Source organism: Elgaria multicarinata, chromosome 2 (assembly GCF_023053635.1).
Source record: "Elgaria multicarinata webbii isolate HBS135686 ecotype San Diego chromosome 2, rElgMul1.1.pri, whole genome shotgun sequence".
Lineage (NCBI taxonomy): Eukaryota > Metazoa > Chordata > Lepidosauria > Squamata > Anguidae > Elgaria > Elgaria multicarinata.
The window spans coordinates 18,524,957-19,678,389 of NC_086172.1; the positions used below are offsets into that span (position 1 = coordinate 18,524,957).

The following is a 1,153,433-nucleotide window of genomic DNA, read 5'->3' on the forward strand; positions in this document are numbered from 1 at the left end:
ACCAATAAGTATACAGTGCTAGGCACCAAGGCCTAGCATACTTTTAGGAGCCTGAAAACCTCTGAAGGAAAGAAATGGGAGAACCAAGGAAGTCCAGTTCTTCCACTTTAGTTCCTTTAAGGAATACCTTCACGGTGCCAGGTTGGTGCCGCCTCCCTCTCAAATAGGGTGACCATATGAAAAGGAGGACAGGGCTTCTGTGTCTTTAACAGTTGCATAGAAAACAGAATTTCAGTAGGTGTTATTTGTATATATGGAGAACCTGGTGAAATTTCCTCTTCATCACCACAGTTAAAGCTGCAGGAGCTGTACTAGAGTGACCAGTTTAAAAGAGGGCAGGGCACCTGCAGCTTTAACTGTGGTGATGAAGAGGAAATTCCACCAGGTTCTTCATATATGCAAATGACACCTGCTGAAATTTCCTTTTCAATACAACTGTTAAAGATACAGGATCCCTGTCCTCCTTTTCATATGGTCACCCTACTCTCAAACCCCCACACTTTCCCTCCCCTGGAGTGGTGTCAGGTAACCCTGATGCTGAGAGAGTGCAGGGTTTCTGGGCAGCCTTCCAGGACCTGAGCAGCCCATGTCCTCTCCTTGGTGGAAGGAGACCACTCGCAGGTCGCCTTCCACCTGGCACCACCCGGCCATGCCTCCGCTGCAACTCCGGAGCGAGACGAGGGGTTGTCTTGACACCATCTTGCATGTCCTCGCCTTGCTCTGGAGAAAAAAAAAATCAGGGTTGGTCCCTGACTGTTTTTCTCCACAGCTTCAATGAAAAGCCCTGGGATGGGTGGGTGATTGCACTGGCATCGTATAATCGCTGCTGTGCCATGGCACACCCACCCCAGGGCTTTCAGAGCATTTAGACAACCCTTAAATTCCAGCCTGAAGGATCCCTTAACTATGAGAAGGACAGGTCTCTTTGTCAGGATGATCAGGGGTCTGGAAACAAAGCCCTATGAAGAGAGACTGAAAGAACTGGGCATGTTTAGCCTGGAGAAGAGAAGATTGAGGGGAGACATGAGAGCACTCTTCAAATACTTAAAAGGGTGTCACACAGAGGAGGGCCGGGATCTCTTCTTGATCCTCCCAGAATGCAGGACACGGAATAACGGGCTCAAGTTAAAGGAAGCCAGATTCCAGCTGGACATCAGAAAAAACGTCCTGACTGTTAGAGCAGTGCGACAATAGAATCAGTTACCTAGGGAGGTTGTGGGCGCTCCCACACTAGAGGCATTCAAGAGGCAGCTGGACAACCATCTGTCAGGGATGCTGTAGGGTGGATTCCTGCATTCAGCAGGGGGTTGGACTTGATGGCCTTGTAGGCCCCTTCCAACTCTGCTATTCTATGATTCTATGATTCTATGATTCATTTAAGGGACAAAATGGAAGAAAGTAACTGGCTCCAGAGGACATATTTCCTTTGATACCCATTCTCCACACTCTAGCCCTATGCCTGTGAATTTCTCTCATGGCATTCCACTTGTCCATCTCTAATTAGTACCTACTTAAAGGTTCCAAGATAGGAGTATAAATCAGGTATCTCCAGCTGCCTGTGTAACGTCTGCTTGGGCTTTGTATCTCTGTTGTAGGCATAATGCGTTTGTGCCCTTCCTACGTGAACTGCAGGGACGGTCACCTGAGAACTGGTGGGTGTCAAACTTGTTTCCTTGTTCCAAGAGCAAACACCTACAGTTCAGACTGAGCAGCAGCATTGCTGTGAGGGAAACTTACTCACAGCTACACTCAACAGTGTTTCTTGTTGCCTGTGGTACTGCCTTTATGAGTTTATGTATCCCTCGTATCAGGAGAAATTAAAAACACATGCTTCAGCACAGATGTTGCAGCAAAAATGGACTCATTTTTCTCCGGGTAGAGAGAGACGTCCATCGGCATTTCTTAGCCATGTCAAACTGATTGCAGGAAGATTTTTATGATGTATAGCATGATCAAAACAAATGAGTACCACTGTTATTCTTAGGCTGGGGGCAGAGACAATCTTTCATGTCCAATGTTAAATGCTGCAGATTTGTGGGCTGTATGTGTGTGTGTGTGGGGATTCTTCAGACATGTGGGACACTGCATAGGAGCATCAGATCTGAAAGGGGTCATTTCAGGTATGCAGATGACCAGAAATGACCTCTTTGAATGTGAGCCTGCAACATAGCTAGACACAAACAAAACTTACTTGGTAGTTACCAGAAACCAGCAAATCCATCCTAAACTGGGAATTGTTTATTATTTGTGTAAAAATTCCTTTCATCGTCTGCTATGGCAAGATGGATAATATATTTTTCTACTCTTGCACTCAGAGATCAAATAAGTACCTGAAGCGTTTTCAGAGGACACTACAGGTGAGCTCCCTGGGCATTACAACCCCCAAATATTATCCTATAAATCCTGTCATCCAGTCCCTAATAATATGACATTGGATGGCTTGAAACCCTCCAAAATATGAATCTGGCATCTACAAATTCAACGCAACTAAAAAGCCAGTCATTTGAGATTTCCCCCGTTTTAGAAAGATGGCTGCCATCCAGCCCTGGCTTTGGGGAGAGGCCAAGAAACCCAAATTGCTGTATTGGCCTTGGTTTACAGGAGAAATGTATGAGATGCAAGTTTTCTTGAGAAACATTGACATTTGGTGGTGAAATAGGTTGTTGTTAAAGGCAACAGGGCAGGAAGCAGTAGAAAAACTGGGCAAATCCGTCAAATAATCATTTCAGTTTCTACTACATGGCACTCATTCTTCACCCTACTTGCTCAGACATTTTGTGTTCCTCTCAGTCTTCATCTCTTTGTCCTGCTCTTGTAACTAAAGGCACCAAGGAGCAGTCAGGTTCAAGCAAAATGTGCAGTACAGGGCAATGGTGTTTCCAAATTATCAACTGGGAATCCTCCTATCAGACCATCAAAATGTTGAGTGTATTTACAACTCTCGAATTGGGTGGGGTGTGTTGGGAATATTGCAGCCTCTTCAGCAAATTACTAGAAGGGGGCAGTGTTGTAGTTCGACCATTGCAATTTTGATCAGAACTAGCCTTAGGATCTCAATAGCCTACTATGGCCCCATTCAGAAGACACCTTAAACCATGGCTTTAACCACAGTGGTTAAGCCAGAAATCTGGGTTGTGTTCAAAAGACACCTTAAACCATGGCTTTAACCACAGTGAATAAGGCTTTTTGCCTTAGTCACCATGGTTAAAGCCATGGTTTAAGGTGTCTTATGAACACAACCCGGCATTCTGGCTTAAGCACTGTGGTTAAAGCCATGGTTTAAGGTGTCTTCTGAATGGGGCCAATGTGGTTTCCTGCAATTTCTTCATTTTGCCCCTTCCCGTCATTCCCCTCACCCCTCTCCTTTATAGAATTCTGTTTCTTTTAAAAAATAGTAGTTATTTTAGTGTGGTGTTTTATTCTTTTACCCTAATTTGCATTTTTTATTATTCACTGCTCTGGAATCTGTCTGGATGTGGAAACTGTCTGGATCTGGTATACAAATGTCGTAAAATAAGTAAATAAGCCATTTCGCTTGGTAACACTGATATTCAAGTATTGCCAAACAAGACGTTATTTTATCGGGTTGTTCTAGAACAGTTCTTCTTGTTACATTGCTGTAGTCTATTGAGCATGTGGATGATATACAAAAAACCTAAAAGATGTCATTGGATTTCGATACCTAGAACATGACAATGACCATCCCATTCAGCCATATTGTTAAAAAAAACCACTTGCTATGTTAATTTAACACTTTTCGCGGGAGAGAAAATCATGGTCTTAAGTGCCACTATGTGCTCCTATTGTCTTGCATCCTGGCAAATTGTTAGTTATCAAGCTAATGATTTTGATAGTTTGCCATTTTCTTTATATTATGATCCAGCTGAGTGTCACTTTGTTATGAGTCATTGTATTCAGAACTCAAAGCAGTGAGTTACATTTTTAAAACCATTAATGTGTTAGTAAGGTTGCCAACTGACTAGAAAAATATGGCCTAGCCTATTGCTGTGCTTTTAATGGCAGCTTGGAATTGGGAGGCAAAGCATTTCATGGCATGTAGATAAACCTTATCACCTGCTATTTTTTGCAGATCAAGCTCTTGTTTAAAGACACAACAGCGAGGATGGGCCCAAAAGCTGACAACTCTATTTGTTCATGCGAAACCCCGCCACTTAAGCAATTGGAAAGTCTGCATAACAGGATGTCCTGTGAAGTAGCTAGACTGGAAACAAAGTACGACCCACTTCCTGATCAAATGACTGAAAAGTATCCACGCGTACCTTAATGGAAAAGTTTGATCCAGAAATGAGGGATGGATGGATCAGTCAATCTTATTCTCACTGAGGGCTCCATCACACCAGAGTTTTATCACCCTCTCATCATGCCTGGTTTGCCGATTTGCAGCGCGGTACTCACGTGACGTCATGCCTGTCCTGCAGTCACCCCGCCTCTTCCCCTCCATTTTCTGTGTTTTCCTAAAGCAGAGAAAGTCCAGTTTATTTCCTCCATGCGGGATTAAAGTGCCCTTCCATCCCCATGTATTGCCATCCTTGCGCTATGTCCTTTGTTGGGGGCCTGTGCTTTGAAGTGAGGTCTTGCTGACGAAAGAGGAGGGTGGGGCAATTCTCTTCCTCCAGCCCGCCGTGTCGAATGAACTGGCTTGTGTTGACTCAGTTGAATGGACTTTTGCTGCTCCAATCCCACTCTCACTGCCCACAGAAACACCCGATGAAACATTAAATCAGTAAAACACTAGACAACAAAGCCAGAGCAGGGGGTGGGATGCGCCCGTCCATCACAATGTCCATCACCGACAAGAACCAATGAACTGGAGGGGGAAGGAGAAGGGGCAGGGTGGAATGGGAGAGCAAACAAGCAAAAGGAGATTTCACCAGTACAGTGGTGATACCACAAATACACGTGAAAGGGACCATTAGCTTGATGCGCTAATGACAGGGAGATGGAAATCGCGGAGGCAAACCAGAGGGGGAAAAAAGTGGAGGTGTGATGGAGCCCTGAGGCTGTTGGATTTTTATGGTCAATCTCATTCCATCCTATTTCCGCAGAAGTTTCCAATCTTTTTAAAAAATCTATACAGAAATTTGTATGCTTTTGTGTGTGAATCCTCCCTTACGTGTGCATTTCCTCAAGCCCTTTCCATTGCTGCTTTGTGCTCAATCTTCTCAACCATGTGATTTCATGCAACCTTTCCCCTGCTATGTGCATTTCTTTCTTTCTTTCTTTCTTTCTTTCTTTCTTTCTTTCTTTTTGCACATAAAACAAGCTTCATTGTTCAAAAGCTGATAAAAATTCAGATTTTGGTCTGCAACTCTGTCTTGGTTTGATTATAGGATCAGGAGGTGTAAGTTGGGTAAATCCATTCACACGCGCACGCGCACACACACACACACACACACACACACACACACACACGCTGGAACAGATTCTCACCCATCCCCTTTAGAAACCAGGAAGACATTGTAATCTAGCCACATGAAACATGCCAAGTCTCATCGATGAAATCCGAATGTTCTCAATGTCCAGATCCATCTTATATCTACTTGGGCAACTAACATACTAAACTCACAATTGGGTGTTGATCTCTTCTCTGGATAATAACAGGGAGGGGATCTACATTAGTCAAGTTAGAACATGTCTTACCATTTTTAAGTGTGTGTTTGGTAGTATTTTGCCACATGACGTTCAGTTTGTGACGTTTTATTGTTGTCTGTTCTCCAGTTTTTATTTTGAACTTCTCTGAAATAAGTCATTCTATTTGGTATGATGTGGCCGATTTCATCGTATTAAATGGGTTTCCTGTAGTTCTTAATTAGCCAATCGCATTCCTGGGGGGGGCATGTTTATGTCATTTCCACGCCCAAAGTTGGAGCCGTTTTTTCCTTTCAAGCCTCTTTTTTGCAGACACTTTTAGTTTCACTTTTGGGAGGCTACTGCTTGCTGGATTGTTTGCCCGTGGAGGATTCTCGGAGAGAAGAGGAAGTGGGAGGGGAAATTGGCAGACGGGGAAAAAGAACAAACGGATTTCTTTTCTTAGTGTGGCCAAAAGGAATGCATTCCCACGGAAAGAGAAAAGTAAGTAAACGTTTTAAAAACTGCTACGTTTTAAATCGTTCAAAAACAAAACGTTCAATGACTGTAAAAACGACGTTTCATATACTAGTGTAGATCCCCTCCTGGACGAAAAACAATGCAGAACTTTCCACCACAAAGAATGTATGTCACATGTTTGGCCATCCAGTTTGTGTAAGGTGTAGCACTTTAGCTAACATCTTATCTGCTAGTGTGGTGTACAGACAACTACGAAGGCCATGGCTTCCTTGGCCAACAGCTGCCTTGAGCAGCTGGAACATTTTTCTAGATGAACAGCCCTGGGCTCCAAATTAATGTTATTTTCTCTAGTAAAGTACTTGTTGATTAATCTCCTTTTGCTCACTGAATAACATTTGCTAAAGATGAATAAAGGCATTTCGCAATAATCTGGTCTCTTGCATATTTTCTGCAGGTGCCCTGAATACATGTTTTTTGATGGGTTGCCAAAGTCTTGCAGCAATCATATCAATAGCTACTAAGCCAATCCCGGTCCACTTGTCAGAGCAGAACTTTACCCCTCTTCAGACTGAAGTGTTAATTAAGCCCATGTAACTCACAGCATTTAACTTCACAGCCGTTCATAAACACAAGATACTCAAATGCCATGTAAGGCAGGCTAGAAAGGAACGAATCTGCTAAATTTAGATCTTTGCCAGGTCTGCACACAAACTCAGAGAGCATCATGGCACTCAAAGAAACATGTGGATTTATACCCCTCCAGAGGGAGGGGTGTCAGAGTTGCTTTCCCTTTGTCTATATCAGGCTGATATTAAAGAAAGTGTTTCCACGGGATTCTGTTTTCATCAGGCCAAGAGGCAGCTGGACAACCATCTGTCAGGGATGCTTTAGGGCGGATTCCTGCATTGAGCAGGGGGTTGGACTCGATGGCCTTGTAGGCCCCTTCCAACTCTGCTATTCTATGATTCTATGATCTCATCATTACGCCTTGCTGGAGGGGCAGCAGGTAAGGTTTGCACACTTACCTGGGAATTGCAGTGGAATTTTAAGATGTTTTTAAAATGTTTTTAGGATGTTTTCCAGGATGTTTTTAGCAATGTATATTATGCTTTAATTGAGTATTATGTATTTTATCGTTTATTGTTGTTCCTTGCCTCGATCAAAATGGAGAGGCAGGGAAGAAATAAAATAATCATAATAATCATAATCATAATTAATGTAACATAAACAAATAAATAAAACAGTTCCAGAATAGAAGCAAAGTGAAACCAAGAGCAGCACTAAGATCATGGACATGTCCTATAGGGGCTGCCTTGATGTCTTCTTTGCCCCAGTTGGCTTCAAATTGGTGTGGCAAATGAGCGACTTACCCCAACTTTTCCAGCCAGAGCAAGGGCAGCCCACCTCTTCCGCCGGTCTGTCCAGGGGTGTTCCTGGTGGATGGCGACCCCTGATTGGTTGCCCTCCGCCAGAGCAGGGAGCTGGCCGGTGAGTGGAATGGCCGCCAGAAGGCCCTGTGCTGCCTTGCCATGGAGAGAAAAGTTTAGGGAAATAAATTATGTTCTTCCCCTGAGCTGCCTCCTCTTCCTACTCCTTGCCCTACATCTTTCCTTGTCTCTTTTCTCATCTCAGGGAGAGACGAGGGAAGGGGCTAATGACTGTGGTGAACCCTGTGCTTGTTCCTTGGCAATGGGGATTATCTGGCACAAACCCACAGGAGAGAAAGCACAGGGTTTTGGGGGAACGCAGCACGAACTCGACACTTCACATAGTCTGGGAAATGTTTTAACCTGGTGCCTTGGCCTCACCTCATGTAGTAATAATAATAATAATAATAATAATAATAATAATAATAATAATAATATATATTTATTTCTTACCAGCCTCTCCCTTTGGATCGAGGCGGGGAACAACATTAGAACAGGAATCAATACATCTTAAAAATTCATGATTTTACATTAATCTGGATAGGCCTGCCGGAAAAGGCTAGTCTTTAAAGCTGCCTTAAAATCACACAGAGAGTTAATTTTACGAATCTCCTCTGGCAGGCCATTCCACAATCTGGGGGCGACAGAAGAAAAGGTCCTCTGGGAAACTGATGTCAGCCTAGTTTTAGCTGTCTGAAGTAAGTTCACCCCAGAGGACCTGAGTGTGTGGGGCGGACTATATGGGAGAAGGCGATCCCGCAGGTAACTTGGACCCAAACCATTTAGGGCTTTAAAGGTAATGACCAACACTTTGTACTTTGCCCGGAAACTAATCGGCAGCCAGTGGAGTGATTTTAATGTTGGGGTAATATGCTCACCCCTGGATGTACTGGTGACCAACCTGGCTGCCATATTTTGAACTAGTTGAAGTTTCCGAACTAGGTACAATGGTAGCCCTATGTAGAGCGCATTGCAGAAGTCAAGCCTTGAGGTTACCAACACGTGCATGACTGTCTTTAGGTCTTCCAGCTCTAGAAAAGGTCACAACTGGCGCAACAGCCGAAGCTGATAGTAGGCACTCCTGGCCGTCGCATCTATCTGGGCTGTCATTTGGAGCGACGGATCCAGAAGCACCCCCAAACTGAGAACACAGTCTTTCAGGGGGAGTGTAGCCCCATCCAGAACTGTCTGACACACCTCCAAACCTAGGTCAGAGCCCTTGACAGCAAGCACCTCTGTTTTGTCTGGATTCAGCTTCAGTTTGTTTTTCCTCATCCAGTCCATGACTGCCTCCAAGCATTCATTTAGAGGAGACACATTATCCTTAGCTGATGCTGTTATTGAAGGCATAGAGAAATATATTTGGGTGTCATCAGCATACTGATAGCACCCCGCCCCATGCCTCTGGATGAACTCTCCCAGCGGTTTCACGTAGATGTTAAACAGCATTGGGGATAGGATGGCACCTTGTGGTACGCCATACAACAGCTCCTTTTTTTAGGAACAACTATCCCCAAGCATCACCATCTGGAATCTACCTGACAGGTAGGACCGGAACCACTGGAGCACAGTGCCCCTGATTCCCAAACCCCTCAGGCGTTCCAGAAGGATACCATGGTTGATGGTATCGAAAGCTGCTGAAAGGTCCAAAAGGACCAGCAGGGACACACTTCCCCTGTCAATACTCATGCGGAGATCATCCACTAAGGCGACCATAGCTGTCTCAACTCCATATCCTGCCCTAAAGCCAGTTTGAAATGGGTCTAGGAAATCTGTATCATCCAAGACTGCTTGGAGTTGGAAGGCAAGTGCCCTCTCAATTGCCCCCAAACTTGTAGCAGGGACACCTGGAGGAGGGCCTCTGAAGATGATCATAAGATCCAGACAAGTATATATACGAGGAAACAATCCTGGCATCACGCCATGTAGGCTTTAATGTTTACTACCAGCTCTCTGAATTGGATCCAAATTGGATCTGGAAATGAACTGGAAGTTAGTGTAGACTGCAAAGAACTGGATTGTATCAGCCAGTCTCTTTTAACCATCTCACTGTCTATTTTGCATCAGTGGAAGTTTTCAGACCATTTTCTAAGGCAGTCACACCCATACATAACACATCCCAGTAATCTGAATGGGAGGTTACCAGGGCCTAGATAATTGCAGCTAGAGTGATATACTCAGTGGACATATCAGCCTCTTAAAAGGCACTCCAGACCACCAAGGCCACCTGTGTTTGCAGTGCCATTGCTGGATTGAAGAGCTCCTGCAAATTACAAATCTGATCTTTCAGGGGAACACAACTGTCCCTAAAACATGTTGAAAACTACTCAGCTGGGCAGACAAACCATCCGGTAACAGCACCTCTATCTTAGCTAGATTGGCTGATAGTTTATTGGCTCTCGGCCTGTCCATTACCACACTTGGGAGGTAATATATGAACCAACTCTCGGTTTTCTAACACCCTCACTGGGTTCAACTGCTGGGTTGGAAACCAAAATTGAGTTGCAGCCCAACCAAAAGTGAGTAGTGTCAGAGGAGAGTGAAAGGAGAAAGATGAGGAGGTGGTGATTAGGGGTAAGTGGAATGAGAGAGAGAGAGAGAGAGAGAGAGATTGAGAAGGAGAAGGAGAAAGGTGGACATATACAGAAAAAAATGTTATAAATATGTCCCATTGAACAGGTTGCAATTCAGATTAACTGCTGGATCATAAATGGTTGAAGACTACTGCTTTAAAAGATGCCTCCATCTAAGTTAAAGCACCCACCGTCTCACTCCATCTTGTACAGCTGATGTAGTATTAAGCTCATGGTACAATACACCATTGTGACTCAGCACTCTGCCATGGGTTTACGTTGGCATTCTTCTGAAATGTGTTCCAGTCAGATGATCCTTTTCAATTCCAGGAGTGCAAGTAATCATGTCACGGCCATGTAGTTGAACTGCAACAAGAACGTTGCATGACATCAAATTCTAACCCGATAACCTGCCCTCTGATACGTTTGTGAAGAAAAGCACTGGCAGGAATGCATTCTCATTTGAAGCTGTTGACTTGCTTTTGCAGCAACAATTTTGCCTGGAAGTTGTTCCTCCTCATGCAGAAATGGCCCAAGACATTTTGGTGCCTGAGGCTAAAAATCAAAATGCTCCTCCCTCAGCCCATGATGGTAAAAATAATAAACTCAGGCCTTAGCTAGACCAGGCTATATCCCGGGGCGAACCCTGGGATTGTCCCTGTGCATCCACATGACGCACAGGGGATCCCAGGATCAGGGAGGGATCATCCTTCCCTTGTCCCAGGATAAAGCCCTCCCCTTTGAGCCTGGTTTTTCTGCGGTCCCAGGCTGAGCCCGAGACCGTGGTACGTGTGGCCTGTTTCCGCGGGTTGACCCGGCTCCACGTGATTACTCGCATGGAGCCGGGAGGAGCGTTGCGCCCATCAAGGTTGGGATGGGGGGAGTGGGGAAACCAAATTAAATTGAAAAAGGCACCTACCTTCAGTGAGCTCCTCTTCCTTTAAAAATAAAAAAATGGCGGGCAGGACACTTCTCTTCCTGAAGTCGTCACGCCTTACGTGTAAACGGGGGAGAGATCTCACGTTAATCCCAACGCGACATCTGCCCTCCTCTGCCCTGGAACAAAAGGTAGGTCTAGCTAAGGCCTAAGTTAAACTTGAGCACAGAGATCAGCATACTTAAGCCTACTGAAAGGTCCATGTTAGGCTGTGGCCAAAAGAGTTTGCAGTACGTTGCTCTGACGAATGTCGCCTCACCCTGCGTTTACTGGTACAGATAGCCCTGTACCTTATTCCCTCAGTGCCGCTGGTCTGAAAATATGGCTACTCTGACAGAAACATTGCAACATAACTTTTTATTGTCTATATGTTTGTTTACAACTGGAGATTTGTTTCCCATTGGGAGCTAGCATGTTTCATGGAACTGTGGAGGATAGGGAATCACAAAAAAAATGGCCTTAATAATAAATAGGATGAAATTATTTATTTATTATTATTTATTTAATACATTTATATCCCACCATTTTTCCTCCAAGGAACCCAAGGTGGCATACATAATCCTCCTCCTCTCCATTTTATCCTCACAACAACAACCCTGTGAGGTAGGTTGGGCTGAGAGTCTGTGACTGGCCCAAAGTCACCCAGTGAGCTTCAATGGCCGAGTGGGGACTAGAACCTGGATCTCGTGACTCCCAGTCCAACACCTTAGCCACTACACCACACTGGCTCTCTACTGTAGGAAACTCCTGAGAGCACATATTCTAACCTATGCTGTAAAGATTCCCTTGTGTCTGTTGTCGTTGAACTGACTTATAATATTGAGGTTAACAAATAGATTCCAAATGCTGAAATCCATGTATATTTACAGTGGAGGGGGAAAAAACGGTATGTATCTGTGAAACGACCTTTCCAGGCTACTAAGTATAAAATGTTGAGGTCATTTGTGAAACATTGGCAATCCATGGAAGATTGGAGTATTTTAAAAAGTGCCTTGAAGAGCAAAATGACCTTTACTGTTTCACACTAAATTTAAATGGCTCACATAAGTCCTGCTCTACTCTGCTTGTAAAGGAAACTGTTTAAGGCAGAGTTGGAGCTTTTAGATATGGGACACCCTCCCAAATGTCACCCTGTCCCCTATGTATATAACTGGACTGAATGCATGTCATTCTGCTTTTACTCTAACCTCACACCTATCTTCTTTACATGCTTCCCCCTCCCAGTGTTGAATATTAGATTTCAGTTCCTTAACATAACAATCTGTTTCTTACTGCGTAAGGCGCAATGTACATTGGTGGAGCTATATATTAACAGCAGTAACCAGGAAGGGATCTACACTAGTATATGAAACGTTGTTTTTACAGTCATTGAACATTTTGGGTTTTGAACGATTTAAAACGCAGCAGTTTTTAAAACGTTTACTTACTTTTCTCTTTCCATGGGAATGCATTCCTTTTGGCCACACTAAGAAAAGAAATCCGTTTGTTCTTTTTCCCCGTCTGCCAATTTCCCCTCTCACTTCCTCTTCTCTCCGAGAATCCTCCACCGGCAAACAATCCAGCCAGCAGCCTCCCAAAAGTGAAACTAAAAATGTCTGCAAAAAAGAGGCTTGAAAGAAAAAAAAACCCGGCTCCAACTTTGGGTGTGGAAATTACATAAACATGCCCCCCAGGAAATGCGATTGGCTAATTAAGAACTACAGGAAATCCATTTAATATGATGAAATCGGCCACATCATACCAAATAGAGCGACTTATTTCAGAGAAGTTCAAAATAAAAACCGGAGAACAGACAACAATAAAACGTCACAAACTGAACATCATGTGGCGAAATACTACCAAACACACACTTAAAAACGGTAAGACATGTTCTAACTTGACTAGCGTAGATTCCCTCCAGGACACAGAGAAGGTTTTGTCTGGAAGTAGACCGTCATGAACTGCACTCAGCTCTTTTGATCAAGGCCACTTCTTGAGGGTGGCACATTCAGGCATTTGCTGAGGCCCCAATGGCCCAACACTGCCGTTGTTTTCAGTTTTCATGGCACCTCAGAAGCAACGTGGAGGAATCACCAGTTTGTGGCACCGCCACCACTTGCAGGCTAAGGGGGGCCACTGAGGGTGCTTGGCCTGAGGGGCCTAAAACCTCGTTCCTCTCATTTTGAGGGTTGGTATTGCATTGGGAGCTTGGGAAGTCTGCGGCATTCAGTGCCTTTGAAAAAGAATGGGCTGCAGTTAGGAATGGGCAGAGTTAGTTAAACCCATTCTGTCTGTGTTTTGCGGATTATCAGGTGTAGGGACGTTGAAGGAATTCATCCGGGGAGGTGGAGCTCACTTTCAGCAGCCTCCGCCCCCAGACCTCATCTCGTCTCTCTGAGATTTGGCCCAACTCGATCCCAAAGAAGGCCGGATTTAGCCACAATGGACATCCCTAGTCAGGCATCTTTCATTCCGTCATCTGCTCATTAACTAGGGTGACCCTATGGAAAGGAGGACAGGGCTCCTGTATCTTTAACAGTTGCATAAAAAAGGGCATTTCAGCAGGTGTCATTTGTATGCATGCAGCACCTGGTGAAATTCCCTCTTCATCACAACAATTAAAGCTGCAGGAGCTATACTAGAGTGACCAGACACAAAAGCGTGCAGGGCTCTGACTGGATAAAGGGTGCTCAACCTGTTTTGGATGGTGTTGTACTCCCCCTGAAGGAGCAAGTCCATAGTTTGAGGGTTGTTCTTGAGCCAACTTTGTCACTTGAGGCTCTGGTGGCCTCAGTGGCATGGAGTGCCTTCTACCAACTTCATCTGGGGGTCCAGCTATGCCCCTATCTGGACAGGGATAACCTGCCTTCTGTTGTCTATGCTCTGGTAACCTCCAAGGCCATAGCTAGACCTAAAGTTTATCCCTGGATCGTCCAGGGGTCAAACCTGTTCATCTAGGTGACACACAGGGGATCCAGTGCTCAGGCAGGGGCGAACCCTGGATGATCCCACAATAAACCTTAGGTCTAGCTGTGGCCCAAGTGCAACGTGCTCTACATGGCGCTGCCTTTGTGCAAAATGCAGCAGCCAGATTGATAACTGGAACCAGAAGGTTTGAACATATAACACCGACTCTGGCCCACTTGCATTGGCTACCTGTACGATTCCGAGCCTGATTCAAGGTGCTGGTTTTTAACCTATAAAGCCTTACATGGCTTGGGACCTCAATACCTGATGGAGAACTTCTCCCAGCATGAACCTACCCGTACACTACGCTCAACATCTAAGTCCCTCATCCAGGAGCCTCCTCTGAGGGAGGCTTGGACGGTGGCAATAAGGGAGAGGGCCTTCTCAGTGGTGTCCCATCACACACACACCCAATTATGTCCACCTGGCCCCAACAGTGTTATCTTTTTGCTGCCAGGCTAAAACCATCACCTACTCTCAAGCATTTGGCAGCATATGATATAAGCTCCTCCTGTTGACTTTCAAAGTTTGTCATGGTCTTTCTTCTCTAATTTTCTTCTCCATCTTTCTTCTCTAATTTCTCACTATTGCCCCTTTCATGCTCTTCGATCATCGAATGTGAGGTTTCATACTTGCCCAAAAGTCTCTACTTCTCTTGCTTGGCTTTGTCCATTTTCTCTCGCTGCCTCTTATGCCTGGAATTCTCTTTTAGAGCATTTGTGGACCATGAGTTCAATTATGATCTTTAAAGCTCAGCGGAAAACTTTTCTTTCCCCCCAAACATTAGTTAGACCTTGCTGTTTTATAATGTTGTTAGTTTCATGGTCCCCTCCCCTGTACCTGTTTGGAGAATTGTATTCCCTTTCTTGTTTTCTTGTGATTTCATCAGAATGTAAGCCTATGTGGTAGGGAGTTGCTGTTTTATTGTTTTACTATGTACAGCACCATGTGCATTAATGGTGCTATATTATTATTAATAATATTAATATTAATAATAATATGATAAGGTTTTAATCAGGTCTTGGATTGTGTGTGTGTGTGTGTGTGTGTGTGCTGCCTGTTTATACTGTATGTTTGTATGTCAATGTTTTTTATATATATATTATGTATAATATTGATTTTTAAGGTTTTAATCTTTGTAAACTGCCCAGAGAGCCTTGGCTATTGGGCTGTATAGAAATGTAATAAATGAAATGAAATTGTATGGTGATGCGCCTGTACATCATATGGGCATGTATCTGTGAAATGACCTTTCCAGGCCATGCATTGCTTTTGGATTGCACATTGTGTTGATATTTTTGAATTGTTGTCATGGCTCATGGCCAATCAAATAAATATACTTACTTACAAGCTTCAAGCTTCTGGGGGAAAGAAAACTATCTGAGGTGTGAATTCCATTGCTCTCTGGATGCTGGAAATGCCAACAGAGATGGATAGGACAGACAGGTATCTGTGGTGACAGACCTTTACACAAACCCAGTGTATATCTATCAGAGGTGTGATGACAAAGTCATGCTTCCAGGCTTTAAAGTACAAGCGCCAGGGAAAATAATATGATATTTGCCTCATTCATGTGTTACACCCGCACCTGCGCCCCCTTTGTACTTTGCCCAGCATTGGGGCAAAAATCTGGCTGGCACATCCATCGCAGGCCCAGGCGGATTTTTGCCCCATCACCATTCCTCTTGCAAGATGGTGGTAAGTCTGATACCACTTGGAATTTGGACTAGGCTTTATGCTAATTCTTGTAACTGCATCTGAAAATGAATTGTTCTCAACAGTATTCATATAACAGCAGTAGATTACCTATAAAAATGGATTCTTATATCTGTCCAGCCTGTCCAGTAGGACTTAAAGTGTCTCTTTCCAGTTCAATGTGGATGTAGCGTACTGGGCAGCCATGTCTTCAATCTGTGGGTTGCAAGAAAAGGAGCGGGGTGGGGTGGGGAGGAGAAACACTGGGTAGGGAGAATTGCACAGTTCCAGGCCACAGCCCCTCCCTTTCTATGGGGGGGATCTACACTATTGCTTTTAAAGCGCTTTAAAGCACTTTGAAAACGTTTTGAAAACTGTATATGCAGTGTGTCCTGAGGCGGATCCGCACGTCAGCCCCAGAGCGCATTTATGCGACCCCAGGGCACCCCGAAAACGATAGTTTGTACTTGTCTGTAAAAAGAAATGAGGAAGAGACGCCGCCGATGACGCCACCCAGCTTCCTGCTCCCTGGCCGGCTTGGAGAGCTCTTTTTGAAGAAGGCGGGGTAGAGAGCTTTTTCCGCTCTCCACCCAGCTCTCCCTTCCGACCGGGGAGCAGGAAGCTGGGTGGCGGCGGCGGCAGCGGCGTCATCGTCGGCGTCTCTTCCTCGTTTCTTTTTACAGGCAAGTACAGACTATCGTTTTCGGGGTGCCCTGGGGTCGCATAAATGCGCTCTGGGGCCGACGTGTGGATCCGCCCCTGGGCCCCAACAGTTGTCAAAACTGTTATAAAGAGCTTTAAAGCGCTTTAAAGCAGTAGTGTAGATCCCCTCTATGTGCTGCTATGATATAATTCTCTCTCTCCAAAAGTGACAACAATGCCTTGTCTTTGTGACTAGCGCTGCTTGAAAAAGCGTCGGGAGCTTCAGCTGTTGGGCATGGCTGGATGGAGCTTTCAGTGCAAATAGTACAGCATGTCTTCTGAGAGCAAGCAGAGCATGAAATCGAAGGGGAGAGGGGACAAGGGGAGAGCAATTTGCGTTTATTTGCTCAATTTCATTAAGGGACATTTGAATTAGAGTTAGGGTTCTTTTCGGTTCTTTTTCGTGCCTGGATAAAACTCTAGCTGAGAGCCTCCCTCCCTCCTGCTATCAACTTCCACTGCTGAGGACTTCGAAGGAAGAGGAAGCAGTCACCTTTCCTCTGTATTTGGTGAATTTTGCAAGGAACAACCTCATCCATGTGTTGGCTTTATTTCCTCCTCCCTCCCAATCACCTTTCCTTTTATATTGTATCTGTTAGATTGTAATACTGCAGGGACTATCTTATTTATTTCTTTAGTCTTTGTAAGCTGCTCTGGCAGGCTTTTTGTCTGAAAAGCAGGGTAAAAATGATATAGATAGATCTCTGATTGAATGGCTGTGCCTTGTTGTAATGTCCTGTGCCAATACCCTGGGGGAGCAAGAGGGGGAGCGTACACCAGCGTCAGTGCCCCAAATCTCTTTCCAAGTGTCCCAAACCTCCAGGGCCAGGCTGGGAGAATGCTCAGAATATTATGTATTTATAAGAGAGCTGTTCAAGTTGTGGTTTTCTTTCTTTCTTTTCCTTTTTGACCCAGCAGGGAGTTGTCCCTGGCCAAGAAGACGAAGGCCCTGGTGCCCTCTCTCACCAAGTCTTGGCAGACATGCAAAGGAGCCATGGCAGCCCACCCTCCTGCATTCCTTCCTTCCTTGTATTCTATGCTACCCTCCTGAAGCTGACCCACACGGTTTACAAAGAGATCAGAAAAGAATACAAAACATTTAGGCGGCTGCCCTTAAACAGCTGTACGCTTCCTGGCTCTCATATTGGCTGCCTTCCGTCTCTGGAGTGCGACTTTCACATTCGTCTCCTGCATAGGAGACACTGCAGTTGGAACAGCACATCCAAGCCAGCTTCTCAGGGAGGAGGAAGCCTTTGTCCGCTACCTCCTCCTGGGGCATGGGCTGGAACTGTCAGGCTGCATGGATCAGGCTTGGGGAAGCTCCAAGCCAGCTACTGGATCAGGCTCAGCTTGGGCTCATCTATCTATATAAAACGCTTAGCTATGTTTCCGTACAGGCTTCAGCTGATACAGGTTGCTAAGCAACAGTAACAACATGTAATGTCAGCTGATACAGGTTGCTAAGCCCCCGCCCGACTCCTCCAGCCTTTCCAAGGTAATCCTATTTATTTTTATTTATTTTATTTATTTATTACATTTTTATACCGCCCAATAGCCGAAGCTCTCTGGGCGGTTCACAAAAATTAAAACCACAGTTAAAAATTAAATTAAATTAAATTAAATTAAAACCACAAAAATTAAAATCCCCCTTTCTGCCTCTTCGCTCCCACCCCCATGAAGGGGGCAGCACCACGGTCCGGGGCATGAGCGAGCCACGGCCGGGGCCCTTGGTGGCCGGGTGAGAGGCCGCTCGCCTGCTGCGAGCCGAGGCCCCGGCCTAATCTCATGCGACCTAGGTGGGCGGCCCAAGGCTGACAGGAACCCTGGGGAGAGGGGGACACCTGCTCCCCCTCCCCCTGTTCTCCCTGCCCCCCAGGTTTGCCAGACGGCGCTGTATCGGCAGCCTACAAGCAGCCTGAGCCCCTTCGATGCTATTTAATTAAGAAACGTTAAGATATGCTACAACAGCATATGTTACGCCGGGTACAGCTAGTAAACATAGAACATATCTATATTAAGGGGTGGGGGAACTCACACCCTTACCCGTTTTCCTTCTTCTGGGGTCTTTCATGTTGACCACAGCTCCTTTAGATGGAGACAAATGGTGACCATATGATTTGTATTTGAAAACTTCCCCTCTTCATAAACATCAGTTAAACAGTGCCATCTAGTGACTGTATTATACCCCATGATAATTTCAAATAGTGCATTATTTATGATCTTTTTAAAAGCAGGATTACTGAGGGAAGGTGCGGGAGATATCCTGGAGGTTGACGGCATCGTGTGAAGGACCCACAAACTTCTGTAACTGGCCAATCATGAGCATTCAATAAATTGCCCATGTAGAGAAGCGCATAATGGCTGGAGACGTGGAGTACTCACCACAGGCGGGGGCAGCAACTTGTGGTCTTCCAAATGTTGTTGGACTCCAGTTCTCACAAGCCTGTGCCAATGTGGTCAATGGTCTGGGAAGACAGAGGGCAGCAGGTTGCCCAACCCTGCACAACAAGATCACCAATCACTGTGGTGACCATAAATATATAATCCATGCCTAAATCTTGTCTCGATGAGTTCAGAAGTCCCACACACCTGACAGCCAGAAGCAAGCGTGTTCCACAGTGGTCAGGGTCTCCACTGCCAGTTGTCACTTAACCTCTGCAGAATTGACATCAAAGGAGCAGGAGCAAACTAGGCAGTAGTGAAGATGCCCTGCAAAGTTGTGTTATATGAAGCCCCTAAAATTTCTGAGGGAAACAATTATGAGGTTTTTACCGTGGCATCATTTTAAAAAATAATAAATCACCGTTCATTGGCTAGTGATCATTGCTAATTAGTTCTGCAATGGCATGGATGACTTATGCCTTTAATTACATCCTGCTTGGGCACTGAAACAGTGATATTTATTTCTTAGTTTAGCCATCTCTTTTCACAGAATCATAGAATCATAGAATAGCAGAGTTGGAAGGGGCCTACAAGGCCAACCCTCTGCTCAATGCAAGAATCCACCCTAAAGCAACCCTGCAGATGGTTGTCCAGCTGCCTCTTGAAGGCCTCTAGTGTGGGAGAGCTAACAACCTCCATAGGTAACTGATTCCATTGTCGTACTGCTCTAACAGTCAGGAAGTTTTTCCTGATGTCCAGCTGGAATCTGGCTTCCTTTAACTTGAGCCTGTTATTCTGTGTCCTGCACTCTGGGAGGATCGAGAAGAGATCCTGGCCCTCCTCTGTGTGACAACCTTTTAAGTATTTGTAGAGTGCTATCATGTCTCCCCTCAATCTTCTCTTCTCCAGGCTAAACATGCCCAGTTCTTTCAGTCTCTCCTCATAGGGCTTTGTTTCCAGACCCCTGATCATCCTGGCTGCCCTCCTCTGAACATGCTCCAGCTTGTCTGCGTCCTTCTTGAATTGTGGAGCTCAGAACTGGATGCAATACTCTAGATGAGGCCTAACCAGGGCCGAATAGAGAGGAACCAGTACCTCACGTGATTTGGAAGCTATACTTCTATTAACGCAGCCCAAAATAGCATTTGCCTTTCTTGCAGCCATATCGCACTGTTGGCTCATATTCAGCTTGTGATCTACAACAATTCCAAGATCTTTCTCGTTTGTAGTATTGCTGAGCCAAGTATCCCCCATTCCTGTAACACCAGCCTTTGCATCATTCTTTCTTCATCTTTCTCCATCTCTCAACCAGTCATATGAGAGTAGCACAAAAATAGGAAACGATGAGAGGTTATGCAGGGAGAGGCCTAGCTTCAATTTGTGCTTATAAGAGGCTTTTAAGGCTCAAAGTTGTTGTAGGGAACAACAACAGATGGTGACACAAATGAAGAACCCCAGGATACATTGAGATGGTTTTACAGTTACAAGAAACTGCTTGTGCTTCCTTCCAGTTTCCCCCCCTTTGTCATCATAACATGCACTTCCCACAGAGTAACATGCATGGATCTTGGGAACATGCGCTTCTTACCATCACAGAGATGTATTCCCTTTTGATATTTTATACCTGAAGAGCACATCACTCATACACCCACCTTTCACCATTTCTGGTATATAAAGAGGTTCTCAACAGCATATGTTCTCATTTTCCTGTGTTTGTAAATATAAACCTATAAAAGAAAACAGCTACATATTCCCCTTCAAGAAAGGATTCAATAAATTCCTGCCCTTTGTCCTAGAGGGCAGGAATGAATGAGTAACCTCTGGGCCATTGGGCTGAGTTCCCCTATCTCGCCAGCAGCTTCTTCCTATGGCCTCCGCCAGGGAGGAGCAACCATTCATCTCTCATCATCAGGCTTCCTTTCTCAGTGCTCAGCAGGGGGAGGGGTGCACTTTTCTCTGATCAGCTGCTGGGTAAGAGCTTTTCCCTGCAGGGTAGAGTTGCTAGGTAGCTTGGTGCTATTTCCTTCTGGGCCTTGGCATGCAGTGGCTTGCTCTCCTTCCTTGTGAGCAGGCGTGACGCTCATATTTTCTTCTGGGTAGAAATGCTGCTTGAAAGAAATACTGCATGCTTCTGTCCTTCTTCCTTCTGAGTGTTGGCCTGAGGAGGCATGCCTGCTTACTTGTGAGTAGACATGATGCTCCTGCTTACTTCTGAATAGCTATGCAGAGGATTGGAGATACTACTCTGAAAGTGCTGCTGAATGATCCCTTCCTGCGTGCTTCTGAGTAGATATGCCTCTTATGCTTCTATCTGACTACACATGCTTCCTCATATAAACTGGAAATAACAGAATTTGGACCAGGCTTCACACAGGTTGGAATAGCCCTTCGTTTGATACAGCAAAGGTTGCAAGCAAAGTGATGCGGAGGGCTCTGGGTGAGTGGCTGTGAGATGTGGGGTGAGGGGTGAGAATTTTGATTTGCATGGAATTTGCATTAAGGGATATGGGGGGTTGCTGTTTCAATGGACTGAACTACCCTCTCCTTGATAGCATTGTTTTACCACTATATTATTGTTTTTGCCTTCCCTCCCCATGCTTGCTTAAGTTATATAGGAGGTTCAAAAGGGAAAGGAGAGTATCTGGATTGAGGTGCAAGCATGCTTAATACATCTGGGACTGCACACTGTTTGCTCACTAGTACCCTCTTTGTCAGGTAGGGCACATGGAAGCACAACGAAAAACACCTTTAGCCTTGATGTAAACGTGGAAGGAGCAGAAACAGTATGTTTTTAATGCATCGGAGACGCACAGGGACAGGAAGTACAAGACACTTCCAGGTCTGCTCCCTGTGCATGGAAGCCTTGCCTACCCTACATTCAGGTCCATGACACTGCTATCCTCACCAATCCCACCATGGATGGAAAACCCACAGGGATGGTGGAGACTGGATCCGAAGATTCTGAACTTTATTCTCTGTATTCTCCAGGTAAAGACCACAATATTGTTTTATATAGTTGGATGGTTGCACATTCCAGGACCACTGAATGTACAGACACTCTCTTGACCTTTCAACTTTTGCCTTTAATATTTTGAGTGTGTGCAGAAAAAGTTTGAATCACATTAAGGGATTTAGATGTTAATATCATCTGAACATGCCCTGGTTTTATATTTCACTCTCTTCATATTGTGCCGTTTAGAATGGCATAGAACAATTGCCCTACTGTGTCCTACTTAGCACAAAGTGAACAATTTATGTTCCCCTAGACATAGACATAACCACTGGAGCTGGAAATTAGTATTTTAAGAGATTTGAACAGCCAAAGTTTTTAGATTAGCACTTGCGCATTTAAAATTAGAATTCAATTTCTGAACTTTGTAGGCAAGCCTTGTAAGAACACTGCAATTATAAAGCATAATAAAAATATATTTATAAATGTCAGTGGCTTTCAATAATGCTCTTAGGGCAGATTGTTCTAAAACTATTGAAAGGAACAGAGGAGGGGGGGATTTATTCAGATTTTCTAGCAAGGTCCACACCCGGGCATCTAGATGCCTTTAGGCTGCAAGCTATACCCACATACTTGGGAGTAACACTAATTAAATTTATTTATTTATTTATTACATTTCTATACCACCCAATAGCCGGAGCTCTCTGGGCGGTTCACAGAAATTAAGAACATTCAAAGTATAAACCAACAGTATAAAACCATACTATAAAATACAATATAAAAGCTCAACCAGATAAAAACAGCAGCAATGCAAAATTACAAATTTAAAACACCAAGTTAAAATTTATTTATAGACTGTTAAAATTCTGGGAGAATAAAAAGGTCTTCACCTGGCGTCTAAAGGCATATAACATAGGTGCCAAGTGAACCTCCTTAGGGAGCTCATTCCACAGCTGGGGTGCCACAGTAGAGAAGGCCCTCATCTGGTGGCCACCTGCCTCACTTCCTTTGGCAGGAATGGAAAGTTCCATTAAACCCAATGGAACTTTCTTCTGAATAGAATTGTTGTTGCAATTGTGGTCGTTACATTTATGCCCTTTCTCCTCTTGGCAGGGAAGCCAAGGCAGCTTATATATTCTTCCTTCTCGTCATTTTATCCTCACAACAGTCCTGTGAGGTAGGCTAGGTTGAGAGTCAGTGATTGTCCTAAAGTTTCCCAGTGACTTTCAGAGCTGAGTGGATATTAGGAGTTGGCTCTCCCACTCTAACCACCCCACTGTATAAGATTGCACTATTAGGGACTTAGCTGTGTTCTGAACATGCTTCAGGGTTTCGTTTTGCTTTTTCTACTAGAACCTGTCCTTTCGCATATAGTAGCCTTTGGCCGAATTCTCCCAGGGGATGAAGTAGGACCAGGACCATCCATCTTCCTGCCTGATGCCCCACTGAGCCGTGGTAGTGTGAATAGCGATTTATAGGTCTTCCTCCAGAGGAGCGAACCAACTGCAGAAACCTCATTCTCATCCTTTTCTTGTATTATCACCCATACAAGGTGGGAATTTCCTTGCCATGTTGATACATCAATTGTATTTAATGTAGCGTTAAAATTAAAGTGGACAGCATCCACTGTTTTAACCTAACCCTCGACCCATAAAAATACCCATGTATCCCATTTTTTATGTACTACTCACTGGTTATCTGTTAGCATAGTAGCTTGCACATAGTCTTCTCGGTTCCCACAGTTAGGAAGCTGCCTCATACTGAGGGTGTCTCTATTTTAAGTTAAAACACACATACACACTGCAAAATCCCACAGCCTTACTTTTGCTTGCTGCCTTTGGGTTCTTTGTGCTTATGGGCTCCTGTAAATGGCAGACATGTGGTTTGAATCAACAGAGTGCCTCCCTCCCTCTCTCCCTCCCTGGCATGTGAGCGAAGTGGGAGGGGGAGTCTTGTTTTCCTTGCTGGCCTTATGCTGTACCATTTCTTTGCAGCTCCCAGGAAAGCCAGGAATTACTGAGAATCATAGAATCATAGAACAGTAGAGTTGGAAGGGGCCTACAAGACCATCGAGTCCAACCCCTGCTCAATGCAGGAATCCACCCTAAAGCATACTTGACAGATAGTTGTCCAGCTGCCTCTTGAAGGCTTCTAGTGTGGGAGAGCCTGATCCAGAATCCTTCCCTCAAAACTCTTCCTTGAGTTCAGTAGATTATAAATAGTCCATGTGAATCTACCATTAATTATCTGATCTATAGTTTTTTGTTCTAATGTAGAATGTGTGAATCAGTATTTAGTCCCTGGGTTCCATCATATTGCCCTAGCTCTTTGTCAGCACAGTGTATAGGGAATGGGATGTTAAACATCAAACTCTAAATTCTAATTCATCGAATAAAAGTAATTCAGCATCCAACTATGTTGAAGATTGAACTAGAGGCTCAAAATTCATGCAAATAAAATTTTGCAAATTGAAATACTCGGTCATTTCAACCTTTATGGCAGATATTCCCACCTTTTTTATAATCCCATTTGTTTGTACAGTTAGTTTTAATGAATGGCAGCAAAAGAAGAAAGCTCATTGCCAAAAGTCAGCAAAGATGGCCACCACATGGGTTGAATCAATAGTATGCCTTCTTCCCACTTCGGCTTTTCCACCCCAAAGCTAGCATGTCAGTATTTTTTATTGTACAATTCCTCAACCTCTACACTGTGAATAAAAATATTCACTCATATTAAAAATATTCGCTCATAAAATGGCGGCTGCTTGAGCGCAGATTTTCTGTTCCATTTATAATGAAGATTTTTGACACTGGCAGGAATTCAACATTGGAGGCACCCTGGTTAATGTTGATTTCCCAGTCACAATTTTTCTATCTAGCTTTAGCAGTTCAATCTACTGTTCAATCCACATGACTACTCAGAAGTAAGTCCCACTGAGTTCACTGGGGCTTTCTCCCAGATGTGTGTATAAGGTTGCGCCCTTAGTTTGGGGAAACCGGCAGTGAAATCTACTGGTTAACCCAAGGAATTGAACACAATTAGATTGCAGTTGCAAATAGCCCTCCCAAAAGCAAATTCCAGTTCACTGAAATGTAACTAGATTAGCACCAATTAACTGTTATTTATAAAATTGATGTAATTACACTTATTTTGGATATTTTACAGTCAGTGATATTTTGAAGAGGTGGGAGTGTAGTTCTGAAGTGACGTCTTCAAGAAGGACGCAGACAAGCTGGAGCGTGTTCAGAGGACGGCAACCAGGATGATCAGGAGTCTGGAAACAAAGCCCTATGAAGAGAGACTGAAAGAACTGGGCATGTTTAGCCTGGAGAAGGGAAGATTGAGGGGAGACATGATAGCACTCTTCAAATACTTACAAGGTTGTCACACAGAGGAGGGCCAGGATCTCTTCTCGATCCTCCCAGAGTGCAGGACACGGAATAACGGGCTCAAGTTAAAGGAAGCCAGATTCCAGCTGGACATCAGGAAAGAATTCCTGACTGTTAGAGCAGTACTAGGGTGACCATATGACCGGGTTTGCTGACAAATCCGGGAGGGGGAGGGGAAATCCGGATTTTTCCAAAGAGCAGCTCTAATGGGAATTAACAAAAATGCTTGTAACTCCGTCATTGTTTAAGATAAAGACATGAAACTTGGTACGATAGTAGCTCTTAGGAAGGGCTTTAGTCATACCAAATTTGAAACAGATCCATTCATCCATTGATTTTTTAGGAATTTTTTAAAAATTGAGGTTTTAAAATTATTATTTTTAAAATAGTCATTTTTAAAGATAAAGAGATGAAACTTTGCTCCGTGATAGGATTTAGGTAGAGCTTTAGCCACACCAAATTTGAAACAGATCCGTTCATCCATTGATTTTTTAGGAATTTTTTAAAAATTGAGGTTTTAAAATTATTATTTTTAAAATAGTCATTTTTAAAGATAAAGAGCTGAAAGTTGGCACCATGATAGCTTTTAGGTAGATCTTTAGCCATACCAAATTTGAAACAGATCTGTTCATCCATTGATTTTTAGGAATTTTTAAAAATTTGAGGATATAAAAAAAGTTTTAAAATGTTATTTTTAAAGATAAAGAGCTGAAACTTGGCACCATGATTGTTCTTAACAAGGACTTTAGCTATGCCAAGTTTGAAACAGATCTGTCCATCCATTGAGTTTTAGGATTGTTTTTAAAGTTTGAGGTTTTAAAATTATTAAAGAGATTGTTTGAGGCTGGAGGCTTTGGTTTGTCTGCAGTGACTTAGAGTGAGAGACAAGAGAGGCTTCACAGACAACCCAGAGACATCTATTGTAACTTAGCCCCATGGTGCTGGCATGAAACGCAGGGCATTAGGAAGAGGGTCTCAGAGTTGTATGTTTGTGCAGGAAGTAGACAGGAGTTCAAAGTCTGGGTGTGCGAAGTGGTGCCAACGCACAAGCCTTGAGAAGCTAATGTATATAAGTGAGAAGGGTGGATGGGCAAAGTAGTGTTCACTGCCACAACACCCACCCTAATGTTAGAGTAGAGAAACTTGTGACAATTATACATGAGCTTTTTTTCTAAAATGAAATTAACAAAAGCCAGCCATCCAGCCAGACAGTAGCAAAGCCTGTTAACAACAACAGCAGCTTGCAATGAGTGAAAATACAGTCAGAAAAGATATTTGAGGGAAGGGGAGAATGTAACACACAGAGTAGAGCAAAAGCTTCCAAGTACAGCAAAACCTACAAAAGTAGGAGTGAGTGAAGTTAATTTCAGATACATTGAATGTCTCACTTGTTCTTTATTTCAGTGATTTTAACATTAAGATGTTATGTAGAGCAGATTTGTCTTAAATGTGTGCTGTAAAATCAGACATGTGACCAAGACTATGTTCGGGTGGGCACGCCCCCTTGGTGCTGGACACGCCCCCTTGGGGGCCGACCATGCTGTCCTCCTTTTTGGTTTCCAAAATATGGCCACCCTAATTAAACGCGCTTAGGGAAATAATCCAGATTTCAGGCATTCTAGAAGCTCCATCCGACAAGTGTTTTATTGCCCGCTTGTTACTGGGCTCTCACGGAGTTTGCTCAGGCCCCTCACATGACGTTGTCTGCCTCCCGCCCCTTCTGGCCTTCCTTGCACAACAACAAAAAACCCTCATTAAGTCATTTTTTTAAAAACAACAACAACAACTCGGAATCACTGCTCTTGTCTGCTGTGTGCAGGAGAAGCAGCACCACTAGAGCAGCGGACTCCATGGGCCTCGTGCTCGTTCTGCATTTCCTCTTTTGAAAAGAGGAAGTGACTGACGAACGAAAACATGGGCGGAGAAGCGAAGGTAGGGAGTGTGATGTTTAGGGTGACCATATTTGGGAAACCAAAAAAGAGGACACCTAGTGTGCGTGTGGGGAAGCAGCTTTCTGAGTTCTGCAGAAAGTAAGTTTCCCCCCCGCCACCTTAAAGAACCCTTTCCCCTTTAAGACCTCAATTGGAGCTCGGGGTGGGGGAATGATGTGCCTCAAGAAAGCATGTCATTCCCTCCTGCCATGCTAATGGCAGCCTTAAAGGGGAAGGTGTGTCATTCCAGGACATTATTGAAAATTATAGAAAATCCCCCCTGACACCATGGAAAGAACAAAAAACAGGACAAATCCGGGGAAATCCTGACAGTTGGTCACCCTAGTGATGTTGCTTTAGGAAAAGACAGAAAAGGCTGGGGAAGAGACGGGGTGTCATCAGGACAGGCTTGGCGCCATGTGAGTACCATGCTGCAAATCTGTACACCAGGCATAGAATCATAGAATAGCAGAGTTGGAAGGGGACTACAAGGCCATCAAGTCCAACCCCCTGCTCAATGCAGGAATCCACCCGAAAGCATCCCTGACAGATGGTTGTCCAGCTGCCTCTTGAAGGCTTCTAGTGTGGGAGAGCCCACAACCTCCCTAGGTAACTGATTCCATTGTCCTACTGCTCTAACAGTCAGGACTTTTTTTTCTGAAGTCCAGATTGAATCTGGTTTCCTTTAACTTGAGCCCAAATCGCTGGTGTGACGGAGCTCATAGAGAACCTTTTACATCCTGGTTTCTTGATAATAAGCTTGTACTTTGCATTTCTGCTGCTATCTAAAAAGAAATGTAGTATCCCTTTAAAAGTGCTGCAGATCACCACACCCTAATTGCCTTGGCTACATATGTAAGAAAGCCCTATCCTTTTAGTAGGTAGTATCTTTTGTGGTATGTGTACTCTGTAACTCTTTTTTTTTTACCTTGGAAAAGAGTGTAGTAGAGTTTGTAAGGTTGGTGCTTTTGTATCCTTTCTGTTTATGAATTGCATTCTGAAAGTAGGGAACTTTCAAAGGGTGTTTGTTTCTGTTTCCTGATGATTTCCTTGCAGATTCTTCTATTGGGTTTTGTGTGTGTCTTTAGGATCTATTACTGCTTTAGAATATATTGTTATCAGTAAGGTTCTGTATTTGAAAGACTTCTATGTAAGTTTTGATTAATGTTAATATTGTTTATTATCTGTCCCTTGTGGATTGTGCTTTATTGCACTGCTTGGTTTTGCTATAAGTTATGTGGAATCTGTTTTTAATGAGTGTTGGTTATTTTATTAAGTGTTATTCATGGTTTTACATGTGTTTTTTTTGTTGAGAAAGGGTTTTTTATAAGTTAAAATGCGTTGGGCTTGGAATAAACACCATTACAATTTTGAACTTGCAGAGTTTTGGGGTTTAGACACTTGGAAGGTTCCTTCAGCCAGTCTGCACATTGTCAGAAAAAGCTGCATGGCCAAGCGATCTAACAAAAACCATTAACTCCTCATGACCATGCTAATGATGTCTTATCTTTATTGCATCCTGAAGTGATCCTAGTCAATTTACTCCCCCACTCGGTCACCTTTCTAGACAATAGTTTGTTTTTAAAAAAACTTTCATGGAGATTTGTGCAAATTTAACCATTTTCCCCCACCTTGAGGGGATTTGCACATATTTAATGTGGGCTTTTTTTTCACTCTTGGAATAATTTGCACAAATCTAATTTTGGTATTACATTTTGTTAAGCTTCAGGGAGATTTGTGCAAATTCACTAAAGTGCAGTAACTACTAAGCTTTTAGCTAATTTGTGCAACTCTCACTGAAAGTTTAGAAAATTAAATTAAAAAAATACAGTTATATTTGCACAAAACTCCCTGAAGGTGGAAAAAAAATAGGATGTTACATATGTGCAAATCTCACTAAAGCTGGAAAAGAAATCTTCAAAATAAGTAGTGGTGTAGGCTGCTGAGGTTGTGCTGCAAAGGCCCATGGGATATGTTCTGGGAGTAGGAGGGAGGATTAAGGCAGAAACGACCCACAGAGTGCCTGATCGCCCTTTGGGAGTAATGCGCGTTAGTCAGTGAACAAACCTCTCACTGTTCCTTATTTTCAGGGTGTCTTATTGTGACATGTTAACCGGCCCTATATTTTGCACTGGTAGTTTCTGTGGAGGAAGGCAGAGGGACCAGGAGACCAGTATTGCACAACTGTGTCTATACTCAAGGGAGATAGACACTGATTGCCTATAAAGTCTTGTGAATGAGGGAGCAAGATCTAAGGTTAGCCATGGAGTCTGAAGGCCAGAAAAAAGAAGTGTCTTGTTGCATCTGACAAGTACAATTATGTATATGTTTACTCAAAAATAAGCCCCACTGACCTCAATGGGGTTTGCCACCCTGTAGGATGTGGAATCTGAAGTTAAATGAACTAATTGGAGGTTGAAGATGGATTGGCCCAAATTCTGGGTAGGTGGAGTGACGAATTTGGGGGGATTGATTTGGGATGATCTGGGTTACTCGGGAAGATATTAATTGGAAGGAATAAATTAAGAAAAGTATGATTTATTTAAATTTGCATATAAATTAGCACATGCAAATTGTACACACGTTCGTATCCTCTTTTGCCCTCTTTTTCAGTTATGAATGTCCTCTGTTTTGGCTAGGTGTATAAGTGGACCCTCTATGCTCCCGCTCCCAATAGAAAGGAAATCTAGCAGTAGTCCAGAAAAAGTTTGCTAAATTCCCATTCTCTTAACAGACCTCATATTTCCTATGGTTAATTGTGGTGTACAGCAGAGCCAGATGGCAGCTGGAAATTACAAACAGAATGAGCTATCAGAAGCAGCGTAATCATGAGTACAGCCATGGAACGCTTTGCGAGGAGGCAACAAACTGGAACAAACAGCCCAGGCAGCATGTCGGAAAAGGTAAACAGTGGGGCTGTTTGAATAAAGCACGCACACTCAATCCCCCAAAAACACCCAATCCTGAAGAAAACATCAAGCAGATGCAGCATTTATGGAAATAGGCTACCTAAATCCAAGCGTGCAAACATACATAGGTATATAAACAAGGAAGAGGAGATTCAGGCAGAGTCCAGTTGATGGTTCACTGAAGTCAATGATTTGGTTTCCATATCCACAGCCTCAATAGGTTTTAGATCATATGCTTTCACTGCATTCTGAGCATGCAGTTACCATACTGTGTCTACAGAGAAATGTGGGAAACAACAGTATGATAACTGCATGTGAGGCAGAGGGGGGGGGGTGAGAGAGAGGGGGGGCATGTCTACACCAGCCCTATATCCCGGGATCATCCTTGTGCATCCAAATGCCACACGGGATCCCGGGAGCAGGCAGGGATGACCCTTCCATTTTCCTGGGATAATCCTTAGGTGTAGAAAGGGCTAGAGAGACCAAGGCCGTAGCTAGACCTAAGGTTTATCCCAGGATTGTCCTGGGGTCAAACCTGTTCGTCTAAGTGCCACACAGGGCATCCAATGCTCAGGCAGGGACGAACCCGGGATGATCCTGGGATAAACCTTAGGTCTAGACCGAGAGAGAGAGAGACCGAGAGAATCCTCATCATTGTAATCATGAAGCTTAAGCTATATTTATGGCAATATGAACTGTTTTTACAAGAACATTCTTCTGTGCATGAAAGTGTGTGTATATATGTGTGTGTGTGATTTTGTGAAATCTAGCTATGCATGAGGAAGCACTTGCTAGAGGCTAACTTCTTCAAAGGACCTCTGAGCCTATTTATTTTACATCTTGATAAAATCAATAGTACTCTGGGTCTGAATACTAGCCAAAAACAACTCAGAATACAATTCCAGATGTACATTACTTGCTTCGCATTATGGCCTCCCACTCACCCAACCCTAGACAAGTTTTTCTCTGTTTCAGGTTAAAATGTGAGCTGGGAGGGTGTGAGCCCCTTCCTCCATCCCTGCCTCAGACACCCACCCACCCCTCCTATCCCCTTTTGCTGCATTGCTTTTGCTGCATTTTGCAGTGGAAAAGTGGTGAGGTCTCTCCTTCTTCTTTTTAATGTCTCTATCACTGTTTTGGCTAAGTCCCAGACATGGGTGCTGGGACATGGGTCAGTAGCAATGCCTAAACTACATTTCCCAGTGCTCCTTGCATCTGGCATGCAACCACAGCAGCAAGTCAAGTGTCAGAGAAGGAAGAGAAGGTAAAATCCCTCCATTCCCCTGATCCCGCCAGAGCAGCAACACAAGGGGGAGGAGAACTCCAGGAGAAGCAGGCAGGTGAAGGGCTTTGGGTGATCATCATAGGGGAGGGATCAGACCCCCAACAAATTCACAGTGGCATCATTTGGGTCTCAGATACAAAGATCAATTAAAGACTCGTTAATGGAAATATCTCTTTATTATAGTTATCCTTTTTTATTTTTTATTTTTATTATAGTTATCCTTTTTTGGATCCTCAACTTGACAAATGAGTCACGCCTCAGTACATGCCTTCTTCCCATGGCTTTTAAATGCAGGAATACAAATGCTGTTTTGTCCTGCCAAGGGGATAAGAATCTATATGGACCTTAGATAGGAGCCTAGCATTCTCCCAGGGCTTGAACAGATATTTCAGTTCTGTGGGTGATGACTGCTTAGGAGACATTCCAGGATAGAGTGGGGAAAAAGGCATATAACTCATTTACAGATGGAAAGGTTTGCATATACATGGACCATTTGATTTTTCACTTTTCAGATTGGCCTTGTGGTTCATACCGATTTAAAGCTGACTGTTTATCTTCTGAGGTGGTTATTATTTCCTAAAGCCAGTTTGCAATTTGGAAGCATTTCAGTGAAGCAGGAAATAATGTATTGGTGTTCTCGTGACATTTTCACAGTCTCCAAAATGTTGGTGTCAAAAAAGGTGGAAGCAATTAGGATGCGTTTGTAAGTGGGAATATTGGTGAGACTGGTTTGTAGCTGTTTGTAAATAAGAATGGAAGAGAGTAGATGTTCTCTGGTTGCTCCCTGAGGAATCTTGGCGAAAGAGATGAGGATACTCTTGCAAGTCGTTTCCACTTAACATGTCTCAGAAGACTGTGTTACATGGCGGCCGTTTTGTAAGCAGTTAATGATAGTAGTCTTTGGGGAGAAATTTGTTCCAAAGAACCCATCAGACTTTCTCGATGGTCTCTCTGCATTGTTGCCCCCCACCCCACCCCCACTTTTCACTATTTTCATGAAGAGCTGCAAAATGTGTACATGGAAAGGAAAGGTAAGACGCCAGAAAACATCTTTCATGGAGGGATGCTACCTACATTCAACCCCCAGACACAATCATAAATTGCCAGTTAGATACCAGAGGATTTGCATTTTATGGCTCTGTTGGGAAGGTAACCATGTGCTTTAGGAATGATTCACAGGAGTCAGCCTTGCTCTGCAAAATAATGCCCAACATAACCTCAACGCATTTGGGTCGCTCTGGGTTTGTTTGTTTGTTTTTTTGCCATTTTCAGGTACTGTGCATAGAATTTGGAATTAGAATTCAGGCCATTGGGACCAAAGTGGCTCGCGGCCTTGTCTGCTCTTCCTGCTCAACTCAATGCTGTGTGTGTTACAATGTCTCCCTGCCACACACCATTCTTAGTTTGTCAATACAAAAGCTATTTCTATGAACCCCCGCCCCCACCCGCAAGGTATTTCACGTACCTTTGTCATTTATACTTGTGCACTATCTGAGTAGTATGAAGAGTAATTAAGGAGTAGAGATGGCTGTATAAGTATCTGGGGAGATAGTAGGGGGCACGAGGAAGTAAACTGCAGTAGACCTGGGTTGTGGTGGGTCGGAGCTGAACCAAAACAGTTTTTTTTTTCTTAAGCTGTATATGAAGAACCTTTAGTGTAGTTGTAGTGGCATCTCTAGCATTTTACATGTTGCATCTTGAATTGGGCTCAATCAGGCAGCCAATGCAAGCGGGCCAGAGTCAGTCTTATATGTTCGAACCTTTTGGTCCCTGTTGCCAATCTGGCCGCTGAACCGTCTTCAAAAGCAGCCCCACATAGAGTGCATTGCAGTAACCTAACTTGGAGGTTACCAGAGTGTGGACAACTGAAGCCAGCTTATCCCTGTCCAGATAGGGGCATAGCTGGGCCACCAACTGAAGCCGGTAGAAGGCACTCCGTGCCACGGAGGCCACCTTGGCCTCAAGTGACAGAGATGGTTCTAGGAGAACCCCCAAGCTACGAACCTGCTCCTTCAGGGTTCAAGGAAGGAACAAGTTGAGCACCTTCCATCTGGTCAGAAGAACCAGTGTAGAGTTCTTGAACATGGATGGGTTCATCCCTATCAACATATTCCTTACAGATCAGCTCACACATACATTAACTGAATCAAATAGATATTTATATCTAGCCCACTCTGCCCCAGTGGCCCAGGGTAGGTAAGAAGAGCAAGAACCAGTAAAATAGAACGGAGTTCCATCTAATTTTAAAACCGTGTTCCCTACCTTTTCCTGACAATCCTGAGCTCCAAAGGCTGGGGAAATGTGGCATTTGGTATGATTGGAATCTACCTCCTCCCATGCAATTTAGCTGCTTTGTGTATTATTGGAGTGGCATGGGGGAAGTGGCAACCCTGCTGGAGACCTAACCTACAAATTCACTTAATTAATCCTGCGGCTATTTGCAGTGGGTTGGATCCAGACATAGAGAGTATCCAACTGTGTCGTTCTATGAGTGCAAATGACACTGCGCTAGTGGAATCCAGGTTCTGAACGGTGCACAAGTGCAGAATCCAGCCAAAGTCACACTTGCGCAGGTACAGTTGCACAACCACGTCCATAAGTTCTGCTAGCACTGTTTGAGTTTACATAATAACACTGTTGGAGCCTGCCATACTTGGCGTAGATTAACTGAAATAATTAGTTTCATTTATTTCAGTGCAGTTCATTAAGAGTAACTCAAGTCCCATTGATTTCAATGTGTCTATTTTACGTATGACTACCAATTTCTGTTGTAGCTACCTGAGGATAAGTACTCAAATAGTTTTCCTTGGAAACGTTTTATTTATTTATTTGTTGCATTTATATCCTGCCTTTTTTTCCTCCAAGGAGCCCAGGGCGGCATACATCCTCCTCCTCCTCCTCCTCTCCATTTTATCCTCACAACAACAACCCTGTGAGGTAGGTTGGGCTGAGAGTTTGTGACTGGCCCAAAGTCACCCAGTGGGTTTCCATGGCCCAGTGGGGACTAGAACCCGGATCTCCCGACTCCCAGTCCAATACCTTAGCCCACTATACCACACTGATTTTGGCAGAGAAATGCTTGTATCTATTCTACTCTGTCAAAATTGTGCACTGAATTCTGGAAACCATGCTACAACCCACAACCCACTCCAGGCATCTGCAAAAAGGCTCAGTTTCTGCACATCCGGTTCAGAGCAGGTGTGTGGTGGAGATTACAGCTGGCACAAAATTCTGGTGATCCAGGAAACCCATTCAGTATGCCACCACAGTGTAGACGTCACATACCATAAATTAATCAATATATAGCCATGTTCCTTGAAATTTGTAAGTTTTGAAAACATGAAATAGTTATCACGAGAACTAAACTGGAGGAACTATAACAGTTTAAGGCTAGAGCCTTTTGCAGACTTTTCTGTGAGTAAGCTGTGCTCAACTCTGTGGGACTTACTTCTGCGTAAACATGCGTGAATTGGACTTGAATTTCCTTGTTGAGCAATATTGTGTTATGGGCAATGTGTGTAATTTGTTCATTCTGTCATTTTGTCAGGACTGCAAGAACATGCCTTCTGGCACCTACATTTTCTAGCTTTTCTTAAAAAATGTTCACAATAAAGGTCTCAATGTGGTAACTATGTCAGAAGTTCACCAAAGAAGAAGAAAGGTAAGTAGAGGGGGCATAAAGGGTCTGCTCACTCCCAAGCGTTCTTTCTTTTCTTTTCTTTTTTTTTTACAAAGTCCCCAGTATGGGGCATAACTGAAATCACATTAAAGCCAAATGATCTGCTTGGATTATATCTAGGTCTCAGGATTGTATTGGTAGCTAGATCTTCCACTATGGCACATGCAGTCCAGAATGCAAGCCATTGCTATATCACGTGAACATACAATGGATGGCTTCAGCATTGTCATGCTAAGGTGTGGTGCAAGTCAGCGGTACGGAGAGTGCTGTTTGGGCTGTGGTACCTGAATTATGGAATGGGAAGCTGAAGGAATGCTAGGACACCAGGGCACAAGGACACATCTCTACAGTTTTTATCTCAATTTTAGAATTTCTGTAAACCACCCAGAGAGCTCTAGCTATGGGGGCGGTATATAAATGTAATAAATAAATAAATAAATAAATACAGTTGCAGCCCACCCCATTCAAGTCTGTAATTGATTATAAAGTAGAAACTAGGTTGTTGTTAGCAAAGTTAAAGGGCTCAAGGTAAAGGAAGCCAGATTCCGGCTGGACATCAGGGCTGAATCTACACTACTGCTTTAAAGCGCTTTATAACAGTTTTGACAACTGTTGGGGCCCAGGACACACTCCATAGACAGTTGTCAAAACTGATATAAAGCGCTTTAAAGCAGTAGTGTAGATCCGGCCCAGGAAAAACTTCCTGACTGTTAGAGCAGTACGACAATGGAATCAGTTACCTAGGGAGGTTGTGGGCTGTCCCACACTAGAGGCCTTCAAGAGGCAGCTGGACAACCATCTGTCAGGGATGCTTTGGGGTGGATTCCTGCATTGGGCAGGGGGTTGGACTCGATGGCCTTTTAGGCCCCTTCCAACTCTGCTGTTCTATGATTCGAAGTCCAAAGAAAAAAGGAGCACAATCCCATGGAGAAATGGATTTAGCAGTAGAAAACTAAGAACAAATGCAAAATTGAGCTTGACAAATCCCTTGATGTCACCCATTTCAACACAGCAATTAAGCGATACCAATAAGTGTTATGAGTAACTAGCTGATATACCTGGCATTGCTCGGGCCTAAAAGGTAATCATGTTAAAGTAGTAGGCCGGTGCCAGGCCTGTGAGTTAACTTGTAAATGAATTAAATCACCCCAGGCATGCTGGGAGTTGTAGGATTAAGCCTAGGTCCCTGAATAACATGCTAATCTTTGAAGCGGTGTGGTGGGAAACAACTGGAGAGCGGGTCTTCTTAGTTGTGGCACCCTGCTTATGGATTTCTTTTTTCCAGGCAGGCTTGCCTAGTGACTGTATGAATGGCTTTCCAGTGCCAAGTGTTTTTTTTTTTTAAAAAATGTATTTTCCAAAGCCTTTTAATTTGGTGAGTTTTTTAATGCTATGCCCCCCCCCCGTTATAACTAAACCACAACATTCCAAGACAGATGCAGGAATTACTGAATAAAGTTCATAATTTTTATGTAAAAGCCTGACTGTACCATTGAAACAGAAGAGTGAATGGAGGAATGGCTGATAGCTGAGGCTAGAATGGAGTGGTGGGCAGGGGTGAGTGGCATTTGGAGAAAGTCAGAAGGAGAACAAAGACATTTCATGAGAGGTCAGGAAAGTGGGAACTGATTTAGGATTGAGAGGTATCATAGAATAGTAGAGTTGGAAGGGGCCTACAGGGCCATCGAGTCCAACCCCCTTCTCAATGCAGGAATCCGCCCTAAAGCATCCCTGACAGATGGCTGTCCAGCTGCCTCTTGAATGCCTCTAGTGTGGGAGAGACCACGACCTCCCTAGGTAACTGGTTCCATTGTCGTACTGCTCTAACAGTCAGGTAGTGACCTGGTTTGCACATACCTGGGTTGCTATCCCATGCTTTATTTAAAATCAGCCACTCTACATGTCAGTACTCTACGTCTCAGTATGCTTTTGGTGGCCCGCAGGTCCCTGCATCCTCTGAGAAGTGCTTCCCTCCTCTCATTGCTGATACTGCCCCTTGATAGAGCATTGAGGAGTAGCATCACCAAGGAGGGGAGATAAACAGCTGTCAGAGGACATATCCAGCTCTGGCCAAGTCCTAATGGGACTGCCTTGGCCCACGGTTCTTGCCCACCAAGTGCTCCATCAGGACCCTGTACTGAAGGGCTACGGCTGAGCTGGGCACTTGCCCCCTTAATCAGGCCTGTTTCTGGGCCTGTGCAGAGTGCCTCCCCTCCCTCCCTCTTAAGGATGAAGGCTGCATGTGCACTCCCCCCCCCCCCACCAGATTCTGAGAAAACAGTGATATCAGGACGGGGTACCTTTGAGCACATCCAGAGCTCAGCCTTGTAAAGTCACACTGTTGTATCTAGTTATGATTTTAAAACCACACACTGTGGGTGGGAGGAGGCACTGCAAATGGACACAACCCATTTAAGTGGGTAGTTTCATTTTATGTGGAATTGGGTTGACTACTCAACATCAACCTTAGGAGTCTGGGTTGTGAAAGGCACACAGCAGCCACCCACCTGTGCACTCACAATGGCTGCCATAGTCCAGTAAGTCTGGCCTCTCACCCGACCATGCTGGGAGTTCCACCCAAGGCATGCTGGGAGTTGCAGACGTAAGCCTGGTTTTTTTTAAATTTAAATTCTTTAAAAATACTTTAAACCCAAAATTTCATGATTTTAGATTTTATTTGGTACATTTTACTGCCAGACCTATCAGGGTGCTAAATTTCAAGTTTCTGACTCATCTGTAAGTGGGTAATTTCCGGACATACATCCCACACACATACTTCCAGCTTTGTAGGTAGAGATGTGGCCTGTCTCCTCCATCCTGTTATCTTCGAATCCAATGACACTGCTGGGTGGCCTCAAGAGTGCAGCCAGAAGGCCCATTGGGGCACCCACTTTCACTTGACTAGAGTGTTGAATTGACTCCAGTGTATAAAGCCAGCCATCAGTACTAACAAATGCAAAGCCACACATGAGGGACCATTTGTTTTGTATTTTATTGAATTTCATTTATATTAAATTAAAAATATATTTCTGACAGATTCATGTAACAAAAAAGCAGAACAGTTTTCAAATTGTTCAGCTGGGATGATCAGTGTAGGATGAAGCTAAAGCAGGTTGCAATCTACGTTTGTCTCAATAAACAGGTAAAGCTCTATCCCAAAGGACCTCAACAAGGAACTTGGGAGGGGATACAGAATAAAGAACAACCCTAATCACACAGAGAAAGGGGGCCGGGTGGGTGGGTGGGTGGGGGGAAGAGACACTGGTTTCTCCCCCAGCTTCCAAAAAACAAAATGAAAGGGAAATCATACTAAAATATATAGATAGCTAGTAACATTAACAAAAGTCAAATATGTATTTTTTTTAACAGTGCATAATCCTTCATAGCTGAAAGATGGAAAAAACTAAAGGTTAAAGTAACATTACACCACACACAATTTGTCATATCCTACTGTGTAAGCAAGTGCAGGAGGTTGAACACACCACAATAGTGCTAACACAGAATTACACAGAATGTCAAAATGATGCTTCCAATCAAACCTGCAAGGAGAGAAATGAATAATGGGGGAGAGGGTGGAATCACAAGCCAATTACTTATATACAAATCAACCTTAAGACAATTATGTTCCAAAGAATGATGCCCACAAAGGAAAATAAAAGCTACATTATCCTTATTTACATATGCAACTAGCCATGTCTTTAACAAGCTATAAAAATACTATTCACATTTTCAAATTAACATACAGTAGTGTTTTTTTTTTTAGTTTTTGTTTCAAAAAGGCAGCTAACTCTGAATGCATTGCGTTGTATGAAATGAGAATGTAGACTCCACAAAACACAGTTGTATCATCCTTTCCTGGAAGGTAGTTCATAAGATAATGGCCTTATTATTTGCATTTTAAAGAATGGGATCACAGGACAATAGCGAAACCTAGAATGCTGTCATAGCCCAGTCCTAAGCCAGACTGCAACTTGCAAATAATTCTGCTTAGGGCACTTGGCAAAGGTTGTGTCAACAAAGAATGTTGCTTCATTGGGAGAGTGGATTAGAGACTGGGCTGTCAATTTACGTCCTTGGGTACACCATCACTATACATCATCCATTCTAATAGAGCATTAGAACAGAGCAAATTCACTAACCTCTCACTTGACTCTCCCCATAAGAGTGCATCAGTTGTTAGATAGTGGTTCATAATCACAGTATTAAAATGGTACCAAAAGCCCAAATAAACCAGCTACATTGGATTACTTATATTTTATATTATATTTAACTAATTTTATTTCCACTTAAGACAATGAGAAACTGCCTCAAGTCTGAACTGCTGTATGGATCTGGATGTGAGATTGGCTTGTGCAGCAGATTTGGAATCAATGTATTAAGTATTTGTTTTAAAAGGAAAACACTCCCCATATTGAATTTTTATTCAGTAATAAGTAGGATAATAATAAATGAGTAATTGTTAAGAAATAAAACAAATTTGGCCCCCATTGAATGAGTTTTGAAACCAGCAAAATATCCAATATGTCTGTAAAAATAATTACGTGCACTGAATTTTTTAAAAAACGGTTTCTTCTTCAGTAGCTGCTATGATGAACTTCAAGCTGCTATTCAAGCTTGGATGAGTTTAAAGGGTAGCATGGTTTAGTGGTCTTTGAAGAACTATACAACTGAAACACTCTGAAGAGTGTGTGGTTGTGGTGTCCACCTGCAGCATTTTAGTCAGATACCAGGCTTTTTAAAGAAAAGACAAAAATGGGCATTTTGCTTTGCACTCAGCCATATGTTGAGAGATAGGTTCTTCTTTCAAAACTCAGAAAATCAGTTCTTCAGCATATAAAAGACAACTAGAAGAGACAACACACATCATAAGAGCTTTGAGCTTGATCTACAAATCAGTCATGGCACAGTACTTGGATTTAAGCAAATTTAGTCCCGTTACATTCGTGGCCAGCACAGAAAACCGCCACATGTATGCCAAAGGCGGAAGGCCATCGTGAATATGTTGTTTGTTGCAGCATGCCCAAATTACACCAGGTCTTCTCGTCATCCTTCAGTTGCCACACAACTATGGTGGTCTTCCACACACAAACAGATACCCTGTACCACAGCAGCCACCGATTTAAACAGAAATAAAGCTACATAAATCCACGTACTTCTTTTAACTGGGTTGTGAATTTTCTGCCTCTGGAGGATCATTTTATTTCCCTGCATTCAAAGTTAGCTTAGCCTTTACACAGCTGCTCAAGTTTAATTATCGACCCATTTAACAGCAGTACCATTTTATGCTACATATTTCATAGTACCTCACTTCAAAATAACGGATTACATATCTACAATTATAAAATGCCATTCACAGTTTGTTACTGTGGTTAACCCCCCACTCCACCCCACCCCACCCATGGTTTAGTCTTCAGAGTGCTTATGGATAATAATAGCTCTGACTTTCATGCCAGTGGAGAGGAATTCCTTTCCAACATTGCTTATTAAAATAGTTCAAATGAAGGTGCTTTTCCTTGTGAGTCTACCAAAGGTGCAATTCAACTGGCCCACCTTTCAGTGTATTCCATCACCCTGAATAGTGCCTACCGTATCCTTTTGTAAGATTACTCTCTCCTATGGGTTAAATGCAAAAAAGCTTAGTGTGTCACCCTGATTCCACCCTCCTCTCATGTTCCAGTCATGTGATTGAGACAATGTTTTTCATCTTCTGTGAATCCAGGCCCATGGAATCTAGCTTTTCGTGCAGGACATGGATTTCTAAGAATCTAGGGTTTATTGTTTTTGTTTTGAAAGAAAAGCAAGTCCCTATTCACATGCTAGAAATTAATTAAAAAACAGGCAACTAGTGTCTGCAAAAGGCTGCTGTCTTCACTGAGCAAGGCTTCTGAATGCTGTATGGCTACGTGTTCCAGTTTCATGGTCTCTATTCATGTTCTGTCAAAATCTCCTTACTGACCCTCTCCTATTGCTCCTGCCAACACAACTACATCCGCAAGAAAACAACAAGAACAAGCTTTCATAGCAGCTTTAGTGTAATGTGGGCAAACGGTACAAAAAAGCGAACTTGCATAAATATTATTGAACTTCTCTATAAATACTGAGTGCTAAATTCCAGTCTACTTGTTGGACTTCGGTGTAAAATATACACTGCCCTTCCTATAAATCTTCTGGAGCTAAGGAAAATCACTTTTAGAGATACCATTCAAGAAAAAACTTACCTCTGGATTTAATATGAACTAAAAGGACATAAACGTCCAGTGACCATTGAAATCAGTTGGTTGTTTTCCGTTAAATTTCAACCGGGTTGCATCAAATCACAAGTGAGTAAGGTCAATGAGGTGCATAAGCACATTTTCTGAAGGTGGAGGCTATGTGTGCATCCAGTGATGGCAACAATCCTACTCAGTTGCTCCATGCAACTGCAACACAAATCAATAATAATTAGTGCTAACCATGTAAGCGCTCTGTGACTCTAGAAGTGAAATGGAGCTGTTTGTGCTGCAGGGCATTATTCCACAGAAGAAAAAGAGTACTGAATTTTCCCCCTCGAACTGTTTTAAGTTCAGTGTGTGCAAACACTGAAGAAGGCTGAAGGAAGGAAAAGAGACAACCTTGCTTGGGGTGATACTGGAGTGCTGACTCTGGTCATGGAACATTATTGGTTTATATTTGTCCTTAATTTTAAAAAGGAGATATGTACAGTGAACAGAACCTTTTCTTCTTCACACCTCTGTAAAGTTAAGCCATGTGAAGAAATAGCTTCCCAATTCCAGATGCTAAATCTGAAGTTGTTAGATTTTATCTACAACTATGCTCCTAAACCTGAACATGGGAGCCATCTCTCTGGGCAAGGTCAAATGAACTTAGTTAACATAGACTGCCCAGATAAACTCTTTGGGCAAAACCCCACTTAGAGGCTGAAGTGTATCATGCCCACTTCATTCCCTCTTCCCAAGAAATGTTGGGATTCTTCTCAGGGAATGCTAGGAAAATATAGATCTGTGAACAGCCTATCCATGGCAAACAACATTCTAATCAAACTATAATTCCACATTCTTTGAGGGAAAACGTGACAGTTAAACTGGTATAAAACCAAGATAAGGTTGTGATGTAGGCAGGCCCTGTGCTTAATTGGAAATTCAGCTTAAACATATGGGAGCAATGAAAATGGTTTATGTTATTCTTGGTCTGGATACTTGTGCTGCTACATAATGCTTTCTGGTTCAAAAGTTTGCAAAACTAGGACAATTATTTACATCTAGGGTGACCCTATGAAAAGGAGGACAGGGCTCCTGTATCTTTAACAGTTGCATAGAAAAGGGAATTTCAGCAGGTGTCATTCGTATATATGGAGAACCTGGTGAAATTCCCTCTTCATCACAACAGTTAAAGCTGCAGGAGCTATACTAGAGTGACCAGATTTAAAAGAGGGCAGCTTTAACTGTGTTGATGAAGAGGGAATTTCACCAGGTTCCCCATATATACAAATGACACCTGCTGAAATTTCCTTTTCAATACAACTGTTAAAGATACAGGAGCCCTGTCCTCCTTTTCATAGGGTCACTCTATTTACATCACCATTAGCTGCTCTACTTGTTCTCAGATATTGTGTGGCCATCACTGCCACAACATCCGAACTGCACTGGCTTGTTGAATGCCAACAACATTCAGCAATATTATGACACCTAGTTAAATTAATGCCTTTTGTAGAAACGTAGTGATTTTTTTTTAAGCGTTAGTCTTGCATTATCATCAATACTCAATTAGCAGCAATAGGAAATTTAAGGTTAAGTCAAAAGAAGAGAATTACAGGCAGCATAATTTGTGAGCAAAGAGGAACATGTAAGCTACAAAACTAACTTTACAAGCACCAGGTTATCACAAGTGACTTGGGAATTAGAACGTCACAACACAGGTATGTCTGCACAGAGGAGGGATAAAAGGGCAACCGCACATATTTCAGGAGATTTTCAAAACCCCATTATTTTCCTACCACAGGGGTGGTGAACCTGTGAACTTCCAGATGTTGGTGGACTACAACTGCCATCCTTCCTGGCTATTGGCCATGCCTGCTGAGACTGGTGGCGGTAAAGTCCAGCAGCAAATTCACCACCCCAACCCTAGAAGGTTTTTCTTTTTGGATGCCACTGCCTTTAATTCCAAACCTTGCTACCTTACTATGTAGTTCCATAACGTTTCTCCAGCTCTAGTAGAAAAGAAAGCGTTTGCAGGTAAATATAATTAAACAACATAGAATAAATAGGTATTTATGTAGTTAAGGCACAAGGGAAATTGCAACAAAATAGAAGCTTAATCCAAGAAGACAATAAAACTCCAATCCCCAATAAATCTGCCTTACCCCCATATACAGGTTGGGTGGAGAGTTATGAATTTCTATCATTTTTAATCGAGAATTTGACAACCAAAAAAAAAAAAAAGTTTTCCCTTTAAACAAGCCAGCTGCTAAAACCATGTGGCACTTCCAGCTTTCGATAAGAACAGTCATTTTCTAGCTCTTGTGGTTTTGGAGAACAGCTTGAAAATGTAACTTGCAGTGTTTCCTTTAGGCTCAGAGCCGAAATAATAACTGACAAGGAGTTCACATGTGTTGCACTTCTGCAAAGGGCAATATAAGGCAGGGTCCTAATAGTTTAGACCCCCCAAAGCTTGCTCCCTTGTGCCTTTCAAGAGAGGGAACGTTTCCCACCGTACCTGGGGTTCAGGTCCCTTTATCTTCAAGTCGTGACTGCTGTGTGTTTTGGCTCCTTTCCTGTGCCCCTGCTTGAAGCAAATGTCAATTATTTCCCTTTTTTTTGTCAGTTCTGGAAGATTCCTCGGTGATATTAACTACAGGAAGATGACGCCAGGGCATTGCCTATCTTCCATAACTTTTTCACAAATTGACCAGTGTTGGGCACCTGTGACTTTCACCGTGGCTGAGTACATTCTCTTTTATCTAAAGGATGCAAAGCAGTTGGCAGTGCTAACTATAGGGCTTCTCAACACAAACGGGAGGACGTCTAGCCTGAGAACATAGTTCTCACAGCAGAGCTGCCGCCGCTGAGAAGACTGCTGGAAGCTTTATTTACCCTGTTGTCTTCCTTAGCAGCGTGAACCCAATGAAATCATCCTACTCAGTGGCTTTTTTGCATTTAAAGGGAGACATGCTGGTTATTAAAGAAGAGCACATTTTGAAAGGGGGAGAGGAGGAGTAAACTACACTAAGAATTCATTTTGGCCTTCTGGAACAGATCAGACGCCATCATTATATTAGGTTTCCCAGAGCAGGCTGGCTAGCACTCTCCTTGCCAAAGGGCACAGGGCAAGCTGGGTACCAAAGCAAGGATGTACTAAAATCAGCACACACAGACCGGTTTCCATTTTGGGGTCACCAGCAGGATGCTTAGATGGATTTTTCTGTCTCTCAGTCTATTCCAATACAAACAACTAGGAAGTTATAATAGCATTCACTGCATTTAGCTTGTATTAGCATTTCTCATGCTGGCGGGGGGGGGGGGGGGCTGGGGGAGGTTAAATCCTGCTCCTTAACTCTGAATGCAGGTTTTTGTTCCTGGTTGTTGGCTCCAGAGGTGCTCTGGAGTGTTTTGAGGTAGCTACGACCCATAGGATTCTCATCATGCAATACCTATGCAAGCACTCTTTTCTCCTGCTAACCTATCAAGGATACCTATAACTGAATCTATAGGTAACTAAAAGCACATGTATGTGTGAGGCGCTGGTATAGCATACAACCTTTGCAGAGGAACCAAGCTCAGCAGCATTACTAGGGGGACTAGGGGATCCTCTGTGTGCCTTTTATTGTGAAATTGTCTATTCATCTGTCCAGAGACTTATAGCAAACTCTTCTCTATTTCAGACCCAGAAGAACCATCCTAACTTTGTCTCAGCAATCTATGGGATACATGTTTACCAGTGGTATCTCCACTCTCACTAATAGTGGGGAACGTTTCCTCAGCCCTTGAAGCATCACTAACATCAAATAATGCTCTCTCTCTCTCTCTCTCTTCCTCTTTCAGGGCATATTGTTTTCATATATATGGGGTGGCAGAGAAGAGGGGGATTTCAGTCCTGCCTTCGTTTAGAGCACAGGTAGGCAACGTGGTGCCCACAGTCACCAATGCTGGTGTGGGGGGTGGAGTAGGGGAGGTTTAATGCTGCCTCTTAACTCTGAATGCCCAGACACATTTCTTGGCACTCGCCAAGGTGCCCTTTCTCTCTCGTTTTTTTTATTAACATAGTTTCTTACTGGCAGCTGGAATTGCTGTGAAATAGCTTCGGTTGGTGATGAAAACTGTGGCTTGTTTAGTGTTTTGAGGCTCAGACCCCATCTATGCCTTGTACTCTGTCTTTTGGAAAGGTCACTTGTACTTTGCCATGTTTCCCAAGACAGCCATTTTATGTTGTCTTGGTCCTCAGGACAATTTCTCAAATTGCTAAATATGCTCACAACCAAAAAAGGTTGCCTACTAGGGGTGTGCAGAGCAGGTCTGCTCCGCTCTGAAATTTGGAGCAGAGCTCTGATGAGGCACTTCTCTACTCCAATTTTGAGAGCAGCTCTGTCTCTCTGCACTGTTGGATTACCTGTTGGAGCTCCGATCTCTTTTCAGATAACCATTCCATTATAGTTATGGGAATTAACAAAAATGCTTACATCTCTGTCATTTTTAAAGATAAAGAGATGAAGCTTGGCACTATGATAGCTCTTAAGTAGGGCTTTAGCCATGCCAAGTTTGAAGCGGATCTGTTCATTCCTTGATTTTTAGGAATTAAAAAAATTCCCCCTCAAACCACTCCCCCCATAAACACACCCACTCACCCACACATACCCTGATTCTATGTTAATTCACCCCTGCACATTTATGGAGGGAGCTTTTCTCCTTTACTTTGCTGATGCCCAGCAGCTGTGCACCTTCAGTTTATAAAAATAGAGTTCTGCGGCATTCTCTGACTGTTTGCTTTAATGGGGTGAAATGGAGTATGTGTGCTCTCCCTAGAGCTATCATGGTGCCAAGTTTCATCTCTTTATCTTTAAAAATGACAGAGCTGTAAACATTTTTGTTAATTTCTATTGGCTATAATGAAGCGGCTGAGCTGTCAAGGTTTGACAGATGTCAAACTTAATTCCCCTCTAAAAATCAAGACATGAACAGATCTGCTTCAAACCTGGCATAGCTAAAGCCCTACTTAAGCACTATCATGGTGCCAAGTTTCATCTTGAAAAACGATGGAGATGTAAGCATTTTTGTTAATTCCCATAAACTATAATGGAATGGTTATCCAAAACCAGATTGGAGCTCCGATGAGGCGTATCTCCACCCCACAGGTATTCAATGGTTTTTAAACCGTCCCCTCTCTGCTCCAAAAACTTGGGGTTCCATCAGAGCTCTGCTGGATTTTCAGAGGGGAGGGGGCACACCTCTACCACCTACTCCAGATTTAGAGTTTCCTAGCAGGGTACACAAGAACGTAAGAAGAGCCCTGCTCAATCAGACCAATGGTCCTTTTGGAGCACAATCCTACTTGCGGTAGTGGCCAGTCAAATACTTCTGGGAAGCCCATAAGCAGGGCAAGAGTTTTTTCTCAGCTGTCCCCCACCCCAATGCATCAGACAGATACTGGATTGTCTAATTCCCCCTTGAAGATATTCTTTATCACCCTACACAATGAGTAAACTAAAACCTCTGAAATCAGTCTGGAGTCAGCTTTGTAGCTCCAACCTCTTTCAGTCTTTGATCCACTTAGCTCTATGTGCTAACTGAATTTCTACTACGACAAATATTAGAAATCCAGAAAGTAGTATTAGTAATACAAACACATTAACAGCATCACCATAGGTGAGACTATTTTGACCATCAGCCTTGGTCTATGCAGTGTTTTATCCATTCTTCAATTGATTCTGACAGCAAACATTTTAATTATTTTAGTATTAATGTTCCCTTTCTTTCCACTACAGTTTGACATACAATTTTAATAGGTTGAACAATACCTTCTAGAGAAGCTGTGTAACCACAAATTTCATAGCTATAATAAGTATGTCTTCTACCTGGCAGTTACATTCAGATACTTCAATTAAGCATCTGTTGGAAGAACCCAAGTTTTATATTGCCTTTCTCATTCAAATACCAGCCCAAAGGAGAAAGAAAAAAAAAGCAACACCCCCAAATTTAATTTCTACCAATGGGCAGTCTGATACCCTACATGCAGAAATAAAACTGTTATGATGAAGGTAGGGCTCACATTGCACAATCTTTAAGGAAAAACATTGCTAGATGCAGGCTCTACCAGTCCAATGATGCTCAGATCTTATCGTAGCAATTTCTAGCATAACCTTTTTGATTATTTAATTGCTTGGTTAAGTCTTTAATTTCTACTCTCATGAATGCTTAGGTTGGGGACAGTTAAAAGCATGTAATGAAATGCACCTACCTATAAAATATTGCATGAAAGACTCAAAGGGCAACCCATTCACTAAACTCTTGCCGAAATAAAAGGGTCCTCTATTGCAGTGGAAGACTCCAGTCCTATGCAGGTATCCACCTGCACATGCATAGGGCTAAAATGTAGAGCAGATATGGGTATCCCAACACGCCTGCACACCCAGCTGCCACTGAGATCTTTGAAGATTGAGTATGGGGGTCTGAAGAGGTCTTTGTAAGCGCCTTGGTCTCAATATGCTACACAGCTCCCATGATCAGGAACCCTGCCATATTGACGTGCAAACATATATAAGGCAGCCAGGAGTGTGGTGACTCTTATGCACCCTTTCCCAGTTTAGGTCAATGGCCACAGCTAGACCTAAGGTTTATCCTGGGATCCTCCAGGGTTCGCCCCTGCCTGAGCACTGGATACCCTGTGTGTCACCTAGATGAACAGGTTTGACCCCTGGACGATCCAGGGATAAACCTTAGGTCTAGCTATGGCCAATGTGAATGCAACCAAACACCTGCATAATCCTACTTTGTTTTCCATCTCTATGTTTCTCTAAGGGGGATGGCCCAAGTTGCAAGCCTGTTACCATAAAGTTTTTTTTAAAAAAGAGTTCCTAAATTCAGCTCCTGGTCTTGTGAGATTTGCTGAAGCCAATCAAAAGCAAAGCAATGCTACAACAGAACAAAAAACAGTCTGAACTGTGCACTGAAAAGCCCTCCTCTTGAACGTAGAGAACATTGAGCTTGTATCGGACACTCTTAAGACTTGTCGCTTGAGCCATCGAGAGATGCATGCCACCTTGTGTGGCCTGCTCTTTTGAGAACTAGATGCCTCAGAGTTCTCTAGGTCCTGCCAGCATTTCCTGTGCACAGGTAGAAGGAGTCAACTGGATGTAGTCGCAGGAGGCAGGGACAAGCACCCTTATCATCAAGGACATTGATATCCCAGTGGCAGTCAGTGCTGCTGACAGGAATTGCAGGCCTCAGGACATATGCAGCCAATGAGTTAAGTGTCTGGACTCCAGCCCCCCAACAGAAATGGTGCTAGACCCTAGGAACAGGGAATGGTGGCTGAAGAACATTTGTTACACATTTACTGATATACATATATGACATATGGCCATATCTGTCTATAAAATATAAGCCAGACAGTCAGAAAAACCAGCAACTTAAATAAAGGGACATAAAGAAGCTAAAAAAAGCAGCTCTTAAGCTTCATTTTCACAGACCATCTCAAAATTGCTATGGGTCTCAGCAGATGACTTAATATTAGTCGTTCTACAAATCAAAGCACATACACATCTCGTATTTTAACAACACTGTTTTCTTCAGCACCGGCATCACCATCAAAAACACCACTGTGTTATGAAAATCACAGATCCTAAACAGGCTACTGAGAAACATTAAGGGGAACACTAGTATCATAGAATCATAGAATAGCAGGGCCATCGAGTCCAACCCCCTGCTCAATGCAGGAATCCACCCTAAAGCATCCCTGACAGATGGTTGTCCAGCTGCCTCTTGACGGCCTCTAGTGTAGGAGAGCCCACAACCTCCCTAGGTAACTGGTTCCATTGTCGTACTGCTCTAACAGTCAGGAAGTTTTTCCTGATGTCCAGCCGGAATCTGGCTTCCTGTAACTTGAGCCTGTTATTCTGTGTCCTGCACTCTGGGAGGATCGAGAAGAGATCCTGGCCCTCCTCTGTGCGACAACCTTTCAAGTATTTGAAGAGTGCTCTCATGTCTCCCCTCAATCTTCTCTTCTCCAGGCTAAACATGCCCAGTTCTTTCAGTCTCTCTTCATAGGGTTTTGTTTCCAGACCCATCAGCACTATATTATGAAAATCATGGGCCCCAGCCAGATCTTCGCTAGCTTCCACAATAGTTCAGCCCTAATCAAACCACCCTCAACCTTTGTTGTCCGTAGGGGGAGGGGATCAAATGCCAAGCCAAGCGGAGGAATTCTCAGCTCCACAATCTTTACGTAGACTTCCTGAAAGGAGTTCCTGGACCATAGTTTGTACTATAGGATATCAAATAATCTTTCATTTTTGCTCAAAACGGACAATGAAACGTATTTGGGGATGAGCAGATCACATGGCGTCTTTAAGTGGCCAGCCTTGGCTAAGCAAGGGAGCTACAATGGGACTGAGGCCAGTGTGTTTTCCAAATCTGCAACGGCCACAAGATTGCGTGTTGCAAGGCTCCATTGTGCCCTCGATCCAACGCTCTTGTTCTTCTCATAGAATCATAGGACAGCAGAGTTGGAAGGGGCCTACAAGGCCATCGAGTCCAACCCCCTGCTCAATGCAGGAATCCACCCTAAAGCATCCCTGACAGATGCTTGTCCAGCTGCCTCTTGAATGAATCTAGTGTGGGAGAGCCCACAACCTCCCTAGGTAACTGATTCCATTGTTGCACTGCTCTAACGGTCAGGAAGTTTTTCCTGATGTCCAGCTGGAATCTGGCTTCCTTTAACTTGAGCCCGTTATTCTGTGTCCTGCACTCTGGGAGGATCGAGAAGAGATCCTGGCCCTCCTCTGTGCGACAACCTTTCAAGTATTTGAAGAGTGCTCTCATGTCTCCCCTCCATCTTCTCCTCTCCAGGCTAAACATGCCCAGTTCTATCAGTCTCTCTTTGTGCTGACTATGGCCGAAGCTATAGATGGCTGGCTGCGTAACACCTGCTCTGGACACTGGCTATTATTGCAATGCAGTGAGTCCTGCCTGATCATCAATTGCCTTTGGTTGGTGCAGCTACGCCTATGGTGATTTTGGAGCCCCTTCTCTCTGTACTCCAAATTTGCTGCAATGGTAGCTGAAGTGGGGAAAATTGATGATTTTGCAAGGAAGCAAGGTGCATGGGGAGCGTGGCCTTGTTTGCAAGCCAAATTGCATTTCTGGAAGTGCCCGCCATGGAGCAATTTGGACGGCAGACACAGGGAGCAGTTCCACTGGAGAGCACCCACCCTGCCTTATAGGATCAGGCTATTAAGAAAAAGTTACACCATTTTTAAAATCAAGTCTGGTGGCTCCGATTTTGGTAAAGCTGTGAATCCATTCTGGGTTTCAGTCAGAACCAGCCGGAACTCTGAAGGAGGTACCCTGCATGCTGAATCCTATCTGCAGGATAGATTCAGGACCTTGGAGAGCTCCTTTGGCATTCCGGTTGCTTCTGACTGAAATCCAGAATGGATTCACAGCCCTACTGAAATTGGAGCCAGCACACTCCATTGAAACAAAGGGATTTCAGCATTCTCTTTTCCTGACATGGATGCTTCGTTCTTTGTTGCTTGGTGATGGAAAGAGGGCAGGGCAGGGCATCACAGGGACAAACCTAATTAACGAATGGCGATCTGTATACTACTCAAACCACGAGCTATGCTGTTTTAGCAAAATAAACCTAAAGGTTACATTTGAAACACTCCCTAACATGCTTCTTTAGCATGGCCTTTGACTCTTTGCAGTAGTTAACTAAATTCTAAGAATAACTATTAATAAGAACTTCAGTACTGTTCCCCTATTGTTGTTCTTGGTTCATGGTTTTAATAAATACTAAAGTGCATACACTGAGACACTCTTGTCCCTCGAACAATTTCTTCCCAAACACATTAAGAGAGGGGAATGAGGGTGACTTTTTCATCGTCTTCTCCTTGTGCCAGCTCACTATTCTGTTTTCAAAGCTACAGTTAAATGCTCTCTTAAGAAGAAGAAAAAACCCATTCAAGCTAAGAAACTGGTGTCGGGGGGACCCCCAACAACCGAAAATTATTTTTTTTTAAAAAAAATCAGCATGTAAAAGCCAAAGGTGGAGAGACGTTGTTAGGTGCTGGGAGACAGCTCTGAAATTATTTACAGGTTTGACTGGGAACGTAACAGCCATGCATGCCCTAATGTCTAAAACATTGTTTCGTGTTCCTTCTTTGTGCTAGAGCAATAATTCTCAACAGCAGCCTCACAGCAGTCTTCATTAGACAGCCCAAGACAGCCCTCTACTCCCCGCCCGCCCATCTTATCCCCCGTACGTTTGTTCCACTTTCCTTCATGGTGCAACATCAAAGCTAGTTACTCCTTCAACTGTATTCCCATGAGCAGTAGTTGATCGAAGATCCAAAGCCTTGATTTCACTTTGTTTTGACATTTCCACAGTCATGGGGTTGTTTTTTTAATATGTATATATATATATATTTATATTGGTATATCATTATAATAATAATTCATTTTACATTTTAAATTACTATATTTTGCTGGTCACTTCCATATTGCTTCATTCAGATTCCAGAATACAGTTCAGAGTGAAGGCAAAAATAAAGAAAATGAAAAAAATCGTAGCTTAAGTGCAAACTAATTTTCCAGTGATCTGCCATGTGCATTTTACCCAGCCGGTTTCTTCTTTCCAATTTTAAGTCTCCCGCCCAACCCTGCCTCTTTTAGCAGCAGGTGACCCTGTTTAAAAAAAACTGCACCCAGTGGATTTCTCAAAAAATATGGTTATTTTTCTTCCTCTGTCCATCCCTCAGTGTTGTCTACTGCTTCCCAAGTGTAGCTGATAAACCAAAAGAAATTGAAGGGGAGAATTACTACGTTTTGTATTCAACAAGTATAAAACACGAACGGGAGGCTCTGTGCATATAAATCTTGGTTGGTGCCTGGCTCTCAAAAATGAGATGTTCTTTCCCCCCCTATAATTTTGCGTCTTGAAATCATGTTTGCTGTCAAAATGTTTGTTCTCCTATTGACCTGTAGAAAACCTGTAATGCCGTACACAGGAGCGTGATGTAAAACGAAGTCTCTGAGCAGTTAAGGAAACGGACTCCAAACTGCAACAGGGAGAAAAAGGAACCAGCAGAAACTGCACGATCTTTAGCTTGATCCCTCGGATGACCACAGTGAAGCAGGCGGGTGTGGCAAGCTGGGTGAGCCATTTTGTTTAGGTGGCAGAATAAAAAGTGTTAAAAGAAAGAAACCAGATTCTCAGTCTCAGTTATTATGTCATCACTTAGGATATAAAAATGGTCCTTTCCTCCGCCCCCCCCCTCCCTCCCCAAATTGCATTGCTTTCTCCAGGGATGCTCCAGCGGCTCTCAGCACTTCCTGCTGATAGAAATTGACACTGTGTGACTTTCCCTGCAGCATCAGAGCTGAATCACTACACGGAGAACTAGCTTGACAGCAGGCAACGCTGCCACTGGCTTTTACTAGTATTCATTGGCTTGTCCGACCTCCTGGTCCTCCGGGTGCATGGGAAGTGAGAAATGCCAGGCTCTTTCCTGCTTTCATTCTCTACTTTTCTTTCTTCCCAGATCCCTGGAACAAATGACTGAAGCATATCTTTCCATTTGCAGACATCAAACTGAGGGAAGAACTGGCAAGAAAAGGAGGAGAGAAAGGAAGAACAGGAGAGGGGGGGAGGGGAGAGGGGAAGGGAGGGAGAAAGGAGAGTGCTGGTATGGGTCCCCCATTTCTTGAACTTTTGTAGGATTACACCACTGTGTTTCGGTGTCTGTAGGGTGGAGGAGGCAGCATAGTGCCGGGCTTCAGGGAGAACTCGGAGAGGTATTCGGGGTTCTCTGCCACAATGGGCCGGATCCTTCCATTTTGTTTGTAAAAATATTTTGTGCTGTATTCCTGCAGGTAGTCCGGGTGCTGTAGGGTACTTCGTGGAGGCAGGCTGTGATTCCAATAACCTGGGTTGTCAAATGCCTTCTTGGGCTTCTCTGGCAATGGGAGCCCATTTTTCTTCAGGTACTCTGAATTCTCAAAGGTGCTTGCAAAGGTGTTGAGGTACAAGGGCTCGTTCACATACTCATCCTCTGCTTTGGGTTGCCCATTTTGGCTGTTGTGATACTCTGGGTTGTCCAGTGCTTGGAGATCACCATTCTTCCTCCGAGACACAAACGGATTCTCCTCCACTGGGTTCAGGTGATCTAGACATTATAAAAGGCATCATGTTAATCAAAGAAACAGCTGCCATACCAACCATGTGTGAATGGAGGCTAAGGCCATAGCTAGACAGGGTGAAATCCCAGGGCGATCCCCGGGATCGTCCCTGTGCATTCACATGATGCACAGGGGATCCCAGGATCAGGGAGGGATGATCGCTGCCCCGGGATCCCTTGCCCCCGGGATCTTGCCCTACCCTTTGTGCCAGTTTTTTCCACGGTCCTGGGCTGATCCCGAGACTGCGGAAAGTGTGGCTGGGCGTCACTGTTTGTCCTGGCTCCTCGCTGTTACTTACGAGGAGCCGGGACCTGCGCATGGGACGCAGAGCTCCTCAGGAGCTCTGCACCCATTGGGGTGGGGTGGGGGATCAGCCCTAAAAAAAGGACCCTACCTTTAAGCTTATGAGCGCTCATGCGCATCTTCTGTTTTCTTTTAAAAAAAGAAAATGGCAGGCGCAACGTCCTCACCCTTCGAGGTCATCATGCGCTGCGTGTAAACAGGGGGAGATCTTGCAATAAAAATATCGTGAGATCTTCACCCCTCCGTCGAGCTAGACCCGTAGGTCTAGCTGAGGCCTTATTTAAACAAATTTGTTTAATATTTTTATGATGATAATTAAGGTGTACAGTGATGGATTACAAAAGACCCCAGCTGAAGGTAGGAAGAAAATGTTTAGTCTTGTCTTGACGAGAGTTCAAAGCACTTGAATGGGCTAAGACAATGCGCTCTTAGTGGGTTTCACAATAATTCCCAGCTGTATCGAGTAGACTTCATTGTGTCTTTGCTGTGTATAACATCAGCTAGCGCTGAGCCGGGGCCTGGACTTGATAATTAACTGCATGTGGGCCAACAAACGGAAGGCAAGACAAGATGGAGGCACTGCGGTTCTCGTGTCCAAGAACTGGCTATGCAATCTGTTATAGACAGGGTTTGTCCTCCTCCTAAAATGGCAGATAGCTGGCCTGGAGGTACTCCTTGATTCAGCTTTATCACTTGAGCCTAAGTGGTCCCGGTGGCTGAATGTGACCTTTACCAGCTGTGGCTGCTTCTAGACAGGGAAAGCTTGCTGGCTACAGTGGTCCACGCTTTATGATTGAATTACTGGAATGTACATGGGGCTGCCCTTGAAAATGAGTGAGGAATTTCAGCTAGTGCAGAATGGAGCTGCTAGAACTTTAACTGGTGCTTCCTGGGTGGAATCACATAACACCAGTTCTGAAGAAACGGCACTGGATATTTGTTTCCAATTCAAGGAGCTGGTGCTTACCTTAAAAGCCCTAAATGACATGGGATTCAAATATCTGGAGGCGTGTCTCTCCCGATATCAGCAAGAGAGGCACTTATCCAAGTAGTTTCAATACATTAATGGTGCAGTCCTATCTGGATGCCTGTCTGCCTCTGAACTCAAGAAGCTGATGGACATCCTCAGCGGAGCAGGAGGAGCGTGGAGCTGATCTTGGCCTCCGTGCTCCTCTCACTCTGCATTTTTGCTAGACTGGTGTTTTTGCTAGGCTGGGGGAGAGCAGAAGGCTGGGGGGGGCTCATACCCCTGCTTCCTCTCCCCTTCCTGCCCACAGAACCTCCCCCTTTGCCTCCTCTCTGGGGTCACTTTTGCAACTTCGGAAACGCAGCTGACATGATTCTCTGTGCGCTTACTGTGAGGGAAAGGGGTGGGGAGCTCAGACTCCTGGGTCCAAGGTTGGAGTGGTGTCTCTGACCTTGGATCCAGGGATCCCATCTATACTACGCAGCAGTAGCAGCAGCCACCCCAGATGCTGTCCAGGGGCCATAGGGTTGCTCTCTAATGGGCCACAAAGAAAGAGCCTTCTCTGCTGTGGCTCCCAATTGTGGAATGCCCTCCCTTAGATCTATGTTTGGCACCAGCATTTCAATACTCCAAACACCTGCTTGCCCAAGCGTTTCAAGTTGGGTTGTTTGTCTTATTGTCTCTCAATTGTTTTGATGATTTCTTGTTATTGGTTGTATTGTATTTTGTAATTATATGACCATTTATAGTCCATACTTACTATATACCACCCTGGCATCTCGAAGGATGAAGGGCGTTTTATAAATGATTTTAATATATACATACATAATATGAAGTTGCCCCCACATGAATTCAGAGTGACATAAACTGCAGATTATTTCAGGTCACTGAAAACCAACTGCTTGGCAAGAATAGGTAAATTCAGAATTAAGAAATGTGGTTGAAGCCAGTGGGTCGGCATCAAACTGTTGTAAGTCTGCTTTGGGTAAAGGTATACATTTTGATGACTATGGATCAAAGACATGTTACACATTTTATTACTGATAAAGTAAAAGGCTGCATAACTTGTAAAGCTGTTTTGTGGGATCATATATGTCTGAATTGAAATGATAACATTTACTTCCTCTTTATGTTCTGATCTGACTTCTGACAAATGTTCACCCAGCTTTACCTATAACACCAGAAGCCTCTGCCTGTGTGTACCCTTCCATAAGAGGGAATCCTGTAGCTCTATTTTTGGTACCCATAGGATTCTGGAATTTAAGGATACACCTTTAATTCCAGCAGAACTCAGGCAAAATGATTTACGACGTTTCATGAGTGCAAAAACGTTTCCTCTTTACATTTTTCACACTCGGCCTCAGGGAAAAAACAACTATCGTAACCGACGTAATCATAATGTTATCTGGCAGATTGTGGAGATGCCATTAGTGGAATTAAAATAAAAACATGTTATGAGGAGCATGGAAAAAGAATGATCTCAGGGTTAACGTTTAACAAAGAACAAACCTGACTAATATCACTCTTAAATCAATATGCTGAAAAGATAAAATGCAGAAGGCCTCCAAGTGTTTAGCCAGGAAGTGAAGTCATCCTTGTATAACATCTCAAAAGATTTCATGTTAAGACTGAATGATTACTGAAAACTCTCTCTCTGAAGCAAGCTCTCTCCTGGGTGAGATGTTGGTGTGGCATTTTGGCTCAGGACATATGCGCTGACTGACCTCCCGGGTCTCAGATATTGCCTTTTGCAAAGCAGGGCTTCTGACACAAACCAAAAGCCCATGGGCTGCAGAGGAGGAAGTGACAAGGAGGTCAACAGAGCTGTTTGGAAACTCAGTGGGTTTTAAGTAGAATGGCCAGAAGGTTAACTACAGAGGAGGCAGGGGGAAAGCATGTGCGGACATCTGTAACAAGAAAGGCTCAAAATACATTCAACCCACTTGAATTCAAACATCAAATCTGATTCCAGCCCTTTCTGCTCTGCATTTTTAACACACCCACATATGCCTTGATCGTAAGAGCATCCATAATCTTGAAGATTGCTCTTCAGTGGTTTTGAGTGTGGAGCAATAAGGGGCGCAAGTGGTCTTGGCCTGCCAAGGGTAAGGGGGGAGCACAAATGGGCTATGGTAGGTGGTAGGGCCAATTTTAATTATTTACAACACCGAGTGTTGGAGTTTGACCAGGGAAACCTGAGCTCAGTTCCCTATATGGCCACGAAGCTCACTGCATGACTTTGGACCAGTCAGTGTTGTAAAGAGAAATTGGATCCCTCAGATAAAGATACAACATTCTTTTCTGGAATGTGACCAAAGGCACAGAAGGCTGAAGTTTAGACCTACATTGATTTTACCCAAACAGTCCTCTTTTCCCAGTGGAGAATCCATGGACGTAACAGGAGTATGTTACTTACTCTTCTCTCTCTAATTCACGTAGGGGCTAGAGAACTCACAGGATGCTCACCCTGCACATTCACTGAGCCCTGCTTGTCTGTCCCTGTTTTGGGGAACCTTGCATGAAGAGGGCCTTTAAGGCCCTGACTGGCACATGGGGGGAGGCAAATCACACTTCCTGGGGCCTCTGGAAAGTGCGCTAATTCCCCCAGCCACCGTCAGTAGAGTGGAGGGGAGAAATATGCAATTTCCCCAGCATTGGGGAAATCACATTTCTTCCCACCCACCACCCACCCACTGACAGGTGCCTTAAAGGCCCTGTTAATAAGGCCTTTAAGGCCCCCATCTGTGTGGTTTGAGGAGAGAGAACTGCAGTTTCCCCAAGGCTGGGGAAATTGCGTATTTTCCCCTGTTGCAATAATGGCGGCCACCAGTAATGCAGTGGTAGAAAAGGACAAAGGACGCAGGGCAGGGGAGAACAGTTCTGACCTGACCTGCACTTCCGTCTAGCATTGGGGCGAAAATCCACCAGGTGCGGCCACCTAGGCCCGTAAGTATCTGGGGGCAATTGGATGTTTGCCCCCAGGTGGATGTTTGCCCCAACGCTAAGCTTATGGCTTTGTAAATCCACACATTGTAACATTCTTTTCTTTTCTTCAACTCCTATCTGAAGAGTAATTCTTCAATTTAAGCTCTCCATCACTATTTATTTTGTCATTCATCATTCCTTCTTCTCTATATTACACACGCACCTTTATTAGCATTATCTCCTACAATCTGTGTCTTCTAACTTTAAAAGTGTATGTTAAGGAGCAATACTTTGGGTCTTTGTTGCTTTTTGGCCCAGACAGGCTACTGTGCCACTTTCATGAGAAAGTCACATATTGGTTCCATTGCTCCCATGAGACTCGCTGCTAATGCACTTCCGAAAGTGACCCCTAGAACAAGTGGAAACACTTGTTCCTTGTTTTCAGATTGGGATAGGAAAGTGGAGCTCCCTGCTGCAAACTTTGCTGACCTGCCCGATTCCAGAAACAAGCATTCCTGCTCTTTCTGGATGTTTCAGGAACCTCTAGCTTGCACCAGCAGTTTTGTTGCACTAGCAGTGAGTCCTGCCAGTACACGGACAGCATAGGATACTGCCCAAAGTATGTGTGCATGTGTATATTTATACCTCTGTCTCTATATCCATGCCATGTATATCTAGAATCTATAAGTCAAATTATTTATTTATTATTTACTTGTAAATGTATGAGTTTTCTTTTGGTCCAGATAACCTCTCCCCCCCCCCCCAAGGACTTACTGTTAAAACAGTAAATCAGCATGCCTGATAAAGGAAACTATTAGGCATTTGAACAACCTAGTAACTCACTAAAATAAGGAAGTAACATCTAAAATGTTTTCTTTAGACTTACCGCTCAGTCTAATCAGCCTTACAGGGTTGTTCCCCTGAGTTCATTGGAAGAAGAACAGGATGCAAGCATGATAACCCATAATCTCTGGAAGCTAGCTAGTGTGAGCCATTATTCTTAGGGTGTCATCAGACAAGTGTTTTATTGCACGCTCATTGCTGGGCACTCACGGATTTTTGTGGGTCCCTCTGATGACGTCAGCGTCCCGCGCGCTTCCCGTCCCTTCTAGCATTTTTCGCACAACAAAAAAACACCCCAGTAAGTCTAGCATATTTTTTTGAAATGGAAGTTGCCGTTATCTCCTTCCGTGTACAGGAGAAGCAGCACGATCAAAACGGCCCAATGAATGGGCTGTGCGTACATGGTTTACTTCGTCTTTTGAAAGAAGAAGTAATGAGGGACAAACGCACGGGCGGAGAAGCGACGGTAAGGAAAAACGATTCCCCCCGTGTGATGCTGCACTTAGTAACAAAATCCTTCAGATGGAACTCCGGTCTTGTTCCAAACCAGAACAACGCATAAATTGTTGTTATCACATCCTAGATATGTACCTGTTTTGGATTTTTCTGGCATTGGAGTCATGTACCCGTCTTCATCCAGCTCATTTCTCGGTCCTCGCTCTGGTAGAAACGCTGTTGGGTCAGCGCTGTACCTCTGAGTGATGCTGTCTTCCTGTGAAAGACTGGCCACTTGTTTCCGTAAAGTGCCATTGCAGCAGGTATCGTCACAGATCTCTGCCGCCCCTTGCATGATTGGAGGTTCTGGCGCTATACTTGGTATGGCAGCTCGGTATGGCAAAAGGACTCCTTGTTCTATGGCCAAGCTGCCATCTCTGTAGATAAACTGGTTCTATAAAAAACATAGGACATGGTGTGAGCGATCAGCATAATTAAAACTATGCTTCGGTGGCTTTCAGGCATATAACATTCCATCTAATTTTCATCTGTCTGTTCAATGTAGTATAAATTTTCTAGACCGGACATTTGTTCTTAGTACATTGTTTGGAGTAACGTCACCCAGGCCCTGTTTGCTTCATTGAAGCTTCCTTGGATTCCAGTCAAGAGTGGAAACTATATATATCACAATTTCATGGTAGAATTCTGTAATCTAAAATATTTAAAAATTAAAATGCATTTTTCAAGAATCTATGGGACTAAAACTTAGTAGGGCTGTGCATGGACCCCCCCCCCCCGATCTGCTCCACACCCGATCCGCAAATTCCGGATGGGGTCCACTCCACCCCACGTCAATCTGCCTATGGTCCACTCTGGAGCTCCGGAGCTCCAGATCCAAATCGGAGTTTTGCAGCGGCGGTGGCAGCAGGTAAGGCCCCTCTCTCTCCTCCCCCCTTACCTGAGTTCGTCGTGGTCCGGCGGCTGCTTCAACTGAGCACGAGGACTCAAACCGGAAGACCAGGCTGACCCTTCCCCCCTGCCCCCTTACCTGGCTCCGCCGCCATCGCCACATGGACTGCGGCAGTGCCAGGTAAGCCCCCACTTACCTTTTTTTCGGAGCTCCGGATCGAGGCGAAGGATCTGCTTGGTCTCGATCCTCTTTACCTCACTCTGCAGCCCCCCCAACTTGCTTCGTCTACACCTTTGTTGGAGGCAAATCAGGCCACCTTGCTATTGCTTCTACACTCCAAAGCGAAGCAGAGCACAGCCCTAAAACTTAGGATGTTTGCTTCAATTTTAGTATCACGGCACACATTATCTTTAAAAAGAAAAGAAAAACTATGGCAAACCCATCAACATTTTGCTAACATCTCCAAAACTGAAGGCAAATGGAAAATTTTAGGCTGAGATTTGTGTTACTGCTCTCATTAAAATAAGCAAATGTTTGCCTTTTCAACTGATATCTCTCCTTCCTCCCCTTCTCATATACCTATCAATGCCTGGCTTTGGGGGTGACATAGGAATATGCAGGACCCTCCTGAAGATTTATGCCACCCTTACCAAATTAATTTTGCAGAATAATTCAGATGTTTCTCCCAAACTAATTCACCTCAAAATGTCAGTTTAGGCAAAACTTGACAGCAACTTTAAGTGCCATCCCAAATCCCTAGCCAGCGCTAGCTCATGGAGGGGCTTAGGGTTGGGCAAAGGTGCCCTTCTGCCAGCGTGTTCTGGCAGAAAGGAGTTCCACCAGTGGAGAGGCCCCATCTATCCCACTACCGCCAGGCCACCTGCAGGAAGCCATGTGGTAGATCTGTTGGATCCAAAGACTTACAGATCACCACACACACACTCACTACTCTGGATCCACTCCTGAAGTGGTTCTAAACCCTTACACCTTAATCTTATTATGAATCAGTTTTGGTTCCCCTGGGAAAATATTAGTGTTAATCCATTATGCATTTTATTGACTTAAAGGACTACTTATCTATTTTATATGTTGGTTGCAAGAAAAAAAATCTGTTCATTTTTATATAATACTCTGATAAAGAGCTTAGCACTGGAATTGCATTGGGAGTAATGTCCATACTTCTTGGATCAATAAACTACTCTCTTGCGCCTGTTAAATGTTTGTTGTTGTTTCTGACTAGGAACAAGACCAGCTCCAGGTTTATATTGCCCTGTGGGCATGGGTGATGCCTACATCTGTTTCATCAGTCCACTATCAATGGGTGAGTGGGCAGGACCTGCCTATAAACAGGGGCGGGGGGAGAGATGAGGAGTTGATGCTACCAAGAGAGGAACCAGGTAGTATCACTGATGAGGAAGAAGGTCAGTGACAAAGGAGTAGCACTGAGCCATCTGACTGACCCACCTGTTCTGCTGGGCCTGATTAGGAATAATAGCCAGTGACATGTAAGCACTCATTCAGTTTGGACACAACTCCTAATGTCTCTGATATGCATTGGAAGAGCAAGATCACACCCTTCTTCTCCATCTACTTTGACATGCCTATCATTGAACATCCAGATTAAATCCAACAAGCAAGCAAGTTACAGGAAGTCAGATTCTGGCTGGACATCAGGAAAAACTTCCTGACTGTTAGAGCAGTACGACAATGGAACCAGTTTCCTAAGGAGGTTGTGGGCTCTCCAACGCTAGAGGTATTCAAGAGGCAGCTGGACAACCATCTGTCAAGTATGCTGTAGGGTGGATCCCTGCATTGAGCAGGGGGTTGGACTCGATGGCCTTGTAGGCCCCTTCCAACTCTGCTGTTCTATGATTCTATGATAAACTGTACGATCACTATCCCACATAAAATGTCATGATTTGGGGCTATGCCCTCTGGTGTCCTCAGAAGCAGAACAGATATGGAGGTTGGAGAGTGGGGGAGGGCAGAATTTTGCTCCCACACAAACACAAAAATGCAGGAGAGAGACTGGGGAGGTGTATCATCTGAAGTGAGTCATTGACAATTGCAGATTCTTTCCACCAGGAACCAAACTTTCTAATAAGGCAATTTTTATTGACATCTGTTATCTGCCCCCTTCTTTTACCTTTGAGCAAAGATTTTCTTCAATGACAGAGATGTTTCTTAAATTTAAAGACATAGAGGCACCTCCTTAAGTCACTCCAATAGTTGATAACTGAACTAGCTTCATGAGAATTGCAAGGGCCAAGGCAACATCTCCTGTCTTGCAGGGTTTATTCCAACCAGATACTTTGGGACTCATGAATGGCTTCCTAATCTTTCAATTTCCAGTTATCAGTAAAGTTGAGAACAATGAGTTAGCAACACTGGCTAATAAGGTAAAATAGGAAGCAGAACTTAAGCACTAGAAATATTTGATTTTGTAGAGTTCTGCGCTCTCACTAGGATTTCCATTGGTATTACGGAGACATGTTTGTTCGCCTATGCTCAGTATCGCAGAACATAATCAGTCCTGGCTCTAGAGTTGGGGGAGTAGGAAATGGTAAGGGACATGGTTGAATTTATGAAGAAACGAGAAGAAGAAAGGATACATTTAAAAAAAGACAAACAAACCCCTAAATGATGAAGGTTGATTGTGAAATACTTACTCCTGACATAGGGGTGTAGGCAGGAGGAGGGCTGTGTCCAATTTCACTCTAATAGGAAAGAAAAATGGAATGACGTATATAGTAAGAGGTCACATGGATGAAACGAAGTCACATGAGCGCTGTGAACCAATGAAGAAAAAGCATGCACAAATTGGTGAGGTTTACTCAAAACACCAGCCAAATTCAGCCCTGTCTGCTCAGGCAAAGCTGCCCCTGAAAGGGATCCAACTGCAGCTTTGTGTGAGCTCTAGGATTTGGGGATTTGGCTGTCAAATGATTAAGAAAAGGCTGAAAAGAGGCGAAAGGTTTCTTTGCACAAGAGAGTGATGGGCATGCAGAAGGCCAGGTTTTGCTCTAAAATTGAGAATCTAAAAGGATGCTCCTACCGTTATCTACCTGGTCTAAAAAGAGAGGAAAGGATTTATTGTCCAACAATGATGAAAAGGGCAAAGAATTCGGGTTTGCAAACACCGTCATCACAGAATTGTCCATTCCTCTAGACTGGGCTGACATGTCAGAGAAAAGCAGAACTACTAAGGCAGATCTTCTAATGTCGAAAATTTAATGTGGCAATAGCTCAATCATTTGGAAGGCCATTACTTCAAGTGCTTAAGACGGCTGCTGTTTATTTAGATTTTTCTTTCTATAATGTTCTTCATTTAATTTAACTTTAGAAGCCAATTTTCATTTCTCTGTCTCCCTGCCTCTCCCTGGATCTTCCTGAGATAACCATAGCGCTAAAGTAGACCCTAGCATGTGCGCTTCTTTGGAAGGAGCATCTGGAAAGGAGAATGATTTACATGTCATGGGTCCATCTTGGCTTTTCCAGCTGTCTCTGACTTTCTGTCCCCCATACAATCGTGTTCTATGGTACAACTTGTCTAGCACTGCAATTTAAATGCAAGTCGCCAAGAGGATTAAAAAGGGCTCTGGATGAACACCGTTCAACAACTCCTTAGATGCACAGAATGGCCCTTTTGGCTTTCATTCACCACTTCCTGATGTACCATCTTCCTCCTAGCAATCTTTTCCTTTCCTTTCCTTTTTTGGTAATGTTTTGCTACTACTTGCATGGTGTTGCCTATAGTGTAACAGACAACTGAGATGTGACCAGAGCAGTTATATGTGTTTAAATATGGAATTCCCCCATTAATGTAGAAAAGAAGGGGTAGGTTCTGATTTTAAAAGTAAAAAGATGCATGACTGAGAAAAAGGAGTTATGCTGCCCAAATGCAAAATTAATCAATTTGTATATTGAATCTGGCATGTTCATAATTGTAAAACAAGTCCTCACTTGGATCTAAGGATTTTTAAAAATATTTTCAAAATTCAAGCCAAATTAATTTATATTTTCAGTGACTGCCCTACATGGTGTGTGTGGGGTGGGTGGGTGGGTGGGAATGGGTGTTCTGTTCTTAGGAAACATAAGTGATCACAGAACATTTTATCCAGGTGCAGTATAGAAAGCTAAAAGGAAGATAACTGCCCCCTCTGGGTCTTTTCCTGCCGTACAGTCCCTAGAAACAATGTTAAGTGATCATGTAGCGCCATTTTCAGGGACAATTCTAGCCCCATTTTGAAAGCACATGGCAGGAGCCCAGCTTGCTAGCCTCTCAGAGAGAAGTTAAAGAAACAAGAGAAGTGGTTCCAAAACCTTGTACCATTTGCATTATTGTAAGTTCAGGTTTGTTATTACTTCAAAATCTCCTCAGCAGAGAACTTCCATTCAAATGTAAAATGTTGAATCCACAGCTTGGCAGGGAAATTACAAATGATGACGAGTTCAGGACACCCACCACAAATGAAAAATGAAGCAAACCCCCCATCCTTCTATCTGTGGCTTCCCTCCCCAAGCACTCTTCCCCCCCAGCCTCGGAAAAGAGTTCTTAGTGAAAGGGGCTGCAGTGAGATACGCCTGGGGAAGAGGGCTGCATTCTTCCTTTGTGCACCCACCTAAAAATAGGATCCCAGCCCCTACTTTCCATGTGGAGCGCCATCAGATGAGTGTTTTATTGCACGCTCATTACCAGGCACTCACGGATTATTGGGGGTCCCTCACACAATGCTGTCTGCCTCCCGCACACCTCCTGCCCCTTCTGGCCTTCACGTGACAAAAAAAACCCTCAAGAGCGCCATCACAAGGGGAAAATCGCATTTCCTTACAGACACTTCTCCGGCCACGCATTTGTCCCTCATTACTTCCTATTTTGAAAGAAGAAGTAAACAACACAGTGGGCCGTTTTGATTGTGCTGCTTCTCCTGTGGGAGATAGCAGCACATTCCTTTTTTTTTTTTAAAGGAAGTCAGATTTTTTTTGGGGGGGGTGTCTATTTTTCTATGGAAAAATGAGCGAGAGGAGCACAGGAAGTGGACATTGTCATCTAAAGGAAACATGCACACTTGTAAGTGGGCAGTAGCAAGCATGCAATAAAACACTCATCTGATGAACCCCCCCCCACAGTAAGTCCAAATTACTTCCTCTTTCCTCTCCCTTAAGAATGAGGAAGTAATGAGGGACAATTGCATGGTTGGAGAAGCGACGGTAAGGCATCACAATTTTCCCCCGTGTGATGATGCTCATGGTTGATGTAGTTCTGTGTTCACCCATATTGAACGACCACCATCACATCTAGTTTTACCCTCAGACTGTGGAATAATTGGTTGGCAAGGCACTCGAGTATATAATAGTCTCAAACCTTCCTCAGTGATATATCTGTCCAGTATGAATAATAATAACCACCTATCTCGCAACCAGCAACGTTGTGAGGATAAATGAGCTAGGCATTGGGAGACAGTTTGCACATTCCTCTGGTTAATGCTACAGGAAGTATTTTAGAAAGCAAGAAGGAAAATCTGGAGCTTGTTCTAGGCTAGCAGCAACTCCTGCTATGCATCACTCAGTGGTCAACACAAATACATCAGAGTGATCCACATGGTGAACTTTCTGACAGAACTATGAAGTGAAGAGTTGCCTCAAAGTGCTGTTTTGGGCTGCATTAATATAAGTATATCTTCCAAATCGCGTGAGGTACTGGTTCCTCTCTATTCAGCCCTAGTTAGGCCTCATCGTGAGTATTGCGTCCAGTTCTGGGCTCCACACTTCAAGAAGGATGCAGACAAGCTGGAGCGTGTTCAGAGGAGGGCAACCAGGATGATCAGGGGTCTGGAAACAAAGCCCTAGGAAGAGAGACTGAAAGAACTGGGCATGTTTAGCCTGGAGAAGAGAAGATTGAGGGGAGACATGAGAGCACTCTTCAAATACTTGAAAGGTTGTCACACAGAGGAGGGCCAGGATCTCTTTTCGATCCTCACAGAGTGCAGGACACAGAATAATGGGTTCAAGTTACAGAAAGCCAGATTCCGGCTGGACTTCAGGAAAAACTTCCTGACTGTTAGAGCAGTACGACAATGAAACCAGTTACCTAGGGAGGTTGTGGGCTCCCCCATGCTAGATGCATTCAAGAGGCAGCTGGACAACCATCTGTCAGGGATGCTTTAAGGTGGATTCCTGCATTGAACAGGGGGTTGGACTCGATGGCCTTGTAGGCCCCTTCCAACTCTGCTATTCTATGATTCTAAGATTCTAATCAGTTGTATATATTTTAAAGTATTTTGATATTTGATGTTGTTCTCCCCCTCGATCCAGAGGGAGAGGCGGGTAAGAAATATATAATTATTATTGTTATTGTTATTCTTTATTCTGGGAGAACAATTGTTTCATAAGTCATGGCTTCCAAATTAATGGTCTCCATTTATAAAACAGTTCAGAGGCAGATTTTGTAACTCAAATGACTTTCTTCTAATGTACAGATGGTACAAGCAAAGTGGTCGCCTTCACAGAGCAAATGTGCACTTCTCAATGCATTGAGAGTGGTCGAAAACTGAGAAACAACTCAAAGTTCCAGAAAGAGAGCATGGACTAGTTCTCATGGGGATATATTGTTCCAAAATAACCACGGGCTGTGTGAATGCATTCCCATGGCAAAAAGTGTCCCTGAACGTGGATAGATGGTATAAAGGGGAGAAGGCTATGCAAGCAACCTCCTCTATGACACAGGCTCAATAATGTTTTTAAAAGATGCATGCACTTGCAAGTGATGCATTTAGCATCACATGGTCTATCCAGTGACCTGCCAGCTCCAAAATTATGACAAGGAACATCACAGCACCATTTAAAAACAAACCAGTTCCTCTTTGAATACAAAATACTAAGCATGGCTTTTTTAATTTTTATGGATGTTTGAGCTATTTCAGCTTAACTGGGGACGGAGGTTTGGCCAAGCAATGATAAAAGTACCGTAGTTACAATTCCCCAAATAAAGATGCCAGGAAACAGCTGAAGTGCCAATTAGCAGGAATGCAAATGCAACATAATTGTTTTTTAAATGCCTTTAAATTGCTTCCTAATTACAATGCAATGTCATAATTTTGGAAGATTCAAAAAATACCACTTTGTGCTTAAGATGCAAACCAGTTTCCCTCCATCCACCTCCACTTTGCTGGTCATCATGGTAGTGGTGGTGGTGGTAGGGTGTGTGTGTGGGAATCATTTCTCATTGGCTGGAGAATGATGCACTGGCAGGGGAGCAAGAGAAAAAAGGACCATCACATATTGTTTGAAATCCTAGGGGAGAGGTTGGAGCTGTATACAACTGCTTGAAACAAACTCAGGTTCTTGAACTACTGCTACACCTAAGTTTTTTTGAGGAGCCAGAAAACTGAGAAGTACACACACACACACAGGTTGGGATGAAGTGGTGCATAAATTTAACAGCCTTGTTGTTCACAGGCAGCAAAACTGAGCACCGTTTCTCCAATATTTGGGGCTGGGTAGGGCTGAAATTCAAGGATAGCTCACTTTTAGCAGCAGCAGTGGTGCAGGTCTACCCATATACATTTGTTGCTATTATTGATATTTATTAATTATTATTATTATTATTTGCATTGCTATACCTCCCAATAGCCGAAGCTCCCGGGCGGTTCACAAAACTAAAACAATTCACAGTATAAAACAAACAGTATAAAAACATGATATAAAATACACATTAAAACAAATTAAAACATACCATACATGATTAAAACATCCTAAAATTTCACTGGATAGGCCTGCCGGAATAGATCAGTCTTTATTGCTTTTTTAAATTCTAAAAGACTGTCAAGTTGATTAATCTCCTCCAGCAGGCCATTCCACAGTCTGGGAGCAGCGGAAGAAAAGGTCCTCTGGGTAACAGCCGAAGTGGATTCTTTCCAGAGGACCTGATTGAGCGGGACGGATTGTATGGGAGAAGGCCATCCTGCAGGTAGCCTGGACCCAAACCATGTGGAGAGAGAGAGAGAGAGCTCTCCTTGAGATCATGTGGAAGAAAGAAAATGGTGGTTGAGCCACTGAAGAGAGAGCTCTTGTCAATCCCTTAGGTGGTAGCAAAGGAAGATTTAATAAAGGGGGAAGAAGGAAGATTTCATTTGTGACACTGTTGCTAATGGTGATGTGCTTGCCCCACAGTTTTGAGCCCCACCCAGCCCAGTTTGGGAGCCAGATTTTGCTTGCTTCCCACCCCCACATGTGAATCACCGAATCCATAACCTAGCCCTTACCTTAATTGGAAAGGAGCCATACAGTTTTCTAGGTGCATGTACAAAGATTAAAAGCCAACACAATCTTGCAGTCTTTCAATTGAATAAGCAGAAGCTCGGCTGGCAGGCCATTATCTTCTTGACACAACTACAAATTTCAGTTAATTAAGCTTATAATTATATAAACATATTAGTTTCCTTTCCATTCCACTAAATGAAAACTTCAGTGCAACTCAAAATCATACATGCTCTTTTGTCAAGTCATTTGGCTAATAAAACGGAAACTTCTTACCCATTTTGTTTTTCTGGGGTCAATAGTGTAATACCGCATTGTTTATATCAGCGATCGTATCATTCGGTAAATGGTACGTTTAGTGAAAATCATTATCATTCATCATCTTTCAAGATGGCAAAATGCATGGGCAGTTGTGAAGCTAAGATTCTCCAATGACTCAGTCTATAGACTGAGTCATTGGAGAATCTTAGTTTCAGAACTGCCCATGCATTTTGCCATCTTGAAAGATGTTGAACACAAGGAATGATAAAATATAGCGGGACTTGGCTGGAAATGGGACTGCTGTTCAGTGGAAGAATGTCTACTTGCCATGGAGGCCTTACGGGGAGACCTCTCTTATCTGCAGACTGGTGATCTTAGTGTGTATTGCCTCTCGATGTTCGACCTTCTTCCTCAAGTCTGTCCACTTGGTGCACAGAACAGACTGAGAAAATATTTTAACACCTATTTCGGCTTAAAATATCAGCCTTTTTGAGCTTTCCTTGAGAACAACGAAAGAGCTATATGTGGCCAGATGTTCGGGTTTGTTGTTTTTTCACCTGAGATGTATCTATCCACCAAATAATAAATCTATCTAAAATTATTTCTAGGCCGCCTTTAAGGGTAGAAACCTCTCAAGGTGGTGTGCAAGATAAAACTAGGGCTGTGCATGGACCCCCCCCCCCGCTCCGCTCCATTCCCGACCCGCAAATTGCGGATTGGGCCTGCTCCACCCTGCCTTGATCCACCTAGGGTCCGCTGCGGAGCTCCGGCTCCAAATTTGAGCTCTGCAGCAGTGGGGGGGACGGTGCCAGGTAAGCCCCCCTCCCTCCTCCCCCTTACCTGCTTCTGTTCCGGCCCACCGCCAGCTTCACTAGAGCCCGTGGCTCAACCAGGAACTGTAGGCCCTGCTTGCAGCCTACACTTCCAGGTTGAGACGCGGGCTCTAGTGAAGCCAGTGATGGGCCTTGACGGACGCAGGTAAGACCCACCTCCCCCTTGCCCCCTTACCTGGATCTGCTGCTGTCGCTGCATGGGTGGCAGCAGCAGGGCCAAGTAAACCCCCCTTACCATTTTTACGGAGCTCTGGATCGAGGTGAAGGATCTGCCTTCACCTCAATCCGCTTGCGACACTCCACTGCTCCCCTGATCCTCTTCGCCTCCACCTTAAGGGGAGGCGAAGCACCCCGATCAGCTTCTGCTTCTCTGGTCCGAGGAGAAGCGGAGCACAGCCCTAGATAAAACCACACAAATGGGATACAATTTCAAATACCCATAAAAACATGTTTCAATGAAATCCATAAGAATAGATTGCTAATTAAAAACTAATCTTACCAATAAAAACTAATGGCCCCAACTTAAGGAAAAAGCCTGTGAAAACTTTCCGGAAGACCTGCAAAGAAGGGGCCAATGAAGCCCTGATGGAAGTTGATTCAAGAGGCAAATAAATCTACATTTGAATCTGCAGAAGAATGTGAGTACAGCTGCAAAATTCAAATACTGGAATAGAACCTTTGAAATTCTGTTCTCCCTCACCAACATGCTGTGTTCTTGCTCTGCTGAGCAAGATCCTCTCTTGAGTTGTATAGTGGGAGCCCTACAAAGCTAATTTTAAGTTAACACCCAGAACAATTAGTTTTGGATTTTTTGGCTGTTTTATGTGAGAAATATTGATATTCTTATTGAAACTCCTTTGCTTTCTCATGAAATTCTCAGGGAGTTATGTATTTTCAAGCCATCAATTACAATATTATAGATATTCCATAAACATATAAATACCCAATTACGTTAACATAAACATTAAATAGTTCTTTAGTCCTTTTCAATTCAAATCTTAACTATAAATTGCTCCCAATAACATAAAAGGATTTATTGCATTTTTTACTTTGCAGGAATTCCTCAGGTGTTTTTGCATCAAAAGGGATCCTCAAATTGGCTTTGAATTTTGTCTAAAGTGAAATTCCAGCGGCAACCCTCTTGTAGAGAAAGACAAAGTGACAAGCCCACTCACATGACCCCTGTTGCGTGTTGACATGAGAACACATGACCATAAGAAGAGCCCTGCTGGATCAGACCAAACGCCTCTCTAGCATTCTGTTTGCACTGTGGGCAACCAGGTGCCTAAAGCAACAGGACCCACCCACTTGTGTTCCCCAACAGGCTGCCATTCAGAGGCACGCTGCCTCTGCTCTTGAAGGCAATATAAAGTCATCATGAGGCGAGAGGCTGGGATAGGAGACGGTCCAAAGTTGGCCATGTGTAAAAGCGGCCATTGGGTTTCTCCCTGCCTGCTGTGCTGCTAATCCATACGCAACAGGTCAATGAACCTCAAGAACTGTCTTTTGCCGCAGAGCAGCTTTTTGAGAAGCAGTGCAGAAACAAAGCCACCAAAGAACTGTGCGTTTCACATTTTTTTAGGGGAATGTTCCTTTTGGCAGGAAACGTAATGGCAGCTGAGTTAGCAGAGTGCACAGATGGGGCTAAAGCATCCATCAGCACATCCACACTGGGATTTCAGTCTGCACTTGAGTAGCCACCGCAATCCCTTCTCTGCCTTGTTTCCGCCCATCTTACTTGGCTCTTGCACCATTCAGAGTTTACTTCTCTTGATGCTTCCCTTGGTGCAAATACTCCCTGTGCTGATCAGCTAAAGGATCCTTCTTGAAAGCTGTACTCACTGCTTTTGAGGCAGCTGGAAACACGGGAGATCAGTGCCTCCGACGCTTATATAAGGGGGGGGGCAGGACACATATGTTCCAGCTCTGGCACATCCCTGCTGCAAATCTTGTATACTCCGGCTTTGTACTTTTGCACAAACTGTTGCTGTTCAGCTGCTATGAAGCTGTCAGGGACACAGTCACATCTGGAAAGGAGCTCTGCGTAATTGGTGTCACTTTCCATTAGGAATTCTATCTGATTGCTTGCTAATGTCACACTAGACAAGAGGCCTGCCTTCTTCTCAGCAAAGGTCAAAGTCTGACTATTCCAATGGAACTACATCAGCATAAACACTACCCAAACGAGCAAAGACAAAGATTTAAGATCACTACTGTCGGAATTTGTCACTTCCTAAGTCTGCTTTAGTATCTGTATGCACGCAACACTTGTACTGGCTCCAGTGAACAATTAAGACATGTTTGTTCTGTGTATATTTTCCCCAAAAAATGCAAATGATGAAACATAACCAATTTGAGCGCCATGTTGTATAGAAAGACAGGGAGGGAAGGAAGGAAGGAAGGAAGGAAGGGTTATGAGTCAAGGCTCTGAAGCTTCAACAGGCCAACAATCTTCAAAGATATCCCATCATCCACCAAAGAACATTGGGTTGAAAACTCCTTGCTCTGCCATGAAGCTCACTGAGTGAATCAGTCTCTTTCAGCCTAACCAACCTCACAGGGCTGTTGTGCATATAAAAGAGGTAGGTATTTCACCCTGTGCTTCTGAATAGAATACACAAATGTGATAAATATGCACTTCTCATACCTGGGGGGACTGAAGACATTACTTTGTCTTGCACAGTCCTTGTCTAACAAACCAGGGTGTGGTTTGGAGTAGCACAGAAAGGTATTTGCAATTTGCCCTTCTATCTACACTCAGACATACCCATTATGTGGACATGCCACCCGTCAAATTTCCCACTTCTCTTTGTTGGCCGCACATCAAGTATTTTAGGAAACCAAAAGTGAACTCTTCCTAATGTTTCCAAATTTAGATGTGAGATGCTCATTGTTTGTCTCATGCCATGATATATTAATAAACATAAGGGTCCTGTATATGTATGACCTGCCCACATCCCAAAGGAAAGTGCCCTGACACCAAAAACCAGACCTCAGAAGCCTAAAGACACATCTCTTCATACAGAGTTGCCAGCACAGCAAAATACTGCCTTGGGGAGGTGTGTGCACAAGCCATATCCTAGCCAATCAACGTGATGATTGCAGTGATGAGGTGGCACTAATAGAAGCACTGGCCACCAATGGGTAGTAGGGATTTCCATGGAGGTGAATGGAAGCAAAGGGAGTGGGGAAAGGCTTGCTACCATGAGAAGAAACCCAGAAGCGATTGTATGCCTGCTTAGGCCTGCTTTAGAGCAATGCATCATTTGAAGTTAGTGGTGGCTAACCTTCCAGGCAAATGTCCCATACATCAGCCACTCAATTCTGCCAGTAGCCTACTGAACTGTAGGGTTTCCAGGACTCAAAGTTTGGGCTGAGGTTTCAGGGTTTTAGCCTCTATCTTAGGGTCTGTAGGGGAATGAGTAAAATCTCAGGGTGAGGGGGACTCCTTCTCCTTGGCTTGAAAGTTTTTGCTGTTATCTCCAGTTGTGTTCTTCAAGTTCCACCAGCTGATATCCTCTGATTTATGCAACTAGGGTCCACCCACTTCCCCACCAGGAATCACCCCATCGCTTTAAGGTTCTTTCCATGAAGTCTTCGGATCTGACCCTTGGGACATCTTGCAACCCTATGGAGCACTTCACAGCACAGATTGGGAAAGGCAGGCAGGGGTGAAGTCCTGATTCCGTGAGCTCTAGCTTAGTGGCAGAGTACTGGCTCAATCCCTGGCATCTTCAGGTAGGCCTGCAAAAATTCCTGCCTGAAACCCTGGGGAGGCATTGCCAGTCACTATCGACAATACTGGGTTTGATGGACCAGTGATCCGACTCAGGCAATTTCCTATGTTCGTAATGCTGTAGCCAGGCCCAGGGTCCTTACTGATCTCTTCTACAGGCACCATAATTTCCCACTGCTTGTGCTATTTGTGGTCTGTGAATGAGGATGGACATAACTTCTGAGTAGTTAAGTACAGAACTGTGATGTGAACATGGCAATCAGAAGAGCTGTGTGTGTGTGCGCATTTCAAATGAAAACTAAGACTTTTCCTGAATCCAATATTTACATTGGATCACTGGTTCTTGGAGCACAAATGGACTCAGTTTTGCTTTATTCAGAATATCTCAATTTTGTTTTATTCAGAATTCCACAGAATTTGGAGTCCTGCTCCGAAGCACTACAATGCTTTGGCTATTTCTCAGCAGCTCTCACAAGGGCTGCTTAACCATTTAAGAAATGCCAGGTCTCCACTCCTTTATGTAACCTCTGATCCACAGAAGCCACGTACTCAATGGGAACTGTGTCAGTATCTGGAAATAAGTAATCGAACCACATTCTCCTAACCTGCAAGACTGCACAGCTGCTGTGCCAAGTTGAAAGATTTCCGAAAGAGGTCTGTGTGGAATAAGGACAGCTGGTTTATGCAAGTGGATCTGTGTAAAATGCTACAGATACCCTAGTGGTACCGCAGATAGAAAAATACAATGCAGAGCCGTCCCATCAGCTCAGAGCAAATATTTCAAAGGAACGGGCTGGTATTTACAACAGATCTGAACTGAAATGAAATTCAAATTGGAGGACTGCCCTCAGGGGAATACACACCGCTTCCCAAGAGCCACATTGTTTTCTTCTGAACACTGAGTGAAAAGCAGCCACTGCTTTGCTGCAGGGAAGCTACAAGAAATATATTTCAATTTACATCCAAAAGGAGGGGCTCTTCCCCCCTTTTTTTTTTCCAAAAGAGACGTAACAAAACAAAATGAATAAGGCAAGGGGGAAAGGACCTTTCCAGGTTGTTTTGCATTCTGTGTATGAGAGAAATAATGAGTTAGTCAGAGCAGGGGAATCGGAATTTACATGGGCCACTGTTCCCTGAGCACTAACTGCAGGACATGCCAGGGAAATAGTTCTCACATGTGATACTTCCGGGCCCCATCCAGCTCTTGGCACACACAACAAGCCCTGATTTGAGCAGGGCAGTACGAACAGTGTCTCTTTGCCTCTGGTGTTGCTCTTCTCACTCTCAAGACCCCAGTGCCACTGCTTGGAAGCTGCACACTAGTGATGCCACTGGGCGCTGGGACTGAGGACTCCATGGGATCAACAACACAAGCCAGTGTAGGCTTCTGACCTCCTTATATCACTCTTGCTAGCTGTCAGAGCGGGCCAGCAAGGGTGGCCATGCATTACATTAAATATATTTCCCATCAAGAAACTGTCATACCTTGGCCTCGGTGGCAGCTCCATTGGGAACGGCATGCTGAAGTTTCCATTATTCCATAGGCTTCAATTGACCCTATTTTCTAGGGACACTTCCCATTTTTCTGCTACCTATCTCTGTTCCTGGTTTGTTCTTGTTTTGCCTTTTCTGGAGAAACTGAGGATTCCTTTTTTAAAAAAAGGTTTACTGTGCAGCATGTAGGAAACGTGTGAGAAGTCTGCTTTGTTGGACGTTTTTCATAGAATCATAGAATAGCAGAGTTGGAAGGGGCCTACAAGGCCATCGAGTCCAACCCCCTGCTCAATGCAGGAATCCACCCTGAAGCATCCCTGACAGATGGCTGTCCAGCTGCCTCTTGAAGGCCTCTAGTGTGGGAGAGCCCACAACCTCCCTAGGGAACTGATTCCATTGTCGTACTGCTCTAACAGTCAGGAAGTTTCTTTCTTTCTTTCTTTCTTTCTTTCTTTCTTTCTTTCTTTCTTTCTTTCTTTCTGGATTTCTCCTACTTGTAGTGGATGCAGACCAAGTGAATTTTGAGTTTGGAAATCCATACATTTCCAGACTTGCTATGCATTCCATAGAACGGGGGAGGGGGAACCCACATCCAATGAAATACACACATTTGAAAAATGCACAAAGAAAAACATATAAAAAATGTGCACAAACATGCTTTAGTCAATGGGTGGTAAAAAATATGTACCATTTGAAAAACATGCACAAAAATGTGCACATTATTTTTTTTAAAAAAATCGCCCAAATCCAAACAGATTCATTTCTATATTTTTTAAAAAAACCATGCACACAGAATTGGCAAAGAATGGACTTGGAGGTGGAAAATATTGCTTGTTACTCGCCTCTTCAAGATGGAAGGAGTCTCCACCACCTCACCCACCAAGGCACGGGGGCTGCATCTTACCCACCCTCTGGCAGAAGTTCCTAGCAGATCGCTGTTACTGCTGCCAAGGTGGGCCATGCAGTTGTGCAACATGAAAGGTAGAATGAGTTGGTGGGTGGATAACAGCACAACAGTCTGCAGGCACTGACCATCAACCAAAGGAATTATGGCTGGGTGGAATGAAGGGGGCAGGACAAAATGGCAGCCATCTTGAAGCATGCCACAGCTAGGCAATTAGCACAAAACCCTCTGACTGGCCTCATGGCCTCAGGTGTGCCTGTGTACATGCGGCTCTTCCTAGCTTGTTCCATGGGGAGGCACCTGCAATCTCATGTGGTTTCACCTTATGAGGGAATTTAACATGAAGGCTTTAATGTATCAGTAGTTTCCAACTTTTATATAATTCTGGGCATCTTTTAATGTCAATTTTTGTTGGTGCCTCTTGCGTATTAAAACTAATTTTTACACGTTTAGGGGCAGCCCCCTAATGCAAAGTTCTATTGCTGTCTTTTTAGTATTTTACTCCTTTGTATTTCAGCGTTTGTGTAGGCGTATTTATATTTATGTATTTTTAGTGTATGCATTTGGTAGTTGATATGATCATGGTGCTTGAAACAACAAATAAACAAAATAACGTAGATTCACCTATGTGGTTCCAGTGGGCTACAGCTCCGTACGTACCCCATTAACCCTTGCCTATACATCTCAGTGTGTCAATTAGGACCCTGGGAGATTTCAAAGGTGTTGTCCTGTATATTTCCCCTGTCTTTTCCTCCCCTTTTTCACAAGGCTAACCAGGCAATGGGAAGACAAGGCCCCAGTGCCTCACAAGGGAACTCCTCTACAGTCCAGCCAGCTCAATCTACCTGAGGAGGAAGCTTCATCCAGGTGCTCAGTGACAGGGTCGTTCCTCCTGAGCCTCTTCCTCCTTGACCCTGAATAGACCATGACAAGCTACACAGGGTCCCCGAAGCACAGAAACCAGTTACAAAACATCCTGGTCCTTGGCAATCCGACAGCCGTGCTCTCCCTTTCTTTCCACTGCTAGTGTTGCCATTAGCAGCCACAGCCTCACACTGCTCAGATGGGCTGACTGCCACAGCGGCCATTTCTGGGTTTCCCACAGTGGAAGACACAAAATGCTGGCCGTGATCAATTCAACATTTCCCTATGGTGGGGCTCAACCCACCTCCACCCCCATTTCTCATAACTGTGCTCTTTCCCTGTGACCTTCCAGGGAGCTCATAGGATTGCTCTTAGTGAAGATAACAACAGTGTATTGCTTAACAGCCAAGGCTATAGGCATACAGAGACATGATGAAATACTCCTCTCAGAGGAAATACTAAAGTACTAATGGGGCTAAAAAAGAGCAAGTTAAAACATTTCATAATCCTAGTCAGTATTTACTAACATGTTGTATTGTATTGACAAGCTTAGACTTTTATGGCAGCTAGGGACTTTTCTTTCTCCAGAGCCCGTTTGACAAACTTGGCAGTTCTCTATGACATTTAATAATCTATACCATCCAATAGTAATAAAATTATGCTTAGAGAGGCATTGTCCCCAAACCCAGCTATTAAGGGCTCAAGATATTGCTCCCTCTACTCTGCATACAATGGGCATTCTGCTAGGAAGTGTACCATGTCCTCTGCCTTGAGACAGCTGGCTGGGTAACCTCCTTTCACACTATGGTGGGACCTATAGCGTGCCTTGACCTCCATTAGCTAGAGTGAGTTCAGTCTGCATTAGTCAAAAGCTGCCTCAACTCATATGAGTTGATGGAAGTCAAGTAAGGTGACACCTAGTGAATATAACATATGCTCCATGTCCTCGTAGTTCTCTCGAAAAATATTCATTCCTCTCCTGGACAGGAACTGCCCGTACACGCTTTCTCCCAGCTACGGAACTGGCAGGGTACTGGGATAGGAACACCCACCTTTCGTTTATTGCATGCCTGTCTGTGTGTGCACGCACCTGTCCAAAGGCTGGACTAGAAAGCTTCCATTGAACATTCTTAAATTGTTTGGTTGCCAAGTAAATGAAAGAAGCATAGTCATGGGAAAAGAAAAACCTTCAACACTGTGTAATAGTGCAGGAGAGACATGCAGACAGTGACCAATGACATCTGAATGGAAAGAAATAAGAGAGCCCTAATTTCAGGTGTGAAATGTTGGAGAGGCTGTATTATTTCTAACTAGAGATGTGAAGGCCCGGAAAAGAACCAGATTTTTTTTAAAAAAAAAACACCAGTTTTTCCCCGAGGTTTTTTTTTGGGGGGAGGGGTTCTGAAAAATTGAAAAACATGAAGAAAAAACGGATTACGGGATGTTTTATTTTAGCATGATGAATAAAATGTTTAAGACAAGGTGTTCAGATATTTACTTCTCCAAATGATTTCTAAAAACTGTACAGGATCAGATTATTACAATGTCTGTGCACCAAGGACAAGCAAGTCCTAGGTTGCAAACTGAGACTACAACTCTCAAATGCAAGAGCAAGATGCATTTCTGCCTCTAGGGGGCATCACTGCCATGGAAGCAGAGACTGAAACTAATACTGATAGCTATAGGTCAGAAAATGAGTCTGATTAAATTTCATGCATATTTATTGAACCTTGGTCCCCCGCCCCCAATTTTTCTCAGTTCTTTCTATGGGAATGGGGGCTTTATGTCTTGACACTGGAGGACTAGCGGAGACATAAATAATTTTCTTTGTTACTAATGTTGGTGGTTTCCTCAGTTGTTGTTTTTTAAAATTGTTTTTTGCCTGCTCCTCATAAACTGGCAGAACCAAAGAGGTTCCTAACAGTTCAGGTGTTCCTAACAGTACTTTTAATATACCAAATGTAATAATTTTATGCCATACCTACATAATTACATTTTATGTTCCTAAAGTAACAAAGTGACTTTCAATCTGCAAAAAGTGCTAATATTTTTCTGAAAATTTCTGTTCCCCCCACCCCCCAAAAACGGGGGGGGGGGGGGGGAGAAATGGGATTATTGCATGGCTTCAAAATTTCCAGAAATTTTACATCTCTATTTCTAACTGATCACAAAATCCTTGGAGTAGAATGGCTGGTATTTCTTTCCGTCATCATCGAAGCCACAATTTCTTTACATTAACACAGCTTGAATATTAAGCAGGCAGGGCAGAGGGATGAGGGCAAAACACGAGAGAGGTTTGCAGATTTCTGCTAACCTCTGCAGTCTTTTTGCCCCTTCCAATCTCTTTTCCTTCTTCATGACTGGGTTTGTTTTTGCTTTGGGATTTTTGGTCATCCCGCCTCTATGGTCCCACGTGTTTGCTAAGGAATGATCTCCTCATAATCCTGTTATGCTCCTTCTACGGCCCACCTCATCATAAGTAATTCTCCAGCTAAATGTTAAACAAAACAAAAAAAACTTGCCTCAATGTCTCAAAAATGTTGTCATCCTCTTCTATGTTTAAAAAGAAACCCATTGGTTTCTACTGACATGATAGCACTCTTCAAATACTTAAAAGGTTGTCACAAAGAGGAGGGCCAGGATCTCTTCTCGATCCTCCCAGAGTGCAGGATGCGGAATAATGGGCTCATGTTAAAGGAAGCCAGATTCCAGCTGGACATCAGGAAAAATTTCCTGACTGTTAGAGCAGTGCGACAATGGAATCAGTTTCCTAGGGAGGTTGTGGGCTCTCCCACACTAGCGGCCTTCAAGAGGCAGCTGGACAACCATCTGTCAGGGATGCTTTAGGGTGGATTCCTGCATTGAGCAGGGGGTTGGACTCGATGGCCTTATAGGCCCCTTCCAACTCTGCTATTCTATGATTCTATGGTAGAACTGGAGCTCTGACTTTTAAAGTGGGAAAAGTTTCCTAAGAGGGAATCAAAAGGCAACGCGTGGGGGTGTGAGAAGTTCAGCCGCAGGGGAGGGGCTGGAGGAGAGCACAAAAGAGGTCTGATGAACATATTTCACCTGTCCCCCCTCCCTATCGTCCCCCATTCTACTTTATACAGTAATCAAAGGATATTCTGAGCCTCTCAAAAGCCATCAGACCTCATTGAGAATGAAATAGAGCACATCTTCTCCAAAGCCTTCACAGCAGCAATCATTTTAACATGCTGGCTGGCCTGAACAGGGGAGCTCTTAGAGAGAGAGAAAAAAGATGGATTTGAAGGGGGGGGGGGAGAGAAGCCATCATAAACATCTGAATAGAAAGTTGATGATAATCTCCCCAATTTCATTATGTAGGGGGTAAAGAAACCCATAATTGTGCACTCTTGGCCTCTTAAAGGAAAGAATGGTTGCCTTGATGAAATGTTCTATTTTTCAAATGAGTTATAATGGATCTGGGAATCTACTGACAATAATACACCCCCCCAAAATGATTTGGAGATAAAATAATCATTAACATTCTAAAACTAAATGCTCTTCTTGTTCCTGCCCCCTGCCTCTGTTTCCTTGTATATTTCTGATTTATATCTCTGATTATTCTTCAAGAAAAACAGTGAATAATACGTAAGACAGTCTCCTTCTGTGCCTTATTTTCTTCTATGGGGCCATGATTAAAATACATATGACTCATTATGAACTACCATCATACATGAGATCCCACTAGAAAACTGACGCTAAGGTGAAATTCCTTAGAACAATGCTTGACTGTCACATTTATTGGCCCCAAAATACAAACATTATTGGAAACCACTTTCCTGGCCAAACTATGGAAATCCATCAAACCGTTGACAATAAAAGTCCTAACATTATCATAGTGACATTAGCTCCCGCTATGGACATGTTGATTTTGGTGTACAAATTAAATAATGTTTTTGCTCCTTTTCTTGCGTCACCTCTTCTGCAGGTGTGAACATTAACTGACCCGAAACAGAAACTTTTGCATGCGTGAAGCTTTTGATACTTCTCTAAAGTCTTCAGACGTCCTGCCACACCAGTTGACTGGCTTCTCTCATCTCAGATTTTTCTTCCAGCCCTGACAATTATCAACCATAACTACCTCACCTCTTCAAAAAACAAACTGATACTTTAAAAAAACAAACCAAAAGTGGATTTTTAGACATTTAAATTGATTTTTCCCCCTGTCCAGTAACTATCAAACCTTGCAAATCTTAGTCTTGTTGAATTTTTGTTGGTCCCAACACAGGTAATTACTCAACTGTGGGTTTTGGATTTATTTTAATTTTTTTGGTGGGACACCACAACTACTTTTGTGTATTTTTTGCATATATAGAATATACAGACACACATAAAATGTGCAGTTCCAGGAAGAAATATGCAATTCCAAAAAAAACAAACAACCCATTCCTGCAGTTCAAAATTTGAGCCATGCAAACATTGTTTTATGTTCATGTAAAAGTGCCTGATAACAATGCGAAAAGTGAAGTGAGCAGCCCAGGTTCCAGTAGACACCTAAACTCTGAGCAAGGGTACCCATTGCCTTCAAGAGGCAGCTGGACAACCATCTGTCAGGGATGCTTTAGGGTAGATTCCTGCATTGAGCAGGGGGTTGGACTCGGTGGCCTTGTAGGCCCCTTCCAACTCTGCTATTCTATGATTCCCCTGCCAAAGGCACTCTCAACGGACTCCACTGCTAGAGTGTTCACTAATGCTTCCAAGATGAAGAAAATCATTCTGTGACAACTCACGTGAAGTTGCCAGTGTTATAATACGGATGGTGATGCCACAAAATATCCAATATGACATTCATAAGACCACTGTTCTGTGTTTGTGCACTTGAGGCACAGGTGAACTCAGTGGCAAAGAGAACCTTTTATCAGCTTAGGTTGATATACCAACTACGCCCTTATCTGGACAGAGATAGCCTAGCTACAGTTATCCATGCTCTGACAACCTCGCTTGGATTACTGCAATGCGTTATATGTGGGGCTGCCTTTGAAAACGGTCCAGAAGCTTCAGCTGGTAGAAAACAGGGCAGCCCGTTTACTAACAGGGACTGGCTGGCGAGATCACATTACGCCAGTCCTTTTCCAGCTTCATTGGCTGCCAGTCCAGGTCCGGGCCCGATTCAAAGTGCTGGTATTGACATTTAAAGCCCTAAACGGTTTGGGGCCAGGTTATTTGAAGGAACGCCTCCTCCCATATGTACCTGCCCGGACCTTAAGATCATCTACAGGAGCCTTTCTCCGTGAGCCCCTGCCAAAGGAAGTGAGGCAGGTGGCTACTAGAAGGAGGGCTTTCTTCACTGTGGCACCCCGGTTGTGGAATGAGCTCCTCAGAGAGGTCCGCCTGGCGCCTACACTGTACTGCTTTCGTCGCCAGCTGAAGACCTTTTTATTCGCTCAGTATTGTAACACTTAATTTTAACTTAAATTTAAATTTTACTGTTTTAACTCTGTATTTTAAGCTTATATCAATTTTGCTGCGTGGTTTTATCCTGGTTGTGCTTTTTATACTGTATTTTGCAATTGTGCTTTTAACCTGTTGGTTGTTTTATTGTGGTTTTAATTTTTGTGAACCGCCCAGAGAGCTTTGGCTATTGGGCGGTATAAAAATGTAATAAATAAATAAATAAATAAGTATAAATAAATAAATAAATAAATTTTCCTCCTCTTGTTCTTAGTTTTTGTATGATGCCCCTTGTATGAAGTTTGACTAGAATATTCTTCTGTGTTAGTGCTGTCAAATTCACAGGGCTTTTTTTTTTTTTTTGCCATTCTGTATAGGTTTCTAAATGCCATGGAATATGACTCTATGGAACAAACAAAGCATGCACATACACACAAGGAAAATGCACAGCTGTGTTGTAGCAGCATGTACCATGTGTGTGAATTACAATGACACACTATTGTGCAGCTTCCTCCCGCCCCTCTTCCCCATCCCCTGAAAAATTCCTGTGGACGCCGATGCCTGCACGCCTCTAGCCAAAATTCTGGTCAGTCCTTCACATCTATTGCCCTCTAAAGTTTCAGGAGTTACAAGAGTCCTTCTAGCCAGCTTGTGACAACTAAAAATAGGAACATAGGAATACTTACACCAGGTCAGACTAGCCCATATTGTCTACAGGCTCTCAGGCAGAGATCTTTCACATCCCCTGTTACCTGAGGTTCTGTTTCTCTGGAGATTGAAAGTGGGACCTTCCACATGCAAAATGACCATTACCGTCACAGTCCTGCTTGGCTCCAGGCCTAAAGAGTGGACTCTATTTCTTGGACAATGAGTAGGCACAGGGCTGCCTCCAGAGGGTGGCAGGGTCAGAGTGGTGCAGAGACCAGCAAAAGGCCACCACCCCAACAGCGTCACCATTCTTACTCTGCACCAAGAAGGCCAAAAGCACTATGAGAGAATTCTCCGTTTGCCTGCTCCCCCCTCATTCAGTTTAAGGAGTCCCATGGAGGAAATATCTTCTTTAGTTGTTTGAAAATATTCATCTAAATAAAGGCATAGTTTAATGAGTTGTTTTATTATTGTCGTTGTTGTTGTTGTTTTTAAAAAGTTTAATCTCTAGGAAAGAGCTCCAGACTCGGAAGATGTCAACGTTTCGTGCTTGTTTCACCGAAGAGCATGGAAGGCGCCCCATAAAATTTAATTTCCCAGTAACAATAAACATAAACTGCCTAAGCTGCTTCAATTTATTCACCATCCACGGTAATAGCACCAATTATAATGGGTCCATTTAATATTAATATTCATTAGAGCAAACAAATGTAAATCCAAGTTACCCAAAGGAAACAGAATGTCAAAGAATGGCGATTGTACACTTTGAGAATACATTTCAGTTGGTTTAAGTCCTACATTTATCAATGAAATCATTTTAAATGTGTATGTCTTTGAATGTAGGACGCTGACCTATACTGATGCAGACCACTGGTTTACCTGGCTTAGTATTGTCTGCTCTGGCTGACAGGGGCTCTCCAGGAACTTGGCCATAGGTCCTTTGGAGCCCTCAGCCCGACTAGCTAGGACCTTTTAGTCAGGGATATATGGGAATGTTGTTGCTGTTCAAAGACAGCCAAAAAATGCCCAACTTGCAACAGTGAACTTTTTCCAAAGAAAGCTCGCACATTCTCGAGCTGGTGAGCGCGTGCGCAAAATGCGTCCTTTTGGGAAAGTGCACATTTTAAAAGGTGCGTTTTCCAAAAAGGGCACATTTCCATGCTTGAATCAATGGGGGAATGTGTACATTTAGGTGCATACTTGGAAAATGTGCACTTTTCCTGTTTGACAAAAACAGGGAATAGAAGGAAAACCCCGTCGGGGAGTAAAAAAAGAAGCTAAAGGCAAGGGCGGAACCAAGGAATCTTCTAAAATAATATTATTAGTAAAAGGTTTATTAAAGTGACCTTTAATAAACCTTTTACTAATAATATTATTGTAGAAGATTCCTTGGTTCCGCCCTTGCCTTTGGCTTCTTTTTTACTGACAAAAACAGGGAACATTTTGCCTTGGGAGCGAAGTCAAGGCAAAATAAGCCCTGGAGAGGAAAACAGAGAGCCTGGATGAGCTCAAACATTGCTTGTTCGCCCATCCTTATCTTTAGCTGGAGATGCCAGGGCACTGAAAGAAATGGGCCTTCCTGTACTGAGATCATGTGCTCTACCAATGAGTTTTGGCTCCTTGCTGGAAGAAATACACACACACCCCTCGGAGCTATAGGGACTTACAGGTGCATGTACATTTGGACAGAAGTGCCGTCCTCTCGCCAGCCTTCCCAACAAGGCTCCCTAAAGAATCCTATCCAGTTATCCCTCCTCCAACAAATTGCTTGGAATTAGCTCTTGGCTCCTCTTAGCTTCCAATTAGTACTTGCTGAAAGAGTTCCTCTCTTGTCCTGGAGAGCATTTCATTTCAATCAGAAGAACTACCGATGGAGGTCCACCTCACTTCTGAGGCTACTGTGCATGTTCCAGGCCTGGTGCCCTCCAGATGTTTTGGACTTCAGCTCCCACCAGCATTAGCCAGCATGGCCATTGGTTAGAAAGGCTGGGAGTTGTCGTCCAAAACATTTGCAGGTCGCCAGGTTGGGGAAGCCTGTTCTATAGTCATGCTGGTGGGAACACCTCAAGACTAGAATGCGAATCACTGCCCAAGAAACTCCACTTTGCCCATCTAACGTTGAACGTTAGTTGAGTCAGAACCCCTGTTGTTGCCAGTGATGGCAATGCCTCCTCCAACACCTCTATTTTACTCCCAGATAAACGTTTAAGCCCAGGTTATATCAACAAGATTGAAGCACACTTACCTTTCTATGGCTCGCTCACACGATTATACACAAGGTGACTTTGCGAGGGCAGGTGAGTGGGAACTTATAAACAATTTATATCCAGAAAAAAATATATATGCCTGATGAAAATAGATATTAATGCCAGAGAAGGGAGTGCTAGTCGAACTCATGACTGCATTTAGAAACAGGGCGGGTGACAATGAGGGGGTGTAACCCTGTCTTAGAACCAGTGCACTAGTCTGAATTGCACATTCGCCTGAACTGATGTGCAAACCTGAGCCACATGGATGGCCCATTTCCCATGACTCTGGGAAATAGGCTTTGCACCCCACAGTCATTACCTTTCTCAAGATGCAATCCTATGCCTAGTAACCAGGCCTGCTCCTGTTGGACTCTTCCCCCACCCCCACAGGGCAAACTGTCATCTTGGCCCTGTGGGGAAGAAGAAAGTGCAAGGGGACAGGAGCAGGCAGAAGAAACATCAGGGCCTGCTCCAGTTGGACTCCCCTCCTTCGGGAGCAGGACAATCCCATCAGCCCTGTTCCCAGTCCACTTAATGTCTCTCTCTCTCTCTTTACCTCTTCCCTCCTGGGCCAGATCTACACTTCATTGCGAAGGCGCTTCCGTGCGCCTTTTTTATAGACGTACCTAAAAGAAGCGCCTCTTTCTTTACTGTGTGTACTGTGAGCTAGGCAGCGCCGCCTGCGGAAGAATCTCTACCCCATTCAAAGATGCTGCTCTGCTCTGGCCACTTCCCCCTCGCGTGTTCTGCCATTCGAATAATCCCCCCTCCCACCCGGCGGCTCTTCTGGCGCGTCCCGGCGGTGGCGGCTCCTCCTGCAAAACACTTTTCTCCCTCGGTGTGTTTGTATTTGCGTTTGCGTGCGCGTGTGCGAGCACACACTGAAGAGAGTCCCGGAGAGATGACACCGCGGGGGAGAGCGAGAGGCAGGAGCTGAACTCGTCCGCCGCGCGCACACAAACTGTTCCTTGTGTGTCAAGCCTTTATTAGACTATGAGCCTGAGCGTAGGGACTGTCTTTTTTGCTAAGTGTAAGCCGCTCCGAGAGCCTTTTTTTGGCTGAGGAGCGGGGTATAAATATGATAAATAAATAAACAAACAAACCTGGGAGTAACCTCCACTGAACTCAGTCGGAAGACACGTGCATATAATTGTGCTATTAGTATCATCCTCTGTTGATGAACATTCTGAATAGTAACATTGGCTGTCAGTAGACCTACACTGTTTCTCCCCACCGTTCTTAAGGGGCAGTGATGTCAGTACAGGATCTGCCTACGTCGGGTAATTCTGCAGACGAGCCTGCCTGGATGCCTTCTCTGTGTGCTGCTTTGCACGTCCATTTCCTAGGGAAATGCCAGTTTTATTAAACATAGCCAGCCAATGGCCATGCTAGATGAGCATGATGGGAATTATAGTCCAATGCATGTTGAAGGCACTAGGTTGGGGAAGACTGGAATACAGTATTTAAACTGTCTTTGTAGATGGTTTTGCTTCTCTCTCCCTCTCTCTCTCTCTCTCTCTCTCTCTCTGTGTGTGTGTGTGTGTGTGTTTCTGGTTCAACCAAAATGCCATTGTTTGTTCTTACCCTGTTGGAGTCCATTCTTGCCCTGGACGTATAGATGGGTGGAGGAATGTTAAATGCCTGAGGAACCAGGTATTCTTCAGCATCCATCATGTCTTCCAGATCTCCCTCATCCAGCAGATTCTGGAAAAACTTGCTGTCATTTGGGCTTGGGAGCTTCATACGATCATCACCCTGGACATGGCACACATGGGTGGAGAAGGAAAAATTAAAACGTTGATAACTTTGTCTTAAAAGTAGCAACGCTACTCTTCGCTTTGCAGCAGGACCAGGTGGAAAGATGGCAGCCCCCTTAATAGAGCTATACAAAGGTAAATTACTCCTCCAGATTTTATACAGGGCACCTGCCTGGGTCCAGGCAGACATTGCCTCATTGGAGTCAATGCAACATATATTTTTTATCCAGATTACTCGCGGTACCTAGATCCACCTCCAAGGCCATTGTCCAATTAGAAACAGCTTTTCATTCAGTGGGCATTCTTGTCCAAAAAGCAGCCATCTTCTTTGGGCTAAAGACAATGCTCCAACTGGTCTCACCCTTGGTTTTATCAGCATATGATGAGGAAAGACGCATGGGCGGAAAAGCATATCTACTTCTGAGTTGGGCTTTTCACAAACATAGCGCCAGGGAGGAGTGCCAGGAAGGAGATCTTTAGAAGGCTACATGATGTTGACATCCAGACTGCAATGGCCATCGCTGCTGGGAGTTGTTCTAACATGATCTACTTTGTCTTATAAACAATCTTTCTGTCTAGCTACAAACACCACACATGTGGTTATTCTGGTTACCCTAAATGATTATGCTTTTTTTATATTTCCTCCTATTAAAATCTACTGTCCTTTCCTTGAAGACAAAGAAACATTTCCTTGACTGCTCTTTAAATTTAAATAAAGAAGGAAATGATTCTCAGTCAAATACTGGGGAAACGATGACAGAGATGTAAGAAATGTCCATCAAACCAAAGCCCCCCCCCCTTAAAAAAATGTTCTTATCTGGTGTAAGTCAGCTTCATGTTCCACAATTCAGGCTATTCTGACACAATATTAGGCATGTCTAGACAGCACAAAAGTCCTATAACTCCCACCTTTCCACCATGCTGGAAGCTGTAGGACTTTTTCCTGTTTAAACATGCATAGGATTGAGCCCTTAGTCACGTGGCCAGATCTACACAAAGCAAAATATGACACTTTGAAAATGGTTTGAAACCTGTATATCAGTGTGTCCTGGGCCCCAGCAGATGTCACTACTATTATAAACCATTTTAAAGCAGTAGTGTAAACCCTGCCGCTATGTGCTACATCAGCGTTGTTACAACACTTTAGTAAAAGAGTGCCTCTTTGTGTAAGTGGAGATAATTAAAGGATGGAATCTTCACTGGTAAAACCCAGCTTGCCTCTCAAATCTGGGTTCTGATTGGAATTTTTTTTTAAAAAAAACCCCCACCAAAATCCGCTTTTTTGGTGATGGAAACTTGCTACCATCAGTGGACTCTTGACTACCTGGCTGAGATTCTATTTTCTGGCAGTGCCCCAAAGAGCTGGGAGGTTGTTGAAGTTCTTTTTTGTCTGTCACAGGGGCCTGGTGTTGGCTATTGTGTTTTGCCCCAGCCTTCCCTCTTTGACAGGGAACAGAACAGAAATGTCTACGTTGAGAAACCCTGTAGTGTGTGTTACTCTAAGCAACATATTTTAACAATCCAGCTTCCTGGCATTCGATAGTTTGATTCCAGCCAGTTTATGCTAACAGTGGCCAGAAAAGCCCCCAAATGAGCCAAAAGAATCAATTCCTTTTACTTCCATCTAAGGTATTACCACAGTGCTTATAAAGCCTCTCCTGAGCATGGAAACTGAATATTAAGGTATTGATTTTTTTTTTAATGTCTGCTTTTGGTTTTGGGAAAGGGAGGAAAGCATTCATTTTGCAGTTGTTGTTCAGCTTAATGGGAGAATCTAGTACATTTGTTAAAAATCACTTACACCGTACATGCTAATGAAAGTGTAAAAGGGCATGGGTGTGAAGCAAAATAAATCATTTTATTGGAACTTCATTTTATCTTTGTTCTTTTGCCTGTTGATAACATAATCACAGAAACAGCACTGGGAGAAAAAAAATTAACCTACCATATTCAGCTCTTTAGCTGAATGAGGGGAAGGGGGGTTGGCTGGTACAATGATTACTCATACTTACCTGTGGTGAGGCAAAACAAGATTTAATATTTGTAGCCACCAACCTAGCTAACTTCCATTGCCATCCTTACATACCAATAAGGACTTTCAGAAGCCATGATGTGCAATGACTCCTGCAATATACCTAAAGATATAGTGGGCCAGTTTGCACAACATGACAGCCCATTGTGGCTTATTTAACCCCCCAATGACCCACGCTGCATGCCAGCCACCGTTTTAAATACATAATCCCTGAACAGGGAGTTGCTGTGTCATCTGAACCTCCATCGGGGGTAATGCAAGGCTAAAACAACCCTTGCAAAACCCTCATCTTATTTAATCCACAATGGCCAAGTTTGCATGATGCCACAACCCCCAATTAGGGGTTGGATATACAAATGACGTCTAGCACATGGCATGGTTCATTGTGGCTTAATCATCCATGGTGAGTCCTGGTATGTAGGGTGAACTGGGTCACTGGATCTTTAGAGGAAGTCAGTAGTTACAAGGGCAACTGTTGAAGACCTAGACAACTAAAGCACAATCCTTCCTTGTGCAGGCTCAGTGCCAGAGCATGGAAAGATCCCTAAAAGTCTTCACAGAGTCCTCTTCCCCTTGCTCCAACAACTGGCACATTTCAGGGAAGTCCAGGTAATGGGAGGTCTGATCACATCTGCCATGCCCACGCCCATCCCCCTTCCTCTGCTCTATCAAGTTACTTCACCAGGCACCATGTAACATGGCAAGTGGAGAGTACTTGTCAAGTTACATGTTACTGCATGGGTACAAGTAGGGTGACCATATGGAAAGGAGGACAGGGCTCCTGTATCTTTAACAGTTGTATTGAAAAGGGAATTTCAGCAGGTGTCATTTGTATATACGGGGAACCTGGTGGAATTTCCTCTTCATCACCACAGTTAAAGCTGCAGGTGCCCTGCCCTCTTTTAAATCTGGTCACTCTAGTATAGCTCCTGCAGCTTTAACTGTGGTGATGAAGAGGGAATTTCACCAGGTTCTCCATATAATACAAATGTTACCTGCTGAAATTCCCTTTTCTATGCAACTGTTAAAGATACAGGAGCCCTGTCCTCCTTTTCATAGGGGCACCCTAGTACATGGCACTGCATAGATCCTTATTACCATTCTCTGTAATGCCTTGTCACAGTGAAACAAGGCCCTATAGAACCCTCTCATGGCCTTTCCATGTGCAAGGAAATGATCGTACTGTACTGTGCAATCCTGAGCACGCTCACTAGTGAGGCAGTCCCATTGAATTTAGTGAGAAACCTGAGTAATCGTGCAAAGGATTGTATGGTAAATCGATTGCTTTGGCTGTGCTCTCCTTTCAGCTCAGGATGCATGTAATGGGCTGCAAGGTTATTTCCATGAAGTAGATGGAAATGGAGCCCCATTGGTCAAGGAATTTTAAAGGAAGCCAGATTCCAGCTGGACATCAGGAAAAACTTCCTGACTGTTAGAGCAGTACAACAATGGAATCAGTTACCTAGGGAGGTTGTGGGCTCTCCCACACTAGAGGCCTTCAAGAGGCAGCTGGATCACCATCTGTCAGAGATGCTTTAGGGTGGATTCCTGCATAGAGCAGGGGGTTGGCCTCGATGGCCTTGTAGGCCCCTTCCAACTCTGCTATTCTATGATTCTAAGACAATTGTTTTCCACTGCTATGGTGTGGTTTAGAAGACCAATGTCATTGCCACTGGGGTGGAAGTGGAAGCTTAACCCAAGCATATGTATTTTTGTATTTGTCATTACTGTTTGTCTTTGGTACCAAATGGACACGTCTCCCAACAGAATAACTCATTTCTTTATTTATAGTGCTGAATGTATTAAAAACCCTTAGCAGTTCACAATCTTTGTGCCTCTTCACAACACATGTTGTTAAGTGTACATCCTAATATTTTAAAATGTTTTTGTAAATTTAAAATGTGAATGTGACAAGCAGGTGTTTTAAAACCCAAATATTATACAGGTACATCAGCAGAGACCAGGACTGGCTGTGGCTCCCTCGTGCATGTTAACTTGGTGGCCAGCCTGGTTTGCCCTTGTAGAACTGGTGAAATGACCCTATGAAAGACCATCCAGAGACAAAGCTGTGATATGGTGGAACTGCTCACCTGAATGACCAGGTATCTCTGAGGATCTCGAGCCATTCTAGAAAATTCGGCAGCCAGCTCCTTGAACTTAGGCCGACTATCAGCATCAATCATCCAACCTGGGGCCATATGCAGGGGAAGGAAAATGTTTGTTTGTTAATAACGAGTGCTTGATTTTTTTTATAAATTAAAACAGCGCTTATGAGGAGGTATAGAGTGACACAGGGCCAACATCCAGCTGAAGCGAAGCCATTTTATAAGTTTCACTGATTTGATCATATGCTCAAATTTCTACCCAAACTGGAATCAATGGAACTTAACAGTACTTCATTTTGGGCTGTAGTATATCTTTGTGCCATAAATTATTACTTCGTCTCACTTACTTCATGATTCAATTGAGATTTTTATTCTTTATTGCATTGAGTGAATATTCATTCACTTTCTTTTCCTAAATCTTTCTTCCCTAATATGCTTTGAACGTACTTAACAAAGGCTGAAATATTCTGCATATTTATTAGGAAATGCATTCCTCTGAACTTAATTCCAAAATGATATGCTGTACACCCTAAACTGTGCATTTTCTTTTCTGAAACACTTCCTTGTATTCTCATTTCCCCTTTTGATCTTCCTTTCGTCTTGCCACTAAATTTGCAGTTTGACTCAGTTGCTTGAGTTATTGTATTCTACGGAACATTTTATTCATTTCTGCTTTCCGCTTGGGGCACACTAGAGTATGCATTGTGTAAGGTGAGCTGCAGGGTTTTTCCAGGACGTAGCTTACAGCGCTACAAATCCTTCCTCCCCAGCAGCTTCTGAAGTCTACTTTAAGCCACTACCTTGGGCTGGTTTGTTACCGCTGTGTAAATCCTGGTTCATTCTAATCCTCCATCTTATACAATCCCCATTATATACTGGAGAATATTAAACTCCCAAAATGATGAAGAGACGTTGCTACATTTTGCAGAAGCATCAAATGGAATGGCTGTTCACGATGACATTGCTTAGATATATCCCTGTCCAAGTTTTTTATTGGTTCCACCCCTCAACACGGCCCACTGTCATGTAAGTGTGTATCTGCATCTGTGCATATAAAGCATGGCTGGTGACTTGCCACCTACACATGTTTGATTTGCCATACACTGTTTCCTCTTATCTTCCTTCTTCCCTGTCTCTTAGGAAGGCATATTAGGACCAGCTACCTCTCTTTTGCTTCTCTGCTGCATGGCAGAGGGCACAACATATTATTAATAGGTACGTTCCACTCAGAAATACCCACGAGCTTATCTTAGAGCAAGCCTTTTCAAGGAGGAGATAGTATCAATGATTTTTGAGGAATCTGTCATTGTTTGGCAGGAAGTCTAAATAAATTGGGTCTTATCTGCTGAAATCTCTATTTATCCCTGTTTACATAGGGCCTTGCTAGACCTACCTGATAATCCGTGTAGGAGGAGGGGCCAGCCCCAGTCTACACGTAAGACACAACGGGCTGCAGGAAGGACCCATCGCATCCACCATTTTTTAATTTTTAAAGGGCCGGGTGCTCAGAAGTGCACCATTGACCAGTAAGTTTTTTTTCCTTTTTCTTTAAAGGGTTCCCCACTTCCCCCTTGGCTCCAATTTCCCCCCCTGGCCGCGATTCCCCCCATCTCTGGTTCCCCCCCCCCGTGATCTCCAATTTCCCCCCTTGGCTGTGATTCCCCCCCATCTCCGGTTCCCCCCCCCCCCCGCAATCTCCAATTTTCCCACCCTGGCCGCAATTCCCTCCATCTCCAGTTCCCCCCGAAATCTCCCCATCCCCAATCTCTCCCCCTGCCCCGATGGGCCCAGCGCTCCTGTGGAGTGCTGCGCCCCATCCACCGCTTTTCCTGGCTACTCGCGAGTAATTGCGGTAGCCAGGAAAAGCGGCGGACTGGTCTACACACCTGCGGTCTTGGGCTCAGCCCGAGACCGCAGGAAATACCAGGCCACAAGCAGTGCCGGTTATCCCGGGCCAAGGGAGGGTTACCCCTGCCTGAGCCCGGGATCCCCTGTGCATCATCTGGATGCACCACCGGGCTAACCCATCATCTAGCAACGGCCATAGTCTCCAAGACCAGTGAGCGATACCTGACTGGCACTGATTAAACTGTATGTACAAAATAGGATGTGAATAGTATTAGTTTGAAGCATCTCATTGACTTATCTCCAATGGAATTTTACGTCCAGCCACTCAGAGGTCATGGGATGGCTCATGCGCAGCCAGTGTTAAAATCCACATGAAGCTGTAAGGACGCTTGTGCCTCTCCCCCATGTAAAGAGCATAATGTGCACTGTAGAGCCAATATGCGCTTGCCTATGCATGCACAGGCTCCACCCATGCAGTTCATCTCCACCAAAAAAGGGGGTGGATGGGTCTGGTGATGTATACATAGGGGCCTCTTTATAAGAAGCAGGGAGGGAGGCACGAGTCTCATTGCACATGCAGCATATGTGCAGGGAGACATGCAAACCAGTCCCCATCCCTACAGGTAGGCCCTGCTCAGACAACATGTTAAACCATGGTAGTTCAGTGTTTTGAGCTAAACATTATGGCTTGGCGTATTGTGTGAGCCATTCCTAACCAGGGTGGCTACATAACTACAGTTTAAACATGCTCATGAACCACTTGCTGCAGAAGGGTTAGCAGCCAAACTTAGTATTGGGTCTGAACAGGCCTCAGGCAATTACATTGTATAACAATCAGGAGGTATAGACTGAAATAAACCTCTCCTGAGTATGCCATCTGAACTTGAGACAACACACACCTACATACATTTCCTTCAATGGCCTGGACACATGGATGTGTCTGCAGTTTGTTAATTTTTGTGTGTGCACCATACAACCCACATGTATGCTAGACAGCCCTGCAATGGGTTACAGAGATACAACCCCCACCAAAAAAACAAAACAAAACAGAAAAAAGCACAAGGATGCAAAATAATAATATAAATGGAACCTCGCCTCTCCAAATTAAATTTCAGAATTATTATTATTATTATTATTATTGTGTTTTGGGAATTTCTATTACACCGCGCTTCAAACAAATTTCCAAGGCAGCTTACAGAAAATCTGAGATTTATAAAACACTCACATTTCCAGTGCAAGGTCTGAGATTCTAGTCTAGTTTATTTATTTATTTATTTATTTATTACATTTCTATACCGCCCAATAGCCGGAGCTCTCTGGGCAGTTCACAAAAATTAAAACCATTCAAAGTATAAAACAACAGTATAAAACCATAATATAAAATACAATATAAAAGCTCAACCAGATAAGTTCTCCATAATTAACTTTTGCTTGGGTGGCTCACATGACTAAATGATCTTGCATACAAAGCAATCTCTTCCCCGTAAAAAAAGGAATCATGTCAGGGAGACGTTTTCAGTGGGCAGAGTATTATTTTGTATGGAGGAGCTTTCAATCAAGTGAGCCCCCATGTGCAGTCTGAAGTGATTCAGTGCAAACACAGGTCTTGTGACTTTCCATGAGAACTAGGCCTCTGTGTCAGGCTTCGAAAGGGAGGAGGAACCCATAGTTCTGACACTCATAACAGAGATGGTAAAATAAATAAATCTGATGCTCTTCAGGAAAAATATATTTACATCCACAGCTTTCAACATCTAATCTGGTCAAAGAGGACACAGGAATGAAATCTCTTCCAAGACCCACCCCGAAACTACTTCAAATACAACCCAATCAGACTAGATGGTGTACCTGTCACAGTATACCCAGGGCCGGTGCCAGACTATTTTGAGCCCTAGGTAGGTGAGCTGCTTTCACCCACCCACCTCCACCCCAGCGTACCTGGGCACGGGGCGCCATCTCACCTGCCCAGCCGAAGCAAAGCCAGGACGCTGGGGTAGATGGGGCGGCTTTGGAATGGCATGCCCGGCTGGAAGCCGCTCTGGGAGAGCGACTTCCGGGCACGCCATTCTGAAGCCCCCCCCCCCCGCCGCCGCCCCCAGCGTTCTGGCTTCACTTTGGCTGGGTGCCCACCCAGCCGAAGCGAAGCCAGGATGCTGGGGTGGGCGGGTGGCTTCGGAATGGCGTGCCCGGAAGCCGCCCTCTCAGAACCGCTTTGGGAGAGCGGCTTCCGGGTGCGGCGTTCGGCGCCCCCCTTATCTTGGCGCTCTAGGCGGGCGCCTGAGTGGCCTCTATGATAGCGCCGGCCCTGAGTATACCACTGGGTCAAGTATGAATTTTGTGGGTGAAATTTGTAGATCCTTAAATAATTGGGCTTCCATGGAAAGTGTGTGTGTTTGTGAGTGTGTGATATGGACAAGAACATGACTTGTGAGTGAATACTTCCCCTACCTTATCTGGTCCATTTCTTATATCTGTAAGCTGATTCATAAAGCCATTTTTACATTTTTAATAATAATAATAATAATAATAATAATAATAATAATAATAATAATAATGTATTCTGCACGTGAATACAACAACAACAACAACAATAACATATGTAGTTTAGGGGCTTTTGGGAGAGATGGAAAGTAGGAAAAAGGAAAGGAACCTCTCGTGCAAGCACTTGAGTCATTGCTGACTCCCTAGAGGGACGCCTGCTTTCACTGACATTTTCTTGGCAGGCCTTATAGCGGGGTGGTTTGCCATTGCCTTCCCCAGTCGTGGTTACCTTTCCCCAGCTAGGTGGGTACTCATTTTACCGACCTCGGGAGGATGGAAGGCTGAGTCGACCTGAGCTGGCTGCCTGAGAACCAGCTTCCGCTGGGATTGAACTCAGGCCGTGGGGAAAGTTTTGGCCACTCTGAGCCACACGAGGCTCCTGGAAAGTAGGAGGGAGGCCAATTATCCCTTTCTCTCCCCTTCTCTACCTGAGCAGGTAGACTCCAAGTGGCAAGACATGCATATGGTACTGCTGTGAGTATTTGGGAGGGAGTGGTTTTGCTTTGCTTTGCTTCATGTGCTGAAGTCTTGTCTCGAAGTTACCATCTTCTGCCATTCAATACTTCCATTGCTGTTCGAAAGGAACTCCTGTCCCTGCTCTGAAGGAACCCCTATATCTGATTATAAAAGCTGGGTCTGAGGTCTGCTTGTAACAGTACTATCCCCTTGCTGTGCTGCTGGTGTAGCATCATCTTTTGTGAAATGAACTGGTAGAACCCTTGTATGCTGCATGCAGCAGCCTGTCAACCTGAACAGTTAGCTGGATTAGCTTCTTCGTATTCTCAGTTTAATGCTGTCATCTGTACACATGAGCAGCAAACCCCACGTGGAGGAAATGGCTGTTTGTTAATCTCATTTAAATTAAGTCAGAAACACCACAGAGACTTTCTTAATTCTTTTTAAATTAGAAGCTTGAGCTTCAGGGTCACATTTGCTAGCATGTGCACATTTGGGGGGAAATGTGCTGGGTGAGAATCCAGATGTAAATAGCACAAATAAAAATAATTTGCTTCTGGATCCTTGCCTGACTGTTCCTGGCTCCCCTTAAAGATGCACACTTAGCAGCTAAAATATCAGTATCTCTGAACTACTGGCTCTCCCTACTCCCTGAAGCTCAGCTTGTGTCATTATATTAACCAAAGTCCTTTTTAATAACACATCTCAGATTTTCTTTCTTCTTTGGTATGTCATTTGGAATCAACTTTCACCTCTTTACAACCTTGTAAAACGTGACTACTTGGGTTCCATAATTATGTGAATTGTTATCCTCTAATAAATCAATTGTCATGAAAATTACAGTCGTTTGCAACAATGCTTTATACAAACCTTAGTCAGATTCCTATTCTTCCTAGTTGTGAAGTGTTAGCACATAATATTCAGCTATATTTTATGTAGCCATCCGAATACTATGCTTCAATGCCGCAAGCAGTATTACAAAGGACTTGTGACTATGTGCGCAAGAAGCATTGGATCACCACTTCAGTTCACTTCATCCATCGAGCTAAAAGCAAACTAGAACTACTCACATTTCACCATCACCATGTAAACATCAATGGTGCAGATAGGAGGCTGTGGCAAGCGTTCCCCTTTCTCTAACAAGTCAGGGATCTCTCTCGTTGGGATTCCATCATACGGCTTTCCACCAAAAGTCATCAGCTCCCAAATGGTGACACCTAAAGTAAAAGGGTGAAGGTGACATTTTAATTAATGCATACCTAGTACACATACACACCGTTGTTCTCTAAATGAGCTATTTGTAGCACGTTCATTTCTGGGCAATCACAGAAGTTTCCTGGTCAATTTAACAGAAGGTCTCCCATAGTTTCCACCCCTTATTCCATTTTAAAATATATCACAGATAAGCTGGAATAAACCCATCACGGTATGAAATTGGCAATGTGTAAACCTGGTATTGCACTATGAACCTGCCAAGGAAGGAAGGAAGGACTTTGAACGGAGGGAGAAGAGGGTAAAACGCTTCCCTGCAACAAAGGAAGACAGATCCGATCTCCATGGATCTACTCAGAAATTAGTCCTGTTATGTTCAGTGGGGTTTACCCCCAAGTCAGTATGACGAGGGTTGTAAACTTACAGCAAAATCTTACTTCTATGCGTCAATGCTATTCAGAAGTAAGTCCTGGCTTTCCTGTGGGCTGTGAGGAAACAAACAACAAGACCCCCCATCCTTTGCACCCAAGACAGAGAGGGAGGGGCGCGCGCTCTGATTCAGCTGTGTCTGCCATTTAAAGGAGCCCTGGGGAAACAGCAGCAGGACCTTCCCTCGCCCCTCTCCTCCCGTATATTCCAATTCATATCAATCCTCCCAAAGAAACAGGAAGCACAACAGCGCTGGTTAAAACAACAGGAGACGCGCACAGGATCATTTAATTAAGCCAGGAAGCCAATTTAACTCCATAGGAATGCCACACACAACTCCAAATGTACTATCCTTCAAGTATTATTGCCCTGAATGTAACCACTGTAGTGCTCTGTATTGCTACAGAGTGATTTGCTGCAGAAATTTGGTGGTGGCAAAATGGCAATGTGAGCACTTTAAAATAAAAATTGGGAGGTTCTCCTTGGATTGCGAAATGCCGTGCAGACTGTGGCCATACCAAGGGTCCAGGGGGTAAAAATGGCTCATAGACCTTCAGAAGTTCTCCACCCCTTCTTTAAGGGTACATGTTAAAAATCAAAATATAAAGACGTGTTCCCAAAATGCATAACATAACAAGGTTTAAAACTGGGATCTTCATATTTTGCCATTGCAAACCTCTGCAAATCCCCCCCCCCCCCGCCCAAATATTACTTGAGCCTGTTATCTTTTGAGAAACTGGGATCAAAAGGAGAGGAAAGGGGGGAACAGAGTGAATAAATGGTGGGAAAATTACTGGAAATGCCAACAAAAAATAACAGCTTCTAGTTTTGATCTCTTCAAGGGGGGACGGGACCAAATAGCTGATCTAAAATTATTTTCAAAAACATTTTCTCTAACTTACAGCATCAATTTCTCCCAAAGCCAAATAAAGCTATATTGTTTTTACATTCCAAGTCACTCATATACACACACCCCTTATGGATCTGAGTTACGATAGTGCAATATTTTTGTAACTGGAACAGTATTTTCAAATGTACTCAAGATTACTTTCCCCCCCCTCTTTCAGCTAAGAAGGAAGATAAATAACACATACCATACCATGTATGTATCCCCAAAGACTAACTTTAATATCAAAAATGCATTGTTGTCCCAGCAGCTTCCTTTGTGTGGACTTTTTAATTCTTTTATTTTAAAGGTCATTTAAAATATGCCTCCAACACAGTAATCATCTCTTGCAGGCTGTCACGTCTAGCCTGAAGAGAAGCGGGTAATACGTATATCAATGGCACACAATAGTATGCATACAAATACATAGAATATATTTCTCTGTTATTGACCTCTCCCTACTGTAGGCAGTAGCCGTGCCTTCTGATAGTTTCTCTGTGAGTGTCATCAGATGGAGGGGAAATCACGTTTCCGTCCTATTGCTTTTCTGTCCAACTGTAGGGGCAAGCAGCTTCCTCTTTCTTCACATGAGGAAGAAAGAGGTGGCAGCAACAACCGCGTGGGTGTTTTATCATGCTTCTTTTCCTGTTCACAGCAGGAAATGGCAGCAAGTCTCGCTTCAATTTAAAAAAAAAAGGATTTTCTGGGTCTCATTTTGTCACAGAACATAGAGCAGAAGGAGCGGGAGACGCTTGGGAGATGGACAGCATCGTCGAAAGGACCAGCGGGCTTCCTTCAGTGACCAGTAACGAGCGTGCAATAAAATGCTCGTCTGATGACACTGTGGCTGCATTCAGACAACACGCTGAACCATGCTGCTTAACCACAAAATGGTTAAGGGATATTTTTTTTAAAAAAAAAAAAATGTGGTTAAGCAGCATGGTTCAGCGTGTTGTCTGAACAGGGCCTGTGTGTGCGACCAAGGCCCTAAGATACAGGGACAGGGTCCATGTTGTGAGTATGGACCTGGAAAGGAAATGGGAGGAGAGGAGGATGGGTCTTCTAAACTCCTGTCAGAGCCACACAGGAAGGAGGAGAAGGAGGAACACTTGGAATTGCAAACCCTATTCCTTTCTGCTGAGGCCTTGGGCAACCAGTTGAAGAAGCAGGAAAGGAGAGTTTTAAGGGTCCCATGGAAGGAGCAGACGCTGTGTAAGATACACTACCCCTCTTTCAAACAACAGGCCTGCTGGGTTTCCTGCCTTTTAACAGAGCAACATAAAAACATGATGGGAACAGTGTTGCCTGATGGTGCTATATAAATAAATCATGTACACTGATGGAGCTATATATATATATAAATAAATAAATAAATAAATAATCTTGGGCTCTAGTCTGCAGGTGCACACACCTACACACCTGATACCCGCAGGACATACCTTACACAACCCCTTCACACACATCTACTGCCAAGTGAGAGCTGCTTTCCTGTAGTGCCATCTCACATGGTTGTTGTATGTGTGTGGATGCTGCAATAGTCTTGAGGGACAGACCCAGTCCGCCCCAGCTACGTTGTTGTGATATCCTTACTTACAGCTTGTGATGCTTGAAAATATGTTGTATTGCTATAGCGAGGCTCGCTATGACTTCAGCTGAATTTATTTTACTGACTGACTGACCAGCTGACTGTTATCATCCTCACCATTGTAACTAAAAGCAGAGAAATATACAAAACCACATGTCCAAACAAAGATGTGATAAATGACTGCACATTTTACTAAAGGAGCAAGGGGCAGGGGACTACACAACTTGTTTTATATATATATACTAACTATATATACTAACTTTTCTAAACCGCCCAGAGAGCTTCGGCTATGGGGCGGTATATAAACGTAGCAAATAAATAAATAAAAGGCCATAATAGGAAATAAACGTAAAACTCAGTATCCTTAGAAAAGGCAATTGGCAATTCAAAGATATGACAAGAAATAGGTAAGTCATTTCTCATATGAGAGACCACAGGGCTAAGGCTGCCATTCTATGCACTCTTACCTGACAAGTCCAGGTGACTTACTTCTGAGTAAATATACACAATCTGAGAGTTCCTGTATCACATGAAAAGTTCTGTTTGGCTGGGGCTTTCCCACAGAGCACACCCCCTGCTGAAAACATCTATTTTGCTAACTAGAGCAATATACCACATAAGGAGCAGAGGAAGTCTCTGTATATAAACAATTTAAACCCCTATGCCCAGTTTTTCTTAGCTCAAGAGTAAATGATGGTAGCTAGTTTGCAAAGCCAAACAGCATATTGCACCACAGATAAAAAAATATCTAATGAGCTTTCAGCTAGCACCACAAAGCCATTTTGCCATTTCAGCTAGTACCACTACATTGTAAAACCATTTAACAATAGCAAGTGATGACTGGTGTATTCTAATTACTACAGGCTTCGTGCTCTCAAATTACCTACAAAGGTGCAGGTAATCGTGCCAGTAACAGCTGGAATAGCTACTCTGGAGGAAAGGGCCAGACAGATGACAAGGAACTTAGGTTGATATTCTAATTAACACAATTATACAACAAACAACACCCCGCCCCCCAAGTTATAGATTTAAAAGATTCCTCATGCACCTAACCTTTCTCACAAATGTTAAGGCTGCTTGTGAAATTCAAATGGATCCCATGTTAGTCAGTTTTCCCAGTCTTTTAGCTTAGCCTCCGCTTTCTTATATTTGTTCTGTGTTATAATAAATTTCCTTTTATCTGACGATGATACAAAATTCCCAGAAGACAATTTTTAAAGGTCGCAACTTTTCCAGGTAGCTTTTCAAAGCAGTGTTGTAAACTGCAGCTGACAACCATGGTTTCTATATATTTTTATCTGAACAGAATAGAACTATTTTTCTGTCCCGATAATCAGCCAAATTGCTATCAAAGTGGTGTCGAGACAGCAAGCAAGCTAGAAGGACGGCAAGGTGACATAATACCTTTCAGAATGTAGCATGAAAACAGAACCTAACAACTCTATTCAGATTTACATTCAAAAACAACAACATGGGGGAGTGTGGAAACAAAGCTAAAGATAATGAACTGGTTTATCAAAGCCAATCTAGAACAGGACCATCAATCCTGATTTGCAGTAGATCTTGAAGACAGTTCTCCAAGGTACCAGGCAGAGGGCATTCTCTGTTCTCCTATTTATTTATTTATTTATTTATTTTCATTTCTATACCGCCCAATAGCAGAAGCTCTCTGGGCGGTTCACAAAAATTAAAACCATGAAGAGCATAATAAAACAACCAACAATTTAAAAACAAAAATACAAAATGCAATATAAAAAGCACGACCAGGATAAAACCACACAGCAAAAACAGATATAGGTTAAAATATGAAATTAAAACAGCAGTTTAAATTTAAGTTAAATTAGGTGTTAAAATACTGAGAAAATAAAAAAAGTCTTCAGCTGGCGATGAAAGGAAAACAATGTAGGCGCCAGGCGAACCTCTCTGGGGAGTTCGTTACACAGCCGGGATGCCACAGCGGAGAAAGCCCTCCTCCTAGTAGCCACCTGCCTCACTTCCTTCAGCAGGGGCTCACGGAGAAGGACCCCTGTGGATGATCTTAAGGTCCGGGCAGGCACATATGGGAGGAGACGTTCCTTCAAATAACCTGGCCCCAAGCCGTTTAGGGCTTTGAATGTCAATACCAGCACTTTGAATCGGCCCGGACCTGGACTGGCAGCCAATGAAGTTGTAGAAGGACTGGCGTGGTATGATCTCGTCGGCCAGTCTCTGTTAGTAGGTGGGCTGCCTTGTTTTGTACCAGCTGAAGTTTCCGGACCATTTTCAAAGGCAGCCCCACGTATAACGTATTGCAGTAATCCAAACAAGAGGTAATCAGAGCATGGATAACTGTAGCTAGGCTATCTCCATCCAGATAAGGGCGCAGCTGGTATATCAGCCTAAGCTGGTAAAAGGTGCTCTTTGCCACTGAGTTCACCTGTGCCTCAAGTGACAGCTCTGGATCCAAGAGCACCCCCAAACTATGGACCCGATCTTTTAGGGGGAGTGCAACCCCGTCCAGGACAGGGCAAACATCACCTCGCTGGACAGATGAACCACCCATTAACAGTACCTCCATCTTGTCTGGATTGAGTCTCAGTTTGTTAGCCCTCATCCAGTCCATTACCGTGCCCAGGCACTCCTACCAGACATGCATAATAAGAGAGGCCAGGACTCAAACCCATGGCACCTACATAAAGCTTATGTGTTCAGCCACTGTGAACTATCTCTTTTCTTTAGACTATTATTAAAGAAAGGATGATACATGATAGCAACAGAATGAAACAGCTTGGCAAGTAAAGACAAAATGAATACTTATGGAATATAAATGGGTTTTGTTTTACCATAGCTCCAAACATCGGTCTGATGTGTGAATTTTCGGTAATGTATACACTCAAGAGCCATCCATTTAATTGGCATCTAGCATGAAAGAAAAAGTGAAAGTAGAACCAATTAGTAAAGAAAGTTCCATTATTCTACGAAAAGCGTCCAAAATCCAGGCAAACATTTAGGTTTTCAGATTTACCTTTTAGAAGCATCGTTTCTATTTGCTTACCTGCAAGCTTAGATTAATCTAAGGGCGGGATACTAGGTGTACTAGCGCTAGCCCAATTTTAAAACCATGTCCTACTTTGAACCCTAGAACAAAAAAGAATGTCTTGCTATGTGTATTTGGAAACCTAATTTGTGGGCACAGGGTCAGACAGAATATCTGGACTGGCAAAAAAAAAGGTGTTTTTTTTCCAGATTTTCTGGGGCATCAGAACTACAACTAGAAATAAGCATCCTGATCCAACTATAGATACACTTTTTAAGCATTTATATGATTGATTAGTTGGTTGTGTTGGTGTGGGGATGTACATTCAAAGGGAAATTCATCTGAAGACATTGCAATGTGGATAAATATCTCCCATGGCTGCAAGGCTGGTGTCAGGCACCTTCTGAGGGCACACGCTCCATCAGTGGCCCTCAGAAAAAATAAATAAAATTATTTATTTTGATAAAACTGCAAAATGATGCTATTGTAGCTATAATTGCATGGAGAGTCTTTTTGTATATTGTTTTGCTGATGTTTTAAAAAAGAGGCAATTAAGGGGAGACATGATAGAAGTGTATAAAATTATGCACAGTGTGGAGAATGTGGCTAGGGTGACATTTTTATCCCTCTCTCATAATAATTGAAACTGGGGTCATCCCATGAAGCGGATTGGTGGGAGATTCAGGACAGACAAAAGGAAGTACTTCTTCACACAGTGCGTAGTTGATCTATGGAATTCACTATCACAAAAAGGGGTGATGGCCATCAATTTGGATGGCCTTAAAAGGAGGTTAGACAAATTTCTGGAGGAGAAGGCTATCAATGGCTATTAGTCCTGATGGCTCTGTGCTACCTCCAGTATCAGAGACAGTAAGCCTATGTATACCAATTGCTCAGGAACATGGGCGGGAGGGTGGCGTTGTACTTGTGTCCTTCATGTGGGTTTCCTGTTGATAGATGGTCGACCACTGTGTGAACAGAATGCTATGGACCCTAGGTCTGATCCAGCATGGATCTCCTTATGTTCTTAATTGCATGTACAATCCTCTGTATTGGTGAAACATTACACACAAAGAATCTTGATATAACCATACAAACGATAACATCAAACTTGCTTTTTGCAGTATTTTATCAATGTGCACGTGCATATATTCATAGTGTGTGTGTGTGTGTGTGTGTGTGTGTGTGTGCGGAGGGGAATAGGGAGAGACACAAGTGAATGGAGGATTTCATTCTGGAAATGAGACCACATAATTCAGAGTTCTAAAATCCAGGGAGAAGTTCTGAGAAGGAGAAGTTTGGAAGCATCTCTAGTGTTCAGTGGAATGGAATTCAGTGGAACACAGGTTTAGGAGGGAGAACTTTATGGATGATTTCTTCTGCTCATGGTCAGAGTTTTCCTGCTCAGCATATTTGGGACTTGCTGTATGCCAAAGATAGCATGACCTGAGTGTTCCCTTGAGTGACTGTGTGGAACTTCCCTACATTCTGCAACCTTGAGGACCCTCTCCTTGTTTTGAATGAGGCCTTAGCTAGACCTAAGGTTTATCCCGGGGTCGTCCCTACCTGCTCCCGGGATATCCTGTGTGTCATTTACATGAACAGGGATGACCCCGGGACGATCCTGGGATAAACCTTAGGTCTAGCAAAGGCCTAACTTTCCAGCATAATTAAGTCTAAACAATGCTAAGCTAATATTGGAAATACTATGTGAGTGTTAGTAGAAAATAAACATCACCGGTTTATGTTATCAATAATTACCTAAAACTCTATTTATTAAATGCTTTAGGATGGAATGCTGTAGCTGTAGGGCCTTTTTCTGTCTAAACGTGCAACTTTTCTCCTCCCCAAGAGGACGAATTCCCCTTCTTTTCCATTGTTATGTAGAGTTGGGAGTTACATCCTGACCGCAGGCACAAAACCTTTATCTCTCAAAAGAGTGGTGCTAGAGCCTAAGTCAATGAGTCATGACCTTGAATCAAGAAACTCTAAATAATAATAATAATAATAATAATAATAATAATAATAATAATAATAATAATGTAACCATCCACATTCCATACAAAAACATTGACATTTAAAAAGGCTTCTCAGATGCGATGCTAGGGAGAGGTGGCATAATTTAACTGATACAGAAAAATAGGGGCAGATACATATGGGCACCCAGGACGGTGCTTTTTTGTTTATTTATTTATTTATTACATTTTTATACCGCCCATTCATCAGCCTATGACACCCACCTTCCCACCATCAGCACTGTACTCTTTCTCGTCGCCTTCCAGTAGCCGAGCCAGGCCGAAGTCTGTGATTTTCACATGATTTGGTGATTTCACCAGGACATTCCGGGCTGCCAAATCTCGATGAACCAACCGCCTCTCTTCCAGGTACATCATACCCTAAGAAGCAAAAACATTACAAACAACAACCTGTCAGTATAATTAGGCTTATGCAATCTATCTGCGTGACATTTACCTTAAAAACATTCCAACTAATTTACCAATGGTTTCCCTACTCCTGCCAAAATGTCCACTGTTTTCCCCAATGCATTGTCATCAGATCCCTAATGGCAGAAATGGACCTGAAACCGTTTGAGGATACCCAGAAGGCGAAGTGAGGAGAATTACACAGCAAAAGGAGAATTTAGTGGGAATCCTCAAGACTCCAGAAAGGTCTTGTTGTTTAACCCAGGCTGTGGGTATAACGAAATAATAAATGTGCAAATGCCCCAGGACGCGGCCACACACACTGCCACGTTGCCACATGTTATTTTATCATTCTGTGATAAAATTGTGTAATGTGGAAGCCAAAGCATCCCTGTTTCACAAAACTGTCATAAATTAAAAGTAGCAAAGCAATAAAATCACTCAAGATTCATTCTAATAGAAAACAGTTCTGCATAAACTGCTCCTGCATTGCTTTTATCACAATAGATTTTGCAACAATCGACAGTGAAGAGAGTTTGAAGCATAGCCACAAAAATGCTTTGGACATAGAATCTGCACCATTATTTTCAGATAGCCTTTAACTGTTCGAAGCAAGCACATTCTCTCTAGCCAATTGCAAATCAATGCTGCTGGCTGTTAAACATTAGAGCTGTAGAACACTGAAGGATGAACAGTGTCTGACATCAAACCAAAAGCAGTAAAAAATGGTGGGGGGAATGGACAAGTAAATCACAGAGGGTCAAATGATTATGAGTCATATATCGGGCATGCTATAAAACAGTAGATTGCTTTAGGTGGCCCCTGGGTCAAGCACAAACATTAACATGATAGAAATCCAAACGAGTGGAGACTCTGCAGTCTAATTAGGCTGCAATCCACCCGGACTTTCTCCAGTGTAAGCCCCATGGAAATTAACAAGTGCTGAGTTAGTAGTAAGAGTACTGTAGTTAATAACTATTGTATATGCATGCAGAACCAGAATTTCCAAAATTAAATCGAACTTTTCCTTTGCCCCCTCCACCTTCTTCTTTTTTAAAACATGTGTTGTTTCAGTACAGGCAATATTCCCTGATCCTGGTCCATAACTATTAACTTCTCCACCCGAGAGGTTTACACAATGATCAGAACAATAATATAGAATTGTATTGCTAGGGAAATTCCCCCAACCTGATAGGGAAGGAACCGCACCACAACCCATCCAGCCACAGGAGACAGCTCTTACCTCGTACAAACCGATGGCAGAAACTCTCTAACCATCATCCCCAGCCACATACGTATATAACCTTCCAAGCCCCTCCATGCATTATACAAGAGTCCCTCCTCCCATCTTCTATTGATTACAATATTTTCTACATTTTCCATAAACTAACCTTTCTACAAAAAGCAATGTTTCATGTTATGGCAACTGTGTCCCCCATATGTAACTTCTTGTGCTTTTGATAAGACCCCTGCCGAGGTCGACCAAGGATGTCTCCAGCCCGCTGTGAGACACACCTCAGTGCCCAGTGGGGTGAAGGTCTTGTTGATAAGGCTTGGAGGTGTCTCTATGTCTAGAAGAGACGGGACTTGCTTCCAACTCCAAGGCCTTTTCTCCAATACTTGGTTGTTGCATTGCAACCTTTCCCCTTACGTCAGATTAGCAGAACAGAGGTGGGGGCAAGGATGTAGAGCAACCTTGGGCCAGAAGTGAAGACTTATGCACTTTATTTTTCTCTGTGAAAGAGCACAAAGGTAGGAGCCAGGACAACTGTGTGCATGCTTATGTACTTTTGTTCCTATTGGAATTGGGGTTTGCAAGGGGGTTCAGAGAGGTATTTCAGATTTCTTTATCAGCATCTACAGAATATGAGAGGCTCCTAAATCCACCCAGAAAAACCAGCCATGGGTGAGTTGGGAAGTCACGCAGACCCAAGCCAAACACACTGGCTCTAAATGCTCTAACTGCAGTGAATTCTGCAACAGCGGAAGACTGTCCTGGCACTGCTGTTCTGGAGCTGCTCAAAGACGTTCTGCCACCTGAGCTGGGCCAGCAAATGCTGCCTACCTCTCCCTCCCAGAGTGCCCTGACCTACTGACCCTACATGTTGTGCTGCTTTTCCTTGTCCAGTTTTTGCTGCCACCGTAGCGGTGGTGGCAGCGGCACTCCTGCAAACTGTCCGGGGCCACCTCCTCCCTCAGTACCACACTCGGAAGAAGGGGAGGCATTGGGACAATGGGGTGAGATAGTCCTGGAATGATGCTGGCTGCTTTGCTATGTTAAGTTTAAATGGTAATCTTGCCACCACAGCGAAGCCGTGCCACTGGCCCTGCTCAACCCACAAGGACTCTCTTTAAGACCCCTTCCTCATGAAGTAGGGCCAAGCATTGGGAGAGTCAGTGGCCACTTTCAGCAAAAATACTGCAAGTTGTTAAACATTCAGCAGTATCGCCACTGCAGAAATTCCTAGGGAAGCAGCAATCACTGGCTGGGTTGCGTGGGGCCCAACCCCAGATTTTTCTCTACAGCTGAAGGGCAGTGGTGAACAGACTGATGGGTAGGGATGGGCATTGGCAGACAGGCCAACAAGTAAAGGCAAACTAACTGACCGGTGGGGTGGACAACTGGTGGGTAATGGTAGATAGGCCAACAGGCAGGTGGCCTGTGGGTGACCTTCTGGGTAATTCAGCAGGAACAGCAGGCTGTCCCCCCTCAATCTGATGCCTGAGGCAAAGGGCTCACCTTGGCTCATGGGAGGGCTGACCCTGTGTTTTTCATTGTGGTTTCTTACTGCAAAGACTCGAGATTGGTTTTTGTTTGGTTGGTTCATTTTTGTAGGATCATGCCAAATAGTAAGCACTTTAGTATTGTATCTCTTCTTATAAACAGTCACAGTAAACTACATATTGATTTTTCTCAGTATCCTATTAAAGTGGTTTGTGGGTGGCTGAGCACACACAATATATAAACAAAAGCATTGCTTTATATTAAAACCCAAACAATATTGGTAAAAACGAAATGAAGCTGGGAAAGGAAGAGTAGTATAGCTAATGGTGTTCACTGGAGATGTAGAATTTGGATATATATTTTCCTGGCTGCATCATTTGACCTTTTCAAGCCTGATAGACATGGTATTATGTCTCTCTCTATAAGGAGCGTAAGGACCATAAGCAAACTATGACTTTACAGAATGAAAAAAATACTTAAGAACTACAAGCCATATTCCCAAAGCAACAGAAAATCATCATAATGGACAGCTGTTCTTAAATGACAGTGGAGGTGAGTTTATACTTTCATCCTTCTTGAAATCCCACTGGTGTGGTAGAGGGTCAGCTGTGCATCCCACTTTGTGCATATTTCCACATGTATGATGTTGGGCACACACAGCTGTATCTATGCAGACATCCAATTCCCCAATATGTAGCCCATTTCTCCCTCCACATATACATTTGTACATCCAATAACCGTCTGCTGGCTATGGGGGTGGGGTATTGAAATATAATAAATGAACAATGAATGAATGCTACATCATAAGTTCAGGGACACACTTGATGTCCTACTATACATGGGAAGATTTCAAGATGGGTGTTTTTGTGAAATGCTCCAGTAGGTACTTTCATATGTCTCGCTTTCTTTCTGTTGTAAGGGCAAGCTATACTGTTCTGACAAAGACAGCAGAACCTTGCTCAGACGTTGCTTCCACCTTACCCAAGACAGTCATGTATCTGTTTAATACACTTTTATCCTGTACTTCCTCAGGACAGTGTACATGGTTCTCTCCTTTTTATTTTCACAACAACCCTGTGAAGTAGGTGAGGCTAAGAGACAGTTGCTATCCAATGATTGTGGATTTGAGCACAGGTCTCTCTGATTCTAATCTAACACTCATTACACCACATTGTTTAATGCTATTTCAATGCCAGTAGTACCTTCCCACATGGTTTCTAATGGAAGTAGCTGGTCCAGCTCCACATCAGACTCAAGACAGCATGGTAAATATAGGGAAAGTCTACACCAGTTGTTATCCCGGGGATCGCCCCGGGATCATCACTGTGTGTCCACATGACACACAAGGGATCCTGGGTGCAAGGAGGGAAGATCCCTGCATTTCCCAGGGATAACTAGGATGGCTTGAATCCTGACTTTTCCCATGGTGTCGGGATCATCCTGAAGTGTGGGTGGCCATCCCGGTTTTGTCCCGGCTCCTCGGGAGTAAATGTGAGGAGCTGGGAACTGGGCACAGGGCACGGAGCTCCTCAGGCACTCTGTGCCCATCAGGGTTTTTTAAATTTACCTTTTTATTTTCGCTGGAGTGCCTGTGCGCTCCAGCTGTTCTTTCTTTTTTAAAAAAATGGCTGCCACAACAGGCACAATGACCGGGACTTCGCACAGCTGCGTGTGCACTGAGGGGGAGGATCTTGCGATCAGAAAATCATGAGATCCTCCCCCCTCCCTCCTGGAATGCCGAGAGGTCTAGACATGCCCAGAGTTTAAAGTTCCCTCTGGAATTGCCTCACTGGTTATGAAGATATTCCCATAGCATCAAGGTTCTTTCTTAAAGGGCCAGGGTTCTTTCTTAAAAGATTTACAAATGAACCTTTCCTTTGATGGGCCTTGAATCATTTTAAAAAAAGAAAGAAAAGATGACTAATCTTTGGGTTTGGTAGTTTTTCATGTTTGGCAGCAATACATCACCAGCAGCAGATGGCTTTCACCCAGGAGTCCTGAAAGAGAGCCTAATATGAGATTGCTGATTTATTTAATTCCTCATATATAATTTCTTACTAGCAGTATTTTCTTTACCATATGAATGCAAATTAATTTAAATCGATATTTGAAAAAGGGGCCATCTGTAAATCCAGAAACTAAAGACCCATAAACCTAAGTTTATTAATGAAAAAATCCTCCCCCCCCCTCACACACACACTTTTCTGATAGGGCTCACATGTCATTGACAGTTACCTGACAAGAAGAAATTCAACAGCTAAGGAATTGCCCCATCATTTCACTACATACCTATCAGCCATAGCAAACATTAAGTTTGATTTCAATGGAAGAGCAAAGCACCAGCTTAGAAATAATTGAACCTTAAAAGAGCTTGACCTTAGATGTATCACATCCTAGAAGGTTTTATAGCCACACTCAGGGATGCAGTGAGGGGGTCATTTCTAAAAGGTCTGCCAGGGCAAGAGAATAGAAAACATGCCACGGGAAATAAATTAATCGAATAATGAAAGGCTGCGTTCACATTAGGTTACCAACCCACAAAGGAGGCTGCCCAGTGCCTCCCTTCATGATCCATTGCTCTGGATGCCTCCTTCCAACTAACATTCCAATTGGAGGGCAGGTAGTTCCACTGTTTTCATGCTTCAGGTATGAGTAAATCATTCCTGAAGCAGCACATAGCTTGGGACCACAATACCTGATGGAACGCCTCTCCCGACATGAACCTACCCGTACACTGCGTTCAACATCTAAGGTCCTCCTCCAAGTGCCTACTCCGAGGGAAGCTTGGAGGATGGCAACAAGAGAGAGGGCCTTTTCAGTGGTGGCCCCCCAATTATGGAATGATCTCCCCGATGAGGCTCACCTGGCTCCAACATTGTTATCGTTTTGGCGCCAGGTCAAGACTTTTCTCTTCTCCCAGGCATTTTAACAGCATTTAACAACGTTAAGTTTGTTTTTAATGGACCATACTGTTGTTTTTATACTGTTTTTTATGTTTTTGATGGTTTTTAAATTTTGTATACTTTTAATGTTTACCATTTTTAATTGTTGTAAACCGCCCAGAGAGCTTTGGCTGCGGGGCGGTATATAAATGTAATAAAATAAATAAATAAATAAATAACCTGCCCTCAGAGGCAAGGATGCCAAAACAGTGATTCATGCAGAAATAAAAGGAAGGGGGGGACTTCTCTGGTGGGGGGGGGAGGTAGTTCTTCTTCTTACACAATCGTAATGAAACCTTTCCCAGTGAAAAAGCAGCTTGAATTCAGGAAAAAAAGTGTACCTCGGCTACCAGAAATTGAGGAAATACTGACTTTGAGTGCTTCCTTTCTCTTTCTCTTCCTTCCTGCCATGTACTGGCACCAAACACTCTACTAAATGTTATCCATTTATCATGAGACATTATGAGGAAAACGTAAGTGCCCCAGGTGTTAAAACCACACATCTGTTTTCCACCCCTCGCCTTGTAGCCCACATACTGGAATCAGCCTGACCTTAAAATTGATAACCTCCGTCTTTACCATCACTGCAAGATTTACCTTGCTAAGGATATCATTACAAGGGCAATTACTGTCAAAGCCCTCTAACGTCAAATCACTCTTGGAAGCAGAGCCTAAAACCATTAAGAAGTCAAGCACATATTACTACCAGCTGTAACACAAGGCAAATTGAGGAGGTCTCTCGGGAATCTTAGCATGAACAGGAATAACCTATATGGAGATAAATCTGCAGCTCCTGTTTTAGTTTCTGATTTTTAAGTACACGATCACAAGCAATAGAACCAAAACACACCTCTGGAAGTTCTCCTCTGCCATTTGACCCTTGAAAGGGACAAATGGCTGCCCAATACTCCCTTTTTAAAATATCCTTCTCACATGGATTGCCATTATTCTGGAAGAGAGACTAAGCGCAGTGATAGTCGGGGGATCAAGAAACAGGCAGGCAGCAATGAGAAAGCAACCATAAAAAAAACCAGAATCTGTGGGACAGGAGGCATCACTTGATGGGAAGCTCCAATAGCTTCACAACAAGTCCGTTCCAATCCACATTGGGACTATTGGCTGGCTGAATATACTATCAGGCCAGGTTCCCTCCTGTGGCATGACAGGTGCTTTAGAGCTGAGAGGTGTCTTATGAATCTCATAAATGCTGTTTAACAAAAGGCCTGTGTAAGAGGGAAACAGATGCTCTTCTCAAGTCTGTGGGGAAATCCACCCTCACATATGGCCTCATATTCAGTTTCCTTTGCAAACACCATCTACTGGCATTCAGTCACAGGAAACTCACAATTCTAGATCTGAAACTACACTTGAAAGGATGTGGAACCAAGTGTTGGGATTATTATAATTTTAAGGAACAGAAAGAGTTATGCCTTTCCTCAGAATATTCCTCAGAGAAAAATAGAAATACACTTTCAAATAGCCTTATTCCCATACAGAGGTTCAGAGGCCTGTGAGCCTCTTGCCTCAGGAGGTGGAGTGAGTGTGAGTGTGTGAGTGTGTGTGTGTGTGTGTGTGTGTGAAATAGGGTGACCATATGAAAAGGAGGACAGGGCTCCTGTATCTTTAACCGTTGTATTGAAAAGGGAATTTCAGCAGGTGTCATTGGTATATATGGGGAACCTGGTGAAATTCCCTCTTCATCACAACAGTTAAAGCTGCAGGAGCTATACTAGAGTGACCAGATTTAAAAGAGGGCAGGGCACCTGCAGCTTTAACTGTTGTGATGAAGAGGAAATTTCCCCAGGTTCCCCATATATAGAAATAACACCTGCTGAAATTCCCTTTTCAATACAACGGTTAAAGATACAGGAGCCCTGTCCTCCTTTTCATATGGTCACACTAAGCATGCCCACCACCACCTGCCCAACTCAGTTCCCCCCACTATCACCATCCTACTTTGGGGCTGAGGAAAATGTCAGCCCTTAACTTAAAATGCTGCTACCAGAACTGGGTAAGTGTGCTGGAAAGGTGGGCGGAGAGTGTGGCGATGGCAATGAAATGTAGCAGAGGCAATGGATGGTACACAGGTGCCAATGGATGGTACACAGCCCAGTTTGGGTGTTTGCATGGCCTTTGCCTTGGATGTCTTAGAGGGCAGCTTGGCATGGACTGGAAAGGTTTGTTCTCAATAACCTATCCTAAACTGATTTAAAAGCCCAGAGGGTGTTCGTTCTATTAATTAAAGGTATATTGGGGAGGGGGGGACTATAATTGTCTTACAGGACGGTTTCTTTTGTGGAGTACATCAGGGTTAGATCTACACTAAGCAGTATTGGGGCACATTAGACATTCCATACACTGCTTTCATATGGTTATTTCCTGATTTCCCCCATCATTATTCAAAATCCTGCAACAAAAGTCATTGTGTGTCCTCCAAGGTATAGACGTGCAAGAGGGATACAGTGTTGTTATGATGGGATCGTAATGATTTGACACAAGGTGTAGCAGATCTTACCCAGGTGAGGACTGGGGCTGTATTCCTGGCCTTACCCCAGCGTCATGATTTCTATTTGCCCCCCTCCCCTAGACTTATTTATTCATTAAATGCATATCCCACCTTAAGAGGGCTAACAATAGTAAAGTATACACTTCCAGGTGTTACTGTGTTTTCCTGCAAAGAAAAGGCTTACCTATGATTACGTCTGCAATCCTATATATACTGACCTGGTTGTAAGCCTTGCTGACCCCAGTCCTATGGGTTGCACCATCGATGCTCATAAGCCCCCAAACTCAGAGGTTTACGATCATCCTATGCTGGGCAGGAGGGGTGGAGCTTAAGTTTGTCTCCCCATCCTCCTGCTCTGCATTTTCACTACATGGGCTTTCCCCCCATCTAGCTGGGGTGTTTTGGAGGGGCAGGAGATACCTCAGCATAGCTCGTATCCTGGTTTCTCCAGTCTCTTCCCTTCCCCGCCCACCAAAACGTCCCTTTTCCTTGTCCTTTAAGATCAACTTCTCAACCTTAGAGAGAAACCGGAGCAGTTCTTTCCATGCTGGCTGTGAGAAGGAAGGGCGGAGCACAGATCCCACCTCCATGATTAGAGAGCGGACTCCGACATTGGAACTGGGTATGGAAATACCCTACGTCCCCTCAAACGCTGTCAAGGGGCTGTGAGATTGCTATCTCCATCCCTTATTTACTTCTGCAAAATTCCTTTTCCTTCTAACCGCCAAGGCTGATGTTTAGGATCAGGCCAGAGTGATAGTTTTATTTCACCTTGGGTTAAACTGACTAATAAATGCAAGGAGAAGACAGATATGGAGTTACAGGACACCCACCCCTCCCATCTACAGGACATTTTCAAATAAATTGATGACCTGGCTCAAATGTAATTCAGGAATAAACAATAATCTATCACAAGTAAGGAGTGGTTTGGGGTCCAATACTTTACACACACACACACATCCTGGCGGCTGTGGTCTCTTCTTGGTAGCCTAGAGAGGCACACTGTAAGGCACAATGTCTTGAATCAAGAATGCACAAGAGCAGGCATATTTTTTTGAATTTTTGGTAAACTTTCTAGCTCTCATGATTCCAGAGAAATGCCTGAAAACAAGCAGCAAGCAGTGGAGATTTGGGCTGGGACATTCCAGAGTTCACAGTATCTGCAGAGAGGTTAAATGGGGAGCAGCGTGACCATTACCCAGCAATTTCTTTACTAATATTTAAATCGCTGCTGAAGTGCATATTAACCCTGGCAAAAAAATCTAACGAGATTCTGCACAAAAGAGAACTGAACACCAGCAGAGTGTTGGTTTCAAAGAGACGTAGCAGACACAAGGTATGACAATAAACCACCTCTTCATTCCAAGCAGTTCCCTGGAGTAAAAACAGAATAGAGAAGGGGGGGAAATGCTCTGCCCAGCTTGAGAAAATGTGAAGAAAAGGCTGTTGCATTCCAATTCCAAAAGGCAGAATGAACAGCAGAAACATCACATGGCAACGTGGGACTAGACGTTTCAAGCCCACCGTTGCAATCTAGGAACCATGCTTTCCACGTTTGATCCCAATAATTTGAAGATTACTTAATTAAGGCTGCAATCCTCTATACTTGTGAACTCCATGGGACTTACTTCCCATGAAGACAGGCATAGGACTGGACTGTACCAGTAATGAAGCTGAGTGTCTCTTCCTTTAAAATTAGTTCCTAGGGCTAACGTTCAATTACAGAGGCATTTGTAAGAGGAGGAACTGCCATCCTCCAGACAGCTCTGTCCCTTTCTTTCATACAATTGTACCTTATATCAAAGGGTAGGCTTAGCATTGCATTTCTTATATAACATGTTAGCCCGTTCCTTCTTTACTTAAGTTATCCCTTCTGTTTTATCCCTCTTTGCTGGAGACACATCTTTTATTTTAGCTGTATGACCCAAGCTGCAATCGTATGTGCACTTACTTGGAAGCAAGCTCTGTTGAATTCAGGGGGCTTACTTCTGAGTAACATGTCCAGGATTAGATTGCTAGAATGTCAGAGCTATTCACCTAGCCACAGGGTAGAAAACACAATTTGTTTTGCTTAAAGCCCTCTCAGATGTACATACTACTACAATGCAGGAACCCAAACCTTTGACTATCAATAAATTGTGCAGCAGAGGAAAACAACAACAGAGGGATAAAAGAAAACCACTGTGATAATGTGCGGAGCAGGGGGAAGGGGAAGGGAAGTGCCAATGCAAGGCTGATCTCTGGAGCAGTGACAAAAAGAGGGAGAAAAAACAGACTCAGAGACAGGGAGCATAATGGAGCAAAGATATAGCTTCATCACACCAGGGTTCACACTGTGCAATCACTGCGGAATTGCGTGCAAAGGACTCCGAAGTTTTCCAGCTTATAATCTGCTTTGACTGTGAAGTGCTCCCAGGCATCCTGCTTTCATTGTGCTGTAAAGCCAAAAGACCCGACCTATTTTGCTACCCCTTTAAGAGCGAATCATTTGTAGTTTTCTGAGCGGCCACCGGGGGCGCAGGAACAGGATTTGATACGTTTAAAGAAAAAATTAAACAAATGCTTAGATCTGCGGAAGTTTTAAAGATAAAAAAACATCATAATTGGCACAGTAATAGATATTAAGGAGAGCTTTAAGCATACCAAATTTGAATCAGATTGGTTCTTTTTAATGATTTTTTACATTTCTCCCCCTTAACCCCTTTCCTGGTATGCAAAGGATCTTAGGAGCGCTGCCGCCCGGGGTGTGATTTAGCTCACAACAATGACAGCTTTACGCTATGGGGATAATTCAAGGGAAACAGGCACGTGGGATGAAGCTTACAGACTCCCTCAGACTGGCCCTATGTAACTCAGATTTCAGCCAGTGCTGAAGAAACTGTTAGAAATACAGGGTGGAGTCCAACGTTGCATGAGTGGGCTTCTGCTTGCGTGACAGAACTCCCTCCTCTCCGTCCCCATCAGCCCTCTCAAAATCTTCTCCAGAGGGCCCATCAAACCCTCTGCATGAGGAGGGGGAACCACCCACTCTCTGTTCTGATGGAAGATGTTCCATCAGCAGAAGTATTTAATTGGATTCTACCCACACTAAATTATAACTGGCTGCCGATTAGTTTCCGGGCAAAGTACAAAGTGTTGGTCATTACCTTTAAAGCCCTACATGGTTTGGGTCCAGGTTACCTGCAGGATCGCCTTCTCCTATACAGTCCGCCCCGCACACTCAGGTCCTCTGGGGAGAACTTACTTCAGTCAGCCAAGACTAGGGAGGGATCTACACTACTGCTTTTAAAGAGCTTTAAAGCACTTTGAAAACGTTTTGAAACCTGTATATGCAGTGTGCCCTGGGCCTAAACAGTTGTCAAAACTGTTATAAAGCGCTTTAAAGTGTTTTAAAGCAGTAGTGTAGATCCCCCCTAGGCTGACATCAGTTTCCCAGAGGACCTTTTCTTCTGTCGCCGCTGGATTATGGAACGGCCTGCCAGAGGAGATTCGTAATATTAACTCCCTCTGTGATTTTAAGGCAGCTTTGAAGACTAGCCTTTTCCGGCAGGCCTATCCAGATTAATGTAAAATCAAGAATTTTAAAGATGTGTTGATTCCTGCACTAATGTTGTTCCCCGCCTATATCCAAAGGGAGAGGCGGGTAAGAAATAAATAAATATATTATTATTATTATTATTATTATTATTATAAATAGCAATCATGTTATTATCTCAAAGAAAAATAATAAGCAAGTCTTTAAAAATTGTTACTCATATCTATATATGAAAACATATGTTTTAAAATCCGAGGCCCTATAGAATCATAGAATCATAGAATAGTAGAGTTGGAAGGAGCCAACAAGGCCATTGTGTCCAACCCCCTGCTCAATGCAGGAATCCACCCTAAAGCATCCCTTACAGATGGTTGTCCAGCTGCCTCTTGAAGGCCTCTAGTGTGGGAGAGACGACAGCCTCCCTAGGTAACTGTTTCCATTGTCGTACCGCTCTAACAGTCAGGAAGTTTTTCCTGATGTCCAGCTGGAATCTGGCTTCCTTTAACTTGAGCCCATTATTCCGTGTCCTGCACTCTGGGAGGATCAAGAAGAGATCCTGGCCCTCCTCTGTGTGACAACCTTTCAAGTATTTGAAAAGTGCTATCATGTCTCCCCTCAATCTTCTCTTCTCCAGCTGTGGAGAGGATGAAACTGATTACATCAGAATAAGGAATGGATACACTCAAAATGTTAACAGGAAGGCCAGTTTCTTGACAACAAGGTATTATTTGCTCAACAGCAAATATAATGATGGTGTGCAACCATTTTCATCTTTCCCTTGGTTGTAAAACAAATAATGAGCACAATACATTGTAACTTTGGTACCATATGATGGACTGGAAAAACTAGACAAAATAATGGGTTGTGTGGGGGGGAATGAAAACCAGAGGAATAATTACGGATTATTAGGAGAGCAAAATGCATCTACACCACCAGGATCTTGTAATTCTGTTTTATAAAGGAGCCAGGAGCACCATCATTTTAATGATTCAGAGTTATAATCTACCCAGAAGTGAGATAATGCGACTTTCCCGAAACATTAACCACATGCAAGAGGCTTCTCTTACTAGGCCAGCAGAATACTTACAGCCCTTGCCTTCCTTCCCCTCGCCCCTCCCTGGTTTATCATTGACCTCTTGCCAATACAATTACAATTGGGGGAGTACATTGTGTAGCGGCTGCACTTTCTCCAAGAAGTGTATTTAAAATGGATTACTTCTGCTTCTTAGGCAGTCGATCAATAGAGATGTGGATTGCAGTTAAGTGTTGAGATTCTGTAGGCTGAGGTAGTTATCCTCTGTGTCTCTTTAGAAATTAATTAAAAATCAATGGAGTGTGTAGCCCATTAATAAGGCAACCTCCAGATTAACAGATACAAGCACAGCCTTCCCTCGGTTGCAGAGAAAGAGGGCAAATGCAATCAAGCCTCATTGGCACTTGAGACAATGGGAATAAAAAGATTCAGACCGCTCCTTGGGAATCTGACCATTTATTCTCCACAATAAACTGGTGCTACCGGAATGCTTACAAAACACCTCCCAATATTCTGGTGTTGTATCCATTGCTAATAAAGAAGCAGGATGCTATTTAGAGTTGCACCAACCAAATATTCTCCAGTTTTGATTTTCAAGTAGAAACTAGGAATGGACAAATCTTGGTTTCTCTCCGTTTCTCATTTCCCCATCCCGTTTCTGTATCAGTCTGCAACGTTAAGAAAAACAAGGCTTCATGAAAATCCAAATGCATCTTTGGCTGCATTTCCCTAACACACAGGTTTATCTAACATATGTATTATTTTATTTATGTTTTTGAAAGCAGTTTTCTTTCATATGCTAGATAGTGTAGGTTTTTCCACAAATAAATGCAGGTTTCGGCACACATTCCCTTAATGTATGCATTTTTGTATGCACTTTTTTGTTGAGAGAACTGCGTCACAAAATTGAGACTTCAGTGGAGCCCCCTTTTTAACATGTGTGTGTGTGTGTGTTTCAAGGGGGGGAATTCAGGAAGCACATGAGTGTGGAAGTTCTATTCTGCCCTCCTGGTATATGATGGTGCTGATCTGAATTGCAGTCCCTTGAGCCCCTAAACTACTCACTTCCTACTTATCTGGTTTGGTGGCAGCAGGAATGGCAGAAGTACGGAGGTTTCACTTCTGCTCCCCCCTTCCTGCTACTTTTTGGAATGCTGCTATTGTAAGGAAGGGGTAAAATCATACTAGGAATGGCTGTTTTAATATGTTAAAATGTTTTATTGTTATGGTTTTTAGGAGCGGAACAGATAAGCACCAGCTGCATGGGGGCGTTCTGGTACATCCTGGAACCGCTTGGGGCAAGGCCGACCGGCCTTGAGCGAAAATTAACATCTCAGGGGAAGGTGTGAAAGATCTGAGAAGGGGAGGGGGAAGGAGCAGGGAAAAGTATCTATAAAGGGTATGCTTTTGAAAAGGGGCTTTTGTACTGAGCTGGGTGACCTCATGGCTGGGTGAAGTATGGTTTGCAACTTAGTTTTTAGTTTGCTTAGTTTGGGTTCTTTTCTGTATCTGCATGTTTTATCAGTTTGAATGCTAATCCTGTATCTCCTACCCTTATCCTGAATAAAATTGGGCTTAACCCTCCAAACTGGGAGCTGTGTGCGTTTGTTCCGGGGATCTGTGCAAAATCCAGTGGAGAAGCCAGCTTTGCTGGGGCGTGCTTCCTTTACAGCTATCACACCAACGAGCCAAGGAAATGTTGTCTCCCAGGGCTCCTGAGTCATTTTTTATGGACGTTAGGCATTCTGGAAACTCAAAATACACACCCAAATTTTGAAATGAAGGCCATATAGGCCTTTCTAGGTCATAACCAGAATGCACTTTGCATTCTGCAAGGAAACAGACTGGTGTCAGTGAAGGTGCTGTAACAAGGGAGTCTCATGTTCCCTGTAATGGTCAACAGTCTAGCCACAGCATTCTGGGTCCGTTGAAGTTTCTGAACAGTTTTCAAAGGCAGTACCAAATTGAGCACCTTATAGTAATCCAAACAGGATGTAACTAAGGCATGTGTGACCATGGCCAGGTGAAACATCTCTAGGAATGGGCACAGCTGGTGCACTAGCTTTAACTGTGCAAATGCATTCCTTGCCACTGCTGAGATGTATACCCAAGCTGTGAACCTATGTCTTCAAGGGGAGTGTAACCTCATCCAGCACAAGTTGAATCCCTGTTCTCTGATCTGACTTTTGATTAACCAGGAGACTCTCTGTCTTGTCTGGATTAAGCTTCAATTTGTTTGCCCTCATTCAGTCCATTACTGACACCAGACACCAATTTAGAACTAGAACAGCTTCCTAGGATTTAGATGGAAAGGAGAGATAGGGTTGGGTGTGATCAGCACATTCTGGGCAAAATCTCTTCCAGGGGTTTCATGTATACATTAAATGGCATGGAGAATAAGAAGGAACCCTGAGGGACACCACAGGCCAATGGCCACAGCATTGAACAGGAATCCCCCAGCACCACTTTCTGAGATCGCCTCTGCAAGATGGACTGGAACAACTGCATAACACTGCCTGCCAGTCATATCTCAGATATCATGGTTGATATCAAAAGCCGTCGAGAGGTCCAGAAAAACCAACAAGGGCACACTCCCCCTGTCCAATTCCTGGTGTAGTGGTTATGGGATAGATTGACCATCAAGGTGACCAAAGCAGTCTCTATCGCATAATCAGGCCTGAAGCCAGACTGAATTGAATCTAGATAAACCACATCCTTTAGAAGTCCCTGGCTTTCAACCTCCTGTTCACTTAAATATGAACTATTTACTATTTAGAGCCAAACAGCACATTATTCTTAGTGCACTTGTTTTGTGATTAGTTATCATTAAAAAGGGGGTTCATACTTTGAGCTTCCATGAACTCCTGTAATTAATAAAAAATTAAGACATAGAATTATAGGCAGTTTGGCCCTTAGAAATTCCATTTGAACGGGAAGCAATTACAGCTAGACAACATTTGAGAGTCATTTTGCCTGTTCCAAAGCTTGCAATGGTCTATTTAAGCCATTTTGTGTTGTGCCTACATCTAGGAACAGTGGCGGTGGCAGCTCACAGGGAGATAAAAGAAGGACTTGTATGAAATGAGGAGAAGGGACTCCAGTGGCTCAAAGAGATATTCATTTAGATTACTCCAATCACTCCAATTTAATTAACATGAACTATGAGAGGAATCCTTTTAATCAAACCCAATGTGTGTTTTAGCCCTCTGCTTTGTATGCTATGCATCCTTGTTTACTAGGCTTATTTTATCAATCACTTTCTTATTGCTACATTGAGAGTTTTCATTAGATGTTAGTTTCCTTTTGTCCACATTATTTGAATTTAGGGCCTCAGGACCATTATCCAAGAGATGCCAGCTGACTGAGTCATTTCCATACAACATCCTTGTCATAGTGCAACACTGATGTCCCTTGGCAGACGGCTACAGTAATTCAAGAAGGATAAATCACCAGCTAGTAACATCAGGTATGCAACCTACCCATCTAACTTTGCCTACAAAGTTAGGGAGAATACAAAGTTTGAGAATACAAAGTAGGGACTCTGAGAGTACTAATTATCTATTTGCCATTCCTGATTGGGACAGCTGAGATAATTTTGCATCCAAAGATATGTAAGGATCTTACATATATGTTTGTTGCAAGGATATGACTGCATGTTCTCCCAGGCATTGCGTCCAGAACTTACGCGAGTCAGCAGAACAACAGAAAGTGCAGACGTTGGGATGCAGAATAGATGTCTCAATTATTACCAGCTCTATACAATTCTATACAACTGCTAAAGATACAGGAGCCCTGTCCTCCTTTTCATATGGTCACCCTAGCTGATATGTACTCAGTGTAGTTGCTTCAACACCGGTGTAATATCTGCATGCATTCTACACCAGCTGCAGCTTCCAGACCAAGCATTAGGGAAGCCCTACAGTAAGCACATTACAGTAATTTAAACATGAGGTTACCAATACATGGACTACTGCGGCCAGGCTATCCCTGTCCAGGAAAGGGCGTAGCTGACATATCAACCTGAGTCAGTAATTAGTGCTCCTCACCACAGAAGCTACAATGATGACAATGATGAATCCAGTGACAATGATGAATCCAGAAGCACACCCAAACTACCAACAGTGCAATATTTTAATTGGCTCCCAACTGATTTTCCTGCCCAGTTCAAGGGGCCAATTTTCACTTTTAAATCTCCAGTTTGGAAACGGAATACCACCTCTGTCCACAAGAACCTACCCACACATTGTGGTAGTCAGAGGAGGGTTTGCTCTGCATACTACTTCCCCCTGGTGAAAGATATGGGACATGGCTTTCTTAGACTCTAGACCTCACTGCCCCACAGGGTCCAGCTGACTGTGTCTGTACATATATTCGGGCACCAGCTAATAAGTATATTTGCTTAGATGTGCCTTCTTTGAAAACACTCCCCAATTCTGATTTATTGGCTGTTCAGGATTTGTGCTCCTGCTTATTCTATTGTTTTATTGTTGCTGTTTTATTTATTTATGGTACAACGCAGCCAATTTTTTGCCACACTGAAGGCTCCATTTGGTGCGGGGTATAAATCAGTAATGGCGTCTTCCACCTGCATTCTGAAACGGGGCTGTCCCAGTAGGACTCTACCATTCGCTTTCTCTGGATGCATAGATCAGCCTTTAATTGAGTATATATTTCAGTACAAGAGGGGATCTACACTAGTATATGAAACATTGTTTTTACAGTCATTAAACATTTTGTTTTTGAACGATTTAAAATGTAGCAGTTTTTAAAACGTTTAATTACTTTTCTCTTTCCATGGGAATGCATTCCTTTTGGCCACACTAAGAAAAGAAATCCGTTTGTTCTATTTCCCCATCTGCCAATTTCCCCTCCCACTTCCTCTTCTCTCTGAGAATCCTCCACCGGCAAACAATCCAGCCAGCAGTCTCCCAAAAGTGAAACTAAAAGTGTCTGCAAAAAAGAGGCTTGAAAGAAAAAAATGGCTCCAACTTTGGGCACGGAAATTACATAAACTTGCCCCCCAGGAATGCAATTGGCTACTTAAGAACTACAGGAAACCCATTTAATACGATGAAATCGGCCACATCATACCAAATAGAATGATTTATTTCAGAAAAGCTCAAAATAAAAACTGGAGAACAGACAACAATAAAATGTCACATGGTGAAATACTACCAAACACACACTTAAAAATGATAAGAACGTTCTAACTTGACTAGTGTAGATCCCCTCCAAGTTTTTCCTATTAAGCCTAATGCTAACAAATAAAGTTAAATGTTTGTTCCAGCCCTTTATTTCAATGGCCCCTCCTCACCTTCAGCACCACACGCTTTACCCTGAACATTGTTGCAGCCCTTCCCGCCTCTCTTCACTGTCTGTCCCCAGGGGAAAGGCCTGGGTTTTGGTCAGTCCATAACGCTGAGCAGCGGAGTGTGCTGGGCTGGGAAGCATTGTGGAGATCAGGGCCAAGAGTGATGGCGTGCCTGCGTGTTGGCAGGACCACTGCACAGCCTGGTGTGAAATTGCTTTCCTTCCTCTCTTTCTCCACAATCCCTACTCAGGCCACAGCTAGACCTAAGGTTTATCCTGGGATCATCCAGGGTTCGCCCCTGCCTGAGCACTGGATTCCCTGTGTGTCACCTAGATGAACAGGGTTGACCCCTGGACAATCCAGGGATAAACCTTAGGTCTAGCTATGGCCTCAGGCTGTGCTCTGCAGCAGGTTAGCAGAATTGTCAGGCAGGCCAGGAGGGGGTCCCTTCAGATAAAGTTGCTTTTAGAGTAATTCCACCTTTCCATTTCGTCCCACTATATTTCTACTGAACCTGCTTCCTGAGCTCACCTCACAGGGATGAATCAACCCTCCTAGAAGCAAAATAACCTTTGAAATGTTTAACTGGGGTCATTGGTCTTTGCAGGCCTAATTCAGCAAGAGGAATGTGGATTGGTGCGGCCATCAGAAAAGAGAACGCAGTCCTATTTTGGGATGTTAATGTGAGAGGAGAAAAATGAACTCACTAAGAATGTGAGCTTCTCAGTTGTCAAAATGAGCAGAGGTTTTTTTAATAATAATAGTAATAATAATACTTGCTTTCTAGTCAGCATGAATACATTTTAAAGATCAGTACAGCATTTCCTTTTCCTTTTCCTTAGCTAAGTATTCGTATGATAAAGTTCTCCCTGGGAATGTTAGAATTCCATGGTGTTTTCTATTTTGGACTTTTATGTACACATGCCTTTTGAAAAAGTAATACTTTAACTTTTATGATAGGGCTTATCTCGGCCTGAAATAATCACTGTATTAACAGTTCTACTCAACCAAAACAGTTTGGTTTATTATTGGGGGGGATGATTAAGCTTCTCCGGCCTGTCATTAATTCCTACTGTTTTAATTATGAGGAATAAAATACTCAATGCAAGATTTTGTGGATAATAAAACCTATCATGCAAATAATAACTACAAAACAAAACGAGGATGAACTCTTCTCTGAAGTCAGATATTTATTGTAGAATTAACAGTGGATTTAAAAGGGGGAAGCTGGGGCGATGATTTTCCAGAGTTACGCCTGTTCTACCCAGATCTACACGAAGCAAGCATAATACTTTGAAAGTGGTTTGAAAATGGTATATGGAATGTGTCCTGGTCCCCAGCAGTTATCAATACCATTATGTACCCTTTTGTAAAGCAGTAATGTAGATCCTGGCCCAGTTCAAAGTCACTTTCCTCTTCAGTTTATATGAGTTCTTCTGACCAACACTATGAACGTGCTCATGTAATGTAGAAATGTAATGGTGGATATGTAGTAAACAAGAGTATGAAAACGTTCTGTAGTAAACCAGAGTATGAAACTTTGAAATACTCTTCTGTTAGTTGTTTATGTAGACATACTGGTTATACTGGTTATAATATTGGTTATACTGGTTATTTGAAAGACCGTATTCTCCCTTATGAGCCTGCCCATGCTTTGAGATCTTCTGGGGAAGCCCTTCTTTCAGTCCCACCATCTTCACAGGCTTGGTGGGAACATGGGAGAGGGCCTTCTCAGTGGCTGCTCCGGTGCCCTGGAACTCTCTTCCCAGGGAAGCTAGGCTGGCTCCCTCCTTGATGGGCTTTCGGAAGCAGGCTAAAACTTTTTTGTTCCAGCAGGCCTTTGGAGAATAATCTGGCCCTCCATCTATGTTAATGTCTCATAATTTTGTTGTGTATTTTAAACGTTTATGTTTGTTTCCCCCCCCCCCCCCCGCCCCCAATGTATGTTTTAAACTTTGTAAGGCCGTCTTGAGGGTCAGCATTGGGCAAAAGGCGGGATACAAATAAATATAATAATAATAATATGTATTTATTTGTGAATGGTATTTATATGCTTCCTGTAACGAGTTCTCAGAGTGGCTCACAAAATCAACTAGGTTAAAAACAACAAATACTGGTTAAAAACAGCAAACGGTCTGCTGTTTGAGATCACATTGGTGTCATGGACAATGCTGTATTGTTTTATTGTTTTATTTAATGCTTTATTGTTCAGTAAAGAAAATGCTTTACTGTTGAAGAAAATATACACCCTCATATACCCTTTCTCTTCACGCTTCTTTTGTTCGCAGTACAGCAAATAAACCTCCACAACTCCAGAGGGCGCCCCCAAACCTAACACTTCTTTGAGGCTTCTGAATATTCATCTCACTACCATACTGTCTCAAGCAATAAGCGTCGAATTGAGGGGAGCATTGAATAGGGACCCAGAGGGGCATCCAGATGCAGCAGGAACAGTCCTCTGGCTGCCTTTGTAAGCCTCCCTCAGCCAGTGTCATCAGAAAGCGCCACCCATGCTGGGGCTCCTCATCCTCTCCCTTTCACCCCGCTTAGTCATGCAAGCTGAATGTGGAGTAGGACATCAGTGTCTATAGTGTTCAATAAATAAATGAATAAAACTAATGTCCTGTATGATTGAGTATTCAATAAATGTTCGCCTTTAAAAATATTTTTAACAATTCTCTGGTTGCACCTCCTAATAAAATGTGCTGCGCACGCCTATGCTAACTACCACACTGGAGAAGGATGGGAGGGAGTAAACCACTTTGTGTTAGGGGGCTTTGTGATTGGATTATAGTTGCTTTGCAGTCACCTGTAGCAGGCGGCCATAGTAGGATGATTCCTAGCCCACGCAATGGGCGGTTTGACGAAAAAATAAAATTTTAAGCAGTTTCCTGTCATTTGTGCTGTTGATGAAGAACAATCAGACTTAATTGTGGACATTTCTGTGATTTTTAGAAACTCTGCAACATGGTAGAAGGGAAATCACACAGGTAGAACATAAAGGTCAGCCTTTACAAACCAAAGTCAAGCATTTAAATAGAGCTTGATTTTTACCAACCCTCGTCAACAAAAGATGTAGAAAGCAGCCACTTACCTAAATGTGGCCTGATTTTAATAACAAAAAATTGGCTCAAGGCCTACAAGTGGATGAACAGAGCTGTGCAATACTCTTTTGTGTGCATATTCAGCCCTACTTTACTTACAAACTCTGAATATAACATCCTAAGATTTACTGTTTCAAAATAAGAGCTTTTTAAAGAGAAAGAAAAAAGGATGGTGCTCATTCATTGTCTTGCTGTCCACACCTCTTCATTTTGTGACAAACTTGCGTAATTGCTGATAATGACCCTTGTGTGCGATGTCAATCCTTTGATTGGTGCTAGTAATATTGGCACTGTGACAAATAATTTCATACCCAACTATTGATATAATAGACAAAGCAGGCCAGTAGGTCTTTTTGTGTGTTGATGGTTGAGCAGCTGGAAAACTGAAAGAGAGCTAGCTTTTAGCAAGAGTTAGGTTAAGAATATATGCTCAAGAGAAACCAGGATACTGGTGAGAAACAAAACAAAAAGGAAGAGAATAAAGGGAAAGTTTTCAGGTAACACACCCACACACACCCACACCCACACCCACACACCCCAACATCATTGGAGTACAGTTGAAATTTACAGGACACAGGATTGTCCTATACAGGATAAAGGATTGTCAGGAAATAACCATTACTTTACAGAACTCACTATGTTAATGGCTGGTAATAGCCACTAGTTTTAGGATTAGCAAATTAATGAAGGATGGTTTTGCTATCTAGATAGAATTTCCATCTATAGACAGGAGAATGCATAATTTTATGGAAACAATGAGTCAGAAGACGTTTCTTATCTGTCTCAACTGATTAGTTCCCAAGATGAATTCTATAGCCTTGAAGTCAGAAGAACAAAATATGGATAAATCCCAAATTAATTATCAGTATTTAGACAGTTGTTTGGTCTGGATATGCAACACGTATCAAAATTACTAAAGGATTTGGTGTATGTTCCTCATTAACTACAGTTATTTGCTACTATTTGAAAGAGAACAGAAAAAACTGGAGTACAGCCAATACAGTTAGGGGGGGGGGGGAATAAGGAACTAAAGAATTTCATTTTTTCTGAGCACATAGGTTTTTTATATCTTATAAATAATTGCAGACAACACCCATAGTTTAAATAATTTTTGTGCTCAATATTTATAGTTTATTTTCTTAGTCACTTCCAAGGTGAAACAATATTGTTATACCTTTGACTTTTCCAGTTGTTTTATGTTGTGTGTTAAGGTATATGTCCATTCCTCTTTCTTGGTTTGTTTTCCCAAATTGGTCTGGAGTGTTTTAGTAACAGGTTAATATTATTGATGCTTTTCAGAGTTGTAGGACATATGGAGCAATTTTAGCGGGAATACCTAGCAGTAGTAAAATTCTAGAGAGAAGGGGTAAATTATCTGGTCCTAGGAATGTGCGGGATTTTCCCCACTGATGTCTCAATATTAGAGTACACTCCCAGTATATAGAAGGAACATCAGAAGAATAGTACTGGTTGTTAACTGGTAGCTAAATGAAAGGATATAACTGTCAGAAATAGATAACTGGATCTTAGAGTTAGTAGAACTGCCTGCCAAGGGAAATATCGCATATTAAAACCAAGATATGGAAGAAAGTTATAAAGAAATATGATGATATTTTGTGGAAATATACAGAGCATGGACTTCTCTCTCCATCCAAGTTCTTCTTCTTTCCTTACTTATTCTCTTTCTCTGCCCTCACCTTCACTCCCTTCTCATTTGTGGTTTCCTTACTTATTTGATTCTTTCTTTCTTGTGTGGGTGGGTGAGGAGGGGGTTTGAGTGTGTAAAAGGCTCATAAAAGCAAATCCATAGTTCTTAATCAGGACAAACTATTATGGAGGATTTGAAGTTGAAAAGATTGTGTTGAAAGAAAGGGAAGAGGGAGATGATGAAATTAAACAGGGATTTTTTAAAAAGGCATAGGGATGATAATGCGTTTAAGACTAGCTTTATGAGTTGAAAAGTATGTACTAAAATTAATGAAGTCAATTTTAAAAGGTGGATGGAATATCCATATTCAGAGGTGGAGTACATCTTCTGCCAGATGCTAGAAGCAAATCACGGTAGAGGGTGGTTGTTTTCACATCTTGTGCACGGGCGCAGGCCACAATTAAGAACAGGCCTAGATTGACCTATGGTCCTATCCTGGAAGGACATTCTTTTGCTTTGGATTCTGCAGGATAATTTGGATTTTGAGGGCCAGGATCAAGGTGTCTAGAAAAGATCCTACCGATTAGCAATAGAAAGTCCCTCATCCCTTTGGTTCAGTTCTGGAGCTATGCTGCACACAACAGCTTAGTTCCTAAGATAAGTTAATTTAAGGAAGGTCACTGAATGTCTCCCATCCCGTTTGCCCTGTGCACCCCCACCAACACTCTCTGAAAGGTTGGAAAGCCCTCCTGAACAATGTGGGACAGCACATGGGGGGGATGCTGGGGGAAGGGGGGCTTGGAATGTGAAAATTCCCTTCTGTGAACTTCCTTACGTTAACATAACTTAAGATCCAAGTCCAATTTTGGATGGCTCCCCCTGTCCAGTGGTCCTCCACATTTTCCTGTTCTGCATGGTCTTCTTCTACATTGTTCAGGAATACCCCTGCTTTTGGGGAAGGTTCTGTGGCTACAGCGGGGAGGAGGGCATGGGGAGCAATCCTTCCATGGACTTCCTGTAGTTAACCTACCTTAGGATCCCAGCCTGTGTCTCTTGTTCTAACTCTATACCCAAACACGTTTTTCTACCAATAGCAGCTGCCCAACCCACATCAGGTTTCTAGCTGGTGAGGCATTATTATTATGCATCACACTAGGAATGTTTACAACACTGTCACCCATATTTTCAGATATGACAGACTGTGACTAGTGGTAAAATGGCAAGACTGAGCAACCTTGCAAGATTATCATTATATGCTGGGCACATCCCAGTCAAAGACTTCTATAGAAGAAAAAGTCCAGCTGAACATCAGGAAAAACTTCCTTATTGTTAGAGCAGTACGGCAATGGAATCAGTTACCTAGGGAGGTGGTGGGCTCTCCCACACTAGAGGCCTTCAAGAGGCAGCTGAACAACCATCTGTCAGGGATGCTTTAGGGTGTATTCCTGCATTGAGCAGGGGGTTGGACTCAATGGCTTTGTAGGCCCCTTCCAACTCTACTATTCTATGATTCTATGATTCTATAAGAAGTAGGTCACATGCTTACATCTCTCCAGTTGAAATCAATGGAGCATAAGCCTGCTTAACTTTGACCCAATTATACCCACTGCAAACTGGTATAGTTTAAGATTCTTAGTGGGGTTTTCTTGGCAGATCTGTGACCCGGGATAAAACTATCACTTATGGCCAGAGAAAGTTGGCGACGTCATTAAGAATACAAACATTGACATCTCCTTATTGTCTTGACTAAGGCCAGATCTGCACCAAGCAGGATATTACATGTTGAAAGAGGTTTGAAAACAGTATTTGGAATGTGTCATGGGCCCCAGCATTTGTCAGTGCTGTAGTGTAGTGTAGATCCTGCCTTATACATTAGCAGCATTATGTGTGGTATTTATAAAAGAGGTGGAAGACTTTAGGTTTGTGGGATCTACTGTATTTTTTTTACCAGAGCCTTGAGGTCCACCATCTTGATGCAGGTTCGAAACTGTAGCTCAGAGGAGTGGACTTACACTTGGAATTAAGTAACAAGGTGTCTCTGGGCAAACACTCAGCCCAGGAATGCGTTTTCTGTACTGGGACTGAGCATAATTCTTCCACCCCAGAAAATGTGCCTGGGGTTCCTTCTCACCCTAATACCCAAAACTTCTTGGATCATGTGTCAAAATACAGACTAACATTTTAGACGCCTTCTAGCTGCTCTGAAATCCCTCAAAACTGAACATTCTATTTTAATAAAGAGCATATCGTTTTGCATATCAGATTAGAAAACCTAGAGGATGTTTTGAAGTTTACCTCTCATGACCCTTATCGCCACCTCTACACACAAACTTCCCTGTGCCACAACCGTATGGTGTTGGCCCTGGACACTGCAGAACAATTTGCAACCAGAGTTAGGGTTGCTGGGGGTGGTGTTTAGTGCAATATTCCTAACATCAAAGCCATTTGCAATTCAAATTATTAAAGATTTGGGCAAAAAAATTAACACGTCCAATTTCTTCATTGGCTAAATTAATTTCCCCCTTGTCTTGATACATTAGTGTCTCAGCATTCCAGGAATGAAATAAAACTTCCACACCTACTCTTAATGGCAGAACATTAATAGATCAGCCCCAAGAGATTTCTGTTCTGTATCACTTACTGAAATGGGTGACATGTCCTCTTGCATAGTGAAATGAGATTGGATTCCAATTGGACTCCACCATCACCCACCAACTGTGATTGGTTTTACTCCCTTAAGACTATCCAGGAGACAATGTCATACAAAAGTTCCCTGCAAGGCATGAACAAGCAAAGCTAACTGCTTGAATGAAGAGTGAAGAAATCAGGTTCCTGCTATGACATTTTGGAAATTATACTAATTCTGCAATGGAAGAGGTCTTTGTGGGTTCTGTTTTTGAATACAAAAGTTGGATAGCTGGCATAAAACTGGCTTAGTCCAGCCTTAATCACTGGGCAACTGGTCATAGGCAATGTCCATCACACACATTTAACATCTACAGAGGCTTACATTCCCAAAGTGAAAAAAGAAGTAATAAATCCTTGAAGCATAGTCTATTGTTCAACTTGGTTTAATTTTGTTCTTTTAAGGAATTTAACATTGCCATAAGTCCTAATCACACATTGTATGTTTTTTTTTCATGGTCAAATCTTACACTTCCCCAAAAGCATTTGTTGGCTGGCATTTGAAAACAAGGGATCAGCCTTTTCCTACTAATAGGTTTATAAATAAATAAATTCAAACTACCCAATTTAGGTAAACTATAGCCAAGGCAGAATCTATACCACTGCTTAAAATGATTAGTGACAACTGTTGGGACCCAGAACACACTCCATATACAGCTTTCAAAAGTGTCATTTCCTGCTTGGTATAGATCTGGCCCAAATCTGCTTTCTTCCAATAAGTAATAGGTTTGGTTTTGTTATTCATGAATTGGTACAGAGAATAACACAAAAGGCTCAGCAATTCGGTGTAGAGTCAAGATAGAATGTTGTAAACCGCCCAGAGAGCTTCGGCTGTGGGGCGGTATATAAATGTAATTAAATAAATAAATAAATAAGCAAGGGATCACAACTTATTCCACTGCCTGGTGATTTCTCTCCCCCCCCTTTCTGGTTTTAATTGTAAGTATGGTAATTGTGTTCTTTAGTTAACAGATATTCTCTCTCTCTCTCTCTCTCTCTCTCTGTGTGTGTGTGTGTGTGTGTGTGTGTGTGTGTGAGAGAGAGAGAGAGAGAGAGAGAGAGAGAGAGAATGAATGAATGAATGAATGAATGAATGAATGAATGAGAATAGGGGATCACTACAGATGGCTATCCCAGCCCTGGGGTGTGTAAGAGAGAACTGGAGGTTTCATGACCTGCAAATTTGATTGCAGCAGTGGTACTGTTAAAGGACAATGCTTAACCATTTCCCTGTGAACCATTCCCCCCCCTCCAAATCAAATGGCCGGGGGGGGGGGATGGAGAGAATATTCAGACTATACAAGGAAAGACAACACAGGGATTTTGTATTGTCTTTTAATGGGGTTGCACTCCCACTGAAGGAATAGGTGCATGACTGGGGAGTACCCCTAGATCCATCCTTGCCACTGGAGGCCATGGTGGACTCTGTGGCCCGGAGAACTTGGGGTCAGCTTCAGCTGATCCGCCATCTATGGCCTTTCCTGGACACGGACAACCTGGCCACAGTAGTGCATGCACTGGTAAGTTCCTGATTAGACTACTGGAATGCACTCTATGTAGGGCTGCCCTTGAAGATGGCTTAGAAGTTGCAGCTAGTGCTAAATGCAGCAGCTTGACTGCTGACTGGAAGATCTCATAGAGACCATATAACACCGGTCTTAAAGGAATTCACTGGCTGCCAATACGTTTCTGGTTGGAATTCAAGGTGTTGCTAATGATGTTTAAAGCCCTAAACAGCTTGGGACCTCGATACTTGAAGGAGCGCCTCTCCCTATATATGCCTGCCTGAGATTTGAGAGGATTTGAGCCCTCCTCCATGTCCCACCAATGCGAGACATATGCTATGTGGGACGTGGGAGAGGGCTTTCTCTGTTGTGGCGCCCCAACTTTGGAATGCCCTCCCCTTGGAGGCCCAACTGGCGCTGGTACTGGCTTCATTTTGGCACCAGGTTAAGACATGGCTTTTTAACAAAGGCTTTGATGGCTAAATCCACTAACCTGCAAACTGTCTTGCTTTAATTGGATTTTATTGTTTTAAAATTTCATACTGGTTTTAACATATTAATGGTTTAATTTGTTTTTAAATTGTATATGTATTATTCTATTTTATATGTATGATTTTATTTGTACACCACCCTGAGATCCTTGTGATATAGGGTGGGATATAAATGTTTTAACAAATAAATAAATAAATAAATAAAACACAACCAAACTCACACCTCTTTCCCATCCAGATCGCTATTTATTTCATGGCTGTTTGGAGAGCCATGTGTTGTAGTGGTTAGAGTGTTGGAAGTCATTCATATATTTTACTCAGTAAAACAGCAACAATGCATACACAGAACAGAACAGTTCTGAAAGTGACAGGTGGAGTAAACACAATCCCCATGGTTATTTAATAGAAGATTTTAAGCTGAAGATGGATGGCCACTTATCAGGACTGTTGTGGTAGTAATCAATTTCCTGTACTGTGGGACTAGATGGCCTCCAAGGATCCTTCCAAAGCTATGATTTTATGATTCCTCTCCACCATTGCTTATGTAAGATTTATTTAGGCCAGAAGAACCCTATGGCAGAATCCTCACAAATACAGGGATAACAAGTGTCTGTGGATGCCAGCCTTTGTGAAGCCATATTGTTTATAGTCCCTAGACATAAAAATAACCCACCCACACACCCCAGGGTCTAATATTAAAATAAATAATTCCAGTTCTGAAAGGGGGAAAGTCATTTGAATGAGCAACTCAGATGCCACAAGGGCAGAAGACAGAGGAGGCATTCATGTTTCATGTGAAGACATTTCAACTGTGGACAGATGACTGTGTGGAAAAGTTGGGCCAGTACTGCACCTGACGGACCTCCCATGTCCTGCATGGATCTATGCACTTATTGGGTCTATATGTGTAGGCCCCGAAGGAGGAAGGACCTCAACTATGTGGAGGTGTCAAGAGCTGCTGGGGCTGCCATTTGGAGCGCCTTCCCGACAGCGCAGCGCTTCCAGGATCTGGCCAACCCCACCCCACCCCACCCCAGCTAACCCTTGGACCCTCCTGGACAGGATGGGCTACAAAAGGCTTGATGTTCGGGATGAGAACTTGCCTGAGGAACAAGTTCTTCCTGGTTTGGGAATACTTCTGCAGGATCTTTGGCTCTGACTTCTAGTTTGTTCTTCGGCTCTGACCCTCTCGCTCAACTCAGGATCTCAGGCCCTGGGTTACCTCTGATGCATTGCTGCCTATGGCTCAGCCCCTGACAGCAACTCAGGAGTGAGGTCAGCATCCATGACTAACCCCCCCCGCCCCCCCCCCCCGCCATCACATGTTTATTTGTAAACAGGTTGTATGTTTGCTCAGGTCTGTGGATTTGTAGGCATAACGTATCTAAAGGTGGTCCTGAACATGGCTGTTTAATGATTTTGTAAAAGTATGTTTCTCACCCTTTGTGAATCAAAGTAAGTCTTTTGTGTATCGGTCTCCTCTTATATAACTCTGAAACCAGACATACAAATGCTCTGGGAATCAGCTTCCTTGGCCAAATCTACATTACTGTAGCTGTAACGTTATAGATAGCTCTGGATGACGTCAGTGATCACGTGATGTGTTCCTTATATCGTTATACAGAAAGGTTTTGTACTGTTTAACCTTTCGTTGTAACACTTCTGCGTTGTTAGACTTCTTTCAATGTGCTCTGTTGTTACGATGTCTTCTGTGTCGCATTGCAAAACTAATGTCACATGATCCCTCACCGGGCTTCCTGTCTGATGTAACTTTCTCTACGTGCCTTCAGTAACCGTTGTTAGAACTGGTGAATGGAATGTGTTAAATCTTTCTCATTTTTAAAACATTATTTCCATGGCATTACATGCAACCTACCTCGGGTAAAAACTTTTTTTAAAAAATAAATTAAATTAAAAATGCGCATATGCATATCCTTTAATAATTTTTTTTAAAAAAGTTTTTACCAGAGGTAGGTTGCATGTAATGCCACGGAAATAATGTTTTAAAAATGAGAAAGATTTAACACATTCCATTCACCAGGCATCCCTTCACTTTCCTCAAGAGACAGACAACTCTGACAATCCACAAACCACTCTCTCTGAAGAACTCTCGCCACAAAGATTTGAAATTAAGAGCATGTGCATAGAGAATGTCAGCTAGAGAGGCGCGGAAAATACAAAAAACAAGGAAGTGGGAGGCGCAGAGAAAGGACAGTCTGGGAATTGCAAGGATCACAGAAACGAGAAGAAGAAACAACACAGACAACGGGGCAACGAACAGTGTGTTCCGCAACAACGTTACAAGAAAAGGTAAGTAACGCTACGGAGCAACGGTATACAAGGGCAGGATCTACACTACTGCTTATAACGGTTTATAATGGTTATGACTACTGTTCAGGCTCAGGACACATTACATATGCTGTTTTCATACTGTTTTTAAAGTGTTATATCCTGCTTGGTGTAGATCAGCCCATGGTAGCGATACAAGTTACAATGTTACAAAGGCTCAAAAAATCAATATAAGCAGAAGTGTAGATCCACACCTTGACTCAGCACAGCTCCGAGTTTCTCTTTATGCCCCCCCCCTGCTGTTTTCCTACTGCTGCATACTATTCTGCTCCTCCTCCCCCTGCCACCACCCCCGGAAGCTCACCTCTCCTTCTGCTATCCCTTCTGCTATCCAAGCTAAACACAAAACATCTAATTCTGTAAAGATGCATGATAAAAAAAAAACCTACATAATAAAGCATTTGGATTAATTACTAAAAGTGCATCCAGCTTGACATATAATCAGCAAAAAGATAGTATTCTTTCGATAAACGTCCTGAGTTCCTTTTAGAAATGCAGAGTTCTCCTGCGATGCATCCTAAAACAACCAACCTGTCAGCTTCACATTTTTCGTTCATTTATCATCATCAACACCAAGAGGAAAGGAAATGCAGGCAGCAAGAGTGGGGTCCCACACCCCGCTTTTTAAAACCAGATCTTTCTTCCTGCTTAGCAATCCTCTCCAGATTGCCACAGTAATTTTTGCGGCCACTATACGTCTGGGGGATGGAAATGTGCCGTATCAAACATGCCACACTCAGGCAGCGTCTGGGATATCATATGAGCTGAGGGAACTTGGGCCTTTGCTTGTGTCAACAGCATGTCTCACATCTCACCGGCACGGAGACATGAAGGTCGCCTAGGAAGGGCACTTAAATCAACACAGACCTCTCTGACAAGCCAAACTTAAGCTTACAAGGAAAATTGCTTTCCCCCCCCCCCCACTTTCCTTTTTCTTGGGGAGGGGAGAAATAAACCCTATCCACAATTGCCAATGTCTTATCTTCAGCCACCTGCAGACTTTTAAGATAACCCTGGCTGCTGTATCTCACCATAGGTCCTTTGGAAACAGAACTCTCAGCTTGTTCATCCATTGTACAGCACGCTAAAATATATAACAGCTACAATTTCCATTGAGATTACATTATTGATACAGCTTTCCTGCTTAAACATGATATAGGCACTCTACCTACCAGGCCTGCTCATAGTGGAGCTGAGGACTGAAAAGAATATGGAATAAAAGTTGTAGCAGGTGTGTGTGTGTGTGTGTGTGTAAAAAAGGATGTAAGAAAGCCTTTAAGGGTTAAATTCACTAAGATGGCACATTGTTTTAATTATTTTACTGCTTTTAAATTATATCTTGTTTTAACTTGGTTCATGGTTTAATTTGTTTTTAGCTGTGTATACTTATTATTTTATACTGTATGCTTTTATTTGTATGCTGCCCAGACAGCCTAATGATATAGGGTGGGATACAAATGTTTTAAATAAATAAATAAATAAAAAATGTAATTATGTTGTTTTTATTTTATTTATTGTATTTCTATACTACCTGATAGCCAAAGCTCTCTGAGCAGTTCACAAAAATTAAACTCCTGAAATGCAACATGATAAAACATAATATAAAACCTTTAAAAGTTTAAAACACACACAGAGAGAGAGTTTAGTACTCTTAGCACAGGAGTTGAGGCTACAATGGCAGGCCTCTTAATTCTTTGTTTATTGGAGCAGAATTCAAGATCCTTTTCTTTAGAATTAATGGATGCATAACTCTTTCCCAACTCAAGTACATTAAAGCTCCAGATTTCTTAAAAGGAGAGTACTTCCGTGTAGGAAGAGTGTGAAAACCACAGACATATAGTAATATGTGACAATTACACACACACAGCGAGAGAGAGAGAGCTAATTTGCGGCATATACATCTATTGGGAGAGTAGGGCAGGGTGGCATGTAGGGAAAAGGGAAACGTTGGCTTTGTACTTGCAAGACAAGAAGCTGCAAGAACGTCCAATAAAGGAGCCAGGTGTGCTTTGCTCAGGAAGATGACAGTTCATAGTAACAGCTGGATTTTATAGTTTCAAAAGTGGGGGCAGGGTAATCATACTTTTCTGCCTTCCTTAGGCCTTTGCTAGACCAGGCTATATCCTGGGGTGATACCCGGGATCGCCCCTGTGCATCCAGATGACGCACAGGGGATCCCGAACTCAGGCAGCCTACCCCTTTGGGCCCAATTTTTCCACAGTCCCAACCGCGGAAGGTATAGCCCGTTCCACCGCTTTTCCCGGCTCCGCGCGGTTACTCGTGCATAGCCAGGAGAAGCCGTGCACGGGCCGCAGTGCTCCCCGGGAAACCTGGGAATATTCTCAGGTTGCCCCTAGGACTGCTGGGAGTAAGGCCTTTGCTAGACCTACCTGAAAATCCATGACACAGGAGAGGAGAGCCCGCGATGCAGCAAGGAAACCTTTTTAAAAAACAAAAACAAACCCACAACCTTACCTTTTGTCGTTTGTGCGCTCCGGCACACCTGGCCCTTTAATTTTTTTAAAAAAGTGGCAGCCGGGACGGGGCTTTCCTTTAGCCCGTCGCATCTGACGTGTAGACGACTGTGACAGCCCGCAATAGCTGCATCGCGGGCTCTCCTCTCCTGTGTCATGGATTTTCAGGTAGGTCTAGCAAAGGCCTTACTCCCAGCAGTCCTAGGGGCAACTCCAGGTGTAACTTGAAACTATCACATCATCTGCTAGAGCCTCATTTGAATGCCTGCAAACCTCTCCTGCGGCATTTCTTTTTAAGATCATGATCATGTGGACAACCTGCCTTCAAGATTAGTCAGCCCTTTCCCTGCTTTTCCCACCTCCCACCCCCAAAACTGCTTTCCGCAACACCTTGACACATTAAGAGACCTGGATACCTTGAAAGCTTGCACACTGCTGTGGCTTTTTGGTTGGCCCAATAAAGGCATTACACTATTATGGATCTTATGAGAGAGTGTGCAGATCAACATTTCTAAATGGCACCCCCAGAAACCGCTTAAAAGGAAACATAGAGAAAGAGCTGACACGGGTTAACAGGGCCAGCTGATGAATATGAAAAAATGGCAGGGGGTGAGATGCGGTTAGAAAAACCCACAGCCAATCCCCATTCAGGATGCAGAATGAGTTGTGCTGTTCTTTGAAGCCTGGCCTTAAGGAATTTCACTATCTCTATCATTCGCACTTACAGCCCGCTTTTCCTATGGGAAGCTCAGAATGGGTTACATTACATATGCATCCCACATAGTTTACCGTGCAGGCAGTTTACTGGGCCAAGCCTGCTTAGTTTCCACAATAGATAATTTCTTAAAGAGAGTTTTGAAAAACACAACCTCTAGGTGGCATGTAAATACACAAATAACACTTTCTTTTGCTTTCACAATTAACTGCAACAGTTTCCATGCTCTAAACATGCCCAAAGTGCTGGCTAGATACAAAAATGAAACTAGAGGGTCACAACATCATCTAAGGAATAGGGAATGATGTGTGCACACACATACACACGAAATGCTTCATGCAGAAAAGCCCCAAGTGCCCTAAAGACATCACTACTAGGTGACCTGGGGAGAATATTCCCAGGATGGGGCACCATCACAGAGGAAGCCTTCACCCTGGTTGCCATCTGCCTTACCTCAGATGGCAGGGCCCTTGAGAAGGGCCTCTGAAGGGGATGACAGCACAGGGGCAGGTTGATTTGGGAAGAGGTGTTCTTCCAGTTCGAAAAGGTCTGTCTTCTGCTTTTGATGCCCATTAACAATAAGTGCAGAGAAATACCGAGATAGTCAATTACCGGTGCTTTCTGTATTGTGTGTGAAGATGGGTTAATTCTTAAACTAGGGGCTGGATTCAGGTTTATACTTCCCTGGCCCCACTGCTCCCCACAAAACACTGCAGAGAAAGGCAGGAGACCCTGCTGATGGGTGTGAGCCGTGGTGAGTGTAGGGTGGGTGGCTGGGAGGGGAATTCTCAAAGATCAGGTGGAGTTCAAAGATCAGCTTTCCATGAGTGGAGCCCTTCCTCTTGTGGAAGGCAGATCCTGGATCCAACCCTAGAATAGGGTGACTATATTTTGGAAACCAAAAAGGAGGACAACATGGTCACCCCCAAGGGGGGGTGTCCAGCACCAAGGGGGCGTGCCCACCCGAACATAGCCTTGGTCACATGTCTGATTTTACAGCACACATTTAAGACAAATCTGTTCTACATAACATCTTAATGTTAAAATCACTGAAATAAAGAACAAGTGAGAGATTCAATGTATCTGAAATTAACTTCACTCACTCCTACTTTTGTAGGTTTTGCTGTACTTTGACGCTTTTGCGTGTGTTGCATTCTCCCCTTCCCTCAAATATCTTTTCTGACTGTATCTTCACTCATTGCAAGCTGCTGTTGTTAACAGGGTTTGCTATTGCCCCCAGATCTGTTTCAAATTTGGTATGGCTAAAGCTCTACCTAAAAGCTATCATGGTGCCAACTTTCAGCTCTTTATCTTTAAAAATGACAGTTTAAAAAATAATAATTTTAAAATCTCATTTTTAAAAAAATTCCTAAAAAATTAATGGATGAACGGATCTGTTTCAAATTTGGTGTGGCTAAAGCTCTACCTAAATCATATCATGGTACAAAGTTTCATCTCTTTATCTTTAAAAATGACGATTTTTAAAATAATAATTTTAAAACCTCAATTTTTAAAAAATTCCTAAAAAATCAAATGGATGAACGGATCTGTTTCAAATTTGGTGTGGCTAAAGCTCTACCTAAATCCTATCATGGTACAAAGTTTCATCTCTTTAACTTTAAAAATGACGATTTAAAAATAATAATTTTAAAACCTCAATTTTTAAAAAAAATCCTAAAAAAATCAATGGATGAACGGATCTGTTTCAAATTTGGTAAAGCCCTTCCTAAGAGCTACCATTGTGCCAAGTTTCATGTCTTTATCTTAAAAAATGACGGAGTTATGAGCATTTTTGTTAATTCCCATTAGAGCTGCTCTTTGAAAGAAAATCCGGATTTCCCCTCCCCCTCCCGGATTTGCCACCAAAAACCTGGGCAAATCTGGTCAAATCCGGTCATATGGTCACCCTACCCTAGAATCACGAATTTTTCTGCCTAATGGATCCAATGTTCTCTTCGTACAGGCCTCTCAAACTGGCAGAGCCATATCGCAATGTCTTATCAACCCTTCCTCTGACTACCAAAGCATGAATCTGAATGCAAAGAAAAGCCGGGACTGAAAAGACAAATGCAAATCCAGTCTTCCCAAATATAAAACAAGATGGCTGAAGCACCGGGAGGGAAGAGGAAGAACAGAAATGAAACGAATACTAGGGCCATTTCTACTAGGGATGTGCTCCGCTCCGATTAGGAGCGTAGAAGCAGTAGCGGATTGGCCTGCTCCGCCTTACCCAGAGGCGGAGTAGGAGCGGACCGCGGACCCCCTAGAAGCAAGGCGAAGAGAAGCGACCATTTTTCGGAGCTCCGAGTTCAGTCGGAGCGCTCCGGTCGCCATCTTGAAAACATTTCGCCATAGGATTGCATTGCGGCAAATAATCGCGCATAACTACGTTGTTTTTGAAGCTATCGTTCTGGAAATTCTTGTGCACAGAGAGTCGTGGATGGGGGTCATTTTGAGACCACTCTCACCTCTCTGCGTGCTGTGGTTCACGTGCAATATTTTTTTAAAAATCGGGTCAACCGCGGGGCTCAAACTGCGTTTCGGCTTTTCGCCCATAGGATTGCATTGAGGGAAAGAATCGGGGATAACTGGGGGGGGGTTTAAGCTATCGTTCTGAAAATTCTTGTGCACAGAGAGTCGTGGATGGGGGTCATTTTGAGACCACTCTCAACTTTCTGCATCGTACGGGTCGCGGGCTAGAAGTTTTTTAAAAATAGGGTCAACCGCGGGGCTCCGTTTCGGCTTTTCGCCCATAGGATTGCATTGAGGGAAAGAATCGGGGATAACTGGGGGGGGGTTTAAGCTATCGTTCTGAAAATTCTTGTGCACAGAGAGTCGTGGATGGGGGTCATTTTGAGACCACTCTCAACTTTCTGCGTGCTGTGGTTCACGTGCAATATTTTTTTAAAAATCGGGGTTTGGGTTTTTTTTTTTTATTATTATTATTTTTTTGGAAGCGATGACAGGCACATTCAACTCCCAATCCTGATGAGAATTCATCTCCTCAGAAAGCATCCTCCTCCAATCCCAGCGTTGGAGGGGGGACTAAGGCAGACCCACCCTGAGAACTTTCTGTTTTGTGTCTCTTTGTGGGTTGGCGTTCGTGGAGGGAACACTTACTTAGCTAGTGCTCCTGCTTTGGAGATAGATTAATTTAATATAGGTTTAGTTTGGCGCGTGTGTGTGTTTGTTTGCTTCTTTCTGACTTGTAGCTTAGTTTGCCCTGTGTTTTCCCCTTACTTTGATTTAATATAAACTTTATTTTTGAATTTTGGAGTGTGTGGTTGGGTTGGTTGCCCCCCCCCTTCCCTGTATTAAAGCCTGACTGTTCTGCTTTTGTGAAAGCTTTCTTTTGAAAGCATACACACACTTTTTGTCCCATTTCCCTACATTTATATTCTTAAACATATTTTATTATATTCTTTCACATAGTCCATTAGTATATATTCTCATACATATTATATTAGTATTCATATTTTGTTCTTCTTATAGTAGTGGTTGGTTCTTTTTCCCCCTCCCCTCTCTTAAATCCTGATTGTGTTTCCTTCTATCTTCTATATACCAAATATACCAAAAAAATTGGATTCTCTTTTTCTTCTCTGTGTAACTTCGACGGAGTGGGCTGCTTTTGTCAAGTTCAACAGGCAGCCACAGATTGAGCATTTTGGGGAAAGCATACGCACACCATTTCCCTATTCTTAAACATATTATTATTATATTCTTTGACATAGTCTTAGTAGTCTATTAGTATACATTCTCATACATATTAGTAGTAGTATTCATATTTTGTTCTTCTTATAGTAGTGGTTGTCCCATTTCTTGTCCCATTTCCCTACATTTATTAGTAATATTCTAAAACATATTATTATATTCTTGTAGATATTCTTAGTAGTATATTCTCATACATATTAGTAGTAGTATATTTTATTGTTCTTGTCCCATTTCCCTACATTTAAACATATTATATTCTTCTTATACATATTCTTAGTAGTACCTTATACATAGTATTAGTAGTATTAATATTTTGTTAGTCATCATGAAAAGAGAAAGCAGGCGTGCTGAAAGCAGCAAGGCTCAGTCTGCCAGCAGGGCTTCCTCTCCTCCTGTGAAACTCAAACGGGCAACTCCTTGGCTGACTGCTCCAAAACAGAAGCAGGACAAGCAGCAGGCAGAGCCACTCTCTTCTGCAACTTGTGCCCGGCGTTCTCTTTTTGAGGGTGGGAATGGGAAAAGTGCCCGTTTGCAAGAGGCACGTGGCAGCAGTGCCATTAGAGGAGGAGGAGTATCCCCAACTCCTTCATTCTCCTTTCAGCCCACGAGCCCGCTGATGGACCTAGACGAGGTCCTCAGCACAGTGGAGGGGGGGGAGGAGGAGGAGGCGGTGGGCCTCCAGGATGTGGGGGCTGAGGAGGAGCAGCAGCAGGCCGAGGCTCTCTCCCCAGTCTCATCCCACACCCCTGTTTCTGTGGCAACACCAGAGAGCTCAGGCGGGCAATTGGTGGTGTCACCACAGAAACGAAAGACAAGCATCGTGTGGGACCACTTTGAGTTGGGAGCGGATCCCCGCTTTGCTGTCTGTCGCCACTGCAAACTCAGCCTAAGCAGGGGTTCATCGACAGGGCATTATGGAACCAGCAGCATGAAGATGCATCTTCATAGGCAGCACCAGGCGATCTTGCTGGGGAAAGAGGCGGGCAAGGCGACTGGTTCCAGGGGAAAGCCGAAGGCTGCTGCTGGCACTGCCACTCTAAGCTCTCCATCTCCCATCCCCACAAGGGTTAGGCAGGCAACCCTGCAGGACATGGGGTGGGGGAAGTATTGACCCACAAGATGGCGTTTTCCAATGCCCACCCAGGGTGCTACTGTGTTGGGGCATCTGCCGGGACTGACTCCTCCCCAATACTAGATCTATGACATGTCACTCTGCCTGCCCCTCTGCTAGCCTGTCCTCCTCGGTGACCGACTCGCTGGGATGGTTTGCGTTTGCAATGCGTGACTAACTGCAATGCTGGCTTAGAAACCAGCCATCACTTCCTTGTGCCCCCAGAAATGCCCGCAGCCTGCCTGCCTGCCTGCCCGCCTCCCCCGGGGTGCTGCTGTGGTGGGGCATCTGCCAGGACTGACTCCTCGCCTACTCTGCCTGCCTCTCTGCCCGCCTGGTGCCTGGTTTGCTCCCAATCGTCCTCCTCTGTGCCCCTCAAGGCGTAACTGCTGGCTTAGAAAGAAACAACCAGCCATCTTTGCCTCACTTTGCGCCCACTTATGGGTTGGTTTGCTATGCGTTAGTGCTCAAGCCATCCTTGCGGCACTACAATGCATGCTGCCTGCCTGCTTTCCATTGATGGTGCTATATAAATAAATAATAATAATAATAATAATTCTCCCCTTCCCGCCTTGCAGCGATGGTGTATGTGTCTTGCTTTGACTAAGGGGAGAAGTCCTTCCTGCGCTCACTTAGACTTTATCAAATTCAATAATCCCTTTTTCAAATGTGCCAGAAGATTTAGGGTTATCTCGTGGCATGTTGGGATTGCCTTGGAACTGGCCCCATTGAGCTGTCTGCAATTGCAACTTTAAATCCCTGACATACTGGAGTGTTCAAATTTCAAAAGTTCCCCTAACATCAGGGGATGATGGGATTGCCTTGAAACTTGGTGTCCATGGGGACACATGGGTAAGCTGTCATGGGACCAAAGGATAGGTTTCTAACGTGCAAATTGACGTAGTTGTAGAATGGGACTTGATTTGGGGTGAGTTAAAAAGTTTAAGCCGCGCCAAAAATCAGGGGATGATGGGATTTGCTTGCAACTTGGCGTGCATGTGGACACATGGATAAGCTCTCCTGGTGCCGAGTTTGAGGTTTCTAACATGCAAATTGACGGAGCTATCCCAAGGGGTGTGAATGGGGTGCCCGATTTTCATAAATTCCCCAAAAATCAGGGGATGATGGGATTGCCTTGAAACTTGGCGTGCATGTGGACACGTGGATAAGCTATCATGGTGCTGAGTTTGAGGTTTCTAACGTGCAAATTGACGTAGTTGTAGAATGGGACAATTTGGGGTGAGTTAAGCCATGCCAAAAATCAGGGGATGATGGGATTTGCTTGCAACTTGGCGTGCATGTGGACACATGGATAAGCTCTCCTGGTGCCGAGTTTGAGGTTTCTAACATGCAAATTGACGGAGCTATCCCAAGGGGTGTGAATGGGGTGCCCGATTTTCATAAATTCCCCAAAAATCAGGGGATGATGGGATTGCCTTGAAACTTGGCGTGCATGTGGACACGTGGATAAGCTATCATGGTGCTGAGTTTGAGGTTTCTAACGTGCAAATTGACGGAGCTATCTAAAGGGGTGTGAATTAGGGTTATGGGAGGTGCGTTAGAGGGTAGAGCCGCGCCAAAAATCAGGGGATGATGGGATTTGCTTGCAACTTGGCGTGCATGTGGACACATGGATAAGCTGCCCTGGTGCCGAGTTTGAGGTTTGTAACATGCAAATTGACGGAGCTATCCCAAGGGGTGTGAATGGGGTGCCCGATTTTCAAAAATTCGCCAAAAATCAGGGGATGATGGGATTGCCTTGAAACTTGGCGTGTGTGTGTATACGCCCATGAGGTGTCATGGTGCCAAACGTGAGGTTTCTAACTTCAACGGAAAAAAAGTTGTTTACTTTTTTAGCTTTCAATGCAAGCCTATGGGGGGGCAAAAACGGAGCTCCGGATCCGATCCGGAGCTCCGGGCGGAGCGGAGCGGAAGTGGGCGGAGCGGGGGCGGGGCGGAGCGACCCGCTCCGAAAAATGGCGGATCTGCAAGTGAAGCGGAGCGGGGGGTCCGTGCACACCCCTAATTTCTACACCTGCCTTTTCCCCCAGGATCATCCATGGATCATCCCTGTACATCCAAATGACACACAGCGGATCCCGGGAGCAGGCAGGGATGATCCCTCCATTTCCCTGGGATAATCCTTAGGTGTAGAAAGGGCCTTGGAAGTGCTTTAGGGAGCTAAGAGCAAAGGCTGGCTTTTATGAGGAGCACAACACAGGAATAAAGATTCTCTCTCTCTCTCTCTCTCTCTCTCTCTCTACACACACACACACACACACACACACACACACACACACACACACACATATGTTTCACCCATGATGTGCAAGGTGTAAAGAACTGAAACATAAGGCTTATTTGACAGAAGAGTGCATTGTTCTGGTCGAGGGATCTTGTGTGCAAAGCCTTAACCAAGAAAATCCATTACATTACTGTGAAGAGAGCATTTCTAGTTAAGGGGAGAGAAGGAGGGGGGGGGCAATCTTAACAAAAGATATAGATTCCGTCAGCCTGATCCACGGTTACAGATGTACTTGTAATAAGATATCAATAGGTGTATTAGAGAAAGTAAGGGCAGGGGTATTGATTGACTGATATGAAAAATATTAGATGGATAGCTCTATAAAGGAAATGTAGTGAACAACAGATAACCAGCTGGGGATTTATTACTGAGATGGGTCTGGTTTTGGAAACGCTGGGTAATTTGGCTCCTGCAAATGCATGAGAATAGAAGGAACTTTTCCTCTCTGGAAAATATTCCTCCATGCAAAGAAAAACGTGTGTGTGTGTGTGTGTGTGTGTGTGTATGAAAAATACCCTTAAAAGGTAGCATATCTCTATGCTTCATAACTTCATGTACTGCATTGTCAACCAGACTGGCAGAGATGAGAAAGCTGACAGCTCTCCAGAGGCCCCCAGCTGAAGCTGCTGTGCAGAAGTCTGGAACCGCACAGACCTGATCCTGCATGTAATGAGACCAAACAGAGCTGGAAGGTAAACGTCCTTCCCGCCATTCACCACTTCTCTTCCACCACTGCAATAAATACATAAATAATGGGAGGAAAATAAATGAAAGGGAGGCCAGGAAAAAGCAGCTAGCCTGTTGTCTGTCCTGCCGCACAATTTCTCCGTGTGCAGTTTCCCTGGGAGACTGACTTGCAGGAGGGCTTCTCATGGCAGAGACGGATGAAGGGGAGAAAACAGGCTGGAGAGGAGAAAGGGTGGAGATTTGTGGAAGTGTTCTTGAAGCCTTCATTTTGGGGATGGGACATGCCTTTAGAAACCCATCCCTCTGCCTTGGTCTTTCACAGAGCATTCCTCTAATGCACTGTGTTGGGTGGGGTTTATTCTGAGGTAAGTGTGTGTATGATTGCAGCCTCACAGAAGCAGGCTTTTGGGGGTCCCCCAAAGCATCCACCCACCGTGTCTAATAGAATGTCTTCAGTGTGGGCTTGGAGACTTTACTCAAGAAGATGCAATCAATCTGGATCCCAGACTGGGTTTGTTAACCTGCCTTTTTGAATGTCATCCCTGAAGCCATCCAATCTACTGGAGAATCTGTAGTGAGGGACCTGGAGCTTTGGGGAGGTCAGAGGGCCAGAGGTCAGAGTCACATAGCCAGGAGCCACATCCAGTAAGCACTTTAGGCCTAGAAGATCCAAGTGGTGGACTGGTAAATAGGATTCTAAGGCAGCTAAGTCACTGGGAGGACTCTACATGGCCTGTAGAACATACAGTAGAGAGCCTGCTGGGCAAAGTATTACTGCTTGTCAGGTGGTTGAGAAAACATCTGTTTTTAGATCTTTCTTGGGCTCACTTCTAGCTGACTTAAGGGAGCTTGATGGGGAGTGTGTGATTAAAGCAGCGCAAAATAGTATTTGCAGCTGTGCAAAGATGTCCGAAGGAGCGAAATGCTGTAAAGTTTCAAAACTGAATGCAAGACTACACCTACACACGGAGAACCTGGCTCAACAAGCTGTTCCAACAGCTATGAGCCAGGCAAGTGCCTGGGCAGCTTAAAACTAAGACTTTGTCGACATACAGCAGACAGAGGAAGTAAAATGCTGGTGTGGTAGAATGGAATGTGCCACTTCAGATGGCAGGTGTGGGAATGTGCCACTTCTAAAAATTCCCTTATGTTAAAAAGTCTCTGCAACTTGAAAACCATCATAACAGGCAAAAGACCTGGCTCAGAACCTTTATTTATCTTTGATTTGATTTATTTAAACAATTCGTAAGCTGCTTTTTAAGCTAAACCTTCACAAGGTGGCATTCAACAACATTTAAAACAGTGAAACACAACATATATTTTAAGGTTTCTATACCACCCTTCACCCACAAAAAGAGGTTTCAGGGCACGAAGCCTATATACACCAGTTGCTGGGGAACATGGGTGGGAGGGTGCTTTTGCACCATGACCTGCTTTGATTGTCCCTAGCCAATGGCTGGTTGGCCACTATGTGACCAGAGTGCTGGACTAGATGGACCCTTGGTTTGATACAGCAGGGCTCCTGTTATGTTGTTATGTTCAGTGTACAAACAAAAATCAGAGGGAGACTAGACCTAAGGTTTATCCCGGGATTGTCCCGGGGTCATCCCTGTTCATGTAAATGACACTCAGGGGATTCCGGGAGCAGGCAGGGACGACCCTGGGATGATCCTGGGATAAACCTTAGGTCTAGCTAAGGCCTTCGATTATGTATAAACTTACGCAGCAAGTAAGGAATCCTAACTTTAAGAAAGATATCAAGACACTATGCTTTCCATTTATTTGCTATATTGAAACCTACAAACATTTGATCAAATTCCAACCAAGTACAGTCACCTGTATTTTTTCTGACTTTGGGCACAATCCGATGCATGCTTAAACAGAAAAAAAGTCCTACAACTCCCAGCATTTCCAAGCCAGCTATGTGCTGTAATATGCACACACACACATAAATTAACACACAGTCACACATGCTCCTTTTATATGTTGTATAGGGTGACCCTATGAAAAGGAAGACAGGGCTCCTGTATCTTTAACAGTTGCATAGAAAAGGGGATTTCAGCAGGTGTCATTTGTATATATGGAGAACCTGGTGAAATTCCCTCTTCATCACAACAGTTAAAGTGCAGGAGCTATACTGGAGTGACCAGATTTAAAAGAGGGCAGGGCACCTGCAGCTTTAACTGGTGTGATGAATAGGAAATTTCACCAGGTTCCTATATATACAAATGACACCTGCTGAAATCCCCTTTTCAATGCAACTCTTAAAGATACAGGAGCCGTGTCCTCATTTTCATAGGGTCACCCTGATTAGTCTTTCATTAGATATTGAGCTCCTACTTAGGCTATTTTACTGTACATGCTCCGTGAGCATCTTGGTTATAGACAAAAAAAAAATGTAATTATTGAATTCCTTTGTTTCTTTGGTGATCTAGATTTATGATTATGTATACTCTTCTTCTTTTTCATTGCCTTTACTTTGTTAAGTTTATTTCGAAGCAAAATAAAATTTCGTGACAAGAACCCCAGAGGGATAAAAGCTCCCCCTCCCGCCGGTACAGGGAGGTTTGCTTTATTTATTTTACGTAGGGGAAACATACCCCACCTGCAGCCTCAAACTGACATGATCACCCCGGCATCCTCCCACCTAAATCCTACCTCATTCGCATGCATGTGCAGAGCCAAAAGTATCTGTTCTGCTGCCATTGGCCACTCTTTGCCCTACACTAGCTGTTTAATATGGTGCAGCTCACTAGTCCAACATAATAGCGCCGTGCCATTTACTCTTTCATTTTTTGCAACTTATCTAGGTTGGTGAAAAAAAAAAAAAACCAAGCCTAAGTACAGCCCTCCCTAAGGTAAAATTTAAAATGGCCTCAGTGGTTATTTGACGTCTACGCTCACTATGTTCGTTGTTCTCTCCTTTGCACATTTGACGCATTATTTCACTATGTACGTGCACTCAGAGGGCTTCAAGCACTGGGACACTCTAAAGAAGAGAGAAGAAATCCTAGCTTGTGTGTCAGCCTCCGTTCCGAAATGAATTTCTGCATTTCTGAATACTGACCTGCAAACATGCAGCATATCTAGGGTGACCCTATGAAAAGGAGGACAGGGCTCCTGTATCTTTAATAGTTGCATAGAAAAGGGAATTTCAGCAGGTATTATTTGTATATTTGGAGAACCTGATGAAATTCCGTCTTCATCACAGCAGTTAAAGCTGTAGGAGCTATAGTAGAGTGACCAGATTTAAAAGAGGGCAGGGCACCTGCACCTTTAACTGTTGTGATGAAGAGGAAATTTCCCCAGATTCCCCATATATACAAAGCACACCTGCTGAAATTCCCTTTTCAATACAACTGTTAAAGATACTGGAGCCCTGTCCTCCTTTTCATATGGTCACCCTAAGCATATCCAATTTAATGGCAACGGAGTGCTTCCTCCATATTCCTCACCGAATAAGCATGTGGGAAAAGTCTCATTAGCTGGTGACAGTTTCAGCTACAGGTCTTGTGAATAATATTACTGTGAATATTAACTCTCATTAAATTAAAACAGGAGCAAACATTGCCACTCTAATGTGACATCCTGTCTTTCTAATTCCTCTGTAATTGGTATCCATGTAACTGACTGCTTGTGTTTAGAGTGGAGTTGCAGCAGGACAGTTACAGACTGGCATTCATGTGCCAGAGGAACAGAAGTGGAATCCCATTTTAAACATGAAACCCCAGCAGAACAAGAACAAGAGCAAAAAAGTGGTCTGGCAGATTGATTTGGACCTATTGCAGACTTCTACCTGCTGGAAGGCAGGACACCCTTCTGTGTCACAGTAAGCAAATAATTTGGTATTTATAATAATCAAACTACTTTGTAGGAGAAACTATTGTCTACTCTGTGTGGTGTCATTGTTGAATTCTTTGAAGCCACTGAATTAAGTGCTGCAATTGTGCAGAACATTAAAGAAAGCTTTCTCATGGAAGAGCCAGAGTATTTACTACGAAGTCCCCAGAGTTGAGGTCAGTGGTCTGTCATGCCCACAGGTTCAAAGTGGACTCGCTGGCTACTTGCTGATTGTAAGACCTTTGTGGAAACAAGGCTCTTCCTATTCTTGAAAAATAGAACCAGGATCACTTTCAGCATAAACTGAAGACTGAGCCAAAGGCAAATGGAAAGGGTTAAAAACATCGGAGCTGAGCAAATGCCCAGTTGTATGTTTGGATGGTAGTTAGCAATGAATGAATTTGTCCGTTTTAGCTTCTCTGATATCTCCTTTGCAACAGCACTGCTGTGGCTTGAGCACAAGAGGGCAGAATGACACTGCCCTGCCCAATACACTGGGCATTATGCTACTAACCTTTTGAATGTTCTGGCCTCATCGCTCACAGATCTTATTTTGAACTATGACAGGCAACTATTAAAAAAACAAACGTTCAAAGAGTGTATTTGTATGTGTGTGGTGTTGGTGGGAAAAGATAGTCTCTTCTTTAAAATCTGAACATATTTGGCTTTCCCCCCAAAATACTGCAGACTCTTCATACTGCTTTTAGCCTGTAATCATATACACACTTAATTGGGAGCCAAATTCTACTCCCCTCAAACCTGGAACCAGCACTGTCTATGACTATCAAATCAAGCCTAGGTACTACAATCAATTATATGTAATATTCAGAAGAGGGCAACCAGGATGATCAGGGGTCTGGCAACAAAGCCCTATGACGAGAGACTGAAAGAACTGGACAGGTTTAGCCTGGAGAAGAGAAGATTGAGGGGAAACATGATAGCACTCTTCAAATACTTAAAAGGTTGTCACACAGAGGAGGGCCAGGATCTCTTCTCGATCCTCCCAGAGTGCAGGACATGGAATAACGGGCCCAAGTTAAAGGAAGCCAGATTCCAGCTGGACATCAGGAAAAACTTCCTGACTGTTAGAGCGGTGCGACGGTGGAATCAGTTACCTAGGGAGGTTGTGGGCTCTTCTCCCACACTAGAGGCCTTCAAGAGGCAGCTGGACAACCATCTGTCAGGGATGCTTTAGGGTGGATTCCTGCATTGAGCAGGGGGTTGGACTCAATGGCCTTGTAGGCCCCTTCCAACTCTGCTATTCTATGATTTTATTATTCTAAATCATCCTCTCTTGTATGCTTTTTAAAAACAATGAAATGCTTTGGCTTTGAATATTTGGAGAACCCAGAAAAGAGACAGGGCTGGTTAGGGATGTTTAAGGAATGCAATCTTCTTGGATTCTGATATGAGCTGACCTGCTGATTTGAACCCAGACAAGGGGTATCACATGGCTCAGGCCAAGCCTTTTCAGGAGGAGGGGCCATAGGAGACACAACAGAGTGTCCAGTGGCATTTCAAAGAATAATAACATTATGGTTTTATTGGTTTTACTATAAATGCCCTAAATCCCCGCACGGCATAGCTTGGGCAGTGTGGGGCTGTTGTAGGGGATGGGGGAAGCGAGGCGTGGGGGCCACTGATTGGCGACCTCTCTCATTGGCCACGTGTTGTGAGGAAGGGCAACGGAGCCTGTTTAAGCAGCTCGTGACCCTCCCTGTGTCCTCTTCACAGAGTGGCTCCCTCCCTCCCTTCCCTGTAGGCAGTATGGGCTTGCTGGTTGTCCTTTAATGGAAGCCAAGTAGGAATTTTTTGCTCACAATCTTTCATTGGTTGTGAGTTTTTTTCGCCTACTTCATACTGCAAGACAAATAAGGAGTATTAATAGGTTGACTGGCAAATTAATTCGGTCACGTTAATGGCAGGAATGCGCAGGCATCTTCACCTGGCGAGGGATGGTGAGCATTCTAAGGCACCTGGAGGTGATTGGTAAACACTTGTGGTTCAACAGCTGCGAGGCCCGCGACCCAGCTGGGGAAATAAGGATTATCTCTGAGGCCAACCTTTCTCACCCACTAGCGGGCCCAGACCGTGAGGGGGGGTGACACGGAAGGCCTCCCCACCCCGGAAGGGGAAGCTGGGGGGCGGTGAACTTAGAGGCTCCGCCCCTTGGCTGAGAATGTCTCACCCTTTCAAATAACGGATGTATGCTGTTTTTAGAGGAAGATGCCTGCTTAGGTTTCCCTTCTGCAGATCCATCAATAAATGTGGCCCTCTTTTATACCCAAGCTCTTGTGTCTGCCTCGTTATTTCCCACATTCCACAAGAGACTACCAATGGCTGGGTCGCCTTCTGGAACTGAGATAGTCTGGATCAACAAACACAGTCAAAATGCACGATATACTGATATGAACGTTGGTATTTCAAACATATTCCTAACAGGATGTCCTGTTTCCTAAAACCTTTGGAAGCCCGTCTTTCATATCAGAAACATCTTGATCCGCGTGTTTTCATTGTCCCTTTAGAACAACAGAGAAGTTAGCAGATGGCTGCGTTGACCCTACTTTTCCTTTGCCAGACTCTCCTGCAGAGCTACCCTCAAAACATAGTGCTGTGGACCTGAAAAACATTTATGCCCTTTATGTCCTTGCAATGTAAATTTTGGAGCTGGTATATTCCCCCCCCCATCCTCCTTTGTCAAGTAGAATGCAGTCAGACAACCGTACGTGTAAAAGCTGCAGGCCAGCTTTTGTAGCTCTCATCCCAGCTCCACACTTTTGACAATAACTGGAAACATCCTCACTAGAAGCATAATTGCAATGTGCAAAGCAGACACCAATGACATCCATATTCTGGGATTGTTCAGCTGTACGTTCTGGTTGATGTATTCTTGAACGACCTCCCTCCGGCTTTCTGACTATAGTTCATGCCTATGTAAACTGCGGTTTTACAGAAACAACCTCAGGGCTTGTGAAATACTCTGCAAGCTTCCTATACAGCAAGATAGATGAATAAATATAAATAAAAATGCATTCAGGTTTTGAGTTACACTCAAATTTCTTTTTCTTTCTTTTTTACCTATTATATGCATTCAACGTCCACTCACCAATATTTAACTGGAGTTTTAAATATAAGAGTATAAGAAGAGTCGTGCTGGATCATCTGGAGGGTGGGGCAGACAGACAAGTGTGCATTGCCCAAGATCATTGTATGCACACTAATTACCCCAAACAATTTAAACTACTTTAGCATACTTTTCACACAGGGCATGATCTTCCCTGTGTGGGTACAGTGTTTACACAGCTAGGGAGACCAATAGGACATCACTGAGCATTATTCTACCACCAACTCACATGTAAGCAAACACCATGCTTCTTGATATAGAAAGGAGTATGGGCGCTGTGCACACACTTCTTATTTCCTATAATGGCTTGATGCACTGTATGCCCATGGTTGAATAGAGAAGGGCTGAGGAAAACAGGATTCTTATTATGTCCTATTGATAATTCTTCTATGTATGGGTACTCAGTGAAGGATCATGATTAAAGGATGGGCTTTTTTCTCTCCCATGCTTTAAATATATGCTTATAGGTAATTTGGTTACATTAATACACATTAACTAACAAGGATGGAGACCTTTCTAAATAAAATGTGGAGTGCACATGTGATCTTGTAAAAGTGTCATCATTATATGCATTCACAGTCCACTCACCAATATTTAACTGGAGTTTTAAATATAAGAGTATAAGAAGAGTCGTGCTGAATCAGAGCAAGAACTTCTCTAGACGAGCAGTGTGTTTCAACAGAAGCCGACAAAGATGCCTATAGGAAGGCCAGAAACAGGACACAAGCAGGACAGCAACCTCTTGCTCACATTCTCTAGCAACTGGTATTCAATACTGCCCAAGGCACATGACCTATATTTCCAAATCATCATATAGTTCAATTCTCCAAGTGCCATCACTCCAGTAGACAAAATGACACCACCCATGCAAAAGGGGGCAGTGTCAGCAGACGTGATGGCGCTGAATGAAGACTGGGCGTGCTCAGTGGCCATGGGATTTTGGCTTACTGTTGAAAGGGGGAAAACAGAAAACCAAGGGGAAGGAAGGACTTTCTCTGCAGAAGTTTTGAATGCTCATTAAATGACACTCAGGGCAACGGAAGAGCTACAGCTGGTTTGAAGTTGTTCTTTCAAACTTTGCATCTATGCTAGGTTCATCCAAATTCTTGTGCAATCCCTAAGGTTTATTCTCACCTTGTGAAAGGTCCAACACTCTCAGTTGTTTCATAAGGGAAGCTCTCAACAGAGATACACCCCAAGGCTATTTGTGCCATGCTACTGCTTCTGTAACTTTTATCACTGAGGTGCAATTGGTCACTAAGGGCAAAATCCTATGCACATTTAGACCGGGGGGGGGGGGGGAATCCCCAGCATTTCTCAGCCCACATGGGATTTGAGAGCCTTTTTTCCTTTCTAAACATGCTTAGCATTGTGCCCTAACTTGAGTTTTCTCATTACAAGGTGAAGGGAGTAGCAAAGTCTAAAGCAACAGAATGGTTCAATTTTGTAACGTCTTCTTTCCATGGACTTTCATATATAAGCACTCTCTGCTGTTGAGAAACCCACACTCTGAAAGCTCTATTGGGTTTAAAATGATGGTTTCCATTCTCTAGCTGGCATTATTTTCATTATTCACAAGCCAAAAACGCAAACCAACACAAAATAAAGAAACAAACAGTAAACCTGCACTATGTGACTTCAAGCACATAAGTTACTATTAAAGCAAAAATAAGCACACAATCTGATTTAAAAGTCAGTCTCAGTACTCTGCTTTTCTAGGTCAGTGACAAAAGACCTTTGAGCAATGCCACTGAAAACAGTGATCCTTGGTATGTTCAACATTTGGCAGTCACATTTAGTGGGGAGACAAACTCTATTGTCGGACCCTTTTCAGAATACTTTGCCTAATACATTGAAGCTCAGATTCCTTGCACTGATAGCACCTCACAACTCTCTCTCTCTCTGGGCTCGCCTGCTCATGGTGAGGCTGAATACTGGGAACAGAGCTGTGGTGTTTATATTTGAGCACAGTTCTTTGATACCACATGACTTCACCGCCATAGACCAACTTCTTGGGAAATTCCTCACCATCTATTTTTCCTTGGGGAACTTCCACTCGTAAAATTCTTGGTGGGTAGATTTTGTCCTGCTGATAAATTATCTTTCCAATTAGAAACCAAAGACTGCCGATTACTCTTCTGCATATCTGTTGCTTACACAAGTCATTGTAAATCAGAATCGGGGTATTTGATGCACACTTTGCAATCAAATAAATGCCTGAAGAGGGTGAAGTGGAATGGCGTGAGAATGGAGTTCCGAATCAAAGCTGGGATGCTAATCTTAGCAAGTGCGATGCTCATTCATATCAAGAGCTCTTCTCCTTCGTGTTGCTCTCACTGTAAAGTTCCTTTATGCTGATTAAGTATCATAACAGGATTTAGATTCCAAAGGGAGTATTTGTAAGGATGCTCACCATTATATCTCTCTGTAAACGATCTGGAAAGGTTTTGCCCATAAACGTTGCATGGTATCCTCACTTCCTACCACAAACGCTTCTATTCAGTGTTCCAGCCAGCCATGCCCTCCTCCAGAATACTATAAACTATCAAGGTCATTCTATTCAACATACACCTTTCTGTGTTTATTTTCCAATTGACGCTCAACATTGTGACCTTCTGAGCATGCTCAGTCCTCATTGGGCTGGTACGTATGTGTATGCGTGTGTTTGCATATATGTATTAACCCCCCCTAAGATTTTAATTTAAAAGATTTTTTTTGGGGGGGGGACTCCTGCAAACTTCTGGCATCTCCCATGCAAGCTGGTACGTCCCCCTTTTTCTCTGTGACTCAATTTACATATTTTAAATCAATTAAATAACTAACCCAACAAATGGGCAGGCATACACTGACAGTGTATGCAGTAGCAACCAGTTTTTGACAGCAGACATGCAATAGAATTTAATGAATTTTATGTTTCCTTCAATCATGAATTTAGTAAATCAAACCAAGTAAATTTATTTTGATGCAGAATTGGTACCTTTGTTAATTTGTGTCATTTCATTATTTTCTTTTGTGTTCATTTCAGTTTTGCATCTTCTTGCTAAAGTCAGTAAAAATATTTGTGAAAATTTTCAAATTGCTGATGCCAGATTGCACTCCTGATATATATATTGAGAACAAATTATGACATCAAAACCCAACTTTTAGAATTTGAAAATTCACCAAAATTCAGAATTGTACAAAATTCAATTTCTGCACTAAACTTAGCAAGGTGAAAGATTTGTGCATTGAGTTTAGTGACACAGGAACTGATACCTCACTTTATGCCAGAGATACACAATCTTTATGTAGGGTGACCATATGAAAAGGAGGACAAGGCTCCTGTATCTTTAGCAATTGCATAGAAAAGGGAATTTCAGCAGAACCTGGTGAAATTCCCTCCATCACAACAATTATAGCTGCAGGAGCCGTGCCCTCTTGACCAGATACAAAAGAGGGTAGGGCTCTTGCAGCTTTAACTGTTGTGATGAAGAGAATTTCACCAGGTTCTGCATATATACAAATGACACCAGCTGAAAATCCCTTTTCTATGCATCTGTTAAAGATACAGGCGCCCAGTCCTCCTTTCCATATGGTTACCCTACTTTATGGCCCTGAAAGCCACATCTGGTGTCTGCCAGGGTGGCAAGGGTCACACAAACACATGTATGCAGAGATATGTATGCACACACATATGTACATTCACTCCCACTGGGCACATCTTGTATGCACTCTAACATTTAAAAATCTTCCCACATTTAAGATGGGGTGGACAACTTGTGGAGCATTCCCTTGGGGATAGTCAGTCAGGAACAGGGGTCCTCCTATGCCTCCCTCACACACAAATAACCCCGAGACACATAAACATTCATTCACTTCTCTCTCCCACTCACCAACCCACCCACATGCTCACACCTACTCATTCACAGCTCAGACACCTCCCTCTCCTGCCCTCCCCCCAAAGATTTTAGGCATGGGCTCTATGGTTCCTGCCACAAAAGGTTCATTCCTAGAGTTTCCCCAGAGAGTTCTAGGAGCAAACAAGCCCCCTCAAGCAACTACTTTTTAGATACCTTAGAAATGAGGCTTCTATGGTAGAAACCATAGGGCTCATTCATGGAGCATTTCCCCTCTTTTTCTTCTTTATCCAGTGGCATAAGATGTTGGATCTTTGGGTGGGTGGGTGGGTGGGCTGCCAGACAGGGCTGGTACCTGTGCTTTATACAAATTGTATTTACTTATTTACTTTCTGTATTTATATAGTCACCCTATAAAACAGTTCCTTTGGTAGCTCAAAAACAAATATAGCATTAAAAATAATAATAAAGTAACAAAACGTATTAAAACTAAAATTCAATTTAACAGGTTCAAAAACAGGGAAGTTTGGTTTTGTACAGCATTATTAATCAGGATATTCCTTCCTTGCTTTCAGCTCTTGATTAACTCCATCAAGGATGGATGGAGGAATTGTAAAGTAAATACTGGAAGGTGAATGAAATGCTGAGCGATGGACTTCACTCACATGTGATGAGCTGGGAACCAGGGAAGGAGGCACGGCTTCCTTCCCTCTTGCTGGGTCTATAACAAGGAGAAGGGTGTGTTTCAAAGGTGGGTTTGTTGCAAATGAGAAATACAGTGTAGTATAAAAAATAAAACCTTTATTGCCTCAAAGAAACCTATCCTCTCCTACCTAGCTTCTCCCCAGCCCTGTCCCTGACTTCCTCTTCCATCTGCGTTCCTGTCTGTCTCACTTAGTTCTACCTGTTGATACAGGATGGAGGTAGAGCAGAGGGATTTCATGGCCAAGTATCTGCTGAGGCACTTGCCCCAATGGGAGCCACGTGGCTCCGCTGCTTCTTGCCCTCCTTGCTGTTGTCACCTGCTCATTCACTCATGCTTTCGCCCAGAGGAGATAAAGCAGCAGTAAAGAGGAGGTGGGGCAGCTGATGCCCCCCTGCTTACTCATCGGCTCTCTTCCTAGCAAGCGAGTATCTCAGCCATGTGGTGGTGGAGAGGAGGAGGAGGACACAACACAGAAGGAGTGGGGGGAACCTGAGGGGCATTTTGCCTGAACACTTCCCCAAAGCTGGAGCTGGCACAGAAAAGGGGTGCATTCCCTCCCTCTGCTCCATCGTTGCAGGCATTTTTCTCCCAGAAGTGAGCTGGACTGGTAAGAAATGTGCTAAGGGTGATGGTATAGGTGTCATATCTAACCCTACTGCCCCTGTTTTGGGAGAAGATGTTTCAGGTAATCAATCAGAATCAGATTCAGAACTAGAAGATGCAGAGTGAGGCCTTACCTACCAGATAATCCTGGATGGAGGAGGGGTGATCTCACGTTACGATTAACACGAGATCTCACCCTGGTTTACACGTAAGACGCGTCGACCTCCAGAAGAGAAGCATTGCGCCCCCCCCCCCCGTTCTCCCCACCCTATCCCCTGAGGAGCGCTGCGTCCCGTGCGCAGCTCCTGGCTCCACGCGAGTAATCATGCGGAGCCGGGTAAACCCGCGGAAACAGGCCACATGCTCCAGTCTCCCGAGACCACAGAAAAAGTGTAGGGATGTATCCTGGGATCCCCTGTGCATCATGTGGATGCACAGGGACCATCCCGGGGTTCACCCCAGGATAAATGCTGGTCTAGCTAAGGCCGCAGTGCCAGGCACCAGCCAGCCTGTACCAGTGGGGGAAGAAGCTCTCCCAGGCGATGCCCCAGCTGGAAATCAGCCCTCTCCAGAGCTTATCTCCTCAAGGCCAAATCCTACACACACAGTGGGAAGTGAGCCTTCTTCCGCAGGTGAGCGTTCCGACAAGCTAGCTGATGCTCGGGTCTGCCAGAAGCTCAAACATACGGGGCGGAAGGAAGGTGTGAGAAAGTCAGTTCTATTACACTAGAACCTGCCTCCACACCAGGCTCCCTGAAGTTACGGGCGTTTGGGAAGTGGTTTCCTATTCTTCTTGAGCGGACAATTGTCTTGCTTAGTTTGCATAGTTTTGCCTAGGGGGACGTTTCCAAGAGGTTAGGCTCTCTTCAGGTAGAAGAGATGTTTGTTGCTTAATAAAAGCTTTGTGGATTACTTGGCAAGCCTCGTCATTTGGCTCCCATCGAAACAGGAGTTTTCTGAGAAACACGACAATAGGGTAAGGTGATAGAGAGTTTAGGTCTCAAACTTTCAGTGGGTCATCTGTGGGCAAACAAAGGCTTTATTATTTATTTATTTATTTAAAAAACTTCAAAGCTGCATAGAGCAGATATTTGCATCCGCGTAACTTTAATAGTAGAATGGTAGCCAAAAATTAAAGCTCACTCTACCACAGCTAAAATGAACTCCTAAGCAATAAAATAAAACAAATCAAGACGAAGACCTTGGGACTTCCCGTTTCTCCTGGGCCGAGGTAAAGTGGCAAGAGCAGGTTAAGTTATTAAGGTAAATTACACCGACACTGTGGAGCTGCTAGGCTTACCTGGATGGAGCGGTGCTGAACAGCCCCATCAGTGGTCCAAGTAATTAGCTGGTATAATGAAGGCAGGGAGAGCGAGGGCACGAGAGAGAAACGTTCAACACAAGGCAGCCGTAATGTCAGCATTTTCATCCTCCAAGGACTCAAGCCACAAACGCACTGCTCAGCCTTCAGTAATCTTTACACATGGCTACCCATGAAGAGAATAATTAAGAAACGTCAGGTCTTCCCTGAGAAAACACCGGCACCCCCCCCCCCCAACGAATGAATGAGCCCCAAGTCGTCTCCACCTGTTGTTTGGTTTAGCTCTATAAAAACAAAATGTGCAATGGTGCGCTTTAAAATTCAGTTGCTTTTTATTTTCCTCATCTGTCAAAATTAAGTGGATCTTGATAGTCAAAGGATGAGCGGTATTACAAAATCATTTTAGGCAAGTGGTGGTGGTCAGTCTTACATCTAGCAAGAATCGCTTGTGGTCTCTCAAGACCATGCCCTAAAAGATATACATCTCTCATTGAGCACTGTCCGGTAAACAGTTAAGCACACTAAGGCTGCAAATACCTATCTGGGAGTAAGTACCATTGAACTCAATGGGACTTACTTTGAAGTAGACTTTATGAGATTGCACATCAAGGTCCATTTATTCAGATGGAACTGTGCACTGGATTGTACTGACTGGCTTTAAGGGAAATCTATTCTGACAAAGGTTCAGTAAACAAGGAAGACATATGAATGTATAAGGATGGGCAAGGGCTTGGTCTCAAATAACTGATGTACTATGTTCTTCCTTCCCACTGGTTGACTGTGTCAATTTTACTTGTGTTCATATGTCCATTCTGTTTCATCTAATCTGCAGAAAATATGACTCTAAATACCTATTTTTTAATGTATTTCCTCACAAAATATGTATTTCTAACAGTGTAATCCTGTTGTTTAAATGGATACTGTTGTTTTATACTGTTGTTTTTATATTTTTGGATGGTTTTACATTTTGTATACTTTTTTTAATGTTCACTGTTTTTCACTTTTGTAAACCGCCCAGAGAGCTTCGGCTATGGGGCGGTATATAAATTTAATAAATAAACAAATAAATAATCCTAGGCATTACTTAAAAGTAACATCCTCTGAGTTCATTTGGGTTTACTTCCTGGTAAATGTGCATAGGATTGCAGCCTGAACTTACTTTATCTCAAAGCACACATTTCTAAGTGTATTTTATCCTAAAATATGTCTTCATATACACAGTTTTTTGCTAAGTGTTTTGAACTGAGAACTACATTGCAAAATGAGAAGCACGAAATCTAATGGATAATTGTGTTTTGATCTGCACTTTAGTCCACGAAATGCATTAGTCAGATAAGTTTGCACTGGAATTTGTAAAGAATGAATTCTTCAAGCTTCCCTGCCACCAACTTTGCAGCGATGATGATGATGATGATGATGATGACGATGTCTAAAGGCATTGGTATTTTTGTTCTCTCCCCTGCTCCATCCTGAATGATGGTTTCTAGAATGTTGACAGCACATCCAAGGAATAAAAGAAAACCAACAATATCATATTGCTGTAACTGTCACACTTTAAAAGGAGCTGACAGTACCCTATTATTTAAGCTGTCTTTTGTTTTCTCAGTCTGATGATGTGAATGTGGCACTACTGTGTTTTTTTCACTCTATGGTGACCCTGCAAGAAATGCCATGATCCAAAGATTCCCTGATGGGATCATAAAGGGTTGCCCATACCACCGGGTTTTCTTAAAATTTCCTCCATAATTATTCTTCACGTAGCATCACAAGCCAAGTCTAAAGTTTTGGAGATAGTTTGTCTAGGAGCATTCCATTCATTGGGAGGGAGGGAAGGAGGGAGGGAGAGAATTCTTACTCCAATCTTCAGATCAAAGGCTCTCAGAGTACCTAATAATCTTTTAAAAACAGTTAATACAATGATTAGATCAGAAGGGGGGGTGAAATAAGGGTTTCTGGAGATCATCTTATCTTCTGGGCAGGTCAATGTGGTAGAAATAAGTCCTTTACAGTGCAACAGTCCTTTATGTTTACTCAAAAATAAGTTCCAACATGTCCAATGGGTCTTACTTCCTAGTAAATGTGTTTAGGATTGCAGCCTTAGGTATCCAAGTCTCCAAGCAACTTAGGGCTTTAAGGGTTAAAACCAACACTTTGAATTATGTCTAGAAATGGATAAGGAACAATGCATTGGTTGGTATAAAACTAGTCAGATATGGTCTGTTTTGGCTGCAGTCAGCAATCTAACTGCTGTATTTTATATCAATTGCAATTCCCGAACAGCATTCAAAGGAAGCCCCATGTGTAATGCATTGCAGTATTCCAAGTGAATACCAGGCCCTACCTTCACAGTGCTGCGTTGCTGCTGTGTTGCCTCTAAATCCTGCAATTTTGTTGCTGCAGGGTGGCATCAGGTAATCCAAATAACAGGAGGCAGTGCGGGCCTTCTGATGGCCATCTGCACACCATCTGCATGCTTGTGACTTCACCATCTGCCCCCGAATGCCCCCAGCTTGGAGCCAGAGTGAGGTCACGTGGCAGAAGGGCCATGGTGACCTCACTTCTAATGCACAGCTTTGGGGGAAAGCCTCATGGTGGCTGCACAGCACTGATTTGCAGCCACCATGGGGCAAAGAAGGCACCTAGGCAGCCCCCCCCCCCCAGTGAATGGATAACTGTGACCAAGCTATCTCTACTCAGGGGTTGCAGCCCACAGTGGTGAAAGCTGCTTTATGCCATGTGCAACACCAAAGAAAGGACCAGATCTAATAGCTTCAGACTGCAAACCTGACTGTCCACCTGTGAGTCTGGTCAGAAGAACCAACAGTACCTGTATTTGGGGCTCCATCACACCAGCAATTTATCACACACTCCACATGCCTGGTATGCAGTTTTGCAGCCTGATACCCCCATGACGTCATCCACAGCCTGCACTCATTTTGGCTCTAAGCCTCCACATTTCATTTCTTTTTGGAGCGCAGAAAGTCTGGATTATGTTCCCTCCCTGAAAAATAAATGCTCTCCTCCCTGCCATGTATTTCTATAGTTGTGTTCTATCGACCATCCCATTCTTTGTTGGGGGCGTGCGTGTCTAAGGGTGGTCTCACTAACAAAAGAGGAGTGTGGTGCGATTCTCCACTCAACCATGAAGGGGGAGAGAAAGAGATTTCATTTAACTCTATGTTCTTACTCCTGAGTAGGCCTGACCGGGGGTACATTTTCACCTTAAAATGAGCTCCCTAAGGAGGTTCGCTTGGCACCTACATTATATGCTTTTAGACGCCAGGTGAAGACCTTTTTATTCTCCCAACATTTTAACAATCTATAAATTTTAAATAACATGGTTTTAAATTTGTAATTTTGCATTGCTGCTGTTTTTATCTGGTTGAGCTTTTATATTGTATTTTATATTATGGTTTTATACTGTTGTTTTATACTGTGAATGGTTTTAATTTTTGTGAACCGCCCAGAGAGCTCCGGCTATTGGGCGGTATAGAAATGTAATAAATAAATAAATAAATAAATAAATTAAAAGAAATGTGGAAAATGCACCCTCCTTGACCACAGTGCCCTCATTTAAAAAAATAAACAGATCAAAATTGGCACAGCTCTTAAGTAGAGTTTTCAGCATGCCAAGTTTGAATGAGATTGGTCCATCCCTTGATATTTTAAGATTTTTAAAATCCCCCCTTAAACCCTTTTTCTGGTAGTCCACAAGTGCGAAGAAGTGATCCTTTGATCATGCTAAGCTGTGCATTTCCAAGTTTATAAAATAGCAATCTACTGGTTCTCTTACTCAAGAGTAAATCTCATTGATTTCAACTGCATTTACATCCAATTCATACTAAAATCCCATGCATGCTTATCTTTGAGTAAACCCCATTTTAGTAAGTCTGTCTCTGTTCAATGGGGTTACTCAAAGGTAAGCATGCATTGGATTTTAGAATGGATTGGATGTAAATGCAGTTGAAATCAATGAGATTTACACAACGCTGCAACCCTCTCCAGTTCACGTTCCAAAGCCTCCAGGCAGGGTGAGGGGAATGGGTGTAGCCTAGGCAACAGGGAATAACCCCGAAAGTACCTAGGAGAGAGACAGGGTTTTCTGGAAGTGAGTTCAGTAACAAGAGAAGCTACTTCCTAGGGAAAAAAAACAGCACAAGACCAGGAGTGCCCCATGTTGATTACTAGGGAGGGTGATGTGTCCAACTACCACCAACCAATGAACTGTAGGGGGAGGTACAAAGGAGATCTGAGAGTGCATCTCAACAGAACAACAGCGATACACTGGTGCACAAGAGAGGAAAGGTGTAAAGATGAATGAAACGTAAAAGCACAAAGGTGGAAGTGCTCAGGCTTTCACACGCTATGGAAACAATGGTGGATAATTTGAGGGCAAACGTATAGGTGTGATGGAGCTCTTTGCCTGGACCATTGCTTATTTCAAGAAAGAATGCTCAACAGCCCTACTACACATGCTGAGCTTACTGCATAGGTCCTTGGATCATGGCTTATGGTGAGCTCAAAATAGAAGAATAAGAAATGTCACGTGCTATCCAAATCCTTATCTACCCTAATGGCAAACAACATGAGTCACAGCCATATGAAATAGCCACTATTGTTTTAATTACTGAAGTCAAGCATCCAAGTCGGCTCTCCTATGGAATACATTTGTGTCACAGTCTTGACCATGGCTTGTGCAACAGTAGTCAAGCTGGTCATGCAGTTCTTCCACTGCACTCTGCCCTTGTGTTGTAATCCACATACAAAGAAAGTTGGAACAGAAACAACTGCTATGTTTTGAGAGACACATAGGCCATAGCCAGACCTAAGGTTTATCCCTGGATCGTCCAGGGGTCAAACCTGTTCATCTAGATGACACACAGGGGATCCAGTGCTCAGGCAGGGGCAAACCCTGGATGATCCCAGGATAAACTTTAGGTCTAGCTGTGGCCCAAGTATCATGCAAACATTACCTAGTGAAACTCATCAGCCAGTTCACTCTTTCAGTGTCTTCATACACAAAAATAGAAGAAATAGTGTTAAAAATAGTGTTTTTCCACTTTAGAATCTTAAAAAGAGAGGTGATGGAGGAGGAAAATCTATTCAAATTTGCAATAATAGAATTACCATTCTTGGAAAACTGATAATATTTCTAATAGGGAATGAAGCAATGTAGAAGTTATCTCCTGCATTATAATTCTGCCTGAGTGTCCCACTATATTTTCTATCTATAATTGCAGGCAGCTGGGGCTCTCAAGTAGAAGAGAACATGGCAGGATTCCTAGGCAACATAACATGCATCAAGCTGTTTTCAGACTTTGTTTTATTCTGTTTCATACTGAGACCAGAGGTCTCAGATTGTCTTCAGAGTGGAAAGTTCAAAGTGTATGACAAGAGTAGCTCTGAATGCAAAACTAGCCGTATCCTCTCTTAAATTTTAACATGGTTCCCTTTGAGCAAATTTAATATTGATTCATGTGCCTGCCAGCTTACAGTTTTAGCAGCTAGCAAACTTCTTGCAAAAATATCATGAGAGCTACCGTACTGCCAAAGCTAAGGGGGTGAACTTCAACTGGTTTAAATCTAACTTCTGCCATGAACGCAGAGGAATTTGGTAAGCAAGCAATTGTTTCTTTCATTCCCAACCCCTGTTCCCCTCTGGGTTATGGGGTCCATGCTGGGCTGAAGCATTAAATCCAGCGATTTTTGTACATTTTAGGGAATGGGTAGGGAACCCCCAAATATAGAATTAATGGGTGGGGGGTATGATGAATTCTAAGAATTCTAACGATTACATGGTTGGTTGGTTTTGTGGCTATGGATTAAAACAAGGGAATTCATATGAAATATTCTGATTGCGCATAAAGAACTATAACGCTAAGTATTATTATTAACAAATGAATGGAACTTATATGCTTTTATTGTGCTCAAAGCAAGACAATATGGATGGAAAAGGACTCTAGGTATGCATGCCTAATGTACCAATTAATGGAAAACATGCTTACTTTATGACATTTCCTCAAGGAACAAACTTGCTCTCCTTCTCCCCCTGATGCAGGTGTACAGGATAAACGTGGCCATGGAGCAGCGTGCTTAAACTTTAACTGAACCCAAGGATTGTTTAGGACAAAAGAATAGGGCATGCCTAAAATCTAAATACATAAGATGAGGACAGTTTAATTTGGGTTACATAAACAGAACATATAATACTAGCTGTACCCGGCGTAACATACGGCGTTGTAGCATATCTTAAAGTTTATTAATTAAATATCATCGCGGGGGTGTAGGCTGCTTGGAGGCCGCCGATACAGTGCTGTCTGGCAGACCTGGGGGGCAGGGAGGTCGGGGGGAAGGGGAGCAGGTGTCCCCTTCTCCCCGGAGTTCCTGTCAGCCTTGGGCCGCCCGCCCAGCTCACATGAGATTAGGCTGGGGGCTCGGCTTGCAGCAGGTGAGCGGCCTCTGACCTGGCCACCAAGGGGCCCGGCCGTGCCTCGCTCATGCTACGGACCGTGGCACTGCCCCCTTCATGGGGGGGAGCAAAGAGACAGAAAGTGGTCTAGGATTACCTTGGAAAGCCCAGAGGAGTCGGGCGAGGGGCTTAGCAACCTGTATCAGCTGACGTTACACATTATTACTGTTGCTTAGCAACCTGTATTTTATTTATTTATTTATTTATTACATTTTTATACCGCCCAATAGCCGAAGCTCTCTGGGCTCTCTTAGCAACCTGTATCAGCTGAAGCCTTTACGGAAACATACCTAAGCGTTTTATATATATAGATTAGACCTGGGAAGTAATTCCACAACTTTGTCTTTGGTTGTAGTACAGCATTCAGCCCCAGGCTGCACAATTCAGCTCTCAGTCCTGTTGCACTTGCCCAATGCATCAAGGAACCAGCTGAGTTCCCAGGTCAGGAAGTCATCCAGCCCACGAGGGGAGAGGACTGGGGGCAATCTGGCCCCCAGAACCAATATGGTCAACCAACCCCATTTCCCTCCCTCCTTGAGTGGCATCATGCTACTTGCTTCTCTTGAACACCCTCATCTGGCAGGCAGAGAGAGCGATTACTTTCTGAGAACAGGGATAATCCATAGCAACACGAGGACGGAACACACGGTGGTAGCACCAATTCCAAGCGGGGGAAAAAAGATGCTCAAAGAGCAAAATTTCCAAAGCTGCTGAAAAAAATAGAATATTTCCCAAAGCAACCCCGTTTTCTATTGTTATGTCTATTGTTATGCATTTCAACTATAACAATTCTTCATCGTACATCGTGGTAGCAATGGGTGAATCAGTTTATTTCTGAGCCTTGTCACTTTTGTATATGTTCACACATCTGTCCTGTCCTATGTCCAAATGAAGCTGTGCTTTCTTTCAAAACAAGTATCTGCATAAAAGTTTATATTTAAATACTAACTTCTAAATGTATTTTCTCTTCAAAATACACAATTTTAAAGGCATTTTTGATATCCTTTTGAACCCATGAGTCCAAGAGATCAGGCCAGTTTGTATCAGGATTCACAAGAGCTGGTTGGCCTTGCACCTGGCTTTCCCGGGTGTCCAGAAGCACCTAGGAAACTACAACACCTGGCCTACTTCGGATTCGGAACTGCCAAGGTACTTCAAGTTGAATCCAGGACAATTTGGAAGCTGCGAGTCAAATTGGTGCGGGTGCGCTATGAACAGCCCTAGAAAATACCCACAAATGTCCATATGAAAAACCCAAAAATCTGACCCAGACATAAGTCAGAACAAGAGTCAAGGTTGGAATTGGAAAATCTCAAAGATAAAGAATTCTGCTAACTTCTACACCCCTCTTCCTCAAACATCTCAAGGCAGTGGTCACTTCTTGTCTCATTAATGAGGATTTTTCCCCCCCTTTGAAATACCTTCTGTTGCCTCAAAAGACTTGTCATTTGAAGACAAGAATAAATTACTCAAAATGAGTTAGGTATGCTGTTTAAAATTTGCACGTTAAAATTGTACTTCTGCACTACTGCTGATTTTATCCTGGTTGTGGTTTTATATTGCATTTTATATCATGTTTTTATACTGTTTGTTCTATATTTTGAATGGTTTTAATTATTGTGAACCGCCCAGAGAGCTTTGGCTATTGGGCGGTGTAAAATGCAATAAATAAATAAATAAATAGAAAAAGGGGGGGGGAATTGAGTGCTTCTATAAATTAACGATGCTATTTATTCAGCATCTTGAGAGCGTCTCCTCTTTGGTCAATTTAATTCCCAATATTTTCCTGCAAAGGGTAGGTAAGGTCTCCTACATTTCTCTCACCCATTTAGGTGCCCAGGGTGTGATTCCCAAACTGTTTGCCTACTGGAATAGTTTCAAGGAAAACCTTGACAGCCACTAGTCACCTTAAGAAAGGAGGCGATTGAAAAACAATATCTTTCGCTGGAGCAAGAAATTAGGCAACATTGCCCATGGAGCTCCTTCTAACTCTTTGATTAGTCTCAGAAGCCTTTGCAGAAGTGGACATGTAGATGGATGTTCATGCTGCAAAGAGACAAGGCTTTACATATTTATTATGCTGATAGGGGAAATCAATGTTCACAAATATGCATGACAGGAAAATCAAACCTTGGCAAATTTAGCAGAAGTAAAATTGGCTCTCTTGAGGTTGGAGGAAAGTCTGAGATAAATACAACTCAAACAGCTGGGCATATGCTCCGAAAAAGTTTAGTTCTGGGTCACTGTTGTCATGATACTTCCTACTTCAGTAGTGCAGGCTCTAAGTCTGGGTGGGGCATGGGGCAGGGAGCACACAATGGCTCCTTCCCTGAATGGGCTCACCTGCTATCACTGTAATCACTTCCTCAATCCATATAACTCCGCTCTGGCACCCCGGCTGTGGAATGAGCTCCCCAGAGAGGTCCGCCTGGCTCCTACACTGTACTCCTTTCGTCGCCAGCTGAAGACCTTTTTATTCTCTCAGTATTTTAACACTTAATTTTAACTTAAATTTAAATTTTACTGTTCTAACTTTGTATTTTAATCTTATATCAATTTTGCTGCGTGGTTTTCTCCTGGTTGTGCTTTTTATACTGTATTTTTTGTATTTGTGCCTTTAACCTGTTGGTTGTTTTATTATGGTTTTAATTTTTGTGAACCGCCCAGAGAGCTTCGGCTATTGGGCGGTATAAAAATGTAATAAATAAATAAATAAATAAATAAATGCCCAGCACAAGGCAAGTGAAGGATGCTGTTCTGCCTCCTCTCTCTTACGGCATGATCGGGGGCATGGTGGAACAGTCGATGGGAGCAATGAGGTGGCAAGCAGAGCCAGAACACTCTAGTAGAAGGCAGTCGATGGGCCCTTGCAGGTGCCCAATGACCCCCCCCACACACACTAACCCTAAATGGGCAGTCTATTTGATGAAACCTGGCTAAAGGAAAATCACATGTTTATTCCTTAAGAACACAGTAAAACTGCAGTGGGAGAGTTGAACAATGCTATGTTACCTCTACACCAGGAGTAAGCAACTTTGTGGGGGCCATGGTCCCATTTGACATTATGGAAAAGTGTCCTGGGCACCCCCACAATATGCTGTGGTCTGGCCCACTCTCTGGCTTCTCACTTTTTTGGTGCCCCACCCACCCTGCTCAGTCATGTTTTGGCTGGGGAGATTTGCTCTATATCACTCCATTTGCTTTAATATAAATGGGCAAAAGGTTCCCCTGCCAGAAATGGCTGGCAGGAGGGAGACGCCCACCCACCTCTGAGATTCCTGTTGCCCCAGGGGTCCATGGTGGTGGTGTAGCTCCATCTCCAATAGAACCATATGGACCTATTGGAGAGGAGTATCCTGGTGAGCACTAATTGCTGATCCCAGTTTGATACTTTGCCCTAAAGCAATACAACATGGTTAGGAATGATACAATAATAAGTACTTTAATAATAAGTCTCTACTTGTGGGCTTCCCACAGGTAGCTGGATGGCCACTGTATGAACAGAACATTAGACTAGTAGATAGACCTTTGGTCTGATTCAGCATGGCTCTTCCTATGATCTTAAGAGGTGCATACTCACATGTAATCCAATGTGCATAGGCCTGGTAATCTGCCATTTTCAGGTAAGGGTTGTGCATTAGGTGTAGATTACCTGAGTCCTGGTGGGCAGGTGCCATTCCAATACTGCCAAATACATGCTGAGTGTATGTGTGCACATTCACTGCCAAAGGTGGATTCTTAGGCAGGATCTACACTACTGCTTTACAATGGTACTGAAGTGCACGGACAACTGTTGGGGCCCATTGAAACATACCACATACCGTTTTCAAAACGCTTTCATAGTGTTATATCCTGCTTGGTGTAGATCTGTCCCTAGTAGAAGGAATACTTCCTTTTAATATTTTTTCCCTGCAGTTATTCTGTACAGTGTAGTCCCAGAAAACAAGACGCAATTTTTACAAAGCTGTCACTTCAGGGGGGAAAGAAATCTGTTGATGCATGAGGCATGCGCTGTTTTGTGAAGACATCATGCTTGAAAGATTGCACGATTATTTTGAACTTTTAAATGATTAAAAATTAACAATCAGCACTTTGGATGACTTTGAATGAGTCAGAGGTATCCTTTTGGAAATCCCAGCTGCCTGAGGTATCACTGAGGAGACAGCCAAGCAGGTAATTGCCTTGTTGAAACTCTCTTAGCTGTGATGCAGAAAATGCTTCAGGAACAAGGCATAGAATTTTTACCTTGGTGTTGCTGAAACCTTGGCCTGCTGAATTTGTTCCCTTTTGAGGATGTTCTCTTCCGTGTATTGACAACACCTCCCTATGTTTATCTGTGCAAGGCACAAGGCAGGTAGGATAAGGTATAATGGCTGTCATGCCACCATTCCTAACCATGGTGGCTACATAACCATGGTTTCAACATGCTCACTAACCATTTGCTGCAAAGGGGTTAGAGGCCTAAACATGGCTAAACATGGCTAAGAGTGATGTCTAAGCAGGTCCATTGTCCCACATAGTTTTTTCTGAAGGTGCATGTGGTTTTTTAAAATGTGCTCTTTAAAAAACTCAAGTAATCTAACCATTTAGGGTTCTCCTCCATAGGTTTTCAGACAGAAGTATTTCCTATCGGGAAGCTTCATAGTGTTTCAGATGGGAGCATTTTCCAGCCCCATCAAGACCTGGCTGAGCCCTTCTGCATGCCAAACATGGGCCCTGCCCCTAAACTGCAGCCCTTCGCCACTCTTCCCTTTATTTAATGCCTTCCAGAGCACCTAAGATGGCCCCAGTAAGCAAACAAGAACAGACACTGACAAGCAAGAAGAAAATCCACCCTCCTCTCAATACACTTCATGAACTGGATTTATTGTAAGGGCTATTGCATAGGGCTATGTACTGTGGAAGGAAAAAAAACCTATGTCTGTGTGAGAGGAGGAGGGGAAACCATATTTAATAGAGCTATAAAATTCTGCCCGACTCGGATCAAATGCTCTGTCATTACTGTCAGGCAAAATTATGGCAAATCAGTATTAAAGGTGCATTGACGGGGAGGGGGGGCCTATAAGGCTGCTTCTCATATTGATTGGTGAAAACAATCCAAATGCATCTACCTTGCTTTTTCTTTAATATATCAAAGCTGTAGCCAGTAATACTTACTGTCTGTATGTGCATACGCATGTGTGTGCCAGAGGAACGTCCTTTCAAACACATTCATTATTGTGACAACAAGTTGAATCTGCAATTCCCCATCTGCCTAAATTACATTAACCTTCATGCAACCTCATAATATCATTGGTGGGCTTTGTCTGAAATTTAAAACAGGGCTAATATAAATTTGTGCTGGGAGGGGAAAGAACACAACATTGTTCCTTCCACACAAAACGGACTCTCTCCTGTGCAATTGGATATCAATAACAGGGAGGCTTAATTAAAGCGCTAAATAAGATTTTCCATCTGTAATTACAACAGCGGCCATTTGCCAAACGTTTCTCTAGCTGGGAGGTTTATATTGTCAGTACCCTTTCTAAGAAAAATGTTTAAGGGCTAGTAAACCGATCTTGTTGGTGTCCTTTAAAAAAAATTTTTTTTTAATTGAAATCTACTCTCTGGAAGGGGTTTTTTTTTTTGGAGGGGGAATAAATCCAGATCCTTCTGAAACACATGCCAAAACACCAATGGATATTAATACTTCCGGACTGACATTTTGGCTTTTAGGAAATCTTTTAGCCTATAGTTAATAATTTCAACATGTAAACAAGCTAGAGACTCAAGCCAGTTCTGGAGGCTTCCCCCGGCGTGAGCATGTTCCATGTGGCCTGCTGAAAGAGGGGCTGCTTTGCACATGCCTCCAAAAGCATCATAACGCACATTGTGTCATAACACAGGGGTGGAGCCAGGGGGTCTATAAGGACCGCTCTGCCCCTGTGTCAGTCTCTTCATTCTGTTTGGCACCAGCCCACCCACCCTACTTTGTCAGTGCAGGTTCAGCTGATTGCTTTGGGGCCAGGAAGGAATTTTCTATCTGCCCCCTGATTGGCCATTGGAGAGCAAGGTTTTGTGCCTGCCATGCAGTGATCCACAGAGAGGGTGTTATATGGGGACCTGAATAAGCTGGTCGCCACACCATGGTCATGCTGAACAGTGTTCAGCTGGTAAGCCTTGGTGAGCACCCTGAGGCACCTTCAGGCTCTGCTCAATGATCATCTTGTTCTACATGTAAAATCGGTGCAAACAGACTTGTCCCCTGACCTTAATGATAGCACACACTGCCCCTGACTTGGGATAACTGGGTTCAAGTTCACACTCAGCCATGAACCTCATTGGTGACTTTGGGCCAGTCACTGACTCTCAGCCAAACCTACCTCACAGGGCTGTTGTGAGGATATCTTGTCCTTGCAAGACATAAATGTAATAATCAGTCAATATAAGCACCAGACTTTAATTCCCAAGCTCCATCTCCAAGTCTCATGGTCTAAGACTCAGGTTACTTGGCAACCAAAATGATCAAAAGGCTGAAGCAACTCCCCTCTGAAGAAAGGTTTGTGGATTTCTAGATTAGAAAAAAGATGAGTAAGTAGGGACATGACTGTTCAGAGGAGGGCAACCAGGATGATCAGGGGTTTGGAAACAAAGCCCTATGGAGAGAGATTGAAAGAACTGGGCATGTTTAGCCTGAAGAAGAGAAGATTGAGGGGACACATGATAGCACTCTTCATAGGGGCACCCTAGTACATGGCACTGCATAGATCTTTATTACCATTCTCTGTAATGCCTTGTCACAGTGAAACAAGGCCCTATAGAACCCTCTCATGGCCTTTCCATGTGCAAGGAAATGATCGTACTGTACTGGGCAATCCTGAGCACGCTCACTAGTGAGGCAGTCCCATTGAATTTAGTGAGAAATCTGAGTAATCGTGCAAAGGATTGTATGGTAAATCGATTGCTTTGGCTGTGCTCTCCTTTCAGCTCAGGATGCATGTAATGGGGTGCAAGATTATTTCCATGAAGTAGATGGAAATGGAGCCCCATTGGTCAAGGAATTTTAAAGGAAGCCAGATTCCAGCTGGACATCAGGAAAATCTTCCTGACTGTTAGAGCAGTACGACAATGGAATCAGTTACCTAGGGAGGTTGTGGGCTCTCCCACATTAGAGGCCTTCAAGAGGAAGCTGGACCACCATCTGTCAGGGATGCTTTAGGGTGGATTCCTGCATTGAGCAGGGGGTTGGACTCGATGGCCTTATAGGCCCCTTCCAACTCTGCTAGTCTATGATTCTATGATTCTATGTTTGTTGCAACCTTAATCTAAAAGGGCACCACTAATTTGCATTGCCATGTCACAATTAAGCAGATATTGTACCTGTTGCCCTGCCATAGGCATTCCTCTTTCATTTTCTAGGCCCTTTACCTTTTCCTGTATCCCTTCCCAGCTTCCTTCTTTCCTTTTCAATTTGTAACGGATAGGTGCAATGGACTTATGCATTCCTGAGTGGGCATGGGCAAGAAGCAGGGTGGGAAGAAGAGGGCACGATGGACTCTTAGCGGCAAGGATTCAAAATAGTCCTACTATGCATCGTACCTTAAGATGCATAATAGAAAACACCTCTTCATTGCAATCTACAGTATGTGCATCAAAAGGCACAAGGCCTAAATATCTTTTATTCTGAAACAAGTAAACTATGTTTGCTATAAGATGGGCACAGCAGTATTGAAATGATTAGCTAATCTTTTAACGACCTGCCTCAGAAAATGATGAATTCGGGAAAGAGGATTGCTGGGCGTGCTGTAATGGATACAGTCACCTCAAATCACTTCATCCATGATTGTATTAGTCCCCGGCTATCTAAAATGGTCATTGCCAACATACATCAGGAAAAAAATGTTATATTTGCTGTACCTTTTATCTTAATAGCCTACTGTCACACCGTATTTAACATTTTAAAATTAGATTTGCTGTGACAGCTGCCTTTTTATACTATCTTGTAAAGTTAACTTCTAAGAATGCATCACAGATTCCTTAAATGGGCTGCCTATGGCTGAGTTTGGTCCAATCTATCATTCTTGACTTGTGGGGTAATTTCTTACTGGCACCTTAGTTCTGAATCTGAAGGAGGCTAGAAGGTGATTAAGGTAACTGGACAATGAAGACCAGATGCAAGAGGATCAAAGCACTGATGCTTACGTGCCCAATTCATAGCAGAAAGATGGAATGAACAGACAGCTGTGTCCACCTAGTCATTGCTTAGGATGGAGATGAAAGGCAGCACAATGTTAACCAGGAGACCATGCTAGAGAAGTTGCAAAGAGATTATTAAAGTGTTACATAGGGATACAGTCACAGAAGTGTGTCTACACCCAGAATAGATAATTGTGTCCATACTGATGTCCGTTGATTTTAGTGAGCTTCAGCACACATTGGGGTTCTAACTTTAAATTCTCAACAGGGAAAAGTAGCTCTTCCAGGGGGCAAGTAGGAACAGAGAAACCTGTGTGTGTGTGTGTGTGTGTGTGTGTGTGTGTGTGTGCTCAACTCATTATCCACCCCACCCCACCTCACCCCAGGTTCAATCAGACTTGGAATACTCTGGTCAACGCACCTAAAAACGGAATTGTAGAGTTGGAAAACTGCTGAAAATGATCAAGGGGATGGAGCAACACTCCTGTGAAGAATGGTTACAACATCTGGGATGGTTTCACTTAGAAAAAAAAGATGAGTGAAGGGAAACATGCTAGAGAAGTACAAAACCATGCATGGTGTGAAGAAAGTGGGTAGGGAGACATTTTTCTCATTCTATCATAATACTAGGTATTACATAATACATGGCTACTCCCATGAAGCTGCATCCAAATGCTGGAAGACTGTAGCCAACACTGTCCTTGTGCTTCCACTGAGAACTATCACCAGCACAACAGGAAACTAGCACTTCTTAGAGAAACCCCGAGAATGAGCCATTTCAGCCCATTTCTGGTTGCTTTAGGATGTGCTAGATTCCCGTTGCACTAAAGGTGGATTCTGATGGTGCACAGGCAGCTTTACATACTGCCTTAAAGCTGTAATCCTATACTCACTAACCTGTGTGAAAGTCCAACTGATCCCAAAGGGGCTTATTTCTGAGCAGACATGTAAAAGGTTGCGCTACACATGTGACTAACTTAGGCCCTTTCTACACCCAAGGGTTTTCCCAGGAAAATGGAGGGATCATCCCTGCCTGCTTCTGGGATCCCCTGTGTGGCATTTGGATGCACAGGGACGATCCCGGGACAATCCTGGGATATAGGGCTGGTGCAGACATTTTACCGCATTTTACAGAAACAGGTTAAAACTGTTCTGCGGGGACTGTCATTTGCAGCTAAGTCATTGAGCCACAAAAGTGTTATGTATGGACTTTGGGCTGGAGCCAAAGAACTGGGTAAGCATGGCAAACCTCTTTTGAAACGGAAAGGATTCTGAAAATCACTTCAACAAACAAAGTCCCTGGGCATGCCCAAACTCTTGGGTGCACTTAAAATAAGTTACATGGATCCCAGTCTTAATAGCTTTTGATTTATTATCTTTAAGGAAGAGGCTACCATGATCTCTCAGACTGTAGCAGATTATTATTATTATTATTATTATTATTATTATTATTATTATTATTATTATTATACATTTTTCTTTAGACCAATAGTGTGTTATTTAGCTTAAATAAACAAATCATGGAGAGATAAAGGTTGGATAGGTGATAAATGCAATTTCCCCATAGTACAAAATAATTGTACAAAGGCAAACAAGTTAAGCTTGGAATTTATAGTCTTGTATTGTGTGCATGTGTTACTCAGAAAATTGGGGGTACAACATGTAGTCACAGTTATTCTTGGTAAGGCAAGATTCTTTTAAAAATAATAATAATACACACACGAAAAACCCCAGTGCATTTTCAGTGCTCCAGTCTGGCTGTTGCTGTTTCTTCTCTTCAAAAACCTCTGTTTTTACTTTGATGGTGGTAGATATACATTTTTCATCTGTTCCTGTACACTTTCACACATAGAAAAGTTGAACTGCCAGAGGTTTTGCTGATACTTTCAAAACTCTGAGGACCTCTGACTTCCTAACTTTGGGCACAGGCCTCCTGCGCAACCCCATGGAAACGAATGGAAAATGAAAGAGTGTTACTGTGTTCTTGCACAGTTCCTAATCGTTTCAGCTTGTGCAGGAGAACTTCCTACTGGATCCTGCCACTAGCTTTCAATTAAAGGAGGTGTGACAAATTAGCAAGAATATTTGTTGCCATTATTTGTTTGACTACCTCTGGGTAGGCTTTTGAAGCACGATTTATGGCCTCATTTTACCCTCTGAGTATCCTGTAAATATTCATTTATAACACTGTCCTATCTGTCTTTATGAGGCATTTATAATCACCCCTGTACAGAATGTTGTGAGTTTAGATTTGTACATTGACATAAACAGACATAAATGCAGGTGATAAATTTTAAAGAAAAATGAGGTGATGTGTTCTTGAGAATTGTGCATGAGGACAAAGCCAAATAGATCAAATATCTATTCATTTTAGGATAAAGTGATTTACCACTTCGTAGCTATGAAAGTGATACTGGTGAAGAATATATATAGCAGCATTTTTGGTTTTTTATTTTGTTTTGTTTAAAAAAATATTATTTATTTATTTATTTAGTTTTAAAGCGTTTTAGAAACAACTGTCAAGAAACAGGTTCATATAACCCACAGTCTTTTGAGTGAACAAATCAACCACACACCTTGTTCCTGGACAATCCCATGAATCACAAATGTGCAGAATCCAAGCAGAAGCTTAAGGGATTCTGATCCAGGCCATGTCCTGACGGTGGGGCGTTGGTGCCGCGAGCCCTAATACCCCCGTGTTTGCGCTCCTTCGTGTAGTCCCCATGCGAAGCAGCTAACACGGGGTTTACAGGGAAGGAAGCCGGAACATTCCCTGACTTGCTCCTTTTTTTCAAAACACACACACTTTTTTTAACTGCGAAGCTTTGCAGTTCTAGGGAGCACGCGGAGGGGGACTGCCACCTTCCCCGCTGCCCCAGTGAGGTTGCGCCTAGCTGCAGTTTATGTTTAGTTCCCCCCCTTTTGTTTAAGGCGAAGCGCTGCAGTTTCTGCGGGGTGTGGAGGCAGTCCTTCGCCTGGGCGTCCCTCTGTTTGGGAGCTTCATGTTTTTGTTCCCCCTTCCATGGTCCTTTGGAGAGAGGGGGGGAATAGAAGCAGGGAGCAGCAGGGGAGAGGAGGAGCAGGAGCAGAGAGCTGGGCAGCCTCTTCCACGCTCAAACTACTCCCTCTCCCCTGGAAGTGCTCCACCGAGAAGATGAAGCAGGAGGGAGGGAGGGAGGACGTCGCCGTGGATGTGCTCCAAAGGAAAGAAGAAGAACTCTCCTCAGGTGACAAGCTGGGAGCAGGGTGTGGAAGAAGCAGTGGGCGTGCCAGGGGGCGACGTCCAAGTAATGGAAGAATTTAAATTTGGAGGCAGTTGCTTGCAGACCTATCCCTCCGCACTGTCCCAGCCGATGGTGACCCATCGGAGGTTTCCATCTGCTCAATGCAAAAGTGGAGGATGGCAACAGACTACAGATGACACAGGGCTAATCTACACCAAGCAGGATATTCCACTATGGAAGTGGTATATAAAAGGCAGGAGGCACATCAAGGAGGATATAGCAGTATGAAAGCGGTATATGGTCTGTGTCCACGGGCCCCAACAGTTGTCGGTGCACTTCAATACCACTATAAAGCAGTCGTGTGGCTCCTGCCTTTTATATACCGCTTTCATAGTGCAATATCCTGCTTGGTGTAGATGAGCCCACAGTCATTTCACAGGAAAAGGAAAAAGTTGGGGTAAGTCCTCAACATTTTCAGTTTGGATATTTGGGGGAAAGCCTTGGGATGGCTTCATGATGGCTGCTGCGCTGCAGCTAACCCCCAGGGCTTTCCCCTTGTCAAGATGTGCCCCCATTCACATAAACATCTACATAGGTATCTCATGACAGGAAACTTTCCAAGAGTTATCCTGTGACTGTAAAACATTACTGCTTAACTGACCCATAAAGATATGAAATAACATCTCTACGAATGCACCATCATCTGAAATTTGGGCCTTAGCTAGACCTTAGGTTTATCCCGGGAACGTCCCGGGGTCATCCCTGTTCATGTAAATGACACACAGGGGATCCCGGGAGCAGGCAGGGATGACCCCGGGACAATCCCAGGATAAACCTTAGGTCTAGCTAAGGCCCCAGTCAGGCCCAGCCGAAGCAGCAGTGAGGGCTTCGCCACTCATTTCATGGCAGCAAACCCACAGTTATGACTGAGTACATTCTTCATGGTCATTTGCAGTCAATCCTGGCTCTCTCACAAGTGCACCTTTATGACATGAATATTTGTCCCATTCACACATTACATGTCAATGTGTAAAGAAAATATCTTAGGGATGCACTTTTTAAAAGGTCATGTGTGAAAAGTCTCAGGGATTGGCAGAAAGGGATGCTTGAGAGGTGCACGAGCCTGTTCACTGGTTCTTGGAACAGCCTTGGTCAGATTTGTTTTTATCAGAGCTCTCCCCAATGTGCAAGTTGTGCTTATGGAACTCTCCTTACCCTGCAACCACCTCTGTTGGGACCCTCCTCTCAACCTGCTACTACACACCACAGCACCACACAGCCCCTAGCCTGCATAGGGCTTCCGCAGCCCATATATATGGAAAATGGCATCTGCAGTGGCTAGGGAGCACCAAAAGGTTCAAAATGAGCTAATTGACTTCAAGCTAATTAGCTTGCAAACAAGCTCATTTTGAACCTTTTGGCACTCCGTAGTAGCTATGGTTGCCATTTGTATATTTATTTGGCACCTGCAGGGTTTGTGTGTGTGCAACAAAAATGCCCCCCAGGCCCCCCCCCTGCAGTTACCCACCCCTGCCTTACACCATTTCATTGACTCTCTAGGGTCAAACTACACATTATATTAAATAACGCTTTGCATGTTCTTTTTAAAATGAAAACTATGTGCATGAGGGCCCAATACAGAACAGTTCATGGGGAGGGGATGTTTGATGCCCCCCATCTCCCCCACTGCAATCGCAATAATGACTCCCCACATGACAGTTTGGGTTAGAAAAAAATCTCCCAATATTTTAGCGTTTATCAGTGAAATCCCATGCATATTTACTTAGAAGTAAGTCTCATTCAGGAAAATGCACGCAGGGTCGCAGTCACAGTGTACTTATTCTTGGCTTCATTTTATAACTCAATTCAGTCCACAGCTGCTAATCTTCGGGCCTGTGCCCTGACTATCCTGTCCCAATTTGGAGCACTGGTTGTTTTCTGAAGCTCCCACGACTCCCAGGACTTGAATGCCCATGACCCAATCACCTAACATCTCTCTCCTATATATGCCTATTTAGCTAATATGTCCACAGACAGGCAACTTCCGTACAGGTTGAAACTGTATATAAAGGATATATTATTCCCTGTGGGCTCTTGAAAGGATCTAATTTCAATCTAAATTCCTCTGATGCTATAACCTGGATGAGCAAAGTTAGACTCATACTGAGCCTAATGAGAAATGACAGGCCTTGTAAAATCTTCCTAACCTGCCTTTTAAAACAGTGCTCTACGCCAACATCTTTTACAACATTTCGCCAGCATCCACGGAAACGGAATCCACAGTGGTATTTATTATTTAATTGTCATGACATAAATCTGAGAAGCTGCTATTGCCAACACAAATTATTATACCCATTACCAAGACTGGCAAATAGGAAGCTCACCTGTGAATTATTTCTACCGAGGTTTCTTTGGCAGGTTCTTTTATCTGGGCACTTATGGTGCTGATCTGACTTGAAGTGAAAAACAGACCAGGACATCAAAGGCATGTATAGGAGCTTATGGATCCTTTGATCTGGAACAAGAGCAGGAGTCTGTGGCCATCCAGATGTTGTTGAACTCCAAATCCCATAAGCCTCAGCTCAAATGCCAATCAGCTTTCATCAGGAATGATGGCAGCAGCATCTGGACAGCCACAGGTTCCCCAACCTTGATCTAGAATATTTCCAGTGTTGGAGGCAGTATGCCTCTGTATACCAGTTGCTAAGACACAAAAAGAGGGGGCTATTTCACTCATGTCCTCCCTGTTGGCTTCTGATAGGCAGCTGGTTGGCCATTGTGCAAACAGAATACTGGACTAGATAGGCCTTTGTCAGATCCAGCACCGCTCTTCTTACATCCTTAAGTGCAAGAAGCCATGCTTTTAAGTGCAGTCTCCCAGTCAAAGTAGGTGCATTCTGAATATGGAAGCTGCAGGATTCTCCTACAGAAAGAGTTCAGAATAGTGTTCATTCAACCCAGACAAGCGTATGGCTTGCTGCCTTCTACTTAAAGAGTAGAAGTTTAAACAAGGCCCCTACAAACAAGAAAATGCATGACATATATTGATCCTTCTAAATAGTTTTGATGGTGGAGAAAAATATATACTGGGACTAGAAATGGTTACAGTTCCCTGTCTGATCAAAATGGCAAAATAGCAACATCTTCTTCGATGGCAAACTGATGGTGAACTATTAGTAAGCTAAAAATTGTTTCTCCAGATACTGTTAAAGTCTTAGTTAGAGTATCATTTGTTTGTTTGTTTTTAAAAAATGCCTATGGGAAACACCCCCCCATGCCAAATGGGAAGAAAAGCAATTCTACTACAAAACAAAGCATAGAATCATAGAACAGTAGAGTTGGAAGGGGCCTAACAAGGCCATCGAGTCCACCCCCCTGCTCAATGCAGGAGTCCACCCTAAAGCATCCCTGACAGATGGTTGTCCTCCAGCTGCCTCTTGAAGCAGGGCACAAAATTATGCAGGGGAGCCTTACCATGAAGCGAGAGGCGCAGCACATGGCAGAGTACGGGAAGAGTAGTGCTCTCCCCCTCAAAGAGTCTCCTGCTTCTTGGTCCTGCCGGCTGCCAGCATGGTGGGCCAGCCAGCCAGTCATGCTCCATTGCTGCCTTGCACACTCTGCCCCGTTCCGCTCCACTCATGCCCCTCCTCACCTAGCTGGTTCCACCTGCTGGGCTGCCGGGCGGCTTCCTTCTCTTTGTGTGCGTGCACGTCGTGCCTGCCTCCTCGCCATGCTGCCGATAGGGTATTTCCACCTTTAGGCATGGTGCCTGCATTAGCTGGCATCCAATATGGTGAGAGGTAGTTTGCCTAATACCTAGGCGCCACGCAGCTCCTGAAAGTGGAAATATCTTATGGGCAGTGAACTGGGGAGGCGGGATACCATCTTGTGGGAGCACAGTGCCATTGCCCTGGAGCAATCCAAACTGCAATTTGCAATGAACAGATGGAAACTGTCTTTGCTACAGCACCAATTTACTGTTAGCCCTTGGATACCCAGTAATTGATTATTCTCATTGCAAAGTGGAATTTTAGTCTCCTGAGGCAACAAGTCCCCACAGCTGTACAAAGATACCCATCAACTGGCATTCTCGTGGTTCATTGTGTCGATATTGTCGGCCGATGTGGATTACTCTGTCGATGGGTAGTAGATACAGAAGACTTCCAGAATTGCATTTTCTTCAATTTGGCTAAATTACAGAACCAAATAATGCATGTCAGCGCAAATAACGATAGACCGTTGGGTCTTAACAAGAAGACACATCCAGAATGATCTCTTATTATTTCTATTTCTCGTTTACCATACAAAACATAAAAGAGCCCAAATACTAAAATGCTAATTAAGAAACATGAGATGCAAGCAAGGCACCAGGAGGATAGAATAAGAAATGGCTGGAAAGAACACAATTTAGGAAGATATGAATTGATAAGGTGAATTATTTGGAAAGGATCTCGGACATCTACTGAATCTAATACTGCTGTACGTGGCTGCCACATAACAATAGAATCATCTTGTGTGGATGTTTTGATCAGCAAATACACTGCTGATTATCATTGTTGATAAGGATAGGGTAGAAATTCATGTCAGGAAAAACAGTATCTATTGAGTTTAGCCAGTGCAGATGGCTCCGAATTTTGTGCTAGTTCATCTTGTTACCAAAATCCACAAATGTCTTCATATACTGAATGGAAAGAACTTGAGATTTATGAAAACTAAACGTGGGAGAAAGTGAAACGGACATATCCATACATCCCAAACATGTTGACAAGAAAGAAATCCCAGGTGGATAACTTGTCTGCATGTCTGAGGCTTTCTAATAGGTGTGGCAATACAAATTAATCTGAAAATGTGGAAAAAGAATCCCATCCTAAAGCAGGGCTGATATCTAGCATAGCTTTAATAGCCAGTTCTAAACATCTTACCTCTTTCTTATGTTGTAACAGTGTTGCAGTAGAGCATGACAGAGAAACTGAAGCCAGCAAAGTAGCTTTTGGAAAGAGAGATGGGATTAAGAAGGTGATGTTTGCTCTGTCCTGGATGGGGTTGCACTCTCCTTGAAGGATCGGGTACGTAGTTTGGGGGTGCTCTTGGATCCAGAACTGTCACTTGAGGCACAGGTGAACTCAGTGGCAAAGAGCACCTTTTATCGGCTTAGGCTGATATACCAACTAGGCCATTATCTGGACAGAGATAGCCTAGCTACAGTTATCCATGCTCTGATAACCTCTCGTTTGGATTACTGCAATGCGTTATACGTGGGGCTGCCTTTGAAAACGGTCCGGAAGCTTCAGCTGGTACAAAACAGAGCAGCCCGTTTACTAACAGGGACTGGCCGGCGAGATCACATTACGCCAGTCCTTTTACAACTTCATTGGCTGCCAGTCCAGGTCCGGGCCCGATTCAAAGTGCTGGTATTGACATTTAAAGCCCTAAACGGTTTGGGGCCAGGTTATTTGAAGGAACGCCTCCTCCCATATGTACCTGCCCAGACCTTAAGATCATCTACAGGGGCCTTTCTCCGTGAGTCCCTGCCAAAGGAAGTGAGGCAGGTGGCTACTAGGAGGAGAGCCTTCTCTGCTGTGGCACCCTATCTGTGTAACGAGCTCCCCAGAGAGGTCCGCCTGGCGCCTACACTGTACTGCTTTCATCGCCAGCTGAAGACCTTTTTATTCTCTCAGTATTTTAACACTTAATTTTAACTTAAATTTAAATTTTACTGTTCTAACTCTGTATTTTAAGCTAATATCAATTTTGCTGCATGGTTTTATCTTGGTTGTGCTTTTTATACTGTATTTTGTAATTGTGCTTTTAACCTGTTGGTTGTTTTATTATGGTTTTAACTTTTGTGAACCGCCCAGAGCTATTGGGCGGTATAAAAATGTAATAAATAAAAAAAAGTGTGTCAGAGATCCAAAATAAAGCCCAAAGGAATGTACAGTGTTCTGAATATACGAAGTTCTCCAACCTAACCTGGACTATAGACACAACTTGGGAGCCTCTGCCTGTGGAGCTCTGCCCCCTCCCCTGTGCCCAGCTCCATTCTAGCAGGTGGACTTGGCTCCTGACTTTGGCCCACCTGCACCTCTGTCCTTGAAAGTCCACTTTTGGAGGGTGGGCAGGAAAGCAGGACCTTCCTGCAAGCTACAGAAAATGAGGTGTGAAGGAGGAAACAGCAGCAGCAGCACAGAATGGTTGGAGACGAGGGCAATGGGCCCTTCGCAGCTGTCCGGCGGTGCCCTCTGCTGCCACTGGGTCTGTCTGACCACTGGCATAGGTATGGTAGCATGTTGGGGGTGGGGTGGGTGGACAGAATAAAAACTAATGCATTGAGAATTTCAGTCCCAAATCCTAAATATAGGTCACTGTAGTGTCTGGGTCTGGGAGGAAAGCTGTAGGACACCGAGAGAAGGATCATGACAAGAGTGAGAATGGCTGCATGCTGAGAGTTAATTTACACAAATAGGCTAGATGGAAACAGATGGCAGAGAGGGAGAGAGGGAGAGTGTTGACTAATGATACCTGACTGCCAAGTGACCCTGAGGGTTTAAATGCTGGCGTGACATCTGAGATGGTGCCAGGAGCCATTTGGTACTGCCTTGTCTCCTGTCCACCCTTATCCTACATTATTATGATACAGGTAACCTTGGCGTGTTGTGCTGTGTGTGGTTGTCTAATAACACACACACATTATGGAAACAACAATACATAAATGTGAGCTTTGGAAGGAATATTCCTAGGACAGGGCTCCCTATGTGCAATGGTCATTTAAGGCCTGATAGTTATTACTCAATGGGAAACCTGGGATTCAATGAAATTTAGAGATCCAGATGTATTTTGGCATCTACACTTGGGACAAAGGCCATGGCTAGACCAGGCCTATATCCCGGGATCGTCCCAGGATCATCCCTGTGCATCCAAATGACACACAGGGGATCCTGGGAGCAGGCAGGGACGACCCCTCCATTTGCCTGGGATAATCCTTAGGTTTAGCTAAGGCCTAAATTTAGGGGAATGGCTCCAATCAGATTTAAACAGCACGCTATGCTAGTATGGAAGCACGGCTGAAGGCAACAAAGCAGTGGAAGGCACTGTAAGATATAAGAAACACCGAATGCTTGAACACCTTGCTGTCCTGAGTCCAGACCTGGTATGACAGTGATTTTGCTGTAGGATGCAAAAATAGAATCCTTTAGCATGTGTCAAACCTGCAAACCTCGGAGTTCTTAAAAAATAAATGTATTTAGTCCTCATGGTTATAGAGGAAAAGGGTGGAAATGGGGTGGCAGCTTCTGGGTGGGAATGGTGGCCAGCAATACCAGTCACCCTCCATGGTCCAGAGCTGCTACAGTGATATTCCACCCATTCCCACTCAGGTTGATCATGATCTTTTGGAAACAAATTCTAAAGAGCAGAATGTGGAAGACAAACAAACTAAATGAAACCACCTAAATTCTGGAAAGGATGGAATGAACTGCATTTTGTATGTTGCATACAAATTAAGCCATTTAAAATTAAGCATTTAAAATTGCAGAATTGTTTAGTAGAGCTGAATTTTGGATTCAAATGGACAATTCCATCTATTACGTTAAATGTGATGGAGAGGAAGAACTGTGAGTTTGAAATATCTTTTGTTGATGACCTGCATCCATGCTGCAGACTCCCTTGATTTTGAAAGCGAGAGGTAGGCACTCTATGCCCATGAATGGGAATATGATTAATAGCATAAATAATTGCATATGAATATTAATCCCAAATGCCATATTTCATAATAAAACCCTTACAAAGGCATTAATCACTTGAGTTGTACAGTATCTACACTTCACTATTCCATGTTTATTGCCATGGGATTAGCTGCATTATAAATTTATGGTTTTGAACATTTTATTGTAAAGGAAAAGAAGTATTTTAAAAAAAAATTTTTACAGCAATAGAAAAAAAACACCCGGACTATTATTTTGATACTCTAGCAATTCAAAAATAACCAAATATATAGATTTCTTGAATAATACAAAATAAAATTGCCTCAGGCCAAGACTTTTTATGCCAAGTCACAGTCTAGAGAAAATTTTTATGGCTACATTATAAACATGAAAAATATGGGTTTATAATGGAATTCCTGACAGACCTTAGCAGAAGCTACTATAATATCTTGAATCTGATTTAGGAGAGGTTTTCAATAGTACTGTTCCAAGACAGTCTTTTGGGGACTGCTTAGAAAACTTAATGGGTTTCTTTTTCCATCTGCCTTAGTATATTTGATGATAGTCTAGATGTTTTATGGAATATTATTTTGGAGCCCTTAACTCCAGCATAATCTACCTGGCCTCCCACTGATTTTGAGATGTGTTTGGCTTTGAGCTACAGTGTTAAGGAATAAAAGTTTGTGTTAATAACACACACAATCCAGAGTTGCTGAGAGGATATGAGAAAGGCCTTATTTCAATATTATGTTCTACAGTCATGTGAAAACTTTTTGATATCTCCTGTAATGGAGACAAATTGCATCAGATGCTGAGGGATGCTTTGTCAGGCCAAGACCAATAGTAAACTATGCCAGGGTATTTCTGTCCTTCAAATCATAGAACGACAGAGGTGGAAGGGACCTGGGAGACATTTAGTCCAGTCGCCCGCTCAATGCAGGCTCTGCACTGCCGGGTGCATCTACAGGTACAAGATCAAACCAAAGGAAACTGAGAATCCCATAACCACTTTACTTTGGGTCTATGCTACATTGGTGGATGCTAATTTCGTTTTATATTTCAGAACATTGAAATGAACGGAATAAGCAACTCATCCAATTTATTGCTATTTTAATCTTGAAATAAATAAACAGGAGGCTCTGTAAATTATTCCTTCCCCATTCCCCCCATCCAAATCTGGTCTGTGCATTTTATTTTAAGTGTAAATTTTTTGAATGATCTCATTGATGCTCAATGCCTGACTGATCAACCTGGCTGCAGGTTTGTGTGTGAGGATGTGTGTGGGGGTGGGGAGGATTACATTAGATTAGATTGTATGGTCTCCTGACCATTTTTGGCTATCACTAGAAGCATTTGCCAATCTTCTCTAATCCCTAATCTCAGTGAGGGATTACCTTTACAACTGTATGGGTTACAAAATTTATTTTACCCTTTCAGACATAGGACAATTTGCGTGAGTTATTTCATGGTTGAGATATACATTGTACATTTCACAGAATCATAGAATCATAGAATAGCAGAGTTCGAAGGGGCCTACAAGGCCATCGAGTCCAACCCCCTGCTCAATGCAGGAATCCACCCTAAAGCATCCCTGACAGATGGTTGTCCAGCTGCCTCTTGAATGCCTCTAGTGTGGGAGAGACCACAACCTCCCTAGGTAACTGATTCCATTGTTGTACATTGTACGACAATGATTCCATTGTCGTACAATGATTCCAATGTATGATTCCATTGTCGTACAATGATTCCAATGTATGATTCCATTGTCGTACAATGATTCCAATGTATGATTCCATTGTCGTACAATGATTCCAATGTATGATTCCATTGTCGTACATCGTACATTTCTGTTTGAACCATGGATGGGTCGTAAATAGCAATTTAGATCAGGATTCTAGGATTCCACAAAATAGTGAAAAAATAAAATAAAATTGTGTTTATTACCGTATATATCATTATTAGTTATTATTGTGTCTCTGGAAGGCAAGTAGGTCTTCAGCTTTAGACCTGACTTAAACAGAGTAGCATAGACTACTAGAGGCTCTTAATTTTATTCCCTTCTTGTTTTGAACACCTGTGTCAAAAGAAGAATGAGTCATTCAAAAGTTTGCCCATAACTAGGGGCAATAAAGATATTTCATCCTACTACCTCAGTCATTGGGCTTTAGCTTCCAATTCTTTAAAATGCAGATTGGTATATAAACATCTCTTGTGCAATTGGTGGTGGGGCAGCAGGGTGTCCAAATGGTTGCATTGGCTGTTCCCATCAACCAAAGACTTAAATGAGATTTAAAGAGAGAGAGAGAGAGAGAGAGAGAGAGAGAGGGAGGCAAAGATAGCTGTGAGTAAAGGAACAAGGCTGATAGGTAACAGAGCACAGAGTGATGGTTAAGAAGAAAAGGAAATGACATTTATCTGCAAACGAAAATACAAGAGATAGCTAGACAGAAATGAAGCGAGGATAGCACGGAGAAAACGCCAGTTAGGAAGAAACAGAAAGAAGGAAAAAGTCAAAAAGGCTGAGAGAAATGAGTCAGAGATCACACAAGAGGGAAAAGAAGTTTGAAAATGGAGGAGAGCGAACAGGAAAAATATCCCACATACAACCTTTAATTAATGGGATGATATGCTTCACTGGCAGCTCTCCAAGGGCATAATGGCCTGCCCTTCTTTGCAATGTGTTAGCCATAATTAATAATACTGTAGTAATTAGAGGAACATAGTCTGATGAGTGCTGTAGTTTTCAAAAGGACTCAAGGGACCTAGGCACTTGGCTTCTATTGGAAATTACAGCGTTCAATCCACCAGGCTAGCTACAACTTTACATTCATGTCCATTAAGTTAGCATTCACATACTACCTAGTGATGATGTGAACCGGAGAACTAAATTTCCTTAGTTAATCCTTTTGAAATATCATTTGAAACTGGCATACAAGCAATTGTAATACCTTTGTTAACTGCAGGCTACCCACTATCTGCATGGAGTAAAGTAGCGCATAAACTAATCAGACCAGTTCAGCCAATGGACAAAAAGACATTATTTCGATCAAGATCACATTGTTATCATCTTTCAGTGTTATTTTCCCATTTTCTTCTTAAAGTGTTGAGGCAACCAAAATGTTTCAGAAGAACATAAAATCCTATTAGGTGGCAGATTAAGGAATGTACAAATATAAGTGTTTCTAATTTTATTGCAGAGTAATTCCCTTGCCTTTGCCATATACTGGTGCAAACTACCCTCGCTCAATATTAAGGGCAGATGTTTTAACTAGCAACCTTAAAAATGGACATTAGTGTCAAATTGTTAGTTGTTTTGATAAGCCTAGTCAGGTGTCCACACAAAGGTGTACATCCATCTATTTCAGGCCAGATCTACACCAAGGAGGATATGATGCTTTGAAATGTTTTGAAAACTGTATACGGAGTGTGTCCTGGACCCCAACAGTTGTCACTACTGTTATAAATGGTTAAAAGTGTAGATCCTGCCTCAGGCCTTAGAGCTAGACCTAAGGATTATCCCAGGCAAATGGAGGGGTCATCCCTGCCTGCTCTCGGGATCCCCTGTGTGTCATTTGGATGCACAGGGATGATTCCGGGACAAAGCCTGGTCTAGCCATGGCCTCAGTTGCTCAACACAATTTTAAATCAAGGCTAATTTTAACATATACAATCCTAATGCAGCAACCTGCCTGTTAACTGGTATGCATCTGTATGCATCCTCTTTATGATGAACAGAATTTATCTGGTCTAACACATGTTGGAGGAAAGTTTCACTGCTGTACTCCCTGGTGAGAGAAAACTGAAACACACAACTTAGCTTTGCAGCAACTGTGGCCTGATGAATTTCAAATAAACATTCAAGTAAATAACCTGGCACCTAAATATCTAGGAGTTTGTGGAGTACCATAGTCATACAGAGACATGGTTCTTGGAAGTGATCTCTCCAACTTGATTTCAGTAGACCAACCCTGATTATCTTCTGGAGACCACCTTGAGCTTTCCTCTTTGAGCAAGCATTTTGTGGCTAATTGATCTATCTATCTATCTATCTATCTATCTATCTATCTATCTATCTATCTATATAATAGAAGTTAAAGTTTTATCATGTTTATGGCAGCATTTCACACTGCGTTGTTGTTGTTGTTGAGGATGATGTTTTTAAGTATTATCATTTGCCTTATACATTGGGCAGTAAGTAAAAAATAAATGAATGAATGAGCAATGATAGCTTTATAGCTTGATAAGTCCTTGGTTTAAATTCTTCTCTGCTACAGATGGAACTTCCTACCAGAGCAGCCCTATTAGTAAGCTACATTTTATGTTAATATACTCGCTTGGAGTGATAATTATCGCAGCCTTTTGCCCTGGTCCTTGCTGGTGTGAGTGCGTCGGTATAGCATAATAATTATACAATTAGCCTTGTCATGGCAAGGAGCTTTGGGAATAGAGACATCTTGAAGTTTAAAATGTGGACAGCTGATAGATGACTGTCATTAAACTCATCCTTTGTTCACTCCCTGATAAGCTTTTCACAGAGCAGTAAGCCAGGGCTCCTTAATGAAAAAGAAAGACCTTGAACCACAGCTACATCCCTTCACCTCCTCCCAACCTTTCCGTTCACCTCTACTTCCTCCCACTGCACACACAGTATGTCCATCTTTCACTCCCGGCTGCTTCAAAATAACGAAAGCTGCTTCTAACTAGCCCATTTATCAATCAAATGCTGCCAAGGAGAATAAAAAGGTAAAGGCTCTTCTCTAACAATGCAGCCAAATGGCCCTAATCTTCGAGCCATTTTTACCGTGGAGGCCTGCTCTCTCGGTGCTAATAATCAAGGCTGTTAATCCACACTGGAGAAGTGCAGCAAACGCTACAACATCCTGTGAACTTGGTTTTTGAGCTGGTGTAAATGTGTGGAAATCTCAAAGCCAAAGAAGACAGGAAACCTGATCTCAGTTTTCCCTTGTCTATAGAGTGAAGAACGTAAGAACATAAGAGGAGCCCTGCTGGATCAGATCAAGGGTCCATCTAGTCCAGTATTCTGTTCAACACAGAAGCTGACCAGCTATCAACGGGAAACCCACAAGCAGGGCATGAATGCAACAGCACTCTCCTGCCCATGTTCCCCAGCAACTGGTGTATATAGGCATACTGCCTCTGATACCGTTAGCCTAACAGTGCTGGGGAAATGAGATTTCAGCCGTAGAAGGTATCCGCAGAAGGGGAGACATTTCTCCATTTGGCTGAGCCCATAGGATGGGGTGTTGAGGGTGGAATCCCATTTTGGAGAAACCCTTGGAGCCTGCATTTCAGTGATGGGAGGGACTGAAGGCAAAAAGGGGTGGGGGCAAAATACCAAACGCACCCACATATTTTAGCTGAAAGCTCTCCCTGCCTGTAACTCAGCCTTAGGAGAGGAATTTCAACCTTTCAGAATTGGGGGGAAAAGCTGCACAAGAGCCAGAAAGCCACCAAACAATTGCTGTTTGGTGTAAAGGGCGTGACACTGGGGGAAGGGGGCATGGCCCTCTGGACAGCTGGATTGGGACCAGAGGAGAGCAGGGCTACATCTGTATGGGCTCTATAACTCGCCTGTGCTGCGCCTTTCCCCGTTGCTCGTCACATGACGCAGCCGTCGATTTGCTGCTCCACCGGTTTAAATGCCCTAAGATGCGCATATTCGCAGGTGCCGATTTGCCACAACTTTTGTGATTTATCCTTTGGCGACATTTAAATTGCATAGTAATGTATCGTTGGGGGACTAAAAGCGTCTGCCTTGCAGAAGTGGGGGTGGGAGGGAGTGGAGATGGACCCTCTGTGTGCAGGGGGAACTTACTTCTGAGTAAACACATCTCCCTGCCCCCATCTATTCCTCCCCGTGTCAGAGTAACTTAAACAAATGCCTCAGAACAGGCAGGGGAGGCGGTGGGTGGAGGGGCTGAGACGAGGGCGGGCTGCTGCAATGTAATGCTCTGAGCCGAAGCGAATCACGGAAAATGCAGGTTAAAAATAATGAGATGCAATCCAGGGGTTGTATAGCTGAGGGCCTGGATTTGGGCCCTGAGCTGGAGGTTCTGCATTCCTGCCACAGGGGGAAAACTTCCAGGCATTCCTGCTGCGCCACCCATGCTGCCCACTAGGCTCCCAAAATAGCATGGCATCTGTCTCAGCAACCCAGTTCAGAGGAAAAGCTAGGGTCACTAAAAACTTTATGCCTCCCACAGTTTCTAGAACACATAAAACTACTAGTACATAGTACTCTTTGGGCATGTCTAGAAGAGGTGGGTGGAAGGTGATGATCTCGTGACATGATGATCGTGAGATCTTCCCTCTCAGTCTACACACAGTGCGCGAGTGAGGAGGACAGAGGACGTTGCACCCACCATTTTATTTATTTTTCTTTTAAAGGAAAATGAGTGCACGAGTGCTCAAACAAAACTGTAAGGTGGTTTTTTAAAAACAACAACAACAACAATTCGTGCTCTCCTCACCCCACCCCCGATGCCCAGATCCCAGTTTCTCGCATTTACTCACGAGGAGACAAGACAAACCAGGACAGTGTGCCACATCTCCTGTGGGTGTGGATCATCCCAAGACCATGGAAAAAATGAGGTAGAAGGGTAGGGCGACATCCCGGGGAAAGGGAGGAATCATCCTTCCCTGCTCCCGGGATCCCCTGTGCGTCATGTGGATGCACAGGGACAATCCTGGGGCAATCCCTGGGATATTGCCCCATCTAGCCATGGCCTCAGTTCCTTGAAATTGGCCAGGGATGAAGAGTGAAATTGGGAATGGTTGCTCATTGGCAAAGAAAAGAGTTGAGCTGAGATGTAGCGGAAAGAGGTAGAGATCACACAGACCCTTCTGTATAGGACATATAAGTAAGGTGGGCCAACCTTGCAGCCCTGGATATGATTTGTTCAAAGAATTCTGAAATGTGATTGTTAGTTTCATGATGAGAGTTGGGTCGGAAGAGGTAGCACTGTCTGTGAGAAAAGAACGGCATATAATTAGAATATGAGTATTTACCCAGTGGATTTATATTATATTATATTTATTCTCTCTCTCTCTCTCTCTCTCTCTCTCTCTCTCTCACACACACACACACACACACACACACACACACAGTTACAAACACTTCTTTCTTTCTCCCTGAAGGGGAAAGAAGCCCATGGGAAGCAGACAACAGCATAGCCTGACTTTCTTTCCTAAGACAATCTGATTCCACCCACTTTTCAGACTAACATTCTCTTTCTTGTGCTTTCAAGCCTCTCTCCCAAATGACACTACGCTTTGCCTTGGTTAATGTAATTTTAGACTTCCTTTATATTCAAAAGATGTTAAAAGGATATCCCCCAGGACCTGATTTTCCTTCCCTGACATTCCAGTGTATCAAACTGCTTATTACCTCGGCTTATTATTATTATTCAAAAGTAACACTTATGGAATTATTTGAATGTAAAATGTGATAAGCAGGCTTGACAGTCTCCCAGGAGAGAGAAAAAGATGAAATTACTCTTTAGATTGTCATTTGGTATGGTTGTGCTAAGGATACCTGCCCATGCCCTATTAAATGGTAAATGGGCCAAGGTTGGTTTCACATAGCCATGTTCCATATCAAGAGACTGCAACAGCAAGTACCATCTTCTATGAATGAACACTCATCATGCTCAAGCACCACAAAAGGACCTCTCATCACCTGACCTCTAATTCAGATTAAATAATAATAATAATAATATTTTCTAGGGAGGCACTTTGTATTTTCAGGTGTAAGTCGTCATGCATGGCGTATGTGAATTCATCGTCTCTCTTCTGTGGCAGAGTTATTTTGAATTAACAGAAGTTTGTAAAGAGATGTGGCAGCATCTAATGGGACCTGCCCTACTGCCACTGGTTCCACTGTGCTTCTACAAATCCACTGCTTGTACAATGGGGCTTTGGCGCTTCAGAAAATAACTCCAGGAACAAGTGGAAACACTCGTTTCTGGATCAGAACAGGGCAGCAAAGCTCCCTTCTGCATTTCTGCTCTTTTTTTATTTTTTTATTTATTTTATTTATTAAAACATTTGTATCCTGCCCTATATCACAAGAATCTCAGGGCGGCGTACAGATAAAATCATACAAACAATATAAAACAATAAATATACACAGCTAAAAGTAAGTTAAAAACCATTAATCAAGCTAAAACCAGAATAGAATGTAAAACCAGTAAAAACCAATTAAAACAATGTGCAGGCTTAGTGAATTTAGCCATCAAAGGCTTTGTTAAAAAGCCATGTCTTAATTTGGTGCCAAAATGCAACTTTTGGGTTATTGTTAGAAGCACCAAAGCCCGCTTGTGCAATTGGTGGGCCCTATAAGCATACTGGTACAATAGTTATTAACCATGGCTTGGAAAACGGGACTATGGGGATTTTCCCGTAGGCATCTAATACTGAGATTGAACTTTATTTGGGTGGAAACGTAGCATGTTCATACACGAAAGAAGGGTTCAGTATAGCTTAATCAATGCAGTAGTGTCCGCCGCCCACAACACCCACTCTAATGTTAGAGTAGACAAACTTGTGACAATCGTACACAAGTTTTTTAAAAATAAAAAAGCAGGCTGGCTAGCAGCAAGCCCTATTAACAGCAGAAAAGATATTTGAGGTAAGGGGATAATGTGTCACATACAGTATAGCAAAAGCTTCAAAGTACAGCAAAAGCTACAAAAGTAGGAGTAAATGAAGTTAATTTCAGTTACATTGAATGTCTCACTTATTCTTTATTTCAGTAATTTTAACTTTAAGATGTTACGTAGAACAGGTTTGTCTTAATTGTGTGCTGTAAAATCAGATACGTGACCAAGGCTATGCCCCCTTGGGGCTGGACACGCCCCCTGGTGCTGGCCATGTTGGTGGGCACGCCCCCTTGGGGGCCGGCCATGTTGCCCTCCTTTTTGGTTTCCAAAATATGGTCACCCTAGACTTACTGCAACTTTTCCCTTTGCTCTGAGATCGCTACCTTCTCTCCTCCATCTGTCGGTGGTGATCTCACTTTGGCTTGAGGCTAGGGGCATTCCAGGGTGGATCAAGACCCGTGGCAGGTCACAGGAAGTGCAGGAAGGCTGGGCAGAGGGCAAGGAGTGGCGTGATGAACTGAACAGCTGCCGGTGTTGCGGTTTCTTTGGCCGGAAAACCCATGCTCCCTCCTGCTGTTGAGATTCCCACCCCCACGGTTCTGATGCCGCATGGTTTGCGGGGAAATAACCAGCAAAAGCGTCATCGCAAAGACACCCCACAAGCCTATCAGAAGAAAAAAGTCCAGCTGTCTCTGTGATAGAGAATCTCCTGGAAAGACCAGAACTAGTTGAAAAATAACTCTTAAAACATAAAATAAATCCTACAGTATGGATGCACAAGAAAGACACCTGAATCCAATCCAGAGTGGATAATACTTAATAACATAAACCGATCACTGCCAGACTTCAAAGGACATCATCACCAGAGGCATATTGGCCCTGGCGAGCTGACCGAGGTCCTCTGCAGAGTTTGCAGCTCGTTATACAAACGTTGAGACAGCTGGAAAGCAACATTCATGCAGAACAAGTTCCGCTGAACCAGTGGCCTTAATAAATAATACTGCACAAAAGCAGACAAAGCGAGACACAGTAGGGGTGAAGCTCACTTCAGCAGAAGGAACCTCATTTTAAAACGTTTACAAAACAAAATTCACAATAAAACTAAAGATACCCGTTCCTCCTCCCTATTCGGCCTCAGTACAGAAAACTGTGGCAGAAACTGAAGAAGAAAAAGAGACAGTTATTAAAAGTTGAACACCCAAAACTGCCTCAGGCCACACAAATAACTCTCTGAGGGGGTCACAGAACGTTCCTTGGCTCCTGTTACACCCATGAATAAGTTCTGGGTAGCTTTCTAGACAGGCACAATCAATCTTTCCCAACTGCTTTAGGAAGTATAAAGTTGAGGGTAAATCCTGTGCAATGTGGCAAAAGAAGGATCTAGCCCCGTATTCCAAAGCCCAGCATAAGTTGAAATAATACCCTTGATTACAGAAAGACCAAATTCTAGGTAGATTTAAATTTAAATACTGGGCTAGATAGACCAATGGTCTTCCTATGTGCTGCTGACGGGGAAATGACCTTGATCATGTTATGCCAACACCAGCCTTTCCAGTCCATGTCAGTTCCACATGAATCCATTCATAAGTCCATTGTATCCTCTTTCCACATTAATCTGCATTTTTAAAAAAATATCTGCATGAACATTTATATTTATTTCTGAAAGTGTTTCCTCTTAAAATGTACATTTCAAAATGTATTTTATGGCCCTGTGGGGAAGAAGAAGGACTGAGGGGACAGGAGCAGGCAGAAGTAACATCGGGGCCTGCTCCTGCTGGACTCTCCCCCCCCCCACAGGGCAAACTGCCATCTTGGCCCTGTGGGGAAGAAGAAGGACCGAGGGGACAGGAGCAGGCAGAAGTAACATCGGGGCCTGCTCCTGCTGGACTCTTCCCCCCCCCCACAGGGCAAACTGCCATCTTGGCCCTGTGGGGAAGAAGAAGGACCGAGGGGACAGGAGCAGGCAGAAGTAACATCGGGGCCTGCTCCTGCTGGACTCTTCCCCCCCCCCACAGGGCAAACTGCCATCTTGGCCCAGTGGGGAAGAAGAAGGACTGATGGGACAGGAGCAGGCAGAAGTAACATCGGGGCCTGCTCCTGCTGGACTCTTCCCCCCCCCACAGGGCAAACTGCCATCTTGGCCCTGTGGGGAAGAAGAAGGACCGAGGGAACAGGAGCAGGCAGAAGTAACATCGGGGCCTGCTCCTGCTGGACTCTTCCCCCCCCCCCCACAGGGCAAACTGCCATCTTGGCCCAGTGGGGAAGAAGAAGGACTGAGGGGACAGGAGCAGGCAGAAGTAACATCGGGGCCTGCTCCTGCTGGACTCTTCCCCCCCCCCACAGGGCAAACTGCCATCTTGGCCCTGTGGGGAAGAAGAAGGACCGAGGGGACAGGAGCAGGCAGAAGTAACATCGGGGCCTGCTCCTGCTGGACTCTTCCCCCCCCCCAGGGCAAACTGCCATCTTGGCCCTGTGGGGAAGAAGAAGGACCGAGGGGACAGGAGCAGGCAGAAGTAACATCGGGGCCTGCTCCTGCTGGACTCTCTCTCTCTCTCTCTCTCTCTCTCTCTCTCTCTCTCTCTCTCTCTCTCTTTCTTTCTCTCTCTCCCCTCCCTCCCTCCCTCCTTGACTCCTTTTCCTTGTGTGTCATGTCTTTATTAGATTGTAAGCCTGAGGGCAGGGACTGTCTTTTTTGCTAAGTGTAAGCCGCTCCGAGAGCCTTTTTTGGCTAAGGAGCGGGGTATAAGTATGATAAATAAATAAATAAATAAAATTTTATATACATTTATATACAGTTTTTAAGCTAGGAACTACATCACAAATATGGGAAAACTGCAAAATCTAAGGGATAATTGTGTTCTGATCTGCGTATTAGTCTAGGACATATGGATCACGTCAATTCACTTCAAAGTATGGATCAAACTAAATCCTAGTCAACCATCTCGACATGCAACAACCCACTTCAAATCCCTACTGCAAACCAGTAGTTTCCAGTTCCATAACGCCAAAAACTGGGGACACATGCCATGGATACGTAAATATCATCAACAGCTGGGGAGAAACTGAGCTTGGCAAGTTGAGAATGTGAATCACTAAAGGATCAAGTATTTCTGGTACCCATCTTGCAAGTTTCAAGGAAAGCAGACACTGTTATTAACTTTCATTTTTAAAGAGCCAAATAGATGAGCTTCATGCTGTAATGCAAGGTCAAAGTAATATTAACCTTAGACCATGGTGATACAGAGAAAGATAGATTAATTAAACTTTGCTTCTTCACCTCAATAATAAGTCACCTTTTTGTTCCAGGGATTCTCCTTCCCTTTCCTTAATGGTTACCAGCAATTAATCTTACACATTTGCTCTTTTCTTTTTTTAAAAAGGACAATTGGTCTTTTCAAACACAACCGTGCTAAACTATTAACAATTCCTCCTCAGTCCCCCAGCATCCAATTTTTAAAAGGCTTAGCTTAAAATGTCTAATTTGGGGAAACAAACATAGCCATCCTATACGCAGAACTACAGTGGAGCTTACTCCCAGGTAAGCAGTTATAGGTTGTACCTCATGACTTGAACGCCTCTGGTATTCCTATGACCTTTAGACTGAAGCCGACAGGCCGGGAGGAGCAGCAAAGGTGATCTTCGCCTCCCCATCCTCCATCTTTGGTGATTTCGCTAGATGGGCTTTTCAGCCTGTTTAGCAAAGGCAGTTTAGAGGGGGGGAAGGGGGCTGGAGGAGGCTCAGGGTATCTCATATCCTGGCCTCTCAGTTCTCCCACCAGAATGCCTGCTTTCCTCCTCCGGGGTTGCTTTTCCTTGCAGCTCGTGCTGTTCTTTCTGCACTGGCTGCGAGGGAGAGGGAGGAAGAATGTCAGACTTCTCCTTCTGGGGTGGGAGTGCCGTCTCCAGCCTCAGAAGGGTTATTCTGAGCAATCCTATGGCCCCTGGTCCCTGTTAGTAAGCCCCATTGAACTAAATGGGGTAGACTTTTGAGGAGACATATATCGGATTGCACTATAAGAGCCCAGTTCTAAGAATAAATGCACTAGTAATTGTCATGTCTAGCCCTGCTCCCCCCGGGTTGGAAGAAGGTGTTTCAGGTCATCCATCAGAATCAGGCTCTGAAGTAGAGAGGTTGGCGCCAGACACAGGCCAGCCTGTACCAGTGGGGGAGGAAGCTCTCACGGGCTCTTCCCCAGCTGGGAGTGAACCCTCTCCAGAGCTTACCTCTTCAAGGCCAAACAATACACAGTCAGTGGGAAGCCAATATTCTTCAGAGGGGGAGAGCACGGAGGGGTTAGCCGATGCTAGAGTACGCTGCAGACTAAAATGGGCAGAGCTAAAGGAAGGCGAGAGAAAGTAGGCCTGGCTGGCTTCCCCTCAGAAACTGAATCACAACTAGTTTCTCTGAAGTTAACGCTATTAAGGAAGGAAACAGTTTTCCATTCTTCTTGAAAGGGCGATTGTCTTGCTTAGTTTGCATATTTTTGCCTAGGGGAAAGATCCTAGAGATTAGACTCTCTTCAGGTGGGAAGAGATGTTTATTGCTTGAATAAAGCTCTGTGGATTACTTAGCAGGCCTGTTATTGTCTCCCAAGAAGGCAGGAGGTTTGGAGAAACACGACAGTAATGTAGCTTAAGAAAGACACATGCACTGCTGCACCACCAAGAATTACACTCTCCTACTGTTGAAAATATCAGGATGAGATCTACCTGCTTTGCAGCCATATATGCCAGTGCAATTTTTTAAATATATATATAAATGAGTCATAAGAATCCATTTGCACGAGTGCATTTATAAATAATGGTCACAACCAGTGATGGGTGAACTTACCCTGAGTGAGTTTGTTATTTACTTGGAAAATTATGAACCCGTCCATGTAACCTCAGATGAAAGTTCTCCCTCAAAGTGAACTGTCATTCCACGTAAACGAGCTTTTGCACATGCTCAATATCAGATTGCATCCTGGGAGCTGTAGTTTGGAATTCTTTTGTGTCTCCTCAGACCTAGAGCTTTGGTGGCAGTGGCAAAGAGAATGGAAGTTGCTAAAAAGACTCTAGGATCCTTAAAATGCAGGAGTGGCTGCTGAGTCCTCCTCCTTCTTGTGGATCCAAGGTGCCAGCAGTGAGGAGGAAAGCAGCAGTGGATGAGGCAAGGAAAGGGGGATGATCCAATCAACACAGTGCATGCATAGAAATGGAAATATTTAGATACAGGCTGCACATGCTCAGAGCTCACAGTCAATTCAGAACTTAATAGCAAATTTGTAAATCATTGGTCCAGGCTCATTAAAAGCAGGGCCGGTGCCAGACTATTTTGCGCCTTAGGCAAGGTGAGCTACTTTCACACACCCACACCCGAATGCCAACTTTGATTTTTTAAGAACATCTGTTTCCTGGAAAAAATAAGAAGAACAAAACTTGAAACTGCTAAATTTATTTTAAAGTGCAAGAAATACGTTATACCAGTTATAGCAAACAAATTGGAAAGGAACGTCTATGGGACTAAAATGCATTATTTAATAGGAATATCACCACCAAATCATCCCCCCCAACTCACACACGTGCACACACACACACACTCAGCATCACACACTCCAAACAAACACATGCATGAACACATGCATTCACTCAAAGACCCCATGCACCCCATTCACTCATACATTCTTTCTTTCTTTCTCTCTCTCTCTCTCTCTCTTCCGGGCGCATTCCGGAAGTCCAAACGTGGAGCCGCCCCAACCCCACCCCAGCATCCCTGGCTTTGTTTCGGCTGGGCGGGCATGGGGCACCATCTCGCTTGCCCAGGCCCAGCTGAATCCTCGGGCTGGGCTGGCTCACAGCCAACGCGTGTGAGTGCTGCCCGGCGCCCCTCTTAGCTTGGCGCTCTAGGTGGCCGCCTGAGTGGCCTCTATAGTAGCACCGGCCCTGATTAAAAGGGTGAGCATTACGGTTATTTCTCCATGAACCAAGTTCATGGAGGAACATAGTTCGCGGAGAAAAAAAATCAAATCTAAGAACTAGTTTAACTTAACTAAAGGTATACAGAGATTTTTAAATGTTATTTTGTTAAATTTAACAGCTAGAGATTTCCTTTCTAAGCAATAACTAAACTTTGACTGGGTTACTTTTAACTGTATGTTTCTCTTAATCCCTTGATTTATTTACAGGCTGTATGATACTGACATAATATACATTGGACTGCCCCTGTGTTTATATAGGTGTACATTTGGTGTTCATAGTTCATTTTGCTCAAATTTGTAATTAATTATTTTTGTTTAATTATACTTGACTTTTTAATATTTAAAATAAAACTTTGTAGTACATGTATTCTATAAGAAGAAGCTTTATGAACATAAATAAACTCTCGACTTTGAATTATAGCAAAAGCTGTTATCTGTGGAATCTGCATGTCAAGAGCTTTCCAATGAAGTATGTTTCATGTGAATCAGTCAATGGGAAGGCAGCCTAAAAGGTATGACCAACTAATACCCGACTTTGATTGCAATCACAAGGTTTAGTTTTTAATCTCATCCAACAGCAACGGTCAGAACAGATCCACATTTGGACACGATAAACTCATCTCGGAATATATTGGTTTTATTCTGTCAAGAGTGTGTTCTATCATTTATGTCTTTATTAAAATTATTTAGAGATTGACTTTCATCATAAAAGATAACAAGGTGGTTTACAAAATAAAAATGATGAAATAAAACCACACTAAAACATACAGCAATTATCCAGAATGCAATAGTCAGTTACCAAAACCATTGGTTGGGCATGTCCACATGGAATAGATATTTTTTTACTAACTGATAGGTGCCCATCGGATCTCTGAAGGGAGGGTTTTCTACAATATGGGGGCTACCATAGAGAAGTCCCTCCTTCAACTCACCTTGTTGTATATCTACTAAATGTGGCACAACTAAGAGGCCCTCCAACAACAACCTCAGTGAATGAGCTGATCTATACAGAAGGAGATACTCTCTCAGATACCCTGGTTCATATACATCAGCAACCAAACCTTAAGCTCAGCTCAGTAGTGAATAGGCAGCTAGTGCAATTCTTTCAGCACTGGTGTAAGATGTTTTACCACGCATCATAACCTCTGCATTTTGTAATAAATGAAGCTTCCAAACTTTGGAAAATAGAGAACAAGGAAAAAAGGAGAACAAATAGTGACAGATCACAGAACGTAATACAGACTATGCCACCTCTCCAGATGTTTCCCCCCTCTTTGTCACAGATGGTAAAAAGAAAAGAAATGGTCAGTGTCAATATTGGCTCCATTATAATGTTAATGAGAACAGAAGAAGTCAAAAATCGATTTTAGTCCCCTGATGAAACACAAATAGCAAAAGCTATTGCCAAACATAGTTTTTCTGGAACAGTGTGATGCTCACAGATTATGGAAGGCACTAATGGATGTTTTATCTTGGTCATTTGAGAAGGCAGATGCTGGATTACTGTAACACATCATTGTCTCTGGATCCGTCTCCCAAATCCCCGAGAAAGTTACCTACCTCAATTGATTTCAGGTATCTGAGATCCAATTCCCCGAAACCCAAATATCTCTTTACACAGTCATCCGCATTACCTGCTTCTTTTAATTGCATTTTATTAAACAATTTCAGAAAGTGATTTGTTAGCACATGTCAACTTTGTTTTAGAAAAATAAGCATATCACTATTGAAAAATGCATAATGCTTGACTCAGCAGAAAACAATCCATTAAAATTTAACAAAACAGTTCCTATCACAGTAGTGCAGTGCATAACGACATAGTCCATACATTAGTATAACGGGAAATTCCTTCTTGGACAGAGATATAGAGCACTGTCAGGGGCGGAGTCACAAAACATTTGAAAACTGTAGTGAAAATCACTGGCTGATTCTGACCCATTCTTAATAGTAAGTAACACTTATAAGAGCTTACCTTGGCTATCTGGACACACCAATTTAGTAGAAGCTGGGAGCCAATGTTATCCTTATGTTCATGAACATAATCCAGTAAGCAGCCATGGGGCATCAGCTGAGTGACGAGCTGGATGGTTGGGCTTAAACAGACTCCTAGTAATCGTACCAGGTGCGGATGATCCATGCTTGCCATTATAAGAGCTTCCTGCAATTAAAAGGAAGTGTTTTTCTTTTTAAAAATCATTTAAAAACACATTTTGATGCCCACCTTCTGAGTTCCCAGTTAGTCACTGAAGGGCTAATCCAGAAATTTGGGGAAACCACCTCCTTCCATATGAACCTGCACTCACTGAAGAGTTGCATCAGAAGCCTTGCTCTAGATGTTGCCACCTTCAGAATGAGGTGGATGGTGACCCAAGATGGGGCCTTTTCGGTGGAATATTCCTACTTCTGGAAGGTTCTCTCTAGAGAGAAACTGAACTAGCACCTACAGCTTTGTTCTCCTGAATGTTATTCCCATTTCTCTGTTTATGTTACTGCTCTTGCTAATGGTTTCCGTTGTAGTGTGATTTTAATGTTATTCTTTAAACTTACTGCTGTCTGATGAATGTTTTTGTTAACTGCCTTGAAGTTGTTTGCTGAATGGTAGGGTAAAACTCTTTTAAAAGGATCGTACCCATGGAATTTATCCTTCAGGTTACGAACTGTGCACTGCCCATAGGAAATCAATCAAACAAACAAAAACCATGGGTTTTTGATTATCACCATCATGGGCACCCAAGTGAGAAAGGGGGAAATGTGTTACTCTGAATGTGAACCCAGATATACTTCTCTAACAGTGAGTCCAATGTAGAAGCATCGGCACTATGTTTCGATCAGACAAATTAATAATAATAATAATAATAATAATAATAATAATAATAATAATAATAATTTTTTACCCGCCTCTCCCTTTGGATTGAGGCAGGGAACAACATTAGTACAGGAATCAACACATCTTTAAAAAGTCTTGATTTTACGTTCTCTGGGTAGGCCTGCTGGAAAAGGCTAGTCTTCAAAGCTGCCCTAAAATCACAGAGAGAGTTAATTTTACGAATCTCATCCGGCAGGCCATTCCACAATCCAGGGGCCACAGAAGAAAAGGCCCTCTGGGAAACTGATGTCAGCCTAGTTTTGCCTGACTGAAGTAAGTTCTCCCCAGAGGACCTGAGCGTGCGGGGCAGACTGTATGGGAGAAGGCGATCCCGCAGGTAACCTGGACCAAAAATAACCTTCTGTGACAAAATCACCTGCTCCTTTGTTTAACCTGTTTTATTATGTTAATATTGATGAATTTAGTTTTTCAGAAACTGTTTATACAGGTAAGAAAGGGCTTAATTGTGGGTAACAGGAGGGGTTTTACATGTGTTTGGCTCATTTGTTTCTACCAAGGGCAAGTGAGTGTGGTGAGAGGAGGATTTTCTCTTAGTTTAGTTTTTGAGGGACAGAAAGGGTTTGGAGGTTATCGAAGCATCGTCTTAGTTTTAAGAGAGGATATAAAAGGATAGTGAGGTAGGCTTAGGCTATTTATTAGTCATCCAAATAAATGACAATACCATCTATAGCACTGAAACATCATCTTGTACCTAATAAACTTTTATTTTGTTTTATTCAGTTAGATCTGTGTGCCACTTCGCTCTCTGTTTATGCAGCCGTATACAATAGCACTTTACAGCCAGCACACACCCAAAATAGGCATTGTAGTAATGCTGATAGCTTCAACACACTTTTGGCATAGACTGAGGTGGGATAGTAGGTTAGCCTGGTTAGTGCGTACAGCTGACTTGGCAGTGACGTCCATTCTTTGGGCTTGTTGTCCCAGGTGTGAGGGGATAACAGATGAAAGCCTGGATAAAGGAGGGGAGGATGCCACACCTTCTCTTAAAGATCCACTTCAATGGACATTGTATTTTCCTCATTGCAAGAGAAGGGGCTGTGCAGTAATTGGCTGGCTCCCTGTGATGTCATGAGTTCACTTCTCCTGTTAAAAATAGTGATTATGGGTTGTTTGGTGGGTGCTTTTTAAAGTGAGTAATGAATGTTCAGTTGAATGAATGTATTAAAAAAAACCAATCAGACAAGTTGCCTCAAGTTGCAATCCAATATACTTGGCAGTAAACCCCATTGAACTCAGTAGGACTTCGTTTTGAGTAAACATTATAGGTTTGCACTGTGAAACATGAGGAAGGGGCTATGTAGACTACTGAAGCCAACATGCTGCACGTTGGGGCAGAAGATAGATGAAGACAGGAATTGGTGCCTGAATCGTACACTGAGACGTTTGGAGTCCCATAACTGGGGAGGGGGCACAGGAGGGGATTTGGGGTATGCTTCAGGAAGTGAAATGCATTGAGCTGGCACTCGAAGCTGCTTTACATTCAACCGGTTCTGGATGGGGTTGCACTTCCCCTGAAGGAACAGATTCGTAGCTTGGGGGTTCTCCTAGAACCATCTCTGTCACTTGAGACTCGAGTGGCCTCGGTGGCACAGAGTGCTTTCTACCAACTCCGGCTGGTGGCCCAGCTACGCCCCTATCTGGACAGGGATAACCTAGTTTCAGTTGTCCATACTCTGGTAACCTCCAAATTAGATTACTGCAATGCCCTCTACATGGGGCAGCCTTTGAAGACGGTTCGGAAGCTGCAGCTTGTGCAAAATGCGGTGGCCAGATTGATAACTGGAACAAGGAGGTTCGAACATATAACACCAATTCTGGCCCGCTTGCATTGGCTGCCTATATGTTTCCGAGCCTAATTCAAGGTGCTGGTTTTAACCTATAAAGCTGTACATGGCTTGAGACCACAATACCTGATGGAATGCCTCTCCTGACATGAACCTACCCATACACTACGCTCAACATCTAAGGTCCTCCTCTGAGTGCTTACTGCGAGGGAAGCTCGGAGGATGGCAACAAGGGAGAGGGTCTTTTCAGTGGTGGCCCCCCAACTGTGGAATGATCACCCCAATGAGGCTCGCCTGGCACCAACACTGTTATCTTTTAGGCTCCAGGTCAAGATTTTTCTCTTCTCCCAGGCATTTAACACCATTTAACAATGCTAAGTTTGTTTTTAAACAGCCCCCCAGAACTGTTGTTATTAAATGGATACTGTTGTTTTTATGTTTTTAGATTTTGTATACTTTTAATGTTTACTGTTTTTAACTTTTGTAAACCGCCCAGAGAGCTTCCGCTATGGGGTGGTATATAAATGTAACAAATAAATAAATAAATAAATAAATTTACATTCACTGATTGGTACGTCTTACATTTGCATTGCAAAAGTGGGTGCAGGGACCCAGGCTTGCTCTGCAGAAAAAAGACCATGCCAGGACTGCCTTGTGCAAGTACATTTATATACATCCTAGATCCCGATTCCCTGAGCACATTGTTTTCATTGGTACCATTTCACTACAGAAAAGGAACTATGAAAAGCAAGAAGGCAAAGAGGGATTCTTTTTTCTTTTCTTATTTAAAGCTGTTTCCCTCCTCAAAACAAGTACACTCATTTTCAGACATGATAAAGAATAACCACAATGATACTGCCACACGTGGTGGCAAATATATATATTATATATATAATCTTGCCATTGGTAGAATGAAGAGGAAAGGGAAACGGGGAAATGTATATAGGGTGGGGGGAGGAGGCTGGGTTTGCATTAAAGAAAATTGCTCATCAGAGCACAAAGAGCATTTGAAATGAAATTGCAGAGTATTTGCATAATAGTTTCCTTTAAAAAGAGGGAGCAAGGGAGAGGAGATGAACGAGACACTAATTATAGGGAGTGTGTAATGCAAGTAACTTATAACAGATGTTTAACCTTTTCTTTACTTTTTTTGAGATTATGTGATTTTTTTAAAAATATATAATCATAATAATATATGGACTAGTCATGACATACAGCTTTTTGGGGTTGGAATAATGATCCTGTGTAACTAATGGCGGCAGACACGGGGTGGGTGGGGGATGAGGGAGCAGAGGAAGGAGGCACAATTCCACTTAAACCATTTGTACCACGTTAAAATTAATTCACTAGTCTGTTGCCAACCCTGCATGGGGTCTCCAAGATGCAATGTTAGCCTCTTTTCGACTGCCACCAGAAAATAGAACTGAAGGCCACCAGAATAAATACATGTTGACAGGTACATTATCCATTTTCTGAAAGCAAAATAACTCTCTGGTTTATGCTCCCTTGGTTTTTTTCTTCTTCTTTTTCATAAAGTCCCCCCCCCCCACTTTATTTCTGTAAAGTAACAACAGTTTCTATTTTAAACTGGATTTTTTCTTCATGTAGCCTGATTAGGGTAAGGGCTCATGGTGGGAGAAACAAAAAAATATATTTTTGATAAACATGTTAAGTCCGTGGCTTCCTGTCATTTATTACTTAGTTTGAGATATGAAGGAAGCCAATTGAGAAGTGTTTAATTATTTTTAAAACTTACATATCACTTTCCCCTCAGAACTGTACCAAGTGGGCTGTAATAAAATAAAATAAAATTACAAAAATGTACCCTGCTGGTTTAAGACTAGAGTTAAGGCTTTCTCATGTTGGCTCCAGATGCACAAAGCCAGGAAATTGGAACCTAAGGCTGATACCTTAACTGACCTGACTGGTGATCAGTGATGGTGTTGTGTGAAGTCACAAACCGTATGTGCTTTCAACCCAGGCTCCATGCACCCATACTTTTCTTGGGTCGGTCAGGCCTAGGGTGACCATATTTGGGAAACCGAAAAAGAGGACACCTAGTGTGTGTGGGGGGAAGCAGCTTTCTGAGTCCTGCAGAAAGTACGATATTCCCCCGCCACCTTAAAGAACCCGATTGGAGTGGAGGAGGGGAAAGGATTTCATTCTGCACCACCACCATCCACTCCAATTGGGGCCTTTTCTATAATGTCCACGAACATTGGCGTGCGCACAGGGGATGCAGAGGGTTCCATTGAACCCCCTAATGTGCCGCCGCCGCCATGTTTGCCCCGTCCTTGCTGAACCCCCTCTGAGGCCGCTGCGGGCCGAGCCAGGCGCCGTCACTCTGGAGACGGGTCAGAGGGAAATGTGCAGTGCCGCCCGTCAGAAGCCTCCAGCGGCTGCGCCCACCCCACTCCGGTTCCTGCTCCTCCTCCGGCTCCGCGCCTCGTTGTGGCCGCAGCTGCGGTTCCTGCTGCTGGGCCTGGCGGGGGCGGGGCCTGGCTAGGTGTATGGCGGGGCCAGTAAGTGCCGTTTGGGCTTCCCTGCGGAGCGGAGACCTTTGTGGGTGCGTTTCTCCGCTGCTTTCCCCAGTTACCTCCTTCCGCCTTTCTCTTTCCCTGCGAAGGGCCAGAGCAGGGAGAGTGGCCGGCGGGCGAGGGGCTGCCGCGCTTCCCGCAATTCACTCGTCAGGCAGGCGCGTTCCTTCAGGGGCAAAGACAGATGTTCGGGGAGAAGGGCTGCTCTCCTATTTCCAATTCACAGAGACCACTGGAAGAGACCTGCTGCCAGTTCTCCTCACAGAGGAGAGCTGGCAGCAGCAACGAGGAGGAAGAGAAGAGCACCACGTGCGAAGGAGGTGAGGGGGAGAAGGCCGGCCAGCGGTGGGGCTTACAGTCAGGGGCCTACACTGTTCCTAGCTCTACAATATTTATTTTTCAAGCCATTCTTTTGGTAAATATGGTATGTGTGTCTCTTGTGTCACTTTAAAACAGAGCTGCAGCACAATCCTATGTATGTCTACTCAGAAGTAAGCCCCACTGAGATCAATAAAACTTACTCTGAGGTAAATGTGCACCGGATGCAGCCTGAAAATGAAGAGAGGATGAAGAAAGGACAGGAGAAAAAGAATTGTAGAAATAGAATAGCAAGGTAACTGTGGGATATTTAACCATATTTAAAGACAGTAAGTACATCCCACACTGGGATATTTAACCATAGTTAAAGACAATAAGTACAGCAAAATTAGTGCCCCTCTACTTCAGTCCCAATCAAATAATTACAACAGTGAACCAGCCAGGTCTTCCATAGGAAAACTCTGTACCAGGTGATAGTTATTTTTAAATTTTAATTAAAAATATATTATCCTTTCCTATAACAAAATGGTACTTACTCCTAAGTAAGTGTGTCCCACTGAAGAAGGAAATCCTATTTGATTCCTGTATTCCTGTTAGTGTGACATGATAAGTTAAAGGCACAATTTTATGCATGTTTAGACAGAAAAAAGTCCTTCAACTCCTAGAATCCCCTAGCCAGCATGGCTGGCTGGGGTATGCTGAGAATTGTAGGACTTCTTATACAGTATGTGGGTATGTGGTGTGGTTTGGCTTGAATTGCTTGTGTCTGGATTTCCTTTCTGGACTGGACTTGCTGGTTACATGACCCACAAGCCCAGGTTGTGGTATAGTCCTCTTCTTCTTTTGTGTTTAAAAGCTGTAAAGTATCCTGTGAGATCTGGAAGACTCACAACTTTATTATGGCATAATAAGCTGTTGTCCACTGGCCTCAAGTGCCAAAATGACTTTACTGGCTTGGCACTGTGAGTTTAGGGGTGGGGTGGGGGGTCATGTCATTTGCTATTCCGCTTTGGGCAGCAAAATGTCTTGGACCAGCCCTGGCAAGAGCTGGCTATAATTTAGATACTGAACAATATGCATTGGGTTTCCTAGGTGTACAGGGCCCAGGTGTATCAGGCAGGATCTACACTACTGTTTTCATAGAATCATAGAATAATAGAGTTGGAAGAGGTCTATAAGGCCATCAAGTCCTGCTCAATGCAGGAATCCACCTTAAAGCATCTCTGACAGGTGGTTGTCCAGCTGCTTCTTGAATGCCTCTAGTGTGGGAGAGCCCACAACCTTCCTAGGTAACTGGTTCTACTGTCATACTGCTCTAACAGTCAGGAGGTTTTTCCTGATGTCCAGCTGGAATCTGACTTCCTGTAACTTGAGCCCATTATTCCGTGTCCTGCACTCTGGGATGATCGAGAAGAGATCCTGGCCCTCCTGTGTGTGTCAATCTTTCAAGTATTTGAAGAGTGCTATCATGTCTCCCCTCAGGCTTCTCCTCAAGGCTAAACATTACCTCTGTTTCCTTTCCCCTCCGGGACACTCATACCTCTCCTGTCCGCACCCTCTCTCCCTCTTCTAGCCCCACACATAGGGGCATTTCTCTCTCTTCTTTCCCCAGGGCTCCCCCTACGCCAATCCTCTTCTTTTGCCCTTATTTTATTTAGAGTATTTTTATTTAGAGTATTTTTATCCCGTACCTCAGCCTAAAAGTCTCCCGGAGCGGCTTACAATTGATCAGTAAAGAAGACTGATGTGCTCTTGTGACCGTTTCCCATCCTCTCTTTTCTCCTTCATCTCCTGTCTTCTGCCAATAGCCCCTTCGCGGCCTTCCAGAGATGCCCCTAGTTCCAGATCTCCTACACTCCCCCAAGTTTTCCAAATCTTTCCAGCCAGCCCTCTCTTATGCTAGGCTCGCAGCCACCCCTCGTCCTCACTATATTCACCCCAGAAGTCTCTCTCCTGGACCTCATTCCAAATTCTTTGCTCAGCAGCACACAGGGCAATCTTTTAAAATCATTATTAGGGCATTTGATGTATGGTGTATTCTATGTATGGTGCTGGAACTTAAGATGACACTCATTGTTGTTAATGTGATAGAATCTGTTTTAAATGTGAATCTGTTTTAGTAAGTTTGGATTAGGTCATTATCTGATTAAATTTAAAGATGGTGAAAATTGACTATATCTTTATATATGCCTGGTTATCACTACAGCAAAAAACAGTATTCAGAGTCTCCATTTTAAAATGTGTATTTTTAAAGTACAGATTACTTGTTAATTAAAAAAAATACAGTTTACTTCAGTTTTCGTTTATTTTGTTTGTTTGATGAATGGAAAAAAGTCCTTTATTACTATATATTTAATCAATGTTTACCTTAAAAAAACCAACCCCTGGCTGAACCCCCTAATGAAATGTGCTGCGCACGCCTATGTCCACGAATGACCCACTTTCCCCTTTAAGACCTCAATTGGAGCTCGGGGTGGGGGAATGATGTGCCTCAAGAAAGCATGTCATTCCCTCCTGCCATGCTAATGGCAGCCTTAAAGGGGAAGGTGTGTCATTCCAGGACATTATTGAAAATGATAGAAAATCCCCCCTGACACCATGGAAAGAACAAAAACCAGGACAAATCCGGGGAAATCCTGACAGTTGGTCACCCTAGTCAGGCCTAAATGAGATACAATAAGGTTCAGTTGGTTCATAAAGCAATGCAGGACCAGGACAACATGGGGTTCATTTTTGCTGGTCACTGGCATTCCATTCTCGTATCTACACTACTGCTTTAAAGCGCTTTATAACAGTTTTGACAACTGTTGGGGCCTGGGACACACTCCATATACCATTTTCAAAACTGTTATAAAACGCTTTAAAGCAGTAGTGTGGAGCCGGCCAAGGAGAATGGAGAGCCAATGACCAGCAAAAATGCCCTGTGTTGTCCTCGTCCTGTGTTGCTTTATGAACCAACTGAACCTTATTGTACTGCTAGAGAAATCCTCCTGTGAGATCACAGATGCCTGTCTGTTGCTTGTAAGCAAAGCACAATTTGTGACATTGTATAACATCATTACTAATCACAGGGCGCATTTATTAAGGCATCATCTTAAGCTTCCAATTTCCTTCCATGTTTTTTTTTTTTTAAATAGAACGTTTATTATAACAGGGTTCTGAAAAAACAAAACACAAACAAGTTATGTGCCTGTATGTTCAGAAACAGGAGAATAGCCTGCACAGGATTCTGACAGAGGTCTTAGCTAGACCTATGGTTTATCCCGGGATCGTCCCGGTGTGAATTGATCAGCCAAGAAAATAAATAAATGCTCAGTGAATTGTTTTTACTGGCCTCATTTGTAAATGCATCAAAAGACATGGACTTGTTATCCTTTTTTTAAAGAATCCAGATTGACTTTGTTGAAATGTAAAAGTCTTTTTGAACACCTACTTGTTTTTGTTGACTAACTGACTGGTTAAGAAGAAGTTTTTTCTTGCCTGAAACCATAGAATCAGATCTAGAAAGCTATTTTACTTCTTAGGTAGTAAAATCTTATTTTTTTGTCCTAAAAATAAACTGGCGCCTCCATACAATGAAGACTCCAGTCTGGTAAGCAGATAGAGTTAATAGGACCCTGAAAAGAAACCCTAGGAAAAATTAAATTAGAAATTTCCTTGAAATGGGTGGATGTATTTCCAATTGCATTGTTAAAGTCAGAAAAAGTCTTAAATTGTTTCCTTTTGAACTAATGTTTGGCTTTTCCCCATAGGTTTTAGTGGGGGAACAAGAAAAAAAAATTAAATGGGAATTGGGGAATGTTTTATTCTAAGAATATGTAATTGCCCTGCAGTTTTCTTTTTCAGCTCAACCGTTACGCTGTACCTTTCCAGAGATTGTCATTAGAAGAACCCTATCCACCTGTTCCAGCCTGCCTACTCAAAAGTAGAACCCCAGAAATGAGAAAGTCCTTACTGCATTGTACTTGTAAGTCATTCTGCTGTGAAATTATTAAGAGACAGATAAATGGACACATTGTTCTAAAATAAAGCCTCCCCTGGCCCCGCGTGCCAGGAGGACACAGGCAAAGCAACGGCCATCTGCCTTCTGGTGCACCGGAAGCCACCAGAAACACAGACGAAGAAACCAGCACGGAGCAACCTAAGTACTCAGCCCAACATTTAAGGGGGGCACTAAAGTTAAATTTGATAAGCAAAACTAATGAGCTTACATGTGTGTGAAGATTGTGTAGCTGTAATTTTGATAATTCTTATCCTGTTCATACATTTCTTTAATTGCCATAGCAAATGTTTTTAAGAAAAGATTTTGCCTATATTTGTGCCTTTTACCACTCATAAGTAACTTAACTTCATTCCACAATTGCCAAATGTTCTTTGCAAACCCTTATCTTCCTGTCTTGATAATTAAAGGTTCAGAATTGTGCACACATATTAACAAAGAAAAATCTACATACAGTAGCACATACAGTTTTAGTGACATGCCCTCCTACAGTCTTGCCATAGTTTAAATTTTACAGATGTCATTTAGAAAAATGAATCAATGGCCTTATTAAACAACTGTGTTCTTTTTCAATAAAAGTGGAGCCACTTTCATAAGTTTTAATAAAACAAGACAACCACCCACTGATGATCTATTTAGATGGCTCACTAGTTAGTTATCCAATATGGAGTAGTTAAAAGAGGGATTTCTTGCATTGTATTTTGTTCCATTGTAATGATTTTGTTTATCCTTGCTTTTTGTCTTCCCTGTATTTTGTCTTTTGTGAAAAATCTTGCAAAATCTGTACTCCACCAGCAAATGTATTTGTATTATGAAGCCTTAGCCACAGATGATCTAAAAGAAGCTAGCAAGCTTAAGTTTTTTATTTCTTTAAAAGGAGGGAAATGTTAGCTGAAGTCTCTCCATTTTTAACAGGAAACTGTAAAGTTGCAGGCATAATGTCATGATGTCCTGTATCTGAGAATGTCTCCTTGAGTGCATCCTTCTTATCTAACATAAACAAGAGCCCTGGCTCCAGTATTCCTGTGTCAAAGTTAACTTCTGTAACTTACTGTCAGGCCAAAGGTATTGTTTACAGAACAGAGAGAATTGTTTAGCATAATTAGCTATGCCCCAGTGTTATGTTCTGATTGGTTAATGCTGCAACAGGGCCCTGCCCCTTGCAAGCTTAAATACTGTACTGTATTCCCTATGTCTTTTGTCTGATTGCTCCCTTTGAAGAGACCAGGCCTTGATTACTAATCAATAAAGCGCTTTTGAACCCTCTGTCGCTGGAATGGTGGAGTCATGCTTAAGGGCTGTTTGGATTTCGTCCTTGGGCGAAAAGAACATTGATCTAACACCGGGGTCATGCCTGTTCATGTAAATGACACACAGGGGATCCCGGGAGCAGGCAGGGACGACCCCGGGACGATCCCAGGGATAAACCGTAGGTCTAGCTAAGGCCAGAGACGTTTCCTTTTTCTCCCTCTCTTCATTGGTGAGAGCGATTCCCTTGGCCTTAAAATTATCTCACTCTTATCTCAGGTTTTTTTTTTCCATTTGAAAAAAACAACAACTCAGTTGATAGTTCCCTGCTACCCCTCCCCCACTGATAGAATGCTGGAAGGATCAGTGGAACTCAAAACACTGGAGTGTACTGGCAGCATTCCAGCTTAAGAGTCAATCTGAACATGCCTGACATAACTTTGCCAGTAGTTGCTGCCATAGGCTTTCATGGGGCAGAAAAGGAACTTGATAATTTTTAAACTGCTGTTCAGAATTTCATCAAACCAATGAAAGGCACACTCCTCAACAAGCCTGAATAAAGTATACCAGTAGTTTTCCTCAGAATTTGAAGGATGTATATTATATGCTGAACCACAGCTTGAGTACAAATGTGTCAAATTTCAGCACTTTTTCACTTTGTGTATCTGTGGCAATTTGTATCCGCTTGGTTTGAACTTTTACATGATTGTAAACTTCACCAGGAGATTATGGGCATGTCTGCACCATGCCTGTATCCCAGGATAGTCTTTGGATCGTCCGTGTGCATCCACATGACGCACAGGAGATCCTGGGGGCAACCCAGGACTAGTGAGGACTTACCCAGGGATATCAGGAACTGTGGAAAAGCCGACTTTTCCACAGCTCCAGGATCATCCTGCGGAGTGTGGCCATGTGGCCACTGTTCCAGGTTGTCCTGTCCTCTCCATGAGTAGTGGGGGAGTAAAATGGCGGCAGTCCGTGCCCATGGGGATTGGGGGCGTCCCCCCCTTACCTTCAGCACTGGAGTACGAGTACGCTCCTCTCACTATTTTATTTAAAAAATGGCGTATGCGATATCCTTCCGGGACGTCATGCGACCATCTAGACACCCAGGGAGGATTGCAGAAGCTGGTAAGGTACCCTTACATCCTTGTGGTGTAGACATGCCCCAAGAATGCCAAGTTTCAAGTTATTAGCTCTACAGGAGTCCTTTTTATAAGTAGAATTTTGAGGCTTATAATGGCGGAATCCTCACACACCCCTTTTTTGTGACACACCTTAATAAATAAAGGTGCCCCTTTAATAAATAAAATGTTGTGCTATAATGAGCTAGTGGTGGACAAATTTCCCTCAGTTTGATTTGGACCTGGGCTTAGCTAATGCAACATATTCATTGGGAAATAGATCTTCCCCTTCCAAAGTCCAATTCCAAAATAGAAACCCCCTTACATTCCCAGTGATAGAGCCCAAATATGTCTCCTGCCTCTGTGAGTGCCTAAACTCCCTTTCAAGTCCTCCAGCTGTTCATCCATAAGCCCGTGACACTGCCACTGTCTTACTCCTAGGCATAGGTTACATGATGGCAGCTACCAAGGAACCTCTCTCTCTCTCTGACGCCGCCTTTCCTCCTATAATACAAAACATTGATCTCAGTGGCATGGAAACAAAATGTTCCACACACTTTGCATCTGGGATGCTGCTACATCTCTTCTTGGCAGTGCACCAAACACATGGAAGCGTAGGGTGCATCGTTTCCAGGCCGCCCCTGCTGAGTACTCCTGCTGAAGAAATATTTCGGACCAAGGTAAATAGAACTTCCACAAGATCGCTGAATTGGACTATTTCTTAGAATTGTATGCTCTCCCTGGGTCTGAAGAAAGGGTCATTATAGTTAGTTTAGCAATAAAGAGGCACTAATCCAGACTTTGCCTTTGTAGAGTTTTTATGGATATCTTTCCTGCTGACTTAATGTTTCATACAACCACACTTCAACTGTGTTCATCCTTGTTCTAATCCCTGCTAATACAAGGGCGGGCACTGCCATAGAAGCAGCTCAGGCGGCTGCCTAGAGCGCCAAGGTAAGGGGGGGGCGCCGAATGGTGCGCCCGGAAGCTGCTCTCCCACAGTGGCTCTGAGGGCGGCTTCTGGGCGCGCTGTTCCGAAGCCACCCGCCTGCCCCAGCGTCCTGGCTTCGAATCCAGGAGTGGCTTCCGGCCAGGCGCTGGCTTCGAAGCCAGGAGTGGCTTCCGGCTGGGCGTTGGCTTCTAAGCCAGGACGCTGGGGTGGGGGAGTGGGCGGGTGGCTTCAGAACGGTACACCCAGCTGGAAGCCGCTCTGGGAGAGCGGCTTCCGGGTGTGCCTTTCTGAAGCTGGCAGTCAGCCCCACCCCACCCCAGTGTCCTGGCTTCGCTTCAGCTGGGCAGGCGAGATGGCGCCCCATGCCCAGATATGCTGGGGTGGGGTGGGGGATGCTGCAGTGGGGTGGGGTGGGGACGCTGGGGGTGGGTGGGTGAAAGCAGCTCACCTGCATAGGATGCAAAATAGTCTGGCACAGGCCCTGGCTAATACAGACAATGACCCCATTCAGGTGACACGCTAAGCCATGTTACTTAAACATTTTGAGCTAAACATTATGGCTTAGCACATCTTGTGAACCCTGACTTCGCATGTCATGTGAACTATTCCTAACCATGGTGGCTACATAACCACGGTTTAAACACACTCAGTAATGATTCGCTGTGAAAGAGTTAGCAGCCTAACCATAAAAAGCCCATAATATTTCAGTGAGCATGGGAGAGGGGCGAAACAGCAAACATGGATCAAAATCAAAAGCAGTAGCCCTATCCCAGGATATAGATCTTTTTATGATATCCTTCTATGGCTGTTGCTAGACAAGAAGTTAGCCCGGTGTGAGGCCCGGTCTCCCTGCTGTGCATCCAGATGATGCACAGGGGATCCCGGGGTAAGGTCGGGCTAAGTCCTCCCTTGACCCGGGATAACCGGATGCACTTATGGACCGGCTTTTCCACAGCCCCGGGCTGAGGCCGGGGCTGCGGAAGGTCTAGCAGGGTCCGTGGCTTTTCCCGGCTGCTCGCTTACTTGTGAGTAGCTGGGAGAAGCTGCGCACTGGGCACAGCATTCCATAGAAGCGCTGTGCCCATCGGGCTGGGGGGGGAAATCACGGATGGGGGTGCAGAGGGGGCATCGGACATGATGAGTGGGCAGGGGGCGTGCATGGCGAGCAGGGACATGACGAGCGGGTGATCGGGTGGGCATGGTGAGCGGGGACATGACGAGTGGGCAGGGGGTGGGCATGGCGAGCGGGGGGAGGATGAGCGAGCGGGCAGGGGGCATCAGACATTGTGGGGGGAAATCAGGGGCAGGGGGAGCAGGAAACCCTTTATTTATTTTTTTAAAAAAACAGCCTTACCTTTTCTGTTGGTGCGCTACTGCACACATGGCCCTTTAAGTTAAAAAAAATGGTGGACGCGATGGGGCTTTCCCTTACCCTGTTACGTGTTACATGTTGAAAAGGGCGACGGCCCGCACTAGCTGTAGCGTGGCGTCGCCCCTACTCCCCACCGGATTATCAGGTAGGTCTAGCAAGGCCCTATGTTTCAGCACTACTGTGGTGATGAAGGCAATATCTGGAACTGTTCTGCATTATACAGTAGCAGATTGCTTTCTCTTGGGAAAGAAAACGTCAGATAACCTTGCATGAAGAGAAGACCTCCACTCCTCTGTAGAAACACACTTGAAAGCATTGGTGTGAATGGTGGCTATGTCCAGGTCTCAACTGATATCACCCTATGAAAGGAGATGTCGCAATGTCACTCATGATTCTAAGCTAGGAGCACATTTTTGGCAACACATCAGGATTTTTAGTCTTCCAGTCAATACAGAAAGTCTAGGAAAGGGAGTTATGGACAAAATATGTACCAATAGAACAGGTGATGGAACTAGGGATGTCCAAAAAGTTCATTTCAGTTTGCATATCTTCAGAACTTGCCCCATTTGCAACTCTGAATGCTCACACATTCCTTTTGGGGAAAATGCACACTTTAAAATGCACTTGGGGAAAAGAAGGATCTTCACACTTTAGACAATAGAGGAAAGTGCATATATTTCAAACGTATGCATCGAAATGCACTTTTCTGTTTGAAATGCACACTAGAGTGGAGGGAGAAATACGCAATGTCCCTAGCCCTGCGGAATTTGCATTTCTTCCACACCACCACCACCCTGATGGGGGCTTTAAAGGCTCCATTAATAGACTGCCCATTAGAATGGAGAGGAAAAATACACGCCCAGTTAGAATGGGGCTTGCCACAGGCTATATTCCACCTACAAGTAAACAGACTAAGCTCTTGTCCTTTTCTAAAAGTCCTTAGAAAATATTCACTTCTCAACATACTGAAGGGCTGCAATGTTGTGTCTGTGAGACATTCAGACTTGGCTCAAGATAAACTATGGCAGCTTGATATAGTGAAAAATCATCACCTGCCCTGGCATTCTAAAATGTTTTTGCATTTCCGGGAAAAAATCCACTGATGCCTCCTTAAATTTGCCTTCCTCTCTGTTCTGGATTTCTACATTACAGCCACAAAGACTCTTTAAAGTACTTAAGAAGCATACTGTACCGAACTGGGAGTTCTTTGGAAAACCACAAATGTGTGCTATGTGACAGGAGAAAGATATTAGCGCGGACACACATTTTTTCATTAATTTTATGGTACCTGTAATTGCTAGAGCAAAGAAACATGTCGACAGTGCATGTCTGAGCTGCCTTTGGGAGGAAGCAATTACAAATTGATGTATCTTCAACATATTTTGCTTGCATATTAAGTTTTGAAAAACCCTCCTGCAGAATGTATCCCGCTAGGCCTGTCTAACCACTGTAGCTGATGAAGCTATATGTGGACTAAACTTTTTTTTTTTAGAGGGGAGTGAAAATTGGTGCAAATATATAAAGACTTAATTATATGCAGAAGCAAGTAGATATATCTCCAAGATCTTTATATATTTAAGTCCATGGGTGCTATTTATTTAAAGTTGTAAACCAAATGCATTGATCCAGCATGGTAGTTAAGGGTAAAACTAAATGTGACAGAACCAGCCATCTTTGTTTTCAGGTATGATTATGGGTCGGACTAGAATGACAGGGGCAACCCTTCCTCCACTGTACCTCTCCATGTTCCATTGGTCCAGGCACTTTTCTCCCAACCCATCTCATTTTTGGTAACAAGAGCAGAGCTAGGAGAAATGTACCTGGGATGATGGAACATGGAAACATAAGGTCGTGAGGGTTCAGCTCCTCTCACTTACTGATCCCTTTCAGTGTAAAGATCTGAACCTCCCACTACTTTATACATGAATGGAGCAGACACATGGCAAACAAATATGGCAGCTGCCTTTGTGTCATGTTCGTTGAGCTTGACCTTAAGAGTGTGGACAGTGAATTCTTTGGCTTAACTCTTATCTCACAAATACACTCAGGCCATAGCTAGACCAGGCCTCTATCCTGGGATCATCCTGGGATCATCCCTGTACATCCAAATGACACACAGGGGATACCGGGAGTAGGCAGGGACGACCCCTCCATTTGCCTGGGATAATCCTTAGAGGCCTTAGGAAAGGAAAGGAACCTCTCGTGCAAGCACTTGAGTCATTGCTGACTCCTAGAGGGACGCCTGCTTTCGCTGACGTTTTCTTGGCAGACTTTGTAGCGGGGTGGTTTGCCATTGCCTTCCCCAGTCACAGTTACCTTCCCCCCAGCTAGCTGGGTACTCATTTTACTGGAAGGCTGAGTCGACCTGAGCTGGCTGCCTGAGAACCAGCTTCCGCTGGGATCGAACTCAGGCCGTGGGGAGAGTTTCGGCTGTAGTAACTGCCGCTTACCACTCTGCGCCACACGAGGCCTTAGGCCATGCTTTTTCAGCTTCAGGTACACATCTATAAAATGAGTTGTTGTAAGGTTTGCTTGGATAACATAACTGAAGTCCACCATTCTCTTAAGTTGGAAATAGGGAAGCAATAATGGCTGAGATAGGAATGATCTCCCCGATGAGGCTCGCCTGGCGCCAACATTGTTATCTTTTCGGCGCCAGGTCAAGACTTTTCTCTTCTCCCAGGCATTTTTAACAGCATTTTAACAGCATTTAACAACGTTAAGTTTGTTTTTAATGGACCCCACAATTGTTGTTTTTAAATGGATACTGTTGTTTTTATACTGTTTTTATGTGTGTGTGTGTGTGTGTGTTTTAAATTGTATACTTTTAATGTTTACTATTTTTAAATGTTGTAAACCGCCCAGAGAGCTTTGGCTGTGGGGCGGTATATAAATGTAATTAAATAAATAAATAAATAAATAAATTTAGGTACGATTAAAAAAAAAAAACTACACTGTGCTCCTATGTATTCAGAAGTAAGTGGCACTTCGTTCAATGTGGCTTACTCCCAGGTGAGTGTGCATAAGATTGCAATCTCAATGCATTTGTGGAAAGAAACTCAAAAGCGTTTAGACTAGGGTTTGTCTTAAGCAATTCAGTGATAGAAGTATTAAATTAAGGAGAAGAGAAATGTGCAGATAGGGTTCCTCAAGTTAAAAACGTGCAACTGGGAGAATGTTTTGAAGGTGTGTGGTGTTTTTTTTTTAAATGAACACTTTCTCTCTCTATTCCTTTGCTTTTCCTTCTTCACCGTGTCTTGTGATTTCTGTCAGCTTGGTTGTGAGTGTTTGGGATATGAATCATCTGGCTGTTTTTTTTAAAAAAAATATTATTTGTGCAATGCTGTTTCTCCTTCTGAGCCTTTTTAAGAATAGGAATTCCAAATGAAAGTAATGTATTATTTCTTTCTTTGTCAAAAAGGACCAGGGAATCAATAAGCAGGATCCTGGGCTGGATCTACACTACTGCTTTAAAGCGCTATAAAACTGTTATAAAGCGCTTTAAAGCAATAGTGTAGATCCGGCCCTGTTCACAGGACTGGTAACAGGCCTACAATCCAGGCCTGCTTAGTTTGAAATAATAACAAGAAGGGTATTGGATGTTAACTAAAGCACATCCATACAAATAAATAAATAAATTAACTGAGACTTTTTAGATGCATGATATTCAATGACCAGTAAAGATCAGTGATGGAAAAAACACAACCATGACACACATCACAAATACCACCCAGACATTTTGCAAGATGCAGTTTTCCGTATAATTCTGACTGTTGCAATCACTCAATACGGAAACATGGGACTACTTTCTTAGCTAGTACTGATTTAAAGGAAATCTCATTTGAGGATGGTTTGTGTTTTGAACAGCCAGCCAGTTGTTTTGCTATCTCCAAGGGAAAACAGTCAATATTCTCCCTATTGCATGGCTTGGCTTTGCAACCTGTTTAATGAACCAGTTGTAAAGTGGTATTGGCTGTTAATATCATTCTTATCACAAATAAATTGCTATTACATCTTGCAGTAATTCACACATTTTCGACAAGAAGATAGTGCAAACAGATAGGGTAATACTGAGACTTAGGTTACCAAGTCATTACTTCATTTCTCCCCCGACACAATAATGGTTTCTCTATCCAATTAACAGCTAGCATTCTGGTTTAAAGCAAAACTCCTGGGGCAACTAGTTTTGATAGCCGTAGAGGCAAAATGTTAGATAACGGACCCACTGTTACTATTAAAACATATTTTAAACTAGCAATAACATGATAACTAGGATGACCATAAGCACGTTTCGGGTTTCCCCCACCCCCAAGGGACATCTGGTTTTTTAAAGACATATTTTTACATAATGTCTTGGGTTTACGACATCCAACAGCACCAGACATCTTGTGTCTCGCGAGACTTCCGGGATAAGGGGTCTGACATCTCGCGAGATGCAAGACTTCCAGGGGAGGTGGAGAAGCTGGAAACCGTGGAGCAATGCATTAGGGTAGTGCTCCAACCCACTGCCTCCTGAAGCAGCTCAGGAGACAGCAGGACACAGGTCTAGGCAGACGCTTTGCTCTCAGATGTTCTCCACTTGCTCGCTGGCTTCCTCACTTCTCTCGGAAGCCACCAAGGTTGCGTCTGCCTAGCCCTGCATCTTGAGGTGGCTCAGAAGACAGCAAGATGCAAGGCTAGGCAAACGCATCCTCAGTGGCTTCCAGGAGAGGCGGGGAAGCCAGCCAGCGAGTGGCGGCTTCCCAGCCTTCCCAGAAGTCCCCCATTTCATGAGTATTCCAGGAGAGGCTAGGAAGCGGCCGCTTCTCTCACCTCCCTCATCATCGTGAGCCTTGCCACAGAAGGAGGCAAAGGTGCATTCCTGGAGACTCCATGTTGGATTTACTCCCAGGTAAAGAAATGGGCATAGGGAGGGGGTTGCAAAGTGCAAGTTTGATCCAAAGCAGTGCCGCCCTGTCCAGAGTCAGTCACGTGCTGCTGGCCTTCTGGGAAGTCTGGCTGGCAATCCCTCTTTTTTTACCATTCTCCATACAGATCCCCTTTTCTCTCTCTCACACACAAACCCTTGCTTTATTCTTGGGGTGGGTGGGTTCCTGAGCTCTGTTATTTCCTTCCCTGATTGTTCTCCTCTTTTCCCTTTTTCCTAGGAGTTACAGCACAATCCTAAATTTGCCTACTCAGAACTAAGTCCCTCTGAGTTCAGTAGGACTTACTCTGAGGTAAAAATGAAAAGGAAGGAGTAGGGGCTATCGCTAAAGGTACTGCAGTTATAGGATGCTATGGGATCTATGATTATTAATTATAATTAATAATAATATTTATTTATATTCCGCCTTTTCCCCAGTACTGGGACTCAAGGTGGTTTACGAGATTTAAACATGTACAATTAAAACATATAAATATAAATTACAAAAGTTTAAATAAAATTAAACTTACAGTAAAATTAAAAACATGTTAAAATTTTAAAAAACTGGAACAGGTAAAAAAAGGGGGAATCCAATACATTAACACAGGTCCAGAGTAGATCCAGAAGCCTGCTGAAACAAAAAAGTTTTTGCCTGCCTCCAAAACTGTAGCATAGAGGGAGCCAGCCTAGCTTCCCTGGGAAGGGAGTTCCAGAGACTTGGAGCAGCCACCGAGAAGGCCCTCTCCCGCATACCCATCAGGTGTGCCTGGGTTATGTACCCATCAGGTGTGCCTGGTGAGACTGAGGCCGTAGCTAGACCTAAGGTTTATCCCAGGATTGTCCTGGGGTCAAACCTGTTCATCTAAGTGCCACACAGGGCATCCAGCACTCAGGCAGGAACAAACCCGGGATGATCCTGGAATAAACCTTAGGTCTAGCTATGGCCTGAGAGAAAGGCCTCCCCAAAAGATCTCAGAGCACGGCCGGGCTCATATGGGAGAATATGGTTTTTCAGATAACCTGGACCTGAGCCGTAGAAGGCTTTGGATCTGGTGTTTCCTCAACCTATTCCTCTCCTTCTTGCACACTATAATCTTGATTAATGCCCCTAAACATATACAGAGTGCCTCTCCTCCAGTCCTTTTTATCTGCATTTCAGTCCTAGTCAAATAATTGCACTGAACGAGGCAGGTTTTCCATAGGAAAATTGTGAACATGGTCACAGATGCTTATTTTTAAATTTTAATTAAAATATATATTATCCTTTTCTATAACAAAATGGTGCTTACTCCTAAGTAAGTGTGTTCAGGATCAGGGCCGCAGAAGGAAATCATATTTTATTCCAGTAGTCATGCTGGCATGACATGATGAGTTAAAGGCACAATCTTCTGCATATTTACACAAGAAAAAGACCCACAACTCCCAGAATCCCCTAGCATGGCTGGGAGCTGTAAGGCTATTTTCTGTCTAAACAGGTATAGGATTCTGTCTAAACATGGATAGATAGGATTCACCTTAAGTGAGTTTAAAATGTGAAAGTCTGCACATGTGTAGAAACATTTTTTAAAAAATAACAGGGTTGCCATTATTATTATTATTATTATTATTATTATTATTATTATTATTACTCTAGCATCAGAAATGTAGCAGCTGTGCATTGTGGAAGTGAAGTGATGCATTTTAAGATACAAAAGGGGCTGTAAGACTATTATATCCAGCACCCCAAATTTCTTAATTTCTTAACAAGACCATTGTAAGCTGGTGCCTGAGGGGGCAGAGAGGTGGCCAGCAGCCAAACGCTGCATTTTGCCAGCCATCGTAGACAGAGAGACTGCTTTCATGGCATGAGCAGGTAACCTGGCTGCTGACATGTTCAATGGAGTGCCAGAGGCCTTCTTTACCTGATGCTTCTTCCAAGCTTCCAAGTTCCCTTATCTGGGATAGGGGGACAGAAGTGGTTTTGCTGCCCAAAAGGAAAGTGAGCAGCAATGTCTGGACTAGGGGACAAGGTAATATGGGACTGCAGAGCGTGGCCCGGCTTGTTGGAGCGTGTCTGGAACTCCTAGGCTCAGAAAGCAGCTTTCCGGAGGGACGTTATAATCATAATGTTATGTCGCTAATCTAATGATCTACCAGGAATCGGCAACTTTGGGTTACAACAACTGTCAGCATACCTCACCATGGGGTAAGAGGGCTAGGGCTGAGGAGAGGTGTAAGCCAAAACATTTCAGAGGCCACAAGTTGCCCAACCGCTGCGATAGACCAAGCAATCTTATGCATATCTACTCTGAAGTAAGACCCACTGAATCTACTACGACTTGCTTCCAGATGTGGCCATAGGATTGCAACCTAAGTGAACGTTTTTGCAAAGAGTGTCTAAAATAAATGCTTAAAAGGAGGCCATTTAAAAAAAAATGCCAAAAACGTTCATAAAAAACTGTGAGTAGCTTTGGCTCAGAGTTTAATCAATGTGGGGGCTTTTTCTCGGCATGCTTTTCAGCTGTTATCATCCTTCAGATCCTGGAAATGTGGCAGGCTAGAAAGTTAAAAAGAATCTGAGTGAGTTCTGTTTCTCCGGCAATTCTATTTGTTGATTTGTCCATCTTAAGAACAAAACTGACAGATGTTCAAAGTTCAGGCTGTTCTTACATAATGGTAAGGCACTAGAAATCAGGCCTCCAATGACCTTGCCCTGTGTGCGCGCACAACTCTATATCTAATACACCACAGCAAAAAATCTGTTTGATGTCCTTAACCTAATGGCCCCTTTTCTAAATGCTTGGCTCCTTAGCACATTGAAACAACAGTGATTAATGGCACAGTGTTCTTTTTCAGGGTCTCTTTATGTTTTGCTGCTGATTTCCGAGTCATTGAGCTGAGGTACATTATCATGTTCTTGAGTTCAATCTGTTATCATGAGGAACCTAGAAAGTAATGACTTATCACTATAGAGCGATACATTTTTAGAAAATAAAGTTTTCAAAAACTGCTTAGCTGGCAAATTATATTTATATATATCCTATTTGATTGACTTTAATATCTAGACAGTTCTGCTTCAATCAGACATGTGCTGATTGACTGTTAACCTTGAATCATACAGCACACTTATTGGAAGGCAGTGCATATACGCTGAAGAAAATAATACCTTGTATTATTAACACACAACTCATAAAACCTTCATTTATTATCAGCCTAACAGCAACCTGGCATATACATTACCATTTAGAAATTGAAATACCAACGTGTCTACTCTGAATTGCTAATACAAGCTGGAGGCATGCAGAGAAAATTCCTAAATAATAAGAAGTTCTTTGATATAGACTTTGAATTTCTTATTGTAAAGCATTCGCACTAATTGCTCAGTTCTGGGTAACAAATTCAGCCTTTAAAGCTGGATGTTCTTTGCCTGTTTCTCTCTCTCTTTCTCGCTTACTATAACGGAAAGAGACTGACTGGTAATTATGCCTCTCATTTTATTAATTTGAAATATTTCCTTCTCTTTATACTAAGGCAGACTTTAAGGCAGCAGACAAATTCTGAATCTGTAGGGACTGAGCAGGAGAATTCTAGCATCACTCCACACTGAAGTTTCCAAGAGAATGTGAGGAGCTAGAAATTCTGGCAAAATATAATAAATGCTGGAAGTACTCTTGGTGTTTCTTTGGGGCTTCCTATTGCCCATGAAGCAAGAGCCCCCCACCATGTACCAGAAATATGTGAGTATGACAGGACTGGTTCTGCCCCACACAAACTGCTTGGCTCAAAAACTTGCTTTCTTACTGGCTCTTGAGATCTGTTGAGCTCATGGTATATGGATTGCTGCATATCAATGATACTTAGGAGATATCCACATAGTCTAGCACCCCTTCCAAGGCCCCATTCATCTGATCCCTACAGGTACAGTCCACAGAGATCTTCCATAGCTTTGCATGGAAGTCCAGGGGAATTACAAAGGAATTGAAGGTGGTGCAGTCCACACTCCATAAGGAAATACAAGGCCTCCTTTTTTTTGGTGGTGGTGGGGAGAGGTACAGTTCCCCATATTTCCAGTTTTTCACTAGAGTTCTGAATGGGATCATGGACTACTCCCATACAGACATGCCCACAGATACATAAGGATTAAGTATTTGTTGCCTCCATAAAGCAGTGGTCCTAGTTCAGCTAAGCATAGGGATCAAGTCCAATATAACATTTTGCAAAAGGGACAATTGGGAACACAGTGCTGAAACAATCCAGTGGTTCCTGGTCAGTTTCTGGGCAAAAAGCTGGTGCTTATACAGCTTGAGGCCTGGATACCTGAAGGAGAGCCTACTCCAATATGAGTCTAGCATATGCTCATATGCTCAAGACATCTTAGGAAGAACTTCTCTGAGTGCCCCAGGCAGGTGACAACTAGAGAGGCCTTGCTTGGTCGTTGTGCCTATTTACAGAATGCTGTCCCCAGGGAGTCTCACCTGCTATTATGGTTATATTTTTAAAACTGATTTCTATTGTTTTCTATTTGATTTATGTAAGCTGTCCTGGAAATGTGTTTACACTGAATGGCAACATGTTAGTACCGAATAAATAAACAGACAGACAGACAGACTCAAGCAGAGGAATGCACACCAAAAACATTAAATTAGAATTGGTCATCCGCATACAGTTGTCAGAACGTTGGGCAGTTATCAATGGCTCTCAGTCCTCCCCCCCAATTTATGATCCAGTGTCAGAAATCTGGTTTCCTCTGCCCTTTCCTGTATATAAAGAGTAATTTATTTCACTACAATTATTCAGGAAAAACGTACAAGTTGGGAAGAGAAGTTTACCAGTGTAAATATTTAAAGAGCAAATTACTAGTTAAGCTAGCAATGAGAGAGGACATAGCCTTGAAACAGCTTCCTGCCAAATATCTAAAAGCAAGAAACTCTCACTAGTAATCAGAATGCTGTTTCCTAGAGGCCAATTCTTCCAAAGGGCTGGTACATGTCACGCTTAACTCTTAGGAACATATTTATTTATTTATTTATTTATTTATTTATTTATTGCACTTATATACCGCTCCTATAGGCAGGGCTCTCTGGGCGGTTTACAGAAATTCTAAAATTAAGATAAAAACGAGTATACAGAACTTAAAATTTTAAAACACAGAACATACACACATAAAGCATTAAAAACCGTTAAAAAACTAAACATGTGGGTGATTAAGATGTGCCGCCATATGCCTGGGCAAAGAGGAAAGTCTTAACCCGGCACCAGAAAGATAGCAGCATTGGTGCCAGGCGAGCTTCATCAGGGAGAGCATTCCATAGTCTGGGGGCCACCACCGAAAAGGCCCTGTCCCTTGTTGCCACACTCCGAGCCTCTCTCGGAGTCGGCACCTGGAGGAAGACCTTAGATGTTGAACGTAGTTACCGGGTATATTCACGTCGGGAGAGGCATTCCGTCAAGTATTGCGGTCCCAAACCATGTAGGGCTTTATAGGTCAAAACCAGCACCTTGAATTGGGCTCGGAAACATACAGGCAGCCAGTGCAAGCAGACCAGAGCAGGTGTTATAGGGTCGAAACTTCTGGTCCCCGAAATCCATCTGGCCGCTGCATTTTGCACGAGCTGCAGCTTCCGAACCGTCTTCAAAGGCAGCCCTACGTAGAGTGGATTGCAGTAATCTAACTTGGAGGTTATCAGAGCATGGACAATTGAAGCCAGGTTATCCCTGTCCAGATAGGGGTGTAGCTGGGCCACCAACCGGAGTTTGTAGAAGGCACTCCGTGCCACTGAGGTCACCTAAGCCTCAAGTGACAATGATGGATCTGAAAGAACCCCCAAGCTACGAACAAGAGCATCATCACACAGGGGAAAACCGCCCGCGGGTTTGTCCCTCATTACTTCCTCTTTCAAAAGAGGAAGTAAACAACTTGCACCTAGTCCATTTTGATCCCGCTGCTTCTCCTTCACACAGCAGGAGATAGCAGCGACTTCCATCAGACTTATTGGGGTGTGTTTTTGTTGTGCAAAGAAGGCTAGAAGAGGCTGGAGGCGGTGTGGGAGGCAGACGTCATCGTGAGAGGGACCCACAAAAATCTGTGAGTGCCCAGGAACAAGCATGCAATAAAATGCTCATCTGATGGCGCTCCAAGTTCGGCATCTCTGGACAGGATGGAAATTGCCGTTGTACTCACAGTGACCTTCTCTGCCTGAAAGGATTGGTAATGGGATCAGCAACATGATGGGGGCAATTTGTATGCTGTATTTTCAAGGTGACACAGTCTTCCTACCACAGAACCTTGCCATTTGAGATGAAACAAAACAGAATAATCCCACTACTGACCAGGCAGAAAATGGTGGGGCCCTGATTCTTTACAGTATTCCCTGAAAATGTTCAGGCTCAGAATTGCATGTTTTCAGGAGAGAAAAAAGAGTCCCACAGTGGACAGGCAGTTATGGAAGTGCCTCTCTGCAGTTCTGGTGCACTCTTGGTACAAGGAAGATGCTGTCAGGTATAGGTACAAGGCCGGCCTTGTACCTAGTAGGTAGATTTATTAGTTTGAGAATGTCAGATGTCCTCTGCAAGCTTATATCTGTAAGAAGTTCCCACGGGATCTAGCTTGCTTACTCCCTGTTGCGGCCTTGAAGCTGCTGGTTCTCTGGGAACTTCAGAGTGTTTTGGATAGGGAGGAGGCCGCTCTTGGAAGCCGTCACTCAGATTGTAGCATCATCAAAGTGGGTTGTACCATCCTGCCCTGTTGGCACATGGCCATGGGTTGCAGGTCAGAGCATCTGTCCGTCAAGTGGCTTTAACAGGTGTTAACTGCTGGTGCAAAGCTGAAAAAGCTTTGCTAGGTTTCATCTCTCGACGCAACGCCTGACCTTCCTCCTGTTTTGGATTCCATCCCTGCTTGGGACTTTGAAAGCACTCTGCACATGGACGCTTTGCTATTTGGACTTTGGATATCTAAGAACTGTCCCATGAAAAGTACCGCGAGGCTTTTCATAGACTTGGACTTGCATGTGTGTGGCCAGACTCAAGTGGCAAGGAGTTGCCAGTCCTTAGCAGAAGGATGGGACTCCTGGGCCTGAGGTTTAACCTTCTCTAAAGTCATGGTAACCAGGTTCAGCTCAGTTGTGACAGGCCGAGGGCTCATCTACACCAAGCAGGATATTCCACTATGAAAGTGGTACGAAAGTGGTATATAAAAGGCAGGAGCCACACTACTGCTTTATAGCATTATTGAAGAGCACTGCAGGATCTACACTACTGCTTTATAGTAGTACTGAAGTGCGCTGACAACTGCTAGGGCCCATGACACATCTACACCAAGCAGGATATAACACTATGAAAGTGATATGAAAGCAGAATATGCTATGTGTCATGGGCCCAAACAGTTGTCAGTGCACTTCAATACCACTATAAAGCAGTAGTGTGGCTCCTGCCTTTTATATACTGCTTTCATAGTGGAATATCCTGCTTGGTGTAGATGAGCAGTGAGATTGACAAGTGGGTGATCGATCTTCTCTGTCCGGCTCTGGTGGCTCAGAGCAACCCTTCCCTGGGACTTTGTTTTAGGTGATTGACCATGTCCCTTGAGGTGCCAGCGTATGCGGCATCTGGAGAAGCTCAAATAGGATGGTGGCATACCCTAAACACACACACACCACCCCGAGTGTTTGCCTTAAGGATCGTTTCAGAAAAAGAGCCTAATGCTTTCTAACCATCGTTCAGCTTTTAAGTGTGTTTTAGTGACTGTGTAAACATTAAGCCTGTCTAGGGTGACCATATGAAAAGGAAGGCAGGGTGAAACCTGGTGAAATTCTCTCTTCATCACAACAGTTAAAGCTGCAGGTGCCCTGCCCTCTTTTAAATCTGGCCACTCTAGTATAGTTCCTGCACTTTAACTGTTGTGATAAAGAGGGAATTTCACCAGGTTCTCATATATACAAATGACACATGCAATTTCCTTTTCTATGCAACTGTTAAAGATACAGGAGCCCTGTCCTCCTGTATCTTTAACAGTTGTACTGAAAAAGACATTTCAGCAGGTGTCATTTGTATATATGAGGAATCTGATGAAATTTCCTCTTCATCACAGCAGTTAAAGCTGCAGGTGCCCTGCCCTCTTTTAAATCTGGTCACTCTACTATAGCTCCTGCCCTTTAACTGTTGTGATGAAGAAAGAATTTCACCAGGTTCTCCATATATACAAATGACCCCTGTTGAAATTCCCTTTTCTATGCAACTGTTAAAGATACAGGAGCCCTGTCCTCCTTTTCAAAGGGTCACCCTAGTCACCCTAAGCCTGTCTAACGTTGAGTTCCTCAATAAAAGAAGTCTCACTGATGTGAGTGTCATCTTGCCAGAATGTGTGACTGCCAGAGGGAACAGGCATGAACACGATAGATGCCGTCGGGTGGCTTAGCCAATCTAGTCAATGCAATAGGCTGCCTTTTTGCAACTTCTGCTCAGTATTGACAGAGTTTCAACCATGGTTGTTCTGCATGAATGACAAAATAAAACATATACCTGTTCTTTAACTACACTGAGAAAAGAGATCCAATGCCTGCACTCATCAAGCCAAGTAAACCTCAATTTCCTTCTCTTTTCTTTGCAATCACACTATCAGGCCCCCTTTGAGCTACCTTAATTTATTTGCTGCATTCTTGGTAGGAATGGCAGCTGCTAAAGCACTGGTCAGTATTATTTATTATCTTTATGCATCACTAAACAAAACACTCTCCCCAGTCAGGAAAAGCTATTTCTAGGGATATTGGAGAGACACGGTACGTTTGGAGGAAGTCAAGAAGCCCTAGATTTTAATTATAAAACCATAAAAGAGACCAACTCCCTTTGCAGGCTCTCTTCCCAGGAAACAAATGAGAATGGGAAATTTATTTCAAATCATACATCCCCAAACCTTCAGTTTAATTTTTCCCAAGCCAACTTCCTCACCTAGCTAAGCAGCAAGGCCTTCTATTATTAGCTTCTGGCCCAGTATTGGCTGACCAGCATCAGTCAAACTGTCTTCATCTCAATGAGCTTGGGGACTCCCAAGGAACGCTACGTATGTGGACTTCTGCTTGCAGCCCCTAATTATTTCCGAAGAGATAATGAAACATTTAAGTGCACAGAGGTTAGATTAAACTTGTAAGTGGATCAAAACCCTGGATAAAATTACAGCTTGTGCAACATCATCTCCTAGAAATGCAAGACTCCTTTTTTTAGAGGGGGGGGGGGCGGCAGGCTGATGAGTTGTGTCAGACTTCATTGATTTCCTTCTTTACTAGTTTCCAGATAGCTTATTTTACTTTCTAATCAGGAATGCACTCCACTATGTATAGGATATCTCTCTGCTTTGATGATAAGCCATAGGCTTTTGGCAACAGCCTCATAGCTAGTTAGGAATTCATGACATCGTCAAGTCAATTGACTTACGGTGTATTCAGAGAAAGGAGTGCTGAGGGACTTCATACATCACAAAAATTAATGTTGCTTTGAAAAGCTTCCACACAACCAATTGGTGAGTCTCTTAACACCTGCCTCATCTTTCGCATACTCCACACTAGGTGTTTATGCATTGCTGTTTCTGTGGTGAATGACCTTTATACTCTAGCCTCTGCCTCCCAAGTCTCCAAGTTATTTAGGCTCCCTCATCTGTATCCCACTTCAGGAGTCCATACACCAGATCAACCACAAGGACATAATGATTATTCTATTAGTAAATAGAAACCCTATGGTTCAATGAGCAGAAGTAGAGACTCTTCCTCTTTGAGACAGCTGATTTAAAGGCAATGGCTAGACCAGGCCTATATCCTGGGATTGTCCCGGGATCATCCCTGTGCATCCAAATGACGCACAGGGGATCCCGGGAGCAGACAGGGACGACCCTTCCATTTGCCTGGGATAATCCTTAGGTCTAGCTAAGGCCAAAATGTGATCTCCTGGCATTTCCTTTGTTCTCAGGACTTCGCTAAACAGGATTATCAACAAATGGGGCATGCCGAACTTGTTAAAGCAAAGCAAAGCATATTGCAACAAATCTCATCTCCTTTCGAAGTCTGCACTCTGCAAAACAGCTCACTTCCTTTGTAGGATAATTAGAATCCAGAGTAGCAGAACTATGTTGCAATGCCTTTGGTTTGCTCTAGCAAGCTCATTTTCTAGACATCATCTTAACAATTCTTGCAGTACCTACGCTGCTAAATCCAAGCTGAGTTCTTTATATGACCCCATTTCCTTCGGGAAAGAGTTAAGAGAAACTTTTCTAAAACTGAGGAGCTAGATAGCTTAGCTCTAAGGTATTGCAGTTGCAGGGCAGACCCAAGACAATGTCCGAGGTAGAATAGCAAATGATGTCTCCTGCCCAGGTCAAGGTGCATAGTACCCAAAGCAATTCAAGTCATTTTGGCACCTGAGGCAGAAAATCATATACTAAGTAACTCTTCTCTTCTCTGGCAGTAAAATACAATAATAATTTAAATAACCAGCAACTAACTGCTCTCACATCTGAAAACAGCTGCTTGAGGTGGCCAACTCACTGTACCTTGTGGGACAACTGGACTACTACACGTGGAGCTCTCAGGAGAAATCTATGTCAGAATTTCCAAACTCAGTGGGACAATAACGTTTTGTTATTGAGCATTCAAGTTTAGCAACATGATGCAACTATGAAGCATTAGTATGCATTTAATAATATAAGATTAATAAATGCACATCTTTTGTAATAGTTACCCTAGTATTATTTTAATCCTGAATCAAATTATGGACTGTTTGGATGCATTCTGATCTCTATTAGACAAGATCCTTGCAAGAAAGAAGGGAAAGCAAAGGAAAGATGAAGGAGAAAGCAATAACTTTTGAGTAAGACAAATGAGAAATACTAGTTGCTGTGCTAGGAAAAGTCACCATTCAAGCATAGGGATTTTTCTTTGCTACTCAATTCAGTGTCCCCTGTTGAGAGGAATATAGGAGGGGGCTGCTCACATCACATACTAGCATGATGCATTATGTCATTATAGTCATTACGGATACATTAGAAAGTTTTCAAGGGTACTAAAATGACAGCTGAGTTGCCAAATTGCCATGGCCAATTCTCCTTTAGCAGCGCAGCATTTAAAAAGGGCCCAACTGGTCACAAAGCACTCCTTCGTTTCATTTTCTTCCCACCACCATTAAAAGATTTAACCAAAAAAAAAGAGCAATGGTTCGTACTGTTAACCTCTTTGTCTTCCAAGGAATAACAGGCATCCACTCTTGCATATCTTTTGTGTTGTTTCTCTAATGGGCTACGCTAAGACAGACATTTGTGCATATGAATCAGAATAAAACATTTGCCACCTCACAGGTTGTTTTACTCATTCCACATGCCATCAGAGAAAAATGTCACCTTACCATATCCTTACAGGAGGAAGCATTTGAAACACACTCTTAAACTAGGTACCAATAGCCTACATCAGAATAAAGGCCAAAGGTAGAATTTTCAAAAGCATCTAAGGAACCAACCCTATTTTTAGAAAGTGCCCAGGGGAGTCTTCCTACATTGCATTAGTATAGAGGTGACATTCATATCCATGGATTTTGCCAGTTTGTGGTATAGTTCTTCATGTGCAATTGCAAGCTGCTCTATTGTATGTGTAATGCAGATCTGTAGAATTTGTATCAGATCCTCAGTTGCTCTGTTTGGGTTTAATTTTTGGTACAGAAGAGATATAGGGTAGGGATACACCATTGTGACTTTCCCCCCATTTCCGTCAAAAGAAATGAAAACATTCCACCAAAGTGTATGGGAAAATTCATTGTGGAGAAGGTAATCCTTCAGGTACCGAGGCCCCGAGCAGTTTAGGGTTTTAAAGACAAACACCAGTACATTGAATTGTGCCCAGAAATGGACAGCGAACCAATGAAGTTGTGTCATCATGTTCCCTCCATTCGTTCCCAGCTAGCAGCAGTTTCCAAACAGTCTTCAATGCATGACGCAAGGCATCGCACTTGTCCAATTTGAAAGTTACTAGAGCATGGATATAAGTGGTCTGGCTGTCTCTGGCCATGGCTAGACCAGGCCTGTATCCCAGGGTCTTCCAGGAATCATCCCTGTACATCCAAGGCCGTAGCTAGACCTAAGGTTTATCCCAGGGTCATCCCAGGTTCGTCCCTGCCTGAGCACTGGATGCTCTGTGTGGCACTTAGATGAACAGGTTTGACCCCAGGAAAATCCTGGGATAAACCTTAGATCTAGCTACAGCCCAAATGACACACAGGGGATCCCAGGAGCAGGCAGGGACGACCCCTCCATTTGCCTGGGATAATCCTTAGGTCTAGCTAAGGCCTCAGTCCAGGAGGGTCAGAGCTGATATAGTATGAAATGATGGTGAACAATAAAGAATACATCTCAACGAAAGAAATGGATGTTGGTTCTATATTTGTCAGGTTTATCCCAAATGCCTCTTTGCCCCCATCTGTGTCACAGAGTAGACTCAATGGTGAGTTCTTACTTTTGCTTGATCTGACTCATCCTGAGTCTTGATCCATTTACATTCTTTCATTGGCCAGGTGTAACACAGGAAGGCATTTGGGATAGTTATCGCCTGCAAAGCCCTATATGGCCTATGTCTAGAGCTCTAGAGATCTTAATAAACCAAATGCAGGAGACAGTGACTTAGGACTTGGATACTTTTGGGGGGCAGCTTCAATTTTATCAGAGAAGGACATGACAAGTTTTTAATTTTATCAGTCTGTACAATTATTATGTGACATATGGATATAGTGAAGAAGTTGTGATGGTCTGTTTAGTTGTAACCTGATTCTCTGCAAAACTATATGGGATAATAAGTATAAATGACACACAGGATATCCTGGGAGCAGGCAGGGACGACCCCGGGATGATCCCAGGATAAACCTTAGGTCTAGCTAAGGCCCATGTGAAAACAATAAATCAGGAAGGAGGTGCATGACTTTGTGATGTATAACGTCATGATGAACAATGTATTTCCAAAGTACAGCTCTTTAGATGCACCTTGATACTGTGCATGTACAAAAGCTTCTTTACATGAGCGAGAGTTCATTTTAAGGGGGAATGCGCATTTGTGCTTACATGGATAAGTTCATTAAAATCTGAGAAAAGCATAAATTCACTGGGGTAAGTTCACCCATCATTACTAACAACATATGAGGAAAATGCATAACTGAAACTGGATAACCATTACTTACATCCATGAACTCCACATTGGCTTTTGGACCAGTTGTCTCATTCAGGATTTTAATAGCCACAGGAATCTTCACACTCTCTCCCTCAGGAACCCAAACACCCTAAATTGACAAAAAGGGGAAGAGAAATGAAACAACTACTCCTATCTATCTATCTATCTATCTATCTATCTATCTATCTATCTATCCATCTATCTAATGCCAACAAGAAATCCATCCAATCATAATATTACCACACATCTAAGTTGGACTTAATACTTTGAGTAAATGAGCCTTTGAACCCAATTAACATTTTCTAACTAAAATACTTGTTTGAAAACTGAACAGCCCAATTCTTAAGACAAGAACAGGCAGCAGGCCCTAACAGCAGTTAAACACAGGTCTGGGAATTGGGTTCTAAGCTGAATGTTTTAACTGGGAAAAGAAAGGATGCCTATTCTTGGAACCTGTGAGTATATCACTGCTCCCCTGCCTTGATCATCTGATGGTTTTGGCAGAGAAATGGAGTGGATGAACTATGTCAAAGAAACATACCTTATATACAGTTCCAAAGGCTCCAGAACCAAGGACCTTGACCCGCTTTAGTTCAGTTTCCTTCAGAATGCGGAGTTGTGCTTGGTTGGGTGCTGTGCCACTAGGGGTCAAAGGTTCCACCAGCTGCAAAGTAAAATCGGTGTTTACTGCACATTGGATGGAAAAGCAAGAGGCAGTGAAAAGGGCCAGTCTCTATAAAGGCTCATTCCAAAGGTTTGTTGGTTAGTTAAAATCCGCTTCCATTGTAATACCGGAGGTTTTTGTGAAGTCACACCTGCTTTTATCTTCTGTCTCCCTCATGCTCGTCACTGACTGTTAAATTCTTTGTTTTTATTTGCTGTATCATAGAATCATAGTATAGCAGAGTTGGAAGGGGCCTACAAGGCCATCGAGTCCAACCCCCTGCTCAATGCAGGAATCCACCCTAAAGCATCCCTGACAGATGGTTGTCCAGCTGCCTCTTGAAGGCCTCTAGTGTGGGAGACCTTCAAGAGGCAGCTGGACAACCATCTGTCAGGGATGCTTTAGGATGGATTCCTGCATTGAGCAGGGGGTTGGACTCGATGGCATTGTAGGCCCCTTCCAACTCTGCTATTCTATGATTCTATGAGTCATGACTCAAGCAATGTTAAATTAATTGAATCTGATTAATTTCAGTGGGAAAGACCAAATAATGTATTTAGGTTTAGGTTTTCCAATGAATGCATTTAGAACTTCCAATGAAATAAATGGAATTGAGATGTGCTTACCTCTGGCTGGGTTGTGCCCTATGAAATAACAGTAAACAAATCATCTGAAGTAAGATAACAAAGCATTTAAAATCCATTTACTGGCATGAGAGAGGCTGAACCTTAATGTGTAACTTCAAAAAATTCTACAGTGATACACTGTCATCCCATATGCTGCAAACTCTTTGTAAAAACCTCTCTATAAAATAACAATTTTAAGGGGGGAAAGAACAGCTAAACAGTGTTTTGTTTTGTTTTTATATTAAAATATGTTATCTTGAATTCCACAATTTAACTGGATTTAATGTTTTATTTCTACATTTTTTTAAAAAAGGAGTTCCACAATCAATAAAGAAACAGTACACATCCCACTGAATCCAATCTTCCATTGTTTATATGGAAAGTAGACTCCATCTACTTAAAATAAGCAAACAACTAAGTAAATTAAGAGATACCCTCCAGATATCTCCTGGTAAGAACATATTTGTATATTCTGCTCCTCATCTGAGGCCCTCCTCCAAGCGCCCCTTTGAGGGAGGCTCTGAGGATGGCATCAAGGGAGAGGGCCCACTCAGTGGTGGCCTCCCAGTTATGAAATGCTCTCTCCAGTAAGGTCACCTGGCACCAACATTGTCATATTTTCTGTGCCAGGTTAAGACTTGACTCCCTGGCATTTGACAGCATATGATAAGATTTTAATGGGTCCTGATATTTACTGTTGATCATTTTAAAATTGTTATATTTTTGTACATTGGTTTTATTTTACATATTTTAGGGTATTATTTATTATTATTATTATTATTATTATTATTATTATTATTATTATTATTTACATTTATATACTGCTCCATATCCAAAGCTCTCTTAATCTTTCTAAACTGCCAAGAGAACTGTTGGGCAATATAGAAATGTAATAAATAAAATGAATTTAGTTCTCTTAATTCACTTGTTTCATTACAGATTGTATTGCTGTATAATATTTTCAACACTTCTTTTATTATAGAGAATTCAGAGTTAACCAAGATTGCAGAGACCCAGAAACAGCTTGAAATACCATAGAAGGCTATCTAGCTCGCATGGAAACAGGGATTGTTGGTTCAGAACAACCCTGAATTAACAATGTGGAAAACAATCCCTAGTAAAATAAAATAAAATAAAATAAAATGCCACTATGTTGCTGTGCTGCTAGCAGATTCAATAAACAGTTACCGTATTTCTTCGATTGTAAGATGCACACTAATTTCAGTACCACCAACAGAAAAAAACAAACCAAAGACACACCCACGATTCTAAGATGCACCCCATTTTTAGAGATGTTATGTTCACAACTAAAGCAACATTCATGTATGTGGATGGACAACCATCTGTCAGGGATGCTTTAGGGTGGATTCCTGCATTGAGCAGGGGGTTGGACTCGATGGCCTTGTAGGTCCCTTTCAACTCTGCTATTCTATGATTCTATGATTCTATGGGTCAAGGCCTGGATCTTTGAATCTGCCACAGCTTCTAGGAATCAAAACTGTTTTTAAATTGTTGGTTGTTTTTATGTTCTTCATGGTTTTAATTTTTGTGACCCGCCCGGACAGCTTCGGCTATTGGGCGGTATAAAAATTTAGTAGATAAAATAAAATAAAATAAATCTTCCAAATGAAATTACTGAGGGCTCATGGAACCATTTCTGAGGTGGTAAATTTACCACATGATAGTGGGGTTTCCTCATGTATATTAGGGTGACCATATTTGGGAAACCAAAAAAGAGGACACCTAGTGTGTGTGTGGGGGGGAAGCAGCTTTCTGAGTCCTGCAGAAAGTACGTTATTCCCCCGCCACCTTAAAGAACCCAATTGGAGTGGAGAAGGGGAAAGGATTTCATTCTGCACCACCACCATCCACTCCAATCGGGGCCTTTTCTATAATGTCCACGAATGACCCACTTTCCCCTTTAAGACCTCAATTGGAGCTCGGGGTGGGGGAATGATGTGCCTCAAGAAAGCATGTCATTCCCTCCTGCCATGCTAATAGCAGCCTTAAAGGGGAAGGTGTGTCATTCCAGGACATTATTGAAAATGATAGAAAATCCCCCCTTACACCATGGAAAGAACAAAAACCAGGACAAATCCGGGGAAATCCTGACAGTTGGTCACCCTAATGTATATGTGCTGCAGTGCTTCTGTGAAGTTTCCTCTACAAAGTGAGATTGCAAGACAGCACCGTGGATGATTCCCCAGAACCATGTAATGCACAAAAAGAGGAAAACACAAAACATGGTAGCTTTTCCACCTTAAGTTATTATTTCAGAAGGCTAGAAGAAAACAATGCATGGCATGAAGTTACGTGGAGCAGCTGCTTATTCTCAGGAATGTTTTAAAACACGTTGAAATATCAGAAGACCTGTAAACATTTCCCTATTCCACATTCCCTGAGGGCCACTTCAGTCTGGCACCAGAACCAGAAGCTATAAGAGACAGGCGCAACAGCAGTTTGTGTGAGGAAGAGCTGCCATGTGTGGTACTAACAGCTGGCTGCTCCGGCAGCCATTTTTCAGCCAGGAGAATTTCTTCCGAGATCTGAGATTCAGAAGCAGAGTGGCTTTTAGGATATTTATTTATTTATTTATTTATTTAGAATATTTATATACTGCTCCCCATTGAAAAAATTCGGAGCGGTGTACAAGGTAAAATGAAAATAAAAACAGAATAAAACAGTTAAAACAAAATTTAAAAGAAGCAATAACAGTAATCCAAGGCTGCATGTTATTATTATTATTATTATTATTATTATTATTATTATTATTTATTTATATAGCGCCATCAATGTACATGGTGCTGTACAGAGTAAAACAATAAAATAGCAAGACCCAGCCGCATAGGCTTTCATTCTAATAAAATCATAATAAAACAATGAGGGGAAGAGAATGCACCAAACAGGCACAGGGTAGAGTAAAACTAACAGTATAAATGAAATGTTAAAGAACGGCTTCTTGGAATAAAGATGTTTTCAGGAGGCGCCGAAAGGAGTACAAGGTCGGAGCCTGCCTGACCTCCAGAGGCAGGGAATTCCACAGGAGGGGGGCCACCACACTGAAGGCTCTTCCCCTGGTGGATTCCAATCAGACGATGGATCTATGTGGAACCACCAGGAGCAGGCCCTCGGATGACCGCAGGTTGGTAAGGGAGAAGGCGCTCTCTCAGGTATCTGAGGGGGGAGGATTTTTAAATGCCCACTGCCCACTATCTTTCATCCATTTTTAAATATTTGTAATATATTGTCAGCAATCTTGAGAACTATGGTTTTAGTAGGCAGGTTATAAATGCTCCAAACAAACAAACAATAGATGGGACACAATAATTGCCAATATACCATCATGTATTATTTGAAATACTTTGTTCCAGAGATTAATATTTATTTATAAAACCAGTAATCTGTCCCCCTTCCACAAGCTTAAAATTGTAATTGCAATTTTGACAAATAACTCCAAAAATGTCTCGACAGCATAAAAGTAGAGCCAAAAATACAGTTAGCATGTTAAATACCTAATGGTTCAGTCATTTGTTATTCTATTTTGAACATAAGGTTCCTTCATCCAAGCTTTGGATAATCTCAAAAGGAAGGAAATTGGGGGTGGGGGACTTCTGCACTAAATTAAGGGTTTCCAGCATTATGCAAGTAATTGTGAATAATTAGATACACTTCTGTGTCCTGTACCGTGAACTGTAATCCAACGGAACACGTGACTGGAATTCAGTCAAAAGAACATCGATTGATTAGAACTGCGCACAGCTTTTGATTGGGAATATATATTTCTGTAAAAAAATAAATGAGAAAAGACTAGCCTCTAAACACTGACAAATAGCCTGTCTTCTCTCTGGATAAGGAAAATAATTAAGGGCTACTCCTGCTCAAATTGGGTTGAAAGTGCTGCAGTGTTTGAAAGTGTCTGTTTGCTGGGCTAAATGCGCCATGCGTTGCCATTTGAGCACCATTATCATGCCTCTGTGAACACTGCAGACTACTTAATTAGTTGAATACAGACTACGCTGCGTACGCAAAATTATCGGGAACTGGGAATTACTTTATTAATCTAGAACAAAAGCAAATACCAGTGAGAAAAGCCATAGACGTACGCCCAACACAATAATTTTTACACTTTGCTTCCCTTAATTAACTTTCCAGCATCCATATATATGTGGTAAATATGAAATATATGTGTAAGGAGTAGCAGAAGGGTATACATAGAATCGTAGAATAGCAGAGTTGGAAGGGGCCTACAAGGCCATCGAGTCCAACCCCCTGCTCACTGCAGGAATCCACCCTAAAGCATCCCTGACAGAGGGTTGTCCAGCTGCCTCTTGAAGGCCTCTAGTGTGGGAGAGACCACAACCTCCCTAGGTAACTGATTCCATTGTCGTACTGCTCTAACAGTCAGGAAGTTTTTCCTGATGTCCAGCTGGAATCTGGCTTCCTTTAATTTGAGCCCACTATTCCGTGTCCTGCACTCTGGGAGGATCGAGAAGAGATTCTGCCCCTCCTCTGTGTGACAACATTTTAAGTATTTGAAGAGTGCTATCATGTCTCCCCTTGTTCAAGATCTAATTGATCATATAGACATTATCTAGCACATGTGCACATTGATTCAAACACTGTGAGAACAGAATCTTGGTCTGATGGCACAATAGGATCAAGATTCCTTTGTGTGCAATGTTTTTTTTTTATGAATCCACACATGCACTTGGGCCCATTAGTAACTTATGAAAAAAACCCAGATAAACAGCAACACAAATCAAAACCTACTTGAAATTGCACACATGCCAATTACAAAATCAATTTTAGAAATTCTCATGAGTAAATCAGACCACAGGCAAGGCACAACGCAGGGCAGAGCCAACCCACGCAACAATTACAAAACAGAAAGAAAATCCTGTTTCCTGAAGCTTCCCTTTGAAAAGTACCTGAACTTAATTCTTTTTTTCAAAAGATGCCCCTTTGTTCCTCACTATGTTTGTTAAACCCTTGACTCACATTATATGTACATGGTTTGTTGAACTAATTGTGAAGAATTATTTGCGGTTTTCTCAGGTCTAGTGAAAACAGCAGGATAGACAAGCGGTTTGTTATGTACTACAGAGGGCAATTCTTGTGCTGGCCATGGCTACAGTAACAAAACTGATGTGGATGCAAACTGATGTCAATATATGATTTAGGCCATAGCTAGAAGGGGTGATATCCCAGGGATCGCCCTGGGATCGTCCCTGTGCATCCACATGACACACAGGGGATCCTGGGAGCAGGCAGGGATGAATGCTCCCTTTCCTCAGGATATCGGCCTACAGCTGTAGGCTGTTTTTTCCACGGTCTGGGGCTGATCCTGAGACCGCGGACCGTGTGGGCCGGCGTCGCAGTTTGTCCCGGCTCCTCGCGGTTACTCACGAGAAGCCGGGAACCACGCACGGGACGCAGAGCACCAATCAGGGGTGGGGTAGGGGGAGCAGAAAAAATGTTTAAAATAAAAAAACCCTAACCTTTTGAACACGAGCGCTCGTGCGGTCTTCTCCTTTAAGAAAACAAAAACCAAAATGGTGGGTGCGACGTCCTGTTCCTCCAAGGCCATCAGGCGCCGCGTGTAAACAGAGGTGGAGATCTCACGATAACAATATCGTGAGATCCTCACCCCTCCATCGCATTAAACCCGTAGGTCTAGCTGAGGCCTTAATGTTCACAATGAGCTTTCTGATTAAAACCTTCAGCATGACATTCGAAATGAAATTCTTCAGGAATAATTTCCTGTTAAAGAACTTGAGGTGGATATTTCTGATGAATGTAATGAGAACCATGGTTCACCTCCAACTTTGTAATTTGTAATTTTGTATTGCTGCTGTTTTATCTGGTTGAGCTTTTATATTGTCTTTTATATTATGGTTTTATACTGTCGTTTTATACTTTGAATGTTTTTAATTTTTGTGAGCCGCCCAGAGAGCTCCGGCTATTGGGCGGTATAGAAATGTAATAAATAAATAAATAAATAAACAAACCAGGGGCAGGTCTACAACATGCATATATCCTGGGGTCATCTCTAGGTCATCCCTAGGCATCCAAATGATGCACAAAATGATACACCAAAAGATCCTGGGGTCAACCAGAGATTACCAGAGACTTTTCCCAGGATAACTGCAACATTTATACATCATAGGACACACAATGACAATTATCACAGTATTTTGGATAATGTGGAATAAAAAGCAGGAAATTACACTATGAAAGTGGCATATGGAATGGGCCCCAACAGTTACCAGTGTTCTTCAATACCGCTATAAAGCAGTCGTGTCCATCTAGCCCGTGTAAATTTTAGGCATGTGCTCTGCTTCTCTTCGGTTCAGAGAAGCAGGAGCGAGGCGGCCTAATTCCCCTCCGGAAAAGGCGGAGGCGAAGAGAGTCAGGGGGGCTGCGGATCGAGGTGAAGAGGATCGCCTCAATCTGCAGCTTTGCCTGCAGGTAAGTGGGGGGGGGAGGGGGACTCATCTGGCGCTGCCGGCGCCACCATCCGTGAGGCGGCTGCGGCGGCGGTGCCAGGTAAGGGAGCAGGGAGGAGGGACGCTTACCTGCGTCCATCGCGGGCTTCAATTGAGGCCCCGGTTGAAGGCGGAAGTGAAGGCCGAGGACTCTTCTGGCTTCAACCGGGGCCTCAATTGAACCCCGTGATGGATGCAGGTAAGGGGGCGGGGGAGGGGTGCCTTATCTTGCACCACCGCCGCTGCTGCCGTCCATGTAGTGACGGTGGCGGAGCTGGATCTCGCTCCGCAGAGCAGAGCAGGAGTCGGTCGGAGCAGCATGAAGAGGATCAGGCCCGATCCGGATTTTCCGGATCGGGCCACGAAGCGGATTGGGGGGGTCCGTGCACACCCCTAGTAAATTTATATTGACTATGCTAGCAATGAATGGATTTTTCCTATTCAGAAAAGTTCTCATCTGCTTTCTGCAGCATTCTTACCCACCTTCTTTCTCATTTGATTTAGAAAAAAAATATATCTAAAATTAATTCTGGAATTTATGCAAGTGAAGTTTGTTACTGCTTTTTGTTCCTTCAGTTCCTCTTGTATATTACTGATGCACACATGTGCATGTGCATATCATAAAATACAGCCCTAAACCAACTGATCACATCAAGAGTCCTTTCTCGCACAATGCATCAACGTACATGGTAAAAAAAAAAACACCACAGGGGGTGGGGGAGACATGAATGAACCAAAGGAACTGAAAGGTGCTCATTTATGTATTTGTTTATTTGATGTATACCCGGTCTATCTACAAATACACTGGCACTGTTTTGCAAATAAGACCCTAATATCAGCAGAGATGTTTGGATGGGAAGAATTGTATAACAATCCCTAATATATGTAATAATGTAATAAATAAATAAATAAATAAATAAATGCACAGGAATATAAAATAATTTAGGAGAAGAAAGCCAAAATGGATTTTTAAGTGTCTGGCATTTGCGTGTGAAAGAAAGAAAGAAAGAAAGAAAGAAAGAAAGAAAGAAAGAAAGTTCACCTCAGTCTCCAGGAACCGTCGTAAGGCCCTCTTTTTTTTGATGCTCTTGCGTCTCACATAAACTGCAAACGTCAAGCCCAAAATGACGATGATGAAGATTCCGCCAATCACTCCAGCAGCAATCAGGGGGGTCCTACAAATCAGTATCCAAGAGTATCTGTGAGTCACAGGAAGGAGGCTGTGCGCATGCTTATACATTAAACTCTGGAAACCCATGTAAGCGTATGGAATTGTGCCCTTAGTCTTGCCACACTTTAAATAACACAAAAAACGCAGGAAGGTTGTGACAAAGTTTTCCTTTATCACATCTGTTCTGAATTATATTTTTAAGCAGGCCATCATGCATGATTTGGTGGGTTGAGGGAGAGGAAGAGGGGGTTGGGTGGCCAGACAGACAATCAGCATGTGCTCTGATGACAAATGAAAGCATTTTATGGGAAAATAAAGACGTCAAACTTCAAGGCTGCTCTCTGACAATCACTTCTGACTGTACGTCAAGCAACAAAATCCTTATGCTGCATTTTACAAGCAAAGAGCTCTCAACTTTTTACCATGTTTGTCCTTACAACCATTGTATGAGGTAAATCTTGTTTATTCATGCTTCAGATGGGGAACGGGCTTGTGTTACTGAAGCTGAGAACTCGTCCAGCACATTTGTAGCTGACGAGATGAACCCAGAGCTCCATCCATTGGGCTACACTTGACCCCCATCACCTGTTAATCACTTGATTCTGGGCAACAGTTCTGACACTTACTAGGAGACAAAACCTGAACAGGACTACACTGTAATCGTCCACAAGAAAGTTAAGCACCTTTTGTTCTACTGATCCCAATGGAATTTAGACAGTGGAGGCTGGTAGCATCAATGTCCGTGGGGCAGAGAATCCGCTCTGGGTTTCAGTCAAAACACTAAAGGAGCTATCCATGGTGCTGAACCCTGCCACCAAAATAGGATGAGCACCTTAGATAGTTCCTTTAGAAATCTCCCTGGTTCTGACTGAAACCTGAAATGGATTCACACCCACCCACTGACATCAGAGCCACCAGCCTCCATTGAATTTAGGTATGTTAACTTGAACCCCACAAATGTGACAGTGAAAATAACTTGGTCCAAAGGGTTTTTACATGGTGTTGTATGCATGTTGCATGTCTGTATCCTCCTACTCAAGACATTCCTGAATGTTAGGATACTCTTCAGACTGGCATATAATGTGGGGTGAAGGACTACAGACAAAAAGGGGAAATCAGGGGTGCTTTGTATGTTCAAATGTACACTCAAATCTCTTTCTATCCTGGGCCGTAGTGAAGACCTCAGGCTGGACTACAGTTGTTTGTAACATGGAGCAGAAGAACCAGAGATAGTGAAGTTTTCCACAGAGATCGTCTGGCACTGGCATAAATGATAGCAGGGTATAAGCAGATTTTATTACAGTTCTTTTCTCTTTGCAGCGAGGAGCTATTTTATGTTATTACAAAAGCTCTTCTATGCTGGCCCTAGCATTCCAACGCACTAGCAATGGCCGCTGTGGGGAAATCCGGTTCACTTTAGGCTTGACTAATCCCCACTGCACTTCGGCTTGGCATGCACTTGTGACCCAAACAGCGGGCAGTTCCTGAAACCATTTACACCTTTGTCTAAATGGTGCTATTTACACCATGTATTTGTGCAAATCGTGATTTCCGTAAATAGTTAAACACATGGTTTTTTACAAATCGTGATTTGCGCATATTAAAAAAGTGTAAAACTGCAAACTTGCCCAACTCTCCATGCAATGAGTCAGGGAAGCTGAGAGAATGGCAAACCACTCGGGGGTGGTGGTGGAGGCAAACTGGCAAAACCCCGCCAAGCTCTACTCTCCCAAGCGGACATCTCTACGACACATTACTAGCTATTTCATTAAACCTTGATATCTATTGCCACTCAGTCAATGGGCACCTCAAAATCCTCTTAACTCAGTGTTCACATTAGGTGGAGGGGAAGATAGGTGAGCCCTTTATGAAAACCAAAAGCCCACTCTGACTCTCCTCACTTTAGCCAAGCTCCTCTGTAGGTTTCTAAACCTAAGGATTCAACACAAAGGGCAAATGGTCCCCCTCTGCCCCCCCCCCTCATGTAATGGGATTGCTGTTTTTTACTGTTCCTTTAATTCCAGGTTTAGGGTCCAGTGAATTTGTACTTTTAGATTCAAAGTCCCTCTAAATCACTTCCAGCAGATGGACCATGGCCTCATCTCTGCTGTAATCATGGGTGCCAACAGAGGCTTTGAAAAAGCCAAATTAGCATGCAGGGGGCATTTAGGGAGGTCACTGCTGGAAAGAGGATTAACTCCCCACTTTCTGAGTCCTGTAGCCCCCTTCTTGAAAAATTGCCCCATATGATCTGGGTACTCACTCCTGTGTGTACACTCAAGAGGCAGCTGGACAACCATCTTTCAGGGATGCTTTAGGGTGGATTCCTGCATTGAGCAGGAGGTTGGACTCGATGGCCTTGTAGGCCCCTTCCAACTATGATTCTATTCTATGATTCTATGAACACATAATCCTTAGGGGAAAAAAGCTTGCTACTGAATAGAGAAAAATCCTCTTTTTATAATGATTCTTCTCTATCTACTAGTAGACCCATAACATTTATTCCTTTGTGTCACCAAAAATGTTAGCCTTACGATTCTGAGCAAAAGCTGCACAGGATGAGTTAATTCACACATTCCTTCCCTAGTGCATTACTTTAATAGCCCTGGCTGCCTTTGGTGCATACAAGTCCACCAAAATATCTTGATGTTTTGGCATTTAAGAACAGGTATCTATAAAAGTTTGGGAGGAAGACTTCTCACTTACTTTATTTATTCTAAATGGGAAAAATAAAACAATACCCAGCGGTATGGTCAGCATAAGAATTACTACTGACACTGAGCAAACCAGAGAGTGATATGAGGGTATGAGATGCAGCTCATTTCCTGAAGACAAGCCCAGTATTCTGGCCCAGTATTCTGTCTAAATGTGAAACCTCCTAGGAACCAGATGTAAGATGCTCTGAGCTTTTTGGAAGAACAATGGGGTATAAGGGCAATTAAGAATAAAACAATAATACTTTTAACTCATAGGCACAGGGGAAGATGCAAATTGAATACTTTAAAGGCATTGAAGAAAAAAAATTGAGTCCTTTACTAGGAATGAGCAGCAATGATCTAGTATTCATTTAGTGTTCATCTAGATCAATAATGTACACTTCTTTAACATGTATGTCATATTTTTCTTTTTACAGTAAGATCTACTCACACCTGTGTGTATATACAACCTACACACAAATGAAACAAGATAAACATTCAAAGTTAATAATGCAAGATCCATGAGGTGACTCCATGGGGCGGGGACACACACACACGTATATCTCAACTTTCCAGCCGTTCCAAAGCATCAAACATATCTACCGTTCCTACGGCACTGTTGGAATCAGGGTTTGGAAACTAATTACTTACATACATTATTACTAAGTGCTTATATATTGTAGGCTGGAGAACAGGAAGAGACACAAAATTTTGGCCTGCAAAGGAAAGCCAGGGGAGAGAGCATCTGTTCTCTTATCTTCTCTATTAAAACAGATAATATATGAGCAGGCTGAGCTTTGAAGCCTAGTTGCTACAGAATTTATGAAAAGAAATCATTAATCTTTATCCATGTATCTGTGTAAGTGCCTGTGAACATACCTAAGTGACAGTTTCCTGAAACTCCTTCCGTTAAGGAGTCTTTTTAACTATGTCACACACTTCCTTGGTATGTGATTCAAATATATTTTATTTTCTCAGCTCCTAGCTGAACCTGAGCTTCAGTCAGCTAACTAAAAAGACGAGCATATATTTGGATCACATAATGAGATCCATACAGAGACTCTAACAAAGTTCCTGACTTTTCCCTCCCTAATTTCACATTCACAATATGACTTTATTTTAAGACTTCTTGTGAATGCTATTAAAAGTCCTTGGTGAGCCAGGAGGCACAATATTTTAATTGACTGTGTACAAAGCTTGAGTACTGCATATAATTTCCACATCCATATACCCCAAAATGCATTTTGGGTTGTGGAGGGTTTTTTGGGGTGTGTGTGTGTAGTGATTTAATAAATCTGAACATCTTTAATTGTCAGGACAAAAATTGTGTGGTCACACCTCCCCTTTTTTTAATGGCCTTGCTCATAGCAGAACGTTCCACAGACAGACAAAAGAATCACCAAAATCCTCTATGCTCCAATCTGGCTCCAGGAGGCATCAGGGCATAATTTCAACATCCTGCCATACTTGCGAGATGTGAAAAGGACACAAAAGTTCAATGGCCACTTGAAAGAAACTTCCAAGTCCAGGGAACTGTTTTTAGAACAGAACCATATGGTACTTTCCCCCTTTGTAATACCTAAAATCAGGAAAAGGTAAAATAAGAACTTTCACAGACACTCTTTTTCAGTGTGTGTCTGATTTCACTAAAAGAATTAATGCTTTATTTAAAATATGCCAAGTCAGGTCCTGTCTAATACAGATTGATTTAACTGTGACGGAAAAGCCGCGAAACCCACTAGATCGGACTCTTGGGTGAAGAGGTTCAATCTAAGCAAAAGAACCATTCTCTTTTTATATCTCCAGTATATTTTCCATTTTCTCAAAAGAAAGAGAGAGAGAAAATCTGTTTCTCAGATGGAAACAGTCTACTAACCACCAACCCAAATAGGGATGATTTGCAACTTGCGCTCTGAACTTTTCTTCAGATAGCCTTTCCCTGCATGAAACCGCTCTGTTAAACCCTGCAAATTGAGTTAGGGTGCACTAGGCACGCTTCACTCTACCAAGTTGCATGTGTTTTGCTCTGTGTTTATTTTTGTGTATTAAATGGAAAATGTGCTTTCCACAAACATGGGCACGTAGCACACTGAGCAGAAACCTATTATATGCCAAGAGGTCAGTTTGCCATGGCGACATCCATTCTAGATGTTCGGCAATAGTTCAGATGTGGTTGGCATTTAGCAGGTGGCATGAATAGCTGATTATAATTAATCTGATGTTTTGTTCCACTGGTATTTAATTGGGGCACTGAATAAAAAAAAAAGTACTGTAGGCAGTAATATTGATGGAAAAGAAATGGCCATGCCATGCAGGGAAAATTTAGTCTACTGGAAACTAAAGCAGAATCTATAACTGCTCACTGTTTTAATACAAAACAATGTTATATTGGAGACTTCACTGCACATTCTCCAACAGTGTATCATATTTCAAACCCTTTTGCAGTAGTGACCTCTCAGGCATTGTCCACTACTGCAAGGTGATTCGAGGTGATGCTATAAAGGGAAACTCTATGTTTGACAGAAAGCATAAGGCTGGTTACAGAGAGCATACAACTCCCCTGTTAAAACAGCTTCACTGGCCTCCAGTCTGCTTCTGGGCACAATTCAAAGTGCTGGTTATCACCTATAAAGCCTTCTACAGCTCAGGTCCAGGTTATCTGAAAGACTGTATTCTCTCATATGAGCCTACCCCTGCTCTGAGATCTTCTGGGGAGGCCTTTCTCTCAGTCCCACCAACTTCCCAGGCACACCTGATGAGTACGCAGCAGAGGGCCTTCTCGGTGGCTGCTCCGAGGCTCTGGAACTTCCTTCCCAGGGAGGCTAGGCTGGCTCCCTCTGTGCTACAGTTTCGGAGGCAGGCAAAAACCTTTTTTGTTTCAGCAGGCTTTTGGAACTATACTGGACCTGTGTTAATGTATTGGATTCCCCCCCCCTTTTAACCTGTTACAGTTTTTTAAAATGTTAACATGTGTTTTTAATTTTACTGTATGTTTAATTCTATTTTAACTTTTGTAATTTATATTTATATGTTTTAAGTCAACATGTTTTAATCCTGTAAACCGCCTTGAGTCCCAGTACTGGGGGAAAGTACCACCTCCCAACAGTGAATGAAAAGGGAAGGCAATACTGGGATAACAGCTCACTGGCCACACAGGATACGTACAGAAGGTGCTTCACACAGTGGTCCCTATAGCTCAGTGGTAGAGTGGCTCAGAAGCAGAGCACCTGCTTTTCGTGCGGAAGGTCCCAGGTTCAATTTCCACTTAAAAGGATCAGGAAGTCGGTGCTGGGCAGACCTCCAGCTGAGACACACTGTCCACCACAGTAGACAATACTGTGCTAGATGGACCAATGGCGTGACCTGTTATAAGGCAGCTTCCTATGTTCCCCCCTCTGCCCTGATGCACGTATTCCAGCAAAATCTGCTACGGACTACCATACTTGTGACCATGGTTCAAGTGAAGTGATAGGTAGCCTCCTTGCTGAAGCTCTGCCAAGACCGGAGGCCAAATCCACTTTTGTTTTAGATAACATTTTGTCTAGGCGGCCCACAAAATCAAAAAGGGGAGATTCAGTGAATACAGAAATATGCAAGAAGAAAAACTGTTCTTAACGAACCAGAGTTGTTCATAAGGGCCCAATGGATTTTGAAACAAAAATCCTTCTTCAGGGACATTCTTAAGTACCATAAAAAAATTAGTGCTGTGCCAAACCCTGCTTGCTATTTTTGCAAAAGCCTCCACTCCCTGCAGAAGAGGCCTTGCGAGACAGATGTAAGAAATAAAGAGATGACTCAGAGAATTTTGGGTTTAAACACGGCCACATTTTATCAAAGATCTGCAAAGGGTGGGTGATCCTATTGGGCATCCTGCCTGGCCTGCTTACAGACCTTTCTGAGTAAGGGTGAGCATTCTTGGCCAGTGGGTTGGCGCTGCATCATTCGCCCTCCCACTGGCCATCCCTCCCTTATGGGGTAGGGAGACCTTCCCTTGTCACCTCCAAACCCAGGCCACAAGGCTCAAGGTAGGTGAGAAAGGTTGGCCTCAGAGATAATCCTTATCTCCCAGCTGGACCACAAGGCTCAACACTGGAAGCCCTCGGAAAATACCTGTCACCGCAACGGTACCTGTGACTGCTCACCAGAAAAATTCCCTCTGGATGCCTGTTCCTACCTGCCAATAAACAAATGTGACCAAATTAGCTAGCAATGCCAAGTCAACCTAATTATGCTCTCAGGCTGTCTTACAGTGTGGAGTAGGCGAAAAAAACTCATGCTCAAATTAGAATATGACTAAAAAAATCCTACTCGGCCCCCTACTGGCAACCAGCAAGCTCACACTGTCTACAGGGAGGGAGCCGCGTGAGCGAAGTGAATCTGGGAGGGGTAAGTGCCTATTTATTGGCCTGTCATTAACCCCTCCCAGTCCAGTGGCACCACCCTTAGTGACCCAATGACAATTGGGCACGTCTCTCCTTTTACTCTGCCTGCAATTTCCTCCCCACACCCAGGCTTTGCCGGGTGTGGCAGAATGGCCATTGTTGTTTCCTGTGTTTTGGCTGGCGTGGACACAGCCTCCACAGAAAGGGGACGTCCTCATCTTCAGACAGAGTACAGGGAGGTAAACACGATGACAGGGAGGGGTGGGACTTGTGTCTCCACTTCCCCATTTAATTAAATAGGTGCATTGATGAATTAGAAGACAAGACTTCCATGCACAGGGCCTACATTGTAATATATGATCGAACCTTTTTGGTTAGATCACCACTTGGACTTTTATCAAAGGACTCTGATCCTAGAAACAAAGCATGGATGCAGATAAGGTTAGATTCAGAGTCAACACTTCAAGTAGAAGGCTCATTCAATTCAATGGTCTACTTTAAGTATGAATAAATCTGGATCCGGCACATAATAAACTAGCTGGAGGCCATCCAGCAACCTCTGCCTGCATTAGAAGCAGGGAGATGCCAATATTTCAATGTACGCATAAAATATTCAAGAAAATTCACCTTTGATCTAGGCTATGAAAAGTACATCCAACACTGTCTAAATTAAAATGCCTATTCAGTACGTACCGCAAGTGTCAATATATTTCTGTACTCTTGTCACAGCAAGTACAACATGGCCGGCGCTGCCATAAAGGCCAGTCAGGCAGCCACCTAGAGCGCCAAGGTAAGGAGGATGCCGAACGCTGCACCCGGAATTCGCCCTCCCACTCTCAGAGCCGCTCTGGCCAAGTGAGGGCAGCTTCCAGGCACGCTGTTCCAAAGCTGCCCATCCGCCCCTCCCATGCCAGTGTCCCTGGCTTGGCTTCGGCTGGGCACCCGCCCATCTAAAGCCAAGCCAGGACGCTGGGGTGGTGATAGTGGTGGGGTGTTGGACAGCTCCACGTTCTGACTTCCGGGGCGCGCTGGATGTCAGAATGTGGAGCCGCCCGCCCACCCCACCGCAGCATCCCGCCCAGCCAAAGCCAAGCTGGGACAACTTCAGGCGAGGGAAAGGTAAGGCGGCCTCCATCCCCGCCTGTCTCCGCCTACCTGGGGGTGTGTGGGGGTACGGTGGGGGGGGGGGCGTGAAAGCAGCTCACCTTGCCTAGGGCACAAAAGAGCCTGGCACCGGCCCTGAGTATAGACTGAGGATAGAGCACACTCAGCCCTGTGGTCATGTTATTTTGTGGGCCCTCACCATCAAAGTTTCATAGCACTGCAATGTCAGTCACTTCAGGAGGAGGCATTTTGGAAGTACATAGCCCTGGAAGATGGCAAATAGTTTTATGTGTATCAGAGTTTTGACACCTGATAGTGATAAGATGAATCAAGGATAAGGAGAGATGTAGCATTTGAAATGTGGTGGAAGTGGTTTTTAACACACAGCCACTACATTCGTTTCCAGGGCATTGTGTGTTCAAACTATTTTCACCTACTTAAGATGTCATGTGTGCCTTTATCCTGAGTAAGACCATCGATTTAATACTGAATTCCACCCTAATGTATGGGGCAAGTTCCCACTCACTCAGTTTACCACATGGTATATGTGCCCCAGAATCTCCATAAATCTTAAGAACTACTTGTAATACCTTGATTCATTAGTATTCTGGGTAAACTGCCCCAGAATGGATCAGAATTTACACTTGTACTCAAGCGGCTTCTAAATATGCAAACCCAAACTTTCTGAAGTGTACGAGGGAATAAACTTCTCCTGGGCTCATAAATATCAAGGAGAATTCAAGGAAGCAGCAAAACAAAAAAAAGGTATACAGTCTTTATTCCTAGGTATGCCTTGATGCTACTTTGGGAGTTATCACTATTATATTACAAGAGCAGTATTCTGTCTGTGTAAACGCCCTACACGAGTTATACCACGATGATCAAATCCCTCTTGATTATGAAAAAAGGAGGCAAAATAAAGTCAAGAGTCTGGTATAAATTAATGCAAGGCTTACATACCATCTGTTATATCTGCAGAACCCCGATAGCTTGCAAAATATGCATTAACTACCAAAATACTGTGACTTTTAAAGATTGGTTGGATCCTCAGTTCTTGCATACCCTTAAGCTTTTTAAAATTACTACCCTATTTCTTCGATTCTAAGACACACTTTTTCCCCCATATAAACATCTCTAAAAATAGGGTGGGTCTTAGAATCACAGGTGTGTCTTAGTTTTTTTTCTGTTGGTGGTACTGAAATTAGTGTGCATCTTACAATCGATGGCGTCTTACAATTGAAGAAACACGGTATTAAGCTATTTTACTAAGCCATTTCTGGATTCCGCTGATATTGATAAGTTAAAGGAAAGGGAATTTTAGTGAAATGTGGCAAAAGGAAAACCTAAATATTACTTCTCTTTATTTATATTGATCATTTACATAACTGTATGACACAACTGCAAAGAAGTATTTGCTGAATTGTTCCAGTTGCTGCTGTATTCACCTCTTTGGAAGTGTGTTCCCCATCATCATCATCGATGATGACGATGGCTACTAGGAGGAGGGCTTTCTCTGCTGTGGCACCCCGGCTGTGGAACGAGCTCCCCAGAGAGGTTCGCTTGGCGCCTACATTGTTTTCCTTTTGCCGCCAGCTGAAGACCTTTTAATTCTCTCAGTATTTTAACACCTAATTTAACTTAAATTTAAACTCTGCTGTTTTAATCTCATATTTTAACCTATATCAATTTTTGCTGTGTGGTTTTATCCTGGTCGTGCTTTTTATATTGTATTTTGTATTTGTGTTTTTAATAATAATAATAATAATAATAATAATAATAATAATAATAATAATAAAATTATTTCTTACCCGCCTCTCCCTTTGGATCGAGGCGAGGAACAACATTAGAACAGGAATCAATACATCTTAAAAAATCATGATTTAACATTGATCTGGATAGGCCTGCTAGAAAAGGCTAGTCTTTAAAGCTGCCTTAAAATCACACATAGTGTTAATTTTACGAATCTCCTCTGGTAGGCCATTCCACAATCTGGGGACGACAGAAGAAAAGGTCCTTTGGGAAACTGATGTCAGCCTAGTTTTAGCTAACTGAAGTAAGTTCACCCCAGAGGACCTGAGTTTGCGGAGCGGACTATATGGGAGAAGGCGATCTCGCAGGTAACCTGGACCCAAACCATTTAGGGCTTTAAAGGTGATGACCAACACTTTGTACTTTGCCCGGAAACTAATTGGCAGCCAGTGAAGAGATTTTAATGTTGGTGTAATGTGGTCACCCCTAGATGTACCGGTGACCAACCTGGCTGCCATATTTTGAACTAGTTGAAGTTTCTGAACTAGGTACAATGGTAGCCCTATGTAGAGCGCATTGCAGAAGTCAAGCCTTGACGTTACCAGCGCGTGCACTACTGTCTTTAGGTCTTCTGACTCTAAGAAGGGGCACAGCTGGCGTATCAGCCGTAGCTGATAGTAGGCACTCCTGGTCGTCGCATCTATCTGGGCTGTCATTTGGAGTGACGGATCCAGGAGCACCCCCAAATTGCGAACACAGTCTTCCAGGGGGAGTGTAGCCCCATCCAGAACTGGTTGACACACCTCCAAACCTAGGTTAGAGCCCTTGACAGCAAGCACCTCTGTTTTGTCTGGATTCAGCTTCAGTTTGTTTTTCCTCATCCAGCCCATTACTGCCTCCAAGCATTCATTCAGAGGAGACACACTATCCTTAGCTGATGCTGTTATTGAAGGCATAGAGAAATATATTTGGGTGTCATCAGCATACTGATAGCACCCCGCCCCATGCCTCCGGATGATCTCTCCCAGCGGTTTCATGTAGATATTAAACAGCATTGGGGATAGGATGGCACCTTGTGGTACGCCATACAACAGCTCCTTTTTTGAGGAGCAACTATCCCCAAGCATCACCATCTGGAATCTACCTGACAGGTAGGACCGGAACTACTGGAGCACAGTGCCCCGGATTCCCAGACCTCTCAGGCGTTCCAGAAGGATGCCATGGTCGATGGTATCGAAAGCCGCTGAAAGGTCCAAAAGCACCAGCAGGGACACACTCCCCCTGTCAATGCTCATGCGGAGATTTTAAACTGTTGGTTGTTTTATTATGCTCTTCATGGTTTTAATTTTTGTGAACCGCCCAGAGAGCTTCGGCTATTGGGCAGTATAGAAATGAAATAAATAAATAAATAAAAATTGATTACTTACAAAAATTGGAAAACAATTGAAATCTGGGGCTCATCTGCACCAAGAGATGATGACAAAGTTTTTCTGCTTCAACGATTGTCCTTACAGGGCACATGCCGGTGAGTTTGCCCACAATTTAAGGAGAGCTGTTCTGGGCCGTTTATTTTTATTTTTTAATGATTCTTGACTCTTGCACAAGAGCAGAGTTGTTATGCTGCACAAAGATGAGTTTTTTTAGAAACACACACACGGCACTGAAAGACCCAGAGACCCACCCAGAATGTGTCAACGATGCTCACCCTCGATACCCATGGACTCGCTCCGCACTGCTGGTTGCCAGTTTGCTGAGCCCCACAACTCACAAGGAACAACAACAGCTTTGCGAGGGGAGGGCACACCAGCTGCACACCTCAGGATTTTTGCAAGAACAGGGGAAAAAACCAAGACAAAACCTGTCATCGATAATCCAGGAAAACTGAGGGGTCATCCCTTGATCACTGCAGGATCAGCTGTGTGTCATGTGGCACAGTAGGGACAACTTTGATACTATTCTGGAATAAACAGCTGGTGTGGATTAGGTCCTGGACTCCCCCTCTGGCTCTTGTACTTATTTCCAGGATGATCCTATGCAAGTTGTCAAACCATGTCTCACTGCATTCAGTAGGACTCACTCCCATGCACGTGTGCACAGGATGCAGACTTTGCCTTTCAAATTATGCAACTTAATACTCGGACTTGCCAACTATGGGATGGGAAGTTCTGTCAAGTCCTTTTCCATCAAGTTACTCCTTTCCCTTTCTCCCTTTCTTTAAAAGAAACTAGAACAAGTCTACATTCTGTTCAACTCTTGCTCACAGACAGACATGGTGTGCTTTTGGGATGACATTCGTTCTGCCACTGTACCTGACCACGGATAGCCATTTGGGCCGACCCTGCAGTGAAATAGGTACTTTGTTTGAACTAATATTTATGTTAGTAAAAAAAAAACTTGTTTCTCAACCTAACGAACAGTGGGACTCTTCAGAACAGGTGGTCTTCCTTGTGATGAATCTGCACAAGTGGCAGAAATTTAGGCTTAGTGTGTAATTTCATCTACCGAGGGTCTTGGGCCTTATTTATTAATGAGGCACTAGAGAATCTGGGAATGTTCCCAAATTGCAGATTTTGTGTTTCTTCTCCTCTTAATGATGCATTCCTTTCAGGTGCTGTTTGTAATTACCGCTAAATGAAGCTGTATAAAGTCAGTTTTGGTGTACACAAGGTCTCAGAGTTATGCATTAAAAAAAAAAGGGCAACTAGCAGGAAAAGATAGAGTGGGGGGGAAGCTTTATTGCAACTTGAAAAGAAGAACCCACTTTCAAGGACACAATAAGTTTGCCAGCACAGGAGAGGAATGATCTGTCTAGTCAACAAGCTGTTCCTTCATCTAGTGATGTGAGAGTCTTCAAAAACCCAATTGGAAGTGATCCCATGTTGAAGAAAGGAACTGAGAAAATGGGAAATAAACTTTTTTTCAAATGAAGTGTAACAGTTTCATTATTTAAATGTATGTCATTATAGCTGCCATCCAGTCTTAAAGGTTTCTAATATTAGTTTGTAAGTAGTTCACTGAAGGTCTCTCTTAAGAGGGGCACTATTAAAAATGTCAAATGGAAGTTTGGAGTCATAAGAGTTCTTTTGTTTTTTTCATGAAAGAGATCTGTCAGGATCAGGCCTGTTCTCCTTAGTATGGAAGAGGTCAATCAGATGGGGGGGAGGGAGAGGATTACAGATTTACTAGCCAAGTCAGGAGGTGGGGGAGCAGATCCTCCGAGATTCTTCAAGGGTCAAGGAAGAATATTCCCAGAGGTTATCGGAGAGCATGCCAATGACTCGGAGCCATCCTCCCCCAGTCCCTTGGAACCCAGCCTCTGTCAGAGGGGATGGGGGAGATTTCAGAGTTGACAGATCCCAGAGTCTACCCCAGGGTCAAGCGGGTGGAGTTGCGAATAGGTGACAGGCGGTCTACCAGGCTAGCCACATACCAAAGTCTTCTCAAGAAAGACCCTCCCTGAGTTAAAGTAGCTCTTGGACTGTGCAGGAAACTCTCCCTTTTAGTTGAAAGGGCAATTGCCTAGCTTAGTTAGCCTAATTAAGTTTGGCAGAAAGCTCCTACTTCCTTCAGGTATGAAGAGATGTTTATTTGCCAAATAAAGCTTTGTGGATTACAAGGCAGACCTCTTTATTGCCTTGCATCTCAGCAGGAGAGCTTAGAATCATGACAAGATCTTAATAAGTCAAGAAGAGTTATACTTGACCTTTTCAAAACAATAGGATCAGACGAACATCCAACACCAAATGAGTGTTTGCAAAGTTAATATAGAGTTTTCAGACTCTCAGAGGGTCTTTTTATGCTCCAGAATGCTTAGTCAGGTGCCATATTGGCCTAGACAACTAAAAAAAGGGTGTGATTACTTGATCACATTGATTGGACATATCCATGCATTTGAGCATAATACTAAACCATAATTTATCAGTACCAAAACAAACCTTAGCACACATTCCCTCTTCCATTTTCTCTTCCGGCGCAACTGTGAGAAGATAGGAAGTGTTTGTTTCCTGTTTTAAACTAACCACAGTTTGCCTCAATTTGGAGATAATGACAATTAGTTTTAACTAAGGTTTATCTTCACAAGCCAGCTTCAAGCCATGATTCAGGCTTGTTCAGATAAACCATAGTTAAAACTAACCACAGTTCCCAGATTTCAACAAACAGCAATTAGTTGAAAACAGAAGCAAATGCTTTCAATCTCCTCCTTCCAGCCTCTCCTCTCCTGGGAGAGGAGAGGGGAATCAGACTTGTGCACGTAACACTAAACTATGGTTTAGTATTATGCCTCAATGGCCCTGTTCAGAAGACACCTTAACCCACAGCAAGAAGCCTTATTCACTATGTTTAAAGCTGTGGTTTAAGGTGTCTTCTGTAGAGGGCCAGTGAGGCCAAAGACATTGATCCTGGTTTAAGATCCTGGTTAGTAAACTGACATTAAACTACCATGCCCATTTTTGATATATCAGGGAACTACAATTTAAACAGATCAAGACTGAAGTGTGAAAACCATGAAGGAATGATGGGAGAAGAAGAAAGAGGTGTGTGTGGGGGGGGGACATGCATGCCCAGTGCTGTGGTTTATTAAGCCAGGACCACTGCATCCTAAAAGAGTAAGAATTATCTACCTTGTGTCATGACTATATTTCTCTAAGACTCATTGTTCTAGGAATGGAAACTTTCCTTTGGATGGGAAGAACAGGTAAGAGTGTATAATTCTGCTGCATTGTCTCTACATTGGGAATGACGGAGAGATCGATCCATTCACACTCATGATGCAGAGAGGTGGCAAAACCCCAGAGCAAAAGCTGATTGCAAGAAGGGGAGGCCAGGGCAGTCAGTCATGAAGCAGGCAGCCTCGACTGGGTTGGGCACACCCAGGGGCCTTTACTCATTTGACACTATTGAGCCACATCCCATATAGGAGCATAGGGTACTGCTTTAGACCAAGTCATCCATACCCAATTCCAGTTGTGTGGAATACACATATGACAGAAGAAATGTGAACACAGGAAACTGCTCTCTACTTGGTCAAACTATTTGACCATCTAGCTTAGTATTGTCTGATCTGACTGGCAGCAGCACCCCAGGGCCTCAGGCAGAGATCTTTCCCAGCACCTGGAACTTTTATCCTTTTTTAACTGGAGAACTGGGATTCAACCAGGGTCCTTCTCTGATGCAAAGCAGGTGTTCAACCATTGAAGCATAGTCCCGGCTGCAACTGAGAGCTCCATCCAATGAGCATTTTATTGCACGTTTGTTACTGGGCCCTCATGGATTTTTTGCAGGTCCCTCACATGACATTGTCTGCCTCTCACGCCCCTTCTGGCCTTCCTTGTGCCGCAAGAAAAAACAGGAAAAGTCCGGTTGCTGCTCTCTCCTGCTGAGTGTGGGAGAAGCAGTGTGATTACAACGCCCGACTGAATGGGCCTTGTGCTCCTTGTTTACTTCCTGTTTTCAAACAGGAAGTAACTGAGCAATGAAACCAGGAACAGAGAAGCCATGGTACCCAGCATTTTTCCCCAGGTGTGATGGAGCTTCGAGTTAAGTTCTCCAACACAGGAAAACTTCATCTTTGTCAAGGACTGTGTGGGTGTGTGTGCATTGTGTACCCCATTGTAGCTATTCCTAATCTAAAGACACATAGAATCATAGAATAGCAGAGTTGGAAGGGGCCTACAAGGCCATCGAGTCCAACCCCTGCTCAATGCAGGAATCCACCCTAAAGCATCCCTGACAGGTGGTTGTCCAGCTGCCCCTTGAAGGCCTCTAGTGTGGGAGAGCCCACCACCTCCCTAGGTAACTGATTCCATTGTCATACTGCTCTAACAATCAGGAAGTTTTTCCTGATGTCCAGCCGGAATCTGGCATATTTAGTTTAAGCTCGCAAATACATTTTACTTCTCCCTCTTAAAGTAATTTTAATGGTGGATTTTACAGGACTGTGTATATAATGATCCTATAAATAACTGGAACATATGGAAAACTTTAACCCACACAGAAAAACATAGTGCTATAAAATGAAGTTGATTATGAACATTCTGAGTTTATTAATGGCAAGTTTCCCTTTTCCTATCATGTATTCTGTGCTGCTGAGTTACTGTGAAATTATAATGAAATCATACTGTGAAGGGGGTATCAAACACAAGCAGGAAAAGGTTTCAATGCTTTACAAAGGATTTGCCGTTAATTAGCTCTTGTATACATACACAGTCAACAGAAAAGAAAAGCCTGGTATTTGTAAAGGGATGAGTCGAAAGGGGGGGGGGAAAGTGCTTTTGTTCAATTGGAAGAAAAGGATGAAGAGAGTTAATATCTGCATGCCGTTTCATGCAACCATCTCTCTGTGGGGAAGACTTGGCTAATTAGCTTCTGTTAAGGGGAAATGTGAAAATAAGAAGGACCTTCATTTAGGGTGTAAATCAATACATGGATCAGATTATACAAGGAAATATTAAAACACTGTTTCGCCATGCTGATTACATCTGCCATATTATGATTGTTCATCTACCCGGAAAACCGAAAATTGTTCCCTTTAGTTTGCAGGGATCTTTTGCTCTTAATTACACCTTGAACACTTTTTGTGAAAGTTGAAATGCTAGCAATGTTTTCTCTAAATACAATCATGAGTTGTTAGGTGGGCCAACTTGATTCTGAATATTGTACCACACTTTGTCTGTTTGTGCCATGTGCAGGGTCTCTCATTACCATGCTCAGTAAAAGCACAAGCAACAAAGGGGGAATCCGCACGTCGTTCTGAAATCGCTTCTAAGCGACCCCAGTGCGGCGTGAAAGCGAGCGTGTAACTTGCCTTTTGAAGAGCCGATGAAGAGACGTCCTTCCTGCCACCGCCACCGCCACCCAACTCCCTCCTCGCCGGCTGGGACGGAAAGCTCGGGGGAAGAAGGCGGGGTGGAGAGCTTCTTCCGCTCTCAACCCCGCCTTCTTCAGCCGAGCTCTCCTCGCCGTTCGGCGAGGTCTGTGCGTGGCAGCGGCAGCGGCGGGGGCGGGAAGGACGTCTCTTCGTCGGCTCTTCAAAAGGCAAGTTACACCCTCGCTTTCACGCCGCACTGGGGTCACTTAGAAACGATTTCAAAACGACATGCGGATTCCCCCCCAAAATAAATTGCAGAGTTCCAAGTGCTTACTGTAAAGTAGGCATCACTTGGAAAGGAAAGGAACCTCTGTGCAAGCACTGAGTCATTACTGACTCTTGGAGGGACGCCAGCTTTCACTGACGTTTTCTTGGCAGGCCTTATAGCGGGGTGGTTTGCCGTTGCCTTCCCCGGCCGTGATTACCTTTCCCCCAGCTAACTGGGTACTCATTTTACCGACCTCGGGAGGATGGAAGGCTGAGTCGACCCGAGCAGGCTGCCTGAAACCAGCTTCCGCTGGGATTGAACTCAGGCCGTGGGGAGAGTTTCAGTTGCAGAAACTGCTGCTTTACCGCTCTGCGCCACACGAGGCTTATAGGCATCACTTACTTATCTATATAAATGCCGTACAGTTGGTATGAGGGCCATCCCTCATTAGCAGATTGCAAACATTCCCTAAAGGTCCTAAACAGAGTCCTTGGCATCTCCTATGAGAAAGGATCTCAGCTAGCAGAATTGAGAACAATCTTTCACTGAAGAGTTGGAGCAGTAGCACAGGCCTCAGGAAAACGGGCCGACGTCCAGGGTTCTGCAGACCTCACTGCCCACTGCCCACCGCCCACCGCTAAATGGCCACCTAGAGAGCAGCAAATGATGGAGCCCCAAAAAGCAGCTCCAGCGTCAGCACCTGGGCTGACATAATAATAATAATAATAATAATAATAATAATAATAATAATAATAATAATAATAATTTATTTATATAGCACCATCAATGTACATGGTGCTGTACAGAGTAAAACAGTAAATAGCAAGACCCTGCCGCATAGGCTTACATTCTATGACACCCACTGGGGCTGATGCTGTTTGACATGGCACCTTCCGCTGTCTTTCTCTCTTTAAAAAATTTAGTCAGGGATGGGGCTAGGTAGGCATGTACATGGATACAGATGCTCTTTTATTCTTACTTTAAAATACATTCTATGGCCTATTCTGCAACAAAACGGCTCATGAAACTGCTCTCGCTCAGAGGCTTTCTTTTTTAAATCAAGGTTGGCCCACCATTTTTATTTTTTTGTATGTTTGTGCTATGATATGTCAGGAATTTAGAAGCTTCTGTAGGCCACAGAATGGGGAAGGGGGGTGAGACAAAGGGACGTAATACACGTGGGGGGGGGGCTCCGTACAACCTGTTGGCAGATAGTCTCTATGTAGCAGAGGCATCCCAGTCCATTAAAAAAAAAAAAAGCGGCAGTTCCTGCAGCTGAAACTCTCCCCATGGCCTGAGTTCGATCTCAGCAGAAGCTGGTTCTCAGGCAGCCGGCTCAGGTCGACTCAGCCTTCCATCCTTCCGAGGTCAGAAAATGAGTACCCAGCTAGCTGGGGGAAAGGTAACCACGACTGGGGAAGGCAATGGCAAACCACCCAGCTACAAAGTCTGCCAAGAAAACGTCAGCGAAAGCAGGCGTCCCTCTATGAGTCAGCAACGATTCAAGTGCTTGCACGAGAGGTTCCTTTCCTTTCCTTTCCTTATCTTGGCCGGATCTACACTACTGCTTTAAAGCGCTTTATAACAGTTTTGACAACTGTATATGGAGTGTGTCCTGGGCCTCAACAGTTGTCAAAACTGTTATAAAGTGCTTTAAAGCGCTTTAAAGCAGTAGTGTAGATTCTGTCCTTGTCCCACTCAGGAGCAAATCATAGCTGTCATGCCTGATTTCTCTTTCACTGCTTGCAAGTACAATGTTGTGAGCAAAAGGTGGTCTTCATAGCATTCCTGTGTGATGGTGGGTAGCCACCCAGAGACCTATGTAGTTTAACACAGTCCGTAGATTTTAGCAGGCTTTAGCTAATAAAAGTTGGCCCCATTATGAACAGCTTTCATTGGGGTCCTCTTACATATTCTTAATTGATCCATGGTTTAATTGATCCATGGTTTAATTAAACCATGGATCAATTGAGAATATGTAAGAGGACCCCAATGAAAGCTGTTCATAATGGGGCCAACTTTTATTAGCTAAAAGTTGGCCGCATTATTAGCTGTGTATATTTATTAGCTTTGTATATTTATACGTGTATATTAATGTGTATATTAGCTGTGTATATTTATTAGCTGTGTATATTTATTGTTTTATATTGTATGATTTTATCTGTACACTGCCCTGAGATCCTAGTGATACAGGGCGAGATTCAAATGTTTAAAATAAATAAATAATAAATACATAATTCTAATTGGTGCCAATCAAGTACAGTTCTATATGTGTTGAATGACTCACACACTAGAATCATTCAAGAGGCAGCTGGACAACCATCTGTCAGGGATGCTTTAGGGTGGATTCCTGCATTGAGCAGGGGGTTAGACTCGATGGTCTTGTAGGCCCCTTCCAGCTCTGCTATTGTACGATTCTATGTCAACAAATGTACGTGTGCCTGGGTTACCTTATCCTTTTGAGATAGAGAATACTGCCTTGTCTCACCCATGAGCTCAGAGGTTCTCACTCCTAATTTAGAATGTTGGGGCCTCTCTTACACAGGAAAGGCAATTAGTTTCCAAGGCTGGGATGCTTTAAGCACCTTTGAGAAGGAGAAGCCAATTCAAGAATGTACGTGGGCTGGCCTGACAGCTCATGAGCTGGAGGGAGGCATTTAGCAGAGAAGCTTATAAAATCTAGCCCATAGGTTTTGGTCTTTGGTCTCGCTCCAAGAGGGAATATGCACACAGCCAGCTTGGAGAGCATTTTCTGGTCCTGTGGAAAACACTTCACATACTGGGTTGGGGGTGGGCCCCCCAGAGTATAAGCTGCTTTGTCAATTGCAGAGAGGTGTGAACTTTCTTTGCATATATATATTCTGCATCCATTTTCTATCAAGACACTGTTATCCTTTTCCACAAATGGCCTTGTTTCATCTCGGTAATCCAAAGAATCTAATTGGATTGGGACCTGAAAGAATCAGAACCTCAGAACCATACACACAATCAGGAATCAGGCTTGCCATCACTCAACCTGCCTGGTAGGGTTGTGGCTTTGTAAAACATGGTTGCTGGTTGTCTTTTGGCAAATAGTTTCAACATTTAACATCAGCGGGATGATGAAAAGGTGTGCAGCCTGCCAGGTATTTGCTTGCCCCATTCACCTTGTCCCTCTTGAATCATGACCAGCCTATGCATGAAATAATAAATGCCTCCTTATGACAGGAAGTGGTCTTTATGGAGGAGGTGGCGGTGAGGCAAAAAGAACCAGCAATTTGAAAATCCCAGCCTACACCGCTCTGCAGTGTTCAAGCAATTCAGTTCTAGTTTCCTCATAATACAGCACTTTCCCAATACAATTAAAAACAATCATTCAAGAAACTACGAATAAGTGCAATGCAAAATCTTGAGACAGCTAGGTGGGTGGTCACCACAGTGAGCAGGCTGTTTGTAACTCATCTGCCAAGCCACAGAAGTTCTGCCAACTAACTCTGGCACAGGATCTGTGCTCTCTCCTCTTCTTCTTGGCATGTGCTTCCTATGCTGATGTTAAAGCTGATGATCTCATTCCTTGCCAATTGCCCTGTACTAGGGAATTCTCAACTGGAAAGAACTGAGTGATAACTGGCTTCTTAGTGCTTCTAGAGAGAAAGACAATTAAGAGATCGATCACGCATATAGTATGCACCAAATCTCTCTCTCTCTCTCTCTCTCTCTCTCATTATGTATAATGATGAGGCTAAATGGTTTCAGTCCTGCAGAAAGCTTTACATGGATACCTATATGTTTGCCTGATTCTAAAAACAGTTGGACCTAATTCTAACTAGCAATTCAGAAGAGCAACAACATTTTGGACACCTCAAAGAACTTTACAGCCCGATCCTATGCATGTTGGCTCAGATGCATGTCCAATTGCAGGCCTAAGCAATTATGTTCAATTATGTTATCGACCCCACCTCAGGTTATACTTTGTAATTGGGGTGTGCGCTCTGCACTGAAAATCGGGGGGTTCAACAGACCACTGACAGACCTCCGAACTTGTGGTGCGGTTAAGGGGTGGTTCAAAAACTGATGGAAAATTGCGGTGCGGGTAGAAGATTGTTCGGAGCCCCGAACAGATCTGTATCTGAACGCTTTTTAGGTGTCACGAGGGCTCATTACATGTTGATGGAGTTTTGAGACTGACATCAGTGGCTAACCCTGACCCCCTTCCAATCACATTGCTTAGGGGGAGAGGATTGCAAATGGTAAGAACCATTTTCCCCACCCTGGAACTCATTTGTCGTGGAGCGTTGGGAATGGAGGAGGAGGAGGAGAGATTCTGAGAGAAAGAGAAAGCTCTGTTTGTTTAGCTGTGCTTGCGTGCTCTGTCTGCTTCATTTCTAGCTGCTGAGAGAGATGGTTCCGGCTGCCCTCCATTTTATTTTTTTTGCTGGGTTGTTTTTCTCTCTGTGTGTCTGTCTGCTTTTATTTGCTCATCCCACGCTCACCAATCCTTGAGTGTGTGTGTGTGTGTGTTCTTGCTCTGCCCTGTTACCCAAACTGAGAAATTTAAAAAGAAATTAAGGGGGGGGGGATCATATATCTTTCCAACTTTTCTTTAAATCCCAGTCTGTCTATCTCAGTTAGTGTGTTTGAATCAAAGTTGCTTCAAAGCACCTCCCAAAACTATATAAAAATACAAAAAACCCCTCTATATCTTTCTATTCCAATACTTTATCTTACATCTCACCCCCCAGTGCCTGCTGTTAGTTATATATATATATTGTGTGTGTGTCTACTCTTCCATATATAAAATCTTTTGTGAGTTTGTGCTGTTTTCTACAGTCTGTCGAGTTTGAGTGTGTGTTGCAGTACACATTTTTTAAAAAACTCATGCACAAGCAGCACACATTTTTCCTTGATTAATTATTGAGGTTTATTAAGGTTTATTATTCCATCATGAGGCCTGCAATGGGTGCTGCTGCTGGCTCTGGGAGAGGGAGCAGAAGGAGGGGAAAAACAAGGGGGAATGGGGCACGTGGGGAAGTGGCATCCCTTCCTCCTGAATGATTTGAGGGGGATTTTTTTAAAAAAAAAAATCTAAAAATCAAAGGTGAAGGAATCTATTTTCAACTTGGCATGGTTAACACCCTACTTAAGAGCTACTAGAGTGCCAAGTTTCATCTCTTTACCCTTAAAAAAGACAGAGATATTTGCATTTTTGTTAATTCCCATTGACAATAATAGCACGTTTCTCCCAAAATTCAGCGGTTTTCCAATGAGTAATCCAGCAGTGTGGGGAGACAGAGCCGCCCCAAAGATTGGGGCAGGGAATTACGTCACCAGAGCTCCACCTCAAATTTCAGGGAGGAGCAGACCTGCTCTGAACACCGCTATTTCTTATATCTCCTCTTTCCAGCCAGGATATGCCTCTGTGCCAAGAGTGAAATATCTAGTCCCACAATGTCCTGTGCTGAAATACATTTGTTACTGCTCCTGGATAAAAGAACCTTGTGTAGGGATGTTTGTGAACACACACTCTAATTACACGACTTGGGACCACAATACCTGACGGAACGCCTCTCCCGACGTGAATAAACCCGGTCAATATGTGCAACATCTAAGGTCCTCCTCTGGGTGCCTACTCCGAGAGGGGCTCGGAGTCTGGCAACGAGGGACAGGGCCTTTTCGGTGGTGGCCCCCAGACTATGGAATGATCTCGCCTGGCACCAACGCTGCTATCTTTCCGGTGTGAGGTTAAGACTTTCCTCTTTGCCTAGGCATATGGCAGCACATCTTAATCACCCACATGTTTAGTTTTTTAACAGTTTTTAATGCTTTATGTGTATATGTTCTGTGTTTTAGAATTTTAAGTTTTGTATACTCATTTTTATCTTAATTTTAGAATTTTTGTAAACTGCCCAGAGAGCCCTGGCTACGGGGGCAGTATATAAGTGTAATAAATAAATAAATGAGGTTCTTGTGCAAGCACAGGATGAGTTATTGGGTTGAAAGAAATATCTCTGAAAAATACAAATCCATGTGGCTTTTTGCTGATTTGCATTGCTTAGGCAACAATATAATCTTAACACAGTATGTGACTAGAATTTCTAGGTATATTTTTTGTCAAATATCTATTTTGGAAGAATCAATCTACTCTATCAATATCACACAGCTACCACAACTTCAGGAATGATTAGTTAAACAATTAAACTGATGACACTGAAACGTTTTTAAAAACACACATTTCAGCTAGATATTTATATTACTTTCCAGCTTAAAAGACAAGCTATGGAGAACTAGCTACAACATATTATGAGGTGAACCTGGTTTAGAGGAAAAGAAAGTTGAACAGTTATGTTTGAGGTTAGGGAAAAGTGCTTGTACCAGGAGGTCATATTAACCAGTTTGAATGGCTGGAGACACATCATTAGCGAACAATACTGTCTATTCTTTTGTAAACCGCCCAGAGAGCTTCGGCTATGGGGCGGTATATAAATTTAATAAATAATAATAATAATGTTTGTTTCAGAACAAAAATTGGCCTTAATTGCCCAGAAAAGTTCAACTAGATTTTTCAATTAAACAGACTAATTTGGGTTAATACTTTAATTCACTTTTTAAATTGGGAAATATTTGCGTAAAAATTTTATATGGGTTTTTGCTGCCCCTGCAATAATCCTGGGAACTCTATGAATTCTCTTACAGGCCTCTGATTTCCCTCACAGAACTCTAAGCTTTCCTGTGGCATCAGTACCTATGGTATCGATAGGTTCTCAGTGTTCAAATGTAACAGATGCCTTTGAAGCACTGATGCCTGTGGCTGCAGTCCTGCGTTCAGTTTTTTGTGCCTTGTTTCGTTTAATTCGGGGGCTTTAACACTCTGCAGGCCTGTCCAGTTTCCAGCTGGCCAAACTGGTTAGCAGGACTCTCCTGGTCCTGTATGAACTAAGAAAGGAGAAGAAAAACAAAAAGGAGGGATGGCAGATGTTACCTAGCGTGTTGTAGCAAAGTGGACTGGCGCGTCCACGGATAGTAAATGCAGTCATGACTAGTGGGGCCTCTACACCTGCAGGCAATTACAGAACAGAAAATATCATTCACCATTCACAGGGGCCATGCACACACAAGCGCCTTTGCCCACGCATGGAACATGGAGGGTGTGGCAAGAGGAACCAGTGCTTGGCAAGTACCTATCCATGAAACCAATGCAGTCCTCAAGGCGTGGGCCCAGGCACCTGCAGCACGTCCAGGCGAAAAGAGGTGGGGAAAGAGAGAGAGAGAGAAAACATACATTAGGCAGAAAACGTACATATAGACAAGAAATATTGGGGAAAAACCAACAACCCATTTTGCCTTGGGCCAAGACAGTTGATTGTAATTTCCAGAGTTACCCAGCTGCTATGAAATCACTGCTCAGAAATGTTTTCAATGTAAGATACAAACAGCAGAGAACAAAGTGAGACAACGTTTTTTAAAAAAGATTTAACCACTCTGACCCATGTTACGATTCTTGAGCTACTTACCTCAGAACAGTTGTTTGTGGAGTTGTACAAATGATGACCCAAGGTATGTTTCACCTGGTGGATACGGGACCTACCTGTGCTTCTTTCTTACTTATTACAATTGATAAAGGCAGTCATTAGTAATAGTGCATTGGGTTAAAAGACAACAAATGACACGATTCCTTCACCCAATTTTGGCTGTTTCTTCCCTCCCATTCAAGTGCCCATGTGACACACACCTCATGCTGTTCAGGATGACCTTTGAACCCCCTAGAAATGGGGTTGGGAGGGTACAGGGAGCTGCAGTGGGCAGGAAGGGAAGAGAATTGTTTCTCCTTGCCAACCATTGGATACAACCCTTCTTCTATTTTAAAACTGTTTTGATACATTTTTTTGAGCTGAAAACCAAATCGGGATATTTGGGAAGTGTGAGGATTAAGCTGAAACTAAGAGGAGATCTACACTAGTCAAGTTAGAACGTGTCTTACCGTTTTTAAGTGTGCATTGGGTAGTATTTCGCCACATGACGCTCAGTTTGTGACGTTTTATTGTTGTCTGTTCTCCGGTTTTTATTTTGAACTTCTCTGAAATAAGTCGTTCTATTTGGTATGATGTGGCCGATTTCATTGTATTAAATCGGTTTCCTGTAATTCTTAATTAGCCAATTGCATTCCGGGGGGGGGGGATGTATATGTAATTTCCGCGCCCAAAGTTGGAACCGTTTTTTTCTTTCAAGCCTCTTTTTTGCAGCCACTTCCAGTTTCACTTTTGGGAGGCTGCAGCTGGATTGTTTGTAGGTGGAGGATTGTCTCGGAGAGAAGAGGAAGTGGGAGGGGAAAATGGCAGATGGGGATAGAACAAATGGATTTCTTTTCTTAGTGTGGCCAAAAGGAATGCATTCCCACGGAAAGAGAAAAGTAAGTAACATTCTAAAAACTGCTACGTTTTAAATCGTTCAAAAACAAAACGTTCAATGACTGTAAAAACAACGCTTCATATACTAGTGTAGATCCCCTTTAAGTTGATCTGAACATTAGTGTGATAAGTAGAGCCAGCTCCAGGTATAAGGGGTCCCTTGACACAGCAAGCCTATCCCTCTATTAGGCTGGGGCCTATCATGGAGTTACCAGATGTGTGTGTGGGGGGGGGGGGAGCAGTGGTCCAGTAGTAAGCATCAAGCAGTTTTGATTGGAGCAGCATTCCTGTGCAGCTGGCCGCCATTTTGATTGGCCCAGAATTTAAGGCAGCATATGCAGCCTTGCACTGTGGCTGAATCAAAACAGCATCCACTGGACAACCTGGGGGTGGGGGGTGGGCAGTGGAGAAATCTCCAACAATGGTGTAGATAGAAGCACTGGGCCTGTGCAGCTGAACCCACCCCAATTGCCATTTTAGTTTCCCCAAGTGCTGATATTATGGCACTGCATTCTCAGGAGATTAAAATGGCAGCAGGGACAAGTTCAGCTGTATGGGATTAGTGCTCCTGTTTGCACCAGGCAAAGGCAAGAAAATCCCTTACTGGTCCCTGCTGGGATGCCAGGGTCCCAGCATTTGCCTGAGCACACAGTGCTCTGGTGCCAGGTCTGCCAAATAGGTATAACCAAGACCAGGTCAGTTTATGTTATGACTCAGAAAGATCAAATTCCTCAAGCATTTCTACTTAGAAGCCATTGGTCTGGTTTAACTGACAAAATTCCTATAGTGGATACATGTCAAAGAACAGACCTCATTAGAGGATTGGTGTGGCAACGCAGCTCTGCAGATTTTTTGACAGGTATTTTGGCCATACTGCTTTTTTCTTAGTTTCATTCCAACAGTCACTCTACCACAGAGGATTAACGATATGCTACATCACGTAGCATTTTGATTTTTCACAATCATTCCTCTTCTGGGCTAAACGTCAAGACAGACATCACATTTCTATTACTGCTCCTTTTATTTCCACCCGAGGAGTCCGGGACAAGGAGGGAGGAAACCCAAAATGCCCGTTTCTATTAGACAGCGATGACGCTGGAGAATTCTGGATCAGAAAATGAAAAAGGGGCAGTTTCGCTGGTGTTTTAGAATAAGTAAATAGCAGCAAAAGTTGGCAAAGCTACTATCAATGCTGTCATTTTTCATGGCTTGCCAGTCCCAAGAAAGATGAGCTGTTTATTTATTTATTTTGGAAGGGCTAGCAAAACAAAGATTTCTAGAAGTTCTAGCAAAAGAAACAATTCATGATATAACATATTGAAGAATATTATCTTTGCCTGGAGCATTTTCCCCTTGGCCCTCTGATCATAAGGATTGGATTCAAATTCACCAAACTGTTTTGGACAATATTGTTTACTGGCTCTACTCTTATGTTTCATGTGCAGAAACTTACCAAGGGAAGTTTCCTCCCCACTCCCCAAGCATAGGGATAAAGAGATGAGAAAAACTTCAATGGTTACATTTCTACATATCCTAGCACAGGAGCAGAACCAGTTAAAGGTACAAGACAATACCAGTACGATTTCGGGAGCCTACATTTGTAATTGGATTGGGAATAAAGTTTGCATGGTACTATGTTGTGATAGAATATAATGTATACTTAATTTGAGTTATGCAAACACGTTCCACTTGAAATCCTTCCCTCTCTGTTGTTTCTTCCCACTTTTCTTATTATATAACTGAAGAATTTAAGGGGCCAACTGGAAAGTAAGCTCTGCAACAGATTCTGGCAGTGCCTCTGCAATCTTAGTTTCATTTCCCTAATGGCTCTATTGTAATTAGATTTGCAAAACCAGCAAAAGGTCTCATTTTGAATGGCAACAGCTGTTGACATCAACATTTTATTGAATTATTTACTGGTTTAATTTTAGCTGCAAAACAATACACCCTCTTGTGAATTATTATTTTACAGGATGAAGATGATTTTGTTGTCATTCTCCTCGTCGTCGTCATAATCTCTTGCTTTTGGTTGGGCATAGCCCAACTGTCTCATTGCGGAGTAACCATTTTTAACTCAAGTGGCCCATATCAATCACAACTCACAAAAAATCATCTGTTGTACTGCCAGGTTTGTTTATCGTTATGCTACACATTTTGCATGTTAAACAGTGACATTTGAAAATGCGCCGCTTAGGAGCCTGTCTATATGTTATACTCACCACATGAAAGGAGCCACATGCAAGCCAGGCTCTGGCTGTTGAGAATTCAGAAGGTTCCTCCAGAGACTGGCAGAGAAAGCTGGGAGGGGTTGTGGCAGGGCTGGTCATCTTTCTCTTGTCAGTGGTTTACCTTGGCCATGGCTAGACCAGGCCTATATCCCAGGATTGTCCTGGGATCATCCCTGTACATCCAAGGCCTTAGCTAGGCCTAAGGTTTATTCCAGGATGGTCCTGGGGTAATCCCTGCCTGCTCCCGGGATATCCTGTGTGTCATTTATATGAACAGGGATGACCCTGGGATGATCCCGGGATAAACCTTAGGTCTAGCTAAGGCCCATATGACACACAGGGGATCCCAGGAGCAGGCAGGGACGACCCTTCCATTTGCCTGGGATAATCATCAGGTCTAGCTCTAAGGCCCTCATCTCTTCCCTTGGAGTTAGGAGCGGAAGAGACAACAAACTGATGAGAAAAGGTAAGAGAAGCAGGACTTATGGAGAAGGGCAGCCAGGGACCAAATAGTCCCCTCTAGCTTTCTCTGCCTGTATCTGAGAGAAGCAGGAATGGACAAATCTTCAGCAGACTCACGAGCCAGAGTCTGGAGATGTCTTAATTCAGTTTATTTTCATGTGTGTTCTCAGGAAGTTGTGGCATCCTGAATCAAACCAAACCAAACCAAGCTGCTAGGGACTGGATGAACTATCTATATAGCAACTTCACACACTGACCAATGTTGCTTTCTGGCTAAACCCAGATAGTATCTTAATTAGATGCTGCTAAAAGAGGATGAAAGAGTAGGGAGGGATATATGGGTCAATCAGCAAGCCCAGTCAGCTTGAGCTAGTCCATGATGCTGTTTTTAAAAAATGGCTCATTCAGAATAATCTGATTCTTCAACCATGAGCATTATCCTTTGAAAAGCATTCCATTGAAGTCTTCTGGAAGTGGGCATTTTATTTTTAACAGCGTCCCGTGGCATCTGCTCCGTGAACATTAATGCCGAAACACAGTACTCAAAACCAAAGAAAGGGCTCTTAAATAAATATGAATGAGATTCTGTATCTGTGCCAGCTTTAATGTTAGAACTATTGGGGATGCTTCCGCACAAGTCAGGCCCATCACAAGGAGCATTCATAGAAAACAAAAGCCATTCTAATAGGTTTAGAGGAGTAGTGTTAAACACAAGTCATTGCGACATAATAACGGAAGCGGAAATGTAATCACAGATGCCTGAATCAAAACCTTAGAAGATTGTGCTGTTTTCCAGCTATAGATAGGGAATATGTTTCAGCAGCCAAACTATTTTAGTAAATTGATATCTGTACTGCTGTGGCTTAGCAAGGGAAAATAGTGCATGAATAAACACTTGAGTGAAACACGCCATTTTTATAAATCTTTATAAAAACTAAAAGGTCAGAGACATTCTGACCAAAGCTGACATTTTTTGTAGATGCATTTACAATTATCATTTTTACAGCACCATCACTATTCATGCTGTTTCACACAGACGTATGAGCAAGAATATGGGCCTCACCCATATAATCCAAATGGGGTTATGTTTTTAAAACATAATTTGAACATACCGCATGCACAGAGGGAGAGAGGACTGCGCGTCCACGCATATAACACAGACAGACCGAGAGAGAGAGTCATTCTGTGGGATGATCCAACCAAAATAAGTTTCACTGTAAGCAATTCTCTCAGTGACAAACAATGGCTTTCAAAGAGCTGAGCTTAGGCTATATTAGGCCCGACTTATATTTCACATATGCGTACAGACACAAAGAATCTAATTTGTGAACACTGTTCCAGACTAATCAGGGCAAGTGAAGTTGGGCAGGCAACTGCCCAACTTCACTTCTGATCTTAAATATATTTGCTCATCTTATATTTGCTGATCTTAAAATATGTAACATTCGGCAACCATTTTCTAACATGGGTAAATATAGGAAAATGCCATTGTTTTAAATCACAGAAGCTTACCCTTGGGTGCAGTTTGGATGACAAGAGTGGCATTCGCGGTTCTCATCGGCATATTTAAAAATGAAGCTGTTAGTCCCTTGTACTCCATCAGGGCACTTTTCCACACAGTTGGGTCCATCTTTGAAATGGAAGCATTTGGTGCAATGATCTGCTCCCTAAACGGAGACAATGAACACGCAGTGTGTACACATCATCTTCTCACTTTGGAGCTCCCCAAGAGCTACTGGCAATATACCAGATGTATCAGCCTCATATATTTTGAAGCACAGTTGCAAAATGATACCTTGGTTTCTCTGTGGTGTTAACACATCCCCCCCCCCGTGGTCGGTTATTGCTCACAAAGAAGTCCTTGAGAATGCTTTGGGGATCGTTGCAAGGGCAGAGCATGACCATTTGCAACCAATTTGGCGTAGGCCACCTGGAGGATACTTCACCAGTGATTGAGAGGTTTCGCCAGCTTCCTTTTGCCTCCCAAGACTCTCATTTTGACCTAAGAAGTGCTAACCCAACTTGGATCCAGACATCTTCCCTGGAGGCAGCATTTTATTTTTATTCTTTTTGTGAGGATTCACGTTTTCCTGGCACTCAAAGCAAAATATTTGGTGGCTAGGACAGTAAAAGTCTTCTTGTGTGTCTGTTCTAGGGTTGCAAGTGCTGCATAAAATGTGCCAGAGAGCTCCGGCTATTGGGTGGTATAGAAATGTAATAAATAAATAAATAAATAAATAGACAGACATGAGAGTTTCCAGAGCATTAGCTGGATAGCACACGAGACTTAACGAATGGCACGTAACTTGGGCTTCCCTCCCATGCCATTCTGTGAACATTTTTAAAGATATATTTTTCTCCAGCAGCACACATGACCCCTCTCTGCATTTTATAATCGTAACAACCCTGTGAAATAGATTAGGTTAAGATACAATGACTGGGTTCACTGCCCATACCTGGGCAGTGATTTGAACCTGAGTCTCCCAAACTAGGTTTGACATGCTATCCACTATACTAGGGGTAGACTACCTGGTGCCTCCGGGTGTCTTGGACTACAACTCCCATAAGCCCCAGTCAGCATGTTCATTGGATATGGGAGTTGTAGTCCAGAGCATTTGGAGGGCAAAAGGTTACCTACCCTTGCACTACACCATGTAGACTTCATTTTTTAGCATGATTTCTTTAAAACAAATTAAGGAAATATCTTTAGTTCACATACATTTTCTCCAACATGCCTTTAGTAGCTACCCATTACACTGTAATCCTGCAGTATCTAGATTGTACTTACCGGACCCCTACATGTGATCCTGTTGTTATCCATCTTCTCACACTGAGGGTCACATTCCACGCAGACAGAACCATTTGTGAACTCCCTGTATTCCCTGGGGAAATAATAGGCAGGTTAGGCAAGTGACACGGAAGAACCAGAAAGTATAGAGTCCTGGGTCTGGTGACATCCTCAGTCTAAGGAAAATGTTGCTGGGGGTTAGTGTTGATGCCGTCACTAGGCAGGTTCAATTTCTGACATGAATATTGTTGCTCTGCTAGTGACGACACTTATCCCACTGGACCTACCTTCTCTCTGATTCTGTCCAATTTACTTCCCCATCAAGGGAAACAAAATATTGGTGCCTGGATATTCAAAATCCTTAACAAGCTAGCCAGGAGTTTAAGAATGGGAATGCAGAACCTACAGAAAATAATGTGCACCATCCACCTTTGGGTGCCCATTTCATTTTTGCTAACAGTTCCGAAAAGCAAGAGTATTGAGACGCCTCAACCCTGTTCAGATAACATGCTAAGCCTCAGTGGTTAAGCATTTTGAGCTAAACAATAAGGCTTAGCATGCTGTGTGAACCATGGCTTAGTGTGTTGTGTGAACCATTCATAACCATGGTAGCTACATAACCATGGTTTAAACACACTCACTAAACATTTGCTACAGCCTAACCACGGTTTAGCATGTTGTCATAATGGACCCATTACGTCATTTTTGTCAGTATCCAATGCTCTGAGTGTGCCAAAGCACAGAGCTCCATTGGGGGGGGGGACGGGACAAGTTTCATGAATTCCCAGGAGGCAGCAAAAGGTCATGATGAAATCGATATTCGCGAATTTAAATTCAACCAGGATGGTTTCCTCTATCTCAAAGAATTACAACTCTCACAGCTTTCATGTTACACTTTTAAACACTCTTGCAAGTTTTTCCTTTGTGTAGGGGGAAAGTCTTATCCAAATGCTACATACACAGCGTTATTTCAGAGTCAGAAATAAGAAAGGCAGGGCTGCTGCTTCTAGAACCTCATAAATCCTATGTTTGGAACCTGAAACTGTCACCAGGTGTTAAAAGAAGTGTTGGTGGTGGGAACAGTGCCTGGACCATCACCCTCTTCCACCTTGCAGGTAGTCCCAGTGGTTGTATCCAGCACCAGAAGTGGCTGTGGCCCACTGAGTCAGTGTTCAGCAATAGCCTGACCTACTAGCCTATTTAGTTGCCAAACCCATTTTTAAATATTAGGCAGGGTTGTTGCAAGGGAGGACTTTGGGGTGATGGCTGAATGAGGCAGGTGGCCTCTCCCACCCAGTACCAGCATCACTGGCAATTTTTTATCAAACAATTATGATACCTCTAAGACTAGGTCTGGATAGTCCAGTCCCCAGTCCCAAGGAGAAGATGGAAGTAGAGAAAGTATTGCCATTAGTCAAGTGTCATGGGCAACTATCAAGATGATTCCACCATGTCTGATGGAAACAATGACACTGTTTAGGGGCTGCAGCTCTCTGCTACCTGCACAACTGGAGCTGCTGGCTGAAGGGGGAACTGCAAGCAGTTCCACCCAGAACAGCCCATAATCCTCTTGGCCTGGCAAGTCAGGTGACATGGAAGAACTCCTCGCTCTCCTTTACTCCTCATATCGAGGCAGTAGCTAAATCTTGTCATTTCTTCCTGTATAATATTGCCAGGATTCGACCATTTTTGTCTGTCTCTTCTGCCAAGACTCTCGTTCATGCACTGGTTATCTCTCGGTTGGACTACTGCAACCTCCTTCTCTCTGGCCTCCCCTCATCTCACATCAGTCCGCTGGTCTCTGTCCACTACTCTGCCGCTAAGATCATCTTCCTGGCCCGCCGCTCTGACCATGTCACTCCGCTCCTGAAATCTCTTCATTGGCTTCCAATTCACTCCAGAATCCAATATAAACTTCTCCTGTTGACCTTCAAAGCTTTTCACGGTCTAGCTCCTGCCTATCTCTCCTCTCTCATCTCACACTATTGCCCCGCTCGTGCTCTTCGCTCCTCTGATGCCATGCTTCTCGCCTGCCCAAGGACCTCCACTTCCCTTACTCGGCTTCGTCCTTTTTCCTCTGCTGCCCCTCATGCCTGGAACGCTCTTCCAGAACACTTGAGAACTACCAACTCAATCACAGCTTTTAAAACTCAGCTAAAAACTTTTCTTTTCCCTATATCTTTTAAACATTGAGTTGTTCTGACTCTATACTGTTAGCTTCACCCTACCCGGTGCCTGTTTACACTTCCCTCTGCCTGTTTGCATTCTCTTTCCCTCCTTATTGTTTACTACAACTTTATTAGATTGTAAGCCTATGCGGCAGGGTCTTTCTATTTACTGTGTGGTCTGTGCAGCACCATGTACATCGATGGTGCTATATAAATAAATAAATAAATAATAATAATAATAATAATAATAATAATAATAATAACTCTTGTGACATCCTCAGTCTAGGCGTTGCTGGGGAAGGATGCCTAGTTTTCCCTTTCTGCCCTTCAGCCAGCCTATCTCCAATCCATCCTGTAGCCTGTTTTCCGTCTGCTCACCTCCAAGATAACTTTCAGTCCTTGGGCTTGACTGCCCAATGCACAAGTTCCTCCCTTGCCATATAGAATTTCCTACGAAACCCACAATGTTTTCTCTTCTGAGCTGTGCCAGCACTAGACTGTAATCACCCATCACCTAGCCATGGCAATGCAACCTCCTTTCTATCGAAACCATAGAGGGAAGGATATATCTGCAGTTGTCGAAGGTGAATCCAACACTACCCATGTGCAGGGTTTACACAACAGGAGAAGGCCTGATATGAGGAAGAGCCTTAATAGAATGAGATAGACAGCAATCTGCTGATTTTCCTTCTCCATGCATTATGTGAAAGCGAAGGATCCTTTATTATCCCTAACCCACATTCAGGAGGTCACCTGCGATACTCCAAATGTACCATCTCACATGCCAGATTCAAAATTCAGCCAGACTGGTCATTTCCATTATTTTACTTTAGAGTATTTCTCCCAACATATTTTCTCAGACACAACAAATCAAATGAGTCACACACACCCGCCCATGTGTCTGCTCAGAGAGGTACAAACATACTGTCAGGAATGAGTAATAATAAACACAATGGGATTCCAGACAGTGTGTGAGATCTAATATTGTGACAGGTTGAGCTACTTTTTTTTTCTTTTTTCTCTTTAGCATAATATAAGATCTGGTGAACAAGCCAAGAGACAGACAAGAAAGAAATCACTCCAAATGTAAATCCATTTTCTATACTTATTTCCTAGATTAGGAAAAATAACCCCATATAACCAATATAGTACGATAAGTTAGAGAAAGATCCAGCCCCATCAGTCTTCTACATTCCATGCCTAACCTAAGACTGGAACTACACTGTGGGTGGAAGACCCAGGTTGGTGAACTTGAGTTTCCACCAAACATCAGTAAAGTGTAGAGCAAAGGGTAATCTGAGGCAGAGGAGCGGCAGGTGGAAGGGTGGGTTTTTTAATCCTTTCCTACCTACCACCTTCCCTCTGTGCCTGCTTCCCTCCAGCTGTTTTCCTCATGAAATGGCCAGCAACATACCCATAACTCCAGCTGGGGGGAAAAGCAACTGAGGAAGAAGGCTGCAAGTGGCGAAGTGGTAGGGCAGGGAAAGTTTATGGGCTTTGCTAGACCTACCTTAAAATCCAGGTGTGTGGAGGGGCGAGCCCGCGCTGCAACTAGCACAGGCTGTCTCTCTAATCCACACATCAGACGCGACAGGCTAAAGGAAAGCCCCGTTGCATCCGCCATTTTTTCTTATTTTTAAAGGGCCGGGTGTGCAGGAGCACAGAAGCGCCAAAGGTAAGTTTTTTTAAAAAAATAATAATAAAAAAAGATTTCCCCGCTCCCCCCTGGCCCAAATCTCACCCCCTGGCCCCGATCTCTCCCACCTGGCCACGATCTCTCCCCCTGCCCCGTGCACGGCTTCTCCCGGCTACGCACAAGTAAACTGTGTAGCTGGGAAAAGCCGTGGAACGGACTAGACTTTCTGCGGTCCACCCGGGACTGCGGAAATACCGGGCCAAAAGTGGAGCCCGTTAACCCAGGGCAAGGGAGGGTTGACCCTGCTGACCCCGGGATCCCCTGTGCGTCATCTGGACACACAGGAGCGAGCCCCGGTGTCAGCCCGAGCTAAACCCTGGTCTAGCAAAGCCCTATGTCTGTTTCAAGACAGAAGCTTTGCTGACCTGAAATACCTTTCTAAACAACTTTTAAGTTTTATTTAACCCTCCGCTTAAAGCTGGTTCAAATGAATCCCAACACCACCGGAAAAAATCACAAAATGTTTGTTTCAACCTTCCACCAGTCCATGTTCTAGATAGTCTGCAACCATCATGGAGAATGAATTGCCATGGGGTCTCTCCTCCACTGCCAGTTAAATGGAGGGGAAATCATTGTTTTATTCCTACTGTGTTGAGGGATCGATTCCACCACTATTAGAATGACTAGGTCAATGGAAAAACTGCACACACATAGAGTGCTAGGGGTCACACCAACCCTACCAAATGCTGTTTAAAGTTATTAGTTACTTCGTTTTTTGAGAGAAAAGAGCTGAAAAAATTAAAAAAACCAACCTTTTATCTATTTGTAATGAGAAGAAATAATAATAAAATACCCAATGGATGGGGGAGCTTGCCAAAGATAAAAGAATTTAAACGAACCAGAGAGTTGAGTTAGAAGACTGCTGCTCACGTCCATTTTATCTATTTACACAACTGACAAATTACTACATTTCTTTAACATGACCACAAATGGTATTAGGAGTCAATAGTAGCTCACAGGTTTACAAAAACCCTTTAAAAACTGGGGAGTTCTCAGTGACTGTGTTCATACAACACGATAACCTACACTAAAGGTTCAGTATGGGTTGAGTGCCGGTTGTCATTGAACCATGGGTTGTTATTTATTTATTTATTTATTTATTTTATTACATTTATATACCGCCCCACAGCCGAAGCTCTCTGGGCGGTTTACAACAATTTATTGAACCATGGGTTGTTGTATTGTCTGAACTTAGCAACACTAACAAACCATGGTTTGTTTTCCATGAAGACCATCTACTACTGTATATCCCCCTACCCTCATTGCCACTGTGGCTCCCACCCGCAATGCTGATGCTGCTACTACAACTAGCACCCACTCTGCGGATCATCTCATGGTGAGCTTTCTGAAGCGCTGTGTCAGCTAGAAAAGTGGCCAGTGCAGCTCTCAAGCAAGCCGGCCAAGTCCAAATGCCTGGTCTGAGGGTTCTTCCTCAAATTATCTCCAGTGACATCCCTCCCACAATGCCTGGCTTAGACGAAACTGGTGAGATGTGACATGGGACACACCATCAAAGGAATGAGTTGGCTTGGATGGGTGGTGTGGGAAGTCTGACATGGATGGCAGGCAGTGGGGGAGGTGGGGGAAGAAGAAGGTGCCATAGAGGCAGCAATGGCAGGCAGCAGTGGTACATGTGTACTCTCCTGCCTCAGGTGAGAGGAGAGCTTGCACCGCACTAGGCAGCACAACATTCACAGGCTGCATAATGTACCCTCCTCCAGCTGACAGTTTCTCTGCTACAAATCATCATCACTCTCCTAACTTCACTGCTCTGCAATTATTCAAGAGAGATTTTGTCCTCACTCCTGACAAACACATGGACTTCCGTGCTATCTGATCAGCACCACACTGTACTTCTTTATTGTGAAAGCTTGTACAATGCAAAGAATACACAATATTGTATGCAAGCCGTCCACATCCTTGTGGGAGGAGAAATATAAAGAGGTGACCCAGTTTAAAGTTTAGGAAGAACAGATAGAAGTGTGTGTGAGCTGTCCCCTCTAACAACATAGTGGCCACGAGATAGTGCCTGGCTTTGCGGGGTGCCAGCAGCAAAGAAGGGCAGCATTACCGAGAAAGACAATTATGAAGCATAAAATTCGGATTCCTTGAAATTCAACTCTCATATTCATACGAGCCGTATTCTTCTTCACAGTGTCGTTCCTATATATCCAAAGGGACATCATCTAAAATTATACCGAGGAAGATTTTGCAAAAAAGATTTTTCATGACCGAGGTTGAAAAGAAAAATCTTTCAGTGAAATTGGCTATGATTACTAGATGCTAATGGGTAATTCAGACTTCTTTCATACATCCTCTGGACCGAGCCTCTCTCTTTCAGCCCTCACATCAAATAGCAGTTTAGCACAGGCTTAATTGAAGCATACTGACTACTTAAGTTAAACACATTTTCCAAATATCAGCCCCTGGAAGAAGATAGGCTTATGGGGAGGTGAGGTCATTTATAAAGAGACTCCACATAATCAATTAATTTAAAGTAGTAATTCGCCGAATTTTCATACATGAACATCTGGGTTCAAAAAGAATATTTGGGGGGGACGCACCAAACCTTCAATCTCTCCATTTTCTCCCCCCTCTCTCTCTCTCTCTGGCTCATACTTGCTATAGCAGGAGCCGCCCCTTTTTCACTAGGACCTCTTTCTCAATCATGGAAGGAATTCTCAAAGTAAAACTGGTGAGATCATACTGCCCTTATACTAATCTATAGTGCGACCACACTTAGAGTACTGTGTACAGTTCTGGTCACCACACCTCAAAACGGATATTGTAGAGTTGGAAGAAGTAAATAAAAGGGCAACTAAAATGATCAAAGGGTTGGAGTATCTCCCCAGGAGCGAAGGCTACATTACATGGGATTGTTTAGGTTGGAGAAAAGGAGGCTAAGGGGAGACATGATAGAGGTAAACGAAATTATGCATGGTGTGGAGAATATTACTAGAACCCATCTACATCCCATGGAGCTGACTGGTGGGAAATTTGGGAAAGATGCAAGGAAATACTTCACCACAGAGAGATAGAATTGACTTCTACAAGATGTAATGATGGCCACTAATGTGGATGGTTTTAAAAGGGGATTGGAGAAATTCACGGAGGATAAGGCTAGGATTGGCTACTAGTCCTGATAGTCATATGCTACTTCCAGTATCAGAGGCAGAATGCCCATGTACATGCTGGGGAACATGAGTGGGAGGGTGTCGTTGCACTCATGTCCTTCATGTGGATTCCCTGTGGGCAGCTGGCTGGCCACTGTGTGAACAGAATACTGGACTAGATGGACCCTTGGTCTGATCCAGCATCAGGGCTCTTCTTATGCTCACTATATGATTCCAGCCGATCATGGACCGCATCATGAAGGTGATGACATCACAAAACTACACACAGCCAATCACATCTGGCTTCATGAAGGACAAATTAAGCGATCACATTGAACGCGCTCAGAACGGGAGAAGGGGAAGGGGGCACCTCCCCTTATTGCCGAGGCAACTGGCTTAACATTGTGATGGTTGTGGTTCTTTCATTGCCAGCCGTTGCTGAGCAGCATGTCTGAGGTAACTGGGCCAATGCTCCCAGTTTTTTCTATGCTATGTTCCAAGGATGAGCAATATAGACTGCTAAGACAACAAGAATGAATCTGGTTGTCTCAGCTACAGGGATGCCATCATGAACACCACCAGTGTGGTGTAGTGGCTAAAGTGTCAGACTGGGAGTCGGGAGATCCGGGTTCTAGTCCCCACTCGGCCATGGAAACCCACTGGGTGACTTTGGGCCAGTCACAGACTCTCAGCCCAACCCACTTCACAGGGTTGTTGTTGTGAGGATAAAGTGGAGAGGAAGAGGTTTATGTACGCCGCCTTGGGTTCCTTGCAGGAAAAAAGGTGGGATATAAATGCAATAATAAAAATAAATAAATAAAATAATCATTTTCATGTCCTTTTGATCTGAAAATACTGAAAAATCACTGGAAGGTGGCTAATTGTGAAACAATTACAAAATCCTCTCAAGCCTGTTTTGATTAAGCTCCAATTTAAAGTTAGCAATCTTTCTAGATTTAAATGGCATGAGGGAATACATGTAGTGGTCTGAGTATTGAACCAGGACTGGGGAGACCCAATTTCAAATCACCAGTCAGAGATGAAGCTCACTGGGTGACCTTGGGCTAGTCACTGCCTCTCAGCCTAACCTACCTCACAACACTGTTGTGCAGATAAGTGTGTGTGTGTGTATAGGGGTACTGTATATATGATACCTTGCCCTCATTGGAAGAAAGGCATGATGTAAATGTAATAAAAGTGATGTTGTATTTTTTAAAAAGATATATTTCATAAAACTGAATGCATACCTGTTTAATACTCTGCACTTTTACAAATAATCTTTTAAAACACCTTGATAGTCAACTTGGGACATGCTGAACTAGACAGTGACCTGAAACATGACCTGCTGGGCTAGCCATTCAAACAGCACTCCCAACAATTATCAACTGTTAACTTAATCATGAAGAACCTAGTTGACCTCAGTTGGCCTTGGGTCAGCAAGAACACAGGGGTCGTGGCAATTAATAGTTTGAGGCAAGAGGGGAAACGAGGGAAAGGAAGGCTTCCTCAGCATGCCATCTGTGAGCTACTATTGAAGACCTGGATGTCTGTATCTGAAAATGCCCTTCATATGTTAGATCTACAATAACATATGTAGACGAGACCACATCACGCCAGTCCTTTTCCAGCTTCATTGGCTGCCAGTCCAGGTCTGGGCCAGATTCAAAGTGCTGGTATTAACATTTAAAGCCCTAAACGGCTTGGGGCCAGGTTATCTGAAGGAACGCCTCCTCCCATATGTACCTGCCCGGACCCTAAGGTCATCCTCAGGGGTCCTTCTCCTTGAGCCCCTGCCAAAGGAAGTGAGGCAGGTGGCTACCAGGAGGAGGGCCTTCTCCGCTGTGGCACCCGGCTGTGGGATGACCTCCCTAAGGAGGTTCGCTTGGCACCTACGTTATATGCCTTTAGACGCCAGGTGAAGACCTTTTTATTCTCCCAGAATTTTAACAGTCTATAAATAAATTCTAACTTGGTGTTTTAAAGTTGTAATTTTGCATTGCTGCTGTTTTTATCTGGTTGAGCTTTTATATTGTATTTTATATTATGGTTTTATACTGTTGTTTTATACTTGAATGGTTTTAATTTTTGTGAACTGCCCAGAGAGCCCTGGTTATTGGGCGGTATAGAAATGTAATAAATAAATATTTAGAACAGAGTTGTGCAATTGTGTTGCCTGCGTCTTGCACTTGTGGTGCATGTTTGGTACATGCCTGAGGGGTTATTTCTAGTAATCTGCACGTGGATGCTTGTCTACCACAAGCAATGTATCTATCTATGCATATTACCTCCTCCAGATATGTGCCTGGAAGCAGAAGAAGAAGCCAAAGAATGTGGGCTTTAGAATGCACGCGACTCTACCTTGATTTCTTACAGGGTGTTTTATTTATGGCAGTGTCTGAGCGCACACATTAATGTATCAAATCATTCTGAAACAATGTCATACCCATCAATGCCTCTCACTGAATGTACTGGGTCATCTTGTGCCACAAAAGGGCTTCCCTATTAAGGGATGTACAAAACAATTTGATTTATATAACAGTTCCACTGAATTCTGTGATGTTCAGATTGCATCAGGCCATATCTGGAGTTCTGTGAACAATTCTGGGCATCATATTTTTAAGAAGGACTTTGAAGAATATCCAGAGAACAACCAGTGTGGCAATGGTCTGCAAATCAAGTCCTGCAAGGAGCATTTGAAAGAGCTGGGTATGGTTAGTCTAGCGAAGAAAAGGTTAAGGCGAGGCATGATTGCAGTTTTCATTTACCTGAAGGGCTGCTCCAGGGAACAGGACGAGAACCAATGGGCGAAAATTGCAGGGAACGAGATTTTGGCTAAACATTACGTCTGCCAGCTAAGGGCAGGAGCTGTTCAACAGTGGAAAAGGCTGTCTTGGGAAGTGGCTAGAGGCACTCCTTTGCTAGAAGTATTTCAGCAGAGTCTGAATGGCCATCTGTCCGGCACTCTGTTGTTGCATCAAATGGGGCTAGATGACCTTCTGACTCTGTGATAGGACCATTTTGGAAGATATGCTGGTTTTTTGCTGCTGTTGCTCATCATTTCACATTCAAATTACCAACCCGCTATTTCACATTTTACTGTCGCTTATCAGTCCCCCACATAAAACGCAGTCAAACTTGGCATGCTGGTTCACATTTTACCAGAATATTACACATCAGTTTCCTTTCAAAAACATTGACCTGTTATTCGGCTTCATGCCAAGCTTGTCAGCCCTTCCCATTCGAAGCTTATATCTGGCAATCATGTATGTAACCTTCCCAATCACAGGCTTGGCTAGCTATTTCACTTCAAGCTAGGCTATATTTCAGACTTTCCCTATTTAAAGGACACACCTGGCTAGCTACTGGACATCATACCCGACTACTGCATGGTAACAAGCATGTTGCTTGTCTAGGACACTGATCTGCAACAGCTAATTGCTTCGGGAGAGGAAAAATCAAGATTATTTGTAGGTTGATTGCCTCCTTGATTAATCAGAACCTTACAATATGCCTGTTCAAGTTTCAGGATCATAGAATCATAGCATAGCAGAGTTGGAAGGGGCCTACAAGGCCATTGAGTCCAACCCCCTGCTCAACGCAGGAATCCACCCTAAAGCATCCCTGACAGATGGTTGTCCAGCTGCCTCTTGAAGGCCTCTAGTGTGGCAGAGCCTACAACCTCCCTAGGTAACTGATTCCATTGTCATACTGCTCTAACAGTCAGGACGTTTTTCCTGATGTCCAGCTGGAATCTGGTTTCCTTTTACTTGAGCCTGTTATTCCATGTCCTGCACTCTGGGAGGATCGAGAAGAGATCCTGGCCCTCCTCTGTGTGACAGCCTTTTAAGTATTTGAAGAGTGCTATCATGCCTCCCCTCAATCTTCTCTTCTCCAGGCTAAACATGCCCAGTTCTTTCAGTCTCTCTTCATAGGGCTTTGTTTCCAGACCCCTGATCATCCTCATTGCCCTCCTCTGAACACGCTCCAGCTTGTCTGCGTCCTTCTTGAATTGTGGAGCCCAGAACTGGATGCAATGCTAGATAAAGGGCATATTTCTGGGAAAACTCTAAAAAAAAGTGCAGGAGAAAATGTCTTACCCATCATAAAGGTTACAAGCCTTTACACAGGTCCTTCCTCTGATGAAGTGCTTACAGGACAAACATTGGTCTGGTCCTGGGCCCCAGCATCCATTCTTTGAGCATAGTGGACTGCACTCCATCCCCTCTGCAGCTGTCAAATAAAGAGAAGAGTGACCATTTACAATTTACCAATATACTATATGCTAAACGGCAACCATTATTCTCAGATTTATAATGCAGAATTCCACGTAACCCCCTAAAACGCACACGCACGCACACACATAATAAAGCAGACAGGACTCTCCCTGTGCTGAGGAAGAATATAGGAGAGTCCAGAACCAGAGCATGGGGAAAGTGGTGTTGCACATATGGAATAGCCAGGACCGGTGCCAGACTATTTTGCGCCCTAGGCAAGGTGAGCTACTTTCACACACACACACCCAAAATGCCAACTTTGATTTTTAAGAACATCTGTTTCCTGGAAAAAATAAGAAGCACAAAACTTGAAACTGCTAAATTTATTTTTAAAGTGCAAGAAATACGTCATGCCAATTATAGCAAACAAATTGGAAAGGAACATCTATGGGACTAAAATGCATTATTTAATAGGAATATCACCTCCAAATCATCTCCCCCACAACTCACACATGCGTGCACACACACACACTCAGCATCGCTCACTCCAAACAAACACACGCATGAACACATGCATTCACTCAAAGACCCCATGCAACCCATTCACCCATAAATTCTCTCTCTCTCTCTCTCTCTCTTCCAGACGCGTTCCGGAAGTCCAAACGTGGAGCCGCCCCACCCCCACCCCAGCGTCCCTGGCTTTGCTTTGGCTGGGTGGGCGCAGAGTGCCATCTCGCCCGCCCAGGCCCAGCTGAATCCTTGGGCCGGGCCAGCTCACAGCCAACGCGCATGAGTGCTGCGCTGTGCCCTGTGCCCCTCTTAGCTTGGCGCTCTAGGCGGCCACTTGAGTGGCCTCTATGGTAGCACCGGCCCTGGGAATAGCCTGCACTCAGAGAACACTGGCTGGCATAATCATCATCATCCATTTGTTACTAAGTTTCGGGGTGGGTGGGGAATCCACTTCCAACAGACTTTATTTATTTATTTATTTATTACATTTATATACTACCCCATAGCCGAAGCCCTCTGGGCGGTATACAAAAGGTCTGCTTGCACTTGGAGATGCTCCTATGGCCAGCTGATTTTCACAGCTTGGACTTCATGTTGGCATTGGGACCTACAGTAAGTAGCTTCAGGGTTATTTACCGAGAAGTACTATTGCTGCCTCTCCTTTTAAGTTCGGCTTGTTCATTAGGATTTTAACTTGTCATCTGATGTGCAATCTATCATTGTTTTAAATAGTATGTGTCTGAAGCATCGTACAAATGGAAAGGCGATTTCCTCCCCCCCACACACAAAAAAACACACCTTTTTCTTTTTAAGGTTCACTACTAAGGAGCAGAATGCTTGGAATTAATGTGTCGCATCTTCCTGTGGTGGCATAATGCACCATTTCTGAGATGTTGACGAAGAATTTCTAGTTGGGAGAGTGCATGAATAGATGGCACTGGGGAGATTAAAGGCTCTAAACAAGAGTACTATTGTGTGGCTTTATGGAGATGTCCAAAACCCTCCCACCCTTTCATATCACTGAGATAACGATCAGTGATTATTTTAGGTGTGCATTATTTGTAAAATTTTAATAATGACATTTTATATAGGGTGACCATATGAAAAGGAGGACAGGGCTTCTGGATCTTTAACAGTTCTATTGAAAAGGGAATTTCAGCAAGTGTCAATTGAATGCAACTGTTAAAGATCCAGGAGCCCTGTCCTTTTCATAGGGTCACCCTATATATGCGGAACCTGGTGAAATTCCCTCTTCATCACAACAGTTAAAGCTGCAGGTGCCCTGCCCTCTTTCAAATCTGGTCACTCTAGTATAGCTCCTGCACTTTTAACTGTGGTGATGAAGAGGGAATTTCACCAGGTTCTGCATATATAGGGTGACCCTATGAAAAGGACAGGGCTCCTGTATCTTTAACAGTTGCATAGAAAAGGGGATTTCAGCAGGTGTCATTTGTATATACGGAGAACCTGGTGAAATTCCCTCTTCATCACCACAGTTAAAGCTGCAGGAGCTCTACTAGAGTGACCAGATTTAAAAGAGGGCAGCTTTAACTGTTGTAATGAAGAGGGAATTTCACCAGGTTCTCCATATATACAAATGACACCTGCTGAAATTCCCTTTTCTATGCAACTGTTAAAGATACAGGAGCTTTGTCCTCCTTTTCATAGGGTCACCCTATTTAAAAGCATGTGCATTTCTGTTCTCTTACCTGGGGGTGGGGTGGGGGGATGGGCAGCCTGGCTTCACAAGACAGGGAGCGCTCCCCAAAAGACTGGAGATTGCATCAAGCCCCTGCCTAGGCCTCCCGTTTACATTCTGTTCATTGCTACTTCTGCTGCACCACACCACATCATCTTACATATTTTAAAATGTCTCTTGGTTGAGAAGCAGCTACTCCATATTCCTGCCACCAGAATGAATGGCCCACTCTGCCTCATTAACAAAAACACTGAATATCTGTCATGCGAGTGTACTGTGCACTTGAGCATATTATTACTTTTATATAGCTGTTCCTTCCTCAACTTTGGCTCAATCTGCTCTTTCATCATAGTGCTGCAAAATGCCTCTTTTGATCTATACAGGTTGCCTTGCCTATGGCTTACCAGCATTATTATTATTATTATTTTTAAAAAAGTGCCTTGCTTGTTATTTTCCCAAAGAGTCCCAGAAATTAACAGGCCTAAGATCTGAGCTTCCTCAGGGTCTCCAGGGGAAGGAGTCAAGGGGACAGGAGGGGCTCCTTCTCACAGGCTCCATCTCCAGCCTACTCCCCATCCAAAAGCTGGAGACCAGCAGTACCACACCTTTCCCAGCACATTCTTCCAATCTCAATACCCCCCCCTCTTTCCCTCTCTGTGTGTGTCTTTGTGGGGGAGAAAGAGCCTGAGAGATGGACAACAAGTCAGGAATAATAAATATATCATGAAACAGAGAGCAATTAAATGGAAGTTATTCCATGACTGCTAAGTTTGCTCAGGACCCTTTGGTGAGGCACTTTATCAAAAGCCTTTTGGAAGTCCAAGTAAACCATGTCCACTGCATCACCCCTGTCTACAGTCCTGGAGACTCAGACCTTAGCTAGACCAGGCTATATCCCGGGGCAAACCCCGGGATTGTCCCTGTGAGTCCAGATGACACACAGGGGATCCCAGGATCAGGGAGAGATCATCCCTTTGGGCCTACTTTTTCCATGGGCTCGGGCTGAGCCCAAGACCGCGGAACATGTGGCCCGTTTCCACAGCTTGACCCCGCTCCGCGTGATTACTCGCACGGAGCCGGGAGCTGCACCCGTTGGGGTAGGGTGGGGGGAGTGGGGAAACCAAATTAAATTTTTAAAAAGACTTAACTTTAGCGCACGAGCGTTCGTGAGCTGCGTCCTCTTTAAAAAATAAAAATGGCAGGCGCAACACCTCTCTTCCTGAGGCCATCGCACCTTATGTGTAAACGGGGCAGAGATCTCGCGTTAATCCCAACGCGAGATCTCCCCTCCTCTGCCCCGGACTTTCAGGTAGGTCTAGCTAAGGCCTCAGGGTCTGTGTTTCAAGAGATCTGGCAATGCTCCTCATAGGGTACAATTTTCATATGAACTGCACCATCTCAATTCCCACAGCGCTATAATACTTATACTTTCAAAGTAACTGGGACAAGACTATGGCCCTTTCTACACCTAAGGATTATCCCAGGAAAATGGAGGAATCATCCCTGCCTGCTCCCGGGATCCCCTGTGTGGTATTTGAATGCACAGGGATGATCCCGGGACAAAAATCGGGGGGAAAGGCTGGTGTAGAAACGGCCTGTGTATCTCTAACCCGATTAGTCTCCAGACAAAGGCCAATGCACTTGGGAACTCTAGTTTCCATTTATCTGCCCCAATTACCTTGCATCTCTCCTCACAAAGCACCCTGATTCCAAATTCAGTTCAAGTGAAATATTAGAATTTGGGGGACGACGACGACTTAATTCAGACTAATACTTGAATTCCTCACACATGCCTACCATCTACCCCAGGTTCTTTGGACAGAAAACCCTATATGATTACGTTCTGTGTGCCCACACATACTGAGTTCCAGCAGTTCTTAGCATTCGCTGTCAAGACTGATCTCTTCCGGCAGGCCTATCCAGTAGAATTTTAGGATATTTTAGTAAGTTTGTAGGATGCTTTTAGGATATTTTTAAACAGTATATACCTTGTTTTTAATCAGTATTTTATGCATTTTATACTTTCCCCGCCTCGATCCAATTGGAGAGGCGGGTAAGAAATAAATTATTATTATTATTATTATTATTATTATTATTATTATTATTATTATTATTATTATTTCCAGCCAGAGGAGTGAGGCACAACTAGGGCATTGTCCCTGGATCATCCCTGTGCATCCAAGTGACGCAGAGGTGATCCTGAGAGCAGGCAGGAACGATCCCTCCATTTCCAGGGATTTCTGGGACCACTTCCCCCCCCCCCCTGGTTTCCCCTCAATCCCAGGATGATCCCGAAGACCGCAGACAGTGTGAGCACCTATCTAGGCTTCTTCCCTCCTCCCCGCAAGTAGCGGAGGTCAGCAGAGGGAAAGAGCGAGGCTGGGGGGAGTCCAGGGACATCGGATGGAGCAGGGTCGGGGCTTCTTCTTTTTTGGCCACTTACTGTTTTGGTACTTACTATCCACAGCATTTGGCCACTATTATGAATTAACTTTCTGTAATTGTCTTACAATATTATCAGCATGTATTGTTTTCTCTCTGCCACAGCGTTTTGTCTACCACGGGAGCCAGTGCCTCTAAAATTTATAACACGCCTGTGACCTATAACCCTGATGCAACTGCTATTCAGAAAATGTTGCAATTTTGATTACCAATGAAGTTTGGAAACGGTATATTATCCGGAATTACCGTCTAGATATAAGTAATGGAAGCTTTCTACGTTTTCTCCTGTCTACAATTGCAGAGTCATAATTCATGAAAGCCTTCTATGTTTTCTTTGGTTATAATTGTTACGGCTTTTTCAGTTCATATGTGTGTGTTCTACTCTTGTTATAAGTAATGAAAGTTTTACTTAGATTCACAACTGTAAAGGTTTTGTTCAACTGCACACGTATTTAACTCGTGGTACTACACTGTGTAACAAGTCTTAATGTTATGTAACCATCGGATATTAAGGCAGATGGTTATTGTTGAGGTGGAATTTAACGTTATTATAACTCACACTGATTTATTAAAGGACTATTTTCATTTTGATCTGCCCCATATTGTCTAGCACAGTGGTTCCCAAAGTGGGCGGTACTGCCCCCTTGGGGGCGGTGGGATTGCATAGGGGGGTGTTAAGAGGCAAAGAGATGGAAGGGGGGCGCTCAAAGTGGTCTTTACTGAGAAGCGCCTCTCCAGAAGGTCTTAAAACCCAGGGACATTTTTATGGGAGAAGGTAGTTTGGTCCCGAGCCATATAGGGGAAGAATCCACACATGTATTAAGACCATTTAAGAAGAGCCCTTTTAATAGTGAATTGCTATCCTGCACTATGGAGAGCGATTCAGAAGCTCCTGGTTGCATTTCCAACATCATATTTGGTGGAATGTGGTTTGGTCTGCCTACTTCTCTCCAAGCAAAGAAATCGACTCCAGATTACTAAACGTGGTGATTTAAGACTCATGTTAAGTGACTTTAAACCAGACATTGGGAAACTGGTATCACTTCATCAAGCCCATCCATCACATTAAGAATTTACAGAATAGTGAGGTCCTCTACCCTAGTTACTAAATGTGATATCTAATATTCTTGCTAAATGACTATCAGACTTGAAAAGTTGATATCACTGGATCAAGTTCATCAATTGTGTTTAATTGAACAAACTAAAAAAATGTAATTGGATTTTGAATAAATATTCAATTAATTGTTACTGTTTTGAATTTTATTGTTATTATCTTCCTTAGTGGGTCGTTGAAAACTGCTATTCTGAATAATGATTTTTATAGGGTAGGGTAGGGGGCACTGGGCATGAATTTGTGGAACCAAGGGGGCGGTTACCTGAAAAGTTTGGGAACCACTGGTCTAGCATATTCCACACTAGAAAATATCCAATACAGTCTTGTTAGCACAGATTGGATAGTATAGACCTAGTGTTTTCCTACAGGATCCATTCCATGTTTGTTCCTCTGTTTTTTTAAACATAAAATGGCAAGAGCAACATCCCGACATCCGTCTTCCCTTCTGGGACGTTGCACTTCCGTTTAAATGACCAGGGACGATCCCAGAAAAAGGTACGTCCAGGGTTATTCCCCCTCCCTCCCTCTACACCCTAAGGTATAGACACGTCCCTAGTTATTTCATAGTGACCAGGAAATGCCTGCAGGGGGAGCGCTTGTTTAGCACTATGGATCTCCAAAACAGAGAAATTATTTCACTTTGGATCGCTCACAATGGCGAAGAGGACTTGGGCATCATACTTTAAGAAACAAACCACGACCTTAGGAAATTATGATCTTGTCGATGGATGCATTAGAAAAAAACAGGGAGACTTCGGTTTAATTCCCTACTCATACACAAGATTCATTGGGAACCTTAGGTCACACACGTCGTCTCTCACCCTAGCTATTAATTAAATAATTAATTACATTTATATCCCACTTTCCAAATAGCCCAAAGCAGCATACATGACCCCATTCCTTTCCATTTTATCTTCACAATAATGCTGTGAAGTAGGTTAGGCTGAGAGTCAGTGACTGCCTCCAAGCCACAGACTCTCAAGTCACCCAGGGGCTGTCTGTTCGTGCTCAAAGCCCCACGATGGCTGTGAATCTGCACCATGTCAGTAATATGATGCCAATTCACAGCCACCATGGGGGCTTTTCCATGAAGCTGAGCACTAAAAACGACAGGGACTTACCCAGACTTTTTTTGTGTAGGAGTGAGGTCACCGCACGGTGGCCAATCTCGGTGTGTGTGTGTTCCTGACAGAAGGCAACTGGGGATTGGATGATGGAAGCCAGGAAAGCCAGGAAGAGGGCAGTGGCTCCAGTATCTGGATGTCTGCAATAAACTCCACTCTCCCTCCTTGGCGTCGGGATTACCCAACGCCACCCCGCGTAAGCAAAATTGCAGGGGGTTGGGGGAACGTGCCACCAACTCGGGGCCATGAAGACAGCCCCCAGCGACCTTCCTGGTCGAGTGGGGTCTAGCACCCAGGCCTCCCCAGGCCCCGTCAACAGTCTTACAGCTACATCCCACTGGCTATCCCAGGGATGTTGGGGAGGGTGTGCCATCCAAAGTTGCTTGGAAGAATGGTGGCATAATAATAAATGAATTTATTGAATTGATTTATTGAAATCTTGTTTAGAGTCTTACTGCAAAAAGATGCTTGATGACATGGTTTTTTTAAAAAAACAACCCCATTTTGTGCGATATGGAGAAATCGTTAAACTGTCTTGCCACTTTTTCTAAGGCTAGAGTTCTTTAAGAGCCTTCTGGAACATTTGACAAGCAAATGAACTCCCTACACACAACCAAGAGGAGGGCAACCAGGTTGATCAGGGGTCTGGAAACAAAGCCCTATGAAGAGAGACTGAAAGAACTGGGCATGTTTAGCCTGGAGAAGAGAAGATTGAGGGGAGACATGAGAGCACTCTTCAAATACTTAAAAGGTTGTCACACAGAGGAGAGCCAGGATCTCTTCTCGATCCTCCCAGAGTGCAGGACACAGAATAACGGGCTCAAGTTAAAGGAAGCCAGATTCCAGCTGATCATCAGGAAAAACGTCCTGCCTGTTAGAGCAGTACGACATTGAAATCAGTTCCCTAGGGAAGTTGTGGGCTCTCCCACACTAGAGGCCTTCAAGAGGCAGCTGGACAACCATCTGTCAGGGATGCTTTAGGGTGGATTCCTGCATTGAGCAGGGAGTTGGACTCGATGGCCTTGTAGGCCCCTTCCAACTCTGCTATTCTATGATTCTATGATTCTATGAAGAGAGAGAAAAATAAGGAGCCTCTCTACATATATAAGACATAAACCTGTGAGTAATCTTTCATTAAAAGCCTTGGGTTGTCAGTCTCTTTTATTAAAGGAAAGTTCCACAACAATATTACCCAGTTAATTAAACAAGCAGGAATAAAGTCAATTAGACCGCAAAGATTTATAAACTTAATTGACTGAAGGTGTTTATGAAGAAGCTGAGGCATCCCAAAACAGAACTGGCGAAGCACTACAGAGCACTTAGGTACTGTTTAATTCTTCCCTATTCACGCTAGTCTATTACTCCCAGTAACTGAGGAGGAAGCAGCAACATTTTTCTGACCTATTGCTTATTCTGCCCAGAGCTGAGATCTCCACTTTCATTTCACAAAAATGAGCCACATGTAGATCATTCGTAAGACAAGAAAGAATGCTCAAAGAGACTATTAGCTGTACCCAGAAAGTAATCAAGAGTTTTCTGTGCTACTTGGCGGCAGGCTTTCCGAACTTCTCAGTGCTGAAAGCTAGCTTTAGACTTTCAGCCAATAGGAGCAACCACTGGGGACTTCTCTGGCTAGGCACTGTTCTGATTCTGTGTTCTCGACAATACACCACGTGGCTGGCACCAATTAAATGCTAAATAGCACTCATGATGGAAATCTCCCATCAGTCAGGTTTTCTCCCTTTCAAACAATGAGGTCAAGATAATGGTTTGTGATTTATAGTTAAAAGAACCTGTCTGTTAGAAAATTAAGCACTTTATAGGTGTTACTGAACTCTTCCCCCCCCCCAAAAAAAGTTGATGATAAATCTTTCTCACATGATCAGGTCACATCTGTCTAGATGACGAACCTTTACTACCTTGCATTACAAGTTTATCCCTGTTGCTCTCTTTGGTCCACTACTTCCTAGCTCTATGCTACAATTGTAGGGTAGGATGGTGGTGGAAAGGGGGGAGTCCATAGTTCAGGGGCAGAGCATACATTCTGCATGCACAAGGTCTCTTTCAAAGAGGGCTAAATGGACTGTAAAATTGGGAGGGCCATCTTGCTGAGTAATATCCAGGGCAAGGTGAAATTCTCTTTAAAAATAAAAAACGCTTTGGTATGTTTCCCTAAAGGCTTCAGCTGATACAGGTTGCTAAGCAACAGTAACAACGTGTAACATCAGCTGATACACGTTGCTAAGCCCCTCGCCTGACTCCTCCGGGCTTTCCAAGGTAATCCTACCCCCCTTTCTGCCTCTTCGCTCTCCCCCTCCACGTGGGGGCACCACGGTCAAGAGCATGAGGGAGGCACGGCCGGGGCCCTTGGTGGCCAGGTGAGAGGCTGCTCACCTGCTGCGAGCCAAGCCCCCAGCCTAATCTCATGCGAGCTGGGCGGGCAGCCCAAGGCTGACAGGAACCCTGGGGAGAGGGGGACACCTGCTCCCCCTCCCCCCAACCTCCCTGCCCCCCAATTCTGCCAGACGGCGCTGTATCAGTGGCCTCCAAGCAGCCTGCGCCCCCACGATGATATTTAATTAATAAACTTTAAGATATGCTACAACGGCGTATGTTACTCCGGGTACAGCTAGTTCTCTTTAAAAAATGTCCCCCCCCCCCAATACATCTTAGCTCAGTTCATACTGGGGAATGAAAGAAGCAGTGGACTAAAAGGGGAGGTCTGGAAGAAGTAGGAGATTCTGCCTCCATTTCTTCCTTCAACAATATTAAAGTGGTACTAAACAACTACTAGAACTAGAGCAACAGTTTCATCCAAAACTCCCTACTCCATTCGCAAACTATTCTCCAGGGGAGGACTGAAATTCCTTGACATTTCTAGAGGAGCTCAAAAAATAATATATGTTCAAAAACAAATTTTAAAAAACCTGTTTTAGAAATTTCAGCTGAGGTCCTGTAGCAAGGAAAGGAAAGGAACCTCTCGTGCAAGCACTGAGTCATTGCGGACTCTTAGAGGGACGCCTGCTTTCACTGACATTTTCTTGGCAGACTTTGTAGCGGGGTGGTTTGCCATTGCCTTCCCCAGTTGCAGTTACCTTTCCCCCAGCTAGTTGGGTACTCATTTTACCGACCTCGGAAGGATGGAAGGCTGAGTCGACCTGAGCTAGCTGCCTGAGAACCAGCTTCCGCTGGGATTGAACTCAGGCTGTTGGGAGAGTTTTGGCTGCAGTAACTGCTGCTTACCACTCTGCGCCACACAAGGCTCATGTAGCAAACCAGGGGGGAAATCCCTGTCCAAGACCCCAGAATGACACCACCAATGAGAGGAGATGGAAGTATACTAGATGGGCCATCTGACCTGACTCAGTACCAGGAAGCTTAAAATGCTTGCATCTCCAGCCCATTCCTCTTTACATCCAGGTCCTTCAAGGCAATCAAGTATCTCCGGGGTCATGGCTTAGTGGCAGACCACATACAGAAGGTTCCACGTTCAATCCCTGCCTTCTCCTGGTAGGGCTTCCTCTGTCCCTAAGTAGCTACATTTCCTTCTCTTAATCTTTTCTCATTTCTTAAACTGGTCCCATCAGATTTTGGGACCACAGAAGTTACAGAACAGAACGCAAGCTTTACCATTTGTATATTGGCCTGGAGGACAACCCCCACTCCCAAGTGAATCTGTGACTACTAGACTCAAATTAATTATAAAATATATTGGCTTTATTCAAACTTTTCATGTACAAAGCCTGCTTTAATTAAAGTCTAGGTATACACTTACGGCTATGATGCTAGTCCTGAATAATGTTTAATATCAGAACTGAAGTGTTTGTGCTTCAATTAGGGCTTAAAAGTTTTAAAGTTTTGGAGACAAATGTGATTCAATTAGCAGTAGATAATTGTGTTAGAGGAATGGCTATGCCAAGTCCTTCTTTTATATTTTCATACCCTGCTGCTTTTGTCAGGCTCTGCAAGCTGCAGATGCTTCTTTGAAATCACTGACAATAAGGTAAAAATGAATCTTCATCAAGCCACATTTTTTCCTTTGATGTTCTTAATACAGGCTTCTAGGAAATGTAGTTTGAAAGACCCTCCTAACATAGCATTTGCGGCTCTTCCACTTAGATAAGAAACAAGTGCAACTCCATATTCAGGGTGCTTCCAGACCCTGACTCTTTGATGGACTTTTATGGGGGTCTGAACGCTGTCAACTTTCACTCAAAATCCTCTATTGTTTTCCCACCACTTGTTCCATCTTTTCTCTTACTGCAGACAATCCTTTAAGAAGGAAAAAATGGAATAGCTGCACAAGGCCTTCTACTTGGTAGGACTAAGAGCTCTCCATCTGGAAATACTCTTACTAAAATGCTCAATGAATGTGCTGTGAAAAGATGTCCTTCAGAAGCCCACACTGAACTACCATAGATGAAGGGCCTTAGTGTACCAAAAACTTCTCAAGGACCTTCATAGAATCATAGAAGAGTTGGAAGGGGCCTAATTCTCTACTAACTGCACTGGTTGCCAATGTACTTCCAGGCCCAATTTAAATGGCTGGTATTACCTTATAGCCCTAAATGACTTGGAACCATTTTATTTGAAGGACAGCAGGCACCTTTTGAACTTGAATCATAGAATCATAGAATAGCAGAGTTGGAAGGGGCCTACAAGGCCATCGAGTCCAACTCCCTTCTCAATGCAGGAATCAACCTTCAAGCATACCCGACAGATAGTTGTCCAGCTGCCTCTTGAAGGCCTCTAGTGTGGGAGAGCCCACGACCTCCCTAGGTAACTCTGGGAGGATTGAGAACCTTGGGGGTGGAATTCTAAGGCTGTAATCCTATACACACGTACCTGGGAGAAAGTCTTATTAAACTCAACAGGGTTTACTTTGAAATCAATCTGTATTGGACTGCATTGTAAATGTCTCAATGCTCCCCTTTCCCTGGTCCAAAATTGTACAGCCCATCAGCACAAGGAATGGAAATATAGGCACTGAAGGTAAGCCACTGAAGGTGAGAAAGCAGAGTCATCCAGAAAAGGCCTCACCTTGTTGTGCTACTGGGCCCTATATCAGTTATATAAAAAGCACTGCAAAAGTATTCTCTTCATGATGATTTCTCTCCGATTGCATTTCTATCCTGCCTTTCTTCCCTTGTGGAACTCATGGTGGCTGCAGGCGGTCATAGAACAGTAGACTTGGAAGGGGCCTCTAAGGCCATCGAGTCCAACCCCCTGCTCAGCGCAGGAATCCACCTTGAAGCATGATTTTGTTCTGACTTTATACTGTTAGTTTTACCCTACCCAGTGCCTGTTTACCCTACCCTGTGCCTGTTTGCTTTCTCTTCCCCTCCTTATTGTTTTATTATGGTTTTATTAGAATGTAAGCCTATGCGGCAGGGTCTCGCTATTTAATGTTTTACTCTGTACAGCACCATGTACATTGATGGTGCTATATAAATAAATAAATAAATAAATAAATAATAATAATAATAAGTGTTTGTTTATCTCCGGCAGGATCTACACTAATGCTTTATAATAGTATTGAAGCGCACTGACAACTGTTGGGGCCCAGGACACATTCCATATGCCATTTTCAGACTGCTTTCAAAGTGTTATATCCTACTTAGTGTAGACCTGACACGTCTGGTGAAAATAATAATAATAATAATAATAATAATAATAATAATAATAATAATGATGATGATGATGATGAAACTCTCAACTAACCCAGACCATTGAAAAATCTGTGGTTTTAGACAATGCAGAAGGGGGTTGTGAGTTCAAAACAGTCAGAAAAGTGACAGCTGTGGCAGCTAGACCCCCTGCTCAGTACCCAGCATGCGTAGGCGGTTGCCAGGGCCCACATCTTCCAGCAGGGCCCCACTAGGGCGGACATCTACCATGCTGATTCCATCCGAGCATCACCGCCACGGCCTGCCACCACTTGGGCAGAGTGGATGCTGCCCCCAGAGGCACTGCAGTGCCAATCATTTCTTCCCTACAGGTGGGCTTATCTGGTACAGTGCTGTTAACACCATGTACATTGATGGTGCTATATAAATAAATAAATAAATAATAATAATAATAATAATAATAATAATAATAATAATAATAATGTTACTGTTGGCACTGCATTGACAGAGATATAACCGATATCAACAGTGCTGGCATCGTGCTGGGTAAATCCATCTGGGAAAAGGGCTGAATGGTGGCTGGGCTGTTGCTGTATCTGGTACCCACACTCACACTCTGTAGGGCCTAAGTTATGGTGGTGGCAACACTAACCGGCCATGGATGATTCCAGGGTAGGAGCAGTAGTTCCAGGACGGCCCATCAACAGCGGTGCACTAAGGGCCCACACAAGTCTGGTGCCAAGCCTAGCTACGATTCATGCCAACCAAGTCAATCTGTGGCATTAGGAGATTAGCCAATGGCATCTTATGTGGCAGAAAGGCACAAAAGATATATCAAAGAGAGGTTATGAGAGTGAGGAAAACAGAGGACAAAGAGGGACATTGGGAAAGGTTTAGTGATGGTGAAAACCACAGGCCATTAATATTATCAGCATGGGATGTTGATAAAGCCGGGCCATCGTGAGAGTAATTTGAAAAGGGACTGCTTTTCTCTCAAGTTAAATCTCACCAGTAAGTTCTGCTCATGCTAAAATTAACTAGACTATCATGTTTGATATTAATTTGTATATGGCTGATCAGGCAGTGCCTCCCCAACATCACAGCCATATTGTCAACCTGTGAAAGGTGGGGAAGCCCTTTCTACACATTCTCTGTGTGTGTGTGTGTGTGTGTGTGTGTGTATGTATGTGTGAAAAGTTGTTTATGCTTTCAGTGGCATTTCCCAGGAAAGGGAAGGGGCACTTACATTTTTATTAGTCAGTAGACTTTAACAGCATCCTCCCCAGCGCCATCCCAGCTTTTGAAAACAGCTTTTGCTGCTGTGGGAAAGTGATGCCCATTCTCAACCCACAATGCACCTGGACAGATGTCACATTACAAGGCAGCATTTCTCCTCTGATGCATTGTGGGGGTTGAGAACAGTGACAAAACCTGTGTTAAAGGGGGGGGGCTGTTAAAGAAGAAATAAGCTTTTGCTACTGACTCATTGAATCACTGAACGGTACATTTTTAAATCCCCCCACCTCCAGAAAGTGCTCTTGAAAGCATTAAGAATTTCTCAAGCCCTCCAGGGTTTTTCTCCTCCCTTTTTACCTACCCTTCACCCCCACAAAAGTGTTGAAAGTGTTCATTAAGGATCATTCAGTATAGACCTAAATTTATACACTAATACTTAATATTCATGTGATTGTTCTACATTATTTCCTGTTTCACAATGTAGTAGATATCAGTTTCCTAATTTAAAAAAGAACAGAATTATTTCTATTAAAATTCCTTTGGTGCCATTAGAAAAACAGTGTGTGTGTGTGTTGTTTATTTCAGTACAAGTAGACAAATGTCCCTATTCCACCAAATTCAATACCACCATTCTCTCTTCCAGTGCACACTTCCAGTATAATACTCACTGCAGTTGTCAACCTTCTTATTTCTGTGAATCACAGTCTTTTGGTTGGGAGTGCTGAAGAGACTGGTCCAGTTGATGGTGTGATAGTAGCACAAGTTACTATTATCTGTTATGTAGATGTTGCCAGCACTGATATGCTTCAGGGACTGGAATTGTAGAGATCTTATTCCCTGCTGCTTGAGAATAAGCAAAGAAAGACCACTGGAAGAAGAAACAAGAACAGAATAGTAAATAGGCACATAGTTATACACAGGCATACATATTGTGGAAGCATCCTTTGTTGCTTAGTGACAACTGTTACGTAGGGCCTGAAACTGAACGGATGGAGAATTAATCTAATTCAGGCTTCTGCTCTCTACTCTTTAACCCACCCAGATTATTATGTGCTGCACGCAGAGAGAGGCTGCTGACATAACGCACAAAGCCACAGGTGCTCCAAGGGAAGGAGCAGTTTAGTAAAAAGCAACAATCCAGATGTCGGGGACAAGCCATGCATATACTTCACCTAAGTAATCGCTCGGGAGAGAAATCATAATTATTAAGCACGACCAACTTATCCAAAGTGGTAAAATATACAATGAGACCAATTCATGCAGGCATTCACAAGCAGCTTTTTCAATCCACACAATCGTCCCTGGATTGGAATGTGTGGAAACATGATATTTTGGAGAAATTTACGGTGTGGAGCAATAGGACAGAGAATAATCTTTTCAGCCATCATGGTGAGATCCAAGAAGAGCTGCGTCAAAAGCGAAATTACTACAGATTGTACATGGAATATAATTTTCCGTATGACCTGGGTGGAGAAAGGTTACAATGGATTGACTGCGAACTAGGCATACAGTTATGAATGCTTCATTGCAGAGGACTTGAACCAGTTCTACTGCTATACAGGGCTTCACTTTGGCTCCCTTATCATTTCTTGGCCTTGACTGAAATGGCCCTCCCCATTATGTTGCCCAAATCTAATAATTTCCATAGCTGTAGCCCATCTTATCAACCAGTTCTTCGGCCCATATAAATGCTAATGATACTCAGCCATAGCTGTCTTTTCCATTATTTTTCTAGGAGGCTGTGGTGGTTCTGAATCATTGCCTTGGGGGTCACTGATAGTCTGGATGTGGGCGAAGGACCTCAAAGCTAATCCAAAATTACATGTTTCTCTCTATGCTGGTTGGGGTTGCCCCCACTTCCCATGATCAGGTTCACAACTTGGGACTGCTCCAGGAGACACTATTGCTCATGGAAGTCCAAGTAGCAGGCTTGGCCTGGAGTGTTTTGGCCCACCTTCAACTTGTTAACCAGTTGCACCCATTAATGGAAGAGCTACTTGGCTACTGTGATACCGGCCTCAGTCACATCTAGATTAGACCTGCAATGCATTATGTAAGGCTGCCTATGAAAAGTGTTACCCTTCATCATCAGTTATGCTGGATAGAGCTGATGGGAACTGCAGTCCAAAAGCATCTGGAGGGCCACACATTCCCCACCCCTGCCTTATATGAACCTCTGCAAACATTGACATCCTCCCCAAACATTGAAATCCTCCAAGCTCCTTTTGAGGGATTCTGGGTGGATACATATATAGAGCCTTTTATTAGTAGCATCCAAGCTTTGGAATTCACTCCCCCACTAGTCGTTGACTGCTCTGGGTTTTTTTAATCTTACTACTGCAGGGGTTTAAAAAGCTCCTTCTGCTGTTTATATAGACTTTTGTTGTTGTTTATTCAGTCGCTTCCAACTGTTCATGAATTCATGGACCAGCCCACCCCAGAGCTTTCTGTAGGCTGTCGCCACCCCTAGCTCCCCCAAGGTCAAGTCTGTCACCTCCAAAATATCATCCATCCATCTTGCCCTTGGTCGGCCCCTCTTCCTTTTGCCTTCCACTTTCCCTAGCATCAGCCTCTTCTCCAGGGTATCCTGTCTTCTCATTATGTGGCCAAAGTACTTCAGTTTTGCCTTTAATACCATTCCCTCAAGTGAGCAGTCTGGCTTTATTTCCTGGAGTATGGACTGGTTTGGTCTTCTTGCAGTCGAAGGCACTCTCAGAATTTTCCTCCAACACCATAGTTCAAAAGCATCTATCTTCCTTCGCTCAGCTTTCCTTATGGTCCAGCTCTCGCAGCCATAGGTTACTACGGGGAATATCATTGCTTTAACTATGCGGACCTTTGTTGTCAGTGTGGTGTCTCTGCTCTTAACTATTTTATCAAGATTTGTCATTGCTCTCAGTTGGTTGTTTTTACTGATTGCTTTTATTGGGGAGTTTGATTTGGACTTTATTATGTGCATTCTGAGCAGAGGTGGAAAAGTCGGTGACTGCCCATATGGGAAGAACTGTGACAATATTACTCAGAGTTTATGCCACATTCTGCACTGAATGTTACTACTATAAAATTTGGTAAGGTCTGAACTTCAGTTTGATTGTTAGGGCTTCACGGCACCCACAATCTGCTAAATCTATTAAACTCCTGGACTACAATGTCTGATTGCACGTTTGTTGGACCATTCTGAGGTCAGGGTGACATTGCAAGGGGAAAACAATCTTGACTACAGAATTACGCAACAGGCGTCTGTCTGGGGGGAAATGTGTCAGAGCTCTCAAATAACGACATACAAATCTGGATCAAGCCATCAGCTCCAGATCTTCTGCCAATGCCCAGTGAGTGAGGTCACCTTTTCTGACTGGCCTACTCGGCATGCACAACCCACCTCTCAAACCTTTGGTGAACCATAGGTGGGTGCAAAGATGTAAAATCCAATGTATATAGACCCAATTTGCCTGGTCAATTTCCAAACTGTAGGTTGGGTAGCAATTGTGTTATTGAGGCCTACACATACACTGGTGTGTGTGTGTGTGTGTGTGTGTGTGTGTGTGTGTGTGTGTGTATAGAGACACACACACACATGTGTATGTCCTCTTCATATGTTATAACCATGCATAGACACTTGGGCAGTCTCAGCGGTGGTACAGGTGTGTCTAGTGGGTAGGGTCAGACAGAGTCATCCTATTCCCTCACCAGGCTTACGAGGAAGATCAGGAAGAAGTTTGTACAATCTGAGCCACAATTTTTGTTGGAAACGGGGTGGTGTAGGGTGGTTGCACCATTATCCAGAGCTGCTGTCAGCTAAATTATTATTGTTTTCAGTAAAAAAAGAAAAAGAAAGAAAGAAAAAGAATTGTGAAACACCCAAAGTACTACTGAAATGAACTATTATCATGAGTGGAAAGGATGAAGTCTTGCTTGATGTATGAGGGCTTTATCCCACTGGAGCTACATTCATATCATTTACATTAAAATGGAAATAAAATTATTAATTCCAAGGAGATTTCCTACTCCTTTGCTTATGATTATCCTTTTTTGTTTCTTGGAAGGCAATCATTTTCTTAATATCAAGCAAAATTCTTAGCTGTGTGAAGTGTAGATAACTTTGTATAGTATTCCAGAGTAGAAAGTTAGTGAAGTTAAAACCTAGTTTATGAGAAACCAGCACTCTGTAGATTTATTTGATATCTTTTTAAAAAGACGATAATTATTTTCCAGCTGTTCTAGATGAAAGCCAATACCACAAAAGGAAGCACAGGATTGTAATTCAAATCTCAAGGCTTCCTGGCTATTTATAATCTGTTTGGGGCATTGTTTACAACACCAGTCGAATCTCTTGACTGATTAACTACTTTTTGTTCCATGGGCCATGATATACATTACACCGATCTATTGCTTCACACGCCTTCTGTTTTGGTGTTTCCTCTCTCTACAGCAACTCGTCCTCTTCATATCAGAACGTGTTTTTTTAAAAAATGGAACATGTAAGCTATTACAAGTTTCATATTTTATAATATCAGTAAAAAAAAATCAGCGTTCTACCTGGCATTTTTATATTATTTTACTTTCTAAGACACAAACATCAATCAAAACCAGAGCAGCAAATGACGACGACTAAAGACAAAATAGCTGCAACGTTGAAAGCTCTTAGCTCATTATGAAATTGGAGTACTAAACAATAAATTACAGAGTTAGTACGTATTGCGACTGTCTGATTGACAATATTCAAAGCAATGGGTTGTATCCAATGGTGTCTTCCTGCTGGCTCAAATCCTTTTTTGCTAGCAGAAGGCCGTTTTTCATCCTCACATAAGAGAGTTGGCAAGGAAAGCACGCTCAAATCCAAAGTGGTAATTCTGTTAGGGTAAGATGTTGCAGCATATCATGCACAAACTACTGTTTTTCTTCGATTCTAAGACACACTTTCCCCCCCATATAAACATCTCTAAAAACGGGGTGCGTCTTAGAATCGCAGGTGCGTTTATTATTTCTTGGAATCAAAGCTTTTTTTCTGTTGGTGGTACTGAAAAGAGTGTGCGTCTTACAATCGATGGTGTCTTACAATCGAAGAAATACGGTATTATGCAAATCCTCCTCCAGTCTAATTGTAGTGCATACTCGGACCCTGCATTGTCCTCGGTTACCCTTGCAAACCATTTGTTCTAAGCTGAGAGTTTTCAGGATGGTCGTCCAGAGCACTGTAGACTTCAAGACTGTCCGATCTGGGGAGGGCCTGACAGAGTTGCCATGAAATACAAGGCTGTGTGTCTCTATTGCAGAATTTCTTCCACTAGTGTTTATGGAACAGTTTACAGAACAACACAACCACTTCCTATCCTACTCAGATTATATTGGATGAAACCCAGCATTATGGGCTTGAGTGAACTGAAATGTGTTTCTTCAGCGAAAAAGCCAAATTGATTAAAATTGAACATCATTATTATCACACAACCCAAAATATTACTGATCAGGAATATGAATATTTTGTTGTTATTAATGAATGGGCCAGTGTGGAATCAATTCTAAACAGATTTTTGAACTCAACCTTGTTGGTTCTGAAGAAGCAGATTCAACCCTTGCATGAACCATGTGCAACGTTTCCACAGAGAGTAAGTAGCCTTGTAATGATTTTTTGGGAGATCAGAAAAATGTGGAGTCCCCCTGCTGCTCCTAAGAGTTTATTGAGAAAATGTGGAATGTTGCCCTATATCAGAATAAGGAAAATAGAAGGCTGTGGTTTGAAAACAACAACAGTATAATAAGAGTGATAACACTCAAACCACACTAAATAACACTCAGTAACCACTAAGAGCATTACTGTCGGCTTGAGGAAACGAGAATGATATGGTGATAAACCCTGGTGGGTTTCTTTCTATTGTAGCCGTGGCTCCTTCTGTAAACTTAGTGGCGTTATACTGAAGAAGAGCCCTCGAAACAGCAAAATAGTACTGGACTACTGTTTATATAAAAGACGCTTCATGTGAATAGTTCACCTATGTATATTGGATGTTGATATTGCAGATTTTGTTAAATATTGTTGCAGTGCCTGTATTTTGTACATTTGTAAAAATTTCTGAAATAGTCATCTATGAAAGCTATTTTGATATCCTTGTGGTTTGAGTGTTACTGCCCTATATCAGAATAACATCGTTATAACAAAACTTTGTTCACAGAGATGGTCCCGCTTCGATGAATTAGGCCTTGTAGCACCGTAAAGTATTGTTTCCATGCATACAAATAGCCGTGGAAATTCCCAAGCTTGCCCAGAATCATTCAAGCCTTTGAAGGTTCATTAATAGGGTAGGTTCTCTTGGGAAAGACTGGAGTTGGGGAGACCAGCAATGAGCCCATTTGAGCTGGGCCTGAACTTCAGTGCAGTAATGGGTTCAGCTCCTAATGGCCTTGTTGGGGGCCGATCCTTGAGTCCTCACTGCAAGCGCCTCCCTCCATTTCTCCAAACTTCAGCCGTAGCCACAGCATTTATTTATTTTTATTTAAGAAATGTCTGTGCCACAAGGTGGCTACAAAAATAAAAACCATTAAAATATCAAATTGATATTCAAGTAATAACTAGCACAGTTTAAGCTGCTAGTGGGGGAAGTTAGTGGCTACAGTGCAGGTAGATACTGGGTCAAGAAAAGATTTATATTTGCATTTGTATGTGTCTTGCTGTCTCCAGATAATCCAAGTGGGGACGTCAGAGGAATCCATTTGGAGGTGGAGCTTGAAGACCTTCCCTTGCGTCAGGCCAGTTCACAGATTTCAGTTTGCAGAAATTGCATACATTTGCACAAATTGCTGCTGCAATGTATGCAAAACTCTATTTGCGCAAATTACAGTTTGATACACTCACAAAACGACAGCCCACAAACATACAAAACATTTCCAGAGTTTAGGGAAAAGCTTGCAGCTTGGCCTGGAAATGAAAGCGGAGTTGGGCATACTGCAGAACTCTGCCGAGACAAAAACAGAATCTGATTTCCCAGTGACAGACATTCCTAAGAGAAAAAAAATCATATCCCACCTGTATAATGCTCTTCCACCTATGGTAACCAGGTTAGAAAACACACTGAAGTCTGTCATGTTTTCAGGCCATGATTGTATATTCAGGAACCCTAAACAGGAGGAAACCAAAGGTGTTAGAGAACATCCTCACTGCAGTCACAGCTTAGAAAACATATTTGTAATCGGACTGTGCAAAAGCAATCCCTAAGAACAGGAGGCATATACTGGCTGGCCAGTCTGCAAACCTGCAGCAAAATAAACATTGGTGCTGCACTGTACGGTGTTTCTTCACAGAGGCCAACTTGATGGGAGAAGAGGCTATTTGGGGGCAGGGCGGGGGAAGAGTATCAAGGAGCCCTGGGTACTCTAAGGAGCAATGATGTGCATCAAATCCAACCCAAGCTCATGCCCAGTCAGGCCCCTTCAGACCATTTGTGGTGTTTCCTGAGGCAAAGTATGACCAGAAAAGAAGTTGGACTCTGCATGATGTTTCATTGACAATTCCACTTTGGAAAGGCAGACAGCATGTCTGCCTAAAAACCGCATCCTTTGTTTCGTTTCTCTATACGCTGGTGCGGAGGGAGTGAATATGATTGAGTGACTAAGAGGTCCGCCATCTAATCATAGGGCACCTTCTAACTGTCAGGCTCTCCAGTCACTGTGCTTTGGGGAAGGGCAAGGATGGGATTATGAGATGGCCGTTTCTCCAATGCTACCAGGTTTTACTGTGAAAAATGCCTTAAACTTGTTTTTAATCATCTTAACTGCCTAGTCCCTGCACCTATGCTTCTGAAACTTTGCAAGTTCCGTGCCCAGAGAACCTCTATGCTGTGTGCCATTTTCATAAAATTTCCCTACCAAAAAACATGAGGTAAGTGAAGGAAGGAAACATTAACCACTCCCAACCCAAATCTTTGGAGATATATATATATATATATATATATATATATATATATATATATCATTTTCTAAACTTTCAAACAATAGAAACAATACAGTATAAAACACTACCCCATAATACATAATACATAGTAATACATACTAAACAAATTAATAAACATATTTTAACTTAATTCCATTTAATATAATCATTAATTAACATTAACGTGCTCCCCCCAAAAAAGGGTTCAAGTTCTACTTTCTTGCCAATCGAGCACTGGAGTGACAGGGCAGCCTGGCAATGTGTCACTAGGATCAGTTAAACAAATACATGCAAATACAGTTGAGAAGGGTCTAGAAGGTACTCACTGCTCCCTTAGCAACTGTCTGAAGCTTAACAGAGATGCTTACCCAGAAAATCATGACATCATCATTCACAAGACCACCTTTCGTACAATGTGCCCACCTCTGTTGTCAGCCTAGGCTTTTGCCACATATATGATAAGCATATGACTACTACTCCTACAACTTCTACTACTACATTTTTGCAAAGTTAAAACAAATCGCGTGAGGTACTGGTTCCTCTCTATTCTGGGGGGATTCCACACGTTGTACTGAGGCCGCTTCCATGCGGCCCCAGTGCGACCCCAAAGCGATCGTGTAACTTGCCTGGAGAAGACACGAGGAAGAGGCATCCTTGCTGCCGCCGCCGCTGCCGCCGCCACCCGACCTGGCCGGGTCAGAGAGCTCGGCGGAAGAAGGCGGGGTGGAGAGTGCTCTCCACCCCACCTTCTTCCGCTGAGCTCTCCATCCCGGCCGGCGAGGAAGTAGGTGGGTGGCGGTGGCGGCAGTGGCAAGGACGCCTCTTCTTCGTGTCTTCTCCAGGCAAGTTACACGATCGCTTTGGGGTCGCACTGGGGCCGCATGGAAGCAGCCTCAGTACGACGTATAGAATCCCCCCTGCCCTGGTTAGGCCTCATCTAGATTATTGCATCCAGTTCTGGGCTCCACACTTCAAGACAGATGCAGACAAGCTGGAGCGTGTTCAGAGGAGGGCAACCACGATGATCAGGGGTCTGGAAACAAAGCCCTATGAAGACAGACTGAAACAACTGGGCATGTTTAGCCTGGAGAAGAGAAGATTGAGGGGAGACATGATAGCACTCCTCAAATACTTAAAAGGTTGTCACACAGAGGAGGGCCAGGATCTCTTCTCAATCCTCCCAGAGTGCAATAACGGGCTCAAGTTACAGGAAGTCAGATTCCGGCTGGACATCAGGAAAAACTTCCTGACAATTAGAGCAGTACGACAATGGAACCAGTGACCTATGGAGGTTGTGGGCTCTCCCACACTAGAGGCCTTCAAGAGGCAGCTAGACAACCATCTGTCAAGTATGCTGTAGGGTGGATTCCTGCATTAAGCAGGGGGTTGGACTCGATGGCCTTGTAGGCCCCTTCCAACTCTACTATTCTATGATTCTATGAAAACCACTTCACATGATCCTCTCTGTAACCATTATGGAAAATCTTTAAGGCATTGTCCCTATAAGGAAGAAGGGGCCAAGGCAAGGCACCTGAGGCTGAGAGACTAGAAACTTGCCTAAGCCACCTACTGAATTCATGGCTGAGACAAAATATCTTGCTCATGCTCTTTGCCAAAATACTACCGCATATACATGCATTTAAAAAAAGGAAGGAAAGGAAAACACAAAATAAGTTAAGAGTTCAATTTCTGGAGTATAACAATTGTAGGTTACCTGTTATCTCTCTCACTGTTTGGAAGACATTTAAATTCTGTGGGTCAATTGCTTCAATGGTGTGATAAGGATCCCTGAAAGATAATAATGGCACATTATCATGATCTGAATATGAAATCAGGCAGAAGGATTTACACCAGGTCTTGTGCACAGAAATCCAGGTTGACTTTCCCTAGTCAGGAAGAGGTTCCTCAGGTGGGTGCAACTGAAGCTCAAAGCTAAAGTAACTTCCAAACTCCTCTGGCTGGTTACAGAAAGGGAAAAGTGCTATTAGGTGAAATTATCTGCGGCAATCTGTTTTGCAGTATTTTATTGTATATTTATTTATTTATTGCCTATTTGTATACTTGTATATGTTTGGATTTTGTTGTTGTTGTTTGGTTCCTGTACACTACCCTGAGGGTTCTATTAATAATTTGTGATAAATAAATGAATGCTTCCCCTGCTGACCCCTCATACATGGCTTTAGTTCGTCCAGGCTCATTTCAGATTGGTTTGGGATAAACCCCAACCCAGAAACTATCTCATCTTATTTTAGGCCAATTCAAATCAATATGGATCCCACTGCACCCTCATTGGGGTTCAATACCTATCAGACAGAGGTGTTCCGGGTCAGTTGAAAGGCAGATCAGGGAATAGGGATTTAGCTTGTGCTGGATGGGGTTACACTCCCCCTGAAGACACAAGTCCGCAACTTGGGTGTACTCCTGGATTCAGTCCTGAGCCTGGAGGCCCAGGTTTTGGCGGTGGCCAGAAGTGCATTTGCACAGTTAAAGCTAGTGCACCAGTTGTGCCCGTTCCTAGAGATGGACCTGGCCCCGGTGACACATCCCTTAGTTACATCCCAATTGGATTACAGTAACGCGCTCTACATGGGGCTGCCTTTGAAGAATGTTCGGAAACTCCAGCTGGTTCGAAGAGCTGCAGCCAGATTGTTGACCGAGGCTGGTTACAGGGAGCAGACAACTCCCCTGTTAAAACAGCTCCACTGGCCTCCAGTCTGTTTCTGGGCACAATTCAAAGTGCTGGTTATGACCTATAAAGCCCTATATGGCACAGGTCCAGGTTATCTGAAACACCCTATTCTCCTTTATGAACCTGCCCATGCTTTGAGATCTGCTGAGGAAGCCCTTCTTTCAGTCCCACCATCTTCACAGGCGCGCTTGGTGGGAACATGGGAGAGGGCCTTCTCGGTGGCTGCTCCAGTGCTTTGGAACTCTCTTCCCTGGGGAAGCTAGGCTGGCTCCCTCCTTGATGGGCTTTCGGAAGCAGGCAAAAACGTCTTTGTTCCGGCAGGCCTTTGGCGAATAATCTGGGCCTCCATCTATGTTAAGGACCTGTAAAATGGTCATGTATTTTAAATGTTTAATGTTTTAATATTGTAATATATTTATTTTTTGAATTTTTGTATATTTTCTTTTCCTAGGTGTATATGTTTTTAAATTTTGTAAGGCCGCCTTGAGGCCCAGTATTGGGCAAAAGGCAGGATACAAATAACTATAATAGTAATAGTAATAATAATATCATGAGATTCCAAGACCCTCCCCCATTCACAAGACTCCAGGTCCCAACCCACTTGCTTACTTGGCTTCTGGCTCTGGTGGCAGCAACAGGAAGTTTTCCCCCTATCCCATTCCAGCTGCAGGTATATCTGAAATGTAGGTTTCCAAAGGTCCACTGAATATGTCAGCAGCCCTTTGGAAAACTACAGTTCCCATGTTTACTTGAGTGTGATCTACGGGGCAGGGGCAGGCTGCCATGTCTTCTTTCTCCCCTTCCCACCACCAGAGCTGTAGCAGCTGTGTAAGTGGATGAGAGGAAAGCGGACAGGGGACTTATTTATTTATTACATTTATTTATTTATTTATTTATTCATTACATTTCTATACTGCCCAATAGCCGGAGCTATTGTGTAATACTTGAACATTTGTGTAATACTTGAACATTTGTGTAATACTTGAACATTTGTGCAAGAGGAAAAAGGGAAAGATGGGGGGTTGGAAGGCAATGGGAAGAAACTGAATTATTCTCCAACTCAGATAAAATTTATTATGGGGTTATAATGTTCGTCTCATATCTCAGTGACATTTCTACATGAGATGCAGTGCAATCTGGGCATGAGGCAGGCATGCTGTTCTTGCCAGGACTGGTATTGCTGATACTTCTGCCAATGTTTCTACTTATTAGAGCTAGCAAACACAAGACACCGACCTTATTCAGAAAGCCAGAAGTTCGTTTCATGATTATTCCATTTCTTTTACGTTTTGAATCTCTCCGTATCATACCAGAGGGGCAGAGCACATGTGTAAAATATTTGTGCTTAGATAAAATTCAGCTAATTCAAGAAAACACCTTTTTGCAATCCATTGAAAACAGCCTGTCATTCAGAATATAACATTTAAATGAATGCATTTAATGATGTATTTGATTCAGATTTAAATACATGTCAAAATCAATCAATGCACACCAGCACACACGCACACAGTGTTTTGATTCAATCAGTGCAAAAAGAAAACCTGATGCAATCACACAATCACAACAAAATTCTCTCTCTCTCTCTCTCTCTCTCTCTCTCTCTCTCTCTCTCTCTCTCTCTCTCTCTGTTATGATTTGAACAATGCACACCTGTACTACTGAGCACTGATAGCTTGTAAGGGAAAAAAAATGTAAACTGAACATTGTTGCAGACTGTATCTGATCAAAATGGAGATGTTACCAAGGTTTGTAATTCTTTGGCTCAGAATACAAATATTGGTGAATTGCAATGCTTGTCTTTAAGTATGGAGCAAACATTAGAACCCCCTGAGTTGTTACCTGGCTTAGTTTTATATTGATTCTCCTACAAGTCTCCAACCAGCCTCCCCACCCCCAAGCCTGAGTGTCCAACCCCACTCCAACCCACCCACCATACTGCTCCTCAGCTGACAGGGGGAGGAGGTCTCTGTCTCACCTTCACATAGGGCTTGGCACTGATATAAAACCCGGGAGGCCTGGGAAATGTAGTTTTCTCAGTGGTGCTTGCTGGCTCACTACTGTAAGAGCACCAAATGCTCTTTGCTGGAAAGGGTGTGTGTGAGAATGACTTCCTGTCCTCCCTCCCACTGCAAGTTGTGCAGGTGGGTGGTTGATGAAGGGGTGGAGATTTGAGGTGGAGGTGAGGGACAGTGATGGAGGCTCAGAGGTGGATGGGAAAGGGAGAGAGAGGGAAGAAGGCTTGTGAGTAGGGTTTGGAGGTTGCAACAACTCCAATTGACTTGGAATACAGTACATTGTGTGATTTCCCATTTTAAGAAGTAACAGCTTGCCTTATTTTCCAAGCCAATATGAGAAACATCAATGCAATAAAATATGACAATCAAAAATGGAAGAATAGTAGACCACTAATGCATCAATGCCAAACTGGAAAGAAGATCAGGTAATCTGGAACCCCAACATTGCTTGGAGAGAATTTAAATGTGCATCCTTACTTCCTACCTCACAACGCAAGAGCTACTACAGTATGCAACTGTCATCCTTATTGATTAGTGAATGATTTATTTTGTGAGTAGAATCAGGATTTGGATTTATTTGGTGCAACCAATGTGAACGGCCGAAACCTCCTATATCGATCAGATCAAGAATCCTAAAATACCTTCAACATACATTGCGGTGGTGGGGAGACATTCAAAAGTATCCTGGAAAAAACTGTCTAGATATTTAAAAACAAAACTATCACCTAACTCTCTGCCTTCACAAAACACAGTATTAAAATATGGATAGGGTATTTTTTTTCACCCTAGGGCTCTTAGAGGCAGACAGAAATTTCCCTGTGCAATTCTTTGGTCATAAAACAAATATTAACACATGCAAAAGAAGGTGAGGAGCACATTGTAGGCACATCCTTGTGTGCCCTTCAGATGTCAAGAACAAACGTGGGAGACAAATTAAGCAAGATGTCTTGGAGATAAGTCTTAAAGACTCAATAATGTAGCAGACCTGGCATTTCCAGGTTTTCTCAGTGAGGTTAGCAAGAGGGAAATCGAATATTCACAGAAAGCCCAAAGGATTGACCAAATATTATACAATTAATTATTGTGGTTTAGGCGTACCCCATCATGGCCTACAATCTGGTTCATGCAACCCATTTCATCTAAGACTATAGTTTTTAATTGCACGTTTTGCTCCATGTGATGCTCTTGAGAAAAGGCTGCCATTTGAAAGGGAAAAAATGCTTCAAAGTAAGGCATCATAAGTCCAAAGTGTGCATCTATTCACGCAGGAGGAGCTCAAGTCATAGCTCACCAATCCACATATCGTGATTTCCAACCAGCCATAGTTAAGGCTGTTGCTCTGTCTCAGAAGGATGCTGTACCATTGAAATCTGTGTGGGGTTCCGAGCAGATGGAAAATGAAGGTAGATAAGTAGACTTAAGCTAAGGGTGTAGGGCAAAGGTGGTTAACATGTAGCCCTCCAGAGGTTTCTACGATTTCCATAAATTCAACCCAGCATAGTCAATGATGAAAGATGATGGGAGTTGTATGACAAGTCATCTGGAGGGCCACAGATTGCCTACTCCTAGTTTAGGTCTTCTCATATTCTACTCATCTGAATTTCTCCGTGGATTTGGAGTTCCACATTACTTGTTCTTATTTCTGAAGTCAAACTGATGTACAATAAACCCCACATTGTTCAGTGTCCTTTTTTTTTAAAAAAAAAAATCAGAATATTATACAAAGCAACATGCATAAGTAGTGTGCTGCCATTTTCAGGTGTGTGTGTGTTTTTCCATGTCTTTTTACTCTTCTGTGATACATCTCAAAAAAGCGACCTTGATGTGATTGTATGTATGGCTGAATCAAGAATCCCTTGTTTTAATGGTGTTTTACCATTGTGCAGGAGCTCCTGTGTATATCAATAAAATACCACACAAAAAGAATCTTGATACACATGAAGATTGCTCTTTTATCAATATGCAGGTGTGTGTGCATTGGTAGCATTAACAAGGGGAAATAAAATATGACCATGAACTGAAGAAACTGAATGTTAGGATTCCATCTATGCAAGCTCCACTTCGAGAACTAATTTTATAAATTCTCATACTTAAACTGAAATCAAGAAGGAGAGGAACACAGGGCAGAGTGGATGGACAGAACCCAACAGAGGAACCTGTAGTTCTCCCAATGTTGTTGGATTGCAACTACCATGAGCCCCAAATAGCAGGGCCAATGGCCAGGGATCAACAAAAAAGGTAGGGTAGGGTAAATTCTTGCCTGAAACCATGAATTAGCCTGTATGTTTTGGAAGCACAAACCATGGTTTGGGTTCTAAATTAGGGTGAGCACTATGCATTAGTGTGGTGTCTTTACTGACAGCCAGTGATTGACACACACCTAAGAGGTGTCCTAATACATCATCAGTGAACTTTATATCCTTTAAGGTAACTGAGAGAGCATCAGCTATTGGGCAGTATAGATATGTAATAAAATAAATACATAAATAATTGCAGGAAAACTGCAAAACTGGACTTATTCCTGCATAGCATCTCCGGGGAATATGGCCATCTCAGTAATCTTGAAGGGTTGAACTGGGACCCCAGGAGATGTGGAGGGGGCTGAGGACCCCACCTGATATGAACTCCCTTGTCCATGTACATAGATACTTTTAATGTTAATAACAGGCATTTGCACATCTCCTTTGGACTAGTTGCATGCTCTGCAATCTTAAGGTAAATTCAGTGCCCAACAAATGAATCAGCAGGTTATGGGTCAGACTCTTTTTATTAAACAGCATAAGACAAGAAAAGCCTCTCTGTGCCAAAGGCCTTGGTGAGCCACTACAATCAGAGAAGACAAAACTGACCTAGGTGGACAAATCATTTGGCCAGGTCTAAGACAGTCCTATGTTCCTACACGGTCTTCCATTGAATGAGTTTGAATATATTATAAGGTTTTAAAATATTTTGGTATTTTAAGATCTGAAGCGATTCCCCAATATAAACATGCAACCTACTACCCAATTATTTAAATACTAAAAATAGAATTCATCCTGAATGTTTTTATTCAAATACCCTATATTCATATTGTGATTATATATTGTATCCATATTGACAATTTTTTTTGTAATGCTCAGTTTAATTATTCTGTGTGATGAGTGAACTTCCCTTATAACTTCAAGACAGCAAATATACTTTGTAACACTTACTGTTTTTAAAGGCCAAACAAATTTAATTAATTTTACATTTCCCCTCATTGAAGTAGCTAAGAAGTATGTCTTCAAAATATTATTTTAATGTGATGCTGGCAGTACATTAGGAATAATGGTACTTAGGACTTTTCTTTCAGGAGGCTGAGCAATTTTCATATCTTGGGCATGATAGTAACACTTACATCAGAAGGAGTACCTTTATTTTGTGGATTGGCTCTGCTATACGTTCCACTTACCTGTCTCCCAATTTAATTCAGTGAATTCCTGACATTAATTTCAGAGTCGGCATATGTTCCAGTTAGCATATTTTTCTTGTTACAGGTTACTGATGTGCCCCAGTGCACATGCACATTGATTAAAAACAGCACAAAAAGGAAACTTGCCATGATCACACCAGGATTCTTTTTTGCACAGTTACTTAATCAATGCACACAGGTGCACCAGTACACTAATGTACGTTGGTTAAGTGTAAGAAGAAGAAAACGACATGAACTGAAAACTGGAGCAAAACGCCCATGCTCAAATACTGTCCAAAAACAGCACAGAGGAAGAGCAGATTTTTAATGCGGTGTGCTGCTCTGGAAACATTGGGCAGAATTCAATGGTGTGCTCATGTCCCCATCAATTCTCTTACACTCCACCAGTTTCATTGCACACGTGGGCCCCACCGCTTGTGCAACGTCAATTGAACGCTCGTTTCCAGGTGGAGGCATATTGGCAGAGCTCAAATGAGGGATAAGAGCTCTACCAAAGAATCATAGAATAGCAGAGTTGGAAGGGGCCTACAAGGCCATCGAGTCCAACCCCCTACTCAATGCAGGAATCCACCCTAAAGCATCCCTGACAGATGGTTGTCCAGCTGCCTCTTGAATGACTCTAGTGTGGGAGAGCCCACAACCTCCCTAGGTAACTGATTCCATTGTCGTACTGCTCTAACAGTCAGGAAGTTTTTCTTGATGTCCAGTTGGAATCTGGTTTCCTTTTACTTGAGCCTGTTATTCCGTGTCCTGCACTCTGGGAGGATCGAGAAGAGATCCTGGCCCTCCTCTGTGTGGCAACCTTTCAAGTATTTGAAGAGTGCTATCATGCCTCCCCTCAATCTTCTCTTCTCCAGGCTAAACATGCCCAGTTCTTTCAGTCTCTCTTCATAGAGCTTTGTTTCCAGACCCCTGATCATCCTGGTTGCCCTCCTCTGAACATGCTCCAGCTTGTCTGCGTCCTTCTTGAATTGTGGAGCCCAGAACTGGACGCAATACTCTAGATGAGGCCTAACCAGGGCCGAATAGAGAGGAACCAGTACCTCACGTGATTTGGAAGCTATACTTCTATTAATGCAGCCCAAAATAGCATTTGCCTTTCTTGCAGCCATATTGCACTGTTGGCTCATATTCAGCTTGTGATCTACAACAATTCCAAGATCCTCCTCGTTTGTAGTATTGCTGAGCCAAGTATCCCCCATCTTGTAACTGTGCCTTTGGTTTCTATTTCCTAAATGTAGAACTTGGCATTTATCCCTATTAAATTTCATTCTGTTGTTTTCAGCCCAGCACTCCAGCCTATCAAGATCTGCCTCCTTCCTGCCTCCTTCCAGAAACGAGCATTTCTGTTCATCTAAGTAGCAGCTAAATTTCTGGTGGGTCCAGCTTGCACAACAGAATCAGTGGCACCAACCGCTTGCAGAATGGAATTGGTATGGGTACAAGTGCTCCATTTGACCCTGCCCTCAGAACTTGGTAATTTGGAATTGCAACATATAGAAAGAAATTTGGATGGAGAAAATTTCATAAGCATCCTTAACTGACAGGCATAGGCATGCACAAAGGGTGTGTGGGGTATGCCCAGGCACACCCTAATGTCTCAAGCACTAAGCACTCAATTGAGTAGGGATCCAGAGGGGGATCCAAATGCAGCAGAAACAGTCCTCCAGCTTCCCTCTGGCTGCTCCACTGCCCCTCCCCCAACAGCACACTGGTACTCCCGGCAGCAGGAGCGAAAAGGAATTGCTCTGCCCGGAGCCCTTCTGCTGGGAGCCATGCTTCAAAGAGGCCTAATATTGCCTTGTAAGCTCCTCTTCCAGCAACTATCGCCAGAAAGACCCACCAATGCTGTGCTTTGAGGAGCAACTCCTCACCTCCCCCCTCCCACGGTCCTCCCGTGATCAGGCAAGCCAAACACAGCGTAGGGCATCAGTGTCTGCAGTGTTTAATAAATAAATGAAAAATAATGTCCTTTATGATTGAATATTCAACCAATGTTTTCCTTTTAAAAAACTGACCTGGCTGCACACCCTAATGAGGTATGCTGTGCACGCCTATGTTGATAGGTCAGGGCGAAGGGGCAGAAAAATGAAACCGACAGAGCTGCCATTCACCCACCAACTTTTAAATGAATGTCTTCAAAGGTCAATGCTTAGGGAAGGCAAGAATTTCACTCAGTTAATGAGCAATGGAAGTCCCTGGCCTAAGCAGAATATTGCACTATGAAAGTGGTATGAAAGTGGTATATAAAAGGCAGGAGCCACAGCAAGCAGGATATAGCAGTATGAAAGCGGTATATGGTATGTGTCAATGGGCCCCAACAGTTGTCAGTGCACTTCAATACTGCTATAAAGTAGCAGTGTGTCTCCTGCCTTTCATATACTGCTTTCATACCACTTTCATAGTGGGATATCCTGCTTGGTGTAGATTAGGCCCCTGTCTCCCCCTTCCACAAGTCCCTATGTGTATCTGACTGCCTTCCCTGAGACTGGCCAATAGATGTCTTTCAAAATGGATTCAGAAAGTCCCAGTAGTCTTGATCAAGTGTCTCAAACTCCATAGCTGGAATGTCAAAAGCCATGATGATGATGATGATGATGCACAGAACCTGGATTTCAATCTCACAGTTTGGGCATGTAAGGGCCCCTTTTGATGCTACTCTTGTGATGTAGGAACCCACCTGCCCCTTCCATGCTATAATAACATTAGACAATTTGGTCTGAACTGGGATGAGCGCATTCCATCGTTTCTTCCCATGCTACAAACAGATCCCTTTTCGGGACAAGCAGTGCTGGCCTGATGCTTCATCCCAATATGAAATGACAGAAAAGTTGCACAGTCTGAGTGGGTCTTTTACTTAGATGCTGCATATGATGATTCTTTGCACTCACCCATGGATCCCAGTGACGAGGAAGATCAGGTTCCCATTGATCTTGGTGCAGTTGACAAATTTGTCAATGTTACTGGAGTCTACGGTCTGAGCATACATCAAACTTCCTGTACCTATGCCATCACATGCTGTAAAAATAAATAACTTTTTAAAACATCTGCGTTCATATATTTGGATTCTTTTATGACATTGAGTGTATGACAATTCAGAATGGTTTGTAATTAAACAGGAAAAACAGGTTATCTAATCCAGTTTTCATGGAATCAGACAGAGGCCATACATAGCTAGACAGGGTGAAACCCCTTTGCATCCACATGACGCACAGAGGATCCCGGGATCAGGGAGGGATGATCCCTCTCTTGCCCCGGGATCTCGCCCTCCCCTTTAGCCCCAGTTTTTCTGCGGTCTTGGGCTGAGCAAGGAGCCGAGAGCTGCACCCATCGGGGGCAGGGTGGGGGGAGAGGGGAAAATAATTTATTTTTTAAAAAAATTACTCACCTTTTGCGCATGAGCGTTCGTGCGCTGCTGGCCCTTTAACAAAAAAAATGGCAGGCGCGACGCCTCTCCATCTGAGGTCATTGCGTGTAAACAGAGGAGGGATCTCGCAATAAACACATCGCCAGATTTTCCCTCCTCCGTCACGCATTAATAGGTAGGTCTAGCGAAGTCCTAAGACCAAGGAGACCAGGCTGTGCAATAAGGGTCAGTCATAGAATGTTGTCAGTCAGTTCAGCTACCATTCAAGTGGAATGAAAGTTTCAAACCTCTCTTAAAGATCTATGTGTAAAGTGTTGTTAGTGGACACGATGAAGCAGAGCTGGGAAGACATAAGAAAGTTGGCTGAGAAACCCCTCATAAACGTCCTAAGAGCAGGGAGACAGTGAATGCTGGTGTGTATGTGTGAGAGAAAATAACAAGGAAGGAACGGGGTTATGGGAAGGCAAGGAGAAAGCTGTGCCTAAATTTTACAAGCCGATGCGAAGTCATCAGCTAAAGTGTTGTTCTCAGGCCTCTAAAGCCATCTATTTCACTGAAGTATGACACAAATCTTGCTGTTAAATCTTCAAATGAAATTATAGGACTCCCCTATGAGTCCTAAATATTAAACTCTTGAACCGTTTTAAGTACCTAAAAGCAGAAGGCCAAAGTATGCAAGGAAATACTTATAAGGGAGCCAATAAAGCAGTTATAAAAAAATTAAATGAATGCCTGTGTTCTGAACACATGATTGTGTGTTTTGAAAAAGTGGTATTTATAGCAGCAGTGCTAGGAGTTGAATCCAGTGTTCAAATACAGCAATAATAACACAAAAAGGTTGGACACCCCTAGAATAGACCATAATGGGGTAGATACACCAATGATCTCAATCAATGTAAGACAGTTTCATATGTAGCTTTCCCTTTAACATGGCCTTTTCCCCAGGAAATATTAATTCGTGCAAGCCCCTACATGCAGTCTCAAATGGTACAGGCCAAACATAGGCTTACCTACTCAGTGAGAACAAGGTCAAACAGGTATGGCTATAAAATTTTTTTAAAGGTCCTCAAGCACCATATTAGACACGATCTGTACCAGTAAGCATTATGGTGCATTTGAGTGCATGCTGATACTAGAAGTTCTTTTTATCTATCTGAAGCCCCTGAAAACAGCATGTACATTTTACCTCTTCAATGTAGTGTGGTTTTTCCTCTGTGGCATATTATTCCACCACTGAAGGAATAAAACTAGACTCAAATAGCCATATCCTTTTCATGACAGCTCACTGTTTAACACTGTGTAGATGTCTGACTATCGAGACATAGGGCTACATTTTCCCACCCTGAACCAGGGCCTCATGCGTAATTTTTTTTTACCAGATATTTCAAATTCCACCTCAAATGAAGGAACTCTTTCCTGAACTCCTTTTCCCAGTCTTCATCACCCTCTGCTTGTACTTCTCTTCTGGGAGTGTATAAACCAGAAAGAGGAGGCACAGCAAAGGCAGGAAACAAAGTAGGCGTTGAAAAGGATCCACTGTCAGTCTATTAAACCAGCACAATTTCAACAGTGGATTTACTTGGGATTCAACAAGTCAATCTTTCATTAGTGGTATCTTATTTATTTATTAAATTTATATACCGCCCCATAGCCGAAGCTCTCTGGGCAGTTTACAAAAGTTACAAAAAAGTGGACATTAAAAAATATACAAAATTTAAAACCATCAAAAAATATAAAAACAACCGTATACAGTATCCATTTTAAACAACAACAGTTCTGGGGTCCATTAAAAAAACAAAAACTTAGCATATGTTATTAAATGCTGTTAAATGCCTGGGAGAAGAGAAAGGCCTTAACCTGGCGCCGAAAAGATAACTATGTTGGTGCCAGGCGAGCCTCATCGGGGAGATCATTCCATAATTGGGGGGGGGGGGGGCACCACTAAAAAGGCCCTCTCCCTGGGCATCATATTTGGGATTCCCAAATGCTTTATGTTTGAGGGCCAAACTAGATACCCCACAAAACAACAACAACAGCTTTTCAAAGTTGCTTTTCTCCCAGTGGTAGTCTTGGTCTAGAATCAACCCACTTCTACACACCAGCATTTTTTATAGCTAAAAAAAGAGGCAGTTTCTGGTAGAAAAGTGCAGCAGAGGTATGGTTCAAATCCTCCTTCTGCCTGTCCCTGCTACATTCTAAATTCCCACCCCCAGCCACTTGCTAAGGAGTTGGCAAACTCAAGGTTGTTTCACTTGCCATCTTGTCTAGTTGTGTGTCGACACCCCCGTTCTATAGAGAGAAGAGCTTTCTGATTGCAGGTGTGGAGTTGTATCCTCTAGGACAGTGGTTCTCAACCTGGGGCACTCCAGATGTGTTGGACTGCATCTCCCAGAATGCCCCAGCCAGCAGAGCTGGCTGGGGCATTCTGGGAGTTGTAGTCCAACACATCTGGAGCGCCCCAGGTTGAGAAAGGCTGCTCTAGGACATTGTCTTCAACAGGCGGGTAAGGACACACGAACCTCAGGCGGAGCTTCTCAGTGGGGACATCCTCCCTTTGGAAAACTCTCCCCTGCCCCCCTATGCAGTTCGGAATGCAGAAAATGGGGCACCTCCTGAAAATGCACTTATTCACCCAGACTTTTTCTGGCTTGTAATTAATTGCAATTAAGCATATACTGCTCCATCTTCTTTGAACTGTTATTGTAGTTGGAATTAGTTTTTAATAGCGTATTTTAGATGTGATTTTTTTAATATTTATATGTTATTATTATTATTATTATTATTATTTATTTATTTATTTATTTATTTATATAGCACCATCTATGTACATGGTGCTGTACAGAGTAAAACAGTAAATAGCAAGACCCTGCCGCATAGGCTTACATTCTATTAAAATCATAGTAAAGCGATAAGGAGGGGAAGAGAATGCAAACAGGCACTGGGTAGGGTAAACAGGCACAGGGTAGGGTAAAACTAACAGTATAAAGTCCAAACAGCATCAAGTTTTAAAAGATTTAGGAAAAAGAAAAGTTTTTAGCTGAGCTTTAAAAGCTGTGATTGAACTTGTGGATCTCAGATGTTCTGGAAGAGCGTTCCAGGCGTAAGGGGCAGCAGAAGAAAATGGACGAAGCCGGGCAAGGGAAGTAGAGACCCTTGGGCAGGCGAGAAACATGGCGTCAGAGGAGCGGAGAGCACGAGTAGGGCAATAGTGTGAGATGAGAGAGGAGAGATAGGAAGGAGCTAGACAGTGAAAAGCTTTGAAGGTCAACAGGGGAAGTTTATATTGGATTCTGAAGTGAATTGGAAGCCAGTGAAGAGATTTCAGAAGTGGAGTAACATGGTCAGAGCGGCGAGCCAAGAAGATGATCTTAGTGGCCGCGTGGTGGACAGAAACCAATGGACTGATGTGAGAAGAAGGAAGGCCAGAGAGAAGAAGGTTGCAGTAGTCCAACCGAGAAATAACCAGTGCATGAACAAGCATCTTGGCAGAAGAGACAGACAAAAATGATCGAAGCCTGGCAATATTATACAGGAAAAAACGACAGGATTTAGCTACTGCCTCAATATGAGGAATAAAGGAGAGCGAGGAGTCGAATATAAAGCCAAGGCTACGAGCTTCCTTGACCGGAGTAAGCGTAACATCATTGACAGTAAGAGAGAATGAGAGATGAGGAGAAGGTTTAGGAGGAAAAACGCTTAGATACTTTATTATATTAAGCAGTATGTAAATAGTACTAATAAATAAAAGTTAAATAAAATAAAAGCCAGCTTTCCCTTGGTGCCCCCTAGAAGTTGGACTTCAACTTCCATCAACCCTGAAATGTTCAGGAATGCTGGTAGTTATAACCTAAAACATCTGGAGGGCAGCAGGCTGGGAAAGGTTGCTGTTCACTGAGACACACTGTATGCTAGTTTCATCACTTCTGTTCCATTTGCAAATACACCCTGCTTTGTGTCATTATAGTGCATACATATAGTTTTAATTCTATTTGGTTTCTCTGTATTATAGATCTAACTACATGATACTTAAAGCTATAATAAATGAACGCCTACCTTTAGGGCAAATGTCGGTGCATGGTTTACATGTCTTGATACCATTTTCTTCAACTTCCATCTTAGGACTGGGACAGGCACGTACACAAGAACTGATATCAACCACAAAGTTATCTGGTAAAAAAGGAAAATACATTATTGAAATCAGTCTGTAAGTTGCATAGAGCGGGTTCTGGAGATATCTGGTTTAAAACAGAGGTGGTGGGGCCAGGACCTGTATTTCTACCACTGCATTTGACTTTCCTTTGTATACATTTGCACCAAATGATGCATTTTACCTTTTGAAGTTTTATCTAAGCTCCCTTCCCCCTGTACTCCTGTAGCTTTATGTTATTGCTAATTTCAACATTCTTTAAGTTTCATTTCCCTTGAGATGCTGACGCTGTAACTCCATCTTAATGAGGTTTGTATTTTGGAATATGCTTGAAATGTTATTTTAGCATCAAAGGATATACAGTCACAGCCAAGCTGGTATCAACCACTGGATAAAAGAAAAGATACTTTGAATTATCTCAGTCTTGAGCACATAGAGACATAAAAACATGAAATCTGGATATTCAATATTGAAGATAAGGGCAATTAACTTTCCAAAACAATCGCCAAAAGGGAATACAATTTTTCTCCATAACAAACGTGAGATTTATTTCAATAACTTTGTCTGCACGCTATGTACAGCTGGTCTACTTAACCAAAAACCTTTACAACTATCTGTGTCAAAAGTTAAAGGTCACCCTGACTGGGATGCTATGGGAAAACACACTATGTTCAAGATATGAGCAGTGGAGGTTGGTGGCTCCAATTTTGTTTGGGTGCTGAATCCATTCCAGCCAGATGTCTAAATGAGCTCTCCAAGGTTCTGATACTATTTTGGGAATATGGTTCAGCTCCATGAATAGCTCCTTTATAGTTCTGGTTGGTTTTGACTGAAACTCAGAATGGATCCATAGCCCCACCGTAACCCCTCACATGATGACTGTATAGGAAAGGAAAGGAACCTCTGTGCAAGCACTGAGTCATTACTGACTCTTGGAGGGACGCCAGCTTTCGTTGACGTTTTCTTGGCAGGCCTTATAGCGGGGTGGTTTGCCATTGCCTTCCTCGGCCCTTATTACCTTTCCCCCAGCTAACTGGGTACTCATTTTACCGACCTCGGGAGGATGGAAGGCTGAGTCGACCCGAGCCAGCTGCCTGAAACCAGCTTCCGCTGGGATCGAACTCAGGCTGTAGAGAGAGAGTTTCAGCTGCAGAAACTGCTGCTTTACCACTCTGCGCCAGACGAGGCTCTTGACTGTATAAAGAAGTACTATATATATCTATCTATATATATATCTGTTTAATGACCATCTTCAACCTAGTAGTTCATGCACATTTTTCAACAGAATGATCCGGAAAGAGCCATATCATTTAAACTAGGGCTGATCTGAATGTACTCTGTATTTATTTATTTATTTATTTATTGCACGTTCTTTTGTATGTTTGGGGAAGTTTGAAGAAAGTAGCCATCAAATCTCCTTCATTTGTTTGGCTTTCTCAGCCTTCAAGTCTGAGATTAATTAAAGAATTTAGTTCCATCTTTGTCAAATCCAAGCAGGGGCGAACCCTGGATGATCCCAGGATAAACCTTAGGTCTAGCTGTGGCCCCAGTCCTCGGGCATCTAAGATAAATGTTCAGGAATTCAAAGCCCCAAGTCCATGTTCACTGGACACCAGGTTCAATTTTGTGAACACTGCTGCTTAAAAAGAAACACTAAGGGAAGAGCAGCCAATACCTACACTAATAAAAAGACAGAGAGACAGAAAGAAAACAGGTTTAAAAGAAAGGAAAAGGAGAAGCCTCTGGGCGGGTTCACATGATAACTAACAACCCAGCAACCCTAGAACAAGCCATGGGTTTCAGGGTGGTTTCTAAACCACCCCAGCCACCCACCCTCACCAGGGTCAGATGCCATGACAACTCACATCTGAAGAGACTAATTACGTCAATTAGGCAGCTCGTGACCAGCATGAGCAGGGAGGGAAAATAAGCCAATGTGGCTTCCCCCCCCCTCCATAATTGTGCAGACCCAGGCCACAGCTAGACCTAAGGTTTATCCTGGGATCATCCCGGGTTCGTCCCTGACTGAGCGCTGGATGCCCTGTGTGGCACTTAGGGCCTTCCTAGACGAGGGTTTAGCCTGGTGCGAGGCCCGGGCTCCCTGCTGTGTGTGCAGATGACGCACAGGGGATCCCAGGGTCAGGCCGGGCTAAATCCTCCCTTGACCCAGGATGACCGGATCCACTTGTGGCCCGGTTTTTCTGCAGCTCCGGGCTGAGCCCGGGGCTGCAGAAAATCTAGCTGGTTCCATGGCTTTTCCCGGCTGCTCGCTTACTTGCAAGTAGCCGGGAGAAGCCGCACACTAGGCACAGCACTCCTGGAGGGCTGTGTCCATCGGGCCGGGGGCAAGGGAATTGCGGGGGGGGGGGGAGAGATGGGGGCCAGGGGGGGAAGAGCGGACCCAGCAGGAGAGATGGGGGGGAAGAGTGGAGCCAAGATGGGGAGATCGCAGCCGGGGTGGTGGTGGAGAGGGCATTGGACATGGCGAGTGGGGGGTGGCGAGTGGATGGGCAAGCGAGCAGATGGGCAAGCGAGGGGGGTGAGCAGGGGGCAAGCGGGGGAGAGCGGGGTCAAGCAAGCGGGCAAGCGGGGGGGTGAGTGGGGGGCGAGCAAGCGAGGGGGTGAGTGGGGGGCGAGCGAGGGGTGAGCAGGGGGCATCAGGTATTGGGGGAAATCGGGGGCAGGGGGAGCGGGGAACCCTTTATTTTTTTTAAAAAAAACTTACCTTTTCGTTGGTGCGCTCCTGCGCACATGGCCCCTTTAACTTTTTTTTAAAAATGGAGGACGCGACGGGGCTTTCCTTTCCCCGTCGCATCTGACGTGTGGAAAGGAGCGACTGCGCTACTTCTAGCGTGGGCTGGCTGCTTCTCCCACAAGGATTCTGAGGTAGGTCTAGCAAGGCCCTTAGATGAACAGGTTTGACCCCAGGACAATCCTGGGATAAACCTTAGGTCTAGCTATCGCCCCAGTCTCTGGCTGTTACTCTCCGTTATAGGTCCACTGCCTGTGAAAGGCTTTCTTCAGAAATTCTCCAGACTATCTGGGAACTTGAAGCAAGTGCCCTTTCACTTTCACAGCCCAAGTGCTCAAACCACTTTGCCACTGATCTTCATTATTTTTGCACAGAATTCTGTTGTATTTAAGTCTAGCTCAAGTCTAGCTCAGATCTGATTCTCCTCACTGTTTAGAAGAATTTAAGTAGAAAATTATAATTATTAGTAATATTACTAATTTTAATATATTTATATCACACTCTTCTATCTGTAATCTACTCAGAGTGGATACTGTTGTTTTATACTGTTGTCTTTATATTTTTGATGGTTTTAAATTTTGTATACTTTTTAATGTTCACTGTTTTTAACTTTTGTAAACCCCCCAGAGAGCTTCGGCTATGGGGCGGTATATAAATTTAATAAATAAATTAATAACATCATTAAGAAACAAAATACAACAATTATAACAAATTTACAAAGCAACGCCAAGAGCTAATTTGCACATGTGTAGACATCACTCAGTGACTCCACTGATAGTTACCATGTGTCAGCCTTTCCCAACTGGGGCCATAGCTAGACCTAAGGTTTATCCCTGGATCATCCAGGGGTCAAACCTGTTCATCTAGGTGATACACAGGGGATCCAGTGCTCAGGCAAGGGTGAACCCTGGATGATCCCAGGATAAACCTTAGGTCTAGCTGTGGCCTGGGTGTCCTCCAGATGTTTTGGACTTTAACTCCCATCAGCCAGGAATAGTCAGGAATCCTGGGAGTTGTAGTCCAAAATATCTGGAGTGTGCCAGATAAGGCAGGGCTCTGTGGACACAGCTAGACCTAAGGTTTGTCCTGGGATCCTCCAGGGTCCGCCCCTGCCTGAGCACTTAATCCCCTGTGTGTCACCTAGATGAACAGGTTTGACCCCTGGATGATCCAGGGATAAACCTTAGGTCTGGCTATGGCCTAAGTGTAATGGTGGGTAACATGGAAAAATTAAGCTTCTTGTTCTGCAGCGGCCGCCTTCATACATCCAGCAGTCATCACGCTTGGACTAGCCCATCCTTAAGGATCCGTATTTCTCCCTTCTTTTAATCAATATTATAGAGATTGTATCTTTAAGCCGAGATAAGTGTTCAGATACAAAACAGCTGATGAAGTGACCCAAAGATGTTATTCAAATGAGAAACGTACAATGGGTATTTTTTAACACATCCTATTCATCTCTGGTTATGGTCATTCCTACTGCAACAGAACATGCTAAATGTGTGGAAATTCTTCACACAAACCTCCTGTACTTATGATAACACAAGCTTGTTTTCAGTGGTAGTAGGCTTCTTTTCGGGTTCTGCAGACAACTGCACTAACGTTATAAAGCCCTGAGGAAGTACGCAACCGCGTTCAAAACGCATAGGCACCTGGCACTTTAATAAAAGTTTCACTAGTAATATTATTGTAGAAAATTACTTGGTTCCACCCTTGCCTTTGGCTATTTTTTACTCCTCTACGGGGTTTTCCTTGCTTTCGCACTTCTTTTCGGATTGGCCAGAAGACAACACCATCAGGATCTACTTAAACTCTGGATTATTCTGCACTTTTCCTGCCGAATCCAATGGGAACAGTCCGTATAAATAGTTTTAATACTTTAGTTTAGTTCTCTACACCTGAAATGCATTTATGGTAGGGTCCCTTGTATTTTTAAACTGATTGAATCTTGTGAACTGCCCTGTCCTTAGTAGCCATTCTAACGCTGGAATCATGAATAATATTTTATGTGCCTTGATAGCGATGAGCTTGTTCTGACTGACATTACCACACCACACACTTGAACTTTAAGGAAAGGTCAAACATAAAAGATAATTTCCACTTATGCTTGAGGGGAAATGAAAAGGAGACTGTGTTTAAGAAAAGGAAATGCTAGAAAGTTCCCCGTATTTGACATCTGGCATGCATACAAGTCACTTATTGGACGGAACATGAAATTGTGACCGTACAAACCATAATATTTAGCACAGATTTTTGGCTCTAAGGTGAAGGGTGATATTAAAATGTCAGTATTCAACCATGCCATTCTCAGAACAAGCTATGACTTCAAGATATTGCTGTTAAAGAAAATAGGTTGAATTATTATCGCAATCCCATAATTAACTTGGCTGTAGAGTTGACAAGCTTTGCAATGGTTTCTTAAGATTTTGATAAGGCAGCTTTGAATGGCTTGTGCGTTACTGGGAGAAAAACAGCCCTCCTATAACTTACGTGGGCACTTCTTGACACAAAAAGCACCATAGGTGTATTTGCCATCTCGGTTATTTTCCATCTGGAAGGTGGCAGGATTGTAGACCGAGGTCTGAGGACACTGGGTGACACAAGCACCACTGTCATTAAAATTCATACAAGCCTGCAAGACAAGAAATAATCAATGGTGAGGGATGATGGGAGTTGTATGCCAAAACATCTAGAGGGTCACATAGAGGAGGGCCAGGGTCTCTTCTCGATCATCCCAGAGTGCAGGACATGGAATAATGGGCTCAAGTTACAGGAAGCCAGATTCTGGCTGGACATCAGGAAAAACTTCCTGACTGTTAGAGCAGTACGACAATGGAACCAGTTACCTAGGGAGGTTGTGGGTTCTCCCACAATAGAGGCCTTCAAGAAGCAGCTGGACAACCACCTGTCAGGAATGCTTTAAAGTGGATTCCTGCATTGAGCAGGGGGTTGGACTTGAAGGCCTTATAGGCCCCTTCCAACTCTACTATTCTATGATTCTATGAAATCACCCACCTCAATCTACATGATTGGGAAATGTTACACCTTTTGAAATTGCTGAGAAACATACCACTGCTGAAGGCACAAAAAGGAAATGTGGCATCAACTGTTCAAACCTCAGCAGAAAGAACTACAGAGAAGTTAGGGAGCGTGTATCAACCTCGTGTGCAAATGGTAAAGGCTGGCCCTATTTAGATGGACAGCACACTGACAGTTTCGAGGAGTACGAGCTTTTATACTAGAAGCCATTTTAATTTAACAAGACCAAATGGGTCAAATTACTGTGGAGTTACTAAAAGCACAAAGAACACTTAAAGGGCTGTTTAGATTGAATTTAATCCTGACTCTCATCGTTTTCTAAATACCTCTAAATCCTTGTGAGTAAATTTGCTGGAACAGTAATGCTGCAGAGATAGACGTTGCTTTGCTTTCAAGAGCGCTCACACAAATGAATAGATGCCAGTGCACAGAAAGCGATGGATGAATGCTTTATCTAGCAATTTTCACCGTGAGATATTATAGGTTATAGGAAGCAGGCACTATGTGTCAGAACAGCTCTTAATTCATCGTCTGCTGAAATTTTGTTAATTAATACATAACATAACTCACTTATTTCTTTTCCCCAATCCATTGACTTTATCCATTGTTGTCTTTCCAGGTACCTTATCATCGTAATAAATTGTTTAGTAACTGTACAATAAAGATGTAGAGCACTAATGACATATAGCCCAAGGAGGTGATAAGGTTCTATAAAGAATCTGCTAAAAATCAATCTGAAAAACTCAGCAAATCTGTAATTTGTGGCTATTCAGTCTTGTTTACAAGTGGTAATTGTATATTTTAGAGCATCCTAGGCCTGTGAGGCAGAAAGGGAGGGCTGCCGGGCTGCTTATAGCATGGAACTAATCCCTTTCCTGCCTTTCCAGTGCTATTCTGCTGCTTGTTCTCAGACTCAGTAGACTAAAGAGGTGTGCACTACCCCCCCCCCCCAAATGTGACTTGGACGCCAATTCAGCATTTTGGAAAATGGACTAATTCTGCTCAGACTTGAAGGCCGTCTGCTTCAAGTCGGGTACCAGACCTGAGCTGTGATTTGGAAATCTGAGGCATCATGCCTTTCAGTGACTATCATAAGAAATTGACAACCGGCTGGAACTTTTTTGTCCTGTTCGTCAGAAGTGGATGATATTTGCAGACATAGTAGACCTTCAGCAGGGGATCAACCCTGCCAAATGTCTTTGTCGTGTTTTGCCGCTCCTGATTCCAAGCAAGTTTTTGTTGGGGGAGTGAGAAAGAGGAACAGCAGACAGGAGCAAAGGGACACCCAAAAGCAACAGCCTTTAATTAAGGATGCTAATTGCCTGCCATGTTCTTGTTCTGCTCTGGGTACCACTTAGGTGACACCAGGGGCAGATGTACACTGAGCAGGATATAACACTTTTTAAACGGTTTAAAAACAGTCTATGTAATGTGTCCTAAGGCCCAAACAGTTGTCAAAAATGTTATAAACCATTATAAAGCAGTAGTGTAGATCCTGCCAAGGTTAGACTGGAACAAGTTCCAGATTCATGCACAGGAATTCAAGTCCAGCCCAAACAGAAATACGATATATCATCATCATCAACAACAACAACAACTTCATCATATTTCTACCTCCTTTAAAGGTAAAAATCTTATCAAGGCAGTTTACAAAAATGAAAACACAAAACAGTAACACAATTAACTTAAACAGCAGCATTTTCAAGACAAATAAAAATAAATATAAATAAATAAACAGTACATAATATAATCTAGTGTGAATTAAATGTGGACTGAATCATCCAGGGTTGGATCCAGATTTAGTCATACTAAATGATTTCAATGTGTCTACTCTAAGTATGCATGAATTAATCTAGATCTGTTCAATATCTATATGAAGCCGTTGGGTGAGGTCATTAGGAGTTTTGGGGTTGGGTGCCATCAGTATGCTGATGATACTCAGCTCTACTTCTCCTTGTCGTCGGAGTCAGCTGGGGCTGTGAAGGTGCTGGACCAGTGCCTGGAGGCTGTAATGGGCTGGATGAGGGCCAATAAACTGAAGCTGAATCCTGATAAGATGGAAGCTCTGGTGGTTCCTGAATCCAGGAATTGAGTAAGTGACCTGTTCTGAATGAGGTGGTGCTCACTCTGAAGGAGAAGGAGCGTAGCTTGGGAGTACTCCTAGATCCATCATTGTCACTGGAGGCCCAGGTGGACTCTGTGGCACGGAGTACTTGGGTCAGCTTCAGCTGATCCGCCACCTACGGCCTTTCCTGGACAGGACTGAGCCACAGTAGTGCATGCACTGGTAACGTCCCAATTAGACTACTGCAATGCAACCTACGTGGGGCTGCCCTTGAAGATGACGCGGAAGTTGCAGCTAGTGCAAAATGCAGCAGCTAGATTGCTGGTGGGTACATCTTACAGAGACCACATAACACCGGCCTTAAAGGAACTGCACTGGCTGCCTATACGCTTCCGGTTGGAATTCAAGGTGTTGGGAAAGACGTTTAAAGTCCTAAACGGCTTGGGACCTCAATAATTGAGAGAGCGCCTCTCCTTATATATGCCAGCCCAAGATCTTAGATCTGTTGGAGGAGCCCTTCTCCACATCCCACCAATGCAACATATACACTATGATGGGACAAGGGAGAGGGCTTTCTCTGTGGTGTCACCCTGACTGTGGAATGCCCTCTCCCTGGAGGCCCGATTGGCGCCAACATTGATTTCATTTCGACGCCAAGTAAAAACATGGCTTTTTAACAAAGCCTTTGATGGTTAAACTCACTGGCCCATTGTTTTAACTCTATTGCTTTTAAATTATATATTGTTTTAACTAGGATCATGGTTTAATTTGTTTTTAAGTGTGCATATTTATTGTTTTATACTGTATGTTTTTATCTGTACGCTGCTCTGAGATCTTAATGATATAGGGCGGGATATAAATGTTTTAAATAAATAAATAAATAATAGATCTAATCCCCAGTGTTTAAGTCCCATTTAAACATAGGGGATCATCAGACGAGCGTTTTATCGCACGCTTGTTACTGCCAACTCACGGTTTTCCACGCATAATTTAGGTTATGCTGTCTGCCTCCCGTATGCCTCCGACTCCTTCCACTCATTTTTCCATTGTGAAAAAAGATCCAGAAAAATCCGATTTATATTTTTAAAATGAAACTTGCTGCCATTTTCTGCTGTGTGCAGGAAAAGCAGAGCAATAAAAACACCCACTGAATGGACCATGTGGTCACTGCTGCTGCTTCTTTCTCTCCCCGTGTAAAGAGGTCATTGCTATTGTGGGACAGCAGTAGGTGCCATAGCAATGGTAGGAAAATGTGTGTGAGTGTGTGTGTGTGGAAACCCGACTGATGATGCTTGTTGTCAGGAAAAGAGCCAGGTGCACCATTCCATGAGGGGAGGGCTGCCACAGAGAAAGGCAAATGCTATTTTGGGCTACATTAATAGAAGTATAGCTTCCAAATCACGTGAGGTACTGGTTCCTCTCTATTCGGCCCTGGTTAGGCCTCATCTAGAGTATTGCGTCCAGTTCTGGGCTCCACAGTTCAAGAAGGACGCAGACAAGCTGGAGCGTGTTCAGAGGAGGGCAACCAGGATGATCGGGGTCTGGAAACAAAGCCCTATGAAGAGAGACTGAAAGAACTGGGCATGTTTAGCCTGGAGAAGAGAAGATTGAGGGGAGGCATGAGAGCACTCTTCCAATACTTAAAAGGTTGTCATGCAGAGGAGGGCCAGGATCTCTTCTCGATCCTCCCAGAGTGCAGGACACAGAATAACGGGCTCAAGTTACAGGAAGCCAGATTCCAGCTGGACATCAGGAAAAAACTCCCTGGCTGTTAGAGCAATACGACAATGGAATCAGTTATCTAGGGAGGTTGTGGGCTCTCCCACACTAGAGGCCTTCAAGAGGCAGCTGGACAACTATCTGTCAGGGATGCTTTAGGGTGGATTCCTGCATTGAGCAGGGGGTTGGACTTGATGGCCTTGTAGGACCCTTCCAACTCTGTTATTCTATGATTCTATGATTCAAGTTCAAAAGGTGCCAGCTGTCCTTCAAATAAAATGGTTCCAAGTCATTTAGGGCTATAAGGTAATTACCAGCCATTTAAATTGGGCCTGGAAGTACATTTGCAACCAGTGCAGTTAGTAGAGAATTAGTGTTATACATTCCGATCCCGAAGCCCCTGCAAGCCATGGGACAGCTGCACTCTGCACCAGCTGAAGCTTCTGAACCTGTGAAAGGCACTTCTTATAAATGACCCTACCTAGTGTTGAGTCCAACCTGCACACTTGATCCTTCAGGGGAGACTGTAGTTCCATCCAGCACTAGTCTCACACCTCCTATCTAGATGGGTAGGTTTCCCTCACAGTATTTCCATCTCATTTGAATGAAGCCTCAGTTTGTTTGCCCTCATCCATCCCAAAACTGCCTCCAGACACCAGTTCAGTCTCCAGGGACTAGTTGGAGGAAATGTGAGGTAGGGCTGCATTTCATCTGCATACTGATGACTCTTTGGGCCAAACATATGGGTGACTTTTCCATTGGCTACATGTAGATATTAAAAAGCATGCAGGCCAAGAAGGAGCCCCGGGGTACCCCAAAGGCCAAGGGATGGAATAAGAGTTCCCCAGCACTACCTTCTGGCTCTGTCCTTCCAGAAAAGAGTGGAACCACCATAATATTGTGACCCCCAGTCCTACCCCAGCTAGGCAACCCAGAAGAACGCCATGGCCAATGGTATTAAAAGCAGCTAGGAGCTAAACAAAAACTAAAAGTGTTGCATTCCATCCATCTATTCCCAGGTACAATGCAGTGACGTCAGTTTCTGTCCCAGAACCAGCCCAGAAACCAGATTAGAATGGATCCAAATTAGTATGATCTGAGACCACCTGGAGTTGAAAAGCCACCATATTTTACAGTATCTTATTCAAGAATTGTTACATTAGTTTCAAGGTAATACTTATCTAGAAGCCAATTTAGGCTTCATATTGTTAAGGAAATCTCAATTCCAATTGTTTAAGATATGAATACCAGATTGGGGCCTTTAGTAGACCTACCTTAAAATCCGGGCGAGAGGAAAGGAGAGCCCGCGATGCAACTATCGCAGGCTGTCCACCTTGTCTACATGTCAGACGTGATGGGCTAAAGGAAAGAACCGTCACGTCCGCCATTTTTTTTAAAAAATGGAAAGGGACGGCTGTGCAGGAGCGCACGAACGACTAAAGGTAAGGTGTTTTTTTTAAAAAAATCCTCGCTCCCCCCATCTTGCCGTCGATGGGCGCAGCACTTCTCCCGGCTATGCGCGAGTAATTGCATGGAGCTGGGGAAAGTGGCGGAACGAGGTACACGCTCGCTGTCTCACCCTGAGACTGCAGGAAAAATTGGGCTGAAAGGGGTAGGCTATATCCCAGGGCCAGGGAGGGTTGATCCCTGCCTGATCCCAGGATCCCCTGTGTGTCATTTGGACACACAGGGGCGATCCCGGGTATCAGCCCGCGATATAGCCTTGTCTAGCAATGGCCTTAGAGAGAAACAATCCTATGTTTGTTGGATATGGTTAGCATCTAGTGAAGGTGTTCCTCTGAGAGGATCTCCACTGCTATAGGTGAGGTGTGTGTGTGATGCACTCATAGAGAGCTTTGCAGGTAGAAAGCTGCTGCCAGTGGTTCTCCTACCATTGGTAGAAAGTGTAAAGGGCTAAAATGGGGCACTTTGGGGGCAAGATAGGAGCTGGTGTTGGATCTACTCGATCCAAGGCTGCTCTAATGCCCTGAGAAGGTCCCTATCCAAACTCTTCATCTATACCAGCCTGAAGCTGGTGGAGAAAAATGCACACATACTGCTGAAGAAAAGGGAGGACCCCTCCCTTGAACCCCATTTCCTGCCCTGGAAAGCATGAGCTGGTAGATGTTTCTTGGCACCTCTCCCCCACAAGTCCATTTAGGATTCCTCTGTTAGCCTGAAATCTGAAGCTGACTAGTCCACAGAAATCAATGGGAATTATTTCCTTTAATATTTAAGCAACAGATCTGTCATTCTCTTCTTAGGAAAATACACCAGATGTTTTGTTTTAAATCAAAGTTCTGAACACATTGCCCACATCCTGTAAACGTTAATTTTAAGGAAGTAAAAATGTATTTTCACTTAAGATAAAAATCACACCAATTAGCATATAAATGGTTTCAAATCTCTATTTGCAAATCTCATAAATGTTTTAATGGGTGGAATAAGCTGATAAGTAACAGAAATGTAATGGGAAAATATGAATGGTAAAATATCTAGTGAATATCTTTCACTGTGTGTGCAGTACAATTAAGCTACCCCCAAAAAATATATTAGAAATCCCTTGGAGTAAAGTGTAAGAATGGGGAGAGTGGCTGGTGGGATGGAGGAAAAGAGAGAACGCTGAGACATACGAAACAATCCGTGTCTTTCGGTCCGGAACAGCCTCCTGCACATTCCCGGTGGCAGCATTCACTGACGGAGCGCCCGTAGCACCGCCCATCGCACTGCTCAGCGCACACCATCTTTGTCACTAGAAAAAGACAGAAAAATCACAAACGGATCAGAACCAAAAACAGGGAGTGGAGCCTAAATTGAACCTGGTCAACTGAAAAATATTTATGAGACAATAGGAAATTAAGGAGGGATCCTCTGCACATAAGAGAGGATCTGACCATTAGTTTATGACACAGTAGAGAAATCGTTGCACACAAAATTTATTTATTGCATTTATATACCACCACCCCCCATAGCCGAAGCGCTCTTGGTGAAAACAAGCTTTCTTGCAAGTAAATAAAATTAAAAATAACCCCTCTTATCGCCCTACGGAGATAAGGGAAAATTAGTTTTGGCCCAAATTTACTAAGCTTAGGAGAACAGGGCAATCAAGGCCCTCATAAGTTTGAGAGCAATGCAAAATACTTCTCGCAAGGACTTCTGAAGCCCTTCCATTTAAAACTGAATACATCACCTATTTATCCGAAGGTGATGTAAGAGAATGCTTATTTAGGGTGATGTACCTATGCTGTGTACACTGATATTCTAAAATGGATTTTTAAAAAAAAATATTGTGTTTTTATTGTTGCCAACTGCCAGGGGGAGGGGTTTATGGCATCCAAAAGTCAGTATATAAATGTTTCTATACATAAATACAAATCAATATATGTTTGTGTGGGCATGGAAAGGAAAGGAACCTCTCGTGCAAGCACTGAGTCATTACTGACTCTTGGAGGGCCGCCAGCTTTCGTTGACGTTTTCTTGGCAGGCCTTATAGTGGGGTGGTTTGCCATTGCCTTCCCCGGCCGTTATTACCTTTCCCCCAGCTAGCTGGGTACTCATTTTACCGACCTCGGGAGGATGGAAGGCTGAGTCGACCCGAGCCGGCTGCCTGAAACCAGCTTCCGCTGGGATCGAACTCGGGCTGTGGGGAAAGTTTCAGCTGCAGAAACTGCTGGGCATGACAGACCTTCAAAAAAGAAGGCTGTTCTCTGTAAAGTAGAATACCTTGCCATGCTAGCAACATATTTGTACAATACCTAAGATGTATTTTTTTAAAAAAAAACCTACAACACTTTGACTGCGTGTGCGTTGTGTGAAAGGGAGAGAGAAAGAGAGATCAGAGAACCTTTTACTCTTGTGAGGAATGTAGTTAACACATGACAGCAAGGTCTTTTGGAGCCTTAAGACACATATTCCCCGGACTCTACTTCCTCCTCCATTCCTGCCTTTTGTCTCCGTAGGATGCAACTTCATCCTAGAAGCACCCAATCCTGCAAATAGTCTCTTGATTAGGGTCTAAACTCTCCATTTCATAAAATGAAACAAAAAACAACCCAGAAACCAAATCCAGAACTACACTTTATTGAGCTAATTAGCTAGCCTGCTATTAGTGGGGGGGGGGGGGAGTGCCGTTGGGCCACAGCCATAAAATATGCAGAGGTGGCTTATACAGGTTAAACACTACTGCGTCCTGAATTCCCAGGGTAGCTGGTGATTCAGAAATGAGCAGTCAACAACCAGGCTGCACTCTTCAAGGTAATCATTAAATGAAACCTCCTGAACTCTCTATCCAATTTAAATATGATTCACTCTTCAATGATTCATTACATGAAGGGGGGGGGGAACCTCTAAAAGGAATTTTCTAAAGTGCGCAAAAGAAATTGAAAAAGTTCACTGAAAACTAAATTTTGTTTTTTGCCAGTGGAAGGATGTAACATTGTACTCCAGCAATGCTATATATACTTTTATTATTGATCATTTCTATTTCATTTCTCACCTATGAAGTCCTCAGCAATCCTCTCAGCTTCCTCCTTCTCCTCCTCCTCCTCCTCACAATCTTCCATTGAGACACACTACAATTGCAGCTGGGTGGCTGAGAATAATCTTTGCTAGACCTACCTGCAAATCCGTGGGGGGGGGTGTGATCTTGCGTTGTAACTAACGTGAGATCCCGCCCTCGTCTTGACGTCAGGCGAGGCGACTCTAGTAGAGAGCCATCACGCCCACCATTTTGTTTTGATGCTTCAAGGGGGTAACCAATCCCCCCCAGCCCCGATCTCTCCCCCCGGCCCCGATCTCTCCCCCCAGCCCTGATCTCTCCCCCCTCAATCTCCCCACCCTGGCTCTGATCTCTCCCCCCCGGCTCCAATCTCTCCCCCCGATCTCCCCACCCTGGCTCTGATCTCTGCCCCCGATCTCTCTCCCTGCCCCAATGAGCCCAGCACTCCTGTGGAGCACTGCGCCCCATCCACGGCTTCTCCCAGCTACTCGCAAGTAATTGCGGTAGCCGGGAAAAGCAGCGGAACGGGCTACACTCTATCCCGGGCCAAGGGAGGGTTACCCCTGCCTGAGCCCAGGATCCCCTGTGCATCATCTGGACGCACAGTGGCGAGCCCAGGGTTCACCCCGGGCTAAACCGTGATCTAGCAAAGGCCTTAGTCAAAGCAAACCACTGGATTCACAGCTATAAGGAGATCTGGACCCAAGTTTCCATGCTTGTACCGAACGAATCAAAAGAATCACTATTAGCAAATCAGTGCTTTTATTTATTTCATTTGCAATATTTCTATACCACTTTTCAACAAAGTAGTCATAAAATGAGTTCTAAAAACGGAATTAAAAACCAGTTAAAAGAGCTAAAGTGTTTTAATGGCCCAGTTGGCATGCAATGGCAACCCAGATATTTTTTTAAAAACCTGGGTGGTTGTGAATGACCCGCTGCGCTAGTCACTATAGCTTGACTGCTCCTGCTTGGCGCCTCATGCCAGGAATGGCTAAAGTGAAATCTCATTTTAAGTGTTGCTGCCTTTCATTATATTTTTCAAACAGGACAGTGTGTGAAAACAACGAAGCTGAGTCAATAACTCTCTCTCTCAATCTACAGCCCGCAGACAAAATGAGTCTGTGGATCAGGAACAACTCCCTTCTTTTATCAAGCTTTCACCATCTCCCCTTACTTTTGACCTGCCTATTTTAGAGTCAGTTTATATATAATGGCCTTCGCAAAGAAGGCTGTTAAAACGTGGAAAAGCATACTCACATATGGGTCCTGCTTTCATTGGCAGGAATGTATACCTGATCGGGGAGTGAACCAGGCTTGGCCCCAAAACAGCACAGTTTATGTGGTTGTTGTTTTCGCTCTAAAATGGGATGGATTCCTCTCTAGCAAAAGCGAGAGAGAGAATTTGGGGGCTGGGCAGCTGGCAGGCCGGGCACCATTATTTTCTTCCAAGAAGGTGTTGGGATGGGGCCAAGATGTCGCACTGTTCCAATGAATTCTGGGACGACAGTCGTGGCAGAGAGAAGCTCAGCCATGACAGTTGTCTGTACACATGGAAGAATTTATGTGTTATATTGTATTAGCATCACTCTAGCACCTTAGCTAAAGAACCCATTTCATTCTGAGAAAGAAGAAAGAAAGAAGCTAGAAGGCTACCAGAAAGAGCCCCAGATGGCAGCACTAGCAGTGGGGTTAGTAACTAATTACCTATGTGTGTCCTCTACAGAGTTGACACCATGAAATGTTGGACACAGGCAAACATGTGATTATAAAGTCATCGCCCCAGCCAGACTACCCATAAGGATACTTTTAAATTGACCGATCCAGAGCCTTGGCAGAAAACATGGGCCATTCCTGAAGGATCCTCACCCCAAGACAGACCAGCTGATTAAAGCACCATCTGGACATCCTTGTTTTACCTTTTTTCCCCCTGTACATCCCTACCAGTCTCCTAGATGAATAGATGCTGTAATTCTTGGTCAAGTAGCCAAGATTCTCCTTGAGATCTCCTTTCATTCCCACTAAAATCTAGCTATTGATCCCTTTGTTCTGCTCCATCCTTAGTCCAGCCCCAAAGCCTTGACGCCTCTGCACTCTTTGTTTTGAAGTCGATAACTGCCCTTGAGTTCGGGCATCCCATGCTCTCTCTTGTGATTTGTGTTTCAGAATGGTCAGACTTGCTGTCGTACAACTCCAAGACCATCCTGGGGTTCGCTTGGCTCCCCGGCCTGCTTCTCATGAACCCTGCTAGCACTCTGCTCTACAGCGATGCTTAGCCCATGTTCTCAGGGCCAGAGTTTCTCTCCCTTCAACTCGAACCACTGTGCTGCTGTGTTTAGCCAAACAGACCTGTGTTGATTTGTATGCCCAGAGAGAACTTCACCCCCTGAATCACCTCTTGAGTGTCTTCAGCCAGGTTCTAGAAGTGACACAGCCCACCCTGTGAGCTCATTACTTTGCTCCCCTGGAACTCTATGCCTTGCAGGAGCTACGTCTTCCATATCAGTCCAATAGTTAGGTGAACAAGTAGGGAACTTGGGGTGTTGAGGTCATAGAATCATAGCGTTGGGAGGGGCCTATAAGGCCATCATTGCAAAGATTTCAAGACAAGCCCAATGACTTGTTTAGCCATTCTTTTTAGTTTTCTTCCCTTGCCTCCTTCTTAAGTTGTCTTGCCTATATCTTCACTTACTATTTTTTTTCTCTCAAAAAGGCACTTTTCTATGCTGTAAGATACTTGTGCTAAAATAAAGGTTGTATTATTCACTCTTAACAGTCGTTCTCTAGTTAATTTTCCTCATTTTGAAGAAGTTATTTCTCCGCTCTGTTGGAACACAATGCATTGTCTGCTGTGTGCACACCGTCCTTCTGGGAAAGATCCTTCTAATCTCATGTTCGTTGTGCTCAAGTGAACAACGCTGCACTATAATAGTTCTCCCTCCCTCCCTCTCTCTTTCTCTCTCTCTCTCTCACACACACACACTTTACAGAGACAGAGCACATTTTAATCAATAAAGAAAATAGTAAAAGTAAGCACCCTAAAAATGGTTTAGGATAGTTCTCTCCCTCCAGGGAGGTGAATCGTACTGGCTCAGACCTAGTGTAATTAGCATGTAGGCTCTACATGTTATTGGTGCTAGCCATATGGTGAGTGGTCATCACATGCTATGGCTACTACAAGGAGCCACAACCATGTGGAGACGCTTTCATGATCACCTCCAACTTGGGAGGCATATTGTGAGAAATCACTACTTGCTTGAATTCCATTTCTAAGAACATTCATTTGGAAATAAACCCCAGTAATTTCAATAGAATGTACTTCTGAAGAAACAGGTTTACGACTGGGGTGACAGGTTGTAAAGCCTCTGGACAGGTACCGACTCTCTTCTGTGTTTTGGGTGACTCTTGTCGCATTGCTCATGCTAAACCAAAGGACCATAGGTCTTGGATTTACCCTGTGATGGGCAATGCATTAACCTCTAGACATTTATTCTTACTTGAGAGGGGGACCTTTAAGGAAACAGACCTGGCTGTCTCAAGTCCTCAATTATCTAGATTAATAGCCCAGTGATGACCAGTCTAATGGATCAGTACTGGTAACATAACCATGAATGAATGTTGAAGTGGATGCCAGTTCTTAGAAGCTAGGAGTGCGCTAACTAAAACAATGACATACTTCAAGTGATTTCTATGAAAATATCACTATGCTGCAACCCTAAACATATAGTCCCATTGAATTTACTGAGTGACCTATGTGCCTGAGTAAGCATGCTTAAAGTTGCACTATTAGTTATTTCCTTATGTAAAGCATTGGTAGTGGATTCAGGGGCTTCAATCAACAGAAATGATTCAAAAGATTTGACAGCATCTTGTGATACACTGCTACAGATAAAGAGCAAATTGCATTACGGAAATAAGCCCACAAGCAAAATTCACACTGATACAATTTTAAAATATTAAAAATGGAAGACAGAGGCATATATGGTAACACATAATGATATTTAACTGTCACAACACTTTTAAGCATATATTGCTCTCCCAAAATTTAGCTTACCACAGAAATAAGAATATTTTCAATAAACATAGAACTATTGAGATACAATCTTTTTTCTAGAAAATTAACAGGATACCAACTGAGTTACAGTTTGGCATAACCTATTTATTGTTACCATTGGAAACAGGTTTATAATTGTGCCTATAAAACCAAGTAACTTCGAACCTTTTATCAGAACCCTAAGATTAATACTTGCACTTGTGTATTAATATTATTATTTTTCTCTAGTCCCTGAAGGCCCTATATTAAGAAATAGAGATCTCATCACATATGATGTATTTACAACAGGGGAGGACTGAGAGGCATCCCTTTGTGACACTACAAATTCAGATCATTTTCTCATTTGACAGAAGTTGGCAGAATTCTTACTATAGTGGAAGGATCTGAGAGTGTTAACATAGAGAATCAGAATGGGTAATGTCTGTAATCTACACATTTTGTCTTAGCCTTTGGCTAGGACAATTTTGTGTCTTTCTTTCTTTTTTGACTCGCATCCCCCACAGGGACTGTGCCAATCTCCATGAAGGTTACAACCGCTCCAAATGGATTAGCAGGAACGACATGAGCAGTGCAGGAATTCTGGCCATAGCTATACAGGGCTTTATCCTGGGGTGATCCCCGGGATCGTGCCTGTGCATCCACATGATGCACAGGGGATCCCGGGATCAGGGAGGGATAATCCCTCCCTTGCCCCGGGATAGAGCCCTCCCCTTTGGCCCCAGTTTTTCCATGGTCCCAGGCTGACCCAAGACTACAGAACGTGTGGCCGGCTGCCACGGGTTGACCTGGCTCCGCGCGATTCCTCACGAGGAGCCGTGCACGGGGTGCAGGGTGGGTGGAGCGGGGAAAGTAATTTAAATTTTTAAAAAACACTTACCTTATGCACACGAGCGTTCGTGTGCTGTTGGCCCTTTAAAAAAAATATTTTAAGTGGTGGGCGCGATGCCTCTCCTTCTGAGGTCGTCGCGCGTCACGTGTAAACAGAGGAGGGATCTCGCGTTAAACACAACGCGAGATCTTCCCTCCTCCATCGCAGGCTAACAGGTAGGTCTAGCTAAGGCCTCAGACGGAAAGTAAGCAACAGTAATGCCAGCCAAACCCCCCCCCCATGCCAGAAAAGCACCTCTTCCACATCCTGTTTTGGTGTTGCTATATAGTGCAAGTATACAGCTACTTGGGAACACTGGGACGTTTGGCAACTGGGAGGACGGATGACTGTAATCTCAATAACCTTTCTATTCCTAAAGTGCTTAAATGTGAAGTTTACTGCATCTGTGCCATTTGCATGAATCTCTTCTACTCTCCACACTCCACCACTGTGTAATTTGTGCCAAGGTCTTCCTTTCCTGGAATGCCAAGGATTACATATTGTTTTCATACTGTCCTATTACTCAGAATGACGTTCTATGTTTTTTTTTTTAAATGACCTGCTATGCAGAGCTACAGCGAGGTGACTTCCACACCTATGGCGGCATGAATGAGGTGCACAGATTTGGTGCCCCTGTATGGATATGTGGCATAAGGGAGGATGGCGCCCTGCTCTATGCAAAGGCTAGGTTATTACTTTTTGAACCAGACTTGTGATTATTTAATAATCTGGTGTTTGTGCATCATGGTACATGGATTCTTAAGTGTTCTTCTAATTCCAAATTGTGAAAATCACTTCAGCTTCCTTTTCCTTTGCTTTGTTATTGGCTGACAGCTGTATTTACAGAGGTGGCAAGAATAGTGGGATGACATTGCTTGTTTACACCAGCCTTGTTCAATCGGGTGGCCTCAAGTTGCTTTAGACTGCAGCTCCCAGCATTCCTGACCATTGGCCATGCTAACTAGAGCTGATGGGAACTGAAGTCCAAAACATCTGGAGGACACCAGGTAGGGGAAGGCTGGAATGCACCATGGCTGACCGGGAGACACGATGAGTTGTAGTTAGAGATTACGAGAATTTTATTTAGGGTGTGAAATCTCAATAGATTTTTCTGGTTCAGCCCTGGGATATTTAGTTCCATTTCCTCCGCTGGTGTTGACTCAATCTGTAGTGAGTATATCCAATACGCAGATTCCGTTGTGTGTTTTTAATGGCAGCAATATGCGCAAATTGGATTTTTATTTTGTTGGATATTGAAATTTACGTAAATGGAGTTGTATTTTTTTTTATCCTCTCCCCTCCTATATTTGAGAAGTGTGAAAGAGCACAGATTCAGCGTTCCCATATGTGTAGTCTTGCCATGTCAATTTCCTTATATGTTTCAGACATCAAGGAGAGCACAGAAGTGGAATAGGAAGCTTAAAAGGCCAGACTGCATATACCAGAATGGAAACATGGCAGAATCTCATCGGGTTCAAAAGGAATCGGATTCCTAGCATTGTACATCCCTACTTGCAGCCCGACACATCTGGAGGGCACCAGGTTGGGGAAGACTAGGTTACACAGTTATGTGTAATTAATCTCTGTAAATGTTTCCTTTAATTCTCCATTACAGGGATTGTAAATGTACCAAGAGGAGAAATGGGAAATAGCTAGAATCAATAAAAGCCTTATGAACATGTAAAGTTATTAGTGAAATACAAGGATTTTAATTAAAGATGCCAATGTTTTGTTGAAATGTTAGGTTCCCGTAATTGATCTATGGCTGCTGGTTCAGCTTTTTCTTTTCATCTCACCAGCTCCTGTTTGAACCTTGCTGGCCTTATTGACTACCTCTCCTGCTTTGACAATCTCGTATTTTGAAACAACAAAATCTCAATTTCTAATCTCAGCGGTGATAATTTAGATGTGAAAAGAGCGTGTCGTTTGGTCATGGGTCTTCAATCAGTAGCACCTCTTGGTCTTCAGAATCATATAAGTCCTTTGTCTACAAAGGAATGGATGCTTTCTCTGAACGTCCCACATATTTTCTACTGATGCCTACCCAAAGAGAGCCAGGCTTGGACCCAGGTTCAGAGGCTTGCTACGCTTACCTCAAAGAAAATGTGATCTTTATGAGGCGCCTGAATGTATCTCTGGTTCGGCTTAATATCTGTATGAGAGATTTATTCCGATGAACCCAAAAGCTCAGCCCCCAAATCTCCCCCGCAAGAGCTTTCCCATGGGCTACTCGATGTCAAAAGCAAATGACTTGTGGAACATTGTTTTTCTCACCAGGAGTCACGTTGCTTGAATAATTTCTGGTCAAAAAACGATGCTCTTAGGAGACTCCATGAAGCTTCCCAATGGCTTCTCATTGGCAGAAAATGACATGCTGACCATAATTTTCTGCTGGGAGGACATCCCATGACCCCCAGCAGGGGAAGACACTCCATGTGTCATTTGCTGCTAAGGAGCCTGTAACAAAGTGATGTGGCAGGCTTGCCGGCCGGGCCTGAGGCGCTCTCTGTCCAAAGGCAGGTCCCTGCTCCACAACAGATCCAGGGAGGGGAGGGGAAGAGAGGGGAGGGCAACGCCTTTTGGCCTGAGTGGCAAATCATCCTCCTGGACCAAGCCAGTGAGCCAGATGACATTAAGAGGGTGGGGGCCCACTCCAACGCCTCTACCCTCCCATATAGTTAACCACATTATTATTATTATTATTATTATTATTATTATTATTATTATTATTTATATAGCGCCATCAATGTACATGGTGCTGTACAGAGTAAAACAATAAATAACAAGACCCTGCCGCATAGGCTTACATTCTAATAACCACTCCATCCACTTTTCATTAAAAAAGAAAGGTTCTCCATGCTTCTCTCCACACAGAGAAAGCAACTCACTGGGGTCTTGCAGGAACCTGTTCCTTCAATCCCTGGCTGAGTCAGACGTGTGTGTCCCTCACCATTAAAGTATGATGCGCAAGGCACAAGCAGCATGGGAAGGGCATGAAGGGTTTGGCGTCTGGCAGAGAGGCACACTGGTGTATCTGTTCTCCAGGGAATAAATTCTCTCAGGAGTAATGCAAAATAAACTTGAGGGGGTGGTATCCCCTTAAGCGCCTCAAAACTCCTGAAGTCCTTCCATGGAAACATCTGTATATAGAAAGCTTCCTTAGGTGATGTAATAGCATCATAGAATCATAGAATAGCAGAGTTGGAAGGGGCCTACAAGGCCATCAAGTCCAAACCCCTACTCAATGCAGGAATCCACCCTAAAGCATCCCTGACAGATGGTGGTCCAGCCTCTTGAATGCCTCTGGTGTGAGAGAGCGCACAACCTCCCTAGGTAACTGATTCCATTGTCGTTACCTAGGGAGGTTGGAGAATCTCTATTTAGAGTGATGTACGTACGTTGTGTATGTTGGTATGGATATTGCAAAAATATTGTGGTTTTATTGTTGTGTACTGCCTTGGAGAGGCTTATGGGGGCCAAAAGGCAGTGTATATATATATATATATATATATATATATATTTGCTTAGTCCTGATCCAGGCACAATGGGAGAGTTATACATGTGCTGACGTCTCCTCTCATTAAAATAAACAGGGCTGGAAAATGTTTCAATTTGACTCAATTGTGCCTTGTGTTTTTATGATGAGCCTATCAAAGCAAGACAATAGAATATTATAAAACAGAATATAGGCCGCTTGAAGAGAATATAAAATAGCCCTTCTCAGCGAAATGTGGCCCACTGCTTTTCTAGCATTTTAATTTATAATGGCTTGCTAATTACATAACATAATATTCTGAAGTGATCTCTTCCTCATAATACACACTGTTTATAATTCCTTATTAATTGCCCTCTTAAGTGTCCAAATTTACATAGATAATAAGCGAGAGAGAAAGAGAGATGCAGCTGGTTGTTCAAAAAAGACGTATAAAGAGAGAGAGAAAGAGAACGAGAGAGAGAGAGAGAGTAAGAAGAAGGCAACACATATAAAGCACTCTGGGGTAGAGAATATTCATTCCAGACAAAAGTATCCAACTGCTATTTTCCCCATGTAATTTCAAATGAAAGACAGGGATTAAGATCTTTCAGCTTTATCGCATCCCCCACCCCCCAGAAAATAATTTGGATCTTAGCATGGGAGGGGGGGGTCATTAGAATATTTTCTATTTCCTGACTCTATTAAAAAATGTATTAACATGCAGATGTGCCCTCAAGAGATTTGTTTCTGGAAACAAAACATGTCATTTGGTTATGTGTTAGATGTTTTCATGCACACATTTGGAAAAAAAAAAATCTTGCTTAGAGACTTGAGCAGGCAGGGGAGGGGGCGCCTAGAGGGTGGATGAATGGCGTCTCAAAACAACATTCATCATACCATAGTTTTGAGTGCTCCCCCTCTCTCTCTCTCTCTCTCTCTCTCTCTCTCTCTCTCTCTCTCTCTCTCTCTGGTTTTGTTTTGCTCTTGAGCACATTGATCAAAGTTAGCTTAGGCTCCTTGTTCAGAGATTTCTCGACTAAACAAAATCTAAACCGTTTCTGCCAAGATAAGGACAAAACCTATGAAACATTGTAAAGAATGTTTCCATGTTCACTTGAATAATCGTTGATATTTTTGCTTCCTTTGCTCATAAAGAAGTATTTCCTGAAGATGATAATGGGTCATGCGGGACGGTGGAAGCATGCAAGATGAAACTGTTGTAGCTTTTGATAAGCGGGGATTTCAAAAATAAATGTTGGTAGTATGGCTCATACAAAATGGCCATATGAAAGTTATTTTATATTGGAGAAAAGCAGGCACCCACCACTCCTAGGAAATGCTTGCCTTGCAACTGTCATGCATGCCCTTGTGACCTCCAAATTAGATTACTATAAAGTACTTTACATGGGGCTGCCCTTGAAAACTAATAATAATAAAAAAAACTACACTTGATCTGTGAATGCAGTGGCAAGGTTATTGAGTGGTCCTGGCCACATGAAGAATGTAACACCGATCCTTTGTTTAGTTCATTGGATCTTACTTGGTTTTCAGAAACTTCAAGGTGCTTTTTCTTCCTCGTGTGGCGCAGTGGTAAGTGGCAGTTACTGCAGCCGAAACTCTCCCCACGGCCTGAATTCGATCCCAGCGGAAGCTGGTTCTCAGGCAGACGGCTCAGGTCGACTCAGCCTTCCATCCTCCCGAGGTCGGTAAAATGAGTACCCAGCTAGCTGGGGAAAAGGTAACTGCGACTGGGGAAGGCAATGGCAAACCACCCCGCTACAAAGCCTGCCAAGAAAACGTCAGCGAAAGCAGGCGTCCCTCTAGGAGTCAGCAATGACTCAAGTGCTTGCACGAGAGGTTCCTTTCCCTTTCTTCCCCCAACCTTTAAAGCCTGACCAGTCTGGGCCCCTACGTACCAAGGGGCACCTGTTCTAGCATAAACTTGCCCAATCCATTAGGATATCATCTAGGACCCTGCTATATGCTGTGACAGCTGCTGAGGACATGTCAATGGCTACCAGGAACAGGGGCTTTTCAGGAGTTCTTCCTAGATCATGGAACTCCCTCTCCAAGGAGGTCCACCTGGCACCCTCCCACCTCTCCTGCCCAAAATGGATTACAGGCAGCTTCTGAGTGGACTGAAGGTTAAGTATTTTATACTGCTGTGGAGGTGCGGGAGGGGCTTATCTTCCTGCTGTATGCTAGACTTCTGTTGCATATATTATTGTGTTAGATTTAGTGGGTTATGTACTTGCACTTCTATGGTTTTCTGAGTTGTGCTTTTTTTAAGGCATGTGAGCGAGGATTTTACATATCTTTTTGGAACTCAGCTGTCTACATGTTTCTTCATTGTTCTGATGTCAACAAAGAAGCATTAGAGTATTCTCCAGTGCTCTATTTCTGTTGCTATTTGTCAATGAATTTTGGTATTCATTTGATAGGAATCAGCTCTGAACGTCTTTTGTACGGCCAATGGACTTAAACAATAAATATATTTGAAACATTAATTTCAAAACAATGCTACTACGATGTATCTAGGAGTCTTTTAGAAGTCTCTGTCTTCTAGAGGTTGCTGGTAAGGTACTCTGCCATTCACTAAGTCCAGGGCTTTCTAATATTCTCTGAAAGAATCATCTGCCAACATCATCTTATTTACAGAGAGCAATAGGATTCTCAGCTTCATATTACAAGATTTGGTTCGGGTCCTGATATTGCAATTTGAAAAACACCCAAATTCATAGAGGACTGATTCGGAAGCTGCCTGATACGACTTGGGAGGGGCTGAATCCAAATCTCGATTTGGAAATTCAAAGCTCCGTGGGCCACCCATGGACTGTCATTGGAAATTAACAAATGGTTATAATCCCCCCCACCCCGGTTCGACAGAACTAGCTAAACTTTTCAAGAATAATAGCTTTCTAGAAGGGAAATACTTCAGATAAATAAGTACAAACGTTTTTGTGCTAGGTACCCTTAATTCTTTTTAAGGTAACTACCAATAACATTTTTATTTCTTGACAGTATTGGATAAAATTTGGGTGATGCTTCAGATGAATAGATGCAGAGGTTTTGTGCAACAGCAGCCTTTACAGTTTGGAGATTTAAAAAGAAAAAAGGGATGATCTTCTACCCTTGGGAGGGTTTTTTTGTGAGCATGAAAATGACATATAGCATAGAGATGGCTCTAGGTAAGAGACCTGAAAAAAGGAAGGATATATGCAGTAGTTTTTGTAGAAGGGGGTCTTCAAAAGTATTTGGTGGGGGGTGATGAAATTCACTTCCTCTTCTCCCTCCATTTTTTAAAAATGTGTATGAAATGTAATGCATCATATCCACGTCTGCAGGCAAGAAATTGCAAAATCTCAGAAGGATAGGTGCAGGGGCTAGTGAGTTATTATGAATATAAGATGGTTTAAGGATTTTTCCCCCCCTCTTCTGCTTCATTGGTACCAAACTCACAGCATGTGAAAGAAGATAGGAGCTGATGATGGATGGTAAACATATAGAGGCAAAGGCAGAAGGCGCTAAGGGTCCAGTATTTTCCAAGCCACAGCCACCACCCCACATACTCCACCCCACAGACTCCACCATACCTGTTCTAACATTCCTGCTCTTGGGAGAAAGCATTAGCAAACAGCACTGAACACTGAATCAGTCCTGCAACGTATTACCGTATTTCTTCGATTCTAAGACGCACTCCCCCCCCATATAAACATCTCTAAAAACGGGGTGCATCTTAGAATCGCGGGTGCGTTTATTATTGCTTAGAATCAAAGCTTTTTTTTTTCTGTTGGTGGTACTGAAATTAGTGTGCATCTTACAATCGATGGCATCTTAGAATCGAAGAAATACGGTAACTTCAACCACCCTGCCCTAAAGTACTTAGATTAGGGAGCCCTGGTAACCCACCCACTGTGATTAGAAGCTAGAGCTGTCAGTCAAAAATTGCACCTCCCTCCTCCACCTCCTCTCCCTTGAAGAGGGCTGACACTTCAAGCAGAAAAACTGTGTTCTTTTGTATCTTCAACATTTTCCCCCCACATATTGGAAAATTCAAAAATGTGAACCTTCAATCTTAACTTGTGGCACAGCCTATTTTGCTACCTCAAGATTATACCATTTTATTCCGTGTCATTCTGCTGCATAGAAACTTCTCACTGATGACTACTAGGAAGAGGGCTGTTAACAGGCATTAAATCTTTTCCATTTATATTCTTCTTTTTCTTAATCTGATGTACTTACAGCTCTGGCATTGATCTGCTGAAGGTCCCCAACATCGGTTTCCACAGGACTTGTGACATCGTCCACCTTCAGGAAGAGAAGAGGCAAAACAAAAAGATAATTCAGAGACTTAAAGGACCATCGCATGAAGTCGCTTCTTCTGTCGCCGCTTCCACGTCGCTTCCTGAAAACAGGAAGTAATTAGCCCCATTCAGAGAGCAGCAACCGGACTTGATGAGGTTTTTTTTGCAGTGCAATAATGGCCAGAAGAGGCGGAAGACGCGCGAGACGCAGACGACGTTGTGTGAGTAATTCGGGAGTGTGCAGTGAAACGAGCGTGCAGTGAAACGCTTGTCGGATGGAGCTTTGAATTTTTCAGTGCCTTCAAGCTTGGTCCTGGAACGACTCCTTGAAGGAAACCACAATTGCAGTTTTATGAGAACTTTATGCTTTACCACAATTGAAAGATTGGCAATAAAAGGGCTCCTTAGAAATCCTACACCTCGTTTCAAACACATGAACTAGAGACAATTTATGGTGGAACTTTGCAGCCCAACCGCACCATTTTCTATTAGTTCATTTCCAGCTTCATATTTCTAAGAGTATGCTGAGCAGCAGCAAGGGAAGGAATGTAGGGGCAGGACATTTTACAAGCCGATAAAAGCCAGCATGGGTGATGGAATAAATTCTTTAAAGATTTTCTTTAAAAAGTGTGATGGCATAGGCATGGTGGCTTAACAAAACTGACAGATTCTTATTACCAATTAATGCAATATTGCTTTGATGCTTCTGGGCCCAATCTACTAACCACTGCTGGTGTACAACCTCCCATGTTTTTCCACAGAAATATATATATATATTAAATTTATTTTTATTCGTTATAACATAATGCTTTATGGAAATCACAGGGAATTACCTTTTTCCAATTCTTGATTAAAATCCCTTTTCATTTCGTTGGAAAACTCACCGTGAATAGGTGAATCACCATTATATATCAATTGTGTGCTTATGGTTACTTCTGGCCTGTTCAGGCAATTTTTTTGTTAGAATACCCTACAATTTTTAATCTCTGGCAAGGAGAGAAATGCTGCTTGCTTTCTCTGTCCTTTGCATAACTTGAAAAAAAGAGGAATCTCCCATCAATTAATTCCTCTCTGGAAATTTAGGGATGGCCAAATCTGTCCCTCTTTTCCTCACCTCCAAGTCCATTCAACGCTGGTTCCACGTGGAGATGTTTTTGGTTTTTTTCCTGATTAAAAAAACAATTGTCAGGGGTTCTTGGGAGGGCAAGTTTTTGAAAGTGTGATCATTTTTGTGCACATTTTCCCAATTGTAGGCATTTTTTGAAAATATCCACCAATTGAGTAAAGCATATCTATACACATTTTTGAAATGTGTGCATTGTTTAAAAAGTTTCACATTTAATCGGATGCATTTCTACTGTTTCATGGAATGAATTGCAAATGTATTCTGGAAATGTGCATTCAGGGAATACAAATTGCATCTGGGGCCTTAGCTAGACCTAAGGTTTATCGTGGGATCGTCCCGGGGTCATCCCTGTTCATGTAAATGACACACAGGGGTTCCCGGGAGCAGGCAGGGACGACTCCAGGAAGATCCCGGGATAAACCTTAGGTCTAGCTAAGGCCTGGGTCTTGGTCTGTTTTCATGTTGGGGAAATTTGCCAAAACAAAAATTTTAAAAATCCTGACAGCAGATTCCTCAAACTTGCCTATCTGGGATGCATAAAACTCCCTGAGAAACCCCGAACATAATTTTGGGCTTTTGTGTATATGTAATAAAACTGGTTGTGGCCAGCAATGGTTAGTGAGGTAGGTCACTTTTAGGTACCGCCCACTGCTGCTGCTGGGTGATCTAGGGAGCATGGGGAGGCCTGTCTTTGTCAGAAACTATGGTGGGGTAGCCCTAGAGACAGGGGGTATCTCCGTCAGCACACTTCAAATACTCAGTTGTTGACTGGCTAGCAGCTCCTGTCGGCATCAGCAACCCACTGCTTACTACTCAGCAGCCAGGCGCTTGGCTAGTGCCAGTGATGTCCCCTCCTGCCTCCACTATTCCTTCCCTGCAGTTTCTGGTAGGGAAGGATGGGGATCTGTGTGGATCTGGTTTCATGCTGTAGTAAAGATTTTATTTTTGACCTACATTTTCTTATTGTTAGCTGCCTTGAGTGCTATTTTTGGGATACACACTAAATGTGTGTGATAAACACTAAATAAAGAACACAGCTGCACCCCCTCCAGGTCCCGGCGTAAGCCATCAGCCAAGATGACCAAAGCTGTCTTACAGACACTGAATAACGGGCTCAAGATAAAGGAAGCCAGATTCTGGCTGGACATCAGGAAAAACTTCCTGACTGTTAGAGCAGTGCGACAATGGAATCAGTTACCTAGGGAGGTGGTGGGCTCTCCCACACTAGAGGCCTTCAAGAGGCAGCTGGACAACCATCTGTCAGGGATGCTTTAGGGTGGATTCCTGCATTGAGCAGGGGGTTGGCCTCGATGGCCTTGTAGGCCCCTTCCAACTCTGCTATTCTATGATTCTATTATACTCTCATAACCCAGCCAAAAATGCCTCTGCTAAGAATTTTGGATGTTCAACATGAATTTGGTTTGAAATTTGTCTGTCCTACAGAAGAAGGCATATTGTCGCACATGCATAACGTCAAGAGGTCACTAGAAACCACCTTCTCAAGCCAAATTTCACCACTTTCTCTCATTTACACAATGTTGATAAAATCGACTGATTATGTTGTACAGCAATTACACATGTATTCCCACCAGCTCATTAACAGCATCAGCTCCGTGATGCAACAAAGTTCATTTAAGGCAATTATGCCTGGGAAACACAGTTGCTGATATCAGCATATAATTTCCTGTCACTGCCTGGCATCATTTATTGGAACCAGAACTTGCATTACAACTATGTCATGCAAGCTGATTCTGGCTGACAGGAAGGGACTCTGTGTGGTACAAATAATACAACTTTAACCCATAATGATGACAATTCTTATTTTTTTTAAAAAAAAATCTACTGAAGCACTGTGCAGAAAGCTAATAACACCAAACTGCCCCAGAGGGTAGGAGATTAGAAATGTAGGAGGGAGTTTCGAGAGAAACAAGTTTTTAAGCCCGTAAGGAAAACTTTCAGTAAAGACCAGTTGTGAATTGAGTGTGATAATGTACATGGATTTAAAATTCTGCTCAAGCCTTTGCTTGCTCAGATGTGTAGCTTGTCATATATAGTTCACCCCTGCTATGGAAATTTATATCCAAATGATAAATAAATAAAAACAGAGATCTTGTACTTCTGACCAAATAATGGATTTTTACCTGGGAATAAGTCCATTGAACTCAGTGGGATTTATTTCTGAACACACACACATAGGATTATGCTGTCAAATAATTACAGCATCTCAACACAGCTGATATTTCAAGGACATTGAAGGAAAATTACAGGTTCACCTTTACTTAAGAGCATAATCACCTATTCAGATGTACACCAGAGGATGCGATCCAGCCAAAGTTAAGCGCATTTTAGTTCCACCAATTTCACTGCTAGAGAGTTAAGCATGAGCTCTCACCCTTACAATAACTTTATTTATTTATTTTATTTAAAACATTTCTTGGCCGCCTTTCAGGGCAGAGGCCTTCACGAGGCAGCTTACCACAATAAAATACTAAAAGCAATAAAATATTAAAAGCAGTAAAAACATGTTCACAATAAAATAGCAATTAAAACAATAAAACCAGCAGGAACAACAATGAAGTAGCCATGACGTTCAATGGTGGGCTTGTAGTTACGCCTATGAAGGATGCACTGGCAGCCCTCAAGGTTCTACACTAATTGCAGCCCACCCTTCCACAACCTGTGAGAAGCAAAGACTTTTCAAGACTATGGTTGTACAAAGGCAAGAGGAAAAAGTGGATGGCCCCCAAGCACAGGAAGGGAGTTGGGTGATGATGAACTGAACACCAACATCATGGACTGAGTTCATATTGTAAAAAACCCTGACATTAGAAGGCCCACTTAAGGTGGACACTCTCGTACCGTTCCACTTGCCCAAATAAGGGGGTTTAAGGACCCTTGGTTAGGGTTGTGGAAAATTTGCCCCAATATTTCCAGGGAGTTTTCTGATGTTCAGCTCCACATATTGGATATCAGAAACTGTGATAGGTTTGAATCTGAATTAACACCGAGATAGACAACCAAATGCCCTCTACTTTCAGTGGGATGTGTATTTGGCTGTGTACCGCCATTCTGAACCCTTAGATAGCTTGCGCAAGGTATTTGTGCATCCAGTCATGGATAATCTTTTTTTCTGGACAGAAAATGAACTGAATGCAAGGTAGGTTTGGGTAACTGTATATTTTGCATATTTGAAAACTGTTGTGTACTGTGGCTTACCAACCTGTTCACGAGGCAGAACGGACACTTGATTTTCATTTATGACAGCATGAACAGGTAGGCAAAGAGTTTAGAATAACAATTAGGGAAATGGTTGATGCACAGGCTATGGGAGAGTTGCAAATGCAAAATATGCTCAGAGAATCCATATTTTCTAATCTATGATCTCATAGGGGTCTTAGAAAAAATCAACTCCATGTTCTTATAGAAAGAAACCATGAAGTGAGCAAACAAATGCCATTAGGTGAAGGGGTTTGATAGTGTTCCAGAACTCACCATGGGTGATCTCCTAATCAATACATCTTCCTACCCTTGCATGTTCTCAAATTAGAGGTGTAAATCATTTTGCTTCAGTTCTCAAATCAGAAGTTGCCCCATTTGCAACCCTGAATGCGAATGGGAGTGTGTGTTTTGGGAAAAGCATGGAAATTCTAAATCTGCGAGCACATTTAAAAAAGTATTTTTTATATATATATAATGCACATGTTAAAATGTGCATTAATAAAATAGCACACTTTCACGCTTTAGTTGAGCTTTTGAAAAATGCACATGAAAATGCCCATTTGAATAAAAAGAAAATCAGGTTGCAAGTGAAAATGGGACTGAGGTGAACTGAGCTTGGGAGTGCAGTTTGGAGAACTCCGGCAAGTTTGAGCATCCCTGGTTTACCCATCCCTAAGTCAAATAGCTTCATCCCAAGTACCTGTTTCCCTCAAATTATCCCCTACAGTGTTTATCTGTCGTTGTTGTCATTGTTGCTAGCTAAATCACACCCCGGGTGGCAATGCTCCTAAGATCCTTTGCATACCAGGAAATGGGTTTAAGGGGGGAAATGTAAAAAATCATAAAAACTCAATGGATGACCCAATCCAATTCAAATTTGGTAGGCTTAAAGCTCTCCTTAATATCTATCACTGCGCCAATTTTGATGTCTTTATCTTTAAAACTTACGCAGATGTAAGCATTTGTTTAATTTTTCTTTAAACATATCGAATCCTGCTCCTGCGCCCCCAGTGGCCGCTCGGAAAACAACAAATGATTCGCTCCAAAAGTAGTACCAAAATAGGTTGGGTCTTTTGCCTTTGAAGCACAATTAAAGCAGGATGCATGGAAGTACTTCACAGTCAAAGCAGATTATAAACTGGAAAACTTCACAGTATTTCACAATAAAAGCAGATTATAAACTGGAAAACTTCGGCGTCCTTTGCACACAATTCACAGTGATTGCACAGTATAACCCTGGTGTGATAAAGCTCAAACCCTTGAAATTGTCACACCAGATGAAATTATCTACTATGGTACTAACATGATTCTTAATATTAAACCAAACCTTCTCCCAGACTGCTCCGCCTCATTGCAATTTGGGATCCTGGTTATTTTTAAAGGACTTTGACATGTCTACCTGTTTCCTGTTACATGTTTTTTTAAGTGTCAGACGATAATTTGCATTTAAATAGAGATATTTAACAGCAGAGCAAGAGAAAGCCTCTGCCAACTCTTCTTCTCATTGGGAACGTGAAAGTGTCGGCTTCATTGTTTTCTCTGCTCTCGGTTACATAGGCAAAATGAGGTGCTGAACATGGAGGCAGCACCACTTTGAATTAAATTATCACAAGTCCTTTTGAAGGTCACATATCAAATAAATTGGGAGAAAGCATGCCTTGTCTTATTTGCTAATAATAAGATGTCCAAGCAGGTACTAGACCAGATTCTGCCTTTATATTTATTCTGATCATATACTTCACCGAGTCTCAGGGATGAAACTAATTGTGGATATTTACATGATAACCCATCGTAAGGCTTAGAGTTGGTAACAACTTTTTACACATGGAGAGTTTGTCTGAGAGACAAAGACTTTTCCAAGGCCATCTACGGAATTTATAGCCAAGTGTAGGGAAAGCCAACAGATTCCTCACTTTTCAGACCCTCGGACGCTGCTGCTGAAGACAGATTTTGAATTGTTTCATTGGGTATTTTACTCTCAGAACTCACCAAGCTATACCCATCCTTTGAAGGGATGAGTAGGAGCTCGGATCATGTGACACCTGTACTTTACTAGTTGCATTAGTTGTCACATTATCTCTGGGCCCAATTTAAAGTGCTGGTATGGTCTTTAAAGTCCTAAACAGTTTGAGTTGAGGTTACTTAAAAGACCACCTTCACCCAGGCCAACCTGCCCACACTTGAAGACCCTGGTCATTACGGACGTCAGACAAATCCACTTGGGGGTGGGGTTTAATAGGTTTTCTTCCTTTCTGTTCCGATTGGAGCGCCTGACTTGATCTGCAGCGAGGTGGACCAGTTCACAGATTACCAGGTATTTTGCACTCCCTCCGCCATGACAGGTTCTGCAATTTGTGCAAAAAAAAAAAGAAAAAAAAAGAGATCCTGGAGCTCAGGGAAAAGCTTGCAGCTCAGCTCACAAATGCAAAATGAGTTGTACATACCACGAAACTCCATCAAGTGAAAAAAGAACCAGATTTCCCAGTGATGGACACCCTTGTTGCTTGTGTGCCTGCCTGGAAAAGCAATTAGCTTGCTAGATTCAAGGGACAGGTCATTTTGGGTGGTGGCCATTCACTTGTGGAACTTTGTTCTGATTGTCCTCTGCCAGACACCATCATTACAGACCTTCAAGTGGGCCCTAAAGAAGAATTCTGTAAGCATCCATAAGTCTTTGAATCTTTCCTTCAGATGGGGACAGGGTATAAGGTATATTCAAGTAAGCCACAGCCTGTAAGGCACAGTCCAGATCTTGAAACAATTGAATTTTTTTCCATTTGGTCCCCTACAGGAGCTGCTCTTTTCTCTAGAGTAAATAGCAAACCCAAGCTTTAGAAGGGGCGAAATCTCAGGGCGATCCCCAGGATTGTCTCTGCACAGCAGATCCTGGGATCAGGGAGGGATGATCCCTCCCTTGCCCCGGGATCTCACCCTCCACTTTAGGCCCAGTTTTTCCGTAGTCTCGAGCTGAGCCACAAATGAAAGCTATTGCACAGGGATGCTTTTGGAGGCTTCCTAAAAGGGCAGCAGTAAAACCACTGTCTGAGAAATAGTGTTTTGAAAATAACAGCACCTTAGTGGGTCACCTTAGTGTTTATAAATACACACCAAACGTACTACAACAAGAAGATAGATACTAGGCATGTGCTCCGCTCCTATTAGAAGCGCAGAAACAGGAGCAAATTGGCCTGCTCCGCCTTGCCCAGAGGTGGAGTAGAAGCGGACTGCGGACCCCTAGAAGCAAGGTGAAGAGAAGTGACCATTTTCGGAGCGCTTCTCTTTCCGCGGAGTGCTCCGATCGCCATCTTGAAACATTTCGCCCATAGATAACTGGGTTGTTTTTGAAGCTATCGTTCTGAAAATTCTTGTGCTTAGACAGTCCTGGATGGGGGTCATTTTGAGACTACTCTCAACTTTCTGTGTCCTTTGGTTCGCGCGCTAGAATTTTTAAAAAATCGGGTCAACAAACAGGGACAGCGCGGTAAACCGGCGGTTTGGGTTTTTTTTTTGTTTTTTTGTTTTGAAGCGATGACAGGCACATTCAACTCCCAATCCTGATGAGAAGTGATCACCTCATGAAGGATCCTCCAATCCCAGCGTTGGAGGGGGGGACTAAGGCAGAGGCACCCTCAGAGCTTTCTGCTTTGTGTCTCTTTGTGGGTTGGCGTTCGTGGAGAGAGGAGTTAGTTATAGGTGCTGCTGCTGTGTTTGGACTTTGGAGATAGATTAGGATTTAGCTTGGCCCGTGTGTGTGTGTTTGTTTGCTTCTTTCTGACTTTTAGCTTAGTTTGCTCTGTGTTTTTCCCTTACTTTGATTTAATATAAACTTTATTTTTAAACTTTGGAGTATGTGTTTGTTTGTTTGGTTGGTTGGTTGTCCCCCCCCCCCTCTTAAAGCCTGACTGTGTTTCATCTTCCTTCCTTCTATATACCAAAAAATACAAAAAAATACAAAAAAAAATTATTCTCTATTTCTTCTCTCTGTTACTTGGACTCTGTGTGTGACTGTGTGATTGTGTGAGCGTGCTGTGTGTGCAGTGCACTGTTTGTGAAGTGCAACAGCCACTGATTGAGCATTTCAAATCCTGTTTGGGCAAAGCATACACACACTTCTTGTCCCATTTCCCTACATACAGTAGGATTAGACACATGGATTAGCTTTCATGGTGCCAAGTTTGAGGTTTCTAACATGCAAAATGACAGAGCTATGGAAAGGGGTGTGAATGGGGTGCCCGATTTTCATAAATTCCCCAAAAATCAGGGGATGATGGGATTGCCTTGAAACTTGGCGTCCATGTGGACACGTGGATAAGCTATCATGGTGCCGAGATTGAGGTTTCTAACATGCAAATTGACGTAGTTGTAGAATGGGACAATTTGGGGTGAGTTAAGCCGCGCAAAAAATCAGGGGATGATGGGATTGCCTTGAGTCTGGGCGTCTATGTGGACACATGGATAAGTTATCATGGTGCTGAGTTTGAGGTTTCTAACATGCAAATTGACGGAGCTATCCCAAGGGGTCTGAATGGGATGCCCGATTTTCAAAAATTCCCCCAAAATCAGGGGATGATGGGATTGTCTTGAAACTTGCCGTCCATGTGGACACGTGGATACGCTATCATGGTGCCGAGTTTGAGGTTTCTAACGTGCAAATTGACGGAGCTATCGAAAGGGGTGTGAATTAGGGTTATGGGTGGTGTGTTAGAGGTTAGAGCCGCGCCAAAAATCAGGGGATGATGGGACTGCCTTGAGTCTGGGCGTGCGTGTGTGTCCCTGGATAAGCTGTCATGGTGGCGAGTTTGAGATTTTTAGCGTGCAAATTGACGGAGCTATGGAAAGGGGTGTGAATGGGGTGCCCGATTTTCAAAAATTCCCCAAAAATCAGGGGATGATGGGATTCCCTTGAAACTTGGCGTGCATGTATATACCCCCATGAGGTGTCATGGTGCCAAACGTGAGGTTTCTAACTTGAACAGAAAAAAAGTTGTTTACTTTTTTAGCTTTCAATGCAAGCCTATGGGGGGGGAAACGGAGCTCCGATCCGGATCCGGAGCTCCGAGTGGAGCGGAGTGGACATGGGCGGAGTGGGGGCGGGGCGAAGCGGCCTGATCCGAAAATCGCAGATCTGGAAGTGAAGCGGAGCGGGGGGTCCGTGCACACCCCTAATAGATACCTTACGCCCACGCACACAGTGCGAAACCAACTAAAGTAGACTCTGTTGTCACCCTGTACTAGTACACACTGATCCCTGCTAGTCCGCTGTGTGGAAGGTAGCTTTAGCAGAATGGGAGTCAAAACATTTCCATCACAATTTTCAGCATCCCCAGCAACAGACAAATGAAACTGCACAGCAGCCTCTATGTCCAAGCACAGCAGTGTGTGTCTGTGTGCTGCAACAGGGAGCAAATGAGTACAACAACACCCTCCCACCCATGTTCCCCAGCAACTAGTGTACATAGGCATATTGCCTCCAATACCGGAGGTAGCATTCAGCCATCTGGGTTAGTAGCCATTGATAGCCTTCTCCCCCCATACATTTGTCCAACCCCATTCTAAAGCCATCCATATAGGTGGCCATCACTTCACCGTGTGGTAGTGAATCCCATAGCTTAACTATGTGTTGTATCTCCCACCAATCAGCTTCAGGGGATGACCCCAGATTCTAGCATTATGGGAGGAGGAGAAGAAAAGGGTCACCCTATCCACTTCCTCCACAAAACGTACATCTCTATCATGTCTCCCCTTAGTCACTTTTTTTCTAAGCTAAACAATACCAGACGTTGTAAGCTTTCCTCATAAGGGAATTGCTCCAGCCATTTGATCATTTTAGTTGCCCTTTTCTGCACTTATAAATGTTATACGAGCAGAAGTGAATTGTTATAATTCACTTGATGAGTGGGCAGTTTTAGAAGTAAAAAAAATCTACAGATTTCATTTCTTTCTAAAGGAGCCTTGACCTTGGCTAATTAATACTGTCACTTTACCCATTCCATCTTTGTTCCCGAAGGCACTCCAGAAAGAGAACACACTATAAAAAGTGAGTTCTCAAATATTTGAGTCACTAGGAGTCACTGGTTTTACACATTTCTATGACACATTTCGCTCCACCACTCAGTTATTCAGGAATATCGCTGACTGGGTTTGTAGCGGTTTTCTCGGCTCTCTCGCTACAATCCCCAAATCCGTGGCTCGTGCCGCCCTCCCCCCCCTTTGCGAAACTGTTGCTGTTCGACATGAGCTCCTGGCTCAGCAAAGAGCCAACCCAGTGTGAGGGGCGTGTGCATGGGCATCGGCATGTTTCATCAGCTAGTGTTTTTTTAAAAACACACACAAATTTGTCTCTGCGCAGCAGCGCATTTTTGACACAGCACCTATGCCCCCTTGTGTTACTATGTGTCTGCGCTAATGCACATCTCTCAGAAGTTATTTTTTAAAAATCCTGTGCCCTGTACCCATCTGCCTAGTCCCGTCCACTTATGGAACTGCCAGCATGGGGCACACATGCTCCTGCAACAGCTCTCCTTTACTTGTGGGAAACTTCCTTTGCATGTGCCCTGTGAGCAACGAAAACAGATCCGGGAATACTCACAACCACCCCTCCTCCCTTGAGAAATGGCAGCAGGTGTTGATGAGGCCCTTGTGTGGTGTAGTTGTTAGAATACCAGCTTCGGTGGGGTGGGGGGGCATTCTTGTTTCACCCCGAATCTCATCAGGTAACCTCAGAGCAATCCATTTCTCTTCACCCAGGGTTCTTGTGAGGATAAAATGAAGGGGTGTGGATGAGGAAGAAAACCTTTGATGCCACCCTGAACACCTTGGAGGAAGGGCATGGCTCTCCCACACTAGAGGCCGTCAAGAGGCAGCTGGACAACCATCTGTCAGGGATGCTTTAGGGTGAATTCCTGCATTGAGCAGGGGTTGGACTCGATGGCCTTGTAGGCCCCTTCCAACTCTGCTATTCTATGATTCTATGAAATGTAATACCAAGCAAATAAATAACCTTGTGAACTATTTGAGAGCATGAAAACTTCAGCGTAAGGACATAGCAAGGACTAGGATTGTGACTGAAGCCTCTCGACTGGCCAGGGCTGCTTTAACTACTTGGGGCCTTGCCTTCTGCCCTGACCTCATCAACACAGCACTGTTTTCTGCCTGCTTCATGTAAAGCTCCTGCTCAAGCCCTTGCTCAGGCTCCATTGCAGCCCAAGTCACTGGCCTCAGGGACTCCGGAGGGAGAACATACTCTCTAAGGCCTTAGCTAGACCTACCTGAAAGTCCAGGGGAGACGAGGGGAGACCTCATGTTGTGAATAATGCGAGATCTCAACCCCGTTTACACATAAGGTGCAACAATCTCAGGAAGAGAGGTGTCGCGTCCGCCATTTTTTATTTTTAAAGAGACAGGAGCACAAGAGCACTCGAGCGACTCGCGATGAGTTGTTTTTTAAAAATGATTTTTCCCGCTCCCCCGACCCTACCCCCGATGGGCGCTGCACTCCTGAGGAGTGCTGCGCCCCATGTGCGGCTCCCAGCTCCGCGCGAGGAATTGCACGGAGCCGGGTAAACCTGTGGAAACGGGCCACATGCTCTGCCGTCTCGGGCTCAGCCCGAGACCATGGAAAAAGCAGGGCCAAAAGGTAGGACTGTATCCCGGGGCAAGGGAGGGATGATCCCTCCCTGATTCCAAGATCCCCTGTGCGTCATGTGGACGCACAGAGATGATCCCGGGTATCACCCCAGGATATAGCCTGGTCTAGCTAAGGCCTAAGTTTGGATTCCTATGTAATCCCCTCCACTGAACCCCCTGAAGGGGGTTAAATTTGACCATCTCCAGTTACTTTCAAGTGACACAATGAAAATTCCTTTGCTCGTTTAGTAAGCCTGTTAAGATGAAGTCCTTTGGCACTCTTCATCTGCAGTTGCAGAACATGTTCAAGGTTATCCTGACAATATTGGGAGCTGATGCCTTTCAGCTTCTCACACAAGCACCTGGCTCTACAGAAGACAGGAAAACACCTGACAGACAAAAAGCTCAAACCAAACAATCCATCACATCTGATCTTAGGGTAGTCAAATGTTGACTCATAGCAATTAACTGGAACCTGGCCATCAGTACAATATGTGATGTGAGTTAGAATTTCCAAAGCAATTTCCTTTTATAAGTGGTTCCTCGTCCAGTTTCTCAACTGCCTTTCATTACTATATGAAGACTCCTGGAGACCGGGGTGGGGGAAATCCAATGTTTGATAGACAGATCTTTCCTTCAAGTGGCATTTCCCAGGAGAGGAAATCTGCTTTCCCGCTTGTCCTTAAGAATCTGAAGGACACATCTCACTACGTTTCTTCTACGATTGTTCCAGAACCTTAGGCTACCTTTTAAAACGATCACTTTACCATTAGTTTACCACTTGAACAACTTTATAAACTGAGAGCTGCCTAAGGCTGCAATCCTGTGTGTACTTACTTGGGAATAAGTTACATTAACACAGTGGGATTGAGCAGGCATAGCATTGTGCTCCAAAAGTTTATTTATTTATTTAATTACATTTATATACTGCCCCACAGCCGAAGCTCTCTGGGCGGTTCACAAAAGCTAAAAAGTTGTAGTCCACCTTTGAAATGTGTGATGCTCATCCCAAATGTTTGTGAGCTGACTGACGCTACTCAAGTGGACAACAGATCCTGGAGATAAGTTCAAATGTGATTTGATATCTCCCATCAAGTGCAGGAATTGTGCTAATTAAAATCTGTTTAGTTGCCATGGGAAATGCAACCAATTCTGAGGTAATTTTCTAGGATAGGATAGTCTCTAGTCTGCCATAATCATGAGCTAGATCTATATAAAGCTTAGGTTGATATACCAACTACGCCCTTATCTGGACAGAGATAGCCTAGCTACAGTTATCCATGCTCTGATAACCTCTCGTTTGGATTACTGCAATGCGTTATACGTGGGGCTGCCTTTGAAAACGGTCCGGAAGCTTCAGCTGGTACAAAACAGAGCAGCCCGTTTACTAACAGGGACTGGCCGGCGTGATCACATTACGCCAGTCCTTTTACAACTTCATTGGCTACCAGTCCATGACAGGCCTGATTCAAAGTGCTGGTATTGACATTTAAAGCCCTAAACGGTTTGGGGGCAGGGTTATTTGAAGGAACGCCTCCTCCCATATGTACCTGCCCGGACCTTAAGATCATCTACAGGGGCCCTTCTCCATGAGCCCCTGCCAAAGGAAGTGAGGCAGGTGGCTACTAGGAGGAGGGCCTTCTCCGCTGTGGCACCCTGGTTGTGGAACGAGCTCCCCAGAGAGGTCCGCCTGGCGCCTACACTGTACTCCTTTCATAGCCAGCTGAAGACCTTTTTATTCACTCAGTATTTTAACACTTAATTTTAACTTAAATTTAAATTTTACTGTTCTAACTCTGTATTTTAATCTTATATCAATTTTGCTGCGTGGTTTTATCCTGGTTGTGCTTTTTATACTGTATTTTGCATTTGTGCTTTTAACCTGTTGGTTGTTTTATTATAGTTTTAATTTTTGTGAACCGCCCAGAGAGCTTCGGCTATTGGGCAGTATAAAAAATGTAATAAATAAATAAATAAATTAAAGGAAATGTTTGTTTATATGTTTATATGTCGTGGATGGATTCAGAAACCATGGATTCAGCCTACCACCCGAAAAGGGGGAGCCAGGGGGTGGTGACTATTAGCCACCGCCACCAGGGCTTGGAATGTCTCGCCGTACTATACAATGGCTGATGCCGTGCTAGGAAGATTCCCGACTAGGTTTCCCCTCTGCAAATTCCATCAAATAAAGAACATGGAATAATGGGCTCAAGTTAAAGGAAGCCAGATTCCAGCTGGACATCAGGAAAAACTTCCTGACTGTTAGAGCAGTACGACAAAGGAACCAGTTACCTAGGGAGGTGGTGGGCTGTCCCACACTAGAGGCCTTCAAGAGGCAGCTGGACAACCATCTGTCAGGGAAGCTCTAGGGTGGATTCCTGCTTTGAGCAGGGGGTTGGACTCAGTGGCCTTGTAGGCCCCTTCCAGCTCTGCCATTCTATGCGTTTCTTTTAAGCTACACTGCTTCAGTACCATTTGATTGATTTTAACTAAACTTCACATCCAGCATTGCAGCAAGCAGATTTTTGCCATACAACACTCATGTTTTTTAGACATTAAGAAAAGCCCCAAATATTGCGGGGGTGGGGGGAGCCATGTTAAAGTATGAAAAAAAGAACAAGCACAGATTGGGGCCAGGAAAGATTAGTAGGCTGGGCTCTTGGCCTGCCCTCTCCCCTCTGCTATGGGGCAGCTCCATCTAAGGGGGACAGAGTGGATGGACCCCTCCCTTAGGTGCCTATAGGGGTGGACCATGCCAGGGGCTGTGGCTAGGGATGCCAATAGATGTGCCTTCACTCAAGCAGGGTGGGCACAATGTATCTGTGTAGGCTTGCTTGAAGGCTTCTCTGCATCAACCTCAAGCCCAGTCCGGTCACTAGCAGGCTAGATGACACCAACGCATGCTCTATCGGTAGCGATCGGGGTGTGTGGAAATTGTACCATTGCATCAAAGTGAGATTTCTTCCTTCTGGAACTTCTGGCTCAGTTCTTAGAATGCTAGGCTATCCCACTTTAAACTGAGGAGGGCGAGGGATGTACATGACTGAACGCTCCTCAATACACAAATTCCTGAGAAGAGATATCAGGGAGAAAGGCAGATTAGAAACTAGCACTGTGCATCTCAGGCTGAAGCCCCAAATCCAAGCCAAACATGAGGAGGTACTGGGTCGGCCCGAGGCATCCCAAGGCAAAACGGATTGGGTCTGAAGTACTTTGGAATGCCTCAGGCCAGTTTGGAGTGGTGGCAGGCTGCTACCCCCACCTGCTGGTCCGAGGCCACTGGACTCTCCTCCCTCCCTCCTCACACCCCCAAACCTGGAGCTACCTCCCCCACAGCTTACCTTTCCCATTCTTCTCCATTACAGCCAAGATTTAAAAGTAAGATGGGGGCTCTGAGGTTTTCGTAGATCTAGTCACAAACTAGTAAAGGACCATTTCTGTAGTTTTCAACCATAGATCTATGAAAATGATGGGAGCTCCATCTTACCTTTAAATTGTGGCTCTAATGGAAGAGAACAGATGACAAAGGTAAGTCCCATGGGCTGTGGCACCAGGTTCAGGAGGGAGGGAGCAGGCGGAGTGAGGAATCCAATGGATGCATGACGGGCACCCAGGAATCCGCAAGGGCTGACCAGCTTCAGGGTGGGTGGGGTGGGGGTGAACCTTGCTTCGAATTTTTGTTGTCCATCGCCAGAAGGCAAATGCATTTCCCCCCTCTCCAACAGGCTTTTAGCATATGGATTAGTCTTTTACTGAAGCAGGTTCTATTGGGTTGGTTGCTGTTTTTATGTTTTTGTATTGTACTTCTTAATTGTGTTATTAATCTGTTTGTTTCTATTATTGTTTTAACTAAGTTTATTTTAATCTTGGTTAAAATCGCTTTGAGTGCCATTTTTTTTAGTGGAAAGGCAGGCTATAAACAAAATAACAACAACAACAACAATAACAATAATAATCCCCGCTCTGGGTACCTATGAAGCTTAAAAAAGGGCTCCCATTGGTGCGAAGGGTCAGAAAAGTGTAATACCAATGCATTACAATTCCACATTAAGATACTACTATCACTTACTTTTCAATGTTTAAACTTTAAATAAACCTGCATTGTATTTTTCTAAGCCGTTTAAGAGACTTCGGCTTTTTGCATGAATAACGTGATACATTTGATAGCAAAATCAAAATATAATTCAAACAGTACAGCATGGCATTAGCAGAAACTAAAGATACTATTGTCAGGATGAATTGTTCTGCCTTTATCAGACTGTAATGCCTTCTGTGCCCTTGTCTGACAATTCCTATTGTCATGCGTTGATTCATCCACGCTTCTTTGTTAAGAAAAAATCATTTTACATTTCCTACCAGCCCTATGTTAATCTTTAGATCTCTTCTATTGATTTGAAAGTTAATTACCTAGTAGAAAGTCTTCCACTTCTCATTACCCCCCTCTTCCTCCATTTAAAACAGAGTAGGCAAGCAGGTTAAACTCTTGGAAAACTGATGGTTCTTCTGGTACCAGTGGTGAATGGACACAAGAGATTTTCTTCCTTAACAAATACCTTTATGCAAATGCAGATGAATCATTTTTATTCTGGTGATTTAGATTAGATCTTCATGGGTCCTTCACATTTCTTTTGCAACACAATTTTCCAGGGACTATATGTTCAAAACTTGAGAGTACATCCAGAATGTCTATGACTGCTGTTTCACAGTCCAGAAAAGTGGGGTTCTTCAGCCCATGTATTATTTATTTATGTATTCATTTATTTAACATGTGGCCTCATCTCCAGCAGTGCTCCCAGCATGGCTTACATATTGTTGTTGTTGTTGTTGTTGTTTTTAAATCATAATTACATAATGAAAACAACCATAATGCAAGATGAGAAGCAGATAAAAAGCATTAAAGCAAATATGACTACCGTATTTCTTCGATTCTAAGACACACTTCCCCCCCCATATAAACATCTCTAAAAACGGGGTGCATCTTAGAATCGCGGGTGCGATTATTATTCTTAGAATCAAAGCTTTTTTTCTGTTGGTGGTACTGAAATTAGTGTGCGTCTTACAATCGATGGCGTCTTACAATCGAAGAAATACGGTAATAAGATCTACAAGGTCTGAATAAAAAGCTCTTCACTTGGTCTTGGGTGTGGGGGGAGGAAAAACTCTCAGCGTTAGGTGAGCTTTCTGGAGAGGGATTTCTAAAAGTGAACATCACAACCAAGGGTACCTTATCTTTGCTTACCATCCACCTTACCGCTGATGCTAGGGGGATCCAGGGAAGGGCTGCTGAGAATGATCTTAAGGTTCATGGAAGGTTTATGCAGGGAAAGGTGGTCGCTTTAGGTATCCAGGCCCCAAGCCCTCCAGGGCTTTAGCAGAGAAAAGCAGCACTTCTATATTGTTTTAGAGGTAGTGAGATAGGACTCCATCACCTGGTCCCAGTCAACAACCTTGCCACTTTATTCTACATCGACTGCAGTTTCTGAACAGTCTTCAAAGCCATTCTGCCGTGCCTGGCGTAGCCTGGGCGCGGGGAGGACGTTGTGGGTGGGCGCGGATGACGGCGACGTGATCATGTGGGCCTCTTGATTTCATGAGGAGAAGGGAGGGGCCTTAGCCTTATTTGAAGAGTTGGTTCCCTCCCTTCTCCCTCTTCAAAAAGCGGCTCCCTCCCTCCCTGTAAGTAGTATGGGCTTGCTGATTGCCCATTACGGGGGCCAAGTAGGAATTTTTTACTCATATCCTAAATTGGCTATGAGTTTTTTCGCCTACTTCATACTGCAAGACAGGGCAGGATGTATTAAACAGGTTGTTTTGGTTACTATTCGGTCACATTTATGGCAGGTAGGCGGGCATCTGATGGATGGATAGCGTCGGTGAGCACTCCAAGGCACCAAGTGGTGAGGGATAATGCCGGAGAGTCGGCAGCTCCCAGCCTAGGTGGCACAGCTGCTGAGATAAGGGTTACCCTTGAGGCCAACCTTTCTCACTCACTCAGAGCCGGGTGGCATGAGGAGGGGTGACACCGGAAGGCCTACCACCCCAAAAGGGGGAGCCAGGGGGTGGTGACTATTCGCCACTGCCACCAGGGCTTGGAATGTCTCGCCGTACTATACAATGGCTGATGCCGTGCTAGGAAGATTCCTGACTAGGTTTCCCCTCTGCAAATTCCATCAAATAAAGAACATGGAATAACGGGCTCAAGTTAAAGGAAGCCAGATTCCAGCTGGACATCAGGAAAAACTTCCTGACTGTTAGAGCAGTACGACAAAGGAACCAGTTACCTAGGGAGGTTGTGGGCTCTCCCACACTAGAGGCCTTCAAGAGGCAGCTGGACAACCATCTGTCAGGGATGCTCTAGGGTGGATTCCTGCATTGAGCAGGGGGTTGGACTCGATGGCCTTGTAGGCCCCTTCCAGCTCTGCCATTCTATGATTCTATGAAATGTTGGCCCTGTTTAAATCCAATATACTTGTGTTGCCTCTTTATTCCGCACTACACTTCCCACAAAGGGAACCCCATGTATAACACATTGCAGTAGTCTAAACAAGATTACTGAAGGGGGCAGAATGTGCAATAGCAAGCATATCAGCCACTGGCTGGGGAACTCTGATGAGAAGTGCACAATATGATGGCTCATGCACAATAGTAAGCCAGGTAGGAAATAAGCAGGAAATTATGATGAACAGTCATTTGGCCAAATGGGTGCACTTTGCTTTTTATAGGGAACATAAGAGTGGACGGATGCACAAATGTTAACCAGTCCCTTTGGTCTGTCTCTTTTGCGGACTTTGTAGAATTAACAGGGGTCTCCATTAAAATGATAAATAACCTAAATAGCACTGGGATCTTTCTGAACTAACATGAAACCAAAGACTAAAAAATAACCCCTGACATCAAGAATATTGCACATCTACTTTTGAAGATAACTGTTCCAACCAGGTGGTGTTATTTTGGGTGTGATAGAAAATAAACTGAGACTCAATCCAGACAAGACGGAGGTTCTGTTAGCAGGTGGTTCATCTGTCTGGCGAGGTGATGTTTGCCCTGTCCTGGACGGGGTTGCACTCTCCTTAAAGGATCAGGTCTGTAGTTTGGGGGTGCTCTTGGATCCAGAACTGTCACTTGAGGCACAGGTGAACTCAGTGGCAAAGAGCAACATTTATCGGCTTAGGCTGATATACTAACTGCGCCCTTATCTGGACAGAGATAGCCTAGCTACAGTTATCCATGCTCTGATAACCTCTCGTTTCGATTACTGCAATGGGTTATATGTGGGGCTGCCTTTGAAAACGGTCCGGAAACTTCAGCTGGTACAAAACAGGGCAGCACGGTTACTAACAGGGACTGGCCGACAAGACCACATCACGCCAGTCCTTTTCCAGCTTCATTGGCTGCCAGTCCAGGTCCGGGCCCTATTCAAAGTGCTGGTATTAACATTTAAAGCCCTAAATGGCTTGGGGCCAGGCTATCTGAAGGAACGCCTCCTCTCGTATGTACCTGCCCGGACCCTAAGGTCATCCTCAGGGGTCCTTCTCCACGAATCCCTGCCAAAGGAAGTGAGGCAGGTGGCTACCAGGAGGAGGGCCTTCTCTGCTGTGGCACCCCGGCTGTGGAATGAGCTCCCTAAGGAGGTTAGCCTGGCATCTACATTATATGCTTTTAGACGCCAGGTGAAGACCTTTTTATCCTCCCAGCATTTTAATAGGCTATAAATAAATTTTAACTTTGTGTTTTAAATTTGTAATTTTGCATTGCTGCTGTTTTTTACCTGGTTGAGCTTTTATATTGTATTTTATATTATGGTTTTATACTGTTGTTTTATACTTTGAATGTTTTTAATTTTTGTGAACCACCCAGAGAGCTCCGGCTATTGGGCGGTATAGAAATGTAATAAATAAATAAATAAATATCGTTTGAAATAATAGGGAAGATTTCACCCTGCCCTTTTGCAGAGTCTATCGTGCTATACATTAACTTTAACATTCTGGCTGCCACTGAAAATAAGGTAGTGAGCTTTCTGTCCTTATAAGAGAAACTCACTATATCGCTCAGAGCCGGTGACACAAATATTCCATATTAGTAGGACTGAACATAAACGTAGCAGTCAGCCCCATTCTATTTATCTGCTAATCTTTCTTTCTAGATAGAGACACACACACATAGTGATTCAGGCACGTATAGATGAAAAACAGACTGACAAGGGAAATATGAATGTGTTATGAAAACAAACAGAAAGGGATATACTCTGTGAGCTTGGTAAAGAAAGAGAGAGGGATACCAATAAAGAAAAATCAGAGATAAAAACTAAAGCTGAAGCCGCACTGAGGAAAACAGAATACTTACAAACAATGAAAGATGTGTTTTTCTGAATAATGTGAACTGGGAGGCCCACTGGTGTGGCAGGGGAGATAATAATACGTTGAAGGAATTGAAGGAATCTGTACAGAATCCCTAAATTACAGGCTATCACTGAAGAGATCCACAGAATAAAGGCTTGATATAAGGAGTGATTGACCGACAGAGGGAGGGAGTGAACAGGACGTCAAGGAAAGCATGCCGGCGGTACGGAACTGACACAGCCCAGTGGCTTCGTATTTATCATTGACAGTGCAGGAGTGATCGCAGGCTTGCTGTAATGTTACTATTCTGTTGTGACATGGAAATGTCTGAAGGCCCAATGTGATGAGGAGAGACAAGAGACCATAGTTTAAAAAAAAAAAAGCAAAAGAGATGCGTCAGGAACTATCCCTTCCTGGCTTCCTTGTCCCTATAACAGCAGGCATAGGAGATATATATGGGTCAAAAGGCTGATACCAGTTTTACTTTTTCTGTGCAAGGAATTCAAGATTGCAGGCACAAAATCGGAGAATGTTCACAGGGGACGGATGGACAATCGTTAACCTACAGGGTAGGTCTGACGGCTTTGGAAGCAGTTTCATCTGGTTCCTGGTGCTTCTGTCAAATATCAGTCATGGAATGGTAGGAAGTCTGCCTGCGGTTTTAAGCGATTGAAAACATTTTCGAGGTATAAGAAAAAGGCCCTTTAATGTAAACTAAAAGTGGGATCTATTGCAGGTCGCCATCCCAAATCTCTGCCTTTCCTGCTGGGCAATTAAATTCTCACTGTGCCCCAATCCAACCTTTCAAGCAAATTCAGCAGGGCCTCCATCTCAGAGGGGAGGGGTAAATTACACCCCAAATCCTCCTTCTCCTTCTTGGATTACAGCTCCTGCTGACAATGATACCACTGAATGAGCTTCCTCATGGGCCACTTCGTCTGGCCCTCTGTGGCAGGCTGGTCATGCATCTCCACCTCCCCAGGATACCCAAGAACTTCTGGGGCCACCAGGAAAGGTCACTATGACCCCATCGCCTTGATAATGGGGCCACTATTGGCTACCTGTGAGCTGAGCATGGGCTCAGCAATATCTGGAGCATCAACAAAACCATGTTTCGACCTTGCCATGGTGGGGACAACATGGCAATGAGGACAGAGAGACTGCAGCTCCCATGACAGGGGGAAATCTGCCACAAACCTGGGTCCTAGGCAATGTATACAAATACACATATCTGTATGTAACGCATTCACACGTGTTCCATAACTGGGCAGTCTAATGATGCCACAGCTCAGCTGTCTGATCACTTGTGAAGTAGCCACTCTGTTCAGGAAAATATATTCCAAGCACTGGGACCTCTGCCTAGGGAAGCGTGGCCACCAGGCATACAGACTTCACAACCACCATGGGGCTTAGAAGATGTCTAGAAAGCCCCAAAGTATCATTATCATTTCTTTATACTTATGAGCAGCAAGAAAAAAAGAATGAGTTTCAATTTGTCAACAACGTGCTTATTATAACCCCCTATACCAGGCAAGTCAAGCTCCCCCACCCGGCAGCAAATTGGAAGCCTCAGCCACAGACTAGATGTCTAAAACAGTTTGATCTCACAGCCTCAGGCCATAGCTAGACGGGGCGAAATCCTGGGGTGATCCCTGGGATCATCCCTGTGAGTCCACATGATGCACAGGGGATTCCGGGATCAGGGAGAGCACCTTTTATCAGCTTAAGCTGATATACCAACATTTATATAGCTGCAGTTATCCACGCTCTGATAACCTCTCGTTTGAATTACTGCAATGCGTTATACGTGGGGCTGCCTTTGAAAACGGTCCAGAAACTTCAACTGGTACAAAACAGGGCAGCACGCTTACTAACAGGGACAGGCCGACGAGACCACATTACGCCAGTCCTTTTCCAGCTTCATTGGCTGCTAGTCCAGGTCTGGGCCCAATTCAAAGTGCTGGTATTGACATTTAAAGCCCTAAACAGCTTGGGGCCAGGCTATCTGAAGGAACGCCTCCTCCCATATGTACCTGCCCGGACCCTAAGGTCATCCTCAGGGGTCCTTCTCCACGAGCCCCTGCCAAAGGAAGTGAGGCAGGTGGCTACCAGGAGGAGAAGGGCCTTCTCTGCTGTGGCACCCCAGCTGTGGAATGAGCTTCCTAAAGAGGTTCGCACCTACATTATATTCTTCTAGATGCCAGGTGAAGACCTTTTTATTCTCCCAGTATTTTAACAATCTATAAATTAATTTGAACCCTCTGTTTTAAACTTGTATTTTAAATTCGTATTTTTGCATTGCTGCTGTTTTTATCTTGGTTGTGCTTTTACATTGTATATTATATTATGGTTTTATACTGTTGTTTTATACTTGAATTGTCTTAATTTTGTAAACCACCCAAAGAGCTCCGGCTATTGAGCAGTATAGAAATGTAATAAATAAATAAATAAATAAATAAAATCCCTCCCTTGCCCTGGGATCTCACCCTACCCTTTAGGCTCAATTTTTCCACGGTCTCGGGCTGAACGTGAGACCACAAAAAGTGTGGTCGGGCACCACAGTTTGTCCTGTCTCCTCATGATTCCTTCCGAGGAACCGGGACCCACGCAAGGGACGCAGAGCATCTCAAGAGCTCTGCACCCATCGGAGGTGGGGTGGGGGGAGCAGAGAAAGTAATTATTTTTTAAAAAAAATCACTTGCCTTCTGTGCACGAGCGTTCGTGTGCTGCTGTCCCTTTAACAAACAAAAAGAATTGGCGAGCGCAACACCTCTCTGTCAGAAGTCATCACGTATGAACTGAGCGGGAGATGTCGCGATAAAAAAAGCGTGAAATCTTCACCCCTCCGTCCCGTTAGATCGCTAGGTCTAGCTTAAGCCATCGTCAAGAAGAACCTCACCCTCAGTAGTCATTCATGAAGGACTTCTACCTGAGGCTTTTACCCCAGAACTGTCCTGCCTCAGTCACAGAATTTTACGCAGGACCAAACAACAACTTCAACTCATAGCCCTCCTGTGCTTTCCCTCCGCTTCTTCTGTCTTTTTACTTTCCACAGGAAATCCATTAAGGAGGGAAAGACAGAATGGCTGTGCGATGCCTTTTGATTGGTAGTGCTCAGACCCCTCCATCTAGAAGAACCCAAAGCAATCCATTTTGTGCTGGATATAAACTGCACACATCCACTTTAGTTTAGAAATGCAGGCTGTATCCAAACACTGGAAAAAGGACACTTTCTTACAGGCAAGAATAGAAACTAATAATAGCTTGATGCAAGCCGGGGGACAGGAGGAGATCCAGGAGGAGAGCAAGTCAGAGGTGAAAATACATGTTCATGAGAACTGGTTGCAGCAACAGGGAGATGATAGACCAGGAGAGTGGTCAGAAAAATTCAGAGTAATTTTAGCTTTGAAATGACGAGATCAATGAAATCCTCTTAAGACAAGTTATTAGTACAGTTGTGCATTTTACCCCACATGCTTTTGACAGCTATCCCAGGAGGTCGTAACTACCATAGAGCCCTTTTGTCTATCGCTTTGACAACATGTGGAAGCTGATATTGTTAAGGCTCGCCCTCATTTCCAGTCCTCTGTTTTGCTACATGAAGCAGTCCTGGTTTCGGGCCTCCATTTTGTTTGGGACCTCATTTGCCTGACCCTCCTATCCCGCTGGTGCAAGTATAAATTCTATCCAAATGCGACCACTGTAATGCCCTTTATGTAGCACCCCCTCTGAAACAGTTCAGGAAATTAAACTGATGCAAAATGCAGCTGCCCGGATATTAAGAGGGAGTGGAGAGCCTGAACATGTGACACATTTTTTTTTTGTGCCAGTTGCACAGGCTACCAGTGAATTTTGGGGTCCAATTCAATATACAAGTGTTAACCTTTAAGGCTGTAAACAGTTTGAAACTCAATTACTTTAAAGGCTCCCATATATAACCCTGCTCTGAATCTAAGAACAGCATCAGAGATCTGCTCATGTGCCCAATGGTAAAATTGGCAGGCACAATTTTCAGCTTGGTGGGCCTCCTCGGTGGTGGCCCCATAGTTCTGGAACTCTCTGGAACAGTTAGCTTTTATTTGGTCTCTTCATACAGGCCTTCAAGGAGGCCTTAAACACTCCTCTTTTCAGCACTACATTAAGGGAATGAAGATTATGTTTTCTCATGTATCCATTTGCTGTCTCCTATACACTTACATAATCTGCCAAATTTAACATTATTTCATGCATTTTTTGGTACATTGTTTGGCGAGGGCTTGAATCCCCCCCCCAAAGGTCATAAATACTTGGAACAAATAATAAATTAATACATCTGAGACTTTTCAGAAACAATGTGGATCCTACACCAGATGTTTGGCTACTACTCTTTCCAGTTCCTGGTGCAGCTTCCCTCCAAATTGCTGATCGCTGTGCAACTTCCTAACTACGGTGCTTGCCCACTCCTTGGAGATGAGGATAGAAAGGCTGGGGGCTTCCAGGCACAACCCAGAGCTTAGATGATATCCTGTGTTGCTTGAGAGCCATGCTTCTGATAGAGCAAGTTGGAGGGAAATTAATGACAGCCAAAGAGATTTGTATAGTGGACCTTTTTGCATTGATGTAGCAGTGAGGAGTAAAGGTAAAAGAAGAGAAAAGAAGAGAAAAGAAAAGAAAAGGTTGTTTTCTTATGAATGTATCAAGGCACACAGTTACATGGCAAAGAGGGTAATTATGTGTGAGAATCTCAGGCTACAGCCACAAGAATTTTCTTTGTCACAGTACATAATGGTGTGTGAGAAACCTGAATATCACCATAAGAGATTTTCCAGAGGAGGTACCCAGCGAAATCAAAGGCACATTGTCAAGGAAATGATGAGGCCCGTGGCATTCTTGTTCTAATTCCTCGCTAAAGAAAAACAATGAGTATAACTCAGTTATTGTGCAGTAAGGAAAGGGATTCTGGCAAGCCGCCAGAGCTGAAAGAAAAAAGGGAGGCAAGGTGGAAACAGTTTAATGTGTTTTAATAAAAGGATTTTTAAAGGAGGAAAAATCCCTAAAAGATGCCAAGCCGAATTTTATTTTCATTATGTTTTATTGAACTATCATGAGTGTCAAAATAAGCGTATATTCCAAAACTGTTCTCACACTGGGTTGGAACCAATGATGTGTTTTTTCTGAAGGAACTGCTTTCATAAATGGAACCAGGAGGGGGTGATTCCTGCCACCTTGCAGCCCCCCCCCCCATGTACCCTCAAAATCTTCTCTGGTGGGGTGCGGGAAACCATTCAGAGCAAATATTTTGTGGCAGTGAGAGCTGTGGGGTTGGGGTGAGAGAAGAGAGGAAGAGGGTGCCATTGTGCTAGTGGACTTCCACTAGCATGACATTGGATTTAACATACTAGGAGGAAAGGGTCCTGTCTGGCTTGGTTCAAGGTGGCCAGAGGTGCCACAACCAGCAAAGCAGCATTACATGCAAGAACACATAGCCAAAGGCAAGTCTGTCATGACAGGCCACATCAAGTCCAGTCCAATCACATCCAATCAGGTTGGGTCTCATCAGGCCAAGTTGGCTCAAGTCTGATCGCATCAGGTCAAGTCAGGTTTGGTTTACTCAATAACAAGGCAAAATTAGACCAGGCAGGGTCTTTCAGGACCTTGGACAGCTCCAAGTTAGTTGAGACTTCAGCAAAGTATTGATTCAGCAACTGTTAAAGGCTTTCTGAAGCCTTATGAAGGGCACCAGATCTAGATTTGCAGTTACCTGTCAGGTATAAGTTTCAGCATGGCCATGAGGCCTTGCCATTTGTAGTTAGATTTTATTAGATTGTGCAAATGTATCTCGGTCAGAATTCTCAAGGAAAGAATTGAAGGGGTAGTTTCACTCCCCTGCCTCGACCTTAACGCTGTTAGACTTCTCTGGGAAATGGATAGAGTGTTTAGAAAGGCGGTGGGGGCCTTGTTGAAGGAGTCACTCAGACTGCAGCAGCATCTTGATGGGCTGAGCAGTGCCGCCCTGTTTGGACGCGGGCATGGCTTATGGGCCAGAGCCCTGTCTGTTGGGTGGTTTCAGGCAGGCCTACGCCTACCTTTATAATCTGGAACAAAGGCAAGTAGCCTTTGCTAGGATCATCTTTCGACTCATCTCCCAAAATTCCTTCCTGTTTGGATCCATCACTGTTTGGGACTTTGAAAGCACTCTGCACATGGACTCTCTTCTATTTGGATTTTGGATTACTAAGGACTGTGCTATGAAAAGTACTGTGAGGCTTTTCATAGATTTGAACTCGCATTTGCTGTGCATTGTGCATTTTTTGTTTGTGGTCAGCTCAGAGTAGCGGCAGGCTAGGATTGATTATGACTGCTGGACTTTTCCTCTGCCAACTCAGGTGGTGGGGAGTTCCCAGTGCTAAAGCAGAAGCACAGGACTCCTTGTGCCTGTGGTTTTACCTTCCCTGTGATTGTGTGTTTTATCAGCCACTCAGTGTAAGGGTAGACTGGGGTTGATTTTTTTATTGTTGGACTTTTTCTGTGCAGACTCAGGTGGCGGGGAGTTCCCAGTGCTAAAGTACAAACATGAGAGTTCTTGTGCCTGAGATTTTTACCCATCCCATGATCTTGTTTAGGCTCTGGCCATGTTCCCTGAGCTGCCAACGTGTGGCCCGCACATGGGATGGTTCGTAAAGCCTTTCAAGAATGTCCCATTGTGATTGCCTGATGGAACAGACCAGGAATCATTCCCCTCCCTTGGTCAGGTTTGGAACCCATTTTTGGAACTGTTGAGATGGCAACTGGGAAACCAGGTTGTTATTGTAGTGAGTAGAGTTTTGACTGTACATTATCTTGGAGCCTAAAGCTTTCTGAACATCAATCAGCTTTAAGTATTTCTGAAGTGTGTAACCATTAAGGTTTTTATCATGGGATTTCCTTCAAAAAAAGAAGCCTCACTGATTGGGTGTCCCATGTCAGTTTGCCAGCACATGTGAAGAAATGGGAAACATATCCCAACAATAGTAGTTGGTCCATCCCTGATGGGATGGGATTGGATCATTCATGATCTCATCTAAAATCCAACTGCCCATTATTTTGAAACACACTACCACTCAATTATAGTTGCTGGAGGACATGAAGTAATATCATTTTACCAGCATAAATTGATAAGTACCCCCCATTCTATACTTTTGGTCTTCATGTTAAAACAGCTTCTTTTGGCCAGCATCCTGAAGTCAAATCATGAACAGCGCAGACCTGCAATCCAAAGCAGCATTCCTCTGTATCCTTGTTCCCTTCTCTCCATGATGTGGAATGCTAGAAATCAATCCATAGCCTGATGTAGACATGCAGCCTGCTCAAGGTGGATGAGGTGGGGGTGCCTTCAAGCCCTTTCTATAATATCCCTGGGTGCACAGACCCCTACAAAAACCTTGGTATGATTAGCAATGAAGGGAGGATGTTATAAGTTTGTTTGGCTGAATGTCCCTACAAACCTCCAAATGTATGAGAAATTCATTTCATTTGGCTTATGTCCAGTATTTACACTGCTTGCACCTCCCAAACCTGAATGTGGGTGCAATCTGCAGTCCAAGCTCCTGCCTCCCTGAGCTTGCAATGATGCTGTTTGCGTTGGCAAAATGTGTACATTAGAAAAATACCCATGAAAAATGCATACTTTTTAAAAAGCGTGCACAAACACACTTTAATCAATGGGAGAAGATTGCGTACCTTTCAATGTGCACCCAAGTATGTAACGGGGTACTTGGTGATTTCCACATGAAAAGAAGAAAAGCTCACAATCTTATATGGACACCTGAGCTTTGAGAAAGAACTTAGAGAACCTTGATAAGATTGAGCTTTCAGGATTTCACAGACTCATAGAATAGCAGAGTTGGAAGGGGCCTACATGGCCATCAAGTCCAACCCCCTGCTCAATGCAGGAATCCACCCGAAAGGATCCCTGACAGATGGTTGTCCAGATGCCTCTTGAAGGCCTCTAGTGTGGGAGAGCCCACAACCTCCCTAGGTAACTGATTCCATTGTCGTACTGCTCTAACAGTCAGGAAGTTTTTTTCTGATGTCCAGCTGGAATCTGGCTTCCTTTAACTTGAGCCCGTTATTATTATTATTATTATTATTATTATTATTATTATTATTATTATTTTATTTATATAGCACCATCAGTGTACATGGTGCTGTACAGAGTAAAGCAGTAAATAGCAAGACCCTGCCGCATAGGCTTACAATCTAATAAAATCAAAGTAAAACAATAAGGAGGGGAAGAGAATGCAAACAGGTACAGGGTAGGGTAAGCAGGCACAGGGTAGGGTAAAACTAACAGTAGAAAGTAACAGTATTCCGTGTCCTGCACTCTGGGAGGATCGAGAAGAGATCCTAGCCCTCCTCTGTGTGACAATCTTTGAAGTATTTGAAGAGTGCTATCACGTCTCCCCTCAATCTTCTCTTCTCCAGGCTAAACATGCCCAGTTCTTTCAGTCTCTCTTCATAGGGCTTTGTTTCCTCATCAATAGCCATGATTTAGGAGCCTTCCCATATCAGGATGCCTGATCACAGAGCAGTTTGTAAGCATGCACATCAAAATGCACTTACACCCCCCCTTCAAACCTTAGCACTAAACTCAACGGTCTTTACTGGAGTCCGAGTGTTGTCTGGAGATACTGAGCTTGCACGGACACCTTTGGCTCTGCCACCAACAGACTTCTAGTCCTCTTGCGAGCAGGCCAGACCACTACATAGGGCCAAAAACAATGCATTTTGCATCTCTCTACCCATGCTCCGCTTCACTGGCTGTTGCTTTTGGGCAGGCCAGCACACTCCCACCGCCATGATGTCACATCTCTTTTCTGTAGCGCCATACTTTAGAGGAGATAAAATGGCTGCTTTTGCAATTTGTTGTAATAAGACTGTGTGCACCAGCTATGAAGAGCCTCGTGTGGCGCAGAGTGGTAAGCGGCAGTTACTGCAGCCGAAACTTTCCCCATGGCCTGAGTTCGATCCCAGCGGAAGCTGGTTCTCAGGCAGCCGGCTCAGGTCGATTCAGCCTTCCATCCTCCTGAGGTCAGTAAATTGAGTACCCAGCTAGCTGGGGGAAAGGTAACCGCGACTGGGGAAGGCAATGGCAAACCACCCCGCTACAACGTCTGCCAAGAAAACGTCAGCGAAAGCAGGCGTCCCTCTAGGAGTCAGCAATGACTCAAGTGCTTGCACGAGAGGTTCCTTTCCTTTTTTTTTTTCCTGCACCAGCTATACACACAGAAACTCACTTGAAAGCAATATTTCAGCATCCTTAAAATAGAGCAGGATTCCACCCTCATATCCTACAGGACTAGACTACAAAACTTGGAAAATCCAGCTTCTTTGCCACTAGGTACTTGAAATCATGGGCTATTTTTCAGATGCTAAAATTCTTCTTTAGTCAGCCATTTATATGAAGTGGTACTTCAGAGCACAGAGAACCCTTTTCACCCTTTTCTGCTTTCTCACATAAAATGCTTTCATGGGGCCACTAAATTCCATGTCTGAAATGCCAGAACACTGTAAGTCTACTTCCCACACTCTATTTCCTCCTCTTCATTCTCTAGCACTTGGCAAAGATTGATTTAAAACAAAGCAAAAAGCAAAAACAACAACAGATACTGATGTTGCAACGTTCTCCCCCTGTGCTCCTCCATACTTTGAACTGCCATTATTCTAAAGCAAATTATAACCCCAATTCATATTCATTAATTGCAAAAATAAAAATAAAAAATGCAAATAAGTGCATATCTTAAAAAAATTGTTAACAACATGAGGCGCAAACCACTAGCATTGATTTGATACAATTCCCAGCTGAGAAAACACTTATGGTGGTTAAAAACATTATTTTGTGAGCATTTAAGGAATTTTACATACAAAAGGAGGTTTCCTTACGCCTGCCTTTGTTTTGTGAAAGAACAGATTCTGTGATTAGTATTGTAGGCTGACACCTGTCGCAATGATTGGGGTCTATATAGGGACCACCTGTCTGTGAAAGTGCTTTTTCCATGCTCCCTAAGCATACATTTAAAATGCTAATTGAATGCACCTTAATAAAAGGATATAATTTAACCTAACTCTACAATAAAAACGTTTTCACCATCAACTGTTCCGATTGTCACTTCCCCAGTACGTAGTTTGCTATTTACAGTTGCATTAGAAATATTCTATTGGGCAAAAGTTGACTTTAAGAATGGGGATTAGTCACACTTTATTTTCCGTCAGCCAACATGAGGAAATGAATTGTTGTTATGTTCCGCGAGCGATTTGTTTGACTGGGTTCAAATGCTGTTCTCCTAAATAAAATAGGTTGTATATAAGTAGCAGGCTTCAACTGAGGAAACCTATTTTACACCCACCACTACAGAGAAATGTAAAAGAACAGGAACAAGTATTTGCTTCCATACAGTTTATGGGAGGGAGAATAGCCAGGTCGCTATCGTACCTAGCTGGAACTCAACGTAAAATGACCAACCAACCCAGAAGCTATTAATTTTACGTTTTCATTAGACAGTCAAGCATAAATCATCCTAAATAACTCCCCCAAGAGGATACCAAAAAAACAACACACCCCAATAGTGGTCAAATAATGGCATTATTTTCAAATCTGTTGTCTGTGCAGGGGATCCACTGTCTTAGGTAGAGCTCCAGACAGAAATCTAACAAACAATTATTTCATTTCATTTCTCCTATTGGCGTTCATGGCATAGATATGCAAAGATGCACATCCCATCCATCTCCTCCTCCCGCTCTATATTGGTCACCGCTACACCTAGGGGTGACATTACAGCAACTTTAAAATCACTTCACTGGCTGGCAATTAGTTTCAGAGCAAAGTATAAAGTGTTGGTTATTACCTCTGAAGCCCTACATAGAATCATAGAATAGCAGAGTTGGAAGGGGCCTACAAGGCCATCGAGTCCAACCCCCTGCTCAATGCAGGAATCCACCCTAAAGCATCCCTGACAGATGGTTGTCCAGCTGCCTCTTGAAGGCCTCTAGTGTGGGGGAGCCCACAACCTCCCTAGGTAACTGATTCCATTGTTGTACTGCTCTAACAGTCAGGAAGTTTGGGTCTAGGTTACCTGTGGGATCGCCTTCTCCCATTCAATCTGCCCCGCACATTCAGGTCCTCTGGGAAGGGTTTACTCCAGTCAACCACAAATAGGCTGGCAACTGTTACCCAGAAGACCTTTTCTTCTGCCGCCCCCAGACTGTGGAATGGCCTGCCAGAGGAGATTCATCACTTAATACTCTCTCTGAGTTTAAGACCACCATAAAGACTAGCTTCTTCCGGCAGGCCTACCCTGATGAATTTTAAACCTAAGAATTTTAATATGTTGTGATTGAGCCTCATGTGGCGCAGAGTGGTAAAGCAGCAGTTTCTGCAGCTGAAACTCTCCCCACGGCCTGAGTTCGATCCCAGCGGAAGCTGGTTTCAGGCAGCCGGCTTGGGTCGACTCAGCCTTCCATCCTCCCGAGGTCGGTAAAATGAGTACCCAGTTAGCTGGAGGAAAGGTAATAAAGGCCGGGAAAGGCAACGGCAAACCACCCCGCTATAAGACCTGCCAAGAAAACGTCAGCGAAAGCTGGCGTCCCTCCGTGCTTGCACGAGAGGTTCCTTTCCTTTCCTGTGATTGTTATTTTAATATTGTATTGGTTTTATATGTTCTTTTAACTAATTTTATGTATTATATTGTGTTTGGTGTTGTTCCCCGCCTCGATCTAGAGGGAGAGGCAGGTAATAAATTTATTATTATTATTATTATTATTATTATTATTATTATTATTATTATTATTATTATTATTATAGTACACACCAACCCCAAGATTCAACACAGAGACCAATTAAGTGCTTAAAAAAGTACCCCAGTTTGGCTCACACCAATTTAGAGGGCATCAGCTTTGATTTGGGTATTGAGCATATGTTTAGATTTGGAAATGTAAGGTGTTGTGTTTGCCATTGTCTATCATGGGTAATTTTAAAAATGGGTCTAACTTTTTCTCTTTATCAGAATTGGATGAAATAGGTTTTTTTTTTTAATTTCTTGGCAGAATTGGATGAAAGTTGCATGCAGAGTTGCCTCTTCTGAGGGATTGCACTTACCAAGTTTCAGATGAATAGACACAGGAGTTTTCATGCAAGAGCAGCCTAGACATTTTGATGGTATCCAAAAGAGGATGCACTGATCCCCTCTATGTTCTTTGTGAACTATTCTTCTGAAAATGTCAGAAAGCTGGGGCTATTTGAGAAATTTCTTTCAGTTAATTTCTGATCAGGATTCTGAAATGGACATGGACTCGAATACAATCTGTGTTAAAGTCCATATATTTCTAAGTTTGCAATGTGATTCACAGAACCCACCGTGTGTACCTTTCAGAAGTGTGCATGAAAAAATGCAGACTTTTGAAAAATGCATCCAGTCATGCTTTAATCAATGTTACAAGAATGCTCACATTTGATGAGTACATTTGGAAAAACACACACAACCCAACAGTTGTCAATACCATTATAAACTGTTTTAAAGCAGTAGTGTACATCCTTCCTGTGTTGGCCTGCAATGTTCTGACAAGTGTCAAACAGGGTGCAGTGGGTGGCACATTGATTTCCCAGGTTCCTGTCAAAATCCAGACCATCCCTTGAGATCAGGTGGAATTTGTGAGCGAAGCAGCCTATGCTCACAAACCCAGCAACCTGTACAGCCTTCAGCATATATTTCTCCTCATCATAGAATCATAGAATAGCAGAGTTGGAAGGGGCCTACAAGGCCATCGAGTCCAACCCCCTGCTCAATGCAGGAATCCACCCTAAAGCATCCCTGACAGATGGTTGTCCAGCTGCCTCTTGAATGCCTCTAGTGTGGGAGAGCCCACAACCTTCCTAGGTAACTGGTTCCATTGTCGTACTGCTCTAACAGTCAGGAAGTTTTTCCTGATGTCCAGCTGGACTCTGGCTTCCTTTAACTTGAGCCCGTTATTCCATGTCCTGCACTCTGGGAGGATCAAGAAGAGATCCTGGCCCTCCTCTGTGTGACAACCTTTTAAGTATTTGAAGAGTGCTATCAAGTCTTCCCTCAATCTTCTCTTCTCCAGGCTAAACATGCCCAGTTCTTTCAGTCTCTCTTCATAGGGCTTTGTTTCCAGACCCCTGATCATCCTGGTTGCCCTCCTCTGAACCCGCTCCAGCTTGTCTGCAGCCTTCTTGAATTGTGGAGCCCAGAACTGGACGCAATACTCTAGATAAGACCTAACCAGGGCTGAATAGAGAGGAACCAAGTACCTCACGTGATTTGGAAGCTATACTTCTATTAATGCAGCCCAAAATAGCACTTGCCTTTCTTGCAGCCATATCGCACTGTTGGCTCATATTCAGCTTGTGATCTACAACAATTCCAAGATCCTTCTCATTTGCAGTATTGCTGAGCCAAGTATCCCCCATCTTGTAACTGTGCATTTGGTTTCTATTTCCTAAATGTAGAACTTGGCATTTATCCCTATTAAATTTCATTCTGTTGTTTTCAGCCCAGCACTCCAGCCTATCAAGATCACTTTGAAGTTTGTTTCTGTCTTCCAGGGTATTTGCTATCCCATCCAATTTTGTGTCATCTGCAAATTTGATCAGCGTTCCCTGCACCTCCTCATCCAAATCATTAATAAAAATGTTGAAGAGCACTGGGCCCAGGACTGAGCTCTGCGGTACCCCACTCGTTGCCTCTCCCCAGTTTGAGAAGGTTCCATTGATAAGTACTCTTTGAGTCCGATTCTGTAGCCAACTGTGAATCCACCTAATAGTTGTTCCATCTAGCCCACTTTTAGCTAGTTTGTTAATCAGAATATCATGGGGCACTTTGTCAAAAGCTTTGCTGAAGTCAAGATATATGACGTCCACAGCATTCCCACAGTCCACAAGGGAGGTTACCCAATCAAAAAATGAGATCAAATTAGTCTGACAGGTCATATAACCCCAGCTGACCATCCTGTTAATGGTTACCTTGATTCCTGGACACACAACACAACCTGCCCACACCATATCACACAAGTCAGGATTTGTGTGTGTGTGTGTTGTATTGGGAAACAAACAGCAGGATAATAAGTAATAAATGACAACTAACTACAAATAATACTAATCTACTGGCAATTCAAAGTAACACACATGCACTAAAGAAAAAGACCTGAAGGACAGGGAACAAACTGAATTCAAAAATTAACAGTATAATCTTCTACTCTGAAGTAAGTTCCACTTGAGTTCCATGGGGTGCACTCCCAGATATGTGGGTATATAATTACAGCCTACGTTTCTTCCTCCTGCCGCCCAATATCTTAAGTCTGAAGAAGAGGACACAGCCGGGAAAGAAAGAGAAGAAATCCCTAGAAGGGCCAGGCAAGAGACTGACGTGCAGAAGAAGGAACGGGGAGAAGGAACTATTTGAGAAGGAGAAAGGACTCGAAGGAGGAATCAGAATAAAGAGCAAGAATAACCACCAGCAAAACACCCTGCTGCCTATCAACACACCTAAGGTCTTTGCACACTGAAAACCAACTAACAAAGAGCAGGAAAGTTTAGATACACACCATTTAAAACTTACAACTAGTCATAAATAATCCCTACCACAAAGCACAATGCTTGGAGCCCCTGGTAAAATGTGTTCTAGGACTGTCAGTCACTCAACCACACTCCCTCTCTCCTTTCTCCTGCCACTGAACAGTGTTTAGAGAAATGAAGCCAAAAGATTTTATTTGAAGAGGAAACATAGGGCATGTCCTGGGATCATCCCTGTGCATCCACCTGACGTACAGGGGATCCCGGGAGCAGGGAGAGATGATCCCTCCATTTCCCCGGGATATTACCATAACCTTTTTTCTCATTTTTTCCCACAGTCCCAGGACGATCCTGAGGACCACGGGTGGTGTGGCCGGGTGTCCCAGCTTCTTCCTTCTTCCCCATGACGGGAGGAGTCCAGGGCCATTGGGGTGGGGTGGGGAGCAGGGCCTGGACTCTTTTTTTACTTACTTTTTCACTGGAGCGCAGGTGCGCTCTAGCTCCTGTATTCTTAGAAAAGAAAAATGGCGGGCGCAATGTCCTCCTTCCTCCGTGGACGCGCTGTGTGTGAACGCAGGGGGAGGATCTGGTGATCAGCATATCACAGCATCCTCCCCCCTCCCTCCTGGATCGCCAGGAGGTGTAGACATGCCCATAATGTCTGCATCTCCAACTATGAATATAAAGTCTCGTTCTGGCCCAGCTTTGGTTCTGGTTGTTTTGGAGGGAAGCCTACTTTGCTCAAGGAAGCACTAGAAACAGCCTGAAGAAGTCTGATTTGGCTCAAGTTTGCTTGTCCAAATCCAATGCAAATCCCCTAATATAGATAACTCCAGGTGGGCAGCATCTGACGCTTCAGCACTGAATATCCACAGGTTCCAGCTAATCAAAGAGAATGATTGGTGTCCTAGAGGTTCAGCATGCTCGCTTTGATAGAGATGTCTCAACATTAACCACTGATTTAGGGAATCAGGAGGAGCTGAAATTGGGATGTCAAGCTCTGAAGGCAAGATTATCAAAAATACTGAAAGTAAGTTAAGATCACACGTTCCATTGATTTTCAATGGGTTGTGTGCTGCTAAACCACTTAGGAGCATTTGGAAATCCAATACGTCCATTAGCTGACTATAATAACAAATTGAGTTCTTTTATATAGTGTGGCATTGCCTCTTTCTCTTCCCCCATGCTTTATTGCCCTTTTACTGAAAACACACACTTTTTGTACATTCCTTCTGATAGAGCAACGAAGGAACATTGTCCTGCAGCTGAGGATCCAGACCTGGAAATTATCCAATAACAAGAACAGGTGGGACCCCAATAACATAAGCATTTACATATTGGTTGGGAGTGGTCAAAACCCTTCACATATATTGTTGTAATCCTTATAACAACTCTGTGTAGTAAGGCAGTGTTATTACTTTACCCATAATTTAGATGACGGGTTTGCTGAGACAGGAGGGCTTGTCTACAACGACCTAATGAAATTATGGAGGTTTCATGATTCATCATAGCTCGGTCTCTTATCCATTTGCTACCCCACAGCTATATCCTAAATTGCAGCATGTGAACTGCAGCTTAAGAATTCTCCAAAGAATACAGCAGACTTTAACTTTTGTCCACACTAAGCAAGATCACTAGACATTTATTCAAAGCTGCATTCTGCCCTATCCTAAAAGTTCAGGGCAGGCAACGTTTTTGAAATTGAGGTTGTCCACATGCACAAGGCTCCTCTAAGCTGATGGATCACCACGACAGCGGTGGTGTTTTCATCATTCCTCTCTCCCACTTCAGAGCTTCAAAAACTTACCTATAATATAATATTGTAAGTAATATTTGTTGTACTATTACTGAGAAGCATCTTGGTTTCCCACCAATTTCTTGACAAGTAGTTTAATAAGGCGCCTCTGTTGCTTGGAGTGATTGCATTTGAATATTTGTGTTTTCTCCTTTCTTTCTTTGCTATACAAGTAGCTAATTGTAGGCATTTGAAAACATGAATGTGGAATCTGAATAGACTTTTGACAGTTTAGAAAAAATGTCATTTCCTGTGATGCTTTCTAAAGTCTCAGTACTTTCGTCACAATGGTTCAGCCATACTTTCAGGGAGCAATCCTATGGATGGTCAGACAGAAAAAAAGTCGTACAGAAAATGTCCTCATGCTGCACGTATTCCCCATGCTGGCTGGGGCATGCTGGCAGTTGCAGGGCCTTTTTTCTGCATAAACATACATAGAATCATGGAATAGCAGAGTTGGAAGGGGCCTACAATGCCATCAAGTCCAACCCCCTGCTCAATGCAGGGATCCACCCTAAAGCATCCCTGACAGATGGTTGTCCAGCTGCCTCTTGAAGGCCTCTAGTGTGGGAGAGCCCACAACCTCACCAGGCAACTGATTCCATTGTCGTATTTATTTATTTTTATTTATTTATTTATTACATTTTTATACCGCCCAATAGCCGAAGCTCTCTGGGTGGTTCACAAAAATTGTCGTACTGCTCTAACAGTGAGGAAGTTTTTCCTGATGTCCAGCTGGAATCTGGCTTCCTTTAACTTGAGCCCGTTATTCCGTGTCCTGCACTCTGGGAGGATTGAGAAGAGATCCTGGCCCTCCAGTGTGTGACAACCTTTTAAGTACTTGAAGAGTGCTATCATGTCTCCCCTCAATCTTCTCTTCTCCAGGCTAAACATGCCCAGTTCTTTCATAGGGCTTTGTTTCCAGACCCCTGATCATCCTGGTTGCCCTCCTCTGAACATGCTTCAGCTTATCTGCATCCTTCTTGAATTGTGGAGCCCAGAACTGGATGCAATACTCTAGATGAGGCCTAACCAGGGCCGAATAGAGAAGAACCAGTACCTCACGTGATTTGGAAGCTATACTTCTATGAATGCAGCCCAAAATAGTGTTTGCCTTTCTTGCAGCCATATCGCACTGTTGGCTCATATTCAGCTTGTGATCTACAACAATTTCAAGATCCTTCTCATTTGTAGTATTGCTGAGCCAAGTATCCCCCACCTTGTAACTGTGCATTTGATTTCTATTTCCTAGATGTAGAACTTGGCATTTATCCCTATTAAATTTCATTCTGTTGTTTTCAGCCCAGCACTCCAGCCTATCAAGATCACTTTGAAGTTTGTTTCTGTCTTCCAGGGTATTAGCTATCCCACCCAATTTGGTGTCATCTGCAAATTTGATAAGTGTTCCCTGCACCTCCGTAAAGTGTTATAGATTTGCATGCGTTGCCTAAGAAAGGAACTAGTAAAGAATTGCAGGCATCTTGACAATGGCCCTTCCTACACCTAAGGATTATCCCAGGAAAATGGCGGGATCATCCCTGCCTGCTCCTGAGACCCCCTATGTGTTATTTGCATGCACAGGGATGATCCCAGGAAAAAAGGCAGGTGTAGAAACGGCCACTGAATCGTGAAAGCTGCAACAAGAGCGGTTTGGAATACCTTTTCAAATGAACTCATTTGGATAAACTTTGTGAAGGAAGAGAGAACAATTAAAAAAACAAGAAGGTTGGAATTAATTTGTAAGACACTACAAAGCATAATTTAATTAGAATTTGCCTGTTAAAATTTGGTGTTTTTAATGGATTTGGGTCTTAGAGATGCTTTAGGAATTCAATGTTTGTGAATTCCAATGCAAATGGACCTGATCTGTACCTCCTGAACTAGCGAGAGGATCAAAGCATTCCTCAGAATTTTGCAGTGGAATTCTCAGTTCAAAAAACTTGCCCAAATACCTTTTTAAAATGCATATTTTCGAATGAAATATATTTGAAGGTGCATAATTTTGGGGAAAATATATTAAAAGTTCAGATTTCACTATGTATTTAAACACAAATTTCTGTGAAGATTCCCCACCATTCTCACTGCCATCACCGAATTTGCAGATTAATGGTGAAATGGGACTGGATGGATTTAAGAATGAACACATGGAAAATTAACACAGATTGGAAATAGAGTAATCCACCCATCCCAATTATAATTGGATTATATCTTGACTTATTTTATGTATATTCTTAAACTCTTTAAGGATTCCTATCTAACTCTGTCTAATTCCAGATTCATTTATTTTATTTTCCAACCAATTGCCCAGGACCATACTTCTGGCCATCAGAAACCCCTGGAGCAAATTCCTCCTGCCTTCATGTTTCAACAGATTGTCATCACTGATATGAACCGCAGTTAAAACTAACCAAAGGTTTGCTTTGAACTGGAATTTTAAACAAGGATAACTTTGATGTGGGTTTTGATCCTGTTTTTCTTAGCATGAAATGCTACCGTGGACATGTGTTGGAAAGGGAAATAAAGGTACTTGGACTTGCTAAATCACCATGAAACAACATATGAATGCTACAGCAGCACAGTATTTAACACAAATGTTACTATACTATAACAAACAGGAGAAAGAAAATATAGATATGAACCCAAATCAGTCTAACAACAAAGGCATAGATTAGGGATGTATGAGAATTTCATTTCAGTTTACAAATGTTTCAATAACACCCCTTTTGAAAGCCTGAATACGGATGGGAGCACACGTTCTCAGAAAATGTTCACAAATTCATGAAATAATAATAATAATAATAATAATAATAATAATAATAATAATAATAATAATTTGTATCCCACCTTTTGCCCAATGCTGGGCCTCAAGGCAGCCTTACAAAGTTTAAAACATACAGGGGGGGGGGGACGACAAAACCATAAACGTTTAAAATACACAACAAAATTATAAGGCATTAACACAGATGGAGGGCCAGATTATTCTCCAAAGGCCTGCTAGAACAAAAAAGTTTTAGCCTGCTTCCGAAAGCCCATCAAAGAGGGAGCCAGCCTAGCTTCCCCCAGAAGAGAGTTCCAGAGCAGCCACCGAGAAGGCCCTCTCCCATGTTCCCACCAAGCGCACCTGTGAAGATGGTGGGACTGAAAGAAGGGCTTCTCCAGAAGATCTCAAAGCACGGGCAGGCTCATAAGCATTTGTGTTTGAAAAATGTGCCCTTCAAAAATGCAGAAAAAAATTTAAATGCGCATTCAGAAATGCACACTTTATTTAAAATGTGCATTTTTAAAAATGTGCAGGTTTAAAAAAATATCTTAATATCTTAAAACACCTTAAAACGGCACTTTAAAAAAGAAGCATTTTCACACATTATTCAATGGGGGAAAGTGCGAAATTTTGAAAAAGAATGCATTGTTTTCCCATTCAAAATGTGCACTTTTCTGTTTCAAGATGATGATGATGATGATGATGATGATGATGATGATGATGATGATGATGTCACAAATGAGAACATGTGTAAGCCAAACTGAGCTTTGAAGTGATGTTTGGAGAATTTTGGCCAGAGCATCCCTGGTTTTCCATCCCTATCCCAGAGTGGATCCCAAAGCTAATACTTACAATCTGTACTGCTGTTTTTTGGAACCACAGAGAAGTTGGAAGCCAAGGGGTTACGAACAATATCTTCCCACTGAATAGTGTCAGCATAGCAAAGAAATCTGTTCTGACCAACATACACTCCTCCATTTAAGATTTCTGTATCAAAGAGAAGAAAGGAAAACACACGTGTTAACTGCGGGTTGATAAAATATGGCCATTTCAGAAAAGTCCAATAGAACCAACAGTGCAGTCCTATGCATGCTTATTCAGCAGTATGTCCCGTTGCATTTAATGATGCTTCTCCCCCAAGACAGGATGCCTAGGACTGGAGTCTTAGGGCCTTGCTAGACCTACCAGTTAATCTGGAGAGAAGAAGGAGCGAGGTTGCGCTGCAGCTAGCGTGGGCCGTCGTCCTTTTCTACACATGAGACGCGATGGGGTAAGGGAAAGCCCCGTTGCGTCCTCCATTTTTTTAAAAAATTAAAGGGGCCATGTGCACAGGAGCGCACCAACGATAAGGTAAGTCTTTTTTTTTTAAAGGGTTCCCTGCTCCCCCTGTCCCCAATTTCCCCCCCACAATGTATGACGCCCCCCGCTCGCCCATCTGTCCGCTTGCCCCCTTGCTTGCTCACCCGTTCGACCCCTTGCTCGCCCGTCCACATCCACCCCCGCTCACCATGTCCACCCCGCCCCACTAGCCATGTCCACCCCCCTGCTTGCCATGTCCACCCCCCTGCTTGCCATGTCCACCCCCCCACTCACCTGTCCACCCCTGCTCGCTTGCCCACTCGCCATGTCCGATGCCCACTCCGCCCCCCCCCCGTCCATGATCTCCACCCCAGCCCGATGGGCACAGTGCTCCTATGGAGCGCTGTGCCCAGTGCGCAGCTTCTCCTGGCTACTCGCGAGTAAGTGAGCAGCCAGGAAAAGCCACGGAACTAGCTGAGCCCAGGGCTGCAGAAAAACCGGGCCACAAGCGGATCCAGTTATCCCGGGTCAAGGGAGGGTTTAGCCTGGCCTGAACCCAGGATCCCATGTGCGTCGTCTGCATGCACAGCAGGGAGCCTGGGCCTCGCACCAGGCTAAACCCTCGTCTAGGAAGGCCCTTAGTGAGAAAAGCAGGGACCAATTCTGGCTAATACTTTGTAATCACACACTCCAAAATTGCATTTATTTTTGTACAGAACTTTCCCTAATATACACATTTTTGTTAATATATTCCCCCCATATACGCATCTTTGAGAACTGCAGCACGACATTTGAAGACATGCACAATCCAAAGGAAATCATCATCATCAACAACAATTTATTGCAGTCAATAGACCATTCCAGCAAAAGTTACATACGAAAAGACTGAGCGTACAGTTAGCTATTAAAAAGACAAGTAATCATAGAGGATCTAATAGAAATGGCCAAGTTCAAAAACTTGGCCACTTGCTCGGTGATTGATTTGCCTGAGCTCTGGAGTAATAGGGACATTAAGAATTCAGTTGGGTGACCAGGAAAAGATTGTAAAATGGGGTTCACAAGATCATTCCTAGCCCCTTGATAAAATCTACAGAACAATAACACGTGTGATACGGTTTCCACCTCAGTATTGTTACAGGGACAGCATCTGTTGAGCCATGGGATTTTGTTGTTTCTGCCATCTAAAAGTTTAGAGAGAAGGACGCTAAGTCTGGCTAATGAGAATGCTCTCCGGTATTGGGGGATTGTTAACCAGCGCAGGTAGGGCATCCTGACTTTGCAGAAGGAGACTGGTAGGCCTAGGGACTGCTATATCGAGCAGCCTCTGTTTCGCTATTGATTTGGCACTAGCTGGATCCCTTGATAGTAACAGAGGAGATGAAAGCCCTACTGAGTTGATTTTGCTTGTCAAGGCCTTTGACCAGGGAGATTCTGACAGGGTCTTGGATACCAGGGAATTTGTTGAAGTGCCAACTTGCAGCGAAGCCAGAAATGGATAACATAGATCCAAGCCAGACAGTTTACAGAATTCAGACCAGCCTCTAACTTAAGGACAGCTCCAGAGACACACTTGGGAATGCCAAATAACACCCTAAGGAAAGATGACTGAATGCCCTCATAGGAGCATTCGGAACACGGGAACCAGATTGGTGCCCCGTAGAGAATCTGCGGGAAGATTTTGGCCATGAAGACCTGGACAGCTGCTGGGAGGAATTCCCCACCCCTTGTAAAAAAAGAAGTGAATAATTGCACCTGCATGTGGTTCAGCTTTAATCTTAGGCCATGGCTAGACCAGGCCTATATCCCGGGATCGTCCCGGGATCATCCCTGTGCATCCAAATGACACACAGGGGATCCCGGGAGCAGGCAGAGATGACCCCTCCATTTGCCTGGGATAATCCTTAGGTCTAGATAAGGCCTTAGAATGCTTCTCCTGCTCTCTCAATGAAATGGTTTCATGAAACCATATGCCCAGATGTTTATAGGATTTTGTGGGGAGTTAATTTGAGGAGAGCTTTACAGAGCTCCCTCATCTCTATTCTGAATGTGATGACCGATTTAACATGGCTACAAAAGAAATGAAGGCAGTACCTGACTAATGAACCTTATATGTTAACAAAGGATTTTTCAGCAGTGACAGCGGCAAAACCCCATTGAGTGACCAGACATTATGTAGGGTGACCATATGAAAATGAGGACAGGGCTACTGCACCTTTAACAGTTGCATTGAAAAGGGAATTTCAGCAGGGGTCATTTGTATATATGGGGAACCTGGTGGAATTTCCTCTTCATCACAACAGTTAAAGCTGCAGGTGCCCCGCCCTCTTTTAAATCTGGTCACAGTATAGCTGCACTATAGCTTCTGTAGCTTTAACTGTTGTGATGAAGAGGGAATTTCACCAGGTGAGACATGCATACAAATGACACCTGCTGAAATCCCCTTTTCTATGCAACTGTTAAAGATACAGGAGCCCGGTCCTCCTTTTCATATGGTCACCCTATGTTATGGAATATTGATATGATACTTTGGGCCCATCACTCTCTCTCAGCTTGTCCTACCTTAGAGGGCTGTTATGAGGATAAAGGGGGAGGGGTGGGAGAGAGAACTATACAGTATATACAGCCATGAGCTACTTGGAGGAAATTGGAATATAAATGTAACAGGGCTGAAAACCTAAACACGCTTACTAAAAACACATTTACTAAAAAGTCAATCCCACGGAGCTTGGAGGGATTGACTTCTGAGTCAGCATGGTTAGAAATGTGCTACCTATCAAGGAAGACATAAATAATAAAGTTAAAATTTGCACCATCTCCCAGAACTATTCTCTAAAACAAATGTGTAGTTCAGGGATCGGCCAGACCCCTTCCTCTCCCTCTGCTGCTTGCTTGCTGCTGACCTCTGCAGCCAGGAAGCTGGAAGCCAGCAGACGTCTGCCCTTATCTACCGGCTTCTTGCTTCCTTCCTCTGTGAGCAGCAGCAGCAGCACAGGTACAACAGAAGCAGAGGTGGGAGCAGTCAGTAGGTGGGGGGTGGTTAGATGGGGGAGAAGGTGATGGTCAGGTAGAAGCACTGGGGGCAGGTGGGCCGTGGCACAAGCAGCAGGTGAAGGGAGAAAGAGGAGAAGGAAAGGGGAAACGGTGGGGGAACAAGAAATGAGGACACTGAGGGAGGAGGAGCATGAAAAGAGAAAAAAATATTGGGGGGGGCGGAAAGAGGAAATCCTCCCCCTTGACAAAATGACAAGAGCACCCATAAACCCAGGAAAAAAGGGCAAGTGCACCCACAGGCCTGAAAAGGTCACCTACCCCTGGTCTAGCTCATACTTATAAAGTGCAACTAAACTGACCCCCTTTTTGCAGTTGTTTTGGATGTGCATGTGTGAATTTTTAGGTGCCCTCCATCACTTTGGGTGCGTACAGGACAGGAGCAACTACAATTCTCCCAAGTTCATAAGATAATGCATCAGGGGCTTTGAAAAAGCAGAGAAATGTTTTTATGATTGCTCTCTGAGGCCTTAGTTAGACCTACCTGCTATCCTGCGACGGAGAGAGGGAAGAACTTGCATTGTGTTTAATGCGAGATCCCTCCTCTGTAGGGTGACCCTATGAAAAGGAGGACAGGGCTCCTGTATCTTTAACAGTTGTATTGAAAAGGGGATTTCAGCAGGTGTCATTTGTATATATGGGGAACCTGGTGAAATTCCCTCTTCGTCACAGCAGTTAAAGCTGCCCTCTTTTAAATCTGGTCACTCTAGTATAGCTCCTGCACCTTTAAATGTTGTGATGAAGAGGGAATTTCACCAGGTTCTCCATATATACAAATGATACCTGCTAAAATTCCCTTTTCTATGCAACTGTTAAAGTTGCATAAAGTTGTTAAACAGCACCATGTACATTGATGGTGCTATATAAATAAATAATAATAATAATAAAAGATACAGGAGCCCTGTCCTCCTTTTCATATGGTCACCCTACTCCTCTGTCTACATGTGACACACGATGACCTCAGCAGGAGAGGCGTCGCATCTGCCATTTTTTTTTAAAGAACCAGCAGCACATGACCGCTCATGCACTAAAGGTAAGTGGTTTTTTAAATTTAAATTATTTCCCCCGCTCCCTCCACCCTGCCCCTGATGGGCACAGCTCCTGGCTGTGCGTGAGTAATCGTGCGGAGACGGGTCAACCCGCAGCACCTGGCCACACATTCTGCAGTCTCGGGCTCAGCCTGGGACCCCGGAAAAACTGGGGCCAAATGGGAGGGCTCTATCCCAGGGCAAGGGAGGCATGATACCTCCCTGATCCTGGGATTCCCTGTGCATCATGTGGACGCACCAGGATGATCCCGGGGTTCACCCTGGGATAAAGCCCCGTTTAGCTAAGGCCTGAGAAAGTTCATAATTACAGAGCCAATTCCAAATCAAGCTGAGGAGCATTTGCCCATCAGGACGTGAGATTGTCCTGCGGTGATCAAGGTGTATAGGAATAGCACCGAAGGAGTCAAAACATTGCTTGCCATCGGAACGCCTACTATTTGCCCTGCACATTTCAGGAAGAACTCTCTCATGAAAATGTTGTACATAATAGCACTCTTTTACAATTTCTTTATCTGGCCATATTAGTCAGACACAGGTATTGACATTCACTTCTAGGAAACCTTTGGCTTAAGGAGCTTGGCTTTTCCACAGAAAAGGGGATTAACCCACACAATAGCCATTATACAGATAAGCACATGCAACAAGAGATTTAGATTAGGAGCACAGCACTTGATCAGTCTGCATAGCACAGATATTCTTATGATGCACACAACATCTGTTCATAATTTTGCATTGCGAGAAAGGTGGGATTTACAAAGAGGTCTAGTGATTAGCAACCGGTCTCATTTTTATTTCATGAATACAAGCCTAACTTAAGCCACTGTCTCAGAATCTGATATTAATGAAATAGATGACTCACAGACACATAGAAACCCAGCCTCATCTAAGCATTTACAAATGTACTTGAAATATCCTCTCTAATACAGGAAGCTTATGTTGTTTGGGTACACATTCATCTTGAATGTTGTTCTCTCAGAGATTTGATTGGCAAAGAAATTTGGGTTCATAGGGTCATGGCCTCACGCCGGACTTTTAAGGGAAGACAATCACTTTTCTCATTGGTTCTGAATCTGAACTTACTCTACATCAACCTGGTCCCCTCCAAATATATTTGATTACAACTTTCTGCTTCCCACAGCCAGCCAGCTGATTGGAGAAGCTGCTCTACCCTATGGAATCCCCCCTCCCAACCCAACACTCATAATCACAGTCTGGATTGTGTCACCTCCTGCCGTGGACAATTTGTGGATCAATTGGATACTGATCCAACATTGGCACTAGAAGGGGGTTGGGGACATGTGACCCCCCCCCATCCTCACACACAAAGAACAGCAAGCAAAGCAGCATCTCTTCGTGATGGCATTGGGGCAAAAATCTGCCCCCACAACTCACTCTCAAGGGCCCAGGTGGAGGCATCAGGGGACAATAAAACTAACAGTGTGAAAGTAAGAACAAATTTAAGTTCTAAATTCTAGTTTTTGCCCCAACGCTACTGAAAGGACAAAGGGGGTTCAGGTCCGAGCAGAACTCAGTTCCAACCTGACCTGCTCCTCCTTTGTCCTCCCCCCCCCTGCATTAATGGTGGCTGCCATTATCACAGCAGTGGAAACTATTCAATTTCCCCAAGGTTGGGGAAATTGAGCGTTTTCTCCTTTCAGCGTTGGGGGAATTGTGTTTCTGCATCCCCAGACCTGTGCGCCAATGGGGGCCTTACAGGAAATCACCTGTTTTCCCCTTCCACTTGAGGAAAGCACATATTTTCCCCTCCACAGTAATGGCAGCAGCCTCCATTAGAGTGGAACAAAAAAATATGCGATTTTCCCAGTCTTGGGGAAATTGCCTCCCTCCCCCACACCAATTGTTGCCTTAAAGACCCTCTTAAAACCTTGGATTAAGAGCACCTTTAAGGCCCCGACTGGTATGGCGGGGAAGAAGGCAAAACACAGCTCGTGGAAAGTGTGCAATTCCCCTGGCATGGAATTGCACACTCTCTGGAAACCCCTGGAAAGCTTGCTTTGACTCCCTCCCCCCCCCATGCGCCAATTGTGGACTTAAAGGCCTTCTTAGTGCAAGCTTTTAAGAGGGCATTTAAGGCCATGATTGGTGTGGTGAGGGGCAGGGAGGTAAAGGACGATTTCCGGGCCTAAATTAAAGAGATCTGGAAAACTATTTCCTAGAATGCCATGTGAATCCTTAATAATGCTTATTTAATAACATGCTGCATATATGTGATATGTTGTGCAGTCTGTGGCTTGCCTAATCCCCACGAATTATGCACTTTTACTTCTTGCTCTGTGCTTCTGTCACAGTTGGATTGTGTTGCGCTGTTTTGTGATGGCCTGCTATCATGCATGAATGTTCTTGGTAGCAGGGGACATGTGACCACATAGAATAGCTGTATACCTTAGTTCAGCCTTCCGCAACCCAGTGCCCTCTAGTTGCATTGGACTACAATGCCCATCAAACCCAGCCAGCATACACATTGGCCAAGCTGGCTGGGTTTCATCAGATTTGTAGTCCACCCTGTCTGGAAGGGGGGAAAAAACAGGTTGGGAAAAGCCACCTTAGATGAACAGAGTATTTTCTGCACGTCTTTACCATAAGGCCTCTTCACCACCTACTCCACCAGACACCACCCCTCTCCAATTAGGGATTGCCAGTGTATTGCCAGGTATGATGGCAAAGTTTATTTTTACCTTAACCTTGTCTTGTTTCCCCACTTCATTATGTCTGTACTGCTCACTTCTTTTCTTCTCTTCCTCTCATGGTCCTCAGACAGTGGCCTTAGCTAGACTTACCGCTAAATCCACGACAGGCGAGGGGAGATCCCGCAATGCAAGTATCGCGAGATGTCACCCTTGTTTACACGTAAGGCAAGGCGACCACACGAAGAGAGCTGTCGCGCCTGCCACTTTTTTTTTACTTTTAAAGGGAACGACGTGCACGAACAATTGTGCGCAAAGGTAAGTGGGTCTTTTTTAAAAGGGTTTCCCCACTCCCCCCCCACCCTGCCCCTGTGCGTGGCTCCCGGCTCTGCACAAGTAATCGCGTGGAGCCGGGGAAAGCCGCGAAAACGGGCCACACGCTCAGGAAATAGCGGGCTTGAAGAGGTAGGCTTTATCCCTCCCTGAGCCCGGGATCCCCTGGGCTTCATCTGGACACACAGGGGCGATCCCATGTATCAGCCCTGGATAACCCCTGGTCTAGCAAAGGCCGGTGTCAACTGCAAGAACTAAGAGTCCACTTCATTGAACTCTTTCAAATTAAATCAAGCAGCAGCTGCTCCCCATCCTCATTGCCACACTTTTTTCATTCTTCCCTCCCACAATGAGAAGAATGTTAGAAAATAAACTCTGTGACACGTTAAGCAAATGAAGCTCAAATGTAATCAAAACACAATAGAGTTGCATTATAAAGACCTCATCATCATAAAGTTAACAACTAATTTTAATTTACAACAACACTGAAAGCAAGAGATAACATTAAATTAAAAAGAAAGAAAGAAAACAGAAAGCTTCTTGACGACGCCAACAAGTTGGCAGGAAGAGGCTAATGGAAAATGCCGGCCTTCCCTCTATTCCAAATAAAGGCTTGAACTTCTTGGAGACTGAGGCCACAGCTAGACCTAAGGTTTATCCCTGGATTGTCCAGGGGTCAAACCTGTTCATCTAGGTGACACACAGGGGATCCAGTCCTCAGGCAGGGGCGAACCCTGGATGATCCCAGGATAAACCTTAGGTCTAGCTGTGGCCTGAGATTAGGTCATGGCATGAAAGGGGGGTTGTTTTTTCATGTACGTATATTACATTCTTCAGTAGCTTTGGCCATAGTCTTTTGGCTTTGAGACACTGGCGGCACCAGAAAGAAAAAGAAAAAATTCAGAGGGGGCACCGAAGGGGCAAAGCATATTTCTAGGTGGGCAGGCTACGTCCCACATGTTAAGATCTCTGAAAGCAAAATAACGGTACATCTCACATTAAATTTGCCATCCTAACCATATATTCTGAAATAAATCATATATTGTTTAGCATACGTTAGCCAAATTCAAATTAGTGTAAGGAAAAATGCTTCCAAACAAGGTAGAGTCACTACACAAGCATTTCCTTGATGTACAGATTAAACAGACAGAAAGCTTTCTTTGGAAAACAGTTACTTTTGAACCAGTGCAGGCAGAACCAGGAAGGTAGACTCTTAGGCCTTAGCTAGACCTAAGGTTTATCCCGGGATTGTCCCGGGGTCATCCCTGTTCATGAAAATGACACACAGGATATCCCGGGAGCAGGCAAGGACAACCCCGGGATAAACCTTAGGTCTAGCTAAGGCCTAAGTGTAAGGAAAGTAAGAGCAAACTGAGACAACTGAGCCCTGTACACCTAAGAAACCCAATGCATGTGAAGTAGTAGTCTAAAACTCCAGAAGATGAAGTTTTTGAAGATGAAGCTCCTGATGAAGCTGGGTGGGTTTTTTTATTGCAATCCATTGCCTTTGTAATATGGAATAAAAGAAATAAGAGATATTGAATACTGTGGAATTAATTTAGGAGTAAACATTCATAGGCCTGCACTGTGAGTTAATTCTCCCCACTTCCCGTTCCTGTCCTACTTCTCTGAGGAGAAAAAAGGAAGACCTGGAGAAGGTACAGATTAATTATTTCCTCCACCTCTCAATTTTCTCCTGGCCTATTGTCCTAAGAGTAAAAAAGGAAGCGATCCATGGAATAAGCAGATTAATTACTCCGAGGGTGTTCTAGCTGGCTATGGCTGCTGGTGCCAGAGTATCGTTTGGAGCAGGGAGTAAAGATGGACACATCTCTTTATGCCCAGGCCATAGCACTTCTGCCCATGATGCAATTCTGTTCTGCTTCTCCTCTAGCCTGGATTTTAAAAATAGTTATTTATATGTGGGGGTTTCCTCTTAAAATACAAATTTAAATGTGCAAAAAAAATGCTACTACAACTACTACTACTACTACTACTACTACTACTAATAATAATAATAATAATAAACAAGTTCAGGAGAGATTTCCAGCAAAATTGTTTAAGGTTAACAGGCATATTTATTCCCCTCCACTTTTTTTTCTTTTTCAAAGGACAATGATAGGAGAAACCTCTTTCTATAGATGGAATGCAGGGAGCACTTTAGGTCCATTTTTTTTTTTAGAAACCCCCCCCCCACAAAACTTAGAATGTTAGTGGTATGTCCTGAGACACAACAGCTTACCTCTCCACAAAGTCTTTGCCCCAATCCAGTTCTAGTCATACATAGTTTTATGAATAGTGATGCTGCTAAATTTTATAATTAGTTGGTTCATTGGCCGAAACATGTGGATTCATTATAGGCATTGCTACTTTGCGGATTGGTTATTAATTTTGGAATAGATTGCAAGCTTTGGAGCATGCACAGACTGTATCTAAATTACACATTAACACCCCTGGCTCAGCTTGCATTTACAAACAGAACGAAGGTCATACCCCCCCCCCCAAATCCGGGAACTTCCTCAGATTTTTTTAAAAACACCATTTACGCAAATTAAGCAAACTGCTGTTGAAGGTTGCATAAATTACACAAATTGCAGCTGCAATTTGCATAAATGGCAATTAAAAACAAAACCCCCAAAATTTGCAAGCTGGCCCAACTCGATACAGATTGAGTCTCAGGTAAGCGAGACAGGGTCTGGGGGGCTAAGTGGTTGAAGGTTCAGGGAACTTCTCACCCCAGACAGATTCCTTTGACATCCCTAGTCATGCCCAGAACATCTGCACTTGTAAGAAGCATGAGGCTGTGTGCATCTCCTCTGCCCTCAGTGTCCCGTACATGCCAGCACCACACACTCACTCTCCAATATTCTTGCATGTTTACTAGAACGTGAGACGTCTCCATGCATTTGGGATCCTTGATAAAGCAGGCTTCCTGACCATGCAGAAACTTCTAATCACACTTCAGATGACCCTCAACTCCTAGACTATTGTATAGATTGGAATGTGGGTCTCCTTAGGAATCCACACCATAGTGAATTGCATGAGGTAGTCTGACAGCTACCTTCTCCCTCCCCCCCGCCAAAAAACTTCCTTTTTAAACAGGTAATAACCACTCAAGTGGCTGGAAAATGGAGCTGCCATTGAATATGGAGCCATTGGGAGTGATGGGACCATGGGGACAGACATCTTTCTTTTTCGTACAGTGGCCCTGGGAGAAATGAGATGCTATAATGTCCTATTGCTCCCAGGGGCATTTGCAGACCTATTTTCAATGTGCATGGCAGCGGAGCTGCGCTTTCGAGCTGCCTGGAGTGGCTACCACCTGTAACGAAGAAAATAAATATTTGAAGGTAGCTCTTGGACATATTCTTTTCTGGCTTACAAATTTATGTGAAATATTTTGTAAAGAAAAAAGAGGAGGAGGAGGAAGAGGAAGAGGAAGAGGAAGAAGAAGAAGAAGAAGAAGAAGAAGAAGAAGAAATAATAATAATAATAATAATAATAATAATAATAATAAAACAGGGCAGAACGAATTTAAAAATGAATACCATCAAAAGTAGCACAAACTGGATTAGACAGATCTATCCACCCCTAATCAGGGATCAATGTTTCTTTGCAGATGATTTGAAAAAAGCTAAAGCATAAAATTGCAGTGTCACATTTGTTTTTGGAGACAAGGGCAGTGGAATAATGAAAATGAGGACTTTAACCTTCTTCATTTCAGCCCAGTGACCATACTCAAAAGCTCAGGGATGTGCGAGCTTAGTGACAAAAAGATATCTGGCCCAGCTTTGGATTAAACTATTTTAAGTAATGCTTAACTGGGTCATTAGCTAAAAAGCAGATAAAGAAAGAAATGGCAAGACACCCAAACTGTAGTGATATGAAGCCAAGATTTCATTAAAAGGTGTGTGTGGTGGAGGGGGTTGACATTCCTAAACACAATTGAAAAATACAATCTTCACAGCAAATGTGGAAATCCGGGATACGTATTCCTGACTTCACATTTGGGACCGTGGCCTTAGCTAGACCTAAGGTTTATCCCAGGGTTGTCCCTGTCTGCTCCCAGGATATCCTGTGTGTTATTTACATGAACAGGGATGACCCTGGGACAATCCCGGCATAAACCTTAGGTCTAGCTAAGGCCCGTGTCATCTCTAGTAGGGGTGTGCATGGACCCCCCCGATCCGCTTCTCTTCCAGATCCGCAATTTGCGAATCTGGCCGCTTCGCTCTGCCCCGCTCTGCCTATAGTCCGCTCCGCTCCGCTGCGGAGCTCCGGATCCGGATCGGAGTTCCGCTTTTCCCCCCCCATAGGCTTGCATTGAAATCCAAAAAACCCTACAACTTTTTTCTGTTAAAGTTAGAAACCTCAAGTTTGGCACCATGACACCTCATGGACATATACACACGCATGCCAAGACTCAAGCAAATCCAAGCATCCCCTGATTTTCGGGGAAATTTTGAAAATTGGACACCTCATTTTCAGACATGTGATTTACTCTGACATTTTGATAGATAAAAACTTGGAAGCAGGCACCCTCACAGCTGCCATCTAGATACACATTTATGGCAAGTTTCAAGCAAATCCCATCATCCCCTGATTTTTGGCGGGGCTTTAACCTCTAATGCATCACCCGTAACCCCAATTCACACCCCTTTTGATATCTCAGTCAATTTTCATGTTAGAAACCTCAAACTCAGAACCATGATAGCTTATCCATGTATACACATGCATGCCAAGCCTCAAGCAAATCCAAGCCTTCCCTGATTTTGGGGGAAATTTTGAAAATTGGACATCCCATTTTCAAACATGGGATTTGCTCTGACATTTTGACAGATAAAAAAATTTGAAGTGGGCACCCTCACAGATGCCATCTAGATCCACAATCATGGCAAGTTTCAAGCAAATCCCATCATCCCCTGATTTTTGGCAGGGCTTTAACCTTTTAACTCACCCCAAATCAAGTCCCATGCTAGAACTATGTCAATTTTCACCTTAGAAACCTCAAGTTTGGCACCATGACACCTGATGGACGTATACACATGCATGCCAAGACTCAAGCCAATCCTTGCATCACTTCCTTGTGCCCCCAGAAATGTCAGCTGCCTGCCTGCCTGCCTGCGTGCCTTCCCCCTGGGGTGCTGCTGTGGTGGGGCATCTGCTGGGACTGACTCCCCCATACTAGATCTGCCCACCTGCCCTCCTCCTCTGTGACCGCCTCGCAGGGATGGTTTGTGTGTGTCTTGCTTTGACTCAGGGGATAAGTCCTTCCTGCGCTCACTTAGACTTTATCAAGTTCAAAAATCCATTTTTCAAGTGTGGAAGAAGATTTATATAGGTTTATCTACTCCCCAATTCATGGCATGTTGGGATTTCCTTTGAAATGGCCCCATTGAGCTGTCTGCAGTTTTACCCCTGAGATACTGGGGTGTCCGATTTTCAAAAATTCCCCCAAAATCAGGGGAGGCTTGGATTGGCTTGAGACTTGGCATACGTGTGTATACGTCCAGGAGGTGTCATGGTGCCGAACTTAAGGTTTCTAAGGTGAAAATTGATGTAGTTCTAGCATGGGACTTGATTTGGGGTGAGTTAAAAGGTTAAAGCCCCGCCAAAAATCAGGGGATGATGGGATTTGCTTGAAACTTGCCATGAATGTGGATCTTGATGGCATCTGTGATGGCCCACTTCAAAAAAATTTATCTGTCAAAATGTCAGAGCAAATCCCATGTATGAAAATGGGGTGTCCGATTTTCAAAAATTCCCCAAAAATCAGGGGAGGCTTGGTTTTGCTTGAGGCTTGGCATGCATGTGTATACATGGATAAGCTATCATGGTTCCAAGTTTGAGGTTTCTAACGTGAAAATTGATGGAGATATCGAAAGAGGTGTGAATTGGTGTTACGGGTGATGCGTTAGAGGTTAAAGCCCCGCCAAAAATCAGGGGATGATGGGATTTGCTTGAAACAAGCAAACAAACACACACACAACCCAAGCTAAATCCTAATCTAACCTCCTCCAACTCCAAGCACAGCAGCAGCACTTATAAACTAACTCCTCTCTCCATGAACGCCAACCCACAAAAAGACTGAAGGAGAAAGCTCTCAGGGTGGCTCTGCCTTAGTCCCCCCTCCAACGCTGGGATTGGAGGATGCTTCATGAGGTGATCAATTCTCATCAGGATTGGGACCTGAATGTGCCTGTCATCGCTAAAAAAAAAACCCGCCGCTTTTACCCTTTCCCGGTTTTTTTACATATTTTTTTTAAAAAGTATAGTAAGTAATCCGCACCACACAGAGAGCTGAGAGTAGGCTCAAAATGACCCCCAGCCATGACTCTCTAAGCACAAGAAGTTTCAGAAAGATAGCTTAAAAAACAACAAAGTTATCCCCTATTCTTTTCCGCAGTGCAATCCTATGGGCGAATGATCCAAAATGGCGGGCGGAGCGCTCCGCAAAAAGAGAAGCGCTTCTCCTATGGCCGCTTCTCTTTGCCATGCTTCTAAGGGTCCGCGGTCCGCTTCTACTCCGCCTCTGGGCAAGGCAGAGCAGGCCAATTCGCTTCTGATTCTCCGATTCTAATCGGAGCGGAGCACACCCCTAATCTCTAGAACATACGTTTTTGAAAACTGCTCACACACACACATATTAGAAATGTCTTGCGAAAGGAATGCTATAGGCTGTTTGATTCTTTCACTTGTCAGAGAAAAGCTTAAGCTAGGACCTTTCTTTCTGCTGTGCTTGCTTTTGGCACATGAGTATTCTGATGTGGTACGGCCTGAGAGATTATTTTACCACTACATTTTTCTTTTTCCCCCTTTTTTAAAGTAAATCTTGGTTTCAAACTAATAATCATTGCAGAAGCAGCTCCACACAGTCCACACCAGTGCCCCCAGCCTTTATTGCCCCATTGCCTATGTAACTTCACACACACACACACACACATACACACACACCATAAAACTATTAAAAACAAGAGGGGCCTACAACTGAAACAATTACTAGCGTTCCAGCCAGCCATGCCCTCCTCCACAACATTCCATTCCATTCCTCTGGCCTCAACAGTCCATCAACACTCCATTGCTACACACTCCATCCTCATTGAGCTATTTTTGAAGTTCCGCCCCCTTAGGCTCCCTCCCCCCCCCCCCCCGCTTTGTAGTTCTGTATGCCCTGGGGTTCCTCTAAGCTGGGTGATATTTTCCTTCTCTGTGTGACTGGTGGATTTTTCACTACATAAGCAATGGCACTCATGTCTGAACATCAGAAATACAGCAAATTATACTTAGGCTGCAATTGTATAGCCACTTGCCTGGGAGTAAGCACCACTGAACTCAATGGAATTTATTTATCAGTAGACGTGATAGGATTGCTGAAGAAAGTAAATAATGCCATTAAGTTAAAATGTGCAGATTTTACCTAATGGGGACAATCCAAAAAGTAACATTCCAATACCTTGGGTATTAGAGTTCATATTCTGCAATCTTGAAGTAGACATCCCCAGGAACCTTGGAAAGGAAAGGAAAGGAACCTCTCATGCAAGCACTGAGTCATTACTGACTCTTGGAGGAACGCCAGCTTTCGCTGATGTTTCTTGGCAGGCCTTATAGCGGGGTGGTTCGCCGTTGCCTTCCCCGGCTGTTATTACCTTTCTCCCAGCTAACTGAGTACATCCGACCTCGGGAGGATGGAAGCCTGAGTCATCCAAAGCCGGCTGCCTGAAACCAGCTTCTGCTGGGATCGAACTCAGGCTGTGGGGAGAGTTTCAGCTGCAGAAACTGCTTTACCGCTCTGTGCCACACGAGGCTCTCAGGAACCTTGACGAGTCCCTATATCTCCCTCATTAACATCCAGTATTGGCTAGGTGAGTCATTCAGCCATTTTACACATCACTCAGGAATAAATTCAAGTTTGCTATTATGTGAACACTTTGCCACAGCCAATATCTGCTCTTAACACATGTACCTGAATGATATACCTGTTATTCATATTCACACTTCGCGATTTTATGCTTATATCTTCAAAAATGTAACGTGCGAACCAGCTTAACAGTGCAGTTCTAGACACGTCTCCACACAAGTCAGCCCTGTTAAGTTCATCTGAGCTTACTTTCAGGTAAGCGAGTATTGGTAGCCTAATAGCACAATCTTATACATGTCTACTCAGAAGTAAGTCCCACTGAATTCAATGGGGCTCACTCCCAAGTAAATAAACATAGGAGTGCAGCCAAAGTGTCCTTTTTCTGTATGGGGTTAACTGCCTCACTGCAATTGGTTATAAAGCCTAGGCATATGCATTTTGTACCATAACAGTTGCTTTCCAAGTCTAAACACAGAGAATATAGAAAGGGAAGAAAGAGCCAACCTCATTATCAATAGAGCAAGAAATGTTTTTTTTGTTTGTTTGAACTCAGGCCGTGGGGAGAGTTTCGGCTGCAGAAACTGCTGCTTTACCGCTCTGCGCCACACGAGGCTCTAAGCACAAGAACCCTGAACCAAATCCATGAGAATTTCTCTGAAATTTCTTTCCCTTTGAATTTCTTTTCGAAAGCATTTTCATTTCTATCAGATAGAAGGAGAACGGTCGAAAATATATGCAATCAATTTTCGGCACTCAAGAACTCAAGTTCTCGGCACTCGGCACTCAAGAACTCAAGTCAACTTTTTTCTCTCTCTTTCAATTTTGGAACACACATGCAGCTTACTTTAAAAGCTTAGGTGTGTGATTAAAAGGTAAACTCCCAGCACTGTCTACCTTGTTATTAAATAATTTGATCCAAGGACATCACTCATGCTGCTAAACTTGCATTATTCAGATCTAAGATAAACCAATTGGCATCTCTCTACAATCAACCTAAAGTGGATCAATCTGCCATAGCTATTATTTAATTTGATGCATTATTCAGCAAATAGAGCAACTCTCACAGAATTGGACCCTGAATCAGCAAGGTCCTTTGGCACATGCTAATATTGGACCACATTAGATAGTAAGAGAGAATTCATCAGTTCTGGTATGAGGAGCCGCAGTTTGATTCCTTGTAAACGTGGACACAGCTAATGGAGAATCATGAAAAAATTACATAATGACCAAATACTGCCTTCAGAGTCCTATCTCTCAAAATGGCAGATAGGGAGGAACTAGTAAAAGAAGTTTACTAGTTTACTTTTTTCCTACCCCAGTAAATCATTTGTAAGATGAATTATTAGGATGTTACTACTAGCGCTATGAGCAGTAGTATGTTCTCATGTCCTTTTACCAGGACATATTGACAATGCCAAACTAGACATCACATTAATATACACATTTTCTGAAATGTAAATAGCATCCGCTGGAGGATCTGAGCTATACCAGGATGATCAGGGGTCTGGAAACAAAACCCTATGACGAAAGACTGAAAGAACTGGGCATGTTTAACCTGGAGAAGAGAAGATTGAGGGGAGACATGATAGCACTCTTCAAATACTTAAAAGGTTGTCACACAGAGGAGAGCCAGGATCTCTTATCGATCCTCCCAGAGCGCAGGACACAGAATAACGGGCTCAAGTTAAAGGAAGCCAGATTCCAGCTGGACATCAGGAAAAATGTCCTGACTGTTAGAGCAGTACAACAATGGAACCAGTTACCTAGGGAGGTTGTGGGCTCTCCCACACTAGAGGCATTCAAGAGGCAACTGGACAACCACCTGTCAAGGATGCTTTAGGGTGGATTCCTGCATTGAGCAGGGGGTTGGACTCGATGGCCTTGTAGGCCCCTTCCAACTCTGCTATTCTATGATTCTATATCAGGACTGCAGTGGGAGTGGAGGGAGAATTAACTCTTTCCCACTGCCATAGTAATAATAAATACTGGTCCCATCCCCCCCCCCCCCACCAGTGCTATTTGCATCCCAAAGGAAGCCTCCATTGGCTTCCCTTCTGATGCAAAAAGCAGCTTCATGGCATGGTTTTTGTTGGGAACATGGCAAGGGGGGAGAATTAAACTCTACTGCCCTCTTCTCACTGTAATCTTGATGCTGTTTGTGGACTCCATGAACACTGTTGCCTTTTTTCAAAAGAGCACATTTGTTACATTCATGTAGTTGCAATTAGCATCGCATTTCGTTTCGCAATAGCAATGTTTGGAACAAGAAAAACAGGGTCTGTTCCCTGCCCAGGCTACAACCCTTCCAACACTAAACATGTGTCAGGCAAGGATCAATACAACTCATCTGAACTGCTAATGCTGTGCAGTCATAGGACCTTTGAGTGGAGAAGGCTACACAATTATTTTTGCACTTGTCCTGCTATGGCTGAATCAGTGTTGCAGAAAACTATGGGACAATCCAATAGGCAAGGCAATGAAGCAGGCAAATGGTCATGCACCAGACTTCCAGTCCAGTATGGGATCAAGCAAAGGGAGGAGTAATCCAGATACAAGGAAAGGTCAAAGCACAGTTAAGCAGTAAGTTAACCACAGTCCAGAAGCAAAGTCAAATGGAGTCCAAGGATCAGTAACACAGAAGGTCAATCACAAGGCAAGGTCCAGAAAGCAAAGCACAGGAACTGATGAACAATGCTGTTCCAAGTGTTTGGATGCCACCTGGCGGACTCCTGCCACTTGCCCAACCCTGGTGAGTATGCTGACCAAACCACCAGAAAGCGAGTCTTTTCCTGATCTCAGTTGTTTTGTGGAAACGTTTCCCTCTCATTTGGCCACTCAATTGGCTGAGGTAGCTCCCTTCTCCGCCTTCCCATCCCTGTTACTGTAGAGGTGGCAGCGGGTACAGGGATAGGCCAGTCATTTTATGTACATTTAGGTATAACAGTAGCCCGACTGGACTCGGTGGAAAGGAAGGAAAGGAACCTCTCATGCAAGCACTGAGTCATTACTGAATCTTGGAGGGACGCCAGCTTTCGCTGACGTTTTCTTGGCAGGCCTTATAGCGGGGTGGTTTGCCGTTGCCTTCCCCGGCTGTTATTACCTTTCCCCCCAGCTAACTGGGTACTCATTTTACCGACCTCGGGAGGATGGAAGGCTGAGTCAACCCGAGCTGGCTGCCTGAAACCAGCTTCCGCTGGGATCGAACTCAGTCCGTGGGGAGTTTCAGCTGCAGAAACTGCTGCTTTACTGCTCTGCGCCACACGAGGCTCATAGGACTCAGTGAGTTCTGCCATTTATTTGGAATCAGGCACAGATTTAAACCATCTTGGTGAATTAAGAGTTCTGTTGTGGGCAGAGTGTGTGTTGTGGGGGGAGGGAGAGAAGAGCTACTAATTAATACTTCAATTATTTACATCACTGCATTTGTATATAAAAAAAATCATCCCAGTTAAAATGATCTAACTGTGCCTTTATTTCATGTTGCTTGGCACATGGAAACATCAGGAACATCCTGTTAGCGTAACGTCCCAGCATTGTGTGTCACGTTGCGAATGTTTCTGCAAGCTTGAGAATTATTTTAAATTCTTAAACATGCTACTTTCCTCTGCACTATTGTTCAAAATATATTGCTAGAGATGGAGATAATAAATCAGATAAAACGCGACAAGTACAATGGAACTTTTCATTCTTCCTAAGCAATTCCTATTTCTGGGTGTGTGTTTTTAAACATAAATATGAGTCTTCTTTATCTTGTGGTTTAAGAAGTAAGTATGGTCTATATACAAGGCGGAAAGTTCCAAATGTCCTGTAGTTTTTCACATGTATAAAAATAAACTGACTCAGCAGGTGTTTGGTCAAGGGGCTTCTCCAAGCGCCATCCAACTCACGCGATTTGGCATCCCAGTTAGGATAAGGAGCAGTGTGCAATTCCAAATCCGTCAACAAATCAGTGATTGGAGGTAATGGCAGCGGAATCTCCTTAGCTTGCCACTCACTCTTAGGCCACAGCTAGACCTAAGGTTTCTCCTGGGATCATCCAGGGTTCGCCCCTGCCTGAGCACTGGATCCCCTGTGTGTCACCTAGATGAACAGGTTTAACCCCTGGACGATCCAGGGATAAACTTTAGGTCTAGCTATGGCCTTAGTGCAGGTCCTCCCCTTTATCTCCTGCTAGAAGAAGTGAGTGGAGATAGCATCAGGAATCCCTCCAGGGGGAAGTGCTTAGCACACACAGGGGCTCTGTGGTGTGCATGAGAAACCACCACGTACCACATTCTGTCCACAGCTCCCCACGCCTACTAGAAGTATAGAAAAGACAAAGATAGAGAAACCCCCAAACCCAAAAAGGCATTCACAGTTGGGAAATGCCTTTATTAAGACTAATGGAAGTGTCACAAAAGAGTAAAAGAAACCAGGGTTCTGGAAGTTAGCTATACAAGCTAGAAAGGGCCATTTTTAAAATTTCACTCCAGAACAAAACAAATGACCACTAGTAGCGTACTCAGTTTTTAAAAATAATTTTATATAACATTTTAAAATGTGAAATGTTTCAGTATAAATACGCTTTAGAGAATTCACAGGGCCCCACCCCCATGAGTTTGCCGAGCTGGGGTGCACAAGCCTTCAGTGTGGTCGGGGGAATTGCCCACTTTCTGGATGCCCCAAAAGCGCATTTTGCTTCCCCCTAACCCGCACCTATCAGGGCATTAAAGGCCCTCTTAATGCAAGGTTCTTAAGGATGGGGAAATCGTGTATTTTTCCCTTCCGCTCAAGAGCAGTCGGGCATGAGCCTCTTCTAGTGCTGGGTGGTCCACCTGGGCCCATGAGGGCTGGACATAGAAGCGTCTGCTGCCCTCGCAGGCCTATATGGATTTTTGATCCAATGCGTGTGGCGCAGAGTGGTAAGCGGCAGTTACTGCAGCCGAAACTCTCCCCGTGGCCTGAGTTCGATTCCAGTGGAAGCTGTTCTCAGGCAGCCGGCTTGGGTCGACTCAGCCTTCCATCCTTCCGAGGTTGGTAAAATGAGTACCCGGCTAGCTGGGGGAAAGGTAACCATGACTGGGGAAGGCAATGGCAAACCACCCTGCTACAAAGTATGCCAAGAAAACGTCAGCGAAAGCAGGCATCCCTCTAGGAGTCAGCAATGACTCATGTGCTTGCACGAGAGGTTCCTTTCCTTTAAGTATAAAACACCAGCTTTAGGCCCTTTCTACACCTGCCTTTTCCCCCAGGATCGTCTCGGGATCATTCCTGTGCATGCAAATGACACACAGGGGATCCTGAGATCCTTAGTCACAAACGAGAGTATGCTACAGGATCATTTATAAGCTGAGCCAGAACCAATCTGGAACTGGGCAATCCTCAGTGAGTAGGGTTGCCATATTCTGAATCCACAAAACCGGGACATTTTGGGGAGGGCGGGGGGGGGGGGGTTTGTAGCATTTTTTAAAAAAACTGAACAATATGTAAAAGTCTAGGGAAAGCCCAATTTTTGAATTAAAACATCAACTTCTGTAAAACCAGACATCTTAATTTCACTGCAAGTTACTTCCAAGTAACAGATTTGAGGCTTGCAACCCAAATCCAAGGAGGTGGATTTTTGAAGGGCGATTTTTTGGGGGAGTGACTTTCCTTTCCTTTCTCCCCTCTCTCCTTTCCTCTCCTTCACCCCTCATCCCCCACTCGCTCGCTCCCTCCCTCCTGTCCCCCACAAAACTCTCTTTCTTCTCCCACAAATAACCCAGCAGCTCCACCTTGCGCTTACCCTAAAGGTCTGACCACAACCAGCCAAGCTCACCAAACTCCTTTGCATTGCCTGGGCCTCAGGTAGCTGGAGGAGAGCACGTGCGCCCTTCCTCGCTGTTGTTCCTCCTCTATGCAGCCGCAGGCGCAAAAAGGTGAGTCTCGGTGAGTGACTCAGATGAGCCTGTGGAGGAGCGGTGATGCTCTGGAAAAAGCGCTGGATTGATGCCTCTTTTTCTCTGCTGCTGCCGCTCCACTGAACAAGCTCAAGGCACCATTTTGGAGGTCAGAATTTCTTCGGCCAGCTGGACCAGGAATCCGGGATTCTTTCCCAGCTGGTCGTGACATTTCAGAATCTCCTGGAAATCAGGACATTCCCGATTTTCTGGGACATATGGCAACCCTATCTGTGAGGGAACATGGATTAACTAGCAGCACCTGTGTTCAACAGCCAACCAAGTTGCATTAATATACATGATGTTTTGTTATATCTCATCCTTTACACCAATATCAGGTTTCAGCTGATGTATCTTGTGCAGATATTCATGTGCATCGCATTGCTTCCAGATTGGTTCATCTTTTAATTGAAAAAAGACTGTAGTTCAATTATCTACCACCTCTTCCTAGAATTCCTGCAAAAGATGGATCAATTTCTTCAGAAGACACAACGCTATTGCTTTCCCACCCTAAGGCAATACAGCCAAACCAAAATAGCTGGTGTATTTTGAAAACTCATTCTTAAATTTAGCTAATAACAATTCATTTTGGATGTATCTGTTCTCTCTTTTACAACAAGACTATTCTGTGTAAACCTGAGCAGAGAAAGAGATTTTTAAAGTACTTAATTTGGAAGTGTCTATGCTTGCTTTGCAATATTGCTCCTAAATGGCAAATCTATCCATTCCAACACTCGGTTTGACCTCTCACTAAGCATGTGACAACACAGATGGGAAGTCACGCATCCATTCAGTCTCACTTATTTTTTTGCACAAACCTATAGTTCAAAAGCTTGCAGAAGATTTTAAAGCAGCGGTTCTCAACCTGTGGGTCGGGACCCCTTTGGGGGTCGAATGACCCTTTCACAGGGGTCGCCTAAGACCATCGGAAAACACATATTTCCGATGGTTTAGGAAACTGTATTGACTGAACTATGTCATGTATCATCTTTTGTATTATTAAAGCTATTGTTATGTATTATTTTCATTAGTAAACCATCCCATGACAATGGATCGTGTAGAGAAGAACGAAAATAATTTTATGGTTGGGGGTCACCACAACATGAGGAACTGTATTAAAGGGTCGCGGCATTAGGAAGGTTGAGAACCACTGTTTTAAAGCAATTACAGCTGTGTTAACGAAAGAGATTGCTATTTATGTCTTCCAAAACCTTTACAATATTTCAGTTCCTTATAATAATTTCCATTCTCTTTCCTGCCTTCTTCCACTTCACCCCTTCTTCTCCAGCATGGCCACAACTGTTACTTTAATTACCTTCCTCTTGTCACACCATTTGCTCTGTAATATTTTGATCACAACCTGTAGTGTTTCCCATCTGCCAGTGGCAGCTCTCAATTCGTCTTCACTCTACAAAGATACGTAGCTTAAAACCTACAGGGTACCGCTATTTTTCAATCAACAGTTGTTGTTGATGATGATGATGATGATGATAATAATAATAATAATAATAATAATAATAATAATAATAATAAATATTAATAATATAAAACATAGGTCCTGGATATTATTATTATTGTTACTATTATCAGTAAATGCTGCATGACAGTTTGCCAGCTGCTTATTTTCTTTCCTAACGTATTCTTCTTGTCAAAGTACAACACTTCTTTGCCTTCAACATCACTTTGCAGTCATTTGCATGTCCATGAAACAGGAAGGAAGACTAATAGCAGTGTTTTCCCCCAAGTTATCCTGGTAATCACTGCATATTGCAAACATACTGATACCTTGCATCAGACACTGTGTAGCGTAGACTGACTGTGTTATTAATTCTGCCTTTCAATTTCTCCATCCAGGAAAAATAACACGTTTCAAGTTCCACACTCCAAGGGCAGAACTTACTAGGAGGTGGCTTCCTTTGGTGGAGCAATCACTGGAGATGTGTGGCATTTTTGAAAGTTTTATTTTTAAAAAAGTTATTACAGTATTTAATTTATTTAAGAAATGTGCAGGTAGAGCAGAGCTGTAGAAGTGTAGGCCTGGAAGCCAAATCTGGCTTGCCCCATTCTCCTGACCCCACCTCTTTCCCCACCTACTACTGATTGTTTTGTGGCATCCTGGCATTTGGGCAGTTTTCCCTCCCGTTCTAAAAGCTTGAAATGCCTTTCCTAAAATTTAGTTACTGGCAATAAGAGGTTTTAAGATAAAACATGCTTGTACCCTAGGCCCTGGCCTGCAGTGAGATGTGGCTCCCAAAGGTTTCTCTCAAATGGAATCCGGCCCTCAGCCTGACAGAGCTTCTGTACCCCTGAAGTGCAGCATGGATGGCGACAAACAGCAGCCGTCTTCCTTCAAGCGGTTGCTCCACTGCCCTTCATCAGATCCCAAGAGAGACACCTCAAGGCCTCAAGAGGCCTTCCAGGCTTCAGTTCACAATTCTGCTCTTCTTTTGTCTCAAAATTGCAGTTTTTGTCTCACTGTCTCCCAAAATCCTTCTGTTGCTACCTAATGCAAACAGCCTTTTCTATCAACCCCTACCCTCAGTCACCTCCTCAAGCTGATGGCTTTCTCCATTCAAGAGGAATCTCCAATCATTTTCTATCTATTGGTTAAAATGTAATCCAGCTACCCATTCTGAGATATTCTGTTGTCCAGTCCCAAAACTGTAATCCAGCAGTGCCTCAATAATACCTTGTTGCTTTGTTGCCTCAAAACAACACACTACAGAAAAGACTCTCACTCTCATTCTCACCCTGGCTTTTGAAAATAGGGGAATCCAGGATGGGGAAATTCACAATCTGTAATTTATGACTTGTTATAGTTTTCTGTACACAGGGCTGGTGCTACCATAGAGGCCACTCAGGCGGCCGCCTAGAGCACCAAGGTAAGGGGGGCGCCGAACGCTGCACCCAGAAGCCGCTATCCCACAGCGGCTCTGAGAGGGCAACTTCCGGGCGCGCCGTTCTGAAGCCGCCTGCCCACTCCACTGTTCTGGCTTCGCTTTGGCTGGGTGCCCACTTCAGCTGAAGTGAAGCCACGCCTGCCCGCCCCCTCCAGTGTCCTGGCTTCACTTCAGCTGGGTGGGCTTCGGAATGGCGTGCCCAGAAATGGCTCTCCCAGAGCAGCTTCCGGCTGGGCGTCCCAGTGTCCTGGCTTCGCTTCGGCTGGGTGGGCGAGATGGCGTCCCATGCCCAGGTACACTGGGATGGGGCTGGGGTAGGTGGGTGAAAGCAGCTCACCTGTCTAGGGCGCAAAATAGTCTGGCACCGGCCCTCTCTGTACAGTCACCACACTGCAACTGAACCCACTCCATATTGGAACACAGTTTCTAATGTGTTTGCATTGGATGGCCATAAAAGACAATTGGGCAAATTCATGGAGAAAAGCTCTTTAAGTAGGCTATTAAGCATGATCAGGAATGTTTGGAGAATGCAGTCTTTTCAAATTCGGATGTGAACTGACCTGATTCACACCTCCCACACAGATTAGAATGTGGATTGATTATCCTCCAGGTTTCACACTTTTCTGAATTTTGTGATGCAATTCTCAGCTCAAAAAAGAAAAAAAAAGGACCTAAATGCATTAAAATGCACATTTTATGATAAAATATGTTTAGAAATGCAAGAGGTGGGGTCCGGGGAAACAGGTGTGATCATCAGTTTGTGTTTAAAGTTTGTGATTGCTCCACCAAAGGAAGCCGCCTCCTAGTAAACCTGCCCTTGGAGTGTGAAAAATGAAACATATTATTTTTCCTGGATGGAAAAATTAGAAATTCATGTGGTGAGAAATGCATATTTTGTGAGGGAAAATAATACGCTCGCCTGGTGCCCACACTGTTAGCTTTCAGGCGCTAGGTCTCTTCTCCCAGGCATTTAACAGCATTTAACAACGCTAAGTTTTTGTTTTTTTAACGGACCCCAGAACTGTTGTTTTCAAATGGATACTGTTGTTTTTATACTGTGGTTTTTATGTTTTTGATGGTTTTAAATTTTGTATATTTTTTAATGTTTACTGTTTTTAACTTTTGTAAACCGCCCAGAGAGCTTCGGCTATGGGGCAGTATATAAATGTAATAAATAAATAAATAAAATTAAAAATACCCAAGGGGTAGCAGCACTAGCCTGTTGCAGCAAAAACAACCAAGAGTTTTGTGGCACCTTAAAAGACTAACACATTTATTTTGACGTAAGGTTTTGTGGACACTGAAAACTTATGTGTGTGTGTTTTTAACCTGTTGGATATTTTTTGTGGTTTCAATTTTTGTGAACCGCCCAGAGAGCTTCGGCTATTGGGCGGTATAAAAATGTAATAAATAAATAAATAAATAAATATGGCAGAAAAAATTGGTTAGTGTTTAAGGTTCCACAAGACTCTTGGTTCAAAAATATGTATTTAAATACAATAATTTGTGTAGATTAAAAAATAATCTGCAGATGAATGCAGAAATAACACACAGCAGATTTATGAATAGACACCTGTGAAACTGATGCAGATCACAAATAGACTTCTGCATCCATCTCTATGCATGATAGCTAAATGTATATATATGACAGCTCAATATTCTGAGTCAATGTACTTATGAATATCAAGTCCACAAGCAAGGTATGTGCCTTCATGACAATGGAACCAGTTACTTAGGGAGGTTGTGGGCTCTCCCACACTAGAAGCATTCAAGAGGCAGCTGGGCTGCCATCTGTCAGGGATCATAGAATCATAGAATAGCAGAGTTGGAAGGGGCCTACAAGGCCATTGAGTCCAACCCCCTGCTCAATGCAGGTATCCACCCTAAAGCATCCCTGACAGATGGTTGTCCAGCTGCCTCTTTAATGCTGTAGGGTGGATTCCTGCATTGAGCAGGGGGTTGGACTTGATGGCCTTGTAGGCCCTTTCCAACTCTGCTATTCTAGGATTCCATGATTCCCAGAAGTATTCGAATGGCCATGGCTAGAAGCAGGAGGCTGGACTAGATGGACTCTTGATCTGACCCACCCAACAAGGCTCTTCATTGGTTGTTATGTTCGCTCCCTCTTTTATAACAAGGAAATTAATAGTAGTGCTCCATACAGTGTTAATACTTTCAACATCCATGTGTTTATATATCTATTAGGTCTACCAAGGTAGAGCATGGTGTGGTATTTGTGTGACTAACTTGATGTTATATAAGGCTTTCACATCATCTAATTTCCCTTGGAGTGGAATTTTGATAAAGTGCATAACCTCAAACACACTTACAAATTGACATTTGCAGGGAAAAGCTGTTTAATGTGGGGGGAAAGCATCAAAAACACACCACAGGTTACTTCTTCCATAGACGGCTTAATAGATTCTTCTTCTCTTGAGCTTCAAAAGTTGCACCCCAAATTGGACGTGAAGTCAACTTCAACCAGAAGTAATAACACCCATATCTCCCTGGCCTTTAAAACTCAGAGAACATCTGCTTGTTGGCAAGGGCAATTAATTAGCTAAGTGCGGAAATTGTTCATTTTAACAGCGTGAGGGGATCAGAGGGATAAAACTGAATGTTGAGAAAGGGAGATCTTGTAACGAACAGCAGAGCACTTCCATGTTAAATTCTAGACACTAAGCAACATTCAATGAAAATGTGAGCAGGAGGGAGTTTCCATGCATAGCAATTACAAATATCATAACACATTGAGATCTGATCCCCCCAAAATAAATTGAAAAGCTCAGTGTATTTGCTAGGGAATTCCTTCAATAGATTAAACTTCTGGAGGTCTGATGTTTATGCAATTTTCTTATTTATTCTCCCAACTTCTGCAATATACAGTCCACATTTTGAGAACCTAATTAGCTGACAGCTTTCTCCAGAATACTAATAAGAGATTGGCCGCATGTGCCAAGCCAGATCATCCATTATATTTTGCGTCAAAAAAATATTGTAATGAAGTTTGAAAGGCTATTAACATATTTCCAGACGGGTATCAGCTGTAAGAATGGATTTAAAGTTTGGATTGGATCAGGTGATCTTTAGAGTGACACCTGAGGCCCTCCCATTCTGTCAAGCTCGAAACAGGGTGAAACAATTGTTATGAATTAAGGAAAGCACGCAGCCAACTAGCCCAAATATGATGAAGTATCATAGAACCCAGCTAGTATCGTGATACGTCTGCCACTTCTTCAACCCAAAATTTCTATAAACATTCACTAATAGCATTACATGCATCTTCAGTGAAGAAGAACTTAGAAGTATATTTGGTAATAGTGACAGGAGCTGAGGAAATTGAATGGACAATGATATAGTTTGTCTGAAAGTCCCCTTATATGTTAGGGGAATACTAAAGTGCAAAAGTGATGTTTCGTGAATTGTGCTGTCTACATTTTTTGATATATATATATATATATTTTAAAAAGGGGGATTACATAGATTTGTGGAGTATAACCTTATCACCATTGGTGATCTTTCTAACCCCATTGTTCTTACAAGAGAAATCCCCCAGAGAGCTTCGGCTGTGGGGCGGTATATAATGTAATAAATAAATAAATAAAAATCTACACTTCAATATTTCTTTATGAATTCATATTATGGTTTCTGGCTAATGGATCCCATGTAGTAGTAGCAGTAGTGACCTCTGATGGAGACACTTCTGAGGTGGGGGGGGGGAGCTGAGTGTCACTTTCAGCCTATCCAGGCTGAAGAAGGCCTCACTGTTTTACCTCTCCCCTGGATGACTACCACTGAAGGAATGGCTACTGAAGGTAGGGGCTTGGCGAAAAATTCTCAGAATTATTTTCCTGATATATTTCTGAACATTATGTTTTTCAAGCTCCTTCTGAACTGTTAGGGCATTTTAGTCCTCTCCTGGCAAATAGTCAGCAAAATGGACTCGCTTTTTTATCAGAATGGAGAATTTGGGGTGCAGTGTTGTTTAATAATTGCAGAAGGGGGCAATGCACTATGAGGGTTTGATGAATTTACTTTTTCCACATTTGATTTTTTTTTAATCCCATTTTTCCCATCATGTTTATCAAGAAATGTGTGAATGTTAGTAAATTCTTCTAAAAAAATGTGAATGAGCTCACCAAAATTCTCAACCGTCCCTCTTTCTAGTCCGCCTCTCTTAGTCCACTGTTTCCTTCATCCACCATTATGAACTAACAACGGAGTTGCACTACCGTATTTCTTCAATTGTAAGACGCCATCGATTGTAAGACGCACACTAATTTCAGTACCACCAACAGAAAAAAAACCCTAAGACACACCTGCGATTCTAAGACACACCCCGTTTTTAGAGATGTTTATATGGGGGGAAAAGTGTGTCTTAGAACTGAAGAAATATGGTATTAACTGTAGCCAATTCTGCTTTGCCTCAGAGAAAGTTCAGTGAAACCTCATCCCCTCAAATTTCACAGCCGACAAAACAACACAGGGAAATGCAGGTTGCTTACCTGTAACTGTAGTTCTCCAAGTGGTTGTCTGTGCATTCACACGGCCCAGGCATCATCCCCCCCCCCTTGGGTGTCACTGTTTCGTTTTTGTTTTTCTTGGTAATGAAGTGATGACCTCCCTCAGTCTCGAGGCGGTACTGCGGTCTCTAGGAACTGAGGGACCAGGCGAGAACCCCACCCATACATGTGCAGTAGATGGTGGGGTATGGGAGGAGTTCCCACCCAAACACACTCCTCAGCTATGGAAGTTTTTCTCCTATCTGAGGCTCCACAGAGCCCATGTGTGTGAATCACAGAGACCACAAAGAAGAATTTGGAGCTACAATCCCATTCTAAGAAGACAGCTGCCTACGTTTAGTATTACATTATTATTATTATTATTATTTATTTATTTAGCACCATCAATGTACATGGTGCTGTATAGAGTAAAACAGTAAATAGCAAGACCCTGCCGCATAGGCTTACATTAAATAATAGTGTAAGTGCTCAAGCCCAGAATAGATACAGCTTTGCCAGATAGGTGGGGGAAAGTGTGGTTTAATCTCTGATTAGATTTGCTCACAACTTCAGTGAATGCTTGTAGTACATTATGACACACACCTCCCTTTGCCATGCAAACATACATGCCTAGGGTGGCAAGTCAGTGGGCTTGTTCAGATAACGCACTAAGCTATGGCTAGGGCACTAACCCTTTTGCAGCCAATGGTTAGTGAGCATGGCTATCATGGTTAGGATAGTTCACATGACACGCTAGGCCATAATGTTTAGCTCAAAATGCCATGGCTGATCATGGTGGCTTATCAGCATGGTTGCTGGGTTTTCTGTACTGTCCAGGGTTTTCAACCAGTATAGGGTTGAATAAGAAAAGGTACTTAGGAATCTGAAATCAGTACCCTAAATCAGCTGCTATGCTAAGGCTCTGCAGACAATATTCAGGAATAAGTCTGTGGGTATCTTTTTAAAAGCAGAACAGTAAGTAGAGCAGGCTTCTTCCTCTAAAGGCAGAAGATTATACCAAAGCACGTTGGTATCTTCATTATTATCCACATTGAACAGGATGTCTTACAGACAAAAGACGAGGAGGAGGAGGCTCTTGCCGTGAAGAACACATGTTTGAAATTTTATTTCCTAATTACTGCAATTACTCCTGCAATGAATAGAGCACTTAAGAACAGAGTGGACGAGATACAGGGAATCCGTATGTTAGATGAAGAGGCACCTTTTGGTTTAGTCATCAGCACACACTCAGAAATAAGCTTACTGAATTCAGTGGCACTTATATTTAAGTATACTTGCTGAAGACTGGTACATTTATACGTGTATGTACATCTGTGTGTGTGTGTGTGTGTGTGTGTGTGTGTGTGTGTAAAAAGGCAGGATTATAATCCTTAGTCCCCTCACTTCTTAAACTACTGTTAGATGATATATTTTGCTATTCCTGTTGAAAGCATTTACACCACTGTACATTTTTATGGCAGCGTAGTAAAGAAGGGGAGTGGGAAAAGGCACAAACTCTCTCTCTCTCTCTCTCTCTCTCTCTCTCTCTCTCTCTCTTTCATTAAACAAAAAACCTACGGTTTACAAAACAACGTTAAGGCTTTACAGTTTTCAGCCAAGCACCAAAAAGCAGGGAAATTGGGAGTTAAGGCTCACAAGCCTTAACACCACATCCTCCCTAAGGAGGCAGAAAGTGCCGGTGAAATTCTCATTCTCCCAAAGCAGATAAACCAGGAGGACAGGATGGAGAATAGGATATGTAGAGGTGACTATGGGGTTGTGGAAAACTGATGACGAACAACTTAGGGCCACTTACTTCTCTTTTTTTGTTCAGAGCAGCCCTTCCCAAACCTGGTGCCCTCCAAAGGTGTTGGACTACAACTCCCATCATTGCAAGTCACTATGTCCCATGGTCTGGAATGCTGGGACTTGTAATCTCAAACGTCTGGAGGGCAGCTGGCTATCATATGCAGATGTGACTGTGGGGTTGTGGAAAACTGATCATGAACAGCTTACTTCTCTTTTTTTCAGGCCAGCTACTTCTCTTTTTTTAGAGCATCTCATGAAGTTGAGAGTTGCAACTGAACACATCTGATGGGCACCATGTTTGGGAATGCTGTTCTAGAGCAAGGGCAGGCAGAATGTAGATCTCCAGATGTTTTGGAGTTCAACTCGTAAAAGTTCCTATCGGCATGGGAAGTGATCAAGAATGCTGTGAGTTGATGTCCAAAACCCTTTTATCGTCTTTTTATAGTGGCAGCATATGCTGGGGTCTTGTGGGCTGCCAGACAGGGTTTGGGGGACCACTTTGAATCACAGGATGCATGAGTCACTCTGTAGAAGCCTCCACTGTCAGAGTGATGCTACAGAAGCATGGATTATCTCATCTGGCAGCCACCAGAAAACGAGCTCTGCAAGCAGTTAGTTTCCCCAAATTTCACTGCCACGAAATAAATCATTACTTTAGCCAAGGTATCTTTGTGATTCAACGCTGAGTGACAGAAAAATGTCTGACATCCTGGTTATGACGGCAACAATATTTAATAAATCCATCAGGTAATTTCCATTCACAGGTAGGTAACCCTAGGAAGTGCTGATCTAATGTAATTTTATACCACAAAGGGCTTAATTCACCTAGACTAGAATTGGGTTTGTTTACAAAATCAGATACTTTTGCTAATTGGCTTGAAACTGAGTGACCTTTTCCTGAAACCTGAAGGCCACTTTCCATAAAGGACGCCTGTGTCTTTGTGTGAGATCACGCAGCTATCATGCACTTGTAGCTGTTATCATGGATTCGCTATGATTAATTTTTCTTCTTCTTAACATCACATAGCTGATGCTGTGAGGCAGAATGATGAACGCCAGTGAACGTATAATAGTGACTTCACACATGCACTCTTGTGATAGCTACAATTTTATCACAAAAATGTAAATCCTGACATGCAAATTGACAATATCAATGACTCCTGATTGTTTCAGTTTGGCAGAACTCAGTTCCCAGGCAAAGCTTGCTTAAGCCTCATATCCTCAGTTATGGATCTATAGCCCATTCTGGAAGATGAATTTACTTCTCCCAGGTCTTGGGTTCATACACACACACACACACACACACACACACACACACACATATGCTCATCAACAATGAGTCTCCTAATGAGTCTCAACAATGAGTCTCAGGAACAAAGCCCTGCCATAAACTCCAGAGCTGACTCAGGCCTTAGCTAGACATACCTTATAATCAAGGACGGAGGAGGGAAGATCTCGCGTTGTGTTTAATGTGAGATCCCTCCTCCATTTACACGTGAGGCACAATGACCACAGGAAGAGAGGCGTCGCGCCTGCCATTTTTAATTTTTTAAAGGAGAAGCAGTACATGAATGCTTGTGCGTTGAAGGTAAGCATTTTTTTACATTTAATTTAGTTTCCCCGCTCCCCCCCGCACCCTAACCCCAATGGGTGCAGCTCCCAGCTCCGCGTGAGTAATCACGTGGAGCCGAGTCAAACCATGGCAACTGGACCGTGGAAAAAGTGGGTGTGGCGTTACACCCCACAAGTCAGTTCCCAAATGTATGTCTGCAGTTTGTAAGTCTGTGGGTTTTAGAATGTTGGCCTGAGTGGGCGGAGTTAGAATGTCTTGGGAGGAGGGAGGAGTGATACATAAAGGAATGACTGAGGGGATTGTGGGGGACTTGTTAGGTACTCTTAGAGTCTTTAGTGCTCTCTGTGTTTAAGGTACTTAAGTTCTGGGAAATTTGAGGGTCAGTGTAGAGAGTGGTGTCTTTGGAATGTAGTGTGCACGTAGCTGATGTCTATTAATCAATACTGATAATAAAGAAAGTTCAAGATTGATTGTGTGAGAAAAAGGAAAGTGCGTATGTGAATGAGTGAAACGATTGGATGAAAGGTTTCAAAAACGTTTTTAAATGTTTTATTTGAAACAAAACTTGTGAACTTTTAAAAATAAATTTTAATTATTTTGTTTTTAACTACCACAAAAATCCCACGTGTCTATTTGGCATTTATCAGTTGAAGTTTACACATTTAGCACCCACTCTGACAATCATTCACCTCAGCACATATAACTCACAGTGTTTTATTTTATATATTTAAAACCTTCTCCATTTAAACCCCTTTCTCCACATAGTTTGGAGGAAGGTGGTTTTTGTCCCTTGTCTCAGGTGTATCAAGCAGTGGTGCTTGGCTTGAGCAGGGAGTAGCTGCGGCTAGGCCTGGTGTTCAGAGCCTGTGTCGTGGCAGTGGGCCAAAAGGGGAGGGCTCTAACCCAGGGCAAGGGAGGCATCATCCCTCCCTAATCCCGGGATCCTCTGTGCATGGTTCACCCCGTGATAAGCCCGGTCTAGCTAAGGCCTCAGTTGCCAAACCTTCTCAAACAAAACTAGAATGAGACCAAACAATGTCAGCCATATATTATTATTATTATTATTATTATTATTATTATTATTATTATTATTATTTGTATCCCACCTTTGCCCAATGCTGGGCCTCAAGGCGGCCTTACAAAGTTTAAAACATACATTGTGGGGGGGGGGACAACAAAACCATAAACATTTAAAATACACAACAAACTTATAAGACATTAACATAGATGGAGGGCCAGATTATTCTCCAAAGGCCTGCTGGAACAAAAAAGTTTTAGCCTGCTTCCGGAAGCCCATCAAGGAGGGAGCCAGCCTGGCTTCCCTGGGAAGAGAGTTCCAGAGCACTGGAGCAGCCACCGAGAAGGCCCTCTCCCATGTTCCCACCAAGCGTGCCTGTGAAGATGGTGGAACTGAAAGAAAGGCCTCTCCAGAAGATCTTAAAGCATGGGCAGGCTCATAAGGGAGAACACGGTCTCTCAAATAACCTGGACCCGAGCCATATACCCTCAAGAGTTGTCGCCAGCCTCCCCCCACCTCCAGTGCGCTGGCACGAAAGGAGCTAAGTGGCCTTCCTTTCTTTGCCCCACATCTTCCCGGACTGCCCTCTGGGAAGGATTTCAGGAAAGAAAGGGAAGCAATGAAACATAACATCACGGAACCTGGCTCATGTTCCAGCTGGACTGTCTCCGTTCCCCACCCTAACAGGCCCAAATGATACCAACTGAACTATGGGAAGCTCCTGACCACTTGACATTGTTTATTGTGATGTTGTGAATGTATTTTGACCTCACCTGTAAACTGTGTTGAAGGATTTTTTTTATCCTAAAAGGCAGGGTAGAAATAATTATAATTAATAAATAAAACTTGCTGAATAGAATAAAAGGAAATGGTGATCCTGTAACACAATACAAGGTGCTGAGACGGAGCTCATTGGGGTAAATAACGCAGAACGTGCGAGGAGAACTGCATTTATGCTTCACCTCCTTGTCCGTTCATGAGAAGGGCAGAATATTTTATCAGTAGTAAATCCCAACACTAATCTGGAGAGCATTCTTAGGATATATATGATTGGCCTGTTGCCAGCTTCTGAAATTACAAGGCTGGCTTAAATAGAAAATATATCATCAGGAAAAAAACACAGTGCCACTCACAGAGGCACTGCCCTTCAAATGTCCACTTCCAGCCCATCTGTTGAAGACAATAAAATTTCATTCTTGCTGAAAGTGTAAACCGTTTCTAATAAAGACAGACAGTCACACTGGAATGTAAAAGCTCCTTTAGATGTAAAAGTGCAGATGCCTTCAGCATTGAGCTAGGTTTGTAGCCCAGTGCAAGGCCCTGAAACCCAAGCATACAAGTGATCTATTTAGGATTCATGTTATAGTGATAACCTTGATTCAGATAATACGTCCTCTGCTCTAGCACCTGTCACAGCTATTACCTCCTTGTCTTGCCAAGATCTCTAGTGGGATGAATGTTCTCCTGAGGAGGGAAAGGAAAGCAATCTATCAAAGTGCCAGGACTTGTCATTAAAAAGAAATTGAGAAATAAAAACAAAATAAAACAAAAACAGTACTTCAGAGACTTAACCCCAAACCTCTCCGAGTTAGCATGAAGAGGTAAAATTAAAATGGGCACACAAATTCAGGTTTCATTACAAATGTTACTTGATTGATCTATGTTTTCTTTTTGAAACGAAAATGTGGCTATCTTTGCAATGTAAATAGACAATAAATAAATAAATAAATAAATAATCTAGTATGGCTTAATGGGATGAGAAGGAGATGCTACTTGAAGACATACTGGACTGTTGGACCCCAACTATTAAACATACAATTTAAATTAAAATAAAGAAATAAACCTGAAAGCTACCTCCCCACCTTCCCAAAAACAAATTCAAAGAGGGAGTCCAGCATGAAATTGCAGAACGAGATTGCAGAATTAGAATAATCAATATGTTTGATTCTATTTGCTTAGGCTTGAATAGAGAAAGTGGTTTCATTCCCCACTTCAAAACTAGGATGGCTGTGTTAACTTCAGTTACTAGTTTTGTGAAGAGTCATTTTGTTTATGTCAATCTTTGCATAGAATTCCAACAGTACGGCATTTCATTGCCATTTGGCTCCATTTCTTCTTCTTCTTCTGTACATCTATGTATATACTGGGAATAATACTACATGCATCTGATGAAGTAGATTCTTAATTGACAAAAACTTATGTTACATAAACTTATTAGAATGTAAGCTGCCACAAGACTTTGGAATTATTTCTGTGACACAGCTACCCCTCTGGAAATTTTAAGATTGCAACTCTGAGACAAGGGAACAGTTGCCTTCAATATCTCAGACCATAACATCATGATCAATCAAGCAGAAAACTTTCAGGAATTCCCAGGGCCTTTCTATATATGTTCAGCGGGGCTTTCTCTCAGGTAAGTATGCATAGTATGGCACCCTTAATAAAATGTTAATAAAGTCGTGAAAACCTGATACAGTGCTACACGGCAGCTGAGGAGGATGAGAAAGAGAAAAAAAACACCATTGGAAGGAGGAAGAGACAGAATGTTTGGGTATCCATCCCTAGAACCCTTTCTTGGAAGTCAATTGGGTCTAAGAATATTATGCATAGCCCCTTGTATATACATTTACATCACGGTTTTGTTTCATTAATTCCAAAAGATGGGAATAAGATGACAGATCTTTGGAGTATTTTACAGGAGTTGACAACAATACCGTGTTCAACAAAGGGGAGCATCTCTCTCTCGCCCCCCCCCCCCGCTCAGCCCAATAACTTCCTGTACTTTCATTTTAGCACACTAGTGTTAGTTCTTCTCATCTATACCCACAAAGCACAGTGCTGGATTGAAGTCCACATTGATTCACACCTTACTTCCAACAAAGCAGCAGATGTTATTTATTTATGAACAGCGTTTTAGAAGCAATTCAAAGTTAATAATTTTTCTTAAAAAACAAACAAACAGATTGCCACACACCCTCACGCTGACATCAATTTGAGTTGCAGGGACAGCTCCTTTCCTTTCAGAACGTCCATTAAGTACCATGGCTCAAGTGAGAGACAATATTGCCCATGATCACACACATGCAAGGTTGTTGCAGTGATTCACAAAATATTGAAGAACTAGCTGTAGCCGGTGTAACACGCCGTTGTAGCATATCTTAAAGTTTATTAATTAAATATCATCATGGGGGTGCGGGCTGCTTGGAGGCCGCCGATACAGCGCCGTCTGGCAGAACTGGGGGGCAGGGAGGTCAGGGGGAGGGGGAGCAGGTGTCCCGCTCTCCCCGGGGTTCCTGTCAGCCTTGGGGCCCCTGCCCAGCTTGCATGAGATTAGGCCGGGGCCTGGGCTCGCAGCAGGCGAGCGGCCTCCCACCCGGCCACCAAGGGTCCCGGCCGTGCCTCACTCATGCTCCGGACCGGGTGCTGCCCCCTTAGTGGGGGGGAGTGAAGAGGCAGAAAGGGGGGGTAGGATTACCTTGGAAAGCCCGGAGGAGTCAGACGAGGGGCTTAACAACCTGTATCAGCTGACATTACACGTTGTTACTGTTGCTTAGCAACCTGTATCACCTGAAGCCTTTACGGAAACATACCTAAGCATTTTATATATATGAAACAGGTAAGCTACTATCTTTTAGTGGACACTTGTTGGTGAAGAATATGTCTGCCATTCTGCGTCTTTATGTTCCAAGAACTTCCTGCCCCTCTGATTTTTGATTTAACTAGTTCAAAACTTGAACTCTGTTGATCCTGTTCTCTTTCTTCTTTTGTTTCTCTTCCTATTGCTTCCAGAGCACGGCCATCAGGCCCCTGCTAGAGGAATCATCTTCTGAGGAGCTAGAGCTCCTGGAGACAGATGACATCAAGGAGCCACCCACATCAGGAGATCTGGGGGAGCCACCTGCAGGTCTGTTCTCACAAGAGGAGCACAGTTCCACCTCTGAGATGGAGTCTGGGCAATCATCTAGCTCCCAAGATCATCATCATATCAAGAGGCAAACCCATAGGGCTTCTTTGAGATGAAGTGCTCATTTACAAAGAAAGAGGACAGGAAACCTTGGAAGCAAAGCCCTCCTCATGAGGAGGGCTTTTTGCTAGAGGGCTTGTAACAAACTGCAGATGAACCTGCCTTGTGTTTGAACCTCCGTGCTACTGACCTCTAAACTCCTGCCTGGCTCCTTTTTGGGGGGACTGCATTTCTGCTTGACTACTCATCCATATTTTGACCTTGGCTGTGTCTCAGAGCTATCTACTGGGAACCACCTAGTTGCCTAGTAATACTGTACTTCAACTAGTTGCCTGTACCTTGTCTACTCCTACCTTAGCCTGATCCTATACTGGACTGAAACATACCAATGACTTAGGGCCTTGCGAGACCTACCAGATAATCCGATTGGGAGTCAGGGCGAGGCCGCGCTGCAGCTAGCATGCACCGTCGCCCCTAGCTAGACGTAAACACACAACGGGGCAAGGGAAAGCCCCGTCACGTGCTCAATTTTTTTCTCTTAAAGGGCCATGTGCGCAGGAGCGCACCCACGAAAAGGGTAAGTGTTTTTTTTAAAAAATAAAGGGTTCCCCACTCCCCCTGATTTCCCCCCATGATGTCTGATGCCCCCCCGCCTGCTCGCTTGCCTGTCCTTCCCCCGTCTGCCATGCCTGTCCCCCATCCCCGTTCTTCTTCCCCCGTCCCCATCCACCATGGCTGTCCCCCATCCCCGTTCTTCTTCCCCCATCCCCATCCGCCATGCCTGTCCCCGTTCTTCTCCCCCCCATCTCTCCTGCTGGGTCCGTTCTTTCCCCTGGCCCCCATCTCCCCCCCTGTGATTCCTCCCCAGCCCGATGGGCACAGCGCTCCTATGGAATGCTGTGCCCAGTCCGTGGCTTCTCCTGGCTACTCGTAAGTAAGCGAGCAGCCGGGAAAAGCCACGGAAGTTGCTAGACTTTCCGCAGCCCCAGCCTCAGGCCAGGGCTGTGGAAAAGCCAGGCCATAAGTGGATCCGCTTATCCCGGTTCAAGGGAGGACTTAGCCTGGCCTGACCCCGGGATCCCCTTTGCGTCATCTGGATGCACAGGAGGGAGACCGGGCCTCACACCGGGCTAACTCCTCGTCTAGCAACGGTCTTAGTTACACCAAATACTACTACATCTGCTTTTTCACGCCTTTGTCCATTTTTGTTGGCAGCACCTTATTCTTTGGAACTCATTGCCTTTATATATTTTGATTCAGTACCTCCTGTTCGTTAAGAAGTTTCTCAAACCTTATGTAACTCACTAATATTTTAAATTAATGTCTCTTTCTCCATTGCCTCCCTTTTCTAATGCACATCTAAAAGTATAAGCCTGCAGTGTGGGTTTTGTCCTTGTTGATTCTTTGAATTTTACTGTAAAGTTTTATTTGTTGAAAGAAGATTTTGAAGTATGCATTTTTTTTTCATGCCCATCCTAAATGTATGTTTGCTGCTAAACACATTTTGGGGGGCTCTGTGAATCAAACTGCAAGCTGAGAAATGCATTAGATTCTATTTTCAGCCCAGAAGGTGTGAACTGGGTAAATCCTGATCAAAAACGAATTGAAACGAATTTCACATACATTCCTAGTCCCTGCCTGAACTTGCGATCCTCAGAAGGAGAACTTCTGATGCTACTGCAGGATCCTGAGGTTCGCCTTGAGTACTAGTAGTAATAAAGCATTTATTGTTGCAGTGCCTGTCCTCTGGAGTGCAATCTCCATTGACGTTAGACAGGCCATATTTACATTTAGTTGTCTTCTTAAGACCTATCCCTTTAGGGAGGCTTTCCCTACAACGTATAGTTAAAAGTTTTATTGCTGATCAGTAGAACAATATTTTTATTCTTGTATTTTATTGTTGTATTTTAGTGTTGAAGCATTAGTGTTATCTTGTGTAATAGTGTTATTATCTTAGCAGCTTTGATAATTTTGTAGAGAAATGGTATATAAATTTGGGAAATAAGCAAATAAACGTATAAATTGGAGAATGTACAGTCTGCCGCAACTTTCAGTTCATTGGCATCTTTTTCTGCCTTTACATTACTGATGAGCGTTGATCATACACTACAAATAGGCAATCTTGATGTGCTTGTGCATACTTATTTATGCACAAACTCTTCAGATTTAGAAAGCTGCCATATACGGATTCAGACCATTGTTCCAAAGTTTCAGGCAAGATTTTTTCCAGCTCTAACTGGAGATGCCAAGGATTGAACAGAACACAGTATTGATGGAATCATGGAAATGTTTAAATCAAAATGGCCCTTCCCCCCTTCCTCCCCTTTTTGCGGTGATTTATCAGTGCTCTTGTGTGCATCAGTAGCATAGAGGGCAGGAAAAATGCAAACTGAACCAAAGGGCCTGAAAGCTCTGACAAAATATGCATGTTCAGTAGTGTCTAAACAAAATATGGAAATTAAAGTACATGAAGTATTAAGGATTCTCAATGCAGTGGCTCCATTTCAGAAACAGCACAAAGTTATTCCAAATGCCAAAATTCAAGGAGGAGTCTGAACTGAAGGACATTGTTGGAAGCATCCCAAATGCAAGCTTCCAAGCTGTATAGAGCCTGCATGGCAAATATAACCTATCCAGAACCAAAGATGGTCTATTCAAAACCAAAACCAAAGATGGTCTATTCAAAACCAAAACCATATCATTCTTGTGATATGTTTAGGATGTTACAAAAATGGATTCTGACAAACATGAATTGGTCATTACAATCAACAGTGAAGACCACGTTATTATTCTGAGAAATAAAAGGTAAGAATTCCCATATAGTCCGCCCCGCACTCTTAGGTCCTCTGGGGAGAACTTACTTCAGTCAGCCAAGACTAGGCTGACATCAGTTTCACAGAGGACCTTTTCTTCTGTCGCCCCCCCAACTGTGGAACGGCCTGCTGAAGATTTGTAATATTAACTCCCTCTGTGATTTTAAGGCAGCTTTGAAGACTAGCCTTTTCCGGCAGGCCTACCCAGATTAATGTAAAATCAAAGATTTTAAAGATGTGTTGATTCCTGCACTAATGTTGTTCCCCGCCTTGATCCAAAGGGAGAGGCGGGTAAGAAATACATTTATTTATTTTGATGATGATGATGATGATGATGATGATGAAACAATTTGATACATTATGAAATTCAAGATTGGCAGAAAGCATACTTCTGCCAATGGTAAGCATTTTCAAGTCCTATACATTTCAGCAAGAGAGATTTAAACTAGATCATTCCCCTTCAAATGTGAAAGGCTAGCCATAAAATATATCACATGTTTAAAGTCCTTTTTATTTCCTTCCACACACCATATCCCTCAATCCTTCCTTTCATAAAACTTTGCTAAGGGGATAGCTCCCATTTTATGCATGGAACACCCTGACTGTCCAGTAGTGTCCAAGAACTTTCTTGAGTGATATGTCTACATGGCCAGTCCATGGTAGTGAGTATATATTAAATTAGGCACAATTCCCCTCCCTAAAAAAGTGTTTTTTTCTTCTTTCTCAATTAATTAGGGGCACACCCAGACATGATTCTATTTCATTATTATTATTACTACCACTAGTGGAGCCCTGAGCAGGAAAATTCTGTTTCCTGTGAAATAGTAAGAACTGAAACATTGAGGAGCCAGATGTTCTCAAAAAAATACTTGTAAAACTCCTTAAACTGAAACCATCTGGACCGCAGTGATTTGCCACTTGGAAGATCTGATATTGCATTCTCATTTCCTTCTGTTGATACCTCTACTTCGGAATTGAGCTTTCTGTTCCTCTGAGAGTCATGGGATATTAAGTTTCCCCAGGAAACATTGTGTTTGTTCTATAATGGAATTCTCTGAAGGAGAATAAAGCTGTAAATAAAAATGAAAGGAGGCCCTTGTCATTCTCTCTCTGCCCTCCTCCCCTTTCCTACATGACAGTTCACTGTGCGTCCCAAATAAGAAGTCTTTGGTCCCAACTGAACCCATAAAAACTGTGCACATGCACCACTGTCTATGTGCAGGAAGAGTGTCATGGGATTGTTGTCCCTGCCTCTTGGTATGCCCATCTTTTGCACATGTCTGCACAGTGGCCTCTGTGAACAGATCTCAATGCACATCAATTCCAACTGCACAACCTACACCTTGGAAAAATTGTGTAAAGCCATACATGTGAAGTCTATGCACATTAGCCATTGTGCCAAAATGCTGTCAAAAAAGTGGAGGTTAGGCATACTTAGGCAAGAGGGACATCCATTACTATCCCAGTCATCGTTGGGATGTATACAAAATATTATCTGTACATGATTTTAGTGATGAAATCCTACAAGATGAAATCTTAAACTCCCTGACTGTTAGAGCAGTACAACAATGGAACCAGTTACCTATGAAGGTTGTGGGCTCTCCCACACTAGAGACATTCAAGAGGCAGCTGGACAACCATCTGTCAGGGATGCTTTAGGGTGGATTCCTGCATTGAGCAGGGGGTTGGACTCGATGGCCTTATAGGCTCCTTCCAACTGTACTATTCTATGAGTCTATGATGGTTGCCAAGAATTAACTCAGATACCCTTCTGGAAATTCTTATATATTATACTGCTGCCATATCTACACCAAGCAGGACATAACACTGTGAAAATGGTTTGAAAACTGTATATGGAGTGTGTCCTGGGCCCCAACTGTTGTCAATACTGTTACAAACCATTTTAAAGCAGCAGTGTAGATCCTGCCTAAGTGAGGTCAAATATATCCTGTATGAATGTGTAAGTCAGGGCAATTGTATGATGTTTGCCCTGTCCTGGACGGGGTTGCACTCCCCCTAAAGGATCGGGTCCGTAGTTTGGGGGTGCTCTTCGATCCAGAACTGTCACTTGAGGCACAGGTGAACTCAGTGGCAAAGAGCACCTTTTATCAGCTCAGGCTGATATACCAGCTGCGCCCTTATCTGGACAGAGATAGCTTAGCTACAGTTATCCATGCTCTGATAACCTCTCGTTTGGATTACTGCAATGCGTTATACGTCGGGCTGCCTTTGAAAACGGTCCGGAAACTTCAACTGGTGCAAAACAGGGCAGCAAGGTTATTAACAGGGACTGGCCGGCGTGATCACATTACGCCAGTCCTTTTACAACTTCATTGGCTGCCAGTCCAGGTCCGGGCCCAATTCAAAGTGCTGGTATTAACATTTAAAGCCCTAAACGGTTTGGGGCCAGGTTATCTGAAGGAACGCCTCCTCCCATATGTACCTACCCGGACCTTAAGATCATCTACAGGGGGCCTTCTCCATGAGCCCCTGCCAAAGGAAGTGAGGCAGGTGGCTACTAGGAGGAGGGCTTTCTCCGCTGTGGCACCCCGGTTGTGGAACGAGCTCCCCAGAGAGGTCCGCTTGGCGCCTACACTGTACTGCTTTCGTCGCCAGCTGAAGACCTTTTTATTCACTCAGTATTTTAACACTTAATTTTAACTTAAATTTAAATTTTACTGTTTTAACTCTGTATTTTAATCCTATATCAACTTTGCCGTGTGGTTTTATCCTGGTTGCGCTTTTTATACTGTATTTCGTAATTGTGTTTTAAACTGTTGGGTGTTTTACTGTGGTTTTAATTTTTGTGAACCGCCCAGAGAGCTTCGGCTATTGGGCGGTATAAAAATGTAATAAATAAATAAATAAATAAATAAATATTGTGTATGAACCAGTTCTTAATCTTCTCACACCAAAACTTGCTGGATGAATTGGCAGGCTGAGGTAAGATTCCTAGGAATTCATTTTTGGTACCGTCCAAGAGTAAAACGAAAACTTTAATCTCAGAGGGACGCCATTTTTTCCAATATAAGATGACTATGAAGAAGTGCTGTCTTAACCTGCAAAGGGGAAGCAGATATAAGCTCCCTGTTGCTATGACAATCACCATTAGCTGTGGATCCAGCCTATGTATTTTCCTTTCTTTTGAGAGGGCACGCTCCTCACGTCCCCCTCACACACACAATATACCATTGCATTGCCCCTGCAGTATCTTACTGACAATAACTAGTTAGGGCAATAACTGAAATGCCGTTTTAATATCCTTAAGTAAAACTTTTCAGAGCTCCATTTCCATACCACCTGTGCTCATATTCACGGTCCAAAACCCCCCAAATGACTTGACACTGAAAGGTGCTTGAAAACATTTGCATTGTATTTAGTAAGATTGTTGCTTACTCTTAAAACCACGATCTGGTAAGCGTGTTTTTTTTTTCTAAATGTTTTTCAGCGATTTGACTGACAGCCTGAAAAAGATTTAGCTTAATGGTCCATACAAAACAATTATTCTGGAGAAGAAACATTATATGCTCATATTTAATGAACATACAGAAGTTCTGGTAAAATATATAGAAAATTCATAGAATACTAATTTAGAATACTAATGGGGGGGGAAACATTAAGCTCATTTTGGCATATTCGATTTCCACTGTAAGACAAAAATAATAATAATAAACTCTGTTTATACGAATTCTTCTCTGCCAGTTTTGACAAAAGAGTAATCGCTCCTCTTGAGAGAGCTTTTTCACAATGCAAGGCTTTTTTGTCCCTACATATTTATTGCTGCCCTGATTCAGTTGGAATCCCTTTCTCCTTAAAGGAATTCATATTTGTGCATATTCTATTTCATCTTGAATTTCTGAGCAAAGTAAACTGTGATTGTACTATGCTCCAGCACTTATACAAAACCAACAGGGCACAGTTGGAAGCCAATAGCCTAAAGCATATTTTGATTCTAAACTCTGTGGCCTCTTCTCAGAATACAGAAAAAATAGTTGTTGTTTTCACTTTTGAGATGTTAAGGTAAAATAAATAGATCTCACTTCTCATTTGAAAAGTTTAATTCTTTTCACACTTATGTTATTCCAAATACAACAGAAGCAATCACATTCACTCAAGGGATGCAATATGATTAAGGCCTCACTGTGGTGATAAACCTGTGCTTGGATATAACAGTTTATAGAATATGTTTTGGGCCCCAACAGTTATCAGTTTACTTCAATACCGTTATAAAGCAGTAGTGTAGATCCTGCCCAGGTCAGATTTCTCATGATTGAATGCTCTTCCACATAATTTATTTTTAAAAAATCCCTACACACAGAAAACTAGCTTGTCAGGGGAAATGACAGGCTAGTGCTAGCTTTCTATGTGCATTATCTATTAAGACACCCTGAATCTTTTTTTTCTGAGAAAGGTATCTAAGACATTTAATACTAATACTAATAATAAATGTAAGATTCTGACACACACACACACACACACACACACACACACACACACACACACACATCTTTGGAATGCTCTCCCCCTACCATGTAACAAATGCCATCTTTTATGGTGTTTCAGTACCATTTGAAAACACATCTATTTATTTAACTGTTTGCTGATTTTAATACCTAATTTAGTCAATTTTATTTTAATCATTATTTGAAAAAATGTTGTATACATTCGATAACATATTTGATAATGAAGGCTGGTACAGTTTTAAAACAAAAGTTAGCCCTTCGTTCCACTGTCTTGTTGTATACAAGAGCAAAAGAGACACAGGAAAAAACAAATGTTTTTGCACGGTCACCTCTAGTTTTGACCTGTGTTTCGTGAAATCAACTAGAGGCAGGAATGGAACTCAGGCTGTAATTCTGAATTGTTTATTGACAGCTTTCAGAATTCCCTTCTGCAATGAAGTGCATCAAAAATAAAGAAAAAGGAGTAACCTAAATGTAAATCACAAAGACATTTCTAATTAACTTAAAACCAATATGCATCCTGCCTTTGTGATTGGATCAGGCACTTAATATGCGTTCTCTCATTCCTATGCATTTTCACACTTGAGTCAATGGGGGGGGGGAGTGTGTGCACTTTTAAAAATGTGCACACTAAGAAAGGCCTTTTTAAAATTACACTTTTAAATGCCCATTTTTACAATTTCACATTTCCACACTTTAGTCAATAGCAGGGGGAAGGGAGGGCATCCTTTTGGAAAATGTGCATTTTCCCATCTGAATGAACTGTGTGTGTGTGTGTGACAGATCACAAATGAGTAGGGTGACCATATGAAAAGGAGGACAGGGCTCCTGTATCTTTAACAGTTGTACTGAAAAGAGAATTTCAACAGGTGTCATTTGTAGATATGGAAAACCTGGTGACGTTCCCTCTTCATCACAACAGTCAAAGGTGCCCTGCCCTCTTTTAAATCTGGTCACTCTAATATAGCTCCTGCAGCTTTAACTGCTGGGAATTTCACCAGGTTCCCCATATATGCTTTTGATACTGTATTTTGTATTTGTGCTTTTAACCTGTTGGTTGTTTTATTATGGTTTTAATTTTTGTGAACCGCCCAGAGAGCTTCGGCTATTGGGCGGTATAAAAATGAAATAAATAAATAAATAAATATACAAAGGACACCTGCTGAAATTCCCTTTTCTAAGCAACTGTTAAAGATACAGGAGCCCTGTCCTCCTTTTCATAGGGTCACCCTACAAATGAGAACAGGAGAGAGACAAACCAAGCTTTGAACTGAAATTTGGAGAGTCTCTGCAAGTTTGAGTTCTCCAGTCCCTAACTGCAGAATTATTATCCCCACATTGTAAATTTTAGAGATTTGGAACTGAAAGATAGTAGTTTGCCACCTGTAGTAACATTTGAACCCAGAACTTCTTTATTCAAAGTTAGTCATAGCCACAATAACTCTAACAATGTCTGCAATAAAGCAAGAGCAGCAATGCCACATGTTTTCTGGTTGACAGCTAGATTCAGCAGAAGAAAGTGAAAATCCAGCTGAACCCACTCATTGATGCCAGGGGTAAAAAAGCTACGTGTGCATTTTCGAAACATTTGCTCAGAAAGGAAAAAGCTAACCTGAAAGACCTTCAGAAATGTGATGAGTGTTTTGTCTAAAAATAGTATCGCCCAGGAAAGCTGTGTATGTGGGTGTTTTTTTTAAGAAGACAAAAAACAAAACAAAGCCAATTCCTGGGGACTTGCGGGACTATTTGTTAAGAAAAGGCTTGGCACCGAAAACCAGATTCTGAAAAATATAAAACAAAAAAATCCACTACTTATACTTCACAATAGGCCGGGCTCTACTATTTTGCTTCAGCCAGTGCAGCTTCAACACAGTGAAAGAAAGTGAAAGAATAAACCCACAGCAATTTGTTTTATTTTGTATTTTTTTATCGAAAATGACCGCAGCAACGCTCCAGCGTTAAAGGTATTTTTTAAAAAACAAACACCTCCCATTCCCCCAACCCCACCCCCGATGGGCACAGAGCTCCCGTGCCCAGTTCCTGGCTCCTCGTGGTTACTCACAAGGAGCTGGGACAAACCAGGACATCCGCCCATATGTTCCGCGGTCTCAGGATCATCCTGGGATTGGTGGAAAAAACTGGGACAAAAGTGTCTGGCAATATCCCAGGGAAATGCAGGGATCTTCCCTCCCTGCTCCCGGGATCCCCTGTGGGTCATGTGGACGCATAGGGACGATGCCCGGGATATCGCCCCATCTAGATATGACCGGAGCCAGACTATTGCTCTACTTAACTTAGTATTGTCTTCACTGTCCTACTGTCTGAGATCCTTTCAACTGGAACAACTCCAAGTTGATTTTATTAGAATGTAAGCCTATGCGGCAGGGTCTTGCTATGTACTGTTTTACTCTGTACAGCACCATGCACATTGATGGTGCTATATAAATAAATAAATAATAATAATAATAATAATAATAATAATAATAATAATAATAAGAAGTTCCAATTCTAAGACAAAGTTGGAAGCAGATCAGATACAGCTTGCAGTCCAATACTACCCTTAAGGTTTGGCAGAGGGATAGAATTACATCAGACTGGAGCAGAGGGAGGGACAGGACTTTTATTTATTATGTATGTATGTATGTATGTATGTATTACATTTCTATACCGCCCAATAGCCAGAGCTCTCTGGGCGGTTCACAAGAACTAATGCCTGGGTTTGCTTGTTTTCCTTTTCTTTCATTATTCTGTTTTCATCCTGGGTCATGTCATTTAGATCCTAAGGTTGTGGAAAGGATGCAGGTCGCAACAGTGTTATGAGAGGGGCAAAGAGTGAAACAGGAGAATTCGGAAGGAAATTGGGGAGAATTCCAGGTTATTTATTCCTCAAGGGAATGCAGTGTTATTTCTAGAGATAGAATAAAGAGCCAGAACAAGGTTAATATTGATCTTCATACCGAAACAGAGCTGTTACTGCAAGCAGTTCAAGCAGACACAAATGAGTATAAGCAACGGCAGCAACAACAAGGTTTTTAAAAGTGAATCAAGTGGGGAACATAAAGACAAACTGTAAATGGTACACATATCAGAATTGGAATAAGTAATGACGGTAGCAAATTTTGAAAAGGGTGTATTAGGAAACAAATCCATTGCGAGGTGAAATCTCCAAAGTTAAGCCTGGCTTAGAATTGCTCATTTCCAGCTGTCTCATGAGTGCCACTGTGCCAGCCTCCTCTTTACATTTCCCAAATTATCAAGTTGCAAGGTGGCAGATGAGAAAAGAGCTACCGAGAGAGCTGCCATACTCCAATGGCTGTCCTCCCAAGGGTCCCAACACTCGGAGACTCTATTGCTGACGTGAACTCTGAGTAGTTGTTTTCGTTTCTCCTCCCACATCAATCACAATCTCCCCTTTTCACATCAGCAGAGTGGGCCCTCTCATTAGGCAGACTGAGGCAAAGCACTCAGGTGACAGGCTGGGAAGAGCAGTGGATCATGACCATGGGCCTCCACCCACTTCCAGTATGTTGTTCTATCTTCAGAAGGACGAAGAACAGACCAAGCAAAACAGAGGAGGAGGCAGAAGCTGCCACTCACATTTATTCTTGCTTGGTTTGCATGCTTCACATAGCCGATGGGTGACGAAGGGCTCATTTTAATATCTCCTAGTGCAGGATTACCTCCCCATCCCTCTATATACACAGTGATTGGGTTCGGATGACCTGCAACATCTGTGGGGGCCAGATTGTATACGTAATCTCTGGTCAAGGGTTGTCCTGTCATGTAAACCTGGCGAACATGGGTTAAACAACGTGGGTTATGCTAGGGTTAAGCAACCAAATCAAAATCATAACATGGGTTATGCTAGGGTTAAGCAACCAAATCAAAATCATAACATGGGTTATGCTAGGGTTAAGCAACCAAATCAAAATCATAACATGGGTTATGCTAGGGTTAAGCAACCAAATCAAAATCATAACATGGGTTATGCTAGGGTTAAACAACCAAATCAAAATCATAACATGGGTTATGCTAGGGTTAAGCAACCAAATCAAAATCATAACATGGGTTATGCTGGGGTTAAACAACCAAATCAAAATCATAACATGGGTTATGCTAGGGTGAAGCAACCAAATCAAAATCATAACATGGGTTATGCTAGGGTGAAGCAACCAAATCAAAATCATAACATGGGTTATGCTAGGGTTAAGCAACCAAATCAAAATCATAACATGGGTTATGCTAGGGTTAAGCAACCAAATCAAAATCATAACATGGGTTATGCTAGGGTTAAGCAACCAAATCAAAATCAAAATTAAACAACCGTTGCATAACCTTAAAACTGACCACAGCTTACATGAGGGTTGCTTGACCCTCACATACTTCATGCTAGCTGGATTTGCACAACATGACAACCTCCAAGCATGGCTATCGTATTCAAATTGTCAGCCACACATGCTGCAGCCTCACTGTGGTTTAAATAACCCATGGTAGGCTGTTGTGTCATGGGAACATAGGGATGGGTTGAAAATCTGCTGGGTCCTGAGAGCTCACTGGACACCTTGTGCTTGGCCCTCTCAGGCTCCGCGGAATGTGCCCAGTGGATTTTCACCCCATGGTCTCTTGCGGTGCTGGTCCTCCTCACCGCCTCACCAAGGGGGTCTTAAAGGCTTTCCCGGGAGGCCCACACCCATTGGTGCCTGAAAGGGCCTCTTAAAGTGCATGGGGCCTTTCATGCCCCAATGGGCACGGGGGAGAGCAGGAGGAGAAGGATTCCCCCTTCTACTTTAATGGCAGCCACCATTAGAGTGGAAGGGGGAAAACCTTCTCCTCTTCCCCCTCAGTGGGAGGCAGGGGGCCCTGCAAAGCGTGCTTTCTAAGCCTCCAGAAAGTGCACAGATTTCCCCGGTCACGCTATTAGCCTTGGGGAAATTGTGAGTTCTCCTCCCCACCCCACTGATAGGGGTCTTAAAGGCTTTCCCAGGGCCCCGCACCCATTAGTGCCTGAAAGGGACCAAGGGTTATTGGAACATCTCCCTCATCTTTTAAAAGTACATGCTAATCTCACAGTCAATGGTCCATTCATAAATCATGCATTTTATGCCAGCCGTAGTGATATACCAGATGGATTCATCCACAACATGTTGCAGGAATACATCAAACAACGAATTCCTTTCAAGATAGTCTTCAGTATTCCTTCTCTCCTAAAAGTAGGGTGACCATATTTGGGAAACCAAAAATGAGGACACCTAGTGTGTGTGTGGGGGGGGAAGCAGCTTTCTGAGTCCTGCAGAAAGTACATTATTCCCCCGCCACCTTAAAGAACCCGATTGGAGTGGAGGAGGGGAAAGGATTTCATTCTGCACCACCACCATCCACTCCAATTGGGGCCTTTTCTATAATGTCCACGAATGACCCACTTTCCCCTTTAAGACCTCAATTGGAGCTCAGGGTGGGGGAATGATGTGCCTCAAGAAAGCATGTCATTCCCTCCTGCCATGCTAATGGCAGCCTTAAAGGGGAAGGTGTGTCATTCCAGGACATTATTGAAAATTATAGAAAATCCCCCCTGACACCATGGAAAGAACAAAAACCAGGACAAATCCGGGGAAATCCTGACAGTTGGTCACCCTACCTAAAAGTGTACTAAGCATGATCTATTGTCTATTCTCCCAAACACACACACAATGCACAGTGGCAATGAAAAGATGTTTCTATGAGTATCTGTTTCAAGTACTGTCCCTTGTTTTCTAAAATGATGCTAGAAAAAAATTGTTCTGCTAACATGGCTCACTTAGCAAATACTGGGTTTTGTACAGTGGCATAATTTAAAAGGACCTGAGTGACATTCCCACATGTGCAAGAAGAAGTTTAGTATAAGAAGCCAGGCGCACGCTTGAAATAATTGACTTGTCAACCTATAATTCACTTCCTTGCAATGTTTAAGTTCTTTTAATTTCAGGCATGTTTACCCTAAAGCCTTGAGTTAGAAAATAAGGGGTTGTTAAATAATAAAAACAAGTCATGCTGAAAAATGCAAAATACTGTCAACATCACCTTAAACACACAGACACACACTTACTTTAGTGCAGCAGAGCAGCAAGTACAAAATCAGAAAGTCAACAGCTGCATCTTAAGGATTCTAGGAGACTGCTGTATGGAACCCTGCTATACGATTACTTCATAGCTTACTTATGGCTTGTTTGCATTCAGAGCTGACAAGAGGCCTGTGAGGATGCAGAGGCTAACCTCACCTTCCCAAGGCCCAAGATGCACGACTGGGTTTGGCAGCTGGGGTAGCAGGAAAGAGAAGGTGGAGAACTGAGCAGAGGAGATAGTCATGGGGGAAGCAGGAATTCTCCCATGGAAGTGGCCAGTTCACCACCCTGTTCTCCACAACCAGCCTAGGAAATGGGAGGGATACCACCCGCTACAGCAGCCCAAGACAACAGGTGTAGCAACTTATGGCCCTCCACATGTGGCCAACCCTCATCATTGGCTATGCTGGCTAGGGCTAACGGGAGTTTAAGGCCAAAAATCTGGAGGACCACAGGCCAAGGCCTCCTTGTACTCAATGGCAAGGAAAGGGGTCTAAGAAATAAGCATGGCTGGAGAGCCACACATAAAAGATATGGGAAAGGTGAGACCAGAAGGAAAGGACTCCACCTTGTCCTAGTTATTGAGTGTCAGTAACCCCCTTCTTTCCAGCTGAAGTCCGAAGAGCTAGATATTCAACTCATCTCCCTTTTAGCACAAGACCAGCGATTTGATAAGCAAGACATCCTTAAAGTGCACGTATGGCTAGAAGGCTGGATTTATCTTCCCCATGAAACCTGGGAGTTGTTTTCATTTGTTTGAGTTGGACAGAATAACCCTTTTCTAAAATCTCAGACTGCGAACTTCCCCAAAGCAGATTCACATTCATGCCAACACCCTCCAAATCAAAGTTTTTAAAAAAACACCCAAAAACTTCGGTCTACTGAATTTAGTCAGCTCTGAGCTTTTTCTCTCAGAGACAAGCTTGATCTCACATTGGTCTGTCTTCAGTTTATCTATAACCTTCACATTATACATCCATTCTTCCCCCCAGAAGGCTAACAAATGCTATAGAAAAGGCTATCTCTCAATACCTTCCTGCAGTTATGTAGGAAAGATGCTGGTCTTTGGGGTATTTCATTGTGATTAATATCAGGGTAAATGGAAATATTTCATCCTTTAAAGCAATCAACTCCAGAGCACCCATCATCAGATCAAAATGCACTTGTTACATTATCTGAAATGAATATTGTGTAAATGTAACTGCAAGGCAGGGTGACATATTCATTTTTATTTCTGTCTTGAGATGTTGGCACTTCCAAACATCAAAATAAATAACTAAATGGATATAAATGATATAAAAAGCCAGTTTCATTGCATATGCATCGAGTCATCAAACATTTATTTGTTGCTACACAATATTCACTGTATTTCTGCAGAGCTAGGAGAGAAGCAACAACCCTTGAAAGGTGTTGATTATCCCATAATGTTTCATATATACTGCACGGTATTATTAGGGAATAACATGGAACATAAAAATAGTTACAAATGCTGTGGTATCCAAGAACAGCTGGGAAATGGTGAACACACATTTTCTCCTTGCCTTTCTCTGCCCCCATTTCTCCGCCCCTCTGCCCAAAAAAGAGGGGGGGTGAGCTTTGAAAGAGAAATATGCAGTTGTCAAGCAACAAGGCGGGATTTGTTTCCTAGAATTCCATGCTAAGAATCTCCCACCCATGCATGGTTGTCGTTGTTGTTGTTTTAATGTAAGTTTTAACTATTTGCTGAGACTCATAAGGAATTGTGAATGGAGAAATAATATGCCCTGATCTGTGGAAGCTTATTATCGTCTCTAAGCCTTTGCCAGGAATTGTTCAGATGTCTCAAGAATTTTGTTCTGTAACCAGGCGAACCAGAAACTTATGCTTTACTTAAAATTAAACTTGAGATTCATAGAATCATAGAATAGCAGAGTTGGAAGGGGCCTACAAGGCCATCGAGTCCAACCCCCTGATCAATGCAGGAATCCACCCTAAAGCATCCCTGACAGAGGGTTGTCCAGCTGCCTCTTGAAGGCCTCTAGTGTGGGAGAGCCCACAACCTCCCTAGGTCACTGGTTCCATTGTCGTACTGCTCTAACAGTCAGGAAGTTTTTCCTGATGTACAGCTGGAATCTGGCTTCCTGTAACTTGAGCCCATTCTTCCGTGTCCTGCACTCTGGGAGGATCGAGAAGAGATCCTGGCCCTCCTCTGTGTGACAACCTTTCAAGTATTTTAAGAGTGCTATCAAGTCTCCCCTCAATCTTCTCTTCTCCAGGCTAAACATGCCCAGTTCCATGCAGCTAACACATTTAGAAGGCATATTCTGTGCTCTGAAGGGCAAACACAGCTCTGGTTCACACATCAGGCTAATCCATGGTGTGGTTTGTTGAAATCTGGCTTCTCACTGTATCCAAACAAACCCCCACAAACAAATCATGATTTGTTAACCAGCTACAAACCTTAAATAGTAGTCATGGTTTCTTGTTGGATTTAGAGATGTAAAATTTCTGGAAATTTTGAAGCCATGGAAAAAAACTGGTTTTCTTCCAGGGGGTTTTGGAAAAAAATTGAATTTTTTTTTTAAAAATGAAATAATGCAATATTAGCACTTTTTACAGATTGAAAGTCACTTTGCTTCTTTAGGAACATAAAATGTAATTAGGTCCAAGTTGGTTTGGCATAAAATTATTGCATTTGGTATATTAAAAGTACAGTGTATTCAAAGAATGATTACAAATTGAATTTACTTTTTTATTTTTTGTAACAAATGGAGCTACAAGCTCTTGAACTGTTAGGAACACCTGAATTGTAAGGAACCTCTTTGGTTTTGCCAGTTTATGAGGAGCAGGCAAAAAACAATTTAAAACAACAACAGAGGAAACCATCAACATTAGTAACAAAGAAAATTATTTATGTCTCCGTTAGTCCTCCACAGTGTCAAGCAGACATAAAGCACCCATTCCCATAAAAAGAACTGAGAAAAAGTGGGGGAGATCAAGAATCAGTGAATATGCATGAAATTTAATCAGACTCATTTTCTGAGCTATCACTATCAGTTTCAGTCTCTGCTGCAGTGGCATCGCCCCCTAGAGGCAGAAATGCATCTTGCTCATGCATTTGAGAGTTGTAGGCCACAGCTAGACCTAAGGTTTATCCTGGGATCATCCAGGGTTCGCCCCTGCCTGAGCACTGGATCCCCTATGTGTCACCTAGATGAACAGGTTTGACCCCAGGACGATCCAGGGATAAACCTTAGGTCTAGCTACGGCCGTAGTCTCAGTTTGGAAACTAGGCCCTTTGCTTGTCTTGGTACACAGAAATGGTGATAATCTGATACATCGTTTCTAGAAATCATTTGGAGAAGTAAACATTTGAACACCTTGTCTTAAACATTTTATTCATCACGCTAAAATAAAACAAACCATAATCCATTTTTTCTTCATTTTCTTCCATTTTTCCAATTTTTTTGGAAAAAACAAACAAAAAAGGCTTAGGAAAAAATGGGGGGGGGGGATTCTGAATTTTTCCAGTTTTTTCCAGCCCGTCACATCTCTAGTCAGATTACGTAGTCTGGCTATTTTAAATCATGGCTTATCATGATTTAACCGTGGCTTACCCCTGTCTTGTTTGCATAAGCTGTCTGCCCTGAACAGACTCACCCAGCAAGAGCAACCTGAAAAATGAAACTGGTCAGAAGGTTGGCAAAATGGACAAGAAAGAAACAAACCAGAAATAGGAAAGCAAGCTGCAATTTGTCTGCTCATCTGCAAGACGATTCATGGCTAAAGCAACAAACTATAGTTAACACAAGCCATGGCTTAGCATTATCAGCAACCACTGACATGTTTCTAGTCCTCTTTGAAGTCATGGATATGATCCATTTTTATAACTTTGAACCTTTAATACTGTAGGTTATTTTTCACAGAACTAAAACTAATAGTGTCTCCAAAAGGATGTTTTCCACCCGACCCCGACCCCACACTTTTAGACATGTAGCAGATTTTCATTGGGGAAGTTTGATTTTGTTGTAGAGGGGTGGTTGCTTTTTTTCCCTTTTTTTTTGACTCAGCTGTCGCATCAGATGCAAACATACGAAGGTTTAAGAGTTGACTCACTCACTGGGCTTGCAGAAGCAGAGTGGATCAGAGAGGCAATTGCTTTGGTTTGGGGATATGAATGACAGGTCTATCAGTCATCGCAAACACCCACTGTGGAACACCACTGTCGAAGACGGAGAACGCTTTTGGCTTGCTTGGCTGCCCTTCTTCCAACAAGATACAGGGCAAAGAAAAAGTGGGGGGGGAAAGGTCATAACTCATCAAAAACAGGGCAGCAAGATAATTAAAATTATTTCCAAGAACTCAAATAATTTTCTCAGGTTTTGCTGCAGCTTTTACTAAAGCCAAACCATTTACGATTAATCCTTTTCCTTTAAAAAAATAATAATTACAACACATGCTGTCCCTCAGGCATTTATCATCCCTTAACTTCTGTGAATTACAGCAGTTCATCTGCATTAAACACAAAGGCTTAGGAATCATTTCAATAATAATAATAATAATAAAAAACCCAGCACCAATGATCCTAAGCTTCATATCTGTAAGTGATACAATGAGCAAGTTATACAGATCCGAATATTACACATTATTATTAGACAGAGAACAGGGGATTGCCAAAAATGTATTTTAAAAGATTATTTTTGTTTTGTTCTTCCCACCAGGACTGTCATGTTGGTGCAGTAGTTCTTGGCACTGAGAAAAGAAGCTACCTGGTGAGAGGGGAGGGGTGGGGGGAGAGGAGGAAAAAGCTCTGATTGAAAGAAGAATAACAATGGCCTTAGCTAGACCTCAGGATTATCCCAGGCAAATGGCCCTGCCTGCTCCCGGGATCCCCTGTGTGTCATTTGGATGCACAGGGATGAACCCGGGGCAATCCCGGGATACAGGCCTGGTCTAGCCATGGCCAATGTCAAAACTCAGGTTAAGATATGCCCTGGTAACTCAACATGTTGCTGGGAAGTGTGAAACATAATGAGAGTTGCTGTTAGTTTTCCTAATTGCAGCACAATTGGGGGTTGGGGGGGCATTCGAATGTCATTTGCATGTGACTGTCCCTAACTGCACATGTGTGGACCAAAACTCAGTCATCCTTCGAAATTCTCACTTCCCTGAATATTTTGCAGTGAAATTCTCCAGTACCAAACCTACACGGAGATTGTTTTTGAGGTGATTCTAACTCTGGATTTTCATGAAATTGGGTTAGTTCCTTCTGGGGCAAACAATAGCCAGCAAAGTGGTGTACACATTCTTTCTTTTTTTAAAAAAACAACAACAACAACCCATCTACATGGAGCAAATGGCACCCCAAACCTCATTAGTTCGGGATTGGGTGGATGGAGTCCCATAAGTAGAAATGAATGCCATCAACTGTGTAGGTGCGGAGCAGGGACTGTGTGGAGGCTTTGGCCTTAGCTAGACCTAAAGTTTATCCCGGGATCATCCCAGGGTCATCCCTGTTCATGTAAATGACACACAGGATATCCAGGGAGCAGGCAGGGACGAAACCGGGACGATCCCAGGATAAACCTTAGGTCTAGCTAAGGCCTTGCTCTCCAACCTTCTCCTTCTGAGTAGGCGTCTGCCTTTGCAATCACCCTTTCTCCGCAGGTGGAAGAAGGCAATGGGCAGCTCATATCTTTACTGTCATCCATAACTTGGAAACAACACCCCCTCTATCCCTTTCCTAATTCATGTGCTCATGAAATGCCATGGAGGAGTAAACGTGTTCTGCAAACATCCACCCTTGTGTCCACGCTTTCTCGGCAGGAGGTCTTAGGCTCCTTTGGGGGCAATGGGCAGTTAATATGGTTGCTCTCCTTGGTTTGGGGCCACCCTTTAATGATGCCACTTTCTCTCCTGGAAACAGCACTGTTCCCCCTGCCCCAGCCCACAATGAAGGCAGTTCACACGGACACTCAAACTACATTGAAACCGCTGTGATGGGAAAGTAAGTCACGAAGTGGGTTCGCCGTAATACAGTTTTTAAAACATAAAAGACACACATGCTACAAGGGCATGGGTCATCTGCCACGACCATCTTGGGGGTCTCAGTAGAACTGGAGTAAAAGCCCTGGTGCACATTCTCCCCAGTAAAAAAGAAAAGATGCATACAAAAATTGCATATATTAGGAGAAAATACTGGCATAAAAATGTGTATATTAGGCAAAATTGCATACAAAATGCAAGTGTTACTTGAAGATCCAAGAACACATCTCTAAGCAGCTGCAAACAGAAGAGACCAATGGCAACACTCAGGAATGGCTGCAACGGAAAATGCATGGGCCCTAACATCAGCTGGGAAATGGAGGACGCAGGCAGGTCTGGGTGGGCTGGCTCTGGAACTATGGCTAAGGATATTCATTTGGGGAATCTATTTGAACTCATAGTGGAGATCAACTAAAATATCAAGTTCATAGAATCATAGAATAGCAGAGTTGGAAGGGGCCTATAAGGCCATCGAGTCCAACCCCCTGCTCAGTGCAGGAATCCACCCTAAAGTATCACTGACAGATGGTTGTCCAGCTGCCCCTTGAATGCCTCTAGTGTGGGAGAGCCCACCACCTCCCTAGGTCACTGGTTCCACAAGTTCAGATTGTCCAAGTCCAACGTGCCTAAAATCTAATTCAGGTAGATGATCATTAGTGCAGAATAATGTTCCTGATTTGTCTAGTTCTAAAGACAGGGCAATGTTTATTTTTCCCAAGTTAGCCCATTTTATTCCTAAAATACAGATACTTGGATTTGCACTTAGTTTATTCTAACTTCTCCTTCAGTCACAAACCCTGTAAGAAAGTTAAAGTGCAAAGTTTCTACTGTCTAAAAATTCAGGAAGGTGGGTTCTCATAAAAAAAAAACCCAAACCCACAGAAAACAAAAGGACTAAGCATCTTTTGCCTAATTTAATCTTGGAAGAAAATACTGGGGTGGGGGGGGAGAGTGGGGAGCGAGTAGCACTAATCAAAGGCACTGGATGGAAGTAAAAGGAATTAAAAGATGTTTCCCCAGGCATTCTTTCTTGCCACTCCTGCATTTGTTGTTCAGCATATGTTAGCTCTGTTCTCACTTTTAAATGGTTTATATAGATTTAACTAGAATAGAAATTATGCCATGTAAGCTGAAATGTTGCCTTACCTATGAGGTGTTGTACTTTTTAGCCAAGCCAGAAGGAACTGCCATCACTTAATTTTGGGTGTAACCCTGCCATCAATTAAGTGTAATTCATTTAAGACGTCTAAGTATACTAGTTGAACATTCTAGTTGTTGGGATCTCAGTAAGAGATGAAGAAGTTGTGGGTTGCTTGTCCCACAGGTTCACCAAGTACTACTTGGCTAGCAGTTCCTGGGAGCTGGACTGGCCAAGCACTCATCAAAGTGCTTTGCCTCCTGTGCCGCCCGCCCCCCCATGCCAATCGTGGCCTTGAAGGCCCTCATAAGAGGTTCTAAGCGAGTCTTTAAGACATGATCAGCACGTGGGGGGACGCGATTTCCCCCATGCTAGGGAAATATTGGAAAGCACTATTTTTGAAGTAAATGTGGGATATCATTTAAATAAATAAATAGTATTTTGACTTAAATGGAAATAATGGTTTCCTGACCCACTAAACGTATCAATTTACTTAGTAGTGCTTAAATGGCTGTTTTGTCATCAATTACTGCTGTTATGGTCACTGGACTTATTTTGCATATGTTACGGTTTAATTGAATTGTTTGTCACAGACTGTACGTTTTGCATGTTATTAACATTTGATCCCACTATTTATAAATTTCCCCTCTACACCTGCCAACTAAGGAGAACACTTCATGCATCTGATTAAGTGGACTCTAGTCCATAAGTGTATGCCATATCAATTTGTTGGTCTTTACAGGTCTTACAAGGTCCTTTGTTGTTTGTGAAGCATGTAATAGTTCCAGAATATCATCTGTGGGATGGATCCAAAGATCCTGTGAGTGAACCTCTACTCATGGGATGTTCCCTCTGGTGGAAGCACAGGGCAATGTTTTCATTGTTCCTTCACCCATACAGCCTTCTGTGCCCCCTGAAAATCTGCTCGGGGTGACTTCCCACAACAGTGTGTGCAGCAGGGCAAAGAGGAATTGGCAAAAATTACCACCTTCTCTTCCACTTGCAAAGGGGCAGCCCATTTGTAATCTGTATCTTCACAAGAAAATGAAAGAGATAATCCATATTCATTCATTTATTTATTTATAATATTTATATACCACTCCCGATTCAAAATTTCAGAGCAGTGTACAAGATAAAATAAAATAAAACCAGAAGAAAACACCTTAAAATAGATTTTTAAAAGAAGCAAAATGAAAAGTGAACTGTGAACCGTGGCTGGTCATTAAGGAAAGGCTTCCTGGAACAATGACGTTTTCAGGAGGCACCGAAAGGAATACAAAGTTGGCACCTGCCTGACCTCCAGAGGCAGGGAATTCCATAGGAGAGGGGGCCACCACACTGAAGGTTCTTCCCCTGGTAGACACCAATCGGAGGATGGGTCTATGCGGAACCACCAGGAGCAGGCCCTCGGATGACCTCAGTGGCCGGGCAGCTTGGTAGGGACGAAGGCACAGGTCACCCATATGTAGATGACCTGTGCCAAAGATCCCAAAACAGACCAAAGTTTGCATACTTCTGGGGTGGGGAAAATGTGGACCATGCATCACATGAATCCCTTGCTCTAATTTCCTGTTGGGGAGGTGCGCGCGCACACACACACGGTGAGAAAGAACAGCTATACAATCTGCAATGCTACATACCCCACCCACTCTTAGCTCTGCTCCAACCCCCATCAGTTCTAGCTCCATCCACCTTTGGCTTCAACATCCAATTGGCATTTGCTCTGGGTCAATAGCCCTTCACAGGGGGGAAAAAACGGCCTATACATTGGCAAGCATGCACACACAAGCTCATCGTAGATGTGCAAATACATGTGTGTAGGGTGGGGTCGGATATTTTCATCTGTTGCTTTCTATAGATGTGCAAAGAGCATCTGAAGATGACTACAGTATCTTCTGGTATTTGCACTAAGTGCCCCTGTGGGAATGTGTTCAAAAAATAAAAATTGTAATCTATCTCCTATCTGATTAACAGTTCCATTACCTGTAATATTACATACCCAATACTACATTATCCAGTCTTACAAATAAATCCATTCTACAACAGCAACACTGGTGTGATTATAACAAATTCTGATTGTTTTCTGCAAAGGTCAGCATATCAATTTACAATCCTCTCACTCTTAATATCTGCGTAACAAAGCCAGAGATTGCAAATGACCCTTAAGGTGAACCGCCCAGGCAGCTTTGGCTATTGGGCGGTATAAAAACGCAATAAATAAAATAAAATAAAATAAATAAATGTCACTTAAACATATGCAGATCCAATCCGTCATTTTTCCAGGTTTTACTGACTTGTCCATTAATCTTAAAAAGCAAGAATTAAACCAGTATATATTTTATAATGCGAATTCACACTTGTGATTAATCACAACAAATGAACTCCTCTTCTATTATGACAAGCTTCACCTTGTTACATCTAAAGTGAGTCCTGTTGGACTTGACCACCTTATCCCTTATCCTCAGGGCTGCTTCCTCCCCACCTAACTATTTTGGTTTTAGCTGTATCGTTCTATATAGCAGGAAAGATTAGCACAGCTTTGCCACCAAATTTAAGCAAGAATATTCAGATGCTTTAACAGCTGCCTGGGCTTCTTAAGAACTCGTTAATCCTTTAATCTCCAGACACATTTTTGCCCATAAAAGATTCACAAGCAAAACAAATGCAATATGGATCAAAAAAAAATTTAATCAGAATGCTTAAAATGCAATTACATTCATCAGGGTGTTCTGTTAGGCTGGGTATTAAATCTGAGCTGTATTCAATATCCCCCTTTTATTATAAAGCAATATTTTTCCACTCTGTAAACCATCTGATCCCTAGGCTAATGTCCTCTTTGCCCAAATATTAAAAGAAAAAAAAAATAGAGGTTGTAATAAATGAGATGGGTAGAAACTTCCTACACTGGAGTGGTTCACAAGGAGTGCAAGAACTTCAAATAAGGCTATGCCTCAAATCTTTCACTGAAGTGGAATGGGTAATTTGCATGACTGAGATACAACAGTTGTTGCTTTAAATAGTAGCCATCAAGGAAATTCCGTCTTCAAGGGTTGCTGCAAAGCAGACTACTTCACTTCATTCTCCCATGCTTTCCACTATAATCTTAGAAAACGTTTACAGATTTCTCTCTAGGCTTATTTATGACTTATTCTGCAGTCATAAAAGCCCATGATATACCATGGAAACAATGGATTTATCGATGGTTTTGCAATCAGCCTCCATTGAAGTGTAACAAAAAAAAAATACATATTATTAAAATAATAATACTGTAAACTGCAATGATCTAGATTTCTTTTCCGCATGTGCACACATACTTTTAAAATGTTTTCCACCTCTGCATCATTTCCCCAGTTTATTTGAAAGTTCACTAAGGTTCAACCACTAACCGTGTAAGTCCCTATATGCTCATCTTTGAGGCATTACAAGCCATTGAAGTTCTTATTTTGAGCCAAAGAATTACAAGGACAGGTCCTGTTCTTACATCACAATTTTGCCCCTGAAACTCAATTATAGCTTATATTCAAGTCTATCTTACAGTCCAGGTATAACTCTCTTTCCCCCCCCCCCCAAACGTCTCTCCCCGTCCCTCTCTGCCTCTCTTTCTACTGCATCATAATCAATTAGCCTTTCTTCATTTGTCATCAGCAATGGCCTGAATATGAACTCATAATCTTGTATTCAAATATATTTGTATAATACGTGAGCGTTGTGTGATCACTTAATACAGGCTGCAATTAATGGGATCATTTGCCTGGAAGGATTCCTTTAAAGCTAATCTGCAGAGACAGGTTATCTGCCACCTGATTCAGGTGTGTATTGGCTATTCCTTTTATTCTGGGTTTCTTTTAAATTTTGATTCAAATGTTCCAGGTGTTCTGGAGAAAAAGAAGAGACATGTTCGTGCGGAACAAAAGAAAGATGCAAGACCTGTAAAGATGAAACGCTCTGTAAAAGGGTAAATGACATTCATTAGAACAGGACGTTGTACTGTAATACATCCCAGAGGAAATGGATGTAAAATTGTTAAAGCTGATTTTCTAGACTGGTTTAACAAATACATGTGGTAGAGAACAACAGGATTGGTGTGTCAGTTTTCTATGCAAAGTAAACATTTATTATGTATCAAGTATTTTATAACCTACAATCTCACATAAAATCAAAATCCAGTATAAAATCAGTGTTAAATCCCAAACAAATATCTCAAAACTGAGTTAGTGTCAATAAGACCCCAAAGCCTGGGTAAATAGCTGGTTCATAACATGGCATCAAAATGTGGTCAGCACTGGGGCTAGCCAGACCTCCGAGGGGAGAGCAACCCATTACCGGGGCAATTGGAAAGCCTTCTCTTGCATCTCCACATAATGTAAAGCTCCCAACATGTGCAGATCCTAGTAGTTATGCAAGTGTAGACAGGGGGCTTTGCTAGACCAGGGTTTAGCCTGGGCTAATACCCGGGCTCACCCCTGTGTGTCCAGAAGACGCACAGGGTATCCCGGGTTCAGGCAGGGGTCAACCCTCCCTTGCCCCGGGTTAACAGGCTCCACTTTTGGCCTGGTATTTCCGCAGTCCCGGGCTGAGCCCAAGACCGCGGAAGGTGTAGCCCATTCTGTGGCTTTTCCCGGCTATGCGGCTTACTCGCACGTAGCCAGGAGAAGCCACGCACAGGGCAGGGGAGAGATTGCGGCCGGGGGGGGGAATTACGGCCAGGGGGGAGATCGGGGGCAGGGGGAGTGGGGAAACCTTTTTTTTAAAAAAACTTACCTTTGGCGCTCCTGTGCACCCGGCCCTTTAAAAATTAAAAAATGGCGGACGTGACGGGGCTTTCCTTTAGCCCGTCGCATCTGAAGTATGGATTAGAGCGACAGCCCGTGCTAGTTACAGCGCGGGCTCACCCCTCCACACGCCCGGATTTTAAAGTAGGTCTAGCAAAGCCCAGGGAGAGGGGTTTCCTCTAATATCAAGGTCCCACACGGTTTAGTTTAAATATCATCACTAACTAATACTTTAAGCATGGACTAGAAGCATATCGGCAGCTCTGGCTGTTCCTTTAAAACCAATGGTGTATGGTTTCTATAAACTATTCTCGGTAGCAATCTAACCCCTGCATTCTGCACTAGCTGCAGCTTCCATGTCATCCTCTGGGTCAGCCTCACATAGAGTGTTGCCAGACTCCAAGAGCAAAAGGTACCAGTGCATGAACTACTGTTACCAGGTTATCCCTGCTCAGGAATGTTTGGACCTGGCCAAAAGCACTCTGAGCCATCAAGGCTGCCTGAGCTCCCAGTGACAAAAATGAATCCAAAAGTCCTTCCAAGCTATGCAGCTACTCCTTAAGGGGGGGGGGGTACAACCCCACCCAGGGCAGCTTGCTTACCCAATTCCAAAATCTAGGAACCACCAACCCACAGAGACTCTGATTGTTGGCCTTCATCCCAGCCCCTTACAACATCCAAACCTTAGTACAGAAGCTGCACGGCCCCATTTGGCCTCTGATGACAGGAAGAAACAGAGCTGAGCATTATCAGGATACTGGTCTCACCCAACTCCAAACCGCTGGATGAACTCACCCAGAAGCTTCATGTAGATGTGAAACAACTTGGGGGATAGAATAGAACCGTGCAGTATCTGACAGGGTACTAGCCGCAGGGCTGAACGGAGAACCTTCAATGTTTCGGAGGGTGCTCTGGAATCAACTCTGCTGATGGGTGGGAGCTGGAGGCATGGTCTCCATAACAACGTGCCTCCAGCTTCCAAGCTAAGGTGGCAAGTTGTCATGTCTGACCCAGGCCAGCATGATTCATTGGATGATGATTTGGAGATTGTGGAGACCAATAACTTGGTGTTTCATCCTGACACTGGAACTCTTAGCACCTCCAGGTCCTCCAGTACTAGTGGACACCAAGGAGGCTAAGGCCCTTCAGGACCATAAATCTCCCAAAGAATTTGAGGAGGCAGACTAGCATCCACCTAGCCCTAGAATGCACCAGCACAGGGGGACACTTGGAGGTGAAACAATGCCTCAAGAACCACAGCAACCAGGCTTCTCATAAATAAAGTCCTCCTCATGAGAGCGGCATTTTACATGTGCCTGTGGTGAACCCAGAGTGCAGCTCTGGCAGCTCTGGATATATCAGTTGAAAATGGAAAGCTCTTGGAAACAACACCTCAGCTTCCAGTGCCTTGTACTTTTATTTGATGCTGTCTCTATACTACTGAGAGCCTCGTGTGGCGCAGAGTGGTAAAGCAGCAGTTTCTGCAGCTGAAACTCTCCCCACGGCCTGAGTTCGATCCCAGCGGAAGCTGGTTCTCAGGCAGCCGGCTCGGGTCAACTCAGCCTTCCATCCTCCCGAGGTCGGTAAAATGAGTACCCAGTTAGCTGGGGGAAAGGTAATAATGGCCGGGGAAGGCAACGGCAAACCACCCCGCTATAAGGCCTGCCAAGAAAACGACAGCGAAAGATGGCGTCCCTCCAAGAGTCAGTAATGACTCAGTGCTTGCACGAGAGATTCCTTTCCTTCCTTCCTATACTACTGACCTCTGGACTACTGTTTGACTCTGCTTTTTGGACTATATTTCTATTTGTCTGCTCTCTCTTTGCCTGCTGTGCTTGAGACTTCTCTTCTGGAAACCACCTACTTACCTGGTCAAACTGTCCCTTTGACCTTATGCCTGCTAATTGACCTGCCTTTGGATTTGCCCTTCAACTACCTTAATGCTGACTCTGACCCAGCATAAAAGAAACAGATACCATGGTCAATGGTATCAAAAGCTGCTGAGAAATCCATGAGAATTAGCAGAGTGCACTCATGTTTTCCCCCTGGAACAGGACATATATCAGGGTGACCAAGTGTGTGTCAGTCTCAAAACCTGTCCTGTAATATTTATTTATTATTTATTTATTTACAATATTTATATACTGCTCCTCATTGAAAATTTCAGAGCAGTGTACAAGATAAAATGAAAATAAAAACGGAATAAAACACTTAAAACAGATTCTAAAAGAAGCATATACAGTGACTCATGGCTGGACATTAAGGAAAGGCTTCCTGGAATAAAGACAGTTTCAGGAGGTGCTGAAAGGAGTATAAAGTTGGCGCCTGCCTGACCTCCAGAAGCAGGGAATTCCACAGGAAGGGGGCCACCACGCTGAAGGCTCTTCCCCTGGTGGACTCCAATCGGAGGATGGATCTATGTGGAACCACCAGAAGCAAGCATCTGACTGGGTCCATGAGGGGAACAGATGCACCCGCAAGCACTCGGAAACACCTCTTCTGGCTCCCCGCCCTGTTAATGGTGACCATCATTAACACAGCAGGGAAAGTGTGTGATTTCTGGAGGCTCCGAAAACTGCATATTTCCCTCTTCCATGCTAATGCCAGCTGCCTTTAATGCGGTGGGGGCAATTGCATGTTTGCCCCCCTGTGCCAATGGGGCCTTACCCTTGGATTAATAGGGCATTTAAGGCCTTGATTGGTGCAGCAGGGTGGGTGGGTGTGATTTCCGGAGGTCTGGAAATTGTACATTTCTCCTTTCCATGGTAATGACAGCCGCCATTAATGTAGAGTGGGGGGAAGAGGAAAACCAGGGTGGGATGGGAGAGCGGCAGCTGCAGTGGGCCAAATGCTCACCAATTTTGCCCACCCTCGCCTGAAACAAAACTAGAATGGGTCTAGATAATTTGTTTTCTTCAAGAATGTCTGGAGTTGATTGATTCATGAAACATATCTTGATTTCATCTCACACTCATACACAAAAGCCACAGGTCATGGGCCATCCAACTTGATCTCTCTTGGTTTCATTTCTCCTGTGATTGATAATACTCACTTGTTTATTACAATTCTAGTTTCACATGAAACATAGAGGAAAACTACCATCAAATTGTTCTTGGCTGATCTTGATTTTACTGAATCAGTCACTATAGGTGAGAACTGAAAGCTTGCAAAATGTTTAAACATTCTGTGGGTCATTTGTTAAATGCCTCCAAAATACTCAGGACAAATATGAGATAACTGGACTAGTTCTCACTGTGATGTTGTCTCTTTGTCCAGGATGCATGTATCATTTCAGACTAGGTGCAATTTCATTTGCTTCGATTTTTGATAAAAGATTTAGCAAAATTCATACATTCCTTTCTCAATAGGTCAGAAATATATATTTTTTAAAAAAATTGAATGTGGGAGAAACCAAAACTAACAGATTTATCCAACTCGGCCCTGGTCTTTGAATGTTTCAGCTGTGTTGGATGGACCAAATTAGTTTCCCTCCTCTGACAGGCTCCTCCTCTCTGAGAGTTACCTACAAGGCAAGAACTCTTTAGCTGGTGCAGATGGGTGAGAATTTTGCTTCAGTTCACTTTTTACCAATTTCTTCATACATGGAATCAAAAGGACTTAAGATGTTTTTAAAGAATTAAATGTAGGAGAAAACAAAAGTCACACATCCATCCATCAGGCTGTAGACAGGGGCTTACCTTCATGCAAACCCATTCCAAGAATATAGATAGCAATACAGCCTCACTTTCTTTCTGGAATCTACTTTTTTTAATGCATACACACACACACACACACACACAAAAGCCCAGAGGTGTCTTCCAAGCCACTTATGCAAATAGGAGAGAAGGCAGAGGCAGTGGATTGGCCTACTGGTTGGTGATGTCACAATGACATTGCCAACCAGTAGGCCAATCCACTGCCTCTGCCTTCTCTCCTATTTGCATGTTCTCTCCTATTTACACTTATAGGTCAATCCACTGCCTCTGCCTTCTCTCCTATTTGCATGTTTAAAAATTCTGAGCTCACAGGGCCTTCTAGGGAAGTTCAAAGAAAAATAACTGCCATCTACCAAGAGAAATAATTGCCACCTAGGGAAGTTCCAAGATAGGCTCCTCTAAGCCACTTCTAGGTTTCACCTAGCAGATGGGCCAAAACCCACTAACCTCCTCACCAGACTGCTCCTCTACACCTGTCATATGACGGGCTTTTTTGCTAATTGAATGTATATAAGCCCAGACTGCTCTTCCAAACCAGTTATAGTTTTTGCCCTCTGGCGCCATCTAGGGATGTGCCTTGTAACTGCGGCCTTCTATGGAAGTTCCAAGTTCTGAGAAATAGTTTTTGCCCTCTGGCGCCATCTAGTGACGTTTCTCGGAACTGCGGCCTTCTATGGAAGTTCCACGTTCCGAAGAAAGAGAATTGCCAGGAGCTTCCGGCATAGCAGAGGGGCCAAAACCCATGAACCTCCTCACCAGACTGCTCCTCTACACCTGTCGTATGACGGGCTTTTTTGCTAGTATATATATATAACGGAGGTGAACTCTTCTCTATGCAGCTCATACGAGGGATGGGGAAGAAATTGTTCAGTTCACATTTTAACGCAAACCTATTTAACTTCCCAAACCAATAAGTGAAGCAAAACACAGCTAACCTTACGTGTTCGTACTTCTCTGAATTTTGCAGTGCAATTCTCTGATCAAAATGAGGGAGGGGGGAAACGTTTATATTTGAGGAAAGTGCACACAAAAACGGGTATATTACTGAAAATAACATATAAAATGCATTATATTAAGAAAAATGCTTGCAGAAATGTGAAATTGGGCAAAATGGCATTCAAAAATGTGTGTATCAGGGAAAATGTGCATCAAAATGCATTTGGATGTTTGTGAAGACTTTCAAAAAAGCACAAGCTGATGTAAAAGTGAAATGGAACAAAGGTAAGATTGGAATAAGATTGTAAGATACTGATAAAAACCAAAATTGTCATCTTTTTTATCCATCCCTAGTCCAGACACAGTTTTACCACCTCTGTGAGAATTGCCCTCAATCTCAGGTGTTTCTTAAGAGGGCATATTTGACAAATTAACTATCTACATACATCCTAGTAGGGCTGTGCACAGCCACCATGGCTTGCCTCAGAGGCCATTTCGGAGCCTCCGAAACATGCCCAATTTGACTTGGGGCACTTCGGGTGATGCCTGCCTCACCTTAGCACCAAAGCCTAAGTGAGGTTCATACACCCACACCCACACACCCAAGCAGTTCTGTCTTGTGGATTCCTTGGTGCCTGCTGTGCAGCTGACACCCAGGAAAGCCAGGTGCAAGGCTGTCTGGGTGTCCATTTCGCTCCCAACTCCCCACAGCCCCCTCACCCCCTTTCCCCTTCACTGCCCAGACTTACATTTAAATGGGATGCTCCTTCTGAGAGCCAAGCTGTGCTTTACAGTTACCAAGGAAGCTCTCTGTTTCTAATACGAGGCTCGCCTGGCGCCAACGCTGTTATCTTTTCGGCGCCATTTCAAGACTTTTCTCTTCTCCCAGGCATTTAACAGCATATGCGGAGTTTCTTAATTGACCCCAGGATAGTTGTTTTTAAATGGATATTGTCTGTTTTTGTTTGTATTTTATGCTTTTTATGGTTTTAAATTTTGTATATTTCTTTATAATGTTCACTGTTTAAAACTTTTGTAAACCGCCCAGTGAGCTTTGGCTATGGGGCGGTATAGAAATGTAATAAATAAATAAATAAATAAATAATATATGGCAGTTGTAAACTTTTACAGACTCACCCGGATTCATGGCCGGTGCACTGGCTTTCCTGAATGGGCAGGAGCGGACAAGCAATTTTATTTATTTATTTATTTATTTATTTATTACATTTCTATACCGCCCAATAGCCGGAGCTCTCTGGGAGGTTCACAAAAATTAAAAACATTCAAAGTATAAAACAGCAGGATAAAACCATAATATAAAATACAATATAAAAGCTCAACCAGATAAAAACAGCTGCAATGCAAAATTACAAATTTAAAACACCAAGTTAAAATGTATTTATAGACTGTTAAAATGCTGGGAGAATAAAAAGGTCTTCACCTGGCATCTAAAAGCATATAATGTCGGTGCCAAGCAAACCTCCTTAGGGAGCTCATTCCACAGCCAGGGTGCCACAGCAGAGAAGGCCCTCCTCCTGGTAGCCACCTGTCTCACTTCCTTTGGCAGGGGCTCGGCCAAAGGAATCGGCCAAAGGAATCGGCCCAGGAATCGGTCTGATGCGCCCCAAGACTTCAGTGCCAATCTGCTTCGGCCTCAGGGCACCTTGGAGCGACCTGCTACTGCCTTGTATTCAGGCCGACGTGGGCCAAATTGGCCCACCTCAGCTCAGATTCAGGGATTTGGCCCAAGGTGCTGCAGAGCCCTACATTCTAGTTTTAGTCCCCACCTTTGTTTCTCGTCTTAATTACTGGAATTCTGCATTAAATACAGAAGGACTAAAGTCCTGTTGCTCAAGCGACGTTATATATTATTGCTTTATTAATACATGTACATTAACCATTGGTAACCTCAAGATTGGATTACTGCAACGTGCTCTATGTGGGGCTGCCCTTGAAGCTGCTCCGGAAGCTGGAGCTAGTGCAGAATGCTGCAGCTCGGCTGTTGTCTGGAGCTGCCCCTTTCCGGCATGTAACTCCTCTGCTGACGGAACTGCACTGGCTGCCTATTCGCTACCGGGCCAGGTTTAAGGTTATTGTACTTGTGTACAAAGCCCTAAACAACTTGGGACCAGGATACCTGAGAGAGTGCCTTCTCCCTTACCAACCTGCCCGGTCACTAAGGTCATCCGAGGGCCTGCTCCTGGTGGTTCCACCTAGATCCATCCTCCGACTGGAGTCCACCAGGGGAAGAGCCTTCAGCGTGGTGGCCCCCCTCCTGTGGAATTCCCTGCCTCTGGAGGTCAGGCAGGCGCCAACCTTGTACTCCTTTCGGCGCCTCCTGAAAATATCTTTATTCCAAGAAGCCTTTCTTTAACATGCAGCCTTGGATTTCTGTTTTTGCTTCTTTTTAAATTTTGTTTTAACTGTTTTATTCTGGTTTGTTTTTTCATTTTACCTTGTACACCGCTCCGAAATTTTTCAATGGGGAGCGGTATATAAATATTCTAAATAAATAAATAATAATGTAACCTCTTTGCGGATCTTATGGGCAGAAAGCATCTACAAATAAATAAAATGAAGTATGTTAAAGGTATCTTTTCCACTGCCAAAATATAAAATGCAATAAAATGGTTAAAAGCATACATTTAATGTGTTGGCAGATTTTTTTTTTAAAAAAACACACGTTTAGAACCAAAACCATGATTTCTAATGTGTACCAGAGGAGCTTGGCCGTGCTCCTGGAGATTTGTTACAACACTTTGGCACCCAACACAGTTGGTTCAGAAACCAAAGTAATTTGTTTCTATATGTCGCAGTCTTGCCGAAAGCAGGTGTTCCTGGATAACAAGACTTACAGCAGAGCCACAAACCAATTGGGCAGCCATTTTGGCCTGAAATATTAACGGCCTGGCCTAGTACCAGAGTCATTTGGGTGCCAATCCTCGCTACAGAAAAGAAGGTGGCCAGCTTGCCATCCCACACCTTCAATTTTAATTTGTAAAGCAGAAATAAAAACACATGAATTGGGCTGATGTAAAGAGGATGGAAGGAAATAATTGCTTGTGCACTCCCCGAGCAAGTTTTACCTCTAGATGAATCAATACATGTGGAATGAATTATGCTAGTCCATAAACATTATTGGCATTAACTAGGGTGACCATATGAAAAGGAGGATGGGGCTCCCGTATCCTGTATTCAGTTGTATTGAAAAAAGAATTTCAGCAGGAGTCATTTGTATATATGGAGAACCAGGGGAAATTTCCTCTTCATCACACCAGTTAAAGCTGCAGCTGCCCTGCCCTCTTTTAAATCTGGTCACTCTTGTATAGCTCCTGCAGCTTTAACTGTGGTGTGGAAGAGGGAATTTCACCCGGTTCTCCATATATACAAATGACACCTGCTGAAATTCCCTTGTCTGTACAACTGTTAAAGATACAGGAGCCCTGTCCTCCTTTTCATAGGGTCACCCTACATTAACTCTCCTGAAATGCGTACACTTTGCCTTAACTTATTTGTGGAGGTGTTCTTGGACTATGAAGTGAATGCAGTGGAAGGTGGCATTCTCGCATGCGCTCTTCTTTCAGGGTCGGGTGATTTTCAATTATTATTATTATTATTATTATTATTATTATTATTATTATTATTTATTGCATTTTTATACCACCCAATAGCCGAAGCTCCCTGGGCGGTTCACAATTATCCATATGATATGATCTTGGCACGTTGCTGATGGCCTTTTTTCAATTACTTGGCCTGATACTCTTTCCCCAATTTACCTCTGTTGAATTCAACAGTCAGACTGATTTAAAACTGATTCAAGCATTCTCAAGACAGATTCCTGTGAGTTTAGATGGTGTCTGCTTATAGAAACATTTAAGCCATTACTGTTGCCAGTTTGTTTCTCATACATGGATATAATCTCAAAATTAGACACAAATGAACTTTAAAAAAAGTCACCCATTTTAAAGTATTAACAGAGTGAATGGTCAAAACGATAATCTTTGTATGTAGGTTTGACAGTATATCACCGGACTAAGATAAATAATTCACTAACCCTTCTACTTTGCAAGCTCTTTATACATTTAAAGTCTGCAATTTTCTGCTGTTCTTCCCCCTTGCTGGCACAATTAAAGTTTATTGGCAGTAAATATCATAAATTTTTATTTCCTCAGTAGCAATCTCTTGATGCTGTGGACCCTGCTGAAGCTACGGCTCTTCTGGATGATAGAAACTTTCAGTAATTACTTACTACTGAATATTAACAGGCAGAATATTAATGAGGATGCAAACACTAACAGGATGCCAAAATTATGATGCCAATCTTACAAATTAGCAGCCGCTAAAGGAGTTAGGTAGGATATGAGTGGAATTTAATATAAAGTAACTCAATAGCTAATGCAAGAAACAAGCGGGGGGGCGGGGAATGAGGGCAGATTAGTGATAATAGGCATATTTGGAATATATACCTTGAATGATTTCAGTGTGGTGATCCTCTTTTGAGACAAAGGGCTAGGTTCAATGCATTTTGATACGGGTGAATATGGAAGTTGGAGAACGGCTGTAGCTTAGTGACAGATCAGATGCATTGCATGAAGAAGGTCCCAGGTCTGACCCCCAGATATAGACACCTTCCTGAAGACTCAGAGAGCTGTTTCCAGTTACTGTACGCTGATGGTAGGCAACCTGATACTCTTCAGATATTTTGGACTAAAACCAGAATGGCAAAGAAGAAGGGGTTATGGGAGAAGTAATCCAAGACAGTTGGAGATCTCATGGTTACCTAACCCTTGGTAGACAATACTGAGGCCTAATCTACATCAAGCAGGATATTGCACTATGAAAGCAGTATAGAAAAGGCAGGAGACACACCAAGCAGGATACAGCGGGACGAAAGTGGTACATGGCAGGTGTCAATGGGCCCCAACAGTTGTCAGTGCACTTCAATACTTCCTTAAAGCAGTCACTGGAGGCCCAGGTGGACTCTGTGGCGCGGAGTACTTGGGGTCAGGTTCGGCTGATCCGCCAGCTACGGCCTTTCCTGGACAGGGACAACCTAGCCACAGTAGTGCATGCACTGGTAACTTCCCGATTAGACTACTGCAATGCACTCTACGTGGGGCTGCCCTTGAAGATGACGTGGAAGTTGCAGCTAGTGCAAAATGCAGCGGCTAGACTGCTGGCAGGTGCATCTTACAGAGACCACATAACACCAGTTTTAAAGGAACTGCACTGGCTGCCTATACGCTTCCGGTTGGAATTCAAGGTGCTGGTAATGATGTTTAAAGCCCTAAACGGCTTGGGACCTCGATACTTAAGAGAGCGCCTCTCCTTATATATGCCTGCCTTAGATCTGTTGGAGGAACACTTCTCCGCATCCCACCAATTCAATATATACGTTATGATGGGACAAGGGAGAGGGCTTTCTCTGTGGTGGCCCCCCGACTGTGGAATGCCCTCCCCTTGGAGGCCTGATTGGCACCAACATTGATTTCGTTTCGCCGCCAAGTAAAATCATGGCATTTTAACAGAGCCTTTGATGGTTAAACTCACTGGCACATTGTTTTAACTGCATCTATTTCTTTTTAATTATATATTGTTTTAACTTGGATTATGGTTTAATTTGTTTTTAACTGTGTATATTTACTGTTTTTTACTGTATGTTTTTATCTGTACGCCGCCCTGAGATCTTAGTGATACAGGGCGGGATATAAATATTTTAAATAAATTTAAATAAATAAATAGTGTGGCTCCTGCCTTTTATATACTGCTTACATAGTGCATTAGTGCAATATCCTAGGGTGACCAACTGTCAGGATTTCCCCGGATTTGCCCTGGTTTTAGTTCTTTCCATAGTGTCAGGGGGGATTTTCTATAATTTTCAATAATGTCCTGGAATGACACACCTTCCCCTTTAAGGCTGCCATTAGCATGGCAGGAGGGAACGACATGCATTCTTGAGGCACATCATTCCCCCACCCCGAGCTCCAATTGAGGTCTTAAAGGGGAAAGTGGGTCATTCGTGGACATTATAGAAAAGGCCCCAATTGGAGTGGACGGTGGTGGTGCAGAACGAAATCCTTTCCCCTCCTCCACTCCAATCGGGTTCTTTAAGGTGGCGGGGGAATAACGTACTTTCTGCAGGACTCAGAAAGCTGCTTCCCCCCACACACACACTAGGTGTCCTCTTTTTTGGTTTCCCAAATATGGTCACCCTACAATATCCTGCTTGGTGTAGATGAGGCCACAGTTAGATGGACCTAACTTGGTATAAAACAGCTTTCTATGCAATCAGTATTTATATATGTGTTTCCAGCAATTTTATCCAGTTTTAATGAAGTATAGTTTTGGAATTTTGAGCATTGTGTGTGTGTGTGTGTGTGTGTGTGTGTGTATTAGGGCACTATGAGGTTGTCAGGCTAATAAGAAATGCATATTGTAGCTCTTAAAACATCCGCTAAAACTGCTATCGGGTTTACAAGAATTAAACCAAATAAAATGGATTTTTTTCTGATTGTCAGATCAGTCAATCATAATATAGTAAGTGTCTCCCAAGTAGAGTTCTCTCTCTCTCTCTCTCTCTCTCTCTCTCTCTCTCTCTCTGGAAGACTTTCTATGAGGATTAACACATTTCCTGGCAAACAGACTGCTCTGCAACTTGTTACTCAGCAGCTTAGAACTAAATGACTAAACTTTGCCAAGACCCAGCCTTCCTTCTTCCTAATCAAAAACTGGTTCCTGTTTTGATCCAAGCTTCCTTGATTATATCTTGATTGCTGCCTCTTAGCACATCAGCTGCTGTTAGAATGACCGACCTGCAGCAGTGCAGCACCCACTGTGACGTGCCCTCCATGCTCCTGTTCTCTGCTGCCTTTCTCTTCCGCATCCTACTCAACCTTACTGTACCTGTTTCTCCATCACCCTTGCTTCCAAGGAACTGAGATCATGGCATTACAACACAAAACCCAATCTTTCCCCAATTCCAAAAGCTTTTAATGCCTGTCCTAAGGCTGAGCTGTCAGCTAAAATCTGCTAGTATTTTAGCACACACACACACACACACACACACACACACACACACACACACACTCCTTTTGCCTTCAGTTCCACCAGCAACCAGAATGAGAACATTTCTGAAATGGAATTCAGTGCTTGGACTGAAAGAGGCTCAACGCTCCTGTTCTATGTTATGCAAACTAGATTATGGTTCAGGAAGGAGGAAGCAGTAAACGGATGGTCCTAATGTTAGGGTGAACATATGAAAAGGAGGACAGGGCTCCTGTATCATTATTATTATTATTATTATTATTATTATTATTATTATTACTATTATTATTTATTTATTTATATCGCACCATCAATGTACATGGTGCTGTACAGAGTAAAACAGTAAATAGCGAGACCCTGCCGCATAGGCTTACAATCTAATAAAATCATAGTAAAACAATAAGGAGGGGAAGGGAATGCAAACAGGCACAGGGTAGGGTAAGCAGGCACAGGGTAGGGTAAAACTAACAGTATAAAGTCCGCACAACATCAAGTTTTAAAAGCTTTAGGAAAAAGAAAAGTTTTTAGTTGAGCTTTAAAAGCTGCGATTGAACTTGTAGTTCTCAAATGTTCTGGAAGAGCGTTCCAGGCATAAGGGGCAGCAGAAGAAAATGGACGAAGCCGAGCAAGGGAAGTAGAGGCCCTTGGGCAGGCGAGAAACATGGCATCAGAGGAGCGAAGAGCATGAGCGGGGCAATAGTGTGAGATGAGAGAGGAGAGATAGGAAGGAGCTAGACCGTGAAAAGCTTTGAAGGTTAACAGGAGAAGTTTATATTGGATTCGGAAGTGAATTGGAAGCCAATGAAGAGATTTCAGAAGCGGAGTAACATGGTCAGAGCGGCGAGCCAAGAGTTAGATAGAAAACAGTTAGATAGAAAAGGGAATTGCAGCAGGTGACATTTGTATATATGGAGAACCTGGTGAAATTCCCTCTTCATCACCACAGTTAAAGGTGCAGGAGCTATACTAGAGTGACCAGATTTAAAAGAGGGCAGGGCTCCTGCAGCTTTAACGGCTGTGATGAAGAGGAAATTTCACCAGGTTCTCCATATATACAAATGACAGCTGCAGAAATTCCCTTTTCAATACCACTGTTAAAGGTACAGGAGCCCTGTCCTCCTTTTCATAGGGTCACCCTACCTAATGTTCAGACTTTTAAGATGAACAGTTATTTCATACATACAATGGGTGGAGTCCAATTAATTCCTCCAGCTGATGGAATTTATTTTATTTAAAACATTTATATTCCGCCCTATATCATTAAGAGCTCAGGGTGGTGTACAGATAAAAGCATACAGTATAAAACAGTAAATATACACCGTTAAAAACAAATTAAACCATGAACCAAGTTAAAACAATATATAATTTAAAAGCAGTAAAACAATTAAAACAGTTAAAACAATGACCGTTTGTCAATTGAATGCGAAAGGGGCAGCCCCCATCCCCGGAAGAACACCACCACCCTCCAGAGGGGATCCTCTGGAGAAGATTTTGGGATGGTGAGTGGGGAGGAGGGTAAAGTCCCGTTGTGTATTGTGTGAGTAGAACATTTTCTGGACATCGCTGTATTCCTCCCATGATCAAGAAATTACGCTCACTGTTAAATTTAAAGCATTGATATCTCTCCAGTTCTTTTCATTTTGTATAGATCTCTTCATAAAGAGGAAAACAAATAGGACTTTTTCTTTAAAACCCCCCACCTTCAACGTTATCTAAGCTGAGTAAGTGCTATTATGTAAAATGTTAAAGAATAGATTCAATTCTGATGTAACACTGGGTCTCAATGGTATGACGTTAACTCTATAAGCAATGCCAGACTGTGATTAAACCATGTGCGGAAGTCAGACGCTCTGTTTTCACTCCTGGGTTTCCTGCCCCCATTTCTCCCTTGCTTTGTATGTTTCACGTGTTCTGTATTAAAGGAAGTAAGATCGGACTTCAACATTAATAACAACTCAAGGACATCTAAACTAATTTTCTCTTCTTCCCGAAACGACACTTAATACATCAGAGACTGTCACACAGGACTTTCCCGCATTAAGGTATAATGGTTACAAGACAGAGGAAAGCATTCAAATAAAACACTCGTTGAATTTTATCAAGTTACAAACACTTTCCTGGGGTTTTCTTCTCTTATGTTCAATTAAACATTTCAAAGCTTTAAATGGTGGCTGCAATAGTGGGTGCATGTAAGCAATCTGAAGCTTAGTCTAGAAATCTAAAGATGTTGGACTACTTTGTTTCTGGTCCATGCTACTTTTTCATATATTTACCTGTGGGTTTGTTGTTTATTCGTTCAGTCGCTTCCGACTCTTCATGAAGTCACAAAGAGTCGGAAGCGACTGAACGAATAAACAACAAACCCACAGGTACGTTTTTACGTTAATCTGCATTTTAAAAAATAATCTGCACAAACCCTCTCATTATACATACATATTTGTACACATATTTTCTCTTGAAACATGCATATCCATTTCTAGACATATTTCTCAAAATAGACATTTTTAAATGTATGCTTTTGACCCGAGAACTATGTTACAGTGTTTATTTAAAAAGTGTGGAATCCAATGGATAGCTATGTTCTGATCCACACTTTAGTTTGGGAAATGCCGGTCAGGTCAGCTTGTATCAGAATTCACAAGGATTGAATTCCTCAGGAAGCATCTCTATGCGGTTCACCACATCCACACACGGGCTATTCTTCACCTACACTGATCATAGCAGACACATCACCTCATGTGATGCGTACTGCTCTAACACTCACTTCCTGACTGTTAGAGCAGTACGACAATGGAACCAGTTACCTAGGAGGTGGTGGGCTCTCCCACACTAGAGGCCTTCAAGAGGGAGCCGGACAACCATCTGTCAGGGATGTTTTAGGGTGGATTCCTGCACTGAGCAGGGGTTTGGACTCGATGGCCTTGAAGGTCCCTTCCAACTCTGCTATTCTATGATTCTATGTTTGTTATGTGTCATGCAGTGAGCATGGTAACACTTGAAGGTGAGCTGCTCATAGGAGTGCCACAAGCACCCAACTGGATCCAGCAGTCTGGTGGACCCCCTGTGTCTGCCTCCCACCCCCTGGACCCAGTCGGGGACTCCTGATATGAGCACAGACGCCTACCTGAGTGGTGGCCAGGCCTCAGTGAGCACTCGGCAGCCGCCTGCTCATGTACCGAAGTTGCATATTTCCCCTTCCTGTGTCAATGGTGGCCACCATTGACATAGGAAGGGAAGAGTAAAATTTTGATGCATGGGCAGGGGGCTGCTGAACATTCACCAGGCTGGGCTGGGCTGGGCTGGGCCAACCCTCAGAAGAGGCAGACCCAAGCGACCTTGCTTACCCCTAGCTGCATATGACGAACAAATGATGGATGATTCTCAAAGCTAAGAGAAGCGCCTGTGTGAGCAATGCAATTTTGACAGGGGGGTTTAATATGGGAAGAAGTGTGTATGAACGGATACTACTGAAAATGAAATTACATGGATTTGTAATAAAGTGGGTCAGGAGAAGGTGACTATTTATCAACCAATTCTCATATTAAACTGGCTGGAAACAAACAATTATCACGTCATAATAGGAAACTACTTGATGGCCATCTGTTGAAACCTTATGATCTCTAGCATATAGCAGGGTCTTCTGAACATAGAAACAAAGAATACCCCATAGTGACATCTGGATTTGAGGGTTGCATATCGATAACTGAGTGGCTAAAAGACTTAAGCTTTGAATCAGGAAATTCCTTGTTGACATGTTTCCTTTGCCATGAACTCACTAACCCAGTAGATGGCATTAAAAAAGGCATTTTCTCTCAGCCATTTTTATTATGGGTTTCATAATATTAACATACCTCAGAGGGTTATTGTAAAGATTACAAGGAAAGCTATTGTTGTGAGCTGCCCAGAGAGCTCCGGCTATTGGGCGGTATAGAAATGTAATAAATAAATAAATAAATAAAGCTATGCGGAATACTTGGAATACTCTAAGAGATTATGATGGGGATGCTGTATTTGTTCTTCTTATTATTATTATTAGCCATGGCACATCTGCTTGCTTGTGTTCTTTATTAGGTTCAAAAGAGGAACGGCAGTTTTTACAAGTGAAAGAATTGGCCCAAAGAATGACAGAAAAGTAAAAGGGTGACAAGAAGGGTGAGATCAGCTGACTCTCCAATAGTCTCATATTCTGGCAGAACTACAGAACAAGGTTAAACTAGAGAGAGGGGAGAAGTGATAGTGGTGACTTGTCTCTAATGCCCAGGACTGGGAAAAGGACACCACCTGGGGTGAAACTTAAAAGAATGAGAGGAACTCGGAACGGATATCACTCACTTTAACGTGGTCTGCAATCATGGCCCACCAGGGTCTTTGGGTTGCCAGGATGCTACATTTCACAGTGGTAAGCTTAAGTGGAGCGCTCAGGCACATAGTTGTTTACTGGTCTTTGCTCATGTGCTGCTCAGTCCAAAAGAAGACTGATTAGTAGTTAAAACAGTCAGCTGTGCTGTTTACAGGGAGAAGGTCCACTTGCATGGCATCTTGTAGGCTTTTAAAGTGGTGCTAACGTATTCAAATCATAGAGGAATAGATAGAAGCAGTATTGAGTTGCAGCTGCCACAGCATATGTCACGGCACTGTTGCAGTAGCAGTCGAGCCATAGGAAGTCACTAATCTTCCTTTTACATTTATGGGGAATTTATGGTAGGTCAAAGTCAAAACTAGACACTCTCTTAAAGGCGTGACTGCTTGCTAAAAACACACAAACAGAACCAGCAACCTACCAGCATCTACCTCCTTTTCTATAACATATAGTACAGTATGCCCTTTTCCCCATTCTGGATTGCTAGCTGCAGCTTATGAGAGAGCAAGGAAAAGCAATGCATCATGTTGTCACCCATGGGATAAGCCTAGTAAACATTACAGGAGGGTGGGGAACATGCTGCTGCTGTTACTTACTTGTAAAAGTGTGTGTGTGTGTGTGTGTGTGTGTGTGTGTGTGTGTGTGTGTGTGTGTGCGTGCACGTAATATAGAATTATTTCTGGCCTTCTTGGACACCTGGCTTGGCTGGAACAGGAGGCATTGCATTTCAGTGGTTCCGCTCATAACAGGAGGCTTCCAGAAGACAGGACCAGAAAACTGCTGTTCAGACCCTTGAGACTTATCCTAGATGGTCTTGCAAAGTTCTCTCTTGTCCCACAAGTCTTATAATATCTACATGAAATTGCTGGTGGTGATTTTCTGGAGATTTCGGGTGAAATGCATCAGTATTAAACAATACTCCTCTCTATTTTACCTAATCAATCAATGGTCCAGATGATGCAACAGAAAGCTGAATGGGTGTCTGGAGGCAGTAATGGACCAGATGACAGTTAATTAATTGAAGACAGAGGAATTCATGATGAGATTACTTGTTCTTGTCAAGATCACACTCTCCCTGAAGAACCAAGTGCATAGTACAGATACAAGCTCCCCAAATGAACCTACCAATACACTACACGTTCATCTAGACTCTCCTCCAAGTGCTTCCTTGAAATTTGGAGGATGGCAGCAAGGAAGAGGTCTTCACTGTGGTGGCAACCTGATTGAGGTCCACCTGGCACCAACATTTGTCATCTTTCCTCTACTCCCAGGCATTTCACAGCAATTGATAAGATTTTTAAGGGTTCCTGGGTTTTTATTGTTGATTGTGCAAAATTGTTTCTATATTTTTTATGCAAATGGTTTTATCTTACATTATTGAAGTTTAGGCTGGTTCTCAACTATGGCCCCTCCTAGAGAAAGATGACCAGGCCACTGTGATTCTCATTTGAATAACTTCCAGGTTAAACTACAGCAATATTCTCTGTGTGGGCTGTCTTCGAAAAAAACGTCAACTGTTTAAAATGTAGTTGCTCATTGAATTGCAGGAATGAGCCAAAGGGCCCATGTTACATCCATGTAAACCCTCTGCCCAGACTGTAGTCAGGAATAAGTTGAAGTGCTGGCTTTAACATTTAAAGCCATAAATGACCTTGGCTCAACTCATCTAAGGGAACACCTTCTCCTTTACCAGCCTGGCTTTACTACTGAGACCTTAAGACAGCCTTCTCCAACCTGATGCCCTCAAGATATTTTGGACTATACTACAGCATTCCTGACCATTGGCTATGATGGCTGGGGTTGAAGTCCAAATCATCTGAAGGGCACAAAAGTGGAGAAGACTGCTCCAAGAAGAGGCCTTTCACCAAGTCCTCTCCTTGACCGAGGTCAACTTGATGGGGACTCATTGCACCCTCCCTCTATAAACTCTCTCTCTCTCTCTCTCTCTCTCTCTCTGGAAGATAATTTTAGCAGGTATTCAGAGGGTGAGATGGATGCTACATTAAGTTGATTCATGACACTTACCATTTTCTCCTGATCTGTAGCTTCGTTCTATAGCATTAACATTTTTATTTTAGTAGGTCATTTTAATATTATGGTCAAAACATACTTGCTATATACTGTATACAAAAATACAGATACAATGCAATGACATGATGACAGCAACGCATGGCCATCATTTGACTTCACAATTCATCATTTCACTGGCTGCTTCATGGTCTTCATAGCCATTTCTAGGAATTTTGCTAACCATAAAATACAAGAATTTTTACTCACTGCTAGATTTCTGCTACACAGAAACTCACTAACATAAAAATTGTATTTTTAAAATTATTCATTCATTCATCTATTCATTCTATTTTTATACTGCCCAATAGCTGAAGCTCTTTGGGAGGGTTACAAAGATTAGAAACCATTGAAGATATATTATACAAAGGCCCTGCTCAGAAGACATCTTAAACCACGGCTCTGACCATGGTGAATAAGGCAAAAAGCCTTATTCACCGTGGTTAAAGCTGTGGTTAAAGTGTCTTCTGAACAGGGCCAAAGTGTAAAACCATTTTTGTGTGTGTGTGCTTATTATTTAAGGCAATGTTTTACAAATTTATCAGCAGCCTTGATCGTCTGTATGTATAAAGCCATAGTGCTAGGTACAAATGGAAAATAAATACATACATAAATAAATTCAAATAATGTAAACTTTGAGGAAATGGTGCCTTGAGTGATTAAGGCTTCAAGCAGCCGATATATGCAGACATTCTGATGTGGGCAATCGGGGGAAAGGAGGGTGCTAAAGGGGGTGGTGGTAGATGAACTAAACAAACGCAAATGACTTTTATGGATCATTTCTTTTGAAGCCAGGCATACATTTTAATCAGATATTTTAATGATTATTCATGAATGAATTATTAATGAATGCTCCAAAAATACTAACCCCCTCTTGCCCACCCTACACACACACACACACACACACACACACAGAGAGAGAGAGAGAGAGAGAGAGAGAGAGAGAATGAAAGGTGGGGTGGGGAAAAGAAAATATTCCACATTTTTAACATAGAGGCACTGCCATTTGATCTTTGGGTAACTAATGAATGCCTGTGTTGTAATTTAATTTCTAGTGGTGTGCAAAGCCCTCCCACCTCACCTAACCACAATCTGAGGTGAACTCAGAAAATACTTTTCTTTTTTTGTCCAAGCCAAAGGCAATGGCAAATTGAACACAGGGAGAAGGGCTGGCACATGGGCCCTTTCTACACCTAAGGATTGTCCCGGGCAAATGGAGGGGTCATCCCTGCCTGCTCCCGGGACCCCCTGTGTGTCATTTGGATACACAGGGATGATCCCGGGATAAATGGCTGGTGTAGACATGCCCCTGTAGGAATGCGACCGGTGATTGTAACCAACCTTCTGGCCTTCACCTTCGCTCCCAAATGCCCACACAGAGCTGTAGCCTTGCTCCCAAGTTGTAAAGGATGGGGAATAAGAAATTCCCTCTTTTGACACTGTTTAAAGAAACAACAAGGCAAATACGTATTCAAACTCTGAAGAGAAGCGAGCTACAGAAGCAAACTAGAACAGGCAAGTGATTCGGTGTAGGAATGTCCAGCACAGGGACATCGACAGAGTCTCCTGCAGCCCCCAGCAATGAGAGGGTGAGGAAGGATGTAGCAAGAGGGCCGGGGAGAAACATGGCGGAGGCACGTGTATGGTCTCCCGCCTCAGGCTATTGGGCGGTATAAAAATGCAATAAATAAATAAATACAAATGCAGAGCACTGGAGCTTGGTCTGAACAAAGAAGGCAGACAATTAATTCAGCAAATTCTAGTCAGCAACTGATCCTAAGATTCTTTTTCATGCAAGGTGGTCAATTCATCCCTTCTGCATTTCAAATTTACAAAGCTAAGACTCTGGCCCAACTTACTTACGGGTATTCCTATTTGGATACTGGGATTTAATGCCCAAATTGAAAGAGTCCAATCTGTATTTCTTAGAAAACTACTGGGCCTCCCTTCCTGTGTGGGGAACGCAGCTATTTATCTGGATCTATTGGATCAGTTGAATGCAAGGCATGGATTGAGGCCTTTAAATGGTGGCTACGGCTACACTTCCTTGCAGCTTCTGGTAGCTATCTCTTTTTGCTGCTCTCAGATTCCTATGTCACTCGTTGGATGAGAGAGATGGAGAAGAAGCTACTTAGGCTGGGCTTCTCTGTGGAAGCTGTAGGCAACTATGGGCTCCAGAAGGCCCAATCTCTTGATGTTCAAAGACTAATAGATCTAGATCTACAGCATTTAAGAACTGCTGCTAACAAATCTTGCTCTTCACTGCTCTACAATAATTTTAATAACTATGGGCTCACTGCAGCTTCATATCTGTATGCTTTAACCATTCCCAAGTATAGGAGAGCATTTACCCTCGCTCGCTTTAATGTGTTGCCATCAGCATTACTAGAAGGATGATTTAGTAAGATCCCAGTTAATGAACGGATATGTCCCTGTGGTTCTGGAGCAATAGAATCTGTTGAACATGTCATTTTGCATTGTAACATGTATGAGGAATGCAGAAAAAAGTTAATCTTTCCTTTATTAACAGCCTTTTCTGGATATAGCCCCACAACGTTGGTATTAATCTGTTTAAGGGATGCGTCCTCCCATATTACTGAAAGGTTCTCTAAGGCCATGGCTAGACCTAAGGTTTATCCCTGAATCATCCAGGGGTCAAACCTGTTCATCTAGGAGACACACAGGGGATCCAGTGCTCAGGCAGGGGCGAACCCTGGATGATCCCAGGAGAAACCTTAGGTCTAGCTGCGGCCTACGTTTTTCATGACCTCAACGCATATTAGAAAAATAACATTGCAATCCTTCTGAGAGAAGCAACTCACCAAGCTGTATTTCGTTTTTATGTCACCTTTTTATCTATCCTTTGTATGTTTTGGTGTTGATTTTGCTGGTCTGTGACCGTAATAAATAACAATGAATGAATAAATAAAATAAATAAAAGGACAGTCCCATCAACTTGTTTTTGTGAATCAGGCACTGGAAAAGGTTAGTATTTTTTTTAAGGCATCACAACTAGAGGTCAGGTCAGTCAGATTGAATTTTGCCACACACTAGCCAGTCCACAAAGCCATGGCAAACAAAGCTCCGCTCCTGCTGCTAGCACACAGAAATCTCCTCATTGGAAGCCCTAAATTGTGTAGGACTTTCTGTCAGCAAAGGTAAATGCTTCTAATGCATTTGCCTCTTTGTTATTTGAATTGGCTTGGCGAACACATCCCCTTCAGAAGCCACAGCAATGTTAATTTGCTAAATGATCAAACGGTTCTAAACTAAACAAGTGCTGAACATTCAGTAAAAGGGTGTGAGTTCAGAAGAATTCGAAATGAGTTGTTAGTCTTCAAAGAAGTGGGTCAACCTTTGAATTCTGTTGTTCCATTTTCTTTAAATAGCAGATCCTTTCCATACATATCAAAACATTATACGGCACAATGCTAATCTGAATGAATGACCCTGAACTCCTGTTAATTTAACAAAGGCCCAGGAAATTGTTTAATTAACATGTTTAATTAACCTTGTTTCAAGAATTTCTGTACACAGAGAAACCAGCTGGCTTTCAACTGGTTGGGCAGTCAGGCTAAAAAACCACTGCCTTTATTTCAAATCCATTTTGCTCTAACTGTGTTCAAGAAGTTCATCCAAATCCACTTTTGCTGTAAGTCAAAAGGCTTCTCTTAGATGCCCCCAAAGGACTTTTGCCGTTGTTCATTCTGAAGTGCTGATGCTTACTCTTAATGCAATTTTCAAGTGCATTTGGTGTGGGATTTCCAATAAAGAAGTTTAGTACCACAGTGTGTGGCATTGGTGAGGCCTCCTTAGATATTCTATACACAGTTTTTGTCTCAGTTTTCAACAAAATGGAATATTACACATACACACACATACACACAGTCTCCCCCTCCCCGCTCTCTCACACAACTATTTGGAAGAGGAATTCAGACTGAAAGATGTAAAGGGGATCTCTGATGTTTGTGACGTGAAGGAACGACAGCCAATCAAATGCCTCTAAGCTGTGATTTTTGTACCACGTACAAAAAGACAGAAATAAAGATCTTGTTGAATCAACTGCATCAATGTCTTTTAGTAACTGCCATTTTTAATATAGTGTTAACTAGGCTGACCATATGAAAAGGTGGATGGGGCTCCTGTATCTTTAACAACTGTATTGAAAAGAAAATTTCAGCAAGTGTCATTTGTATATATGGGGAACCTGGTGAAATTTCCTCTTCATCACACCAGTTAAAGCTGCAGGTGCCCTGCCCCCTTTTACATCTGGTCACTCTAATATAGCTCCTGCAGCTTTAACTGTTGTGATGAAGAGGGAATTTCACCAGGTTCTCCATATATACAAATGACACCTGCTGAAATTTCCTTTTCTATGCAACTCTTAAAGATACAGGAGCCCTGTCCTCCTTTTCATATGGTCACCTTAGTGTTAACCTGTTAAAAAATCCCAACATTAACATTATGCCCTGTTTCTTTTGAACTACATGCACACTTTGTGATATATTCTACCATCCAAAACATAGCAAAACGTACGGAACATTCAGGTCACTCATTCCTAAAGTGGAACTCTATGCCTCTCTTTGGTTGTTCACCATTAATATTTTATTAATTTCCAAGCTGCTACAATTTTCTCCAGGGATATCATTAATAAAATACCACCAAAATCAGCAAGATAGCAGACAGAGTGACTAAACTACAAAATAAGTTTTAATTATCTTGATTTTATATATTGCTGAGTGCTTGGCTTTCACGTACAGAAATCTGAAATCCAGACCTTTGATGATGCAGAAGAATTTCGCTCATTATGTTTTATCAGTTGTTTTAATTACGTCTCCCATAACCTCCCCCCCTTTAGATGCCTATACAAATGACAAATGACAGGAGCTTGTTTCCGTGAATTAAGATGCACAGTGCAATCAGCTTCCGTTGAAATGAACTATTTATACTGCAGTCAAACATAGATGTTTGAAGACTTTGCCATTTCTTCCCATATCTAATCCTATGATTCCCTTCATCCATTCTCGCCTCCCCTTCTTCTGTCCACGATCCTCCACTTCTCCACCCTGAAACACCATCTTTTGAGTGATTTCTGATTTAGATGAGTAGAATAGACGCTTTACACCCAAGTAGAGAGGAAAAACCCCATTTACCTAGGGGAGTAAGTCCACTTACTCTCGTGTAAAGGAGGCACACTGACTTACAAGCGGTAGCAAAACCTGATCCGGCGCCATGTTTTAAGACAATAGCTTAGTTCTAAAGTCTCCTTCTTCCTCCTCTTTTACCACGGTTCAGCAGGAATCAGAGAAAAAATAGTGAATTAAGATTAGCTAAAAGAAGCAAGAGCGAGAAAATCTCTCCAGACAATGGGAGACTTAAGTAATCTGAGATCAGAATATCCCAAAGTGCATTGCTGAAGGGATCATGCAGTAATAAAGAAAATGCAGAGCTAACCGATTTCCTCTCTGAGCATGTCAAGAATTCTAAAAGTGACATCAATTGTGATGAATTGAGCTGCTAACCAATTACAATTGTTTAAAGTTCGTCCTCTGTATAAAACTCAAAGTTAACATCCGTTTGGGGTCTCTCTCTCAATTTTAGTCTAGAGAGAGAGAACACTTTATGCAAACAATATCATTGTTACCTGCAGTGTTAGAATAAAGTATTTTTCTTTGAAACCAACATCATCGCATCCGGATTGCTTTTTATTAGATTTAATCAAAAAATTAGTTTGCATTATTCCTATTTTTGTATCCCATGTCTCTTTATTTCTCAGTTTTGGGGACAGAATAATTCTGCCTGTGATGTTCCATTTACACTGCAACCCTATGCATGCCTACTCAGAAGTAAACATACATAGGATTTACTCAGATGTAAATCTCATTGAGTTCAATGGCAATTACTCCCAGGCAACTGGGTATACGATTGCAGCCCAAAATCTTTTTTCATGTCCAGATAGAGTTGCCTTGGTATTCTCTCCAAACATGTTCAGATACACTTCACAATCTGGAGCGTCCCCTCTGGTTCCAAGACAACAAGAGTAGCCTTCCATCTATCCATAAAAAACAGTGAACAGAGATCCCTACCTCTCAGTAAGGAATCAGCTTCTCTAAAGGATTTAGGGTATGGCAAAAAGGTTATGTTTTCAATTTATTTCCAGTATGTAAATACATGTATTCAACATAAATTGAGGTCCTCTGGAAAGGGCTACAAACCTGGAATTTAACAGCATTTAACAACATATGCTGAGTTTGTTTGTTTGTTTTTAACGGACCCCAGAATAGCTGTTTTTATAAGGATACTGTTGTTTTTATGCTTTTTATGTTTTGAAACTTTGTATATTTAACTGCCTGGGAAAAGAGAAAAGTCTTAACCTGGTGCCGAAAAGATAACAATGTTGGCGCCAGGCAAGCCTCGTTGGAGAGATCATTCCATAATTTGGGGGGGGGGGCACCACTGAAAAGGCCCTCTCCCTGATTGCCATCCTCCAAGCTTCCCTCGGAGTAGGCACTTGGAGGAGGACCTTAGATATTAGTTTGATTATCTCAATTATATGCCTGCTCAAAAATAAAACTAGTTTCTTCCAAAAAATACCCTTTATTAAAGGAGTTGAGGGGTGGAACCTAAAGGTGTCAGCTGGAGGCCTCAAAGGGCACCTGGTGGGTTAAGGATGAGAAATTCATTTTAGTTCATTTTTTATCAGGATTTATCCAGTTTGCACCATCCAATCAGAACACAAATTTGCACGCAATCTGCAGTCGAAGTCCATTCATTTTCAAGCTTGCAATGTGATTCATGGACACCCACCCCCAAATGCACTTGACAGCATATGTTTATTTGAAAAAAGTGTACGAAAAAAAACACATTTGAAAAAAACTGTATTTTTTGAAAAATGGACACAAATACATTTTAATCAATGAGAGAAGAATGTGTACATTTCAAAGATAAGCACACTTGATGCATGGAAAAATAAGCACAGAAATCAAATGAATTTTCATGCAAAAAGAAAAAAAGCTTGCAATCTGATGTGGACTAGAGTCAAATCGAGCTTTGAGATGGAATTTGGAAAACTTTGGCAATCCTGAGCTTTGCTGATTCACACATTCCTAGTCAAGGAAAGATTGTGACCTGCTGTTTCAGGGCAGGAGGGAGGGGTGGAATAAAATTAATTAATTTAAAGCCTGTCTTTCTACCAAACATAGTGCTCAAGGTGACTAACAGCAAATTAAAAACAAAATCTTAGTTAAAATAATTGCATTAAAAATGCAATAATAAAAGAAGTAGGTAACACCAACCAGCCTATTCGGCAACAGGTCAGCTTATAAGACAAATATAAACATATTTGCCTGCTGGCAAAAGACAACCATTATTAGAAGCTCTTAACCCAATCTGAAAAGAGATTATTCTCTACAGTTTGGCTTCTTACCTGAGAATTTACATTTTCCTCTGGTGATTCGGAGACCTGACAGCCCCACAAACACCGTAGCTAGAACTAAGGTTTATCCCAGGATCATCCCGGGTTCGTCTCTGCCTGAGCGCTGGATGCCCTGCGTGGCACTTAGATGAACAGGTTTGACCCCAGGACGATCCTGGGATAAACCTTAGGTCTAGCTATGGCCAAAGTTTACTGTTCATATAGGAATTTGGAGGAAAGTATGAAACATTTCAAAAAGAAATTCCTGCCCACCCACCCCCATTACTGGCAAGGCAGCTTAACTTAGGCCACAACTAGACCTAAGGTTTATCCTGGGATCATCCAGGGTTAGCCGCTGCCTGAGCACTAGATCCCCTGTGTGTCACCTAGATGAAGAGGTTTGACTAAGGTGACCATATAAAAAGGAGGACAGCGCTCCTGTATCTTTAACAGTTGCATAGAAAAGGGCATTTCAGCAGGTGTCATTTGTATATATGGAGAACCTGGGGAAATTCCCTCTTCATCACCACAGTTAAAGCTGCAGGAGCTATACTAGAGTGACCAGATTTAAAAGAGGGCAGGGCACCTGCAGCTTTAACTGGTGTGATGAAGAAGAAATTTCACCAGGTTCCCCATATATACAAATGACACCTGCTGAAATTCCCTTTTCAATACAACTGTTAAAGATACAGGAGCCCGGTCCTCCTTTTCATACCCTAACACTGGGTAAGGAGAGTGAAATGGAAGCAAGGGGACACAGGAAAGCAATGTGTGGTTGATTCAATCTACGCTACTGCTTTTAAACGGTTTAGAACAGTAGTGACAACTGTTGGGCCCCAGGACACACTCCCTAGACAGTTTTCAAACCGTTTTCAAAGTGTCATGTCCTGCTTGGTGTAGCTCTGGCCATAGACAGGAGCAATATACTATATAAACACCCCAGCCACAGTTCAATGTGGTATGGCCCAGACATAGGGTTACTACGTCAGTGAACACTAGGGCAAAATCAGGGCAAACGGAAGTTATGAGCAAGCATAATGGTTTTAAGCTTTGCTCTCCATCAGTTTAGGATGAAAAGCTTGCCCCATAAGATGTGGACGTTGCACACGTTCGAATATTCTACCCATACGCTTTCCTTATTTGTCCATACAGCTTTCTAATAGGCCTCAAGATATTGCCTCAGAGGCCATAAAAGCTATTTACACTATCTACAAAGAAAAATGCTAATTTCCTATGTAAATTTTGCAGCGCTTAAAACGCTTGCAGCTTTCAGTGTCCTGTGACAACGTCAACACAATGCCTCCCCTATCATGTGGAAGAATTTACATTGCCCACAGAATTCTTTGGTATGTGCATCTGCAATACATGCAGAGCTGGCTGTGAATAGAATACACAGCCTCCGAAATCATTGTAAGTGACCTTAAAGTGGCAAAGAAACTTCAAAGGAGGGCTAGAGTAAGAAAGTTCTGAGTTACAATTCCTCAGGAGATTCAGTTCTATCTCCTGCAGCTTAATTCGGGATAAACGTGTTTTTTTAAAAAAACAAAACAAAACCTCTTCATGCGTTAATTAACTTCCCCGAGGCCAATATGTTTGCCTTATCAGCAACAACTACTTTGTGAATGTCCACTGTTAATAATGTAATTGACCCAGTTCACACATCACAGCAGTAATTTAACCCACAATGTGTGTGTTACGTGCTGCACACAAGCTGCCTCTGCTTTTTGAAAACGACCTATGATTTTCCCAATTGTAGGTTGTGAGCAGGTTGTCCAAACCTGGACGCTCTGGGTTGTTTACAAGTGTAACCTTGAGATAACCAAGGTAGCTCTATTTCACAATGCCCGAAGAAGACTTGTTTGTTGCATCTTTCTTGGATTGCAGCAGGCTCTAAGTGCAGGGCTAACACACAAGCAATGCAGTGAAGCCAGCAAACATTCAAGGATACACATTTCTATTCAATGGGGATCAGGCTGAGACAGGAGGGATCCAAATAACATGTTATCCAAATAACATGTCTGTGTTTTAACAGTCTGTTAAAACACAGACATGAAATCAAGTAAGTGGGATCAGGCTACAGCAAGGATGGTCCAGATAACAGTCGACTAGTCAGATATATTAGGCAATCTAGAATCAGAGTCAATAGGGGATCCAAAGGTAACACAGAGCATCAATGACATAGCATGGTTCAGGAGGCAAGGTACATGGCATGAGAACTGCTGAGGTCTACAGTGAAGCCTTTTAACCCCAAAGCCTTCTGAGACCCATCCAGAGCTCAGCTGCAATCGTCACAGCTGCCTGTTCACAGCCCTACTCCAGAGGAGTCACTTTCTCCTGAGGAGTCCTTCTCTGCAAGCAAGCACTCCTTCTCACAGGAGTCCTACTGGCTTGTTGATTGAAGCAAGGACACTCTTGGGGGGCTTCAGAGGCAGACTCCCCTCTTCCTGACAGGAATGGACCTGCAACCACCCCACCCCCGAGGGCCTAGGCTCCTGCTGGTCTGGGGGCAGTACCTGATTTGAGGTCCCTTGGGTCTCAAGCTCATCCTCTGAAGAGGACTTCTCCAGTGGGGGCATAACTGTGTGAAGCACCTGGAAGGCTAGTAGGCTACATTGGTAGCCTACATTTGACTAGGTGGTTCACGCATGGTGAAAGTCTGCTTCAAAGATTTTCATTAGCATATTTTGACTGTAAGGTCAGCGCATATTTTCAGTGACTTGTTTTTCTGAAAAATATATAAAGTAGCCCAGAATGTTCCAATAATAATAATAATAATAATAATAATAATAATAATAATTCATGTCACCTTCTTTTGCCTTGCACATTTTTATTCATTTATTTGTTTAGATAGCCTTGATGGAGGTGGAAATATTTTGGATCCTACAAAAGCTGGCAGGTTTGGGAGAATGTTTTCACCCCTCCCCCTCCCACCACATCTAAAGCAATTTTAGCAATCGCTAAAACCATCTTACATAAACAGCATATATAATGACTTTCAATGGGATGACATGTTTAATCCACTCATTTCATTTCTTGTTTGTGCCTGTAGCACTCAGGAATTAGGAGATCTCCCTCACCCGAGGATCAATGCTTGATCTATCCCACTAGAGACACGATAGATTTCTTCCGAGTGTCTACACATTCTAAGTGGGAATGCATGCTGTTATTTTACTCCTGACAAAAACAATTTGCTTAAGCATTTCGAAGAGGTGCCTCCAGCTGATGTGTTTTCCAAATCCCTCTCATGTTTCAATTACAGTGGCCAAGCAGGTTTTCTTGTACCCAGTTGGATATACTGAACAATGGCAAAGATATGAGAGGTACTTTTCTAGGTATTATGAAGAACCTCACTCAGTCACTAGTAAAATTAGCTCTAATTTTTACTTACGTTAAGTCTCTCTCTCTCTCTCTCACACACACACACACAAACACACACACCCTTTATGTTGCATGAACTGGAAACCCCAAACCAAAGCAAAACCATATTGTGCTAAATCTAAAGCAAATACATAACAGACAACACACTAACACAAAATACTTGCAATGCCCAGTCCTAAGTATATAGTGTAGGTTTTGTCGAAAATTAACATTACTAGACCTGCACAGGAACATCGTAAAGGAAAACTCTGCAGTCCATCTACTGCCCTCTCACCTGAGTCCTACTGAACGTATCATCATCTCAAAACTCTCAGGTGGATTTTCACACTTTAACCCTAGGGCTGCTACCTGGTTAAAAACAAAAGCTTATAAATGTTAAACTGCATTGGGTTAAAGTTACCCAGAGCCAAGAGTTCAAGAACTTGCAGAAAAGCCAGCAAAAAACAGATGGGTTTTTAAAGCTTTGTGATGAACCCTTGAGAGAAATTGTTTATGGAGGTGTGGGACCCCACTTGTACGCACCAACACATGACCTCATAGTGTGAGCAGGCCAGTATGAAAAAAGATGGTCCTTCAAATAAATTGGGTCTAAACCATTTAAAGCTTTAAAACTTAAAGCCAACCAAATTGGGCTCGGACACACATTGGCACCCAGTGCAATTGGTACAGTCACCAATATCTGGGCAGCCATATTCTGCACCAACTGCAGTTTCTGAACTGTTTTTAAATGCAACGCCATGTAGAGCATGTTACAGGAGCTAAGCCTGGATATCATTAGCATATGAGTAAGTGTGGCAAAATTCCCTCTTTCCAGATAGGGTCAAACTGGTGTACCAGCACAAACTTGTAAAAATTACTTCTGGCTACTACTGCCCTCTGAGATGCCCCAGTTACTGCTGACTCAAGGAACACACCCAAGCTATGTAGTTGTCCTTCAGGGAAAGGACAACCCAATCAAAGGTCAAATGTAATCCTCTATCCAGATTGGTCAGCTTCCCTACCCACAATACTTCTACCTTGTCTGGATTAAGTCTCCACTTGATTACCTTCATCCATCCCAAAACCACCTCCAGACTCCGATTCAAACATTAAGCAGCCTCCCTAGGATAATTAGATGGAAATGAGATTCAGGGTTAAGTATCATCCACACTATTGATGAATGGCTTCCCCAGTCATTTTGTGTAAATGTTGAAAAGCTTAGTAGACAAGATGGAACCTTGTGGCACACCACAACCCAACGGCCATGGAGTGGAGAAGAAGTCTCCAAGCACCATCTTCTGAGATTGTTCATCCAGGAAGAACTGGGGCCACCATAACACCATGCCTCCTATGCCAAACTCAGATAATATCTCCTTAAAATCTGCTGGGTGATTAATCAGGAAACATTTATCATGCATAAATATTCTTAAAAGAAAAATATTTAAGAAATTAAATACTACAGCTCTACAATATAGCCTTACATTTGCAATACAGGTGCATCAGGCAAGGTTTCAACAGATATTGTGAAAAAGGGAACTAATCTTTTCCATTATAACAGAAAGGTAATTTATAATAGCTTTTAAATAGAATGTCAGTCATGGCTACTTGGATTCATACTTATATACATTTTGGTGACTGAGATTTAAATCTTTGTCCCCAATGAAAAAAGTCAGATTAGGGGGGGGAAATTAAGGACATACCAATTTGAAAAACGTATTTATTCCATTTTTTTTTAATCATCCCAGAGCTCTCCTAAAAATGAAAATTCCACTAATGTCAAACATCATTATAAAAGAACAGATCTAGCTGAGCAAAAAACAGAACTTGGGTTGCTGAACCAACAAATTAGACCACTGTGTAAAATCAGACTTGTGAAAACCCTGCCAGTACTGAAACAAATCAGACTCTGGTTTTGATCCTATTGTGTCATAGTCTCTCTATTGACACTTTGGAGGTTTTGCAAATTAATCATTCAGGGGCAGGGCTCATATCAAATCCCAGGCTACTTATGTATCAGAAGTGGCTGAGAAAGAGTGGATAAGTTTACACAATGGCCATCATTGAGAAGGGAAGTGACAGAATCAGTAAAATCCCCTGCCAGCCACAGGAAGGGAGAGGCAGACACAGACTTCTCTCCTATAGGCTTGCTAAGAGTCACGCTTGATGTCAGTATGCCCGCACCACAGTTGACAGCTGGCTCAGCCTTGCATACATTAAGCTGTTTTATTTACTCAGTAAAATAACAACACCAACAGCAGCCCTATTTCTATATTCAGTACAATTCCCAAAGCTACTGAAATCAGTAAAACACAGATACACACACCCCTCTAATAGACTTGCAGGATTGCCAAAATGTTTCAGGAACATGCCCTTAGTGGTGTGTGTGTGTGTGTGTGTGTGTGTGTGTGTGTCTACCTCACTCAAGCACCCAAGGCCGCTGCGTAACAAATGACTGTTCCAGAGGAGGAGAACCCACGTTATTGTTGGCTTGCCTGCCAGTTCCCTTGGGGAGGCCCAACTGGGGCACAGACAGGCAGCTCAAACATCCTCTGATGATACCGTGTTCCCAACTCACAACTCCCACAATCACGGGCTACTGGGGTTTCTCCATGGCTGCCCCCTCCTTCCTGTTGGCAAGTGCCTGGGGGATGGTCTCAAACCTTCCTTTGGGCTATCTCCATCCTTCCTGATGTTGCATCCCCCTCCCTTACTGAGGATGAGGCTACTTAAAAGGCATTAGGTCTGAGCCAGGACACCTGCATCTTGGCGTACCACTACCAGCCCAGCCAGGAGGAGGAATTGCAAGGGCTATGCCATTCCAGTCCACGAGTGAAGGATGGTTTGGTTGAAACTTCCAAAGAAGTAACAGAAAGTAAATTCCCTGTCAGTTTCCCTTTTTCGGTCCCTAGGCAAGAGAGAAAGCATCAGAGCTGATTCACATCACCCATAGGATGGTGAAAAGGCATGATATAACACTTAGCAGCACATTGATCACAAGTTTTGGTTCTGACTCTGATTTGGGCCACAGCTAGACCTAAGGTTTATCCTGGGATCATCCAGGGTTCGCCCCTGCCTGAGCACTGGATCCCCTGTGTGTCACCTAGATGAACAGGTTTGACCCCTGGGCGATCCAGGGATAAACCTTAGGTCTAGCTATGGCCTTGGTGATTTGGAAATTAAAGCAGAGGCCAGATTTGAATCTTGATACATAGAGCTAGTGTGCATAGCGGACTGAGACCGGGGAGACTCGGGTTCTAATCCCCACTCACTCATAAAGCTCACTGGGTGACTTCGGGCCAGTCATAGAATCATAGAATAGCAGAGTTGGAAGGGGCATCAAGGCCATCGAGTCCAACCCCCTGCTCAATGCAGGAATCCACCCTAAAGCATCCCTGACAGATGGTTGTCCAGCTGCCTCTTGAAGGCCTCCAGTGTGGGAGAGCCCACAACCTCCCCAGGTAGCTGATTCCATTGTCACACTGCTCTAACAGTCAGGAAGTTTTTCCTGATGTCCAGACGGAATCTGGCTTCCTTTAACTTGAGCCTGTTATTCCGTGTCCTGCACTCTGGGAGGATCGAGAAGAGATCCTGGCCCTCCTCTGTGTGACAACCTTTCAAGTATTTGAAGAGTGCTCTCATGTCACAGACTCTCAGCCTCACATGACTGATGTGGGGATAAAATGGAGAAGAGGAGTATGGGCCCATCCTTGGGTTCTTTTAAGGAAAAGGTGGGATATAAATGTAACAAACAAATAAATCGGAAGCTTTTTCTATTGACTGTCATTGGAAATCAACAAATGGCTGTACTTTTTTGCTGTTTGACAAAACGGGATGAACTTTGCAGATATAGTAACCCATTACGAAGGACTGTCATTTGTCAAATTTCAGACATATAGGGTCAGGGCTTTTGCGTCGTGTGCCTTGAAACTTTGGTCTTTTTTTTATCAAAGGGATGATGGCTTCTTCTTTTAATTCTTGTCAGGATTAGATGAAATTTGCAAACATACTTGCTCCTTATAGGAGGGGATCAAACCAGACAGATTTCAGATGAATAGTGCAGGGAATTTTGTGCAAGATCAGCTTTCTTTTACAGCTTGGGTGTTTCCAAGAAAAGGGTGTGCTTATCTCACAATATTTTCCTGGGGGGTGGGGGGAATGGCAGCAATGTTATGATAATGGCAAACAGAATAGAGGCAACCCTAGCTAAGAAACCTGCAAAGTTGCAGAAGGATTGGGAAGTTTTTGTGGAAGGGGGGGTGTCTTCAAATGTTTCAGAGGAAAGTGATTCACTTCCCCTCCCACCTGCACTTCTGTGGGTTTTTTTTTATAGGCAGTGACATTGTGTGGCTGCTTGAGTAACAAAAACTTGCAAGGGCCTTACCACTATGTGCCTGGGAACTTCTTTAAAATATATTTGCTTTTTATAGAAAATGTGCTTCGTTTTTTGCTGAGAGAGAGAGAGAGAGAGACAGAGAGAGATGCCTGGCATAGTCTGGAAGCTCAGTTGGGCTTCTGACAACCGCCCTGGTGGCATCCCTGTGCACAGCATGACTGGTGGGTTTTGAAACCAGAGGGAGTTTCCAAAATGGCTTTGCGTTGTCATTGAGAAGCTAGTGTCAAAGAAGAACCAAGATGGCCTGTTTTGTCTGCAGTTCAAGAGGTTCTTCGTATTGTGGCCTGCGCCATGCAGAAACTAGCTCCTTGCACTCACTTCTCAATTTCAGAAGGAACAGCTCCCCCCATCCTGAGTCCCCCCTGTGTTCTTCGTACTGCCCCCTCCCCCCACCCCCCAAAAATGCAGTTTGAGGATTAAGTGTGAGACATTTCCAAAAGAGGAAAATGACACTTGCTACCCCGAGTTATTTTTCTACTTATTTTTTGTGAACCGCCCAGATAGCTTTGGCTATTGGGCAGTATAAAAATGCAATAAATAAATAAATAAATATTTGAATTCCATGTGTTCTGATTCATTCTTTAATCAGTTGCATGTATCTGCCTCTGAATTTGAATTTTCTTTGATGAAACACTGAGGCCTTAGCTAGACCTAAGGTTTATCCCGGGATCATCCCGGGGTTGTCCCTGCCTGCTCCCGGGATCCCCTGTGTGTCATTTACATGAACAGGGATGACCCCTGGATAAACCTTAGGTCTAGCTAAGGCCTTAGTTGTGACCTATGTGCTGAAACACTTGGCTGTGATATACACTAATAGCAAACTCATTTTTGTTTTACAGGAGAAACCAAGTGTCCTAGAGGGGAAACAGAAAGTGAATGGATGCCATTTAGAATCATGGCAAGAAATTTCTAACCTTTTGCTAGTCATTCTGAACATTCAAAGCCTTAAACAGTTTTGGGCCAGGTTATTTGAAGGAACGCCTCCTCCCATATGTACCTGCCCAGACCTTAAGATCATCCACAGGGGTCCTTCTCCGTGAGCCCCTGCCAAAGGAAGTGAGGCAGGTGGCTACTAGGAGGAGGGCTTTCTCCGCTGTGGCACCCCGGTTGTGGAACGAGCTCCCCAGAGAGGGCCCATATATATGTATGTGTGTGTGTGTGTGTGTGTGTGTGTGTGTGTGTATATCAAAGTGAAATCTTTGAAATCTAAAATTTTTCTGATATGGTCAGTGGCAGTTGAAACTACGCTTATTTTATATATTATAGATAACGTGTGTTGCTGAAAATACAATGATATTTACAAATTTTTTGGTATGTAGTCTAGTATGTAGTCTAGGGCTCTCTCCGCTGTGGCACTCCAGCTGTGGAACGAGCTCCCCAGAGAGGTCTGCCTGGCGCCTACACTGTACTCCTTTCATCACCAGCTGAAGACCTTTTTTATTCTCTCAGTATTTTAATACTTAATTTTAACTTCAATTTAAATTTTACTGTCCTAATTCTGTATTTTAATCTTATATCAATTTCTGCTGCGTGGTTTTATCCTGGTGGTGCTTTTGATACTGTATTTTGTATTTGTGTTTTTAGACTGTTGGTTGTTTTATTATGGCTTTAATTTTTGTGAACCGCCCAGAGGGCTTCAGCTATTGGGCGGTATAAAAATGTAATAAATAAATAAATAAATATTGACAGGCCACCAACTGAGAGTAAAATGATAGGAGATTGATTTTAAAAAACCCACTTGCTTGGCTCTAGGTTCCCCAATCTACAATGAATGGGATGCTAATAGGTCATCTGAATTTGTGGCACGCTTAAGGAAATACCCTTCCTTCTTTTGCTTAGCTTAGCTCAAGTGACAAAAAGCTTCATCCGACGAGAGTGTGTTACTACCTGTGTTCCAGAAGGTGCTGCTCTGCTCACACAGGTAATAGCAACAGAGCCACTAATCCAAACACACACACACACCATAGCAATTGCCCTACGGCTGAAATTGATCTCCACAAACACCATGTTTTGGCACAAGCAGAATTTTCGGGGCCAAGGAGAGATGTCTTCTCATCTGCAACATGCCATCAGATTATATGAGAGCTATTTTAGGACACTTTAGAACCACAGAGTCAACAGATGGTGCCATATTTTAAAACAGCCCACAATGGCAGTTTAACCTTTCCCTGCCCAATGTCCATTGTGATTGGTATTTAGTAAAGGTGACCAGATTCCCACTATTCCATTGTTATACTTTTGGGCACTGGTCTGCCCCACATTCTGCTTTGCCTGCTTAGAGGATTTCTAAAATTAATTTCAGAATTAGCACATATGCAATTTGGCAGTTTTCAATTCACATATTTCTTTCCTTTCCCCCCAACACAGGTTACTGATGCAAAGCAGTGCATATATGCAATATAGAAAATATATCCAAGATAGAAAATTGGTATAAAGAAATATGGGATATTGCTATTAATGATAAATTAACATGTAACATCAGAGTTAGAAGAGGAATGACAAAAACAAATGATTTTGAAGTAATATGGAAACAGTTTTTGGACTTTGTATTATTAAGGGGGAGAGGGAAAACACCTCCAGAAGATTCAATGAGATTTTGGAAATCAGAATAAGATCCCTGGGTTGGGGGTGCACTTTAATGTTAATCAATGATTAGATCAAGGCAGAATTAAGTGAAGAGAATGTATGTTTATTAGTTTGCTTAGGAAGGGAAAGGACCCTCTCGTGCAAGCACTGAGTCATCACTGACTCTTGGAGGGATGCCAGCTTTCGCTGACATTTTCTTGGCAGGCCTTATAGCGGGGTGGTTTGCCGTTGCCTTCCCCGGCCGTTGTTACCTTTCCCCCAGCTAACTGGGTACTCATTTTACTGACCTCGGGAGGATGGAAGGCTGAGTCGACCTGAGCCGGCTGCCTGAAACCAGCTTCCACTGGGATCGAACACAGGCTGTGGGGAGAGTTTCAGCTGCAGAAACTGCTGCTTTACCGCTCTGCGCCACATGAGGCTTAACTGTATTATGTATTATGGGGTTATTATTATATATCCTATTGTCTGTATTGTTTAGAAGTATGGTTATTATGTAGTTATAGAAAATCAATAAAACATTTTAATTAATAGATAGATAGATAGATAGATAGATGTATATCCAATCACAGTATCCCCCCAAAAATAAAGAGGGGGAGGGAGGGAGCACATCACAACTGCTTTTTATCCTCTGATTTAATCAATATGCATATTTTGCTGATATGCATCAATAACCTTTAAGGAAAAACAAATAAACTGAAAATGAGGTGAAAATTATGACATTTTTGTTGGTTTGTTCATTTTTTAGGTTTTTGTCATGCATGTGCAGCATCTCTAAAAAAAGGCCACGAATAAAAAGGAGAAGTTGGATTACTAATAATTCTGTGCCACTTTGGAAATATGATCTGAGAAATATTCAAAAGAGGAGATTAAACATCCCTACAATTACAGGTCAAAATGATGACTTTGGCCTTAGCTAGACCTAAGGTTTATCCCGGGATCGTCCCGGGGTCATTCCTGTTCATGTAAATGACACACAGGGGATCCCGGGAGCAGGCAGGGATGACCCTGGGACGATCCCGGGATAAACCTTAGGTCTAGCTAAGGCCTTTGTAGCTAAGCATGGAAGAGTCACAAACATTTTCATATCTTTATATAACACAGCCAACCATGAACATATTTTTAATTCAGCCCATCTTTGGTTGGTGCAAGAGCTTGGAAGATTCCAAGTGACATATAGAACAATTATTTTGAGGCCGAGCTCACTAGAAACTGGGCCAGGGACAACTTTTCTTATTGGCAGCACTATATACTATGATGAGAATATGTCAGGCTACAACCCTTCTTCCTGTCATGTTTGTGGTCTACATGGGAAGCATACTTTTTTCCTATGGAAGAGTATTGTCATCTGAGCACCTCTGTTTTAGATGAGGGTTGGTATCCTTTTAGCATTTTATTAGCTGACAGATTGTATGGTCAGAAAGGAACATAAAAAGGGATCCATTAAAACTGACCACCTATATAAAAAGGGCAATTGTGTTTTCTGGGTCATCTGTCATTGACTGGACTGTAGCTAAGGCGTATCCTTACAAAGTTGACAGTTCACAACGAAATTTATATTCAAGTGATTGAATTCAAAGCCTTCTTCAGCAATCCCATCCAATCACTAATTGCACAATGCTAAAATTAAATTGATGCCTTATTTCGAATTTGAATTTATCCCTGTTTGGAAGAATAAGCGCAAAGAAACAGCAGCTGCAGCACCCTGAAGATGTCTTCTGAGATATCACAATCTGTCTGCTCTCAAAACATTCATTAGCTCTGCACTCACTATTTATTGTTAACATATTGTATCTATCCCCAGTAGCCAATACACCAGGTTCAGCAGTACCCCCAAGAGATTATACAAAATTTTACCCACATGCAATTCTGCACTGAGAAATTTTATTGAGCTGACATATGTCTCTCCTTTTAGGCAATAGGAGATGGGGATTTTTCTGGCTGCTGGTGAATTGACAGAAGAAAAAGTGTAGAGGAAGGATTGTCTAACATCTCAAAAGAAAATGTACTTGGATTTTAAGGGCTACTTCACCAATATGATTATCATGTGAAAGTTGAAAGTTCTCTATTTGGCAGCTGTAGTGTGATATATAAAGTTTTATCCAATGTTAGAAAATCTTCAGTCCCATTCATTTAAGTGGGTGTACTCTAAGTAGAACTAACATACAATCCATTGTACGTGTACTGCTTTTCCATCACGTGGCTTGCCTCCATGATATGTAAACAGGTATAGAGCTGAGCTTTTCAGCCAGCTGAAATCCAATCTTTAGATTTTAATTAAAATGCAAATTAAATGGTAACACTTCATTGCAAGATAAACTGCTATCATGAAGTAGAAATACCATCAAAGAAAAGGAAAGAAGTATCCTCCTCCTCTGACTTCCTCTATTGTAATCCACCATAAACAATAGTAGAACTTGAACATCTCATTATTATCTCATTCTTAGTGCCAGAGAAGGAGGATTCATCAAGTATCCTGGTACTCTGACAGATGACATCATGGCTCCCATTCTGAAAACAGTCCTGGAGCTGTACTCTCCCACGCACCATTTCCACTATGCCACTGGTGACCACATTCTATGGATTGGCCCTTAGGTTAATATTCTGGATCCTAAATGTCTTGGAGCTCAGGTACATGAAGGACCACCACTTCCTATATAAACATAGCCAATCATTAAGATCATCCTCAGAGTCCCATCTTCTGCTCACTCCACCTTCAGAAGTGAGGCAGATGGTGACCAATGATATGGCCTTTTTAACTTGGGCACCCCAGCTCTGACCTGCTCTTCCCCAAGGAAGCTCACCTGATCCTTTCTGGTGGCTTTTCAGTGTCAGGTTGAAGATCTTTCTATTTGCTTAGCAGCACTTCCATTTCCTTAGCTGCACTGGTTTCTGAGCCCAATTCAAAGTGCTGGTTTTGACCTTTAAAGCCCTAAACAGTTTGGGACCAAGTTACGTTAAGGACTGCCTTCATCCATATAAGCCTGCCTGCACTTTAAGATCAAAAAGAGAGGCCCTTGAAAGCGTTTAGGTGGATCATCACATGGGAGAGGGCCTTCTCTGCAATGGCCCTACCCCTTTAGAACATACTCCCATTGGAGGTCCACCATGCACCATCCTTGCATGCTTTTAAGAAGACCTTGAGAACATTTTATTTTACTGTGGCCTTCTCATTATTGCTGCTATTGCCATTGTTGTTCTTGCTGATTTTTTTTTAATTATTATTATTTTTTTACTTGCCCAGGCCCTTAGATCATCTTCCAAGGCTCTCTTCAAGGTGCCCCCACCAAAGAAAGTTAGATGAGTGGCTAAAAGAGAGAGGGCCTTCACAGTTGTGGCACCACACTTATGGAATGTCCTTTGGGCAATGACCTTCCTTTTCTTCCTGGCATTTTAGAGGCCTAGCTCTAGATTTTTATGGCTGTTTTATCAATACTGGTGTTGTTTGTTGTTTTGTATTCTTTTAAGCATTTGTATTGTATTTTATATTTTTACCTGTTTGTATGGCATTTTAGGCTTTTAACTGTTTGTAATCTGCCCAGAGAACATTGGTCGAATTAAAAATATAATCAATAAATAAATATATTTTGTTGTTAGGCCTACATCTCATTGTTTTGATGCAGAGTAGAAACGATCTCAATCTTGATGATTTTTTAGAGGGGTGCAATTTGGAGGTGGGTTAGGTGAAACTTCTACTGCTGGGAACGTTGCTCCATGCTCCAGTGCCCCAGCTGAGATGCACTATGTGATGATGTAGCATTGCTCTGATAGGAACTTGGGATTTCAGGCTCCCTTTCAGCCCTGGGACTTTAATTCAAGCCAAAAGTGTTTTGAGAATTTTAAACGCAGGACTAATTTCAGTAGCTTTTATTTGGTTGCTTATTATCTTGTTTAGTGCATAAGTTGCTCTGGAAGTCTTACCTATGAGTTAGGTAGACTCATCACTTGAGCCACGAACTAGTCAGGATGTTTTAAGCTGAACACAGCTGAGGTGATTGAGAGGCCTGAACTTAAATCCGAAGTATTCATCTTCCACTGACTCATGGGCCACTGTTCACAGGTAGGGAAGGTGTTGTGTGTTGACTGTCCTCTCACCTTGCCTATTTATTTATTTATTTATTTATTACATTTCTATACCGCCCAATAGCCGAAGCTCTCTGCCTAGCATTCCAGACTCAACATAAGTAGTGTGAACTGCAGACACAGGAGAAAGCTGTCAGTAGAACAAGTCACCCCAGATTTCATACCTCATATATTGGTAGCAGAACAAATCACAATGACAGGTCCCAAAATTCAATTGCACATTAAAACTCCCAAGATTCATTTCTTTTAGTGCAGTTCCAATGGACTCCATTTATTCAGAGTCTAGATGGCAGACATGCCTCCAATTCCATAGGAAAACTTTTGCAGTTATTTTATTCACTATATATTAATATTCTTCCTTGTCTACCACTTGCATTAATGTGATAGCGCAAAGCAGATTTTTAAAATAACAACAACAACAACAACATAAAGGAAGTTAGTTACAAATGACCTTAAATTAGTTTAATAATGGTCCTAAATACTATGTTGATCAATACTTTCAAAACAAGATCCAACTCTTAGTTGTCAGTTTCCTGTTAAATAATTTCAGCGGCATGTTACCATGTTGCGTTGATCAATGTCTCAGATTATTAAAGAAATTATAATGGATGAGTGACCAAAGGACGGTTCAGAGTCAATAAAAAGGAATTCACTAACCCCCAATAACCTCCAATATTTGTGGTAGACCTTAACTTAATCATTATGAAGTGCACGTTTTATAATTCAGCACTGCCTCTGTTCTGAAATACAGGAAAATTTAAACCAGGGGTGGGCAGAAAGTAGTGGCCAGAGAGTAGACCTTGAGTTCTTTTGGACTTCACTTCCCAGCATTCCTGACCATGGGCCATGTTGGCAGGGTATTCTAGGAGTTGAAGTCCAAAACATCTGGAGATTTACCTTCTGCCCACCCCTGCTTTAGACTTCACACTGCAACCATCTCTCACACTTCTCTTTGGAATGAAATGTGAGCAATGGCCAGTGGTGGTGATGAAGCCTCACCAAACATCAGTCTTTGGCTGATGTTCTGTATTTGTTTGGAAAGCCGACAAAAACTGTTCCGGCTTGCAATATGGTGTAGACTCTAAGGAGCGCATAGTGCGAGTGGTTGACCAACCCTTTGAATTTTAGCTGGTGTAGGAATGACCTTCAGATGTATGAACAGATTTTATTTATTTATTTATTTATTTATTACATTTCTATACCGCCCAATCGCCGAAGCTCTCTGGGCGGTTCACAAACATGAAGCACAACATTGCTCCAGCGTCCAAGTTACTTCCCAACTCTGATTGCCTACTTATTGCAAAACTGCTTCAGCTAGATTCAGGGTGTGAGAAAACGCAGGACTTTATGAGCTCTCTGGCACCTAGCTGAAAACAGAGACCAAGCTCAAAGTAGCTTCTCCAGAAGGCAGAAGAAAAGAAAGTTTTAAAGAGAAACCTGTAAAGGGTTCCCATATATTCCAACCAGCCTATTAGCAATTCATGTCCCTCGGACTGCTCTTGCCACCACAGCTCACAAGTGTCAAAAACAAATGGGAATCAAGGAAAAGCTATACTTGGGCCATAGCTAGACCTAAGGTTTATCCCTGGATCATCCAGGGGTCAAACCTCTTCATCTAGGTGCCACACAGGGGATCCAGTGCTCAGGCAGGGGCGAACCCTGGATGATCCCAGGATAAACCTTAGGTCTAGCTGTGGCCTTGGTTGAAATGGGTAACATTCATCTACCTGTAAATGAATAGTTCTTAACAAGCAATGTGAATGGAATGTAAATCCCCCATCCTCCAAATTAAAAGCCATCTTGGCTGCGTAACAATGACAGCTTGGCTACGTTTTCTTAATGTTGAGGAATGGAGACCTCCCTGCTCCCTCAACTTGGATGGTTTTCTTTTAAAAAATCAACATATTTTGAAATATATCTATGATATGACAAAGGATGAGTGAAACTGTCAATTTTGCTTTCTTCTGCATTCATTTTTTTTAAAAAAACACCCTCAAGTTTGTTTTATCCCAAACATGGAGAACTTTGCAAATTTTGGTAGATTCATAACAAAAGTGAATTGAAATGAAATCTCCACCCATACCTAGCTATGACAATGCTTTTCATTTAGTAGTGGACTACAGAACACTATGCACGCTTGAGGAATTCAACATTTCTGAATTCCAATGCAAACTGAAACGATTTGACCCATATCCCCAATTAGAACATTGCTATTGGCCAAATTTTGGACTTCCCAAACGTACCGACAGTGCTCAGCTTTAAAAAATCATATTTTGAGAGGAAAAAATATGGCTAAAATAGTATTTACATGTGAATTTAAATGCATATTTTTGTGTGTTGATTTTTCTGTGTTAATTAATATGGATTGGTTGGATTTTTAAAGTTATAAATGGAATTTTAATGACTAATGTATTTATTATGAAATAAACATCTAGTCTTTAAAATGCAGCACGACTGTTCATTGCAACGGGCTAAATCACACAACTCCCATTTGAACTTTGGCAGAATACAATGGTGTGATGTTGTGTACTATAATCACCGCAGAAATCACTTCACAACCTAGATAACCGCTGTACTGTGATTCCACAGTTGTTATGAACAATAGAAACACAACATTGAAACCTGGCATTCAGCATTGATAATGAGAACATTCAAGGTTTTCATTCTAAGCAAAAGCACCATGCTTTACCAAATGAAGTGTTTTTCTTGCCAAATTTGTGAATGTATTTTGCTTCAGTCCTGCATAGAACATATTATTGAATTTCCTATTACAGAAATATTGTGTACAATAAGCTTTCTATATTTCACATTGTTTAAAAACACAAAATACAAAATAAAGTAAATGTATACATTGTAGATGTGCTCTTATGAGTGTGCATGTGTTTTATTGGGTCATGAATCTGGAGAATAATGGATTCAGGTGATTTTCAGTTCACCTGCATTTTATGAAACCTATTCCTTTTTCAGCCATGATGAAATTTTATTACAAGTCCTCCTGTTATTGCTTTGTTCTCATTGTTTTATTATTGTTCTCACTAATCAGTGCTAAAACTACAATGGCAATTGCAGTGGATACCCATGAAGACATTAATTCAATGGGAAATTGCAGGTGGAAAATGTGGACTTCTGTACCCAGCCTCCTGGCCCAGTGCAATTTTGCAATGCAAATGGGGCCTCCATTTCTACATCAGATATTAAGCTAATACAGCAGTCAATTTAGAGGCCACAGAAACATATATGTAAATCATCGCTAAAAAACTGAAACTAATCAAAATAACAGCACCTCTATGAAAAAGAGGCAATTTAATGTGAATGTTGATGCTAGATCTTCTTGAAAATGCCATTTGTGCAGCGGTTACTTAATATATTTACACTATACTGATGGGGGGGCGCGGGGGGGGGAAATCAGCAACTGATGCTATTACCGATATATATCTGCTAAGAATGTTGTTTTAGCATAGATGAAATATCCATGGATTGTTTTAAACCTTTGTCTATTTTAATCCTTTTTGTTAAGACATCTTGAGTCTTTTCCCCCCAGGAAAAGCATCTAATAACAACAACAAAAACTTCAGCCATTAGTAATAACAAGTGGGACCTGCAACAAAATGTTTGCATATCCTCATTCCCTAACAGGAGTGTTCCCAGATACGATAAGCTCTAAGGATCTCAATCAGGCAAATTCATCCCCTCCACTTTCCACTTTTCTTTTCTAACTTACACTCAACATGATCAGTCCTCATAAGGCTGGAGTGGGGTGGGTTTGGTTTCCCCTTTGGTCTTTAATGTTTTCTACTTCTGCATATCTTTAGCCTCACCTGTGCATGCCGATACCTACCTCCTGTATCAACCACCTGAATGGACTGAAACAGAGGACTATGTAGCTGTTTGTGCTAAGGGCTCTTTGGAGTCATTCGAAAACCACTCCATGTTTTGAATCGACTCAACACTTAAATCTACGTAGGTCCATCTCTCATTTTGATTATAGATATATTTTCCTTTACGTATATTTAGTCCCTAATACAGGCACACATTTTTCCTCTCTTCGTATTCTTAAATTCTGCCAGGCTAAGCATCCCAAATATATGTATGTATATATATATATATATATAGAGAGAGAGAGAGAGAGAGAGAGAGAGAGAGAGAGAGAGAGAGAGAATAGAAGAGTTGGAAGGGACCTACAAGGCCATCGAGTGCAACCCCCTGCTCAATGCAGGAATCCACCCTAAAGCATCCCTGACAGATGGTTGTCCAGCTGCCTCTTGAAGGCCTCTAGTGTGGGACAGCCCACAACATCCCTAGGTAACTGGTTCCATTGTCGTATTGCTCTAACAGTCAGGAAGTTTTTCCTGATGTCCAGCTGGAATCTGGCTTCCTTTAACTTGAGCCCATTATTCTGTGTCCTGCACTCTGGGAGGATCGAGAAGAGATCCTGGCCTTCCTCTGTGTGACAACCTTTTAAGTATTTGAAGAGTGCTATCATGCCTCCCCTCCATCTTCTCTTCTCCAGGCTAAACATGCCCAGTTCTTTCAGTCTCTCTTCATAGGGCTTTGTTTCCAGACCCCTGATCATCCTGGTTGCCCTCCTCTCAACACGCTCGAGCTTGTCTGCATCCTTCTTGAATTGTGGAGCCCAGAACTGGACGCAATACTCTAGATGAGGCCTAACCATTTCTTCTCCAGGCTAAACATGCCCAGTTCTTTCAGGAAGGAAATATATGAGGAAATACTCCACCATCATTCTGTATCATGCCAAATCATGATTCAAGACACTTAAATGTGGTTTGGCACAATGTCTGAACTGACAAAACAAGGATTACATCTGGTGGGAAAACCAGAATTGGAAAAGTGAGTTTACCAAGCATGATTTGGTGTGATGCCTGAATAGACAAACCATCACTAAAACCACTCCTCCAGGGACCACTGCGCCTACAGACTACAGCACTCAGTGGGGATGGGTGTGAATTTCAATGGATTCAGTTTTTTACAATAAGAATTTACCGAAAGTCACAATTTTCTCCATAAATGAACCCAAAAGAACTTGAGATTAGAAAAAATAGAATGTGAGAGAAAGTAGAACTGACAGATTCGCCCACCTGGGCAGAGGGCTCTGAATACTTAGCTCTGAAGAGCATGGGTTTGAATCGTTGAGCATTCAATTTTGATTACCATGTTAAATTATAGGGCTGTGCACACTTCGAAGGCCAATTTGGCACTTCAGAATCAGCACCAATCCGGTTCAGCCTGGATCCGACCCACTCCGGATACGAGGTGAGATTTGGATGTCCAAAGTATTCAGAGACACCACTCAACTTGCCCAGACACCCACCAAGCCGCTGCCGCCAGCTTTCACCACCACCAATATGCAAGCCCCCTGGACCACCCTGACTGCCCACAGCATTGCAAGGCCCTACTAAATTAGGGTTGCCAACTCTCTCTTTTTTTAATCTGACAGACTCCCCATCTTTAACACATATATGGCAGGCAGGTACAAGATGGTCCTCTCCAGTAGTAGGGTAGACATTTCTACTGAATTTGGTGAGTACAGATGGGCAAGAATTTCATTCAATTTGTTGCTTGGTAAGAAGTTAACATAATTCACAAATTTCTTTATAAACAGAACAGAAAGAACTTGAGATTTAAACAAACTGAATGTAGGACGAAGCAGAACTGACAGATTCAACAATCCCTAGTGCTGAGTAGAAAGCAAAAGAAAACAGACATACAAGAGTAAACTATGGTTTGCCTCTACATTTGAAAACAGAGACCCAAGTTTAGGTTTTAAACTATGGTTAGCAGAAATAATGGTTTGATGTGTGAAGCATTTTTTGATTCAGTAAGAGCCTTTTCAAACAAAAGACCCTTCCCCAGAGGGAGAGCACCCTACGTGCACTAGCTACAGCAAGTGATATTTATTTATTTATTACATTTCTATGCTGGCCAAAGCTCTCTGGACAGTTCACAAAAATTAAAACCATAAATCCAGCATGAAACAATACAAAATATAAAAGATTAAAACTACAATATAAAAGTACAACCAGAATAAAACCTAGCAGTAATGCAGAGATTTAAAATACAGATTTAAAACAGCAGAACTAAAAGATTAGAATGCTAAAATGCCTGGGAAAATAAAAAGGTCTTCACCTGGTGCTGAAAAGAGTACAATGTACAATATCCATGCAGAGGCTGCCCTGTCAGGAATGGCTCAGGACTTCATGTCCACCATAACAACCGTGGGTCCGTCCCAAATAGTATCTGCCCCCACCCATGCTGCTGGGCACACTTTGGACCTTGTTTTCTGTGCTGGATGGGATGACAGGGATCTGAGAGTGGAGGAAATTTCTATAGTTCCGTTGTCATGGACAGTTCACTACCTGGTGGGGGTTTAGACTTGCTGGCACTTAGAACCTCTGCAGTGGTGGAGGATGGATTAAGATGGTCCACGCCAGGAGGCTGATGGATCCTGATGGCTCTTGAGGATTTTCCTGTTGCCTCGTCAGGTGATTCTGTTGAAGCCTTGGTCGATCTCTGGAATGGAGAAATGACCAGGGCGGTGGACATGATTTCTCCTGAGCATCGTCTCTCATGAAATGGAGCCATACCAGCCCCCTTGTGGCAATGAAACAAGTGAGACAGAGACTAGAGCAACATTGGTGGAAATCTGGGAGTGAATCTGATCGAAAATGGGCTAGAGCCTTTTTGAAGGCCTACTCCATGGCAATATGGGCAGCAAAAAAAAAAAAAATTCCCTTCTGCCACTGTTGCATCTGCAAAGTGCTGTCCAGCAAAACTGTTTTGGGTGGTCCAGGGCCTTTCACACACTGGCCCCCAAGAAGAGAATTCAAACCTTTCAACAGCTCACTGTGACCAATTTGCCCAGTGCTCGGATCTGCTCTGACTTGAATGCTATAGTTGATACAGACTCAGTGGATGTAATTCTGGCACCTGCTTGTCCAGTATTATTGGATACCTTTCAATTTGCACAGCCCGATGATGTGGATAGGATCCTTGGAGAAGTGAGAGCTACCACGCGTGTACTACATCCTTGCCCTTCCTGGCTTATAAAAGCAGCCAGAGGGGGACAGGCTGAGTGGGTAAGTGAAGTGATCAATGCCCCCCTTCGCCAAGGCAGCGTGCCAGCCTGCTTGAAGGAGACAGTGGTAAGACCCACATTGAAAAAGACCTCCTTTAACCCCACTGTATTTGATAATTACCAGCCTCTGTCTGTGCTAATGTCTTTTAAAATTGGCATGTATTTAAATGTTTTAATGTTTTAATATTGGAACATATTTTGTATATTTCTATTCATAGGTTTTTAAATGTGTATGTTTTAAATTTTGTAAGGCTGCCTTGAGTCCCAGTATTGGGAAAAAGGCAGGATACAAATAAATATAATAATAATAATAATAATAATAATAATAATAATAATAATCAGGCAAACCTCTCTAGGGAGCCATGGTGCCACAGCAGAAAAAGCCCTCTTCCCGGTAGCCACCCGCCTCATTTCCTTTAACAGGGACTCCCAGAGAGGGACCCCTGAAAATAATCTTAGGTTCCAGGGCAGGTACATATGGGAGGAGATGTATCACCAGTCTTTACAAGTGAAGTAGATACTGGGATAGCCTTGCAGGTAGCTGCTGGGCAAAGAAGCTAGCAGGTAGGAACAACAAGATATTGTCACTTACTGTCAGACGCACAGATGTTTCTGAGAAATTTTAAAAATTAAAAACAAAGATAAGGAAAGGGGGATTTGTGACATAACTTACTATTTACTTTCACTTGGGACTCTGAAGGACTCTCTGGCATCCTGCTGTGTTCTTGACTTCCTAAGCACACCACATTCTAATGGGATATGCAATTCTAACATTGATAGGATTCAAAAACCTTAAGAGGATCTAGGAAAGGAAAATGGAGTGCCCTGAAGAACAAATTCCAATCGTTTGGAGGACAGATCAATAAATAATACCATTTAAACAGGTCTCGTATTCTATTGAAACTATTTTAGCTGTCAATTTTTTTTGTATATTTATATTTTTATGCTGTATTTTGCTAGGTTATGAATTGTTGTAAACCACCCAGAGAGCTTCAGCTTTTGGGAGATATAGAAATTAAATAAACAATCAAGGTGGAAACTGGCATCAAACTGGATTCTGAATTCTATCGTAGAATCAGAATCATGTCTCAAACCAAGTCAGTCCAACACATGAGCTTTTTCATTTCTTCTTCATTTCAGCATTTCCGTGCTTTATTTCACAAACAGCCCTACTCTGTTGATGTTACAACGGAGCAACTGTCACCATGGGCACATCAATCCAGTTTGTAAGCCTCTTTAATTATTACCGTGACAATAGAACTGGTCCTCATCATTTCCCTATTGCTAGGGAATATAAATTCCATATTCCAAGATACAACACTTTCCTGTAGTCTTCATGTATTCCCTTGGATGGCGGCGTTAATTAAAATGTCAGGATGACATTTCTTTTTGCATAAGCTTTCGGTTTTGTTTCCAACGAAGTGAGCAAGGTGGGAGTAAACCAAAAGTCGGCCATGGGAAGATAAGAGAATTACAAATTAAGTTGCATACCTGCATGAAAAATGGTGATGTCGCTGAAACATACAACAAGGCTGTGCTATCAGTGGGGAGCATTGTGACTTGTCTGGTGCTTTCTATGTGACTAGAATGGACCTAGGTGATTAGGTTTTTAATAACCACCTTACACTGTTCAGCTATCTTTATTTATATTTGTTTTCATCAATAGGACGCACCAAGTTTCTAAATGGAAATAGTCAGTGGAAAAAGAGGCTTTGGAGGCAGCACCTAACATATTCCCTCCAAGCATCTAAGATGTCACATTTTGTTGCACTTTTTAGCAGCCTTTATGGGCAATATTTTTTCTGTCTTTCTCATTTTCTTCCTGGGGGATCACATTCAGATTTGTCAAGGATAAACAAAGCCAATTTAGAGTGTACACAATGCTTCTCGAATGGGATTAGCTATATGACAATGCTACTGGAGGCAAACATAGTCACTTCAGAGTGAGGGCAATGTTTCCTGTATCACATTGAATTTGCTCTGAAGACACAAGTTATGCTCAAAACAAACAAACAAAAAACCTGAAAGGGAGCACATTTTAAAGTGGGGGAAAGTATTTGTGAAATGAGCACACACATACCGGTTTGGTTCATCGCTAGTCACCTAGCTTGGATGTCAGAAAGTGATTGATATAATAGGAAATGATGAATGCAAGGTTCTGTGAATAACTGGATCCATGCCAATTAATCAATTTTCTGTTTTAAAACATTCATTATACATTAACATTCATTACCACTTTAATCTTTAACAAATTACTTGCTTCACAGCTCAGGATTATTTAGTAGTCCATGGACTCATCTACATCAAGCAGGATATCCCACTATGAAAGTGGTATGAAAGCGGTATATAAAAGGCAGGAGCCACGTTACTGCTTTATAGCGGTATTGAAGTGCACTGCAGGATCTACACTAATGCTTTATAGTGGCACTGAAGTGCACTGACAACTGTTGGGGCCCATTGACACATCTCCACCAAGCAGGATATAACATTATTAAAGTGGAATGAAAGCAGTACTATATGGTGGTATGTGTCATGGGCCCTAACAGTTGTCAGTGCACTTCAATACCGCCATAAAGTAGTAGTTTGGCTCCTGCTTCTTATATACCACTGTCATAATGGAATATCCTGCTTGGTGTAGATGAGCCCCATGAAGTATAATATTCTTTCTGCCGTGAAAATATTGTCTTCGGTGCCTACCTAAACCATAGCAACTAAAGACTATCATGTATTGTGATGGATAATCTAATGATTTACAACATAATCTAGTGAGGGGTGTCACAGAGAATCCCTTCTGTAACAAACTTTCAACAAGCTGGATTCCTTTAAAAGCGACGTTCTTTTAAAAGACACAGCAGGGCGGCTTTCCCCATCACTCCATGCTGAAGAAAACTGCTCTTGCCAAGAAGCTATTTAGAATGACACAGAGTTTCTACAAGGAAAAAAGTTGGCAACCCTTATGGTATTTGACATTTATTTTCTCATTAGTTGACTAGAGAGCAGAATTGCTCGGTTGTTAGACTTTTCAGAAATGTCATCAACAGGTTAAGGCACTGAAAGCCCCAGCACAAATATTTGGGATGTTTTATGGACAGAGCATCAACACACACACACACACACACACACACACACTTTCTTACAGGAAGTCAGATTCCAGCTGGACATCAGGAAAAACTTCCTGACTGTTAGAGCAGTACAACAATGGAACCAGTTACCTAGGGAGGTTGTGGGCTCTCCCACACTGGAGGCATTCAAGAGGCAGCAGGACAACCACCTGTCAGGGATGCTTTAGGGTGGATTCCTGCATTGAGCAGGCGGTTGGACTCGAAGGCCTTATAGGCCCCTTCCAACTCTACTATTCTATGATTCTATGACATACACACCAAGAGAAGGTGATCACTTCAGGAGGTGGGGGAGACATTGAATCTATAATAAGGAAATAAAAAGCTGATTAAAAAGCATATTTCCCATCACACTCTGATTCAGTCACTCCTTCTGTTTGCCCCAAAATGCTGATAGCCAATTTATTGTTGGATTATCATCAATTCTTTGTTATCCAATCTCCCATCAAAGGTCAGAGGATTTACAGTTCTGGACTTCAAGATAGGAGAGTTTTGAAACGGTCAGCAACCTCAAAGCCGATTAAAACTTTTTTTAAAAATCCTCTATCCAGACTTTTTCTGGGGTTATCTGAGCCAATATAAAAGTGATTAGCCTTGCAATCTCACCAAAGTATGCAGTGGTATATTACGCCATTGCCATATGTATCAGGAGTGCCACATAAAGCTAACCAGAAGAAAACGGAACACAGGGAATTTCACCATGCAGAGAATGTTGTTTACGAATCATAAAAAGGGTTGGTCCACAGAAGTCTGCATCCCACCACTGCAAAAATGGGGTTGGGGTGCTTCTGCTTTTATAGGAAGGGAGGATTTTGCTTCTGTTCTTTCTTAATTTATTTATTTTCATTACATTTTTATACTGCTTAGTAGCCGAGGCTCTCTTTTAAAAGTACCACATAAAACCAAAGCAAAGCCCAGCAGCAGATACAGCCCAGGGATGGGAAACATCGTCTATAGGAGAAGCTTTCACTCACGTTTATACCACTAGACCTGCCCCATTCCAAGTCAATATGGTGGCTGTTCACCAATTACTTTTTATAACTCATTGTGGTCTCATGCAATATTTTGAAGTATGTTTTAATTCATGTCTTCGATATAATTATAATCAGTTCACACAGGCCGCAAGAGGATGCTGACATTGCTGTGCCTGGCACCCACATTATATTATTTTTCGTGCCAGATCAAAACCTACTTGTTTCTCCAGACAATTTAAACCGGTTTTGTTCAAGTTCCTTAATGTAAGATGGCCAAAATATGAATGTCCTACTGTAATAGTAGTTGTTTTGATTGTATATTCTATTCGGATTGTTTGTATACTGCCCTAACATAAGTATAAAAATATTGAAAATGAAATAAATAAAGCAAAAAAAAAACAGAAACGTTAACGCACCTGGCTTAAAAAAATATGTGTTATGGATAAAAGCATTTCCACATTATATTGTGCATGCATTCACACAGTTCTGAGTTTAGCACAGGTTAGAAAACGAGATCTTGTCTTTTTAAAAAATGGAAACTATGACAGCAATCCCAAATCTTAGTCCATTTGTCTCTCACTGATAGATAGATGCTGATGACTGTTTTTGCCATCCTTCCCATAACACAGAGCCTCGTGCGGCGCAAAGAGGTAAGCGGCAGTTCCTGCAGCCGAAACTCTCCCCACAGCCTGAGTTCGATCCCAACGGAAGCTGGTTTCAGGCAGCCGGCTCAGGTCGACTCATTCTCCCAAGGTCGGTAAAATGAGTACCCAGCTAGCTGGGGGAAAGGTAACCACGACTGGGGAAGGCAATGGCAAACCACCCCGCTATAAAGTCTGCCAAGAAAACGTCAGCGAAAGCAGGCGTCCCTCTAGGAGTCAGCAGTGACTCAAGTGCTTTGCACGAGAGGTTCCTTTCCTTTCCCTTTCCTCCCATAACACATCCAGCAAAACACTTGCCAGTTTGCAGGATGACATATAAGCAACCAAGCAGTAAGGGATAGTTTGGTCACATGATTTGACCACTTGAATCTATTTGCTTGGAAGCAGCCTCATAGACTTGATTCAGAAGTCTGCCAATTAATTGGTTTCAGAATAGCAGCCAAATTAAGACAATCCGTTAACAATGGCACCCTGTGAGGCATATACTGATATGCACCATGAGAACCAAGGGCAGAATAGCAGAGTAAAAATATGCTGTGTTTGGAAGATGTTCTGCTGTTCATTCCCCAGGCTTCTTTGGGGGAAGACAAGTGTGGATGCAAAACGTGTCTCTTTACACACACACGCTAAAGGCTTCTATGGAGACCAGCTGTTATGGCAGCCTAGTGAAGAGCTAGTATCACCCAAAGCAGCACCCAGCAGGAATAATGTGTTAATATGACATTTATGGGGGCAAATTAACATAATGCATCCACCATGCTGCCAGAAATGTGGATAGCTTCAAGAGTATTATGCCATATTGTAATATGAAATATACTCTGTTATGGGTAATGTCCTACGAGTGGATAATATGTGTATTTGATAAGTTGGAAATTAGACTGGATGCTGGTGCTGTTATTTGGGGAAAGCAAGGAAGTGAATTTCTCTTCCAACTTTCTCTAGCTCATGGGCATATATTACCAAACCCATCTTGGAAAATGTTTTCATTTCTCTCCTGACATCATCTAGATAATATTCACATTTACTAGGAATATTTACAAAATTTACAAAACGTAGTTTCCTTGATTAAAACACCGTAGAATCATAGAATAGCAGAGTTGGAAGGGGCCTATAAGGCCATCGAGTCCAACCCCCTGCTCAATGCAGGAATCCACCCTAAAGCATCCCTGACAGATAGTTGTCCAGCTGCCTCTTGAAGGCCTCTAGTGTGGGAGAGCCCACTATCTCCTGAGACAACTGATTCCATTGTCGCACTGCTCTAACAGTCAGGAAGTTTTTCCTGATGTCCAGCTGGAATCTGGCTTCCTTTAACTTGAGCCCATTATTCCACGTCCTGCACTCTGGGAGAATCGAGAAGAGATCCTGGCCCTCCTCTGTGTGACAACCTTTTAAGTATTGGAAGAGTGCTCTCATGTCTCCCCTCAATCTTCTCTTCTCCAGGCTAAACATGCCCAGTTCTTTCAGTCTCTCTTCATAGGGTGTTTTTTCCAGACCCCTGATATACTCAATGCACATGTGTGCATCATGTATAAGAATGAAAACACACAGCATGAAAAATGTGTTAAATTGCTATTTCATACATTGTCCAAGTTACAAGGAAGCAAGCAGAGTAGAATCGGGAGCATAGACAACCCATGGAAACAGAATGAAATGGTACAAGGGGTATCCGTTTATTCCCAACATTTCCTAGATTAAGTTAGAACAGATAAAGTTTTTTTAAAAAAATTAAGAATCGATGATCACTGCCTTTCCCAGCATAATAGGTATTTCTATATTGTGCACTTGTACATTTTTGCAGTTGCTTATATTATCCACTAGCAGAACTTTACTAGGGGATAATATCAAAGCAAAGTGTGGGTTTCTTTCAACATTCTAACCTGATTTGGGGCAGTTTTGAGCCATCAGAAAATACAACACTTAGGAAGAGAAATGGTTCTTTCCTTCAGAATTCATATTTTCAAATCTCAGATTATATTTAGCCTGTCCTATTCACACAGAGACAGGGCATGCAGCCAACAACACCCCCATTATCTTGCAAAAGATAGCTTGCTGCTATCAAAATGCCAGCCCTTAGGCTACTGCTAGCTAGTTTTGACTTTTAACAAAAAAGTAGTACAACACTTATTTTGTTAACAACATGAACACAGAAATAAAGTTTCAGCTTCAAATTAGGTTCAACACCCTCTTTGTGTGGAAGGGGAGGGGTGCACTGCTAGATTTGCAGCCAAGAGATAAGATCTAATCATGCACTTGTGTTTGTGTTCACCAACTGTGAAACATGACCTGCTTTCTACTCCTCCACTCCCGATTTATTTTATTTATTTTATTATTGCATTTACATCCCGCCTTTTTTCCTCCAAGGAACCCAAGCGGTGTGCATAATCCTCCTCCTCTCCATGTTATCCTCACAACAACCACCCTGTGAGGTAGGCTGGGCTGAAAGTCTGGGTCTGGCCCAAAGTCACCCAGTGGGTTTCCATGGCCGAGTGGGGACTAGAACCCGGATCTCCCGACTCCCAGTCCAACACTTTAGCCACTACACCACACTGCCTCTCTTAAAATTTTCATTTAGATTTGTCTGAAATTTGCCCATGTGACTTGTGACCTCATAATATAGTTGCACCATCTGACGGCCTCTGAGTCTTTCTTGATTTTCTGTCTTGGCCCATGGGACTCTCTTTGGTGATGTAATCATGCTCCGGTTGGCAATTCGAAAACAGACACTTACTGGCTGCATCACATCACATTTATGGAAATCACCACATTCTATCATGCTTCATCCTAATAAAATCAAAATTTCTATGGGGAAGTCAAATAAATAACCACACTGCCACAAAGAAGTACAATATCTTATTAAATGATTGGGTTTGATGTGAAGATCTAACAGTGCCTGCAGGCTCATGTAGCGTTGCACAAAGCTTTTTTAGCATGGCTGACTGCGGGATGCTGGAGTTATAGGCCAACGTATCTGGTGGGCACCAAGCTGTGGAAGGCTGCTTTAAGGCCCATTTATTTATTTATTTATTATTGGATTTAAATCCCGCCTTTTTTTCCTCCAATGAACCCAAGGCAGTGTACATAATCCTCCTCCTCTCCATGTTTTCCTCACAACAACTCTGTGAGGTAGGTTGGGCTGAGAGTCTGTGACTGGCCCAAAGTCCCCCAGTGGGTTTCCATGGCCGAGTGGGGACTAGAACTTGGATCTCCAGACTCCCAGTCCAACACCTTAGCCATTACACCATACTGGCTCTATCCTAGAAACTTTTCCGTTTTGTGGAAAGGTGTGAGAGGAAGTGGAGGCAATCAGCGGACAGAATACTGTGCCCAGTATCCATTTCTGCACTTTTGTGGTGTGGACGTTTGGGGAATCGTGTCAGAGCTTGGTAGGGAGCACCGTGGGTTTTTTTCAGAGTTCCACAGAGACAGAGGGAAGGGATTAAATACATGCCACACTTCCCATCTCCTTTTCCCTGGCTCAGCTTCCTGGATGCCTTTCGTCTTTAAATCCTGGCTCACAGTCAACACCACTTTCCATTATATTTATTTATTTTATTTATTTCACTTCTATACTGCCACCATACCCAGGGCTCTCTGGACGGTTTACAGAAATTCTAAAAAATTAAGATAAAAACGAGTATACAAAATTTAAAATTCTAAAACACAGAACATACACACATAAAGCATTAAAAGCCGTTAAAAACTAAACATGTGGGTAATTAAGATGTGCCGCCATATGCCTGGGCAAAGAGGAAAGTCTTAACCTGGCGCCGGAAAGATAGCAGCGTTGGCGCCAGGCGAGCCTCGTCAGGGAGATCGTTCCATAGTCTGGGGGCCACCACTGATTACTTCCGCCACGATTGCTATATCTTGCAAGACAATGGAAGTTATCGCCATCTCCTTGCAACAGGGTCAACAACATTCCTCTGATGGTATTCCCCCTCAGTAAAATGCAGGCCTGCACCTCCATTGTCATGGCAACAGGGTGATTGGTCCCAAAGTTCCTTCATTAAAGGCCCTTCTCAAGCCTCATCTTCTTGACCCCCAGCACGGGCCCCCAAATCTACACAGCCCCTGCAAATAACCTTTTCACGCTCAGACACCCTCACAATACTCAAGTCCCCCGAGGACTGTACTTGAGCACTGCTTTACTCTGCCCCCTAGCTGGAAGCATTTGTAATCTCCCAACTAAAAAAGAAAAGAAAATGTCGCTATGCTAATTCCAAGTGACAGAAGCAGCAGGCTGTTCTCTGGAGGAGCCTAAAAACAATCACAAGTTCTTTCTGATGATTAGCTGGACAGACGTGATCTTACTTTTACATTTAAAAGAAAATGAATGTGTATGTGTTTTAGCGTACTGGGGCGGGGGGGGGGGGGGCGGGGGAGAAGTGTTTCAGAGGAGACAGCCCCTAGAGCAGTTTCAGAACATCAAATAAAAAGGCCTCCAGCGTGTTCTCCCAATGTGACACCTTTGTTCATTCAGCCCGAGCCTGCAGGCACATTCTCTGTGACACAATAAAGGTTCCTCATATCAGAAAGATACAAATACAAATGAATTGCCACCCTGAATGTTCATCTGCCCATCTCCATTCCTCTTTAACCAGTAACCTAATTTACTATGGGAAAACTGTTGTGGACCCCTGGAATATTTATCTCCAAATGAGAGAGAGAACACATTAGTTGCAAATATCGCTGCGCAGCCGAGCAGGTAGCGAAGGTAGCTGCCTGCCTGTTCATGCTTATAGAAACAGATACCTGTCTTGCAATCCATCTTCAAAGCCTTTCTGTTTACACTTAACTTTGGACAGCTGCTTTATAGATTGCCTTTGCTCCATGTTTCTCTGTGTTGTCTATTTTCATTTCCCACCTAAGAAGGTTTTCTGTCCCTGTCCACTTTTTGTCTCTCTTAATATATTACCATAAAATGTCTGCTTTATTCTATATGCAGAAGAACTTGGGAAAGGGGAGAAATTGGTTCAGTTTCCATTTTAACACAGATATAGCCTTGCATTTTCAAACCATGATGTGAACCAAAACCCAGTTATCCTTGAAAATTCGCACGTCTCCAAATTTTGCAGTGGTGGTCTCCAAAAAAAAAAAAAGAATGTACATCAAAATGAATATATTGGGGACAATAACAATAAAAAACACTTAATTTTTTTAAAAAAATGCTTGCAAAAGTGTGCATATCAGGCAAAAATTCATAGAATCATAGAATAGCAGAGTTGGAAGGGTCCTACAAGGCCATCGAGTCCAACCCCCTGCTCAATGCAGGAATCCACCCTAAAGCATCCCTGACAGATGGTTGTCCAGCTGCCTCTTGAAGGCCTCTAGTCTGGGAGAGCCCACAACCTCCCTAGGTAACTGATTCATCCAACAATGAATGTATTAGGAAAATATGTGCACAAAAAAGCTTATGAATCTTCATGTGGACTTTAAAAATAAAAATTCCCAAAGTTTGGAATGAAGTGAACTTAAGACTAGACAACTTCTCAGAGTTCAAGATGAACTGAACTTAAAACTGGGAAAAAATGAGAAATGGACTGAAGCTAACACTGACTGATGCATCCATCCCTAAGAAGAAAACAATCACGCTAAATGGAAGAACCACATTTTCAATTCAAAGGTATTTCCTACCATTTCATACAACTACTCCTCATGTTATGGGTTATATGGTATAGGGGCATTTTGATACAGGGCTCCGACATCTGAAAGTATCTTATGCCAAGACTCTTGTTCATGCATTGGTTATTTCTCGGTTGGACTGCTGTAACCTTCTTCTCACTGGCCTTCCTTCTTCCCACATCAGTTCCTTGGTTTCTGTTCACCACTCTGCTGCTAAGATCATCTTCCTGGCTCGCCACTCTGACCATGTTACTCCACTTCTGAAATCTCTTCATTGGCTTCCAATTCACCTCAGAGTCCAATATAAGCTTCTCCTGTTGACCTACAAAGCTTTTCACAGTCTAGTTCCTTCCTATCTTTCCTCTCTCATCTCACACTATTGCCCTGCTCATGCTCTTCGCTCCTCAGATGCCACGTTTCTTACCTGCTCAAGGGTCTCTACTTCCCTTGCTCACCTTCGTCCATTTTCTTCCGCTGCCCCTTACGCCTGGAACGCTCTTCCAGAACATTTGCGAACTACAAGTTCAATTGCAGTTTTTAAAGCTCAGCTAAAAACTTTTCTTTTTTCTAAAGCTTTTAGAACTTGACTTTGATCTTACTTTTATACTGCTAGTTTTACTCTACCCTGTGCCTGTTTGGTGCATTCTCTTCCCCTTCTTATTGTTTTATTATGATTGTATTAGAATGTAAGCCTATGCAGCAGTGTTTTGCTATTGTATTGTTTTACTCTGTACAGCACCATGTACACTGATGGTGCTATATAAATAATAATAATAATAACAACAACAACAACAATAATAACAACTATGATTACCCACCTGTAGACCAAAATTGTATGGGCCAGCAAAACCCATGCCATGTAATTTTGCTGATAGTACACCTCAGCTTTAAGTCTCAGCTTCTGCAGATTTCAACAAGGGACTATTTCTCATATTGCACAATGGTAGACTAGAACTTGGAAGCATCACTTCTATCATTCCTTGAAGGTAGAATTATGGCCAGTCCATACAACCAATGCCCCTACTGCTGACACTTCCTGTCTTGGCCTTACCATCATAAATCAAGCAATACATTTCCATCCCTAAGTTTCTAGCACTCCTCATAGAAGCTGAGTACTTTTGGTGCTCAATAACTCATAACTGACTTTTCACACAGAAAGATCTAGTAATACAGAAAGTGAACAGGTTGGAACTCCCATGTGTTGAAAAGAGATAAACTTAATAGTGTTTATGAACACACCAACAAATTCCTCATGAACTGAATCCTGAAATAATACATCAGTACATTCAGACTACTGAAAAAATAAATGGCATGCCTTTCATTCTCAATAGCGTCTTTGAAATCAAATCTAAAGTAGTCTTACTTGCCCCCAATTTTCCAAGCAGTGAGAAGTTTCAGGCACGGTGCAATAGGATTGAGTTTCCTTTAGCTAAGAGAAAACGGGAGAGTTGTATTGATATTATAATATGCAGACCAGCTCCGTTCATAATCCTATGATAAAGTCTTACTGTGGGACAGCACTGAACAGCTGCATTCACATGTAACTTTAAGACAGGATTCCTTCACTCTTGTGAAAGGGCAGTGAAGTTGGAACAAACAGCCTGCATGTGCCAACACACTGCTTGTTCATATCATGGTTTACAAACTGTCACTGCTGAGGCCATCAGAGGAAGGGGAAGCAGCAGACGGGCACTTCTCCAACACATCTGGATCAAGCTCCAGCTGAGAGCCCCCTTCCCTCCTTCTATCAGCTGTTACTGCTGAGGCCATCAGAGGGAAAGGAAGCAGCAGACAGGCACCTCTCCATCGTGCTTGGACCTGTATGAGGCTATTAGAAGGAGAGGGAGAGGAAGTGGCAGCCCTTCCACCGTGTCCATGGTAGGGGTGGACAAACTCCCCCGCGTCTGCCCCATCGGAGGATTGCCCTGTCACCATCCAGCCCTGCTTGTCAGGCCATGTGAGCTTCTTCTGAGGCTCGTCCGGTCAAGCACTCAACAGCTGCCAAAATGGTTCACTTCCCCCACGGCAACAATGGGGGAAGTGTGCAATTTTGGCAGTGGAGGTGGGTGGCTACTAAGTGCTCATCAAGGTGTTGCGGGCACATGAGCACGGGTCTGTGCTCATGCTGCACCCACCTGACTAGGTCCTGGGGAGGCAGACAAGTGGGAGTCCAATTGAAGTCCTGGACTCAGTCAGGCATTTGAGACATCCCTATCCATGACCTACAGAACTTTGCAACTAAGGCATATTTAGCCTGGAGAAGAGAAGATTGAGGGGGGGGGGGGACATGATAGCACTCCTCAAATACTTGAAAGGTTGTCACACAGAGGACAGCCAGGATCTCTTCTCGATCCTCCCGGAGTGCAGGACATGGAATCATGGGCTCAAGTTACAGGAAGCCCGATTCCGGCTGGACATCAGGAAAAACTTCCTCACTGTTAGAGCAGTACGACAATAGAACCAGTTACCTGGGGAGGTTGTGGGCTCTCCCACACTAGAGGCCTTCAAGAGGCAGCTGGATAATCATTTGTCAGGGATGCTTTAGGGTGGATTCCTGCATCGAGCAGGGGGTTGGACTCTATGGCCTTATAGCTCCCTTCCAACTCCTATGATTCTATGAATTTAGTGCCTAAATTTGCTTCTTCTTTTTCCCCTCCCTCCTTGCTCCCAATCCCCTTTCCTTTTGTGTCATTTTTTTAAGATTGTAAGCCTGTGGGCAGGGACTGTGTTAAGGAAGATCTTTGTAAGCTTCCTTGAGAGCCTTTTTGGCTAGAAGGTGGGATAAACATGCAATAATCATAATAATCCTACAGCAACAACAATAATGATTTGCTAAGCTGGGATTCTTGGATGATGGATGTATAAGAATGGCCATTTTGTCACATTCTTGGTATACAGCAACATTTTGGTGGAGCAACTAGTTCTGCACGAAGAAGAGAAACGTTTCATGACTTTGCAGTTAGGAATTTACTGTACTTCTGTATTTTGCTCCTTTAAAAAGTGCAAGGCAGCTATTCTTGCTCAGGGCAATAGAAACAAAAACAAAACCCTATAATACCTTAGAAGCTACACAAAGCACAATGTAAATCCAGAGCATAACAACTTGACCTGTTAAGAAGGCCATTTTGAAATACTAGCCATCCTTGACCTATCTGCCTGAATGGAAGGATTACCAGGGTTGAGCTACTTAGCTTCATAGAATGCAAACATTGAAATAAAAGTCTGTTTTGTCAAAATCCATTGAGCCAATAGAGTGCTAAAAGGTGTGGAGTGTTCTGGATTGATACCTGATTTGTAGCTACAAAAGCTTGCACCCACAACAGGCACCAATTTACACCTGGCTTAATCCTGGGGTTCAGTTTCTGGAGCAAAAGTAGTCATTTTATGAGGTATGATGCTCCTACTGAAAGACAGTAAACCTCTGACAAACAATACTACTAGTAGATTACAAGTAGACCCTGGCTACCTACCTTTTGTGATGATACCCCTTATCTACCGTTTTAGATGTAGCTGTTTTAGAAGGTTCCTGGGGGAGCCACGATTTGGCCCATATCTTCTTTCAACAACCCATCATGCCCTCTCCCCCCACTGGATCTCTGAGGAGAGCAGTCTGGTCTCCAGCTTTGCATTGCTTTGTTTATTCAGCATTCATCTGAAAATTCTATATCTTCAGGTTATGAGTGGCATTACATATGTAGCCAAAATAGCAAGAGAGATATCACCAGGAGGGGATCTACACTAGTATATGAAACGTTGTTTTTACAGTCATTGAACATTTTGTTTTTGAACGATTTAAAACGTAGCAGTTTTTAAAACGTCTACTTACTTTTCTCTTTCCGTGGGAATGCATTCCTTTTGGCCACACTAAGAAAATAAATCTGCTTGTTCTATTTCCCCATCTGCCAATTTCCCCTCCCACTTCCTCTTCTCTCCAAGACAATCCTCCACCTACAAACAATCCAGCAAGCAGCCTCCCAAAAGTGAAACTGGAAGTGTCTGCAAAAAGGAGGCTTGAAAGAAAAAAAAAAAGGCTCCAGCTTTGGGCGCAGAAATTACATAAACATGCCCCCCCCCCACCAGAATGTGATTGGCTAATTAAGAACTACAGGAAACCTATTTAATACGATGAAATCGACCACATCATACCAAATAGAATGACTTATTTCAGAGAAGTTCAAAATAAAAACTGGAGAACAGACAACAATAAAACGTTACAAACTGAACGTCATGTGGCAAAATACTACCAAACACACACTTAAAAACGGTAAGACATGTTCTAACTTGACTAGTGTAGATCCCCTCCAGGTTTGATGGAACCCCAGGTTTTACAAAAAATATGGCAGAGGAAGAGCCCCAAGCCCAGTGAAGAATGAGCATGCTCAGTGTCCATAGAAGGCTGACTTTTGGGAGTGGGCGGCAAGGCTGGTGGCTCCAATGTCAGTGGGGCAGTGAATCTGCTCTGAGTTTCAGTCAGAACTCTAAAGGGTGCAAAAAAATAATAATCTTGGATCGCTCTTTCAGAATTCTGCCTGGAAACTCAGCGCAGATTCATCACCCCAGTGACATAGGAACCATCAGCCTCCATTGGGGGTGGAATGGTGGGGGGAGAGCAGAGAATGAAATGGTGACCAGTAGCAGCTCCACGCTGCAGCATTTTGTTACAAGTCCAACCCTAATCGGCAATGTTCAGAAAATAGCAGGCAAGGAGTTAAGGATAAACCAAAGTTGAGAAGCATCAGCATTATTTTCTATCGCTTTATTAAAAAAAAAACCCCACAAAACCCCCACAAAGTGCTCCTCATAGATGTGAATAAAAATGGGGCGATTTCAAAAATTGTTCAAGGACAGAATAATAAATGGTACGCTGCTGTAATCGGATTTCAACATCACTTCAAATGCAGTGAGCCATCTGAGAGTTTGTGGACCATGGATATATATCCTATCTGTGGCTGGAGTCCTAGGCATATTCACCTGGAAGTAAGACCCACTGAACACCGTGGGGTTTATTTCTAGCCAACATGCATACCATTTGCAATGTCGCTTCTATATCAGCAATATAAAGGCGGTGATAGAGATTGACACTTCCAGGCACTCAGAAGAATTTATTGCTGCTGAGTTTAAATCAAAGAAGGTAGATGTCATAAATTGTGATAGAATTTGGGTCAGGGTCAGGAAATAAATAAGAAAAAATAGGAGAACCCTCTGCATAGATTTATATTTTGGGATATTTGGAAGTATATCATTAGATATCACCCTGTTTAAATTTAAACGAGATTTTTTAGAAAATCTATCTTCTCACTACTGGACTCACAAGATAAGAGACTGAAGGTATAGTAAGATATAACGCCAAGATGGAATCGATATTTCCACACATTGCAGGAATATAATGAAATTAAGAAGTTTCGGCAAGAACTGCTAAATATTATAGAGAAAATAAATTATAATTTGGGTTTACAATCAACTGGGATTCTTCTTGGAAATTGAAAAGCTTTAACACACCAGTTTGTGATTTGTTGGGGAAACATATTGGCAATGGCAAATATTTTGGCAGCCAAAAATACAAAAAAGGAAGTGTGATTCATTGTCATTATCCAAGAACTGTGATGTGCTCCTTTTTAACAGTTCTTCGGCCTGAGCCATTATCATCCAGAATACGGCTGGGAAATTCATTCACTTCACATTTGATTCTGCGTTTGGAAACCAATCAGTGAACTAAACCACAGTGGTCCTCTGAAATTCACACTTTCCAAATTTTGCAATGGAGCGTTCTAATTTACAAATGCATACAAAAATATAGGGCTGTGCCCCATGGAGACTCTGGGGGTCCCCCATGGAGGCCATTTCGGAGACTCTGAAATGGCCCCAATTTGACACGGGGTGCTTTGGGTCACCTCGCTTCAGAACTGAATCCGAACTGAGGTTCCGCCCCCCTGAAGTGAGTCAGCTTTTGTGGGTTCCTCGGCACCCACATGGCAGGCACCCAAGAAAGTTGAGCTTCACCCCCCAAACCCAGAGCCACCACCATGGGACTTACCTTTGCTGTCTGTCCTCCTCCTTTAGAGCTGCAGTTTAAAAGTAAGATAGGGGCTCTGTTGAATTTTCAACCATAGATCCATGAATACATCAGAGCTCCCATCGTACTTTGAAATCTCAGCTCTAATGGAGGAAGATGGATGGCAAAATTAAGTCCTGCGGGCGGCAGGGGCAGTGGTTCTGGGCTTGTGGAGAGAGCGAGGATGGGACAGGGCAGTCCAATGGACTCCTGGATGGCTTCACACTGGCTTTCCTGTGCAGGTGGAGTGGCCCACCACTGTCCCAAATTGGCCTGAGGTGCCTCGGGCCAACCTTGTACCACCTTGAAAAGAGTAACAAGACCAAAAAGCATGACTCGGCAACTTTATAAATATAAAACCAGTCTTCTACAATACTTTTGGATATTTTGCATCTGCTTCTCCTGCAGTCAATACATTTACCACCATATCTGGCCTCGACACAATGGTAGACCAATGCATTTGTCTCATCAAGAGGCGTTCAAATGGTGCCCCCACATCTGGCCAATGGCGCTGCTAGAGCCAGACCTCAGGGTGGAGGCCTGGAGCTCCACAGCCCTTAGAGCCCCCAATGGCAGTATTCCCTCCCCCCACTGAGGCTCCACCTATTGCTGCTCCGCACCACACACCAGTGCCCCCCTCACTTTCCCAACACCAGTGCTTCACTCGCTCACCTCCCACCGTACATTCTTCCAAGGCAGCACTGCCTTTCGTTCAGTGTTCTTTCTTCCTTAAACTTTAGAAGGCTTTGGGTGTGCTACAGAGGAAGCTGCGTCTTCATTTCTCCATGTGGCCTCTAGATGGCCTTTGAGGCATGGTAGGGGAACCGCCCAGAGAGCTTCGGCTATTGGGCGGTATAAAAATGTAATAAATAAATAAATAAATAAATAAATAAAGAGGTTGGGTGGGTTTTAGGCTGTGGGTTTTGATGGTGCTCTTTGATGTCCCAGGGTTCTGCTATGGATCAGATCTTAAGCAGGTTCCAGGTTTCACAGGAAGTAAGACAGAAAGAGATCAGCACCATGGAAAGCTCCAAGTGGTTCAGGAGCTGGATAACCGACAGGGTTGTACGTACATTGTTCCAACAAGGAGCAGAGCGATACTGAGATTTTGGGGCTTACGGTCTTGGGACTTACACATTTGCAAATACTTGCCCACGAGAAGAGCAGGGCTTGTTTACTAAAGGCGGAAGGCAGGCATATGCTATCTGAAATACTCAAAGTCTCAGTGCAGTTCCATAATTTCTCTGAAAGTGAAGAAGAAAACACCTGCCCGTTTATATTATTATTGGCACAATCGCCCTTCTGCAGGCCTTTGTCAGCTAGACCGAATAGGGAACAGGAGCTAGGCTTAAGCTGAATGCACTGATTAACAGGATGCCAAAGTCAAGAGCAAGTGACTGGTATTATTATAGCCACCCCTTTAATGACATAGCACAGTTCTAATCCTTCAAAGACAACATACCTAACATAATTAGATACGAAGGGGGGTATGCCTGGCTCTTGTAGTGAAAATCAAGGTATTTATTCACACTAATCCGCCTGCCTCCAAGTTCCTATCATTGCAAACATGTAGCTCTTCCCCACTCTCCGCACCACATCAGACGACATTCAGCACAAGGCAGATCGCACAGGCGATGCATGCAAACTCTGGGATGCAAAAGCATTCACACTAGCTCACAAAACGTTATTTGGAACAAGAACTAATAACTGGGAATTCATGTGCTCACAACCTCACCAGGCATGTCTGTATTTATTTATCTTTTTCTCAAAGGAGGTCGTGGTTTGTTTTTAACAGACCCCAGAATAGCTGTTTTTATAAGGATACTGTTGTGTTTATGCTTTTTATGTTTTTAAACTTTGTATATTTGTTTTTAATGTTTACTGTTTTTAACTTTTGTAAACCGCCCAGAGAGCTTCGGCTATGGGGCGGTATATAAATGCAATAAATAAATAAATTGTCAGAGGCCACTGGATCAATGTGGCAGGCCACTGAATGGAAGTGGCAGCCCTCTCAGTGGAGAGCCTTCATGGCCACCCTGCCCACAGGATCTTTCCGGGCAGAAAGGGGCATAAAGGTCTTCCTGATCCCATTGAGCCTTGCTGGAGCAACATGGCCTTCCTGAGCGCTGTTGTGTTCCTGCATCCTTGGTCCTGCCTCTTGGTTTGCCCTTCAGCCCTGATTAGTAGCTCAGCCCGCAGCTTTTGGTTCCCAGCTCCCGTGGCCCAGCCCTGATCCTCATTCAAGGCATTAGTCCCCACCAGCAAACACCTGCACCTTCATTAGTGCACTGCCAGCTGTAATGAATTTTAGGGGAGACATGATAGCACTCTTCAAATACTTGAAAGGTTGTCACACAGAGGAGGGCCAGGATCTCTTCTCGATCCTCCCAGAGTGCAGGACACGGAATAACGGGCTCAAGTTACAGGAAGCCAGATTCCAGCTGGACATCAGGAAAAACTTCCTGACTGTTAGAGCAGTACGACAATGGAATCAGTTGCCTGGTGAGGTTGTGGGCTCTCCCACACTAGAGGCCTTCAAGAGGCAACTGGACAAGCATCTGTCAGGGATGCTTTAGGGTGGATTCCTGCATTGAGCAGGGGGTTGGACTCGATAGCCTTGTAGGCCCCTTCCAACTCTGCTATTCTATGATTCTTATACATGTCTAGTCAAAAGTAAGGACCATTGACTTCAATGGGCATAGGGTTGCAATCTTAATGACTTCAGCCTTTAAAATATGTATGGCCTCAGAGCATCTCTCTGCATAGCAGCACACTTACCAAATGAAGACTAATCATCAAACGCTACCCTAAACAGATAGCCCATCTCTCGTAGAAAAAAAATGGCCCTGTTTTTGCAGAGGACTGTCTAAAATGCAAAGATGTGGAATCAGAAGAGCATTGCAAAATTTTGTCTTGGCTGTCATGATAATCATCAGGGCTTGACTTTCACAGTGGTACTGCAAAACAGTTCCCTGGCGATTAAATTCATGGGGCAAAGAACTTGATCTATGGGCGTGTTTCTTGGGTCAACCGCTGCTGAAAATGCCAGAACTTGTTGATAGAAAATGACAGTGTAAAATAATGGGTCTTGGAATTTTTCTCTGCCATGACCTCAGGACAGCTTATCACACTGACCTAAGTAAGGTGTCACAATGGAAAATTGATATCTGTCGAGTTCTTCAGGCTGCAATCCAATAAGCATTGTATGCAATTAATTTTAATGGTGCTTGCCAGGGAGGAGGGCACTGGGGATTGCACCACTGATAAGCAAAACACAAGCCTTTGCAAGGCTTTTGGACTGTACGCAAGCGATTAGGCATAGAACTGGGCACCCTGAAGGAGGAGGATAAAAGGAGCACTGCCAGAGTCAAACAATGCCTGAGAAATAACCCTACCCCCTGTGCACACTAGATATTTATTTATTATTTATTTATTTAAAACATTTATATCCCGCCCTATATCATTAAGATCTCAGAGCGGCGTACAGATAAAAGCATACAGTATAAACAATAAATATGCACAGTTAAAAACAAATTAAACCATGATCCAAGTTAAAACAATATATAATTTAAAAGCAGTAAAAGCAATTAAAACAGTTAATGAGCCGGTGAGTTTAACCATCAAAGGCTTTGTTAAAAAGCCATGTTTTTACTTGGCGTCGAAACGCAATCAATGTTGGCGCCAATCGGGCCTCCAAGGGGAGGGCATTCCACAGTCAGGGTGTCACCTCAGAGGAAGCCCTCTCCCTTGTCCTATCATAACGTATATGTTGTATTGGTGGGATGCGGAGAAGGGCTTCTCCAACAGATCTATATGGCCTACACAGGTATATTGGCCTACACAGGTGTGGTTGGGATGGAAAATAGAAACATGGCTAAGGAAACACTAGCCCACGGAGGTTCCCCTGCTGCCCTGTGAAGAATCCACACACTCCCCAAGCCCCGCCTAATGGAGGCTACCTTCACCACAACAAGCGATGCTGCAGGATAGGTGGAGCTACCCCAACTGAGGCACTCCTCCACCTTGTAGGCCTGCACCAAAGCCTGGTCCTGGCCGAGACGGCACCTGGAGCCCTCTTTCAGGGCAGCTTTGCCCACACTGTACCATTGGAGAAGTTGCAGCATGGGGGAAGCAGCCCCACCAAAGCAGTGCGTCAAGCACTCCTGTCTGTGCCTCCATCGGGGTGGCTTGCCTTCCATCGGGGTGGCCTGTCACCCAGACTACAGAGGGACAGACAGGGGATCTTTAACACCACCCACTACAAAGAACCTCCTCACCCATGCACCCCCCTCTCTCCTCCCACGGCACGGGTGCAAGGTGACTGGAAGCGTCTGCTTCCATTTGTAGCTAACTGCAGTTTGTTGCTTTGTCCAAACAAGGAACTTCACTTTGTTTGCCAGAATCATAAGCCACTGTTTTGAAGTGGGCCATGCCCTAGTCAACCACAGCCAAAACTGCGAACACATGGCCCTAGTTTGGGCAAAACAACTAACACCCTGGGAGCGGATGCTTCTGATCTTGTGGTCATGCCGGAGAAGCAGAAAGGGGAATGAATGAATGAGCCCAGGGCTTATTTACATGGCATTGAACTATGATTTAGTGGCCTCATTCAGAAGACACCTTAAACCACGGCTTTAATGGCAGTAAATAAAGTTTTTTGCCATTTTCACTGTGGTTAAAGCCATGGTTGAAGGTGTCTTCTGAACACGGACAATGTTACATCTGAATGGAGCCATCGCTATTTAATGCCTAGCAGGGTCATACTTTCGACAAGAATGGGCCTATCAGCTCTCCAGATGTTTTGGTCTACAACTTCTAGAGTGCCTGATAAGTGGCCATTTGGGCTGGGGCTGATGGTAGTTGTATTCCAAAATATCAGGCGCACACCAGGTTGCCTACCACTGGTGTAGCAGAACTGTAGGGAAGGAATGATGGACCCCTTGCTCAAATGAGACCTCTTGAAACTGTCCTTCAAAGCAGTAGTTGAAGTGTTCAGTCCTAATGCGTACACACACACACACACACACACACACACGATGGAATCACTGGGGGCATAATTCTGATTAGGGTTGCTGTTGCCCTGCCATGAACAGAAGCCTCTACTGCTGTTTATTACAAATGTAAATCCCACATCATGAAATGCGTAAGAATTTCACAAGTCCACCCCCCGCAATTGTGGCGAAAGTGCCTCCCCACATTTGCAACCCCCAAATGGGTCTGCATAGCTGGAGAGTCCCTTTTGGCCCAGTTCTAGTTAAAGCAGGCCATTCTTTGCTAACATCTGGTGTATATCTCCAAACATGTAACATCCTGAAGCCTATAAGATTTAGGAAATAACCAAACAGCATTGCTTATTTTCACATGCATAATTGATAGGAACTTGATCTCTGCTCCAAACTCTTCTTCACTTGCAAGGAAATATGGGACGCCTCCTAAGTGAGTTATATGCTTTCTTGTTTTTCCTCACCTCTGAAGAGAAATGCCATAGTGGAGATATGCCACCAGACATCATCAGAAAAAGGAACAGTCCACACAGGAATGGCAGCCTCTCTCTTTGAGGGTTGAACACCGCTTCTTCAGGGCAGATTCAGCAGTGTTTCTCACAAGGCCATTTATAATGAATGAATGAATGAATGAATGAATGGGAAGAATGTTACACATGGGGGTGGTTTGCTCATACAAGGCCTTACAAAATACTGGAGATTTCGCTTTCAAGACCATGTCGCTAGAGGCCCTCTGACTCAGCGGAGAACAGCAGCAAAGCTTGCTATGTCTATGAAGTACGAGTGTCATCGGATTAAATAAATATCATGTGACTTCTAATCAATAGGTTACAGCTGCATAAGTCAGCAAATGAGTAAAATAGTAATTTTCAATTTTTTGGGAAAAAAAGCATGCTATCTTTGTTTTTAGATTGCGCATGTATAAATTCTATAAGGCTGAAATGCCTCTCCTAAGACTTTATTACTGGCAGTAAGAGTTTTATCATAAGACAGCAACAACAACTGCCTTTTTTGGCATTTTGGTCCTGCCCCCCCCCCCCAAGGGCTTTTCTGAAATCAATGTTCGATTTTGGGCTGAAAGACGTTCCCCACCCCTCCTTTAACAGATATAATCTGGGCTTCAGCCATCATGCTTTCAACAAGCTTGTTTTGCATAGCTTGGGCAAGCTATGGTTGCCCTGAAGATCATCGTACAGGTCTCTGCTTTGGACAGTCCAACTGTATGGGCATCCCACCTCCCTGCTATGCATGCAATGCCTCTCTCTCAGCCTTGAAAACAATTTGGCCTTTGAGTATTATCACAGCATCTTGCAGTCTAACTGCCAAATAATAATAAAACAATACTGGTAGTGATAAAGGGATGTAGCAGTCAAGTCATGAATATGTTAACTGGTTACAGTGACGAGTGATGTCTATACTGTAGTCATTTACTTCCAACTCTACCAGACTTCTCCCACCCTGAGTCTATGCGCAGTCAGTTGGCTGTAAGTTTCATCACCTTCAGTGGAACTTACTTCCAAATGAGCCAAAGTGTTAGACTCTTGGAACTAGCGTAACTCCAGAGGATTCAGGCACAGCTATGTCAATATATACAAGTTGTGCATGCTGCTCTGAAATGGAAGCGTTGTTGATGTCACAGCTGCTTAAGGCTATAGGTCTTGTTTCTCCAGGCCAACAGCGCGATATGGCTGCAAGAAAGGCAAATGCTATTTTGGGCTGCATTAATAGAAGTATAGCTTCCAAATCATGTGAGGTACTGGTTCCTCTCTATTCGGCCCTGGTTAGGCCTCATCTAGAATATTGCGTCTAGTTCTGGGCTCCACAATTCAAGAAGGACGCAGACAAGCTGGAGCGTGTTCAGAGGAGGGCAACCAGGATGATCAGGGGTCTGGAAACAAAGCCCTATGAAGAGAGACTGAAAGAACTGGGCATGTTTAGCCTGGAGAAGAGAAGACTGAGAGGAGGCATGATAGCACTCTTCAAATACTTAAAAGGTTGTCACACAGAGGAGGGCCAGGATCTCTTCTCGATCCTCCCAGAGTGCAGGACACGGAATAACGGGCTCAAGTTCAAGGAAGCCAGATTCCAGCTGGACATCAGGAAAAACTTCCTGACTGTTAGAGCAGTACGACAATGGAATCAGTTACCTAGGGAGGTTGTGGGCTCTCCCACACTCGAGGCTTTCAAGAGGCAGCTGGACAACCATCTGTCAGGGATGCTTTAGGGTGGATTCCTGCATTGAAAAGGGGGTTGGACTCGATGGCCTTGTAGGCCCCTTCCAACTCTGCTATTCTATGATTCTATGATTCTAAGACATAAAAGGTTGCCACCTCTCTTATATCCAGGAGCTTGATGTCTTTAATTCATAGCAAGCAAACGATAACTGATTAAACTTTCCCCATGACTGCCTGTCCATACCAGGAAAAGCTTCACTTGCCTCAGACTGCTGCCTGTCAATGCTGCTTCTCAAGGAACAGGGACCCTGGCACAAAAAACGCAGCAACTCCATATGAATGTATGTCACGCAGACCGAAGTTCATTTTCTTCCAACCAAGATCAAAAACATCACCTGCCCATAGATTGAACAACTCTCTCTATAGTCTTACCAGTCAAATTCTTCAGTCCAAGCCGCCTTAGTCCAAAGGTCCCGTCCTTTTTGTAGTTAAGGAAGATGGCCAATGCAGAACGATCCTCATAGAGTTTTGTTCCACGAATGATGCGCAGATTCTCCAGTGGAAGGTACTCAAATTGATTCAAAGCGACCAAGACGTAGCCCGTGACTTCTCGGATAGACTGCAAGAGACAAAAGCACATTTGTGGGGCTTATTAAAATATTTCTGACCGGCTTTTCACTTTAAAATCTCCAAGGAGGCTTACACAGCATGATAAAATTAACACGTTGTTTGAAAGCAAGCGGACTTTATAAAATTCCATCCAACAACAATCTATTCATAAAAACTTATCAAAGCACCCAAACGTCTTCTGTAAGAGCGCTGATGTTGCTGGGCACCTAAAAGCCTGCAAGGAAGGAGTAAGGCAAACTTCCCCAAGGAACAAGTTCCTCACTTCTGACACCATCCCAGAGGAGGATCTGTCCCATGTCATCACCCATCATCATTCAGTTGGAGGGGACACAGATAGCATAACCCAAAAGCAAAAGGGAAGCAGGTCTGTATGCAATGCCATTAGAGCGGTATCTTGTATTTCCAGCATAATGACCGGGTGCTTTGTCTTACACATCTGTATCATTTAACAGGTACACTTCAGAATGGTACCTCCAAGGTAACACCAAACACAGAGGTTACATGCACGAATCCTATCTCTTGGCCAATGCACATAGCATCCACGTGGAACCAAATCTGGAGAACTTATATTTTGCATTAGGCTGCTAAAGCACTAAGGCCACCCACAGTAAAGGTAGTCTTAGGATGCAATCCTGAAAACACCTCCTAGGGAGTAAGTTTCATTGGACAAAGTGGGGCTTACTTCTGAGTAAACCTGAATAGCATATTTATTTATTTATTTATTTATTACACTTCTATACCGCTCCCATAGCCAGGGCTCTCTGGGCGGTTTACAGAAATTCTAAAATTGAGGTAAAAAACAAGTATACAAAATTTAAAACTCTAAAACACAGAACATACACTACTACTACTACTACTACTACTACTAATAATAATAATAATAATTGTTACCCGCCTCTCCCTCTGGATCAAGGTGGGGTACAACACAAATGCAAACACAATAAAATACATATAACTAATTGAAACATTTAAAACCAGTGCATCATTAAAAGCAGCACACCATTAAAAAAGGCATCTTAAAATTCAGCTGGGTAGGCCTGCCGGAAGAGATCAGTCTTTATGGCTTTCTTAAATTCTGGAAGACTGTTAAGTTGACGAATCTCTCCCGGCAAGCCATTCCACAAACTGGGAGTGGCAGAAGAAAAGGTCCTCTGGGTAATAGTTGTCAGCCTTGTTTTTGTTGGCTGGAGTAAATTCTTCCCAGAGGACCTGAGTGTGCAGGGCGGATTGTTCGGGAGAAGGCGATCCCGCAGGTAGCCTGGACCCAAACCATGTAGGGCTTTGAAGGTGATAACCAGCACTTTATACTTCACCCAGAAACTAATTAGCAGCCAGTGAAAATATTTTAAAACTGCCCTGCACAAGCCTAAACCCCCCACGTTTAACACACCAATCTCACATTTCCTTCTTAAATTCTGGACTGCTATCATACACACACAAAATGTCAATAAAATGTGGACGCTATACTCATGCAATATTGAGCAGTTGACTCTGACAGAGGTAGAACTATCGTATGCAAGCCAAATAGAGCAAATGTGTTGGTTGTTTTCCACCAGCTGATAGCTGCACGCATGTAGGTCCACATATGATCACAAGCCAATCAGGATGTCACTGAAGGGATAGATCCTGTCCAGGCCAGATCCCACCCTGTTCCCTCTTACTCAGTCTTGTGGCTAGAAATAGCGTCACACTATATAGATATGTCAAATATACATCCCACTTTTGAACACAAAGTAGCCTTTACAACATCTCACGTAATACAATAAAATCCAGTCACAAAATGCTAAAATTAATTGCAATAAAACAACAATACAATATAAAACAGCCAACAACCTACAGCTCGAAAGACAAGTGAAGAAAAGGCGGGTGCGTGGGTGCTACCCTGTTGTTTTTCCTGGATCTCTCAGCAGTTCTTGATACCATTGATCATGGTATCTCACTGGACCAGCTCTGCGAGGTGGCAGTAGCAGGCACTGTGTTACAGTGGCTCCGCTCCTACTTGAAGGGCCGATTCCAGAGAGTGGTATTGGGGGATTCCTGTTCCACCCCATGGCTATTAATCTGCGGGGTGCCACAGGTCTCTATTCTATTCCCCCATGGTGTTCAACATCTATATGAAGCCATTGGGGGTTTGGGTGCCATCAGTATGCTGATGATACTCAGCTCTACTTCTCCTTGTTGTCAGAGTCAGCTGGGGTGGTGAAGGTGCCTGGAAGCTGTAACGGGCTGGATGAAGGTTACTAAACATTGGTGGTTCTTAAGTCCAGGAATTGGGTAAGTGGCCTGTTCTGGATGGGGTTGCAGTCCCTCTGAAGGAGCAGGTGCGTAACTTGGGAGTACTCCTAGATCCATCCTTGTCACTAGAGGCCCAGATGGACTCTGTGGCCTGGAGTACTTGGGGTTAGCTTCAGCTGATCCACCAGCTATGGTCTTTCCTGGACAGGGACAACCTAGCCACAGCAGTCTATGCACTGGTAACTTCCCGATTAGACTACTGAAATGCACTCTGTGTGGCAACACCATTCTACTGCTGTGGGTCTGTTAGTTCAGACTTCTGTGATGCTCTCGAGGTCCTGGCTTCTCTGGTATGTTCAGAGTTCATACGTCTCCAGCTTTTTCTGCCCCTGCATCACTTCCAAACTATAGTGTCTTTCAGACTTTTTAAAAATAGCTCATCTTCTAGACCAGGTGTGGGCAGAAAGTAGATCTCCAGCTGTTTTGGACTTCAGCTCCCAGGGGCCCTTCCACACGCCGTACTGAAGGCGCATGCATGCGCCCCAAGTACGACCCCAAAACAATAGTGTGCACTACAGCCAGAAGAGACGGAGGAGGAGGCGGCTGGGGAATCCGGGCGCATCCTTGCCGCCGCCTCCCCGCTGGCCTCCTGCTGCCGGGGTAAGAGCGACCCGGGTTGCTCTTACCCAGGCAGCAGGAGGCCGGCGGGGAGGCGGCGGTGGCTGGGGAATCTGGGCGCGTCCTTGCCTCCGCCGCCGCCGCCTCCGCCTCTTCTGGCTGTAGTGCACACTATCGTTTTGGGGTCATACTTGGGGCACATGCATGCGCCTTCAGTACGGCGTGTGGAAGGGCCCCAGCCTTCCTGACCATTAGCTATGCTGGCTCAGGCTTCTGGGAATTGATGTCCAAACCATCTGTCTTCTGCCCACACATTGTAGACTTTACCTTCCAAAACCACCAAGACAGAAGCAAGTGCACGGAGTCTTTGTACCTAGTTGCCTGCAGCTTGCAGATGAATCTGTGGATTAAGTTACTAATCCTACATTGGTATCAAACAGATCCTAGAACAGGGCTTCTCTGATGTGAGAGATCTCCGTTCAAGCCAGCCAAGGAAGAGGGCAGAAGAGGGTGAATTTGCTGTAGCCAGAAGTTCCCACATGTTTATTATGTTTTTATTCATTTAAAGTACGCATATACCACCATTAATTAACAAATTCCAGGGCATAGCATTTGGTAAAACTATGATTACAATTGAAATAAAACCCCACCATAACCCAGGAAGTCTAGCTAAGCTGGGCCTTAAAATCCACATATGTTTGGTTAAATAAATGCCTTTTGAGGATTGGTGCCTTTCATACTATGGGCTGGAGGGGGATCCCAAAGGATGGACACAACAACTGACACACACACCCCTAGTTTTTATCAGATGTACTTGGACAGAAAACAGAACAATCAGGAGGCCCTGAATTGCAGATCTCAGTTGATATAGAGAAGCTGGTCCCTGCCTCTCTTCAGATGCCACAGTTAGCATTGCAATTTTGGTGATTGCCACACGAAGCCTCAAGAGGAAAGTGTCTCTGGTTCTGCCAGATATATGTCTCCACCCTCCCACCCTAGAACTGCACAACTCCCCTCCAGCTGTCTCATTCCCCTAAACGGGACAGCCACACGCTCTGAAAATCCCTGTCATACTATGGAGCCTCCGCCATACTCTGATCAATTTGTCAGTTACAACTTATCCTCCAGGCCCTAAATCTGTTACAGCACCATCATTTCTCACTCAGCACAGAGTTGAAATCCTGGCCCTCTGACCCTTTGCCATAACTCAAGCCCAATGGCCCGGATCCGGATCATGCAAATACAACTCATGTCACACCATTCATTCCCACTGCACCTGCTGTGAATTTTGAGCTTAGATGCACTTTTCTTTAATTTGCCAGGGAGAGAGTAGCATAATGTCTTCAACTTTGTTCTCAATCTTTTCCCTCCCAGCAAAGGAAACAGATCCTATAGAAGACATTGCTTCGACTTCTTTCTGATCCAGAAGGCCTCTTTTTCATTCTTCTCTAAGGAAGAGACTGGGCATGGTCTTGGCTTGAACTTATTAAACAAAGATTAGAAACTTCACATTCTCTATTGCAGCCTTCCCCAAGCTGTGGTCATCCAGGTGAGTTGGACTACAACAGCCATTAGCCTGGCATGGGATGATGGGAGTTGTAGTCGGACACATTTGGATGACTTGGGGAAGGCAAACATCTTCCGGTGTGCAGACAGGAAAATAAAAAAAAACATCGTGCTGCATCTATGTCTCAAGTAGTCTGTGCTTCACCACCTATGCCTCGAAAAGGATGGAGGAAATGACTGGGGCCTTCCCCTTCCAGCTGTACTACCAAAGAAAGAAAAAGAAGCTACCTCTCCTCCTTATCCTGTTGCCAGGACAAGCTAATGAGCTGACATCTGAACTGAGTGTTTGTGAACTACCAGACTTCCCAGTTCCAAAAGGCCTAATTCAAACAAAAGGTTGGTGACCAATACCTTGGGCTCTTTAAGATTAAGCTCCATCTATTTACACTTCTGGGAAAATATGCCACAGGCAGGCAGGGCACTCTGAAACTTCGAACCGCAGCAGACGCCATTTGAAGTGTCTCTGGCCCATCCTGTCAAAATGAGCCTTGGCTTGTACTTTAAAGAGGCTACAGAAGAGAGAAGCTGAACCATCTGTTATCTCAGTGGCTTCCAATGCTTCTCCTCAAGCCAAAAAGCCTCTATCTAGATCAGCCTGAGAGAGTGAGAAGAGAGAGTTGGAGGTGGTGGAAAACTATGAATGGATCGATCCTTATGATGCAGAACCCTGGCTTGGCTTCATTTTAGTGTAGCTGCATTTACATTTGCAAGAATAATGAGCTGACCTGTGTTAATTTTGAAAGAAGGGGCGGGGAGGGTCACCACATCTCCCTTTAAAGTCAGTCAGAAGGTTTTCCAGATCTTCAAAGAGTAATTCCTGAAGGCCAAAGCCAAACTGGATGGAAATTCCCCAGGCATCCTTGACATCCAGATTGCAGCAAGAATCACGCAAGAAATCTATCTTGGACTTCAGCCTACAAAAGTCACTAGCCGCAAGACTTTTACTAGCATGCCTGCCTGCCTATGCATAGCAATGCAAGGCATTTGTGCTATACCAACGGCCTGGGAAAATAGCCTGATTTGTAATAAGAACTACAATAATTTAGCACTTGTATAGCACTTTCCAATGCTCAAAATGTATAACAAAAGTTTCCCTGCTTGCTTACCTGAAAGTCATTCTTGATTTACAAGCTTGCAAGAATTATTATTATTATTATTATTATTATTATTATTATTATTATTATTATTATCCCACCTTTTGCCCAATACTGGGCCTCAAGGCGGCCTTACAAAGTTTAAAACATACATTGTATATATTTAAAAAGTTTAAATAACACAACAAAATTTTAAGTCATTAACATACATGGGGGGGCAGATTATTCTCCAAAGGCCTGCTGGAACAAACAAGTTTTTGCCTGCTTCCAAAAGCCCAACAAGGAGAGAGCCAGTCTAGCTTCCCCGGGAAGAGAGTTCCAAAGCACTGGAGCAACCACTGAGAAGACCCTCTCCCATGTTCCCACCAAGCGCGCCTCTGAAGATGGTGGGACTGAAAGAAGGGCTTCTCCAGAAGATCTCAAAGCACAGGCAGGCTCATAAGGGAGAATACAGTCTTTCAAATAACCTGGACCCGAGCGATATAGGGCTTTATAGGTCAAGAAATACTTTTGTAAGCCGCTGTGAGAGCCTTTTTTGGCTGAGTGGCGGCATAAAAATCCTTAAATAAAAAAATAAAAAAATAACCAGCACTTTGAATTCTGCCCGGAAACAGACTGGAAGCCAGTGGAGCTGTTTTAATAGGGGAGTTGTCTGCTCCCTGTAACCAGTCCCGGTCAACAATCTCGCTGCAGCTCTTTGAACCAGCTGGAGTTTCCGAACACTCTTCAAAGGCAGCTCCATGTAGAGCGTGTTACAGTAATCCAATCGGGATGTAACTAAAGCATGTGTCACCGTGGCCAGGTCCGACATCTCTAGGAATGGGTGACGCTGGCGCACTAGCTTTAACTGTGCAAATGCACTCCTGGCCACCGCCGAAACCTGGGCATCCAGGCTCAGGGCTGAATCCAGAAGTACACCCAAGCTGCGGACCTGCGTCTTCAGGGGGAGTGGAACCCCATCCAGCACAAGCTGAATCCCTATTCCCTGATCTGAAGCATATACTGTAGAAAGATGAAGCTGGATAAATTAACAGTAGATTCTTATTCTATATCCAAGTACTATGGATTAATATCAGCATTTCCGAGAAAGTGAAAGGAACTGGAAGGCATATTTCAATATTCATAAGTATTGTACACTAACCCTGGGGCAAAATCTAAATAAAGAGGTTGTCCTTGACTCCAAGCAAAACGCATTGAATTTCTAAGTACCATTGTTGAATTCTGGTAAGCATTATACATATGTCATCATAGCACCTCTCCAAATACATGAGAGAGAAATAATCATGAACATCAAAGTACGATAGCAGATCAAAGAGGAACTTGTTAACATGCACTGAATTAAGTTTACGTCTAGCAGAACGCCAGAGCCATAGTAGAGCATTCTTGAGTCTGCAAATGGGAAACCATTAAACCTGGCAGGGCCGGCCCTCCTACAAGGTGGGGTGAACCCACCACCTCTGGTGATGGAGCAGGAGAAGCAGCGAACGATGGCGCTTCTGCCTCCAGTGGGGGCTCTGGAGAGTAGGCATGTGCTCCGCTCCTATTAGAAGCGCAGAAGCAGGAGCGAATTGGCCTGCTCCGCCTTGCCCAGAGGTGGAGTAGAAGCGGACAGCGGACCCCTAGAAGCAAGGCGAAGAGAAGCGCCCATTTTCAGAGCACTTCTCTTTCCGCGGAGTGCTCCGATCGCCATCTTGAAACATTTCGCCCATAGATAACTGGGTTGTTTTTGAAGCTATCGTTCTGAAAATTCTTGTGCTTAGACAGTCATGGATGGGGGTCATTTTGAGACTACTCTCACCTCTCTGCGTCGTGCGGGTCGCGTGCTATATTTTTTTAAAAATCGGGTCAACAAACAGGGACAGCGCGGGTCAAACAGCGGTTTTCGCCCATAGGATTGCATTGCGGAAAAGAATCGGGGATAACTGGGTTGTTTTTTAAGCTATTGTTCTGAAAATTCTTGTGCTTAGACAGTCGTGAATGGGGGTCATTTTGAGACTACTCTCAACTTTCTGTGTCCTTTGGTTCGCGTGCTATGTTTTTTTAAAAAATCGGGTACATTTATAATACAAACGGTAGGGTAAACCCGGCTGCGGCGCGGCGGGGTTTATTTGAAGTGATGACAGGCACATTCAACTCCCAATCCTGATGAGAATTGATCACCTCATGAAGCATCCTCCAATCCCAGCGTTGGAGGGGGGGACTAAGGCAGAGGCACCCTCAGAGCTTTCAGCTTTCAGCGTCTTTGTGGCTTGTCGTTCGTGGAGAGAGGAGTTAGTTATAGGTGCTGCTGCTGTGTTTGGACTTTGGAGATAGATTAGGATTTAGCTTGGCGCGCGTGTGTGTGTTTGTTTGCTTCTTTCTGACTTTTAGCTTAGTTTGCTCTGTGTTTTTCCCTTACTTTGATTTAATATAAACTTTATTTTTAAACTTTGGAGTGTGTGTTTGGTTGGTTGGTTGGTTGTCCCCCCCCCCTCCCCTCTCTTAAAGCCTGACTGTGTTTCATCTTCCTTCATTCTATATACCAAAAAATACAAAAAAATACCAAAAAAAAATGTTCTCTATTTCTTCTCTCTGTTACTTGGACTCTGTGTGTGACTGTGTGATTGTGTGAGCGTGCTGTGTGTGCAGTGTACTGTTTGTGAAGTGCAACAGCCACTGATTGAGCATTTCAAATCCTGTTTGGGCAAAGCATACACACACTTCTTGTCCCATTTCCCTACATACAGTAGGATTAGACACATGGATTAGCTTTCATGGTGCCAAGTTTGAGGTTTCTAACATGCAAAATGACAGAGCTATGGAAAGGGGTGTGAATGGGGTGCCCGATTTTCATAAATTCCCCAAAAATCAGGGGATGATGGGATTGCCTTGAAACTTGGCGTCCATGTGGACACGTGGATAAGCTATCATGGTGCCGAGTTTGAGGTTTCTAACGTGCAAATTGACATAGTTGTAGAATGGGACAATTTGGGGTGAGTTAAGCCGCGCCAAAAATCAGGGGATGATGGGATTGCCTTGAAACTTGGCATCCATGTGGACACATGGATAAGCTATCATGGTGCTGAGTTTGAGGTTTCTAACATGCAAATTGGCAGAGCTATTGAAAGGGGTGTGAATTAGGGTTATGGGTGGTGCGTTAGAGGTTAGAGCCGTGCCAAAAATCAGGGGATGATGGGACTGCCTTGAGTCTGGGCATGCGTGTGTGTCCCTGGATAAGCTCTCATGGTGGCGAGTTTGAGATTTTTAGTGTGCAAATTGACAGAGCTATGGAAAGGGGTGTGAATGGGGTGCCCGATTTTCATAAATTCCCCAAAAATCAGGGGATGATGGGATTCCCTTGAAACTTGGCGTGCATGTGTATACCCCCATGAGGTGTCATGGTGCCAAACGTGAGGTTTCTAACTTGAACAGAAAAAAAGTTGTTTACTTTTTTAGCTTTCAATGCAACCCTATGGGGGGGGGAAACGGAGCTCCGATCCGGATCCAGAACTCCGAGCGGAGCGGAGCGGACATGGGGTGGGGCGAAGCGGCCCGATCCAAAAATCGTGGATCTGGAAGTGAAGCGGAGCGGGGGGTCCGTGCACACCCCTATTGGAGAGACCTGCCAGGCCTACTCTCCCACTGTGGCCAATGCTGCACTGGGAGAACCTCCAGCAGGACTCGCTGGAGCAGCCACCTGCCCTTTGTTTTGCTCTGAGGGGGCCTTCATATTGAACTAATTGTATAAGGGAATCTTACCTGGGATATGTGGGCTAAATATTAGCCCAAGGGAGGAAAGTTTCCACTTAGATACAGTAGGAGCATTTTTTCCTAGTGACTGATAATCACATATCCCATATGTACCTGCCCGGACCTTAAGATCATCTACAGGAGCCCTTCTCCGTGAGCCCCTGCCAAAGGAAGTGAGGCAGGTGGCTACTAGGAGGAGGGCCTTCTCCGCTGTGGCACCCCGGCTGTGGAATGAGCTCCCCAGAGAGGTCCGCCTGGCGCCTACACTGTACTGCTTTCGTCGCCAGCTGAAGACCTTTTTATTCTCTCAGTATTTTTACACTTAATTTTAACTTAAATTTAAACTTTACTGTTTTAACTCTGTATTTTAATCTTACATCAATTTTGCTGCGTGGTTTTATCCTGGTTGTGCTTTTTATACTGTATGTTGTAATTGTGCTTTTAACCTGTTGGTTGTTTTATTGTGGTTTTAATTTTTGTGAACCGCCCAGAGAGCTTCGGCTATAGGGCGGTATAAAAATGTAATAAATAAATAAATAAATAAATAATCTCAATAATAATAATAATAATAATAATAATAATAATAATAATAATAATAATACATTAACTGTCTGACATAACTTAATATCACCAAGCCAGTCAGTCAACTTGAGAATCAGGACGACGTGCAGAGATTTCCATCCTCTCCCTAATCATAGAATCATAGAATCGTACAATAGCAGAGTTGGAAGGGGCCTACAAGGCCATCGAGTCCAACCCCCTGCTCAATGCAGGAATCCAGCCTAAAGAAGCAAGATAAGGCTGTACACAACATCTGCAGTCCTAAGCACACTTGCTCAGGAGTACGTTCCACTGAACTTGGTGGGAGCTGCTTTCCAATAAACCTCAAGAGGACTGGGCTGCATAAGTAGCTTCTGCCTTACCGCGTTGAGAGGTTGTGGTAGAAGAGCAGGACAAATCAATGTTATGGACAGACCTCACTTTGGGAGGATGGATTCCTGCCTTGAGAGGCAGCCTAGGAAAGAACCTCATTTCCGCTAAGTGTACACGCTTCGAAATGTGTCAAGGGTAGGCATGGTTGGACATCTGCTGAGGGCCCGCACCCCAGCAGGGGCCCACTGGCCTTGGAGGGGCTCCTCCTCTTCATCACTGCATCAGCCGCCTCTTGCTCTAGCCAGACCATGGAAGTGGTGAGAAAGAGAAGCAGGAGATGCCCCTTGTTCCTCCTTGTTCACTGGCTCTCTGCCTGTCAAGCAAGCAAGGGGTAGCAATGATGAACAAGAGTAGCTGTTGACCATGGTAGTGAGTAGGCAGACTCATTGAGGGAGGGGGGCATTCAGGGTGCCTTGGCCAAGAGCCCTCAGAACCCTGGAGCCAGCGCTGCAAGAACTGCACTGTAAAATTCAGAGAGGTGTGAAATCTGTGGGACAACTACATTCCAATTGCCCATTAATCCAGGAGGTGCAGATCAGATCAGTTTCCAATAAAATTCACCAAAATAGAATTCCTTATTTATTTATTTATTTATTTTATTACATTTATATACCGCCCCACAGCCGAAGCTCTCTGGGCGGTTCCTTAAGCATCCTTAGTTCCACATATGTCTGTTATATTGTTATCCGTGTGCAGGGTGCTGATTAATCTAATTAAATATACAGTTTAATTCATACAAAGTCAGATTTTTCTAATCTCCTCCTTCTCCTTCTCGGCAATCCTCATTAATGAAAGTTGTAGTATCAGAAGCATCCTCAGCTGGAAGAAGACCTGGTTTGCTAAGGATGTGTATCTGTTGTTCTCCTCAGTAACATCCAATTATCCATTCAGGTCTGCTTGTATCAGCTCTCAGTCTGCAGACTTTGGCACTAGATCTGCGATTCTTCAGCTTTCTTAGTCTTGTGTATTTTGCAATGTGTCAAAAATGACCTTGCCTACCACAAGCTGAGCCATTCCCTTGTGGATTCCTTTGGTGTTTGCTGCGTACATCTTTCAAAGGACATGGGAAGTATGGCAGATAGAAAACAGAATGAGCTATCATTTGCCTCTCTTTACTAGGACACGAGTAACAGCAGATGCATGGCCATTAGGATGAATCATAGAATAGTAGAGTTGGAAGGGGCCTACAAGGCCATCGAGTCCAACCCCCTGTTCAATGCAGGAATCCACCCTAAAGCATCCCTGACAGATAGGCCATAGCTAGACCTAAGGTTTATCCCTAGATCGTCCAGGGGTCAAACCTGTTCATCTAGGTGACACACAGGGGATCCAGTGCTCAGGCAGGGGCGAACCCTGGATGATCCCAGGATAAACCTTAGGTCTAGCTGTGGCCGTGGTTGTCCAGCTGCCTCTTGAATGCCTCTAGTGTGGGAGAGCCACACTAGGATAAAGCAGGAAGGGTGTGTCAAGAAAGTTTGGCCGCTAGCATGGTAGTTTTTATCAAATTCACTTATGATACACATATATATTATGGACAGGTGACTGTATCTGATAAACAGGTCATAAACAAAGTGTGTTTACACCATTATTATGGCCATTAAATAATCTTCTTAATGATGGGTGATGTTCAACCTCATTAAGGTTCTCTGAATTCTTCCTCATTTCTGTTCCCAACAGGGAAAAATGTTTTTCATATTTGTCCCACCTAGTAATGTGTGACTGGTGAGTTTGGTTGAGTTGGCTCAATTGGAAACTGCCATTCTGGCCCTTTTTGCGCAATATGAACTATGGCCTGGAACGGGTACCAGAACATGGTTTTGGTGGAAGTTTTGCAGCTTATTACATCTGTCCCACCTAGTACTGTGTGACTGGTGAGTTTGGTTGCCTTACCTGTTTTGCGCAATATGGACTATGTGCGGAACTGGTATCGGAACACAGTTTCTTTGGATGTTTTGTGGCTTATTGCATCCTTGCCGTGGAGTTATGTGTGATTGGTGAGTTTGGTTGATATCACTCATTCGGAAGTGGCCATTCCGGGCCATCCCATTCTGTTCTGGATGTTATTCTGGGAGTTATGGGGTTAATGGGTTAATAGTGATAGACTATTGCAAGGGGTTTAGTCCTAAAATATTGTTCCCAAGTGTTTCTAATACATGCGACTGTTTTTGGCATAGTTTTATTATATATATATATATATATATATATATATATATATATGGGTTGTTCCGGCCTGTTCCGTTACGTTCTGGCTTTTACACCGTCCCCAAATGTACTGTATTAATTTAAGGAGATCCTTTATAATTAATATTTATATGGCAAACTCCACACCCCACCCCAAATTAAATTTAAGACATAATCCAGTCATAGTTAAGTACTTTTAAGGCTGCAATCTGATGTATGTTTACCTGGAAGTAAGACTCGTTGAACACAGTATGTCTGAGTAAACAAGCATAGGGTTCTGCGATCTCATTGGTTTCAGCAGAAGAGTGTTTAATGTCTGCTTTTCTCTGCATATTTATCTGGAAGCAAGCCCCACTGCAGACAACACGCCTTTCTCCCTAGGGCTGCTGCACTCAAGTGCAATGGATTGCGCTGTCCTACGGCTAGTGTTGAGCATTTAATTTCCAGTCCAATCAGCTTCTATACATGGAACAGGGGACGGGGGCACCATCCTATACTTTGCCTCAGGGAGCAAAATATCTTCGGGCCCTGATACAAAGTGAAAAAGATTCCCTGTCTACCTTCTCAGTTCAGCTTAGGTTGGAGATGTCCCAGACTTCACATTGACTTTGGAAAGAACTAGAAAAGAGGACATTCCTTTCTGAGCTTCAGTAGGGTGACCATATGGAAAGGAGGACAGGGCTCCTGTATCTTTAACAGTTGCATAGAAATGGGTATTTCAGCAGGTGTCATTTGTATGTATGGAGAACCTGGTGAAATTCCCTCTTCATCACAGCAGTTAAAGCTGCAGGAGCTATACTAGAGTGACCAGATTTAAAAGAGGGCAGGGCACCTGCAGCTTTAACTGTTGTGATGAAGAGGGAATTTCACCAGGTTCCCCATATATACAAATGATACCTGCTGAAATTTCCTCTTCATCACACCAGTTAAAGCTGCAGGTGCCCTGCCCTCTTTTAAATCTGGTCACTCTAGTATAGCTCCTGCAGCTTTAACTGTGATGATGAAGAGGGAATTTCACCAGGTTCTCCATATATACATCTTCAGCGTAATCTTCAGCGTAAGTTTGGAGAATAGCATGGGGTCGATGGGGTAGAATCTGACCAGCTTTTTTTAAAAAAATATCTTGGAATCATAGAATAGTAGAGTTGGAAGGGGTCTGTAAGGCCATCAAATCCACCCCCCTGCTCAGTGCAGGAATCCACATTAAAGCATACATTTGGCAAGTTAAGTAGCATATTTGTGGACCCCTGTAAATAGGCAATAATGAAACAGTAGTGTAGCCTTCAGAACTAGCTGGGGATTTAAATAAGTAAATAAGTTTGGGAAATTTATTGAGTTTATGGATGCTTTCATTTCTTCACTGTCTCCTCATGATCAAATCACTCTAATTTCAAAGAACAGGTTCCATATTTATTTAAGATATCTCACCGATTTCCAAAATACCTAATAAATGGCTGTACAACAATGGGACATGAATCCAGTCACAGTTAAGTGATTTGACGAAGTCCCACTGAAAGCAATGGGATTTCAGTTTGCCACAATTGACTTGTTTCATTGGGACAACTCACTTCCCCTGGCTCAAGGTCTCAAGATTATTCAGAGCTGAACATGGCTAGTTCAATGTATATTTTATAGCAGCAGCAGAAGCAAAGCCTTTCCAAACCTTATACAAAAGAGCACGTGTGGAGAGATCAGGGTTAATCATACTGGAGCATCATGCTGGATCTAGGCTTCATCATATTTGAGCAGCCCAGTGAAATCAACGCAGCTTCAGCTGGCCGAGTCCCATTGATTTCTTCAGGTCTACTCCAAGGATGGCCAAGGACGAATCCAACTCAAGGGTCAGGACTTGTTCTGCCTTGGAGATGCTGGAGGTGCCTCATGAGGACCAGGCATGCCTGAGGGCAGCTCAGGCAGCCTTCCTCAGTGGGGCTGAGTGGGAAAGGCGCCTGTGGCACCCATTGCAACAAGGCTCTAAACAACCAGCCACTGTCTGTTCCTGCCGGCAGCAGCACTGCCTCCTCTTCACCTGGTACTTTGCTAGGCAGTGCTGACCAGGAGCCAGACCTTGCCTCCTCCTCCTCCTCCTCCTTCTCTGGGTGGTTTCCCCAGGAAGAGGAGAGCCCTGGCGGTGCATCCCAAGCTCTGCAGCCTGGCTGAGGGAAGCAGGCAGCTCACCACCAACACCTCACATGACAGCCATATTGGCCCGGCCTGGCCCGGCCAGACTCTCAGCTGTCAAGCCCCTCAGTCAGGCAAGCGAGCGGAGACTCCTCACCCTGACAAAGCCGACAAACCATCTGAGTGAGCACCCCACGGAGGGGAATGGGCCTTCCCGCTCATGACGCTTCCACGCATGTGTGACAGTCTGGCATGGCTGTCCTTCATACAGCCTGGGTGATAGCTCTCATTGGCGCAGGTGGGGGTGGGGGAACTCCCCAGCGTCAAGAAAGTGCATAAATCCCCCTGCAGCCCTGTGACCCAGTGGAACGCATCTCGAGTGGGTCGCGACTCGTACTTTGAATTACAGCAATATTAGTGCCTTTGCTTCAAGTAATTACAGGAGTCCAGCAACTGGGGTGGCAAGCTCCGTGTTTGGAGGGGTGTGTTTGCCCCCCCTTTGGCGCTGCCACACATTACATTACTAGGTGTTCTAGAAGTTATTTCCTAAGATTTGGCTATAATTACATAATGGCCTTCCTGACAGAGACGGCGAAACGAAGCAATTCAGAGCATTCCACACTTTTATACCGCAGTCTTTTCATTTATTTCCTTGTTAAATTTGGCCTTGAAAACTTATTGGCAGCGCAAGCGACGCAGAGCCTTTCTGTTCTGCTGAGGCACAGACAACAGGCCTCTTCAAAGCGATATTTCTGCCTCGCATTCACAACCCTCTTTCATAATACCACCAGGTCAAAAAATCAATAGTAAAACAAACTGTCCATTCACCAATTCCCATAATAAGCGTAGAAAGCCTCTTTTTTTTTTTTTTGCTTTGAAAGCACTGGGATTCTGAAACAAAATCCTTTAACAAGCCAATGATTTAATGCATGTTTTTAATGGATTCACATTTCTTTCTGGAAGTCAAATACCAATGCGAGTAATTATTTTCTGAAACGCTCAACCTGTTTAGCAGCCATTGTATTTGGTGTTTCATGCTGCATTTTTTTTAAAAAAAAGAGATTGCGTTGGCTTTGAAAACCATTTGCTTTCTAGTTCCAGAAAGCGACATCCAGTTCAGCTGGCATATATGGGCAACAGTTGTGTAGCGCCTTTCTAAGGTACTTACCATAAACCATTTTGCAGGGACAGTTACTATTGTTACTCTGCTTGATCAGGATTCCAAATCACTAGGACAGCCTACACATGTTCAGCAGTCTTCCCACGTGGACAGCATGGGGGCCAGGCTGGCAGGATATATGACAGTGGTGGGGGGCAGTTTTATTTCCATACAATCTTAATCACATGAAAAGAGTGTTTGCCCAAATACGGTTATTGTATTGAACTTGTGGCAGGTGAGCCTCTGGAACTAAATTGGTGTAATGGCTTGGATTGCTCAGTTGCTCGGAAACAAAGCTTTTTTGTAGCTTTGGTGCAGACAAGGAAAGTTGTCCATTTGGCAGGAACCAAAGTTTCACACAGGGAGAGGTTCAGGGCTGGGGAAGTGTCCACAGAGTGGAAGCAAGAAAAAAAATATTCAGAGAAGATGCTCTGAAGAAAGTTCAATGTGGTTACAACGGCAATGGAACGTTGTTGAAGGGGGAAGCCAGAGATGAGTGCTAAGACAAAAGGTGAGGAAGACAAGAAAACAAGGCAGTGTAAATAATGGCCTAAAAAGCAAGTTCCTTGCAGAAACAATGGGAATTGGAGATCTACAGGATATAATGCTATAAAAGCAGTTTGAAAATGGTATATGGAGTGTGTCCTGGGCCCCAACAGTTGTCAGTGCACTTCAATACTTTTATAAAGCAGTAGTGTAGATGCAGTTCAAGAAAGAAACAAGGAAACCAGGATTGAGGGAACAACTAGATATGGGGCCTGTATCTGCTTTCTCTAGTTATATTTCGACAGGAGGGGTTGTACACGACTGACAGGAAGGCAGTGGGCAGCCACAGGAAGAAGCCAAGGCGATGGAGCATTGCTAGGTCTAGAGTCTAGACCCTGATGGCGTTGACTGTCACAGCAGGAGTGTAATCTGGCATTCTTAAGGGGGCAATAAGCAGTGGGTGGCCATGCTGAATTTCCTGTATGGATTTCAATTAACCAGCCTATCATAAAAATAAAATAAAAATAAGAATTATGTTTCTGAAGACTTCCTCTTATATCCCATCTAACAATTGATGAGATAAAATAGGCTAAGGGCAGAAAGGGCAAAAAACCCCACCCCCAAAACCCCAATATGTCAGGTAAAGTACAATGTCCCTTAGCATTTGATGTAGTCCAGGTTGAAGTCTGCAGCCTTGATGGCCAGGGAGCTGAACATCGCAACTGGAAGTAGATTCAAGAGCTGACCGATGTCAGTTGCCGGCCGGTCTCTAGGAATGCATGAGGAATTTAGCCTTGAATCCTGGTACAAAATATATTTAGAAAAATGCCTAGAAGGGACTGATTTTTTTGTTTGGATTTTTTGGGGGGGAAGTCACAGATTAACGTGGAAACAGGTTAATGTGGATTTATACATAAACACCTGCAAAAGTGACGTGGAGTGTAAATACTCCACGTCACTCCCATCTGTACTTTTTGCAGGAGAAACAGTCCAAGGGATCTCCCTAACCAATCACACAGAAAACAGACTTCTACGTTTTGTTTTCAAAAGTGAATCTCACCTTTCATTTGGTTGTGCCATTTGTTTTTCCTGCAAACATTTCAACCGATTCACAAAATCGACATGAATCTCCAAGACCAATCGAGTGAATCATTCATGGTTCTGAATAATAATATACAAATCTATCGTATATGCTGTTTCCCCCCCTAACAAAACTCCAGAACTGTGGAGCACTCAGGTTGCAGGGGGATACAACTGTTCGCTGCATGCGATGGAGCAGAATAAAGGAAATAGGAATAGAAAACAAGAGCATCTGTGACATAACTAGATATATATTTTTATCCTGTTTAGGTTTAAATTTAAACAAGACATATATTTTGCATACACATGTAGAGTACATTGCCCATTCATACTTGTATTCTGACGTGCAAGTTACACATACGAATGTGCCAGCTGGTTCAATGTATAAGGTGTGAATTCAGCCCCTGAAATAAGAATAAGGGTGTGATCCTATGCCAGTTTAGAGGGGGGGGGGGAGTCTGACACTTTTCAGCAGGCCCCAGATAGCACTTTAGGGCTGGGGCATGCTGGGGGGTTGTAGGTCTTTTTTACTGTCAAACCATGCATAGGGTTGCACCTTAAGCTTCTTAGTAATGGGGGTGATCATATGGTTGACCAAACCATGCTCTTTCAGATCACCATTTAAGGGCTGTTACCTACAGTATTTTCCATTCAGGCCTCAATACAACTAACTCGCAGGATGTAAGTGAAGTAGGAATCACCGGTATGTCTGGATGCATTTGATTTCCTTAAGAGAAGCTACAGAAATGCTAATGAAAATCACTGAGCTCCCAAGTGCTCAATTGTCAGGGAGGAGAAATGGAGTTCATAAGAGCATGACAGCAGCTGCCTCTGGGTTGCAAAGCAGATGGGAAGGGTACATTGGAGGAAAGCAGAGGTGGCTGCTTCCCTGACTGGTCTTGTTAGAATTGCTACTGCTGCTTCTTCTTTTTAAGAGAAGGCACAAACACAGTAGATAAAGGAAGAGAACAAAAGAAGCGAGATATAAGCTGATAATGTCCATCAGAGCAAGCTTAAAACGTTAAAAGAATGCCGTATATTATACACACACTCTCACCTACACAATACCCTTTTGCATGCAACAAACGTCGTGTTGAGACCATTTTAATTTTTTAAAGCTCTTTCCTGTCTCGGATATAACCAGAAGTGAGAACGATGTACGTTCCTGCCCTGAAGCAGTGGTGTAGCAAGGGCAAGGCCTTACAAATATATGTAGATCCAATGTCCTCCACAGCAGAACTGTTTACATCCCCGGGAGCTTGGCTGAACATGTGCAGCGGGTTTGCCACGGCTGGCTTCCTGCTCCCTTTTGTCTGTGTACTGACAGCACAGCTGGACTTTTCGAGACACGGTCATCCATTCTTGGATATTGCCTTTACTCGAGTGGCCTCTCTAATGAGAGAAAGAAAACGCTGCTGTTCAGGATCCATTAATTTCCCTTGTTATTTCCTGTCCCCTCTGCTACATCACATCCTCCACCTCCCCTTTTACCAAGGTTGATCAGCCAGTGCCTCCCCTCTGTCATTACACATTGCTAAAAACTCAAATCCATCTGCTCTGTTCATTGACTCTGCAATAGCATTTCTTCCACTGATTGATCGCAAAGAGGGGAGTTCGTTCTTATAGAAGCAGGCCCTCTTCTTGTTTCTGTCCTTCTGCAACCTTTGGGGTTCCCCTAAGCCTGCTGATATTCTTTATTACAGCTTTATGCCGCCCAACAGCCAAAGCTCTCAGGGCAGTTCACAACCGTTTAATCCCTAAAATACAAGACAATAAAATACAATATAAATGTTTAGTAGTCCAAAGAGAAGCCGGCAGCAGTGCAAAATTTAAAATTCAATACCAGATATAAAACAAACTGAAGAAATTTAAATGCTTTGGAAAATAAAAAGTTTTCACCTGGCGCCGAAATGAGCACAGGCAAACCTCTCTGGGAAGCGCATTCCACAACTGGGTTGCCAAAGCAGGAAAGGCCTTCCTCTCCTTTCCATGCATGGATTGTGCCATTTGGGCTACATAAAGACTGGCACTCAGAGAAGTGATGATTGCCCAACAGTTACAGTGTATCAAACGTCAGTTTATGCACTATGTGGTACCTTAGTGTCCTTGATCATCATGAACCCTGGAAACATGTACACTCCTTCTCCAACTGAAAAGGAGATGCTCAAATTCTCCAACCTGTGGTTAAGAAAGCTTAATTATGGTTTGACGTGATGTCTGAATCAACAAACCATGGTTTGCAATCAGCCATGAAACAAGAATCAGAAACAAATAGCCCTTGAATTGCTTCCTAAAGAACCTGGCAGAATGCCCCTCCCTTTCACTACTTCTAAGGCCGTAGCTAGACTTAAGGTTTATACCAGGATTGTCCTGGGGTCAAACCTGTTCATCTAAGAGCCACACAGGGCATCCAGCGCTCAGGCAGGGACGAACCCAGGATGATCCTGGGATAAACCTTAGGTCTAGCTACAGCCTTAGGCCACAGCTAGACCTAAGGTTTATCCTGGGATCATCCAGGGTTCGCCCCTGCCTGAGCACTGGATCCCCTGTGTGTCACCTAGGTGAACAGGTTTGACCCCTGGATGATCCAGGGATAAACTTTAGGTCTAGCTATGGCCTTAGTCAAAATCCACAGCCCAGGTCAGCTTGTCTGAAGCAACCACAGGTGTGTGTTTTTTTAACCACATCTTCAATGTGAAGCCCAAAATATGACAATGAAACAGGCATTTCTAAAATGGTTTCGCCCATTTTCTCTTTTAAAACACATGCACAGTCACTGCATTAGAGAAAAGCTTAGAAACTCAAAGGTCTTAAATGGAATCAATGCAACATAAGTACTATCAAGAAACAATGTCAACAAGAAATAAACGAAGGTGTTCTACTTCATGATCTTTAGTTCTTCTTTGTCAACAACTGAGTGAAATAGTAACAAGTAATAGAGGAAATTTTACCTTCTGTTTAGAACAACAGATCAATGAACAATTAGGGCAGCAGACATTTCTCATGAACTCCACGGGGATTTCCAAAAATCAATTAAGGAAGGATAGCCTTGTGGTTAAGGCACTAAATGGGAATTGGGATTAATTCTGCCTTTAAGTTTATCAACTACACCTTGAGCATGATTTATAATGTCCTGATTCAGCAGAGTAACTATCATTTTAAGCCAGAACTACACGTTACACTAAATTCATAGCTACCTCCCCAAACAGCAACTGGATATTTAATTGCTCCCACACCTTACAGAAAGGTAAGGGCAATGCACCCTTTTCAAAAAGCCTTTAGAAGCCCAGAGTTTCTAGCTTCTGGGGTCAGGGACAATACTGGCCATAGCTAGATGGGGCAAAATCCCGGGGCGATACGGGATCATCCCCGTGTGTTCACATATCCTCTCAGAGCTGGACCATAAGGAAGGCTGAGCGAAGGAAGATAGATGCTTTTGAACTGTGGTGTTGGAGGAAAATTCTGAGAGTGCCTTGGACTGCAAGAAGATCAAACCAGTCCATACTCCAGGAAATAAAGCCAGACTGCTCACTTGAGGGAATGATACTACAGGCAAAACTGAAGTACTTTGGCCATGTAATGAGAAGACAGGACACCCTGGAGAAGATGCTGATGCTAAGGAAAGTGGAAGGCAAAAGGAAGAGGGGCCGACCAAGGGCAAGATGGATGGATGATATTCTGGAGGTGACAGACTTGACCTTGGGGGAGCTAGGGGTAGCAACGGCCGACAGAAAGCTCTGGCATGGGCTGGTCCATGAAGTCACGAAGAGTCGGAAACGACTGAACGAATAAACAACAAAATGTATAAACATGCACAGGATTGATCATTGTGTTGATGTTCTATAATCAAGCATGTATGTGGTGAGTACATGTGCAACCTTTTGCATCCACCATAAAATATAATATTCTTGACAATGTAGAAATGACACCCTAACTAATCTAAATTCAACCAAAAGACCTGGGAACGTGTCACAAAACGTATGTGTTGTCTCCTTCCCTTATACTTCCCCATATCCTGCTGTAACTTCAGTGTTCATGAAATTGTGATCTTAAGCCTTTGTGAGCATCAGTAGTTTCCCAGAGATACAGCACAAGCTTCAGTGGAGTTTCAGCACAGTGTTAGATTTTCAAGGCACAGATCATGAAAAACAGGAAAGACAGGAAGGGAGTTCCTCCTTTCTTTTCCTAGTGCCTAATCCAGAAGCAAGTAGTGCATTATCAGTCAGTCCCAGAAAAGAAAAGAAAAACACCGATGGTCTAAGAATGATGGAATTTTAGGTCAAGTATACCAAGGAAAATATTCAGTGCAACTAAAAATAACTGCAGCGTTATATCAAATGTTATATAAAAATACTGTTGGTTAGCTTAGGAATGAGTAGATTTCTCTGATCCATTCCTTTATTATTCTGAAGTTTGCTCTGTGCGTTATTCCATGCTTCCATAACTCTGCTTTAACAAGGAGAATTTCCGGCATTAATTCCACCACTGTCACATACACAGTTTGCTGCAGTTCTCAGCTCCTTCTCTTCATTTATATCGTTTCCCCGCACCCCAAGTTAGCAAGAGGACGTTCATATAACACCCCCAAGCATTCAAAGAATGTGTGAGAGGGAGTTGCCAGGTCATGTCGGCCAACCCTATCCCCAGCTGCTGCACCTGGCAGCTATGATTCCTGCTGCACTGTGTGCCATGGTCTCACACCCTTGGTGTGTTTGGGACAGGTTGGAAGGGACTGTGCAAGTGTGCATGCAAATGGATGTATACTCAGAGAGGTCCACCATGCATTCATGTGGAAGAACTCTGGGCAAGTACATGTTCTGAATTTGCAGAAGGTGGTTCAGTTCTGAGAGGTGCTAGCCCACATGGCTCAATGACATGTCTTACGTTCTTTCAATACATGGAGAGGGTTGTGTGAACCGGCCTAATGTGAATCTGCATATTGATAAAACTCTGGCAGGAGACAGGCAATTTTGATTTTATGCAACATATGACTGCATAAAAAGAATTATCCTTTTTTCCTTGGCGTTTTCCTGAAACAAACATGCACTCCTTCTGTATCAGTAAAACACCACACAAGGGGTTGTATCCAAACTTGATCGTACTAAGAGTAGTCCCACTAAAAACAAAAAAGACTGAAGTTATTAATGACTAACTCAAGTCCCATTGATTTCGGTGCATCTACTCGAAGCATAACTCTGGATTTATCCCACTAAAACACCTGATACAGCCAGCCAGTCTGAAATAAGAATTCCTTTTTTGGAATGTAGCATTCTCACCATATGGTACCCACATCAACTTATGGTAGCCACATCAGTTTTGTAAGTTTGACCAACTCATAGAGCAATGGGTAGACAACCCAACAGGAGGTACACTGAACAGGCCATTTCCAGGTGGGATAGGGTTACTACTGCTGCTACATCTGCCATCACTACCTCTCCTGTTTGAGCTTTGTCACCAGCTAGTGGTGGGGGAGAAATCCATTTGGTTTTCATTTTTATAGGAACTGACCCAATTCATGAACTAATACATGAACCAGAATGCGATTAGCTTTAAGATTTCGAACTTCTCCAAATGTTGTAATGCTGTCCTCTGCCCAAAGAAATGGGTACAAAGATGCATACTTTAGGGCAGATTATGTACAAAAAAGGCAAGTATTGGGAAAATTGCTTGCAAAAATGTGTATATTAGGAGGAAATGCATACAAATTTTGATGCAGATATTTTTTTTAAAAAAAATGGCATGCTGATGTGGAAATGGGGTGGAACACTGTAAATGTTATAGGAACAGACAGATTAGGCCACCCCTACAACCAGCATGAGACCTGTTCACACAAAAGTTAGCAGACTTTAAGGTCTTAATATTCTTGAATTCCAACACTTCAGATAGGATTAATATTCTTTCTCCTTGTTGGAAAAATATCCAGATGTTACCTAGAATAATGTTAAGCTGAAGCAACGCCAAACTTTATATTTCAAAAGCCAGTGCTTAAAATCCATTATTGCAGTATGCTTGAGTAGGGGGTCACTTAAACGGACACTTTCAGTTTCTCCTTGTAGGGATGAGAGAATTCACCCTTGCCCGATTCGCCTGATGCTCCGCTGTCCACCCCTGCTCGTTAGGCCACTTGAGCTTCTTGCAAGGTTTGGCAAGGCCCAACGAACACTTGGCAGCTGTCTATCCTTGCTCCAGAAATGGGGCCTTTATGGCCGGCATTTACACAACAAGGGAAATGCACAATTTCCAAAGCCTCAGAGGCTCCAGACAAAGTTCTAACCCATCTGCATCAAGCAAATTCAACAGGTACAGCTATTCTCAGCATGGAGAGGACCATGATATACCTGCCTGCCATTCAAGAGGCAGCTGGACAACCATCTGCCAGGGATGCTTTAGGGTGGATTCCTTCATTGAGCAGGGGGTTGGACTCAATGGCCTTGTAGGCCCCTTCCAACTCTGCTATTCTATGATTCTATGTAACTATTAAAGTTTACCAGAAAAAAAGGAGGTGACAACCCTAATTTAGCACTAACATGGTTTAATACACAGGGATTGAAACTCAGATTTTAAAGATCTAAGCACTCAAAACCCTGGGCTTGCACAGATGTATCTGTCAGTTTGGGGTTCTCCCACATTCAGTTGTTTTAAATCTCAAGGAGGTTTCTTTTCCTGTTTATGGAGAATTTTGCAAATTTCAGCAAATTCTTATCAAAACTGACTGCACTAATTATGTGTGTGTATTTCTTAAATGTGCTCAAATCCCACCGAGAAAAGCAATATTGTGTGCATTTTCCCAATGTATGCCTTTTGGGAATTATGCATTCTCTCGCTGCAAATCTCGGTGCAAGGCTTTGAAATTTTGTATGGTATCTTTAGTGAAATGTATTCCATTCTGTGTTCAGTCTCAGGCCCTTTCTACACGTAAGGATTATCCCAGGAAAATGGAGGGATTGTCTCTGCCTGCTCCCAGGATCCCCTATATGTCATTTGCATGCACAGGGATGATCCCAGGACCATCCCTGGAAAAAAGGCAGGTGTAGAAACGGCTTCAGTCAGGAGGTACAAATTGGGTATTCTGGCATAAGAATGAAAACCCAATAAATTTCTCACCCATCCCTACCTTTGGAAAGCTTTGCTACAGCCTTGGTATTTGTCTCCTGAAATTGTTCTATGCAAGTTGTCCTTGCACATTTTGACAGGAGGAATGTATGATCATGTTAAACTCTGGCTTTCAGACACAACTGTATGCATTTGCACTGCTTCTTCCCCTTAATGGTGTTTTCACGGACGGATAGTTGACCTTTCTATAGAACAGTTTTGCTTCCCACATTGCCAGTGTCTGTTACAATATTTTCATATCCTCATTTGGCCCACAAGCCATGAATATTTAATACTAAATTAAGCCACTGCAAACTATGGAACAATTTGTGCTCCTAGATGCACAGTCACAACCCCTACTGACTTTAATGAGAGCATGTGCATGATTAAGGTCCTCATCACCGTGCAAAGCCTTGGGGCCAGATTTTGCTAGCTGTACATAGCGGGCTGGGAATTCCAATCTCCCATCCCATGAACTTGAATGGCTGCATAAGGTCAGTGTGTTGAGCTCAACATTCTCAGCAATAATGACAAAGAGCTCAGCCTGATCCTGAGCTCTTCCTTCCTTCCTTCCTTCCTTCCTTCCTTCCTTCCTTCCTATCACTTATTCTTGCTTACCTAAAGATAAACAGAAGCTAACATCATGTTACAATGCAAAATCACCAAATACAATATTATTCAGCCCTTCAAATATATATTGAATTCCAACGAGAGAGTTGAGCCTTACCCCTTGGTCCTATGCATGTTTATTCACAGCAAGTAACAGTACAATCCTATGCATGTCTTCTCAGAAGTAAGCCCCATTGTCAAGTAAGGCCTTTGCTAAACCTACGTGAAAATCCGGGGGAGAGGAGGGGAGACCTTGCGTTATGAATAACGTGAGATCTCGCCCTCGTTTACATGTGAGTCACGACGAGCTCAAGAAGAGAGCCGTTGCGCGTGCGCCATTTTTTAAAAAAAACTTTTAAAACTTTTAAACTTTTAAAGTTTTTCGTGCAGCAAAAAAACTTTGCTGCACGAGAGGACGAGCAGCAAAGTAAGTGTTTCCCTGCTCCCCACACACACACCCTAGCCCCGATGGGCGCAGCTCCCGGCTATGCACGAGTAATCACACGGAGCTGGGAAAAGCCACAGAAATGGGCCACACACTCGCGGTCTCGGCCCAAGAATGCGAGAAAAAGCGGGCCCAAAGTGTAGGGCTTTATCCCGGGGCCAGGGAGGGATGATCCCTCTCTGAGCCCAGGATCCCCTGTGCGTCATGTGGATGCACAGGGGCGATCCTGGATATCAGCCTGGGATAACCCCTTGTCTAGCAAAGGCCTAAGTATGTGTAGGATTGTAAGCTTATGGATCATGTCCCAAGTGTTTAACATTCCAGAAAAATGAGCTTGTCATTGAAGCTTAAATTTTGTCCCCCCAAACTCAATTACTAAAGGCTGCTAGAATCAACTACTTTTGATTTACTCCCACTGCGTGAATTCCTACGGTTGGAATGCTTCACCACAGGCTCAGTACTTGTTTCCCCCAAATTGCTCATTTGAGCATTTAAAGCATAATGCCACTTTTGGAAAAAAAATAATATGAAAATTTAACATTGCATTTTAAAATTCAAATTTGTTTTAACTCCAGCAGACCTATTGTTTTCAACCCCCTTTTGAACTCTTACATAATGCTGAGCACAGTAGCAACAGTCAGAGACTTGATTTACAGACTTGGTTCTTTTGAAGTCAGTGGCAGCCTTTGGGCGAGGTCCTGGAAGAAGCTTATAAAAAAGACACTGGCTTGAATAATGATGCCACATGTACTAGTGCATGCATCATGGTCTATGTCCTACACTTCTTGAAAGCTAGCAGTCTTTCATCATGGTTCACTTATTTAATTTTTTACTTCTAAGGTCATTAATAAACTGCACTGCTGCCTTGACAACATTAGGGCAATTTGATATTGGTGTCGGGAGGGGAGTCTAACTTATAAGTTTGGATGTTATGGTTTCAAACTAATTGCATTCTTAACTGAAATTTTTTTATTACAGGGGGCTCCTTGAATAAATGTCAATCTGAAGCTAGAAACATTTATGCCTTGAATAGCACACCTACACAGAAGCACAGTATTTAGAGAAGGGGGGAGGAATACTTGCACCAGAGGTGGTCATGAAAGATGGAACAGGATGTTCGGCTGTCTGATCAAACTGTATAGAATAACATGCTTTATTTGCGCAAGTTTCTAAATACAATCAGGATGTATGAGAATTCCGGGGTGTGTGTGAAAACCCGACAGATGTTTCTGATTCAGCCCTGCAGTTTTTGTTCCGTTTCTCCCTGCTATCATTAACTCGATCTGTCGCAAATTAAGCCAATAAACAGATTCTCTTCTCTTTTAATGGTGGCAATTTGCACAAACATCGGGTTAGGGGTTGGGTCTTGAAATTTTCGCAAATGGTGTCATAATGTTTTGGGTTGTTGTTGTTTTTGGTTTTTAAAAAAGTTTTATTGGTGATTTTGTACAAATGCACATAATCGCAAGTCCACCTGTAGCCCCACAGAGGAAAATTCCCCTCTTGTCAATATACTTGTCAGTTTCAGCCCCTTTAGATGCTACTTCATTTAGCGAGCAGAGTCATGTTCCATACTTGTGAAAGAACTTATCAACTTCTCACCCACCCCTTTGCTCACTGAAATATATTACCACATCCCACCACATCAGACAAGTAACTCAAGATGGGAATGATGGTTGTGCATTATCAATTAAAACTGGGGCGAATATCTCCTCCCTTTCAGACGACCATTCACCCACCACTCCAAAAACTTCAAGCAGTGACTAGGGTCAAGCATCAGCCCGGTAACACTCATTTTGTAATTTTAGTGAGGGTACTCAAGGGGAACAACCCTAGTCATGACAAATTGGAGCAGCCGTAATATTTCCCCAAGAAAATCCCTGGAAATGATGAGGGCAGCTCAGGGCAGCCTAGTCACTGCTTGAAGTAGCAAGAAGCATTTCCACCACCACCCCTGTAAACCTCACCCCGCCCCACCACCAAACCCAAACCCTTAGCATCCTAAGGCCAACCCCATCCCAAAGTACTTAGTTCCACCCCAAAGATTAAACCAACCTTCAGTGGGCATTTTCACCCTCCACTCCTGAAGTAACAAAAAGTCGGACCTGAATATTTTGGACCAGCAGGAGCTTAAGGAATGATGCCACAGATACTAAAATGACAAGGCAGCCTTAATTAGGGTGACTGTATGAAAAGGAGGACAGGGCTCCTGTATCTTTAACAGTTGCATTGAAAAGGACATTTCAGCAGGTGTCATTTGTATGCATGGGGAACCTGGTGAAATTTCTTCTTCATCACCACAGTTAAAGCTGCAGGAGCTATACTAGAGTGGCCAGATACAAAAGAGGGCAGGGCACCTGCAGCTTTAACTGTTGTGATGAAGAAGAAATTTCACCAGGTTCCCCATGTATACAAATGACACCTTCTGAAATTTCCTTTTCAATGCAACTGTTAAAGATACAGGAGCCCTGTTCTCCTTTTCATAGGGTCACCCTATTTTTAACTAGCAAAGAGATGCCATTTTGGGGGGACTGGGTTATTATTATTTATTTATTTATTTATTTATTTATTTATTTATATAGCACCATCAATGTACATGGTGCTGTACAGAGTAAAACAGTAAATAGCAAGACCCTGCCACATAGGCTTACATTCTAATAAAATCATAATAAGACAATAAGGAGGGGAAGAGAATGCAAACAGGCACAGGGTAGGGTAAACAGGCACTGGGTAGGGTAAAACCAACAGTATAAAGTCAGAACAAAATCAAGTTTTAAAAGCTTTAGGAAAAAGAAAAGTTTTTAGCTGAGCTTTAAAAGCTGTGGTTGAACTTGTAGTTCTCAAATGTTCTGGAAGAGCATTCCAGGCATAAGGGGCAGCAGAAGAAAATGGACGAAGCTGGGCAAGGGAAGTAGAGACCCTTGGGCAGGCGAGAAACATGGCATCAGAGAAGCGAAGAGCACGAGCGGGGCAATAGTGTGAGATGAGAGAGGAGAGATAGGAAGGAGCTAGATAGTGAAAAGCTTTGTAGGTCAACAGGAGAAGTTTATATTGGATTCTGAAGTGAATTGGAAACCAATGAAGAGATTTCAGCAGTGGAGTAACATGGTCAGAGCGGCGAGCCAAGAAGATGATCTTAGCAGCAGAGTGGTGAACAGAAACCAACGGACTGATGTGAGAAGAAGGAAGGCCAGTGAGAAGAAGGTTGCAGTAGTCCAACCAAGAAATAACCAATGCATGAACAAGAGTCTTGGCAGAAGAGACAGACAAAAATGATCGAAGCCTGGCAATACTATACAGGAAAAAACGACAGGATTTAGCTACTGCCTCAATATGAGGAATAAAGGAGAGCGAGGAATCAACTATAAAGCCAAGACTACGAGCTTCCTTGACTGGAGTAAGCGTAACATCATTGACAGTAAGAGAGAATGAGAGATGAGGAGAAGGTTTAGGAGGAAAAACAAGCAATTCAGTCTTTGCCATATTAAGTTTCAAACGACGATGAAGCAACCAAGCTGAGATATCTGAAAGACATGCCGAGATACGATCGTGAACATCAGGAGAAAGATCCAGAGATGAAAGATATAATTGTGTATCATCGGGATACAGATGATATTGGAGGCCATGAGATTGAATAAGATTACCCAAGGGCAACATGTATAAGGAAAACAACAACGGGCCAAGCACTGAGCCTTGCGGAACCCCTACTGAAAGGGGAAAAGAAGAAGATGAGCTGCCATTAGCCAACACGCTGAAAGAGCGACCCGCTAGATAGGAGGCAAACCAGTTATAGACAGAGCCACAAAATCCAAGGTCATGAAGGGAATCTAAAAGAAGATCATGATCAACCGTGTCAAAGGCTGCAGTTAGATCAAGGAGAATAAGAACGGAATAATGGCCTTTAGACTTGGCAGTAAGAAGATCATTGGTAATCTTAGTAAGGGCTGTTTCAGTGGAATGCAAAGGACGGAATCCAGATTGAAAAGGATCCAGAGCAGAGTTACTAGAAAGAAAATCAAGACAACGAGAGTAGACCACACGCTCCAGAATCTTTGAAACAAACGGCAACAAAGAGACAGGTCGGTAGTTAGACAGAGATAGCCTATCAAGAGTAGGTTTCTTGAGAATAGGAGAGACTGTAGCATGTTTAAAAGCAGAAGGAAATGAACCAGAGGACAGAGAAAAATTAATAATATGAAGCAAGGAAGGGAGGATAGCAGGGATAAGATTAATAAAGACGCGAGAAGGAATCGGATCATGAGAACAAGTGGAAGGCTTCGAAGAGCGCAGTCTTGTAGACAGTTCATCCGCTGAGACCGAAGGAAACGCAGAGAAATTTGCAGGAGGAACTGACAGATGAGGAACAGGAACTGGAAGAGGAGCAGAGCTGGCCAGATCAGAGCGAATAGTTTGGATTTTAGCATTGAAAAAAGAGGCAAAGTTATTAGCAGACAGAGAGGCGGGGAGAGATGGCGGATTAGGCTTCAGAAGAGAATTGAAGGACGCAAAGAGCCGCTGAGGATGCCTAGCATTTGACTGGATCAGCGTTGAGTAGTACTGCTGTTTGGCCAGTGAGATGGCAGAAGAGAAAGAGGAGAGTACAAATTTGTAATGGACAAAGTCCGCCCAGTCCCTGGTCCTGCGCCAAAGGTGTTCAGCTGCCTGGGAACAAGAGCGAAGGTAGCGGAGGGAAGAGGTGAGCCACGGTTGGGGTTGAGAAGGGCGAACTATCCGAGTTGTAGATGGAGCAAGATTATCAAGAGTTGAAGATAAGGAGGAATTAAAGAAGGAGACAGCTGAGTCCAAGGAGACAGCCGAAAAGACAGAAGGAAGAGAGGAGGCTAGAGACTGAGAAAAAGCCTCATAATTGATAGATTGCAAGTCACGACAAGAGTGAGAAGCGGGACATAAAGGAGGAGGATTATGAGTAATATTGAAAGAAACTAGGTGATGATCTGACAACGGAAAGTGAGCAGTAGAAAAGTCCAAAACAGAGCAATTCCGAGTGAGAACAAGATCCAGACAGTGTCCAAGGGAATGTGTGGGTACATCAGACCAAAGCTTAAGATCATAAGAGGAAGATAATGAGTGAAATCGTAGAGCTGCAGCGTCTTGAGGGTCATCCACATGAATATTGAAATCACCCAAAATAAGAGTAGGACAGTTATCAGAGAGGAAAAAGGACAGCCACGAATCAAAATCAGAGATAAATTTAGAGGTCGAGCCTGGGGTTCACCAGCTCCCTGCTACTGAGTAACACCAGAGAAATCGTCATGCAGAAAGAATCTCTAACTTCCTTACTCCATAAACCTTGCTCAATTAGACAGTGTGTCTGTCCAATTAGAAACAGTCGTGCTACTCGAAGACTACGTTTTCTTTTTCAACTGTAAGGATGTTGTGTTTAAGATTCAAGCAGGACACTAAGATCATTGAGATAATGAAGGCTATTACTGTTCATCTTCTTTATCCCATTTCACTTTCACTTGAACGAAATGCTTAGGCAAACTATGTTTCTTTCTTTCAGCTAAAGCCAAAGTTAACTCATGGGAAGTCTACAAATTAACATAGTATGTCCTTTTCCTATGCTGTTCTGGATGTAACTTATAACTAATGCTGAATCAATTAAAATAGATAAATCTGTAATAAAGTATAACTCAAAACCTGAATTTCATCACTGATTCCTTGGGGAATAGAGGGAAGATACCTCAGGCCAAATTTACCTAATTGTTCCACAATAAATCCTTATGTTTAATCACAGGCTGCTTCAAAGGAACTCCCGATAGTTTTAATTAATTAGCTTCTTGCCACGTTCTTGCATGGAATTGAAAAAGGTTCACATTTCTTATCTAAGTTTGCACGCCATCAATTTTTACACTACAGGATATCTTGAGGAAGGAGGCCTTATTCCTCTCACTTCAGGTGCTTTCGTTCAAGGAAAATGAATCTGGAATTAATTACATCTCTGCAGACAATATATAGGATGTGCTTTGACACTAATAATTTGGTGGTACAACAGTAGGAAAATGCATTGCTTGTGTTTATTTTAATTAATGGAGAAGATTGACAAGAGACTGGATGGCGATTTCCAATGCATGACTATAGCATGTGCATAGCTTTCTGGCCATATCTCGTTGGCAGTGCAAATGATTTGCATACAGGAGGTCTGAGCCTTTTAGGAGAATATTCAGGAATATTCAGGAACAGCTCAAACTTTATTTCAGGGGTTCTGCAAAGCTCCGGAAGACCTAGGCCAGTAGAGGTTCTCCAGAGTCATAAATTCATTGCCACTTTCCTTCCTTCCCCATCACTCTTTCCTAAACTTACAAAGGAAAATGGCAGCTGAGAGGGCTTGTGAAAGATGAGGGCTCTTCTCAGGCCATAGCTAGACCTAAGGTTTATCCCTGGATCGTCCAGGGGTCAAACCTGTTCATCTAGGTGACACACAGGGGATCCAGTGCTCAGGCAGGGGCGAACCCTGGATGATCCCAGGAGAAACCTTATGTCTAGCTGTGGCCAAAGTTTCCACTTTTCTACAATGAAGACTTCAGAGCATGCTCAAATCCTCCACTGTTGACAGGAAGTATTGCAACTGCAATTATTAAATGAGTCAGGAGGAATTAAACATATCCTTCCCTGAGTTCACATCAGTAGAAACAGCTTAGCTGTAGCCACCAGATTGAGTTTTAATGTTTTACCGAATGCTTAGCTTTCTAATTATCATACAAAATTCAATCAAACATTAGGCACATCATCTTTCTTTTAATCTCAAATGCCAGAACTTTAAAACCATGCAAATAATAAATCAACTTTTTGAAATTCTGGATGCAAATCTCAGATAAAATAAGATTGGTGTCAACAAGTCTTTCACTTGCTTTCTAGTAACTAAGACCACTAACAACAACATATAGCTTTTGGAGTGTTCAAAGTCCTTCACATTTATTATCTTGTTGAAACCTTTAAGCTCTGAAGTGTTCAAAGTCCTTCACATACATTATCTTGTTGTTGACCTTAAGTTACTCTGTAAGGTACAAGGAAAGAACTGCAATAATGATGCCGATCACATCAGGACATGTCCTAAATCGGTATCCACATATTGGGGGGGGGGCTTGCCTTAAGGCCACTGGTAGCTTTCAATAAATGACTTCCTAGTTCATAGCTCATTGTCTATACCAGCTCCAACAAGCTGCTTCCCTGGAGCCTGCATTTATGAAATAATATCAGAATACACAACTTAATCCGGTGAAGTGTTTATACTACAGAGCTTGTGGCACAGCCAGGGCCGGTGCCATACTATTTTGCGTCCTAGGCAAGGTGAGCTACTTTCACCACCACCACCCCAAAAATGCCAACTTTGATTTTTAAGGACATCTGTTTCCAGGAAAAAAGAAGAAGCACAAAACTTGAAACTGCTAAGTTTATTTTAAAGTGCAAGAAATACGTCATGCCAATTATAGCAAACAAATTGGAAAGGAACGTCTATGGGTCTAAAATGCATTATTTAATAGGAATATCACCTCCAAATCATCCCCCCCAATTCACACATGTGCGCGCACACACACTCAGCATTACTCACTCCAAACAAACACAGGCATGAACACATGCATTCACTCAAAGACCCCCTGCACCCCATTCACCCATACATTCTCTCTCTCTCCCTCTTCCGGGCGCATTCCGGAAGTCTGAATGTGGAGCCACCCCACCCCCACCCCAATGTCCCTGGCTTCGCTTTGGCTGGGCAGGCGCAGGGCGCCATCTCGCCCACCCAGGCCCAGCTGAATCCTCGGGCCGGGCCGGCTGACAGCCAATGCGCTTGAGTGCTGCACAGTGCCCGGCGCCATTCTCAGCTTGGCGGTCTAGGTGGCCGCCTGAGTGGCCTCTATGGTAGCACCAGCCCTGGGCACAGCATGTCCCCTAAACTCCAAGCTCTGCCTTTGGAAGTACCATGGGTTTCACCTCCCACAGCTCATTGGTATTTTACTATAGAGCTCATTCGCTAATCACCACTACCATATTTGATTTCCTTAAGGCAATGGTTCTAAACATAAATTTTAACCTGTGGCCACAGGTGTGGTCATAAAGTCTACCCACAAACAAGTAAATGGCCAGATCTAGTGCTTCAGCTGTCAAAATGTCTTTTCATGGGGAAGCTCTCATACTACAGCAAAGAAAAAAAATCCAACAAAGTTCATTATATACTCACAGGACATTCCGCAAGGAACCAATGCACCTTGCTTATCCAGAATATTTCCTTCTAAGATGGAACCCTTTTCTACTTTACACAGACACCAAAGCACTTGCTAGTAAAACCCCAAATTTTAGCTTTGCATTTACTTGGAAAAATCCACATTTTAAAATTTACAGTAAAGGCACCCATCACATCAAGGTGGATCCTAGGTTGGTAGCATAGAGATTCGGTGGTGGAAGAATTATATTTAAGCATATTTCAGATCAGTTTAAAATATCGTGATTGGTTACTTCACTATTCATTCTGTTGGCTCTTTTTTTTTTTTACTTTTAAGTTATAAATGTAAATTGAAGTGAATTGAATAAAAACTATGGCTCTTAAAAACTCCCTGTGACCCACTATTTTGAGAAATCATACACTAAAACATTAACATGATGTGCAGAAATCAGGAAAGAAGGTTGGGTGCTTTCTAGGAGGACAACACACACACACACACACATTTTATATCACACACACACACACACACACACTGACATGACAAATCTCCTCTCTTAATCAACTTATTTACCCTCTTGAAAGCTCATGATGACAAAGTGTCTGAACCGCAGCAGCTTGGGAGCTGATATCCTTCAGTGTCTTCTGCATTGAATTATTGCTCTCCTGGCAGGCTCTGCTGACGGAGATAGAAAGCAGTGATAGTGTTCCATAACAAAGGATAAATGGTAATAGCGACCATTGCTTTTTTTTTTGCTTTGCTACCCAGATGCTAGCAGGGACTACTTCACCTAGGAAGCTGCACTACTACCGAAACAATGGACTTTCCCAGCTTTCCCAATGGCTATTTAAAAGCCAAGGTTTCCTAATATATAAGAATGAAACTAAGGGATTCTATAATTGCAAACATAGCAATCCAAATTATTCCTCTGTAGTGACTCATTGCTAAATCTATATAAATAAAAATGAAAAAGACCGTTCGTTACTGTTGTTATATCTCCGAAAGTTCTTCACCGATTGCTTTGAAATTTTGACACAGCGTTGCATTCGAATACGCGAGCGTTGTTATGTAACTATGTTCTCTATGGGGTCAAAGGTTTGTCTTAAAATCGAAGAAATAGGCCTCCTCAAAACCAGTCCTGCTGATCATTGTGACATCACCAACCAGTAGGCCAATCCACTGCCTCTGCCTCCTCTCCTATTTGCATGTTCTCTCCTATTTGCTCTTATAGGTCATTGTGACATCGCCAACCAGTAGGCCAATCCACTGCCTCTGCCTTCTCTCCTATTTGTATGTTCTCTCCTATTTGCTCTTATAGGTCATTGTGACATCGCCAACCAGTAGGCCAATCCACTGCCTCTGCCTCCTCTCCTATTTGCATGTTCTCTCACAATTGGCTGAGTGAATATAGATGTCACACCTGTGACAGTTACACGTTCTGAAGAAAGGTAACTGCCAGGAGTTTCCACTAACCTCATCACCGTAAAAACATCCTTTTTAAAAAACCAAACAGTAGGCCAATCCACTGCCTCTGCCTCCTCTCCTATTTGCATGTTCTCTCACAATTGGCTGAGTGAATATAGATGTCACACCTGTGACAGTTACACATTCTGAAGAAAGGTAACTGCCAGGAGTTTCCACTAACCTCCTCACCGTAAAAACATCCTTTTTAAAAAACCAAACAGTAGGCCAATCCACTGCCTCTGCCTCCTCTCCTGTTTGCATGTTCTCTCCTATTTGCTCTTATAGGTCATTGTGACATCGCCAACCAGTAGGCCAATCCACTGCCTCTGCCTTCTCTCCTATTTGCATGTTCTCTCCTATTTGCTCTTATAGGTCATTGTGACATCGCCAACCAGTAGGCCAATCCACTGCCTCTGCCTCCTCTCCTATCTGCATGTTCTCTCACAATTGGCTGAGTGAATATAGATGTCACGCCTGTGACAGTTACACATTCTGAAGAAAGGTAACTGCCAGGAGTTTCCACTAACCTCACCGTAAAAATATCCTTTTTAAAAAACCAAACAGTAGGCCAATCCACTGCCTCTGCCTCCTCTCCTATTTGCATGTTCTCTCACAAAACTTTGCAATGGCACGCAGCTTGCAGTAAAAAAATTACTGAGCAACGTCATAGAAGGAACAATCTTGACAGAACCTTTCAAAGGTGAAGATGTCCTCATTCCTTGCATTCCTATGATTCCAACAGATATGCCATTTCAATTTAAGAGATTGCAATTCCCAATTCGATTGGCATTTGCAATCACCATCAACAAAGCTCAGGGCCAATCTTTAGAATTGTGCGGTTTAGATCTAGACACAGATTGCTTCTCACATGGACAATTATATGTTGCGTGTTCTAGAGTCGGCAAACCAGACAATCTCTATATCTACACAGACAATGGAACAACTAAAAATATTGTATATCCACAAGCATTGTGAAATTAAACATATTAGAAACATCCACTTTGTCTTTTCTTTCTTTTCAATTTAACCAGACTGAGCCACAGCAACGCGTGGCAGGGTACAGCTAGTCATTAATAAATATAGTGCATTTAGATTATTCTCTCTATGCCTCCACAGGGGGATTTGTTCATATCAGTGTATGACCTTCCCCAACATCTCCGTGTCCTCTTGCAGCTAATTCAGACCCTCCCAAACGGCCTTGTGATGCCTCCATATGTTACGTACTTCTTCTTGGCAATGAAGCCAAACCTTGCCTTGTTGTATGACGGTTGTTACAAGGGTTTCATTCATGATCCCTGCCATTGGATTAGTTCTGTATGTCGCAATGCGATGTACCACATGATTGTCTACAGACTCCTGGATGTCTTGAGGCCTGCGTTAAATATCCCTGATATACTAAGAGGCTTACTTATGAAAGCAACCTTCAGCCAATCCACTGACAACACAGGCATAGCCTGCACCTCTACAGGCCAGCCTTTACCAGTTAGCCATGAGCATATTCATTCTGAGTAGTTACTAGATTTTCTGGTTCAATGCATTTTTTGTGACTGGCTCTACTACATCATTGTCATTTCCCCCTTTCTTTAAAAAGAATGTTTCCAAGTGGCCATCAAGGAATATATACCTTCAGTGCTGGACCAAGACGTTTTGCTACTTGGCACAGAGACCAAACGGTGCCCCCCACATACACACACAGTATGGTCAACACTCTAAAAAGTCTTCCTACACCATTCAGGCCATTGCCCTCATCTATTGCCCTCTTATGGTGCCACCTGAAGCAGGTCGCTTCACCATGCTACATGACAAGGCCAGTCCTGCATAGTCTACATTATGTTGTGCTTGAAAGGTACAGTCCAGATCATTTTTTCTACAACAAGTAGTTTGATCTGTTTATCTTTTTCCCATCGTAAAACAAACAGAATTACTTCCATGTACCAAAACTTAGGGCTGTGCACGCCCCCCTGGGCCTTCCAGATGAGGCCCAAACCGGTTCAGGTCGATCTGGACCCCCCCCCCCAACCCACTCCGGAACCGGATCCAGAGCGAGATCCAGAGGTCCGGATCGATATTCAGACGCCATTTTGCCCCCCTTCCCCACGTCCGCAGAGGATGGTGGAGGCAGGTAAGTGAGGAAGGGGGACAAAATGGCGTCTGAATAAGCCCCCCTGCCCCACTTACCTGGCTCCGAAGCTTCAGAACAGTCTGAATCGATTCAGACCATTCCGAACCGCTTCGAGTTGATCCAGACTTTCCCCGCTCTGCTCCGGAACTGGGTTTAGGAGGTCTGGATCGGCCCGCTCCACTTCGGATTCGGGGATCCGAAACGGAGCGGAGCACACCCCTACCAGAAATGGCTTTGTGTCTTGCATGATAGGAACAATGTATGAATAGGTAGTTATAAATGGCTACTAATCATAATGGCTATATATTACCTCTAGTATCGGGGTCAGTGTGCGAACACAAGCAGGAGGGACCTCATGTCCTGCTTGTGCGCTTCCCATGGGCATCTGATTGGCCACTGTGGTGCAGAATGCTGGACTAGGTAGGTCTTTTGTTTGATGCAGCAGAGCTCTTCTTACCTTCTTAACTCTGGATAGCCTGAGAATGTTTTATAACCACTTGATATTAGGACGATTTATAGCACTGAAACGTAGATAATAATCTTGGGTTGCATCCTCTCCCCCCCCCCCCCCAGTTAGTCTGTTTCATTGAATGAAAAGCCCTAAAACAAATACAGTATTCCATTTGGATATTTAAAAGGCAAATGATACTTATAGGCTGAGTGTGATTGTGCTGCTTTAGATATAATAATAATAATTGTTCCTGCAGGCAAGCAAACTTTCAAAAGTGCTAAGGTGTATGCGTGAGTTCAACGGATTATTTGCAACCCTTGCAATGGGATGTCTGTGATTGTATGCAATTGTAAAAACATTTTATGAAGAAAAAAAGGAAATCTGTTAAATGCCAGAAATTATTAGAAAATAAATTAAACTGCATTTTGGAGGTACCATTAGTACAGTATTTTTACAGAAATATGCAGAAATGTATTTTCCATTAGAACAAAATACAACTGGATACTTTTAATGCGGTGAGAGGCTCTTTGGATCTGTCCGCTTAGTATTCAGTCCTTAAGATAAAGGGCTTGCCCAGTTGAAGTAGGAATTGCTCTATATTAAGTGTATTTGCAGGATATATATATATATATTGCTAAACTTTATTCTTTCTGTATATGGGTGGCAATTTCCTCTTTGTACTAACCATTGCCTTATGTTCCTCTTTCCCATAGCAGACCTCTCAGATCTGCTTCATATTTTTACAGGAAAATACAGTCTTCTGTATTCCCAAACCAGGCTGACCATGCATTTATCTCTCTACAATTTGGAGGGGATGCTCATATGTATGGCTCTCCCACACTAGAGGCCTTCAAGAGGCAGCTGGACAACCATCTGTCAGGGATGCTTTAGGGTGGATTCCTGCACTGAGCAGGGGGTTGGACTCGATGGCCTTGTAGGCCCCTTCCAACGCTGCTATTCTATGATTCTATGTATGCAGGAAACATACACCAGGATCCTCAGTAAATGATGTTTCCTGGGTGTAGAAGTCCAAACTTAGGCCTTAGCTAGACCTAAGGTTTATCCCGGGATTGTCCTGGAGTCATCCCTGCCTGGTCCCGGGATATCCTGTGTGTCATTTACATGAACAGGGATGATCCCAGGATAAACTTTAGGTCTAGCTAAGGCCTTATACTCCCTCTACTAAAGCACAGAAAACACTTAATTCTCACAAAAGCAGCTGAGGTGATAAATTAGTACTTGGACAATGTCACTTCAGGCTGTAGTGGGGAGGCTCCACATGAGTGAATGGTCCCCAGGAAAGCACAGTCCTACCTACATTTATTTATTTCATTTTATTTATTACATTTTTATACCGCCCAATAGCCGAAGCTCTTTGGGCGGTTCACAAAAATTAAAACCATTAAGAACATAATGAAACAATCCAACAATTTAGGAAGGCAGCAGATCAGAGGACAGGCTAGAGTAGACCCTCTCCGACATCTCGTTTTCTATGTGAAGAGATTATATATATGAGGATCATTCAGCCACATGGATCCATAATTGGAGTTGGAAGCAGTACAGCCCAGCCACAGGCTTACTACGTCAACTGCCCTTTGTAAGAACTAGGCCGAGGTTGACAGGCTATTCTTGGAAACATGGATCCTAGCTGCTTCTGGTAATCCATGAACAGAGGTGCCACTGTGTAACCACTGCCTTTTATAAAAGCTGGGCTAACCATTTGTGGTCCTTTTGAAAGATATCTATGTAGTTACAGTATTTACATTTAAACAACATATTCTAGAGCTCTAATAATCCAACAAACCCCCTTAATTTCCAATGAAGGAGGATTAATGAGGGAGGTATTTTATATTCACGAAGATTATCTAACGTTATCTCTCATAATTTGTGGATATTGCACATTTCATTACAAGCCACGTATTAACACCTCTTGGGAAATTGTTACACCTCAAAGAGTTTTTTTTTCCAGTTATTAATGGCATTTAGTGTCACTTAATTGATTCTCTTCCTGGAAAATTCTTCAGATTTGGGTCAAGGGAATTCCTTCTCACTGCATTCACTCATTCAGTGCTCACGGTCGATGTGTAATACTGAAATGGATGATAGAATCAGTCAGCTGTCAAGGTGAAATGAGACTGTGAGACACGAGGTGGGAAAAGATTATGATATACCAACAGGCACCAGTAAGATCCTATAATGTTAGGTAATTGGTAAAAGCAACAACACACGTTAGAACTTGCGACTAACATTGTTCAAAGAGCAATGGAACTTTCTTCTAAGGAAGCGTGCATAGAATTGCAAACTCCCAAAAGTGGTATTATTTGCTATTTACAGCTGCATTTTGTATGTTACATGCCTACGGGCCTGTTCATAAGACACCTTAAACCCTGCTGGTTAAGGCTTTTGGTTAAGCAACAGGGGTTAAGGTGTCTTGTAAGAAGCATTGTGCTAAAAGCTAGGGCCAATCTACACCAAGCAGGATATAACACTTTTAAAACAGTATATGTAATGTGTCCTGGGCCTGAACAGTTGTCATAACCCTTATAAACCATTATAAGCAGTAGTGTAGATCCTGCCCTGCTCACTCACTAACCACAGTCGGACCATCTGCAGCAGGGTTAGTGGCTCTAACTGTAGGCATTATACCTATGAGCTTTCCAGGACAGGGGGCGTATCGCAGACTTACCTGCTTCCGCAATCCTCCCCTAGTGGCTATATGGCCATGCGATGTCCCGGAAGGGAAGAGAGATGTTGCAGCTAACTTTTTTTCTTTCTTTTTTTAATGAAGGGGAGCTGGTCGAGCAATTGTGCCCCAGTTCCTGTACATTTAAAACAAACAAACAACCACTTCAACTGTCCCCCCACCCACCCCAATGGGCACGGACTGCCCCCGGGCAGCTCTGTGCCCATTTTAAAAGCCCTACTTGTGTAGGGCTTTTAAATGGCCAATTTTGCCTGTGGTCCTGGGAATGGTCCCAGGACCACAGGCAAAATGGGGATAACCAAGGTCTTGGTCATCCAGGGAAAATGGAGGGGTCATCCCTGCTTGTCCCCAGGATACCCTGTGCATCATTTGGTCATGCAGGAATGATCTAGGGATGACCCCAGGATACAAGTGTGTTGTAGACATGCCCTGTGACTTAAAGTGGAACAGCACAGTTTGTGGTTAGTCCTAACCCCAGAGAACCACAGTTTCGCTAACCACAGAGCCTGAAGTGTCATCTGAACAGGCCCTACAGCTGCATAATGTGATTATGGTTGGGATCATTCTGTGAGTAGCTTTATTATATTCAGCTTCTCTTCAAGCCCCACATTTGTTCTACATGAAATTAGTGCACCTTTCTTTTTGATAAATAAGCCATTTCTATCCATACCCACTGAAAGCTTTGGGAAGAGGAGCTATCCTTAGAGAATGAAAATGTGAGGTCAGTGAAAAGACCTCACAGTGACAAGACAGTGGTTGGATGTACATAAAAGAAAAAGAATTCTCTAAATAAGTGTAAAGTACACTATAATGGCAGTGTAAATGTCTTCAACCATATTACTGTTTTTATGGCTATGTACTAGGGCCTTACAGCTACAGGTAAAACTTTTTTTCAACCCTAGAACAGTTAGCTTTTTGTGAGCAATGTTGATATTTTTACTTCACATTACAGTTATAGTAAGTATCTCATTTTGAATATGGCACATAGACAGATATCACTGTGACACTACAGGTTCAGGAGGAGGGAGCAGTGCTCCCACTGTACTCTACGACTAACAAAATTCTTCACCAAAGGAACACAAACTCTGAAATGCAGAATCTGACATGTTCATTAATAACATTAATGAACCCTCACACTTCACCATTTGTGAAGCAAATGGACCTGCATGCAGGGGCTACTGAGCTGGGCTTCTATTTATTTATTTGTTTATTTGTTTATTGCATTTCTATACCACCCAATAGCCGAAGCTCTCTTTGGGCGAGATTTCATACCCATCTTCCGACTGGTGCAGCTGGCCAATGGCAGCCAGACTCAAGAAAGCCTTTCATGTTCACCACGGTTTCATTTATTTATTTATTTATTTATTACATTTTTATACCGCCCAATAGCCAAAGCTCTCTGGGCGGTTCACAAAAATTAAAACCATAGTAAAACAACCAACAGGTTAAAAGCACAAATACAAAATACAGTATAAAAAGCACAAGCAGGATAAAAACCACGCAGCAAAATTGATATAAAATTAAAATACAGAGTTAGAACAGTAAAATTTAAATTTAAGTTAAAATTAAGTGTTAAAATACTGGGAGAATAAAAAGGTCTTCAGCTGGCGACGAAAGGAGTACAGTGTAGGCGCCAGGCGGACCTCTCTGGGGAACTCATTCCACAAACGGGGTGCCACAGCGGAGAAAGCCCTCCTCCTAGTAGCCACCTGCCTCACTTCCTTTGGCAGGGGCTCACGGAGAAGGGCCCCTGTAGATGATCTTAAGGTCCGGGTAGGTACATATGGGAGGAGGCGTTCCTTCAAATAACCTGGCCCCAAACCGTTTAGGGCTTTAAATGTCAATACCAGCACTTTGAATTGGGCCCGGACCTGGACTGGCAGCCAATGAAGTTGTAAAAGGACTGGCATAATGTGATCTCGTCGGCCAGTCCCTGTTAGTAAACGGGCTGCCCTGTTTTGTACCAGCTGAAGCTTCCGGACCGTTTTCAAAGGCAGCCCCACGTATAACGCATTGCAGTAATCCAAACGAGAGGTTATCAGAGCATGGATAACTGTAGCTAGGCTATCTCTGTCCAGATAAGGGCGTAGTTGGTATTTCAACCTAAGCTGATAAAAGGTGCTCTTTGCCACTGAGTTCATGTATATAGCACTACCAAAGTGCATGTACAGAACAAAGGCCTTCCTGACGCAATTGTGGAGATTGGTTCTTTCTTTCCTCTTAGATTTGGAGAGGTGGCCTGCATTTCACCTAGTGCTTATTTCAGCCAGCATGGGAATGACATTGTCCTTGGGGATGTGTGAATTGGCAAAGCTCAAGCTTCTCAAAGTTCTCCAAATTCCACATGAAGCTCATTCCAACTTGTGTCATATCGGATTGCGAGCTTTCTTCTTTTCTTTTTCTTTTCGCTTGAAAATCTGTGTGTGTTTTTTCAAATGTGTGCATTAATGGTGCACACCTTTGAAATGTATGCATTCTTCTCCCATTGATTCATGCATATTTGTGCGCATTTTTCAAATGTAAGCATGTAGCCGAACACATTTTGCGGGGGGGGGGGGTGTTCGCAAATCTCGAATTGTGTGGCTTTTGACCATAGATTGCATCCGAGTCCGTGTTTGGTCTGGAAGGTATGAACTTGGTAAATCCTGATCAAAAATGAACTGAAATGAATTCCTCACGCATCCCTACCTATCCCTCAAACTGACATCTCATACAGGGTTAATTCAAAACAGTTTTCTTGGAGAGAGACCCAGAAGAACAGAGACTTAATCTGCCCTTCAGGAATAGAAGAATCTGTCACGCACGCTGAAAGCTCTTATTGGCCTCTAAGGGAGGGTGGTTCCGCTCAAAATGCATCAGGCACAAGAATGGGTGGTACCCAATTAAGTTCTCGTGCTACCAGAACTGTTTCCACTGGCGAAATGGGGAGGGGGTGATTCCCCTTCCCCAGTTCAATCCTCTGCATTCCTTAAAAATATGCTGAAGTGACTTGGGCACCCTCCAGAGCAGATTTTCAGGGGCTATGGGGACTGCAGGGGAATGAAGAGAAGGGCAAAGCCCAGAGGTTTCACCCAACCTTCATTGGAGGGTTTTCACTATTTTTCAGCAGGTTGGAATTTGCCTTTGATTTTCTGGTTCATATTGGTGCCCCCACCCAACACCTTGGTGTACATGAAACCCTGTTCCATGCAATTCGGATGCACTAGAAAAAATCTAGGGCAAGAAGAACAGGCGAGGCTTAATTACACTGGCTTCCATTCTCGGAAGTGTATACATTATGCCTAAGTGCAACATTTAAAGATGGCAAAGTTTTAAAACTGACCCAAAGTCAGAAATAAAGACAGCCACAACACTTGGATAAATAAATATGTATTCTGTTTGAAATGAAAGGCTTTGTTATTCTACTGCTGGGCTGCAACAGCACCACAGGAGCTGTTCTGGTTTAAAATGCAAATCATGTAATTTGGGACACACATTATGTGTATTAAAAATGCAAAGCAAAATCTTTGTGAAATGCTGTTAATTGGCAAATGCCACTTTTCAAAGTGTAATTTTCTCAGGCATTTACATTTTTATTTTTATTTTTAGTTTGGAAATTAAAATTACAGTATGTAGAACATTTGCTGCAATTCATTTACTGGATCAAAATAGTTTTTGAGCTACAACAAACTGAAAATGGCAGCATAAAAAGAAAATTCCAGATTTACAAAATATGTATAAATATACAAACTAAGACAGGTCCAAACTTAGGAGGCCTGTTTTTAATGTATCCCCTTATTATGGAGCCATTTACCCTGGATTCCTGGTAAAACCCTGTCCTTGTATTTGCCTGTTGAAAGCCTCATAAAATCATGTTACTGCGATTTGCTAGCATGGTTATTCCTTGGGTTCAACAACCTCCTCAGGATCTGAAACCAGTCAAGGGCAGGCATCCTATGACCCACACAACACATAGTTAAACTATGGAATTCACACCACAAGTTTCAGGACAGACAAAAGGAAGTACTTCTTCACACAGTGCATAGTCAAACTATGGAATTCACAGCCACAAGACACAGTAATGGCCACCAGTTTAGACGGCTTTAAAAGGGGGTTAGACCAATTCCTGAAGAAGTCTATCAATGGTTACTAGTCCTGATGGCTATATAGTACCTCTCGTATCAGAGGCAGTGTGCCCATGTACACCAGTTGCTGGGGAACATGGGCAGGAGGGCACTGTTGCACTCATCTTGCTTTTGGGTTTCCCATCAACAGCTGGTGGTCACTGTGTGAACAGAAAGCTGGTCTAGATGGATCCTTGGTTTGATCCAGCATGGTTCTTCTTCTGTTCTTAGTTGTCATCGGACTCCAACTCTCATCAGCTCCATCCAACATGACCAATGATCAGGGACAATGGGAGCTGTAGACTGCCAACATCTGGAAGGGCTGGCAAGTGGACAGATGCGCCTGGTCTCTAGTATCCCTACGGACACCTGCAAGAGACTGGACACCACGGCAGAGTGCAGAGCCCAGCCTGCTATTTCAAGCATGCAGCTGCTGGGAATTATTTTATTTTGAAGTGTTGCTGATGACATGTTGTAGGACAGTTATGGTTTCCAAGTGTTTCTTTATCAGAACAACAATCATCCTCTTGGCTTTTGAATCAGTGGAGAGCCGGCCGTTGAGAGTCGACGAACATAGCAGTCAGCAGGGTGGCAAAGCGTCTTCTTTAGCAATGTTTAATTGTGGGAGGGGAGGGGGCCTGTGAAGCGATCTTGGGTATCAGAACACGGGTCATGTCTCTTGTTCTTATCTGTGAAATGCTGGAAAGGATGCAACGGCAGCTTCATTTATTTAATCAGATTTCTGGCCCTGTTTGCGCATAAAGCAGGGAGTGGTGTGATCTAATTTTAACATCAAAACACACACAAATCATCCTATGCCCTGACTGTGCTACTTTTGGTGATGGTTTATAATGATATATATTTTTTATCTTTTCATCACCCCATGGTATTGAATGAGCACTTACAAAGTCCTGGAAAGAGAAAAATGTAGTGCAAATCTAAGGGCCTTTTCAGCTGTAATGCTAAACTATATTTTAGTATTATGTGTGTAAACCTGCGAGAGCCCTGAGATCAACAGATCACCCCTCCCTCTTCTCCTCTGGAAAGGCTGAGAGGAGACTAGAAATGTATGCATCTGCTTTTAAACTAACCAGAGTGCCCCTTTATGGCCAAACTTGAGGGGAATCCAGTTTGTTCAAACAAGCCAAGATCAACCTATTCTTTATGATCCTGGTTTGTTCATGAACCTGAGTTTAAACTAGCCAGAGTTCCACAAATTTGGATGTAACAGGGAACTCTGGTTAGTTTAAAATGCTTCTAATGTCCTTCTCACTACCACAAAGAGAGAAAGAGGAGAGCATGAATCCAAGGCTTAATGCATGTAACGTCTAACCAGGGGCTGGGCTTTCCTTCCCACCCACTTTCCTTGGAGCTATGTGCTTGTAGAGTTACATTCCTTGGTGCCACTGAAAATCCCCTTATCTCCAGTCAGAAGATAGTAAAACCTTGTGAGGGGGAAATTCCCATTGCCTTTCCCCTTTCCTAATCATTCAAGAGTGTGAAGGAGGAAACTCCCTCCCACATGCTTGCATTCTCTTACACATCCGGCTCAGTTCATTCTGAGCTAGAGTTATGTCCCTGCCCTTAGGAGCTACAGTCTAAAATTTGACCCAGTGGAAAAACAGAGGACGGGGTAACGAGAGAACTATATGTGATTGTTTCAGTCATTCATGTTTAGGCTGAGGCTCAGTTATAAATCAAGTTACAGGAGGTCATAAATGATACAATGCATTTATTGTTAGTCATAGGGATGGATGGATCTGTGCCAGCCAAATTCAAAAGATACAGCTATCATTCTCAGCAAGGAGAGGACCATGATGTATTTGCCTGCCATATAACTGATAAAGATGAGGAGGAAAAAGGAAAGGAAAGGAACCTCTCGTGCAAGCACTGAGTCATTACTGACTCTTGGAGGGATGCCAGCTTTCGCTGACGTTTTCTTGACAGGCCTTATAGCGGGGTGGTTTGCCGTTGCCTTCCCCGGCCGTTATTACCTTTCCCCCAGCTAACTGGGTACTCATTTTACCAACCTCGGGAGGATGGAAGGCTGAGTCGACCCGAGCTGCCTGAAACCAGCTTCCGCTGGGATCGAACTCAGGCCGTGGGGAGAGTTACCAGAAAATAGAAGTGGCAACCCTCATTCATGCTTGAATGTAAAGAGATCAAAACCCAGACTTTTCAGAGTAAAGCGCTCAAAAGTCTGGGCCTGGATGGACAAATCTGTCAGTTTTGATTTCTCCCACAAAGTTATTTTTATCCCAGTTGTGGAGAACTTTGTGAATTTCGATAAATTCTTTTCCAAGCCCAAACTGAAATGAAATTCTCATCCACTTCTAGTTAGTTGTAGAAATGTTCTACATTCAGACTTTTTTAATCAGGTTGCCGTGCAGTGCAATTTTGTCCATATTTGCTCAGAAATAAGCCTGAGTTCAATGAAACTTACTCTGATGTACATGTGACCAGGATTGTATCCTCGGACTATATATATTCTAGACATCTACATTCTGTCTCTTGCAGAAGTTTCTGGACACTTTTTGAATCAAACATCTTGAAATGGTAGAGACTAACTAAAACATCAGCTAATGGAGCCAAGTTAAACAATCTGAATTAATACCTCTTAGAAGCAGTTCTGAATATTAACATTGGAGCTCTACGGAGATTAGTTTCAATCCACCCCTCCCATCCTTGGCTTGCCGCCCAACTTTTCATACAGTTGCAATGACAATCCATGTTCTGAAAATCATCTCTGAGAAAATGCAGACTGATTATCTCTTCATGAGCCCAAACTGGGTTACCAAAATAGAGGCTATAATGGTCTAAATATATAAAATCAGTGTTAGAAATCAGCAAAATCACAGGCTTATTACAGAACTTGAACAAAAGCTTTCTGAGAAAATTGCTCGGAACTATGCATAACTACACCATCTCTCTCCATAACTCTCCCAGCACGCCAGATGCTAAGTGGTCATTTTCACAAAGTGATCTTTACAAATCATAAAGGAAAGTTGGGGGGGGGGGTATTTCTGCATAGAAAACAATTAGGTTCAATCTCTTTCCCTCTCTCATTAGGAATTTCTTTATGAATTGGCTCTGAAGATGACCATCTTTGTGTAATTGCAAAATGAGGGAGAAACTTCCAAAATTATTCCTGCAGGACTGTTGGAAGGGGAAATCAACCCATGAAACTACAGGTACTTTCAGAAGGCATTTGGAAGAAAGCTTTGTCTACGGTGCCAAAGTTGGCCCAATCTACAGGGTAATGCACAATCTACAGGGCTCACACAGTTGGCTCCATCTCCAGGGTATAAAGCTGGCGAAACACTCGTCATTTTCAGAGTCCCAGAGAAAACTGGGACTGCCAAGTAGGTTGTTAGGAAACTATGCTATCACAGTTTCCCCAGCCCTGGCAAAATATTGAGTTGGGAGTAGAGAGGACCTTCCAGAGCCAACTGAAGGCATAAGCACAATGCCACCAACGATGCAGCTGGAGTGTAGAAAAGAAGCCAGTCTTGTGGAGAGGAAAAACCAAAGGGACAGATGAACCAGGAAAAGGCAGAGCTGGGCTTGCCCAGTGAACTACAGTTTTACACACTAACGCACTCAGGAAAACATATATATTAAGGAGTTGCCTGCTTTGTGCTTTTGGATATGTATTAGTCCAATGAACAAAGCATGGGGAGTGGTTTGGGGGTATTTTTGTATCCAGGATATTCATTAATCAATTTTAAAAGCATATTTTCAAAATGAGGAGTTAGCAGCCACATCTAAGGATCCCTAAGTTTCTTTCTTCGCTTGGTGATGAAAGAACTTGGGAGCAAACAAAGGCCCTTTCTACACCTAAGGATTATCCCAGGCAAATGGAGGGATCATTCCTGCCTGCTCTCGGGATCTCCTGTGTGTCATTTGGATGCACTGGGATGATCCCCGGATGATCTTGGGGTAAAAGGCAGGTGTAGAAACGGCCAGAGTCTGTGTGAGAGGACCAACAGGAGACCACTGGTAGTATACTGTATCTTCAGGATGGCAGAGTGGTATGAGGTCCTTTGCACCTGTCCATGCCAGCCTTGGACAATGGTGGGAAATCTCATATGCCCACAAGCTGAATCTGTCTTGCCAGGACTCCTCATCTGGCCTACCCGTTCTCCCTCCAGGCCAGGCTCCTCTTGGCAATGCCCTTATGTGTCCCTTTCCCACAGCCATCTGGTGGTAGATGAAGAGGCCCAGTGCACATCTTCCTGTGCATGGAGAAAGGGATATTCCCTTTTTCTGGGCACAGAGAAGAAGAAGAAGAAGAAGAAGAAGAAGAAGAAGAAGAAGAAGAAGAAGAGGAGGAGGAGGAGGAGGAGGAGGAGGAGGAGGAGGAGGAGGAGGAGGAGGAGGAGGAGGAGGAGGAGGAAGAGGAGGAGGAGGAGGAGGAGGAGGAGGAGGAGGAGGAGGAGGAGGAGGAGGGAGGGAGAAGGGAGGACGAGGACGAGGACGAGGACGAGGTGGTAGGGAGAAGGAGAGAAGGGAGGGAGAAGGAGAGAAGGGGTAGAAACATGAGGGCAGGACCTGAAGACTATAAAAGCCTGGCAAGAGAGAGAGAAAGATTGAGAGACAGTGAAAAAAGCGGTGGCGAAAAGAAAGAGGGAGGGGAAAAGAGAGAGAAGGGAAGAAAGAAAGAAAAGGAGAGAGAGAGAGAGAGAGAAAGAGAGAAAGAGAGAGAGCAGGTAGGGAGAAGGAGAGGAAATATGAGGGCAGGACCTGAAGACTATAAAAGCCTGGCAAGAGATATAAAAAGATTGAGAAAAGGGGTGGGGAAAAGAAAGCGGGAGGGGAAAAGAAAGAAGAAAAGAAAGAAAAGGAGAGAGAGAGAGAGGGAGAGAGAAGGGATAGAAGGATCCAAAGAAAGTTAATGTAAGACAGTTCACGGAAGATATGGTTCCAGACCCATCCTCCCCCAGCACCTACCTGCAACCACATAAAGCATCTCCGCTGGGGTGGGGCATCATGAGGGGGGTGCTGGCTGCCTGGAGGAGGAAAGGGGAGACTTTCCTTCTGTGAACCTCCTTAAGTTAAATAAGCTCTTAGCCCCATTTGGGGTAATTCCCTCCCCTAAAGCCCACCACACATTGTTCAGGTTGCCCCACCCAATCCTTTAGAGAGGCTTTAGGGGTGGTTACAGGTGGCAGGAGGGGGGAGGGAGAGGGCATTTCCCATCTGTGACCGTTTCTCAGTTAACTCAACTTAGTATGCAAGCCTATGAAAGGAGGGGTATATTACAGACATTCACACAATGAAACCATAAAATGCCATGCACATGGATCACTGCCAATATTTAAGACCACCCGACTGTTGCTGAAATTAGAAATTTGACTTATGTGGTTTCATCATAGCAGTTTGGACAATTCATATAGATAACCAAGGGGTGGGCGAGAACCTCACGTGGTTCGTGTGCTGACCCAATTCAACTAAACATGCATTGGATCGCACCCTTAGTCAATGCTGCGTTCGGGGCGTTATGCCTTCTTGGGCAAAATTGGCCCTTCCACCAAAGCTGGGATGGCCAAGGGCTTCTTTACATAAGTAAAAATAAAGCACGTTCGTGACTGGCCGCTCCCAGAAGTTTCTGCACTCTTTTGACGACGTTGGCATCAGCCAGGACATCTCCTGCACTTTCGCCCCTTATTCCGTCATAATCAAAGAAAAGCTGGAATAAACCCCAAATGGCGCAAAACCGGCAGTGTGGAGAGCTGGGGCTGCGCTATGAACTCCTCCCCACCCCAATAAGAACACCCCTTTAAGTTCAATGGGGCTAACTCCCAAGTAAGTGTGCTGAGAGTCTTATGCCTACTCAGAAGTAAGTCCTGGCTTCCCTGGGGGCTGCAGGGAAACAGTACAGCAGGCTTCCCCTCCCCTCCTTCGCACACATGCCAGGGAGGGTGAGAGGGAGGGAGGGAGGGAGGCTCTCATTCGATTCAAACCCTTAAAGGAGCCCTTGGAAGCAGCAGGATCTTCTGCCTTGTCACCCCTTTCCTCCCGTGTAATCAGCTCATATCAATCATGCCAGGAAACCAGATTCCAGGATCTCTTCTCGATCCTCCCAGAGTGCAGAACATGGAATAATGGGCTCAAGTTACAGGAAGGCTGGACATCAGGAAAAACTTCCTGACTGTTAGAGCAGTACGACAATGGAATCAGTTACCTGGGGAGGTTGTGGGCTCTCCCACACTAGAGGCCTTCAAGAGGCAGCTGGACAACCATCTGTCAGGGATGCTTTAGGGTGGATTCCTGCACTGAGCAGGGGGTTGGACTCGATGGCCTTGTGGGCCCCTTCCAACTCCGCTATTCTATGATTCTATGAAGAACCAGGAAGCACTGCAGCCCCGGGTAAACAACACTATTTCCCTTAGTGTAGAGTTGCTCACAGTCTAAGGATTGTAAAGAGACAGAGGGTCCTGCATGCATTGCCCTCCCTTTTCAGATAAAGTGGCCATTAAAAGTATGAAATGGCGCAAAATGAGGGTATGGCCTCCTCCTCCTCCTCGCCGCTACAAGCACAGGTCCTGCACTTGTCCCATTGTAGTATGCTGGCCAACATGATAGGAAACGGCACAGAGAACAACAGGATCTGAAGTATAAGACAAATTGCCAGTGCGACACTTTGAAAACACCTTTCTCAGAATGGATGTCTCCAGGGCACCGTGCCCACAACCATCGGAGAAGCAAACCTAATTCAAATTGACCTAGGTCTGATCACTTCCCTTTAATGGGCGGAAAGGGGGTCTGCAGGCAATAGCGAGGGAAGGAGAGTAAATACCTCATCATTGCCAAGCTGGAGGATGTAATGAAAGAGAAAGGTCACTGACAGCACTCCAGATACCATAATAAAAGCATAACCTTTCAACTCCATTTTTTATGGCCAAATATTGCAAGTGAACCAGTCTCTCTCTGTGTGTGTGTGGGGGGGGGGAGAAGATGGGTGTGTTGGTTAGAGTTTTGGATTAGGACTGAGAAGACCCAGGTGCAAATCCCTGATCAGCCATAATGCTCGCTGGGTGAGCTTGTATCAGCCATACACTTTCAACCTAACCTCGTTGGGGGGCGGGGGCAGCTTTGAGCTCCTGATATTGAGGGAGGGATGACAATGTCTGCCTATAATTTCACCAGGCTGGAAGACTTCTCACTTGCCACGGCCGATCAATTTAGGATATTGTACATCCATATGGGTGGGGAGGGAAAAATTATAAAAGAGCAAGTTAAGGTAAGCTGCTATTAAAATCCCATTTGCCGACACAGTCAGATTAGTTTATCTACACAGATGCCAGAATGGGCAACCCTTCTTCACACCAAAAGGAGTTCTACAGCGTCATCAAAAGGACCCACGAAAAGCCGTGAGTGGCCAGTAATGAGTGTGCAATAAAATGCTTGTCTGATGCTGTGCTCTGCCTCTCTGAGTGTTTACCTGTCAAAGGGGCCTCTCACGCAGGATGCCTGTCCCAGGATCAAGGCAGCTGCCTGTCACGAGATCAGGAGTGCAGAGCTGTTATTCAGCTGCTGGGCTTGTGCCATCATGGAATGGTGCCTTTTAGGGGTGTGCGCTCCACATCAAAAATCCGGGGGTCTTCTAGACCTCTGACAAACCTCCAAAATCGTGGTGCGATTAGGGGTGGTTTTAAAACCTTCGGAAAGCCACAATGCAGTTAGAAGATCATTTGGAGCCCCAAGTGGATCCTTAGGTCCGAAGGTTTTTTTAAGCAACGGGCACATTTCATGTTGATGGACAGCTAACCGAACACACTTCCATATTAAGAAGATGCCGAGGGGTGAAGGATGGGAGTTTTGAGATTGACAACTGTGGCTAACCAATAGCCACAGTCTCCACCCTGTCCCCCCTCCAATCACAGTGCTTAGGGGGAGGGATTGCAAATGATATAACCCATTTTTCCCCACCCTGGAACTTATTCAGTTGCTAGCTCATGGAGCGAGAAAAAGTCCAAGTTCCACTCCCCACATGCACTATTCATGTTGACTAAAAGGAAGGATTTCAGAAAAACGGCTCACATTATGAAAAGAATGAAATCCATTCCATGTAAATGAATTGTCTCAGGAAGTGATGATAGCAGGTAGGCAGTGGAGATCCATACAAGCCAATATTAGGATACGGAAAAGAATCTTGTGCCAAAGGCTGATCTGTGTACTGCAAGTATAGACGCAACTCGGCCGAGCGTAAAATCAAGAGAAGAAGGGGCGACGAGAAAAAAGTTTGCTAGTACTAGTATATCTCCTGTTATGAAGACCCAAGTTTATATGCTTTGAATATATATATTATAAAGTATTATGTTTATGTTTGTTCTTGTCTGACCTCTCATATGGAAGAGCACACACACACACATTTCACCCCATTAGAGCAAACAGTCAGGGAACAGATCTGAAGCAGATCTGTCTTTTTATAAACTGAAGATGCACAACTGTGCATCAGCAAAGTAAAGGATAGGTCCTCCACAATTCTATCTCTCTGTGTGTGTGTATGGGAGGTGTTTGAGGGGGATTTAAAAATAAATCCTAAAAATCAAGGAATTAAGAGATCTGCTTTAAACATGGCATGGCTAAAGCCCTACATGAGAGCTACCAGGGTGCCAAGTTTCATCTCTTTATCTTTACAAATGATGGAGATGTATGCATTTTTATTAATTCCCATTGACAACAATAGTGCAGTTCTCTGAAAATGGAGTGTTTTTCTGATGAATACTCCAGCGGTGTGGAGAGACAGAGCTGCCCCCAAAATTGGGGCAGGGAATCATCTCATTGGAGCACTGCCCTGAATTTTGGGGAGGAACAGACCCACTCTGCACACCCCTAGTGTCTTTGTGATTTCCAATTGTTTGTTGTCCGCATGGTGGAGAGTGTCACAGAGGCATTTTGCCATCACCATATATGGCTTGCTTCCTTCAGTGCCTGGCTATGAAGTGGACATCATTCAGTTTGTAATACCATGACTGGTGGGCATTAGTCAGGGACAGCCCACAACATTTTGCTGCCTGAGACGAAGGACAAGATGTCACCCCCTTTCTTTCCATATAAAAAGCTGACTGGACAGGCAGTTAAATCTTTCTTCAAAACTGGTGATTTGACAGCACCCTCCACTACACCTGAAGGCAGCAGGCCATCTTAGAAGGTGCAGGGCTGGTGACAGGGCTCACAGCTCTCTCCTCCGACAGATTGCTGCCACCTCCCAGTATCTGAAAGCTGAGGCAACTGCCTCACTCTGCCTATTAGTAGGGCTGGCCCTGGCTTTAGGCCCTGGTACTGCCTGATGGTAGGGCTGGCACTGTATGTTGGTGTTGCAATGTTCTCAGTTTCTGAAGCGGTATCATTTTGCTGTTGACTTTGCTGCGCGGAGCATGTAGGCTCCTGTACATTATGCCAATAGTATGCCCCCATTAGCAGCTGCTGGCATAGCAGGACCATTGTTTTGCCCTGTAAACCACTGCACTTACTCACTAACAAGTTAGGAACATTGGTTCAGTGTTCATGTGCAGTGAGCTGTATTTCCAAGACAATGGTTGCCAACTGAGCTATCACAACCACCTTATATGAAGGACACAACACTTCTAAGAGTCCATTGGCAATGAGATGGAGCCAGATTCAGACTGATCTATATGTAATTGCTTTGGAAAGTTCAAAGAAAACAGCACGCCTCCTTTGTATGCACTGAGCAGTATGTGAATTCTAATATGAGTTAGGAGCTACAGAAGGAAGCCACATTCATTCATTCATTCATTCCCTTTCTGTAACAGAGTTGCTGCTGCTTTAGCAAAGGATTCAGATCACAAGATCTTTCGAAAGCTAATTTTTGCTTTCATGCCGTGCACTTCAGCCCACAAGATTCTGAACATAGCACAAGTGCCGCATGAAAAGGAACCGCAGTTCTAAACGCTGACATTTTAGAAAGTCAGGGCCCTTTGCCCAGTATGCTCACTGACTTTTCTTACTGTATTATGATTTGCCACTATTTCGTTTCTCATTCACATCGCCAATGTCATCGCCATTGTGATCTGTGAGACGAAAACCAAAGGGTCTTTTCACACACTTTACTGTGATGAGGGAACTCCCAAAATGTGTTGGATGTGTTGCCTGAAAAGGTGACACAGGCCATAGCTAGACCTAAGGTTTGTCCCAGGATCATCCCGGGTTCGTCCCTGCCTGAGCACTGGATGCCCTGTGTGGCGCTTAGATGAACAGGTTTGACCCCAGGACAATGCTGGGATAAACCTTAGGTCTAGCTACGGCCATAGGCAAATGCTGCTCGCTCCAGAAAAACATTAGGAAGAAGAGGCAGATTCTCAGCCGGGAAGTCTACTACACCTGGGCAAGAGCTGAGTGTTGCCCTTCCTTCTTTCAGGAGAGCTCCCAAGACCTAGCGCTGAATGAACTTCGCAGCCCTTTCGAGGAACATTCCCCAAGACCATGTCAAATTCTTACCCCGATTCTGTGGGAGTGGATTTCAATAAAGGCTCTGAAAAAATTCCATCTTCTAGAAGACATGGACTGTAGAGGGATTTGGGTTGTTGGTGTCCTTCTTTCTCAGAAGTTAAGTCAGGTAAGTAGACAGGAGCAGCTAATCACAGCTCCCTGTCAGGTGTATCCATGTGGTACACATTGTCCGAAACTGAATTTATAAATTGGACTTTTTAGTTTTTGAATGTTTCATGCTGCTGTCTTAACTATATTTCATACTTCAATGTTTCAAAATGTTGCCATGTAAACTGTCATGATGAGGTCTACATGGCAAAACTTTTGCCTTGAAAGGTGGTGTAAAATAATATATATGTGATGCAATAGCTCATAGGGATGCAGTTCTGGCACGTTTTGATTAGCAGGGTCTCTGACATCATCTGCCACCCCCACCCTCACCCTGTTTGAATTCCCTGTGGTCTCTGAGCTTAGAGGTAGGGGGGAAATAATTTTCCAGCAACAATATCTTGATCCCCGTTGTAATGCAAAGATTTTGGGGTTGCCTGGTCTTGAATGGGAAATTAACAGCCAAAGACCTGGGGGGGGGGGATCTACACTACTGCTTTAAAGCGCTTTATAACAGTTTTGACAACTGTTGGGGCCCAGGACACACTGCATATACAGGTTTCAAAACGTTTTCAAAGTGCTTTAAAGCGCTTTAAAAGCAGTAGCGTAGATCCCCCCCCTGCTGCCAGTGGAGATGAAAACTGCTAGAAACTGGTTTGTAGATATGGATCAACACAGCTGTCTGCATTTTTTGACTCTCCTTGGGGAGGGGGGATTATGAGAGCCTGCACTTCAAAATGTACCACTGCACCACTGATAAATAACCATCAAGCCATTTGAGACATTGTCACATATTTACACAAAACCATAATATTTGCATGAAACACTCTGTAAAGTGATTTGTTCTGGACATCTCCCAGCCATGTTTACCAGAGTTGCCCCTTAGTTACCAAAGGGTAACTAAAGTGACTAAGGGGCTGGAGCATCTCCCCTACGAGGGAAGGTTACAACAGCTGGGATTGCTCAGCTTGGGAAAAAGGAGGCTAAGGGGAGACATGATAGAGGTGTACAAAAGTATCCATGGTGTGGAGAATGTGGATAGGGAGACATTTTTCTCCGTCTCTCAAAATTCTAGCACCCAATGGGGTCATCCCATGAAGCTGATTGGTGGGAGATTCAGGTCAGATAAAAGGAAGTCCTTCTTCACACAGTGCGTAGTTGATCTATGGAATTCACAACCACAAGATGTAGCGGAGGCCACCAATTTGGATGGCTTTAAAAGGGGGGTGGATAAATTCCTGGAGGAAAAGGCTATCAATGGCTGCTAGTCCAGATGGCTATGTGCTACCTCTAGTATTATTTATTATTATTATTATTTATTTATATAGCACCATCAATGTACATGGTGCTGTACAGATAACACAGTAAATAGCAAGACCCTGCCGCATAGGCTTACAATCTAATAAGTTGTAGTAAACAATAAAGAGGGAAGGAGAATGCAAACAGGCACAGGGAAGTGTAAACAGGCACCGGGTAGGGTGAAGCTAGCAGTATAGAGTCAGAACAAACTCAATATTTGAAGGCTATAGGGAAAAGAAAAGTTTTTAGCTGAGTTTTAAAAGCAGTGATTGAGTTTGTAGTTCTCAAGTGTTCTGGAAGAGCGTTCCAGGCGTAAGGGGCAGCAGAAGAAAAAGGACGAAGCCAAGTAAAGGAAGTGGAGGTCCTTGGGCAGGCGAGAAGCATGGCATCAGAGGAGCGGAGAGCACGAGCGGGGCGATAGTGTGAGATGAGAGAGGATAGATAGGCAGGAGCTAGACCGTGAAGAGCTTTGAAGGTCAGCAGGAGAAGTTTATATTGGATTCTGGAGTGAATTGGAAGCCAATGAAGAGATTTCAGAAGTGGAGTGACCTGGTCAGAGCGGCGGGCCAAGAAGATGATCTTAGCGGCAGAGTGGTGGACAGAGACCAGCGGACTGATGTGAGACGAAGGAAGGCCGGAGAGAAGAAGGTTGCAGTAGTCCAACCGAGAGATAACCAGTGCGTGAACGAGAGTCTTGGCAGAAGAGACAGACAAAAATGGTCGAATCCTGGCAATATTATACAGGAAGAAGCGACAGGATTTAGCTACTGCCTCGATGTGAGGAGTAAAGGAGAGCGAGGAGTCAAATATAAAGCCAAGACTACGAGCTTCCTTGACCGGAGTAAGCGTGACATCGTTGACAGTAAGAGAGAATGAGAGGTGAGGAGAAGGTTTAGGAGGAAAAACAAGCAGTTCAGTTTCAGTTGATCTATGGAATTCACAACCACAAGATGTAGTGGAGGCCACCAATTTGGATGGCTTTAAAAGGGGGGTGGATAAATTCCTGGAGGAAAAGGCTATCAATGGCTGCTAGTCCAGATGGCTATGTGCTACCTCTAGTAGCAGAAGCAGTGGGCCTGTGTGCACCAGTTGCAGGGGAACATGGGTGGGAGAGTGTTGTTGCACTTGTGTCCTGCTTGTTGGTTCCTGGTTGACAACTGGTTGGCCAATGCTGGATTACATGGGCCATTGGTCTTATCTGGCATGGTTCTTTTTAAGTTCTTAAGTTATAATCAGTGAAAGGGGGACATAATTTGACCATCAGACCTTGGCAGTAGATTCAGGAGAGGCAAAAGAAAATGCTTCTTCATGCAATGTATAATTCACTTGTGTAAATAGTTGCCCAGGATGTGCTGCTGACCACTGGCTTATATGACTTTCAGAGGATTACAAAGATTCATGAAGGATATGACTGTCAATGGTTATTAACCATGATGGATAAATCAGACCTCTCTGTTCAGAGGCAGCATACTTGAATATTTAGAAGGCAACAACACCCTTTTGTCCCCCAGAATCTGGTATTCAGAGCCCCCACTTTGTGGGATTCCCAAAGGCATACTATAGAGCATTGGATTCCTGACCCAATGGACATTTAGGCCTAATCTACACCAGGCAGGACACTGTACTATGAAAACACTATGAAAGTGGTATATGGTCTGTGTCAGTGGGCCCGAACAGTTGTCAGTGCACTTCAGTACTACTATAAAGCAGTAGTGTGAAGTTCCTGCCTTTTATAGACCACTTTCATAGTGCTTTCATAATGCAATATCCTGCTTGATGTAGATTAGGCCTTAGACTGATCCAGAAGGGCTCTTCTCAAGTTCAGTTTCCTTTTGATTTTCCTCAACCATACATTTCCTTTAAAAAGAGTTCTGCTAAAACGAATTCTTCACGCTCTTTGCCGAAGTACTCTATCTTTTATTTTAAACAATTACTGCTGTTGAGAAAGGCTGAGTTTCATCACATTTTTGCTGTGTCTCTAAATTATCACATTTTATTGATTTTCATAATTAAAATGACTGCTAGTACAGTGCTAATTGATTTTGTGATGAAACAATTAATGGCGATTAATATTTAAAGCCATTAGCATCAGTAATTTTTCTTCCAGCTGTCATTTGCTGTCTCTTAATTCATGCCCTTAGGCAGAAGATGTAAAACAGCAAAAACTTTCCTTGACCAGATGTCTGCAGAGGCTGCTTCCACTCCCTGTACAGAACTGGATGCATTTAACATTCCTTGGTATTCTGGTCACTTTCTTACAATCTGCTATGAATACCTTTGTGTCTTGCCAGTTTTCACTCTTCAGTTTCCTAACTTCTGCTTAATAGTCATGAAAGATTTTGTAAGAGCATTCATTAGGGATGCGTGATAAATTTGCTCCATTGAGGTGTTGTTGTGTTTCTGTGTTTTTTGGTTTTTTATAAATTTACTCAATTCACACCTCCCAGCCCCAAACTACAATTTGCCCTCATTAATCTGTACATTTCCAGACTTTCACAAAACAGGAAAAAAATGTTGGCCAATATGCACACATTTGAAGAATCTGTGCATGTCCAAAATGCACACAAATATGCTTTAGTCAATGGATGGATGTGTCCAAAAACGCATACAAGAATGTGCATTAAAATGTGTACATTATGAAAAATGAGTATGGATTTTTATTTTTAAAAAAACCAGTAACAATTGCAGGCTCATGCGGAAACAGGATGCAATGAACTTGGCCACAACAATGCAACAATCTCAGCAAGGCCAAAATGGACAGATCAAGCCATCCCTCATAGTCATTCAAGGTTATCCCCAGAAAATTAAAGATATATCTCTAAATTCCTATTTTCTCCCTAAATTCCTTTTTTCTCCCTATATCCTCTCATCATTATGTTAGGATTGGCTGGATCAATAGAAATATAATCTACAAATTTCAATTGTTTGTATTAAAGAAATGAGCTGCTCTGGAAATGTAAGAAGTAAGGGTCAGTATGTTGCCCTTGTGCCTCCACTGGTCCTATTGCACAAACAAAACCAACCGGTCACTTAAAAGAACTAGCAGATTGAAAAATAATTCTGGAGACGCTTGTTTCCAGAACAGAGTAGGTCTGCAAGCTCTGCTGGTCTCTGCCCTTCCAGAAATGAGCATTATCACTTTTCTTCAGATTGCTTTGGGAACTGCCAGTTCTCACTGCACGAGCTGCACGTCTCATTAGTCTATGGGCAGTATTGGATACTGCCTAACGACGCAACTAATTTATACTAAAGTTTACAGCCAACATTTTGTTTTACATATGATGCTTCAAGAAGAGTAGTGAAAATAATAATAATGATGATATATCATGCCAGTCCTTTTCCAGCTTCATTGGCTGCCAGTCCAGGTCCGGGCCCGATTCAAACTGCTGGAATAAACATTCAAAGCCCTAAACTGTTTGGGGCCAAGTTATTTAAAGGAACGCCTCCTCCCATATGTACCTGCCCGAACCTTAAGATCATCCTCAGGGGTCCTTCTCTGTGAGCCCCTGTCGAAAGAAGTGAGGCAGGTGGCTACCAGGAGGAGGGCCTTCTCTGCTGTGGCTAGGGTGACCAACTGTCAGGATTTCCCCAGATTTGTCCTGGTTTTTGTTCTTTCCATGGTGTCAGGGGGGATTTTCTATAATTTTCAATAATGTCCTGGAATGACACACCTTCCTCTTTAAGGCTGCCATTAGCATGGCAGGAGGGAATGACATGCGTTCTTGAGGCACATCATTCCCCCACCCCGAGCTCCAATTGAGGTCTTAAAGGGGAAAGTGGGTCATTCGTGGACATTATAGAAAAGGCCCCAATTGGAGTGGATGGTGGTGGTGCAGAATGAAATCCTTTCCCCTCCTCCACTCCAATCGGGTTCTTTAAGGTGGCGGGGGAATAACGTACTTTCTGCAGGACTCAGAAAGCTGCTTCCCCCCCACACACACTAGGTGTCCTCTTTTTTGGTTTCCCCAATATGGTCACCCTAGCTGAGGCACCCCGGCTGTGGAATGAGCTCCCTAAGGAGGTTCACCTGGCACCTACATTATATGCTTTTAGACGCCAGGTGAAGACTTTTTTATTCTTCCAGCATTTTAACAGTTTATAAATACATTTTAACTTGGTGTTTTAAATTTGTAATTTTGCATTGCTGCTGTTTTTATCTGGTTGAGCTTTTATATTGTATTTTATATTATGGTTTTATACTGTTGCTTTATACTTTGAACGTTTTTAATTTTTGTGAACCGCCCAGAGAGCCCCGGCTATTGGGCGGTATAGAAATGTAATAAATAAATAAATAAATAAATAAATACATGGTGCAAGTTAAAACTGATCCCTCTGAATGTAGATATATTTAGTTTTCATTGATATTAATAGGAAAATTAAGCCTGTCTTTAGTCTCTCCAGTTGAAATCAACTATGCTTAGCTGAATTGTGCCTTCTTTTTTAAACTGACAACTGCGAAGACTCAGAATCTACCCTTAGATTAATTAATTCCTTGAAGTGTCTGACAAAATGAAACATAACTTTCCAAATCTAAAGAAAAGGTGGAGCTAGCGCTTTGGTACAACGACATAGAGAGATCTTGCAAGAGCAGCCAAAGCAGAATTTACCACACAGAAGTGCAACATTTTGGGGTTGTTGTTGTTGTTGTTGTTGTTATTATTATTATATAAAAAAACTTCATTCAAAATTTTCACGGAAAACTGGATTATATCTCATTTCCCCCGGGTTCTAGAGTCAGTTATGTATCATTGTGACATTGCCAAAAAAATGTAATTGCATAATTCAATTACCAATTTCAACAATTTGTTCTCATTTTAGCCAATGGGACATTGACACTGGACTGGTGCCACAAAAGGTTGTGCCACTATTGGAAATCAATAGGACTACTCAGGGCATGAAATTTAGCAAGTAGTAAATCTTTTCACGCTTAAGGTCTTAATCAATCAATACAGGCCAAATGCAAATAGATTTAAGAGTGGTCAGACATTGATTCTGAACTGGTTTAACTCAATTAATTGAACAAACTGATTATGGTTAAAGTAGTACTTGTTCATGCTATTGGTATTTTACCACCCCACCACCCCAAAAAAAAGTATGGATCTGTAACCAGGTCTAGATGCATGCACAATGAAAAATTCAATCTTTATCGTTTCATTTCCTGCCATTCAACAGTAGTTGCTCTGCATGTGTAACAAATGTGCAAAGGCTAGAATGCGCTTAATGCTGTTAAAAAGGGGGTCCTGAATTGCTATGACAACAACCCAAACACAACACTAGTAATACCAGTAATACTGGTATTTTTGTGAACCGCCCAGAGAGCTTTGGCTATTGGGCGGTATAAAAATGTAATAAATTAATAAATTAATAAATACTGCTGGCCCCTCCCCGAGTTTGCGCAACCCCAGGTGAAATTTTAATTATCCATCAACATATGCGGTCTGCCTCTTTATGGTTTATTTGGTTGTGGTCCAAAATGTCAGTGTTCAGTGCGCTTGTGCAGACTGTGGCATTCTATCATTCAGCACTTTAGAGACAACAGAGGAAAAGATTTGGCATCAGGCAGTAAGAGGAGAAGCATGCAGTCCATACAGCAGAGCACTTGTGTTTGTATCGTACCAGAAAAGGAAAAAGATGCACTTTAAGCAGCAGAGCAACTCTTTATAAAACCATGGAGAGAGATCATCCACCTTTATCTCTCTTTGGTATAAGACAAAGATAAAGCTGTGGCTGTCCTGAACCAGTGTTTGGCTGCAGTAATAGATGGGATAAGGATGTACAAATAGAGAATCAATTCAAACAAGCTGAAGGTGATGCTCCTTACTAGTTCATCCTCCCAGATAGAAAGTGTTCAGCCTGTTCAAGATGAGGCTGCACTGTTCACAATCTGAAGCCTGGGCACCTCATGCTCCCCCTAAGCTTTAACTCCCCCACAGTGTGCCTTGACCCCTCCACCACCGCTGAATTTGCATTGCCAATTTCCTACCAAATGAACCATCCCTCACCATCTCGAAGTTTAAAAAAATCTATTGTGGAAATCATAGATGAGCAAAGTTTGATACTGCCCAAAGCTTTAAAAAGTGCCCTAAGTGAATTTTCTTGTCCCAGTAATCCACAAGTATTTGACCTGAAATCTGTGAGGCAAAAATGGAAAGTACAGTTAATGTGATTTAAATGTTATATTATATATATTTTTAAAAAATTGGTATACTTGTTAGAATTGAAAGACAATAGCACGCACTTTCCTTACACAGGTTAAATTTAAGCAGAAAACCAAAAGATTGTGAAAACTATTGACCTGCAAATGAATTTTTTGCAACCCAAAGAACTGTGCAGGACATACTGACAACCACACATCTATTGCCTCAGATGTTCAACGGTCTTCCGCTGAGATTATTGGGGCACCTTTATTTCTGACACTACTTATTAGTTCCATTTCACACTGACATTTCTATAGGGTGACCCTATGAAAAGGAGGACCGGGCTCCTGTATCTTTAACAGTTGTATTGAAAAGGGAATTTCAGCAGGTGTCATTTGTATATATGGGAAACCTGGTGAAATTTCCTCTTCATCTCAACAGTTAAAGCTGCAGGTGCCCTACCCTCTTTTAAATCTAGTCACTCCAGTATAGCTCCTGAAGCTTAAACTGGTGTGATGAAGAGCAGGTTCTCCATATATACAAATGACACCTGCTGAAATTCCCTTGTCGATACAACTGTTAAAGATACAGGAGCCCTGTCCTCCTTTTCATATGGTCACCCTAACTTATTTATTTATTTATTACATTTCTATACCGCTCAATAGCCGGAGCTCTCTGGGCGGTTCACAAAAATTAAAAACATTCAAAGTATAAAACAACAGTATAAAACCATAATATAAAATACAATATAAAAGCACAACCAGATAAAAACAGCAGCAATGCAAAATTACAAATTTAAAACACCAAGTTAAAATTTATTTATGGACTGTTAAAATGCTGGGAGAATAAAAAGGTCTTCACCTGGCTTCTAAAAGAATATAGTGTAGGTGCCAAGCGAACCCCCTTAGGGAGCTCATTCCACAGCCGGGGTGCCACAGCAGAGAAGGCCCTCCTCCTGGTAGCCACCTGCCTCACTTCCTTTGGCAGGGGCTCACGGAGAAGGACCCCTGAGGATGACCTTAAGGTCCAGGCAGGTACATATAGGAGGAGGCGTTCCTTCAGATAGCCTGGCCCCAAGCTGTTTAGGGCTTTAAATGTTAATACCAGCACTTTGAATCGGGCCTGGACCTATCTAGTCCAATGACATATGTGTATTTTCTGACATACTTGCTTGAAATAATCACATGATAAGCATTAATTACAACTTTCAAAATCCCAAGCTTCCCTAATACTGTATTTGCAATTAGCATCCACTCATTGTTACTAATGGATTTATGAAAAGGAAACGTTTCTGTGAAAAAATAAAGCACAGATGTCTGCCCCACATCACTGGGAGTAAGTCGAGTTTAAGTCAGTGGGGAAAGGCCAGATCTCAGCGGTTGAGGAGGAGCTTTGCAGGCACAAAAAGGTTAATCTCTTGCATGTCTGAGTAGGATTGGGAAAGACTCTCGTCTGAAATCCTGGATAGATGCTGTCAGTCAGTGTAGTGAATATCATTGGGCTTTACTTATAAGCCAACAACACACACACACACCCCATCAGACTTTCAGAAGGAAAATCTATTTGAGGGCAGGAAGGGAACTGGATTCTCTCACCCAGAAGTTACTTTATCATGTTCATTAAGCCATTAAAATAAAACCATTAAAATGTCCTTTATCTCCAGCTAGTTCCATCACCTGAGGAGCAAATAAATCAATAAAATAAAATGAGGTGGGGAAGATAAGACGACGATATTCTTATTCAGAAAATTTACCTGCTTATTCTTGTCAAATAACCTCCCTGATAGTTGTCTGCATCTTTTATCTAGAAGTATCAGTCTGAAATGATGGAAGACTGTTCTTAGATCCTTATCATTTTACATTCTATGCAGGATTTTAGACAGAATCCCCTCTAACTCAGTCTAATTAAGTTTGCAGTCCCCATAGAATTCAGTTGGATCTGGTTCTGAAATACACAATGTAAGTATTGTGTTATATAGGAATTTGGGTGATATATTTCAGATAGATAGATAGATGCACTTGGGTGATATTCTGAGATTAGTGTAGGTGTCTGCTCCTCTTGAGTTAATATAAAAGTAAAAGGTGGCCATGAGATGTATTTGGGTTATGCACTCCAGAAGAACTAAAGTGTCTGTTGACGAAGCATTCACCCATGACGCAATTCTGCCAATCCTTCGTCTAGCCTTCCCCAACCTGGTAGACTGCAACTTCCATAATTCCCAGCCAGCATGACCAGTGACCATGCTAACAGGGACTTATGGGATCTGCAGTCCAACACATCTGGAGGACCTTGTTCTTGTTCCTACCATGGTGCTCCAGGCAACATGGGGCAGTTAATTCCTTGGGTACCCAGAATATAGAGCACTGATGTCCATTAAGCCCACTGTTTATGCCAAATTAATTTCACCTGAGTTCCAAACCCCAATAATTCAAGCAGATTCAAATCACTCTGCAAATAAACACTGGGGGAACATTAATATATGAGGCATGATGGTGGGTTGGGGGAATCTACCGATTTACAATCAATAATCCCAGTTCTACATGGAAAAGAAACAGATAACCATGTTATATTTATTTTCATGTTAAAGTTGGCAACTGGTGTGTGTGGGTTTGTTTTTTTAAAAAAAAATCTGAAATATCCCATTGGGTCAAAAACCAACAGAAGGGCATGTCTCTTTCCTAGCCAGCATCCTGAAGGCACTTTTTCATGGAGCTTTCCCACTATTTGTGTATACTAGCTTCATCACACCAGGTTCATACTGTGCAATCACTGCGAATTGCGTGCAAAGGATTCTGAAATTTTCCAGTTTAAAATCTGCTTTGACTGTGAAGTGTTCCCAGGCATCCTGCTTTAATTGTGCTTCATATATAAAAGAACCGACCTATTTAACTACCTCTTTAGGAGCAAAACTTTTGTTGTTCTCCGAGCGGCCACTGGGGGTGCAGGAGAATGATTTGATGTGTTTAAAGTACAAATTAAATGAATGCTTACATCTGTGTAAGTTTTAAAGATAAAGACATCAAAATTGGCACAGTGATAGATAATAAGGAGGGCTTTAAGCTTACCAAATTTGAATCGGATTGGTTCATCCGTTGATTTTTTATGATTTTTTACATTTCTCCCCCTTAAGCTCTTTCGTGGTATGCAAAGGATCTTAGGAGTGCTGCCACCCAGGGTGTGATTTAGCTAACGACAGCTTTCCGCTATGGGGATAATTCAAGAGGAGCGGGAACGTGGGATGAAGCCCTAGGTGTGTTTAGCCTCAGTAGTCAAAGCATTTGTGTGTTTGTTTTCTTCCCTCTCTTCATGGAGAATCACTGCAACTCTACTATTATGTGAAAACACAGAGCAATGATTCCCAGTGTGGCACATTATCTCCAAATTACTCAATAACAAAATGCTGCAGAACTAGCAAATGAGTGGAATTAAATCCATAGAATACCAGCACCTCCCACACTTTATGCTCAATAGTTTAGTAATGTCTTAAGCATTCCATCAACTGTTTTAAAACGACGGTATTAGATTTCACCGTGTCCTTTACTTTGGAAGAATGTTTCTTTCGATAAACTCATGTATAAACCAAAATTGGCTATTGAATGCCCAGCAGCATGTTCTCATTTAAGATCCCAGGGACACCTTTCACTATGCTATGAGGTTAGCTTTAAGAAAAGAAAAGAAAAGAAAAGAAAAGGGGAGACATGACAGCACTCTTCAAATATTTAAAAGGCTGTCACACAGAGGAGGACCAGGATCTCTTCTCGATCATCCAGGAGTGCAGGACATGGAATCATGCGCACAAGTTACAGGAAGTAGGGTTGTAACGGGATGACCATATGAAAAGGAGGACAGGGCTTTGAAGGAATTGAAAAGGGAATTTTCCTGTATTAAAAAGGGAATTTCAGCAGGTGTCACTTGTATATATGGAGAACCTGATGAAATTTCCTCTTCATCACAACCGTTAAAGCTGCAGGAGCTATACTAGAGTGACCAGATTTAAAAGAGGGCAGGGTGCCTGCAGCGTTAACTGTTGTGATGAAGAGGAAATTTCACCAGGTTCTCCATATATACAAATGACACCCTGTCCTCCTTTTCATATGGTCACCCCACAGGAAGCCAGATTCCAGCTGGACATCAGGAAAAACCTCCTGACTGTTAGAGCAGTAGAACAATAGAACCAGTTACCTAGGGGGGTTGTGGGCTCCCCCACGCTAGAAGCCTTCAAGAGGCAGCTGGACAACCATCTGTCAGGGATGCTTTACGGTGGATTCCTGCACTGAGCAGGGGGTTGGACTCAATGGCCTTATAGACCCCTTCCAACTCTACTATTCTATGATTCTATATCTTGTCTGAACATTACTTTGATATTGTGAAGAACCCTACATTATCAATGTTCTGTTTTCCTCATTCATAATATTGGCATGGATACAAAGTTGTGCAAGACTGCTGCTTCTTGTTTGGTCTTCAGAACCCAATTCCTCTGGATGACCTCCACCCCCACCCCATGAAAAGTCCCTTCTGATAGATGTGGGGCCATTTAGGGTGTTGCACCTGGAGGACTGGACATTGGTACTCCCCTTCACATGTGGAGAAGTATTTTATGCCTATACATGTTGGGCAGGATCCTAACAACAAATATTTTTGAGTGTCAAAAGTGTTTCATATGTGCTCCTGTAGTCCTTAAAACATTCTCGTAACTAAGTAGGTTTGCAATATTATCCTCATATTGCACAGAAATAGCGGTGTGCTCATTCCAACTTGGTGAGTTGATGGCTGAGGTAAAATTTGAACTGGGGACTTGGAGATCCACAGCTTACATTCTAAGCCACTACACTAGAAAAAATGAGCATGCTGCTTTTCCTTTTACTTCGAGGAATTAGGCCGTCTTCACATTAAAGACAATAACATTAATGAACAATGGTTTGGATCCAAAGAAATGTGAGCAAAGGGACAAAATGTGTTGGTACTCTTCCATGAATTCTTGTGCAAGTGGCAAGTGCTAGGAGAAGACTTCTCAAAGTGCAGTGACCCAGTGCTGCATTGCAGCAGGTGAAGACAATTTATGGCACTCCAGATGTTTTGCTTACAATTCCCATTTTGGTGTAGCGGCTAGAGTGTCAGACTGGGAGTCGGGAGATCTGGGTTCTAGTCCCCACTCAGCCATGGAAACGCACTGGGTTACTTTGGGCCAGTCACAGACTCTCATGCTACCTTACAGGGTGGTTGTTGTGAGGATTAAATGGAGAAGAGGAGGATTATGTATGCTGCCTTGGGTTCCTTGGAGGAAAAAAGGCAGGATGTAAATGCCATAAATAAATAAATAAAATTATCTAAGTCAAGAGAGAAGAGCTGAAATCTGATTTGGTGGGGATTGTCAAAGCAGGCATAACTGGCAGGTGTAATATAAGGGACCTATAGCTTCACTTGCTACAATGTGCCCTAGCTTTTTTCCAGAATCCAAAGTCTACATCATGTATTTATTTATTTATTACATTTTTATACCGCCCAATAGCTGAAGCTCTCTGGGCGGTTCACAAAAATTTAAACCATAATAAAACAACCAACAGGTTAAAAGCACAAATGCAAAATACAGTATATAAAGCACAATTGTTATAAGATTAAAATACAGAGTTAAAACAGTAAAATTTAAATTTAAGTTAAAATTAAGTGTTAAAATACTGAGAAAATAAAAAGGTCTTCAGCTGGCGATGAAAGGAGTACAGTGTAGGCACCAGGCGGACCTCTCTGGGGAGCTCATTCCATAACCGGGGTGCCACAGAGGAGAAGGCCCTCCTCCTAGTAGCCACCTGCCTCACTTCCTTTGGCAGGGGCTCATGGAAAAGGAACCCTGTGGATAATCTTAAGGTCCGGGCAGGGACATATGGGAGGAGGCGTTCCTTCAAATAACCTGGCCGCAAACCGTTTAGGGCTTTAAATGTCAATACCAGCACTTTGAATCAGGCCCGGACCTGGACTGGCAGCCAATGAAGTTGTAAAAGGACTGGCGTAATGTGATCTCGTAATGTATAACAAGGACTGGGCAACAAGTGAGGTTGTGGGCTCTCCCACACTAGAGGCATTCAAGAGGCAGCTGGACAACCATCTGTCAGGGATGCTTTAGGTGGATTCCTGCATTGAGCAGGGGGTTTGACTCGATGGCCTTGTAGGCCCCTTCCAACTCTGCTATTCTATGATTCTATGATTCTAAGTTATGATCTAGTGTTTTAAATCACTGTGACTTATGTGAGAACTAATGCAGACTTACAGCCCCGTTCTCTCTTTCTATATTTTTTTCTTTTTCCAGTCAGCAAGTGGAAAAGCATCGACTGTTTTAATTCTGTTCCATGATGATCTACAATGATTGTAACAGACTTTTCAAGAAGTAATTGTAACCTGGAGGTTGTGAACAAATACAATGTTCCTAACTTTGTTTTAAGTGCTTAAAACCCCTGCATCCTTTTGAATTTAAATCGAGTCAATAAATATCTGAAACTGCCTGCATACCCTAAAAGGAAATGTATATTGCTTGTTTCTGTATATCTTAAGATTCCAAGATGCAACTGTTCACTTGCATTTTAGATAGACTTCCATCTGTTGACAACTCTTGTCTCAGTCTAATACTGTGCATTCCTTCACATTGTAAAATGAAAGTATACTAGCTCCTGGGATTTGTGTTTATGTTAACACAGTTCGTATGATCTGATCATTTCCTCCTGGGTTGCTAGTCTCAAAATGTGTTACCCTTCCAAGATATTAAGGGCCTTCCTGGATGAGGGTTTAGCCTGGTGCGAGGCCCGGGGTCCCTGCTGTGCGTGCAGATGACGCACAGGAGATCCCGGGGTCAGGCCGGGCTAAACCCTCCCTTGACCCGGGATAACCAGATCCGCTTGTGGCCTGGTTTTTCCGCAGCCCAGGGCTGCGGAAGGTCTAGCTAGTTCCGTGGCTTTTCCCAGCTGCTCGCTTACTCACGAGTAGCTGGGAGAAGCCGCTGTGCCCATCGGGATGGGGGGGAGATGGGGGCCGGGGGGGGGGAAAGAGCGGACCTGGCAGGAGAGATGGGGGGAAGAGCGGAGCCAGAGTGGGGAGATCACGGTGGGCAGAGGGGGTATCAGAAATGGTGAGTGGGCGAGTGAGCGGGGCGGTGGACATGGCGAGTGGGGGGTGGACATGGCGAGTGGGGGGGTGGATGGGCGAGCGAGTGAACAGGCGGGCGAGGGGGCAAGCGAGGGGGCGAGCGGACGGGCAAGCGGGGGGCATCAGACATTGTGTGGGGGGAAATCGGGGAAGGGGGGAATGGGGAACCCTCTTTTTTTTAAAAAAAAAACCCTACCTTTTTGTTGGTGCGCTCCTGCGCACATGGCCCCTTTAACTTCTTAAAAAAAATGCAAAACATGACGGGGCTTTCCTTTCCCCGTCGTGTCTGATGTCTGGATAGGCGCGACGGCCCGTGCTAATTGTAGCACGGGCTCGCCGCGCCTGAAGGCCGGATTACCAGGTAGGTCTAGCAAGGCCCTAAGAGGCATTAAAACTGCAGCTAATCTAAACTATGGTTTGTTGAAGCAAGCCAGCTACATAGCCCATGGTTTGAGATCAGGACCGGCACCAAGGGAAGCTATGGTTAGACATTTGCAGAAGGTCTATACCCCAGAAGAAGCCCAACTGACAAGGGCCCCCTGGAATGGCTTATCATCATCATTGCAACCTGCTTGTTCACTTACTTTTTGCTCTGGTTCAGGCAATGGCGATGCTGAGAGGGAGGAGCAGCAGACGCCACGGCCTCCTTGCTCACAGTTTCTCTGCCTGTCTCGTAAACAAGCAGAACAATGCTGAGAAAGAGGATGAACAGCAATAGCAGTTGGTGACAACGGTGGTGAGGGAGGGGGGCAGTTGAAAGTGACTTGCCCAAAGGCCCTCAAAAACGTGGAGGTGACACGGTTTAAGATTAAGCACAGTTTGTCAAGTTCAGACAACCCAACAAGCTGCAGTTAATCAACAACTGAAGTGCGAGCTTCCAAACTCCTCCTTGTGGTCGAGCCAGAAAAGCAGGCGGGTTTTGGAGGGGGAGCAAGTGAGCCCAAGGTTCACCTAGGCTTCTTCCCTTCATGATAAATCGTGGTTTATCATGACATCTGAAAGCAGCTGCCTGTGATCTCAGGTTAGTGAGGATCAGATCTGAGCATACTTGTGCGATTTCTTTGTTCTTAAAGCGGTCATTGCAGCAGTTCACTTGTCAAGCCTACATATGCAGGTTGTGGGACAATCATTGATGGTGCTATATAAATAAATAATAATAATATTTTGCAGTGAGCACAAAACAGTTGCCCAATATGAAAGCCGCATCATGCATGGTACGGTCTCCTCACAACTGAAAACCCCTATCATTGTTTGAGAGCTACTGGCATAAAACATTTTGGCAAGCAATGGAAAACAATCTCATCTAGAACATAAAGGAGCATTTAAGGATGCTCCAAGCATTCAACTGTTGTGAATTCCTATACGAAATGTCCTGATCCACTCCTCTTGGATCAACGTGTGGATAGAAACGTAGCTATTTTCTGGATTTCACACTTCTCTGAACATTGTGGCAAAGTTCTCAGAAGTCTAAATATGTTTAAATCTGTCATTTGAGAGAAAATACAGATTAAATATATGTCAAAATATATACACAACTTGAGATTTTTAAAAAAAGGAATCACAGATGAATGCAGAAACAGAATGGAATGGATAAAACATGCGAAAATAACACAGAGCAAAACTTCACCAATCCCTTGGTGCATTTATAATGTAAGTACCATCTAATGTTGTTGGTTTTTTGAATTTTCTACTTAAATTCAATCTCATTAATCCAAACTACTGTCCTTTATATAACAAGTAACCAATCTACCTGGATGAGCCAAAGAGTGAAAAACACAGAATAGTTTGGTCTTGCCGGCCCTCGGCATGCAGAAGCCCCCTGAATACCATCACCAGTAAGCTGATGTATGGAGGAATCAGCTTTGACAAGATGAAGGAGTGGTATGTTCCTAGTTATAACAGAACGCATCTATTAAAACCTACAGGGAAATAAATAAAAATTGCTTCCAGCCAGAATTATTAAGCCCATCTCATGCCAGGTACAAGAGCAATTCGCCTTCTCCCTCTAAAGTAATGCATTTAGGAAGCCATCACTGGGATTAGAGGGAACTAATGGATTTTTTAAATTATTATTATTCACCAGACAGAGACATTAAAACAAGTCACATTTTGTTGTAAATATGCACACTTCTCCCAGGTACGCATGCTGCCTGTTCAGCAAAGGAGTAAATATAACTAGAAGAATCATGGCAAACACCCAACTCAGCTGCTTGAACTTGAGCTGTATTTGGGTGTTATTATTAAGTCCAGGTTAAAATTAAGATCATAGAATCATAGAATAGCAGAGTTGGAAGGGGCCTACAAGGGACCTACAAGTCCAACCCCCTGCTCAATGCAGGAATCCACCCTAAAGCATCCCTGACAGATGGTTGTCCAGCTGCCTCTTGAAGGCCTCTATGTGGGAGAGCCCACAACCTCCCTAGGTAACTGATTCCATTGTCGTACTGCTGTAACAGTGAGGAAGGTTTTCCTGATGTCCAGCTGGAATCTGGCTTCCTTTAACTTGAGCCCGTTATTCCATGTCCTGCACTCTGGGAGAATCGAGAAGAGATCCTGGCCCTCCTCTGTGTGACAACCTTTTAAGTATTTGAAGAGCGCTATCACATTCATCCACTGCCCCTGCCCCTCGTGTCACATCAGTCCACATGTTGGCGGCTTATTTAGGGATGGACAAATCTGTCACTCTCGGTCTAGCTGAGCTTGTCCCCACCCATCCCTTTTTCTTTCTTTTTTTAAAGTCAAGCTCACTCTGAACTGTTTGTGCATGGGCATGCAATATATCTTTAAAAATCTGTGCAGAAATTCATACACTTTTTGGTGTGCTTTCCCCCTAATGTACCAATTTTAGGATGCATTTTAAAATATGCAATTTCCAGGTACTTTATTTATTTATATAACTTATATACCCTTCTATATCTAACATTAACTAAACATAAAACTTATTATTTACAAAACAATGTTAAGGCTCTACAGTTTTCAACCAAACTCCAAAAAACAGGGAAATTGGGAGTGAAGGCTCACAAGCCTTTAACGCCACAACCTCCCTAAGGAGGCAGAAAGTACCAGTGAAATTCTCATTTTCCCAAAGCAGATATAAACCATGAGGACAGGATGGAGAATAGGATATGCAGAGGTGACTGTGGGGTTGTGGAAAACTGATGACAAACAACTTAGGGCCACCTACTTCTCTGATTATTCTACTAAGACATTGTCTTTGCTAGAGGAGGTAGCCATTTCCCCTCAACATTGTAATGTAGCTGAGGCAGGCGGGAGGGTGGAGGGAGAAGTTACTGAGCATGTGTCATGTTGTATTTTCAAAATGGCCACCATATTCACCCTAACAAAATAAATAAATATTAATTAAAAATCAACTGAAGGGAATTTTTTTAAAAAAGAAAAGCTATTCCACCAACTACAAGGAAGAAGACATCACCACTGGATTAATGAATAAGGGTCTAATTACTTCAAAAATCATGGGCACAAATCTCACCAGCCCAAATTCAGTAATCACAGTGAGTAAGGGAGGTTTTTTTTCTTTTCTATTCTATTTTAAACTGCCCTTCCTCCCTCAGTCTTTCACAAACCTTATTGCAATTTTCAGGTTATGTAAAACCAACGTTTCTTTCTGGCACATATACATTTTAGGAAGATTGGTGAAACATTTTCAATTAATGACACACACACCCCAATACCCCTTTTATCACGGTGGAATGTGTTTTGTCCAGTTGGGCCTTAACTAAAGAGGTGCTGCTGTGCCTCTTTAAATATAACACTGTTCCCAAGAGGTGAACAATAAAAAGGGGGAAAGGATCAAAATATAGAATTAAAACATCTAAAATTAAATTATGCCCGTAACCGTGGCGGGTCAAAGAAGCCTTGTTTACATAAAAACGGCTTCAAAAGGTGCCAAAACCAAAACAGCATCAGTGTCTGCCTATTATCAATAGGCAGGGAGTTCCACAGAGAGGGAGGTAATACACTGAAGGTTCTACTCTGATACTCTGATGTACTTTTTACATTGCTGAAATGCTGTTTTGTGCATACCATTTTTTTTCAAATATACAGATTTTGTGTGCACTTCTCTTAATATGCAAATTTTTGGTGAACATTCCCCCCAAAATAAGCTGCATAGGAAAACTCGCATAAATGAGGATTTCTGTCTGCAACTTTGTCTTGGCTTGCTGAAAGATTTGGGAGTTGTGAACAGGTTAAATCTAATAATAATAACCTCAATGAAGTGAAATTCTCATCTGTCCCTAGTCTACAAAGGGGAACCCTGCTGAACATTTATCAGGCTATCCTCATGACTGGGAATAGGGCTCTAGACATGTATCAAAATAGAGCTCTATCATCACTGAAACTCTATTTTATTATATTATATTAAAACTAGGGGGAAAACTAGAACTTCATTAATTTCATCATTCTTGAAAAAGTATCACACACTCCAACTTCCTGTTTATTAGGGATGTCCATTATCTGGCCCTCAACCATGGTAAATCACTGATCTTATTTTGTCCCTATTTGTGCCTGTTGGGGTGCCTAATTAACAATGTTTTCTGAACTGCTAGAAATATACATACTCCTTTAGGACTGAGACGCTACTATGCTTGCACATTCTTCATGACCTTTCAGTTGGCTTAATAAAGGTGTTGTGCTAAAATGGATTTTGGATTTTTTTCCCTTATCTATCTTTGCTTTTTGTATAATAAAACCGACCATTCTGCTTTAACAATGGAACCATAAATGTTACTCCTCCATAGCTCCATGAAATATATGTGTCTGTTGAATGTTTCTGGAGCTAGATCTTCAATCGGCCTCTCACTATAGTTCCACTAGTTGAAGACATAGAATTTAGGCTAAGGACATCCTGTACCTGATCCTTTCAGTGACCTCCACCAATGTGTAGTTTCACTGCAATTTTCTATCAAAGAAGGAGGAGGAGGAGGAGGAGGAGGAGGAGGAGGAGGAGGAGGAGGAGGAGGAGGAAAGAAGAAAGAAAAGAAAAAAACCAAAATTGTTGCCACTCAGGTGTAAAGATCTGGCTGCTCTGAAAAACAGAAAAGCATGTCCAAACTAGTCTCAGAAGAGAACATTTCACAGCTCCACTCATTTCAATTATGGAAACATAATTCTCAAACACTTCAAATAATGAAAACTAGAGTTCTACAAAGAGCCATTTAGAATTAGAACAGCTTCTAAGTCCAGCCTCAGTGAGCACATCTCAGTTGCCTAGTTTTTCAAGGATCTTTGCAAAGGTCAGTAAAGTACAGTCGAAGGCCTGAGGGATTAAGGACTAATATAGTGAAGTGTAGAACAGGGTTGAGCAGAAAGTAGATCTCTAGGCATTTTGATCTTCGATTTCCAGGATTCCTGACCATTGGCCATGCTGTCAGGGGCTCCTGGTAGTTGAAGTCTAAAACAGCTGCCCACCCTGCCCACCCTGGTCTAGAATTCTCAGTCTAAACTTTCCTCTTTTGCAATACGGGGAAAGTGATACTGGCCTACCTTACACAATTTATTGATTTATTAAAACATGTGTATCCTGCCCTATATAACTAGGATCTCAGAGCGACAAACAGGTAAAATGAGAACAATGTAAACCTTTTAATAATGTGCTGCTTTTCATAATGTATTAGTTTTAAATGCTTTAATCAGAGATATGTATTTTATGGTGTTTGCATTTGTGTTGTATCCCGCCTCGATCCAGAGTGAGAGGCAGGTAACAATTATTATTATTATTATTATTATTATTATTATTATTATTATTAAATACACATAGTTACTGGAGCTAGGTTGTCCCTGTCCAGGAAAGGCCATAGATGGCAGGTCAAATGACGCTGACCCCAAGTACTCTGGGTTACCGAGTCCACCTGGGCCTCCAGTGACAAGGATGGTTCTAGGAGTCCTCCCAAGTTACACACCTGCTCATTCAGAGGGAGTGCAACCCCATCCAGAACACATTGCGTACCGAATTCCCAGACTCGGGAACCACCAATCCACAGAGCTTCCGTCTCATCAGGATTCAGCTTCAGTTTATTGGCCCTCATTATTATTATTTATTTATTTATTTATTTATTTATTTATTTATTTATTTATATAGCACCATCAATGTACATGGTGCTGTACAGAGTAAAACAGTAAATAGCGAGACCCTGCCGCATAGGCTTACATTCTAATAAAACCATGATAAAACAATAAGGAGGGGAAGAGAATGCAAACAGGCACAGGGTAGGGTAAACAGGCACTGGGTAGGGTAAAACTAACAGTATAAAGTCAGAACTTCTTTACATCCAGCCCATTACAGCCTCCAAGCACTGGTCCAGCACCTTCACCACCCCAGCTGACTCCAATGACAAAGAGAAGTAGAGCTGAGTATCATCAGCATACTGATGACACCCAACCCCAAAACCGCTAATGACCTCACCCAGTGGCTTCATATAGATGTTGAACAGCATGGAGGATAGAATAGAACCCTTTGGCTCCCTACAGCTTAATAGCCATGGCGTGGAACAGGAATCCCCCAATATCACTCTCTGGAATCAATGGGGTGAATGCAACCTTCTCCAATCTGGATCCTTCCAGGTGTGTGAGACCACAACTACTATCACCTTTAACTAGCACATGCTGGCTGTGGGTGACGCAAGTTGTCGTCCAATACATCTGGAAGGTGCCAGCTTGGGGAAGGCTGCTTCAATGGTTGCTTTGAGCAGTTAGTGAAAAGATATAAATACTGGCAGATACTGAGCACGTCAATACTCACTTGTGCATACAGAGGCAAACAGTGTAATAATGATGGAGAGTCAGAGCACAAGAACTGGAACACCAACAAAAAACAAAACATCTAAGCACCACACTGATAAACAGAATCTGCAGTTTTTGTTTCTAATTTGTTTCCCAAACACAGAAAAGCTTTTGTTTTTACTGAAATGGTAAATTCCATGTCTTCAGATTACCGGTGGGTGGCCTCATGACTGAATTTTCCTCCATATCATAAGTCTCTAGTAGCAGAAAACTGGAATGTCACTGATAAAATTAGACAAGAACTCTTCTCACTGACAAGCTTATTTTCTATGTGAAGGTAATTTTTTTTCATGACGGAACATTCAACCACAAGAGTTCTCCCTGTGGTCTGAACTGGTTAGTCCAGATAAAGATTTACTCAGCTCAAAAAATGTCCTCCTAGAATCATAGAATAGTAGAGTTGGAAAGGGCCTATAAGGCCATCGAGTCCAACCCCCTGCTCAATGCAGGAATCCACCTCAAAGTATCCCTGACAGGTGGCTGTCCAGCTGCCTTTTGAAGGTCTCTAGTGTGGGAGAGTTCCATTGTCATACTGCTCTAACGATAAGGACGTTTTTCCTGATGTCAAGCAGGAATCTGGCTTCCTGTAACTTGAGCCCGTTATTCCGTGTCCTGCACTCTGGAAAGCTCGAGAAGAGATCCTGGCCCTCCTCCGTGTGACAACATTCCAAGTATTTGAAGAGTGCTATTATGTCTCCCCTCAATCTTCTCTTCTCCAGGCTAAACATGACCAGTCCTACTGAAGTTCAGAAGATTTGCAATTTGTACAATTCATCTTGCTCCTTTTCCACCAAGGAGAACTGATTGAAATATGTTGACTTCAGTATTTTAAGAGTGTAAAGAATGTTTAGCCACGTCAATGCAACACAGAATTCAAACCTGTTTCTTGAAGTGCTATTCCAAATCAAGATTGACTACGCAAAGAGCTGAAAATATAGCCTTTGAAGGTGCTCAAACTCTACATCCCTGTACCACCTTTTTCATTCTTTGTGTCCTCAAAGACAACAATATTACTTTAATTTTTTTTTAAAAAATGTTGCATTAAATCCCAGTACTTTAATGGAAAGGTTATTCTATTCTTTGTCATACCAGTTATGCTAGTCCAAGTTGTCTTGTTCCGTTAGGTATGTCCTTATATCTAAACATACATAGCTTTACATAGGTGGAAAAAGTGTATATTTCTATGTCTGCATTGACTCAAAATCTGTGTTTCCATACAATTAAAGCCAGAGTAGGGAATCTATGGTGTGAGGGCCACATGGAGAGACCTTGGCTTAGTTTTATGCAAACTGTGGCCCAATTTGCAAGCCCTACCCAATTTGGATCCAGCTCTTTGAATTTCTGAAAGGTCCATATTTGTAATAATGTCATCAGCACCCAAGAATAAGAAAATACAGCTCTTAGAAATCAATTCTATGGATTCTGAATGGAGACTCTGATATTGCAGGCTGCGCTCCATCCTACGCCCCTGTTGTCTTGCCTACATGGTGCACATAGAGTGGGGCAGGGCTTCCTGTATCTTTTCCTCCATCCATGAATGGAGATCTTGAGGGACAGCGGGGGCCATCAGGGACTGAGAGGCCATTGCCTAGAATCATAGAATCATAGAATAGCAGAGTTGGAAGGGACCTACAAGGCCATCGAGTCCAACCCCCTGCTCAATGCAGGAATCCACCCTAAAGCATCCCTTGTCCAGCTGCCTCTTGAAGGCCTAGAGTGTGGGAGAGCCCACAACCTCCTTAGGTCACTGGTTCCATTGTCGTACTGCTCTAACAGTCAGGAAGTTTTTCCTGATGTCCAGCTGGAATCTGGCTTCCTTTAACTTGAGCCCGTTATTCTGTGTCCTGCACTCTGGGAGGATCGAGAAGAGATCCTGGCCCTCCTCTGTGTGACAACCTTTTAAGTATTGGAAGAGTGCTCTCATGTCTCCCCTCAATCTTCTCTTCTCCAGGCTAAACATGCCCAGTTCTTTCAGTCTCTCTTCATAGGGCTTTGTTTCCAGACCCCTGATCATCCTGGTTGCCTTCCTCTGAACACGCTCCAGCTTGTCTGCGTCCTTCTTGAATTGTGGAGCCCAGAATTGGACGCAATACTCTAGATGAGGCCTAACCAGGGCCGAATAGAGAGGAACCAGTACCTCACGTGATTTGGAAGCTATACTTCTATTAATGCAGCCCAAAATAGCATTTGCCTTTCTTGCAGCCGTATCGCACTGTTGGCTCATATTCAGCTTGTGATCTACAACAATTCCAAGATCCTTCTCATTTGTAGTTTTGCTGAGCCAAGTATCCCCCATCTTGTAACTGTGCCTTTGGTTTCTATTTCCTAAATGTAGAACTTGGCATTTATCCCTATTAAATTTCATTCTGTTGTTTTCAGCCCAGCCCTCCAGCCTATCAAGATCACTTTGAAGTTTGTTTCTGTCTTCCAGGCACCCAATTTTGTGTCATCTGCAGATTTGATAAGCGTTGCCTACATGAGATCCACAGCCTCTCCCTCCCTGTCCACTGTCACACACACACACACACACACACACACACATTTCCACCCTTCCCAAAGACGGAGTTGCAAGCTCCAGACAGGGAACCAACCACCGCAGAGTTCTCCATGGTGCCTGGGAGGGGCTTGGAGGGGGTGGGGATCTACATTGGGAGTTCCTCCTCTGAAGGCCACATGGTTGCATTCGAGGTTTGCTAATAATTTCTACATCCTTGTTACAGGCATACTATTTGTGAACAATATAAACCAAACTAGAATACTATTTTCATCATTCTGTTCCTTAATCTTATAAAAGTGTTTAGAAAACTGGACTTTGTCCAAGTGACTGCTTATAGTCCCTCAAGAGATTCCTAGGCTGGCGTTCTGGGGAACTAGTAGGCAAGGGCAATTAGTGCATTCTGAAATATTTAAAAAGTTTTGAAATGAAAGGCAGCTTCCACGGTTCTCCGGCACAGCAACACAAACTCAGCCTTCACATTTCTTGAAAAACATGAAGAATAAGAGTGGCTACATTAGTCTCAGGGGAATGTCTGCTCAGCCAAACAATCCAGCCACATAAATGAACAGCTGCTACTGTTTACTCTACGGACACGATCTGTGCCCGACCTGACATTTGGCTTGGCCCTTGCTAGAAGGTCTCACTTGATTAGGTTTGTCCTGACCGGATCTGCCGTTAGAGACCATATACCACCAAAACACTTCTTAAATGACTACTGAGGGTTTTATCCCCACCCACCCCCACTCCTCATCGTCTCTTCATTTTTGTAACTATTATTTCTGTAAGACAGGTTTGTTTATTACAAAAAGTCGGATGCAACCTGAGGTAGAATAAAAACAACAGATTTTTCTTCTAATTAACAAATCCATTATTTTTGGAATTCTAAAAGCGAGCATAACGGATAGGTGGAGGGATTGCTGAGTAGAATAACTAAATGCAGTCCGGTTTGAGACCTGCGATTGAAGTGATGAGAGATCTTAGCAAGCAAACATGGAACTCCAGCATGCCCAGAGAAGTCTTTCATTTTTCCTTCTGCCCAACAGCTCCCCCACACACCCACATCCATATTGCAAGGCCATCTACTTTTGAAGTTCCTTTACATTTAAGAAGCAGCTGTGGCAATTTCACAGAGGGGGGTGGGTGATGAAAGCACCGCTTTGCATGCAGACCTCTTTGTAACATTTTCTGGATCTGGGCTAGTAACTTCCGATTATTTATTTGCTAGGGTACTTTCAAGAGAAATATAGTTTGCAATATGAAGCTGCTGGCAGTAGTAATGAGGAGATTTGGAGCCAAGTGCCATCCACACGTAGATGACGCACAGCTCTATCTCCCTGTGACAACTGGATCTGGTGAAGCTGTACAAGTCTGGGATCAGTTCCTAAATGCAGTTATGGGCTGGATGAGGGCCGATCAACAAAAAATGAATCTTTGCAAGATGGAAGCCCTGTGGGTGAGTGGTTCCCGGGTCTAGGAGTTGGGTTCACTGCCTGTTTTGGATGCAGTTGCACTCCCCCTAAAATAGCAGATTCATAGTTTGGCGGTACTGCTTGATCCATTATGGTCACTGGAGGCCCAAGTGACTGTGGTGGTTTGGAGTGCCTTTTACCAGTTTTGGCAGATTCATCAGCTATGGCCTCTCCTGGACAGGGATAGTTTGTCCACAGTGGTACAGGTGCTAGTAACCTGGAGAATGGATTACTGCAATGCATTCTATGTGGGGCTGCCCCTAAGGTTGCTCCGGAAGCTGGAGCTAGTGCAGAATGCTGCAGCTCGGCTGTTGTCAGGAGCTGCCCCTTTCCAGCATGCAACTCCTCTGCTGAGGGAACTGCACTGGCTGCCAATTTGCTACTGGGCCAGGTTTAAGGTTTCCATACCAAAGGAAGTGAGGCAGGTGGCTACTAGGAGGAGGGCTTTCTCCGCTGTGGCACCCCAGTTGTGGAATGAGCTCCCCAGAGAGGTCCGCCTGGCGCTTACACTGTACTCCTTTCGTCGCCACCTTTTTATTCTCTCAGTATTTTAACACTTAATTTTAACTTGTATTTGAATTTTGCTGTTTTAACTTTGTATTTTAATTTTATATCAATTTTGCTGCGTGGTTTTTATCCTGGTTGTGCTTTTTATACTGTATTTTGTATTTGTGCTTTTAACCTGTTGGTTGTTTTATTATGGTTTTAATTTTTGTGAACCGCCCGGAGAGCTTCAGCTATTGGGCGGTATAAAAATGTAATAAATAAATAAATAAATAAATAAACAAACAAATAAAATACTAGTACAAAGCCCTAAATAGCTTGGGGCCATGAGAGAGTGTCTTCTCTCTTATCTACCCACCCAGTCACTGAGGTCACTAGAGGGCATGCTCTCTGTATTTCCACATGGACCGGTGGCCCAAATGGAGTCCACCCAGAGAAGAGCCTTCAGTGTGGGCCCATCTTCCTATGGAACTCCCTGGCTCTGGACGTCAGGCAGGCCCCAACAGTGCATTGTTTTTGGTGGCTTCTGAAAAGAGCTGTTTTCTAGGAAGCCAAGGTTTAATTGGCACTCTGTTTTTAAAAAGAATAATTCCAATATTGTGTTTTATTCTTTTTATCTTTGCATCATTTTTTCTCTCGTTCACCGCTCCAGAATCTGTATACAAATGTAAATCAGTCAATCAATAAACAAACTCCTTTCACCCTACCGAAGCAATCTGAACAGAATTATCTGGCACGCTGCTTTCCATGGATACTTCAAATCGAGCTCAGCATTGTTCAAAGAAACAAATGTGTGGTGGGTTTTTTTTTTTAATGCTGTCATGTGTCCAATGGTAGGCAACCTACAACTCACATTGTCTGACAATCTCACGTTCGTGCAACTTCCCAACGTGCCAGCGGAATACCCTTTTCCAATTAGTAGCTCATTGTTTCCAACTGTGAATGAGCTACATTTATCAGTAGGAAGAATCTCTGATACGTTTTGCGAGACATGAGTCTAACAAGAGGACATTTTCTACAGCAAAGGGGAAAAAAACACCCTAACATGTTACAATTGTCTAGAGGGATCAGAGTCAGTCATTTGGCAAAAAATTGTTCACAGCACTCCCTGACCTGAAATGGAAGTCACTTCCTCGCCACTCACAGTTTAGGGGAACAAAGAGATACAGAGAACTGGGGAAGAAAAACATAAAAAAATAGTTGTTTAAGTGAGGAAAGTACATTTCATGTGAACAATGTAATGTAACTTAACATCTGGAATGATGCCAGTAAGAGCAAATACTGGCTTTGGCCTCATGGTCTTCAAATATTTATGTCAGCTATATTTCTCAAGCTCTTGGAAGTAAAGTGGCATCAGATTGGTAGTTGTTTCTTTTCTTTTCTTTTTTAAAATAATTTTTATCTCACCTTTCAGGTCCATTAGAGAGCACCTGAACTGACTTACAATGAATACAATATACATTTTAATATATATTAAAAAAGAAGGAAGGAAGGAAGGAAGGAATTCCCCAGTAGACCAACCTTATTGTGGTTCAAATAGTAGCCATCAATAATATATTAACAGACTGGCAGAACAACACTGTTTTTACTGGTGACCTAAACAGTAACAATGAAGGACCAGAATAACCTCCCTTGGGAGGGAGTTCCACAGTTTCGGTAAAACCAAGCAAGGCCTCTCTGTGTACTCACCAATTGTACTTCTGTTGGTAACCAAACACAGAGCAAGGCCTCTGAAGATGACCACAAATGACAAATAAGTTCATGCAGGAAGATGTGGTTCTTCATGTCATCATAGAATCATAGAATAACAGAGTTGGAAGGGGCCTACAAGGCCATCGAGTCCAACCCCCTGCTCAATGCAGGAATCCACCCTAAAGCATCCCTGACAGATGGTTGTCCAGCTGCCTCTTGAAGGCTCTAGTGGGGGAGAGCCCACAACCTCCCTAGGTAACTGGTTCCATTGTCGTACTGCTCTAACAGTCAGGAAGTTTTTCCTGATGTCCAGCTGGAATCTGGCTTCCTTTAACTTGAGCCTGTTATTCTGTGTCCTGCACTCTGGGAGGATCGAGAAGAGATCCTGGCCCTCCTCTGTGTGACAACCTTTTAAGTATTGGAAGAGTGCTCTCATGTCTCCCCTCAATCTTCTCTTCTCCAGGCTAAACATGCCCAGTTCTTTCAATCTCTCTTCATAGGGCTTTGTTTCCAGACCTCTGATCATCCTGGTTGCCCTCCTCTGAACACGCTCCAGCTTGTCTGCGTCCTTCTTGAATTGTGGAGCCCAGAACTGGACGCAATACTTTAGATGAGGCCTAACCAGGGCTGAATAGAGAGGAACCACTACCTCACGCGATTTGGAATCTATACTTCTATTAATGCAGCCCAAAATAGCATTTGCCTTTCTTGCAGCCATATTGCACTGTTGGCTCATATTCAGCTTGTGATCTACAACAATTCCAAGATCCTTCTCATTTGTAGTATTGCTGAGCCAAGTATCCCCCATTTTGTAACTGTGCCTTTGGTTTCTATTTCCTAGATGTAGAACTTGGCATTTATCCCTATTAAATGTCATTCTGTTGTTTTCAGCCCAGCACTCCAGCCTATCAAGATCACTTTGAAGTTTGTTTCTGTCTTCCAGGGTATTAGCTATCCCACCCAATTTTGTGTCATCTACAAATTTGATAAGAATTCCCTGCACCTCCTCGTCCAAATCATTAATAAAAATGTTGAAGAGCACTGGGCCCAGGACTGAGCCCTGCGGTCCCCCAACTCCAACCCATTTAGGATTTATTGATATTAACCAGCCCCTTCAATTGGGCCTGCAAATGAAACAGCAGGCAGTGTAACTGTAACTATGGTCTGAAAAAGGAGCCAGAAACTAGCTGCTGCATTTTGCACTATGCATTTGGGAACACCTTTCAGGGGCAGCCCCAGGAAGAGTAGATTGTTGCAGCAATCTGACCTAGATGTGACTAAGCTATGTGTAACCTGTGGCCAGATCTACTTCCCAGAGGAAAGGATGTACCAGCCATACTTGGGAGAAGGGGCTCCTAGCCACAGCAGCCACCTGGCTTCAGCACCCTGGACAGCTCTTTTAGATGGCTTTGGCTGGCTCCTTTAGCTCTCGCAATTTCAGAAAACATTTGTCAAAGTTTATTACGATGGATTCATAACTCAACAAGAAAATTATAACTTATGATGGCATCCGGCACCCATCAGTAGTCTTAATTAACTAAGATGGATTGACCATGCAAATTGGTTGGCCTCAGTCCTCGAAGCAACATTTCCACAACCTCAGGCTGAACAAGCTGAAACCTATCCCACAAAATAGGATAAGGAGATACCTCAGTCACAGCCACAGATCCTGCAGTGTGGAGGCCAAGTTGGAGCAGATGCAAAACAACTTTATTGGCAAAGTGCTTTGCAAACTGGTCACAGTGGATTTTGAAGGTGACTCCTCAGTACTTCAGGGGGTAATTGAAACAATCTCCTCACCACTTTGTTCAGCTCTACTGGCTGACACAATGGTAGCAACGATGCCTAATCCACCACAGAATTGGCCATAAAAGGATGGCCTCTACCCTGTGTTCACTCAGATTCGTTTTCAGTTTTTCTCCAACATCTACTCAGATGTTTCTTTGAAAGAGGGTGCTTGGCAGAAATTTTGTTGATGACCTTGCCTGAGCCATTTCCCCATTCCAGAGGGCAATCAGGAGTTGTGGCAGGAAATTCCCCCAGCACACCTACTACATTCACCCTCCCACTGCCCCAGGGTCTTCCTCAAAACTTACCGTTGGGATAGAAAAGGCAGAGATAATGGATGTCTTCTCTGCCCTGGTGAAGAATCTTCTCTGGAAGGAAACTAGACTGGTAGCGGCTAAAAGTCTCAGCATCCATCCCCAGCAAGAGAAAATGCTCTATGGGCTGCAGAAGCTGAGGATGAACCTATTCCTCAGCAACCCTGGAGTGCAGATTCATTTTTAATTTTTCTGCTTCTGCTTCTGCTTCTGTCTAGATTTGAGGGACAGCTGGGGTGGAGCAAGAGAAGAGGAGATTCGTGGGTCAGAGTGAACACAACCCTGATTTGCTCCAATCCTTCTCCTGAGTAATCCATCAGGGGAGTTTGCATTTGCATTCAAGAGTTTCCCTGACTGTTTGCAACAACTCTACTAGGAATATACTGGCAACCCTAGTATGATCCAAGTCTGTGTATATGAACATCTAGTCTGTGTATATGAACATCTGTGACATGTTACTTAGGGAGGCTTTGTGGGACTTCCCAGAATGAGGCAGGGGGGTTGAATGTGTAAATGCAACATGTAAGATGCCGCTGATGGTTCTCATTCTTTATTATATAGCTTCTGTATCATCCATTTATACAGTGCCATCAGGGCAAAACTGTCTGTCTAACTGGTTACTAAGTAACTTGCCCTGGTGCTAATATTACAAAGGGAATTTAGCAGAAATACATGCAGATCACTAAATATTCTTTTCACATGTCAAATCCTCAAATATTTTTGTTTAGTCTTAATGTTCATTTTTCAATTTATATGCCCCCTGCCTATTTTTCATCAGCATCACATCAGGGGCACCTTCAGATAATCAGATGGAAAGAGATTCAGCACAGGAAAAGCTTTGGAAACTAGTGGGGAGTGGGTGTGTGATAACCAGTGAAAACTAACTACAAATAAAAGGGAAATGGGGTTGTTTTTTTAAGCAGTCAAAAGAAAAAGAAGTAAATTGGACATAATAATGCAAAACCATGGAGAAACATTCACACCAAAACAGGAAAATAAAAATAAAGTGAACTCCCAGCTCTAAAGAAACAGGTTCAATAATCAAAATTGAAAGGTACACAGCTTTTTACAATATATATAATTTCTTCCAGCCTCATAGATAAAATGTTTCTTAAAAGCGGCAGTTCCATCTCTAATTGTATTGATTGGTTGATTTTGAAATATTGATGCCTCCTCTTACTACCAATGTTGGCCCCTGAGCTGGCTTAAAAAGCAGATATAACAACTTAAAAAACCTCAGGCTAGAACACGTGAAATTAAACCAAATAATGTCAATTAGATTGCTGTACTGACCCTGGTCTTCCCAGCTCCTCCAAACCATCAGAGTTGCCCCTTATGGCAAGTTGTCCCGCCCGTACAAGCTGGGACCAATGGAGTAGAGTAGAGCGAGATGGGGAAATTAGAGGGTTATTTCCAGTCTGTGTATTTATCCGAGCATGCTGTAGGTCACCACAGATGAACAATACAAATGCTCCTTCTTTTACTTTGCAAAAGAGTTTGCTTTCAAGAGTTCCCCTGATTGATTGTTTGCAACTTGCCTACTAGAAGTATACTGGCAGCCCAGTATGATCCAAGACATCAACATCCCTGCCCTGTTACTTAGGGAGGTTTTCGTTGAACTTCCCAGGATTGCGTAAATGCAATGTGTAAAATGCAGCCTATGGTTCTTGTTCTTTATTTCTTTATTTATTATTAATTTTATTTATTTATTAAATTTATTTACAGCCCCATAGCCGAAGCTCTCTGGGCGGTTTACAAAAGTTAAAAACAGTGAACATTAAAAAGTATACAAAATTTAAAAACATCAAAAATATAAAAACAATGGTATCCATTTAAACAACAAAAGTTCTGGGGTCCATTAAAAGCAAACTTAGCATATGTTATTAAACGCTGTTATATGCCTGGGGGAAGAGAAAAGTCCTGACCTGGCGCTGAAAAGATAACAATGTTGGCGCCAGGCAAGCCTCGTCGGGGAGATCGTTCCATAATTGGGGGGCCACCACCGAAAAGGCCCTCTCCCTTGTTGCCATCCTCCGAGCTTCCCTCGGAGTAGGCACTCGGAGGAGGACCTTAGATGTTGAGCGCAGTGTACGGGTAGGTTCATGTCGGGAGAGGCGTTCCGTCAGGTATTGTGGTCCCAAGCCATATTATGGTCTATAATTATGAACTATAGTTCCCCTCTTTATTATGATCTATATAGTTCCCCTCTTTCACTTTGCAAAAGAGCAACCGTATACAAAAATATGGAACAGATGACAATCCTGGTTAAAACGTTTCCCAGGTGCATAGATGTGATCATTCCCCTTTTAAGAAATGGAAAATTGAATTTAAAAGAGACATTCAGGGCTATCTTTTTCTACATGACCCTCCCTTCCCACAGAGGCCAGGAGCCGCGGGGCTGCTTTGCATGCCACAGCCATCCAGAAAGCAGCTGGAGGGTGGAACAGGGCTTCCTCGACTGCGGTGCCCAGGATGGGGAAGGCAGATTGGCTCCCTCAGCCTTTACTGGTGCTGCAGTGTATTGTTAAGATAGGGCGACCCTATGAAAAGGAGGACAGGGCTCCTGTATCTTTAACAGTTGCATAGAAAAGGGAATTTCAGCAGGTGACATTTGTATATATGGGGAACCTGGTGAAATTTCCTCTTCGTCACAACAGTTTAAGCTGCAGGAGCTATCCTAGAGTGACCAGATTTAAAAGAGGGCAGGGCTCCTGCAGCTTTAACTGTTGTGATGAAGGGGGGATTTCACCAGGTTCCCCATATATACAAATGACACCTGCTGAAATTCCCTTTTCTATGCAACTGTTAAAGATACAGGAGACCTTTTTGTTCTCAGCGCTTTGGGGCTTGGTTTGATTTCTTCCCCCCCCCCTTTGTGACTCTAGGATATTTTGCAGTAGAGTCTCCATTTTTGCTGTTTGTTTTCATTGATTGTTTTCATTGATTGTTTTGTACTTTTAAAAGTGATGTTTGTAAGCCACATTGGGGCTTTGGGGCTGAGAATGAATGAATAAAGGCCCACCAAGACTAGGTGCATGGATTTTGTGAAGTCCCTTCTGTCTGTGTTTCGTGAATTGTTAGGAGTCTTTCGTTTTGTCATACGGGATGTATGGGAATTTTATTCCTGTTTGCAAATGTGTATTTGTGATAAGGCACATTTGAGTTAATTCCCCCTCTATAGAAAAAAACAAAATAAAACCAGTCCTTAGTCTACAGAATATAATAATAATAATAATAATAATAATAATAATAATAATAATAATAATAATAATAATATATTTCTTACCCGCCTCTCCGATTGGATCGAGGCAGGGAACAACAGCAATCATAAAATATTTAAAATACTGATTAAAAACATAGCATACACTGTTAAAAACATCCTAAAAGCATCCTAAAAGTATCCTAAAATTCCACTGGATAGGCCTGCCAGAATAGATCAGTCTTGATAGTTTTCTTGAATGCTAAAAGACTGTCAAGCTGACAAGTCTCCTCTGGCAGGCCATTCCACAGTCTGGGAGCAGCAGAAGAGAAGGTCCTCTGGGTAACGGTTGTCAGCCTAGTTTTGGCCAGCTGAAGGAAGTTCTTCCCAGAGGACCTGAATGTGTGGGGTGGATTGTATGGGAGAAGGCGATCCCGCAGGTAGCCTGGACCCAAACCATGTAGGGCTTTAAAGGTAATAACCAACACTTTATACTTCGCCCAGAAACTAATTGGCAGCCAGTGAAGAGGTTTTAAGACTGGTGTAATGTGATCACCCCTAGATGTACCAATGACCAACCTGGCTGCCATATTTTGAACTTCTTGAAGTTTCCGGACTAGGCACAAAGGTATACCTATGTAGAGCACATTACAGAAGTCGAGCCTCGAAGTTACCAGCACGTGCACTACCATCTTTACGTCTTCTAACTCTAGGAAGGGGCGTAGCTGGCATATCAGCTGAAGCTGATAGTAGGCACTCCTGGCCGTCACGGCTATCTGGGCTGTCATTTGGAGTGACCCAAGCTGCGAATGCAGTCTTTCAGGGGGAGTGTAACCCCATCCAGAACTGGTTGACACACCTCCAAACCCAGGTTGTGGCCTTTGACAGAGAGCACCTCCATTTTGTCTGGATTCAGCTTCAGTTTGTTTTTCCTCATCCAGCCCGTTACCGCTTCCAAGCATTCATTCAGAGGAGACACACTATCCTTAATTGACACTGTTGTTGAAAGCAATAGAGAAATCTATTTGGGTGTCATCAGCATACTGATAGCACCCCGCCCCATGCCTCCGGATGATCTCTCCCAGCGGTTTCATTTAAATATTAAATAGCGTCGGGGAAAGAATAGCACCTTGTGGTACACCACACAGCAGCTCCATCTTTGAGGAGCAACTGTCCCCAAGCATCACCATCTGGAACCTGCCCGAGAGGTAGGACCGGAACCACCGAACCACAGGGCCCCAATTCCCAATCCCCTCAGGCGTTCCAGAAGGATACCATGCCAGTCTGCTGAGGTATTCACAGGGCAAACTGATAGAAATCTGAACTCGTTTAACTCTGTTGCAGATTTCTCCGTCATCCCTGCACTTAGGACACAATCCTATGAAGATGTTTGGCTGCTCTGAACTCAGAGGCTGCTGTGGAATCAATGCAGGGCTGCCACCCCGCATTTCTGCTAGATGGCTGTCTAGCAGTGGTGCTTCAGAAGGGGGTGGGAGGAGGCTGGCACAGCCACAGGGAACATTGTATGGCTGCCGCCCCAGTCTCCTTCCCTCCTCACCCCCAGAAATGCCCTTTCCCTGCCTCTATGCTCCATTTCCAAATGCAGAGAGATAGCCAGAACGGTGGTGACTATGACGGTGAGGGGGCAGGGAACATTGTTTCTGGTTGCCAAGGATGGGTCTCTTGTTTCCAACCTTGGAGCCCAGAAACCGAACAATCCTCTATCCCCTCAGACGCTCTGTGGGGGACATAGAATTGCTCCCTTAGCGGTTCCTTGGAAGAGCTAAGATTATAATGGAGATCTCTCAGATCTTTTCCTCTTGAAAGGCAAAAGGTGTACGTGCATGCTGCAACAGGAAATCTCAGTTGCTAATTATTAGTGCAAGGATGGTAGTATAGGAACAATTTAACGGTCTTTGGGCCAGTTTGGATTACTTTTTGAAGATAACATTGCATTCGAACGTGGATGCGATGTTTCTTACCAAGTCAGAGATGGATGCAGATAAGATGGATGGATTCATGTTGCGATGGATTCAGCTTGCACATAATGAGGATGTGGACAAACTGCTTAGTGTTGAGGCCTAATATCTGCTTTTTGGACCCTTTTTGGGTTGTAAAATCATTCAGGGCTGGGCTTTCAGTGTGGGTCCCAGCAGCGGTTTATACCTCTCTGAAGGAAGACATGGGCCGTAGCTAGACCTAAGGTTTATCCCAGGATTGTCCTGGGGTCAAACCTGTTCATCTAAGTGCCACACAGGGCATCCAGCACTCAGGCAGGGATGAACCCTGGATGATCCTGGGATAAACCTTAGGTCTAGCTACGGCCATGGTTGCTTCCACCTTGAAGTAGGCAGTAGTAGGACATTGACTGAAGAAATTAAATTTGGACCCTGCTGTATTGAAGAATTTTCACCCAGTATTAAATTCACCATTCTTGAGCAAGGTCCTAAAGTGGATCTTTTCAGCTTCATGCATCTTGGATGATACTGATTATTTAAATCCATTCTAATTGGGTTTTAACCTAATCCTGGGACAGAAACTGGCTTGGTTGTCCTGGTGGATGACTTACACTAGGGAACAGACAGAGAAAGTGCATCTCATAGTTTCATGTGGACCTCTCAGTTGTCTTCAATACTATCAGCATGGTACCCTTCTGGCTCACCTAGCTGCATAGGACTGTGGACCACACCTATGGAATTTTCTCCCTAGGGAGGTATAGAAGAACCCATCTGTATAAGCCTTTTAATGGATTCTGAAGACTGTCTTCTGTTGAAGTGTAGCATCCTGGGCTTTTAAAACTGCTGTTGTTTTTATATGGTTGGTTATTTTCTGCTGTTTTAACATTGAGAGAGCTGTGACCTCAAAGGTGGTACTGTTACAGGGCATCCTAAATCTTTTCTTGTTACCTCATTTACTTTTATAGCTTTAAATAAGTAAGATGCCTAATTAGTAAAAACAAAAACAAAAACATATGGTAGTGGTTCAGTAAAGTCCAGGGAACTGCTAGCCAAGGGATGCTCTTGGCTAGCATAACAGTTTAAAAACTCAATAAATAAATCTTTCCCTTCATCCTCCCACAAACAAGCAGTCTGTTCCAATCTATTTCAAGGCAATGCAATGGGACTTTGATCATTGTTTTAATTAGGATTTTTAAACAGAAGTACAAATTGCATCAGCAGGCACTTTGGGGAATTACTTAAATAACACATAGACACATGCTTCAAAGATCTATATCCTGAGATTTATGAGAATAGCTGAGACCTAGGGTTGATGGGATTGTCTGAGCAAGAATTATTATTATTATTACTACTACTACTATTATTATTATATTTATGTATTTATATAGCACCATCAGTGTACATGGTGTTGTACAGAGTAAAACAATAAAATAGCAAAACCCTGCTGCATAGGGTTTACATTCTAACAGAATAATAATAAAACAGTAAGAAGGGGAAGAGAATGCACCAAACAGGCACAGGGTGGAGTAAAACTAACAGTGTAAAAGTCAGATCAAAATCAAGTTTTAAAAGCTTTAGAAAAAAGAAAAGTTTTTTAGCTGAGCTTTAAAAACTGCGATTGAACTTGTAGTTCGCAAATGTTCTGGAAGAGCGTTCCAGGCGTAAGGGGCAGCAGAAGAAAATGGACGAAGCCGAGCAAGGGAAGTAGAGACCCTTGGGCAGGCGAGAAACATGGCATCAGAGGAGCGAAGAGCACGAGCGGGGCAATAGTGTGAGATGAGAGAGGAGAGATAGGAAGGAGCTAGACAGTGAAAAGCTTTGTAGGTCAACAGGAGAAGTTTATATTAGACTCTGAGGTGAATTGGAAGCCAATGAAGAGATTTCAGAAGTGGAGTAACATGGTCAGAGCGGCGAGCCAAGAAGATGATCTTAGCAGCAGAGTGGTGAACAGAAACCAATGAACTGATGTGAGAAGAAGGAAGACCAGTGAGAAGAAGATTGCAGTAGTCCAACCGAGAAATAACCAATGCATGAACAAGAGTCTTGGCAGAAGAGACAGACAAAAATGATCAAATCCTGGCAATATTATACATAGAAAACAGCCACAGTGCAGCATTATAGAATCAGAGTTAGTGACCTTGCATCCACTTAGTATTTGGGGGGGGGGGGGCAGAAGAGCCTGTGGATTCGATTACCAGTGGCTCTGCCACCGATGTAATTTAAGGCCCTGTGAAAATGACCTTTCTAAAAATTACCCGACTACAGGCCAGTTAGCATGACCAAATTGGCTTGGAAAGTTTATCGAGTAGACATAACTGGTCTCTATTGCATATGTGAGAAAGTGGTCATGTGAATTTTTAAAAGTGATTTTCCCCCTAAGACTCAGAGACATTCTCCAACCAGACTATATGTGATGAGGCACCAAAGACAGGGTGTGCAAGGCATACAGGAACAGTGCACCTGTGTGTGCACATGAACTACTCTTTCCCGATACAAGGAGCACTCAAGGGGTCAAGGACTAAGTTGTCTGGGTATGAACAGAGAGTAGGATAGGCTCTCTGGCTCAGGGACATCTCATGGCCACAGATAAGGAGGGGAGGGGCCTTGCAGCATGTTTGCTCTCCTTTTGCCCAGTTTACTCCTGGCCCTCCCTGAATCATAGAATAGCAGCGTTGGAAGGGGCCTAAAAGGCCATTGAGTCCAACCCCCTGCTCAATGCAGGAATCCACCCTAAAGCATCCCTGACAGATGCTTGTCCAGCTGCCTCTTGAAGGCCTCTAGTGTGGGAGAGCCCACAACCTCCCTAGGTAACTGATTCCATTGTCATACTGCTCTAACAGTCAGGAAGTTTTTCCTGATGTCCAGCTGGAATCTGGCTTCCTTTAACTTGAGCCCATTATTCTGTGTCCTGCACTCTGGGAGGATCGAGAAGAGATCCTGGCCCTCCTCTGTGTGACAACCTTTTAAGTATTGGAAGAGTGCTCTCATGTCTCCCCTCAATCTTCTCTTCTCCAGGCTAAACATGCCCAGTTCTTTCAGTCTCTCTTCATAGGGCTTTGTTTCCAGACCCCTGATCATCCTGGTTGCCCTCCTCTGAACACGCTCCAGCTTGTCTGCGTCTTTCTTGAATTGTGGAGCCCAGAATTGGACGCAATACTCTAGATGGGGCCTAACCAGTACCAAATAGAGACGAACCAGTACCTCACATGATTTGGAAGCTATACTTCTATTAATGCAGCCCAAAATAGCATTTGCCTTTCTTGCAGCTATATCGCACTGTTGGCTCATATTCAGCTGGTGATCTACAACAATTCCAAGATCCTTCTCGTTTGTAGTATTGCTGAGCCAAGTATCCCCCATCTTGTAACTGTGCCTTTGGTTTCTATTTCCTAAATGTAGAACTTGGCATTTATCCCTATTAAATTTCATTCTGTTGTTTTCAGCCCAGCCCTCCAGCCTATCAAGATCACTTTGGAGTTTGTTTCTGTCTTCCAGGGTATTAGCTATCCCACCCAAGAGAGCCAAACCATCTCTTCCTCAGCCTCCACCCTCCCACTTAAGCCACCCATGTGGAGAGCATGCACTTGCCCTCTCATGACGCACCATCAGAACAGCAGAAGCTGCTACACTGGTGTCAGCTGGAACAGCTACACTGCTGTCAACCACACACTTCTCCTGTTCTGCACAGGAGGGCCCATGGCGTAGCCCCAGTAGCCCCTGGGTATATCCCCACTTTGGAAGTGCGGGGAGCATGGCATTCTACCAATCAAACTGGGCAATACCTTCAGGGCACAACCCTATGCATGTTCAGACAGAAAAAAAAGGTTCTGTATTTCCCAGCAAGGAGCTGTAGGACTTTTTTCTGTCTAAACTTGCCTAGGCTTGTGCCTTCAGTCACATAAAGTTTGGATATACAATGGGTGGTTGGACTCTATGGCCTTATAGGCCCCTTCCAACTCTACTATTCTATGATTCTATTCCTACAATGCCAGCAAGTCCAATTGTCGTCTAAATTCTGCTGCACAGAACAATGCACATACGATGTTACTTACATGAATGATCAATAAAAACTTCTATCTGCGGCTGTGTGATTGCTGCAGAACACAGTGCAAGACTCTTAGCTGGCCAGTGCCTAGCTGCTGAATGTGTGTTAAAGAATTAAGTGGGTGGTGACGGATTGTGAGCTTTGCTTGCGGGGAAATAATCACACAGCTACGTTGATTACAAGCACAACTCACTAGAAATGTATTCAACCTGTCTCTTGTGATGCCTGCTTGGTTGTGTTTATTGGCCCACATTCAACCAATTTTAGCAAGGTTATTTTGTGTTACAAAGAGAGGATCTATTAAAGCTATAGGGGGAGAGGGAAGTACAAAAATGAAAAAAAAGTCAGCTGCATGTGGATATGGTACTAATATGTTTTGAATTAACTCTTTAACAAACACTATTTGGGATTTTTTTTCCACTGCAACACAGCGAAGCAGATCCCTTTTCACAATGTCTCTCTTACAACTTTCAGCATTTGCAGAATAATCCTAAAGATATTCACTCTGACTATGGCCTAACCTATTGTACTCCCTTGCCTATCTAATCTGCTGCATCACAGGAAAGAAACTGCACCCAGTTCCTTAGTAACATATGTATACAGTCTTTCCCATCATTTTGTTCCTTTTGCCATCTCAACTGGTGTGTATACTAAACAGTGTTGCAAATAGAGGGCAATGTTTCACAAACGCTCTCACAAATATTTGGAAGAACTAATGTTTCAGAACATTTAAAATAACCTTATGTCTAGGCAATCTGTGCTTTCTATTTTAATTGCCAAAAGAAAATATCTCTAAAATGTTGGATTCAAAAACAACATGAGTCACAGATTACCCACCTCTTCCTATACAGTATGAATTCAGTTTTGTGGGCCTGGTAGAAGGTGGAGAAAGACTTGAGAAGCTTTGCCAACTACAGAAACAGAAACAAACTTCAAAGTGATCTTGATAGGCTGGGCTGAAAACAACAGAATGGTATTTAATAGGGATAAATGCCAAGTTCTACATCTAGGAAATAGAAACCAAATGCACAGTTACAAGATGGGGGATACTTGACTCAGCAACACTACAAATGAGAAGATCACAAGCTGAATATGAGCCAACAGTGGGATGTGGCTGCAAAAAAAGCAAATGCTATTTTGGGCTGCATTAATATAAGTATAGCTCCCAAATTGCATGAGGTACTGGTTCCTCCCTATTCGGCCATAGTTAGGCCTCATCTTGAGTATTGCATCCACTTCTGGGCTCCACAGTTCAAGAAAGAAGCAGACAAGCTGGAGTGTGTTCAGAGGAGGGCAACCGGGATGATCAGGTGTCTGGAAACAAAGCCCTGTGAGGAGAGACTGAAAGAACTGGGCATGTTTAGCCTGGAGAAGAGAAGATTGAGCGGAGACATGATAGCATTCTTCAAGTATTTGAAAGGTTGTCACACAGAGGAGGGCCAGGATCTCTTCTCGATCCTCCCAGAGTGCAGGACACGGAATAACTGGCTCAAGTTAAAGGAAGCCAGATTCCAGCTGGACATCCGGAAAAACTTCCTGACTATTAGAGCAGTATGACAATGGAATCAGTTACCTAGGGAGGTCGTGGGCTCTCCCACACTAGAGGCCTTCAAGAAGCAGCTGGACAGGAATCTGTCGGGTATGCCTTAGGGTGGTTTCCTACATTGAGGAGGGGGTTGGACTTGATGGCCTTATAGGCCCCTTCCAACTCTACTATTCTATGATTTCATGATTTTACAAATACTCTGAATGTCCAGAAAAGTCCTGCGCAAAATTTGGAAAGCTATCTAATCTCTTCCTGTACCTCACTTCTCTTCCTACACAGTAGCTAATGCATCACTCCCTTCCCAAGGAGGTGGTTGTGAGGATAATACCATCTACAGAATTTGCGGTGTTGTTTGGCTCAGATGGGTGGGTGGGAAGGACTGCAGAAGAGGTTTTCATTTTAGATGTTACAAGAATTTTGTGTGCTATTTCCTACTCAGAATAACCATTTGGAGACCTCCGAGTCTTGACAGATTTATTCTGTTCTGTGGGTTCGATCTGCCCTAAGCCCTGTTCATTTTGCCTTCAGGTTTAAATAACTGACTTTCTAAAATGAATTTATCAATTAGTTCCTGTGCCTGTTGCAGTTTTAGCTCACTTTTCTTTTCACAATTTGCCAAGGCACATGAGTGCACATGCAGGTTGTATAGATCAGTGCAAAAAGGAAACTTGCTTTTTGAACCATGTGTTTAAAATCAGTGCACATGCATCCATGCTCACGTGTGTGTGTGCATGCAAGCATACACGTAAATATATATTATCTAGGGTGGGAAATACACTGAAAAAGTGGAACAGGCACATGTGCAATGCTCAGAACAGAGTCTCAACATTTTAAAAAATGGAAGAATGTCTGGAAACAAGATTATTTAAGTTTGGAAGAATGTTGTATACATCCCTATACTAGTAGAAATGTGCATATCACAATGTTACGTGCTCCATTTTACAGTAAGAAGCAATTCGGACATATAAATAACAGGAAAAATTGATTTGTTCAGGGCCTTTCCATAGGAAGGGCATGTTTACTTTAGCAAATGCACTCACCTCCACATTCTAAGCTCAGATACAACTTATTCCCATAGTGCTTATGAATCAATGTGTGGGGTAACAGAGATAGTTCCTAGTCACCAAATCAGTCTTCTGTGATGCCTAGACTTCTAAAGAAGCAGCATTTTGAAGGCAGCCAGTATCTACAGAAAGGGCAAACATGGAGAGATCCTTTATTGCCCATCATTCATACTCACACTCCTTGCCCGGCCCACTTTGTCTTACGTAACTGAAATCTAAATATAATTGACTACAAGCAGGCCCCAAACTACAGATTGAAAACACATTTTGACAGATGTTTCTTCTTCGAGGCATGTGAAGAAATACCTGAAATGCGAGGCTGAACAAACCTCTCCCACGGTGATACTATTAATTCCCTATATTTGCCATGCAAATGGCTGGATGGCCATAACAGACTGAAGATGGATGGGGAAGTTGTGGTGAATTGTGGTGCAGATGGATCTCCCCATGCAGGTACATAACTTGAAGCTCCAGTATCACAGGAGGATCCAAAGGATAATACAAGGAACTTTGGAGTGTGTATCAGGGCTTGTGAAGTCTTTCTTCCTATTGCAAACCCCACACTACCTGAAAAGCCACTCCAGGAAAGCCAAGCAACTCTCCAGAGGGGCGGTACCCAACAGCATTCTTCCTCCAGTATAATGGACACCTCTGATGGATCAAATTCCCCTCTCCCCTTCAGCCTCCTGTGTGCCTCCCAAAACTGCTCTGAAGGGTTGGAAAAGTCCAGAGGGCTTGCTCGTATATTGTGGGAGGTAGCCCATTCATTGTTTTTCCTATTTGTGTTAATGGTCCTGTTCAATTGCTCCACTATCTATAAACTATCTAACACATATACACAATATTTCAATCATATCTCCATTTGCTTCTAAATCCAAATGGTTACCCTAGTGCTGCCTAGAGCATTAAGGATACATTTCCACAATCCCTCATCATGAAATAATTCCATAGCACACACCATTCTTTTTGTTTATAGATTCATGGGATCAGTGCACAGCTACCGTTCACTGATGTCAAAGAAAGTATCTCTTTTTTTCTTTTTAAATCCATTTCTGGATAAGTGACCACACAAACAACAGCATTGTTATTGATGAGTGTATCCAGTCAGAATTCCTTCTAAGCCTGGGATGTGCTGAGATGGTCCTAAGGTTTTTCCTGCCTATCTAAACATTACATCACTAACATTTTTCACACAACTGTGTGCAGAATCCATGCATGGAGGGGGCAAAGGTTCAAGTCCTGGACCTTCACATATTGATCCTAAGATCAGAATGGAACCTACACACACATGGACTGTTCCCACACTAGGATCATAGAATCATAGAATAGTAGAGTTGGAAGGAGCCTATAAGGCCAACAAGTCCAACCCCCTGCTCAATACAGGAATCCACCCAAAAGCATACCTGACAGGTGGTTGTCCAGCTGCCTCTTGAAGGCTTCTAGTGTTGGAGAGCCCACAACCTCCCTAGGTAACTGGTTCCATTGTCATACTGCTCTAACAGTCACGAAGTTTTCCTGATGTCCAGCTGGAATCGGGCTTCCTGTAAATTGAGCCCATTATTCTGTGTCCTGTTCTGGTATGATCAAGAAGAGATCCTGGCCCTCCTCTGTGGAACCACCTTTCAAGTCCTTGAAGAGTGTTATCATGTCTCCCCTCAATCTTGTCTTCTACAGGCTAAACATGCCCAGTCTCTCTTCATAGGGCTTTGTTTCCAGACCTCTGATTATCCTGGTTGCCCTCCTCTGAACACGCTCCAGCTTGTCTGCATCCTTCTTGAAGTGTGGTGCCCAGAACTGGACGCAATACTCAAGATGAGGACTAACCATGGTTGAATAGAGGGGAACCAATACTTCACACGATTTGGAAGCTATACTTCTATTAACGCAGCCCAAAAGAGCATTTGCTTTTTTTGCAGCCACATCACACTGTTGGCTCATATTCAAGTCAAGATATATTACCTCCACAGCATTCCCACAGTCCACAAGGGAGGTTACCCTATCAAAAATATGAGATCAGATTAGTCTAACAGGATTTGTTCTTGACAAATCCATGTTGGCTTCTAGTAATCACTGCATTGTTTTCAAGGTGCTCACAGATTGACTTCTTCATAATCTGCTCCAAAATTTCCCCAGGGATGGATGTCTGTAGTTCCCAGGTTCCTCCTTTTTGCCCTTTTTGAAGATAGGGACAATGTTTGCCCTCCACCAATCGTCCAGCACCTCACCCATCTCCCATGATTTCACAAAGATAATTGACAGTGGTTCTGAGAGTTCTTCTGCCACCTCCTTCATTAGCATAAAGGTCAAAGAGCAAGAGGGAAAGCTATTCCTCTTTTCCCCACCCCATGTGTTGAGTCTATACACAACAGTGAAAAGCTCTAACAATTTTATCCATCTCTAGTAAATCCCTATCTAGAGTCTGTGGTGCCACTTTCTTTTGCCAGTCACAGTCATATCTTTGATCAGTGGAGAAAGCAGACATATGAGAGCCCAGATAACAGAGTGGAAAATGGATAGTAACAGAACGAGAATATGCCACTACAATATGTCGCAGCACAAAACATGCGGCTTAAAATAATTTATTTTGCTATTTACGTTTGAATGGAAAATGGAATCCAGGATACGCACCCAACCCAGTCAGAGAGGGTCAGCCCTTCCAAATGGCACACCTGTTACACTTCAATATATCCGGAAAAAAGGGAAATCTGGGGAGGAGAGAGGTTGGCACCAATTCACACAGCTCTCAATTTTTTAAAAAAATGCTTCATGAATGGACCAGCTGAAGTTACTTATAATGAGGTAATTTCCATAAAATTGGACTAATTAATTTCCATGCTGTCTGATGAAAATTGCTAAGACTGGCTTTTTAGTGACAAATGAGATCCTTCAGGCAGTTTCATGTATGCCTAAAGAAACTCCGAGCCATATCCTCATCAGGGTTATACTGACATGGCTTCCCCCAAATAGATTTACTTCAGCAGCACTTCTGGCCAGGTGCATTTTAAAAAGGAGGTGAGAAGGTTTGCAATATCATCAGCCGAGAACAGTTGATACCACAATTGTAAGCATCTCCCCCCCCCTCGATAATTAGAGAGTTTTGCAATGAATACTGCAATCTAAAACTATTTCCCAAGACCTAGGCCACAGCTAGACCTCAGGTTTATCCTGGGATCATCCAGGGTTCGCCCCTGCCTAAGCACTGGATCCCCTGTGTGTCACCTAGATGAGCAGGTTTGACTACTAGACGATCCAGGGATAAACCTTAGGTCTAGCTGTGGCCCTAGATAGAAGGTCCACTCCCAGAAAACACAAATAGAATGGGCCCTGCAAAATCAAAGCAGGTTACTAGGCAATAATCCAAATCTTTTGGTGTTCACTGTGAGCTTGAGTGGGTCAAGTCTAAGCCAAGCTCAGCATCAGACTATAATATCTAGGGCTGGATGGAGGCCTGGTTCTAGTGGAAGCAGACAAGGATCCAACTGGTCCAGGGCAGATGATCAAAGATGGCTAGTTGTTAGATTCCAAAACAAGGAGGCAAGGCAAGGCAAGGAAGTTAGCAGCTTCTCTCAGGGAGACTGGGGGACCAAGCCTAGAACAGCAGTTATACAGAGGCAGCCAGGTGCCATTTGTTCCTCAGGTCACCTGGTTATGAATGGGGGAGAAATTCATTGAGTTCTTCCCTAATTTCATACTTTTGAACCAATCTGTGGTTTGGAACTGTGCACTTTCCCACTTGCAATGGTGTTTTCCAATCAAAAAAATGCAAACAAAAATGACTGTATTAGTAACGTTCACAATTAAATCATATTAGGGAAAGTGCTTGAAGCCTATGCGCATATTAGGCAAAACGGCATACAAAAATGTGTGCATTAAAAGAAATGTGCATAAAAATGTAAAGACATTTTCATGCAAACATTTTTTTTTAAAAAAAAGCCTCAACATTCAAGATGAACCAAATTGGAAAAGACTGGAAAAATCTCAAAGTTTGGGAAAAAATGATGAATGAATTGACAGATCTGGCTATCCCTGGTCCAGCTGGACTGAAGAACACCAGTATCATCTCTGGGCATGTTGCAGGTCAGCCTTCCCCAGCCTGGTACCCATCTAGATGTTTTGGATGACAACTCCCAACAGCCCCAGCCAGAATGGCTCATGGTCAGAGATGATGGGAGATATTGTCAACAATGAAAAGAAAAGTAGGGGAACTATTTAGGGAAGGGTGCAGTGCAGCCAAGATCAGGCCGAGAAGACCATCTGAGGGCTGTCCTAGAGGCACAAGAAATAATTGGTCTGGCCACCTGAATCCTTGGTTTGAGACCCCTTACAGAGTCCATAGTTAACGCAACTCATCCAGGTGAAAATGCAGGTAACATTGTCTACACTGACAAAAATAAAGAGCAAAATGCCAAGTATACCTCTATACTATATCCAAACTATTTAGGCGTGGTTCATCTGTCTCCCATTCAATCCAGTGAGCAACGTGCTGCTGGTTTTGGGACTCTAGGCCAAAATCCAGAGTTAAGCACATTTCAGCCCCATTTTTATCAGTGGGTGAGCTAAGCACGCACTTCATTCTCTCCCACTGAAATCTGGGTAGCTGAAAAGTGGCTGGGTTGTGCCAGTATGTTGAGGACCAGGCTGTAAATAAGTGATGCAGACATATACATATAGACACAATAGCAATTTTCTGCACTAAACCCATTAAATTTAGCCTGCATTTATTCTTCCCCTTATTGGGTGTTGATAAACTAATTTGCAGGAAAGGGCAACTAAAGCAATCAAGGGACTGGAGCATTTCCCCTAAGAGGGAAGGTTACTACAGCTGGGATTGTTTAGCTTGGGGAAAAGGAGGGTAAGGGAAGACATGAAAGAGGTGGACAAAATTGTACATGGTATAGAGAATGTAGATAGGGAGATATTTTTTCTCCATCTCTCATAATACTAGAACCCAGGATCATCCCATGAAGCTGACTGGTGGGAGATTCGGGTTAGACACAAGGAAGTACTCCTTCACACAGTGCATAGTTGAAGTATGGAATTCACTAATACAAAACGTAGTGATGGCCACCAATTTGGATGGCTTTAAAAGAGGGCTTAGTTGAATTTCTGGAGGAGAAGGCTATCAAGGACTACTCGTTCTGAGGGCTGTGTGCTACCTCCAGTATCAGGGGCAGCGTTACTATGTACATGGGCAGGAAGGGAGTTTTCCACTTGTGTCCTGTTTGTGGGTTCCCAGTAAACTGCTTAAAATATTCCCAGATTCTATTGATATTGCCATGGGCAGTGTCCAACTGTGTCACTGGACACTGTCCATTGCCACTGGACTGTAGCTAAGGCATGTCCTGCTTGTGAGTCCTTGGTTGACAGCTGGTTGGCCACTGTGTGAACAGAATGCTGGACTAGAAGGACCCTTGGTTTGATCCACCATGGCTCAACTTATGTTCCTATGTTCTTATTTACATACGACCATTCTTTGTTTTTTGAAAACAACTGAGGTATGGATTTTATTCAAAACAGTGTGAAAAATTAATATCTGTATCTATCAATATAGTAATTTATGTATCTGCACAAGAAGAAGCTGAAAGCAATTAGATATATTCTATACCACTCTAAGGCGTGGACTAGACAAGCATCAGAATGAGGTGGTAGAAGCCTAAATTGGTAACATGGATGGTGCCTCTTCAGGCTACAGGTGGGGGAATGGGGGAATTTTTGAATGTTTCCCCACAGAAAGCACCCTCTATATAGGAAACCAATCCATCACGAAGAAAGCGTGCTCTGTCCTATTCTAGTTTTCTACCAGTGGGAAATTTTAAAGCAGCTGGTGGGGTTAAAATGAGATTCTCTATCTTCACCTGGGAGTGGTGCAGTTCATTCTATTACCTCAGGACTCTACCATCTTATTCTGCTTTTTATGTAGACTAGATCGAATTCACTGGCCTGTGTATGGAAATGTCTTCATTTCATGTGTGCATATATATGAGCACCCACCTTGCCTTGGATATCAAAATAGCTAAAGCTGGCCTTCACGGAAGATTGCATGTGACAACTGTTACACAAAACCACCAGAGAAACATGGCTGAGAAATATCCGTATGGAAATGCTGAAAGTAAATGGTTGGAACCATCCTTCATGGTGAAGGGCCACTGCACCTCAAGACCCTCACTCACAGCTGGTTCCAAATAGGGTTCTTCTATATTACCATCATGTCAGCACAGGGGGGGAAGGGGAATGAATTAATTTCCTAAATAGTCTAAAACAATAAATTGATGTGCTGGGATAAATTTTGTGCATACCTTGCTTCAGACCAATTAGCACACAAAAACCTAAATTATCATGTTCCTTGGGAAGCTGTAAAGTACAGTTGCCGGATTTGTGTGTTCTGCGTGAATATTATAAAACTTTTACTAATTATAATAAGTTTTAGACTAGCTGTTATTCACTGATCATTGACTAGGCAATTCTTTTTCTGTTAGAGCCTCAGGCTCACATCTAATGAATTGTCTACATAGGCAGAACTCCAGATCGCATTGTACTTAATTTTACTCTCAGCTTCTCTACATGTAGAATCTCGGACCTGCAGAGTAACTTATCGATTATCTTACATAATCCTTTGTTTCTTTACAAAACCCCGTGAAGACAAAATGTTAATTCTTTATCTTATGGTCGAAGGAGACTGCTGTTATTGGCTGCCAACAAACAAGACTAAAACCTTCGGTGCTTTGATTTGCAGAAACCAGAAGTTCACAGCATGGAGATAGGTACCTGATAATGTCTGAATGGCACAGGAGCTGAAGCCAGGCAAAAAAAGAGGGGGGGGCACCCACAGCTGCTTTTAAGAAAGCTCTTTGTGGAATTCGGAAGATATATCCACAGGGGCCCTTCTCCGTGAGCCCCTGCCAAAGGAAGTGAGGCAGGTGGCTACTAGGAGGAGGGCTTTCTCCGCTGTGGCACCCTGGCTGTGGAATGAGCTCCCCAGAGAGGTCTGCCTGGCGCCTACACTGTACTCCTTTCGTCGCCAGCTGAAGACCTTTTTATTCTCTCAGTATTTTAACACTTAATTTTAACTTAAATTTAAATTTTACTGTTCTAATTCTGTATTTTAATCCTATATCAATTTCTGCAGCGTGGTTTTATCCTGGTTGTGCTTTTTATACTGTATTTTGTATTTGTGGTTTTAGACTGTTGGTTGTTTTATGATGGTTTTAATTTTTGTGAGCGGCCGGAAAGCTTCGGCTATTGGACGGTATAAAAATGTAATAAATAAATAAATACGTTTTCAGTACTTTTATTATACTGAAATATACCAACTGTCAGTTTGGAAGAATATGCTTGACAACAAAAGGGAAATGTTAGCTCTCTTCCACAACCATAGGCTTTATTCTTCAAGTGCTACAGCCAAGACTCAGATCTGAGACTTGGCTGTAGCACTTCAGAGTGCAGGAAAGGGAAAAGTTTGGGCAATAACCCTTCTCCCTGAGATGTTATTTTTCTATGCAGAGGGGATTTTTGCATGGCGGAGTATTCAGTCATATGAGCCCCACCCAAATGTGTTCTGTAGTAGGAATATAGGAGAATTGGTTTCAATTAATTTTAGACCAGGATTTAACCAGTGCACACCTCCTGAACTCGAACACGGGCCTGAACACAGTCTCCAGTCAAAGTCTGCACATTTCTGAGCTTGCAATGTGATTTGTGAAAAAAAGAATAGCATGTTCAATAAGCCGTACATTTGAAAAGTACACGTAAAAAATGCATACTTTTTTAAAAAATGAGCACAAAATACATACTGTTGGGGAAATGTGCACTGAAATGCACATGATTTTTTGTGCAAACAAACAAAAAAACTCACAATGTGATACAGACACGAGTTGGGATGAGCTTCGAGGTAGAAACTGGAGAACGTCGACAAGGTGGAGCTTTATAGATTTTCACATCCCTCGTCGGCAGTACTGCAGCCCAGGCGTTACCATCTCACTGAGAACTGGGTTACAGTTACTGATGGACAGATCTGTCTAATAATGGTCTGTCTGTGTGTGTGTGCGTGTGCGTGTGTTGGTTTCTCAGGTGTTCATTCAAAAGTCTGTTCCATCCCATTTCCACATCAATCTGTAATTTTTAAGAAATGCACTAAAATGTGCATTTTTGGTATGCATTTTACCCTAATATACAAAATGTGTATGCCCTTGTATCCTAAAAATTAAAATTAAAAAAATGGATTTATGCACATTTTGATATATTTGTTTGAGCCAAGAACTGTCAGACAATTTTTTGAGCATGGACGAAATCCACAGTCTGAACAAAATCAGAGAATCTGTGTCAAAATCCCAAACCCAAAACATATGAAAAACCTTCCTAGATGGAAAGCGCCTGATCTATATATGATGAACTGACATTTTAAATTAAGTGTGAGCTGAGAATTATTGATGTCATGTCTAACCCTACTGCCCCTGGTTTGGGAGAAGATGTTTCAGGTAATCAATCAGATTCAGAGCTAGAAGATGCAGCGCCAGACACCAGCCAGCCTGTACCAGTGAGGGAGGAAGCTCTCATGGGCGATTCCTCAGCTGGGTCAGCCCTCTCCAGAGCGTATCTCCTCAAGGCCAAATCCTACACACTCAGTGGGAAGTGAGGTTATTCCGGAGGTGAGTGTCCCGACACGCTAGCTGATGTTAGGGTCCGCCGGAAGCTCAAATGCATGGCGCGGAAGGAAGGTGTGAGAAAGTCAGTTCGATTACACCAGAACCTGCCTCCGCACCAGGCTCTCTGAAGTTACGGGTGTTTGGGAAGTGGCTTCCTATTCTTCTTGAGTGGACAATTGTCTTGCTTAGTTTGCATAGTTTTGCCTAGGGGGACGTTTCCAAGAGGTTAGACTCTCTTCAGGTAGAAGAGATGTTTGTTGCTTACAATAAGCTTTGTGGATTACTTAGCAAGCCTCGTCATTTGCCTCCCATCGAAAGCAGGAGTTTTCTGAGAAACACAGCATTGAGGATCGAATTCTTCTGGACCAAAGCTCTATCCATTAGGCCAACTAAATAGGAGTTACTTATTCCTTTGTAGTTCACTTCTGTGCTCCCATTGCCTGTCTGATCCATGTAATGTGTTAGCGCATGAACACTAGGTGCCTAGAATTTCCCTATGCATGTCCCCTTAACTCTGGATCTCTGCTGGACAGCTCATGCTATCTTAAAGGGGCAGCTTCTGTTTTGGGAAACTAAAAATGCCAGTCCCCAATGGCTATTTTGCACATTTGTTCCCTGCACAAGAGATAATGAATCTTTCAAATTAAGCATTGAACTCAAGACATGGAACTGCAAAACAACACCAGGGTAAGGTGTGGGAATGAAAAGGGAGGAGTAAGGGAGAAAGGAACAGAATTGAACAAAATACCTGCAATCATTATATGATAATGAGACAGTCAATTGGAAACTTTGGTGGCCCAGAAAGGTTTTCAGACTTGAGAAGGAATGTAAAGGATGAGTGGTGGAATGAGTCTGCCTTATACAGAGGGAGAAGCATAGCAGATGTCATGAACAACAAGGTGGAGAGAAGGTAGTATTATGATAGGAAGTGTTGAAGAAAGTAGGTGGTGATGGTGGGATTCCTGAAATGTGGCACACACACAGGGACACTGGAAATCATGGCACACGCAGTTTGTCCCAAGACAGAGTTTTAAAGCAACTTTTGAACCTAGCAGAGTTTTAAACTTAGCAGATTTTTTTGATTTTTTTTTTTAAACTGACTGCACAGTTCATGTCAAAATTTAGTAGCCAAATGCAACCGTAAACTGCTTTCTGGAACAAAGTGGTTATGACATGACACAATACAACCATCTTCCATTACTGGAAATTAGCGGTCCTAATGCTGTAGATTTTCTGCTGGTTATAAAAGGGCTTTCTTTCTTTTCCCCCCACACTGAATTTAATATACATTGACGCTTAAATGAATAGGCCTGATAAAATAATGCAATTTCTATGGTCTGCACCAAAGCATTCACGGAAATACAATGAAGACCATTTACACAAATTACTTGCAAGATAGCAAATATGAATATTAAAAGCAAAAAACTCCCAAGTACCAAAAACCATTACAGCAAAGAAGAACAGCCCAGCTAATATTTCACTTTCCCCACAGCCGGGGAGAATAAATTTTCAGAAACAAGTTACTTCTCAAATCAAAGAACAGGGGTTTCTTAATCTAATTTCTCTTCTAGAACAAGATATTTTGTATGTATGTTCCTATGAATGTTGATATTTGATATTAAAAGAATCCCAGTTTTATGCCTCTTTTCTCCTTTGTTTATTCATATGCTAGGGGCCAAAACAATTTCCTGAAGTGTTCTCAGCAGCCCTCCCCCATTGCCATCAACAGTATCGGGATCACATTATACCTGTTCTGAAAGAGTTGCATTGGTTGCCAATTGCTTTCTGGGCATAATTCAATGTCTGAACTTTTGACGTTTAAAGTTCTAAATGGCTTCAGACCAGCTATCTAAGGGACCACCCATCTCACGAAGAACCAGTCAGAGTACTAAGATCTGCAGGGGAGGCACTTTCAGGATGCCATTGCTCACAGAGGCCCATTTGTGGAGCACATGTGAAAGGGCCTTCTCCTCTGTGGTCCCCAAACTATGGAATGTGTTCTCTCAAGAACTACAATTGGCCTCCACTCTGAAGGTCTTTCAAAAGAGTGTAAAAAACCCTCTTTCTTAAGAGCATTTCCTCATGTTAAGAGTTGCAACCCAACACATCAAGTTGGGGAAGGCTGTTCTAGAGCAAGGGCAGGCAGAATGCAGATCTCCAGATGTTTTGGAGTTCAACTCGTAAAAGACCCTACCAGCATGGGCAGTGATCAGAAAAGCTGCGAGTTGATGACCAAAACATCAGGATAGATCTATTTTCTGCCCACATCTGTTCTAAAGTATGATGTCTTCCAGCATTAAGATATGCGATCCATCAAGGAACTCCAAAAGAGGTGCATCACTTTAAATAGACTGTCTTAAACCAAAAGATCCAACAAAGAATGCTCAGTAAAGTTGTTTCCATTGGCCAGACGCGTTTCGACGCAAGGTCTTCCTCAATGGCCTGTGAGCTCAAAGCTGGTTGGAGCCAAGGACTGTTTTTGTTGTTGTTATTGGGACTTACAGGTTTCAAATATTACAGGTTTCAAATATTAAAGGAAATAAACGAAATCAAGTGTCACTTCCCACTGTGTAGTTCCAATCATTCACAGGAAGCCCATACAAAGTGTCTCCAACAACCTCTGCTCAGACACGGTATTGCCGTATCTTAGCCAAGCACTTCACAGCTGTGCTTTTATCTTGCACCATCTGAGACAAGCTTGGGGCCAATTGCCCATGTCTAGTGATCAGAAAGGTCAGGAGTTTGTTGTACTGTTCTATGCTTCCATATTTCAAAATCTGAATATAGTCATCAAAGCAGATTTTCGGAAATCTGCTGATAAGAAATCTGTGCCAGAAGAACCCCAGGAGCCTGTCTTGCCACCACCTCCACAGCAATGAGTTCTCTCTGCCCTCTTTCTTAGGGCATGACTACACAACCCAGCGATCCAGGAGAGAGGGGGGAGGATCCTCCCCCTGCGTTCACATGCGGCGCGCGGCGCCCAGGGAGGAATGAGGGTATCGCGCCCACCATTTTTTAAAAGAAAACAGGAGCTGGAGCACAGTAAGTCAAAAAAAAAAAAGCCCCAGCCCCGCACCACACCACACCACACCACACCCCTGATGGCCCTGGGCTCTTCCTGTCCTGGCTCTTTCCCTCAGATGACCCCTGCTACTCACAGGGAAGAGGGAAGAAGCAGGGACAGGCAGCCACACCACCCGCGGTCCTCGGCATCGTCCCAGGACCGTGGGAAAATCCGAGAAAAAAGGGTATGGCGATATCCTGGGGAAATGGAGGGATCATCTTTCCCTACTCCCGGGATCCCCTGTGCATCATGTGGAAGCACAGGGACAATCCCCAGAATATCGCCCGGTGTAGACATGTCATTAGACTCCAAAGACCCCAGTTTGGATACCATGACAGAGGTCCTCTCAGGACCTCGATTACCAATGCTTGGGAAATTAGGCAGGGCCTAGTTATACCACCAGAGGCCTCCCAGAGTGAGGGAAAGGAGCTAACTACCCTGAGTATGTGGCTGCCTTTATTTATTTATTTATTTATTTATTTATTTATTACATTTCTATACCGCCCAATAGCTGGAGCTCTCTGGGCGGTTCACCTTTATCAGCCCCCAGTGAGTTTCAGGTCCTTGATGGAGCAACATCTGAGCCTGCTTTGCTTGGATGGTCATATCAAGGTTGGAAGGCACTTTACTGGGATCACTCCAGAGCTGTCTGAGGTCCTGCTCCTTTGCCTGAATTCCTGCTCTGTCCTGCTGGCCCTCCCACAAAGGAACTGGAAAATCAAGATGAAATTCTATGGCAGTGCTAATATATTTGGCTATGAAGGTCTGACGCTACAAAACATCCTTTCATGGGTGTGTAGTTATTGTATCTTGGGCAGAGAGGAAAGCCAACAACACTTGAAGAATAAGTTTAGCTTAATTTCAGCAGCCCACCAATTCTGGCTGAACCCAGCAGCCACAAATCGTTTGTGTTCAACACTGATTCTGAAGTTCTCTATGCATACCAGAGGATTTGGAAGATGGGAGTGTGGAGGGGGGGATTTCCTCTCCAAGCTTCTGTCTACTCCAAAGCTAAGCACAATGCAAGAGATCTCCCCATGTTCTCTACCATTCACAGCCAATTTGGAGGAGGTGATAACGTCTGTTTCTGGGCATTCTGCCTCCCTAGAGGACTAGAAGGTTGGCCCTTGACAAGCGGATCTGTGATTAGTTGTGCTTGATTCACAATGTATTTAGCAATCCAAATTGTGCAGAATTCACAATACGCTCCGCAACCAGGAACCATGTCTCGTATAGATCAACCCAAGCTCTGCCACACAAAAAAAGGAAATAAAGAAATAAGCGTGTCAACACAGAATACCCCCCCTTGCAACAAGCACTTAGAGGCATCTCTAGAGTGTCAAAGGCATGTCCTTCAATATTTAACTTCTTCACTCTTTGTTCCCCATCTCAAGTTGAACAATATGTTAATTACCTGATGAAGCATTATAATTACTCTAACAGCTCTGCTCTTACTTATAATTATGGCATCCACACTTTCTTTTTCATATGCCTCAATCTATACCTATTACATTGTCATGATGAAGACACATTAACATTATAATACCATATAATTAGCTGATGAGCAATTAAATTATTCCACTGCTCTTGTTCCTCTTAGCCAAGAGGTTGGTTTCTAAGCTCCATTATCTCTCTCCTTCCTCTGTGATTTCCGTTAGAGGCTTTTTCCCCCCCTGCATAGATTTTTTTAAAAAAACCTCTAATTTTATTCAAGTATTTTTATTTTTATTTCGAAAACCGCCCATTGTATTTAAGAAAGGAAATTGTTTGAGGAGAAGATTGTTTAAGAAGATTTTAAACCTTATATTCCCCCTCCCCTGCACTGACCAAAACAAAACAGGGTTGTGAAAAAGAAAAAAACATAGCAAAACCAAAAGCAGTTGAAAATATTTATTTAATTTGCTGTAAGCTACATCACAGCCCTGAGCCTGAAAGAAAAAGTAAACATCTCTCTATATTTTTCTCATTAGTGCAAATGTATTGTATTCCATTTATGAGGAATATTGGAAATTATTTCAAATAAAATAAATCACTCCCTTTTATAACATGGACGAAAAGCCTGCACATTAAGTTCAGATTCAACCAAGACAGAAACCCTAATAAATTCAAATGAAAAAAATAAAAAATCTTCACAACTAATATTTTACAATGTTACAATAATGGTGGGCCTTTTCTGTGGTGGCCCCCCAATTGTGGAGCAATCTCCCTGAGGAGGCCCACCTGGCGTCAACATTGTTATCTTTTCGGCACCAGGTCAAGACTTTTCTCTTCTCCCAGGCATTTAGCGATATGTAATTACCCTGGGTTTGTTTTTGTATGTTTTTGTGGTTTTGAATTGTATGTTTTTGTGATTTAAAATTTGTGCACATTGTTTTTAAGTGTTTTTATCCTATGTAAACTGCCCAGAGAGTATTGGCTATGGGGTGGTATACAAATGTAAATAATAATAATAATAATAATAATAATAATAATAATAATAATAATAGTTACCTAGGGAGGTTGTGGGCTCTCCCACACTAGAGGCCTTCAAGAGGCAGCTGGACAACCATCTGTCGGGGATACTGTAAGGTGGATTCCTGCATTGAGCAGGGGGTTGGACTCGATGGACTTGTAGGCCCCTTCCAACTCTGCTATTCTATGATTCTATGATTCTCTTATCACTGAGGTCATTTTCCTGTTGCTACTAATTGTATATCCATTGTGTTTCAGTCCCAGAATACTTTTACAAGGCAATTTAAACATATTTCAGTTTCCTACCCTGCCTGATACACCTCTTACTATATCTCTGAGTTGCACTGATTCTAAAGCATGAGATTTGTAGAAATAATAGAAAAAAATTCTTTTCATCTTACCCTGCATAAATAGAGTGAAAATAATGTTGTTTACCTTCTTTTGTCCACATTGAAGAGCCTTACAAAGCCCTACTGGATCAATTCTGCTACTCAGAGCCAAAGTAGATGTGATGAAACCATAAAGCATGTTCTTTTCAGGAGGGCTTACATTTCTCTTTGCTCTTGTAGAATCACATGTGCCATGCATGTCTGTAGAGGTTACCACGTACTCTCCACTTCTTTCTGGACAAAAAATAATAATATGCAGCCTTTTCTGATATCCTTTTTGTGACCTGGGAGAACTGGGAGCTCAATTGGATATATTTCTCCAGATTCTCTAGAATCTGTGGAAACCTGTGTTCTCTGGATATTGTTGAATTCCAAGTTCAACTCCCATCCTCCCCAACAATTGGCTATGCTGGCTGATGATAGGAGTTGGAGTCCAACAATATCTGGAATACCTGCAACAGAATGTTGTAGCGTGGAGCGTTTCTGTTCACAAATGCATCCATTTTAGCCAATTCCCCTTTCCCTCTGTTTTGCATCCCTCACTCTGAGTGATCAATAGCCCATGCCCACTAAGCACTGGAGCGTTTAGGATTTGTTTGGGGTGGGGTTTGCGGTTGTTGCTGTTTTGCTTCCTAAAGATGTATATTTTTTGCACTTCTGCAAACCAAGGATATTTCCCTCTTATGTGGGGACGGTACCATTTGGGCCACGTAAGGACCACTATTAGTATATTACAAATTAGAGTTGGTTAAGGCGTTCAGTGAAATTCACAGATAAACTGACATTTCTCTGGATTCAGAACAAAGCAACAAAGTCTGGCAAATACTATCTGCTGCAGGAAATGCATAAAACTGGAAGGCTAAACCCACGTCACTGATATGTGGTGTGCAGCTTTAGCTGAATTTGCTCAACTAACTACAAATTACAGTTCTATTAAATGAACCAGGTATAGCTGTTAAGCTTCCTTAAAAGTCATCCTTAGAGTTAATAAATGTTCACAACACCACAGAATTAGGACCAAGGAGACATTACTTTAGATGTGTGTCCAACAGCCATGTCTTCTCAATTTACTCATAGGAGCAGGGGGCATGATACAAATCTTAAATGCCTCCCTACTCCCCATGCTAGGGGTCTATATATATGCTAGATAGTTTTAATCTCACGCCAAAAGGAATAAAATGTCAGCTCCAGGCATTCCAAAGTTGAGGTGCCACCACAGAGAGGGCCCTCTCTTTTGTACATCCCTCATACACTTCTGACAATCTTAATGCATGGTCAGGATATTATGGATTTAGGCACTCCTTCAAATATTCGGGACTTAAGCCATCGCCTTGCATTGGGCTCAGAAATAAATAGGTAGCCTTTGTAGTTCCTTCCAAACTGATGTAAACAGGTCTGGTGCCTTCCAGATGTGTTGGACTACAACTCTCATCATCTCCAGCTCACATGGCCAATGGATCCTTCCAGCTCATCCTTCATTGCCGCAAGCTCCTCCCCGTGGCTGAGCAATGAGATCCTTAAAGGGGCAGCCCTCAGGCCTAAAGCCTCACAATCTTTGGCACCTTTACTTTACTTCTCCCCTGGTGAATTCCTTGCATCAGGAAGCAGGCATTTGGAAGCAAGAGGTTCTGGCATGATGGGACTTCCTCAGGGGGTGTTGGGTTGACTCTGTGCTCCCAGGTTCAGTCCGGGATCTCAGGTTTCAAGGCTCTAGTCTTAGGCTCAAAATCAGGGACTGGGTCTCAGGGACTGCTGGGGCTACAGAAAGACAGATCTGACTAGCTCCTTCACCCCCTTCCATATGTGAGTCCTGGCTGCTGTACAGGACTGGGACCATGACACAGGCAAAAACTGTACATCACAATAGGGTGACCATATTTTGGAAACCAAAAAGGAGGACAACATGGTCGCCATGTTAAAATTATTTTAAAAAATTAATTTTAAAACCTCAAACTTTTTTTAAAAATCCTAAAACTCAATGGATGGACAGATCTGTTTCAAACTTGGCATAGCTAAAGTCCTTGTTAAGAGCAATCATGGTGCCAAGTTTCATCTCTTTATCTTTAAAAATAACATTTTTTAAAAAAAATTTAAATCCTCAAATTAAAAAAAAATCCTAAAAATCAATGGATGAACAGATCTGTTTCAAATTTGGTATGGCTAAAGCTCTACCTAAAAGCTATCATGGTGCCAACTTTCATCTCTTTATCTTTAAAAATGACGATTTTAAAAATAATAATTTTAAAACCTCAATTTTCCTAAAAAATCAATGGATGAATGGATCTGTTTCAAATTTGGTATGACTAAAGCCCTTCCTAAGAGCTACCATCGTGCCAGGTTTCATGTCTTTAGCTTAAAAAACGATGGAGTTATAAGCATTTTTGTTAATTCCCATTAGAGCTGCTCTTTTGAAAAAAATCCGGATTTCCCCTTCCTTCCCGGAATTGTCAACAAAAACCGGACAAATCTGGACAAATCAGGTCATATGGTCACCCTACCTGACACCATCACATCTAGTTTGGCCCTGGTCCACTGCCATTCAGAGTAGATGTTAGGAGGACCAATAGCCAGACTCTGTGCACATTCATCAGATACATTCAGAGAAAGGACGCTTGTGCAAGAACCTTGTAAAGGCAACCTCTGAAACCCTGTGTCCACAGGGGTATGGGTGTGTTTGCATTCAGACCTCCATGAATACGAACAACACAATTAAATATAGGCATGTACAGGGCCCAGGCGATGTAGAATACAATGCTGTGAAATTATGATACTGATGGTTTATTTTAAACACTGCATTTTCTAAATATAGGTAATCTTTTGCAGCAATACATTTTAGTGCACAAGCTGCATATTAAACAATTCCTACGGACAAATTGGCATTCAGCAATTTCCTGCTACAGCAAAATAATTCCCTCTCAGGCATTACCACACAGTACATATCTACCCACCGTGGCTTGTGTCACACTATGTTTACGAAGTTGATATGCAAAGGTCAGGAAGCGGCTGGTACTCCAAATAGTGGCACATTGGTCTGTAGGCTCTGGGTCTAGTCCAAGTAGAAATAATCAGCCAGTAGTCAGGAATATGAAGAGACGATGCATTTCCTCCTCACAACTGGAAGAGCGCAAAAAGACTGGCTCAAGCAACCTCACTTTTGCATAGCCAATAAGGATTGGGCTTACACAAAGGAAAGAATTTGCTGTTTTTTGGTCTTCAAAATAATTCGACTTTTCTTGTGTAAAGCATGCTTCAACTGCTACTGGGCCAAACTGAGTGAGGGGGAGTTTTGCAAAACGCTGCCACAGAATCGGAAAGGCCGCCCTTCAATATTTTTTCCAGAGGTTTTTGCTAAGGGGTGGACAAACTGGCCAGTTCTTAGAATGATCTCTGGTTGGTTGGGATGGGATGTGATAAGTACAGGAAACACTCGACTGGACTTCATTTGCTCTTAGTGGTATCGGCACATAGCTAAATCTCATTGATAACGGCATTGTGGTGGTGTTGTATCTGATGCCTGACTCAATAGAGGAGGAGTTTACAGTTGCAAACAGACAGTTTACAGTTGCAAACAGACAAAGCCCTATGAAGAGAGACTGAAAGAACTGGGCATATTTAGCCTGGAGAAGAGAAGATTGAGGGGAGACACGATAGCCCTCTTCAAATACTTCAAAGGTTGTCACACAGAGGAGGGCCAGGATCTCTTCTGGCCGCTTTATTCTCCAATTCCTTTTCTTATAATGCCTAACATGGAGTTTGCCTTCTTTACATCGAGGCAGCTCCTGACAACAGCTGAGCTGCTGCATTCCGGACTAGCTCCAGTTCTGGAGCAGCCTTAAGGGCAGCCCCACATAGAGCACATTGCAGTAATCCAGTCTTGTGATTACTAATGCCTGTACCACCGTGTCCAGAAGAAGCTGTAGCTGGTGAGCCCGCTGAAGCTGGTAAAAGTCACTCTGAGCCACCACAGCCACTTGGTCCTCCAGCAACAATGATGGACCTCGGAGTACCCCCAAACTATGAACCTGATCTTTCAGAGGGAGTGCAACCACATCCAAAGCAGGCAATGAGCCTACATCCTGGGCTTGGGAATCCCTCACCCACAGGGCTTCCGTCCTGCCAGGATTCAGCTTCAGTTTATTGGCCCTCATCCAACCCGTTACTAAGATTAGGCACTGGTCCAGGCCTTGCACAGCCTCTCCTGATTCAGATGTCACAGGGAGATAGAGCTGTGTGTCATCAGCGTACTCATGGCATTTTGCTTTAAATCCCCCAATGACTGCTCCTAACGGCTTCATGCAGATGTTAAACAATAATTATGTACACCCTTTTGCAAATGCACACATGCCCCATTAAATAGTGTATTTGTATCCATTTTTATTTGCAAATATAGACTTTCCCCCCAAAATGTACACATTTTTGCATGTTTTTTTTTAAATATATATATATATATATATATATATATATATATATATATATATACACACACACACACACACACACACACATATTTTTGGTACACTTTTTGGGAGGGAATTGCACCCATTCAGAAATTCACGGCTTTGGGTAGCAAACTGTTCAGGTTTGTCTTTAGTTTCAGGAACTGTGAATCTGTTAAGTTCACACTGAAAAGAGAATCAAATACTTTTCTCGCCCCACCTTCCATCTCCCCACCACCAATGGGTGGGAAATGAGTTTAGGACAAACAGCACAAAGGGTTAAGCACTCTCCCCTGCTCTAGTTGGTCCTGATACCATTCAGCAGTTCTCCATTATTAAAGTAAGCAGCAGGAGAGGTGAACTGAGAGTGCTTATATTTTACTTTTCAAGTCTCCATTATTAATATTTTTATTCTGGGCAAGGTCCCAATCAAGATCAGGATCTGATTTTCAACCAGGAACCGATAAGCAGGTATATATTCAGCAGAAAGGAGTCATTGTTCATTTCATCTCCAGAATGCTTGTGGATGGATGGGCTCAGGGAGCCAGGCAGCTGCTCAATATTTCTTTTCTTCCTCATCATTCAATGTGCATCTCCATACTTCCGCCACTTAAATACCTTCCAGCCTGTGCAACAAACGAGTTTGGAGAACCAGCAATAATAACATCACCGGCTGCCTTAATTCGTTCGTAGGAGGTGCTTTCAGATGTCATAAAATGCCAATGGCAATCTGGACCAGATTATGGGTTGGCAACTGACGCTACATGAGAATTCTTCCCAAGCATATTACACCTGTGTCCAACTGCCCCTTGTATGCATATGTTGGCTAGTGTTGTGGTTCACCTGTATGCCCCCCAGTATTCCACAAATGAAAAAAAGGTACACTCAGGCCTTTGTAATATCTATTTTGCCATGGAGCCACACCTTCTCTTCTGCATGCTGAACACCGCATCCATCTGTTTATTTATTTATTTTATTACATTTCTATCCCACCCTTTTTCCTCCAAGGAACCCGAAGCGACATACATAATCCTAACCCTCCACTCCATTTTATTCTCACAACAACAACCCTGTGAGGTAGGTTGGGCTGAGAGCCTGTGACCTGGCCTAAAATCACCCCGTGATCTTCAATACTAGAATGGGGACTAGAACCCGGATCTCCCAACTCCCAGTCCAACAGTCTCGGCACTACACCACACTGGCTCTATTTATTTATTTATTTTATTTATTTCCAGTATTAATATGCTCCCTTTCAGAGTAAAGGCTTCCCAAGTCAGGATGGATGAACCTGTTAATTTCAGTTTATCTCAGCTTTCCATTTTTCCAATCTTAAATATATCTCATGCTAATTCCGGATCCAGGTTGTTCTTTTGTAAAGTGTCAGAGAAAAAAATCATATTCATTTTCATGTAGATTTTAATATAGGCATTTCTGTGAGCATATTTCCTAATACATTGTGTATGTTATTTTCAGTAATGTACACATTTGGCATGCCCACTCCCCTATTTTGTGCGCATTGCTTTTATTGGAGAACTACAATATTTAGACAAATGTGAATACTAAAACATAACTGTGCTTCAGTTTGCACATTGATTCCGGAAGTGAAAATTAGATAGGTTTGCATTAAAATGCAAACCAAATGAATTTCTCCTTCATCCCTACTCCCAATAAGGCTCATATAAACCTTGCAATAATCTTCCCTGCAATAGCTTCTGAAGCAGAAGCTAAAAGAATGCATGATAACAAACTGATATTACACTCATGTCCTGCTATGGGCTCCCTATAGGCTTCTGGCTGGTCACTGTGCAAGACTGAACGGGCTTTTGGTCTGATCCAGCACAGGTATCATGTTCTTATCAAAGCAGAAAATAATAATAACAATAACAATAACAACAACAACAACAACAACAACAACAACAGCATAGCTGCAACACAGACACATTAGGCACCATATTCTGGGGAGATGGTTATGGGGATGTGTGGAAGGGAAGAAAGGAATATACTTGCATTGTGTATCCATGTGTGCACATTTCTGCACATGTGAATGAGAGGGAAGATACATCCACACCCATACACTTAAATATTTAATGTCTAGAGCCCTGGGACAGAGAGCTGAACCCCAATACATGGGTGTTCGTACAGCAGCATGCTAAGATGTACAACAGCATACTAAGACACACGTGCTAATAGCAAAGCAGCATACAGTCCCTGGTAAAATACAATAGTCTGAGTATTATCATAGAATCATAGAATCATATGTTGGAAGGGGCCTACAAGGTAGGGTGACCAACTGTCAGGATTTCCCCGGATTTGTCCTGGTTTTTGTTCTTTCCATGGTGTCAGGGGGGATTTTCTATCATTTTCAATAATGTCCTGGAATGACACACCTTCCCCTTTAAGGCTGCCATTAGCATGGCAGGAGGGAATGACATGCTTTCTTGAGGCACATCATTCCCCCACCCCGAGCTCCAATTGAGGTCTTAAAGGGGAAAGTGGGTCATTCGTGGACATTATAGAAAAGGCCCCAATTGGAGTGGATGGTGGTGGTGCAGAATGAAATCCTTTCCCCTCTTCCACTCCAATCGGGTTCTTTAAGGTGGCGGGGAATAACGTACTTTCTGCAGGACTCAGAAAGCTGCTTCCATACACACACACACGGTGTCCTCTTTTTTGGTTTCCCAAATATGGTCACCCTACTACAAGGCCATCGAGTCCAACTCCCTGCTCGATGCAGGAATCCATCCTAAAGTATCCCTGACAGATGGCTGTCCAGCTGCCTCTTGAAGGCCTCTAGTGTGGGAGAGCCCACAACCTCCCTAGGTAACTGGTTCCATTGTCGTACTGCTCTAACAGTCAGGAATTTTTTCCTGATGTCCAACTGGAATCTGGCTTCCTTTAACTTGTGCACCTGATGTATGTATGCACCTGATCCCTACCTGGCTTTTGTATGTATGCACCTGATCCCTATCTGGTATGTATGCACCTGATCCCTACCTGGCTTTTAAGTGTATGCTTAAAAATGATAAGCATGTACAAAATGCTTTTTATTCCCATTGATTAAAATACAAGAGTAGTCATAATAAAAATATTGCACATTAAAATCAATGCGACTTTAAAGTGCATCGCATTAAGCCATGTATGCATAAAGGCCTTTACAAGAGTCTAAGAACAAATGATACGAAGTGCTTATAGTAATCTACCATGACACTCAGAAGTGTGGGGAGGGAGAGCACTGAGGAAGTCATCAGCCTTCTTCATACCAGGTTTGTAGTATCATTTTTACAGTGCCTTCGGAATTTTAACATGTCCTTTCTTTACACACAGTCACTAGTAGTTTCAAATCAATTGAGGTTTGAGGTTACCGTGCTTCCTTTTAATTGTCTGGTTACTTGCATTTTTCATAACCACCCCACTACCTGACAGGTCTACTTCAGGTTTATAAAATCCTACCTCCTGAAAATGACAGGAAGGCAGGTGAGAGGGTGCAAAGGGGGGCTGAGAGCTGAGAAGGATAATCCCAATAGAAATCCATCTTCATGAAGAGAACAAACAGGAATACTGCACACAAGACCTCAATGAAACGCTTGTACTACAAAGCTTGCTATGTCTTTCCCAGCTTAGAGAACAGCTTCTTAAGTAAAGAAATATGTTAAAACTAACAGTCAGTCACCCAGAGCTCTCTAAAAGAGAAAGAAGTCTGGTCTAGAGAACAGTGCACTTTCATGATATTCGTTGAAGAAGACAGATAAACTCCATATTTCTTGTAAGTTCTGGCATTTCAAGAAACAACCATCAGGTATTTCGAGGTGTACATTCTTGGCTGATCCCACTATACCTTGCTTGTTGAGATGATTGATTATACTGGAATAAACATCACAGCCCCCATTAACTTGCTTCTCGCTCAGATTAGTTTACCTGAACAAGAGTTAAAATTGAAGCCAAACTTAACCTGAAACAGAAAATCAGTTACCATCAACTAGGAGTTCTTCGTTTGCCTCTGTTCTATTTCTAGACTCTTAAACTCTTTCCCGTCAGAACTGCTGAAAATCAGATATAAGCCCTTTCCCCTCTCTCTCTCAGTGCTGGGACCCTGCCTCACCTGATCTGCATGGGATGTGGTTGGTGCATGTGTCACCATAGGGTCCCAAGTTCAATCTCCAGTATCTCCAGGTAGGGCTAGGAAAGGATCATGCATCAAACCCTGGGCTATAAATCAGCCTCCTATGGTGCTATGGAAAATGCTAGCAGTGGCTCTACCCATACTGGGCAGTGCCCTGCCTAGCTATGGACAGCAGCCCTCTCCGTAGCTGACATGCAGCGCCCATCGTCCTAGGCCAAAAATGGTTCCTCACCTTTGTTCTAGAGGGCAATCACATACCCACAAAAAAGAAGCCAATATAAGGCTGTAGTATGGAGCAGTCCTTCCTCCCCAAGCTGGCACCAACTCCCATCAGCCCCAGCCAGCACGGTCAATGGTCAGGAATTCGAGTAGCTGTCCAAAACATTTGGACTGCACCACATTAAGCAAAGCTGCCATAATGTGAAATGAAAGATCATGTTCCAGTGTGGCCTATCCCTCCAGTGTGAAAACAACCAAACCTTCATAAGGAATCCGGAGCCAATGAAAAGGGATTCAGAAAGGATCCCAATGAAGGCAGAACGTCCCATTTTGCCCAAGGGCTGCTGCCCAAATGGGAATCCTTGTCAAGTTTCCCCATCCATAACATGCTGCACAACTTATACCATTGCTGTGCCAATATCATGAACTGATTCCATGACCTTTGCTTCAAATCATTCTAATGATGCCAGGATAAATATCACTAGGCGTTATGGAAGTAGAGGGGGGAACCCAGCAGTGTATTTAGGGCAGCAGTTCCTTGTTTCCTCCTATGTTTCAGTCTGCATTCTGCGCCGAAAAAACAAAAGTAAACATGAGGGAAGGAACAAAACCTCTTATCCTCAAGAAACTGGGGTCATGAGGAAACTTTTTGCACTAGTACTTCTCCTGTTCCACATTTAATTTCTTCCATGTATGTGAACGGTAGCCATCCTAAAAGAAAATGTAACACATGGCATTTAAGGTCACCATCTTGGGAAAGGCAGAACCTGGCTTCCTTTCATAACTCTGAGTGGCCTACGCAACACAGAAAACAATGTGTTTCTGAATATTCACATGCAGCTTCAGGCCATTGGATTAAATTGATGTTGGTTCTGTTGTTTAGTTCGTCCATATATAAAGATTAGCTCTTTGTACTCCTTGTAGGGATGTATGGAATTTGCAAAATCTGTTTTGCCTGCATTTCAAGGATCGCCCGGTGCATTTCATTCATCATCCACTCAATAACCAAACTGGATTTCCCCCCAATTTTCTAAAACAGCAGAAGTTTGCATTTTTTGAAATTTGCACTACGAAAAATGCACAAAAACATTTCTGAAGCCCATGGAATCCACGCGACTCAAGAAAATCCACCACAGAATTTGCCGTTCAGATTAACAGAACTCCAAACTCATTTGATTCTATTGTGGATTTCTTCGACACCTCAAAGTTCTTGTTACTGTTCTCAATTCCTGCAGGTTTGATGCTCATATTGCTTTTGCTAACTTTGCTCTATGTATTTTGTTTGTTTGTTTGTTAATATCCTATTTTTTTAATTTGTGTATAGCAGCCAACATGTGTTGCCTTTGACAAAGATGGCACTATATAATTAAACCACCACCAAAACAAAATACAATACAATAAAATCATCCGATATTCCAGGGTACCACATACATAGAATCATAGAATCATAGAATAGCAGAGTTGGAAGGGGCCTACAAGGCCATCGAGTCCAACCCCCTGCTCAATGCAGGAATCCACCCTAAAGCATCCCTGACAGATGGTTGTCCAGCTGCCTCTTGAAGGCCTCTAGTGTGGGAGAGCCCACAACCTCCCTAGGTAGCTGATTCCATTGTCACACTGCTCTAACAGTCAGGAAGTTTTTCCTGATGTCCAGCCGGAATCTGGCTTCCTTTAACTTGAGCCCGTTATTCCGTGTCCTGCACTCTGGGAGGATCGAGAAGAGATCCTGGCCCTCCTCTGTGTGACAACCTTTTAAGTATTTGAAGACCGCTATCATGTCTCCCCTCAATCTTCTCTTCTCCAGGCTAAACATGCCCAGTTCTTTCAGTCTCTCTTCATAGGGCTTTGTTTCTAGACCTCTGATCATCCTGGCTGCCCTCTTCTGAACACGCTCCAGCTTGTCTGCATCCTTCTTGAATTGTGGAGCCCAGAACTGGACGCAATATGTGCATACACACGTACGTACACACACACACACACACAAATACACACACTGCATTCCTTTTATAAGAATGGGCATTTTGCTAACCGCCCAGAGAACCGCCCAGAGAGCTCCGGCTATTGGGCGGTATAGAAATGTAATAAATAAATAAATAAATAACCAGTTTATAAAATGTAGATCTCAGGTATATTTCCAATCGTGTTATGAGGCACTGCACATTCCAGCTCTCTACAGGGATTCACACACTTCGAAGCTGGGAGCTTGGTCTATTCCATTGCTTTCATGCCCCACCGCGGCAATTTGCTTATCTTGGCAAGAAATTAGTGGGTTCACCATCACCTTCACTATTTGGGCAGAGAAGACCTCTTCTATCCCCCCTCAGTAATTCTAAAGCAGTGGTGGCAGAATTATTACTGACAGGGATCTTACAGTTCCCTCTCAACTGCCCTTGCCCAGGCATTTTGGGTTTACACTATGAATTCCAAACTGGATATAACAGACTGACCATGTCCTTGTGCATATGGTCACCTATCCCAAGATCAAAGAAAGGCAAGGGAAGAGCCCCTTAAGATCCACATGCTCTTGTTCTCACTTAGAAGTTACTTTGGCCTCCCATTTACTGCTGGGTGGCATAAACAAGTCAGAAGTTAGTTAAAGGAAAAAAGATGATAGAAACAACCTTGAACGTCTGAAACTTTCATCACTGGTTTTTGGTTTGTCTCTGTCCTCCCGGGCCAGCATCGACATTCCCTGTTCCTGGGCTCAAACGCAGCCGACAACTATTGATCCAAGTTGACTTCCCACTGAAAGCTTGTGGGTCTCCTAATGAGAGAAATGCTCCTCAGACGCATTGGTCATTTTAATTTCTCATGAATTCCGCACTACAGACTTAGCGTTTGTGCTAAAAGTCTAATTGGGCACATTTGTCTAAACTGCTAGAGAGAAGGAAGAGAGAGAGAGAGATGGCTGCAGTGAGTTAGAGACAGCATGCCATTAAGATTCTATAATGTCAAGGTTAAAGTCACTGACGATGCTCACTAATCATGAATGAAGTCAGCGAGCTGATAGTAGTCAAGTTCTTTTACATTACTGTGGTATAATATTGTTTGTGTTTTGTAAACTACATTGATGCAGGACTGCATATGCTTTGTGTTCCACAACAAAAACAACACATCAGCATTCTTTGCTAAGATATCCCAAATTCTGTGATAAGAAACGTTCAGTTCTGCAATCTGCATAAATTATAAAATAGTATCCATTTGGGGCATAAGAGCACTAGAAGATTGTCACATTACAACTTAAGAAGAGCCATGCTGGATCAGACCGAGGGTCCAGCTAGTCCAGCATTCTGTTCAAACAGTGGCCAACCAGCTGTTGACCAGGGACTCACAAGCAGGAAACAGATGCAACGGCACCCTCCCACCCATATTCCCAGCCACTGGAGTATGCTTACTGCCTCTGATAATGGAGGTAGCACATAGCTATCAGGACTACTGGCCATTGACAGCCTTCTCCTCCAGGGTACCCTTTTCTTCAACTTGGATGTGTTTTGAAAGCATCTGGCCATGGCTAGATGTGTGTGTGGGGGGGGGTGGTAGTAGGATGACGATCTTGCAATTTTATGATCACGAGATCGTCGCCCTGGTTTACACGCAGCACGTGACATCACGGCCGCCATTTTTTTAAAAGGAGAAAGAGCACATGGGTGCTCGTGCACAAATGGTGATTTTTTAAAACAACAACAACAAATCTCCTCCTCCCCCCACCCCACCCCTGATGGACACACTCCCCATGCCCAGCTCCAGGCTGCTCCCGGTTACTTGCGAAAAGCTGGGACAATGCGTGATGCCCGTCCACACATTCCACGGTGTCGGGATTAGCCTGAGACCACGGAAAAAGCGGGCTAGAAGTGTAGGGCGAGATCCCAGGGAAAGGGAGGGGTCATCCCTCCCTGCTCCCTGGATCCCCTGTGCATCATGTGAACACACAGGGGTGATCCCGGGGCGATCTCTGGGATATCGCCCAGTCTAGCTATGGTCTCTGTTTACTTACAAGTGTAGAGGTATTATGCATGTATATTAACCACCACTTATGTCCAGAGACTCAGATTCACAGACAGATTTCTCTCAAAGCAACAGTAGCACCCCATAAACTCCCAAATTACTGCATTTGTTGTTTTTAAATGGATACTGTTGTTTTTATACTGTTTTTATGTGTGTGTGTGTGTGTGTGTGTGTGTGTGTTTTTAAATTGTATACTTTTAATGTTTACTATTTTTAAATGTTGTAAACCGCCCAGAGAGCTTCGGCTGTGGGGCGGTATATAAATGTAATTAATTAAATTAAATTAAATTAAATTTTACAAATCATTTAGTAACTCTGCTTTTATGTGTCATCAATAGGAAGTTTCCCAGTTTCTCCTTCCACCCTTCTAGTGGCTGTGAGCCAAACTTCCAAATGGCCAGGTAATTCACTGCAGGTCATATCACACATTAATCAGCATCCATTGTTAACAGTCATGCCAAAGATAATCAGAAGTTTTGAATAATAGGACAGTGGTGCTCATAACATCATCCTCAGCCGCAGTCAAGGATAAACAGAGATGCAGGATTATCTGCCATCCATTGAAAGACTACAGAAGGCAAGTTGATAGGAAATGAGCAAATTTTAGAAGTGCCAATGAGCTAGGATATATTTACCGTTTTGTAAAGATATCAGTCAAACATTTATCTTACTCTTAAGATGTAGATATGCTGCTTTGTCTAAACTGTCATGAGTCACAATGTAATTACATGGTAATCAAACAGCAATTAATTTGTACGATATTCATTTGAAAGAGAGAAAAATCAGCCTTGCAAGAGCATGGAAGATTAGTAGTCACACCAGAACAAGGAAGGGAAATTAAGACGCTGGTACAGAAATAAAGAAAATAAATATTAAAACTGATGTTTAAGCAAATTAGTTCAAGCTTTAGGAAAAGTGCTGAACTGAATCAATTGTCTATTTCTAAGTTACATTTCTCATGGTTTTCCAACTTCGGTTTAATTATTGATTCCATTTCCTCCCACTCTGTTTTTTAACCCACTGATGCTCTGATCCCAAAATTTAGAACCAAGCCACTAAGTATTTTAAAAGGATATCCTTTTAAAAGGATACCTGGGCGGTTTTGTGAACCACCCAGAGAGCTTCGGCTATTGGGCGGTATAAAAATGTAATAAATAAATAAATATTTAAAAAATCCCAATGGCGGTGCTAGCATAATGTTAAAGAACATATAATTAAATTTGGGCATGCTAAATTTGGGTAGACATGCTAAAGCACATGTTAGGATCAGGTGCTAAGTAGGTTTTTCTTCCAGTTTTCAAAATTCAGTAAAGGAGAAATGTCACATATCTTATATGTTTGTACTACAATTTCAAGCTTTAAATAACAGATTAATGAACCAAATAGTTCATTAACTGGTAGAGACCAATTTGGATGAACTTTCTTGCCTGTCTTTCAGGATTTCTACCCTCACATGGTGGCTTCTAACACAGACGTTGGTAAATGACAATATACTGAAATTTCAGATTATTAAAACATCAGTAACAATGGAACAACAGTAAAATGGGTCAGTGATTAAAATACATCTCCATTGAATTACCCAAATGTGGACTGGAACAAGATGGCTTTAAGGCTCTCCTAAAGGCCAACAAAGAAGGGACTGAGAGGGGATCTAGACTAGTATAAGAGACGTTGTTTTTACAGTCATTGAACGTTTTGGGTTTTGAACAATTTACAACGTTACAGTTTTTAAAACGTTTACTTACTTTTCTCTTTCCGTGGGAATGCATTCCTTTTGGCCACACTAAGAAAAGAAATCCGTTTGTTCTTTTCCCCCCGGCCGCCAATTTCCCCTCCCACTTCCTCTTCTCTCCGAGAATCCCCCACTTACAAACGATCCAGCCAGCAGCCTCCCAAAAGTGAAACTAAAAGTGGCTTCAAAAAGAGGCTTGAAAGAAAAAAATGGCTCCAACTTTGGGCGTGGAAATTACATAAACGTGCCCCCAGGAATGTGATTGGCTAATTAAGAACTACAGGAAACCCATTTAATACGATGAAATCGGCCACATCATAACAAATAGAATGACTTATTTCAGAGAAGTTCAAAATAAAAACCGGAGAACAGACAACAATAAAACGTCACAAACTGAACGTCATGTGGCGAAATACTACCAAACGCACACTTAAAAATGGTAAGACACGTTCTAACTAGACTAGTGTAGATCCCCTCTAAATGTTTTTCCTGACGAAGGGTATTTCAGAGATGTGGGGCTATTGTAGATAAGGCCTCTCCTGGGTCTTTGCCACTCTAACATTCTCACCAGTGAATCAAAGTGCAGGGCCTGGAATCAATGGGTATGCAGGTTCATGGACGTGATAAGGTTATCTGGTCTCAAATTGGACCCAGAAAGAAACAAGCAGCTGATGTCATTGGTCTAGAACAGATGTCGTATGATAGGAACGCCTATCTCCTATGAGGGTTCTTACCCATGTTCTGCACCAATGGAAGCTTCTGGACCGTCTCCCACAGAGCACATGGCAATAATCTGGACACAACTAAAGCATGTGGCATGGAGGCAAATATATTTTGGTTGTGGTACGATACTGCAACAGAGAATGAAAAAGAAAACAGTAAAGAGAAGTGGAACCCACAACAAACTGTTGCAATGTATCGCCAGCTCCCAAAAGCAATGCTTCTGTTTAGGGCTCCACCTAGCCTGAAATAGGAACTGTCCTTGTTCTGTTGAGGCCTTGCAGGGAAGAGAAGAAGTAAAACGATGAGATTCCTAGAGGGATGAGATCTTAGCAAAGCTATGGGGCTTTGTCAATCATTACTTTATCTCAAAAGTGTGTGTGTGTGTGTGTGTGTGTGCGCGCGTGTGTGTGTGTGAGAGAGAGGGCGGGGGAGAGGGAGAGGGAGAGAGAGAGACTGGAATCCATGTAAGAAGCCGAAAATCAATGGGGATTCAAAAAGTGTCCTTTTTAACTTACAAAACACTTCTAACAACACAAAGTAAACAACAAAAAATGGAAATGACTTGACAGTGTTGAGCATTAGCACGATATACATTAAGATGCTATACATGGTGAATTATTCCACTACTGCTTTGCCTTTTAAAAAGTCATTCTAATTAATGGCTTTAGTTAATCTCATTCTTATTCATACGACAGGCTGTATTTATTTTGCAAAGAAAATGTTTAACTGGGGATAGCCTACTGAGGTCTTCCTCGCCCGCATTCATCTGCCGTTTTGGGATATGGCAGTGTAGTAATAATTTAATACATGCGCTGCGTACAGCAACTTTGATGAAAAGGGGAATAAAATTATACAATTATTGCATTAATTATACATTTTACATTTTTGTTCAATGGCCCTTAGCACTTTGCAGAATGACTGGGTCACCTGGAGAGAATTGCCATGGAAGTTTTATCTCATTAGCATTGAGAACGGCACACCTTGGACACAGCAAGCAGTTGGCAAATACAAGGCTAATTAATATAAGAAATAATAGTTCACCTAAGCAGACAGACTGAGAAGCCATGCGAGTCAGAAGTGGATGAGGCCTTTCCATCTTTACCGTTTTCTTCCTCTCTTGCCTTTCTTCTCTTCCCTTACTGGACAATTTCACTTGTCTCTCTATAGCCTTACTAGAAGCGGATGATTTCGTGGGAGATTTCTGCTAGTGCTGTTGCAAGCTTTGGAATTGGGGGGTGGAGTCAAAAATCCCCCCTCCCCTTTTCAGAAACATGCTTGTCATGATCCCTTTAATTCTAGAGTAGACTCCTAAGTAAGCTTAGTCTATTCCAGGGTCCCTCCTTCTTCCTCACCCCCAAGACATACCTTCCAGAAATAGCTTGGGGTGGAGTAAAAAGAAGGCTGGTCCTCAGGTGTTCCCAACTCATTGATCACAGGGCTTATAGTCTGCCAGGTCTTGTAAGCACTTAGGGTTGAGGAGCCCAAACTGCTGCCCGATTCACACATTACATGTGTGTAGGGCACTCATGGATTCCAGTAGAAGGGGCTTGATGCTGTGAGCTCTGCCCCCAACATTATCCACTCATGCTAGCCCTGCCACTGGTGCCTGTCCACTGAGCATGGGTGTCCCTAAAAGAAGCCCTATGTATGAGCAGCTGGTTTTATGTAAGGGTTTCTTTACAGACAGACATCTCAACATGCAGATGTTTGGGCTAGTCCAAGCACATGACATTGGGGATGGCTCCAGAAGCACAGCCTTGTTTCTGTTTCAATACATGAGTGTGCTACATGCGTTCAACAGATGATTAGGCCTTGTAATTACCAGAGAACTCTGGAATGGAAAGTTTCTGGGCTGGCAGGGGTATATTTGGAATGGGGCAAGTCTTTCTGAGATTTTGGAGAACTTCTGGAAAAGTCCAAGCTTTTTGAAGAAGAAGAAGAAGAAGAAGAAGAAGAAGAAGAAGAAGAAGAAGAAGAAGAAGAAGAAGAAGAAGAGCCATTCCAAATTGATAAGGGAGGGGGGTTGCCCAGCTATAGTGTTTACACAATAATTAAACAAAATATATAAGTTGTGTGGAATGCAAACTTAACACCTTTTAATCAATCGTCACCTATGCCACCCATTTAAAAAAGGGGGGGGGGGAGAACAGCCATTCCCTTGCCATCATTAACATTCTGCCACATACTGCAATGTTTTTTCAGGCTTTGAATTTAGGGCTCACCCCTGCACAGAAGGGGTTCCAATGAGGGGAACAGAGGAATCAACTATTGTGCACTCACATTGTTCCAAGAAGGCTGGGATGTCCACTTCTACTCAAGAAACCATGACTGTCCATTTTGTCAGATGGGGATAGAGGCTGCTTCTATATAAACATGCAAATCCTCCTTGTACCAACTAAGGCCATTTGTCTATCAAGGCATCATTCTCAAAGGCTTTCAAAAATTTCAAGCATAGTTGTTTCCTGACTCTGCTAATTGAGATGTCATGTACTTTTATCTTCCCCCCGCCCCAACCTGAAGAATGGCAGCCTGTGGAAACAGCAAGAGAAAATGATACAGAATGAAGTCAAAGAGAGAACTATAGTCCAAATTAGATTAGGGAGGAAACCCAAGGACAAGGCATACCAGTTTGGGAGAGAGGTTGTAGCAAGAACTAGTGTGGCAAAAATATGACATTGTATTTGGGCATGGAAGACTTGAGTGTGAATTCTGGTTTAGCTGGGAAGCTCACTGTGTGAATTTGCACCAGCCTCTGCTCTCAACCTAACATGTCACTGGGTTATTGTGTGGATAAAATGATATATCATACATAAATGATATACACATTGCTCTGAACTCTTTGAAAAAAAGACAAATAAGCAGGGGGCTGCAGACCCTTGAAGGAGCCTCTATAAAGCCTAGTAGTAGTAGTAGTATCCCGCCTTTTGCCCAATACTGGGCCTCAAGGCGGCCTTACAAAATTTAAAACATATACATTTTAAAACCTAGAAAAAGAAATATACAAAAATTTAAATTTTGTAAAAATTAAATATAATACAATATTAAAACATTAAGCATTTAAAATACATGATAATTTTACAAGTCCTTAACATAGATGGAGGCCCAGATTATTCAGCAAAGGCCTGCCGGGACAAACAAGTTTTTGCCTGCTTCTGAAAGCACATCAAGGAGGGAGCCAGTCTAGCTTCCCCGGGAAGAGAGTTCCAGAGCACTGGAGCAGCCACCGAGAAGGCCCTCTTCCCTTGTTCCCACCAGGCGTGCCTGTGAAGATGGTGGGACTGAAAGAAGGGCTTCCCCAGAAGATCTCAAAGCATGGGCAGGCTCATAAGGGAGAATACGGTCTTTCAGGTAACCTGGACTAACAGTGTTGCTTAAGTTAGATCTACACTACTGCTTTATAGGTGCATTGACGTGCACTGATAACTGTTGGGACACAATCCACATTCCAAATACCACCTTAAGGTGTTATTTCCTGCTTTTTATTATATATTGGTAATGATTTGACACAGGGTGTAGATCTGGCCTTGGCGTGTACGATACATATACACCCACCCACACGAAAAGAATATGTTTGTCTTTGACAAGAAGCGTTTTGCTTGCATAGAAACCATTGCATGCTCATTTTACTTTGCTCTTCTGTCCTTCAGGGCTTCAACTGTTTGGCTATAGGCCAAAAAAGCATTTTAACAGTTACGACAGCAAGATTTATCTTAATCTTGCTTCCTATGCCCAAAACAGTTTTCATTGATGACACATCATGGAAGGAGCTTTAATGGACTATATATTTTCCCACATCCATTATGCCTGCTCCAGGCTTCATTTAAATATGGCAACAAAGAAACTATTTGTACTTAAATAAATTACTCTTATACAGCACAAGCAAGTCAATGTGAGAAATCAGACCCAATTCAATTAGCACATTATGACAGTAATGAGAAAAATATTCTGGCATGTCCTCTTGTAAATCTAAGAGATAAGACTCCAGCAGGGAACGAAACACTACCAATGCTAATTGCACATAATTATACAATGAAACAGCAGCATTTAACAATGATTTCCATGATATTCAAATTTTAACTTTTTAACATTTGCATTTCTTCAACATGAAATATCTCAAAATTTATAATGCAATTTTGCAAAGCATGAAGCCTAGCATTATGAGAGGGATGAGGGAGAGGGAACAATCAGCCGGATAAAATGCAGGTCCAAGGTTTGGAGACGAGAAAGGGAAACACTGAAGTTCCATGGCCTTCTGGTGCCTTAAGAAGTGTCACCCCAAACTAGAGATGAATGGACCTGCCTGATCCACACTCACCAGACTAATGTGTAGTTTGGGCATTTGTCTGTTTCAGAATTCAGACTGTCTCTGAGTTCCACTGGATGGGAGGTAGCTAAACTTTTCTTTTCTTGAAAGTGCAGCTCATGATGTACGCAGTGCTACGGAGGTGGCAAATATCTCTGAAAATGACAGCATGACGACATGCTATCTCACCTAGGGGTATTGTAGAGAAAATACATTGCTGCTCCCATCACTTGCCACCACTACCAGGATCATTTGGGGCCTCAGAAGCTACATTTTCTAGCTGCTCCAGGTGGCTAATATGAGAAGAAGAAGAAGAAGAAGAAGAAGAAGAAGAAGAAGAAGAAGAAGAAGAAGAAGAAGAAGAAGAAGAAGCACCACCCAACCATTCATCATCAATAAAAAAGTCAATGACCTACATGATGAATAGAAAGAAAGCCCTGGATTGGGTTTCACAAATAACAATGGAAGTGAGGAAGGCCGTGGCTTTTTAGAAAAATAATTATTTCACACATTTTATGGATAAGAGATTTGAGAGAATAATAAAATCTTCTACTGATATTACTATCAATGGCCTGTTCAGATGACATGTCAGGAACTCTGGTTAGCAAAACTGTGGTTCTCTGGGTTTAGCACTAACCACAAGCCATGCTGTCACACTCAACACTTTAAGCCATGGTTAGAGCTACTAACCCTGCTGCGGATGGTCCAACTGGGGTTAGAAAGTGACCAGGGTTTAGCAAAATGCATCGCACACAACACCTTAAACTCTGCTGCTTAACCAAAAGCCTTAACCAGTAGGGTTTAAGGTGTCTTCTGAACAGGACCAATGTGTTTTGCAATTCTTTGCAGTAGGAATATGTGCCTGTTTTGACACTATTTTTTTATGCAAACCTGACATTTTTTTCATATAGGCCAGGGGTTAGCATCCCATATGATATGCCTGAATTATCATGGAGCTGTTTACTTGTGTGAGGCATTTTTCACAACTCCTGCACCCGAAATCTCTCTCTTTAGCAGTTGATATTTTATTATAGTTTTGCTTAAATTTATAAGTTATTGCAAAACACCAATTGCTGTAAATATATCTAAGAAGTCCAGCAAGCCTGACCTGCCATGCCTGCATCCCAAAACGAAGTAGTTTCAAACACTGCATTTTGCAGGCCAAATTTCATACACAGCTTCTACGAATATACATATTATGTCAAGTTTGATCTGTTGAGCTTGTTGCCTCAACAAGGAATGGCAATGTTTGTACACACATAGTTCTGATTTTCCCAGGTGGTACAAAAAAAGTGCTATCTTGTGGGTCATGCTTTTATCCAATCAGACAATAGATAACAAATCTGTCAAAACCTGTTCGTTCAGTAACACTACTAACTGGGCCTGATATGATTTGTAACACTACTAAATGGGCCTGATATGGGCACTGTGTAGGCCAGAATAGGACTAATTTTTAACTGCACCTTTGTGGCGTATACACAGTTGTTGGTCTATTTGGATCTTATACCTGCCGTCCAAATATGCTTATGGCATGATCTGAAAGCACAGCTGTGTAAAACTGTCCTCCAACAGGAAATATATCTGCTTCAGAAAACACATTTGTTGTATAGCATCCATCTTGCCAAAATAGTACCAGTAAAAGAGGTAAGTCTGCTAAATGCTTTTCAGGCCCAGTTGGGACCCCTGCTATAAATCCTGTTTCTCTCTTTTCAACACCCCCTTCTAGTTTGTCTGTCTGCAAATGGAAGGCTCTTTGATTGGCAGAAGTTTCCATAAGTGGAAAGGAGGGGAAGAGGTGATATTTGTTAATTACCCCTTTCTCTTGCAGCCCCACCCTCCATGCTGTTCCAAAGCAGCCCTCAACCTGGTGGAGAAATTTTTCATAGAATCATAGAATCACAGAATAGCAGAGTTGGAAGGGGCCTACAAGGCCGTCGAGTCCAACCCCCTGCTCAATGCAGGAATCCACCCTAAAGCATCCCTGACACATGGCTGTCCAGCTGCCTCTTGAATTCCCCTAGTGTGGGAGAGCCCACAACCTCCCTAGGTAACTGATCCCATTGTCATACTGCTCTAACAGTCAGGATGTTTTTCCTGATGTCCAGCTGGAATCCGGATTCCTTTAACTTGAGCCTGTTATTCCATGTTCTGCACTCTGGGAGGATCGAGAAGAGATCCTGGCCCTCCTCTGTGTGACAACCTTTTAAGTATTTGAAGAGTGCTATCATGTTTCCCCTCCATCTTCTCTTCTCCAGGCTAAACATGCCCAGTTCTTTCAGTCTCTCTTCATAAGGCTTTGTTTCCAGACCCCTGATCATCCTGGCTGCTCTCCTCTGAACACGCTCCAACTTGTCTGCGTCCTTCTTGAATTGTGGAGCCCAGAATTGGACGCAATACTCTAGATGAGGCCTAACCAGGGCCGAATAGAGAGGAACCAGTACCTCACGTGATTTGGAAGCTATACTTCTATTAATGCAGCCCAAAATAGCATTTGCCTTTCTTGCAACCATATCGCACTGTTGGCTCATATTCAGCTTGTGATCTACAACAATTCCAAGATCCTTCTCGTTTGTAGTATTGCTGAGCCAAGTATTTTGGAGGGGTGCAGGATGCTACAGAGCGAAGGAGGAATCAGCGAAAATACTGCCCCACTACCCACCCCACTTTTGGCTCAGGGAAGCCTCCGCTGGATCAAAGGGAACCGATTGCATCTTTTTATTAAGTTATTCGACAGTTAACTGCTTAACAAGGAGCGATAGACTAAGAACATAAGATAGTACTGTCCATAATACTGGTTTCATACAACCAAGCAACTATGCAATTGCCAGAATGTGTCAAACAGAAAATCTCTTAAATCCTACAAGAAATTGTCTTGGGGAAACTGACCTTTAGGTTACCTTTCATTTGGAGAAAAAGAAAGTACCCATGACTTCTGTTTTTGAAAAGTTATCAAAAAATCATCCCTCAATGACTCCTATTAGTTTTTACAGGGGAACAGAAGAGGAATGCAGCAAAGAAATGAAGCACATCACACTGTATAAAACTGAAATGCTTGTCCATGCCTTACTGTAGGCACCATTTTATCTTGGGTACGTGTGCTTTATTTTTGGTACTTTGTCCCTTTCTAGGAGGAGTTGAAGCCATCAGCTACTAGCACAAAATTAGCCTTAGACTCTATTTGTTCTATTTTACAACTATCTCCCACTTCTTCTTTTTTTATCTGTCAATAGTACTAAAGACTCCCACAAGCCATAAAATGTTTCTGACATTCATGGGGTGGTGTTTGTTTGCTTTTTACAGTCAGGGTTTCAAAGAACTCCTGCTGAAGGTTATGTTGATTAAGCCCAGAGACACATTTCTATAAATCTATGGCTTAAATAATAATAATAAAAAAGTGTGTGTGTGTGTGTGTGTGTGCATTCGCACTGTCACAGTGATCAGCCAAAACTATTACTGAACTAGAGCACAGAGGGATGAAATCCATTGGTACAACTTGGGATGTTACACTTTGCAAAGATTTGTTGGCTGCAGCATTAAGCAGATGCAGCATGAGAGCAAGAGGCAGCTTTTTATTTCAATTAAAAATAAATGCAAACAAAGGCATCTATTAAATAAAAGTCAGCTTCACGTTATGCAATAGCTAAACAGCTCCTAAACTGTAACAGCCTCTTTAAAGTTCTACAAGAGACCTTTTATTTAGCGAGCTTCTCATACTGGGCTTAAACCTGACCCTTTAATAATGATATAAGCATATCTGTTTAAAGAAACCAAAACAGTTTTCCTGGAACTTAATATTTTCATGAAATGAGATTACGAAAACCTCTGTATTCTGTTTTTTATTACATTTACATGTTGTTGTTGCTGTTTGCTGACAACTACCTCTCCCATGTTAAAGTTGATGTGCCTCCTGTGGAAATTAATTAGGAATATGTCTGATGAAGGAAGAAGGTCTCAGTCTAGTTACAAGCATGCTGTGTGACCCATACCAGGGAAATTAAGAAATTAATACCAGGATATGTGTTTAATTAATTCCAGCCTCCAGAACTGAAATGACTGTCTATGTGTTCTACCATACCTTCATTGATGCTATTTAAAACAAAAAACAAAACAAAAAACTTTTACTAATATCTTACACTTAGATGGGGTCTTCCAGCGGTCTCCTCTTCAAAGAATTTATTTTATTTATTTATTTATTTATTACACTTATATACCGCTCCCATAGCCAGGGCTCTCTGGGCAGTTTACAGAAATTCTAAAATTAAGATAAAAACAAGTATACAAAATTTAAAATTCTAAAACACAGTACACACACACTTAAAGCATTAAAAAACGTTAAAAAACTAAACATGTGGGTGATTAAGATGTGCCGCCATATGCCTGAACAAAGAGGAAAGTCTTAACCTGGTTTCAGGAAAGATAGCAGCGTTGGCACCAGGCGAGCCTCGTCAGGGAGATCGTTCCATAGTCTGGGGGCCACCACCGAAAAGGCCCTGTCCCTCGTTGCCACACTCTGAGCCTCTCTCGGAGAAGGCACCCGGAGGAGGACCTTAGATGTTGAACGTGGTGACCAGGTATATTCATGTCGGGAGAGGCGTTCTGTCAGGTATTGTGGTCCCACGCCCTGTAAGGCTTTATAGGTCAAAACCAGCACCTTGAATTGGGCTCGGAAACATACAGGCAGCCAGTGCAAGCGGACCAGAGCAGGTGTTATATGGTCAAACCTTCTGGTTCCCGAAATCAATCTGTCTGCTGCATTTTGCATGAGCTGCAGCTTCCGAACCGTCTTCAAAGGCAGCCCTATGTAGAGTGCATTGCAGTAATCTAACTTGCATGATAAGGTCTGTTGCAGAATTATGTGCTCCCTAACCATTCACCAGGTCACTGTGCGTTCTCTCGCACCCTCTCCGACATCCATAAGACTGTTTCAACAAAAGGCTTCTTTCGCCTTGCGCAGTTTGTTTTTTGAAGTTTTCTCCAAGATAGGATCACCCCCTGGTGGCAGGAGGATAGAATCCCCTTTTGTTGCAAATTTGGTCTCTGACCCAGATGATATCACTCTCCAATCAGAGGCTGCCACTCCCTCACAGCCTCCAGCAAGATTGGAGGCCTTAAATGTCAATGTTGAATAACACGGAAGATAAAACGAAACACCATACTGGAGAATCCATGGGACCAAGCAAGATTCGCCAAGTACCACCTGAATCTGACCATCCAATTAAGAGTGAAACCATTGCAATGCAATGCCTCCTGCTCCCAGCTCAGAAAGTTGTCCCAGAAGGATACCATGGTTGATGGTATCAAAAGCCGCTGAAAGATCAAGGAGAATCAACAAGGTCACACGCCACTCTCTCTCTCATCTGGCATAGGTCATCATAAGGGATGACCAAGGCTGTTTCCATGCCAGAACCTGGCCTGAGCCATGTTATTGCCATTATGTTACCATTGTGCAAGCAGTGGGCGCCAACAGATTTGACAGGACTGGCTGGATGGGTCCAGTCACTGTTGGATACTGCCTTATGAAAATTTGATCAGTTCTCTTCTTGGTAAAATCCCACCAGTCGAGGTGAGGGACGGTTCTGGACATGAAGTACAGATTCTTTCCTTTAAAATGCTTGTTGCAGCCACTTTAGAGGTGGGAATCTGTGGTGCTAATCCTTTTTAGTCATTCACTTGCAAGGTGGAGGTGGATTATTTATTTATTTATATCCCGCCTTTTGCCCAATGCTGGGCCTCAAGGTGGCATTAAAAAATTTAAAACCTATACATTTAAAACCTATAAATGGAAATATACAAAAGTTTTAAATATATTAAATACAGTCCAATATTAAAACATTTAAACATTTAAAATGACAATTTTAAAAGTCCTTGGCAAAGACGGAGGTCCAGATTATTTGCCAAAGGCCTGCTGGAACATAAAAGTCTTTGCCTGCCTCTGAAAGCACATACACGGCTTGGGACCACAATACCTGATGGAACGCCTCTCCTGACATGAACCTACCCATACACTACGCTCAACATCTAAGGTCCTCCTCTGAGTGTTTACTGCGAGGGAAGCTCGGAGGATGACAACAAGGGAGAGGGCCTTTTCAGTGGTGGCCCCCCAATTATGGAATGATCTCCCCGATGAGGCTCGCCTGGCACCAACATTGTCATCTTTTTGGCGTCAGGTCAAGACTTTTCTCTTCTCCCAGGCATTTAACAGCATTTAACAACGCTAAGTTTGTTTGTTTTTAACGGACCCCAGAACTGTTGTTTTTAAATAGATACCATTGTTTTTATACTGTTGTTTTTATGTTTTTGATGGCTTTAAAGTTTGTACACTTTTTAATGTTCACTGTTTTTAACTTTTGTAAACTGCCCAGAGAGCTTCAGCTATGGGGCGGTATATAAATGTAACAAATAAATAAAATAAATAAAAGAGGGAGCCAGCCTAGCTTTCCCGGGAAGAGAGTTCCAAAGCACTAGAGCAGCCACCGAGAAGGCCCTCTCCCATGTTCCCACCAAGCACGCCTGTGAAGATGGTGGAACTGAAAGAAGGCCTTCTCCAGAAGATCTTAAAGCACGGACAGGCTCATAAGAGACAATACGGTCCTTCAGATAACCTGGACCCGAGCCATATAGGGCTTTATAGGTCATAACCAGCACTTTGAATTGTGCCCGGAAACAGACTGGAAGCCTGTGGAGCTGTTTTAACAGGGGAGTTGTCTGCTCCCTGTAACCAGCCCTCTGGCTGCAGCTCTTTGAACCAGCTGGAGTTTCCGAACACTCTTTAAAGGCAGCCCCACGTAGAGCGCGTTACAGTAATCCAATTGGCCAAGTCCGACATCTCTAGGAACGGGCACAACTGGGCCACTAGCTTTAACTATGCAAATGCATTCCTGGCCACTTGCCAATACCTGGGCATCCAGGCTCACGGCTGAATCCAGAAGTACACCCAAGAGGCAGACCTGTGTCTTTAGGGGGAATGTAACCCCATCCAGCTCAAGCTGAATCCCTATTCCCTGATCTGCCTTTTGACTGACCAGGAGCACCTCTGTCTTATCTGGATTAAGCTTCAATTTGTTTGTCCTCATCCAGTCCATTACTACTGACAGACACCAGTTTAGCACAGAAACAGCTTCCTTGGAATTGAGTGGATAGGAGCAGTAGAGTTGGGTGTCATCAGTGTACTGGTGGAACTGCACCCCAAAGCTCTGGACAACCTCTCCCAACAGTTTCATGTATATGTTAAATAGCATGGCAGACAAAACAGAACCCTGGGGGACTCCACAAGCAAATGTCCAAGGAGTCAAACAGGAGTCCCCCAGCACCACCTTCTGGGTCCGCACCTCCAGGAAGGAATGAAGCCACTATAAAACAGTGCCTTTAAGTCCCATCCCAGCAAGGCGGCCAAGAAGGATACCATGGTCAATGGTATCAAACACCGCTGAGAAGTCCAGCAGAAGCAACAGGGACACACTCCCCCTGTCCAGTTCCTGGCATAAGTCATCCACCAAGGCAACGAAAGCTGTTTCTGTCCCATAACCAGGTCTGAAGCCAGATTGAAATGGATCTAGATAATCTGTCTCAACCAAGAATCCCTGGAGTTGGGAGGCCACCACATGCTCCAATCCAGAATTTTACTGTGGATGGACATCTACAAAAGTGGCAGTTGTTGCTTAATCCAACACTTAATCCAGCATTAATTTTGGGTTCTTCATATGTATGTGCATTAAAGCAGATGTCATCACATTTTTTTAATCACCTGGTCAAATTTTCAAAGTGTGCCATTTACATACAGACCCAATCATTCTAAGTACGGGTGCAAGAGAAACAAATGCCATCATTTATAGACTAGAGGTGGCACAAGGCATTAAAGAAGGATCACGTCCCAAAATGAAGACACTCTTGGTGAGAGGTGACCTTTTCTAGGATGGCCTGGTAAAGCAGCTTTAATAACATACTTTCCTTGTTTAAAATTGAAAACAGAAAGAGGGTGTGTGAACTCCATTCAAAGCCATTTAAATAAACAGAACTAGTAGGACTTTGGGCTGGAGGTATGGGTGAACTCGATACATTTGTATGTGAAGCCACAGATTACTTTATTAGAAATGATTTCATTCTATTGCTCAGTATGTCATTGTTAAGCAGTACAATACCGAGACGCAGTAAGAACCTGTAATTCCAGTTGACATTCACTACTCAGCATCATCTAGGGTCAAGATGCTGCATTTAGACATTTAAAACTAAATATAGATTGTAGGTGTGACATGTTCCTACAATGATATCAACTCCTTCTGCTGGTCTACTTGTTTATCTTTTTGAAGGTGTATGTTTATTTTATCACCTGAAGTTAAAAAAAAAGGGTGATAATTTAAAAAAAGAAGCAAGGAAGAAGCAAGGAATAGGAGACAAATTTCTTGATCCAAATTATAAAATCCTCATTTCCAGCATGTTTTGAGCATGGGATTATTCATCAGGGACCCATTGGAGTAGAAAAAACCCACCTCCCACCTCCTCCCATCCAGTTCTAGGTTACAAAGGCTCTGGTACCTGTTTAAAAGGAACGTGAGAAACATGCTAGCATAGGAATAAGCCAGTACCCGTGAAAATGACACACCAGTCTCCTCTACAGCACCAACTACTGAGAAAATTTATATAACCGCTAACTATGAAATAATCATAGAGGCTCACAAACAAGGTGCAAACAGAAAACTCCCCAGTGTGGTTGAATTTAAACTAGAGATTAAATGCATTAGCAGAAAGGGGTGGTAAAACAAACTGAATCCAGAAAGTACATGGTCAGTTTTACTGACCTAAAACTGCTAGTCTCCTGGCTAAGCACCTCAGAGTATAAAACAGCAGAAAAAGCAGGCCAGGACGAAATAACCACTACTACTACTACTACTACTGAACATGCTAGTCTTTTTATACATAAGAAAGCCAGACTAAAAGAAAAAATGTACCACCTGGATGCCTCACGGCTTTCTGATGCAACTAGAGCTGTTAGTAGCTCTTGTTTGTTGTGCCTACTAACTGCTTTAAAGGTAAATTAACCCTTACCTTGCACCCCCTTTTGGTGTGATTCCCAAAATCAATAACTGCAATTTGCAGAAACTGCTAATTTGCCACTTTATCAGCAATAATCTAGGGCACCAACAGTCTACTGTGTTACAATATTCACTACATTTTTTTCATTATTCCTCCTATTGGCCAGAGGAACCAGAGCCTCTGGGAAATTGCTCATATTCTTGCTCTCCCAGGAAGAGGAGCTTGGCTCCACCGTTGGCCAGAGAAGAAGCTACCCACTGTTTCCTCCCTTCCTGCCAGAAAGAACACACAGCTCTGTCAGTTACCCGGGGATGGATCCAGCAAACGGAGGGACACATTAGCCTCCGCCACCAGGCAGAAGACTAAGGGGCCACTGGAAAGTTACACCATTTAAATCCCGGTCAATGAAGACCAAACAGGCAACGATGGAAACACCCCTGTACACCTCACAACTGCTCTTAAAACCTGAGCTCCCTCCTCGACCTTTCCCCTTTGCTCCTTTTCCACGATGTGCCTCGTTTCATAGTTTGTAAGCCTGAGAGGGAAGCCTCTTTCTTTGTTTTCATGTATACACAACACCCATTTGTGACACTGCATATTGGATGTGAATTCAGGTGAGCCAGGTTTGGTCTGAAACGCAGGATGAAAGACAATCAATCAAATCACTGCCCATAATTGGATTGTCTCCAGATGCATTTCAGAATGTCCAGGGCAGGTCCTCCAGGTCTGTGTCTCTAGGCAGGGCCTTGCTGCCCTTAGACCCACTCAGATTATTTGTCCAAGTGCTGCAACAAGGGCTGGACCTTGGGGCCAAACTCCAGGAGGCTCCCAAATGACTACCCAAAGTATGGCAGGTGATGGGTTCAGTGGCAAAGAGAATTGGATTGCATAGGCATACTAGGGTCCACTGGTGCTTCTTAGTTCTTAAAAAAACCCCACCAGGTTATAAACAGGATGTCTGGGCAGGTAATGGGAGCAAATATCAATTGTATTATTTTAGTTATATTTTCTTTTTCTATAGCAAAATGGTTTGCAATGCATTGCCAAGTGAATGTATTTAGCATCAGGGCAACAGGAAAATAATCCATTTTATTCTTTTTATTTAAGGGAGCTTAAAAGGCAAAAGTACACTTTTATTTTTTATTTTTTTAAAAAAATCAAGGTTGGTAATCAGTTGTTTCTGGGGTGTGGTCTATCACTCGACATTCTCCACCAAGCTGATGTCTTGATCACTGACGTTTGCTACGATGCCAATGAGACATTTTAATTTAAGTATAACGCCTCCCATGGACTACGGTTGAATAGGCATTGAATTCATGATGTCATGTACTCTTCTTCATTAACCGAAGTTCAGAAAAGCTCCGATTTCTATGTAGGTTTTCAGAAAGCAGCTGCACTTTTTAATGGAAATGTTTAAATTCAAAGGGCCGAAAGGAAAAAAAGAAAAGCTTATTTAACTGTTATGGGGATAGTCCCAATATATATATATATATACACCAGCATAAATAGTTAATGAATGGTTCCCCATATAATACTGACCCCATCAAATTCTAAGCAGTTAAGAGTGCACCTTGTGCTTGTTAAGGCTGAATTACTCTTTGCAAGCCCCAGAGTTTGAAAGGTTCACAAAACCTCAGTCTCCAAGGTGTTCAAGGTCTCTAATTAAACCAGTACAACTATTTGCTGAAAATTTCCAGTGCCAGCCTGAATCTAGAGATATTGAGATAATTCTTACTATTAGAAATATTGGTGGTGGGGTGAGGGGGACCTGTACCACTTTAAAATATGCTTCATTGTTCTTCTCTTTTTATCCCAGCTAGCAAAGAAATTTTAGGGGCGGGGCGGGAAGAACCAATGCATACCCTCAAGAAAAGTGGATAACATTTAAAAGCTAAACGACTTTGAAAATTCCAAGCGCAAAAGAACAAACCACGCAAAATGAAATCAGAATCTTTTTTTTTTTTAGAAACCCAGGTGAAGACGCAACAGCAAACGCGACCACACCTAACTGTCAGCGTTTGCCAGCTAAAAGCGGAGATGCATGGCTGTCCTTATCAAGTATGGAGGCCAAACCAGAGGACCTTTGAAAACGGTCCGGAAACTTCAACTGGTACAAAACAGGGCAGCACGGTTACTAACAGGGCCTGGCCGACGAGACCATATTACGCCAGTCCTTTTCCAGCTTCATTGGCTGCCAGTCCAGGTCCGGGCCCGATTCAAAGTGCTGGTATTAACATTTAAAGCCCTAAATGGCTTGGGGCCAGGCTATCTGAAGGAACGCCTCCTCCCATATGTACCTGCCCGGACCCTAAGGTCATCCTCAGGGGTCCTTCTCCACGAGCCCCTGCCAAAGGAAGTGAGGCAGGTGGCTACTAGGAGGAGGGCCTTCTCTGCTGTGGCACCCTGGCTATGGAATGAGCTCCCTAAGGAGGTTCGCCTGGCACCTACACTATATTCTTTTGGGCACCAGGTGAAAACCTTTTTATTCTTCCAGCATTTTAACAGTCTATAAATAAATTTTAACTTGGTGTTTTAAATTTGTAATTTTGCATTGCTGCTGTTTTTATCTGGTTGCGCTTTTATATTGTATTTTATATTATGGTTTTATACTGTTGTTTTATACTTTGAATGTTTTTAATTTTTGTGAACCGCCCAGAGAGCTCTGGCTATTGGGAGGTATAGAAATGTAATTAATAAATAAATAATAAATAAATAAATAAATAAATAATAAATAAACAGCAGCTGGGATTCCTCAGTTGGCTGGGACATCGGCAGAGGGGAATCACACACTCCTGGAGTCACGGATTAGGGCTTCTTGATGCAGGTAGAGTTGGGGTCGTGATCCAAGGGGTCTAGGATCACCAGGGAGTCCAAATACATGAAGAGCAGGATGGGCTGAATACTGGGGGGTTGCACGTTGTTTCCGGCGTCACCACTTGGCTGCTCAGAATCTCTCAACCCTTAACCACCTGACACCAGGTCATGGCAATTAGCCCTAGAGCTTCAGAGCTCTGGTAGCCTGCCAATCTTCATCTGTCACGAGCCTGCACACCTCTGGGGTTGGAGGAACCTTGTAACCCCCTATATCCCTTTCAGACTCTGTTAGAGGGGCTTCAGCCAGGTCTTACTGAAAGTAAGGACGCAGACAAGCTGGAGCGTGTTCAGAGGAGGGCAACCAGGATGATCAGGGGTCTGGAAACAAAGCCCCATGAAGAGAGACTGAAAGAACGGGGCATGTTTAGCCCGGAGAAGAGAAGATTGAGGGGAGACATGATAGCACTCTTCAAATACTTAAAAGGTTGTCACACAGAGGAGGGCCAGGATCTCTTCTCGATCATCCCAGAGTGCAGGACACAGAATAACAGGCTCAAGTTAAAGGAAGCCAGATTCCAGCTGGACATCAGGAAAAACTTCCTGACTGTTAGAGCAGTACGACAATGGACTGTTCTAGGGAGGTTGTGGGCTCTCCCACACTAGAGGCCTTTAAAAGGCAGCTGGACAACCATCTGTCAGGGATGCTTTAGGGTGGATTCCTGCATTGAGCAGGGGGTTGGACTCGATGGCCTTGTAGGCCCCTTCCAACTCTGCTATTCTATGATTCTAAGGGGTCTTGTCCTACGTTGCTGCAAGTCTCTTCCCCAGGATCTGCTGGAGCTTGCCCTTCCCCTTCATCCTCTGATGAGGAGGACTCTGTGGAAAACATGGCACCTTCTGGCGTCAATTAGAATCAAGGGCAGAGAGAGCTGAAATGAACAGACCAGTGGAAACGAAGGAGCCCTCTGCAAGATGAAGAAGAGCAGGGGGAGTGGGCAGGGCAAAGGGCTGCCCCCTCCCCCTGACAGCTGCCCCCCAATGGAATGTGTCCTCAACTGAAAAAATGTCCCCCATCCCTGACATAAACATTATTCAATTCCTTTTCTTACTCGTTTGTATAAGCAGTAACCCTCATTTAGTATTGTAAATCGCTCAGTGTTGTAAACCGCCCAGAGAGCTTCGCCTATGGGGCGGTATATAAATGTAATAAATAAAAAATAAAATAAAATATTCCTAGGGAAATACATCATTTTTGATTTTCCAGAGAGTCATTCATTTAACGTCATTCATTCATTTATTACATTTCTATACCTCCCCATAGCCAAAGCTTCCTGGGGAGTTCACTCTTTTTAAAAAACAAAATAAAATTAAAGTACATTATATAAAGTATAAAACCATTCACATGTAGAAGTAAAACAGGTAATGGCAGACAGCTCTCACACACAATTTAAAACCATCAAGTCAGAGACAATCCAGGACCTGATCAAAAGATTTGTTATATGTTGCCAAAATGCTGGAGAGAAGCGCTCACAATGATATTAATACATACTGTTTGTCTTCAGTGAGAATTCTACAGGTACTTTATTGGGATAGGATATCAATTTAACCAAACAGGGGTTTTGTTTTCTTTTTAAAATCCCAATTGCCCCTGCAACTAAAGAAACAAAGAGGTGATAATTTAGAGCATAAAAACGGCTGTTCTGTTGAGATCTGATGATTAGTTCTAGGCTGGAGTGAATGGCTGACAAGGGAGTGTGTATATCCACACTCACAGTCATTACGTTGTGCTGGGGCACCGTTGTGGTAACCTCAGGCTAAGCTGACATCCAGCAATAGATCTAATTGACAGGATGGCTCTTTTCAGCTAACGGTTTGTTAAAATTGACGGACCTCAGCCTGGCCTCAATTACAGATATCAGCATTTTCAGAAAACAAGCAGGTATGGATGTCAGCAAAATAAAAAATAAAGAGAGAGAGAGAGAGAGAGAGAGACAACTGTCAGTTCATAGCCTTCACTGTAACACAGTAGAGAGTTAAGTTGTGAGCTTCTCCGGTATTCAGCCATATTCTGTGCCGCACAGCAATTTTAAGCAAGACACTTGCAGTGCAGTCCTCTGTATGTTTACTCAGAAGAAAATCCCAAGTAAGAGGATACAAGCCTGACAGTCCAATCTAAGGCATTTCTACTCAGGAGTAAGATCCACTGAGTTCAATGGAGCTTCCATGCAGGTAATATTGTCTCAGGTAAACTCAGTAATCTTAAAAGTATGGGGTTAAATGCTATTTAACTCATTGGATGTACTTCTGAATCAATCTGGTTAGGCTTCTACTGCCCACACAGCCAAATTTAAGTGTTTTAAGTCCCACTGATGGAGAGTTAAGCTTAAATTTCTTCCATTGGAATCAACAGGATTGAACAGTGCTTGACTGTGGCTGGAAGTACCATGCTTGGTTTTTCACAAATAATTCACCAGCAACTTGTGTATATAGGCTTACTGCTGCTGGGGAACATGGGTGGGAGGGTGCTGTTTTACCGTGTCCTGCTTGTGGGTCCCTGGTCAACAGCCGGTTGGCCACTGTTTGAACAGAGTGCTGGACTAGATGGACCCTCGGTCTGATCCAGTACGTCTGTTCTTATGTTATGCTCTAATTCCTTCATGGGCCGCTTGCTTATCCATAAGTACTGAAACTCTTCAGCTTCATTCACAAAAAGATCACAGCAGAGATTCTACGATTCTTAAAATGTTTGTTTCTTTAACAAATTTAAGAGGCTTCTCACCTTGCTCCCATGAAACTGAAAGAGACAGAATTACTGTGGGACTCATTTAGTCTTCACGGCTGTTATCAATTGTTACCCACATATTAAAGGTAATGGGTGTCATATAGCTGATTAATATATTAACATTAAAGTTGCAGCGATTATAATCAAATAAAGCAGTAGACTAGGTCCAAACTGAGTGTGAAGCTGGATGAGTTTTTAAAAAATCCCACTTGGCTTTTTATGTGCTTGGCATCAGAACTAAAGCACAAACAGGGTTTTTGTGGCAGACATTCTAAAGAAGTCATTCAAAGGTCTGACTTCCTTTATAATAAACAGACCATTGCCAGCTTCCTTGTTTTGCAATTCTTACTGTTGGCTACTCTAGGTTTCACAGCTCTCCACAAGTAAGCCTCTAATTGGCAACTGAGCTTAATGTTATGATCAGATTTCAGATGGGGCTACTAGTAATATTGTTAAATGCTGCAATATCAACATTTACGTTGGAAGTTCTGAACTTTCAAAGCCTGCCTGCAGGCATCCACGGCAGAAACCTTTAAAATTGATCTGGTTTAGCAGAAACCAGTTCACTAAGCTTCCAGTCTCTGCCACCCCCTGACGGCTTACAATTAAAGGCTTTATCTCCTATTTCTTTCAGCTCTTAAACTCATTGATCCAAGGCCCTAAATCAATGAATTACAATGCAACATTACTCAATCCTTTGAATGCCAGTTTTGTTAAGTTTCACTTTCAGCCATTGCAAGGGGAGAACAACTTGGTGCTTTAAAAATATGTGCAGCGACAGTGACTGAAACCATCCAAGGTAGAATCCAAAACTATTCTATTCAGTTATGGTTACCACCCCAAGGATCTGTTTTACCCTGGTACACGTCTAGGCTTTTCTTACGCTGAAATGATAAGCTTTATTCCCAGGAGGGAAAAAGCAGACAGCAAGAAGAAAGATATGCATAAACAAACCTTAATGACCCTTATGAATCCCCTGAGCAAAGTCCATCAATATATACCGTGAAATGTTGTTTTTTTGGATTCCTAATTAAGGTTGTGACCAGCCTTTAAAATTCATTACACTCATCATTGAAGCCAAATCTTAATACCTCACCATCAAGTCCCCAAGGAAGCTGTACACTTGGCTTTACAACCTAATAAATCCATTTTCAATTTAAGTGCATTTGCCACTAGAGCTTTGGCTGCTTTATAATACTAGACTGTTTGTTGTTGTTTTTGCTAAAAAAGAAAAAAGAAGAAGACTTAAGACAGCATTTCCTACACAATACAATTGGGTTGTGGGGGGCACTGAGATTTAAATGCAGATGTTAATGTAACTAGTTCAGTGTTTCGTCGTCTTCAGGAAAACAGCAAAATAACAAAGGTTACCTGTAAGCAGCATCAACTGCATATGTATGAATTACAAACCCCATAAACTAAAAAAATTCAGGATGAGCTCATTCTGATTATTATTCACCATATAGTTTTACCTTTAATTATATACTCTAGAAAAGTAGAGGCTGTACATCTATACATGGCATCTACGAGCAGATCTCTGCACCTTGTCACAGAACTGGTTACCCTTTGTCTTTTATCTATTCATCTTTTTTGTTGCTGTTCAGTCTTAGCTTTATTATTTTTTTACATGGTTTGCCCATGATTTGAATAGCGGTAGCATTTAATATTGAAAACTTAAAATAGGTGTTTTTTTTTCCATTGTGAGAATCTTTGATTCAGCACCACTGACAGCAACTTCAGATGTGATACAGAAGTGTGTCAAGAGGGCTCAGGATTACTAGCCTGGTCAACTGGCCCTAAACTGGTGCCCTACAAACATGTTGAACTACAACTCCCATAATCCAACATGCGTAGCTGGCTGTGGGATTATGGGAATTGTATTCCAACAGACAGCAGATCTGGAAGGCAGCAGGTTGTGGGAGGCTGAGCTTCAGCCTCCTTTTGCTCTGTGTGGTCTTGGGCAAGGGGAGACGGGTGCCTCTCCCAAGGGGAGAGGGGTGCTCCGGGTGTGGGCAGAACTTCCAAGGCACTAAAATTGACCTTCATGTCTGGTGCGAAACAGCTGTAGATTGTGGGTGCTCAGGCAAAGTTGCAGCTTCTAAAAATTAACTGAACTTTCACCCATACCTTGTGCAACACAGTTACAATTTGGAATTAAATTGAGTCTGGAGACAGATACAATATAAAAAGAAGTACAATATAAAAAGAAGTACAATATAAAAAGAAGTGCGTACTTCAGCTGGGCTGCATGTTTGACTACCTCCACTAATCAAAGAATCATAGAATCGTACAATAGCAGAGTTGGAAGGGGCCTACAAGGCTATCAAGTCCAACCCCCTGCTCAATGCAGGAATCCACCCTAAAGCATCCCTGACAGATGGTTGTCCAGCTGCCTCTTGGGAGAGCCCACAACCTCCCTAGGTAACTGATTCCATTGTCATACTGCTCTAATAGTCGGGAAGTTTTTTCTGATGTCCAGCTGGAATCTGGCTTCCTTTAACTTGAGCCCGTTATTCCGTGTCCTGCACTCTGGGAGGATCAAGAAGACACCCTGGCCCTCCTCTGTGTAAAAACCTTTTAAGTATTTGTAGAGTGCTATCATGTCTCCCCTCAATCTTCTCTTCTCCAGGCTAAACATGCCCAGTTCTTTCAGTCTCTCTTCATAGGGCTTTGTTTCCAGACCCCTGATCATCCTGGTTGCCCTCCTCTGAACACACTCCAGCTTGTCTGCGTTCTTCTTGAGTTGTGGAGCCCAGAACTGGACGCAATGATAACTGCCTATTGATAATTGCCTATTGACACTGTTGATATGGATACTATTAAAGTACTACCAAAGAGTACAATAGAATTCGAGCTTTATATTCATATTTAATTCACTACTGATTAATTCACTAGTGATCCTACTACCAGTGTACATTCCATTCTTTTGCTGAACAAGTACAAGGCAATGATTTCCTTTTTAGTTTGTCTAGGAGACACTCTTCCAGGACCATCCCACTCTTTTGGAAGGCCTAGGACATCAAAGTCTATAATAGCCCTGGCCAGCCAGGATCCTTCCCTGAGTTTTTCCCTATTTCCCCACTTGGACAGGATCTACACTACTGCTTTATAACAGTTTGTAACAGTATTGACAACTGTTGGGACCCAGGATGCGCAGAGCGGTAAGCGGCAGTTAATGCAGCCGAAACTCTCCCCACAGCCTGAGTTCAATCCCAGCAGAAGCTGGTTGTCGGGCAGCCGGCTCAGATCGACTCAGCCTTCCATCCTTCCGAGGTCAGTAAAATGAGTACCCAGCTAGCTGGGGGAAAGGTAACCGCGACTGGGGAAGGCAATGGCAAACCACCCCGCTACAAAGTCGGCCAAGGAAACGTCAGCGAAAGCAGGCGTCCCTCTAGGAGTCAGCAATGACTCAAGTGCTTGCACGAGAGGTTCTTTTCCTTTCCTTTCCAACCACCTTTCAAGTGTTATATCCTGCTTAGTGTAGATCTGGCTTTCGTACCTGCATGATCTCTAAAGTCATCTTCATCTTCAGAGAGAGCAATAAGAAAGGGTTGCTAATATCCTTTGTTCTCTCCTCTTTAAATTGCCTACTCTAGAATCATAGAATAGTAGAGTTGGAAGGGGCCTATATGGCCACCGTCCAACTCCCTGGTCAATGCAGGAATCCACCCTAAAGCATACCTGACAGATGATTGTCCAGCTGCCTCTTGAATGCCTCTGGTGTGGGGTTACCTCCCCCTAGTTTGAGTGTGGGGTTACCTCCCCCTAGTTTGAGTAAGTACCATTGATAAGCACTTTTTCAGTCTGATTCTGTAGCCAGCTATGAGTCCACCTAATAGTTGTTCCATCTAGCCCACTTTTTATTCTCTCAGTATTTTAACACTTAATTTTAACTTAAATTTAAATTGTATTGTTCTAACTCTGTATTTTAATCTTACATATATTTCTGCTGCGTGGTTTTATCCTGGTTGTGCTTTTTATATTGTATTTCATAATTGTGTTTTAACCTGTTGGGTGTTTTACTGTGGTTTTAATTCCGCCTGGCGCCTACACTGTACTGCTTTCGTCGCCAGCTGAAGACCTTTTTATTCACTCAGTATTTTAACACTTAATTTTAACTTAAATTTAAATTTTACTGTTTTAACTCTGTATTTTAATCTTATATCAACTTTGCTGTGTGGTTTTATCCTGGTTGCGCTTTTTATATTGTATTTCATAATTGTGTTTTAACCTGTTGGGTGTTTTACTGTGGTTTTAATTTTTGTGAACCGCCCAGAGAGCTTCGGCTATTGGGCGGTATAAAAATGTAATAAATAAATAAATAAATAAATAAATAAAATAAATAAATAAACTAGTTTGCTGATCAGAATGCCATGTGGTACTTTGTCAAAGCTTTGCTGAAGTCAAGGTATATTACATCCACAACATTCCCACAGTCCACAAGGGAGGTTACCTGATCAAAAAATGGGTTCAGATTAGTCTGTTAGGATTTGTTCTTGACAAATCCATGCTGGCTTCTAGTAATCACTGCACTGTTTTCAAGGTGCTTGCACACTGGCTTCTTTATAATGTGCTCCAAATTTTTCCCATGGATTGATGCTGGACTAACTGGTCTGTAGTTCCCAAGTTCCTCTTTTTTGCCCCTTTTGAAGACAGGGACCACGTTAGCCCTCGTCCAGTCATCCGGCACCTCACCCATCTTCCATGATTTTGCAAAGTTAATAGACAGTAGTTCTGAGAGTTCTTCTGCCAGCTCCTTTACTACTCTAGGGTACAGTTCATTGGGCCATGGAGATTTGAACTCGTTCAAAGAAATAAGGTGTTTGATTATCAATCTCAAGCTGCAATCCTGCCCCTTTAGCTTGTACTTCACTTTTTCCCGCTTTTGGAAGAAGACTGAGCTAAAGTAGGAATAGAGCACTTTGGCCTTTTCTTTGTCATCTGTTATCAATTTGCCATCCTTGTTAAGCTGCTGAACTACCATTTCTTTCCCTCTAACTCCTATTGCAATTCTTCTTCCCTCCTCCTCCCTATGCAATTCACTCCACAACCCTTGGATCTGTGTAAGTGCTGCACCCTTGGAGTTTCTCACTGCTCAGGGAATGTAACATAAAATTAAGTTAGTAACATCAGTTGCTGCCCAATATGCCTCGATGCCCCTCCAGAACATTTGCATGACACCACATCTGCTCTTCCTTCAAACACCTCCCTCAAAACCTGCTTTTTCCATAAATCCTTCAGTCTGTATTAGGGTGACCATATGAAAAAGAGGACAGGGCTCCTGTATCTTTAACAGTTGCACAGAAAAGGGAATTTCAGCAGGGGTCATTTGTATATATGGAGGACCTGGTGAAATTCCCTCTTCATCACAACAGTTAAAGCTGCAGGAGCTATAATAGAGTGACCAGATTTAAAAGAGGGCAGCTTTAACTGTTGTGATGAAGAGGAAATTTCACCAGGTTCCCCATATATACAAATGACACCTGCTGAAATTCCCTTTTCAATACAACTGTTAAAGATACAGGAGCCCTGTCCTCCTTTTCATATGGTCACCCTAGTCTGTATCCCCTACTGAAACGCTAAATTGAAGACATATTCTTGCCTGTTTATCTCCAGCTTTCTTCTGCCCCTCTACTGTCAAACTTTATACTGTAAGCACATTGCAGCAAGGACATATCTTCTCCTGTTACTCTGTAAAGCTCCACATACATTGGTGGTGCTATACGACGTGTTCTGTATTTCTGTTTTTAAATGTTTTCACACTGGATGTTTTGGGCAGGTGTTATCAGAAGAATACGAGCTTCAGAAATAACAGCCCATAATTTTAAATAAAGTCCATAATTTTCCAAGGAAAAAGTGACAAGTAGCTTGGCTCTTAGTTATATCCCATCTGCCACCTTTGTTGGGTCATTAAAACATGTTTTTAAAGGATGAAATAAGTAGCATCCTCAAGCTAATGAATGTCAAATTATTAGCATAAACATGCCACCTTTTATTTCTTTTTTTCCTCTCTCCAAGAACGTCTTTTCCCTGTTTTGTTTTCCATTTTAATGGCTATAATTTATCACATTAACTAGAGCTGCTATTTTTGCTGAGACATCTGTGAGGGGGCAGTCTCAGGTAAAAATAAACAAATACATGAAATCCTTTGTAACCATTACTACACACTAAAAAAAGAACACTGCGAGAATCTGTAGAGTTGCCACCTGCTGCTCTCGTTTCTTGAAGTTATCAACAACAAATAATGTTTCACTCAACCCTTAATTTAGAAGACAAAAGTCAAAAGGAACAGCAGAGGAGTCTGTTTATAAAAATAAGCGACGGAAGCTTGACGTTGATGGAAAATATGATGGGGACCCATATATGTATACACATGTATTGCGTACACGGCAACTAATTTTCCTACAGGATTACTATGAGATATGAATGAGAGACAGAGAGGCAGCCCAATGGCTCAGCGCCATTTCGTAAACTGCCCCAACCACAGGTTATGTTGCCACCAGCATAACATTTCCCAGACCTTCTGGCCTCTAAGTTGCCTCAGGCAAGGCAGTTAAGCATCTCTTGGGTGGTTGGGGAGATTTGGCTCAGAGGCCTCCGACAGCTGACCCTTAGCATAAATTCCTGCAGGAGACACACACACACAACACAGGCCCAGAGTTGGGCAAAAGATGGGATGTGTGCCATTCAAATACAACAATTTTGGACTCACAAATGCTCAGTAATATGTATAATCACCATAATCTCATATAACACTCCATTATTCCTGCAACACATGTATGTTTTTTAAAAAACAACAACAACAACCTGTAACCTGCTGTGAAAGTCTTTTGACTGAAGGTTAGGATGCAAATGTTTGTAATTAGTAAATAAATAACATTGAAATAGCAACCCTGGTAATCCTGCAATTCGCTCTGATGTGATTTTGGCTGATTTCTTTATGTGCTGCCTATGAAACATGACCACCAACAATGGGACATATCAGGTTGTACATGCAGGTGGCTGTTTCTGTACTGGAACAAAAAAAGCTTTTACCATAGCATGGCACTAGCTTGGATCCAACACTAGAAGCTTTTTCATTGATAACAGGACACTAGGAAAGGACTGAAGCTTCACGTCAGGGGAGAAAGCATAATCACCCTGTCTCCTAATTGCATCTTTCTCCTCTAGTCCTATTCCAGTTCATGACATTCTGAAACTGACTAAGTGATGAAACCGATTACCCTTGCTAGCTAGTTTCAAAAGGCAAATTTCATAAACGCCTAGATGCTTCCATGGTACACACATATCCTTTCATCTATTAACCATTTACAAAAATAAGAACTTTCAAACCACTGCTCTGGTAATCAACAGGAGGTACTGTGCATGTTACTTATCACAAATCTATCCCAACACCCATGGGCGACAGTTACACCAAATGGACGAACATCTATTTCAAGAATCTATTGCCTCCCTTCCAGAGTACAACTTAGAGCACTACTGAAAACTTGTAAAGTCAAACAGAGAGAGAGAGAGAGAGAGAGAGAGAGAGCAAAAAAATAAACAGGCATGCCACTAGCAATATAGCTCTACAGCACCACCTACAAAGCTCAGGAAAGCTATCGTCTCTACACAGCTGGAAGTGTCAGTGCAATACCAAATGTCTGCTCACATGTGTTTTAAAGGAACAGAGATGACACTTACCCGTAAAAAGGAGAGATCTCGGCTATGTTCAATGCTGGTGATTTCTAGGTTTCCCATTACCACTTCACAGTTTTCATAGTACTTGCGCATCGCACGATACTGTTGCTCAAGATCAGACAGAGAGCTGAGCTTGTTCTCAGTGCCAGCACAAACTGCAAGAACACAAAAGATGGGAAAGAGGGAATCACGAATTAGACCCAAGGCAAATATAACACAGAAGCAAAAGTGTGAGAGCAAAGATTGTGTACATAATATAACTTGACTCCAGCAGAGCATACCTTTTATGCCTAAATCAAAATGGCAACAGACACAAATATCCAGCAATTTCATTATTCAGCAATTGGAGCATAAGATAGGGTGACCCAATGAAAAGGAGGACAGGGCTCCTGTATCTTTAACAGTTGCATAGAAAAGGGAATTTCAGCAGGTGTCATTTGTATATTTGGAGAACCTGGTGAAATTCCCTCTTCGTCACAACAGTTAAAGTGCAGGAGCTATACTAGAGTGACCAGATTTAAAAGAGGGCAGGGCACTTGCAGCTTTAAATGTTGTTATGAAGAGGGGATTTCACCAGGTTCTCCACATATACAAATGACGCCTGCTGAAATTCCCTTTTCAATACAACTGTTAAAGATACAGGAGCCCTGTCCTCCTTTTCATATGGTCACCCTACATAAGAAAAAATAAATAACCCCCACAATGCCTTTCTCACTCTTCTGGGTTATTGGCCACTCAGCCCGACCTATCAGAAGATACTTTTGAAACATCCACAAAATTTGCAACACTGGAGTACATGGGTTGGAAGAGGTGAGATTCTCAACAAATATGAGAAAAGTCTAACTGTGCTCTGTGAACTCCATGCATGCTACCCTGTATTGAAACTAGTATCCATAATGGGACTTCAGAAGTGATGTAGGACTGGAAGAATCTTCTCTGGGAAGAATTTACTCCAGCAAACAAAAACAAGTCTGACAACTATTACTCAGAGGACCTTTTCTTCTGCTGCTCCCAGTTTGTGGAATGGCTTGCCGGGAGAGATTCGTCAACTTAACAGTCTTCCAGAATTTAAGAAAGCCATAAAGACTGATCTCTTCTGGCAGGCCTACCCAGTTGAATGTTAAATTTGCCTTTTAATAATGTGCTGCTTTTAATAGCGTATTAGTTTTAAATGTTTTAATTAGTTATATGATGTTTGAATTCGTGTTGTACCCCGCCTCGATCCAGAGGGGGAGGCGGGTAACAAATAAATCTATTATTATTATTATTATTTATTATTATTATTATTATTATTATTATTATTATTATTATTATTATTATTACAGCAGGCAGTGGAAACCTAGGGACATGTATGACCTCTTAGCAGCTGATATGCGTGGTGGCCCTCACCAGAGAGAATGTATATCATCAGTAGCTTACTAGTGTGCAGTGATGTAACCATTAGGAAATTTTTATTCACTTATTTAACAATATTAATGAATCTGTCTGCTGGGAATGTGTGTTGCGAATGTCTCTTGGAAAAGGAATGCTTTTAGCCACTAAAACCCCAGAAGGGTTGGTGTCTACCTAATTTGTAGTGCTAGGGAGTCCAGAGAATGGCCCCAGTCTTAGTTATTTATTTATTTATTTATTTAATTACATTTATATACCGCCCCACAGCCGAAGCTCTCTGGGCGGTTTACAACATTTTAAAATAGTAAACATTAAAAGTATACAATTTAAAAACACACACACACATAAAAACAGTATAAAAACAACAGTATCCATTTAAAAACAACAATTGTGGGGTCCATTAAAAACAAACTTAACGTTGTTAAATGCTGTTAAAATGCTGTTAAAAATGCCTGGGAGAAGAGAAAAGTCTTGACCTGGCGCCGAAAACATAACAATGTTGGCGCCAGGCGAGCCTCATCGGGGAGATCATTCCACAGTCGGGGGGCCACCACTGAAAAGGCCCTCTCCCTTGTTGCCATCCTCCGAGCTTCCCTTGGAGTAGGCACTGAAGTAGGCAGTTATGATGGACTGAACCACCCAAAACTTGGGCACCACGAGAAGCATATCTCCCGATGAACACGGCATCTGAGCGGGCTGGCAGAGGGTCAGGTGATCTCTTAAGTATCCAAGTCCTGAGTTGTTTAGGGTGTTTTTAAACAAGTACCAAAAAAATCCACTCTTAACATGCCACTCAGAAATCCAAGGAACCATGCAATATGTTTGCATGTGGAAAACATATTGCATGTCTGAAATGTTCATTTGAATCTACTCTTAGAAACTATAGGCAAAATGCCTGAGTAGATCTTAGCACTACGTACAATAAGACAGGGTGGTCAGAATGTATTGTGGTGCCATATTTATTAAATGATCTGCAAAGGGGGTGAAATCCTACTGGGTGTCCAATATGGCCTGTTGCCAGGCCCCTGAATTTGGCCAAGCCATTCATGGCCCTAGGGGAGGCGCTACACCTTTCGCCTTCCCCTGGGCCTGCCCCTTGTGGGGTAGGGGGACCTTCCTTTGTCATGCCCTAGCTCCGGCCACCTGGCTCAGAGTGGGTGAGTAGGGTTGCCCCAAAGGTAAGCCTTATCTCCTAGGCAGGCCGCGGGGCTCAAAGCTGGGAGCCTCAGATCTTACCAGTCACCGTGAACAGTGCCATGTGAATGCTCACCATTCCCACACCCACTCTGGATGCCCGTACCTAGCGCCAAATAGCAAATGTGACCAAATTAAATTAACAGTTTAACCTAAAGCTGTCTCATAGTGTGGAGTCGGCGAAAAAAACTCCTGTACAATTTAGCACAGGAGTACAAAATTCCTACTCGGCTCCGAACGGCAACCAGCAAGCCCACGCTGCCTACAGGGAGGGAAGGAGGGAGGGAGCCGCGCAGCAAAGAGAGGGCAGGGAGGGAGAGTCACCTTTTTATGGACTCACCATCCCCTCCCCCCATGTGGCGCCATGCCAGCACCCGACCAATACCAAGCGGGCACGTCTCAGCTCTCCCCCACCCAAAAACGCCTCCCCATGCCCAGGCTAGGCCAGGCCAGGCGTGGCAGAATGGCCACTCCCAAAAAAGAAGGGAAGACTTTTTATTCTTGACAGAGGGAGGTGGGGCCTGGTCAAAGAACATCTGGATGACAGCATCATGAATACTTGCAGAATGACAGGTGAAAGAAGCTTAGAAATTATTCTTGTCCTTTAATATTTCTGCACCTGATGAAAACAATCAAAGCTGCACTCCTTCCCTGCTCTTTTTTTTCCTGGCAGAAAGGCAGTCTGGGGAAGGAAAATGGGCACACCTCTGAAACCTGCTACCGTCAGAGTCTCCTTTTGCCATGCTTCACGGTAAGCTTAGCCCTTGTTCAAAACAAAAATCCTCAGTAGTTATGCAGGGCAACAGAACACTCAACGGTCCAATTATCTTTTGCAAACATTCATGTTAATTAGAATTCTACCTGCCAATTGCAAGCATCATCTGTGAATGCTCAGAACAACAAATAAAGAACGATTTCTGCATAACTATTTGTGCATGTTCTTGCATTGCTGCTTGGGAATTTTAATGCAGAGAGCAGGGGATGGTAGCAGAAGCAATTCTGCCTGCAGCTTTGGCAGCAGCGTTGCCTCCCAAACTTATGGTTAGGAATGTACAAAAAAATCATTTCAGTTTGCAAATCATTCAAATTTGCCATATTCACAATCCTGAACAAAAACAGGAGCACATTTTTTTGGGAATCCATCCCCCCTCCCCCCCAAAAATACTTGCTATCACATTATATATATATATAGTAAAAAACAACAACCGCATACTTTAAATTGTGCATTTTTCTAAGAATAAATAAATCACACTTTCATCAATGGGGGAAAAGTGCACTTGTTTGAAAAAATGTGCAAAGGCATGTGCATTTTTTTCCATTGGAAATACACACTTTTCCTATTCAAACAGAAAGAAAAACATGTCACAAACCTAGAACGGCAGTGAGACAAACTGAGCTTTGAAGTGGAATGTTTTTATTTTTGTTTTTTTATTGTGAATATCAACAAACAAAACCGAAACCCAACTTGAAGAATCCCAGCGAACGCATGCATCCTTGGTTCTCCCATTTTTTAAAAAAATATTTTGTTATTATTTCATGAATTTACATAGCCTATATACAGACATCACATCTAATAAGAAAAGAAAAAAAGGCGGGAAAGTCATTACTTCTCTTGAGTAATGACCTCCTACATATGGAGGTCATTACTCAAGAGAAGTCACCTAATGGCACTGGGTTGCTTCTCCAATTTTGGCTTGCCTGATCCCAATAACTGACTGTGCATGTTTTGGGCATCTCAGGAGTCATGCTGGTAGGCTGAGACATGATGCATGTCCTGTCCTCGGACACACATGAGGAGATCGCACAGGTGCAAAAGAGACACATAAACTCAGAATACTGGGTTTAATTTGCAAGCAGAAAACCATTTTCAGGGGCAAGGAAGCTTGTTTCAAACTACATTAACATCGTGTGAACTACATAAATTTGCATCGCAAGCAAGTTATTATCAAACTTCAACACCTTCACTTGACGGCATCAGAAGAACAGAGGGAGTTAAGAAGAGAGAAACATATCTCCACCACACCCAGTCCCCACTACTGAAAAAAGGGGGTTGCATAGGGTGACCAACTGTCAGGATTTCCCCAGATTTGTCCTGGTTTTTGTTCTTTCCATGGTGTCAGGGGGGATTTTCTATCATTTTCAATAATGTCCTGGAATGACACACCTTCCTCTTTAAGGCTGCCATTAGCATGGCAGGAGGGAATGGCATGCTTTCTTGAGGCACATCATTCCCCCCCCCCCGAGCTCCAATTGAGGTCTTAAAGGGGAAAGTGGGTCATTCGTGGACATTATAGAAAAGGCCCCAATTGGAGTGGATGGTGGTGGTGCAGAATGAAATCCTTTCCCCTCCTCCACTCCAATCGGGTTCTTTAAGGTGGCGGGGGAATAACGTACTTTCTGCAGGACTCAGAAAGCTGCTTCCCCCCCACACACACTAGGTGTCCTCTTTTTTGGTTTCCCAAATATGGTCACCCTAGGGTTGCATTATAATCTAATGTTTGGGGAGGGTGGGCGGGGGGGAAACCTATGCCACAAAATTAGGAAATACCAACAGCAACAAAGATTTTACACCTAATTCAAAAAGTTAGGACAAGAACAGAAAAAAGCCAGAAATAAAAAGTGAATTTTGTTCCTCATTTTATGGCTTGAGTAGTACCCTTAGGGGCAAAGAACTTCTATGGTCACCTCTCTCTGCAAATTTCATCTTAAATTTTAGCCATTTAAAATTCAGTGTATATCTGAACTTCTTGACAGCTCGAAAAATCTGGATTACTGGCCAGCAAAGAGAAATGCTTAAATTGCTGCTTTACAAGGAATAAGACATATAATTATGTATATACACCTTAGCTCAGCACTATGCCTTCATGAATGTCCTGTCATAACCATGACTGACACCCTGCCTGCCTCTCTCCAGGGATTCATTCACAGATTTCATCTTTGAAAAAAACATGAGGCAACATGATTAGAGCTATTTCTATCCCATGCTTAATCAACAGCTACATTACTTTTTCCCGAAAGATTTTTTTTCCCAAACAGGAAACAATACAAGCCAGATTGGTTTGATTTCAGGAAGGATTGTAAATTTTTGAAAGCAAATCCAGCCAGTACAGACATGACAAAGACTAGTCACTTCACCCATCATAAAACCAACCATCTTGTTTTAGCTATATTTCAGGGCTGAGGTGAAATTCCTTGGAGAGATGAGAACTGAAGTCACCATTTTGTCTTCCTCAGAAAGCCTTGTTATGAGGTGCTGTGGGGAAATTCAAAATGGCTTCCATCATAAAAAAAAATGGCTGCCTCCTTTGCCATTTACTGAAGGCCACTATTATAATGGCGATCTGTTGAATATCAACAGTGGGGAAGTATTATTACAGAGCGATCAGCAGTTTATTTAATTTAAGAGGGCAATGCTATATACCCATCCAAAATCGGGCAGTCATTGAAGCAGGTTCATTAAACATATAAAGTCATAGTTTGTCATTCCAACCTTTTACAGTGAGAAAGACACACTGCCCCATGCTTTGTTGAGGAGTGGGGGTGGGGGATAGTGTCGAGGAAATGTGTGAATGGGCTATTTTATCTGTGCCCACCCTGTTTTGATGTAGGCCCCTTCTATTAGAAATTAAGCTCTATAGCAATTTGATCCAAACTGTAACCGAAAATATCTTGAGTAACACTTGCTCAAACAAGAAGTGTTGACACACATTAGTCAGAGTGTGAGCCTCCCGGCGAGGACAGGAAGAGTAGTAACCACAAAGGAACAGATGTTCCTGGATTGCAATACCCATCTACGTATTGTTTTTCTAGTCTTAGAATTATCTGCACTCTGCACATGCATAAATGCCTTGTCTATCATTTGTTACTGTATTGCAAAACTGTATTATGATTGGTTTATTATATGAGGAAGTTCTGTTGCTGCTTCTGAGGATGTTACCCTATAAGTATCTTAGCTTCGCCTGCAACTAGAGGGCAGTCCTTCAGATCCTCTAGGGTTTGCCACCTTGCAGCACTGCAGGCTGCTCGTAATAAAACCTTTCCAAGACGAGAGAAATTGTGTCTTGAGAGTCTTTGACCGCCACTCAGTAAACCAAGGGATCCTGCCCTTCTGGGTTCCTCAACAGAGAGACAGGGAAATTGGAGATTATCAGTGTGAGCCTGTGCATGTCCTGCCCGAATTCAGCCCCACTGTGTTCAATGGAACTTAGTTGCAAGTAAACTGACTGATGAATCAGTGAAGCAAGTTGGAGAAATAAAAATGGGAGAAGAACAATTTGACAAAACTGTTTCTACTTGAATAACTGGATCTATTTCACACATTTGTGGTTGAATCAGTGTTTCTCCCTAGTCCTAAAACAAACACACATCTGCCGATAAAGGAAAGGTATGTATGTGCAACTCTTATGAAGAATTGGCACATTTGTATAATCATTCCTGGCAACAAATGTAGTAAGGAAGTACATTTTATGTCCATACATTATGGTGCTCTGGAGTAAAAGATGAGCAGAGCATTAGGGAGGAATTCTCTTTCCGTTTAGAGACAATGTTCCTGAATAAGATGTTCCAGCATGCAAAAATTCAGCACTTCTCCAGTGGGGGATCTTGATTCCTGGAGTGAGCAAAAGGGCCGTTTTCTATTAATATGTGAGTCTACAGACAGAGAAAACTGACAGTCGTTTCTTTAAAAATAAATAAATTTTTTGGAAGAGATAACTAACTATGTGAAAATAATCCCTGCAGTGCTAGAAAAACACAAATCCTATTTATAATTACAAAGGAGTTTCTCGCTTAAATTGAGAATAGTGTCAGAATCCCTCCTGGAGGTCAGAATCATTAAGGTTTTCTGCAAGATGGATATTGTAGATTTTAGAAAACATTTTTGCTTAGTATATTCAGATATTCTTAGCCCTGCAAGAAAGCATCTTGTTACTCTTTCAAAATATGAGAAAAGAGACCAAGAATCTTCCTGGGAAGGTGGGGAGAAAAAATGGCATTCCATCTAGCAGAATTTTTTTTTATAAACATGGTAGAGGTTTCAGTCATGCTGACATGGAGCAGTGGCTAAATGTGCAAGTCAAGGAGTCCCCTGTTTAAATTTCCATCTCGGCCATGAACTCACTCAATAGCCTTAGCTAGGGTATTCTCACACCATCTGTGCTCCGGGCATAATAATTAGTGACCCACCTTATAGTACAATTGTAAAGATTAGAAGTGTTAAAATAAATTAATTGTACCATTTACTGTAAATCCACCAGAGTATGTATGTTATATTTTTGAATGCTTCTCTGTGAAAAATAAATAAATCGAAATCTCCCTAAAAGTAGAAAACTAGAAGAAGATGAAGGCATCTCAGATAGAACCTCTCTCTTCCTCCCTCTGATTATTTAAAGCATGCAGTCACTTTTCCATTATGTGGGACAATGTTCAAACATTGAACGCCATCAGCTACAGTAATAGCAACATGGGAAGCTGCCTTATACTGATTCAGACCATTATACTGAGTCTAGCCCAGTATTGTCTACCCTGACTGGCTGCGATTCTCCAGAGTTTTAGGCAAGAGGTTTTCTTGCTCTACGTGGAGGTGCCAAGGATCAAGCCCAGGACCTTCTACAAGTAAAGCAGGTACTCTGTTGCTGAATTATAGCAAGTTGTTCAATCCATTCTCCCACCTCATTTGCCCATGTATTTAGGCCAGTTTCCTCCAACCTGGAACTCTCCAGAAGCGTTGGACTGCAACTTCCAGCCAGCATGGCCATAGAAATGGCAGGAGTTGATGTCCAACATGTTTAGAGGATACCAAATTGGGTAAGGCTGGTAAGGAACAGAAAGTGATTGTTGGAGATAATGTGCTTTGAGCATTTGGAAAGGGCTATATGACTGCAAAGTCTTACTGCTAATGCACAGAGCCGGTGTATACATATCAGTGAAGTTAAGAGTAATTAGGGTGACCAACTGTCAGGATTTCCCCGGATTTGTCCTGGTTTTTGTTCTTTCCATGGTGTCAGGGGGGATTTTCTATCATTTTCAATAATGTCCTGGAATGACACACCTTCCCCTTTAAGGCTGCCATTAGCATGGCAGGAGGGAATGACATGCTTTCTTGAGGCACATCATTCTCCCACCCCGAGCTCCAATTGAGGTCTTAAAGAGGAAAGTGGGTCATTCGTGGACATTATAGAAAAGGCCCCCATTGGAGTGGATGGTGGTGGTGCAGAATGAAATCCTTTCCCCTCCTCCACTCCAATCGGGTTCTTTAAGGTGGTGGGGGAATAACGTACTTTCTGCAGGACTCAGAAAGCTGCTTCCCCACACACACACTAGGGGTCCTCTTTTTTGGTTTCCCAAATATGGTCACCCTAAGAGTAATGCACACCCATATGTAAGAAACAGCAATGTGCTTTATGGTTGGGAACTGCCCTGATGCATAACAAGCAAGGGGCGCTGATGCTATTGCTGACAGCTAATTCCCCAAAATACGTCTACTCCAAAATATGTCTAATTATTCAAAAGCGAAATGACAGATTCGGGCACAGTCCGAGCCTAAACACGCAAAGATATGTCACCAAAACGTGCACTCAGAATGAAATAACTTCTAAATCCTTGAGGCCTGAAATAAAAGCTCTGCTTACCTCAGGCAGGCATGAAACAGTTCTTCTCCGTATTGGGGCAGGCAGGGTTTCAACTTGCAATTCTTTGCAGAAGCCAAGGAGGTGTGTTGCCTCTGCTTATTCTATCCACGCTATGAACTAGATTTATGGTGCTGTGGAAGCTATAACTGCACTTTGCATCCTCCCCAAGGCTTCCCATGCTGCTAGGGTGACCCTATGAAAAGGAGGACCGGGCTCCTGTACCTTTAACAGTTGTATTGAAAAGGAAATTTCAGCAGGTGTCATTTGAATATATGGGGAACCTGGGGAAATTCCCTCTTCATCACAACAGTTAAAGCTGCAGGTGCCCTGACCTCTTTTAAATCTGGTCAATCTAGTATAGCTCCTGCAGCTTTAACTGTTGTGATGAAGAGGGAATTTCACCAGGTTCGCCATATATACCTGAGAGGTCAGGTGCCATTCGGATGTGTAGACTACAGCTCCCAGCATTCCTGACCATTGGCCACACTGCTTTGGGTTGAAGGGAGTTGAAGTCCAAAATAACATGGACTTCATTATCTACACTCTGCAAATGCTTACAGAAATGTAGTTAATGTGCAGTTTTCCTGTAAATGGTTATATTTGAAAATTAAATAATTGCTAACAGTTTTTCAGGAACACATTTTGCTCAAGCCCAGATTGGTTTTTAAAAGCTTTACTCAGCAGCACCACATACTTCGTTTGGCTCTCCTCAGCACAGCAAACTGCAACTTTCTTTTAAAAAGCACTGGCATTGTTCTATAGGCGTTAATATGTGTGTGAGAGAGTCTTTTCACAACAGAAAAGAAAAAAAGAAATCCTACTGAACTAGGCTCCAGAAATGATGATAATTTGTGTTTCTCTCCATGAGGCCTTCCCTGACTACAGCACGACTTTCATGTGCCAATCGATTTGCCAATCAGGCAGTATATACACAAGGCTTTGCTCCCAAGATCAGCCCCATTGATTTCAGAAGTCCATTTATGAAAAGAGAACTGAAAATTCACTTTCCTGCATCAAACATACCACACAGAGGCCTCATCCGAACCCAGCTGTAATATCTTCGGACCCTTTTTCTTATGGGGCTTTATTAACATAAACCATTTGGCTTTTACAAGTAAAAACCACACTGCTCGGTAGTCTTGAAAGAATGTGTAAAAAGCACACCCGTTTTCTTGGTGGAAACATTTGAAGTTAGAATTCTAAAGCCTCAGAAATGGCTTTTAAAAAAATATGCAAAGGGCCTGTCTCCAACTTCACTAATCTTGAAGCAACCACTTTAACTGTGAAGGAGTTACTTGAGGCTGAACAACTTGAAAACAAGGAAATTATCCTCAGGGCAGTCAGGAGCCAAAACTGAGCTGGCCATTAAGCACCTGGGAACATTTGTCGTGAATAGTAGCCACTAGCCAGTCATCTCCCAGGCAGAGGAAGTCCTGAGACTGGTGGCTTAGCTTTGTCTTTCCCTGCCTGCTACAATACTCATTGCCACTTTCAGATAATGACTTGGAAGAGCCCAGGAACAAAAAAAACCCATCCAGAGTCTGCTTAACAGTTCCAGGAAAGCTAAGCCAAGCTCTGCTGGATCAAACCAAAGGCCTATTTCATCCAGGATTTTGTTCCCACAGTGGCCCACTGATGCCTATAAAAAGCCTACAAGGACATGAACATAATAGCACACCACCACTTCCCCAACAACTGGCATTCACTGCAAATGGTCTACTGTGAGTATTGATACAAGCCACTTAGAAATTGACCCCAGACCATGGCAGCAACTTGCATGATCATGGCAGCTTCCCTTATGACAAAAGATGCTGCTGCTGCATGCTAATCCATCAGTTCACCTGTTACTCTGCAGATCACCTTCTCCAGAAGAGAAGAATCCCATCATTAAAGGTAGGGTGACCATATTTTGGAAACCAAAAAGGAGGACAAAATGGCCGCCCTCAGGAGGCGTGGCCACCCCAACATGCCCACCCCCAAGGCGGTGCCAACTCAACATGTCCAGCGCCCAACGGGGTGTGGCCTCGGTCACATTTATTTATTTATTACATTTTTATACTGCCCAACAGCTGAAGCTCTCTGGGCGGTTCACAAAAAGTAAATGATAGCAACCAATGAGTAGCAAAGGCACACAACTACTATAATAATATACTAAATACTAAAAAAGGAACTTACACTTATATAAAACCATTTCTTTATTTTTTATAACATAATAAGCAACCACAACAGTCATAGTACTAGGGTGACCATATTTGGGAAACCAAAAAAGAGGACACCTAGTGTGTGTGTGGGGGGAAGCAGCTTTCTGAGTCCTGCAGAAAGTACGTTATTCCCCCGCCACCTTAAAGAACCCGATTGGAGTGGAGGAGGGGAAAGGATTTCATTCTGCACCACCACCATCCACTCCAATTGGGGCCTTTTCTATAATGTCCACGAATGACCCACTTTCCCCTTTAAGACCTCAATTAGAGCTCAGGGTGGGGGAATGATGTGCCTCAAGAAAGCATGTCATTCCCTCCTGCCATGCTAATGGCAGCCTTAAAGGGGAAGGTGTGTCATTCCAGGACATTATTGAAAATGATAGAAAATCCCCCCTGACACCATGGAAAGAACAAAAACCAGGACAAATCCGGGGAAATCCTGACAGTTGGTCACCCTAATTAAAGGGAGATCTGTAACAATGGCCACATTTAACCAATGAATCAGAGCTAAGTGACTGCTGTGTAAAATAAATTTTAAAATGGCATATTTGTCATTTTGCAAAATGTGGGTAAAATAGGTTTGCTACAGGGTGTCATGCTCACTTGACCATCTCACAGCCTTCTGCCAGGATGAGGTAGCAGGTTTGCAACTTCTGCATTACAAGAAATACATGTATTACTGGAGACTCTTGGAACTTAAGTAAAGAATGAATATTTCAGAGATATTTTCAATACCATTGATTGAATACTAGTTTCAGGCAGGGCTGGCCCTACCGTTAGGCAGAATGAGGCAGTTGCCTAAGGCAGCAGAGTCTGGGAGGTGACAGCAATGTGTTGGATGAGAGAGCTGTGGGCAATATACTCTGCCCTGCACCCCTTAAACTAGCCTGCTGCCTTCAGGTGCAGTGAAGGATGTCACATTGACAGGATCAAAGAAAAATTCAATTGCCCATCCAGTCCCCTATAGTGTATGGACTGGAAGGGGCGTCATCTTGTCCACTGCTTCAGGCAGCAAAATTGTCTTACAATCATAGAATCATAGAATAGCAGAGTTGGAAGGGGCCTACAAGGCCATCGAGTCCAACCCCCTGCTCAATGCAGGAATCCACCCTAAAGCATCCCTGACAGATGGTTGTCCAGCTGCCTCTTGAAGGCCTCTAGTGTGGGAGAGCCCACAACCTCCCTAGGTAACTGATTCCATTGTCGTACTGCTCTAACAGTCAGGAAGTCTTGAGTTGGCCCTGTTTTCGGGGCATTGCTCATGCTATGTAGCATGTAATCTAGCGTACTGACAGCAAAACATTAACTACCTGGGTCTATATAATGGGTTTCTTTCATGGTCACCGAATCCTTCTCTGCATTATTGCCCCTCTGTAAATGTGCTGCTATGTTTAAATACTGCATTACTGTGAAAACATGCCGGAGGGTCTACATCATGTGCGTAAGTAGTTACAACCTCTTTAGGCTTTTCTGAAACCATCTTTCTCCTCCCTCCTTCTCAGCCTCTACGAGCCTTTTCCTGGTTTTGTTCCCGTGTTGTTTCGCCTTGAGCTTAAGTCCTTAACTCTAACATAGGTACTGGACTTGACAAGCAATTAGAGCAAGCAATTTCCACTCGTCAAACCTTGCCAGATTTGTCATCTGCCATCTGCGCTATCATCTGGCTCTCCTTGCGGCCTTGCTGTGAATCTGGATCCACTTGCATAGGAATGAAGAAATGGCACAAGCCGCCATGCTGGTGGGAAGACCAAAACACACTGAAGGATCCTGACATGAGCCATATTTGTGTGGGTTTGCAGTTAGGATGTCAGCAACAGTTTTTGTGTGCCTTCCTTTTCTTTATGTTTTATTATGGAAGGTTGCTTTATTTGGGAGCGCAAGGGCACTGAAGTTCTGTGAAGAATGGGCAAATCGGTCAGTTTCACTTAATCTCACATTCATATATATTTTTTAAAAAATCTCAAATTCTTTCCATCTTGAATATGAACCATTTTGGTAAATTCTGATTAAAAATAATGAACGAGAACAAAATTCTTGCTCATCTGCCCCATGCTCTAGCTGCCTGACATATAGGAGTTAGAGATGAGGAGCCAGTCAGAAAAAAAAGATGTGGCAGCCCCTAATTCAGGACCACAAACATGGCTGAATGCACAAGGTTTCAAGCCAAGACTTTTTAGAGTAAAGCATTCAGAAAGGCCTGGTCCTGGATGGACAAATCGGTCAGTTTCAGTTTTACCCCACATTCAACTTTTTTAAAACAAAACAAAACAAAAAAACTCAAGTACTTTCCATCCTAAGTATGAGAAAAATTGTAAATGTGGCTAAATCCTTGTCAAAAGCAAATCGAAACAAAATTCTCACCCATCGCTAGTTCTGCTCCATATATGAACATATGAAGGTGCAGTGTCATAATAGGGTGACCATATGAAAAGGAGGACAGGGCTCCTGTATCTTTAACAGTTGTATTGAAAAGGGAATTTCAGCAGGTGTCAATTGAAGTGGGTGAAATTCCCTCTTCATCACAACAGTTAAAGCTACACTAGCTATAGTAGAGTGGCCAGATATAAAAGAGGGCAGGGTTTCTGCAGCTTTAACTGTTGTGATGAAGAGGGAATTTCACCCTCTTCAATTGACACCTGCTGAAATTCCCTTTTCTACATTACTGTTAAAGATACAGGAGCCCTGTCCTCCTTTTCATAGGGTCACTCTAGTCATACATGCTTATTTATAGGTAAGTCCCTCTGTGTTTGTTTGCAAATCCCAGGTAGGTGTGCCTAGGATTGCAGTCTGAGGCCTTAGCTAGACCTAAGGTTTATCCCGGGGTCATCCCTGTTCATGTAAATGACACACAGGATATCTCGGGAGCAGGCAGGGACGACCCCAGGACGATCCCGGGATAAACCTTAGGTCTAGCTAAGGCCTCAGACTCAGTGCTCTAGTACAGAGCTGTTGCCTCTCCACAGGGGAGGGCTATTCTGAGATTTGAACTGGAGACTTCTCGTAAACTATGTGGGAATCAGACTGCTAGACTAAAAAAGCCAGGGGAGGGGCTGTGGCTCAGTGACAGCAAATACTTTTCATGCAGAAGCATTGAACCCATCTCAGGTTCAATCCCTGGCATCTTCAAGTAGATCTGGAAAACCATCTACCTGTAAGGCTCAAGAGCTGCTGCCAGTCAGTGTTGACAATACTGGGCTAGATGGACTCATGATCTGACTCAGTATAAGGCTGTATCCTGTATTCCTATATTCCAAACACAGACCACCACAAAAGCTGCACTTCTCTTTTTTCTCTGGCTGCATAGGCTTATCCAGTTAGTTGGAGCTGTTGCATAAGGGGAAAAAATCCTAATCCTGCTCCAAGGATTTATTTATTTTTCAAAGCAAGGATTTTAAAAGAACAAAAAGGAATATTTTCCTCAAAACAGCTTCCATTCAAACTGAGCAGCAAACTTGCAAAACTAGCAGGTTTTCTTATGGGTTGGTCTGTTCCGTGTGAAAGCCCAGGCGCTGTGGTCCTGGGCTTTCACATGGAACAGTGATCCATGTGATCACTGTTCCATGATCCTGGGATCCTGGCCTTTTGGGTTTCAGCGGCTGTTTTGTTGGGTTGCTGCTCAATTACAGCTTTTAGGATGTTGATTGTTTCTTTATGCATCTTTAAGGGAAGCGTATGATTTTTTCTACACTGCCTTGAGCGCCACTTGGTGGAAAGGCGGAACAGCATTTCTTCTTTAAAAAAAAAAATAGTGAATGAAACTACATATTCCAAATTTTACATTCAGAACATAAACCCAAATATTAGGTGAAATGCAGACCAGGCACACAGATTTACAAGATGCAACAGACAACCTCTTTTCTTTGCCTTAAGTGCTGGTCCTTTCAGAATTCCATTATGCACTGCAATAGCACAGCCCCATAACGTCTGTTCAGAAAAGTCCGAGCGAGTTCAGTGGGGCTTAATTTTAAGTAAGTGGGCATAGGATTGCAGTTGGACCGGACACCGTCTACACATTGCACAGGATTATATCTCATATTTTAGGCTGCAACTGAGGAAATTGGGTTTTTAATTCCAGGTGAAATGCTCCTTGCACATAGAAAACTAGCACATTTAACCCTTTTTTGTTTTTGTTTTGTTGTTGCTGATGCCTCTGGAATGACAAAAGAGCCAGCCTCTTGTGAGTAGTGTGACAAAAGTCTGGGGAAAACATCAGCATCCTTTTCGTCTTTTGGGTTTTGCTTCCAGGCCCTCGTCTGAAAAGCAAGAGGCAGCCACTTTTTAAAACCGGGGCACTGCAGGTCAATAGCCCACTTTCATCCTGGGGTTCTGCCGCTGAACTTGCTACAAACTGTTGTGATCCACTCCCGAACCTGCCGGAAGAAACTGCAGGACTCTAAATGCAAAGGATGAACACAGAACGTCCGTATCTTTAATCTTGCAGTAGAAGAGGGAATTTCACCTGCACTGCCAAAATTCTTTGCCAGCTTTCTCCCATCAGGTGCCCTACAGGTGTGTTGACTACAACTCCCATCATACTGGCTAAGGGCTGAGGGGAGTTGTAATGCAACACATCTAGAGGGCACCAGGTTGGGGAAGGCTGCTCTCTATGTACCTCTTAAAGGTACAAGAGCCTTGTCTTCCTTTGCTCTTGGTCCCCGTAAAACGCATGGCTTAAGTGTGGATTTGAAGCTAGGTCTCCCTGGCCTATTGCCAGCACTAGCCCCTGGTTCACCTGTTTTCCACTGGGCAATACTCTTTACAATTTCACGCCCTTTCCCTTCAGAGCAGGTATTTCTCCCCTAAGGAGTGCTCGTTTGCATTTACAGTCACTTCAGTGGGATTACCGGGTGCAACCGTAACTCTAGAAAGCCTCAAATCAAACGCTTTTTTATGTGTGCAGGCACACCGAGATGCCAGGCAACACTCGCCTTTGAAGCGAAGCTGCCATCGAGCAGTTACGCTTCCTTTGGCCAGTTCTTTGTGGCCTGCAAAGAATGAAGATGTTTCCTGCGTTGCTAGGCAATTACAGGAGGGGATTTTTCAACTCTTTCCAGAGCAACTCAGATGTGTCTGGAAGCCCTTTGGCAAGCTTCCTTCTTTCCTCTACTCCTGGAAACCCATGCAATGCCCAATCATGGTGTCAAATGAAAAGTCGACACCAAAGGCAACAGGACATGACCTGGAGTGGAGCAACTGACACTCGGATGAAGTAGCAGGCTGCAAACGAAGACAGGGCTTCTGTGCCTTTGACAGTTGTGTAGAAGAGAAAATTGTAGGAGCTGCAGCACCTACAATTTTCTCTTATCCCTGCTCAACAAACTGCACCCACCTGTTTTTGCTGTTCTAGAGAAGCTTTAAGAACATAAGAAGAGCCATGCTTAAGGGTCATAGAATCATAGGATAGCAGAGTTGGAAGGGGCCTACAAAGCCATCGAGTCCAACCCCTGCTCAATGCAGGAATCCACCCTAAAGCATCCCTGACAGATGGTTGTCCAGCTGCCTCTTGAAGGCCTCTAGTGTGGGAGAGCCCACAACCTCCCTAGAGCAGTCCATTGTCACACTGCTCTAACAGTCAGGAAGTTTTTCCTAATGTCCAGCCGGAATCTAGTCCAGCACTCACACAGTGGCCAAATAGCTGTCAACAAAGCAGAAACAGGACACGGTGCAGCACGTGCCTTTGATACTGGAGGGAGCACATAGCCATCACAACTAGTAGCCACTGATCGCCTTCTCCTCCAGGAATTTATCCAACCCCCCTTTTAAAGCCGTCCAATTGATAACCATCACTACATCTTGTGGTAGTGAATTCCATAACTGAACTACGTGCTGCGTGAAGGAGAACTTCCCTTTATTTGTCCTGAATCTCCCACCAATCAGCTTCATGGGATGACCCCACTGGGTTCTAGTATTATGAGAGAAGGAGAAAAAGCTTTATCCTCTCTTGCATCTTTTAGGGCAGTGGTTATTGCACCCTGGCCCATTGTTCCCTCCTCCCCCTTGCCTTTCTGTTTCTGGATATAGATGACTACAGGAAAAGCTTCCCTACGTTGTGATAAAACTTTGGTTTCTAAGGGGGGGGGGAAGACAGAGGGAAGATACAACAAACTGCGAGATGAATAATCACAAACAAAACAAAGAGGTCCTTTTGCATGCATGTGCCTGTGTGTATAAAAGAAGAATTAATTCACTGAGGAGCTTCCACGACATCTGTTGCAATGCTGGGACCAAACCACTTGCAGCCCTTGCTGAATTATGCTTCCAAGCTTCAAAGCGTGAAGGATTTTTCTTCCCTCGCTCCTTTGTAAGGCTGGCACTCTCCTAGAGGACCAAGTGTCTGCTTAACTTGCACAACACATTGCTTTGCTACGGGAGCAAAGAATTCCATAGCAACTCCAACGACACTAAAGCTCCTTTGGGATTCAGCTTTTCATTTGCCTGTGAACAGTGGGGGTGGGTGGGACGGAGGAGGGGGGCTGTCCAGAGGGGCCCCTGAATCCTGCATACATTTACTTGACTTAAATGTGATTTAATTAACAGCACTCAAACAGGCAGAAATTGGTGCCCATTCATTCATCTAATTTCAGGCTTGATCCCATTCAAACCAATGGCAGCTTTGGCAGCTTCTATCCTAATAGGTCATGATAACAGAGCCCTTCTCTCCAGCTGAAACTTTTAAAACTACACTTGGTTAATTCCAGGACACTTTTTATCTTGCCATTTTGGCTGGTGCAAAAGAGATGACTTCCGTGGTGGTAGTGATCAGTGTTTAATTTCACCAGACACAGATCAATATAATTATGTGCAATTATTCACCATTTGATTGCAGTACCATTATTATGTAGTTACAGGGTAACTCCGTGGTTACTTGGTGCTGTAAAATTAAAGTGTTACCCTGAGATCCACAAATTACATAATAATCCTCTCCCAGAGTCAATTAGTAATTGCCACATAATCCATAGGTCACATAATGAAGAGGTACAAATATCTGTTGTGGGTAATTACACTGAGTAATGGCCTAATTAAAGACTACCACGCCCTGATATTCTACCCACACTGCATTGCAGAGCTGGAAAAAGACTAGAAAAGAAAAGTAACTCTTGACAAACATTTGGGAAAGGAAAGCCACACGGTATGTTCCCACCATGGAACAAATGAAGCAAGTGCTTAAGCGTAAAAGATCCCCTTTAGGGCTTAAAACCCTCTATTCAACTGAGCAAGAATGAAATTAAAATTAACTGACACTAATGTTTCTCCAAAGCTCCTCCAGTGTTTTGGGAGACGCAGCAGAAGACGACACTATTGCTAATCCCCACAGGTCTAACCAAGATTAAATTAAACTGTTAAAGTAGTATATTTTCTATGGATAAACCCACCAGCTCGCAATTTAAGCAAAACAAAATAAAACACCTTAAGTAGTATTTCTCATTTGAATTTATGAGCAGGCAGAGGAGGTCAGGTGGATTAGCAGAGCCCAAAGAGGCTGCCCTGGCTGAAACTGACCTGAGCCGGTGCTTAGCAGGCAAAGCTGCTTCCCTCTGCAAAATGGGGCACTGTGAGGCTCAAACCTGACAGGAAACCCCACATGTCAAACTCACCCGCCCCACCCCACCCCGATCCCAAATTGTGTGGTTAAGCTGTCTAGCCAGGTCTATGATCTTTCAGGACAAACCGGTTAATGCAGGTGATGAGCAGGTGATGAGGTTTTAGAGACCAGGGTCTAAAACAGGCTGGGTACGGCCTGTTCTGGCAATGAACCAGAGACCACTCTAGCCTGAAAAAGAATCACATGAAATTCTTTCCCAGTAATAAGGTGGTATAATACAGACTTCCCCAACCTGGTGCACTCCAGATGTTTAAGACCAAATCCCATCAGCCCCAGCCCAGATGGCCAATGGCCAGGAATGTAGGACGTTGTGTCCTAAACGTTTTATTATTTTATTAAAACATTCATACCCCACCCTACATCATTAGGATCTCAGGGTGGTGTACAGATAAAACCAATCCAAACAGTATAAAACAACTAATAATGCACGCAGCTAAAAATGTCTTAAGCTATTAATATGCTAAAACCAACAGAAAATTTAAAAGCAATAAAAACAATTAAAATTATGTGCAGCTTTTAGGCAAATGTAGCCCTCAAAGGCTTTGATAAAAAAAACCACGTTTAAACATCTAGAGGACACCATGTTGAAGAAGGCTGGTGTCATGAAAAATATTATTGCCAACATGTCACTGCATGTTTTCTGTCTTTCTTGCAGAAGAACATAAGCAGAGCTGTGCTGGATCAGACCAAACGCCTCTTTAGTCCAGCACAGTGACCAACCCTGGGAAGTCTCCTAAATGCCATTTTTCTTCCAAATTCCAGTTGTTAAAGGAGACAAGCTACAGCATGGATGAAGCTGTTAATAAAAGCCCCTCCTCTCACTTGATTGAAGAAGGGAATCAAAACCACGGCTGTTCCTCGTGACATTTCCCTGCTCTCATATATATATTGTTTTGCCTGATCTATAGTTGATTTTCTTCACTTAAAACAGTGTCATAAATTGCAAAGATTTAGTTCCAAATGGGAAGAATTCAAGAAAGCTGAAAGAATTAGCTTCTCCACTACTAACAGCCCTTTATCCTGACCTAGCCATGTTGGCTGGGGGATTCTGGGAGTTGAGGGTGCCAGCTTAGTGTGCTGTCTGAACCGTAAAATTTAACCCCTGAAGCCTTGTTAAATGGCACGCAGGCCCAACTCTATTAACTATCCCATTTTCCTTATTTCCAAACTAGCAATTGGACCCAGCTTTGCACACATTGGAATAGCCTTTAAGCTGATACAGTGAAGCCTTCAAGCAAATCTACACAGCTGTCAGAGAGCTGGACCTATTCCCCCATCCTGCCTGATGGATGGCATCACTCATCTCATTGTGTACCCCAATATCACCCTCAGGGAGGAGTCTGTCCATTCCATTCCACTGAGGGGAACTTCCCCACAGCAGGAGGCAGTGACAAACTCATGGTTCTATCACTTGGGCCATAGCTAGTCCTAAGGTTTATCCCTGGATCGTCCAGGGGTCAAACCTGTTCATCTAGGTGACACACAGGGGATCCAGTGCTCAGGCAGGGGCGAACCCTGGAGGATCCCAGGATAAACCTTAGGTCTAGCTGTGGCCTTGGCCTACTAACCTCCCCCGGCTGTATGGACTGCCAAGCCGTGTGCTGGTTCGGGAAGTCTGCCCTGTCTCATTTCTCCCAGGAGCGCAATCCAAAGCCCCACAGAAAAGACTAATGCAGAGTACGCTTCTCCCAATGATGCAGCACAGACAAAGGTCTCCATGCATGGCAGGACGGTCCAGGAGGTGGCGTTCATTTCAGATATTTGGGCCCAAAGCTTTCCTTCATCGTATCCTGTTAGAAGTGCAAAGATTGACTAGAGTTCTTTTATAACAACAGAAAGACAATTGGGAACAAAAGAGCAACAGAATAAATAATGTGAATACAGGGAAATTTGAGAGGTGTATTAGGCACTGGGGGCGGCCTTACCCTTAGCCAGAGTGGGGCAGCTGCCTCAGACAGCAGGCTGTGTAGTGGGGGTGGGACGGGAATCAAGGTGCTGGAAGACAGAGCTTGTGAACACCTCACAGCCTGCCCTGCACCCCCTAAGCGATTAGTAATCAAGCTGAATGTTTTTAAAAAAACAAGGGAGTGCCTGCTTTTAAAATGCAAGATGACAATTCAAGGGGTTGTGTGTGGAATACACCGACGCATTCTGCAAATGATTCTGCAAATGGCTCCTTCTCCATAAGGGATACATACACTTAGGACCTGAATCTTGCTGAGCAGAAATACCTTTGAAAAAGAGGGTTGCCGTTGGTGCAGAATCAATAGGGGTTTTTCTATTGCTAACATCATCAGGGTTTGTATGGAGCCCACAAAGTTCAGGTGGTTACAAACTGTGAACAAGTAAAGGAGGGGGGAGGGGTCTGTTTCCCTTTCCCCAGCCCTTTGGGATATATAGATTAACTCTTTTGCCACTTGCCCCTTCCCTCCTCACCCCTTTTAGCTTCCATGGCACCTGTCAGACTTTGCTGCTGCCACTTTGAACCTGATGGGTTAATGTTATCCCAGTCCCAGGGATCCTGGTGCCCTGGCAGGTGTGGATTCCTCCACAAGCCAGTTCCATGGAGGCAGGTTGCTGAAAAGCAGGCAGTGACCACGCCCAGACTGCGTTATGTCCATGAGTAGCACAGCATTGGCCAATTCTGTGCGCCTACGAATGCCATGGAGAAAGCCACCGGGACCAAACAGGGCTCTGGATTACTGTAGGGAAAAGAATGCTCCTTCCTAGCTAAGAACTGGGAATCAAGCTCTGCCTACCTGTCCCAGCACCACCTGCCTCCCACCCTGTCTCTCACAGCATCCTCCATTTGAGGTCCATTTAGGCAGTCACTGCTTATACAAAACGTCTCATAAAGTCCTTGTCTATAGAAAACGGCTCCACTGAACTTTATAATTCAATGTCAGCAATCAATGAGGGAAAGAGCACGGTTTTGTCCTCTCCACAATAGTTATAAGGAGACCAGAAAAGGGAAGAACGTTCAAGGGTAGGAGAAATTCCACTGGCTTTTTAATAGTGTGGCTTTTATTTCCTTTCAGGGGGCCCCAGTGATTCTTGAAATACTAGAAAACCTGACAAGGTGTTAAGCAGGTGACCAAAATATGCCTTATGAATTAGTCAAGGGCAGCCGTATAATAAAGTCAAGGACAATATTAAGACACGTTGGAAGAGAGCCAAGCTGGACTAGTCAACAACCTTGCTGCAGGTCAGTTCTGCTGTATTTCAAAGGCGAGCCCATGAACTTCATACTACTAATTTGAGTGAAGGGTATTCTGATTTTCATAGCTCTAAAAATCTAATCTCCACGCCACCACTGACATTTGAGATTGTGACACATTTATTTCCTGATAAAGGAGCACACACCAAATGCAACGCGGAGCTCACTTCATATTGACATGTTTTCTAGGCATTCTTGTGTCCCCTGAGACACATGGCGTCTCCATTTAAAATAACTGTTGCAAAATAGGTGGTGGGAGATGTTTACAGTAATTCAGTCAGTGCTGTCCATTCCATCACTCCTTTTGGACTTTCTCACACACACACACCCAAAGGCCGCAATCCTAAATACATTTAGACTTAATTCCGAGTAAACATGACCAGGACCAGACAGTAAATCACTTGTCTTCTGCTGCTGAAAATATACAAAGGTATGTAACGCATGTTTACTTGGAAGTAATTTCCATGGATTTCAATGACACTTCTTTCCGAGTAAGTAAACTTGGTATTACACATATTCCATTTTTATTTTATTTGTTTATTTATTACATTTTTATACCGCCCAATAGCCAAAGCTCTCTGGGCGGTTCACTAAAATTAAAGCCATAATAAAACAACCAACAGGTTAAAAACACAAATACAAAATACAGTATAAAAAGCACAACCAGGATAAAACCACGCAGCAGAAACTGATGTAAGATTAAAATATAGAGTTAGGACATTTAAGTTAAAATTAAGTGTTAAAATACTGAGAGAATAAAAAAGTCTTCAGCTGGCAACGAAAGGAGTACAGTGTAGGCGCCAGGCGGACCTCTCTGGGGAGCTCATTCCACAGCCAGGGTGCCACAGCGGAGAAGGCCCTCCTCCTAGTAGCCACCTGCCTCACTTCCTTTGGCAGGGGCTCACAGAGACGGACCCCTGTGGATGATCTTAAGGTCTTAAGATTTATTTCATTTTATTGTTGCATTTTAACCTGCCATCCCTTCAAGGAGTTCAGGGCAGAGTATTTGCTCTCCTTTAATCCTCTCATCAGCTTTGTAATGTAGATTATACAGAAAGAGAGCGAGAGAGGATGAGTAAGTGATGGACACACAGTGAGCTTCAAGATAGAACAGAAATTTGAACCTGGTTTTCCCTGGTCTGTCCTAACTACTATACCCCACTGCCAGTCCTTAATCAGCCTTGGGAAAGCTAGAGGTAGGCTGCAGATTTCTGCTTATCAATTTCCATGTCCACCTAGTGAACTATCTCTAACTATCAGCTGCCTGCGCAGGGGTTACATTTTGCTATAGCCAGTCAACAGGAAATACAACACAAGATGCTTCTTTAATATTCTTGCTTAGAGTCTCCGGTCCCCATTCGTCAAATGATAGGGCCCCTTGTTGCTTTTCCTTCACAGCCTAAATACACAGATAGATCCAAAAGTCCATTTCCATCTGACTTTGAATGCCATTGTATATATGTGTGTGTGGTGTGTATGTGTGTGGTGTGTATGCATATGCGTGCTCAGCGGCTGAAGGAATCATTACTCCATGCACGTACTGTACAGCATGTGACCCATTTAGAGCATGGTTTTGTTAAAGCAAAGCTTATGACTAAACATTCCTGCATACATTAAAGGGATGTCAGACCTATGCAAACCAGTTGGTCGCAAGTGGTGCCATGTGTGAATTTACCCATTGCCACGGGACCTTGAAGCTACTCATGTGTTCCTGATAAATGCCAATGAAAGTCGATGCATCTGCGTTGACAATAATAAGCCTATGCAGCAATGTATGTCCTGCTGACCTCTGGCTTCCCTTTAAAAGGAACCATAATAATCTGGTCACAAGATACTGGCTACTCAGCATTACAACGGAAATCCCATGGGGCCCCAATGAATTCTCAAGGAACCGGGCTCACTTGTTTGCCCTTTGTCCTGAAGAAAAAGATAGAGCACCTGAACGCGTCCGTTCGCACTTCGTTACAACCAAAACAAGCTAATCGGAACAGTTTAATTAATAACAATTATCCAGCCCTGAATTGTGATTCAGGCAATGTCTCTGAGCATGAAGGAAAAGCTTGACACTTTGCTTCCATGTGCAGGCGCAAGAAATTCTCTAGGCAAAGTTAATGGAAAATGAGCGGATGAGTGCCACCATGATTCAAATGTACTATAAAATTATTGAAATGATGCCAATGTCACAGGAATGCACTTGGCGTTACTTCTGCTATTATGAGCCCCGGCTGCGAGTTAATAATGTTTGGTCAAATACCTCGAAAGCATGTCACAGAGATGATTATTATTATTATTATTATTATTATTATTATTGTTCAGGTAGCTGTTATCTTTCTTTATGATATGGTAGAGAAAGAGAGATAGCTGCAATTGTTCCTCTGGGTTACACGATGCTGTCTTATCAGAGCTCTGTAACCCAAAGCTGAGTTTTAAGTTCTAAAACCCTGCTGGGTCTTAGCAGTGCGAGGGTCTGGCTGTCATGCGGCGATTTGAGCTTTAGCTTGTTCGTGTCATTTTCTCTTCTCAACATATCGGCGGGGGGAGAGCAGAACAGTTTTATGAAATTCCAATTGTCCAAAACAGTAGAAGCTCCTGTCAGTCACAGATGGTTTATTGGCTGGGTTCGCTAGCAGGGGGTCTCAGCTTGAACCTCTCCACCATAATTAGTGTCATCGCAGTCAAATGTGATTTGTCTTTTTTAAAATATAGGTAGAGGGCTAATAGTCCTGCTGACATTTCCACAAATAAAGTATCAAAAAGAGTGCTCATGCTTCTAGGCTCTTGGGGCAACATTTATTTATTTATTACATTTCTATACCGCCCAATAGCCGAAGCTCTCTGGGCGGTTCACAAAAATTAAAACCATTAAAAACATAATAAAACATCCAACAACCTAAAAACCCAAATACAAAATACAATATAAAAAGCAGAACCAGGATAAAACCACACAGCAGAAATTGATATAGGATTAAAATACAGAATTAAAACAGCAAAGTTTAAATTCAGGTGTTAAAATACTGAGAAAATAAAAAGGTCTTCAGCTGGCGATGAAAAGAATACAGTGTAGGTGCCAGGTGGACCTCTCTGGGGAGCTCGTCCCACAGCCGGGGGGCCACAGCGGAGAAAGGACTGTTTTGGTTTTACTTTGTTTGTAACCCAAACACATAACTTTTAACTGAGTTTACTTCCTGAGGCCTGTGCATGCATGCATTGCCCTTTAAGTTTCCTCCCAAAACGACAGGCGAAGTTTTAAATTTGGATCTTATTAAATGTGTATTTCTTCAACCACATCAATGATATGCACTCATATGTATCCCCATAAATGCATGCAATTTGGGTATACACTTGGACTCAGCCCTGAACCTGGATGCCCAGGTTTCAGCAGCGCGGCAATTGTATCTCTTCGAAGAGATGTCTGAGGTGGCCACGGTCATGCATGCCTTGACTACTGTAACATGCTCTGTGTGGGGCTGCCTTTGAAAACTGTTTGAAACCTTCAACTGGCCCAGAATGCTGGGGCCACACAGTTGACCAGGGTCAGTTACAGGGACGATGTGACTTCCTTGTTACAGCAGCTTCACTGGCCACTGATCTGTTTCCAGGCACAATTCGAAAGTACTGGTTAAAGCCCTATATGACTTGGGACCAGGCTATTTGAAAGACCACTTTATTTATTAATTAAAATGTTTGTATCCCGCCCTACGTCATTGAGATCTGAGGGCAGCGTGCAGATAAAATCAATTCAAACAGTGTAAAGCAATAAACTACACAGCTAAAAATGTGTATCAACAAATGAATACTAGTAAAAAAAAATTAAAAGCAATAAAAACAAATAAAACTGTGTGCAGCTTTAGCCCTCAAAGGCTTTGATAAAACACACCCACCATGTTTTAACTTGGTGCCAAAATGAAGCTAGTGTCAGCGCCAGTCAGGCCTTCAAGGGGAGGGCGTTCCACGTTCCACAACCGGGGTGACACAACAGAGAAAGCCCTCTCCCATGTCCCACCGTAATGAATGTCTCGCCCTGGTGGGATGCAGAAGAGGGCTTCTCCCAGAGATCTCAAATCTCTGGCAGGCACGTATAGGGAGAGGCACTCCCTCAACTCTCAAGGTCCCAAGCCATTTAGGGTTTAAATGTCATCGCCAGTACCTTGAATTCTGACCAGAAGCATATATAGGCAGCCAGTGCAATTCCTTTAAGACTGACGTTATATGGTCTTTATGCAATGTTCCAGTCCGCAGTCAAGCTGCTGCATTTTGCATTAGCTACAACTTCTGAATCATTTTCAAGGGCAGTAGTCTAATTGGGAAGTTAGCAGCGCATGAACTACCGTGGCCAGGTTGTCCCTGTCCAGGAAAGGCCGTAGCTGGCAGATCAGCTGAAGCTGGCCTCAAATACTCTGGATGACGGAGTCCACCTGGGCCTCCAGTACTCCTCAGCTATGCACCTGCTCCTTCAGAGGGAGTGCAACCCCATCCAAGACAGTTTGCTTATCCAGTTCCCAGACTCGGGAACCACCAGCCCACGGAGCTTCCATCTCATCAGCTTCAGCTTATTGGCCTTCATCCAGCCTGTTTCAGCCTCCAGGCACTGGTCCAGCCCCAACTGACTCTGATGACAAGGAGCTGAGTATCATCAGCACACATGATGGCACCCAACCCCCAAATGCCTAATGACCTCATACTAATGGCACCCAACACCTTCTCCCATAAGAGCTTGCCTAGACATCAACATCTTCAGGAGAGGCCCTTCTTTTGGTACTGCCACCTTCGGAGGCCACTCCTGATGGAGGCAGGGTTGATTTCCTTTCTGCCGTCCTTCTAGGCTGCACTCTATGATGCTTGCTGAACAAAGTGGGGCTTACTCCAAGTAAACATGCATAAGACGTATGTCTGATTCCACGATTCTGCAAATTCAGGAAACCTCCTTCCCACTGCACCCATTCAGGAGTTTCAACAATGGTTCAGAAGTTCATATATTTTAGTAAAGGGATGAGGAACATTTGACAGCCCTTCAATGTGGCTCATGCGTTTTACCAATGATCACTGCTGGATGGGTTTAATGTTCAGCTTTTACTGTCTGGAGCTGAAACAATGCTGACAACATGCATGAGTAGCTTAGCTTCACCTCCTTCCATCCCCTGAGTGCAAGAGAATGCCAAAGCTAATTTTGTGCATGTATAACACCACCTAATGTAACCTCCAAGAAGGATCAATAAGAATTCTCAGGGTTTTTTTCCCCATGAGATGGAAATATTCTCAAGGCATACCCCCAGAGTGTTATGCTATTGTGCTCAAAACTTCTTCCTTACACGTACAGTTCATAAAACTACAGGGTTACTTCAGTCCCAACCCTCTTCTTTCTATCACAACACCATTACATGTGCAGGACCAGGGTAGAACATAGAGGCCGTTCACAGGGTGGTTAAGGAGGACAAGTTGCTACACCTGTGGGCTGGCTATAGCAGCATCACAGCCAGGTAAGATGTCAGATTGCCCCATTTTATGCTAAGTGCTCAAAGAGTAAGGATGGAAAAGTTTAACTGCAGGGTCAAGTGTAATATATGTTATACACAGTGAGCCTTTTAAAGTATGCTTAGTGCTTACAATTAAGGTGGAATTTCTATAAATAAATCACTTTGCCCCCTCTTAAAAGACCCATTTGGGGTGTTCCAAAAACATTTGAGTTTACACAAACCTGCAATGTCTACAGCAACTTTCTCCATGGACCAAGGACCATAACCTTCTAATGCTGTGTGGGAACCCATTCTAAGTACTGAGGAGTTCTGAAATTGACAGGTAGATCACCCAAACTAGAATTTACAGTCCAATCTTCAAATTCAAGATTAAAACTTAGACCTGTTGTGCTCAACTGTACACAGTGTTTAGTTGTGAAAATTTATAATAACATATATAATCCAATCCTTGCCTAATCAAAACACTGTATAAAATCTAAGACCACCAAAGAAATTCCCCCCTTATTTACTTTTCTACTTACAGACAGCACATGATGAATAGAATACCAATTTTGTAATTTTACACTGCAAGAGAGTGTGCAGGCAGGGCAGCAAGCGTATTTTTACTTTTATTTTCATTCAATGGAAAGTAACCCTGACAGAGAGGATCATCAGACAAGCGTTTTATAGCAGGCTCGTTACGGGGCACTCACAGATTTTCACGGGTCCTTTTCATGATGACGTCCACCTTCCGCATGCCTCCCACTCCTTCTGGTCATTTTCCCATTAAAAAAAAAAAAAAAAGCCCTGGGAAAATCTGATTTTTCCTCCTACAGCAAAATGTGCCACCATTTCCTGTTGTGTGCAGGGAGAGCAGCGCGATAAAAGCGGCCACTTCAATGGGCCACGTGATCGTTGTTGGCTTCTTCTTTCTTCAGCATGAGAAGGAAGAGGCAGCTGTGGGACAGTAGCATGAGGCAAAGTGATGGGATGGAAACACGATCTCCCCCCCCCCCCATCTGAAGAAGCTCAGAATCAGACACAAGGGGAGGTTGGAATAATTGTCTATACCAGTGGAATGACGATATCTCTGATGGGAAGCAAACATGGAATTTACTGTAGTTTCCTTAATAAAGTCCTATTCCTAGGTAAAGCACATGGGGTCTGCCTGGAGGCCCAAACAGTCGTGGCTAGTGGTTCCAATTTTGGTGGAGCTGTGAATCCATTCTGGATTATAGTCAGAACCTGCAAAAAAATTCTAAAGAGGCTCTCCATGGTGCTGAATCCAGGGGTTCAGTACCTTGGACAGCTCCTTGACAGTTCTTGCCCTGCCCCTTTTTGCCTTTGGCCCCACCCACCACTGGAATATGGCCCCCAAACCTTCTCTGAAATTGAGTTCAGCCATTAGGCTGAAAGATATTCAAACCCCCCCCCTCACTGGATTCCTATGCAGCTGCAAATCCAGTGGAATTGGTAAGGTATTATTGAAAAATGGTGCCATTGTGTAAAAACACAGCCCAGGGAATAATGAGGAAACCATCAATCAATACACCCAGCGATAAGTCCTTTTACTCCACTATTTTCTGTGGTCTGTACATTTCTGAAATTATGACATGCTTTTCAAGAGTAAAGCAGAACCTAGAATAAACTGTATAATTTGTTGAGGTACCGTTCATACATCATGCACTGGTAACAATATCGATGGTTTAACTGAGCACTTAATCTAGTTGCAATAAATCAATAAATCACACGGCATGCAAAATGATAGCAAATCACTAGTTATCTGTTACAACCCAAGTGCCTCGAATACTAATGCTATGTTTTGCACTGGAAGAGATGGCTCACAGCTCTATTGAGCAAGATGTCAGTGAGGGATCATTCACGGTCCTTGGGGAAAGCAGCAGCAAAATACATTCCAGAATTCAGAGCCCAAAACAAAACAGGTTGAAAAATGGCAGAGCACGTGACGGAGAAATTCCACGCTGAGAATTCGATCGGTACCCAGCAAATGTCTGATCTGGGCCAATGTTTAAGACCAGGCTTCCCAAACCTAGTGCCCTCTAGATGTTTTGGACTACAGCTCCCATCAACGCCAACCAGCATAGCCAATTATGGGAATTGTCATCCAGTACATCTGCAGGGTACCAGGATGGAGAAAACTGCTTAATTGATCCTTTAGCAGGTATTGGAAGAAGGTGGTAAGACAACACCTGTACTGTTTGAATCTTTGCCATCATTCCATTTTTGTCCTGGGCTGAGCCAGCTATATGCCTTGCCATGATGGGAGCATGGAGCAGTGTGTGTGTGTGTGTGTATGCCCCTAAGTGGGAGGGGTAGAGAGAGAGAAGTAAATTGGCCAGGTAAATTGCTCGCACTTTCCTTGATTGGCTCACCTCCCTCAATGAATACAGCAGTAATGTGGTTGTACGGTGGAGTAGTTAACTTACTGGACTAGGACTGCGGAGATCCAGGTTCAAATTGCAACCCAGCTATAAAGCTTACTTTACCTTAGGCCAGACACTATTTCTCAGCACAACCTACCTCTCAGGGTTGCTGTGAGGCGCTGGTGGGGGAGGGGCTATATATGTTGCCTTGCGCACCTTGGGGAAAGACAGAATATAAATGAACGAAGTAATGATAATACACCGTTCATCCGCCTTCCCAAATGCAGTGCCTTCTAGACGTGTTGTACTACGATTCGCAGTATGCCCCAGCCAACCTGCCATACAGACCTTTCGGCTTGTTATTTGCTTCTGAGTGTCCCTTCCAATATGGTGCCCTGAACACTTGTACAAATGGTTAAACATAAGATCTGGTCTTTCTGTCTCCTTCCCATTTAAAGACTATACTAAAATACTCACATAGCCTTCAATCACCCTCAAGAAGCAGCAGCTACAATTCCAGCCGTGGCTATTATCAGTATGCAAAGTGCCCGATAAGAATAAAAAATGAATTGCAGCTCAATTATATCAGATAAATCAAATCTTTATCTCTTTTCCTTGTGTTACTGTCACCTTAGCAGTTAATTCATACTATCGGCACCAGCACATTCACCCGTGAGGACTACCCCTCCCCTTTCTTATTTTTCATTTTTGCGTACTGTATTCCAAGCCTCTTCAGAGAGTGTGGTGTAAAAAAAAAAAAATGTTATGAGAATAAAAGTGTTATTGTTCAGACAGCATCAAAAGACCTGGTACAGTACTTTTGTGCTAGCTCAACAGAGGAATTTTGCTAACGTCTTTGGATTATATATGCAGTCCTATAATAAAGCTGAACATTACCATTCTAAAGTCTTGCTGCCAGTCCTTTCCGTTCACTGTCATGCCACCATTGTCCTGTTGCCAACAGTTGTGTTTTCCTCAAATTGTTTCTTGTGGTCTTCTTTCAAAACCTGCATTGTTACCCTTCCAGAAATACTCGATTGATTGGTGGGGTTCTTTATGCCAATTTCCTATGTGTTGTACTTAAAGCAATGATGAACATTAAGCAAAGCGGTATGCTCAGGAGGAAATTTAAAATTAAACCTATATAAAACTAAATTAGAGATCACATGGCATTGAAACCTAAAGGAAAGGAACCTCTCGTGCAGGCACTGAGTCATTACTGACTCTTGGAGGGACGCCAGCTTTCGCTGACATTTTCATGCCAGGCCTTATAGCGGGGTGGTTTGCTGTTGCCTTCCCCGACTGTTATTACCTTTCCCCCAGCTTACTGACCTCGGGAGGATGGAAGGCTGAGTCGACCTGAGCCGGCTGCCTGAAATCAGCTTCCACTGGGATCGAACTCAAGCCGTGGGGAGAGTTTCAGCTGCAGAAATTGCTGCTTTACCTCTCTGCGCCACACGAGGAGATAAGATACTTCTAAAACTGTCAAAAAGTGTAACCAATAGAAATACAAGATTCCTTAAGCAAATGCCTTCTATACTGCTTTGTTGAAAAGGGCGTAGTTTTAGGCCGGTTCCTTTATTTTCAAGCCATGTCAAAGAGCCTTAAGAGATTCAAGGCGGTGGGCAGGACAGCTAACTGTTATAGCACCCAAGTCCACACTCTCAGGACAAAGAAGCTAAATACACAGAAAGCCCATTCCACGGTTAACGAAATGGTTAGTTCCAATGGGTGGGGAGAAAAAACCTCTTGAATTTTCTAGTCCCACCCTTTAATAGACTGAAGCAGACTTGATAGGGCAAAGAGGTGGCCTTCCATTTCGGCTAGCCAGTATCTGATGCAGCTATGCTGTCAAGGATGCTTTAGGGTGGATTCCTGCATTGAGCAGGGGGTTGGACTTGATGGCCTTTTAGGCCCCTTCCAACTCTGCTATTCTATGATTCTATTTCAGGCTACGCAAGAGCCAATAGGAGGAACTGATGTTATTCTGAAGTCCCCAGTTCTCATGTAAAGGAAAATTGAATTAGGTCCTTTAGAGTATTGAGGAATAATTAGGTGGAGGCTGAGGAAAGAAATGGGATGCTTCACAACATAGTCCTAACAGGAATGAGAAAATTCCTCTAAAGTACTCCTAGGACACGCAAATAGAGTTAGGAGGGTTAACAGGATGAAAGGGGGAGTGAGTGTGTTTGTAGCTTAGGAAAATATACACATACCCCAGAAAACAGATTACTTAAGTATGGTTTCTTCAGGGGTGGGGGTTAGGAAAATAGGCCTGGGCCTAATCTACACTTAGATAATCTACACCTAGTTAAAAATAATAATACATACGGTCAGCGCCAAAACATGCTGATAGCCAATCAAAAACCTTGCTGAAAATGGCGGCTGCCCACTCCCGCACAGGTCTGAATCTGCTGGACACACCCCTGACAGTGGGTTGGCTGTTCATCGAGCCAGGAGCTCGTGCCAAACAGCAACAGCTTCCGGGGGGGGGGGGGGGCACACCGGCCATGGACTTCAGAATCGTAGCGAGAGAGCTGGAAAAACCATGGCAAAAGCAGTCTGTGATATTCCTGAATAACTGAAGGGTCGTCCCTTCAGTAGGTGAACGGCATGTAGGGACAACCTCGATATTATTCCGGAATAAACGGCTGGTGTAGATTAGGCCTTGGTCAGTCTAAGTTGAATAGACTTCAGAAATCTGTTTGTATAGACCATTATTGTCAGAGTAAGCAACCTAGATAAATGACACATTTATATGCAGCACAGTCCCAGAAATATTTACTCAGAAAGAAGTTTCATTGCATCCAGTAGGACTCACTCCTGAAGATGTGTCTGCAGGATTTCAGCCTTTATTTATTTGTTTATTTATTGTTGCATTTCTTTATCAACTTTCCATACCACCAATTATATCTGACATGGGGAACCAGTGGCTACAAATTTCCATCAATCCAGCCTGCATGGTCAAAAGTGAAGGATGATGGGAACTGTAATCCAGCAACAACTGGGAAGCCTCCTTTGCTTGTTCCTTTTTGGTCCTTATAATAGTTGTGATTTGTCTCTCTGCACTGAAAATATTTATGGTTATATTCATCTTCATCATCATCATCATCATCATCATCATCATCATCCTAGTCCAGAAACTTCAGTTAGCCCAAAATATGGCAGCCGGGCTGGTCACTGGTACATCTAGGGGTGACCACATTACACCAGTCTTAAAATCTCTTCACTAGCTGCCAATTAGTTTCTGGGCGAAGTATAAAGTGTTGGTTATCACCTTTAAAGCCCTACATGGTTTGGGTCCAGGCTACCTGCGGGATCGCCTTCTCCCGTACAATCCGCCCCGCACCCTCAGGTCCTCTGGGAAGAATCTACTTCAGTCAACCAAAACTAGGCTGACGAGTATTACCCAGAGGACCTTCTCTTCTGCTACTCCCAGACTGTGGAATGGCCTGCCGGAGGAGATTCGTCAACTTTACAGTCTTTTAGCATTTAAAAAAGCAATAAAGACTGATCTATTCCAGCAGGCCTATCCAGTGAAAGTTTAGAATGTTTTTAGGATGTTTTAATCACGTATGCTATCTTTTTAATCAGTTTTTAATGTGTTTTATATTCACTGTTGTTCCCCGCCTTGATCCAAGTGGAGAGGTGGGTAAGAGATATTATTATTATTATTATTATTATTATTATTATCATCATCATCATCATCATCATCATCATCATCATCGTCATCTCCTCTTTCTTTCTCTGAGTTGGTGTGCCCTGGAACTTCATAGAAATAAGCTCTCTCTAAATAAGCTGTAGGCAACCTGTGTGCTTGGGAGATTCTTGTGCCATTTTTGAGACCAGCAGTTTCCGTTGACATCCGGCAAGAAATAAGTTACATGTGACATATGTAAGTGTGAATTACTGAGACGCAGTGCCTACAAAGACCTTCCTGAACCATTCAAGAAAGGAAAACAATGAGGCGAACCGTGAGCTGGCTCCAAAGCCCTTTCCAGATAAGCCAAAGAGATACAAGATGACAACTACAAAGTATGCAGCCTGTACAGTGAAGGTTAAATATGGGCTCCCGTTGCCATTATTTATCCCCTGAAACAGCTGGGAAACTTCTGAAGTAGTTAATATATCACAGGAGTAGGGGAAGCGAGACTGACTGCATAAACATACCTCAGGGCTTGCTACTGTTCCCATTAACTGCCTGTCTCAGAAAGGCCTGCCATTAGATAGACTCCTGCTGCATTCATACTGATTGAACACTGCAGGTAGGGCAAAGAATTAGAGTGAAACATGTCTGTAAAGACTGCTTGGGAGAGATTTTGGGAGGGAAGGAGGTGGCAATTTTGTTAAGAGCCAAGCAAGGCTATGCCAGGTCACATGTCCCACGGTGCATGTCAGCAGCTCCACCGCTAAACTATTCTGTCACTTCTTTTGTTCATGTAAACGAAAAGGGTCATGTGGGATTCCAAGACATGTGCATTACACCGGAATGTTCCGAGAGACGTCCATTACACAGGAATGCCTGCCTGCCTGCCTGCCTGCCTGCCTGCCTGCCTGCCTGCCTGCCTGCCTGTTTCAGGTTGAACCCATGGAGGTCGATATCACCCACATCAGTTGCGAGGAAGTATTTTATTTCAGAAATGCAGCAGCAGATGAGCCCCTGAAAAATCTTTCAGGGCTAAAAATATGACGGTGAAGAGAGAAAAGAGAATGAAAACTCATCAAGAGGCAATAGAAACTAGATGGCTGGAATTCTGAAGCTTCAATAAGAAGGCAGTTTTTTGAAGCATTTTTGGCTTAAAGGGAATGCTCTGTGCACTGCTAACACATGCTTAGAATGGCAAAGATGTGCACAGCTGAAATTACAGAACTGCCTATTTTCATGCTGCCTCGTTTTCAAGAATATAATGGGAACAACAGGAGTTTGGCTAATTTCTGTTACTCATTTCATATGTATATGTTTCCAATAAACTGATAACCAACCAAAAAAAATGTCCTAGAAACCTCCCCAGCACTGAAGCAGCAGACATCAATGTCCTAGGAAAGCAATTTACATGGTGATTCCCTGAGCATGTGATGACATTATCCCGTTCTGAAACCATGCTAAGTTGTTTTTAGATCAGCCAGGAGGCAAGGCAGGGTGCATGTGACTCCCACAATGATACACAATGTCAGTATTTCCCAGGCCAGCTTGATCTGGGTTGCTCAGGTCATTTTTTAAAGGCTTCTAAACAATCTGTCACATTTCGGGTGGGGGTGGGTGGGTAGCTTGTGTTAGACAGTGGCGGCGACAAAACAAAAACAATGAACACCCAGAGAATCCTGGTTGGCACCTTGATATTTAACAAATCCATTGTGACATACACATTTAAGGTGGGAGGGAGGGGACAGAACCTCTTTCATTAGAAACGTGAAGTGATCACCTCTGTGTGTGTGTGTGTGTGTTTGTGTAAACACACATACACACATGGGGAGAGTACAGAAAGTTGTGTGTGTGTTTATGAAGTCCAGAAGGTCAAGCAATGCAAGTGATAGCTGTACGTGTGTTAACAGTATTACGCAGAGCACAAATGAACACAAAATCCAATCAGTGATAAATGGTTCACAATTACAGTGACTGGAGGGTTGGGTTTTCATGGTGTCGTGTCCCTTGGAAACTCCACAGTTTCCCTCCCCTGGGGTGGCATCAGGTAATCCCAATGCCAAGGAAGGAGCGTGAGGTTTCTAGGCAGCCATCTGGGGCTGGAGCCAATCCTTGCCCACTTCCTAGTGGAAGGCAGACAATCGCAGGTCGCCTTCCATCAGGCACTACCCAGCCATGCCTCTGCCGCGACTCCGGAGTGAGGCAAGGGTGATCTTGACATTGTCTGGTAAGTCCCTGACTTTTTTTTCTCTGCAGCTTCAGGGGGAAACCCTGGGGTGGGTGCACGATTGCAGCTGCGTTGTATAATCAACAATGCACCATCACACTCACACACACACACACACCTACCTCGGGGGTTTCTGACTTGTTAGATTCTGTATTCATTTACTGTATGCCCTGCCTCATTCTGTGACACATTCACTGTTATCTCATGCATTGCTTTCCCCACCCAACCTTTTCTTTTTCTTGACTACTTAGGGGAGTACTTCATATATGCCACAATAAATCTGTTCATTCTTAAGTTGTCATAGGACTCTTTGTTGTGCCTCATATTCTAATTTTCTGCCATAAGCCATGATCCAGGCATTCTGAGAAGTGTCTTCATAAGTAACTAACAATTGCTCTGTCCAAACGAGCCTTGCTATTTCTTCCCAGTTATATTACAGTGCTACCACATTTGGCAAATGTTGCACTGACAACAATGCTCTGACTTGTGACCATGCTTAATAGAGTTGGGTGAATCTGTCCTCTTCATTTTCCCCGTTTGTCATTTTTTCCCCAATCTTAAATTCAGTTTGTCCCAAACTTTATTTATTTTTACTTTAAAAAGTTGACATGAAAAACCACATGCATTTTTGTCTACATTCATCCTAATATGTGCAGCTTTGAACATATTTTTGCCGTGAACATTTTTTGCAAAGTATTTTCCTAACATAGTGCATTTCAACTTTCTTTTCTCTAATATACACATTTTTTGTTTGCACCCTCCCCCAGTATGCACAGTTTTTGATTGGAGAACACCATTGCAACATTTTCAGAAGTGCAAAGAATAATGGAGTTTCAGTTAAAGTGTTGATTCAAAAGTGCAAAATTTGGTAAGTTTGCATTAAAATGTGAACTGAACTAAGTTCTTCTGCATCCCTAATGAAGACTGAGCAAAATAAAACTTTTTCTTTTTCCTAGGGAAACATGAAATGCTGCTGCAACTCCAAATGTGGAAGCTTCATGTAAATGCTGGTGGCACTGTAGAGGCGCTAAGTGATTGGTAATTCACATTTCATGGTTTAGGTAATACCACATGGATCAGATGTGCCTCATTTTTATAAAACTAACACTCAGGCCCTTTCAACACCTAAGGAAAATGGATGGATTGTCCCTGCCTGCTCCTGGGATCCGCTGTGCGTCATTTGGATGCACAGGAACAATCCAGGGATGATCCCAGGGGAAAAGGCGGGTGTAGAAATGGCCTCAGACTAGACTTCCTCCACTTTTAAAAACAAACAACCCTCGTTATAGCCCTGCAAAAACAAAAGTGGATCCTCCAAACAGATGTATAGTTTGTCAGTGATGTGCAAAGTAATAAAATAAAACGGTGTCCTTTGTAAAAAAAAATATTCAATAACTTTACTCTATCCGATTCACAATCACCAATTGGTGTAACTAGAGGACACTGTTAATGCTAACCCATCACAGGTAGCCAGGCAATCTAATCTTTTTTGTATACATTTGTCCTTAACCTTTTTGTATGCTTTTGTCCTATTTCCTGGCTACCAGGCAATTCCTGTTTCACATGTATTCATACGTATGATGTGATTCTTATTGTATTCAGAGGACATGTTTTTCTACGAGATGTTGTCTTGAAATGTTTACACATATTCATGTGTTTCTCTGTTTTCTATGTATAATCCTTGAGACTATAGTGTCCACATTTGAATAATTCCCTGTGATGGGTTAGTGTTAACAGTGTCCTCTAGTTACACCAATTGGTAATTGTGAATTGGATAGAGTAAAGATATTGAATGTTTTTTACAAAGGACACTGTTTTATTTTATTACTTCGCACATCACTGACAAACTATACATCTGTTTGGAAGATCCACTTTTGGTTTTGCTATTTCCGTGAGGGCTCCTCCTTTTGTTCTGTGTCATTATAGCCCTGGACAGGGTATATCTAATGGCAGGATATTCCACTATGAAAGTGGGATGAAAGCGGTATATAAAAGGCAGGAACTACGCAACTGCTTTATAGTGGTACTGAAGTGTACTGACAACTGACACATCTACACCAAGCAGGATATAACACTATGAAAGCAGTATAAAAGAAGTACATGGTTTGTGTCAAGGGCCCCAACAGTTGTCGGTGCACTTCAATACTGATATAAAGCAGTATTGTGTCTCCTGCCTTTTATATACTGCTTTCATAGTGCAATATCCTGCTTAGTGTAGATGAGCCCTAAGAGGAAGAGTGAGAGCGGATGAAGCCTCTTAATATTTTTCTCTTCAGTCATTTTTCTGCTCATAATAGGCAGGATACAGGGAAGAAAATTGAATTTTCCATATTCCCCTCCCCAGCAGGTAAAAAGTCAGGTTGGGGAGGGTAAGTGTTCTCTGAAAAAGGACTGGGGAGGATAAGGTTAAGCACATGGCCTTCCTCTGCTCTGATTTGCAACCTGCCTAGTCTGCTTTGGGCATACCCCACCCGCTGTAAACAGTCAGCAGATGAAAAAATCATGGACTCTGCATAGTTTGTTACTAAGCTGCTGTTAGCCTCTGGCAATGTGGATACTCAAGGAGGTAGATTTATGGGAGATAAACAGAAATCTCGCTCACTCAGCACCTACACGTTCCTTGCATCTTGTGTTTAAAAAACAAGGACTTTCTCTATTACCTATCTTGTCCCACTCTCTGTGGTTGATTGACTAGAGTTCACTTTTGCCCCTGGGTAACTCCATCTTTTTATGTTTCTCTTCTAGACCTTCATCCACCTTGTAGTAGCTTAGAACCTTTTCCTGAAAAATCTGCTTCTATAGTATTTTTGCGCACTCTTTCTGGTGGTATGTAACCAACCTTATTTCTAGAACTACTCCTGCACTTGTTCAGCATGCCTGACTGGTAGGGGGGGAAATCACTTTTCTTCGGCACTGAAAATGACCTGAATTACATGTGAAGAGACCAGCCGCCACGTGGCCTGTAATGTAAAACCTCCCAGTCTATACAGTTTAATGGGACAGCGCCCTCTAGTGGGAGTTTTATAGCGCAACTTCCACTGCACACGGCGAGAAATCCCGACAAATCCTGACATGTTTCAGAAGAATCGGGTTTCTGGGGTTTATTTATTGTTTTATGGGAAAAAACGGGGAAAGCAGCAGGAGTTGCGCAGGAGGCTCATGTCATTGTCAAAATTACCTGTGAACATCTGTGAGTGCCCAGTCATGAGCATGCTATAAATTGCTCATTTAAGGAAGCCCAAAGCCTTGCCTGCTAAATTTATGCCTGCCAAGTCACCTGTTAAAAAGCATTGGGAGCCTAGGAAAATAAAAGTTATCAATTCGGCTCAACTGTCATATGTGATGAAAATATGTCCATACAGTATACACGACACATGAAAATGGTATATTCTAAGGCTGGGGTGGGCAGAAGGTAGTTCTGTATCTATCAGTAGATCTCAGGATAATTTGCAATGAAACAAGGAAAATTTCTGATTACTAATTCTTTTAAAGCCATCCTAGTTGGTGCTCATTCCTACATATTATTATTATTATTATTATTAGCATTTTTATACCGCCCAGTAGCCGAAGCTCCCTGGGCGGTTCACAAAAACTAAAACAATTCAAAGTGTAAAACAAACAGTATAAAAACATGATATAAAATACACATTAAAATGAATTAAAACATACCATACATGATTAAAACACCCTGAAAACATCCTGAAAACATTCTAAACTTTCACTGGATAGGCCTGCCGGAATAGATCAGTCTTTATTGCTTTTTTAAACTCTAAAAGACTGTCAAGTTGACGAATCTCCTCCGGCAGGCCATTGCACAATCTGGGGGCAGCAGAAGAAAGGGTCCTCTGGGTAACAGTTGTTAATCTAGTTTTCTACCAGAACTTGTGGCCACCTTCACAAAACATGTTCAAGAGAAAAATGCTCACTTTGAAAAAACATGCATTTTGACATTTTAGTCAATAGGGGGAAAGTAAGTGTTTGGGTGTGCTTTTTTTTTTTTAATGAATACCCAAATGAACATTTTAATTGTTCGGAAAATGAAAACATAAACGTTCACATTCAGAAACTGGAATGAGGCGAGCCAAGCTTTGATATGGAAACTGGAAAACCTCAATGAGTTCCTGCCTCTCTGATTCTCCTATCCCTATATGTGACTCATGTTGTTATTGTTTTATCAGCAGTATATATATGCTTCAGATTTTTAATCTTGATTTTCAGGTTGTATTTTCTTAAATATTTGCACTAAAGCAATGATGATTTGTTTTGTTAACAGGAATGGATTGCTTATTTGTCTTAAACCTACAAGCACAGCAGGAGGTACCTGGAAATCTTAGATGTTTGTTTAGAAAACCCTGAAACCTGTATAATTCTGAAAAGCTACAACTGACAGATGACATGGCAAAGTAAACAGAAAATATTCATGTGGCCACACTCACTACAACTTTGCAACTTTAAGGAACAATCCACAATGGAAATTTTAGTACATACAAACTTCACAATTAGTATACGTCAAGCAGATGCCTTTGAAATAAAAGTGTAGTGATAATTACGCCGTATAAGCAAAAAAAAATTGGTTTTACTGTTCAGAGATATTGCTCTCTTTTAGATGAAGAAATGCAGCATCTGCCACTGAAATAATGCACCAATTATTGAAGCATATAATGTATCCTCTTGGGAGGCATAAGATGGCTTTATTTATTCTTAGACAACTGTGAAGATAAACAAACTTCACTAAAAGCAGTACTTGTGGAATTACATCTACTCAGAAAGCAGACTATCATGGGCTCATATATCAATGGGATTGACTACACCATCATTACCTGTCTTTGAAATCATTCAAATCACATGCCCCACCCGGAGTACTCACCCAATACCAATATGGAGGACACATGTTTATTTATTTTTTCATATATGGAGGCCTCTGGAGAAGAGAGTAACTCATAAGCAAATACTTTAATGCACATGAAATTCAAAATGATCATTGCAGCAGCAAGACGATATATGAATGAAGCTGATGACTAACATGATTGCATAGGCCCATGACAGAGGCTGTTGAATAGAATCAGAATCATAGAATAGCGGAGTTGGCCTACAAGGCTATCGAGTCCAACCTCCTGCTCAATGCAGGAATCCACCCTAAAGCATCCCTGACAGATGGTTGTCCAGCTGCCCCTTGAAGGCCTCTAGTGTGGGAGAGCCCACAACCTCCCTAGGTAACTGATTCCATTGTCATACTGCTCTAACAGTCAGGAAGTTTTTCCTGATGTCCAGCTGAAATAGTGGGAGGCATGGATGGATGCCCCTCCCTCCCTCAAATCAAACGACTAGTTTCCAGTGAGGAAGTAAAGCTTCTCTCAGAGTTGCACCTCTTAAGACTGCAGGTGCAGAATCAAATGATGGAATGATGATTCTCCATACAAAACGTATTAATTATTGTACCCTTCACTCTAGATCAGCCTTCTCTGTGACATTTACTTTGCTATGTGTAAGGTATCGTGGGGGGGGGGTTTTTGTATGGAGGGCCTTTCTGTCATCTGAGCCTCCACCAGCAATCTGTACCCAGGTTTACCACCTTCTAGTGCTGGAGACCTAGGCCTTGCCTTTAGAGTCCCCATCAACTGAGTGTTCGGGGCATCGAACATCAACTTTGCCTTCCCACTAAGTTTTTTATTCTATTACATTGCATCTAGGAAGCCATTCGCCACATCTACAAACCAACTGGGGAATCAATTTTGAACGTAATGTATGCCTCCCATCTTATTACTTGACTCGACATTTAGCTCGGCATTTCTCTATACAGATTTTCCAGTTCTGGTAGTGAATATTGGTCCTTGACCAGATAGTGCTAACAACAACAACAACGTATTCTTTCCCCCCCAATCCTGATCATATTCTGGCATGGCCATGAAAGATGCTGATAGGTTAACTTATTGTTGGGAGGTGGAGAGCTTGGATTGGAATGTATGGATGGGTGTGTTTTGTGAAGTACAATTTTAGATGGTCCTTGGTACTAGGTAAAGTATGTGAACAGACTTTCCCTATAGCCTAGGTGTGATGAGCTAGTGTTTGTTATCAACAGAGGCCCTGTCTACACCTAAGGATTATCCCAGGCAAATGGAGGGATTGTCCCTGCCTGCTCCCGGGATCCCCTGTGTGTCATTTGGATGCACAGGGATAATCCCAGGACAATCTAGGGAAAAGAGCCAGGCATAGAAATAGCCAGAGAGAGAATAATAAGAAATCTTAGGCTACTTAGAAAACTGCCATTAGCATGCAACATAATTAGCATATCATGAACAAAGCAGATGAAAGAAGATTGAGACACAAATACACTGAATTCTATGAAGCTATTGCCTTTTATAGGAATTACAGAATACTCTCGTTTTGAATTGCTGCGATCCCTTTGCGTATACTGATGTGTTAATTGTATTTCTATGCATACATAAGTTGCACTTTTGCACTGATGAAAAGAGGCAGAGAGTGAGTACGGATGCCAGAAGTGCGCTAACTGGTTTATAAAATAAGTAAATCATTGCAAGATGTTTGTCCCAAGGACCTTATATTGTTAGGACTATAAAGAGCACTTTGTTTTATGGCAAGGAAAATTTCTAGAGGGATATTGGTGATATTATGGAAGGCTTGTGTTTCCTCAGGGACTTGGAGGCAATTTGCTTTATGGAATGGATGGAAGGACTTTGAACAATGTAATTTACCTTGTCTGTTTTTAATGCCCCTTGTTTAAAGGAATGTGTACTTTCTCAAACAGCGTTAAAAAATACACAATAACTACTGGGAGTATAGTGACAGAACAAAAGGGATATGGTGAGGTTTGAGTTTTAAAGGCCTGAATCAGAAAGCTCTTTGAGAAGAGATGGTGGATGCCTGATTCTCAAGACAACCCCTCATTTGCGAAGTCCCATCATTGGCCAGGATGACTGGATAGAGAAGGGCATAGAATGCAGAAGGTGAATGGACCCACCTTATTACCTTGTTTGCACCTAAGGCCTCTGGGAGCCAGCAAAGGGGTGGAGGAAGGGGTTCTTCTTCACAGGTCCCTGTTGCTTCAGCTTCTACCTCTACCACAGGACAGGTGGAATTCCACCTCGTGGGGTGAAATTCCCTCTTCTCTTTACTGGTAGCGTTAGTCACAGCTTTCATGCCTCTTGCAAACTGAAAACAGAAGCTTCACATCTCCACACACACACACACACACACACACACACACACACACACACTTAGGGTGACCATATGAAAAGGAGGACAGGGCTCCTGTATCTTTAACAGTTGCTTAGAAAAGGGAATTTCAGCAGGTGTCATTTGTATATATGGAGACCCTGGTGAAATTCCGTCTTCATCACCACAGTTAAAGCTGCAGGAGCTACACTAGAGTGACCAGATTTAAAAGAGGGCAGGGCACCTGCAGCTTTAACTGCTGTGATGAAGAGGAAATTTCCCCAGATTCCCCGTATATACAAATGACACCTGCTGAAATTTCCTTTTCAATACAACTGTTAAAGATACAGGAGCCCTGTCTTCCTTTTCATATGGTCACCCTACACACACTTTGTGCAAGGATGGAAGTGGACAAGCCTGAGGTTCACTACTCTAGGAAGGGTAAACTCCCCAGGTCCTGTTTGCACTCTGCTTACCAGACTCCTGCCACTTGCCCAACCCCACCAGACGGTCTGCAGGTGTGCTGCAAAAGCTCACATCTTTGGGGGTGGCGGGGGCATGAGATTTGTGATTTGTGCAAATTTGCAGTTGGGAATATTTACAAAAATCACAGTTTGTGCATAATCACAACCATGGCCTTAGCTAGACCTAAGGATTATCCCAGGCAAATGGAGGGGTCATCCCTGCCTGCTCTCTGTGTGTCATTTGGATGCACAGGGATGATCCCAGGACAATCCCAGGATATAGGCCTGGTCTAGCCATGGCCCATATCACAAGTTGCATAAAAATGCCGGTGTAAAGATCCATTTACACATGGAATTTTGGGCAAATTGTGTCATTTATGGCTGTGACTTTGTGCAAATTGTAATTCCCATAAAAGTTCCAAGCTGTGAATTTTCACAAATCATGATTTGCACATACACAAAAGTGAGAAACCACGAGCTTTCCTGTCTCAGCACATGCCGAATCGAGCCAACTTAGGGATCCATGTGCTGGTGTCCGGGGGCGCTGAGTTGACAAAACCTTACCAAGCTCCATCCCCAAAACAGATTCCTTCCAGTATTCCTACTACTATATCGTAGAACCAATCATAGAATCATAGAATAGCAGAGCTGGAAGGGGCCTACAAGGCCATCGAGTCCAACCCCCTGCTCAATGCAGGGATCCACCCTAAAGCATCCCTGACAGATGGTTGTCCAGCTGCCTCTTGAAGGCCTCTAGTGTGGGAGAGCCCACAACCTCCCCAGGTAACTGATTCCATTGTCGTACTGCTCTAACAGTCAGGACATTTTTCCTGATGTCCAGCCAGAATCTGGCTTCCTACAACTTCAGCCCGTTACTCCATGTCCTGCACTCTGGGACACAGTTCTGTCGGTTCATGGGGGCTGCAGTTTTGGCAGCCTTGCTGTCAAGGGCTCTTTCCTCCGCCTCAGGATGAAGGGCAATGTTCTTTATATACACCTAAATGTTATGAGATTTCCATGCAGTTTCCTACATTCTTGCTTATTTGGGCCAATCTTATATTCTATGGCACTAAAAATAACTGCATGTGTCAACTGAAATATCCCTTATGCAAAGTGTTTTTTTTCTTGTTTAATTTTAATGTCTCAGTTAGTTGGTGGATACAGGCATAGTTATGAATTGTGCTGGGCTGAATCGTGTCCCCAATTTTGGGGAACTTTCTCCTTCCAAAAAATGGGTGCATTGTTTTTTCAGCCTCTTTCACAGGAAGCGGGGAAATTCAGAGATTTTTCTCCTTCAGGAGGGGGATAGAATTTCCATATCCCCTTTTCAAGTGTAGCCAGTTGCTGAGGGGCTTTCTTCCTATGTTTTTAGTTTAAAAAACAAAACACTCCGTTCCCCTGGCATTTGGAGGAGCCTAGTCGTTCTTAGACCAGGTGACCTCACCTCACCCTCCCCAATAAGCGTTCAGGAAGAACTCCTGGGCTCCTGAAAATGCTGGGGGTGTTTTAAAAAAATAAAAAGTAAGAAAGAAGACCCCTCAACAACTGGCAACATTTAAAAAGGTACGTGGCAATCCTGCCCCCCCCCCCGAAGGAGAAAACCCTCCAAAATTCTCAGCTCTCCCAGCCATCTTTTGCCCAGGTTTTCATTTCCCCCCTCACCCCCCACAAAATGCCTTAAATAGAATGGTCGAAAAATTTGGCACAGCACTAGTTGTGAATGGAGAGGGAAATGAATTCTAAAATCAGAAAGGGTCAAGATAAAAAAAATCCCCAACTATATTAACATTTCTATTATATTTACTTTAGACAGGGGCTTTTTCACTTTCTGTAATTACAGGCTTCACTAGCTGCAAGGAAATAAAATCTGAGCCCAGCCCTAGCAAGAACCTTCAAAAGTCAGTCCCATGAACTGAAAACAGGGGGAAATGTTATTCAAATCCAGTGAGCTTTTTAATTAGAGCTGCTTATTAAGAAAAGGGAGAAAAGGATTCCAAAGAAAGGCTTTTGAAATAGATCCCATGATTTATGTTGACCAAAGTAACTTCTAAAACAGAAAATTATTCCGCAAAAGAGTTCTTTCACCTAACATTTTTGCTTCATTTACATTTTGTGGATTTTTGATAAAAAAAATAAATCAACTATTTTAGAACCAACTATCGACTGGATCTCTAATTTCCATTTCAATGTTCAGTATAACAAGTGCTTTGCAGTTCTTTTCTCCAAGAAAGTTGGATGTCAGAAAACAAAGGCAACGGAACAGGAGATGCAGATAAGCAATGTTTCCATCCTCTGCACTTCTTTGTAACCATCCTTGTCACATTTGCTGCATTAGCCATAGTCCATAGCATAAAAATAATTCAAAAAGAAAAAACATGATTTTACTACCTCTGTATCTGACTATCTATCCACTTAAGTATGTCTGGCATTTTGACTCTTGTATTTCTCTAGACATAATCAAGGTAGCTTACAAATAATAAGCGCCTCGTGTGGTTTCTGCAGCCGAAACTCTCCCCACGGCCTGAGTTCGATCCCAGCAGAAGCTGGTTCTCAGGCAGCCGGCTCAGGTCGACTCAGCCTTCCAGCCTTCCGAGGTCGGTAAAATGAGTACCCAGTTAGCTGAGGGAAAGGGAACCGCGACTGGGGAAGACAAGGGCAAACCACCCCGCTACAAAGTCTGCCAAGAAAACGTCAGCGAAAGCAGGCGTCCCTCGAGGAGTCAGCAATGACTCAAGTGCTTGCACGAGAGGTTCCTTTCCTTTCCTACAAATAATAGACGGAAATCCAAAAATAATAAAACAGCTTAATGGTGTAAAACGCAGATTTACAACAGAGTTTAAAAGCAGCAGCAAGAGTAAAAGCCCCATTAAAAGCAGAATCTTGGACAAGCCCACTGACATTAAATTGTCTCTGCTGTTTACTGAAAAGTGAACAGTAATTGGGGCTCAATGTACCTATGCTTGGAAATCTGGCCCTTTGGGGGCTCGACACTTCCGCTGCCTGCCTAAGCTTGCATTTGTGCAAATTGGGACCAAAATGTGCACAATTTGTGCAAATTTCAACTGAAGTTTGCGTAATTTGTGCACATTTTTAAAAATTGGAAAATATGCTAACTGGCCAAACTCGCTGAAGACTGAGTTGGGCCAGATAGCAGAAAGTGAATCAAAGTCCAGGGCAGCAAGCCAATGAAAACTCATTGAGCTCCACTCCCAAAATAGAAAACTACTGCAAGCCATTCCATGGGCAGTGGTAACAGACAGAAAGCTCCAAAACGGAATGGTGCAGGAGTGTAGTGATCCAGTAGATCCAAAGCCACACAGATCCCCTGAAGGTCCTAATCTGGGGGGACTGTCTTCATCTTCTGTACGTATGGGATACAGTGGTGTATCTTTTGCTCTGCTTCTCCTTCCCCTAGTTATGATTACGCTGCTTGGTCATAATATAAAGATGAACAACAAAAGCACAACTTATCGTTAAATACCACATCTAAGAGTAATCCAACACATCAGTGAATAGCACGATCATATATCACTAGGGCAGCTTCACTATTTGTAATGTTTACATAGGCCGATTCCGTGTTGTTGTTGTTTGAAAAACAGACCTAGCACCACCCTTTGCTCTGCCTGGGCAACGGTGCCAATAATGGATTGGGACTAGCTTAAGGTCCCAACCCATTGAGATATGTTTCCAATGCCTGGTGAATTTTGAAGGTTGTTTGTGTATCTGGAGGAGGGAACTACCAGAAAAATTGGCGGTGTGTGTGTGTTTTTCTGTATGTCTCAGATGAAGAAACAGCTTTTCTATTGGGCTCTGACCTATACCTGTCAAAAACTGCTGCCAGATCTACACCAAACAGGATACAACACTTTAAAAACGGTTTGAAAACTGTATATGCAATGTGTCCTGGGCCTGAACAGTTGTCATAACCATTATAAACCATTATAAACCATAACCATTATGAACAGTTGTCATAACCGTTATAAGCAGTAGTGTAGCTCCCACCCCAGTCTAGATCAAGCCCCAGGTTCTGATTCCACATACAAGTTCTTACTAATGTATTCACAGGCTTAGTATGATAATGGGTCTTGAGAACAGAGGCCGTTGCTAGATGAGGCGTTAGCCCGGTGTGAGGCCCGGTCTCCCTCCTGTGCATCCAGATGACGCACAGGGGATTCCGGGGTCAGGCCGGGTTAAGTCCTCGCTTGAACCGGGATAAGCGGATGTGCTTATGGCCCAGCTTTTCTGCAGCCCCAGCCTGAAGCCGGGGCTGCGGAAGGTCTAGCAGGGTCCGTGGCTTTTCCCGGCTGCTTGCTTACTTGCAAGCAGCCAGGAGAAGCCACGGACTGTGACAAGCACTCCATAGGAGCGCTGTGCCCATCGGACTGGGGGGGGAAATCACGGACGGGGGGCACGGAGGGTGCATCAGATATGATGAGCGGGTAGGGGGCAGGCATGATGAGCGGGCAGGGGCGGGCATGATGAGCAGGGACCAGGACGGGCATGACGAGTGGGCAGGGGGAGAGCATGACGAGCGGGGACCAGGACGGGCATGGCGGATGGGGGGAAGAAGGATGGGGACAGGCATGGCGGACGCGGGGAAGAAGGACGGGGACAGGCCTGGCGGACAGGGGGAGGATGGGCGGGCGGGGGGGCATCAGGCATTGTGGGGGGGGAATCAGGGGGAGCGGGAGGACCCTTTATTTTTTTTTAAAAAAACTACCTTTTTCGGCGGTGCGCTCCTGCGCACATGGCCCTTTAAGTGGGAAAAAAATGCCAGACGCGACGGGGCTTTCCCTTGCCCCGTCGCATGTTATGTCTGGAAAAGGGCGACGGCGCGCGCTAGCTGTAGCGCGCCGTCGCCCCTACTCCCTACCGGATTATGTGGTAGGTCTAGCAAGGCCCTGAGATTCCACCTAGCATTAGGGATGAGGCCTAAATCCTTTGCATCTCTAAGATGATTTCTGGATCCTCTGCATTGCACCCTATGTACAAGTTGTACTGTAAGTACAAGTAAGTGTTGTATGTAAAGTGGGACTATGAAAATACATGCAGTCGTGTGCATTTTGGACACCAAAAGTTCCCTCCGCTCCAAGCAAACACTTGGATTCAGCCATATAACTCCAATTTGCAAGGTCAAGATAAATAGAAAATGTACTTGAAACAGAACATATCCGAGCTGAATTCCAAAAAGGCTGTGGCAGTAAGTAGTAGTTCACAATTCTCGATTTAGCCATGTGTGCTGAATTCCTTTCTGCCCATCCTATTTGACTGCAGGCTTTCCATTTTGGTAGGTGCCTGTATTATCTTTTCTGAACTGCTCCAACCCACCGTCTCTTCCCCTAGCCCTCCATTTGCAGTTCCAACTGATTTACTGATCTATTACCCATTTATATTAGGAACTTCTTCAGGGTGAAATTGAAGTTTGTCTCCGTGAGAGGCAATAAAAAGCAACACAGTCAAGAATCACTGTAAGGTGATATTTTATTCCTTTAGCCCATTAAACAACAGATAAAACACCAAAGAAGTGAAAATCACACCAGTGATGTGATCTTTTCGAGTCTTTTCTCTTTTCGTTTCTTTAGAAAGCTGTATCTTTTCCATTGCAGGGGTGAAGGTCAGTGGGGTAATTCTGAGTGGGGGAAAGGGTTAACTCCCACCTCCATCACTCCTGTCTTCTTTCACCTTTAGAGAAGACTATGGGCACATCTAGATGATGGGATATCCCAGGGATCGCCCCAGGATCATCCCTATGCATCCACAAGACACACAGGGGATCCCGGGAGCAGGGAGGGATGATCCTTCCCATGCCCCAGGATAACCAGGATGGCTTTAATCCCATTTTTTCCTGCAGCCTCGGGATCGTCCCGAGACCGTGGGAGGTGTGGGCCACCATCCCAGTTTCCTCCCGGTTCCTCGCGAGTAACCACGAGGAGACGGGAACCATTGGGCGTGGGGAGGGGGTAGCGGAATGGGTTTTTTAAATAAATAAATAAATACCTTTATGGTTGGAGTGCAAACAAAATGGCGGGCGAGACGTCCTCTTCCTCCCGGGACGTCGTGCGCCATGTGTAGACTGAGGGGGAGGATCTCGCGATCAACATATCGAGAGAGCCTCCCCTCCACCCCCCTGGTCTAGACACGCCCTATGTGTTGTACGTAGTTTCAGCTTCACTTCTTCTATAATTCTGTAGCTTGCCATGATTTAGCAAGGGTATGGAACATTAACCTCCTCGCCAAGGCAGACATTAAACCCTCAGCTCCTGCATCTCCTGGGTTCCCTTTCCAAGCTCCCTGTTCTGTCCACTGGAATACATTGGCTCCACGGCATGCACTGCTTGCAAGTCCTATTGCATTAAGTATATTTTAACATTGGTTTAGCTAAATTGATTTTGAAGCCAGTTAGAAATCACCTCCAGTATACAGAAGCTTTTTCTATCATCCTATCAGTCACAGTCCAAATCATGTTATTCCAAGACAACAGCATGAGATAGCACAAAAGGAATACAATACCTATTTCTTTATCATCTCCTGCCCTTTTTCTTTTCTCCTCCGTAGAGCCTTTTAAACAAATAACTCATGGGGAAAAATAGGCTACCCTTTTGAAATGTTTAAATATGTATAGCAGAGCTATACCGAGAGAAGTTTCTGACGGAACTGACCTTTCTGCCCCTTTCCCCCGCCTTCCTCTTGGAAACTTTTACCACCAGTCAGATACGCAGCATTTATGTTTCGTGACTGACAATTATCTCGTAATGAAAAACAAGTCACAATTAATAAAGCTCAAAACTAATACCTGCTAAATTCATTTAATGATTTAATGAACTAGGGAAGAGTGTTCTGGAAAAAAATGAATTTTAAGAGCAAAGGGACTCAATTTTCAATTAAAACTTGAAATCATTCTTGAGTCTTCCTTGAAGCTCCAAGAGAGAGAGAGAGAGAGAGAGAGAGAGAGAGAGAGAGAGAGAGAGAAAGAGGGGGAACTATGTGCTTCCTTGAATCCTTTCCTTTCTCTACCTTTATGAAGAAAAACAGGAACTCTGAACCTTGAGGCCTAGCGCCCACCAAGGCAGTAATCCTCTGTTTGGATCAGGGTTGTGCCACTTCAAACTTCAGGTGGCGGAACGCTCTCTCTAAGGACATGGTGCAATGCTCTCTCTAAAGACCTGTCTTAGACCATGGCTAGGCCAGGCCTATATCCCAGGATCATCCCTGTGCATCCAAATGACACAAAGGGGATCCCGGGAGCAGGCAGGGACGACCCCTCCATTTGCCTGGGATAATCCTTAGGTCTAGCTAAGGCCTTGCACAGGTGGACAGGATCATTCCCTCCCTTGAGCCAAACTTGGGAGGAAGGCAAGGTTTATCTGTAAGAATCAATACTTCTCAGGACATATTTTTCCCGAGGACATGTCTCAGAAAAGACCACTTTGCAGAATTGCCTCTGAATATTCTCTGCCATTTTTTGTGAAGGCCTTCATTCCCCACCCCTAGGCATTGCGGTGGGTGCAAAATGGCAGCCAGGTTGCTAAAACAGTTGATTCTATTGCCATTTGCAGTACCAGCAACAACAAAATAGACAGAAGCTTTGCTGGTTTTACTGCTAGTGGTGAATGCCACCTATAAGAAACTGGTGAGTTACTCCTCTCCCTGGAGAAATTCAGTAACATAACCCCTCAATTGTCTCTGCCTACAACCTGGAGCGTCTCTACCACAGAGGGCCAAAATGGCAACCTCCCAAACTTTTTTGAGAGGTGGGAGGGACTTCCTAAGGTGCTGCTGTGTGGAGGCACCTGGTGCCTTCACTGATCATTTTTGAAAGCTGGCAGAGGCTCCAACCTGGCAACCACAATGTATTAGCTTGGCTACCAAAGCCAGCAAAAAGACTCTAGCCCATTGTATTTTGTAATGTTGTACTTTATTGATTGTTTTATTGACTGGTTTCTCCTGTAAGCCACACTTACAGAAAAGGCATTCTTTATTGGAAGGGCAAGATATAATTTTACTCAAGAAACAAACCAAAACAAATAAAATTCACTTGCACAGAATTGTGAAAAGAGGCTGCAAATTGCATGTTGAGGTGGGGTGGGGTGGCCAGATCTACACTAAGCAGCATATAGCATTATGAAGGTGGTATGAAAGCGGTATATGGAGGCAGGATCTACACTACTGCTTTATAGCAGTATTGAAGTGCACTGACAACTGTTGGGGCCCATGACACACTCCATACCGATTTTGTAATGTTATATCCTGTTTGGTGTAGATGTGTCAGTGCACTTCAATACTGCTATAAAGCAGTAGTGTAGTTCCTGCCACAATTTCTCCCCCGTCCCATGCACCCTTATCCAAAGAGTCCAGGGTGAGTGGCAAGAGTGTATCTCCTGTGGCTTTCTCAGTCCTTTCCCTTCACAGCTCCATTAAGTTCTATTGAGCAGAGTGGAAAGGGGCTAGGTTTGGGGAAAACCCTTGAGGAAGAAACACAAATGTATGGGGGGCGGAGCTTGGCAGCCTGAGCGATGGCGGGTTTCTTCTGAGGCTCTGAACGGCGCTTGCCGGAAAAGGCAATTATCTCTCTTTTAATGGGCATGAATCTTTGAGCAACTGACAGAAAATGATTATAAAACCAACAGGAGCCGGGAAAGTGGAGAGATTTGGAGAAGGGAGGTGAGATGAACTATGATTAATGCAATGTCTGTCTAAACGGCAACTCTATGAAAAGTGAAAGTAAACGCTGACTGACGCAGTTTAAAAAGAAGGAATTTATGTTTGCTGGACATTGATCTGTGATATAACCTCTCATCTTTATCTCACATGGGAACGATTGGAATGCTGGCTTTCTAAGGTTAAAGTGGTTGACTGGATTTATTGGCGTGGCGAGAAGGGGGGTGAAGGGGTGAAAAAAGCTGCATTTGGCATTCGGTGAGGGAGATGTGGGATGTGAGAGACTTTGAGTGATTAAATCTGATCCCCTCTAGTGAATGCTGTTGTGAACTGGATTTTTCCCCCCTCCTCGTGAAGAAGGAGCTGTGAGTGCTATATAATAGAGAAGCCAGCATAAGTTGCTAAGGAAGAGAGTTGGACTCTAAGATTTATGCCCTACCCAGAGGGGACCCATGCCCAACGTTAAAAAAAAGATCAAAAGTTGGGAAAAGCTTAATAAACAAAAAAAGAAACCTTCAAATCATAATTTGGCTTACCTCTCCTTCCTGGGAAGTACAGCCCCTGGAGTTGAACAGGAAGAGGAAGATATAGACCCAGTCTCTTTGGATACAATACCAAATAAAGAAGGAAACATGGCAGAAGGGGGGAAAGAAAGTGGTAGTAACCCTCCCTCTTTAATGGAAATCAAGGCTATTATAGCAGAAAATAACATGATTATTTTTAAAAAAATGGATCAGCAAATGAGTGAATTCAGAAAACAAATGCGTACTATTATGGATAAAACGATGGAAAATTCGGATAAGATCAAAAAGATAGAGGCTAAAGTGGATCTGGACCAGAAGAAACAAGAGGCTTTCGAAAAATCAACTAATATACAATTTAAAGAATGGGAATTGCGTTTGATCGCCTTGGAAGATCAATCTCGTAGATCTTCGCTTCGAATAAAGCAGCTGAAGGAGACGCAAGGAGAAGATCTTAGAGAAATTATCGTGAACTGGTTCAAGGAGCTGACGCCTGACATTCCAATAGATGGATCGGATCTGGACCGAGTCCACCGTGTGGGGGGGAAAAACTACAAAGGGACTAGAGACATATTGGTGAAATTTGGCAACTATTACAAAAAAGAGCAAATTATGAAAGAATTGAGATCTAAGGTTCAGATACAGTGTAAAGGCAAACCAGTGCAAATTTACAATGATCTTTCTCAACGCACATTAAATTGGAGACGTAGTCTTAAACCAATAACGGAAACATTAATGAAGAATAAAATTCCTTATGCATGGGGTTACCCGGTTTTCTTAAGATTTACATATGGGAGGAGGGAATACAGAGTAACCTCATTGGATCAAGGTAAAGATTTGCTGAAGAGGCTGGGTCTGGATGGGGAAGCAGATGGGGCTGGAGTGGGTGGGGGAGGGAATGAGGCTGGGACATCTGGAGAGTAAGAGAATTGTTAATTATGTTGGAGATAATTGCAAATAAAAATGCTAATATAGAGACCTGCCGGCCAGGCACAGCACTGCCTCCCCCCTCCCCCTTTAAAGTAGATGGCTGGAGTATTAGACTCACGGGGATATGGGGGGGGATTAGAGTGGGGGGGTGGGGAGGGGGGGAAGGTAGGGGAGGAGGGATCGGGGTAGGAGGGTGTGGGTTTTATGTATGGAGTTTGTGTTTTTATGTAAGCAAGTTTGAATTGCTGAGCACAAGGGATCGGAAGAGATTTCAAAAGGGTGATTATGGATAAAAAGATAAAGGTATCAACACTCAATGTTAAAGGTTTAGGGGCAGTCGTGAAAAGGAAGAGAATAGAACAAATGCTAAATAAAGAGGGATCAGATATTATAATGATCCAAGAGACACACCAAGGCTCCGAGAATACGAATATGATAAAATTAAAGTGGTTAGCCTATTATGAAAAATCATTAGGGATATCAAAAAAAAAAATGGAGTGGCCACTTTGATTTAAAAAAAAAGTGGGTTTATATTAGAAGAGGTAAAAAAGGATGATAAGGGTAGATATCTTATGTTAAAAGGTAAAATTGAGGGAAAGGTTTATACTTTGATTAATGTTTATGCCCCAAATGAGAGGCATAGAGAATTTTTTATAAAGCTGTTCAAAGAAATAGAAGAATTTAAGGAGGGGTATGCATTATTAGCTGGGGATTTTAATATGGTTATGGATAATAAAAGGGACAGGTCAAATCCCACTAATGCTGAAAAGAGGAACAATATGACTATATTGAATAAATTAGTAAAAGAAAATGATTATTTAGATTCGTGGCGCTTACTTTACGGGAATAGGCCTGGATTTTCATACTTTTCCCCAGTTCATCATACATACTCCAGGATAGATTATATATTTGTTTCAAAAGACTTTGCAACGAGGATTTGTAAAATGGAAATGGGGGTAATAAAAGTAACCGATCATGCCTTGTTAAGTTTAGAATTTACAGTTAAGAAAGATTATAAAGAGGCATATAGATGGAAGTTGAACACAAAGATATTGAAATACAATAAAATAGTAGATAAAATTCGGAAGGAACTGTCGGAGGCATGGGAAATTAATGAAAAAGGAGGAACAGCTGGGTCAGTCATTTGGGACACCATGAAGGCTGTAGCAAGAGGAATCTGTATTAGAGAAACATGTAGTTTAAAAAGACAACAACGTGCAGAACAGGAAAAGTTAGAGATAGAAATTAAAAACTTGGAGGAAAGATATTGGCGAAGTAAAGATAAATATAAATTAGTGGAAATACAAGCTAAGAAGAAACAATTAGAAAACTTAAATATAGAAGAGATTCAAAAGAATTTAATGTATATGAAAAGGGAATATTTTGAAAACAGTGATAAGAACTCGAGGTTGCTTGCCAAGCTCACACAAAAAGAAAAAGGGAGGAATGGGATAGAAACGTTGAAAGATAGTCGAGGGAATTATTGTCATGCAATGAAAGCTAAAATAAAAATTTTTCAGGAATTTTATCAGGAATTGTACAAGGGTAAAGAAATTCAACAAGAAAAGGTGGAGGAGTATATTGGAAGGTTTATAAAGAAGGAAATAAAATCAGAATATAAGGAGTTAATGGAGTCAGTAATAACTCAAAGAGAAGTTGAAGAAGTTATTGATAAGTTAAAAGTGGGTAAATCACCAGGAGCAGATGGTTTGGGTCCAGAATATTATAAGGTCTTCAAAGATTGTTTAGTTCCAAAATTAATGGAACTTTATAATAGGATATTATCAGGAGAGAAGATACCTGAATCATGGGAACATTCAGTGATAATTCTGATCCCAAAACCAGATAAAGATTTGACTAATCCTGATTCTTATAGACCTATTTCTTTAATAAATCAGGATGCTAAAATTTTTACATCTATTATGGCCAAACGATTAAATAAATTTTTGGCAGAATATATAGGAGCAGATCAATGTGGGTTTGTGGTAGGAAGACATATGCATAATTTAGTGGGTAGAGTTTTAAATGTAATAAATGTAATAAAAAAAGCAAATATTAAGGCAGGTATTATGGCATTAGATATTTTTAAAGCTTTTGATTGTGTGAGCTGGCAGGCACTAAAGAGTATTATAGATAAATTGGGATTTGGAAATAAATTTAAAAATGTAATAGAACAGTTATATTCCCAAAATACGGCGGTAGTGGTGGTAAATGACGGACTTACTGAAAAGATACGACTAGCCAGAGGAACAAGACAAGGATGTCCGCTCTCGCCGGTCCTTTTTGTAATGGTTATGGAAGTTTTGGCGAAGGCACTAAGGGAGGATAAAGAATTAGAAGGAATTGGAGAGGTAAGGGAGATAAAGCTAAACATGTTTGCGGATGATACTTTATTGACCATTAAGAATCCATTAAGAAAATTAGAAAGAATTAAATATCAGTTGAGGGAATTTGAGGAAATTACAGGGTTAAAAATAAATTGGTCTAAATCAGAGATGATGTTGTTTAACTATACTAAGAAGGAAGAAAAGGATTGGGAATTTAAGGGGATGGAATTGAAAGTTAAGAATGAGATTAAATACTTGGGAATTAAAATTACAAAAAATCTAGAGAATTTAGAAAGGGAAAATTTAACGAGGTTAAAGAAGGAGGTATTAGAGAAATTGGAGAAATATAAAAGATTAAATTTATCTTGGTTTGGGAGAATAGCTTTGATAAAAATGAAGATACTAGCTAAAATTAATTTCGTATTTAGGATGCTACCTATAAAAATATCAGAAACCGAGATAAAAAGTTGGCAAAATATTATTAATAAATATTGTAATGGAGAAAAGAGAGCAAGAGTGAATAAAAATAATTGGTACCTAAGCCAAAAAAAGGGGGGAATGGGTCTCCCAAACATAAAATTATACTACGTAGCAAATAGATTAAGACATGTTGTAGAAGCAATTATGGGAGTAGGAGATTTATACTGGATGGAAGAAAAAATCATAAGTAAGGTAGAGATGAATCTGGAGAATGTTTTTTTTAAAGATGGAGGAAGAAAATGGGTTGGAAGTATAGATAATCCACTCCTGAGGACTCAATGGGAAATTTGGAGCAAATTTAAAGGGAAGCTGCTTCCGAGCAACTCTCCCTTAGCACCGATAATAATGTTAAAGAATTTCCCAGAGGATCTAAAGGGTAGATTATGTAAAATATTAAAAGAGAAAAATAAAATAAAATTAAAGGATTGGGTAAGAGATATTAAAACAAGAGAAGATATGGAAAATTTGTTAAAGGAGAAGAAGCTATCTTGGCTAGAATATGGTCAATTAGAACAATGGAATAAAAAGTGGATTAAAGATAATAGAATGTGCAGAAAGATGACGAGGTTTGAAGAATTAGTAGTAAGTAAGGAGAAAGGAAAAGGAGGTAGTATAGTTTCAAAAGGATTAATGAGTGAAATATATAAAATATTGTTAGAGAAGGAGTTTAGAGAGAATACAGAGAAAGTGATTTGGGAATCAGATTTGAAGATACAAATAGGGCGACAGAGCTGGGAGGGACTATGGAAACAAAGAGTGTTGAGAAGTTTATCAGTAAGAATAAAGGAGAATTATTTTAAAATTTTATGGAGGTGGTACCTAACCCCGGTTAGATTGAACAAGATAAGTGATCAACATTCAGCAAATTGTTGGAGAGGATGTGGGGAAAAAGGAACGTATTTACATATGTGGTGGCAATGCAAATATGTACAAAGATTATGGAAGATGGTGTTCTTAGAAATTGAAGAAATAGTGGGAATGAAAATAGAACAAACACCAAAAATAGCATTGCTGTCACTATTTGAAGATATAAAGTGTGGAAAAGGAACTATAGAGCTGATATCGAGTTTGTTGGTTGCAGCACGATTGATGATAGCTAGGAACTGGAAGATCCAAGGGGAATATTCTATTGAGGAGTGGTATAAAGTAGTATGGGATATAGCCATTAATGATAAACTGACATGTAATATTAAGTGGAGAAAAGGCGTAACTAAAATAAATGAGTTCGAAGGAATTTGGAAACAGTTCCTAGTGTTCGTGTTTACTAAGGGAAATGGGAAACCACCATCAGAAGAAACGATTAGATTTTGGACTCAAGAATGATCCCGAGGTGGGGGGTGCACTTTTATGTTAAGAATGAAAATGTTGTAGTGTGATAAGGCATATGTAATAGTTTTTGATATTTGTACTCAACAATTATTCAATATGTATGAAGCAGATATTTGATGTATTTCTTTTTCTTATTGTGTTTGTTTCAATTATATTTTGGAAATGTTCATTTATGTTTATATAGTGTTGAAAATGAATAAAAATTATTAAAAAAAAAAAAAAAAGAAACACAAATGTATACAACAAAGTGGAGTGGGTAGGTGGGATTCATTTGCACCTAAAATGGTAAGAACTAAAATTCCAGTAGGTCATGGTCATGCCACCCCAACCCACCCTGCCATTTACTCCCAAAAGAAAAGGAACTGAAAGCTAGGGATAAAATCACAAAAGCACTTAAAGGATGCAAAGAGGGCTGGGTAAATGACAAATGGAGTTCAAAAGTCAGGGTAGGTGCCGAAGAGGTTTTAGGAGGGGCAGGCTTCCCATGGGGCTGTCCTAAGGAATGCTCATATGTCGACTCAATGGGGCCATAGCTAGACCTAAGGTTTATCCTGGGATCATCCAGGGTTCGCCCCTGCCTGAGCACTGGATCCCCTGTGTGTCACCTAGATGAACAGGTTTGACCCCTGGACGATACAGGGATAAACCTTAGGTCTAGCTATGGCCTGGGAAGCAATTCAATAGCTAAACAGTAGTGGCAGTGCTACAGGAGAATACAGTACTTCTCTGAGTGTTTACCGCAACTAATCCCGTTTGAAGCCAAACACCTTTAGAAATACTTTGTAGAAAACCCAGAATCCTGTTGTGCTGCTAAAGTTTGAATTGTTGAGCTCCCAAAGCAATCCTTAAATGGGAGCTATTCCAATAGTTCTGTCTCTTCCATTAAATAATGTTAGCCAGTAGGAGTTATTTTGAAAGTCAATCAGAATTGGGTGGGGGTGGGGGGCGTTCTTGAAAAACCCTTAATTTGGGGGGGCGGCATCATAGGAGTTCTCAGAAGTAAGCTGCCCACCAGCAATGGTAACCTGCTGATATAGAAATCAATACAGAGTTGTCATGTTGATCAGAAAATCTCCATATTCTATTCATGCCTTGCAGTGCTTGGGCTGTATAACCATAATCACAGTGCTGGAAAACTCCCAGAGGTCATCCAGACCAGCTCCCTCCCAAAGATAATAATCTCTGCACAATAAGGAATTAATAATAGGCATAATCTGCATTGGTATTTCACAGGGAGAGAAATAAAACTAAAACAAATGTACACTGCACTATAGCTGCTTGGAAGCAAAGCTCAATTTAATAACATTATCCAGATGCAGCAAGTTGCACACAAGGAAAAAGAAAATGAGCAACGCAGACTCTAGTCTAGAGTAAAATTGTCATTGATGCCAAATATACACTACAAACCTTCCTGGCAGAGGACTCTGTACAAGATGTCTACCAATAGGGTGACCATAAGAAAAGGAGGACAGGGCTCCTGTATCTTTTAACAGTTGCATAGAAAAGGGAATTTCAGCAGGTGTCATTTGTATATATGGAGAACCTGGTGAAATCCCCTCTTCATCACCACAGTTAAAGCTGCAGGAGCTCTACTAGAGTGACCAGATTTAAAAGAGGGCAGCTTTAACTGTGGTGATGAAGAGGGAATTTCACCAGGTTCTCCATATATACAAATGAAACCTTCAGAAATTCCCTTTTCAATACAACTGTTAAAGAGACAGGAGCCCTGTTCTCCTTTTCATATGGTCACCCTATCTACCAAGCCCTCTCAAATCATGACTAAAATGTTTTATATAGATATTGAACAGGAGTGGTCAATGTGTGGCCTTCCAGATGTTTTGGCCTGTGGTCAATGTGTGGCCTTCCAGATGTTTTGACAACTCCCATGATTCCTCACCATTGACTATGCCAATGAAGGCTGATAGGAGTGGAAGGCCAAAGCATCTGGATGGCCACCAGTTGGCCATCCCTACAAAGTTCAGAGGTTTCGCCCTCTAGATTAGAAAGTGAATTTTGAAATAGGGATTTTTTTCCATATATGATACATGGTTTATCTATCTGTATTGTGTAATGATTTTGCTTTATCTCTCTTAAAATAGAAATTCTAGTCCTGTTTTCACATCACAACCTACTGGCTAGCCATATGGTCCTACAAAGCCTATAAGCAGGCCATGAAGGGCAGCATGTGCCTAGCCTTCAGGCCATCACTAGCCAGAAAAACAAAACTGAAATTACATTTCCAAACTCCATTGAATTTAAGGCAAGTGGGAATCTCTGAAGAGTTAAAACTGTCTGTATTTGTGACCCTGTATGCTTTGCATACAACATGAAAGTTTAGAAATTTTCAGATAAACCTAGGACTGCAATTATATACCCAGTTTCTGGGCAGTCAGCCCTACTGAACTCACTGGGACTTATTTTTGAGTAGACACGCATAGAATTGCACCCTAAGGGTGCAACTCCACACTTACTGAAGAAGCGTTCTGAAAATCCAATGCTCTGCTGGCAGAGCATTGAGCACAACTAGCAGAGTCGCCAGAAAGGTGGTGCAGACAAGAGTTGGAAGGCTTCATGAGCCTGCCTTCCCTGCCCCCATTTGCATCCTGAACTGAGGTCAGCGCTCCGGCCTCAGGTGAGGAAGCTGCCGTGGTTATTTCTACAGTACTCTAACGGGAGGGGGGAACACTCTCCATTGGGTTTCCTCTTCTGAGACTGGAGCAGCATTTATGGCCTTGGAGGGGAACCCCGACAAATCCTATGTTTCCTAAGACACTCTCCAGTGTCTGTAGAACTGCAGCCTAAGCATGTATTTACATTAGAGGCACATCCAGATTATAATATGTTCTCAACACCAGTCTGATTTCAATAATCTTTTAGCCCAATCCAGTACACTATGGCCTTAGCTAGACCTAAGGTTTATCCCGGGATCGTCCCGGGGCATCCCTCTTCACATAAATGACACACAGGATATCCCAGGAGCAGGCAGGGACGACCCCGGGACAATCCCGGGATAAACCTTGGGTCTAGCTAAGGCCTATATTTTAAATCCATTTGTTGCTAATCCTTCTACTCAGGATGTACAAAAAGGTCATGCTGCCTTTAAAAACAACAACCAAATGACAGAACCCAATAATGTGAAGCAGAAGTTGTGTGTGTGATAGAATATGTTGTTTAAAAATGAAACAAGCCAATTGTTTATTCAAGAAACACCTACAGGAGTTGAATACCTCCAGTGTAGGAATACATCACAAAGCAGAAGCAACTGATGAATTCTCTTAGTTATTATTACACGTAAAGAACAATGGTACCATCAGAACAATTTCTGAATACAAACTGAAGAGGTATAGTTCAAACAGGGTTTGATATAATTGAATGTGATCTCAAAAAGAGTGCTGATATCCACCAAGGTTAAATGTGAGAAGGGTTATATGAGTGTTTTTAGAAAATGCTAGTTTATTTTGGATCAAATCGGTAACAGGCTGTTTAAAAATATATGAGAGAAATCAGAAGAGAATCAGTAAACATCTTGTTTTATATATAATTTCTGTGGCACTAGATAGAGGCTGAAGAGGGGCAGGGGGGAAATCCTTAAAGGAAACTTTGAGGAGATATGAGAGGGTAGAGCAATTAGAATAAAACAATGGAAGTAATCTCTATATACATCACATTCCAGGCTTCAAAAGCCATCTGTCAGGGATGCTTTAGGATGGATTCCTGCATTGAGCAGGAGGTTGGACTCCATGGCCTTATAAGCTCTAACTCTACTATTCTATGATTCTATGGCTCTAGTTTATGTAGTCAAGAACAAGGCTCAGGCCGTCACAATCCTCATGAACTCCTCTCCTCCCTTCATTGCCTCATGTGCCGGCTGCAGCGTGTAGATTTGTGTTTGTTTTAAACCAGAGTTCCCCATTTCATTTGAAAATTAATGTCAGTTTACTAACCAGGATATTAAGCCACAGTTAAATATCCTGATTAGTTAATCAACATTAAACTAGGATTCCTTGTTTGGAATATAACAAGAAACTCTGCTTTAGAACACAGCAAAGCTTGCACGGAAGGACAAGGTTGGAGCACATAGACCCAGATGTTCATTCCTGCTTCACTGGTCACGATTCGAAGCAAAGGACATTATGTCTGAACCAGGTACTGACCACCAGTACTGGATCAACTGAGCAAACTGGTAGTAGCATCTACCATTCCTTCTTCTCACCACCTGAGCCAGAACAAGAGGCTGGGGAACAAGCAGGTTGCAATCGAGAAGAGGAGGAGCAACAGTGGGCCCCTTCTGGGTTGTGGGTCCTTGATAGGTGCCCAAATATGCCTACCTTTAACCACGGCCCTGCTGATCACCTATATCTCAAAAACTTTGAGGCCAATTCCCTTGAAAATGTCATTATTCATTCTCTTCCAAGATTTGACGCGTTTAGTACTATTCAGAAAATAATTGTTATGACACTATAGGAGCTTAAGTAAACTCATTAATCCTTTTCTCTTCAGCTTTTCAGGAAAAACAAGTGATATGAAATTTAAACCTTGATGAGAACAGATGAACCTTTAAGGACCACTGCACTCTTAGAGACATGCATAATGCACTTTGGAACGCTTTTGGATTGAAAAGTGGTAAATCAACATTTGAAATAAACAAAATAGTAAATTTATCTTCTGGGAAAAACAGACGAGAGACCTGTTTAAAAACTGGGGACATGTGATGCTTAGAGTGAGGGGTTATGTCTGTGTTACATGGGGCACAACCTCCCTTAGGGGAAACCTATCACATTGTACCTTTGGGTTGAGAACTGTAGCATCTATAGACTTGATTAATCCTTTTTAATCCTTTTAATCCTTTTAATCCCACACTAGAGGCAATTCAAGAGGCAGCTGGACAACCATCTGTCAGGGATGCTTTAGGGTGGATTCCTGCATTGAGCAGGGGGTTGGACTCGATGGCCTTATAGGCCCCTTCCAACTCTGCTATTCTATGATTCTATGATATCACAGGATCTCATGTCAGTAGTTGCTGAATCTGACTCGCTTCTTAGGGATCACAGTAAGTTGCTTCAGGTTAAGGTGGAAAGCCATAGAACAAGTCTGATAAATGACTGCAAAACCAGGATGGGTACTCACAGAGTGAGATAAGTAGTTCTAGGACCAGATCATAGATCATAGAATCATAGAGTTGGAAGGGGCCTACAAGGCCATCCTACAGTATGAAACAGATAATTATCAACAGGATCAAGATGAATGCCCTAGAGTGCAGGTAAGTAGCTACAGGATTAGGATGATCGACCCTAGAGCAATAAAGATAAGTAGCTGCAGAATCAGAGAGAAGGCCTCTGTAGTGGTGCCAGCGATGGATTTCTTTAGCATCAAAATGATCTGAGTTTGAGTGAGGCTTTTCTTGTAATCTTGTTCTTATGGTTTCTTGACTACACGGGAAACTCTCTCCTATCTTTCCTACCACTCACTCCTCTGCTCTAAGGCCTATTACTGAGCCCACGGCTCGTTCCCCTTTTCTTCTCCCCCTTGTTGAACCTTTTGGTCTGCATCCTTTTCCCATTTCTCCTTTCAGCCACTCCTCCTGAGCCTCGCCTCTTCACTCCAGCCTTGCCTCTCTTTGCTCTTCCTTGATCTTCCAGCATTCAGGCTTTTAATCTGTGCTTCTGCCCTTCCTCCTCCTCCAACCATTAAAAGAGCCCTTGTCCAGATCCCCTTTCCTCCTGTTTAAGCAGCCTTAGTTGTGGCTGGCTACTGTTGTTGGGCAACCAGGGACTGGCATGGCAACCTCTGATGGTTCCTCACAGTCTGTTATCCTCTTAAACTTATTCTTATGTGGGCAACTACAGTAAGAACGCAGGGTAGACAGGGCTGAACTAGCTTACAAGGAGGGTGTGGCTGGAGAGGAGGAGATATTTTGCGGTACTGGAATGGAGCGGTAATAGGGCCCACCTGAGTTCTCTAAACATTCACTCAAAGGTCAAGGACGGACCAGGAGTGGCTCCTTCCTCCAGCTGCTTGTAGAATTCCAACTTTGGGACAGAGGCAGTGACCGCTCAATAGAGAAGTAGTTTTCAAGCTTTCTGTATCAAGGAACTCACCACCAATTTGCTTACTAAGGAGCCCTGCCTGCCTGGTCATGGTTTTCTAGAGCATCTTCAGGCGTGCACGCTCAGTTCAAACGGATCTCACTGTCGCAATATACTGGAACTGAGAGCACACCCAAGACCACCTCTTTTTGTCTGGATGCTGTCTGGCAGACCCATGACATTATTGGAGGTGTACCCACCCACTCTTTTGCCCATGTAGAGAGAGGATGGATGCCTCTCTCTGCATGGGAAGCGACATGCTGAGGCTTATAGGAGCCAGCTTCTGCAAGCCCCTGCCTGAAGGGTAATGTAGGGATTCCTCTCCTCCCCAGGGTGCGGGTTGTGGGTGAGTGATGGATTCGGCCCCAGTTTGGAAAGTTGCCCCCCCCCCCCCCCGTTTCCTAGACTTCCAGCAGCTGGCTGCACATTCCAGCAGGAAGTTGAGCAGGGTTGGTAACTTCCATTTCATGGAACCTTGTCTGTCATTACAGATATTATTATGGAACCCTTGATTATCTTCTGAGAAAATGGTTTGCCCAGCCAGAACGCCATTGTTCTAGAGAGAGTCACCCTCAGTTGTTGCTTATCTTCAAGGAGCAATGGATCAACCCCAGAGCCATAGCACTCAAGACCCCTCTACACAAGTTATCATGCCTCACCATTCACTTCACATGTCCTGTTTCGGAATTTGAGGAACTAGCAACTATTCCCTCATACAGAAATCTACTGCTGCTTTGCACTTAGTTCCAAGTGCAGAAGCAAGTTCAGCAGTGCTCCTGTGTCTGCAGAAATACAGCCCCACTTACCAGTTGAAGGACCACGTATGGTTGTCATTTAGAAAATCACTTTTGTACATTAAGCAAACACTGAAACAAGACAGCATTTTTTTTAAAAAAAATAATGGTCAGGATTTATGTCAAACTGGTGCCAAAAGAACAAATGCTCTCATAAAAGCCCTACCCAATTCCTTCATAATAAAATACTTTGAAAGTTATTCTCTCTTTTTTAAAAATAAAATGCTCTTTCACCTTCCCCCAAATCAAATTTAAATATACAACAATAAAACAAGCATTAGTCTTCCTGTCAAAAATTGCAATCATATCTTCCTTTCAGGTGAAACATACAGTGTCTGCCCTGAGGCTAGAGTGAGCAAGACTACAGTTGCCTGTAATGCTCAGTAGAAAAGTCAGGAGAAATTTATCTAAGGTGACACAATCTATATTGCTCTGGCAAAAGAATACAACAGAGCCACTCTGAATATTTGAGATAATACCTTGCTGTAATTGATAGCATTAAAGCTGTCTGTCTCCTTCACTGTTCTGGTACAATGATAAAAAAAAAAATGCCAATAATATTACCTATTTCTTCATCCATCTTGGAACTTGTAGAGATTTCATTTCATGCAGGAAAGCCATTATAAGTAAACGAATTCTATTTCATCCAATATGTGGCCCTGAAGCCAAAGCTCTTTGCTTCTCCTCTTTGATGGGAAACATTCTGTGTATGGACAGAGATCCTACCACGCAGTATTCCATTTGTCAGAAAAGAGGGCAATAAAATTCTTGCACTTGTGGTATGAATCAGCACATGCTGCTGCTGCTGCTGCTGTGATATCAAGGCATAGCCTGATCCCAAGGGACTTATTAATCCATGGCACAGTGTCCAGCATCTCCAATTAAACATCTGTGTTAGCAGGGTCAGTGAAAGACCTCTTTTGTCTCTACCAGAAACTGTGATGCCCCCAGTGAAGGAATCCTCTTCAGACCAGGACCTAGAGCTCCCAGAGATTCAGGCACCCCAGAACAGCCCATGTCAGAAGACCAGGAGGAGCCTGCAACCTCAGGGAGATGACTGCAGGTTCACCCTACAAGAGGCAAGGGACTCTGCCTCTGAGGCAGAGGCTGAGTGACCCCCTGACCCAGAAGAGCACCATCACCTCAAGAGTGGACATAGTAGAGCTTCTTGGAGATTGAATGCTTGATTATGAAGGAAGACTCCTCAATGGGGGTGGGAGCAGTGAGCAAGGCCCTCTTCCTGAATAGGAACACTGTAGCGCACTGCAGCTCAGCCCTCAGTGGGGCTCAAGAAGCTCCATATACACTTGAAGAAACAGGTAATATCACTGGCATTGTTCTACCAGCTCATGTCTTGTATCTTGTTTCCTCGACCTTGCCCTATGATTGAACCTCTATGCTACTCACCCTTGAACTCTTACTTGATTCTGCTTCTTGAATTGCATATTGTACCTGACTGCTTATCTGTCTTTGGACTTTGGCTGCTCCTCAGACCTTTCTCTTGGAACTCCCCTCTTGCCTGATAAAACTATGCCTTTGACCATTGTATGTTCAGTGATTTATCTTTGGATTGCCCCATACTTTGCCCTAACAAAGTATGGGGCAATCCCTGATCCTGATTCACCATAGCTGGACAAAATCTTTGGAATTCCACTGCCAGAAAAGGTAAGTATCTAGATGGACTGGCTGAGTTCAAGGCAGCTTCACATTTATCTGGAAGGAAGTCCTACTAAATTCAGTGGGACTCCTAGGTCTCTATGTAGTAGAGGTGTGCATTGACCCCAAGATCTAACTCACATCCTGATTTGGTGGTTCAGATAACGGCCTAATTTGGCTAAAGTCAATTGGAGACTGCTTGCTTTGCCTAGGGTACTGAGCCCAAGTTGACATTTGGAAATCTGAGGCTTCATGCCTCCCATTAACTAGCAGGGGAAATCAAGAACTGGCTATATATTTTTCTTCGTCAGAGCTAGATTACATTTGCAGGCATAGTAGTCTCTTAGCAGAGGATTTTGTATGCCAAATATCAGAAAAAGAGATACAGGGGATTTTGTACTATGTAGCTTTATATTTTGATTTTTCAACAAGGGAACTGCCAATATCTTTCTTTATTTCTTGGCAAGAGTGGATGAAAATTTCAGGGATAGCTGCCCCTTCTGAAGGGATCAAGCCTGTGAAGTTTGAGAAAAATGTACTCTCAGATTAGAAGGTGGGCATGTTAGCTACTCATCCAAACTCCCATCCTATCTCTTGCTCTGCTCGTAGTCAGCACTTAGAGAAATGAAACCAAAAGACCCTGTTCAGAGAGGAGTATTTCCAAAGCCTAAGTCAGTAACAAAGCCTCATCTGGGCTCAGGTTCAGTTTGGGCTGCTTTGGAGGGAGGCCCACTTCACCCCAGGAAGCACCAGAAATAGTCTGAAGGGCCCCCACACACACCCCTGCAGTATAGTTTTCAAGTCATAGGGTAACCATATTTAGGAAACCCAAAAGGTGGACAACATGGCCAGTCCCCAAGAAGGCAGGCCCACCAACATGTCTGGCTGTTGGAGGGTGGGGGATGACCAGCCCCAAGGGGGCATGCCCACCCAAACATAGCTTTGGTGACATGTCTGATTTTACAGTATACAATGAAGACAAAACTATTCTACATAACATCTTAATGTTAAAATCACTGAAGTAAAGAATAAGTGAGGCATTCAATGTAACTGAAATTAACTTCACTCACTCATACTTTTTTTTTTTTTAGCTTTTGCTATATTTTGAAGCTTTTGCTATATTATGGCCTTAGCTAGACCTAGCGGGGTGGAGGGGGTGAAGACCCTGCGATATGTTTATCGCGAGATCTCAGTACACACACGGCATGTGATGACCTCAGAGGGAGAGGCGTCGCGCCCGCCATTTTCTTTCTTTTTTTCTTAAGGGGACAGCAGCGCACAAACGCTCGTGCGCAAAAGGTAAGTGATTTTTTAATTATTATTTTCCCCGCTCACTCAATCCCACCCCCAATGGGTGCAGTGCTCCTGAGGAGCGCTACACCCCGTGTGCAGGTCCCAGCTCCTCGGGAGATGAGGGGCTTACGGGAGAGTCGTGGAAGCCACCGTTTGCTGGCTGGCCCATGGACCAATGTGTCTTCCTTGCAGCTCCAACCCACTGCCCAGGAGGCAGTGGATCGGAGTGCAAGGAAGACACATCAGTCCACAGTTTTGGGATCAACAAGTGAGCAGCAGCTTCCCCGACTCTCACAGAAGTCCATCTTCTCACACGACATCTTGGAGAGTCAGGGAAACTCCGCTTGCTTGGTGGTTTCCCTGGCTCTACTGGAAGCTGCATGAGAAGAGGGACTTCTGGGAGAGTCATTGAAGCCACCACTCACTGGCAACTCTTGAAGGAGTTGAACATCTGATGAAGAAGGAGGCCATAAAGGTTAGCACTGTGTGTGGCAGCCTCTCTTAGGTGGGCATATTCACTGTAACAGGTAAGTGTCCCGACTGACAGGTATCTGAAGTTTTTATTTGTTGTTTATTCATTCAGTCGCTTCCGACTCTTCATGACTTCATGGACCAGCCCTCGCCAGAGCTTTCTGTCGGCCATCACCACCCCTAGCTCCCCCAAGGTCGAGTCCGTCACCTCCAGAATATCATCCATCCATCTTGCCCTTGGTTGGCCCCTCTTCCTTTTGCCTTCCACTTTCCTTAGCATCAGCCTCTTCTCCAGGGTGTCCTGTCTTCTCATTATGTGGCCAAAGTACTTCAGTTTTGCCTTTAATGCCATTCCCTGAAGTGAGCAGTCTGGCTTTATTTCCTGGAGTATGGACTGGTTTGGTCTTCTTGCAGTCCACGGCACTCTCAGAATTTTCCTCCAACACCACAGTTCAAAAGCATCTATCTTCCTTCGCTCAGCCTTCCTTATGGTCCAGCTCTTGCAGCCATAGGTTACTACGGGGAATACCATTGCTTTAACTATGCGGACCTTTGTTGTCAGTGTGGCGTCTCTGCTCTTAACTATTTTGTCAAGATTTGTCATTGCTCTCCTCCCAAGAAGTAAACGTCTTCTGATTTCCTGGCTGCAGTCAGCGTCTGCAGTAATCTTTGCACCCAGAAATACAAAGTCTGTCACTGCCTCCACGTTTTCTCCCTCTATTTTCCAGTTATCAGTCAAGCTGGTTGCCATAATCTTGGTTTTTTTGAGGTTTAACGGCAACCCAGCTTTTGCACTTTCTTCTTTCACCTTCGTCATAAGGCGATCCATAAAAAAGCAGTGACTCAATATACATTGGGTTATGCAATTGGGTTGACAATGCTTCAGCCTGGCATTATAAACCTGTGATTTTGACCAGGAAACCATTGGCAATAGTACAAACTGTGTACGCAGTCTGCAACAGCAATGTACCCTAACAATCCAAGCATTGTAAATATTGTATCAATGTGAAAATCACACACCCACTTCCTGCGAATAAGCATCCTGAATAAACAATGTGAGTGTTCCAAAAGGGGGAAGTATACTTGAAAGTAAATACAAATCAGATACATCCTTATGAGAGTTTTGCCTGTTATGACGACATATTATTGTGTGCATTAATGACATGTGAACTAGATCAAAACCATAGTTTTATTACTTGCTTCTTCAGAGCTTTCTATTTCTGCCTATTCGACACCTTAGCTTTCCAAGGGGAACTAAAACACGCCAAGGTGCCTTTACTTCTTTACAGTCCCACCCCACCCCACCCCACTCCCACCCTTGCTCCGTACATTGTTTAAATGTGTGCGACGAGAACAGCAAGATTTTGCTCCAGGGGCTGACGCTTAACGCAATTGTGAAACCCAGATCCTTGGGGAACAAAAGATGCAAACGGCTTGTCCCCAAAGACCAAGAGGTTACACTTATAAAGGAGCTCTTTCAGCTGTAGCTAATATAAGTCAGTTCAGGGAGCAACTCCCAGACGCGTTACTAAAATAGGTTTCTCTGCCAAGCAACGTACTATGTATTGCTACTAAATGAGCTGACTGGGTCAGTTTCCCTTACGAAATGCTTCACCATAGTATGGAAGCCCCCCCGCCCGGTGTGTTTTAAGGCCCTTTGAAATTAAATATCAACCATTCAACATATATTTAACACCGGAATACAGACCATTCAGTTTGGATTCAAATATGAGCTGTGTGGAACAATGCAGTTGCACACCAGTCTGAGTAGATCCCTTGAGCCATACAATGGGACCTGGTTTCAAGACATCAGCTGATGAAAGTCCGATGTTTTCACCAATTAACTGTTCGCCAAATAGGTAGAACAGTGACCTATTTGACATCAGAGTTGTTGGAAAAATTAATTAGATATATTGTTAATCATCCTAAGACTTGGTCATTTTACTCATTATTTTTCCCCCAACCCAAGTTTAGGAAAAGGGTTTGTTTCCACCATGATATGTGAAAGTTGCATGTGTGGCCAGCTGATTGGATGTATATGCATTGGGACAGACGCAATGGTTTTCCAATAGAATCATAGAATAGCAGAGTTGGAAGGGGCCTACAAGGCCACCGAGTCCAACCCCCTGCTCAATGCAGGAATCCACCCTAAAGCATCCCTGACAGATGGTTGTCCAGCTGCCTCTTGAAGGCTTCTAGTGTGGGAGAGCCCACAACCTCCCTAGGTAACTGGTTCCATTGTTGTACTGCTCTAACAGTCAGGAAGTTTTTCCTGATGTCCAGCTGGAATCTGGCTTCCTTTAACTTGAGTCCATTATTCCGTGTCCTGCACTCTGGGAGGATAGAGATATATAAATATGTAATAAAATAGACATGAGCTCTGTCGTGCTCATGACAGTGTACATAGAATTTTAACATCCATGAGTTCTTATATGGAAAATGTTGAAGTACTACTCAGTAGTACAAAAAAAAATCTAAAGAATAAAATTAATGAAATCTTGTCGTGATTAAAAACGTTAAAGTACCCTACCCAAAATATGGCTCTGAAAATCTTTTGTTCAGAATTTAAAGCAACCTTCCCCCAACCTGGCCCCATCCAGACGTATTGGATTACAACTCCATCATCCCCAGCCAGCATGGCCAGTGTTAGCAGGCGCTGGGGAAAACAACCACACCTGAGATGTTATAGAGCCACAGCCGGCCACAGAGCAAGCAATACTGGGGCAGGTGGACCAGTGGCCTGATCCAGTACAAACCAGCCTCATGTTTTAACATCCAGTGTGCCAAGACGCCAGTCTGCTTGGAGACCATAAACTGATATTCCAGAAGCATAATGCCTAACCATTACAAATATTTAATGTACTGCTTTGCTACGCATAGAGGCATTTCTTAACATAGAACATTCAGCTCAGTCCTAAATATTTTAAATGGAGGCATTCCATTTCTCTCTCCCTCTGGCTATCGCATTTCATCTCCATGTTTTAAAACAACGTGGAGACAAAGCTCATTCAGATAGCAGGCAAGACAGTTCGACAAATGAGTCAAACAGTGGGTGCAGCCTCCCAGACACACACACACACACACACACACACACACACAGAGAGAGAGAGAGAGAGAGAGAGAGAGAGAGAGAGAGAGAGAGAGAGAGAGATACACACACGCTAGCCATCCTCATTGCCACTCCATTAGTACATCTAGTCCTCCACCCAGCAGGGCGAGAATGTGTTTCTATCACTTTATTTTGCACGTAGCAGGAGCTTGGCAGCAGGTTTGTGAAATACAATAGAATTTCAAGCGTCCTCGGTACAGCTAATTGTAATTTTCCAAGGCATCCTGTCCAAAAGAGAGCACAAAGGAAGCGCTTATGCAGCCTATCATTAGCCTCGTGGATCAATATCGTTTAGGAAATACAAAACAACTTTAGTTGTTTAAAGACAGGAAGTACCAGGAGGTGTCCCCTCCCTTTGTTGACAGCCAATCCCAATATTGATCTGTCTACAGTGTAACTGTGCAAAATTTGCAGAAAGCAGGTGGACCTGCTGGGAATATAAATAGAGCCACTCTACCAGCTGGCTCTGTGTATGATTCTTGCAAGCCCCCCTGGGTACAGCAGCCCTATATCCTAACTAAATGATACATTTGTCTGTTATTGGAAGAATATAAAGAACTGAGCCAAACCAGAGCCAATTCTTCCAAAGGAACTTTCCTCCTGTTGTTCCGCCAGAACCAGAATATCTTCTTTTTGACTGTGTAATCCCAAATCTTCACAAAGTCTCTGTGCTTCTGCTCATCAAAAACTGATTTGAAGGGGAAATCACGTATAACTTGGGAAGAAAGACTATCAATTTTCTTCATAGTTCAGTGTATTTAGTATTTTGCCAGCCAAAGTAAGTAGTGGTATTTTGTAAGCATAGGAGCTGTTAAGATTTATAGAAGAGAGATTCAGGGTAAAAACTATTTGTATTATTCATCTACTCAATGACCTTGAGTGACAAACAACAGTAACTATCAGATTACAGATGCCAAAGTCTACTCTATGAACCTCTGTGCCCAAGTTCATAGCAGCAGCAGGGTCTTACATTCATTGGGCCACACTGGATCCATACAGATATTATCTCACCCCAATCCCCCCCACCTACATTATCAGCAAATTAGTTTCCATTTACTTTGGGATTAATTGAGGCCATGGGGTTTCTCTTACACACTACAGGTCTTGAAACAGCAGTACACAGCTAGAAAGGTACCATTAGCACCATTTATTGATGTTTCTCTTATCTTGTATATATTGCCTTGGGTGTCACGTGTAACCCTACTGCCCCTGTTTCGGGAGAAGGTGTTTCAGGTAATCAATCAGAATCGGATTCAGAACTAGAAGATGCAGCGCCAGACACCAGCCAGTCTGTACCAGCGGGGGAGGAAGCTCTCACGGGCGATTCACCAGCTGGAAGTTAGCCCCCTCCAGAGCTTATCTCTTCAAGGCCAAATCCTACACACTCACTGGGAAGTTTGGTTTCTTTCAGGGGCGAGCGTTCTAAAACACTAACTGATGCTATGATCTGCCAGAAGCTGAAACGCACGATGCGTAAAGAAGTCGTGAGAAAGTCAGAGAGATTACGCCAGAACCTACCACCGCAACAGGTGCTTTGAAGTTATGGGCATTTGAGAAGTAACTTCTCTCTCTTCTTAAACAGATAATTGTCTTGCTTAGTTTGCATAGTTTTGCCTAGGGGGGTCTCTTCAAAGAGGTAGACTCTATTCAAGTTGAAGAGATGTTTGTTGCTTAATAAAAGCTTTGTGGATTACTTAGCAAGCCTCGTCATTTGCCTCCCATCGAAAGCCCAAGCACCTGAGAGACACGACATTGGGCCCTTCAGACCTGCTGCTTGTTACATTTCACTTTTACCCCACTATTCACAATTATTTTCCTCTATGCCTATGTATCTGCCAACTGGGATGCATAGGATGAAATGCACTTCAAATCTTATGCTACATTTAAAAAATAATAATCAACTGTTAGCCTTTTAAAATATCGTGTTATATTCCATCAGCAACAGTGCAGACTAAGCAACTAAGGAAATAGTTTGCAAAAGGTTGATGGATTAAATCATCATTTAAAAATGCGGCTTTACTGCCCCCACTTCTCCACAAAGTAAGAGAAATTGTTGAGACAGTAAGGTCAATAAAACTTAGATCCATGCTGCCTCCTGGGTATAGCGGTGGGTGAGCTCGAGGAGCGCTCCTCCCGCAAGCACCTGCACTGCTGCTGTTGCAGCCCACGCCCACGAACCGCCTCCCGCGGGCCTCTGCCAAGCGCTTGCAAGGTTTGCGAGCACTTGGCAGGTGCCTGGACTTGCTTTAGCCCTTTCCTCTGCTGTGTCTATGGTGGCCACCAAGGGGAAATACACACTTTCTGGAGGCAGCCACCATTAGCGCGGAGCAGGGAAATACGCAATTTCCCCAGCCTTGGGGAAATTCTGTGTTTCTAAACTCTCCCCCCCCCCTGCACTAATGGGGGCCTTAAAGGCCCCATTAACACTTGCATTAACAGGGCCTTTAAGGTTCCCATTGGAGGGAACACACAATTTCCTCAAGGCTGGCAGCCACCATTAACACAGCAGGGGAAAGGGCATGATCCCGGAAACCAGGGAGGATCCATGCTGAAGCGCTCTCAGGGGCTTGTAAGCACTCAAGCGTGGGTCCTTCCTCGTGCCAGGTGTCCCTGCTTGAGTGCATTGCCCCCACAGACCCAAGCAGATGCTTGGCCCATCCCTAGTGGCATACATAGGTCTGTTTGGTGTCACCTTCACTTTAAAGCAATTATTTAAAATTGTGAATGATAACAATACAAATGTTTGGGGGTTCTGTTCCAGCCAATTTCACATGAATCTGCATTCTTAATCACCTCAAAAAAAAATTAGATTTTATATTTAAAATCAATATTTTAAAGCACATTTTCTCTCAAGGTTTTACTATGATTAAGTGGCTGAGAACTGTGTCACAACATTTGGGAAAGTGTGAAATCCTCCGGATAGCCAAATTGCAACTTGTACATTAATCTGAAAAGTACAGATCAGGACATTTCATATAGGAATTTGTGAAGATTAAATTCCTCAGACATCTCGACTCTGGCATTGGCATTCCTGTAACCAGCTGTGCGCATGGCAGCTCCGCTAAAAGTCAACCTGGGTCATGGTTGCCAGACACTGAAAGAGTAGCATTAGAATAAGCCCTGAGCCTGCTTCTTTTTAGAACAAAGAATCAGAAGGCTGTATCAGACACCACGTTAATTAGATTATAAGCATGAACAAAATCCTTTCCGGAGAGACAAAGCAGAAATGAAAAATGCTTGTTCCTTTTATTTCCCAAGTGTTGTTAGACTTTCCTAACATTCATCAATCTGCTCTTTGGATGATGCAACTACATTGCAATTTTTACTTCACTAGCAGCACAGCCCAATGGTTGTCAACTGCCAGGACATGACAATGGGGCTACCTGCAGGTCAGTCAGTCTGGAAATAATCTGTGTATAAATTAGTCCCTTCCAGATGGTATCTCCAAGAACCACCATCAAAGCTGTTGTAATGTACAACACAGAATCCTAACTACCACGCCCTGGGATATTATAAATTTATTTATTTGGTTTATTTGTGGCATTTATATACTGCTCAATATTATAAAAAAACTCTCAGTGCTTGACAGTATTAAAGTACAATATTAAAAATGCCAGAAGGGAAAGGAAATGTTTGCCTTGATGATTACAGGAACCAGTGGTTTTTGCGCTTGCTTAAATTCTCTCAAAATCATTTGGGCTTGCTCCCATTTTCATTTTTGTCCTATTCAAATGGGGACGGTGCTTGTCTTGAATGAAGAAAGTCTGCATTTCTGCACGTATATTTTCAAAAGTGAGCTCTTTCTCCTCATTGGGAGAAACTGTTCATTTTGGGGGGAAACGTGCATTTCAAAGTGCACGCTTCTTAAAAAACACTTATTTTTCAAACCTAATCGCAAATTTGGGAATTTATTTATTTATTTATTACATTTTTATACCGCCCAATAGCCGAAGCTCTCTGGGCAGTTCACAATATTTGCTAATATTCTTTTTAAAAGAAAAAGAGAAAAGAAACTTTCTCATTCTCTTTGGCATCTTCTTAGTAAACTGAAAATCCCCAAATGCTTTACATGAACAAACTGAGGAGTGACATGAACATACCTGCTGCCAAGAGCACCAGGAATTTTCCTGTGTTTTGGGGAGCTCATAGGAGTTTTGCTCATAGCAGGGTTTCCCATCATGTGAATCATGGCTGCAACGGGATTGCTGAATATGTGATCACAAGTCCCTGGCTACTGTCATCACAGGTTGGAGATGGAGTGGAACGGGATGGGGAAAGTGCTCTAAAAAGCAAAGCAAGAAAGTGAAGTTGCACCAGGAGAGTAGGAGACAAATTGATAATACAGCCAGTGATGTTTCTGTATTGGTGCATATGTGTGATTCCTTCCTCTGGTCAGGGGTGGACAGTGGCACACAGGCTAAATCCCTCCCCAACATCCATCTGGAAAGTCCCCAATTTAATACCCATACTTTTCATATGTATTAAACCATAAATCTGTTCCATTCAATTTCTGAATATTATTATTATTATTATTATTATTTATTTATTTATTTATTTATATAGCACCATCAATGTTCTGGTTTGTTTTTTTAACATAAATGAAAATGCACATTTTGTACACATCTTTCCCTAACGTAAACAGTTTGTATGCATCTTTCCCGAATATATACTATTTGTACACAACTTTCCCTAATATGCACATTTTTGTACACATTTTTTGAGCCAAGAATTGCCTTGCAATATTTGGGAAAGTGTGGAATCCAAAAGGCAACTGTCTTCTGATCTGCCTATTAGTCTGTGAAGAGTGTTAATTAGATCAGTTTGCTTAAGAATGCAGACCAACCGAAACTCACCAGCATCCCTACCCAAAGTAAGTCGTGAAGCCTGAGAGGTATAAAAGATTTAACAACTTTAGAAAGAGGTGTTATTAGAGTGTCTTAAACTGAATGAGGAATAATAACCAACAGGTGCTAGGTATACTGCTTCCAATTTCAATAGGCAAAGCTCTAGCAACAATTGATCATTATTAACCTGTGATACCAGTTTCTGAACGTTCTCTGTTATCAGGTGATAACTGTAGTTATGTTTTTATTTTGTTTTTCTGGTTTGTTTGTTTTACAATTTATTATACACATTAATTCAGCCTTACTGTTAGGCCTATTCCTCCTATTCATTTATAACTTTATATAATGAGTGAGCGAGAAATATAAGATAATGTGTATGCATAAGCAGGAAAGGATATAAAAGTAGAGTACAAAGCTAGATTTTTAAATTCTCACATTCAGAATCCAAGCTGCAATTTTTCCCCTCAGAGAAAATGTACAACATTTTTTTCAATAAGCACATGCTGTGCAGGATGATCAAGCTAATAAAAATGACTTTAAGGGTGCATTAAATTTGGGTTTGGGATGGCTCTTGTATTTGCAGCATAAATGCCAATAAAACTATAAATCTGCTATTAACTTTTTATATCCTTATCAAGTGATCAAGATTTTAAAATGTGCTTGAAAGAGTTACATATGACAAACTAGAAAGGTACAGCAGCTTTTTGATAAGAATAAGCCTGTTTGCTCTTGGAATTTTTCATCTGTCTTACACTGAAGTAACAGCAAAATCCCTACAAACCTGCTTAAAGGTAGAGTAGGATTGATGTCTAGCACAAAGAGAGGTCAGGAAAAAATATTTCTGTACCTTAGTTAAATGATGACAGAAGCATTTCCACAACTGATTCTACTCTAGGGGCAAAACTTTGAACATGTATTGTCTACTTTACAAGAATCTCATGTCAGCAATACAGCAAAGTTCACTCATTAGGATCATAAAATTGGCTTGTTGGTTACTTAACATACAGTGTTATTCTCTGCTTTCAAGTTAAAAGAGGGTGTACATCTAATTGTTGTCTGCAGAAGGGGTATCCAGTAGGGATGTGCTCCGCTCCGATTAGGAGCGTAGAAGCAGTAGCGGATTGGCCTGCTCCGCCTTACCCAGAGGCGGAGTAGGAGCGGACCGCGGACCCCCTAGAAGCAAGGCGAAGAGAAGCGACCATTTTTCGGAGCTCCGAGTTCAGTCGGAGCGCTCCGGTCGCCATCTTGAAAACATTTCGCCATAGGATTGCATTGCGGCAAATAATCGCGCATAACTACGTTGTTTTTGAAGCTATCGTTCTGGAAATTCTTGTGCACAGAGAGTCGTGGATGGGGGTCATTTTGAGACCACTCTCACCTCTCTGCGTGCTGTGGTTCACGTGCAATATTTTTTTAAAAATCGGGTCAACCGCGGGGCTCAAACTGCGTTTCGGCTTTTCGCCCATAGGATTGCATTGAGGGAAAGAATCGGGGATAACTGGGGGGGGGTTTAAGCTATCGTTCTGAAAATTCTTGTGCACAGAGAGTCGTGGATGGGGGTCATTTTGAGACCACTCTCAACTTTCTGCATCGTACGGGTCGCGGGCTAGAAGTTTTTTAAAAATAGGGTCAACCGCGGGGCTCCGTTTCGGCTTTTCGCCCATAGGATTGCATTGAGGGAAAGAATCGGGGATAACTGGGGGGGGGGTTTAAGCTATCGTTCTGAAAATTCTTGTGCACAGAGAGTCGTGGATGGGGGTCATTTTGAGACCACTCTCAACTTTCTGCGTGCTGTGGTTCACGTGCAATATTTTTTTAAAAATCGGGGTTTGGGTTTTTTTTTTTTATTATTATTATTTTTTTGGAAGCGATGACAGGCACATTCAACTCCCAATCCTGATGAGAATTCATCTCCTCAGAAAGCATCCTCCTCCAATCCCAGCGTTGGAGGGGGGACTAAGGCAGACCCACCCTGAGAACTTTCTGTTTTGTGTCTCTTTGTGGGTTGGCGTTCGTGGAGGGAACACTTACTTAGCTAGTGCTCCTGCTTTGGAGATAGATTAATTTAATATAGGTTTAGTTTGGCGCGTGTGTGTGTTTGTTTGCTTCTTTCTGACTTGTAGCTTAGTTTGCCCTGTGTTTTCCCCTTACTTTGATTTAATATAAACTTTATTTTTGAATTTTGGAGTGTGTGGTTGGGTTGGTTGCCCCCCCCCTTCCCTGTATTAAAGCCTGACTGTTCTGCTTTTGTGAAAGCTTTCTTTTGAAAGCATACACACACTTTTTGTCCCATTTCCCTACATTTATATTCTTAAACATATTTTATTATATTCTTTCACATAGTCCATTAGTATATATTCTCATACATATTATATTAGTATTCATATTTTGTTCTTCTTATAGTAGTGGTTGGTTCTTTTTCCCCCTCCCCTCTCTTAAATCCTGATTGTGTTTCCTTCTATCTTCTATATACCAAATATACCAAAAAAATTGGATTCTCTTTTTCTTCTCTGTGTAACTTCGACGGAGTGGGCTGCTTTTGTCAAGTTCAACAGGCAGCCACAGATTGAGCATTTTGGGGAAAGCATACGCACACCATTTCCCTATTCTTAAACATATTATTATTATATTCTTTGACATAGTCTTAGTAGTCTATTAGTATACATTCTCATACATATTAGTAGTAGTATTCATATTTTGTTCTTCTTATAGTAGTGGTTGTCCCATTTCTTGTCCCATTTCCCTACATTTATTAGTAATATTCTAAAACATATTATTATATTCTTGTAGATATTCTTAGTAGTATATTCTCATACATATTAGTAGTAGTATATTTTATTGTTCTTGTCCCATTTCCCTACATTTAAACATATTATATTCTTCTTATACATATTCTTAGTAGTACCTTATACATAGTATTAGTAGTATTAATATTTTGTTAGTCATCATGAAAAGAGAAAGCAGGCGTGCTGAAAGCAGCAAGGCTCAGTCTGCCAGCAGGGCTTCCTCTCCTCCTGTGAAACTCAAACGGGCAACTCCTTGGCTGACTGCTCCAAAACAGAAGCAGGACAAGCAGCAGGCAGAGCCACTCTCTTCTGCAACTTGTGCCCGGCGTTCTCTTTTTGAGGGTGGGAATGGGAAAAGTGCCCGTTTGCAAGAGGCACGTGGCAGCAGTGCCATTAGAGGAGGAGGAGTATCCCCAACTCCTTCATTCTCCTTTCAGCCCACGAGCCCGCTGATGGACCTAGACGAGGTCCTCAGCACAGTGGAGGGGGGGGAGGAGGAGGAGGCGGTGGGCCTCCAGGATGTGGGGGCTGAGGAGGAGCAGCAGCAGGCCGAGGCTCTCTCCCCAGTCTCATCCCACACCCCTGTTTCTGTGGCAACACCAGAGAGCTCAGGCGGGCAATTGGTGGTGTCACCACAGAAACGAAAGACAAGCATCGTGTGGGACCACTTTGAGTTGGGAGCGGATCCCCGCTTTGCTGTCTGTCGCCACTGCAAACTCAGCCTAAGCAGGGGTTCATCGACAGGGCATTATGGAACCAGCAGCATGAAGATGCATCTTCATAGGCAGCACCAGGCGATCTTGCTGGGGAAAGAGGCGGGCAAGGCGACTGGTTCCAGGGGAAAGCCGAAGGCTGCTGCTGGCACTGCCACTCTAAGCTCTCCATCTCCCATCCCCACAAGGGTTAGGCAGGCAACCCTGCAGGACATGGGGTGGGGGAAGTATTGACCCACAAGATGGCGTTTTCCAATGCCCACCCAGGGTGCTACTGTGTTGGGGCATCTGCCGGGACTGACTCCTCCCCAATACTAGATCTATGACATGTCACTCTGCCTGCCCCTCTGCTAGCCTGTCCTCCTCGGTGACCGACTCGCTGGGATGGTTTGCGTTTGCAATGCGTGACTAACTGCAATGCTGGCTTAGAAACCAGCCATCACTTCCTTGTGCCCCCAGAAATGCCCGCAGCCTGCCTGCCTGCCTGCCCGCCTCCCCCGGGGTGCTGCTGTGGTGGGGCATCTGCCAGGACTGACTCCTCGCCTACTCTGCCTGCCTCTCTGCCCGCCTGGTGCCTGGTTTGCTCCCAATCGTCCTCCTCTGTGCCCCTCAAGGCGTAACTGCTGGCTTAGAAAGAAACAACCAGCCATCTTTGCCTCACTTTGCGCCCACTTATGGGTTGGTTTGCTATGCGTTAGTGCTCAAGCCATCCTTGCGGCACTACAATGCATGCTGCCTGCCTGCTTTCCATTGATGGTGCTATATAAATAAATAATAATAATAATAATAATTCTCCCCTTCCCGCCTTGCAGCGATGGTGTATGTGTCTTGCTTTGACTAAGGGGAGAAGTCCTTCCTGCGCTCACTTAGACTTTATCAAATTCAATAATCCCTTTTTCAAATGTGCCAGAAGATTTAGGGTTATCTCGTGGCATGTTGGGATTGCCTTGGAACTGGCCCCATTGAGCTGTCTGCAATTGCAACTTTAAATCCCTGACATACTGGAGTGTTCAAATTTCAAAAGTTCCCCTAACATCAGGGGATGATGGGATTGCCTTGAAACTTGGTGTCCATGGGGACACATGGGTAAGCTGTCATGGGACCAAAGGATAGGTTTCTAACGTGCAAATTGACGTAGTTGTAGAATGGGACTTGATTTGGGGTGAGTTAAAAAGTTTAAGCCGCGCCAAAAATCAGGGGATGATGGGATTTGCTTGCAACTTGGCGTGCATGTGGACACATGGATAAGCTCTCCTGGTGCCGAGTTTGAGGTTTCTAACATGCAAATTGACGGAGCTATCCCAAGGGGTGTGAATGGGGTGCCCGATTTTCATAAATTCCCCAAAAATCAGGGGATGATGGGATTGCCTTGAAACTTGGCGTGCATGTGGACACGTGGATAAGCTATCATGGTGCTGAGTTTGAGGTTTCTAACGTGCAAATTGACGTAGTTGTAGAATGGGACAATTTGGGGTGAGTTAAGCCATGCCAAAAATCAGGGGATGATGGGATTTGCTTGCAACTTGGCGTGCATGTGGACACATGGATAAGCTCTCCTGGTGCCGAGTTTGAGGTTTCTAACATGCAAATTGACGGAGCTATCCCAAGGGGTGTGAATGGGGTGCCCGATTTTCATAAATTCCCCAAAAATCAGGGGATGATGGGATTGCCTTGAAACTTGGCGTGCATGTGGACACGTGGATAAGCTATCATGGTGCTGAGTTTGAGGTTTCTAACGTGCAAATTGACGGAGCTATCTAAAGGGGTGTGAATTAGGGTTATGGGAGGTGCGTTAGAGGGTAGAGCCGCGCCAAAAATCAGGGGATGATGGGATTTGCTTGCAACTTGGCGTGCATGTGGACACATGGATAAGCTGCCCTGGTGCCGAGTTTGAGGTTTGTAACATGCAAATTGACGGAGCTATCCCAAGGGGTGTGAATGGGGTGCCCGATTTTCAAAAATTCGCCAAAAATCAGGGGATGATGGGATTGCCTTGAAACTTGGCGTGTGTGTGTATACGCCCATGAGGTGTCATGGTGCCAAACGTGAGGTTTCTAACTTCAACGGAAAAAAAGTTGTTTACTTTTTTAGCTTTCAATGCAAGCCTATGGGGGGGCAAAAACGGAGCTCCGGATCCGATCCGGAGCTCCGGGCGGAGCGGAGCGGAAGTGGGCGGAGCGGGGGCGGGGCGGAGCGACCCGCTCCGAAAAATGGCGGATCTGCAAGTGAAGCGGAGCGGGGGGTCCGTGCACACCCCTAGTATCCAGTGGATAACCCTTTCAGACAGTAAGGTTTGTATTCAAACGAATTTAATTATGTGCAATTCAAAATATATGTCATTCTTAAGTATAAAGTAATAACAAAGAGGATTGCTTTAGGTTTGGTGTTTGTCACACCATCCTAATTTAAAATGATGCTTAGGGACCATAGAACAAATGGGTGCTTTTTTCACATTTGCAGCACATGTCTACTCAAAATTGTCCCATTCATTTAAATGGGACTTACTCACAAGCAAGTGTGCATCCGATTACAGCACTATGCTGCAGTCACTACTCGATTGCCTGGAAGTAAGCCCCACTGAAATCAATGACACTCACTCACTTCTTCTGAGTAGGCATGTATGATCGAACTCTTAGGGAACAATCCTGTGTCTCCTAGGCGAGTCTTGGGGACAGAGGATTGCTTGAAAACTGTGTAGCTCGTATGGAGAGAACCATGGCTGCTACTTCTCTATGCCCATTAAATGGCAAAAATGCCTGACTAGCTAAAATTCAAGGCAGTTGGAGAAAGGAGGCAAAGATCACATTGGATACACTGAGTTTGGAGGCTGCCGATTATCTTCATAGGATTGCACCCTTATTAAGCATCTCTGCATAGAAGTATGGAAGAAAAACCCTGACAGTCTTATTGGTGTAGATTTCCATCAGCTTCCCTACCTGGAAGGCAAAAGGAAGAGGGGCCAACCAAGGGCAAGATGGATGGATGATATTCTGGAGGTGACAGACTTAACCTTGGGGGAGCTAGGGGTGGCGACGGCCAACAGAAAGCTCTGGCGTGGGCTGGTCCATGAAGTCACGAAGAGTCGGAAGTGACTGAACGAATAAACAACAACCCTACCTGGTAAAACTTCTGCATTTCACAAATGCTGGGAGAACTCCCTCCATCTACCCTTTTCACCTGCTCCTCTTAGGATGGGAGGTAGGGTTGTTGCTGTTTTCCTTTTTAAAATGAGCATGCTGTGCTCATTTAAAATAAGGCATTGAATTTTCTCCAAATGTAACAATTTCACTTCAGATCTAGGTGGGGCGTGGAGCTGGCACTATGGCAGAAAAAGTGATGGAGCAGGTCAACAGGATACTGTGGAATTAGGGTCTAGTCAAATTGGCAGTATAAACCAGCATCTCGGATACAAATTAACTCAAGTAGAGGAAGATCCCAAAGAAATAGTTAAAGCATTTTAAAATGTATACTGTTTTTAATCTCAGTGGTAGACAGAAAATGATTTCCTTCCTTCATGGAGCCTCGTGTGACGCAGAGCGGTAAAGCAGCAGTTTCTGCAGCTGAAACTCTCCCCACGGCCTGAGTTCGATCCCAGCGGAAGCTGGTTTCAGGCAGCTGGTTCGGGTCGACTCAGCCTTCCATCCTTCTGAGGTCGGTAAAATGAGTACCCAGTTAGCTGGGGGAAAGGGAATAACGGCCAGGGAAGGCAACGGCAAACCACCCTGCCAAGAAAATGTCAGCGAAAACTGGTGTCCCTCCAAGAGTCAGTAATGACTCAGTGCTTGCATGAGAGGTTCCTTCCCTTCCTTCTGTTTCTATATATGTGAAAACACAGACCTCTCTAAATGCATATTTTAGATGGATTCACTTAACCAGTTTTATTTCATCTATATTAATATTTTCCCTGTTGTGGTTTTAAACTGATGTTTTAATTGATGTTGTTATAATTACTTGATATTTTACATTTAATTTATTATTAGCTGCCTTGAGCCCTGTTTCAGTGGAACAGCAGCAACTATAGGAGATATAGTACAGATAGGACATGAATATTTGTCTCCAAATATGGCAAATACTTTTGAAATATGTCTTTTAAAAATCACTTCTTTAGGTTTAAGAATTATAGCCAAATATGTTAGATTATGCATAATCATAGCTTCAATACAAAAGTGTAACAAAGGAATGAAACTCCTCACTTTAGCCTCATCCAACATAAAGAATAACTTCACCTGGTTCTGCCTTTTTGTGGCCTATATCATCATCATCATCATCATCATCTTCATCATCATCATCATCATCGTATTTATTTCCAGGCCACAATACAAACAGTATGTGTTATGTCCCTCAAGAAGGTATTTTCAGTCCATAAGATGAACGTTACCAAAGAAACTATAACCCAGATGAAAGTGCGGGGGAAACTAATCACATATCAGAGATCCCAAGCTTCCATAGTAGTTTCTCGAATTCTAGAGGAAGATTTGTACCGTGATTGATTGTGATTCCAACAAGCATCAAAGACAAGTTGATATCATCTGTAGGAAAGGGAAAAATGGGGTGTAGAAGTGGGGCAAAAAAGAGTAGAACTACATGCTCCACATCCCTAAATTTATATTTCTGCAGCTTAATCCGTGTAAAACAGTACCTTTGCCTAAACCATGAAATTAGTAAATCTTTTAATTAGCAAAACCTTTCATTAATCACAACAGGGGCTTTTGAATCATTAGAGGAGCTGGGTCTCATGAACTAGAAAAATATATTGCTGTGTTCATATGAGGCGGAGGATGTGCGTCTCGGAATTTTTTGGAAGGGTTTTTAAATTTAGAACAGAACAACGTTTTCCTCAGTTCATGAATTAAGCAGTTTTACAAATCCAGTGTAACATTTTAATGCATCTTAATAATGTCCAGATCTTATCACTTGGTGGATGTGTATGAAATTAAATCCTTTCCTTTCTGCCTTGGTGATATGTAGCTGATGAAAAGGGGACGGAAATGAAATATTCCAAAGCTATATGCTTCCATCTAAACACTCTGATCAGTTACTTTTGAAGTTCTGCTTTTGGCTTTGGACCAGACCTCCATTTCTGGATTTAGTGAAGACATCAGTACATACTTTTCCAAGTAAACATACTCTTGAGCTTTTCCTCAGACTAAAACAACATTGCAGAGAGAACTATGATAACGTCTTTCTTATATGTCAGGTCCTATGAGTAGAGATTAACGAATCTGTCATACTGGTTTCTTTCGGTTTCTCATTGTGCCAGTCTAAAGTTTCATTCTTCCTGGACAATGAGGTTTTCTAAAAATTCACCTGAACATTTATAAGCATTTTTGAACACATTCTCCTAATCTATACATGTGCGTGTTTGCATTTTTACCTTACAGCTATGTTTTTACAATTTGGTTCTGCTGCATTTATGAAGTGGAACTTAGAGCAAAGAAAATCATAGTTTGTCATGACTGCCATAACCATTTAAAAAGAAATATTCCATGAATCTTCTAAGTAAAACTTTTACATTTATGGTCAATATCACTGACATGCAAAAATTTATTTCAGGCTATTTGTCTTTGTATGAAAGAAACAATTGTATCAAGACGTTTACGCTCAAAAATTAGCGCTGTAGTATACAAGGCAATGCATTCGCATTGCAAAGCAATAAGGGCTCTATAAAACTTGTGTATAGGGTGGAGGCATATATATATATATATATATATATATATATATATATATATTTCCTATAGCCAATTTATCTTATACTAACTCCCATATTTTAACTAATTTAGCAGGACCACTGATTAAAATGAATTGGAAAGTAATGAGAAATGAGAAATTAAACATTGCAAGAGAGATATGCCCTGTATAGAGCAATTTCAGGGGGAAACAAAATCCTAAACCACATCGGGATAACCATAGGGTTTTATTTTTGGAAGAAATGGGGCAAAAATAATAGAAACACACATTAAAGCTTTCCTCAAAACATAAACTTATTTTTCAGTCCTTCACCACATAAATATTAATTAGTAACATCTCACTACACATGAAAATACAGCCCACAAAGGGAAATGGGGAGTTAAATTGACAGCTAATGCTACTTGGGGCTCTTAAACCTGATATATGTTGATGCTGTGATATACTTTGATTAACAAAGTACCAACATTAAGATCAACCTTGCATCCTTTCCCTCATTTTTTGAAATTGATGTATCCACCATGCTTTCTCCACAGTTTCAGCTAGAGAAGTCTTCTTCATAGAGGTTTTTGTTAATGTTACTGACAATTATGGTCAGCTTTGCAGAAACACAACTTGCCTGGTGAAATCAAGGATCATTGCAATTAATATTTTATGCAAATTAATTAAGATAGGCCTGAAGGGGAGGAACTGAGCTGTCTGAGCACAATATCCTGCCTTTTGTAGAAAGTTTTACTTAATGGAATACTGGTATTTTTATGCACGTAATATTTGTTTTTTGTTTTCTTCTTTTCTTTCCCATGATGCTTTTGTTTGTTAAAACCACCATTAAAAAATTAATTAGAAATGCTCTCATGCTGATGGAGGAGAGGAAGAAAAGGCATGTTCTTACTCTCTGCCACATTTATGAGATGGATGCAAAAATATTTTTGTATCCATCCCATACTTGTGCATGCATCTGTCCCATACAGCCCAATGAATCATGGGATAATGAGATAAAGAGACCTGTTTTGCATGATCATTTTCAGCCCAGGGGTTTAAGCCACTGTGGTTTGTGGAACATGCAAGCCGTGTTCCATAACCCAACCCTCACTCATAGGTTGTCATGTTATACAAAAACAACAAAGATGTGTTGTTGTTGTTGTTATAAACAAGCCACCCACAACCAATGGGCTGTTTTAGGATTGTAGGTGGTTTATTAACCATGCCAACAACCCACTCTCACAGGGTTTGGATGACATGAGCAAGGCTGGGTTATGCAACGAGTGCCCAGCCTGTGCTGCAAAACATGGTGGCTTATTTAAGGGTCTGGAAACTTCAACTGGTACAAAACAGGGCAGCACGGTTACTAACAGCGACTGGCCGACGAGACCACATCACGCCAGTCCTTTTCCAGTTTCATTGGCTGCCAGTCCAGGTCCGGGCCCAATTCAAAGTGCTGGTATTAACATTTAAAGCCCTAAACGGCTTGGGGCCAGGCTATCTGAAGGAACACCTCCTCCCGTATGTACCTGCCCGGACCCTAAGGTCATCCTCAGGGGTCCTTCTCCGTGAGCCCCTGCCAAAGGAAGTGAGGCAGGTGGCTACCAGGAGGAGGGCCTTCTCTGCTGTGGCACCCTGGCTGTGGAATGAGCTCCCTAAGGAGGTTCGCTTGGCACCTACATTATATGCTTTTAGACGCCAGGTGAAGACCTTTTTATTCTCCCAGCATTTGAACAATCTATAAATACATTTTAACATGGTGTTTTAAATTTGTAATTTTGCATTGCTGCTGTTTTTATCTGGTTGAGCTTTTATATTGTATTTTATATTATGGTTTTATACTGTTGTTTTATACTTTGAATGTTTTAATTTTTGTGACCGCCCAGAGAGCTCCAGTTATTGGGTGGTATAGAAATGTAATTAATAAAATAATAAAATAAATAATAAAAATGACTGTGCTTACTTGCCCACAATACAGTTCCTTTCCCCAGGGGTAAACAAACAAACAAAAACCTTACGGCATTTAATCCAATATCGTCCTGCCATTCAGATGCCAGCAATGAAAACTGCAGGAGTCAACATATGTGTATCTAAGAACTTCAGTAGAGAAAATTCCTATGTTCTTTTCTCTGTAAGCTTAGATTTCTGCTAATCATTATTATTTTCACTACTTTTTCAGGAAAACATCACAGAATCAGTACGGAGAATGAGAATGGTCGAAAATTCTTATGGGAGATATTTTCAGCACTGCACCAGCATAGGGTGGGGATGTCCCACACACAGGATTCCAGGTGTGCATTTACCCTATTTCACCCTGCACTACTTTATTTGGATGTCTTTATGTGCAAGAGCACATATATCTGTTTTCACATCTATCTAGAATTTTAAGTCAGAGTATTCATTTTAGTAATATTACTTTGCTCACCCTTACTGCACACTTGCCTAGTGTGATTATGCTACGACACAGTTTTAACTAACATGTTACTTAGTTAACTGGGGGGGGGGGGGCGTTAGTCATTCAAAGGCTGGCTGGGGGCTTGGTTTGCATATACATTTGCACAATGTTTAAAACCCACAAATGGAAGTTGGTTCTCCCTTGGCTATCTGCCCTTTCCCCTCCCCTTCTTTAAATTGATTTATTAATGTCCAGTATTGCTTTGCGGTTTTATCCTTTTAGCAATAATGGATGTAATATATCACAAAAACAAATTTTTAAGAGTACATCATTAGGGTGATGTAGCACTGGTAATAAACCCCCTTCACACTTGGATGAACTTAAATCAGTTTCTCTTTATTGATTTTTGGTCATAACATAATTTTTAAAGTTCAACTCAGTTAATAAAAAAAGACTTGCTCTAGTGTTGTGTGTTGTTAAGTTTTCATGTCATCTTTTTTTTTTTTTTTTTTAGGCAAGACTGTTATAATACCATTGTATATGGATTTACACATACATTTTCCTATGTACATTAATCATGATGAGTCCAAGCAATATCATATATCTCTTCTCTCAGTCTGTACGTCTCAGCCAGTCTTTATTACCATTGAACTTGGCACACATAGATTTGTATGACTGACTTTCTGTCCTGGTAAGAGAGTAATTTTCCTTGGGAAAGAGGCTCAGTGTATTCAGCAATTCTGCTTCCTCAAAGTGCAAAAGATCCCAATGAACTGAATCATAGAATAGCAGAGTTGGAAGGGGCCTACAAGGCCATCGAGTCCAACCCCCTGCTCAATGCAGGAATCCACCCTAAAGCATCCCCGACAGATGGCTGTCCAGCTGCCTCTTGAATGACTCTAGTGTGGGAGAGCCCACAACCTCCCTAGGTAACTGGTTCCATTGTCGTACTACTCTAACTGTCAGGAAGTTTTTCCTGATATCCAGCTGGAATCTGACTTCCTGTAACTTGAGCCCGTTATTCCGTGTCCTGCACTCTGGGAGGATCAAGAAGAGACCCTGGCCCTCCTCTGTGTGACAACCTCTTAAGTATTTGAAGAGTGCTCTCATGTCTCCCCTCAATCTCCTCTTCTCCAGGCTAAACATGCCCAGTTCTTTCAGTCTCTCTTCACAGGGCTTTGTTTCCTGACCCCTGATCATCCTGGTAAATTGGGCCATTTATACTTACTTACCACTTATTTATTATACTGCTCCAATGCACTTGAGGTGACACTGGCACACTTTCATACATTTTTATTCATTCTGGGTTGTTGTTGTTGCTGTTTTTAAAAAATCAAATCCCCCCTTCATTGTAACACGATCCCAGGGAAGTCACTCCCTTCTCCAATTCTCCTGCTCTGAAACATAGACCCAACTGTTAATCCAAAGGCGTGGCAGAAGGGAAATGTTTTTCAAACCTGGCCGTTAGGTAGGGAGAGCATCCCACCTGGGCCATTGCTCAGTAAAGCACCTGTCCCAGGTTTACTCCCTGGTTTCTCCGGGTAAAACGATCTCAGGTAGCAAGGCAGGGGGATGTCATCTGCCTGACACCTTGGGGACTCACTGCAAGTCAGGGAAGACAATAACGAGTTTAGAGGGACCAATGAGGTCTGCATATGGTCAAGGTCACAGCAACTATCTGAGCTACATGAGGGAAGGAGGGAGGGAGATTGGTCCAAGGTCAAGTGGTGAACTTCATGGCTGAGGAAGGATTTTAACGTGGCTTTCCCTAGCCCAAGGCCAGCATCCTGCTATCACTACGCTGGCTCTCCCAAATTACAATGGCTTTCAATATGCATATACTGAACGTGCGCTCATAGGTCACATGCTTTAAAAATTCCAACCTCTTTCCCCAGCATCTGCAGTTAAAAGAATCTCGGGGAGCAGGACTAGGAAACATCTCTCTGTGTGCAACCATGGAGAGCTGCTGATTCCAGTGGCTTCCCTCCTACGTTGATGGCTTTACCTGGCGGTGGAAGTGGCACTCCGGAGCATGTAGGACGTTTAAATGATATTTCTAACCCACTGCAGTGTACGTTGGCATGCTAGGAAAGGGAAGCCTAGTCAATGGGTGGGGGAATGATTTTCAGCATGGAGCACCTTTAAATTCCCATGCAACCCTATGGAATTTAAAGGTGCCCATAGGGTTGCATTGGAATCTAACGGTGCCCTATGCTGAAAATTAGGGGTGGGGCAAATCCATCTCCCTGCCAATGAAGGCCATTGAAATGGAGGCGCTAACACAGCAATGACAATCAATGCAATTAAAAGCTGGAGTTTCCTGTTGGTCTTGGAACCTGGCTGGCTGGGGGAATAAGCTAGGGGATAATGGTTTTTTACATTACATAAATAATTTTAAAATTGTGTTGTTTCAAGAAACCTGGTTAATGCAGGGGATCTGGTCACCTGGGTATGTGGCTTATTCAATCCCCGCATTTTCTTCCTCCAAAGGTGGTAGACCAAGTGGAGGCTTGGCTATACTAATATCAACTTCTTTTCAGGCCTTAATCATTCATAGCTTAAAGGGTTGGTCCCATGTGCCATGGCCATCCTTATTAAAAATGCAATGCATTCTTATATTTTTGTTAATATCTACGTTCCTCCTAGAAGCTCACCGTGTTATGATGTAGATTGTTGGAACAAGTTAGGAAATTACTTAGGTGAGCTCGAGCATCAATTCCTTTTAGCCCCACTAGTGGTGGCCGGTGATTTTAACGCACGTATAGGTCTAACTAACCAGGCCATGGCTAGCCTCACCTAAACCCCTGTCTATTTGTGAAGTGCAACATACAGGGGTGTAGGAGGAGCAGTTGGCATTCTTCGGTTTCCTGCTGTTGTGCACATGTGTAACTGCAGAAAACCAAAAGATTTTTTTTTCAAAGAAACATTTGTGCATGTTCCCCAGGCATGTTCTGGAAAACAAACCATCGTTGGTTGGCATGTCATGCAAACCCAGTCACAGTATGCAGTCCAAGAAGCAGAGCCAAGCAGGCGTCCAAGGGTCAGCAGCATAGAGGATCAATCACAAGGCAAAGAAAATCCTACAAGGCACTGGAGCTGATACACCAATGTAGGCTAGATAAAAACTGAAGGCTTACATAGCCAGAGCTTCCGGAGCCCCACCCAAGCCTCAGCTGCAGCTCGATACATCTCTCGTAAAATTCCTACTCATGAGAAGGGCCTTGCTCTTGAGGAATTCTTTCCTCTTGAGGAGTCTTCCTTTGTAATTAGCACTTCTTCTCAAAGGAACCCTCCTGGCCTGCTCAGAAGCAGCATGACCCTGCCTGCTGCATGGATGGACCTGTGGTCCTCTCCCTCTAAGGGCCCAGGCTCCTCTTGGTCTTCTGACATGAGTTATTCTGGGGTGCTCTTCATTTCTGGAAACTCTACCTCCTTGTCTGAGGAAGATTCCTCCAGTGACACAGGAGTTGTAGTCAAGCCAGAGAGAGATATGGGGAAAACAGGGACCGTCCCTAGTAAAGAGACAGAGTTGGAAAGTAGCCATTTCTGACCCCTGTGTACAAGCTTTGCAAATGTCAGTGCTTGCACCTGAATTGCTTCTAGTAACATAAATTCCAGGAAGAGAAATTCCAGCAATCAATCACAGACCTAGGACTCGGTCATGCTAAGCATGTAACTGAAAACAGATTAAATTAAAAGTGTGTTGTGTGCCCTGGACTGTGTCCTCAGTTGCACTGATCCAATGGGATTTTTAACTTCTTATTCCTTTGAGTAGACCACGTCCAATGCTATTCCAGAAGCTGCACTTTAACACGGTGGCTGCTGTTTGAGAAATCACATGCATGTTTACTGAGAAACAAGTTCCACTGTGCTCAGTGGAGCTTTAGTAAGTGTTTTAAGATTATAGCCCCTGAGTCTCTTTCGGTCACTGAACTAGTTGCACCATTCTTTGGTCAAAGTATTTGGAAAGGACAGATACAAAAATAGAAAGAAGAAACCATTTATCCCTTGAAATGAAACTAGTATCTTCTCAGATACTCGAAATATCTTAAATTGTTAATGCAATCAGAAGAAAAATGCAAATGCAAACTAGCATATTTTGAATGTCAAGGGAAAAAAATCATCCCCCATTTTACTTTGCACTATACATAGATCCATGCCACCATCAAGATAATTCTCTAAACTTTAAGCACCACATGGGAGAAAATTGCCATACAGATTTCAGAACATACCCTATAATCTTACAACGTATTCAGAATGGAAAATTAGAAACATTCTAAACTACCAATTGTGTCAGGGAAAACAGCTTTTCATAGCAAAATGACAATTTTCTGCTTTTGAAAGCTGGCTTTTTTATTTAAAAATGATGCAGGAATAAGAAAATGTTACTTTTCTTTTACACTGTGCACAACAGCAAAAAATACCCTTACTCCACCTTACACCAAGAGTTTTGCTATTTGCAGTGGGGGCTGGGGACTCCTACTTCAGTGGGGCAGAGAATCTGCTCTGGGTTTCAGTCAGAGTTATTCATAATTCTAAAGAAGCTCTCCAAGGTGCTGGACTTTTATTGGGGATAGAGTTCAGTACTTTGAATGCTGCTTTAAAATTCTGATTGGTTCTGACTGAAACACAGAGCCAAATCACTGCCCCACTAAAATAGGAGCCACCAGCCTTCACTGCTAATTTGATTTGATTTGTCTAAATGCACAGAACGCTCCGGGGTGGTGCGCGGTGGCACTGTGTCAATTATACAATGCAGCAACCACTACACCCCCCACCTTGGGTCTTTCCAGCGAAGCTGTGGAGATAAAAAGTTGGGCACTGACTTTTTTTTTTCTCCGGAGTGAGCCAAGTACATCGCAAGTACATCGCTTCAGCTATTGGGCGGTATAAAAATGTAATAAATAAATAAATAAATAAATAAATCAACCATCTGGAGTCGTGGCGTGGCAGGGCTGATGGCGACCCCTGATTGGCCACTGTCTTCCCGGGCAGAGGACAGGCCCGGCAAGCCTAATGGAGGGCCTTCTCTGCTGTGGCACCCCAGCTGTGGAATGAGCTCCCTAAGGAGGTTCGCTTGGCACCTACATTATATGCTTTTAGACGCCAGGTGAAGACCTTTTTATTCTCCCAACATTTTAACAATCTATAAATTTTAAATAACATGGTTTTAAATTTGTAATTTTGCATTGCTGCTGTTTTTATCTGGTTGAGCTTTTATATTGTATTTTATATTATGGTTTTATACTGTTGTTTTATACTTTGAATGGTTTTAATTTTTGTGAACTGCCCAGAGAGCTCCGGCTATTGGGCGGTATAGAAATGTAATAAATAAATAAAATAAATAAATAAATAATGGCCGCCGGAAAGACCACACCGCCTTACTTCATCTAAGTTACTCACCACCACCCTGCACAAGCGTTACCCCGGGGTTTGGCGGTGGAGCGGCACCAACTTGACACCACGAAGACAGACCCTTGTAAAAATGGGCATACATGGGCATACAGTTAACGATGCAATCCTATACCCACTTACCCGGGAGTAAGCCTCACTGAATTAAGTATGGCACCTCGTGTGCCGCAGAGTGGTAAGCGGCAGTTACTGCAACCGAAACTCTCCCCACGGCCTGAGTTCGATCCCAGCGGAAGCTGGTTTCAGGCAGCCGGCTCAGGTCGACTCAGCCTTCCATCCTTCCGAGGTCGGTAAAATGAGTACCCAGTTAGCTGGGGGAAAGGTAACTGTGACTGGGGAAGGCAATGGCAAACCACGCCGCTACAAAGTCTGCCAAGAAAACGTCAGCGAAAGCAGGCGTCCCTCTGGGAGTCAGCAATGACTCAAGTGCTTGCACGAGAGGTTCCTTTCCCTTTCTACTTCTGAATAGACACATATAGGATTGTTCTATATGTAGTTTAGCCAATTACAACAGCTGGTGATCTTTTCAGTATATATTTAACAAAATATTGATTTGAAGGAGTGAAGGAAGTTCACAAGAACTGGATATTGTAAGGTTCGCTGGGGAATACAATAGCTCCCTGAATTACATGCTACAATTACACACATAGCTGCAGTATGTTATTTGCAGCCAGTTCTATTCTCTTCATTGGTATAAATTCTCCAGACAAAAGTTTTTAACACCCATGAAATTATGACAGTGTTAGCATGCTTCTACAGTTGTCATAAAACTATCAGCCATGATCGTGCAAATAGCTAGGATGGCATTTCAGACTTCCTTACTAGTTTTTTTTCCTAAAGAATAGTTTTTTAGACAATATGGGTGCTTTGGAGTCGTGGTTTGTTTGTTTTTTGGGTGGGAGGAGGATTAAATTATTATTTTTAAACCAAGGGATTCCAAGATTCAAGACAAACTATGCACCGTGGGGACTTAGAAAGGTGAAGTCAGCTAGGAACATCTTTTGCTAAAAAAAAAATCAACACTAGATCATTTCAGCATTTATGTTTTCCAGCTTATCCTTTTGGCCTTAAAGTAATGGTTGTCTGTTATCTAGTAAGTTTGGAAAGAGTTTCACTCTGAAGATAAAATCCATGGCAACCTGAACCAAGCTGACCCAGGCTACAACCCAATCGTGACTCTGGGGAGCAATGGCTTTTCAGACGTCCCCAAGCACAACAATCTGTTGTGCTTTTCTCTTATGCTCCTTTAGCCATCATTTATTTAAAATGGTGTGAATGAGCCACTTTTGGAAGTAGAAATGTGTGATCCAGCAATGGGTTAATATTTTGCCGATATTAAATTAGAATCTTATGCTAATAAAGCAGCAACATTTTGACTTCGGTCAAGAGACTGGCTAACTGGCAAATAACCAGTACTGGAAGGAAACAACATCACGGTAGCATTTGTTGCCACTGGTAGAATTTATTTATTTATATTTATTTATTTATTTACTACATTTTTATACCGCCCAATAGCCGGAGCTCTCTGGGCGGTTCACAAAAATTAAAACCATAATAAAACAACCAATAATTTAAAAACCCAAATACAAAATACAGTATAAAAAGCACAACCAGGATAAAACCACGCAGAAAAAATCGATATAAGATTAAAATACAGAGTTAGAACAGTAGAATTTAAATTTAAGTTAAAATTAAGTGTTAAAATACTGAGAGAATAAAAATGCTAAAGCCAAGGTTGCAGATACCAATAAAAAAAGAATATATATATATATATATATATATATATATATATATAGTAAACTTTACAGCAAAGGACAGAACAGGGGGAAGACCAAGACATTAGGCTTTAAAAATAGGAAAAGAAATCAGAATTAGGATATTAAACGTTGCTGTTCTGATAGGGCAACTGGCAGTTGCCTCTAAAGGAACAATTAAATCCCAATGCTGAATGGAATGAGAAGCAGCCTCTGTGGAAGGCACACGGCTTTTCAAAGCGGTGTAATGAAAGGTGGCATTGATGAATGGCTGATCTCTACATGGCTTGAATAAGATGCAAATCTGAAATGAGATGTAGCAGGAAGGGGTTCCTCAAATAGAAGTTGGACATTATGGGGTAGTAAAACAATTGTCTATATCAGACAAGGATCCTGCCTGCGTGTGGGGTTGAGAGTTTAACAATAGTCTGGGGCTGATTTTGAACGTGCCCTTCCTTCCTTGCAACAGGATATTCAGATGTTTCTCCTACATTTTTTGATCCAATCTTTGATTATATTTTTCAATCTACTCTTCTTTTTTAACAAGTTACATTCTTGTTTATAAAAAACATTTTAACAAGACAAAATGGAGGAGGAGAAATAATGAATGGAATATTCTTAAAGAACACACTCCAACACTCCAAACCACATAATGTATGGCCAGTGAAGGCTGGTGGCTCCAATGCCAGTGGGGCAATGAATTTGCTCAGGGTTTCAGTCAGAAACAGTCAGACAGTGTGGAGCTCTATTATTATTATTATTATTATTATTATTATTATTATTATTATTATTATTATTATTATTATTATAATAACCCCTGGGGAGCCTTGCCTTCACACCAAAAGGGTGTGAAGGAGCAATCAAATGCACCTCAACATTGTACACAATGCACCCCTTAGGAATCGTCACAATACATGGGACTTCTTTCAACACACTCCTTGGCTGTCATAGTTACCAGCACTTTGCTAGTACAGAATCTTCCCAAATCTAATTTAACAAAACGTTGAATACCTTCTACTGTAGACTGAACAGCAGTTATCAGAACTTTTCTTTTCTTTTCCTCTTCTAAGAAATCTTGTTTCTCGTCCCACATGCAAGATGTGGGAAAGTCCTTCTGTACTGAACTTACTCCTACTGGGTTAAATACTTTTGAAGTCCTACTTAGACATGTGAAGGCCCGGAAAAATACTGGAAAAAATCAGGGAAAAACCGTTTTTTTTTTTCCAAAGCCTTTTTTTGGGTTTTTTCCAAAAAATTGGAAAAATTGAAAAAAAAATGAAGAAAAAACGTATTACGGGATGTTTTATTTTAGCATGATGAATAAAATGTTTAAGACAAGGTGTTCAGATATTTACTTCTCCAAATGATTTCTAAAAACTGTACAGTATCAGATTATTGCAATGTCTGTGCACCAAGGACAAGCAAGTCCTAGGTTGCAAACTGAGACTACAACTCTCAAATGCAAGAGAAAGATGCATTTCTGACTCTAGGGGGCATCACTGCCATGGAAGCAGAGACTGAAACTAATAGTGATAGCTATGGGACAGAAAATGAGTCTGATTAAATTTCATGCATATTCATTGAATCTTGGTCCCCCCCCCCATTTTTCTCAGTTCTTTTTATGGGAATGGGGGCTTTATGTCTTGACACTGGAGGACTAGCGGAGACATAAAGAATTTTCTTTGTTACTAATGTTGGTGGTTTCTTCAGTTGTTGTTGTTTTTAAATTGCCTGTTCCTCATAAACTGGCAGAACCAAAGAGGTTCCTTACAGTTCAGGTGTTCCTAACAGTTCTGGAGCTTGTAGCTGCATTTGTTACCCAAAAAAGTAAAAAAGTAAATTAAATTTGTAATAATTGTTTGAATACACTACTTTTAATATACCAAATGTAATAATTTTATGCCAAACCAAGTTGGACATAATTACATTTTATGTTCCTAAAGTAACAAAGTGACTTCCAATCTGTAAAAAGTGTTAATATTGCATTATTTCAATTTTTCCGAAAATTTCTGTTATTTTCCGGGGGGTGGGGGAACGGAAAAAACCTGGTTTTTTTTTCCATGGCTTCAAAATTTCCAGAAATTTTACATCTCTAGTCCTACTTAAGACTAGACACATTGAAAGGAATAGGGCTTACGAAGTCACGACTAACTTAGGTCCCATTCATTTCAATGGGTCTACTTTAAGCAGGGCTTGTGTTGGATTTTGCCCACTGAGAGTAATATTTACATTCCCAATACCACAGAATTAAACCAGCGAGATGCCTGCAAAGATATCCCAAGCCACATTCAGAGAAGAACTTCGGGGACTTATTAAAGACTGTCTCAAAGGATAGCAAAGGTGAACTTTCCAAGTCCCCAACTTATTATCCAGCTTGGATTGAAATCGCACAGAGCTGCAAAAGTCTTTCTTGCTTCCCCTACGCTGCCTCTCTGTGGTATCCCTTCACCCCACATGGTGCTTCACCTGTCTAATAGTTGTGCCAACTTATGCCTCAGGGCCACCTTCCTCGTATATCTGCTCTTAGCGTTGAAGAGAAGAAAGTTTTAGTCCCCGCAGCAGATAATTTCTGCTCAGCTGTCAGGCTGAAGCACTGTCAGGTGTTGTAGGGCTATAAAAGATTAAGCTTTCCAACAAGCAGCTGACCTGTCTCAATAAAAAATAGCGAAAGGCAGTCTGTGTGCTATTGAAGTCTGCTGAATCCCTTGCATTTAAGAAGGAAGATTTGCTGCTGATTGGATTATAATGTAAGTGAGAAATCTCGGGTATTAATGATAAACCACATTATTATGTGTCTAGATGAATGTGCGGTCATGGGGCACATTAGTTACTAACTTTTAAATGGAGATTATTTTTCCTAATGAAAAAGGAGAAATAATCCCTTCTCAACGTGCTTCAGTTTTAATACTTTCTGTCTGACAGCTACATCTGTACGCTACTAGTTCTGACATACTGTGAGACATGTGCAGTTTGTAATGTATCCTTAGTGGATATGTCACATTGCTTTGCCTCATCCCCACCCACCCCCAAAAAAGTGGGGGGAGTACCTTTCATGTACTGCACTAAAAACCCAGAATGAGAAGCTGCAGAAGTTCCAAAGGAACACCAATTGTGGCACTAATAAAACTGGAGTCCTGAATAAGGGCTCATCTGCACCAAGCAGGATATTCCACTATAAAAGCAGTATATAAAAGGCAGGAGCCACACTACTGCTTTATAGCGGTACTGAAGTGCCCATTGACACATACTACATACTGCTTTCATACCACTATATCCTGCTTGGTGTGCCTCCTGCCTTTTATATACCACTTTCATAGTGGAATATCCTGCTTGGTGTAGATGAGCCCTTATTCAGGACTCCAGTTTAATTGATGCCACAATTGATTCAAATGAATAAAAAGACGGTAAATTTGCTTCTTTCATATGAATCATAGAATAGTAGAGTTGGAAGGGGCCTACAAGGCCATCGAGTCCAACCCCCTGCTCAATGCAGGAATCCACCTTAAAGCATCCCTGACAGATGGCCTCTTGAAGGCCTCTAGTGTGGGAGAGCCCACCACCTCCCTAGGTAACTGGTTCCATTGTCGTACTGCTCTAACAGTCAGGAAGTTTTTCCTGATGTCCAGCTGGAATCTGACATCCTGTAAATTGAGCCCGTTATTCCGTGTCCAAAGGATACTGTTATCAACCATCTATCTAGTTTTGAGCTTAGTTCTGAGTGTGCAGATGTGTAAACTGGAGGGGGGGGCAGATTGAAACAATCCCTACCTTTTTCACAGCCATGCAAAACAAGAGCCAGATGACTGGTGTGTGTGCATACTTCCCTGAAGCCACTAGAGCATAACATGGGCAGCAGAGGGCAATGTGCAGAGGCTACCTGTGTGTGATACCTCCAGTATCAGAGAGTATGTCTCTGTAATATACCAGTTGCTGGGGAACGTAACTGGGAGGGTGCTATTGTGTTTCTATCCTGCTTGTGAACTTCCTGTGGGCATCTAGTTGGCCACTGTGGGAACAGAATGCTGGACTAGATAGGTATTTGGTCTGGTCCAGCATGGCTCTACTTTTGTTGTTTTGAAAACTATTAACTTGGCTTGCTTCCCCTCAGCTAAGGCAAATTGCTGCTGCCAGACGACTATGGAGAGGCCGTGGCCGCATTTCACTACCTCTCCAGGGTCCCTCACTTGCCAGATATAATAAAATCACCAAGGGAAGGCTCTTGGGACATGCTCCTTGCCTGACAAGTGATGAATTTGCAAGGAGTTGTGGCAAGGAGACCTTTTTTAAAAATAAAAGAAAAAAACGCACCACCAAAGCAACTCTCTTGTTTCTGCTTTACTTTTTCAGCAGCAAATCTCTTGCTGGTCAAACCATAATGCAAACTGTATGACTAGGAATCTGTTCCTGACAGACAGCAGATTCTGTTGTGATGTCCTTCACGCGTGGAATTATGGGGAATGAACATAGAATCATAGAATAGTAGAGTTCGAAGGGGCCTATAAGGCCATCGAGTCCAATGCGGGAATCCACCCTAAGGCATCCCTGACAGATGGTTGTCCAAGTACCTCCTGAAGGCCTCTAGTGTGGGAGAGCCCACAACCTCCCTAGGTAACTGATTCCATTGTTGTACTGCTCTAACAGTCAGGAAGTTTTTCCTGATGTCCAGCTGGAATCTGGCTTCCTTTAACTTGAGTCCATTATTCCGTGTCCTGCACTCTGGGAAGATCGAGAAGAGATCCTGGCCCTCCTCTGTGTGACAACCTTTCAAGTATTTGAAGAGTGCTCTCATGTCTCCCCTCAATCTTCTCTTCTCTAGGCTAAACATGCCCCGTTCTTTCAGTCTCTCTTCATAGGGAGACTTCATAGGCTTTGCTTCCAGACCCCTGATCATCCTGGTTGCCCTCTTCTGAACATGTATGAATACAGACAACCATTTAAGCTTTTAACCCTAAAACCAATTCAAAGCAGTTTCCCTGGGGTAGATGGGCCTCCTCCAGAATAATCAGGAAGAGAAAGTTGTTTTCCTTGTGCTAGAAAATAAGAGGTGATACCTGTCAATTTAATCCAATCTTTGAGGTAGGTCCTGCTCTTATGTCTATTTTCCTAGCTACAAATTGTAAGAAATAATAGCACCTTATCAGTGAAGCAGTTCTTGCTCATGCAGATCTTGAGAGAAGATGTGAAGCCATAGGGAAGATAGAGCCCAGGGTTTATCGGACAGTAAATAAAAATGCATTATGGTTGATTTGTTCTGAATGAAAAACAAAAATCAATACTATTGTAACGTAACCTGATATAAATATTCATGTGATGAGGCACTGTGTCTTGAAATTCCACTGTCAATCAATAAAGTGTGTGTGTGTGTGTGTGTGTGTTGAGGAACAAAAGGAGGTTAGTGAGGTTCTTCCTATCCACCAAAGGTGAAAGGCCAATGCATATTGGCTCGTAGAGCTCAGTTCCTGGGGTGTAGAGGGGCAGAAACGGAGAGCTCAAAGGTGGCAGTAAAAGGGGCAGAACCTGGTAAAAGAGACATTAAATTCCTCAAGTCGTCTCCAGTATAGGATTATTACAGTGATCCCCATGTATTTTAAAATATAGATTATGAACAGCTCTACACCCTTGACATATGGCACTCTTGTGATTGGCCGCTAACGTAATTTTGCGGGTCCTTCAGATGACGTTGTCACCCTCCAGGATGTCTCCCGTGTCTTCCCCATGGCAGGCTGAGGGAAATGACATCCCTATTTTGATGCAGTACCATATTAATCAAATGTTAGTTCCCATGTGCGTCCCACCCAGCAGCCCTACAGAAGTGTGTAGGATGATAAGAAAACAGAGAGCTAAACAAGTGTGTGAGTGAAGGTCTATAATTAGTAAGAAATCTGTGCTGCAAACATGGATCACATTTATACTTCAGAATCCCCTTTATAAAAAAAAACACCAACCTGCAGCACAGTGTTACCAGGGAAGCTATATAAGGTTGATTAAAAGTCTAATGGTAGATGTTGGTAAAAACATCAGCCAAACAAGGGAGGATTTTTAATATATGTGGTGGTCCTTTAAAACAACTATTGTCTTCTGCAAGATGGTGGTAAACATTTTTAACGAGACCTTTGAAACACAGTGATCCTGTTCAGATGACACGCTAAGCCACAGTGGTTAAGCACATTATAGCTTAGTGAGTCGTGTGAACCATTTCTAACCATGGTGGCTATATAACCATGGTCACTAACCATTTGCTGCAAAAGGGTTAGCGGCCTAACCATGGCTTAGCATGTTGCCTGAACAGGCCCAGTTTGTACATGAAGCTATGACATACCACCTTCTTCACTATGTTAAAGCAAGGCTGCAGGAAACATACAGGAAATTCTATTAGCATATGTTAGCTGTCACCAGACTGTCATATGTGAAGTCCTGGAAAACGGCATCAAAACCTAGGAAAGTGAAATGCCTTTAGAAAAGACTGAGAATTATCTAGCTTAGTTAAATTAACAGCATATCAAACTTCTGCTGTATAGTACCAATCAATGCTTGAGACTTGGCGATCCGTAGCTAATTATATATTGAGTCCCCGCTCCGTTTCTAATTCTAATCTGGATCCTTTGAATTTGTTAGGGGGGAAGTATTCTCTTTTCTTTTAATAAGGATGTTTGGTCCCTAAAGTAGTTCCAGTCACGTTCTTCTCTGTCAGCTAGAGCAGGCTCTTGATGGTCCTTCCTGTGTACCAACACAACTATTGACGGGCAGTTGAGACAAGCAGAGAATTGTTTTCAGTGGCTAGCTGCTACTCAGTCTTTGGAACACCCTTCTTCTAAATGTAGCAAAGCATGAACAACATCCCCAAAGCACCTAGTAGTGCATTGTAGCCTGACTCTAGCGCTGCAAACTATAAAGTCTTTTACCTGCCCAATTGGTGGTTCTCTCCTGGGTCCAGCATTAGGTATTTTCTTGAACAGACAATGCATTTTGAGATAAGGGTCACTTGTTGCAGGACTTCTTTGTCTAAACATCCATAGAATGCCACCTTTATAAAGTTCTAAATAAAATACATGAATCATGTAACATGCAAACGGGTCAGTTAGAAAGGTTATATTTTCCTCTTGCCCTTGACAAATTAAATACTGCCAGGCCCCTGCTCCTGATGCATCCAAACCACTGGACTCCATGCCCTGTTGTTCTCCTGGCTAAATATTTAGAAATCAGCAGTTAGCATGCCTATATGGATCAGGAAGACCCAATTTTCAGCTTAGTAAACCAGCCTAGCTTCTTCTTACATACACCACTACTTCCATAATATTTTGCCTTCTGCTTCACCCACTTCTCAGCTAGTGCAGAACACTGAACCTCCCTCCAATGGTCCAGTTAAAGCAGCCTTTTAGGACGATGCACTTTTATGTTATGTACAGAGCCTAGCATGCTAGGCCCCAATGGAAAGGGGCCGGGGGGTTGGGGAAGGAAACTAGCTAATAAAACTCAGCAGCCACTAGAGGCCAGTGATTAAAATGAGGGATAAAATGCAGAAAGATTAAAACCAGGAATACTAATCAATATATTTTTGAAAAGTCAAAAGAGCAGAAGGGGAGGGGAAACATAACTCAGAACTGACATTAGTCAGATTTTTAATCAATACACATAGGTTTATTTTAGATGGGCATTTATATTTTATTGCATTATAATTCGTTTATTTTCCCTGAGGCTTATAAGTGGTGTGGTTATGTAAGTTTCAGCTCACGCCCACGACTATTTACTCAGAAATAAGCCCTATGGTGTCCAATGGCAGCTACTCACAGATAAATGTGAGTAATGCGCTGTTAGATATTAACTGATCTTTTTTTAAGTTTGCATCATTTCCTGGTTCACTCAAATGGTGTGTGTGTGTGTGCGTGCGTGTGCACACGGGCGCGCGCAGCATAGGATAGGATAAGGGAACAATTCTGCAATTTGAGTCTGGAAGGTAATATGCCTCATTAGGTGCCACGATATATAATATTGTTCTGTGATCTAAGTACCATTCAGCACTTGAACTTTAATGCCATTATATATATACTAAAATGGTTACCTTGAAACTAATTTGTTTTGTCCTTGGTAACAAAACATCAGCACGCAGCATGAGAAGAAATGAAAAATCCTAAACAGCATCAAGCACACACCTCTCATTTCATCTCAATGAGCTCATCTAGGAAAAGCAGGCTTAATCTAGGGTGACCATATGAAAAGGAGGACAGGGCTCCTGTATCTTTAACAGTTGTATTGAAAAGAGAATTTCAGCAGGTGTCATTTGTATATATGGAGAACCTGGTGAAATGCCCTTTTCATCACCACAGTTAAAGTGCAGGAGCTATACTAGAGTGACCAGATTTAAAAAAAGGGCAGGGTACGTGCAGCTTTAACTGTTGTGATGAAGAGGACATTTCACCAGGTTCTCCATATATACCAATGACTCCTGCTGAAATTCCCTTTCCAATACAACTGTTAAAGATACAGGAGCCCCTGGTCTTCCTTTTCATATGGGCACCCTACTTAATCTTCATTCTGCCAAAAGTAGAACGTGGCCATTTACAGAGCAACCACAAACAGCATGAACTGCCACCTCACTGGGATTTTAGCTTTCAGACCACAGGATAGCTTCATCGTAGGCCAGCCTGATTAGGGTGACCATAGGAAAAGGAGGACAGGGCTCCCGTGTCTTTAACAGTTGCATGGAAAAGGGAATTTCACCAGGTGTCATTTGTATATATGGGGAACCTGGGGAAATTCCCTCTTCATCACAGCAGTTAAAGCTGCAGGTGCCCTGCCCTCTTTTAAATCTGGTCACTCTAGTATAGCTCCTGCAGCTTTAACTGTGGTGATAAAGAGGAAATTTCACCAGGTTCTCCATATATACAAAGGACACCTGCTGAAATTCCCTTTTCTATGCAACTGTTAAAGACACAGGAGCCCGGTCCTCTTTTTCGTATGGTCACCCTAAGCCTGATAAATGGTGAGGAGAACTCGACAGATCCATCCATTTTGTTCCAGCAGCAGTCCCTCACATTGGTTGGGATGACACCTCAGAAGGGCTCCATCCATGGTGAGGGAGACTTGGAGGCAGGGAGTTGGAACAGACTTCTTAAAATATCATGCCATACGTCATAAAGTGGAATACAGTATTTGGTACTCAAAGTATTTATTATTTTCTTTTTAATCCAGCTCTTCTCCCTCCTCTCTCTCACACACACCAGTTGTCCTGAAACAATGAACCAAGAGCACTCCAAAGAAATAGAGTGAACAGGTTGCTCTAAATGGCCTCAAAAAGGAGTTCTGATCGCAGCAACAAGCATGATACTGTGCCCAGGTACAAGGTCAGTTTCTTCACATATCTTTCCAGATCTTTCAATATAACGCCAAATTGTTCTCTAATCAAGAAGAAAGGAAGCTCAGTTTAATGAGCAGACCTAATGAATATTTTAATGGGCCACTGGTCTGAATCAACACGTTTGTGTTTTGGGATTACACAAGGACAAACTAAGAAGTCACACTAAAAGTATCAGGAACACCTGATGGGACACAAGCCTTGATTTTCTCTGTTATTGTTTTGCTGCAACACCAAACAGCTTTTAAACTGCAGACACTGAGCTTCTTTAGCACAGGCCAAATCTATGAAGATCCGTTAAAAAAAAAGAGAGCAGTATTTCGAATTAAGGACAAGTTTCTTAGATCCCCACACCCTTCATATAATAGTGTGGCTTTATTCTCAAAATGATTAACAGCCTGTTATGTAGTCTCTAAAGTGCTCTTCTTACATTACATTCATGGCATAGGAGGTGTTGCAGCTTGGCTCCAACCTATGTTACAAAGGTGATCATGGAACCCATGAGTCGTATGGAAGGATATTTGTGGTTAGGGATACACAGATTTGGTAAAATCCATTCCTTCTGCATTTTGCATTTTGTAGTGCGCCTTTAGTTGAATCACCTGCTCATTGTCATAACTGGATTTTTTCCAACGTTCCTGAATTTGCACAAATTCATACTTGCTAAAAAGCACAAATCCACCCCAAAATGTGCAAATCCCCTCAAATTGGCTCCTATTGCTGCCACTCATTCAAACTACTCACTGCTAGGTCCAGAGTCACCAACTGGCAATCAATGCAAGCCTATCTGTACCATCAGATATAATCAATAATATGTAAGCCCAGTATAGTATTATATGCACAGTATAACACAAGCAATATTAGCCACCTGTGAGCATTTGAATGAGACTTTTGGATACTTATGGGAACCTTGGGACTCTTAACAAGAGCTAGAAATAAAATTGCTGAAATAAAATGAAAGTGTCTTGCTAACATGAAGGTAAGAAACTGAAGACCAGATTCATTTAATTCATACCCTAAGGTATGAATTCATACCCTAAGGAGGTTCGCTTGGCACCTACATTATATGCTTTTAGATGCCAGGTGAAGACCTTTTTATTCTCCCAGCATTTTAACAGTCTATAAATAAATTTTAACTTGGTGTTTTAAATTTGTAATTTTGCATTGCTGCTGTTTTTATCTGGTTGAGCTTTTATACTGTATTTTATATTATGGTTTTATACTGTTGTTTTAAACTTTGAATAGTTTTAATTGTTGTGAACCGCCCAGAGCGCTCCGGCTATTGGGCAGTATAGAAATGTAATAAATAAATAAATAAATACCTTCTTAAAATTTCCAAGGAAATCTGTCTAGATCTTGCAAGGGCTTTCAATATATCTTCCACTTTTGTGGGTAGCAGTTTTTAAAATTGGGATATTGCTGAATGAGTGCAATATGTCTGCCAACTATAGCTTGGCGTCTACCATGTCCAAGAAAACGATATGCAAATGATGTTAATTACATGGAATTAAAATATCTGAATTAGCTAGCAGCAGCCCTCTAGTACACCATCCAATTCCCTGGTGACCCTGAGCAAGTTGCCAGCTCCTGCTGTAACCAAATCACAAGCAATAGGAGTCTATCGAGGCAGAACCATTTGCTATTATTGCAAGATGCATCTAGACCCGAAAAAATATGGCAACATTCCACACTGTAGTCTGTTTGCATTAGGCAGAGCATGGCAAAAGAAATAAATATTTAGACAGGGAAGATGATACCCTGAACACTTCAAAGTGTCAGCTCTGATAAGTGACAACTGAAAAACACTCTCCTCCTCCTCCTCCTCCTCCTCCTCTCTCTCTCTCTCTCTCTGCTCATATGAAACTCATCACCTTTCACCGTCTTATCCAGATGGCGTATTGAGCTTTCTCTCTCTCTCTCTCTTGTTTCTAGAAAGCTTAAACTCCACACCCAATCTGCCACATATTTTTACGTCTTTCTCCTCTGATTCATTTATCAATGCCAATGAGTCTATTACAGAGTTTGCTCTCTTCCTCGCAGGTATTTATGATTAAACACACTGACATGCAGCACTAAATTAGAGTTTAGTTACAGCAGTCCAACAGGTAATTGAGGAACTCAAAACCTAAGTCTGCCTAGGACTTTTTACACTTAATTAAAGAAGAAAGGTTTTTATATTGTTAAAAAAAAAAGAAGGCGGCCCAATCCCTCTTTTAAACAAGTCAGGAATGTGGGAGTCCTTTGACAAATGGGTGTTTGTTTACATATTACAGCCTTCTCCAACCTGGCAACCTCCATGCTGGATGGGGATGATAGGAGTTGTAGTCAAACACAGCTGGAAGGTTACAGGTTGGCAGAGACTGGCATATTACATGCTTGAATGTGTAAAAATCAGAAACCATTTGGTACCAGATAAAGTTAAGTTGTAATCCCAGTTCACTGGGCTGCTTCAACCAGAAGCTTTATGGCTCTACAGGAAACACAAAATAACACAAATTCCCCCTTCATCCAATGACTTTGTCCCATTTGGGGGGGGGGAAATGCCCAGAAATATATTTCAACACATGAAATGGGTTATGACCATTTAATAGCATCGGATATTATATTATCATCACAAATCACAAGAAACATTTGGTTTGATAATATATTTTTTTCTCTTTGTAAAAACAACCTAATCACTTCATCTTTGAGCCAGGGTGTACAATGTCAGCAAAACAGTTTCAGGACAGAACTTTAATTGGACCTGCCCTTGCACTGGATTGAGGCCAGAAGTAAACAGCTGTTTTACATCCCCAACAGTGTTACCATTTGACAGCTAGTGCAGACATAACATTCCTGATCCCTTCACTATGGGATTAACAACTATCCTCCAATAATCAACGGTTAAGGGGTCAATAATAGCCTACTGAATGTAAACCCATAAATCCCATCTTTGCCATAACATAAGGTACATGTCCAGACAGAAGTTTAACCACGTACCATTGGACAAAATGGCTAAAGAACAGTAAGGAAGACAGTCATGCCAGCCATTTTGGAGGTTTGCCTTGCCTGCATTAGCTTTTAATATTAATTTTCTAATAGGCCCACAAAATTGATAAACAGCCACATCCCACCCTTTCTTTTCATAAAGGCCAAGTCATAGCCATCACTTGGCATTTATTCGACCCAGTTCATGTGTTAGCAGTCTGTTTGGGTACCTGTTAGTGCCCATGCATTAGCAAGGGGACCATCCAGAACCAACAGGGGTCTTCAGAATTGTGGCCCCTTGTTTAGCCTGGTGCACAGCTTCCTACATTTATTTATTTATTTATTTATTTAGAATATTTATATACCGCTCCCCATTGAAAAATTTCAGAGCGGTGTACAAGGTAAAATAAAAATACAAACAGAATAAAACAGTTAAAACAAAATTTAAAAGAAGCAAAAACAGAGATCCAAGGCTGCATATTAAGGAAAGGCTTCTTGGAATAAAGATGTTTTCAGGAGGCGCCGAAAGGAGTACAAGGTTGGCGCCTGCCTGACCTCCAGAGCCAGGGAATTCCACAGGAGGGGGGCCACCACGCTGAAGGCTCTTCGCCTGGTGGACTCCAGTCGGAGGATGGATCTAGGTGGAACTACCTCGGATGACCTCAGGGACCGGGCAGTTTGGTAAGGGAGAAGGCGCTCTCTCAGGTATCCTGGTCTCAAGTCGTTTAGGGCTTTGTACACAAGTACAAGAACCTTAAACCTGGCCCGGTAGCGAATAGGCAGCCAGTGCAGCTCCCAGTTCCCATTTTACATGCACACAAGGCTACACAAAGTCACCAGGTCAGTTCTTATGAAGCCACCATCCCCTTGCTTTTTTTTTCTCCCTCTGCGCTCACTGGGTTATGAAGAGAATGCCAGTGGCATACTGGGTTGATGGAGCAGCAGCAGCAGCACTAGAACAGCCAGCACACACTCCTTTAGGCCTACGAATGGCTTCCACACTGTGGTGTCTGAGGTCTCACAAAAGCCAGTGCTGGCCCTGGTTCTACCAATACTTTCTGGTCTCCAGACGTAAAGTCTAGATAGTCATCCTAAGATGAGGCCACACATTGTAGAAGTTCAAAATAAATACTAGTTAAAGTAAAGTAAAAACCAATCATAGAATAGTAGAGTTGGAAGGGGCCCATAAGGCCTTCAAGTCCAACCCTCTGCTCAATGCATCCCTGACAGATGGTTGTCCAGCCGCCTCTTGAAGGCTTCTAGTGTGGGAGAGCCCACAACCTCCCTAGGTAACTGGTTTCATTGTCGTACTGCTCTAACAGGAAGTTTTCCTGATGTCCAGCCGGAATCGGGCTTCCTGTAACTTGAGCCCATTACTCCGTGTCTTGCAGTCTGGGATGATCGAGAAGAGATCCTGGCCCTCCACTGTGTCACAACCTTTCAAGTATTTGAAGAGAGCTATCAGCATAAAAATGCAAAACAGCATAAAAATGAGGCTACCCTGTCTAAGGATGGAAACCAGAAAATGGGTCGGGACTACGTAGCAAAACCAGAGGATTAAATGAAGTTAGTGCCAATATGTAAGTGCATGGTTAGGGCTGGCAGGGGAAGGAAGTGGTGGAGATGGCTAGCAAACCAACAATGGTTTTTATAAGTTCTTCTGAAAGGAGGTGAAAAAAAGTGTTTGGAAAGGTGGATGTTGAGATAGCATGGAACATGTCTCTGTTGCTAAGGCAACTGAGTGGTTACTTCATGTTACGCTTCATAGTGCTATGGCAATGTCACCACTACAGTTCAGCAAAACAGAGAGCATTGGCCCAGTTGCCTTGGGGATGCGGTCTCTCCTCTCCCACTGCACCCATTCAGAGTCAAGGCCCTGTGTTTTTTTTGTTTTTGTTTTCCCTGTCACCATGTAGCCAAATCTATCAGCAGCTAGGATGTCATGATGTCATCATGATGACTATATGATCCCTGATTGGCTGCAACCACTTAAGGAAGGAAGAAATAAAGAAAAAAGGTTGCCAAAGATGCACTAAAGAGGGAAATTGGTGGTGAGAACAGTTGTGAACAGCCACAAAATAAATAGCCCGCCCACCCCAGAAGAGTTTCATTTCCTTGAAAGTACCACCTTTACTTCAGAATTGTTCAAGGGCAAAACTATGTGGCACATCCCTCTCTGTGATTCCACTGAGTCTACTTGAGATTTTTTTTTTCCTGAAGCTGAGCACCTTTTCCAGCAGAAATATTAAGATCTCCAGCCAAAACTGGAAACACTGGCATCCAGGTCCAACATCTTGCCAACAGTAATCATGTCTTCTATACTTGACTATGCCTCAGCTTTCCTGGCTATGGATCAAGTGCTCTTACAGCTGAGCTATTATTTTGCTGAGAATGATACAGTGCAAAATGGAAGCAATTAAAATGATGAGTAGAGAAAGAGAAGCCTGTAAATTTAAATATAAATGCTCTACAATGAGACATCAGCATGCTTGGAACATATCAAATGTGTGAATAATAAAAAGCTTATACTTCAATTTTTAAGACAAAACCAAAACCAAAATACCCACTACACAGCACTGTTTATCAGTTGGTGAAGAGGCTCCTTCCGCAAATAATTTATTGTTCCACAATTTCTTTACATGAAGTAGAGAAGAGATATTATGGTTTAAACACGCACACATCTTCCAGTTTCAATGTGACAATGTCATCAGTAGCTCTCCACGTCCCTGGGTGCTGAAAAGACCATAAGCACTGCTACAAGATTCCATTTTGCTTGGATATTAGCTAGTATATTAGCTGAAGCTCTCTGGGCAGTTTACAAGACAAACCTTGAAACCATAAAAAATATGGGGTTGTGCAGGCCTCGAATTCGGAAATCCAAATCACGGAGGCCATGTTATTTCCGATTCTGATGCCTGAGGCTTGCACAGCGCTAGTAAAATACAATAACACAGAAAAACAGAATGAACAACATTAGTTTAAAACAAAATAAACCAAAGTAGCAACCAAGATAAAAGTCAGCAGCAATGCAAAGATCTAAAAACGTACTAAAAAGCTTTAAAAAATAAGGTATTCACTTAATGCTGAAAAGACCACACTGTAGATGCCAAGCGAGCCTCTCTGGGAAAGTCTTTCTACAACCAGTATACCACCTCTCAAAAGATCCTTTCCTTGGTAGCCACCTGCCTCACCTCACTAAGTGGGTGCACCTGGTGGAGGGCCTCTGAGGATGATCTTAGGGTCGGAGGAGGTATATATGAATGTACTCCATACCAACTCCACCAAGGCCACCCATTCCTCCAATGACAGTGCTAAGAGGACCCCCAAATTTATCCTTCGGGGGGGGCGCAACCCCCTCCAGATCAGGTTAAATATCACTCATCAGGGTAGGAAAAACAACCACTAACAATACGTCCGTCTTCTCTGGATTGAGTTTTGGTTTATTGATCCTTATCCAGTCCAAGGTACGGAGCAATAATCCCTAATCGGCCATCCAAGTAGGAATAGAACCACTGCAGTACAGTACCTCCAACTCTCAGCCCAGATAGCCTATCCGGAAGGATATCATGGTTGACAATACTAAGAGCTGCTGAGAGGTCCAAGAGAATTAACAGGGTCACACACTCCCCACTCCCTCGCTTGGCAAAGGTCATCCCACAGAGTGACCAAGGCTGTTTCTCTTCCAAGACCATGGCTGAAGCATGATTGAAAAGGATCTAGATAATGTTTCATTCAAGATTGCCTGGAGTTGGCTGGCAACAACCCCCTCAAGCACCTTGCCCAGGAAGGGGATGTTAGCAACAATAATTTGTCCACATCTAAGGTCCATGTTAGGCTTTTTTCAGGATGGACCTAATAACTGCCGCCTTTTCAATGGCTGGCACTACTCCCTCTTCCAGGAGCTGACAACCTCCTGGGACCAGTCGAACATCCACTCCATTTCAGATGCAGTAACCCATGACAAACAAGGGTCAAGCATACAGATGGTCAACCGGACATGGGGAAGCACCTTGTCTGCATCATCAGGCTCAACAGCTGAAATCCATCCAATAACACTTTAACCAGACGGTGCTCTGGACCACTCTACTAATGGGAACGGCATTAACTGTGCGTGACGAACATGAGACACTTTATCTTCGAAGTGTTGGGCAAATTTGTCACAGTGTACTCCCAAGGTTTTCACCATCTCTTTCTCCAGGCCAGATTACAAAAGGCCACGGACCACTTGGAAAAGCTCAACTGGACAACACAGGGAAGATGCAATGTTGGTGGAAAACAACTCCCTCTTTGCCACCCTCACTGCCACAGAGTAGCCTTCATAAGGAGCTCTATCTAACCTGTGTTCAGTCAGATTTGGCACCAGCCTCCCTTCACCTATGTTTGAGCCATTTTTCCTCTTGCTTCATTGCCCTCAGCTCAGGTATATACTAAGGAGCTGTCTTGGCTCCGCTCAGAGGGAGAGGGCACTTAGCTGTGATTGTGTTAATTGTCCAAGGCCACAGCTAGACCTAAGGTTTATCCCTGGATCGTCCAGGGGTCAAACCTGTTCATTTAGGAGACACACAGGAAATCCAATGCTCAGGCAGGGGCGAACCCTGGATGATCCCAGGATAAACCTTAGGTCTAGCTGTGGCCCAAGTCATCTCTGCACCCCCCAGAATAACCAGGGCTTCAACAAGACTGCCAGCCATACCAGCAGGAAAATCCCCCAGAGACCTCTGGAGTCTATCATAATCCATTAGCCTCCAAGGACAAACCAGGATGATCAGGGGTCTGGAAACAAAGCCCTATGAAGAGAGACTGAAAGAACTGGGCATGTTTAGCCTGGAGAAGAGAAGATTGAGGGGAGACATGATAGGACTCTTCAAATACTTAAGAGGTTGTCACACAGAGGAGGGCCAGGATCTCTTCTCAATCCTCTCAGAGTGCAGGACACGGAATAATGGGCTCAAGTTAAAGGAAGCCAGATTCCAGCTGGACATCAGGAAAAACTTCCTCACTGTTAGAGCAGTATGACAATGGAATCAGTTACCTAGGGAGGTTGTGGGCTCTCTCACACTAGAGGCATTCAAGAGGCAGCTGGACAACCATTTGTCAGGGATGCTTTAGGGTGGATTCCTGCACTGAGCAGGGGGTTGGACTCAATGGCCTTGTAGGTCCCTTCCAACTCTGCTATTCTATGATTCTATGATTCTAAGTCCGCAGGGGACATTAGGCTCAGTACAACTTTAAAGTGGTGGATAAAATTCATGAAACAGTAAGTTGGCCACATCTAAGATGAATTGGAATGGGGGTGGGGGTGGAATTCTGGACCCATGTTAAAACGGTTGGTTTATTTAGAGAAGCCGTTCCAGATCAACCTTCTTTGAAACGATCTTACTTATCCCTTATGAAAGTAAACTGTGGCATCAGCCGTCTTTGGTCTCAAATTGGAAAGAGGCCTTCCATTAGTGGTGCAGTGTGTGCTTTGGGTGTCCAAAAGTTCAGCTTCAACCTCAACATCTCTAGTTCAAGGAACTCAAACATCTGTGATGTGGTGTGTGTGTGTGTGTGTGTGTGTGTGTGTGTTTGGGGAGATTCCTCAAAATCACATCACATTAAACACTCTTGGATGCACTTGCAATCCTACAGTTTGGTTTGGCCAGGTGGCTGCTTCATGGGCGGGAAGCAGCCATGTTCTCAGTTTGTAAGAATGAACACAAATAACCCCTGGGCATGATCCTTCCCCATGGGGTACAGCACGATGGAGTGAAGCATAGTAGGCTCACATAGTTTTTAATAGAGCCCTGGGTTTTTCCCACCATCTCTCTTCATGCACCAATAGTTAAAATAATGAGAAACAAAGGAAAGTCTCAGTTACAGAAAGAGACATGAAACACAAGATAGAAAAAATAGAAAATACGAAACAGGGATTTAAAAACAACAAGATACAAGCTTGCAAGTCATACTGAATGGGATTTCTTTTTAATGCAAAATTACACATAGAATAGAATAGCAGAGTTGGAAGGGGCCTACAAGGCCATTGAGTCCAACCCCCTGCTCAATGCAGGAATCCACCCTAAAGCATCCCTGACAGATGGTTGTCCAGCTGCCTCTTGAAGGCCTCGAGTGTGGGAGAGCCCACAACCTCCCTAGGGAACTGATTCCATTGTCGCTCTGCTCTAACAGTCAGGAAGTTTTTCCTGATGTCCTGCTGGAATCTGGCTTCCTGTAACTTGAGCCCGTTATTCTGTGTCCTGCTCTCTGGGAGGATCGAGAAGAGATCCTGGCCCTCCTCTGTGTGACAACCTTTTAAGTATTTGAAGAGTGCTATCATGTCTCCCCTCAATCTTCTCTTCTCCAGGCTAAACATAATTGCATTTCAAATGAATCAGACCATTGGTCCACCGAACTCTAACCATCCTCCCACAACCCAAGATGTCCCAAGAACTGTTGTTTAGAATAATAGAATCATAGAATAGTAGAGTTGGAAGTGGCCTAAAAGGCCATTGAGTCCAACCCCCTGCTCAAATGGATACTGTTGTTTTTATACTGTTGTTTTTGATGGCTTTAAATTTCTTATATTTTTAATGTTTACTGTTTTTAACTTTTGTAAACCGCTCAGAGAGCTTTGGCTATGGGGCAGTATATAAATGTAATAAATAAATAAATAAATAAATAAATAAATAAATAAATGTGATTTGTAGTGCCAAGTTGGGGAAAGCACAGATAACCCTTCTTGTCTAACTCTGAGTGGCAGTGGTGCTCTCCAGGGTTTCCTGCAAGAGCTCTTCCCCAGCCTTGCTACCTGAGATCCTGTTGACTGATTGTAAATGCCAAGGTTTGCAAGTCTTCAATATCTAAAGAATGCAACTTGCCATGGAGCTACTCACTCTCCATAGGTTACCATTTTTGTTCAGATGTTGTATGGCTGATCAGTAGGATGTTGGTTTGTGTATGTTTTTAATGGCCTACAGCTTACCACTCAGCATTTGCTGGAGGAAAATAAGGGTTCAGAGTACTGAAGCAAGTAAACCAAATGAGAATGTCACTTGGATGGGGTCTGTCCTGTTTTTGGGCCTTGATCCCCTTTCAAGCTTGTGGGGAAGACATAGACAGGGCCCTTGTCTATACCATGTTGATAATGCTGCAGCTGCACTGATGGTTCTTCTGAATGTCTACATAGGAAGGAGCACAGTTGAGGGCTTTCCAGGTGCCGCCGCTGGGGCCGCCCACTCAAGCACTCATGAGGCCGGTCCAGGGGTGCCTGGGAGCATCCGTGCCCCCTCTTCTATGGCTAGTGGGGTTTTTAAGGGGGAAATGGGGCTGACGTGTGTTTGTTTTGTTTTGTTTACCTGTAAATGCGAAGGATCGTATTTACAGCTAACTGGGGGGAACAAGGGGGAGAAACAGGGTGTTCCTTCCTGGTGGGATTTCCAATTTTATTTATTTATTTCTAAACAAGACTCCGCCTTGCTCCAATCTAAAACAGTGGGGGGTAAGTACCTGGCTTCTTTAGTGTGGAGCTTTGGGGATTTGGATTGACTCAGAGCGGCGGCTGCATCATGTAGATCACCTGCCGCCACTCCCAAGCAATCCAGGGCAAAGTGCCTGTGTGGACGAGCTCAGGGAGCAGGCAGCACTCAGGAAGCTATTGTCCTCCATTCTAGAACTCCTCAGGCCAGAGCACTCTGCTGAGACAATAGCTCTCTTTGTGGCAGAATGCTCCAACCAGCACTTTTTGTAGTGTGTTCTCCAATTTCTTGGCAGCCCTGGCCTGGCTGGTTGTAACTCTGCCCTTCCTTGCTTTATTTGACATATCTCTGCTTTACCTGACATGACTTGGGCCAACCATCAAGTCTCTCTGCTGCAGTCTACTTTCCCTCAGGCTGAGCTTCAAGCCTGGATAGAACAGAAAAGGGTCCCTTGGAACGCTGTATTAATGAATTCTAGAGACTTGAGCCCGGAATATCTTGAGCCCGGAATAACGCGCTCAAGTTAAAGGAAGCCAGATTCCAGCTGGACATCAGGAAAAACTTCCTGACTGTTAGAGCAGTACAACAATGGAATCAGTTACCTAGGGAGGTTGTGGGCTCTCCCACACTAGAGGCCTTCAAGAGGCATCTGGACAACCATCTGTCGGGGATGCTTTAGGGTGGATTCCTGCATTGAGCAGGGGGTTGGACTTGATGGCCTTGCAGGCCCCTTCCAACTCTGCTATTCTATGATTCTATGATATATCCACTTCTTGTGTGTGGGGGGGGGACCATTCCCCTACAATTCTGGGAACATATAATCCTCTGGTGTGGTCCTTTAAGCATAGATGGGAGCAGGATTTTAAGCTGAGAATGTTCCGTACCAGTTTTTGTTTTGAGGACTTCCTCACCTCACACTAGTTGCTGTGAAGGCTTTCCATAGATTATTAAACTCTACCAAATAACTTAAATGTGGAATCTGGTGGCAATCTGGTGCTGCACTCTGTCAAACAGTTCCAATACAGATGCTGAGAGGCCCTGGGCAGCCCAAGTCATCAAAATAGCCCGGCTAGATCATGCACTTGATGACACACTGGCTTTAATTCTGAGGGGTGTATGTGTTATTTTAGAAGGTGGCACGTCCCTCCTTCATTTACGGCAGACATTTATTTCCTATTCTATTCGTGAAGCAGGCACAAACAAAATAAAGCCATTGAAATGGAACTGCATATGGGCACAGAGTCGTTCTAGTGAAAAAGGAAGTTGAAACCAAAGTAAGAGGTAATTTATGTTAATAAGATCACTGTGGCAAAGAACATAGCTGCAAATTACTTTGTTATAAGAGCTCCAATTAATTGGATTAATTCTTCATTTAAAAGCAGCCTGTGCAAGACTATAATGATTGACATATGACCCAGTCTGTTGCAAAAGACAAAACGGTCCCTTCAGTGCATGAGGCAGAGAAAGAAAGGGAGGAGACGTCTCTCTCTTTCTCCACCTTGTGTCCATCGCTGTTCTGATTTTTTTTTTTTTTAAGGGTTCAGATCTCCCATTCTGTTATGCTCTTCAAAGCTACAATAATTCTAATCAAATTTTGTCCTGGGTTCTTGCTTTTAAATGTCCATCATTTCATGGGATGGGATGCATCTACTACTCTGGACAATGAATTTTGCCCACTCCCAGAACAAAGAGGCAATACATTTACAGCATCATCAGATGGGGGGGCAGGGATAACATTTCCCTAACGTCGCTTTTCTGTCCCACAATAGGGACAAGCAGCTTCCTCTTTCTTCACAGGGGGAAGAAAGAGGAAGAAAACAACAACTACGGGGTGTTTTTATAGCGTAGCTTCTCCTGCACACAGCAGGAAATGGTGTCACCTTTCACTATAGCCCAAAAAGTTGGATTTTCCAGATCTTTTTTTGTGACAGGAAAATGCACAGAAGGAGCAAGAGGCACATGGGAGGTGGACGGTGTCATGAAAAGGACCCGCGAAAATCCGTGAGTGCCCTGGAATGAGTGTGCGATACAATGCTCATCTGATGATGCTCTTCCTGGGTTAACTCACGCCAGAGATCTAAACCAAATGATCAGCTGTGTGAGAACAGACTGAGGCAAGATCTACACTACTGCTTTTGAATGGTTTATAATGGTATTGACAACTGTTGGGGCCCAGGACACATTCCTTATACTTTGTTCAAGCCACTTTCAAAGTATTATATTCTGCTTGGTGTGGATCTGGCCAAAGGCTGGAGCTGCCTTGCTTTCAGATCCTTGCATGCACAGTTATTTTATTTATTTATTTATTTATGCATTTTTATCCTGCCGTTCAGCCAAAAAAGGCTCTCACAGTGGCTTGCAAAAATATTTCTTGACAGTCCCTGCCCACAGGCTTACAATCTAAAAGACATGACGCAAAAGGAAAGGGGAGTGGGAGGGAGGAGGAGGGGAAAATCCTGAGCCTACCCTGACCCAGAAGCGGTTTACTACCTATTTCTACCTCATCTGGCCACACCTTTGATGTTGAGAGAGGGACTCCCACTTCACTACCCCCAAAACTATGTTTGTGATCCAGAGAAGTCTCAAAGGGGTTTGCTTACCCTTTGCTGGGTCTGAAAGCCCAAGTAGCAAATTTAATGAGGCCCCTTTTACCAAAATCTATTTCTCTGCACTGCACTGTCATTATGGCCGGGCTTACATAATGATTCATCTCCACAGGCTCCAAAGCTACCACCTGTTCTTACACTCTAGCGGTACTAGACAGGCACAGAGTTGATCTGAAAGAGGGCCAACGAAGAGTAGCACCAGCCACTCTGATACTTCCCCTGCCGGCTTCCATGTGGATGCGATACGGCACCCCTCTGAGGCAGACACAACAATGCCCCCACAATGTACGTCATCAGTGGCGTACAGAAGAAACACGAAAGAGCTGCTGGAGTTTAAATTAGGACTGAGCCACACTTTTTAACATTTTTTTTTGTGGACACCGAAGACTACCTTCTATTTTCAGCAATTGTTTTACACACTCTGTGAATACAATGGCATTGTTTTGATGTCTTTTGTCATTCTTTCTCCCCTATACTTACTTCTTATCATTTTTCTTTATAACTGCCTTTAGCATCCTCAGTTTCATTTGTCCTCACTGCCCTTTAAACTCTTTGGCTGCGGTGACCGATGTGATTTTGTCAATGACCTCGATACTTGAGGGAGTGTCTCTCCTTATATATGCCTGCCCGAGACCTTAGATCTGTTGGAGGAGCCCTTCTCCGCATCCCACCAATGCAACATATACGTTATGATGGGACAAGGGAGAGGGCTTTCTCTGTGGTGGCCCCCCGGCTGTGGAATGCCCTCCCCTTGGAGGCCCGATTGGCGCCAACATTGATTGCATTTCGACACCAAGTAAAAACACGGCTTTTTAACAAAGTCTTTGATGGTTAAACTCACTGGCACATTGTTTTAACCATTTTAACTGTATCTAATGCTTTTAAATTATATATTGTTTTAACTTGGATTATGGTTTAATTTGTTTTTAACTGTGTATATTTATTGTTTTATACTGTATGTTTTTATCTGTACGCCGCCCTGAGATCTTAGAGATATAGGGCGGGATATAAATATTTTAAATAAATAAATAAATAATAAATGATGTCAAGCCACTACACCTCATGGCATGGATGTCTGTAAAGAAAAAAATGTGTGGGCCACTACAGCCAATCAGACAAAATGGCAGTGGAGGCAATTGAGACCACAGACAGTGAAGACAAAAATGAAGAAAAATAAGTGAGGGAGCAGCCGCCAAAAAGGGACAGAACATCACCAAAGCAATGTGAGCTTTCCACAGCTTTCCAGTAATTAGTTTTGGTGCATCATGTGCTAATTTTGAAGTGAATACAATATTAATGAACATTTAGCAGAGTCATAGTTTAAAGAGAAACGGAAAACAATGTGACGAAGCGAAATACGGTTTACTGATTTTGAGTACAAAGACCAAAGTTTTTGAAGAAGATCCTTCGAAACAAGGAATAACATGAACCTTGTTGACTAAATTTGGTCTTAATATACTGTTGTGATTAGATTAAAGTGTTTGTTATCTATGGGTCGGATTTTCTGCAATGATTGTTTAAAATTTGGTTTGAAATGATTGTTAAGTACAATTGAATGCTATTGATATGTAATGAGATGCTACACTGAAGTGGTAGTTAATTGTTGTAGACTTGTATTAGCATTGGATTGTAAATAGTTATTTTAGTAAAAACAAATGTGTATAATTTTTTTGTATGACAATTTAATTCATTGGGTTTATTTTGTTTCTCCGGTGGTCGCCTTTTGGGTTCCTTTTGTTCATAGTTTAAATAGAGACACAAAACCAGGACACGCATTTAAACTGCAAGCTTCATTTATGTTATGCCAGAAATGCAAGCAGGGAAAGCGTATTAAGTTTGGACTTCCACTCTGTGTCCGTAAACTGCGGAAAGCCAGTCCGTAGCCGGCCATTTGTAGGAAGCTTCTGTGCTTTGTGGTGTGTGGGCACATCTTCACATAACGTATGAGCTAATAAACATAAACTTTCAATTAGGTTTTTATGACTTCTTGATAAAACCCTGTGTGCTCGTTTTGTGGACCTTCCACCTCCGACAGAATTAAGGGCACCTGCTCAAATGCCTTGTTTATTGTTAATATTGCAAGACTTCATTTATGGGCGTTATGGTCTGTTACCCAATTTTAATAGTGGCCAATGTCTGGTATGTAGTTTTGCTTGTTTATGGCAGTATATTATTGTTATGGTGTAAAGGAAATGGGGAATGTATAGTGGTCTCACCTAACTGCAGGAAATGGGTTACGTGGGTACTATGCCCTCTCATGTTGAATTTGGTATTCAATGACGCTCCATTTAAGTTACTTCTGTAGTTATGCAGCAATGACTGTGCAATGGAAGGAGCAAAGTTTTACCAACAAGTTTCAGGCTGAATTTAACTATTTAAAAATTAAGAGCATAATTCCACGCTGCCTTGTGAGGTATATTATTGACATGTGTTGACAAATGAGTCCCTGCACAAGCAGCCATTGGCTCTACCTTTTAAAATGCATTTTTGTGACTTGTGTCACTACAAAAACGGGGGCAAAGTTTCAATGCATGGAGAACAGCAACTGAAAGAACACAACAAGTATGATCAGATGTTAAGTCACCGAAAAAAGTCACTAGCTGCTTTTGACAAAGCTGTGATTTCTCCATCATTTCCCTCATCTATAAAATGGGACTAATTATTATTATTATTATTGACAATATTTATACACCACTCCACATCCAAAAGATTTTGGAGCAGTGAACAACAGACCGGATAAAGGAATAAAACATATTTTAAAAATTACTATTTTAAAAAGAAACAGAATTTTGATAAAACCAGAGTTCTGGTAAAACCACAGCTGTTCCCCCCTAGGAAAGCTTCCTGAAACATCATTGCTTCCAGGAGGCACTGGAAACAACACAATATGTTGTGTTGACCTCCAAAGACAGGGAATTCCACGGAAAGGGTGCCACTAACTGAAGGTTCTTCTCCTGGTGGACTCCAATTGGACCATAGGTCCATGTGGATCGACCAGCAACATGCCCTCAGATGACCACAGTGGCTGGGCAGGGTGGTGAGGGGGAAGGCGCTCTCTCAGGTATCCTGGGTCCCAAGTAGTTTAAAGCTTTGTACACTAGTACTAGAACCTTAAACCTGGCCTGGTAGTGAATTGGCAGCCAGTTCAGTGGCATGCTGAAAAGGGGCAGATCCTGACAACAGCCAAGCTCCTGGATTCTGAAATAGCTCCAGCTACCAAAGCAGCCTTAAAGGCAGTCCCACATAGAGCACATTGCAGTAATACAGTCTTGAGTTATTAATGGCTGTTCCACTGTGGCCAAGCCATCCCTGTCCAGAAGAGGCTGTAGCTGGCAAACCAGGTGAAGCTGGTAAAAGGCACTCTGAGCAGCTGTGGCCACATAGGCCTCCAGCAACAGTGATGGATCTAGGACTATTCTTGTTGTAAAGGCAGTAGAAATTAAGAATGAGACGCTGTCATGCTTTCTGTTGGCTTTGCCTTGCACATGCGCAGTTTGGCACAGTTTCCCCCCCTTTTCTGCTTAAGACAATAAGGATCACATATGCACACTGCTCAAAAAAGTAATCTTGATGTGATGTTGCCATCACCTTAGGATTCCTTTTTGGGTGGTATCATATAAGTTCCTGCAAATCATCAATGAGGAGCAATCATCATCATCATCATCTGTATGGACAGGACAATGCCTTGCACCCAGCCAGATATAACAGTTATAGACGAAAAAGAAAAACACACATACTTCATTGACATAACAATATCTAATGACAAAAATGTTGCAGAAAAGGTAGAGGAAAAGAGAGAGAAAATATACACCACTGGCCATGGAAGTTAAAGAACTATGGCAACAGGAAAATATCACAATTATTCCATTAGTCATATCAGTCACCGGCATCACATCATTTTTTTATTATTATTTATTTTTACAACAAACCTTCAGGAACTGAGCCTACCAAAATACATCCACACCAACATCCAGAAAGTAGTTATACTTAAAACATGTTCAATAGTCAGGAAATGAATCAGCAAGAGACAGCATGACTTGGCAAAGCCCATCATGTTCATCTAGAAAAACCACATGAGCGAGAAAAGAGATAATAATAATAATAATAATAATAATAATAATAATAATAATAATAATAATAATGATATCAATATCACAAACTGTAAACTGTCAAACTGCACATTTGCAAATTCCAACATTAACTCTCTATGCTAAAACGGAATATAGATAGAATAGAACACAAGGCAAAGCCAACACAGAGAGCAATAAGAGAATAAAAAACCAGCTGACAGCTGCTCATTCTATCTTTGCAACTTTGTAACTGTCATCCCAACTATCTCTACAATAAGAAAAGGCTGATCATGAGTTCCATTTTCTAGTCATCCCTGTTACTTCATCAAGAACCAGTAAGAAAACAACAGCAACAAGAAGACATAAACTAAAAATTCTGCATGCTCAGTGGAAATCCAGAACTCAATGAATTCCAGAAATCAAAGTGTTAAGCTAATACATCTCAGAAACCCAAAGTCTGGGAGACATTCATTGGGTAGAATTTCATAAGTAACCTTAATTGGGACTATGAATTACCTGGTGCACACCAAAGTTGCACACCCTTTAGAGATGGTCTGCACACATAAGAGAATGATGTGATAATGAGGTGGTAGAATGGACTGCAACAACGCATCAGACTGCTGGTACTCCCTTACATAAGAAAGCCAAACACCGAACAATGCCATGGAAGTAGAAAATGCAAGGTGATGGGAATGAAGTGCTAGAATTCCGAGCTGGTCATTTGCAAGTGGTGGTCCATATTTTGAAGTATTCCATCATGTAAAATTCTCCACTTAAACAACCCTGCTCACCACCTCCCAAAACCCTAGCATATTAGGGAGAAAGTTTGAAGTTCTTGCTATGCTGGTGTGAAGAATTTATTTTATTTAATTTATTTATTACACTTATATACCGCTCCCATAGCCAGGGCTCTCTGGGCGGTTTACAGAATGTAAAAAGAGCTGTCCTGGATCAAACCCTTTAGACTACCGTCCTGTTTCCCACCATAGCCAATCAGCTGCCTTTGGGACGCCCACAAAAAGGCAACTGCCCTTCCACCAGCAACAGGACTTCAGTGGCTTAGAATTTATGAACATTGAGGACCTTCTCTTCTGCTGCTCCCGGACTGTGGAATGGCCTGCCAGAGGAGACTCATCAGCTTGACAGTCTTTTAGCAGTCAAGAAAGCTATCAAGACTGATCTCTTCTGGCAGGCCTATCCAGTGGAATTTTAGGATGCTTTTAACAGTGTATACTATGTTTTTAATCAGTATTTTATGTATTTTATGCTTGCTGTTGTTCCCCGCCTCGATCCAAGTGGAGAGGCGGGTAAGAAATAAATTATTATTATTATTATTTAGCCATCAATTGGGACTCTGATTCCTGTCTATTCAGAAATCGATCCCAATGGTGTTTACTCCCAGTGTGTGTTAGGATTTCAGCCTTAGTCACTATTACATTATACAATATACATTAACTTTATACATTGTCAGTAATTTCAAGCCACACCAGGAGCATCCACCATTTGGGGTCTACTTCAGAATATGTATGTATTTAATGCTTACTACATTGCTTCTTCAGCCTACTCTCTGCATTTCTATTTCCGGCCCTTTCTCCACCTAAGGTTTATCCTGGGATCGTCCCAGGGTCGTCCCTGCCTGCTCCGGGGATCCCCTTTGTGTCATTTGGACACACAGGGATGATCCTGGGGCGATCCTGGGGGGAAAGGCACATGTAGAAATGGCTTCCATACACAAACAGAAGTGGCTTGTGGGAGTCATCACCTGGCTTTACAATGAAACACAAAAGTGCCTTCCTAGGAAAAGGGTTTCTGCACTTCTCACTTGTGCCAATTGTTTTTCCATCTCTGCCGTGATATTTCCACCACCGATCACAGAAATGGATTTGACGCCCACTGATCACCTATAATAAATGTGTTTGTCTTCCTGTCACAGCCAATGTCAGCAGGCCTTCTTCATGAGCGAGCTCGCCTGCGTCATTGTGCCTCCTTAAGGAAAACGCTTGCCCATATAAACAATGTTGCTGTGTTGTGCTTTGAAATAAATAAAGCCTTTGAAATAAATATCGGTTGCTTAAAATATATTTTTTAAAAACGAAACAAAAAAAATAAACCAAACAAAAATGAAACACAAAGAATTGCTGGAATGGCATGTCAGAAAATCAGCAATAAAAAATTCATAACCACCCCTCTAGGCCAGAAGAACTGCTGTTTATTGTATTTACGGAGCTACTGCTTGGGAGCCCGGAGGCTGGCACTCACGCCGATCCACTCATAAAATAAACTAGATCAACGCGGCACAGATTAGGGCCAAAGGAGCACAGCAGCCTTGGCTCTGCCTACACAGATCGCAGCATAAAGACAACAAGCTCAGCTGTGTGTGTGAGTTTTAAATGCAATTTCTTAAGCAGCAATAAACACTTTACTCTTTCTTGCTGTGCTGTTTTCTTTCTCCCCACCTGTTCTCCTCTGCCAAATTTTGCTGGCTCAATCTGTTCTTCTGAGGAATCAACAATTTGAGCTAAACCCCTCAGGGTAGCGATATTCCAGCCCAAAGAGTAGTATCTCAGAAAGTCTTCCGACACCGAGTCTACATAGAACTACAATTTTCTTTATTTAGCAGCAGTTGTACCGGAAAGCGGTCATACTATACAACTGATTGGTAAACTGTTTAATCCATTTTCTTTCTTAAAAGAAATAACCCAGACAAATTAATGCAGAAAAACCATTATTCAATCCAAGGGCTCTTCTACACGTCGTACTGAGGCCGCTTCTATGCGACCCCAGTGCGACGTGAAAGCGATCGTGTAACTTGCCTTTGGAAGAGCCGAGGAAGAGGCGTCCTTGCCGCCGCCACCCACAGATCTCCTCGCCGGCTGGGACGGAGAGCTCGGGGGAAGAAGGCGGGGTAGAGAGCTTCTTCCGCTCTCCACCCCGCCTTCTTCAGCTGAGCTCTCCTCGCCGGCAGGCGAGGAGGTCTGTGGGTGGCGGCGGCAAGGACGCCTCTTCCTCGGCTCTTCCAAAGGCAAGTTACACGATCGCTTTCACGTCGCACTGGGGTCGCATAGAAGCGGCCTCAGTACGACGTGTAGAAGAGCCCCAAGCATGGATTTTGCCAGCCACATATTCGTGCAATATGTAACAAATGAGCATACGAAAATTAGTACTATTTCTTTGAATTTCAATGCAAGGATATTGGACCAGTCACCAACTTATGTGCAAAACTCCACACAAAATGGGAAATTATCAATTCTCTAATGCTGTCAGAAGTAATAACCAAACTTGTGATTATGACTTCTTGAAGATTTGGGTTACAGATGAGCTTCTACGACTAATCTGTATAAAATCTCTGATGGGTCACTCTAGAAGAGGGTGAGAAAGCAGCAGGCATGGAATTCTTGTTTAGTGTCTTTGTAAGAGTAACGTTCAATCTGCAGAATGCTCACATAGCTAGGGTGACCATATTTTGGAAACCAAAAAGGAGGACAACATGGTCGCCATGTTAAAATTATTTTTAAAAAATAATTTTAAAACCTCAAAATTTTTAAAAAAACCTAAAACTCAATGGTTGGACAGATCTGTTTCAAACTTGGCATAGCTAAAGTCCTTGTTAAGAGCAATCATGGTGTCAAGTTTCATCTCTTTATCTTTAAAAATGACGATTTTAAAAATAATAATTTTAAAACCTCAATTTTTAAAAAATGCCTAAAAAATCAATGGATGAACGGATCTGTTTCAAATTTGGTATGAATAAAGCCCTTCCTAAGTGCTACCATCGTGCCAAGTTTCATGACTTTATCTTAAAAGATGACGGAGTTATAAGCATTTTTGTTAATTCCTATTAGAACAGCTCTTTGGGGGGGGAATCCGGATTTCCCTTCCCCCTCCTGGATTTGTCATCAGAAACCTGGGCAAATCCGGGCAAATCCGGTCATTTGGTCACCCTACACATAGCAAAATTCTGCATGAAGACTATACCCACCACAATGAGATTTTGGATTCTGATTGGATTTGCTTCCTGTTTTCATTTTTATGCCCTAATAATTCAGTAAACTGTCCAGAGAACAACTGTAATTGGGCAGTATATACATTTTATTAAATAAATACATGAATAAATAAATACAAATTTTATCAACAGACTGTGAGAATAACATAGAGGGAATTATGCAATTCGGTTATACATTCAGCTAAGCCATTCACTACCTGTGATCTGAAGTGGTACAGTCATAGGAGGACTGTACTGCTATAATGCTATAAATGTAGATTGGCTCTTATTCTTCTATTAGTGACAGTTCTGGACACTGAAGGTCTATTTCTGTGAGAGCATTATCAAATCATTCTTAGACAAATTTGCTCCCTGTGGCCTCTGGGGAAAGCTCCTTCAGCCTTAACAAGCAGCAACTCTCGAGTTAGACTTTCGAGCAAAGTTTCAGGACAGGTTGAATTGGTTTATATTTTCTCTGTACTCGTTCACCCATTCCTAGCAACGATAGGAATGAAATAAACTCAACACACTATTTTATCTTACAAGTCATTGGAGCTATAAATTGCCTTTAAATCCAAGGGCTAACCTATCCTTCTCACCACATTCAGTCTTCTTGTTGTGCGGCAAACGATGGATGGGAATACTGCACCAGCTCAGTTTTTTAATTTAGAAGCATGAATATCTTAAATAAAGCTGTGAACCACAGCGCATCGCATGTCAAGTTGTCATTTTCACACTGACTTCAGGGAAACTTCAAATGTTGCAACTGCTTTCTTCACCCACTCACCCCACAAAGGGGGAGGGGCAAACACAGGATGTGGGGCGCAGGGTTGGCGTCCACCAAGGGCCAAAGCAGAAGATGCTCGCATGAAAACAGTATCTAAAAACAACAACAAGAGTCTCTTCCCCTTAGCATGGTCCTGCTGTGGTCCAGAAGTCTTGTCCTGTACACCCTAATTTCCATTAGCACAGATTCTAACGGAAATCAGGGTCAAACCAGATATTACCGAGAATACTCTCTCAACATTCATTTCTTCACACTAAGTACATATGGGAGGTTACAATTGAATGCGAAAGAGTGGAGAGGAGTAGGAATTAATGCTTAACCCTTTTCCCTTCCACCATTTTCCTATTCAAAACTGTCCTCCGCCCACAGGAATAAAACTACGGGTGTCTGTATATTCCCCGCTATGGGTGAAAACATCTGGAGGGGAATGTAAAAACAGCTGAAGAGGAAAGCATTAAGCAGACCTCCCTTCTCCATTTTTCCCATCAAATAGAAGGGGGGGGGTATAAGCGACAAGAAGAGCCACAGCTGTGTGACAGAATCCATGTTTTGCATGTACAAAGTTCCAAGAGCAATTCTCTGATCTCCTGCACTTAAAGGACTGGGAAAGATCACTGCCTGAGGAAGAACCACCCCTAGTTGTACCCAGCAGTCCTGAGTGCCTCTTCCAGGGTCCTTTAATTGGGGAGGTGTACAATTCAAGTTCATATTCCCCTCCCCTCATAGGCCCTTTCTGCATCTAAGGATTATCCCAGAAAATGGAGGAATTGTCCTGCCTGGAGGGATTATCCCAGGAACCCCTGTGTGTCATTTGGATGCACAGGGATGATCCCGGGATCAATGGCTGGTATAGACATGCCCATAGTTTCCCTTGGTATAGGCAAAGCAAGTGCCAGTGCATTGCAGTATGACCATTAGCTTTCTTTCAGCCCGAGGACTGAGTTCAATTTTCAAGAGTCTCTTGAGGAGCACATTCCAATGGTGGATGGAGACAAAAGGACCCAAAATACCAACATATTTTAGCTTAAAGCTCTTACCGAAGGCCTAGGAAAGGCACTTCAACCTTTAAGACTGAGAAAAAAATTACCTGTGCAATTGGTGGTCAGGTGAAAGGGGGAAATCTGGGAAACACTGGAGGGCAGGACTGGAATCCCAGGAGGGCCAGACGTGGCCCATGGACCTGAGGTTCCTCACCCCCCTACCCAAACGTGAGTTGCCACTTAGCAGCAACACAACAGCTGCTTTTTGTAAAGGAGTAAACCCATTTTTCTCTTTATAATTTGATTACATCAGCTTGCTGTGTGTGTGTGTGTGTATTTATGTGTGTGTTGGAACAATAGTAACACAAGCCAAGGCTCAGCCAAATGTTGAGCAGTTCTTTTGATGAACACCTTTTATAGAAGCCTCACATTTCCCCCCCAAAAAAATCTTCCAAAAGACAGGATGTGGGACATAGCATTAATGTTCAGAGTGTGGATTTGAAATTAGAGGCAAACAAATGTGTCTCCCAAAATTTTGTTCATGAAAAGCAGTTCTGGGAACTTGCTGTGGTGAGGGTGGGGTGGCAGGAGGCACTGTCTGGATACTACTGAAGCGCTCAGGAAGAAGTATAAAAAGGTGTGTGTGTGTAATGTAATAGTGTAATTCACACTATGAAGTTGCAAGCATTACTGTTAAGACTTCTGTCTATCCAAATTGTATAAAATGGATGAACGATGGATTAAACAGAAAAAAACAGGCACATTAAATTTCAAGTCCTGTGAAAGTTTTGCTACAGCCCTAGTTTAATTTAGCTGGGCAAAACTATAATTTTACATCAATACATAAAAGTCTATGCTTATTTCATTGGCCTGGAGCAAATGTTCAACATTATATGTAGAAACTCTGTTTATATTGTATAAAAGACAAAGATCACTCAAAATTTAGTTTGAACATTTCTTCAGATTCTTCATTCACTGTTATTTGCTAGGAGAAAAAAAAAAACTTTAAATGTCAAAACTAACATGATAAAGAGAAATAAATTGGTATTTTTTTCCCCAACCACCTTTTCTGCATTTTTAGCTGAGAGCAGGAGAGTACATCCAAATGAACAGTGTTCAGATATGCACCCTCACTGAAAGTAATCACAGTTGCATTTGAATGCACATTCAAATCTACATCCAATTTATGCTCACATTTCCTAAACGCAAGGATATTGGAGCCCGAGTTTCTAAAACCATGGGGTAGAAAAGTGGAAAAATACATGGGAATAAGGGATGCTTGAGGAATTTGCCATTTGCTAATCTCAGTACAAAGAGACATGATCCATGTATTATTGCTACTATGCCAGTTTGGGATAGTTTTAAGAATATATTTCCCCCAAAAAATTTATTTGCCTTCATGTTAATTTATCATGATAATTTCACATTAATTGGTGGAGTTTCAAGTTAGATTAGACACAAAGTCTATAGATTTATACAAGTACATGTATTTCTTTAAACAATCTTACTCATGAACTAGGACAGGCCTCTGTTTGGATGCAATATAACCAATTAAGTTCCTACATAATTTCTAACATTTGTAATACTATGTTGAATACACTTTTGAGCAATTAATTTATGAACGAAAGAAGTGGAAACGTTTGGTAATCACAGATTTATCTGTTAATTAGAGAGAAAGGAGGGTGGAAACAAAGGTAATAGCTTTGAAACTATATGGGCAAGAGAGACTGGCCATCCAATTACATTACAAATGTTGAAGAAAATATTTTTACAACACTCAGCATGTTCCCCTTGTATTAATGTGAAAGAGACTCATTATAAAATATAATAATAATAATAATAATAATAATAATAATAATAATAATATATTTATTTGTTACCCAGCTCTCCCTCTGGATCGAGGCAGGGTACAACACAACTAAAAACACAACTAAAAACATAAAATACATACAACTAATCAAATGTTTAAAACCAGTGCGTCATTAAAAGCAGCACACCATTAAAAAAGGCATCTTAAAATTCAGCTGGGAAGGCCTGCCGGAAGAGATCAGTCATTATTATTATTATTATTATTATTATTATTTATTTATTTATATAGCACCGTCAATGTACATGGTGCTGTACAGAGTAAAACAGTAAATAGCAAGACTCTGCCGCATAGGCTTACAATCTAATAAAATCATAGTAAAACAATAAGGAGGGGAAGAGAATGCAAACAGACACAGGGTAGGGTAAGCAGGCACAGGGTAGGGTAAAACTAACAGTATAAAGTCTGCACAACATCAAGTTTTAAAAGCTTTAGGAAAAAGAAAAGTTTTTAGTTGAGCTTTAAAAGCTGCGATTGAAGTTGTAGTTCTCAAATGTTCTGGAAGAGCGTTCCAGGCGTAAGGGGCAGCAGAAGAAAATGGACGGAGCCAATTCTGGAAGATTGTTAAGTTGACGAATCTCTCCCAGCAAGCCATTCCACAAACTGGGAGCGGCAGAAGAAAAGGTCCTCTGGGTAATAGTTGTCAGCCTTGTTTTTGTTGGCTGGAGTAAATTCTTCCCAGAGGACCTGAGTGTGCGGGGCGGATTGTACGGGAGAAGACCATCCCGCAGGTAGCACGGACCCAAACCATGTAGAGTTTTAAAGGTGATAACCAACACTTTATACTTCGCCCGGAAACTAATTGGCAGCCAGTGAAGGGATTTTAAGACTGGTGTAATGTGATCACCCCTAGGTGTACCGTGACCAACCTGGCTGACATATTTTGAATTAGTTGACGTCTGTTAATTGATTGGATCATATTTATGGGAACTGTGAAGACCAGTGTTGGCGATACAGAAATGATAAAAGCTAATTTTATACATACTGGGTGGGAGTGCCCTTTAATTAATTATTTTTGAGGAAAACTTGTATGTAATATATATCAAAAAAGTATGCATGTTTCTATGTCCTATATTTAATGGTCTTGTTCAGTTATACAAATGAACGGTTAGATCCCATACATAAAGACATGGTTCAGAATCTAATGATTGCTGTTAGGGCTTTAGTTGCCAGAAACTGGAGGAGTAATATTATCCCCGTGTTGAAAGGATGTTTGTGTAAGGTTTGGAAGGTTGCAAAGATGATTAAGCTACCTGAATAGTCCATTTAAGAGATGGCAGACAAAAGACTGCCTGTTTTCCCCATACCTGCAACTCTTTTATTATCTTTATGAGAGTGAGATACAACTTGGATATTGACAGATATAAGAGTTGAAGTTTACTCATTTTTGACAATCTGTTGAATTGTTTTGCTTTCTTAGATATTTAATAGAATGAAATCTATCTGTTTAGAATCATGTCGTGCAGTAATGTTAGATAATGTAAATTATTATCTCTTGTTTGAATGCTATATTGTTTATAGCATTACATTCCCTTATATCATAGAATCATAGAATAGCAGAGTTGGAAGGGGCCTACAAGGCCATCGAGTCCAACCCCCTGCTCAATGCAGGAATCCACCCTAAAGCATCCCTGTCAGATGGTTGCCAAGCTGCCTCTTGAAGGCCTCTAGTGTGGGAGAGCCCACAACCTCCCTAGGTAACTGGTTCCATTGCTGTACTGCTCTAACAGTCAGGAAGTTTTTCCTGATGTCCAACTGGAATCTGGCTTCCTTTAACTTGAGCCCATTATTCTGTGTCCTGCACTCTGGGAGGATCGAGAAGAGATCCTGGCCCTCCTCTGTGTGACAACCTTTTAAGTATTTGAAGAGTGCTATCATGTCTCCCCTCAATCTTCTCTTTATATATTAATATTTTTAAAAAACACACACACACAAAGTGAACTGTTCTGAATGAGCCCCCTGCACTCAAGTTTGGATTAGATCATTGTTAATTTTTGCTCTTGCCCAATAAAGTGAATTTTGTGTGTGGTTTTATTTTCCTTATTAAATTCTTAGATTAACGTGGAACAGACATACGGGTCAATAGAAGAAAAAGCAATGCAGACTAGAAAGAGACTTATTCACCTATTCGAACTAGAAATAAGGGGGCTGGTTTCACTGAACAAGGTAGGGAGAAGGGCAGGTGTTTAAATAACTACATTTCCAACCAGTGGGCTACCTTCCATTTGTTTGTCTGTTGCCTGAGATTCAATAAGCCAAAGAGTTCATGGTGAAAGTGGAAATAAACTTTTCCTTACAGGTTTAAAATAAAATAAAGAGAACCAAGAAAAATGATATCCAGTCCTTGAATACCACATCTGATTAAATGTTGCACAGTGCACTGCTCTGATGTGATCGTGTATGTGAACCTATTTTTCAGAACACAATCTTATTTTAGAAGTTAAGCCATGATATGGCTTTCTTTTATTTGTTTTTCTCCCAAATGTAGAGAATGGGGTTGGAAGTGAGGGGAACCACAGGAAAGTCTCTGGGTTAACATGCTAATCAATGTATTGACACTTTCCACTATTCAACCTGCAAAACCATGATATAATTGAAATAATTATTCTTTGGTTGTTGCTTGCAAAATCTGAATACATCTATAAAATATTAAAGTTGTTTAAATGTCCTTTTCTACTGGGAACGTGGATATAAATGAATCTCAAAGTGTTTTAGATGATCACTCTTCCTCTCTTCCCAGCTGCTATTGAATGTATCATGACACCTCCAAACAGATGTGTCTAAAAAGTCATACACCTTTCCCTGAATATTAAAAGAGCTCCACATACAAGAAATTCTAATATAAATTTCTACTGGTACACGTTACCAATCGGTAACGACAACAAACAAAACTCAAAACCTTTTGGCTGTTACTTTTTAGGTAGGTAGAGTAGGAGGAAAAGCAGACATACTATTTAAATATGGTACAACCTGCCCGAGGCCATTTAAATTTACTCAGTACGTTGCACTGTGTTCAATGGAGCCTTTTCCCAAGTAAGTCTCCCTGGGACAGGAGCTTCATTCCTCTCCAATTACGGATGTGTGTGAGAAATTTCTTTTTCTTTTTTCTTTTTGTATTTTACACAGATTTATACGGTTCACACCTCTTGGGCCTGAATGTAGATCCAAGCTTCCAGTACATTCCACAAAACAAAACAAAAAAAAATGCATTTGGCAACATGTGCACACTTGGGGGGGGGGAATGCACCCAAAATGCACACTTTTCTAAAATGTTCACAAACACACTTTAGTTAATTGGTACATGCATCCCAAACTGCATACAGTAAAAAAAAAAAAGTGCACATGAGTGCATACATTACAAAAAATGTGTATGCATTTAGGTCATGTGGAAACCGGATGAAATGAGCTTGACCTCAAAATTTTTAAACCTGGCTTTAAAATTAGAAAACTACAGAGCATCAAGGTTTGAGAAGGGAAACTTCGGGTACTTAAAAAGCATGCAGGCTTCTATACGTGAGGACAGGCAGTGGGTTACAAGCTGACTAAACCTGCCTCCCCCCGCCCCAATTGCTCTTCATGTCACCCTCCTCAATTAGTGGATGATAGGCTGCGTTGGGGAGCTTATTTCATCTACGGAGGCTCTCCCTAAGATTTAGAACCCTTGAAAAATCTGGGTTCTAGATCATGGCGAGCCTCCACAGATTCAGAAGGCCCCCCACTGGAGATAGCCATCCTCTACGTGTGGAGGGTAATGAGACCAGCAATGGAGGGGAGGCATAGCTAGCACCCTCCTCCCTCCTCCTATGTAGACCCCATATGCTTTTCAAACACCTGAAGAGGCCTAGGGTATAGTGCTGGGCTGAAAATTTTGACCGTTCCATTTTTGGTATTTTGTGGGGAGTGGAGGGGGGGGAATGAAAACTCAGGTGGAAGAGGCTGGGATTGGGGACAGGGCTTCCACACACTTTTTAAAATGTAGACAGTTATTGAAGGGTCGTGTTTCTTTCTCTTTATTTTTTCAAGACACCCCTGGCATTGTCAGAAGCCCAGGAGTTCTTCCTGAGCGCTTATTGAAGAGGGAGAGCTGACATGGCCTCCAATAGCATTCACCAAAAACTGCTGGTGAACACCGAAGGAAGAGAAGGAGTTTTTTTGAATAACTAAGAACCCCACCCCCCCCTCAGCTACACTTAAAAAAGGTATGTGGAAACCCTGGCCACCATTGGAGCAGAAGGGAAAAACCATTCTCCTCTTCCTCCCAGGCCTCTTAATGTAAGCCTCGGTGGGTTCAGGGGGTGCAGAAAAGCATGTTTTCCGGGCCTCCGGAAAGTGCGCAGATTCCCCCAGCCATGCCATGAGCGCCATGGGTGCAGCGGGAGAGAGGGCACTTCTGAGGCCTCCATGTTTAATCAATTGTGGATACTGATTTGTTACTGGTTAGGCCTCATCTAGAGTATTGCGTCCAGTTCTGGGCTCCACAATTCAAGAAGGACGCAGACAAGCTGGAGCGTGTCCATAGGAGGGCAACCAGGATGATGAGGGGTCTGGAAACAAAGCCCTATGAAGAGAGACTGGAAGAACTGGGCATGTTTAGCCTGGGGAAGAGAAGATGGAGGGGAGACATGATCGCACTCTTCAAATACTTAAAAGGGTGTCACACAGAGGAGGGCCAGGATCTCTTCTCGATCCTCCCAGAGTGCAGGACATGGAATAACGGGCTCAAGTTAAAGGAAGCCAGATTCCAACTGGACATCAGGAAAAACTTCCTGACTGTTACAGCAGTATGACAGTGGAATCAGTTACCTAGGGAGGTTGTAGGCTCTCCCACACCACCCCGCTACAAAGTCTGCCAAGAAAACTTCAGCAAAAGCAGGTGTCCCTCTAGGTGTCAACAATGACTCAAGTGCTTTGCAGGAGAGGTTTCTTTCCTTTCCTTCCTCCTTTGAATAGTTTGGATGGTTGCCTATAATCAGTGTCAGGCTTGGCATAGTGCTGATGATGCCACACCCCACGCCCGGTGCTGACCTGAACCCACTGCTATCCCCCTCCCTTGGTGTACACGGCCACTTGGATGACCCTCACCTCTTCTTCTTTGGACAGGCTTGCCCAGCGGTAGGGATGAGAGAAAATTTGTTTCAGTTTGGATTTGATAAGAATTTCCCCAAATCCCAAAAATTCTGCATATTCTGGACAAAAAGAACTTGGGGTTAAAAAGAAATTGAAAATGACAATTTCTTTTAAACCCTGAGACTCATCTCAGACATGTATCACTTCGGCTTCTGGGCTCATAGGACCTTGTGCTCTCTCTTTTTATGACATGACGCTGCTCTTGAGCAGCAAGTGGGCAAGCTCCAACAATATTGAATTTATACCCATGCACGATTTCCTTTCTGATTATCCATCCCTGGCACGTTGAGGTCCAGCTGGTGCTCAGCCATGCTGGTGTTTTAAAATCTATTGGCTGACTCCGCGACAAGGGCACGAGGAGTTCTTCTCCAAAATTCCTCTTTCTTGGACTCTGCCACCAGTCACAATAACCCCAACTCAAATGTCAACATCTGATGGAACCGAAACCCGAATTAAAAGAGTAACGAGGAAGAACTGTAGCCCAGTGGCAGAGCCTGGTTCAATCCCCAACATCTCCAAGTAAGTCTGGGGAAGTCACCACCTGAAACCCTGGAGAGCTGTTGCCCATCGGTGTCCACAACCCTAGACCCAGTGGACCCATGTTCAGAGTCAGTAGGCTCTTTACATCGAGTCCTAAAGAGTCACCACTTAAGGGAGCCATCTCCTATGACCCCAACCAGAGTATGAGGGCAGGCATAAAATAGTTTGAATTCCTAGATCCAACCCAGGAATCTGATCTCCCTGCTCCCTCTTCCTGGCAACTGGCACAGAGAGAACTGAGCCAGCTGCCTCTATGAGCAGGCAAAAGTGACTTCAGAGAGGAGGGGAAGGGGGTACCAGTGGGTAGGGAGGGGAGGGGACTGGGCAGGCCGGCTTCTGGTGTATCCTCAGAGGTCTCCAGCCACCTTCCCTCACACTCTGATATGCCCCAGCTAAGGGGGGGGCTGTCTTGCCAAAAGACAGAGAGGGAAGGAATCACCTCCACTGCTCCTCCTGGTCTGCATTGGAGTTTGGAGGTTTCCAGCCATCCGAGTAGGATTGTGACCTAATGAAGTGAATCCTCGTCCCTCAATAAATGCAAACTCTTTGCAGCCAGCGTTATTGGTAAAATGCAGTCCATGTCCACCTTAAATAAGTGGCAAAGCTTTGATTTTCCACAACAGAACTAGCGCTGCAATGCTTCACCGCTGCAAACTTTTTTCCAAAGACTTTGGCATCTCCCGCTTGAATCAAGAAAATGCTACCCATGGGTGGCATAAGCGTAACAAGGGCAGTGTTTCAGAGAGACAGGGATGGTGGGGGATTACAAGTAGGCCATGTGTGGACTTTTTTTTTTGGAAGGACACAAAATGAACGTTGCTCTAGGCACCCCGCATCTTTTTCGCAAACTGTGTCATATGTGACACAGGAGAAGGGGGAAAATGTCTGTTAGTTTATTCACAGAGTAGTGAATTAAAAACAGACAGATGGTTCAGCCAGTAGGTTTCTGGTCTGTGGCCCAGGGACAGGCAGATCAAAGAAAATAAAAATGAGGCCAATGAGAATCCTGATCATGTTTTAAAATGTTTGAGAATGCGATTCCCCAAAGAGAGCTGATATTTCCCAATGGTGCTTCCTATGAGTATGTTGGCACATTTTTTCAGCCACCACATTCACATGAATTGGTGGTGGCAGCGGCTTTATTGGAGAAATCAGGGTTACCTTCCATGTGTATCATCCAGAACCCACTGGGATGGCCAGGATGCTCCCTATGGAGAAACTTATAAATGCCTGATTCAGTCATAGAATCATAGAATCATAAAATAGCAGAGTTGGAAGGGGCCTACAAGGCCATCGAGTCCAAACCCCTGCTCAATGCAGGAATCCACCCTAAAGCATCCCTGACAAATGGTTGTCCAGCTGCCTCTTGAAAGCCTCTAGTGTGAGAGAGCCCACAACCTCACCAGGCAACTGATTCCATTGTCGTACTGCTCTAACAGTCAGGAAGTTTTTCCTGATGTCCAGTCCTTATTTTGCTGAGATTGGGTAAGGATAAAAGAACTCCATGCAAGGGTTTTCACTGTAACCACCCAAAGTGAGAGACTCAAGACAAGGAGGGACATGGGAGCCATTTATGGGAGGACAATTACATCCTTTGCTGACTTAATGCACAGACACTTCATCTTTTTCGAGGACAGACTTGAGTGACAACTCAGGAAGTCCCTGCTATGAATCCCACCAGTTCCACACACTTAACAGATAACCCTAAAGGAACCCACAATCTTTCAGCCTCCTCTGCTCATCTGCAATATGTATTTTTATTTTAGAATATTTATATACTACCTCCCATTTTTGAAATCTCAAAGCAAGTGATAAAACAATACATCAAGATAATATCAGAACAACATTTAGACTAGTTAAGGGTTGGGAAAAGCCAGAGAAAACAAGTCAGTTTTTAAATAATCATCAAAAGCACATGACCATTGGTGCCTGACGTATCACAGAGGGGAGGTCATTCCTGTGGGTAGATGCCACCACCACAGAGAGGGCCGGTTGTCCTGTTGCTGTCCAATGGAAGACTGCAGGATGAGCCATGGACTGCAAGGTCTCCCATAAGTGGTCTAACAGATCTGTTAGGGGAGATAATCTTTCTGGTAGCTTGGTCCTCAGTTGTTTAGGGCTTTAAGTATCAATAGTTACATTTTGAACCTGGCTCAGTAGCAAACTGGCAGCCAGAGCAGCTCTTTCAACACAAGTGCTACATGCGTGTGGCGAGGCACTCCGCTCAACAGCCTCACTGCAGCATTCTGCACTAGCTACAGTACATCAAGGGCAGCCCCACACAGACAGCATTACAGTAGTCCAGTCTTGAAGTTACTAGTGCATAGATCACAGCGGTAAAGCTTTTTCTGTCTAGGAATAGGTGCAACTGACGTACAAATATGGGGACAATAATACTGAACTAACTCATAGTGTTGCTGGAGGAATTCCAACCAAACAATGTATGAACACACTACAACAGGCTGTGTTGCTGCTGTTGTTGTTGTTGTTGTCTATCCCATAAATATTATTAGCACACATCCCAGGTCAGTTATACATTTAAACGATAAAATCGATAAAACAAACAAACTTAGGCGTGAAGTTTACGAGATACAGGGAAGGGTGAATCCTGCAGCCTCCACTGAACCGAACTTCCTCGTTTGCATTCTGTGTTACAGTAACCATTGCAGTAGCTAATATAGAAGACACAAAGAGCCATGGGGCTAATCGGTCCTAGCAGACTTTCCAGTGTACTTTTGCCGTAGTAGCAATTTTCATTTCTAAATGCTATCTTTTTAAAGAGAACACCGCCTTCCTCAGAAATCGTCCTCTCTCCCTCTGAGCAACTGAGATGACGGGTCCCCCCCCCCCTTTCAATTTCCTTCTATTTGGCTTTTGACACCTAAGCCTGGCATTCCTTTGATTTGCGGCTGAAAGATAGAAGGCAGAGAGGCATGCCGTTTTTCCTAGGAGGTGCCTGCCTAATTCTTCTCCATCTCGCCTTTCAGAAGGAGATGGGGGGAAAATATGCAATAGAAGCTCAAGAGGTTGACATTATTGTAGGTGCTCTTGGGTGGCAGAGAGATAAGCCTTCATCTAAAAAGGAAAAGCGTCTCTTTCCTTACTAAACACCTACACATGGGAGCAAATGAGTGGCTGAGCCGTAGCACCTGGTTGTTCAGTTGACATGGCAAAATCCAGAGAAATGTTTAATTTAAATCAAAGCCAAGTCACCACCACTGCCACTGTCATGAAATTACTGCAGTGAAATAGTGAGTGAGTTATATAGAGGGAGGAAAGGAAAGGAAAATCTAATAGTCAGAACATTCAAAATGAATGCAACAGTCCTACAAGGTCAATCCAGCATGTGCGTCCGCAGCGCATGTGAGTGCATGATACTCCCAAGCATTAGAAATCCTTTAAATGTAACTAATGAGCGGCCCTGGATCACAATTCCACTTGACAGCAAGATGCATGCTTCCCACGCTCCTTGTTTTAAGGAAAAGTTGTCCCCGTGTTGCTGCTTCACCCTCTGCCAAATTTTGGCAGCAATTTTTATTTATTTATTATTGCATTTATATCCCGCCTTTTTTCCGCCAAGGAACCCGAAACGGCGTACATAATCCTCCTCCTCTCCACTTCATCCTCACAACAACAACCCTGTGAGGTGGGTTGAGCTGAGAGTCTGTGACTGGCCCAAAGTCACCCAGTGGGTTTCCATGGCCGAGTGGGGACTAGAACCCGGATCTCCCGACTCCCAGTCTGACACTCTAGCCGCTACATCACACTACACCAAAATGGCGATTCCAGGGAGTGTGGTGGCCCCTGGTGGGTTCCAAGGAAAATATGTAGTCGAAGAAATTGGCCCTTGTGCCTGGGGAAGTGGCCCGACCCTAATTTAGACGTATAAGGAAGGAAAGGAAAGGAACCTCTCGTGGAAGCACTGAGTCATTACTGACTCTTGGAGGGACGCCAGCTTTCGCTGACGTTTTCTTGGCAGGCCTTATAGCGGGGTGGTTTGCCGTTGCCTTCCCCGGCCGTTATTCCCTTTCCCCCAGCTAACTGGGTACTCATTTTACCAACCTCGGGAGGATGGAAGGCTGAGTCGACCCGAACCAGCTGCCTGAAACCAGCTTCTGCTGGGATCAAACTCAGGCCGTGGGGAGAGTTTCAGCTGCACAAACTCCCAGCAGGGCAATTCTAAAATGAGTTGTCAAGAATGTTAATGCATGATTACCTCGTGCACAGAAGGTGCTGTTAGTGTGTGTTCAGCATGAATATACCATATAAAGGTTAAGGAAACGCGTGATCATGGTGCCTTCAGTACTGTATTGTATTCTCTGTGGGTCTTGCGTCAGCACATTCTTGGCATGGTTAGCCAGTGCCAAGATGTTCCTTAGCAAGGCCTATCTTATCATTGTCCTCAGCACATCTCAGTATGGTCTGCCAATACTGAATGTGTGCCAGAGAGGAACAACAATAACCCCTACAGTTGATGAACTTGTTTAGCTCCCTGAGGTCCAAAATAGGTCTCAGCCCCCCATCCCGTTTCGGAACCGTAAAGTAGCGGGAATAGAAGCCGCTTCCTAGAGTGCGAGTTGGTAATCGCTCTATGGCACCCTTCTCCAACAGAGACGTAGTCTCTTGTAATAGAGTGTCTGTAGGTGGTGAGAACCTTGCGGTTCCGAGGGGAGGGGTGTGTGGAGAACTCTATTTTGTAACCCCGAGATATGATGTTAAGGACCCATGTGTCAGATGTAATAGTGGTCCAATTGTGGAAAAACGGGGCAAGGATGTCACCAAACTTAGGTGTTGGGCTGTTTGGTGCATGATAGTCAAAGACGGCGTCTTTGATTTGGGTCAGGCTTGCTCTTATTTATAGAGGCACCCTTGGAGTGGTGGGTGTTGGAAGTGTCTTCTGAGGTCCTGTTTGACACCCTGCTCCACTAGCACAGGCCGTAAGATCGGAGCAGTCGAAAACCATCGCCGTTAAACACCTCAGTGTGCCTTCAAATGCTTTCACCTTGGCAACAGGTTTTATTTACAGCATCATTTTTGATTAAGTCACAATATGATCAACACAAGATAAACAGCTGTCAAACTGTGAGATGAAATTGAAAAAATAAACATCGCATAGGTATTCAACGGCACAAGCCTTGCCATCTTTAAAGGGCTCAAAAAAAAAAAATCTGCACAGTGTATTCTTATTTTTAAAATCAAATGGTGAAATTAAATGTCTACTTAATAGCCTTAAAGAACTACATGAAAAGTTCTATATGCCCACTGAAGTTTACAAACAGCAGCCAGCCTCTTCATGACACGGAAAAGGCATGTGCTGGTAACAGATCTCTCTAGGGAACCTATTGCTGGGATTTGTGAAATCCTCTCCAACTGCCAAGACATTTTACTAGCCTGATCAACATACTTAGGTTCCTTTCAAATTCCTCCTAGCTTAGTTTTACTTGAGGAAACAGCCTCAGATTTACTGGAAATTTCACTTCGGACAACATTTTGGTCACAACTCTAGCAGGGATACTTGGGACTACATCCAACATCACATGAGCAGATTTCTCCCCATGCAATGGAACGAACGTGCCCTTCCTGTTCTCCCCATATACCCTCCATATGGCCCCCAAAATTGTTCTTGATGGCTCTCCAGCTCCTCTGGAGCAGAGTGGGGCATGATGGTTGCAGAAAGGAGGGAAGCTGTTTCACTTGTGGACAGACGCTACTGGATACCACCTTCTGCATTCCCATAGTCTCTATATTAGGGCTGTGCACCAGCCCCCCGAATCTTGATTCGGATCTTGATTCGCACGTCATTTTGGCCCCCCCCTTCCCCACTTACTTGCCTCCACAGCAGACAGCAGGTAAGTGGGGAAGGGGGGACAAAATGGGGGGGAATAAGTCTCCCTCCAGACTGCAGCGGTGGCTGGCGGCGGAGCCAGTTAAGGCCCGCTCCCCCCACACCACTTACCTGCCTCCGTTGCGAGCTTCAACTGAGGGCCATGGCCTGCTCTTCTGGTTTGAGGCCTGGGCCTCAGCTGAAGCTGCTGCCGGACTGCAACAGAGGCAGGTAAGCCCCCCTCCCTTTACCTGGCTCTGCCACCATTGCCGCATAGATTGTGGTGGCGGAGGCCGGTAAGGACCCCCTCCCCCCCACTTACCTGCCTTTGTCGCGGTCTGGCAGTGGCTTCAACTGAGACTGAGGCCTCAAAACGGAAAAGTAGGCCTCAGCTGCGGCCTGCTCTTCTGGTTTGAGGCCTGGCTTAAGCTGAAGCCGCCGCTGGACTGCCACGGAGGCAGAAAAGCCCCCCTCACCCCTCACCTGACCCTGCTGCCATCACCACATGGACTGTGGTGGCACCAGGTAAGCCCCCCTCCCCCCACACTTACCTTTTTTTTGGAGCTCCGGATCGAGGCGAAGGATCCGCTTCATCTCGATTCACTTCGTCTCGATCCACAGTTCCCCCAACCCTATCCGTCTCCGCCTTTGGCAGAGGCGAATCAGGCCGCTCCGCTATCACTTCTACGTACTGAACCGAAGTGGAGCACAGCCCTATTCTATATCATGCGATACTACAAGATAGAGCAGAGAATAGAAAACCACTATGGGAGGAACCAAACAAATCAAATAATTTGAAAGGCTCCTGTTGATCCGGATTATATCTCTCCCATCAGCAGTTAGTTGGCCCTTGTTATGGAGCAGGTTTCAGTGGTGTGAGTGCAAACCATGCAGTGTTCAGTAGCCTGGATGAAACCTCAATGCTATGTGGTTGAATGGAGACAGACCTGGAATTCCTGTAGTTCCCACTGATGTGGGACTGGTGAAAAATAGACAGATAAGTCAACCACATGCATTTAATTTCACTGTTAATTTCCCTGTTCATTTCAGTGAGCATTTGATAAAAATGGAAGAGCAATAACTACAATAAATAAATGCATAAATGCCAGTACTAAAGTGTTGAAATAAAAGGAACATTTCTAGGTTAAGCTCTATCTTTTTTGCTGCTTTCTGAAATTAAAATAGGTTTTTTTCTTCTTCTTTCCATTTTGCATAACGGGATGGGGGGAATTTTGGCCAGGATCACAAGGACATGAGTACTGTTACAAATCAGCAGCTCTCCGTAGAAAAAAACCAAAAATTCAATTATTTGAGTTACCTCTTCATCAGGTCATTTGTCTTTGTTAGCAGGCTTGGAAAAGACTGGGGCCTATTGCATTTCTCAGGAGAATGGCTAGCTGGCACACACTGCCTGCCATTCGGCCATCCTTCATGACACAATGGCAGGTAGACTGAAGGGCAGTGCAAGACAGGATCATAAAAGAAGCTGTAGCACTGGCTTTCTCGTACCATGTAAGACCACCCTATAAAAAGGAGGGATCCTGCAAGCTTGCACCATATTGCCAGTTTCCAAACAATGCGAACATTAAGAAGATCATAGCTTCTGTTTAGGCATTCAAAATGCCACTTACCTTATCACGCAAATGGGGGAGTGTATCTGTGCCATGTAGCCCTGCTCCTGATGTTGCTCACATGATAAGGTATGGAAGGGGTATTGAACGCATGCATGGGGCTTATGTGTGTACCAGAGGTATGGCTGAAGGAGGACATAGCACAAAAAGAGAAGCCACAGCAGGTTATACACTGGACAAATAAGCACAGCTTCCTGCCAGCCTTCCAGTCTGCAATGCCAGGAAAGTAAAAACGGGGATCAGCTGACAAATTTACTCCTCCCCCTTCCAGATCGCTGTCTGCTTTTGATTTCTTTTTCCCCCTTTTTTTTAAAAAAGCACAACGTGCACATGTATCTGTTTATGAAAATATCTGTATTTTTTTTTAAAAAAGTGGACATATTTGAAAAAAAAAATCTCAGAAGGTTGGAGGGAGGTGTCTTGGTGACATCACAGTAACAGCCAATCAATTCCAAGCTTCTGCTGAAAACCTGAAGGATCTTTTTTGCCATACTTGATCCTGGAGTTGTTCCACTCCAGGAAGGTCAGAGAAATCCACAAAGGAATCAAAGCAATCTGGCCTATGGGTTCTGCAGTAGATCCACTTTTCCTGAGTTGTGTGGACTTTGTTTTACTTTCCGGAATTTTACACAAATTTAGTTGTAGAAAAAGGCATTAAATAAAAACCACTGGCTGAAAATGTGCTTTTCTCCTTTAGGCGAAAGAACAAAAATGTGCATTTTGGGGGTATTTGCATATGGGGGGATTTTTTGCATTGGGGGATTTGTGACAATGAAAAAAAAATCCCCCCATTTCGTGAATGAGCAGACTATAGAATGAAAGGCCTCTGACAATCCACGAAATACAGACGGAATAGATTTTTTAAAATCCATACATCCCTGACTCTTCTTTTATAATATGGCAGAGAGATGCACAGTAAACCCAGCAAGAAGACACTAGAACCTGGCCATTTTTCATGAAAAGATGTAAGGCCAAAAATGGAATTATATTCATAATTTGTTCGTTGTTTTTAACTTTTGTAAACCGCCCAGAGAGCTTCAGCTATAGGGCAGTATATAAATGTAATAAAATAAATAAATAAATAAATAAATTTATAGCCTTTCAGAATTGAAGCCTGGAAGCTAGGCCCGATCTACACCAAGCAGGATATAACACTTTAAAAATGTTATGAAAACAGTATATGTAATGTGTCCTGGGCCTGAACAGTTGTCATAACCATTATAAACCGTTATAAGCAGTAGTGTAGATCCTGCCCTATATCGAGAAACCAAGAGATCAGCTATGTGTTGTCTTAAAGCAAACTGCACCCTTTATGTAATCTTGTAGTACAGCCTTCCCCAATCTGGTGCCCTCCAGATATATTGGACTGCAACTCCCATAATTCCATTGGCCAGGGGTGGGTGGGAATTATGGGAATTGCAGCCCAATACAACTGCTGTACTACAAGCAGGATTCAGAAGTTCACAAGATTCTGAACGCCTCTCCTTTTCATTGGGCCCGATTTCAGTTTGATTTTTTGATTTGATTTTACTATTTATTTAATTTCTTAGAAAAGCTAGATCATAAGCTAGCTGATGACTTTGTAAATGCAAACGTCCAATGTTGTGGAACCGACAATCTAATGACAGAGTGTTTAGTGTTCCCTAAAGCGAGAGACAGATGAAGAGAAACGGTGAACCGGCAACCTTAGCATAATTAAGACAAGCCTGAGTGCTTGCTGTACTGCCATTACATTAATCTCACATCAGTGGCACCTGGCTAAAATTTATGAGAGATGTAAAAAGGCCCTTTCTGACTGACCTTGATAAGACAGTGTTATCTATCACGTGAAGCGGGGGGAAAGGCACAAATGCTACAGAGATGGGGACAGATGGGACATGATCTTGAAAGGTGCTGAGGGTCCACTCGACCAAGAGCTTGTTTACAAGATCAGGGATACACAAGGTTGTTTCACAGGTCGGTTCAGAGTTGTTATCTTAAAACAACAGCCTTTGTTTATGTAGGAAGGGGATCCTACATTCAGGTCACAGTGCGCTGGCTGCAATTCCTAAGTTCTCCTGTGATTTTTTTATTCCTAAGATCCAAGGTATGACCTTTTAGAGGAGTGGGCCATAGCTTAGTGTTGGGAAAAAGTGTTGCATATAGAAGGGGGCAAGTTTAATACAGTTATTAAAAAGTCTCTAGTTGTTGTTGTTGTTTTTAAAAAAGTATCTCAGCAAAGTAGAAAAGACTTCACCCACCACTTCCCCATTTGAGATCTGCCAAAGCAGGCAGAAACAGGCAAGACACCTTTTTACAACATTACTTCAATCACTGCCATTTCTTTGCATGTAACACTGCAGCTCTTGAATAAAATGAGTGGTTGAATGATCCACCCACTCTGTAAAAGTGTATAGTTTTCTGTAGATTTTTAACTGCTCAAAAATGACCATATAAGCTACACATTCACATTGCATGGTCTATTATGGTGGGGAGGGGAGTTTGGGTGCCATTATTAAAAATGGTGGAAGGACTGCCTTTCCATCAAAATTAATATCACTGTTGACCTCCTCAGCCCCCCCCCCCCCAAAATCCTATAGTTTAAAGCCAAAATCACATTTGTATTGATTTGTCAAGAAAATGAGAAAACAAGACATTTCTGCGCCATCTTGGAAAGTGGTGAAAGGAGTACCCTGACAATTAAAATGACATATTCTTTGAACTCCTTGACCCCAAAAAACTATAATTTGTTACCAAACACAAGATGGACAAGATGGAAAAAAAACAAAAAACTTCTGACCTAAAGAAACTTGTCTGCCATTTTCAAAATAGCACCTAAAATAGTTTTGCCCAAGAATCAGAATGTCTACCAAGTTATTATGTTAATCCAATACCTCAAGATCACATATCAGCAGAGAAAATCTCTGGACTTCACAGTTTTTAGGGGGGTATAGTGTGGGGTCAGGATTAAATCCAAGCTGTGACCTCCTGTCTTGAGTGCTGTGAAGTTTAGCTCTCAGTTACTATAACATGGACAGATAAGGACGTTGCGCTGTTTTCAATGGATCGCGTCATTTGATAATGCGAATTCCACCCCCACCCCCATTCCAATTCATCTTAGATGTGGCCAACTTACTGTTTCATGAATTTTATCCACCACTTTAAAGTTGTGCTGAGCCTAATGTCCCCTGCGGACTTAGAATCATAGAATCATAGAATAGCAGAGTTGGAAGGGGCCTACAAGGCCATCGAGTCCAACCCTCTGCTCAATGCAGGAATCCACCCAAAAGCATCCCTGACAGATGGTTTTGGAAACATCCTTCATGGGAGCACTAAGACCTTTTCTTGCAGATTCTTCATCTGGGGTAGCGAGTGGCGGGCAGACCCATTGCTAATTGATATGGAATCAAAGAGGCATCTTATTACTTTGCATGTTGTTGTTTTTTGCTTCTTTAAAAGGACTGAAAAGTTGACATACGCTCACCAATCGTTACTCCATCTTCCTTATATTAATCCACATTTCATGAATCAAGGACTAAAATAAGAAGTGCTGCTGAATTTGCATAGCTTTGTTTGGCCTGAGTCACAATTTGAAAGCTTAAAAGATTTCCCCCAAATATTAGAAGGCTGACGATGACAATGTGAGAATGCCTGAAACAGAGTTTCTACTTCCAAGTGCTCTCCTGCGTGTGTATCATTTCAGCTTTCCTGATTAAAATCGAGACGAGCTTTGACCTTTGGAATGCTTTCCCCATTAAGCCTTCCTGAAATGCTTCTTGCTGAGAGAGAGTAAAACCTTTGCATTTTTATTGCTGGGACTGAAGAGTAGAAACTTTTCAAGTCTTCACTAAGATTGAGATTAAATCAATTTATCTCGGTTGTGCTTTTATATTGTATTTTATATTATGGTTTTATACTGTTGTTTTATACTTCGAGTTGTCTTAATTTTGGAAACCGCCCAGGGAGCTTCGGCTATTGGGTGGTATAGAAATGCAATAAATAAATAAATAATAAATAAACCTAGAAGTCAAGAATTTATCACCAGACTGTTTTAATAAGAAAGCATCTTGGAAATCAACACTTTCCTAGTCCCTTTCGATCATGCTTAATTGGGGGTTAAGTAAACACCGGTTGATTTCTGAAGGGATGCCTTTGCTAATAGTAGTTATTTCCCCCAGAACCTAAAATTTCCATTATTCTATTAAAATTATTCAAATAGAAACTGATTAGCCTGTGGAATACATGCAATACTTTGCACTATCTTGAGTTCAAGTAAAACAAGGGGAAGAGTGGTCTGCATGGAAGCACTGAACTAGATGGGGATGACCACTGCCTCAGGGGAGGCGTTCCTACCATCTTGCTAAGAACCAAGCAATGCAGAAAATGGAAGCTGAGTAGCAGATGTTAAATCCCATCAAGGTTCCTGTTTGTGCTGCTGTTCAATCAATGCAGATGTCTGCTGCTGTGATTTGGTAACCTGCAAGGGGTGGAAAGACTGGAGGAATCTGAATATGTGCAGTGATCTGGAAATCGAATACAGAAGGCTAGAAGATAGCTAACAAAGTCGTGGTGCTAAAGTTCAGGAAGCAATTAGGATGGGAAGAAATGCATAAGCATTTGAGCACAGCCAGCCCAAGACTTCTGCTGTCTGAAGCAGTGCCCAAATGGCACTCACCGCCCCGCCCCACTGCGTGGAGGCCAACAATTTAAACTGTCTTGCTGCATCATTCAGACACCAATTCATGCCTGCCCTCATGGTGCCACCCTGTTTCCTTTTCCCATGCCGACTCTGGGACAATATACTTGTTCCAAATACTTATTTTTGTTTTAAAACTTAGGGATGGACACATTTGTCAGTTTTGCTTTCTCTCACAAACCCATGTTTAAAGTCTCAAGTTCTTTCTTTCCTGAATATGAAGAACTCAACAAAAGTTAGCAAATCCTTATAAAAAAAAATGAACCGAGACAAAATTCTCACCCATCTGCACCAAACAATTTCAATAGGTCCAGCTGTTCTCAGCATGGACAGGACCATAATGTGCCAGCCTACCACAAGCAAAAGATGAAGAGACTGTCAGAAAAATAATAATGAGGTGGCGACCCTAATTCATCACTAATCAGGGTGAAGACGCAGGGATTCAAACCCCAGACTTTTAAGAGCAGAAAGTGGATTCTCCCACATTTGACTTACAAGCCAATTTTGGTCCCAAATATGAAGGATTTTGCAAAATTCTTATCAAAAACTGAACTGAGCTGAAATTCCTGCCCATCCTTACTACAACTTTTGAAAAGGTGGGCTTTTAACTAGGGTGACCATATGACCAGATTTGCCCGGATTTGTCCGGGGTTTTGATGGCAAATCCGGGAGGGGAGGGGAAATCCGGATTTTTTGTCAAAGAGCAGCTCTAATGGGAATTAACAAAAATGCTTATAACTCCGTCATTTTTTAAGATAAAGACATGAAACTTGGCACAATGGTAGCTCTTAGGAAGGGCATTAGTCATACCAAATTTGAAACAGATCCGTTCATCCATTGATTTTTTAGGAATTTTTTAAAAATGAGATTTTAAAATTATTATTTTTAAAATCGTCATTTTTAAAGTTAAAGAGATGAAACTTTGTACCATGATAGGATTTAGGTAGAGCTTTAGCCACACCAAATTTGAAACAGATCCGTTCATCAATTGATTTTTTAGGATTTTTTTAAAAATTGAGGTTTTAAAATTATTATTTTTAAAATCGTCATTTTTAAAGATAAAGAGGTGAAACTTTGTACCATGATAGGATTTAGGTAGAGCTTTAGCCACACCAAATTTAAACAGTTCCGTTCATCCATTGATTTTTTAGGATTTTTTTTAAAAATGAGGTTTTAAAATTATTATTTTTAAACTGTCATTTTTAAAGATAAAGAGCTGAAAGTTGGCACCATGATAGCTTTTAGGTAGAGCTTTAGCCATATCAAATTTGAAACAGATCTGGGGCCAGTAGCAAACCCTGTTAACAACAACAGCAGCTTGCAATGAGTGAAGATACAGTAAGAAAAGATATTTGAGGGAAGGGGAGAATGTAACACACAGAGTATAGCAAAAGCTTCAAAGTACAGCAAAACCTACAAAAGTAGGAGTGAGTGAAGTTAATTTCAGATACATTGAATCTCTCACTTGTTCTTTATTTCAGTGATTTTAACATGAAGATGTTATGTAGAACAGATTTGTCTTAAATGTCTGCTGTAAAATCAGACGTGACCAAGGCTGTGTTCGGGTGGGCACGCCCCCTTGGTGCTGGACATGCCCCCTTGGGGGCGACCATGTTGTCCTCCTTTTTGGTTTCCAAAATATGGTCACCCTACTTTTAACTAAAGACTGAATAATAGGGAAAAGCAAAAAGGGATGTTACAATGCAATAAAAAGTGTATTAGCAGCTGACTAGCAAATTGTTACAGAAAGGACCATTTACACTTAAAAGAAAGTTATCAAAGTTGCTGCTCAACTTACTTTAATCAACAGGTACAGATAAGATTATAAAACCATCTCATGGAACGGGCCTGTCAGACCTTCTGATTTAAATATCCATCTTCCCGGCTTCTTTTTAACCCTCCACAAAGACACCCTTCTTCTCTTTCTTTCTTGTTCCCTTTCTTTCTTTGTGCATGCTGCTTACTCCCAAGCCAGTCTCTGAACTCTCAGACTAATTAGCTCTTGATAGATCTGCTGCCCTGTTTCCACAAACATTTAATTCTGCCGTCAGTCCTATTTACATTACAGCATGTCCCATTGTCTTTTACTAGGCTAATTTTGTTTGAGTGAATGTAAATCCCATTAAGCAGGCAGTATGTACCTATTAGATTGTGACATATAAATGCAAAACCCTCTTTATTTACAGAAGCTAGCAGAAGGCCCAATTCATAAAAGGTATCTGGGGCACTGCAATTTGAGGGCTTGTGCAAATTATGCAGAACGATTTCAATAGAGAACCAGCCATTAAAGTTTGCTAAGTCTTCCAAATAGCATACATGCCATTCTATACATGCATGCTAATATATAATCCCAGTGAAGAGAAAAAAAAGTATTATCTTGAATTACAGCACTAAAAAAACTCACCTCTGATTCTATAATTGAGAGAGAGAGAGAGAGAGAGAGGGAGGGAGAGAGAGAGAGAGAGAGAGAGAGAGAGAGAGAGAGAGAGAGAGAGAGAGAGTTTATTTGGCATAATATCTAGCACCACATCTCACGAGGAACACACTGTGAACTTAATGTTTTTAAATATTGTCTATTGAAGTGTTTTTACCTGCAAAACATCATGGGGTGGAATGGGATAGACATCAGCATTTAGACAAAAGTAATTGGTTACATAGTGCCAGGATGTCATCTCATTCACTTCATAATCTCTGATTAGCTAAGGTCACTACAGAAAGCGAAAAGAACCCTTAATTAGGGGAATATGGCACCAAAGCAACAAACTCACAAAAAGTGGACATTAAAGATGCTGCCATTCCACGTATGTCATTGCTTTGGTGTGAGTGTAAGAGATCCCTAGTGCTGTAACAATCATGTACAGGTGATGTTTGCCCTGTTCTGGACGGGATTGCACTCCCCCTAAAGGATCGGGTCCGTAGTTTGGGGGTGCTCTTGGATCCAGAACTGTCACTTGAGGCACAGGTGAACTCAGTGGCAAAGAGCACCTTTTATCAGCTCAGGCTGATATACCAGCTGCGCCCTTATCTGGACAGAGATAGCTTAGCTACAGTTATCCATGCTCTGATAACCTCTCGTTTGGATTACTGCAATGCGTTATACGTGGGACTGCCTTTGAAAACGGTCCGGAAACTTCAACTGGTGCAAAACAGGGCAGCACGCTTACTAACAGGGACTGGCCGACGAGACCACATTACGCCAGTCCTTTTCCAGCTTCATTGGCTGCCAGTCCAGGTCCGGGCCCGATTCAAAGTGCTGGTATTAACATTTAAAGCCCTAAACGGCTTGGGGCCAGGTTATCTGAAGGAACGCCTCCTCCCATATGTACCTGCCCGGACCCTAAGGTCATCCTCAGGGGTCCTTCTCCGTGAGCCCCTGCCAAAGGAAGTGAGGCAGGTGGCTACCAGGAGGAGGGCCTTCTCTGCTGTGGCACCCCGGCTGTGGAATGAGCTCCCTAAGGAGGTTCGCTTGGCACCTACATTATATGCTTTTAGACGCCAGGTGAAGACCTTTTTATTCTCCCAGCATTTGAACAGTCTATAAATAAATTTTAACTTGGTACTTTAAATTTGTAATTTTGCATTGCTGCTTTTATCTGGTTGAGCTTTTATATTGCATTTTATATTATGGTTTTATACTGTTGTTTTATACTTTGAATGGTTTTAATTTTTGTGAACCGCCCAGAGAGCTCCGGCTATTGGGCGGTATAGAAATGGAATGTAATAAATAAATAAATAAATAAATAAATAAATAAATAGTTAAATGCTAGGCCAAACCGAATATCCTTAGAAGGATTTAACATCTTACGTTCAATGAAGTGGTAGACTTTTTGACTGAACCACTTCAGGCTGCAAATAAGGGGATCATTGTCATTTAAAAAACCCATTCTACTACACAGAAAGGCCTGGTTCAGACAACACGCTAAACCATGCTGCATTTGTGGTTAAGCAGCATGGTTTAGCGTGTTGTCTGAACCAGGCCAGAGAGGTGTTTATATGTAGGGAATTATTAAAAAAAAAATATGACCATCATCACACCTGCAGACTGAAGCGGTACAACACAGCACTGACTTGTGGAACGAATACCAAGAATGACTCGCTAGGCCTATTCAAGTGTTTCAGTTACACTTTAGCTGAACACAGACAGCAGTTCTGGCCCCAAGTATCCAGGCCTACAGCGTGAGCATCTGCAGGGGGAACTGGGCTTTTATGCACACAGCTCTACGCGCAAAGGCTTCTCCCTCCAGACGTTTGCGCTGAATGTGCAGATGTCAGGCTTACATGATGCACATGATGTCAGGGGTGGCGCTATTCCGTGGAAATCTACTCCCAGTTCAGTGTTTAGGTAACTATAAATGTGTCACTTGAAAATAACTATGTCTCTCAAACTGAAAGCTGATAGTGGCAAGATTATATTCTGAGTGAATCCTAGTGATGCAACAGGACACAGGGACAATATAATCTTTTTGGAAAGTGTTTTCACTTGATTTATTCCTGTTATTTACCAACCTGACCTTTTCCTGGACTAGGTAAATAATGTCACTTGGCATCTTAAGCCTATCTGCAGTGAAAAAAGCACATTTCCGTTAGTCATGGAAGCAGTGAACAAGTATTTCAAGTTTCCCTTGAAAATAATGCCCTGCCCCTCCCGTCCCCAAACCCTACATCTTTCATAAGTAAGTTGCTCAACAATTCTTTCAACTGGTGACTAACAGCAGGCGAAACCATTAACAGATTGCTGAGAAGGTGCCACCAGACCCTCCGACAAAATTTAGGAATGCTCATAATTCTTGTACATCCAGACAGCTTTAAGGTTGGCCCTTTTAAAAGTCGGCATGTTAGCTTATAATGTAATTTCATTTGCTCTGAAAATTTCAGAAGATTCATATATGAGGCGATGTTATTACAAGCTAATTGCAGACTACTTGGAATAGTTATAGATCTAGTTATAGCTGGTGCCATACGCCTGCACGGTTCAATATACAGGGTGCAATCCTAAGTATGTTTAGATAGAAAAAATCCTACAAGTCCCAGAATTCCAGAGCCAGCATGGCTGGATGGGGGATGCTGGGAGCTGTAGGACTTTTTTCTTTCTAAAAGTGCATAGGATTGCACCTATAGTCACACAGCTGCCCACTTGTCTGCGGGAAGGATTCTTCCTGGTCAAACTTGTGGGTAGGATGATATCAGGGTGAGGGGGCACTTTTTTTGGAGAAAAACTTGGAGAAAAGGACTCAGGAGTGCCTTCAAGCGCGGGTCAAGCCTCAGCCTGGGAATCCCAGCTGTTATCTCTGATCACAGATTAGAGATTTCAGCAGTGATTTCCTGGACAGTGGATTGTGATTTGGAGGGACCTCCTTTGGATGGTCATATAAACTCCTTAAGGCCCACCGTCTGGAGGTTCGGCTCCCTGAACTAGGGTTTAGCTTCAAGTGGAAGTAGCACTTTGGGTCTTGTAAAATGCACTTCTTTTCAGGTGAGGTTTATCAGTGCCCAAAGTTGAGTGCCTGAGCTTGGAGAACTTTTGTTGGCATCTCTAATTTAGAGTGCTATCGTTTCCATTTAATATCTGAGCCTAGAAAAGTGGTGTGTTTTCTTCTCCTCTCAAAATACATTCATGCATAACACTGACTGTTATGAATCATGCATGCCCAAAGATGGAGCACTGAACCGCTCCCTTAGACATTCAGTTGTCAAAAGGCTGCCTACAACAGATGGAAATGGAATAGATGTAAGTATGGCTGCCCAGGATGCCTTGAAACAATTGCTGATTGTTGACTTGCATGTTCGTCGGTCCTTGCCAGTTCATTAAATTATACACATTCTTTGAGAAGATGCATACCCACCCCACCCCACTCCACTCATGGGCCAAGGAATGTCTCACATCCAGTAATTAGCAAAAGGCTCACCTGGTTTAATTATAGTTGCCAAGTAAAAATTATAACTTCACAGAAATATGAACACTCTACATGTGATATTGCTTTATGATTATAATAAAAGCCAGGTCATATGTCATCCCAACTTTGAAAGACTATGATTTTCACATTGCCAAGCAAAAATACTTTTCTGAAAGTTTCTTTTCTATTGATTTGTTGGGAATTAAATTAGAGATCCAACAGAAAAGAGATGAAATTATAGCCTTGCAGGTACTTGAGTAATACAGAACTGTTTTGTGTGTTTTTTAAAAAAGCATTGGACTCATTCTTTGAAATAATCTATTTCAGATATGAAAAAATACATTGGTACATGACGTTTATTACTTTCACCTTACATTATGTGCATTGTTTAAACTAGTTTTGCTGTAGGCATCTGATGTAAGAGAATATTTATCTGCAACTTGAGGCATATCATTCAAGGTATGCTGATGTTTAGTGCCATCCTACTAGCCTTGCATGCATAGAACAGCATGCTGAGCCAACCCATAGGAGTCAGTATAGCGCTCCCTTCAGGCTGCCAGGGATACTGCATCATTGCCATGGTGTTCACTTTAAGATGGTGCCTTGCCATGGCCTCCCCTAGGACAACACACTATTTCATTCTTTTCCTGGCTTCTGGAAGGCAGTCCACTTGGGAAAGTCTATGGGTGAACTTGCTTTGGCTCGATTCTGAATCAGCTCAGTAGTTATGAGCTTTCCAAATAACCTGTGGTAAGCATCCTCCAAGGTCATTTCCCTCCGATTACTCTTTAGTGGCAAAAGGGCAGACTTCCCCATTACTGAAAACAGTGTGTGTGTGTGTGTGAATTCACTCAGATAATTAATGGCACAAGGAGAGCACCAGTTCCCTCACAAGGGTTGTGATCTCTAGCGCTGGTAGAGATCCTCTTGTTGTCTGCTTCTAACCCCAGTTAGGCACAGTAGAAGTCAGCACTTTTGGCTAAAAGCAACAACCACCACCACCATACTGTTTACAAGGGTATCTCAGTCAGCCAGCTAAAGTATTTCAACATTTGAAGACAACCAAGCTATTGCAGGTTGTTGACTCTTGGAAACGCTTGGAAACCTCATTTTCATACTCCTCAAGGTTTAGTTGAAGCAAACTCTAGGTGAGAACTTTCCTGAGTTACCCAGTGAACTGGGTCACCGATGGTGTCAGGGACATGGTTTGGGGATGCAGCAGTACAGAGGAAGCCATCTGTCCAGGCTAATGTACCATCTGTGGGCTGAAAATACAGCCAGTCCTGTTGGCAGAACACGAACATGTGTCCCCTAATCAAGCTATAAATCACAAGCAGGTCATGTGGCTTGTCAATTAAAAGACTGATATATTAAATGTTCCGTATGCCAGCTTGACTTCAAGCCCCTTGAGGGTGACATTTGGTGGTACCATCTCAGAGGTTATCTATTAGCACGTTCGAGCGTCACGCTATACACAAGTGGTAAGACGGAGTTTGTAAAATCCATAAGGAGATAATGGAATTGAAAAACTGTCCCATTTGGTAACTGCATTGACTTAAAATGGACTACCTCAAAATAATGGACGTTAAATTGTACATTTTCTCTGCCGGTTATTGTTTTTGAGAAGAATTCCAGTGCTTTATGTTTTCATGAATTGCCACATTCAAAGATATAGTAGTATGTTGCCTGTGTGCAATTTCTCTGGATGTAATCATTGTTCTATACTATCCCAGATTGGGGCTCACATGACGGATGACTCCTCGACCCAAAATTTGCCTAGCATATTTAGAACAAACCTGCTATGTAGAGAGAATATTTTTGTGAGCAGGGGAATTCCTTCCTATGGTGAGACACAGTACCGCCAGACAAAGATTTACCACCTCAGCAAGAACTAAGCCATACAACAACAGGTACTTTTGCAAATTTTCTGGACCTGATTCCTTGGGAAGGGAAGGAACCTCTCGTGCAAGCACTGAGTCATTACTGACTCTTGGAGCTTTTGCTGATGTTTTCTTGGCAGGCCTTATAGTGGGGTGGTTTGCTGTTGCCTTCCCTGGCCATTATTACCTTTCCCCCCAGCTAACTGGGTACTCATTTTACCGACCTCAGAAGGATGGAAGGCTGAGTCATCCCGAGCCGGCTGCCTGAAACCAGCTTCCCCTGGGATCGGACTCAGGCCGTGGGGAGAGTTTCAGCTGCAGAAACTGCTGCTTACCACTCTGCGCCATACGAGGCTGTTCCTGATTCCTTAGGGCCCCCAAATCCACAAAACCAAAAAATAATTATGCAATACAATTAAATTTAGCAGCTTTGCCTCTTAGTTTATTATGTATCAAACCCTGAAATTTCACTATTGAAATTTAACTGTTACAGCATTTTAGCGGAGGATTTATGCGCCCATATATAAATTGTATGGGGCAAATTCACCAAAGCTACATATGCTACATTTACATACCTTTTGACTTTAAAAATCTTCAAGATCAAACTAGATAGGGGGGGAGTTATAATATGACAGTGGAAATCCAAATTCCATTCAAGCCAATGGTAAAACTTAGGAAAGTCCCCTTTTACCATGCATACAACTGCTATTGAGAGTGGGTGGGCTACTACTAACCCTAGCTTATTTTTATTATTTTGCCCCTCAGATCTTTTATAAAGTGATGCTGCGGCAACCACTCACCATCACAAGCCAATTTTCACTCACACTTACATTATTTTTCCCATGGCTCCACTCACATATAAATCCATGTTGGTTTTATGACCTCTTCCATTAAAAACAGCCTCTTTGAAAAACAGGGACAGAACTGGGGGAGGGGCCATAACTCAGTATTAGAGCACCTGTTTTGCATGCAAATGGTCTCAGGTTCAACCCCCAGCATTTCTAGGTAGGGCTGGGAGAATCCCCTGCCTGAAACATCAGAGAGCTGCTGACAGTTACATAGTGAACAATACTGGGCAAGATGGGTCAATTATCTGACTTGCACCCTTTCTACACATAATAATAATAATAATAATAATAATAATAATAATAATAATAATAATAATTTTATTTATTTATTTCTTACCCGCCTCTCCCTTTGGATTGAGGCGGGGAACTACATTAGTGCAGGAATCCTTAGGGTTCCTGCACTTAGGGGAATCCTTAGGGTTCTACATCCTTAGGGAACTACATTAGTGCAGGAATCCTTAGGGTTCCTGCACTTAGGGGAATCCTTAGGGTTCTACATCCTTAGGGAACTACATTAGTGCAGGAATCAACACATTTTTTAAAATTCTCGATTTTACATTAATCTGGGTAGGCCTGCCGGAAAAGGCTAGTCTTCAAAGCTGCCTTAACATCACAGAGGGGGTTAATATTATGACTCTCCTCCGGCAGGCCGTTCCATAATCCAGGGGTGAAAGAAGAAAAGGTCCTCTGAAAAACTGATGTCAGCCTAGTCTTGGCTGACTGAAGAAAGTTCTCCCTAGAGGACCTGAGTGTGCGGGGTGGACTGTATGGAAGAAGGTGATCCCGCAGGTAGCCTGGACCCAAACCATTTGACCAACACTTTGTACTTTGCCCGGAAACTAATTGGTAGCCAGTGGAGTGATTTTAACGTTGGGGTAATATGCTCACCCCTAGATGTACCGGTGACTAACCAGTATCCCAGGCAAATGGAGGGATCGTCCCTGCCTGCTCCCGGGATCCCCTGTGTGGCATTTGGATGCACAGGGATGATCCTGGGACGATCCTAGGATAAACAGCTGGTGTAGATATGCCCTTGGTATAAGGCTGCCTCCTCTGTTCTTAATTCTCATGCATAGAGTTCTGGACTCAGATACAAATTCAGGATTTCAGACCTCCTTGATCTGGGTGTAGTAAAAAATATTCCCCATGTCCTGCTCTTTATTTTCTCTTTCTGGCATCAACACATGCCTAGATCAGTTTCAACATGTGATCCCTGATTGGCTGGTATCACTCAAGAAGCAATAAAACAAACAAATATGGCCATGAAAAGATGGCAAAGGAGAAAAGGGGGAAGTAGCACTGAACAATCGCAAATTGCCATTCAAAAAAAGGTGAGACGAAGATACTGCTACTCTGATATTATTAATTTTCAGGCAAAAAGGGAACCTACGTGAAGAACTACTGCTTCTCCTTGGATTTTCTTTAAGAAAATATTGTGGCCATAATGCCATTGTTCACCAGTAATACACTACCTCACCCCACTCCGAGCAGATTAAAATGGTAAAGGGTATATACACGTATATTTTAACTATTATGAAAGTCTTTTAAAAAGAGAGACAGAGAGAAGGTGCTGCATGTCTAACCAATGCCATACAGCAATATCCCACCATTAAAAAGTGAGCCTAGTTTTTGAAAATCCAGTTGTCTTTGAATGATGTAGTTTCTCCCTGCAATAAAGAAACTACAATAAAAGACTGAAATTAGAGGTGGAAAAGGACTGCAAATGGTTCTAGTCAATTTTAGAACTCTGTTGTATGGAAGTTGAGGGGAAAGCTGCCAGTGTGTTTTAAGAGTGCATCAGAGTCAAGCGGTTGTGCAGGAGGAGAGGAGGTGGAGGTGGCTGGTGGTGGAAGTTTTTAAAGTAAGAGTCACTGGACATGACCAAGCAATGAACTGGCATGCTACAAGTGACCATCGAGAGACTTTGGCAGAAAGAGAGAGGGAGGGAGATTGTTTGAGGCTGGAGGCTTTGGTTTGTCTGCCATGACTTAGAGTGAGAGACAACAGAGGCTGCACAGACAACCCAGAGACACCTGTTGTAACTTGGCCCTACGGTGCTGGCATGCAATGCAGGGCATTAGAAAGAGGGTCTCAGAGTCACGTGTTGGAGGGAATCTACACTAGTCAAGTTAGAATGTGTCTTACCGTTTTTAAGTGTGCGTTTGGTAGTATTTCATCACATGACGTTCAGTTTGTGACGTTTTATTGTTGTCTGTTCTCCGGTTTTTATTTTGAACTTCTCTGAAATAAGTCATTCTATTTGGTATGATGTGGCCGATTTCATCGTATTAAATGGGTTTCCTGTAGTTCTTAATTAGCCAATCACATTCCTGGGGGGCATGTTTATGTAATTTTTACGCCCAAAGTTGGAGCTGTTTTTTTTTTCTTTCAAGCCTCTTTTTTGCAGACACTTTTAGTTTCACTTTTGGGAGGCTGCTGGCTGGATTGTTTGCAGGTGGAGGATTCTCGGAGAAGAGGAAGTGGGAGGGGAAATTGACAGACAGGGAAAAAGAACAAATGGATTTCTTTTCTTAGTGTGGCCAAAAGGAATGCATTCCCACGGAAAGAGAAAAGTAAGTAAACTTTTTAAAAACTGCTACGTTTTAAATTGTTCAAAAACAAAACGTTCAATGACTGTAAAAACAACGTTTCATATACTAGTGTAGATCCCCTCCAGGACTCTGGAAGTGCAAAGTGGTGCCAACGCACAAGCCTCGAGAAGCTAATGTATATAAGTGAGAAGTGTGAATGGGCTAAGTAGTGTCCACCGCCCACAACACCCACCCTAATGTTAGAGTATAGAAACCTGTGACAATCATACAGAAGTTTCAAAAAAATATTGGTATTTAAAAATAAAAAAGCCAGCCAGCCGGCCGGCCAGCAACAATCCCCATGAACAGCAGCAACAGCTTGCTGAGGAGTGAGGATACAGTCAGAAAAGCTATTTGAAGGAAGGGGAGAATGTATCACATAGAGTATAGCAAAAGCTACGAAAGTAGGAGTGAGTGAAGTTAATTTCAGATACATTGAATGTCTCACTTGTTCTTTATTTCAGTGATTTTAGCATTAAGATGTTATGTAGAACAAGTTTGTCTTGTGTGCTGTAAAATCAGACATGTGACTAAGGCTATGTTCAGGTGGGCACCGCCCCCGCCCCCCCCGGGTGCTGGATACACACCCTGGGGGCCAGACATGTTGTCCTCCTCCCAAATACGTCACCTCCTCGTCACCAAACTGACCCTTTCCCAACTTTAGGCATGATCTTTTTTTACTGTATTCAGTGCCACAAAGGCTGCTGCCTCGGGTATGGAGAAGAACAGGGGCTGAGGCTTCCAGCACAGGGCCTCCTGGGCTCCTGCAATGTTCATAGAGCTTGCCAAGTCTCTGCTTGCCCCTTTGCAGGCCCACAGAGAATGCAAATTGATCAGTGCCAAGCACCCGAAGAGGGCGGCATGGCGCCCAGCCCAGGCACATTCCCACTTCATCCACACCCACCAAGCAGCAGCCTGCTTGCGAAGGCTGGCGGAGCTTGGGGTGGGGGATGGCTGCTGCTTAGCTCATCATAGCGGTCCCAAGGATGTTCTGGTGATACAGACCTGATGCAACCACCTTGCAATGGGTATGTGTGTTGCGAAGGTGTAGGTGAGAAATAACGAGACGAGACAAGAAAAGGGTATTAAATACGGGCCACATTTGTTAAGATCTACAAGAGAAGTGAAGGCCTAAGCAGGCATCATTGCTCAGCCAAGCCTCAGGCCATTGTATAGGATCAGGCGAACCATTCAGAGCCGAGAAGTAGCACTTATCACTTCACCACCTCACAGGCTTACCCCTCATGGGGTAGGGAGGCTTTCCGGTGTCACCCCACCCATGCCGTTGGGCTCTCAGCAGGTGAGGAGGGTTGGCCTCAAAGGTAAGCCTTATCCCCCAACTGGCGCTGCTGGGCTCCCAGTTGTGGGCCTCGGAATTACCCATCACCAACAAAGGGTGCCTGTGAATGCCCACGAATAGCAAACCAAGTTCCAGATGCCCGCTCCTACCTGCCTACCTCATTGTCTTACAGTGTGAAGTAGGCGAAAAAAACTCATAACCAATTTAGATTATGAGCAAAAAAATTCCTACTTGGCCCCTGGGAAAGGGCAACCAGCAAGCCCACACTGTCTACAGGGAGGGAGGGAGTGGCGCAGCAAGAAAGAGGCCGGGGAGGGACGAGCAGGGCGTTAACAGGCCTCACAGTCCCCTCGCCTCCCGGTGGCGCCATTTGGTGGCCCGCCAATGGCGAGCCTCAGCGCCTCGTCTCGCTCACCCCGCCCGCAACTGGCCTCCCGCGCGCAGGCAAGCCGAGCGCGGAAGGGGGCATTTGTTGGGACATGGTGTACTGGAGGTCTAGGGCCCAGGCTACACCATGGCCCAGGAAATGTTGGGCCCAGGAAAGAAGGCAATCTGCTACTCTAGGAGACTTCTTTGCTTAGTGGTATTCTGGCCAGTGGTATGCTTACGAGGGTGGGGAGGTGCAGGGATCCATTTTAGCTGCGAACCTGTTATTGCTTATTCATGCCATTGCTTCCTGAACATACAGCAAGTTAGTGTAGATCCAGCGAGTTCCAATCTGACGTATGCATGTGTGAAACCTGATTCTCCTAGCTGATCAGCTGAGGCCAAGTGGAGAGGAGTCATTACACCACCAAATTAGTTCACCCAAGCAATAGGCTCAAACCACAGGTTAATTTGAACTGTTCAAATATAATCACTTTAAAAAGGAAAAGATTCATTACTTTTGTCATGTTTGCTGGTCTGCCGCACCACCGCTGGATAGTTTGTCAATAAACAAATTACATCTAACATTCTGCCCTTGTGCTGAACAGCTCTCCTGTGAATATATCTTATTTGTTATTCATTGTGCCAACAAACAAATGTATATTACATTTTCTCAAATGCTAGTTTCTCCCCACGTTTCCCATTTAAAGCACTTCACCTCCAAAATTGCTGGAGAACAGAATGGCAATTTAAAAACAAAACAAAACTATTACTACATCTTTTGTTATTCATTTATCTTTCAGGAAACACATCCAAAAGAAGTGGGAAGAAGAGGAGAAGGAGGAAACGTTAGCCTCCGTGCGATTGCTCCAGTTCCTCAAGAAGTTACTCTTCCATGGGCCCCACTTGTGAGTTGTCACTACTATTCTTTCATTAATACAATGCTCTTGGCTACCAGTCTTCCACATAGATGGTTGTTTATTCCAGGGGAGGGAGAAGAAAAACTTTCAACTCATCAAGAATGAAATTTAATAGGGACAAATGCCAAGTTCTACATTTAGGAAATAGAAACCAAATGCACAGTTACAAGATGAGGGATACTTGGCTCAGCAATACTACAAACAAGAAGGATCTTGGAATTGTTGTAGATCACAAGCTGAATATGAGCCAACAGTGCGATATGGCTGCAAGAAAGGCAAGTGCTATTTTGGGCTGCATTAATAGAAGTATAGCTTCCAAATCGCGTGAGGTATTGGTTCCTCTCTATTCGGCCCTGGTTAGGCCTCATCTAGAGTATTGCGTCCAGTTCTGGGCTCCACAATTCAAGAAGGACGCAGACAAGCTGGAGCATGTTCAGAGGAGAGCAACCAGGATGATCAGGGGTCTGGAAACAAAGCCCTATGAAGAGAGACTGAAAGAACTGGGCATGTTTAGCCTGGAGAAGAGAAGACTGAGGGGAGACATGATAGCACTCTTCAAATACTTAAAAGGTTGTCTTGCAGAGGAGGGCCAGGATCTCTTCTCAATCCTCCCAGAGTGCCGGACACGGAATAATGGGCTCAAGTTAAAGGAAGCCAGATTCCAGCTGGACATCAGGAAAAATTTCCTGACTGTTAGAGCAGTGCAACAATGGAATCAGTTACCTAGGGAGGTTGTGGGCTCTCCCACACTAGAGGCATTTAAGAGGCAGCTGGACAAGCATCTGTCAGGGATGCTTTAGGAAGGATTCCTGCATTGAGCAGGGGGTTGAACTCGATGGCCTTGTAGGCCCCTTCCGGCTCTGCTATTCTATGATTCTAAGATAGGCAGAATTCAGGAAAGTTATATTGAAATTTGAAACAATAAGTAATCATGTTGCAATCATATCATGTAAGCATAAAATGACTGCATTGTCAGAATGACTTAGGCAGGACTACTCATTATTCATATCACTCTAGATATAGGCATCATTTTGTTACTTCAATAGCCACCTTCCTATGTTACTCATGAGAAGAGGCATTACGTGCTTTAAAGGTAAAGTGTGCTTTACAGTGCCACATTGCTACACCCACCCCCAAAGTTGTGTAGGTTTCTTTGGATTTTCTTCAGTGTTCTTAATTGGTCACTAGTCTAACTAGGGAAGCCTATATGTATGCACACATGAATAAATCAACAGATATCCAGAAACTTCCTTATGTTATTTTATTTATTATTGCATTTATATCCTGCCTTTTTTCCTCCAAGGAACCCAAGGTGGCATACATAATCCTCCTCCTCCTCCTCTCCATTTCATCCTCCCAACAACAACCCTGTGAGGTGGGTTGGGCTGAGAGTCTATGACTGGCCCAAAGTCAGCCTGTGGCTGAGTGGGGAATAGACCCTGGATCTCCCGACTCCCAGTCCAACACTTTAGCCTCTACACCACACTGGCTCTCATGACCTGGAACCCTGGACAATAGGGGTTTCAGGTCCCAGGGAAGCTTACATGCATAGATGTCCATATGTGTAGGCTTGTACACCTCTGCTGTACATGCCTATCACATGGATGTTAAGGACAGTGCTGGGGGGGGGAGCCATATGACCTCGGCGAAGGGCTAGCAATCTCTTTAAATACATGGCTATTCAAATAAGCAACATGTGAAGGCAGCTAATATGTCATTATTAGTGCTAAGCCAAAATGGAAGGTGGCAGTTTTATGATAATGTTCATCAGAATATATCTCACACACACACACCACCCTTGGGGTTGTTTTTCAGGAAACTGCTGTAAAAGGGCGGAGAGACTGGATTCCTGTTTAGCTAGGATTGCCCATGTCCTGGTCTTTATTTTCTCTTTCTGGCATCAACACATGCCTAAATATGACTGCCTACAAAATATCAGATTCAACATGTGATCCCTGACTGGCTGGTATCACTCAAGAAGGAATGAAAGAAACAAAAATGGCCATGAAAAAATGGCAAAGAAGAAAAGCGGGGAGTAGCTCTGAACAATCGCAAATTGCCATTCAAAAAAAGGTGGGACGAAGATACTGCTCCTCTGATATTAATTTTCAGGCCAAAGGGGAACCTACCTGAAGAACTATTGCTACTCCTTGGATTTTCTTTAAGGAGATATTGTGGCCATAATGTCATTGTTCACCAGTAATACACTACCTTGCTCCACTCGGAGCAGGTTAATATGGTAAAGGGTAAATACATATTCACTAATTATTATGAAACTGTTTTAAAAGAGAGAAAGAAAAGGTACATGGCTACCCACTGCCATAGGACAACATCCCACCAGTTAAAAAGTGGCAGTTGCCTTCGAATGCTAAATGTAGTCATATCTCCGATTTAGGTCATTATTGTTCTCCATTTTACTAATCAATAAATTAACATTGAAAAACAATTAACATGGATATTTTACAATAGAGTCCAATCCATAACTGTCATGAAGATGCATGACTAATTTTCAAACACATGTCTACTCAACAACACACATGCAAAGTATTTTCAGAATATCAGATATCCAGGAGGAGGAGGAGGAGGAGGAGGAGGAGGAGGAGGAGGAGAAGGAGAAGGAGAAGGAGAAGGAGAAGGAGAAGAAGAAGAAGAAGAAGAAGAAGAAGAAGAAGAAGAAGAAGAAGAAGAAGAAGAAGAAGAAGAAGAAGAAGAAGAAGATTATTTAAACGAAACGGACCAAAATAAAAAGGCTTTCACTTAAATATTGGTTACACTGTTTGCTGTAGATGTACTTTTGACATTCCATGAAATAAATCCGATCAACAGTGCATAAACCATCAGAGCTGAGGGGAGTTCTCATTTGTAAAACTATCAATGGCAGCTCCTACAAATGAATGATACGTTCCATGCAGCAAGCAAAACACAATGTAAAAACAGCTGCTATGTGTTTTCTGCTATTGATCTACAAGATGAATTAAAGCAGGCAGCTTTACCAGGGGAACAGAAAGATGACAGGATTCGTGAGGTTTTCCTGTCGTATCTGTTTCCCAAACCTGACAACTGTCGCACCATGTACAACGTTCTGGTGGGAATTTGTCAAAACTGGGGCTTTATCACACTGGGAAGTCTCTGGGAGTGGGAGAAAGTGTTGGCAAGAATTAAGGGTGTGAGAGCAATGGACTGGATGAAGGAAGGGGTCAAGGGACAGGGTGTTCGTCATGGTTCACATGAACCAGTTGACAGCACTCAGATTCTTTATGCCGTCACCCGGATCTTTGTAGCAGAAAAAAGCCCACTCTACCAAAAAGAAATAAAAAGTTTAGTATTTAACACTCTGGACAACAACAGAATGAACAAAAATGAGGGAAAAGGCATTTAGTTGATATGTTCTTACTAATCCTAGCAGCAAAACACTAAAATTAAATAGAAAAAAAGTCTTTGCAATATAAATTGAAACTGATATTCATCATGTTACTGAAAACATTATTTTGAAATTGTATTTGTTTTAGAGCCTTTAATGGAATGTAAATCTATATCAAGTTCCCCAATAGTGTTTTGTGCTGTGTATTCTGATGATGGGAAATACATGTTAGTAGTAGTAACAGTAGTAATTTTTAAGTAACTGTTTAGAATCTGGTTGATGCATTACCTCCAAAAGCATGTTTGAAATGTCTTCCCTCTAGCAGATATTTACACACTGGGGATAGCACGAATTGTGGTTCTTATCACTTCTTGGGAGGGGAATGAATCTCCCCCAGGGAGCTGAAACTCCTACCACCTTCTCTATGGCCTCCACCAGCATTCCCACCACAACATGTACGTTTCTTGGCCCTTAGAAGGTATGGAAGGAGATTCGTGGGGTTGATAGGGCTCATGACAGGCACTTGAGGTTCAAATCAAGCAAGGTCTTTAAGTCAAACAAACATGGTTACAAGGCTTCTACTCAAACTTATTCATGAGTTGAACAGGGGTGCTTGCTTTTGTGAGCACCCTTTATTTCTTGTAACATTCCTCATCTAGATCTCTGTAAATGCAGCATGAAATGGGAGCTACAAGTTTGTGAGTTGTCCCACAATGTGTAAAAGAACTTACACATATAGACTGTCACTCATGCAACCTAAGGATCACTCCTGCACCCTGCCACGAGTACAAGCTGCATGCAATAGCAGTGTGTAAATACTGAATTGTATATCAAGTACAAATGGCTAAAGATAAAAAACCATCAGTTTCCTCATCAGTTTCTGTTAAAATTAGATAAAAATTAAAGGCAAACTTTCAGTTTCTGAGATAAGAAACAAAGTTAAGGTGACCATATGAAAAGGAGGACAAAGCTCCTGAAAAGGAGGACAAAGCCCCCTTTTCTATACAACAACAATTGTATAGGGTCATGCTAGGAGCTATACTAGCATGACCAGATACAAAAGAGGGCAGGGCTCCTGCAGCTTTAACTGTTATGATGAAGAGGGGATTTTGCCAGGGACTGCATGCATACAAATGACGCATCCTGAAATTCCCTTTTCTATGCCACTGTTAAAGATACAGGAGCTCAGTCCTCCTTTTCATATAGTCACCTAAGTACATGTAATAAGAACATTGAAATATTTACTTGAGACTAAGTCCCAATGCTTTCAACAGAACAACTTTAGGTAAATCTATTTTATGGTAGCAGGTTTGTGGCAACTTAAATGAATGCTTCCACATTAAATAGAGCCCAGCTATTAACAAGTAAATTTAAGACTGGGAAAAGCATAAAACAGACACTGTTTTCATCTTGTCTACCTGTGAGAAATCATCATTTCATTTAGTATCATTTTTTTTCCAGCATAGACAGACTATTTTAAGAAAATATTCTTCTTGAAATCAGGTGTCAAATAATTTTAACTGAGCCAGATTTATGTGTGATGGATTCCTTATTTTGTTTTTGATTCCTGTATTTCATATATAAACATGAGTAAAAACAGATCTGGCATCTGTAATGTTGTGGATATAATTTTCTGTATTCATAACGTTGCTGTGCATTTTCCTTGACAAGAGTCAGCAATATGAACGTCACCAGATGACATAAACCATTGGCTCTTAAACCTTTATAGCCACGGGCCACACACAAGTTGCCACACTTTTCAAGTTACGGATTACAAATAGACCGTACATGGTAATTAAGACCGGTAGTGAAAAACACCACACATCTGAATATGAATGAAGAGTCAAAATGAAACAGCTCTGATTTTCATAGCTAGCAAACATTGCTATAATCATTGCAGTGATAAAATGTGCCTCTAGCCTTCTAATGAATAAACATGAAAATCACATCTTTTTATCAGTGCTTCCGTAGTATTATTATTTTCTCTCTAGATAGAATCCATACAAGTTATAATACCATAGTTGTTAAAAGAAAAAGGAATTCTTTCAATACACTGTCAGAAACATACACCTCATCAAGGGACACAGAGTGTGGTGAATTAGACGTTATAAAGGAGTCCAAAGATTCATATAACTATTTAAACTTAAGGAGTTTAAACAACAACAATAATAATAATAATAATCTCCCTCTAAGTTGTCTAATATTAGCTCTGGCAATTGGCATTGGTTAAAACACTCATAGAGGATTTTCAATGAATGTATCATGAAGTAGTATTATTCCTATGATGGCAGCATCTACATGGAGCTTATTTCCATGTTGGAAAAACGCCATCCTGCCACGCCCAGCATAGCCTGGGAGTGGGGGGGTGGCTGGCTGTTGCAGGTGGGGCCAAGAGGAGACGCAGGAGCCAGCCATTAGCTGGCATGCAGGCTGGGCCATGTGGCCGGGAGGGGATGTGAGGAAACAAAACTTCCGTTTCCCCTCCCAGTTGCCTCTTTCTCTGCACGGCTCCCTCCCTCCCACCCTGTAGACAGTATGAGCTTGCTGGTTGTCATTAGGGGGCCGAGTAGGATTTTTTTGCTCTTGTCCTAATTAGGCCAAGAGTTTTTCGCCTACTCCATACTGTAGGACAGCTTGGGGGAATTAAATAGGTTAATTGGTTCAGGTTCATAATTCAGTCACATTTGATTTAGGGCGGTAGGTAAGGGCATCCTGAGAGGGGTTATGGGGCGGTGAGCATTCGCAGGCACCGTTGAGGTGAGGGGTAACTCCTGAGACTCCCTGCTTTGAGCCTAGAGGCCTGGCAGGTGAGATAAGGCTTACCTCTGAGGCTGACCCTCCTCTCTCTCTCTCAGAGCCTAGGCGGTCTGGGCTGGAGCGACACCGGAAGGTCTCCCTACCCCATAAGGGGAAGCCCGTGGGATGGCGAAGTCCCAGGCACCAACCCACAGGTGGCGAATGGCTCGCCCAAATGAGGAACAGGCCTGTCACGAGGCCTGATTAACGATGCCCTCTTAGGATAGGATTTTCCCCCCATGCAGATCACTTAATAAAATGTGGCCCAGTTTAAATCCAATACTTGGTGTCGTCTCTATATTTCTCGCCTCCACTCACCGCAAAGATAATGTGCAAAATGACACACAAGTCAGTCATCCATTTTCTGAATACTTAAGCAAAAGCCTTGCGTGTATTAGTAAAACAAATGCCAGCTTCCCCAATAAACAAATGCATCTCAGAGAAGTTTCTTAAGTTTGATTTTATAGGTCTGTTGGGTCATTAAATGCATGCATTAGTAATTCATGTAAGACCTAATAACCATGTTTGCATGGTTATAGAAGCTATGACTTCTATGGCAGCTAAATCCAAAGGAAAACTACAATAAGTGAAATTTCTAAGGAGACAGGTATATATAATCCAGCTGACTAAATTATAAGAAGCCTGCTGCATTAGACTGAAGGCCTATTTAATGCAATGTGTTAAACTGTATGGTGTTTGATTGGAGTGCTGGTTGTTATACCATAATAAACTTATTCGAGGCCTATTTAGTCCAACATCCTGCTTTTCCCAGTGGCCAACAGATGCCTCTGGGAAGCCCACAGGCAGGACATGAGGGTAAATCCCTCTTCTGCTATGATACCCCAACAACTGGTATCCAGAGTCATGACACCTCTGAACCCAGAGACGGAAAATTGCCGTCTGACTAGTAGCCATTATACCATTTTCCTCCGTCAATTTGCCTAATCTCCTTTTTAAGATCAGGGTTGTTACTACATCTTGTGACAATGAATTCTATAGTTTACACATGTGTTGGGTAAAGAAGCACTTCCATTTGTCTGTCCTGACTCCTCCAGAATTCAGTTCACTGCATGATCCTGGGTGCTTCTGTTTAGCATCTTAAACCACAGGACAGTATGTCCGGGTTATTTTATTCCATAGATTAAATGTGTAATTCAATGGAGTGCTTAAGAGTAGTAGAGAGGGTTCAGGAATTTTATGTGCCTTAAGTACCTATTGTATTCATAACTGTGACATAACACAGTTGGTTAAATCCAAAATTATGCTAGTGAGAGTTTGCTAGTACAACAGAACTTTCTCCTCCTCCCATTCCCACTGCGTTCGATTTTGCTTCTGGGGGTTTCTTAGTCCTCAGGAGCAGTTTTTAGAGGGAGGGGAGATCAGGGATTGGTCCCTCCTGTCTCCTCATGGAATTGCTCCTGTCAGAGGAATGACAATGTTGGGATCTGCCCATTGTTGTGAATTGCTACCCATCTATATCAAGTGGTAACTTCATCTTCAAAGAACCCCCATTTTACCAATCCAGTTCCATTCAAACCAATGATATTTGGCAACAGTAACTATGGGTTACTGTTACTGCAATAAATAAATAAATAAATAAATAAGCAAGCTTTTGATCAGGATGCAGCTATAGGGAGGGTACATATGTAATGGAATAAGCAAGCTGACTGCTGTGAAAAAAATCCTAACCGACAATTTCCTGGTGCTACAGCAAGGCAGGATCTACACTACTGCTTTAAAACAGTTTATAACAGTAGTGACAACTCTTGGGGCCCAGGACACACTCCCTAGACAGCTTTCAAACCGTTTTCAAAGTGTCATATCCTGCTTGGTGTAGATCTGGCCCAAGGCTCTGCTCAGGGTGCAAAAATCGTGAAGCCAAGGCTCTGCTCCGGGATATTAATGTCCTCAGATGCATACAGCCCCCACAATCCTATTTCTCATGTGGTCTCAACTTCCTGATCCAGCACCATGGTAATACGATTTTCACAGGCTCCACTGATCCGCCAATCCAGGGCCCCAGTATGGCCGTGTGCAACTTGAAAATGAACAGAGCAAGAACTTCTTTTTAATGATCCTGTAATATTCAGACCTTTGTTAGCATGAAATGTATTGGCTCACATACATAAGACTGCAAGGAGAAGAGAAACAAAATCCAGTTGGCATATTTAATACAGACACGTGCATTCTTACGCATGCAGGAAATAGTACTGGAATGATAAAATCTCAGTCTCTCTCTCTCTCTCTCTCATTCTCCACACACAGCAGAAGTTGATGTGATGGATGGTTGCCTTGCTAGAAAAGGCAGTCATGGATGCCTCTCTATTTCATTATTTAATTACACAGCAGCCTGAATACAGGGCAATAAAACTGCATTTTCATCCATAGCTGATTTCCATTTAGAGCCTGTCATGTTAATAGTGAAATAAATTGCTCTAATTGCCTGCAAACTTCATCAAATTCACATTTTCCCTCATTTTATTCAATATTTATTAAACACCTATGTCACGACTAGCATGAAAGGTATAAACAGTCCTGTACCTGAACAAAATTACAATCTAATATCAAATGCATTTCTTATTCCATTTCTTGAATTTTAATTTCGATTGCAATGTTCAGATCCATGTGCCTATTAATCATCAAATTTGAATAAAAGTAAACTATTCTAATTTGCTTCAAATATCACTTTTACACAACTAGTGGCCCACTCTCCTGATCATTTTACTGGTGGAGAGCTCAGAAGTTGAGGTATCAAACTGACCGACTGCTTTCTGCTAGAATATGCTGTATTTGAGCCTTAGAAATATTGAAACTTAGGTGGTAAACCTGTGTCTGGGCTGCACCAATTCAGACTGCCGCTTGGGGCTCAAAAGATGGAATGCACCTCCATACCTCCAAATCCCATCCACACAGAATGCTAGCAGACAAACATAAGGGCTCTTGTCTAGACAACATGGTAGTTGTGCAGGATTGTTGATTTATTTTATTTTTGTGGAGGACCATTTAATCATATAACCTCTTCCCCACTTACAGACTGAAGTAGGTCATTAGCCTTTTTCAGACAACTTATCCAGGGAGAACAACACGTAGGCCCTTCTGATGATCTATGCATGTTAATTTGAAAACATTGTTTACAAGTTATAATGATTGGACAATCACATTTTAATAAGTAATTGAACCACCCAGAGAGCTTCGGCTATTGGGCAGTACAGAAGTGAAATGAAATAAATAAATGTTATAGTATAAATTACTTAACTGCCCTTTAAAACTATTATTATTATTATTATTATTATTATTATTATATTATTATATTTATTTATTTGTATCCCACCTTTTGCCCAATACTGGGCCTCAAGGTGGCCTTACAAAATTTAAAACATATACATTTTAAACCTAGGAAAAGAAATATACAAAAATTAAAAATTAAAATTACAATATTAAAACATTAAACGTTTAAAATACATGACAATTTTACAAGTCCTTAACACAGATGGAGAACTCGATTATTCTCCAAAGGCCTGCTTTTGCCAAACAAGTTTACGGCTGCTTCTGAAAGCCCATCAAGGAGGGAGCCAGTCTAGCTTCCCCGGGAAGAGAGTTCCAAAGCACTGGCGCAGCCACCGAGAAGGCCCTCTCCCATGTGAAAAACTACATAGCAATAATATATCAATTAGGGAGAAATCATTTTCAAATGGTTCCTTCCATGGCCTTCTTCACTCACACAGCTCTTTCATGCCCACTGGTGTGAATGGAACTAGTGGGAAGTACACATGGGAGGTGGGAGTGCAATACCTCTAACAGTATAGAAAGCCAGTTTCAATTCCTGCAGCAGAAGAGCAATTTCTAGGTAATGCTAGGAGTTGCCCATCTGGAAGCACCCAAAGAGAAGCTCTTCATGTGTACGATATTATCACAGTTCAAAGGTATGAGACTCCAGAATCAGCCACATTACAGAAGAGGATGGATGAGTGGGTGGGAAAATGTAACATGAGATCACTTGAAGAACCACCTGACTGTGCATGTAGCCAACCTCTGTTATCTTCCTTCAACTTCAACAGCACATTAGCCATATTGCCCCATAGCTGCAATCTTCCCCGCAGCTCTTTGCAGGCAAGTCTAATTCAATGCTTCCCAGAGGTCTGATAGCAGAAGCACATTCCTACCCCTGCTCAATTTAAACTGAAGGATGCCTCACCCTTATACTTGAAAAGGATATACTTTTATAGTGCAATCCTATGCATAACTACTTGGAAGTAGGAAGAAAGCCCCATTTGTTTCAATTTTACTCTCTCCCAGGTTAAGTCAGTGTATGGTTGCAAACTTCCTGTGTGAAGAAGTAAATGTACCTGCTCTAATAAGTCAATTCCGTGCTCTTTAACTGGAAGGAAACAGGTCTGGAACACTGATTCACGTAGATGTAGAAGCCAAGTTTCCTCTGTGGGCAGATAAGTCTGTTGCACCTCTGTATTGGGAGTGATTGACTGCTCCACTCATAGTCAATGCAAAGACCAGCCAGTATTGGCCACTCCCAATGGAAGCTGATTGGGGGAAACCAGCCCAATGGATCTCATAGATTTGCAGTGGGCAGCCTCTTCTGTGGCTGGGCACATCTGGATCATGGGAGCCAATTTGTCAGTTGAAACAATAAATCCCCCACCATCCACATTGTCTTCCTTCCCTCACCTTTCTCATCACCAGAGAAAGTCATTCCAAGATGGCAAAGCTGGGCTGGGACTGCACCATTTCATATTGCAAGGGTTGGCTCAAGCGACTGAATGCTCTTCCGTACAAAAAGAATTCTATCCAGGAAATGTGATGTTGGGAAGAGGCTACCCTTTTACCTGGCAGACTGGTTTTCACTACGTGCAAAATTGTTTTGCATGGGACAGTATTCACCCATGTGAGCCCCCATTTGCAATTTGGAGTGGTACAGTCCAGACTCAGACTTACTATCCCAGGGACGGAAATAAATTTACGAAATCTTTAGACTGTTCTTGAAAACCAGGTTCACGCTTGTTGAAAGCGTCTTTGTGGCACAGATGCTTGTAGATTGCCTAATTTTTACTTGCTGTTGAATGGGTGCGCTTAGAAAGCCACAGTCCATTATTCAATGTGAGGGGGAAGAGGTCACTTTCTGTCACAGCCTTAAATAGGGTGCCACCACCCTCTGTCACCACTAACAAGTTGATGTGGCAGTTGATTTTACGAAGGCACCAATTGCCCTACAACCTTGGTGTGTTTGTATATGCAGTGCTATCATCATAAAACGAGTTTAAAAGAAGTTATGGTGCAAAACATTATGTGGTGACAGTACCCAATAAAATGGCACAGACTCCCCTGAAGTTGCAGCAGGTCAGAACCATACATTTAAATTGCTCCAGGCTACTATGCACGTGAATATACGTGGCTCATAAAACATTTACTAAGGATAAAGCAACTGCTTGCCAGGGGGTGGGGGGAGAAATAGTTGGTATTGCCACAAGCAGTGATAAGCAGGACTATGTATGGCACCAGGAGAAAATATTAGGAGTTCTGAGAGTCCTTGTTTTGAATGATTTAAATCACCTTGGCCATTAATCTCTGGTATACTCGTGTAGATTCTGTTTTTCTAGTGGTGGAAGATCCCGCTTTTTTCAGGATGTTATTTTTGCTTCTTTTCATGGTGGAATTTCCAACGGATACCACTGGACATTGATGACATCATGTGAAAGACCCGCAAACTTTTGTGCGTCGCCAATCACAAGCGTGAAATACATCGCTCATTTAGAGGAGCCCAAAGTCTTCCACTGGCACCCACTGAAGTTTTTCTCCTGATACAAATAGAAGACAGGGGTGGGGGAATCTAGACTGGAACCAGAGTGGAAAGCAAGGGGTTGAAGGCCATATCCACCTGCTAGGGTCTTGATTAGTTTGTGCCCCCGCACCTGCTATTTACTCTAACCAGGAGCAGAAAGCTGGAACCTGGAAAACACCAGTGCACATGTTTGTAAAATATTCGAAAGGCATATTCTGCAAAGGCAAGATTAAGATACATGGTGGCACCTCCCTGCAGGAAGGATGAATAGGGACAGTACAGTCAGTTGTTTCTTAAGGGCCACAAAAGTATCTGGTTGCCTGATCTTGGGAAGACGGAGGTGAGGTTTTGAGGCTCTCTCCCCCCTCGTCTTTGACTGCTCTAGTCTACTTTTACATCACAAATGGAATTTGCCACTTTACTGAGGAAATCATGTTACTCATTAGATCACCCTTCTCCAACCTGGTGCCACCAAGATATTTTGTATTATACCTCTCAGCATTCCTGATCATTGGTTATCCTGGACGAGGCTGATGGGAGCTGAAGTGCAAACATCTGGAGGGCATCAGATTGGAAGAAGGTGCATTTTAATAAAGGTCATGTTAAATTACAATTCCCCACCCACCCAGGTTTTCAAATTGGTTTTGTGATTTGTAACAAATTTTTCAGAAGCATTGCATTTAACCATTCATTTTATATTTTTATACTTTGTTTCTTTGCTTATTTATTCCTTGTACAGATCTATTGTATGCTTTACTTTTTAGATATCATTTGTCATGTTTGATGGTAACTCACTGGTTGCCTTTCCATGCTCTGTAAAAGCAGATACTGTGATCTAATCATGCTAAGATCAAATCCTGCGGAATGTGGAGAGAGATTTGGTGATGTAATCTACAGTTGCCTTTGCGATTAAAAAAAGCTCAGTGCACTCTTTTGACTTGTGATTGAAATGCCATAAGAAGGCTTCCCTTTTCTCTTGATCAAGAGCAAAAAACCCCAGCAAGGGTGCCTTGCAATTTTAATGCAAAGTAGTTTAGATGCAGCTCCCCTGTCAGGACATCATAAGGTTCTCCCAGTAACAAGGAGCCTGTGGCTATTAATTTTTCATCGGGAGGACATATTACCACAACCTTGTGGGGAGTTATTGATAAGGAGAAATGAGAAATACAAAACACCCCAGCACAGCATCTTTAATCATTGAGATTCTTTCCCCCTCCTAGGCTGTGAATGGAAGTAAACTAATTAGAGAAGAAAAAGAAAAGCCATAACGTAGGTGAAGCTGCAGGCAGATTCTATCACTGAAGCAGAGCTGGCTTTATAAAACTCTGGCATTACAATATATGAACGTACACAATGAAGACCACAGCAGAAAGTCAAAGGTGCCATAGAAAGAGAAGGAAGAGTCTGGCCCACAGGTTGCATAGAACAAATATGAACATCTGCTAAATATTTAAATGATTGCAATGCCATTCAGCAATAGAGCATTCCTTTTAGAAGTAAAAGTAATAATTAAAAAAAAAATTAAAAGCCACTGTATCTTATTGCAATTTGTGTCCCACCCTGAAGCATTCCTAATAATTAAGAGAATGCTTAATAATGACATTGTTCTACTGCCTTGTCAATTCACATTTGTCTTTGTTCAAATGCCAGCATGCTGAACAGTGTTAATTACATAGTATTGTCCTCAACGCCACTTCTACAGAGCCATCTGCAGGAATTTTGACAAGAGGTATCTATCACTATTAAAGTTTCCTGACAAGTGCGATTTCCCCCAACCCATTGCCCTGCCTCCCAAAAAGTCACTAGAGCTTCGTTAATAGACTTTCATTTTTTAAAAAATGAAAAAAAAAATATTTACAGAGCAATTCTATGTATATCTACTCAGACATAAGTCTCAATGAGTTTAATGGGACTTACTCCAAGGTAAGTAAGGATAGGATTGCAACCTCAGAGGCCTTTTGTAGTTTGGCCTTGGTACGTAGTTGTATGTAGCTGTTTTCCTGAGAAATAAATGACTAAGAAGGGCAAATGTTTTCAATGGCATCTTCCTTCTTGGTTGAGTTATACGGCACACAGTGCTCAGCAAGGATAAGCCACAACCAAGGCCTTAGCTAGACCTAAAGTTTATCCCGGGGTCATCCCGGGGTCCTCCCTGTTCATGTAAATGACACACAGGGGATCCTGGGAGCACGCAGGGACAACCCCGGGACGATCCTGGGATAAACCTTAGGTGTAGCTAAGGCCCAAGAGAGTATGACTAGTGTTTGTTCATTCATTTATTGAAGGTAATAGAACAGTGCCTACTTATACCAACAGGAACATGCATGCAGAGGGAGATGTCTAGGGGAGGGGAGAGCCATGACTTAGAGCTCCATTACACTAGGGGTTAACACGCTCCCTACCTTCGCTTCTCCGCCCGTGTTTTCCTTCCTCAGTTACTTCCTCTTTCAAGGAAAGGAAGTACCCAATGAGCACGAGGCCCATTGAGTCTGCTGTTCTAATGGCGCTGCTTCTCCTGCACACAGCAGGAGAGAGCAGCGATTCCGAGTTTAAAAACAAACAAACATTGGACTTAATGAGGTTTTTGTTGTTGTTATTACGCAAGGAAGGCCAGAAGGGGCGGAAGGCATGTGGGAGGCAAATGACATCATGGCAGGGTCCTTCGCAAACTCCGTGAGTGCCCAGGAACGAGCGTGCAATAAGAGTCAAGGCCCAATCTTTGGCCTCTCCAGTTAGAAGGCTGAGAAAGGAAGTGATGTGGAAGACCTGTGCCTAAAGCCCCAGAGAGCTACGGCCAATCAGAAGAAACTAGAGGTGAGAAGAAGGAAGCACAAGATCTGCTGGGCAATCTCTGTACGTGCTTTGCAGTAGATTAGCAAGGGTTTCTGACATGCATAGAATCAGAAGGTGCAATCCTTTGCATCCTTAAACAAATAAAAGGACTTTGTCTAAACGTGCAAAGGATTGCGCTCTTAAATCTGTAAAAGCATTGTGGAATAATTTAGAAAACCCCTTCCATGACAGTAAACAATTGTCCTCAGATTTGAAGTTGTAGTCAAGTACTATAAATGTTAAATTACGTTTTTCTCTATTTTTCTTTTTCTCTCTCCAACTGAAGTTGTGTTAAATACAAAATAAAAGTTTAAAATACAATTATTTAGAAGGCTTGAGTTCAAAGCACACCGAAGTACTTTGTACTCAATTTCAAGCGTGCAGTTAATGCATCCACTTATTGGTCTCAGTCATTTCCCACTTCTGGTGACTTCTTTTGTCAGCCCATATTGGATGCAGAGTCGGCAGCGCAGTCACCCACGTGCCTCCCCATGGCTGTAGATCCTGAATTAGCTAATATGCCAATCTTTCTGAAGCATCCATACTGGCAGGCTTAATCAGGCTACCAGCCCTACAACAGAGAGCTCTGACAGCCGTTGCACCACCTCCACATTCATATGGGACGAACGAAAATAAGCCACAAAGTGTCTGTGTGGATCAGGTCCATTGAAACGTATGAGATAGATGCTCAGACTTCATCGTATACTTTACAGTGAAGTTGGGAAGGTATAAATAAGGGCGAACTTTAACCTAAAGTTTGTTTTAAAAAGCAGTGGTGTGTGAGACAGAAGGAAATGAGCTTTATTTTCAGGATTTATGGCGAGCTTGCCAAGCTAGCAAAAGTTGGAAAAGACTTCCTTTTACTTGGTAGCTGAGCATCTAATGGATTTAGCATCATTGACATGCAGAACAGGAAGAGCTGTTGAGCCTGGCTTCATACTCTTTTCTTGGAGAAGGACGACGTTTTTAAAGAGAGAGAGGGAGAGCGGTTTCTGGATGTATTTATCTTTAAATAATGAAAAATGACAGAGTTAAAAAATATAGAATCATGCAAGTTAGCAGCCAAGCCCTCTGTTCACACAATGTTTCCTCCCCTCAAAGCTTCTGCAAGTCGACAGAAGGGTTTTAAATATTAAAGTTTTGCCAATACAAACACAGCAATAATGATTTCGTATTCCAAAACAGTGATTAATTCTGTCTGTAAAGCCAGCCTAACTGAGCAGAGATCAGCCAGGGGGGAAATGCTAGAAGCTGAATGCTCTTTAAATTGTGTAGAGGGTCCCAGACTTCTTCAAGTCTTACCCTTCTGCAATTAATTAAAATGAAGGCAATAGTTAAGGCATGGGTATTAATGTGGCTATCTTACATGGTCTACATTCTGTGTAAATGTGTTTATGAGTAACATAGACTAGATCATCTAATGAAGAAAGTACAGAAGTCTGTTGTTTCAAAATTTGGAGTAAGTTCTGCAATTTGGAGCAATTAATGAAAATATAAATATATAATAACAAAAGTGATTCTTCTTTACATCACTATGCATTCAGGACTGGTAGCTATGGTGCTGGGCATGAATGTGGACAGGATGTAAGCAGCCTTTTCCTTGGATAACTTGGGATAGTGATTCCTCAACCATTTGAACTGGAACCTAGTAAAAGTTTGTGGTCATAAGAACATAAGAAGAGTCCTGCTGGATCACACCCAAAACCTATCTAGTTGAGCATTCTGTTCCTACAATGGCCAACTAGATGCCCTACTGGGGAGCTCAGAAGCTGGATGTAAGGGCAATAGCACCCTTCCCTTCATGTGTCCCAATAGCTGTATTCAGAGGTATACTGCCTCTGGTCCTGGAAGCAGTATATAGCCATCAGGACTAGTAGCTATTGATAATATGTAATATGTACAATAACATATACTTGATCTGTTCCAAAAAAAATCCACTTTCACAATATGCATTTCTTTTGAAAACACACTTCCCCCTCTCCCGTCCTCCTTTGACAGGTGGCAAATGCTTATGAAGCTTCCTGAGTTAACCCCACTGTGCAGAATACACAATAAAAAAAACCTTGTACAAGCAGAATACACAATTTTTAAAAAATGTACAAAGTGCTAATTAGCACAACTCACAGGGTCATGGCAGAAAGTTAAGGAGGGAAAATCAGAAGTATAAAAAGGTTGGTGTCATTGTATTATTCCAGCTCCTTAGTTTTGATCTCTGGCCACATCTTTGTTGCCAAGGGATCTTTCTGCTATGTTCTCTCTTCCTTGGCATGCCAGTCTAAATTATCATCAACATTAATTCTTTTGTTCCTTTTCTTTCCTAACAGATGTAAGAACCCTGCATTTGGACACCGGCAATATTTCTAATTGTATAATGGTGGTGCGGGATACATTAATTAATGTATCCAAGTGAGTTGAGAAATCTAAGCTAATTTATTTCCTTGCTTTTTTTAAAAAAAAAAAAAAGATTTGAGGTTGCTTATGACTGGAGGATCAGTTGCTATCTTGCAGATGTGTCAAACAGCTTTAGTTAGCCTTGCAAGTAATTAGGAAAACATCTTCTTGTGTGTTTAAATATATATATAGAAAATAATTAAGGCTGCTCCATTAGGAAAATTATTTAAACAGCATATGGAGGATTCTGCTTGACAGGACCATATTGCAAAGACCTGCAATCTTTCCACACTGGCAGCGTGGTAAAGTGACCACATGTAGCAATAGTGTAAGATGTGAATTTACCACAGTTCCAAATGAGTGGGTCATTCCTCTGGGAAGCTGGTATCCACCAATACATTTGTATGCTTGAGTATCTCAACTTCCCTTTAAAATAAAGAGCAAGGTTCCTGTCCCTCACGGGATGTGTTTGAAAATGCACAGGTAGCATTTGCCAAAGACTCAGGGGAGCAAATGCCTCTGTCTTGCACAGTTAACTGTCCATCCCTCCTAGAAACTGGACGTGTTTCTTGACTTGGGAATGCTGACTGCTCCTCAACTAACTGTAACTCTTTTTCTGCCATGACACAGCTTGACAAACATAAGCAAACAAACGCTATTCAGACTAGAATTTCAGGACAATCTGACCGTTTATGAAATACACGCATAAATTCATGCGTATTGCAGAATTTACATGCATCATGGAAAGGTAAATTCTGCACTTCTCCATCTCCACTGGAACTGCAGCAAGTTCCTCACCATATACTTTCCAAGCCATGGAACCCCAAATAGGTGCTTTCCATAATGTAAGATACTAGGCCAATTGCAAATGAGAGAATTTTCACAGACAATAAAAACGACCAAGGCAATTGTGTGTAAACGAACTGTGAACTTGAAGCTGGAAGCCAGGAAACTCATGTGGATCGGAGGAGGCTGCAGGCCAACAAGAAGCGAGTATATGGCACTGATTACTATACACACTGCCAATAGGGAAATTGAGAGGTGCATAATACCAAGCTAATCTATACAAGTGTACTGCCAACCAAACCCAAAACTACTTGCCGGGGGTATTATAAGCTGCTGTGAAATTCTATGATACAAAACAAAAGGGGGTGAACATAAAGGAGGCAGAAGTTTGGACAAAGTATGAAGTTTCTTTATCATCTAAGGGTCTGTGGAGTTCTGCTTTATGTGGTGAAGGGTTGGTGGTTGCTGCAGCCGGGGAAGGTGGCCCTATCTCACTGCCTCTGGGAGAGTCTAGCTTTGTCACGGCTAGGGACTCGTGGTCATCAGGAGTCTTCAGGGGGTGAGAAATCTAGCGAGAGTCAGGAGATTTGGCTACTGAGACTTGGGGCAAGGCCTGTATGGCAGGGGGCAGGGAACCCCACAGCCATAATCAAGGCACAAAGGACCATCAGAGACGTCAACAGGAACATGGGTTGGCTAGATGACAGAAAAATTAGACAACCAGGCATTTACTGGATGGAGTATATACCTCTCCCTGAGTGACACAATGTGTACCTGAGAAATGTGTACACTGGCATTGGGGATCTCATTGTAGGAGCTGGTGGAATGGGAAGGGAGCCATGCAGAGCTGGCAATTTTCTATGGCAAGTGGTACTTGAGAAGTCTGTGTGTATGTGTGTGTATCTCTATCTATATAGAGAAGTATGGTCCGTAGCTGAAATTATGCTCTTGTCATAATGTTAAAGGACTGGGGAGGGGATGATAATGGGCAGCCATGTGGTGAAGTGTGGAAGGGCCCAGCCAAATGATAGCTGCTGTCAGCCTAACCATATGGCAAAGCATGAATCTTCATTGCGGGCAAGAGCTCGGCACCTGAGGGACACTTCCCTGTATAGATAAAGCAAAGGAAGAAGTTCCCTCACCACAAACGTAGTAGATCCCAGTTTCTCAGGTGATCATTGCAAATAGCAATATCAGTGTCCACCTCTTTCTTGCTGATCACAAGATGTGTCAAACCCTGTTCCACTTCAGACTGCCAGTCGGGTTCACATAACAAAGGAGAAAGGGGAGGGAGGAGGAAGAGATACTCCATGCACGTTTCAGATGCCAGGGGAAACTGTTCCAGCCGGCAATGTTAATTTCCTGTACGGAGGGAATTAGTTTGAATGGAGGAACATTCTGTGATGGAATCCACCACCAGCAGTTTATGATGGTACAGCGGCTCAGACACAGCTGAGGAACCATTTGCATATATCGTGCTGCGAGTATTCAGTATGCAGCTGAAACATTTATTTTGCATGCAGACACACACACTTCCCCTGAGCAGTGGAAAGTCCTGAGAAGTGTTTTCCAGGGTGAGCTTCCTTCTGAAGGAGAGATCACGGCAGATATACGGTGTTTTTGAAATAATCTGGTTATTTCCATGTGTGTGGTTGCGGAGGTATTACAGGGATGCAGGAGCAAGCAAGCACACAGCCGTAATCTCTAACCTGCTTAAAGCTCATAGCTCCAAACTGAAAGCCCTTCTGCCTTTTTTTCTCCCCATCTCATTCCGAATGATTGTACTAGATGCGGCTCCAGTTCCATGAAGGGAGACCTTCTTTGCTGGTCCTTTAACTTGTTCAAGTGCCAAGCAGTGACCATTCAGCAAGGCTCTACAGCTAGGCTATGCAAGAGAGACTTACCCTAGAGAGACTGTCTACTCAGCTCTGTACCACAGAACAGCAAATTCCTCTGCGTGAGGATCTTTAGGCAGCCAAAATGGCACAATCTATGCACAAGAGAAAGGTATAAGACAGCTCAGGGGGATCTAACAAAAGTATTTAGGGGGGAACTAAACACAGTGGTCAGAAACTACTGAGTGCCTCTACGAGGAGGGAAAATGGAAAACTTGGGGCCAGGCTATCTGAAGGAACGCCTCCTCCCATATGTACCTGCCCGGACCCTAAGGTCATCCTCAGGGGTCCTTCTCCGCGAGCCCCTGCCAAAGGAAGTGAGGCAGGTGGCTACCAGGAGGAGGGCCTTCTCTGCTGTGGCACCCTGGCTGTGGAATGAGCTCCCTAAGGAGGTTCGCTTGGCACCTACATTATATGCTTTTAGACGCCAGGTGAAGAGCTTTTTATTCTCCCAGCATTTTAACAGTCTATAAATAAATTTTAACTTGGTGTTTTAAATTTCTAATTTCGCATTGCTGCTGTTTTTATCTGTTTGAGCTTTTATATTGTATTTTATATTATGGTTTTATACTGTGGTTTTATACTTTGAACGTTTTTAATTTTTGTGAACCGCCCAGAGAGCTCCGGCTATTGGGCGGTATAGAAATGTAGTAAATAAATAAACTGGGGGGGGGGGAGGAAATGGAGTATCCTAGAAGAAGATGTAGCTAGCTGGAACCTTGAATAAGACCCACAACAAAACAATATTTTGTTGCAGGTCCTACTTATGGCTCTGCATCTAACATTCTGAATTAAGCCTCATCTCAAGTTATTTCTATTCTGGATATGAAAAAAATGTGTGAATTTTGGTAAATTCTTAACAAAAACAAACTGAAACAAATTTCTTGCTCATTGACACCAGTGCATTTTAACAAGTTCAGGGATTCCCAGCACGGAGAGAACTGTGTTGTATCTGCCTGCCCTGTAATTGCTAAGGATGAGGAGCCTGCTAGAAAAAAAGAGGTGGCAATCTTAACTCAGCACCCCAAGCATGGTTGCATACCCAGGGATTGATTCATACCCAGACATAAGAACTAAGCACTCAAAGCCTCGATGGACAAATCAGTCTGTTCCGGTTTCTCCTACATTTTAATTTTTTAAACCTCAAATTCTTTCTATTCCCTTTATGAAGATTTTTGTGGATTTGAGTAAGTTCTAATTTTTTAAAAGAAAAAGAATGAGCTGAACGAAGCTCTCACCCATCCCTAATTTACGCACATTTAAACTCCCATCGCATTAAGAGAAATGTGAGATCTGGCGAAGAGCAACATTCCATAGCTACATTCTGATCCATACATTAGTCCAGGAAGTGTAGGTCATCTTATTTTGTATAGGCATTTGCAAAAAAATATTTATTTACCTCTTCAAGCATCCCTAGCTTCAGAATCTCTAAGAAGACTAATTTGAGACACGGGGCTCATCTACACCAAGCAGGATATTCCGGTATGAAAGAGGTATATAAAAGACAGGAGCCACACTTTTGCTTTATAGCAGTATTGAAGTACACTGCAGGATCTACACTATTGCTTTACCGTGGTACTGAAATGCACTGAGAACTGTTGGGGCCCAGGACACATCTACACCAAGCAGGATATAACACTATGAAAGTGGTATGAAAGCAGTATATGGTATGTGTGAATGGGCCCCAACAGTTGTCAGTGCACTTCAATACCAATATAAAGAAGTAGTGTGGCTCCTGCCTTTTATATACCGCTTTCATAGTGGAATATCTTGCTTGATGTAGATGTGTCATGGGCCCCAACAGTTCCCAGTGCACTTCAGTACCACTATAAAGCAGTAGTGTAGATCCTGCAGTGCAATTCAATATTGCTATAAAGCAGCAGTGTGGCTCCTGCCTTTTATATACCGCTTTCATAGCGGAATATCTTGCTTGGTGTAGATGTGCCCAGTATCTAAGCAGTTGAATGCTTGCTATCCTATCATTTTTATTGTTCCAGAAAAAGATATCTTTGGAGTTTAGTTCAGTTTACACTGAATCAAAGGACTGCCATGGACTGAGGTCTTTGGAAGCACTTAGGCCTTAGCTAGACCTAAGGTTTATCCTGGGATCGTCCCGGAGTCATCCCTGCCTGCTCCCGGGATCCCCTGTGTGTCATTTACATGAACAGGGATGATCCCGGGATAAACCTTAGGTCTAGCTAAGGCCTCAGTAACTATTTGTAGCTTCTTTTTAATTAGCTACAACCATCCAGGAGAACAGAAGAACCTGGCTTGTCACTCTTTCTTGCAGGCCACTGAGTTTCCAACAGAAGAGACATTCTCTGACTTGTCAACCTGCACCTCTTTTTTCCATGAAAAATAAGTACAGCTTCCCTAGATTAACCTTTGTGTCAACACATATAATATCCTTTTAATGACATATGTTGGAAATCAGGCCTGGCTTCTCTCATGCCTTGACATTTCTTCTTAAATTTCAGTGGAGTGGAAAATAGACATTCAACTTCTGACCTTGGTTCGGCAAATATTAATAACATGCACTGTTTGTAAAGAAATCCAGTAAGTTGAATGATGAATGTACAAATCAGCACCAAGCCATCAAGGGCACAATAAAGTTTCCAGGCAGGCACATATAGGACAAAAGACCTATTTTGCCCAGTGGACATTGACAGCAAATCCATGATCAACTGGCTCATTTATTCAATGAAAAGTCATTTCATCACCTAGTCGTTTTTAGTCTTATCCACCGCAATTTTACATATACCATGCAAGATTTAATTGAAAACAAAACTCTTTTTTTTAAAAAAAAAAAAAAACTATTTAAGGACAGTTGTCTATGTGTGCATGACCTACAAAAATATAACAGCCATATTTGGCATGGGCATTAGAGGTTTCAAAGTTACACACATTTGTCAAACTTACGCTTGTCTAAGAGTTGTACAGATTTTACCCTGAAAAGCAAATCTTTTAAATAATGAAGAAATAACCATTGGATTCCAAGCTGAAGGGGACAAGCCATAGCTGAGAGGCAGAGCTTAACCTTATGTACATGAGTATCCCTACAACAGGTAACTACCACTGCCAAATTGGTCCTATAGGTCTTAATAGGAGAAAAAGCCTATAGCTATGATAGATTTGCTGAAAATGGCAGTGCTCTGGAGTAAAACATGTAGGAAGGGGTTGTCCAGGATGTTGTGTCATATCTTCTTGCTGTGTTGCCACTGAGGTCTGGCACAAGTTTTGTGTTCATGGTGGACAATGTATGAACTGAGCGATTTAACTTCAATGTTATGGGTGATTAGAAGTCAAAGCAAAATTAGATATGGTGTGAGAGACATATAGTGTGCCTGACGGTTGTGTTTTTATTTTAATGTGGCTCCACATTTGACTGGAGCATCAGCAGGGCTAGAAGTACATAACATGTCCTTTGCCAGCTATCTCTACTCTAAAGATTGCCTTTCTAGGTTCCTTTTCTCTCCATAGGAGAGAAGATTTTTGATGGATCAGTATATTTTTCCCTGTGGGGAAATGAGTTTGATTAGGAATACAGCCTAGAGTTAAAAGGGTTAATCACTGCCTTCCACCACTGCTGCTCTGATCCAATTCAAGCCCTCCCTCCTGCTGGGTTCATTAAAGTAAAAACAATTAAATCATTGGGAGATGCTCCATGTGTTTCCCATATCAGATCTAGTTTGGTTCTCCCTGTCTTCCAATATGCTTGGTGCAATCTGTGGTGTGAAAACTTTAGTTTGCAATGGGTATGGAGAGCGGCCTACGCAGATCTGTGAGATATTGTTTTAATGTCCTTCAAACCTGTAAGCTATAGACTATTTTGGCATCCCATCACATAATGTGAGTGTAGGCTTCGATTAAAAGTGACCACAGCTTGGTGGACATGACAACAGATATAACCAGGAATAGAAAATCATCCCACCTCTGATCAAAACACAGTTATTTCAGTGAATCCTCAGTTTCAAAATATGGTTTAGGAAAAAACCTTCAAATTCAATTAAATTTGCAAACTCGATGGCCTTATAGGTCCCTTCCAACTGTACTATTCTATGATTCTATGTAATAATCCTGAAACAATTTTGAACCTTGATGTATATGTATTTTTTTATTTTCTGCTATTGTCTTTTTTTTTTTTTAAATCATAATAAAAAGTGAAAACACAGACACACATGTCCCACTACAACAGACAATAAAGAGGGAAACAATTCAAGATAATGCTTTCTGGTATGGAAAACCTTGCCTCTTATATGATGAGAGATATATCCTTAGCATGTAGCCACATATATTGCTATCAAAGTGTAATCCAGCTTCTCCCAGTCTAGTGCTCTCCAGATGTATTGGACTACAACTCCCAAAATTCTCAGCCAACATGGCCAATGACCAAACAAACAGTGAAGATTCAGGTTGTTGTTGTTGTTTTGTAGGTTTGGCCACCAATTTGCTCCCAGGTTAAACAAGGGAAAAGTTCACACATCACACTAAGCCATAGCGGGTGGTTGCAGGGCAGCTTACTGTGACATCTGAACCCAGAATGGTTTTTCTGTTGTGGGTTGTATTTTGTAAACAAGCCAGTCTGAGAACCCATCACTTCTAGTTGGGTTATTTAGGGAGGAAAAGGAAAGGAACATCTCGTGCAAGCACTGAGTCATTACTGACTCTTGGAGGGACACCAGCTTTCACTGACGTTTTCTTGGCAGGCCTTATAGCGGGGTGGTTTGCCGTTGCCTTCCCCGGCCGTTATTCCCTTTCCCCCAGCTAACTGGGTACTCATTTTACCAACCTCGGGAGGATGGAAGGCTGAGTCGACCCGAACCAGCTGCCTGAAACCAACTTCTGCTGGGATCGAACTCAGGCCGTGGGGAGAGTTTCAGCTGCACAAACTCCCAGCAGGGCAATTCTAAAATGAGTTGTCAAGAACAGCGAGGGAGCTGCCCTGCAAGTGTGGTAAAAACCCCACTTCTCCTCTCAATCTCGCTAGTGCCCCTGCCATTCTCCTTCATCCTTTCTGAACACCCTCTGCCTCAGGATGGATTTTTTTTTAAAGATGAATAAATCATTGAAATCTTGAAGAAAGACAGTGTCCCAAATTTTGCATACTTTTCTCCTCTGTTTTACTGCTCTGCCTTGAAATTTGTACAATTCTGCCCTCCATTTTATTGCTGTGCCTCAAAATTGAGGATGTTTAAAGCAATCTGCCTTACTTGTATGCCATGAAATGTGTGTATCTTTACCCACTCACTCCCTGTTCAGCCTTGAAATGTATGTATTTAGCGATCTCAGTCATTGCTCTGTAACACTCATATACATCTGGCAGCTCACAACAGAAAATGGAGGAAAATGGAGGCTCCCAACATCGAAGACCGGGGGTTACAATTTGCACATATTGGGGCCCAATGAAGGACCTTGCTGCCAGGGGAAAAGGCACCCAGATATTGTGGCACTTGGCTGACAGTTGTCAATCTGGATACTGTTTTATACTGTTGTTTTTTATATTTTTGATGGTTTTAAATTTTGTATACTATTTTTTTTTTTATGTTTACTGTCTTTAACTTTTGTAAACCGCCCAGAGAGCTTCGGCTATGGGGCAGTATATAAATTTAATAAATGAATAAAATGAATGAATGAATGGAGACCAGTGGAGAAGAAGGAGGAGAAGCACAACCTGGGTGGGTGGCAGGGGCTCAAAAAGTTCACTAGCCAGAGAAGCACCAAAGTGGAGGATGAAATTGACAAAGGCATTGACAAGTGGGAGAAATCCATATCCTTTTCTAAACAGTCGATAGCTGGGTGGGGAGTCGGGGTAAACTGAGAACACAGTCCTGCGATCGTGAGGGCTTGGCATTCCCCCCTTCTTATTTAGGATCTGATGTAGGAGGTGGAGTATTGTTCAGAAAAAGCTGAAATGGAGGATGAAATTGTTGCGGGTGTTGCGGAGAAGCGGGTATGACTATGTTAGGCTCAGTAACAGACAGGCAGTCTTGCAATCCTGCACAAGACCCCTAAAATAAAAATAAAAGATTGCGAACACGTTCCTGCATTCAAAAGGGTTCAAAACTGTGAATCCCTTTGGTGATCTGATGCACGGGACGAGGAGTTTGCCTCGCGAGCCACCAATCCCAGCGGGCTAATTGCAGAGAGGGTGCCCGTAGGGAATGCAGAAACAAGGTTCTCTGTCGCAAAGGCTACTGGGATACCTGCCAGCAGTGGCCTGGAGGACTGAGGGGGAAACAAGCCACAGCAAGTCGCTGAACAGGCTATCATCGTCTGTCAGAGTAACAGACAAGCCAATTACGCACGGTGGGTTATTCTAAGGGTGGCTAACCACGTCATGCAGACTCGCCCAGTGTTTAGTTTGGGTTTAAAAACTGTAATAAGTTTGCTTTCTTTTCTTTTATTAAACCAATGGCACTGTTGACTGATGGAATAGAAACAAAAGCTTCCCCCCCCCACACACACACACTTCTGTTTCATGTGAAAACTAAAATCGACTACCCAGATAGAAGCAGAAGGAGAGGGGCACGAAGGCTCCAAAAATGCAGCCTTTCATTAGAAGATCATATTAAGCCAACCTATCATGCGTAAATGTAACACCAAGGTTATATCTAGATGCCCAGAATGAATTTCCCTTGTAGTTACTTATTTATGTCTTACGGAGATTACTCCATCCTTTTGCTTTAGCCTCAGTGCCTGAGCTACAGCGATAGCTAGCCTGTTGCAGAGGACGGGGTATTTGAGGATAGGTTGCACCCATGCATGCCAACAGGTTGAAGCTTGTGCCTGATTGAGCAGTGCCAAGAGCTCTTGTTCCAGTATTTCTCTGGGGCCCTGACGCCTGTGGACTGCGCGCTGTAACCTTCCGGCTCTCCTTTACTCTGCTGAACTGGGTCTTGCCATCTCAGCATGTCGGCTTGACGAGTATTAATGCCGGCCGATCAACAGTGGCTCAGAGATGCAGAACTAATACAAAATACTTGGTAGTGGTATATATGCAATCAGCGACAACCTTGAGCAAACAATGTACTGTACTTCGTATAGAACTAGAGTACCCCCTCTCATCTAGGGCCTAAATTAGAGGCACTCAGTCTTAAGGTGTCTTACATCACTTGCAATAACTGTGCTGGTTTATTGTTTGCAGCCATGGATACAAACACACCCTTCAAGACCTTCTCTCATTTTATTTTCTATAACTGATACCAGATAGAAAATTATGTTACATAATGATTAACAGCAAAGGCCCAGACCCAAACAACAACAATAATAATAATACATTTATTTCTTACCCACCTCTCCCTTTGGATCGAGGCGGGGAACAACATTAGTGCAGGAATCAACACATTTTTTAAAATTCTTGATTTTACATTAATCTGGGTAGGCCTGCCGGAAAAGTCTTCAAAGCTGCCTTAAAATCACAGAGGGAGTTAATATTACAAATCTCCTCCAGCAGGCCGTTCCACAGTTCGGGGGCGACAGAAGAAAAGGTCCTGTAGGAAACTGATGTCAGCCTAGTCTTGGCTGACTGAAGTAAGTTCTCCCCAGAGGACCTGAGTGTGCAGGGCAGACTGTATGGGAGAAGGTGATCCCGCAAACAAGGCTCAGTTCAAATCTTACCACAGGATCACTAGATAATCTTAGATACAACACGAAGCCTTTAGACCCACACTCCAGTCTGTGAGATTATCCGAACTTGAGATGAGGTACCTAGAGTTACTGTGCATCCTCCTGTGTTCCTGTTTGCTGCTATACCAACCCACCCATTAGTAGTACACCAAGTACTATTTATCCAACAATCCTTCGTTATTACAGCATAACGATGCGTTGTACTTTGGTGCAAGAATGGTCCCATCAGCAGTATATATAGCAAGCAAAGAAAGCAATATATGTGCTATAGCACTCTGTAGGTACTGAGCACACATTCTCTGCAATTTGAAGTGGTACCACCCCCAAATACAGGTTTACCCCCTCAGTGGGATTGCTAATTTGTTTATGGTTTATTTAAGATTGCCACCTCTTTTTTTCTGGCAGGCTCCTCATCCTTAGCAATTACAGGGCAGGCAGATACAACACAGTTTTAACAGGTACAGGAATCCCTGTACCTGTTAAAATGGGCTGATGTCGATGAGCAAGAAATTTGTTTCATTGTTTATTTATTTATTTATTACATTTCTATACCGCCCAATAGCCGGAGCTCTCTGGGCGGTTCACAAAAATTAAAAACCTTCAAGTATAAAACAATAGTATAAAACCATAATATAAAATACAATATAAAAGCTCAACCAGATGAAAACGGCAGCAATGCAAAATTACAAATTTAAAACACCAAGTTAAAATTTATTTATAGACTGTTAAAATGCTGGAAGAATAAAAAGGACTTCACCTGGCGTCTAAAAGCATATAATGTAGGTGCCAGGCGAACCTCCTTAGGGAGCTCATTCCACAGCCGGGGTGCCACAGCAGAGAAGGCCCTCCTCCTGGTAGCCACCTGCCTCACATCCTTTGGCAGGGGCTTGCGGAGAGGGACCCCTGAGGATGACCTTAGGGTCCGGGCAGGCACATATGGGGGGAGGCATTCCTTCAAGCATCTACATGGGCTAGCATCTACACACCTTTGGGGAAGTCCCACCCATACAAGTCCACCTGGCCAATGATATCTGGGCATGGTGCCATGCCTCCTGAAGCTCAGACCCTGATGCTCAAAGGATGAAGGATGGGGTCTAAAGTGTGGTGCTTGAAAAGTCAGAATGGAGCTGGTGGGGAAGGACGGAGCCACGTGGTCACAGAACCTGCTGGATCAAAACAGAGCTTGGCTCTCCATAGTGCCACATGTGGAAGATGATGAAAATAGCTTCTCCTCTTGAATCTGGGGGCTGCCTTCACAGTGCCAAGTTGGCACTGCTCAGTCGCCAAACCCCACGGTATCTCTGCTGAGGGCTGACTGCCAAACCCCACTGGGGGAGGCAGCATGGGATTTCTGGTGGCCATTAGGCTTGCTAGCCTGCCCCTACCCCGGCTTCCAGCAACCAATGGGAGATCGCTTTCTGCCCAGGAATGCCCACAGTGCAGAGCCGGAACGAGGACACGCTGACCTCGCTTGGGCAAGAAAAGTCAAGGTAAGTTCCTGACTTTTCTGCTCACATTTCAGTTCTTTGCTCTGAATCAGTGGCTGCATCGTGTAACTGGTGCAGCGCTGTTTTCAAGCCATCTCGGGGCAAAGACGATGTTAAGACAGCCCCCGGGTCTCTTTCTTTTTCTGCCACTGGAGAGCCGAAGAAGAAGGAAGATAAAACCCTAAGACTTCAGGTCAAGCCCTGAGACCTGGCAAGGGGAATCTTGCCTCAAATTCCACTTTTTTTATCAATTAGACAAGAGTGGGCAACTTAGAATCATAGAAACATAGAATAGCAGAGTTGGAAGGGGCTTACAAGGCCATCGAGTCCAACCCCCTGCTCAATGCAGGAATCCACCCTAAAGCATCCCTAACAGATGGTTGTCCAGCTGCCTCTTGAATGCGGCCTTCCAGATGTTTTGGTCCCCAACTCCCATCATTCCTCACCGTTGTTTGATGGGAGTTGCAGTCCAACAACATCTGCAGAGCCACCAATTGTCCGTCCATTAGTTAGGGCATGAAGCAGCAGGTTGAGTGTGTCCTTTGGGAAGGAAACGGATATTTTGCTCCATCCTCACCATATCTCAAAGCGCAATGGGACGATTCCTCAGTAACATATATTTTGGGTCAGCCCAACAATTCTACGCAACAGTGATGTTTAATATGCATAATTAAATATATCTATGTATTAGCTATGCATGCCAAAGGAAAACATGCTGTATCAATGTCAGTAGAACTAGATCAGAGACAGGAAGAATAGCTCACGGGCACAGAGGGATGACACAGATTGAGGGTAAAGCTACCAGAAAGTGACTCACACAATAGTTCAGAAACAGGGCAGGAGACTCACAGAGAGTGAGGAATTGAAAACATGCTTGGTGAACTAAAGAACTTTATTATTCCTGCCTGATACTTAAGTGGTTGCAAACACCACTTGAAACATGGTCCTTCGAGATATAAAATGGTGACAGATTGACCTGTGTGTGCACCATAGCTACAGTTGTTATGAGTTATAATAAGAAACAAAACCAATCCTTGTAGAATACACTGCTGTTTTGCAATTTCATCCTGAAAATATCCAAAAGTGGGCATTTAAACCTTGCTGAACTTTGTCTAATATTGAAAAGATCTCACATCTACCCAATGAAGTGGTGCTCTGGTACCTTGCCGGGTAAGGCTGAATCCTTAAGGAAATCCTTCAGAAGAGACTCTAGCCAATGTACAGACATTTTAGGGAAATGGCCATGGCTTTTCCCAACACTTTAATTTCAAATTTAAATGTAATTTTCATTTTAAAAAATGTGCACAAAAATATGTACAGTTTTTTTTTCTGTAGAGAAATCCAAACACCAGTGACGTAACCAACCTGGAACAAGACGAAATCCGTATTCATATCTCGAGCCTGTCATCCCATGAATTCAGAACTTGGCCTTAGGGAAGCCATTCGCTCTGTTTCAAACACACACATTCTGGGTGGCAGAAATCCCAGTCTGACCATATAAAAAGCATCTTGGCAGCAACCTAAATTGATCAAAAGGCTTGATCCAGTACTGAAAGTGGTAGGATTCTTTACACCAATTTATTGTAAATATCTGCACTGGGCCAATGCACAATATTTCTGCAAATTTAAATTCCCAGTTTGATCTGTGCTGTCATTCGCCACACTTATCACTCAAAGAAACATGAAAAGATAAGCGATCTAATTTTTAAAGAATATGTGTGTGTTATGGAACAGATTGAAGGATGTATTGGCTTTATCAGTTTCAACGTATCCTACACACAAAAACATTCAGATCTTGTAACACATTCACAGCATGCAACAGAACCATCAGGGAAGGCTTTATTAGATGAAAATAAGTCTGTTGTAAAAGATTTCCTTGCAATTACTCCACTGCCATTATATGGCCACATGCTCCTGCAGTTTTTCAAATTAATATGCTTAGTTTTCTGAGTGGGTGATCAGAGCAGAGGAATTCTACAGGGAACTCAATTACCAAAGAAAATGATCGCTCAAGCATTTGAGAAATCGGAACTATGTCTAATTGTGACTAGTGGATTATTATTGGTATTACAGAAAAGAACTCAGAAACAAAAGCTTGGACACAGAGTCCTGGAACTCCCTTTGTTATGCTTAGCGTATGCATCAGTGAGATATCAGGCTGTGTATCAAATGTACGAGCCATTTGGGGGAAACCAATGATGAAACCGTAGGGTTCTTTGTTTATAGTCTTGTCCAAGAGCAAAGCATAATCAGCCATTGCACTTAGTCTGTTTTCCTACTCATCTGGCATGGCTTAAGCAGGAAGAGCAGTTGTTGCTGGTGGGGAGGAGGGGAATAAAGGCCTCGCGGGTGGGCAAAAGCAGGGCCAAGCCTATAAAGGCTGTCCCCGCCTGACCATCGGCTTCTCTGGTTCTTTCAGCTCCCACCCTCCCTGCCTGCTTCTGGTATGGGACTTAGCCAGTCGCTCCCTTGGGGTGGAGGGCTGAGTAAGATTTTTTTCCTCCCCATAAATGGTGGGGAGGCTTTTTCCTATTCCATACTGGAGGTTTTATTAGGAGGGTGGATAAATAGGTTGATTTGTTGGCAGCATGTGCGGGAATTTGCTTAGCAGAATAGGGACCACTCTGGCACCTTTTGGTGGTTGGCATATCCGGAGGTCCTGCTCCTCGCTAGTGTTAGTCAGGATATGGTATGCCTTTGGACATCCTCTTGCCTCATCTACTCAGAGTTTTACAGCTTTGAGTAGGGGTGATGTGGGGTGGTCTCCCCACACTTTCAAAGTGTCACATAAGAGAGGGGCCGGATTTAGGAGTGTGGCTCGCCCATGAAGCCAGGCAAGTTGCCTGAGATAAGAACATGCAGATTCCCGCACTTTCACATGTGGATCCAGGAAGGGGCTGAATCTCCCTTGTTGTTTAAATAACGAGGCCCCAGTTTGTCCCAGGCTCTGGTGTCTGTGTCTTTATTCCATGCGTCCTTCTTCACTCGCAACCGCATTCCCTTTAACACTTAGGACTGTAGCTGTAACGTTATAGATAGCTCTGGATGATGTCAGTGATCACGCGATGTGTTCCTTATAACATTATACAGAAAGGTTTTGTACCGTTTTACCTTTCGTTGTAACACTTCTGCGTCGTTAGACTTCTTCCAATGTGCTCCGTTCTTTTGATGTCTTTTGTGTTGCATTGCGGAACTAATGTCACATGATCCCTCACCGGGCTTCCTGTCTGATGTAACTCCTCTACGTACCTTCAGTAACCGTTGTTAGAACTGGTGAACGGAATGTGTTAAATCTTTCTCATTTTTTAAACATTATTTCCATGGCATTACATGCAACCTACCTCGGGTAAAAACTTTTTTAAAAAAAATAATAATTAAAGGATGTGCATATGCGCATCCTTAATTTATTTATTTTTTTAAAAAAATTAGAAATGCGTATATGCGCTTCCTTTAATAATTTTTTTTTAAAAAAAAGTTTTTACACAAGGTTGGTTGCATGTAATGCCATGGAAATAATGTTTAAAAAATGAGAAAGATTTAACACATTCCGTTCACCAGGCATCCCTTCACTTTCCTCAAGAGACAGACAACTCTGACAATCCACAAACCACTCTCTCTGAAGAACTCTCGCCACAAAGATTTGAAATTAAGAGCATGTGCATAGAGAATGTCAGCTAGAGAGGCGCGGAAAATACAAAAACAAGGAAGTGGGAGGCGCAGAGAAAGGACAGTCTGGGAATTGCAAGGATCACAGAAACGAGAAGAAGAAACAACACAGACAACGGGGCAATGAACAGTGTGTTCCGCAACAACGTTACAAGAAAAGGTAAGTAACGCTACTGAGCAACGGTATACAAGGTATCGATACAAGTTACAATGTTACAAAGGCTCAAAAAATCGATATAAGCAGAAGTGTAGATCCACACAGTGACTTGCATGTGACAAAGCTAGAACGGAAGACCTTTACGTTTGCATGTGCCTTTTCTGATTTACAACATGGCTTTCCTCAGTCCAAACAACTTGTCCCAGGCTTATAGAGTATTCTTAAGTATCTGCTTTATATGCTAACGCTTGTAAACAGAAATTGAAAATGCTAATTTGCATAAAATATGCATAATTTACTTGCACCGTGGGATAGAGTATGGATAGTACTCTGTTTTGCCCCATGTTGATTCCTATACTGTGATAGAATGCATGAAATAAACTACTAATGCATAGGATATAATTCTTATATATTTAAAGAATATATAAGACAGACTGACAGACAGATGCTTTTTGTGGGCAAGCATTTTGTCGGAAGGGCTATACACACTGACACCCAATATACTGTTACCAATTCTTGCCTCGGGACACGTCTTGTGAAAATGGTGTTGTGCTACAGCAAGCAACTGTGAACTGCTTTCTCGTTGAGTGTTAGCAATACATTCATTCATACTTTTAGAAACTCAGAGTAGCTCAGGCCAAGGTGGCATAGGCTGCAATCTGATCACGAGAGAGCAGAAAAAACGTAAGACACAAGTTGCCCAAAGCATCATATTATCATAATCTGATTCCGATTGTTTCCAGGACATCCAAAAAACAGTATTGTCAGAATTTTGTTGTTGTTCTTATTACATGCCAACTATTACATGCCAACTACATGCCAATAACAGATGAGCAGTGCATAAACATGGCTTCCCATTTGTCACTGTGTCAGGCTCTACCACAGGAAACAGTGACCTGAACTGATACATCTTTCCAAGTGTACATGCCTTCTTCATCATGCTTGTTCAGATTGTCCACTATATCAACCATCCACTATGCCAAGAATGTCATTTGTCTTCAGGGAAAACTACAGAGATTCACATAGGGCTAGGCAGCTAAAAAATGTCCAGGTTAACATTAGGCATGGTTTGCATGTAATGGGAAGCCATTGTGGGTGAACTTCCCTGTGGAACTTCTTGTCATGGTGATGGCTGCCATTTTGAATATTCAAGCCATGACAGTAGTATGGCAAAGACAGCTCTTACATTTCAACCCAGCGAGGGTGGGCTGTTGTGTGGTTGACAACCCACGCACAACCCTAAAACACCCTACGGTTTCTGGGTGGATTCTCAATGACCTCAACCACTCTCACTGGGTTCATATTAACAAGAAGCTGTAGCCCACTCTTGCAGCACTCCAAATATTCAAAATGGTGGTGGCCACTGCCACAAAAAGCCCCACTGGAAAATTCACTCCCAGAGGCTTCTGATTATGTGCAAACTGAGCCTTTGCCTCGAACGTAATGGGTTTGGGTTGGCTAAAAACTCTCCGAACAACAACCTTTTACTGCTGCTTTTTCCAGAGCTATACACTATTGTTCACAATCACTATTTACACTTTTTCAGCCCTTTTGCAGTAACCTCTGAAAAATTCCCATGAATGGGGCTTTTTTGATGGTGTGATTTTCACAAAATAGCCCCCTCTTTGTTGACTCAGGCATTGCTCCAAATGATAAAACTGGAGGACAAAGAGCATTGTGTTCCTAAAATATAATATGTCCATTAGTAATTCATCCTATTTATAAATGCTTCTCTTCCTCAACCGTCACCACTAGCAGCCAGTCCAGCAGGCTTTATGGAGGGAGACAAGACAGAGAGCAACCCCATTCCACCAGCCCTGATGGAAGAATTATTTTTTTTCTCTTCCCTCCTCGATCCTTTTTCATTGTGTGTCATGGGTTTTTTTTTGGGTGGGGGGGGTTAGATTGTAAGCCTATGGGCAGGGATTGTCTTGTTTGATATGTAAGCTGCTCTGGAAGACTTTTGGCTGAGGAGCAGCATATTTTTTAAAAAACTAAATAAATCCCACCCTTCCTTAGGTAAGAGTTTGAGTACATTAGGCTAAGAAATACTGACTATCATCATGCCTAAATAAAGATTTGACGATCTCCCCAGTTCACATCCAACCACACACTACACTGGTTCATTCACTTCCTAATCACCTGTAGGGTTACTGCTGCCAGGCATGCTTTAAAAATACGATCTTTCACCAGAATACATGGCTGCTTCCCCTTTATTTATTTATTTATTTATTACACTTATATACCACCCCCATAGCCAGGGCTCTCTGGGCGGTTTACAGAAATTCTAAAATTAAGATAAAAACGAGTATACAAAATTTAAAATTCTAAAACACAGAACATACACACATAAAGCATTAAAAACCATTAAAAATAAACATGTGGGTGATTACAATATGCTGCCATAGGCCTGGGCAAAGAGGAAAGTCTTAACCTGGCGCCGGAAAGATAGCAGCGTTGGCGCCAGGCGAGCCTCGTCAGGGAGATCATTCCATAGTCTGGGGGCCACCACCGAAAAGGCCCTGTCCCTCGTTGCCACACTCCGAGCCTCTCTCGGAGTAGGCACCCGGAGGAGGACCTTAGATGTTGAACGTAGTGACAGGGTATATTCACATCGGGAGAGGCGTTCCATCAGGTATTGTGGTCTCAAGCCGTGTAAGGCTTTATAGGGCAAAACCAGCACCTTGAATTGGGCTCGGAAACATACAGGCAGCCAGTGCAAGGGGACCAGAGCAGGTATTATAGGGTCGAACCTTCTGGTTCCCGAAATCAATCTGGCCGCTGCATTTTACATGAGCTGCAGCTTCCGAACCGTCTTCAAAGGCAGCCCTACGTAGAGTGCATTGCAGTAATCTAACTTGGAGGTTATCAGAGTATGGACAATTGAAGCCAGGTTATCCCTGTCCAGATAGGGGCGTAGCTGGGCCACCAACTGGAGTTTGTAAAAGGCACTCCATGCCACTGAGGTCACCTAAGCCTCAAGTGACAATGATGGATCTAAAAGAACCCCCAAGCTACGAACCTGCTCCTTCAGGGTGAGTGCAATCCCATCCAGAACCGGTAGAACGCCCCCCCCCCCCCAAATCCTGTCAGCGGAATCACCTACTAACAGCATCTCAGTCTTGTCTGGATTGAGTCTCAGTTTATTAGCCCACATCCAGTCCATTGTCGCAGCCAGGCACCGATTCAACACATCCACAGCCTCTCCTGCTGAAGATGAAAAGGAGAAATAGAGCTGCGTGTCGTCAGCATACTGATGACAGCACACTTCAAAGCTCCCGATGACCACACCCAGCGGCTTCATGTAAATGTTAAACAACACGTGGGACAAAACCGACCCCTTTACATTTAATTTAAAAAAAAACATGTATAAATGCGCTCTTGTTTAGACGGAGCTTTAGGGAGTGTAACGGAATTTGCTGGCAATAAAACACCACCTGTTTTTCTGCTGCCGGGTTCGCTAGAGAGTACAAACATTCTTGAAGAATACATACCACCTACATGATAAATCTTCACCAACAGTCAAATGCCACCATACTCAGGGCCACTTCTCACGCTGGGCTGCAGAAACATGCGAGGCATCATAGCCATCACATCCACGACGACACAAGCAACGAGGTTCCTGCTCCTGGTGTGTTTGTTTGTTTGTGAGAAAGCAGGGTGCATTGCCGTTCTTATATCCCATCCCCGCGCAGTTCCTGTGTGGCTGTATTGGTGGCTTCTGCCCCCGCTATAGTGGGGAAACTACAAAGCCCACTTAGCTGCTCCACCCCAGCCCCAGCTACACAACCCTGATAACTGCTACCTTCCTTGAGCCCTCCACTGGAAGAGGCCTGTCCGCACAAGAAACCAGCCAGGAACTTTGCAAAACTTTAGCCAGAGACTGTTCTGATGAATATCGTGTGGCCTTTGGGGGGGCAGCTGGGGTGTGTGTGTGTGTGTTGTTGTCTCAACTTGTAAAATCCCTTTCTGCACATAGGAATCTTCTGCTCCCATATCTGTAAGACTCAAAAAGCCCTGCTCTTTATAAATGCAATGTCATTACCAGAGGCATCTTTAACTCTCACCTTAACAGATCAGAGGTTTTAAAGGATTCGCCACCAACATCAACAGCAGCACAATTTCCCATTCTTTAAGTCAAAATAACATATAGGCAGCTGCAAAAAAAAAGTGTCCTGGGGAAACCATGGATTTGCAGATAATTTTAACATGAAGGAGAAGTGTCTCAAAGTAAGATGTAATGTATTATAGCCACTGTTTCAGACTGGCATTTGGCCTTAACGGGGAAGACTGTGCACTAGTACCTGCGATGTGAAAGAGCAAGTCAGGAATCTTCAGCAATCATACCAATGTAAAAACTGGAGGTATGTGCCCCAAATATGCAACAGTATTCAGGAATATTTGTGAAAAGCTTGGAAAGAGATTGTCAAACATCTCTAGTCTTTTACCTGAAGAGACGCATATGGGGGATGCTGCCTGATACAATAGATCTCACCTTTAGACAGGCACAATTCTGTATTCAATATACAAAATTCCCACTTCACAATAAGTATACATAAAATCAGAGTGAATACTTACTACGACATCTACTACTATAGCTCTTCACAGAGTTGTTGAGCTTCCGTATTAAATGGTCTTGTAATGCAATATTAAATTGACAGTTTCAAGCAATAGATGGGATAGCTATGTGATATAAATAAACAGTTTTATTTTTACAGGCTTTTTTTAATAGATAGAATTTCATTCACTGGGTTCATATGTCTTGCCGTTAGTTAATCTTATTCCAAATCCTCTATCACCCTTCAAGCACAACAGAAATAAACAGAAGATACTGCCTCAAATAAATTTCTTTGTCACCAGACGATAGATACAAACACTTCTAAGCACATAGAACTTACCTTTCCTTATCTAGCAAATATCAGACATACTATGCTGGATCTAGCGAAACCTCCTGTGAAACATCCGATCTCTGCCAATTCCCCCCCCCCTTCCACCTGCAGTCCACTGCTCTGCCTCCCCCCTCCTTTAGAGGGTGATGAACTGTCTAGAGAAGTGTGGAAGAGGACATGAAAGGGTTGTAGGGGGAAATGGATGGAAATAACCTTAGTCCCCTTAGAATCAGACTCAGAGTTGGAAGGGGCCTATAAGGCCATTGAGTCCAACCCCCTGCTCAATGCAGGACTTCCGCCAGTGGGACTCTGCTGGATCAAAGGCCATCCATTCATGGATCCAAGCCATCATCTAGAATCAGGAAGCAGCAGAAATACAGTTTATGTCAAGGGACAGTCAGTGTGTTCATAGAATACAGCATTTTAACATGGACTCTCAGCCTAATATACCTCACAGGTTTGTTGTGAGGATAAAGTGGAGAGCATGTGGACTATGTAACCCCACCTTGGATTCCTTGCAAAAGGGGGGGGGAGGTGGGCTATGGATATACTAATAACATTTTTTATTTAAAAATTTTTATCCGCCCAGCTGTTTACAAGTTCTGTGACTACACAGACATCAGAGAATATGCCTGAGAACATCTCAAGAGCAAAAACAAAACTGTATTGCAAAATCCCACAGACTAATACAGGGCCAAAATATTTACCGCAGATTTGGGGAGGGGGGATTTCAGAGGGGTGATGTGAAAATGGTTCCAAATATTTTTGTGATCTGTGTGTGTGTGTGTGTGTGTGACAGAGAGAGAGAGAGAGAGAGACAGAGACAGAGAGAGAGAGAGAGAGAGAGAATGAGAACTTGTTACTGAGGCTTAATAGTATGTAGATATAAGGAATATTTGTGCAGTGTTTTTTTTTAACTGTAATCAAAAGATTTGCTGCCACTTCGTGCATCAGCAATAGTGCAGTAAACACCAGGCGCGTGCAGTGAACACTCAAGCATCCGTCCTTGAGAATGGCCCATCGAGACCAATGTTACGTCATCCTCAGCAGCCATCTTTTAAACCAAGAATACCTCCAAGATTGACACTATTTCGTAGCACAGCATTCCCACTGTTCGATAAGAAACGCTGCTGGGTGGCTGCTGCTTATTGCTGCTCTGCTACCCCTTGAAACAACAGCACAGCATTTTTCAAACAGAAGAAAGATGGTACAAGGCACTGCTGCCATGTTTCCACATGGTAAGCCAATTAGCTGAAAAATTTGTAAGCCCCCCACAAAGTCTCCCAAAACGCCCCTCCTCGACGTCTGCAGGAGACAAATGGCCGCAGGGCCCAGCCTTACCCCAAACCCCTGCTCAGATTTTAGTATAGGGAGTAGTACATAAAAATAAAACTAGCCAAATCATATTATGTGGAGGGACCTGCTATTCACTCTCCCAATGTGATTAGCCACATCTATTTGATTTCACACTGTTTCTTACAATAAGAGTCCATTTGCTCATGGATTAAAGGCTAGCTACTCAGCTCTTTCCCCCTTCTAGTACCAATTGTTGCAAGACAAATAGTCTGGCAGTGAAGCAAAAATACAGACTACTGAATGTGTTTTCTTATAAAAAAAAATATGAATGATGCCAGAAGAACAAAATCACCATTGTTTTGAGTTGTGTACGATTAATCAATTTATGTGCAATCGTTTTAAGGTGTGTTCTATGGTGCTACATTCAGGGTTTTTTTTGTCCCTACATTACACATCTGAAGGGACACATTACGTGAAGTTATAGTTCTCTTTCTTTTTAAAAAAGTTCAACAGTAATCATACTGTCATTTTCTTAGAAAACTCCTGCTTTTGATGGGAGGCAAATGACGTGGCTTGCTAAGTAATCCAAGCTTTTATTAAGCAACAAATGTCTCTTCTACCTGAAGCACGTCTAACCTCTTGGAAACTTCCCCCTAGGCAAAACAAGCAAGACAATTGTCTGCTCAAGAAGAATAGGAAGCCACTTCCCAAGAGCCCGTAACTTCAGAGCGCCTGGTGCGGAGGCAGGTTCTGGTGTAATCGGACCAACTTTCCCACGCCTTCCTTCCGCCCCATGCATTTGAGCTTCCAGCGGACCCTAGGATCAGCTAGCTTGTCAGGACGCTCACCTCCGGAAGAATCCTCACTTCCCACTGAGTGTGTAGGATTTGGCCTTGAGGAGATAAGCTCTGGAGAGGGCTGACTTCCAGCTGGGGCATCACCCGTGAGAGCTTCCTCCCTCACTGGTACAGGCTGGCTGGTGTCTGGCGCTGCGTCTTCTAGTTCTGAATCTGATTCTGATTGATTACCTGAAACATCTTCTCCCAAGACAGGGGCAGTAGGGTTAGACATGACACATACTGACACGCTGACCCTTTCCCCTCAAAACATTTTCCAGCTCAAAATTACTCCTCCATGCTTCTTTTCTTATACATGTGGGGAACCCCATATATTTCCTCTATGGATGAAAAGGCAGCTTGGTAAAGGCTATTTTTGAGTTAAAACACAATTGGAGGAGGAAAATATTTGTTTTGCTATGAAGAGGGAAACAGAGAAATCCATGTAATATGTAGTTTGAACGTCAGTAAATTCATCTCCTCCATGCTGTTTACTTTTGTCTGTGTAGTGATGTTTGTCCTGCCTTCCAAAATGGAATAAACCTGCACAAAGATAGCAAATGTCCACTATCAATATTTTATATCATTTAAGGTACTGTTGTTTGCTGTTATTGTTGTTAATTAGATTTTTTAATGGACTGTATTTTGCTGTTGTTCATGACAGGAGGATCATAGACCGTGACGCAAAGTATCCACCATGGATCATGCTGTGAAAACCTTCAAATAGTTTTAGAGATTTCTGAGGCTCGCAGTGATTCTATCAGAATAGCTAATCTTGTTTAAAAGTAATAATAAAATTATTAACTTAAAATTACTTAACTTAGTATAAGATGAAGATACCCATTATGACAGTTGCCCTTCTGCTAATAGCGAATGTAAAGTAACATTTGAGGGGGGAAATACAATGGAAGACAATGTGAGTCCAACTATGTCAGTGGCTTGCCACATTATAGGAAATGATTGTGCTTCATTACCAAATACCCTGATTGGTAATATCATCACCAGACTTCTAATGAAATGTCCAGAACTTGTAGCTCCAAGAATCTTAAATCAGAGAAGAAACCTTACTTGGAAACCTGTCACATTTCAGAGTAATTTACACCGACACAGCTTTAAAACTACTGCTACAGGACCCTCTTTGGGGGGACACACAATCAAACTGTAGTAAACGAGATGGACCAGCCCAAAGGTGCAATTAAAAATATCTTTAATGAAATCATTCAGAAGTCATCCCATGCATTTCAAGGCTGTTTGGCTGTTCTTCATCTGGGAATTCTAGATTCTACTGCAGGGAGATTTCTTTATCCTTTCCAAATGTACTGAATGCTGAACTTCATTTTTACTGTTTCAAAGAACTAGAAACTTAATCTATTTTCTTTTCTTCACTCTGTGATGATACAATACACTGCTAGCCCACAGAGAAGGAGAAAGTGCAAACAGTAGTTGCTGTACACTCAAGACCCTAGAAACATTAGTTGCCTACACTCAAGTTGGGATTCCTTTCTTTGATGCTAACTTCTGTTTTTCTAACAGGCTCAAACACAGACTTAAGCAAAACATGTACACCAGGGTCACACAGGAACATTTTATTACAGGGACCCTTTTCTTCCTTCTAATACCAATTCAAGTTGTCCCACACTTGCACAAATGTAGCCAAAACGCACATATGCGTAAGAATGAGGTATTAGAAGACTCATGTTCGCGCAAGTTTTTCAGAGATATGAAACACCTTTTTTAAAAAAAAATGACAACACAATCCTATACAGGTTTACTCAGAAGTAAATTCCACTTAATTCAGTGAGGCATATTCTCAAGTAAGTGACCCCACCCCCAATCAAAAAACCCCACAACCCTACGATAGCTCTATGACATGGATGTTGACAGTCTGAGACAAAAAAGCTGACAACTCGGTAGAATGGGGAAATTAAATGGAATGTCTGATCACATGTTAGGACATCAGAGATCTGTGTTTTGAACATGCATACCAAATTTAATCCCGCTAGTTCAATGTTCAGCAGGCATACAATATTATATAATACATACATGACCCTGAGTGCTAAATGGGTGAGGGAAGCCAAAGGTAACCTCTGCATCATAATTACTCCCTTGTTAATATTTTTGACAAATGGCACTTCTAGGTTTTGGAGGGGGTAGTTTTCTTTCTTTCATTTCTTTCTTTCATTGTTTCTTTCATTTATTTAGCAGCTACCTTAATTATTTCAATTTGCCAGAGATGCAAAACTGGAATCACCAAAGTTATTGCTACACATAATGCTGAAATCACATAATAAAGATATTGGTAAGACAATGTTTCACAGCTAACTTCTTTAAAAAAAAAAAGACCCTGAAAATTTACATCGCTGCAAACTCTGCTGAGAATACCGGCCTCCCAGTATGTTTATATCCCTCAGAACATTAAGCAGAAGGAGATTAGCGCTGAAAAGACTGCATGAGTGAATCTGTCTTTTGCCAATCCTCTTTTGCTTCCATCCCATTTCTACATTAATCTGACTTGTTGTTGTTTAAAAGAATTGCACAGATATTCACAGCTAAATATGTATTTAATTAGTATTTCAAAACATAAATGCATTTTGACATACTGAGCCTTGTGTCAGAACATTCACAAAGTGCAAGAAGAAACAGCATTAGAACTGGGATAACAATTTACTCTTTACCCATTTATAGTTACAGAATTTATACTTCTTACTAGAGAAGAATATCAGTGAAATGTTAGGCCTATACATGAAACTCACTTTTTCATTGTCACATTCACAGGAATAACTTTCAATAAATAACTGCCTATTCATGTGCCTAAAGATATGTATCTTCTTGCTGTGAACAAGCCAGCCATCAAAAATCCTGGGAAATTCTGGAAAAGGGGAGGGGCAGTGGCTCAGTGGCAGAGCATCTGCTTTGCATGCACAAGGTCTGAGGTTCAATTCCCAGGTACCTCCAGGCAGGGCTGGAAAAATTCCTGCCTGAAAACCTGAGAGTAACTGCTAGTCAGTGTCGACAATATTGGGCTAGATGTACTAATTTCAGGGTTATTATTATTTTATTATTGCATTTATATCCCACCTTTTTTCCTCCAAGGAACCCAGGGCGGCATACATAATCCTCCTCCTCCTCCACTCCATTTTATCCTCCCAACAACAACCCTGTGAGGTAGGCTGGGCTGAGAGCCTGTGGCCCTTTCTACACCTAAGGATTATCCCAGGAAAATGGAGGGGTCATCCCTGCCTGCTCCCAGGATCCCCTGTGTGTCATTTACATGCACAGGGATGATCCTAGGATGATCCCTGGAAAAAAGGCAGGTGTAGAAACGGCCTGTGACTGACCCAAAGTCACCCAGTGGGCTTCCATGGCCAAGTGGGGACTAGAACCCGTATCTCCCGATTCCCAGTCCAACACTTTAGCCACCACACCACACTTTTCCTCTGTTTCAGATGACACTCCTTCAGCAGAAACTGATATACGACTTGCCTTATTGACACAGATGTTCGTTGAAATGCTTTGCCAATTTATGTACAGGATATGTCAGTGAGCCTGTTCTGAACTTTCATGGCTCTGCATAAAGTAGAAAATCTTGACACTTGTCATATTTTTATTTGGTCTTCATTGCTTTGTTCTTTCTGGAAAAAAATGCATTTTAACAATTCTAGAGGTTTTCCTTGAAGGAATGAACTGATGTAAAGCTCTAGGGTGCCTCAATGTTTTATTTTTCAGTTATGATAATTTTGTCTCTCTGTTTGAACCTATTCCAAATACCAAAATTAAGTATCCTCTATTACAACAGCAATTTTTATAGCACATTGTACAAATCCATGAAAAACAAAATTATTCCTGCAACCTTAATGGAAAAAGTATTTTTAAAAAAGAAAAAGAAAAAGCCCACCATAATAAAAGTTTTTGAGTAGGCAGTCCAAAGCCATTCATATTTGGAGAATAATATAAATAATATTATGATGAAACATTGCTTTTTCATTCCGTTCCTTGTTTATCTACTTTCAGTACTCCCACATCAGAAATGTAAAGAACGTTTTATAACGCCTTCCAGTAAATTACTACAAATAATGAATGTATGTCTTGTTTTAAAAACAAAAATGACATTAAGTTAATAGCTCTCCTGATGTGGGAAACAAATCCACTTTGTAAAACTTGTTAAGCTTTTCCTTAAAAGAGGAGAGCTATTCATGGTATTCAACAGACTTTGCACTTATCTGTTGCTGTGGTTTACATAGCCAAAACGTTGCCCTTTCCCAATGCAGCCTGGAACAGAAAGCATTGTCTTAGGAATGTCCTATCCTTGACAGTTCCACAGCAAGTAATAGGGCAGGAGTGACTTGTCAGCACACTTTAGACAACCAGGTTTATATCACAGGACCAGTCCACGTAGCAGTGGGAGTTCTTTATTTATTTATTTAAGCATTTTTATGCCACCATTCAGCCAAAAAAAGCTCTTACAAAAAAAGCGGCTTACAAAAAAGTAATTCTTGACAGTCCCTGCCCACAGGCTTACAATCTAAAAGACATGACACAAAAGGAAAGGGGATTGGGAGGGAGGAGGAGGGAAAGGAAATTCAGGCACTACAATCTTAGTTCAACTCAGAGAAACGGGATGGCGAGGGAAGGAGTCCCCGCTAGTAGAAAAGTGCCTGGTCCCACTTCCAGATGCTAAACATTTTGAATGTCGATTCCCAGCATTCCTGACCATTGGACCGTGCTGGAAGGGGCTTCTGGGATTTGTAGTCTCCCCCCTCCAACCCCCCCTAAAGAGCTACTTTCTGCCCAGCACCAAGGAGGATGAAAGCTATTGAATGATATGTGATCATTTGATAAGCTATTGCGAAAAATTGCTTTCCCATGGTGAGGTACTGATCTACGATAACTATTTTACACAATCAGAATTTTGGACGAGAGTTGCAGTTATTGCATGAGCTGGTCCTGAATCTCCAAGATGAGGGAGGTGAGTTGGGAATGCATTTTCATGTACCTTTTCTCTCTCCAAGCCCAAGAATATACACATCTGATTCTACTTCTATGAGGTTGGTGTTTTTTTACCGCAGGCAGAAGTTATTCTTGACGCAATTTCATTCTTCACTTCTCAATCTTCTCACTTTACACCCATACACATAACCCCAATACTGTGAATAGCTAGCCCATACTTCTTTGCAATATGTAAAAGAGCACGTAAGACATACTTTAAGAATAGCGTAACAAAATTGCAGAATTGTTTGCATTGCACCATGCCTGGTGCTTATGACTGCAACTTTCAAGACTCCCGTTAGGTGTGTGCTAAGGTTTGCACAGGTACAACATTTTTTCCTACTCTCTTATATTAAGCTAACTGCATTACATCAAAAGCCACTATTCGGTCTCCCCATGTTTTCAAAACTGGTTCTTCAAGTGATTCAGGTGATATGGAGTACACTGATTAGGGGAGGAAAGGAATGAACTGTTCCAGTATATTGTCTTTTCCATAGACATCTACATCAATTTTAACACTATTTATCTTTTCTTTTTTTGGGGGGGGGGCACAAAGCATGAATTCTTTATCTGGTCAGCTGATCTGTTCCTGCATAGGAGGACAGGACTCTTCTGCGTTTAATTGTATAGAAGGCCAAATTTGACCGGCTCCATTTCTCATGCAGGAATGAGAAAAGATGTATCTACTGAAATTCCCTCTAACACAAAACTATTAAAAGTAAAGGAGCACTGTCTCCCCCCTCCAACACCCACCCCTTAAGAGCTACTTTCTGCCCAGCACCAAGGAGGATGAAAGGCCACCCTAGACCACCCTAAAGGCCACCCTAGACAGATATCTCTCTAATACTGAGGGCTCTTTTTGTAGAGAAACATTTTTGGTGGCAAAAACTGAGTCCTCCCCTACCCAAATGTTAGTAAGAATCAAAAGATTTGTCAGAATCAAATGGTATTGGTGACATCGCATCCAATATGTGATCCCGAATTGCTTGGAATCATTAAAGGATGAATGAAACTGAGAAATAAATCTCCAAAATACCAACACAGGTGGAAAACAATGGGGTAACAGCCAAAATTAAGGAATTTGGGGTGGAGGTTCCGTCCCTCTCCAAAACTGATACATTCAGAGTAAAAATTGAAGCTGGAGAGTATGTGTGTCGCCACTAATCATAGCACGTGAATAGTATTTTAAGTTGTGCTACTACCCAGCTTTCAAAATATGGCTTTTCCAACAGCTTTTCTTTGCCACTGCTGCACCCTAATATCACCTATGTCATGTGCCAAGATAAATGCCACAAACATGAGGTAAACAACAGTAATGCAATAGGGCAGCTAAACTTTAAACATACATTCATTATCAGTTCTGACCCACTGTCAATCTGAGTAGCATACATGCTAATTTGCTACAGCAGCTGTTCCAGACAGTGCAAATGCCAACACAGTGTGAGGAGTGCATTCCATGGTGTATCAATTTTTAGACTCCCTGGAGGAAGGGAAGCTGCAGGAATTTGTTTAAAGCTGATCAGACAAGAGACGCTGAACAAAAGACACCTGAGGACATGAACCTCTCCTTTATGACAGTGTCATCTGTGCTGTCATCCAAATGCAACTTTGTGTTGAACCAGTTTAGTCTCATTTGAAACATAGGCAAAGGAAATTGTCCTGCCTTGCGGTTTATATAGAACACATAAAGCTCCCTTACACCAGTTGCTGGGGAACATGGGTGGGAGAATGCACTTGTGATCAGCCACTGTGTGAACAGAGTGCTGGATGGATCCTTGGTCTGATCCAGCAGGGCTCCTCTTACGTTTTTATACCGAGTCAGATCATCCATTAGGCGTAGTAATACCTATTCTAACCAGCAACATTCATTCAAGGTCTCAGTCCGAAAAGTCTTCTCCAGGCGAGCTACCAGAGATGCCTTTCACCAGAGAGAGAGAGAGAGAAGCCTCAGTGGCATGCAAAACATGTGATCTGCCACTGAGCTTAGGGTGACCATACAGAAAGGAGGACAGGGCTCCTGTATCTTTCTGTTGTACTGCAAAGAGAATTTCAGCAGGTGTCATTCGTATGCTTGCAGCACCTGGTGAAATTCCCTCTTCATCACAACAATTAAAGCTGCAGGAGCCCTCCCCTCTTTTGTTCCCGGTCAAAAGGTCAGGGCTCCTGCAGCTTTAACTGTTGTGATAAAGAAGCAATTTCACCAGGTACTGCAGGCATACAAATGATACCTGCTGAATTTGCCTTTTCCATACAACTGTCAAAGATACAGGAGCCCGGTCCTCCTTTTCATGTGGTCACCCTAACTGAGCTGCAACAGTGCAAACCCTCCTCAAGGCAGAGTCTCTATTTGCCTTGTCAGTGTTGATGCAAAGCACCCCCATGTAGGGATGATGTAACATCTGCTCCATCTGGGTTTCACGGACTGTCAGGTGCCTTTCGTTCCTTCACCCACTCATTGATGGAATCGGATTATTTCCAATTTCACACTTGCAAAAATGGGCAAATCGCCCTGTCCCAAAATGCATGGTTTTTATGCTTTCGTCTATTTTATGTATTTTTCTACTACTAATCTTGTGTGAAATTCCAGAAAGTCAAAAAACAAAAACAAAAGATCTACAAGTCTGCAGAATCCAGGCAACTTGGGGAAAGCTAATCTGTGGAATTCATGGGTCGGTTTTATAGAAATCCAAACTCATTTGATTCCATTCTCAATTCCCCCCCCCCTCCACACACACACATTCCCTACCTCTACGTTAGGCTGAAACAGTTTCACCATCCATGGACATGAAAGCAGCCCCAGGCTGCTGACCAACTTCACAGAGAAGAGCATTAATTTCTCACCTCAAATACAGTGAACGAGAGCATGCGAAAAAGCAAACAGCCAAACTAAGGCCTTGCATAGGACACGCACAAACAGTCTCCCAACTACGTGTTAAAACTGAAACACAGCTTCAGTTTTAACTGAGCAGAAGAGCAGCTTTTGCCTTCCCATTCCACTCCAAAAAATGCTTTCCCACCTACAGAGTATCTGTATCTTTTACTCTGCGAGGAAAAATGCAACTTGGCAAGGAACGTTTTGAGTGGACAAACACTGAGAGAGGAAAGAATTTAGCAAACCTCTCCACCACCAACACTGCAATTCCTAATCTTCCACTTGAATTGCGGCGGCTTCTCAGTAAAATAAATAAATACATGTTTATTTATTTATTGCATTTATATTCCACTTTTTTTCTTCCAAGGAACCCAAGGTGGCGTACATAATCCTCCTCCTCTCCATGTTATCCTCACAACAACAACCCTGTAAGATAGGTTGGGCTGAGAGTCTGTGGCTGGCCCAAAGTCACCCAGTGGGTTTCCATGGCTGAGTGGGGACTAGAACCTGGATCTCCCAACTCCCAGTCCAGCACTTTAGCCACTACACCACACTGGCTCAGTAAAATCAGCATTCAAAAGTCTTCTACATGTTGTCTATCTGAATATATTCTAAAAGTGAGAGCTGAAATAGAATGATGAGCACTCCCTGCTAAGTAGCAGCACTAAAATTTAGTGCTTCTTGTCAAAATTTCTGAACAGAAGTCAGCTAATTCATTTTGGATAGCTATTTTTACATCTCCTCCTTTCATGCCTCCTGATTTAAACATTTTGACAGAAGAAAATCTTCTGATTCCTCCTGCCTGACTCAGTTGAGAGACCATACAATTAAAGAATAGAAATAGCATTTTTTTTTATGAAACACATATTATGCTCCATCCCAGCCAGCAAAATGTAGAGTTAAATTACTTGATCTAGATGTAATAGAAGGATATTTGTAAAGGCCTGAAAACAGTTCTTAGCCTTGTCCTGGTTTACTTAATTAGAGTGTTTGTATAAAGCTTTGGTTAATTATGTGGTGGCATGAAAGTTAGAGGAAGTGACTTGCGTTAAAACAAGACAAAAACTTCTGTGGAAGCAGTGAACTTTTCAAAGGGCTTTTGAAATATGGCTTGGTGGTTAGTCAATCATATACTACTGAGGGCACCCTCCAGAGCGATGCATTTTATTAATTAACCTGAAATGGTGTGAGCAGAAAGTCAAATCTATGCATTGCTCTATCGCTACAAAGTCTGAACTCAATGTAGAAAACGGCTCTCATAGAAATTCACTCTCTCTACAACTACTTAATTTGCAAAATCATTTTAAACCTGATGAAGGTCATTAGTGGCATTTGGGATTTTAACTGACTCAAAAAACAGGTTTTTAAAAGGTAGCTGGCTTGTGGAAAATACCCACTAACAATACATACTATATTAAATCAAACAAACATATGAAATTTAACAAGCATAAAAACAGACAATATCCATTTAAAACAACTATTCTGGGTTCAGATAAAAACTCAACATATGCTGTTAAATGCCTGGGAGAAGAGAAAAGTCTTGAAATGGCGCCGAAAAGATAACAATGTTGGCGCCAAGTGAGCCTTGTCGGGGAGATTCTTCCATAATTGGGGGCCACCACTGAAAAGGCCCTCTCCCTTGTTGCCATCCTCCGAGCTTCCCTCGGAGTAGGCATCCAGAGGCGGACCTTAGACGTTGAACATAGTGTATGGGAGAGGAGTTCTGTGAGGTATTGTGGTCCCAAACCGTGTAAGGCTTTATAGGTCTCCACGCCCGATTCAAGGTGCTGGTTTTAACCTATAAACCTATGCATAGGCCCTTGTTGCAATGTGCATAATTAACCTAATAGCAAACACATATTTTAATATTACATGTTATCTTATTGTATTTTATTGTATTATCAATGCTACAGCCCTCTGAGGAAGGCCCCAGAATAAGCTCCAAAGGTGCTACTTGCAGTGTGCTTCTCGATTTTGGTCAGGAAAATGGTCCAGGAAGAAAAGGGTTCAACCCTGCCATCCCTGTCTTGTAGACTGGTGGAACCTGCAACTGCTTTTGTGAAAGAACAGTGGTGGACAGTTGTAAGCATTCTCTTTAAAGCCTGTGCCTAATGTAACATTTTACATTATTATCATTATCATCATTATTAATATTTTTATGGGTTCCAGCAGAAAGGTCACTCAAATAAATTGTAATAATAAATGTAACCTGACATTCAAAAGATTAGTAATCAGTCTGCATCATTTGGATAGAACTGATTCACAAAATATTCAGCTCAACAGAGACCACCGAAGGTGAAGATTTGACAGAAACACAGCAGGGAAAAAGGGGGAAATATTACGGGTGCCTAAGAAGAAATGGCATTGATGGATACAGGAAAGCACAAGAAAATGCATTTGCAGAGCTGGGAAACCTCTGCTTCCCCAGATGGGACATTGGTGTATACATAGAATGACGTTTTTAGGGAGGGAAAAGTGGTTTTCTTGGCATTGTTGTGTTTACATGAATATCATAATATCCCATACTTTAGACCAGCCTTCCGTGACCTGGCCCCCTTCAGATCTGTTGGACTACATCACCCATAACCCCCAGCCAACATTGCTGGGAGTTGTAGTCCAACAGATCTGGAGGGGTCCACGTTGGGGAAGGCTGTTTAGACATCCATTCTTTTGAGTCATGTAGTTAAGTCTACGTCACCTTAGTAAAGGCCTATCAGTGAACTGCAAGGGAAGGGATTCAGCAGGACATTTTATTCAGCACCTCCCATGCATGAACTCCGGCTTCGTCCAATCCTTTGGAGGGTTGGTCCCAGTGATCTTTAAACTGGAGCTACACTTTGTTATTTCACACTCCCTCTGTGCCTTCTCACACTTCATGACACGATCAAGTAGCGATCAGTCTCTTTTTGCATTAGCTTTTTGGCATCACTTTCCTGGCAGATGTGATTTCAAATAAGAACAGTAGCAGGAAAAAATGCCTTTATTGCTCTCAGCAGACCACTTAGAGCAGGCAGCTGCACAAACTGGTGACATTCGATTGGTATAACTCTAAAACGATTTGCCCTTCACACCATCGAAAACTGTTGCACTCATTCTCTGCTTCCTTGATTGGTTCCCATACCAATATTTTCCCCTATTTTTTAAAAAAATATTTATTTATTTTGTCTACTATGCTCATAAAAGGCTTGAGTATGAATCAGTCATGGATTATGATTTCTAAGACAGAGTTCCATGTCAAACACTCAGAAAGTTCAGCTTTCGCATAAAAAAGAGTATGCATCCAGAAATCGGAGTTCCATTTTTCAGATTTAAATAAATGGATGGTGTGTTGAAGGCTTTTCCAGTGGCCAAGGGTTGCAATCTTCATACCTCCCAATAGGCCTCGTTCCTGCATCTCCATCCCTTCCTGCAGCCAAACAATATCCTTTTGCCACAATCCAGCAAAGAGAGTCAAATACACCTTAAGCCCACTGAAACAATGTGGTTAAAAGCACACTGTATTGGAATGTGGCTCACATGTCCAATTATCTATCTCCCTTTGCTATGTCAGTATTGTAGTTACTACCGACTGGTTCCATTTTTTTTTATCCCACCATTTCCACAAGGCAAGTGTTGTCCTTCCTCCATTTTTACTCACAAAAGCCCTGTGATAAAGTTTGGGCTGAGAGAGAGAGAGAGAGAGAGAGAGAGAGAGAGAGAGCAACTGTCACTGGCCCAAGGTCACCCAATGAGCATCCAGGCTGAGTGGAGATTTGCACCTAGTCCAAAGTTAACCCCATCTACTATGCCACCACATTGCATTGCCAAAAAGAAGGGAAAAGAAGTTTTGCATGACTTTGCATATCTTCAGATAGATCGATAGATACAAATTTAGAAATACGTAGTGTAATTTAAATAGAAATACATCTTTCACTAGTGGTGAAGACTACGACTGGAGATTTGTGTACCCGCTTAGGCAATTGTGCAAGGGTTGTCTGTTGATGGGCAACTTCAAGTCCTCCCCTGCTCCTCTCTCCTTATGATGGTTTATTGTTGAAACAGACTTGGGCTGGACAACACTTCAAATCAAGGATGCCTTCAAATAGAGGACTGTCCTCTTCCCGTCCTTCAGTCAGAATGAAGGACACATGGCCACCCTAACATCACCATCACTCATCTTGGTGTGGATGTCTTGTCCATACAGCATCATTGCCAGGGCTGTAGTGGAGCCAGGGCTCTCAGGGATCCAAAGGAACGTTTTCCCAGCCTCCCAAGCCTTAAGCGACATGAATGATTATCTAATAATCAAGTCGGACATTTACGTAAAATTTAAGGACCAGCGAAATTGATTATCAGGGACGCCTTTTGATTATCAGGGATGCCGACATCTTCTGCCACATGCCTCAGACTTCCCTGCTCCCTCTGAGCTTAGTTGCAATCCTTGTAGCAGCTCCTCACAATATATTGTTCCTGGTTGTAATTCAAAGTATTTGGGGGGCGGCTTAGTCTTGAACAGGCATTGATCCTGGTGGAGATGAACATGGATAGTTGGTTCATATGGCTCAAGGCCTGAATGCTTAGAATTTCCTCGTGGATATGGCAATTGGGACTGTCGGGATAAGTGCCTCAATTTCAACCTTTACCGCTACACCACTGCTTATTGCTCACTTTAGTTACAAGAGGACTTGATTTAAGCCTGGGAATTATATCATAAGGCATAAATGATTTATTTAAAAACCCACACACGAATCTGGCCATTCCTGGAGGTGAAGGCTATCAATGGCTAATAGCCCTGAGCTGTGTGCTATCTCCAGTATTTGAGCCAGTAAGCCTGTGTGCACCAGTTGCTGGGGAACATGGGTGGGAGGGTGCTGTTGCACCATGTCCTGCTTGTTGGTCCCTGGCCGATGGCTGGTTGGCCACTGTGTGAACAGAGTGCTGGACTAAATGCACCCTTGGTCTGATCCAGCATCAGGGCACTTCTTATTTTCTTATGACATACGATCCTCCATGTGGTCCATCTGCCCTCACTCATGATGGGATGAGCATGGTGAAGGAGAAGCGCTCAGACTGGATTGCCAGCGTGTTAAATGAATGAATCTCCCTTTCCCCTGTAAGATGAGCCATGCTAGAAACCACTTCAGACCAGGCTTAGCTGCTTGTCAACAGTCAAGCAAGGCCATGCATAGATTTTTACAGTCAAAATGTATGCAAATTTTATACAGGGAACTTCCATTGTTAACTTTGTATTACATTTTCTTCTAGTCTTTATACTTGATTACTGCAATCAAATGAGCAGAGATATTGGTCAACGTAGATATTATAATACACTTTTTAAAAATTAACTAAGAACAGTCCAAGGAACAAAAGGTGTTTTTTTCTTGCTATTTAAAAGGAAGGAGTTTGAGCGAGGTTCGTGGTGGAATTTGGAGATCTACCACGAGCTCAGATTTAGCTGAGTCTCACACACACACATCTCTGTTTGGAAGTGAACTGACTTTAACTCTTGTAAGGCTTGGGAGGCTGAAAGGAACATTTTCCCAGCCTCCCAAGCCTTAAGCAACCTGAATGATTATCTAATAATCAAGTCAGACATTCACGTATCACTTAAGGACCAGCGAATTTCTATGGCCATGATCAGCCCATTGATCTTAGCATTGCAGGAAGTGATGCCGTCTCTAGCTTACACATAAGTTTAGTAGCTGTTTGTGTCTTGTTTATTTATTAATAAGCAGCCTTTTTGACAACTTTTATTTCTTGCAGATTCCATAGCCACTCCATGTGATTAATAGACCTTATCAGCTTCTACCTGCTGGGTGGATTAGTAGCAAACCTTTCCTGCAAGATTTGAGCCAAGTAACCATGACTACATTTCAAAACAGTTCTACAATCTCCAGTCATTTTCACAAACCCAGAAAAGCTGCTCTGGTTATAATTTTGAAGTTAAATTACTTGAGAGGTATATAGTGTGAATAATTAAATTTCCGGACAGGTCCTTGATTTCAGTCAGAGGCAGGCTAATGCTCTCTAGGGCCATAAGAGTTCTTTCCATGTTGTACTATATTCTGAATTTGCTCCTCCCTCCCTCTTAAACCTTGTTCAAATTTGCTGGTAAAACATGTACTAGGAAAAGGATAATTCAAGTGAAACCGTGAGGATCCAGCACTTCTACCAACAAGGCAGGCACCAATTCAAAGATTCATCACAACATCCCTGTCACAATTATTTGTAATTTTGCTTGATTGTTTCAATGTAAAACAAGTGCTTGTTTAAAGCATTTAAACCCAACGTTATCTGTTTTTATTGTGCTTTATTGAATATTTATTTATTATTTCTATTGTAACTGTTTTGCATTGTTTTGTACTGTTATCTTGTACCCTGCCTTGAGAGAATTCTACCCTAAAAGGCAGCTAAAAAACCATTTAAAATAAATTAATTCCCCTTCTTATTGTTTTATTATGATTCTATTAGAATGTAAGCCTATGCGGCAGGGTTTTGCTATTTTATTGCTTTACTCTGTACAGCACCATGTACACTGATGGTGCTATATAAATAAAATAAATAATAATATATAGGCAAAATATTTAAAGATTTTTAGAACAAAAACACACAATACAACCAAGCGCCCTCAGATCAAAATATTTTATAAAAAGACTGGTTAAACTTTTTTATAAAAAGACTGGTTAAACTTAGTCAAACTGAACACACACACACCAGTCCCCAAAGGACATAGTTTTCCAGAAAATACTTCAAAGCCTGAGATGCCAGTTAATTGTCTAATGGGACATGGTCAAAGGTGACAGGCCGTTTTCCCCATAATGCCACTGGGAAGGTTGCTACATTACAACGCAGCATCATTCCCCATGGGCCATTCTACAAATAGAGAACTCTTCTGGGCTGCGAAAAACGCTTTTATAGTTAAAAGTGGAGAAAACCCTCTGCCTCTTCGTCATTTCCACCATAAGGAAAATTGAAATATTTTGCAAAATCCCCACAAGTTACCAAAAAATGCTCCCCAACCTGTCAAAGTTGCCCACCCTACACTAAAATTATGCAAAATCATTTCCCCTAAGTTAAAAAAGGCAATGATAACATCCCCTCTTTTATCAAAATAAAAAGCACCACGCCAGTGTCATTTCCTGGAAACCATTCCCACTAAGGAATGTACACCTGTAGATGACAGACAAGAATACATCTTATGCACTGGTAAAGAGTATGCCAGAGAGTTTGTTTCCAAGAATTCTTGTTCTTTTTCTGCCTGCTTTTTACACTACCAAAGAAAATGGTTAACTTGATGTATCATGTCATCTTAAAAACTAAATGCTTTCTAGCTGTCAAGAAAAGTACGATGAAAGCCTAAGCCTTTGATTCCGGGCAACATCAACATTAACGGGGTAAATACGACCAGCTTTCATAAGAATCAAAATGGCATCATTTAGTATACTGCCAGAGGCACTGTATTTCTATGTCTAAAAAAAAAAGGATTATTTACTCTTCAGAAGCCACCCAGTAGTAAGTAAGTAAGTAAGTAAGTAAGTAAGGAAGAAAGAAAGAACCATAGGATGTGGGCAGGGAGGAACCCACCCTGCATTCACTTACTGTTTAATTTTCAGGAAATGAGGATCTTGCACCTTTGTGTGTCACAGTTGATATAGGCAAGTATTATTTTAACCATTTCTATATAAATGGAGTGGGGCTGGGAGAAAGGATTTGATTACCTCCCCAAACTGTAAGCGAACCAGAACACACATTGCTGTCAGAAATCCATACATTTCAAAGGTATGAATTCCGTGAAACAAAACAACATAAGCACATTTGAAAATATGTTATATTATTATTATTATTATTATTATTATTATTATTATTATTATTATTATTCTGTTGTTTTGGGTTGTTGGCTGCCTTGAGTGCCATTTTTTGGGCGAAAGGAAGGATATAGTTTAAATATCTGAATAAAGACATCAAGGTTTGAGAAAGTAGGCATGTCAATTCATAGGAAAATTGGGCTGTTAATGACATGTCCACTAAACTAGAGGGCAACTTAGGAAACTTACAGTGCAATCTTATACATGGATCCTCAGAAGTAAGTTCCACCGAGTTCAATGGAGCTTACTGCTAGGTAAGTGAGTAAAAGACTGCGGCCTGAGCCGTTTTGAAACTCACCTCTGTCATGAACTTACTAGGTACTTTTCGTAAGCCAGCCTTTCCAACATTCTCCAGTTTTTAACATGGATGAGCCCCACTGACATACCATACAGGATTGGTGTTTTGATTGCAAAAAGTCGATGTATGTGAAGCACTGTGAACACACTAAATATTATTAGCAAACAGTAGAAAGACTTTGCTTCAGTTGACACATTATAATCTATTTTGCATCTTTCCAGGTCATCTTGAAATGGATGTAGTCAAGATGAGATTCCAACTTTGATGAACAGAACTGCATCCTTAAACACAAACCTTACTTTCATTCTGATTTCTGTTTGCAGGGTACTGTGTGCTGTATTGCATATTTTATCTCTACCCCTTGATAATGAACTTGAATCACAGAGTTATGCCCCAAGATTTCAATGGAAAAGAAACTATCCATCATTACCACTGACTCCAATTCCTAAAATCGTCATCATCATCATCATCATCTTGAAGTGTACTTTTAGTGGCAACTTTAAATCTATGAAGCTGTTTGAATATGCCGCAAAGTGAAACTTTAGTCTGTGCAAAAAACAACCAAGTTCCCCAGCAAAACCCTATTGAGTTCTCTTCATCCCCTCTGGAGTGATGGAAGTAAAAGTGGGACGTTTCTGTCTGCAAGAGTGGATGCCTGGGTTCCAGTGCTTGGAGTTCTAATCCAGGAGCTCAATTTTTCCTTTCAGCAGGGGCCGCAAGTCCTGGAGTGAGACTCCCTCAAGAAAAGCATCCTGATGAGAATTTTGCAAGACAGCCGAATTGATCTCAGGACTTCCAACTTAACAAATGTTATACTGATGGACAGAGAAGAAAAGAGGAAGAATAGTCAATTCCTTTTCTGCATCTTTCTTGTTTGGATTGATAACAGGATCTTAGAAACAGTGTAAGTCAATAAATATCTTATAAAATTGAATTATTTTGCACAACTGTTCAAAAGGCAATGTGTCCTCCTTGCTGAGGCAAAAGGCACAACACCCCCTGCTGCAATTCAGTTGTTCTTAGCTGATTAGTTGGGGAAGAATGTGAATGGGCCTGTGAATATGCATTTGGAATGCCCCTCCCATTTTTAAGTAATGCAGAAAATATTAAAAATATTAAGTAATGCAGAAAATATCCTCTTCCCTCCCCATCCGCTTTTCCTTGTGTATGTTGTCTTTTTTAGAATGTAAGCCTGAGAGAAGGGACTGTCTTCTTTATTGATAAATTGTAAGCCGCTCCGAGAGCCTTTTGGCTGAGGTGCGGGATAAAAATACTCTAAATAAACATAAATAAATAAATAAAATATGCAAGACATCTGCATCCAGATGCACACCTGAATGGGGATGTCATCTATCTCCATTGCATTACTTTCAAGGGAATATACACTCCGATTCACATCCATATCCACTTCCATACTCTGCCCCAACTTCCATACTCTGCCCCATACACAGGGCTAGAGGTAGATCAGGGTGAGAGTCTTGCCAGGCAACAATGGTGGGCAACAAAACTGCCAAAGAGCACGGACAGAGCAGTGGCCTTGTGATGCTTCCTTCTTTCTGTTCACCCCTGAGAGTGAGGGCAATGATCCCGATATGATCCCTGATTGGCTAGGATCATACAGTGAAGGACTTCTGTCAAGAAAACGAAACAGCAACAGCACACTGGGGAAATGAGGGCTGTAAATAGTATAGGAAAGAATGAAAGGAAGAGCTTTTTCACAACCCCCCACTCTACACACTGACCCAATCATTTTGACATTAAACATGGAACCTCATAAAAGTTCACTGCAGTAATAGACTAAACAGCCCTTTTATTTTTTGTCCAAGGACAAGACTGTTCACCTGGCACATCTAATGTCTATGTAAGCCAACATGGAAAGAGCCATTTCTGATTCAATCAGTTAATAAATCTGAATAAAAATATACATTGGGACCAAAGTCAACATTATCATATTACGTTATACTTGCTTTGTTGCACAAGGGCATGAATCTCCCCGTGGAATCAATCCTTCACTTCAACGAAGGTGAAAGAGAATAATCACATATTACATTCTGAGAAAATCTCTTGACTCCAATAATCAGCTGAGCCTGGAGAAACCCTAATGAAATATTACATAGGAAGCTTTCTTATACCAAACCAGACATCCCAGTCCAATACCATCTGCTTGAATGGCACCAGTGTTTCCTAGACTGAGGCATAGCTGTCTCCCAACACTGCTACCTGAGCAACGTTGAACTGAAGATGCTAGACAATGAACCTGGGACTCGATGCATGTAAACATGTGTTCTAACACTGAGCTGTGACCTCTCCTCAACCAAGATAATCTCATAAGTGATTACACTGGAAGAAAATGGTGTAGGCGCTAGATATGATCATCAGCATTCAAAACCAAGCCAGCAAACTAATTTTTCCTTCTTGGCAAAGAACATCCTGATGGAAACTCTTTCTTACGGTAACCAAACTTTGGCTAGTGTAAGGGAACATCTCAGCGTAACATTTACTGCTCTCTATAGACGGCTTCAATACTGGTTTGCTAAGTATTCATGAGTTGATTTGTTAATGGTGTCACAGTGAGATTCCTTGTGCAGTACACACAATTGTATGGAGACAGAACACTTGGGGTGCTTCCTGATGGAGGGGTCCTAGAGCTAACAGCCAGAAGGCATGGAGCAGATATTTTGACTTTTCTTTCTTGTTCTGTGGTAAGAAAAAGGATGGAAGAAATAGTGGGAAAACATGGGAGGATTATAAGTGGATGGCGATGTCATCTGGACACACACACACACCCATAACTAAATGAAGCAGGCCAACTCCACATTAAAGGCTCAACTGGAAGCACCCTCAAACTCATGACTACAGTTAAATAATAAAGCAAACAGTTGCCAAGCTCACTCCATCACAGAGAGCTGCATCTCACATTACGTTTTAAAATGAAATCATGTAGCACCATAAGGACAATGCAATCAGCTTTCACGGATTAGGGCCCAATTCAGACGCATGGAGCTTATGCTAGTCCATGAAAGCTCATGCCATAGTAAATCTTTCAGTCTTTACTGCGCGACAAGAACTTTTGTTGCTTTTGCTACAACCGACTAACAGCTAAACTTCTGAAAGTTTTTTTCCAGTGTCAAGGCACTATCTCTGTCTCTGGGCATGTCTAGACCATGCCTTATCCCGGGGATCACCCCGGGATCACCCCAGTGCATCCCCATGATGCACAGGGGATGCCAGGGTCAGGGAGGGATTATTCTTCAATTTCCCCGGGATAACCGGGATAGCTTTTAGCCCAATTTTTCCCATGGTCTCAGGATCATCTTGAGACCGCAGGAGGTGTGGGTAGCCAGCCCAGTTTCGTTCCGGCTGCTTGCGAGTAAACGAGGAGCTCTTCGGGTGCTCTATGCCCATCGGGGTGGGGAAGGGATCAGGATCGGGGGGGTTCTGTTTGTTTTACCTTGTAATTTTCCCTGGAGCATGAGTGCGATCCAGCTCTGCTTGTGTTTCGTTTGTTTTTAACACAGCCCATGTGGACTGAGGGGGAGGATCTCGCAAGATCCTTCCCCTCCCCTCCCCTGGTGTAGACATGCCCTCTGTCTCTCTCTCCTTCTCCACAAACGCAATTCAAAAGCAACAAAACCCAGGAAGTTCTCACTGAGAAAATTGGGAAAGCTATGTCTCACTCTCCTCATTTCATCTTTGTGCATTTTTACGCATAGGAATGAGTTCAGAGAACTGCTTTTTAAAAGAACTGTGAGAACTGCTATTGAGGATTGATGCAAGAAGCTTTGCCTGTTAAGCGGGAATGTTAGAGAGTAGGAATTGGCCAAATGTGGAGAAAGGAAGTGGGCACAGCTTGAGACCGCAATACCTGACGGAACGCCTCTCCTGACATGAACCTACCTGTACACTGCGCTCAACATCTAAGGTCCTTCTCCGAGTACCTACTCCGAGGGAAGCTCGGAGGATGGCAACAAGGGAGAGGGCCTTTTCAGTGGTGGCCCTCCAATTATGGAATGATCTGCCCGATGACGCTCGCCTGGAGCCAACTCTGTTATTTTTTCGGCACCAGGTCAAGACTTTTCTCTTCTCCCAGGCATTTAACAGCATTTAACAATGCTAAGTTTGTTTGTTTGTTTAACGGAACCTAGAACTGTTGTTTTTAAATGGGTACCGTTGTTTTTATACTGCTGTTTTAATGTTTTTGATGGTTTTAAATTTTGTATACTTTTTAATGTTCACTGTTTTTAACTTTTGTAAACCGCCCAAAGAGCTTCAGCTATGGGGCGGTATATAAATGTAATAAATAAATAAATAAACAGGAGAATATATATATATATATATGGAGAGGACATGGGGGAAAGCAAGGGTTGTGGCAGACAGGGAAAGGGGGCAGCTTGGCTTCATCCTGAGCCTGACTTTATTATTTAAACATTGTTTCCCTAATGTGAACAAGAAGATTAAATCTGAGCCAATAGAGCGTGTCCCTGCCTTGGACTTCAGCTTGTGTTATGCTTTCCTTATATGGCATGAAAGGAAAACACCCTATAAAGAACTTTATCCAAATAAGTGTATGAAGGCCTCTGTCCTGTCTTTGGACAACCCAAACTTACATTATTATTATTATTATTATTATTATTATTGTTGTTGTTGTTGTTGTTGTTGTTGTTGTTATTAATATTAATATGCCGCCCCATAATCGAAGCTTTCTGGGAGGTTTACAATAGTTAAAAACAGTGAACGTTAAAAAGAAATATACAAAATTTTAAACCATAAAAAGCATAAAATACAAACAAAAACAGACAATATCCATTTAAAAACAACTATTCTGGGGTCAGTTAAAAAACTCAGCATATGCTGTTAAATGCTGTCAAACGCCTGGGAGAAAAGTCTTGACCTCGCACCGAAAACATATTGGCGCCAGGCGAGCCTCGTCAGTGAGATCATTCCATAATTGGGGGGCACCACTGAAAAGGCCCTCTCCCTGGTTGCCATCCTCCAAGCTTCCCTCGGAGTAGGCACCCAGAGGAGGACCTTCGATGTTGAGCTCAGTGTACAGGTAGGTTCATGTTGGGAGAGGCGTTCTGTCAAGTATTGTGGTCCCAAGCCATGTAAGGCTTTATAGGTTAAAACCAGCGCCTTGAATTGGGGTCAGAAACATACAGGCAGCCAATGCAAGTGGGCCAAAGTCGGTCTTTTATGCTCCAACCTTCTAGTTCCAGTTATCAATCTAGCCGCTGCATTTTGCACAAGCTGCAGCTTCTGAACCATCTTCAAAGGCAGCCCCACATAGAGCACATTGCAGTAATCTAATTTGGAGGTTACCAGAGCATAGACAACTGAAGCTAGGTTATTCCTGCGCAGGTAGGGGCATAGCTGGGCCACCAACCGAAGCTGGTAGAAGGCACTCCGTGCCACCGAGGCCACCTGAACCTCAAGGGACAGAGATGGTTCTAGGAGAACCCCCAAGCTATGAACCTGCTCCTTCAGGGGGAGTGCAACCCCATCCAGAACAGGTTGAACACCCACTATTCGGTCAGGGAACCCCCCACTAACAGCATTTCAGTCTTGTCTGAATTGAGTTTCAGTTTATTAGCCCTCATCCAGTCCACATTACAATAAAGTCTCTTTAGGTTATTATTGCAAATACATTTCCTTTGTTTCTAGCAGCATATTAATGAGGCAAAAGAGAACTGTGCAAGAATAATATGGCTAAAATAGAAGAAAAGATTGAGGGGAGACATGATAGCACTCTTCAAATACTTTAAAGGTTGTCACACAGAGGAAGGCCAGGATCTCTTCTCGATCCTCCCAGAGTGCAGGACACGGAATAACAGGCTCAAGTTAAAGGAAGCCAGATTCCAGCTGGACATCAGGAAAAACTTCCTGACTGTTAGAGCAGTACGGCAATGGAACCAGTTACCTAGGGAGGTTGTGGGCTATCCCACACTAGAGGCCTTCAAGAGGCAGCTGGACAGCAATCTGTCAGGGATGCTTTAGGGTGGATCACTGCATTGAGCAGGGGGTTGTACTCGATGGCCTTGTAGGCCCCTTCCAACTCTGCTATTCTATGATTCTATGATAATAGTCCGCTAGCACATGGCATTTTAACTGACAGTAGCTTGAACTGTTTTCTTGAGAAAGTCACTGAATATGTTGCAAGGTGTTCACGTACACTCTTTCCTCTTAACATAGGGCTTTCCCCACCTTCCATTATGCTATTACCTGACCCAGCTGCTCTTATGTATCACTCTTGACACTATATTGGGTTAGTACATGTTATTACCTTCAGGAAAAAAGCAGATCTGTTGAAGAGTCAAGAGCAGCTCACAATACCTGTGACTTTCGCATCCCCTAAGCTTGCCTACTTGACATTCTCAGGCTGTGAGTAAATTTCTTTGTTGTAGGAATAGGCTACTATTTCTGATCTTTTCGCATTTTTTAAATCCTAATTCAATTCCATTTCCACAATTAACCTACAATATATTAAAAACACCTCTCAAACTACAAAAATGCATATTACGAGTATATAAGAGGCATCAGGCCCACATTCTATGAGCGATCTAAAACCTGCCCTTGAGAAAGGTGGGAAGAAGCCCCATCCTGTCCCCCAAGCCCCACCTTGCAGGTGCGCAAAGGGGGCATCCCAAATGCGAGCTTTTCATAGACTTGAACTCTTGTTTGCTGTAGATTGTGCCTCCTCATTGGTTGTCAGCTCAGTGTACCAGTACGCTGAGTTTGATCTATGACTTTTGGACTTTCCCTTGCTTGGAGTTACCAGTGTGAAGCTTGAGGCATGGAACTCCTTGCATCTGTGGTTTTACCTCTCCCTTGGTTTTGACAGGCCTCAACCATGTAGCCTGGAGTTTGTTTTATTTATTTATTTATTTATTACATTTATATACCGCCCCATAACCAAAGCTCTCTGGGCAGTTTACAAAAATTAAAAACTGAACATTAAAAAGTATACAAAATTTAAAACCATCAAAAACATAAAAACAACAGTATAAAAACAACAGTATCCATGTAAAAACAGCAGTTCTGGGGTCCGTTAAAAAACAAACAAACTTAGCGTTGTTAAATGCCTGGGAGAAGAGAAAAGTCTTGACCTGGCGCCAAAAAGATAACAATGTTGGTGCCAGGAGAGCCTTGTCGGGGAGATCATTCCATAATTGGGGGGGGGGGGCACCATTGAAAAGGCCCTCTCCCTTGTTGCTGTCCTCCAAGCTTCCCTCGGAGTAGGCACTCGGAGGAGGACCTTAGATGTTGAACTCAGTGTACGGGTAGGTTCATGTACGGAGAGGTGTTCCATCAGGTATTGTGGTCCCAAGCCATGTAAGGTTTTATAGGTTAAAACCAGCACCTTGAATTGGGCTCGGAAACGTATCAGCAGCCAATGCAAGTGGGCCAGAATTGGTGTTATATGTTCGAACCTTCTGGTTCCAGTTATCAATCTGGCCACTGCATTTTGCACAAGCTGCAGCTTCCGAAACATCTTCAAAGGCTGTCCCACGTAGAGCGCATAGCAGTAATCTAATTTGGAGGTTACCAGAGCGTGGACGACTGAAGCTAGGTTATCCCTTATCCCTTATTAAAGAAAGAGACTCAAGCCATAGCTAGACCTAAGGTTTATCCCTGGATCGTCCAGGGGTCAAACCTATTCATCTAGGTGACACACAGGGGATCCAGTGCTCAGGCAGGGGCAAACCCTGGATGATCCCAGGATAAACCTTAGGTCTAGCTGTGGCCAAAGTTAGATTGTGGGTGTGGTTTTGTTTAGGCCTTTCAAGAATTTACCATTTTGATTGCCTGTTGGATCATTCCCAGAAGCATTCCGATTCCTTGTTTCGCATTTGGAACCCCATGTATGGATTGCCTGGGTGAGATTGCTCCAGGAATTCCAAGATCTTCCCTTGTGTCCAGAACCATGGAGATAACAACGAGGAAACTACATTAATGAGGAATTCAGTCATGATTGTAGTGATTAGCTTTTGACTGTTCTGGATTTTCTTGGCGCCTATAGCTTCTAAGATCAGCTATATGCTTTCTGAAGTGTATAACCATTGAGCTTTTGCTGTGGGGTTTCCTACAATAAAGAAGTCTCACTGATTTGGGTGTCCCTTGTCAATTCGCCAGAGATACATGACTCTCTCTCTCTCTCTCTCTCTCTCTCTCTCTCTCTCACACACACACACACACACACACACCTTTAAAATAGCCCACACTTGTGGGATGGATGTTATCATCACTGCTGGATTGTGACTGTATGGTAACCCTTAAAGAATCATTTCACCTTAATATTAACCCTCTTCAGGCATTCAAAATCTGTAACTGTGGAAGCAGGTATTCATGTGCCAGCCCTACCTATCTTCAACTTTCAACCTCCCTGTGATGTCTGGGGGCTGATCTACACCAAGCAGGATATAACACTTTTAAAACAGTATGAAAACTGTATAGGTAATGGGTCCTGGGCCTGAACAGTTGCCATAACCATTATAAACCATTATAAGCAGTAGTGTAGATCCTGCCTGGGAAGGACTAAAGAAGAGCTACACTTGGGTGTGGTTATGGGCCTCCACTTCAATGTTGTGTGAATCTGGAGTATAATGATGTTGTGTGTAGTCTGTAGGGATGTATGATCATTACTTAGTGCAAGTGTGAAACAGCCATCTCATATCAAACACCTCGGTACAGGCAGAACTTTCAAATTGCCTCATACACCTGAAACATGATGTTTTTCAATTAAGGCAGTTAATTCTTTAACTGCAAGTTACAGGGGGCCAAAATAGACATTACTTTAAATCTGTATCTGGTAGCTACATCTTCTTTTCATTTTTACTTTAGAGGAGGTACAGGGGACCTGATCTGGATCTTAAAAGCCTCCTACCATCCACACTGGAGTTCCAATCCTGTCCCTCCCGTGTAGTAAAAAAATAAATTAAAAAAGACATAGCTAGTAGACATGCATTTAAAGTTATGTCTATTTTGGCCCTCAGTGTCTTGAAATACAGGCATGCTTGAAGATGGGTGAAAATATTCTGAGAAGTGACATGAGTAACTTGTACATCTTATTTTTGTGCTTCTGTGGAAAATAAGGAACAGAAGAACCACTCATACCACTCCAGGAGAGAGGCAGAAGTTCTCCCTTCCAAGAAGCATGGAAAGAGAATTCTTGTGCGCCTGCTGCTTTGGCTGTCTGCAGCACCCTAACAGAATACCTTGTTTATTCGTATCCGTCACATATCAGTCCGTTCCTATCATATTCCAAATACCCTAACTTTAAGCCCTTATGAAATTAAGCCCATAACGAATGATTTTAAGCACACTGAACGGAGGCGAGACTACAGTGGAGGAAGAAGAAGGGAATGTTGCAGACTGTAGTGCAGAGGCCCTGCCAGCATGGCCAATGGACAAATGTAGCATATGAGGAGGGATGGGATTTGTAGTCTAAAACGTTCAGAGGACACCCGTTTCCCCCACGCATTTTAAAAGGGATTAAGATTCATTTGGGAGCTGCTGTTATTTACATACATGCTGCTAAAAGAATGGAAGACTCAAAGAGTTGTTTTACATAAAGTTTATTTGCGCTTCGTAAAATATTTATACTAATGTTTGTTTAGAATGTTCTCAAAAGAATACTTAAATGCTTCTCCCATCTCCTCCTTTCTTTTATTGCTTGTAACTAAAGTGAGTCACCATGGCATTGCCTTGTACTTCAGTCTTTTCTGAAAGTAATGGACCATATTGGTGAGAATATCTGAGGTCTTCTGCTCAATAGAAGCTAAGAAAGAACTAGACATTTACCTCCTTGATAATCTTACACCATAAGGAAGTCTTTCTTCCTAATTATTTTCTTTTCACTCATCATGGATTTACATGCATTTTGAGTAACGTCTTGTTTATTATGGCATCACTGAGTGCCTCAAAGTGACTTGGACTAAAGCATTTATTGACCTGGTTCACATGATCAAATAAGCCACTGGCTTATTTAAGTTTATTTAAATTGCAGCACCTGCCATGGGCAAGGCCGGTGCCAGACTATTTTGCGCCCTAGGCAAGGTGAGCTACTTTCACCCTCCCCCCAAAAATGCCAACTTTGATTTTTAAGAACAAATGTTTCCTGGAAAAAATAAGAAGCACAATACTTGAAACTGCTAAATTTATTTTAAAGTGCGAGAAATACGTCATGCGAATTATAGCAAACAAATTGGAAAGGAACGTCTATGGGTCTAAAATGCATTATTTAATAGGAATATCACCTCCAAATCATCACCCCCAACTCACATGCACGTGCACACACACACTCACTCCAAACAAACACACGCATGAACACATGCAGTCACTCAAAGACCCCATGCTTATGTATCTGTGGTCAACAACAGGGCACGTTAACATATAGTGTGTTATGTCTTCCACTTGTTGTTGACCACAGATACATAAGCATGAGGTCTTTGAGTGAATGCATGTGTTCATGCGTGTGTTTGTTTGGAGTGAGTGTGTATAGGGACCCAAGAGAGAGACTCTTGAAACCGCTGCTGACATATGGAGGCATGAAAGCCCAAGCAAAAACAGTTCTCTTCCTCCTTAGCGATACCAACAGTTATGTCACTCATAAAGTGGCCCCGTTTGCACTGGCAGTGAAAAAGGTTAGGAAGAGAGAACTAGATAAAATTGCTGTAAACTGCCACGGAGACTCAAAGTACTGAGCGAAATGAGAGCTTTAGTCACAGTAAATTTAAGCTTGTCTGTATGGTTCTCTTGGTGATTTTAAACTGTTGTGTACTTTTATAGTTGTATACTTTTCTATGGATGTATTTGTCATGGCCTTTGGCTAGCACAATAAACTGATGATGATGATGACCCCATGCACCCCATTCACCCATACATTCTCTCTCTCTCTTCTGGGCGCGTTCCGGAAGTCCGGACATGGAGCCGCCCCACACTTCGGCTGGGCGGGCGCAGGGCGCCATCTCGCCTGCCCAGGCCCAGCTGAATCCTCAGGCCAGGCTGGATCACAGCCAACTCAGTGCTGCGCCCGGCGCCCCTCTTAGCTTGGCGCTCTAGGCAGCCGCCTGAGTGGCCTCTATGGTAGCACCGGCCCTGGCCATGGGCTACTGGAGGGTTGTTTTCTCCTCCCTCAAGCCATACCACCTGGGTTCAGATGACATGACATGCTGCAATCACGAAAATCATTCATGGCAATTGTGCCCGGTAAGTACTGCAATTTGAATAAGCCACTTTGGCTTATTTTGATTGTGTGTACCAGTCTGTTATATACATGTATTAGCCACCCGTGCATCATGTCTGCTTTATAAGACAAAGCACTTAGAAGCTGTTAGTCAATGGTTAAAGTAGCATGGTGGGGAATTGCCAATCCATTTCTGTTCGCCAGCTACAATTGTGGAACAACCCAAAATGAAGTTTCTGACATCCCATAGGCTGAAATAGGCCCAGACCCTTCCAGACTTCTTCTAATGAAATCCTGGCTACAAGGCCCACTGCAGCACTGAAGTTGAACCCTGACAGAGATGAGGATGCTATTCTTGATCTTTGATCAGAACCTCCAACTGCTATAGTACACGTATAGCTATTTACTAAAGGGAGTTGCATACTAGGAACAAATTACATCTACCTTGCAGCATCTGTATTAGATTCCTATCACATTGCAGATGCAATAAAAGGAGTAGGTTTTGATCGGTAAAAGTCCGTGCTGCCTATTCCCACTTTTCTCACCAGGACAAGTTCCAGTCCCATTAACGGTCTCTCTGTGCATCATATGTGAACAGGCAAAAGTGATATGATAGGATATTCCCTGCAAAAAGTTCACAAGAAGTTAACCTGGCATTTACCAGCAGTGATTCAAGATATTTTTATTCAAGCAGGGATAAGTAGTTAACAGGAGTTTTTGCAGGGCCGGTGCCAGACTATTTTGCGCCCTAGGCAAGGTGAGCTACTTGCACTCCCCCAAACTGTGCACCGAGTGGAGAGCTGGGACTGGCTCACTTCGATTTGGAGCCGAGCCGTCTGGAATTCACCGGAACTTACTTCCGTGCGAACGCAACCCGCTATTCAGCCTGGCGTCCCGATCCCCTCTGCACGTTTACTCGAGGGAATAAGGCTTCCGAGTAAGGAGGCATAGGCGGATCGGGCCGCACTGGTGCCTCCCGGTGCAACACTTTCTCGGATGCAAGTCCCGTTGATCCATGCGCACAGGACCGGGAAGCAGGTGAGTTTGCCTTGCAAGGAGTCCACAAGTCCCTAGCTTTCCTGGGGGAAGGGAGAGGGAGTCCTGCTTGTTTGAGGAGAGAGGTGAGGTTTCCTCAGGAGTAAGGCAGAGGCTGGCTTGAGCCAGGGTCAAGCACACCACATGCTTTTTCTTCTTCTTCTGGCGGCAGTGGCCTCCCGGCTCTGGGAGAGCAGCTTCCGGGCAGCTAGAGCAGCTCTGGGAGGGCAGCTTCCAGGCAGAAGTCCGAACGTGGAGCTGCCGCCCCACCCCAACATCCCTGACTTCACTTTGGCTGGGCGGGCATGGGGTGCCATCTCGCCCTCCCAGGCCCAGCTGAATCCTCGGGCCGGGCTGGGCCGGCTCACAGCCAACAACACGCGTGAGTGCTGCGTGGCGTGCAGCGCCCCTCTTAGCTTGGCGCTCTAGGCGGCCGCCTGAGTGGCCTCTATGGTAGCACTGGCCCTGAGTTTTTGTGCCATTAAGTGGTGTGTTATTTTTGGTACTGATATATGTTCTCTCTCATATCTGTAAGCTTCCACGAGCCTACAGTATACAGTGAGGAACACATTTGAAATAGTAATTAAAAATACCACCATTTTTAACTACCAGAATATTGGCCGTATTAAATCCTGTTTATGGGGTATGGCAAGATGTATCTCTGATGATTAACAACTTCACTGAAGACTGTTTGGCTTACAGCAGGTAAGCTCAGTGTGAAGCAAAACTGTTTCACTGGCAAATGTTAAATGGAACAATTAATGTTGCATTCTGAAAATCATAGTGACAAATTCTATCCCATTTAGTGAACAATCATAGTTATGTAAATTCCCCTGTACATGAGGGAGGCCCTTACTCTATCCATCACACCACCTCTTCGTCCTTTTCTGGAGGATTTTTTTTTCTTATTACAGTGAATATACAGTTCTGAGGCTTAAATTAGATGTAAACGTTAAACCACCTCTTTGTGATAATTGCAGATGTTGATGTGCGCTTTTTAAAATGTAAGAGCAAGCAAGTTTAGGGGGAAATCATGAACACTGGATTCAAAGATGTGGTCTGCTTTGGTCCTTAAGTGATTTATGACTCATCCAAATTCTTTTGGCTTCCTCCAGTTCTTCAGAACTGCTCCATGCCTGCATTACAATTTGATGGCAGAAAAAATATATCACTTCATACTAGATATTACCGTCATGTCGGAGGAATGGAAGATCCTACCATAGATCATGAACTTTCATTTTCCTGACAATACTTCAAACTGATTCCCCCAACTCTCAATACAGTAACTTCACACATTCAGCTGCAATTAAACAGTCATTTGCCATAGCAATTGATTGAAATGATCCACACTAGCTCAACATTTATTTCATTTTTAATACCACCCTTCATTCTAGGAGCTCAGGAGACTATACTTGCTTGCTTTTACATTTTATTCTCATAACCACCCTGTCAGGTAGGTTAGGCTGAGAGCTGGCCCAAGGTCACTCAGTGAACTTCGTGTCTGAGAGGGAATTTGGACCCTGGTCCCCATACTTGCTTTCTTTAAATAAAAGCTTAGGGATAGTAAGCTGCAGATCAGCTGTTCCCAAACCTGGGTCCCCAGATGTTGGACCACACCTCCCATCATCCCTGACTACTGGTTGGGGATGATGTGTTATAGTCCAAAAATACCTGGGAATCCACAGTTGGAAACCACTGCAAATGAATGTTAGTGAAAGGCGGTAAAGAAATGGTGAACATCATTGGAGATGCACATAATTGAGCTCATCCGTTAAGAACCCAAAACCGCTGCCTCAATGGAAAAGGAAGAAAACAGAAGTGTTGGCAAGTGGCATGGAAGAAACAGAAGGGGTAAGGGTTGAGGGCCAAAATCAGCAGGAATGGCATTGGCAGAGAGAGAGAGGGAGAGAGGCCACAGCTAGACCTAAGGTTTCTCCTGGGATCATCCAGGGTTCGCCCCTGCCTGAGCACTGGATCCCCTGTGTGTCACCTAGATGAACAGTTTTGACCCCTGGACGATCCAAGGATAAACCTTAGGTCTAGCTATGGCCAGAGAGAGAGAGAGAGAGAGAGAGAGAGAGAACAACACCCAATGGCTCAGTTCAAACAACACGTTAGTCAACTCAGCGTGAAAACTCCACTCAGCAGTTGAACTTTTACTCCCCACCCAACATGTTCTAACTCCACCGTTGTGTGACTGTGGGCTACCGTGGAGTTGAGTAAAACCCATCATAATGTTTGATTGACAGTTCTTCCACCCTGTCTCTTCCCCCAGTCCTCCTGACGGTATCCCATCATTGCTGGGGGGAGGGGACCCAATCCCGGTGGCTCTCCTAGAGCCGCACTTGCTCCTTTCACTGCTCTTGCTAGAGAACTCTGCAACCGGTGGGAAAAGTCAACACAACGGAAGACTCCATGGAGCCCACCACACAACACACAACACAATGGTGCATATTCTGCGGGGAGTGTTTCCCCCCCCCCAAAAAAAACCCACCGTTGCATGGAGTTTTCCTTCCAGACAACACATTCTCAGCAGTGGTGTAAAAACTCCACCGTAGAGCTCTAAAACCAACATTCAGAAATGTGTTGTCTGAACTGAGCCAATGTTACTTTGTTGGGAATGATTTATTGTGGCATAAGCTATTGTGGACTGGAGGCCTCTCCAGCAAAGTTTGAAGTGGTATCCTCAGTTGGCAGATATATTCATACATGGCGGGAGAAGGGGGGAAATGTAAAATTGGGGCCAAGAGGCAAAGAAATGAGAGGGGTCTGTGACTTTTCTATGTGAAGACAAAAAGAGTTATTAACAACAGTAGTAACTGGTGATAACCTAACATTCCTAATCGTTGGTATTGATTAAGATCTACATTAATAACTTGAGGTCTACTGATCAATCCTATGCAAATGCTGGAATCCATTCCTCACTGTTGTTTGCACATGCGCGCACACACACACACACACACTTCGGCCTTAGCTAGACCAGGCTATATCCCGGGGCAAACCCCGGGATCGTCCCTGTGCATCCACATGACGCACAGGAGATCCCGGGATCAGGGAGGGATGATTCCTCCCTTGCCCCAGGATACAGCTCTACCCTTTGGGCCCGCTTTTTCCACTGTCCCGGGCTAAGCCTGAGACCACGGAGCGTGTGGCCCGTTTCCGCGGGATTACTCGTGCGGAGCCAGGACCTGTGCCCATCAGGGGTAAGGTGTGGGGAGCAGGGAAAGTAGGTAATTTTTTTAAAAAAAACACCCTTACCTTTGCACACGAGCGTTCATGTGCTCCGTCTCCTTTTTTAAAAAAAAATTAAATGGCGGGCACAACACCTCTCTTCCTGAGGTCATCACGCCTTACGTGTAAACGAGGGCGAGATCTCACGTTAATCGCAACGCGAGGTCTCCCCTCCTCTCCCCCAGAACAAAAGGTAGGTCTAGCTAAGGCCTTCATTATACAGTCTCCTAATCTTAAAGCCATTCCTGCTGCCCACCTTAGACTCACACAGATGTTTTGTTCCCTCCTCCCACGACTCCAGAAGGAACATCAGAACCTTGCTCGTGGGGTAAGGCATACTAAAACCCAAACCATTAAAGGAAAAGATGTACAACATCCAACAAGTGTAGGTTGTGGGGATATCAAACACTGCAAGAACAGAGTACACATTGTCCTGTAGATCGTACAGCTTTTTAAATGGTACATTTACCCAATGGGGATGAGAAACTCTAATCACGATCATAGAGTAAAGGCTTTGAAGTGGCCCAATTGTTTTCCAGCATATAAAGAAGCATTTGGAAGAGTTCTGTATAAAGAATTTAATTTAAATGCCGTATTGTCCATTTGGTAACAAGGGATGTTTCCATATCCTTAAGTGTGAGTGAGTAATTTTTGGGAATGATTTTCAGAGGTAGTATTTGTTTGAGTAATGCAAAAGAAAAAAAAAGTTTCCTGTGTTCATTTTAAAACTTTTTTTTTAAAATTGAGGTTTTAAATGCAAAACTGTGTGGTCTTGATTACCAAATTATATTCTGATGAGTGGAGGTGTGCTAAGCTATGCCCATTAAAACTCTATATACAAAACAGTTAATGGTTTGGCTTTGAGAACAAAGAGGGAACAACTCTTTTAAATTCTCTGTATGTTTCGGATGAGGAATTTTAAAAAGTGTTTTCCAACATGGACTGAAGCTCAGGCCATGCTCCATAAAGAGTCTCAGGTGTCTAAAAATGCTATACGAAAAGGGTTACTTCTTATTACTAGTATTAATAGTAATACTTTTATAGTATCAATCACAAATCCTTTTTCAGGAGATACTAGCTTTCCTATGGAATGCTTTCAACCGTCTGTGTCAAGGACTTTTTAAAACTGTCATTTTAAATGTTTAAATGTTTTAATATTGGAATATGTTTAATATACTTTCAACTTTTGTATATCTCTATTTATAGGTTTTTAATGTATGTGTTTTAAATTTTGTGATGCCACCTTGAGGCCCAGCATTGGGCAAAAGGCGGGAAATAATAATAATAATAATAACCTAATTGGAGTTAGAGAGCTGAAGGGAAGGGCCATGGCGATAGAATACACCCACAGAAAGATGTAAGAGTTAGCAGGACTGGGTGGTCCCATGTGTTTGTGAGCTCCAGCAAGGTTAGTTGCAAGAGACTGGAACAAATCTGTGTGTAGAGCTTGTTGCTGTGTCCGTCTATCCACTGAAAGGTGGTAGCAAATCTGGTTGAAGTTAGCAAAATTGAGGAAACAGACAGGAGAAATGATCATTACTGTGTGAAATGATTGACAATGGTTTATGTCAACCATAGACAGACTTCTACTGTTACTTTCTACTGTTAGTTTTACCCTACCCTGTGCCTGCTTACCCTACCCTGTACCTGTTTGCATTCTCTTCCCCTCCTTATTGTTTTACTATGATTTTATTAGATTTATTAGATTGTACGCCTATGCGGCAGGGTCTTGCTATTTACTGTTTTACTCTGTACAGCACCATGTACACTGATGGTGCTATATAAATAAATAAATAATAATAATAATAATAATAATAATAATAATAATAATAATATGTCACTTATATATTTTTGGATGTACAGACTGTCTCCTCCCAAGGGCTCCGAATGTATTAGCAGCAGTAGTAGTAGTAGTACAACATTGAAACATATGAAAAGCAATTGCCCCTGATCTCAAACACACCCAATCTATGAAAGACATGAGGTTAGAGGAAGACAAAACTACGTGCAAGACAAAGCAAACACAACTATTACGGTGCCAATGGTATTTTACAGGGTACCATTAGGAAAAGGCAGTTATTTGCCCTGAACATTTCACAACTGAATTTTAGGCATGTGGGAAGAAAAACAACAACAGGTGGGCAAGGAGCCAGAGATGAACGTGAGCAAATGCGGGGGACGCATGACGCGTGTCGTGGAAAATGTGCATTTTGAGCCGTAACCAAATAAGAGTTATGTGAAGGAGTTGCAGAAAGCAAGAGAGAATGCGAAGGATCTTTTAAGAGTGCTGGGGACATTTTGTCAAGATTAGGGTGACAGAACTAAAGAAGTAGAGGTCACAGGTTACAAGACCAGATGGAGAGAGACCCATTCTCTCCTATCACTTTTGCCCATAAAGGGCTCCCAAACTTAGAATCTTTTCCTCAAATCAACTCAGTCCCCCATATCTATTTGCCTCCTAATGTCCTATGGGGAGGGGTCACTTTTGGCTACCTGTAGGGCAATTCCAAATGCTGCTGTAGTGGGTAAAGGTTAGACTGACAGACAGACAAACAGATGGACAGATATTTCCACCAACTAGCTTGCTGGAATAGCTTCCCAGGAGACTTGTTTACTAATACAGAGGATAAGGGACCTTGTGTAACACCATCATCATTTACTGCACAATTTCACAGCAGTTTGAGGAAAAACTCACTCTACTGAAGCAGTGATTACTGGCCATGATCTCTGCATCTGCTTTCCTGGTTAAGTCCTGAGAAATTTGCATTTCACTGCTGCATCCAGACCAGTAAACAACGCAAACGGAAGACAAATCAATTTCTCCCATGTTTTTCTTTAGTACGGAATATCCTGCAGTCTTTTGCTGTCATTTCATAAACCAGAACACATGAATTTTATTTTGATTAGAACATTTTACATAACGGTTGATTTTTTAAATGTGTGGTGGGGCCAGGCGGGCTGGGGAGAAGCCCACAGTTGCAAGAAAAGAAAAGAAAAAAGGAGCTACTTTTTTTCCTGGGCTTTCACATCAGTGGATATTGGCAGCTAGCAGGAAGAGTAAAAAATAAATAAATATCCGGACAAAATGCATATGCTAAACTTGGGTTTTCAATGTTTCCCATTGGCAAATGGTGCCTTTCTTTGCCATTTCCTAGCAGTAAGATGAAGCAGCACAGAGGGCTGGAAAAGCCTGGCTTAATTATCCCCATCAGTCTCTGAGACAAGACGCTTAAGCGTTTTAGCTGCTGTAAACACTCGCTTGATAGCTGATAAGGAATCTGCTGAAAAGCTGCTTTTGTGGGGGTGGAGGCTCAGATACCCGCCCATTAATCATTCGCACAGTACTGTACGCACACTGCTAGCTACCACAGAGACAAATCAGGACAAGGCCCAGCATTATGGTCATCATAACAACACAGACTACCAAGAATGTCACTTTAGTACATGCAGGTGGCGAAGGGAATTCCTGGTGAAATATCATTGCAGGTCACACAACGCTAAAGATGTGTGAATCAGCACAACCAAGTTTGCCAAAGTTCTCCAGATTCCATCTTGAAGGTCGTTCCAACTTAAGTTCCAACTTAAGAGCTTCGGCTATTGGGCGGTATAGAAATGCAATAAATAAATAAGTAAATAAGTCAATATCAAATTGCAAGCTTTTTCTCTACCCCCACCCCCGTTTTCGGGTGAAAATTAAATGGTATTTCCATGTATAATTTTTCCAAATGTATGCATCAATTGTGCACATTTTCCTGCCATGATTGAAGTGTATTTGTGCACATTTCTGAAATGTACATATTTTTGCGATGTATGCATTTTTTAAATGTACGCATTATTCTCCCAGGATTAAAATAGATTTCTCCCATTTTTGAAATGTACTCATTTTAAAATGTTCACAAAAATGAACTGAAAGGAATTCCTCATTCATCGCGACTCAGCACACTTCTGTATAATGCAATGTAATTCCACTGGACTAATTTTACCAGTGTTATACAAAGCCCCCACTGTCTCCATACAATTAAGATTGCAATGGGAGAGAGGGAGTAAGTGAGCCAACCCATGCTCTACACTCTGGTAACCTCCAAGTTAGATTACTACAATGTGCTTTACGTGGGGCTGCCTTTGAAGACAGTTCAAGAAGCTGCAGCTTATGCAAAATGCAGCAGCCAGATTGATGACCAGAACCAGAAGGTTCAAACACATAAGACGGGCTCTGGTCCACTTACGTTGGCTACCTGTATGTTTCTGAGCCCAATTCAAGGTGCTGGTTTTTAACTATAAAGTCTTACATGGTTTGGGACCACAATACCTAACAGAACGCCTCTCCCGACATGAACCTACCCATATACTCTGCTCAACATCTAAGGTCTTCTTCTGGGTGCCTACTCTGAGGGAAGCTCAGAGGATGGCAACAAGAGAGAGGGCCTTCTCTGTGGTGGCCCCAAATTATGGAACGATCTCCCTGATGAGGCTTGCCTGGGACCAACATTGTTATCCTTTCAGAGCCAGGTCAAGACATTTATTTAACTGACCCAGAATGGATGGATATTTTATGTAATCTGTTTTGATGCTTTTTATGATTTTAAATTTTGTATATTTGTTTTTAATGTTCTGTGCTTAATCTTTGTAAACCACCCAGAAACCTTCGGCTATAGGGCAGTATATAAATGTAATAATAATATTAACAACAACAACAACAATGCTCATCCCTGCCGTCCCACAAATGCCTGCAGTGAGGAAGCTGCTGGACATGGATTGGATTGCCCCATAAGTGGAGCCCTATGTGATCAGTGTGCTAGCTTGCAAGGGACAGCCAACCTTTGTCCAGCAGAATCCATATCTGTGTGTATAGAGAGAGAGCACCATCCAAAAGACTATAAATAATCCAAAATTTAAATACTAGCTATGCTATAGCAAAACTCCACAAGCACACAAGTTCCTTTTCCTTCCTATGGCTAGTATCGGAAAAGCCTAGTCACTCCTTCCACATGCAGACCCTATTTTACCAGCAATCAACAGAGCAATCCCAATACTCAAACGCAGCGCGTTGCGGCTTCTAAATGTGGCCTAAAGGCATTAGCATGGAATAAAAGCGGCATCTAGATCAGTTCTACAAAAGGCATGTGTGATGGAAGTTTGGTGAGGCGTGAGAAAACATTGTTGTATTTTAAGAATCTCCTAGTTTGCTGAAATGCTAGGAAAACAACAGATGTCATTTAAAAAGGGGGGGGGAAGGATATGTCAACTGGAGAGTAGAAACTGGTGCTTGGCGAAATTTAAGTAGTGCATTTAAAACAGAAACAAGGTTTCAGGATGCAGTGTTTATGAACTACTGAAATGATAGAAACCAGTTTTTTTCAGAAGTGACATAGTAGAAGAACTCCACATATGTCACAGCTCAAAAAATTGAGGACACTCTTCGGGTGCTCTAATTGTGTTCAACACATGAGAAGGGAAGAAAGGATGAACTCGCTAGCTCCACCCCCTGTCAGTCATCATTCTCATTGTCCTCTATATGCGGAGAGTGACTGAGCACAGGACAGAGTCTCCTCTATCCACAATTTAAAACCCGGATTATCCCCACTCCACTCCTTGCACGTAGACCTAACATGGACTTAGAACACCTGAAAAGGGCTTACCTCTTCCCTTCAGGCTAGCATTTGCATGTAAGCGGTTTAGGTCCGTGGGTGCCAGGTGAAATTGTCCAAGCTGTAAGTGTCTACCCTTTTTGTGAAGTTAGAAAGCTTGGAGGCAGAAGCGTGGGAGGGTGAATGAGATCAGGCCCTCTTTCTCCCCTTCCTGCTCCTAAATGCCCAGAAAGAGCCTATGCTTGTACAAGTTGCGCACACACAGATTTCGTGAAGTCCACTAACATCAGGAGCAGGGACAACGGGTATGATGCAGCTCCCCCTCCATATGTTCAGCCTATATAGTTCCTGGCCATTTGCAACAGACTGGCCCTGTTCAGAAAATACCTAAAACTAGGGCTGTGCACCAGCCCCCCGAACTGCTTCGTGGCCCGATCTGGAACTTTCGGATTGGGCCTGAACCGGTTCACACCAATCTGACCCTCCCCCAACCTGCTCCAGATCGGATCCTGGAGAGAGATCCAAAGGGTCGGATCTTGATTCGCCCACCATTTTGCTCCCCCTTCCCCACTTACTTGCCTCCACAGTGGATGGAAGGTAAGTGGGGAAGGGGGGACAAAATGGGGGAGAATAAGGTCCCTCCCCTCTTACCTGGCTCCACTGTCCACCACCGCACGGACCGTGGCGGCGGAGGGCGGCAGAGCCAGGTAAGGCCCCCAACCCCTACCACCACTTACCTGCCTCCGTCGCGGTCCGGCACCAGCTTCAACTGAGGGCCAGGCTTCAAACCAGAAGAGTAGGCCGCGGCCACAGCCTGCTCTTCCGGTTTGAGGCCTGGGCCTCAGTTGAAGCCACTGCCAGACCGCGACAGAGGCAGGTAAGCCCCCCCCTTACCTGGCTCTGCCGACATCGCAGCACGGACTGTGGTGGCGCCAGGTAAGCCCCTCTCCCCCCACATTTACCTTTTTTTCAGAGCTCCGGATCGAGGCAAAGGATCCGCTTCATCTCGATCTGTAGCTCCCCCGACCCATCTCCACCTTTGGCGGAGGTGAATCAGGCCACTCCGCTATCGCTTCTATGAACCAAAGAGAAGCCACCACCGTGGTTTAAGGTGTCTTCTGAACAGGGCCACTCTTGTGCTTCTAGAAGTTCTCTTGGTAGGACCAAACCTTTTTAATCTGGTGGTTTCATATGCCACCTGGCTATGGTAACACAAACAGAAGCAGGGGACCTAGACCTTTCCCCAGCAATTATGTGTGCCTAGGGATGCCTACTTTGCAAGTGAAATAAAGGTGTGGGGGGGTTCCCCCTAGCAATTAACATCACTTTCCTAATTTTTGCCCATTTATTTATTTATATCCAGCCTTTCTGCCCCAAAAAAGGCACTTAAGGCATCTGCGAACGAATTAGAGATGAAAAAAAATTGAAACAAAACCTTAATGAAAATGTAACATAAAATCAATTAAGGGCACAATCCTGTGCATGTTTAGACAGAAAGAAGTTCTATGACTCCCAGCATTCTCCCACCAGCACGGCGAATGGCTTGGGGATACTAGGAGTTGTACAACTTCTTTCTATCAAACAACTACATACAATTATGCCCTAAATTAAAAACACAATTAAAGGAAAACAATCACAGAACTAAGCAGCGTGTGGAGAGAAAGGTGGTGGGGAGACACTCCACAAGAGGGGCAAACCACTTGGCCCAAATGGGATTACATACCCTGCATTCCAGGTGATATGTCCTTTTCCTTTTGTCCCCCTGCTCACCATGAGACTTTGAGTAGTGACTTGTCTTTTTCAATTCTGCGTGCAGCACTTAGATGAACCAAGCAACAACAACAATAACAATAACGCCCTTAGAACGTAATCTGTTCCTATGCGTGGTACGGACACTCAAAAAACATTATCTGCTCCTGACCAACCAGACAATGTAGGTTTAGTGGGCTGAAAACAATTATCTTTTATAAATGCCTTCTGAAGCTTTTATATGCATCTTTGCAGGCTTGTTTTTTTTTTATTATTTCTAAACATATTATTGGTTTAGAGAGATCCTATAAACCCACACTACTGTTCTAGGCAAGGATAACACTTTGTTTGAATGTAAGCCATCTTCATGTAGATGAGACTACAAGCAAATTAAATCCAGACTTTGAATGCTAGGTAAAATAATAGAAAACCATGTCTAGATCAGAAAGTGAACAGAACCCCAATCTCTGTCTCCTGCAATCACTATGTGAAACGTTTAGACAGATAAATGAACCCATTCAAAATCAAAATTATCAGCATTAATCATTTATTTGGCAGTGCCAGCAATGCACTAGGCCATTTCCAGAAACATAAGACTGGGCAGTATAAACTCCCCAGATATCACACACAGAGAACAGATAGATATAAGCTGATAATGAAAGTGGGGGAAATAGAAATTCTCCAATTGATGCACAGAATGTCTTAAAGCCATTTATTTATTTACTAGTTTGTTTTTATGGGAACCATAACTACAGAGGAAACCCTGGATGCATTGAGCCTCTTCAAACTAATCTGCAAAAGTACAGTTTCCAAAACTCAGGACAAAATCAAGCCACAGTGAAATCAGATGCTACGGAAAGAGTTGAGGCAAAAGCAAGTGTGGTCAATATCTACTGGAAGCATGACAACCAGTTATTTAACAACTGCTTCCAATACCATAAACACTGTGTGGTGGCAGCCCTAGAGCAATTGTTGTGGCCTGCCCTCCAAAGAAGGGCAGGCTCCCTACATTTCCAAATGGTCACTTGGGAAAATAATATGATTACCTTGCATGTATTCAGTGCCAGTGTTTTCGGTTCTGTACAAAACCAAAAAGGGGACGTGTTCCTCTCGAGATGTCTTACCACTGCTTTCTCCAAATTGGTGGCCTCTGGCTGTGTTGGAATACAACTCCCATCTTCTCCAGTCAGCATGGCCATGCCATGCCATGGTGGCAGGGGTGATAAGAGTTGCAAACTGACAGATCTGGGGGTTACCAGGTTGGGAAAGGTAGTTTTACTCGCTCAAAGAGGATATAGCAATTTTACTCAGCCAGTGGGGTTCAGATTTTGTTTCAGAAAAGTCTGGGATTCCTTGCAAGCTTCTCAGGGCTTCCCTCACTGGGAATATCAGTTACTGGCACACAAGCTTCCCTCAAAGACAGTTTGCCTGCCACCACTACTATCTTTCCCTGCTAGGGTAGGGATGGGGAGAATTTCCTTTGGTCCAGACTTTGCAGACAACTTAATTCACACATCCCAGACTAATATTCTCTAGCATGTATAGTACAGACAGATGCTTTAAAAATGCATATGTTAGGGGAAACTGCATTAAAAAAATACGAATTTTCATGTGATTCCCCCGCCCCTCAAAAAACACTTTATGGAGTGAAGCAGAAATTGGATGGAATGGACTTTTAACAGAATACAAGCAAAGTTGACATGGACCATAAATGATTCGTCCAACCGTAGCTGTGGGTACGGTTAGGTTGAAATTCTGCCGGGGCCTGAGAGCTCACCAGACACCCCAATCAGGCCCCATGAAATGCGCTCAGTTGATTTTCGTCCCATGGTCCCTTGCAGCGCTGGTCTCGCCAGGCACGGGGAGAAATGTGCAATTTCCCCAGCCTTCAGGAAATTGCATTTGTCCTCCTCTCCAGCCCACTGATGGGGGGGGGTCTTAAAGGCTTTCCTGCCCCCTCCGCTTGTGTTAAGAGGACCTTTCAGGCCCTGATGGCTGGGGGGGGGAAGGGTTTTCTCCTTCTACTCTAATGGCAGCCACTGGAATGGGGGGAAGCGCACCTCCAGGAAAGTGAGCAGATTTCCCCAGTCACACCATTAGCTTGGCTGGGGGAATTTGCACACTTTCATGAGGCCCAGAAAGTGTGCTTTCCATACCTCTCCCCACTCCCTCACCCATTGGGGCTGAAAGGGACACTTAATGCAAGTGTTAAGAGGCCCTATCAGGCCCGGATGCGTGCAGGGAGGGAGGGAAAGCACAAGTCCGGGGCCTCTGTAAAGTTTGCAATTCCCCCTACACATGCAACGCCAAGCGCTCACCGGGCCAGCTCGGCCGGAAGAGTGCCGTCTGGGCAGTGCTGCGTGAGCAAGGAAGGTGAGCTCCCAGGGAACTCGCTATTCACTAGCTGTGGGTGAGTAAATGGCAATATGAGAGGCTTACTGGCCTCCTTTAAGCAAAGGCAAAAATGTTCTAACTCATGAAGACAGAACTAGGGGCTGGTTTGCACATAGCCCCATTGAGAATGCAGAATAGGATGTGGGACCAAGCTCTAGGGCCAGATCTACACTACTGCTTTAAAGCGCTTTATAGCAGTTATAAAGCGCTTTAACTGCTTTAAAGCGCTATAAAACTGTTATAAAGTGCTTTAAAGCAATAGTGCAGATGCGGCCTAGGGCTTCATGCCCCTCTTTAACTTAACATATGTGGAATGATTTGTATGCGTTGCTGCTTAGGGTATTTTGCATTTAGGCAGGATATAAATTGAAATAATAATAATAATAATAATAATAATAATAATAATAATAATAATAATAATGTGTACATTCTGTGAGGGCAGCAGAGATGGTAGTGGTGGGGCTGGCAACTATCTGTGGCTCCCCTTATGATTTGCTGTAGCATTAGATGGAGGAAAGGGATCTGGCATGCAACTTTTGACTTTCATTCTTTCCCTTTCATAAGAACATAAGAGGAAAGATGCTGGATCAGACCAATGGTCCATCCAGTCCTGCATTCTGTTCACACAGTGGCCAACCAGCTGTTGACCAGGGACCAACTAAGCAGGACATGAGTGCAACATCACTCTCCCACCCATGTTCCCCAGCGTCTAGTGTACATACATAGGCATACTGCCTCTGATACTGGAGGTAACGTATAGCCATCAGGACTAGTAGCCATTGATAGTCTTCTCCCATAGGAATTTGCCTAATGTCCCGTCACGACTTATGGTAGCAAACTGCATAGTTTAACTATGTGCTATGTGAAGAAGTACCTCCTTTTATCTGTCCAGAATCTCCCACTGATTGCCTTCATGGGATGACCCCTTTGGGTTCTAGAATTATGAGTATTCCCTTCCATTCAAGGCAAAACTGCAGAAGACTTCTCACTAGCCTTCCCCTTTCAAACACCTTTCCTTGTTCACGAGCAAACTGCTTGTTTGCTTTTCTCCCTCCAACCAGCTCCGACTTTCCTTAAGGAAGCATTCAGGGGTCCCCACTTCTGATTCTCTCTGGCTCCCAATCCTCTCCCACCAACCCTTCCAAGGTGAGGCCTGCTCCCTTGCACATTGATATTCAAGCTGGCCTTGCTCATAGCCTCTGTCAGATACATTAATTGGGCTGCAGTCCAGTATCCTCACATGCAGCTGTGGGCATGATAACAGATGGCTTAGGTGGGCAGAGAAAAGTATTTATTTATTTTTACCCAGCCATTTAAGATGCTTTTTAATCTATCAGTTTGGTTTTAAAAAAGAAAGAAAAAATAAATAAGTTGCTTGATATCGACGTTCTAATAAATAAAAAAATGAATAATTAATTCTCCTCCGCAGTCCACTGAATGGAAACCTGGAGGTATTTCCAAAGGGCCAGACTTTTCAAAGGCGAACGAAAGGAAGGATGTTGTATAAAAGCCTTCCAATGAATTCATTCCCAACTTTCATATTTATTTTCCCTCGAAATATTATAAAGAAAGAGAGAACCCGCTCTCTAGCACATCGTTTCAGTTTATGACAGGAAATTAAATCGGCAGCTGTTTTAGAGAGGGCAAAGAATGCCAGGCGGGTCGCTTTCTCAGAAGGCAGAACCGGGGAGGGAAGGCCGGGGCTGCCACCGCTTGTGGTGGCAAGGCTGAGCTGTGAGCAGACTCTCAAATACGCACCGCTAACGCAGTGCCTGCACATGGCAGCACGGCCTCCCTTTCATGCCTGCTTCACATTTTGCGTATGCCAGCAAACCCCTCCTCTCCCCCCCCCAATCGCTTCCTCAAACAGAAGACAGGAAGGACGTACCCTTAAGTTGCGAAGCTCTGACTCGCATTGGCTTTTAATACAGTGTTGCAGAAAGCAGCTCGGCTACTGCTTCAGGGGCTTATCAAACCTCAAAGCTGAACTTTTAAACCGATATTCAGATTAAAGCCAGACTTACTGGAGACATTTGCCTGCTCGCTGATGTTTTATTCAAACAGAGCTACTCTTTAAACATGTTCAGATAGCGCAACTTACACCTGTTCCTTGCTGGAACACAGGACAAAATACCAAGGCTGACATTACAAATAGCAGCTTTCTATATGTATTACAAATCTCTTCGATATTCTGAAAAGGTATGCATAAAGAAAACCTTGTGGTTTCTTTCATGATATGAAAACAGCGACATTAGCTGTAATAATGCCAAATGGCTCTATGTAAAGAAACTGATAAGGTTCTTGTACTTGTGTACAAAGCCCTAAACAACTTAGGACCAGGATACCTGACTTTAATGAAGCTGGGGTTCCCCCCTGCCCCCTGATTCTAGGAAGATTCAATGTTTCCCCAGTCTGACATATGTCACAATTTTTAGCTAACTCTCTGTAAAGTCCTGTCTCAAGGTGTTTGGAGATGATATGGAAGTTTTCATCTTTCATAAATGAATTTTGTGTTCTTGTGGCTACAGAAAGTATCTTCCTAAATGATTTATATACTAAAATTCTACATGGCAAACCTCAAATCTAGTACGAAGATTTAGTGTCAACAAACTATTTTGAGCTATTAATTTGTAGTTTTGGGTTACAAATGGTTGCTACAAAAGGCAAGGATCACACATACAGTTTCATGAGAAAAGCATATGCATAAATTTCATCTTGTTTCTCTTAATTTCTTCTCATAGCAATTACTTTTGGGGTTAGTTTATGGAGATCAAGATGCCCCACTAAACTATCAAAATAAGAAGCTTAAGTCATAGTATCATTTTTTTTAAAAAAATGTTTTATTACCGTTTACCGCTTGGTGTTTTTTGTTTCAGATGTAGAGCAGTTTATAAAGTGCCGGTATTAACATTCAAAGCCCTACGTGGTGTGGGGCCAGGTTATTTGAAGGAACGCCTCCTCCCATATGTGCCTGCCCGGACCTTAAGATCATCCACAGGGGCCCTTCTCCATGAGCCCCTGCCGAAGGAAGTGAGGCAGGTGGCTACCAGGAGGAGGGCCTTCTCTGCTGTGGCACCCCGGCTGTGGAACGAGCTCCCTAAGGAGGTTCGCTTGGCACCTACACTGTACTCTTTTAGACACCAGGTGAAGACCTTTTTATTCTTTTAACACTTAATTTTAACTTAAATTTAAATTTTACTGTTCTAACTCTGTATTTTAATCTTATATCAATTTCTGCTGCGTGGTTGTACTTTTTATACTGTATTTTGTATTTGTGTTTTTAGACTGTTGTTTGTTTTTATTATGGTTTTAATTTTTGTGAACCGCCCAGAGAGCTTCGGCTATTGGGCGGTATAGAAATGTAATAAATAAAATAAAATAAAAATGTTGTAAACAAACAAACAATACAAAAACAAACTTTTATTCATTAAGACTATAATAATGAAGGGTCTGCCTATTGTACAGCAATGTCATATTCATTTTCTCTCCCTCAGTCCTTTAAACGGACACGATACAGACATGACACATTTAGCACTATGCACTTTCCCTGATGGTATGATACCCTCTTACATTTTTTATAATAATGAGTTGCAGAAATCATGTATTGAGAGCAGTAACAATGTAACAATGACATATTTAATTTTTTATTTATAAAAAAAACCCTAAAAATTTTAAAAATGTAAACTAGAGTGACATTGCTTCTTTCCTCATCAGTCAAGAAGATGCGAGGGAGACTGGAGCAGGCAGGGACCATCAGAGCCTGCTTCAGTTGGAACCCCGCCCCCCAGGGCTAACATCTTCACTTTGTGGGGAAGAGGGAGCTGTTGGTTTGCCCCTCCATTGGGAGATGAGAGGACGGAGCAGGGCCTTCCCACCAGCCTAAGCAGTCTCCTTAATTTCTTTTTATTTTCTCCCTCTTCCCTCCCCATCCACTTTTCCTTGTGCGTCACGTCTTTTTTTTAGAATGTAAGCCTGAGGGTAGGGACTGTCTACTTTATTGATACATTGTAAGCCACTCCGAGAGCCTTTTGGCTGAGGTGCGGGATAAAAATACTCTAAATAAATAAATAAATATTTAATTTTTTATTTATAAAAAAAAACAAAACTAAAATTTTAAAAAATGTAAACTAGAGTGACATTGCTTCTTTCCTCATCAGTCAATTTTATATCATGTGTCATCATTTGGAAAAGAATCAAGCAATCCCTACTTCCTCTCTGTAAAACCATGGACAGTATCCAATTTGTAAGCCTATGCGGCAGGGCCTTGCAATTTACTGTTTTGCTCTGTACAGCACCATGTACATTGATGGTGCTATATAAATAAATAATAATAATAATAATAATAAGTTTATGTAATCTTTGTTCCTTGGTTTTGTGCTGCCGTGGTCTAAGGACTCATGCAAGGACTCATTCATTCATACTCCCTGGAGTGGAGGGGATGAGCAAAATGGAGCAGGTGATTGACTGCGGAAACCAGAATGAGGGGGCGGAGGTGAAGAGAGGGAGAGAGGCTATTGAAAGCAGAGATGTGGCGTTAGGTTTTTAGAAGCATTTTTACTATTTGTCGGATGTCAGCTGGATGAAAGGTTGGACAAGCAGATGCATGAACCTTTTCTGGCGTTGGCCGTGAGGAGGAGACAGAGCAGGCTCCACCAGGTAATCAAACAATGTTGCCGGTACCTTCAAGAGCATTTTCTCGTTGTGGTGGAACTTCTACACAGCTAGCAAAGGGAACAGTGACTTTTGGAGCCCTACATTTCACAAAAAGGGAATGGGGCCTGAAGGATCCACGCCAATGAGCCATATATGTGGACAAAAACAGCTTGACAATCTTCAAAGTGCAGATGGAACCATTTTTACACAATACGTACATCCTTAGTTGTAATAAAGCACACGATAAAACACAGATTTTGCAGGTCGTAGGTAAATGGGCACTGTGTTGGTAAGATTTCCAAATATTTATACCAGGGTTTTCACCCACTACTCAGAAGTATCCCTTTAGATTTCACATCAAATATTTATGAAGAAGGCAGGGACTGGGGCCGTAGCTAGACCTAAGGTTTATCCCTGGATTGTCCAGGGGTCAAACCTGTTCATCTAGGTGACACACAGGGGATCCAGTGCTCAGGCAGGGGCGAACCCTGGATGATCCCAGGATAAACCTTAGGTCTAGCTACAGCCCAAGATTCAGAGAAAGAGAATTTTCTCTTTCTCCCTCGTGGATATATTCAAGATTAAATTCCAAGAAAGCAGTGTATTTTAATAATGCTTGTCATTATCACTATTTTATATGCCTAATAATAAAGGATGCAGAGTTATCAATATAAATAAAAGGGGCTACCCTGCCCTCCATTCTTACCTTGTGATATAAAATAATGTGTGCTGTTTGTATTTATTAAGTGGTGTATAATAAATGGAATTGGGAGTATGTATGAGGTGAGTGTTATAGCCAATCACTTTGAAGGGCTCTGTAGACCAGTTTATTATCCAAGGAAGTTACTAAAGACCTTTGACATCAGTTGCCTTATTTCTCAACTTGGCTTCATCAGCTTGACTTGCCTGTTCAAATGCTAGATACTTCTGAAAGTCCAAATCCTGCATGAAATGAATGTAGATGGCTATGTAGCTGGGGAAAGTAATAGGACAAAACCCAGTCAGCTGTTTGAACATTTAAGGGTGCATCTGGTTTGGAAAAAAGTATATTTTCAAGTCTGTTCTCCTTCAATACAGAGGTTTGTTGTTGTTTTTAAAAAACACTTTTCATGCTCGAATGAATATTACTGTGCAGATCATTCATTTTCCTTATATGTCCATTTGCTAGGTACAATATGCTGTATGTACATGATCGCTGACATTTCTCTTCCAAGTAGTTTAATTTTTTTAAAAAAAAGGTTAGGACAAAATTAAGATTAAACTTCACCTTCTCAGCACCCCTCCCCCTTTCTCTGCATTATGGTATTTTTAAAGAACTTATTGCAGCAATGGCAGAAAGGAAAGCAATATAGGAAATACATGTATTCCCTTGTAGAAGCAAATTAGCCCATGTGAGATAATAGAAAAGCAACCTTCGGCTCCAGTCACACAGTCCTCAAGAAACATGCACAGGTGTCTGGTACTTGAGACTAGTCCTAAGTACAATGGGAAATAATTATATTAGATCGTACAGATAGGTGGAATCTAGGTTTGGTCCAATCACTTTTACAGAACTCCCATTATTATTGCAACACTACAGCATACCGACTTGCGATCCATATATATAAATATGTGTTATCAGTAAATAAATATGATACTCAGGGTCTAAGACAGGAATGGAATAGAGAACTGGAATGGTCTGTTTTGTCTAACCAAGGGATCTTTCTTTTAACGTCTGTACCTGAAGCATCCATAGATCTTGGGCTAAGCCTTATTCAGCAAAAAAAGCCTGTTTTAGGTATATTGGACTCTACAACTTTTTTTAAAAAATAAGGGCTTCTCTAATTTGCATAATTGGAAATATAATGCACCTAATGCTTCTTGTATTCATTTGTTTTGGCAATGCCCTATAGTTGCTTCATTTTGGTCATAATATGAATAAACTTTGTATTTAAGCAGTCTTTAATACTGAATGATGTACGTGTCCTCCTAAACTATTTACTGGTTTCTTGGAAGTTAATGTATGGTCAGTGCAAATGGATTTTCTGAGCCATTATTATTATTATTATTATTATTATTATTATTATTATTATTATTATTACTACTACTACTACCCGTACACTACACTCATCATCCAAGGTCCTCCTCCGGATGACTATTTTGGGGAAGATGGCAACAGGGGAGAGGGCCTTCTCTGTGATGGCCCCCTAACAATGGAATGATCTCCTCGATGAGGCCCGCCTGGCACCAACATTATTATCTTTTCAGCGCCAGGTCAAGACTTTTCTTTTCTCCCAGGTATTTTACAGCATATGTTGAGTTTTAATTGACTCCAGAACTGTCTTTAGCCTGGCTGAAGTTTAAAAATTGTTTAAAATGTTAGTTGTTTTATGTTTTTATGTTTTTAAATTGTGTATATTGATTTTTAATGCTCAGTCTTTAAAACTTTGTAAATGGCCAGAGAGCTTCAGCTATGGACAGTATATAAATGTATATTATTATTATTATTATTATTATTATTATTATTATTATTTGGAAATATATCCATAATCACACACCCTTTTTATAGAATGTTATACATGATGGAATATTGATATTTCTATGCATGTAATTTCTTGTTCTTTCATTTTTCTTTTCACAATTTGCTTTTTGATTTGTTTTGTTAAATTCACAATAAAAGGGGGAGAAGTTTAATACAAAAAGTACAGTGTAACAACAAAACACAATGCCATACTCAGCACTCCTTTGGCCCTCCCCATGATGAAATCATACTGACTTCTGATGAGAGACTGATTTTCTTCCCGAATGTTGGGATCCACATTGTTTCAATCTGGTAGATCCATATTGAACATGGGGGGGGGGTCAAGTAACTTGGAGTTTATACTGCATTAGAAAGCAGAGATGATGAACTGTAGTCATGTAATTACTGTAGTCATGAAATTGTTGTAAACCCAGAAATGAAATAAATAATAAAATTAGAATATATGCATATATGTTCATGTTTATGTTGCATCTACACATTTACAATGGTTGTGTTGTCATTATAATTCATGGGGGGAAAGGAAAGGAACCTCTCGTGCAAGCACTTGAGTCATTGCTGACTCCTAGAGGGACGCCTGCTTTCACTGACGTTTTCTTGGCAGACTTTGTAGCGGGGTGGTTTGCCATTGCCTTCCCCAGTCGCGGTTACCTTTCCCCCAGCTAGCTGGGTACTCATTTTACCGACTTTGGAAGGATGGAAGGCTGAGTTGACTTGAGCCGGCTGCCTGAGAACCAGCTTCTTCTGGAATCGAACTCAGGCCATGGGGGGAGTTTCGGCTGCAGTAACTGCCGCTTACCACTCTGCACCACACGCCACATTCAGAAGGTAGTCCATAATCACATTTATTGTAGTTAGTCCTGAGTTGAAATGTAATGGCAGATTTGTCAGGATTTTGACAAGATTTTCAGAATTTGTTGTGAAAACTGTGAGAAACTATTTGATTCTTAGAATAAACCATAATTGTCTAGCATATGACCAATTCAGGAAATCTTGGGCATGTCTACATCTCCCAGCGGAGGGGGCAGGATCTTGCGATATCCTGATTGCGAGATCCTCCCCTTCAGTCCAGAAGGAAGGAGGATGTCAAGCCCGCCTTTTTATTTTAATTAAAGATAAGCGCATGAGCAATCCATCAAAAATGTTAGTGGTTTTTTTTTAAAAAAAAACACCTGATCCTTCTCCCCCCACCCCACCCCCAATGGGCACGGAGCACCTAAGGAACTCTTTCCCCAATTCCCAGCTCCTTGTGTTTACTTGCGAGGAGCTGGGACAGTTGCCCACACGCCCCGCAGTCTTGGGCCGATCCCGAGACTGCAGGAAAAATTGGGCTAAAAGCCATCCCAGTCATCCCAGGGAAAGGGAGGGATCATCCCTCCCTGCTCCTGGGATCCCCTGTGTGTCCCCGGGATAAGCCATTGTGTAGACCTGCCTCTTGGCCTTACTCTCATAGGCTTCATTTGCCGATACTGGTTATATAGGAGTTTGTTGTCACCATGTCCAGTGTGTTCTCCCTGAGTGGCTGTGATCATTCAAAGAGAAATGCAACAGAGAAATAGCACAATTGAAACTGCATCAGAAGGGCAAAAATAGCAGCTGCGAACAATTAAAAACATCAAAGAAAATTGTAGGATTATGGGTTTTCTTTTTTTCCAGGGGGAGATTTCAGTATCCCATCACTACTTTTGAAACGAAAATTGTATTGTACCTTGATAACATTTGTCTCAGCACTAATTGTAGCCTGGTGTTCTTTCTTTGTATTTCAGGTGTTAACAAGTCGGACCTTCTCCCTAACGATAGATAAGAACAATGATTTAATTTCTATCCTGCCAAATCATAAGGTGGCTTACAATTCCCATGAAAAGTATTACATTATTTAGCATTCAGATTTCAAGCTTGGCTCTGTCCTAAGCTAAATGTACTGCCTTAATTGAGGTACTGCAATATTTATTGCGAAATGTTAATTAGCTGGCTGATTAGGTTAAAAAAAGGTTAAAGAGCTTTTTTTAAAAAAAAAACCTAATCAGCTGACAGTCCTATTAATTACTTCTGCTGGTCCTATAAAAGCATTGTTATAGGAAGTCAAGCGGAAGTAAAAAAAATAAATAAATCTTGGTTTTGTCAAGTATTTCATCTTGTTTCTTTTTTATTCATCCTTAAGACTATCCTGCAAAAATAACCCAGACCATTATAAGTCAATCAAAAGTAATGCCCAAAGCTTGGCTGTTACTAACTGCTGCTCCCAATACCTTGATGTGAATTTCTTCAGCCATTCATTAAGCTTGTTAAATTGTAACATATAATCAAAAATGGCAAATATAGGCAACAGTTTTACTGCAGATTAAATCATCTCTAGGAAGCTAACTACTACAACAAGTGGATTTGAAAGGAAATGGTGAAGGCTCTGCAGATTTTGATTTTTTTATATACGATTTTTAAACCACTTGTTAAATAAAGAGGTGGCAATATAAAGCCAGTGTGGTATAGTGGCTAAAGTGTTGGACTGGGAGTCGGGAGATCTGGGTTCTAGTCCCCACTCGGCCATGGAAACCCACTGGGTGACTTTGGGCTAGTCACAGACTCTCAGCCCAGCCTACCTTACAAGGTTGTTATTGTGAGGGTAAAATGGAGTGGAGGAAGAGGAGGAGGAGGAAGATGTATGCCACCTTGGGTTCCTTGGAATAAAAAAAGACAGGATATAAATGAGATATACTGGCTGGTTAATTTTTATAAACACAATTATTCCAAAGTACGTATTTACAAAAATTACAAGGACAGATACGCTGTTTCCACTGGCCAACTTCTGAGCTCACTGCAAGGAATAGCTAATATATGCCATATATCCAAATTGTTAATTATTAACTGCCCAGAGAGCTTTGGCTATATGGCGGTATATAAATCCAATAAATAAATAAATAAATAAATTATTGTTACCATTTTATATAAACTGTAGAAAGACAATTATAAGATGCATTTATATCACGGGTGCGTTTATTTTTTTTCTGTTGGTACTGAAATTAGTGTGCGTCTTACAATCGATGGTGTCTTAGAATCGAAGAAATACGGTAATATTTCTAGGCTTGCATACAAATGCTAATGGGCACGTAGTTTTAATCCAGTTTATGGGGTGGGGTGGTGGTAGGGACATCCACCCACACAAAAGGCTGACCAAAATTCAGATAACCAAGGTCAGTGCTATATAAACGAACATGAATATGGCATTACACAGATATATACTAAAATTTGATGTCAAGCCGTTTAGGGTGTAATCCATCTTCATTCATATTAATCATACACTTGCCTTTAGCGTTAATCCCACCACCCCATCATCAAGGCTGTGTTGTCATTATACATATGGATTCCTTCAGTCCACTCTCCACAGAGATTAGTTATTCCAAACAGCAAACGGATAACTTGGCCACTAGAACACAGCCATCTGTCTTTTTAATGTATGCAAATACTTTGCAATAATTATGTTTATGGCATAATAATTAAGCAGCTGAGTGTCAGTTGCTACAGACAGTTGGTCCATGTAAGTGATACAATATAGGTAAAGCAAGGTGATAATCTTTTTGGATCAACCTCCAGGGATATAAGAATAAGGAAGCTTTAGAGTTGCATGGGAAGCTCTGAAGTTTTAGATTGCCTTGATGTGTATATTCTTACAATGAGCAGAATGAAAACACACTGAGAGCCAGTGTGGTTTAGTGAGATCCAGTGTGGTGTTGTGGTTAGAGTGTTGGGCTGGGAGTCGGGAGATCCAGGTTCTAGTCCCCACTCGACCATGGAAACCCACTGGGTGACTTCAGGCCAGTCACAGCCTCTCAGCCCAACCTACCTCACAGGGTGGTTGTTGTGAGGATAAAATGGAGAGGAGGAGGAATCATAGAATAGCAGAGTTGGAAGGGGCCTACAAGGCCATCGAGTCCAATCCCCTGCTCAATGCAGGAATCCACCCTAAAGCATCCCTGACAGAGGAGGAGGATTATGTACTCCACCTTGGTTTCCTTAAGGAGGAAAAAAGGCAGGTTATAAATGAAATAATAAATAAATAAATAAATAAACAAGCAGTGTTTATGTGATTTCATGTATCATTCTATTAAGATTTATTTTTGTAGTGTTTCACTGATCTGCACAATGGCAATATGTGGCACACGCACACACACACACAATGCTACCATATGTATAACCACATCAAGCTTGCCTTCCACCTTCCACCCCCCTTACAGTTCTAGCAGTCCTCATTGCTAATGTAGAGAGGAGCGGAAGGTATGAAAGAACTGAAGGGAATGAAAGATGAAGCGAACAGCACGCATGCTCTGTGCGATATTCAGAATCAAAAATGGAACTGCACAGGGTTCCTGTTGCATTGGTTCCACTATGAAAACAGGGCCAGCCCTATCATTAGGCGGAGTGCCATGAGGCCTGCTCTACACCCCTTATGTTAGTTTGCTTGATGTCTCTAGGTGCAGTGCCAGTGGAGAATGCTGTCCCAACATCAGGGTTGAAGACAGATTCATCTGCCAGTCCGGTTGGTTTATGTACATGGAATGGGAGAGGTCCCATCTTGTTCTTTGCCTCAAGCCTTGTATGGAAATATTTAGCAACTCTGAAGTCAAAAATCCAGGAAGAATTTCAAGAGAATTTCAGAATCCTTCCTACATCACCAGATGTTCAATGCTTTGAGTGAGTGCTGGGTATCCTTCTCCCCATCCAGCATAAGGCTAACGAAGAAAATCAGTGGTCCAGTTCCTCTGCCTCAACATACTGGATTCTGACAAACATAAATGTTTTGTGTCTGGTTTCTATAGCTCCTGGTCATATAAGCCTCTGCAAACAATACCACCATATTTCTTCAAACCCAGCCTTGGGGAAGAACAGCTGGCAAGTACCCATATCTTGCTTGGTGTTGAAGACCAACACAGCATAGCCCTGCAACAGCCATAACAGGATGTCTTTCTAAGCATACCAAAGAAGATAACCATATTTATTTTCTATTGTATTTGGCTTGAAGGCAAACCAAAGAAATGCCTCCTATAGAACCCGAACTAGTAAGATTAAAATATGAATTCCTTTCTGCACCTGAGTAATCATTACTAATTAACAGCAGCCTGTGCAGATTTAAATTATGCATACAAGTAATAGTATTATTTGTATTAAAAATCACTACATTTTAAAAAGCCTCTCAAAGCAGACATCCTATATAGTTATGCAAGCAAAGGCTTTGAATATGTATAGAGTTCTTAAATATTGCAACATTTTGACTCTCACAATCCATCTCTCATATTATGTCACCTTTATTTAAATATTTTAAACCACTGCTTTAATTTTTTATTATAAATATTGCCTGCGCTCAAAGCCCACACTCAATTCCTATTCAACATTTCAAATGAATAGGTTAATCTGTGTGAACCTCACTCTGGAAAAAAAAAGTATAACTCTGTCATTTGTCAGCGATCAAAGCTGCTTGCCGGATTTCCTTTTTTCAAGAGCTGATACACAGTCTAAAACCCATAAGCCAACTTCTGGGGGGGTAACAGTTGACCCTGCTGTTTTGTGATGTTGTAGAGCCAAGATTACATAGAATCAAAGGCCCTGAACCTCCCCGGTTCTTGTTAGTTCAGTCGAGATTTTGCTGCACGCTTGAAACGCCACATACTCAGGGAATACACAGATCAGGACTAAGGCAGACCCAGTCAATACAGTGAATGTGGCAGCCTGAGCTCTGCGCTGCCATGCTCATCCCATAATAATGTCAGCAGCGGCGGCCTCAGATTGCTTCGGTATGGGAAGGAAGTGCTCTTTTCAAACTGTCAAATTCTAGAAGAGCTGATCGTGTGCCTGTCTGTTTTTGCCCTACTCCCATCCTTTTTCCACAACAGACTCTTTTCTTTCAAGTGTCAGGTTTTCAGGCATGAGACAGGTCTGACTAGCGGCTAATTTCTAATCACAGAGAAACTCACTCCAGGCTAGAAACTGTACCTCCTGATCTGAAAGCCATGACCTCTAAACCAAGACGTCTAGCAGCTGGCTCTGCCAATTCAGAGGCAAGAGAAAATCTTGTCCATAGGTACAAGTGGATTACATGCAGGGCCGCCGCCGCCGTAGAGGCCAGTTAGGCGGCCGCCTAGAGCGCCAAGGTAAGGAGGCACGGAACGGCGCCCCCGGAAGTCACCCTCCCACTCCCAGAGCCGCTCTGGCCGAGTGAGGCAGCTTCCGAGCGCCGTTCCGAAGCCTTCCCCCCCCCTCCAGCGTCCCTGGCTTGGCTTCAGCTGGGCCCTCCAAGCCAAAGCCAAGCCGGGACGGAGGGGAACGGACGGCTCCACGTTCTGACTTCCGGCACACACTGGATGTCAGAACGTAGAGCCGTCTGACTGCCCTGCCCCAGCTTCCCGGCTTGGCTTCAGCTGGGACCTCCCAGCCAAAGCCAAGCCGGGATGCTGGGAGGGGGCACGAATGGACGGCTCCACGTTCGCCCCCCCCATCCCGGCTTGGCTTCGGTTGGGCCCTCCCAGCCGAAGCCAAGTCGGGACGGGATGGGGGGCGAATGGACGGCTCCACGTTCTGACTTCCAGCACGCACTGGACGTCAGAACGTGGAGCCGTCTGACTGCCCTCCCCCAGCTTCCCGGCTTGGCTTCGGCTGGGCCTTCCCAGCCAAAGCCAAGCCGGGACGGTGGTGGTGGGATAACGGACAGCTCCACGTTCTGACTTCCGGCGCACCATACGTCAGAACGTGGAGCCGTCTGACTGCTCTCCCCCAGCTTGGCTTTGGCTGGGCACTCCCAGCCAAAGCCAAGCCGGGACAGTGGGGAGGGGGAACGGACGGCTCCACGTTCTGACTTCCAGCATGCACCGGACATCAGAACGTGGAGCTTTCTGACTGCCCTCCCCCAGCTTCCCAGCTTGGCTTCAGCTGGGCCCTCCCAGCCAAAGCCAAACCGGGACGCTTGCGGGGGGGGGGAACGGATGGCTTCACGTTCTGGCGTCCGGGCAAGCCAGAAGTCAGAACATGGAGCCGCCCACCCCACCACAGCATCCACCCCACTGCAGCGTCCCACCAAGCCAGGAGGACTTCAGGCAAGGGATAGGTAACATGGCCTCATCCCCGCCTGTCTCCACCTATCTGGGGTGGGGGGGTACGGTGGGGGGGGGTGAAAGCAGCTCACCTTGCCTAGGGTGTAAAAAAGCCTGGCACCGGCCCTGATTACATGCTCCAGAACTCCCAGTCAAGGGAGACCATGGTTGCTCCATTCTTGATGTCCTTCTCCCAACAGGCAAAGACATCTTCATTCATGCAGGTTTTGGGCATTTGCTTTATGCAAAGCAAGCACAAACACTGGCTCCTGTTCTGCAGCAACATGTGTCTGTTACTCTCTCATCAAAATTCCTTATAATTTTATATCAGACACACAAACGTCATTTTAGTAATTCTGTGAAAAGCCACCACCAGCAGTGATGTCTTGCATTCTCTTCTGGTCTGTTACATAATGCAACTGCACACTCTGATTCATACATGTCTGTGTGAACAGGTGACATTGCTCTATACTGGGTCAGACCACTGGATTATCTAGCCGGGTAGTGCCTACTCTTACTAGCAGTAGCTCACCAAGGGTAGTATCCAATGTTAGTCCTATGAACAGTAGGCCCATTGAAATGAATGTGAGTTGCTAGTATTATTATTATTATTATTATTATTATTATTATTATTATTATTATTATTGCACCAACAATGTACTTGGTGCTGTACAGAATATACAAATAAAACAGCAATACCCTGCCTAGAGGCTTACTTAAGTCCCATTCGTTCAATGGGTCTACTCTACATAAGATTGCCATTGGATACTATCCTGACATTCCAGGCAAAGGTCTTTTTTTTCAACCTTTCTCCCTGGATTCCTTTAAACAGAGGTGGCAGGGGCCAAACCTGGACCTTCTGCTTGTAAAGTTTTATGTATTTTATATTTACTGTTGTTCCCTGCCTCAATCAAAATTGGCAGGCAGGTAAGAAATACTAATACTAATAATGATGATGATGCCGCCGCCGCCCATATTGTGCCACTGAACTAGGGATGTATGAGAATTTCATTTCAGTTTCTTATTCACCAGAGCTAAATCTACACTACAGCTTTATAGTGTACTGATAACTGTTGGGGCACATTATATAGTTCATATACCGCTTTCATAATGTTATATCCTGCTTTTTATTCCACATTTGTAATGATTTGACAAACGGTGTAGATCTGTCCCAGAACTTGTCTCATTCACACCCATGGATATGAACACAAGCACATTTTTTTCAGGCAAAGCTCGCGCATTCCCAAGCTTGGGATTACAAAATGCATTTGTTAGAAAAATGGCGCAATTTTAAAATGTGCATTTTGAAAATAAAATAAAAATTCAATGCGGGGGGGTGGAATTTGTGTGCATGCTTTAGTCGGGGGGGGGCTGGGATCTGCATTTGTGTGCATGCTTTAAAAACGAACACCACAATATGCTCTTTTCCCATTCAAACACCAGGAACACAAGGGAGAACTCGGAGAACCTTGACAAGTTTGAGTCTCACTGATTGTCCCATTGCTACACTGACCTATGGACCCCTCAAAAAACAACCATCCTCTTTCCTCAAATACATAGATCACATGACAGCACAATTAATAGCTGATGCATATAGCTTGGTAATTATGCTACATATTTGTATAAAATTGCCCTCAGTATGACTATAAAAGTAGAAGCATTTAAAAAAAGTTAAGGGGTGGGGGTGCTGTGCAATATGTTTACAATATAAATTGGTATTATTATATGTTGTCTTTTATCTAAGCTACAGCAACGTTGTGACAAAACTTTAATGTGTAAATTAGGGCCCCTATGCTGACACTGTTGTGCACTCCGTACTGGCCCACTGACCACTTTTATGAAGGAGGTGACTAAAATATTAGTATACAGCCCACACAAAGAATAGTTGTAGCCAGGTAATATGTTAGTATTATGTCCGCTGTAACTCCACTCATAGAATTACAAATAGTAGAGTTGGAAGGGGCCTACAAGGCCATTGAGTCCAACCCCCTGCTCAATGCAGGGATCCACCCTAAAGCATTCCTGACAGATGGCTGTCCAGCTGCCTCTTGAAGGCCTCTAGTGTGGGAGAGCCCACCACCTCCCTAGGTAACTGATTCCATTGTCGTACTTCTCTAACAGTCAGGAAGTTTTTCCTGATGTCCAGCTGGAATCTGGCTTCCTTTAACTTGAGCCTGTTATTCCGTGTCCTGCACTCTGGGAGGATTGAGAAGAGATCCTGGCCCTCCTCTGTGTGACAACCTTTTAAGTATTTGAAGAGTGCTATCATGTCTCCTCTCAATCCCCTCACTCATTGGAACATCAGGAGCTGCCTATACCAAGTCAGACCATTGTTCCATTAAACTCGTATTGCCTATGCAGACTGGTAGCAGCTCTCCAGGATTTTCAGCCATTTCCTATTTTGGCTGCCTCCCTCCATAAATTTCCATGACGTGAGCAATGAAATCGGATTCCAAAAATGGCATGTGACAGGCAGGGCAGTGTCACTGCTAGCAACAAAATCGACATTACAAGATTCAGTGCAAAGAAGGTCCTTTTGGCCAACAAGGAAATGGAATTTAGATCTCGTCTTTGAAAAAATTCACCTAGTACTGCATTATTATTATTATAGTTTAAGACTTCTTTACCGCATAGACATTTCCCGGTGCTTGAAACCAGAGGCAAAGTTATTTTGAGTTCCAGTTGATTAGGTCAAGACATCTTGAAAGCTTATTGACCCCAACTGCCCATCTAGGGAAATGAGAAAGCAGTTCAAGTTTGACTGTTATCATACTAGATGGATTGGTTGCCACTTTCCTCTTTCCCTGCCTCTACTCCAGTGTTGGATATTACCCTCTGAGAACTCTACAAGCTTTAAAAATCAATGCTTTACATAACATAAGGACTTTATATGGTTTGTGAGCCTTAAAGAAACTTTGAACACTCCAGGAAAGGCTCTTCATAGCTTGATTGAAGCTATATATGGTACATTTGGCTCTTGCTCTTTTTAGGGGTGGAACTCTGGTTTTATTTTTGCTTGCAGACTCACATCAAGCTCCGTTGTAAGACTTTCTTTCTAAAGCTAATAATTTACACCAAGCCAGATTGCTCAGACCCAGTGGCCACCACCTCCTTAATGAACAGAGAAGCTGCCTTTCCTTTCCCTGAGGCGAAACATCGTAAAAAGTAAGCGACACAGAGCTTGTGACCCTATCTAGGCAGTTTATGAACACAATTTGCAGGCAGGGTGAGCTACAATGTTATCGTAACACCTCATCAAAATTCTTCTCCAGCGTTCACAGCAGTGACTTAAGACGAGTGGATGCCCTGAAACTGGCTTGGATCATTTCCAGGGGCTTACACCCAAGGCACAAAGTTACCCTTTTCACTTAACCTCTTTTATTTCTCTCTCTCTCGGCAATGTGGTTGCAGGAGATGCACAGGGAAGAGTATCTCAGTAACTTGATTGCAAAGTGGCAAAAAGGTTGGAACGTTTTGCCCTGTTCTTGCACTTGCAAGTGAATTGCTAACATTTCTTGGAGTTCCTATTCCATTGTGACACTTAACTACTGGAGCTAAATACATAATGGTAAAAGGAGTCTTTCGTTCCATTTTTTACTTCCTGCCACTCCCTTATGCTCTTTCCACTTTCACCGGAGAGCCATGTAAAGAGTTTATTATACTTTTACAGTCCCTGTTTCTCCAGAGGGGTCAGCACATCAAAAAGGCATTTAAAAGCAAAATTATAATCGGCTCTGCAGATGTAATTATAATTACAATACTTATTTCCACCTGCAGTAAATTTTAAGTAGATAATGGAAACGCGTATGGGCTGGATATGAAACATCTGGACAGTATAAATCAGCGTTACAATTTAAGAGAAGGTAACGATTCCAAAGATCACACTAAGGGTGCAATGTTATGCATGTTTAGCCAGAAAAAAGTCCTACAATTCCTAGCATTTCCTAGCCAGTATAGGCTGGGAAATGCTGTACGTTGCAGGACCTTTTCCTATCTAAACATGCATAGGATTGTTCCTAAGTCACTTTGTGCAGCAAATTAATATCAGAATTACCAAAGTTTCACATGTATCATCTTAACAATTAGTATTATATTTAAATTTGAATGCCTGAAGCTTTACACAGCAGTACCTACCAGCTTCGGTTGGTGGCCCAGCTACGCCCCTATCTGGACAGGGATAAGCTGGCTTCAGTTGTTTATATCCTGGTAACCTCCAAATTAGATTAGTGTTTTTCAGAACCCCCCTGCCTTCTTGGGAGACAATGACGGGGCCTGCTAAGTAATCCACAAAGCTTTATTTAAGCAATAAACATCTCTTCCCACCTGACGAGAGTCTAATCAATTGGAACTTTCCCCCTAGGCAAAAACTATGCAAACTAAGCACAACAATTGTCCTTTCAAGGAGAACAGAAAGCCTTTTCCCAAAACGCGTTTTCAGAGAGGCTAGTTCTGAGGCGACTTCTGACGCAATGCCAGCCGGGCGGACTTTCTCTCGCCTTCCTTTCACTCTGCCTGTTTTGGCCTGCGGTGCAGCCTAGGATCAGCTAGCCTGTCGGTGCTCTCGCCTTCGGAAGAATGCTGGCTTCCCACTGCCTGTGTATGATTTGCCTTTGACGAGATAAGCTCTGGAGAAGAAAGCATGAGAGCTGTTTCTCCCACTGATACAGGCTGGCCTGTGTCTGGCACCAACTCATCTACTTCAGTGTCTGATTCTGACTGATTACCTGAAATACCTTCTTCAAAAACAGGGGGAACAGGGCTAGACATGACACCTGCAACGCACTCTATGTAGGGCTGCCTTTGAAGACGGTTTGGAAGCTGCAGCTTGTGCAAAATGCAGGGGCTAGAGTGATAACAGGGACCAGAAGTTTTGAACTTATAAGACCCAGTCTGGCCCACTTGCATTGGCTGCCTGTATGTTTCCGAGCCCAATTCAAGGTGTTGGTTTTGACCTATAAAGCCTTACAGGGAGTGGGACCACAATACCTGACGGAACGCCTCTCCCGACATGAACCTACCCGTACACTGAGCTCAACATCCAAGGTCCTCCTCCGGGTGCCTACTCCAAGGGAAGCTCGAAGGATGGCAACAAGAGAGAGGGCCTTTTCTGTAGTGGCCCCCCAATTGTGGAACTCTCTCCCTGATGAGGCATGCCTGGAGCCGACATTGTTATCTTTTCAGCGCCAGGTCAAGACTTTTTTTCTTCTCCCAGGTATTTAATTAGCCTGGGATTGTTTGTGTATGTTTTTTGTGGTTTTAAATTGTAGGTTTTTGTGATTTTAATTTTTTGTATATTGTTTTTAAGTGTTTTTATCCTATGTAAACCACCCAGAGAGCTTTGGCTATGGGGTGGTATACAAATGTAATAAATAATAATAACGTGAGCAAATAGCTATTTGATTAAACATCCTTCAGAATGGAGAGTGGTATAATGTATAAGCGATTGAAATCTATTAAAATCTTCTCCTGGGTTGAGTATGATAAAACTAAACAAAGAGTTTTTCCCTGATTCATTGATGAAAGTAAATAAAATAAATCAGTATCTCTGACCTGTCAGTATTTCAGTTGGCTCTGATTTCATTTATTCTCAAACGAAAGTGTAAATATCATATTTCCAGTTTAAATATATGATATATATATTTCCAAATCACATGTACGATTTCAGAGCATCTACATAAAAGGATGACCAACTCATTCAGTGGAGGACTGTGAACCACGTCTCTATGCCACCACGAGAAGGCCCTGCTGCTTTTAACTGCATTTTAGAATGCAGAGGAGAGAGACCCACCCGTCTTGATCATCTAATAGTACAGCTATGCTCGACTACTTTTACAACAGATTGCCTTCTTTTTTTATCATGTATCAATTAAAAAAAACCTGCCTTCTCTGTGACTGCCAATTAAGGTGCCTTTATTAAATAACTTGCATTTTTTGAATTATTAATTTTGACAAAACACTGATCTTATTGTATCTGCATTTGCTTGACAGTTATACTCTTTTGGTTTGTTATCATTTGCTTTGATGTATTTTGTATTTGATCTGAGAAATTCTAAATAAAAGAAAAAAAGAAAATCAAGGATAGTCAAGTGGAGAGGCCCAAGTTTAAATCTACATTCAGGCCTTAGCTAGACCTAAGGTTTATCCCGGGGTCGTCCCTGCCTGCTCCCGGGATATCCTGTGTGTCATTTACATGAACAGGGATGATCCCGGGATGATCCCGGGATAAACCTTAGGTCTAGCTAAGGCCTATGTCACAAAGCTCACTAAGCAACCTTGGGACAGTTACTGTCTCACAGCCTAATCTATCTCACAGGTGTATTGTAAAGACAAGATGAGGGAAGGAAACCAGATACCTCACCTGGAACTCTTTGGAGAAAAGTGTCTTTGGAGAAAAGACACTCAGCAGATTTTCCATAGATATCAGAGAGTATGGAGAGGGGAAGTGAAAAACTCTGTAGAAATAAAAGTTCTCATACATTCTTATTGGAATTGAAGAGAATTTGCTAAAAGGGCTATTAAAACCCATTCCTAGAATCACCTGGAGTCAATGATGCATTTCAAAAGCATCTCTTTCTATAGAGGCATTTGCCAATATACTAATGAAATGCATAACACCAGAGTCATTGGGGACCATTAATATAGATCTACAGGTTTTACAACTATATGCCTGAATAGGATAACAGATGATCCCTGGATTCTTTGTGACTCTAATACAACACACACAGACACACACACACACACACACACACACACACACACTTGACAAAAATGTTTAGCAAATACCAAATCTGAACTGTCCTATTTAAGTAGGTTTAATTAAGCAGTCAGCTATGCAAATAAGTCTATAGTGCCTTACGTTAAAAGAATTGTGGAATGATTAGCTAAAAAATTCTGGAGCTAATAGCTAAAAAATTAACAGCTATTTGTGGATCATTAAACATAAATTCATACCCACTTACAGATTGAATGTCATACTGATTGATATGGAGCAGAAAATTGGATTATAAATAGGTATTGCTATTCCTGCTAGGGGTGACATAAAAGTTGTAAGTCCAAAAGTCCTGAAGTTTATGTATCTGGCAAATAAAATACAGAAATTATATGAAGTAATGTCGAAACAAAATTATCAGAGAAATGTAGCTCAAGGTTGCTTGAGGGAATATGTCCAAATTAGAGATATTCAGCAAAGGCAAAAAGATAATCATCCAAAAAACATCAGATTGTCCAATTTAAAATCAGAGGAGGAATGTGCATATTTTGTACCACTTTTAGCTCACGATGAAAGATATGGCAGAGAAATTCAACATCTGCCATTTGTGTACATAACCCAGAACCAGAGTTAGGTATGCTTAAGGCCCATCCATTCCAATAGGGCTAAGTCCACCTAACTATGCACTGGATCAAGGCTTTTATCTGTAAAGATCTCTAAAGCCTTTACAACTGTAAAAACAACTCACAGATGGAGTTTTCCATGTTGCCCAATAAGGAAGGTTTATTATTATTTTTACTTTTAAGAGCATAAGAAGAGCCATACTGGATCAGACCAAGGGTCCTTCTAGTCCAGCACTCTGTTCACACACTGGCCAACCAGCTGTCGACCAGAGAACCACCTTCCTACCCTTGTTCCCCCAGTTTTACCCTACCCAGTGCCTGTTTACCCTACCCTGTGCCTGTTTGCATTCTCTTCCCCTCCTTATTGTTTTATTATGATTTTATTAGAATGTAAGCCTATGCGGCAGGGTCTTGCTATTTACTGTTTTACTCTGTACAGCACCATGTACATTGATGGTGCTATATAAATAAATAAATAAATAAATAATAATAATAATAATAATAATAACTAGTGTATACAGGCTTACTGCCTCTGATACTGGTGGTTGCACTTAGCCATCAGGACTAGTAGCCATTGATATCCTTCTCCTCCAGGAATTTATCCAATCCCCTTTTAAAGCCATCCAAATTGGTGGCCATCACCACATCTTGCGGTAGTGAATTCCAGAGTTTAACTATATACCATGTGAAGGAGTACTTCCTTTTGTCTGACCTGAATCTCCCACCAATCAGCTTCATGGGATGATCCCAGGTTCTAGTATTAGAGGAGAGGGAGAAAAAAGCCTCCCTATCCACATTCCCCAAACCATGCATAATTTTGTACATCTCTATCATGTCTCCACTCAGCCGCGCCTTTTTTCCAAGCTGAAGAGTCCAAGCTGTTGTAACCTTCCCTCACAGGGAAGATCCTCTAGTCCCCTGATCATTGTAGTTGCCCTTTTCTGCACTTTGGGACCCAAACTGTATGTAGTTCGATCATTGTAGTCCTATTATATTCCCAAAAGACATCTAAATTGAGGTTTTGGTGATATGTATGTTGATTTAGGTCCCAGGTTAAATCTCTGTCATCTCCACATAGTACTAAGAAGCTCTCCTTTCTGAAAGCTGGAGAGCCTCTGCTAGTCAGTGTAGACAATCCTGAGACAGATGGAGCGATGGTCTCACTTGGTACAAGAGAGCATCTTAGGTTTATACAACAGAGTGGGGATGGAGTCATTGGAAAGTGGTGACCACACAGTTGTTGCAACCCAGGAATGGGCCACATGACACTTCTACCATAGAGCTGAAGTATAATTACTCACCATTACCTTAAAGTGATGCAGAGCAGTAATAAGAGGGCAGGATACATTGGAGGTTGGGGCTAGAGAAATGCAGGGCACTTGCCCCTTGAGTTCACAAAGCGCTGCATGGCCAGGCCTTGCTTCAGGAGCCGGCCCAGCCAATCACTTGGCAAAACACACTTTCTGGGGCCTCTGGAAAGTGTGCCGTTCCCCTGACACACCATTAGCATGGCCGGAGCAATAGCCCACTTTTCAGAGGCCCTATGAAGTGTGCTTTGCCTCTCTCCCCTCCCTCATGCTAATCACGGCCTTAAAGGCCCTCTTCTAACTTTGGATTAAGAGGGCCTTTAAGGCCCTGATTGGCACGTGGGGGAGGGAGGCAAGGCATGCTTTATAGGGCCTCTGAAAAGTGGGCTATTGCCCCGGCCACACTAATGGTAAGACAAGGGAACTGTGCAATTTCCAGAGGCCCCAGAAAGTGTGCTTTGCCTCCCCCCCCCCATGCCAATCGGGGCATAAAGGCCCTCTTAATCCAAAGTTTTAAGAGGGCCTTTAAGGCCCCCATCAGCATGGGCGGGGGGGGCAGTGAGAGAGATACGTTATTTCCCCCACAGTGATAATGGCAGCTGCCATTAATGCAGCAAGGGAAAAGGGAAAAGGGCACAGGTCAGGGTGGAACAGTTCTGCCCTGACCTGCGTCCTTTGCCTTGGAGCGAAAATCCGGCAGGTGTATCCGCCTGGGCCCGTGAGGGCCAGACACAGGGGTGTCTGCTGCCCTCGCAGGCCCAGGCAGATTTTTGCCCCATCGCTAATTGGAAGAACTTGCATTAGCTTAGCTGTCTCATATAGTGATGTTTGCTGGAGGAGGAGGAGGAGGATGAACTTGCCTTAGACTGCCCCATGAATTCATTAGGCAGTCTTGGGCAGCCACTTTTTCCTTCAGCCTCAGCCCCCATCTGGAATGTGGCTATAGCAATACTGATCTACCTCACAGCTTTGTTGTGAGGAACAAAAGACACTGGACAGGGTAAAGTTCATTCATTATCATCATTGCTCACAACAACACTGTCAACAGCATTACAAAGTAGATATGGAAGCCAAACACATTCCTAATAGTAGGCAGTATCTCATTGAATTTCCCTGCTGACAGCATTGTTTCAATCAGGGGAAAAGGGGAGTTCTGTGCGGGACCCTCTGGAACAGATCTGGGGGTCACAGGGGGCTGCAGGGAGGAAAAGAAGAGGAGAAAGTCCCAACAAGCAAGCAGATTTTGGATTTCACCCAGTGTAAAATATTGTGCAATTTTTCACAAGACAGCTAGTACACTCAAAATAAGATCTGTAGCTTTTGGACGTTGCTTCTGGCAATTTTAATATTATTCTGATTTGTAACCGAAGCCCATTGAAAGACTGCTTCAGTTTGGTTGCAATTATTATTTTCCCTTAAGAAATGACAGATGATGTTGCTGTCCCAAAATGACAAAGCAAAATATATTAGAGACGCAATCATGTTTCCTTACAGAAAGATAGATAGAGAAGACTGAGTGAATGGTATTTCTGAGCCTAAACAAATCCTAGATTTATCTACTTCAAAAAGAAAACAGTGTTTTCTTAGACAATTTTTGGATGAAATGATGATATTGTTTGGATTGGAATGATACTATTTCTATGAAGAATATTTTTTATTAGGATTAATTCCTGGGATTTCCTTTTTCAAATATAGGACTATAAAACATGCCAGACAATGCAGGAAAACTTTTAGCAAAGCATATATTTTCTTATACAGCTTCTATATAGTTATAATACTACAGGACTCCAGAGAACATATTCCAGTTTGAACTTTGGAAATCATGGGGCCTTGCTAGACCTACCTGATAATCCATGTGGGAGAAGGAGACAGCGTGTGCTACAAGTAGCGTGGGCTGTTGCCCCAGTCTACATGTCAGATGCGACGGGCTGCAGGAAGGACCCGTCGCATCCGCCATTTTTTAATTTTTAAATGGCCGGATGCGCAGGAGCGCACCATCGACCAGTAAGTGGGGGTGTTGTTGTTGTTTGTTTTTTAAAGGTTCCCTGCTACCCCCTGGCTGCAATTCCCCCATCTCTGGTTCCCCCCCCTGCGATCTCCCCACCCCAATCTCTCCCCCTGCCCCGATGGGCCCAGCTCTCTTGTGAAGTGCTGCACCCTGTCCACTGCTTTTCCCAGCTACACGCAAGTAATTGCAGTAGCCAGGAAAAGCAGCGGACCGGTCTACACGCCCGCGGTCTTGGGCTCAACCCGAGACCATGGGAAATACCGGGCCACAAGCAGTGCCGGTTATCCTGAGCCAAGGGAGGGTTACCCCTGCCTGAGCCCGGGATCCCCTGTGCATTACCTGGATGCACAGGGCAAGCCCGGGGCTCGCACCGTGCTAACCCATCATCTAGCAACGGACTTATTGTGCCATCTAATAATAGGACATTACAGATATCCTTTGAAGTCCTGCAAAAGGTCTTTAATGTACATGTGTAGATTTCTCCCAGCACGATCAGGAACTGAGAACAGGAGGAATCACACACAGACGGTCTTCTCTCCTGACTTCTATGTACTCATCTGAAGGCAGTCAGATGTACATATACAGATTGAAGATATAAAATGGAAACAAATTTGGATAAATCCCCCCCTCCGAACAATATCGTCCCGCATACAGGAGTCAGCCCTCAAGGTTATATTAAGATGGTATATAACTCCAATTCAACTCTCGCATACAACGACTTCAATCTCCCCACTGTGTTGGAGAGGATGCGATGAAAAGGGCTTTTACTTACATATGTGGTGGGAGTGTAAGGCCCTGAAGCAGTTCTGGGAAACTATCTTCAATATAATTTCTAAGGCCACTGATCAGATAATCTTCCCAGAACCAAGCCTGGCGCTGCTGTCCCTGCCCAACGCTCTAAACCCCTCCCTTACCCATAAAGAATTGGTATTTATCCTCCTTACGGCAGCTCGTTTAGAAATAGTCGAACACTGGAAGGATCCGAAGGGCCCTACACTCACTGGATGGAAAGGGAAAGTGTGGGATATAGCCTGCTCTGAAAAATTAACCTACCACCGCAGAGTCTCGTCGGGCCAACTTAGCTATGACCCATTCAATGAAATATGGTCTCCTTTTCTCAATTACATCAATGGTACAGATGTGGCATCCAACTCTGGTTTAACAAATCTTCCTCTGACCACAGTAAATTGAAGGAAACAAGCTCGGTTCGGCAACTACAGAAATCGTGTTTGTGTATTTATTAGAAACGCTGTCTGACTTGTAAGTTTTTATATATATATTTAACTTTTTTAAAAAACTGCTTTGTTAAATGGAGTTTAATAAATAAAATTATTTAAAAAAAATGTACTTATTCAGTCGTCTTACCACTGAATCAGGAATCTCTGGTATCTGATTGTATAGAGGCAGCCTTACATGCACACACTTGGATAAGCCTTACATGGTTATAGCTCTTGAGTAAGCCCCCACCCCTTCTTTATTTGTGCAGTCTGATCCAACATTTTCAGGCCTTACGTAGGAGACATCCCCCCACTTTAAAGAGTATTGAATGACCAAGCACAAGAAAGAACTGCAAGAAAAGCCTGCACAGAATTTCTTCAGCAGAATTGCTACAGCGAAGCAAGGGGCACATCCTTATAAAAATCAGGAGTTAAAAATAACGCAGAGGAAACGGTGACATACAACCAAAGTCTCTAAAATCAAGGTGCTCTTGTTAAGTGACTCTGGCTATAACTATTGCTAGGCAAGCCTTAATGTGACGTATCCCTCTTCCCAGCATCAAAGGCCCCTGGTCTGTGAGTTTACAATGAAAAATTCAATACAGGAGAGGCAATAGAAGCAAGTATCAATGCGGAAAATACACATTTTGTTCAGTTACATATAGGTAGGCTTGCAAAAAAAGGGGGGGAAGGTAGCTGTGCTATGCTGGCCATAAAGTGAGGAGGGGAAATACAAAATCCATATTAGGGCAATATGTTTATTAAACCAACTCAAGGTCACAAAGCAGTGTGCAAGCTTTTGAGTTCTCCGAACTCTTCATTAGGCAAGATGGGCTTAGTTAGGCTTAGATTCACTAAGGCTTAGTTCCACTAAAAGATGAAGTTTACAAAATTTTAATAGCCCTTCACTAAACAATTAAATTTACCATGCAGTCCCAGGCTACATATGGCCAATGGGACTTCCAAAATTGAAAGATTTCCAGCTCAAGGAAAACTAGGTCATTTGTTCACCTACAGTTTCCTTTTCTCATTAACAATACGGTGGACCTTTTCACTTTCAACCCTGCTCCTTCCCCAGTATTGAATTTATTAGTACATATTTATATTCATAAAGGTTATAGGAAAGTCAACACTTAAAATGTATGCCTTTAAGTATTTATATTAAGGTCTAATCAAAAAGTACTTCCAAGGGAAATGTCCCAGAACAGCCAAACAGTCTAGGAGATTCAAACCGCTACATCCATTTCCAGCAACACTTGCTTCGAAAAATAATATGGGATAGATGTTTATACCATGGCTAAATGTTGATGTTATAAAATATATCTAACAACTACTCCCAAGGTGGGTATTCTTATTCATAACTAAAAGTAAAAACTCATGGTGTATCTGACAACACAACTCAAGGCCAAATCAGACATTACTTTAATAATGTAGTTATCAGGTAGATCTTTCTTTTTCCTTTTCACCTTTAGAGTAGGCACAGGGCGGGAACCCAATGTGTCCCATTCCTCACATTAAGTACCTCAGCCTAGTTCCTTTACCTGAGTAACCCTAACCCCACCCTATAGTAAAGTCTGCCCTATTGTCCAAAGTGACTACTAACCCGATTGTAAGCAGGTCCCCTCCAACATGTGACAATAGTCACCCAATGAATAGCCACAGGCAGATTTCTGGAGATTACTACCATTCTAGTTTAAAGTGGTTCTTTGACAAATCCAAAAATGTTCATATCAGTGCAAATTTGGGGAAAGGCTCTGAGAATGAGTACCAGCAGCTCAGCTGCTTGTCTCTGTTACATCTCAATTAATACCAGCGAGATTTTTTTTTCCTCCTTAACTTAGGAAGGCGAACAAGAGTAAAGTTTAAGAATCCCTATTCTGATTGAATTGCTGCTTCTGTTTTACCATGCAAACTCCTTTTGTTTAAACTGCTACTGCTTCATGACCTTGAATCTTTCAGCATTAGAATTATTCGACAAATGAGTCCTACAGAACAAATTTACAAATTAATCCTGAAGTAGCAAAATGGCCGCTGCATAAGATGAGTTGCTCTCCCAAATATTTACCTAACTGTCTGATTAATTTAATTCTAAGGAATGGAAACGAGGTAATGTTCCTTTCATGGTGAGAGAGGTGCGTTCCTCCCCCACAAGTAAAAGGTTTTCATATATTTTACAGTTGGAGAAAGTTGCGCCTGCCTTGTTTAACCCTTTCATTTCAGCAACACTTCAAGGAGTTGTGATATTTCTTGGTGCTTGCCACCCTCTGCAGCCAAAGATTTGGTGCTGCAGGGTTAGTTACGTAGCTCAACCTGCTCTAGGCAGGAATTTGAACATATAAAGCTGCCCTTTATTGAGCCAGATAATCTGTCCTGGCGCTATCTAACCTAAGTTGTGATGGCTCTCCAAGGATTCTGGCTCGCGTTTTTCCTAGCCTTGCTACCTGGGATGCTTTTATCTGAAAAATCTGGGAATTTACCTTCAGACCTTCTGCATGCAAAGCATGTGCCCCAACTACAGAACTATGCCCTCATGTGGTGGCTATTTGCTTGATGCATACCTTAACATGACATAACTAATGCAACTGTCAGTGTGAAATTGATATTTGTGTCTTCTTCTTCTTTTGCATTTTGTTTATTTTAAATAATTACTTTACAAAACAAATCACTGCGAACGCTATGACATTAGTATTCTAAAACCTATAACAAACATTAAAACGCAGTGAGACCCTTCAAATACTTTATAACAATAAAACATGTAGATATAAATAATCTTTGAACAGTGAGACACTGTTTAAAGAAATGGATTACCACCTCAAATGTCATTTTCTAAGCACAAAATTCCGCTGCTAGGATGCTGCAAATTGGGATGTTGTACACTAGGACAGCTTGTTGGGAGCTTGTTGGGACATAAGAGCCACCTTGAACAGAAATCCCAGCCATTCCTTACTAGTATCAATTTAATGCACCTTCATTTCCACAATGTCCCTATGATGTTTTACTGCATAAGGATATGTTGTTAAGTGTAATATAAAAGCTTATTAAGGTTTGCAGAGTTTAAAGAAAGTACTCACTGTGTGTTAGTGGCAGAATGGTAAGTATGAAGCCATGGTAAGTGTGTGAACCGCCCAGAGAGCTTCGGCTATTGGGCGGTATAAAAATGTAATAAATAAATAAATCCATAAATAAAAATAGAGGGGGGAGTGAGTGCTGGATGGAAGGAGAGTGCTGATTGGATGTTTGAGTGGAGTGTCTGGATTGGCTGTGAGAGAAGGGGAGGAGTCAGAGGACTGTGTGGTATATATGCTCCTGCTGACAGGTAAGAGGAGGAATGATGAGATGATGAGAGAGAGAGATTTGGAATAGAGATAGGAAGGGTCGCCGTGTTTTGGTGGATTAGGGTGTGGGAAGGAGAAGTATTTCTACAGTTACATTTGAAACGTTGAAGTGAAATTACCATCTGAACCCATAAGCATTGTACTTTGAAACCATTACACTTGTGAACTGAGAGATACCATTAAGCTTTTGAACTTGCATTAACGTCTTGTTAATAAATTACACTCATTTACACCTGGTGTGGTCATTGGGGTACCTGGGGAAGGGTACAGGTGGATCTATGGTGGCAGCGGAAGGGAGAAGTTTGGGGCGAGGGTGCGGATCTGTATAGCTGTGGGGGCTAAGCAGAAGTAGGTACGCCACAGGGATGGCTTTAGCATCCCAAACCCCTGATGAAGGCACCTGAGCTGGGTCCTTTGGGTTCCAGAAAAAATAAGAGAGATCCGGAGTAAACCCAGTGCAGAGGTGGTCGTCACAGTCCCCTTTCTCCTTTTTCTCCCTCTTTGCACTTAGTGCATGCTCTTTTAAGTTTTTCATTTTTCTTTTAAAGAAAGAATCCCAGCTATCGCTTTGCAGCAAGCTTGTTCACTGGTGCCAAGGTTATCATTTCAAGGCTATAAACGGGGACGGGGCTATGAAGCCGCTGATGCTGGCTTTCACCATTGTGATAACTGAAAAGAAATGACAGTCCATGTTGACCAAGGTGAGGCAATTGTATGTATCTCAAAAGCATGAACAAGATTCATCCAAGATCAGCTTTTGGAATGTTGTAGGCAATGAAGGACCAAAAAATGGTCCCAGGCTGAATCCCACCCCGGGGCTAGGTCTACACTAGTGCTTTTTATCAGTACTGAAGTGTTGGAGCACATTCCATATACCGCTTTTCTAGCATTATTTACCTCTATTTATTCCATATTTTCCAAAATACGGCAACAGATGTCATTGTGTGTGCTATGAAGTATAAATGCACAAGACGGATATAGCGTTACCATGATGGGATCGTATCCATATGACACAAGGTGCACAGCTGGCCCTGGTGTTAGCAAACAGCCAGTGTGGGGCAGTGGATAGTGTGTTGGATGTAAACCCAGGGAAACCATGGCTCAAGTTTCTGGCTTTTTTGCTATGAAGCTCATTGAATAGCCATGTAGCCATGGGTGAGTCTCTCCGTCTCTCTCTCAGCCTGATCTACCTCATAGGGTTGTTGAGAGTACAAACTGAATAGCTCCCATGTTGTTCGCTCAATCTCCTTGCAAGAAAAACAGAAACAAATGTGATAAATAAGATATATGTGTGCACATTTTGCAACTAACTTCTGGAGAAGGTTCTGATATCTAACTGACTCAAATGGGCTGCATCTCATCAATGATTTCAAATAGAATTTTGGTCTCTGACTCCCAAAGAGTGGGATATAAATGAAATAAACAAACAAACTTCTGGATTTGACAGTCTGAATTTATGAAAGTGCTTTAGGATTTTTGGACTGTGTGTATGTAGTGAGGGTGGGAGTTGTACATCTCTAAAGCACTGCTACACACTTGTTGAAACATGATTTACAAAATTCTATTATCTTCCCAGCAAGGTCGCTTTGTCTAACAGCTGAGAGAGGGAGAGGAAAATTAGCATAGTCTTGCAAGTGCCAAGCAGACTACATAACGACTTTGCACTTAAAATAAAAAATAAACAACACATAACAAGCATAAATAGTTCTTGACAATGAGGATTGTGCAAGCTCTTGTCCCAGGCAGCTCAGCTCAGCTCTAACTATTACTGTGCGTGTCCCACACACACACTGCTTATTTTTTATTTATTTATTTATTACATTTTTATACCGCCCAATAGCCGAAGCTCTCTGGGTGGTTCACAAAAATTGAAACCATTAAGAACATTATAAAACATCCAACAATCTAAAAACCCAAATACAAAATACAATATAAAAAGCACAACCAGGATAAAACCACACAGCAGAAATTGATATAGGATTAAAATACAGAATTAAAACAGCAAAGTTTAAATTTAGGTGTTAAAATACTGAGAAAATAAAAAGGTCTTCAGAATACAGTGTAAGCGCCAGGCGGACCTCTCTGGGGAGCTCATTCCACAGCTCGGGTGCCACAGCGGAGAAAGCCCTCCTCCTAGTAACCATCTGCCTCACTTCCTTTGGCAGGGGCTCACGGAGAAGGGCCCCTGTAGATGAACTTAAGGTTCGGGCAGGTACATATGGGAGGAGGCGTTCCTTCAAATAACCTGGCCCCAAGCCGTTTAGGGCTTTGTATGTTAGTACTAGCACTTTGAATCGGGCCCGGACCTGGACTGGCAGCCAATGAAGTTGTAAAAGGACTGGCGTGATGTGATCTCGCCAGCCAATCCCTGTTAGTAAACGGGCTGCCCTGTTTTGTACCAGCTGAAGCTTCCGGACCGTTTTCAAAGGCAGCCCCACGTATAACGCATTGCAGTAATCCAAACGAGAGGTTATCAGAGCATGGATAACTGTAGCTAGGCTATCTCTGTCCAGATAAGGATGCAGTTGGTAGCCTAAGCTGATAAAAGGTGCTCTTTGCAACTGAGTTCACCTGTGCGTCAAGTGACAGTTCTGGATCCAAGAGTGCCCCCAAACAGCTAAAATGAAGGAGGTTCAAAACCTGTCACTTTATTTCTGAAGAATTTTCCACTTTGCCCTCCAATGGACTTGTATATCTCCAGAAACTCTGCAGCCCCACAGAATTCATGCCTTTTTAGAAACTGTGGGCACAAGTTGAACGCATATCAAAGTGCACATCCAAATCTCCATCCACATTTAGATACTTGTGACTTGCTTTCAACGATATGCAAACCTGAATGCACAAGTAGGGATGGGAGAGATATTTGTTCAATTTTCATTTTAATGCAAACTTAGCTAATTTCCCAATTTGAAGCAATACACGAACCGAAACTTGGTTCTCCTTTAAAATTTGCATGTCTCCAAAATTTGCCATGGAGTTGTCTAATAAAAAAATGCATGCATTAGGGGAAAGTACAAACAAAAATGTCTGTATTGGTGAAAATAAGATTAAAATACATTATATTATGCATGCTTTCAAAACATGTGCATATTAGGCAAAACTGTGAACCAAAATGCATGTTTTAGGAGACAAGTACATAAAAATATACATGAATTTTTATATGAACTTTGTAAAAAATATATATGCAAAGTTTGAAGCAGATCCCTTCATCCCGTGATTTTTACCGGGGAAATCCCCTCAAACTCCCCCCCCCCCCCACACACACCTGATTCTACATTAATTCACCCCTGTGCATTTATGGAGGGAGGTTTTATCCTTTACTCTGCTGATGCACAGGTGTGCATCTCCAGTTTATAAAAAATAAAGATCTGCTCCAAACTCTGAAGCCCTCCTTAAGAGCTATCATAGTGCCAAGTTTCATCTCTTTATCTTTAAAAATGACAGAGGCGAAGCATTTTGCCACAGCCTATAATGAAGCAGTTATCCAAAAAGGGGACGGAGGAGGAGCACCAGCAGGGTGAAGGTAAGTTGGTAGCTGTTGTGTTGGTTATCCTGGTGGTGTGTGGGAATCACACGATCTTCCTCTCCTGTGCTGTCCCCCTCTTGGTTACCTCTTTCCCTTCTCTCTCTCTCTCTCTCCTTCCCTTTTCCTCCCTGCCCTGCAAGGTGCCTAGGCAGGGGCAGAACTCTCTGTCCCCATTCCACCCCCCTCTTTCTTTCCCCTTTCCTCCCTGCCCTGCAAGGTGCCAAGGCAGGAAGAGATCTCTCTGTCCCCATTTACCCCTTGAGGGTTGGGCATGTTGGGGGGGGGCTGGACATGTTGGTGGGCACACCCCCTTGGGGGCTGGACATGTTGGTAGGCACACCCCCTTGGGGGCTGGACATGTTGGTGGGCACACCCCCTTGGGGGCTGGACATGTTGGTGGGCACACCCCCTTGGGGGCTGGACATGATGGTAGGCACACCCCCTTGGGGGCTGGACATGTTGGTGGGCACACCCCCTTGGGGGCTGGACATGTTGGTAGGCACACCCCCTTGGGGGCTGGACATGTTGTCCTCCTTTTTGGTTTCCAAAATATGGTCAGCCTAATAAGCAGCAAAATGCTAAACTTCTCCGAATATAAATTTTACTGCTGTCTCATGAAATGTAGAAAAGATTACAACATTCATCAACAGTTAACATTTCAGTCAGCTATCTACTGATTGCAAAGGTCTACTATAGGTGTTAACGCAAGGCATTACTTGACCCAATTTCCCTGATTAACAATCTACAAGACAAATTGCACCACCTTTTTCCTGCTGGTAATATTGTAGGTGTTAGTGCATCAAAATGAGCTGCTCTCTCAGTGGTCAGTTTTAAAGAGACCGTTTCTGGGCGTGAGACTGCATGGAAACCTTGTTCTGTACATTCAAAACTTGATTCTAAAATCGGCTGTGGCCACTCTGTAGGAAAGGGAATTCACCTTGGACATGCTCAGACTCCACACACTATTGTTATATCCCATCTTCTTAGATTGAAGGATTTGATTCTCAATCATTATAATTTGCATCATCATAAGAATTTAAGGATTTGATTCTCAATCATTTTAATTTGCATCATCATTAGAATTCATATAGTGCTTTAATGCACACGGAGTAGTTCATATCTTAGCAATCCTTTCAACAATCCTTTATGGTACCCAATATTAAGACCCTTTTTATGCATCTGGAAGGCTGAGGCTGAGATTGTAGTTTGACTAAGGCTACCCACTGAACGAGTGAAATTTGAACTAGGGACAGCCTAGTTCACAGATCCTTGCCTTCACCACTATACTGGCTCCTTAATGCAACGATTTGGATTTAATGAAGTGAGATCACCTCCAATATTCTTTAACTGGTGGGCTGGGACTCACAAATGAACTGCAGATGGGACACCTGCAGTGGGACCATGGAATGTCACCCTACAACAAAATATTCTCACACCTTCATTTTCTTTCTTTGCTTAGGGTGTTCCTTTCAAAGAAAAGCATTCAAATGGTGACCGGAAGCAAAAGAGGAAAGTACTCCTGTATCTTTAAAAAAAAAATCAGCATCCTTTCTCTTCCCCCACCTGACATGACAACCTGTGTTGCCCAAAATTCCATTTTCTGTATTATTAAAAAATACTGGCCAAAGGCATTTTGCAACTGAAAACAAACCACCCAATTCCCAGTCCTCCGAGAGCCAACACTTTTAAAAGTCTCAGTGCACCATTCGACATCAGTTCTGCAAAAGCTTATACTACAATAAATCTCTTAAGCCTCTAAGAGGTCACAAGACTTCAGTAGTGTTTGATCTTAATATCTGTGCTCACATTAAGGTTGTGGGTTTTTTATAATGTATATTTAATGTTGATTACAAGAGTCAAAACAGCTGGCAGCAAACTTGATTTCTCCGAAAAGACCAAACTGTACTGGCAAAAGAGCACTGAAAAGCGAAACAAAACACACACACACACACTCACACACACACACCAATGATTATTGTAGCTATTAGGATTTGCTGTGACTGAATGTTAAGTTGAGAGTAAAGACTAGAGGCTCAGATAGTGATTCAAACACTGCAGCCAATGTATTTCATTGTTTGAGCTGCTCAGAGTTAAACTTAATTATGATTATTATGAGTATGTGACTTTGAAAACAAAAAAAATTGTATAACACGTGAATGGGGTGGAAGCATTCAATTAAATCTACTTCTCAGTTCAAAATCTGCATCCTTGTCGCTGTGGAAAAGCGAATTATTGAAACCTAAATAAGATTGGCAGATTTAAATAAACATCTTCATTTCCTTATTTATGTGAGCATTTAAGTTTGTAATTCTAACAGCATTTTCTTTTCCAAATTTACAAAGAAAGGTTTGGAGAATAAAATCGTTGTTTGTCTTCCCTAGGAGCCTAATGTTTGGGCATTATTATTATCATCATTATCATTATCATTATCATTATTATTATTATTATTATTTTGTCTTTCTCATTTTGCCCGGCAGGTCCAGTTCTCACAACCTTTCTACATGTTTTAACCAGCCTCCTTCTAGACCTCTGTGTCAGCTGATTTTTCATCTGCCACTAAAACAGCTGCTTTTTAGAGCATTTATGGCGGAATACAAAAAGATGGAATACATGGAAACTCGCATTGAGATGACCAACTCTGCATGTTCCATCCAAGTGGAGTTGGCCTGGTTTACAACAACACCATGCCCTAAATCTTAATGAAATTCTTTACAAATAGCTCCCTCTAGCTTTGGAGAGCAGCTGACCTGGCTCCACTGCAGCTTAACCGTAACTCATGGTCTAACTTTGGGTAGAATGTAGGAGTGTGTGTGTGTGTGTGTGTGTGTGAATATATTCAGCTCACATTTTAATGCAAACCTACCTAATTTTGCACTTTCGAACCACTAGGTGGACAAAAAGTCAGTTATCTTTCAAAATTTGCACATTTCCAAATTGTACAATGAAGTTCCCCAGTAAAAAACATGCGCACAAAAAATTGCATTCAAAAAAATCATTATATTAGCAAAATTGCTTGCAAAAGAGGGTCTATTAGGCAAAAATGCATTACAAAATGCATTTGGAGAAATGTGCACAAAATGCTTATGGATTTATATGAAAACTTTTTTTCAAAGTGCTCATAGTTCAGGATGATCTGAATTCATGATAGGAAAAATGATAAATTTTGAGACAAAGAAAACAAAATTGACAGATCCATCCATCCCTAAGAGTGCTGGGGAATACCTCTCTCTCTCTCTCTCTTTCTCTCTCTTTATTTCTTGCAAGGCACATGCTCCTCTATCAAATATGAATATAGCAGTACCCCTCAACAACATTAATGCATTATTATTATTATTATTATTATTATTATTATTATTATTATTATTTTCCTTTTGGCAGGGATGATCCCTATTGCCTCCTCCTTTATACATTAAGCATTGCTAAGGCCAATTTTATTATAAAATATATCATAAAAGCAGCTGATTACAACTGAAAGGGAAACTTCAAAGGTCTCATGGCATGAACATATTGCTCTTGCCTACCCACAGGTTTACTAAGCAAAAAGCAATTGGATTATTTTTCAGGCTTGGCGGTTAAAAAGTGGGAAACCTTTTGTGTTCAGAACTGATAGCGAAGGTGAGCCGAAAGTTGTTACCTACCATACCTTTTCAAAGAGTTCACATAACAGTGATTTTCTCCTGGAAAGTGCATTCTGGCATTCAACTTTTTTTTCCTCTTGCAATTGCATTATTCAGCTGGGAGATTGCAATTATGAGAGCTCAGTTCAAGTTACAAATGCTCCAAGTGGTTAGTGGTGCATTTGGTTGACTCAGTTCAACTTCAGAAAAGCATGAGCCTATGGCACAAGAGATGTCTCTCTCTGCATTTCTTTAGTAATTCCTTCCTCATAGTTTGAGAACGTAACTAAGGATGCATGCATTAAACACTATACTTTAGCCTCTCTCTTTTTTTACCAGATAAGTATTAACTCCTTATCAAATTACTTACAATGGGTAGATCTCACACACCCATACTGCATACTGTGCAAGAATGAATAAAACTGACATCACTACCCACTGACATCAGCCCTCCACAGGAAGGATTCAAAGCAAATTTTGTGTTAAAGAGACAGAACCAGAGGGCAGGGGATTTTCTGTTTGGCTTGAATGCTTTTGCGATTAAGCTCAACTCCATCAGGTACTTGCAGATGCAGCCATGACCCCATATTATGGGATCCTCACTTCCATTGCCGCTCCCAGATTAAGGAATGACCTGCCGGGAGAGATTCATCAATTTAACAGTCTTCCAGATTTTAAGAAAGCTATAAATACTGATCTCTTCCAGCAGGCCTACCCAGTTGAATTTAAGATGCCTTTTAATAATGTGCTGCTTTTAATGATGTATTAGTTTTGAATGTTTTAATTATATGTATTTTATGGCGTTTGCATTTGTGTAACTGAAACTGGAAGGAAATGCTTAATTGGAATTTCTAACTGTCAAGACCTTTTGCTATAGTATAAGACAAATATGCTAGCTTGATAAGGAGGAGTGACCATCCAGGTCAATCTGACATTGCCAGAAGAGTTATGGGCCATCTGTTGACAAGGTACCGTGAAGAAGTTTTCTTTGATCTGTCTTTGTTTTGCATTAGAACTTTGCTAACTACTAATTGGTTAAGATGCTACTATGTATAATTATATCTGCTTTTCGCACTGCCAGTTGAGAAGTTCTTTGTCTGTAGGACTCTCTCCATACAGCTATATTACGCTCAATAAAACAGAGTTGCCGTACAACCAAAGTGGATTTTTATCCTTGACACTTGTTACCATGAGGAGGATGGCAGGATGAGATCATGATTGAGAATATTTATGGAAACTTATTTCCCTGTGTCTATGTTCCTCTTCTCCAGTTCTTGTAAGATTTGCTGGGGCTAATCAGAAGCACTTTTAGAGAACAGTGCCCTTCTCAAGAACAGAGAGTGTGTACTTGTGCAGTTAAAGTAGGACTTTTATTTTGAGAGGCAGAGAGATCTGAGCTTCCCTATCTGACACACTCTCTCAAGAATCCATAATCCTTGACCATTGGCTGTGCTTTTATGAATGTCTGCTGAGAACGTTTATAAATACTGCACTAATTCTGAATCGAGCTGAAGTGAGTTCACCCATTGCTACTTGGACCCCACCTAACTCAGGACCCCATTTTGGATGCAATCCTGGCTTAAATTTCTCATGAACAGGAGCCATACACAACTGGTAGTAAGATTGCAATATATAGGTTGGATCCAGTTTCTTTTTCACCAACATTTTCTGAGCAGATGGAAATACTTCTGCTTGTGGAAAGAGTGGGAAGGCAATATTTGCCAATTCCCCCGTTCTCTGCAGCCCCCAGCAACACCTTCCCCCTGTTCTTGAAGTTCTTCCAACCCTCTGGAGAAGATACGGGGTGCATGAGGAGACTGCAGAAAGAGGGCAGGAATCAACTCAGATCGTCCACCCCCTCCATTCTGCCCATGGAATCCTTATTTATTTATTTATTTCATTTCTATACCGCCCAATAGCCAAAGCAATCTGGGCGGTTCACAAAAATGAAAATCATGAAGAGCATAAAAACAACCAACCATCTAAAAACACAAATACAAAATACAATATAAAGAAGCCTCTGACACTTAGCTGGAGTCCTCCCATCCACGGAAGGCAACTTCTGGATCCAACCGTATGTTTTTAAGAGTGCAAACTGCTTCCATGCAGTTTTTCCTTTTAGTATTATTAAAAAAATAGTAGGTTCCATGTGTTCTCTCTGTGCAAGCAGACCTCTATGCATATAAACGGACCAGCAATTTGTTTCATGCCAATCCTTAGATTCTCACTAGGATCAAAAAAACATCACCCTGGGATATTAGGTTTATGTTAAATTGAATACACACTGTTCATTTTGTGCAGTACAGAATGAAGCTGAAATTCATCTGGAGAAATGTTCAGATTGAGAATAGAATTGCCCTACTTGATTCAGCTTCTTTCCCCCACTGGTTTAGCTTTTAGTGGGTTAATTCTAAATTCCATATTCCAGGAAAGAAAAGGAGCAAGGTAAATAAACCCAAATAATGTGTGAATTGCTGCATACAGTTGGAATAAGTAAAGCTTCTGTATTATTCTTCAGAAAAATCTTCCTGTTCAGAAATTGACTAACGTGTTCCTTTAAAGCAGGAGTGGGAAACCTGTAGGCCAAAATATCTAGAGGACCACAGCTCCTGTCACCCGTAGCCAGCACAGCCAGTGATGAGGGAGTTGTAGACCAAAACATGTGGAGGGCCACAACTTGTCAACCCCTGCTTTTTTTAAAAAAAGGCAGCACCTACCTAGCTCCTTTAAAAGCCAGCAAAATGCAAAATATGCCTAAGCATTAAGCTAGGGTGAACATATCAAAAGCAGGACAGGACTCCTGTATCTTTAACAGTTGTATAGAAAAGGGAATTTCAGCAGGTGTCATTTGTATGCATGCAGCACCTGGTGAAATTCCCTCTTCATCACAACAGTCAAAACTGCAGGAGCTATACTAGAGAGACGAGATTAAGAGGGCAGCTTTAACTGTTGTGGTGAAGTGGGAATTTCACCAGGTGCTGCGTGCATACAAATGACACCTGCTGAAATTCCCTCTTCTATACAACTGTTAAAAGTACAGGAGCCCTGTCGTCCTTTCCATATGGTACCCTAGTTAAGCTATGCAAAAAATGGAAGTAATCAGTGAAACTGAAATAAAGAAACAGTTCAGTCACTGCTTTCATAGATGTTTTAATCTCAGTTTAGTGCCAAATAGGCTCCTGCGTGTGTTTGGAATGGGCAGCTGTGTATCTCAATATCACAATATTTATTGCGCAACTTATATCTAACTTCCAGGTTCCATCTAGCCCAGTATTCCCAACAGTGACTAGTAGCAACTCTCCAGGGTTCCAGGTTCAAATTGAACCTGGGACCTTTTGAATGCAAAGCCTGTGCTCTAACAGTGGGATTCAGCCCCTCCCCTCAGGGGAGAGATACACCATCAAATTGCTCAGCTCCGGTGTCAGATGATAACATGTCTCAAGACACTGAAATTGGGGAGAACAGTTATCACCTGCATGTCAAACTGACTGAATCTGTACTTAACTCAAGTGGTACAGCTCTCAGATGGAGACTGAATCTCCTCATTTGTTTATTTTTTTTCTATTAGAAACTAATAATTACGAACTCTGACACCATCACTATTTTCAAGGAAGAATGAAAGAACAAAAGTAGGCATTTTAAGCTTAAAAATCTACACGCCTATACAATAAAAGAGAAAAGCTGTGGCAGTTGCCAGACAAAGTTTGACTACAGATTGGAGAATAAGTTATTTTCATAATAATCCCATAAACTTCAAACAGCAACTGAAGTACATAATAATATCTACTGGAATGAAGTGGCATCAGTTTTAATTGCCTTTATTTAAGTGGATAGTTCTTGAATGACAGGGTCATAGTCCTATTAGCAAAAACAGCATAAAAATCTTTATTCTCATTTTATACCACTTTAAACAATAATTTAAAAAAAAAATCAAACTCCAGTACTATTTGATGTTTGCAGTTTGGTGATTGAGACACTGTTATATCAGAATATACTCTCCTTGTGTATTGGCGGGAGAATTCCAATTTGTAACTCTAAAGGTGTCCTAAAACTATGAAGTGCTGCTATAATATTATATGAAATTATCTTGCTTGATTCCCCAGTGCCTGCCATATGTAAAATAAGGTGTTTAAAAGAAACATTAACACTCCAAATATATTGCTTGGGACTATATAGTGTTCCCATATCCCAATCAATAATTCTGATGCTAATAATTCTTAACAGACTCTTGGGATACATGGTGAACAGAATTTACTGCAGCAATTCTTGCTTAATTTTTTCCCTTCCTTACTTTCCATGGGTGAGATGCAAGAAATATGCTGATTGATTCAACAGGGATCTGGAAAGGAGAGTAGAATTCAGGCACGGTGGAACAAATTAACTGTGTTTTAAAGCGAACTTCTTACAAGGTAGTTGTTTACAGGACACTCTGATCCAGTTCACATGATTGCCTGGAAGTTAATAAGCCACTGTGGCTTGTTTGTTTTAGCTTATTTTATTTGTACTCCACTTTTCTACCCAAAATGTCACTTGTTTACCACCCTGCACATTCTTGTCATGTGCTGAGGGTGGGGGGTTAGCATAATTACCCATTTGGCATTGTGGCTTCTGTTGTTGTGTGAACCTGGCCAGGGTGGCTTGTTGCTTTGGTTAACAAGCCACCCAGGACCGATGGGCTGTGGTGGGGTTCTGGGGTGGCTTGTTAACCACAGCAACAAGCCACCCTGGTTGGGTTATGGTGCTGATGTCATTATGCAAATCCCTCCAGGCATGTGGCCAGCATGCACAGCGCGGGGGGAATAAACTACCGTGGCATATTTCCCCGGCCGCAATTGTACAAACAAGTTCATCATCTGCTTCAACATTTGAATGCACATCAACCGTTCAAGTGTTAGTTCCAAACTGGAGCCAAAGCTGTTGCCTGGCATGTTCTTGAAAATGAAAGCTGTATTCTGCTCGGCTCAGAGTTTTACTCCATTTCAGAAACATGACACTATTTGGACTGCAGAAAGTAGACTTTTATGATCCTGTCAAGTAACAGATGTCTGATGAGGTTATTATCTACAGATGACTTGAATATTTTGAAACAAGAACCACAACCTGTCATTTATTCTGATTCCTGAAAGCTACAGGGCATTTTTTATAATTATTATTATTTAAGCTTTGAAGTTTCGTTTTAAGAAGGGCTGCTATCAAGAGGACTGGTAGCATTATTAACATGTTGCAAAGTTTCCCCAAAAGGTATTTTTCCAGAATAATATAGCATGGACTGGCAGCAGTCTGCTATGCTGATCCTCCTCAAGAGAACAAAATTCTCTTCAGGCAGCAAAAGCAATGCCGAGACATACCTCCTAAAATCACCAACTCAGAGAGAGATTTCCTGCAGTCTGTTTCACTGGAGCACCAGAGTTTATCTTGGGGTACGTACATACTTGACTGCAAGTAAAATCCAAGCAGTTTCACAACTTGCATTTTGATCAGGTAGCTAGAAACACAAGAGATCAAAATTACTTGGTTAAAAAAAATGCCTGAAGTGATCCTGTGAAGAAGCTTGGAGAGACGCGGCAACCTCTTGTGCTTCTTGGGATGGAACGTCACAAAAGCATAGTGGCAAGGTGCTCGTGGGCACAATTCAAAGAAAGAAAGAGCTTGTAATGGAAATAGGGGTTATATCAAACTGTTCAAAATTGGGGAAGGAACTACAGCTTCATGGTAGTCCAAATACTTTGGCCCCACATAAAACCCCAGATTCAATCCCTGGCATTTCTAGTTAAAAGGATCTCAGGCTGGGAGACGAGTGCAAAAACCCCGGGCTAGATGCCAGTGGCCTGACACAGCAATGCATATGGACAAACTTCCCATTATATGGCAGCTGCATGTGACATTAACCAAGTTGTAAGGCGCCGCAACATAGGTCTGGAATACAGGTGAACGTCTAGGCCATGGGTTCTCAACAAGGGGGGAATTCCCTCCCGGGGGCGGGGATTTTAGGGTTCCAGGGGGGGAATTGGGACCACTATTCGGCAAAGTATGATGTCCTGTAGATTATGTCTTCCTACACATGTTATTAAAAACGTCCCAGAAAAGTGTCATGTCGTCTGCAAAAGCCAGGCCTTTGCTCTCTTTTCCCTCCCTCCCTCGCAATCCTAGAAGTTTCAAGCTTCCCATTTAAAGGGGCAATGCAAAGCATGGGAGCTGAGAATGTAAAAGCGGCCATGCTTTGCGTTGCCCCTTTAAATGGGACTAATATAGAAAAAAAATAAAAGATTTTCAATATTAAATGCATATTATTTGGAATGCACCTTTTGAGTTAGACTATCTTGGGAAGGGGGGAATTATATTCTGAACAATGGTGAAAGGGGGGAATGGAGCAAAAATGGTTGAGAACCACTGGTCTAGGTGGAAAGGGCTGCCATGGAAAGGGTTGAGCTTCCTTCCACCTCCTTCCCATTGCAAACATCCTCTCCTGCAATGGGAAAGGGACTGACGGCTTACTATTATAAGGACTGCAATGTAACATATAATCTAGTCTTCAAGCAGATTCATTTGCCATTATGCACATTTAAGCTGCAGAGCTGTGTAGGGAACACTCTACATATCCCACATAGCCCTGTCTGGAAAAGAAAAGAAAAACAACTTAACATTTGGAAAGAAGAAATGAAGGCCCCAGATGCAAGTACGAAAGGGGAGATAGCCGCAAAAGTGCCCCAAAGAAAATTTCTTGTCACACACTTTTCAAGTATTGTAACTTTTCCTCAAGGGTGACTCTGATTCAATTGTTTCAAAGAGAGACCAATGCTGTCTTCCACCCCATCTATTTGAAAGAAATGAAGCAGAGTCACCCCTGAGGAAAAGTTAGAGTACTCACAATATTTGGGGCAATAACATTGTCTTTGAGGCTTCCCCCAAAGTTACCTTCGCAGGTAACGTCCCTTTCCCACAGTTGGTAGTCTGATTTAATTTCCCTCCAAAGTTTTTACCTTAAAAAAGAAGTGCTGTCATGATAAGATTTTTAAATGGTCAGTCACATATCACATTCATTTCGTTTTTGAAACTCATATGCAGGTTAAACATCTCTTCTGATTATTGTGGTTTAACTTTCCTCCAAATCTGTCAAACTGGCTACAAGTACCATCTGCCTGCCAGCCGTGACTCTCCCACGTACAAGCCACCCAGCTCCTTTAAATATGAGTTTAAAAATGAAGTCCTGAGAAGAGCCCTAAGATAATATTCTGAGCACATCTGTATATGATGCCCCCAAGTGCTACAAAGAACCTATTTGTGCCCCTGACTGCCTTTATTTCAAACGCTGCATAAACACAAAAAGGCCATTCCACAAACGTACACTTGTATAATACTTTTCTTTGTGTTCCTTGCCATCTACCCACTGCTGCATTAGCGCAATGCAACCATCAAGAATACGCGATGAAGGAGCCTGCATTTGTCATGCTGACATGAATGCAAAGCAATCAAGAGAGGGAATGCTGGAACGGCCCTTGAGCTATACAGCCTGCCAGCCCCTGCCACGAAACCACCTACCTTCCTTTGCTGGGCCCCATCCTCCTACTCACACCTATTTATCTGTCATGATGAAATGAGGACACTGTTGGGAGGAATGGCAGGATGACCAAGCTGAATGGAGGATTACGGCTCACATTGCGTTCTCCCAGCTTCCTGCCTTTGAAGGGGCTATACAATAGGGCACTGTTCACATAGACACCCTTTCAGTTCTTTGCCAGAAAGGACCTCTTCGTTTTCTGGGAAGATATGCCATTACCAAAGGGAGGGGGGGAGATGGAGGGGCAGGGAGAAGGTCCCGATAGTTTTGCTCCTTTCTGACAACTTTCCTTCACTTCATTAAAAGATGCTCCAGCAAGCTACACCACTTGCATTAAAATGGTTTTCAAATGTACTGGTCCAATACGGCATATTCAAAAACGAAACTACAACCATTTTTCAGGAAAACAAGCAAAATGAATTCAGCTTACAACAACTTTAAATGTTCAATTAGCAGTGCTGTTTCAAGGCAAGGTAATGGCAATATCGCTCTGCAAGCAGTAATTACATTTGCACCATACTTTGATGTTTACAAAACCCCTCCTAATGGATTTTGCTGATCCTACTGGAATTTGCTGGTCTCTAGGCCCATTTTGTTGCTTTAGGGTCTATACTATGAAGCACCTCTGGCAGTACTTGAAAGCTAGGAGGAATCCGAAAGCACCACAATGTTTGCCAAACCATGCCCACCCACCCACATCACCTGGAGCTAGAGGACACAGGAGTTAATGGAACAAGACCACCTTTCCCCCACCCCACCCCAACCTTATAATTCAGGCACTGAAATCCTGAATGGTAAGTTTCAAAACAACTAACTCCACCATTGTTTAAAATGTATTTGAGAATCTCAGAGAAAATTGCAAAGCTTTTGTGCAATGAAAACAGATTAACAGATTCCATTGCACAGTGCTGGTGGTGGCCCAATTCTGCCCTTGTTGCACAGTGCTGGTGGTGGCCCAATTCTGCCCTTATTCTCCCCCAACACACACACACACACACACACACACACACACACACACACCCCTCAATTGGCCAGAATTATGCCTTTGCTAACATCTCCCCCTCCCTCCCCTGAAGGATTCTGTGGGATTGTTAAGAATATCACCCAGCGTAATCTCTAGTGATCTTCAACAGAAATAAATGTGGATATTAAACGATGGCTATAGAAAACAGGGTTCTTGCAATATTTGCACGTTCCTGTTAATGCAGAAGATAAAAATCCATGCACAGGCCTTTCCAGCTCCATTGAATCTGAACTTCTAATGATAAACTGGATTTGGTTCAGTTTCTTTTGCTCCAAATAATGCTTGCCGTAGTTCTAAGATTTTATCAGAAATTTTCTCCCCCTGTACGGAAAATAAGCCTACCGGAGGGGAAAAATATATCGTATTGTTTGTGCTAACAGCCAAATTAAGAAACTTGTGTAATTCTCACCAGATAATGTCAAAAGGGACATATTCTGAGACACAAAAGCCTGTAGATGGGATTGGAAGCTTGTGTATATTTGAGATTTAAAGGTTATCTTGCCCAAAAGCAACTCCAGATTCACTTATACACCCACACCGACATAGAAGAAATGTGAGAGAAAATAAATGTAAAAATGGTCTGAGATGAGAAGACTACCTCAGGTGGACCAGAATGGTGACGTGAAGGAGGAGCAGGCTCTAGGGAAGCAGAACATCCTCATCAGCATAGTGATAACTGGGTGCGTAAAAATATGTTTTATGTGCTAAAGACGGGCTGAGGAAATGTAAGAACAGTAAATATGCCTGTTCCTGAGGGTATACCTACAGTCTCTGGGCCCACTTGTGGAAACATCACAAATTACAGAACTCTTCCCCAGTTTTCCTTTGGAAATGAGGTATCCTTCCCATTTAACATTCTCTGCATCTCTTAAATAAATGGAGTTCGTATTTGCAAGTCTTCCAGAAGTAATGCGGGAAGGAGCTTATGTAAAAGCACCTGAGCTGGGCTTTCCCAAATCAGTTTAAGAAGCAGAATTACTGAAGTCACAAGTTCCCTCTTACTACAAAGTAAGGGATCAACTACAACACAGAGCCAAAGTCATTCCTAGCAATCAATGCCAGTTTATTTATTTATTTATTTATTTATTACATTTCTATACCGCCCAATAGCCGAAGCTCTCTGGGCGGTTCACAAAAATTAAAAGCATAGTAAAACAATCAACAGGTTAAAAGCACAAATACACAATACAATGTAAAAAGCACAACCAGAACAATTTTACACCAAGCAGGATCTGATACTTTGAAAATGGTTTGAAATCTGTATCTGGAGTGTGTCTTGGGCCCCAACAGTTGCCACTACTGCTATAAACCGTTTTAAAGCAGTAGTGTAGATCTGGCTCAAGAATCCAAGACGTCAATGAAAACCCATCCTACTCATCCTAGCTAACGTGTGGCAGAGGCAAATTGCCACTGATGGCAGATTGGGAGCCCAGGAAAGCACTAGTTGTTTGGGTGATCAATGGGTGATTCTTGTACAATTGTGTGACGTTTGGTAGAGGAGTTTGGATAGCTCATTCACAAGTTAATAGATTCCCCATTCCAGTGTATTTTTGGAGTGAGAAAAACCAGGCTGAAGACACAAGATAAGCATTCATTTTTAGGAACGTCCAAGAATTGCTTCAGTTCATTCAGCATCAGAACTTGCACCCATTCACACCACCAAATGCAAACACATTGTGGGGGCAAAGTTTGCATATTCCCAAGTTTGCAATTGTATTTGCAAAATATGTTCATTAGACGGCAATGGCTGTGTCTGCCACATCTTTCAAGTGTTTCAAAGCATTTAGGAGAAACTACTGTATGTTTATGACAACTTGAATCACCACAGGTACACACATTTCAATATGTGCATATTCCACACAAATGTGAGCACCACAGGAATCTCCATCAGCTTTTGCCCCTTCCACCTTTGAGTTTTACTTCCATGTAATACCTAGGAACTGGGAACTGGTAGACACAGCCTTCTGACTAGGAATCGGTAGCGTGTAACGAACAAGAATAATTGCTTGGGGTACTTATGTTTACGGCCTGGCGAACTACATACTCAGATGCACATATATGTGGGCCTATTATGAATATCCATTCATTTTGCAGAAGTGCCACTGTAAGAAAAATCCGTATGGAAGAGATATTGATGCACATTCATATTTGGATGTTATGAACACACATGTGTAGGAGGATAGCTCCAAGCATCCTGTGTCACATCAAAAGTGCCCATCAGCTATGGAATACGATAGTGTTCACTTTTGTAATAGACAGCTGCTGCTTCTTTGTCATGGCTACTCACCGCTGTTATTATGACACCATTATCCCCATTGTTAGCAAGGGCAAAGTTTATGCTTACTAAATACAGACAGCTCCCACATATCTTTTGTTTCCCAAATAACACCATTTTATTTAGATTAGTATGAGGAGGGGTTGTCTTTGGAGAAAGAGGAGCCTTTGTTTGCTGTTTAAAATGTATTTCCTCAACATACTGGTGAGGTATAAATAGCTCCTCCCCTCACAATGAAACATACTCGTTCTAAATTATGCCCTCTTGATACTCCTTTGCAAAATATAATATGCTTGACAGGTGTTGGATATATTTTCATTCCCATATAATGAACAAATTCCTGCAAACAGTGCCTTCAGAAGCAAAAATCAGCCGGGGAGGAGCCCACTTCCAGTTAGAAAACTGGCATAGCCCTCCAATCCAGACAGAAGACATTTTATGGACTATGGACCCACAACCGCTTTATCTCCAAAATAAAAGCAGCCAGGTTGAGCACAGTTTTTAAAAAGTACAAATAAAGTTTGGTCCTTGGTCACCTTTGAAATTTGTCACTTTCACCTGCTTGCTTTTAAATTAATGCTGAAAAAATGGAAAGAAATGCACTGGTTAGTTGCATTTCTTTCACCACTGTGTCAAAACAACAACAACAACAACAACAACAACAACAACAACAACAACAAACACATTACAGAAAACTCACTAAAAATGTACACTTCATTTATAGATATTTTGCAACGCAAAACCCCTCGAAAGAACCAGCATCCATCCCTGTTCCCAACAGGGCATGCTGAGTGTGAAATAATGGTGTTGCAATGCCATTTACCTTAGCTGAATACCTGTTTCTTCTCTAGCTGCCACTTGTTCAAAGCTAAATGATAGGGTGTATGAGAGATAAGAAGAGACAGGCATAAAATCATAGGGATGATATATAGCAATGTGTGATACAACAGCCTGCCCTTCCTCAACTGCAACCTGTAGCACTGTTATTTTATCACAACTCTGATTCAAACACGGTGCAAGGTAGACAATACCTTGGCTATGAGAGGATTCTACTCTGCCATGAGATGATTCCATCTACCCTGTGGGTAGTGCTGCCATACCTACAGATGACAGAAACCTGCCCAGTATTTCCATAGATATCTCTTGTCCTCCACATTGGCATCGCATGTTGTGGATAGTTTTCATAATGCAGCCTGAAGCACTTTTGAGTATAATACAAGTGTTTTATTACCTTATTTCTTCAATTCTAAGACACACTTTTCCCCCCATACAAACATCTCTAAAAGCAGGGTGCGTCTTAGAAGCGCAGGTGTGTCTTAGGGGTTTTTTTTCTGTTGGTGGTACTGAAATTAGTGTGCGTCTTACAATGATGGCGTCTTACAATCGAAGAAATACGGTAATATCATCCTAGAGCAGACAATTATTATGGTTTAGGAGTCAGGCAAATTCAGCTCCCCACCTCTGCTTTTAACACTACGTAATCTTATTCCTCATGTTATCTTAATTGCTCTGCATAATGGGGTGGTGTTGGTGTGTTGAATCCATCTTTGAATGGATGCCAGAATGAACAACAATGCACAATCCATCAAACACACATGGTGTGGATTTCACAAAATCCGGACATCCCTATCCAGAAATCCCCACTACCTTAGGTCTGATGACAGTGTTCTTAAGCAGTAGGTGTGGGAAATGTCTGACTCTCCAGACACTGGTGAACTGCAACCCCCACCAGCCATCATAGTCCAACATTCCTTATCCCTGTTACATAGACTACCTATCTGGAACATTTGTTGGCTTGCTTGCTATCACGGCACTGACTTTTGTGAAAATCAATGTTTGTTGTGGAATTTGCCATTAGGAAGAAGTACTGCATAGCAAAAAAATCAAATTTTAAAAATCACTCTTTCTATTATTCTTGTGCACATTTCATGCACTGGTTTGCAGCCATTTATTTCTTTAACACTTAAAGAAAAAAACTTTAAAGGAATAATTACTGCATGAACCCAGTCAGTTAGGGATCTTGCACTGAACGGTATAATACCACGAACACCACAGAGCCAATCAGACTTGCTTGCATGACATTACTGAGAACACAGGGAGCCCTTCCATCTGCCTTACTCCACATCCACGCTGTGCTTCAACTGCTCAACTAAGTACAAGTTTGCAACTGCACTGGTGTGAGGGAATGTTGCCCTAGGTGTCCTTTGGCAATGAGAATGTATCCCCTTCTAGCTCCCTAACAGGTGTCCCTTGCAAACAGTTTTTCAAAGAGGTGCAAAAATTGCCATATGGCCATTTCAGAGGAGGCAAAAATGTCCACAGAACACACCTCTCACCACCCCCGTCAGTAAATTTGCACTGGAAACAAAAATCGCAGACATCTGTGACATCTTTAAGGCTGATCTTCTTTGCATTCCACCACAAGCTCCACAAAATTTAACTTTTAATGTTATGAAACTCACCATCTCAAAGGTACCACTTCCTTTGTTTTTGCAACATAGGAGTACCCAATGTTTACCAAAGCATGTATTTAAGAAGGCAGATTTTTCCACCCCCCTATCCTTGACCTCTACAGATTTAAGCTCTCATTTGCACGAGCCTATGCACATACACCTGAATGCATATGCACCTACTGCATGAAGGAAGTGAGGCAGGTGGCTACTAGGAGGAGGGCTTTCTCTGCTGTGGCACCCCGGCTGTGGAACGAGCTCCCCAGAGCGGTTCGCTTGGTGCCTACATTGTTTTCCTTTCGTCGCCAGCTGAAGACCTTTTTATTTTCTCAGTATTTTAATACCTAATTTAACTTAAATTTAAACTCTGCTGTTTTAATTTCATATTTTAACCTACATCAATTTTCGCTGTGTGGTTTTATCCTGGTCGTGCTTTTTATATTGTATGTTGTATTGGTGTTTTTAAATTGTTGGTTGTTTTATTATGCTCTTCATGGTTTTAATTTTTGTGAACCGCCCAGAGAGCTTCGGCTATTGGGCAGTATAGAAATGAAATAAATAAATAAATGTCAGTCATAGCCTTCCAGGGGCACCAACTTGTGGGCCTCAAGATGTTTTGGCCTACAGTTACCATCAACCCTAGCCAGCATAGCCAGTCACAGGAGTTGCAAGCCAAAACATCTGAAGGGCCACAAGTTGCCCACATCTGGTATAGACAGATCACATATAGGGAACCTATGTTCACGGGCCTTTGTGTAGATGGGACTTAGAAGACATGAAAGTTGGGGGGGGGGGTGGCAGCACACATTTAGTTGCTCTGCAAGCTTTTATTCCTACGCTGGATGATAAACTGCTTAGGCCTTACATATTCCCCAAGGTTGTTCCATGCTTTTACTCTTATCTGACCAAGGAGTATGCCAATGAATGTTACCTTTACCTCTTAAAGTTATGTTCATTCGCACATTTCTTGGTGGCAAAAGTGTAGTGTGTGTGTGTGTGTGTGTGTGTGTGACATAACTATATTAAATAAGATAAAGTAGGTCAGTCAATACAATTTACTGGTTTGCAACCTGTTAAAGAACACTGCAAACTTCTGAGCTGTATAGATCTCAGCTACATGACTTTAAATCCCTACATGGTTTGGGTCCAGGCTACCTGCGGGATCACCTTCTCCCATACAATCTGCCCCGCACGCTCAGGTCCTCTGGGAAGAACTTCCTTCAGCCAGCCAAAACTAGGCTGACTGGTATTACCCAGAGGAACTTCTCTTCTGCTGCTCCCAGACTGTGGAATGGCCTGCTGGAGGAGATCCGTCAACTTAACCGTCATTTAGCATTTAAGAAAGCTATAAAGACTGATCTCTTCCGGCAGGCCTATCCAGTGGAATTTTAGGGTGCTTTTAGTGTTTTTTTTAGGAAGTTTTAACAATGTACACTATGTTTTTAATCAATATTTTATGTATTTTATACTTGTTGTTCCCCGCCTCAATCAGGATGGAGAGGCTGGTAAGAATATTATTATTATTATTATTATTATTATTATTATTATTATTATTATTATTATTATTATTATTATTATTTGTGATGATCAAATTTCACATCCACCAGCAGATGCTGCTCTCAGGAAATGTAGCACCAGATCATCCAGATATATTTTCTCTCTCTATCTCTCTCTCTGTCCTGAACCATGAAAGCTATACTAACACAGCCAGCCAAATAGTGAAATGTTTAGTTGACATAAAGTGCCATGGCTCTGAAAAGTGCCATTTACCTTTAACAGTTGTGTCACTTCTGTTTATAGTAATACGATATATAGAGAATTGTTCATTCAATAGTAAGTGTAACACTAATGTTTTATTTAAGCAGAAACAAGTATTGGTGACAATGTTTTTAATGAAATATGCATGTGCAAAATCTAGTTACATTGTTTTCTACAATAAATGATTCATTCCTGCTGTTGTTTTTTGTATGTAACCGTAGTAAGAAAAACACAGGTTTGATTAACATTTGCTACACAATGAACTAGGAAGAACAGATGCCCCACACCTGAAAGAGAAGTTAGGCAGCTTCATAAATGGAAGATACTAGGCAATGTTTAATTAAGCCAGCTATAATCACTGAGAATGGGCACTGATCTACATTTAACTAATCCACAGAGAGCCCAGGTAAGGGTAAGCACAACAAAACTCTAGTAATTGACGAGACTAAACAGATCCATGTTTTCAGTGTAATCCTATATGTGTCTGCTACTTAGAAGCTAGGGAGAATCGTGCTGCAGTCAGTGGTTAAAAAAAGGTTAAAGCAAGGGGGAACACTTGGGCCACATAAAATTAAGAAAGGTAAGTCTGAAACTCTCCAACACCCTCCCCCAATGTCACCAATGTTTGCCTACAGCCCAGCCTTCAAGGGGTGTGTGTGGAATCATTTGCACACCACCACCACTCAACACACATCCAAATGGCTAAATGAGGTTTAGCCAACAATTTCAGTCCTGCATAAAGAAAGCAATTTTGAATGCGCAAACAATGCGACGGGAAAGGCTTGCTTCATTCCTTACTTTTCCTCCTCTCAAATACCCGCTTAAAACAGTTCACAAACATTTGGATGTCATATCTTGCAGCTTCAGTACTAAAGCTGGAAAAGCTTGTACAGACTGTTTCAATCCAGTTTTAGTTTACCAAAAGTAAAGAGCCGCTGTGTTTCTGTGTCAGACTTGCGCTCCATGATACATCCACTTCCAATGTAGAAGATTTCAGAAATCCCAGTGCAGAAGATTTGACATCTTCTCAAGAGTGGCTACTGCGTTACTGTTTTTTTCTTATGGTTGGAAAGCTCTTCATGGTATTTAATATAAACATCATAGAGTGCTTAAAAGAAATAAAATTCAGGCAATGTTGCCTGCTTGGGGAATACTGGGAGTTGTAGGCCTCTTTTCTCTCTAAAACATGTATAGGATTTATTTATTTATTTATTTATTTATTTATTTATTTATATTTCTATACTGCCCAATAGCCGGAGCTCTCTGGGCGGTTCACAAAAATTAAAAACATTCAAAGTCTAAAACAACAGTATAAAACCATAATATAAAATACAATATTTTATAATATAAATATAATATAAAATATAATATAAATATAATATAAAATACAATATTGTATAAAATACAATATCTCAACCAGATAAAAACAGCAGCAATGCAAAATTACAAATTTAAAACACCAAGTTAAAATTTATTTATAGACTGTTAAAATGCTGGGAGAATAAAAAGGTCTTCACCTGGCGTCTAAAAGCATATAATGTAAGTACCAAGCGAACCTCCTTAGGGAGCTCATTCCACAACCAGGGTGCCACAGCAGAGAAGGCCCTCCTCCTGGTAGCCACCTGCCTCACTTCCTTTGGCAGGGGCTCATGGAGAAGGACCCCTGAGGATGACCCCTGAGGATGGCAGGTAGATATGGGAGGAGGCATTCCTTCAGATAACCTGGCCCCAAGCCGTTTAGGGCTTTAAATGTTAGTACCAGCACTCTAAGAGATAAAGAAAGTTTATTCCAAATCACGTGAGGTACTGGTTCCTCTCTATTCGGCCCTGGTTAGGCCTCATCTAGAGTATTCTGGCTTCCACACTTCAAGAAGGACACAGACAAGCTGGAGCGTGTTCAGAGGAGGGCAACCAGGATGATCAGGGGTCTGGAAACAAAGCCCTATGAAGAGAGACTGAAACAACTGGGCATGTTTAGCCTGGAGAAGAGAAGATTGAGGGGAGACACGATAGCCCTCTTCAAATACTTAAAAGGTTGTCACACAGGAGGGCCAGGATCTTTTCTCGATCCTCCCAGAGTGCAGGACACGGAATAACGGGCTCAAGTTAAAGGAAGCCAGATTCCGGCTGGACATCAGGAAAAACTTCCTGACTGTTAGAGCAGTATGACAATGGAATCAGTTACCTAGGGAGGTTTTGGGCTCTCCCATACTAGAGTCATTCAAGAGGCAGCTGGACAACCATCTGTCAGGGATGCTTTAGGGTGGATTCCTGCATTGAGCAGGGGGTTGGACTCGATGGCCTTGTAGGCCCCTTCCAACTTTGCTATTCTATGATTCTCTAAGTTGTTGTTTGAAAAATACCCCTTTTTCACTCCAAAAGAGGAGTCACTCAGAGTGGCTTGCAAAATATAAAAGAATAAAAACAATAACTAATCCTTACAACATATTAACAACTTAAAAACAGGTATAGAAGGAACGAAAGTATTTATCAGACTGAAATGCCAAATTGGCATTACATTACAATTTTGTCTATTTTAAAAAATAAAACATTGAACAGACCCTTGTCCTTGTAAGGCTCTTATCATCTGGTTCCAGTTTCCCTCTCTCTTTTTCATTTGCACTTTTAGCCCCTGATTAATTAGTAATTGCTGCTTGGATCTTGCTGCTCCTATGCTCTGTGAATCATAATCTGGCACTAAAAATTTAATAGGTACACTGCTATTCTGTCTGACAGCACCCCATTGAGTGTTAAATAACTTACTTTTTCCCCTTCCATTTTAGGGGTAAATATCTTCTTTTTTTATAAACCCAAAGGAGGTGTTAGACTTCAATAAATCCAAATGTCACGAATAACAGTAATTAGCAGCTACGCTGCCTCATTGAGAGATTACCTGATAAGAATCCAATTAAGGGTTTTTTTCTTTAAAAAAAAAAGCCATCATTGCCCATTATTGAGCTCTATTTTCATGCTGTACATCCAAGTCCATTAAACACCCGTGGAAGCAGAAATGGTCAATAAGTTTTTCTCTAAAGGATGACCTCCAAGAGACCCACTTTTAGACTGCGTGTCTGGCTCACCAAGGGAGGACCATTCATTTTAGTAGGCGGCTTCCCCTCACTCCTCTTCAAGTGATTCACAGAAAGCCAGCAGTGTGAGAACAGCCGTGATGAACTCCCAGCAGTGTCTGTGAACCTAATGAAACAGTATTGCCTTCGTATGTTACACAGCTTTGATTACGTTGTGTAGAAATGATACCAGACCATTTATAACACACAATCCAATAAAGTATAGCTGCTGCTTGGATTGCATGTCTTACCTTTGAAAAATTCTTCACATGTTAAGTTGCTGTAGGGATTTCTTTCTCCCCCCTCCTATATATATATATATATATATATATATATATATATATATATATAAAAGAGACAGGTATTGTATTTAGTTAACGTGCATATTTTGTAAACCGTCCAGAGAGCTTCGGCTATTGGGCGGTATAGAAATGCAATAAATAAATAAATAAACAAATATTTTTCCAGCATCCCACAAGCCTCCAAAAGTGGGTATGTCCACATTTCGTGCTAACATGCTTTAGGTGGGAGCAGTGGCGTAGCGTGGGATGCCAGCACCCAGGGCAAGGCAAGTATTACGCCCCTAATCCACGAACCTTTAGCACTCCCTGAGTCCCTTCCAACTGTTCAGTATTAAACCCCTTATCCACCCACCCCAGCACATGTATTATATTTTAAGAAAATAATGATCTATTTAAAGTAAAACTAATTTAATACTTGTATACCGGTACTTACATTTATTTTAAATCGCCTGGTTTTAATATGTGCAAATTTTTCAATAACAGTATTGAAATCTACATTGAAATCTCTCTCAATTGACAGTATTCCTCCTCTTCCTGCATTGTGCACCTGATTCTTTTTTATTTAGCATCATGGCTGATATGATGACCTTGATATGATAACCGATCACCTTGCAGGCTGCATTTCCTCCCAAACGGGCCTCTCTAGCACACGCGTCACTGCTCTGTCCTCCTTCTGGATGACTTAGAAGGTAGCCAGAGCAGCAACACGTGTGCTAGAGAGGCCCGTTTGGGAGGAAATGCAGCCTGCAAGGCCTTCCTGACTTGTGCGCAACAAGAAAAATGCTGTAAAATGTTACGTGGCAACGTTTATTTGCCCCGTCTACACAGTTGGATCTACACAGATTTTATTTTTTTATTTATTATTACTACTTTCTTTCTTTCTTTTTTTGAAATTTTTGCACCCCTAAGAATTTTGTGCCCAGGGCAACCGCCCCTGAGGGGACCCCATGCTACACCACTGGGTGGGAGAAGCCCCAATATTTGATGCAGTCAGGAAACATTTGAGGCTTCAGGATTATTTGGGCGGTGCCTCAAGGATGGCACCTGACCAATGGACCTCTATGTAGAGCATCCTTCTCAGGGCAGGGAAGTAGCAGTCTTTAGTCAGCCGCAGCTCCAGCCATGCCTGCTCTTGCTGGCTGGCTGGCAAAGTTCATTGCTTCCTCCACTCTACATAACTAAGGGCTTCATCCCATGTACCCGTTTCCCTCGAATTATCCCCATAGCGTAAAGCTGTTGTTAGCTGAATCACACCCCGGGCAGCAGCGCTCCTAAGATCCTTTGCATACCAGGAAAGGGTTTAAGGGGGAGAAATGTAAAAAATCATAAAAAATCAACCGATGACCCAATCCGATTCAAATTTGGTATGCTTACTACTGTGCCAATTTTGATGTCTTTACCTTTAAAACTTACGCAGATGTAAGCATTTGTTTAATTTGTACTTTAAACACATCAAATCATTCTCCTGTGCCTCCAGTGGCCGCTCGGAGAACAACAAAAGATTCGCTCCTAAAGAGGTAGTTAAATAGGTTGGTTCTTTTGCCTTTGAAGCTCAATTAAAGCAGGATGCCTGGGAACGCTTCACAGTCAAAGCAGATTATAAACTGGAAAACTTCGGAGTCCTTTGCACACAATTCGCAGTGATTGCACAGTATAACCCTGGTGTGATGAAGCTATAAATGTAAACACAAAATGCAACCTTCCCTGACCCCCCCCCCCGATTAGAAAAATGCTCTTCCCCAATTCCACCACTGCAAAAGAGGGGGGGCATATCTTAACAGTGTGAGCTGTGAAGATGGCATTGGCATACTCTTTTAAAAAAAAATAACTTGGAGGTTTTAAAAAGTTATGACATGATCCCAGCCAATCAGGATGGTATAGTGAATAAGATGAGATCAATGGCTCAGATAGTGATGTCAGTGAAGATAAACAAGGCTGCACTGCCCAGTGATTTCCAGACCCAAACCCGTTAATGGGCATTGAGACACATACATTTCAAAAGGTGTGGACTAATGGGCATAATCATTTTGATATTTAACATTTCCTAGAAATCCCCCACAACTATTTCCATGGCTTATCAGGTGAAAAAAATAGCTGAAAGTGGAACAGGGAATTAAAATTTTGTGATACAATTTCATTTATGTGCTGCCAAAGTGAGCACAATTAAAATTTCAAGAAGCTTGAAAATGTTTATTTTCAAACCCCCACAGTGGTTTGGCTCAGCACAAATTTGAAGTTGTCAATCACAAATGTGGGGTTCACACTTCCACAGTGTTAGGCCACAGCTAGACCTAAGGTTTATCCTGGGATCATCCAGGGTTCGCCCCTGCCTGAGCACTGGATCCCCTGTGTGTCACCTAGATGAATAGGTTTGACCCCTGGATGATCCAGGGATAAACCTTCGGTCTAGCTATGGCCTATGTCCAGTATCAAGTTGTATTAAGCCAATTCTGGAAGCACCAGCAGTAGTTACAACAATCCATGGCAAACTAGGATTTAGAAGGGCACTTCAGCCGATACCAAGATTCAAACAGAGTAGTTGACTAAAGCATCATAGTCTAATGTGGCACCTTCTATATTTTCTTACTCCTCTGGAGAAAAGTATATAGCAATCACTCTTAGCATGGGGTGCATAGAAAAAGCAACTGGTGAAAATAAGCATTATTTATATGTCAAGGATTTGGACAAAGGAAATGTGGAATTGGACATGATTAAGGGTTTGACCTAAAATTATAGAGTCAAGAGGGACTCACAAGGTCATTCATGCCAGATTATCCTGAAACAGCATAAACAATGTAAGAGAAGGTATTGTAATCAGATACTTACGTAATTTTAGATTTATCTTTAACTCTGTCCATTGTTTGGCTCTCTTAGAATAAATGTAAACTTCTATTTTGATTTATTTTTATTATATACAGGTAATTTTAAGAAAGGAAAGAAGGAAGGATTTGAAAAATTATGAGCTGAGCCCAAATCACTGTTGCTTTTGTCATCTTGGTCATAGAAGACTCCTCCCTAATTGATTCTTTGAGGACCCCACACATTCAGATCCCCTTCCCAGTACCTGGTGGAAGGGTGCAGTAACTGTGATGCAGAATGAGATCTTTTCAGCCCTGTCCCTTATTATCTGCTGCTGTGGTGCCATTTTCTTTGAAAAGGCATTTTTTGCCTTTTCAAATGAATCATCACATGGGCCACAGCTAGACCTAAGGTTTATCCTGGGATCATCCAGGGTTCGCCCCTGCCTGAGCACTGGATCCCCTGTGGGTCACCTAGATGAAGAGGGTTGACCCCCGGATGATCCAGGGATAAACCTTAGGTCTAGCTATGGCCTTAGAGCTTCCTCACACCAGCATTATACTTTGCATTCACTGTGAAGTGCATGCAAAGGACTCCGATGTTTTCTACTTTATAATCTGCTTTTATTGTGAAGTACTCCCATGCATCCTGCTTTGACTGCGCTCCTTCCCCCCAAAAAGTGAAATATTTTGGTGCGCAGAAAGTACGGTTCTTCCGGTCATGCGAAAGCACGTCGCTCAAATAACATGTGTTTTCATCCATCGTTTTCAATGCAGTGTACTGTGGGCGTGTTTTCAAGGGGCGATATTGCTGACGAAGGAGAGGGGTGTGCCAATTCAAACCCTTTCCTCCTCCTGCTTCTGAACTCCTGCGCTCCCTCCTGGCAGGGAAACAGGAGCAGCTAATCCCCAAGATGAACAAGCAAAAAGCAGCAGCAACAACCCTCACCCGCATATATACAAATCAAGTGAGACAGGACAGCGATGGGAGGAAAGGAAGGTGGGGGAAGAGACTCTTTAGCTCTGTGTGTGTTTTTAACTGAGCATTTGCTTCAAAGCATGTGGAAGTTGCAGTAGGCAGCGCACGCGCGCACACACACACACCTTAAAAAAACCAACTCGCTGGTTTCTGGAACCTTAAACCATTTTGCACAGCAGGCAGCTCAGGAGCAAGCAGTCACGGACATCCAAGGGGGGAAGCCAGAGAGGTTTCCCTTCGTGCATATCCTACTGGCTCCTGATCATTCTTTGTATTGATTTCTTGCCTGTTTTGGGAGTCCAGTGCTATACACGCCACTCAACTCTTTTTCACCACCTTCAACATGAATTCTCTTTTGCAATCCCAGAGAATGAGCCCAGGTTGTATTAACAACGAAAGAACTGCTTCCTCCTGAGTAGGCATTTTCAGCTTAAAAGAAACGTGGAAAATGCACCCTCCTTGCCAGCAGCACCCTCATTTTTAAAGATAAAGAGATCCAAATTGGCACAGTGGCAGGTCTTAAGTAGGTCTTTCAGCATACCAAATTTTATTCAGATTGGGTCATCTGTTGATTTGTTATGCTTCTTTTATTATTATTTATTTATTACATTTTTATACCACCCAATAGCCGAAGCTCTCTGGGCGGTTCACAAAAATTGAAACCATTAAGAACATAATAAAACATCCAACAATCTAAAAACTCAAATACAAAATACAATATAAAAAGCACAACCAGGATAAAACCACACAGTAGAAATTGATGTAGGATTAAAATACAGAATTAAAACAGCAAAGTTTAAATTTAGGTGTTAAAATACTGAGAAAATAAAAAGGTCTTCAGCTGGCGATGAAAAGAATACAGTGTAGGCACCAGGCGGACCTCTCTGGGGAGCTCGTTCCACAGCCGGGGTGCCACAGCGGAGAAAGCCCTGCTCCTAGTAGCCACCTGTCTCACTTCCTTCGGCAGGGGCTCACGGAGAAGGACCCCTGTGGATGATCTTAATGTCCAGGCAGGTACATATGGGAGGAGGCGTTCCTTCAGATAGCCTGGCCTCAAGCCGTTTAGGGCTTTGAATGTTAGTATCAGCACTTTGAATTGAGCCCGGACCTGGACTAGCAGCCAATGAAGTTGTAAAAGGACTGGCGTGATGTGATCTCACCAGCCAGTCCCTGTTAATAAACTAATTTCCTCCCTCAAGTTCTTCAGAGCTTATAGTCAACTAGTACGAAGGAAAGCTGTTGCATTGCTACAGGCAGGCACACGCACGCACGCACACACACACACCAATCATCCGGGAAGCTTTCACAGTTTTCAGCCAAAGAGGAAAGAAATCTTTATGGGGGGGATTGCAAAAGAGCATTTTCTCCTGCGTGCAGGGCATCAACCTAGGTAAACAGAAGAGGCTGGGCATGCACTTTACAGCAGGACAGGCTAGATCCCCTGCTTGGTTTCCAAGAAATTGCAAGGAGCCAGCAGGCATCAGGAAGGCTTGGAGCAAACGAAGGCATTTAGCCAGAAGCGCTGCTGCTGCTTCTCTGAGATTTATCACACCATTGCATGCTGTTCATGGAAGGGGAGAGAGAAGTTTTCCAACAGGGTGAATGGAGGGCCTATGAACTGTAGGGGGAGGTGCAAAGGAGATCAATGGGCGGAGGCAATTTCGAAAACAACAACATTTTTTTATCCTCAGCCGGATAACAGCAACACGCTACAGAAGATGTATAAAGAGGCTTGGGACTTCCAAGTGCACAGGTGTAAGTTTGCAAATTTTCATACGATATATAAATGCTATATATCCAAAATGGGATAATTCAAGGGAGAACCAGAACAAACGTGGAGGTGGGATGATAGTTATGTTTTCTGAATAGTCTCTGTCCTCAGACTGAATTACCTTTGTTTGCCTCAGTGACATCTGATTGCCTTTGTCTACTTTAGGACTCATTTGCTCCTAGAGGGAAAGCCCTATTTATTTATTTATTTATTTATTTATTTATTTATTTATTATGGCACTGATGCAGCAGCCATTGGGGTTGTGAAGATGCTACAAGATAGAAAGAGAAAAAGCATTTGGGAGTCTTTGGAAAAAACATTGTACACCCCTCTAATCGTCCTCTCTATCACAACAACATTTCCTGCCCAAACGGCTTACTTTATGATTTATTCCTTCCTCCTCTAAAATACTGCCCATAAGATGCTGGATAAATTGCTTAGAATAACTGGGCAATATTTTTATTGCAGAAAGACTGCTATGGAGCTTAAAAGTTTGCACACAATCATTAACAGCATAACCTCCCTACCAGCAGCCTGTTTTCCAGGTAAGAGGTTGTCCCTGCTGCCGTGGCTTTCAAATTTAATTCAAAATCGCTTGTGAAATGTTTCAGTCAGCTTCTGTGAAAACAATGACAAAATGGACTGGACAAGATCAGCAGCATGGAGGAGCTGTAGAGGGTTATTTGTTCCAGAAGGCAGAAAGCTAATTTAAGCGAGACATTTGGGGATCCCCCCCCCCTTTCCTTTCTTCCTTCACCATAAGAGGACTCAGGTGGAACAAAGCCAACAGAAATGAGTGGAACTGCAGATATAAATACACACAGAATTCACAGCCAAACATTTGAAGAAGTTAGCACAAGCAAAACATTACGTCAAGTCCTATGCGTAATCCTCAATCTGTGTGTCCAGTGCATAATGCACCATGCTAGAGAACACAAGACTTGGCTTCTCTTAGTAATCCGTAAAAAGATATGAACTCTCTAGCTTTCATTCTCCCTCACCCCCTGCAGCAGCAGCAGCAACCTGTGTTTGTACATAAACAGCAAGCATGTACATTCTGTGCTGCATCCTAGGAGAAGCCAGGGAGCCAAAATAATGAGCAATGAAAAGTCCAGAATTCCAGGACTTTGAGTTGACTCTTCGTGGCTTTTAAAAAGACTCTAGCCCACCCTTTTGCTACACTCTACAACATTATTTTCCTTGCTTGATTTATTATTTTCACATGGTTCTCCCTGCCTCAGCGTGCAAAGAGGTTATTACTACTCTGCTACATCAGGGTTCAAAGCAGGCAGGAAGGCAAACGATAAAAGTAGTAATAACACTATTAGGTTTTTCAGAGTCGTATAATTCAGTACTTCCAGCATGTCTTTCCATGTACTGGTCAAATCAGATAATTCATATTTCCCACTGGCCAAACATCTCAAAAGATTTGTTACTTCAGATATTTCAACTTGACCAGTCTTCCAGTCAATCAGTCCAAGAAAGCTTTGTATGAAAATGTAGTCAGGCCTGCTTCATTGTGTTGCAGAGTCATTTTTGTGTACTCAAGCTTTATGGGTAATAGTACAATATGACAGAAAATGTCACCTTTTCCTGATGGGTGTTTTGTCTGGACTTCCTCGTTGCCCTCCTCCCTGCTTTGAACTCTGATGTAGTAGTTGTAGCATAGTAAGAACAGTAACAATTTGAAAAATAAGCATGCCTAGTAAATAGAACCATTCAATTGTTCACAACAGCAGCTGTTCCACGTCAAATAGTGAATCAACTAGAAGGTATTCCTTAGGAATAATTATGTTGATTAACTGTGCATATACTGAGCAGGATTCAAAGTCATTCTCTGAGAACAGGTGAAAAGAGTGTTCTTGTGTGCAGGGAGAGTGGCAGTGTTTTATTTTGTTGACAGCTTCTTTTGCCTCCGGGGGGGGGGGGGGGGCACTAGCAGAATGGCCATTGGAAAAGGGAGCTAAAAACCCAGCAGTAGTTAGGATCCCAGCCGTAAGAACATATGAAGTGCCATGCTGGATCAGACCAAGGGTCCAGCACTCTGTTTACACAGTGGCCAACCAGCCATCGGCCAGGGACCAACAAGCAGGACATGGTGCAACAGCACCCTCCCACCCATGTTCCCAAGCAACTGGTGCACACAGGCTTACTGCCTCGAATACTGGAGATAGCGCACAAGCATCAGGGCTAGTAGCCATGAAGAGCCTTTGGTTCCAGGAGTTTATCCAACCCCCTTTTGAAACCATCCAAATTAGTGGCCATCACTACATCTTGTGGTAGTGAGTTCCATAATTTAACTATGCGCTGTGTGAAGAAGTGCTTCCTTTTATTTGTCCTGAATCTCCCATGGGATGACCCCGGGTTCTAGTATTTTGAGAGAGGGAGAAAAATGTCTCCCTATCCACATTCTCCATACCATGCATAATTTTGTATACCTTCGTCATGTCCCCCCCCTTAGCCTCCTTTTTTTCCAAGATAAACAATCCCAGCTGATGTAACCTTCCATCATAGGGGAGGTGCTCCAACCCCTTAATCATTTTAGTTGCCCTTTTCTGCCCTTTTTCTAGCTCTATAATATCCTTTTTTTAGGTGTGGTGACCAGAACTGTACACAGTATTCAAAGTATGGTCGCACCATGGATTTGTATGAAGGCAATATGATACTGGCCATTTTATTCTCAGTTCCTTCTCTTCTAATGCCTAACATGGAGTTTGCCTTCTTACAGTGGCCGCATGTTGGGTTGACATTTTCATGGAGCTGTCCACCACAATCCCAAGATCTCTTTCTTATTTGGTCACCCCTAGCTCAGATCCCATAGACATATCAATAAAGCTAGCAACATCAAACTGATCATTTATTTTTGTATTTAAAATATCAATATAAAATGAAACATAAGAGCTGTATGTCAGTTGCATATAATCAAGAGCACAATTTCAGATTGGGTGGCGAGGTTGGGAAACCAATGTCAGAAGAATAGTCAGATTCTTGACAAACTTTAAAGGCCTTCTCTTGGATTTATTAAAGGTAAAACTGCGAAATAAGTTAACAACCCCTTCCCCTAATTACCTGCTTGGTTTAAGAGCATTGGTTGTATCAAAGAAATGTACTTTTTAAAAATATATCATAGAACAGGGTTACTACCCACCCCACCCGGGATGTTTTAGACTACGACTCCCATTATTCCTGACAATTGGTCATGCTGGCCTGGGCTGACAGGAGTTGCAGTCCAAACCATCTAGTTATCTAGTCATCCGTTTTCTTGATGGGATGGGTCTGTGCCATTAGAGGGCATACGTAGCACCTAAGCCTGTCAAATTGTTTATTATAATAATAAAACTTAACAAAATGATATAATATGGGATATAAAAAACATAACAGACCAGGTTTCCAAGGGCCCTTCCACACGCCGTACTGAAGGCGCATGCATGCGCCCCAAGTACGACCCCAAAACGATAGTGTGCACTACAGCCAGAAGAGGAGGAGGAGGAGGAGGCTGGGGAATCTGGGCGCGTCCTTGCCGCCGCCGCCGCCTCCCCGCCAGCCTCCTGCTGCCTGGGTAAGAGCGACCCGGGTCGGAGACCCGGGTCCACCTCCGCCGAGCTCTCCGACCCGGGTCACTCTTACCCAGGCAGCAGGAGGCTGGCGGGGAGGCGGCAGCGGCTGGGGAATCTGGGCGCGTCCTTGCCGCCGCCTCCGCCTCTTCTGGCTGTAGTGCACACTATCGTTTTGGGGTCGTACTTTCGGCGCATGCATGCACCTTCAGTATGGCGTGTGGAAGGGCCCCAAGTGGCCATAGGATTCACTGCATCTCCCCACCAAAGGTAAAGTGGTCCGCCTTCAAAGGGTGAGGCATTCAACCCCTTCCCCTGCCCTACTCAGCCTCTGTAGAATTCCCATGCTGGAATGGGGCTAAAGAAGACATGACAGAGTGGGTCAGGAGAGGCTTGTGGTTTCAATGGGAGGAAATTTACAAAATTAAAAAATGGCCCTGGGGAAGGAGGGGGGAATGGAAATGGCTCTCCTCCCTCTCCCTCTTTCACAAACAATGGCTTTAAAATAATTGGAAATTACAACATTGCCATAGATATAGGATAACCCTGTAGAATTAGTGAGATTACAGAAACATACAGGCTCCTGGGGACTAATGAGATGTGCTTTGAAACACAAGGAGACACAACAGCCCTGCAGATGAGTGGACCTTCCACTCAACTGGCAGTCTACACACAAAATTTGTGAAGGATCAAGTTGGCACATCTGTGTGCCACAGCTTGTCAGGGGCATGGCCCCCACGCAGCCCAAATCTCAGCCTCTTTTTTAATTCTTGACTATTCCCATCCCTGTGATTTATTGGGGAGCCAACTGCAACTAAAGCTTTAACATATTAATCCATTAAAGCTCTACTTCAAAATAATATGGACAAAATATTTTGTATTATAGAAAAGGTGCAAAATTATGAGAGAAAGCTCTAAGTTAGGACTTTCCCCACTTTTAACTAGAAATCATCCCTTCTTCATATTGTTTAGTACCAGTACTGAGGCTATAACATTCCTGAGATGTTATAGCACGGGTGCACAGTTTAGAAATGCCTAACCTCATTATAATAAAAATAGATTAAATTAAACACTGAGCAAAGCCCAACCATTTTTGTTTTGTAATCAAACACGGGGGTGGGGGGGAATGCAAGCCTTTCCATAATGATATGCTCCTTGTGATTACTGTCCAAAGTCTCTGATGATTGTATCGAAAGTGACATCCAAACAACTTTGTGAGATTGTTGGGTTTAAGTCTATGGTTGCATGAACTGGAATATTGCAGTATAAAGCTATTCCAGGCTTGCATTCCACTCATTTCTGTCTAGATGCCATAGGGTGATGCTATTTGTATGCACGAAGCCTGCCAGATTTATATATGACGGCAATTGGACAGGATACAGGAGAAAAAAGTTATACATAAGCCCCAGAGAACAAGGACAACATTGTTCTGAGTACCTTCTATGCACTTCGCAGGAGTTTTTGAATGTTTAAACCCTTTCTGGCTGTCTGCCCCTCTGCCCACCCCACCCCCTATTAAGCTGGGGCCAGTTAATATCTTTCATTCTGATGCAGAGGTCACAGCTGGGGAAGAAAGGTATGTTGACAATGAATTGTAGGATGGCATTTTCAAAGTTAGCAATAGGCCTGTAAATCAGAAGGACTTTGCATATGCTCTTGACTTTTAAAGCTTCACAAGGAGCAATACTATTTCTGGAAATTAAGAGTGCAGACAAAATAGCCAATTTATCAGGGTCAAAAATGATTACATTAGACATTAGTCTGTAGACTGGTTTAGGAAAGTGTTTACATTTGTTTTCCCTTTACGTGCTATAGATGTATTCTCTACAGTTTCTCCTAAGTGGTCACTCTGCTTCATACTATAATCACTCCATTCCGACAGCTCATGTTAGGAATGATCATTCCCAGAATGAACTATATAGCATACAGGGTTATTCTAAGTGAGTCAAGGGGGATTGTGTTGCTCTATTTGATAAACCAACTAGTTCTGATGATTAGAAGAAGTTAACAAAATCTGAGAACTGCCCATGCTCTGCTTTTAATGACCCTGTTTGGGTGACAAGCTAAGCCACGGTGGTGAAGCATTTTGAGCTAAACATTTTGGCTTAGTAGGTTGTGTGAACTATGACTTAGCAAGTTGTGTGAACCATTCCTAACTGCGGTGGCTACATAACCATGGTTTAAACATCTCACTAACAATCTGCTGCAAAAGGGTTAGCAGCCTAGCCATGGTTTAGCATGTTGTCTGAATGAGACCACTGTAGGTTTCCCTCTGATGCTTGACACTAGTGCTAGAACTCTGTTTCTGGTGTTATTTCAGTAAAATTCAAATAGGAAGACAAACCATAAATGTTTGTTAAATCATAGTTTAAGCAACAAATGTTATTAATCCATCTCATGAACATGGTGTGTTATAGTATAACATATGCCAAGGAGACTAAGGAGCAACCAAGTGAAGAGAGGGAATGAATTAATATACACCAAATAAACCAACCGGTGCTTAGGATTAAACCAAAGGCTTCAAGGAAAGAGGAGGATTTTCCAGCAAGGTTTAGAAGGGGAACAGATAGTGGGGGGCAACATCATGAAAGAGTAGGGAACAGGGTCATGGAAGAGTAACACTACTTCCCTTATATAATACATAACATCATTGTATACAAAAAAAGCCAAGTTTTTCAAAGCAATGTTGCCTTTAAAGAGGCTTGTGCCATAATCCTAAACATTTAAACATTTAAAAGTCCTACAACTCCCAGCGGGCATGCTGAAGTTGTGGGACTTTCCCCTCTATAAATATACATAGTATTTGGTTATTGGAGCAAGTGGTGGCCTTCCAACTCCAGGGATTCCTGGATGAGACAGATTATCTAGATCCATTTCAATCTGGCTTCAGACTTGGTTATGGGACAGAGACAGCTTTGGTCGCCTTGGTAGATGACCTATGTTTGGAACTAGACAGGGAGAGTGTGTCCCTGTTGGTTTTGCAGGATCTCTCAGCAGCGTTTGATACCATCGACCATGGTATCTTTCTTGGTCGCCTTACTCGGTTGGGATCTGGAGGCAGTGGCTCCATTCCTTCCTGGATGGGTAGACCTGGAAGGTGGTGCTGTTTGAGTCCTTGGCCATTGACCTGTGGTGTCCCTCAGGGTTCTTTAACATATACATGAAACTGTTGGGAGAGGTTATCTGGAATTTTGGGTTGCGGTGCCACCAGTCGGTGATGACACCCAACTCTACTACTCCTTTCCACCGAATTCCAAGGAAGCTGTTTCTGTGTTAAACTGATGTCTGTCGGCAGTAATGGGCTGGATGAGGGCAAACAAATTGAAGCTTAATCCAGACAATACAGAGGTGCTCCTGGTCAGTTGAAAGGCAGATCAGGGAATAGGGATTCAGCTTGTTCTGGATGGGGTTACACTCCCCCTGAAGACACAGGTCCGCAGCTTCGGTGTACTTCTGGATTCAGCCCTGAGCCTGGAGGCCCAGGTTTCAGCGGTAGCCAGGAGAGCATGTGCACAGTTAAAGCTAGTGTGACAGCTGCGCCCATTCCCATAGATGGCCACGGTGACACATGCCTTAGTTATATCCCAGTTGGATTACTGCTCTACATGGGGCTGCCTTTAAAGAGTGTTTGGAAACTTCAGCTGGTTCAAAGAGCTGCAGCCAGATTGCTGACTGGGGTTGGTTAAAGGGAGCAGACAACTCACTGGCTTCCAGTTTGTTTCCAGGCGCAATTCAAAGTCCTGGTTATGACCTATAAAGCCCTATAGAGTTTGGGTCCAGATCGTATGATCCCTTACAAGCCTGCCCATGTTTTAAGATCTTCAGGGGAAGCACTTCTCTCAGCCCCCCAACATCATAGGTATGCCTGGTAGGAACGCGGTAGAGGGCCTTCTCGGTGGCTCCTCCAGTACTCTGGAACTCTCTTCCCAGGGAAGCTGGGCTGGCTCCCTCCCTGATGTGCTTTAGGAGGCAGGCAAAGACTTCTCTGTTACAGCATGCCTTTGGTGAATGAACTGGACCTCTGTCTGTGTCAAGGACTTTATAAAATTGTCATTTTAAATGTTTTAATATTGGAATATGTTTAATATACTTTTAATGGCTTCGTGTGGTGCAGAGTGGTAAAGCAGCAGTTTCTGCAGCTGAAACTCTCCCCACGGCCTGAGTTCAATCCCAGCGGAAGCTGGTTCTCAGGCAGCCAACTCGGGTCGACTCAGCCTTCCATCCTCACGAGGTCGGTAAAATGAGTACCCAGCTAGCTGGGGGAAAAGTAATAATGGCTGGGGAAGGCAACGGCAAACCACCCCGCTATAAGGCCTGCCAAGAAAACATCAGTGAAAGCTGGCGTCCCTCCAAGAGTCAGTAATGACTCAGTGCTTGCACAAGAGGTTCCTTTCCTTTAATATACTTTTAACTTTTGTATATCTCTATAGGTTTTTAATGTATATGTTTTAAATTTTGTGATACTGCCTTGAGACACAGCATTGGGCAAAAGGCTGGAAATAATAATAATAATGTACCCTTAGCTTTTCAGGATGCTTTCGGTAGCCTGCTTTAAAATCCAATATGAGCTTGTAAAATACGTGGACACTGCTTAAAACATTTCTGCCAGAATGTCAATCCATATCTAAGCAGACCACGAACCTTCCGGAGTTTTGTGTTTTGTGTATGTCTGTGGCTGGTGGGGGCAACATCGCTATTCCTGAAAACTAATTCCTGTTGAAGGAATCCGCTTACTTCCCCATTGCCTCCAGTTCATAATAAATGTCATTGCAACACACTACAGCAGGAAAGCACAGGGGTTAATCCAAATCAAAATGCCACATTTCGGTTTATGGGGAGGAAGTGAGGTGTTGAAATGATCAAATCTAAGGGTAATTTTGCCCTATGGAACTTGATTGATTTGAATGAGGCTATTAAGAATAAGAATGGCAGGAGAAACTTGCAAAATTTGGCCGTGGAATAACACCGACAGAGCAAATAAGCTCTTCTGAATTGCATTTTAATGTGACAAGTTTAGCAGGGCATTTTACAGCAAGCATCATGACATGGATTCATTGTCTTCAGCAGATCAGAAATTGTAAATAAACTCCCAAGGCAACTGATATCCTAGTGTGGTCTTTAATCCATCAAATATGATAATTGTTAGAATAATCCAACTTCTTGCTGACTTCCAAATTAATCACTCTGTCTGATCAGCAAGGTTCATCTCTTCTTTTTATTACAGACGCCTGACATCGGAAATATAACTAAAGGATGCCTGTAAAAAAAAATTCCGGAGCCCAGCTGTTGTTTTGTTTTCTAAGATGGTCTCAACTAAACACAGAAATCTCAGTCTGTGGAAATCGAACTTTTACAATGGAGACAGACAACTGAACGGCATATGACTGCAGTTCAAAGCCTTGAATAAAAACTGTAGAAGGGGCAGACTTTTTCATTAAATTACCCCTCCCACCCCCCGCAAAAATCATAAAGTTATCCCATGAGTGGATAATCAAACCAAAAAGTTCAATGCACTGAGCCAGACTCCATGGAGCTCCATCACACCTAGGAAAAAAATGCTGGCTACCGTCGCTTCTCCGCCGTCACTCAGTTTACTTCCTGTTTGAAAACAGGAAGTAAACAAGGAGCATGAGGCCCATTCAGTCGGGCGTTGTAATCACGCTGCTTCTCCCGCACACAGCAGGAGAGAGCAGCAACCGGACTTTTTCTGGTTTTTCTTGTGGCACAAGGAAGGCCAGAATGGAAGGCGCGAGAGAGGCGGACAACGTCATGTGAGGGACCTGCGAAAAATCCGTGAGGGCCCAGTAATGAGCGTGCAATAAAAGGCTCATCAGATGGAGCTCTATATCTTATGAATTTGGATCCAACCTCCAAATAAAGGGTTAATGCCCCCAACACATTTAGGATGACCAAGAATAGATTGGAAGCAGGCTGCCTGCTCCAGTTCCACACATGGTCCAACACCTTTGATCCAGGTTGCAGCTCCAAACAGCAACTCCCCTTGAGATTTTTCAGTGCTGTGGGTACAAGGGAACCACCTTTTGTGCAATAAAAATGGAAGAATTAGTAGCTCTTCCAAGTCCAAACCTGGATTGAGCCCCTCGCTCACCTATTTCTTAAAGAAACATACAAGAGCCTATCATATGATTGATATCACATTTAGTTGCATCCTTTTTAAAGAGAACTTTCCAAATATTTCTCCACACCTATATGAACTCAAAATTGTATCTTTGTGGAAAACGAAAAGCCAAGATTCTACAGAAACTACAAGATTGTCTACATTAGTTTCTTCTTTGTGACTGGGCACTAGGAAGACCTGGGGGGAAAGATCCTAAAGTTGTCCACCTAAAAATAGGTTATGCCATCCTTAAGAGATAGACTAAGCTTTCAAGGGTGGAAACCAGTACCCACAAGGCTATTAAATAATATTAAAGACAAAAAGGTCACCTAAATTAGTTACAAAGGCTGAGAAGGGAAAGATAACAATCATCCAGCATTGATTAATTAATACTAAATTATGCCTTCACCTGATTATTGCTCTCCAGAAACATTATGGAGTAGAGAAAATAGCTTACTATATATATATATATATATATATATATATATATATATATAAATACTATATATAAATCCCATTGCCCTTTATTAACACCATGTTTATTTGTGTCAGAAGGGCATTAGGCAAAGGGACGAATGAGAAGCCAAGAGCCTCAAAGATTGCAGAGCAGATCCAATACAACAGAGAGGGTTTCCAGATATTCTCCACATATTGGTTTCCAGGTCTCCCTTAATTATCTCTTAGTGGTACATCTTTCATTTTGTGCAAAATTAGGACGGAGTTACCCTTAAATAAAGTTTAATAAAATTTGATAAAATGATTAATCAAAGTGTAAAAAGTAATTTTAAAAATTTAATTGTATAACAAACCATGTAAAACTATACTAAAAGGAAACTGGGCAATCCACAAACATGGTGACCTTACTTGTTTCTAAGCATTGTATAATAGGCTATACTAATACACATCCAGCTGCATGGCAGACACATGAAACACATGAACAAATATGAGTCTGCTTTTTGCGGGCAGAGAATGAACCCATGAAATAAGATATGGACACCAGAGCTTGGGATAAATTAGGGCCTCCTTATTTAACTAGGGAAATTCTCGCCTCCCTGGATCTGCATGTAAAAGTGTGTAACAGTCCGGGGCGTGGGTGGCTGGGAGCGCAGACTGAGTGCCAGGACCCAGGAGAGCAAAGGTGTACAGAGACTAACACACACAAGCTGTCTGGGATAGATTTGTTTACTTGTACAACCATGACGTGGTGGCAGCAAGAGGCAGTGGCGAGGTTCTGGGGGCAACCCGGCGGCGGAGACCAGAGCCCAACAGGGCCAGCGGTAGTAGCAAGTCCAGGGCTGAACAAGGGTTCAAAAGCAAGGTCCAACCTGAGTCCAGACGGGGCCAGAAGCAAGGGCGTGGTCCAGGGCACAGTCCAAGGTCTGAACAAACAAGACACACGGGAACAGGTGCCGAGCACCACAAAAACAGTGTTGCTGTGGCAAAAGCTGGAGCCACAATGTTGGTCTTAAACAGCCCTGACTCTAGCTGCTCCCAGCTGCACTGAATTAACCCACCATGAACTGCTGCTGGCCAGGGCCTGAGTTCTTGCAGCAGAGCAGCCCTTTGAGCGCGGGCCTGGGTCCTGTAAGCACTCAGCAATAGTACCAATCCTGACAAAGTGTGGGAATCTTAACCGATCTTACTCCAGCCCACTAGCCTGCAAATAAAGGGCAAGCCACTCAGTTGGACACAGGGGTCAGGTAAGCCCAACCCCTTTTCCAAGCTACACTTCAGCGTATGGAGTGACCACCCTGTGTCATCCCCACCCGGAGCTGCACGGCTCTATGTAGATGAGACAAGAAGGTCCCCAAAGGCAAACCAACATGAGAGCTTCCCAGCCCCCGAGGAGAGGCAGAGAATCACGTGGGGCCAGCCTTTATAGGCTCGGCCCCACCCAAGCCTAAGGCTGCATGTGTGCAACACACATGTGCAGCGTCTATCTGGCTCCTTCCTGCCCGCAAAGTTGACTCCCGTCCAAGCCATGCCAGCTGGGCAGGAATCGGACATCCTGAGTCCAAGGCCAGTAGTCCATCTAACTCATATTTATTTGGTTTTGTTAACCTCCCAGGGTTACATAAGCCAAAGAAAAAAGGAAGGCTTTTTTGTGTTGTTAAGTGTGTGTGTATTTTTAAAGTACAAGGCAAAATAAAAGCAATAACAATAATAGTTATACTAAAGCAACATAAAACTGTTTAGGAAGATCATCTAACTGGAAATTCTAGACCAGCCTTCTCAAACCTGGTATCCTCCAGTTATGTTGGGAGTCCCAGCCACCATCTTCTACAAGCAAAACATGCACTCTACCATTGAGCTACTACGGCACTTCAACAGAACCTTGTGTCATCTCTCTTCATGCTACTTTGGCTGTCTTTAGTCAAGCAAGACACCTTCAGCATAGGAGAATCACACATTGGAAGTAAAGAGAGAAAACTTTCAGGATCAATTTCAGTCTTGGCTCAATACTAGAACCTGACTCAGCCCTGAAAGTGTGAGTTAAGCTGCAACCCTGAAAGTTCTCTTTCAAATCACTGGCATGCACTTCTTGATAACTTATTTAGGATTGGGTTGTTAAGAATGGATTCCTGCAGTGAGCAGGCGGGTTGGACTCGATGGCCTTTTAGGCCCCTTCCAACTCTATTCTATGATTCTATGAAGGAAAAAGGTATTGCAGCTTGCTTTAGAATGTGCAGTTGCCATTTGCAGACATGGAGAAAGTGAGGGATTAATGCACTGTTTTTGCTCTCCCTTTACTGAGAATTTTATTTATTTATTTATTTATTACATTTTTATACCGCCCAATAGCCGAAGCTCTCTGGGCGGTTCACAAAAATTAAAACCACAATAAAAAAACCAACAGGTTAAAAGCACAATTACAAAATACAGTATAAAAAGCACAACCAGGATCAAACCATGCAGCAAAATTGATATAAAATTAAAATACAGAGTTAAAACAGTAAGATTTAAATTTAAGTTAAAATTAAGTGTTAAAATATTGAGAGAATAAAAAGGTCTTCAGCTGGCGACGAAAGCAGTACAGTGTAGGCGCCAGGCGGACTGTAAAGATAAACATTCTTACCTCAGTAAGCATTGGTCCACATTACAAAAGAGAGAGGTTTGGATTCACAGATAACAAGGGCAACAGAAAGTGCCCATTTTATATCAGCTTTGACCAAAGCAAGACAATCTCTGTAGTGTAGGGAGCAGGTATAAATTAACCCTGTGGAATATCTTCTGTTTTATCTGCTATTGCTTAATTAAAGTAATGCTGTCATCATGTGCTCTGTTTGTGGTGGGCAGAGAAAAGAGATAATCACAGGCTCATGATGTCCTACTGTGGGATCCTTCTGGAGAGGGATACTCCGAGCATTTCTACGTAGTCCCAGACTGGGAAGCCCTGCCTTTAATTATATAAACTGTTCAGAAAGCGTTTATATAGACCATGACAGTTCACTATTTTGATCTTCTGCAGATCCATGAGATCTGTTAAACTATTTATTGTATGTTGGATTGATTTTTAATGGATACGTCTGCATAATTCTGTAGCATTACAAAAACATTAATGCAATAGAAGCATCTGTGTACAAGATTGTCATTGGTACTATCCTTTGTTTTGGTACAGTTAGAAGCCACACATACACACCAACACCATGTATGAATAAATAATCAGGACTGAAAATGTAAGAAATTCACACTTTCAATAGCCATTTTGCCTCTATTCTGGAGGTGTTTCAGTAACGTTGTGAGTACGCTAAAACCAAAGTCATTCACCCAGAAGATTGCAGTCATTCCTGAGGCATTGTCCTATTTAAAGGCGGTTGAACTTGGAATAGGGAATAATAGTTCAAAGCTGAAACCACACAAAGTCCAGGCTAGGAGCAGACAAGGTTAAGTCAGCTCAAGGTCAAAACCAGCAAATTCTCAGAGCACAGTAACAGAAAATGATTTAGGAAGGGCAGTGGTCAAAGGCAGTCCAAGATTACTTACAGAAGTCCAAGTGTCATCAGCAGAATCAGAGGTCAGTTCAAGAAAAACCAAGGCTTCATGATACCAGGAGCCAAAGTAAGATGGTGTTTCAATAAGCAGCAGGTCTCAATTGAAAGCCTCATCCAGGGCTCAGCTGCAGCACACCTTGTCAGAAGTCTACTCGTGAGCATGACCTTGCTTAGAAGGAGGCCTTTTCTCTGGAGGATCCCTCTTTTTTAACAGTGTATACTATGTTTTTAATCAGTATTTTATGTATTCTATGCTTGCTGTTGTTCCCCACCTCGATCCAATCATAGAGGCGGGTAAGAAATAAATAAGTTGTTGTTGTTATTCAGCAAGCAAGCACTTCTCAGGGACTAGGTGGTGGTTCAACATCCCCGTTTGCCTGAGAAACTGAGTGCCCTGCCTCTCAAGGAGGCCGGTCTGAAGGCCTCAACCCTGCAAGCCCAGGACTGTCTGGGATAGTCCTGGGCTATTCTGAGGTGACTTGTTCCTTGGGGACATCTGGGGGGAATCCGCACGTCGCACCGAGATCGCTTCTAAGCGACCCCAGTGCGGCGTGAAAGCGATCGTGTAACTGGCCTTTGGAAGAGCAGACGAAGAGACGTCCTTCCCGCCGCCGCCACCCGCAGACCTCCTCGCCAGCTGGGACGGAGAGCTCGGGGGAAGAAGGCGGGGTGGAGAGCTTCTTCCGCTCTCAACCCCTCCTTCTTCAGCCGAGCTCATCCTCGCCGGACGTCTCTTCGTCGGCTCTTCCAAAGGCCAGTTACACGATCGCTTTCACTCCGCGCTGGGGTCGCTTAGAAGCGATCTCGGAACGACATGCGGATTCCCCCCTGGTTCTGAAGGATCAAACTCTTCCTTGATGAGGAATCTCATAGGGGAGTCATGATAACAAGCATGAAAGAAAAGCTACCCAAAAGCTGTCTGTAACACCTATAGGTACATTTTGGAAGTGCCTAACATTGTAATCCACACATGATCAAAATTATGAGTAATTTTCCAGCTTGCTTCGAGTGGATCACTATTGCAATTGTCGGAGAACTTAGGCTTGTTTGCCCTACAAAATAATATAACACACCATACGTAAAACATACCATCCTATCAACCACAAGGGGTTGAATACAACATAACACTAGCAGAAAAAATACAAAACCTGGTGTCATTCGGCTAAAGGTCACATCTTCCCCTAATACAGGGATAGGTAACCTGGTGCCCTCCATGCCTTTTGGATTACAACCCCCATCAGTCACAGCCAGCATGGACAATGGTCAGGAATTATGGGAGATGTAGAATAAAACATTTGGAGGGCACTAGATTGCCAATCCCTGCTCTAGCAGTTGCAGAAGCACTAGTGAAACACAACCTAGCACATGTAAAATTGAGTGCAATGAACCCATAATGAGTTGTGAAAGCACTTGCACAATGGCTTGTACAAATGAAAAAGAAGTATTTGATTTGACACTCATGCAATGATGAAAACAGTATTTCCATGAGAGGTAGGACACCATTGGATACAGCCCACGGAAAAGAAAGCCCTGTCGCCAAGCAGCACCATCTAGTCTCCCTGTTTCACTCAGGGTTTAAAATGGTCACCAAAATATGGAATGCAAAATACTAACTTTTGAATTTTGCATCAGGCCAACTGTAGAATCCACTCCTGGGTAAATAATTCAAATTTGTTTCAATTCTAGTGTAAGTGAGTAATTGTGGCTGAAAGTGGCAATCTGGTGAGAGGTGAGTAGGTGAGTTGGTTGCCAGCCTTTCTGGAAGTAGGTTAGTGCCCTGACTACCATATGAACACACCAACATGCTCTGGATTCTCTAATTTTGTAGGACACAAACTCAAAGACAGGATTCCCCTCCCCCCTCCATTTGACATATTTGCAGCTAGTTGTACCATTGGTAACATAATCTGGAAAGAGACGAAGGCTCAGTTCAGACAACACGTTACTCAACAGTGGTTTTAGGACTCAACAGTGGAGTTTTTACATCATTGTTGTGAAATGTGTTGTCTGGCGGGGAAACTCCATGCAACGGTGGAGGTTTTTTTTGGAAAACCCTCCACGCAGAATATCTTTGGGTGTTCTTATGGTCTTTCTCCTTTGACATAAACGTACAGTACCAGGGTTTACACATATTGACCACCTGACTCTTCGTTCATCACCCAATAAAGGTGACCCACATATAAAAGCTGAAAACCTTAATAGGAATTGCCTGCTTTTACTTTCCAAAACAGACACACAGTTAACCAATAAACTCCATTTGGCTTGATGTTGCCATTACTATATACACTTTCATCTTCTGCTCAGCTGAAAGAAAAGAGAGTGTTTTTTTTTTACTTGTTCCAAGACTAGACAGCATAAACTTGCAGCTAGATGCCTGCCAAAGAAATTGGAGAAAAATGTGACGTTATTTGTAACAATTCATTCTGATTTCGCTCTTGATAACCTTAATAAGAACCTCTGCTGCAGCTGATTGCTGATAGATATTAGCAGCTATTCTGCTTGATGATTTCATCCACAGAGCCACATTAACTTTAAAAGAAATGTGCAAGCAATTGTGGTAAGGAAGAAGGAGCAGCGTCAGCTGATGTGTAGCTTACAGTTTTTCTTACCCAATGGGCGTGGCTCAGAAACAAAAGGATAAGTGACCTGGAAGTGAAACTGTATGAATTAAAAAACTTAAGAGGGACCAAAAAAACAAGGGAGAGAAAAGAACTCTTGTCGTGTGGGTTCTTTACTATGCAAAGCTGCCTCGCTGAGAAGAAAAGCGCTATTCAGAAAAGGTGAAGGGGACCGACATGAGGGAAAGCTAATAAGCAAATATCCTACTTGCACTCCAAAACGTCTGGGTTTTTTTAATGGAGTATCTATTGCCCACGCTCTCTAACTTAATTAGTTTTGACTACAAAACCGACACTTTCTCTCTCTCTCTCTCTCTCTCTTGTTTGCAAACAAGAAAGCCTATGAACAACGACCTGTCCATCCATTGTCATGTATTCAAGAAATATTTCAGAAGTCATTGAGACTGAAGAAATAATAAAACTCATGTGCTACGTACAGTTCCTACAGATGCTGAACCATAACGTACACCAGTTGACATGGAGCTCCATCACATCTACTTTTTCCCCCCCGGTATGCACCCACAATTTTGACCTCTGTTTCATTAGCACGGCAAGTGCTGGTCCCTTACATGATTGCTGCTGTTTGCTCTCCTGTTATTGCACCTGCCCCTCCCCTTCTCTTTCCCCTTTCAGTTCATTGGTTCTTGTAGGGTGATGGACATGATTGCCTCCCCACCCCGCTCTGGCTTTGTTGTCTAAGGTTTTACCGATTCAACATTTAATCGGCTGGGCGCCATTTCTGCGGGCGACGAAGGTGGGGTTGGAGCAGCATAAGTCTGTTCGACTGGCTCAGCACAAGTCCAGATGGCAATACAATGGACAGAAGGGCGTTTTTATTTCGTGTGGAGAAAATATATCGGACTTTCTGGGTGGTTTTTTTGTGGTGCGAGGAAGGCCAGAGGGGGCGGGAGGTGCATGGGAGGCAGATGACGTCATGAGAGAGATCCGTGAAAATCTGTGAGTGCCCAGCGACAAGCATGTACTTGCCTGATGGAGCTCATGAGTAGAAAATAGGCTAGTTCCAAAATACAGTAATGCAACTCAGTGCTGGAGAAAGGAGATGATTTGTTCTCCACTGCTGCTGCAGTTTCGACCCTATTATATGCATAAAATTGTACTTTCAATACTTTCTAATACATCTTTTTTTCTCTGCTAGGAAAGCTACATTCCAAAGGATGCATTAGAAACATTGTTTTGGGATGCTGTGTGCACCTGATGATTAGAACACCAACAAAGGTGCATACAGACATACCCCCAAAATAGGATTTGCCTTGGTTTCCTTTCCTGCAAACCGCACTTCCTCTTTTCTTCAAAATTTTCTTAACCGAAATACTTATCAGCAAACGGAATGCAGATTGCGTCATTTGTCTCAGATTTTCCCCATGTTTCAAATGAGCTGTCTATCTTTTAAAATGCTTTAAAGCACTGTTGGCAAGTTTATCTGATGTAGGCTCCAATCCTATATATATTTACCTGGGAGTGAGTCCTATTGAACTCAGCAGGACTTAATTCTAGTAGGCATGCATAGGATTGAGCTGTTAATGTTGGTTTGGCATCTTACGATTGCTATTTTTTTTAAAAAAAAACTGTACATTTTTAAAGACTTATAAAACTGATTCCAAGACAGGATGGGGGATAAGGTTTGTGACATCACAAGTTCCCACCCAATCAGTACAGTGGATCGCCAGCTTCTGCCTCCAACGCAGAAACCATTTTTGCTGAACTTTGAACTGGAAAGAAGGCTATACGTATTAACAAAATGCCGATTGTGCTGCTATGGCGAATCCACAGCTGGGTGTACCATTACGACCTGGAACTTCACCAACTCTAAGAGAAAGAAAAGTGGAGGTGCTATTGTAAGGGAATGTACACATCTATGACTGGGGGAAGGGGGAGTGCAGGACCAAGACCACAGCCTCTTGGTGACTTTTGGCTTTTGACAGTCTCCAGCTGAGTGCTTGGCTGTCTGATGATGAAAGGGATTTGCTTCTTCAGTGGCTCATAAACAGAAATATATATATATATATATATATATATATATATTGTATTGGGTTGCTGTGAAATTGCAAAATCTTAACATTACTATTTGCAGCAATTGTTCAAAAACGTGTGTTTTCGTAGCTGCATGAGATAAAGCACAACTATGCAAACCCATTCATTCACAGCAGTCATATATTGCTTAATGGGCCCAGATTTACAGGCCTTTATTATAAAAAATACTGTCACTGGATCTGAAAGACTGGAGTCCAACAATATACAGTTCCAACATTACACTTAATGAGCATCACTGAAGCCCCTAGGATTTAATGTTAAGGTAATCATATATTATAGTTAAGCACACGTTCAGGATACTTGTCCTGATACAAAAGCGAACTGTGGACACGGCAATGTGCAGAAAGAGCAGACAGAAATCCTGCAAGCTCAAAGCTTTCTCCATCCACTGTGGTCCTGCTTGACGTTGCAGCAAATGGGGGAGCCTGAGTAGCTCGGAGGTCCGTGTTCACATCAGAGTGCCTGCAGAGCTTAACAGCAGCCTGATAGAGTCTGAACTTGGACATGTTCTTGGACAAGGATTGAATTCTGTACATTTTGGATCAAGTCCAAAGCTGATGTCAATGGAAGCCTTTCTACTGGGAACAATGGAGCCCCTCTCAATGCAATTGAACATGTACAAATCCCCTGCTAAGAAAAGTAGACATTTATCTTATTATTATTCTGTGTGGCATATATGGATCCTTATTTTGTCTCTTATATTCCTCTGTCCCATGCTGTGCGTTATTTGTCAAAGATCGCTTACGCTTCCTGATTGAATTTGGTGGCTAAGATTACATTTCTGTTCAACAAAAGCTAAATCCAATGCCACACTGATAAGAGACTCTCAGGAAACACACTAAATGCACTAAAGTAGCCTTTCCCAACAAGGCACCCTCCATATACGTTGGACTAGAGGAGGATACAAGCTGTAGTCCAACATACCTGCAGGGACCAGGTTGGGGAAGGCCATACTTTAAAATGACTGGATGGGTTCTGAGATAAAGGAATACAAGGCATTCCTACCAAGCTTGCTCTGAACTATTTATTTATTTATTTAATATACTGCCCCATAGCCGAAGCTATCTGGGCGGTTTACAAAAGTAAAAATATAAATGTTTGCCCCTTTTCTTTGCCAAATATGAGTGTTGCTGCTTGGAGACCATTTAATCTGAAATATAGTTCTCCCCCTCCTATTTCACTTTTACTCATCTTCAACTACAAAATGACTTTGCCTCTCTTCAAAGTCACAAGTGACTCAGAGAAATTGGGGTCTGAAAGTTGCCTCCCACCATCATCCAAAAGCACGTGCCTTCTACTCTCCAACCCAAAAGCTGACTTGATAAGAGCTGCAAGGACACCAGGTATGATTCTGAGTTTGATCCCAGGATGGAGGCACGTGGTAACTATAGCTTTTTAACCCTGCAAAATCAATGGGAGTCTGGCTTAAAGAATTACAGATCTCATATAAGCTAGGAGTGCTGAGAAATATTGTGGTTTCCTTTTCCATGTACTTATCTCAAAGGCTCAATTCAGAGATAATGCCAAACCATGGTTTTCTGATCAGTAGTGGCCTTGTGGGTCTGCAAGCTCTCTCCTTACATGATATTCTTCCAACTTCTACTTCTTGTTTTTTTGCTAGCCATAGCTTTCTGTGATGTCCCACTTCAAAATGGAATTTCAAATCATAGTTTGGAGGCAAGATGCTAACCACTGTTTGTGATTTGGGCATCAGGGCAAAACCTAAAACCTTGAAGTGGAGAACAGAACCCACATGTGAAAAGGCAGGATAGGGTGGCCACTTACACATCGCCATAAAAGAGGAAATGTATCATCCAAAAAGAAGACAATGGGGGTACACATTTGCATAAACTTTGCACATGCTTATATATATAGGAACCAATTTAGAAATAACTCCTAGAATTCAGGTAGGAACGTAATATGACTGTGTGCCTGCTGAGTCTTCTGTCCAGACTCTGATGGGCACCTTCACGGCTCCTGCAGCTCTCCCTCCTTATCCTTAAATCAGACTGCAATTGGACAGCCCTTCCAACAGATGACTGCCCTGTGATACCAGCCACCCTAAGACAGGAGGAGTGCCAAGATCACAGAGGTACTCCTAACCACCAAACAATGATTTAGCTGTGTGTGTTTTTAGCATTACGCCTGAATTGAATCAAAGCAATTGTTATTGGAGTTATATATTTTTCCATTTCACAGATAACAATCCTAAAGTATGGAGTTACTACAATGAAACTGTGTACCACTTTGAAGTGTATAAACTAACACATTCCTGTCCTGTGCACTTAATCTTAATCTATCATACAATACTGAGAGACTAAAGGCATAAATTCTTCATAAAAGCCCTAGAGCAGATACATTGAAAAACAAAATCTATTTTGCATACTCAAACGTTTCTCTCCCTCGAAATTCATTCTGCCCCAAAGCTAATGATGTGTTTCCGCTACCCAGTGGCTGTGCTGGAGGCTTGGAACATGTGAAGTGGCCCTTTTTATATTTTTAAATGGGTATATCAGAGCTTTGACTATTGGGCAGTATAGAAATGTAATAAATAAATGAAGTTTTAAACAGGGTATGCACAAAGAGGCCAGCCATGGGTATTCAGTGCACCTGCTGAATGTAGCTTTTACAATCTACTCTCATGTTTCAATAGAGAAGAACTAATACATTCCACTCTCCACCAAAACTCTGTGAAGTAGATGCACCAAAGATGGGAACGAAATTCATTCAGTTCATGTTTTATTGCAAAGTTACCTACTTTGCACTTCCCAAACCAATACACAAACTGAAATTCAATTATACTTTGATATTCAAATTTTGCAATGCAGTTTTCTAATTAAAAATACATAAAAAATTGTGTACACAAACATGTATATTTTCATGAAAATAATGTACAAAAATTCATTATGTTAGGGAGAAATGCCTGCAAAACAATCAGTGTAGCTTAGAAATATGCAAGAAACATGTATGAATTTTTGTGCAGATTTTTTTTAAAAAAATCAAGCTGATACAGAAATGGGACAAAACACATTAATCGTTGGAAAAATGAGAAACTGAGCAAAACTGAAACTGACAGATTGGTTTATTCCTAAAATGCACTTGATTCCACCGACCCCTGATTTTCCATATAAAAGTGTCATGAAAACGTCTAGTGGGTTAGTTTCAAATTCTGCTTATCTACAAAGCTCTGTTTTGTGAAGTTAAAATCATAAAAACATAAAACATTTATAATTTGTAAAACTGAGACCATTAGGATCACTGGAGCTTGAAAATGGGCTATCATTTTAATATCAGTATTGGGAAATACCAATCTCATTTTCCATGCTCCATATTTGCAATGTCACTCTTCCAAAACAACTATTGACAAGCAATAATCATGTATGATATGGAGTCTCACGTGCAATCTTATTCATGTCTACTCAGTCCCATTGAGTTCAATGGGGGCTTACTCACAGGTAACTGGGTAAAGGATTGCTGCTTCAATGTAATATTGCATAGTAATTAACAATTTACTATGTAATATTACTATGTAATAAAACATAGTTCTGAAATGGAAACCCTATTACAGTCTCGATATACTGACAGCTTACGAGATGAAAACTAATTATTTTGTGTCTTTTCCCAACAAGTTTAGTTCAATTAGCTGAACTGCTGAGTTCAAAGGTGATTAATTGAAGTCTATTCTCCATTACAGAATTATGGTCCTGTCAATGGTACACACAACGATGTAGTGAACATTTAAATTTAAGCTCAATTGCCTTGACTAAATATTGAGGGAGGGGAAAAGAGGGAATAAAAGCGAGGGCAATTGGAATTCAAAACCCATCTGAAGAAAAACAATTAATTTCCAACTCTGCTATGACCCACTGGTGTAGCATGCACATAAATACTTGTCTATCAGCCGTCAGCACCTAAGGCAGCAGAATACTGAAACGACTCCTCAATCTAGCGGGAGCAATGCTGCTCGAAGGATTAGGCATGCATGAGGTACTATCAGGAACCCCTTGAAGTCTGCAACTAATAACCATTCAGCTCTTGTTTCTCAAATCCAATCCTCTTAGCAATGTTTTGAAATGTTTAATTATTATATTCAGACTAATCGCTTTTTACAGTTTTTTCTCTCCATGATTTTGTTACATTATTAAGCAGCTACTTAACCTCCTTCTTTTGTTTATACATACTGATTGGGAGGAAAACGTGCTTCGGGATGATGCCTTGGAATAAATATGCTACCTGATGAGGCCTTTTATTTTTAACTGTTTGCTGAAGAAAGGGGTGAGGGGAGAATCATAGAATAATAGAATAGCAGAGTTGGAAGGGGCCTACAAGGCCATCGAGTCCAAACCCCTGCTCAATGCAGGAATCCACCCTAAAGCATCCCTGACAGATGCTTGTCCAGCTGCCTCTTGAAGGCCGCTAGTGTGGGAGAGCCCACCACCTCCCTAGGTAACTGATTACATTGTCGTACTGCTCTAACAGTCAGGAAGTTTTTCCTGATGTCCAGCTGGAATCTAGCTTCCTTTAACTTGAGCCCGTTATTCCGTGTCCTGCACTCTGGGAGGATCGAGAAGAGATCCTGGCCCTCCTCTGTGTGACAACCTTTTACGTATTTGTAGAGTGCTATCATGTCTCCCCTCAATCTTCTCTTCTCCAGGCTAAACATGCCCAGTTGTTTCAGTCTCTCCACATAGCGCTTTGTTTCCAGACCCCTGATCATCCTCTGAACACGCTCCAGCTTGTCTGCCTCCTTCTTGAATTGTGAAGCCCAGAACTGGACGAGAAGAAGAGAATATCTCTAAAAGGAGGGATAATAATCACCAGAACCATGCCACCAGGTGTTTCTGTTGTTTATTATGTTTTTTTCATATACTTTTCCTCAACATGTTTTTCAATTCCTCTTTTAATTCCCTTTGCTAATTCAGTATGCTATAACAGCACAATCCTACGTATGTCTACTCAGAAGTAAATTCCACCGAGTCCAATAGGGCTTACTTCCTAGTCAGTATATTGCAACCTAAGAGGACAACTCCAGGTATCTCTGGTTTTAGATGTTAAGTGGATGACAACTGAAAAAAAGATGCTGCTTTCTTGGTGTTAAATTTCCTTCCTAGCCATCTTGGAAGTTATATCTATAAAGGCAAAACAAAATCTTAAAAAAAATAAAACAAAACAAGTGCATATATAAATATTCATCCGGAATACATAGTTTGCAGGAAGTACAATGCAGCAAACTGAGAGGTGCTGGTGCTATTACTGCCAAGCAGGCTAGAAGTAAAAGTGGACAGGAGTTGACAGGTATGAAATAACAGAAGGTGAACAACATGGTACCAGGAAGCAAATGAGATATAGAACTGGAATCAAAAACTAACAAGTTCTCAACAGGACATTCTAGAAAAATGCCATGCTTCTCATGCCAGCGGAGATGAAGGCCTATAGCTGAGTGGCAGGGCATGTGGAAGGTCCAATCCTCAGTGCCTCGTGTTAAAAGGAGCTCAGGTTGCAGGAATGGGAAATATTTGTGGCCAAGGCCTTATCATAGGGTGACCATATTTGGGAAACCAAAAAAGAGAACACCTAGTGTGTGTGTGGGGAAGCAGCTTTCTGAGTCCTGCAGAAAGTACGTTTTTCCCCCGCCACCTTAAAGAACCCTTTCCCCTTTAAGACCTCAATTGGAGCTCAGGGTGGGAGAATGATGTGCCTCAAGAAAGCATGTCATTCCCTCCTGCCATGCTAATGGCAGCCTTAAAGGGGAAGGTGTGTCATTCCAGGACATTATTGAAAATTATAGAAAATCCCCCGACACCATGGAAAGAACAAAAACCAAGACAAATCCGGGGAAATCCTGACAGTTGGTCACCCTACCTTATCAGCCTTCCCCAACTTTGTGCTCTCTAGATGGAATGCTGGGTCTTGTCATCCAAACTATTGGAAGTGCACCCATTTGGGGAAAGCTGCCTTAAGGATCTGCTGGGAAGCAAGGTAGACAGCCATGGGCTAGATGGACCAATGATCAGACTCTGTACGTTGCAACTTCATACGTTCATATGAGACACAGGAAATAACCCAGCATTACAAAACAATGCTCAGAGACAATGCTCTTCTATATAGGAAAACATTCCTCCACACTGAAAGCTATTATCCTAGGGAGAAGGTTTCTAGCCTTGCTTTCTCCCTGATAAGTGAGCCTCCACTTGCTATGAAGTGGTATAGCCCAGACACAGGTCTACTATCCCAATAAGAACTCAGACTGCTTAGAGGCAAGAATTAAGGAAGGTCTCCACAGTCTTTGCTTCCATGGCTCAGGACATAATTCTTGGCTAAAGAAGTAGGACTAGATTCAGTTCCCAGCACAAGTAAGGCAACTGGCGGGATCTTTAGTCTTTCTATGCCGTGCAATATTTATAGACTGAAGTAAGAGAATTCATATTAGGAAAAGATTTACCCACTTTGATCCCGGCATTCCTGCATAAATATATGCATGCTTCCACAAAGATATGGCTTAGATAAGGTTTTACAACCGATACTAAGCAATCCAATGCATAGATCCTGCTCTATGAATTCAGAACAGTATTGGTAAGTGAAATTTCGTAAGACAGTAGGACTGGGTAAAATATACCTGAAAGGCCGTGCTTAGCTCCAGCATAACTACTCTGGGTGTTTCTGAAACTTTTGTTGCTGCTGCTGCTGCTGCTGCATAGATGCATTAGGAAACATTATTATTATTATTATTATTATTATTATTATTATTATTATTATTTATTTATTTATATAGCACCATCAGTGTACATGGTGCTGTACAGAGTAAAGCAGTAAATAGCAAGACCCTGCCGCATAGGCTTACAGAACAAAATGCCACCCAGTATTCTGCAAGGGTGCTGCTGTAACTGCTACTCTGATACCTGCAGGGTGACTTGCATCAGATATCATACTGATCTTGTTTGGGGGCCTAGAGCTCCGTTGCACTTAAGCGAGGCTGCAAGGCCAGGAGGGCATCCAAGACAGACACAAAAACAGAATAATCTCAGGATGCTATAAACAAATTTATCACTGATGTGTTTCAGCCTCTTGTTTTTTATTAGGTCTTCTTCAAGGGGCTATAACAACACACACACACACACACACACATATAAAAACACCAAGGCACAGCCAACACAATCTGGACCTGGGTGTATAGTCATCAGTTGCACAAGTCACTTAAATGATTTTGGTCACCGCCATCTTATTTCTTCGCATAGGCTGCCTATGATCCAAGGCTCTGTGTTATTCTGGGGGGCACATGGAGCTTCACACATCACAAGAGCAATAGCTGAAGGCCCTCAGTGACCAGCCTCGTAGAATTTTTATGAAAACACACGTTGATCCCTGATTGGTGGTTACCTATCTTGGGGCTTTTTGTGGCAGTTACTTATCTTAAGATTTTTGAATCAGCATTGCTAATACGGATGTGAGAATCCTATCTCTTTACTTCCATGCAGTTTCCCCATTTTTCAGCTTATGCCTTGGGATATCCATGGAAATTCTGTGGAGTGAATCAGACACGTGCTGAGTTGCATACCCAAACGAAAATGCCGTCCATTTATTTTAAGTAGGATGCTTTCCTTTTCTCTCAATTAGGGTGACCCTATGGAAAGGAGGACAGGGCTCCTGTATCTTTAAGAGTTGCATAGAAAAGGGAATTTCAGCAGGTGTCATTGGTATATATGGGGAACCTGGTGAAATTCCCTCTTCATCACAACAGTGCAGGAGCTATACTAGAGTGACCAGATTTAAAAGAGGGCAGGGCACCTGCAGCTTTAACTGGTGTGATGAAGAGGGAATTTCACCAGGTTCTCCATATATACAAAAGACACCTGCTGAAATTCCCTTTTCAATACAACTGTTAAAGGTACAGGAGCCCTGTCCTCCTTTTCATAGGGTCACCCTATCTCAATAGAATGTGGGTTCAGATGCGCATTCTGAAGTCCATTACTTCCACTTGGATGCAGATTTGGATGTGCATATTCTGATTCAGTTCCTTAGTCGTCAACTTTACCTATCCCGTGCAAGAGTTTAAGCATCTAGCCATGAATATTTTTCCTCCAAAAGAATTAAATTTGATAGAATCAGATAGAAGGTAGGTATGAAATAACTGTCTGCATTAGTGAAACGACCATTTTGGAAATGTCATATGCCAAAGTAGTACCACAATGCACATTCCAGCAATGTTGTTCCAGACCAAAAAACAGGAGAGGGGTGGGTGCGAGTGGGGATAAATATTCTGGAAGACAGCAACTGGTTGCTGTCAATCTTGTCTGTTGGGAGCCATTACCAAAGCAAGATCAAATGTAGGTAATAATCAATTTGTCAGGTATAGAAAACCCTAAGAACAGTAATCATATGCAGAAAGCTAGGGTGACCATATGAAAAGGAGGACAGGGCTCCTGTATCTTGTATAGATAAGGGAATTTCAGCAAGTGTCATTTGAATGCATGTAGCACCTGGTGAAATTTTGTCTTCATCCTAACAGTTAAAGCTGCAGGAGTCCTGCCCTCTTGACCAGATACAAAAGAGAGGAGGGCACCTGCAGCTTTAACTATTGCGATGAAGAGGGAATTTCACCAGATGCTGTATGCATACAAATGACACCTGCTGAAAATCCCTTTTCTCTACAACTGTTAAAAATACAGGATGGTCACCCTAAGAAAGCTACTTGATGATTTAATGCCCAGAAAGGATTGAATAGTGGCTTTGCACAGTTTGTTGCTTGATAAGTGATTTAGAAGTCACTTATTCAAATGTGAAGCAATGATTTTCCTTTGCAGAAGGCCATTCTGCTTGAGCAAAATAACCTAGGCTAAGCAACTTGTTTAAACAAACAGCAGCCAGTATGTCTAAAAAAAACAAAAACAAAAAACCCACCCATTAATATGCATTCTCCCTCAATATAACCATCTTCTTAACATGTCAGTACATATGTATAATTCATAATGCAGTCGAAAGAGCCCTACTAATTCTGACAGTTCTCATCTTTTCAAAGGGTGGCTTACTGTGATTCATGAATTGGCATGGGACATGACACCAGGTCTGTACTGAAGATGAGAGTCGACTCCAAAATATCACCTAAAGTGGAATTCAAAAGGAATCCGAGGGGTCCTCCTCAGGCAAAACATCTAAAGGAGGGAGGTCTGCCACTGGCAAGTGCTGGTGTAGCATACTGGCTGAGACCAATCTATGACTCAAGATGTCCCTGGTTCAAATCCTGCCTCTATCATGAACTCACTAAGGCCTTAGCTGTGTGTGTTTATTCGTTCAGTCGCTTCCGACTCTTCGTGACTTCATGGACCAGCCCACGCCAGAGCTTTCTGTCGGCCGTTGCCACCCCCAGCTCCCCCAAGGTCAAGTCTGTCACCTCCAGAATATCATCCATCCATCTTGCCCTTGGTCAGCCCCTCTTCCTTTTGCCTTCCACTTTCCCTAGCATCAGCCTCTTCTCCAGGGTATCCTGTCTTCTCATTATGTGGCCAAAGTACTTCAGTTTTGCCTTTAATACCAACTCTACTATTCTATGATTCTATGAAGGCTTGCTAACGCCTCAGAGCTTACAGAGAACTACCACTTTTAGTGGTGATGATAATATTTTTCAAAAGCACACCGAAGGAACATGGTTTGCAACACTTGGGTGCATGGCATATAACTTGACTCCCATGTTTAAGCCTGGACTTCAAATTCTGCTTTGTGCGTATACCTCCACCACGTGTAAATAAAATAATGTCGCCTCCCCACTTCCAAAGTGAAGTGCCACTTTTAAATATTTCCACTTTACTTGTGCTGAATTGCCGGAGATCAAATGAGTCAATTAAGCGCTGTGTCTTTTTTGTTTGGAGGCGAGATGAAGGTAATTTGCTGCTCGATGCATCTGTTTCCTCATCAGCACAGTGAGGACCAGGCTAATTAGGGGAGGAAAACAATATGGTCATATGGATAGGCCAGACTGCTTGTCACTCAGCTATTCAACGTGCAGGTTCTGCTTTGAGGGCAGGAAACAGATGATGATTCTGAGTTTGCCTTCCTCGCCGTTTCACGGGTGGGATGGGGGGGACCTTGATGCACTCAGATGTTCGCCTGCTTATTTTTAGCATTGATTCCATAAGGATTTCACCAACTCATATCATTATTTATTCTCCCACTAATGAATGTGTACTTTTGGTGCCAAGACATTGAGTGGAATAATTACTTTTGTGTAGAGGATTCTTGTTTACACGATCATCAAGGGATTAAGGTGATGTGCTAGTATTACATGCTGGCTCTCATTTACCCCATCAGTCAGCCAGAGAGACAATCCCTTACCTGTTTCAGTCTCTGGCTAAAATGCCCAGAAGGGATGGTGTAGTGTGGTCTTGCCATGCTTCCACGTGGGCTGCCAGTAAATAACACTGAGCCTGGTCCAATCCTCACTTACATGGGCTGGGTAGGGGTGCAAGAGTGCCCCTTCATGCCAGCACCCTTGCCAGCAGAGTCTATAGGCAAAGTCGTGGCCACCCCCCGCTGCCTCTACAGCCATCCTTTTTTAATTTCTTTTTTATTATTATTATTATTATTTTATTTAACAACACATAATAAATCATATACATACATAACACAACATTCCTCTTATTTCTTAGCTATACATTCTACTTCTTGATTAACTCACATTAATAAGTGCCCCCCACCCTCGGGATCTTATTCTAATTTCCAAAATTGCATTGAATCTTCTGGAGGTGTTCTTCCTCTCCCTTTTGACAATACATGTTCTAGGAACAATTTCCATATCTCTTCAAAATCATTGTTTTTTATTATCCCCCTTCTAAATCTAATATTACATGTTAGTTTATCATTTATAGCAATAGCCCATATTTCTTTATACCAATCTTCTATATCATAATCTCCTTGAACCTTCCAATTTCTGGATATTATTAACATTGCAGCTGTTAACAGGTTCGTTATTAATTCTTTTTCCATCTGGTTACATTTGAGATTTCCATACATTGATAATAATGCTACACTTGGTGTTTCTTCTAAATACATTCCAGTTATTTCATTTATTTCTCTATACATCATTTCCCATAATTTTTGTACATGTTCACAATTCCACCACGTATGTATATACGTTCCTTTCCCCTGACATCCTCTCCAACAAAGTAACGAGTTCTCTTTATTTATTAAATTTAATTTTATTGGAGTTAGATACCACCTCCAAATTATCTTATAATAATTTTCTTTTATCCTTACAGACATATTTTTCAACACTCTTTGTTTCCATATCCTCCCCCAGTCCTGTTGCTCTATTTTCTCGTTCATATCTGTTTCCCATACCATCCTAAAAGAATCTTCTTGAGTTTCCATTTCCAATAATATCTTATATATTTCACTCATTAATCCTTTTATCGATTTATTTTCTTCTTTTTCTTTCTCTTTTTGTAAGATCACTCTACAGCCATCCTTAACAGGCTAGAAGAAAGGAATGAACCAGCTGGGTGGGCATATTATAGCTACTCCAGAAACAGCCACTGAAGGACCCAGAGCCTGAGTATGTAGCTTGCTCTTTCTCCCTTCAAAATTCAAAAGGAAAACAACTGAGACAGCCATGAACCCAGAATTATCAGCGGATATGCAAGGCCATCCTGGTGAATTTGGAACGGTTGGCGGTATGCTTTGGACTTCAATCCCAGCATTCCTGACTATTGACCATGGTGACAGGGGTGTCTAGGAGTTGAACTCCAAAACATTTGGAGATCTACCTTCTGACCACACCTACTACAAGGCAGTATGGCCCTTTTCAAACAACATGCTAAGCCATGATGGTGTTTTGAGTTAACCATGATGTCTTAGGCCTTAGCTAGACCTAAGGTTTATCCTGGGATCGTCCCGGGGTCATCCCTGTTCATGTAAATGACACACAGGGGATCCCAGGAGCAGGCAGGGGCAACCTTGGGACGATCCCGGGATAAACCTTAGGTCTAGCTTAGGCCTGAGTGTATTGTGTGAATGGTGTTTTTCCTAACCATGGTGGCTACATAACCACGGTTTAACCATGCAAAAGAGTTAGCGGCCGTAACCATGGCTTAGCGTGTTGTCTGATCAGGCCCAGTATTTTGTAACATTCTTGTTTTAGCAAATTGGCATTATGCAACAAAAAAACCCACCACTCTTTTCTCATTCAGGTTTGTGTGTGTGTGTGTGGCTCCTTGAGCCCTCATTTTATACTTAAGGGTTTTAAAAGTAGAACGGCAAGAAAGGATGAATCTAATTTTCAGTACTCTGTGGTACTTTTTGGTACGACTTCTAAGTAAGTAATAGCCAAACTCTCTTGTTGTTGCTGCTTTAAGTCTTCTTTTGCCACAATTACATTTTGTGATGCTCAAAATTCCTTATTTTGTTTTCTCATTTTTTCAGTAGATTAAATTTGCTGCATGATTTCATTCCTTATAGCTTCTAATTTTGTAGAACTGCATATTACTGTCATCCACATATGACTCTACAGCCATTCAGGATTGAACAGATTTCAATTTTCAGCCACTAATCAGAAACAGAATGTCCAACATCAACAAAGAGTTTACACATAAACTGATATGTACTCCAGTTATTTGGAAAATATAAACCATCTACTGAAGGTGGCAATGAAAGCCACAAAGCAAAGAAAAGCTCAGGATAAAGCAATATTTGCTATCATGGTACTGCATGGTACACTTTATTTTATTAGGAGAAGATACAGAATGGGCGAAGAAGGGCATTGATTCACTGGCCTGTGAAATAAAGCTGCTCTAGCCCAATGCTTACTGCACCTCAAGCTTTATTTCTGGCTGCAAAATAAAATGGTACCTTAGAAATGAAAAGCCTTATTCGTATTCAGTGCTGTAGTGGAATTTACCTAAATAAAGGGCTTGTGCTTATAAAATGGAGGCAGAGACCAAGACAGTGGAAACCAGTTCATTTTCCTTTTGCAGAAGCAGCATGCTTTTGATCTTCTTTATATTCAGCTGGTTGTCTGCATTTTTAATGCAACTGAGATGGACATTTCCCATCACTGTTATAAACGACACCTTTTGAAATGTGTGCCGTAAACAACACCTTTGATATCCATTGTAACAACTGGAGTCTGGTCGCCTGAAGCGTTAATAAACTGATATGTATATTTTTCTCTCTCAAGAAGAATTGTCGTCTTGCAATTCTTTGGATCCTCCTGTAAACCCCTGACCCTCTGTAATGATTGTCTACTGAACGATTCAAGAATCCCAACTGAAAGTGCTCTCTCTTCCTTCAGCATCACTTATATTTTAAGGGCATTCTCTGTAGATGTGGAATTTTTCCTGAATACGAAGACCTGATTTATACATGATACAGGCCATGAGGAAAGTTATTATGTGTAAGTGCCTCCTTCATGTTTAAATGCACCTACTGCATGTGCATGGTCAACCGTATTAGCATAGCAGCAATCAGCAGCTAATGCATGCCAGTTTTAAGAACGTAAGAAGGGCCCTGCTGGATCAAACCAAGGGTCCATCTAGTCCAACATTCTGTTCACACAGTGCCCAACCAGCTGTTGACCAGGGACCATCAAAGCATGACATGGTACAACAGCACCCATGTTCCCCAACAACTGGTACACACAGCCTTACTGCCTCGAATACTGGAGATAGCACACAACCATCAGGGCTAATAGCACTGAGAGCCTTCATCTCCAGGAATTTATCCAACCCCCTTTTAAAACCATCCAAATTGGTGGCCATCACTACATCTTGTGATAGTGAGTTCCATAATTTAACTATGCACTGTGTGAAGAAGTCCTTCCTTTTATTTGTTCTGAATCTCCAACTAATCCTAGCTCTTGTAAACTTCCCTCATAGGGGAGATGATTGCTCCAGCCCCTTAATCATTTTAGTTGCCTTTTCTGCACTTTTTCCAGCTCTGTAGTGTGGTCGCACCTTAGATTTGTATAAAGGCAGTATGATACTGCAGTTTTATTCTCAATTCCTTTTCTTATAATACCTAATATGGAGTTTCTTTCTTTACAGGTGCTGCACACTGGGTTGATATTTTTTATCAAGATGTCCACCATGACACCAAGATTTCTTTCTTGTTCGGTCACCACCAACTCAGATCTCATCAGGTTATATGTGAAGTTGGTGGTTTTTTTACTCATGTTAATCCTAAATCCATTCTATCCTGTTTCCACATTAATTTGCAGTTTTAAAAAATCTGCGTGAAAAATTGTGTTTTAATCTTTCATAAAAAATATGTCTCACGAAATGCACAATCTGAATATATTTTCTCTCAAAATATGCATTATCATAACATAAGTATTTTATATGCTTTTCTGAGAACTGCAATCATAAAATTTGGAAAAGTGTGAAGTCTAAAGGATAAATTCCAACTTGCACATTATTCCACAGTTCAGACTACTTTATGAATAACAAATTCCTCAGTAGGACTCTTACATAGGTAAGCACTTGCATGGCCCATGGTATATATAAATCAGGACTTCATGTCAAATTTGGGAGTTATTTTTAAGTCTAAATATTTGCAAGGACTAACCTATTCAAGAGGATTGTGATCCTGATTTTAAAATCTAATGACCTTTCAAATATGGAGTGATAAAAAAATCAAATTCAGAAAATCTAATACCAAAATCTAACTCCACAGCAGAACTCACAAATTTGTTCTGAAATTTGAGGTACCATTGAAATTTGCAAATGCTAATTCTTGCTTTAAAATCTAAATGGAAAATAGGACAAAAAGCTGCTAGCTTGGGAATTGTAGCTATATAACTATACAATTAGGAATTGTAGTTATACAATTTTAGTAATAGATCTTAGAAGGAAGATCATAAGAAGTACAAGAAAGATGCAAAGGAACCTAAGGAAGACCTTTTGGCCTCTGAGATGGTTTCACAATAATTTGGCAATTTCAATAGTTGACAGAAAGTATGAAGTATTTATTGTTTGTACTTTGTCAACTACTGAAATAGTTGCAACCAAAATTGTTCTCTGTGTTCCTGAGTTCTTGCTTCTTCAGTAATGTCCAAAATGGAGGCCCATATATCTCACACCAAAAGAAGGGGAGGCCCTTATAACTCACACAGCTTTCCACAAGGGAAATGCTCAACTTGGGTTGCAACCCAATACACATTTACATAGTAATCCCATAGAACTTTCTGGGAGTTATTTCCATCTAAACACATAAAGGATCACACTGTTAAGCATCCATTTTCAGAAGTTAAGGGTGCTTCACCAATATTTTTCTATTTACCATGGAAGTTGGCACATCTGAAGATACTCAGAATTATGGATGAAACTGTCATTTTTACTTTCTCTTGTATTCATTTTTTTAAAATAAATAAATCTTGAGTTCCTTCCAGGGCGGATATAAAGACATTTGTGAGTTTTGGTAAGCTAATCTGAAACATATTCTCAACCATTAACACCAGCCAAATTCAATAGGAACTTCTGTTACCACCAGGGAGAAGGCCATGTTCTACTAGCATTCAAGAAAGCTATAAAGACTGATCTCTTCCGGCAGACCTATCCAGTGGAATTTTAAGATGTTTTTTAAATGATTTTAGGATGTTTTTTAGGAAGTTTTTAACAATGTATATTATGTTTTAATTATTATGTATTTTATCGTTTATTGTTGTTCCCTGCCTCGATCAGAATGGAGAGGTGGGCAAGAAATATTTTTATTATTATATTATTATTATTCCGCCATGTAGCACTTAATAATGAAGATCCCATCCGAAAAAGGAGGAGGCAACTCTAATTCAGAACTAGCAAGCTTGAAGACCCTGGGATTCAAGCCTTGACTTTTAAGAGCTAAGCAAGGATAGATGAAACTGTCACATTTGGTTTCGGTCACATTAGTTTTTTAAAATACCTCAAGTTCTTTCTATCTCATATCTGAAGAAATCTGAAAATTCTTATAAAAAATGAACTGAAACAAAATCCTTACGTATCTCTACACGGACTGCAACTTATTAAAACAGGAATGGTGTGGCTCAGAGCTCATTCCCTCTATTTAAATTCTGTTAGGATCCTTTAATTCCAAATACAATAGTGAACCTCAGGGCTCCATCACACCAGCGATTTTATCGCATACTCTCCCTGCCTGGTATGCAGTTTTGCAGCCAGATACCCACATGACGTTGTCCGCGTCCTGCACTCATTTTGGCTCTTAGCCTCCAGGTTTCATTTCTTTTTGGACTGCAGAAAGTCTGGATTATGTTCCTTCTCTGCGAAATAAATGCTCTCCTCCCTCCCAACGACACCACATCACGCCAGTCCTTTTCCAGCTTCATTGGCTGCCAGTACAGGTTCGGGCCGATTCAAAGTGCTGGTATTAACATTTAAAGCCCTAAACGGCTTGAGGCCAGGCTATCTGAAGGAACGCCTCCTCCTATATGTACCTGCCTGGACCCTAAGGTCATCCTCAGGGGTCCTTCTCCGCGAGCCCCTGCCAAAGGATGTGAGGCAGGTAGCTACCAGGAGGAGGGCCTTCTCTGCTGTGGCACCCCGGCTGTGGAATGAGCTCCCTAAGGAGGTTCACTTGGCACCTACATTATATGCTTTTAGATGCCAGGTGAAGACCTTTTTATTCTCCCAGCATTTTAACAGTCTATAAATAAATTTTAACTTGGTGTTTTAAATTTGTAATTTTGCATTGCTGCTGTTTTTATCTGGTTGAGCTTTTATATGGTATTTTATATTATGGTTTTATACTGTTGTTTTATACTTTGAATGTTTTTAATTTCTGTGAACCGCCCAGAGCGCTCCGGCTATTGGGTGGTATAGAAATGTAATAAATAAATAAATAAATAAATAAATAAATATTTCTGTGGTTGTGTTCTATCGTCCATCCCATTCTTTGTTGTTGGCATGTGTGTCTAAGGGCAGTCTCTCTAACAAAAGAGGAGGAGGATGTGATTCTCCACTCATCTGTGAGGAGGGAGGGAGAGAGGTCCAATTTAACGCTATGTTCTTACTCCTGAGTAGGCGTGACCAAGGGTACATTTTCACCTTAAAAGAAATGTGGATGCCCGCTCTTTGCCTGTAGCTCCCTCATTATTAAAGATAAAGAGATCAAAACTGGCACAGTGATAGCTCTTAAGTGGAGTTTGCAGCATGCCAAGTTTGAATCAGATTGGGTCATCCCTTGATTTTTTAATGAATTTTTAATCCCACCCTTAAACCCATTTTCCTGGTAGTTCTCAAGTGCAATGGATCGATTTTCCATTCCTTTGAAGCTGTGCATCTTCAAGTTCATAAACTACAGATCTGCTGGTTCCCTTACTCAAGAGTAAGTCCCACTGATTTCAACTGCAGTTACATCCAATTCATACTAAAATCCCATGCATGCTTACCTTCGAGTAAACCCCAGTTTAGTAAGTCTGTCTCTGTTCAATGGGGTTTACTCAAAGGTAAGCATGCATGGGATTTTAGTATGAATTGGATGTAAATGCAGTTGAAATCAGTGGGATTTACACAACCCTGCAACCCTCTCCAGGGCAAAGTGTCCAACTACCACCAACCAATGAACTGTAGAGGGAGGTACAAAGGAGATCTGAGAGTGCATCGCAATGGGGCAACAGCGATACGCTGGTGCGCAGGAGAGGAGAGGTGTAAAGATGAATGAAACAGAAAAGCACAAAGGGATAACTGATCAGGCTTTCACACGCTATGGAAACAAGGGCGGATAATTCGAGGGCAAACATGCAGGGGTGATGGAGCTCTCAAGCCAATTAAGCTTTAACCTAACTGTAGCTTTCATAACAAGAGGAGAACAAATAGTTGAAGAAAGTATGGACATATGCATAGTGTGTCTCTGTGTACCAATAGGACCAAAAAGCAACTAACTAGCTTCAGTACAAGTTAGATTACTGCAATGCGCTCTATGTAGGGCTGCCTTTGAAGACGGTTCGGAAGCTGCAGCTCGTGCAAAATGCAGCGGCCAGATAGATTTCGGGAACCAGAAGGTTTGACCATATAACACCTGCTCTGGTCTGCTTGCACTGGCTGCCTGTATGTTTCCAAGCCCAATTCAAGGTGCTGGTTTTGACCTATAAAGCCTTACACGGCTTGGGACCACAATACCTGATGGAACGCCTCTCCCGACGTGAATATACCCGGTCACTACATTCAACATCTAAGGTCCTCCTCCGGGTGCCTACTTCGAGAGAGGCTCGGAGTGTGGCAACGAGGGACAGGGCCTTTTCGGTGGTGGCTCCCAGACTATGGAATGATCTCCCTGACGAGGCTCACCTGGCGCCAACGCTGCTATCTTTCCGGCGCCAGGTTAAGACTTTCCTCTTTGCCCAGGCATATGGCGGCACATCTTAATCACCCACATGTTTAGTTTTTAATGGTTTTTAATGCTTTATGTGTGTATGTTCTGTGTTTTAGAGTTTTAAATTTTTTATACTTGTTTTTATCTCAATTTTAGAATTTCTGTAAACCGCCCAGGGAGGCCTGGCTATGGGAGCGGTATATAAGTGCAATAAAAAAAATGAATAAAAATAAATAGTTGTGTTTAACTGGTTCATGCCAGTGGCAAAAATTACACTGAGTGAGTTTTTTAAAAATAAATAAATAAATAAATAAATGCTATGCGTTGTATTCAGTTGTATCCCCTCCACGGACAGAAGGTTCTGTGAGCCAGCAAAAAGGGTGGTCAGTCATTTTCACTACTGCAAGCTTTCCTCTGCAGGCCCCGGTCCCCCCATCCCCAACAAAATAGGTTATCCAGAGTGTTGAGATGTCGGCAGATGCAATGTGGGATGTGGCAAGGAGAGAATTTGCAAAACAAAACAAAAAACACCTTCCTTCCTTCCCTATCCCCTTTTTACTCACAGAATCCTCTGCTGAATCAAAAAAAAGGACACAACTGGGTACAGCCCTATAAATGTGTAAATTGTTTTATTTAATAAATGTAAATCTCTCCAAAGAATGTTATCATGCTCCAAGAAACACCTAAGCCAATAACTCCCCCCCCCCCACAAAAAAATGTGGGTAGTTAACTTTTAATTGGTGGCTTTTATCTTCTAAAAGCCATCTGCACATAAACCTAGTGTATGGACAGATCACCCTATCCAAACAGCATAATCAAATTTAATAAACTAAGCAGAAAATGTGGACTCTAGAAATTGGCAAGCCAAGCTATTTGCCTCATTAAATAGAACGCACCATAAAATGTGTCCTCTTTAAGGACAAGAGTGAAGTACTGCAGGAAAGGACGTGTGTGTGTGTGTGTGTGTGTGTGTGTGTGTGCGCGTGCACACACACGTGGATGTACGTGAGTGTGTCAGCATGAGAGATAGATTACAAAGAGAGTATGTGGTATAAAAGATCAAATATATAGGGCTAGCAGAGCTTGCTGAAGCTGCCATACTATCCATGTTCAAAAATGCCAGTGCCAAACTTATTTATGCATCAAAATCATATCATAGCCATAAATAGGGAGCAGGGAGATTTGTATTACTGCAGAACCACTACTGAGCACAATTCTATTCAGAATCTGTTAGCTACCAAGCAATCTAGAGAATCTGAATGATGTTAAACATAAAGCAAGCTTCTAACTCTAAAGGTCCTGGAAGGAAAGAGCAGAAAATATGGAAGCATCTATATTTTGAAACAGCTGTTTGGAATCAGATCTAAGGACGGAGCAGGGGGAGCCCTCCATGACATGGCACACACAGCCTTCCCCAACCTGACATCTTGATCAGGGGTCTGGAAACAAAGCCCTATGAAGAGAGACTTAAAGAACTGGGCATGTTTAGCCTGGAGAAGAGAAGATTGAGGGGAGACATGAGAGCACTCTTCAAGTACTTAAAAGGTTGTCACACGGAGGAGGGCCAGGATCTCTTCTCGATCCTCCCAGAGTGCAGGACATGGAATAACGGGCTCAAGTTAAAGGAAGCCAGATTCCAGCTGGACATCAGGAAAAACTTCCTGACTGTTAGAGCAGTACGACAATTGGAACCAGTGACCTAGGGAGGTTGTGGGCTCTCCCACACTAGAGGCCTTCAAGAGGCAGCTAGACAACCATCTGTCAGGGATGCTTTAGGGTGGATTCCTGCATTGAGCAGGGGGTTGGACTTGATGGCCTTGTAGGTCCCTTCCAACTCTGCTATTCTATGATTCTATGATTCTAAGATGTGTTGGACTGCAACTCCCATTATTTTCAGCTAGCGTGGCCATTGGGAATGATGGCTGGGAACGATCAGAGTTGCAGTCCATCCCATCTGACTGGACTTCAAAGTTGTGAAAAGCTGACATAATACCTATAAATTTATTATGTATAACATACATTACAGGTGGACCCCAAAAGGCCCTTGCAATGCTGGCAATTTGTTTGGGGACTACAGCTGTTGAACACCTGTTGAGAACCACAAACTGGCCTCCACAATGAGGACGCAAAAGAAAGAGGGATGAGAAAGAGAGAGAGAGAGAATCCAAGAGGCATTTAAGCCTCAGTTGCAGTGGAATATGGATGCAGAAAGGAGGCAAGAGGACAAGGAGAGGCAGAAAGATAGTCACATCTGGAAGAGAGATGGGGTCAGGGAGGAAAAGCCCTCTGTAGACTGGATGAAAGGGTGGAGGGGTGGAGGGGACGGACGGAGGGTTGGTCAGGGTCAGTGTAGGTGGATGTAGGGGAAGGGAAGAGAGAGAAAGGACATGGAGCAGTGCTGGTTTTAAGACCGTCACAACTCTCAATTTTTTCTCTTAATATCCTCACTACCCTACACACTTACTCTGTTAAGGATCTTAATATATATGCTCTTAAGAGAGCATGTGTGTGTGTGTGTGTGTGTGTGTGTGTGTGTGTGTAAGTGAGAGTACGAACATGGTTTTGGTCCTGCCCACCGCCAGCACTCTCCCCCACCACCACTGCCACCACCTGTATGCATTCCCCAAACTGTTAACCCAATGGAAAGCGGCTGTTGCCAGAAAAAAGATTCCATACCCCTACAAGTATACGAGCCACAAGAGAATCAGTGGCATATCATTCCTTAAGGCTACAGTTTTTCATTTTCAGTTTTGTATTTCATAACAGTATAAATACATTTTCTACGTTTTCATCTCTCTGTTCCTTAGTACTGATCAGGAAATCACTCGAGTCAAGGTAAAACTGCCATTATAATGTAATCCTCTTTTCCTATAAGCAAAACTGAGGCAGAGGCTTACAAAATGCAGAACTAGTAGCATCAAGCTGGAGTTGCAGTCAAGTCTCTCAAATTATGTATTACAATTACAAATATCAAAAGCTGTAATTGGAATATATCATGCAGATCCAGCAAATTAGCACACATAATGTGTAGATTTGTGCAGAGTATGGGATCTCTGTTAGGGACCAGAATACTCAAGCATTGGCAAACAACAGCTGCACTGTGGTCAGAAAGACTACCAACCTTGGAAAAGGACCAGAAAATTTGCAGAGCGAAGAAGTTTACCCCTGGTTTCTGAAGTGTTATAAGGCCATTTTAATATTATTCCCTATGCCCATGAGGACTAGAAGTTCACTTTTAAAATGAAAGCTGACACACTCAGGTCAAGGGTCCTAAAGACATAACCAATTCTGTGCCAATGCCAACCTCCATGATCTAGAATTTTGAGATCATAGAATCATAGAATAATAGAGTCGGCAGAGGCCTATAAGGCCATCAAGTCCAACTCCCTGCTTAGTGCAGGAATCCACCTTAAAGCATCCCTGACAGATGGTTGTCCAGCTGCCTCTTGAATGCCTCTAGTGTGGGAGAGTTCACAACCTCCCTAGGTAATTGGTTTCATTGTCAGTTTTTCCTGATGTCCAGCCAGAATCTGGCTTCCTGTATTCCGTGTCCTGCACTCTGAGATGACCAAGAAGAGATTCTGGCCCTCCTCTATGTGACAACCTTTCAAGTATTTGAAGAGTGCTATCATATCTCCCCTCAGACTTCTCTTCTCCAGGCTAAACATGTCCAATTCTTTCAGTCTCTCCTCATAGGGCTTTGCGTCCAGACCCCTGATCATCCTCGTTGCCTTCCTCTGAACCCCCACCAGTCAGGGTTGATTTATAAAAAAAATCCCAAATTATTAACATCTCCTAGAGCACTGTTAAATCCATTATTACAAAATGGAAAGAATGTGACACAACCATGACCCTGCCTAGAGCAGGCCATCGACCAAAACTGGGTAACAAGGGCATTAGACAGAGAAGCAACCAAGAAGCCAATGGTAATTCTGAAGGAGCTGGAGAGATCCATTGTTGAGATGGGGAAACCATCCATGGGACAATTATCACCACAAAGCTGGGTTTTATGGAACAGAGGTGAGAAAAGAACCATTGCGGCAAAAAAGCCATATCGAATCTCATTTGCATTTTGCCAAAAGGCATGTGGGAGACACAGCAAACATATCGGAAAAAGGTTCTCGGGACTGCTGAGACCTAAACTAAACTTTTTTTGTCTTTAGTGCAAAATGCTCTGTGTGCACAAAACAAACACTGCTCATCACCTTGAAAACACAATGGCAGCATCAGGTTGTGGGGATGCTTTTCATCAGCAGGGGCACAGAAGCTGGTCAGGATTGAGGGCAAGAAGGATGGAATCAAATACAGGGTAATTCTAGAAGGAAACCTGTTTCAGTCTGCAAGGGACCTGGGACTGTAGCTGAGGTTCACCTACCAGCAGGTCAATGACTCTAAACACACAGCCAAAGTTAACTGAAGTGGTTTAAAAACAAGAACCTGAAATCTTAGAATGGCCCAGTCAAAGCCAGAACTCAATCCGATTGAGAATCTGTAGCAAGATTTGAAAATTGCTGTTCATCCATGGTCCCCATCCAACCTGACACAGCTTGAGCAATTTTGCAATGAGCAAATACTGCAGGATTGAGTTGCACAAAGTTGGTAGCAACTAAACCCAAAAAGACTCACAGCTGTAATCGCTGCCAAAGGTGCTTCTACCAAGTATTGACTCAGGGGGGTGAATACTGATGCAACCAACAAATGCCAGTTTATTTTTGTTTACTTAACTTTGTGCCACAATAAAAATATTTTTCACCTCCAAAGTGTTCTGGATGGGGTTGCACTCCCCCTGAAGGAGCAGGTTTGTAGCTTGGGGGTTCTCCAAGAACCATCTCTGTCTATTGAGGCTCAGGTGGCCTCGGTGGCACTGAGTGCTTTCTACCAACTCCGGTTGGTTGCCCAGCTACGCCCCTATCTGGACAGGGATAACCTAGCTTCAGTTGTCCATACTCTGGTAACCTCCAGATTAGATTACTGCAATGCCCTCTATATGGGGCAGCCTTATTGACTCAGGGGGGTGAATACTGATGCAACCAACAAATGCCAGTTTATTTTTGTTTATTTAACTTTGTGCCACAATAAAAATATTTTTCACCTCCAAAGTGTTCTGGATGGGGTTGCACTCCCCCTGAAGGAGCAGGTTTGTAGCTTGGGGGTTCTCCAAGAACCATCTCTGTCTATTGAGGCTCAGGTGGCCTCGGTGGCACTGAGTGCTTTCTACCAACTCCGGTTGGTTGCCCAGCTACGCCCCTATCTGGACAGGGATAACCTAGCTTCAGTTGTCCATACTCTGGTAACCTCCAGATTAGATTACTGCAATGCCCTCTATATGGGGCAGCCTTTGAAGACGGTTCGGAAGCTGCAGCTTGTGCAAAATGCAGAGGCCAGATTGATAGCTGGTGCAGGGAGGTCTGAGCATATAACACCAATTCTGGCCCGCTTGCATTGGCTGCCCAATTCAAGGTGCTGGTTTTAACTTATAAAGCCCTACATGGCTTCGGACCGCAATACCTCATGGAACGCCTCTCCCGACATGAACCTACCCGTACACTGCGCTCAACATCTAAGGTCCTTCTCCGAGTGCCTACTCCGAAGGAAGCTCGGAGGATAGCAACAAGGGAGAGGGCCTTTTCAGTGGTGGCACCCCAATTTACTATTATTATTATTATTATTATTATTATTAATTTATATAGCACTATCAATGTACATGGTGCTGTACAGAGTAAAACAACATTGTTATCTTTCAGACGCCAGGTCAAGACTTTCCTCTTCTCCCTGGCATTTAAAGGCATTGAACGCTAAGTTTGTTTTTTAATGGACCCCAGAATTGTTGTTTTAAATGGATGCTGCTGTTTTGATACTGTTGTTTTTATGTTTCTGATGGTTTTAAAATTTTGTATATTTTTAATGTTTACTGTTTTTAGCTTTTGTGAACTGCCCAGAGAGCTTCGGCTGTGGGGTGGTATATAAATGGAAAGAAAGAAAGAAAGAGGTGTAAATCAAAAGGTAAACATGCTGCTTAACTCCATTTCATTTCCAGGTTGTAACACAACAAAATGTGGACAAGTCTAAGGGCGTGTGTGAATACTCATGCAGGACACTGTATTGATTTGAACCAGACAACGTCTTGGGTGGAGGCTTTTTTTCTATTGGGACTGTCCCGAAGTGAGTCAGCATATGTGGTTTAAGAGTTTTAGCCAAAATGACATTAATGCCTTCCTAAAGCCCTGTCTATCAATATCAAAGGAAAATAAAGGAAAATCTCTTTGCATTTCACTGGGAAAAAAACAATTGCATGCCTTTTGCTGTAGAACATCAATGGGTTGGCTCCATTCGTTGTTATTTAGTGAGCTTACAGGAAGGAATAAAAATAATTAAAACGGCCTACAACAACGGAGTTAGGCAAGCAGCTCCTCTATTAAGATTCTACCTAATCAACTCTGAATAAATCAAGAGAGCTTTTTCTTTTCTTTTCGCAGACTCTGAAGATATTTGTCTCCTGAATATTAACATCTTTAATAGACTTGACATTGTACTATTAAGTTTGTGCCACACAAAAGATTGATAAGTAATAGTGAATAGGAGACTGACAACTGATTGTAAACCTTATTCCCAGACCACTTTTTAGATAATTCCAATGTAAAATCATAATTGGTTGATACAGCCCTGCGTATTTTATTTATTTATTTATTACACTTATATACCACTCCCATAGCCAGGGCTGTCTGGGCGGTTTACAGAAATTCTGAAATTAAGATGAAAACGAGTATACAAAATTTAAAATTCTAAAACACAGAACATACACACATAAAGCATTAAAAACCGTTAAAAAACTAAACATGTGGGTGGTTAAGATGTGCCGCGATACGCCCAGGCAAAGAGGGAAGTCTTAACCTGGCGCTGGAAAGATAGCAGCGTTGGCGCCAGGCGAGCCTCATCAGGGAGATCATATAGTCTGGGGGCCACCACCGAAAAGGCCCTGTCCCTCGTTGCCACACTCCGAGCTTCTCTCGGAGTAGGCACCCAGAGGAGGACCTTAGATGTTGAACATAGTGACCGGGTATATTCACGTCGGGAGAGGCGTTCCGTCAGGTATTGTGGTCTCAAGCCGTGTAAGTTTGTGGGAACTTAAACTAGTGCTGCACCAAATTTGTATGAATTTCTGCTATTAATGTTGCTATTTGGGGGGGAGGGGCAGGGCATGAAAACCTTTTTGAGAAATATCCCTAATTTCCTGACTCCCATGCATTATTTGTGTTTGTTTGGAAGCCATTTCTTGGGATGGGAAGAGGGAATGTGTGCCTTTGCTGAGAATACCAGGCTGGTGATTCCTTGCATTGGGATACACATTCAAATGCACTCCATACAGTGCAGAGGAAGGACGTTCACATCTGGATGTACCTCCTAATTTGGATTTTGTCCTTCTGCATTGCTTTATTTGAAATGGGACATGCACATCCCAGTGTGGCAGAGAGTTAGACCATTCCCTCTTGTTCAGGTCAACAACACCCTTCCTTAACAGTTAATATTCTCACATGCCATCAAAAGAGTGTATGAAAAGTCCTTGGAAACGGTAAACGGCTTATTCTGGGGGTGGGGAGGATATTAATGAAATCTGTCCCTCCATTTTGTTTCAGCATTATCCTAAACTCCCTTTTTTTCTGACAAAGCAAGCTACAGAACGGAGCCTGTATCAACATTTACAATGCATGATCATCATGGTTTATTATTGATAGGTCTATATTAGTTCCATTTGATTGCTGTACTTGGGCCACATCAGTTTAACAAGGTTCATCACAGTCCAAAATGAGAGTATTGCTCAGTAGGATAGAAAAGCAGAAGTACTTAAACTGATTTTAAAGGGGTTATTGTGACATTATGTTACACGCAACAGAATATGTATGTGCTCAGATACATATCTGGGGGCGAGCGTTCTGAAACACTAATTGATGCTAGGATCCACCGGAAGCTGAAACCCATGGTGCGTAACGAAGCCGTGAAAAAGTCAGAGAGATTACGCCAGAACCTACCACCGCACCAGGCGCGTTGAAGTTTCGGGCATTTGAGAAGTAACTTCTTTCTCTTCTTGAACTCACTATTGTCTTGCTTAGTTTGCATAGTTTTGCCTAAGGAGTCGTTTCCAAGAGGTCAGACTCTATTCAGGTTGAAGAGATGTTTGTTGCTTAATAAAGCTTTGTGGATTACTTAGTAAGCCTCATCATTTGCCTCCCATCGAAAGTACGAGCGTTCTGAGAGACACGAATAATAATAATAATAATAACAATAATAATAATAATAATGCCAAAGTGGCTAACCCTAGCCAATAGGCTATCCTGAACAGGGCTAGGCTCTGTCCCTTCCAGTTCCTTGCCTCTGACCCCTGTCTCTCTCCCTCTCTCTGAATGCTGCTGGTGCTTTCGGAGAAGGATATAGTAGCAGTGGCATAACCCAGTACTCAGTTCCTGAGCATTCTAGACCAGCATCTGGGACAAATGTTCCATCCACCCAATGGACATGATTATGCAGATGGACTCATATTTTATGAATGATGTGGGCTGCTTGGGAATTGCAGTGAAGTGGAACAATGCCTGCTGCAGATGCCAACACTGTAGTCATGTTCTAAGCCAATTAGGGAGACCTAGAGCCAGATGGCTGAAAATGAGCAAGATTATACAGTACATTTTATTTACTGGTTAGGGTTATCATTCAGGCAATAATTGCTTTGAGCAGATTATTTACAGCTCTTGACATTTAGAATAAAATGAGGGGAAATGAAAGTTATAAATACTCAATTTTTCAGTTCTCTTTTGCCTTTGGGAAATTTGATCAGTTAACACTTTTTTTTCCTTTAGCTAAGGAATTCATAGTAATAATGCTTCAGATTTTATCATCAGAACAAATTGGATGTTAATATTCCTTGGGAGCTATTTTTCACCTTTTGGTGTTGCAAAACACTTGTTGAAGGCAACCTACATGAACAATCAAAACGATGTGAGAATGGTGCAAGTACTGCTGGACCTCAAGGTGGAAATCTAGGGCCCTGCACCCTAGCCCAGCCCCCTCCCTCCCTGACCACCCAGAGAACATACAGTAATGATGAGGCACCTCTGGCAAACAGGTCTGGATGAGCACCCAGGCCAGTATGATGGAGCCCAACAGGGCTGAGGGTGGTCACCACAGCCTCCTTTCTTATTTCTTAGGAAATATTTTGTAGTGTGAGGGTAGTTGTCGGAGTATGTGTATGATCAGAGGTAATCATTTTATTATCTTGACTTTTTAAATGCCCTTTTCTTCCACAAAATGGTGCTTATTCCCAAGTAAGCATGTTTAGTATTAGGGCAGCAGACACAAACACCTTTTTATTGCAGTGGTCCTGGCAGTGTTTTGATGAAGGAGATTTAAAATGCAAAACTACAGATTCTCAGGGTATTTCCTTGTTTGTTTTAAACAGTTGGAAAACAGTTTTTTGTTTGCTTGCACTTAGAATCATAGAATAGCAGAGTTGGAAGGGGCCTACAAGGCCATCAAGTCCAACCCCCTGCTCAATGCAGGAATCCACCCTAAAGCATCCCTATGTAAGTGGTTGTAATGCATAGAGGGGGTGGAGGGAGGGAGGGACATGTTAGTTCTGTGCTTCATAACTCAAGAAATGCATGAGCCATCCAAAGGTGGGGCCCATTTGAGCATTAGGCCCAGGAAACTAAGGTTACCTAGATGTACCAGTACCACTGCTGTGTGGTACTATGTTGCCTTTTAAAAATAAGACTGATGCATTCCTGGATAGAGATGCTTCCCAGCTTAATAGCAGTTGTTACAGTGAACCACACTTGCAAGCCTCACTAGTAGTCAATGCCCCTGTGTAGACTCATACTTGCAGGTAAAGTTGGAAACCTGACCACAGCAAGGTCCTGCTGCTGCCCTTCTCACTTACTTCTGGGGCAGTGTACTTTAGAACCACTAATCCAGTTTAGGGTAACCATATGAAAAGGAGGACAGGGCTCCTGTATCTTTAACAGTTGCACAGAAATTTCATCAGGTGTCATTTGTATATATGGAGAACCTGGTGAAATTCCCTCTTCATCACAGCAGTTAAAGGTGCAGGAGCTATACTAGAGTGACCAGATTTAAAAGAGGGCAGCTTTAACTGTTGTGATGAAGAGGAAATTTCACCAGGTTCTCCATATATACAAATGACACCTGCTGAAATTCCCTTTTCAATACAAGTGTTACAGGAGCCCTGTCCTCCTTTTCATATGGTCACCCTAATCCAGTTATCAAGCTTGGTTCTTGAACTGCATGCCATCTTGCTTCACTTCTGTTAGAGAGGGTGTCCTTCAGTTTCTCTGCAGTAAGGAATGTCTTTTGAGCCAGACGTCCTCCAGGGATTCTGCCAAGGGGGGGTTCCCAGAGGTCTCTGCAGCTCATCCATAACCAAACACGCTTCTGTATCTTCTGCACTTGGTGTCTTCTGGTGAAAGTCTTTCCCATATACCAAAAGAAGTAGCTCAAGCAGCAGAAAACAGTTGGCCTGTTTTATCTTTCCTGTCTTGGATTTTAAAAAAAGACCAATAAAGCTTGCCAATTTCTTTTAAAGCTGCTTAAATCCATCAGCGTATAACTGCATACACTGTTGGCTGACTGGTGGCTGCCAAAGCAGAGTTCATTTTAGATATCATATATTTTCTTCAGTGATGCATGAGTGTCCACGCTTACAGGCTGCCAATCTGGCATTTCAAAGCCATTCATTTTTGGTCTTGCCAGGGGAAAGAAGGCCAATAGCTCAGGTAAATTATCCCAACAATATCTTGTCTTCCTGTCTCTCTCTTGCACTGTCCCATCCCTCATCACATGGCTCTTTGTTCTTGATTAGTCTTTACCGGTTTCAGGAACAATAAGGACTCACTCAAGCAGTTGTGGTTCTCCTCCCTCCAGGCTGGTTACCGAACCATTCTAACGCCTGCATAATTAACGAAACCACGCCAGATAATTGGCAGACCTAGCAAATTGAAAACTGGATAGATGGTCATTTGGCCCAGGGAAAAGCCCCAACCATGTGGTCGGCAATCTGTCTGTTAAATTAACCAGGCTGAAATATATTAACATGTAAATGACTGATGAAAAGGCAGTTCTCTGGGAATATGTAGATTATTATTACTCATGCAACTGACATCCCAAGCGTAGAAAACAATGGCAGCCTGAACCAGCTCAAGTAGAGAAGTCAACCAGATGACTCCAAATATGTTTACCCAAAGTTTTTTCCCCTATACTGATAGGTAATTTCTTTGCCTGTAATGATGATAGTGTGTTGAATCATTCACAACACTAGGTTTATTGGAGACCTGTACCACACTTGCAAGGTGACTGAAAAGATACCTCAAAGTGAAAAACTGCTTGTACAAATCCATTCTAAGGGCATATCTACACCAGCCATTTATCCCAGGATCGCCCCAGGATCATCCCTGTGCATCCAAATGCCACACAGGGGATCCCGGGAGCAGGCAGGAACGATCCCTCCATTTGCCTGGGATAACACTGAGGTGTAGAAAGGGCCTATGTTAGCTTAAATGCTGCTGTTCTATCTTATATCTGCAATTCATAAAGTCTTGTGGTACCTTAAGACCTTTAGACCTTAAGACCTTTAGACTTCTTAAAGTCTAAGAAATGTACTGTGGCTGAGAATTTTGTGGACTCTTCTCTCAAAAGCATGAAATCTTACCCTGCAGTGGCAGATTTTATTTATTTATAAATACTAGTGTAAAGCCCATGTCTCCATGGATGCTAGAAGTCCTGCTCCTCTCTGGCTTCTTTGCCCGTCATTCCCCTCAGCACAGAGGACTTCATGAATGCAAATGTGACTCATTCGTAATGAACCCTCTCCAAAATTTGCATGTGCCATCACCCCTCCCACTCGCTAATACATAATTACTATTAAAGCTTGAGTTTTGAACTTTTTTAAAAAAAAAAATCCATACTGCTCAAGCTTCAGTTTAAAAGAAAAATGAGCAAAAGCAGTCAGGAAGATGTTGAGTTCTTATAGAGACAGGGGATGAGGATGCCATGTTTTCTAAAGCATTTTCCTTGACTCTGGTGGCTTTTGCTTTATGTATTTTGTGGCACCTCCATTTTGCATACATGCACACCATCCTTACAAAACAGTTTTTTTAAAAAAAGCTGAAGGGAACTTCCCTGCTCCGGTCCATTCACTTGACACATTAAAATAAAGATGAATCACGGATACACGGAACCCACCCAGTGCACAACACACTAAATCACACAGCATAAAAACATAATATGACATCACCGATATCGCGGTAGTATTTCCCAATGAAGGGGGAAAAAACCCTCAAAATATAGCAAAACATGCATGATTAAAAAAATAATATCTCACGTAACCCACAAGAATTTAAATCTTTCAAAAATTAACAATAGGCCAGCGTTAATGCCACAGTACATAGTATAGAATAGAAAATCTCCAGATGGGCTCATAGACTTAGGATAGGGTAACCATATGAAAAAGAGGACAGGGCTCCTGTGTCTTTAACAGTTGCATAGAAAAGGGAATTTCAGCAAGTGTCATTTGTATATATGGAGAACCTGGTGAAATTTCCTCTTCATCACTTCAGTTAAAGCTGCAGGAGATATACTAGAGTGACCAGATTTAAAAGAGCACAGCTTTAACTGTAGTGATGAAGAGGGAATTTCACCAGATTCCCCATATATACAAATGACACCTGCTGAAACTCCCTTTTCAATACAACTGTTAAAGATACAGGAGCCCTGTCCTCCTTTTCATATAGTCACCCTAACTTAGGACTCATGACACCCCACATCCAAAGCAGGCCCTTGAATTTTTCTTGTCACATGTGAGAAATTCTTGAGGTTTTCAGCTGGATGACCTGCTAAAGTATTCCTTTTTAACAATGTTCTGCCACAAATATTAATTTTAGGAACTGTTTTTGAAAATGTAAGAGAAAAGAAGCAGCATTAGCAGCAACTAACCATGACCAGCCAAAACAGGAAAATCTACCTGTTTTAAGACACATGCGTTGTGATGCATTGTCAGCCAGCGTGGTGTAGTGACTAAAGTGTTGGACTGGGAGTTGGGAGATCTGGGTTCTAATCCCCACTCAGCCATGGAAACCCACTGGGTGACTTTGGGCTAGTCACAAACTCTCAGCCCAACCTACCTCACAGGGTTGTTGTTGTGAGGATAACATGGAGAGGAGGAGGATTATGTATGCCGCCTTGGGTTCCTTGGAGGAAAAAAGGTGGGATATAAATGCAATAATTAATAAATAAATAAATTAGAAAATCTAACAGTAAATTAAAGCAAGCCTGGTGCTTAAACAAGCCATCTAATTTGTCTAATTAAAATTGTAATGGCAGTTGTAAAACAAAACACCATTAAATATGTAATACATTTGCCATTTACAGGTTCACAAGAGCAACAAAGAAAACAACTTCAAAGAACAAGTATGTTTTATTATGTGATAGCCATAAAGGTTCTGTATTTTATTTTTATTTCCCTACCTGCTACAGCTTTTTAACTGATTCTTGACAGTAAGTTAGTTTGTAACTAGACACCCAAATATACATTCATGCTCAGTAATATACAAGCACAAATATAAATACAGTATCACAACAGATTGCATTCTGACAAACAAGACAAGTGTATATTAACTAATGGAATGGGAAGGGAAAACAGAAGATGGGGGGCGTGAATTTCTTATTTGATCCTGCTATATGTCAACTTTGTTGAATTTGGGATTCTGCAGGGATTTATATTCATCCTGGGAGGGGGAGAATTACGGATGCAGGTTTTTGAGTCAAACAGAAATGGACAGATCTGAACAGGGGCTGGAAGTTATGGTTGGTAAGAAAACCCAACCAATCCTTTACAAAAATGTCAGCTATTTTTTCCATCCAGAAACCATGAGGACTAGAAACTCAGTCTTTACAATAATAATAATAATAATAATACACAGCATCCTATCCCATCAGACAATATTCTATACTCCACAGCAAAATTACAGGTATGTACTTCATTTCCTGCCTCAGGGTGGTGAATATTAAAAGTAATAAAAATGTTTCGGTCTTTTTCTCTCAATGATGATAGCAGCCAACAATGTGTGGTGATATTATTTATCTTAATGAAGATCCTAGTAAAAGAATATTAGGATTCTGAGCTGGAAGAGGATGGCAAAGATTCATCTAAAATCAAGACGTTCAGACTTAAATCTGCATTATCCACAAGCAATTCCATTGTTCTAATATTATCACATCACCCTCAAAGCCTTTCAAGGTGTTAACTGTGCAGACATGGAATTGACTTTTCCGCGGAGGGGCATTATCTTTGCTTAGGCATCAGAATATGTTATGGGTGAAGTAAAGGGAAAGGAGTTACACAGTTCCCGCAGCAAGGCCTCATGTGTGTGACTCACCAAGATAATTAACAGCTATGCTGACCCCATCAAGAGTCAAAACCCATTTATGTGATTGAGACTAGATGCTGTTCCAAGATATCACACACGTTGGCAGTTTAATCACAGACGCACACCCAGGCGGCCAGCTTGGAGAAATGCAGCTCACTGTTATAGCCCTACCACTTATGACATGGAAGAAACTGGAATGTGTATATGTAGATATCAGGTGTGTGCATTTGTGGGGCAAGGAAGGGCAGCAAGAGTCAGATGCTGCTGCTTTGATACAAACCGTCCCTCAGACTTACACACATACACCCCGCCGCCACCAATACACACACACACACACACAGAGGTGACATTTTCAGCTATAACAAAGGAAATATTTACAGGGTGCCGGTGACACTTTAAACAAATCAGTGCAAGTCCCTCAAGAAAACAAACAGCAGCCTTTTCTGTACTATTTCATCATCCCGGAGTTCACAGAACAAAACTGACAGGAACACCAGATAAATACTTTGTTCTGTCACACTGTGTGTCATGTTGTGGGAAACATGAAACTCTGTGTGACCTTTGGTGCAATAGTCAAACGGCGCCTTCTTTGTGGCTTCCCCGTGGGTGTTATCAAAACTTGGGGGCCCTGACTTTCAGCAAATGTAATTTGGGGGTGTTTAGCAGCTACATCCCAGAGGGATCATTTTCTCCCCTTCAGCGAAATGTACTGGGAAAGGCACACTGGGCACAACATAGGAGCTGGATTGTAGTTAGGTAGTACCATATATAATATATATATATATATATATATATATATATATATATATATATGGTGTGCACGGACTCCCCGCTCCGCTTCACTTGCAGATCCGCCATTTTCGGAGCGGGCTGCTTCGCCCTGCCCCCGCTCCGCCCACTTCCGCTCCGCTCGGAGCTCCGGATCCGGATCGGAGCTCCGTTTTCCCCCCCCCATAGGGTTGCATTGAAAGCTAAAAAATTATACAACGTTTTTCTGTTCAAGTTAGAAACCTCAAACTCGGCACCATGAAAGCTTATCCACGTGTCCACATGCACGCCAAGTTTCAAGCAAATCCCATCATCCCCTGATTTTTGGTGAATTTTTGAAAATCGGGCACCCCATTCAGACCCCTTGGGATAGCTCCGTCAATTTGCACGTTAGAAACCTCAAACTCGGCACCAGGACAGCTTATCCATGTGTCCACATGGACGCCCAGACTCAAGGCAGTCCCATCATCCCCTGATTTTTGGCGCGGCTCTAACCTCTAACGCACCACCCATCACACCCCTTTTGATAGCTCCGTCAATTTGCACGTTAGAAACCTCAAACTCGGCACCATGATAGCTTATCCATGTGTCCATGTATAAGAATATAATAATATGTTTAAGAATATTACTAAATGTAAGGAAATGGGACAAGAAGTGTGTGTATGCTTTCCCAAAATGCTCAATCTGTGGCTGTTGCACTTCACAAAAGCAGTGCATGCAATCTGGCTTTAAGAGAGGGGAGGGGGGAAACGAACCAAACAAACAAACACACACTCCAAAATTTAAAAATAAAGTTTATATTAAATCAAAGTAAGGGAAAAACACAGAGCAAACTAAGCAAAAAGTCAGAAAGAAGCAAACAAACACACGCGCCAAGCTAAAATCCTAATCTATCTCCAAAGTACACAGCAGCAGCTAGCTAAGTAGACCCTCTCCCAACGAACGCTAAACCCACAAGACGCTGAGAGCTCAAAAATCTCAGGATGACTCTGCCTTAGTCCCCCCCCCTCGAACGCTGGTATTGGAGGATGCTTCATGAGGAGATCAATTCTCATCAGGATTGGGAGTTGAATGTGCCTGTCATCGCTTCAAAAAAAAAAAAACCAAACTGTTTATTGACCCGATTTTTAAAAAATTCTAGCATGCGACCCGCACGACGTAGAGAGGTGAGAGTAGTCTCAAAATGACCCCCATCCATGACTCTCTGTGCACAAGAATTTTCAGAACGATAGCTTAAAAAACAACCCAGTTATCCCCGATTATTTCCCGCAATGCAATCCTATGGGCGAAAAGCCGAAAACCGCCGTTTGAGCCGCGCTGTCCCTGTTTGTTGACCCGATTTTTAAAAAAATATAGCACGCGACCCGCACGACGCAGAGAGGTGAGAGTAGTCTCAAAATGACCCCCATCCACGACTCTCTGTGCACAAGAATTTCCAGAACGATAGCTTCAAAAACAACCCAGTTATCCACGATTATTTCCCGCAATGCAATCCTATGGCGAAATGTTTTCAAGTTGGCGATCAGAGTGCTCCGCCTGAAATAGGAGCTCCGAAAACTGGCCGCTTCTCTTCGCCTTGCTTCTAGGGGTCCACGGTCCGCTTCTACTCCGCCTCTGGGTAAGGCGGAGCAGGCCAATCCGCTACTGCTTAAAAAATTCTAGCATGCCTAATATATATATCTGGCGCGAGGAGTATTTTATTATGTTTCTGTATGCGCATGGCCTGAGAGGGAATCTACACGTCGTTGTGAGGGCGTTGTGAGGGCGCCCTGTTGCCACATTGCTGAATTTCAGGGGGAAATTCAGTGGTGGCAGGAGCAGGGGTTCAGCACTGGGTGGGGTGGCATTGGGAATTGTCCCGCAGAAGTTGCCCACCCCTGCCATGACTGCTAAGCCATGATTGTCTGTCATGGAAATGAACGCCTGCATGTTAGAGTAAGTAGTCTTTAATCTTTGGAAAGGCATGCAATTAATAGAGCTGTGCTCAATTTTCATGGGGTGGGTGGGGGGGTTCCAGTGAAAACTGTGCAAAAAGGGGACGATACAAACTTTTATCCAAAAGGACAGTGGTCCCAAGAGGGGTGGGGGGCAAATACTATGCTTTTTTGTGAAATTACAATCAGCCCCCTTCTCTCGTCAAAGCATTTACCACTGAGTTGCAGTACACACAGCATTGTAGATTGCATCCTTTAAAGTGGCTATGCACACATTTTAACCCCTCATGTGTTATAACACCCAAAGAGTGTTATTTGTCGCGTTTTCTTTAAAGGGAAATAAATTGGCAAAATAATTCCTGCACATTTGAATTACTAAATTTAAAATTTTCCATTTTAAAAACCAACAAAGAAAGCAAAAATATGCACTGGATCCATTATATATTGCATGGCCAGGAGGTAGACTTTGCCAGGAAAGGATCCATTTGTTTATGCAGTTCCTCATACAGTTTGAGATCTACACTAAAAAGCTTGCTACCACATCTTCGATGGATAGTGTTTCCAAAGCATCTCAAGTTACACTTAGGAGTACAGTTCACAGAACATGATGAGCTAATGTTGCTTTGAAAACAATGAGATCTGAGCACTGCATACTTCCAAATCCAATCTCTGGAACGCAAACAATCCATTCTCACATTCAGTTTCTGCTTGTAAACACTCCCTCAGTTGCCTGTGGCAACCCAGAATCACTTGCAGGCAACTAGGCATGGAGACTTTCATAAAGGGCCGTGTTCTTACTGAGATGGTCAACTTGTGCCTAGGCAATACCAGCTCAGGCTGAAGGTAGGAGCACAAATGACTGGATGTCCTTCCATACAAGAAAATTCTGTCCACACACAGAAAACCAAGAGATCAAGGACAAGGGTTGCTGGTGCCTAGCCTTCTCCCTAGCAGGCTAGCTTTTCTGAATTGGGAATTTTATTGTATGGAAGAGCACTTCATTATTAGAGTCCTTACCTACAGGCTGAACTGCTACAGCCCAGTCACAGGTTTACTATCATAGAATCATAGAATAGCAGAGTTGGAAGGGGCCTACAAGGCCATCGAGTCTAACCCCCTGCTCAATGCAGGAATCCACCCTAAAGTTGGATTGTCCAGCTGCCTCTTAAATGACTCTAGCGTGGGAGAGCCCACAACCTCCCTAGGTAACTGATTCCATTGTCGTATTGCTCTAACAGTCAGGAAGGTTTTCTTGATGTCAAGCTGGAATCTGGCTTCCTGTAACTTGAGCCTGTTATACAGTGTCCTGCACTCTGGGAGGATCGAGAAGAGATCCTGGCCCTCCTCTGTGTGACAACCTTTCAAGTATTTGAAGAGTGCTATCATGCCTCCCCTCAATCTTCTCTTCTCCAGGCTAAACATGCCCAGTTCTTTCAGTATCTCTTCCTAGGGCTTTGTTTCCAGACCCCTGATCATCCTGGTTGCCCTCCTCTGAACACGCTCCAGCTTGTCTGTGTCCTTCTTGAACTGTGGAGCCCAGAACTGGACACAGTACTCTAGATGAGGCCTAACCAGTACAAATTAGGTCACAAATGACTAACACGGGTATAGGTGGGGAGGGTGAGCTTATAAAAATATTTGTGATAGAGGCCATAGCTAAACGGGGCTTTATCCCGGGGCGAACCCCAGGATTGTCCCTGTGCATCCACATGACGCACAGAGGATCCCGGGATCAGGGAGGGATGATCCCTCCCTTGCTCCGGGATATAGCCCACCCCTTTGGCCTGGTTTTTCCGCGGCCCTGGGTTAAGCCCGAGACCACGGAATGTGTGGCCGGGTGCTGCAGGTTGACCCAGCTCCGCACAATTCCTCGCCGGAAGCCGCGCACGGGGTGCAGCACTCCTCAGGAGCACTGCGCCCATCTAGGGTGGGGGGAGCAGGGAAAGTAATTTTAATTTTTTAAAAATACTTACCTTTTGCGCACGAGCGTTCGTGCGCTGCTGCCCCTTTAATTAAAAAAATGGTGGGCGCAACGCCTCTCCTTTTGAGGTTGTCATGCGTAAACAGAGGAGGGATCTCACATTAAACACAACATGAAATCTTCCCTCCTCTGTCGCAGGATAACAGGCCATATTAGCTTTTGTGGAGAACCTGTTTCTAGACCAATTGGGCTCATAATGTAAAATGCATATTACATCAACATGGCCATGCACTGGAAATTATAGTGATGGCAGCAATCATTACTGTAGTAATGACAGAAATTATTAGCAATGCTAGTTACACTCCTTTGGCCCAGTTACTTTTCTTTGTTAGGCTGACAAAACTTCTCAAAAAAGTGCCAAGTGCCTTTTTGCCAATATCTGTGGTAATTTGTTCCACATTTTTGCCTCTGGTTTCTGTTATCCAAAATGGGTACCACAAGGATACCATCTAAAAGAAATAGATCTAATATTGGGAAGCCAGGGGGATTTTTCATTAACATTCCTTTTAAATAGTGATAGGCCAACTACAAGTACTTCCAGAACTCTTTCTTAATCAGAAGTACTTCTGATGAGTGAGGATTAGCATGTTCTTAAAACAGTAGCCAGATACATGCACGCACACACACACACACGTACGTACGTATGAGAGACTAACGGGGCAGTGTCTCCTTTTAAAGAAATTGCACTTTTCCTGGAAATAATTCAGTAGTTATCATTACAAGCAACACTGAGGTTATTAGCAAGAAATTGACAACATTCTGTGTGCTAATCAACTTAAGTAAATGGAAGTACACCATCTGATTTAAATAGATGGATTCTGCTGGTGCTCCCAGCACACTTATTCCTGCTTCACCCAACTAACTTCAGTGAAAGTACTCCACGGAAAATTATTTTGAGCATTATAGAGTACTTGGGTCACTCGGGTCTAAATTTGCACGGCAGTACACAAGGCAGGAGGTAAAGAATACATAAATTCATGACAACGCCATGACACAAATAGCGGTTTCATCTCTCTGGCAAGTGGGCAGCTGCTGCTTTCAGATGATTTCCAACAGGCTACTGTACATTTCCTATAAATATGAAATCTCGGGATCACACAGCTGCATTAAGTTATTTGATTTACAAATTGACACTAACCAACTTGGGCTCAATAAGAGCTGGGAGTAGCCACCCTACTACACAAAGTGACGTCTCCACTGCACAAACTAATGTCCAATACATTTGTTTGTCAATTGATCACCAGTTGCAAATGGGAACTACTCTGATTGGATATTTTGCTCTTTTGACTGGATCTCTTTTTCATCTGTGTGGTGCATAGTAATCCCTTGCTGTTTCTGTCCCCTCCCCACCCAGGCACACACATACACTTTTCCTTGAACTTACAGTATATATACCTACCCATTAGGTTACCACGTTAGGCATCTGATAAGGTGGGCACTGGTCCACAAAAAATGACACAACAAATGTGTTAGTCTTTACGGTGCCATCCACTAGACATCTAAAACAGACTAATAGGGCTACACCCCATCTACCCACCCACAACAAAGTTATTTTGTAATGTTGATATAAATTATATTGAAGTCTTCAATATTTGTAGAAGGTCTTTAGGTGGTGATGTGCTTTGGGCTTTTACAGACGACCAGTTTATAACACAATAAATGTGCTGTATTCTTGCTGTATTCTCTTTGTAGCACAGGATCCAGATGCGTTGCCTCAAGGAAGTACCTCTGATTCAGAAATTATATTTTTCTAGTCCATAAACCGTCTCAGTAAATGAAGTTCTTTCCCCAACTAGGAGGGTGGCTGCAGTAAGAAGTGGAATGTAGCTGTGAGTGTCAGACACCTATTGGATAGTTCCAACAATAGCCTTTTCAGACACTGAGAAAGTGTGTGTAGACAGAATATGAGCCGAGAGCAAGGCAATGCCTTCTGACTCCATCCCTGAACGCCACACACTTGTATGCACATAGGCTTTTGTACAAACAGAGGGCATGTCTAGATGATGCCTTATCCCGGGGATCGCCCCGGGATCATCCCTGTGTATCCACATGATGCACAGGAGATCCCAGGGGCAGGGAGAGATGATCCCTTCATTTCCCCAGGATAACAGGGATGGCTTTTACCCTGGTTTTTCCCATGATCTCGGGATTGTCCCAAGACCACGGAATATGTGGGCGGCCATCCCGGTTTCATCCCGGTTTCGCTCCAGCTCTTCCGTCTGTAAAAAGAAAAATGGCCGCCACAATGGGCGCGATGCCCGGGATGTTGCACAGCCCATGTGGACTGAGGGGGAGGATCTCATGATCAGCATATCGCAAGATCCTCCCCCTCCCCTCCCCTGGTGTAGACATGCCCAGAATCTATAAATGGGTGGAGAGAGGGAGCTCATATTGTTTTGTCAACTAGTCTTTGGAGTTAACGTTTCAGGCCTTTCTAAACACGTTTAAGGTCCTTGATGGATTGTTGTGGCACACCACAGCGCTGGAAATGTAATGAAAACCAGTGAGACTTCCTCTTTCTTCTGCCATTTCAGAAACAGTGATAAAACTGGAAGCAAGAAACTGGTTCATGGAAATGAGGACTTCCAAGAGGGGTATTTGCAGTTTCTGAGTGCCATCATGGGGCATTAAAACTGGAAACAGCATTCCACACCACCACCACATACACATGTCTATCCTTTCCATCAGCAAGAGTACCTCTCCTTCACATGAAAATGGAGTAAAGTACTACAGGTGATATATAGCATGGGTGTGGAACAGACAAAATCTGGGAGGAAGGGCAGTGACATTTTAGCAACAAAATACCACCACCAACCCACACAGACAGATCTCCATAATCCAGGCCATTTGATGGGTATTGTAAAGCTGATTGCTCTGCTGCTATAAAACTTTTCTGAGATTTGACTGTTTACCTCTTATTAGATTCAAGTTTGCATCTAAGCTCTGCTAGCTTGTAAATGAGTATAGGGAGGCTGGAATCTTCCACTGGGTAACTATCTGGGTATGAAAAATATCTTCTCCGTGGCAGTATAGTAATTACTCTGCAGGGCTAAATCCTGTAAATGCATTCAGCTACATGCAAACGGAAAGGAGAGCCTAAAATCACTCAGAATGATTAAAACCAAGTTTGACTTCAGCATGAGAGCACTTTCCACCACCACATACTTCTTACACCTCAGAAATCAATGCTTGAACTCTGAGAAAGTGTGGGAATTATGTTGATATACAAGAATATTTTCAATAATTCCCATTTCCTTTGTTGCCTTCTCATGTCAGAAGCATTAAATCAGAGTCCTTCCTTATTAATTACTTGTCACTTTAAAAAGACAACCATAGTTACAAAAATTCCATTATGAACCGTTTATATTTACATCAGCTTTACAAGTGCTTCTTCCTTCTGCATCTCATTACTTTAAAAGAGACAGATAGGCAATTAAGCTGTATTCACATGTAAGAACTGTCAGTGTAAGAGAAATACACACTTGAGGATAAAGTCCATTTTCAGGTGTTAAGTAACACATACTTCCAAATATATTGAGAAGTGTGTTCCTGATGGTTAATGACACTGGCAATATTTGGATTGTGAGTGTCACATCATTCTAAATTTGTTTGGTATTCATCATAGCTGCTGTAGTCATAATGAATTCATGTGCTGGTTGTGTGGCTTTCAGAAACGCTTCCACTGTTCCATTATAATCCTGTTTAAGCACTAGTTGAGCATTAATTAATATACAACACTGAAATGCTGAACACTGAAAATTTGGTTAGGGCATGGACAAAAACAAAGTTCCTGCCTGTAATGTGCATCATATCAATAAATAGCATTTTGTGATTCAGTAGGACGTGTCATGTAAGGTTATTTCACATTCTGTACATTTTCAGCCTTCATGGGTGAGGGCTAATAAACTGAAACACAGTCCAGACAAAACTTTTCCTATCGGTCAGTGGTTCATCTGCCCAGGTGTTCACCCTGAACTGGATAGGGTTGTACTCCATCTGCAGGAATATGTTCAAATTTGGTGTGTGTGTGTGTGTGATTAATACACCTTTATATTCAGAGGTACAGGTTGCCTTGGAGGCATGGTACACCTTGTACCAGTGTAGGCTGGTGTGCCAGCTGCAATTCTACCTGGATAGGGATAGGCTGCTGTCATGGATCCATGCTCTGATAATTCCCAGATTAGGATATTGCAATGTGTTGTACATCGGCCTGCCTGTGAAGATGGTTCAGGAACTGCAAGTTCAGCTATGAAGATGTTATTATTATTATTATTATTATTTATTTATTTATATAGCACCATCAGTGTACATGGTGCTGTACAGAGTAAAACAGTAAATAGCAAGACCCTGCTGCATAGGCTTACAATCTAATAAAATCATAGTAAAACAATAAGGAGGGGAAGAGAATGCAAACAGGTACAGGGTAGGGTACGCAGGCACAGGGTAGGGTAAAACTAACAGTAGAAAGTAACAGTAGAAGTCTGCACAACATCAAGTTTTAAAAGCTTTAGACCAGGCAATATAATCACATTGTGCTTTGCAAACTGCACTTGTTCATTTCTGGGCTCAGTTCAAAGCACTGGTTTCGACCTTCACAGATTTAGACTGAGAAACCTGAAGGACCTCATATCTCCATATGTGCATGCCCATACCATAAGACGGTAATCAGAAACCCTTCTTTAGGGTCCCCCACCATCTGAGATGCACTAGGTGAATACAGGGGAAGGATACTTTGTAGTGGCATGCAAAAATCACTGAGTTTCCTTGGTTCAAAATGTGTCCAGAATTTGTACCCATCAAGCCTGGGCCAAGCAGCCTGCATGCTTCCCCTTCCTATCATCACAAGCAAAAGAGTTTTTAAGGATGCAGTCCTATGCCTGTTTAGACCGGGGGGGTGGGGAGTCATGATGGTTGGAGAATGCTGGGAGTTGTAGGACCTTTTTTTTTCCTAAACTATTTATTTATTTATTTATTTATTTATTTATTTATTACATTTTTATACCACCTAATAGCCGAAGCTCTCTGGGCGGTTCACAAAACAAGCATAGGATTGTACCTTAATGCAGTATTTTTTCAGAGAGGGGGACAGAAATTCCCAAGGGGAACATGACCCCTGTGGCTAGATCCCTGATCAAGCAGATTATTTTGAAATGCACCCAATTTTCACTTTGTTTTTTCAGAGCATGTAAAGGAGGGGTGCGAAACCTCAGGGCCCTGGGGCCAGATCCAGTCTTGTGAGGTTCTCCAGATGGCCCCTGGCCCCACCCCTTTTCCCCAAACAACCAATCCTTGGGTGGTTTCTCCGCTTGTGTGCAGTTTTTCCTATTCCAAAAGGTTGAACTGCCTCTACGAAAGCTTAGTTACTGGCAATAAGAGCTTTAAACTAAAATATACTGTATCTTTAGGTATTTGATACCACCCTTTTTGCTTTTAGCATTTCATCCCTGGACTACAGAAGAACTGCAAAAGAGTTTACAGAGGGAATATTACTAGATGAACTGATCATGTTACTACTTAAAAAGAAACCTCCTTTCAACCCAGCCACTCTCTGCTTTAAGCACAAAGAGTGACATAATGGGTTTTTTTTCCCTATTAAACAAATAAAATAATTAGTCAAAAGAAATCAGCAGAAACCCAAATGATAACAGTTTATTTTAAGTGCCCATTAACTAATGCTAAATTGCAATTAAACTCTCTCAGAAATACATACGGCATCCCCCTGAATGCTAAACGATTTCATTTGTTCCACAGCTATAGAGAGCACACACCAAATGAATTCCTAATAATGAAACTATTAAAGGGAGAAAAATCATCTAGAAAGTAAATAAAAAGTAGTACAGATATTAACAGAATTGCGAACCATGACTCACTTATGCACAAAAAAGTAAAAGCAACACAAAGACGGTATTTTCAATGAAAAGGCCCATTTTTATAAGAGCTGTCTTTCCCCCTTTTCTGAGTCTCTCTCTCTCAACCTTAGAAGGCTTCCTCTCTTAGGACCTTCTCTTCCTACAGTACTAGCAGAAGGGTTAGGGGCTAACTTTACATTCAGAAGCGTTTGGAATTTGGAACACCATAGCCAGCTCTTTTCAACATCTCTCTCCTACTGATCAATGAGAACTGGGGTGCCCAGGCCTTCTCTGCAGAACCCCCTACTGAGGGGAAAGGAAAGTATTTAAGAAGATGGCATGCACAACTTTTGCTGGAAATAATGAACTGGCTGTTTCATAGAAACGAGACCTGAACTGAGTGAAAAAACATTTTAAAAATGATGTTCGTGCAAAACTGACAGGAGTAATTCTTGGCGCTATTGAAATAAAAAACCTCAACTCCACAGGGGAGGAAGACACTACAAAGTTTCTTCCATTGGGGCTAATATTAGCCTCCTCTATATTTAATACAATTTATACACACACCTATCTATGGTCTTTACTGAAAAAATAGCTGCTTCCTGTCAGCAGTTTAAGAGAAGGTTTTCAGTGCAACCCTGTTAAGGATCCACTTACCTATCATCCAGACCTCCATCACACCTCCTTTTTTCTCCTGGTATGCATCCGTGATTTCCACCTCCATTTCATTAGCGTGTCAAGCGCTGGTCACTTTCATATGTGTGCGTGTTGTTTCGCTATTTTGCCTTGTTTACCTTTTCCTGGTAGCGCCACTGCGTCTGCCCCACCCCTTTGCATTTGGAAATTCAAAGAAAGAAAAGAAGTATACAAAAGAACTCCATTCATATTTCTGCTTTAATATATATGAATTAAAAGTATTCAGAATTAATCATGTATCAAAATGTTCTCTCTTTCAGGTTCCTCTTTTGGATCTCACTTTTCATTTTTGAGACAGGCAGCTGCAGCTTTGTTTGCAAACTGAAACAATGATGCTAAATCTGAGAGGGTTAGAGCCGAAGCAGCAGGCTCCATTGGGAGAAAAGCCGGGGCGCAGGTAGGAAAACAGATGGAGCAGGTTGGAACTTCCAGCCCATCAAGGACTCCTGGGACAATGCCCCCCTTGGCAGTGGGTGGGCTTCTCTCTCTCTCTCTCTCTCTCTTTAGCCATTTTTCAGCAAGACAGGTCTCACCACTCCTCCGATATCCACTCACTTAAATGGGGGACCCTCCCCCCACTACATTTTTTGCCCTGTTAAATGGATGGAACAATATTGCTCCATTCACTTGATTAGGAGGGCAGAAATCTCCTGTGATGAAAAATGGCTGAAGCAGAGTGGAAGCCCACCAACGGCACCAAGGATTCTTGGGGCAAGCCATTTGTTGGCAAGGGAGGTACCCTCTGCCCCCACAATTCCATTAAAGTAAAAATTTCCAAAACTCAAATTGAAATTTGAAAGACGAAAAACCTAAATATAGGTTATATATTATGTGCTTTTTATACTGTATTTTCTATTTGTGTTTTTAAACTGTTGGTTTTATTATGGTTTTAGTTTTTGTGAACCGCCCGGAGAGCTTCGGCTGTTGGGCAGTGTAAAAATGTAATAAATAAATAAAATTAATTAATTAATTAATTAAAATTTCATGAAACAAAAAAAAATATTAAACTAATTTTAAATCCATCAGATGAAAGGGGGGAATCAATGCACACCTCCACAAATTATACGTACCCTAATCTCTTCTTACAGGTGATTTCTGGAAATTAGTTTTTTTCTTTTCTTTTTTTGAGGAAAAAACTTATCGATAGTTGGGTGTTTAAAAAGATAAAGCCAAAGTTTATACAGTTCAGCCACTCAACAAGCGGATGTCCATAGCTGTATTTAGTAGAGAACAAGTTCGGTCAATGATTATGATTGGAAGTATAACCCCTGTTCTATTGAAATCAATGGCAAATCTCCAATTTGGTTTCAATGATTGTTGACGATGTTCAATGCTTAGTAAGAATTTCATACAGACCAGAAAACTACTCAGCTGTGAGATTTCTCAGTGCCAGGGTAGCTTGGTCATCAGTATCCACCCAACTGAGATGTGGCAAAATGCTCATGTGTAATTAAAGTCAATGAAAGTTTGTACTGTAAAGGCTCCTTATCTTTACGAATGCATGTTTATGCCCTGACCTGTTAAAGATAGGGAACTAAATTTTGCATGTGACAGCAATTATGCTGAAGTTTTTAAAATAGAGTACACTTAGAAGCAGACAAAACCTACACCGAGCGAAATCCACACACATAACCACTAAAAATAAACCAAGTGCTACGTTTAGAAGTAACCTGATGCTAAAGCAATATGACAGCTGGCATTTGTCTTTCTCAGGCAAAACCAATGACAGAGTTTAGCCATCGTGACCCAACGGATACTGCAGCAAATGCTAGTCTATTATTGGAATATTTACAGCTACTGGCAAATGTTATGAAAAGCAGAAATGAGTCCTCCAAGAGGTGAGCGAAGAATGTGTAACAGAAAAGAAAATGCCCTCAGAATTAACCAAGAACAAAGAAGTGTCTGAGATTCACTGGGGGAGAAATTGGAAAATAGAATTTAAAAAAGCATCTGAGTTTGTGAAGGACAGAGCATTTTAGTGCATTTAGCCAACAGCAGAGAATTCTCTTATTTGCTTATGAAAAGGTCATGTATGCCTACATTTTCAACTGGAATCAGTGAAGTCCTTAGCAAACTAGCAAACTGTTCTTTCTTGTAGTATCTATAGAGTAGTGGGGACGGACCAGAGCCCAGTGACAGAAAATGCATGCTTTGCATGAAAAAATGTTCCGGGTTCAATCTCTGGTATCTCCAGGTACAGCTAGAGGAAATGGCTGAGCTAGAAGGACCAATGGTCTGATTAGATATTAGGCAACTTCTGATATTCCATTTGTCCATATAACAGAAGAAGAGAAGGTGGCCAAGTAGAGACCAGATTCATACGACAAAGCAAAAGTAGCACTTCCAATCCTAGGCCAGTTTGTCTCCAAAAAGAAAAACAACAACCTTGTGCTCTGCTGTTCTCCTATCCCCATAGGTATTGGTGCATTCTTGCAGCATGATTTGGGCAATTACTGCCAACTGAAATTGGACCTGTTCAGAACACACCTTAAACCCTGCTGGTTAAGGCTTTTGTTTAAGCATCAGGTTTTAAGGTGTCTTGAGCAATGCATTTTGCTAAACCCTGCTCACTCGCTAACCATAGTCGGACTGTCTGCAGCAGGGTTAGCGGCTCTAACTGTGGCTTAAAGAGTTGTGTGTGACAGCACAGCTTGTGGTTAGTGCTAACCCCAGTGAACCACAGTTTCGCTAACCCCAGAGCCTGAAGCGTCATCTGGGGGGGATCTACACTACTGCTTTTAAAGCGCTTTAAAGCACTTTGAAAACGTTTTGAAACCTGTATATGCAGTGTGTCCTGGGCCCCAACAGTTGTCAAAACTGTTATAAAGCGCTTTAAAGCAGTAGTGTAGATCCCCCCCTGAACAGGCCCAACTGTGAACTTTGCAACAAGACCGCAGTTATGGAGAAAGGATGGTAATAAATGCTGCCATGTAATGCAAAATTCCAAAGCGCATTTTTTAAAAATCAACAGAACACACATCTTTTCAACATGCACATATCAAAATACATGATTTATTATGTAGCCAACGCTCTCTGGATGGCTCACAAAAGCTGCAACAGAAGAGACAGGCACCTCCATTAAGACTCATAATGATTTCTGTCATCTCTCCTTGCATCCAACCTACACCTTCTTATGTCTGGAGAGGGAGGACTCATGCAAACTGGGCACGCTTGTGGAGTGTCTGCATTACATATTAAGTAACACACATAATTAACTTTTGTAAACTGCCCACAGATCTTCGGCTATGGGCAGTATATAAATACAATAAATAAATAAATAAATAAATAAATAAATAAATAAATAAATAAATAAAATAAGGTATAATGTGCATAAGGGCATACACCCATCTCCTCATTCATGCAAAAATGATCACCACTCTGGTAAACAAGAAACCCAAGTAGGGTAGTCCTTGCCCAGAGAATTTATCATCTGCACACATTGGAGAAACCCACATACTAGTCCAGTCTAATGTGCCTCTGTGCTAGATGCCAACACAAGGGGCAGTATCCAACTGTAACATTCCGCAAACTCAAATAGCGCTAGTGAAGCGCCGCTGAATCTTTCCATTGCGCAAGCAGTTGCCCGTTACACTTGCGTAGCTGGTTATGCAAGCAGTTGCACACTGAGTTGCACAAGAGTTATGCAGAAATGCTCGCGCAAGCATGATTGCATGAATGTAACATTAGTTGGATTCTTTTCTTGCGCATAGTTCAGGACCTATTTTCAGCTAGCACAACATCATTCGTGCTAACAGAATGAGGCAGTTGGATACTGCCCAAGGATTCTAGCACCATCGCAAAAGGAAAACATGATTCTGCACACTAAAACTGGTGCCAGATACTTGCACAGATACTGGTGTTTTAGTTTTGAGCCCCTTACTTTCTGAGGCACAGCTTGGTAGCACAATGCCCCTTTTCCAAATGAGGTAGGTCCTGCAATGGGTTCATATGTAGCATCCAAAGAGCTGTTTAAGCAGCCCAGGGTGGGGAAATGCTCCCATACTCACTATTTCCTACAGAAAGCCCAAAAACGCCATTGGCCAGAGAGCTAATGGATACTGCACAAGGATGAGTAACAGCAGGGCTGTCTTCAAGTTGGCCCGCTCTGGAGCCTTCTCCTTTGTCAGTAGGCCCGGTGGAACTTACCTTGTGATGGAGACAATGGTGGGAAGCAGGAATGCTGCAACCAGCAGCAAATAGCTACTATTTAAATGCCCCACAAAGGCCCAGAAAGACAGTACATGGCAGTGGGGGGAGGGCATTATGGGAAGTGAAAATAGTGACTCATCCCCAGTCGGCTGGAACAAAGGACATTTATTTATTTAGTTTATATACCGCCCCATAGCCGAAGCTCTCTGGGCAGTTTACAAAAGTTAAAAACAGTGAACACTAAAAAGTATACAAAATTTAAAACCATCAAAAATATAAAAACAACAGTATAAAACAACAGAATCCATTTAATCAACAACAGTTCTGGGGCCCACTAAAAACAAACAAACTTTGCATATGTTGTTAAATGCTGTCAAATGCCTGGGAGAAGAGAGAAATCTTGACCTGGCGCAGAAAAGATAACAATGTTGGCACCAGGCGAGCCTCATCGGGGAGATCATTCCATATTTGGGGGGGCACCATTGAAAAGGCCCTGTCCCTTGTTGCCATCCTCCAAGTTTCCCTCGGAGTAGGCACTTGGAGGAGGACCTTAGATGTTGAGCGCAGTGTACGGGTAGGTTCATGTTGGGAGAGGCGTTCCGTCAGGTATTGTGGTTCCAAGCCGTGTAAGGCTTTATAGGTTAAAAACCAGCACCTTGAATCGGGCTCGGAAACGTATATGCAGCCAATCCAGAATCGATGTTATATGTTCGAATCTTCTGGTTCCAGTTATCAATCTGGCCGCTGCAGCTTCCGAACTGTCTTCAAAGGCTGCTCCACGTAGAGGGCATTGCAGTGATGAGCAACTGCTCAAGGGTGCTGCATGACCTGAATAACCAAAGTTCATTTCCTCTTCCCCTTATTATTTGCTCCTACTAGGATGCTCACAGCCAGCTGAGGCTGAAACAAAACCCAGACTGATGCTCTGTCTCTAATGGAATGGTAGCGATACTCTGCGGGGGACTTTGGCTAGTCTATAGGATACTTTTAATCTGATCGGACAAAGGTATGATAATTCATATGAACAACGATAATTCATACGAATATAAATTTACAGATTAATGGAAGGTCAGAATTATACAATACACACTGAAATCATCTAGGAAAGATATCAGTGCTCATTTGCTAAAAATGAAAGAAAAAATATGACTAGAGGGAACTAATAGAAACTTTTCAGTTAATTAGTATCTTATCTTGTATAAAATCTCTTAGTCGAATTAGGCTATTATTTTTATTACCTGAATAAATGTATTTTTGTTAACGGCTGAAAGTCTTGCAGGTACATTCCTTTAATTCCCATTCAAGGGGGGAAAAGCGTACTTTGAAGCTTTAGAAAAGCAGGCTAGTTATCCTTTAAAACTACCCACATTCTGCTCTGAGAAGGCTTGGATTCTGGGCTCACAGTAAACTAAAGGCAGCAACACACATTCTGAGTGCCACAGAAAGCATCAGCATTTTCCAGAGCAAAGGCATTAAACACGGAAGTAGTAACAGGCATGTACACTTGTCTTTAGAACGTGTGCACACATACATCTGGCCAAGACACTTGTCTTTAGAACGTGTGCACACACATCTGGCCAAGGCACTTGTCTTTAGACCGTGTGCACACACACATCTGGCCAAGACACTTGTCTTTAGAACGTGTGCGCGCGCACACATCTGGCCAAGACACTTGTCTTTAGAACGTGTGCGCACACACACATCTGGCCAAGACACTTGTCTTTAGAACGTGTGCGCACACACACATCTGGCCAAGACACTTGTCTTTAGAACTTTTGCACACACATCTGGCCAAGACACTTGTCTTTAGAACTTGTGCACACACATCTGGCCAAGACACTTGTCTTTAGAACTTGTGCACACACATCTGGCCAAGACACTTGTCTTTAGAACTTGTGCACACACATCTGGCCAAGACACTTGTCTTTAGAACTTGTGCACACACATCTGGCCAACTGTCAACACTGTTCTGAGTAGAAAACAAACCAAATGCAAATGGAATACACACCAAAGCTCCATTTTTCTAGCACTGGACCGCTTTCCAGAATGTGCACCCACAGCCACGAGCGAAAGAAAGCTGAAATCCTACAGAATCTTTTTAGAGCAGTGGTAGGCACCTTGTGGCCCTCCAGATGTTTTGGCTTACAACTCCCAACCGCCCTATCTGGCATAGCCAAGAGTGAAGGCTGATGGGATTTGTAGGCCAAAAATATTGGGAGGGCCACAAGTTGTTTTAGAGACTTTGTGATGGAACTTGGTTTGTAGCCAAACAGAAGTTATGGTAATAGTAGTAAGCCTGTACTCTTGACTCTTGATGGGGTCAGCATAGCTGTTAATTATCTTGGTGAGTCACACACATGAGGCCTTGCTGCGGGAACTGTGTAACTCCTTTTCCTTTTCTTCACCCATAACATATTCTAATGCCTAAGCAAAGATAATGCCCCTCCGCAGAAAAGCCAATTCCATGTCTGCACAGGATGGCTTGCATTCCACAGGGCTTTTGGACTAAAGATCCTGAGCAGGCGGCATTGCTACACTTTTGTACTGCAGGACTTTCAAGACACACTGTATTCACATGCCACAGGGACCACAGAGACAAGGGAGGCTCTGGATCCCAGAATCACTTTTGTTTTGTATTCGAAACCCGAAACTGCCTGATTTAACACTATTTGGGGTTTTATATCAACAAAGCCCTAGCCTACCACTACCAAAAATATCTATGTGATTCCTTGGCAGGGCAACTAAAACGATCAAGAGGCTGGAGCATCACCCCTATGAGGAAAGGTTACAAAGCTGGGATAGTTCAGCTTGGAAAAAAGGAGGCTAAGGGGAGACATGATATAGGTATGCAGAATTATGCATGGTGTGTAGGATGTAGAGAGGGAGACATTTTTTCTCCCTCTCCCATAATACTAGAACCCCAGGCCATCCCATGAAGCTGGTTGGTGGACGTGTCAGTACAGATAAAAGGAAGTACTTCTTCACGCAGCGTACAGTTAGATTATGGAACTCACTACCACAAGATGTGGTGATAGCCCCCAATTTGGATGGCTTTGAGCCTTCTGTCCTACAATAGGGATGAACAGCTTCCTCTTTCTTCACATGGGGGAGAAAGAGGAAGCAAGCAACGACCCAATGGCCCATTCAGTGGGCGTTTTTATCACGCTGCTTCTCCTCCACACAACAGGAAATGGCAGCAGGTATTGTTACAGTAAAAAAAAAAAAAAGAAGGATTTTCCTGGTCTTATTTTTTGATGGAAAAAAGAACAGAAGAAGCAGGAGACATGTGGGAAGAAGGACCTGCAAACATCCATGAGTGGACAGTAACGAACATGCTATAAAACACTTGTCTGATGACACTCTTGAAAGGGGGGGTGGGGTGAATAAATTCCTGGAGGAGAAAGCTATCAATGGGCTTACTAGTCCTGATGGCTATGTGCTACCTCCAGTATCAGTTGCTGGGGAACATGGGCGGGAGGGTGCTGTTGCACCTGTTTCCTGCTTGTGGGTCCTTGGTCAACAGCTGATGGGACACTGTGCTGGACTAGATGGACCCTAGGTGTGATCCAGCATGGCTCCTCCTATGTTCTTAGAGAACAGTATATATGAATGAATGCATCTTTTAAAAAGTCAGCTTTGATTGTCATATATATGGAAAATAGTATACCCTGAATTTGTAAGGCAAAAAAGATGTGTACCAGGGGCTCCTATGGTTGAACATTTATTTACGCAAAAGAGACAAATTGCAAAGACACCTGTACACACACACACACACACACACACACACAGTTTTTGCCCACATCAAACATAGTGCCACAACTATGAATGCTAGAAATTTTACTTTAAGAGATTCTAAAGAACCCATGTTCTGTGAGAAACAGCTACTTTTGCACACAGTCCCTTCAGAATGCACAAGAAGAGAACAACTTTCTTGTTCAGTTGATGTCTTCTGGATTTTGCTTGCTGAAAAAAACTTACCTGCTGCAATATTGTGAAAGACAAGGAAGGTCTGCTTCAAACTCTGTTGAATGGCTTGGAGTAATATTGCGTTAAAGTACAAAGCCAGCGGAAGGTTCAATCTCTTGATGGTAGATGCGTTAGCATGGGTGCGACTTCGAGTCAAGGTCAATTCTTTTTCTTCAGTTCATTTTTCCCCCTTCCTTCTCAAGGCACAGGGAAAAGAGCTTAGTTATTTCTGCATGGATGCAAAGTGAATGAGGCTGTCGCTTCTCATCGCAGCACTATTTATTACACGTTAGTGACACAGCGCCTAGAAAAACTTCTCTGGCCTCTTCTCACTTATACGAAATGCACAAAGTACATTTTTAAAAATATTTTTCTGACAACTAAACCTCATCAGCTCATTTTCGGCGACCTCCTGCTGGAAAAGCAAACCACCCTGCTATTACAGAAATGTTTGAAAATCCCTACATGCAGTTAAAAAAGATCTTGCTCATACAACAAAATTAGCTGGCAGCTGCAATCTTGCACCTGACCAAAACAAAGCAGTTTTTGGAGGGCAGGGGGATAAATTCGTAGGCACTGCTTCTCCAACCAAAGGCCTGGGGAACCTTTAAAGGAAGGCAGATAGGGGAAACACGACTGCTGCTGCTGTTTAGGGGTGTGTGAGGAATCTGCTCCATCTGATTATTTTTTAAAAAATGGATTTGTCCAATCCACATCACCCATAAACGGATGTGAACCAGATACATTTTCCATTTGGAAATCTGTATATCTCCAACTGCGTGCGGAGCTGGAAATCCTGTTCTGTTTAAGCCTGACAGGATTCTGCAGCATTTCCATTCCAGAAATACTTTACATAAGAACATAAGAAGAGCCCTGATGCTGGATCAGACCAAGGGTCCATGTAGTCCAGCACTCTGTTCACACAGTGGCCGACCAACAAAGCAGGACACAGTGCAAGAGCACCCTCCCACCCATGTTCCCCAGCAACCAGTACATGCAGGCTTACTGCCTCGAATACTGGAGATGGCACACAGCCATCAGGGCTAGTAGCCATTGATAGCCTTTGCCTCCAGGAATCTATCCAACCCCTTTTTAAAGCCATCCAAATTGGTGGCCATCACCACATCTTGTGGTAGTGAGTTCCATAATCTATGTGCTGTGTTAAGAAGTGCAAATGGTTTGTGCAAATGAGTTTCATAATTAAAAAAATATATTTTTGATTGGTGATCTTGTGCAAGGGTGCACGATCTTAAGTCCACCCATCTGCTATGTAGCCCCACAAAGGCGTATTCCCCTCTTGTCAATATCCTTATCAGTTGCATCCTCTACTTCATGTTGTCCAGCAGAATCATATTCTGTACTTGTTGAGTTTCTGCAATCTGTCATGGTTTCACCGCCTAAAACAGAATTCTCATACATCCTTCCTTGTGAAAAATGGGGTGGGTGGGGGATGATCATATAAACTGCAATATATTTATTTATTTTATTATTACATTTATATCTCGCCTTTTTCTCCTGCAAGGAACCCAAGGCGGCGTATATAACCCTCCATTTTATCCTCACAACAACAAGCCTGTGAGGTAAGCTGGGCTGAGAGGTTGTGACTGGCCCAAAGTCACCCAGTGGGCCTCCATGGCCAAGTGGGGACTAGAACCCAGATCTCCCAATTCCCAGTCCAACACTTTAGCCATTACACCACACTGGCATTGTTCTCTGTTCTACTACAATGTATTTTGGGGTGGCTTGGCCTTGAATGGGTAAGTCCCTTGCTCCTGATGAAAACTGCTAGAACTGGTTTGTTGATATGGGTCAATACACACCTTTGCGGGTGTATTTATGAGGACTGTTATGATGAGCACCTACACTTCCAAGTTTACCACTACATGACTGGTCTTTGCTTACCTTTCTTTCCAGCTTTTTCTACCTGTTTCTAGGGGAGATTTCAGAACCAACACTGGAGGAGGAAACAGCCAGTGACTAAAGCTTTCCTACTTTAAGGTTTTGCTGCCTGTTGCTGGCAGCAACAGAATGCGGCTTCTTTTCATATGATGAGTACCTACAAGCCACTGTCCATCTCAAATAGCCATCCTTTTCTAAGTAAGTAGATAATTTGCTTGCCTTCTAGTTAAGGATTAGTTAACTCTCCATTACGACAGCAGAAGATCCAAGTACCTAAAAAGAAACCTTGCATCTTCATAATTCTTCTCTGTCCTCTGGTTCATTTCCTTCTGCTTTTAAACATGCTACAGTCTCTCCCATTCTCAAAAAACCCACTCTTGATCGACTATCCCTGTCTAACTACCGACCTGTCTCCCTCTTGCCCTTTGTCTCAAAGATCCTGGAACGTCTGGTCTACTCTCGTTGTCTTGACTTTCTCTCTAATAACTCTGCTCTGGATCCCTTTCAATCTGGCTTCCGTCCTTTGCATTCCACTGAAACAGCCCTTACCAAGATCACCAATGATCTTCTTACTGCCAAGTCTAAAGGCCATTATTCTGTTCTTATTCTCCTTGATCTAACCGCAGCCTTTGACACGGTTGATCACGATCTTCTCTTAGATTCCCTCCACGACCTTGGACTCTGTGGCTCTGTCTATAACTGGTTCGCCTCCTATCTAGAGGGTCGCTCTTTCAGCGTGTCGGCTAACGGCAGCTCGTCCTCCTCTTTTCCCCTTTCAGTTGGGGTTCCGCAAGGCTCGGTGCTTGGCCCGTTGTTGTTCTCTCTATACATGCTGCCCTTGGGCAAGCTCATTCAATCTCACGGCCTCCAATATCACCTGTATGCCGATGATACACAATTATATCTTTCATCTCCGGAACTTTCTCCAGATGTTCACGATCGTATCTCGGCATGTCTTTCAGATATCTCAGCCTGGCTGCTTCATCGTCGTTTGAAACTTAACATGGCAAAGACTGAACTGCTAGTTTTTCCTCCTAAACCTTCTCCTCACCTCTCATTCTCCCTTACTGTCAACGATGTCACGCTTACTCCGGTCAAGGAAGCTCGTAGTCTTGGCTTTATATTTGACTCCTCGCTCTCCTTTACTCCTCACATCGAGGCAGTAGCTAAATCCTGTCGTTTCTTCCTGTATAATATTGCCAGGATTCGACCATTTTTGTCTGTCTCTTCTGCCAAGACTCTCGTTCACGCACTGGTTATCTCTCGGTTGGACTACTGCAACCTTCTTCTCTCTGGCCTTCCTTCGTCTCACATCAGTCCGCTGGTCTCTGTCCACCACTCTGCCGCTAAGATCATCTTCTTGGCCCGCCGCTCTGACCATGTCACTCCACTTCTGAAATCTCTTCATTGGCTTCCAATTCACTTCAGAATCCAATATAAACTTCTCCTACTGACCTTCAAAGCTCTTCACTGCCTAGCTCCTGCCTATCTCTCCTCTCTCATCTCACACTATCGCCCCGCTCGGGCTCTCCGCTCCTCCGATGCCATGCTTCTCGCCTGCCCAAGGACCTCCACTTCCCTTACTCGGCTTCGTCCTTTTTCTTCTGCTGCCCCTTACGCCTGGAACGCTCTTCCAGAACACTTGAGAACTACAAACTCAATCACTGCTTTTAAGACTCAGCTCAAAACTTTTCTTTTCCCTATAGCCTTCAAATATTGAGTTTGTTCTGACTTTACACTGTTGGTTTTGCCCTACCCTGTGCCTGTTTACACTTCCCTGTGCCTGTTTGCATTCTCCTCCCTCTTTATTGTTTACTACAACTTATTAGATTGTAAGCCTATGCGGCAGGGTCTTGCTATTTACTGTGTTATCTGTACAGCACCATGTACATTGATGGTGCTATATAAATAAATAATAATAATAATAATAATAATAAAAGAAGCTGGTTTAATTAAAAAGAAAATCACCCAAACTGGTCTGCCTCTTACAAACATCACATGGAGGCATGGCAGCATTAACTGATCTGTAATCCTTCTTTTTTTGTAATCTGCTTTGAGAATGTCAGCGGGTCAAAAGCTAGGTTAGAAATCAAACAGATAAATATAAATAATATAATACAGCAGGTCACCATGTGGATCACTTCCACTTTCTTTTTGATACGTTTCATGTCATTGTCAGATAAAATCCCCAAATGTCTGGTAGGGACACTGAGAAACTGAGAAATGGGAACATTTCCTAGGCAAACTGCTCTGCACAGTAATGCCATCATAATACATAGCATGATCTTGGTAGTTGACACAAATGTTCTTTTTGTTTATTTTATGGTTTATCATTTATGCCACCAGTGTGTATGATGCTTTAGAGTCGAATAATTCATAGAGATTTAACAAATAGTTTCAAACGAAAAGATTGCATAGATCTCTTTTCCATTTTAACATAAGTTAGCTAGAAGTATCAGTTGAAATCCATTTTTCGGTCCTGTATCCCCTAGCTGCACACATGGCGATGTATATAAAGTAACACATTCTTTACATGTTTGTCACTCTTGCTCATACACACAAAAATGTCTAGAATAATTCCAGTTAGTCTATTTCTAGGTTGTACATCTTTCATGGCAGCATACTTCTTAGAAGAAAAATTACTTCCAATAATACAGTCTCAAAACTAGATTATAAAATTAAATGGAGACCCAGGATAAACCCAAGTTTAGCAATCAATGAAGGGGGAAGGGCAACGTTAACTATGGTACCAATCAGAGCTTTCTTCTTCCTGATGCAAATGGCAGGGTGGGGCCTACTCTGGATTGGGCAAATTTTACAGCTCTCTCAGCCCCATTAGGGTCCTAGGGTCCCCATTAGGGTACCAGGCCTGCTATTAATTATTTTGTATCATCATCATCATCATCATCATCATCATCATTTAACATTGTCAGGAGCTGCTACGACTTGGGTACTTTTGGAGTTTGTGAATTTTTTGGTGCTGTCATGAATTTTGCTATATTGCTGTTATCCACGGTGGCTGGTTTTATGCTACATGAAATTTTATCGACTTAGAGGGGGTTTTGTAGTTAATTTTTAATTATCGTTATTATTATTTATTATTATTATTACCTCCCAGGAGACCTTTTGTCATTGGGTGACACAAAAGTGTAATAAATGAGGGAAGGGGAACCTCTGGCCTCCGGATATTATTGTACTTCAACTCCCATCAACTCTAGCTAGTATAGATGATGGTCAGGAATGATGAGAGCGGGAGTCTAGCAGCATCCAGAGGGGCACATAAATAAATAAATAAATAAATAAATAAATAAATAAATGGGGAGCCTTTGGGTTTGTGTGCATCTGCCTCATGGGGTGAGCCATATGCCCAAGCAATTTAGTACCCTTATTGACCTGTTGATTGGGTGCTGCTGTACAAAACAGAGTATAAGGAAGCTTCCAGTTCTTGTTAAACTTTCCTTGGCAACAGCCTCTCGCTGGGCTCTGATACGTTCCTGTATCCTTTGGTTGTCCTTTGCTCTGGACTATGCTCTGGTTTGCTCTTTGGTCCTGCCTCCAGTTTTATCCTTTGGTCCTGACAACTGGTTCACCCCAGTAGTCCCTAAATTTATGGTGTTCCTATGAGCTTGGAAAGGAAAGCTTCTACTATGTGTATAGCATGCACGTCACTACAGTAGAGCTTAATGGGTGACCTGATATAACATAAGGAGGTTGTAATAGCAATTAAAGATGGGAGTAAATATTGCAGGCACAGGGGAGATCTACACGACTGCTTTTAAAGCGCTTTAAAGCACTTTGAAAACATTTTGAAACCTGTATATGCAGTGTGTCCTGGGCCCCAACAGTTGTCAAAACTGTTATAAAGCACTTTAAAGCAGTAGTGTAGATCCCCCCACAGTCTGTTTTGGCAAGCTTTGGGTAGTTAATAGTGGGCAGAGTTCAAGCAAGAAAGTCCTATCAGACACACTATAGATATACATTGACAGTCAATATATACAGCAATTTATATGATTCCAAGAGTTTCATTTTAGTAAATGCATTAAATATTGTAAGGCTTTAAATAAATATTGTGGAGCATGGCAACAATGTCAGTGTAAAGGACATCTTGTCCCTCGTGGGTCTGTCCACTTTATTTTTCAGGCAAGTAAATCACTATATGTATATTTAGCAGTCTTTCACAAAATGGCCCACAGAGGTAGCTATGAATTTTTGTTGACATATTTAATTTTCACACTTGTGTGCAAGCATTAATATTTTCCCCTTTTCTGGAATCCCAAGTTGGATGGCAGGTCAAAAGGCATTAGATATAATATTGGCATAAACAAAGACACTTCTTTATTGAAAGGTAGCTTATTTCAAAATGCTGAGGGCTTTTTTAAAGAGGCTGCAGTCCTGCGCACAATTATGCAATTTATTTTATTTATTTATTTATTACATTTCTATACCGCCCAATAGCCGAAGCTCTCTGGGCGGTTCAATTTCCTTATTTCTTCACTATCATTATTATTTATCTCATTTATTTCTTATTTGCCTTTCAGGACCATAATATTCCCATGGCAGCATACAATATAAAAACAATGGCATTCAATAAACAAATTATAAAACCACCTTAAATTTAAATAATGTTAAAATAAGCCAGTTAAAATAAAATAAAATATAACTCAAAAATGAAGTTGCAGCAAATATAATAAAACCTTTTCATTTAAGAGCCAGGGGGAAAAGGTTTTAAAAGGCCTTTTTAAAAGCAGACACAGACAACTATCTACAACAACAACAACAACAACAATAATAATAATAATAATAATAATAATAATAATGTATTTCTTACCCGCCTCTCAGATTGGATCGAGGCGGGGAACAACAGCAAGCATAAAATACTAATTAAAAACATAATATACACTGTTAAAAAAACACCCTAAAAGCATACTAAAAGTAGTGAAGTGGATTTCAAATTTCCTTACTTCAGGAACTATTTCCATATCTGCTGAGGAAAGAGCCTGGAGTGTCTTTTGCTAGCTTCAGTTGGTTTGCCAGCTGCAGCTATTTCTGGATGGATCAGGTTGGCCATGCTCTGGTAACCTCCGGCATATGGGAGGCTCCCCAGCATAATGGGGAACCTCGAGCACGTGGGCAAAATTCATCAAGGTGCCGAGAGTGCCTTGAGTCAATGCTTCCCCAAGCTGGATCACAGCAGCACTTCCCTGGGAAAGGTAAGGGTCGAGTGAAGCCAATTCATGGGGATCCACCTTTTAAAGGAGCTCCCAGTACCTTGAAGCAGTAACTCCATTGGGCTTTGTTCACCACTCAACTTTCCCAGTGGGAAAGATGCCTTTTCGAGTCAGGAGCGGCACTTCAAGAAGCCCCTCATATCTTGAAGCAGTAGCTTACAAATGGAGTGAAGTATAAGGGTGTGCACATGCGGATGACTTAATGGCATAGCCAGGACTGTAGAGCTTCCTGCTTTCTGTGCAAAGTACAGAAAGTACAGAAAGTACAGAAAGTACTTAAGCAAAGTACAGTGTAGTGTGTATATAATGCATATATGCGCACACGTACACACACAACAAACCAAAACATTTCAGTTAGCCTTCTGCTAAAACCAATCTCATTCAAATAATTCAGCTTCTTGAATTTCAAAATAACATTTACAGAGCAGCCTTATGTTTATCTACTCAGAGGTAAGTCCCACTAAGTTGACTTAGTCCCAGTTAAGTGTGTATAGGATTGTAGCCTTAATGTGATACCTAAGACGTTTAGATGGAGTTGGATGCAATAGTTAAATATTTCCTGGTCCTCACCAATGGCTTTCCCCAGTATATCTGGTTGCCATGTTGAATTTCAGCATGTTGGTCCTTCAGGCTAATTCATTCAATGTTATCAATTCCTCACTTCAAGTAAAAGGTCCAGATGTTCTTATGTATGTGTATTCCACTTGGTATTACACTACGTTGTGTTAAAATATTGAGAGTATATTTGGCTTGGCATGAAATAAAAATATGAAAATGGCTGTAGTTGAAATAAAATGTTTGAAATGACACAAAAATTAGACGGTTCAGCATTAAAATGTTAAAATACTGCAAGAAATCAGAAATCACAAGAATATATCAGTCATGTTCAGCTAAAGGTTGGTGTACACATATCCACATATCACTTGACTACTCGGCACAGTTACAATTTGGTATTTTTTTCCATGCTAAAAATCTATAAATACCTTCACTTCCCAAACTATGGATATTGAAGGAGGAGGAGGAGGAGGAGGAGGAGGAGGAGGAGGGAGAATACAAATACAAATTTTGCAACCCAGGCCATAGCTAGACCTAAGGTTTATCCATGGATCGTCCAGGGGTCAGACCTGTTCATCTAGATGACACACAGGGGATCCAGTGCTCAGGCAGGGGAGAACCCTGGATGATCCCAGGATAAACCTTAGGTCTAGCTGTGGCCCCAATCTCAGCTAGATTTTTTTTTTAAGAATTTCCCTTCTACTAGCTTAGAAACTTTGTGCTGCATCTTAAATATTGTGGCTTCTTCTAAGAGTTTGAAAATTAAATTATTCTGAACAAGCATATTACAGCGACTGACACAACCAAGACAGCTTATGTGTATATGTGTGCGTGTGAGAGAGAGTGTGAATACTTGGAAGAATAATTACTTGATCAATGCTTGGATAGTTAGTAACCTAAATTGTGATAGAAATCATGCAGGATAAAACTGTAGAGAGTAAAATTAAATATTTCATTTGCTATGGACACTACTGGGATGTGGATTTTGCACTAAATGGACAAATCGTAATTACCTAAATGTATTTTTGCAGCATTCATTGAGACTGCCTTGGGGGGAAAGAACACATTGTATTTCTTCCTAAATAAAACTAATGGTCTATTTTGAAATTGGTTTGATAGTATACTCTGAGCACTTTGAAAAGATATGTGGGGAACATAACTTTGATTCCTGACCCTGATATATGTTATTGGCCTCTATAAGACAGTTGTGAATAGATGGATAATTATTACTGCCCACTCTAACCTTGACAAAGTCAGTTACAACTATGAACAGCCTTTGCCCTAGCTTTTGGCAGTGAAAAGAAAAATAACCACAATTTTGATGCCTGGTGTGGGTTCTGTACTGAAAGGAGCAAAGTTGTGATTCGGTGTGTCAACCTCTGCCTTTTGGAATCTCAACAATCTGGATGAATTTCTTCAAGCTCAGAATCTGGTTCAGGATGTGGCACCTGGAGGAGATAACACCCTTTCTTAGAGTATTTCATTGGTTCGCCAATGAATAGTTTCTATTGTCTTGACCAGGGCAGGATCTACACTACTGCTTTAAAGTGCTTTATAACAGGTTTGACAACTGTTGGGGCCCAGGACACACTGCATATACAGTTTTCAAAACATTTTCAAAGTGCTTTAAAGCGCTTTAAAAGCAGTAGTGTAGATTGCCCCCAGTATGCCACCCAGAGAATAACACAAATCACTATCCAGTTGAAATTCAAGGTTTTGCTTTTAACCTTTAAAAGTCTAAATCAGGTGTAGGCAACCTGTAGCTGGAGTTTATGGGAATTGTTGTACAAAACAACTGAAAGACAAAAGGTTGCCTACCCTTGACCTAAATGGTCTGGGAAGAGGATAGCTGCTTCCATATGAATCTACTGAGTTGTGTGTTTCACCGCTGTCAAAGAACAGATTGACACACAAGAGGGGCAGGGTCTCTTCAGTGGTGGCTCCTATGCTGTTATAGTTCTCCCTCTCCAGTGACGTCTATTTTCTTTCTAGTGTCAGATCTTGAAAGCAAGTTTCTAGTGTAGGGTTTTGTTTTTTCAATATGATCAAGTGTTTGAAGTACAACAATTCAAACAACCTTTAGCATGAGTTAGCAAAACATAAAGCCCTAAACTCCCTAAAACTGAAAGGACTGGAAGGAATTGTCATGAAAGTATTGTGATGTTTTTCAGATTAATTACTTGACGCAACTTGAGAGGAGGTTGTGTTTTTTATACTAAATAGGACAATTCCAAGGAGAGTGTCTAAATAGGACAATTCTATAGTGGCCAAACCAACCATGGTAAAAGATCAATATCAGAGAAGAGAAGATTTGCCTTGGAGGGAAAATGTGGCCAAAGAAAAATAAATCCAGTCAACGTCTCTAGTAGCTAAATAAGGTTAGGATTAGGATTTGGTTAGGATTATTAAGTAAGCAGGCAGATTATGGCAACAGAGGGGACAGCATCAGGAAATGTATGTGGAGACAATGTGAAATGCACAGAAAATCCAGGGAGGAACTCCAGGTATATGAGTCTGGCTCAGATTTAGGAATCTTGAATCTTGATTTGAGGCAATGTCTACCATTGTAGTGTACTCAGTAGATCAACTGATTTCAGCTCCATGGACAGGGGAACCAGATGAATCTTATGCTATAGCTCTTGGATAAGTTTGTGGAAAAGAAAACAAAAAACCCTACAAGAGTCTACATTATTAGCTTAGGTTGTACTATTACAATGAAATATGCTTTGACAATAACTGACAGACATTTTATATTTATGCCATTACACAAAGCTGGAATTTCCCCATGTTTATCCATGCAAATAATTAATATCTTTAGAGTCTGTGAACTTGCTATCTGATGCACATTGTCAGTTTAACAGGTGCTGCTTGTATTACTATGGCTTATAGGCACAAAAGCACTCCTGTGAGTCATATCAATGCCTGGAGATACAACAGTCACATGAAAAGGCAATGCATGCACCTACAAGCTATGTCTCTGTCTAGGGTGCCCAGTTACATATCAACCCAGAAGGGGACAAAATAATCCACCGATTAGAATAAAATTTGCACATGCTACTTCACATGTGTAGATGCAAACGCAGAAATAATTATTATACTTTAAATAAAAATGAAGTATTCTTCACCAGAATGGGGAAGCCAGTCCAAGCACTAATTGCTGATGAGCAAATTCAAGGCCTCCGCTCTCCCGTTGTATGGTTCTTTACCTTTACATTGGACTTGGCCCTTCAAACAGAGAACTCCCTTCTGTAAAGTAGGATACCTGGACATCCTATTTCTGTCTTTTAAAGAGGCCTTTAAATAGCAAAGCAATATTGACCATATTGAAAGTGATTGTATGCTTTAGATTTCTCAAGTTGCAATTGTATGTACAATACGAATGCAACGAGAGAGAGAGAGAGAGAGAGAGAGAGAGAGAGACTGTGGCTCTAAAGGGTAGCATCAGAACCAGCCTTATACAAATAATGGGTCTAATTTACTGCTTACTTACACGGAGGGAAGTCCTGTTGAAGTTCATGGGAGTTCAAGAGCTTCAACGTGGTGTCAATGACCAGCTTCATGAGGCATTAATGGGAGTTTGTTCATGTCTTTTAGAAAGTTTCTCGAGAGCCATTTTAGGATCTCTGGAAAACTCAACTTATATACACTGTTGAATCATAAACAGCCCCAAGATATGATGTCACACCTACAGCTGAGACTAAGTCAGTATCCGGTCATTTGGTTGGTCATGCTTAAAGTAGTGACTAACTTAACAAGTCCATGGATGTCAATGTGTCTACTTAGGGTATTGACTACATCTGGGTCTAACACTAACTATCAGCTTGAAGCTGAAACCTTTGCAGTCCTTTCAAGCCAAGAGAAACAGGATACCTTTCAGAAGAGCTGCCAGAATTTCTTCATCAGGATTCCAAAATGATGAAAACTGAAGTATTCCACATGAAATTCAACAATTTCAGGCACCAGAATTTTTTTAGTCTCCCTCTTCCAACATAAACTATTTTACACAATATTTCAAACCCCAACTTTGCAAAGAAGGGTAATATTGCATGCAAAGGGATGGTTAGACAGCTAAATGACTGGATGTGCATGCAATTATATGCACAATTACCTTATTGCATAATTGTGAAGTCCTAATTATGAAAATGGGCTTTTGATTTTTGTGGTGCTCAAACATTTTGAAATCTAATCAACCCATCATGAAGGAATCAACATTCCTTCTTATTGATTCAGAAAGTATTTAAGATATAGTAAGATGAATATGCAAAAGGAAATGGGCCAAACTTTCTGAGGAAGTAAAGTGTCCTTTGAAGACTAAGAAAAAATGGAGTCCCACCCTTCCTGCATCTTCTTGAGAGTTGAAAGGCCTGCAGAAAAGCTTGTCAACACCACCTGTTTAAATGGAGAAGACCAATCATGAATATTACCAATGTGGTCAGTGAACAAAGCCTCTGTCACAGAATGTCCGTATATCATTCTAGTTGTGTGATGCTGGAGGTTGTTGTAGAAAACTCTACAATGAACATGTACCACCTACTCATAAGGCTTGTTTCCTTTCTAAGAGCTTACAAGAGCGAGGAGGGATTGACAGTACATTATTGCCTTTGTGCATAAAAATCAATCCATTTCTCTGTTATTGTTGCGAACTCCATTGAACTTGCTTCAGGTTTGCAGATGGTTGCCAGAATTCATCCCATAGGTATTTCATATGTACATTGCCTGCGACGGCCAACTGAGTCTGCTTGCAGTGGGCGTGAAATAGCAGGTATCAGATCTCAATTTGCTAAACAAAATTAGCTGCACGCCAGCCTGTTTGTGTATCAATTTCTCTTGCTCATGGAGTGCTAATTCAGGCAACAATGCACGTGAAGAATAATAAAATGTATCTTCCAAGAAGTTAAGCAGTCACATATGCAATTTTGTCATCCACTACAGCTGCAGGAATTTGCTCAACATTCTCTTTTCTTCTTCTACATTTTGTTAATAGCCACCAAAGAACCGCATCTATTGACCAACAAGTTGTGCCCCAGAGTTAAACAAGTATGTACATTTTTAGAACGTTAAATACATCACACTGGACAATAGTTGCTAAAAATGGATGTTAGCAACGGGAAAACATTAGTTACTTTATTGATATTTGTATTCAGTGCAAAAATTTATCTCCCAAAATAAAAGGAGACTTTATTCTGTCCTCTATTTGCAAGACATAAAAATAACACTGGAGTCTCAAGATTGTCACAAATCCTCTATGAGCAGCAATCTTTACTTCACTGATTACATTATTACTTCCCTGTCTGAAGTATTGAACAGAAATATCAACTTTTTAATTTGGGTTGGTGGATAAAAAAAAAAGGCAAATCTCAGTGGGAAGATAGATCAAAACAAAATAATTCATTTTGGGAAAATATTAGAATATCCTGCTATTGATTATTATATTAGTTCATGGTACAGAGCTCATGGCGCTCTGCATGATTTAAGAAAACGGATCTCTGTTTCAGGGCCAGTTCCAGATTTTGGGGAATCCTCAAAAAGATACTATCCAACTTCTCCCCTCACTAGCTCCACATGCAGAAAGAAAGAAAGAAAGAAAGAAAGAAAGAAAGAAAGAAAGAAAGAGCGGGCTCAATCCCTTGTTAATTCCACCATTGTGGTTGCCACCCAAAGTCAAAGTCACCTGCTGAAACCCTAGGTCAGGCATTGGTGGAGGGCTACTACAAAGCCATGGAACCTCAATAGCTGCCAGACATTGCCAGCATCTGAGGCTGGCACTGCCCTGTTGAAAGATTAATTCTTAAAAACACTTTCAACCTGGAACTCAATCTAAACACTGTACTTAAAGGTGCACATGAGCCACAGAAGCAGTAGGTGTTTTTGGAGGAGCAATACTTTGCATGTATAAGTCCCTGCCATCTCCAGTCAAAGGTCTAGCATCAGCGATCCACAGGATCGATCACCTGTTGGACTCAAGTCCTGGCAAAAGGCCAACCGGAACCCACCCACCCACCATGAAAATGAGACTGGATGGTGACTGTTTCTCCACTTTGCTCCAATACCGGCTCAGCTGCTTGCTCTCTCCTCTCATTCTTTCACCCTCTGAGCCCAGTCCCTCAATAGTAGTTGCTCTTCCTCCTACTCCCTGCTGCCAGATGTCTTCCTTTCCTTTCCCTTGATCATTAAGCCAGGTGGGATGGGGAGAAGGAGCAGAGAGGAGAGGAAGCTACTACTACTTCCTGTAGCTACCCTGCTAGAAGTGGAATAAACCCTAAGGCAGGCACAACAGTGTGTGGGGGGGGACCTCACTGATGGTTGGTTGGAAAAGGCCCCCAAAAAGATAGAACCGGCTCTGAAGAAAAAGAGCTGTCCATGACCTCAGGAGATAACACCTTTACCTGCTCAAATCCAAAACATTAAAACTGTGCAGTAAACTATAGTTTGGCAGAAGAGATCTACAGACACCTTTGTATAAACTTACGCACACGATTCATTTTAGAATCATTTGTTCGGCATTTCAAACCATTTTCTTTCATTACTTGGATAGTTAATTTTTTAATATACATTCATCTGTTGCAAATGAGGCTATTATTAGATCGGCCGTTTAGTACCTTTATTGAGATATTAAGTTTTTAAAAATATGTAGTACATTATAGTAAATGTCAGAAACTTGGTGAAGGTTGTCATTTACTGATAATTAACATTTTGAGAGGCAAACGGGAATGATCTGTGCTAAGGAAAACATATTAAACACACACACATCAGTCCACAACAATCCCATGCTGAAAACGCCAGTGCAAGCATCTGCCCACAATGCAAATGTCAGCCCCACTGACACGTGGGTACAAGCAACTGTGTGGAATATCAAGTCAGAGGCATATATTCCGGGATAAGGAGAACTGGATCCCAGAGTCAGATTGGAAAAGCGGGTTGGGAAGTGAGTGGTTCACGAAGCATATTTAGACCATAGCTAAATCCATTAACTAAATCCATCACTAAATCCATTAACCAAAACCAGTGGAGCCTGATGGCTCCAATTTCAGTGGGGCTGTGAATCCATTCTGGGTTTTTAAAGGAGCCACCTTAGATAGCTCCTATACACTTATTGCTGTTCCTGACTGAAACCCAGAATGGAGTCACAGCTCAACTAAATTCAGAGTCACCAGCCTCCATTGAGCAAAACAATGGACCATTCCAGGTGAAAGAAAGATAACACACAAGAGGAGAAATTCTTCATGTACTAATATGATCACACTGTTTGAGTAGGGTAAAAGATAGGTGTGTTTCTTGTAGGAGTCCTCCATCGGGAAGCACCCGCATTGTCAGAAGATGAACTGAAGGGACTGACATTCTACTGTATCTTCAAAATAATCCTGGCAGATATATCTTCAGATCTGTCTTAATCACACACATAGATGTGCCATGTTTCAATATGCAGTACACATGAAAAGGAGTGACTTATGAACAAACGAGTGTCATAAACATCCGTGGAATAACAAAAAACTTTTAAAAACATAAGAAGAGCCATGCTTGATCAGAGCAAGTACCACCTAGTCCAGCATTCTGTTCACACAGTGGCCAACTAGCTGCCTGTGGAAAACCCAAAAGCTGGACATGAGTGCAACAGCACCCTCCCATCCAAGTTCCCCAGCATACTGCCTCTGATACTGTAGCTTATAGCTATCAGGACTAGTAGCCACTGACAGCCTTCTCCTCCATGAATTTCTCCAACTCCCATCTAAAGCCATCCAAAGTGATGGCCAGCCAACACTACATCTTATGGAAATGAGTTCCATAATTTAACAATTTCATGGAATTTAACTTTATGGAATGCCTTTGGGTTCTAGTATTAGGAGAGAGCGAGAAAAATGTCTCCCTATCCACTTTCTCCACACCATACATAATTCTGTACACCTCTACTATGTCTCCACTTACTCAGCTTTTTTTCTAAACTAAACAATTCTAGATGTCCTCATAGGGGAGATGCTCCAGCCTCTTGATCATTTTAGTCGGGTTTTTTTTTTTTTTGGTACTCTTTCCAACTCTACTCTACAAATATAGATATAGATATAGATATAGATATATATTAGGTACAGTGACCAGAACTGTATACAGTGTTCTAAGCGTGGTCGCACCATAGATTTGTGTAAGGGGAGTATGATCTTGCCAGTTTTATTTTCAATTCCTTTCCTAGTTATGCCTAACATGGAATTTGCCTTTTTTCACAGCAGCTGGACACTTGGTCAACATTTTCATTGAGTTGTCCAGTATAACCGCAAGATTTCTGTCTTGGTCATGACTGACCACTAACTCAGATGCCATCAGCTTATACTTGAAGTTGGGATTTTTTGCCCAACATGCATCATTTTACCCTTACTTACATTGAACCACATTTGCCATTTTGATGCTCATTCTCCCAATTTAGAGAGAGTCGCACAATCCCTTTTTATTTTAACCACCATAAATTAGTTGGAGTCACCAGCAAACTTGGCTACTTCACTCTAGTTCCAGATCATTTATAAACAAGTTGAAAAACATTGGTCCCAATACAGATCTCTGTGAGATGCCACAGTTTACATCCCTCTACTGGGAGAATTTACCATTTATTTCAACTCTCTATTTTCAGTTCTTTAACTATTTACTGATTCATAAGGCAACCTCTCCTGTCACTCCATAACTGCTACAAACTTAGCAGGGACTTGTCAAAAGCCTTTAGGAAGTCCAAGTAAACAATGTCTACCAGATCACTGTCCACATGTTTTTCACTGGCCAGATGCTACCATCATACATTCTATACCCTTCCCTGATGGCTTGCAAATTTCACACTTCTCCAGCCCTTGGCTCCACTAATTTAAATAGAATGAAGAGACAAGGCTATAGCATGACATAGCACCCACTCGAGTATGAACTCTTTTTACCTTCCTAGCTTCATGAAGATATAGTAATTTATGTGGAACATGGTAGGAGTACAGCTGGGTCACACGGGAATTCAAAGGCACTGACTGGGTCCCCTAGCTATCGTGTTTAGGAATTTTGTCATCAAAAGGACTCATTACCTACGGGGCTTGAAATAGGTGACCTTTGAGGTACTTTTAAGCACTATAATTTTATTTGCACAGTGTATAACAAAGAGTTCCACAACATAAGAAGAAAAATTAGCCCAGAAGAGGCAATGTGAAACGATCAATGCTGCCTTCCCAGCTACAGAGCAAAGATTTGGATTTAAGGTTGCCAACACAATTCAAGTTCTAACACCAATTACAAAGCACTATTTAAGCATTACATCAGCTGAATCCTCCTAAGCTCATTTAAGTCCACGTCTAAGACAAATACACACTCCATTGAAGAGGTATTGTCCTTCCAGATTTGTAGCTAGTTGAACAGCTAGAGAGTGCTGTCTACTTCAAACTTTAATATCTGTTTATGCAGCTTTGAACATATTTACACAGTGGGCACTGTGAAAAAAAAATCCAAACAAACCATTATGGCTGGCCATGTCAACAGCTCTGCTTTTATACATATTAATGGCCCCCATAAATCAGCAAGAGCCATCCACAAATGCATTTCCTTGCCAAATGTATTTTGGGCACGTCCATGAGTGTTACACGTAGTTGGGGGGGAAATTGTTAGACCTACCAGCCACCAATTCAGTAGGGAGATTTTCTGTGGATCAGGTGGCCCTGTCATATGTACTTTTTAACAAACATGGGCACAATTCTGACCACCCTTGAAAATAATTAATCACTCCCCTAAGATGTATTACACATGAAGAATGAACACACTCACAAAGCTATTCAACTAACATGGACAGTGAAAGAATTCATAACTCCCCAGTTAGAGAAAGCTCCTTCTCCCAAGCATATACACACTGCTCCATCATTGAAGGCCTTCTGCTGTTAGGCAAGATACCTTTGTAGTTAATCAGTTGTTTGGCTGCCTGAACTGAATTGTTTTTCCCTGCTGCTCTGTTTTTTTAACTCTATTGTAATGTAACGCTGAAGTCAGATTCAACTGCTGTATGTGGAATGTGGGGAGAGCTTGCTATCTTGCGCTTTTCCTCCAGAAGCAAAATATCTTGGGCAGGCCCTGACCTTCAGAGGATTAATTTAGGCCGTGTAGCTCTCCATGACCGTTACTTGTTTTGGTGCAATCCAGCCTCTCTAGCACATGGGATTTAAATTTTGGCTTGTTCATGCGAATTCGTTTTATAAAGAGTTAAACTTTACAGACTTAGTTGCTTCATGCTGCCTCCCACAAAATGACTGTGCTATTGTTAGTCTTTTAATGAAGGGTTTATTGTAAACACCCAAAGTCCCTGAATTAAGTCCTTCATATTAAAATTTTCTACCTCTTGAATTCATACTCCCAGTTATGGCACTCAATGCAAGTACAGTAATAGAAGTTAATAGCTGGTGCCACATTCTGTTTGCATAAAGCAAATACAAGCAGACATTGTGAATTCTGATCCCTAAGCAGCAACAAACTTTTTACTGGACAATTAACTCCTTGTCAAGACGTTGTCCAGTTGCAGAGCATTCAGGTATTGGATGCCTATTGTATGTGGTGCATTTCTGGAAATAAACCACCCAGAGAGTTTTGGCTATTGGGTGGTATAGAAATGTAATAAATAAATAGGAATAAATAGGAATAAACAAAGTTTGATGACTGTCCACAGCAAATATTCCCTTGAGAAATTGTCCTCTAGGGTGTACAACTTTGTCTTATAAAGCTAGGCTTTACTCTAAACCAAAATAAAATATCAAAATATTGTGCCAAAGAAAGCTGGATTCTGCAACATGCACAAAGTCGGCAAATTACATGTTTTTCATTTGCATAGAATTTATTCTGCTACTGCTGCTAGGATTTGGTAGCAAGATGTTCTTATTACGTCTATCTAGTCTAGAGTTATGAATTGAACTGGAACTCAGTGGACACTATTATTACTATATAGTCTCATCTTATGTGTTTTTACTACGGAGGAAGGGTTTGTAGGGTTTTATTTTGGTGTTTAAGTAAACAATATTATATATCTATGAGCTTATTAAAAAGCAGCCTGTAACTTTTAAATAAATAAAACTGTCATGGGGAAGGGGCAGAGAGCAACTGAACCTTCCTTGCTCCTCCCCCTCCCACCCCCCACATTCATTGGAAGCTCTCTCAACACCGTTTTAAATAACAGCAGGACACTGACCACTGAGGGGAAAAAAGAAGCTGAGGGACTCCAACAACAGCCCCAAGACTACCCCGGCTAGCTCAGGAAGGGAGACTGTTGAGCAGCGGGGTGAACAAGACACCAACAGAATCCCTATCCTATCCCGGGCACCCACCTTCAGATACCCACATTCGAACCCTGTGGGACACGGCACCTGGTCAGGGGGATGGAATTCCTATAGACCACTGCCACTCCACCTCCTCGCCTGCCAGGCCTTGCCTGCTGCTGGACAGAGAACCCTGGTGGGCAAAGCTGAGAGAGATTAACCCCCCTCCAGCAGTAGGAGAGCAAAAGAGGTGCCCTTTTCCTCTTTTCCCCTCTCACCCTCCTTAGTCTACCCACCTCCCCGCACAAAGAGTCTTGAACAACACTACAATGCTCTTATTCCAGGCTGGTTAGCATCCTAAACAAGGGCATTCCAATGAGGTGGGAATGCACTGCAACATTTCACTACAGCCTCCACTTACAGTTTCTCCTTGTTAGCAAATAGAGTGCTAGGTTTTGTTTTGCCTTATCTGATCTCTGCCCTGCAAGAGGTTTGTTGCGACTTGAGTCAAACTGAAGATGGGAAAATGTTTGACTCACCAGTTGCTATACAGTTTCATTCTGAAGTCTTGAAACCCGAGTTCCAAATTATCTCCACCTCTTGCCAAGCCAAACTAAATATAGCACAATGAACACATAACAGAATGCAAAGAGCAGTGAATGCTTAAATCCCACTTGTTTCAATGGGGCTGAAGTACACTTAACCTTCTTAGGATTGCACCCATCATTTGTTCAATGATCTCCTTGTTATCAGATCAAACATGTGACAAGCCAAAAAGCCTGGGCAATATGCAAGGTGTTCATTGCTCTAAAAGAATCAGTGACAGCTCTTGGGCTGAACGACCAGCATTCTTTGAGCAGGAGGCCAGACTTACTGGCCTTTGGTGGCCATTGTGAGTGTGTGGGCAGGTGGCTACTACATGGCTTTCAGAACCCAAACTTGGTCTCAAGCAGTCAACCCAATTCCACATGAAAGGAACCAACTCAAATAAATAGGCTGTGTACATTTGCAGTGCCTCCTCCCACCTGCTGTGTGTGGTTTTAAAATCATAGCTAGATACAACAGCTTGACTTTGAGAGGCTGAACTCTGAACATGCTCAAAGGCACCTGGTCCTGATATCACTGTTTTCTCAGGCTCTGGGGAAAGTGTGAATGTGGCTTTCACCCTTAAGATGGAGGGAAGGGAGGCACTCTGCATATGCCCAGAAACAGGCCCAATGAAGCACGCAAGTTCCAGGCCCAGCCCTTCAGTACAGGCTCCTGATGGAGCACCTGGTGGGCAATAAATGCAGGCCAACACAGTCCTAGCAGGACTTGGCTGAAGTTGGTCATATCTATTGACAGCCGCTTGCTTCCCCTCCTTGGAAATGCTACTCCTGGATGCCCTAACGAGGAGCAGCATCAGTGGGCTCAGGAAGTAGGCACCTGCAGGTCAGCAAAAGCATGCTGGGAGGTGTAGTACTGGCACACAGAGTGGATGATTCTAAATCAACCAGGTCAGTATGTGCAAACCAGGTCACCACCTCTCAATCCTAACTCAGATCCCACTTTCCTGGCCTCTCACGAACTGTCTTTGTTCTCCTTCTACCTGACTTTCTCCAAATGCCACTCACCCCTGCCCACCAATCCATTCTAGCCTCAGCTGTCAGCCATTCCTCCATTCACTCTTCTGTTTCAATGGTATAGTCAGGCTTTAAAATAAAAATCATGAACTTTATTCAGTAATTCCTGCATCTGTCTTGGAATGTTGTGGTTTAGTTATAACGGGGGGGGGGGAACCGCAACATAAAAAAACATCATCAAGTTAAAAGGCCTTGGGAAATAATAATAACAACAACAACAACAACAACAACAACAACATTTGGCACTGGAAAGCCATCAGTCACTAGGCAAGCCTGCCTGGACAAAATAAATCCACAAGCAGGGTGCCACAACTAAGAAGACCCGCTCTCCAGTTGTCTCCCACCACACCTCAGAAGGTGTTCAAAGATTAACACATTATTCAGGGACCTAGCCTTACACCTACAACTCCCAGCATGCCTTGAGCAATTTAATTCAATTAAAAGTTAACTCACAAGCCTAGCTACTTTAAGGCGATTTACCTCTCAGACATATATCTTAGGGGGGCCAAGCAATGCCGCATATATCAGCTAGTACTGAATAAAGTCACATTCCAAATAGAGGTTTATTTGGAATGCGGCATTATGAAGACAAGTGTAGCTGTTCATGAAGTTAACCCAAAGGTACTTGGGATTTTCTTTTAACCTGAGTCAAACAAGGGACATCAGTCTCGCTTAGGAAGGTTTCTCAGACCAAGTCGCAATACAAGAAGAAGCCCACCTGACACAGGAAAGTCTTTCGGAGAAAACAAAGGCCAACCAAAACATCAGATTAAGTGTTATGGAAGGAAAAAAGCACAAAAATATTTTAACTACAATCAGTTTGACAGAGCAGCTGGATACTTTGAACGGTGCAGACTAAATTTTGCTTTAATTATTTAACAATTCTGCAGAGCTTGTATTTAAATTTAGGAGAAGACTCAGCCAAAGCAGTGGAGGAGGCAACTTTTCACAAAAGCTTTTGCTAGAAGCAATGTATCGTGCCTTTTGGCAGGTTTTGTTTTAAGGGAGACCTGCAAAAGGGGGAAAAGGTGGTTGCCTATTCAGAGTGAGAGCAGGAAGCACTGCTCTTACTCAGACATCGCTTTGTGATGTCATCATAGTCACAATGTGTTCCACTTTCCAGGAAGGAGCCAGTGTGGTGTAGTGGTTACAGTGTTGGACTGGGACTTGGGAGATCCAGGTTCTAGTCCCAACTCAGCCATGGAAGTTCACTGGGTGACTTTGAGCCAATCTGACTCTCAGCCTAACCTAGATCACAGGGTTTTTGTGAGGATAAAATGGTGAGGAGGACGATAACTACTAAGATGTCTTGGATTCCTTGCAAGAGAAAAAAAAGGGAGGATATAAATGAAACAATAAATAATAAACAGAAGGAAATGAAATTGTGGGGAGGGGTTGTTGTCTTGTGGAGCTGGAAGAGCAGGATAATGCAATTAACTGTCCTTACTTGTTTTCTTATGCAGACTAGTCATTCTTGTAACAATTTGCTCCAAACTAGATAAAGGGCATAATCTACTGGGAGATTTCTCTCCCCATGCTATTATTGCCAGCTTTTCAAGTGTTCATGGTAGCTATGCCCTTAGCAACTGGCTTACCATGTGGTAAGAGCTTCGGCTATTGGGCGGTATAGAAATGCAATAAATAAATAAATAAATAAATGTTATCTGGTAATAATGTTCATCACCATGCTCTGAAAAGTTTCACCTGTGGTTTTCTACACATCAAGCTGCTGTTAAAGACAACAAACTAGTTTAGTAATCCTATCCTGTGCTCTGTATGTTCTTTAAAACCTCCCATTCATTTCAATGGGACTTGTGCAGGAGAACTTCCCAGTGGATCATTTATGCCCTAAGTATACCTGATTCAAAGCTTATACACTTCTCTTCAAGTTACCAACAGCTATTATTTACATCTTGTAAAGTCTGGTTCTATGCTGGGAAAGACACACGTAAGTGTCAGTTTGGGCTTAAAGCGCAAGGGTTTCACAGTTGGTCTGGATCTGATCCCCAATTCCCATTTTACAGGTTACAAATTGAAATAATCTCACAGGAAGTGCAAAGGTGAACAGGGATTTGAAATCCTAATCGAAATAAAAAAATCTAACCCAGGGGAAGGCAAATTGGTGTCCAAGGGCACGATGCGCCCCTGGATACCTTTCTTGGCATCTTACTCATTCCACCTTTCATTTCCAGTTAATACATTTTCTTACTGGAAGAAGGGGTTGCTGTGAAATAGATTTTAATGGTGCTGGAAACTGTGGGTTCAAAGAAGTTGTTTATTGTGCTGGGGCTCAGACCCCACCTCTGCCTTGTACTCAGTCTTGACTTTGCCATGCCTCCAATGAAAGCCATTTTGTGATAGTGCCCAGGATGGTTTCTCAAATTGCTGAATGTATTCATGGCTCCAAAATATTGCCCACTCCTGTTCTAACCACTGGAGTAGACTTCCTTTAATACAGTCTTCCATACAAGTAGCTTGCCATTCTCTACTGATCAGACTTCCCTGAATGGGCTGGTAGTCCTGGTAGTGCTTTTCTTTAAGGCAACTTCAGTGGACTTTAGATCAAAGGAACACCATTTACAGTTGCGAATACAAAGGAAAATCCTCCTTAATCAAAATATGCCAACAGACGCAGACCGCTTTCCACCATGGCCATCTTCTGGACAAGGTATCACGAAATACATGGGAGATATATGTATGCTATTTATTTCATTGTTGTGGACTGAGCCTCACATCTATGAACCACCCACTCTGGAGCATTTCACGATGCTACCTCTGAAATATATGAGTTTGCACCAGGAGTGATACAGAGCAAGGCAGGCTGTGGACTGCAGCTTAATACAGTGAGCTCCACTGAGAATACATCCATCTTGAGATAATAAGTCAACAATGGATCAGTAAATGTTTACAATTAAAACAGTCCTCTTTCCACCCGTCCTATTTAAATAAAGTGCCTTTCTTCCTTCTTGATTCAGGAGAGACCATAACAGACGGTACCCAAGGGATGCATAAGCAGTCATTTAGGGGGGCAGGTCAGCCTTGGGTATCCGTGTGCTAAAGAGCAACTGACCCTGGATCAATGCCATTTTCGCTTCTTTCGGGAATAAATCTGGGCAACAGAATAGCTTCATGATTGTCCACTCAGCCAGCCATGTCAGATTGATCAAAGAGGGGTAAATAAAAAGTGGCTCAGGCGGCAATCCACAATCAAGTTAAACTGTAGGGTTTGGCTTAAAGACCATGTAGACAGTAGGACTGGCACTGGGAAAGCTACAGGGAGTTAGGTATCAGCGGATTCTCATGGGCTGCTCCAGGTTAAGTTGCTTGGAAAATGGCTTTTAAAAGCTTTTAAAATTGTGACCTGCAGCCCAATCATATACATTTACCAGTAAGTCAGCCTTATTGAATACAATAGGTCTTACTTCTGAGTAAACAAACTTAGAATTGTACAGCTCAAACACAGATGATCTGGCTATACTGGGCTGTGGGCTGAGGTTATTAACTCTACTAATGGCAGAAAAAAACAAAGACACCTAGGGAAGTAATAACAAGAGGATGTGGAAAGGAAAGATTAAGCAAAGAAGAACAAAACAGAAAAGAAATATGGAGTCGATAACGGGAAGGAAGGCTAGCTGGCAAGAAGAGAACAAAGGGGGAGGGGGAAACAGAGGGAATAAAAAATGATATTTCAGCTATGGCTAACAGAGAAGAAAGGGTTGTGTAAAAATAAGTAGAATTATTAATATCCTGGAATTACCAATGGAAAGCGTAACAGAAGGAAATACAAGAGAAACAGTAACTTAGAGATAGACAAAGGACCAAAGAAACATTCTTGGAGAGAAAGAAAAGCAACAATCCAATAAAAATTTAAAGAGAAAAACAGCACAAGCCTGAAAGAGTTTTTGTAAAACAATGATTTTAAGAAGGAATATTTTATTTATTTCTCAGTTTGCCAGGGCGTTTGCCAGGGAGTGTAGTGCTGTAAGAACCTTAAACCAAAGTGTATATAAATCAAAAAGCTAGTATTTGCCAAAGTTTTTCACATCCTTTATTTATTATAGCTCTTACATTTAGCTTAAAATTGTTTAACCAAGCCATCTTTAAACTCTTATTGGGCCATTTGGGGGATGCAGTAAATATCAATATCCCTATTCTGCATAAAGAACCAAATGTAATCAGAGCTCACAAGAACTGCAACTATACATAAAATAGGAATTCTTTTAAAAATGGAATCAAAGCAATGCAAATCCTTATTGCCAGCATAGCTGCCTTAAAGGTAAATAGACCTTTTACACACACTATTTTTGTTTCTCGATTCCAATATCGTTATCTGGCTTTTGGCTCACATGCAATCAGACTCCCAGTTTATCTGGGTTTACTCGACAATGTTTGGAGACACCTTAAAATCTAAAAGGAAAAATGGCTTGCCTGTATGCCTTAGGCAGAGATCCAAATTAAACAATGCAACGTAATGTGTGTGGCCCAGAATTCTTGATCAAATCTATCCAGCGTACAGAACAATCACATTACTATACGTAGGAGGTTAGGATGAATTAAGAAAGGAAGGTGCTACGGAGAAGAATCCAGTCCTGAGATCTCACATATAAATTCATAGCATGATCCCACACACCAGTTTAATGGAACCAAAAGGACTTATGCAGACATAGAGCCAGATCCTAATCATATTTAATAGATTACATAGAAAGATCATAGTCTTAAGATGGGTTCATTCAAAGGGAATGATATTTATTTAATTCGAGAAACTAGGTAAGATGATACCTTTTACTTAACCCATCTCCACTGATGTAGAAGCAGGAAAGATTCTGGCACTGCTGAAGGCTGGCCCAATTAAAGAGGGTTTTCTTTCCTCACTCTTGCTGCTTATCTAATTCTCTGAGACCAGGCATGTCAATAACAGTCTATATTTAAGTAAACTTAAGCTTAAATGTTTTCTGAAGCAGCTGATAATAATGAAACATCCCAGGAAGATCCTTCCTTTTAAACAAATCTCAAAGGGATTGGGGTTGTCCATACAGAGGCCAAGTGATAAAATAAACAAACATTAAAGGGATAATTTCTTCAGACGAATACACAGAGAACAAAAGTTGCTTCCTTAAAGAGTTGTGTGTGTGTTTGTGTGTGCTGTACCAAAACAAAAACAACAACAGCCCCTTTCCCCATGCAGTTCACATAGAGCAGTAAATAAGGTGCATTCCTCCCACTTCTTAAGAAATTAGCATTTCAAAAATATGCCTTTCCCCCCTGAACTCCAAGCCATGTCTAATAATGCAAGAAGCAGATTGTCTACCCTCGTTTCCTTAATTTGTTTCATCTAAAAGCAATTCACTCAACATCTTGTCGCCCTCTGGCAGCTCAGTTTACTTATCCACACTTAATTTCTCATTTGGACCAAAACAAACTCCCCCAAACCGCCACTGGCTGAAGGGAAGAGAGAGAGAGAGAGAGAGAGAGAAGCTCCTTGCACAGATTTACCAGCAGAAGTCTAGCTGTACACACATACACAAACACACACACAGCTTGGTATAGGGAGATGTTGTGTGGGCCCTTGACATAAATTGCACAATTCATCGGGAATGAAAATTGAAATGAACGGGATATGGGAGAGCACCACATATTTCAGTGTGGGTTTTGCACAACTTCTCTGCAGGTCGTGCCCTAAGAGATCCCAAATATGTAGATATTGTCTATTATTGGTCCTGCTGAGTGTAGGCAAGACTTTGAGTAGCAGTGAACTATTCTAAAATCATATCCTATATGGCTGCTCTATCTTTCCACATTTACGCACACCGTGCCAACCTGATTTCAAATTGTTATTTATTGCCAGCCTAATTTCTGTATTTGCACTATTTCCATTCTGTACAAGGGAAATAAGTCAGTGGTCCAGTAAAGCAATGCAAAACATCTTCTTATCCATTTCCCCTCTCTCATACATACATACACACACAGAGAGCGAGAGCTAGCTTTTCCTTTGCTAAACAGCCATTCAACAGTACACATCTTCCAGAATCTTGTCCAATTTTTTTATTTCTCCAATTAAAACTTGAGCATCAGCACCCTTGAAAAAGAAAATACAACCATTAACTACGAGCCATTACAAAGCGTCATGATGACACAGGGATATCCTCTTTGGGAGGAGAATTCAGAAGTTGTTGTTTGATATTATATTTAAAGAGAAATGCTGGGTTTTTCTCTCCTTTCTCCCAGCCCCCACCCTTTGAGAAACCGTTAACACCAAAACTGATTTGAACCAAGCGTCTTAAGTGAAAGTCTGAACATCTGAAGCACCCCATGCCTATTCCAACTGTGGTGGTGGGGTGCATCAGCAATGTCTCCTAAACCCCAAAGAAAGGAGGGGGGAATTGAAGGGACGTAAAAACAAAGGCTGAAAGAAAAGGACTAGAATCCGGCATTCATTTGGGCGTTCTGCTAAGCTTTAGCTGGAGCTGGCTGTAGTACCCCCAACAACTCCGTAAAAAGTGCACGATGGTGACACCGTTAAACACACACACACACACACACACACACACACACACACACACACACGGGAAGTGCCAGCCTCCGGATCAAGGCACACACAGGCCCGACAACGACAAGTGTAGAGGGTGTTGCTTTACACTCTGGCGACTGTGTGCGTCTTTTGGCTTATATCTTGAAGCCCCGATGTCCAGCGCTCTGGATTCACTGGGGACTCCCTTAAGGGCATCGTGGCGAAACTGAAAGAGCAATCCATCCCCCAATTACCTCCTTTTCGGAAGTAAATCCCTAAAGGGAATCGCCCGGAGCCCTGACGTCCAAGGGAACACGGTTAGGATTAGATGGGAAGCGGCAGCTTTGCGCGCGCCTGGCTGGAGCATCCTGACTCGTTCGCTCCGCCATCCATTCCCAGCAGGAAACAGCGCAGCAGCCCCAACAACAACAACTTCGCGCTCAGCGACCCGATCGTCCCGGGAAGCCCGATCCTGCCCCGAAACCAACCAACCAAACGCCTGACGTCCTCGCTGCCGCCGCCGCCACCACCACCGCAGGTGGGCGCTGGACGCGTCCGGGACACCTGAGCTCCTGTCTGGGCGGCTGGCCCGCGAGGAAACCAGAGAAGTCGCCGGCAAGAGGCAGCTACCCTGGAGGGGCCTGGTGGGGCTGATTCAGGATCAGGCTGGAGCGGACCTGCGCCCTTCTTTTTCGTTCCGCCCCATTCATCAGCAGAACGGGTCGCCCTGTTAAAACAGACGATTGGGGCCGGGAGGGGAGTCGTAACAACTGCGCTAGAAAAAACCCCAATCTGTATCCAGAGTTGGTCCCGTAAGGTAGCAGCTGCAACCGAGGGGATCCCCCCCTTTGTTCCCCCCCTCCCCTTCTCGAAGACCCGTATGGCAAGCAAAGCAGGACACGCCGGACACGATCCACCCAAAATTACGCACACTCGAGTCCCCATTGGTTTCAGTGGGAAGGGATGTCAAGCAGGTGCTGAAGTCTCCCGCTGAAATCAAAAGGAGCGTTGACAGTGCTTCGATCGGGCTGGATCGGGCCCTTTGTTTCGGCTCAGGAGAGCCGCCGCCGCCGCCGCCGCCTTTGCCCCTCGCTCCTTGGGCCAGTCAAACCCGCCAGAGAACAGCCAGCGACGGGCCCAGGGCTCCTTTCACCTCGGTCGCTCTCCCTCAGAGGACAACAAGAACCGGTCAAGGGCTGCCTATGGAGAAAGCAGCCAGCCAGACCCAGACCCACACAGCCGGCGTGATTCTGGGCCACAGGTGCTAAAATGAGGGGACGCCGACGGCATCCCAGCCTCTCCAGGGAAACACACATTTTAGGGGGGGGGGGGGGGAAACCCATTGAAGACGTACCAAAGAGACCGGGGAGGGGGCCGGCTAACAATATTGACCAGATCTCTGTTTCTAAGTCTCTGTTATAGCTAACCGAACATGCCCACCGAAAGCGCAACACCTTCGAGACCGTTATGATTTTAAGGAAACCGAAGCACACGCCGCACACATCCACACCACGAACCCCGGAGTTAACCGGGCGCCCCCCGGGAAAGGACAAGCCAGCCAACTTGTTCGGCAGACCGAACCGACCCCTCCGTTCGAGGGATGGAGAACAAGCAGCCGCGAGGAGGGTTGTTTTTCCTAAAGTCCTCCGATCTTCAAATGACATTAAAAAGAAACGTCGGCGTGGAGAAAGGATCGAAGAAGACACAAGCACGCACGCACGCACACCTGCCCTTTCTTTAAAAATAAATAAATAAATAAACCAGAAAGTACCCAAGGAAGAGAGAAGTAACCGGACCGCACCTGATTGAGCAGCGCTGAGACGGAGGCTCCCGGCGAACGTCAGGAAGCTCAGCCAGCCAAGGACGCTTCGCAGCGGCTTCATGGTTTTGGGTGGCGACGCTGGCGGGGACGAAGAACCAGCAGGACGGTCTCCTCTGCGCTCGCTCGCCTCCAAAATTACATGGTCCAAGTGGCCGCTCGCCGTTGCCCTCCGCTCGGGCGGCCGCGGCGGTGGAAGCCCAGGAAGAGTCCGCGCGCGCGCGCTCCCCGCTCCCCCCTCCCCCCCCAAAAGGTGTGAATAGACGGGCGAGCGGGCACTGGTCGGGCGCTGGGCCCCACGCCGAGGGAGCCCCCTCTCAGGCGCCCCGGGGTGCTCTCCTCGCCCTCACGGCTGCGACCCCCAGCTCCGTCTGGAGGCGCTTCCCAGGCGCCACAAGCCACGAACTCCCAAAAGTTGCAGCCACAGTTGTTAACAGCACAGCCAACAAGCGCCTCTTGAGGTCCTGTCGCGGCGCGCCCCTCAGAACGCGTCTCTCCGCCGGCTTTCAGGGCCCCCTCGCCGGCTTGCCGGCTCGCCTTCGCCCCGCTGGATTCCCCGGGTGCTCAGGGGAGCGGAGGGGGACCGAAAGAGCCCTGGGCTTGCTTTGGGGGGAGTTCATTGGACGGCCTCCCGCTCGCGCTGCGCTCTCCCGCCTGTCCAGTGGCTGCCGTCGCAGGAAAACCTCGGCGCGTCAGTTCCATTTACTCCCAGGGCTCCGCTGCTACACAGATTAACAAACCAAACCCCCTCCTCCCCCCACACACACTCAAAAAAAAAAAAAAAAAAGCCCCAACACAGAGGGAGGAGGCGATGATAGGTTGGAACTACCCGGTCCTGGCCCCGCCTCCTCGTTGCCGCGGAACACAGCAAGCCCCGCCTCCGCCCGCCTCCTCCTCCTCCTCCTCCTCGCCCGGCGTGCTTGGATCAGCCGCTCTCCTCCCCCCTCGCCACCAAAATACCCGGGAAACACCTGTCACTGGAGCAGGGCGCGGGCATGGAGCGGGTCGCGCGGCGGCTGGTGCTCGCAGGTTACCATGGAGCGATGCAAAGGCGGCCGCTTGCAACAGCCGCCGCCGCCGCCGCCGCGCGCCTTTGTAGACAGCGGAGGAGAGAGGGGGGGGGAGCGGTTTTGGGGTCGGCGTCTTTCAAAAAGAAAAGGGGAAAAAATAGTCGTCACGACCCTTGGCGTTTTTGCGCGTGTTCTTGCAGGGTTCTTCCACTGGGATTCCAAATCCCTCGGCTTTTGTCGCCTTTTCCCAGCCCCTCTACGGCCGGATCCGATCCGGGTTTATTCGGGGGAGGGAGCCCCCCTTCTATGTCTGTGGGGCAGGCTCGCGAAATAAAGGTGCCCGAGATTGCAGCCTTGGCGAGCTGCTTTCGGGGAGACGCTCGGGGTCCACCTGTGCCCGGTCTCCTCCCCGGGCACAGCCGGACTCGGTTTCTCCCCCAGTCACGACGGCAAATACTGCCCGGCTTCGAAGTCAAGCCCCCTGAGACCAATCTCGGTTCTGTTTTGCCGGCGCAAGCGGGGAAGAGGAGCGCGGCGAGCCTAGAGCCGCAAGCCGAGGCCAAAGGCCCGTGGAAGGAGCGGGTCTCGGCCCGCCGCCCACTCCTCCGGTTCTTCCTTTAGCCGCGTCTGCGCTGCGGTTTGGCTTTTGGGTTCAGAGCGGGGCCTCCCTCTGCTTTTCGAAACCGAAAGGGAAACTGAAAAGTGCCCTGAACGGGCCGGGCGGCGGCGGCTACAAGCAAGCAGAACTTTCCCCTCAGCGGGGCCTCGCGGGAGGGAGACGAGCGCGCGTCCGGGGGTGGCCCGCGGGCTGAAAGCTTGGTGGGGGTAGAAAGACCGGAGAGGAGGGGGGTATTCTTCAGACGCCAGTGACACCCCCCACCGCGAGGTTATTTTACCTCAGGGGCCGCGTGTTGTGGAGGAGAGAGAAACCCGAGGTTCACGATTCACAGTAAAGTGCAAGGATGTCTGCTTTGCGTATACTGCCGGTGAAATACTGTTTAAAACTTATTTTATTTTATTTTTTTAAAAAAGGTTTATTTCAGAGCATTCGTTGTCATGATTTTTCCTTATTCAGAAAAAGCGAGCCTTTAGCCGGTGTGGGACCGCCCTCCCTCAGTTGCACCGGTGTTTTCTTTCCCTTTTTAAATGATGTGGCGAACACCGGACACCTGCCTCGTGTGTGATAATAAAGTAGAGGCGGGGAATAAATCACGATGGGACGCTTTGTGGCGGAGGTGGTAGGAATGCTCCGCTGAAGGGGTAATTGCATCGCGATAGGTCGCCCTTGTACGGAGAGCCTCGTAGAGGTGCTGGAGCTCATAGCAAGGGCTATGGAGTGGAGTGGAGGGTCCTGGTCCCATCCTGCTCTTGGCCTCTGGGTGCCCAGCAGCCCTCTCCGGGATCCTTTTGATTTAACACGGAGAATTTCCAGAATTAATTCTGGACCTGGTCCATACCGTTTGCTGTACTTCTCAGTCCCTTCCATCCACCCCTTTTACTGATGTGCACAAGTGATGTTTGATTAGGGTGACCCTATGAAAAGGAGGACAGGGCTCCTGTATCTTTAACAGTTGCTTAGAAAAGGGGAAATAAGCAGATGTCATTCATATATATGGAGAACCTGGTGAAATCCCCTCTTCATCATAATGGTGACCAGATTTAAAAGAGGGCAGAGCACCTGCAGCTTTAATTGGTGTGATGAAGAGGAAATTTCACTAGGTTCCCCACATATACAAATGACACTTGCTGAAATTTCCTTTTCAATACAACTGTTAAAGGTACAGGAGCCCTGTCCTCCATTTCATAGGGTCACCCTATGTTTGATGGAATGCAACATGTGCAAGCAGCATGCAGTCTCCTGAGCACACAATTCAAAGAGCACATGCAGGATACTGAGGTGTTTCTCCCACACCTCTCTGACCCAGTTATCTCTGGCACCTTTTCTCACCTTGGATGTCCTCCTAAGACTTGTCTACTGCCTACTCTTCCTAGCTCTCAGCTTTGGGGCTGGTTTGACGGGTAACACTAAGCCACCATGGGTGGCATTTCACAGTGATCCATGGTGGCTTAGCATGTCAGGTGTGTCTGTGTGTGTGGTAAAATCTCCACCATGATTGGCAAGATACCCATGAGTGTGAGTAACATGCATAGGGGTAGCTTACCATGTTGTGTGACAAGTCCTCCATAGGTATCAGCAGCCACTCCCATCGTTAAAACTGCGAAGAATGGCAGCAACCGTGGAGACTAGAGCATTGGCAACTTAAAACTATTCTCTAGTTGGTGCCACAATCTCTATGGTCGTGCATCCCTTTGGATGACCGGAGTGGCCATTGTGGCCTCATTCATGCCCTGGTGCCCGCTGGGATATGCGAGCACAGCGTGGAAGGCTGCAAAGTTATCCACAGAGAAGGGGAAGGGGAAGTAAACCATGGCACTCTGTGGGGGTACCGATAGTGTGACAGGTGCACACGTTATGGATTTCCTACCCCTCCCTGCTCTATGGACAATTTGCCCACCCTCCCCCCATGGACCTGTAAATTGGGCCAGTGACTCATTCTTCAGAGCTGAAACTGAAACCATCTACCTTTAGCTCCCACCCTTTTCAGCTCTACCTCTTCCTATACCTCTCCTCAAATTTTCCCTCTTCCTCTCCTATCTCACTTGAGTTCACTACTCTGTTGCCCCTCTCTGATCCTATAAACCCGTTACTCCTGGTTGCCCTCTCCCTTGACATCAACCTTCGAGCTCCATCAGATGAGTGTTTTATTGTACACTCGTTACTTGGCACTCACAGATTTTTCCAGGTCCCTCTCATGACATAGTCTGCGTCCCTTCTAGCCTTCTTCACATGACCAAAAAAACCCCCCACTAAGTCCAACTTACTTTTAAAGACAGAAGTTGCTGCTATCTCCTGCTGTGTGCAGGAGAAGCAGCGCGATCAAAATGGCCCACTGAATGGCCCACGTGCACGTTGTTTACTTCCTCTTTCAAAAGAGGAAGTAATGAGGCACAAAAGCACAGGTGGAGAAGTGACGGTAAGCAAACGTGATTTTCCCCTGTGCGATGATGCTCTTTGTCTCTGACACACAATCATCCTCTTTCTCCTCTGGTTTATTCTCTATTGCATTCGAACACACAATTGTTTACCCAGTTGTTGTTTTTTAAAAAATCCCTTGGCTCACACCCTCCCTCTCTAGTTCCTATCTAATTTCCCTTCTAACTTTTCTCTATGAATTCCTAGACAACACTACGTATTCCTGCTCCACCTTCTAATTCCCATACCCTACTGTAACGAAGCTGAAATACAATCTCATATTCGTTCCCTATTAATTCCTTTTTTCATTTTGTTTCCCTTCAGGTGTTGTCTCTTTCGTATCTTTTTCTAAATTGTAACTCCCATGAGGCAAGAACCTGTAGTCTTTGGAAAGTGCCATGTACACTGATGGCACTTGGTGAATAGAAATGAATAACATAGTAATTGCAATAGCAGTGTCACATTTGGAAAGTCTGGATTGGAGAGAGCCATGAAAATTTCACTGGATGTGTAAAATCAGAAGCTGTGGATGCATCCTGAAATTGTCACAGAAACATTTGTGCTCATATCTGCTCACAAGCATTTGTGGTGTTAGGTTCAGTACTGGAGTTGACCTGCAGAATTGGTTTATAGACTATCAGATTTCCTAGTATGTTAATTAATCAATGTGAGGTAGACAGTGTGGGGAGAGATTGTCAGGCTTGGATTTTGTTGAATGCAATAAAATTGCATTCAGATTTATTGCTGAACCATGATGCTCACTGGGTGAGATTAGAGATACTATCAGTATCTCTAACCTACCTCAAAGGGTTATTGTGAGGATTAACATGGGATAATTCCCATGCCTACTCTTTGTAGGAAGGATACAATATGAATGTGATAATTTAGGGGGTGTATACTAATGAATAAACCCTTTGCCATTTAACGTATCTTCCCGGGCGAGATGTCAGTTATGTATTTTAGTTATCCTCAAACAACTTATCCACAATTTCTGAAAGTTGCAATCTTTTATCATTCTTTTCTGTGAATTACTGTGCATCCATACTTTGGCAGTGTGGGTGCTGCCAAAAATGGCTTTCATGTAGTCAGGGCATCATGTTGCAGCTACAACACATGTGAACAGCGACCATTTGGGTTGCCGTAATGCTGTGAAAACTTCCCATGCCAGTGCTCTTCCTCCATGTAGGAGCTGCTGGCAGGGGTTAGTTAAACCTATTTCCATGCATGCTGTCACTGAGATAGTGTGGAAGAAGATTCTTAGAGGCAACCCCAGCAGAACTATAGTAAACCATATGAAATGAGCCCATGAATGACCATGTAGGACTGTAACGAGCTCAAGATATCTTTATGGTCGTTCATGAAGTCCCTCAAGGAGATAATCATGATTATTCTAGGTGATAGAATAATGACGTAAACAAGTAGCATTTTTGGACCACTGTGTTAAAGTCATATCTCAGGTGGTATCCTATCCAGGAACGTCCTCCAGAAGCCGAAGCTCTGGTGTTTGCATGGATTTCCCTCAATTGCAATGGTTTCCTTCCTCTTGCCCTTAGAATCTAATGAGTTAAGCACTTGTTTTGTTCTTCCTCTCTGAGAATAAATGGTGACACTTGCATATACAAGAAGTGTGTACATGTGCCTCTGAGCAATCAACAGAAGTTGGACGGGGTCAAATTTCTGTATAAATCCAATATAAAAATGAATTCTGCAGATGATCACAAATTGGGTTTATTGGCTTGTTTATTATCAAGCTTGTTTGGTTGTCATGCATTATCCTGAATGTGCTGCAATTTATTGGCAAGAAAGGCTGTGGTAACAGGAGGAAATGTATGGGCATGTTAAAGGGATTAATGGTGGATGGAAAAGAGAATGTAGTTGGACATAATTATGGAAGATGGACAGACAGCCCAGAAATGTCACCCCAGAAACACTGAAAGGAAAAGATAGAAAATAATTTCGTGTGGAATTCCAAGAAACAAGCAATCCTGATATAATCCTTCCTTTTCCTTTTTTTTAAAAAATGATTTTCTTTCTTTAAGATTTCAATTGATGATGGGAATCACATATTTTATTCACAGGATCTATACATAGAATGTCAGAAGGGCATATGGCACACTTTTTCTTGGCTAGTGCCTTTCAAATGTGTCCGGTAACATAATTTGGAGATCAGAAATAAATCCATCAGAGCAAAACAGCAAATGCTTGCACATTACAGTAAATTGTTTTGAGCTGCTCACTACGTCCCTAATTAAAATCTGTCTGGTTTCTCTACATCTTTCCTAGGGAACAGAGCTTTTTTCGCCTGTAATTGTTTATGTGGCTATTAAAAGTTATCCAACTTAGAATGAGCAGGCAACTCTGAGCTTTCTCTGAATTCAGATGTATTGCAAACTAATTCACACTACAACTAGTGCATAGTTGCATGAGGAATGGTGTTGATAATGTGGGGCCTGCTGGGTCACAGAAAGGAGCTAGCACAAGGACCTGCTACAGTGAGCTTACTGTTTTCTAGGAAATGTATCTTCCTAGGTGACACAAGAATCAGGTGAGCTGCAGCAATAGATGTGATGAGTGATGTGCTGTGGAGGAATGTGTAAACTACTTCCTAAGTCTCATGTAAGCAACATTCCCACTAGCAGGAAGAGAAATGTTGCATAGTTTAGTGTAGTTGGTGATGCAGCCTGAAATTAGCATGATATCAGTGTTAAATTGAATGACATGAAGGATTCATGCTTCCTCATTCTCCAGCTCATGTACACTTTCCTTAGCAATCATTACGTACATGCACACACTGAGTATGTTCCCTCTATTCTATTCACACCATAGAATAGAGAGAGCACAGTTACTGCGTTGTTTATGTGGTGTAGTATATCTTAAATATCCTGACAACCGGGAACATGTGCCAGTACTTTCCTGTAATACTACATTGGAATTCTGAGCGGTGGAGGACTTTGAAGAACTCCATGCCGTAAGGAGGTACTCTCTCTCTCACACACAGCTCTGGAGTGTACAAAAGCAGCCCCAGTTTACCTGGGTCCCACTACTACAAGCCCTGAGTAGCACTTTTCCTGGTTGTATCACTGTCTCCAAATGTTCTGTTTAAATCAGTGTTTTTCTGCCTCCAATGGCCAATAGTAACTCATTATCTGTTAGCACTGCATGGTAGCCTCCATTCTAAACATTTTGTTTGAATTTAAAAACAATGCACCACTTTTATTCTCTTAAAAGTTCATGGCACCATGGACACATTTCTCACCTAAACAGGGAGTACATCAAGAACAGAGCAGGTCACTTTCTTCATGGGTCCAGATGCCTGCAGTTTTGTTTTCTTTTTATTGCCTCTTTTCCAATTAAGTTTGAGGCTATCTTGTGTTTTAAATCCCAGAGTCAAGGCTATATTTCAAGCAGGATTACCGTTCTTTTATCCCACCCACCCACCCTTCTCTTAAAAGCTCAAAAGTTTTAGCTGTAAAGAATTAACTGGAGTTTGCAGCAAAGTAGTTGTAAAGAACAAGATTTTTACTGCACTTAGCACACTGCATTTCGTTGCCCTATGACAGTTCGACATACATCAGTGGTGGTAGAGCGGTAATTATGCCAGCCAAGAGGAGTGCAGAGCAGGAGCTTTGTGTTCTCAGGCAGAAAGGCCTGCTAAAAACAACCATGCCTGGACCTTTTTGTGCCATCAGTTTACTTAGTAATATGTCATGCAAGGTCTTTATCCTTTTGTTTACAGTTTTCAAGACTGTGTTGCCTCCCTGGATGTGAAATCAAAGAAAGCCAAAAGCCGCCTCACTTTTGTAAAAGAGTGAATTAGCTGAAATGCTAATTGTGCCTACAACGGTCTTCTTTCAAGCAGCAGACTAGACAAAATTCCTATTTTCTTTTACATAAATTGGTCAGGCATAAACAAGAGAACAATACCCTTCTTATGTCCCCCTACTAGCTTCTTGTCACACTACATTATAGTTTTTAGTCACTACTGAGAGCCAGTTTAAAAACCAGCAGAGTAAAATGATAAAGCTTTCCCTGGAATGTACCACTTCAGGTGGGGGAACTGCATGACTGAGAGCGTCATCACATGGGGGGGGGGGGATCGTGTTTCCTTACCATGGCTTCTCCACCCCTGTGTTTGTCCCTCATTACTTCCTCTTCTGCCCGGAGGGGAAAGAGGAAATAAAGACCATGTGGCCATTTTAAGCATGCCGCTTTTCCTGCACAAAGCAGGAGATTGTGGCACATTCCTTTAAAAAAAAAAAAGCCAGATTTTGGGGGGGTCTATTTTGCGACGGAAAAACAAGTGGAAGGCCTCCGATGCATCCATAAGTGGGCAGTAGTGAGCCTGCAATAAAATGCTCTGATGAACCTCTGAATGCTCCACCATTGGGGTCGGGGGGTGGGGAGGAGATACTGTGTATGTAGAAAACTAACTTGTCCAAGAGAGGGATAGAGCCTAGCTAACAGCTTCCTACCTGCAGCCTGAAGCAGTAGAAGCTTTGTATCTAGATCACCTTCCCTACAAAGAAAAGCTGGTCACCCTGATGAATTTTGTTTATCAGGAAAGAGACAGGGGCAGTGCAATCTTGTTGATTCTCATTGATCTCTCAGTGGGTTTTGATACCATTACCTGTGGGGGCCTCCTGGATCAGCTCTAAGGGCAAAACTTGGGAGATGTTCTACTGCAATAGCTCCACTCCTACCTGCAAGGCTGGTGTCAGAGAATTGCACTGGGTGAGTGTATGTCATCTTCACATTTGCGCTATGGGGCACTGCAGGGTACTAACTTGTCTCCAACGTTATTTAACATCTATATGAAGCCGTTGGGGGCAGTCGTTAGGACAGCTGGGGCATGCTGCCATCAGTATGCTGATAATACCCACCTCTATTTCTGTGTGACCTCTGAGTCAGGTGTGGCTCTGCAGCCCTAGTGCATGGAAGCAATGCTGGACTAGATTAGGCTGAATCCTGACAAGACAGAAACACTGTGGGTGGATGGGTCACAGGTCTAGGAAATAGGTCAATTGCCTATTCTGGATGGGGTCACACTCCCCCTGAAGAATCAGCTTTGTAGTTGGGCGCTACTCCTCAAAGCGTCTTTGTCACTGTCAATGACAAATCAATGTCTCAGAGGGTTTAGCACTTGGAAAGGAACATGCGTGTGCATTCAGATGTTGTCATATCTATCCAATGAAGAGAACAGTGTTTAGCATTATGTCGAAACCAACCCCAAGTCTCTCCAGTACAGATTCTACTCACCTGGTGTTTGTTTGGGTTGAACTGTACATTACCTTCAACCCATACTCCAAACTTTGCTGCCTCCTTTGTTGTTGTTTTCTGTGTCGTGTAGTGCTTTTCCAGAGCTTCTCAGTTACGTCCCATCTTCAGATTTAATTAACACCATGTTTACAGCCACTTCAAAATTGTTAACTTACATCTTTATTAAAGCTTTGTCTAAGAGTGAGAAACGGTCGCAGACCATTGCACACTTGTCCTTGCTTGAAGCACGGCTGTTGCATATTCTTTTTCATCTGGATCCATCTCTTAGCGAAGGTGGAGTTCCTTCCTATTTTTTAAATTGTAACTTTAATTCATTGTTTATGAAATAATCAGATGTACCATCATAATTTTCTGGAAAATGGCATTTTAAATATAAAGGGCATCCAAGACTTAATTAATAATAAAGAAAGCAATGGTACACAAAAACTTTCATACACATCAATAGAGTTAGGCCGTAGCTAGACCTAAGGTTTATCCCAGGATCATCCCTGCCTGAGCGCTGGATGCCCTGTGTAGCACTTAGATGAACAGGTTTGACCCCCCAGGACAATCCTAAGATAAACTTTAGGTCTAGCTATGGCCTTAGACTCTGAGATCCTTTGAGATCATTTGCACCATTGCCTGTGATGCAGCAATAACTCCATTTCAAATGGCTTCTCATTGGGAACTAGGAAATGGCATATCTACAGTATAGAGTAGTCTCCTCTTTGCTTCTATGTCAAGGAAATGTAGCGCTTGTACAAAGAAATCATGCCCTACTGATAAATTTTGAGACCCATTAGGTTATACTGTGGAACCACCTATATCTGTGGCCTCAGCTAGACCTAAGGATTGTCCCAGGCAAATGGAGGGGTCGTCCCTGCCTGCTCCCGAGATCCCCTGTGTGTCATTTGGATGCTCAGGGATGATCCCAGGACGATCCCAAGATATAGGCCTGGTCTAGCCATGGCCTATATCTATATTTCTTTCTACATGTCTGTCTGTCCATCTATCCACAGATGATCTTTTACTTTTTTGTAAAAAATAAATAAATGCAATAGCTGAATAATTGTCTGAAACAGTCCAGCTGTTCCACCTAACCTTAGTTTAGCCACAAGTAGTTCAAGTGCAGTTCATTGCCTGTTTCTGGCTCCAGAGCTGCTGCCTGCATCCCTTTTGCTTCCTGTTTCTGCTCAAGTACAGAGGCTCGATCCAGTGCAGGGCATCTTTCTGTTGCAAGGACCTGTCCATTTTCTTTGTCTTGTTAGGGATTTGTTGCTTTAAAACTTAACTTCTGACACCATTTTATAGAAGACTTAGATTAGGGGGTTGTCACAGAGCATCTGGGCCCCTTTGCTGTGGCCCCTGATGACAGCACAAAGACAAAAATCGGTGGTGCAGCAGTGGCAAACACCACCACCCCATCAGTAGTTTGTCACCAAGATTATTTCATTCATTTTCGAACTAAACTTGTCACTTCTAGCTCTCTGTAATTATTTGCTGCCAAAATTGTGGGGGAAATCACCAACTGAGGCGAGGTTGCCACAATGCCATGCTGTTAAATCACAGCAGTATGGCAGTGGTGGTAGAAATGTGGCCCTTGGGGGCGGGGCCTTGATATTGTGCATCCCTGATTTGGATGATCATAGAATCATAGAATAGCAGAGTTGGAAGGGGCCTACAAGGCCATCGAGTCCAACCCCCTGCTCAATGCAGGGATCCACCTCAAAAGCATCCCTGACAGATGGTTGCCCAGCTGCCTCTTGAAGGCTTGTAGTGTGGGAGAGCCCACAACCTCCCTAGGTAACTGATTCCATTGTTGTACTGCTCTAACAGTCAGGAAGTTTTTCCTGATGTCCAGCCGGAATCTGGCTTCCTGTAACTTGAGACTGTTATTCCGTGTCCTTCACTCTGGGAGGATCAAAAAGAGATCCTGGCCCTCCTCTGTGTGACAACCTTTTAAGTATTTGAACAGTGCTATCATGTCTCCCCTCAATCTTCTCTTCTCCAGGCTAAACCTGCCCAGTTCTTTCAGTCTCTCTTCATAGGGCTTTGTTTCCAGACCCCTGATCATCCTGATTGCCCTCCTCTGAACTTGCTCCAGCTTGTCTGTGTCCACTCAGGAAGCTAGACAATAACATTTTTCTCTCTCCAACAGGAAATCTCTACCTAGATCTCCACCTAGGTACAGCTACATCCAGTACCATGTTATGACTAAACTTTATAATGGGACTGTCCACAGACGTGTTTGATTATTGTCCTTAAATCTTTGTTAGAACTGCCGCTGCTGCCTAGACAAGTACCCCCTCCCCCATCCTAAGATACACTCATATATTCATATTCACCACTTGATGACCACACAATCCAGTGGTGCCTTCCATGTATGGATAGGTTGTCATTAGATTTCATACTGCCAATATAGAACTTCCACAACCCCCTTCAGGCATTTGCTGAAGGGTAGCTTACTGTGAGCCTAGAGGGAGCCAGAGATGTGCACTCCAGCCCTGATCTTCCCTACGTTGATGTGGAAAGTCTTGAACATCTGTGTAAGAGCTCATCTTCTTACATCCTGCAATGTTTCGAAAGGTGTCAGCTCTAATGCACCCTTTGGATTTCTTTTATTTATGGGGGCTTATGTGTGTGTGCGTGTGTGTGCAGGTCAAACCGGTTGTGAGTGTATGGCTCATTGGTGCCCACTAAGATTGTAGTTCACACAACCTTGTGTGCATACACTGGCTGTATGTGATTATGGTGACAACCAATTCATGTAACTGGTTCATCATTCATCTACCCATTCCATGCATGAAAACAACAACAGGGTTTCAGTGAATTTAAATGTACCTGATCTGCAACCATGCTAATAGGATTCACTCACTTTTAAATGGATCTCTATAGGTGAAAAAGTGCTATTCACTAGTAGATGCTATACTGTACAAAATATGAATAAGATACAGCTGGGGAAATGTACCTGTCTGTTATGAGTACAAACGTTCCTCTGAAAGGAGCATTCAAAGGTTAACGATATTGAAGCTGTATTAATTTATGCATGTTTTGATTCCTTGCATTTACCTTTATTTACTAATTAATCAAGTGGTGCCAATTTTAGTGATAGCATGTAAATTGATAATTACCTAGTTTAATATATAAATAACCCTAGTTCGTAATGCTCAGCTGTGTTACAAAACCAAGCACCAGTTAAATGAAAGCCTGAGCACACCTGGCCAGCATTCTGCTACAGAGACAGTCAGGAGACCCTGATGAATGAGATGAACTCTAGTGTGGGGAGAAGGGGATTCCCCCAAATTGGGTAGAGGGAACTTCTGCAAGGAGAGTTCCTCCTCTTGTGGAGGTCAAACCCTGGACCCAACCCCTTGTATACAACCTGGGGTTATCCAAACACGATTAATGTAGCTCCTAGTTCCAGCCCTGCTTTCCTTTTGTCCTTTCCCCACAGTCTCAATAAACTGTATTTATTTATTTATTACGTTTTTATACCGCCCAATAGCCGAAGCTCTCTGGGCGATTCACAAAAATTGAAACCATAATAAAACAACCAACGGGTTAAAAACACAAATACAAAATACAGTATCAAAAGCACCACCAGGATAAAACCACGCAGCAAAAATTGATATAAGATTAAAATACAGAGTTAGAACAGTAAAATTTAAATTGAAGTTAAAATTAATACTGAGAGAATAAAAAGGTCTTCAGCTGGCGACGAAAAGAGTACAGTGTAAGCGCCAGGTGGACCTCTCTGGGGAGCTCATTCCACAGCTGTGGAACCTCTAACTTTTGGGATTATCGCAAGCGATCATAGAATCACTTTGGATTGTCTGTGTAGATAGGAAATGCAAATTGAGCATGTTAATAAGATAATCAACCGATGCCTTGCTCCAAATACCAGCTCTATCTGGTAGAGATATGTCTCTATTGGAGAGAGGGCTTTTAGGCATGATGTCCCTACTTAGGGAAGGCCACCTGGCACCAATGTTATTGTCATTTTGGAGTGAGGCAAACATATTCAACCAGGAATTTTAAATATCCTTCATCATTTTTAACTCTGACTTTAAACTGTAATTTTTACCTGTGCTTATATTGTTTGGTTTGGGGCTTGATGGCTTTTAACTTTCGTAAACTGTGGGGCTGCCTAGATGCTCTGAAAGCCCTGCGGTGGGTGCACGGGGGCACTGTGTGGGTTATAGGACACAGCAGCCACCCCGCAGCCATCGCAGGGCTTTTCCACAAGTTTCTTTGCCAGAGCAAGGTGAATACAGTGCATCTGCCATCTGACCTCATAGATGTGGCGACAGAGGTGTTTCCGGGTGGATGGCAACCTCTGATTGGTCACAATCTGCCTGGGCACAGGGCTGGTGGTGGGCCCAGTGGGCCAAATAGCCATCGGAAACCCCACACTTTCTCTGTGTCAGGATTAGCCGCTGTCACTCCACAGCAGAGAAAGTGTGGGGTTTCTTTAAACATGGCGGCAACCCGGCACTGTCTAGTCAGCTCCAGCGTGTTTGCATAAATTGTAAATCCTTGGATCTATAGCAGTATATACATATTTTAAATAAATAGGGACGCCATGATATTGCATAAGGTTAGCCTTTGCAATGGCAGAAGGCTATCCAAATTAGTTTTTCTTTGTAAATAACAGAACGTTGAAAGAAGACGAGTAGTGTGGGGCATATCCACTCCAGAAAACCCAGGAAAAAATACCCTGTTGCTTGTTGGCTCAAATCCTCACAAATTCCATTTCTGCTTAACGGTGATGCACAATACAAGCCTGTGTTGGCATCAGCTGCATTTGCTGGGTCTGGAGATGATATCATAACACAAGTGGCAAAACAAAGTGCAACTACAAGTGGATTGTGAAGTAATCTATTCACTAATTAATTAATTTGCACCAGTTCTACTGATATCAACACTGGCTCCATTGTAGTTTGTTGCTAGTCTCCTTGTTGGTTCATTGTTTGTTGAGGGACAAAAACCACCACCAGAGCTTTAGGAACCCATTAAAAGAATTCTTATCCTGAAATGAACTGGTGATTGAGGGAATGGCGTTCTGTACTTTGAACATTTTCTATAATGTGGAACTCCTTCCTGCGACAATGTTGTTAGTACAAATCCAGGGAAACTAAAATGACTGGATTCATTCTTGATCTTCATAGTTTTTCTTACCAACGGTAAATCTCTGTGAAAGGGGTGGGGGAAATGTAGTGCATCATTTATGCATCATGATGGAAGAATTTGTTTTGTCACAGGTCAGCCCCCATGTAACGGCATATACCCCTTCTGTTGCATAGAGATCATGTCCAGGTGGGGGGAAATGGTATATAATAACGGCAATATTATATATTAAATGGCCCTTAAACTGCAATTTGTGCAAATCCACATCTAGAGTCAAGAAGCAAACTAAAGCACAGTTTTGAACATTTCTCTGCACAAGTTGTGGCCCATAAAGCTGAACTTTGTGGTTCAATAAGCCTCCAGTTTTTGCCCCCTGGGGAAAAAAAACCCTACCATGTCAACCTACCATGGATGGTAGTTTTTGTAAGTCATGCTGGTCTGGTTCAGTAAGAGAATCTTCAACTTAGGCCTTAGCTAGACCTAAGGTTTATCCCGGGATTGTCCCGGGGTCATCCCTGGTCATGTAAATGACACACAGGATATCCCGGGAGCAGGCAGGGATGATCCCAGGATAAACCTTAGGTCTAGCTAAGGCCTTAGATATGGAACACCTTCCAGATCTACCTCAGGCTGACTTATTGACTGATAGTAATTGATAAAACATGGAACCAGGGTAGATATCAGCAATTGCTGCTACTGCTCCTTACTGTAGCCACCTGCTTATTCACCTGCTTGCTCAGAGGGAATGTATGATGCCAACGAGAACAAAGAGGAGTTGCGGTCACCAGCTGCTTCTCTGGCAGCTCTCTGACACAGGAGCTGGTCATGGCACTGAGGAGTAGTGCTAAATTGTGAAGTGCAGGTGCTCATCACGACAGTCATCCTAACCACCACACCCCAGAGAAGAGTCGAAAAATTCAGGCCGCTGTGTTGATCTATATGAAAAAAGGCATATTCTATAGGGTGACCATATGAAAAGGAGGACAGGGTTCCTGTATCTTTAACAGTTGTATAGACAAGGGAATTTCAGCAGGTGTCATTTGTATATATGGAGAACCTGGTGAAATTTCCTCTTCATCACAACAGTTAAAGCTGCAGGAGCTATACTAGAGTGATCAGATTTAAAAGAGGACATTCAAACATTCAAAGTATAAAACAGTATAAAACCATAATATAAAATACAATATAAAAGCTCAACTAGAGAAAAACAGCAGCAATGCAAAATTACAAATTTAAAACACCGAGTTAAAATTTATTTATAGACTGTTAAAATGCTGGGAGAATAAAAAGGTCTTCACCTGGTGTCTAAAAGCATATAGTGTCGGTGCCAAGCGAACCTCCTTAGGGAGCTCATTCCACAGCCGGGGTGCCACAGCAGAGAAGGCCCTCCTCCTGGTAGCCACCTGCCTCACTTCCTTTGGCAGGGGCTCGCAGAGAAGGACCGCGAGCCCCTGCTGGCATTTTAAAATTAAAATAATTTTAAAATGCCAGCATTTGGACCCTGCAAAGCCTGGGTCCACTATACCACTGGTGAGGATTTGGAGGAGGAGGAGGAGGAGGAGGAGGCAACGTTGATGGCAGCCCTCTGAAATTGGTCCTCTGAAGGCTGTTTTGCACAATGGCCCTCCAAAAAATTTGGACTACAAGGGCAGCATACGTGAACATAGCATCATAGAGCTGAAGGGGCCATTGAGGCCGTCAAGTCCAACTTCCCGCTCAGTGCAAGAATCCAGTTTAAAGCATTCCTGAGAGATGGCTGTCAAGGCTTTTGCTTGAATACCTCCAGCAATAGAGAGCCCACGGCCTCCCAAGCAGGTTGATTCTATTTTCTGATTGCCCTGATAGTTAGATTTTGAGATTCCAGCTTGAGGAGAAAAATCTAAGGAATTCTTTTTTGAGAAGACTACTGGAATTTCTTAGGAGCAAAACCATTTGATGTAGTTTTATGAAATATTTCCCTTTCATGCCAGTTATTGCCATTTCTTGCCTAAATTCTGTGTACAAATCAATTTTTTTACATGTAGCCAGAGGGGTGGAGGAGGCGGAGGAGTTGTGTGGAAGTTTACTCTGCCTCTCTCATTTTGAATTGGACTTGAGGGAACAGATCCCCCTTTGTTGTTAACATTGCAAGTAGGTCTGCTATCGGATTTTAAAAGAGATACCAAGAGGGAGAACGTTGTGTTCTCTTCTGGGAATCACACAGGATAACCTGGGACCTTGGCTTTAAAATTTACAGCAGGCTTTGGAGCAGTTTGAAGAGGAGTTTCTTTTCTCATAAAACTCTGCAAGTGGCAGAGTTGCAGGAATTCCTTTATCAAAAAGCAAGACCACCACTATCTTCTGTCTTCCAGAAATGCAAATAACAAAATCACGGATGCAAATACAAAGCAAGAAGGCCACTGATTGGTAATGGTTCTGTGCGTGTGTGAGATGGTTGATGGGTAAGGCCCTTGAATGGCATGCATGTGGTTCAATCCATAGCATCTCCAGTTGGAAATTCACAGCTATAGTGGGGCTGTGTGAGACTTTGGAAGTTGCTGCCTAATCAGAGTAGAGAAGACTTGGAATGCACTCCTATACCTAGGGGCTGGAGAACTCGTGGGGGGCTTGCCCTGCCAGTTAACTGGGCCCTGCTTGTTCCAAGGAGCCAGGCCGGACAAATGCATGGTGAAGCACACCTTCTGGGGCCTCTGGAAAGTGTGCAATTCCTCCAGCATGCCATTAGCGTGGCTGGGAGAATTGTACACTTTCCAGAGGCCCCGGAAAGTACCTCTGTCTGTCCCCCCTCCCTGGTGGCCACTGCCATTAGAGTGGAGGGAAATCATGTTTCCACCACCACCCACCGCACATGGGTGCCTCAAAGGCCCTGTAAATTTCTCTAAGGAGAAATCGTTGAGGAGTAAGTGCCATTGAATTCAATGGGGTTTCCTTCTGTGAAGACGTATAGAGGATTTCAGCTTTACTCTGTATATCTTAACACTTTGTTCCAGAAAATGTTGGGATGGATCTAGGATCTGCCTTCTGTTGACAGAAAGGCTCTACTCATGGAAGGTCCCTGTGCCCAATTTTCAGGGCAACCTCCCCACCCACCCCACAGCTCACCCCATTCAGGAGGGTCCCCTGACCCTCTGTGTTGCATTTTAAGGGGCTGAAGGGATTGTCGTGGGGAAGAGGGGACTGAGAAGTCCACTTCTGGCAGCCCGGCTGCATTCTCCTAAATCTGGATCCAGCTCATTATCTATTTGCGGACCAGTCTAGATTTCTGTACACATGAAGCTGCCTTATATTGAGCTAGACTGATTCCTCTGGACCCATATTAACTGCTTAACTGACAGTAACCCTCCAGAGGCCCAGACAGAAGTCTTTCCCATCCTTGTTCCCTGGCAGCCCTATAGCTAGAGATTCCAGGGATTGTGCTTGGCACCTTATGCATGCAAAATGTGTGTCTCACAGTTACAGAGAGTTAGAAAGTAAGGGGTTAAACTTTAATTAACTTTGTCCTATATCTCAACCCTGGTTGACAAGTTCCAGCCCAGCTGATAAGTTTGAATCTTATTTCAATCTGGTTGGCAAGGCCCAAATGTTCGTTTCTTCCTTCCTTCGTCCTGAATCAGGGTTGACCATTAATTCACCTCTGCCTTATATGCTGGTCCAGAATGGGCTGCTATGTCATTATCACTGGCAAAGACCTATCCAAGCACAAGCAAGTCCTGTCAAAAGGGGCTTCAGCTGGAGTTAGCTGGGAAATCCATAGTATCCATCGACTAGGGAGGCAGAAAGAATGCCGGTTCTGCTATTATTACAGCTTGTAAGAAAAGTCACCTGCTTATACTAGAAGATGTATTTGAATTGACTATGTTCTGTATGTTTTCTTAATAAATCAAATTGTTTAAAATGTAGCCAGATTAATTCAGTCCAAGGGGATTCTAAATACCAGTATCTCACTGCACATGCTGAGATGGGCCTTGGGCTTCTTAGCCAAGCAACTACTGCTCTATATTCAGTGGCAGCTAAATCGATCATAGGGTTACCTGATGGCAGGTTATCATTCAGCTTCGATGCCTAGATTAGGTTGGCCTTTCTTGTGTATCCTCCACCACCCAGTGGTGCCAGAATGCAGAGAAGGGCCTGGACTCTCTGAGGGACCCTCTGGGCACATCACATTGTGCTCTGCCATGCTCTGTTCAGCAGGACTTGTTTTTAAAGCCATATTAACTAGGGATGTGCTCCGCTTCTAATCGGACTGGCGAATTAGAAGCGGAGCAGGGGGCTTCGCCTGCCCTTAAGGCGGAGGCGAAGAGGATTGGGGGGCCGGCGGAGCGTGGCGAAGAGGATCGAGGTGAAGGCGGATCCTTCACCTCGATCCGGAGCTCCGCCGGAAAGGTAAGTGGGGTTTACCGGGCCCTGTCGCTGTCGCCCATGCGGCGACAGCGGCAGGGCCTGGTAACACCCCCCCGCCCTCCTCTCCCTTACCTGCCTCCGTCCGCGGTCCGTCGGCGTCTTCAATTGAGCCCGCGGTTCAACCAGGAAGTCTGGGCCCAGACTTCCTGGTTGAACCGCGGGCTCAATTGAAGACGCCGACGGACCGCAGACGGAGGCAGGTAAGGCCCTCTTCCCCCTTGGTCCCTTACCGGGCTCTGCCGCCGTCGCCGCACGGGCGGCGATGGCGGCAGGGCCCGGTAACACACACACCCCCGCCCTCCTCTCCCGGCCTTACCTGGCACCACTCCCCTCCACTGCGGAGCTCCGATTCAGAGCCGGAGCTCCGCGGCGAAGAGGAGCGGAGTATGGGCAGAGCGGCGCGGAGCGGGCCAACCCGAAATTTTTGGATCGGCCTGTGGGGCGGAGCGGGGGGGTCTGTGCACACCCCTAATATTAACTCTATTATGGGATCAGGGGAACAGGCTGAATGTTTAAAAAGGAGTACCTTGTCTTGAACTGGGCTGGTATGCATGAAATCCTTTGCCTGTGGTGGTCTTGATAATGCCATACTCTGACAGTTGTGTGATACAATTCTGCAGGCCCCATTTTTCAGCTGTTTCGACAAAAAAGCTACACCAACATCTTAGATCCCACAGTGACCAAAATGTCTTTAGTGTACTCCAGATTAGCTCCAAAGGGGTGTGTTACAGAGAAATCAGCCCTGTGCAAGTTTTGACTAGAGCAAGGTGGGCAATATTGAGAAGTCCGTGGCCCTTTTTCACCCCTATCTCAAAGGATGCATCTCCCTTGTGTGGTGCTGAGAAATGGTTCCTGTAGTGGCTTTGGAGCACCAAAAGGGTCAAAATTAGCTTGCAAACAAGATAATTTTGACTATTTGGGCACTCTGTAGCCACTACAGATGCCATTTTTTAAACTGAATTGTGGGAGCAGCAGAAACTGCATGTAGGCTGCATGTTGCCCATCCTTATTCTAGATCCTTCATCCTCTTTGCTATATCCTATCCAACAGAAACCACAGATAATGTTGAATAACAACTATTCTTTCAGAAAAAAGACATTTACTATGCAGTCCAGAACACAGTTAGGAGGAAGCACAAGGTCCTTGGCCTAATCTACACCTACCAGTTATCCTGGGGTCAGCTCGAGGTCATCCCTGTGCATCCAAATGATGCACAGGGGATCCCAGGGTCAACTGGGGATGACCTCTCAGTTGTCCTGGGATAACCAGGGCCGCAGTTATCCCGATTTTTCCTGCAGTCCCAGGACAACCCCAAGGACCACAGGAGGCAGTGTGGCAAGCGCTCCCTGGTCCTCCTTCCTCTTTGCATGTAGCAGGGCTCTTCATTCAGGCATGGAGCTGTGCAAGAGGTCTCCATGCCCATTGGGGGTGGGTGGGGCAGCATTTTCGCCATTCTTGGAATGGCTCTCGGTGATTTTGTTGCTGAGTTTTTTTGTTTTTTGTTTTTTAAAAACTTTTGGTGCAGGATTGTGCCCATGCAATTGCACACCATCTCTTCTCCGCCCCATCCCCCCCCCAAAAAAAAACCCCATGCTGCATCGGAACGTCCCTCTTCAGTTCCGGAATGACGCACTGGCATTTAGACATAGGTGAACGATCCCAGAAGCAGGTAAGCCTGGGATCCTCCCCCACCCCCCGGTCCCAGGAGGCCTCTTAGGTGTAGATGAGGCCTTAATCTACTTTGCTTTTGATGGGTCTACTTCACCTTAATCCAGGATTGGCCTGTTTATCATGTCTGCAAAATTACAGCAAAGAGGTGGTGGGCTCTCCCACACTAGAGGCCTTTAAGAGGCAGCTGGACAGCCATCTGTCAGGGATGCTTTAGGGTGGATTCCTGCATTGAGCAGGGGGTTGGACTTGATGGCCTTGTAGGCCCCTTCCAACTCTGCTATTCTATGATTCTATGTGCCCATAATACAGGAACATGGATACCTTCCAAATGGAAAGCATTCATTTTTAACTTTTACACCTTGAAGATGATTCATAATATTTGTGTTACACTGCTGACTGACACACACACACCCCAGTTGCAAAACATTTTGTGGTCTTAGAAGGTGGGTACAGGAGATTCACTGCTCTGCTTTTCAATGTATGAATCTTGTATGTGCAAACGTTGGTCCAATTCAGGGGGGAATAAGTTGCTGTTGGTCACTGAACTCTATGCTACTTCATACATCATGTGAGTGGAATGTGAAACCTAACCTTCCCAAGATAATTTACTATAATTTTATCAATTCTTTGTGTTACCAATGAAATGCCACCAGTATATTTCCCAAGAAGGAACCTCCAAAGCTGCCTTGCCAAAGTTTAACTTAAGGTGAAACGCAGTAGTGACAAATGACAGAAAGCACAAGTTTCTCACTTTCTCAACACATGGCAGGAAGCCACATAACCAATTTCAACTTCATGGCCTGAATGTGGATACATTTGAATACATGTGTTAGTTTGTCATGCACACGTATGACTGTACCCTTTATTCATACATGTTTTAAATGAAACACGTGGAATTAACCTCAGAGATGAATAGCAATCCATTTGGAATTTATGTGTCTGCGTTCCCACTACTTCTGAAAACAGGATTATATGCGCAGAACATTTTTGGTATCTCTGAATCAGGGCCAACATGTTTACTCTTTGCCTTTATACGGGCAGATATTGAAAACATAAAGTACATTTTAAAAGTATCCATACAGAGAACTTTAGTACCATTTTGTTCAGTTCTGTTTAAAAGGCTTCCATTACAGTTTAAGCAATTGGCTGGATCATTTTTTCACATATATATATATATATATATATATATATATATATATATATATATGCACACTCAGTTTCCTCTCATGTTGCAGAATCTTGTAAACAGGCTGCTTATTTATGACTGCAAGCAAGATGCAAAAATCCAGTGAATCTCTTAGCAGTATTAAAAAGAAATAGCAGTGGTTACTGCCTTATACAATACACTTGATAAATCTGAATCATCTAATTTTTTATTGCTGCAATCTTTAAAATAAAGGGCTACAATTTCCTTTCTTTTTTAATAATGCACAAAAATTCTAATAAACAATTTAATCTGAACTACAGGATAGAATGAAAGGCCATTTAGATGTACTGACTCAATGGACTGGGGAAAACAACGGTGTGCCTGAGCAACTTCAGCGTGGTGATCAATCTTTTCTTCTTCTTCCCCTTTTTAATAACGGGGTCGTTGTTGAGCTTTTATGGAAAGTGGAATGCCCTCTGTCTTGAGCAAGACAGAAATATTTATGAACTTTGAAGAAATGCAACTAATGAGGCTATAACTTTCATTTTAAAAAATGAACACGCAAGTATCCTAAGACACGTGCGCCATGGGAATCTGTCTTTCTGTATCTTTTGCTTTCCTCCATGGATTGATCTTCTCTGAAAAAAGAAATGCCCATTCTGTGTGCAAACTAAGGGAGATGTGAATCGGAATCGAAAGACCCAAATAGCTAGTTCTATATGTCTAGAATGGGGTTGGGGTTGTGTTTCTCAAATAGCAGCTCCTCACCCTCTTATCAGTGCCGTATGGCAAACCACTTTTGAAGTGGTGAAGGATTTCAAAAGCAGTTTGTGATAGCCATGCCATGGGAATTTGTTGTTCAAAGCTGCAGGGGGTGAGGGGATAAAAAAAAATCCCACTGAGAATTAGAGAATAGCTCTTTGAATCTTAGTCATCATTTCTTGGAATATGTAAATGTCAAGGTTGTGTCTTCTATCTTCTTCTTCTCTCTCTCTCTTTAAAGACATATAATAAAAATGTATTCTCTTTCAAGTGTGTGTGTGTGTGTGTGTGTGTGTGTGAAAGAGAGAGAGAAAGGGAGGGGGAGAGAGAGAGTCTGTGTGTGCTCACACATGTGTGCACACTAGCCCCGATACAAAAAAGAAGTCAGCCATGGTTAGGACATATTAAAACAAGGGAAAGCTAATTACAATGCACAGACTTCAACAGTGAGCAACCGTCAACATTTTCTGTCGAAGTGCAAACTAACTTTTACCAATCCATTTGTGTGCAATGTGGTTTGGTTTGATTTTAAAATCAATTTATTGAGGTAATAACACTGTAGTGTTTCTGTAACATTGGGTTGAGTTTCTAGCTTGCAAGCTGAAAAGTATCTGTTTTATATGCCCTTGTTCTTCTGAAAATTACAAGCAAAATACCCAAAGCATATGAATAAGACCCAGGAATATGTGCTAATTAAGCCATGATTTGTTAAAATTTTAATGAAAATGGAGCTTCAGTGAGTCATTCTGTTCAAGTCAGAGACTCAGACTTCCAGATAAGCTTCAGCTTATATTTGTTCACAGAGTTATCATTTATGCTCTATTATTAATTGACACTAATTAGTATTAATTTAATGCTTCCCAGTTTCAGGATACAGACAATCACAACATGACTGAGGCAGGCGTTAACACAACACAGCTACCTCATACTCAGCACTATTTATATTTATAGCAGCAAATGATTAAAAACATAATCTCGCTAATGACCTAAAGCAAACATCTAGTTTCTTTGATGACAGACTGAGTTTTACCACGGACTTCAGGAGTGGCTCACTAATTTGTGGTAATTCTGCAGAATGTTAAAGGGTCTTTGTTCCAACTCATTCTTTTAGGAGGGAAGTATATCTTTGTAGTTCAGAACTTCAGTTAATTGGGGTTCTTCTTGCTATGCACTATTTATTTATTTTAAATATTTTTATATAACCCTTCCTCTTACAATACGAGGACAGAATCCGAAGTGTTAAAAAAATTCTTAATATAATATACAATAAAAACATCAATAGAAGGCATGAAATGCATAAAATAGACAGTTCACATCAACCAGCTTAAAATAAACCAGTTTAAAGTAGACTTGGATCTGGTGCCAAAAAGAATATAATGTCTGTGCCAGTCACACCTCCCTGGGCCATGTACCAAGGGCACTTGCAGAAAAACCTCCTCTGATCATCTTAAAGCGTAGGCAAGCTGGTATAATGAAAGGTGCTCGTTCAGATACTTGGGTCCCAAGCTGCTTTGGGATTTAAATCAGCACCTTGAATTGGACTCAGAACCAAAGAGGAAGCCAACGCAGGGTGTAATATGACTCCTCCAGGCTTTACCACTTGTGGTCTTGGCTGTCACATCTTGCCCTAGCTGAAGCACCCAAGCCAGTTTTTAAGGGTAGTCTTTGCATCATGGTTACTGCAGGATAGAAATCAATCTGAGGGTTTACCAAAGCCTAAACCACTATGGCCAGACTATCCCTGTCCAAAAATGGTCATACCTGAGGCCTGTCTTGGTGATGATGCATTGGCGCAGCGAGCCCCCAAAACTTTGCAGTTTTGATCCTGCACAGTTGTCCCCACACCAAGGAATGAGTGCAGGGTTTGCATCTATCAGAGGAGGAGCTGCCACCGCACCATCAACATTGCCGCCCGTCCCTCCCCTCCACAGCTCGTGGGGTTTTCCCTTGACAGCCAAGGGGATGGAGAACTTCACTTATCGCAGTGATGCCAACACCTCCCCCCTATCTCACGAAGCCAAGGGAATGGAGGAGAAGCCTCTGGCGTCTCCCCATGCCGGAGGCAGTACATGGGCATTCCAGCAACCATTTGGCTCACCAGCTCACCCCTTCACCCCTGCCTGGGCAGATAGCGACCAATCAGGGGTTGCCATCTGCCCAGCCATGCCTCCATCATGACTCCAGAGCAGCAGTAGATGGCAGATGCATTGTCCTCGCCTTGATCCCAAGAAAAAAAAATTGGGCGGTCCCCAACTTTTTGACTTCAGAGCTTTGGGGGAAAGCCCTGGGATGGTTTTTCAGTGGCTGTGGCATTGTATAAGTGACACCACAGAGCCACCCTGGGGCTTTCCCCACTTGTAGAGAGCCCCTTGGTGAAATGGAAGGAATTACTAAAAAGCATGCCAAGCCACCAGGGTAATATGGGCCTCAAGTGACAAGATTGGGTCAAGGAATCCCCCTTCTCCACGAACTATATGCCTGCATTTTCAAGGAGAGTGCAATCTGTCTAGAACATGCTGTATACCCATACCCAGTTCCTGGAGATAAGAACCACCTACTGTATCCAAAGGGCCAATGTCTTGTTGGGATTCAGTCTCAGTTTGTCATTGTGCATCCACTTCATTACTGGATCCTATACAGCTTCACCTGAGTCAGATGTCAAGGAGAAATACAGATGACTGTCATCAGCATAGAGATGATACCTCACTCCAAATCTCTCGATGAACCCTTGTGAAACCCCACTGTACAATTGCCAGGGGTCAAGCAGAAAATCCCAGTGCCACTTTCTGGGACTGACCCTGTAGGCAGGAGGAAATCACCGTACCACTGTGCCTCCTACTCCTAACTCGGGGAACTAGTCCAGCAAGATACTGTGGTCTATAGTTCCAAAGGCCATCAAAATGTATCATTCCACAGGCATCAGGCCCTGCTATTTTTCCCTTCCCTTTCCCCAGAAGTGGGATAAGAATCAAGAGCCTGTGTAAGAGCCTATACTCTGCTCTTCAACAACTTCTGGTGTTTGGCTGATAGGTTTTTTTAAAAATACATGTACTCCCACATGCATATATACCACATGGGGAGAAGGGCAAGGCTCAGTGGTGCTACTAGAGCCAGGCCACTGGGTGGAGATCCTGGGTCCCCAGTCCCCACTGTAATTATTTATTTATTTATTTATTTAGGATATTTATATACCGCTCCCCATTGAAAAATTTCGGAGCGGTGTACAAGGTAAAATGAAAAAAATTAAAATTAAAAAATAAAATTAAAAAAACAGAATAAAAACAGTTAAAACAAAATTTAAAAGAAGCAATAACAGTAATCCAAGGCTGCATGTTAAAGAAAGGCTTCTTGGAATAAAGATGTTTTCAGGAGGCGCCGAAAGGAGTACAAGGTTGGCGCCTGCCTGACCTCCAGAGGCAGGGAATTCCACAGGAGGGGCACCACCACGCTGAAGGCTCTTCCCCTGGTGGACTCCAATCGGAGGATGGATCTATGTGGAACCACCAGGAGCAGGCCCTCCGATGACCTCAGGCACCGGGCAGGTTGGTAAGGGAGAAGGCGCTCTCTCAAGTATCCTGGTCCCAAGTTGTAATTTCCCCCTCCCCCATCATTCCACTCCCCCACCCCTGGCATTCTTACTTACTAAAGAAAAGTTCACAATCACGTTCAGTCACCGCATTACTGTGGTTTAGAGGATTGGGAATTTGCATGATGTTGATTCTCTAATAACTACATTTTCAGTGACACATCCTCACACCCAGATAATCTGTTTACTCTTTCACCAAGCTAAAGAGAGGGCAGCTTAATTTAAGATTTCAGGCACAAATCTTTCCTAGATTCTTTATATCTTTTGGAGAAGGTTAACCCTCTGTTCTTTCAATGCTGTGACACAACGTTTTCACGCATTGTAGTACATAGGGGAAAAGAGTTCCAAAACAGTGAATCTGATCTAGAATCTTCACCTCATAATGAAAAACGTTTAGGGGAATTCAAAGGAAGCCAAAGGACATTAAAATTAGCAAAACTTATCAGTGTGTTTATGAACACTGGCCTTGGGTTGTCTCTGAATTTTGCATAAAACAAAACTCGAGGCAAAATTGGAAGATTCCTACTCAAGCAAAAAGACTGAGAATTTTTGAGGGGAACCCCAGGAGTTTTGAGAAAGCTCGTGAGCTTTCTCAGATGTGTTTCTAACATCCCTACCCTGCACATTAACAGGGTAATCTCAAATGAGGGGAACATTTTGAAATTTCGAGGGAGCTAGGAATCTACCTGCCTTTTGTGCATTTTAAATCTTTCTCGGCATATATTTGCAAACATTTGTGCCTTTCCAGATGCCATTGCTTTCTCACAGGGGACAATGCAGCTGTCACTGAGCTGTTTAGATGACATTGGCCCAGGGAGAAATCCTGCAGATGAATGGCACGTTTCCAATGGCTCAACCCAGCTGCTGGGAAACAGCCATATTTGCCCCACCGAAGTACTGTGGACAGCAGCTGCATTAACGTGCCCCTTATGGAAAGTGAGTGTCCAAGCCTTCACTGCAAGGTGCATTGCAATCCTTCTGCCTGTTGATCCATGGTGCACTTTCAATGCCATTTTGATCTCTTCCCCTTTGGATGCTGTGAAGATCCCCTCTTCAGGACTGTTGTTAGCAGTATTGAGAATAGGGACCCCCACCTCCCCCTCTATAGAAGGCACTAGTTCCTACCTCAGCAAAATTTTACAATTTATATACATCTGCTTATTATAACCAGGGTGACCATATGAAAAGGAGGACCGGGCTCCTGTATCTAACAGTTGCATAGAAAAGGGAATTTCAGCAGGTGTCATTTTTGTATATACGGAGAACCTGGTGAAATTCCCTCTTCATCACAACAGTTAAAGCTGCAGGAACTATACTAGAGTGACCAGATTTAAAAGAGGGCAGCTTTAACTGTTGTGGTGAAGAGGAAATTTCACCAGGTGCTGCATGCATACAAATGACACCTGCTGAAATTCCCCCTTTTTTAATGCAACTGTTCAAGATACAGGTGCCTGGTCCTCCTTTTCATATGGTCACCCTAATCATACCTAAAATATTGTTTGTTTTATTTATGTGCAACTAATTACTTTCTTTTCATTACAAAATAATCTCAAAGTGGGGTACAACCAATAAAACACAATCAGATCATACAACATCATTAGAAAAACAAACAAACAGGGGAGACCAGTAACAGAGATAAATAATATTTACACAATGCTACCTCAGTGAACCAGTAGGTCTTTAGATGGCCCCAAAGGTGTGTGACTTGGCATGAACCATATATGAAGGGGGAGGGATTCTAAAATTGGGGTACCTTTATTGAGAAGTCCCTCTCTCAGGTTGCTGCCTCCCTCCTGGAAAAAGTGAAGCAGAAGTTGAGGGGGCAGAATTACAGTTTGAGACTGATAAACAAATGGTCAAAGAACACCTAATTTCCTTGAATGAGTTCAAATCTCCAGGGCCCGATGAACTGCATCTTAGAGTAATGAAGGAGCTAGCGGAAGAACTCTCAGAACCTTTGTCTATTATCTTTGCAAAATCATAGAAGACGGGTGAGGTGCCGGATGACTGGAGGAGGGCTAACGTTGTCCCTGTCTTCAAAAAGGGCAAAAAGGAGGAACCTGGGAACTACAGACCAGTCAGTCTGACATCCATCCCTGGGAAAATTCTGGAGCAGATTATAAAGAAGTCAATCTGTAAACACCTTGAAATCAATGCGGTGATGACTAGAAGACAACATGGATTAGTCAAGAACAAGTCCTGTCAGACAAATTTGATCTCATTTTTTGATAAGGTAACCTCCCTTGTGGACCGTGGGAATGCTGTGGACGTCATATATCTTGACTTCAGCAAAGCTTTTGACAAAGTACCACATGACATTCTGATTAACAAACTAGCTAAAAGTGGGCTAGATGGAACAACTATTAGGTGGATTCACAGTTGGCTACAGAATCGGTCTCAAAGAGTACTTCTCAATGGAACCTTCTCAAACTGGGGAGAGCAACGAGTGGGGTACTGCAGGGCTCAGTCCTGGGCCCAGTGCTCTTCAACATTTTTATTAATGATTTGAACGAGGAGGTGCAGGGAACGCTTATCAAATTTGCAGATGACACCAAATTGGGTGGGATCGCTAATACCCTGGAAGACAGAAACAAACTTCAAAGTGATATTGATGGGTTGGAGTGCTGGGCTGAAAATAACAGGATGAAATTTAATAGGGATAAATGCCAAGTTCTACATTTAGGAAATAGAAACCAAATGCACAGTTACAAGATGGGGGATACTTGGCTCAGCAATACTACAAACGAGAAGGATCTTGGAATTGTTGTAGATCACAAGCTGAATATGAACCAACAGTGCGATATGGCTGCAAGAAAGGCCAATGCTATTTTGGGCTGCATTAATAGAAGTATAGCTTCCAAATCACTTGAGGTACTGGTTCCTCTCTATTCGGCCCTGGTTAGGCCTCATCTAGAGTATTGTGTCCAGTTCTGGGCTCCACAATTCAAGCAGGACGCAGACAAACTGGAGCGTGTTCAGAGGAGGGTAACCAGGATGATCAGGGGTCCGGAAACAAAGCCCTATGAAGAGAGACTGAAAGAACTGGGCCTGTTTAGCCTGGAGAAGAGAAGATTGAGGGGAGACATGATAGCACTCTTCAAATACTTAAAAGGTTGTCACACAGAGGAGGGCCAGGATCTCTTCTCGATTCTCCCAGAGTGCAGGACACGGAATAACGGGCTCAAGTTAAAGGAAGCCAGATTCCAGCTGGACATCAGGAAAAACTTCCTGACTGTTAGAGCAGTACGACAATGGAACCAGTTACCTAGGGAGGTTGTGGGCTCTCCCACACTAGAAGCATTCAAGAGGCAGCTGGACAACCATCTGTCAGGGATGCTTTAGGGCGGATTCCTGCATTGAGCAGGGGGTTGGACTCAATGGTCTTGTAGGCCCCTTCCAACTCTGCTATTCTATGATTCTATGATTCTATGATCAAACTCCAAACAAATGCAGCACTGTCAAGAGCACAACTCCTCTCAATTTTAATATCTGGGCAGGTACATATGGGAGAAGGTGTTCCATCAGGTATCCAGGTCTTAGGCCATATAGAGTTTTATATATCAGCCCAAGGACCTAGAATATGGCTTGGTAGCTTATTGGCTGCCAGTGCAACTTCTTCAGGTGTTCCTGGTAGACCGTTCCACTCAGCAGCCCAGCTGCGGCATTTTGCTCTCGCTGCAGTTTCTGAGCCAACCTCATGGCAGACCTACGTACAGCAAATTGCAATAGTCTAGTCTTAAGATTACCAGAAGATGGAACACTATGGCACAGGATAAACACTCGTTTAAACATCTTGCATTTCACATTGCTTTAGTTCTAGCTTTCAGTCTTTTATTCCTCTACAATGAGGCAAGCTAGGAGAAAAGAATTGGCTATACACCCTCTATACCTATAATAGAGTGCCTTCATACCTCTGACTGACAGATTAAGGACTACATTAAAGTGCCTAATAAATACACCGCACCTCACCGTTGCTGTGTACAACACTCAATACAGCTTCCAGACACTAATTTCCCAAAAATTGCATCTAAGTTTCATTCTTAAGCTCTTAGTGTGGCTGTCGCTGAAGGCTTTCTGCTGAGCGGAGTGTTCCTTCTATCTACTTTCTGTAACAAAACAAGAAGAGAATTCATGTGAAATCATTGTTGAATGTTGTCAACCTTAAAAAACAACATCAGCAATTTTGCTCCATTTCTTAACAAAGGACTGTGCTTGTAGCATTTCATTGCTGTAGATGAATTGGTCCCTATCTTGGCATCATGTAACTGAAGCTGATGGAGATTCTATGCTTCTAATATAATACACCAGTGGCCTCTAGTGGAGTACATGCTAAAAACAATGATCAACATTTAGAAAACCATGTATATCTACAAAAAAGGGGCCTTGTCTCTCTGCTATTCAACTTTACAGAAAGTTTATATCTAAACTAATTGTACCTTTTCTTGGGGGTGAGGGGAATTCATAGAACTTACCACAGAATAGCAAAAGCATAGATGGCAAAGGATTGCAACAGAATACTTGAAATCCAGGCTAGCGCCAGTTCAGGATAGACAAATCTGCCAATTTTGGATTCTCTCAATTTCTGATTTTTGAAGTCCTCCTTTTTTGGTTGCTAAATTTAAGGTGCTGTTTTTTTTAAAAAAAAGTTTGCATGAAAAATTCTCCACATTTTTGTGCCCCTTTCTTCTAATACATGCATTTTAAGCACAATTTTGCTAATACACACATTTTGCAAGCAATTTTTGTAATATAATTCATTTTAACATTGTTTTCATGAATGTATACTTTTTTAATTTTTTAATATTTTATTACAAGATGAAAATATATTTACAGTTGTTTCTACAAAGCATGATTACAGTCTTTAAAAAAAAGGTTTTAACAGTAAAGCATTATCTTATCCATTTTATATATCTATTTTTCCCGATCCAGTTTCAACCTCATTGGATAGTAGCAATGGTAAAGGAGAGGAATTAGTTATGTAGAATCTTTAACATAGTTTACAAAAGGGGACCATATTGTTTCAAAAGGATCATGTCTCAGTTGCCCTGACAAGATCCTACGGTGGTATGTTAACTTTTCAGAACAGGCTATGTCCCATATTTTCCTCTTCCAGCCATTTAAATATAGCTTCCTCTTACAGCCATTTTTGAGTACACTTTTCCCTAATATATGCATTTGTATGAATTTTTGAACTGGGGAACTCCATTGCAAAATTCAGAAAAATGACAAATTTCAAGGGAAACATGCATTTTGGTTCAAGAGTATGAACTATTAAAAAGTGAACTGACTGAATTACTTCCCCATCCCTAGAAATTTAGGCAGAAAAACCAAATATGCTAGATTTGTTAAAGAAAAGGTTGTGCGTAGTAAATACAATCAAATATGTGTAAAAAGAGTTGGCAGCAAATTTACTGAAATATATGAACAATGAACTACTCTTCCACCTAGTTTTACTTCTCTTTTCCTAACCACCTCTCTTTTCTTTCTTTATTCTCTGCTCCCCAACACCCACGTTTTGTTTTGGGGTGATGGATTTCTTTCTTTGTTTCTTCTTTTTTGGTTCTATGCACAACACCTTCAAATTTAGAGCTACTAAATTGGGATTTATAGCACGCCTATTGGCTCGCATTAAATTGTGTGTGTGTGAATTAATGTCAATAAAAATACAAGTAAACTAAACAGAGCTGACTTTTATACGTTTTAGAGAAAGGTTCAGCATGATCTATTGAAGAGAAAGCAGAAGCGAATCGAATAGACAGTGGCCTGGTTCAGACAACACGCTAAACCATGCTGCTTAACCACAAAATGGTTGCATTCCCTTAACCATTTTGTGGTTAAGCAGCATGGTTTAACGTGTTGTCTGAACCAGGCCACTGGCTAAAAAGGGTGAGGAGAAGAAAACATACTTTGCTGTAGTCATTTGGGAGGAACGTTTCAATGTGGGGTTCCTTTCAAGAAAATGTGAGAGAATCAGTGGGCAGTTATAGTTCACTTCTGGCATTCACATGAGATCCTGGTTACACAGATATATTGCGGTCACGAATTACTTCAATTTTATATTGATCCTCCACCATGCAGAATTAATCAAATGCTACTATAACAAAATTGTCACCATGCTAATTTCAAAAAAACATTCTGATAGAACAGTAGAATATCACAAACAGGTCTTATTAAAAAGAGGGGGGGAACCAAAAGGTCTCTATGCTCATAATACAGGTGACCATGCAGAAAAGGCCCTGGCTCAATATTATCTTGTTTCCAGATGTCCTGAAATTAATGGAAAACTTATGGATTGTGAACTAAAGGGTAAGCAATAAATATCACATTATGAAACACATATTTCTCAAATTGTTCATTGACATAAATGAATAGCCCATTCTACAACCTTTCCTTTTACACATAAACAGAAAATGCACAAAGGAAATCAATCTGAAACTCAGAAAATGGAACCCGCTCGATCAATTTTTTCCAGGGAGTAGCCGGCAGTGTACTAAAAGACCCCTCACAGCATGTGTCAGATGGTCTCAAGTTCTCAACCTATATTTCTGGATATGATTATATTTATCACCTCCACACCTATCAGAGTGGCTTTCTTTTCACCTTCCCCTTTTCTTAAAAATTGTTTTTTTCTAAAAGTTAATAACTTATCAAGATTATCTAGAAAGTTAAGACAAACAAATAACAAATTATGCTTACAGTGTTGTGAGGTTTATTGCATAGTATGCCAAAGTTGAACCATGCCTCTTCCTCCAACTCCTCCTAATGATAAAAATGTATATTTAACCACCCTTAAGCTTGTTTTGTAGATTTGGGCTGAGATCTCTCAGAAAATAATTTTCTGAAAAGTTGTTGGAGAATTTTATTTTTCAAGCTCCTCCTGAACAGTTGGCAGATTTCAGCCCCTTCCACAGAGAATATTCTGTGAAATCCCATTCCCACACAAACACATTCCACCACCTGCAAATGGCGTGAAGAATTTTGCAATGCATTTTTGCTCAGCCCTATTTAAGTACTTGAAAGGCTCCCTCAAATCCATAGTGGGCTTGTGAGTTCAGCCAAATTATTACACTAATAGCATGTTCCAGTGCAGCACAAAGCTAGTAATTTAAAGCTTTCATACCATTGGAGAATATGTGCACTTCCAAACCATGTGAGTCAAGCACGTGAGTGGTTGCAATATCACACAGGGCCTTGCTAGACCCAGTTGAAAATCCGGGGGAGAGGAGGGGAGAACTCGCGTTATGACTAACGCGAGATCTCGCCCTTATGCACACGTGAGCCGCAATTTTTTATTTTTAAAGCACCAGCAGCAGCGCAGGAGCGAGGAAATTTAAGTGGTGTTTTTATTTTTTTAAAAAAATATTCTCCCCCCCGGTCCCCGATCTTGTCCCCATTCTCCTTCCCCCCCATCCACCATGTCCGATGCCCCTCTGCTCCCCCCATCTGTGATCTCCCCACCCTGGCTCCGCTCTTTCCTCCCCATCTCTCCCGCCGGGTCTCTCCCCCCCCCCCGTGATCCCCCCCCCAGCCTGATGGGCACAGCGAGCGCTGTGCCCATCAGGCTGGGGGAAAAGCAGCAGCCCATCCGCTGCTTTTCCTGGCTACTCATGTGTAAGCGAGCAACCGAAAAAAGCCACGGAACTAACTAGACCTGAGCCCGAGGCTGCGGAAAAGCTGGGCCGCAAGCAGATCCGGTTATCCCGGGTCAAGGGAGGGTTTAGCCTGGCCTGACCCCGGGATCCCCTGTGCGTCATCTGCACGCACAGCAGGGAGCCCGGGCCCCGCACCGGGCTAAACCCTCATCTAGGAAGGCCCACAATCTCTAGTGGTCATTGGCTGAAGGAGGCTTAAAGTTAGGGTTTTGGAAAGGACTATTTAGATTTGCATTTCTTTGCTTGGGGATCATGTTTCCACAGTTGTATGCTTTGATTTGCCTTAAACAGAGTTTTCTTTTCCAATGAATCATGTTTTGTTCAAATACTCAGGCTGGTGCCATGGTAGGCGTGGTTGGGTGGTTGCCGAGGGCCCACACTGCAACTGTGGCCCACTGACTAGGATGACCATATGAAAAGGAGGACAGGGCTCCTGTATCTTTAACAGTTGCATAGAAAAGGGAATTTCTGTAGGTGTCATTGGTATATATGGAGAACCTGGTGAAATTCCCTCTTCATCACAGCAGTTAAAGCTGCAGGAGCTATACTAGAGTGACCAGATTTAAAAGAGGGCAGCTTTAACTGTGGTGATGAAGAGGGAATTTCACCAGGTTCCGCATATATACAAATGACACCAACAGAAATTCCCTTTTCAATGCAACTGTTAAAGGTACAGGAGCCCTGTCCTCCTTTTCATAGGGTCACCCTACCACTGACAAGGGCCTGCTAGAGTCGCTGCTCCTGTTCACCATTGCAACCATATTGGTCCCCTGGCTTGCACTTCAGTCCAGACAAGAGTGGTGGTTAGAATGAGGAACTGGAGGTACCGCTGCCTGCTTGTTCACTGGCTCTCTGCCTGCCAAGCAAACAAGCTAGTAATGAAGAGAATGAGCAGGAGGAGGAGGAGGAGGAGGAGGAGGAGGAGGAGGAGGAGGAGGAGGAGCAATAGCAGCTTGTGACAATGGAGGTGAGAAAGTAGGCTCATAGAGGGAAGCGCCCTGTTGAGGGTGCCTTGGCCAGGGGCCCTCAGAAACCTGGAACCCACACTGTCAGATTTTACAACTCATAACTAATATTTTATCTGTTTTAGTAAAAGGCGAAACCAATACTTCTTCTTGAGTCCGCTGAATAATGACATAACAGAGGATGCATAGATATTTCTGAAATATCGTTTCAGAAGATTTTTCATATTGGGTCTATATTTTAATTCCATTAACTGTATTTTGCAGCTGCTACAATGATTCAGTGGGTGGGTTTCCCTTAGTGCTTTGAACTATGAAGGTAAGGTAATTGACTGTATTAATCTTGGAATTTGCTTTGCTGCTCCCTGGGCTTATAACTGTTATAAATGGGAAACACAGTAGCATTTTGCATATAAAATATCCTCTAAATTGGCATATATTGAATGAAATAAACATATATATTAAAGCTTTTTGACACAATCCTCCGAAAGGTTCTGCTGCTCAACCGCCATTAAAATGAACAGCTTGGATCCTGAGTAGCCTTTTTGCAAACAGAAGGGCTCCTTTCATGAGTGATCCACCAAGGCTCCCACTTGTGGAAAAGGGAGGTGGTGATTTTTACCCTCCCCTTGTGGCCTCTACAGCCTCGTGTGGTGCAGAACGGTAAAGCAGCAGTTTCTGTAGCTGAAACTCTCCCCACGGCCTGAGTTCGATCCCAGCGGAAGGTGGTTTCAGGCAGCCAGCTCAGGTTGACTCAGCCTTCCATCCTCCTGAGGTCGGTAAAATGAGTACCCAGTTAGCTGGGGGAAAGGTAATAACGGCCAGGGAAGGCAACGGCAAACCACCCCCGCTATAAGGCCTGCCAAGAAAACGTCAGTGTGACAATGGGATAATTTAGCTTTCTAAGCTAAATTTCACCTGTTTGAAGAGAAGCTAAATTTGGCCCTTTGGTGACTCTGTAGCTGCTACCGTTCCCTCTCCTTTCTGAACATCGATGTGTTTTAGCCACTGCTATCACGTTCCTCTTTTTGCATCAGTCCAAGATTGATGTGCCAGCCATAGTATCCAACAAACTCCAGAAGTGTCTTTAACGCTGGACATCATACAGAAGTCGGTTGCTGGGTCAGCCCTGTATAGACGTGTGATTGCTGATTTATTCCTAAGCATCAGCCAGCATAGGCATGGGATGATTATGTCAGCAGCTCATACTGGATGCTATTAGCAAGGGCCATGCCATCCCACTATGTCCACTATTAAGGGTATAGCCCCAATTCTTCCTAGCCAAGTACTATGTTCAAGCTCACCTCACTGGCTGCTGCTGAAGGACTGCAGGTATCTCACAGGTGCTTGATAAGGCTGCCAATAATGATTGACTGACACAATGCATCGTATGATATTCAATTCGACTTATTTCCCAGTCAAGAACTTGGAAGAACAAGTAGGTACCACATGAAGATAAGGTTCCAGTAATGTATTTCTTTAGTGAAATGGCTAGCATTAATAAAAAATGCTCTTCAACATTTTATTAATGATTTGGATCAGACGAGGAGGTGCAAGGAACACTTATCAGATTTGCAGAGGACACCAAATTGGGTGGGATAGCTAATACCCTGGAAGACAGAAACAAACTTCAAAGTGATCTTGATAGGCTGGAGTGCTGGGTTGAAAACAACAGAATGAAATTTAATAGGGATAAATGCCAAGTTCTACATCTAAGAAATAGAAACCAAATGCACAGTTACAAGGTGGGGGATTCTTGGTTCAGCAATGCTACAAACGAGAAGGATCTTATAATTGTTGTAGATCACAAGCTGAATATGAGCCAACAGTGCGATATGGCTGCAAGAAAGGCAAATGCTATTTTGGGCTGCGTTAATAGACGTATAGCTGCCAAATCACGTGTGGTACTGGTTCCTCTCTATTCGGCCCTGGTTAGGCCTCATCTAGAGTATTGTGTCCAGTTCTGGGCTCCACAATTCAAGAAGGATGCAGACAAGCTGGAGGGCAACCAGGATGATCAGGGGACTGGAAACAAAGCCCTATGAAGAGAGACTGAAAGAACTGGGCATGTTTAGCCTGGAGAAGAGAAGATTGAGGGGAGACATGAGAGCACTCTAAGGTTGTCACACAGAGGAGTGCCAGGATCTCTTCTTGATCCTCCCAGAATACAGGACACGGAATAACAGGCTCAAGTTAAAGGAAGCCAGATTCCATCTGGACATCAGGAAAAACTTCCTGACTGTTAGAGCAGTACGACAATGGAATCAGTTACCTAGGGAGGTTGTGGGCTCTCCCACACTAGAGGCCTTCAAGAGGCAGCTGGACAACCATCTGTCAGGGATGCTTTAGGGTGGATTCCTGCATTGAGCAGGGCGTTGGACTCGATGGCCTTGTAGGTCCCTTCCGACTCTGCTGTTCTATGATTCTATGTAAATTGTAACCACAGCCCAAGAAGCTCAGAAAGTAGTAAGAATGGGAAGAAAAAAAACGGATCCCCCCGCCCTTTCCCTGCTGCCAATTTTCAGGTTCTGCAAGCCAATTTTATGCTTCTGAGCATCTTTCTAATGCCACAGAAAAATCTAATGTTAGGCAATCCTGCAGCTCTATCAATTGGCCCTAGTGGCTGTTTGCATCGGATATGGCTTCCATTCTTCTTCCACAAATACAAGCAGCCCCAAAATTATCGGTATCATTTCTGTAATCTCTCGACACTCATCTGCTTTAATTACATGGTGATCATAGGCATAGGCTTGATGGGTAATTTGGGACAGGAGGCTGGCATTGAGCTCTACAAGAAGAGAAGGAACAGCTGCTACTATGGATTCATGAGAGATTCGTGCAGATCAGTCGCAGCCATTGTCATCAGAAGTCTGCACCTGCACATCATGCCCTTGGCATTTTGTGATTATGAATGCCACTGAGACCCAGGGACAATTAAGGCACTTAAGCATTTTTGTACCAACCATTGGAAGCAGTAGGATGTGTGATTCTGAAACAACCGCTTAGCTGGTCTCTCTTACATTGTACTCATTGCCATATAGACTTCCAGACACCATTCATTTAAAGTTATCTCCTGAAACTCTTCTCTGTTTCACTTAACATCTGTCTCTGAGAAGTAGCTCAGTAAAGATGGTGGACTGGTAAGTTGGCACTCCACAGCTGACAGCCAATGAAGTAAATGGGGGTTACAGCCCAGGGCATGCCTTTATTAATAGTTCATTCACACTGGGCCTGCCCCTGAACATGTGCTAGCCATTGGGCACTCTGAAAGCTTACCAATGTCATCCTCTCTGTTGCAGTCTCGTTTTTTCTACTGTTTGTTGTGAGACACAATATTCTTTATGGGGCATTTACTTCCAGAAGACCTTTTTTGACAACACTACAGCCTGGATAATTGGAGATGGATCAGAACCAGAGAAAACAAGGAACTTCTCGGGGAGGCAAGGGCTCAGGAGTGCAAGCTAATGGACCAAAAGCTGACATATTCCAAGCAATACTACAAACGAGAAGGATCTTGGAATTGTTATAGATCACAAGCTGAATATGAGCCAATAGTGTGATGTGGCTGCAAAAAAAGCAAGTGCTATTTTGGACTGCATTAATAGAAATACAGCTTCCAAATCGCATGAGGTACTGGTTCCTCTCTATTTGGCCCTGGTTAGGCCTCATCTAGAGTATTGTGTTCAGTTCTGGGCACCACACTTCAAGAAGGATGCAGACAAGCTGGAGCATGTTCAGCGGAGGGCAACCAGGATGATCAGAGGTCTAGAAACAAAGCCCTATGAAAAGAGACTGAAAGAACTGGGCATGTTTAGCCTGGAGAAGAGAAGATGGAGGGAAGACATGATAGCACTCTTCAAATACTTGAAAGGTTATCACACAGAGGAGGGCCAGGACCTCTTCTCAATCCTCCCAGAGTGCAGGACACGGAATAACGAGCTCAAGTTACAGGAAGCCAGATTTCGGCTGGACATCAGGAAAAACTTCCTGAGTGTTAGAGCAGTACGACAATGGAACCAGTGACCTTGGGAGATTGTGGGCTCTCCCACCCTAGAGGCCTTCAAGAGGCAGCTGGACAACTATCTGTCAGGGATGCTTTAGGGTGGATTCCTGCATTGAGCAAGGGGTTGGATTCGATGGCCTTGTAGGCCCCTTCCAACTCTGCTATTCTATGATTCTATGATTCATCAGTGTAGGTACTTAGTGTGAAGCACATCGGCCTGTGAAATGTTTCATATACTGAAAGTGTCCAGTGGCACCATAATGAACTTCTGGCACAGTCTATAGACTTTTGGTAGACAAGCCCTCATAAACATATATAAGAAGGTTTAACTGTGGTGTGTGTGTATTTGCAGCATGATGCGGTCCTGGGTGTGGATTTAGCTACGGATAAATTGTTCTGGGTCTGTCTCTTCTCCAAATCTAAAGGTAGCATTTATTTTATTTATTTTTATTTATTTATTACATATTTATATTGCTCAACAGCCAAGGCTGTCTAAGCAGTTTGCAGTTAAACTCTTTATCTCTTAAGGAATGCTATAACTTCCTGACTGTTAGAGCGGTACGACAATGGAACCAGTTCCCTAGGGAGGTGGTGGGCTCTCCCACACTAGAGGCCTTCAAGAGGCAGCTGGACAACCATCTGTCAGGGATGCTTTAGGGTGGATTCCTGCACTGAGCAAGGGGTTGGATTCGATGGCCTTATAGGCCCCTTCCAACTCTACTATTCTATTATTCTATATAACTTTGGGAGGAGCTGGGAGAATTGCTGAGTTGTAAACATTACAAAGAGCATCTGTGCAGAAACCAGAGTTTACTGAACAAAGCCAATGAAGGTGCCACTTTGGCTCATCTTTGATCCAGAGAAACCAGAAACAGGACCTAAAGGAAGAAAAGGTTTAGCAAAGGAATGGGTAATAGTAATAATAATAACCAGGAGTAATGTAGACCTATTTAATCAGGCTCACCTGACCAGAAGTTACTTCCTGATTGCTACGATATGGGATTTAGATTCGTACAGATGATGAACTAATTCTGCCTTTCATGAATTTATTGTTATCGGTGTGTATTTGTTTTTTAAAAAAACAATTCAAAAACAAAATGAATGCACCCTCATTCGTTTCTAATTTGTAAGGAAAATGAATGAGTTGAACATTGTCCAACCTGAAGCACAGAAATATTAGCTCAAATGACTTCAAAAGGTCTGCCAATCAGTTCACCCAGGGAATATTTTGTAGGGAGGAGTACTCTGAAAGGGACAAAACATGACCCACACTCATGCATACTCTCTCAAGAATTCACTGCCTAGACCTGCCCCCTCAATATGCTAATCATGTAGTGACCAGGGTCACTGCTGACACACGTACACATTGGTTTAAAGGGTGTGGGGCAATAGGCCAGATCTGCACCAATCAAGATATGACACTTTGAAACCTTTTGAAAACTGTATATGGAGTCTGTCCTGGGCCTAACAGTTGTCAAAACTGTTATAAAGCGCTTTAAAGTGGTAGTGTAGATCCTGCCCTAGAGGATGTCACCTGTTAATTCTAAAATGGGAGCTCTTTGTCCAATCTTTCTGAGAACCTCAAAGGGGAATTGTATGCCATTTGGACGGAAACCTCCAAAATTATTGGTTTCAGAAGGTCGTCACTGTGAAATCAACGAGAAACAAAAAATGAAACAGTAATGAAATAGAAGTGAAATGAGAGAGACATAACACATGAAAAATTAAACAAGTGGTGCTGCTAGAAATGAAACAAAGAACACAAAACAAAATGGAAATATTTCAAGTAAACATCCTTACTGATGGTTCTTAGGATGGAAAGGCATACAGATGTAGGCAATACTGGACAGGCCAATTGAATTGAGATCGACAATTTGGGGTGGACTGGTTGTAACTTTAGCTGGAGTATAGGTCTCTTTCTGACCCATCTCTTAGAAAGAGAAAAGGGCAGGAGAGAGGGCAAGAATTATTATGCAGTGGCAGTAAAAGAAGGAGGGGTAATCACTATTACTGAAAAGAAAAAAATGTATGAAGATCTGGTTGGTAGGTATGGTGTCCCACAGTTGATTATTTTATATATGTCTGGTTTAGTACGTCTGGTAAGTAGGGAATGTTAGAACTGAGTGGGCGCGGTTTATGATGTAATAGGTAGGGGGAGGGGAGGAGTATATAAGGAGTGTGTTGGGAGTTGTCAGGGAGTGTTTTTAGGTTTTGTTTTCTTGTGTATTTGTAAAGTAAGAAGAGTTTAGATTCTAGTAGTGTGACCCTATGAAAAGGAGGACAGGGCTCCTGTAGCTTTAACAGTTGCATAGAAAAGGGAATTTCAGCAGGTGTCATTTGTATATATGGGGAACCTGGTGAAATCCCCTCTTCATCACCACAGTTAAAGCTGCAGGAGCTATACTAGCGTGACCAAGAGGGCAGGGCACCTGCAGCTTAAACTGTTGTGATGAAGAGGGAATTTCACCAGGTTCCCCATATATAAAATGACACTTGCTGAAATTTCCTTTTCAATACAACTGTTAAAGATACAGGAGCCCTGTCCTCCTTTTCATATGGTCATCCTAGATTCTAGGGACTTAGGAATTGGTGTAAAGAGAGAGAGGTGGTTGGTGTGTGGAGAGTTTAGACCCACCCCGTATTATTATACCCACAGAATATTTAGAGCAGATCCTGTATTAAACCTGTTTCCCTCATAGCTAGAGGAAAGGTTTTAATTAACTCTTAATTAACACAGTATTCTAAGTGTGGTCGTACCATAAATTTGTATAAAGACAGTATGACATTGGCAGTTATATTCTCAATTCCTTTTCTAATAATGCCTAACATGGGGTTTGACTTTCTTTCTTTTTTACAGTGGCCACACATTGGGTTTACATTTTAATCAAGCTCTCCACCACAACCCCAAGTTCTCTTTCTTGGTCAGTCATCACTAGCTCAAATCCCATCAGGTTATACTTGAAGTTGGGATTTTTTACCTCAATGTCCATCACTGTACACTTGCTTACATTGAACTGCATTTGCCATTTGAAAGGTATTTTCCCAGTTTGGAGAGACCTTTTTGGAGCTCCTCACAATCCCTTTTTGTAGGATGACCCTATGAAAAGGAGGACAGGGCTCCTGTATCTTTAACAGTTGTATTGAAAAGGGAATTTCAGCAGGTGTCATTTGTATATATGGGGAACCTGGTGAAATTTCCTCTTCATCACACCAGTTAAAGCTGCAGGTGCCCTGCCCTCTTTTAAATCTGGTCACTCTAGTATAGCTCCTACAGCTTTAACTGCGGTGATGAAGAGGGAATTTCACCAGGTTCCCCATATATACAAATGACACCTGCTGAAAATCCCTTTTCTATGCAACTGTTAAAGATACAGGAGCCCTGTCCTCCTTTTCATATGGTCACCCGACTTTTTGTTTTAACCACATTAATTAATTTGGTGTCATTGTGGCCACTTTACTGCTCACTCTTAATTCCAGATTAGTTATGAATAAGTTGAAAAGAAGTGGTCCCAATACAGATCCTTGTGGGACCCCACTAATTGCTTCCCTCCATTAGGAGAATTTACATTTATTCCTACCCTCTGCTTTCTGCTCATTAACCACCTACTGATCCATAAGAGAACCTGTCCCCTTATTCCATGACTCAAGTTTGCTCAGGAGTCTTTGGTGAGGGACTTTATCAAAAGCCTTTTGGAAGTCCAAGTAAACAATGAGCACTGGGTCACCCCTGTCTGTCTACATGCTTATTGGCACTCTGAAAGAACTCTAAAAGGTTAGTGAGACAGGACTTACTTTTACGGAAGCCATATTGATTCTTTTTCAGCAGGGCTGTCCCTCTGTATGCTTACTACCTTTGTCTTTAATAAGGCTTTCAACCAATTTATCTGGAACAGATGTTATGCTAACCAGCTTGTAATTTCCCAGATCTCCCCCCTTGGATCACTTTTGAAAAATTGTTTTGATATTGGCTATTTCCCAGTCCTCTGCTGCAGAGGCTGAGCTTAGGGACATGTTGCATATTTTGGTTAGAAAATCAGCAATTTCATGTTTTGGTTCTTTGAGAACCCTAGGATGGATGCCATCCAGGCCCAGTGATTTATTTGCTTTCAATTTATCAAAAAGGTTGAGAACGTCATCTTTTGTAACCACTATTTGCCTCAATTCCTCAGAGTCCCTTCCCAAAAAATCAGTTCAGCCATAGGTATCTTCATGTATCTTCTGCAGTGAATGCCGATGTGAAGAATTCATTCAGCTTCTCTGCAATATCCTCGTCCTCCTCAACACCACTGCGAACTCAGTTCTGGTACTGAAACCTTTCTTCACCAAAATGCTTCTTGTTGAAATCAAAATTGGCAACTGTACCAGTGCTGATGACCCATTATTTGGGGTGTTGTTCCATCTACCTCTATGTATGCTTGTGAACACATCAAAGCTAGCTGTCTACCAAGCATCTATGTGTTCTTTTGTCAGCCTTTACAAAGGATCATATTGCACATCTCATGTTCATTTGATTTCTCCCATATTAAAAGCCAGTTAAACAAATGGATATTCATCACATTTCACAAGAAAGCTGGCATATGAGCAGAAATACCCATTTGCCAAGTTTCAGATGTGGAACAAACATTTTTCTGCATTCTAATCCCATGAATATCATCATTTCAATGGGAAACATCGAAGTGATCCTTACCATTAAAAAATGGAATATATTATGTACTTAATGGAATCAAAACGAGGCTCTGGAACACATGCTCTGTAATTATGCAATGCAGCTGCATTGGCAGCCTAGCTGATTTAACCACTGGGTCAACTTCTTGAGATAAAAAGTACAGAAAATCTCAGTGAATGAGAAACAGTATCAGGAGCAGCCAGGGCTGCTTCAGTTCTCTGTGTGGCTGTTCCACATGGCGAGCTATCAGAATGGCAGCTTAGAAAGTCTTCCTGGCAGCGGAGTATTCTCAAGCTCCAAAAAGCCCTCCCACCCTCAGCATGCCAAGAAAGTCCCCAAAATGCTTCCCGTTTGGCCTGGGACTTTGCCTGAGCAACCATCGCGTAAGGATGGGAGAAGCAGTGGGGGCTGCAGCTTGCTGAAATTCTCTGAACTTTGCTTCAACATTGACTTCGACTCACTCCCAGTCTTATTTGCAATCTGTTCGGTTTGCTTTTCAGTTCCTTCCAACAGAAAAAGTACGCATTTTTCGGAAGTTGTACATTTTGTGAACATTTTTGGAGAACCTGTGTTCCTGTTCATATTCAGGGTCATGAACAGGGTATTTTCGAGTGATTTCAGAACTGGAACTAAATTCTCATACATCTCTACTTCCCAGCTCTGGTGTATTTCCAAGCTCTGACTCTCTGTCTGCTGTGACTCCTGGATGAACTCTTGGCTCCTGGTTCTTGAATCCTGACTCACCTCTGATAGCTTTTTACAGCTCAGCCTTGACAGACAGTCATGAGTTTCCAGTCCTGCTCCCCATCATGACATGTCCTCTGTTGGAAAAGGCGGAACATTCTTAGAGTCCAGAGTTTCAAGACTGCCCCTCTTACAGCTCAATGATTTCTTCCTTATGTAAGAGCTACATAAAGGGCATACATTCTGGCAGAGTAGGGCTGGCCCTACCATTAGGCAAAGTGAGGCAACCACTTCAGGCAGAAGACGCTGAAGGGCAGCAGATGCTGTTTCCATCTATGAGAGGACAGAGCTGCTTATGCCACACAACCGTTCCTGGGGGCCCTAAAGTAGCATTGTTACATGATGCACTCTTGTTAGATCTATGAACAAACTTGCACACGTCCTAATAAGACATATACACCTGCTTATAAAGAATCTTTAGACATTGACAATAAAGCGTCTGTGGCTAAGTAAGGTGATTCTTACCCATAGAAATCCACATCCTTGAAGAGGATAACACCACAATGGCACATTTATTGAAGTTTAAACAGATTGAAATGCACAAGCTAGTTTTGGGGAAATTAGCTGAGCAAGAAGAGGCTTAGAAGTAGTTTCAAGAGTATGAGGAGACTTCCTGAGACTTCACCACCCCGATAATCCAGGCTGGTCACGGCTGAGTCCCTATGCATCCAAATGACACTCCCGGGGCCAGGGGGGATGGGCACCGGTTTTCCCAGGGTTAAAAAACCAAGATAGTCCCAAGACTGCGGGAGGTATGGGCACACTTCCCAACTTTTTCCCTCCTCCCCGCAAGTAGCGGGGATCAGCAGAAGGAAGGAGCCGGGCCGGGGGTAGTCCAGGGACATCGGGGTGGGGAGTTGGGGCTTCTTTTTTTAACATACATTTTGCTGCAGTGCAAGTGCACTCCAGCTCTATTCCTTTTTAAAAAATGGTGGGCGCGACATCCCTCTTCACTTCCCGGATGAGGTCTGAGGTGAAGAGGAAGGAAGGAGCAGGAGCCTTTCCTCTGGGAGGAGAGACTCAGCAATTTTTACAGCAGTATGGCATCTTACCCAAAATTGAGTGTGGCACCTCACCCTTGGGAGGGGCAAGGCACCTAGTGGTTTGAGCAGCTGGATCGCAAGCGTGATACTTGGTCACGCACATGCTAAAGTGTTCCTATTTATAGAATCATAGTAGAGTTGGAAGGGGCCTATAAGACCATCGAGTCCAACCCCCTGCTCAATGCAGGAATCCACCCTAAAGCATCCCTGACAGATGCCTTATCCAGCTGCCTCTTGAAGGCCTCTAGTGTGGGAGAGCCCACAACCTCCCTAGGTAACTGGTTCCATTGTCATACTGCTCTAACACTCAGGGAGTTTTTTCTGATGTCCAGCCAAAATCTGGCTTCCTACAACTTGAGCTCGTTATTCCATGTCCTGCACTCTGGGAGGATCGAGAAGAGATCCCGGCCCTCCTCTGTGTGACAACCTTTCAAGTATTTGAAGAGTGCTATCATGTCTCCCCCCAATTTTCTCTTTTCCAAGCTAAACATGCCCAGTTGTTTCAGTCTCTCTTCATACGGTTTTGTTTCCAGACCCCTATTGTTGAACTCCAGCCTGGATACCAGTCTTTAAGACAGTCATTAGTGTGTAAAGTCATCTTTTGTGAAAAGAATGTTTCTGGCAAGTACAGCCATAATCTCAAAATACCCTCTTTGGTTATGTCTTTCTCTCAAAGCATAACTTCCAATATTTATGAGCAGTAATAGCACTGCTTTTCTCTAGATTGTATAAAAACCCTCAAGTTTCAAGAGTCAGGGTCCCTTTCTTCCCAGAGGCATGGGGCCATGCTGCTGAAGCCACTAGGTGCCTTGCCCCCTCCCAAGCGTAAGGTGCCGCATTCAAATTCTACTCAATTTTATCCCACCTTTGTCTCTGGGGAAGGCATTTTAGGAGGTCTATTAAAAACTGAATTACTTGATCTAGCCTTACGTGATTGCTCTCAGCCCCCATTCCTGTGCTTTTGCCACAGCTCTGCTGGAGATGGGGGATGAAGACACCTTGGCTTTTTGGCTGCCTCAAAATGGAGTCAGTACTGCTCACAAGACAGCTACTTTGTAACAGCATGCTGACTCAGCTGTGGGATCTCATTAACAGTAGTGAAGTGTTTTATTCAATCGACAGTCTTTTCAGCTTCTGTCTGTAGACTTGGAAAAGGGCTGCATTAATTCCTCACCTCAACCAGCAAATGTCTTGGGCCAGCCCTGTGACACTGGCATCAACAAATAAACCTGGCCAACTTACTTAGAGGGTCCTCTCAGAGTATAAAGAAGAGATGACAATTACCCATTTCTTACAGGCTTATTTATCTCACAACATCACAGAAACATTCCAAGTTATTCCATAGGTAATTGAATACGTGCCAACTGTCCTTTGATCCATAGGCAGTAAAATGTGTACACCTGCTCACCAGAGGAAACCTTGTAACGATGTTGTGGTCACCCGTGTTCTCTCCCTCTCTACTTCAGAATCTCAGCCCTTCATCCAAACCTGCCTGCCTACCTGATATTTCTTTTGGGATGTTTCACTGCAATCTCTAATTCAATGAATGGAAAATCCAAACCTCTCATCTTTTCTCCCAAGCCTTTCCTTCCTGTATCCATTGGCAATGCCGCAATTCACCCCAGTTGAACAAGCACAAAGAGTTTGACTGACCTTTGACTCCTTCCTCTCCTTTGTGTCAGGATCAGGTCCATTATTCCTAGGGTGGGAGACTGGATTTTGGAAGCTGAATTGGACTCAGAGGCTGAAGGGAAGAAAGAGTCGTACACCAGACTAGACAGGAAGTTGTGGAGGAATTCTCCAAGACCCTTCAGGAGTCAAGGAAGAATCTTCTCAGGAGCTTATCAGACTAGACGCCCAGGCTCAAAGTTCATCCTCCCCAACAGAGTTCATCCTCCCCAACAGAGACTGGGGAACTCAGTCTCTGTTGGAGCCGGAGAGGACATCAGAGTTGACAGACTCCAGAGTCTGCCACTGCGTTAAGCGTGTGAAGTTGAGAGGAAGTGGAAGGTGATCCACTGTGTTGGCCACTTGACAGAGGCTTCAACTGAAGGACCCTCCCTGAAGGAGGGATTCAGAAAAAAGCCTGGTGGGCACTACGGGGAAACCGAATAAAGCTTTGTGGATTGCACAGCAGACCTCTTTGTCTCACATCTCAGTGGGAGGGCTTGGAATCCTACACTTTGCTTCCCATATTCGGTCCATTACCAAGTCCTGTCACATCTGGGCAGGGAGCCATCTCTTTTTGTTTTCACTACTATTTATTTATTTATTTATTACATTTTTATACCACCCAATAGCTAAAGCTCTATGCAAAGTTCCATGCACATTGGTGGCACCATACATCACTACCACCACTGTCATCACTACACTTGTCCAAGATACAGTGACTCCAACTAGGTTTGAAGATAGGTTCCAACTAGGTTCCAGTGTGGTGTAGTGGCTAAAGTGTTGGACTGGGAATCGGGAGATTCTTGGCCATGGAAACCCACTGGGTGACTTTGGGCCAGTCACAGACTCTCAGCCCAACCTACCTCAAAGGGTTGTTGTTGTGAGGATAAAATGGAGAGGAGGATTATGTACGCCGCCTTGGGTTCCTTGGAGGAAAGAAGGCAGGATATAATAATAATAATAATAATAATAATAATAATAATAATAATAATAATAATAATAATAATATAATCCAGTAGTCTTCAACTGGTGGGTCATGACCCAAAAGTGGGTTGCAAGATCAATCCAGATGGTTGTGGCAAAGCAGTTGCCACCATGTTGGGCAATTGTGAAATTATGAATGTGAGTCCCATGTTGCAGGTTGGGAGTCTGAGGTGGGTCTCAGGTCTGGAACACTTGAAGACCACTGGGCAAGGCCTTCTCAGCAACAGATCAAGTGCATGTTGTAAAGGGAGAGGCTGATATGAGATGAAGCTCCACTCAGCATATCTGCCAATATGGGTGTGTAATGAAGGGGAGATCCCTAAACCAATATAGCCTGAGCACTCATATTTCGGTTCAGCTCCATGATGAATTTGGTTAAGCATTCAAACCTGAAGAACGAAAGCAGCTTAAATAAGCATATGGGCTTCTTGGCATTCACGTGTTTCTACATTTGTCGCATTTGAGACAAGTAATTCCAGGAAGCTTTTCCTTAATGGCCAGCCATTGTTCACAGTTCACTTTTCATTTTGCTTCTTTTAAAAATCTATTTTAAGGTGTTTTATTCTGTTTTTATTTTATCTTGTGCACCGCTCTGAAATTTTTAATTGGGAGCAGCATATAAATATTGTAAAAAAAAAAAAGATAAATAAATAAGTAGAGTCCTATTTTTAAGGTACTAAATGCCATAATAAAAAGACACATAAAAGCATGCATAATATAATGTAGCTACAATATACATCCATGTGTGAAGTTCAAATTATTTCTGCACTAAATTGTTTGAATTGCTCAGACTGCTTTTATTAAAACTAAGTGCTATTTTTAATATTTAACCAGCACTTTTTAACTAATTTGCAGCAGAATATGCAGAGTGTTTGGACTTCACAAACTAAACTCTCAAAGAATTGCTTGGCAAACCTGAACATACTTTCAGTCAATGAGATAAAAATGGTTATGTGCTATTAATTTTATGCAACCACCAGCAGTTCTGCTACGTAGAAATCAGACCTACAATCCCACAGACTCTAGAGATGTCCTGCTGAAGTCTGTGGCATAACTTCTGGCTCAGTGAGTGATGTATATTCTTACCTGGCCAAACCAACCTACCTAGCTAGGGTTGCTATCTTTTAGCCCTACAAAGTCTTATTTTGCAAATTGTCTATATATGATACACTTCATCTATGTGAGTTCCAACAAAGGCTAATATATTTACCAACAATTGACTATTAGACGCAGATGACTTCACATTTGACTATTTTCTAACATCAGGGTTGCCACATTCCGGATGCAGTCCTATGCATACTTACTTGAGAGTAAGCCCCGCTCAGCTCAGTGGGACTTATATGCAAGTAAATGTACACAAGTTCAGGCTGTCTAGGTCTCCAAACTTTCACTGGAGGCAGAGCCATCCAAGCAGCCAATTTTGCTCTACCGCTCTCCCTACTGCAATCCCCAACACACTCGGTTAATATGAGAGCAAAAAATACATAGTCATAAATAAATAGAATGCGATGCGACACCATTCCGATGACTTGACATGAACAGAACCAATGTGGCTTGTGTGTCACAAACCTTGTCAATCCAGTTTTGGGTAGCAAGCAACTCAAATAATGCAGGTTTTTTGACCTGATGTCTGAGACACTAGGTGTCACTATTCCCCTTAAATTTATTGAGATTTCTTTGTTTGCTACAGTTTACTTTATCCTGTCTTCTAATCTGAATGTCACAGGCCCAGAGATACTCAAATTTAGAGTGTGTGTGTGTGTGTGTGTGTGTGTGTGTGTGTGTGTGTGTGTGCATGCAAACTATGAATGGCTTTAGAGGGATGTACAGATTTTATTAAATCCATTCCTTGTGTATTTTGTCAAATGCCAGGACTCCTCCCATTGTCCACCCATTGATGGAACTGGATTTTTTTTTAGGGATGTACGAGAACTTTATTCTACTTGGATAAGTGTGCATTAGTGGTAATGCACTTTTGCACAAATATGCATTAACACAAGTAATATTACAAGCAATATTGTATTTGTTTTATATGTTTTAATCATTTTATGTATTTTATGGCATTTGTATCTAATGTTGTTCCCCACCTCGATCCAGAGGGAGAGGTGGGTAAGAAATTATTATTATTATTATTATTATTATTATTATTATTATTATTATAATAATTATTATTATTATCAAATTTGCACAAATCCTCCCAAGTTGTTTTTTTAAAAAAAAAAAAAACAGTCTGCAAGCCCACACAACTTGGGGGGGGAAAGCTGGTGTGCTGCGGAATACACATCCAAACTCATTTGAGCCCATTGTAGGTTTCTCTGATGCCTGTTTCTGAATTGAAACAAAGTAATAAAAATCCTCTTAGCAAAATAAATGCTGGGGATTTGAGCCTGCTTCCATGTTAAGTTGTATTAAATTTGAGCCCTACCTTCTCAAAAGCTCAGACTCAGGGTTTCGTCAGACGCGGGTTTGATCGCACGCTCCCTACTGCCCACTCACTTTTTTTGTGCCACCTGCCTCCCACGTGCCACCCGCTCCTTCTCGGGTTTTTTCCATCACAAAATGGACCCCCTTTAATCCAACTTTTTTTTAGGAAACGGAATGTGCCACCATTTCATGCTGTGTGCAGGAAAAGTGGTGCAATCAAAACAGGCCCTGAATAGCCACGTGGTCATTGCTTACTTCCTCTTTCTTTTCTGGGAAGAAAGAAGTATCATGGGACAGGAACGGGGGCAGAGAAGTAACGGTAGGAAACCGCGATTTCCTCCTCATCTGATGACGTTCTCACAATCCAATTAGTCATGCAAATAATAAAAGGATACAATAGTAAAAGGATACAGTTTGGCTTGTATTCATTGATAGTCACTCCATTGATGGAATACATCTGCCATTAGAATGAGGAGGGAGGCTATTCTCAGTGATTCCTCCTCTGTGAGCCCTGTCCAAATTTGCTCTGAGAATCCCCCAACCATCTGGACCGGATCTGGGAGGGGCATGGGGGCTGCATGCAGAAGGTGGGGATAGCTGAACATTATTTCTCTTGCCGTTCTGCTTCAGTGGAGTGACCACCACTTACAACTCCTTACAATGTTGATAATCAATGCACAACAGCTAAAAAGAATTAGAAGAAGTGCAGAGCAATCCCGCGTAGAAATTAATCCCACTCAGCTCAGTGGGATGAATTCCCTGGTAAGGTGATTTATACTTGCAGGCTAAGACAGATAATAAAACATGATGATGATGATGATGATGATGATGATGATTAAAAAAATTCTTAATGATTTGGTGCAGCAGCAACAACAAAGATCCTCAAACAAACCTGTCTACTAAAAGTCTTCAGACTGGGGTTTTACCAAGCCACACTTCAGAGAGAATTCTATAGCCTAGAGACCCACAACAGAAAAGGCCCTATAATAAATGTACCCCTATAATTACTATCTCCCAAACTGAAAGGACCTGGATTAGGTCTTCTATTACAATTGAGTTCATGTGGAGAGAGAGAGGTTCCCCCATCAAAGCAACATGTTTTAAAATTAAAAGAATCATTACCTTAAAACTGAACAGCGGGAGGGAACCCACTCAAAATTGTTTGTCCATAAGAGCCATTTGTACTAAATCACTGAGGCCCAGGTCCTTTCCCATTACATATGCCGCCTATTTCCCCAAGAGATGAGAAGTTCCAAGGATGATATATTACTCAGATTAGTTTTCATGCCAATGAGAGAACACTGGAGACTTATGCTACCTCTGTAAGAATACTTTTATTTAAAAATATACAAGCAGGGCTGAATGGAAGCAAGGAGATTCCTAAAGACAGGCAGTGGACCTACCAAGAGCCATGAAGCCCCACTTGATTCGCCTACAGCCAGCTCACCCTCTTCTCCAAAGCTGCCTTCTTTTCACACACATACACATCACACACAGCTCTGGCCTCAGACTAAATTTCCATAGGTGAACTGCTCATTCATTTAACCACCCACAGCTGCTAAGAAACATTAACATTCATTTATCAGGTTCCTGACCACTTCATAGCAGCAGTGAAGCCACCTATGCCACAGCTCAATGAATGAATCAAATTAGTACAAAGTTATTGCCAATTAGCTATAAGATACAATGAAATGCTGACTACTATTGCAGAATCAACAGTTATCAAAGTGAACTGCTAACATCAGTTTAGGAGTGTTCTGATTTGGATCTGGTCAACTTCAGAAGAGCCCTGTTTTGATCCAGACATTTCCTGAATCTTTCCAAATCAGCCCAGTTCAATATTGGGTTTGGGATTCAGCCAAATCCAACACACATACCTAACAACAACCATCATGTTGGATCAAATCAAGGTCCACCTAATTCAGCATTCATTGGGGGGATGGGGGGAACCAGCATTCAACACTAGTTTGTCCATTAGAAATGGCCAGCTGTCCACCATTGGACCTGACTCTACCTTCTGCCTCTCCATGGACTAGAGTCACTACTTCTGTCCTACAAGGTGGAAATAACTGGCTTATCCATGCAGCATCTTCTGTTCACCTCTCCCATGGGGACAAAGCATGGGGAAGTCTATGGAAATGGTGAGTAATTACTGAGTGCTTAGATGCTGTAGCATATATACATGAGTCATTTGTTGCCTGCTCATGATTGACCACTTATGGAAGTTAACTGGCCCTTTATATGATGCCATCAAACTTCAGGATGTCTCCTGTGCCTTCCCCTGGTAATCTCACTTTTGAAAAGATCAAAGATAACACACTATTTAAAATTATTGCAGGATATCATGGGATATCCCCAGTGTATAATGTTGGCATTGTGGTATAATACAGCCACTAGATTGCACTGTTTCATTGAACTTTATAGAGAGGGGAAGTTTTCAATTGCAAATCACATGGTCACTGTTGGTCGCTATCTAAAGGAGCCATAGTAAATGTGGAAAGACCCCAGAAGAAGAAAGCCTGGTAAGGGTACAGTTTTTTCCACTTAGTATAGAGACACTCTAAGCTTGCAAGCCTATGGACATTACCAGTGAGTAAGTCCCATTGAATGCAGGGCTACTTAGTTCTGAATAAACATGCATAGGATTTGGCTGCATATAAAATAGGTGCCAGAGAAGTTACCAAATAACTTGGATATAAAAAGATATTTGTCCCTCAAACTTAAATGTATTTTAATCGTTTCTATTCTCACACTGTGTTGACACATTTTCCCTGCTCTTTAATAAATTGAACTGCTTTTTCAACTTCTTCTAAATTTTACTCTTTTTTTCTGAAAGTTGAAACTTTCTAGGGCACCTCTACATTCTATATTCTAGGGCACCTCTAAGGATAAACATTGTTGCATCCCTAGGCAAAGTCTATATTACAGAACATATGGAAGTGTTGCTATAATGTTAAGTCATTATTAAGCATTCTAATAAAGTACTCTCCTAAAAATAAAAATAAAAAGTGAATCCCTTGTTGTAGATGCTGAGATGAGAAAACAGATTTCAGCCCTGGCTCAATATTTCTAAATCAATCTGTGATCTACTTTCTCCCACTAATGTTTGTGTCAAGAGGAATTATTGCTTAATTATATGAAATGATCTGAAAAGAAACGATTATCTTCTGTGGTTAGGAAATCTTTCAGCTATACGTAACCTTTTGTTTGAAAACATGTTGTGCAAGGGCCTGATCCACCAAAGACAAGTGATCACAACTGGCTTTGGATCACAATCCTTACGGACAATTCTCAAAAGAAAATATTATTATATAATCTGGGAGTAATGCTCAATTAGATCATTATGAGTGATTAAGGGTATAGCAACAATGACAGGCCACGTAAGCTGTGTGTGTGCGTGTGTGCGTGTGCATGCTTGCCCAGTTTAAAATATATTAATCAGTCAGCCTTTCTTCTAAAAGAGCCTTGTGTGGCGCAGAGTGGTAAAGCAGCAGTTAATGCAGCCGAAACTCTCCCCACTGCCTGAGTTCGATCCCAGCGGAAGCTGGTTTCAGGCAGCTGGCTCGGGTCGACTCAGCCTTCCATCCTCCCGAGGTTGGTAAAATGAGGACCCAGCTAGCTGGGGGAAAGGTAACTGTGACTGGGGAAGGCAACGGCAAACCACCCCGCTATAAGGCCTGCCAAGAAAACATCAGCGAAAGCTGGCATCCCTCCAAGAGTCAAGTAATGACTCAGTGCTTGCACAAGAGGTTCCTTTCCTTTCCTTCTTCTAAAAATAACTAGAAATCCAAGGATCAGTATTGTGATAGCACCGACCCCACAGAAGGCCTTGCCTAGCACACCCTTCTCAAGCCAAGCGCCACCTCTTGAAAAGCCTGAGGAAAGGGTGAAAACAATACAACCTTTCCCCTATATGTGAGGGAACAAGGTAAAGGGTTTTGGAATATAGGTTCTATTGTTGAGGTACTGAACTGCAGGTGTATTGTTAGATGTTTTTACACTGTGTAAAAATAGCAGGTAATAAATCCGAGCTGGCACGTGGTTTATGGTAACAGAACACAAAGTAAAGTTTATTGAAATTTAACAGATCTTTGGTATTTCAATTTGGATCAAACCTGCTTATTTTTATATTTAAAACAACAATCCCAAGTCCCTTAAAATTCTATCTTCTCACGCCTCACACCAAACACTCTCCTGAAGCACAAGCCAAACTAAAACTCCCAGACTAAAACGAAACCAAACCCACAATCCCCTCAGCCAACCTATTTATACTCCTCCCTATCCCTCTCTCACCGCATCACTAGCCACACCCACTCAGTCAAACATTCCGCACTCACTAGACATACAAACGCAGACCATACCTAAGGTACAGAAAGGTGGGTATCTCCACAAGTATCACCAAATCAGGAGCATCAGAGAGTAAAACTTGGCTCATAGAAAGCACTTTTACAAAAAAGGAAAAAAATCTTCAAAAACAAACTGTCGAACCTAATAATAAGGCCAATGTATTTCTTATACAGAGTCTTATGGACTGAAGTTTTCCTGTCCCATGCCCGCTGCATCCCCAAATATTGAAAACATATCTGACTACTGTCAGTGTAGCAAAATAAAGAAAAGTATTTATAAAACTCTTATGTTCACAGGAAAGGAAATGTGGCTTTTTCAAATAAGTAGAATTAACTGTACTCAAAGGCATAGCGGAGACCATGGGGAAAGGAGCGATAGTCCATTTGCAGTAGAAAGATCAATGTTAACATGGTTATATCACTCCTCCAAAGACAAGTGTTGCAAAGGTCATATAGATTCACAGCTGGTGCAGAAAATTGTAAAACTTTACTGAAAGGACAAAGGCTATGCTCATATTTGAAATTAAATCTAAAAATAAAGCTGGCCACCAGAGGAACAAGTCAAGGGCCTTTGCACTTTAGATGTAGTTGGTAATGATACAACCAAATAATTTGCTACGATTAAGTAATCATGGAGCATTCTTTTAAGCAAAGGTTGGCAAAGAATCCAAGGAAATCCAATTTTCTGGTCTACTTCCCCCAAAAGTTACACTATGGCCATCTAATGATCCATTTATTGCAAATGCTGGAAATTCATTATTTTCCTTTCCAGGCACACTCCTGTAGACCTTGAGTCAGTGCAGGCTAGATGAGTCAGGAAGGAAAGAGCCGCTTGCCCTTGACTTATGCTATGCCTCAGAACTTACTGAGAAACGTCTTGGTATCCATCACGTGCCTGATGTGTGGTTCCTCTCCTTGCTGCCAGGGCACAGCATATGCTTGCTTGAAGATTAAAAGGCACACGAACAGAATAAATGTAGTCAGCCAAACAATGAGCACTGTCATTTTCCCCCCTTTCTAAACAGGCTTTTGATTAAAATACCTTTTTTAAAAAATGAAAACAGGTTGGCAGTTTTCTAGGTTGTAAAAGAACATATTGGAATTTTAATTGTAATACCACGTGGCCCAAAATACCCCTTATGGTTGACATGCCACTGTCACTATGGCTGCTGGGAACGTCATAGGATCAAATAAGTTAAAACATTTTGGAAAGGGCCTGGGTAGGAAATCAACACCCACATCATTCAGACAGCTAACCTAGGTAGAAAAAGGTTATAAAAATAGGACGTGAATTCCTTTGGCAGAAAGTTGAGGCAAAGCCAAACAAATAACTTCCCATAAATAAATCTTATTCTATATTTATTTATGTTTTAATCACCACACTATCCTGAAAGCTCTAGGCTGTTCAGAATATTAACAAAGAAAGAAAGAAAAACAAACCAAAATGCTGCCAAAAATAACTCCACGTTTCTCCCTCTTCGGAGAGAAGGTCCTACATAGCTTCTGGAAGACTCACCTAATTGGGATTTGGGTGGACCTTTGGCAGCAGGAAATTCTGAGGCCTTTTCACAGCACTCGCTAATCATACTTCTCTCTACCTGTCCTCGTGGACCCAGGGTCACATGAGATACAAAGATTAACCCTATTGTGAGTTGTGTGTCAGGTCCTTGTTGCTTCCCCTCACAGCAAGAAGGAAGATGTGGAGAAGAACGGCCTGGATGGTTGTCATGGCACTTGATAGCTAGGGTTCCTTCCCTGTAAGGATGGTGATGTGGACATGTGTGAAAATTCCCAGTACAGCAGAGTTTCTCCTTATTTGAGTATAAGAAAGGGGCAAGGAGGAATCTTGTGAGGTTCAGCGTAGAAGGCCTCAGAAGTGGTGAGTATCTGAAGAGCCAGTGCAATCCAAAATAGTACAGAACATGTAGATCAAGAGCTCAGTTTTGATTATGGAGCCTGGGTTCCCTAAATTCTCCAGGCAGCCTTTGGCAGGAGATTCCCGCTCAGACGTAATTCTCTCGTCTGCAAAATGGGAACAGTTATGACCTGTTGCATGAAAGTGATGGCGATGAATGCAGCAGCATCTCAGGGTCCAAACTCAGAGACAGGTAACTCCAGAATATAAAGAGACAGAGTCTGTCAGGTTGGTGATAGATGAGTAAGTATGAAAATAGGGTGGTTGTTTTCCCTTCCCCATTTAAACTTTATACATTTTCCCATCCTGTAACTGGGGTCAACTTATGACTTAACCAGTATTCCTTTCTCCCTGTATATAAACTTCATCACAACTTGTATGCTTTTCTGAATAGAAATTTTAACCTTATATTATTAAGCTTAGGATAAGCTAACATAATTATATTAATCACCACATCACATAATGTGAATATTAAATTTTTTGCACTCAAATCAGAACTGAATTGATTTATTCTAATGAACTGAACCAGATTATTGAACATGTATTGACCTGAGCTGGAACCAAACTATATTTCAGTCACAGCTGAACCAGAACTGGATCTAAACCAAACCATGTAATGCCACTTTCCCCAACCTCATGCCCTCCAGACATTTTGAGCTACAATTCCATCATCCCCAATTGGGTATGATGGTTTGAGATGCTGGGAATTGGAGTCCAACACATCTGAAAGGCTCCAGGTTGGGGAAGGCTGGTTTATGAGCTTTGCTCAAAACATAGTGGGAGAGTTTGGAAAAATCACCTGTGACGTTCACTAAGTGGAGATTCCCACGAAAGGAGGAAGGGATACTGCAATAGCCAAGCCAAAGGTCAGCATTTCTTTAGTTCCATGGAGGCTCTGAATTGAAATGTCCACTGGGAAAGAGGAAAGAAGCCCAGGTGTAACCGTGCATTCCACGTTCTCCATTTTTCATTGTCAGACCTCTGGCCTTGTACATCCATATGCAGACATACACATGCGCAATACCTTACGATAGCTTTGCATTCAATCTAATTAGCAGGGGTTTGGGCAGCTGAAAGGGAACCAGCAGTGCAGGACTCAGTCCATGCCAGAACCAGAGCTTGGGTTCCTCCTAGAGATGCTTGGATTTTGTGAAATTCATCCTGTGTGTGTTTTTTCAACGGTACAGTGCCATTCATTCCAGCATCCCTTCCCAGACGCATTCAATTCCCCACCCCCACATTATGCAGAAAAATACATAAATAATTCTGTAAGTTAGCTCGCAACAATTTACATAATTTATGTTAGTACGTAACATTTAGCGAATTGTCCCCCATTCCATTCAACTTTTCCCCGTGTATATTTTCCAGCATGGCATATGTCTCAGGAGAAATTGTGAATACTTTCCCGCGAATAAATTTGTGTAAATTTGGGGAAAGTAAAACACACACAAAAAGAAACAAACGAAAGTGCAGACAGGGGAGGCCGGTCTACAGTGGATCCCACCGTCAGGTTCATTAGAAATCCGAACACATTTTTATCCATCTCAAATTTCTTCTTGCTCCTGTCCAGAAGTACAGTAAACACACATCTCTTCAGTCTCTGGCACTCATACCACAGATTGGCTGCACAATGCAATGAAGACTGAAAACCTAAAAGTAAAGGTATAGTAACTACTACTCTACTACTACTACTACTGCCCACCTACACAAAGTTCGGAATTTCGAATCTGGAAGCCAGGCTCTCATTGAGGAAATTAACTGGAAGAAGAACATGTGAGGGAGCATTGCCCTTTTATGACAACAATAGTAATATGCATGCACAAACACACTAACCCTTTCCTACCATCTAGGCATCTCCTGGGGTCCAGACATCAGCAGGGGACATGGCTGCCAAAAAGGAGGGAAAAGAGAAAACTGATGTGCAGAAAATATGCATATGCTATGTTTTTGTAGATGCCAGTTTAGAAATAATTAGTATAATGTAAATGAAAACACGGTTCATCTCAGCATAGTGGGAGAGACTGTGACCTGGTGACCTGCCATGTGCCTTCTGGGTCTGCTGTCCAGGGGCTCACTGTACATGGGCAACTGCAAGGCCCCTGTGATGGTTCTTTAGCTTTAAACCGGACTTGCACTGGACAGACCTTCAAAGAGAGGATGCATTCAAACAGAGGACTGTCCTCTGACAGCCTTTCCAGCAGAGACTGTCCTCTGGAAAGCAGGACCCTGGGCTACCCTACCAGGGGATTCCCCATGAGCTGGAAAAGGAATGAACCTTCTGCTTCCCCACCCCATCCGCCTCACCATTTTAGGTGGGTCCAACTATGCCAGGGTGGCTGAGCTCCACACGGCACTGGGGAATGAGGACCACCCACCCCAGAAGGCCCTGCAATGATGCCAAGGCTGCAGGGGCAATCTTTCATTTCATACTGGAAATTTTCCCAGGCAAAAGCAGAGGAAAGTCCCTCAGGTTCCTCCTAGCCCTGCCAGCACAAAGTGCATTAAGGCTAATAGGCTGGTGCTGACGGGGTCAAAAGGAGGGCCAGAGAATCATGCTCTATACCCTCCAGTTGCATAAGATCTCTCTTCCACTGGGAACTGGGAGGTCGAAACGCTGGGGTGGACAATCTTCTCTATCCCTTTGGGAGGCAGATGGGGTGCTGAAACAGAAGCAATATTTCTTGCAATGAAGGGGGACGCTGAGGGGATCTTGCTCAAACACACACACACACACACACACACACACACACACACACACCTGGGCCAAACACTCATTTTCAGGGTTCTGGAAAAATCTATGCGAAGGTTTCCCTGCAGCGCTGTAACGGAGGCAGCTCTGAGAATGTCGCATTCTTTCCTATTACCTGCCTGGGCTTTCCTGAGAAAGTGCCGTCAACCATGACAGAGCCTAATATGGGCTGCTGTTAACTTCCCATGCAGCCGAATGGATCATTTCATGGCTCATTAGGCCGATAATTTCACTCTGCATTGCTGATCCTGTGCGGTGTTGTTCTCTTTATGCTCCGTTATTCACGCACCTTCTCCCCATTACTGCACAACTTGACTAATTAAAAAGGAGAAGTCCTGTCACCAGATGGCTGACAAATGATCGACAGGCACCTTTCTTTGCATGACATGAAGAACACTGTAAAGCTCTCTAGACACCTTCCCAAGGAAGCCAAAACATACTGTGACACAAGGCAATAATCTCATTTAGAGAATTAGATACATTACTTCCCATGCTGAGTTTCCTATTGAGCTATTAACTGACAGATTAAGGAGTTTCACCCAATGGGAAAACATCCTACGAAAGAAAGCATGAAGTTCTCAGAATCCCAACTGAACAGATCTTTCAAGCCAAGTTGGTCCTGCAATTACACACAACTATGAAGGCTTGTTTAGACATTCGATCACCACTGAAGCAGAGGGGCAGCGTCTCTCCGGGGGGGGGGGGGGGGAGAGAAGTCTTATTTTTCAGCATTTTGCCAGGACGTATGGGAAGCAGGCCTTTAATTTTATTTTAATTTTAATTTTTTTAAAAAATCTAGTGTGCCTATCTGCATTTTGTGGTCCTCAAAGAAAAGTAACATATTTGCATTTGTGAGAAATTGAGCTTCAAGACTTATTGTCTAGCTTTGTGCTGCTGTAGTTAAATCAGAGGAAGGCTGAAGTTTTAGGGGTTTGAGTATTGGATTTTGGCATGGCGTTTTTTATACACATTTTAAATCTAATGTTATCTGCTCCAAGTGTTAAGACAGGAAGAACTGACTATGGGCAGTATCCAGGAGTCATTCTGCAAACTTAAATACTGCTAACAGAGCTCCTCTGAATCTTTGCATCATACAAGTGTTTTGCACAACATTTTGTGTAATTCACAACTGGTTGCCCAACTACGTGCGCAACTGCATTTGCACAAACATAACTTTAGTTGGATTCTTCTCTTTTACATCGTTTGGAACCTATGGGAGCCTCCATTAGCGCAACATCATTTGTGATGGAGGAATGACACTGTTGGATATCGCCCTGTAATTTAAAAAGAAAATAAGGGTTTGGAAAGGAATAAAAGGAGAAAAAAAGCAGACAGTGGGCAAGAAAACTGAGATAGAGAGGAAGTAATAATAAGTGCAAGGGCGTGTGGACAGTGTAAGGTGTGGGCAGGGAAGGGCCTATCAGTAGGGTGACCAACTGTCAGGATTTCTCCGTATTTGTCCTGGTTTTTGTTCTTTCCATGGTGTCAGGGGGGATTTTCTATAATTTTCAATAATGTCCTGGAATGACACACCTTCGCCTTTAAGGCTGCCATTAGCATGGCAGGAGGGAATGACATGCTTTCTTGAGGCACATCATTCCCTCACCCTGAGCTCCAATTGAGGTCTTAAAGGGGAAAATGGGTCATTCGTGGACATTATAGAAAAGGCCCCAATTGGAGTGGATGGTGGTGGTGCAGAATGAAATCCTTTCCCCTCCTCCGCTCCAATTGGGTTCTTTAAGGTGGTGGGGGAATAACGTACTTTCTGCAGGACTCAGAAAGCTGCTTCCCTACACACACACTAGGTGTCCTCTTTTTGGGTTTCCCAAATATGGTCACCCTACCTATCAGGGCCCCACCAAAGCTCGGCCTCATTCTCTTCTTGTCTGCCACCCTCCCTCCCTTTAACTATTATGGGATTAGCCAGTCGTCCCCTTTGGAGGGGAGGCTGAGTAGGAATTTTACCTGCCACAAATTCGTAGTTGTGTACAGGTTGTTTGCCTACTCCACACTGGAATTATGATTAGTGGAAGGTGAGTAAATAGGTGGATTAGATTGGAAGGACAGGCCCTCCTCTCCCTTACCTGCCTCCGTCCGCAGTCCCTCGGCTTTTTCAATTGAGCCCGTGGTTCAACCAGGAAGTCTAGGCCGCACTTGCGGCCCAGACTTCCTGGTTGAACCGCGGGCACAATTGAAGAAGCCGAGGGACCGCGGACGGAGGCAGGTAAGGCCCCCCTCCCCCTTGGTCCCTTACTGGGCTCTGCCACCGTCACCGGACGGGCGGCGATGGCGGCAGGGCCCGGTAACCCCCCCACCCCCACCCTCCTCTCCCGGCCTTACCTGGCACCACTCCCCTCCACTGCGGAGCCGGAGCTCTGCGGCGAAGAGGAGCGGAGTATGGGTAAAGCGGCGCCGAGCAGGCTGATCCAAAATTTTCGGATCGGCCCACGGGGCGGAGCAGGGGGGGGGTCCGTGCACACCCCTAATTAAAATAAGGTGCAATCTCATCAAGTTTATTTTTTGCAAAGTCTTTTAATTAATTCATGAGTTGCCACACTTTCTCTGTATAAAGCAACTTCTTCATATAAATCACACCAGACTTTCTAACATTCTGAACCAATCATCGTTTGGGAGACTGAAAAAAATCCATCCTGCTAATTTGGTAAACCTGTGAACACTGATGCTGTTATTTTTTCCCCCCATGTTATGTCATTAAATCTTTTGCCACAAGGGGGAGCAAATGTCTCATATTCATTGATGTCTTGTAGATTTCCTTTTGAAGCTCCAGATTTATTTATTTATTTTAAGTATCAACTGACTGATTCAGTTACCTAATGTCAAAGCCCCATATATATATATATATATATATATATATATATATATATATATATAATCAAAAAATCATTTCTCTACAGTGTCTAGTGTGCTAAAAAAAAATCAGACCAAAAGAATATTTATCCATGAAGAATTCCAGTTGGCTTTGCTCTTAGCAGGGCCCTTTGCAGGCAGAAGGAGCCCTGAAAGAAGGACACCAAAGGAGAGGTTTCCCCTGGGGGGTGGGGGGAGCTGCAGGGGCTTCTCTGTCAGTAAAGCCGAAATGTTTAGCTAGGGTGAGCATAAGAAAAGGGCTCCTGATTCTTTAAGAGTTGCATAGAAAAGGGAGTTTCAGCAGGTGCCATTTGTATGTATGGGGAACCTGGTGAAATTCTCTCTTCATCACAACAGTTAAAGCTGCAGGAGCTATACTAGAGTGACCAGATTTAAAAGAGGGCAGGGCACCTGCAGCTTTAACTGGTGTGATGAATAGGAAATTTCACCAGGTTCCCCATATATACAAATGACACCTGCTGAACTTCCATTTTCTATGCAACTCTTAAAGATACAGGAGCCCTGTCCTCCTTTTCATAGGGTCACCCTAGTTTAGCTCAAGTTGTATATTTTAAAATACTATGTTATTAGTCTTTCTGTCTTTTTTTTTTTTTTTTTTTTGCCTAGTTTAACCCCATTCTAAATGCCTCTCTCAAGGCTTAGTTACTGCCAGTAAGAACTTTCAGCTAAAATACACTGAGTTCTGGTGGTGGTGGTGGTGTGTTTGTCTCCACCCCTTGGAATGTAGCTCCTGAGAGTTTCTCTGAAATTGAATTTGGCCCTCAGGATGAAAGAGTTTCCCCAGCCTTGATTTACAGGCTTAGAACGTGTTCAACCTTTGGAGCTTTGCTGGGAAGTAAAGGTATACAACTTTCATTCCAGCTGGTTTGAGTCTATTAGAGCTCTGTAGCCACACAGCCATTCACTATCTTAAATATATTTATTTATTTATTTATTGGATTTGTATACCATAGGGTGACCATATGAAAAGGAAGACAGGGCTCCTGTATCTTTAACAGTTGTATTGAAAAGGGAATTTCAGCAGGTGTCATTTGCATATACGGGGAATCTGGGGAAATTTCCTCTTCATCACAGCAGTTAAAGCTGCAGGTGCCCTGCCCTCTCTTAAATCTGGTCACTCTAGTGTAGCTCCTGCAGCTTTAACTGTGGTGATGAAGAAGGAATTTCACCAGGGTCTCCATATATACAAATGACACCTGCTGAAATTCCCTTTTCTAGGCAACTGTTAAAGATACAGGAGCCCTGCCCTCCTTTTCATAGGGTCACCCTAGTAGACCACCCAACTGACAAATCACCTCAGAAGACTTACAATCATAAAACACAACACAACAGTATAAAATAACAACCAACACAATAATACAGTCAATGAAAACATCTTAAAAAATGAGACACTAGAAATATTAAAGAGCCAGCAGTAACGTTGATAAGAAAGACAGCCAGCTAGATATTAAATGCCTGCAGGAAGGTCTTGGCCAGTGTCTACACATACACAGTGAAGGCGCCGGGCAGGTCTCCCATTCCATAGGCAAGGGGGCACTACACAGAAAGCTCTCGCCCTGCATCTCCAAAGGCGATCTGTGCAACCGATGGATGCTATTATCTCTGTTCTGGAAAATGGTGCAGATGTACATTGATGGTGCTATATAAATAAATAATAATAATAATAATGTTGTGATCATTAGTAAAACCTCAGATCTGCTAGCTTCCTGCTTTGGGGTGGGGTACAAAATCTGCCACATCTATAGCAATAAAACCCAAAAGATGTTCCTTTTGCCTTTGCCTTGCCCATCCAGATGAAATTTGGACTTATATGAAGTCAGATCATTGGTCTATCATTAATGTCTACTTTGACTGGCAACTGAGGCAAAATCCCCGACCTTTTAAAGTTAAACTGGCTATACCAGAGATCAAATCTGGGCCCCCAATCTGAGCTTCACTACTGGGCCATGGCACTCCCACATCCCTATAATCCAGGTAACGACCCCCGCCAGCACAATTCAGCCCCAAACTTTGCTGTTTTCAACCAGGCTCGCCACAAGAGATCTGGTGTCCTACTTAGGGATGTTCCGAACAATAAAACTCCCACTGTGATACAGCCTCCAAAATAAGAAAGACTTTCACCTCGCTGCTGGCAAATAGGAGAGACTTCCTTTAAAAGCCACATGTTGGCACATGTAAACATTATCACTTTGGCCCTTCTTTTAGATTTTTATGTTACATTTAATCCACACATCCCACTTCTACATTGAGTCTAATGCCCACACCTTGTGATTTACTGATAAGGGGGAATGGCAAATTCCAACACTTATTAGCAGGTTGTGTTTCTCTCTTTCCTGCCTTAAAGCACCTGTATAATACTTACCAACGTACATGCAGCAGCACACTCCTTCCTCCTGAAGAAAGTCCCTCTTTCTCCAGAATACCCCAGCGCCTGTCTAACGTTTTGGGCATGAAAATGCACGCCCTGCCTTCAATCGGGTGGGTTGTATCTTGAGAGGTTTACATGCACCAATGAATCAAAAACTGAACATCAACTCTCTGACCCAAGCCAGAAGGCTACACAAAACCTGACCAAACTGATTAGGTGATCTAAATTTTGTCAGCAGGGCTAATGCTCACAGAATCTTGGTTAGTGAGGATAGTGGTTTTAGGGCTGTTATCCTGTGACTGAGGAGTTCAGCCTCAGTGTCATTGTGACTCATTCAGCACCTACTCTCCAGTTACCCCTCTTTTGCCTAGGAAGATGAATCGTTTTGCTTAGAGAAGCTTGAGTAACCAGGGCAAGATGACCAACACCTATCCTCCTTTTATAGTGTCCGTGCAGAGTAGCATGCCTTTATTCATAGAATCATAGAATAGCAGAGTTGGAAGGGGCCTACAAGGCCATCGAGTCCAACCCCCTGCTCAATGCAGGAATCCACCCTAAAGCATCCCTGACAGATGCTTGTCCAGCTGCCTCTTGAAGGCCTCTAGTGTGGGAGAGCCCACCACCTCCCTAGGTAACTGATTCCATTGTCGTACTGCTCTAACAGTCAGGAAGGTTTTCCTGATGTCCAGCTGGAATCTGGCTTCCTTTAACTTGAGCCTGTTATTCCGTGTCCTGCACTCTGGGAAGTTCGAGAAGAGATCCTGGCCCTCCTCTGTGTGACAAATTGCATAAAGAGGTGCGAGAATGCAGCTTCCATCAGCTCTAGCCAATATAATGAATGGCAAGGGATCATGGGAGTTTGGGGCCAAAATATCTGGAGTGTCACAAGTTGCCCAGCCCTGCTCTATTCCTAGCTCCCATTGGGGTCAACCCACTCCAGGGGCATCCTCTTAAACAGGCCAAGCTAGAGCCATAGTGAGGGAACATTCAATGCCAACGTACTGACACCACTGGTAAACACAATAACACTCCTTAGCATTGGTTAAGGTTAGGGACATGCAAGACCGGCACTCTGCACTTTTGCACTCACCAAGTATGGCAAACCCACGAATGACGTAGATACTCCTTCACCCTTCTTTTGTTCTCAGGAAATCCGTCCCTTCTTAAAAAGGAATCCTTTTCAGTAAAAGTTCAGTTCATGTTACCCTGACCGTTTCTGCTTGTTGAAATTGCTGGGAATTGTGCATGGCTGACAATTGGATTGTTGCATGTTGTAACCCTGGGCATGCCAAAAGAGCATTTTGAAATGTAATTGTAGGTCAAGCATGCTGAAGTGTGGCATAGAAAAAAATAGTTATAGGCCAGGTATACCAATTTAGGCCGTTTATCATAAGAAAAAATAATTGTAGGTCCTCAGACCACCTATAGTGCTGGACACCCCCTCTGTCATTCTGAGAACTACTTTCAACTGCACTGGGTACTATTAAGAAAGCTATTCCAGTGCAGTGTTCTGACATAACAGTCCTCTTCCCCTATATATTTGGGATTTGGTTGAGATCCCCAATCTAGGGGCCTGGTAATTGGTATCTTCTCCTTCAGAAGTATAGCGTTTCTTCAGTACTGTAATTTGTAGACCAGGGATATGCTACAATATTGGTTTAATTTGATTCTTGAATTGCTCCCATAAGTGAATTGAGCAGACTTACGACTTTCAGTTGGCACCTTGCTAGACCTACCTGGTAATCTGGCCTTCAGGCACGGCGAGCCCATGCTACAATTAGCATGGGCCGTCGCGCCTATCCAGACGTCAGACGCGACGGGGAAAGGAAAGCCCTGTTGTGTCCTGCATTTTTTTACATAAGTTAAAGGGGCCATGTGCGCAGGAGCGCACCAACAAAAAGGTAGGTCTTTTTTTAAAAAAAAAAAGGGTTCCCCACTCCCCCCTACCCCGATTCCCCCCAATGTCTGATGCCCCCCTGCACGCCCACTCACTTGCCCGCCCCCTCGCTCACCCGTCCGCCCGCCCCCTCGCTCACCCCCTTGCTCGCCTGTCCGCCCGGCCCTCGCTCGCCCCCTTGCCTGCTTGCCCGCCCGCCTGCTCACTCACCCATCCACCCCACCGCTTGACATGTCCACCCCGCCCACTCACCTGTCCATCCCCCACTCACCATGTCCACCCCCCCGCTCACCATGTCCTCCACCCCCCCGCTTGCTTGCCCGCTCGCCATGTCCGATGCCCCCTCCACCACCACCCGTCCGTGATCTCCCCACCCTGGCTCCGGTCTTCCCCCCATCTCTCCCACTGGGTCTGCTCTTTCCCCCCGGCCCCCATTCCCCCCCCCATGATTTCCCCCCCAGCCTGATGGGCACAATGCTCCATAGAGCATGGTGCCCAGTGCGCAGCTTCTTCTGGCTACTCGCGAGTAAGCGAGCAGCTGGAAAAAGCCACGGAACTAGCTAGACCTTCCACAGCCCTGGGCTCAGCCCGGGGCTGCGGAAAAACTAGGCCACAAGCGGATCTGGTTATCCTGGGTCAAGGGAGGGTTTAGCCCAGCCTGACCCCTGGATCCTCTGCACGCACAGCAGGGAGCCCGGGCCTCGCACCGAGCTAAACCCTCATCTAGGAAGGCCCTTGGAGTCTTGGGAACAATGGTTGAGATTTGATCCTGAGATCTGGTATGAGACCTTGGATACTCGATTCTTCTAAAATTTTCTTGGGATTTCTTGCTGCGTGCAGCCAAAGTTGCACTACAAAAACACCCACTAGAGGGCACGGTCCCATTCAAAACTATGAGCTTTGAAGTTTTCAATTACAGACCACATTGTCACCCCTCTCCTCCCTTTTAATTCAACTCATTATAATTGCGGAAGAGAAGCAGGAAGCAAAGCACTGGTAAGTGAAGAGCATTTCCCTTTAATCTAAAGAAGCCCGTAGTTATTTGGCCCACACTTTTTTCCAGCATTTGGAGTGTGTGTGTGAGAGAGAGAGAGAAAGAGAGAGAAAGAGAAACACTCTCTCAAAGACTGGATTAATTTGTGGGGAGGAGGCAATCTCAGAACTTTAGAGTATGGGGTGGGATTAGCTTTAAAGACAAGGTGGCCAAGGTTTCTGAGATATTTTTGTTTTCTTTTTTACAAACGAACAAAAAGATTTCACTGCCATTTCAACAGGCCATATATGATTTGGGACGGTGTGCTTGAGTTCAGGGCTCATCATCTCATCTGTGGCAATACCTAGACTTGAGCAGTTGCTTGGTAATTGCAAATAAAAATTCACCCATTTTCAAAAAACGTGATCAATAAACAATTAGATGCTGGATACATTCCTAGAGACTGTTTTAGGCAGAATATCAAGCTAAGTGAACATAAACCAGTCCCTATTGGCCTGAAAATTTGTTAATAAATGAAAATAATTAGGTCAAGATAGGATTCCTTTCTAAAAGATAAATTTTCAACCCATTCCAAATAAATGGGGTTACGTAGACCAATCATCAGGTGACATTCTACAGCATGCCATGATCCATCAGGCCAGGAATCATCACATTGATCCATCTTAATGTTAAAAATATATCATTAATCTTGTAAATGCTCGAGTCAGTTTTGAGCTAAATAAAGCTCAGAAGACATATTATCCAAAGGATTATCTCCATGCCTATTTACTTTACATATTTACTTACTTGCCTTTATTACAAATTTTGATTGAACTTTCAGAGAAGATGGAGCTACTGTGGGTGGGGAACTCTGATGATCTGGATAGAGGGATTCAGCTGGTATTGGATGGTGTTGCTATCTCCTTGACGGACCAAAACTGTAGCTTGGAAGTCCTTCTGGAATCATCACTGACCACTGACTCTGGAAGCACAGGTGATAGCAGTAAGTCAACTGCAACCCTTATGTATGCTCTAGTTACACCTTTTCTAGGCTAGACTACTGGAATTCACTCTACATGGGTTTGCCTTTGATGACAACTCAGGTAGTTCAATCAGTACAAACTGCTCATGTCCTTTTAGATGTTCAGGTCATATTACACCACCTTCATCAACCAGTCACCTACCAGACGTGTCAGATTGCAACTCCCATAATTCACAGCCACCATATGAAAATGACCACTCTGGCTGGGAATTATGGGAGTTGCAGCCCAACATATCTGGAGGGTGCCTTGTTGATGGAGGCTGTATTACACCAATTCTGGGCTGACAAGTCCTTTTTGCAGCCACTGTGATACTCTGAACACCACCTTGAAGTTCAGCTTGCCTCATTTACTGTGTTTGATTGCACTCTTTCTTTCATTCTGTTCAAATAGAGAAAGCGCACATTTCGAATAGGAAAAAAAACACATCTTTTAAAACCGCACACCCAAATGTGCACTCCTTCCCCACCCCCCATGGAGTAAATCGTTAAAGTGCATATTTTTTTCAAAGAGAACATTGTAAGAGAACACGAACTCATGCTTGCATTTGTGTTTGAAGTTGTGAACAGGACATTTTCACATGATTTGCGAACATAAACAAAATTCTTGTACATCCCTAATTCTGTTCCAACTGCACTCGTTGCCAGTGGATTTCTGGGTCCATTCCAAAGTGCTGGTGTTAACATTCAAAGCCCTAAACATTTTGGCTCCAGGTTATTTGAAGGACCACTTACACTTGTATAAACCTGCCCAAGTTTTAAGGTAATATTTGAAGGCCCTGCTTACTGGCCTACCACTAAGTCCAGAAAGGTTGGTGGGCAATAGAAAGTGGACCTTCTCAGTGGTGGCCTCTACCCTGTGGAATTCCCTCCCAAGGCAGATATGGCTGGCTCCATCTGTGACTGCTTTTAAGGGGGTGCCAGGGTTCCACCTATGATCTGAACTCCCTGAGCAACTTCTTAAGGATCTCTTGCCTCCTTAAGAGGCCCACCTTCTTTCTTTTTGCCTTTTCCTTCTCAGGAACGCAGGGTTTAGGCTGTTAACACAGGAATGGGGAACATGTAGCCCTCCAGACGTTGTTGGACTACAACCTCCATTACTGGCCTAGCTGGCTATGGCAGATGGGAATTGTAGTCCAACAACACCCGGAGTGCCACATATTTTCAAATGCAAATATTTGAAATTGCATTTTAATTTAACTAGTTCGTTTTAAAACTGCTTAAATTTTAAGAGGCTTTTATAGCTTTATATTGAATTTTATTGTAAGCTGCCTTGGGAAGGCCAGTCTTGAAAAGTAGCTCAGAGCTATATTAAATAAATAAACAAATAAATATTCGTTTGTTTTTTAAAACAGTTACCATTTTACTCTTTCCCCAACTCTACCTGTGCTGCTCTTTCAAAAGAAAGTTAAGAACTGGCCTTAAAAAGAAAAGAAATTAAATATGTGATGCAACGTGTAAACTGGCCCTTACAATGACTTTACACATGTGTATTCATCACTTGGTAACTGCAACCTCAAATAACATCTTGCATATGTGGAACCAGCGATCTCAGATTCAATGCCACAGACAGAAATTCCATATTACCTGACATCGCAATACTTTTTACTGAAGCTTAGAAAGAATTGAGCTAATTCAAACCAGGACTAGGTACAGCTGTTGGCTTAATCAAAATTTGCCAAGATGAAAGTCATTTAGTGCTATACATGTGCACATGTTCCGTTCACCTGACCATTTTAGTTGCTCGTTTTTTATATTTTCTCCTACTCTGTGTAGGAGAGTATATGTTTTGAAATGGGGCAACCGGAACACAATTTTCCAAATGTGAGCGACCATAGATTTATATATTGTCATTATTTATTGCATCAGTACTCCTTTATAGCTTTCTCAATGGATCTGGCTGTCATCAGAGGCAGGACATCGGATTGGATGCAGGGCTAAATTTGCATGACTGTGCAAATATGAATGACTGTGTTTGAACTGAAGCGCAGAAACACTGGAGTAAATCCCCCGTGTAGATGGGGCCCTGTTGTGTTAAGGGTTTTCCATGTTCACTCAAAATGCTGGGAAATTGCAGCTGTTAATTAACAGATGTGTTATTTAGGCAAGACGAATGTGTCCTGGTACCCTATGCTGTGACTAGTTCAAGCTGTACCACCACTACCTTGGAGCCTGATGGCTGTCAGAGGCTAGTGGACCAAAATCCACTATGGGAATAGACCCATGGAGTCTATGCACCTGCAACTACCATTCCCCATTACAAATATCCAACTGGAAACCAATACCATCCACATAGAGTAACCTACTTGAAAGGGATATTGATGGCCATCCAGTCCAGCTCCCTGCCAGAGGTAAAGCATTTTAATGCATCTTTCCTTTTAGCTAACTGAGAGAATGGACAGGACTGAGACTAACACGGTGCTAGACCCAACATGGTGTTGCGCTCTACGTTGTGCACTCCAGATTCACAGCAGCATTGTGTCAATCATCTTCTATGCTAGGGCCAAGCTCTGTGATATGCAAACCATGAACAAAAATTCGCTTTGAACATGTGAAGAGTGGAATGTCCTCTCAAATGAGTCATCATAACACTTCGTGGAGTCAGTTTTCGGAACAGAGGGTGTATCTTCCTTGCATGGTTTTGAGCCCCAGAAAAAATGTTCTTTTAAAAGAGAAGACAAAATTCAGAACTAATTCTGGTGCACTACTGCTTCGTTTCTCATACCTTGTCATGGAATTTGTTCCTCTCCAAGCTATGTATCCCCTCTTTTCCCACTGAGGGTGATATTATGTGGGAGATCAGATTTACTATGGGACTACTTACTTATTATGTGTGATATTGTTCAGAGTCCCTTACATACATGCCTTAGCTAGAGGCATTCAAGAGGCAGCTGGACAACCATCTGTCAAGTATGCTGTAGGGTGGATTCCTGCATTGAGCAGGGGGTTGGACTCAGTGGCCTTATAGGCCCCTCCCAACGCTACTATTCTATGATTCTATGATCTGCTTATTTAAAGGTAACGACATGAACTAATACTACAATATTATGGAGAGTTGCTCTGCCCTAACCCCAATCTTTACATATGGCTAACATTTGACAAAGTTTGCATTTGACTAACATTTGACTAAGTTATGATGGAGTTCAGTTCAAACACAAACATTACTTAGAAGTCAGGTATTCTTTCTCTCTCTCTCTCTGAGCTCTTCTCTTCATTCTGCACAATGGAGAAAGTTTAACCTACTGTATAGGATATTTGTTCCAGGATTACACAACTAACCAAACACCTGTGTGGGAGATGTAGGAGAGGAATAAAGAAGAATACCTTACTTGTTGCTGTCCTACACTGAGGATGGGTAGAGTAGATGACCTTAAAGGACCCTTCACAATTTCTCATTCTAGGTGGATGGTATTCATAGCTAGCTGGGGGATTATGGGAATCACAGTCTAACATATTTGGAGGGCAGTAGGCTGGGGAAGGCTGGATTATTATTATTATTATTATTATTAATAATAATAATAATAATAATAATAATAATAATATAATTTTATACTGCCTAATAGCTAAAGCTCTCTGGGTGGTTTACAACAATTCATAAGATAATAAAGTACAGCATAAAAATACAACATAAAAATACAGCATAAGATGTAAATATACAAAATGTAAAGCAATTTAGACAGCTAAAAATAGTTTCAATAAGATATTAGACCTTTTTACTGTTAGAGAAGCTTGGAGTGATGCAACGAGGGACAGGGCCTTTTCGGTGTTGGTCCCCAGACTATGGAACGATCTCCCTGACGAGGCTCGCCTGGCGCCAACGCTGCTATCTTTCCAGCGCCAGGTTAAGACTTTCCTCTTTGCCCAGGCATATGGCAGCCCATCTTAATCACCCACGTGTTTAGTTTTTTAACGGTTTTTAATGATTTATGTGTATGTTCTGTGTTTTAGAATTTTAAATTTTGTATACTCGTTTTTAATCTCAATTTTAGAATTTCTGTAAATCGCCCAGAGAGCTCTGGCTATGGGGGCAGTATATAAGTGTAATAAATAAATAAATAATAGATAAATTTAAATGACTGCCATAAATGCTCCATCATAGGCCGTGAAATGCCTGGGCAGACAGGGCAGTCTTAACCTGGTGCTGAAAGATTGACAGTGTTGGCACCAGGCAGGCTTGAGTAGTGAGGTCATTCCATAGCCGGGGGGACCAACACTAAGAAGCCTCCCTCAGAAGAGGCACTCAGAGGAAGGTCCCAAATGTTGAGCGTAGTGTCCAGGCAGGTTCAGGTTGGGAGAGGAGTTCCATCAGACGTTGTGCTCCCGAGCTATGTAAGGCTTTATAAGTTAAAACCAGCACCTCGAATCAGGCTCAGAAACATACATGCAGCCAATGCAAGCAGGCCAGAATTGGTCTTATGTGCTCAGACTTTCTGGTCCCAGTCACTAATATGGCTGCCGCATTTGCACAAGCTGCAGCATCTAAAAAGTCTTCAAGGTAGCCCCATCTAGAGTGCATTAAGTACTCTAATTTGCCCCTTTGATTTGTTCCTTTGATTCAGTGAGTCTACCCTCAGCATGACTATGTCTGCATTGAACCCAGTATCTACATTTTTCATCTACCTTTCCTAATAGACATAAGATATTTACACTTTAAGCCTTCAGCCTATCTTAATTTCCCACAAAATTAGTGTCAGAGTTTCTAAGGCCATAGCTAGACCTAAGGTTTATCCCTGGATCGTCCAGGGGTCAAACCTGTTCATCTAGGTGACACACAGGGGATCCAGTGCTCAGGCAGGGGCAAACCCTGGATGATCCCAGGATAAACTTTAGGTCTAGCTGTGGCCTAAGTCTCCCCAGTGTTATGCTATAAAAATTCTTGCTGCTAATAATGAATGCTTTTTGGAACCAACATTTCTCATACAAAATCAAACTATAGGGTCGCATTGTGCTTGAATTCCCACCATCTGTATAGGATCTAGTTTGTATAGGATCCAGGCTGGATTTTAGGACATGTGTCCACTGTACATGTATTAAATCTGCTTTATTAAAATTCCATCTCCAGCAACAGAAGGAGGACTATGGGTAAATTTTCTTTGGTGTTCCTTGTGCTCTAATTTTAAAATAATTTTCATGCGGACTTACACAAGGTGATCATTTCTTTCCTACTCCCTATCTTAGCTGCAAATCTTCAACAAAAACTAGATTCTCCCATAGCTTTGACGTTTTAATGTTCCTAATTAATGGTGCAATGTATTTGACACATTATAATCAGCGTAACTATCATTGTGACATTTTGGACCATCCTGAATTTCAAGTAGGAGATTCCCTGTCATACAAGAACAATTTTCCTGATATATTTCTTTCTGTTTAATATTCAATGTTGAAACTTATTAGACTTGGACATGCCAGATTGAGGGTGAATTCACACATGGACATTTATCAATTGAGGACTGCAACATCAAATGGAGGTTGCACGTGTGAACCAGCCAGCCAAGATCAAACACCACAGGCCATCCTTCCCTTACAGATGTTTTAGACTTCAACTGCCACCATCCCTGACCATTGGCTGTGTTGGCTGGAGCTGATGGGAGTTGTGGTCCAAAAGATCTGAAGAGCAACATATTGAGGAAGGCTGCCATAGACAGAGCTTTTATCACATCTGACTTCATCTCACTGTGATGATTCCCCATTAAAGCTGTTACAGGCTTATATGAAGGAGCCCTAATAAGATGCTTTACAGACACAATGGTTCTAGCGACTTTTATTAATTCCAATATCTTATGTCACATTGGCCCTGGTAATGTTAATATCGCATCTCGCTGGGATATCTTGTGAAGTAAAAGTTCTCACTGAGGTGGCAAACGTGTGTCTGGGATGTACCACTTCAAACTGCAGGTAGAGACACAAGAATGTTAACATTTCTGGGAATATTTGTAAGGTTATTCATCCTGAGCACCACTGAATGGGTGCCTGCAATATGTATCTACTGTGGCAATGCTCACCACATAACTGGGAGTTAGTTTCTGACTGGATGCCCCTCTAATCACAAGGAAATAAATCCATGTACATAGACATTGGCATGTCAGGAAGAAAACTTCCAGCCCAGCCTTTTTCCTACCACCCTAAATCCTCATTCAGTCATAATTCTGAATTCTGAATAAAGGATTTTTTATTCATGTGGGAACATTCTGCCATGTGAGAGCCCCCATCACGGACCCTGTCACAAGTTGACCACCTTTTGTGAAATAGGGCCAATTTAACCACATTTCTAAGGACCACACTGAAGTTATTTACTGCCTAGTAGTTATCACAAAATACGTGTCATTTCTTGTATACATAGATGTGATCAAACTGGGTGTTCAGCCTCCCAACCCAGTTAGGAGAAATTTCAACCTATGTAAAATAGCTGGCATTTTCTTGGAAACATTTCAGACTCATACTGACCTTAGAGATTATACCTGTAGCTCTCCCAATACTTTAAAGTATTTTATTTTATTTTTACCCCAGCTTTCCACTCAACCCCCCCCCCCAAATGGCACATTAATAAAACCAAGATTAACATAAACTGTTTAAAACAATTTTAAAAACTAGATTAAAAACACAATTGAAACACACAGCAATAAAAGGAATAAAAATAGCACCCAATCCAAAAGAACCCACGTCAGTAACAGTATATACATTCAGCAAAGTATACGTAGTGAGAAGCTTGAGCTCTTCTTCACCACTCTAACCAAAGTCACCCCATAAATTCACTATAAAGTTAACAAGACCACAACAACAAAAGAATGAGAAGCCACTACTATGTTCCATGTTTAAACTTGATGCAAAGGGGTAAGAAGCCATTCTCCCATCTCAAAGCTAATGAAGAATGCTGGCTGTAAAAGGAAGTCCTTCTTCACAAAGTGTATAGTTAAACTATGGAACTCACTACCCCAAGATGTAGTGATGGCCACCAATTTGGATGGCTTTAAAAGTGGGTTGGCTAAGTGCCACCTCCAATATCAGAGGCAGCAAACCTATATACACCAGTTGCTGGGGAACATGGGTGGGAGGGTGCTGTTGCACCATGTCCTGCTTCTTCATCCCTGGCCGATGGCTGGTTGGCCACTGTGTGAACAGAGTGCCGGACTAGATGGACCCTTGGTCTGATCCAGCATGGCTCATCTTATGTTCTCATTCAGTACCATTCCACATTCCCCTTACTTCATCGAAGTGTAGCTGCCATAAAAAGAACACGCTACAATTTATCTATCTATCTATTACATTTCATTTCCTAGACCATGAACAAGAATATTAATACTATTTGGGAACGTTTGTAAAGCATGAGAGAGGTGTTGTTCGTTGTAAAGCAATCGATGGCTTCTAGTCATGATGGCAATATGTTACCTCCAGTGTCCAAGACACTATGTCCCAATAGAGTTGTTGGGGAACAGCAGAGGGAAAGTGCCATTGTGCTCCTATTCTGCTTGTTGGCTGAGGCATCTGGTTGGCCGCTATGTGAACAGAAAGTGGACTAGAGAAGCCTTTGTTCTGATCCAGTACGTATCTTCTTACATTCTTATGTTCTTAACATGAGCACTATTCAATGAGTGCCTGAGACATTCGCTTCAAAATGCATATGTATCAGTTGCACCAATGCTGCTCAGATGTCTGGAACCTAGTTCCTGTTATTCCCAGGTCCTGCTTGAAGTTTTAGAGAACCAGAGACTATGGCAACACACACACACCCCAAATGTGTGAATAGCAGACAATGACACCTTTCCATAGTACTGTCTCCAGGATGTAGGTCTGAATTTGTTCCCCTGAGTTTGTGGAGAACTAAGGAGGTGGAGGTTTCATCCTTTCGTTCTCAGCCATTTATCTACTCAAATTGTTCCTCTTCGGCTGTTTTTTTCCTAGGGGTGGGGAATGATTTAAGAAATTTAAGATTTAGGAAAGCTATGATTTAAGAAAGCCCTTGGAAAAAACTAGTCATGGAATTACAACTAGCATGTAGTTGATCTAAGTGTTTATCTGTACACAACCTCAAATGCTGACAAGCAGATGTTTCTATCTCTCTTGGCTTCATCAATGTAATTGAAAAATATTAAAGTGAAACTAATATGTTATAAATCAAACAAGGAAGGAAGCTGCTTCAGATCATTACCTTTTCCAAACTATGCAAGTTTTAAGGCAATTTAATTATTTCTGAGAGTTTGACTGAAATGTTTGACTAACATCTTTCCCAAGCAAAAACAAAATCTCACAGATGAAGCACATCATGTTAATTTTGCTTAAAGCCCTTTTATTCTGCCATGGGGGTCTTTAATAATGAAGTTTTGTCTGCTGCTGTTTGGGGATTGCCACTCTTTTAATTGGTGCTCTCCTTATTTGCTGTTTTTAGGCTTTAACTCTGCTTTTTGTCATGCTTCTATTTATTGTTGTTGTTGTTGTTGTTTATTACGCTGTTACCTGCTTTGGGGTTTTAAGGAAAGTGTGGATATACAATTCCCATCAGCCTAATCAGGATAGGCAATGGTGAAGGACCATGGGAGTTGTAGGCCAAAATTTGTAGGGCTACAAGTTGCCCTCCCCTGATATACCTATTTGAAATAAAGAAATAAATGGCTGTCCTCATAGCTTGGAATTACTTTAGCCCATCAACAAAGAGAGATGCCATCTCAGGATTCTGGAAAATAAAGGTTTTATTCA

The 1,153,433-nt window shown here is 42.9% G+C and overlaps 1 protein-coding gene across 1 annotated transcript; it reads right to left on the reverse strand.

Moving 5' to 3' along the window:
- Nucleotides 1-52,694: 52,694 nt before the first annotated feature.
- ERBB4 (erb-b2 receptor tyrosine kinase 4) lies at nucleotides 52,695-675,453 on the reverse strand. Its single transcript, XM_063115870.1, has 28 exons — nucleotides 675,402-675,453; nucleotides 675,124-675,275; nucleotides 522,154-522,340; nucleotides 388,698-388,832; nucleotides 348,373-348,438; nucleotides 333,869-333,987; nucleotides 326,903-327,044; nucleotides 321,567-321,680; nucleotides 317,038-317,164; nucleotides 307,706-307,779; nucleotides 305,089-305,179; nucleotides 298,739-298,938; nucleotides 284,202-284,334; nucleotides 273,128-273,221; nucleotides 271,852-272,006; nucleotides 266,224-266,298; nucleotides 242,130-242,262; nucleotides 233,854-233,976; nucleotides 233,323-233,421; nucleotides 200,985-201,170; nucleotides 104,417-104,572; nucleotides 101,983-102,058; nucleotides 96,119-96,265; nucleotides 90,189-90,286; nucleotides 85,894-86,064; nucleotides 62,316-62,363; nucleotides 58,893-59,190; nucleotides 52,695-53,250 (listed from the first exon to the last, which is right to left on the reverse strand). Exons 1-28 carry the CDS (start codon nucleotides 675,451-675,453, stop codon nucleotides 52,805-52,807), a joined length of 3,897 nt encoding a protein of 1,298 aa, XP_062971940.1. The 3' UTR covers nucleotides 52,695-52,804.
- Between the last annotated feature and the right edge of the window lie 477,980 nt (nucleotides 675,454-1,153,433).

Coding starts and splice junctions, on each gene's coding strand:
- ERBB4 (XM_063115870.1), bottom strand. CDS start 675,453: ATGAAATTGCTGGATATTTGTGTCTGTTGCCATTTTGATTTAGGCATA. Junction 327,045..333,868: donor CGAAAGACACGGATTGTTTC/GTATGTCTCAGC, acceptor CTTGTCTTGCAG/GCTTGTATGAATTTTAATGA. Junction 317,165..321,566: donor CACCGACATTTGCCCTAAAG/GTAGGCGTTCAT, acceptor TTATTTTTACAG/CATGTGATGGCATAGGTACA.